At 43.5% G+C, this 1153433-nt stretch overlaps 1 protein-coding gene, 1 non-coding gene and 1 pseudogene across 4 annotated transcripts; all 3 read left to right on the top strand.

Moving 5' to 3' along the window:
* Positions 1 to 336361: 336361 nt before the first annotated feature.
* Positions 336362 to 925582, top strand: LOC124622633 (flocculation protein FLO11-like). Of its 3 annotated transcripts, XM_047148409.1 has the most exons (4): positions 336362 to 338701; positions 836210 to 836443; positions 895574 to 895639; positions 920441 to 925582. In XM_047148409.1, the coding sequence occupies exons 1-4, from the start codon at positions 336734 to 336736 to the stop codon at positions 920615 to 920617; spliced, it is 2445 nt and encodes an 814-aa protein (XP_047004365.1). In that variant the 5' UTR covers positions 336362 to 336733; the 3' UTR covers positions 920618 to 925582. The 3 variants fall into 3 exon arrangements, with proteins under 3 accessions (XP_047004365.1, XP_047004366.1, XP_047004367.1); XM_047148410.1 differs by lacking the exon at positions 836210 to 836443; XM_047148411.1 differs by lacking the exons at positions 836210 to 836443; positions 895574 to 895639; positions 920441 to 925582 and adding an exon at positions 483377 to 483546.
* LOC124623205 lies at positions 749215 to 749333 on the top strand. Its single transcript, XR_006980683.1, has one exon. It is a non-coding gene; the product is annotated as a 5S ribosomal RNA (ribosomal RNA).
* On the top strand, positions 829711 to 829827 carry LOC124623358 (annotated as a pseudogene).
* Positions 925583 to 1153433: the final 227851 nt, after the last annotated feature.

The following is a 1153433-nucleotide window of genomic DNA, read 5'->3' as shown; positions in this document are numbered from 1 at the left end:
TTATGCGGACTGTGTTCAAAAAATTCAATCTGACGTACACGCTAAGATCATCTTCCAGCACTGAAGTGGCACATTTTTGGACAGTAGAATAAACATAACTGAGAGAAGATTAAAACATTCATTTAGACTGGAAATGATTAATATAAAATGGTTCAAATGGCTCTGAGCACTATGGGACTCAACATCTTAGGTCATAAGTCCCCTAGAACTTAGAACTACTTAAATCTAACTAACCTAAGGACATCACACACACCCATGCCCGAGGCAGGATTCGAACCTGCGACCGTAGCAGTCCCGCGGTTCCGGACTGCAGCGCCAGAACCGCACGGCCACCGCGGCCGGCTGATTAATATAAAGAGATACATAACAAGAGGAGTGGGAATGTCAGCATTAAATTCTCGGTCATTAGACTTGAAAAAAGGATGCAACGGGTACAGAGACAGAGAGAGACAGAGAGAATAAGAGAGACTGGAGGAAAAGGGAGAAGGAAGAGAGAGAGATGGGGAGAGGGGGGGAGGAGGAAAAAGATAGAGGTGGGTGTGAGGGAGGGCTGGTTGGTTGGTTGGTTGATTTGACAGGAACGGACCAAACAGTGATCTCAAAGGCCCAACCGGAGTAGAGAAGGATGGGGAAAGAAGTCGGTCGTGCCCTTTCAAAGGAACCATCCCGGCTTTTGCCTAAAGCGCTATAGGGAAATCACGGAAATCCTAAATGAGGATGGTGAATCACGCGTTTGAACCGTCGTCCTCCCGAATCCGAGTTCAGTGTGCCATCTCGATCTGTGAGGATGAGCCGAGTGAGGGTGGGGGTGGAAGGGGGAGGGCGAGAAGAGAAGGAGCAAAAAATTCTCAGAAGCGCTTGCACGCCTTGCCACCATGCAGGGGACCTGCGTATTCAACAGAAAACGGAAATCATGGTGTGCACACAAAGAAAGTAACTGATTTCATTTCAGTATGCACCGTGTCACAATGCATTAATATTGTTCTGAAGATGAAAAATGTTATCCCAAAGATGAGCAATTTTGCGTGATGGGCTAAAGACTTACAAATAATTCTATCGTATTATAGGTGTTACGTACATAGTTCCGTGTAGTCAGCGCGTACACAACTTTCCCACTAGAGCGCGCCCCGCTAAGCACAACAGCGCAGGCGCAGCGCTCGTCCGTCCCCGCACTATGAGATGGCGCTGTCATAGAGACGGACCAAATTCTGCTTCCGCCGACCCGCGTATTAATATGTAACGCAGCCAATGAGATTGCTGCTAACGTAGACCCTTTTCTCCTCGCGGATCACACTCGCGCAGTGATACCTGAACGCTCGAGGTATTATAACCATTGTACAGACCTCCGATTAGTCAGTCTGCATTTGTCTGTACCAGTATATAGTCAAATTTCAGTCTGCGCCTAATAATATTACCATATTCCTGTACATAGCCATGAAGATAAATGACTAGACACTTTGTCAAGTATCAGAGATACGTGAGAATAAGATTAACGTACCACGACCAAAGGAACTTCAGATTGTCAATTGTAAACAGCATCCAGAATCAAGTTACGTAATGTCTATGATTTTTATTATTTTAATAAATGTGTGTGAAAATTAATCAAGTTCTTTTTAAAGTTGGTCACCGTCAATCTGCTACTCTAAGCGTGCAAATGGCATTTCTATCGTCTGACCTAACGGCAGAAGATAAACACGCCACGATAAGACCACGAGACATATTGCTGACACTCGCCTACTTCGTTAGAGCGACGAGTCAAATAATCTGATGGTGTGTGTACCGAAGGTCTTACAGTACGCACACCACAATAGGTTATGTAGCGTAGTGGTTCAGGCGAATTCATAAAATTCTTAAGGTTGTCGGTTCGAATCGCATCAGGTGCTCTCGCATTTTTATTTTTGAACCTTGACTGAAGTTACTGTGATCACTACTTTTATTCAGTCGATTTGTGTAAATATGTGTTTCTTTTTAAAATTTATAATCCTTTGCCGAGTTGTTTTAATTATATTAACATTTTTATTTGCTTAATTTTTCTTCCTATCATTCTTTTTTCTTTTGGAATCTGTATGCGTGTCATTTTCATTATTTTTATTTATCCATTACTCTATTTAAATGTTTGGAACTGCTGATTAACCGGTTACAAAACAAAGATGAAATAATTTATTTATATCCGCTGTGCACTGGTTACAAAAACGTCATTTTCATTGCAAGATGAAGGTTTTTGGATGGTAATCCTCATACAAACATTTAAAACAAATTCTTGTTGCACTATGGACAAAATGACGCAGATGAAAATTTAAGTGACAGAATGGATCACAAATAAAGCGAAATTCAAGCAAAATGAGGAATAGAATTAATGCCGGCCGTTGTGGCGAAGCGGTTCTAGGCGTTTCAGTCTGAAACCGCGCGACCGCTACGGTCGCAGGTTCGAATCCTGCCTCGGGTATGGATGGGTGTGATGTCCTTAGGTTAGTTGGTTTAACTAATTCTAAGTTCTAGGGGACTGATGACCTCAGATGTTAAGTCCCATAGTGCTCAGAGCTATTTGAACCATTTTTTAGAATTAATGAATGCAATAATATGGACGAAAATGTAAACGATAAAACGCAAGAAATCAAATGAAATTTAATACATAAAAATAATTGAAATCACTTGGCTAGATTTCAGAGAAAAACGAAGCAAATAAGAAAGTTAGCACGATGATTAAAATGATGTCGCAAAGGTTTAGAAGTAAAAAAAATACATTTAAACCAATTAACTGAATAAAAATAATGATTAAAGTTACTTCGATGAAGATAAAAAGTAGAAAAGGAGATGCGACTGAAATTTCAAACACACGATGTTCAGCACATGAGAAGTGTGCCCAAACTACTAAGCTACCACAGTCCGCCAGGAGACGATGTTGATGTATTACAAATACGAGAAATGCCAGAAGCCTTGAATGTCGAAGAAACCTTATTAACACATGTGAGAGTAATTTGCGATGACTCCGTAATCTCGGATGCTTTTCCACCCCCCTGAAGTACACTGCAGGCAATACTGCGTTTAAATACCAAAATAGTTGTAAATTGGGTTTTACAGCACCAAGAAGTGATGTAGGTGAACCTACTACAGGCTGAATATCAGTTGTATCTCGTGGGGGGTCTTCAATATCCAACACCAGAATGGAAAACAAAGTGTTGTACTTTGAAGCGGAATTTGTTATTTTTCGTGGAAAGGGAGTGAGCAAACAAACAAAATGTCGTAAAATTTCTGTGCTCTATTTTGCAGCAATTGTTTCTTGAGGTTCATGACATAGTTATTGCTCTTTATCTGAGAAAATGAACTCTTACAGGGATTAGAATCTGAATCAAGAAGCTATACTGGAAGCCATGAAGAACTGCCCCACAAGGAGCAAACAGCTATGGATTATGCCTTCATCTGGTAAAGGGTGACAGGAATCTGAGAAGGGCTACATTGACGTCCGCTTCGTCATCATATGACTCATTTATTTTTCATCTTGAGTATCGGTTATTTAGTCCTAAGGTGTAATACATATGTGATGCATACTGATTTAATTCGACCAAATTTTTATTGAACCTAACTAGTAGGAAAATGAACGAGCAATTCACCACAGCACCTATGGCGCGGCGCATTTGCTATGTAAACCCACTGCTGCGCTGCGCTACACAATCTCCTTGTGACAACATAGTAAGCGTTTTCGTCGAAACTGAGTGGAACAGGGCTGACAGAGGGAGGAAAAGTGTTAACAGGCACATGATGATACTGTATTCATATTCAGAGCACGTATACTACACTCTAAGACAAAAGAAAAAGAAAAGACGCACCACGAAGGAATTGTCCTACTGGAACGGAAATCGTAGATGAGACGCACGTTTACAAACAAATGATTACAATTTCAGAAAATTCAATGACTTGTTCATGAGAAAGACATTACAAACTGAGCAGGTCAATAAAGCATTGGTCCACCTCTGGCCTCTTATGCAAGCAGTTATTCGGCTTGTCATTGGTTGATAGAGTTGGTGATGTCCGCACCATTTGTACAGATTATTTTTTGTCATTGGAGTGTATTTAAGTCTCTCTCTCTCTCTCTCTCTCTCTCTCTGTCTCTGTCTCTGTATGTGGATGTCACCGCGCGCTTATGTGTGTGTGTGTGTATGGCTTTGTTAGAGTGTAGGCACGCTTGGTCAACAAGAGGAATGTACTGCGTTCAAAGTAAATAGTTAATAGAAAAACTGTTGTTTGGTTTAAAGTGCTTGTCAGTGGCAGGCGAATAGCTTTTTGTAGGAAAATAAAGGAGCCGTTGGGAGTTTGGCAGACAATGAGGGCGAGCTGGTGACAGCCACGGAGGCAGTGTCAGCGGCAACCTTTGCTGCAGCTGGTGCACTACACATTATATGTCAGGTGTGAAGGCTGCCGACAGCGGCGTTCACTGGAATGCCCTGTTGAGCCAGTATGTAGTGCGCAGCTGCTGCTACTGCTGCTGCACAGCATCATCTGGCTAAACCCCACAACAATCACAAATGCTGTCGACCACGTCGACATACTCCTCCACTGCACACTGTCTTGGGTATACAGACGATGGCGTCCTAGGCCTTCACCTCCTGTCCCCACCACTTGTTTGTTTGCACTTTCGACTTTTTCTGTTGCCCTGAAAACTCGAGATTCCATAGCAGAAAAAAATGTAACAGTAATGGACTTACTTAAAACTGTCATAACCAGATGGATAACTTTTAAGAAATAGTAGCTAACACACACTATGAATACAAATGACAACCAAAGCAGTGTCAGCTTGCCAAGCTCACAGAAAATACTATGAGAGCCAAATAAAAATCTTAAAAGTGTAATTAAAAATCGACACTTCACGCCACTGTTCTGTAAGTTCGGAGTACTGTTGCCAATGATTTAAGGAATGTCCTATAGGTGGCAGCATACTACAGACAAGCGAAATGTTCCCACAACACCAGTTCAATATGTCTGTCCATCTTGTGACATGTTAGAAGGAAGAACAGCGTTGTCATATGTTTTCGAGCAGAGAAGGAAAGAAAACTATTGAAATCAATCTGCAAATGAGGGCCATCTATCACTCTAGCAAGTGTAAGGGTGGAGTAGAAACTTCGGAAAAGACGTGATTTCCGTAACATACGCTGAGCGCCTTTGCCAGGAACGCTACGTTGTGACACCAGAGACAGCTACACCAACTGAAATCATTGCGATGGAAAAGTATCTATGACAGTTGATGGAACAGCCGCAGTTCTGAACATTAATCCTGGTTCAACACTTCATATCATTCATGTAGCGTAAAATCGAAAACACGTTCTGCCGTCTGCATTTCATATACAGATGGCTGAAGGTGTTTCTGATTTTACGTTTTATATTGAACGGCCCAATCCCCTGAACCATCCTGTACCAAGATGGACTCACAAAATGCTTAAGTTTCGCGAAGTGTCTGCCACGGCAGCTCATCCCAGAAATGAATGAGCGACGCGTTAACGTCTGAATAACTTCTGCGGCGCTCACAAGCAAAAGGCGGAGGCTTCTTCGCGAGAATCGTTACAGGAGACGATACCTGGGTATATCACCACAAACCGGAAACAAGGATAGTGAGCCAAAGAGAGTGGCGCCATTCCTTATCACCAAAACTGAAGAAGTTCCGGACGCAGCCATCTGCAGCGAAGCTTTTGGTGACTATTTTGAGATGAACGATGCGTTGTCTTGGAACGGTGCACGACTAGAGGCTACGTCACTTGTGCATCCTTTTTCAATACGTTAAGAATCATCTTCGTCCTGCAACAAGATCAAAGCGACGTGGACTTCTGGCTTCAGGTATAATTTTGCAACACGACAATGCTCGACCTCATACTGTCCATGCAACATTTGCAGCCAACGATGAGTCGTACTTTGGTACTCTGCCACATCCGCCATACTCACCAGACCTCGCAGTGAGTGACTATCACATGTCTGGACCACTCAAAGAGGCGATGGCAGGAAAGGAATTTGTTTCCGATGAAGAGGTGGAGCAGACGCTTCACGGGTAGCTGCTCACGCGACGAAAAGGCTTTTTTCTAGAGGAATTCGTGAACTTCCTACGCGATGGCGGAAGCGTGTTGAACGATAGTGAGCGAGACTGTATAGAAAAATGATACATTTGTATTTTACTCCCCCTCGTAACTTGCCCCAAATGTAGAAACGCATTCCCGCCCTGAGCGCTGGGCCGTCCAATCTTTTCGTTCTGAAGGTGCGGCCACCTCAGCTGGTTGTGCTCATTAAACGTCCGCATTACTGTCTCTTTATTACATAGAATGGCACCACAAGCTTCCACGTACCACGGGAGACGGAAAAGTTTTTCACAATCAGGCTCGTGTTATACAAGATGACTTAGAGAGTATTTCTAATTGGTGTGATGAAGGGCAGCTGTCCGTCCCTGGCAGCTGAGTGGTCAGCGCGACGGAATGTCATACCTAACGGCCCGGGTTAGATTCTAGGCTGGGTCGGAGATTTTCTCCGCTCAAGGACTAGGTGTTGTGTCGTCCTTATCATCATCACCATTTCATCCCCATCGGCACGCAAGTCTCCGAAGTGGCGTCAACTCGAAAGACTTGCACCAGGCGAATGCTCTACCCGACGGGAGGCCCTAGTCACACGGCATTTACAAGGGCAGCTTACTCTAAACGTAGCAAAATGTAAGTTAATGTAGGTGAGCAGGGAAAACAATCCTGTAATGTTCGAATACAACATTAGCAGTGTGCTGCTCGACACCGTCACATCTAAGCGTAACGTTGCAAAGCGGTATGAAATGAAATGGAGCATGTCAGGTTGGTAGTAGGGAAGGTGAATGCTCGACTTCGTTTTATTGGGAGACTTTTGGGGAAGTGTGGCTTACGTATAAAGGAGATACGAAACACTGGGGCTCATACTGAGGCCATTAGGCAGTCATTCTTCCCTGGCTCTATTTGCGAGTGGAACAGGAAAGCACATAATTAGTAGTGGTACGTGGTACCCTCCAACATGCATCGCACGGTGGCTTGCGGATTATGTATGAAGATGTAGATTACACGGATTGTCACTGAATTTATGTCACAGGAGGTAAACAGGGAAGCAAAAATCTCATTATAAGCTGTGCTTGAGAGCGTTGCAGAAATCTCCAGCTTTTCCCATAGCACAATAAAGAGAATAATGAAGGAGGAGCAAAACATAGCTATATGTACCTCCCAAGCCTTCACCTCGCAATATCCTTTCTTCCAGGAGTGCTAGTTCTGCAAGGTTCGCAGGAGAGCTTCTGTGAAGTTTGGAAGGTAGGAGACGAGATACTGGCAGAAGTGAAGCTATGAGGACGGGGCGTGAGTCGTGCTTGGGTAGCTCAGGTGGAAGAGCACTTGCCCGCGAAAGGCAAAGGTCCCGAGTTCGAGTCTTGGATCGGCACACAGATTTAATCTGCCAGGAAGATTCATATCAGCACACACTCCGCTGCAAAGTGAAAATCTCATTCTGGAAACATCCCCCAGGCTGTGGCTAAGCCATGTCTCCGCAATATCCTTTCTATTAGGAGTGCTAGTCCTGCTTGGTTCGCGGAAGAGCTTCTGTAAAGTTTGGAAAGTAGGAGACAAGGTACTGGTGGAAGTAAAGCCGTGAGGCAGAGTGAAATCTCATTCTATAAGTGCTCATGTTTGCCTATTCCAATTTGTATTAAAGCAACTATAACATATGAGGATAAAAGAGGCCCAATGCTTCTTGAGAATCCGAAACGCAGAAATATTGGTTGTTAATTCTTTGATGGAGCGGTCTGTCAACCTTTGACTGGACCATGTACAAATGCTCTTGTTTGCGTGTTTAAATCAGTATTAAAGCAACTACAATATATCAAGATAAAAGATGCCCAGTGCTTCTTGACTATCCAAAATGCATAAATATTAGTTGTTAATTCTTTGATGGGACGATCTTTCGACTTGTGACAGATCTTAGAAGCGAGCTTCGTGCTTAATATTCTTACCTTGACCTGAGTGCCAGGTCGTCAAAATTCCCAGAGATTTTAATTTACTTAAGCGCTAATTCCCGTTCTAAGAAAAAAAATGCTCATCGTAAATTTCGCTACCGGACTTCAGATCGACTGGTCAGGATTTGAATTTCACTCAACGTCTCCTACTAATTCTGTCTTACAGGGATCAGAGAAATACGTATAGCGTGTGGGTATACACATAGCGGCAAAGTTTAAAGAAGTAAATTGAAACTCAGTGGTCATTTATTTACAAAGCGAGGTGTACTCCTGAATTGCATTAAACTTGGAACACACACAAAATCCTAACACTGTGATACCGAAAAAGGAAAGCGTACTAATCGTTATCATTCAGCGAGGATTGGCTGGCCAGGGGGCCCCACATGAACGCGCAGTCTCTCACGTGGAAGGTATCAGACATTTACAGAATTACCGGAGATAATATTCACCTTCTTGTCAATGCTGAGCCATCAAAACTAGGTTGTGCGTCGCGGTGGAATGCATGAAGGGAGTCGCGACCGGGTAAACAGCAATTTCAGCCCCATCTGAAATCAGCTGCATGATAACAAAATTATCACTTTGGAGAACCTATAGCGCTTTTAATAACTGACTTTAAACTTAAACAAAGTTAATTGCTTTGTAAATAAAAAACGCGTCTCTGGCTGCACTGTGTTTTATTTTATCAGACACGTTTGACCTTTTTTCACTTTAATTCATCATCAGTGGGATCTATAATGATACAGTTACGATACAGTTTTGGTTTGATGTGTTTTATTCGTAGATTATGAAACAGTTAACTTCACGCTTTTATGGAAATAAGTCATTACTTAGGGTTCTTCCTGTTTTTAGTTGACATCGGAGTTTCGTCTCATGTGGTCACATGGAGACTGCAATACCTCTCTATTTACGAAATATAGTGCGACGTCTATGTGACCAGATGAGACAAAACACCGATGCCAACTAAAAATAGGAAGAACCGTAAATAATCACTCATTTCCACAAAAAGCGAGAAGCGAACTGTTTTATAATCTACGAATAACGCATATCAAAGCCAAAGTATATCTTAACTGTATCATTATAGATCCCATTGATGATGTCTTAAAGTGAAAAAAGGCGAAACGCGTCTCGGAAGATAAAACACAGTGCAGCAAGAGATGGCGTTTTTTATTTATAAAACAAATATTGATTTGCTTGTTGTGGAGGATGACCAGCAAACAAACTCATTACACAAAATTCCCTGATGGAAAACTCCCATCCTAAATCACCGTCTAAGTGCGCACAGAAGCGACACCTCATATTCACCTGCACAGTGACTGGTTTCGGACATGGCCAGTAACTTCTGCGTGAAATCCTGTCTGCCTCGTCTCCGAGAACAGAGACCAAGAAACCTGGAGGGGGCGAACTGACCAAAGGACAAGACAAAATTTTTCGTGGTCCAATTAGAAGACAAGAGAGACGACGCCAGTTTATTCGTTCCAAAAATTTTTCACCGGTTCTGTGTTTTAAATTTGAGCGAAAGCGACTCTCACGTGTTGCTCTAAAAGACGCATTCGCACGGGCACCCGCACAGGTAATGTCGCGACACACCGCCTGACGGTGCCTCAAGCCAAATGCTGTTTCCAAGTCTCTGCCGCAAAGTTAAACCAAGAAAGTCCACATGAATTCACCCAGCTGCATACGTTTGTAATTACACCCACATTCATTCAATCCAGCAGTCATCCATTTTCAAGACAGATGGCTTCAGGAATATGGTGTGAATATGAAATGTAATAAAAATGACAAACATATCACTCTGTTTGGGTTCCCAGCGTGATCTACCTCTGTGGCATGGAAAAATATGAGAAAACACAGGCATAGAAAAGACTCACTGTCAAACTTGATAAAAACACAGAACTATAAAACCACAAAAATATATGGTAGGTAGATTGATTGCCACCTTTCAAGAAAGCAAAAAGCTAAAACTATTTTCTGGCAAGTAAGTATCTATAAGCTCTATGCAGTATATTACAAGAATGTTAGTAAATATTCATCAACTTTTTTGCAATTATATACTGACGCCATGGGCTATTTTGTTTACAATTATCAGGCGTCTGACGATAGCCCACACTGAATGAAAATAGTAGCAGATTTTAATAAAATTCGTACAGTACATATCGGTGTATATTAATATGTCTATCATGAAATATATTATAAGTGTGGAACACGACCTTGAAAAACAATAACTAATTAATCATACATCGCTTTAGCAAAGCATGGCTATGTACTTGACTGTGAGTCTTCAACTATTGACCATGTATGTTAAAAGAAATGATGTTGTCGACGCCCATTATCCTTGCTCTTCGGCAATTTACGTGAATTAAACAAAGCCATTGGTGATGGATTCATGCAACCTTTGGTGCAATATTCCACATTTCTCCTCCGCCGTTCCGGAGCTATTCACCTTCTGCACTATACTGTAATGAACTGAGGCACACATATCTTACATTTCAACTTCCAAGGTACATTTCTATGAATGTTTACGAGCAGCAGAGCTACAGGCCGGCCGACGTGGCCGAGCGGTTCTAGGCGCTTCAGTTTGGAGCCGCGCGACCGCTACGGTCGCAGGTTCGAATCCTGCCTCGGGCATGGATGTGTGTGATGTCCTTAGGTTAGTTAGGTTTAAGTAGTTCTAAGTTCTAGGGGACTGATGACCTTAGATGTTAAGTCCCATAGTGCTCAGAGCCATTTGAACCATTTTGAACCAGCAGAGCTACAGAGAAGATATGTTGTGTTGATCACTATTATTGACAGACGAATAATAGTGATTCACTTTTTCTTTACGATCCTACAGTCGTCGAAATATCTTTCAAAATACGTTCCCTGTAGGACCGTCACGTAAAATATGCATTAAAAGCCTTAGTGTGTACGACGATAACAATAACAATAGTCTCGATTCCTCATAGTTTCATTATTACCGGTACGGAAATAGAAATAAAGTTGCGAGCAACTAAGAGATGAACAGAACAGACTACGACATAAGGATGAAGACAGCGTGACATATGGAATTTCGAGTCGCTCCGGGGAGCGTTCTCGGGTAGACTAAGTGGCCAAGCGACCGATCGCGATAAGCGGGAAATCCAGGATAAAATCCCAATTCAGTGAATATATTTCGAGAAACATACTGCTCCAGTTCATGGCTTGATGCGTTAGGAGTGACTTCCATGGTAGTAGTAGGACAGTAAGAGCTTCTAGGCGACAGATATGTATTCATATTCAGTTTATTACCTTTGATACTGACTTAGTGTCATCACGGGCTTCACTCTTTGGTAGGCAATATTTTGTAAGAGGAGAAGGCTAGCGAGTAGGCAGGATCACGAAGTAGACTCATCGAACGAGGCGCCAGATGGTCACATAGCGTGAGAAAGGTCATGCCAGCAACAGCAGTATCTTGCTGTTGGAGAGAAACTGCTGATTCACGTAGCACGTTGGGGGCAAAGAAGTGAATCTTTTATCCTTTAAGCCCGTTTCACGCTGGGACACTGGTGACGGTCACCAGAGACTGTCACCGACAGAGATACATTCGTTTGAACTGGAGCATTCACACCGGGACACTACACTGTCTCACTGTGACGCAGCAGTGACGCACCCTCGCCACATGTGACGGACAAGATCACTGTGTTCACGGCAGTCACCGCCGGACATGCATTAGTTTTGATTGGAGTGTTCGCACTGGGACACAGGTCGCAGGCACAGCGCTGCAGATTTGCCAACAGACGGCAATCATATTTGAGACAGTGACGCTAAACATTCATTCTACATTATACTGTGCACATTTTAGCCACGCGTTTAGATTTGATTAACACGGAAGACTTTATAAGTGAAGTAGAAAGTCGTCCTGCTATTTGGGATGTCAAAAGCGATGACTATAGCAACAAAGTGATGAAAACTAATGCTTGGCAAGAAATTATAACGAAGTTTGCGCCTGATTTAAATGAGAAGAGCTTGTGTGAAAAAACAAAATTGGTAAGTTGTATGTTCTTTTTTCAAATTTAATACTTTGTTTTTCGGACCAGAAAAGAGTAGCGAAATTCAGTTGCTACGTCTGTAAAGGCTAGGAGGGTAGTAACCTTCAAGCACATTTGCATCCCTCACCCCTTTCCTTTCGCATTTACCAATATTAAGTGTACATTTACACAGTCTTAATGCGGTGAGAAGGGACAAAATGGATGAGCGTGGAAACCATGAACGCACCCCTGCAGGGCGAATTAACAAGAAATCTAAAAAGATATTTATATTTCAAAATTTTCATAACAAAATTAAGTGTGCGTCTTATTCTCGTCTTAAGGCGCTCCGCCTTACCGTCCGAAAAATACAGTTAAAATATTATTGTCCATTCCTGTGATTTCTTCTTTCACTTCTCTTAGCAGTTCATCAAATGAAGTTTTTGACATTCGAAAATACCGAAAGAACTTCTTCTCGTCTTGTCTCAAATCGACACAATGAGTATAAAACAATATTTTCTCCAGCCGATCTCGTAGCAGTGCCTTACTTAGAAGTACTAACAAAAGTTCCCCCTCGGTCGAGTCCATTTCACTGACCAATCAGTTGGCAACACCTGCGGTGTCGGACACCGGTGATCCAGGAGTGTTCATCACACCGGTGACCGTTGCTGGTGACCGTCAGCAGTTTCCCTGTGTGAAACGGGCCTTATACTTACTGTTTAAATATTAATATACAACTCCAACTGTGTTTATGAGGTACCTTGCACTGAGAATTTGTTGATGATAATTCCAGTGGCACCAAATTCATGTTACTGTCAGTGCTTATTAATACAAAGGATGAACCCATTACAAGTGCGCCTTGACAGGGCAGGCGCTAAACTGCTAAAGACAGCTGACTACTAGTTACGATGGGTTTCCGAGGATGTAGTACATGAATACTCTGATCTCATGAGAAGATGGGACAGTTTGTTGTAAAATTGCCTCGGATGACGTGCTTGTGCGATGTTGTGTTAATCCAAGGCAGTCTCCGATCGGTTTCGAGGTGGCAACACGCGAACTAGTATGCGAAGTGCAACGGCGCTAGAGACGGAATTGATCGTTAAAGTTGCCACCGAAAATATATTTGTGGGATCTCATGATTCTATGTTCGTGTGAAGCTAGGAAAATAATGATTAATGACTGGGAATCTTATTATGATTATCAGCCATAGACTGGCTCTAGAAATAGTGTTACTAATTTTGGGATTAATGAAATAAAACAAAATTAGTTGGCATCCTAACATTTTACGATTCTTACAGAGTGTTCATAAATGAATATCTGGGTTTTAACGCTTTATAATATTTATTACACCGGCCGGAGTGGCCGCGCGGTTCTAGGCGCTACAGTCTGGAACCGAGCAACCGCTACGATCGCAAGTTCGAATCCTGCCTCGGGCATGGATGTGTGTGATGTCCTTAGGTTAGTTAGGTTTAAGTAGTTCTAAGTTCTAGGCGACTGATGACCTCAGAAGTTAAATCGCATAGTGCTCAGAGCCGTTTGAGCCATATTTATTACATTAAACTTACAGTTATAAATGATATGTCAAATGAAAGAGCAACTCAAACAGTTTTACCAAGAGCCTTATAAATGTTCAATGTGAGCACCATTTGTCACACGGCACACATCAGACCTACAGCCGAGTTCTTCCCAAACGACAATGACAGGGCTTGCTTTGCATGGCCTCCACGTTCACCCGACCTAACGCCATGCAATTTTTTCCTTTGGGGCTTCATCAACGATCGTGTGTGTCTGCCTCCGCTAGCAGCAGACCTCCCTGAATCATGAAACCGGATTGGAGCAGCTGTTGTTACAATCACTCAAGACACTCTTATCAACGTTTGAGAAGAACCCGCCTATAGACTAGATGTGCGCCGTGTGACAAATGGTGCTCACACTGAACATTTATAAGGTTCTTGGTAAAACTGTTTGAGTTGCTCTTTCATTCGACATATCATTTATAACTGTAAGTTTAATACAGTAAATATTATAAAGCGTTACAACCCCGATATTCGTTTATAAACACCCTGTATTATGCTTAGCATTCAACCCTACCAACTTGTCACACTATTCTGCACTGTTTGTGCACAAGCGTTAGAGCTCGCGACTGACGGAGAAGAAACCAAACGGGACGACGGCTACGGGGCGTCTTTAGAAGACGTGAGGTAAGCAAGTTGCCTCCAGTTGAGCTAGGGGAAGTGATCACAGGCATTTCTCACTAAAATCCACCGTGTTTGTTATCCAGGCATACCTTTAAGATGGGAAGTTTCTTTTATTGTACCCCGTTGTGCAGCTTGTTGGGATAAAATCCGCATTTTCTATGAGACGTTTTACCACCGACCGTAATATTCGTTACAATATTTCACACAAACTTGTCAAGTGGTTCAGCGTATTAGTACATCAAGAACCTTCAGACATTTACTTATAAGATATTATAAGATATTATCTCATTTCCCATACCAACGTTGGACATAGACTAGTCTTGGTTTTGGCCAGAATCGAGGTAGGCTCGTCTGCACAGTGTCCTTGGCGGCGTCCTAAATCTACGGCCGAGCCGACGCCCTTCGCCCACCAGCTTTGTCTTCTAAACGGCCTGAGGTGGGACCCCTCCGTGTGGCGTCGTCACACCAGTAGGCGTTAACGGCCGAGCCTGCGTCCCACACAGTACTTTGCAGGTGACAGTCTCTCGTTTTGCTGTAGGGAGACAGCGATTAGCAGTCTGGAATGTTTATCCCCCAATTCCAGCGTAAGCATTGAAGTAACAAATGAAATTCTGATTCCAGCCACAAATAACACTAGTGATATATGAATGGTCTAAATCAGAGACACCAAAATACGGCTCGCGGGCCGCATCCGGCCCGCAAGAGATTTTAATCCGAGCCGCGCTTGATCGAAAAGTAGCGCGCGATTCTTCCCGCTCGTTTAACGCTAAAGGCCCCCTACACACGCACCAATTTATCGGCCGATCGACCGACCGACCCATTTCGCGGCAGCCTACACACGTCCCGACCGACTGCACTCTGATTACAGCTCCGTCCTATTGTTGTGATTTGTTTATTTTAAGTTCACTGAGTGTATGTTTTACGACCCCCCCTTTGTTTTTACAAAGAAACAAAAATTGGGTTTTGCCTTGGCTGTTTAGGCCAAAAAAAGCCGCGAGAAAGCTCTGGGCAAAGACGTGGTTAATGTAAAGAGAGGAATTCACCCTAGCTCTGTTACTTAACGAATTGGGAGCTGACGACTTTCGTAATTATGTAAGAATGGATGAAACATGCTTTTGGAGCTGCTGGCCATCATGAAACCATTCTTAAGGAAAAGGAATATAGGCATGAGAAAGGCTGTTAGTTGAGCAGAGAGGCTGTTAGCTACAATATTGATTCTAGCCACTGACAGAAGTTAAGAGGACCTTAAATTCAGTGCTGTTGTGTCCTCACAAGTATTACCTAAATAGTTCCTGAAACTTGCGGCGTGATTTATGGTTGCCTGAGGAAATACATCACGGTAAAGCAAAATAAATAAAATAAAAGAGGTTCATATCAATTGCATTAATTTATTTATTTATGTAGTAACATAAAAGATGCCCCTGTAGGTTTAAGCAACTCATTTCAAATCACAAGAAGAAAGACTACAAATGATCGTGGTGCACATCATCTAATAATACTACAGAAACATAGGAAATGAAGCATTTAACAACTGTACAATAAACCACACACCTTGCTCTTCATTGCAGAAGGCTTGGATGTAGGCTGGACATTTTAAACTCTTATGACAACGAGACAAGTATATATTATAAATAAACGTCCATTTCCCCTCTATATTTCGGTTTTATTTTCGATACGTTTCAGAAATGTAATTTAAGATCTAATTTGTTTGCATTTTTGTTTTTAGATTTCGTTTATGATAAGTGTGGGAAGTGAAACCTAAAAACCGAAATACAGAAGATCGGCGAACTTTAATTAACAAAATATAAATGATGAATCACCGAAAAGGTCCAACGCAAATCTTGTGGAAACGGAAAGTGTGTAACCTCCCCATTATATTTGTTTCTGTATGAAATTTAGCGCAAATTTACCTCCCACTCTGTAAAGTCTACGTGTTTCCAAAACTATGTACTCACGAACCGTTATCCAACTTAAACTCGTATGCTAACCTTTGACTAAACGGAACCTAATATGAACTGAACTGTAACTGGTCTGAATGCAGCTTGTCTTTGTATATGCAAAGCAATTATCAGATCCTAATCAAAATTTCCCCTTACCTCGTTTCCTGACAACATAGTTGCAGATTTCTCGAAAGCACAACAGCAACAACAAGCAGGCAGCGGCTAAGATAGATTTCCGTTTCTAAGTACATATTCATATTGTTGCATGGGGTAATGCGTAATGGTAAACCTCTCTTTAACAGTGGAATGGGGAGAGTAATTACTCCTATGAAATAATATTCCAAGACAACGATTTTAGAATGAAACATATATTAAAAAGGACCGACCAAAACTTCGCCTGATCTTCACACATAACATTGGCACATAACATTGGTCTCACCAATATTGTGCTTAACAAAGCGAACAATGATTTTAAAAGGGTATGGTGTCAACAGGGAATTTCTATAAAAATCAAACAGCTTAATCGATTAATATGTTAATCCATGATTGAAGGAAGTGGGGCGGTCTTTCAGTCCGCTCTAGCTGACAATAATGATTCCGACAAATTAGGTGCGCAGTTCTGCAGTCTTACCTCCGACTTCTTCTATTCAAAAACAATCACGTTATTCAGAACTTATATTCCTTTCACCTTTTATTGTCTACATAATATTAATCCTTGCTATCTTTTCTTCATCTAACAGGTACAATCACAAGTCCACACAGAACTACTAAATACGTCCATCACCTACCACACTTCAACCAAGAGTATCAGATTGCGCAGAGGCAACGATTGTGCCACGATAAGACCAAAGATTGTTTAACAGTAATGTAACTTACGCTCTCTCTGACGTGCACATTGATGACATGCAAAAACCAAATGACATGACCACTGTACAAGTGCTTCAGGCAAGTGACCTATACGTTCTCCATCAACATAGTACTCCGTCTTCAGGCCACAAGTGGCCCATCGAGACCATCCGACCACCGTGTCATCCTCAGTTAAGGATGCGGATAGGAGAGGTGTGTAGTCAGCACAACGCTTTCCCGGTCGTCATGATGGTTTTCTTTGACCGGAGCCGCTACTATTCGGTCGAGTAGCTCCTCAATTGGCATCACGAGGCTGAGTGCACCCCGAAAAATGGCAACAGCGCATGGCGGCCTGGATGGCCACCCATCCAAATGCCGGCCACGCCCGGCAGCGCTTAACTTCTGTGATCTCACGGGAACCGGTGTAGACACTGCGGCAAGGCCGTTGCCCGTCGACATAGGCTCCATTCCTATCACATCTCTATCAATCAAGAGCTCCATGGAAAGATTATGAGAATCGTATTAACATCTATACATGGACATTAAGACAGATGTATCACGTATCTCGTTTAGTGATGAATCCACATTTACCAATCACGGCCAGGTAAACCACCGAAACATGCACTACTGGTCTGCTGATAATCCCCGTTGGCTTCGCCAGGTGGAACGTCAGCGTCTGCGAGTGTAAATGTGTAGTGTGGGATATTAAACCATCAGCTCATAATCTCGCTTTTCGTAGACAGAACACTGAAAGCGCGTAAGTATCGCAGCCTCCTAACGGACCATCTTTCACGGATGCCTAGAAGACGTTCCTCTGCAGACAAGGAAGAGCCTATGGTACCAACAAGATAGTGCACGAAGTACTTCAGCATGTCTTCACGAATTGTTTCCAGTCCGTTGGATTGGTTGCAGATGACCTGTAGCTTGTCCGGCCAATTCCCCCATGTGAAGCCTGTAACCTTTTTCTGTGGGGAAAGCTGAAAGACGCTGTCTGCAAGGACATACCACCCGATGATATACAATACCGTGTTACTGCTACCTGCTGGGACATCTCCTCTTCAATGGTGGCAGGAGTGGAGCAGTCATTCCATACTAGACTGGATGCCGGTATTGCAGCTGCCAGTGGTCACAACACAACCGGTAATGGTCAATCGTCTCGTTACTGGTCAGAATCGACATTACTAGTGTATACACTTGTGATGTTCCTTAGAGTGTGCAACCACAGGTACTGTACCAGTGTCATTGTGGCAACTTTTAAAAATATGGTGTCTCGTAAACCACTCGCACTAGAATCCTGCAACAAACACCACTGACATTCTGATTTACCCTACGTTTAATATGTTAATGTCCGCCCCCGGTAACTGAGTGGTCATCGTGACAGAATGTCAATCCAAAGGGCCCGGGTTCGATTCCCGGTTGGGTCGGAGATTTTCTCCGCTCAGGGACTGGATGCCGTGTTGTCCTAATCATCATCATTTCATCCCCATCGACGGGAGGCCCTAGTCACACGACGTTTACTTGTTAATGTCAATAGACACTATTCCATTTAATATAGTGTATGTCTGCACAAAAAATAAACTTAATGGATATTATTAAAATCTGTTTACTGGCTAAAAATACGAGCCCATGACTGCTAAACCATTCTGTGAAAACCACACCTCAGGAGCACTTTCCATTTCCGCAGTATCTGGTCGTTCACCCTGTATATGTTTTACTCTATGTGCTGCATAAACCATTATGAATTCGGTAAAAAATTAAACAAGTGCTCCATTTCTTGCACGCCTATTGCTATATTCGCATGACGTGACCCTTAAACATTTCTAGTCTTTAAATTTCTTCAGAAACTCTGTGAAAGTTTCATCCACCTTGCACTCTGTAGAGCAGCATTGCACCCCGCGCGCAGTGACAAAAGACGACGGTTTGTCGCGCATTTAGCACGACAGCGCTACACACGGCACAATTTGTTGGGCGAAGTGGGGGAGGGGGGACGGGGGCTGTCGTGTGTGTCCTACCCGTCCGACATCCGCCAAGGGCATTCTGTCGGTCGGTCGGTCAGACACCTGCACATATGGAATCCGTCGGTCGATCGGACGGTTAGTGCATGTATAAGGTCCTTAACCCTGCGTTGCTACAGCGTATAGTCTGATTTGTTAAGGATAGGGAGCACAAAAGGGCTTCACATTCACGTAAGTTGTCTAAAGGAAGTAAACAAACAGGTTTTGCTTTGGGTTTAAGTAAATTGTTGTCCTTTATTACCACGTAAGCAAATTAGACAGTGATTCGAAAATTTTCATATCGTACAGATCAAAAATGGTTACACAATGTGACTGTCGTGTGTCATAGCACACAAAGTAGAACAATGAAAGCTACGAAAACCAAAGTCAGGTATGAACAGATGAGTAGAAAACATGTACGAAAACGATGAAAGTAAACGGAGAGTCTCCACAATGTCTTTTGTACGTACTGTTTCCACATGTCATTTTACCACACCAGGCCACTGGGTGCAGTCTTTACAAATTACACTTGAGTGTTTTTTGAGACACACAGACTTAGAGCATTTGTAACAAACATATTGCGTTTTGCTATCTTCACCCTCATAGCACCGTCCTCTCTTAGGCACCACCGTGCTCTGGTTCGCACTCCCATTATCTTTCTGTTCGACCCCCGCCTGTCTGTTGACAGATCATTTGAGGGGTCGGTTGACATGCTTACTGCCAGCCCTGTGTAGTAACTGGCCTCTGACAAGAGCCTTCCCAAGCGATTTCAGAAAGACTCTCCTCTTGGTCTCCCCCTGGTTGTTAGCTCTGAAGATGACGAAACTATTTATGCCTGCTACATTCAGTAAGCAAAAGAATAAGGCCAACGGCCACCTTCTAGTTGTTCTTGCTACATCATAGGTGGCACAAATCTGATCTACTACACTCCTGGAAATGGAAAAAAGAACACATTGACACCGGTGTGTCAGACCCACCATACTTGCTCCGGACACTGCGAGAGGGCTGTACAAGCAATGATCACACGCACGGCACAGCGGACACACCAGGAACCGCGGTGTTGGCCGTCGAATGGCGCTAGCTGCGCAGCATTTGTGCGCCGCCGCCGTCAGTGTCAGCCAGTTTGCCGTGGCATACGGAGCTCCATCGCAGTCTTTAACACTGGTAGCATGCCGCGACAGCGTGGACGTGAACCGTATGGGCAGTTGACGGACTTTGAGCGAGGGCGTATAGTGGGCATGCGGGTGGCCGGGTGGACGTACCGCCGAATTGCTCAACACGTGGGGAGTGAGGTCTCCACAGTACATCGATGTTGTCGCCAGTGGTCGGCGGAAGGTGCACGTGCCCGTCGACCTGGGACCGGACCGCAGCGACGCACGGATGCACGCCAAGACCGTAGGATCCTACGCAGTGCCGTAGGGGACCGCACCGCCACTTCCCAGCAAATTAGGGACACTGTTGCTCCTGGGGTATCGGCGAGGACCATTCGCAACCGTCTCCATGAAGCTGGGCTACGGTCTCGCACACCGTTAGGCCGTCTTCCGCTCACGCTCCAACATCGTGCAGCCCGCCTCCAGTGGTGTCGCGACAGGCGTGAATGGAGGGACGAATGGAGACGTGTCGTCTTCAGCGATGAGAGTCGCTTCTGCCTTGGTGCCAATGATGGTCGTATGCGTGTTTGGCGCCGTGCAGGTGAGCGCCACAATCGGGACTGCATACGACCGAGGCACACAGGGCCAACACCCGGCATCATGGTGTGGGGAGCGATCTCCTACACTGGCCGTACACCACTGGTGATCGTCGAGGGGACACTGAATAGTGCACGGTACATCCCAACCGTCATCGAACCCATCGTTCTACCATTCCTAGACCGGCAAGGGAACTTGCTGTTCCAACAGGACAATGCACGTCCGCATGTATCCCGTGCCACCCAACGTGCTCTAGAAGGTGTAAGTCAACTACCCTGGCCAGCAAGATCTCCGGATCTGTCCCCCATTGAGCATGTTTGGGACTGGATGAAGCGTCGTCTCACGCGGTCTGCACGTCCAGCACGAACGCTAGTCCAACTGAGGCGCCAGGTGGAAATGGCATGGCAAGCCGTTCCACAGGACTACATCCAGCATCTCTACGATCGTCTCCATAGGAGAATAGCAGCCTGCATTGCTGCGAAAGGTGGATATACACTGTACTAGTGCCGACATTGTGCATGCTCTGTTGCCTGTGTCTATGTGCCTGTGGTTCTGTCAGTGTGATCATGTGATGTATCTGACCCCAGGAATGTGTCAATAAAGTTTCCCCTTCCTGGGACAATGAATTCACGGTGTTCTTATTTCAATTTCCAGGAGTGTACATCTACCCCACCCTTAGTAGCATTATACCGAGTTATCATCTCCGGCTTCATTTCTTTCTCAGTTGTTGTATCTATTTCGTTGTCACTATGCATAGTACTCATTAGGAGTAGGCGCCTGTTTTTTTTTTGATACATAACTCACTAATGTCTTCTGAAAGCCGAAAATATTGTAAAAGCATTTCTACCTCTTGTGTTCACGAATTCTGGGGGAATTTCCGTCTTGTTCTTCCTTACTGTTCCCAAAGGTTTTAATTTATGGTCTTTCAGAAGTGACAGGGCCAGTTCAAAGCTCGTAAACCAGTTATCCATCGTTATGATCCTCGAAGTCTTGGAAATACGATTACACAACCTTTTGACAACATCAGCTGCACGATTACTCAACTTATACGGTCCATCTGGCTGCTCACCTAAATAAATTCCAAATTTGATGTGTACGTCGTTCTTGCATCTGCTAGATTGAACACTTTAATTCCATATTTGCCAGGCTTGGGAGGAATGTACATTCGAAAACTACATCGTCCTCGAAATTTGACAAACATTTCGTCAACAGTGACATATTCTCCTAGAGAATAGTGTGCTGTGCAGTTTTTGGTGAACAAATCAAACACATTTCGTATAGGAGCCAATTTATCCTCTTTTCGCCTGTCGGACCTCGTTGACTTATCGTCAAGTCTCGGACACTGCCAGAAACCTGAATCTCTGTACCGTCATTGTAGAGCAGAATAATTCCAATCCTGTTCCATCTCTGTCCCAGAGTTCTTCTAAATTGACTCTACCAACCTTGTAGAGTCCACCCAAATACAACAGACCAAGATATGCTTCAGTTTCACCTTTATCTGTCTCATGAATGAAGGTCTGAGACGAAGAGTATCTCGACCTAGCGGATTGGATACATCGGTTAGTATGTATCACTACTTCATCCATTACTTCATCCGTGAAGAACAGCCGCCATATTTCTACATCTCTCCTTTTATTCTTTGCCCTTCCCCTCACACCAGGAATATGTGACACAATATTATGTGACCTCGTTATGATACGAGGAGTATGCATATCTTTCATGCATTTAGTACGCTTGTCCTTACCAACAAAATATTTCTTATTGTTGTAATATCTATCGCTGTCATCCCCACTTTCGTCGCTTTGCGTGTCGTGTTCACTATATAGTTCGACGTCTACGTCTCCACCTTCGTCACTTGATTCGTCACTAACGATTTCATTTCGCAATGCATCATTACACGGATCTTCTGTTACATCCATTCCAGCCCTCGTATGAAATAAATAGACTGATTCAGCAGTTTGAATGTGTTCCACAAAGGTATTTGTGTTGGGACAAACGATACCATCATTGCTACTCTGGGTCCTGTAGCCCCAACAAGTACTTACCTACTTGATATGGTCGGTCTGGCAGACCCAAACACGCTACAAGCACTCCTAGACAGTGGACTTCCGCCGTCACTTGACGAGCAAGTGGCACAGCTGTGTAAGGTAGGAAGCTACAAGGATCGCTGCTCATGTGCAGTGTTGTGAATCTAACGAAAACGAACCACTCACACAAGTCAGGGTCCAGGAGACCCACAAACCAGTAGCAATGCAGGGTTAAGAGAGGCCCCTAGAAGCAATGCCTTCACTAGTCCATAAATAACAGAGATGCCAAGAGTGCTTTGCTTGCTGCTGACTGTAACTTCCTGCCAAATGAGGCAAGCAATTAATTGACTGTGATTACATAAGGAGGGGCATTTTAGTTACAGCTTAAGAACTCTTTCCTGAAAAATTATACAATATAAACCAATTAATCTTGCAGCAGTTTTGGTGGGACGTCGAATTGAAGACATCGCTTGTAATTTAAGAATAATATACAAGAAAAAGCATCTAAGTTCGCCTCGTACTCAATCACCCTCGACTGCGGACACCGCTGATACTGCTCAAGTACTGTTGTCTTTTACAGGTACCAATACGAACTTCGAAGTTACTACAGAACTAGTAGATCTGAAAGGCGCCCTGGCCTTTCTTATGTGAACTATATTTTAAAAGAACACACTTAGCCGGATTCATCAAACATTTATTGGAAAAACACCTCCAGTGATATTGACTACAAGGAAACAGAATAATTTACAATCATAAAGCTGTACCAGATTGATTAATAACAAACAGATTAAATTCAATAATAGAAACTGTAGCAGCACAATAAAAGAGCTAAAAATTCTTTCTCGAAACAAACTTTAAGTTTTAAAATCCAAAGTAGGAATATAATTTGCAAATAAGCACCATATAAGAAGTAACAAGGCAAAAATGTTCTCACTGAGAGGGACTTAATAATTGAGATTAAGAGACCCCAATCTTACAAACAATAAAAGATATAGTCAAACTTGGTAGTATAAACACCCAATAACACAACAGATGAAATTGTGCGGTTCAGTAATAGTAGATGCAGGACGTGGCACATGAAATGAACCTAACTAATATATAATAGGATGTTAAGACCGAACTTGACAAAGAACACTCAAATTGGAACATTATATAAGAAAAACATTCAGCAGTTTTATAAGAGTGCACGCCGAGACACAGAAGCAAGATCAACAACCGGAAGTCTGATATGGAACCGGACGTGAACTACGAACAAACAATCACAAAACTACCGAACTAAACGGTGACAGTACGGGAACAGGAAATGGCAGTTATAGCTATGGTTACTGCCGATGCTCGGCTCACTCTATCCGATAAACCAAATCGGAGGCTTACCAGACACACCCGTACAAGGATCCTGGAAGAGCAGTGTGGAGCCGACACACAACTTCAACACAGTAGCGGTTCGTCTTCCGCCTCCAGTTCCAGTCGGTAGTTTAGAAGCACGGAACACGCTCATTCCCTCGGTACGAGCCCCACACGTCTGAAGGTTTGCAGCCGAACACAACCGAGGTAATAATGGTTCGCAATCCAGAAACCCGCCGGAGTGTGGGTGCCTCGCTCAGAGCCGGTGACTGTCAACTGCCGAACTTGTACTAGCTATCAACTGCCGCCAGGTTCCAACTCGGCCGCCTTACTCCGAGTGACCTGTGTCGCCTTCCACGTCTCACTGTCACTGCCTCACGCCTCCGACCTCCGCACGAACCACGCCCTCCTAAGGCAAAGATGTTCTACTAGAGACCGGGGAACTATCTATCTATCGCGCAACAGTTCAGTTGTACCTATTAGCTCCTCTGCTGTTCCAATCTATTCGGGAAAGAAGCGAGAGAAAAATGACTATATTCGCACTCCCCTACACATTGTCTAATGTAAAGTTTCCAAACTGTGTTCTGCGGAACACTGGTAATGCGCAGGAAGTGAATAAGTGCTCCATTAAAAATGTTAATAATATGGTGTTTGTTTGAGAGATTGACAATACTAATTATTTATTAAAATTGTTATGAATTCTGTGCTATTAGTAATGGTTCAACAATGGTTCAAATGGCTCTGAGCACTATGGGACTCAACTGCTGTGGTCATAAGTCCCCTAGAACTTAGAACTACTAAAACCTAACTAACCTAAGGACATCACACACATCCATGCCCGAGGCAGGATTCGAAACTGCGACCGTAGCGGTCGTGCGGTTCCAGATATTAGTAGTGGTTTAAAATTGAAGTAATGACTGGATAAAACAAGTTCCTCTCATTTTTAAAAATTTTATTAACCTTCAAAATAAACAAGGTGTCCCATCAAAGTACCAGGATTATCAAACTGTTCGCTCACGATAACTACGTAAGATGTACCATGGATGCAGTATGTCGCACACGTTGCCTTTCCCCTAGAGATAGTCATTTAAGTTTCCGGATGCGTCTGTTACAGTTTCATTTTGATTACATAAATGGACGTGTTTTGTTCGTAGCAGCGTGGCTCTGTATGCATTCGGTGTATGCTTTCATACATGCCTGCAACAGGCTCCAGACACTGGAACAGTACTCTACAACAGATAGCACTAACGGCTTCTTCACGGTTTTCGTTGCTGTGAACCGCACTGTTCCCGATTCCTCCGAATAAATCTTACAGTCGCCTTCCAAACAACTGATATGGCATGTTCGTTTCTTCTCACATTCCTACATGCTGTTAACTGTGTACATGTAGATGCCGTGGTAGACTCTAAAAATTCTTTACTTATCGTCCACTCGAATCCACTGTCAACCTTTCGAAGAGTAGTTTCCGATTCGCATTGTTCTGTGCTCTCGCGACCTTCATTCATTCATTGACAGCTAGACTCCAGAGCCTTCGCTTATCTGTCTGTCTCATAAGGTGAGAGTGAAACCTCCTCCACTTATCTGAGGCGAGAGAGAAACCTTGAGAAATACTTCGTGATGGAATATTGCATCAACAGGTAACAACAAAATATTGTCGTTACTTAATTGATATACAAATTCTGCATAAGTTTCGCCACGTACTGCAAGGTAGCTTGCAGAGGATAAATGTATTGGTTTACACTTTAATTTTTTCCATTCATTTATCGTGTGCCATTTGACTTATCGTTACAGTTGCAAGTATGTAATATTTTGGTGTAACTGTAGATTGCAGGACAACCACTAGAAGTGTAATCCCCGCACAGTACGCCCCGTTTTCCCCAGTCGCTATCATTACGTGATGATGTTAAGTGTGATCATCAAATGTAACGCACGACGATGTGGTTTCTGTGGGAGGAGGGTGTAAATACTGCGGATATTCACAGGCGACTGATGGTAGTATGTGCTCGTACTAACTCGTCCCCATACGAGTCGGAAAACTACGGTTTCCATCACTGAAGTGCGGCCGCCTTCACCCCCCATCCACCTTCTCCAGTACGCTAATGACACCGCCTTCTTTGTCCTTGCCCACACCCTGCAGCGCTCCCAACATCTTCTCCAATCCCATATTGACCAGTTCACCATTTGGTGCAACCAGTGGTTGGTTAAGGTCAATCCTTCCCAAACCCAGGCGATCATCGTAGCCAAAACCACCCCTTCCTTCCGCCTTCTCGATTTCTATATCACCATCTATGGCCGTCCTATCGCCCTCGCCCCTACCCTTAAGTACCTTGGCGTCACCCTCGACCGTCGCCTCTCCTGGATCCCCCACGCTGCCGACTCCGTCTCCTCAAGCTCCTTTCCGGCTGTACATGGGGTCCGGACCCCTCCACCATCCTCCATACCTATAAATCCCTCATTCGCCCTATCCTTTGCTAAGCCCACCCTGCCTGGATCTCCACTTTCCCTACCTTTTACAAATCCCTTCAGATCCTAGAACGCCATGCTCTTCACCTTGCCTAACCCATCCGTCTCCCCTCCCCCACACGGATCCTGTACGACCTTATTCCGTTCCCCCACCTCCTCCTTTTCCTCGAATAGATATGGATCCTCTATGCCACCTGTAAACTCGATCCTCCTCACCCGCTGGTCTCTCCCATCCTCTCTCGCCCCCGTCCACTGCCGTGCCTGTATTTCCACATCCCATCTGCTCTCCATCTCTCCACTCTCCATACCCTCTCCCAAGGCGGCTTCCGCCAGCTCCCCCTCCCTGATGATGCCCTCCTCCCCACCATCTACCCCTCCTACCAACTTTGATCCTCCCTCCCTCTTCCTGTGTTTGTTCCTATGGGCACCCTCTCTCCCTTCTCTGCTCCTTCCCTCCCTCCTCCCTTTCTCCCCACTCCTCCCGCAGGCTTCCCCTACCCCCATACCTCCATTCCTCCTACCATCTCCTCTGCCATTGGCATCTTTGCTCTCTCCTCTCCCTCCCCCACCCCCTTCTTCCCCTCTTGGCAGGTCCGTGGACTCGCAGACATTACGTATCCATTCGCGTGCTGGAGATCATCGCCATCTGTTTCTCGTGTGTGTGTCATCGTGTTTGTTTGTGTTTAGTGTTCTTCACCGCCAAGCTCCTACGTTCACCTGTGCTGTCGAAGTCGTCAGTGTTTGTGCGCCGTGCCAGAGTTTTTGGTGTTTTTTTTTCGTCGAGTGCGAATGGCTTCGAGTTCTTTGTTTCTGTGTCTACGGTATTTTTGCCCACCGGTTTGTATTGTATCTTCTGTGTCTCCTTTGCATTTTCATTGTACAACTCGAGGCTGAAGAGCAGCGTAATATGCTGCTGCCAGCCCACCTTATGTAAGGTGTTAAAATAACAATAAAGGAAAAAAAACGCTGAAATGGGGTTCCGGGAACTGCCGCAAACACCGTTTTCTCCTGAGTTGGCTGATTTAACTTCTATAGCGTCCCCTCGAACCACTTTTCTGGTGTCTATTGCTCCCACAGGACAGCTGCTCGCCGTTCCTGGAAGTCTGTGAAATGATGTCCGTACAGAGATTTCTTCATAACCCCGAATAGACGGTAATAAGAAGGGGCCAGGTCAGGAGAATGCGATGGGGTGCCACAGTACCTGGAATCCTATTTCAGCGATGGCAGCTGTGGTCTTCCGACTCTTATGGGAAGGAGCTCTGTGTTGCACGAGCACTTTTCGTGACGGAGCACACTCTCCATACACTGCCACCAACCACCTGTGAATATCCCCAGTGTTTACTCCCTCGTTCCACAGAAATCACACCGAGCGACGAGACGTAGTGGTTAACACACTGGACTCGCATTCGGTAGGACGATAGTTCAAACCCGCGGCCGGCCTTCCAGATTTAGGTTTTCCGTGATTTCCCGGCAAATGCCGGGATGGTTCCTTTAAAATGGCACAGCCGATTTCCTTCCCCATCCTTGACACCATCCGAGCTTGAGCACCGTGTCTGATGACATCGATGTAGACTGGACATTAAACCCTTCTTCCTTCACAGAAAGTACATCGTCCAGCGCTGCCCTTGATGATTACTTTCCATGCTGCCCGCGGTTGGGAAACTGAGCTCTACTGTGCATGGGTTACACTTCTAGTAATTGTCCTGCCACCTACAGTTGCATCAAAGTTCTACATACCTGCAACTGTAATGATGAGTCAAATGAAGCACCACGAATGATCAGAAAAAATGAAGCAGATGGAAGGGCAACCACTAGAAGTGTAATACCTGCGCAGTACATAACATTTTTCCCAATCGCTGTCATTACATGATGACGTGGAGTGTGATCATCAAATGCGGCGCTCGACGTCATGGTTTCTGTGGTAGGAGGGAGCAAATGGAAACGCCTCACGTAGATGCAAATGTAAAGTCAGAGACTGGATTACATCATTTCACAAGCCCTGAGTTATACCAACTGTAGAAACACTGATACTACTGTACTAAGATATCGGATCCTTCTACATACGGCCGTACGGTTCTAGGCGCTTCAGTCTGGAACCGCGTGACCGCTACGGTCGCAGGTTCGAATCCGGCCTCGGGCATGGATGTATGTGATGTCCTTAGGTTAGTTAGGTTTAATTAGTTCTAAGTTCTAGGGGCTGATGACCTCAGATGTTAAGTCCCATAGTGCTCAGGGCCATTTGAACCATTTGAATCTACATACGAGAAAAGCAATCCAGGTGGCGCAGTGGAAAGGAACAGGACTCATATTAGGGACGACAGAGGTTGAAATTCTGCCCGGCTATCCAGACTGATTTTACTTAATTTTCCCAGCTCGTTCAAGGCAAACGCCAGGATGGTAGGTTTGAAAAGGCACGGCCGATTATCTTCCTTATGCTTTCCCAATGCAGGCTTATACTCTGTCTCTAATGATATCGTCGTCGAGGCGCTAAACCGTATTATTACATTTTTCTCGGAAAGATTCAAATACTCGTATAACTTGCTATCGGTTACGAGTCTCTTCCGGTCAGGAAAGATTACAAAGAAACGCTGTGCACAACGACATATACATTCGTGCAGTGTGGAACTGAATAAGAAACGGCCTGGACATACTGACGAAGAAAAGAGAAAGAAAGTCTCATTTAACGGCAGAGCTGAGGACGCACTGCGTCAGACTACGTGTCTGGTCGTAAGGTAGTGGGGCATTAGTGGAGTTCAGCACCGAGATTTTACTCGAAACAAGCGAGGCGAATACCCCGAGCGTGGCTAATCGTAGTCTTAAGCGTACCAGGAACACGCTTACAAACAATACCGTCACGGGCGTGTTAATTTTTTTCCTTGGACCGAACCGAAGAATTCCAACAAGCAACGTACCTGCCAGCGCGTGCCTGTGTTTCCACTGGCTTTCTAGGCCAGACGTGTCTCTAGGCACACCCGCATCGGTATTCTTCAAACGCACTGTAAAAGTAACGGTTCAGTTTAGTACCGTACGTATTCGATACTGTCGGCACAAGTCCCCATCAAAAAGTATTCGTTAGTCGCTACTCTCGTTACTGATTCTCGTTACACAAATATGTTCTTTTTTTATTTGTTGTGGACTTTGTACACTGAACACCAATTTTGAAGATGATGCAACGGCTGTTCAGTGTAACGATGGGGATTTTGATGAGTCTGGTGAAAGAATCGTGTTATGATGCAGACACCAGGCTTTGCGAACCAAACACCAATCTTGAGATTACGTAGTCTTTCTTCAGAGTACTGTGGGGATTTTCTGATGCATAGTGCCACATGTTCTGTGAGTTCACGTACCATTACAAGTTGAATCAGGTCTCATCTGAAGAAATGAAAGCGGTGGTTCGAAAAGTACTGATTCCACTTCGCAGAGAAACTTACTGATCTAGTACTGATGGGGATCTTAGGATGCATAATGACACAAGCTCTGTGAATTCACGTTACCTTACAAGCTCAACTATCTTTCATCTGAAGAAACGAGAAACTGTGGATTCAAAATTATTGATTCCTTATCAGTCAGCAACCTACTGATGCACCAATATCAACATTGCTTGCATTTTCTGTGATAGGCAGTTCTCATTTTCAATAACAGCGGTCAACTTCACATCAGTTTTACTGTCAATATTTTCCGGCCAGTTTTATTTGGTCCACTCTATATTAAAAAGGCGAATACTACCACACTTCTGTACTGAGCTACGACGCAACATGCGTAATTGTACACAGAAAATGACGGGCTTGTAGATGACGTAGTGCTTGTGCGTTTTGTTTTAGAGATTGTGTGATAGCAGATGGTTCGCTGGAACAGAAACTAGTCATGATATGAGATATGTATGCATTCCAGAAGAGCTTTAAAGTTTGTTGTACATCCATTTGTTGGTAATTTTCTCTCAGTTTGTGTAAATTCAAGCCGGCCGAAGTGGCCGTGCGGTTAAAGGCGCTGCAGTCTGGAACCGCAAGACCGCTACGGTCGCAGGTTTGAATCCTGCCTCGGGCATGGATGTTTGTGATGTCCTTAGGTTAGTTAGGTTTAACTAGTTCTAAGTTCTAGGGGACTAATGACCTCAGCATTTGAGTCCCATAGTGCTCAGAGCCATTTGAACCATTTTTTCGTAAATTCAACAGAGCCAGAAACAAACGATGCTATTCACAAGTTGATTCCTGATTATGCAGAAAAATATAGCCAAGGAACGAGACATATCTTGGGAGCATGATAATTTCCTTATTAAATCCATCTTACATACAACGCAGCTTGCAGTAAACTGGGTGCAGAAACGTTTAAGCAGTATACATAATGCGGCAATAGTTGAGGCATCCAGAGCTGTTTTGGTCCATTCTGTCGCGAGGACTTCTTGGATAATTCAGTGACTGAGGTGGAAACCTGGCTCCACATTTGTATTCCTGAAACCAAGGGACAATCAAGGACATGACAGCACAAGGGTGCCCGAGGCTGAACAAGTTCTGCGCCCATAAAATCGGCCAAGAACCCAACACGCCCGTTATCTGGGACAACGATTGATTTGTGTTGGTGGAGCAGTTTTCTCAGGGCTAATTCATAGCCATAATGTAACACGTCTGTCTTCTCCACTAGATGATAGAGGCAAATTAAGAGTAAACGCAGTTTAAAGTCGACCAAAGAGGAAACATTTTTTTTGCATTACGGTGTATCTCCACACACATCGCAATTTGTGGCTGCCAAATTGAAGGCCCTGCGTTTCTATTTGGTCGACAATTCCCCCTGTTCACCTGACTTGACCTCTTCATACAAACGGGAGGTTGTAATAAAAGTTCAGCTATTCACAGAGGTCCAATGTGGGCTATAATTAACGTATGGCAGTAAAACGTGCCAGATGTACTAATGCGTTAATGTGGAACCAATTTAAGCTGGAAAAAGTTGATCCCAGTTTTGGCCACCAGGTGCGAATCTGGCGCTGTAAGTACTAGAAATACGTTTGGAAATGATTCTGTACGTAATAGACAGGAACGGGACGTGGGCACAAAAGGTCAAACGCGTGACAAAGGCGTGATATTGATCTTATTATTAACCGCCACCTATACAATTTGTTCAATATGAGCGCAAGACAGGACGGAGCGATGCCACATCTGTAAACCGACGTGGTCAACAGTTGCTCGCAGCATTTCCGGTAGAAGCTGTGGAACGTGTTCCTCTACACAGCCCCTCAGATCCGGTAGAGACCGAACGTGTCCCTGGTAAACGCGTTCTTTTATATATCCCCAGAACCAAGAGTCACATGGATTCAGATCAGACGTTCTTGCAGGCCGTGCCTTGGGAAAAACCGCTGGATATAACATGTTCGTGGGAGGTTGCATTAACGAGACCTTTCACTGGGCGAGTGACGCTAGGTGTTGCCCCATCTTGCATGAAAATAGTGATTTCCACACTGCTGCGTTGTTCCAAGGCATGAATCCCATGCTGTACAAGGAGGCTTCCTTAATGTGCAGATGCCACGGTACACTCGATTGGCCCTCTGGGTGTATTCTCTTCAAAGAACAACGGACCGAGATAGGTTCTTGTGAATCCACGCCGCACAGTCACACACGGCGAGTGCTACGGCTCTTTCTGCACAACTCGCGGCATAAGAGTACCCCAGATTGGGCAGTTATGTGCATTCAAGGCACCTCGTAGTATAAAATGTGCCTCGTTACTACATAGAATATTGCCCAACCCATGTCATCAACTTCGAATCGTACCAGAAACCGAGGAGCGAATTCAGAACATTACAGTAGATCATGAGGTTTCAGTTACTGCACCGTCTGGGTCTCGCATGGGTACCGGTGTAACACTTTCTGTTCTGTTGACCATGGGATGGACAGTTCTCGTGACAATGCAATAGCGTTAGCACTATACGGGGCAGTTGCTAGGTGGTCAGTTAAAGCAACAGCAACCTCGTCAATAACTTCCACAGGGATAGAGCGCCTTCCTCATCCAGAAGCCACACCAAGCTCACCCGTGTTTTCGGAATTCATTATCATCTTCTTTAAACCATTTAATGACAGTGTGCCTCTCCTGAGAGACTTCAGTTGGGGACACTCTGCCAATGCAACTCCGTAATTGCTGCTGCTCACACGGAATAGTTTCACTAACAGCGCAGGGTCTCTATTCTCGATAACCACACTCTTCACTCACGTCATTCCCTGGCGTGGATATCATACTGTCATACAAACAACGTGCAGTGCCAGATTTCCATCTGGTAGCCACAAATGGAACCACTTTGTTTTCCAGCGTATATAGGTTCCACAAAGCGCATAAACATATCTACCAAGTTTCGCTCCCATACGATGATCGCAGAGAGGAAATCTATAAGACCGGAAAAACAAAGCTATGCGCTGTTGTCAACAACAACGTGAAAAGCGGCTAAGCGCTACGATCATTTCCAATGGCGCATGTAAGGCCTGAAAGATAGCGTGAGCGATACGTGCTGGCCCACTGGTCAGGGTAAAGCGGTCTAAGTGCCACTAAGCTTTGTAGTTGTTCAGAGCGTGTGACAGAGATTTTGCTCAGATTGAAAAACGTAAGAGGCTGGAAGAATGTCAGAATATCAAGTATCTAAGACCTTGTAAAACTTATGGAGGATGCAACGCATAGCAACCCATTTGTGGTTACTATGCTCCAGCCCGAGGACATTTCTGATTAAAAAAAAAAAGCAGCCGCTACACAGTTAACACAACGAAAGTAAATATTTCCAATTTAATTGGATTCGAGTGAAATAATTGCACCTTGTGTGGTCAAGGTAAAATAAATGTCGTGTGACTAGGGCCTCCCTTTCGGGTAGACCGTTCGTCGGGTGCAAGTCTTTCAATTTGACGCCACTTCGGCGACTTGCGGAACGACGGGGATGAAATGATGATGATTATGACAACACAACACGCAGTGCCTGAGCGGAGAAAACCTCCGACCCAGCCGGGAATCGAACCCGCGCCCTTAGGATTGACGTTCTGTCGCGCTGACCACTCAGCTACCGGGGGCGGACGTCATCAAGGTGAGAACAATGTTGAAAGAACTTGATGGCTGGAGCACCTACAAGATCTTCAAGAAAAGGGTTACCACTTACATAATAAAGAACTTTGTTTTACCGTCACAACAATGTAAAAGCAACTTGTCAGCTGAGAAGAAAAATGGTCTGCAACAGATGCAATCGTATTTGAAAGTAGCTAATCAATTAGCTAATTAATTAAAATTACTTTGTACTCTATAAAATTAAAAGTGAGATTAAAAATAAATTAATCGCAGAATAGTCTACTTGTAAAATGTGTCTGTAAAATGTTTATTATTAAGTAAACTGATAAATGCTTGAAATTTCTTGTAGTGGTGCACGTTCTGCGTTTTTCGGAATACAATATTTATTTTCATTGGTAAAAGGAAGGGAATTTTAAGCAAATTTTGCAATAGTTGTGGGAATCTTACTGTAGACAATAAACAAAAATGTTGTTGAGATTTTTTCATTTAAATACTTTCGTCAAAACAAATAAAATGAATTATTCGGAACTTGGTCTGTTGCTGACTTCCATTCTACAATTACAACCCACACTGCACTTCTGTGAGTAGTTGCATTTTAATAATAACCATCGAGTATCATCTGTTTCCTTACGCGAATAAAAATTTATACGATTGTCGTTTGGATAAAGTTGAAGACCCAAAATACGCGCACGTTTGCTAAGAGCTGATATGGAAATATGATGATTTTTAATGTGCTAGAAAAGCTGTGCCAAAGATGTAACAAGTTAACGGGTGTGAGGACTGGAGGGGATGGGGATTTTGAATACATGCCTACTGTCAAATTCTACCTCAACTCTCTGTGTGCAGTGCTAATTACTTTTCAGCCCTCTACTCCTCTTACGGATGGCGAGAGAGAGAGAGAGAGAGAGACAGAGAGACAGCAATCTGGCGGCTTCAGTTGCCTTTAGTGGGCGACGGCTTCACAGCCGGCCGCGTAACAGAGACGCTGCCCGGCGGCTGGCAAGCGCCCAGTGGACAAGATTCCCCAGTGAAGCCAGCGACGCGAGTCACGTCTTGCTCTGCACTGGCAGCGAACAACGGACGGCCCTGGCAGAGGTCCAGCCTCGCAGAGGTCGCGCGCCCACGGCCTGGGACACCTGCACGCTGATTGCAGAGTACCGTTACTCTCGCTCCAGCATTCATTCGACACGAGCAGAGAAAGGGCTGCGACAAGAGTAGCGGTGACCACAGTCTATGTGGTCTAGCGGCTAAAATCACTGCCTACTGTGGCCAATTAGCTGGAAATGGTTCGAATGATGTGGACTTGGGTATGGCCAGCTGAGAAACTACTTAAAAAAGAAAATGTACGTAGCGTTATCGAGATGGAAATTTCTCAAGGATAGTCACATAGATATTATTATTATATATGATTAAGTTTTTCCATTCTAGTGTAGTTGTAAGGAAGACTTATTGTAGTATTAGATTCATTGAACTCTACGTTAGGTGCCATTTTTGTAGTGATTAAATTATGTAAGGACATTCACTTGCAGTCAGCTGACATAGATTATACTTGTTAAGAGTATAATGGCACTTGAGTAGGGAATTTGTAATTAATAAAAAAAAAGGTTTTTCGACCACATCACTAATAATTCTATGCATAGTAACGGAAGAAGAGCCAGTTTGGACCTACATTTTCCACGGAAAAACGAACAAAAAGCTCAGAACAGCATTTTCTAGCAGGAAATAAAGCTGGTAATAAACTGCCATAGGAGAAGAAAAAGATTTGTAAAATACATCACTTTAAAAACGGAGCTAAAACATTCTTCATAACTAATGCGTTAATATTCAGTTAAAGGTTACTAAAGGACTGAGAATAATGGTTAATAATGAAACTGGAAAATATGGCGTTACCTCCTGTCTCGCAATGAGAGCATTACATCTACATCTACATCCATACTCCGCAAGCCACCTGACGGTGTGTGGCGGAGGGTACCTTGAGTACCTCTGTCGGTTCTCCCTTCTATTCCAGTCTCGTATTGTTCGTGGAAAGAAGGGTTGTCGGTATGCCTCTGTGTGGGCTCTAATCTCTCTGATTTTATCCTCATGGTCTCTTCGCGAAATATACGTAGGAGGGAGCAATATACTGCTTGACTCCTCGGTGAAGGTATGTTCTCGAAACTTCAACAAAAGCCCGTACCGAGGTACTGAGAGTCTCTTCTGCAGAGTCTTCCACTGGAGTTTATATATCATCTCTGTAACGCTTTCACGATTACTAAATGAACCTTTAACGAAGCGCGCTGCTCTCCATTGGATCTTCTCTATCTCTTCTATCAACCCTATCTGGTACGGATCCCACACTGCTGAGCAGTATTCAAGCAGTGGGCGAACAAGCGTACTGTTACCTACTTCCTTTGTTTTCGGATTGCATTTCCTTAGGATTCTTCCAGTGAATCTCAGTCTGGCATCTGCTTTACCGACGATCAACTTTATATGATCACTCCATTTTAAATCACTCCTAATGGGTACACCCAGATAATTTATGGAATTAGCTGCTTCCAGTTGCTGACCTGGTATATTGTAGCTAAATGATAAGGGATCTTTCTTTCTATGTATTCGCAGCACATTACACCTGTCTACATTGAGATTAAATTGCCATTCCCCGTACCATGCGTCTGTATAGTTCCTCAAAGGTGCGACGTTAATGTAGCAGTTCCCAAGTTACACAACTCAGGGTAGTATGACAGTTGCAGTATGGATGCAACCCATATTGAGAATGGATAATTTGTACATAAATTGCAGATGCAGTGCAGCTCATAAAAGTTTTTATGATTTTATTAACAAGTTACTTTACTGTAGACCATCCTCCAATTTATTCACAATAGTTTGCATTATATCAGGCCAATGACCAGGCTGGCAAGCATCGTTGTTCAGAAACAGGAACCGATCAGACCTGCATAATTCTCCCTATGCAATACTGCGTACAGTAGGAAAATGATCGACTGAAGTATCTCATGGGGGTTTTGGCAGTAGTTCGTCTCCGAACAACCCGCCGCCAACCTCGTCTGTTTTTTCCCTGTAACATATATAAATCACAAGGTAAATTGAATAAATGCTAAAGAGACAAGGTTGTGGTTCGGATTAATGGTGAACTCGACAAAATAGATAGACACAGGCACACTGAAGCGCCAGAGAAACTGGTATAGGCATCCATATTCAAATACAGAGATACATAAACAACAGAATATGGCGCTGCAGTTGGCAACGCCTATATAACACAACAAGTGACTGGAACAGTTGTTAGATCGGTTACTGCTGATAGAATGGCAGATTATTAGGCTTTAAGTGAGTTCAGAGGTGGTATTATAGTCGGCACACGAGCACAGAATCTCCGACGTAGTGATTAAGTGGCGATTTTCCCGTACGACCATTTCAGGAGCGTACCATGAATATCAGGAAACCGGTAAAACATCAAATCCCCGACATCGCTGCGGACGGAAAAAGATCCTGCAAGAATGGGACCAACAACGACTGATGAGAAACGTTCAACGTGACAGAAGTGCAACAGTTCCGCAAATTGATTCAGATTTCAATGCTGCACCATCAGCAAGTGTCAGTGTGCGGACCATTCAACGAAACATTGTCGATATGGGCTTTTGGAGCCGAAGGCCCGCTCGTGTACTCTTGATGACTGCACACCACAGAGCTTTAAGCCTCGCCTGGGCTCATCAACACCGATATTGGACTGTTGATGATTGGAAACATGTTGCCTGGTCGGACGAGTCTCGTTTCAAATTGTATCGACGTGTACGGATATGGAGACAACCTCATGAATCCATGAACCCTGCATGTCAGCAGTGGACTGTTCAAGCTGATGGAGGCTCTGTAATGGTGTGGGGCGTGTGCAGTTGGAGTGATATGAGATCGCTGATGTGTCTATATACGACTCTGATAGGTGACACGTACGTAAGAATCCTGCCTGATCACCTGCACCCATTCACGTCCATTCTGCTTTCCGACGGACTTGGGAAATTCCAGCAGGACAATGTGACACCCAACACGTCCAGAATTGCTACGGAGTAGCTCCAGTAACACTCTTCTGAGCTTAAACACTTCCGCTGGCCACCAGACACCCAAGACATGAACATTATTGAGCATATCTGGGATGCCTTGCAACGTGCTGTTCAGAAGAGACATACAACCCCTGTACTCTTATGGATTTATGGACAGCCCTGCAGGATTCAAGGTGTCTATTCCCTCCAGCACTACTTCAGACATTACTAGAGTCCATGCCACGCCTTGTTGCGGCACTTCTGCGTGCTCACGGGGGCCCTACACGATATTAGTGTAATATTTATCCTGCAAACAGTTAAGAAGTTGCCTAATTTACATTTGCTCATATTGAGCTCCCAGGAAGAAGAGACAAATTAACAAGGACAAGACAAAGGAATAAGACACATTCCCTTTTTCAGTAGCTTTATATTCAACACCTATAAAGGTTGTGAAACTATCGATGTATGGTATATGTTTTTTGGATCTTCGGCGAATACTGTTTTTCGCTAGATGTATCCCTTTTTATAAATGAAACTTTTTTCTCTTATTATGCATCACAACACCAACTAAATGTGGGGAATGTAGATAAAAAAGAAATAATAAGGAACATCTCAACAACTACAACTTCCTGTCCCACTGCCGTACATGATCACAATGTAACACTTTTAAAAGAGAATCATGTGCCAAAATCTGTAGTGCATGACAGTAATGTCTTGTCATTCTCCTTAGCTCAATATCTCACTTGTTATTGAGAGGGGGGGGGGGGATAGTGTTGCTGACTCAGTTTCTCAGATATACTATGAGAGGAGAGCATGAAGATGTGTTTGGCGCATAATTGCATATTTACAGGCCTGAAGTTCGTTTTCCAAAAAATCTGGAGGGAGAACAAATGCCGTAGCAGCATGTTTGTCCGATTCACCAGTGGCTGTTCTTAGTTTGTGCAAAGATGCAGTTCAAACTTCGCTTTATGTTATAACTTCTCTGCTGCAAATAGTGTGTAAATCCCACTACACCGCACAATGAGGACCAACGCTACGAGACAGTACAATTTAAATGGTTTAAATGGCTCTGAGCACTATGGGACTTAACTGCTGAGGTCATCAGTCCCCTAGAACTTAGAACTACTTAAACCTAACTAACCTAAGGACATCACACACATCCATGCCCGAGGCAGGATTCGAACCTGCGACCGCAGCGGTCGCGCGGTTCCAGACTGTAGCGCCTAGAACCGCTCGGCCACTCCGACCGGCGACAGTACAATTGTTAATGTCTTGTACGAACTACGGAGAGAAATAAGTGTACACAAATAACAAGTAAAGCTTAACCACTGTATTAAGAAGCAACGTAACTTTCGTAAATCGCCCCGATATGGTTATTTGATGCTTGGTGGCCGAATCGTTTTGAGTATTTAGCAACCACATTAAAAAATGTGCTGCGACGTAACGGTTGTCTGACAAGTCCACCTTGATGCTGAAGATGAATAGGCACACTATTCATAATCAGTAATTATGAACATTTCGAAGACTTCACTGTGACGTATAGTAGCACACTGAACACTTCTAAGAACTGTATGTTTTGTGCACGACAATAAACTATAACGCATGTCAGCCTGACGACAGTACTCTAAAGCTGACTCGACGAGGTAACTCACCAGTAACACACGTGCCACGCTGTAGCATCAGATACACAATACCACATCGAGGTGACTTCTTTATACACTAGAACTTCTTGTCTGCTGCGGCCGTTCTTATGAGAAGGCCTCGCAATGGCGGCACCTGGGATTTCCGAGCCCCGCTCGAATTGGTCGCGCCTTGGATGTTTCTCTCTTTCAGCATTTTTGTTGTTGTCGACGTCTTGCTTGGAGTTTAGATATTCGATGACACTGCAGTTAAGACATGAACCTTATATTCTGGAGAATGTAGTTTGCTCTGTCCGGGCACCCTTATTTAGGTCTTTTGTGGTTTTCCTAAATAATTTCAGGCAGTTGTCAGGATGGTTCCTCCAGCAAGGCTACGTCCGACCTCTTCTCGTCTCCTCATAAAAATATTTATGTATTAGTATTCCATGAGCATATATATTTTGAGCTTTTTTTCCATTGTGTTATGATGACAAGTCCTGTATCATTCTGAGACGATCCCTGGATGAATAAATCAAAGAAAAGCTAGTTTACCTTAAAAAAATTATTCTGAAACGATTAATACCTTAGATTCCATGTATTTTTGTGGACCATTTGTCACGAAATTGATTATTAGAATTTTCTTAGCATACAAATTCTATCGCCGCGACTAAACTAGAAGCCGCTTGTTTGGCTGTCAGTTTATTGTTTATTTTTCGAAACACGTAATACAAATTTCTTTTCTTACTCTTTTTATACAGGGTGGTCGGAAATTCCCGTTACAGGCTTCTAGGACTTGTAGAGGGGAGTGAGCACATCGTATTTTGAATAGGAACCCGTGCCCGGAAACGTCATCCAAAGAGACTACAGAGCGTGAAAGCTATAGGCGCGGGCGTCTGTAAATGTACGTATACGCGGGGTGACTCCGTGATGATGTTACAGACTTTCTAGGATAATGGACAACGATAAATGTATTACTTTGAACTAAGGATCCCTGTACCGGAAACGAACGAGTCGAAACTTATAAACGAAAACCGTTCTGATACCTCTGACAGTTGAATACGTGTACCGGTTGTTGTATTGAGAAGAGTGTAGGGCTGGTAACTTTCAGTGGTGGTAGTGTGGACAAAAACGAGAAAAAAATGTCCAATAAACGTGGGCTCTAAATTGCATACCTGAGGAGCTATGAACATTCGTTCACTAATGTGAAACACACCTCCTCTACTGAGCAAGTGTTCATAGCTGTTAAGGTACGCACTTTAGAGCCCACGTTTATTGGACATTTTTCTCTTTTTTTCCACACTACCACCACTGAAAGTTACCAGTCCTACACTCTTCTCAACACAAGAAACGGGACACCTATTCAACTGTCAGAGGTATCAGAACGGTTTTCGTTTTAACTTTCGACTCTATCGTTTCCGGTACAGGGATCCTGACTTCAAATTAATACATTTATCGTTCTCCTTCATCCTAGAAAGTCTGTAACGTCATCACGGAATCACCCCGTGTATACGTACATTTACAGACGCCCACGCTTATCACTTTGAAGTTTTGTAGTCTCGTTGGATGACGTTTCCGGACATGAGTTCCTATTCAAAATACGATGTACTCACTCCCCTCTAAGTCCTAGAAGTCTGTAACGCGAATTTCTGACCACCCTATATTTCAGATATGTGGCAAAAAAGTGTTGAATATGCATGGCCGAATCTACGTGTAACCGTTGAGCAACTGACCGCCAAATGAAGCAAAGGAGTACGAATAGTGTCACCCCAACGACCGTTCAGCGAACGTTGCTGCATATGTCCGCAGCAGGTGCCTGGTTCATGCACCCATGCTGACTGCTGTTCATCGGCGACGAAGGCTGCACCCCAATTCCACAACTGGACGTCCAGGGACTGGCGACAGGTTATCTTTTCAAACGTTCTTCGGAACGGTCCAGGCCGGAGGTGGACGTTTTATGGTCTAGGGAATGTTTTCGTGGCATTCCCTGGGTGAACTCGTCATTCTGGAAGGTCAAACGAATCAGCACAAGTGTGCACCTATCCTTGCGGAGCATGTTCACCCCTACTTCGAGGTTATTTTTTCTCGGCTTGATGGCATCAACCAGCAGGACACTGCAAAGTGCCAAATAGCCCGCAGTGTACGTGTGTGGTTCTAAGAGCTCCAGGATGAGTTTACCATACTCCCTTGGATAGCAAACTCCCCGGATTAAATCTAACTGAAAAGCTGTGGCGCCACATCTATCGGGCTGTTCGCGACGTGGATCCTCAACTAGAAACCCAGCACAGCTGTCTACGGCACTAGAGTCGCCATGGGTCCACATCCCTGTCGGTGTCCGCAGCAGGTGGTCTAACGGCTAGCGTTGCTGCCCCAGGATCACGGGGTCCCGGGTTCGATTCCCGATGTAACTAACCTCTCAATTAAATTGTCGCTCACTTATAATTTTTCAGTAATTGACTGTGAATTTAACCTGGTAAATTTTGGACATCAGCACTGCTGCGTCATGGCCCTGAAAGATCATTCTGAATAGAAAAAGAAAAATTCTTACCTTAATGAAGTCGCCGGATAACGCATATATATCTGCTCTTACAATAAATTTTTCTAGCACAGCCCTGTGCAATGCTGGCCGATAGATTTGTCATTTATGAAAGGAAACAACTGATTTTTCTTTTGCAATAATCGGGATGATCATGGATTGGAGAAATTAGTAAATTCTTTAAGTTGAAATGAATGGTTGTTAAAAGTTGCTTTTTATGAGAAAGATTATTATTAGGAGATTTTTTAAAACATTTACATGGGACTTGAGATAACAATACTACATATGCGCGAGGCTGCTTTTACCTTATACAATAATGCTCAGGCTTCGTCATCGCTGCACCACGACCGGCCCAGCCAACACGATACACCAGACCAGACTGCTCGCTAGCAACAACTTACTGCTACAGCTACACAGTTCCTACTGCAGTCTGAGATTCTCTTATACCTTACATATCGCAGGCAGCGCGTGAGCAATAGATCGAAATTACATCTGCTCGGACCTCTTACAACATCATCATCATGATTCCTGTCGGTTCCTTCCACAACCTCATTGACACTCTTCCTGCATGTTTCGCAGCGCTTCGCTCAGTGAAAGGTGGTTATTCAGACCTTTAACAGGTGCTCACATGAATGTGACAAGGCAGTGTATGTGCTGTAACTGAAATATGTTCTATGCAGTGCAGTACGTCCTGTTCGTGACATTTTCCTGCAAATGTTACACACTTACATCGCAATTTTACCAGTTTGTTTTTAGAAACATATATCTGCGTCCTGTGTTTACTGCATTGTTGCCAACTTCCGCAGTGCGTTTTCCTGTCGCCTTTGTTAGTGTTCTGTTAGTGGCGGTTCCAAATACTACAAACCATGGATCAGACACACGTGTTTGAAATTAAACTGCTCAAAACTGCTTCATGAGATATCTGACATGTAAAAATAATAAAAAACAAGACCTATGAGAGCTTAGTGAAAACTAACACCTCGTATTTTTTATCTGAAAAGTCTTAAAGGTGTTTAAGTAAGACAAACTTCACTATTATTCTACCTGTATATTCTTCATGCCGCGTATTTATTTCTCTACATAGTCACCAAGGCGACGAACACATTTCTTCCAAAGCGGGAGCAGTTTGTTGTTACCGTCATTGTAGAATGTTTGAAAAAAATTGGAAATTTGTGCTAAGATCTTATGGGACCCAATTGCTGAAGTCATCGGTCCCTGAGCTGACACACTACTTAATCTAACTTAAACTAACTTAGGCTAAGGATGTAGTGTTGGCAGTTTGCCAACACTACGCATATTTTTTAAGTGAGGCGGCCATTAAGCAAGCAGGCGATTGAGGTCTGAAACAGGAGAAGTAATGAATGCTATAAAGAAAAGTACGTAGCTGCTGGAATACTTAACTTTAATCCATCATTTGCATACAGCGTTCTTGATGAGACAATTCATACGGTAACTATCAATTGCTATGGCGCCTTGCTAGGTCGTAGACATTGACTTAGCTGAAGGCTATTCTAACTATCTGCTCTGCAAATGAGCGAGGCTTCGACAGTGTGCATCGCTAGCTACGTCGACCGTACAACTGGGGCGAGTGCTAGTCCGTATCTCTAGACCTGCCTTGTGGTGGCGCTCGGTCTGCGATCACACAGTGGCGACACGCGGGTCCGACATGTACTAATGGACCGCGGCCGATTTAAAACTACCACCTAGCAAGTGTGGTGTCTGGCGGTGACACCACAAAGGACAACACGCACACACCCAGGCCCGAGGGAGGACTCGAACCTCCGACTGGGGTAGTCGTGCGGACAGTGACAACGTGCTCCAGACCGCGCGGCTACCCCGCGCGTTGTAGAAGGTTTGACTTTGTTGACGGAGCCACACCTCACTTCTGCTTGTAGCGCCTCATTATTATCAAAATGATCGATGACGGTGGAGGCAAGGCGACGGATTGTAGCAGATGTCACAGCACTCGTTGATTGTCTGGCATTGTTCTGCTGAAGGAGACGGCGCTTCACGCGCGGACGACACTTTGAGTTCCAAACTCGATTATAGCAGGCTGTTTCTCATGCAACGACACAGTTATGTTACATACCGTCACGTTACGCACTGCAGTTCGGGGTCCTATAGCGGCGGACTGCAGTAAATTTGTAGGCATGAAGAACAAAGATGTAGAATGTTAATAACGGTCGGCCGGAGTGGCTGAGCGGTTCTAGGCGCTACAGGCTGGAACCGCGCGACCGCTACGGTCGCAGGTTCGAATACTGCCTCGGGTATGGACGTGTGTGATGTCCTTAGGTTAGTTAGGTTTAGGTAGTTCTAAGTTCTAGGGGACTGATGACCACAGCAGTTAAGTCCCATAGTGCTCAGAGCCATTTGAACCATTTGTTAATAACGTTCGTTTTACTTTTAAAAAATTTAAGAGTTTTCACATAAAAAATTCGAAGGCAGTAGTTTTCAGCACGCTCTCATATAAGTACTATTCACTAATAAAGGTGCTTCCAAAATAAAAGAAATGAGCCAGTTTGGTAACCATAGGATCAGTCTCTCATTTAGTCATAGAGACCGGACGTATACGCTAATAAGATTGCAATAATAAAGTAATTAATATTTTACCATCAGGCACGATAAGGATGGTGCAGGAATTCGTAGCGTTTTTGTTTTACATGTTGGCACTCCAGGTGCTATGGGTTATTTATCGATTGCCGTTTTTTATTTGTAGTTTACTGTAGTTATTTGAGTTTACAAATGGTTCAAATGGCTCTGAGCGCAATGGGAGTTCTGAGGACATTAGTCCCATAGAACTTAGAACTACTTAAACCTAACTAACCTAAGGACATCACACACATCCATGCCCGAGGCAGGATTCGAACCTGCGACCGTAGTGGTCGCGCGGTTCCAGACTTTAGCACCTAGAACCGCACGGCCACACCGGCCGGCCTTGAGTTTACATGTTGAGATTTTGTCATCGGGAGATATCGACGCTAGGAAATGAAGTGCCAAGCGGAGAAATCGGGACATATCCGACTTACTGTTCTGGCAGCCAGAAACACATGCGCCCTGTATGGGGATCACGCCGTAGGTCAGAGCACGTTAAGAAAATGGTATTTTTGTATTCTTGTTTTAAGGAAGATGGTTTTGACATCAGTGATCCTCCATGTTCAGGAAGACCTTCGAAATTCGAGGAAGATCGCTTAAATGCATGAATCCACGATGATCCACGTCAGTGTACTCGAGAGTTAGCATGCCAACGCGTGACATTTGCATGCAATGGAGAAGGGTCAAAATTCTGGTGTATGAGTACCGCATGCTTTAAGCCAAAATCACAAAAATCACCGTGTGGCCAAATGTGCATATAAAGTCTTTATGCTAACGTAGGGAAAATAATGGAATGGCTGAGTCCAAACAAAGCTGCAGCTCCCCGTACAAAGACATGATCACATCCACAAAAAAAAAGTATCTGCTGGAAGAGGAACGGTATGGTGCACTCGCTTCCCCAAGGTGTAACCTTCTCTGCTGACATTTATTGTCAACAACAGTCAAGAACAACGACCAGGAAGTCTGCTTGAAGTGATGCTATTAGGTGATAACGCCATCCCGCATTCTGTTAAACTTGGATTGAGAAGCTATTCCACTCCGACCTTATTCGTCTGATCTAGCGCCGTCAGTTTTGCACCTTTCTGCTCCCTATCGAACAACCTTCAAGAAACTTCTTTTCCGGATGAAAATGCGCTCCGAACATGGCTGACGAGTTCTTCACCTCAAAACCACGTGATTTCAACAATCGCGGAATCGTAAAGTTACCCCAATGTTGGCCGACAGTTGCAAATAATGAAGGAGAATATATACTCCTGGAAATGGAAAAAAGAACACATTGACACCGGTGTGTCAGACCCACCATACTTGCTCCGGACACTGCGAGAGGGCTGTACAAGCAATGATCACACGCACGGCACAGCGGACACACCAGGAACCGCGGTGTTGGCCGTCGAATGGCGCTAGCTACGCAGCATTTGTGCACCGCCGCCGTCAGTGTCAGCCAGTTTGCCGTGGCATACGGAGCTCCATCGCAGTCTTTAACACTGGTAGCATGCCGCGACAGCGTGGACGTGAACCGTATGTGCAGTTGACGGACTTTGAGCGAGGGCGTATAGTGAGCATGCGGGAGGCCGGGTGGACGTACCGCCGAATTGCTCAACACGTGGGGCGTGAGGTCTCCACAGTACATCGATGTTGTCGCCAGTGGTCGGCGGAAGGTGCACGTGCCCGTCGACCTGGGACCGGACCGCAGCGACGCACGGATGCACGCCAAGACCGTAGGATCCTACGCAGTGCCGTAGGGGACCGCACCGCCACTTCCCAGCAAATTAGGGACACTGTTGCTCCTGGGGTATCGGCGAGGACCATTCGCAACCGTCTCCATGAAGCTGGGCTACGGTCCCGCACACCGTTAGGCCGTCTTCCGCTCACGCCCCAACATCGTGCAGCCCGCCTCCAGTGGTGTCGCGACAGGCGTGAATGGAGGGACGAATGGAGACGTGTCGTCTTCAGCGATGAGAGTCGCTTCTGCCTTGGTGCCAATGATGGTCGTATGCGTGTTTGGCGCCGTGCAGGTGAGCGCCACAATCAGGACTGCATACGACCGAGGCACACAGGGCCAACACCCGGCATCATGGTGTGGGGAGCGATCTCCTACACTGGCCGTACACCACTGGTGATCGTCGAGGGGACACTGAATAGTGCGCGGTACATCCAAACCGTCATCGAACCCATCGTTCTACCATTCCTAGACCGGCAAGGGAACTTGCTGTTCCAACAGGACAATGCACGTCCGCATGTATCCCGTGCCACCCAACGTGCTCTAGAAGGTGTAAGTCAACTACCCTGGCCAGCAAGATCTCCGGATCTGTCCCCCATTGAGCATGTTTGGGACTGGATGAAGCGTCGTCTCACGCGGTCTGCACGTCCAGCACGAACGCTGGTCCAACTGAGGCGCCAGGTGGAAATGGCATGGCAAGCCGTTCCACAGGACTACATCCAGCATCTCTACGATCGTCTCCATGGGAGAATAGCAGCCTGCATTGCTGCGAAAGGTGGATACACACTGTACTAGTGCCGACATTGTGCATGCTCTGTTGCCTGTGTCTATGTGCCTGTGGTTCTGTCAGTGTGATCATGTGATGTATCTGACCCCAGGAATGTGTCAATAAAGTTTCCCCTTCCTGGGACAATGAATTCACGGTGTTCTTATTTCAATTTCCAGGAGTGTACTATTGATGGCTAAAGTCTTTGTTATGTGTATCTGTTCTGTTTATTATACTTACGGAAAAATGTTACTAACTTATTCCCCAAGCTTCTATAATGAAAACTTAGAAAACAACAATAGTCTCAACATATTAACGAAAATATGAAAGTTACTTTTGCTGAAATTTTGTTGTTGCTTTGAGACAACCCGGACGCTTGCAGGTGGCCTTTTATCGGTGAGCTGTCGGACGGCGTGCCGCAGTTTGCTGACATTTTGAGATTCGTGGTGCAGAACACTCAGCAGCATTCCCAGGCAGCGGATAGAGATAACGATCAGTATGTGTCCTTGGATACGCTGGCTGGGCAACGTTCTCAAATCCCCTCTCCGCCCCCCCCCCCTCTCCCCTCCCTTCACCATCACCTATGATTGACTGTCATTACAGTCAGAAGCAACTTATTATTTATAACTGTGTTTCATTTTATACGTCTAGTTCCGTAGGACCTAATTGACTAGCAAATCTCCATGTTCATGGAACGGGTCCGTACATGAAACTAACATCAGAAAAGTAATAGGAGATAAAGTGTATACGACTCCTTCTCAGGTTGCAAGTTGCGAGTATATACGAGGTGTGGCTAGAAAAAAACCGGACTAGTACTGGTGAAACAATAAAACGAATGCAATAAGGCTGAAAGTCGCGTGGCCTGTCACGTGACTCTCGCTCCGTCTACTGCTCGAGTTTCATCTGCCTCCTGCACTCAGTCTGCCCGTGGCGTCTGTTTTAAGTAGTTGACGTTTTGTCTGTGCGTCGGAAAATGTTGAGTGTACAGAAAGAACAGCGTGTTAACATCAAATTTTGTTTCAAACTAGGAAAATCTGCAAGTGAAACGTTTGTAATGTTACAACAAGTGTACGGCGATGATTGTTTATCGCGAACACAAGTGTTTGAGTGGTTTAAACGATTTAAAGATGGCCGCGAAGACACCAGTGATGACACTCGCACTGGCAGACCATTGTCAGCAAAAACTGATCAAACACTGAAAAAATCGGTAAACTTGTTCGACAAGATCGCCGTTTAACAATCAGAGCAGTGTCTGAGTTAACAGGAGTTGACAAGGAAAGTGTTAGGCAGATTCTTCATGAAAGTTTCAACATGAACAAAGTGTGTTCAAAAATGGTTCCAAAGTGTCTCACAACTGAACAGAAGGAACGCCGAAGAATGATTTGTTCTGACATCCTGGAAAACATTGAAGGTGATTCCACCTTCTTACAAAATGATATTACTTGCGATGAATCGTGGTTTTTTACTTACGATCCCGAAACTAAACGCCAATCGATGCATTGGAAAACTCCTGGTTATCCACGACAAAAAAAAGCACGAATGTCAAAATCGAAATTCAAGGCAATGATGATTGCTTTTTTTGACATCAAAGGGATTGTGCACATTGATTGGGTACCAGAGGGACAAACAGTGAATCAGCATTACTACATTAGCGTCCTGGCTACCCTACGTGAGCGAGTACGGAGAAAACGGAACGATTTGTGGAGAAAAAAGTCATGGATCCTTCACCAAGACAATGCCCCAGCTCACAGTGCGTTGTCAGTGAAGATGTTTTTGGCAAAACACAACATTCCCATCTTAAATCATCCACCCTACTCACCTGATTTGGCCCCCTGTGACTTTTTTCTTTTCCCTAAAGTCAAGTCAGCTTTGAAAGAAACTAGATTTGAGACTGTTGAAGCAGTAAAAGAAAAAAGCGACGGAAGTAATGTATGGACTTACCGAAAATGATCTGCAGCATTGCTATGAACAGTGGAAAATTCGTATGGAGCGGTGTAGAGACCGAGGAGGAGAGTACATTGAAGGAGATAACATGAAATTGTAAATAATTGTAAATAAATGTTTTTTCCAGCATCAGTCCGGTTTTTTTCTAGCTGCACCTCGTATTAGCATTGTAAACAGGGTAACACAGAAACTAGAGTACGTTGATCGCCGATGCCGCGCCCGTTTCTGACTGGAAGGAGTGGGAGCACAGACGGATGTAAACTTATGGCCATTAATAGTGCAACGCTATGGAGGATAGCAAATAACGAAATTTTAGTTTTTATGCTTACACAGTACAGTAGGAAGAACGCACAAGTAAGTTTATAGCTGATTTGGTGGTAGAGTGAGTGTGGATTTTCGTACACTGAGTTGCCACTTGTGGTACCATCAGTGGCTGGACATGTAGCTGGATTATGCTGGGGTACCAACTACGTATACGCAATTCTATGTTGCTTGGACTATGTCCCAGAGTTCGTCATAGTGGCTGGTAACTGGTCCTTGTTAATCTTTCGATAACCGACGACCAGATGTTTACTGTGGATGAGATACGATATCCGGAGCACGTGATGGCCAAGGCAACTGTCGAATGGATTCTAGATCGAGGAAGATCGGGACGGCACGGAAAACATACAGATTTGCGTCATCTTGTTGAAACGTACTGTCACGGAGACCTCAAAGATAAGGCAAGTCATTGACCTCTTCAGAAATGTAGCAACTGCTGCACAAATACTCTGCTCTACGAACCAGAGATAATCGTGACGCGTACCCAAGATTAGCCCATGTTCTCACGTTGGATGGAGAGCCCATATGAAAAAGACGAATGTAATCTGGCAGCATTCATTCTTCTCAGAGACACCACGCACGGACGTATTTATTGTGATGCTACATGCAAAACCAGAACTTTTCTGCAAACATGACATGATGCCAAATATATGTCCAGTGTTGTCTTTGAGCAAACTGAAGTCACTGCGTTTCTCTCCGCTGTCGTGTCAAGGGAAACCGTAACAATGGTCACCATATTGACAAACATATGTCCTTTCAGGCATTTGAGATACAGCATGGCGCTTAGTTTGACGCTCTTGGAACCATCGATTTGCCGGCCAGCATGAATGCGTTTTTTGGGCGGTTTTCCACACTCCAATTCATCTATCCCGGACTGGTTCCCATGTTCCGCCTCAGATACACGCTGCTCAAACATTTAGAACTCTTTCTCACATTTGCACGCAGAATTTACTAGATACGCAGATAGATCGGGTGCACTGCTTCTGTCCTAGGGGCTGATTATCGGTCTGACGACCTTTTAGGTCTTCTTAAACACTTGCTCACCATCAGCAGCAGTTAATGTCATAAACGCATCTTCCATTAGAACATCACTTCGGTCATTTCATATCCATTGGAATACAGCAAGAAACCTCTTTGTTTCATATACCGTCTATATGCCAAGCTATATCCACGCAGTGCAAAAAATTTTAAGTCTGTATTAATAATAAACAGAGAAAATTAAGAAGCTGGCTAGGTGTCTTATATAATCTCCCTCCCCCTCCTTCCCCCCCGGCACCACTTGAATACGTTGATAAAACCATGGAACCATGGCAACTGTCACAAACGTCCTTCTTTATGATACAACCGACAATCAAGTCTATGTCACGTGCGAGTTGCACGTGACGTAGACTTGATTGTCGGTTGTGTCGTCAAAGCGTTGACCCTTCATGTGAATTTCTTCACTTTGTCGTTCTGTGGTAGGTTCATATTGATGACTCAAAAACCTTGTTACCCCTGATGCCTTTTTTCAAATTGTCCGTGTTTTTCATTTACGTCAAGTCGTGGCAGACGTCCACACGTCGTTGTTTAGGAAGTAGGCTGAAGAGCAGGTTGAAGTTTAGGATAGTAGTGAGGAAGTGTGAATGCACAAAGAAGTGGGATACTGATACGCTTTAACTTCTCAGAGGCTGTAGATACTGCGATAATGAACAGCTCGCTAGGCAGTTCGGTTGAAGACGACTGGATATCTCTAAAAAGAAGTTGAGAAGAAAAGTATAGGTACAAGGAAGGTAACTGCGAATAAGTCATGGGTAACAGAAGAGATACTTCGGATGACCGACGAAATTTTGGAATACGTAAATACAAGTCACTTAGGGAGGAAAAAAATAGGAAGTGCAGGGAAGAAGGGAAGCTAAGGCGGAATAGCAGCATGAAAAATGTGAAGAAATCGAAAAAGAAGTGACTGTCGGAAGGAATGACTTAGAATATAAAAAAGTCAGGGTAACTTCCGATTAAGTTAAAAGCAAGGGAGGTAGCATTAAGAATGCAGTGGGAATTCCACTGTTAAATGCAGAGCACAGAGCGGATGGGTGAAAAGAGTACACTGAAGCCCTCTATGAGGAAAAGGGCTTGTCTGATGACGTGACAGGAGAAGAAACAGTAGTCGACAGGGAAGAGATAAGGGGTCAGAATTTAAAAGAGCTTTGAACGACTTAAAACCAAATAAGTCAGAAGGCATAGACGACATTTCACAATTAATAAAATGTCCCGGACTATTATGTTGAGGTCGAATGCATTTCACCTTAAAACACGATGTTTCGTCTCCATCTGCGGAGGACATTTTTAACGGGGAACGTAGCTACTCTTAATGTCCGATTCACACTCTGGCTGGCTACTGACTACGGCAAAATTTCGCTTGTGGCTGTCGACTGCCGTTGTAAGCTGTTGCTATCACCCCATGATAGAAGACTGTTAAACATCTTTTTCAGCATCCGAATCCAGACGTCATCCAATTTCACGCCCTCTCCCTTCCTGTTGAAATACCTGGAGTCTTTTACAATCTCTATGGCCTCCCTGTATACCTCTCTATACAGCCTTTCATGGTATCTGCTTGTGGCTGCAGTTACGATTCGACGCTGAGTCTCCACGGATTTAGCAATAAATACTCCTTTCGGGGCGTACCAGTTTAACCATTTCCCTTTTCGAATGATTCCAGCTCTAGGAACATTCCAGCGTTTTTTGAGCAACATATGAAAGATATACCGTGCTGCGTCAGCTATTTGGATGACATTAGGGTTACTGGCTCCACAAGAGAACAGCAACTGCAAAAGTTGTAGGCAGGTTATCATTGACTGTTAGTATTTAAGCTTGAGAAATGTATCTTTTTTTTTTTTTTTTTTGCTCCTACAGTCTAGTATTTAAAGCATGTGCTCATTAAAAACTTTTTTATGATAATAAAGAAATTGCTGGTCCTGAGAATATTTAGGAGTTACAGTGTCTATTTTAGGGAAGGTAAATTACTACTTGAAATTCATTCCCCTGGTTGCTCACCTTTGTCACTAATGAAATGAACTTCACAAGTAGGGGAGAAATTTTTGTGGTCAGAGACATGTCAGTTGGCGTTCTGGAAATTGAAGCAATGCCTTAACTGTGCTCTGTGTTTCATCACCTTCACACTCGGTAAGCCTTTGACTCTAGCCACTGATGAGTCTCAATACAGCATTCGTACCATGCTCTTTCACAGAAATCCTGATGGTTCAGGTCATCCTTCTGTGTTCACCTCTAAGCCCTTGTCGGCACCACAGAGAAATTATTCTCAGATGAAGAATGAGGCACTCGTGATCATATATGAAGTAAAAAAGTTCAATGTTTTTTGTAAGTTCCACATGCTTACAGACCATAAGCCACTCGTCTCACTGTTTTGACCTGTCAAAGCTCTCAGACAGAATGGCACACCATTTACAGTGTTGGGCCTTATTTACGAGTGATTACTTCTATGATATTCATTACAGGCCCACGTCACAGCATTTGAATACAGGTGCCTTGTCATGGTAGCCATTGGGTTCCAATGCAGACTTCGATAAGTAGGAGGCAATCTGTTTCGTACTAAACAAGAACCTTTAGGATACCACCAACGAATTTCCTTTCACAGAGCAGTAAGTCGAGGCAGCTACGAGAGAGGATCTGCTCTTGTGTAGAGTAATTACAGCAGTTCAGCAATGATAGCTGCAAGATTTTCCCACATGATCAGGCCAAATGCTCCGGGCATATTTCAGATTTCATTATAGGCTCAATATTGTTGAAGCCATCCAACTGCTATTTACAGAAGATCACAAATGCCGCGTTGTTATTCCACCATCATTATGAGAGGCTAGTGATGAGCCATCTACATACCCCTGTGGATGTCAGAAAGAGTTGTACCGGTTGATCCTACTGATAATCAACTCACTCCCCATTGAATCATTTGAATTTAACTATTGGTGTCCCACAACTGATAACTTGACTTATTGAAGAGGGTGATTAACATACATGATACATGGATGCTGTAACTCACAAGAAGATAAAAATAGGGAATTTCGGCAAAGTAGTGAATGAAACAACAACCACTACAAAACCCTATTTATTACACTTTGTTGTGTACTTCAGGTTATGCACAAGGACATGAACTCATTACTTTCAGAAAATGTTAGTATAAATTACAAAGAAATTAAATAACAGCACCTTGGCAAAGATCAGGTAATGAGACTGAGGTGATTACATTCAACTAACATGTCACTGAAGTTAAGTTTCTTGAAGCTGCAGAATAACTGTCAAATGTTAATCAGAGATGGAAAGAAAGAACTACAGAAAGACTCATGCATGCACCCACTATCTTGATTGAGCACATACTCAGCTCGAGATTGCTAACAAAAGTACTCGAGATAGAAATGTAAAAGCTCTAAAGCCAATCTCAAACCTTCGGGTGCATCCTATCAGTTTGTGAATGTCGCAGTGGCTCACCGTACTTTGAGTATTACCCATGCCTGTGAATGGTGGCTGAGGTGGATGAATGTTCTAAGTCATCTGGCCTGCGCCAAGGCTGCACTGTCTCAGAGCACATAATCAATGTCCCTCTCTTGGCTGAAGCATCTCCTGCCAAATGTTAGATGAATGTAAGTTTCACGCAGCACTCCAAGCAAGAAGCAGAATTTTTGCTTGAGAATGATTTTGCACACCACTAACAGTGTTTCTTCTGAGTTCTGATCAATCAGATCCATTCGAGCAATGCAACAGTCTCCCTTCCATGTTCAGTTTAAACATAACTAACCAGTCGCCTGGGTTGTTAGTGTGTTCAGAAACGAGCAGCTTCTGACTCCCACCGTATGCCCTGTTCCATGCTTTAGCTAACCAGGCCTCCACCACGTACATACAGTGACTTCTTTTTCCCCACTAAAGACTTTATTGATATTATCCAATGGTACTGGCTTCCTGCAGAGGGCAGAGCGCCACGAATCTCTTGTCGCTTATAGTATGCTTGTGGCGTGTTTCTTCGGCGGCGGCAGGCGACATCAGTTAAAACGTGGTATAAAGGCCTTGCGTCCTTTAGGACACAATGCAGATGTTGCCAGTTTGGCGGAGTTAGGCTCACATGTTATATACTGTTCCGAACTTTCTACCTGTACTGATCCTTCCCCTGGTAGCGTTTGTGCTTTTAATGGTCTCTCGTAATGGCTAGACGCTAGCTGTCTCCCCTGGTCATTCACCCTTTGCTCAACCTATATTCAATAAGACTCCCGACTACATTTACACGGATCTCCAGAAGAAGAATTTAATGTGGACATATAATAATTGGATGTAGGAATCATTGGCATTAACTTGAATCATGCTTTTACTCTCGTTTATAGCTCGAGGTTAATTTAGATCGGCTGTACTTATTAAATCAATGGAATTTAATTTTGTTATACGACAGTTTCGACAAAAACTGTTGTGTAACAGTTCTGTCAACGCATTCTGCAGTTGTTACGTGCATACTAATGAGCGATTTTTTGCACGATGACTCTGCCCTAGCGATTCATCTATTGGCCAGAAATGAATTCTGCCATTGAGGAGATGGTGCATACATGTTCAGCATGTGGCTGTCTTGCCGAAAAAACTTTCCTCGTAACCCATGCCAGAGCGTCCATGGGACCTGATGCACGCGGTCTTGGCCGTCCCTTCTTAGGGTTCACGCGGCTGTTAGTAATAAATGTCATGTATAATTTCCCATAACCCATCGTTCATCTACGATGTCGCACACTACAATTGGGTCCATATCTACCATTTTCACTATCATGGGTGTGCCGCACATCCTGGCCTCAGACAATATTTAGTAGTTTGTGACGGTGGAATTTGAAGCGTTCTGCCACTGAAATGACAATTGCGCCAGTTCATCTGGTATCAAAGGCCGAGGTCAGAATGTTCAAATCGCGGTTAAAGACAGAAGTCTCGGTGGCAACTAGAAATAGTGCCCTATCCAGTTTTTTGGTGTCTTACTGAGCAACTTCAGTCAACAGCGACTGCCTAGCCAAGGTGCTGCGCTGCCATGAGTGTTCTCTTTATCATGAAATGAGTCATATGCAGTAAGTGCTGAAGTAGCTGCGCGTCACGTCTTTTCAGTAGTGAATCCTGTAACTACACATACTTACATAGTCATTAAACACAAAGATTATTCACGTTAGAGACATTTCCATAATACTCTAAGGGATAGTATCTGATGTGCCGTTTTGAATAATCAGTTTTATCGTAGTATAAAACTGTACGCAGTTAGGAACAGAGATATATACTACTTATCACAAGTGTACTACAGCCTACGCTAAGGAAATATTTTGGGAAAAAATATGTACCCAGTTTCACTGATCATAGGTATTGCTAGATGCTGCCAGCTTACGATACTGAAAATGACGTTTCGCCTCACTGTTGGCTTATTGTAATGTTCAGTCTCGAGATTGTTTTGAAGCAGCTTTCCACACTATCCTTTTCATCTCTGCGCAGCTACTGCAAAGTACATCCATTTAAAGCTGATGCTTCCCACGCTTGCTTCCGTTACCAAACTGACGATTCTTTGATGCCTCAGGATGTGTTCAACCAACAGATCCCTTCCTTTAGTCACACTGTGCAATGAGTTTCTTTTCTGCCCACTTCGTCTCAGTACCTCTCCATCAATTACATGATCTTCCCATCAAATCTTCAGCATTCTTTTGTATTAGTACACTTCAAACATTTCGTTTCTCTTCTCGTAAGATCTGTTTATTATCCACATTTCACTTCCGGACAAGGCAACGCTTCAAATAAGTACCTTCAGAAACAAACTTTCTAAAATTTAAATTTTTTTTAGACGTTGACCTACTTACATTTCTTTTTTTAAATTTCATTATGTTGCCATCCTGAATTTTACATTTTCCATACACCTGACGTTGTCAGTTATTTTCCTACTACTTTTGTCTCTTATTTTCTAGACTAGTGCCCTCAGCATCGCCAGACTTTATTAGACTGCATCCTCTTAGCCTTGTTTCATATCTATCATGTTCATCTTACGATCTCATTTCAAGACACCGTCCAAGACACCTCAACTGATCTTCCAAATCCTTTACCATCTCTGGCAGAATTACAATACCATCAGCAAACTTCGAAGCAATTATTTCTTCTCTCCGAAGTGAAATTTCCTTGTCCCATATTTTGCCTTTCTTTCCTTTACTGCTTGCCCTATACACTGATATTCTAACAAGGTCAGTATTTACAGTATCAGATTGTGTCTATGGATGCAAAAAAGATAGAAAGATAGAAATCTCAATTTTCACACTCTTATTGGTCCTGTATTACCGCTGCATGTTTCTGCACCTACTTGCTCTACAACCTCGTAAATACTCCTCAAGCCACCTTATGGTGTCTGACAGACGGTATTTTGTGTACCACGCTGACTTCCTTCTTTCATGTTGAAGTCGCATTTGGAGTGGGGAAGTACAGTAAGCCTCCGTGTGTATTCGAATCTCTCTAACGTACCATCTTGTTACGAGATATACATAGAAGAAGCAGTATTTTTGTTGACTGTTTTAGGAACGTACGTTCTCAGAATTTCAACAGCAAAACGCACTGTGATGCAAGACACCTCTTGCAACCTCTGAAAGGCGTCAGTCTGAATTTATAGAGGTCATGATTGACAGTGAACTTCATCTGTAGTTGTTTCTTTAGGTTATTTTTCCTACTTATTTCATATCATACGTTTCGTGCGTTTTGTGCGTCAGACCCGATAGCTGAGTGGTGCCGGCACGGTAGCTCAGCGTGTTCGGTCAGAGGATTAGCTGCCCTCTCTAATAAATAAAAACTGAGTGAATGGATCAATAACGAACTTCAACGGGCGTCATGGGACGTCCGCCACGAACAACTGCACCGAACTCTAACGAAAAAAATGAGATTACAAAAAAAAAATAAAAAGTGGTCAGCGTGACGGATTGCCGAGGCCCGGGTTCGATTCCCGGCTGGGTCGGAGATTTTTTCCGCTCAGGGACTGGGTGTTGTGTTGTCCTTATCATCATCATTTCATCCCCATCCGGCGCACAGGTCGCCCAGTGTGGCGTCGAATGCACCAAGGCGGTCGGACCTGCCCCGTAAGGGGTCTCCCGGCTAATAACGCCACACGCTCATTTCATTTCATACGTTTTGTGCATGACTTTGGCCGTACAGGATGCATGTTTACTGGTAAGCTCTGCGTGGGACTCGATTTTAGTGGTATAGGGAGGTATTTACAGCCGTAGCCCAGCCGCTGTAAGGGCTGACCACGCAGAACGCCGGAGGGAAGACATAGCCGAACAGTTGGCCAGTGTCGAACTCGTATGTGACGGATGCCAGGACGTCAGAGTCAGCAGGGAGACTGCTAGGAACAGAAGATTTACAGATTAAAGAACGGATGTTTCCTCAGGAAATACGATTGCATAAAATACGAGGGTAACAGCCGTCAAATACAATGTCTTTTCAGAGGACAATCTACAGTGAGAGGGAGCACGATCAGCATTCTGTTGCTCAAAAAGGCGAGCCTCTGGAATGTGACTAAAGGACTCTTTTGAACAGATAAATCTTTCCTATGTTTTGTGAAAGCGAAAAGCACTCGTAACTACATGTTTTTTTCTCTGCTTGTGGCTGACGTGCTCTTTTGAACAGATAACATCTTTCGTGTGTTTTGGAAAAGCAAAGAGCACTCGTAGTCACATATTTTTTCTCTGCTTGTGGGGATGGAAAGCATCACCTGAGTGCAGACCCTGGGAACAGATCTGGGAGCACTTTTACTATATCCAGTAACGTTTGCTTTTCCTTACAGGTTTCGTAGGTGGGAGTTGAAATTTTATATAAAATATTTTCATTGGTAGCAACACTTGAGCCTGCGCTCCGACTGGCTGTGAAGGTATCGGGAAGTGAAGCACAGAATTCATGAGGGAGGAATCGAGCAATTCTGGAGAGAGATATTAACTTTTTAGATGAAGTGCTATGGAGAGATTGACCCGCAGATAACATATGATTATGCCAAAAGAGATGCGTGTAGGAAATTGTGAAGTCGACTCGTATTCTATATTGGAACAAAAAGATTGAACAAACAGGAGAGCATGTGGGTAAGCTTGCGGCAAGATAAATTTTTGACGAATTTCAAGTTTTTTTGAATAATGTTTCACTTGAAAGTGTGTGGTAATTGACATGTAAAATTAAGGGTTTATGTAATGCATGAAAGAAATGGCATGTGGTGCACTGTTAATTTCTGTTTCAGGTCAGCAGAAGAACCATGGACAGTAACGAGCATGGAAGAGCATGACGAGATGAGGAAACGATGTTAAGGAGAAAGAGAAAACACAGGGAGCATAAAAGAAGCTAAGGTTCAGAGATGAGACAGAGAGTAGAATGTATCAATGTTTTTATACAGTATTTTTAGCATGTTAACTATCGAGGGATTACTGAGTAAATAGAAATATAATGACGGGAAAAGATCACAACACCAAAAAATAATTAATTTTGAGTAACGAAATTTCGGGAATACATTTGCCTAGGTGACATACTTAAGGGATTAACGTTTCAACATCACAGGTTAAGGTAAGCACGAGATAAACCATTGAAAATGTGATGTGCTGGTGCATTAACAACGGGTGTAACCGCCAGAATGTTGAATGCAAGGATGCAAACGTTCACGCATTATGTTGTACAGGTGCCAGATGTCAGTTTGTGGGATGGAGTTCCATGACTGTTGCACTTGGGCTGTCAATACAGGGACCGTTAATGCTGTTTGTGGACGACGCTGGAGTTGTCGTCGGATGATGCCCCACATGTGCTCGATTGCAGACAGACCTGGTGATCGAGCAGGCCAAGGCAGCATGCCGACACTCCGTAGAGTATGATGGGTTACAACAGTGGTGTGTTGGCGACAACTATCCTGTTCGAAAGCACCCCCAGGAATGCTTTTCATGAGTGGCAGCACAATACGTCTAATCAGCAGACTGACGTACAAATTTGTAGTCAGGGTGCGTGGGATAACCACAAGAATGCTCCTGTTGTCATACGTAATCGCACTCCCGATCATAACTCCAAATGTAGGTCCAATGTGTCTAGCACGAAGACAGGTTGGTAGTAGATCCTCAACTGGGCTCCTAACCAACTCACGGCCATCACTGACACCGAGTCAGAATCAGCTTTCATCAGAAAACACAACAAACCTCCATCCTGCCCTCCAATGAGCTCTTGCTTGGCAACACCGAAGACGCAATTGGCGGTGTTTTGGGGTCAGTGGAACCAACACCGACTCGAAGGAAGGAGTCGGCGCTTGTTCGTGACGTCGCGTCTGTTACGCACGGCGAACTCCAGGTCTGTTGCAGGCATACTCATTATGGTGGTGTCTCCCTCTCTGACACAGGAAAATGTGAAACTATTGGCGGTAGTTAACCAACACACATTGTTCTGAGAGATTTCTGCAATCAATTAACTGTGCAATTCATTAAACTTCTTAACAAATAGTGTACTCCTGAACTTAAATTTCCACCTGTTTTAAGGATTGACATACAAAAACAACTTCATGGTCCAGCAGCAACAGAATTCGTGCTTCTTTACCTTATTTGTAAATCTGAGTAAGTTACGTTTGTACTGGGTTGCTTCTACGAGAAACTGTGAACATATTGATGCTCTTCTTTAAGTATCTTGGTTGACTATGGGGTGAGGAGCACTGAATGTTAATGAAATATCTTGCACTTGTACACGTTGGGGGAGGGGGTGGGGAACAGAAGAAGAGGCAAAAGAGAGATACTTGTTTTATCAAATAAAATTTTTTTATCTTATAAAGTCTCTCCTTTCAGTTGAAAGTGGGGAATATTTATCTTTTCTAATGTGCATGTTAAAAAAAAAGTTTAAGCTCAGTAGTATTTTCGATGTATGAAGCTATTTTGTTTTCTGTTTAGAATTCCTTTCGTTGAAAACGACTGTAATCTAATGACTGGCAACAGTTGGACATTTGCACATGTAAATTAGTTCACATTTCCAGTGACGATGTCAAACGAAAATAAATAAATAAACAAAAGAAACGAGTTCATTGTTAGGGGGTTGGGGGAAGTTTCGATAGCAAAATGGATCAAGTAAATATAGTTATTTGAATGTAAAATTTCCGAAGCTTCCATTGGGGCAAAGCGTCTTCTCATATTGATCTACGTTTGTTTCGACAGGATTCAGTAATACAGAACTATGATCTTCATTGGTAACTTTACGATAGTAAGAAAATCTTTCATCTAAATAAAACTGCAGAGTCCAAAAAAATACCAAACATTTTGTCCAAAAATAAAAGATTTATAGTGATAAGCACGCCCAGGCATTTCTGCCTGCAACAGACCTGGCGTTCGCCGTGCCTAGCTGACGTGACGTCACCAACAAGCGCCGAGGCCTTCCTTTGAGTCGGTGTCAGGCTTGGAGCAGTTCTCGAAGTAACCGATTTGTAAAAGTAACTTGTGTCATTGTGGCACTATCCACTGCTCAGATTGCTGTTGCAGATGCAATTCATTGCGCCAGAGGCATACGCTAAACGTGATGGTCTTCCCTCTCGGTGGTGCCACATGGCCGTCCGGAGCCCAGTCTTCTGGCGCCCGCACCTTCTCGAGACCAGCGCTGCTAGTAGCCAAGTCCAGTAGCTACATTCCTGCCTAGTCTTACTGCAGTATCGCATAAGGAAATCCAGGATCTCGTAGCCATATTACACGACCTCGTTCAAACTCAGTGAGGTGTTGCCAACGGTGTCTTCGTCTCCTTAAAGGCATTCTTGGTTAACATCAACTCACCACGCCCAATCAAAAAGATAACTTACGCTCACGACAGTTAGAGCCCGTATTTAAAGTAAACATGATTTGCATCCTCATAATGGCGTTGCAAGCACCACTCTTACGCGACTGGTGCGAAATCCGTTTACATTCCTAACTGTAACTCAACTGTAATATTTGGTATATATTAATGCTCAATTTTTCTAATAAGAAAATGCAACCCCCAAACAAAACATCGCAGTTATACAACCAACAATTAGTGTCCAGTGCAACTGTTCATAACAAATACTAAAAAATTGTAATTTTGTAATAATGTGTGGTCTAAATAATTCTAATTATTGTCATACACGCTACTGACAAATCATAAGATGTGAGTTTATTATGTTAAAGACCAGTTGTACAGAGCGAAAAGTCAAAAGACCCGTTCGACAATTCCAAAGACAATACCACAACTAAGTGCGTTGTATCTTAGTCCAGAATGTTTGGTTCATAAGAACACAAGCTCCTTGTAAACAACTGCCAGTAGTTATCTGAAGATGGCCTAATAAGCCGAAAACTAGTTCATACAAATAAAAATCAGTAAAACAAAAAACCACATAAATGTTATTCAACTCTTAATATTTTACATTTCACGTAAAAAGATAAAAAAACACTCTTTTTGGATTAGTACATGTTCTCCGCTATCCATCTCATTTGATTTTGCGGAAATTGTTAGGTAAAAGAATTTCTTTTCTTTTCGTTACTACCCATACCTATTGTGATGCTTCAAAGTAAAGTACGAAAACACGCGTATTTGGAAAAGTTTATACCGATTAATGTCGCTGGCCAGTTTGCGTTTGATGCGTTTTATGACAAACACTACTGTGTACTAACTACGGCTAACATATCGAAATTGTTTTTAATGATAAGAAGAGAATCATACTCCTTTCCATTGCCGAGAAAATATGTGAGGGATATTGTCAACAACGAGGTTGGCACCTGAGCACCATACGCGTGAATACTGCAGGCTGATATGCGGAGTGCGGGCCTGCCTCGTGTTTGTCTTTTTCATGTCTTGCCGATACAAACCGAAGCTGGAAACGAAAGGATAGTGCGAGTCATATATAATATATGCTCTCAGGGATAAGTTCTTTTAGATTACTAGAAAATAACGTACAATGAAACTAAAACTAAAATAAACTTTGTTCCAGTACGAGAAAACTGTATATGATTATATACAATATACGGTCTCAGGCATAAGTTTTTTAAATTACTAGAAAATAATCTACAATGAAACTAAAACTAAAATAAACTTTTTCCCAGTATGAGAGAACTGTTTGTGATAGAAGAATGTTAAGAACTGTTTTGTAATCGGCATAAAAAACCTATTTAAGAGTTCATGTTTATTTTGAGTTTCCTTATATCATGCGGACGTGTTATCGGCATCATGCAGTGAATTTTTTTTCAGCCGGCAAGCGTTATGTCTGCAAGGGACGCGAAATGGCACACTGAGAGGTGTGTATGTCGCCGACACTATAACCAACGCTTTCTCAGGGCTTAGTGTACATTAACTTCTTTATCGACACTGCAAACAGCAGCTCCTAATGTGTCGTATCCAAGCGATCAATTCTGTGGTGGCGTCAGTAAAGCCAACAGTAAAGTAAAAGGCAGATTTATGACCTAGCACCGGAGGCGGCTCTCTGTTATTTATATGATTAGAGATGCTGACACACACTGGAATTCAAGCAATATAGCTCATTACTCGAATTGCGACATCCTGCCTCCACAAGGTGAAAGGAAGCCGCAAAAACGACATTCCTCAACGGCCTACAAACACGAGAGAATGTAAAGCCAGCACGCAGAGAATGAAGACTTTCACACAGCCAACGTATGACAAGAGAAGTTCCGTTGCTAGGTATACATGGCTACTATGAAATCCGTGAAGCTACTATGAAGCTCAGCCAAAATAGTGGACAGCTCTTGCACAGTGTGATTCAGCTCTTTTTAATTCCTCTCTGCCATTGTTCTTGGCTATTTCGTCTGCCGCACTAACAGCTCGCTGGAATTTGAAATAGGAGGCCTAACTACAGTGATTATATTGCTCATATGACGCGTTTTGGAGTTTATCCACCACCAGATTTCCAGGAGCGATCACCGCTCGTACGTACGCGGATGAAGTTTCCAGTTGAACGTGAAACGCCGTATCTAAGTGCAGTAATCGCTCCTGGGAATCTGATGATGGATAAATTCCGAGCCGGCCGAAGTGGCCGTGCGTTTAAAGGCGCTGCAGTCTGGAACCGCAAGACCGCTACGGTCGCAGGTTCGAATCCTGCCTCGGGCATGGATGTTTGTGATGTCCTTAGGTTAGTTAGGTTTAACTAGTTCTAAGTTATAGGGGACTAATGACCTCAGCAATTGAGTCCCATAGTACTCAGAGCCAATTGAACCATTTTGATAAATTCCGAAACGTGTAATGTGAGCAATAAAGTCATACCTTGCCTGATGTTTGAATTTTACTATTGCGATCCAGTCAGCCTGAATGTAGAACTATTGACTGTTTTAATTTAATGTTTGTATTCGGACAAAAACGAGAAAAGAAATATCTTTTTCGTGTGACATAATTACAAATTAACATTTTTCAGATGTTTCCTTTATTGTACTGTGAAACCTTGCTTCTTGCCAAATTTCATCACCATAGATCAACGGGAAGTACTTATTTCACTGACGTCGATTTGTTGTTGAATCATGGAACATATTTTGTGTTGAGACATAATGACCTTTCTAGACTCTGAGAAGCCCATCTGCAGAAACCAGCACGGTTTTAGGAAACAGTGGTCATACGAGACACAGCTGGCCCTCTTTGTGCATGGTGTACAACATGCTCTAGATACCGGCTCTCAGGTTGATGCCAATTTCTCGATTTTCGGAAGGCGTTCGACTCAGTTCCGCGTTGTCGCTTGCTCCAAAAAGTGCGCACTTACGGTCTATCCGTTGACATATGCGGTTGGATAGAAAGTTTTATAACAGACAGCGAGCAGTATGTCGTCCTGGACGGGGTGACTTCAACGGAAACAAGCGTAATAGGTACGCGGTTTTTTACGATTTACATAAACGATCTGGTTGATGGTATTGACAGCGGATTAGACTGTTTGCCGATATGCTATAGTTTACAGGAAAGTAGTATCACACGAAAGTTGTGAACAAATCAATGGCGATTTGCAGAAAATAAATGCGTGGTGTAATGACTGGCAGTTATCTCTCAATATTAGTAAGTATAACCTACTGCGTATAACAAGGCGAAAATCCCCATTGATGTACGAGTACAAAATAAATGCCCAGTCTTTGGAAGCGATAACATCCTTCAAGTATCTGGGTGTGACTATTCGAAATGATCTCAAATGGAATGATCAGATTACACAAGTAACGGGCAAGGCGAACTCTAGATTGCGGTTTATCTGTAGAATCCTGAAGCGATGCAGTCCTTCAGGAAAGGAAATTGCTTACAATACGTAAGTTTGTCCAGTCTTAGAGTATTGTTCGTCTGTATGGGACCCTTGCCAGTTGGCAGAGAGGAATGAAAAAGAGCTGAATCACACTGTGCAAGAACTGTTCACTATTTTGGCTGGGCAGTGACGGACTTCATAGTAGCCACGTATACCTAGCAACGGATCTTCACTTGTCATACGTTAGCTGTGTGAAAGTCTTCATTAGAGCGGCAAGATGCGTGACTGGTACATTTAACCATCGCGAGAGCGTTACAAATCTCATTGAAAGTTTGAAGTGGGACACACTTGCATATAGACGACGCGCTAAACGGAAGGGGCTGCTCACTAAATTCCGAAATCCGATCTTCGCTGAGGATGTAGAGCATATATTATTACGATCAACTTTCAAGTCGCGCAATGATCACCATTCAAAGATAAGGCAAATAAGAGCACCTACTGAGGCGTTGAGACAGTCGTTTTTCCCTCGCGCTTTCCGCGTTTGGAACGCAGGGGGGGGGGGGGGGGAAATATGACTCTTTGGCGCGAATTGTGCCCTCCGCCATACACCGCTTTGTGACTAGCGGAGTATATATGTAGAAGTAGATGTAGGTTTTGATGAATGACTTGGCTAGTACCAAAATATGTGACATATATGACCGTAACTTTTCGTTCTGTTCATTAGAAGTTACCGTTTATCATACCTCCAAGGTGGGACCATAGGCCTTAGAATGTGACATAATTTTGAACTTCATACGTCTACCCGTTCCTGAGAGAGAGTTTTTTTTTTAAACAGTCGGGCAGGCAGACAGACAAATCGACAACAAAGGGATTCTGTCGATTCTATAAGGATTCTTTTTTTACCGATTGAGGCACAGAACCACAGCAAAAAAGAAAAACAAGCAGGCTCTGCAACGAATTGGATCTGAAACAGTCCACCCTGGCTTCGGCCGAAAGAAAACGAAGAGCAGGGGAGGGGGTGGACGTATTGGAAATCCGGCGGTAGTCTTCCGCCCTTCAAACGTAGATATCCTGACATGTGTGGGTCTTAATTCCCGGGAGCCGAACATAGGGAAATTACAGTGAAGGAGATACCTGTTGGTAAGGCAATGTCAGCGTCTAGCGCGAAATATTCAACGGTACTACTGCGCCTGTTCACTAGAGAAAAAAATCACGACCCATCTAGAGCAGACTGAATGCCACTCTGCCCGAATATCACCTCTGTGGCTGAGGTCGCTAACACACGCTGATACAGCAGCGTTCAGTTTTCAGTATGACGGTTCCAATCCTGGAGGACGAAGAAATTTTCGCCACCGTTACTGGCACGCCAAGGGAAGAGTTGTGATGGGGTAAAGTTCCTGATCGTCATACTTTTCTCCATTGTTGTATGTCATATACCAGGACTTCCCACTATGTGTCATGGAGTGGGTGCTATGTGGTATAATGGTGATCCGTGCATTGTATGGGGCCGTTAAGCTCGGTAGCTTCCATGATGTTGTTCGAGAGGAGTGGGTTGTGTACTGGCATCGGATTTCATTCTCATCTTTCTCTCAGTCATCGTCGTCAATAACAACAACAATAATAATAGCAATAACAGCATTTCGTGGCACGAATTCAGCACATTAACCTGCACCATACAGATACGTTGCTGACACACTTCGCAAAGAACAGGTACTGCTGCCTGTTAGCCAGCTGTATCATGGCCTTGGTGCCTCCCATGCAGCCTGTTATGTTATACGACTATATTTTATCCTATCAAAGCTAAAATGAGACTAATTTTAAATCTACAATCCTGAGCAGTATCCTAGTATAGCCGAAGACGTGCAGATGGATTGCTGTTTCCCCAGCGCCTAGCAACAAACTGAAACTTTCCGTCTGGTTTACCAACAAGTGAATCTATTAGACAGTTCAGGTCCTCATAAGTAGTTATTCTTAGGTATTTCATGAAATGGCTGCATCTAGTTCTGATTGAGAAACCTTGATATTTACTTTTTGATAAGTGCACAACGGTATACTTATCTACATTCACCAGTCTTCACAAACAGTGGTACTCGATGGACTCCTATGCGGAAGTGCTTTGCGGCTATACCAGTATCATACCAATTTGTAGTGAAAGTTCACTTAAGACTGCTTGTAAGTGTAAACAGACAGCTGAGCGGAGACACCACTGTGTGATGCAGGTATAGCTGTTGGGAACCTTGAAGCACCAATGACACCAGTAAACTATATTAGAATTCAGTCATTTATTCACAAAGTTTACAAGTTGTCTTTCATTCCCACCAGCTTTGCCTGTTGCTCATTCAGCTGTGTGTCACATTCTAGCTGACACCTACTGAACAACTCAAGAGTTAGATGCCCATGACGAGATGTCAGTGACCCTGGCCCCATGATGGGTTACTGGCGATCAGGCGCAGCCATTGGCCACCACAAATTGATTCTTGCACTGGCTACTGGAGTGTCCTTGCTTCCATTCCGAATTCTACGATGACCCTTGATAATCCATCGGTGGAGTATCTGGTGTCAGTAGTCGTGTGGTCGATTGATCTCCTCCATACCCATGGTAGATTTCTGCATTTGGAGGCACCTGAGAGTTGATCAGGAACATGGACCCCAAGAGGCCCTTTAGTTGTCTTCCATGCTGAAGTTCCATGTTGGCAGCACTATATGATGTGGCATTGTCCGAAGATAGTTTCTCCATCAGTAATGGTACAGATGATAGGTGGCAAGCACCATAAAGTTTATCAGGAGAAGGCCATCATCATGAGTGCATCTTTTGCTAGTTCGTAAACTGTGCTGGAGCATCTAGGACACAGATTCACTCACAGAATTGAGTGCTGTTGCTGTGAATGTCATCATCCCAATGATCAACTCACCAAAAAAAGAGCTGTAGAGCTGGGGTATTTAAAGGGGGCCAGCATCAGACTATGACACGAGGGCGATTCGTACTGACTGCTTGTCCCCTTCTTATTCTGCTATATTTACTTAACAAGTTGTCAACTGCTGTGCGAGTTCCTGACTATGAGCTCTTATGAAAGAGATAGAGTTTCTTGCACCATGTCTTACAAGCTAACGAATATTCTTGTTTCTCTTCCTTTGTTTTTCTGTCCCAGTCTTCTTTCTGCTGAATGCATATCCTCACTTGGCAGACAGCGTTGTAATGTGTTGGCGACCTGACCCACTTGTGACATACTCGCTCGCTTCTTGCTTCTGCCTCTGTATCTGGCATGACTTGAGTTTGCCTGTGGCAGTGTGAACGAGATTTAACAATTTTTTTCTAATATTCACCCCTTAATATTCTGTGCCGTAACAGTACTTACCAGTCTTTCCAGACAGTGATTTTCGGTGGATTCTTACATGGTGACGCTTTGCTGCTATGCCTGACGTAAGACCAGTTTATGGTGAACATTCACTGAAGACTCCTTGTAAGTGTAAACAGTGACGATTAGTGAGGTCATCGTTGATAAAAAATTTAACCCAGTCGAGTGGGAGCACAGTGGCACACATAGCCACTGGTCTAAATGCTGCTTTCTTCCGGTATGCACTATGGAGTCACTCAGTTGTTGATGCCATAGCAATTAATCAGAGCTTGTTAAACCAAATGTACTAACATATGTGAGTACACATTTGACTCTAGTAATTCATTTGTCAGTTTCATTAACAACTAACTCTTATGTTTTGAATATGCATAACTTCCACCTGCATAGAGTCCACATGTCAACACAGCTTGTGGATGTGTTTCTGATGACTGAACAGACCAGTCCTGGCACAAAACATGCGCCCACTCAAATCGTGCTAAATGTTTGGAGGAGGGCGGGGGCTGTAACTGCCCGAGTTTTCTTGCCTGTCGCTTTGCTCCTTCAAGACAGCAGTGGATGTAGTTTCCTTCACAGTAAATGGACCACAGAACATCCTTCCGATGTTTGTATGTTTATACCAGTCGTCTTTATTATGTGTTTCAAATGGTCTTTAAAACGCTTAGAAGGGCTCCATGAAGTGTACTGCCAGAGCAGAGCAGGCCATAAAGGACTCAGCACAGAAACTTCGTATCACTCATATGGTGAACGTGTCTCGGCGGATGAACGATGATGGTTGCCTCAGTGTTATTTAGCTGCGCGTCCTTGAGAACCGCAGTTTTGATCACATAGCCCTTCAATTTAATAATCAAGGTGCATCTAGTTTTTAGGGTTCCTTGCTCAGTGTGTAGAAACGGAACCGTTATGGGTTGGCTTTGTTGCCCGTCTGGCTATCCCAATGTTGGCACGCCTTTTTCTCAGGAACGGGTAGGCGAATCAAGTCCAAATTTATATCACAAATTAAGGTCTATGGTGACTTGGCAGTGTGAAAACTTTAAGCTTATAAGTCGATTCAGTCAAAAGAAAGGCCATTGATGTCACTTATTTTGACATTCGAAAACTCGATTATCAAAAGCTATAGGGCACTCCCAGTTGACCTAGCGTCATTGAATATTTCAAGAATCGAAGTTTCGAAGTAAAAGTAAAGTAAAAAATTGATAATTGTTAAACTGTGATTATGTCACATAAACAATGTATTTTTGCCTTATGATCACATTGTATTCACCACGTCGAAGGCGTAATAGACGAATATTTCACTAGTGCTGACTAGGTGGCTACCCAGGTTATTTAAGATTGAATTTCTGTGATCTGTAGCAATGGATTTAGTTTGAAATTTAGAAGTGACGAGTTTCTCTCTGAGCAGGTTATGGATGATCTCTTAGGTTTGCGACAGATTGAGAATCTCAAGCGACAGACAAGCAGCTTACGATATTTCTTGCGGTCCTGATGATAAGGACATCTGTATTACTACATTGCCCTGTGATGATATCGTCAAGGATGTGCCAGTGCTTCCAGCGAGGATGCTTCCAAGTGGTCTTGTACGATTAGGCAGGCGAACTGAGTGTTGGTGATAAAGGGTTCATGTTCAGCACATAGACTAAGGAGCAGTAAAACATTGCCCTTGTTACCACGTAAAATTGCGTTTTCAACGTCAAAGTCGGTAAAGATTATCATGATATAATTATTAATAATAATTGGAACACGTAAACATAAAATGCAAGTTCTAGTCATGTTTTAGCAACTGCATAAAAATATCTTATTAAATGTTCTGTATTTACATATATATATACACTACTGGCCATTAAAATTGCTACACCAAGAAGAAATGCAGATGGTAAACGGGATTCATTGTACAAATATATTATACTAGAACTGACATATGATTACATTTTCACGCAATTTGGGAGCATAGGTCCTGAGAAATCAGTACCCAGAACAACTACCTCTGGACATAATAATGACCTTGATACGCCTGGGCATTGAGTCAAACAGCTTGGATGGCATGTACAGGTACAGCTGCCCATGCAACTTCAACACGATACCACAGTTCATCAAGAGTTGTTTGTGACTGGCGTATTGTGACGAGCCAGTCGCTCGGCCAACATTGAACAGACGTTTTCAATTGGTGACAGATCTGGAGAATGTGCTGGCCAGGGCAGCAGTCGAACATTTTCTGTATCCAGAAAGGCCCGTACCGGACCTGCAACATGCTATCGTGCATTATCCTGCTGAAATGTAGGGTTCCGCAGGGATCGATTGAAGGGTAGAGCCACGGGTCGTAACACGTCTGAAATGTAACGTCCATTGTTCAAAGTGACGTCAATGCAAACAAGAGGTGACCGAGACGTGTAACCAATGACACCCCGTACCATTACGGCGGGTGACACGCCAGTATAGCGATGACGAATACACGCGTCCAATGTGCGTTCACCGCGATGTCGACAAACACGGATGCGATGATCATGATGCTGTAAACAGAACCTGGATTCATCCCAATAAATGACGTTTCGCCATGCGTGCACCCAGGTTCGTCGTTTATACCATCGCAGGCGCTGCTGTCTGTGATGTAGCGTCAAGAGAAACCGCAGCCATGGTCTCCGAGCTGATAGTCCATACTGCTGCAAACATCGTCGAACTGTTCGTGCAGATGGTTGTTGTCTTGCAAACGTCCCCATCAGTTGATTCCGGGGTCGAGACGCGGCTGCACAACCCGTTACAGCCATGCGGATAAGATGCCTGTCATCTAGACTGGTAGTGATACGAGGCCGTTGGGATCCAGTACGGCCTTCCGTATTACCCTCCTGAACCCACCGATTCCATATTCTGCTAACAGTCATTGGATCTCGACCAACGCGAGCAGCAATGTCGTGATACGATAAACCGCAATCGCGATAGGCTACAATCCGACCTTTATCAAAGTCGGAAACGTGATGGTAGGCATTTATCCTCCTAACACGAGGCATCACGACAACGTTTCACCGGGTAACACCGGTCAACTGCTGTTTGTGTATGAGAAATCTGTTGGAAACTTTCCTCATGTCAGCACGTTGTTGGTGTCGCCACCGGCGCCAACCTTGTGTGAATGCTCTGAAAAGCTAATCATTTGCATATCACAGCATCTTCTTCCTGTCGTTTGAATTTCGCATCTGTAGCACGTCGTCTTCGTGGTGTAGCAATTTTAATGGCCAGTAGTGTAAATTGAAGTCACCCCTCACTTCGTTTTCTATTTCCAGGGTAGTCAGAGAAACTGCTATGGAGATTTTGATACGGTCTTGAAATTTTTGGGTCCGATATCCTGCACGGAACCCTCAGTGTGCGATTCCTGCTCACACTTGACCAATTTTTCGGAAGCGCTCAAGTTTTTTGATATCACGGCGATAGATTGTCCACGTTGCACAGCCATACAAGAGCGTGAAAATGACAACAGCTCGGTACACCAAAAGTTCGGTATATATCTTTAGTTCTTTGTTAGTGAAGATTCAGTATTAACTGTCCGAAGGCTGAGTGGTCAGCACCGATTACTTTACCAGCATCCTGTTCGCAGGTTAGACAAGATGATTCCAAGATATGCAAAGTGATCAGTCTACTCCAGTGTTGTGTCCAAGATGGAGGTACTGAATTCAGCAATAGTTAATCCTGTGACAGGTTGTACGACTACCTTCGTTTTCATCGCTTTTATGGTAAGTCCAAAGCGTTCACAGGCTGTTTCCAAGCAGCTGACTGACTGTTGTAGCTCTGCAGGTGTTAGAATACTGTAGTTCTACCGAGCGAGATGGCACGTTGGTTAGCACACTGCCGCACGGAGTGGCCGCGCGGTTTCAGTGGCCATGTCTCGGATTGCGTGGCCCATCCCGCCGGAGGTTCGAGTACTCCCTCGGGCATGGGTGTGTATGTTGTTCTTATCTTAAGTTAGTTTGAGTAGTGTGTAAGTGTAGGGAGCTATGATCTCAGCAGTTTGGTTCCTTAGGAATTTACACACATTTGAACTTGTTAGCACACTCGACTCGGTTTCGAGGTGACAACGGTTCAAATTCGCGTCCGCCCACCACATTTAGGTAAATCACTACAGGCAAATACCGGTATAGCTCCTCTGAGAGAGCATGCCTGATTTCCTTCTCCATCTTTGATACATTCCGACCTTGTGCTCCGTCTACAGTGACTTCGATGTCGACGGAACGTGAAACCCTAATCTCCCTTCTTTCCCTTGCTGTAATTCTGCCACCTAGTAGTCTGGGTAGGACTTTGTGAATGAAGTCTTGGAAGACTGAAGAGACGTCAACCAAAAGGAAACTTAATGCCTTGGTTGTTTGCAGATGATTCATACAGCATCACAGCCATTTACAGTGCAAATAGTGCTGGACCACGGTAGTTTCCGCATGCACTACGATCACCTTTCTTGAACACGTGATGGTAGCATTTTTCAGATCGTTAGGAACTTCTCGAGTTTCCCGAATTAAGAGGATGCGTATAAAAAGTCTAGTCTTCAAGGTTATACTTTTCTTTTTGTATCAATTCCAGAGAGATGTCATCAGGATCAGCAAACATTCTTGGACTTCGTTGATTGACTGCTTTTGAAAAACTCTCTATGTGGATGGAATTGCCATCCATGGTTTCTGGGGCTGCTGCGGGACGTTACAGAGGAAGTCCTCAGCAACACTGAGGGCACGATTCAGAAACACAGAGAAATTTGCCTTCCAACGCTCTAAGATATTTTTCATTATCAGTGAAAGTGATGGAACTGTCAGCAGTCTTTAGTGTCTCTGACGAGGACGAATTGGGCTGTATATATCCTTCATGCATACATAGAGTTTTTGCAGCTCATGGGCATCAGATAGTGTTTGCAGTTCTTCAGCCTTTTGTTGGCACTAGTTTTTTGGATTTCCCTAATTTGTGTTTGTCACTTCCCTTTAAGTCCCATAAAATGTAATTTTTCACGTTGGAAGAGGGATCTTGAAGAAAGATTGGGTGGGCAGTGATCAGACACATAATTTCTTTATTATTTTCATCAAACAAGTCTTTCCTTTTTGTCATCTCCACAACATCAAGTTCTCCCTCATGTGACTCAGATATGACTGTCTGAAGCGTGGCTTCTATCCTTTTGGGACCATGTCCACCGCTACATGCAGTTTGTTTTTCTTCCTCATAATGACATATAGAAACAGGAAAATGAAACGTGTTACACAGCTCGCGGTGTACATGCGTGATTTGTAGAGGACCGGGATGGGTTTACCGTACTCTCCTGGCCAACAAATTCCCCGAGAGTATGTGGAACCACGTCGATCGGGCTGTTCGCGCCATGGATCCTCAGCGGAGAAACATACCGCACCTGGCCACGACACTGGAGTCGGCAAGGCTGCCCAGCCCTTGACGTACTTTCCAGAACTTGACTGACTCTGTTCCTGCACGTCCTGCAGCGACCCGTGCTTCAAAAGGTGGTTATTCCGGCTTTTGACAGGAGATCACATTAATGTTCAAATGGCTCTGAGCACTATGGGACTTAGCCAGCCGTTGTAGCCGAGCAGTTCTAGGCCCTTCAGTCTGGAACCTCGCGACCGCTACGGTCGCAGGTTCGAGTCGTGCCTCGGGCATGGATGTGTGTGATGTCCTTAGTTTAGTTAGGTTCAAGTAGCTCTAGGGGACTGATGACCTCAGATGTGTCCCGTAGTGCTCAGAGCCACTTGAACCATTTAGCCACTATGGGACTTAACTTCTGAGGTCATCAGTCCACTAGACTTACATTGTTAGAACTACTTAAACCTAACTAACCTAAGGACAGCACACACATCCATGACCGAGGCAGGATTCGAACCTGCGACCATAGCAGCAGCGTGGTTCCGGACTGACGTGTTTTTTGGTGGTGGAGATAAAGGTGTCTACAGAAATTTATCCACAGGGACGCGGGGAACAGCCTGTGTATGGAGACGCCTATGTTTTGGGAGAACCATTTTCAAAAATGTGTCAAATGTTGGACCTTCAACACACACAAGTTATATCCTTTTTCTTTTTCGTTTAACCTCAATTGTCTCAACACGTTTACCTTGAGAGCTCTTTGACCCCTCTTGAACGAATTTTTCATCCAGCATTTTTTTCTGGTTGTAAGGAAGTAGAGCAATTATCACAGCAGCAGCGTCTTCATCACCCAACACACCGAATCACAGTGTCAGTGCTCCATATTATTGACAGTACAACTGACAACATTATTGAGCACTCGAGAGAGAATGTCAATAGAATGGCACAATATCATTGTCCAATATAATTGACTGTCAAGGGGCGCTTTAACGATAACCAACGAGTGGAGTTGATGATAACACGGAGCCCTAAATGACCATTGCAGTGTACCTACTCTGGATTCGTCTACTCCAAGAAGAGACAAACTTGCATTGCAAAGAGCTCATCGTGACACCGCAAGAGGACTCGGTAGTCCAGTCAAGTATCTGTACATTCCCTGTGTTGTCAACTGTTTGTACATGCCATTTAGTAACCTGCTGAAGCAGAGTATGACAGCAGGGTTTACAATTCTTGGTATATGACGGCGAGCATAAGCCTCCCCTCAACAGTTACCAAATCAGCCCTGTTCTCATATCCAGTATCTCTCCACTCTATCACTACAGGCCTGGAACTTCCGAATCGCTGTTTCGTGAACGTTTCATCTGGTCATCTAAAGGTACGTTGGCATCGACATGATTCCACAAATAAAAGAGAGAGTCATCGTGGAACAATACAGAATTCCACACTCTGTTCCAGATGACTCCTGCTCTACACCACGTAAGTCTCTGTAAGCTGTGGTGTGGTGTCAGCGGCAAACAACGCTTGGAACCTCGCGGTCTCAAACCAACTTCCAGTAATCTGTTTCCGACGGTTTGTGGTGACACTGTGCCCTTCTGATGTATCACAGGTGATGCCATTCGTCTATTCCTCAAAGCTATCCGACAGTCCTGCGATATTTACGTGGTGTGGTTCTGCTGGAAGGAATTATGGCTTCTGTTCTTGTCACAGTGTTGTAAGAATCCCATTTCGCTGCCATTCGTTCGTTATAACCATCTTTACGATCTGTTGGTGTGATACGCCTATGGACCTTACTCCAGTGACTTGATGAGTAAGTTCCATAGTATATTTTTAAACTATGTTCAGTGCACGTCTGACTAGTGTATTGATGTCCATTCTGTGGTTCAATTGTTTTATGGGTGGAAAAAATATTTGCTACCTCTCTGCTATATATTGGGGTAATTTTGTACTTATCTACACGCACGGAACTTGATGCCAAAGAGACGAAAAATCCTAAGTCTATTGTACAGTAATGATGAATTCCATTTACCTGCATAAGTTTCACAAGCTGCTACATTCTACACATTTACAACAGTTGTTGAAAATGGCGTGCCCGAGCGTCAACGCAGGCATGGCATCGCCACATAATGCTCTGTTGCACTCGTTCTGTGTCCTCGATGTCGTCCGAACAGTGCTGCAGACAGCGAGAACTCTTTCCAGTAGATCCTCTTCAGCCAAGACGCGTGTCTCGTGCACGTAGCTATTCATATGGCCCCACAAGAGGAAATCAAGTGGGGTGAGACCAGGTGATCCCACGTCCTTGCCGAAGTGGTAACACCGGTTCCCGTCAGATCACCGAAGTTAAGCGCTGTCGGGTTGGGCTAGAACTAGGATGGGTGACCATCCGGTCTGCTGGGCGCTGTTGGCAGACGGGGTGCTCTCAGTCCTTGTGAGGCAAACTGAGGAGCCGGCCGGAGTGGCCGAGTGGTTCTAAGCGCTTCAGTTTGGAACCGTGCGACCGCTACGATCGCAGGTTAGAATCCCGCCTCGGGTATGCATGTGTATGATGTCCTTAGGCTAGTTAGGTTTAAGTAGTTCTAAGTTCTAGGGGACTGATGACCTCAGCTGTTAAGTCCCATAGTGCTCCCATAGTGCTCAGAACCATTTGAACCAAACTAAGGAGCTACTTGATTGAGAAGTAGCGGCTCCGGCCTCGCAAACTGACATACGGATGGGAGAGCGGTGTGCTGACCACATGCCCCTCCATATACGCATCCAGTGACGCCTATGAGCGGATGACACGGCGGCCGGTCGGTACCGTTGAGCCTTCATGGCCCGTTCGGGAGGAGAGAGACCAGGTGAACGTGCTGGTCAGGAAACAGAACCTTCTCCGCTTATCCTCTTTTCAGGGACTGTCTGTACCAGTTTCCATTATGCTGGAACGACAACAGCTAACAAATAACAGGTGGGATGTATTACAGGAACCCGGACAGTACATCTCTGATAAAAACTGTGTTCACTGGTGCGTTTAAGCGCGAGGAAAGATGAAACGGGCCTAACTAGGCCTGCCCACACGTTTACTGATAATCTGTGCTGATGGCTATTCGCCGGCAGGTGTGGCCGAGCGGTTCTAGGCGCTTCAATCTGGAACGGTCGCTGGTTCGAATCCTGCCTCGGGCATGGATGTGTGTGCTGTCCTTAGGTTAGTTAGGTTTAATTAGCTTTAAGTTCTAGGGGACTGATGACCTCAGATTTTAAGTCCCATAGTGCTCAGAGCTATTTGAACCACTTTTTTTTATGGCTATTCACACCTGTAGCGTTGGGATTCTCGTCGGTTAGTGCATTTTCATCCGTGAATATTACACACACATACACAGGGAAGTAATGGTTGACTGTAAGGCAGTGCAAGAACCACCGGCTCAGCACGACACGAGGTCCAAAACTAGCAGGAGCCAAAACATGATTTTTCTGTGGTTGGTCGGTGAGTAGCTGCATTTCCTGTAATACTAGCTACGCAGCCCACTATGAAATATTCGTTTCATGTACAGGTGATCGAGTGCTGTTTGCAGATGCCTGTTCCACTCGAGCAAGCACCACATCTTCCAGCAGTAAGTCGGGGGTGGCCGTCTAGTTCGTCATCGGCCTCGGTAGTTGGACTACGCTACCAATCGTTCAACTCCACTTAATCGTCGGGACTGACTTGGCAACATGTTGTGAGCCGGGTGTCTTCTACGAGGATATTTTGTCCTGTACAGCCATTACACTTTCCTGTTGCTTCCATTTTCTTGCCCATACTCGAAAATCATGGCTGCAAGTCCTGTCACCGGGTACCATTCCATGTAGTTAGAGCTGGTCGGCGTTGGCACTTCAGTTCGCGAACACAAACTTCAGAATTAAAACGTATTTCTTCCAATGTTCTATTCGTTATTTCTCTTCCGCATGCCTTTACACGTATTTCCACAAGGTTTCATTGTCCTACGATAACTCGATTGTAATGGTGATCCTCTCAAGTGACGAAAGATTGATTATAACCAGCACTGTGTATTGCCGCAGACACTACCGGGCGATGGTGGCAGGTGATGTGCCCAACTTGTGGCTACAATTCGTGTGCCCAGCAACATTACTGGGCTCAATATTGCTCACAAAGCAGGAAGGTGGAAGGAGTATGTAGTGGGTCAATACAAGGGGGATGCACTAGAGGGCAATAACATGGAAATGGTAGAGGTCGTAGAGGAAGATGAGAAGGGAGATTCGATACTGCGGGAAGAATATGACAAAGCACTGAAAGACCTAAGTCGAAACAAGGCCCTCGGAGTAGATAAAATTACGTTAGAGTACTGAGAACCTTCGGAGAGCCAGCCATGACAACACTCTTCCATCTGGTGAACAAGATATATGAGACAAGCGACATATCCTCAGACATCAAGAAGAATAGAATAATTCGAATTCTAAAGAAAGCAGGTGCTGATAGGTGTGAAAATTACTGAACTATCAGTTTAATAAGTCATGGCTGCAAATTATAAGACGAATCCTTTACGGAGCAATGGAAAAACTGGTAGAAGATCAATTTGGATTCCGTAGAAATGTTGGAACATGTGAGGCAATACTGACCGTACGACTTACCTTAGAAGATAGATTATGGAAAGGCAAACCTACGTTTCTAGCATTTGTAGCGTAGAGAAATCTTTTGACAATGTCGACTGGAATACTCTCTTTCACATTCTGGAGGTGGCAGGGCTGAAATAAAGGGAGCGAAAGGCTATTTACAATTTGTACAGAAACCAGATGGCGGTTATAAGAGTCGAGGGGCATGAAAGGGAAGCAGTGGTTGGGAATGGAGTGATACAGGATTGTAGTTTTCCGAATGTTATTCAATCTGTATATTGAGCAAGCAGTAAAGGAAACAAAAGAAAAATCTGGAGTAGGAATTAAAGTCCAGGGAGAAGAAATAAAAACTTCTAGGTTTGCTGATGAGATTGCAATTTTGTCAGGAACAGCAAAGCCTTGGAAGAGCAATTGAGCGAAATGGACAGTGTCTTGAAAAGAGATTATAAAATGATCATCAACGAAAGCAAAACTAGAATAATGGAATGTAGTCGAATTAACTCAGGTGATACTGAGGGAGTTAGATTAGGAAATGAGACACTTAAAGTAGTAGATGAGTTTTGCTATTTGGGGAGCAAAAAACTGATGATGGTCGAAGTAGGGAGGACATAAAATGTAGACTGGCAATGGCAAGAAAAGCGCTTCTGAGAAGAGAAATTTGTTAGCATCAGTTATAGGTTTAAGTGTTACGAAGTCCTTCCTGAAAGTATTTGTATGGAGTGCAGCCATGCATGTAAGTGAAACATGGACAGTTAACAGTTTAGTCAAGAAGAGAATAGACTCTTTTGAAATGTGGTGCTACAGAAAAATGTTGAAGATTAGATGGATAGATCACGTCACTAATCTATATAAACGATCTGAGAGACAATATGAGCAGCCGTCTTTGGTTGTTTGCAGATGACGCTGTCGTTTATAGGCAGAAGATCAGAAGATCAAAAGAAACTACAAAAAAATTTAGAAGAAATATGGGAATGGCGCGAAAAGTGGCAGTTGACCCTAAATAACGAAAAGTGTGAAGTCATCCACACGAGTGCTAAAAGGAACTCGTTAAACTTCAGTTACACGATAAATCACTCTAATCTAAAAGCCGTAAATTGAACTAAATACCTAGGAACTACAATTACGAACAACTGAAATTGGAAGAAACACATAGAAAATGTTGTGGGGAAGCCTAACCAAAGACTGCGTTTTCTTGGCAGGACACTTAGAAAATGTAACAGACCTACTAGGGAGACTGCCTACACTACGCTTGTCCGTCCTCTTTTAGAATACTGCTGCGCGGTGTGGGATCCTTACCAGATAGGACTGACGGTGTACATCGAAAAAGTTCAAAGAAATATGGGAGAGAGTGTCAGAGAAATGATACAGGATTTGGGTTGGACATCATTAAAAGAAAGGCGTTTTCGTTGCGACGGGATCTTCTCACTAAATTCTAATCACCAATTTTCTCCTCCGAATGCGAAAATACACTCCTGGAAATTGAAATAAGAACACCGTGAATTCATTGTCCCAGGAAGGGGAAACTTTATTGACACATTCCTGGGGTCAGATACATCACATGATCACACTGACAGAACCACAGGCACATAGACACAGGCAACAGAGCATGCACAATGTCGGCACTAGTACAGTGTATATCCACCTTTCGCAGCAATGCAGGCTGCTATTCTCCCATGGAGACGATCGTAGAGATGCTGGATGTAGTCTTGTGGAACGGCTTGCCATGCCATTTCCACCTGGCGCCTCAGTTGGACCAGCGTTCGTGCTGGACGTGCAGACCGCGTGAGACGACGCTTCATCCAGTCCCAAACATGCTCAATGGGGGACAGATCCGGAGATCTTGCTGGCCAGGGTAGTTGACTTACACCTTCTAGAGCACGTTGGGTGGCACGGGATACATGCGGACGTGCATTGTCCTGTTGGAACAGCAAGTTCCCTTGCCGGTCTAGGAATGGTAGAACGATGGGTTCGATGACGGTTTGGATGTACCGTGCACTATTCAGTGTCCCCTCGACGATCACCAGTGGTGTACGGCCAGTGTAGGAGATCGCTCCCCACACCATGATGCCGGGTGTTGGCCCTGTGTGCCTCGGTCGTATGCAGTCTTGATTGTGGCGCTCACCTTCACAGCGCCAAACACGCATACGACCATCATTGGCACCAAGGCAGAAGCGACTCTCATCGCTGAAGACGACACGTCTCCATTCGTCCCTCCATTCACGCCTGTAGCGACACCACTGGAGGCGGGCTGCACGATGTTGGGGCGTGAGCGGAAGACGGCCTAACGGTGTGCGGGACCGTAGCCCAGCTTCATGGAGACGGTTGCGAATGGTCCTCGCCGATACCCCAGGAGCAACAGTGTCCCTAATTTGCTGGGAAGTGGCGGTGCGGTCCCCTACTGCACTGCGTAGGATCCTACGGTCTTGGCGTGCATCCGTGCGTCGCTGCGGTCCGGTCCCAGGTCGACGGGCACGTGCACCTTCCGCCGACCACTGGCGACAACATCGATGTACTGTGGAGACCTCACGCCCCACGTGTTGAGCAATTCGGCGGTACGTCCACCCGGCCTCCCGCATGCCCACTATACGCCCTCGCTCAAAGTCCGTCAACTGCACATACGGTTCACGTCCACGCTGTCGCGGCATGCTACCAGTGTTAAAGACTGCGATGGAGCTCCGTATGCCACGGCAAACTGGCTGACACTGACGGCGGCGGTGCACAAATGCTGCGCAGCTAGCGCCATTCGACGGCCAACACCGCGGTTCCTGGTGTGTCCGCTGTGCCGTGCGTGTGATCATTGCTTGTACAGCCTTCTCGCAGTGTCCGGAGCAAGTATGGTGGGTCTGACACACCGGTGTCAATGTGTTCTTTTTTCCATTTCCAGGAGTGTATTTTGTTGACACCGACCTACATAGGGAGGAACGATCACCAAGATAAAATAAGGGAAATCAGAGCTCATACGGAAAGATATAGGTGTTCGTTCTTTCCGCGCGCCGTGATTGGAATAATATAGAATTGTGAAGGTGGTTCGATGAACCCTCTGCCAGGCACCTGAATATGATTTGCAGAGTATCCATGTAGATGTAGATGTAAGGAGGAGAGATTGAATAGATTTGGGGAAAAGAGGAATTTGCGGTACAACCTAAAAGAAGGGATCGGTTGGTACGACACATTCTGTCTGAGGCATGAAGGGATCACCAATTTAGTACTGGAAGAAAGCGTGTGGGGCAAAAATCGTAGAGGGGACCAAGAGATGAACACCGTAAACAGATTCAGAAGGATATAGGTTGCAGTAGTTATTCAGAGATGAAAACGCTTTCACGGGACAGACTAGCATGGAGAGCTGCATCAAACGAGTCTTTGGACTGAAGACCGCAAAAACAACAATTGTTGACAACATGTACTTTCTACGACCCGTGTAGACGCACCTCCAGAGAAACTGGGCAGCCTACCCCTGGGTGTGGAGGCGTCAGCGGTGGCTGTTGCGGTGACGTCACGTTGGATGGGCGCGCCCGGAATGCGGCTGGCTGCGCCCAAGGTGAGCGGGTGCCCGCCGCGGCCTCGGACAGCTGATGCCGGGACACGTCTGCACTCTGCACCTCGCCTCACCGTCTCTCATCCCGGGACAGGCAGGTGCAGCTGTCCGTCTAGCTGGACCAGCTCACTCATCATCCTCCACTGGCAAAAGCCCGCGCCTGTAGTACTCGTGTACCAAGTGTTGGTGATGTGCTCTGCACCTACATATGTACTGCGTCAGCCAGTGTCCAGGGCGTGGTAAGGATGGGAACAATCGACCGGTTAGAACTGTTACCGGTAGTATATTTGTGAATAACCGACATTTTTCGGTATTTGGTCTCGGTTACAACAGGTACTTTTCTTCATTTACTGATAAACAGGTAGACATTAAGGTGACAAAAGTCATGGGCTACCTCGTAATATGGTGTAAGACCTCCTTTTGCGCGGCGTAGTGCAGCAGCCCGTCGGTGACATGGACTCAACAAGTCCCCTGTAGAAACACTGAGCCATGCTGCGTCTATAGCCGCCCATGATTGGGATAGTGTTGCCGGTGCCGGATGTTGTGCACAAACTGGCCTATCGATTGTGTCCCATAAAAATTCGATGGGATTCATGTCGGGCGATCTGGATGGTGTAAAACCCCAAATATGGAACCCCTAACGAAAGCCCTTTGGTAGCGAAAGAAATTAGTTAACCAGACATTGACGGGAGCTACTGACAATAAAATTAACACTATTGCAAGTTTGACTAACAGGAATACTATGCAACTAATAACGTTTATTATAAAGAAAGGACTAAATGAAAGACTATCAGGTGATACATACCCTGAAACTTTAAACAAATAATTCAAAATATATTCTTTACGAAGGTTAAAGCCCAGACCCAGGTTGGGCGCCAAATAATGTGGCGTTTCGCCGGCCGGGGTGGCCGAGCGGTTCGAGGCGCTTCAGTCAGGAACCGCGCGACCGCTACATGTGTGTGATGTTCTTAGGTTAGTTAGGTTTAAGAAGTTCTAAGTTCTAGGGGACTGATGACCTCAGAAGTTAAGTCCCATGGTGCTCAGAGCCATTTTTAATGTGGCGTTTTATTTGTCTCGGCTCGATGGTGATGGTTGTCCCAGTCTGGTTGACATGGAACAGCGTCCGTCGATCGCGACGAATCCGATCTGTAACTCGTTAAAACAAAAAAACTCCTCGCTTGGTTGATTAGTTTCAGACACTATCTCCCTTAGACTGATATCAGCGTATCGATGGAGCAGCACGCCGGAATGTGTAAGCAGCCCCTGTTTAAAGTTGAAGCACTGGTGTTCGAAGGCTGTCGGCCTTCCTTACTTCGAACCCACAGCGACTGCACCACTCAGTACCGCAACAACTCCCTTGACCTGAAACAATTAACCAAATATGCTTCTCGTGACAGCGACAGGCTGATAAGCTTACGCGAACTTGGTAACTGCAGTTATCATGCCCGGTTTGCGAATGAGTGTTCAAACACAGATAATAGGATATCTTGAATTGTAAAGTCCATCACTCAAGCCGATGCCACACCACAGTTTTGCGAGGATGTTGATTTATTAATCAATATAGCGTCGTCAAGGTGTCCCCACGGTGTTAATTCAACAACTTATACGACGTAATTCCAGGGATAAAATACTCTTCGGACAACGTACAGAAAGCGTCGTATTTCGGTGTAAACTTGCTGTTCGCTATTAATAAAATCACTAAATCACCTTTAACTTCTGCGTTCTCTCAAGAAATAGTTAATTTCACAATTGCACAGTAAATTTCCATCAAATAACGTAGCCGACACGAAGCATTATTTAAACCTGTACTGAAAACACACCGATCTGTCATTCAGGGCTGGCCGCTGTGGCCGAGCGGTTCTAGGCGCTTCAGTCCGGAACCGCGCTGCTGCTATGGTTGCAGGTTCGAAACCTGCCTCGGGCATGGATGTGTGTAATGTCCTTTGGATAGTTAATTTTAAGTAGTTCTAAGTCTAGTGGGTCGCGTGTAGCTGTTTCCTGCTCAAGGTTAATAATAGTTTATGTTTGCGGTTGGTATATTGTTGTGTCCTTTGATGTTCGTGACAATCACAGATCACGAAGGCTAAGTGCCAGCGTTAATCAGGTATCACACGATTCACTTTTCTTTCACAGTTGTCAAATAATTCGCTATAATCGTCCAGAATGTTCTTTAAAACAATCGTGAACAATTGTGACTTGGTGACCTGACATAGTTGTTTGGGAACATGAAGTCCATGAATGGCTGGAAGTGGTCTCCCAGTAGCCGAACATAACAATTCCAGTCAATGTTCGGTTCAGTTGGACTAGAGGAGCCAGTCCATTCCATGTAAACACAGCGCACTCTTTTATGGTACCACCACCTGCTTAGATAGTGCTTTGTTGACAACTTGTGTCTGCGCCACATTCGAACCCTGTCATCAGCTCTTACCAAGTGAAATCGAGACCCATCTGACAAGTTCACGGTCATCCAGTCGTCTAGGGTCAAACTGATAGGTTACAAACCCAGGAAAACCGCTGCAGGCGATATCGTGCTATTGGCAAAGGGCATCGTGTTGGTCGTCTGCTGCCATAGCACACTAACGCCAAATTTCGCCACAGTGCTAACGGATACGTTCGTTGTACGGCCTACATTGCTTTCTGGAGTTATTTCACTCAGTATTGCTTGTCTGTTAGCACTGGCAAACTCTACAGAAACGCCGCTGCTCTCGGTCGTTAAGTGAAGGCCGTCGGCCACCACGTTGTCCTCGGTGAGAGGCAATGCCTGAAATTCGGTATTCTCGGCACACTCTTGACGCAGTGGATGTCTGAATACTGAAATCTCTAACGAATTCCGAAATTAAATGTTCCATGGGTCCAGCTCCAACTACCATTCCTTGTGGCATCACTCAATAAAAGCAAGTATTCTGGCTCTGAGCACTATGGGACTTAACTTCTGAGGTCATCAGTCCCCTACAACTTAGAACTACTTAAACCTAACTAACCTAAGGACATCACACACATCCATGCCCGTGGCAGGATTCGAACCTGCGACCGTAGCGGTCGCGCGGTACCAGACTGTAGCGCCTAGAACCGCTCGGCCACCCCGGCCGGCCAAGTATTCTGTTTCAGACTGCATACCAATTAGGTTCCTTTCAGACCATGCTGTTGCATTAGCTCCATACTTAACAATCATATGCAACCGTTCGCTCGACGATAGATCCGTACCCAAAGACTGGAAAGTTGCACAGGTCACACCAATATTCTAGAAGGGTAGTAGGAGTAATTACAGGACCATATCATTAACGTCGATAAGCAGCAGGATTCTGGAACATATATTGTGTTCGAACATTTTGAATTACCTTGAAGGAAACAGTCTATTGGCAGACAGCCAACATGGCTTTAGAAAACATCGTTCTTGTGAAACACAACTAGCTCTTTATTCGCCTGAAGTGTTGAGTGCTATTGACCTACATAGGGAGGAACGATCACCATGATAAAATAAGGGAAATAAGAGCTCCTACGGAAAGATATAGGTGTTCATTCTTTTCAGGCGCTGTACGAGATCGGAATAATAGAGAATTGTGAAGTTGGTTCGATGAACCCTTTGTCAGGCACTTAAATGTGATTTGCAGAGTATCCATGTAGATGTAGATTAATTGGATGGAATTTGGCCTGATATCCTTCAGGAGAGCATCCAATAGCTCTGTCAATCAGAGCCAGGCCGAATAACTGCTTGCATAAGGACCAGAGGTGGACCAACGCGTTAATGACTTGCTCAATTTGTGAAGTTTTTTCTCTTCAATAAAACATCATTTTTTTAAAAAAAATAGTTATCAGTTATTCGCCTGTACATGTGCATCACTCCTTCCGATCACCGACCCATTCGGATAATTCCTTCAGGATGTGTCGTTTTTTGTGTCTTAGGGTATACATGGTGATCACTGGCAGTCATCGTGCAGGTACTTCTTCAATAGTGCGCTTGTTCACTGCCGAGCAAGAAAAGTGATGCATCGAGGAGACATGGTCAGATATCAGTGTAACCAAAACTTGTACACACCGTCGGCGGGAATGTAAATGATTAGAACTGCAATTCGCTTTGACAGATAGAATGGCCACGAGACAGTGTTGGCGTTGTTCGTGTTTAGTGTTACCAGGTCACTGTGAAGGATCCGGAGATGCCACGTACCCGTGTGAGACAGCGTTATCAGCACCGCAGAAAGTTTGAAAGGGGCCTCATTGTCGGTCTCTATTTGGCTGGATGATCATATCGTACGGTATCCAGATTTGGGGCATCCATAAGTGACAGTGATCAGATGTTGGACTGCATGGAAACGTGAGGGCAGGAATACGCGTTGTCAAAGTTTCACTCCACCAGTCTGATCATCACAAGGTTGGGTAGCCAACCGTATTATGCACATCATAATCTGTTCACATCTGCGCCTGTCGTCCGAGAACAAGTAAATAACCCTCTGAAACACTCTGTGTCATCCCGCACCGTTTGAGACTATCAGCGGCTGGGCTAGGGAATTACCGCCTTCTGCATAGGCTGCCGTTAACACCACAGAACAAACGGCCGCGTCTGGAGTGGAGCTGCGACGGGGAAGCATGGATTGCTGATGAATGGCGTCTCACTGTGCCCAGCGATGAATCGCAGTTCATGCATTACCCCAGATGACCAACATCAGCGAGTATCGCAGCGACGTGAAAAGAGGCCCCATTCTTCCAATGGTTTGGATAGGCACAGCGGTGTTACTCGTAGCATAATGATGTGGGAAGCCATGTGGCAGGTCTTCAAGTCACGACGGTTACTGACTGAGAGAATTCTCACAGCACAGCGATACGTCAGGAACATTGTATGTGCTCATGTGTTAGCGCTCATGACACAGTATCGTGGTGTCATTTTTCAAAAGGGCAATGGCTGTCCACACATGAACTGTCTGCACGATGTTGACGTACTCCCATAGCCAGTAAGATTCTCAGATCTGTGCTCTGTAGAACACTTATGAAACCAGCTCGAACGTCATGTCTGTCCCAGTGGCAGTATCTAGAATCTCAAGGACCAGTTACAACATTTGTCGTCCAGCCTTCCTCAGGACACGATACAACGGCCTTATGAAAGTCTTTCGAAGCAAGTCATCGCATGCCTGTAGGCCAGAGGGGGTGCAACGTTAAGTTGATAACCGGGCTCATACTGCCAATTCCTTTCTAAATCTGACGAGATATTGTAATCACTGAAATAACATCACATACGCTCTCAATCCGTGAAGCCTCATGTCTTTTCCCCCTCCTCTCCTGGGTGCTTCACTTTTTTTTGTGAGACAGTGTCTATTCGCTAATGAAATTCATCATAAATGGTCCGTACAATTTGAGAAGCATGCTATTGTCAATATCTGCAATACTAGAAGAAAAAAATTGCCTTCATTACTCACTATTGAGGCTGTCACTGATTCGGAAAGGAGTTCAGTATGCATAAATATCTTTTCTCGCTCATTTGCCTATTTACATAAAATGTCTAACAGGCAGGAAACCTAATATCATATCTTTAGGACAACTCCTTCTATTTTACATCCAATAAACTAGATTTAAATGTAGTTGCAAGAGTGGAGTGAAAAGTAATATCTACATTAATAAATTAGGCCAGCGCGCCATGTAGGAACTTGTAAATGGCCAGCATTAAGCCATCCAATGTAGCTAATCATGTGTACATATTCTGTAAAATGAATCGGTCCACACCTTTTCGATAAACGCATCGTTCAAATATTAATGGAATTTGTTATATAGTAATCCGTCCCTCACATGTCGTCATTAAACTTGGCTGCCCCACTGATACTGTTCGAGAGGATTAGGCTGTGCGCCGATATCAGATTTCACTCTGTGCCTTCTCTCATCATCATGCGGCACAAACATGACACCATATTACGGACACACAGTGCCATCTACACTCAATAGATACACTTGAGGAAGCATAACTCTCACATGCCGCCAGGAAAAGGGAAATTGGTGGAAGAGAACCGTTTCCGGCAAGGCGTATAAACCAAATACTCCTTTTGGTCTCGTCCGCAGCTTGTGGTCTTGAGTTCGCGTTCTCGCTTCCTGAGCACTGGATCCGGGCTTCGATTCCCGGCTGGGTCAGGTATTTTCACCTGCCTCGAGATGACTGTGTGTTTGTGTTGTCATTTCATCATCATTCGACCGAGCAAATGTTGAGAATTTGTACGGGCGCTGATAACCGCGCAGTTGAGCGCCCCACAAACCAAACATCATCATCCCTTTGGTCTCCCGGTCACCACTGCCGTATAGTCCATTTATCGTCTCCGCCAATGACCGAGGAAGAGCTGCTGGCATCTGCTCCTCCCTCTGCCATATCAGAAAGCTCTCGCTCTTGGCGACCTACCAGCTGTCTGGTAGTGACATGCCATCGATGAGCAGTCGGGATGTGGGGTGCTTCCGAACCGCGCTGCCCAACACCGATTCCGAGCACGCGGCAGCTGCGGACAGACCGTTTAGCGATGCATCTGCCGGCTCACACAGATCAACGTGAGGCAGAGAGAGCGAAATAGTGTGGATGGAGTCAGTAAATAGGTGGTAACGAGCTCGGACAAAGACGTGGTCTCTTCGAATCCTGGGGGTTGGTATTCTACAGCGATAGAATGAGGGCGGTCAGACGGAGAGGAAATGTTTATCGCCGCCAGGGTGTCAGAATTGCTCTTCTTCTTCTTATCCTGTGTTTCTACAGTTAAACGTGAACTTCCGCCTCTTCAACAATTCTCTGCTAGTTATCACGACCCAACGATCGAACTTTCCATCCCTTGCAGACCATTTTCTTCAGGTCCCCCATGACTCTATTTAACAGCTTGCTTCTCAGTCGATCCCGTCCTTTTTGACCCCCTACATTTGCATTTAGTATCCTTCTAGCTATTACCATATTCCTCATTCATGACACGTGTCTCGCCCATGTCAAGCTGACTGATTCCGCTATTCTTATAATTTATGGATCTTTATACAAAGTGTATAGCTTATGATTATACCTCCTCATCATTCTTACTCTTTCAGATGCTGGGCCCACGGTTCTTAGAAATACCTCTCTTTCAAAGGCATCGATCGCACCACTAGCTTTTGACGTTGCTAGGTATAAGGAAGCACCGATATCGCCTATTATCCTAGGCTTAAGATCATGACAAAAGAAGTTAAGTGAAACAAGTGGAATAATGTTTTTTGAACAGCAGTGTTTGACTGAAAACCTTACAAACACACTAGCAGGAACCAATGTTGTAAATTATTTTCCTTCCATAACTTTTCCCTAACTTAGTATGAAAAATAAAATAGGAAAAAAATGTTAGTTCTTTTTCGTCAAAGGCCAGCTAGCTGGAAGTGACGCAAAAGAAACCCAGTTGTGAATTTTCAGGAGGGTGCTACATATTCCCATATTTGCCTGATAAGCAAGGAAAACATTCGAAAACCTATGTCGTAATTATCTGTTTTTAATTTTTTCCCGAGAGAATATTGTTCCAGACAAAAATATAAACAAAGGTACTTCAATCTACGAGACACTTTTTTCCTTGCGCTTATGTGGCAAGCCAGGTTGCCAATTGTGAGCACTGTTCCCTTACGGCCGAATCCTGGCGAACTGAATTCAAAGACAAGGCAAGCAAGAAGATCCATAAAACCAAATCTACTGTCAGCAGTCCTCGAGGAAGTATTCAGATATCTAAAGCGGGAAAGAGAAGCGGATATGCATGTTAAATGGACATACGTGTATCACCAGTATGAAACTGTACTAATTTTACAACCTGATTTTTCTGCATAGTCGTAACTGCATTACTAAGCAGACTAAAATGTTCAAATATGTGTGAATTCCTAAGGGATCAAACTGCTGAGGTCATCGGTCCCTAGACTTACACACTACTTAAACTAAACTTATGCCAAGAACAACACACACACCCACGCCCGAGGGAGGACTCGAACCTCCGGCGGGAGGGGAACCACAATCCGTGACAAGGCGCACCAAACCGCACGGCCACTCCGCGCGACAAAGCGGACTATACCTGTCACTACAGACTAGCCGTTTTGCATCCACGTGTCCACTGTTCAACTCCTGACCTCCTGCCCATGGGAAAACAGCGTTAATGGCTTGCTCTTGCCACATATAGCTGGAGGTACCAACCAATCTAAAAACATACGACTTGTAACTGTTACTATCATTAGTCTGCAAAACACGTAAAGACAGATTTAATGTTGTTCAGTACACCGTTCTCAGTCTCAAATAGATGAATAGATGTTGTTGTTGTTGTTGTTATGGTCTTCAGTCCCGAGACTGGTTTGATGCAGCTCTCCATGCTACTCTATCCTGTGCAGGCTTCTTCATCTCCCAGTACCTAATGCAACCTATATCCTTCTGAATCTGCTTAGTGTGTTTATCTCTTGGTCTCCCTCTACGATTTTTACCCTCCACGCTGCCCTCCAATACTAAATTGGTGATCCCTTGATGCCTCAGAACGTGTCCTACCAACCGTAGATGTATGTGCACTTACACCCATTACATCTTGTGTGTGTAAGGGTGTGCCCCACGAGTTGTCAGGCCATTTGTCTGGTTTCGGCACTATTTATTTTTTTCAGTGTGTAGTTGGAGTCGTCCCAGAGAGGTACTACCCGTCTCGATCTTCACGTTACACCCAGTGTCGACGGTAAGCGTCGGTTTGTTATCGGTTACAAACGAAATTATTTTTAAAGTAAAATTTTACATGCTCATTCGACGAGGCGGTCCCGAATTAGCCTACTGAAGTATAATTTTTATCGATATGTATTAACAGGAACCGTAAAACACGAAGAATAACTGGTATTCAAGCAGCAACTCAGCAGCGTTACTGTGTGGCATAAGCAGTCAGTGCGGAACAGGGCTGCGCTGTCGTTGCTTGAATACTGGTTATTCTTCGTGTTTTACGGTCCCTGTTAATACTGATAGGCACCCACATGCCTTGCTCATACTGTGGCATCAAGCAGTCAGGCCTGCAAGATGAGTGGTCTGCCAAGCGAGTCGATTTATTCTTGTTTATCGAGTAACATCAATGACTGATTATGAACTCCCCTACCCACAGTGAAGCTACAAATTATTCTCCTGTTTGATTAATACGCAACGGAAACGGATAACGCACATCTGACTATTAGGAATTTACACAACTCTGATTGTTCACTACGCATTGGCACTACCACATTTCCTTTCTTACCCAACGGCTTTGATCAACACGTGGCCGTCACACTGAATATGAATGACGCACACATTATAAATTCTGGATATCATGACTACACACTATTCGAAGAACAAGGCCACCAATCTTTTTCTTTTCGCTATCTTCTTTATTCTGATAAATTCTATTATGATTCAAAGACAACCTAAACACACCATTACATTTTATACAATTACAAATGAGAAACTCCGCCCAGTGGGCACGTCTTTACATTGATGATTCTCTATCTTATGGTCTCGTAATTATCTAACGCTACAGTGCACATTCTGGATAGGATGGTGGATCTTTTGCTATATCTCACACTTCGACTCTCACACGCATCATCACGAAAATTTCCTCCAGACCGAGCGGTACAAAAAAGAACATGCATAACCCACTGCCTCTGAATCTATCTTGCTACACTCCCATGCAAAGCACACATACTTAAATTACATGAAATACATCACACTGGCAACATAGAATACAACACAAACAATAGTCACAACATTAGAATCACATCACTTTCAGCTTTCCCACTTCAATTAGTATTCATCCCAGTTTCACACGACACTGCCCCACTTCGTAACTTTTCTTTCCTACTACGAACTCTGGAGGATATATGCACGTCTTCCTGTGCAATGCAAACGAAGTGGCGTTGCTGGATAGACGGCTGACTCACCTTGCTTCACTCTCAGAGTATTAGAGTTTGAATCTAGCGTCACATGGAATAGTGTGTAGTCATGATATCCAGAATTTATAATGTGTGCGCCATTCATATTGAGTGCGATGGCCACGTGTTGATCAAAGCCGTTGGGTAAGAAAGAAAATGTGGTATTGCCAGTGGATTACTGGCGTGTGTATTATAAGTTGGAAATATTTAAGAAATGGCGTGTGCAGGACTTGAAATTAGAGACGAGTACTTCCATGTGGTGAGTACTGTGTGAGTCTCAATCTGTGTATGAGACAAAGGATAAAGAGAAGTACTCGTCCATTGTATCAGTTGAGGACTCGCGTGTGTGACGAATATGATCTTAATATTACTTTGCGTGTTATGTTTCCGTGTGACACTAGATTCAAACTCTAATACTCTGAGAGAGAAGAAAGGTGAGTCAGCCGTCTATCCAGCAACGTCACTTGGCTTGCATTGCACAGAAGACGTGCATATATCCTCCAGAGTTCGTGGTAGGAAAGGTGAATATGATATTAATATTACCTTTGTGTGTTATGTTTCATTGTGACTGTTGGTCACTTCTGTAGATTACTACCATCCCCTTAATATTACCTGCCTGTCATTTAATTCTCCCCAAAAAAGTTCCTGAAATAGAGAAATAGTTATTCCAAACTACTCTTAAGTATTTCACATGCATGCAATCTCTCCACTCTTTTGTCTTTACGGAGCACACCTAAGACAGGTCTTACCAACACAAGATCCAGCGCCAGAGTGCTGAAACATGGCCGTTCTGCAGGTCATCTCGCCGAGGTGGGGGATCACCTTGCTACCGTATTGGTCAGCCACATTTCAGGTGCTCAAAGTTCAGGTAAATTTCATCTCTTTGGTTCCACCAAAGGTGACCAAAGGACCGTCTCAAAGATGTTCATATACTGCACATTCACTATCTGCAGTTAGTAGACGACCATACATACATTCATTTCGCAGATCTCTCCAAATTGGATGTAGGGATTTATTTTGTGGGAGTGCACATGTGATGAATTAAATAAATAAATTGTCATTCTTTCCTACATTGGTATCCGGCTTCGGTGTGTTAAGTGAAATTGAGTTATTATTACAAAAAATATGTTGTTGTGACAAGAATAAGGAAGAATGTTGTACCTATTTTCAATGTTGGGCGGTACTGTACTCTTTCAATACATATCGATAAAAATTATATTTCAGTAGACTAATTTGAAACCACTCTGTCGAATGGACATGTAAAATTCTACTTTAGAAATCTTTTTGTTTGTAACCGGAGACAAGAGTAGACATTTCGTCGGCATTGGGCGTAAAATGGAAGACGTGATGGGTAGTATTTGTTGGGGTCACGACAGCAACACACTGCAAAAAAGGAAATTGCAGATCTCTGTCGAAACAGAAGAGAACATCCGCTTACGACGGATGCCCTGCATATGGCGCTTTATTTAGTTGATCCATTTGAAGGAAATACCATAAATACACTCATGCTCATAAATTTAGGATAAATGCAAAATGTGGTGCCACACAACGTGGCACTACACAAAACTGGCGCTAATAGCATAGGCACATAGGGAACACACATGACACAGATCTGTAAGTCCACGGTATTGGTGATAAGTTGAGAAAACCGTCCCGAGACACATGTGCTACAAAACGCCACTGTTTCCAGCGCATGCACCCCGACATCAATATGGGATATGATCACAATGCACACGTACACTGGCCGCACAGCAGGTTGTCATACTCTGGATCAGGTGGTCGAGCAGCTGCTGGGGTATAGCCTTTAATTCTTGCACCAGTGCCTGTCGGAGCTCCTGAAGTGTCATGGGGGTTTGAAGACGTGCAGTGATACGTCGACCGAGAGCATCCCAGACGTGCTCGATGGGATTTAGGTCTGGAGAACAGACAGACCACTCCATTCGCCTGATATCTTCTGTTTCAAGGTACGCCTCCACGATGGCAACTCGGTGAGGCCGTGCGCTATCATCCATCAGGAGGCAGGTGGGACCCACTGCACCCCTGAAAAGGTGGATATACTGGTGCAAAATGACGTCCCGATACACCTGACCTGTTATAGTGCTTCTGTCAAAGGCATGCAGGGGTGTACGTGCACCAATCACAATCCCACCACACACCATCAGACCACGACCTCCACGCAGGACCCTTTCAAGGACATTGAGGGGTTGGTATCTAGTTACTGGTTCACTCAAGATGAAAACCCGGCGAGAATCGCGGTTCAGACCTGGACTCATCCGTGAACATAATCTGGGACCACTGTTCCAATGACCAAGTACTGTGTTCTTGACACCAGGCTTTACGGGCTCTCCTGCGACCAGGGGTCAGTGGAATGCGGCTTGCAGAACTCCTGGCGAATAAACCATGTCTGTTCAGTCGTCTGTAGACTGTGTGTCTGGAGACAGCTGTTCCAGTGGCTGCGGTAATGTCCCGAGCTACCTGCAGTACTTGGTGAAAGTCTGCAGGACTGATAGTGAGATATCGGTTTTCTTGTGGTGTTGTACACTGTGGATGTCCCGTACTGTAGCGCCTGGACACGTTTCCTTTCTCCTAGAATCGTTGCCATAATCGTGAGATCACACTTTGTGGCACATGGAGGACCCATGCTACGACTTGCTGTGTTTGACCAGCCTCCAGTCTCCCTTGTATTCAACCCCTGATAACGTCATCAATATGTGTTCTTTGAGCCATTTTCAACCCACAGTCACCATAAGCACGTCTGAAAACGTCTGCACACTTACTCTCTGCACCGTACTCTGACGTGCACCAACACAGCTCTGCGTATGTGGACTGCTGCCAGCGCTACCGTGCGACAATCGTAGTTGAAATTCACCTCATGGTCATACCCCGAGGTGATTTAAACCCGCAAACCGCCCACCAGAGCGTTGTTTCACCAAGTATCAGCATTATCCTTAATTTTTGAGCATGAGTGTATTTAGCAAATTTGAACAGAACATTGAATGCAGACTAGTACTGAAAATAGATAAATATGTAAGCACGTAATATATAAATTAAGTGATAAAGGATTTTTCTGAAAGTATTAACCGGGACTCTAGCCATGTAAGGAAGTGAAACTTAGATAATAAACAGTACAGATAACAATAGAATGGAAGTCTTTAAAATGTAGTCTTACTGAAGAATGCTGAAAATTCTGTGGGTATGGAGGATAAAAAATGAAGAGGTACTAGATCGAGATGGGGAGAAGAAAAGAAATAGTCAATAGCAGGCATTTGTTGATAGGACATATTCACAGATGTTTGAAATACACTCCTGGAAATGGAAAAAAGAACACATTGACACCGGTGTGTCAGACCCACCATACTTGCTCCGGACACTGCGAGAGGGCTGTACAAGCAATGATCACACGCACGGCACAGCGGACACACCAGGAACCGCGGTGTTGGCGTCGAATGGAGCTAGCTGCGCAGCATTTGTGCACCGCCGCCGTCAGTGTCAGCCAGTTTGCCGTGGCATACGGAGCTCCATCGCAGTCTTTAACACTGGTAGCATGCCGCGACAGCGTGGACGTGAACCGTATGTCCAGTTGACGGACTTTGAGCGAGGGCGTATAGTGGGCATGCGGGAGGCCGGGTGGACGTACCGCCGAATTGCTCAACACGTGGGGCGTGAGGTCTCCACAGTACATCGATTGGGTCGCCAGTGGTCGGCGGAAGGTGCACGTGCCCGTCGACCTGGGACCGGACCGCAGCGACGCACGGATGCACGCCAAGACCGTAGGATCCTACGCAGTGCCGTAGGGGACCGCACCGCCACTTCCCAGCAAACTAGGGACACTGTTGCTCCTGGGGTATCGGCGAGGACCATTCGCAACCGTCTCCATGAAGCTGGGCTACGGTCCCGCACACCGTTAGGCCGTCTTCCGTTCACGCCCCAACATCGTGCAGCCCGCCTCCAGTGGTGTCGCGACAGGCGTGAATGGAGGGACGAATGAGACGTGTCGTCTTCAGCGATGAGAGTCGCTTCTGCCTTGGTGCCAATGATGGTCGTATGCATGTTTGGCGCCGTGCAGGTGAGCGCCACAATCAGGACTGCATACCACCGAGGCACACAGGGCCAACACCCGGCATCATGGTGTGGGGAGCGATCTCCTACACTGGCCGTACACCACTGGTGATCGTCGAGGGGACACTGAATAGTGCACGGTACATCCAAACCGTCATCGAACCCATCGTTCTACCATTCCTAGACCGGCAAGGGAACCTGCTGTTCCAACAGGACAATGCACGTTCGCATGAATCCCGTGCCACCCAACGTGCTCTAGAAGGTGTAAGTCAACTACCCTGGCCAGCAAGCTCTCCGGATCTGTCCCCCATTGAGCATGTTTGGGACTGGATGAAGCGTCGTCTCACGCGGTCTGCACGTCCAGCACGAACGCTGGTCCAACTGAGGCGCCAGGTGGAAATGGCATGGCAAGCCGTTCCACAGGACTACATCCAGCATCTCTACGATCGTCTCCATGGGAGAATAGCAGCCTGCATTGCTGCGAAAGGTGGATATACACTGTACTAGTGCCGACATTGTGCATGCTCTGTTGCCTGTGTCTATGTGCCTGTGGTTCTGTCAGTGTGATCATGTGATGTATCTGACCCCAGCAATGTGTCAATAAAGTTTCCCCTTCCTGGGACAATGAATTCACGGTGTTCTTATTTCAATTTCCAGGAGTGTAATTAACCTGATAATGCTTGCTAATGCTGGAAATAGTGTGTGTGTACCGGGTGGGGGGGGGGGGGGAGCGGGGTGCATCGTTGTGGGACGCATGGGGGGGAGGGGGGGAATGCTCTCCTACAGTAAGTAGATTAAAGGGGGGTAGCACATCAAATGTTCTGACTTGAAGCAGGAGAGGCACCACAGGACATTTTAGTTTTCACTGTCTATATTTTTGAAATAAATTCATAAAACTTTGCCAGCATAACCAGGAGGGATTCTGGATTCACACTGATAGCAGTGGAAGTTCAAAAACATAACAAAATAATTTTTTTATTTCTGAAATTTCATCATTTTTTCACTTTCTAGTTGCTGCATTTGTTATTATAGGTACACTTTTCTTCGTAAGTAAGAGACATCGTTCTATGAATTTTGCACTGCGTACAAACCATACTTACAGGTGTATGAAACTCTAGAATTTTCCAAACCTATTAAAAACTGTGGTAAAAATTGATATAATTAACTATAAAATTTGACATTTTCTAAACAGGAAGTTTAAAGTGTAACAGCTCATTCATTTTTTCATAAATTAAATAAATTCTAGTGTTTTATACACCTGTACGTATGGCCTGTATGCTGCGCAAAATCCATAGAAGAATCTCTTACTTATGAAGAAAGGTGTACTTATAGCAACACATGCAGCCAATAGCAAGTGAAAAAATGATGAAATTTCACTTTGTAAAAAAAAATTTGCTATGTTTTTGAACTTTCACTGCTATCAGTGTGTATCCTGAATCCATTCTGGTTAAGCTGGCAAAGTTTTATGAATTTATTTTGACTTCCTACGCCCCTTAAGGTGGTTCTAGGTAGCTGTAGTTGCGCATAGATGAAGAGACGTGCAGAAAACAGACTAGCATGAAGAACTGAATCAAATGAGTCTGGTGGTTTAAAACGGCAACAACAATATAAATATTTGAAAAGCCGTAAAAAGGCTACAGTGTATTGTATACCAACACAAAAAGTCGTTCTTATCAACGCCATCTTAGTGACTGGCCTAGAGATTTTCACCTTGTCCACAGTGCGACCGCTGCGTTGCAGTGGCGGTTGTTTCTGTTCTGTCAGAGGTCACGAATGAAATGCGGCCTGAAAGGAACCTCGACAGAGAAGGATGCGGCCAGGGGAAACACGATCCTCCAGCTGTCTGGAGCTGGAGACTTCTAACGAGCCACGCCGTGACCCCCTCGCAGACGCTGGTGCAGACCCCGGCCGGCTCTGGAGCGTCATTATTGTCGTGACTGTACCCGGCGCCGTCGTTAGTGGGTCTTCTGGAGCCTTCTGCGGTTGCCGCTCTTATTTAAACAGCAGCCAAAGGTCACAAAGGAAACCAGCTCGTGCCCTGGTGAGGAGCTGAAAATGTAGCACAGGTCTTTAAAATATTTCACCACGTTGATTTCTTAAAGCTGAACGAGTTGGGAAGATTTCAGTACGCAAGATGTTTGACCTGCTTTTAATAAAACAAATATTATAATGCTACATTTAAAGAAACGGAATTCTACTTAAGACGCCATTTGTGATCTATTTATTTATCTTCTGAATTTACTCCACAAGCAATAAAATGTTTTTTAAAGTGACTCAGAAGGGTGCTTTGCAGCAGTATTACCGATATGGTGTCCCTATCTCTTTAGGTACTAAACAAGGGAAAAAATGACTTTCTGCTCGCCTCTGTATTTGCTCTACTTCCTTCTATCTCATTCTCATTGTCCCTATGTGAAATATACGGGGTGGTCAGAAACAGTCTGAAAAGCTTGTAAGGGTGTAGCAGTGTAGGTTTGCTGAGAAACAACTGTTAAAGTTCGATATGTTGCGCCGTTTCCGATTTCTTTAGCTTTGAAGTTAACCAATCAAGTAGTTACACGCGCAGATTCAAGCAGCCTGCCGTATACAATTGCTGTCAGTTCTTTTCATAGCGTGCGCACCACACTGCTCAGCCGTTGCGTTGGGCTCGATCCTTACTACCGTCCCATTTTTGTATCGCTCTCTTGTTCGATTTTAAGAAACTAATTGAAGAACACGTTTGATAACACTGTCTCTGGCAAGCCGCTTGAATTTGCGTGCACAACGACGTGAATGACTAACGTCAGTGCTAGTTCAATCGGAAACAGCGCAATGTACCGAACTTCTTTCTTAACAATTATTCCTTAGCATAGCCTACGCTGCAATACCCATACACACTTTTCAGACTGTTTCTGACCATCCTGTATGTACGGCTGCTGCAGCCGAATTGTCCGATATTCTTTCTCGAATACCTGTTCCCCGACTTCATCCAACAATGTTAACCGTGAACTAAATCGCCTTTCTTCCAAACGTTCCCACTGTTGTTCTCCGAGCATTTCGATCACACTTTCCTATGCGCTATACTGACCTACCACAATCTTAGGAGTGCGTCTTTGAACTTGTTCTGTGTCTCCCACCACGCGTCATTGATAAATATCCCAACGCTGGAATCGGTCGCACTAGAGATTCCCTTAACAAATGTGCTATAATTTTGCAGAATCCTATCAACAAATTAGACTCTCCCATTCGCCTTCCCCACTATTGATTTTGTGACTTAATGTTATATAATGTTACTTATTTATGAGCAGTGTTCTGTATGCTCACAACAAACCTTGCAATCGGATAGTGTAGGGTGTTTTGTGTTTGATATAGGTACGATAAGGCATTTATCCACACTCAACCCTTTGGATACCAGTGGTTTCTGCCTGAAACCACCATTTTATTAATTTTTTTGTGGGACCAGTGCCTTTAGCATGAAACAACCTATACTGTTGTTAGACAGAGACATCCAGTGGTACACTGAAGTACTTTTAGGAATGTAGTACATTGTAGCAGTCACCTATAGCGTTTAAACCAATAGTCACCCGGAGACTGCTACGTGATTGTAGGAGATAGTGACATGCGTTTTTCTTTCTTTTGTAGTGGCCTTATTGAGGAGATCATTGACAGTGAAAATAAATGTATCTAAAGTTATTGTAACGTATATTTGGGTTGCACTACTGTTTTTATGAGCAGTTTAGGAATGAAACCAGTATGTAGCTTTGATTAAAAAATTTATTGAATTTTTGGCGTATTTTGATCGTTATTTAGGTCTATAATTTGTTTTCAAAATTTCGAGTTCATGGAAGTTCCGAAATGCGGGATTCTGTCGAGAAAAATGTGATTTTGTTTCCAAATACACTCTAAGACAAAAAAAGACGCACCGCGAAGGAATTATCCGAATGGGTCAGATATGGCACGTGAGATCATTCCGGATTGTCGTGCCGTTTGCATTTAGGTATTTGACCACCGTTCGGGGCGTCTCCAGACACGTCTCCGCTCGACGTCAGGGCTCAGTTCGAACCGGGAATCATACTGAAGACAATTCTACTCCATTCAATGAGATTCCCGGCACAATCTGCCCGCCGGCCGAAGTGGCCATGCGGTTAAAGGCGCTGCAGTCTGGAACCGCAAGACCGCTACGGTCGCAGGTTCGAATCCTGCCTCGGGCATGGATGTGGGTGATGTCCTTAGGTTAGTTAGGTTTAACTAGTTCTAAGTTCTAGGGGACTAATGACCTCAGCAGTTGAGTCCCATAGTGCTCAGAGCCATTTTTTGAACAATCTGCCCGACACCACTGCAAACGGTCTTCTTGGTGTACGGAGGCTAACGATTGATGGCGCAAGAGGTGGCGTGAACTCAGTTCCCTTCCTGTGAGCCACATATTAATGGTCCATGTGGTCAGTGAAGCACGAGTTGCTCGTCGGATAGATGATAATGATGAATGAGAGGCTCTGAGTGTCTCTCTGACAATTGCTTACTCCTCACTTTCGGTCGTCTCTCTAGGTCTGCCGCTTCCCTCTTGACTGCCATGGTTCACCAATTTTTGCCATGCCAGTATTGTAAAATTGTGGCGTCGCTTCTATTCTAATGTCGGCCGATTCACCACATACTCAGTGTCTCAAATGCTAACATCTGCGTATATTGTTCACGCGTCTGCCTGCGAGGCAAAATTACTGTCCAGCTGAGTACACGGAATGAAATTCGCAAACATTTTATGACCTGGAACCGGCATATTCCCAGTTTACTATCTTCGCCAGCTGCGCGGTGAAAATTCACTGCAGCGTCACACATTCATCACTGGCCGCCAAAGTTTGCAGTTATGCATTTTCCTTCGATACCTGTATGAAGATCACTTGATGACCAATTTGCATAGCTCCTTCGTGATGCGTCTTGTTTTTACTCCTTATTGTGTGTCACCACGACCTCTATGAGTATTTCGTCCGTAAAGGACGTCATTATGAGGGCTTTGCCGGCCACTGTGGCCGAGCGATTCTAGACGCTTTAGTCCATAACCGCGCTGCTGCTACGGTCGCAGGTTCCAATCCTGCCTCGGGTATGGATGTGTGTGATGTCCTTAGGTTAGTTAGGTTTAAGTGGTTCTAAGTCTAGGGGACTGATGACATCAGATGTTAAGTCCCATAGTGCTTAGAGCCATCAGAACCATTTTTTTGGGCGTGGGGGGGGGGGGGGGGGAGTTCGACTGTTTATAAATACAAATAAAACAGTTTCTGCGTCAGTCACTTGTTTATTTTGCCACTACGCGTTTCAGTGGTTCTCACACCATCAACTTCAGGTGGAGAACTGTTTATTTACATGTCTGGTGTTGGCGAAGAGTACAGACGTCTTTTCACAATTGCAGATCAAGGGCAGTGTAGGTTTTTTAGCGTCTTTTGCTAATGATAAAAACTGGTTAGTTAGAAAAAGCACTTCAGAGGCTGAAACACTTCTGACAGTGAATTGTATCTACAGGGACGGTAGAGTTGTAAAAAGTCTGCCACGCGGGATTAGCCGAGCGGTCTGAGGCACTGCAGTCATGGACTGTGCGGCTGGTCCCGGCGGAGGTTCGAGTCCTCCCTCGGGCATGGCGGTGTGTGTTTGTCCTTAGGATAATTTAGGTTAAGTAGTGTGTAAGCTTAGGAACTGATGACCTTAGCAGTTAAGTCCCATAAGATTTCAAACTCATTTGAAAATTTGTAAAAGGTCTGCATACTGTTGCCTGATGTGTGTCCTCTTCACTGCACAGTCAAGTGGGCATACATCAGGCAATTGTATGCAGGTTTCTAAGTAAACAATTTTTATCGTTAGCAAAAGACGATGCTCTTGCAACTGTGCAACTAGTCTGTATTCTTCGTCAACACCCGTCATCTAAATAAACAATTCTCCACCTCAAGATGTGTGAACTATTGAAACGCTTAGTTGCAAAATGAACAAGTAGCTTACGCAGAAACTGTTTTACTTCTACCACCACCTCTACTACGCAGGAAACGTAGTTTCTTGCTGCGCGCGCACTAGCGCACGAGTCTGTGACGGATGGAGCGCAGAGAGTGGGGCAGCTACACTATGGTGTACGGGAGCTCGCAGTCGCAGCCACAGCCGCCACGGCAGAAGCCGCAGACTCGGTCCTGAACGTGCTTGGCTCCCGCGGCAGGTGTGTGTGGTACGCGGTGGCAGGGCGCCCGCTCCAGCCGGGAAAGTTGAACGCCCTGCGCCGCCGAGCCGCTGGGGGGCTGCCAAGCCGCGCCGCTCTGGGCCGGTCACCGCTCACACTTTCCCGCCGTGGAGCGCCCGCTGCAGCCAACAGGTGCCGGACACGCGGGCGTCAACTGGCCTGCGATTCCAAGGTCGCGCCGCAGCGGTCACAGTGTTACCGCCATCGACGGATTCCGACGACGGTTCAAATAACTCTGAGCACTATGGGATTTAACATCTGAGGTCATCAGTCACCTAGAATTTAGAACTACTTAAACCTAACTAACCTAAGGACATCACACAAATCCATGCCCGAGGCAGGATTAAAACCTGCGACCGTAGCGATCGCGCGGTTCCAGACTGTAGCGCCTAGAACCGCTCGGCCACCCCGACCGGCGATTCCGACGACGACCAACGTCGGCCGAAGGCGGCCGATCTCTTCAAATCTGTGCTCCAGGAGGTGCGCGGTCCCATAAGAGAACTATCAGACCTGTTAATATCTTATATGCGCTGAAGCGCCAAAGAAACTGGTACACGTGTCTAATATCGTGTAGGTCCCCGCCAGCACGCAAAAGTGCCGCAGTAAGACGTGGCATGGACTCGACGAATGTCTGAAACAGTGCTGGAGGGAACTGACACCACGAAACCTGCAGGGCTGTCCATAAATCCGTAAGAGTGCGAGGGGGTGGAGATCTTTTTCTGAACAGCAAGTTGCATCACATATATGCTCGATAATATTCACGTCTGGTGAATTCGGTGGACAGCGTCAGTGTATAATCTTAGAAGAGTGTCCCTGGAGCCACTCTGTAGCAATTCTGGACGTGTGAGGTGTCACATTGTACCGCTGGAATTGTCCAAGTACGTCGGAGTGCTCAATGGACATGAATGGATGCAGGTGATCAGACATGATGCTTACGTACGTGTCACGTGTTAGAGTACTGTCTAGACGTATCAGGGGTCTCATATCACTCCAGCTGCACACGCCCCACACCATTACAGAGACTTCGCCAGCTTTAACAGTCCCCAGCTGACACGCAGGGTCTATGGATTCATGAGGCTGTCTCCATACCCCTACACGCCCATCTGCAAGGTAAATGGATTCACGAGGTTGTCTCCATACCTGTACACGTACATCGGTGCGATGTAATTTGAAACGAGACTCGTCCGACCAGGCAACATGTTTCCGGTCATCAACAGTCGAATGTCGGTATTGATGGGCCCAGGCGAGGCGCAAAGCTTTGTGTCGTGCAGCCATCAAGGTACACGAGTTGGCCTTCAGCACCGAAGGCCTATATCGATGATGTTTCATTGAATAGTTCGCACGCTGACACTTGTTGATGGCCCAGCACTGAAATCTGCAACAATTTGCGGAAGGGTTGCCCTTCTGTCACGTCGAACGATTCTCTTAAGTTGTCGTTAGTCCCGTTCTTGCAGGATCTTTTTCCAGCCGCAGTGATGTCGGATATTTGATATTTTATCGGATTCCTGATATTTACACTCGTGAAATGGTCATACGGGAAAATACCCACTTCGTCGGTACCTCAGAGATGCTGTGTCTCGTCGATTGTGTGCCGACTGAAACACCACGTTCAAACTCTACATCTTGATGAAGTGCCATTGTAGCAGTAATAACCGATCTAACAGCTGCGTTAGACACTTGTTGTCGCCGGCCGTTGTGGCCGAGCGATTCTAGGCGCTTCAGTCCGGAACCGCGCGACCTTTATGGTCGCAGGTTCGAATCCTGCCTCGGGCATGGATGTGTGTGCTGTCCTTAGGTTAGTTAGGTTTAAGTAGTTCTAAGTCCAGGGGACTGATGACCTCAAATGTTAAGTCCCATAGTGCTTAGAGCCATTTGAACCTGTTTTCTTACAAAGGCGGTACCGAAAGCAGTACCGCATTCTGCCTGGTTACGTATCTCTGTATATGAATACGCATGCCTATATCTTTGGCGCTTCATGTGTAAATACAGTGTCCTGACGAAATGACTGACTCACTAACTCACTCATCATCTCCCAGGCCTAACCACTGAGGAGATAAACTTGAAATTTGGGGAAGATGATCATACTTTAGAAGTCTTTTGAGAAGTTTTTCTTCGAAATTCCAACCCTAAGGGAGTGAAACAGGGGATGAACGGCTTTATGAAAAAATGCCGCTATGAAGGCAATTTTGAAGCTAAAGCTACGAACTATGGTATTTGATTTCTCGGTCAGAAATAAAGAAATACAAGTTTCAGCATTTTTGGAAATTTAACCATATGGGGGTGAAATAATCGGTGAAAGCCTTATTGAAAATATATCATTATTAAATACATACTAAAGAAAATACATTGGTATTTGACTTCTCGGTTACAAATAAAAAAAAAGTGTTTCGTTGTTTTTGGTAATGAAACCCTAAGGGGATGAAATAGTGGATGAGATTTTTTATGGAAATATTTTATTATGAAATCTATTTGGAAGCTAAAGCCATGAAAATTTGTATTTGGTTTCTCTGTTAGTAATAAAACATACGCTTGTCATTGTTCCATTGTTCTTGGAATTCAACGCCTAGGGCAGTGAAATCAGGGAAGAAACGTTTTATGAAAATATTTAATTGCAAAAGCAGTTTTAGAGCTATATCTCTGAAAACTGGTTTTTGACTTTTCGGGAGATGAAAAAATACTGTTTTCGGAAATTCAGCCACTAAGGCGGTGAAATAGATTCAGACTGATTCATCGCCCAGCCCAAATCGCAGAAACTTGAAGTTTGGAGAGGGTGTGGATTCATTTAAGATGGTATTGTCATAAATTCCACTCCTAATGGGATGGAGAGCAGGGGGTGGGGGGGGGGGGGGAGGGGAAGATAGATAGAGGAAGCGGGAGAAGGTGATAGAGAGGGAGAAGAGTGTGCAGGCGGAGATGGAGGGAGAAAGGGGGGAGGACAAGGTGGACAGAGAGAGGGGAGGAGGTGATGAACAGAGAGAGGAAAGAGGAGGAGGAGATGGATAAAGAAAGGGGGAAGGGCAGTTTGACAGAGGCAGGAGAGAGAAGGAGATAACGATATATATCCAATTACATGCTTACTGGATCGCGTGCTTTCTCTTTTCTTTCATTTCCATTTAATCAGACTGCCAGAGCAAAGCATGACTGGGTACAGCTAGTAATTAATAAGATTCGAAGACGCGTAATTTCATATCATTTCCACTACTCCTTCTCAATTTTTCCCTTCTTTTGTACATTCCTGACAGAGGTGGAGTTAGCCCACTGTCCTCCTCCGACGAACTAATAGAGCCGAATGTTGCTAAGATTGTGGTGTCCTTGCAGGTAAATGCATCATACACGCAGAATAAAATTTGCCACACAATCTCTAAAAACATTTTAGATGGTGTAGTGACCACTTTACGTGATTACTTTGCGCTCCTAATTGCCACCTACAGTCAAGTTCCAGTTTCTGCAGTTACATAAGTGAATGGACGAGTTTTATTCGGTGAAGGACAGCAGCAGCAACGGGATCTGACATTTACGCACGAGGCGTGCGTAAAACATAGAGAAATGTCGTATCGTTTTGAAAAAGCGGTACAATAAAACGAAATAATTGAGGCTTTTACCAGCCAGAGTAGCAGAAGCTCAGGAACTGCAGTGACGGTGATTGAGTAATGACTCAAGGAAAAACGAAGTCTCACATATTTGTGTAAATATAAGGAGTGCGCAGCGAATGTTAAGTGGGAACCTTACATAAATAGTTAAACGGATATGGTCGGTTTTCTTTGAGGTTTAGTGCGTCGACTCAGGCAGTTGTTACCCGGGTGTCATTAACTTAAAACTATAACCAGCCATTTTTATTTATCTTTTGAGTATGCGTTTCGGAGGATTATACCTCCTACATTACATAGATTTCTTTAATTTAACATAACACAGACAGTTTTTCTGAGCAACCAATGGTACTGCCTAACAGTAGAAAGCGAAAACGAAACTTTTTCTGTTCATGGTTACGAAACCATATAGGTGTACTGATTCTTTCGTAAAAAGCTACGTAGATATCTTTCAGTTTACACAGTCTGCTTTTTGGAATGGTAGTTCCAGCCCACATTTCCATTTCCATAAACTGACGTACGTACAGACTGAGTGCTAGGTGTTTAAACGTGTGGAAAACTTACCATATAGCGATGCTGCTAATAGAGGCTAAGGGATCATTTAGTATGAGCCTAGGCATTATGGAGATGCTCAATAAATTCAAGTATCAGACGCTACAAGAGCGGCTTTCAGCGTCACGAAGAGGTTTACTGTTGACATTCCGAGAGCGTATGTTCCTGCAAGAGTCGGGAAACATATTACTTTCACATCCACCTTAGAAAGTGATCAAAATGAGAAAATTAGGAAATCAGAGCTCCTACGGAATTATATTGACAGTCGTTTGTTACGCCACCATTTTTCTTGAAACAGTGACGAAACGTATGCAGATTCATACTGAAAGGACTATTTGATCAGAATATTTAATTGACAACCAAGGATATGATAAAGAGTAGTTGTAACGATCATCGGTAACTAAGAAACTTAACGTAACTCTTTATTTACTCTTCATTATAATTTACATGCCTTGTAGAATGAGAGAATGTTGAAAGAATTCTGGACGGTGGAGGGACAGTAGGAGTTCTACGCCACCCTTAGAGCTATTTTGTAGAAGGCCTAACGAGGGAGAGGCGAGAGTCAATAGCGCACTACCAGGCAGTTCTTTGTGACGCCGCCGTGTGGCACTTAAAGCTTCGTGGACACACAGATACAACCTCCTGTGGTGCGAGCTCCAGCCACGAACATTTTACTACCCTGAAGGACAGAGAGCCACAAACGTTTCAACAGAAAGCACTATTGTACACAAGCGCAGAAAGCAGAGAGTTTTTTCCAGACGGTACCAGATGCCACAGATAAAGATCTCGAAAATGGAATGGGGACCCACAGTTTCGGGTCTCTGAAAACTTGAAATACCGTTGGATTTGTTGACTTCAGAAAAACAAATGTTTACATGTCACAAGTATCGCAGGGATTGAGTCATCTAAATAAACTACACGCTAGACAGAGAAGCGCGAATGTGTCGACGAGGGTAGTTCAACTGGTCACGGAGAGAGACACACAGATAGAGAGGGTGAAGCGATTGTTTTCTGTGTAAGGTGTTGTCTGGTTGAAGGCATAAGCGACACTCATGCCAATCCTGAGCGGTCCATGTTGTTGGGCCCGTCTGTAACGAGCTGCATGGTGTCGTGGTTGCAAAGATGGACCTCGCCATGGACGTCGGGAGTGAAGTTGCGCATCATGAAGCCTATTGCGCACAGTTTGAGTCGTAAAACTACGTCCTGTGGCTGCACGAAAAGCATTATTCAACATGTTGGCGTTGCTGTCAGGGTTCCTCCGAGCCATAATCCGTAGGTAGTGGTCATCCACCGCAGTATTAGCCCTTGGGCGGCCTGAGCGAGGCATATCATCGACAGTTCCTGTCTCTCTGTATCTCATCCATGTCCGAACAACATCGCTTTGGTTCACTCCGAGACGCCTGGACACTTCCCTTGTTGAGAGCCCTTCTTGGCACAAAGTAACAATGCGGACCCGATCGAACCGCGGTATTGACCGTCTAGGCATGGTTGAACTACAGACAACACTAGCTGTGTACCTCCTTCCTGGTGGAATGACTGGAACTGATCGGCCCTCCGTTTAATAGGCGCTGCTCGTGCATGGTTGTTTACATCTTTGCGCTGGTTTAGTGACATCTCTGAACAGTCAAAGGGACTGTGTCTGTTATACAATATCCACAGTCAACTTCTATCTTCAGGGGTTCTGGGGACTGGGGTGATGCAAACGTTTTTTGATGTGTGTATGAACTTTCTACTACTTTGTACATTTATTTTTGTATACTTCATTTACTGCTGATTTTGTTGTTGCAGCTGTACTGGACTTGATTACAATGCTTGTGTTATCAGGAAATACAACTATTTCTGCTTTATGAGTGAAAAAGGAAGGTTATTTATCTATAGCAAGAACGGGAGTGGTCCCAGAATTGAAGCCTGTGGAGCGCCAGCAGGAATTTGTTCCCCATTGGAAGATGATTCATTATGACTAGATCGAATTGTTCTAGGGTAAAAGATTACTACCAGCAATCGGCTAAGGATTTACTGCACACATAGTTTCTTATAGTATCAATCGCTGTTGTCTCGATTCATTTCGCAGCGTGCTTGTTTGTTGTAGTAAGCACGGTGCACAAAACTTAAAAGCATGAAATACTAAATTGCAATTAAAAGTCTATACCCAGTACATACTACCATAGCATCTTACGGAATCGAAGAATGGGCATTAAACGCGCATACAGTCCAAATACTGAGATTAGCCCTGCGAGCAGTGGAAAGAGGAATGTTGTGTAGAACGAGAAGAGTTAAAAAGACAAGTAAAAGGATAAGATAAAAGACAGAAGTCGAGGATGTGATAGTGACCTGTAGGAAACCGGAATGAAGATGGATTGAAATTAGAATTATATTAATACCTACAGCTGCTGACAAGCGTTGATATATATTAACGGGGACAGGTGAAAATGTGTGCCCAGACCGGGAATCGAACCGGGGATCTCCTGTTTACATGGCAGACGCTCTATCCATCTTTTTGTTTGTGATCTCATTTTGTTCTACACTGTTCGTTGAATTTATTTGTGGTGGACGTCTGATGATACCCGTGTAGGTTGTTCGTTGACCCGTTCAATCATTTTTTTTCTTTTTTATTATGGAGGGTGGCTAAACCCTCTGGCCGAATACGCTGAGCTACCGTGCCGGCTATCCATCTGAGGCACAGAGGATAGTGCGACTTAAGGGACTATTTCACGCACGCCTTCCGAGAGACCCACATTCTCACCTTGTATGTCCAAACACTACATTCGTGTCCCACCCCAACACGCTCATTACTAGTGGAAGACATTCTTACCAAGTCCCGTGAGAGTTCGGGGAATATGTGTGCATCCGCAAAGAAGAAGAAGGTCCTGGCCGGTATCGCCAGAACTACACTCCTGGAAATGGAAAAAAGAACACATTGACACCGGTGTGTCAGACCCACCATACTTGCTCCGGACACTGCGAGAGGGCTGTACAAGCAATGATCACACGCACGCCACAGCGGACACACCAGGAACCGCGGTGTTGGCCGTCGAATGGCGCTAGCTGCGCAGCATTTGTGCACCGCCGCCGTCAGTGTCAGCCAGTTTGCCGTGGCATACGGAGCTCCATCGCACTCTTTAACACTGGTAGCATGCCGCCACAGCGTGGACGTGAACCGTATGTGCAGTTGACGGACTTTGAGCGAGGGCGTATAGTGGGCATGCGGGAGGCCGGGTGGACGTACCGCCGAATTGCTCAATACGTGGGGCGTGAGGTCTCCACAGTACATCGATGTTGTCGCCAGTGGTCGGCGGAAGGTGCACGTGCCCGTCGACCTGGGACCGGACCGCAGCGACGCACGGATGCACGCCAAGACCGTAGGATCCTACGCAGTGCCGTAGGGGACCGCACCGCCACTTCCCAGCAAATTAGGGACACTGTTGCTCCTGGGGTATCGGCGAGGACCATTCGCAACCGTCTCCATGAAGCTGGGTTACGGTCCCGCACACCGTTAGGCCGTCTTCCGCTCACGCCCCAACATCGTGCAGCCCGCCTCCAGTGGTGTCGCGACAGGCGTGAATGGAGGGACGAATGGAGACGTGTCGTCTTCAGCGATGAGAGTCGCTTCTGCCTTGGTGCCAATGATGGTCGTATGCGTGTTTGGCGCCGTGCAGGTGAGCGCCACAATCAGGACTGCATACGACCGAGCCACACAGGGCCAACACCCGGCATCATGGTGTGGGGAGCGATCTCCTACACTGGCCGTACACCACTGGTGATCGTCGAGGGGACACTGAATAGTGCACGGTACATCCAAACCGTCATCGAACCCATCGTTCTACCATTCCTAGACCGGCAAGGGAACTTGCTCTTCCAACAGGACAATGCACGTCCGCATGTATCCCGTGCCACCCAACGTGCTCTAGAAGGTGTAAGTCAAGTACCCTGGCCAGCAAGATCTCCGGATCTGTCCCCCATTGAGCATGTTTGGGACTGGATGAAGCGTCGTCTCACGCGGTCTGCACGTCCAGCACGAACGCTGGTCCAACTGAGGCGCCAGGTGGAAATGGCATGGCAAGCCGTTCCACAGGACTACATCCAGCATCTCTACGATCGTCTCCATGGGAGAATAGCAGCCTGCATTGCTGCGAAAGGTGGATATACACTGTACTAGTGCCGACATTGTGCATGCTCTGTTGCCTGTGTCTATGTGCCTGTGGTTCTGTCAGTGTGATCATGTGATGTATCTGACCCCAGGAATGTGTCAATAAAGTTTCCCCTTCCTGGGACAATGAATTCACGGTGTTCTTATTTCAATTTCCAGGAGTGTATATACGTATATTGATATGGTGTCTGTTCTTTCGGTCATGTCCGAAAGAACAGACACCATATCCATATAAGTATGAAGATGGAATGGTGATATAGCGAGATGTGACGATAGGAGATGAACAAAGGAAATACAGAAGACGAATTATCAGAGGACAGAGTGACGACATGAGAAAGTAAAATTAAAACGAAAATATTTGGTAGATAACACAGACTTGTGTTAACTCACACAACAATAGGACACAACGTTAACAGATTATGAAATGAAGTGTTCGTGATTGAGCAAAGACTTCGCGTAAGATGGATAGCTTGCATTTCTTTACGCTCTGCGGTTCCACTCTCTTTCAACAGCAGTTATTTCAGAACTGAACATCATCACCGCAAAGTAACCGTGAAGACGCTGACAAATCGTAAGCTGCGAATGATTCAAAGATACAGTTATCGATCAACTCTAAATTTGACTGCTGTAAGAGATATTCTCGTAGTAAAGTTAATATCTTCATACATTTTATTGAGAGCTCATTTATCAAATTGTGGTCCCTTATCAGACCCTACTGCTGTAAGACATTGTAAAGTGATAAGCTGTATCCTCCACATCATTCATGTTGCATAATGTGTTGGACGTTTTCTCTGCTGCTGACAGTTTCTCAGGACCGTCCTCGTGTAGTTCTTCATACACAGCTTGCAGATGCCCACACCATCCAGAGATTACGTCTCCGGTAGTGAACATTATCTCTCTGTTGATTTGCAACATTGTCCTCTTACTTCTTAGCGGTTACAGGATAGTCTGTAACATGTCTGACAGTTTCCCCACTGATATTTATTGCAAAGTGTGCAATCTTAAAGCATAGACTGCACACCGACCGCCGGCCGTTGTGGCCGAGCGGTTCTAGGCGCTTCAGTCTGGAACCGCGCGACCGCTACGGTCACAGGTTCGAATCCTGCCTCGGGCATGGATGTGTGTGATGTCCTTAGGTTAGTTAGGTTTAAGTAGTTGTAAGCTCTAGGGGACTGATGACCTCAGATGTTAAGTCCCATAGTGCTCAGAGCCATTTGAACCATTTTGGCACGCCGACGAGCACAGCGCCGCGAAACGGCATCAAGAAGGCGATGACCGCGCGCCAGTGGAAAGAAGGCGCAGCGCCACACCTCCGAGAAGACAGAGTTCAGCGCTCCAGTCAACGCTGCTTTAGCCAGCCGCAGTCTTTGAGGACATCAGTACTGAGTAATAGGAAGATGTTACCTAACCTGCGCTCTGCGAGTAGTAACAATGAACAGTAATTGCTTGTAGGAGGCACAAGCAGTACCTCAAATTTTCTTTTAGGAATAATAAGTTACAGTAATCTTCAAGAGCTTTGTGCAGATGATTTGGATTCCTGCTACCGGCCGTCGCAATTTATCTCCTTCCTTGTTAGAGTCGGTGCCGACTCTCAGAGTAGCCGACACAACACGAAGTATCTACGTCTGCATCTGTACCTAGCAAGTCACTTTATAGTGCTTGGAGGAGGCTACTTCTATTAGCACTTTTGTTTTTCTATTTCCATGCTCCCTTCACAACTGGTACAATGGAATGTGCAAGGCGAGTTGGGTTTAAATGAAACGTAAGCCTGAAAGGCGACGCACTATTTAGGGTTCCCTCTCAAATAATGAATAAGGAAACGAATCGCAATTTCTTTGATTCATTCCGATATAATTATTCACAAAATAAATGACATTAATATTATAAGACATAGACGTATCTGACATAGGGGCCGGTGGTTCAAATGGCTCTGAGCACTATGGGACTTAACATCTGCGGTCATCAGTCCCCTAGAACTTAGAACTACTTAAACCTAACTAACCTAAGGACATCACACACATCCACGCCCGAGGCAGGATTCGAACCTGCGACCGTAGCGGCCGCGTGGTTCCAGAATGAAGCGCCTAGAACCGCTCGGCCACACCGGCCGGCTAGGGGCCGGTGGGTAAGATACTAATAATAGTGCAACTGAATTAGCTGTATTTGTCAGGTGTCCAGTGATTATCGTGATGATAACTGAAAACACATAATACTACAGAATGTCACACCTGTGATTGGAGCTGAAAGCAGACTCTTCATTGATTCTAAACACAAGTCTCCAGAGTGAAGCTTGAAGTGGTCGAAATGTTATAAAAAGACTTTAGTTTCTCTACACGTCGTCTCGTGGTTGCTGCTCGATCTCAGTACTAAAGATGGAGGCTGAAATGGCTGCAAAATCAGTCACTGGGGACACCAACGTCTCTCACCAACGACAAGGTCGGGAAGACCTTCGATACAACAGCAGTGGTGGCGGCGACCATACCGAAGACAGACCTCTCCTTTATTTGATTAATCAATAACAATCGTCGGAGACTTGTTAGGAAGCAACCCAGTCAGGCTGAACGCCTTAGACACACTGTCCAGCGAGTGTAGCAGGTGAAGGTTCCCTGCTGTTTTGGGGTGGCATTATGTAGGGACGACGTGCGCCGCTGGTGTTCATGGACGGTGCCGTAACGGCTGTGTGCTACGTGAATGCCGTCCTTCGACCGATAGTGCAACCATATCAGCAGCATATTGGCGAGGCATTCGTCTTCGTGAACAACAATGCGCCCGCCAATTATGTCATCTTGTGAATGACTTCCTTCAGGATAACGACATCGCTCGACTAGAGTGGCCAGCTTGTTCTCCAGACATGATCCCTATTGAACATGCCTTGGGAAGATTATAAAGGGCTGTTTATGGACGAGGTGACCCACCAAACTTTCTGAGGGAACTAGGCAGAATCGCCGTTGAGGAGTGGCGCAATTTAGACCAACAGTGCCTTGATGAACTTGTGGATAGTATGCCACGATGAATACAGGCATGCATCAGTACAAGAGGACGTCTTACTGGGTATTAGAGGTGCCAGTGTGTACAGCAGTTTGGACCACCACCTCTGAAGGTCTTGCTGTATGGTGGTACAACGTGAAATATGTGGTTTTCATGAGCATTAAAAGGGGCGGAAATGATATTTATGTTGATCTCTATTCCAATTTCCTGTACAGGTTCCGGAACACTCGGAACCGAGGTGATGCAAAACTTTTTTTGATGTATGTATAATTTAACTTAAAAAAGATACAGTTCGCTTCATTCTGTACGAAACAAGATATACCATTACTGTAACAATACAGTATGGGTGAAAGGAAATATATAAAACTAATTTTCAAAATTATGGATGTGCTTACCGGTAAGTACATGAATTCGGTATTATGTATTACAGATAGTCTTCACTGGACTTATCAACACTTGCCCTAAATGCAACTGATGATTTTGATGACGAAAGCATTAGAAAATAGGTTACTTTGTATGATCCACTCTCTTATGTCATATAGTTTCCATTCCACAGAAACTGATTATACCTGGTGCAACTCCTTTAAACTTCATATAAGCAATCATCTAAAAAACTAGTCATGCTAATAACAACCTCACAGTCCGCTGCAGCTCTTATGACGTGTGTTGCGATGAATCAGACTCAATATGGAAACAATAACAGCATTTATACATACGATACAAGGAGCCAAAGTAGCCTCCACTATCCACAATTTAGTCTTACTCTTGTACAGAAAAATAAATCTAAATCATTTTTACTTGACAACTCCTACTTCTTAAATGAATTTCTGAGAAGGTTAGTATGTATACGGTTGGGTTACATTTATGAAGTTGTTGTAAATTAAGTTAATAATAAATTCCATTTATGTAGATAGGCGGATATTAGCCGTTTTCTCAGAGAAAATGTATCCTATTTGTTGCTGTCATGTCCGACATCATTGCTAATTGTCGTGAATATGAGCCACAGAATGTGCAACTAAGACAGACTAAACTAAACTAACTTACGTCTACGTATATGCACGAATTGGTTGAAATTAATTTTGAAATAATTTAATAATTTGTAGATTGTGAGCAGTGCAGTCTCAGTAATTTGTGAATAACTCGCTGATGTTATTTTATGTGTTGTATGAATATGTTCTACAACATACGTATTTCTGTTGTGACGTCTTTTGTGCAGCACACATAGAGTTGCTACTGGCTGCTGGCTGCTGTGAGCGACTTAGTGCAGCGCCTTGTATGTGAGTGTGTTGTCCACAGATCGCCTTCGTATTCTGCGTGTCCCTTCGTCATACGACAGGACGTCAGACTTGGCGGTCTAGCAATGGCATGCGAGTCGCCGAACAACAAGCAGCTGTTATCGCCGTATGTCCGCCTACAACTTGACTTGCTTTTATGCAGTACATAACTCTAGTGGCCACCCTTGGAAGGCAGAAGGTAACAAACATTACAGCTGGTGAAACGTGGCCGAGCGGTTCTAGGAGCTACAGTCTGGAACCGCGCAACCGCTACGGCCGCAGGTTCGAATCCTGCTTCGGGCATGGATGTGTGTGATGTCCTTAGGGTAGTTAGGTTTACGTAGTTCTAAGTCCTAGGGGACTGATGACCACAGCAGTTAAGTCCCATAGTGCTCAGAACCATTTGAACCATTTTTGTGCTGGTGAAATGAAAATAGTTTTAAGTTGTAACATGTATAGCTGATCAGCCATGTGCGCCACTTAGATATGTCAAATCCATGTTCATCGGCAAATAACTTATCTTCCATCGATCCGTGCGGATGTGTGGAGCCACTTTTCCCCTACCCTGTTCGTGAATGCAGTAGTATAGTGGCAAATTACCGTCTGCTACGCACACTGGAATGGTTTGTTGTGTATTTATGTAGATGTAAATAATATATGCAAAGCTGCTAAACGCAGAGGAGAAGTATGTAGGTGGAAAGAGTATGTTAAAGGTGTGTACCAGGGGACGATGTGACGTGACAGAGGAAGAAATGGGAGTCGATGCAGAAGACATAGGGCACTCTGTGTTAGAGTTTAACAGAGATCTGTAACATTTGCGATCAGATAAGGCGGATGAGGCATATAAATTTCCTTTGGAATTTGTAAAACCATTTGGGGAAGTGGCAACCAAACAACAAGCCAGTTGCTTTAAAGAATCTATGGGAGTGGCAACTTATCATTAGACTTTCGAAAAAATACCATCCACACAGTACCTAGAGAACAAGGGCAGATAGTGTGAGCGATGTCGCACAGTCAGCTTAACAACGCATGCATCCAAGTTACTGACAAAACTAATATACAGAAAACGTAAAAGAAAATTGGCTTTAGGAATGTTAAAAGAGCTAGAGAAGCAGTTCTGACGTTGCTCTTGGTAATTGTTGTGTACATATTTACGCGTAGTCAGTGCATACACAACTTTCCCACTAGAGCTCGCCCCCCTAAGCACAACAGCGCAGGCGCAGCGCTCGTCCGTCTCCGCACTACGAGATGGCGCTGCCATAGAGACGGACCAAATTCTGCTTCAGCCAATCCGTGTATTAATATGTAACGCAGCCAATGAGATTGTTGCTAACGTAGAACCTTTTCTCCTCGTGGATCACACTCGCGCAGTGATACGTGAATGCACCAGGTATTATAACGAGTGTACAGACCTCTGATTAGTCAGTCTGCATTTGTCTGCACCAGTCTGTACCAGTCTGCATTAGTCTCTACCAGTCTGTACGAGTTCTACATTTGTCTGTACCAGTCTATAGTCAAGTTCCATTCTGCGTCTAATAAGATTACCATATTCCTGTACATAGCCATGAAGATAAATGTATAGACACTTTTGTCAAGTATCAGAGATATATGTGAGAATAAGATTAACGTACTAAGACCAAAGGAACTTCAGATTGTCAATTGTAAATAGCATACAGAGCCAAGTTATGTAATTTTTATGCTTGTTATTATTTTAATAAATGTGTGTGAAAATTAATCAAGTTCTGTTTAAAGTTGTTCACCGACAATCTGCTACTCGAAGCGCGCAAGTGGCATTTCTATCGTCTGACCTAACAGCAGAAGACAAACACGCTAGGATAAGACCACGAGACATATTGCTGACACTCGCCTACTTCGTTAGAGCGAGCAGTCAAATAATCTGATGGTGTGTGTACTGAAGGTCTTACAGTACGCACACCACAGTAATCGAAGCAAGACTTACGAAATACACATTCTTTCGGAACACCAGTCGTAGGTGTTGCAGTTCTTCGTCGTGGTCCTCCTCGTTTGAAGGTGCTGGGGCTCTATGGACCAGAGTCTTTAGCTCCGAATTTCTTTGTGACGGATGGTGATGGCTCGAGGCGTGGAGATAGAAGTCAGTGTGTGTAGGTTTTCTATATACACCGTGACCCAACTGTCCGTCATTTCCTCCCTTAAGGGGCTCCTGAACGCCCTATACTTGCAGTGTTAAAATACCGCTTATAAATTACATCTTTCCTCACGAAGTATTTGAGGTAGGAAGTTGAACTTTTTACAGATTATTTATTGGAATATGGGCTACAACTTAACACAGGGATTTTACAAAATTTTAGTTCAGTTATTAAAGATGATTTTTTTTTTCAATTGTAATGAAAATTCACAACATTTTTTTGCAATTTTTTATTTATATATTCAAAAATATACAGTTTTTTGGAAAAAGGCTGTGTTAAATTATGCAGAAGGTACTATGTAACATTTACTGAAAGTTTGAAACATATATGTTTGGAAGATCCTTAGAAAACATGTAATTAGTATGAGAAAATAAAAGTTTTGGGAATCGAGCGACAAAGATTGGATTAACTTTTTAGTGCATTCCAGGTCCGTAGGATGGATTATCTTCATCCTCTGCAAACTCCTCCTCCAGCATCCTCTTGTTCCTCCTCCTGTTTACTCTTGCTTGTATTTCTAGTAGAGATGGGCAAAACTGTTCTTTTCGGAGATCGGATCAGAACTGTTCACTCCCTGAAATGAATTAGATCTTTTTCATGACTCACCACTCATTTACAATAGAAAATAAATGGAAGGCACATTGCCCTTTAAACTTGGTTTATTTCACTACTATACCTGTATTTTGATCTTATTTGATCCTATTTTGAAGTAACACAGATAATGAGTAAGAATTTTGTATTGTTTATTGAAATTTCCATGATATGACAAAGTTTTTGATTATTGATTTATTTTGCACTATCGTGGTTTTTTGGGTGATCGGAAAATGTTGTAACTTCAGATTTACATTAACAATATATTTGGCTACAATGTATTAAAATTTCATTAACCTCATACAAATACATCGCAAGCCATATATTTTTAAAGTGAACGTTTCCTTCCGAAGACGCCTAAAATCGCAAAATCCGTACCAGAATAAGAAAAAAACTATAAATTTGACTGTAAAACGAAAGTGCTGCATATAGCCTTACGCAGAATAAAACAAGGAAAATATTGGTGTATCACATTTTGCGATACGTTTATCGGTTCGCTCGTAATTAAAGCATAAATTCGAGTGTCCATAATAAAAATCCTATAGTAAGAGGAGTCGTCAGGAACCTAATCTAATCAGTTTAAACAAATAAAAATAAAATAAAAACAAATGATGTATACATAACATAATAATGTAATATACGTAGCGGTATTACTACGAAGAACAATATCCAGTAGAGACGAACTCCGATGCAGAGCCGCTGAGTCGAGCAGGTCGAGCCCCGAGCTGTATTACTGCGTGAGCCGAGACCGCAGAGACCAGAGTGACACCTGAGTCGCTTTGCTCAACGCTCTGGCTAGAGTCGAGACGGTGGAGTGAGCGTTGAGCGGGCGAGTTCCGAGGGTGGGGGGAGCGGTGAACTCACCCGCTCCGAGACAAATCGTCTGTTCTCTTGCGAGCAGGTTGTTGCAAGTAGTTCCTATGTTATCCGCTAGGTGGCTCTCTGTCCTGTTGCTCGCATCAACTGCCCAGAGGGCAGGACGTGCGACTGAAACGATCGCCGACAGAGTGCGATGCGAAGTCAAGCTGCGCCAGACACTGCGCGCGGCAGACGACGCACATGGACGGCACGGCATATGTGAAACACAAAATCCAATGGGGCACTGCACAATGCAGGCAGCCAAGGTAGAAGCAGGGCAGAGGCCGGCGCTGGCTGTGTTGTGTGGCGTGCACTGTGCTGTGACCAGCAGAGGCGCCGCTGATATGCTCCGTCTCTCTCTCTCTCTCTCTCTCTCTCTCTCTCTCTGCCGTCGGAAACGTTTGGAGCTACCGTTCTTTTTTTCTGAATCACTGATTGTTCACTCCTTTGAAAGATTCAACTCTATGAATTAGTTCAAGAGTGCACCCCCCATCTCTAATTTCTAGACTCTTTACAGCCCTGTCTGCAGCTCGAAGGCGTTCCTTGTCTAAAGCAAGCATCGCTCGTACCATGTTAGAACCTATCTATGAAGATAGGTTCTAAATACCTTGCACCTTACAATGTTGCCATCATTGAAAGTCGCAACAGCATCATACACACCAAAGTGAAGTGTTTCTATTCCAACAAATACAGTCTTGGGGATTCTCGACCATATAACACTATTTACACTTTCATTGGGGTTTTGAGTTTTTCCGTGAATACACTTTTTCAACAGTTCAGGTGCTGCTAAGTCTCTGCTAAGTCTCTGAAAATAGGTTAGCCACACACATCACTAAAATGTACCTGATGAACACGGACGTTAATAATAACACCATTTGACAGCAGTTTAACAGCGCCACGGTGGGTCACGCCCATGTAGAACACATTTCAAAAAAAATTTACAAATAGTTGTAGTCTTCAGAATTGAATAAATTATATATCTATTAAAAGGTAATAGTCTGCAGATTCAGAAAACGCAAAAAAGTAAAAATTGAACTTTTCATGATTTTGAGCCTTTCCGGAGCCCCTTAACTAACACGTCCGGGCAGGTAGTTGGCCCGAAAATTAAATAGGCGACGCAGTCAAAGTCAAGAACGCCTGACAAACACGTTCAGAGTGAGACCAAGGAAGAAAAGAGACCAAGTCATATGCTGGCCCAATCTTCAAAACTATCGGTAGATTCCTACGGAAACATGGCATCCGTTGTATGTCGTTCCCTTCAACTATTCTGTGTAATGTTAAGGACTATCTAGGTCTCCGAGTGCTGGGTATGTCTTCAGACATGTCTTCGGCCTGGAATCTCACTGACTGCAGTAGAATTGTCTTCAGTGATGAGTCTCACTGTTAAATGAGCTCTGATAACCAGCGAAGACGTGACTCGCCCGCTGAAGGGCCTGACACCCTTGGGTGTGTTTGGTTATCATCCGCGGCACCCTTATTGAGCTACAGTAAAATGGAAATGCCGTGTGGCTAGGGCCTCCCGTCGGGTAGACCGTTCGCCTGGTGCAAATCTTACGAGTTGCCGCCACGTCGGCGACTTGCGTGTCGATGGGGGTGAAATGATGATGATAAGGACAACACAACAGCCAGTCTCTGAGCTGAGAAAATCTCCGACCCAGCTGGGAGTCGATCCCGGGCCGTTAGGTTCAAAATGGCTCTGAGCACTATGGGACTCAACTGCTGAGGTCATTAGTCCCCTAGAACTTAGAACTAGTTAAACCTAACTAACCTAAGGACATCACAAACATCCATGCCCGAGGCAGGATTCGAACCTGCGACCGTAGCGGTCATGCGGTTCCAGACTGCAGCGCCTTTAACAGCACGGCCACTTCGGCCGGCCGGGCCGTTAGGGATGACATTCCATCGCGCTGACCACTCAGCTACCAGGGACGGACATGGAGCAGCGGTAAGTAGATGATACTCTACGTCCTGTTTTGTTGCCCTTCATGGCAAGCCAGCCTGGTCTTACATTTCACCAGTGCCACCCCACACATGACGAGAGTTTCTACTGATTTCCTCCTTACTTGCGAAACACTACCTGGGCCAGAAAGGTCGCCGGATCTCTCCCCATTTGCGAACATTTGGAGCATTAAGGACAGGACCGTTCAACCATCTCGAGATTTTGACGGTCTGACGCCTCACTTGGACAGAATTTGGCACGGTACCCGTCAGGAGGCCATTCAGCAACTCTATCAGTCAGTGTCAATCCGAGTAACTACTAGCATAAGAACCAGAGGTGGATCAACGGGCTACTGACTTGCTCAGTTTTTGAAGTTGTGTATATCCAAGAAACAATTGAGGACGCATGGTGCAAGGGCTCTCTGAGTTGAGGAGGTTGGCACAGGAATTCGTGGCTCTTCGCAGCAAACCAATCGGAAATATTATTCCGAACTTCACCAAGTTAAATGTAATTTGGGTTGACAATGTGCGGCTTTCACAAGTAGCAAGGTTTTAAGTTCAAATGGTTCAAATGGCTCTGAGCACTATGGGACTTAACATCCATGGTCATCAGTCCCTTAGAACTTAGAACTACTTAAACCTAACTAACCTAAGGACATCACACAACATCCAGTCATCACGAGGCAGAGAAAACAGGTTTTAAGTGTCCTGCTTCTTTTACTGCAGTCTGAAGATAGTCAACGAGAGGTAGAAATGGATAATGTTTTGAAAACAGTGTAATGATTAAGAAATAAAAGAATCTGCATATCATTTAGTAATGTTGGATTTCTTCACGACGAACAGATATTGTAAGTTGTGAAACAACTGATATGGTTGCCCATAATTTTCGCTACCTGATCAGGAACTAGCGGAATTCCTTCTTAAGCAGATATATATTTTTCGCATCATATCTACCGATTTATGTCCCATTCAGATAATTCCTTCGTGGTGCGTCGCTTTGTCTTAGAGTGCATTTCTGAAACTGTGAGTTGACAGTTGATGGTTGGAGTGCTGACACACTATCTGCGAATCCAGCAATGCTGGCAACTGATGGGTTATGCATGGGGATCGTATCAATCTGTACCGCATCAAAACAGCCTGAAGATGACGCAATGAAGCGTTGAAACTGGTAGCGACAAAATAAAATCAAATCATAAGGACGGCTGTAGGTGTTGTTATTTTTTGTCACGAGCCTATGTTTTGTGTGTGTCAAGGCCAATGTCAGGATGGTTCCCTTGAAAAAGGCGCAACTGATTCCTTTCCCCAGCCTTCACAATCCGCGGTTGTACGTCATCTCTCATGACCTCGTCGTCGACGGACTGATAAGCCCTAACCCTCCTCCCTTTTTACCACCTCATCATCGCGGTAAAGCCCTGCGTGCACTCTAGTGAAATTTCACAGTACGGTGGTCTACATTTTGCATCCAAGTGCTGCTAGAGAGACATGGATTAGCATGCTGCACATTTGTGTCAGCGCACGTGTCTTTTGTTAAGAGGAGAAGAGAGACGCGGTTCGCCTTGGGTATCAGCAGAACTCGATCGCGCGGGTTCCGGTACACGTGTGTTATTGTCACCCGAGCTGGAGGCGTCACGTTCTACAAGCCAAGCGCTCGCCCGCTACAGCGTTACCTGGCACTCCACTACGCCGAGGCAACCGCAAATTAGTTTGCCGAGCGCTGCTGTGGACAGTTCGCTAAGTACGCCACGAGTGTGGGCGCGTACAGTCGACGAACTCTTACCGCAAGAGGAAAGGAGAACCGTGTGTGGGCGAAGCAGTGAGTGTGGTACCAAGCTGCTTTGCGTCTATGCTAAGCAAGGTCGGGTAGCTTAGGAGTGAAATACCTCTGGTCTTCAAGATTGTAGTACCAAGCACTAATCCGATGTGTTGATGGGTTAATTACCGTGGTTACAATTTCAGAAAAACTGGATGATTTACTCAAGAGAAAGAGCTTCACAAATCGAGCAAGTCAATAACTCCTTGGTCCACCTCTAGCTCTTATGCAAGCAGTTATTCCGCTTTGCATTGATTGGTAGAGTTGATGAATGTCCTCCTGAAGGATATCGTGCCAAATTCTGTCCAATTGGTGCATTGGATCGTCAAAATCGCGAATGGTTGAAGGGCCCTGCCCATAATGCCCCAAACATTCTCAATTGGGAAGAGAACCGGCAACCTTGTTCTCCAAGGTACGGTGTGGCAAGCACGAAGACGAGCAGTAGAAACTCTCGCCAGGTGCGGGCGAGCTTTATCCTGCTGAAACGTAAGCCCAGGATGGGTTGCCATGAAGGGTAACAAATCGAGGCGTAGATTATCATCGACGTACAGTTGTGCTGAAGGGATCCGCGGATATCAACAAAGGGGTAAAGAAATGACATTCCAGGCCATCAATCATGGTTTTCGGGTCATACGGCAGGGAACAGTTAAGTTGATAGCCCACCACAGGCCGGGACATCTCCAGACACATCTTCACTGGTCATCGGGGCTCAGTTCGAATCGGGAATCATCACTGAAGGCAATTTTACTATAGTCATTTAAATCTAGGCTGAAGACGTTTCTGAGTACTCTCCAGACGGCGTCCGGTTCGGATAATTTCTTCGTGGTGCGTCATCCTCTTTATTTTTCTTACAGCATATTTGAGATGGGTTAATTTATCACTTTGAGTGAAGGAACTGTGATCCGGGAACTACCGAGTCTAAAGCTACTAAGCCCACTGTCTTAGAAGATAATACTGGTCACTGGAATACAGGAACCCACGAATCGCTTTTACGATACAATAAACTAATTTATATTGCACGTAGCTGCTAGCTTTGAAAAGTAGGGAAAGTCGAACATGTAGACAGATGACGTTATGTGTACAGTGACACTGTCAATTGTGATGTAAGTGTTACATCCCATTGAAATTTCACTGTACCCTTATAAAAACTTAACAGGCATGATTTTGTGCGCGCACAAGGAAATGGCAATTGTAATAACAGTTGCTGTATTTACTCGTCGATCACTTTGACTAAGTGAAAATGTGATGTTATTGAGGATAAAAAAATATAATACTCATTTACAAGCATTTACGTAGGGGAGTTGTTGCACCTGGAGGATAGATAGTGTGCATACGAACACGTGATGTTTCTTGCTCGGTGTCTCAATCGAGTGACAGCTTTTCGAATCGCACGAAGCATTCGCGCATTAAAAACAGCCATAAGCAATTTCCTCGATTTTCTGCTATTTTTGTTTTTGTGAGACATGAGGTAGTGTTGAATTATTTTGTTGAAATATGAAGAAGCCAGATGACACAAATTGCAATTATTTGTGACAGAAATGATCTCTTATTTAAAGTTTGGAATTTTATTCTTTGGTTTTGCGTTACATCTACATCTACATTATTTCTTTGCGGTTCACAATTAAGTGCCTGGCAGTGTGTCCGTCGAATTACTTTTAAGCTACTTTTCTACCTTTCCACTTTCGAACAGCGTGCGACAAGAAAGAACGCAGGGCTGTTGCTAGATGTTTTGCAGCCCTTGCCAAGAACTGAAGAATGACGGCCCTCCATTTTACTATCATCAGTCTCCCCGATAACCCCCTCCCCCTTTTGGTCTGCTTTCCCCACAACATTATCTGTGTGATCGTTTCAGTTTAAGTTATTCGTAATTGTTATCTCTAGGAATTTAGTTGGGTTTACATCCTTAAGATTTATGTGATTTGTCGTGTTGCTCACATTTAGAAGACCTTTTAAAATTTTTAAAAAATTTTTTAAGTGCTCATGTGGGTGAGTTTATACTTTTCGTGTTTTGGAGTCAATTGCCATTTTGGATACCATACACTTATCTTGTCTAAATCATTTGGCAATTCGTTTCGATCATCGGATGAGTTTACGCAACGATAAATGACTGCATCATTTGCAAACAGTCAAAGAGGACTGCTCAGATTGGCTTCTAAATTGTTTATATAGATCAGGAACAACAGAGGGTTTATAACGCTTCCTTGGGAAATGCCAGATATTACTTCCGTTTTACCCGCAGACTTTCCGTCAGTTATTACGAACTGTTACCTTTCTGACAGAAAATAACGAATCCAGTCACACAACTGAGACGATACTCCATAGTTAAGTTGGCTTTTAACACTAAACAAGTAAACAGTATCAATGATGATGTCATGTACGGTAGCTGTCATTCGTCGAGTAATGTGAGATGAAACCTGAACATGAATAAAGGCTGCAATGATGATCTGGACGTTCCCGTCGTTCAGCATCAGAGCAGGTACAAAGAATTTGCGGTCGCCTGAAATTTTAAAACGTGGAATAACTTCACTGCTCGAACTCTCAGGGACTGGTTGAAGGCAATGCAGTTCGTGAAAACTGAAGCGTGGATGTCCTACTGGTATCAAGGAAATACTCAATTAAAATCACGGGCTATTATTCTGTCCAACAAAATGGCTGTGGTTAAGGGAAAGCCAGGAAACAGTGGCACAGCGAATATCACTGTCGGCCCGGGGCACGACACTGTATTGACGACTGACGTACGACACTAGACATATTGGCGCCGTCGACCCCCCCCCCCCCCCCCCCCCCGCCCCCGCCCACCGGAAACACACACAGTAATAAAATATCTACATCTACATGACTACTCTGCAATTCACATTTAAGTGCTTGGCAGAGGGTTCGTCGAAACACAATCATACTATCTCCCCACCATTCCACTCCCGAACAGCGCGCGGGAAAAACGATCACCTAAACCTTTCTGTTCGAGCTCTGATTTCTCTTATTTTATTTTGATGATCATTCCTACCTATGTAGGTTGGGCTCAACAAAATATTTTCGCATTCGGAAGAGAAAGTTGGTGACTGAAATTTCGTAAGTAGATCTCGCCGCGACGAAAAACGTTCTTGCTGTAATGACTTCCATCCCAATTCGCGTATCATATCTACCACACTCTCTCCCCTACTACGTGATAATACAAAACGAGCTGCCCTTTTTTATACCCTTTCGATGTCCTCCGTCAATCCCACCTGGCAAGGATCCCATACCGCGCAGCAATATTCTAACAGAGGACGAACGAGTGTAGTGTAAGCTGTCTCTTTAGTGGACTTGTTGCATCTTCTAAGTGTCCTGCCAATGAAACGCAACCTTTGGCTCGCCTTCCTCACAATATTACCTATGTGGTCTTTCCAACTGAAGTTGTTCGTAATTTTAACACCCAGGTACTTAGTTGAATTGACAGCCTTGAGAATTGTACTATTTATCGAGTAATCGAATTCCAATGGATTTCTTTTGGAACTCATGTGGATCACCTCACACTTTTCGTTATTTAGCGTCAACTGCCACCTGCCACACCATACAGCAATCTTTTCTAAATCGCTTTGCAACTGATACTGGTCTTCGGATGACCTTACTAGACGGTAAATTACAGCATCATCTGCAAACAACCTAAGAGAACTGCTCAGATTGTCACCCAGGTCATTTATATAGATCAGGAACAGCAGAGGTCCCAGGACGCTTCCCTGGGGAACACCTGATATCACTTCAGTTTTACTCGATGATTTGCCGTCTATTACTACGAACTGCGACCTTCCTGACAGGAAATCACGAATCCAGTCGCACAACTGAGACGATACCCCATAGGCCCGCAGCTTGATTAGAAGTCGCTTGTGAGGAACGGTGTCAAAAGCTTTCCGGAAATCTAGAAATACGGAATCAACTTGAGATCCCCTGCCGATAGCGGCCATTACTCCGTGCGAATAAAGAGCTAGCTGCGTTGCACAGGAACGATGTTTTCTGAAACCATGCTGATTACGTATCAATAGATCGTTCCCTTCGAGGTGATTCATAATGTTTGAATACAGTATATGCTCCAAAACCCTACTGCAAACCGACATCAATGATATAGGTCTGTAGTTAGATGGATTACTCCTACTACCCTTCTTAAACACTGGTGCGACCTGCGCAATTTTCCAATTTGTAGGTACAGATCTATCGGTGAGCGAGCGGTTGTATATGAGTGCTAAGTAGGGAGCTATTGTATCAGCGTAATCTGAAAGTAACCTAATCGGTATACAATCTGGACCTGAAGACTTGCCCGTATCAAGCGAGTTGAGTTGCTGCGCAACCCCTAAGGTATCTACTTCTAAGAAACTCATGCTAGCAGCTGTTCGTGTTTCAAATTCTGGAATATTCCATTCATCTTCCCTGGTGAAGGAATTTCGGAAAACTGCGTTCAATAACTCCGCTTTAGCGGCACAGTCGTCGGTAACAGTACCATCGGCACTGCGCAGCGAAGGTATTGACTGCGTCTTGCCGCTTGTGTACTTTACATACGACCAAAATTTCTTCGGATTTTCTACCAAATTTTGAGACAATGTTTCGTTGTGGAACCTATTAAAGGGATCTCGCATTGAAGTCCGTGCCAAATTTCGCGCGTCTGTAAATTTTAGCCAATCTTCGGGATTTCGCGTTCTTCTGAACTTCGCATGCTTTTTCCGTTGCCTCTGCAACAGAGTTCGGACCTGTTTTGTGTACCACGGGGGATCAGTTCCATCTCTTGCCAATTTATGAGATATGAATCTCTCAATTGCTGTTGCTACTATATCTCTGAATTTGAGCCACATCTCGTCTACATTTGCATAGTCGGTTCGGAAGGAATGGAGATTGTCTCTTAGGAAGGCTTCTAGTGACACTTTATCCGCTTTTTTAAATAAAATTATTTTGCGTTTGTTTCTGGTGTATTTGGAAGAAACGCTATTGAGCCTAGCTGCAACGACCTTGTGATCACTAATACCTGTATCAGTCATGATGCTCTCTATCAGTTCTGGATTGTTTGTGGCTAAGAGGTCAAGTGTGTTTTCGCAACCAGTTACAATTCGCGTGGGTTCGTGGACTAACCGCTCGAAATAATTTTCGGAGAAAGCATTTAGGACAATCTCGGAAGATGTTCTCTGCCTACCACCGGTTTTGAACAAGTATTTTTGCCAACATATCGAGGGAAGGTTGAAGTCCCCAACAACTATAACCGTATAAGTGGGGTATTTATTTGTTACGAGACTCAAATTTTCTCTGAACTGTTCCGCAACTATATCATCGGAGTCTGGGGGTCGGTAGAAGGAGCCAATTATTAACTTAGTTCGGCTGTTAAGTATAACCTCCACCCATACCAATTCGCACGGAGTATCTACTTCGACTTCACTACAAGATAAACCACTACTGACAGACACAAACACTCCACCACCAATTCTGCCTAATCTATCTTTCCTGAACACCGTCTGAGACTTCATAAAAGTTTCTGCAGAACTTATTTCAGGCTTTAGCCAGCTTTCTGTACCTATAACGATTTCAGCTTCTGTGCTTTCTATTAGCGCTTGAAGCTCAGGGACTTTCCCAGCACAACTACAGCAATTTACAACTACAATTCCGACTGTTCCTTGATCCAAGCACGTCCTGTATTTGCCATGTACCCTTTGAGATTGCAGCCCACCCCGTACTTTCCCGAGGCCTTCTAACCTAAAAAATCGCCCAGTCCACGCCACACAGCCTCCGCTACCCGTGTAGCCGCCAGCTGAGTGTAGTGAACTCCTGACCTATTCAGCGGAACCCGAAACCCCACCACCCTATGGCGCAAGTCAAGGAATCTGCAGCCAACACGGTCGCAAAACCGTCTGAGCCTCTGATTCAGACCCTCCACCCGGCTCTGCACCAAAGGTCCGCAGTCGGTTCTGTCAACGATGCTGCAGATGGTGAGCTCTGCCTTCATCTCGTAAGCAAGACCGGCAGCCTTCACCAAATCAGATAGCCGCTGGAATCCAGAGAGAATTTCCTCAGATCCAAAGTGACACACGTCACTAGTGCCGACATGTGCCACCACCAGCAGCTGGCTGCACCCTGTGCTCTTCATGGCATCCCGAAGGACCCTTTCCACATCAGGAATGACTCCACCCGGAATGCACACGGAGTGCACGCTGGATTTCTTCCCCTCCTTAGCCGCCATATCCCTAAGGGGCCCCATTACGCGCCTAACATTGGAGCTCCCGACTACCATTAAGCCCACCCTCTGTGATTGCCCGGACCTTGAAGACTGAGAATCATCCTCTGAAACAGGGCAGGCAGCTGCATCTGGCTCAGCCAGAGACAGTGCCTGAAACCTGTTTGTCAGACGCACCGGGGAGGCTTTCTGATCAGCCTCCGGGGACGTCTTTCGCTGCCTGCCACGCCTTGGAACGACCTCCCAATCAACCACAGGCGAGGGCTCAGCCCCACTGCGGGCAGCAACCGGGGCAACCACAGCGGCAGACCGATCTGGGGACAGACGGGACGAGGTTGACATCCCCGTGATACCCAAGTCCGGCCCCCCACAGTGGTGCCCATTGGCAACAGCCTCAAGCTGCACGAGCGAAGTCAGCGCCGCTTATAGCTGTGAGCGAAGGGATGCCAACTCAGCCCTCATCCGAACACAGCAATCACAGTCCCTGTCCATTCTAATCGATGTTGAACAACAGTTACTGAAACACGAGTCAGTGCCTAGATAACGCAAGGGAAACACGCAAAGAATGTATTAACTAACCTGTACAAATGCCTAACGACTGCGCTACAATCTGCCTGAATTTACGATTACAGTAACTAAAACTCAAAATTACACCTCCTATACGAAACTCACACGCAATGTAAGTAAGAATCTACGAAGTAAACACTAAAGCGCGATGCTACAACTCTCAAATACTATAATACGCCCGAAAATTATGAATTAAACAATGCAAGTACCCAAAAACACGCAAAGAAATTAAGAATTAAACTATGTAACAAATAAGAAGAACAAATATATTGTATCTACTGTAATAATAATATATTATCCGGAAAATCTGGGCTGCCTTGTAGTCCATTCGGCGCCTCTCTGCAAGTACTGTCAGGTGCATGATGGACCCCCTCGAACCTCCTCCCCTCCCTTCGCAATACTACCGTCAAGAAACAGCCAATATTCATTTTCTGAAAGTCCTAAGCGTTCGTAATCCACAGTCGCATGAAACTCAATTCCTTGTATAATAGCTGCCATTTTTCGCATCTAGAGGCATAAAAATGTTTTAATTAACTTTATCTACTTCAATGGCTTCCTTAACAACAGGTAGGATCCTTCTAAAAAGAACATTCATCCCTTCTCTCTCACGTCGAGATACCGAAAGATAATAATATCATAATTCACACAGTAAACTCGTTGCATTGCTTTAGTCACTTCTTTACTAATAACAGAGATACAGATGAATCGCATACATCTCTCGCAGTTAAATCATCGGAGGCACTTTACAAAATGTAAAAACGGTGGCTTTCTTGACAAGTGCTAATCTTTAATCGAAGTGGTTGTAGACCGAATGCTATTAGAAGAACAAGCACTAGTAAGTTCAAATTACGCTGTATAGTTAACGGTAGTATCAATAAGTATCCCCAAGTATGAACAAATTTGTTAATAAGTATTACAAATTTTACTGAGGTAAGTGATGTGTATTATATTAAATAACCACAAGCATGTACAAATTTGTTAGTAAGTATTACAAATTATACAGGTTTAAGTGATGTGTAATATATTTGACTTATTTGTAAGATGTTGTAAGTCTTCAGTTACAGGGCTTTGTGGTGTGTTAAATCCTGTAGATTTTTAAAACTGTTTACTAAACGTGTGGGTGGTTAAGCAACACTTCGTTAATCGTGCACCATCTTGAACACTGAAACTGGTCTTTTTGCCACGGAACACGTGATATTTGCAAATCTGCTGTGTTTCTTTAACGTCTCGACTATCTTCCCGTCCTCATAAAGGGAAGCACGTGTTAGCTGCCGATGGCTTCTCTTTCAAAATATTTTTAACTTATAACAGCTTTTTGACACTATTTATTCTTAATCTGATTTCACTTACTGATTAGTTATTTGTGTGTAGTAGAGTAACAATGTAACACAAAGAGTACTAAACACAGTGTTGATAAGGTGTTTTCAATTTCAGTAGAATAATTGTTCCTGGGTACATAACCATGTTGTACCCTGGAATATTTCTTTACATTTGGGAAATACTTGGTTTTTCGGAGTAATTTTTGTAATTTCAGAAAAAGATTGCAGGTGAAAGCTATCTTTTAAAAATGAAATATGAAAATGTGTTTTTGGACACTATTTTTTCTTAATCTGATTTCACTTACTGATTAGTTATTTGTGTGTAGTAGAGTAATAATGTAACACAAAGAGTACTAGACACACTATTGATAAGGTGTTTTCGATTTCAGTAGAATAATTGTTCCTAGGTACATAACCATGTTGTACCCAGGAACATTTCTTTACATTTGGGAAATACTTGGTTTTTCGGAGTAATTTTTGTAATTTCAGAAAAAGATTGCAGGTGAAAGCTATCCTTTAAAATTTGTTAACTTTTATTGCAGCGCTAACCAGAAGCGGAAATCTGAAAAGGCCAAGTGCAACACTCTCCCCTACTTATCTGGTCTGACGAAGCCTTACAGTAGGAAACATTTGCCTGCAGCAATTTACGGAAACTATGGGAAACCTAAATCGGTATAGCCGGCTTGCGCTTAGAACCCCATTGGCCCTTATGAAGTACAACGATAGTCCGTTAACAACAGCGCAACCCATGTTCTGTTTACTACTAGTGTTTAATGCTGTTTTGTTTACACAATGTTGAAAAGAAGTTGTTTCATAATATAAAAATCTAGCGTTAAACAGTTCATTCAGTTCCCGACATCACTCACTGCTCATGCCACATGTACTCTCAACTGGCATCAGGACCATGGCGACGACGTTTGGTTTCCGTGTAGTGTACCACTACTTCCCGTTTGCTTACCTGAAAAAGTGAGTCAGCAGTCTCCTGAAATGAATGAGATGCTGATCTCAGATGATACTCTGATTAAACTAGGCTGACTTAGGAACAGAAGGCTAAAAACATACAAAAGCAAAAATCATCATAAATTTGCCAAATAAAAATTGAACCGAATGTTATTGATATGTACGAGTATACCAAAAGAATGTGTTTTATTAGTACAGTACAAATGTGAAATGCTATTTTATCAAGAACAAATGTTTTGAACTTTACCGATTCACGTTTGTTCAAGTTTTATTATTTAATGTTGATTAAAACATCATAGTATATACTTAACTAGAAAAGAAATGAATAAGGTCAAGCACATTATGCTATACCCAAAAGTATTCTTATGTTTCTGCAGAACCAACACTCTTTACTTGAAAATTAAGGGTGCAACCAAATGTGGTCACGAACCCAGCAGAGTCACTGCAGGCGATGTCGTGCTGTTAGCAAAAGCACTCTAGTCGCCCGTCTGCTGCCATACCCAATAACGATGGATTTCGCCGCACTGTGGTAACGGATACGTTCGCCGAACGCCCCACATTGATTTCTGCAGTTATTTCAAGCACTGTTGCTTGTCTGTTAGCACTGATAACTCAACGCAAACGCCGTTGCTCTCGGTCATTGAGTGAAGGCCTTCCGTCGCTCCATTTTCATTGGTGAGATGTAATGCCTGAAATTTGGTATTCTCGGCACACACTTGATCCTGTGGAACAACGAATTCCCTGAAGATTTCCTAAATGGAATGCCCCTTGTGTCTGGCTCCATCTACCATTCCTTAGCCAAAGTCTGATAATTCAGGTCGTGCAGTCATCGTCACGGAGGAAACCTTCTCACGTGAGTCATCTGACTACAAATGACAGCTACGCCAGTGCACTGCCGTTTTATACCTTGTGTATGCTATACTATGACTGTCTGTATATGTGCATATAGTTCTCCCATGACTATTGTGACCTGAAGGTACATTGAGGTTGAAACGTCCCCTTAGAAACATTTTACATGACTGTGCTTAAACTGACACACAATATTTTTAGCGCAACGCAGTCTGACTTTTAATAATCCCTACAAAAGAATGGCCCCGACTAACATTAACTTATACCTTTCACAAATCACTTACCTCACAAAAATCTTCGTTACTCAAACTACTGCAATACGGCGAGCGCCACTACTGCCAGCTAAATAAAAGACTCAAACTACTGAAGGCACTAACTACTGATAGGCATAGTTAGCAAATGAAAGATTTTGATAAAGAACAAACAATGTATTTACCTTAATAGTGTTCAAAAGTCATAATATATATAGTAGTTCATGACATCCATTCTTACAAATGTACTGTTTCTGATGGGCACACGTCCAGATCATCCGCTCTCAAAAATCCGCCATCTCACTTCCCCACATCCACCACTGCTGACAGCTCACCTCCAACTGTGCAATGCTACGCGCTTTTAACAGCCAGCTGCCCAACACTACAATGGCGAATATTGAAACAATGCCGACCAGCCTCAGACTGCACACAGCACAGTCAGTGATTTTATATAGAGCGCTACGTGGCGTTACCAATAAAAAAACGTAAACAGCCTACTTACAAGGTGATCTGTTCTCCTGTAAATGGCAAAGTTTACTCCTCTTTAAAGAATTGCATTTAAGTAATCTGTGAATAACAAGAGAGTTTCTTCTCTATGTTGTGGTGTATATTTAATAAACCAGCGAAATAATGCACCTGTCGGAGCACAAAAAAGGAGAATGTTCCTCTTAACAAGACTCTGACGAGAAAGTGAGGAACCAGCACCCTCAATCCTCATTCTGCTTTCTTCACCAAAAATTTCGACATGGGAACGTGTTCACGCTCTTTTAACACGGAACAATTTAAATCCTTTTACCTTGTCTCTCTTAGTAGTTAGATTTTCATTATCAGTATCTCCGTCTCACTGCCACTGTCTATATATGTCTCTCTCCTGACGTCTCCTTCTTCTCCCATCGATTTAAGGCACATTCCACTGCTACTGCCTCTTCTCTCACTTACACTGTCTCCTTTTGACTTCCTTCCTGCCGCCACTGTTTTCTCCATACCTCGCAGTTCGAATATTTTTTGAGGGGAGGGTGTAGGGAGGGGGGTCCAACTTATTTTTTCCCCTACACCCATGTGTTAAAAAAATTCGGTACAAAGTGCGCCCTCCCCTGTGCCTACGTGTTGAAGTTCACCGGTCTGGGAAGGGGTATTTTCTCTTTTGCTCCAAGTGTTACTATATCCATCCAGCTCTCTTTCTTTTGTATTGCCGCTGTCTCCCACTGACCATCATTATCTCCTCTATGTTTGGCCTCTACAGCTATTGTCTTCATCCATCTCTCTTTCTCTTTCACTATCACTTTCTCTCTCCAGTCAGCATAGTCCCCTCTCTCATTCACCGTCACAGTCCCACTGTCTCTCTGCTCCTCTCTTTCCGCATAAAAAGCGCGGATATGTCCGCATGCCAAAATTTTGGTGACGTAGGTGGAGTAAGGGCAGCTGATTCTCCACTTTTCTGTCAGTGTATTTCAAAGGCAACATATTTGCCTTTTTTGTGCTCCGAAATGCGCATATTTTTGCTCTTTTCCTTCTTTCCACTGCTGCAACTGGGTGTCTGCTTATATAAAACGAATTCTATGGGTCAGTAAAGTTTTGACAGTTTATTTATTTATCCCGATACATTTATATACTTTGACACATACAGACATCAAATAAGTACGCATAATATAACGTTAGCGTATACTCGTTTACTTTGCATTTTTCCTGGATGATTTTATCATCATTCGCAATACTTAGGAAACGCCACGCTTATGATGTGTATCTTAAAAAATGAAAAATGTTGTTAAAAATATGTTACTGAATTTGCAGTCTATCCAGCTGCACATAATTTTTTGAAGTCATTTTGAATTTTTTTCAGGCATGTTAAGATTCTTATTAGCCCTTTTTTGTCACCGCAGTGCCACTTTGGGCATATTTGTGTAGGTGTGAGTCCCAGTTACACAGAAACAGCATATTATAAAATTTTATTGGAGAAATAATGCAGACTGAAAACATTGTTTAGTGACCACAGCACCTTTGCAATTACCATAGAAGTCTTCCCATGTATTCACTACGTCAGTTTACAACTGCACTTCCGCCTCTTACGACATATTACGTGTATAATTACGATACCTTTGAGGCTCTGGATCTTCGTCACGGATAATAAGTTCGCAAAAGATTTTGTGTTTCCGAGATCATCATCTTAAGAACATATGATAAAAATTTCGACGATTTTCCCTGAATAGAAATTATAGAAGTGCCATCTCCACAATTAGTAGTGTTGGTATCCGAAAATCATGGCTCTTCGAGAGTGTGTTGATAACAGATGCAGATTCTCGAAAATGGTAAAATGGCGTTTATAGATGAATGTCTAAAGTGTGTCAGTTACAATTCGAACAATTTACTACGGTTAGTTTTTTAGATAATTGAAGCTCATGGCACAAAAATGGCTAAGAAAAGACTTTTGCGGTTTTCTGCATAAGCAAGATAACTTTGAACCTCTGAATCTCGGTAACAGGTAATAATATCGAAAAGAGTTTCGAAGTTATCCGAGAATTTCATCTTAAGAACATATTCGAAGATCTCCCGTGAAAAGATAAAATAGAAGTGGCCATCCTCACAAATGGTACTTTTCGTACCTAAAAATCATGGTCTGTCGAGGTTTCCTCGGGAACCGACTATGAACAAATGCCAGCGAACCAACTGATCTGTTCAATTGCCTTGGCTGGACGAAGTGTGTAATGTTTAAATTTGGTCATGTACTGCAGGATAGTTACAGTGTGCCTGCTCTTTCGATAGGAGTGGAAATCGTCGCTAGGCCAAAGCCTGTCCAAAAGACTTGAACCTTTACCTCTGTGATCTATAGAACACGAAATATGATCTCACGATAAATCACATTTACACCCACAGCTTTTCTCAACGTATTGGTACTGGCCACTGTCATCACGGACTAATTTGTTTCAGTGCTGTTGTATTCTCCGTGCAACTCTTTCCTTTCCTGAAAAAAGACTTTATTTTCCTATGATGACCAATTAACTGTTACGAAACTTCTTGTCACATGCTTTGAGTATATATTGTAGTCAGTATTTAATTCCTAATGGCTCTGTACTCATCAGAAACAGACAAGCTTTCAACCTTGAGTTCCGTACTGCAATCGGTTAAAACGGAAACGTTATAGTATCACTTTGTTGACTATATGTTGCGTGATTCTTGCTTTCTGCAAAGCCTTGGCGGGCATCCTAAATTTGAAAATGGCACCTGTGGAAATTTAATGAAAGACGCCTACGACCGTTTGCATGGGCAAACATCACTACACAAGCTTTCTGCTTATTGGTTAACTTTAAGTTGAAAGTTTGAATAACTTAATAGGAATGGTAACAGAAATATGGTGTTGATGTGAGTTAAGAATTTTATATGACAACAACATTTATTTAATAAAAATCATCAAAAATACTCCTTGATCACCCTCTTTACTTAATAGTACGATTATATGTAATGTTGGCCCATCATCAGTAATACAAAATAAAAATAGCAATTTTATCCAATCTGACTATCTCTCCTAAGAAAGATGACTATAGCAGCCATCACGCGAGCGTCTATACTCGCCAGAGTCTCAGCAGGGAATGCCTAACCGTCTTTCCTCGTCCAGGGTCCACACACGGTGACCGGAAGGGCTCAGAGAGTCTGCACAGCGGCTGTTTGCCAACTTAACAGGGCCTGCTAACGCGCGGGGAATTTACGTCTCTCTGGTCCAGTGCAGTCACACTCTACTAAATACGATGGTTGGCTAAACTGCATCTCCACATTCACAGAACCCACAGCAGACAGCCTACGCATACGTAAGCAGACGACCCGCATTCACACTTGCAGAGTGATAATGTAACATAATTCCGAATAATAAATCTTTATTTCTCTTCCCTGAGCGTCAGAAGTGCACCCAGACGTGTACGACTATCGTGTCACGCCATGTAGCTGCTCACATGGAGTCGTTACAATGTCTGGCTAACCGTTTGTTAAGATCCCTAATTCGCTGGAATCAAGTTGAAATTTATATTGAATACTAATATCTACCGTGCCTTGGCGTGTAAAAAATTAAGTTTTGAAGTCAGTGCGATCGCATATTTTCATAATCGCAAACTCTTTCATGAAAATCTATAGATGAGCTATCTGCATACATAATTACGACCTACTCGCACCTGTCAATTTTTTTATATTGTTTCCAGTCTGGTGGAGTATATTTACTTCTCGAGCATATATTTATGAATCTGTCGAATATCTCTAAAAGCCACATACGTTTCAAGTGTTCTCAAAAAAAAAAAAAAAAAAAAATGGTTCAAATGGCTCTGAACACTATGGGACTCAACCGCTGTAGTCATCAGTCCCCTAGAACTTAGAACTACTTAAACCTAACTAACCTAAGGACAACACACACACCCATGCCCGAGGCAGGATTCGAACCTGCGACCGCAGCAGCAGCGCGGCTCCGGACTGGAGCGCCTAGAACCGCACGGCCACCGCGGCCGACAACCCAACAGTTCTCCATTTACCTTCCCATTTCATATAGATGGTTTGTAAACGAAAAGACAGAATAAATGTAGACAAAAAAATGCGTAGTGTAGTTTCGCTAGTAGATACTTTCCTCAGTGCGCTGTCGATAATGTGGTGGAACTGTGGATGTTCCTCTGGGACCCACACTTGTCCCCAATGTGAATAAGCTGTCGGGTAGGTTAGCGTGGTGCCCTACTGCAAATTTCAAAATGTTTAGAACATAAGCAACTGTGACCACATTTGGGGCGATGCATAGCACTGTTTTCTGTTAGTGACGGGTTCTTCTTTCAAGACAATAATACTGTACCCATATCGTGAACACTTTCCTCCAGGAGGCAGCAATCAACTGAATAGAGTGACCTGATATACAGGGTGTATCAAGAAGAGTCATCCGATTTCCACGTTTATATTTCTTATTTCTGAAACTAATAAACATATACAATGAATTTTGTTTCTTGATGAACGGGAAACTCAAAAAGCTTTTTTTCATACCTGTTCATAAGGGTTCAATATGCCGCTCCGCCCCCTCCCCCGTCTTGAGATGCACGGCATATGTCGATGTGGTATTCAAACTTTGAAACTGCTCCACACTGCAGGGAGCATGTCTTGAATTACAGCTTCTACAACTGCTAGAATGAGATTTTCACTCTGCAGCGGAGTGTGAGATGATATGAAACTTCCTGGCAGATTAAAACTGTGTGCCGAAACGAGACTCGAACTCGGGACATTTGCCTTTGGCAGGTAAGTGCTCAAGTGGCAGAGCATTTGCTCGCTAAAGGCAAAGGTCCCGAGTTCGAGTCTCGGTCCGGCACACAGTTTTAATCTGCCAGGAAGTTTCATATCAGCGCAAACTCCGCTGCAAAGTGAAAATCTCATTCTGGAAACATCCCCCAGGCTGTGGCTAAGCCATGTCTCCGCAATATCCTTTTTTCCAGGAGTGCTAGTTGGTTGGTTGGCTTTGGGGAAGGAGACCAGACAGCGTGGTCATCGGTCTCATCGGATTAGGGAAGGATGGGGAAGGAAGTCGCCCGTGCCCTTTCAGAGGAACCATCCCGGCATTTGCCTGGAGTGATTTAGGGAAATCACGGAAAACCTAAATCAGGATGGCCGGACGCGGGATTGAACCGTCGTCCTTCCGAATGGGAGTACTAGTTTTGCAAAGTTCGCAGGAGAGCTTCTGTGAAGTTTGAAAAGTAGGAGACGAGGTACTGGCGGAAGTAAAGCTGTGAGGACGGGACGTGAGTCGTGCTTGGGTAGCTCAGATGGTAGAGCACTTGCACGCGAAAGGCAATAGGTCCCGAGTTCTTGTCTCGGTCCGGCACGCAGTTTTAATCTGCCAGGAAGTTTCTATAGCTGCTGTTATGTGATGTCTCAGTTCGTTTATTGTTGTTGGTAACGGATGCACATAAACAATCTTTTATGAACCCCCACAAGGAATAATCACATACAATCAGGTCCGGTGACCTTGGAGGCCAGTAACGTAAGGCTGAATCATTTGGTCCAGTGCGGCCGATGCATCGTTCAGTAATCGTTTGATTTACAAATTCCCGCACTTCCAGATGACAGTGTGGCGGTGCCCATCCTGCTGGTAAATTAAGTCGAAAAAAATGGCTCTAAGCACTATGGGACTTAACATCTGAGGTCATCAGTCCCCTAGACTTAGAACTACTTAAATATAACTAACCTAAGGACATCACATACATCCATGCCCGAGGCAGAATTCGAACCTGCGACCGTAGCAGCAGCGTGGTTCCGGACTGGAGCGCCTAGAACCGCTCGGTTACAGCTGCCAGCAAATTAAGTCGTTCGAATCAGTCTCCAACTGTGGGAGAAGAAAGTTCACAAACATATCGAGATATGTGCTTCCTGTAACAGTGTTCTCGGCAAAGAAAAATGGACTACACACATTTTTCTGTGAAACTGCACAAAACATAAAATTTTTTAGAGTCCCTCTCATGTTGTACAACTTCATGTGGTTGTTCCGCATCACGCATTATCACTTTATGACGGTTCTTCTCTCCATTTTAATTGAATGTTGACACGTCACTAAACTCCAAGCGCGGAAGAAAACTGTCTTCCTCTATCTTTCCAAGAACGAAATTACAGAACTCCGCACGTTGTTTGTCACCTTCACGAAGAGCTTGCAGTAGCTGAATTTTGTATGGTTTCATGTACACGCAGCACACGCCAGACGGACATCGGGGGCATGTTGAGGTGTCGAGCTGCACGGCGAACGGATTTCTGCAGACTCCTTGTGAAACTATGGCGGATGCGTTCGACGTCTATGTCAGACACTCGAGGACGCCCCGACGATGTGCCTTTACACAAACAACCTGTTTCTCGGAATTGTTCATTCCATCGTCTAATGCTCTGTGTTGTAGGAGGATCTACACCATACCTAACACGAAAGTCTCTCGGAGCAGTTATTACCGACCCGCACTGCGCAAAACATAGAGCATAAAACGCTTTCAGTGGTGGCGACATCGTTTTTACTAGAACTGAAGTGGGCGCACACTGCTGCTAACTAGCGGGAACCATATAAAACTCGGGAGTCTGCTCTGTCCACCAGTATGCTGTTCATGCACGTATCTCAAATAACATAATAGCTGTGATTTTTATAAAAATTCAGATGATTCTTTTTGATACACCCCGTACAGTATTTCCTGACGTAAATCCAATCGAGCGTGCTTGGGACCTGTCGATACTTGTAGTAAGATGTTCGAGACATAGGAACTTTTCCCGCTGAACACAGACTTTTTTTATTGTTTACAGAAACAGAGTGCTTGGCAATTAAACCACACATTTTACGTTGCTCTGAAGAGTCCTCTGCCTTGCCCATAGATAGCAGTATTAGGTGTCTGTGTGTTTTACACCCAGAGGACAACATTCAACAAGATCCCTGCGAAGTAGCAAGTCACTTCGTCCAACAGTTGGCTGTAGGTAGCTGTCTGAGTAAGGCACACTGCGTGAGTTCTCGGAAATGGAGAGAATCGAGTTAGTGCAGCGATGAAGTTTATTGTAAAGGGTTTGGCGTCAGCCGAAACTCATTCTATGTTCCTAAATGTATATGGTAAATGTTCCACGATTTTAACCGCGAAAAAATAGTCTGTTGAACAAAAGTCTTCAAGATGATCCATGTGGGGGACATCCGAAAGCACAACCATACAATTTGTAAGATATCATCTTGGAAAATCGGCATACGAATATGTGTGCAATTACCGTAACTGCAGAAATTACAGTTACATTTCGTATGAAGAATTGCATCCGAGAAAGATTTTTGCAAAATGGGTGTCACGTGTGGCCCATGGCGGATCAGAAAAGAATTCGGACGACAATTTTGGCTCGTTTTAGCGAAAACAAACGTGGGCAGAAGCCAGTTAATAAGGCGAAGATTATGTTATCTGCGGCAGAAGTAATGGCTTTGGTGTTTTGGGAAGAGAAAAGATTTCTGTTAACCGTCTTCAAGAGCGTAAAACAAGAGTAAATTTCTAACTGGTCTGGATAAAAAATTCGGGAAAAGTGTCTTTATCTGCTGGAAAAAACAAATAAGTCTTTTAGATAATGGACCTACCCACAGAACCGTCTTGTCAGTGAAAAAACTGAGGGATCTACGCTACGAAGTGTTGTTATACAGGGCGTTTCAAAAAGAAAGAGCAGATTTCAAACATTTATTTCTCAAAAACTACAAATGATAGAAACACAATTCAAACGTTTCTTGTCAGAGAAAGGTTCAAAGTTTTTCAATGGTCCGCGCAGAAGTTCCATGCAAATCCGCAGTGGCGCTGGCGTTTGTTTGTAGGAAAATGGCGACGACACCACAGGAACGATCATTTTGTGTGCTGCAATTTGCAAAGTTAGAGTCCATTGTTGGTGTGCAACGTGCATTCCGCCGTCAATTCAACAAACAGCCGCCTCGTCATAAGCAAATTTATGAGTGGCATCACAGATTCGTAGAAGATGGTTGCATCTGCAAGCGAAAAAGCACGGGTCGTCCACGCACATCGGATGAAAATGTCGAGCGTGTCCGTGCAGCTTACGAAAGGAGCCCTAGAAAATCCACGACACGGGCAAGTCACGAACTAAACATGTCTAAAACAACGGTATGGCGCGTTCTGAGTAAGCGTCTGCACATGAAGCCGTACAAACTGCAGTTATTGCAAGCATTGCGTCCTGACGACCACAACAAAAGGTTCGAATTTTCAACTGCAATTCTACAGGACATGGAAGAGGACAATTTTGCCGAACGATTAATTTTTTCAGATGAATCAACGTTTCACATTTCTGGTAAAGTTAATCGGCATAACGTACGAATTTGGGCGAGTGAAACTCCGAGGGACGTTATTCAACATGAAAGAGACTCACCAAAGGTTAACGTCTTTTGTGCAATTTCGGTAAACAAAGTTTATGGACCTTTCTTTTTCATGGAGAAAACTATCACAGGAACCATTTACCTGGACATGTTAGAAAACTGGCTATTTCCTCAACTTCAGGAAGATTCAAATCACTTCATCTTCATGCAAGATGGCGCCCCACCACACTTCTCTGAACCTGTACGACGGTACCTAAATAACACCATTCCAGGACGGTGGATTGGAAGAGCAGGAGCACAAGATCAATGTCATCGTCTGTGGCCTCCCAGGTCACCAGACCTTACTCCCTGCGATTTTTATTTGTGGGGGTACATAAAGGACTGTGTTTATGTCCCACCTATGCCCGCTACTCTTCAAGAGGTACGACATCGAATTGTTGCGGCCGTGAATTCGGTAACTAAAGACCAGTTGCGTCGTGTGTGGCAAGAAATGAGATACCGGTTTGATATTTGTCGTGTAACAAATGGTGCTCATATTGAGGTACAGTTTTGATATTTGTTGTGTAACATTTGGTACTCATATTGAGTGAAGGACCGTTGGAATTGTGTTTCTATCATTTGTAGTTTTTGAGAAATAAATGTTTGAAATCTGCTCTTTCTTTTTGAAACGCCCTGTATGTGCCTTATTCCATAAATATCGCACCCTCAAGCAGCCATCCCGTCCCACAGCGCAAAATATTCCTGGCTGGTCAGCGGGTTTCGTCCAACCAACAAGAGATTACAGCTTCCACAGGAACATTACAGCCGGCCGGTGTGGCTGAGGGGTTCTAGCCCCTTCAGTCCGGAACCGCGCGACTGCTCTGGTCGCAGGTTCAAATCCTGCCTCGGGCATGGATGTGTGTGATGTCCTTAGGTTGGTTAGGTTTAAGTAGTTCTACGTTCTAGGGGACTGATGACCTCAGATGTTAAATCCCATGGTGCTCAGGGCCATTTGAACCATTTGGAACATTACAGAGATGGAATAATGTCACTGGGCCACCGCTGGGTCAGTACGTATAGAAATAAAATGTTTTTGATAAGAGGAGTTATCATTTTCTGTATCAGTCCGAGAACTTCTAGGACCATCTTCGCACAGGTAAGTTCGTAATATGCCCCGCAGAGGGTGTTAATGTTTATCCAGGCAGACGAGACCAGTAACCCCCAGACCCTAATTCTTAAAAGACTTGAACTCCACGCATAAAAGAGCTGCAAACGTCTGGTAATTTACAAATGAGTTATTGTGTTCAATAGTTAACGTTGATCATGTAAAACATTTACGACTGAAAACGCAAAACTCTAACTCTTTTGGTTTTATTAGTTTCGATTAATTTACCCATTGACTAATGAAAAAATCAAACTTTAGTGTCATGCATTTCCGTTTCTTCGTAATTTCTTCTCTTCTTATTCTAAATTGACTAACACTTACTAGACGAAAGCGTATAAATGCTCAAAAAGAAAACCTGGTTTGTCAAGTATTTCAATATTTATGATGACGTATCTTCTGATGTATGTGTCGTACAGTGACATATCTTGCAGATAAATTCACGGGTATATGTGGATATAGTCTGCAAAATGTGTTTCGAATAGAGTTAGTAATTAAGAAGTACGAGGGTCGTTCAATATGCAACGTAAAACTTTTTTTTTTCTGAATGCAGGTCGGTTTTGTTGAGGACTCCAATATGCCATGTTAATACCCACTCTTTGGTCTATAAAACCCTACTTTTAAATATAATTCCCGTTCAATGCGACGGCCTAACGCCGTCTCCCTGTCATCGACGTACTGCTTGCCACTCAATGCATCCGTCGCTGAGCCAAACGGACGGAAATCGGAACGTGCTAGATCCAGGCTATGGGTCGATAAGGAAGAACGATCCAGTGAAGTTGACTGAGCTACTCTCCGGTGCGCAGACGTGTGTGAGGCCTTGCTTTTTCATCGAGAAGGAGAAGTTCGTTTGCACTCTTGTGGCGATGAACACGCTGAAGTCGTTTCTTCAATTTCCTGAGGGTAGCAGAATACACTTCATAGTCGATCGTTGCACCATGAGTGTGGAAATCAAACAAAATAACCCCTTCAGAATCTCAGAAGACAGTCGCCGTGATGTTAACAGCTGCCGATGCGGCTTTGAACTTTTTCTTCGGAGGAGAGGTGCTGGTGGTGCCATTCCGTGGATTGCCATCTTATTTCCGGTTCGAAGTGATGAAGTCATATTTGATCGTCTGTGACGATGTTAGACGAAAAAACGTGACGAACATCGTCGTGACGCACAAGCAATTCCGCACTGAGGGTCCGTCGTTGCTCTTTGCGTTTTCCTTCAGGCGGCGAGGAAGGCAGCGGACACCCTCCTTTGAGTACCTCAAATGGTGCATCTCAGTGTCAGCACAAGGAGCAGAGATGTGCAGCTGTGTACTGAGCCGTTGGATTGTCATCCGTCGATCACCTCGAATGTGAGTGTCCGCACGTTCCAAATTTGTAGGAGTCTCAGCTGTGTGCGTCAGGCGGGAGATTGGACAGGTTTTGGCGACTTTGTTACGATGCCTGACCCAATTAACTCACCGTGCTTTTGTTCACTGCCAAGTCTCCGTTGGCACTTTCCAAGTGCATATGAATATCTGTGATGCTTATTCCACGATGTCCCACAGCAAATTCTGCATCTTTTCAGTCGAAAAGAATGTGTTGCGTTACTTACTGAACACCCCTCGTAATAAATTTAAACTTCATATAAAGTACTGACGTTTTATTGAATGAATTATAGTAAGCGATAAACGGTTTTGGTTTTATTAATTTTTTGGGTGTGTCAACGAGAAACAATTACGAAGAGGATCGTAATCATGCGTAAAGTTCGTTGGAAGCTGCTAGGCGCTCTCATCCTGAAATACAGGATAAATATAATACGGGTAATATGGGAAAGTTCATAGCTTGTGGTCTCGCGGGGGCGTTCTCGCTTCCCGAGCACAGGGTCCCGGGTTCGATTCCCGGCGGGATCAGGGATTTTCACCTACCTCGAAATGACTGGGTGTTGTTGTATCGTCTTCGCCATCATCCCCATTACGGTCGAAGGAAGGCAACGGTAAACCATCTCCATTAGGACCTTGCCTAGTACGGGGGTGCGGGTCTCCCGCATCGTTCCCCCACGCTCTGTCAAGAAGCACGGGACATCATTTCCAATATGGTTAAGGTAAGTTACACTGCCTCAATACGTTTACGCAATTTATGAAGTTAATACACTCGTGTTCATGAATTAAGGATTATTGCAGAACGTCGTGCCACACAACGTGGCACTGCACAAAACTGGCGCTAATAGCATAGGCACCAAGGGAACACCCACGACACAGATCTGTAAGTTCGTGGTTTTGGTGATAAGTTGAGAAAACCGTCCCGAAACACATGTGCTACAAAACGCCACTGTTTCCTGCGCATGTATCCCGACATCAATGTAGCATATGATCACCATGCACACTTACACACGCCGCACAACGGATTGGCATACTGCGTATCAGGTGGTCGAGCAACTGCTGGGGTATAGCCTCCCATTCTTGCACCAGTGCCTATCGGAACTCCTGAGTGTCGTATGGGTTTGAAGACGTGCAGCGATACGTCGACCGAGAGCATCTCAGACCTGCTCGATGGGGTTTAGGTCTGGAGAACAGACAGGCCACTCCATTCGCCTGATATCTTCTGTTTCAAAGTACTCCTCCACGATGGCAGCTCGGTGGGGCCGTGCGTTATCATCCATCAGGAGGAAGGTGGGACGCACTGAACCCCTGAAAAGGCGGACATACTGGTGCAAATTGACGTCCCGATACACCTGACCTGTCATAGTTCTTCTGTCAAAGACATGTAGGGGTGTACGTGCACCAATCATAATCCCACGTCCGCAACTCGTGGTCGTGCGGTAGCGTTCTCCCGCGCCCGGGTTCCCGGGTTCGATTCCCGGCGGGGTCAGGGATTTTCTCTGCCTCGTGATGACTGGGTGTTGTGTGCTCTCCTTAGGTTAGTTAGGTTTAAGTAGTTCTAAGTTCTAGGGGACTGGTGACCATAGATGTTAAGTCCCATAGTGCTCAGAGCCATTTGAACCATAATCCAACCTCTCACCATCAAACCACGACCTCCATACAGGTCCCTTTCAACGACATTAAGGGGTTGGTATCTGGTTCCTGGTTCACACCATATGAAAACCCGGCGAGAATCACTGATCACACTATACCTGTACTCGACCGTGAACATAACTTTGGACCACTGTTCCAATGACCATGTACTATGTTCTTGACACCAGGCTTTACGGGCTCTCCTGTGACTAGGGGTCAGTGGAATGGCACTTTGTAGGTCTCCGGGTGAATAAATCACGTCTGTTCAGTCGTCTGTAGACGGTGTGTCTGGAGACAACAGTTCCAATGCCTGCGGTAAGGTCCCGAGCAAGGCTACCTGCAGTACTTGATGGAAGTCTGCGGGCACTGATGGTGAGATATCAGTCTTCTTGTGGTGTTGTACACTGTGAACGTCATGGGATACCTCGTCGTGTCAGACCATCTTTTGCCCAGGTAGCGCAGCTACTCGGCATGGCATGGACTCCACAAGTCCTGGCAGTTCCTTGAAGAAATATTCATCCATGCTGTGAGGTGTGTCAAGCACGTTTGAGAGATCCGCCGCCGCTCGCGTGCGGAAAACCTCTGCGGTATGATTGTAATCATCCGTGTAAGCTGTTAATTGTACGTATGTGAGCATGTTCTGCATCCACCCTCTTGTATGTTGTCCATTGAAAGCACGCAGGACTCAGCAGGAATAAGCCACTGGATAGCCCAGACTCCAGAGATGATATGAAACTGCGGAGCAGCTGGCCGCTACACGAGATCACCGACGCCTGATTCTGATACTTAATGGGTTATCAAAAGTCGAAGATGATCAACATTTTTGTCAGTTTTGCTGGTTTCCTGTTGTATTCTGCGTGGAGGCTAGAGAGTTGTTCGATAGAGATGCAGAAGAGAGGTGCTTAGCGTAATTTCACAGGAGAATTGCGCGTAGCGCTAATCATAGGCGGGAGTTTAGCAGAGGTTTGGAACTGACGTCAGGTGGGACCGCACAAGTTATAGTTCAGGTTTACTGTGTGGCGAGTCGAGATGGAGATGACTACCGCGGATTTTAGTGACTTAGAATTATATCGCAGAAAGGCCTATGATTTTTTTGGCTGGGTTCCAAAACTAGAGTTCCGCTTCTACGAAATATCTTAGTTGTGGCAAGGGCGATTTGTAAGATTTTGAGTTGATGAGAAGGTACATTAATTTTTGTAGAGACGTGTATCACGTGCATAGAATTGCTGGTCCAAGTCTTACTGTTTGCTCTTGGAGTGGTATTTTAGGATGTCGTAATCGTAAGATCGTTTGCGATGAACTGTTACTTCGCCGTTTCGCGCTCCCAGAAGAAATTGGGTATTTGCCAGTTTATGTTATTGGATAGTGTAGTGTATTAATGCATCGAGAAAAGTGGTGTCTCGGTAGTGGCTGTGGTCTGGATGTGGCGTTGATAGAAACACTCAAATACTTTTCTTGGCTTGCGTTCATGTTGTTGCCCAACATTAACTGAAATCGCACGTTCACCAGATTTGGTTGTTTGAATGTTTACAGAACTCAGGGACTCATCAATGCAAAGCCCTTAGCAATATTGAGACTTGGAAGTTAATAAAAGTCGAGTTGCTGTTTAATTGTTTCACTGAGGATTATAAAGGTACGCTTAACGCCAACGTCTGAAGAGATTTAGCTCTGTAATTTTTGAATGAATGTTAACATAAGATTATGGTCCAAAGCGGAGGTGGCATTTAAGATTTTTGTTTTGTTTTTGTTGTATTGCTTGTTGTAGTTCTCCTCCGTAGAGTAGGAAAGAGTATTTAGCTTTGATCGCAGCACTCGCACTTTATAATCTACGAAAATCTATAGTAGTTTGAGTTTATTGAAAAAAGGGCTACTATGCTGGCCAAAAGAGAATTAAATCTGCCTTATAACTATGTGGCATTATGTGATAGTGATTGTTATTATTTAATTTGGTGCGAAATAATGGAATGGTTTCTTTTGACGGATAAGTAGGAAAATTTAAAGAGAGAGTTTATCTTTGGAAGATAAAGATAACGATTCGTCTGATAACGAACTGACAGTATTCAACCTGGTTAAACGATATTACTGTGCTTTAATTTGAAGAGAGAATTAGTTAGAATGTTTTGAGATAACTCTTTGAATTGTTACAATGTCTATCAACTCTGATATTTTAGTGTTGTGACAGATAGGAAATTTAAATTCGAAAGCAACGATCTAAAGATAGCGACTGACTGTTTTAAGCAGACTGATTAACTGATACTTTTACGAAATTATTTTCTGATTGACATTGACAGAACACTTTACTACGAAAGCTAGTTTATTAAGAGTTATCTCGACTATGTCAGGTTTATTTGACGAGATGGTTTGTAATATATTTATATTTAGGGACTTAAGTTTCACTTAAGTGAATATTACGAAAGAAATAATTATACTTTCAATACAGCACACGCTTGTGATCGCTGACCTACCTACAGAAATCTTGTTGACAATCGACATGCTCAGGAAATTAAACAATTGAAAGACTTGTCTACATCAGTTACGGAATTCTTTTGCAAGCTGGGACTTGGTGTTTAACGTTCGTTTTGTCCCGCGAATCTGAATGCTTATCCCGATTTTGCCTTCAATTAAAAATGGATTACAATGCAGGCCGATGTAAATGGTTGTCTAGAGTGAAGATAGCGTACATATACTTCCGCTGACGTTGTTTGGAATACTTAAACACACTATAGATAGCTGCTTTTCTTGAAGTGCAATCACTGACACAGAAGTGACTATGCACAAGCTATTTAATTAATGAAATAGCGAAGGCAGCAGAGGATCAAGTAGGTAAAAAGACGAGGGCTAATAGAAATCCTTGGCTAACAGAAGAGACATTGAATTTAATTGATGAAAGGAGAAAATACAAAAATTCAGTAAATGAAGCAGGCAAAAGGGATTACAAACGTCTCAAAAATGAGATCGACAGGAAGTGCAAAATGGCTAAGCAGGGATAGCTAGAGGACAAATGTAAGGATGTAGAGGCGTATATCACTAGGGGTAAGATAGATACTACCTGCAGGAAAATTAAAGCGACCTTTGGAGAAAAGAGAACCACTTGCATGAGTATCAAGAGCAAAGAATTGGGGAGAAGAGAAATTTGTGGCACAACGTGACTAGAAGAAGGGATCGGTTGGTAGGACATATTCTGAGGCATCAAGGGATCACCAACTTAATACTGGAGGGCAGGATGGAGGGTAAAAATCGTAGGGGGAGACCAAGAGATGAATACACTACACAGATTCAGAAAGATGTAGGTTGCAGTAGGTAGTGGAAGATGAAGAAGCTTGCACAGGATAGAGTAGCATGATGAGCTGCATCAAATCAGTCTCTGGACTGAAGTCCACGAGAACAACATTTAATTAACATTTCGGCCTTACGTCCAACAAGTTATCCTCATTTCATAATGACTCCTGGTTGTCCCTGCCACCCTGGAATTTTTTTTGTGAAGTCAGATGTTGTTTCCTACAACGAGATGAAGTAACTAGAAATCACTGAACTATATAAATTCTGGTGAGCTGTGCGGTACCTGTCCTGGAGCAACAGCGCAACAGTTAGTCTTACAGGAACAGAGTGAGTTTGAGAACAGTGGCGCACGCCGCTAACGGTAGAAAGCTCTTGTTTACAGATCGCCACAATAAAGCTGCTTCTATAGCCGTCCAGAGTAAGTGCTGCCTGTGCAGGACTTCGTGCATGAACCGACGTCTCTATTATGTCCCTTTAATGTTCAATGGGATTCATCGTGCTATCGGGTGGCCAAATAGTTCGCACGAATTGTCCAGAATGTTCACCAAACCTATCGCGAACAGTTGTCATCCACAAGAATTCCATCGTTGTTTGAGCACCTGAAGTCCATGAATAGCTGTAAATGGTCTCCAGGTAGCTTGAACATCACTATTTGTAGACACTGATCGGTTCAGTTGGACCAGAGGACCCAGTCCATTCCATGTAATCACAGTCCACACAATTGTGGAGCTACCACCAACTTGAGAACTTGGCTCCATAGTTTCGTGGGATGTGCGTCACACTCGAACCCTACCATCAGTTCTTAGCAACTGAAATCGGAACTCATCTAACCAGGCTAGACTTTTCCAATCGTCTAGGGCCAACCGATATGGTCACAAGTCCAGAAGAGGCACTGCAGGTAGTGTCGTGAGGTTCGCAACGGCAGTCACATCGGTAGTCTGCTGCCACAGCCTATTAACGCCAAATTTCAGGCCCTGTCCTAACGGATACGTTCGTCGTACGTCCAACATTGATTTCTGCGGCTATTTCACATAGTGTTGCTTGTCTGTTAGCACTGACAACTCTACGACGTGCTCTTGATTAAGTGTCGGCTTTCATCCACTGCGTTGTCCGTGATGAGAGACTATGCTTGGAATTCGGTACTCTCGACACACTCTTGATACTGTGGATCTCGTAATAGTGAACGCCCTAACGATTTCCGAAATGGAATGACCTATGTGTGTAGCTGCAACTACCATTCCGCGTTGAAAGTCTGTTCACTGCCGTCGTGCAGCCATAGTAACGCCGGAAATCTCTTCACATGAAACACATGAGTACATCTACATCTACATCTACATGGTTACTCTGCAAATCACACTTAAGTGCCTGGCAGTGGGTTCATCGAACCATTTTCATACTACTTCTCTACCATTCCACTCTCGAATGGCGCGTGGGAAAAAGGAACACCTAAATCTTTCCGTTAGAGCTCTGATTTCTCTTATTTTACTATGATGATCATTTCTCCCTACATAGGTCGTTGTCAACAAAATATTTACGCATTCGGAAGAGAAAGTTGGTGATTGAAATTTCGTAAATAGATCTCCCCGCAAAGAAAACCGTCTTTGTTTCGGTGACTGCCACTCCAACTCGTGTATCATATCAGTGACACTCTCACCCTTATTGCGCGATAACACGAAACGAGCTGCCCTTCATTGCACTTTTCCGATGTTCTCCGTCAATTCTTCCTGGTAAGGATCCCATACCGCGCAGCAATATTCCACCAGAAGACGGACAAGTGTAATGTAGGCTGTCTCTTTAGTGGATTTGTCGCAGCTTCTAAGTGTTCTGCCAACAAAGCGCAGCCTTTGTTTCGCCTTCCCCACAGTATCATCTGTGTGGTCTTTCCAATCTAAGTTGCTCGTAATTATAATTCCTAGATAGAGTCGAACTGACAGCCCTTAGATTTGTGCGATTTATCGTATACCCAAAATTTATTGGATTTCTTTTAGTACCCATGTGGATCACCTCGCACTTTTCTTTGTTTAGTGCCTATTGCCACTTTTCAAACCATACAGAAATTCTCTCTAGATCATTTTGTAATCGGAATTGACCGTCTGATTTTACTAGACGGTAAATCACAGCGTCATCTGCAAACAACCTAAGGGATATGCTCAGATTATCACTTAGATCATTTATATAAATCAGGAACAGCAGAGGGCCTATGACACTACCTTGCGGAACGCCAGATATCACTTCTTTTCTACTCGATGATTTACCGCCTATCACTACGAACTGTGACCTCTCTGAGAGTAAATCACGAATCCAGTCACACAACTGAGACGATTAATAGTCGCTTGTGAGGAACGGTATCAAAAGCCTTCTGGAAATCTAGGAATATGGAATCGATCTGAGATCCCTTGTCGACAGCACTCATTACTTCATGGGAATAAAGAACTAGCTGTGTTGCACAAGAACGATATTTTCTGAATCCGTGTTGGTTACAAATGACAGCTCCGCCAATGCACTGCCGTTTTATACCATGTATACGCGATACTACCGCCATCTGTATATTGGCATATCCCTATCCCACGACTTTTGTCACCTCAATGAATATCTCTTAAAGAGTAGATTAGGACAACAGTTTGAATTTTGAAATTCGGTCAATAATTATACGAAATACCGAAAATCAGATTTTTGTTGCTCCTGGAGGCTGTTAAAAGGCAACCTGCAAGTAGGGTGGGGTGACCCCAGCCGACACCGCTGGGAGAAGTGTGCACGGACTGGGGATTTAGCCAGCCGCAGCCACCTGAGGGCGAGACCTGCCGAGGTCTCGTGTGGCGCAAGCAACAAGTGTCCGGCGCGTCCGCCCCTGCTAATGAGTTTCCTGGCCGCTGCTGGCCCTGCTGATGGATTCCGTGTCGTGGGTTCGCGGCCTACAGGCCGGCTCGCAACGCTACGTGTCCGGGCAGACACACTGCGGATTTCACGTGTCCACACTACTCAGCCTCTTAAGCCGCGTCCACACCCCGAATGAAAGTGACGTCATTGGTCGTGCCATACCGTAACGGCACCGTAGTAGCGTGTGCGTACGTCTAATTTTCAGTGGTCTCACAGCTTTGGTGCTGCTTTTTGCCACGCAACAAAAAGTTCCACTCGGTTGTATTTATCTGCACCATTAACGTTTCATCATCATTGGACATAGCCATTCGACTCCTCCCTTGTGGGTGTATTTCGGAACACTAGCATCCTGTGCCAGTATGAGATTTTCACTCTGCAGCGGAGTGTGCGCTGATATGAAACTTCATGGCAGATTAAAACTGTGTACCGGACCGAGACTCGAACTCGGGACCTTTGTCTTTTTGAAAGGCTTGAGTCGTTCTTGGGTAGCTCAGATGGTAGAGCACTTGCCCGCGAAAGGCAAAGGTCCCGAGTTCGAGTCTCGGTCCGGCACACAGTTTTAATCTGTCAGGAAGTTTCATATCAGCGCACACTCCGCTGCAGAGTGAAAATCTCATTCTGGAAACATCCCTCAGGCTGTGGCTAAGCCATGTCTTTCAGGAGTGCCAGTTCTGCAAGGTTCGCAGGAGAGGTTCTGTTAAGTTTGGAAGGTAGGAGACGAGATACTGGCAGAAGTAAAGCTGTGAGCACGGGACGTGAGTCGTGCTTGGTTAGCTCAGTTGATAGAGCACTTGCCCGCGTAAGACAAAGGTCCCAAGTTGGAGTCTCGGTCCGGCACACAGTGTTAATCTTCCAGGAATTTTCGTCCTGTGCCAGTTTTCGGGGCATAATTGATGCTGTGTTCTGTTCGATTTCAGAGTGGTTTCACGTTCTAGTGATCGTTTTTGAATTACAGTTTGAAGGTACCGTTTGACAGGGTCTGGAACTATACGAAGACTGACCAGATACTTTTTTTTTTAATATTCTGTGAAGTAAGTGTGTGCTTCCGTGTTCAAGTGTATACTCAATATTTATAAACGAGCGATATACCCCTCAATCTGGAATGGTTTTTTGACGTGTAAGTAGATGTATTTGAAGGAGCTGAGCCGTTCAGATTTAAAATTGTAACCAGTAACACAATAATTGAACAAGTTAAGTTTTAATTATATCAGAAACCAAATAAGTTATCAGCATAACAGAGATATAGACAACAAGCTTCAGCAGTTTTAGCATATACGAGGTGTAGCTATAAAATAACGGGATTGATACTGTAAGAACACATGAGCCAAAGATGAACGACTGCAGTTCTGAATCTTGAAGCCTCATCATTCGAATGCTGTGTCTTTAATGTCTATAGACAAATCGGTGTGGCGGTGGCCTCGTTTGCGTAAGAGCTGTTTTTTTTCATCGGAAAAATGATAAGTAAGATAATAGAGCAACGAATTGTTGTCAAGTTTTACATTAAACTTACAAAAACTGTTACTGAAACTTATCTTTCTCTACAGGAACTGTGTGGACTGTTTATCAGATAAGCAAGTTTTTGAGAGATTCAGACATTTCCAAGATGGTCCAGAAGAGGTTGAAGATGACAAACGCTTGCGACGCTCTTCAGCATCAAAAAATGAATGAAAATATCGAAAAAGTAGGATATGTGATCCGATCTGACTGTCAGTTGACTGTCAATCTATTGCTGAAACTGTAGGAACTGGCAAAGAATGCACAACGCAAAATTTACATAACCAATTTAACATAAAGGAAACGTAAGCGAAACTAGTGCCGGAAACTTTCAGGATCGAACAAAAAGCAGTTCGTGAAAATATTTGCACCGACACTTCGAATACAATTGAAAATGCTCCTAATTCCTTGGAACGGTAAATAACATGTCTAACAATACCACTACTTGCAAAGTAGGTTAGAAATCAGATTAATAATGTTGCTCACGCAGCATATGTTCGCTTTATCGGGCAACAACAAAGTTATTGACTGTGGATGGTATCGTCAGAATCGAAATAATGAAGTCACTGTAAAAAAGTCATTAATTTTGGCACTTCTCTTGTATGGATTCCCACGTAGATTTCGTCGAAGTTCTTATGGCTCATCTTGTTGATTCTAGGGTGATTCCACTTTGACTGCTAGAAGGTCCAGATCTGTATTTTAGCAATATTTGAAGACCTAACAAATGCGTTTTTCACGAAATTCTTAATGATCAAACAATCCCAGATCAGAACAATGGTATGGTAGAAATAATTTTTGACTTGGTGTTCACGATTCACAATTTTATTGAACTTCTTGTAAATTAACATATACTTCTTCTTAATTGTCACATCATCAAGAAAACAGTTTTGTATCAATCTTCATATATTTAATTTCCACTTTAACCAAACACAAGACTTGACTGTTCTTTTACAAAGCGAAATAACAACTTAACTTCTGTAAAGTGAAACAAAGACTGCCCTGTGCGCATTCGCGCCAAAACGGTTACAAGCAAGTCAAAGATTATGACAGTCTCACAGAAATGAATACACACAATAACCATATTACTGTAATATATCGGTACATCGGAGTACCTATACATTAATAAAATCAAATGTGAGTATTGTCACAAAAATGTCTGTTACTTCGCAGAAAAGTAGTACGATATTACTGGTATCGAGAACTGGGGTTGGAGTGCCGTAATGGTCACGCAAGTAAAGAACCATTACACATGTAACGAATCTTGATTTTGCAGTACTGATCCAGAAACTAAGCGCCAGTCCACGCACTGGAAGGGGCTAACTTCACTGAGAGCGAAACATACTCGAATGAAGAAATCAAGATTCAAAGAGATGATGATTTTGGTTTAGATATTCGTGAATTTGTGTATCTTCACTAGGTTCCTGAAAATCAAACTATTAATAAAACTTGATACCTCGATGTTCTTTCTCAGTTCTGTGAAAATAGAAGAAAGAAAAAGGACCACGTATCGGCTTGCGAGATTCCTAGATAGTACAGCAAACCACCTTATTCCCCTGACCTAGCACCATGTGACTTTTATCTATTTCCTAAGGTCAAATCTGCATTAAAAGAAACTAGATTTTACTCCGTTGAAGCAGTCAAAGAAAAAGCAGCACGCATCATCAGAGAGCTCACAGAGGAAGACTTCCAGCAGTATCCATCAATAGAAAATTCGCATGGGGCGTTGTGCGAATAAAGGATGGAATATATTGAGGATGAAGATAACGTAATATGTATGTTTTTGGAATAAACTGTGTAAGTCAGCTGTTTTCTGACGATGCTATTGGATGAGTTAATATATGTAAAGGAAAATGTTATATACGAAGAACTGTGGTCAGAGAAACAGTTATTAGAGAACGATATCTGTGTCTGCGATGGCAGCAGTATGGAGTCGTAGAATCTTTGACTGTCGGTAGTGGAAAGCTGCGGAGTGCAGCAGGCGGGTTTTCGTTGAGTGTACAGTGTAATGCATGGACGTACTATGGGAAGTATGTGAGCTGCAGATTTATTACGAGGAGGACTGATGACTCATGGCTGTGGTTGGATAGCATACTGACATAAAAAAGATTTTGGAATGAAGAACGCGGTATTAATTAATGGGGTAAAAAGTTTATTTTTATTTTAGTATCCTTGTACTGTCCACTTCACCCTCGTCATAGTTGAGTTTTTGATAATTATTCTATTGATTTATCTTCTAATTTAGTGTACCATGGAAGTTATTAGGTTAAATGAATTTTCATATTAGAGTCTATAATTTTTTTAATAAGTTCCTTCCTGACTGAAATTTCAGTACGTAAAGGTTGAGTCACGTGTTTCATTGGCATTCTGTGTCAAGGTTATGGACCCAATTTTCCTTGACCGAAGTAGTTAGCTTTTAACAGGTTTTTTCCGAGTCTTGCTGTTTCGTTTCCTTTGCGCAATGCAAGTTCTGTCAGTTTCTTTATTTTACTAGGGCCATATGCCAGTGCAGAAATTTTCATGTGCTTTAGGTTACGTTCTTATACAGGTCAACATTACAATTTGGTTTGTTTTTTATGGAGTTACGTTTTTTTTTCAAACAGTTTGCACTGACCATGTCTACTGAGAGTGAAATTATTGGTTTGCTTATTTATTTGTTTACGAATAAGATCGGTTTTCACACACATGATTATTTTCAGTTTGATGTAAGTGATGTGGCTTTGAGCTCAGTAGCACATTTAGGTTGTCAGTTCACATTCCCAGGTTTGTATTTACGACAACACGCACACACAAGTAAAGGCTACTCACTTACAACTGTTTTACAGCAACAATCACATTATTTTATAGCCATACCTGATGCGAGGGCAATTAAAAGTCTTTACCCATTTTTTGTCAAATAACAAGTGTAATGCGAAGTCAACATCCATACTTCACGCGTCCGTGGCGAATGACGAAGAGGTATTCGTTTTCTATGGAGCAAGGGACGAACGCCCATCGAAACCCACAGGAAATGCAGCCTACGTATGGAGAAAAGTGTCTAGCTTTGAGAAGTGTGAGGTGGGTGCTGTCTGTTCCTAAAATGCCATGAAGACTCGCATGACAATGAGCGTTCGGGGACTCCGGGTTCGTCGCTCACTGGCGACATTTCCCGCCTGGATGCAGTAGTGAAAGTGGATCGGCGTGTGCATCTCAAGGCCATTTCCTGATAGCCTAGCCTGTCATGTGGGAGTGTTTACGAGATCGTCCACGGTCCTTCGAGTACCGGAAAGATTCTTGTCTATGGTTAGCTAAGCTGTTGGACAACATAATGAAGTGCAAGCGAATGATTGCTTCACGTTACCTGTGACGGTATGCCGAAAAGGCTGACAGTTTCCTGGAACGCATTGTTACTGGAAATGAAATGTGGACATTGCATATCACGCTGGGATCGAAGCAAAACATCATGGTGTGGAAACATCTGGGTTCGCCTGTAACAGTGATGTTAAGGGTGAGGTTAAGGGTCTTCTGGGATCACCGTGGACCACTCCTGCTGGATTTCATGCCACTTGGTGCAATCATCAACGCCGACAATTATTGTTTCGCTCTGTTACGTCTGTTGGCTGCCATCATGAAGAAGTGCTCAGGGGTTCTCAGTGCAAACAACGTGGTTAACCTCTACGACAATGCGAGACGTCATGTGGCAATCGGAACCGCCGACAAGTCAAGATATCACTATTCACCATACCGGATCTCGCCCCCTAGTGATTTTCATGTTTTCGTTTCGCTGATGAAGTTCCTGGCTGGGCAGGTATTCACGTGAAGTCAAGACAGAGGTTCGACAACGTCAGCTGGACAAATTCTATCACAGGAGCGTCTCAAATTTAGGCTTGGATGGGAAAAATCCCTGAACCCGTGTGTGGACTATGAAAAATAGTGTATGGTACGTACAATAATATGTATATTTTGTAATAGTCTGTATGTACCTTGTTTTGTCTAACAAAATGTAAGGGCAAAGACTGTATGATTTCGTATGGTGCACTACTAACTGAACCTTAGAGAACGGAGTTGGAAAGGAAATTAAAAAGAAGTTGTGTAAAACTATGGCTGTGAAGTCTCTGCTGAGCAGAGGTGGAACAAAGGTTCTCACAAAGAGGGATGAGAGTAAAATTCAGGCATCTAAAATGAGATTTCTAACAACAGTGAAAAGCCACACAGCCAAGATCGGATTAGGAACGAACAAATTAAAGAAGAACTGAAGGTTGCAGAGATAAACACCATCGTAGGGATGTTTATAAACGGTTGGAAATAACTTGTGAACAGAAAGCCTGAAGAAAGACCGACGAAACAAGCAATGAGGTACAGTCCGAGAGGAAGGAGAAACACTGGTAGGTCCAAAATGAGATGGCCTCAACAATAATCTTTGGACATGGAACAGGCAGTTAGCTTGATCCCTGGAAGTGAAGATGATGAAGATGACAAAATTAAAATGAAAACAAAGAAAGGCGAATAACCCTGCCTAGGGTTACTAGGTGAAACCCAGCCAACGGTCTCAATGGCGGAAGAGGAACAATTTCCCAACGGCAGAGAGAGCGGAAGAGCTAACTCCAGGGCTTACTACCTTGGTTTTAATTTCGGATTCGGGGCAGCCCGATCCCCCAATTTATTATCCAACAATTACTGCAAAGCATGATGGGAACGTCGTCAAAGATAGACACTACTCCAAGAGGTAGACCGAATGGCAAATCCTCCGTTGTTCGTAGAAACAATGCAAAGGGGTCAAAGGATTTTGGAGGACCCCAACCAACATGTATACAGCCCTCAACACTGAAATTTAAGAAAGCAACTATGTTTGCAACCCTAAATGTAAACTCTCTAATTAAAGTAGGAAAATTGAAATTATTGATTGAAAAGCTGAACCAGAAAGAAATTTTAATATGTGCATTACAACAAACAAGGTTTTTAGATGAAACTGCTTTAGATTTTGAAAACTATCGTTTATTTAAAGGAAAACCAGGTAAAATCTTAATGAAACAAATGCCATACCTGGGAACAGCATTTCTGGTACATCACTCAATTTTAGATTCAGTTACTAACTTCTACTCGAGTTCTGAGAGACTATCCATTCTTGAGATTAAATGTAAAAACAAAGGATACTCTATAATCAACTGTCATGCACCCATAAACCAGGACAACAAAAATAACCCGGAGAAAGTTGAAGAATTTTGGGAGATACTTGAAATGGAACTGGATAGATGCTCAAAGAAGAACATAAAAATGTTAGTAGGCGATTTTAACGCACAAATAGGAAAGGAGAAAAAATACCATGGAACAGTAGGCCTCTTCCCAGGTCACAAAAGAACTTCAAAAAATGGAGAAAGGCTTATAGAGGTATGTAGGCATTTCAACTTGAAAATAATGACAACACATTTCAAAAAGCTGAGCCGAAAAACTAAAACATGGAGATCACCAAATCCACTTCTCGGAGAATTCCAAATTGACCATGTGGCTATCTCACTTCATTGTCAAGAAGAAATTCAAAACACTAAAGTGCTGAAAAGCCTTGATGTTGATTCAGACCACTATTTGACTACGATTAAATTCAGACCACTCCCATTTCGAAAAGAGAAGAAAACCTTTTACAAAATTCCAAAATATAACACAGAAACTTTAAAAAATGAAGAAATTAAACAACGGTTTCAAAGAGCATTGCACAAAGATAGCGATAGCGACGCACGGATGCACGCCAAGACCGTAGGATCCTACGCAGTGCCGTAGGGGACCGCACCGCCACTTCCCAGCAAATTAGGGACACTGTTGCTCCTGGGGTATCGGCGAGGACCATTCGCAACCGTCTCCATGAAGCTGGGCTACGGTCCCGCACACCGTTAGGCCGTCTTCCGCTCACGCCCCAACATCGTGCAGCCTGCCTCCAGTGGTGTCGCGACAGGCGTGAATGGAGGGACGAATGGAGACGTGTCGTCTTCAGCGATGAGAGTGGCTTCTGCCTTGGTGCCAATGATGGTCGTATGCGTGTTTGGCGCCGTGCAGGTGAGCGCCACAATCAGGACTGCATACGACCGAGGCACACAGGGCCAACACCCGGCATCATGGTGTGGGGAGCGATCTCCTACACTGGCCGTACACCACTGGTGATCGTCGAGGAGACACTGAATAGTGCACGGTACATCCAAACCGTCATCGAACCCATCGTTCTACCATTCCTAGACCGGCAAGGGAACTTGCTGTTCCAACAGGACAATGCACGTCCGCATGTATCCCGTGTCACCCAACGTGCTCTAGAAGGTGTAAGTCAACTACCCTGGCCAGCAAGATCTCCGGATCTGTCCCCCATTGAGCATGTTTGGGACTGGATGAAGCGTCGTCTCACGCGGTCTGCACGTCCAGCACGAACGCTGGTCCAACTGAGGCGCCAGGTGGAAATGGCATGGCAAGCCGTTCCACAGGACTACATCCAGCATCTCAACGATCGTCTCCATGGGAGAATAGCAGCCTGCATTGCTGCGAAAGGTGGATATACACTGTACTAGTGCCGACATTGTGCATGCTCTGTTGCCTGTGTCTATGTGCCTGTGGTTCTGTCAGTGTGATCATGTGATGTATCTGACCCCAGGAATGTGTCAATAAAGTTTCCCCTTCCTGGGACAATGAATTCACGGTGTTCTTATTTCAATTTCCAGGAGTGTATATACAAATTAACAGTTTTCGGATTTTTTCCTGTAAGTGTACTATGAAACCCCGTTTCTTGCCCTGTTTCATGATTCTAGGCCAAGGAAAGTACCATAAACGTTCTTATGGGTGAGTTTGCGAGTATGAATGTATGTTACATTAATAGCTGTATGTCTTAACTACATTGATTTAGATGGTACAATTTTTTACACCACATAGGGACGGTAGATTTTATTATGTGACATGAATTTCAACTTGATAGAACTACACGTTCCTGAGAAAAAGTGTTTTTAACAGTCGGAAAGGCAGACAGACGGACATCAATGTCATCCTCTAAGGATTCCGTTTTTACCGATTGATATACAGAACGCTAAAAAGCTAGTCGTATGAATATAGTGGTCTGAGAGACAAAAACCTGTAAAAAGTGTTCAGTCAATGAAGAAAATATCCACTGAGTGTGATGTGATGGTTATTAAAGAAAGAATTAGAGGTCTTCAAAGCGCTTACGTTAACGAATACATTAAAATTCTAAAATCTCGGAAGAGTAGTGCGTCTACATTTGAAATTTATTGTTGGCTGGTAGCAGACAGCAGATAGTCTTCGAGTGTTTTTTATTTTAAGTATTTGTTTGCCCCCATTTTATTTCTGCATGAAATTCATTTTGGGATCATACATCTGAGTTTTATTTTTCCGTATGTTTAAATGTTGCCTAAACTCGAACATTGTAACATGCAACATAACATAAATACCGTCACTAATGACTAAATTGTGCTTTGTATAAAATATTACCTTGCTGGTTCCCTTTCAGTTCCTTTCCCTAACCAATGTTCTCCTACTATTTGTAAATTTTCCTCTCACTTAACTATCCGAATAATTTCCTTATCTGAGAAAACATCCGTTCAATCTCTTCAATGTCGGAATTATTTTGCATATAAACTTGTATTACCTTGGTGGGTGTTGGATTTGTATCTGGTCTTGCGTATGATAGTAAGTATGTCATTCTGTTCACAGTTATTAGTCCCCTTCCTCCATTAATGGACATTAAAATTGCTACAGCACGAAGATGAATGCTACAGACGCGAAATTTAACCAACCGGAAGAAGATGCTGTGATATGAAAATGACTAGCTTTTCAGAACATTCACACAAGTTTGGCGCCGGTGGTGATACCTACAACGTGCTGACATGAGGAAAGTTTCCAACCGATTTCTCATACACAAACAGCAGTTGACCGGCGTTGCCTGGTGAAACGTTGTTGTGATGCCTCGTGTAAGGAGGAGAAATGCGTACCATCACGTTTACGACTTTGATAAAGGTCGGATTGTAGCCTATCGCGATTGCGGTTTAACGTATCGCGACATCGCTACTCTCGTTGGTCGAGATCCAATGACTGTTAGCAGAATATGGATTCGCATTGTTCGGGAGGGTAATATGGAACGCTGTGCTGGATCCCAACGGCCTCGTATCACTAGCAGTCGCGGTGACAGGCATCTTATCCGCATGGCTGTAACGGATCTTGCAGCCACGTCTAGATCCCTGAGCCAACAGATGGGGACGTTTGCAAGACAACAACCATCTGCACGAACAGTTGGACGACGTTTGCAGCAGCACGGACAATCAGCTCGGAGACCATGGATGCGGTTACCATTGACGCTGCATCACAGACAGGAGCGTCTGCGATGGTGTACTCAACGACGAACTTCGGTGCACGAATGGCAAAACGTCATTTTTTCGGATGAATCCAGGTTCTGTTTACAGCATCATGATGGTCGCATCCGTGCTTGGCGACATCGCGGTGAACGCACATTGGAAGCGTGCATTCGTCATCGCCATACTGGCGTATCTCCCAGCGTGATGGTATAGGGTGCCATTGGTTACACGTCTCGGTCATCTCTTGTTCGCACTGACGGCACTTTGAACAGTGGACGTTACATTTCAGACGTGTTACGACCCGTGGCTCTACCCTTCATTCGATCCCTGCGAAACCCTACATTTCAGCAGGATAATGCACGACCGCATGTTGCAGGTCCTCTACGGGCCTTTCTGGATACAGAAAATGTTCGACTGCTGCCCTGGCCAGCACATACTCCAGATCTCTCACCAGTCGAAAACGTCTGGTCAATGGTGACCGAGCAACTGGCTCGTCACAATACGTCAGTCACTACTCTCGACGAATTGTGGTATCGTGTTGAAGCCGCATGGGCAGCTGTACCTGTACACAACCATCCAATCTCTGTTTGACTAAATGCCCGGGCGTATGAAGGCCATTATTACGGCCAGAGGTGGTTGATCTGGGTACTGATTTCTCAGGATCTATGCACCCAAATTGCGTGAAAATTTAATCACGTGTCAGTTCTAGTATAATATATTTGCCCAATGAATACCCGTTTATCATCTGCATTTCTTCTTGGTGTAGCAATTTTAATGGCCAGTAGTGTATTTTGTGACTAACTCCTGCATTTCTACCGCTACTTGATTTTGTGTCCATAAACTTTTACTCACCTGGCCAGAAGTCCCGTTCTTTCTGCCAGCGAACTTATCTGTATAAGTGGCGCAGGTATATTTTCAGACTTAAATGCGGTGCCTTTTGCTGCCAACGTTTGTCCGATCCGCCTCCGCTGCGAGGCGGCCTCTGTGACGTCAAGCAGTTCTCCGCGCCACCGCCCGCTCCCATCTCCTCCGCTCGCTTTCCTTTGCCGCACTTTTTTCCTATCCTGTCAGCCCTTTCACCTGTCCAGAAACACCACGCTTCGGTTTTCCCCTGTGGGGTAAGAAAGTGTGAAGGACGTCCTTTGTTTTCGATTGCCTGTTTCTCCCAGAGTGTTCTCCATATACTACGACGATTAAAAAGAAGAACTTAATTATTTATTATTATGCTAATGAGCTAACGCAAAAATGACGTGCAATGCACGAATTCCACCGCATCGGAAGTGCGTGGATACCTCGTGATAAGAATTCTTATAGCTGCGATTTGCAGCCACTCGCTCACCACCATTTTCACACCTTTATTGCTTCTGAAATGTTTGCCTGCGAGCGCTTCTCTGAGCCGTCCAATCACACTAAAGTCACTCGGGTTGAGTCTTGGTGAGAAGTTGGCTATTATAGACATTCATATTTCGTACTGTTGCTGCGACTGAATGGTAGTATGGGGAGAAGCGTTGTCGTGTTGCAACAATACACCTCTAGTCAGAAGTCGTTGATGTTCAGTGATGACTGCCGGGCGAAGGTGATTTCGTAATAGATTTGAGTATGAATTAATGGTGACCATTAATTCAGTTTCCATGTAATACACCAAAAGAGTAAGCATGACTTTTCCTGTCGACGGTTGGGAGCGGAATGCTTTAGTTTGGGCGAAGAGCTACATTGGTCAGTCATTTCCTTGTTGGTTGGTGGTAGTGCACCATAGTTTCTTTCCGTGTATCAATGTGTCTAGAAATCCACTACCTTCCTCACAGGCACCTATATGATGATCTCTTGATTCAGTAATCAACTGATCTGGCACCCATCTTGCGAAAACTGAATCGCAATATGTGCTGAACCGATACTATACCCAAAACAGTTATTAGTAGTTTACAACACCACGCTTGTTTCTCTTCACTAGCTCTTCCACTGTGACCAGATTATTGTTCGTCACTAAGAGTTGTGCCTGCCCGGGACGGTGTGCTTCTTCCACAGAAACCGCGTCTCTTTTAAACCATTCGTACACTTGCTGCAGGGACAAAAACGGATTACGATGTTGTGTTCTCATCCTTTGATGCATTTCCACAGGTTCAGCAGCTGAGGAAACCGTATCACAGACTGCAGCTCCAACGCGGTTTAAGTCAACAATGATGTCGATATCATTGCGCTGATAAAGATCCGTTTCCTGTGATGCCTCAACAGGTTATGAACTTTAGGTCATTTGTCAAGGATGAGTCGTGCCAACTGTCATATCCATAGAACAAATTTGAGGGATTTTATTGGACTTTTTAAGTTTTCATTTGAATCACCCTAATAATTTTTTTGTTGATCTAGTAGAATATGCTATCTATATATCATTAGTTATTTCGATAATTCTGTATGACTCAACCAACATATTTATATAGCATCCAAATTGCACATATTTTTTCCATCATCTAAGACAAAAACAGTTTTACTGCCTGTGATTGGCATTTCTTTTCTGTAGGAAAGTTTGGACAGGAAGGAACGAAGGAATATTTGGGTTTAATTTCTCGACGACGACGAGGTCATTAGAGACGAAGAAGAAGCTGTGACCGAGGAACTGTAGAGAAAGAAATTTTCCAAATCTTTTTTCAAAGAAATGAACACGTAGACAAGCAGGCGACGAGGCACAGCGGCGACGGAGACACGAAATTGGAGATACTACTCGATAGCGAAGCACTAGGGAGTATCTCCAGGCAACCGAGATAAGAATCTACGACGACAGTGGACAATGGCGCCGGCCAGTCTAGCGACAGATGATACTACGTGGGATTCCAACGCGTGGACGGAAACATTACTTTTTTCCTTTATCTTAATTGTTATTTCATTCGTTTCGCTTCACATGAGCAGGAGGTGGATTGTCAGTGGCACACCCAACCTGCTCTGTAGCCAAAGTACACTACGTGATCAAAAGTATCCGGACATCCTCAAAAACATACGTTTTTCGTGTTAGGTGCATTGTGCTGCAACCTACTGCCAGGTACTCCATATCAGCGACCTCAGTAGTCATTAGACATCGTGAGAGAGCAGAATAGGGCACTCCACGGAACTCACGGATTTCGAACGTGGCCACGTGGTTGGATGTCATTTGTGTCATACCTCTGTACGCGAGATTTACACTCTCCTAAACATCTCTATGTCCACTGTTTCCGATGTGACAGAGAAGTGGAAACTTGAGGGACACAGCACAAAACCGTACAGACAGATCTCGTCTGTTGGCTGACAGAGAACGCCGACAGTTGAAGAGGGTCGTAATTTGTAATAGGCAGACATCTATCCAGACCATCATACAGGAATTCCAAACTGCATCAGGATCCATTCCAAGTACTATGACAGTTTGGCGGGAGGTGAGAAAACTTGGATTTCGTGGTCGAGTGGCTGCTCGTAAGCCACACATTACGCCGATAAATGCCAAATGATGCCTCGCTTGGTGTAAGGAGCGTAAAGGTTGGGCGATTGAACAGGGGAAAACGTTGTGTGGAGTGAAGAATCACGGTACAATGTGGCGATCCAATGGTAGGGTGTAGGTATGGCGAGTGCCCGGTGAACGTTGTAACTAGGTTGTTAAAGTTTTTATGTTGGTAACTTCACGTAGCGCTCCTTACGAAAATCACTGGCTGTGCAGTGTGCAGTCTGTGGCTGGTTGGCATTGTTGGAATATTCGCTATTATAATTTTGGGCAGTTGGCTGTGAACAGCGCGTAGCGTTGCGCAGTTGGAGGTGAGCCGCCAGCACTGGTGGATGTGGGGAGAGAGATGGCGGAGTTTTGAGAGCGGATGATCTGGACGTGTGTCCATCAGAGACAGTTATATATATATATATATATATATATATATATATATATATATATATATATATATATATATAGTTATTTTTGAACACTATTAAGGTAAATAAATTGTTTGTTCTCTATCAAAATCTTTCATTTGCTAACTATGCCTATCAGTAGTTGGTGTCTTTAGTAGTTAGAATCTTTTACTTAGCTGGCAGTATTGGCGCTCGCTGTATTGCAGTAGTTCGAGTAACGAAGATTTTTGTGAGGTAAGTGATTCATTAAAGGTATAGGTTATTGTTAGTCAAAGCCATTCTTTTGTAGAGATTATTGAAAGTCAGATTGCGTTGCGCTAAAAATATTATGTGTCAGTTTAGTGTTGATCAGAATAAGTAAAGAGAGAAATGTCTGAGTACGTTCAGTTCTGCTCAGCTGTTTGAAAAACAAATAACGTAAGAGGTTTTCCAGCACTGTCATTTTTAAATTTTTCTAAGGGGACGTTTCACATGGCGACCCTTAGCCGAGGATACCTCACTGGAATCTTCTAATTTTTTCTTGTAGTTTGTGTAATTAGTGTAGCTATTGTTTATTGCTAGGCGTAATTGTATAAAGAATTTCCTTTGTAGTTGTAGTTTTTCATTGTTGTACAGTAAAACAGTTGTGGCATGCATATAGATTTGCACCAAGTATTTCGCAGCTGCGCTTGCAATTAAGTAGATACTATTTTCAGTGCTATGTTAATGTGTTTTCTTATTTTTGCTCTTCAAATTGTGCTTTTCTTGTTATCGTGTAAAATACGTGATAATTATGGCGTGAGAAAAACGTAGCACTAGGCTCCAAAGTAAATTGAGAAATGATAGTGACAACGAGCGTAGTTTATCAGCACCACCGTGTAATGAACTAACAGACATTCAAAGTAGTAATTTGGTAATTGTGCATAGGGAAATGGAGTGGGCAGCAAATAATGGTGTGGACAGTGAAACAATTAGTGAACAGGGAAGCATTATCGATCGATCGGTCGGCAATAGCTCGCCTCAGGAATCCGAAATGACAGGATACAATCTTGCAAATACTGTAGATTCAGGTTTTGCGACCTCACCGTTTTCTTAAATAAGTCAAGATACATTTTCTGCTTTTCAAAATGCGAATATTGCCGGTTCAAATACACTGTCGAATAGCACTGAGGAACATGTTTCAGACACCAGTGAATTGTTATTACAGTTAATGCAACAAATGGGACAGAGGCTACAAAAGTTAGACACAACGCTTGAACAAAATCAGAAATAAATGGGACAAAAGCTTCAAAAGTTAGACACAATGGAACAACACCAGAGACAAACACAGCAACAGTTAGACGCAATGGAACAAAATCAAAAGCAGTCACAGCAACAAATGGAACAAAATCAGAAACAAATTAAAGAAACACTTCAACAAACACGTGAAGATTTAACTACTGAGTTACATAACATCGAATCGAAATGTCAAAAAGTCTGTAATGACGTAAAAACACAAATTTGTGAGCATTTTCAACCTATTTTTTCGAGGCATGAAAATGCGTTACAGAATCACGAAGCAGCCTTAAAAGAACTGCAAACTATTGTTCATGAAAATCACGAGACCTTGCGGGCTAAAATTGACTCAGTTGCATCTACCGATTCGGTTACGCAACTTGCAAAAATTCAGGAAAAGTTAAAGGACACAGTAATACTCTGAAAATTGATTCAGAAAGACGCATGGAGAAAGTAGTCGAACTTTCGGATCAGCTAAATAATTTATCTACAAAGGTAGATGATAATCTGAATCACACAAGACCGGTAGTCTTTAATGGCACAGAAGAGTACGAACAAATTAGGAAATTCAAACAAAATCAGAATCAAATTAATACGCAACACAAAAGAGAAATCCGGGATGTACCAGATAAGTTGGCACAAGTAATACAAAAATTACATATTTCAGAGGAGACTCGCGCTGCAACACGGGAAGAGGGTCTTAGAAATACGGAAAAGCCACAAAATAATAACAGGACATTCCGGAAATTATCAAAGAAATTGGCAAGGTGCACCGAATTTTGAGATGGAACCGCAACACGACGTAACAATGACGGATATGTGACTCGCCGACACGATGACTGACTATAAGGTGTTCATTACTACACGTATATTGAAAACATGTAAGAATTCTGGCAACGACATTCATCCACAAGCGTGGCTTCATCAATTCTCTCATTGTTTTCCTCCCAACTGGTCATTAAAGCACAAATTAGAATTTATGTGTGGCTACTTAGAGAATGAACCAGCTGTAAGAATGCGATCGGTCATTCACGAATGTCACAGTGAAGGAGAAATTTATCATGCCTTCCTCTCAGCATATTGGTCTCAAGCTACACAAGACCGAGTAAAACATAGCATCATAATGATGAAACATTTCGAACAATCTGAATTTTCCAGTCTTGTAAAATATTTTGAAGACATGTTGCATAAGAATCAGTATGTGTCAAACCCATACAGCCCCTCAGAACTCATCCGCATTTGCTTAATCAAATTTCCTGAACATTTACGACATTATTTTGGCAGGACGTTGCAAAGACGACATTGAAGCTTTTCAGGGACTCTTACAAGAATTAGAAATTGACGCTGACAATCGCGGGATGCGAAAACTGGAACACGACAATTACAGGTCACATGCGTCACAATTCCGTGACGACAGAAATAATAACTGGACACGACAAGGCTATTCTTACAATGCAAATCGTGACCAAAACAGACACCACACGTATGACAACCGTTGGCAGAGTAAAAATAATTACAGAGAAAGATCGCATTTACATAGTAATGAATATGACAGAGACAATCAGAGAAACAGACAATATGGGAACCAAAATAATTATTATCAAGGGAGACAGAAAAACTTCAGACGCAACGGTCCACCGTGCAGTTACGACTCATGGAGAAATTCTCCACCACGTAACCTACAGGAAACTACCGACATGACGACAGACGATATAATCGTAGCGACAAACCTGAATTTCATCAGAACTGGCGGGATTCAAACAGGGCAGGGCCCTCTCGACAAGGTGTACTTGTAGAAGTTAGGTCTGCTAATCCTAATAACGACGCGTGCCAACAAAGAGACAGACAATAACTCGCACAGCAGGCAGCCACGTACGCCAGCTGGCTCAGAGAAAAATAACATAGGCGCTAACCTTGAGAAAAATTTTAGCAGCTCTTACCGACGTATACAACATTATAATTGCTTTGAAGTTGAAACTCTGCACACTAGAAAGCGTAAAAGATTGCACCACATTTCACATGTAAAACCGTTTATTGAGAGATAAACTGCTTTTTAACTTAGTCTTTGCCATAAAGTTTTTCACTTCACGTTACTTGTACGCTTTGTCACACTTAGAAACTGTTAACATGCAACAATGTTTTGAAATTAACTATCCAGTCTAGAACCTAGGGAACATATTTAGACAGTAATTGCGAATGCATTGTTATAGTGAACAGACGACACAGTGTTATTGTATGTGTACATTCTTGCTTGTTAGTTGCACGATTAAGTAACGACTATACGGCTCACATACTTAGAACATATACCGGTACTGCTAATGAGATTTTAATGGAACATTGTGGTTTACATGAAAATACATTCTGGATATAAAGTACTTTCTGAGAGATACCAGATGACACAGTGGTTAGTTTATTTGACAGCTACATGATTATATCATGTCGCTACTAATGTGTGACACAATTTACATTGTTGCTTTTGCGGTGTATCTGTTTTATATCTGCACAGTTTTTCTGAATTCTTCTGGAAAGGAAAACATGTTTTAGTAGTAACTTTTGTGGTATAGCTACAATGAGACAGCCGTTTTCGTAGCACAACAATACATTACAGTATAGTACTTTCTTGATCACGGTAATGTACATAATAACTACGATATCTATACGCATAGCATTTCACTTTGTTTATTACGAGGTAAGTACATTGACTTCTATGGAACTTTGCTTACGGACGACGATAATTACGACACTTGGCACATATGTTACCCTTAAGTAATGACAGAGATTATCTTACAACAAGACGCACAGTTTATCGCTGCAGTACACGTATTTGAGTGATTAATTTTGTACTTAAAACATTTATTTTTAAAGATTTTTGAATTACAAAGCTACAAAGGTTTTCCGTGATACATTTCATTCCATTGCTGTAATCTGTAACATCTGAGGGTATAATTACATTAATCCTCAGGGGGTTACACACTTTGTGTACTAAGCATAGCGAACGCTAGGAGCCCTAGCTAATATGGTATTTGCTTATACAACTGTACACATCGGTTCCATACTTCTGTAACACAGAATTACACAGCTATCTGACTATTTAACAGAGAAAGAACCTTTTTCTACTACATCAGTGACAGATGTTTACGTAATTACACAGTTGGATAACTTCACACTTACGAAATTGTATTTTGTCTGTACTTTGTGAACTGTTCATATTTTTTCAGAACCATTGTGATACTATGAGAGCTTTGAATGATGTATTTGGTATGGGATCATGATTTTTAAAGTGCGTTTGAGGTAGATGTCTTTATTGAAGGTTTTGAAATTACTGAAAGAAGCTGCGACGATTTTGAGATGTGATTAATCTGTTATGATGTTATTACTACGATGATGATGTGTATTATGCTGTTGAGGTATGTTTATAATCAATAAGCTGATGCTGTATGAGGAATTTGATTATGCTACATATTTATTATGATGAAATATTGAAGAAGTGTCGACGAATATGTATATGTGTAATAAGGTAAGGAATAATGAGTAGTGGTTAGGGACTCTGATTTGTGAAAAAGGATGTTGGAAACCAAGAATCGTACTTTAAGAGTTATGAAATGTGTGTACATGTGTGAATGTATTAGAATGCCGGCAAAAATTTTTTGGACACTCTTAAATTTATTTGATTTTGTTTCTACACATTTGTAATGCAAATTCTCGACCTGTGAAATTTTTTTATATGAGATTGTCACTGTAGCGGAAACTGTTGTTGTAAATATTTCGTTAAGAAAGCTAAGTTACCTTGATGTAATGCATTGTGGGCGCCCAGCTGGGCAAGTCGGCTGGAGAAAAAGCCATTAGGTGGGAAAAAAGAGGCCATTAACCTCGCTATTGACATTTCTTTGTAGAAAGCATTTCAAATAAGACACGCTCATACTTGAAACATATGATTACAGTTTTGAGCTCATACTTTCTGATATTTACTGTAATGCCTAATGAAATGATGAGAAATATTTTATGTCTGTACACTTGATTATGACTACTGTCTTTCTAGTTGAGAGATTTTTTTACTGTCTTAGGAGATGCCATATGGCAAGTGAATGATGTTTCATGCCTTGCTTTATGTATATATTTGCCTATTTTGTTTAATATCTAGTTTCTAGTTGCACTGCGGCATTGGTTAAAATAAAATGTAATAGATCTACTAATATCAATATTTTATACCTAAATATCCATTAAATAATAATTATATGATCTACATTCTTTAAAAAAAGGGAGGAGCACAAATAGACATTTCCCTTCACAGGAATTGCATACATAATTTTTCAACGATTTGGTAACATTTTTGTCAGAGTACGTTTTGTGATGCATCACTCTAGTGTTAAGATGTGACATAGGTATTAGACATTTCCTATCTTTACTGTAATAACTTTTGTGCTTGAGCTTTGTCATGTTTAGGTATAAATTATTGCATTTGCTGCTGCTGTTTGTCAGGCATTGTCGTACTGAATTTTACCTTGTGTTAAGCCAGTTTTACTACTGGTTTATTTTTCTTGTTGTGGGTTGGCAGGAGAGCCAGCACCGGGTACTAGAGGAAGCCGAAAGGCATGCGTTTTAGCTCACACAGGCTGGCGTGAGGTCTGGAACAAGGCAAGGAAATTAGACTTTAGAAAAACGGACGTAGCTGGTGGAATACTTAACTTTAATCCATTAATGATGATCGTCGCTCTTGATGGTACATGATTACAGTATCAATAATGACTGGTAATGGCGCCTTGCTAGGTCATAGCAAATGACGTAGCTGAAGGCTATGCTAACAATCGTCTCGGCAAATGAGAGCGTATTTTGTCAGTGAACCATCGCTAGCAAAGTCGGTTGTACAACTGGGGCGAGTGCTAGGAAGTCTCTCTAGACCTGCTGTGTGTCGGCGCTCGGTCTGCAATCACTGATAGTGGCGACACGTGGGTCCGACGTATACTAACGGACTGCGGCCGATTTAAAGGCTACCACCTAGCAAGTGTGGTGTCTGGTGGTGACACCACATTTCTTGTTGCTGCACATTGGCTCACATTAATTGTAACGTTGCATTTGCTTTGCTGATTTATATTTATTGCTGCTAGCTTTTCCAGTTAGCATTTTTTTGTCATTGATGTTTGTGTTAATTGTTTTGTGCTGCTGCATTCCCTCGTCCCTTAGTTAATGAATCTGAGCTCAGTAGATTTAAGTTAGCTTAAAATGGGGTAGACTTTATAAGAGAATGAGTTGTGATGAATTGGAAGAAATCCATTGAGAAGCTATAAGAAAATCGTTTAGCCAAAAAAGTAGTGTACAGTGGAGAACAATTATTTTGAAAGAGGATATGAACAAAAAAGTAGGATTTAGGGACAACAGGCTTAGGTAGAATTTTCTTGGAAATAAATGATGGGGTAAGATAATGGAAAGTAAATAATGAGGTAAGAAATATGTAAAAATATAAATACAGAAAACATGCTTGGATAGGACTTTTTGTGGGAACAAATGTTGAAATAAGAGGTAAGATCTGTGGAATGGACTTTTGGGTTGGACTGCAGTACCAAATATTACACTGAAAACAAACCCAGTCCTTTTCTTTTGTGTTATTCCACTGTGTTTGTGTATCCTTGTGTATTTCTGTTCTTCCTGTCTTTAGTGTTTATCTGATAAGAGTTATGTTGTTGAATTTTTCTAATAATGTTATTTTCTTTGTAAAGATGTTTAGACATTATTTATTCTGTTCTATTTTAATGCTCATGTGTGAAATTAATGTTTCAAAAATTATTCTCATTATTTTATTTATTTACTTATCTCATAATTCCTGTAACACTGATGTATATGTTTATTTCCATTCTTTTGTAATGCCTGCGTTACTACAAATGTTATCTGTATTATTATCTTCTTTAATGATGTATTTTGTAATTTTGTAATTTTGTAATTGTATACTTATGTCATAAATTTATAATTGTATAGACACCAGTTCTTCAGATTAAGTTTCATTTCACTGCACACGTTTCTGTTGGTCATAGTATATGCACAATATGCGAAGAAAATGGACTGTTAGTGCTCTCACGTGTGTTGATAATTCAGCAAGGGACTGGTTAATTGCTGGTTCTGAGGAGATACCAAAAAATTTGTGAGTGCACAAGTGGTGGTTTATAGCCTTGCTATATTGTCTGCAACTCTTTAATGGTGATTGTGCACCTGCACGGTCGCAACAGATGGCTGCTGGCCGTCTCTACAAGTACTAGAGTGGGTCTACACCTTTAATGGCCCACCAATACCATTATTTCTACAAGGACTACAGTGGGTCTACACCTTTGATGGCCCACCAATACCATTATTTCTACAAGGACTGCAGTGGGTCTGCAGCTCTGGTGGCACACCAATACCATAATCTCTACCATGGCTACAGTGGGTCTGCTCTGTGATGACCTACCTACCAATATTCTTCAAAACTTCGACTGACTGCTGTGGGTTTGCTCTGTTGTAGCCCATTGCCTGTCTGCATGTCAAGAGTCGACATTGTCTTTCCATTGGAAGGACAACACTACTTCTTCAAGACAGCATGGAAATCCACTACTTCCATGTGCATTTTCTTTTTCTGATCAGGCTTTGTACAATGCAATTACTACTACGATGAATGTTCAGGACTGTCTTTATGAGAACAATTTTTGCTTTTGACCAACAGTGTATCAATAAGTGTGTGCATTTGATATCTTTCTTATTTTAATTATGAAAAATTTTATCAAATCCTTATTGGCCACTGCCCAAACCAATTTGTAAATTGTTTTTGGGGAGCATGGGGGCTATGTAAGTAGGCTGTTTAGGTTTTTATGTTTGTAACGTCACGTAGCGCTCTGTATGAAAATCACTGGCTGTGCTGTGTGCAGTCGGTGGCTGGTTCTCATTGTTGGAATATTCGCTATTGTAGTGTTGGGCAGTTGGATGTGAACAGCGTGTAGTGTTGCGCAGTTGGAGGTAGTTGGACGCGAAAAGCGCGTAGCATTGCGCAGTGGGAGGTGAGCCGCCAGCAGTGGTGGATGTAGGGAGAGGGATGGTGGAGTCTTGAGAGTGGGTGATCTGGATGTGTGTGCATCAGAGACAGTAAATTTGTAAGACTGGATGTCATGAAATATATATATATATATATATATATATATATATATATATATATATATAAAAATGACTTTTGAACACTATTAAGGTAAATACATTGTTTGTTCTCTATCAAAATCTTAAATTTTTCCGTTCAGTAGTTAAAATCTTTTATTTAGCTGGCAGTATTGGCGCTCGCTGTATTGCAGTAGTTCGAGTAACGAAGATTTTTGTGAGGTAAGTGAGTCATGAAAGGTATAGGTTATTGTTATTCAGGGCCATTCTTTTGTAGAGATTATTGAAAGTCAGACTGCGCTGCGCTAAAAATATTGTGCGTCAGTTTAGTGTTGGTGAGAATAAGTAAAGAGAGAAATGTCTGAGTACGTTCAGTTCTGCTCAGCTGTTTGAAAAACAAATAACGTAAGAGGTTTCCCAGCACTGCCATTTTTTAATTTTTCTAAGGGGACGTTTCAGCGTCACCTGCCACCTTGTGTAGCGCCAAAAGTAAAATTCGGAGGCGGTGGTGTTATGGTATGGCGGTGTTTTTCATGTAGAGCTCTTGCATCTCTTGTTGGGTTTGCCTGGCACTATCACAGCACAGGCCTATATCGCTGTTTAAAGCACCTTCTTGCTTCCGACTCTTGAAGAGCAATTTGGGGATGGCGACTGCATTTTTCAACACGATCGAGCACCTGTTCTTAATGCACGGCGTGTGGCGGAGTGGTTACATGACAATAACGTCTCTGTAATGGACTGGCCTGCACAGAATCCTATAGAACGCCTTTGGGGTGTTTTGGAACGCCGACTTCATGCCAGGCCTCACAGACCGACATCGATACCCTGTTCTCAGTGTAGTACTCCGTGAAGAATAGGCTGCCATTCCCCAAGAAACCTTCCAGCACCTGACTGAACCTATGCCTGCGAGAGTGGAAGCTGTCATCAAGGCTAAGGGTGGGCCAACACCATATTTAATTCCAACATTACGGATGGAGGGCGCCATGAAGTTGTAAGTAATTTTCAGCCAACTGTCCTGATACTTTTGATCACATAGTGTATACGTAGTACACACAAAGACGAAAACGCAAGAAATAAAAAGGTGGTGTATGTGTAAGTGATTTTAGAAATTGTACAGATGAATATAATGAAAGTTTTTATACATCGTCCAGTCACATTAATGTGAACACCTGCAAAAAAGGATAAATAACAACCATTTGCTGCGCGGACCGACTTCAGACGTGCAGGAAGAGAGAGTGAGGTTGTGTAAGGTACCGACAAGGACGTGGAGCCATCTAGATACCAGTTCCGCGGTCAGCTGCGTTAGGTTTATCGTCTGAGGAGCCATGGCGCGAACAGTCCGATCGTTGTGGTCCCGAAGATTCTCGACTGGATTTAAATCCGTCGAGTCTGGTGGGCCGGGGAGTACGATAAACTCATCCCGGTGCACACTAAGAACCAAGCACGTGGTCTACAAACTGTGTGACACGTTGCACTGTCCGGTAGATGCCATCGCACACAGGGAAAACAAATTGCACGTAAGGACGAACACGATTTCCAGGGATAGATGCATTCTTGCGGTGATTCATTGTGCCTTCCAGAATGACGAGATACCCTGGTAATATCACAAAAACATTTCCTGTACCATATCGCTTCCTCCTTGTTTGATTTCAGAACTGCAGCTGTTTCACGCCACACGCGCCAACGGGCATAAAATGTGATGCGCCTGAAAAGGCCACCAGTCGCCGGTCAATGGACATCCTGTTGCGGCACTGGCGTACAACTTCCAGCCTTCGTCGCCGATTAACAGCAGTCAGCGTTGGTGCACGACCCAAGCTCATGCTGCCCTTGCCCATACGCAGCAACATTCGCTGTAAGATCGTTAAGGAGACGCCATTGGTACCCCTTCTTTCATCTGGGCGGTAAATTACTCTACAGTTGCACATCTGTTCCCTGGGGACATCTCCCCACCCGTCGTTTGTCCCTGTCATCTACGTCCCATGGTGAATCACAGTTGCCTCAGCACCAGTTTTTGATAGCGCCATTTTCACATACACGGATACTTTAACCTCAGCGACAAGCGTGTTTACAGACTTAACCGTTTCCGCAATGCTTCCACTCTTGGGCAGAAAACCAATGATCGTGCCCTTTTGGACGTCAGGTAAATCGCTCCGTTCATGCATTGCCACAACGGCTGCACTGTTCTCCTCGCCCTTCCCCCTCCACCCGACGTGCTTTGCCGTGTGTGAGTGGTTATTGCACGTTGACGTCGAACATACACGATAATCATGTTAATCTGACTGGACCGTGTATAAAAGATACCCCACTTTCATCCTCGCTAAGTATGAAACAGGGAATGAAAGGCGAAACAAACGCAATGCAAATACATTTAAAATGTTTAAAATACAATCTACAAATGTTGACCCTAAAAAGGAAGCGCTACGCTGTCACAGAACTTGAAGGACCTACCACAGCAAAAATTATTTGTTGCTGGAGAGAAAAAAGCTGAGGTTTCAGTACGACAGAAGGGTGTGGGTATAAGTACGGAGGACTAGCGGTTCACGGAGAGCAGTAGGGCATTCGCAAACATCGCTTCCGTAACTACACTCCTGGAAATTGAAATAAGAACACCGTGAATTCATTGTCCCAGGAAGGGGAAACTTTATTGACACATTCCTGGGGTCAGATACATCACATGATCACACTGACAGAACCACAGGCACATAGACACAGGCAACAGAGCATGCACAATGTCGGCACTAGTACAGTGTATATCCACCTTTCGCAGCAATGCAGGCTGCTATTCTCCCATGGAGACGATCGTAGAGATGCTGGATGTAGTCCTGTGGAACGGCTTGCCATGCCATTTCCACCTGGCGCCTCAGTTGGACCAGCGTTCGTGCTGGACGTGCAGACCGCGTGAGACGACGCTTCATCCAGTCCCAAACATGCTCAATGGGGGACAGATCCGGAGATCTTGCTGGCCAGGGTAGTTGACTTACACCTTCTAGAGCACGTTGGGTGGCACGGGATACATGCGGACGTGCATTGTCCTGTTGGAACAGCAAGTTCCCTTGCCGGTCTAGGAATGGTAGAACGATGGGTTCGATGACGGTTTGGATGTACCGTGCACTATTCAGTGTCCCCTCGACGATCACCAGTGGTGTACGGCCAGTGTAGGAGATCGCTCCCCACACCATGATGCCGGGTGTTGGCCCTGTGTGCCTCGGTCGTATGCAGTCCTGATTGTGGCGCTCACCTGCACGGCGCCAAACACGCATACGACCATCATTGGCACCAAGGCAGAAGCGACTCTCATCGCTGAAGACGACACGTCTCCATTCGTCCCTCCATTCACGCCTGTCGCGACACCACTGGAGGCGGGCTGCACGATGTTGGGGCGTGAGCGGAAGACGGCCTAACGGTGTGCGGGACCGTAGCCCAGCTTCATGGAGACGGTTGCGAATGGTCCTCGCCGATACCCCAGGAGCAACAGTGTCCCTAATTTGCTGGGAAGTGGCGGTGCGGTCCCCTACGGCACTGCGTAGGATCCTACGGTCTTGGCGTGCATCCGTGCGTCGCTGCGGTCCGGTCCCAGGTCGACGGGCACGTGCACCTTCCGCCGACCACTGGCGACAACATCGATGTACTGTGGAGACCTCACGCCCCACGTGTTGAGCAATTCGGCGGTACGTCCACCCGGCCTCCCGCATGCCCACTATACGCCCTCGCTCAAAGTCCGTCAACTGCACATACGGTTCACGTCCACGCTGTCGCGGCATGCTACCAGTGTTAAAGACTGCGATGGAGCTCCGTATGCCACGGCAAACTGGCTGACACTGACGGCGGCGGTGCACAAGCGCTGCGCAGCTAGCGCCATTCGACGGCCAACACCGCGGTTCCTGGTGTGTCCGCTGTGCCGTGCGTGTGATCATTGCTTGTACAGCCCTCTCGCAGTGTCCGGAGCAGGTATGGTGGGTCTGACACACCGGTGTCAATGTGTTCTTTTTTCCATTTCCAGGAGTGTATTACAAGTGATCTAAGCGCAGTTGATAGAGAGACAACTCGCTATGTCATTAATTTCTTTACCTACGTGACAGATATCACAGATTTCAAGTTCTTCGAAAATGTTTCATTACCTCACCATTTTTAGCCACGTGCAATTATTGTGAAAAGCTACATGTAGATTCAAACGAATGCGTCGCCACCGTATAGTCATTATTCTCTTTAATTCTCATATGCTCTTAAATCAAAACGAGATGAAGAAAAAAACTAATCGCATTGCGGATTCAGCAGTGAAAATGACTTTCTGCCTTCTATGGTTATAGGAATGTGCAACAGGAAAATGAATACCAATCAGAGTCTTATTAATAGAGAAATTACATTCATTAAAGAAGAGAGGGGGAAAACAAATAGAGATTTGTGTCCTTACCGTAACTAGGTAGTATATGCAGTAGAACTGCACTAGTATTTTAAGTGTATTGAGATAGGAACTTGCTTTCGAACCGAAAATAATTGGCAAGGTATTACGAGGTATAAAAGTGCGAAAAGTGAACCACACAGTAAATCAAGAGTGTATAGAATTAACTGCAAGACGTTTAATGAGGTAAATAGGCCTGGAGCATGAAAGAAGACATCAAGAAGTGCGAGGAAGGTAACAGTCTTGAAAATAAATATAGTTTAAAGATGGTTACGCGGAAGTTTATGGCTGGATAGAATCAGCTAACTGTGTTAGACACAGACTGAGGCCGAAATGGGTATAAGAGAGGAATACTCGAATATATTGAGAATTTTTATAGTAACCTGCATAGTAAAGCCATATCTGATATCTTAAACGAATTGGATACCCCTGTTTTCCGAATCCAAGAAATACTCATCTCAGTAGTCAAATATACTGTAGTCAAGTTAAAAAAAGGAATTCCTCCTGGTGGTGAAGACCCGTCAGTCGATATTTTACGGCCGATCGACGTGGAATCTATAAACCATTTAGCTAAAATATGTTCAAGTTATTTGCACTGTGGAAAACTACCAAGAGATTAAAATAAAGTCCAAATTACCCTGATAGATAAGAAAGCTAGCACTAAATATATAAAAAGAACTATCGCCCTACCAGCCTCCTGTCCATAGCATACAAAGTTTTTACTCTAATTTTGACTGCTAGATTGAGCACTATACTTGACCTGGCTCGACCCGTTGAGCAAGTTGGGTCCCGCACACGGTTTAATACAATTCATCATATCCTCAGTATACCCGGAGCAGTTAGTAGATCAAATGAGTTCCATCTATCGCTTTGCCTTTCCTTTATAGATTTTGAAAAGGCATTGGATTCGATCTGTCACCAGCTGTGTCTGACATCCTAACAGAACTAGGAATAGAATAGGCCTATACTAAAGTCTCATGCAATAAACACAAAATATTCACATCGTTTTTGAATGTTGTTTAAGAGAACAGTGAATTTCCCATTGAAAAGGGTGTAAAGTGATTCTACATCCACAAAATTATTTCCAGCCGTCCTATAAAAAGCAATGCATGTATTGGATTGGAAGACAAATAGAAAAGTCTGGGAAAGAGATTAAATAACCTGAGGTTTGCTCATGATATTGTTCTATTTGGAAATAGTACAGAAGAACTTCAAATACTGGTTAGTGAACTTGCATTAGTCTTCTCTGAAATTGGTCTAAAAATGAACTATGATGAAACCAAGATCATGATGAATGATTGAAGACTGGAGGGAAATACTCGTCCATCTGTTGGAAGTAAGCAACTGCAAAGCCTCACAGAATATGTCTGTCTGGATCAACTTGTAAATATGAGACCTAAAGCCAGAAATGATTCGACGTATTAAATTAGGCTTGCAGGCTTATGGAAGATAGTCTTCAGTTTTTATGTCTAAGATGTGGACAGAGATGAAAAAAGTTTTTGACCAATGTATACTAACCATAATAACTTACGACTGTGAGGCATGGACATTATTTCTAGAAAATTAATATTAGCCCAAAAAGGAATGAAAAGATCAATGTCGGGCTACAGAGAGAAAGCAGTTGATACGAGGCAGACAACAAGAGTCAGTGACATAATGGAAAGAGTGAATGCCTTGAAATGGTAGTGGGCTGGTTTTGTGCCGCGCGGGATTAGCCGAGCTGTCTCCGGCGCTGCAGTCATGGACTGTGCGGCTGGTCCCGGCGGAGGTTCGAGTCCTCCCTCGGGTATGGGTGTGTGTGTTTGTCCTTAGGATAATTTAGGTTAAGTAATGTGTAAGCTTAGGGACTGATGACCTTAGCAGTTAAGTCCCATAGGATTTCACACACATTTGAACATTTTTTGCTGGTTTTGTTGCCAGAAAAAAAGACGGCAGGTGGTCAAAACAAGTATAAGATTGGAGACCAATTTTCCAGGAAAGACCAAGGGGAAGGCCATTGGACAGATGGGACAGAGACTTAAAGAAGACAGCAGGACTGAACTGTCAATGGGAGTTCAAGATCGGCAGAAAAGGAAGAATCTGGAGGGATCCTGTGTTGCACGCCGACTCAAAGAGGCCGAATCACGAAGTGATTGAACTGTTAATGTTGTTGTTGTTGTTGTTGTTGTTGTTGATGATGATGATGATGTTGATGACATAGGACAGACAGAACACACGTTCACTATTAGGTGTAAAGAGCCTGCTGGAAATACGGAAATAGTGACTCTATGGTGATGTCACATTTGCATCAGTCTGGACAAGTTTCAGTAAATCCAGCTTCTTCATAACAAATACAGGACGAAGTGAAGAAAGGTAATGTAATGAATATTTTGGAGGAGCTCGCGAAGATATTGTAAGTGATGAAACTGATCTATGCCACAGGAGGTTCGTGGAAATCTTCACACACATCTTACGTGAAGCAATACTTTGCATGCTAAGCCATCACGCCGACACGAAAATAATGTCAAGAATATTTTTAAATAAGACTTTATTCACTTAATTTTAGCTTTAGTCTTAATTTTTTTCAATTTATTGGCTTTTGGGCTGTGACTATTCAGCTATCTCAATAGTAATGTCGGTTATGACGATATGATATAAGACTACATCCAACCCCCGAGAGGAGAAAATTGCGATCCGACCAGGAATCGAACCTGGGCCTTCTCGCTTAGCTACCGAGGCGGACCTTAGCGGTTGATACGTTATTCAGAGTGTACTATGTAAATTAGTACTGAATATCACAGCGTAACAATCTCTTTGTAGCCTCTCTGCATAGATCACACGTGATCTCGATGGATGTGATCTCTGCCAACGCCCTTCTGCTCTTCTCTGTGATCCGTTAGTCGTCGGTCAGCTGTGAAAAAGACGTGTATATATCGGTGTTTGCGAGCGTTTACCGTGTGCAGTAAGTGCCTGACGTTAATCATTCCTTTAAGCTCTTCCTATGATCTACCAAATTGCTTCAAAGTTTCTCTCTGCATAAGTAGTTCTGTATGCGGTGTACGAGTCACTAGTATTACAAAATGACGCAGACATGGGCAGCAACGGAGAAGACACGTTTTTCACATATTCTATTAAGTCTTATGTGTTGGATTGTGTTTCCTATGACTACAGAGAGCTTCTTCTCTTGTCTTTCCCGCTTTTATACGTGTTTACTCTTTGATGTACACTACATATACGTATTTTTCTTTGTACTGAATTGCAGTTGCCACTTCATACCAGAAGGACTGCAACTGCCTTACAAACGGCTTGTTTGCGAACGTGTTTTTCTTTCTATTAGGGCTACATTATACATTCACCCGTGTCAGTTTTCACCATATATATACACTCCTGGAAATTGAAATAAGAACACCGTGACTTCATTGTCCCAGGAAGGGGAAACTTTATTGACACATTCCTGGGGTCAGATACATCACATGATCACACTGACAGAACCACAGGCACATAGACACAGGCAACAGAGCATGCACAATGTCGGCACTAGTACAGTGTATATCCACCTTTCGCAGCAATGCAGGCTGCTATTCTCCCATGGAGACGATCGTAGAGATGCTGGATGTAGTCCTGTGGAACGGCTTGCCATGCCATTTCCACCTGGCGCCTCAGTTGGACCAGCGTTCGTGCTGGACGTGCAGACCGCGTGAGACGACGCTTCATCCAGTCCCAAACATGCTCAATGGGGGACAGATCCGGAGATCTTGCTGGCCAGGGTAGTTGACTTACACCTTCTAGAGCACGTTGGGTGGCACGGGATACATGCGGACGTGCATTGTCCTGTTGGAACAGCAAGTTCCCTTGCCGGTCTAGGAATGGTAGAACGATGGGTTCGATGACGGTTTGGATGTACCGTGCACTATTCAGTGTCCCCTCGACGATCACCAGTGGTGTATGGCCAGTGTAGGAGATCGCTCCCCACACCATGATGCCGGGTGTTGGCCCTGTGTGCCTCGGTCGTATGCAGTCCTGATTGTGGCGCTCACCTGCACGGCGCCAAACACGCATACGACCATCATTGGCACCAAGGCAGAAGCGACTCTCATCGCTGAAGACGACACGTCTCCATTCGTCCCTCCATTCACGCCTGTCGCGACACCACTGGAGGCGGACTGCACGATGTTGGGGCGTGAGCGGAAGACGGCCTAACGGTGTGCAGAACCGTAGCCCAGCTTCATGGAGACAGTTGCGAATGGTCCTCGCCGATACCCCAGGAGCAACAGTGTCCCTAATTTGCTGGGAAGTGGGGGTGCGGTCCCCTACGGCACTGCGTAGGATCCTACGGTCTTGACGTGCATCCGTGCGTCGCTGCGGTCCGGTCCCAGGTCGACGGGCACGTGCACCTTCCGCCGACCACTGGCGACAACATCGATGTACTGTGGAGACCTCACGCCCCACGTGTTGAGCAATTCGGCGGTACGTCCACCCGGCCTCCCGCATGCCCACTATACGCCCTCGCTCAAAGTCCGTCAACTGCACATACGGTTCACGTCCACGCTGTCGCGGCATGCTACCAGTGTTAAAGACTGCGATGGAGATCCGTATGCCACGGCAAACTGGCTGACACTGACGGCGGCGGTGCACAAATGCTGCGCAGCTAACGCCATTCGACGGCCAACACCGCGGCTCCTGGTGTGTCCGCTGTGCCGTGCGTGTGATCATTGCTTGTACAGCCCTCTCGCAGTGTCCGGAGCAAGTATGGTGGGTCTGACACACCGGTGTCAATGTGTTCTTTTTTCCAATTCCAGGAGTGTACATTACCTGAAAAGAAAATGAAGCACCCACAAGGACAGTAGGAAACGAAGTGGAAGTTCATGGTTGAGAGGGAACGTGATATTATTTCACCGATTACAAAATTGAGTCAAATTTGCAGAGAACGTAGCAATATGAGCCAACATATCAGTAAGACGTTGCACCCCATGTGGCCGGGATGCTTGCACTGATTGGATAGGGAAGGTGTCGCAAAGCCGCTTTATCCTCTCCTGAGGCACGCTGGCCCACAACCGTTGTAACAGAACCTTGACATCCTGGATACTGACAATGGGACGGAGTTGACGTCCGACCTGGTCCCACAGAGATTCTCTTGTGGCAGATTTGGGAACCTAGCTGAACACGAGAGTACTAGAGGCACAGTATCTAGAGGCACTAGCCACTTGCCACTTGCCATGTGTGGAGGAGCTTTGTCCTGTTGAAAAATGGCACAAAATGTCGCCTGAGGAGGGACACATGAGGATACATGATGTCGATAATGGATCGTTGTACCGTCAGAGTTCCCTCCATCAATGCCAGCCGTGATCTGAAGTCATAACCGATGGTTCCTCACACTGTGCCAGTAGTAGCTCTACTGCACCACTCAAAACATTGGAAGAATGGAATCCTCTCCTCAAGCATCCACCGTACTTGCTGAAAATGGTCATCCGTGTTAGTGAAGAGCATGATTCGTGGCTGAACGCAGTGTGACGCCAGTCGTCAGTAGTCCATGCTTCCTGGTCTCGACACCACACCAAACGCAGCCGTTTGTGTACGCATGGGATGGTAGTTCCCTCGTCCGGCTGCTGCAAGTCTTCGACTACAGCCGTGGGATGACACAATTTGTTGCAGGGAGTCCATCGCTTGTTTTTGGATTGCAGCGCAGGTGTGAAGGAATTATTATGTGCTTGGATCACAATAGGTTATCTTCCATTGCGGTGATCGGACGCGAACGACCCAACATTGATGAAGAATGTACCTTCTCTCGCTTTCCCTTGTAGTCCAATTTCAGGCCACTATCACGTATGAAAGTCCCCCAGATCTGGGTATTGCACGATACGATCAGGCGGTCAAACGGAAACGTACAAGGAAGTCCCGTCCAAATTCAGTCAGGTGCTGATAATGCTGTCTTACATGAGTTCGCGACATCTCTGTGTCCTTAACAGTGATCACTCAGCAACCGGCGCTATTCACGCTCTTCATAAATCATACCAACTCTGGTAACAACACTTAACACCAACAACACTAATGCACCACGGTGGCCGTTCTACCTGTCACAGAGAATTGTGACGTACCCTCTTATGTTGAACACGTATATGAAGTTTCATTGACATATCTTCTGGGTATTTCATCATTCTTGTCAGGCAATATACGTTTCTTATATGTACTAGTAATATGTTAGAATTCTTGCAGGTAGGACAGTAAGCTGGATCGTTATTTGATCAGCCATGATGTTACAGGACCTCACCGACTAATATTTTTAAGGAACATAAACCTTTTTGTCAGCCGTTTACGACTTACGCAAGTGGTGATGATGCGTACCACTACCGAGTGGCCTGCTGTGCAGATTCCAGTGAGGTTATTGCTCTGTGGAGTCGTACCAGTCCTGTCATTCAGCTTATGTGGCTGTAAGACTGTGAAGGTTCTCCGTAAAAATGTGGGCGGGATTTGTGGATAATCATCTTCTAGAACTTGGCAACTATGTTAAATGAAACACATTACTTAACAATTCCTGCAGACCACACTTCAGGAACAGCTGGACGGTGTACCGGTTACTGTTCGAAGAGGCCTCTGCTCCCAGCACACATCAGTGCTGAAGCGCCGAACACGGCTAACTGATGATTTGCGAGGACAATGGATAGGATGAGGAGGACCTTTAGCGTGGCGTACGCTTTCTTCTAACTAGATGCCCCTTTAGGGACATGTCAACGGTATGGTATACGTTACTCCAATCGCCACTAGAGCTGAGCTGATAGTCCGAATCACTGATGCTTTGCACCAATTCCGCCACAATCCCGGCGTGCACTGCAAAGTTATACGGGCAATGATACGAAGGGGTGCAGCACGTATTAACGTACAGGTCAAATTGTTTGAACCATACATGTACGAGTAAACTGTCAGAATACGCCTAATGATAATAAACGACAAATTTTGTGCAATTGTCGTTATACATCATTAGAACCGTAAGGGTGCGTTAATGTTCCTTAATTTTAAAAATTAAATAAATAAAAATAAAAAATAAAATATTAGCCAAGTGTGAGTAGGACCCGTTCACTGAGGGTTCCGTTCAAACTTGATTATGTGCACAGACATTTCATCCATTTCGGGAATCGAAGACCTCCAAGATTTTTTCCTGTTATTGGCATTGGTACCGGTGAGATATCGGTTCCAGGAATTCCAAGACTTCCGAGAATGTTTTAATTTCAAGTTTGAAGTCGTATAACAAATCAAAAAACAAGTATTTTTCTTATGATATAATTAAAAATTAACAGTTTTCTGGAGGAGGAGGAGGAGGAGATTAGTGTTTAACGTCCCGTCGACAACGAGGTCATTAGAGACGGAGCGCAAGCTCGGGTGAGGGAAGGATGGGGAAGGAAATCGGCCGTGCCCTTTCAAAGGAACCATCCCGGCATTTGCCTGAAGCGATTTAGGGAAGTCACGGAAAACCTAAATCAGGATGGCCGGACGCGGGATGGAACCGTCGTCCTCCCGAATGCGAGTCCAGTGTGCTAACCACTGCGCCACCTCGCTCGGTAACAGTTTTCTGATTTTTTCCTTTACATGTAACGTGAAGCCCTTATTCTTACCGAATTTCATAATTCTACGTCAATGGGAAGTACCCTATAAGTTTTAATGACTGAGTTTGAGAGTGTTAAAGTATGTGACATAAACGGCCCACTCTTCTGGTTGCACTGACTTAGAAGCTTAACATTTTTACTGCACCAAAGGACTGTAGACCTCACTGTGTAACATAAATTACAATTCGTACATCTGCCCGTTCCTGAGAGAAAGGGACTTAGCAAACGGACAGATAGACAGACCGTCTGATAACAAACGACAGAAATTTTTTTCGTTTGATAAAATGACAAAGTAACAATTTTCGGATTTTTATCCTTTGGATCTACTGTGAAACCTTGCTTCTTGCCAAATTTCATGACACTAGACTAAAGCGAAGTTCCCTTTAGGTTTTGATGAATGAATTTGCGGTACTCAAAATATGTTACATAGATGGCCGTATCTTTTGATTGCACTGACTTAGAAGCTTCAGTTGTTCACGGTGTCCTACTGAGGTACATAACCGTAAAAATTATAATCTTCATGTGCCCATTCGTCAAATATTGTCGGTGAGTTCATGAAACACCGTCTTTTTTATCTTTACAGTTTCATCTGGCACAGAGAGAGAGAGTGGTTCAATAAATTTTATGAATAGAACTCTGTCAACGGTTTATATTCCAGTTATATATGTACCTACCCATATTTCGGAGCCAAAGATCATTTTTAGAATTTATTAGTTTGAATCGCACCTTGTTATTAGGGCTTGGTGAAGCAGCTACACTTGAATTTTTTGAAATTCTCCTTCGCTAATAGACCACTTTGAAATTGCTCTACGTTGTGTGAACTTTATTACACCCGTATCTCCACAATAAATTGTTGTGGAAAGCATTATGTGGTCATTATTTTCGCACATCATTGTTGTGTGGTCTTGTGAGTGTAACAACGTTCACACAATGTACCGGTAGAACTGATTGCCCTGTAATCAGGAAATGGGCGCTGGGGTTAGATGGAGAAATCTGGCACTGCCGTTCAAGGCAAAGTCATTGTGGAGATCGTCTGCCGTTGGCTTTCTCTAACATGTTATGGTGGCGTATTGTGATGGGCGAAGAGACGGGAGAGAGCAAAACGTGATGTTGACACGCAGTCTACTTCCCTTGAAAAACACCAAGAAGCAATTGAGCTTAACGTTCGACGGCCGAATAACAAATTACCCTCAATTCACGAGACACTCCGGAGAGATTTGGAATTTAATGCTGTACATCGGTGCAAAGTCTGATGATCAAGAATTGGCGCCATCACCTATAATCCATTGGTGGCGAAAATTTCTCGCATGACCAACATTCGAAGCGGCTAATTGTGAGTCGAGTGCAACTATAGCCTAACAGCACTCACATGCGACCTCGGCAACGGATGCCACAAACAAGTTTAGGTCTCTCTGGAAATTGAAATGTATCGCCAGAATAGCACTGTAGTCTCCAGGCGTGCACCCAATGGAGAGAAAGGGGAGAGCGGTTATGTGTGTTCTTGACATCCTCCCCTCCCCCTCCCCCCGCCCCCAAAGTAATTATACAAGTTTTTATACTTTTACGTAATTTAATTGCTAAATTTCGCAACTTACTTTTGGAGAATAAAGTAGCATTGAAAAAAAAAAAACCGTCTCGAAAATTGCAAGCTGCGTTTAACACAACGTACTTCTCAGTCTGTTGCTTGCGGGCGCGCCCACATGTATGGGTTTGCGGCTCGACCACTAGCTTTCCATGGAGGGACAGCTGCGTATGATCAGCCTGACCTAGCTGCTGTCAACAACAAACCTGACAACGTTTGTAAATGTGTAGCGCAGGTTTTTGCTGGAGTCAGGTTCGGGATGAGGGTTTTGACGACGTGGGAATCAATTTAACAGTTATTTTATTTGACATCAGCAGAACAGAAATACATTTTAACCAAAAAACTGTTTCTGTAACACATGACTGTCCTTAAGTAGCGATTCACACAATCACTACAGAAATTAAATGAAAAAAGAAAACCCACCCTTTGCCCTAATATTCTGGGCAACAACATTAACAATTTACGATGCATGGTCCTCGGTCATAACAAGTCGTCATATCTGACAAGGGGACTATACAAGCAAGGGGATTTTTGTAATTTTTATATTTATGGTATCGGGATACCTTCCATTAGGAACGTGGTTGCACTCAGAAACTGTGATATGACTTTCAAATAATAGAGCACAGCAAACAGTCGCCCTTTTCTTGGCTGTTTTATTCGCAAATCTAGATTTCGGCTAGTGCCTAGCCATTCTCAATGCACCATTTTATTGTATCAATATATGTTCTAATACCTCAGTCCCCTGATTTTCGGGCTTCTGTCGCATTTCCTTCAAGACTACTTGAAAGAAATGTGACAGAAGCACGAACGACAGGAGACTGACGTATTAGAACATGTATTGATACTATAAAATGGTGAATTGATAATGGCTACGCACTAACCGAAATCTAGATTTGCCGAATAAAACCGGCAAGAAAAGGACGACTGACTGCTGTGCTCTACATTAGAAAGAAAATGTTTATGGTACGTTAGGTGCAGAAACCAAATATCAGTCCGCCAAAGGAGATCAATGCAACTCTGAAAAATTTTGGAGGTAATCGACTTCGAACTTTTCCGACTCTGTTTAATATGCTAAAATAAGGTAGATCTCGAAAAACGTGAAGCTGAGGTAGAGAGCATGCTGGTGGCCTTGGTTTGACTCCTAGCGCAATCAAATTTTTAAGCACAGGTGCGTATTCTACGAGCTCTGCTTGAAGCATAGAGTACATAAAAATTGAAAAAAATGGGTAACGCTCGAGACTGGTAGTCGCTGGACCGAGTCTCGTTTGATCATTAGTTTGTTTGTTTTTTGCTGTTCAGATCGAATATCAACGTTATTTAAATATAAAGTTCATGAAATATATGATAATTAAGACACCAAGTTGACATTTTTATGAGAAATGCTCTCTTATTATTTCTAATTACATAAGCACACAAAAATCCAATTTCCACTGCGAACTGTTCTTAAATACTGTCTTTTATAAAAGGTTATTTATTGTTAGTGTTTGAATTCAAAAATAATATTAGAAATCGAAGTTTTTCCATCGTATGTATTTTAAAATTCACGGAAATGCTCAAATAACATGCACCTTTGTTTAAAAATTTTATTCCACAGTAAATCAAAACCCAGGTCTCACATGGATCAGGCAGACACTCTCCCTCAAAACCACGCTGCTTGTTGTAAAGAAATAGACCTTACTTTATCATTATAAGCATCGTCGGGAGACATCAAAGTAGATTTTCTCGAGAATTTTTGAGAATTGCGTCGAACTGCTTTGGTGGATTGGTATTTTGAGTTCTGAAATTCGCCTACCGTAAATGTAAAAGATTACAACGATCCGTGTGGTCTCCCCGTCAGACTAATCCAGCAGTAAAACATCTGATGGCAAAACAACTTTTAAACTAGGATCATAACATGCAACTACGCGTTGGTGTACTCCTATTACTAGCGACTACCGCCACCAGATAACTACCATAACAGGCCACATACAACTCTTTACCTTACTCCCTGTGCGTGTATCACAGTGTTCCCCTTCAGCAACGCAGTCATGTGATTATTCACGTAGGACAAGGAACACGATGAATTCTCAGCAGCCACGCTCACAGCAAAGTTTAAACAAAACACTTCGTTATTAAGACAAGTAAACAAACTCAAATCGTGTACTTAACAAGAAGGACTGTTCTCGCTCACAGTACACACACACCCGCACTTCCGTGTACCGTCAATAAACATTGAAAATTTGTCACTCGATAACCACATACTTCAGTGTAGAAGCCTCCACGCGGCACTCAGATAAAATGAATGTCTGGAGAAAGAACACGCCGTTCGGCCAGTCACAAATCCACCGACAGAATCAGCAAATGACAAGGAGATGAGTAAGTGAAGACAGAAAGGGAAAGATCCTGCTCTAAGAAGAAACAAATACAGAAAAGCTGACCTCCATAGCGCAGCTTAAAACGACTGAAAAAGAGAGCATTCTACATCTACATATATACTCCCTCAGCGCTATTTACCACTACTAATCGTTTGCCGGCTGGAGTGGGAGTGCGGTTCTAGGCGCTACAGTCTGGAACCGAGCGACCGTTACGGTCGCAGGTTCGAATCCTGCCTCGGGCATGGATGTGTGTGATGTCCTTAGGTTAGTTAGGTTTAATTAGTTCTAAGTTCTAGGCGACTGATGACCTCAGAAGTTAGGTCGCATAGTACTCAGAGCCATTTGAACCATTTGAACTAATCGTTTCCTTTCCACTCACAAAGTGAGCGAGGGAAAAAACGATTGCCTTCAGGTCTCATAACGAGTCCTAATTTCTCTCATCTTACCTTTGTGTTCCTTACGGGAAACACATATTGGCGGCGGCAGAATCGTTCTGCACTCCGCCTCAAACTTCGGTTCTCAAAAAACAGTGTCTCGCGAAAAGAGCTTCGTCTTCCCTCCAGGGATTCCATTTGAATTCACGAAGAATCTCCGTGATACTTACATGCTGGTAGAACCTATCGGTAACAAATCTAGCAGCTCGCCTCTGGATTGCTTCGATTTCTTCCTTTCGTCTGATGTGGTGGCTATCCCAAATACTCGAGCAATATTCAAGACAGGGTGGCACTAGCGTTTATACGCTTTCTCCTTTACAGATGCGCTTCACTTTCTTCCCTCACTTACACGCCGTAGTTTGCAGTCCTTTATTCACAATAGTTGTGGATGGTGAAATATGGATAATAGTGAGAGCCCATTTCGATTTTATATTACGCAAATTATGATGCTGTCAAAGCTGTGAGAGCTTTTCATTATTACCGTTATTAAATTAACTGAGTTGTAAGCTTCCCACTACGTGTTTCTGTGTGAAATTTAGCCCAAATTTACCTCTCACAAGTCTACGTATTTCCAAAGCTGTGTACCAACAAACTGTTATCCAACTTACACTGGTATGCTAACCTTTTACTAACAGAACCTAATTTGCATTGAGCTGTAACTGGTCTGAATACAAGTTTTTTTTATTTTTTTATTAAATGCCCATCTGAAATAAAACAATTATCTCACGTCTTGACAACATTGTTACAGATTTCTTGAAAGCACATGAGCTAGCAGACAGCGGCTAAGCTATATTTTTATTTTTAAATGAAATTTCTAAACAGTTCAAATGGTTCTAAGCACTACGCGACTTAACATCTGAGGTCATCTGTCCCATAGACTTAGAACTACTTAAATCTAAGGACATCACACACATCCATGCCCGGGGCAGGATTCGAACCTGCGCCCGTTTCAGGCGCGCGGCTCCGGACTGAAGCGCCTAGAACCGCTCGGCCACATCGGCCGGCTTCAAATGGTTCAAATGGCTCTGAGCACTATGGGACTTAACAGCTGTGGTCAACAGTCCCCTAGAACTTAGAACTACTTAAACCTAACTAACCTAAGGACATCACACATCCATGCCCGAGGCAGGATTCGAACCTGCGACCGTAGCAGTCGCGCGGTTCCGGACTGCGCGCCTAGAACCGCGAGCGGCCGGCTTCCAAACAGTATCCATACTGTTGCATACCACATGGTGCAATGTGGCAATGCATAATGATAAACCTTCTTTTAACAGTGGGATGGGGACAGTAAATATTTCTGTGAAATGATACACCAAGACAACGATTTTAGAATGAAGTGCGTGTTCAAAAAGACAAACTTCGGATGACCTTAACACAGTTAACATTGGTCTGAACAATATTAAGCTTAACAAAGTCACAATGATTTAAAAAGGATACAATGTTAACTGAGAATTTCTACAAAAAAACAAAGAGTTTAATCAGTTGATATGTTAATGCGTGATTCAGGGAAATGAGGTTGTCTTTTTCTGAGCACTCAACAAATACACAAAGTTGACGATCTGTCAACTGGTTGCGCAGTGCTGCAGTCCTATTACAGACTTCTTCTCTTCAAGAAAATAACATTAATCAAAATTTATACTCTTTTCACCTTTCAATGTCCGCCCCCGGTAGCTCAGTGGTCATCGCGACAGACTGTCAATCGTAAGGGCCCGGGTTCGATTCCCGACTGGGTCGGAGATTTTCTCCGCTCAGGGACTGGGTGTTGTCTTAATCATCATGATTTGCTCCCCATTGACGCGCAAGTCGCCGAAGTGGCGTCAAATCGAAAGACTTGCACCAGGCGAGCGGTCTACCCAACGGGAGGCCCTCGTCACACACCTTTATTATTACTATTACCTTTCAATATATACATCATATTCATTCTTCCTGTACTCTACGATAAATTTTTCTTCATCTAATAGATGGAATCACAAGTCAACACAGCACTGCTGAATACGACCATCACCTACCACACTTCAACTGAGAACGTATCAGACTGCGCGGAGGGGTATGCCACAAGAAACGATTTTTTAACAGTAACGTAACTTGTTCTCTCTCTCGTGTGTACATCGGTAACTTACAAAAATCGAAGTGACACGCACACGTGACAGACTGACACATTTTCAGATGTATAGTTTTCTATAGGTATCTGTATCTTTCTGAATTGTCATTTTTGGACATTATGAAAAAACATTGCATTATTCACTAATATTAACAAATTATAATTATTACTACATTACAATATTTTATGTTAATTAAACATTTTATTATTACTATATAAAACATTTTCATATATTTTATTGTTATAATTCTTGAAATCGTACACAATTGCCACGCTGGGGGCCTTGGTTTGATTCCTAGCGCAGCCACATTTTTAAACAAAGGTGGGTGTTCTACGAGCTTTACTTTAAGTCTAGATTACACAAAACTGGAAAAAAAATCTGTAGCACTCGATACTGGTAATCACTCGATGGAATCTCGTTTTGTGCTTTATTTTGTCTGTTTTCTCTGTTAAGTTCGAATATCTACGCCATTTAAAAATAATTTTATAGTTCGTTAAACGTGTCCTTAACAGCAAGTTATATCTGGGTACCTGGCGACCTCCTTGTATCCTGATTAAATCAGGTTTGTATTCCATGCCTCTGAGCGTGTTTCTTGCGTGCTTGATACATACTACTGGGCGGTTAGGTTTCTTGCCTAACACTGAACAGATGTGCTATGGTGAGTGTGCTCCTTGCATGACTGATACACTCTGTGGGCCGGTTAGGTTTAATGCCTAACACTGAACAGGTGTGCTATGGGGAGCGTGCTTCTTGCATGGCTGATACACACTGTGGGCCGGTTAGGTTCAATGCCTAACACTGAACAGGTGTGCTATGGGGAGTGTGCTTCTTGCATGACTGCTACACACTGTTGGCCGGTTAGGTTTAATGCCTAACACTGAACAGATGTGCTAAGGCGAGCATTTGTGCTTCTGCTTTATTTAGCACCCCTGAGGCAACTTATTTGTGAGATTGAAGAATCTTGGCGAGTTTCTAGGTTTACAACTTCTACTACAGTCCCGGTTGTTTGCTTGGACCGACTTTGTGTGATACTGGTAGAGAACCCTCACTTGCCAGTTGTACTGCTTTGTGTGATACTGGTAGAGAACTCTCACTTGCCAGTTGTACTGGGCACGGTGGGGTCGCCTTTTCGCCCACTCCGAGCTCGGGACTTGGGGCATCCGTATCTTCTCTCTCTACTTTGGTTCAGCTGCTTTACCATCTTGTCCTTCCCGTCCTGACGTACTCGCCTATGAGGGCCCTTGTAGGTCCCACCGCGTTGTTGCCTACTCTTCAATGTGTTGCGGTTGTGAAGCGTCGGTGGCAGTGAGATGAAAGCATTAAAGTTCCTGCAGCACTCGCCTGTGCAGAATGTGTGTCCAAAGCATTTTACTAGCGATTTTTAAGTGCGAGAATTAATATCAAGTAACATTTTTCGTAAGTCTACTCATGATACAGTGGTTGCCATGATTTATTGCGACTATTCTTATTAGCTACTTACAGCTCGTGGTCTTGCGGTAGCGTTCTCGCTTCCCGCGCACGGGGTCCCGGGTTCGATTCCCGGCGGGGTCAGGGATTTTTCCTGCCTCGTGATGACTGGGTCTTGTTGTGTCGTCTTCATCATCATCATTCATCCCCATTACGCCTGGAGGAAGGCAATGGCAAACCACCTCTACTAGGACCTTGCCTAGTACAACGGTGCGGGTCTCCCGCATCGTACCCTACGCTCCTCCGGGTATGGGACCCCATCATCATCGTTATACAGAGTCGTCAGAAACAGTCTGATAAACTTTTTAAGGGTGTTGCATTACAGACTGTGCTGAGAAATTGAAACTTTATCTCGTTTCCGAATTAATTTGCATTGAAGTTAGCCAATGAGGCCACTGCACGCACAAATTCAAGCGGCCCGCCAGAGACGGTGTCGCCAAACCTGTTCTCCATTCGGTTTGCCAAAACCAATTAAGAGAGCAATAAAAAAAAATTGCACACAGATCCGTAGCAAGCGTCTAAACCAAGCCCATGGCTGAGCAGTCTCGTGGGCTATTATCTACGCTACGAGAACAACTGACACCAAATATGTCTGGGGGGCACTTGAATTTGCGCGCCCAACGGTCTGATTAGCTAACTTCAATGCTAATTAACGTAGAAACGACTCAATGTATAGAATTTTTTTTCTTAGCAATTATATCTCAGCACAGATTACCCTACTACAATCTTAAAAACTTTTCAGACTGTTTCTGACCACCGGGTACATGCGCTGACGTCTGCGTATTTTTCCTTTGGTGTAGAATTCCCATCCTCCACTTGCCCGCCGTGGACACTGTGTTCAGAAATACTTCGTGCATCTTGCAAGAACAACTTCTCCATTAAACTATGGCTTAGTACGTAGGTAGACGTGATCACTTTTCACTTTAATGAGACAGCGTCAGTAAGAATATCATACTCTAAAGCGCCTACATTGTTATCACGCGAATCTATCTTCTCGAATAACCACTCATCAGCATCATTAATTCTCTGAATTTCGTGACCATGAGGAAGACGAAAGCTCATCATATTACTTCTTGTGGCTGTTTCCATTTACTGAGCAACAGTTGAACATAATAGCACACTGCTGGGCATTAAAAATGCAACACTATGAATTCAGCATGCAGAAGACGTTAAGTCGGTATGAAGTGTGCTACATGCTTGAACAGACATTTTAGTACAGTCACAGTTTTGGAGTAATGCTATCTACAATCTGTACATAAGGAAATATTATGCAAAGAATTTATCGGTCAGAAACTGCATTTCAGTGTTGGTTGATCGTGAGAAGATCGTGTTACGGCTCATGTAAAAACGGTAACCGGGTAGTAACATGACTGTCGGAATTCGACAATGGCGAGATCGTGGCCCATTGTGATTTAGGTTGGTCTGGTTCCCATGCTTGTCTTGCGAATATTGCATCAATGGTTTTAGAACTATCATATTCGACGTTCTAACACCTCCATTCCCTCTGTCCAATAATCAAAAAGGTGATTAACTCAACACAAAATTAGTTCCTGGACGTTTCTGTCGGCATTAAGAGACATACAAATGTGCAGCACTACAATTCAGGAATCAGACTTTTAGATAGGCGACACCAGTGTTGTTTGTTGCAATAAAGGAAAAAGCAAAAAAATATACTCTTGATTCTTCTAAACCCCTGGTCTTGACTTCAGAGTAGAACAGTAGCCTGGTAACGATGATTCGTGGTAATGAATTCCTGAAATCAACACGTCGGTAATGAGAGGTTGTTCAGTTACATAAAATGTGACCGGATAAAATTGTAGGCTTTTGAAATAAACACTTTTCAAGATCGACTTTTGTATATTTGACCACAACCAGTTGTGGAACAATTCTTGAATAAAAACATATTTCCTCATAGACGAATATCATTTAACACAAATGACTGATAGAATTCACGGAAGTTAGTTGGGCGCCAGATTAAATATTATTGTTGGTTGTCTAAGCAATGAAAAGACTAAACAAAGGTCAAACAACACACACCGTTCACGAGAGATCTGTGGAGCATCGAAGATACACACGCTTATCGCAGCCAGACAAGTCAGTTGCCGCCGAGCATTGTATTGATACAGGGAATGCCATGAATTATAGTGATGTGAAGATTTTAACATCCATCTCTTCCTTTTCGGAATCTGTCGTCAAGGAAGCTGTAGAGATTAGATTAGCTAATAATTTAATAAATAGAGATAATGGTTTTAATTTGGACAAAGTATGGAATTCGGCTCTTGGTGTAATTAAATTGCAGAAAAATCGTCGTGGTATCACCGCCGACGAACATACATCGATAAGCGACTCGAATGTCTGTACGCCTTCGCCACAGGCGGCGTATGTGTAAGCGTATTTCTTTGCCGCCGACCAGCATCTGTGACCCGCATGCGCAGTACCGCCGCAGTGGAGCATATAAGGCCGCGCTTGGCATCTTGTCGTCAGTCTTGTGACCCTCTCTGAGGATGGCCGGACGATACAAGGTCGAAATATCAGTAGAGGAAATTTTACTTCCGCGGCTGCATGCCCGAAATTTAATGGACTATTCTTAACGCCGCGAGTAGCTGAAAATGCACAAGAAATACTTTTTCCTTTCGGCAACATTTGTCACGAAAACATGGCGGGATTGCATTGCTACTGCATCGAAGTTCCCTACCACTGTAGTTTGGTGGCTCCGCTGTGCGAAGCCGCGGCTGCGACGTGTTATCCAGCAACATAGTCGCGAAGTCGCACACTGGAAGCGAAGCACATTAGACTTCTATCAACAATGTCTAAACGATACACTAACCCTTCCTGCTGACAGGTATGACCAGCTACGCATGCGCCTCAACAAAATTAAAGCGACAATCCTTCGCTTCTCTCGGGAGAAGGCCGAGGGGATGGTGGTGAGGTGCCGCTCCGCATCCCTGATTGAGGGCGAGAGGCCATCCATCTATCACCTTGCCTCTGAAAGGAATCATGCAAAGAAGAACACCATTCTACGCCTTAAAACAGACGATGGTACGCGCCTCACAGACCATCGTGAAGTCCTTAAACACCTAACAGACCATTATACGCACCTCTTCCAGGATGCCCAACGAGCACTTATCGATGGGGTCCCAACTTCATTGGATCGTCAAGACCGCGACTGTTTAACCGAGCCACTCACACTCGCTGACCTCACATCTGTCCTCCGTGCCTGTCCGGGACAAAAATCACCTGGCCCCGACGGTCTCCCTTATGAATTCTACCAACAATTTTGGGACCTGTTAGGAGAGCGCTTCTGCAAAATGTGCGAGGAGATTTTTGCTGGTTGCAAACTAGGTTGGTTGTTTGAGGTTAAAGGGACCAAACAGCAAGGTCATCAGTCCCTTGTTTCAAATAGACTCCATTCTGCTAACGGGACATCTCAGTATAGTCAGAAAAATAAAACGGATAAAGGGGAAACGTAAAAGGGCAGTCACGTTGTCATTAGTAAAAACAAACGAGGGAAGTTGGCAAGAGAACGAACCCAACACTATGCTGAAACAGCATAGGCAAGACCACCTGTGACTTAAAAGGTACAACTGCTATAATGCAGAAAGTACGTATGGGAATAGAAAAACTAACCAAGCCTTAAAAAGAAGGGGTAAAAACAGAGTAAAAGGGAAAGAAAAGAGGATTCCGGTCAGGGAGGTGAATCGGGAATCTCTGAACACTGCCTACAGTGGGAGACACCCAAACACTCACCGCCCTGCCCCAACACCAGAGGGAGATTAAAAACTTTAAAACTGAGAATAAAAACCACTCTCCCGGAGGAAACCTAGAACCAGAGAGACCATCCGGGAATCGTCAGCCAACATTAAAGGTAAAGTGTGGGGGAGTCTGTACTTAGCACGCAGAGCCAAAAGAAGGGGGCATTCAACCAAAATGTGGGCCACTGACTGGAAGGCTCCACAACCACATAGCGGGGGTGGCTCATCACGCAAAAGGAAACCATGGGTCAGCCTGGTATGGCCAATGCGGAGACGACACAGTGTGGTCGAGTCCTTGCGGGAGAGGCTAAAGGAAGAACGCCATGGGCCTGTATTCACCTTAATGGCACGAAGTTTATTAGACAGTGGAGTAGCCTCCCAAGAATTGGCCCATGACTGTGCAAAGTGGGATTTGATGTGAAGCCGTAAATCCGCTGCAGGAGGGGTTACAGAAAACGGGGGGTAAGTAACTGCTCCCCCAGCCAAACGATCAGCGAGCTCATTACCCGGGATACCCACATGGCCCGGGACCCATAAGAAGTCAATGGAACAAGCAGCACGGTGAAGATCAGAGAGATGGTCATGGATGGCAGAGACCAAGGGATGGCGCGAAAAACACCGGTCAATAGCAAGAAGGCCACTCATCGAGTCCGTACATAACAAAACGCGGTTGTGTTGGGATTGTTTAATATAGGTAAGGGCCCAGGAAATTGCCATCAATTCCGCAGTAAACACCCCACATGAGGGTGGCAGTAGATGATTTTCCGTTCCAACGAAGGACGTGAAGGCATACCCAACATGATCAGCAGATTTAGAGCCATCAGTGTAAAAAACAACAGCATCCCGAAACTCCCATAAAATTTGGCGGAAAAAGGAACGGAACACCACCGGGGGGATGGAATCTTTCGGACCGCGGCGGAGATCCATCCGAATTCGAGGCCGAGGAACTAACCAAGGAGGGGTGGAGGGGAGGGAGCGAGGAAGACAGGACAAAGAAGGAAGCCGAAAATCACGGGTAAGAGACGCAAGGCGCAGCCCAACCGGTAAACCCGCCCGAGGGCGGGAGTCAGGCGGGCGACGTCCATGGTCTGGGAATAGGATAGAATAGGAAGGATGAGCGGGAGAAGAACGGATAGTAAGGGCATAAGACACCAGAAGCTGGGACCGCCGAACAGAAAGGGGGGGGATCCCAGCTTCAACCAGGAGACTATCAACAGGGCTAGTAGGGAAGGCACCGGTGGCCAAACGGATACCACGATGGTGGACTGGATCCAGCACGTGCAGCGTGGAAGGAGCAGCTGAACCATAAACTTGACAACCATAGTCCAAACGTGACAGAACTAGAGCACGATAAAGACGGAGGAGGAGGGAACGGTCCGCACCCCAGGAGGAGTGGGCAAGGAAGCGAAGGACATGGAGTTTACGGAAACATCCTACCTTCAGGAGTCTGATATGGGGCAGCCAAGTGAGCTTGTTGTCGAAAAGAAGACCTAGGAAACGAAACTGTGGAACCACAGGCAATCTTTGTGCAGCGAGATAGAGCTCTGGATCAGGGTGGACCGTAGTACGGCGACAGAAGTGGACCACCCGCGATTTTAAAGGAGGGAATTGAAACCCGTGGGAGAGGGTCCATGCAGAGGCACGCCGTATAGCCACCTGGAGCTGCCGTTCTGCAGATGGCATCGAGGAGGAACTAACCCAAATGCAGAAATCATCCACATACAGGGCAGGGGCGACCAAGGGACCGACAGAGGCCACAAGTCCATCGATAGCAATGAGGAAAAGAAGGACACTCAAGACAGAACCCTGTGGGATGCCCGTCTCCTGGGTCCGTGGAGAACTAAAAGCAGTACCAACTCGAACTCTGAATGACCGATGGATCAGGAACTGGCGGATAAAAATCGGGAGTGGGCCCCGAAGACCCCACTGATGAAGGGTTAGTAAGATGTGATGGCGCCAGGCCTTGTCATAGGCCTTGCGAAGGTCAAAAAACACTGCAACCAAATGGCGGCGCTGGGAAAAAGCCTGCCGAACTGCGGATTCCAAGCGAAGCAAATGATCGATTGGAGATCGTCCCTCTCGAAAGCCACACTGGTAAGGGGACAATAGATCCCGAGATTCGAGGACCCAAGTGAGCCGACGGGCTACCAGCCGTTCAAGTAACTTACAACCAACATTGGTCAAACTAATTGGCCGATAGCTGTCAACAGATAGGGGGTTCTGACCAGGTTTAAGGACAGGAACCACAATGCTATCCCTCCACTGAGAAGGGAAGTCACCCTGGAGCTAGATACGGTTAAACACCCGAAGAAGATGGTGCCGTTGTGGAGCACTGAGGTGTTGAAGCAGCTGGTTATGAATGGAATCTGGGCCAGGGGCCGTATCGTGAGAAGAAGATAGAGCAGAAAGAAATTCCCATTCAGTGAAAGGTTCGTTGTAAGATTCTGACTCACAAGTGGTGAAACATAAGGTGACAGCTTCAGCCTGCTGTTTTTGATGAAGGAAAGCAGCTGGATAGGAGGCCGACGCTGATGCCACTGCAAAATGGGTCGCAAGATGTTCTGCAAGAACTAATGGGTCCGTACAAATGCCATCTGGGAGGTGAAGGCCTGGGAGGGTGGACTGCCGATGGCAACCTTGGAGAGAGCGAAGTGTAGCCCATACCCGTGACAGAGGGACAGTGGAACCAAGGGAAGAAACGAATCGTTCCCAACATATCCGCTTGCTCTGTTTGATTAAATAACGGGCTTTAGCGCGAAGGCGCTTAAAGGTAGAAAGGCTGGCTACAGATGGGTGCCTCTTAAAGTGTTGCAAAGCTCGACGGCGATCACGGATGGCAATGGCAATGGCCGTACTCCACCACGGGACTTGCCGACGACGAAATTGTCCAGATGAGCGCGGGACAGCAAGGTTAGCAGCGCGAACAATCGCGTCAGACACGTCACGTAGGACGTCATCAATACAACCCGACAAAGAGGGAGAAAACTCGACCTGTGCAGTATATAGAGGCCAATCGGCGCGGTGGAAAGACCAACGAGGTAACCTCTCCATCGGGGAGCGGGAAGGGAGCGTGATAATCAACGGGAAATGGTCACTATCACAAAGGTCGTCGTGTGGCGACCAGTGTAATGAAGGGAGGAGAGAGGGAGAAGAAAGAGAAAGATCAATGGCAGAAAAGGTACCATGACCAGCACTGAAATGAGTAGGGGAGCCATCATTAAGAAGGCACAGGTCGTGGTCTGCAATAAATTGGTCGATAAGAAGACCTCGTCTAGATGGAAAGGCACTGCCCCACAAAGGATGATGAGCATTAAAATCCCCAAGGAGGAGGAAGGGAGGAGGAAGTTGCTGAAGAAGGGTGGTTAAGGCAGCAGGTGTAAGAGTCCTGTCAGGAGGGAGATAAAGATTGCATACTGTGACTGCAGAGTCTAAGTGGACCCTAACAGCAACTGCTTCCAATGTAGTTTGGAGAGGAATCCACGTGCTAGCAATGTCTGTACGGACCAACGTACAAACGCCACCAGAAGCCCGCAAGGGTCCGACCCGATTTCGACAGAAAACACGGAACCCACGGAGGGTCGGTGAGTGAGCATCAGTAAAATGAGATTCCTGGAGAACCACACAAGCTGCTGAGTAGGACGAAAGAAGGGATTTCAATTCCGGAAGGTGACGATAGTAGCCATTACAATTCCATTGGAGAACCACAGAACGATGGTTTAAATGAGGGCTGAACACGCTAAATCCAGTCATACCGCCGGGTCCCCACCCGTCACCGACAAGGAGGGGGCGACATCCATAAACGACAGGTCAGAATCCGGTTGTGAAGCCGGGGAAGGGACCTCCGGTGACACCAGAGGCTCTTTGTCCCGGGACTTATGTTTCTTCTTCTTTTCAGGCTGAGATCGAGGAGGGCTGTGTGGCATAATGGAGCCAGCTGCAGCAAGATCAGGAACAGAAAGAGACCGGGCGACCTGGGGGCCGATAGACCGCGGCTCTCGCGGTCGCCGCGCTGCAGCAGACCTTTGACCTGGAAGGTGCCGGGAAGGGGCATCCCGGGAGAGGCGCCCTTGACCGGCAGACGCCGAAGGAGTGGGACACTTCTCCGGCTGGGGAGGGGGAGCGGCGCCCAGAGGAGAAGGTGTGGGAGCCGCAGGGGAGGGGGGAAGGAGAGGGGTCCGGGACGGGGGTAAGGAAGGGGGAGGAAGGGATGAAGATGTAACCAAGGCGTAACTAGATGTCATGGACACAGGGTGCAATCGTGCATATTTCTTACGGGCCTCTGTGTAGCTTAAACGATCAAGAGACTTATACTCCTGTATCTTTTTTTCTTTCTTATAGACTGGGCAATCTGCTGAACGTGGAGAATGACTACCATGACAATTTACACATACAGGAGGGGGAACACAGGGACTCCCCTCATGGAGTGGACGTCCACAGTCACCACAGAGAGGGTCCTGGGTACAGCGAGAAGACATGTGGCCAAAACGCAAGCACTTAAAACACCGCATAGGAGGTGGGATGTACGGCTTCACATCACAGCAATAGACCATAATCTTAACTTTCTCAGGAAGGGTATCCCCTTCAAAGGCCAGGATAAAGGCACCAGTATCAATACGATTATCTTTAGGACCCTTCTGAACACGCCGAACAAAGTGAACACCCCGCCGTCCGAGATTGTCCCGAAGTTCCTCATCAGTTTGAAGGATGAGGTCTCTGTGAAAAATCACACCTTGTACCATATTTAGAGACTGGTGAGGGGTAATGGACACGGGAATTGTGCCAAGATGGGTACAGGCACGAAGGGCCGCAGATTGGGCAGCTGAAGCAGTTTTTATCAGTAACGAACCCGACCGCATCTTGCTCAGGGAGTCCACTTCGCCGAACTTGTCTTCAATGTGTTCCACAAAGAATAAAGGTTTGACACTGGTGAAAGTATCTCCATCAGTCCTGGTGCAAACTAGATAACGGGGGAAAGGTTTTGCCCCTAGACGACGGGCCTGACCCTCCTCCCAGGGGGTAGCCACGGAAGGGAAGGCCGAAGGGGCAAGAGAAGCAGCACTTGAGGAATCAGTACCACGCAGAGAGACGGCCGCAGAAGAGCGGCCAGAGTTTTGGACCCGTATGCGTTTCATCTGCATAGCGTCCGCCCTGATACCACCCACTCCGATCAGGGGCTCTCCTCACGGGCGCCACCCAGCCACAGCAAGGGCCGTCTGGCACGGCGGCCATTGCCGGGAGTTCCGATGCTCCAGGATGACGAGCAACCACTCCAAGGCATGCATGAGGAGGTCACAGCTCAGGTATCAGAAGTGTGATCCCTGTGTGTTCAGGGGGCTCAACCAAAAGGGTACATAGCGACCCCACCACACGGGCTGGCTACCGTGCTGGCTATGCACCCTAGCATCAGACAACGACGTAGAAGAAAAGGTGGAATATACTAGGAGGGCACACGTCGGAGACACTAGGTAAGGTGCTCTTCCCCAAATGGCTCACACTACGGAAGAGAAATTTTGGAATGGAGGTCAAACCCCAGAGGGGGGACCAAGGAATGCCAAAAGGAGGAGATGATTACGCAACAAAGCCAGAGTGTAAACCAACAGAACCAGGAGGATAGCGGGGGCCAACATAAGCAAGGACACCAATAGAGGGAGAGGAGAGGGCGAGGGGAAAGGGGTATGGAGGGGAAAGGAGGGGAAGGGAAAGGAAATGCAGCCCGGGAGAGAAAGAAGGCTGCAATGGCTCGGGGCCCCGTGCTCGCCACGCACGTATCCACGAAAGAGTTGTGGACCCCCTGGGGGGGGTTGCGAACTACCCGCCGAATTTCTAGCTTGACGTATTGCCCTTATTCCAAAGGTCACAGGTCACTGTCGAGCTAAAGACCTACGTCCTATCACCGTTCTTAACACTGATTATAAGTTGGTGGCATGAAGCGTGGCTTCTCGTCTTAAACAGGTAATGAATAAGGTACTTTGCCCCACTCAATCATGTGACGTTTCGAATCGAACCATCTTCACCGGCGCTTCTATATACAGAGATGCTTACTCACCGCCGACACTCGAACCCCGGCTGCAATTCTCTCCCTAGATTTCGCCGGTGCCTTTGACAGGGTCTCCCACCCTTACCTGCTGGCCGTTATGTCGCGGATTGGTTTTGGGGAGCGTTTCATAAGAATCATCCGGCACTTCTTGGATGGAGCAAATTCCACAATCGTTGTGAACGGCTGCTGATCACGACCTATTCCCATCAGACGATCAGTTCGACAAGGGTGTCCCTTGTCAATGTATTTGTTCGCTTTAGCGCTGGACCGCATGCTGCGTGACATCGGAAGGATGGTCGATGGTGTAGCTCTCCCAGGCGTCACCTTCCGCAGTGCGGCATATGCGGATGATGTCGGTGTGTTCGTCGCAAACGCCAGGGACATCGATCCAGTTCGCCGAGTTCTCAACGTTTATGAACGAGCATCCGGTGCCATGTTAAATTCCAACAAAACGGTGCTGATCCCGCTAGGACCACGATCGTTGACCATCGAACGCCCATGGTACCGAATTGTGGGGGGAACAACGTATCTTGGGCCTTGAGGTGACTGCCTGTCCGCAGCGCATGTTAACACTCACGTGGAGGCGGCTTCTCACGCGCATCAGAGGACTTTGTGTGAGTCACGCTGATCGACGACTCGACCTCCATCAACTAATCCAACTGATTAATACTCACATCCTATCACGGGCATGGTATGTAGCACAACTCCTTACGCTACCGAAACAAACCGGCAGAGCCATCTCACAAACAGTATATTGGCTCTTGTGGCGGCATGCACTGTTCAAAGTTGATGCGCAGACTTGTACACTGCCAAAGGTCGATGGTGGCCTTGGACTCATTGACTTTCCCCGCAAATGTGCGGCCCTCCTGATTCACCGTATCGCCACCTTGCGTGAAACTGACCCAGGTGGGACAACAGCGGTTCTTTTCGCCCACGATCGGCGCGTGCACCAGTATGTTTGACACATATTCCGTTCCGGATGACGACAGTCAAGGACTATTACCTTCGAGGCCAGCCCGCACCACATAAATTAGAGGACAGACGACCGTCGGTCATCTGGCACCAAGCTTGGGCTAATATCAACAACCCAGCCCTTCCCACGGAAGTTTCAGCGCTATGGTATCGTGTCGTAAGCAATTTAATACCCACTAATCATCGCCTGGCGGCCATCCGCCTACGGCCCTCGGCTGCTTGCGGCCGGTGTGGTGATGTAGACACCAGAGAGCATCGTCTCTTATGCCCTCACGTCACAGAAGTGTGGGACCTTGCACGTGTGCTATTAGCGCTGATCGGTGGGACGACACCAGACAATGTGTCAATCGACTGGTTCATTACCCCTGACATTCGGACCAACCCCCGAACACGACGTAACGCAATGGTGTGGCTATTCGGCCACACCATTTTCACGATCTATGACCTTTCCCTCACCGATTATGTCTCTTACATGGAATACCTGTGGAGCCAGCATCGCCTGGCGGAATCTGACCGGAAATATACCATTACTTTTGCAAGATTTCTGAAAGTTGCAATGGTTCATGGTTATCAAAAGGTGTTCCGGGTTGACTAAGGCACCCCGTCCAGGAATTGCCTGAGTTTACGCCTGGATCCTTGTCACTCGGACTTTCAAACCACCCTTGACTTGCCTATACCCAAGATTTGACATTGGCCTTCTGGGCATCACTAGAGTAGACTGTTCTATGATACTGATAATATGACAATTGGTAACATGGGAATTGTGTGAACCTTGTATGAAAAAATTATTGGAAAATTAGAAAACACGTAATCTATCTTAGAGGATTATTACTTCGTTAATTCTATGGGCGATGGGATTATCTCGCAAAAAAAAAAAAAAAAAAAAAAAAAAAAAAACCAACCTAATTCAGAGCCACTGCCATTACCAAACACCACAGCGCCAAACCATCAAAAATTTTAGCCAAGGACATATTCATACCCACAACTATCCATTAAGGCATTCAGTAGCCAAGGACACACTCATGCCCACAACTATCCATTAAGGCACTCAGCATCCTTCGTTGTGATGCCCGGGTCAGTTGAACCAACTGCTAAGCTCTATTAGAGTCACTGCCGCCACCAGACACGACAGCTCCGTCAGCCACAAGCCACACCCCTCATACCGCCAATTTACCCCAAAATTCTACCATGGATCGGCCCCACCCCATGGAATACCCACAATAATCAATCGAGTCACTTGCTATCCTTCCTGGTGAGGCCACATTAATAGTCAGCAGCGCAACAGCACTTCATGCTCACCAGCACTATTGGATTGCTGACCGCGCTGCCCCCCTCCCCCTCCCGGCCACAACAACAGCGCACGCCCCCACTCCATGGTCGCCATAGCCAGACTACTTGCTACGGTGATAAGTGATGGGTAATTGACTGAATACATTATGTAATAAATAACTAATATGACTGGTTTTGAGTACCTTAAATTCATTACCTCAGTAAATAACACAATCTATAGGTGAGTTACAGGAATTGTTACGCCTATAAGTTCTCCATTAAAAGGTATGTGGTCTTTCCCTAGATCGAAATATTCTGTGAATGTTCGACGCTGTATTAGGGCTCCTGTACTCCCAGTCTTCGCTGTACTGGACAACATGCATTAATACAGTTTCTTGCTGTTTAAAATGCATACTCTGCCATTCCCGGTACTTCATGACTACAAATACAGGAGACCTTTCAACACGATACCGGAAATATTATGCACACCTATATGTTATCGCCCCCGCGCGGAACCTCCTGTTTCTCGCAGTGAAGATGCAGAGCACACTTAAGGGTGAGGTGTGTAGTCAGCATGCAGCCTTACCGGTGGTAAGCGGGAATCTCCACCATGACTTTTAATTACTGTTGCCATTTAATCAGAAGCGCGGGCGCAGAATTAAAAGTTAACTGGTCGTTCCAAAGCGGCGGCTGGCAAGCAAACTGCTGACCAGCTCCGCTTTGATTGGCGCGACACGCAACAGAAGCGTCGTAAACCGGCGACAGAACTAATTGGAAACCGGAGCGGCTACAGTTGGAACGGTGTTGACTAATTGGTGAAGTGTCAGTATTACGTTGCCCCGCTGTAGGGTACAGTGACATTTCATGCGACAGGGAAGGGGAAAAGTTCAGTTCTTTTTCACTCCCATCAAGCTGTGTCATAACTTCAAGCCATCTCTGGTTGATGCATTGGGTCTCTGGTTGATGCGTCGACATTTATCCTAGTCAAAGAAGAATGTCTGTTTGTAACTGATGTAAAAACTTTTCCCACACTAGTGCGAGGATAAAGTATGGTGTGCTGTACATTTATATTCACATGACTGCAGTTTATAATTAAATGCCTGGCAGAATCACTCTCACAGTACTTGTCTACAGTTCCACTCACAAATGGCTCACCAGAAATGCTAACACTTAAATATTTCCGTGCGAGCTTTGATTTTTCTTAATTTATTATAATAATCTTTTCTCCCCTTTTAGGCGGGCGTCTACAAAATATTTTCGATTCGGAGGAGAAACTCGGAGGGCGAAATTACGTGAAAAGATCTCGCCACAACGAAAAATGGCTTTGTTTTAATGCAGAAATCCTCTTTGAAATGTTGAACAAAATCTATTTTTTTTGCTTAAAATGGTCTCTGGAACGTCTAATTTACTCTAGTGTTTATCTACAGTTCGCCGGAAATACAGTTACCAGGTGATTTGTGAAGCACTGTCTCCGAAAACCATTCATAGAGAGAAAAAATAGTTTACATCGCGGCCAATATGGCAACATGTAATTTCAACGACAGCCTAACTGGCTTTGTGAAAATTATGAAATTTCTTTAACTCGAGACCAGACCAGACTGCTACAACTTCTGCACAAGAGCGAACGAAGAGCGTATCGAGCGAGCGGGGCAGCGGATGACATAAGCGCCAAACAGACCCACAGGACCAGCACGATCACAAAGAATATGAAGAAAGACCTCCTTTCGGATCTGAAGGATTTCTGTACGGTACACGGCTCGCTGACTGAACGTATGTTTAGCTCCACAACAAAAAATGTGACCCAAAACTTTAAATGCGTTTTTCTCGAAACAGTATTTTTCAAATTGGCGGGAAACATAACATTAAAACGGTATATATTATTTTGATCAGAATTTGATGCTGGATTTATAAAAGCAATTCTCTATCAGCATACGTAGCCATTTCGCTATATATTCAAATGTCTTTTTCGGTGCACGCTTTTGTCCCAGTTTTTTTGGGGAAAATGTCACCATTTTGTCAGAACTTAATCTTTTTCAGTTATCCTATATATGGTCACAGAAAAATATTGAAAATAACTTACATAAAATCATTTTGTTTAGGATCGAATAGGATGACCAACATCCTGGCTGCAAGGAATCCTTCCACCTGGTGTAGCGGTTACAGGGAACGTACGATATGGTCACAAAAATGATGTTTTTTTGCAGACAAAGATGTAACGAACAAAAGTACGTCATCAAATTGTAAGTAGGCTGTTTATGTTTTCTTACTGGCAACGTTACGTAGCGCTCTGTATAAAAATCACTGGCTGTGCTGTGTGCAGTTATTTCATTTGATTTCTGGTTTCCAGCTGTCTTGCAGCATTGGTTTCATAAAATAAAATTAAATGCATTTGCTAATGTGAACACTTTCTGTCAACAGATCTATTAAATAATTATTTTATGATCCACATTCTTCGAAAAAGGAGCTCTTGGAATGGAAAGAACAATAAGAAGGGACTAATAACAGTAACTGCATACATAATTTTCTTTTCAAGCACTTGGTAATTTTTTGTAGAATTAGTTTTTGTGGTGCACCAATTTAATTACATAGACATTACGATGTGAATATACATTTCCCTTGTCTGCATTGTTGTCTTTAATGTAATATTTTTTCTGCTTGAGCTATGTCATGTTTGGATATAAGTTATTTCATTTGCTGCTGCTGTTTGCCAGGCATAGTGCTACTGAATTTCACTTTGTATTACTCTGTTAAGCCAGTTTTACTACTGATTTATTTTTCTTACTAGCTGCACATTGCCTTATATTAGTTGTAATGTTGCATTTGCTCTGCTAATTTAGATTTGCTGTTGCTAGCTTTGCCAATTTGCATTTTTTGTCATTGCTGTTTGTGTTAATCGTTTTGTGCTGCTGCATTGCCTCATCCCTTAGTTTAGCATCTGAGCTCAGTAGATTTAAGTTAGCTTAAGAGGGGGTAGACTATATAAGACAATGAGTTGCGATGAATTGGAAGAAATGCATTGAGAAGTTATACGAAAAAAGTACAGAGAGCAGGTATAGATAGGACTTTTTGGAAATAATGAAGAACGAAGGGAGATCTCCGAGAAGTAAAGAAAGTTTTGTTTGCAAAATACTGCAGTAAAACAAACCCTGTCCTTTCCTTGTGTTAACCCACTATGTGTTTGTGTACCCTTGGGTATTTGTGTTCTTCCTGTCTTTATGTGTTTATCTGATGAGAGTTACATTGTAGAATTTTTCTGATAATATGTTATTTACTTTGTAAAGATGTTTAGACATTATTTATTCTGTTTTGTTGCTCATATGTGAAGTCGATGTTTCAAAAGTTATTCTGATCTTTATGCATGTACTTATGTCATAATTCTTGTAACACTGATGTATATGTTTATTTCTATTCTTTTGTAAAGCCTGTTTTACTACAAATGTTATCTGTGTTGTGTTCTTTAGTGATGTATTTTGTACCTTTGTTATTTTATTCTTATGTTATAAAATTGTAATTGACGCCAGTTCATCAAATTAAGTAACTTGTAAGTTACATTTCACTGCACACGTTTCTGTTGGTCATAGTATATGGAAAATATGTGAGAAGTAGGGACTGATAGTGTTTGCACGTGTATTAATAATTCAGCAAGGGACTGGTTAACAGCATTGCAGGTTCTAAGGACAATTAAAGAAAAACTTCGTGAGTGCACAAGTGGTGGTTTATGGACTTGCTATATTGTCCGCAAGACTCTTCGATGGTGATTGTGCACCTGCACAGTTGCAACAGATGGCTGCTGGCCGTCTCTACAAGGACTGCAGTGGGTCTGCATCTTTGATGGCCCACCATTACCATTATTTCTACAAGGACTGCAGTGGGTCTGCACCTCTGGTGGCCCACCAATACCGTAATCTCTACCAGGACTACAGTGGGTCTACTCTGTGATGACCTACGTACCAATATTCTTCAAAACTTCGACTGACTCTGCGGTGGGTTTGCTCTGTTGTGGCCCATTACCTATCTGCATGTCAAGAGTCAGCACTGTCTTTTCGTTGGAAGGACAACACTACTTCTTCAAGACTGCATGGAAATCCACTACTCCCGTGTGCATTTTCTTCTACTGCTCGGACTTTGAGAAAAAACACTGCTATTTTACTGTGATGAACGATCAGGACTGTCTGTATGGACTGTGAGAAAATTTTAGGTTTTGACCAACATTGTATCAATAAGTGTGTGCATTTGATTTCTTTGTTATTGTAATTATGAAAAATTTTATCAAATCATTATTGGCCACTGCCCAAAACAATTTGTAAAATTTTTTGTGGGGAGCATGGGGGCTTTGTAAGTAGGCTGTTTATGTTTTCTTATTGGCAACGTTACGTAGCGCTCTGTATGAAAATCACTGACTGTGCTGTGTGCGGTCTGTGACTGGTTTGCATTGTTGTCCGCTATTGTAGTGTTGGGCAGTTGGATGTGAACAGTGCGTAGCGTTGCGCAGTTGGAGGTGAGCCGCCAGCAGTGGTGGATGTGGGGAGAGAAATTGCGGAGTTTTGATATTTGTAAGAATGGATGTTATGAACTCCTACATATATTATTACTTTTGATGACTATTAAGGTAAATACATTGTTTGTTCTCTATCAAAATCTTTCATTTGCTAACTATGCCTATTAGTAGTTAGTGCCTTCCGTAGTTTGAATCTTTTATTTAGCTGGCAGTATTGGCGCTCCCTGTATTGCAGTAGTTCGAGTAACCAAGATTTTTGTGAGGTAAGCGATTTGTGAAACGCGTAGGTTAATGTTAGTCAGGGCCATTTTTTTTGTAAGGATTTTTGAAAGTCAGATTGCGTTGCGCTAAAAATATTGTGTCAGTTTAAGCACAGTCGTATATAAATTTGTAAAAATGGGACGTTTCAAGATTTAGCATTACCTTTCATTTAAACTAAAAAATCACGAAAAACACGTATTCACCTATTTCTCATGCCTTCAAAGAGGACTGCCCTTTTAATGACTGGCACCCTAACTCGCTTATCATATTCATGAAACTCTCTCCCCTAATCCACGGTAATACAAACAACCTGCCCTTCTTTGAACTTTTACGACTATCTGGTAAGGATCCCATACAGCACAGCAATACTCGGTAGGCAGTCCCTTTGGTAGATATGCTGCACGTTCTAGGGATTCTGCCAATGGAACACAACCGTCGGTTCACTTTCCCTACAAAATTATTATCTATCATCGTTCCAGTTTAAGTTGTTCGTAATTGTAATCTCTAGGTGTTTAGTAGCATTGACAGCCTTTAGATTTGTGAAATTTATCGTGTAACCGGAATTTAACGGATTCCTTCTACTGCTCGCGTGAATGTGCGTCTGGAACCCGCGACCTGAGAAAACCGAAGGCCCGATAACAGCTTTATGCTACAGAAACAGAAGCAATACCCTCGTGCACCTTCACATCTGTGCCTTGTCGCATATCGGATACATGTACAAACACTGTGTACGGCGTGTAAAACAACATCAGGAGGGACTAGAAGAGCACCAAGGTTGCAACCGTATTCCCAACCCAAAGTAAACAATGCCAAGTCAACGAATCACTGTTTTTATTAATGCCTCTATGTTAACCAAAAATTACATTTCCGTATCTAACTTTACTTGAGCTACGGCGCGATAGAATTTAAGAGTTAATTTTTCGAAACACACATCGTCTCGCATTGTGACGTAGAAGTTCGAAATTTGGTTCATAGGTGCCTACAAGATTCCTCTGTAGAAGTGCAAAAGCGTGGCGCCCTGCCATGCCACCGTAAGTCGTGGCGACGCTTCAAACAGCAAGTTGTCGACTCATGCGAAAAAAGAGAAGAGATCAGATGTTCATGTGAGGTGTAAGGCGGATTAATAATGTCACATTGCCACCAAACGCCACCACGATTCTGCCCAACGCATTCCTGGGCGAGTCACACTATGGGAAGGTCGTCAATCCCCTCCTATCCGTATTTCACGCCTCTGCGATGGAAGTAAGAACCTCGACGTACAGCACTGAAATCACGCTGTTTTGTTATGAGTGCCAGAGGAAAACACACAGGTGCTCAGAATCGGCACAAAAGGGCCTCAGGGGGTTGCATATGAATGAACCACTTTTCCTTGGAACATTGTTTCCCACACAATTCGCGGTCAAAAACGACAGTTCGCTGTGTGGTGAGCAACAAGACGACTTTCTTCACAACCTTCGACATAGCTGACACCTCTTGGACGATTCAACCTTTCTCTAAGACACCATGGGCCAGCAACCCCATCAAACGTGATCGCTTCACTTTCAAGCGCAGTACGACCGCAATTTTTGTTCTGATGTACGGGGTGGAAGCACTAGGGACTGATCAAAACCACTAGATAAGATTTGAACTGCCTCGAAGCAGAAAAGTGTGTCTATGCTTTTACAGTCATCCTGTTCCACGGCCTCCTGTGGCGTGACCATGGACAGTTGGCCGGGGAGGTGCGTCATTGACACGTGTAAGAATAGAATGGTAAAGTGTCCCAAGACGATCCAGTTTGACAACATTCTCGGTGCCGCCTGTCCACCTTTGTCGAGCACACTAAACATGTACCTGTACAGAGGCAAACAGTGACAGAGACCTAGGCGCCTGCTGGCAGGCTACACTGTTGATCTAGCCCCTGCGAGGAGGCGTGTGGGATCAGGGGGATATCACGGGGCTAGCTGCTGGCAAGCACCTGAGACTCCATCGGAGATTGTCTGTGTAGATGTATGGTTTTGATGTGGTGACCTAAGATGCGTGGGTGACACTGAGGGTGTTGCTGAACTGGGGGATGTTAGAGGACGCCATTGCCATTTTATTCATGCATGTGTCGCTATTCTGTCCTTCTGTGATCACGCCACAGGAGAATGCGCAATAGGAAGGCTGGAAAAGGATAAGCACCCTTTGCTGCTTCGGATCGGTTTCAGATTTCGTCGAGTAGTTTTGAAGGGTCACTAGAGATTCCACCCCTGTACACCAGAACAAAAATCGCAGTCACACCACACTCCAATGTGGTGCAATCAAATGCAGTGTGATCGCTGGCCCAAAATACCCTTACATAAGGGTGGAATCGTACAGAGGATGTCAGCAGTGTCATATGTTGTCAAGAACGTCGTACTGTTGCTCGCCGGCCGCTGGTGGCCAGGCGGTTCTAGGCGCTTCAGTCTGGGACAGCGCGACCGCTACGGTCGCAGGTTCGAATCCTGCCATGGGCATGGATGTGTGTGATGTCCTTAGGTTAGTCAAGTTTAAGTAGTTCTAGGGGACTGATGACCTGAGATGTTAAGTCCCATAGTGCTCAGAGCCATTTTTTGTACTGTTGCTCATGCCAATTGTCATCTTCGACCGCAAATAGTGTGGGAATCAATACCCCAAGGGAAGGACTGGTTTCATTGACGTCCTATATGCCAATCCCTAAGACCTTTCCATGTCGATTTGGTGCGGCGGTGTGTCTGAAGTGTTTCCCTTGGCCACTCATATGAAAGCCATGTGATTTCAACGCTGGGCGTCCAGTTTCTGACATCCATGGCAGAGGTGTCAAAACAAGGGGTGAAATGTGGACAAGAGAAAGTGTGACGACCTTCTGATCATGTAACACGTCCACGATGGCTTTGAGTTGAATTTTGGTGAAATTTGGTGGTAATGTGGCATCATTAACACATGAGTTTCTGTGCTCTTTTTTTGGCATGTGTCGACACCTTGCTGTTTGAAGCGATTCGGTGCCCGCAGGTGATGTCGCGGGTGCCACGCTTTTGCATAATTAAAGAGGAAGGAAGTAGGAATCCTTGAGTTAAATTTCAAACTTAAGCGTTCCAATGAGACTCAGTTACAGAGTTTCAAAAAAGTGACCCTTCAATTGTGAGGCTTAAAGATGGCCCAAATGACTCTGAGCACTATGGCACTTAACATCTGAGGTCATCAGTCCTCTAGAACTTAGAACTACTTAAACCTAACTAACCTAAGGACATCACACACATCCATGCCCGAGGCAGGATTCGAACCTGCGGCCGTAGCTGACGCGCGGTTCCAGACTGAAGCGCCTAGAAGCGATCGGACACTCCGGCCGGCTGTGAGGCTTAATGTATGTTCCTGTCTTAATGTAATATGTTATAAACTCAAACTGCCAGACTACAAATGTGTATCAGGCGGGAAGACTAAAGCAGCAAGACCTCGAAAAACGAAATATCTCACCAATTGTTATAAACTATCAGGGTCCGCCGCCGCAAGTCTTAGTGAACACAGGGCCGCGTTGAGGTGTAGACCACTTAGGCTGCAGCCTAAGCTAAAATTTAAGATCAGAAAATATCGTTTCAGTCATATTGTGGTGTGGACCCTCTTATAATTGCAAAATACGCAGACTCGCGGTCTGTAATCGCCGAGCCAGAGAATGTGATGGGAGCTTAATTCTCGTTGTTGGCGAAGAAGGAAGAACGAAGGAAGATTGGGGTTTAACATCAGGTCGACATCGAGGTCTTTACATCCGGAGCACAAGCTCGGACTGTCTCAAGAATTGGGAAGGAAATAGGTCGTTGGGACCATCCCGGCACTTTCCTGGAGCAATTGAAGGAAATCACGAAAAACATAATCCTGTAGGGCCGGATGCGGATTTGAACCTTCGTCCTTCCGAATGCGAGAGCCGCGTGCTGACCAATGTACCACCTCGCTCGGTGTGTTGAAGAGAGACAGAGGCTTACTAGTGTATCATAGCGGACAGTGACACGAGACCTATTTAACAGTAGAAACATTAGGCTTCGGGATCTCTGTGTGACTTTCGAGTAGACTGAAAAGAACCTACTTGTTTAGTGTCTTGAACATCTCGGGCACCAACAAAACAGTATTTGTGGGAAGTGTTATTCTTCTGCTTTCCTCCCAAGAAATCTGCTGCAGCAAGTCGTCGTTAGCCAGCAGAAGCCTACGGAGCACATGCTCTGTTGGAAACAACGTGCGAAGATTGGTTTAGACAAGTCAAAGACAACGATTTTCAGGTGAGTGACTCAATACGGTGTGGTGTACCATGAGCTGCTGCAACCTCGTCAGACGGTGAATGCTGAACGCGACAAAGCACAGCTCCTCAATCTGCTGAATCTGCATTTCAAGACACATGTCCGCAATATGCTCAGAGACATGAGAAAGCCAATCTGCTGCATGACAATGCCGAGCCATACGTTGCAAACCAACTGCAGGAGATCTTGAAAGGACTTCGATGCGATGTCTTATCCCACCTGCCATATTCACCAAACCGTTCCTTCCTACAATTATTTTTCCGGTCCATACAGCATGGTCTTTCTGAGCAACACTTCACATCCTTAAACGCTCACGAAAACAGTCTCTTGAGTGGATCACCTCAAAAGAACCTGAATTTTTTTTTCATCGTGTAATCCTTTTGCTATCCGAAGAGTGGGAAAATGTTGCATCGATCGAACAACACTATCTTCAGTAAATTATCTTATACTATTCTGTTGAAATAAACATGTGTTTTCTGTCCAACGAACAGCAAGATTTAAGTACCCAATACAAGCCGTTTTACCAGTCGTTTAACATGTTAAAATATATATTTTTTATGTGACTACGTAGAGAATTTTTCTGTTTTTGTGTGACGGCTGATCACGGGGAAAATGTATGGCGCCTTTGAAGACGTGCCGTGCTGGCGAATATATGGTTGCAAGCTGTAACGCGTCGAAGGCCATCGTCACTCAGAGCAACGATCTCATTCTCCCTGTGTGTTACGTGGGAGCGTGAGAGTTTTATTGGCATTTGCAGCTTCATGTTCATGGATCTGGTATAAATGGAGTTCATTTTACCACACGGGCGTGTTCATTCTAATGTACAAAGCGTATAACACCAACAAATGTTTATTCAACATTTAAAAGAAATATTGTTGTTTCTCTGGATTTTGATATATTTAATTTTGTGAAAGTGACAGAAATTCATTTGATCAGAAAAACATATATTTTTTATTATACGCTGGAGCCTGGAGAGATGTTTTTCGGTCGTAAAATAGAAGTTTAATGAAGTATTACACCTACTGACGTAATTTTATGAGAGAATAAAATGATTTATTATTTTTGATCCATCCGTAGGGGTTCTGTGCCAATCAGGACGATTTCGTGAATTCTATTGACGACAAATAGTTTCCAAATTTTTCTAGTCGTTATACCTGCTCTACGTATTCTGTTATCTATTCCATCTCACACTGTACAGAGCCGAATCTACCAAGCTAAAAATAGAAATTAATATTATCAGTCAACGAGAAATTTTCGTACTGTGCAGAGAACACAGACCTTTGATGGATATCTTTGCTAAGTGAACTGATGTGTTCAACAGACTCGGAGAAAAAAAATTTAGTAAGCAAAGACTAAGACATGACGATGTCACCACAAGAAGTAATTACTTTGTACAGGCTTATTCGGCTACATTTTTCGGTGGTGAATAAAATTAGCACGTCGCCCAACGACAAATGGCTGGTGGCGCTCAACCAACGAGTGACACTTTAGTTCACAAAATCGCTATGACTTTTAAAGGACCAGTTAATGGAATGTTGGCAGTACGAAGTGGATTTGCTGTAGCTAAACCCCAATTTATTGCTCAGATAATTTTATCCAAACAGGGACCAGATTTGTTCCCACTAAACGCCTGGGGAAAGCATTTTCACATAACTTTACTCTTTAAGGAGATATTTGCGGTAAGATCCATGGGGTCTGGCAGTTCGTTTGCTGACTTGTGACGTCATAGCATAGTAAAGCGATCTCCGTTGGCGTTTTAGCGGACAAAAATTCTGATTTCGCTCAGTACTGAATGAGTTATTTTAAGATCTGAAGATATTATAAGTACCCTCATTAGTAGAAATAGTAGCCACAAACCAATTAGGCAGTAAGATAGTTTGAAACTTTCATTGTAAGACTAATTGTTTCGGGAATTACTGCATTTGGATGAAATAAGTAAAATTAGTTTGTTTGTTACATTACGCTTGTGTCGTGTATTTGCCAAACTAACATGTTTGCTTATGGTTACACTACGTTATTTAAAAAAATGAAATGTTGATTTTGAATGGACATGAATCTCGACCTTAGGTCTTTATTTTTTTTAATACAACTGTTCACAGCATTGTTAATAACTCGAGCTGAATACCTTAATGAGTTCAGTTCTTTCCCTTTTTATGATTATGTACCTCCGTCAGTAGAAACGGAACCATTATACGAGCGTCGTCCTTCCGCATGTTTGGCTTTCTGTCCGACTGTTAAGACCACTTTTTCTTAGGTATGCTTCAAGGTATCACGCTGAAACTCATGTCACATTTCAAGGTCTACTGTCTCTTAGTAGTGTGAAAAATGTAAGCTTCTATATCAATGCAGTCAAAAGACACCACTATTTACGTCACATATTTCGATACTCGCAAGCTGACTCATCAAAACCTATAGGGTACTTCCTATTGACGTAGAAATATGAAAATTGTGGTGCCACCGCCAGACACCACACTTGCTAGGTGGTAGCTTTAAATCGGCCGCGGTCCATTAGTACATGTCGGACCCGCGTGTGGCAACTGTCAGTGATCGCAGACCGAGCGCCACCACACGGCAGGTCTCGAGAGACTTACTAGCACTCGCCCCAGTTGTACGGACGACGTAGCTAGCGATGCACACTGACGAAGCCTCGCTCATTTGCAGAGCAGATAGTTAGAATAGCCTTCAGCTAAGTCAATGGCTACGACCTAGCAAGGCGCCATTAGCAGTATATTGTCTGAAACTATAGAGTCTCACTTGTATCGTCAATAGCGATGTACAACAAGGATGGATTAAAGTTAAGTATTCCAGCAGTTACGTACTTTTCTTTATAGCATTCATTACGTATCCTGTTTCAGACCCATCTCTAGCCTGCGTGAGTTAGCGCGTGCCTTTCGGCTACTTCCGAGTGGCGTGGCTGTCTTGTTACGCCACAACAAAAATTGACAAGGAACAAGGTTTCACATTAGAAGTAAAGGAAAAATATTAATTTGTAATTACGTCTGTACTGGTAGATAGGACAGCTTGGCTGTGGAAGTGGAAGGGTAGCCCACAGCATAGACAACAGTATTCACAATTACAAGCACCCAAGCTTTAATGATCTTCCAGCAATAAACGCTCTTAACAAATCTTAATTAAGCAAGGACATAAACTTGGTTACAAACATATGTTAACCTTCAACCAGTGAATAACCCCAATAAAGAATTACCAATCAATAAAACGTAGATAAAGGACTGCTTACGAAACACGGCACACCCTGAAGCGGGAGCAGGCACAGCTGACTAGCGGTCATACAACCGCGAGCAAACAAATCTCACGCCGCCAGTGCTAACGCGGGAAATGATAGCGAGCGACAAGACGCCATGCGCAAAGCAGCAACCGTGCCTACCCCTCGACCACAGAATGTGCCCTGTCTCCTTGTCTATGGTAATACAGTTTATAGCACACAAGAAACGATTTAATAATGACATTAGTTCAACGCAAGATCAGTTAACAGTTAGGTCCAGTAAAGATTTACCAACGGATTTACCTTCAAACCAACTTCCGGACCACAGGCGGAAATTAGTAAACTTGGCATAAGTTTTCACCAGACCGATAAACAAGAAATCAAATTAAACAGTTGCCAAAAATGCAGTCACGATACGCAAGCCCTTCAAGACCTTGCTATCTTACTCACAGTTATCATTAACGGCGAAACATACACAAATGAATGACAAGAAATTCACCATTGAAAGCAAAAAACAACACACCACAAAGGTTAAATTAATTAATTCCACAAGATTAGGACTAACCTCACTCGGCAGCAATACATTTGTGTGCGTGATGATTAGGTTGCCCAAACAAGACTCCAAAACCCAAAACAACAGGTCACACGTTAGCTGTCTTGTTCTCCGATACTAGGCACCACAGAGCTAAGAGAATCGCGACAAAAAAACTCTGAAATTACAGCTGCCTGCAGCAAAACAAATGAGTCAGGGTGCATGAACGTAAAGCCCAAGCCACTGTTCCAGTCGGAGCGTAACCTTTTCAATGCACATACGGACAGAACAACACACGTCCACAAACCGGAGCACTGCTCCCGGAGCTGGTGTCTGCTCGCTGGACTGCCGCAACTCTCTGTCTCCCGGAAAGCGATGCTGACTGCCGCCTTGCTCAACGCTCCCCGCTCCCTTCTCGGCCGTGCACAATAACTCTTCTCTTGTCGCCTCAGAGTGCGGCCGCAATGTCCGTTCTCCCCTGCTGTCCGCCCCAGACTCCCGTACTCGCACTAACTCCCTCGTTAGGACCCACTCCGACAGGAGGCGCTCGCGATCGCACATAGTGCCAGCCTCAACCAGAGGAGTAATCGATAGCGTCTTGCGCCCGAGAGCCGCGCCACGGCTCAACGTCACATAAAAAACACAGTTTCTGCAATATGTTGTTCGTCTGTCCGCCTATACATCTATTAAAGTTCCCTTTCTCTCCGGAACGGTTAAAGGTAACAAGTTCAATTTGGCGGTTTAAATTGTTATCGCACTGAGTCAATGCGGTCAACACAAAAAAGGCTCTGAGCACTATGGGAATTAACTTCTGAGGTCATCAGTCCCCTAGAACTTAGAACTACTTAAACCTAACTAACCTAAGGACATCACACAGCCGGCCGCGGTGGCCGTGCGGTTCTAGGCGCTCCAGTCCGGAGCCGCGCTGCCGCTACGGTCGCAGGTTCGAATCCTGCCTCGGGCATGGGTGTGTGTGATGTCCTTAGGTTAGTTAGGTTTAATTAGTTCTAAGTTCTAGGGGACTGATGACCACAGCAGTTGAGTCCCATAGTGCTCAGAGCCATTTGAACCATTTGACATCACACACACCCATGCCCGAGGCAGGATTCGAATCTGCGACCGTAGCGGTCGCGCAGTCAACACATGTCCCATATTTTGCTACTCGGAAACTTAGTAGTCAGAACCTATTGATGAGCAATCTGTACACAAGTCGGGCTTGGGGGATTAACAGTGGAGTGCTGGCCTGGAAATCAAGAAGTCGCGCAATGAATCTCGGTCAGACCACTGATTTTTCAGTCTTCGTGTTAACCTAGCCTTCACCTCTTAACAATGTGAGGAGCCTTCAGAAACAACACGTGATTCGGATTCCGCGTTAAAGCGTAGGTCCGCTTTCACTGGTTGGATCACTGGGGTAGGTTAGCGACACGCAACTAGCAGAAGTGGCGTCCAATAGAAACACTTGCACCAGGCCATTTGCCGTGCTCACCCTAACACTCCGATTCTTTCTCACTCGCGATAAATTTGCTTAATGGGTACGGACTCGTAATGATACCTTAACTGCATAATTTATGACCGTGTTGCTAACAACTGCAAGTGGACCTAAAACACCGGAATACGTGCTTTCGCTGCAAATAGGCAATCCTCCTCCGCTTCGTACTCATATCTTCCTCAAATTAGTGGGCTACAGCTCCTTTTTGAGAACCAAAAGCAATAAGAAAAAGTCCTGGACGTAAAATGCGTGTTAAAACCCGTGGATTGCAGTTGCAAATATTTTGAAAAACATCAGGATTTATTGTTATCGGCTGTAGCCTCTCTGTTAATATCCCTGGTTCCTTCAACACGTAAATTAACTTCCATTTAAGGTCATCGTCCCAGTTCAATCAGTTAATTACTCACCAGCGCACCCCTTTAGACCTAAAGTGAAGCAAACGCCTGCCTTAACAATCCTCAAAGTCACTTCAAAATGTATTTATAGAGCACAGCTAGCCAACGATTATGTTGTGAGTCACAAATACACTGACGACTTTCTCCACAAATAGTTACCAATACTCTTCAAAGTTCTTCGTATTATTTACCTGCGAATAGTTACTAGGATTTAGGAAATCGGGAGGCTATTAGCAGTATCTTTTACTGAATTCTCATCAAAGTAGTAACATTATAACTACGATTACCGATTTCGTAACTTTGTATGTTATTACTTGACAACACATATGAAATCCTCTAATACAGTCACTGGCGGTGAATCATTATTCCCCTGACACATCACCGAAACCTATCATGATCATACAAATCTCCAGTACCAAGTAACTAGTTACATAGGTTACACAACAGCATAATTCGCTCAAGTTAGAGATATACGCTCGTAATAGTTCGCGTCTAAAAATGTTCGTATTTCATGTAAATGGTCAATATGAGAAACTAAACTTAAAACTTCAGACTGTCCGTGCACCTTGTGAAAATTAGCTCGTGAAATCTTTTGAAAGTATAATAATTTTTCTAGGCGCTTCAGTCTGGAACCGCGAGACCGCAACGGTCGCAGGTTCGAATCGTGCCTCGGGTATGTAAGTGTGTGATGTCCTTAGGTTAGTTAGGTTTAAGTAGTTCTAAGTTATAGGGGACTGATGACCTTTGATGTTAAGTCCCATAGTGGTCAGAGCCAATTGAACCATTTGAATAATTTTTCTCACTATATCTGCTCAGTGGTTCGAATCTCCACAGTACGTCTCTTCATAACCATCTCCAATCACTCCTAGTCATGCGACGAAGATATTTTTTCTAGAGAGAACAGCTTTTTAATGATCTTTTCACTAGCTCAGATATAACACTATTGACAAAATTTTTATGTTTCATTTTATTTTAGTTTTAATCAAAGGAATAGCACGACAATGTCGTCAAACTTGGTAGGAGCCCGATGGCCGTAGGACGGATAGCAATATCGCCCCACAACCTCCGACAAGCGACGCCCATAGCCGGCTGGAACGCCTTGCTGACTCTCATGATGGACGTGAAACAGATAAATCGTATATACAGAATCAATACAACAATTGCAGTAACATTAACAACGTAATCACACAAACATACAGGTTATTCGGAAATTCCGTTTGCAAACTTCTAGAACTTGTAGAGGGGAGTGAGTATACAATATTTTGAACAGGAATCCATGTCTGGAAACGTTATCTAACGACGCTACAGAGTGTCGAAGCTATAGGCACTGCCGATTGTAAATGTCAGTAAATACAGAGTGAGTCCGTGATGATGCTACAAAGTTTCTAGTATAGAAGTACCAATTATGTAGTATATAAGTATCAATTTGAGGTATCGAAATGAACGAGTCGAACGGTTTCTTTTGTCCTTTTTGCCAACACCTGCCTGACAACTCGTCGCAGCATATCGCCTGTAGGAAAGCCGAGCAGAAAAAAAATTATTCTGTGCCCTTTGACAGTGGAATACGTATACTGCTACTATTGTTGCTAATACTGTACGGTATGGAAGTTTCAGAGATAGTGGTGTGGACCAAAACAAGAAAAAATATCTAGTAAATTTGGGCTGTAAAATGCACATCTGAGGAGCTATGAGTGCTTGTTCATCTTCGGTAATGTGAAACACACATCTCCTCTATCGGACAGCTGCATTTTAGAGCCCAAGTTTAGCAGACATTTCTTCTTGCTTTGGTCCACACTATCACCTCAGAAAATTGCCCATCCTACAATCTCAGCAACAACACTGCCGGTAAGTATAGTCCACTGTCAGAGCTATCAAAATGGTTTTCGCTTACAACTTTCGACTCGTTCGTTTCCGGTACAGAGATCCTTACCTCAAATTGATACATTTATCCTCCTGCATCATCCTTGAAAGTTTGTAACATCATTACGGAATCACAGTTTATATAGGGTGTTTCCGTAAGAGCGTGCAAAAATCTAACGGGACATTGAGGATGCTCCACTGTCCACTGAACAATTTGAGGTAGTAAACCTGGGGTCGAAGAAGCCAGCTTAAGGAGATTACAGGAATAAAAACACATTACTGTGTACTTTTTTATTTACATTAGTTACAGTTAACTGAAATACCCTCACTGACACAATGGTCATACCATTTGTACTGTATCTTACAAAATGTGCTGAAACTGACCTCAGCACAAGCATTACTTCAGCGAAGAAGATTCAGACGCACCCTGACAAATATTCCTGATGTGTTTCGAATCACATGACAGGCAGCTACAATTCTGGCAACTGATTCCATCTCCGTATCAACTGTGGTCTCATACACAGGCGACTTCAGATAACACCCTTAGGAAATAATAAAGGGGGTTCAGGTGAGATGACCTTGCAGGCCATGGAGTAGCATCTCCCCTCCGAATTCAGCGACTAGGAAATACAGCATTGAGATGGTTGCGGAAATCCACTGTGAAGATAGGCGGTGCACCGTTATGTTATATCCACATCCTCTCTCGACGAGCCAGGGGCACGTTCTCCGTCAACTCAGGCAGAACTCTCTGCACGAAGCTCAAGTACAGATGGCCAGGTAGACTTCCTAGTAATTGCGCTCGTCCTCCTTGCTTCCTTGCAGGAAATAAACAAGGTACATGTAAATAAACAGCACAGTACATGTAAACACGTGCGCATGTTAGTTGTGAAATAGCTGGTAAACAGTAATGCTAGACAAAGTGGTAGACAAGTTTACTTCCATATCTCATCAAGCTAGCTTCTCTGAGCTCAGGTTCCCTACCTCAATTTGTTCAGTAGAGCATTCTCTATGTCCTGTTACATTTTTTCACGCTCTTACGGAAACACTTTGCATATATACATTTACAGGCGCCGGCACCTATAACTTCGACTCACTGTAGCGTTGCTCGATGACTTTTCTGGACATGGGTTCCTACTCAAAATATTATGTACTTACTCCCGTCTACAAATTCCTTGAAATTTGTAACGGGGATTTCCGAACACCCTATATATCAGAAATTAACTGGCATCGCTCAGCGGAAATTTTATGCTTAATGTCCCATGAATGTTTCATCTGTAAATATTACAATCTGAGCCACATGAAATTGTTATTTTTACCTACATACATAATTACGTTCCTACGGAACACTCAGAGCACCAGTCCTACTCGCACTTGCCCGTTTATTCATAAGAAAGCCATAACATAATATGTTTTGATTAGTTACTGAGCCATGCACAGCTTGTGTTCACGTCATTTATTCATTGTCATCTTCTATTACGGTAATGTCACCTCGTTTTCTTATTCCATTTACTGGGGTCACTAACATCCTGCCTCACTTGCCCGTGAGCGGCAGCAGCAGCGCGTATCGATAAGTGCACTGTCGTACCATCGCTAGAGCGACTGATAATATTTCCGGGTCGTCGTGTGTCTGGCAAACAGTTCGGGATGGACCAGCAGTGCAGTTGGGACGCAGCAGCGGAGAAGTCGGGGAACGGAGCGGAGCTTCGAGTCCTCCCTCTGGCATAGGTTCGGTGTGTTTGTCCTTAGGATCATTTAGGTTAAGTAGTGTTTAAGCTTAGGGACTGATAACCTTAGTAGTTAAGTCCTATAAGATTTCACACACATTTGAACATTTGGACGGAGCGCCGGTGAAGCGCTGACAGCCAGTGCTCGCCGACCACTGGCGACACACAACTGTCTGACGGAGGGAGATTGGAGCAGGACAACCGTTGGTTGGTCGTTCGGTTGGTCCTCTCATTGGCCGACGTATACTTGGTCCTTTCACCGTTTCCGGGCCTGGGGAGTTGGTCGGCTGGTGTGGAGCAGCGAGGAAATCTCCACGGCCCATGGTTTGGCAGGGCCTTCTGGCGGCCTCTATGCAGTGTCGGAGTGTGTGATGCTGTTCCCATTGCTACGAGGTTCGTGGCTCACCGATTCTGTGCATGAAAGTTGAGTTTTGACTGAATCTACCAGCGAGTCACGACTGTTCACATTGTGTCGTTTGGAGTTCGTTGTCGGCTGTTGGAATATTCCCGCGAGCAACAATGTGTGTTTTCAAGTTGGCAAATTTTAGCCGCCCTCCAGTGGAGTGTAACTGTACCTGGTTATTTGAACTGAAGTGCACCAGCGGAATCTTCTGCGTTGTGGCCATTAACGTTGTGGTTACCTGCCTTGGCCGTTGACGTAAATTCAGGCAGTGTATTTTCCTCATCGTGTTGTCGCTGTCCAGCACGGTGTGTAGTTTGACAGTGCAATGGATCATTGGTTGTGGGCGCCAATACCTTCCACATTGTTCCATTGACCCTCCCTGTTATGTGCTGGTCGGGTGAGGCGGAGGTTATCTTCTTGATGGGTCCGTTGACTGTCTGTCGGTTGTGTTGTCGTCGGATCGACAATAGTTGGGCCGACTGCCTGTCTCACCTAAGCGAGCGTTAGTGTTTGAATTCCAGGCCGACCCTCGGAACTTCTGAGCGCCCTTGGGTGTTCTGCCTTTTCTTGTTTGTTCTTGTTGTTAGTACTTGTGTGGTTTCTAGCCGATTTTTAGATTAAGGTTGTTTTGCCCTTAAGGCGTCAGATGGTTTGGGCCTTCAGCCTAATTTAAGAACTGCTTTACCCAAAGCCTTTGGCATTTTTTTAAATTAATGCTATTGAGTCTTAAGTGTTGGGCCTTCAGATGATTTTGAATTTAAGTTTTTTGCTCTTAAAGTGTTAGGTTCTTTGGGCCTTCAGCCTAATTAAGGAACTGTTTTAATATAAGGCTTTGCTTTTTAATTTTCTGATTTTGTTTGAGCTTTAAGTTATTGGCTTTCAGCTGTTTTTAAATTAAAGTGGTCTTGCCCTTAAGGCACGAGATTGTACTGCGCACTCATCCGCTAATTAAGTTCCAAAACTAAAGCTGTGTGTTTTTTTAAATTTTTTCTTGGTTCTTGTAATGGTTGATCAAATAAAAGGTTGTATGTTCGAGTGTAACAGACAGCCGCTTGTTTTGGCCCCTTTCCACAACTTAAACTACCTGTCCTGTCCCGCTGGTTCCGCAGGACGTCTCGGATACAATATTTCAATTATTGCCGTATTAAATTGCGATTAAAATAATACAAGAAAGGGAAATGTCAAGTATAAATTACTATGAAAATGCAAAACAAAGGAAAAAAATTAAAATATTCACTCACTTAAAAGTTTTGTATTTTCTTTTACTTTTTGTCTTTGTCGCTGATAATTTATCTTAACACCTCTCAATCCGTAATTAAAATTTATTACGGATCTGATACCGGCACCTGCCGAAACGTCGTAATAAATGAAAACATATTAAGCGATCTAGACGCATTTATTCTCAGAAATCGACTATGATGACAGATTTATTTACGGGATCTACTGTTTTTCAAAAATTACTTGCAGCAAATAAGCAAATCACTATTTTCTTTAGCCATCCCTATTAAGAGAATTCAAGTATCAAATCCAGCACCCTGTAGACCTAAAAACTGATGTGATATTTGTGCCAACACATTTTATAATTCGTTCAGCTTTTAGACAAGCTGTACAGTTTAACCAGTTGTTCACATGCCTTTTGCGTGAGCAATGACTGTCAGTTGAGTGTGTTGCCTATTCAAACCGGTGTTCTAGGATTTTTAGTGAGTGGGTCACTGTTTACGCGTATGGAAAGCTTTTATCGGCAGAGAAAAATACGGCGAGTAATTGCTGGTCTGAAATGCGTAAATGAATCAGAAGCGTATGACAGCTATCCGACAGATGGAGGTTAAACCCGGATTACGTGGGTGAGGAGCTCTGGCGTCAGTGTACACTGATTACCGGTATCTGTACTTGTCAAGTGGCGAACCTGCCGCCCGTGATGTATCAGACAGGATTGCCATGCCACAGCAGCCAATATTTCCAAGAGATTTCTTTCGCTGGCTCACCTAAATTGCTTAATAAACAAGCAATTGATGTTAAACAAGAAGTTTTGTTGTTGTAGCTGTTCAACGCAAACGTTGTCGCAGTTACTATAGTTATCCCGTGTCTGATAGCTTTACAAATGAGTTAATGTGTTCGGTATTTGACATCAAGCAAGTAAAACCTTTATAGCTTAAGACGGGAAATCCTAATTATGCTGACCTTATTAGTTTCGGATTTTTCACCGATAGGCTAATGAAAAAGTTAAAACCAACAGCGAAACAGTAGTAAGCGATAAACTTCTTTCGCTTTATCATTTTGTTGGATGTTACAGTGAGAAAAATATTTGGAAAGGTTTAAATTATATCTAGTTTGTTGAAAGTCACTAGACGTTCTTCTCCTCAAATACTGGGTGAATATAGTCTGGTTAATTTGCACGCCGTGAGTTTTCTGTGTCAAGACATATACAGGATAATTATAAAGTCCATGAAATCTTTAGGAAAAATCTGTACCGATAAATGGGGAAGAACAATGTAACAAATGATGCACTATTTGAAAGACAGATTCTAAAATATTTTTCACAATGTTAATGAAAGCTCTACATGTCCAATGTTCGTCACATGTCACACATCTAATTGGTAGTCGAATTCTATTCATACCACACCTTGCAGATTAGGAGACATGGTGAGAACACGTGATGCGATGCGTTGTCACATGTCTTGAAGGTTTTGTGATATGTATGGAACGCTTTTCACCGCGTCCGCGCCATCTTTCTCGTTCTCTTTGTCGTATTGATCGCACCCTCTTACTCGAAATTCTCCGTCCGTTCAGTTTGAAACAAGGATGGTCTCCGAAATGTCTGTTCCATGGGAAACGTTATCACCTCTTCCAGTATGCCTGATAATTCTCTATCTTGATGTCGCTCCATATTCGAAATTTCTATTAACTTAAGTAACTCATAAGGTGCTCTCGTCTGACTCCTAGTCCTCATTCAAACACTTGTTCAAAACACCTCACGTGCAGGTAGATAAAGATGTGATTCTTCAATTTCTCCAGGCGTATCTTATGATGAAATAAATCTCGGGTGAACAGCCTGGTATGCGTGTGCATAGGACACAATATTTCGGCAATCGACCACGTTGCCATCATCAGGTGCGCTGATGTACTGACCGGCGGTGGGTGTTTTTTTTTTTTTTTTTTAACAAGAGGTGGAGCCCCTCCACGCCCACACCGGCATGATGGCCAACACAATAGGTCTACTGCCATCTCTGCATAAGGGTTAGTTTTCATTAAAGTGAGGTGTCGCAGGATGTGGGTACTGCGATGTTTGCGTACGTCTGGTCAGGGTTAACCATTAATACGCGCTCATCTGGAGATAGATTGGGTCGAAAGTCGTACGAAGGGTAGCGGTTTGAAGGGCAGAGCAAAAAAAGTGCCAAGGCAACAAGGCAAGAGCCGATGGAAAAAAAACCTTTGCGATAGTTAGGTCGGGTGGTAAGAGCAGTAGCGGTTGTCTTGCTGGCTGCGATAGTTCGAGCAAGGATAGGCTTTGTTAGTAGTGGGTATCATGCATGCCGATACCTTGAAGTTGTGCGGTTGTGCTGCTCGGCGGCTCGCGCGGGTGCTATAGACCGGCGGTGAAATAGAGATGGGGCCCCTCCACGCCCGCACCAACGTGGTGACCAAGCCAAAAGTTCTACTGTCACCTCCTTAAACATGTTAGTTATCTAGTAAGTGGATCACAGGATGCTGGGCTGTGATGTTGTCCGTGCGTCTGGGTAAGACTACGCATTAACACGGTCCATCAGGTGATAGATAGTGGACGAAACGCGAGTGAGGGTAGCGATTTGAAGAGCAGAGGGAAAAAAGTGCCATGGCTCGTGCCGTGGCAAAAAAAACCTCTGCGACAGTGGGGTGGGTAGTAAGAGCAGTAGTGGCTTACTAGCTGCGATAGTTCATGCAAGGTTGGATTTGTTAGTATAGGTATCATGCATCATTACCGTGGCAAGCGATGGCGATGTGTCCCAGTTGCTGCGGCTGCTACATTCCTGGAACAATCAAGATCGTTATACAGTAGTGGGAGATCGGCCATAGATCATCTCACTGTGTGGGGGATGTGTGGAGCTTGTCTGCATGCAGTGTACGGTACGGCTTCCCTGTGTGGTGACAGTTATTCGGCAAGTGTGTTCCAGCTGGATATCCAGTAATGGTGGCTGTTTAACAGGGGCTCACCTGTACTGTTGTCTTTGCGTCAACTTCGCCATAGATGATAGGTCCTTACAAGTATGTCTTTTGCTCTTTTATGTTTCCATCTATGGTTGTGGTCGTAGTTCCCCAGATTCAGAATAAACGGGTTCTGCGAGTGTCTGGAGTTTCTGTATAGTCTTGTGGTGAGTTTGTGGATTACCTCCGTGAGAGTCTCAAGTCGGTATTCCCGGTGAAGTTCCGCGATGCGTGTGTATCGTGGAGCATTGCTTATGATTTTGAGTACTTTGTTTTGTATGAGCTGCAGACGGCGCAGGCGTGTAGGCGCAGCGTATCCCCAGACAGGAGCTGCGTACGTCATCAGGGGTCGGATAAGTGTCATGTACATGGACCTCGACACCCTTCTGTTCAGTGTGCTACGCCTGTTGAGCATAGGATAGAGCTGTTTGAGCCTCGCGCTAGCTCGGTTGGTCATGTGTTGTATGTGGTCCCCCAGAGTAATTTCCAGTCCAGCCAGACACCGAGGTATTTGACTTTCTCGCGGAAACGTATTGGACGTGCATGTAGAGTTATTGGTCTGCAGTGGCGGTGTTTGCGCAGTTGCTTCGGTCTTCTAGTGAACAGAACGGCTTCTCACTTGTCGACGTTTACTCTAACACGCCATTTCTCCAACCAAGGCTCGGCCACTCTGAGTGCAGTCTGTAGGCGTGACGTAATGTTTGATGGTTTCCAATCTTGCGCAAGGATGGCTGTGTCATCCGCGTAGATTGCCATCGTTGTGTTGTGTGTGGTTGGGAGATCGTTTATGTAGAGGTTAAACAGTAGGGGCCCTAGGATGCTTCCCTGGGGTACTCCCGCGTGTATACCGTGTCGTGTTGATTGTTTTCCCTGCACGTCAGTGTTGAAACTCCTGTCTGTGAGGTATGAGTGTATTAGACGCAGCAGCCCGTCGGGGAATCCCGCGTCGCTGAGTTTGCGGATGAGGCCGTTGTGCTATAGACGGTCGAAAGCCTTTTCAATATCCAGGAACACCGCCCCTGTAGCTTTGTTTATGTTGAAGCCATATGTTATATGTTCAACGACCCGTAGGAGTTGTTGTGTTGTGGAGTGGTGATTCATGAAGCCGAATTGCTCCGGTCTCAGGATGTCATTTGGTATGCAGTGCCTAGTGATGCGCCGGCGCCATGTATATGTAGGACACCACCCCTCCCGCTCCTCCCTCAGGCGCTTCCTATGAGTCGGTGCGGTCCGCGCCCCGCGCGCGGTCCAGGTACAGCGTCCGTTCTCCCGCCGTCTGGGCGCTGCGTCCTAGGTCTTCTGGTTCAGGAGGGTATGCCGGCACCGCTCTCATTATTCTTCCCTCCTCCCACGAAGTCGGTACACTCTGGGAAATATCTTTTTGGCCTGATGGCAACGTGGTCGATTGCCGAAATATTGTGTCCTATGCACACTAATACCAGGCTGTTCAGCCGAGATTTATTTCGTCAGGTAGATAAAGTATTATTAAACCCATCCAAAATATTTTCGACGCTGTACCAATGCTGATAGATCGGTAGGACGTGGAGCAAATTCCACAAAACCACAGAATGCTGAAATATCACAGACATGAATTATTTAATTCGCACTGGTTTAAAAACTGTGGCTAACGCGTATCTATGTCTCTAGATATGTGATTTTAAACCAGTCTAATTTTAATAGTCAGAAATGTACTTCTATGTTTGCTCTATGAGCATTACGTTAGGCAAAATGTTTTAAAAATATTCCTGAAAATTTATATGTGCAAGTTTTTGTTCCTGGCTACATCACAAGGTCTCCAATCACTGTCATGATCCTGGCACGGGTCCACTGAAAAGGAACTACGCGGCTCCCTTAACCTGTGTCAGTGTGTAGATCCACAAACAAGATGTAAACTATCATTTGTTATGCAAGGATGTTTTTATTAACGCTTAATTATTGTCTTACAGACTTCAAAATGATGGTGGAATAGTGACACTGTAATTTAATTTTGTGACCTGGTAAGATATGTAGGTAATGAAAGTCAAAGTTACCATAAGTTCCGATCTTCACTATAAATGCTCATACGAAACGAGTGCAGTAGTTGCACTGAAGTATAGCAGGAACGTGTTTAATAACGTCCTATTCACTGACAAACTGTCACAAGAACATGTAGCTGTTACGAGTAACTAACGTTGGCGGAGATTCAAGACAAGGAACTCATAGGTACGTTACTGCACACTGATCCGTTTCCACGATCTGATGACAGTCATTGCCAGAATTTGATTTCGTAAAAATATGCATGCCAAAGGGGAGCCTTCCTCCTATTCATTAACAGTCCCTTACAGAGTACATTGCGACCTATACACGTTCAAGCCGGTTGCAGACCTTACCCTTTTTTTAGCAGCGTCGTTGTGTTGTCCGCCAGTGCTGCTGTTATTGACCGCTGTGTCGGATGATGCCCGTGAATCCCAAAAAGCTACCACACGTAAACTTTACATCCACAGTTGTGGCATGCATGTAGATTTGCAGCAAGTATTTCGCAGCTGCGCTTGCAATTAACTAGATATTATTTTCAGTGCTATGTTAATGTGTTCTCTTATTTTTGCTCTTCAAATTGTGTTTTGCTGTGTTGTCGTGTGAAATATTGTGACAATAATGGCGTGTGAAAAACGTAATACTAGGCTCCAAAGTAAACTGAGAAATGACAGTGAAGACGAAAGCAGTGTGTTAGCGCCACCGTGTAATGAATTAACTAATGTTCAACATAGTAATTTTGTAATTGAGCATAGGGAAATGGAGAGGGCGGCAAACAATGACGTAGGCAGTGAAACAATTAGTGAACAGGGAAGCATTATAGATCGATCGCTCGGCAACAGCTCGCCTCAGGAATCCGAAATGACAGGACACAATTTTGCAAATACTGTAGATGCAGGTTTTGCGTCCTCACCGTTTTCTCAAATAAGTCAAGACACATTTTCTGCTTGTCAAAATGTGAATGTTGCCGGTACAAATGCACTGCCGAAAAGCGTAGAGGAACAGATTCCAGACACTAATGCATTGTTATTACAGCTAATGCAACAAATGGAACAAAATCAGAAACAAACACAGCAAAAGCTTCAAAAGTTAGACACAATGGAACTAAATCTTCAAAAGTTAGACACAATGGAACAACACCATAGACAAACACAGCAACAGTTAGACGCAATGGAACAAAATCTTCACACCACGCTTGAACAAACACGTGAAGATTTAACTACTGAGTTACATAAAATCGAATCGAAATGTCAAAAAGTCTGTAACGACGTAAAAACACAAATTTGTGAGCATTTTCAACCTATTTTTTCGCGGCATGAAAATGCATTACAGAATCACGAAGCAGCCATAAAAGAACTGCAAATTATTGTTCATGAAAATCATGAGACCTTGCAAGCTAAAATTGACTCAGTTGCATCTACCGATTCGGTTACGCAACTTGCAAAAACTCAGGAAAACTTAAAGAACACAGTAGAAAGACACATAGAGGAAATTAGTTCATTATCAGAGAAAGTAGTTGAACTTTCGGATCAGCTAAAAATTTATCTACGAAGGTAGATGATAATCTGAATGACACAAAACCGGTAGTCTTTAATGACACAGAAGAGTGCAAACAAATTAGGAAATTCAAACAAAATCAGAATCAAATTAATACGCAACACCAAAGAGAAATCCGGAAAGTACAAGATCAGCTGACACAAGTAATACAAAAATTACATATTTCAGAGGACACTCGCGCTCCAACACGGGAAGAGGGACTTGGAAATAAGGAACAACCACAAAATAATAACACAGTACACTTCGGAAATTATAAAAGAAATTGGCAAGGCACACCGAATTTTGAGATGGAACCGCCGAAACGACGTAACAATGACCGACATGTGACTCGCCGACATGATGATTTTGACTATAAGCTGTTCATTACTACACGTAAATTCCAAACATTTAAGAATTCTGGCAACGACATTCATCCACAAGCATGGCTCCATCAATTCTCTCATTGTTTTCCTCCCAACTGGTCATTAGAGCACAGATTAGAATTTATGTGTGGCTACTTAGAGAATGAACCAGCTGTAAGAGTGCGATCGGTCATTCACGATTGTCACAGTGAAGGAGAATTTTACCATGCCTTCCTCTCAGCATATTGGTCTCAAGCCACACAAGACCGAGTATAACATGGCATCATAATGATGAAACATTTCGCACAATATGAATTTTCCAGTCTTGTGAAATATTTTGAAGACATGTTGCACAAGAATCAGTACCTGTCAAACCCATACAGCCCCTCAGAACTCATCTGCATTTGCTTAATCAAATTACCTGAACATTTACGACATATTATTTTAGCAGGATGCTGCAAAGACGACATTGAAGCTTTTCAGGGACTGTTACAAGAACTGGAAATTGACACTGACAATCGCGGAACGCGAAAACAGGAGCACAACAATTACACGCCACATCTGTCACAATTCCACGATGACAGAAATAATACACAACAAGGTTATTCTTACAACGCAAATCGTGAACAAAACAGACACCACCCATATGACAACCACTGGCAGAGTAATAGTTACAGAAAAAGATCGCATTTCCGTAGTAATGAATATGACAGAGACAATCATAGAAACAGACAATATGGCAACCAGAACTATTATTATCACGGGAGACAGAATAACTTAAGATGCAACAGTCCACCGTGCAGTGATAATTCAGGGAGAAATTCTCCACCACTTAACTGACAAGAAAGGAACTACAGGAACTACCGACATGACGACAGACGCTATAATCGTAACGACAGGCTTGAATTGCATCAGAACTGGCGAGATTCAAACAGAGCAGGGCACTCTCGACAAGGTGAATTTGTAGAAGTTAGGTCTCCTAATCCCAGTAACGACGCGCAACAACAAAGAAACAGACAATGACTCGCACCGCAGGCAGCCACGTGCGCCTCCTAGCTCAGGGAAAAATGACATAGACGCTAACCTTGAGAAAAATTCCAGTATTCTTTACCGACGTATACCGTATGATAATTGCGTTCAAGTTGAAACTCTGCGTACTAGGAAGAGTAAAGGATAGCATCACATTTCACATGTAAAACCGTTTATTGAAAGATAATCTGCTTTTTAACTTTGTCTTTGCCATATAACTTTGCACTTTACATCGCTAGTATGCTTTGTCAGACTTAGAATCTGTTAACATGCTACAATGTTTGAAGTTAAATATCCAGTCAAGAACCAAGAGAACTTATTTAAACAGAAATTACGAATGCATTGTTATAGTGAACAGACGACACAGTGTTATTGTGTGTGTGCATTCTTGCTTGTTAGGTGCACGATTACGTAACGACTATAAGGCTCACATACTTAGAACATTTACCAGTACTGCTAATAAGATTTTAATGCAACATTTTGGTTTACTTGAAAATACATTCCGGATTTAAAGTACTTTCTGTGAGATACCAGATGACACAGTGGTTAGTTTATGTGACAGCTACACGGTTTTATCACGACGCTACTAATGAGTGACAATTTACAATGTTGTTTTTGCAGTGTATCTGTTTTATATCTGCACAGTTTTCTGAATTCTTCTGGAAAGTAAAACATGTTTTAGTAGTAACTTTTGTAGTATAGCAACAATGAGACACCCTTTTTCGTGGCACAACAATACGTTACTGTACAGTACTTTCTTCATCACGCCAATAACCATAATAACTACGATAGCTATACGCAAAGCATTTCACTTTTGTTTATCATGAGGTAAGTACATTGACTTCTGCAGAACTTAGCTTTTGGAGTACGATAACTACGACACTTCCACAGAGATTATGTTGCAACAAGACGCACAGTTTAGTGCTACAGCACACGTATTTGAGTGATTAATTTTATACTTAAAACATTTATTTTTAAAGATTTTTGAATTACAAAGAAAGTTTTCCGTGATACATTTCATTCCATTGCTGTAATCTGTAACACCTGAGGGTATAATTACATTAATCCTCAGGGGGGTACATGCCTACTTTATGTACCATGTGTCTGGCAAGCACAAGGACCCCTAGCTAATATGGTATTTGCTTATACAACTTTACACATCGGTACCATATTTCTCTAACACATAAATTACACAGCTATCTGATCATTTAACTGGAAGAGACAAACATTTATTTTACTACATCAGTGACAGATGTTTATGTAATTACACAGTTGAATAACTTCACACTTATGAAACTGTATTTTGTCTGTACTTTGTGAACTGTTCATATTTTTTCGGAACCATTGTGATACTATGAGAGCTTTGAATGATGTATTTGGTATGGGATCATGATTTTTAAAGTACGTTGGAGGTAGATGACACTATTGAAATAAGCAGAAATTTTTTTTTAGGTTTAGACATTATTGCAGAAAGCTATGACGTTTTTGAGATTTGACTGAGGTGTTATGATGTTATTATTACGATGACTATGTGTATTATGCTGTTGCGGTATGTTTATGATCAATAAGCTGATGCTATATGAGTTATTTGAGTATGCTACGTACCTGTTATGATGAAATATTGAAGAAGTGTCGACGAATAAGGTAAGGAATAACGAGTAGTGGTTAGGGACTCTGGTTTGTGAAAAAGGTTGTTGGAAACCAAGAATCGTACTTTAAGAGTTATGAAATGTATGTAAATGCGTGAATGTATTACAATGCCGACGAAAATTTTTTGGGCTCTGTTATATCAATAAGATTTTGTTTCTACAGATTTGTAACGCAAATTCTTGACCTGTGAAATATTTTTATGTGAGACTGTCACTGTAGCGGAAACTGCTGTCGTAAATATTTCTGTAAGAAAGTTGAGTGACCACTTGCACATAATGCATCATGGGCAGCTGCGCGACAGTTGCCTGGAAAAAAGCCATTAGTGTGTGCCTTTCAGAGGCACAGGTAAAAAAAAGAAAAGAGGCCATTACCCTCGCTATTGACATTTCTTCGTAGAAAGCATCGCAAATATGACACGCTCAAACTTGAAAACATATGATTATACTGTGGAGCTTTTAATTTATGATATTTACTAAAATGCCTAATGAAATGATGAGAAACATTTTACATCTATTGTCTTTCTAGTTGAGAGTTTGCTCATTTTGTTTAATATCAAGTTTCTAGCTGCAGCAGCATTGGTTAAAATAAAATGTAATAGATGTACTAATATAAATATTTTATGCCTACAGATCCAGTAAATAAGTTTATGATCTATTAAAAAAAACGAAGGAGCATAAAAAGACATTTCCCTTCACAGGAATTGCATACGGAATTTTCTTTTCAACTACGTGGTAATTTTTTTGGTAGAATAACTTCTTGTGGTGCAGCACTTTAATTACATAGACATTAAGATGTGAATATACATTTCCCTTGTCTGCATTGTTGTCCTTAGCGTAATATTTTTTCTGCTTGAGCTATGTCATGTTCAGATATAAGTTATTGCATTTGCTGCTGCTGTTTGCCAGGCATAGTGCTACTAAATTTCACTTTGTATTACTCTGTTAAGCTAGTTTTATTACTGATTTATTTTTCTTGTTGCTCCACATTGGCTCATATTAGTTGTAATGTTGCATTGCTTGGTAATTTAGATTTACTGTAGCTTGCTTTGCAATTTTACATTTTTTTGTCATTGCTGTTTGTGTTAATTTTTTTGTGCTGCTGCATTGCCTTGTCCCTTAGTTTAGCATCTGAGATCAGTAGATTTAAGTTAGCTTAAGAGGGGATAGCCTATAAGAGAATGAGTTGCGATGAATTTGAAGAAATGCACTGAGAGGCTATACGAGAAAAGTACAGAAAGCAGGTATAGATAGGACTTTTGGAAATAATGAAGAACAAAGGGAGATCTCTGAGAAGTAAAGAAAGTTTTGTTTGCAAAATACTGCAGTAAAACAAACCCTGTCCTTTCCTTGTGTTATCCCACTATGTGTTTGTGTATCCTTGTGTATTTATGTTCTTCCTATCTTTATATGTTTATCTGATAAGACTTATGTTGTAGAATTTTTCTAATACTCAGCTACATGAACTATGATGAGGAATACTGTTATCCTCAAATATAATTTGCATTAATAATATGTTGTTTACTTTGTAAAGATGTTAGACATTATTAATTCTGTTCTGTTTTAATGCTCATGTGTGAAGTTGATGTTTCAATAATTATTCTGATCTTTTATGTATTTACTTATGTCATAATTCCTGTAACACTGATGTATATGTTTATTTCTATTCTTTTGTAAAGCCCCTATTACTACAAATGTTATCCATATTATTATGTTGTTAATGATGTATTTTGTACCGTTGTTATTGTATTCTTATGTTATAAAATTGTAATTGATACCAGTTCATCATATTATTAACTTGTAAGTTACATTTCACTGCACACGTTTCTGTTGGTCATAGTATATGGACAATATGTGAGAAGTAGGGACTGTTAGTGTTTGCACGTGTGTTAATAATTCAGCAAGGGACTGCATAACAGCATTGCTGGTTCTAAGGACAATTCCAAAAACTTTGTGAGTGCACAAGTGGTGGTTATGGACTTGCTATATTATCTGCAAGACTCTTCAATGGTGATTGTGCACCTGCACAGTCACAACAGATGGCTGCTGGCCATCTCTACAAGGACTACAGAGGGTCTGCATCTTTGATGACCCACTAATACCATTATTTCTACAGGGACTACAGTGGGTCTATACCTTTGCTGACTCACCAGTACCATTATTTCTACAAGGACTGCAGTGGGTCTGCACCTCTGGTGGCCCACCAATACCACAATCTCTACCAGGACTACAGTGGGTCTGTGCCTCTGGTGGCCCACCAATACCATAATCTCTACCAGGACTACAGTGGGTCTGCTCTGTGATGACCTACCTACCAATAATCTTCAAAACTTCGAATGACTCTGTTGTGGGTTTGCTCTGTTGTGGCCCATTACCTGTCTGCATGCCAAAAGTCAGCACTGTCTTTTCGTTGGAAGGACAACACTACTTCTTCAAGACTCCATGGAAATCCACTACTTCCGTGTGCATTTTCTTCTACTGCTCAGACTTTGAGAAAAACACTGCTATTTTACTGTGATGAACGATCAGGACTGTCTTTATGGACTGTGAGAAAATTTTAGCTTTTGACCAACATTGCATCAATAAGTGTGTGCATTTGATTTCTTTGTTATTGTAATTATGAAAAATTTTTTCAAATCTGTATTGGCCACTACCCAAAACAATTTGTAAAATTTTTTGTGGGGAGCATGGGGGCTATGTAAGTAGGCTGTTTAAGTTTTTATATTGATAATGCCACGTAGCGCTCTGTATGTGCTGTGTGCAGTCTGTGGCTAGTTTGCATTGTTGTCTGCCATTGTAGTGTTGGGCAGCTGGATGTGAACAGTGCGTAGTGTTGCGCAGTTGGAGGTGAGCCGCCAGTGGTGGATGTGGGGAGAGAGATGGCAGAGTTTTGAAATTTGTAGGACTGGATGTGATGAACTGCTATATATATTATGACTATTAAGGTAAATACATCATTTGTTCTCCATTAAAATGTTTCATTTGCTAACTATGCCTATCAGTAGTTAGTGCCTTCCGTAGTTTGAATCTTTTATTTAGCTGGCAGTAGTGGCGCTCGATGTATTGCAGTAGTTCGAGTAACCAATATTTTTGTGAGGTAAGCGATTTGTGAAACGCGTAGGTTAATTTTAGTCAGGGCCATTTTTTTGTAGGGATTTTTGAAAGTCAGATTGCGTTGCGCTAAAAATATTGTGTGTCAGTTTAAGCACAGTCATGTATAATTTTTCAAAAGGGGACGTTTCACTTACCCTTTTTTTAGCAGCGTCGTTGTGTTGTCCGCCAGTGGTGCTGTTAGTGACCGCTGTGTCGGATGATGCCCGTGAATCCCAAAAAGCTACCACACGTAAACCTTACATCCCACGCCAATTGGCGCTGCAAAGCGAAATGACTATGAAGTGATTGTGTCACTAGCAGCCGATAAATTGTCACTTTAGCTGCTCCTGCCTTCTCTCGTAGCATTCACCCCTTATTCAACAGCCGATCCTAGCCTCTCCTGAGCAGTCATCCAACGATAAGAATCAATTCTCCTGTTCTCCGAAAACTCAATAATTTTTCAGTAGTTCTACGTAAGACCAGGCTGACCAATGAAATTACCGCTTTTTCGCGCCCAGTGTCCTACAGCTAAAGAAAGGAATTTGTTTTGCCTTGTAACCTCCCCACAAAATATAAAATTGAAATTAAAAGTAATTATTATGGATAGCGACTCTTATTTTTGCCTGACCTCAGAACAAAATTTGTTCCCATTTATAATCTCCGTGCACAAATGCATTCACATTTAATGTACCCACAAAATTCTTTTCTCATTTAATATAAGCTCGAAACAGAAAAATTCTTAAACCTCATAATAAAAAAATAAATTCAGTAACCTGGTAAAATTTGGACGACAGCAGTGCTGCGTCGTGGCCCTGTAAGATCATTCTGAATAAAAAAGCAAAAATTCTTACCTCAATATAAACGGCGAATATATCTGCTCTTACTTAACATTTTTCCGGCACAGCTCCGTGCAATGCTGGCCTATACATTTGTGATTTGTGAAAGGAAGCTTTTTTTAAATGAATGCTTTTTTTAAAAAAAATTACTTTATATTACCAAAATTATTATTAGGACATTTTTAAAACATTTGGATGACAGTTCAGATACATTACTAGATATGCGCGACGCTGCTTCTTTACCTTATACAAAAATACTCCATCTCCAGATTCTCGATCAGAGCAGACTGCAGACAAGCGCAAACAGCCTCAGACAAGCGACTAGCAACAACTAACTGCTACAGTTACACAGTTCGTACTGCAGTCAACACCGCTCTCTGGTCAGCGATTCTCATATCGCAGACAGCGCATACCTCTTACAGCCTCTGTCCTATCTGTGTCTTAAAGGAGCACGTTATTGTGTTACAGCATGTTGTTTCCTATGATCCTCATGTGTGCTATTTGTATGTGAGGGGCTAGTTACAGGTCTATTTGAGAAGAAAAAGATGCAGTCTAGTTATTGTTGTTGTTGTGGTCTTCAGTTCAAAGACTGGTTCGATGCAGCTCTCCATGCTACTGTATTCATAGCTTTGTCCCCTCTACGATATTTGGCCCCCACGCTTCCATCCAGTACTAAACTGGTGATCCCTAGATGCCTCAGAACATGTCCTAGCAACTGATCCCTTCTTTTAGTCAGGTTGAACCACAAATTTCTCTTCTCCCTAATTCTATTCAGTGCCTTCATGTAATCTAATCATTTAATCTTCAGCATTCTTCTGTAGCACCACATTTCAAAAGTTTCTATTCTTTTCTGTTCTAAACTGTTTATCGGCCATGTTTCACTTCCATACAAATACTTTCAGGAAGGACTTCCTGACACAAATTTATACTCCATGTTAACACATTTCTCTTCTTCAGAAAAGATTTTCTTGCCATTGCCGGTCTACATTTTATATCTTCCCTACTTCGACCATCATCAACTATTTTGTTGTACAAATAGCAAAACTCATTTACTACTTTAAGTGTCTTAATTCCTATTCTGATCCCCTCAGCATCACCTTATTTAATTCGACTAAATTCCATTATCCCCGTTTTGCTTTTGTTGATGTTCATCTTATATCCTCCTTTCAATATACTGTCCATTCCGTTGAACTGTTCTTCCAAGTCCTTTGCTGTCTCTGACAGAATTACAACGTCATCGGTGTTACGGCGTAAAGTCAAGCGGCGGCACGCCAGTCGGGAAAGAGACAGAAGAGGTGGCTGTGAGAAGACGTCAGCCAATCGCACGGTGACCGACCCCTCTCCAGGACGACAACGCGACACCAGCGGCCCCTATGGGAAGAGGAAATAAGCGCCCCGTCCGACTGGTCGCGGCCCAGTTGTATAATAGCTTCAAAATTAGGCACTTGTATAGCAACGACTTGGGACCGTCTGTAATGAAGAAAATTGCTTATTGTTCCCGTCACCCTTTTCCTGCAACACTTCTATGTAACTATAAAAGTTAAGGATGTCTCTTTTCATTTTGTAATAAAACTCATTAATACGGTTTGTTTGAATTGTTTTGTGTAGCGAACCGATAAGACAGGCTTCTTAGACCCCACATTTGAGCCGGCCCGCGTGGCCGAGCGGTTCTAGGCGCTACAGTCTGGAACCACGCGACCACTACGGTCGCAGGTTCGAATCCTGATTCGGGTATGGGTGTGCGTAATGTCCTTAGGTTAGTTAGGTTTAAGTAGTTCTAAGTTCTAGGGGACTGATGACCTCAGAAGTTAAGTCCCATAGTGCTCAGAGCCATTTGAACCATTTTGAACCCATATTTGACGACGAGCATCGAGACATAATTATCGACAAACCTCAGAGTTTTTATTTCTTCTCCCTAGACTTCAATTCCTACTCCAAATTTTTCTTTTGTTTCCTTTACTGCTTGCTCAATACACATATTGAATAACATCGGGGATAGGCTACAACGTTCTCTCACTCCCTTCCCAACCACTGCTTCCCTTTCGTGCCCCTCGACTCTTATAACTGCCATCTGGTTTCTGTACAAACTGTAAATATCCTTCCGCTCCCTGTATTTCAGTTCTGCCACCTTTAGAATTTGAAAGAGAGTATTGGCAAAAGCTTTCTCTAAGTCTGCAGATTCTGTAAACGTAAGTTTGCTTCTCCTTAACCTGTCTTCTATGAGAATTCGTAGGTTTAGTATTGCCTCGCGCGTTCCTACCTTTCTCCGGAATCCATACTGATCTTCCCCAATGTTGTCTTCTACTAGTTTCTCCATTCTTCTGTAAAAGATTCATGTTAGTAGTTTCCATTCGTGACTTATTAACCTGATAGTTTGGTAATTTTCACACCTGTCAGCACCTGATTCCTTTGGAAGTGAGATGATCGTGTTCTTCTTGAAGTCTGAGGTATTTCGCCTGTCTTCTACATCTAACTCACCAGATGGAAGAATTTTGTCATTACTGGCTCTCCCAAGGCTATCAGTAGCTCCAACGGAATGTTGTCTACTTCCAGGGCCTTGTTTCGACCTAAGTATTTCAGTGTTTTATCAAATTCTTCACGCAGTATCATATCTCCCTTCTCATCTTCATCTACGTCCTCTTCCATTTCCATAACATTGCCTGGAAGTACATTACCTTTGCATATCCCAACTATATACTCATTTAACCTGTAATATTATTGGATTTCAGATACTTTCCATATGAGGTATTGGTCATAAAAGAAAAGGACAGCCATAGAAATGTAGTTAGTAAAAATGCTAAGCATCACAGCGCGAGAGTAAAGAGAAGAAATATTTTTTTTAATGTGCGCCTATACCAAGACGCGCGTCCAGCGTTTAAATACTTTAAATAAACACTATGACCCGATGGGCGTAGATATTTAAAATCATTGCCACAGCTTTTGGTAGCAAGAAGCTGCGAAACAGAAGAAAGAACAATCTATCTTTTGTTAAGAAATATTCTAGAGTCTTAATTATCCTTTGTACTTTTTGTCGCCGACATGTTAAGGCGTACTACATAACACTGCTACAAGTTGCATTTTTATTTTGTGTAAAAATTATGTGAAACGACGAACAAACGTTTCAGTAACTCGGGTGAAGATATAATGTACTTACGCTCACGCAAGGACATTTCATTTTATGAAGGAACGGACTGACAAAGCAGCGATTATTGGACTGCGCCATGTACAAAAGAAAATGTTAGTCATGTATTCATTGTATATTTATCAATGTCTAGAAGTTTAAAGCCATTTTGTTCAAAATATATTAATATTTTACGATGCAGTAATTTTCTTCTTATTCTTTTATTTTACTAACCCAAAATGATGTTCAAATGTATATGAGCTTTGTTATAGGTTCGCTTTTTATCGCGGTTTCTCGATTGTATTTGGGAGACCACTAATGTGTTCAACTTCCGATCTGTTAATCTTTTTCTTACGAAATTCCAGTAATTTGCTTTCATTTCCATTTTCATATTCAAATAGGTCCCTTAGGTATTTTCATCGAAGATTCTGATTGCGTGAAGGCAACCCGGGTCAAAAGGTCAATTAAGAAAAACCCTTCTCGTAATCAGTCCGTACGTCTCCTGAACACAATCGAGAACCGACGCATCGGTGATCAGTTAATAATCTCTCTCTCTTTTCAAGTTGTACAGAAAAACGGCCACACAGGATAGCCGTAAGTACACAATCTGGTGTTAGGTTGCATTTTGCCAGTAAATATTACCAACCAACAGTGACAGCATCACTATTATTATTTGCTACTATTTCTTATACAGAATAAGTAAGTTCCTACGCCAGAAACCTTTCTGCTTTCCCTTCATTACTTAAGACTTGTTTTCCATCTGAATCATCACACCTCGCCTGTCCTGAGCATAAACCCACAAATAGCTATAGCTTTCACATAGCCTGCATAGTGTCCACCGGTACATTGCTCTCGTATTGACAGACTGGCATCGTCTTCTACGCATTCTCCACCCAAGGCCCATTATTGCCCACCTTCTGAGAACTCTATTGTACTTTACAACACCCTCAGAACAGAAAAAACGCTTTGGGAACGTGGGACCAGCGGTCATCTCATGCAGGATTACGACTCCTCTGTGGCTGTCCAGACTTCGACGGCATTAAATGCCGTTTGCATTGTGTCGGCTTGCAACGGGCATCCCCTCATCCTGTCCTCTACACTCAACAGCCATTAGCGAACTCTGACCTATTTGGCATCAGCTTCACCTTTTACAACGTGCGTTAAGTTAATAGATCCCTTTGGCCCATTTTTATCTGCTGTCTGTTTGTGAAACTGCCAGCCCAGGCAAACATAATTCTCAAGAAGTAAAACACCTACAAGTACATTACGTATTTGCAGTCACTGTTGAATAATAGTTAACAAAAATAAAGGAATACGTTATTTTCAAATCAAATTAATTCAATCTACATATCACTCTATATAATTTGTTTCTGAAACGGTTAAGTGACGCTTACGTCGGTTCTTGATAGAACAACTTCATAACTATGAATATTGTGTAAGTTCTACAGCATTAATTTAGTTTGTCAACCATTTTTCGTCTCACAAGGCTGTTATTATACTGTGTGCCGAGCACCTTGATTTCATTCACACACTGCTCCACATTTTGACAGAGTGCAATCAATTGACGCCCCAAAGCAATCAACTGGTGATTGTGAAATATAATATTAATAAAACTATTGAATGAGAGGGTCAGCACTTGTCTTCATAACCTAGAAACAAACGAAAGGAACTTCATAAATTTTCAAGTCAAAGTCGGAACAGTTAATCTGCACAACTACTAGCATGTTATGTAGGTGGTCGTCCCGTGTGAGATAAAAAAACATTTGTTACCAGCGAAAAAATTGCTTTTTTAATACTTTAAGAGCTCAAAATATCAAAGAAAGTTTTCTGATACAATTATCCTAACACATTTACACTTGCCCATATGCCCTCCGATAACCAAACATTTACACTGGCAAAAATATCCTATAAATAATTTACATGCTAACAGACCTAAAATATTATGGAATACTTCCACAAAAATGGTCACTGCAAGAGCAGCAGAATCAAATATTGAATAAAACATCAAACAACTAAGCCTCGTTACTTACTATTGCACAGACGTATGTAACTTTTCTGTTCTTAAAGTTTTCTTAGAATTTATACCAATGCTAGTAAGTGTAGCCTTTAAACTCTAATTTTTCTGTTGAAACCGTATAACTTTTATGCTTGAAACTTTTCTACCTGTGTGACCGTCTATGCAGTGTAACAATATGCTCATTAGTAACTGTCTGTAACCATTAATTGTACTGCATATGAAGCATCTGTGTTCAGAATATGTGCATGCATGATTATGTACATCTCATGCAATCCTTATGAGCACAGTTCATTAGACGTACTACATTTCAATATTATGTTACTGTAAAATTTTTATGAATAATCTCCTACGCACAACACCTACACAACCCCAGCTACAAAGTAGTGTGTACTTATACAACCACTGAACTAAATAGTATTAGAATGTATGTGAGACCAATTATGATTTCACTGAACGTAATTTCATAGATACTCACTGTTCCCTAACTGAACAAAATAATGTTTAATGCTGGTCCTAATAACTACTTGGCTTACCTGTCTGACAATGGATAATTAGGCTACTGCAATGTGAAGGCATTTCTCTGAAACAACTTGAAAGAAATCAAGCTGCTTTTGCTATTACTAAAATACACTGAACACAAATTTCGTTATATTAAAATTTTAAATAAAATTTCGGTTACAATAGTTACTTTAAAAGAAAAGGGAATAAGAGTGATATGGTTCTTTCCTGAGATCATGCGTATTGCACATTACTTGAAACAACAATACAAAATAGTGAGACAATGGGAGTTACGAAAATTTACAAACCAAGACTGAAGAGTTCCGTTAACGTAACATCCCACTTTCTGCAATGCTGGCACCCATTGATAATCGGATCTCGCATGTGAGTCTGAATTTCTACGTTTTAAAATTTTTTAAGTAACAAGTGGGATGTGGAGACTTTATATCGAATAATTTAAAGAGTAATTGAACTTCAATTTTCTATTCATTAGCAGATTAGAGAATATGAACAACAATATATTATTCATCTTTGTTGTGAATATTTGCAATAACTTCGAACACTGAACATAAATTTCGTTGTATAAAAATTAAAGAAAATTTTTTCACAGTGATTACTTTGAAACAAAAAGAGTTCAGAGTGATGTGGTTGTCTCCTGAGCTCATGCATCTTCAGCACTATGCGAAATAACAGTACCAAAATTTCAAACAATGTGAGTAACGAGAAGTTACAAACCAAACGGAAAATGTTTCCTAAATATGAGATTTCACTTTCTGCAATGCCACATATTATCTTAGGTAATATACACCAGCTGCAACAACAGCATTTTGAAATCAGCACTCCACGTTAATACAAACACCTACTTCAACAAAAGCGAGTTACCAAAGGTTTGCCCAGACGAACTGATTACCTGCCAACAATGTAAATTTCACAATCCAGAGAGTCTCCTTTGTAGATGTACCAAATACCACAAACAAAACTGCCATTTCTCATTATATAACAACCTTTCATCACTCCCACCATACCAAACAAAAAAAAAATCAAGAGATTGTTTCTTGCTAAAAAATATTGAAAGGAATATTCAAGAAATTTTTTCACAGTAACATAAAGAAGAAAAAGGAGTACTGATGTGTGAATATGTAAGAAAAGAGCCAAAAGTACATGAAGCAATGCAAAGAACGATTACAACACAGAATATAAAAATCATTGTGTATTAAAGCAGTAAGTGTGTGAAATGTAATTAATAAGCGTGAGTAGCGCTAATGTAATGTAGACAATCAAATATCAATAATGTCTCTAGAAATTGAAAAGAGAACTAAGAATGCTATGAGCTGCCTGGCAGATTAAAACTGGTGATGGAATGAGACTAGAACTCGGGACCTTTGCCTTAAAACTGTGTGGTGGACGGAGATTCGAAATCTGGACCTTTGCCTTTCGAGTCTCTGTCCATTACACAGCTCTAATCTGCCAAGAAGTTTCATATCAGCACTCTGCTGCAGAATGAAAGTTTCATTCAAGGATGTTATGTTTATGAGCAGTTTAAGAAGCCATCCTCCAAAAGAGAATAACCTATATAAACTTTTGAAGTTCATACATTTTCGTAAGTGCAAAATAATGACATAATAAATGAAAAAAATAATAAAAAATTGTACATCTTGAGCAGAGAAATAAGCTGAATAACCTACAGATATTGACAATATGTTCACAGAAAAAAATTAAATGTCTTAAAAATTTGTAAACTCTCTTGCTAAAATGAAGGAGAAAATACAATAACACAAACCACACTTCATTTTATGAAGGACACATTATCAGTTCATTTACGTAATCACATCTGAACGGAAAGATACATATTTGTGGACTGAGGACAGACTCAGTAAATTTTGATCAGTTTCTCCACTTACAACAGAATGATTATATTTATTTATTTTTTTAAACGTCGAGTTCCGCAGGACTAAATTGAGGAGCAAATCTCCAAGGTCATGGAACGTGTCAGCACATGAAATTAGAACCTAAAAGTAACAACAGATAAAAATAAAATGTTTATGAACTTGGAAAAAGTGAAGCCAAAAGTTTAAGTAAATGCAATCAACAATAAAACAAGAATCAGCTCAATTTTTCAAGGAACTCCTCGACTGAAGAGAAGGCGTGACTCATAAGGAAACTCTTCAGTTTCAATCGGAAAGCACATGGATTACTGCTAAGATCTTAGAACTCTTGTGGTAGCTTATTGAAAATGGATGTAGCAGTATACTGCACTCCCTTCTGCACAAGAGTTAAGAAAGTCCGATCCAAATGCAGGTTTTATTTCTGTCGAGTATTAACTGAGTGAAAGCTGCTTATTCTTCGGAATAATTTAATATTGTTAACAGGAAAGGACAGTAAGGAGCATATTAATTGAGAGGCCATTGTCAAAATACCCAGAATTGTGAACAGGGGTCGACAAGAGGTTCGTGAACTTACATCACTTATTGCCCGAACCGTCCTTTTCTGAGCAAAAAATATCGTTTTAGCATGGGAAGAGTTACCCCAAAATATAATACCATATGACATAAGCGAATGAAAATAAGCAAAACAAACTAATTTTCGTTTCGAACGATCACATACTTCAGATACCGTTCGTATAGTAAAAATGGCAGCATTAAGTCTTTGAACAAGATCCTGTACTTGGGCTTTCCATGACAGTTTACTACCTATCTGAACAGCCAGAAGTTTGGACTGTTCAGTTTCACTAATCATATGCCAATTCTGTGAAACTGAAACTTCAGGTTTTGTTGAATTGTGTGTTAGAAACTGTAAAAACTGAGTCTTACTGTGATTTAGCGTCAGTTTATTTTCTACAAGCCATGTACTTATGTCATGAACTGCACTATTTGAAACCAAGTCAATGTTCCACACAACAATCTTTACTACCAAGCTAGTGTCATCAACAAAAAGAAATATTTTAGGGTTACCCATAATACTTGAGTGCATATCATTTATACAGTGTGGTCCATTGATAGTGACCCGGCCAAATATCTCACGAAATAAGCATCAAACGAAAAAAACTACAAAACGAAACTCGTCTACCTTGAAGGGGGAAATGAGATGGCGCTATCGTTGGCCCGCTAGATGGCGCTGCCATAGATCAAACGGATATCAACTGCGTTTTTTTTTTAAATAGGAACCCCATGTATTATTATATATTCGTGTAGTACGCAAAGAAATATGCATGTTTTAGTTGGACCACTTTTTCAATTTGTAATAGATGGCGCTGTAATACTCACAAACGTATAAGTACGTGGTATCACGTAACGTTCCGCCAGTACGGACGGTATTTGCTTCGTGATACATTACCCGTGTTAAAATGGACCGTTTACCAATTGCGGGAAAGGTCGATATCGTGTTGATGTATGGATATTGTGATCCAAATGCCCAACGGGCGTGTGCCATGTATGCTGCTCGGTATCCTGGACGACATCATCCAAGTGTCCCGACCGTTCGCCGGATAGTTACGTTATTTAAGGAAACAAGAAGTATTCAGCCACTTGTGAAACCTCACCGCGACCTGCAACAAATGATGCCCAAGTAGGTGTTTTAGCTGCTGTCGCCGCTAATCCGCACATCAGTAGCAGACAAATTGCCAAGAATCGGGAATCTCAAAAACGTCGGTGTTGAGAATGCTACACCAACATCGATTGCGTTCGTACCATATTTCTGTGCACCAGGAATTGCATGGCGACGACTTTGAACATCGTGTACAGCTCTGCCACCGGGCACAAGAGAAATTACTGGACGATGACAGATTTTTTGCACGCGTTCTATTTAGTGACGAAGCGTCATTCACCAACAGCGGTAACGTAAACAGGCATAATATGCACTATTGGGCAACGGAAAATCCACAATGGTTGCGACAAGTGGAACATCAGCGACCTTGGCTGGTTAATGTATGTTGTGGCATTATGGGAGGAAGGATAATTGGCCCCCATTTTATCGATGGGAATCTAAATTATGCAATGTATGCTGATTTCCTACGTAATGTCCTACCGATGTTACTACAAGATTTTTCACTGCATGACAGGACGGCGATGAACTTCCAACATGATGGATATCCGGCACATAGCTCGCGCGCGGTTCAAGCGGTATTGAATAGCATATTTCATGACAGGTGGATTGGTCGTCGAAGCACCATACCATGGTCCGCACGTTCACCGGATCTGACGTCCTCGGATTTCTTTCTGTGGGGAAAGTTGAAGGATATTTGCTGTCGTGATGCACCGACAACGCCTGACAACATGCGTCAGTGCATTGTCAATGCATGTGCGAACATTCCGGAAGGCGAACTACTCGCTCTTGAGAGCTATGTCGTTACACGTATTGCCAAATGCATTGAGGTTGACGGACATCATTTTGAGCATTTATTGCATCAATGTGGTATTTACAGGTAATCACGCCTTAACAGCATGAGTTCTCAGAAATGGTATGTTGACAAAGGTACATATATCACATTGGATCAACCGAAATAAAATGTTCAAACGTATCTACGTTCTGTATTTTAATTTAAAAAACCTACCTGTTACCAACTTTCCGTCTAAAATTGTGAGCCATATGTTTGTGACTATCACAGTGCCATCTATCACAAAGCGAAAAAAGTGGTCCAACTAAAACATTCATATTTCTTCACGTACTGTGGGGCGGCGAGTAAGTTACTTTACTGATTTAAAGTTTTGATGCCGTCTTTAATCACGTGAGCCTGGCAACTAATTTGGTGGTCAGCCAGAAAGCGACAGGAAACGCACTGACCTTTGTTTCCAGTCTGCACGGCCACATTCCGGTCCAGTCCACTAAAAGAAAAGTGTCTACTTCCCATTTCTTTGCGGGATCAGGACTATGACTTCAGTAAAAGTTCCAATCAAGATTTAATTTAATTATAGTTTCTCACAAACAACACTTAAAATTGCGTTATGTTCAATTGAAAGCAAGTCTTTCTAATCTAACAGTACCTTTAGCAGTTCAGAGGCGACCTCTACGGTAACTTCCTACCTGATTGTTTTTGCCCTGACTAACATCACTCAATTCAAAGTTCGCAATAAATGTTCAAAAATTAATGCTCGCTATAAAACTAAAAATAAATTCACCACTTGCCGCGCGGAATTGAATTTCACACGGATGGCACACTAACAGTTATTTTACCGAATTCTAAAAGATCCAGGACGGTGTACAGTCCTCGCGAGTTCACTATCCGTTTTCACTGCCAAATACGCGCTTATCACAGCTCGGCTCTGGCGTCATCCGAGGCAGGGCGCAACCAGACGTTTAACTGGCGTGGACCTCACAGTGTCTGAGAGCGAAGTGAACCTTCCTACTGCTTCAGGGGCTGTATTTATAAGATGCCGGTGCGGACTGCCGAGGAAACATCCGTTGTCTCTATTTTCATACGGCGGCAGTCTACAACCGACGGCTATCTCGGGCACATAATCTTTAATAATATAGTTACCAATTATTTGAGAAACTTCTTAATTTTTGCTGGTATGCACATCAGAAGTTTGAAAGCACGTAGAAAATTTCAGCTCGCTAAAATGAAAACTTTGCTTAATAGAATTTATTTAGTGGAACCATACCTTTGCTAAGACTTATATCAGTTACTACTTATGTTACAAGTCTTAAACTTGGTGTAGCTCTATTATTTGATATATTTGATCATCTGGTTCAACCAGAATCCTTCCAACATTCTGCGTGGTGTCTGTTTCTTCTAAGTCGTGTGTCCCTACAACTTTCACGCAACGACGCTCTGAGCGTGTTTTTTAGGGAATTGACTAGTTTGAACCTGGGACCTGTTGCTGGTAAGGAGACGCCAGACCACACATGACATGTAGAGTTCAGTGAGACTAGCGATGATATCACCAAATACTTAATGATTTTATCGTCAGCTCCACTGCACTCCCTGTAAAAGAATCTTAATACTAACTAAATTTAGTGGAAGGGGTTCAAGGCTTTCCTATTTTTAGTTAGCTGGTAAAATAACGTCGAAAAGCAGATAAGTTTACCATTGGAAATTTTATTCTACTCTCAAAACATTCTTTATAAATTGCACTATTGATAAAAGGAAATATTTTAATACAGGATGATAAAAACCAACTGCGTTCAACAAAAATGTGAACGAATATTCCCTGAATGGGTTTCCAAGTTCTACAATGGATCGAAGGATGACCTATGCCATATCACATCTATAATCTAGGTTTAAATTAAGTTTCACAAAAGAGAAAACTATCAAAATGGTCTACAGTGACCCTCAATTATCCTTAATTACTTATCTAACTTGTCGTAAATTACAGTGGCTGATGTGGCTTCTTAATAACTATATAATAGAAAAATCATCGCGTTTCGGATTTTTACTTCAAGTAGCAAATGTGAACACCATGAGATTTAATTCACAACCGACACTAGTATTACGTAAAAAGGGGGTGTAACAGATGAGACTTCTGCAGTTCTGAGTGAAGCTTTATGCGCTGTTATGCGGCATCGCGTGTGTTCATTGCCTGGTCGTTGGTTAGGCAGCGTCAAGGGGTGGCGGGAGGCGCAGCTCCATACAGCTCGCCGTCTCGAAAGCAACTCTCTCCTAACTTCTCCTTACTACAATTTACTGAAGTTGGTTTAAAAAAAAGGTATCTGGCTGTGTTTTCAACTGACCAATCACAGTCTCAATGTTAACCTTAACCTCTGCCTACAAAATTCTGTCTATCCAATGAGAAACGTTATACTTTTCGTGGTGGGGCAATGTTTTTAACGTTTGCAACGTATCAGAGACGCGAAAAAGTCTCACGCTAAAACTTACAGCTGGTGTGGCCCTTTTAGTGTTATCGTAAGATCTATACTGTTCCTCTGGAGGGCTCTATCTTTTAACATGGGCTGGGGGGTGATCCTGGCGGTTGGCTGGCGACGTGCGTGTCCGTCCCTTATTGTAGGGCCTTCTAGCTTAACACGGTTCTGCTCTCGGCTTCTGTTCTCGTTTCTCCCCTCGGAACTGCGTCTGTTTCACGGTGGGAAGGTAAGACATGCATTTAGGCATTCTTGTGTTAGTCTATGGTATTCCACTTGCTCACTTGTTCATCGTATTGCTTTGGTTAATTTAATGTCACGATTTATTCGGAGCTATGTGACATACTGCTGGATTTGCTTATCATGTCAGGGTTTTCATGGAAGGTGTTGGATTTGCCTGACACCTTACATATCACCACCCTTCGAACTTAATTTTTGCACTGAAGTTAGGCAATGATTGAATAGTTGTTTTTTTGCACTGAAGTTAGGCAATGATTGATTCATTGTCTAAGTCAGTCAAAAATTATTCCTTTATCTAAATTTTGTTGCCTACTGTTCAGCCACATTATTCTAGTTCTATGCTAGTTTATATTACTAATTTATATTTTTATATTCTTCTACATTATTCCCAAAAATATGTTTATATTGACAAGAGAAGAATATTTTTATGTTATTATCATTATTAGTTTTTAATTTTTTCTTTACTTATTTAAGTGTGAAGTTTGTTTTTTAAGAAGTTTGTTATCGAAAGTGAGGAGTCTTTCACATCGATTTTCTTAGAAATATTTTTTTTGTAAATGTAGTAATTAAGTAAAACGTATTCCTAACACATTTTCTAAATAACATGTACAAGTAAAATGTTTTTGTTTCTAGACACTCATTTCAACATTGTTACACTAACAAATAAGAATTATTTCCAAGAATTGCTTTGACAAAGAAATATACATACACATGTATTGAGATATTATCCTAACAAATGGTACAAATGTTAAAAAAAGGGAAAACATCCAACAAGATAATTTTTTATTCTTGGTTTCTATAAGGAGAAAATAAGTAAAATCTAGTTATTCTTTTATTTTTATGAGGAGAGAATAAGTGTCTTATAGTTTTAGTGTTTATTATGCCTTACTTTTATTCTTTATATACTGTCCATTTCAGAACTAATGACTTATTTTTATCGATAGTCTATTTTTGACTTAAGTCCATAGTCAATGACTGTTATTTTGTAGTTTATTAGCTGTCTGGTGTGCTTAACTTATTTAGTTTTTCACACATTTCTTTTGCACAATTCCTACATCACGTAATTTGATTTCACACATTCACACAATCCTATGAATGTTTAAGCATGAGGTTGGCGAATGTTTTTGGATGAAGGTGATGGACTTGAGCGAGATGGATGTGGGCAAGTATTTGATGTACAGCTTCGTTCGTCGTTCCTTGTTGGCTTTGCAACTGTGTGTTGCTGTTGTGGAGGTCCCATAATGGAACGGAGCTGTGAGTGCAGAATTTCGTGGTTTACTGGCTTTGTATGTGTGCAAGTCATCGTTATGTGTCGCTGAAATCGGTCGTTTTTCATTGTAATACTTTGCAGACGACTAGTTTACAATAGGATAGGGATTTGGGAAGGTATGCCGTCTGTTCTTCACCCATCTTCTTTCTTGGTCTCAATCTTGCGAATCTTCAACTTCTGTTCTCCCTGCTTTTTCTCTGCCTCTTACTTGATCCTTGGTTCTTCTCTGGGCAGGATATCGGAATATTTATTGATAACTAGTCGCTTTGAAGTTCTCCTCTTAGTAACAAATTGATAAATTGTTTGAACATGTCATTTTTACTTTGTGGAAGTTTTCTTCAGTTTCGTGCATCACCATGCTGTTTAATAGCAGTAGTGTGACTTTTACACATTTTTTTTGCCAGTGGTGGCTTGCCCAAGCGGTCTTCACATCGGTCGTTTTTTGCTCACTCCGCTGAGTCGCGCATCCCGGGGTTTACGAACGGTGAAAGTCTGGTGTTTGCTTGTCCATCCCTGCACCGGTTACTTCAGCAGTAGATTTACAACTGCCCTTTGTTGGTCTCACTGTCCTTTCCCTTCTCTCGGCGCTTCTGCCTTGTAGGAATCATGTCTTGCTAATTATGTCCTTTCCTTTCTTGATACTTCTCGGGTTGCATCTTGTGGGTCGTTGCATCTGGTTTTTTGCTGGAGTTTTTTACAATGGTTCTTACAAAAAGTTTTACTTATATTCATCTAACATATGTCTAGTATCTACATTGTTTTACGCCTTATTAAAAAGCTTTACAAATTTCGGCACCCTTTCCATGTTACAATTCTAAGATATTTTGAGACTTAAGTTCTACAAGAATCCTCAAATTCGTTTTTTATTTTTATGTAGTGTCATGGTGTATAGAATTTTAGTATTTAATGCTGTTAGACTATCTACGCTTTATCCCTTCACCTTAATCTATGGTACTGTTGGTATTATTTTTGTTTTTGTTTTTATTGAAACTACTTTATTTTTCCCACCCTCCTCTCTCTTCATTCATCTTTCTGCTGACCATCTTATCTGCAACATAAACTTCAAATATTGTGCTGATTATTTACTTGAACTTCTTGCAATTTTTCATCACTTTCTTTATCGACTTCTAACATGAGTTGAGGCGATTCCCCCTTTTGTGCATATCTCGCATCATTCTTAATTGTTTGTTTATAACTGGTATTTCATCTAATTTTAGCTTTTGCTCAAAGAGAAGTGTGACATTCCCGAATGTTACGCTACCTTTCCCCATATCTATTATTGCTCGTCTCTCATTTTAAAAATGTGCACCTATAATCAAATCTACAGTTAGTTTAGGTATAATCACGAAGTTGGCTTCGATATTTTGACCTTGGCACGATGAGATAACCTTGTTTGTCTCGTAACTTCCGCAGAATTGTTTCTAATAGGACCTCTTACTTTAATCTTACATGTTTTCAGAACTGGCAATTCCTCATTGGCATTACACTGCATGAATGAATTTTCTGAGATCGCTGTCAATTCACTTCCGCTATCAACTACAACATTGACTGGGATACGCATTACCATGGCCTTTACAATTGGTTGAATTTGAAAGGGTTGGTTCTGTTCTTCTTCTTTTTGCATCAACGAATCCTCCACTGAATCATATGTGAGTCTTTCCAGGAATTTCCCTTGTGAATTCGAACTTTCTATAGGATAAGCTTCGACTGCTACTTCTCTCTCTTTTATTTCCTCTTTTCTATTTCTTCCTTCATTTACGCTTTCTTCAACATCCTCTACTTATTCCTCATCCTCATCTATCTTCTCCTTCTTCGTCGCTACTTCTACATAATCGCATCTAAATGCTCTAATTATCGCTTCATAACATCCTTCATTATATACGTTGGGTTGTGTGCCCACCAGTAACTTATTTTCAACTTCTATCGACTGCGCATTATCGTCATTGAATTCGCTTTCCCTGGTTTCCATCTCAAATACCTCTGCAATACTCATTACTTCGTCCTTTCCTCCTATATTCGTTGTGCATGCCTCTGGTAATTCATCTTCCTCGTCAGTATTCTCCCAATTAATTTCGTCCCAACACGATATTGTTATTTTCCTGTCTTCGTTTTCATCTGGACCCTACGGATTTGTTTCTTCCTTCTTCTCTTCTCGTGATAAGGTATTTACTTCTCTGTTCAAGGTGCTGCAATTGTCCTGGGTCGGTGCGTCATTCTCTTTGGCTTGGGCGCTTAGCTGTCAATTCGACCGTTTATCGGGGTTTGGTGTTCTTACCTCCACCTCTTCTATCTGTATTCTCTTTTCTTGCTCCGCTTGTTGATATTGGTTTCTTTGTTGATAATTTCTCGGTCTATTGGTTCTCTAATACCCATTCCAGTTGTCATTGTTCTCTCTGTAATAGTTGTTGCCGTTCCTGGGTGAATTATAGTTATTGCCGTATTCTCTTCCAAATCTATAACCGTTTCTTTGTTGAAATCTGTTGTCGTTTCTTGGTGCGAAGTTATCACGTGGTTCGTAATTATTGTTTCTTCGTACTGTGTCTTGTGGATTCCACTGCTTTTTGCTTTCGTTTCCACGTGCGCTTCGTCTTTTTCTTGCGTCATCTTCCGAAAATATAAACTCTAGTTCCCTTAGATAACCCTTAAATGCTTCGACGTCATTGCCTCCGCGACCTACTAATGATTGCTGGTATTTCAGTGGTAACTTCATCGCGCATAATTTAATCAACTCTCCGTCACTATATGGTACATCTAAGCTTTGACTTTTCTTTGCCATTACTTCGAAAAACTTCACGGGACTCTTCTCTCCCGAATTTTCAAAATATGGGTTCTGTAATAATTCGTAGATCACTCTGTTCTGTGCTTTGCTGGACCAATATCATGAGAGAAACTTCTCTCTGAAATCTTCGTACGATCGGCATATCGCTGCAACATTCTGCGTGTTTTCTGCGACTGTTCCTGATATGTGTGCACATATAACGTCTAATTTGTGTGCTAGCGTCCAGTGTTCTGGTAACCCTACTCGGAATTGATCATTAAAAGTTCGTGGATGTAATGAGTTTCCTTCTCGAAAGTGTTGAAATTTTCTGACTGTGAGGAAATGATCGTTGTCGTACTTCGTCATAGTTTCATATGAAATTCGCAGTTCTTCGCCACTTTTGTTTCTGATCGTTTCTCCTGTCGTTCTTTCCGGTTGTGGTAGATCCATTGGATATTATCCACTGCAACTTTCGCGTACCCTTGCGTAGTATCGTTGGAGTGGTACGCAATAATATCCTTCTATCGGTTGTGAACGTGTAGCTAAATGCATTGCACTGTACTCTTCGCGACCTGGCTTTCCATTGCCAGGTATTGGTTCGGTATCTTGTCTGGGTAACCTTGCCGCTTCACTGCACGATCCAGACTGTCTTGAAACATACATTTGTGGTTCCGCATGCGTTTGTGATGACGTTTGTTCATCAAGAATTTCGAAACGTGTTTGTTGCGGTGCAGGCTGTCTGATTTCGTGTATGTTACTTTCCGCCTGGGATTGGAATCGCAAATGCGTAATATCTTCGTTAATTGCTTGTTTTTCCGGTTCTGTTACAGATACGGATGTGGTTACAGACTCAGTGCTTGTTCGATCCTGTTCACTACGCTCTTCAATAGTTTGCAACAACTCTGTTCGCAATTTCTGAAATTGTCGCTTCGTTTGCGCTTCTATTTTGACCATGCGATATCTTTTCAGCGCTGCTTTTGTGATACGTTTGTGTAACACACTGTTTTCAACAATTTCACGCGCTGTACCTGCTGCTTGTCTAGTAATTACGTTTATCTGTTTCTCTAGTTTCTTGACTTCTCCCTGGGTGTTGTTACGTAATGTTTTGATCTCGTTCTGAGTGTCATTACGCAATGTTTGTACGTCCGCTTGTACTTTGTCAGTGTCTGCTCTCAATTGATTGTGACCTGTTATTAAGTTTCCTATCACTTCTCGAGATTCTTTTGCCTCGTCTTCAATATGACTTAGGTGTAACTGAATTTTTTTGTTTTGTTCTTTAATCTCACGCATTTGTCTCGTGGTTTCTGCATTCTGAATTTGAGTTTGGTTCGCTATTTCTTTATTTTGCCTTGTCATGGTTTCCGTAATTTGTTGTAATAGTTCTGCCAGATTGGTGGGTCCTATTGCGTTTTCTTCCGACATCCTACGCTCTGTGTTTTCGTCCAAGTGTTGGTTCGCAACCGATTGCATTGAACTGTGCGGTGACACGTTTCTGCTCAAATTCCTTGTACTCTGTGGTGAGGGAGCTCTGATTACTTGTACTATGCGTTCTACGTATTCAAGATGCAAGTTAGACTCCTCATCGACTGTCTCTCTACTTTCCTGCTCCTCTGTCGTATGCTGACTTACGTTTTCTATGCCTTGACGTACATTATTCTCGTTATGGTGCGTTATCTGTCCTATTTCTCGCGATGCTGTATCGTCTGTTGTACTGTCCTCTATTCTCTGTCCATCTTCATGCTGGGTCTCTACCTCAATTCGGTCAAGGTCTCGATCTGCCATTGCTAATGTTTCCGAATCCCTTATTTTTTGTTTTAAAAGCAATTCACGCGCCCTACTTCGAGTCAACATGCGCTCATACGATCTCATGCGTTTCATAAACTTTTTGTTCACACGACTTGACACATATTATACCCAAGACTGACAATCCATTCGCTTGCTTGTTGGGTCAGAACCAACTTGTCAACGATGTGTCCGCCACCTGTGCGCTTGCATCGGAGAGAAAACTTAATTCTAACAGTATTAAAATTCATAACTTAATTATGCTATTGTCTCTGCTAGAATGTCTCACTTTCTATTGAATACTTTATTACTATGTGTCGCTGCAGCTACTGTTATCAACTATCTATGCCTTTCAAAAAAATTATTTTATTACGAAATATTTTAACAGGACATTTTTCTGACCTAGTTGAGCATGTGGTCGACCTTCAATCATGGTATTTTACCAACCTGGCAGGATCGCCATCCTCTAACATTCTGCGTGGTGTCTGTTTGTTGTAAGTCGTGTCTCCCTACCACTTTCACGCAACGACGCTCTGAGCGTGTATTTTAGGGAATTGACTAATCTGAACCTGGGACCTGTTGCTGGTAAGGAGACGCCAGACCACACATGACATGTAGAGCTCAGAAGAGTTCAGTGAGACTAGCGATGATATCACCAAATACTTAATGATTTTATCGTCAGCTCCACTGCACTCCCTGTAAAAGAATCTTAATACTAACTAAATTTAGTGGAAGGGGTTCAAGGCTTTCCTATTTTTAGTTAGCTGGTAAAATAACGTCGAAAAGCAGTTAAGTTTACCATTGGAAATTTTATTCTACTCACAAAACATCCTTTATAAATTGCACTATTGATAAAAGGAAATATTTTAATACAGGAAGATAAAAACCAACTGCGTTCAACAAAAATGTGAACGAATATTCCCTGAATGGGTTTCCAAGTTCTACACTGGATCGAAGGATGACCTATGCCATATCACATCTATAATTTAGGTTTAAATTAAGTTTCACAAAAGAGAAAACTATCAAAATGGTCTACAGTGACCCTCAATTATCTTTAATTACTTATCTAACTTGTCGTAAATTACAGTGGCTGATGTGGCTTCTCAATAATTATATAACAGAAAAATCATCGCGTTTCGGATTTTTACTTCAAGTAGCAAATGTGAACACCATGAGATTTAATTGACGATCGACACTAGTATTACGTAAAAAGGGGGTGTAACAGATGAGACTTCTGCAGTTCTGAGTGAAGCTTTATGCGCTGTTATGTGGCATTGCGTGCATTCATTACCTTGTCGTTGGTTAGGCAGCGTCAGGGGGTGGCGGGCGGCGCAGCTCCATACAGCTCGCCGTCTCGAATGCAACTCTCTCCTAACTTCTCCTTACTACAATTTACTGAAGTTGGTTTAAAAAAAGGTATCTGGCTGTGTTTTCAACTGACCAATCACAGGCTCAATGTTAACCTTAACCTCTGCCTACAAAATTCTGTCTATCCAATGACAAACGTTGTACTCTTTGTGGTGGGGCAATGTTTTTAACGTTTGCAACGTAACAGAGACACGAAAAAGTCTCGCGCTAAAGCTTGCAGCTGGTGTGGTCCTTTCAGTGTTATCGTAAGATCTGTACTGTTCCTCTGGAGGGCTCTATCTTTTAACATGGGCTGGGGGGTGATCCTGGCGGTTGGCTGGCGACGTGCGTGTCCGTCCCTTATCGTAGGGCCTTCTAGCTTAACACGTTTCTGCTCTCGGCTTCTTTTCTCGTTTCTCCCCTCGGAACTGCGTCTGTTTTACGGTGGGAAGGTAAGACATCCATTTAGGCATTCTTGTGTTTGTCTGTGGTATTCCATTTGCTCACTCGTTGACCGTATTACTTTGGTTAATTTAATGTCACGATTTATTCGGAGCTATGTGACATACTGCTGGATTTGCTTATCATGTCAGGGTTTTCATGGAAGGTGTTGGATTTGCCTGACACCTTACATCGTCTATCATTAAAATATCAAGTACTTAATCTACAACACTTAGGTACATTTTAGTTACAAAATCAGTTTTTATTTAATTACTCAAAAACTATAAGAGGTAGATTAACGTGGACTCTCTGTTATTATTTTTGGGGTGTACTGAAGCATAAAACAAATTTTCAAGTTTCTAAGTACATTATTTAGCGCCTCTGATTTTTCTGGATAACGTGGTTTCTGGCATTAATTTTTGTATTATGGTTTCCGAAACCAGCGTCACTTATTTATAACTTCTAACTGCACCTTCTGACTAAATTCTGGCTTCCTAGTGTCATTATTTAGCGCCTCTGATTTTTCTCTTAAAGCGGCATTTTTCGGTAAACTATTGAGTTTAGAACATCAAGACTTGGTATTTAAAACATTATTACACTAAACTACAATTTAACAAAGTTTTAAACACAGATTTTGATTTTTAATTTCATACTAAATTGTGGTGCAATACTTGTGCACTACATGCAGATGCGTTAAGGTGACGTGGCGCTACTAGCAATGAACTGGGGTAAGTCCCGGCGCACTCGCTCGCCTCTGTATCCCACACATGATACAGCGCTTGGTTTGCTTCAGTAGTACACGAATATGAAATAACACTGGGGGTTCCTATTTGAATAAAACGCAGTTGATATCCGTTTGACCTATGGCAGCGCCATCTATCGGACCAACCATAGCGCCATCTGGTTTTCCCTTTCAAGCTAGACAAGTTTCATTCTTTGTAGTTTTATCGTTTGACGCTTATTTCGTGACATATTTGGCCCAGTCACGATCGATGGACCACCCTGTACAAATAAGGAAGACGAGTGGACCCAACACTGATCCCTGGGGCACCCTCCATTTGACTGTACCCCACTCAGACCCCACATCACAGCCATTCTAAACAATGTGAATAATGACCTTTTGCTGTCTGTTTGGAGGTGAACCAATTGTGAGCTACTCTCTGTATTCTGTAATTGTCCAACGTCCGGAGCAATATTTTGTGATCAACACAATCAAACACCTTAGTTAAATCAAAAAATATGCCTAGCGTTCGAAACCTTTCGTTTAACCTATCCAGTACCTTACAGAGAAAAAAGAATATAGCATTTGCAGTTGTTAACGACTTCTAAAGCGGAACTGTACATTTGATAGCAAATCGTGTGATATAAGATAATCAATTATTCTTACATACACAGCATTTAGCAAATAGTGATGGCATAGAAATAGGTCTCAAACTGCCTACATTATCGCTTTCTCACTTTTTATAAAGTAGCTTTACTACTCAGTACTTTAATCGTTCAGGAAACTGACCATCCCTAAAGGAAAAATTACAAATATGGCTAAATACAGGGCTAACATGTGCACCACAGTACTTTAATATTCTTCTATACACTCCATCATATCCATGAGAGTCCTTAGTCTTCAGTGATTTAATTATCGTCTCAGTTTCCCATTTATCTGTATCACAGAGGAGTATTTCAGACATCAATATTGGAATGGCATTTTCCATGAGAGTCATATTATTCCCTGTGGAAACTAAATTTTTATTTAATTCACCAGCAATGTTCAGAAAATGATTGTTAATTACTGTATATATATATATATATATATATATATATATATATATATATATATCTGATTTATCAGTAACAAAAATATTTTTACTATTACTCTTCGACCTTGTGCTGCTGCCCAGGCACTTCCTTCACAACTGACTATATCGTTTTAATTTTGTCCTGTGAATTAGCTATACTACTGGCATACCACATATTCTTTGGCTTCCTAATAACATTTTTAAGCACCTTAAAGGACTGGGTGAATAGGCTACAGTAACATGATTGTGACTTCTTCTATCATTTTTATACAATTCCCACTTTCCAGAATTAAGTATTCACTCTGCAGCGGAGTGGACGCTGATATGAAACTTCCTGGCAGATTAAAACTGTGTGCCAGACCGAGACTCGAAATTGGAACCTTTGCATTTCACGGGCAAGTGTCAATTCCCACTTTGTTCTACATGATATCCTTACCCCACTAGTCAGCTATCCAGGCTGACTTTTACTGCTAGTACCCCGTTTAGAACGTTCTAATGGAAAGCAACTCTCAAAGAGAATGAGAAATGTGTCAAGGAAAGCATTATATTGATCATCTATGTTCAAATGGTTCAAATGGCTCTGAGCACTATGGGACTTAACATCTGTGGTCATCAGTCCCCTAGAACTTAGAACTACTTAAACCTAACTAACCTAAGGACATCACAAACATCCATGCTCGAGGGAGGATTCGAACCTGCGACCGTAGCAGTCGCGCGGTTCCGGACTGCGCGCCTAGAACCGCTAGACCACTGCGGCCGTCTATCATCTATGTAATCGGCACTGTAAACATCCTGCCACTCTTGATCCTTGGACAGGTACAGATAACTCTCTATTGCTGTTGGATTAACTTTCCTACATAGTTTGTAATTAATTATATGTGACATATGTTTGAGTACAAAAGCCTTTTAGTATTAAAATTTGTGCATCATGGTCTGAAAGGCCATTCACCCTTTTACTAACAGAATGCCCATCTAGTAATGAAGAATGAATAAAAATATTGCCTGTGGCTGTGCTAGTCTTCCCCTGCCCCCTAAATGGAAAAAACACACTCTACACCAGATCATATGAATTTAGGAGATCTATCAACATACTTTTTCTTGCACCATCATACACAAAATTAATATTGAAGCCACCATGTATAATTAATTTCAAGTACTTCCTATAAAATCAATGAAGAACCCTCTCTAGCTTGAGCAGAAATGCTCCTAAGTCAGAGTTAGGGGACCTATAAACAACAACAATTAGAAGTTTAGTTCCATTAAATTCAACTGCCCCTGCACGACATTCAAATATCTGTTCAGCTCAGTGCCATGATACATCTATGGACTCAAACGGAATACTGTTTTTTACGTACATGGCCACAGCCCCCCCACCATGCAAGGAACTTCTTGAAAAACAGCCAGCTAATCTGGTCCTGGGAAAGAAAGCCTCTGAACTGTCAGATTATTGAGGTGATGCTCCAACATACCATTAATGTCAATCAACATCCATAAGCAGTTCACTAACTTTATCTTTTATACCTCTTATACACTCCTGGAAATTGAAATAAGAACACCGTGAATTCATTGTCCCAGGAAGGGGAAACTTTATTGACACATCCCTGGGGTCAGATACATCACATGATCACACTGACAGAACCACAGGCACATAGACACAGGCAACAGAGCATGCACAATGTCGGCACTAGTACAGTGTATATCCACCTTTCGCAGCAATGCAGGCTGCTATTCTCCCATGGAGACGATCGTAGACATGCTGGATGTAGTCCTGTGGAACGGCTTGCCATGCCATTTCCACCTGGCGCCTCAGTTGGACCAGCGTTCGTGCTGGACGTGCAGACCGCGTGAGACGACGCTTCATCCAGTCCCAAACATGCTCAATGGGGGACAGATCCGGAGATCTTGCTGGCCAGGGTAGTTGACTTACACCTTCTAGAGCACGTTGGGTGGCACGGGATACATGCGGACGTGCATTGTCCTGTTGGAACAGCAAGTTCCCTTGCCAGTCTAGGAATGGTAGAAAGATGGGTTCGATGACGGTTTGGATGTACCGTGCACTATTCAGTGTCCCCTCGACGATCTCCAGTGGTGTACGGCCAGTGTAGGAGATCGCTCCCCACACCACGATGCCGGGTGTTGGCCCTGTGTGCCTCGGTCGTATGCAGTCCTGATTGTGGCGCTCACCTGCACGGCGCCAAACACGCGTATGACCATCATTGGCACCAAGGCAGAAGCGACTCTCATCGCTGAAGACGACACGTCTCCATTCGTCCCTCCATTCACGCCTGTCGCGACACCACTGGAGGCGGGCTGCACATGTTGGGGCGTGAGCGGAAGACGGCCTAACGGTGTGCGGGACCGTAGCCCAGCTTCATGGAGACGGTTGCGAATGGTCCTCGGCGATACCCCAGGAGCAACAGTGTCCCTAATTTGCTGAGAAGTGGCGGTGCGGTCCCCTACGGCACTGCGTAGGATCCTACGGTCTTGGCGTGCATCCGTGCGTCGCTGCGGTCCGGTCCCAGGTCGACGGGCACGTGCACCTTCCGCCGACCACTGGCGACAACATCGATGTACTGTGGAGACCTCACGCCCCACGTGTTGAGCAATTCGGCGGTACGTCCACCCGGCCTCCCGCATGCCCACTATACGCCCTCGCTCAAACTCCGTCAACTGCACATACGGTTCACGTCCACGCTGTCGCGGCATGCTACCAGTGTTAAAGACTGCGATGGAGCTCCGTATGCCACGGCAAACTGGCTGACACTGACGGCAGCGGTGCACAAATGCTGCGCAGCTAGCGCCATTCGACGGCCAACACCGCGGTTCCTGGTGTGTCCGCTGTGCCGTGCGTGTGATCATTGCTTGTACAGCCCTCTCGCAGTGTCCGGAGCAAGTATGGTGGGTCTGACACACCGGTGTCAATGTGTTCTTTTTTCCATTTCCAGGAGTGTATTTTGATGATATATGACGATATTACAGTAGTGGTGATAAGAATAGACTTAAGGAGGACCAACGAGTTAAGTCAGTTCCTCCACTGACAATGGTGTCACAGCAGTGTTGGATCTTTCGTCATTTATTGTCACTTGTAGTTGATGTCGTTCATTTTCTCTGAAAAGACAGGCCCTGAGGCAGAGTGATGGGCCAGAAATCTGAGAATGGCCACCTAGAGGTCTCTGATTTTCGATTAAATGATGCAGAAATGAAATTTAGACTTCAATGATTATAATGTCCATACAAGAACTCCTGTCAAGGTAATGTATGCATGTGCATCCCTACAGTGGTGAGTACCCACCATGCTTGTCCAAAATAAATGAAACATAACCCACTGGAAAGTAGACACAATGTTAAATACATATATAGTCCACACTGGAACAGAATATTTGTTGAAGAAATATGTTTTGATTTATATACAGAGAGTCGTTTTTGAAACAAAAATACGTAAATTATAATATTCTAGGTATCTTGTACAGTGAAATCATGAGTGCTGTACATATATTGCTTAATGAAGGTGTGTAATGACATGAACATTAAATGTGTATAATAAAATGCATGTTATTGTACTGTCTGTATCCATATCAACATAATTTGTTGGATTTCCAATTATTTTCATGAACAGCCACAACGAAAATTATTGTATTATAATTATGTTATAAATACTTTGAGGGTAACCTTCTACCCACTATATCTAACTACACAGTTGTAACAGACTACAACAGATATGCAGCTCAAGCTTGGGGGAAATTGAATAGGGATCACTATGGTGTTGGTAGCTATAAAATGTGCACACCATTAGTACAAATATCATCATTGCAGAGAAAAGTCAGACATATGTTAGTCACATGCATGTTACTTATCCTAATGTATTACTATCTCAATGCTTTGGCAATGTCCAGTTGCCATAGGGAAGAAAGTAGTCTGCATATTACCAAATATTTCAAAATAGACTTCATTATAAATGCCAGGACATCCATTTTGCTTGCTACAGTCATCATATATGAAATAACCACTCAACATTAATTTCTCATCAAAATTCACAAACTGGTTTATATAATTAGAAATAAAGAATACTGTACTCCAAGCTGCATTCTTATCAATGGTTCAAATGGCTCTGAGCACTATGGGACTTAACTGCTGTGGTCATCAGTCCCCTACAACTTAGAACTACTTAAACCTAACTAACCTAAGGACATCACACACATCCATGCCCGAGGCAGGATTCGAACCTGCGACCGTAGCGGTCACGCGGTTCCAGGCTGAAGCGCCTATAACTGCGTGGCCACACCGGCCGGCTCTTATCAATGTTTTCCATACAAAATAACAACAATAATATGTAACTCTACAAGTCTTTAACAAAGTTGGAGGTATGCGCAGGAACCTAAAGACATATTACCAGATCCTTTTGAGAATCGTGAATGCGTTAAATGAGTTAGTTAATGAAATCAATAACAAAGTAGCCGACTTAACTGAAAAGGTCGCGGCTATTGAGTGGAAATAGATGTAGAGTTCCTTGTTGTTGAGAAGGGGGAGCAGGTACATAGTGAAAGGAAGAAGAAAATGACCAGATATATAAAGCCTCGCGCTGCAGAGATGACTGATTAATATACACCGAGATGTCGACGAAGCAGAAAGTGATTCAAGCGCGGAAAGCAGTTCGTGAGAAATTGCGGTTGCTGAGGTTAGGGCATATGGATCGACAGCAAACACTAAGAGAGACCTTTAAGCCGGTTACTGAATCTCTCCGACAGCGCTCAACAAAAACAAAAACACAGGAAAACGAGGGTGTTGCCATTGAGGAATTCATTATTAGTCACGCTCCAGGTCAGACAGAACATTCGGCGTTAGCAGGGGAAGACCGTACATGATGGGTACGCATCCAATAACTGTAACTGATGACACAATACAGATTGGTGAAAGACGGTTTGAGAGAACACCCGGCTTAATGAATCTTATTATCCTAAGACCTACCAAAAAATCTATAAATTATTCAGTTACTGATAGGGAAACATACCGAGAAATACTGCACGTGACTGGTGTACACAAGATAACGAAAAGCCTGAGCAACAAGAAATATAAAACCATTATAAAACCAGTACTTTAAGGCGAAAACAACACCAACAGCAGCAGCAGCAGCGGTGATGGTATTGACATTGTGCATAAAGCAGTGAACGTTCGAATCCCGCAGTATATGTATTATGACCACCCCAGCGAGCTAATGGATCGACTATGGCTGTTAATGGCATCAGCTGCTGCAGGTAATACAGCTCATTCGAATGAGGTTGTTTCAATAATCTTGGAGCTTAGAGAAAGAGGTATCATCGAATAAGTATGAGACAGAAGTTCGAGAACTGCACAAACCAGCACGCAAAACATACCCTCGTAGGCCTGTTACGATTAAAGGGTTGGATGACTTGTGGCAAGCTGATCTTGTAGATATGAGGGAATATTCACATGAGAATAATGGATTCAAATGTATTTTAATAGTTACTGATACATACTCCAAAATTGCCTGGCCATGACCTGTCAAAATAAAAACGGGTAGAAATGTCGCCGATATTTTTGAGCGTTTGCTACAGGCAGGGACGAATCGATGCCCAGACAACCTCCAAACCGATCACGGTGGGGAGTTCTACAATAATAATTTCAAGACCGTGATTCAGCGGTACGGAATACATCACTACTCAACATTCACTCATCTGAAGGCAAGTATCGTGGAGCGTCTGAACAGAACAGTAAAAGGTCGAATGTGGATGCGTTTTAACCTTCGCGGCTCGTATAAATGGACAGATATCCTCCCAGAAATAATTGCTCAGTATAAACGAACCAAGCATAGCACAATAAAAATTAGACCAATCGATGTTCGTGATAATGGACTCATGGATACAGTGTACTATCGCATTAAGATTCTGGATCCACGCAAACAGAAATTTAATGTAGGTGATTTGGTGCGTATCTCAAAACACAAGGCGGCGTTTGGGACATCATACCTACCAAACTGGTCAACTGAGATATTTATAGTTTCAATTGTGCAACGAACGAATCCTAGAACTTATATATTGAAGGATAGTCAAGGTAAAGAAATTGCAGGCTGCTTCTACACCGAGGAGTTGCAGAAAAGCTCAGAACCGGATATTTTTCTCTTGGAGAGAGTCGTAAGACGTCGGGGAAATCAATCACTAGTCAAATGGCTTGGTTTTCCTGCTACACAAAACAGCTGGATTGGTGCCGACTATTTGCTACATAATGGGTGTGCATAGTCCACAACCACCACAGTAGCATAATATGCATGCTAGGAGACCCATTACAGGAGGCGGTGGTACTCTAGACACATCCCTTTCACCAATCTGTATTGTGTCATCAGTTACAGTTATTGGATGCGTACCCAACATGTACGGTCTTCCCCTGCTAACGCCGAATGTTCTGTCTATCTGACCGGCGGTGTGACGGATAATGAATTCCTCAATGGCAACACCCTCGTTATCCTGTGTTTTTGTTTTTGTTGAGCGCTGTCGGAGAGATTCAGTAACCGGCTTAAAGGTCTCTCTTAGTGTTTGCTGTCGATCCATATGCCCTAACCTCAGCAATCGCAATTTCTCACGAACTGCTTTCCGCGCTTGAATCACTTTCTGCTTCATCGACATCTCGGTGTATATTAATCAGTCATTTCCGCAGCGCGAGGCTTTATATATCTGGTCATTTTCTTCTTCCTTTCACTATGTACCTGCTCCCCCTTCTCAACAACAAGGAACTCTACATCTATTTCCACTCAATAGCCTCGACCTTTTCAGTTAAGTCGGCTACTTTGCTATTGATTTCATTAACTAACTCATTTAACGCATTCACGATTCTCAAAAGAGTCTGGTAGTATGTGTTTAGCTCCCTGCGCATACCTCCAACTTTGTGCACAATAGCTTGAATTTTCGCATCCATGTACAGACGAACGTTCTTCCTGTGTACACCCATTCTCTCGGGTTGAGAGCTAGAAATTCGGGCGAATTTGTGCATGGTGCAGCGTATACTGATGTACTTTACCTCTCTTACCGTGCTATATGTGCAAAAACTCTTGAAAGTTTTGCTTGTACCTAGCATCATTCAGTTTTCTTGTTTTGTCAATAACGAGAAACCCATACTGTGAATAATTCCAGTAATCTGCACATATCTTCACAAAATCATTGAAAGACATGTCAGTTCCGACATGCGCCTGGTAAATGTGTTTTAAATTCAGGTTGTCTTGTTTGAAGGCTATAATGAGGTTTGAGTTATCCCTAACCAACTGTTTGGGAATTCTGGAATATGTTTGGCTTAGATAAAATACATCAGCATCCATATGACGACCGAGAAAGAAATATTTTGGTATTTGGTCTTGGTTTTCCACAGAAACATCGTCAAATATGAAGACGGTGTTTGGCTTTGCTTTCTCAGGTGGAGGGATATCACCGCTTTCACTGAATGTCGTGTATGTAACACCATCTACACCTCGCAATATCTCCTGCGGTAGCTGATATTTGGGTTGAAACAATGTTTTTGAGAATACACAAACATGTTCCAATCGGACTCCATCTACATGTGGTATCAGAGTCATGAGGACGTTAGTTTTCCCACAATTGGATGGACGTAAAATAATTGATCGAATATTGTCAGGAAGGAGAATTCCGTTTTTCTTCTTCACAGAACCAGTCACCGACGACAAAGTCATTGTGATGAGGTTGTTTCACCCACCCTATGATAATAACTATGCCAGGTACAGACAAGTAGTTGACATATATAGAAAATACTCTGGAACGGATAATAACAGTATGTGTAGCCACTATAGTTCCATCACTTAACCGACTGAGCTATATTGACTACACAAAGAAAACAGCTGTACATTTTACCCATGAAGAATAACTTGATCAATCATCATCTCAGTAACTCGTATAGCGTTGAAATAAAATTAATAATCGTAATACTTTGATTATGATGGGAGAGGTATGAAACAAAACACAAACACAACTTGAGATTATATATACATAAATTATTTATTTAAATATCATACATGTTGTGTAATATTTCAGGAATATCATTACAATCTGTATGTATCTTCTTCTTCGCACCTGAACAGTATTTACCAAATAAAGCTTTCTGACATGCAATAAATTCAGTGCGTATCTCCCTCAAGCCAATAGATGCCTCACAGTACTCAGGTTTTTCACACGAGCATTTAATCTGTTTCTCTTTAGTTTCAGCGTTCATGTGCGAACAAAGGTGCTGCTTAAGATCGTCAACATGTACAATATGTACACGTAGGGAGTTTACATCATTGTATGCAGAGTCTATGCTAGGCAACCATCGGATCAGTCTGTCCAATGCAAGACGTATGGCAGTGTCTAGTTCGTATAACTTCATAACTGAGGCATGTCTTATATAAAAACAGTTGTCAGCCGATTTCACACATAATGCACAGTCATCATACACCGTTGTAATAGAAAGTGTAACACCAGTAAGGCGAATGTCTGGGGGGGGGGGGGGGGGGGGGAGGACTTGGATAATACTCTGTAGTCATCTGCTGATTGATGCAGCACTCTGCACGACATACTTCATCCCATTCGAACTCGGAAATTGGCACTTTATCACACTTTGATACATTTTCTATCTCCATTCTCGCATGAAACCCATAGACATGATGCGCTTCTATAGCAATGTTCACACGCTTCGATCCACTCGGAGTTAAATTGTATGTGGACGTGAAAAGCATAGGTGCACTCGACATCTTCTTATCCATAGTATCTTCATTCTGTGGTTGCAGTATCACAGGGGTGTTCTGCTGGGATGGGTCATATACAGGTGACCAGTACTGACCTCCATCTTGTTGTTTAACACCACCAGCGACAGCATTCGATGTGTTGGGGGCAGATCGTATGTCCTCATCACATAAATCGATGAGTGGGACAGACAACAGCAACTCCTTGTCCTGCTCCAGTAAGTGGGCTATGTGTGCTACCGTATCCCACGTGGCCGCTACTGGTTCAGACGTACTGGAGGCTGTTGCTGCAGGTCTCGACAAGATGATAGCCAAGGTTGCTACAGATCCGGACGTGGCAGCAGAGCTTGGCATGTTGGCCCTCGACCCTGTTGAACAAACACGAGGAAGCATTAGACATAGACCAAGACGCGAAAACTTTGAGTAATAATAGTAATAATAATACCAAGGCTAACAAGAGACGAAGATGTGATATGGGATACTTACTTTTCTGTTTAATCCTGTTCTGGATGACTGTGCTGGAGTGCGACTGCTGTTGGTGCTTCATAGTGTTTCTTAATCTGCTGCTGCCGACTGACTGGACAAGACTGAGGTCCCTAAGCTGCTGAGCCTCACCTGTATCTCCTACAAAGACGTCACCAGGTACTACCTTCCTACTAGCTGAAGTCAAGCATCTGACTGGATTAAGGGCTCCTATTGGTTCCTGCCATTTCCCCCACTCCAGAACGCCATCTTGGATTACGTCATGGATACGATAGCGCCCTCTGTTGGTGGTACTGTGTATTAGACCACTTGGGCCTCGTGGTGAACACACTGTTTCCCACCATCTTGGATAAAGGTACTCGCATCATTAGCTGACATCATGTCCGTCATCTTGGATGACAACATCCTCTGCTGGTGGTAGTGTGTACCAGGTAAGTTGGAGTCCGGACCTCGTGGTGAACACATTGGATGGCTTTACTACATGAAATTGTCTAAACAAAGGCTGGTGCACGCAAAATAAAGACTTAAGTCCAGCACTGGTCAAGTCCTTTTCCCACGAATTCTTAGGAGGAGGTGGCGGTCAGGTGACTTAGGTTAGTGGAGGTAGTCCAAGTGTCCTTTCTTTCGCTCCATATACACTCCTGGAAATGGAAAAAAGAACACATTGACACCGGTGTGTCAGACCCACCATACTTGCTCCGGACACTGCGAGAGGGCTGTACAAGCAATGATCACACGCACGGCACAGCGGACGCACCAGGAACCGCGGTGTTGGCCGTCGAATGGCGCTAGCTGCGCAGCATTTGTGCACCGCCGCCGTCAGTATCAGCCAGTTTGCCGTGGCATACGGAGCTCCATCGCAGTCTTTAACACTGGTAGCATGCCGCGACAGTGTGGACGTGAACCGTATGTGCAGTTGACGGACTTTGAGCGAGGGCATATAGTGGGCATGCGGGAGGCCGGGTGGACGTACCGCCGAATTGCTCAACACGTGGGGCGTGAGGTCTCCACAGTACATCGATGTTGTCGCCAGTGGTCGGCGGAAGGTGCACGTGCCCGTCGACCTGGGACCGGACCGCAGCGACGCACGGATGCACGCCAAGACCGTAGGATCCTACGCAGTGCCGTAGGGGACCGCACCGCCACTTCCCAGCAAATTAGGGACACTGTTGCTCCTGGGGTATCGGCAAGGACCATTCGCAACCGTCTCCATGAAGCTGGGCTACGGTCCCGCACACCGTTAGGCCGTCTTCCGCTCACGCCCCAACATCGTGCAGCCCGTCTCCAGTGGTGTCGCGACAGGCGTGAATGGAGGGACGAATGGAGACGTGTCGTCTTCAGCGATGAGAGTCGCTTCTGCGTTGGTGCCAATGATGGTCGTATGCGTGTTTGGCGCCGTGCAGGTGAGCGCCACAATCAGGACTGCATACGACCGAGGCACACAGGGCCAACACCCGGCATCATGGTGTGGGGAGCGATCTCCTACACTGGCCGTACACCACTGGTGATCGTCGAGGGGTCACTGAATAGTGCACGGTACATCCAAACCGTCATCGAACCCATCGTTCTACCATTCCTAGACCGGCAAGGGAACTTGCTGTTCCAACAGGACAATGCACGTCCGCATGTATCCCGTGCCACCCAACGTGCTCTAGAAGGTGTAAGTCAACTACCCTGGCCAGCAAGATCTCCGGATCTGTCCCCCATTGAGCATGTTTGGGCCTGGATGAAGCGTCGTCTCACGCGGTCTGCACGTCCAGCACGAACGTTGGTCCAACTGAGGCGCCAGGTGGAAATGGCATGGCAAGCCGTTCCACAGGACTACATCCAGCATCTCTACGATCGTCTCCATGGGAGAATAGCAGCCTGCATTGCTGCGAAAGGTGGATATACACTGTACTAGTGCCGACATTGTGCATGCTCTGTTGCCTGTGTCTATGTGCCTGTGGTTCTGTCAGTGTGATCACGTGATGTATCTGACCCCAGGAATGTGTCAATAAAGTTTCCCCTTCCTGGGACAATGAATTCACGGTGTTCTTATTTCAATTTCCAGGAGTGTAGTTACTTCTTTGTGTTTTAAAATTCTTTTATCGTCTTTAAGTGGTTGTGACACAAGGACTGCCGAACTCCCTCCTCCTGGTTCTAGAACAATGCCCTCTCAAGGAAGACACAGACGTAATTACAATAAAGTTCTTTGTAGTTTCAGACTTTAATCATGGCTGAAACAGCAACTGTTGAAATTCCTCACGGTAAATGAAGACAGCCAAAACATTTGCAGGATAAAGATTTATTAAAATTCTTGACCACGGTTTTCGTATATATAAATATACCTTCATCAGAAGTAAAATACCTAAAATTACGTCCTGCAATGGAAATTAATAAAACAATTGTGCCAAAGGTGTCGTCATTAGTTAAAACATCATCTCCATTTATACAACATGATATGGCAGTTGTCTTCGGCGTGTCTCCTGAGGTTCCAGTGCTTGCTGAAGCCGCACGATTTCCCGATATTCCTCTCCTACATTCCAAACTTGAAGCCGTATTCAAAGACGTTCGGGGTCAGCGACTTATTGGTGCCAGTCTCGTTGACGTTTCACCCCTTAATGGCTAGTTTGGGGTGGATATGGAATGACGTGAAAGTAAGCAACAAGGCAACACCGGGTAATCACCTGGTAAATAAGAAAACATTCCGCTAAAAGTTTTGTCTATTACGAATGCGGATCACTAAGACTTTGATGCATAAATGTTTCCCCAAATCACTGCAACCAGTCGCCTTTTGTTTTATTCTTATGTTTTTACTTTCCATTACTTGTGACTCATCGTCAGATGGTGGATATTTATTGCATGTTTGCAGCATTGTAGGGGTCGTGTAGCTGTGGCAAATTGTATAGATGAAACATGTCAGCACTGAATGTGGCGAGAATTTTTAACATTATGAGATTGATTGATTGTATTACTTATAGTTGTTAGTACCTGCTGATTTGTTCTTGATGCACACATTGTTTTGAAAAACATAACGTATGTATTTTCAGCGACATTAATTTTACACCACTTCACAATTCTATCCACAGGTAATAACTTCTACGTGCTTTACAAAATGTAAACAAACGAAAGAGTAGGATTGAAGTTATGTTCTAAGAGTTTGTGTTGGAGAAGAGAGTTTCTTTTTTCGGCACTTCCATTGCATATCGACGACAGTAAATGTGAATCTGTAGTATATTCATTAGTGCAAAAATAACATTTATTTATATTACCAACTTGACTCGTGCTATTTACGAAATATATTAAGCAATGAATCTGGATTTTATTTCGTCTACAATTTTAATGCTGAATTTAAGTTTGATATTTATCTTTATGTGTAATGAACATTGATCATTACTAATGAAATAAACATTAGTTCTTTGTGTTTTGTGTGTTTGTGTGTGTGTGTGTGTGTGTGTGTGTGTGTGTGTGCGTGCGTGCGTGTGTGTGTGTGTGAGAGAGAGAGAGAGTGAGTGAGTGGGTGAGAGAGAGAGAGAGAGAGAGAGAGAGAGAGAGAGAGAGAGAGAGAGAGAGGGAGGGAGAGCGAGAGGGCGAGGGAGGGAGAGAGAGAGAGAGAGAGAGAGAGAGAGAGAGAGAGAGAGAGAGAAAGGTTTCTTTTTCTTCCTGGGTTGGTTAGTTTTTCAAGTTTAAAGATTTTTTGACAGTTTGAAAACGTGTTTTTTGCTAAGTCAGTTTGTGCGTTTAAGATAGTGTGGGGTGGTTTATTGTTATGGGTGAAAATCTTGAACTGTTCTAGGAGATCCATATTTATTCCATTGTTTAAAATATGCAGAATATGTAGGTTCGTTTTGATGTCTGTAATTGATGGACATTTTTGTGCTAGGTGGGCCGCAAAACTTAACTCATTTACATTTTTTGAACAGTGCGTCTGTGTGCTCTTTGGTTTGAATTGCGTAGTTTCTTCCTGTTTGCCCCAGGTAGTAGCAGGAGCAGCTGTCACACGTTAATTTACATAGACCAGATTTACGAAAAGGTTCGTTGGCTGTTCCAGTGTTATGAACTATTTTGTTTTGTATTTTGTTGTTTGTGTGGAAACTTATTTTGACTCTGTGGTGTTTAAAGAGCTTTGCAAGTTGATACGAGATGTTACAGAGGAAATGCATGGAGATATATTTAGCTTCGTCTGGTAATGAGGACTGTGTTGTGGATGCTGTTCGGTTGGCTTTTATAATGAAATCCCATGTGGTCGATTTCCTACAGATTTGGAATATTTGTTTGTTACGGTTAGGTATAATGTTCAACTGTAAAAAGCTTCGCGACCCCCACAATACTGCAAGCATGCAATAAACATGTACCATCTGATGATGAATTCTTAGGTGATTTTAAACAGGTAATCGAAAATAAACATTGAAGGATAAAACAAAAGGCGAATGGTTGCTGTAATTTTCGGAAACATGCCACTGTTCTGAGAGTGCATCGTAACCCGCTCCACGAGGCACCCGTTTGGTTTCAGCATCGCTGGGCAGCTCCTCTCTCTTTAAGAGACGCAGCGACTAGGAAGCGTGTGAGAGAGAGAGAGAGAGAGAGAGAGAGATTTGTTTCGCCAGACAGCTTCAGCCACGGCAGTAAGCAGTTACGGCTGCTTTAACGAGGCCAGGCCAGCGCGCTGCCTTCTTCCAGGTAACGCGGGTGTAATTGTATAGCGCAATTTTCCGCTTTGTCGTGGGCAAGATCTCATAATGCGGCGTGGGAAGGTAGCATGTGGAGCAGGAGGCAGCTCTGTCTCTGTTGCGTCACGCTCACGGCGGCGAGTGAACCGCTCTTATGACTACTAAGCGAGCCAGATTAATTTCTCCCCCGTAGTGGTGAAAAATTTGTGACTTCGTGGCTGTCATCACAGCCGCGAACAAAGGAAATGAGTGCCATGAAAGATGTGGGTTAACAGCTGACAAATTTCACTTCGTGACTTAAGTTATAATAAAGCTTCAATTTAGCTACGAAAGAAATTGCTTACAGAAACTTAGGGCATTTTTAGGTACATACCGTTTTTCTATTACGTACATAAGAAGGTCGGTTCTGGTTTCAAGGAAATGCAGGACCTATGAAGGAACTGTAGAAATATCCTGTCGTATCATTGCTGGTCTCTCCAGCAGCAACGATGTATATTTTTGAGTCGATTTCATTTTTAATGTAACTGAGACACTGAAAACCATGAAGGTCCAAAACACACAAAGAAAGTTATAAGAAAAGTAGCAGTTTCTGAAAACCAAATTTATAGACAGGCCACCACTCTCATAAATTTCAACTATAATTTAGGTTAAGTACTGTGTAAGCTTTGGGACTGATGACCTTAGCAGTTAAGTCCCATAAGATTTCACACACACATTTGAACACACACACACACACACACACACATAAACACACACGCACAGATCCACAGTGTCAAGAGCGTGCCGAGAATACCAAATTTCAGGCATCACCTCTCACCACAGGCAACTCAATGGCATACAACCTTCAGTGACCGAGAGCAGTGACGTTTGCGTGGGGGTGTCAGTGCTAAAGAAAAGTAACACTACGTGAAATAACCGCAAAAACTAATGCGGCACTTAAGACGAACGTATCCGTTATGACGGCGGGCGAAATTTGGCGTTAACGGGCTATGACAGCAGACGATCGACGCGAGTGCCTTTGATGACAGCACGACATCGCCTGCAGCGCCTCTCCTGGGTTCGTGACCATATCGGGTGGACCCTAGACGATTGGGAAGCCGTGTATGGTCAGATGAGTCCCTATTTCAGTTGATAGCTGATAATAGAGTTCGAGTGTGGCGCAGACCCCACGAAACCATTGACGCAAGTTGTCAACAAGGCACTGTGCAAGCTGGTAGTGGCTCCATAATGGTGCAGGCTGTGTCTACAAGGAATAGACTTGGTCCTTTCGTCCAGCTGAACCGATCACTGACTGGAAATGGTTATGTTCGACTACTTGGAGACCATCTGCAGCTATTCATGGACTCCATGTTCCCAAACAACGATGGATTTTTTTATGGATGAAAATGCGCCATGTCACTGGGCCACATTTGTTCGTCACTGATTTGAAGAATATTCTGGACAATTAGAGGAAATGATTTGGCAACCCCGATCGTACGTCAGGAATCCCATCGAACATTTTCGCAATTATGGATGGGATTAAGAGGCAGCGTGGCTCAATATTTCTGAAAGGGACTTCCAACGAATTGTTGATCACATGCCATATCGAGTTCCTGCACTACGCAGGACAAACGGGGGGCCCATACGATATTATGAGGTATCCCATGACTTTTGTCACCTCAGTGTATCTAGTATTAACGTTAATTCATTAAATTCCCATATATGGGCTAGTGACAATAGTGTCTTAACAGTCGTAACGTTTGTAATTAATGTGAAACTAGAATCAGAACATAAAGAACAGTTACTAAATGCACCAAACACACAATTATGACCTACCGCTTCATGATCGACATTAGCATCATTTTCATTAAGCACATTTCGTGGAACGAGGTTCAGATAAAACTGCCAATTCACCTCCAATTATGAAGAATTACTACTCCCTACATGATGTAAGACATTAAATTATGTTGTCAACCATCGACAAGAATTGATCAGCGCAGAGCAACAAAATTATGCTTTGTACCTTGGGTCCATATGGAGATAAATATCAGAGAAATTGGTGAGACAGCTTTTCGTAAATGTTAATATATACAGTATGGGGCTACAGATACATCTATATCTATCTACATCTGCATGGATACTCTGCAAATCACATTTAAGTGCTTAGCAGAGGGTTCATCGAACCACCTTCACAATTCTTTATTATTATAATCTCGTATAGCGCGCGGAAAGAACGATCACCCACATCTTTCCGTACGAGTTCTGATTTCGCTTATTTTATCGTGGTGATCGTTTCTCCCTATGTAGGTCGGTTTCAACGAAATATTTTCTCACTCGAAGGAGAAAATTGGTGATTCGATTTCGTGAGAAGATTCCGTCGCAAAGATAACCGCCTTTCTTTTAATGATGTCCAGCCCAAATCCTGTATCACTTCTGTGACACTCTTTCCCACATTTCGCAATAATACAAAACGTGCTGCACTTCTTTGAACTTTTTCGATGCACTCCGTCTGTCTTATCTGGTAAGAATCTCACACCGCGCATCAGTATTCTAAAAGAGGACGGACAAGCATAGAGTAGGCAGTCTCCTTAGTAGGTCTGTTACATTTTCTAAGTGTCTCGCCAATAAAACGCAGTCTTTGGTTAGCCTTCCCCATAACATTTTCTATGTGTTCCTTCCAATTTAAGTTGTTCGTAATTGTAATACCTAGGTATTTAGTCAAATTTACGGCTTTTTGATTAGACTGATTTATCGTGTAGCCGAAGTTCAACGAATTCCTTTTAGCACTCATATGGATGACCTCACACTTTTCGTTATACAGGGTGAGTCACCTAACGTTACCGCTGGATATATTTCGTAAACCACATCAAATACTGACGAACCGATTCCACAGACCGAACGTGAGGAGAGGGGCTAGTGTAATTGTTTAATACAAACCATACAAAAATGCACGGAAGTATGGTTTTTTAACACAAACCTACGTTTTTTTAAATGAAACCACGTTAGTTTTGTTAGCACATCTGAACATATAAACAAATACGTAATCAGTGCCGTTTGTTGCATTGTAAAATGTTAATTACATCCGGACATATTGTAACCTAAAGTTGACGCTTGAGTACCACTCCTCCGCTGTTCGATCGTGTGTACAGAGTCAAAACCACTACTTAACGTACACCATTAAGTAGTGGTTTTGTATAGCTATGGTGTTCTTTTAATCATTGACGTAGGTCTTCGTAGGCACTTGTGGGTTTTATTGTTGTTCTGAAGAAGGTGTAGTTATCTACACCGAAACCTGGGCTAACATTTAACACTAGGTGCTTTTTTCGCAATCGAGGAGGGTTTTTAATTTTTAATATGACACTGAAATATTCTTTAGTTAGAAATCTCTAAATAGCGCAGTGAAATGAGTGCAGAAATTTAAAAGCCAATTTGCATTTAATACGTTTGTTTCCTTGGCCTCTTTCCGCAGCAGCCGTTAAAATCAGTCATTATTAGTTTTTCCGTATTGAGCTTAAAGCAATTTCATTAAAGATAATTTTACGCCAGACGCATTTCGCCATTATTTGTAAGGCATCTTCCGTGGTTATTCTGCAAACTAGTTATGTATGGTTGTGCATTTTTGGTTGTTTTAGATTAAACAGCGTTCTGTTGATAACGTTACTTACAGTGTTTCTTTACATATTTTCCAAATCACTTTTTCTTCCCTCCTATCTAGCGGCGACTGGCGTAGAAAGACTTCGTTTCACATACACACTTAGCACTTTTTGTCATTCTGCATTATTACTTGTGCTGTATTTAGATTACTTAAATTTCGCTTCCGTAAATCGAACAGAAGTTATGTGTTTCTCACTCTGCCCTGTGTTACAGTGTTTCCATCTGCTCGTTTGTTTTCGCGCAGGCTGAGAGCATTTGAGCATTGCCAACCTGTGAAACTACATTGTTGTCCGCGCGCGCGTCTGTTTGTGTGTGTGTGTGTGTGTGTGTGTGTGTGTGAGTGAGAGAGAGAGAGAGAGAGAGAGAGAGAGAGAGAGAGAGAGGGAGGGAGGGGGGGGGGGGAGATGGGTTGAGTGACTTTCCATTTTGTTTCTTGTTTTTGAGGGGGGAAGGCCTGGATGGTGTTAATAGGACAGAGCCTGGGAGGAGATGGTAGTGGCAAATGGAGCCTGTGGTTATATATGTATATTTAAGCTCATATTCAGTGGCCAATCAGTTTAAAGACAGTGTGGGTTGCCAGGTTGGTCTGATCATTTATGAGTTGTTTCTTTCCTGGCATGGTTTTTCGAATGTGATAGTTTTCTTGTTAGGTGAGGAGGTGATTTTTGTTGTTTTTTATCCTTATGATTTCCATGTCTGTGTATCTGATGGTAATTTTATGTTGGTGTTGTTGTAAGTGTTCAGTAAAAGTTAAATGATTTGTTGTATACTTACATGCTCTTACCTGTTTTTTTAATTTGATGTCAAATGGCCTCCCGATTTGACTTACGTACCTTCCACCATATGTATTGCATTTCAGATGGTATATTCCTTATTTCTGATATAGATCAATTTTTCCTATTGTTTTTGGGAAATATTTTTGGATTGAATTGTTGGTTTTATGGGCAATATTTATGCCTTCTTCTCTGAAAATATTGGACATTCTATTTGTGTATTTATGGTTGAGTGTCACTGAGTACCATCGTTCGTTTTGTGTTTCTTTCCCACTTCGTGTTGTCCCTGTCGTTGAATTTTGTGTGTTTGTTTGTGTAGGATTCTGTCCTTGTGTTGGTGACAGCTGAGAGTTTGTTCTTTTCTTTTTCTTGATTTTATTGTTCAGCTTTGTTACTAGGTTTTCTTTGTATCCTTTGTTTGTGACTATTCGTATTATGGTATTCATTTCTTTTGGGTAATTTCTGTATCTAATGGTACTGTGTTTAGTCTGTGGAGCATGTATTTAAGCGCTGTCTGCCTTTGAGAACGGAGGTATTGGAGTGTGTCTTGTATAATTGTGTCAGTTACTGTCAGTTTTCGGTGTGTGTCAAATGTGTGTGGTTTTTTGAATCTTTATGGTAATTTCCAAGAAATTTAACTGCCTATTTTGCTTTTTCTCTATTGTAAAATGTACCTTGTTATGAGCATCATTTATGTTTGTGTGTAGCTGGTCAATTTTATTGCTTGGTTCATCTATCAGGCATAAGATGTCATCCGTATATCTAATCCAGTATAGGACATTGTACCTATTTGGCAATCACACGCACGTAAAACACACACGTGGGACTGGAACAAAAATGCTAACTTTGGTGTACAATAGGAGCAATGCAACGACATAGTCGTTGAAATGAAATAGCATAAAGTGTATTATATACAGGGGAGCGTCACTATTAAAGTACTAATTACAGTAATACATAAACGTAAGTGTTCGGGGAAAATACCTCAAAGTCAACACGACGGAACGCAGGACGGTAAAAAGATAAAAGATAAAAACAGAACAAAAACAGGGGTAAAAAGGATGTTAATACAAAAAACTTACTAGTGATGAAACTGATACACACAACAGGAAAGTCAATGTGGACATATAAAACAGAACGTTGCATGACATGGTACCGAACGTTATAGAAATAGGCGAAAAGTACGTAAAAGGAACTCTAACCTAGAACTAAGGCAAGCGAATAACGAAACTAAGTCTACATGTAGTGGATGAGAATAATAAAATTCGGGTACCGCAGCGTCAATGTAACAACTCAGTCATTAAAATAAAAAAGCAGAATCTATGTTACGTTCAAGGGAGTGTCAGTGTTAAGACAATTTGGAAACGGAATTAAAGTTCAGCGAGAAGAAATAAAACTCTGAGGTTTTCTGATGGCATTGTAATGCTCCCAAACAGGCAAGGAGCTTGGAAGAGCAGTTGAATGGAACGTCTTGAAAAGAAGTTATAAGATGGACATCAACCAAAGTTAAACAAGGATAATGGAATGTAGTCAGATTAAAACATTTGAAGTTGAGGAAATGAGATTAGGAAGTGAGGTATTAAAAGCAGTGAATGAGCTCTGCTCTTTGGGCCGCAATATAACTGATGATAGCCGAAATTATGAGGATAAAAAATGAGGTCTGGATTTAGTAAGGAAACCATTTCTGAAACCGATATTTTGTTAACTCCTGTAAATTTACCAGCTAAAAAATCTTCTCCCGAGGTGTTTGTGTAGAATAAAGTGAAACGCATACAGTAAGCAGTTCGGAAAGAACACAAGAATGCTGAAGATTAGGCAGGTGGGTTTGAATAGTTGATGAGGAGGTAATGAATCGATTTGGAGAGAAAAGAAATTTATAGCACAACTTGACTAAAAGAAAGCAAATGACGGTGGTTTGGTGTCTGTGGAATGAACGCAACAGGGCGTTTGGCTCGTAGCTCTCCTTGAAGTAACCGATTTGTAACAGTTCGTTGTGTCACTGTAGTGCCAGTTGGTGCTCGTATTGCCGCTGCAGGTGCATTACGATGCACCAGAGCCACATGGCGAACGAGACGACGTAGTGCCACGTGGCCGTCTGAGCCCTGTCTTCTTTTGACTGTGCATTTTCGTGACCACCGTTTCCAGCAGTCATGTACAGTGGCTATACTCCTACCAAGTCTTTCTGCAATATCGCAGAAGGAACACCCAAATTCTGATAGCCCTATTACACTACCACGTTCGAACTCAGAGAGATGTTGATAATGGCCTCTTTGACGCCTTAAAGGCATTCTTGACTAACATCAACTCACCACGTCCAAACTCAAAGATAATTAATGCTCACGACTGTTCAGCCTGTATTTAAAGCAAACCTGGTCTGCATCCTCATAGTGGCGCTACTAGTGCCACTCATAGGTGGCTGGTGCGAAATTTGAATAGATATCTTCTTTCATATGTAGAAACACGCGCACCAACTTTCGTTAATGTTGCACAACTCCTTCTTAATGTTGCGATTTTTGTTTTGTTTTGCCTTCAGTGAAGATACTGGTTGCAATAGTTACTCAGAGACGAAAAGGCCTGCATAGGATAGGGTACCACGGAGAGCTTCATGGAACCAGTCTTTAGACTGTAAACCACAGCAACAGAAAAGGAATTTGGTTTCCATTTCTCATCACTGCTGTCTGCTGATGAATAAAGGATACTTTCCTTACGCAGTAACTATCGCTGTTACTCTTCCTTGTTGTCCACTAAGAAAGATAAACTCAGAGTGAGAGAAGTATGCAATACGTTAGTTTCTCAACACCGAATGATACAGTTGATTTAATGTGTTATTTAGTTTTGAACAATCTAAATCTGTAAGCTACAGTTCCGAACATCGGTTGACTGCTGCTTGAGATAAGGGACAGTGTGTGATCTACGTTTGCTTAATGTTATTGTCTTTTGGAGATTCTCGCAGCAGTTTCAAATTCCCTGGCCATTAATTAAACATATGAACATCAACCAACTCATGGGTTTCACACCAATGTAGTAAGTCGTAGCAATACGTTTGGAAGAAGCGTTATTATGCTATTGTGCACTTGTATGTAGTATCAGATTGTCAGAATGACATTAATGTTAGGAATACTTTGCAAAGCTGGGATTGAGGTGGACTCGCTATAAATACAACTCTTTGCATTCAAAGTCTATTTTCAGCACGGTTCAGGTTATCTTAATGAAAGGAAAATGAGGCCGGAGTTGGAGACTGTCGGCAGTACTGTGAGTGGTACTGACTAGTAATAAACAGACACCATTCCTTTTATTATTTATCGGTGACGTATAGCACTTCTGTGAGTAATAAGGCTATATTCATGTGACTCAGTCATAGTGACTGCTTTTGACGTAGGTCGTTAATTAGGAACCTTTTATGATTTTTTAAAATATGCAAATCTTCGATTTATTTAGTATTTTCTCTTGGCATTTTCACATATTGAAGTCTATGGTCCCTTGACGGTGTAATAACTGGTAAGCTTCTATGTCCCTTCAACCAAAAGATACGTCCATTTATATTACATGTTTTGATAATCGAAAACTCATTAACCAAAACGCGTAGGGTACTTCCCGCTGGCCCAGAATCATGAAATTCGGGAAGAAGCAAGGTTTCACATTAAAGTGAAGTCAAAATCTGAAACTTGTTAAATTGTTATTATATCACACAAAAATATATTTTGGCATTTGAACATACATTGCTTTCAACATCCTTCAAAAGCACATAGACGAATATTACTAGACGTAAACATAAAATGTAAGTTTCAGTTATGTCTTAGTAAGCAAATAAAAATTGGTTAACTCTTCCCTCTCTACCTAAATTATGTGATCAAAAGTATCCGGACACCCCCAAAAATGTAGGTTTTTTCATATTAGGTGTGCTGTCACATACTGCCAGGTACTCCATATCTGCGACCTCAGTAGTCATTAGACACCGTGAGAGAGCAGAATGAGGCGCTCCGCGTACTTCGAACGTGGTCAGGTGATTGGGTGACACTTGTGTCATACGTCTGTACGCGAAATTTCCACACTTCTAAACATCCCTATGTCCACTGATTCGGATGTGATAGTGAAGTGGAAACGTGAAGGGACACGTAGGGCACAAAAGCGTACAGGCTGACCTCGTCTATTGACTGACAGAGACCGCCGACAGTTGAAGAGGGTCGTAATGTGTAATACGCAGACATCTATCCAGACCATCACACAGGAGGCCCTCTTCACACGCCATTATTATTTTCACACAGGAATTCCAAACTGCATCAGGATCAACTGCAAGTACTGTGGCAGTTAAGTGGGAGGTGAGAAAACTTGGATTTCATGGTAGAGCCACCCATCACGCCGGTAAACGCGAAACGACGCCTAGTTTGGTGTAAGTGGCGTAAACATTGGATGATTCGACAATGGAAAAACGTTGTGTGGAGTGACGAATCACGGTACACAATGAGGCGATCCGATGGTAGGGTGTGATATGGTGAATGCCCGGTAAACGTCATCTGCCAACTTGTTTGGTGCCAACAGTAAAATTCGGAGGCGTTGGTGTTATGGTGTGGTCGTGTTTTTCATGGAAGGGGCTAGCATCCCCTGTTGTTTTGCATGGCACTATCACAGCACAGGCCTACATTGCTGTTTTAAGCACTTTCTTGCTTCCCACTGTTGAAGAGCAGTTCGGGGACAACGGATGCATCTTTCAGCACAATCGAGCACCTGTTAATTAATGCACGGCCTGTGGTGGAGTGGTTACACGACAGTAACATCCCTGTAATGGACTTCCCCGCACAGAGTCCTGACTGGATCCTATAGAACGCCTTTGTGATGTTTTGGAACGCCGACTTCGTGCCAGGCCTCACCGACTGACATCGATACCTCCCATCAGCACAACACTCCGTGAAGAATGGGCTATCATTCCCTAAGAAACCTCCCAGCACCTGATTGAACGTATGCCTGCGAGAGTGCAAGCTGCTATCAAGGCTAAGGGTGGAGCAACGCCATATTGAGTTCCAGCAATACCGATGGAGGGCGCCACGAACTTGTAAACCATTTTCCAGCCAGGTGTCCGGTTACTCTTGATCACATTGTGTATGTAAAATGAAGACCCGTCCTCGCTTCTTCTTATATGTCTCGACTAGTCTGAGGAACTACTGTAGAGATTCTGATACGATCTTAGAATTCCCGGGACCAATATCCTGCCAGTACTGATACCGTTCCCATATTCCCAGGATGGACGAACTATATATGTACATATTTTATATACATTGTTCTAAATCTTCAGTGAGCGATACACAACGATATACAACAACTACTATGTGAAATGGTACAAGCAGAGCGACTTGGCAGCCCAAATGCACACACATCCTTTGTGTGGAGGATAAGGTGAAAAAAAGAAGGTAAGTTAGTTCTTGGTCACCACTGATTTGCTGACGTCGTTAGATGTCCAATGACTTCTGCTGATAGCTCGAGAGAGAAACTAAGTACTAGTAGATTGGCCAGGAGCTGTGTGTGCTGAAAGTTCTGCTTTACTGCAAAGAATTTGGGAGAGTCAACCAGAACGTTATAAGATGCTGGTAAGCGAGCCAGCCTGAGAGAGAAATCAATCGTGGTAGTTACGACGTGTCAGTTTTTGCAGTTGTGCGGCTATGCTATCAAATTTATCCCAACCATTATCTTATTACAAGCTCCTTGGTCTGCAGTGTTGTTTTGTTCTCCAGTATAAACTTATTGCGAGTATTTCTTTTTATGCCGACGAGTTGTGAAGGGCTGAAAAGTCTATATTTCATATATGAAGACAGGAATTTGAGTGAATTTTATCTAAGGTGTGGGTCTATGAAGTTTTTATTTTCAAAAGACCCCTCCAATTTTATAGAGGTATAACATTTACATGTTCAAGCGTACAACCTTGGGCAACTAAGATCAACGGACAAAAAAATCGTCACGCCTAGAGAAATCATTACAAGTATCATATCACACAGTACCGTGTAATTCCGACCCTGGACTTGATAACTTCCTGGATTCGGTTAGGAAGTGAGTCCACTCGGTTGTTCAGGCACGTCGCATCCAGGTTAAGCCACTTGCTAAGGATCTGATTGTGCAATTCCACCAAATTGCAGGGAAGCTAATGTCGGCGTTTCAGCCGCTGTTCCAACATTTCCCACAGATTTTCTGTGGGTTTCAAATGACTGTTCAAATGGCTCTGAGCACTATGGGACTTAACTTCTGAGGTCATCAGTCCCCTAGAACTTAGAACTACTTAAACCTAACCAAGGACATCGCACACATCCATGCCCGAGGCAGGATTTGAACCTGCGACCATAGGGGTCGCGCGGTTCCAGACTGAAGCGCCTAGATCCACTCAGCCACCCAGGCCGGCTGCGGGCTTCAAGTCAGGCGATTTTGCAAACCTGTCGAGGACGGCGGAGTGCTTAGAAAACCAGTCAGATATTGCAGTAGCCCGATGAACTTTCCTGTTGTCTTTACGTGCCAGTGTGATCAATGGCGCCGGCCGCTGTGGCCGAGCGGTTCTAGGCGCTTCAGTCTGGAACCACGCTGCTGCTACGGTCACAGGATCGAATGCTGCCTCTGGCATGGATGTGTGTGATGTCCTTAGGTTAGTTAGGTTTAAGTAGTTCTAGGTCTAGGGGACTGATGACCCCAGACGTTAAGTCCCACAGTGGCAAGAGCCATTTGAATCATTTTTGAGCAATGGCCTCTTGGGAGGCGACCGACTGCAAATGTTCATTGCACGCTGTCCCCGTCGCAATGTTCTGTCGCTGACACCTCGAGATGGATCTTCATTCACTGCCTGCAGCAGTTCCTGTCAGGTTTGGAAGCAATTTTGAAACACAAGCTGTGAAATGCTTCTCTGGTTCCTCTCAGTCAGGATCTTTTTCCGACCACAATTTTGACTTCGTGTTTTGTGACCATGTGTGTTATACTGTTTGTCAACACGTTCAACAACTTGCCGCGGAACTCCAACAAATCCAGCAACTTCACACTACGTACGGCCATCGGTACGGCCAAACACGATTGCCCTTGTTTTCCACCGTGGCACGTCCTTACATTCATTCGTGTTTACGTACAATGTCAGCTTGAAATATAAAGCCGGCCGATGTGGTCGAGCGGTTCTAGACGCTTCAGTCTGGACCCGCGCGACCGCTGCGGTCGCACGTTCGAATCCTGCCATGGGCATGGATGTGTGTGATGTCCTTAGGTTAGTTGGGTTTAAGTAGTTCTAAGTTCTAGGGGACTGATGACCTCAGAAGTTAAGTCCCATATTGCTCAGAGCCATTTGAATCATTTGAAATATAAATGTCTCTCTGATCGCTACTGCCTTATTGTCACTTAGGGTCAGTGCGCATACTGTTGGGCTCGATCTCTGCGCCATCTGTAAAGACTTAATGATTCGTCTGTGTTTGCGCACGGAAGTGACTAATTTTTTGTCCTGTGAACTTATTTAGAACTGTATACAGGATAAATGCTTTCAGTTATTTTCCTCTAAGGTTCAGTGTGCCCTCCACTGGACACTACAAACATCCGGACGATAGGCAACTCCTCTCATACATTTTTGAGCGTATTTGGTGTTACTGCAACATTGTATTTGCCATGCTGCGTTCCAGTTTATTCAAAGTTGTTTCTACGGCAGTCACATAATGGGAGTCTTCCACAAACCCCTTAAAAAGTATGTCTTGAGATCAGGTTAACTCTGAGGCCAACGGTACAATGCGATATTGGCGGCGCCCTCACTGTCGAAACATCATTGAGATAACAGTTAAAGAAATGATCTTACCTGTGGCACGTGGCAGTGCGGTGGTGCTCCGTCCTGTCGGAAAATGAAATTTTTGGCTTAACCATGTACGGTATGTCTGGAACCGTCTTTCTCGCAGAACAGGGAGAGGCCGCAAATCCTCTCTAGGGAAACGGCACAAAACACATGAACTTTGGAAAGGCTCTCTCTCGACTGTGATATGCGCCCGCTACGTTCCTCACATTCTTACACTGTGGCGGTTCTCTTGGCCACGTAGATGGCTGTAGCTTCATCACTGAACACTAAACCTGAAAGGAAATTGTTATGTTTCATCATCATGCCCATTATGAATTTATAAAATTTTACACGTGTGGCTTGAAACGCAAGCGTTGCCGCGACACGCGCCATACATACGAGGAATGGCTAAAGCCGTTGGCACACGGGCAGTGTTTTCGAACGCCGATGTTGAGCGTGCCGAATTCAACATGTTGCCAACGCTCAGAAACGATGTGACTTGTGTATACAGTGCGTGTGCCTCAACGTCGTATACGCGATCGCAGTCCGCAGCAGCGGCACCTGACGGCTGTATCTGGCTCGCAAATCACACTGTTTATGAAATAGACGGGCCTTAAATTCCTACGATACCTCTACTAAAACGCAAATGTCATCTCTTGTCCATGTCCTATCCATGTTGTTCTGTCAGTAACATACACAAGCCTGCCCGGTTAGCCGTGCTCGGCTTTCCGGACTGGGAAGGAGCGCCTGGTCTCCGGCACGAATCCGCCCGGCGGACTTGTGTCGAGGTCCGGTGATCCGGCCAGTCTGTGGATGGTTTTTAGGCGGCTTTCCATCTGCCTCGGTGAATGCGGGCTGGTTCCCCTTATTCCGCGTCAGCTACATTATGTCGGTGATTGCTGAGCAAACGAGTTCTCCACGTGCGTGTACACCACCATTACTCTACCACGCATGCGTAGGGGTTACACTCGTCTGCTGTGAGACGTTGCTAGAAGTAAGGGGGGGAGGGGGGGGGGCGAACCGCACAATAACCCTGGGTTCGGTGTGGGGCGGCGGAGGGGTGAAGTGGACTGCGGTAGTCGTCGTGGGATTGTGGATCACTGCGGCTGCGGCGGGGACGGAGCCATTCCGTCGTTTCTAGGCCCCCGGTTAACATACAATACAATACAATACAACATACACAAAAAACTTCAATATTCATAAGCGTGGTAAAAGCCAAAATTGAAAGTATCATATCCAGTCATTAAGGACATCGGATTACAAAAGTTCCATTAGAAATAGTGCGATACAAATTTAACAAATTTATAATAGTTTTCCACGCAAGATAAAAATTATTTCATTGTTCTCATTTTATAGTAAAACCCTAAGGTCTTTGTTACTTTCTGACTGTTCCTATCGAGCAGCACAATCTTTGCAATATGTGAAATACAAAATTTGAAACAACTCGTAGATATGCTACACCTCAGAAAGGGCGAACTCATATTTGCATAACAGCAAATATTATGCAATATACTGCTACTGAACTAATAAAAAAGTATCAGACCTTATAAGAAAATGCCAAGGTTAGTAAAAAACATAGTCGTCTAGTGAGGAGCGAAGCAGCAACATCTCAATTTGTTATCTTACAATTGTAAATCTCCACTCATTAACGCTACGCTGCATAAATGATACACCACCATACTCTACATCTTACCATCTCCTAAAAGCTTTAATCATATATATCATCTTAACTGGCATTTAATTACAATAAAATGTACCAAGAACAATGCACTTTCGATGAATGTTCAATGAGCTGTTGCCCTAAAACGGCACATTTTCATAATACGCAAATTACTACAATTCTTTAACCATCAATGTAATGTGTCTCGTCGTTTCATTTCAACAAATCGTACAACTAATGATGGATTTTCAAGAGATTCTCACTTCACTGTAGCTTGTAAAATATATATATATATACTTCAACTGAAAGCCAAAATGGCGTCTTGCGACTCTGTACTGCAGAGAGACGGCGTCATCTGACGTAGGTGGCGGTCCTCCATCTCATTGGTCTTTTTTCAGACGCACAAAAGATGGCTGTGGTCATAAGTCTCTTAGAACTTAGAACTACTTAAACCTAACTAACCTAAAGACAGCACACAACACACAGCCATCACGAGGCAGAGAAAATCCCTGACCCCGCCGGGAATCGAACCCGGGAACCCGGGCGTGGGAAGCGAGAACGCTACCGCACGACCACGAGATGCGTCAGACGCACATTCAGAATATCTGACATGCTAGGTATTGCTCTGCACGTTCGGAAAAACTCCCAAACGTGCTTTTTCCAACGTATTACGCAGATACTCGGCACTCTGAACGTTGATTTTCGACGAGGTGGAGGAGGAGGAGGCGGAGGAGTAGGAGCAAGAGGACCCGTCGGCAACAAGGTCATAAGAGACGAGGCACGAGTACGGATTAGGGAAGGACAGGGAAGGAAATCGGCCGTGTCCTCTCGAAGGAACCATCCGGCGTTTGCGTGAAGCGATGTAGGGAACTCACGGGAAACCGAAACCAGATCGCTGGACGCGGGAAATTGGAAGTTGTAAATTTGTGGTAAGGTCCTATGGGATCAAACTGCTCAGGTCATCGGTCCCTATACTTACACACTACTTAATCTGACTTAAGCTAACTTACGCTAAGGACAACACCCACACCCATGCCCGAGGGAGACTCGAACTTCCGTCAGCGGCACTGGACACGGGTTTGAATCGTTGTCCTCCCGGTTGCGAGTCCAGTGTGATAAGCACTTCGCTACCTCTCTCGGTTTGACTTTCAAATGCACGGTCTGTGTGCCGACGACTTAGCTCTCGGCTGTCACGACGAAAAGTCTTGTGGACTACGTACACCGTATTTTGCAGACTAGAAGACGCACTTATTTCTTCGAAATATATACCTCCAAAATTCAGGTGCGTTTTATAGTTGAAATTAATACAAAAATGTCTGGCGTTTTATATAAGATTTCCGCCAGTTCAAGCCTGGCCATATGTTTCATGCAGCGGGAAACCTATCTCCACCTGGCAACATCAGATTCGACCGACAGCAGCAGTGCACCGATACGTCGAACATGAGTTGCTGGGACTCACAAGCTTGCTAACACTCTCTCCCTCCCGCACCGCCATCACAAACCCAGAAGATTGTTTAGCCTATAATGCATCATTGCAGTCTACAGTGCCAGTAAACTTTAACTGAAAGCGATTTGTGTTATCGGTAACAGTACAATATTTTTGTTAGTAACTAGTTCCGTAATGGAAAAAATAAAAGGTATTCATAGGATGCGGCTTATAAACTGAAAGTAATAGAATATACATGAGAACATGGAAGCAGAGCAGCTGAGCGACATTTCAGCCCTCCGCCAACAGAAAAAACCATTCTCGATTGGCGGGCTAGTAAAGAACGACTGCTAATATTAGGAATACTAAATGTGCTAATAGAGGACTGAATGCAAAACGGCGAAAACTAGAAGATATATTGAAATGTATTCAAGATCACCATAAAAATGGCACTGAAATTAATACATAAATGATTCAAATACACACTCGTAAGCTAGCGCTACAGCGGAACCTAACAAACCTCAAGAGTGGAGCTGGTTGGTGCTACGGGTTTATGAAGCATCATGGACTTACCTTGCAAACCAAAATCAAAATATCTAAGAAAATACCACAAGAATATGCACAGAAAATATTATTTTTCCGTCGCTTTATTATTCAACACCGAAAGAAAACTAGAATGAAACTATGCCAAATAGCGAATATGGAAGAAACTTCTCTGACATTTGATATGACGAGTAACAGAACTGTTTCCATAAAAGGTGCTAATACTGTAACTATAAAAACAAATGGATATGAAAGAATGCACTCACTGTTGTCTTTTCATGTTGTGTTGACGGTACTAAACTTAATGCAATGATCGTTTTGAAGGACAAAACAATGGCAAAACCTTCTGAAATACCGCCAGATTTTGTTCACGTACATGACAAGGGTCGGATGGTCGAAACTGGTTTGAAATTATGGATCAAGAGTGTGGGAGAGAAGGAAAGGTGCTTTATTGAAGAAAAGTTCTCTTCTTGTACTAGATCAGTTAGCAGTCATTTGAAAAATTGTATGAAAGAAAAACAGACAGGAAAATACAAAGCTTGCTGTTATTCCGGGAAAACTTATTTCACAATTGCAACCTCTTGATGTCTCGATAAATGAACCATTTAAAGTGTATGTGAGAGAATAATGGAAGAAAAGGATGATGGATGAAACTCAATAATTTACCCCGAAAGGAACTTTAAAACGACCAACAGTCAAACAAGTGTGTCAGTGGATAGAACAGCCGTGGTCTAATGTGAGGGAAGACATTTTGTCGAGTCTTTCAAGAAGGGCGGCGTAAGTAACGCTGTCGATGGCAGTGGAGATCATGTTATATATGAAGAGGACAACAATGACGTCTAAGAGGAAGAAGAAGAAGAAGAAAGAGAAGAAAGTTCAGATAACGATTTTCAGGGATTTTAAAGGTCAAATCAGTTTTATAAAATAAGATTTTTTTTAGTCTGGTTTTGGAGTCTAATAATAAAAATGGTAAAAATGTTATTTCTTTACAAAATACACTCCTGGAAATTGAAATAAGAACACCGTGAATTCATTGTCCCAGGAAGGGGAAACTTTATTGACACATTCCTGGGGTCAGATACATCACATGATCACACTGACAGAACCACAGGCACATAGACACAGGCAACAGAGCATGCACAATGTCGGCACTAGTACAGTGTATATCCACCTTTCGCAGCAATGCAGGCTGCTATTCTCCCATGGAGACGATCGTAGAGATGCTGGATGTAGTCCTGTGGAACGGCTTGCCATGCCATTTCCACCTGGCGCCTCAGTTGGACCAGCGTCCGTGCTGGACGTGCAGACCGCGTGAGACGACGCTTCATCCAGTCCCAAACATGCTCAATGGGGGACAGATCCGGAGATCTTGCTGGCCAGGGTAGTTGACTTACACCTTCTAGAGCACGTTGGGTGGCACGGGATACATGCGGACGTGCATTGTCCTGTTGGAACAGCAAGTTCCCTTGCCGGTCTAGGAATGGTAGAACGATGGGTTCGATGACGGTTTGGATGTACCGTGCACTATTCAGTGTCCCCTCGACGATCACCAGTGGTGTACGGCCAGTGTAGGAGATCGCTCCCCACACCATGATGCCGGGTGTTGGCCCTGTGTGCCTCGGTCGTATGCAGTCTTGATTGTGGCGCTCACCTGCACGGCGCCAAACACGCATACGACCATCATTGGCACCAAGGCAGAAGCGACTCTCATCGCTGAAGACGACACGTCTCCATTCGTCCCTCCATTTACGCCTGTCGCGACACCACTGGAGGCGGGCTGCACGATGTTGGGGCGTGAGCGGAAGACGGCCTAACGGTGTGCGGGACCGTAGCCCAGCTTCATGGAGACGGTTGCGAATGGTCCTCGCCGATACCCCAGGAGCAACAGTGTCCCTAATTTGCTGGGAAGTGGCGGTGCGGTCCCCTACGGCACTGCGTAGGATCCTACGGTCTTGGCGTGCATCCGTGCGTCGCTGCGGTCCGGTCCCAGGTCGACGGGCACGTGCACCTTCCGCCGACCACTGGCGACAACATCGATGTACTGTGGAGACCTCACGCCCCACGTGTTGAGCAATTCGGCGGTACGTCCACCCGGCCTCCCGCATGCCCACTATACGCCCTCGCTCAAAGTCCGTCAACTGCACATACGGTTCACGTCCACGCTGTCGCGGCATGCTACCAGTGTTAAAGACTGCGACGGAGCTCCGTATGCCACGGCAAACTGGCTGACACTGACGGCGGCGGTGCACAAATGCTGCGCAGCTAGCGCCATTCGACGGCCAACACCGCGGTTCCTGGTGTGTCCGCTGTGCCGTGCGTGTGATCATTGCTTGTACAGCCCTCTCGCAGTGTCCGGAGCAAGTATGGTGGGTCTGACACACCGGTGTCAATGTGTTCTTTTTTCCATTTCCAGGAGTGTACTTAAAAATTAAGGTGTTTCTTATAGTCCGTAGCGTCTTACAGTCCGTAAAACGCTGTAAAACTGTTACATGCGCTGTACGCCCTGAACAAGCACACGATAACGACCTGTGGATTTCCTCTTAAATAAACAACCAGTGCGTTGAAAACGCTGATGCCATCGTCGAAAGCTTTGTGTGACAGGAGGTGTAGCGCTGTATCCGCTACGAAAATCATGCCGCACAGCTGTAGCTGAGCTGCACCTTTTGAAACGGAGAACGATAAATGCGTTGTTGTTGTTGTGTTATCGCCATCTCCACTTGACGCACATTGCGTGACGCACGAGCAAGAGAGAGAGACAGCTGAGGGAAATTACTATTGCCAACGACATAAACCGTCAAGATATAATATGACGTCAAGGTAAACGTTAAGTTTCAGTGTGTAACTTCAAATTCACTCCAAGTCCCTATCTTTACTCACGTAGAAGATATACCCATTTGAAATCAGATGAATCTTTCTGAAACGGCCTGTACTTCGACCTATTAACTGGCCATCTTAAATTCGAGTTCCCATTTGAAGAACAAAATTAGTATGAAGAATTTTTAAGGCGGAACGGAGCGACTTTTCACCGCAGCTGGCCGAACGACTAGAGAAAGCTAAGTACTCTGTTCATGATTACAGTTTTTTCTAGTAACTAGAAAGCATGTTTTGTTGGTGTACTCCGTTGTTTGTTTTTAGCTGTTTTACCCAGTTTTATCAAAGGAAAATTGGTAATTTGAAAGATTTTTCTGCTTTAGTTTCTGAGAATCAAAAAGCTCCCTGTTATGTCTGATCATCTCAAGTAATACTAAAATAATAATATTAAAAATCCAAAAGTAGCTCTGTCTGATACGTTTTCACGACTAAACCATTGAACTAATTTTAAAGAAATTTGGTATGGAGATAGCTTGAGTTCTGAGGAAGAACATAGGCAACTTTAGAAATTATATACTATAAAATGTTTATTGATTAGAAGAATATAACAGGAAATATGGAACAATGATTACTCTTTATAACGCTATTTACTCTTTGACTTTTGAACTTTATCATATTTGTGAAAATGCTTTTATTGGTTCATATGACCTACGTAATATCATTCAATGTAATCAATACAATGCTTACACAATTTTCAGCTTGTTTAATCCACATACTCCTACTAATACCAAAATTTTTAAATTCGAAAGTAGCTCTGTGTGTTCCGTTTTCATGACTCTACTGATTACGATCAAATTTAGTATGGAGAACTTGAACCCTAAGGAAGATCACAGGCTACTTTAGGAAGTTGTATTACGTTTCTGAGTATTATTAACATTCTTAAATATGGTGTACGCGAGCGGGATGCAAACGACGCTGGTGCGACTGCCGGCGACTCTTAGTATTTATAGATTATTCCGTGACATTTAGTATCCAATGTTATTGTGAGCGCAGTTTTTGGTACTGATGTGCTACACCCCCTTCATACCAGGAGAGTTTTTGTGGAGATACAACAATTTCGTTGTGATCCATTAACTAGGTTAATCATCGATTAATGATCTTAGGGGGAATGTTTCAAAAATATAATCATTGTTGTACGTTGAAATGAAAGAAAGAAACGGTTGCTATCTGATGCTCTGGTGGCAAAATCTCACTTTCAGTACTAGATGGGCCAGTAGAACCCGTATAAACTCTACGTCTGTACAAACGTAATGAGTTGAGGTGTTTTTTAACATAATTAGAAAATATAATGCATCTTGAAAGTCTCTTCGGGTTTGCTGCCGGACCCTAAAATCAACTTGACTCGATATTTCAGCGATCCAACTGGTCGCCATCTTCAGGAAAATGCTGCTTCTGCTGATGAGTCCCGCTGAGAACTGACGTCAGGCCGCAAATCGACGTCCTATATAGGCCACCGTTTAGTACACGGCGCATGCGCCGCTCATCACGGTTGGTGCCCTCCAAGACAGGGAGGTGGCGCCGCCCTTAGTGGAACACTGCTGGCAACGATATATCGCACTCAAGGCCGCACCGAATAACGTTCAGTTTGATGCGAGATAATACAGGATTCCACGTCTTGCTAAGAGGAAACCCATTGTCTTTTGATCAAATTATCCGCCAACCTAATTTCAATCACCTCTTTATAGACACTGTTCCAAAAACCGGAAATGTTGGCAACTACCACAGTTTCATCAAATTTCATACTGTTTCCCTCATTTAAGCAGTGTTCTGCTACTGCCGATTTTTCCAGCTGTTGTAGCCTCGTATGACGGTGATGTTCCACACACCTGTCTTGCACTGTGCGAACCTAACGGTCAATATAAGCTTTCCCACATTGACACTGCATTTTGTACACACCGGGTTTCCTAAGCCCCTAATCATCTTTCACAGAGCCGAGCAGAGCCCTAACCTTAGAAGGTGGACGGAACACACTCTTAGTGTTAAAATTCCTTAAAATTCGTCCAATCTTAAACGATATGCCTTCAGCATAAGGAAGAAAGGCCACCGAACCATGTTCCTCTTCACGCACCTCCAGAGATGGTCCAAACTCCTATGTATTCATATAATGCATGTTTTCAGATTACTTCAGTTGGTGTGGATGCAGAGCTCAGTTTGCTAGATTTTTCGATGACTTTTACAAGTTCAGATTTACTATAGACTTGGTTCTTTGCTTCCACCATATATACTCATCACCAGCGAAGTAGACTGTAGGTGTGATATCCAAGGCGTGTAAAAAGAGACGGTATCTGATATTCAGCTAATCATTCATTATGTACCTATAAACAAGCACTAGAAATATATATTCTTACACACGTACTTATCTGTACTATTAGATAAACGGATATTTATAAATTGCTAGCATATTTTCTCACCGGCACTCATCATTACAATGCTACTGATATGTGAGCGCAGCCGCGGCTAACAGCTAGTACTAATATTGAAAAATGCGAAAACAGCTCTTACGTTTTCACGAATCAACCGATTTGGATAAAATTTGGTACGGAGACGGCTTGAACCTCAAAGAAGAACATAGACTACTTTAGAAAGTGTGTAGTGTAACGTATCTTTTGGTTTGAGGAATATAACGTGAAATACGGAATAATAATTACTCTTTGAAAAAGCTTTTTACTCTTTGCTTTTTTAACTTTTATTGTTTCATATGCTCCACATATGGCGATTCAATGAACAATGCTTTTACAATCCTTTAATACATATTTCCATACTAATATCAGCAACAAGCCTGTCGCAGTTTAGCCGCTGAGCGTCATTTGTCTCTTATAACTTCTGCGTTGCGCTCCATTCTGTGCGAACAGCTCGTGGTCATGTGGATAGCTTTGCTGAGTCGCGATCATGATTTCTGTAGTTATTTCCCGCAGTGTTGGTCGTCTGTTAGCATTGACAACTCTACGCAAGCACCGCTGCTTTCGGTCGTTAAGTGAAGGCCGTCGGCCATTCTGATGTCCATGGTGAGAGGTAATTCCTGAAATTTGATATTCATCTATATTAGCATCATATTCCGCAAGCCACCTAATGGTGTGTGGCGAAGGGTACTTTCGCTACCACTATCTGATCCCTCCAGCCCTGTTCCACTAGCGAATAGTGCTTAGGAAGTATGATTGTCGGTAAGCCTCTTTACTGGTTCCAATTATCGAATTTTCTCCACGTGGTCAATACGCGAGATGTATGTGGGGGGAAGTAATATGTTGTCCGATACCTCCTGAAAAACGCCGGCCTGAAATTTGAATTGTAAATCTCTCCGTGATGTACAACGCCTCTCTTGCATCGTCTGCCAGTGGAGTTTGTTTAGCATCTCCGTAACGCTCTCTCTCCAGCTAAACGAATACGTGACGAAACGTGCCGCTCTTCGTTGAATATTCTCTCTCTTATCTATCAGTCCTCCCTGATAGGGATCCCAGATAGATGAACAGTATTCAAGAATCTGGGGAACAAGCGTCTTATAAGACACTTCTTTCGCGGATGAGTTACATTTCCTTAAGATTCTTCCCATGAATCTGAGTCTGGTAGTCTTCTTCCCACTGTCTGTTTTGTGTGGTCATTCCACTTAAGGTCACTCTCGATACACCACTGGCCAATAAAATAGCTACACCACAAAGATGACGTGCTACAGACACGAAATTTAACCGACAGGAAGAAGATGCTGTGATATGCAAATGATCAGCTTTTCACAGCATTCACACAAGGTTGGCGCCGGTGGCGACACCTACAACGTGCTGACATGAGGAAAGTATCCAATCGATTTCTCATACACAAACAGCAGTTGACCGGCGTTGCCCGGTGAAACGTTGTTTTGATGCCTCGTGTAAGGAAGAGAAATGCGTACCATCACGTTTCCGACTTTGATAAAGGTCAGATTACAGCCTATCGCGATTTCATACTAGCGTATCACCCGGCGTGATGGTACGGGGTGCCATTGGTTACACGTCTCGGTCACCTCTTGTTCGCATTGACGGCACTTTGAACAGTGGACGTTACATTTCAGATGTGTTACGACCCGTGGCTCTACCCTTCATTCGATCCCTGCGAAACCCTACATTTCAGCAGGATAATGGACGACGGCATGTTGCAGGTCCTGTACGGGCCTTTCTGGATACAGAAAATGTTCGACTGCTGCCCTGGCCAGCACATTCTCCAGATCTCTCACCAACTGAAAACGTCTGGTCAATGGTAGCCGAGCAACTGGCTCGTCACAATAAGCCAGTCACTACCCTTGATGAACTGTGGTCTCGTGTTGAAGCTGCATGGGCAGCTGTACCTGCACACGCCATCAAAGCTCTGTTTGACTCAATGCCCAGGCGTATCAAGGCCGTTATTACGACCAGAGGTGGTTGTTCTGGGTACTGATTTCTCAGGATCTATGCGCCCAAATTGCATGAAAATGTAATCACATGTCAGTTCTAGTATAATATATTTGTCCAATGAATACCCGTTTATCATCTGCATTTCTTCTTGGTGTAGCAATTTTAGTAGTGTAGTTAGACCTAGATATTTTACGGCAGACGCTGCCTCCAGCTGTTTGTCATCAATAGTGTAGCTGTACAGTGGTGGATTTCTTTTCCTATGTATGCGCAATGTGTTACATTTATTCTCGTTACACTCTTGACGCTGTGAATCTCGGAATACTCAATCCCCTAATGATTTCCGAAACAGAATACCCCATGCGTCTAGTCCAACTATCACTCCCCGTTCAAAGTTTATTAATTCCTGTCGTGCGGCCGTAATCACGTCGGTAACCATTTCATATGATTCACCTGAGTACAAATGACAGCTCCGTCAACGCATTGCTCTTTTATACCTTGAGTACGCGGTACTACTGCCGTCTGTGTATGAGCATATCGCTATCCCACGAGTTCTGTCACCTCAGTTTAATGGCTGCGTATCGGCCCTCTGGGCGCCTGGGCAGAGCACGCCTGGTGCGCGGCGGTGGGGAAGTTCGCGGCAGTGGCTGCGCGGACACCTGAGCGCCCACTATCGGCAGCCGTAATCTGGCGGCGGCGAGATAAGCGGCGCCTGGGACCCGCCGCCCCGCGTCGCCTCGCCACGGCTCGCTCCTGCCCGGACCAGTCGCTAACCTTTGCAGAGGTGCGACCGGCGCCGTTTCTGCCGCTGTTTATCTGGCGCGCCTCTAATGTCAAGGGCGCGAGAGCTTAGTGAAACCTGTTTCCTGCGCCAGGTAGCCGCTGCAGCTTCCACTTCTAAGTTCTGCTGCAGTTTAGCGGAATTAAGGCTGCCACTTTAACAGCGATCTGCTGCTGGGTTTGCTGAACCTCAAGATTGCTTAATGCCTCTCTTTCTCAGGCGTGTTAAAGGTTCTTAGAGTAACTTATTCAGATGAGCCTGCAATGAAAATACCGAAAGCAGTATGAGTCAAGGGCTATGTCCTTCAGCTAAATCACAATGCAGCTGATAGATAAAGAATGAACTCGCAAATTCCGATTATGGTTCCGCATCAGCTGTAGGATAGGCGTGTTTCAGAAAAAATGAAATTTTGTTCCAGACCGAGACTCGAACCCGGATTTTCCTCTTGTCGCGGGATTCGGTTCCAGGAGCGGCCCAAATCCTCGTTTGTCCTAGTGTCTAGTCACTCTTGTAGACAGCAGGACAAATCTATTCTTGGTCTGCTCATGGCAGCGTGCTCAGATAGTGAAAATGTCTAGGCGATCGTCCGCGACAAGCGGGAGATCCTGGTTCGAATGCCAGTCTGCCACAAATTTGCATTCATTCTCAAGTGTACTACAGTTGACATGGAATAGTATTCGCAGTTTGCTAGTTCATTATTAATCGAATGCGGCTCTTGATCGTCAACGCAGTGTCTCAGACACTACACTGCAGTATCAGGTAAGAACTGTGGTGCAGCCCCTTGACCGGTCTGTTACACTGAAGAGCGAAAGAAACTGGTACACCTGCCTAATATCATGTAGGGACCCGGCGAGCACGCAGAAGTGCCACAACACGAAGTGGCATGGACTCCATTAATGTCTGAAGTAGTGCTGGAGGGAACTGATACCAGGAATCATGCATGGCTGTCCGTAAATCCGTAAGAGTACCACGGTGGGTATATCTCTTCTCAGCAGCACGTTGCAAGGCTCCCCAGATATGCTCAATAACGTTCATCTCCGGGGAGTTTGATGCCAGCGAAATGTTTAGAAGAGTGTTCCTGGAGCCACTCTGTAGCATTTCTGGACGTGTGGCAAGTCGCAATGTCCTGCCGGAATTACCCAAGCCCGTCGGAATGCACAATGGACATGAATACATGCAACAGATCAGGCATGATGCTTGCGTATGTGTCACCTGTCAGAGTCGTACCTAGACGTATGAGGGGTCTCATATCATTCCAGCTGCACATCCTCCACACCATTACGGAACCTCCACCAGCTTGAACATTCCTCTGCTGAAATGCAGGGTGCATGGATTCATGAGGATGTCTCCATACCCGTACACGTCCATCCGCTCGAAGCAATGTGACACGAAACTCGACAGACCAGGCATCACGTTTCCAGTCATTAACAGTCCATTGTCGGTGCTGATGGGCCCAGGCGAGTAGTAACGCTTTGTGTTGTGCAGTCATTAAGGGTACGCGAGTGGACCTTCGGCTTCGAAAGCCCATATCGATGATGTTTCGTCGAATAGTTAGCACGCCGACACTTGTTGATAGCCCAGCATTGAAATCTGCAGCAATTTGCGGAAGGGTTGCACTACTGTCACGTAGAGCGTGTCTCTTCACCCGTTGTTTGTCCCGTTCTTGCAGGATCTTTTTCCGGCCGGAGCGATGTCGGAGGTTTGATGTTTTACTCCATTTCTAATATTCACGGTACACTTGTGAAATGGTCGTACGGGAAAGTCCCAATTTCATCGCTACCTCGGGGATGCTGTATCCCATCGCTGGTGCGCCGACTGTAACACGACGTTCAAACTCACCTAAATCTTGACAAGCATCCGCTGTAGCAGCGGTAACCGAGCTAACAACTGCGCCGGACACTTGTTGTCTTATATAGTCGTTGCCGACCCCAGCGCCGTATTCCGCCTGTTAACACATCTCTGTATTTGAATACGAATGCCTATATCAGTTTCGCCACGCAGGATTAGCCGAGAGGTCAGGGCGCAGCAGTCGTGGACTGTGCGGCTGATCCCGGCGGAGGTTCGAGTCCTCCCTCGGGCATGGATGGGTGTGTGTGTGTTTGTCCTTAGGATAATTTAGGTTAAGTAGTGTGTAAGCTTAGGGACTGATGACCTTAGCTGTTAAGTCCCATAAGATTTCACACACATTTGAACATTTTTATATCAGTTTTTTTGGCGCTTCGGTATAGCTTGCCGTGCCACTAGGAGGGAAAGTTGGTGAGCCCATCGCCCCAGCCACCTTTTATTCGCGAGAAAAGACCTCGGCTTTCATTTGTTAGGAGACTGAGAGTGGCTGTGGCCATCCCGGAAGCACCGGAAGGTGCAAAAGTCCCCGTTCCCGCTCGGGATTGACCACCAGTTCTCCAAAGCCAGAGTCTAGCACTCAACCCTCTAAACCAGTGTTTCCCAAACTTTTTTCCTCTGGGGCCCCTTCACGAGGTAAAAATAGGATCAGCACCCAAGTCTGTTTTAGTAATAAAAATTGTAATTATTACAAAGAAACTATGGGACAAACTGTTTCTCTTTATCACATTTTCATTTACTCAAGAACTATAAAATGAAGAATATTTAAAAATTCATCGAACAAGGATTACAAGCGAATTAAAAATTTGAATTACGAAGTTCAACGTGATGGATGGGCTTACTTTGGAGAAGACATTTTCTCAAGACTTTATGTAACAGCAGAAACAGCCACTCAAAGTTATTTGCTTACATCTAGCTTTGAACGGTAGTTCGATGTCATGACTTTGTGAATTCCTTGCTAGTGGGGGAAGGCGGGGCAAGATGGGGAAGCTAACTTTAAACCCTTACAAAAGGGACAAAAATAAACAAATTCAAATAGGTTTGATTATCATTTGTTTACTTAACCATTGAATTACAATAGCATGCAAAGAAACCTGCAAACGTGTTACATTTAGTTACAAATATCTCGATTTGAAACATAAACTACCAATTCCCCGTCTTGCCCCATATGCGGGGTAAGATGGGGAACTAGCATGAATTCGTCCCTAAAGCTTAAATAAGGACTGGAATAACGAAATCATGTGACGATAAGGTTTAGAAACATGGTTCTGCGACTTGTAGAATCAGGTATTACGTTTTATTCAGGCCTCTTACTTTCACATAGTACACAAGTGTGGACAACCTCGTCATCATCACTTTCTATCCATGCACAAGTGTCGTGGGCCCAGCGTCCACAGCTAATACACCGTATCCAGCCTCCTTCAGAGAAGTCATAGCAATATAAACATTCTTCACTCTCTTCCTCGTTGTCATTTGACCACCCCTTGAGCATGAAGGAGTGGTCAAGACGTCAGTAACGTTCGTCACTTTTCCGTTGTCATTATGTCCTTTTGGTGGTCTCCCAGGTTTATTAAACGTCTTTGAGAAGAGTTTTCATGTACATGCAGCACGTTTGGGGACTCCTTTTCGTTTAATTTCTTCAGATAGTTCACTCCTATAAGGAGATTCGGTTTTACACGCCTGTTAGATGATAAACACACAAGTGATTGGTTCTAACCATTTCACAACTGTATAGCCAGGATTAGCACGTTTCTTTGCCACATGTCGTGGCACGTTGAACTGTCGAGCAGCCCTGAAAGAACCCATATGACCTTCTATAACAGAATTTACAGCCCCTTCCATTGACTCCAATGACCAATCTTGCCTAGACGTTTGTCGCCGGTACTTGCGAACCATCTGAAATAAAACACGTGGAACGTACCATTGAATCAGACCATTCCTGGTAATCTATATTATATAGTAAATACCACATTTCCAATAGTCAGTCGTTAAAGCATAGCAAGAATACTGACTTTGCACGTTTTGTGTATTTTTATTCACCATATAGCCTAAGGCATAATTTGTAATTAATTAGGAAGCGCTGGAATAATTAATAGCATTCTATTTACAATTGTATTCAACGTATAATGTACGTGTTCAAAACCCGCAGCCAGGTAAACAATGAGACGATAAGAACGTAATGGTTGGACAAATAGCAGGGGCAAGACGGGGAAGCTCACCATCTTGCCCCACCCCGTCTTGCCCCCTACCATGGTGTCAGGTTATGTTACGCCTACATGAACACTATTTAGTGAACATCGACTACTGACATAGCAGATTACTGTTAATAAGACGTTCTGTTCAGTGCTATACATACAGTCTGGACAAATGTTCAAGAAACACATGTTTTAGGGCCTTGAAAGGTGTAAAAATTGCAAATCAGAATAACAATTGACGTACCTTACAAAGCTCACAGAAACCGCCCCGAAACTAAGGTTCAGCAACGTCAACACACTGGAACCTGTGTATTGATGATATTGACGTAGCTATCCAGAGATGGCAGCACTCTAACTGCAGCTTATAGCCATTCCCCGCCTTACCCCACTTCCCCGTCTTGCACCGCCTTCCCCTATGTATGCAAAACCCCAGCAAACACACTTCATTAAATTTACTCTTCACTGAAGTATGACAAGTGAGCTCAGTAAGTTGCTCTTGCTCTTTTATATTTAGACGTGATGGTTCAGGAGCATTTTGAAGGGATTTTAATCCGACTAAATTTATCGTTGCTGAAATGCTTTTCGAAGTGAACTTCTAGTATTGTAAGATGATGAAGAAGGCAGGCTTTTATCTCCATTAGAAGTACTGGATTGCCTACAGCGACAATAGAGCAGGGAACATATCTCCCATGCCACTTTCCATTCGGTTTTGTTACACATCTAATTTCTTTATGAATGCCATCACATTTCTTAAAGTATTAAGACTATTTAGTTCCTCAAAAATGTCAGTGGGGTGAGCCATTTTCGATAGAAAATCTCCGTTGTGGAAACTGGCTCCCAGAGAGTAGCTTTACTCCTTTATTAAGCAGAATACCTCATTCCTCAGTTAGATCTTTTTACAACCTTACCCCTAGAAAGCCATCGAGTGCGAGCTCCATCTGTGCATACTCGAGTGCACCTATTGCATGATATCCAGTTTTGATTAAAAAAGTACTGATTGCACGGCCTGTGACGGAGTGGTTAAACGACAATAACATCCCTGTAGTGGACTGGCCTTCACAGAGACCTGACTGAATCCTATAGAACACCTTTGGGATGTTTTGGAACGCCGATTTCGTGCCAGGTCTCACCGACTGACATCGATACCTCTCCTCAGTACAGTACTCCGTGAAGAATGGGCTGCCATTCCCTAAGAAACCTTCTAGCACCTGTTTGAACGTATGCCTGCGAGTGTGGAAGCTGTCATCAGGGCTAAGGGTGGGCCAACACCATATTGAATTCCAGCATTACCGATGGAGGGCGCCACGAGCTTGTAAGTCATTTTCAGCCAGGTGTCCGGATACTTTTGATCATATAGTGTAGTTGCAGTGTAGATGTTTGTCTGTTCTATCTGACAACTGATAAAAACGAAATATAAATTTTCTTAGTAAGTTACAATAATCTTTGGAAAACTGTAGCGATGATGCAGATTCGTTAATACAATTAAAAGAATAATTAAGGGATGAGCTTTGAAAATCTCGGTTAGTTTAATCGTTACACTTACTAATACCCGCAATGTCTACCATGAAACAGAGAAAATGATGTCCTCTTATTAGGATGAATCAGGTTAATGAAATAATAAAATCATAATTTGTTTACCTAGCTGAGCAACAAGATTGAATATATTTTGGGGTCCTGTACGTTACAGTATGGTGTATATGAGAGTCAGTCGTGTATAAGCTCCATTACTTTACTCGGTAACGCAAATATTCCTGTTCCTCGTTGCGACTTCGTCTACTTTGAAGGCATAGAATTGACCACGCGAGAAACACTCTTATCACAAATTGAACATTCGTTCTTCTGAGGTTTACTATTCAAACCGACTGCGAGGAAGAAAGCAAAACAGTACAGAGATGTGTATACAGTTTTTGTTTATTATAGTAAATGGAGAAACAATAGGCCATATGGGAAAAACAATTCGTCTATTGGTTTAAATGCCCTGCTATCGTAGTTGAAAGAGAAAGAAAACAAAAACGCACAGTACGACACAGCATTCCTTTCTAGCAGTCAATTTTCACAGGAAACATGTACATTATTGTTCAAAAAATAAATAGCCCATATCAGTCCAAGTGTTTATTAGAGTATCGTGTAAATGTCTGAAGTAAATCGGTCAAAAACTTGTCAAGAGTTCATATTTTAGGTGTGGATAATGGATCGAGGGAAAAGAAGAAAGCCGGCAAAGATTCAAAATTCGTGCATGAAACTTCTTTAGCAAAGATTATCACTATCGCAGGCTTCCAAAACATGGAGGTGAAAAAATAATGGAGGTGAAAAAATAATGGAGGTGTCATTACGTCACAAGCTTGAAGCCGATGTCTGCCATCTTACCTAACCTAAAATATTTGACTCACTGCATTCGTACCTTCATGGTTCACCGCGGTGATACTACCCCATGACGTCTTCTGAAGTGCCCGTGCCCAGTTTCGATAGTGCTGAGTGCTTGTGTGGAAACGTGATTGTTTCATCAAAAAAGTTAGCTTTCGTTGTTTACGTGTGTACTAATGGATCCGATCGTAATCTAAAGTTTAAAGGAATCGAATTTCATTCATAAGTGGAGCCGTTCAAGCAATATTTTCTTTAGCGTACACGAATTATTGTGGCATTGTTTACTTATATCGTAGTGTTTTTATTTATATCGTTTGACTTTTAAATTTACCGTACTTCACTCAGTGTCCGTTCTTTCTCTTCTTGCATGTGTTTTTCATTGCTTTCCGAGTCGCAGACGCTCCGACATCCGCGTCACACCGTATCCGTGGCGGATACAGAAGAGGGCGGTAAAGATGTCTTGAGCCGACCTATACTGTTACCCTAATAAAAAAATAGTCGTCACACGAAAAGTTTAAGGAAGTTTTATTTAAACTGATTATACACATATGTAAGGCAATACTATATAATGATATAACAAAGTTACAATTGTGGTTCTCCTCCTTAAAGGAAGAATTCTATGCGCCCATTCTTCCTGGAAAATTGGTTTACGACATCGTCAATGGGACAATCACTGTCAGGGTGAGTGTTCAACAGAGCTAAGTCATTAAGTCTATCCTGCTTCATTGTCGACCTCAGCCATGTCTTTGTACATCGCAATGTTGAAAACTTATTTCTATTGTAGCAAGAGATGCAGGTAGACAAGCAAATATCTTGTACAGCGTGTGCAAAGTAGGATAGTCAGATCTTGGACAAACAGACAACGCTTGCATAGCTGAATCACAATCATTAAGAGCGTTTATGATCGTTTGCTTGTATTGAAAAATATTTCCCATTAGTCTCTTTTTAATCACAAAGAGTGATTCTTATTCAAAGAACGGTAGTTCAGTTAAGCACTCATTCAACTTATGTGTCAGATCATTTCCGTCATGTTTCAGTAGTTGTGAGGGCAAAAGTATGTTGAATTTTAAATGATAAATATTTTCTTCAGCAAAAGGTTCTCTTGTGTCAGTCGTAACATGGTCCAGTGTTGGAATAAAAACAGTTCTTTTCCAGTATGTCATAGCATCATTATGATCGCAGTTTTCCCTGTGTCTTTGTCTGCCTGTAAGACGAGGAACACTCATCGCCACGTCTAACTCTTCCATAAGTTACGAGTCTCGTAACAATATTTTCACTGAGAAATTACTATGAATTACTATTATTAATACTTCACAATCAAGTGATCACTCTCACTCTTGACTAATTCTTCAAGCTTGCACTTGCTACAACTAGGACTTTTTACTTATTCATTCTTCAGTCTTAATATTTCTGCTTCTGAATGTAAATTAGCTTCCTATTCGGCGAATGGTCCGTATTTATAACGCTACGTATGGAAGGTTCTCTGTACAAGAAAACAAATAAAATATTCGTGACTTTTCTCGAACAAATGCCAGACAGTATAATGTATCGAGATGACTAGGATGGCCGCGACTTTTCTCGTAGGTATGTGTTAGCTGTCTATGTGCCAGACAGAAACGTATAAAATACGATGACGCGGATGCGAGTGCTACATAGGAAAGTACAGCTACTCGATAACTCAATTCAGTCGAGCCGACTGACGAAAGAAACGAACGAATAGCGTGCTGGCTGACAAGCGGGGGCGGCGCGGGCTGCAATGTAGGCGGCCATATGTATCCGTCACTGCATCGTATCAACGGTCTCCCCCGCACCACACACGGCTACGTAACCGCACTGGTTGTTGGGACAGCATCTGAAGCTCTAAATTTTTGTGGGCGATAATTGTTATATATTGTTCACATTTCCTCCTCTAAAGATTTCTGCCTGGAACAGCCGTAGACAGCGGCCATGTGTCATGCAGTTCAGTGTGTGTTACCGTATGAACGCGTATGTGTGCTTTGCTTCCTTTCCTTTGTCTGAAAATTTATGTGAACACCTTTTTCGCCGTGCCTGTCTTGTGCTCGATGTGTGAGTGTCAATCTATCAGTTTCACGGTATAGTTATTCCCTCTTAATTTTGCTGTAAATAATGCACTGCACTTTATGGAGCAACGATGTACATAATTACAACACAAAAACAAAGAGGCATTCATTACGTGACATTAATGTTGTCTGTAGCACAAGCAGGGGTTCTCAATGCTGCAATCAAAAGTTTTGATCACTTACCCATTGATATAAAATGCCTGACACACAGCAAAGTAAAATTTCGAGCTAAACTGAAAACGTTTTTCTTTGACAACCTCTCCTTTTCCGAGAAAGATTATGTGTTGCTGTCATGTGTAAATTGTGAAGGTTGACTAACATATGTCTGACTTTAATTAAAAAACGTACAAACTAATATATGATCAGCATGGAGGCATATTTACAAAGACAACTGATGTTAATATATAACGACTCGTTCCATATCATTACAATTTATCGTGCAAATCATACATGGAACATGGAACTAACAAAGTAACTATTGGTATATCACAAAGCGTAGTATTGGCTTACATACTTTGAAAATCTTAAAATGAAATTCAAAAATAAAATGAAGCAGATGATCAAAGTAGACATATGTTCCAATTGTAATCATTTTGGTTATGTCCAAAAAACTGACAGAGTTACTCGCGAAGAATATTCCGGGAAAAGAAGTTAGGTAGGCCTACATCTTATACAGGTTACGCTGTCATTGCTAAAAAGTTACTTGCAGGCATATTAAACCAAAATATCCATTTTACGGGGCTTAAGCGTTTGAGGCTGTTCCCTTAATCACATTTGTAGCATTCCACAGTGCTGGAAGATACGTATTTAAAAAAAATTATCGTTATTTACGTTGTAAATTGCTGTTAGTAGCCACACATTGGACGACGCATCCGAGGTAAGATTTCAGAGTGAGAAGAGGGGTAAACTAGAGTGAGACTAATGGACTGACTATCTAATGAAACAAGAACTCTATTCTGCATAGAGGCATACCTCTCTGCAGTTGTGTTTCTTTGACATTTCGATAATCATTAATTGTTTTGACATGCGCAAGATACGACAGCATGCCTTGCTGCTTTAATCATTGCACACATTTATGGGCTAGCAAAGAATACATAGGTAATTTTTTTGCAAACGTGAACTCTAAAAATGTTGTGCATATGAGTTGAAAGCTGAATATGTAACGAAAAGAAGCAAGACCGATACCAGTGAACAAACAAGCATTGATTTCGGAGTTTCAGTTTCATTTGCAGTCGATACAAATACAGTAAAAGTGGAATTAAATGGATTATGAAAGCATGCTTTTCACGTTACATCCTTCTCTTTCTGGTTATCCGTAATTGCAGCAGCAAAAATAAAATTACTTTAACGAGGCCATATTACTACAGCAAATACGCATTCAAGAACAGAAAAACATTCGGAACTACCTTCCAGACACTAAGTTATTCATGTAATCAGTATAATTTATGATATTTAAAAAAGCTGTTGTGTGCACACGATAGAAATAATGAACAAGATGCAATCATGAATAGTAATCTGCTAATGTTTTGGGCTAGTTAAGATGGCGGCAGACCCAGCCCATTGTGGCTTCAAACAGTGTACAGCGTACATCTATACTGCCATGTGCATTTAGATTATCTTGTGTCCTTTATTAATATACATCCTCATGCAATGGACTGCAATAAAGGTGTAAATATATTGCCTCTTACCATAGTACAATGGCAGCCCATTTGTAGAGAAGCAGTTATTAATTTTCCAAGTATATATTGTTTAAATTATCAAATGTTAAAGTATTTCCATCAGGCTTTATTACCATAAATGTATCGTCAGCAAAAAAAAAAAAAAAAAAAAATAAATAAATAAATAAATAAATAAATAAATAAATAAATCTACCTTGGCTTCTTGAACATATGTCACATCGATATCACTTGCATACAGGATGTTTCAGTTAGAGGTGGTGATATGGACTGATCTGAAGAAAAAAATTTATATAATGCATGTCCATTTGTGATTGATCATAGAAATACAGCTGGTCAAAAACATGAGTTGCGATTTCGCGTTTCGTTACTCCACCTCCTACGGGTTTATATAGCGACATAGCGACTAGCATTTCTTTTAAAGCTGTGAAGTAGTTCTTGAGTTTACATAACTGAAGTTCTCAACTGCGTTTTCGACTTATTAGTTGGCCAACACTACTCCATCGTTTAAGCATGCCGCACGTGTAGTGATCAGCTACAACATTATGACTACCTACCTAATAGCTGGTATGTCCACCTTTGGCACGAATAACAGCGGCGTCGTGGTATGGAAGCAATGAGGCCTTGGTAATTCCCGTAAATTCCTCCGGAGAGGGGGTGGGGAGGGGGGGGGCGATGAAGTCTGCCACCACGTTCAATCACATCCCAGAAGTGTTTGATCTGGTTCAGATCTGGCGATTTGTGGGCAGCGGGAGGGGCAGGACATCAATTGGAACTCGCCACTGTCTCCCTCGGACCACTCCATCACACTCCTGGTCTTGTGACATGGCACATTATCTGGTTGAAAAATTCCACTGCCGTCGGGAAATATGACCGTCATGAAGGGGTGTATGTGGTCGCAAACAGTGTACGATTCTCTTTGGCCGCCATGGTGCCTTGCACGATCTCCACTGGACCCATGGACGCCCACGTGAATGTTCCCCAGAACACAATGGAGCCGCCGCCAGCTTGTCTCCGTCGCGCAGTACAGATGTCAAGGAGCTTTTTCCAGGAAGACGACGTATTCGCACCATCTCATCGGCATGATGAAGAACGTATCGGGATTCATCAGATCATGCAACGCTCTGCCACTGCGCCGACATCCATACCGATGGTCACGTACCCATTTCAGTCGTAATTACCGATGTCGTGGTGTTAACATTGGCACATACATGGGTGATCGGGTACTGAGGTCCATCGTTAGGAGTGTTCGACACACTTGTATTCTGCCCAGCATTAAAGTATGATGTCAGTTCCGTCACAGTTCGCTGCCTGTCCTGTTTTCCCCGTCTGCCCGGCTTACGACGTCCGACACCTGTAATGAGGGAGGGCCGCCCAACCTCACGACATCTGGACGTAACGTTGGTTTCGCCGCGTGTTGAAGACACTTACCACAGCACTCTTCGAACACTCGACAAGTCGTGCAGTTTCTGAAATGCTCGTGCCCAGCCTCCGGGCCATCACAAACTGCCCTCGGCCAAACTCAGATAGATCGCGCGCCTTCCCCATTTTACAAACGGACAACCCGCTCACTGATATTACACGCAACGTACATATGTCCGAGTAGCATTTATTCCTTGCCAGGTGACGCTGTTATTCCCTGGACGAGCTTATGTCGATAGCAGGTCGGCGATCATAGTCTTCTGGCTTCTCAGTGTACTTACAAACGCCGACTATTCCGATACGGTGTTTGTGTACGGGTTTTGTTATGGACACTCTAGTGCTCCTCGTAAACAATACGGCAGACAGTTTCCTGACCACGCAATTTTCTGACTACAGAAAACTGAATGAGCCTGATGCAGTGCCCAGCACACATATCGCATTTGAACGTACAAATCAACAGAATGTGGAAGAAGTACGAGACGTTATTCAGTTGGTAGAATGTAGTTCTTCAACAAGCACATGCAGAATTTCTATGCTTATTTATGTTTCACATACAAGAATATGAGACATTATGTATGAAAACCTCTGTCCTTACTATTTGCTGCGGATACAACATCTCCAAGAAAGAGATGAAGATAGACTAGACGCCTTCCTGAGAGACAATCTCCACTCATTCCAAATGAATAATTTAAGTGTAGACCAGATGTGATTTAAATTCAAAGAAATAGTATCGGCAGCAATTGAGAGATATATACCAAATAAACTAACAAACGACGGAGCTGATCCTCCTTGGTACACAAAACGGGTTAGAACATTGTTGCAGAAATAACGAAACAAACATGCCAAATTTAAACAGACGCAAAATCCACAAGATTAGCGATCCATTACAGAAGCACGAAACTTAGCGCGGAGTTCAATGCGAGACGCCTATAACAGTTTCCACAACGTAACTTTGTCTCGAAACCTAGCAGAAAATCCAAAGAGATTCTCGTCGTATGTGAAGTATGGTAGCGGCAAGAAACAATCAATGCCTTCTCTGCGCGATAACAATGGAGATACTATCGAAGACAGTGCTGCCAAAGCAGAGTTACTAAACACAACCTTCCGAAATGCCTTCACAATAGAAGACGAAGTAAATATTTCAGAATTCGAATCGAGAACAGCTGCCAACATGAGTAACGTAGAAGTAAATATCCTCGGAGTAGTGAAGCAACTCAAATCACTCAATAAAAGCAAGTCTTCTGGTCCAGACTGTATACCAATTAGGTTCCTTTCGGAGTATGCTGAAGCATTAGCTCTATACTTAACAATCATATACAACCGTTCGCTCGACGAAAGATCCGTACCCAAAGACTAGAAAGATGCACAGGTCACACCAATATTCAAGAAAGGTAGTAGGAGTAATCCACTAATTTACAGGCCCATATCGTTAACGTCAATATGCAGCAGGGTTTTAGAACATATATTGTCATCGAACATTATGAATTACCTCGGAGGAAACGCTCTATTGACACACAGTCAACATGGGTTTAGAAAACATCGATCCTGTGAAACACAACTAGCTCTTTATTCACATGAAGTGCTGAGTGCTATTGACAACGGATTTCAGATCGATTCCGCATTCCTGGATTTCCTGAAGGCTTTTGACACTGTACCACACAAGCGGCTCGTAGTAAAATTGCGTGCTTATGGAATATCGTCTCAGTTATGTGACTGGATTTGCGATTTCCTGTTAGAGAGGTCACACTAAGTAGTAATTGACGGAAAGTCATCGAGTAAAACAGAAGTGATTTCAGGCGTTCCCCAAGGTAGTGTTATAGGCCCTTTGCTGTTCCTTATCTGCAGTATATAAACGATTTGGGGGACAATCTGAGCAGCCGTCTTAGGTTGTTTGCAGATAACGCTGTAGTTTATCGACTAATAAAGTCATCAGAAGATCAAAACAAATTACAAAACGATTTACAAAAGATATGTGAATGGTTCAAACATTGGCAGTCGACCCTAAATAACGAAAAGTTTGAGGTCATCCACATGAGTGCTAAAAGGAATTCGTTAAACTTTGGTCACACGATAAATTGATCTAAGCTAAAAGCCGTAAATTCAACTAAATACCTAGGTACTACAATTACGAACGACTTAAATTGGAAAGAATGCATAGAAAATGTTGTGGGGGAGGCTAACCGAAGGCTGCGTTTTATTGGCAGGACACTAAGAAAATGTAACAGACCTACTAAGGAGACTGCCTACACTACGCTTGTCCGTCCTCTTTTAGAATACTGTTGCGCGGTGTGGGATCCTTACCAGATAGGACTGACGGAGTACATCGAAAATGTTCAAAGAAAGGCAGCACGTTTTGTATTACCGCGAAATATGGGAGAGAGTGTCACAGAAATGATACAGCATTTGAGCTGGAAATCATTAAAAGAAACGCGTTTTTCGTTGCGACGGAATCTTCTCACCAAATTCCAATCACCAACTTTCTCCTCCGAATGCGAAAATATTTTGTTGACACCGATCTACATAGAGTGGAACGATCACCACGATAAAATAAGGGAAATCAGAGTTCGTACGGAAAGATATAGGTGTTCATTCTTTCCGCGCGCTATACGAGATTGGAATAATAGAGAATTGGTAAGGTGGTTCGATGGACCCTCTGCCAGGCACTTAAATGTGATTTGGAGAGTATCCGTGTAGATGTAGATGTAGATGTAGACGATTCGAATTTGGTCGTTAATCAATTGCAAATGGCCGAGTAATCAGAATAATGCTGTTTGCTGATGAAATCAATTTCAGTCGCGACGGTGTTAATAATAGTCGTGACTCACAATGGTAGTCCGACGAATGCTCACACGCTTTTATGAAACAAGGGCATAGAAACGAGGGGGAGTGGCAACCCCCACCCCCAAGCCATGAAGGTTTTTCTTTTTTTTTCGTGGGCTTGAAGTCGCTTCAGTTCAAATACGGCAGTTATTAGTTGTAACTATATGAGATTTACTTATAAACTGACTGCAGCTTAGGAGCAGTGAGAAGTGGCACAGATTTATAAGTTCTCGATGCTAAACTGATCTTCTTCTCCGCGCTTGTAATCGGTGCAACTCAGTACACTTCGTGTCGACTGTCTTATGTTTACGACTGCAGCCAGCTTCAGTGATCTAAAAGCTGCAGCACAAGAGCAGCGCAGCGAACTCGTGTTGTGTGTGTCAACTCAAAAACAAATAGCGCAACGAGTTCGTTTGAATGGCTCTGAGCACTATGGGACTTAACTTCTGAGGTCATCAGTCCCCTAGAACTTAGAACTACTTAAACCTAACTAACCTAAGGACAACACACACATCCATGCCCGAGGCAGGATTCGAACCTGCGACCGTAGCGGTCGCTCGGTTTCAGACTGCAGCGCCTAGAACCGCTCGGCCACTCCGGCCGGCCAGTTTGTTTGAACACGGATAACTCTATGACTGGCTGTCACATAGCCTCGTTACTTCCCTGTTTAATTTACACCATAGCTGCTGATATCTCCCCTTACGCGCGGCTACAGCAACATCATTGTGTGGCAGGCAGATAAGTTTGCTGATATCTCCCCTTACGCACGCCTACAGCATCATCATTGTGTAGCAGGCAGATAAGTTAACATTCCTTCTCTCACGCCTCCTCGACACAGGGACAAAGTTCCCCTTCCTGCTCTCTCCGCACCTCACGATCCAGTGATGTGGGAGTTTAACGTAGCACTGACAACTTCCAGATTACATTATCAATTGGGGTGGATCACTTTGTGCAAAAGTTCTGAAAAAACTCTGTACAACTCGGTGGATTGCAAGATTTGATGCTGTCACCGCTTTTTTGTAGCTGCTGGAGCCTTTGATTGAAGGGTTGACTGCTATGTCGGGTTGGCCTAATGATTCCTTAGTCACAGCAACGGAGGCAAGCTCTCTAATTTGTTCTATTCTGCGGCGTGAACTTGTCACCCTTCTCTAAATGATAGGTAAGATGCTTGCATTTGGTTGTACACCAAACAAAATTCTTCAGAAAAGAACACTCAGTTTGAGAGAAGCCATGAAAGTAACTGAATGCACAAGATAAGAATCAGAAACTCTGAAGTCTGATGTTACAAAAGCTTTCAGGCCTGTTCTTGAGAGAGCAACTGATATTTGTCAACAGCTGGACATCTCAATTTTGATTTCCCATGTGGTTAAGATAAAGAAAAGCCAGACCCAATTACTTGATGCATGATACTGAATCATTGGCGCACGAAGATATTGTTATCTGGCCATAAAAACTGTTATTACATACCTAGATTTTACGTTTTGTCGTTATTTATCTTATTTCTGTTGTCCGTGATGAGCACTATTCCCTCAATAAATTGTTTTCCTACGATTAAAAATTTTTTGAACACATGAAATTTTAGTTGTATCTATGTATTTTTTTTCCCAAAATGTGGTTATGGAGTTATCCGCTCAAGCAGTGAATGTGTTTATATTAACAGGTCGCGAAAGAAACAAGACACAAGACTCAAGTCATAAACGGTTAAATGTGCTTTCATTGCAGTGAAAGTTTTGTCGAACTTACCTAACCACAACGTTCTTCAGTTACAAGGGGCGTTCAATAAGTAATGCAACATATTTTTCTCCTCGGACAATTTCGGTTGAAAATAGGTGAAATTTGTTGTAGGACACTGTGGTGGAATATGTAGTTCCGATAGGTGGCAGCGCTACACGTTTCCTTCAAAATGGTGACTGTAAAGGAGGTGCTTTCTAACCAAATAGCTGTCATTTAGTTTTTTTAGAGGTAAACCAGAGCATCGCTTATATTCATAGGCGATTGCAGAATATCTACGGAGATAAGTAGACCTGGTAGTGAACAAAAGCACGGCGAGTCACTGGGTGCGGAGTCTGTCATCATCACAACGAGGTCGCACAAACCTGTGCAATCTCCCACGTGCTTGCCGGCCGCACGCGGCTGAAATTCCTGCAATGTTGGAACGTGCGGACACTCACACTGCAGGTGATCGAAGGATCACAATCAAACACATCGTTGCTCGACTGAGCGTCTCTGTTGGTAGTGCTGACACACTCGTCCACCAGATGGTGTGCCAGCTGGGCTCGTTGCCCCCTAGCACAAGACCATAAAGAGCAACGATAGACCATCTGTGCGGAATTTCTTAGGTGTTACAAAGCTTATCGTGAGAGCTTTTTGCCGAACATCGTCACACGCGATGAAAAATGATTCATCACTTCGAACTGGAAACAAAGCGGTAGTTTATGGAGTGGCACCAAATTACGTCTCCTTCGAAGAAAAAGTTCAAACCTTATCCTCAGCTGGAAAGTCGTGGCGATGGTCTTTTGCAATTCTGTAGGGGTTAATGCGTTTGATGTGTATTGTGATACCCTCATGAATTTTGAAGAACGACTTCACTGAATTCGTCGCCACAAAAATGCAAACGAGCATCTCCTTGGTGATTAAAATTCTTCTGGGTATTATGCCACGTCATTGCTAAAAACTAACAACAATAATAAACTAAAACCGACGTTACGGCCGAATTGTAACGGCCTTCTTCAGGGTACGACTGGTTTTACATGGGGATAGGTGCTTCTATTTATTACACACTATCGATGTTTGACGTCACTGTTGTAAAACTTTTAATTGGCCCTCTGATATGATTCGCTAGTCATGACGTAAGGGAAGATGAATGGAAAGAGGCTGTTCGTGGATGTTCATGTCATCAACGATTGGTAGCTCTCCGCCAGTCAGCGTTCGGCTTCTGGTAGGCAAGTTTTCCTCCTGGTGTGCGCGGAAGTGGACTGACAGTCGCTCTACAGCTGTTTGTGCAGATACGTCCGTGTCCCGTGAAGCTTTTGCCCCACGACCGCTCGCCGCCCGTTGGACTGGGATGGCCGGCAGCCAGGACGCCGGGAGTTTGTAGCCATCTTCTCTGTTGACGTTGTCGGGCTGCTTAATAATTTCGATCGCCTCCCGTATTTTGCGTTCTCGCATCCACGATTCTTTCGCCAGTACTCGGGCTTCCTGGAACCTGATAGGTTGTCCACAGTCACGGTGGTGTTCCGCTATCGCCGATTTATTATGTTGTTGTAATCGTACATAGCGCTCGTGTTCTGCTACTCGTAAGCCGACAGGTCTCCCTGTTTCTCCTATGCAGGTAGCTCCGCACTCACACCGTAGTTCGTAAACACCTGCAGCGTTAAGATTGTTGACCACATCCTTGGTGGAACCTATCATTTCGTGGGTCTTGTAACTGCTTCGAAAAATCGGTTTGAAACCTCGTCGGCGGAGGATGTTGCCTAGCCATTCACTGACGCCTTTTACATACGGTAAGTGTACCAGTGGAAGCTTCTCTTCTTTCCCATCTTCTCGTGTTCTGCTCCCTTTGGTTTTAGCTACCTTTCTTATGATGTTGTCATCATAGCCGTTGGCACGAAACGTGTGTTGTAGCTCCTTTAATTCTTCTTTGATGTTATTGTCATCGCTTATCCGGTAGGATCGGGCAGTTAACGTATGTAGAATACTTCTGAGCTGGTGATGGTGGCTCTCCGCATGCAGGTACCGATTACTGTGCGTCGGTTTCCGGTATACTTTGTGTCCCAGTTTACCTTCGGCAGCTCTGCATACTTCCACATCAAGAAATGGCAAGCTACCATTGTTTTGAGTCTCATGTGTGAATTTGATATTTTTGTGCAGGCTATTTAAGTGCTGGAGGAAGTTTCCCAAATCCGCTTCACCGTCAGGCCAGATAAGGAATGTGTCGTCCAGCCGGCCGCGGTGGTCTAGCGGTTCTAGGCGCGCAGTCCGGAACCGTGCGACTGCTACGGTCGCAGGTTCGAATCCTGCCTCGGGCATGGATGTGTGTGATGTCCTTAGGTTAGTTAGGTTTAAGTAGTTCTAAGTTCTAGGGGACTGATGACCACAGATGTTAAGTCCCATAGTGCTCAGAGCCATTTTGTGTCGTCCATATATCGTAGCCAACAACTGGGACGTAACGGAACAGAAGCTAGAGCCGTTTGCTCAAAGGCTTCCGTGAAGATGTCTACAGCTACAGGGGAGGGCGGGGAACCCATTGCCACTCCATCTAACTGTTCGTAATATTTTCGCCGCCAGGTGAAGTACGTAGATGATAGGCATAAGCGCACCAGACCGCAGCTGTCTGGTGGGATCTGATCCTGTAGAATGCGGTTTTAGTTTATTATTGTTGTTAGTTTTTAGCAATGGCGCGGCATAATACCCAGAAGTATTTCAATCACTATGACACCGGCCGCGGAAGCCTACGTTCTTATACCATCTCCCTCTCCATGAGAATGCAAGGCCTCAGACAAACATGCGCACCGATAGGAGCTCATAAAACCGTATTGGACTGGTAATTTTTATCCGCCTTACACTCCGTATATCGCACGTTCATACTTCTATCTGTCTGGCCCAATGAAGGACGCACTCGGCGAGAAGCAGTACGTGGATGATGTGAAGATTATTGATGCAGCAAGATGACTCCGGCGTGGATCAGTAGAGTGTTACCATGCGGGCATACAGACCCTCTCAATAAGGCAGCGAACGGCCATCGCATTGAAAGGATACTATGTTTAAAAGTGATGTCACCCCTTTTGGAGCGTGCTTGTTAAAAGTGGTTCTAGGCTGCTTAGGACAAGACAGAGAAGCTGCAAGTGCTAGAACGACTCTGAGCACTATGGGACTTAACATCTGAGGTCATCAGTCCCCTAGAATGTAGAACTACTTAAACCTAACTAACCTAAGGACATCGCACACATCCATGCCCGAGGCAGGATTCGACCTGCGACCGTAGCAGTCGCGCTGTTCCGAACTGAAGCGCCTAGAACCGTTCGGCCACCGCGGCCGGCCCAAGTGCTAGAGAACATTGCCTTGCAGCGAGCGTTACACGGCTGTTACAACATTAGAGTAGTTGAGTCACCCACGATGCAGGTGTGCCGTCCTTGTTCCACAGACAGAAGATGCTGGCAACCAATTTTCATCTTCTTTGTGGTACGTCTCGAAGCCGGCATAAGCGGAACCTCGGAAAGTGCGACAGCAACGAACCTGGAAACTCAAGCGGGCCTTCGTTTGCTACGGGGTTGAGATCACTCGCTTGCAAGTCATTCTCATTTTAAAATTGCAACTCACCTGTGTTGAATATTATAGACTTTCTATTGGGAGGCTATGAAGAGGTTGCTTATTTTTGCTAGCAGGAATTTCTTTTATTCTTTTTGTTCCGGCCTGCTGTGACAGAACATCTTGGGCACAGTCTTATTTTTGGTGACGTGACCTTCTCTGATTATTTTGCCCGTTATTTGATTAAGGTTTAGGCCCACATAAGTTTTCAGAACAATCTTTATACCGTTCTCATTAAAAAATGAGAGTATTTTAGATATGTAATCGTCTTCTTTAATAATAACAAGGGTTTTTCCTTTATCGGCCTTCACTACAATTGCTTTCTCTGCTAGTAATTTACTATTGATATTTTTAAGTGTTTTATCTTCAGTTTTTCTATGCGGTTTATTTTTCTCTTTTAGAATTAAATCTTTGGTTTTTAGGGCTATCTTACATTTTACAGGTTTATTTATTTTCGATATTTTGCTTGTTGCTTTAACATCAGCAATTATGTGTTTAACATTCGTATTATTTAGTGGGGAGTTAGGTTATATTTTAAGCCTTTGTCAAGTAGCGACATTTCGGACTTCATACCGATTGAATTTATTATTCCCGGGTGTTCCTGTTCACCTACGGATATTATAAGGTAGCAACGGATAACGCAAAAATATTTTTGGGGACAGTCAGTGAAAACTATGTGCTGTGAACTAATCTTGTGCCAAGAACTTAACTTTAGATATGGGGAGCGTATTCATCAAATGCTACTAATAAGACACTCTTTTCCGGCATGTTGAGAAATAAATTAGCGATAACGGAAATTGGCTTCAAATGACAAAATCTTTATTTTCGACTAATCTCTTCCATTTTTAACAGTAATCTTTTTGCATTTAACAAATGGACAAACATTCATGATATTTCTATAAGGGATCCTATGTCTTTCTCACTTGAGAATTACGAGCCGCGTTTGCTTTAATCTGCATAGCCCTGTGGGGATCGGAAGATCTGGGCAGCACGTGGTCACTGCTCTATTTTAAAACACCGACATTCACATGCAACAAATCCACACGGGCTAGCGAGTGTTGACAGCATTTTTAGTCAGAAGAATTGTATACATCTCGTGGCTGGCATCGAGCAGGTATATTTTCAGCGTGAAGCTCCTGGACACCAATCGACTCTGAACACTCGATACAGTTTCTCTTGATAATTTAATAATGTTCATCACAAATAAAAATAAGAAGACAAGCTGTAACTTTTAAGGTTTGGGTCGAGATCTGAATTTATAGACAACGTGGTCGCGCCTAACGGAAATCACATTACTCTGCACCCGATTAATTGAACTAAAAATTATAACCGGTACCTAAATGATCATTGCAAAAATAGCTACGAGAAGAATTGTTGAGTTTAACAAGTAACAGATTCAAATACCTTTTCTCCCGTGTTCGACGCAGCCGTTCTGAGGGAACGTCTGGTCGCTTACCTATCTTCAAACACATTCTTGACTAACAGTCGCGCGGAGCTCTCTCCGAGCAGCCAGAGGTGGTGGGGGAGACCCATGACCAACCTCTGCTAGGAAAACGTTTAGCTTTACACATCTCTGCCTTCCACCGACACCGTTTAGGTTGGTAGAAGATTAGGAAACCCACCACTTCTCTTGTTCGTCGGCTACTACATTCAAATTACTCACACATGACCATACACTTTAAGGAAGGGCGAAAAATAACGGAAATAAGGACACAAGACGTGCATATGAAAAAGAAAAAGGAAACACGTCGACCCATATTGTTTCTACAGGCATGCGGTTGTTGGGGCTGAGATTTTTTCACTGTTAATTAGTTGCATAAAAGATAGATTTAATTCTGATTTTGTACAGCAGATAGTATGAAGATTTGTTTTAGCACTAATTTTGATCATGTAACGACGGTTATTGTGACGTTACATCAGATTTGTTTTAGCACTAATTTTAATCATATTATGACGTTACAAACTATCACATCCACGCCATTATTATCTCGATAATCATCATCCAATAACTATCATCATGCCATATAGATCAGTGTCCGATTAGTTAACGCCATAGCTTGGAGTGCAATCTTGAAGTAAACGCCAACTGGCAGTAGCCATTTGAGATTTATGAAGATGTGCGAACCTAGTGACGTGGGAACTAGAAGGGTGACTTGTGTTTCCTAGGAAGGAAACATATTCGAAACGCAACTGTCACATGAATACGCCTCTTCTTAGGTGGGGAGGGTTGGGACTATGTACGCATGTAGTAGTATTGTCATTCAGTCGACTGGCATCTGCATCAATCTTTCTTCCTTTATGAGCTATGCTTAGATTAAAAGTGATAAAATCACAAATATTCTTGTTATAGGAATGCAAATTTAATTTTGATGTTTTCGTAACATAGGCGCCGTATTGTATTTAATATTTCAAAGATGATGTCTTTTTAAGATTTCACTTCAATTTTTTCTTGTTGTTGTTTAACGTCCACTTATGACGTAATCCATTCATTTATTGTTGGCAAGAACAAAAAATGCAGGTGCCTCTGGGAAAAACGCAACAATGTTGGTCAAGGCTATGTTTGTTGATATGTCGAAGATACGCTAGTGTGCCAAACTTAAGGATGAAAGTAGCTTTCGCATGATGTGTCACTGCTAATTAACATAGCTCGATGAAACTTGGACCATAAATAGAAATAGTACAGTACAGAAGGTAACTGCAAGAAATACGCAATGAATCCGCACCTCGTGGTATCGCGGTCGCGTATTTGCTTCCCGAGCACGGGGTTCCGGGTTCGATTTCCTGCGGAATCAGGGATTTTCACATGCCTCGAGATGACTGGGCGTTTGTGTTGTCCTCATTAATTCATCATCATTCATGAAAGTGGCGACATTGGACTGAGCAAAGGTTGAGAATTTGTACAGGAGCTGATAACCGCGCAGTTGAGTGCCCCACAAACCAAACATCATCATCATCATCATCAATACTCTATGAGATGAACAGAAATGACACTATTATTCAAAGACAATAATTACACTGAAGTCACCGCGGTTCATGATGGTCCCCTGGACATTGGAAAAGGCGGGACATGGTTCTTAGTGGGATTTGTGATCAACACGGATGGTACTGGATGGTCTGAGATGTGGTCCATTCTAGCCACAAAGTATGTAATGAGTCCTTGTGGTAGGGAGTTCCGTTCCTGCACCAGAGAGGTTTACTACTGCTGCATAGTCGTTGGTGTCTGTGGTAAGTCTTCCCGACCCATCCCACGCGTGCTCGACGCTAATTGAATGGGGTAGCCAGCAGGCCAGTCCATTCGCTGAATACACTGTCACGTTGTTCGGTGTGGTCGCACATTGCCATCCACAAAAATGGAGTCAGGGCCAAATGCAACCTTGGAAAGACGAATGTGGGGAAGAAGTATAGTTGTTTCAGAAATTTTACAAGATTTTGTAACTACTAGCATGTGTTGGCAGACAACAGACATTTCCTCACTTTCGAGAATGTCTGGATGTTGACTGTCATACACTGCAATGGCTCTACAATGGCTATACAATAATTTTCGTACGAAAATTATTGCGATGTTAAATTAATTATCCTTTTTGTAGTTTAAGTTATAACCTCTTATATAATTTTTCATTACTCTAGTTCATTATATAACTCACTTTAAATATATTTTACATCGTTGTTACGTCACTTAATCGCTATTTTACGGGCATTTTAGTGATAATTTTCAAGGTATTTTAGGTTATTGAAATCTGGGCCCAGCAGTTACAGGTTTTTTCATAGTCGTAATCTGAGCGGATTCTCCCCAGCCCTTTCTCTCTGGGCGCCCCTGTGCTGAAGAGTAATACCGAGTGGCAGGCTTTATCCTGTTTTTAGACAGTCTTGTAACAGAATTAAAGTTTACGGAGCGTAAAGAAGTGCTGTCTGGATTTTCTTCAGTGTTCCCAGTTTCAGTCAGTAAAGTACTCTTAAATAGTGAAGAATGACAAGATCTCAAGACCTTAGTTGAATTCTGCATTCAATATATGAAATGTGGAGTTGAAGGTGTTGTTGCTGAATTACAGTTACAGAGAAGATAATCTGTTAAAGAGCATTCCTGACCTTCATTTGCCATGGAAGCATTGCAAGTATGGAACAAAGGCTGAAGATAATGGCCACACTTCTTACAACTACAGCTACGGCACATTCTCCACTTGAAAGAGAATCAAGACCAGCAAAATCCAACAGTGCAGGAAAGGTTGGAGGTTTATTGTATCACGTTAAGTCGTTTAACGGTGGTTTGAAAAGTTCTCGGAATCACTACGAGAGGTCAGCGCTAGGGCAACGAGTTGTTCACGTGATATTCATTGGACTGTTGCCTGTAAACACGTGCCACGTCAGTGCTCTTGGAAGAGAGCTGTGGCTGTGACGTGGCTCTTTTGTTGTTCCCACGTAGTGATTTGCGAAGATGGAAAAAATCGATATTCGAGAAGTGATTAAGTACTTCGTAAAGAAAGCTATGAAAGCAAAGGACATTCATGCCGATTTCCAGAATGCACTGGGAAACTCTGCTCCTTCATATTCAACTCCTGCCAAGTGGACAAATGGATTTAAAGTTGGTCGGGAGAGCTTAGATGATGATCCGCGCAGTGGTCGGACAACATGTGTCACTACTCCAGAAATCACTGCAAAAGTGCACAAAACAGTCATGGAGGATCACCGATTGAAAATGCGTGAAATTGCTCACACTTGAGAGACGTCATCTGAAAGGGTATATCACACTTTAACTGAAGAGTTATGAATGAAAAACTTGTCTGCAAGATGGGTGCCGCGACTTGTCGCTGGATCAAAAACGAGCGAGAATGGACATATCGGAACAATGTTTGGCCCGTTTTAGGAGAAACGAACAAGATTTTTTGTACCTCTTTGTGACCACAGATAAAACTTGTGTGCACTACTATACCCCAGAAAAAAAAACAACAGTAAAAGCAGTGGAAACTTGCTGATTCTCCGCCATCAAAGGAGTCAAAGACAATTCCTTTGGCGTTAGAAGTCATGGTATCAGTGTTCTGGGATGCAAAGGGGATTCTGTTTGTAGATTATCTTCCTTTTGGGCAAACAGTTACTGGAGAATATTGTGCTAACCTCCTGGACAAATTATAATAAAAGATACGCGAAAAAAGGCCAGGTTTAGCAAGGAAGAAAGTCATCTTCCATGAACACAATGCGCGCCCGCACATATGTGCCGTCGCTAGGGCAAAATTAGACGAATTAATGTATCAATTGTTGCCACACCCGTCTTATTCAACTGAAAAGGCTCCATCAGACTCCCATCTCTTCCCAAAACAGAAAATTTTTCTTGGTGGACGAAGATTCACTTTAAATGAAGAACTGATAGCCAGGGTTGACAACTATTTTGAAGGCCTGGAGAAAACTCATTTTCAAGATGGGATCAAGGCACTGGAACAACGCTGGACCGAGTGCATTGATCTACAAGGAGACTACATTGAAAAATAAAAGGAGTTTCAGTGTTGTAAGTACTTTTTTTCTATTCCGTTCTTAGAACTTTTCAAACCACCCTAGTAGAGTATCAATTATTAATATTTACAAGTTCTAAAATTAACTGAAGTATGCTGTTGTACCAGTTCAGTAAGCTTGATAATTGTGTTTTATCCTCTCAGAGGATATTAAATACACTCCAGGAAATGGAAAAAAGAACACATTGACACCGGTGTGTCAGACCCATCATACTTGCTCCGGACACTGCGAGAGGGCTGTACAAGCAATGATCACACGCACGGCACAGCGGACACACCAGGAACCGCGGTGTTGGCCGTCGAATGGCGCTAGCTGCGCAGCATTTGTGCACCGCCGCCGTCAGTGTCAGCCAGTTTGCCGTCGCATACGGAGCTCCATCGCAGTCTTTAACACTGGTAGCATGCCGCGACAGCGTGGACGTGAACCGTATGTGCAGTTGACGGACTTTGAGCGAGGGCGTATAGTGGGCATGCGGGAGGCCGGGTGGACGTACCGCCGAATTGCTCAACACGTGGGGCGTGAGGTCTCCACAGTACATCGATGTTGTCGCCAGTGGTCGGCGGAAGGTGCACGTGCCCGTCGACCTGGGACCGAACCGCAGCGACGCACGGATGCACGCCAAGACCGTAGGATCCTACGCAGTGCCGTAGGGGACCGCACCGCCACTTCCCAGCAAATTAGGGACACTGTTGCTCCTGGGGTATCGGCGAGGACCATTCGCAACCGTCTCCATGACGCTGGGCTACGGTCCCGCACACCGTTAGGCCGTCTTCCGCTCACGCCCCAACATCGTGCAGCCCGCCTCCAGTGGCGTCGCGACAGGCGTGAATGGAGGGACGAATGGAGACGTGTCGTCTTCAGCGATGAGAGTCGCTTCTGCCTTGGTGCCAATGATGGTCGTATGCGTGTTTGGCGCCGTGCAGGTGAGCGCCACAATCAGGACTGCATACGACCGAGGCACACAGGGCCAACACCCGGCATCATGGTGTGGGGAGCGATCTCCTACACTGGCCGTACACCACTGGTGATCGTCGAGGGGACACTGAATAGTGCACGGTACATCCAAACCGTCATCGAACACATCGTTATACCATTCCTAGACCGGCAAGGGAACTTGCTGTTCCAACAGGACAATGCACGTCCGCATGTATCCCGTGCCACCCAACGTGCTCTAGAAGGTGTAAGTCAACTACCCTGGCCAGCAAGATCTCCGGATCTGTCCCCCATTGAGCATGTTTGGGACTGGATGAAGCGTCGTCTCACGCGGTCTGCACGTCCAGCACGAACGCTGGTCCAACTGAGGCGCCAGGTGGAAATGGCATGGCAAGCCGTTCCACAGGACTACATCCAGCATCTCTACGATCGTCTCCATGGGAGAATAGCAGCCTGCATTGCTGCAAAAGGTGGATATACACTGTACTAGTGCCGACATTGTGCATGCTCTGTTGCCTGTGTCTATGTGCCTGTGGTTCTGTCAGTGTGATCATGTGATGTATCTGACCCCAGGAATGTGTCAATAAAGTTTCCTCTTCCTGGGTCAATGAATTCACGGTGTTCTTATTTCAATTTCCAGGAGTGTATGTTAGCTGTAATGTCCATTCACCGTTCAGTATCTATTACACCACTGGAGATGATACACTACCTATGCTTTAATTTCTATTGCTTTAAGACATCCTTATTGTTTTATACATCTATAGAGCAATATAGTTGGCGTGGATGTCATTAATACTTCTTATAATGCCTCTTTATACTACTATGATAAACACTTTTCGGAAACGCTGATCTTCAGGCGACTTGCCCCTTTAATCAAGTGCGTGCCTTGTTTTATAAAGTGCTGTCTTTCCAGATCAACTTCGCTGAGAAGGAAATCATTTGAAGTGGACTGTCGCAAGGTACGCAGTTTTTTAGACGCCAAATACTCCCAGATCACGGAGCGATTTACGTCAATATCAATACGCTTCGCAATTTTTCTACTAAACCGCTTTCATGTCAATTTTTTTGTATCAGAACTTTCTTTCTTCGTGTTGCTGCTTTTACTATGTGGCAGTTCTCCACTATTCCAAATTTATAGTACACATGATTGCTTCCTCTGAGGATCTTCAGAAGAGTTTCGATATTACATGCAATCTGAGCTCCAATTCTAAACACTGAAGCAGTTTATGAGAGTTCAGCTGCGGATATTTTGAAATACTGATCTGAATTAACATCTTGAACGGAATTGAAACCCTGACAGAAGGAAAATAAAAGAAAAAAAAGAAAACATATCTACACCTCTGTTAGGCAGACGCATTTTGGAGAACGCTTCTCTGTAAATGTATAGTGTGATATGATAGACAGTCAGTTGATTTGGACTGATGTGTTAACGCATCGTCTTACGGGGCACCGTTATAAATAATTTCTTGAAAACGATCTTTCAGTATAACCCGTGCATAATTTAGTCGTCAAGTGGCACATCAACTACAAGGGGCGTTCAATAAATAATCAAGACTATTTTTTCTTGGTCTGTTTGGATTTAGAAAAATGAGGAATTTGTTGTGGGACATCGTGGAACATTCCCGCTTCAGCCCCTATAGTTTCATGAAGTGCCGATAGCTGGTGGCGCTATACGTAGTCTTCAAAATGGCGTCTGTAATGGAGGTGCGTACCATGCAGACAATTGTCATTGACTTTCTTTTGGAAGAAAACCAGAGCATCGCAGATATCCATAGGGACTTACAAAATGTCTACGGAGGCCTGGCAGCGAACAAAAGCACGGTGAGTCGTTGAGCTAGGCGTCTGTCATCGTCGCAACAACGTCGCACAGACCTGTCCGGTCTCCCTCATGCTGACCGGCAGTACACAGCTGTTCCCTGCAGTGTGTTTGTCGCCTCAAAAATGCAAACGAACTTCTCCTTCTCCATGACAACGCAATGCCTCACACAATTCTGCGTACTTGAGAGCTCGCAAAATTTAAATGGTCTGTTCTGCCTCATCCGCCCTACAGCCCGGCTTCCATGTGTTTGGTCCAATGAAGATGCACTCCGCGGGAAGCAGTACATGGATGATGCGGAGGTTACTGATACAGCGAGGCACTGGCTTCGAGTCGCTGAGTAGCGTGGTACCATGGGGACACACAAGCCTTCCCAGAAATGTGGCGTAAGGCTTTCACGTTGAACGGAGATTATGTTGGCCAGCAGGGTTTTGTAAGCAAAAGAGTGAGGAATAACATGGTGGTTTGCAATCCTGAATAAATGTTGCATTGCTTATTGAACGCTCCTCGTAAATCTAACGTTCCACAGAAGATGAATAGGCAGAAATGATCTGGTTTATTGGATACCAAGGTTTTTGAACATTACGCCTTTACATTCTTACATATGGATGGATCTAAAAAGGAAGTGTACAAATGAAAAGTGAACACGAGAGACGAGTAGAATGTTCGGATTATGAATAGGACTGCCCTCACGAAAGAATGCTAAGACGACCTCAGAAGAGCTACACGTGGTGTTGTCAAGAGAATTCCGAATGTGTACTGAAGTCTGAGATGGAATTTATGAAAATCAACTTTGAACTTAGTCGTTTGCCTTTGCTTATCGTATACTATAAGGTGTACAACGTTGCTTCCGCCGTTTTTCCCCAACATTTGAGCCTTTAATGAAACAAACTGGTTGCACATGTATCATTCAAAGTATTTTCATCGCTGGCCACTACTTTCTGCCATCTTTCTGGCAGTGTACCAATCCCACGTCGAAAAAACTGTTCATCTTTTGAAGCGATCCACGAATCAGTCCAATTTGTGACTTCTTCATGAGATCGGAAGTGTTGGTCAGCCAGGTCATGCGCCATTGATCCAAACAGGTGATGGTCAGAGGGAGCAATGTCTGCAGAATACGGCGGGTGGGGTAGGACTTCCCATTTTAACGGTTACAAGTACGTTTTGACATCTTTTGCAACGTGAGGTCGAGAGCTGTCATGCTGCAAAATCAATTTATCGTGCCTCTCGCTATATTGCGGTCGTTTGTCTTTTAATGCTCTGCTCAGACATATTAATTGCGTTCTATAACGAGCACCTGTGATTGTTTCACTTGGTTTTAACACCTCATAATACACAACGCCGAGCTGGTCCCACCAAATGATCTTAGAGCCGTGAATATTCGGTTTGGCCGTCGACGTGAAAGCATGGCCGGGATATCCCCATGATTTTTTGCTTTTATGGTTATCGTAATGAACCCATTTTTCGTCTCCGGTCACAATGCGATGCAGAAATCCCTTCCGTTTTTGCCTCTGAAGCTACTGTTCACACACACACAATCGCTGTTCAACGTCTCTTGGTTTCAGCTCACACGGGACCCAATTTCCTTCTTTCTGAATCATGCCCATAGCGTTGAGACGTTTTGAAATGGCTTGCTGTGTCACTCCTACTAATCGTGCCAATTATTCTTGAGTCTTCACTCAGCAATGTCTCCAATTCTGCATCTTCGACAACATTCTCTCTTCCACCACTATGCCGAGCTACGACGTTAACATCACCGTTCTTGAAGCGTTGAAACCACTCACGATATGTTCATTCACTAATAGCGTCCTTACCATACGTACCTGAGAGCATTCGATGAGACTCAGCCGCTGTTTTCTTCATATTGAAACGAAACAGTAACACATCCCGCAAATGACGAGAACTAGGCTCGTAAACTGACAGTTTCAATCAAGAACAACTTTATGATGTAGACACAAATCGACTAATGTTTGAATGAGGTTATGTCGGCCAAGGTCCAAGCTAACAGCCTGACGTCTGTGATCTGTGTCTTTCGAGGGCTACTTACCGTTGTCTCCACCTATCGGCAAACGGCGGAAGCAAAGTTGTACACCATGTATAAATACTTGTCTGAGTTACATTCCGAAAGATGTACCTCTGTGGCCAATACAAACTGGACACATGTTATATGAATGTTTTATTCGAATCAGTACGTACTACCGTCTCCTAAAATATTAATCCTCAGCCTCCGAAACCCTGTGTAACAACAACAAGCGCAGACTGCGAGACTGTGCGTAATAGAATATTATGAACTGCACTGCTTTTCACAAGCCATATTAAAATACCGGTTTGGAACATTTCGTGATTTAGTTTTATGATTTCATCTCGATTGGATACGCACATGAGCAAATAAATTACAGCTAACAAGAGAACTGAACAGACATACCCCCTCTAGAATTAGAAAAGAGGATGGTTCTGCTTGTAATTGTATGTGTCCGAAGCGTTTTATGATTCTGGACTGTTGTCCTGCTTTCTACAGAACAGAGAAATCTATGGTCTTGCAGAGTGTTATCGATAGCTGTTTTACCACGCATCATCCGCTAGTGAAAAAGTGGAGAGGATAAGGGATAGTGGTGCTCATAGTACCCTCCGCCAATACCATCCAGTAACTTACGGATTATATTTATGGAGGGGCGGGGTCCAAAGATACCCTATTCGAGTTACACGCTGAAATATCACACCATCTGGACGTCGCTATCCGCCGGAATACCCGACAACAATGGAATTGTAAGTAGTATGTTCTTAGCGCCATGGTCGTTTTGCGAGATGCACTTCCTGTGTAAGGCAATACACTTCACTCGCAGTTTCTGTCGCTGGAGTTGGGTGAGCATGTCATTACCGCTAACGAGCGACGTGGTGTTGCAGTTAGCGCACTGGACTCGTGTTCGGCAGGACAACGGTTCAAACCCGCGTCCGGCCGTCCTGACTTAGGCTTTCCGTGATTTTCGTAAAATCGCTTCAGGCTAATGCCAGGATTGTTCCCTTGAAAGGGCACGGCCGACTTCCTTCCCAGTCCTTACCTAATCCGATGGGACTTCGCTGTTTGGTCCCATTTCCGCAGATCAACCAACCAATCATTTCCGCTATCGCCCTCACTATACCAGCCCCTGATGTAATGTGCTGTCTTTCTTTGGCTTTTCTCGGGCTTTTCTGTAGTCATAGCAGGTAAGGATCGAACACTTACGAGAAATTATCGGTAATAGGGCGAACGAATATCATGTGCGGTATTTCATTCATGAGAGAACTGAATTCCCTTAGAGTCCCAATGAATTTGAGTTAAATCGGTAAGGAAACGCACACTGTCTGGTGATAAATATCCGTACAGCTATTAATAGACAGAAATAGGGGTGAGTTCCTGCTTCACCGGCCGGCCGCGGTGGTCTCGCGGTTAAGGCGCTCAGTCCGGAACCGCATGACTGCTACGGTCGCAGGTTCGAATCCTGCCTCGGGCATGGATGTGTGTGATGTCCTTAGGTTAGTTAGGTTTAAGTAGTTCTAAGTTCTAGGGGACTGATGACCACAGCGGTTTAGTCCCATAGTGCTCAGAGCCATTTGATTTGAACCTGCTTCACCTTTATGAATTCTGATGGAGACACTTCCAGCGAGTGACTAAACGTTTGTGGGGCAATGGCAGCCCACCCTTCCTCAGGAACCAAAAACAGAGAAGGTAGTGATGTTGGATGCAGGCGTCTGGAGTGAAGTAAACTTTCTAACTCATTCGAAAGGTGTTCAACTATGTCCCGGATGAGACTCTGGGTATGCCAACAGGTATCAGGAATGTTAATGTCTGCAAACTGTTGCCTCACAGACGCTGCTTTATGACAGAGTGCAATGTATGCTGATACCAACAGGCGTCGTCTCCGCAGTGATCTGCAGTGATCGTTTAGTGTACGCAGTACAACAAATTCTAAAATTTGTTCATATCTTTCTGCATTTAGCGTTTTCTTGATCCCAGTAAGGAGATCACACCCTAACCGTAAAAACACCACCATACCATAACACCAGGTCCTCGGTGCTTCGCTGTTGGCACTACACATTATAGCAAGTAACGTACTCTAGGGATTCGGCAAACTTAAACCCTTCCACAGCGATGTCACAGGATGTTGCTTGATTCGTCGCTCCAGCTCACTCGTTTCCAGTGATACATTTGCTAGTGGTGTCGCTCTTTACACCATCTCAAGCAACGCTTTCTGTTGACTTCAGAAATGTGTGGTTTATGAGGAAATGTTCTACCATCGCACCCCATTACATTGAACTCTCTCCTTGTGGTGTAAAATAACTTGGGGCAAATACTCGGGATAACTGCCTGGGAAGCTACGCAAAATTCGTAAATGCCAAGATATTTATGCATGTTGAAGATTAATTTATAAGCGGCGTTTATAAAAATGTTTAAGCTAAGATTTGTATTGGAAAACGTGTTTTACAACATTGCTTTTTTAGTGGTCGGGTACTCAAGTTGATAAAGTTGCTTGAGAGTTACGGAAGAGCTATTACGGAAAATAAATTGGACCGTAAACATAACTTTTTACATCTTTAACGAGGTCAATTCTTGGGATAGTGCATTAAAAATAAAGAAAACAACCCTTAAGTTTAAAAGTAATTTTTGAAATAAAAGTTTAGTTTATATTAAGTAGCTAGCCTATAGTTGGTAATTTTACATATATTATATTACTGCAAAAACTTTGAAAAAATGTCAGTCAGTTTCTCGATTTTCATAACTTGAAGAAGAAGCATGGAGTTCCGACACTGAATCGGATTCACCTGAATCTGATTCCTCGCTGACCACTGTGTTCCTTTCCATACTGTTTTTGACTGGACTGTTCAATATGGGGTTTTCCTTGGGATCAACAGACTTATCTCGTGTTCCTGCTCCATTCATCAACTTCCAGTTGTACGAGAGGTAGGTTAGTTTCGCAGCTCTCCGATGTGAGTCTAACTTTTTTTTTTTTCGATCCATCCAAACGTGCTCCCTTCTTTTATTTATTTTATTTATTTATTTATTTTTACAGTGGTTCCATCCAAACGCGCTCGAGGAGCGCTCTTTAGCAGCAGATGTAACTGATGTGCCCAGAATGTTTATGGCACTTCCGCCATTTCACAAGTTTCTCTTCAACCTCGCCAACACAATAAAGGATTTACGCGATGATTTTTATCATCCTGAGGGTGAGGACTCACTCCTGCCGACGTAAATTGTCTGGATCAAATTCCTCGTTTGTCCCTATAATCAGTCAAGTTCTCTCTAACTTGAATGACGTTTAGTTCAATTTTCTTTGATGTGCCACAAACAAAGCTTATTGCATCAAGCATCTTGATAGGCTTCGGGTTACTACCTTGCACTGCTGGATCAAGAAAACTAGCTGCAAGTTTGGCATCGATTCTTTGTTATTAAATATGTGTTGGCGTCCTCATTTTTTCTTCATAGGAGTGCAGTCATACGACAGTAAAGAAAGGAAGGAGTAGAATAGAAAACTACAATGTTTCTCAAATGTCGATGCAATTGATTATAAAGCACTATTTTGTTTTTGCAATGAAAGCTGTTTAACATTTAAGAATAAATTTCCCATCGAGAAACACATGTCAGTTGTTTAATACATTCAGTAATAATTTTGTTATCAGTAATCATTCTTCAATATTATTCAGAGATTTAGCGTGGATTATAAAGTGCGTTACATTACAAAGCGATGACTTAAGGACGATGTATTTTTCCACCAGTTTGTCACTACGCTGCTGTTCAATGCGGGGTGTGTGTCTGAGTGTGTGTGTGTGTGTGTGCGACATAGACAAGCCGAGAGACCAAGATCAAAGAGAAGAACTGGTAACATTATAAATGAATAGCAGTCATTAGCAACACGCGCACTTCCTTGGTACAGCAAGTTGGAATGCCAGGAAAAAAACAGAAAAGGAAAAAAAGCTTGCCTCTCCTTTCCTTTTGTTCTTAGTAATAAAGCCAATGAATGTGTAGTCAGGTTTAAGTGAAAACATTTAATAAGTTTCAATATCAGGGATATCATCCCATCCCTTACTTTCATTGGTAAATTATGCATTCTGGCAGTAAAAACTTTAAAAAGTACTTTTTCTTATAAATGCCCAGATTTTGTGTATTTAAAACTGCTTTGGGCGAATTCCCCATACATAGATGTCCTGCCCACTGGGCATTTTCGCGGCCCACATCACTACTTCCTACGCACAGTCACTGTGGTCGCTCAACTGCTCGTAGCTCTTTGGAACTCACGAATGATTCCTTTCGGTGATTTCATAGGATTTCCACGGTCTCTGTGTACCAGTACATCAGGTCCGTCTGGTCTTGGTTTAGCTATGATTGTTCCTTCCCGCTTCCATTTTACAGTAACATCACCCTCAGTGGATTTGTGCGGCTTCATAAGGATTGAATTGTCCCTAAAGGATTTGCTACTCAACTAACATCCAATGACTGGTCCAAGTTCGTAACCACTGAGTTCTCGTCACCGACCCACTCCGCTGATAATGTTTCTCTACTGACGATAACGTCCACGCCCCTCTCCTCCCATTTTATTCTAGCGGGACCGCCCCGCGTGACATCTAGTGTTCAATTCCCCATTACGTGGCAGTGTCGAGATGCTTTTGATCAGATAGTGTACTTACAGATGTTTTACTGCCGTTAGCGCTTGCGGTGGTTAATTGCGAATCGTTGAATTGAACTAAATGGCTCTGAGCACTATGGGACTTAACTGCTGTGGTCATCAGTCCCCTAGACCTTAGAACTACTTAAACCTAACTAACCTAAGGACATCACACACATCCATGCCCGAGGCAGGATTCGAACCTGCGACCGTATCAGTCCCGCGGTTCCGGACTGCGCGCCTAGAACCACTAGACCACCGCGGCCGGCTGAATTGAACTGCACGGCCACTTCGGCCGGCAGCCCCCCGCAACAAATATTCAAAATTAACACCACATTGAACAAAACCAAAACGAGGAACAAGTGAGTGGCGACAAAACCATAGCGTCTGTCGAAGAGTTTGACGACGTAAATTTATTCTCAAATCTGGTTTGATACCAGGTGAGGTGGAACGTAATATTCTAGAACTGCTAATGTTGGGTATCAACGGCCAGTCCCTAAATCATGCGTTGATTCTCTAGTCTTCCTACATTTCGCAACAATTTTCTGGACTTACGACTGTCCTGTAGGCTCATGGTGGTCACAACATTTTTCAACTCGACTTTCACATCTGGTGTGTCCTCTCCAAACATCAGCGAGTAGGCAAAACCATGCTCACCGATATAAATGCAATATACTTTCCTACATTTCGTTAGGTTAAGGCAATTCCAGCATTATTTTAGACTTAGAATGTTTCATTTAACGTACGTAATGTGCATGTTGAGCCACTTGGATTTTATATGTTTATATTTTGAATAGTACTACCATGCTAGTGACATCTTAAATTAACTATAGCCATGAAAATTTTTACGGTATTTTTACTTCTTTCTACAGGTCGTAATGTGAAGAAATTGGAACATATCGGATAAAAGTTTAAGAAATTTTCTCTCAGAGTGGAAAGGGTAATAGAAAGACACTTTGTCAAAGAAAACACAGTACACCCCACATCCTCGATGAACCAAAGACACATACTTCACAACCCTTTGGCCTCCTCCCGCCTCTCCCTCCCCCCCTCCCACACCACTCTCTCTCTCTCTCTCCTCTCTCTCTCTCTCTCTCTCTCTCTCTCTCTCTCTCACACACACACACACACACACACACACACACACACACACACACAGCCTCTCGGTGGCTACAAAACAAATAGGTTTCTGTACCAACAAACAACCCTTCCGAAACCCGCAACAAATGGTTCAAATGGCTCTGAGCACTATGGGACTCAACTGCTGAGGTCATTAGTCCCCTAGAACTTAGAACTAGTTAAACCTAACTAACCTAAGGACATCACAAACATCCATGCCCGAGGCAGGATTCGAACCTGCGACCGTAGCGGTCCTGCAGTTCCAGACTGCAGCGCCTTTAACCGCACGGCCACTTCGGCCGGCAGCCCCCCGCAACAAATATTCAAAATTAACACCACATTGAACAAAACCGAAACGAGGAACAAGTGAGTGGCGACAAAACCATAGCGTCTGTCGAAGAGTTTGACGACGTAAATTTATTCTCAAATCTGGTTTGATACCAGGTGAGGTGGAACGTAAAAAGCGTGAAGAACGGTGTATACAATTATAAACAAAAAGAAAACACACCAAAAATGCCCAACACAATGAAAAATTAAGTACAGGACATACACCACTACTGCTCTCGGGAAAAATATTTCAACATTAATAACTCTGTACCCAAATTCTGCCATCTTCGCAGATAATAAATACTGTCAAATCACAAAGAGGCATAACTGCAAACCTACCTGTGCAGTTCCTCTTTCAAATTAATAGAATTTCAGATGAGCAATCGAAACAAAGTAAATATACCACACATGTTATAATTTTTATGCTTAAAACAGAAAAACATCTCCCAGCTTTGTATAATATTTTTACAGGATTAAGTCGAGAGCCACAGAAGATGAAGCATATGTGTCGAATAGAGACGAATCCTGATGAGGAGGCACTAAGAATGGTCATGGGGTCCAAGAATTATTCACTTGCTAAAATAAGAAAAAATGAAGAAGAAGACTCTTTGTAACATAGCTTTTAGACTTCACAGTCTCTCGCCATCGTAACTGACACTATAATATTAGATTGGTGCATAAGTTCGTAGCGTTTCTCCATAAGTTGTAATGAACACAACACACACATATAACAAATTTTAGTCATTAATAGTAAAATGTTCAAATATGTGTGAATTCTCAAGGGACCAAACTGCTGAGGTCATTGGTCCCGAAGCCTACACACTACTTAACCTAACTTAAAGTACCGTACGCTAAGGACAACACACACACCCATGCCTGAGGGAGGACTCGAACCTCCGACGGGGGGAACCACCCCGACCGTGACAAGACTCCCAAGACCGCGCGGCTACCCCGCACGGCGATTAATAGCACAATCTGCTTCACTGTTTACAACTGTCTGCCAACGTAGGGATAATTTTTCGATCCCGCGACTGTAGAAATCACTGTGAAGAATTCGTCCAGCCATGTTAGGAGTGCATTTTCATTCGAAAAGTAAGTTCCTTGAACGTTGTTCGATAGAGAGCGGAAAAGGTGAAAATCGGAGGGCACAAGGTCAGGTGAATGACGTGTGTGTGGAATGACTTCCCAATAGAACTCCTGCATAGTGTTTTTTTGCAGTGTATCGTGGAGAAGGGCCTCTTCACGCATTCTTCGTCGTTGTTCTTGAACTGCTTTTGCAAGACGTCTCAGTTGTTGACTGTAAATGTCAGCGGTGACTGTTGCACCTCGGGGAAACAATTCGTAGTACATCACACTGTCGCTGTTCCACCAGTTGCATAATGTTACCTTTTGTGGAAGCACGCAGGTCATTGTACGTGCAGCTGCTGCTTTGTTAGAGCTCAACCATTCCTTTCTTGTACTTAAGTTAGCATAAAGACATCACTTCTCGTCACCAGTAACGATACAGGATACGTATGGTCGGTGTTGTTCACTAGCCAATTGATAACGAGGAAACCAGCTTCTGATTTTTGTAATTTTGGCTTATAGTATGCGATACCCAACCTTCCACACAGCATGCGTATCTCGCACGATGGCGGAATCATCACAGTTCATCGCATTTGTCAATTCTCGAGTGCTCTGACTTGTATCATTGTGGATTATTGCCTTTTAACGATCTTCATCAAACGCTGAAGGTCTTCCCAAACGTGGAGAGTCACTAATGTCAAAACGATCTTCCTTAAAACGAGAAAACCATTTTCTCGGCTTGCTCTGTACAGTGGCATTATCCGTCACTATCCTGACACAGGGCGCAAATGTTTCTAGCTGCCTTCGTTGCTGGTACCCCTCTACCGAACTCAAACAGAAGAATATGTGGCAAATGTTCCGATTTCTTCACGTGGCACTCCATTTTATAGCGTCCACAGCTCCACTCACTATCTCCAAATAACGAAATCACCATATGTAAACTGAAACAGCAACAGTGGACCACAATTTAAAAAATAGCTATCGATAAATAAACCCACAGTAACGGAAATGTAAACACGGAAAACAAAAACGGTGCGAACTTAGGTGCCAGCCTAATAAATTAAGAAAACGCTTTTGTTTACTCTAGAGAATTTGGAGACGGCAGGTTGATACGAACTAAATTTGCTTGAGTGAAGCCACACCGTCGGCCCGACACACATACCATAATCCCGGATTCAGTTGCGGTCTTGAAACATATCTGGATACATATAAGAAAGAAAGAAACTGTGTTCTGCAGAAGGCGAAGTGTAAAAAATTGAAATTGGAAGGACTTGGACGAATCTCTGCAAGCAGGCGTAACAGGAAAATCCTGGTAGTACAGTAGATGACGTAGATGGTGGTTAAGTAAATGGGCGAAGCATCTTGGTTCAAATGGCTCTAAGCACTATGGGGCTTATCATCTGAGATCATCAGTCCCCTAGACTTAGAAATACTTAAACCTAACTAACCTAAGGACATCACACACATCAATGCCCAAGGCAGGATTCGAACTTGCGACCGTAGCAGCAGCGCGGTTCCGGATTAAAGCGCCTAGAACCGCTTGGCCACAGCGGCCGGCTGAGAAGCATCTTGATGCATTTCAAGTTTCTTTAGGTGGGATCTGGAAATGACAACAGGTCAGTTGGAAAGATGGTGTCAAGAACGGCGACAAGGATCAGAGAGGGTGCGGAAGTGTTGGCACCCCGGAGGATACGGACGTTGCGTGCCTGCGGCAGATAGCTGCTCCGCCAGCAGCTGTCCTTGCAGGCGCCCACCGGCTGTCCACAAGGATAGCTGGCGCTGCGCTGCACGGGGCGACCCAGTGGCGGCGGCGGCTACAGCCGTCTGGCTGGTCACATGACCGCGCCGAGCGCTCTCTCCAGCAGGCGGTAGCGGCGGCGGCAACCGCAGCCACAGCAGTCGCCAGTTACTGGGTGGCCGCCTCGCTGCGACCAAGCCTCCGAGCCGCCTGCGCCGGCACCACTCGCCACCAGGTTCGCTGACCCCGTCTCCGCGGGTGCTCTCCTCTGGAAACTGCTCTGGCGTCTCTCTCGAGAGAAGTGAACAGTCTCCACCAGCAGCAGCAGCTCATTTGTGATCGTGTGCTCACACCTGTTCTCGCTGAAAACGCGCAGCGGCCGGTGTGAAAGTGCTCGAGTTCCAAAGTCAGTGAAACTGTGGTAATCGGAAAAGGCCAGTGTCGTTTGGGCCAGACTGTCTCTCGTTTGTGGAATGTCTGTAGGCAAAGTGTGCTCCTGACATTGAGCAGTTTCCTCCTCTCAACAGTGCGCATAAACGCAAAAGATCTTTACAATGGAAGAAGTAGTGGCTAGATCCAGCAGCATCCCTCCACCACTGCCTCCCAAGACACGCAACAGGACGCAGCAGCTGTCCAACTCGTCCAACAGCAGCAGCAGCAGCGGCGAGATCCTCACCACGTTCACCTTCCCCGAAATGCGCAGCGTGAACCTGGTCTCCACCGCCCAACAGCAGCAACAGCAACAGATACAAGAGCAACAGCAACCGCAGGGGCACGTCGTGAAAATACGCATCAATCCGGAGCAGGAGTCTGTGGACTACACGCCTACGGACGGCTGCATAAGGATCAGTGTCAACGGGACCAGCTCGCACCACCACCACGAGACAGTCATAGACACATCTGTCGGCGGCGGCGACGACGCGATACTGCGCCGCAGCACCGGCGAGAAATCGTCCGCGACAGTGGTGACTACGTCGACGCCCGACCGCGGGCCCGGGGCGCCGTACTACTTTTACAACTCGTTCCCGTCGGCCAGCATGGTGATATCGAGCGGCCAGTCTTCTCCCAGCGACACGCTGGACAGCGGCACCTGCAGCGACCTGGACGGCAGCACGCCGCCACCGCTCCCCAAGAAGACGTCCGGATCGCCGCCGCCACCCCCGAGACCGGTCGCCGCCGTCGTCAATACTTCCTCAGCTCCGGGGGGCTCCACCGTGGTCGGGAACACAGTTACCGTCACGGTGAACGGAGGTGTCAGCGCCAGCACTTCTGCGCTCACAGCCTTCCACCAGCGCAACGGCAGCCTCACCAGCAGCGGCGCCGAGGTGGACTCCGAGGACGAAGAAGTGGACGACGACCGCATCAGCTGCGACTCACTCAACAGCCGCGAGCTGTCGTCACTCTCCGTCATCTCCACGACCGCCACCAGCGATAGCGGCATTGTGCTCTCGCTGGGGGCTTCCGTCGATAAGATAACAGTGAACGCGCAGGATTGCAGCCCGTCTCTGACAGATAGCGGCATCGAACGCGACGCGCCTCCGCCGCCAGTCGCCAGCATGCCCGTGACCACGTCGCCGCCGCCTCCACCGCCGCCCCCAGTGGCAGAGGTCTCTCCGGCCACTCCGACGCCCCCTGCCAAGAGGCAGCGCCCGGAAGGCGGCTGCATCTTGCCACAGAGCTTGCTCAACGATATCCGCGAGCGCTCTGCCAAGCTCAACAGCGTGACCAACGGCAGCGGCATCGCCAACCATGGCAGTGGCTCTCTCAAGAAAAAGGTCACCAGGACCTGGAAGGACGCGACGCCAGCCTCTTCGCCCTCCACTGGGGAGGAAAAGGCGACGGTACAGCCGAAGCTCAAGCCGCTGAGCATCGTCCCGATCTACGACGACTCGACGCCAGTGAAGAAGCCGGCACTGGGAGCCACGCCAGAGACTGAGGAATCCGAGACCGACGGGACACCCCAACAAGTGGTACAACCTCAGCAGCAACCGCCTCCGCCAGTGCCGAAGAAGCCGACGCCGAGTCACGCCCAACAGAACGGCGTCGACCAGAAGGCAGCACCCCTTACGAAGAATGTGGTGATAGTGGAACGTAATTCGCCAACATCGGATAAGAAGATAAACTGCGTGGTCCAGGAACGCACGTACGAAGACCGCAAGAAAGAGTGGGAAGAGAAGCAGCAGCAACTGGCGCGTCAACAACAGCTCGCGGCAATTCGAGGGTCCTTCAAATACGAGGCTGACCGGTTCTACAATTTCCACCTGAACGAGCACGCGCCCGACGACAGTGTCATCGTCCCCACGTCGCCCACCACACCAACGGGCAGACGCGACTCCATCAGCTCCAACTGCTCCTCCGTCCTGTTGCAAGACGACGGCCTGCCCGACGCCGAAGAGACGTTCGCCGGCCTGAAGAACATCAGCGCCTCGTCGACCATCCGCAGCGCAAAGGGCACGGTGCGTGGAGTGAAGAACCGGGTGCGCGCCGGGATCGCCACCTTCCTCCAGATACAAGACACCAAGGTGAGTGGATGCGCCCTGCTGTGCTGCCTAACGCCCTCAGGGCAACACCTACCACACCGCTGCCTGCCGTGTCTGCAGTCCCTTTCTCAAAAGTGTGCCATTGCTTACAAGTGCGCGACTTGTTTTACTCGTGACAATCTGCGTAAGTGTTGTGTCGTTGTCGACTCGTGTTGCACAAGTCAAAAAGTACGGTGTTCGATCTTTGTCGTGAGGGTATTTTTTTTTCCAGACCTTACAGTGTGGCTGGAAATGGTTTGTGTGAATGTGAGAAGTGCGACGTTGAGTCATGGTTTAGATAGCGCACACGTATACCGATTCAAAAATGACGTCATATTCTCCTTATTTGACTTCAATTACTTGACAAAAGTCCATACGACCAACACAATAACGTGATTTAGATCTCTATGGCCAATGAAGTGATAAATACCTACACATTTCTCAGAACAACGCAAGTCGTAAAGTCCAAATTACATCTGTCTCCACAAACAAATGTATCAGCGACCTGCACATATTTTACACTTGATTCATAAGTCACCGTCGTTATCATGTTAGCAGGCCGTTTGCGTCTCCATTTCAGGCGGTCCTTCGCTTCTTTCTCAATGCTCCCGTAGGTGCTGCCGTCCAACCCACCATCCAGGATTTGAAATATCTTCCTATGTCGCCTCCTCTCCGCTTCCCCGTACCCTTCTAACTTATTTTCTCCACTCTTCATCACGTCCACATCTCGAAAACCTATCTTTGTCTTCTTTCCTCACTGTTTGCGTTTCAGCTCCTTAGAGGAGGGCACTTCATGCAAAACATTTTGCGGCCTTTCCGTCAAATCTTTGTCCATGCTGCTGCATGAAACTATCTTCTTCTACAAAGTATTTCTTTTATCACTGCTATCCCGATTTTAATTCCTGTGCTACAAGTCCAGTCGCTTTCTCTTCTACTCCTGGGTATTTGAAGCTCTGCACAGGTTCTAATATTTTTCCTACACGAATATCTTTACCTTTTAATTTCGTCGTACTACCGTTACTTTTATTTTCTTTGCATACATTAATTCCATTCTTTAGGTGTAATCAGCTCCAACATTCCCTGGCACAGTTGTTCATCCGTTGCTGGAAAATAAACGTGTCTAAAACCGTAAACACCACGTTATTCTTCCTATTCATGTCTGTCTCCCCCCCCTCCCCCCCCCCCCCCCCCGAAAATGTTAGGGGACAGGCAAGTCTTGTCTTACTCTTTTTCCTAATTCAGTCCAGTTGGATTAAGCAGTAAACAGTATATTTCTATAGACAATCTCTTTCACGCACAGATTTTTTTATTTATTTATAAATAAATAAATGTACACACATGCAAAAAAATTTCTATTTTACGTGAATTTTTCTGTGTTACGTGTGCCTAGTGATCAGATGATAATGACCACGGTGGCCGAAATTAGATAACTGCGTTGGATGTATAGACTTTTACTTAATTAATACGGCCAAATAAAAAGAAAACTGGCTTTACTTGATAATTTTGTACAGGTCGTTTAGCCCAGTTTAAAGAAATTATTAAAAATAATTCCTCCTTAACTAAAGGGGTTGGGCTGTTTATGGTTCTTAGCAAGGCGAAGGTGTACGCCTCCCCGCACAAGCAAATATATGAATGGTGATCGCTTTACTTCCGTGTGCAGTGTCTATTAAAAGCTTATTACTTCTGTTTATAAATGGTTCAGAATTAGTACAGTTCATTTCACCGTGGATATTGCAGTTTTAAACAGTATTGCAGTAAACAAAGTTCTATCTGTGTTGCAAGTTCCTCTTACGACGTAGTTTCAGAAGTTTAAGCTTCCATCATCAGGCGTTCCACGTTGACAATGAAAGCCAAAACGGCATGCTAGTGGTATATTCTTTGCCGTGTGGCAGTAGTTGTCCACGTTAAAATAGCTGAAAATCGAGAGTTAATCCCCGAAACTGGTTTCATTATTAATAAAAGACTTCGTGGCAAAGATGGAATTTAATTTAATGTAGTTAACAACTGCCAAAGACAAGTGACACCTTCGATAAGCTTGAACAGTGTAATTACAATCTCTTGTTACTCGGGAGGACGGCGATTCAAACCAGCGTACGGGCATCCGGATTTAGATTTTCCCTGATTTCTCTAAACAGTTCCAGGCAAATGCCGGAACCCTTTGAAAGGGCAAGACCGATTTCCTTCACCATCCTTGACACCATCCGAGCTTACGCTCCGTCTCTAATGACCTCGATGTCGACGGAACGTTAAACCCAATCTTCCTTCCGTTCTTCCTGTGTTACGTGAACGGTGCCTTCTGTTACAATAACCAATAAAGAGGATTATAAAATCCTATGGGACTGTTGGCTGGGAGATGAAGAAGTTAGCTACGTAAGTTTTCTTCCTTCCACACACTGACAACAACCCACCGTGTTTGTGTGTGTTATGTGAGTTCCGTGAAGATGTGTGGATCGTGGCTCTGTGTTGGTAAAGACAGCGATAGACCTTGAAACCCAGTGTTGGCATGTACCCTGCTTCTCTCGAATTGCAACGGGAGCGCCTAGCTAATCCTCCCAAATCCGACTGACGGAAGGAAGGAATATTAGGATTTAACGTACGTCGTCGACGATTTAATTAGAGACGAAGCACAATCTCGAACTGGAAGAACAGCGGAAACAGAAATCAGCAATTTTCATTTGAAAGAAATTATCCTGACATTTCCATTAATCGAGGTCGGGAATCCGGAGAATCTAAATACGCGCAGCTGGACAAGGAATTCGAACCGTTCTCCTTCTGAATGCGAGTCCAGTCACCTCGCGCGAGAGTCGAGGGAGAAAATTGTCGTTAAACAGAAATAATGGTTTGCAACGTCGAAAAAAATCGTAGGTTGCTCTTCCTTGTGGTCATTCTGCACATACTTGGAGTTTATTGTGCTGTTACTGTAGATAAATTATACCACGTTGCATCTCACGCTATGCGGCACTCACTGCAAGCAATGTTGTTTGCCAGAACATGGAAGGAATAAGTTTAGTTCAAATGAAATGTGTATCCGCGAATGTTATCTCTCATTGTAAACAGCGCAGGTGGGGTGATAATGAAGCCCCATCGCAGCATTATTCCAGCAGAGTATAAACGATATTCCGTAAACCGTAGTCAGTTTGGTCAGTACTTCTGTGTAACTATGCTCGGACGTAGTGAAAACGATTTCTAATCTTGAAGGGTTGTCATTCGTTACTATTCACACGCGTTAAACATGAGTAAATGAGTCAGTAAGCGATTTAAGAGCCCGTATTGTTTTACCGTGTATTGTCACAGCAATGATGAGAAGAACGTACACGGTTAGTGCAGGATCTCAACCACTGTGCGGTTAACAATTTGCACGTTCAGTATAAGTGCTAGAAGTGAAGTACAAGTTCATCACGGGAAGAAATTTTAAAACTCCCGAGAATCGATTTTGATTCCTTCGAATTAAGAGCGTGTCCCTGAAATCCACTGAAACACGATGGATAATAGTGAGGAAAATGAATTAAATTCATGGTATTTCACTGACATTGACCCAGTATTTCGAGTTCAGAGAAGTCTTACGAAGTAAGAGTGATTTCAGGTGTGCCGCAGGGGAGTGTCGTAGGACCAATGCTATTCACAATACACATAAACGACCTTGTGGATGACATCGGAAGTTCACTGAGGTTTTTTGTGGATGATGCTGTGGTATATCGAGAGGTTGTGGCAGTGGAAATTGTACTGAAATGCAGGAGGATCTGCAGCGAATTGACGCACGGTGCAGGGAATGGCAATTGAATCTCAATGTAGACAAGTGTTGCGAGTACATAGAAAGAAAGATCCCTTATCATTTAGCTACAATATACCAGGTCAGCAACTGGAAGCAGTTAATTCCATAAATTATCTGGGAGTACGCATTAGGAGTGATTTAAAATGGAATGATCATATAAAGTTGATCGTCGGTAAAGCAGATGCCAGACTGAGATTCATTGGAAGAATCCTAAGGAAACGCAGTCCGGAAACAAAGGAAGTAGGTTACAGGACGCTTGTTCGCCCACTGGTTGAATACTGCTCAGCAGTGTGGGGTCCATACCAGATAGGATTGATAGAAGAGATAGAGAAGATCCAACGGAGAGCAGCCCGCTTCGTTACAGGATCATTTAGTAATCGCGAAAGCGTTACGGAGATGATAGATAAACTCCAGTGGAAGACTCTGCAGGAGAGACGCTCATTAGCTCGGTACGGGCTTTTGTTGAAGTTTCGAGAGCATACCTTCACCGAGGAGTCAAGCAGTATATTGCTCCCTCCTTTGTATATCTCGTGAAGAGACCATGAGGATAAAATCAGAGAGATTAGATCCCACACAGAGGCATAGCAACAATCCTTGTTTCCACGAACAATACGAGACTGGAATAGAAGGGAGAACCGATAGAGGTACTCAAGGTACCCTCCGCCACACAACGTCAGGTGGTTTGAGGAGTATAGATGTAGATGTAGAACTGTATGCACCGTGTAGCATGTACACATACGAATTCGAACATCTTTGACGTGATCTGAAATTTGTTCGAATACTTTGGCTGCAACATACATTGCTTCAGGATCTAATTTACAGGCGATTTAAGGGGAGGAAAGACTACTTTTAATCTTTTACTCTAGCAACAATGGGCGAGTTTGTGGCCGGATGCTTAAATGTTATCCTGACTTGTTGGCAGCGGTGCCGTGCGCAGTGACAGTGTCGAATTCGCTCGCTGTGTTGCCACCACCTGCTGCTGCCACGTAGGAACTTCCGAAACCGGAGACTTTCCACTGGCCTCGATTAGCGAGCCGAGCGTGACTGCGCGACACTCTCCGATGTAAGCTGGACCGCTGTACTTCTGTGGTTGCTTTTGAATGACCGTGGCGCTTGTTATCGTAAGGGATTTCTGCTTATTCGATGTCTTCTTCAGTTTCGATAGGCAGACATACTAAACCCGTATTGCAGCACTGCGAATCTGGAGCTAGCAGAATTGGAGGGAAATATTAAAATATTCCCATGAAACAACGTAGGTGATCGATAAGAACTTATCTAACACGTTTTTTCATTTGCCGCTTGACAGTTATTCAAGTTCTGCAAAGGTTTTGGAAATCTTGCCAGTCTCACATGTAACGAAACAGAGAGTGATTTAATTTATACCCCGACATCTTCTTTCTCTTTGTGATTACAAATGATACTGAATCGGAATCAGAGATATAAATGCTCAGGTCAGCGCAAAATCAGCAGCAAAATACGCCAGAACGTAAAAAAATAAAAATCTTACTGTAAATCAGGACACTAAACTGGCCAGTTTACGTTACAGCTAGGAGAGATGTCATATGGGACCGCGTCACCGATTTTTCATGTATTCTCACCAGTAAATATCAGTACCGTATGACATTCTTGGCTGGGATATCCCACTTGGTGGGTGCAGCCACCTAGCGGAAAGTGTGTTTTTCCTCCGTGCACACAGAGTCCTTTCCTTACGGATATGTGTGAGTTGTGTCGTATGTGTACTTGTTAGAGTGCAGGTGAGTGTAGTGGATGCGTCTACAGTGCAGTGTTACGTTCGTGCTGTAGTATGATGCTGAGAGAAACGAGAGGGTGAAACAGCTGCCGGCACATAGCCTGCTCCTCTCGAATAGCACCAAGGGATGCCGAGCTTAAAGTTTCCATCCGACGGGCGGATCACCATCAACAGTGTCGCATGCCCTCATTTCTTGAGGCACTGTGAAGGCGTCCGGAATTTTATCCAGTACATTGGCGCAAAGACTGGTGGTAAGGAACTTTACGCCACCTACCAGCCAAGTACTGACACTGAATATTTCATCCATCACTGGGAATCGGACCGGCTTACCTGCGAGTCCAGAGCCACACTACATGCGTGCGCTAGCGACTTTAGCTCCGAAACGAGTCCACCAAAATTGTTCGTGTCACAGAACTTTCAATGACTTAATATAATATAACTCAATCGCCACAGTTCCGAGAAAAGCCGGATTTCCAATTTCCATTCTTTACGCACCTAATTGCTCACTGTTTGACTCACATACCGCTAACAGATATCTGCATGGCTGACAGACACGAGACGTTGTGAAAGCTTTTCAGCTGTATTCGTGAGTTAAGTTTTGAAGCCTCGACTCTTAAAGACAGTTTTTATCAGACGTGGTAACGATGTCACATGCATTCGGACTGTTTGTCCACGTGTTTCTAACGAAATTTCCTATATATTAATTAAAGTACAAGATGCTGAAAGAACATATCTAACAAAAATTAAAATGTTCAGCAAACGCGATAAACGTCATAGTTTGAAACCCAAAGTTTGCACATGAAAAATTTCCGCAGCTTTGCAATCACGTTTAATCAAAATATTGAAAGTAAAACTACTCTGACGTGTGTCATATCAGACTATTATCGTGCATTTTTTATTGTGCATGTGCCCTTTTAAATCCGAAGGAATTTTAAAAATTGTAATGAAGTAACCAAAAAACTACGACAAAAAGATTTTCTAATATTATTTCACATGATGGAATTAGGAATTGAGTGAAACTAAAAAGAGCCTTAAGAAAAACTTATGAATATAGTAATTACGTGAAGTTTTTCATCTCATTCATTGTCCTCTCCTTTTGTGTATGTTGTGGGACATTTGAAAAGTGTCTCATAAAATTCTTAGCACCCAGCAGGAATATGGTGTGCACGTTTTTACAGATCCTTCATTTTTATCAGCTACCAGTGATGTATGCTATCTAGTGAGGAGGCTCGGAGGTTGTTGTAGTATATAAGAGAAAATGTGTGCTTTTCTAATAAAAAAAAAGCTTCGCTTTAATACCTCTTCAGCCCGCATCTCGTGGTCGTACGGTAGCGTTCTCGCTTCCCACGCCCGGGTTCCCGGGTTCGATTCCCGGCGGGGTCAGGGATTTTCTCTGCCTCGTGATGGCTGGGTGTTGTGCGCTGTCCTTAGGTTAGTTAGGTTTAAGTAGTTCTAAGTTCTAGGGGACTTATGACCACAGCAGTTGAGTCCCATAGTGCTCAGAGCCATTTGAACCAATACCTCTTCCTGCTGTCTCATCTGATCGCCTCTGTTTTATAGTGCGTGGACCAACGTGCCTTGAAATCTAATATACTCTCTGAATTCACCTCTTTTATGAAGAAACTGTAGCTCTGTGGCACCTCCACAACAAACTCTTCTCAGCATTGTGACATAAGCGGCAAGTGTGCTACGTAGTTGAACTGCCAGATGCAGAAAGAATATTTTTACTTTGCAGGAAGGAAACAATCGTGCTAGATATGTCGGTTCTGCATCTTCTGTTATAATCAACAGCCAGCGGAATGATGTTCCAGTAGGTATATGTGTGATCTTTCTGCACAACGCATGGTGTTAAACAACAGCTACCGGTTGATTAAAAAGAATGAAAATTTAATATTTTGTTGGATAACCCGTTTCTGCATCTTGTAGTTTAATTGGTTTGGCAACTCCTCTCATATTATCGTGTTTACTCGTGTTCAGTACCAAAAGAAGCACTTCTTCTGTTAAGATTAGGCCGTTTATTCTCTAGTCACATGTCACCCTCCATCAGTTCATGGGCTATGAAGACATGATTTCGACCTTCGATTACAATCAAAATTTCACTGCTGGATTACTTGTCGAATCAGTTCATGTTTGTTCATGTGTTCTAAGACACAAATACTTTTGGTCGTTCACAAAGTTTTCCTAGTTTGTATGCACTCCGCCTGCGATCCACATTGTAATTTGTGTAAAGCGGTTATAAGAAAACCCGAGAAATCATTTATCCACAATAACATCCATTCCGTCTCTCTGTCCGAACAGGACTCAAAGGGCCCAACGGTACCGACAACCACCCTCTCACTCTCAGCCGATAGACGTCACTAGCATAACATCCATTAGCGTCCACTTAATCATAAACGCTGCACAAATCTCGATCGGCGAAGGGAAAGAGCAAGCATTGATGTGAAACATTGTTCCATTGTCACTGAACCTTGCACTGCGCTTTTATAAGGTAAGCTGTAGTCAGACCATTACACTACTTCTTGACAATATCAGCATGCATTCGTCACAAATATATGACTCTGTCCTCTAAAGACGGGATGTTATTAGTGACAAGGAAATTTCCTCATAGAAAGTAGGACAGCTGCAGCCTTACTTTTTCAAATGCTTCACATTCGGAGGTAAGGGAGATACGTAAATTAATTCAACTATTACATCTAAATCCCATAAACTAGAAAATGGTGATTTGGTGCAAGAATTGCGTCAGACTGGCTTTCTTGGAATGAATACAAAGTAGCTATGTTGTATTCCGAAATATCTTTCGGTTTATCACTACAGAACATTTGTAACTAATGAACTAACGAATTTTCAACAGAACTCTGAGGAATAAATTTTTCGCCTGATGTGTTTAAATAAGTATAAATCCTTGTCGGCATTTAGGAAATTTGTCAGTTGGTTTGAAATTCTAACAATCGGTTTCCCATAGCCGACTGCCCAATTTCTTTCTTTAAGTGTGCATGTGTCAAGCGCATCATGTTTGTGATCCATGATAAGCGCATCTCTGTCCTAAGCTGACAGCTGCCACGTTTCTGGTCTTAGGGCCATGAAACCTCCGAGGAGATTAAGCCAAATAATGCAATTAATCAATACCTTGTCTTACTTTACTTGCAACTAACATCTGAAACATGTTCCTTGTATTTTAGTGGTGGTAACTGAGATCACTTCGATTACTTTCTCTGCGATGTTTGGCGTCCCAATTCCCTCCGCTCGATTTCACAGACGTCTGCTGCACAAATCTGCAGTTCTTTCGGCATACTACACAGCACCTTTTCTTGCTCGGTATTCCTTGATCTTAGGATAGAAAATTGGCAAGTCTTACGTGATATAGTGCTGTGATTTTTTTTTCTCACTAGTTTGTTTACTGACGTCAAGGAATGTCGGTTCTAACGCAAGGAAAGACATTGTAATCTATTGTGCAGCGGCAAGCCTTTTGTGACGAGGATATCCATACATTTAAACCACTCAACACTCCAACTCAGGGCACAATACAAATGGCTATTTTCAGAGCCAACCATAGCATATGCGAAGAAGTACACCGCGCATCCAGAGTAATACGTGCAACAGCTAACGTAAAAGGTACTCACATGGAACTCAAAACTCTCTCACGCTCGATCGTTGTACACTACAGCAGCTTAGACCACACACTCGTCTTTTTGTCAAATTATGCGTTATTCCGCTCTTCTCTCCCGATAATGTTTTCGGTCATTGACCGTTTTCTGCGGGACAAGTTCTTGTCTTGAAACCAAAATCGTCTCTGGAAGCCTGGTCTTCTTCAAACGGGTTATGGGAGAGATTGCTGGCGCAGATAGACTAGCATGGAGAGTTGCAGCAAACCAGTCTTAGGGCTGATGACCGCAACAACAGCAGTTTTATGATGCATAAAAGAAAGTGTGAATCGTAATGAAGAATATATAGAGGATACCTTACTAAATAAAATACTTGTTCTTGCCAGTGACTGCCCTCCCGGCGCAAACTTGATGGGTTTAAACGAAAAACTTTCTGGGAGGACTGTGGGTTTAATAGTTGATGGTAAAAGAAGGATAACTGAAACTCTGGAAGACAAAAAAAAAAAAAAAAATACGAAATTACCTGAAAACCATCACACTTTTACGTGACATGAAATGATACGCAAGTAGTACCCCAAGGAGTCCCGATACTTGCATTGGAGTCAGTTCATGATTCGGCGGAACATATAGACGAATCTCAGATATCTTGTTGGCAATGGTTAGCGAATGATCTACGTATCAGGCCGACCACAGGCAGCTGTTATGCCTGATCTTAAGGAAACGTCGCAAATTCGGCTTTAAAACGTCTGGTTTTTTTTTCAGTTTTATGTGGTACTGTTCGATTTATTACCCTCAGTTTTTCCCTCGTTTCATACCATACCTATGTGCTATCGACTCACTAACTTAAAAGTGGCCGCAAAGTTGACTCGAATGTTCTGTCTTTCCTTCTTCTTGAAAACTTTCTGTACTTACATCACATCAGATAGAGTGCACGAATGTTCGAGACTTCTCGTTGTGCACTGTCGCAATCCATGGATCAGTAGTGGAACGGGAAGTTTTTGACTAGCGGGTGGGACGGATAATACAGAGGGCATTATGAACATGCATCGTCGATTATTCATGAATGTCCTCGCCAAATGAGGTAATGCGAAGCCCTCCGATAGCGCATCATCCTTTCATATTCTTCGTGGGCACTTCTTGTTTTAATAAACGTATTACTTACATGTGTCGCCGTTATACGTGTTCGTTCTGGCCCTAGTATTGACTTCTGAGTAACACAAGCGATTTCTGCAACGTAGCACATAAGACCATATCGCTTTATTATCTCGATCTGTAAAGAGGTATTCAGGCGTGTTATATTTCTGTAAATAGTGGGTTGCGAGAAGCACCCTGACAAGGACGTATGGTCTACACCGTTCATGTTTGATGTACCGAAGTGTTATTCATGTTGATTGAGACAAATTACTGTTTGGGATGATCTTGCGTCAACGAGGATCATATCATCCGTCATTTCCTTAAACTGCCCATACTACTTGCTATCTCGGGCGGTTCGTGCTGGTGCGAGATTCGCTGTGGTTAAGACGCTGGATTCACATCTTGGAGAAAGTGGATTGAAACACCAGGCTACTATCGTGATTTCGCTACACCGCTTCAGGTGGAGTTGTAGCTCACGCTTTCAACAAAGCGATAACTTCCTTCGCCTCTCTATGCCAGGCTAGAGCTGCTGCTCTGCTCCGTCTCCAGTATCAGCGTTGACAGGGCGCTGATATTTAAACTTCATTCGTTCAGCTAACCTTCCTCTCGGCAATCGTCACACACGTTGGAGACGAGGATATTAGAAACGGAGCATTGGTGAAGTAGGGAGACGGAAATTGGACGTGCCCTTTCAAAGTGTTTGACTTAAAAAAATTTCGGGACTCAGGGAACGTGGCCTAGGGCGGTTTGAACCGTCGTCCTCCCAAATGCGCATCTTGTGCCTACCACTGCGCCGCCTCACAAATCCACTCAAGAATCAAGTGCTGCTTTCGCCACGCGCTAAGCCCCGATGTTACTGACATAAGTAAGTATCGACGCTTTAGTTTCGGTAGCTGTGGTATCGTCATGTATACCAAGAATTAGATTTCATACTTCACTAAAAATATCAGTGTATGGGTACCGGTTGCATCGAAGAAAACATAGTGTAATTTCCATGTTTCACCTTTTATCCCATATAAGTCATGTTGTGTTAAAGAAAAGCTTCGAAATGCTTCAGTAATCAATACCTTGCGATACTTCGATATTGATACTCTTTTCCCATTATCATCGAAGAATCGAAACAATGTTAGGTATATTTCGGTCATGCATTACTAAGGTAGCCGTGCAATTTTACGTTATGGTATCAATACTTTCTGTACTGTATTACCGATGTATCGATACAATTATTGACAGTTATATCGATACCAAATTTCGTATAGAATTTTGTATTGGAACTTTGTTGTTGTTCGTACCTGCAACCTGCCAGTGAAAGTCATTTCACTTGGGTCGAGCGGCGGCAGCGTCACAGCCGCGGTGTAGGCACGGATCGAAAGTGAGCGAGTCGATTCGCCGCCGCGAAAAAGCGCGACCAGCCAGCGGCGCGGCTCCGCTCAGTTCTGTCCTGTTCTGTCTCACGGGCCAGGCGGCTCTCTCCGAATCCGCTTAGTGGACCGAATCGGCTTCCACGCGGCATTCAGTGTGGGCTGCAGGCTGCCTTTCCAGCGGCAATTATGCAGTTAATCCAGGAGAAAGCTTCCGCGCTGCCCCTTACCTGGGCACCCGTGAAATGCAATTACGGAACCGTTAATCCGACGTGCGCGCCTTTTACGATGCCATATTGCGAGAGACGCGCCCCTTGTCGCTCGTTACGGCTAAAGGCGACGAAAGGTTTAATTTTTCGGAGGAGCGTGCCTGCGGTTTTTCGTCAACTCTGTTAAGCCCGATAGTTTTTAATTAAATCGCTCGTATTCATCGTCACCCTTTGATGCTTGCGCTAGTGTCTCTGCCTCGGCACGCCGTTTCTTGAAGTGAATTTCTTCTGGACCTCACCATGTTTGCTTCAACAACAGCTGTTATTTTGAGGGTTAGAGTTTCTTGTTCTTCCGTATTTTTCATTCACGTCTCAGCAATGTTATGCCACCATCAGCCAATTTCCCTTTACTTTATTGTAAAACATATTTAAAATTGGATTAAAATACTTATAGCTTGAGGTTGCGGTCAAAATTCACAAAACTGTTTGTGTACAAAACATGCATTATCAGGACATTTGGTTCCTCGTGTTGCTGTTTGACACCTGCAACTGATAACGATTTTTTTTATTTAGCTTGTAATCTGTTATTGTGATTTGGTAAAAATATTAGCAAGGAAATAACTGCGTCTAGTAAATAACCACAATAAAGCTAGAAAATAGTTCAGACAATAGGTCCCACTTTGAATTTAAACTTTCTTTTCGTAGGAAGTGTACCAAGTTAAAAGTATCCTTGATAGTTGCACACGACGAACTGTGTAACATTACCACCTGTGTTAGGCAACACATACAGCGTCATAAACATCCAAATATATTGATGATGCGTCTATGTTAATGCAAAGATAGTTTAATCAGTTTTATAAGCATAAGTTCACCCTTTATGTATTTCTGTATAATATTTCTTACGTTTTACTGCAAAATAAAGAAAAAACCCATCACCAAAACATCTGCGGGAAATAGTGAATAACAAGAAACTGTACTTTTCTTGAGAGGGAATTCTCAAAATATATTTACTCGATTTTTCTTAGCTACAATCCCATTTCAAGTAAAAAAACCGATACAGCATCTCTTTGTGAGATGTTTAGTGCCAATTGACGTGGAGCATGAGGTTAGGCTTGCAGAAGAATGTGGTGCTGTTCCATTTATTTTTCCATCACTCCGTCAGCCGAGAGTCCTGTAACGGAATTATAATCACAATGTGGACGTCCATTATGAATATACTTTATTTTGAGAGCTTGACAGAGTTTGATTTTCAGGTATAATAATAGTTTTGGTGTAAATATAAAATCTCACCGTATGAGGTTACAAACTGTATTTACTTTAACTCCTCGTATTGAGGGGAATATCTGTATTTTTGTGCTGACATTAGCTTCTTAATAATACTGGTGGCATGCTGGTGTAGACTGAGCTACTAGTTACCTCCTAACGACTCCTGTTAGTCACTATTTTTTGTTACTGTTTCACTGTTCCTTCCCGAGTGTGAAGTCGCGCGTGGTAACTTTCGTGACCTTGCCGCAACCTTGAGTTGCTACAGATGCGTAAGCTATACGCATGAACAGCCTGGCAAAGTGACGCTACTGAATGTTACTTTTGATGAAACTATTACTTATTTAACAATTAATTTAATTACTTCACTGTTAAAAAGGTTAACCGTATTCTGAGTTCTGACCAAGCTATCGCAATGGCTATCGCGATTTACCGAAGCGTCCGGTGAGGCCCTTGTCAAAACAAGTTTCACAAACACTTCACCACTTACCCGAGTTATCTCTCAGATAACTGTGGGCTATCCGCTAAACAACAAAACCAGTGTTCACAACTGGGGCGAGAACCAGTGAAACCTTACCTTACAAAGCTCCTTCTGTGAAAATATGAATTAATGAAGAAATAGTCGCTCGTCCTGAAGGAACAAATGGAAAATATTTTTGGATCTCGACTGAAAACTCATTGGCTGTACCTGGAAAGAGAGTTGACACGTTTGCTTTGGTGCACGTTTGTTTCGGCGCATGTTTATGTTGATGAGAACCAAGATGATTCAAGCAAATACAATTTCAACACTTTTTTCTGTCTCATAACGAGCAAATGTAAACCTTAATCGTTTCAAGCTACTTTTCCAAGACAATAAGAGCCAATGACCATGAAAATGTAACACAGTGGCCATTCTTTGTAAGGAGAGCAGTTGTAGCTTTTTCAGTTATCTTGCTGTGTTAATAGAATAGTAATATGCATTAGAAGATCAACAAGACTTATTCACTTAGTACATAGCTCAATCAATTAATATTTATGATGTACAACAATTACTTTACTCTTCAGATATTACGCAACAAATAAAGTACTTTTAAAGAAACACTTGAATATTGAAAATGAAGATTAAAGAAAATGATCAGTACACAAAAATTTACACTGAGAATAGCATACATTTTACAAAACAAAAATGTTGCACAAAACTGATTATAAGCTATAACTGATGTTCCTGTCGCATTTCTACAGAAATGAAAAAGTTATTAATTGTTAATGATTCTCAGACTTATGAACAGTAATTAGTAAACACATTACAGTATCTACACGTCTCTTACCACAAAGATAGCTCCATCTCGCCATACTGATTTTCCATTAACTATCATGTTTATTGAAAGTGTAGCGAGCAACACTAGCTTTTTAGAGCCTCAGAATCATGGATCCGATGCAACAATACAAAAGAGACGATCTCTATAGCAATTAACCACATGTGAATCCTTCTTTGAACTCTGTTCGCTCCACAACACCTCCGCTCGCTACGGGTATCTACGTACAAATTTCTTCACAAACGTCTGGCCACGATTGACGCACATTTGTCCGGTGACACTGTTGGCCAAGGCCAGAAAAGGCGCTAAAGTAAAATGCGTTGTACTTTCCGTAATTGGGTGATGTAAGATCACATTCAGAAATAGTAGGCGTAGTCGTATTATGATCTCTCATTACAGTTTGGAATTCTGAAAAAGATAACACATATTTTCTTTATAATAACGGAAACATAGCTTGACAAAACCAATATCATACACACTTGACACGTACTCGTACAACACCAGTTAAACAGGTGTGGTACAGAAAGGGTTTACATAAGACGTAATCGATGAGCCAATACAATGGCACAAATATGAAGCAACATATAAAACACTCTTTTGCTACTTTGCTGTCTTCACACCCGTGAATAATTTCCAAATGTACGTCGTCTGTAAGGTAATCCCACTTTACAAACACAGCTGTAGTCCACTGATATCGTGCAGTTCAGTAACGATTAAGAGCCTCTATGAAACTGACGTTTGAACACAAATACAACCTCTATCAAAGTGTCCAAGCCTTATTTGTTTCGTGTCAGTAAATTAAAGAAATGGGACCCTAGTGCAAGAAACGCCTCGTAAATACCTACAAATTTACTAGCGTTTACGGAGTGTCTTGCCTCTCATAAATTTACTTTGATAAGTTGCTCCTGTAGATGTGTCGCCACCAATAGATGTCAGGTTTGCCGTATAATGTTGTATTGATATAAGCTTGCTTAGAATTCCTTTTCTCTGAACTTGTTACAGAACGCATGGGTAATATGTATACATTTCTGAACTGCATTCAAAGTTCAGTGTTGTATTATCTGAGTCTTCCTCAATCTCAAAGTGGTCAGAAATTCAGAAGTTTCTTGAGCCGAGCGCCGGACGTTGTAAGTATGCGACATTGTAGTCGAGAACCCTATAATAACAGATTTGTGTTCAAGCTATGTACGAACACTCTATCAAAACAAATTCCGTTTGCCCCTTAGTGGTACTTAGTTAACTGGATGTAGTTTAATCTATCTACAATGATGAGTATAGACTGATAGCAAGAGAGAAGCAGCTGCGGCGTTGGGGGTGAGGGATGGGGGAAAGCGGGGCGTGGGGCACTAAACTGAAGGTGAGGAGAATTCATTTTTGTTTTAGTTTGTGCACGTGGGTTTTCGTGCTCGCGTCGCATGTATATTTGTATGCGCAGCTGACGTGATTTTCTTTGTCTGTGATACCGCCTTGCGTCACTTCCCTATACTGTAAAACGGTGTTGACACTGCCGCCGTCCTCATTCGATAATAGGCTATAGGTAAGTAATGTCTGCGAAAACGACAGCGACTCTTCTCCCTGCAACGTGCTTTCAACGACCAGCGCTCTTATGTGAATTTTTTTCTGCTCTTACTTCGCCAGTTAATCCCATTCTGAGTTATTTCCTTCACCACAGAACTGGCGGCACTTGGATGTAGGCTGGTCATACGAACTTGAACTCTTCATACACAATATCCCCAGAGCCACGGATAGAGAAAATCAGGTCGATTCGTCGTGTTTAGACTTTCTTAAAGCTATTGATTCAGTAACACATGGGCGCCAGTGAAAGGAAGTACGTTCGTACTGGGTATATGATCAGTTTTAACCACTGATTACTAAGTCTACTTAAAATATACGTTTGCAGTTGGTAGTAATTCGCGGTTCCCGCCCATCTGGTATTGTCAGTATAGCGTGTAAAACAGGACATTTTGTACTTACTTTGCATGTGACATATCGTTGGAGACCTTATTAACTAGTCCATCAAATATAATTTATGATCTCCTTTGAATAAAATATGGAGTAGTAAGATTTACTGTGGTTTAGTAACCATGTAACGTCCCTCTTCCTTTAGCGTTCTAGGGTTAATTAAACAGTTTCCGACAAGGAAGACTCAGCACGATGTTGTGGAAGATTCTGGAGTATTTCGTTAGAAATGTTTGTTCTTTTCGATTTTGCCATTTTGTTTTAGTTACGAGCGTTTTATCTGAAAGAACATGTAATCTTGAGTACTAAACGACTAAAGCAGTCGCCCAATACCAATTTCAGGTTGCCTAACTAGTGGCTTGCAGGAGCAACAAAAATGTCACTTCCAGTACTTCACCTAATTATTGATCGAATTTAATAATTTAAAATGCTGTCATAATCTACTCATTAAGCAGTATAACCTTAGGTCAGAGGTTTAACACAATAAGTCAAGCATTAAATTTAGAAACTGTTTATATCTGTTGCGGCAGAGGAACTCACCGCACGGAAATTACACGGACTATATTCATTCAGTATTTGAGAATGGGAGGACGTGGTGACTTCTAACAAGCCTCACACACAATTTCAAACCGTTTTGAAACTTTTCCTCGCTGACACTTCTCCAAAATAATATGAAGGGAAAGAAGGTGATCACTTACTATTTTTTTGTAGTAAAACTTCGCTGTCAGCCATGACGTTTAATCTATTACTTACCAGCTGTGTTCCTGGCGTTGCCCGGTACGTATTCCAGTCCTGTTAGTCCATTTCCTCCTTCCTGCTCTGTCCATCTTCTCACTCCCCCCCCCCCCCCCCCGCTCCCCTTTCACTGTCCATATCCTTCTCCCCACTATCTCTGTCTCCATCTCCCCCTTCCTCCTCTCTCCGTACATCTCATCCTCCTTCCTTTCTCTGTCAATTTCCTCCTCCCACTATCTGTGTATCTCCTCCTCTCTCTATTTGAGACAACGTCTTTTGGATACTGTCTGCGAAATTTGTAAGTACTAAAGACGTAATAACTTAAAATTCACATACTATGCGGAATTTTTCCATGCATCTCAGTGTTTATGACTTCATATCTCCGGAAGTACGCGTGATAGCATGATATAATTTTATAGGTGCATTTAGCGGCATGTGTGAATATTGCCGGCGGAATCTATTGCGAATACTCTAAGTCACACAAAAACAATAAATTTAAACGTGAGGCATGATGCAGCCGTTTCCCTCGCATCTCATTGGTTATGACGTCATACCTCGTGAACTATGACAGTTAGGTGTTTCTTACCCTCCACAGCAATTGTTGACTGACAGGGATATGTGCTCTGTGTTTGGCTGAAATCAGTATAGTATTTTAGGGGGAGATGAGGAACATACATACATACATATGGACATTTTTATAATATGTAGGGATGGATTTACTACCAACATTTTGCGGACAATATTCATATATATCATTCAGAATACCTGCAAAATGTATCATTGTACGAGACATCACTCAGGAAATATGATGTCATAAACACCGAGTTCCGTGAAATCCATTTTTTCTTAAAACGGTTAGCGAGTTACCCAGAGTATACTCATCCAGTGTTTGATAATGTTTCATACATGGGAGTTAGATTATTTAAATAATTGTAGGTGGTGGGGTGTTAATGGTACATTCTCAACAACTAGGTGGGTTGCACGACCGTTGGTAACGATGACAAGAAGTTTTGATCCTTGACTTATGTACCTTCCTAATTAGGAAAAAAAACGGTTAGCGTGTTTGTATTTACCAGCATATGCGTCAGTCTTCCCAAACGTTAGCGGATTCAGTTGCAACCAGCGGTGTCATATCCTTCTCTTCAGTTACTATTAATATTTAAAATTAAGAAAGGACACGAGTTCGACGGACAACGTTAGTAAATTACATACCGGACCCTCTCTTAGAACTACCAATGATAATGCAACAAAAAAAATTAAGGTAAGTCAGCGGTACGAATAACTTATGCCTCTGCTCAACTATTGTTCGAATGCCGGCCGCGGTGGTCTAGCGGTTCTAGGCGCGCAGTCCGGAACCGCGCGACTGCTACGGTCGCAGGTTCGAATCCTGCCTCGGGCATGGATGTGTGTGATGTCCTTAGGTAGGTTAGGTTTAAGTAGTTCTAAGTTCTAGGGGACTGATGACCACAGATATTAAGTCCCATAGTGCTCAGAGCCATTTGAACTATTGTTCGAATAACCGTTTCTTCTTTCGTTGGTGAGGAACCGAATCTCACGTCCATCAGATAATATAGCCGTGTCCAAAACACAGTTAATTCACTCCTGGGGTACTTAAAATAATCAGCAGTGATTCGGTACGACTGCAGAAACGTTTTCGGTGTTTCACAACTTTATCAGTGTCATGTAAAACGCGCTTACCACTTTTAGTTGCTTCTCGTTTATTTTTCTCAAATATCTTTTACGTAATCAGTAATCATTTTATATTCGTGCTCGTACGCACTCTGCCTTAAAATCTTTTGATGTTTAACACACTCGTTCTGGAATGTACCTGTTTACAGAGATTCTTATTTTTAGCGTTCCGTGCGTCAGTCGGATCTCTTCTAGGGTCCCTTTGTTGTCCGTCTGGCTGTCTGTCTGTCTGTACGACTGTTAAAAGCCCAGTTTCTCACGAACGGCTACACATATCGAGTTGAAATTTGTCACATACTAACGTCTACGGTCCCCTTTCGGTGTATAAAACTGAAGCATCTGAGTCAGTGCAATCAAAAGATAACGGCCGTTTATATTATTTTAGATATTTTGATACTAACAACTCATCCATCAAAACCTATAGGGTACTTCCCACTGACCTAGAATTATGAAATTTGGCATGACGCAAATAAAAGCAAGTCAAAGCACAGGGAAAAACAGCAAAATTGTTGATTTATAGTTACATCACACGAAAATAATATTTACTTTTGACTCTCGCAAGTTTTGGAATACGCCGGACCGATACAAACGGGGTACCACTATCTCGAGTCGATGCCGTTTGTGAAGCCGGAGCAGTATCTTAGATTACACAAAAATCAAAAATGAGATACAAAGACCAACTGAAACCTCAGTTATGAGTTATTCGATTAGTGACCGAGCGGTTCTAGGCGCTTCAGTCTGTAACCGCGCGACCGCTACGGTAGCAGGTTCGAATCCTGCCTCTGGATAAATGTGTGTGATGTCCTTAGGTTAGTTAGGTTTAAGTAGTTCTAAGTTCTAGGGGACTTATGACCTCAGATCTTAAGTCCCATAGTGCTCAGAGCCATTTGAACCATTTTATTCGGTTAGTGACTAGAGATAACTTGAGCGATTTCCAGGATTGATGAACTACCTATGCATAATTAACACTCGGTTCGCTAATCCTCTTCGCACTTATAAGGATTGTTCTGGTGTTCCTAATAGTTGTCATTGCCAGACTTTCGAGACTGTTGGTGGGCTTAATTTTTCCTAATAATTCTAGGGTTATAATTCATAATTCTATGCTTAGCACTTGGGAAAACACAGATATTCCATTTTATAATGTATTACATTTTTACTACCCTACTATTTGTTGTGATTCCCTGTCCGAAAGTTGTTTTGACGGTACAGTTCCCCACGCTAGTCTATTCTGCGCAAGCCTCTTCCTGTCTGAGTAATCGCTGCATCCCACATCTATTTGAACCTGCTTATTGTAGTCTATATCTGGTCTACCACTCCCAGATTTTAGTACCCCTAAGGTAGACAGAGCTAATTATTTTACCTTATCTGCGATACTTTCCTTTCCTGCTCTCTTGTTAACTCCAGTCTTCTGTTTATATTCTGCAAGTCATAACTGAGGATTGCGTTGTTTTTTAAGCTGCTAATTTTTAACTTTTGTGTAATCTGAGATACCGCACCTTCATCACAAACGGCGACGACCAGAGATGGTGGTTCCCCGTTTGCGCCTCTCTAGCACCGACTATATTAGATTAGTGTCTGGAGATAACTGCACAGGAGAAATCTCAGTTGTTGTTATCTGCTGTGCTTTCTTTTCCTGTTTTCTGTTAACTCTCGTCCTAAACTTATTTTCTGGAAGTCGTAGAGCGCGGATGCCGTTGTTCTTTGTGCTGCTCGTTTTTAATTTTTGTCTAATCTGAGATACCGCACCTTCTTCACAATTCGAGATAACGGTTCCCCGTTTACGCCTCTCTAGCATGGACTATATTCGATTAGTGACTGGAGATAACTTCATTGGAGGTATCTCGATTGTTGAGAGATTTAGATCGCATTAAAAATGGATTGCGTCATTCCCACAACAGATTCCTTACAATACTCAACACTGTAGAGGTAGAAACTGTTGAATCAGTGTCGTGCCTCGACCTTGAACGAAATTAGTGTTCTGGTTACATAGTGCGCAGTTTGTTACCGTATTTCTCTTCCAGTTAAAGAGCTACTAAATACCTTAAATTTGATGAAGACATGCCTTTGTCCGCTGTATCAGTATTTCTATCTATTTATAAATTGGGTATTAAGTGCATTCACATGTACCACTTCGGTTAATCATCCAACAGTACCGACGTAATGTGTTTTCGTCGAATAAAGTTATCATGGAGGTGATACTCTTGAGATGTCAGCATCCCAAACTACATTCACGTTTATACATTGTCTGATAACACTGTTAACTACTATCCAGTTCTTTCGCAAAAAAGTAAAATGAAATAAAAAAATTATTTTAAGAGGGACATTAAAGGGCCGGGGAGACGTCAGTACTGATAACATCAAGTTACAACACAGCTCGCACATTATAGGGAGAGGAAGATGTCAGTACTGACAATGCCGAGTTACAACACAACTCGCTGTCTGCACATACAGGCGCACTGCTCGGATCCGTCTCTTTACGCGTCTGTAAGGTATTTTTGTGCCATGTTACACATAAAACGCATAACGAAGATACGACAACAGAAAGTATTTTCTTAAGTATGTGACTGGCTTTGTAATGGTTTGTGTGCCATGTTACACATTCAACCCATAACGAAGACACGGCAACAGAAAATATTTTCTTAAGTATATGACTGGCTCAAAGTTATCTTAACTAGCAATTGTGCTTTCGGTCATCAGCTCTACCGTTGGTTTCAGGCAGTTCTCCATAATTGTCGGGTACCTGCGTCTACATCTATACCCTGCAAGCCATCTTGCGGTGTGTGGCGGAGGGTACTTTGTGTCATTTCCCCCCTTCCCCATCCCAGTCGCGTATGGTTCGCAGGAAGAACAATATCCGGTACGACTCCGTGCTACTCGAATCTCTCTAATTACATCTTGATAGCCTTTACGCAAGATATACGTAGGTGGAAGCAAAATATTTGTTGAATCTTGACACTCTCGGATCCTTTAACAGTAAAGCACACAGTGATGCAGAATGCCTCTCTTGCGCCGTGTGCTACTGGAGCTGGTTGATCACCCCTACGAGGCTTTAGTATTTCCTAAATGAACCTGTAATGAAACGCACTGCTCTTCTTTGGATCTTCTCTGTTTCCTCTATCAGTTCTATATGGTACGGATTCCTTACTGACGACCAATATTCAGCTATTGGTCAAACGAGCGTTTTGTAAGATACCTGCTTTGTTGGCGGATTAAATTTCCTCAGGATTTTCCCATTGAACCTCAATCTAACGTATACCTTTCCCATGATTAATTATATGTAGTGATTTTACTTCAAATCGCTCCGTACACATATTCCTAGATATTTTATAGAAATAACTGCTTCCAGTGGTTGTTCTATAGTCGCGTAATCACACAGTAGTGCATCTTTATGCCTGTGTGGTTGCAATATGTTACATTTGTTTGTGTTCTAGTCAACTGACACTCCTTGCTCCAAATGTCAGTCCCCTGCAGGCCTTGCTGCAGGTGTACTCCTTATTTCAGCGTAATTAGTGCGTTCCACAACATCAACGATCTGCGATAGGTGCTTACTCCTACGCCTGTCCTCGAAGTTGTTTCCTTCCACTATCGACCCGTCTACAGGTTTCAGCAACGAATCGTGTCGTAAAACGTACCCAAACGTTGTATCTCTTCGATACACAATTAAACGAGGGTTGCCCAGAAAATAATGCACTGCATTTTTTTCAACAATTCTTTATTTAATACAATGAAAGAATGGTGTTTTTTCTACACATCCTATTTTTTCACATAATCTCCATCCCGTTCTATGGCCTTCCTCCAGCGCGAAACAAGGGCGTGTTTGCTCGGTTGGTACCAATTTTTGTCCTGGTGGCGGAGCCCGTGCTTCACTGTGCGAATTTCCTTTGCTGACTGACAGATGCAGCGCCAACTGCCGAGTCGTAATGCGTCTGTTCTCCCGAATGACAAAATCAGCTCGCTGCAACATGTCACGTGTGACAGCCGTGGATGGTCACCCTCCGTGTCCAGCGACTAACTATACTTCTGTCGACAGCAGATGCTCCATAGGTTTTTTTCTCTTCAGTGAGAAATTCAATGACGGCACCTTGCTTGTAAAGTACATCACTTACAGGTGCCATTTTGAAACTGGCCTGCAGCTACGCTATCTGTCGGAAGCGACAAAACTTGGAGCGTTCTCTCTGGAGACTTCAGATAGTACAAACATACCGTTTCGCATTCGTAGCATCGTTTTCGGCCGAGGAAAAAAAAATTATATGCGGTGCATTACTTTCTGGGCAACCGTTGTAGTTCTGGGTCGCTGGGCGTGTAGTATGATTATAGAACATTTTTGTCCTCGCAGATTATAACAGATCACAAATCAAGATGGATGCCGCAAGCAGATATCTTGCGAACTCAGCTCGCACTGTTCATTCAAGAAGTCCAGGGCACCTTAGGCGTGTTCCTCGACTGCCAGAAGGTATTCCGTAGAAAGTGGTTCAAATGGCTCTGAGCACTATGCGACTTAACTTCTGAGGTCATCAGTCGCCTAGAACTTAGAACTAATTAAACCTAACTGACCTAAAGACATCACACACATCCATGTCCGAGGCAGGATTCGAACCTGCGACCGTAGCGGTCGCTTGTAGCGCCTAGAACCGCACGGCCACTCCGTCCGGCTATTCCGTAGACTTCCGCACTGTCACTTAAGCGTCTGCCTAGAATCGGACCAGCTTTATGACCGGACACAAGACTTCCCTGCAGATGGACTAAACACGCCGTTAAGGAACAAAACTGACAAGAAGAGGGGGTGTGGTTTTGTAAAGTTCCCAATTTCCAGACTGTGTGCCAGTGCGATGAACTAAATTCCAAACCAGCCCAAGGCGTCTCTTGTACTGAGGTTATGTGGCACTGTCGATGGTTACCCTTTCGTCGTTTTCGGATCCGCAGACCAACGGTCTCCTTCATGCTACTGTGGATGAGTAGACAACGTGAAGGCACCGGCTCTCGCCCTCTTCCTCCTGTCATCACTGTACAACACAAATATGACACCACACTAAACACATACCCATTACAATCGCCTACGCTCATCAGATGGACTTAAGACCCAACTATCGTTTACTGCGTGGAAAAGGGACATTGTGTACAGAGAAAGAAAATCGATCCGAGTTAGGAAACTGAGCTACTCCTGGGGGTCTCCCAACGAACAATGGTATTCGACTCTTTTTTTATCATGCCACAGCATGGGCACAGATAATTTTTTCAGAAACAAGCAAAATCGTCCATTTGCTTCTTGTCAAAAGCGCTAGATAACTAGGTGTAGGGGAGAGTTGCATATATTTTACCACTATTGAAATTTTATTCATTGTAGCCTAAATTGAGTTATAAACTATTTAAACAATGCTATCGTCAAAAGCAGGATGTTGTTATCATGGAATTCTGAAGAAAATAAACACACTATACTGATTTTCTAAACATCTGCAAGTGGTACATGTTACGTACGACTTCTCACACGACAGTTAGGAGAGGTGGACTGCAGAGTGGTGCGGCTTCTGTCGTCGTAGGAAAGCTGAACAGGACCAGAAATGATTAGTGAACAAGTTAGCTCATTAGACAGAAGATTTACGTGACTTGTATTTCTCCAAGCGAATTAAGACTCATTACAATCAATGAAGGAAGAAGCAGAGTCCATCTTTCGATATAACGTGGAAGAAGCACGAATGGAGGTGTCATAGCGTACCACCTTTGTAAACTAAGTCCCTCAGCTTAAAGATATGTACAAGTCCAAGTTTGAGGGGGTGTTTGATATATTAGTTTCTACGTCGCCTTTTGCAGGCATCCCAGTGTTAAATGTTTTACTCCTTTCCCAAACCTATACATTTTTCCTGAATCCGCATTTTGCATTTCATGCGCCTGATCATTTTTTTTTTCTCATTCTATCTTCCTCGTACAGGTCGCAATACCATTCTTTTGTTTTAAGTATGAGTTTCTGTGTTGGCCTCCCCCACATAGTCTCCAAAACAATCCTTTCTAAGAGGTGAAGCTGTGGTTTCAGAGCCGGCCGAAGTGGCCGTGCGGTTAAAGGCGCTGCAGTCTGGAACCGCGAGACCGCTACGGTCGCAGGTTCGAATCCTGCCTCGGGCGTGGATGTTTGTGATGTCCTTAGGTTAGTTAGGTTTAACTAGTTCTAAGTTCTAGGGGACTAATGACCTCAGCAGTTGAGTCCCATAGTGCTCAGAGCCATTTTTTTGTGGTTTCAGATTTGTTCTCATTTGCTTCGGCTAACTTTTTTTCCGCATAGAATGCTCATCAGTTCACATTTTCTTGGGCTAGGCCTTGAAGTTTTACTTCTAACTTCCATCATTTCCCTCAGTTTCCGTTATATTTCTTGTATGGACAAATTTAGCCCACTATTTGCCTGCCATGGTTTCTTCTGCATTGAAATTATAGGGCAATCGGTTTCTGTCACCTTTGTCGAAAGCAAGGTTTCTTAGGTCCTACATGCATAAACCGAACATCATCTCTTCAGATTTAAGAATATGCTCTTCCAATCCATTTTTAACTTCTTTGGAAAATACTTTTTCTGCAACCAAAAATTTTCATATCTCCGTTTGCATTTTTATTTTCAGTGTGCCTCAGTGTGTTAGAGTTCATCGGTGCTCCACTTTTCAAAACGTCCTTGTTGTGCCATGTTGTAATACAAAAAGCCATTTAATTAATAACATAGGATAAATAACGCATTAAAAATTCATCACATCCTTTCTAAACATTGTCGCACTGATAACGCCAACTGTATTTGTTATAAAGCCCACTACACGAGCAAGTTTTTTCAATTGCATACAATATTGGAAACTGACAGCGGTACTTTACATGCAAAACCGCCGTTTTCTGTGTGCCAATTTGCTACAAACGATTTCCAACGAAAACAGTGTCCTCGCTATCTGAAAAGTAACGTTATTTCGTTTATATTCACTCACAAGTGTAACATTACGTTGCCACTTACTTTAGAACATTAATTCTCTTCGCTATGAACACAAAATGTTAGATGAAAACTACGACTAAATCAACGCTGTCTTCAGACGATCTGTTAATCACCATGCAGAAATCATAGCTGATAATATGTCTCCAAGAAGTACGAAGTTCACGCTGAGTCCTCCAAATGTCGGAGACTACAAGAGGTACGAATTTTATAGCAGTAGTACAAACTGAGCCGGTACAATACAGTCACCTCTTCACTGAGTATCATTTCCTATCACAATCTTTTCTAAAATATCATTACATCTCTAGTTTTATAGTTTAGTCGAACTTTACGCGTCATTAGAGAGTTCGCTACATCCCCTGTTCTTTATCGTATTTTGTGTAAATGAATGTGCCGAATAGAAGAGAAATTTGAGTTTTTTTATGTAACTCGCCGTAGTTACTAATTATCAAGCAGTATTTATATATTTTTTTGTAAATTTGAGCGTTTCGTATATTGAAGCCCTGCCTTGAAGGTAATCATACAGTGTTGTAAAAGTGAGATGTGATCTATCAACAATAATTAAAGATATTTTTCCTTTATTGTTCTCACTAGCGAAAACAGCTTTCATCGGTAATCCTTATTCAAGGAATTCGTTGATGTATGTCCAGATGCTTAACACCACATCCACTGCTAAAGGCTTTCGATCGTTGCTGCCGAAAAGGTTATAACCCGCGTTGAGATTGTAATCACCATAAGTTACTACGCCTGTCTTGAGAATCCACTAACGACGCCGGTAGAAGCTGGGTATCACTTCATTACGATGCCATCGTCATCATCATCGATTACACGGCGCGGCCCCCGCAGCAGCTGTATTGCTGCTCATTAAAAAATCTTGTTTGCGCGGTGCCACCTGCGTCCTTTCACTTTCAGCCGCCTTTGTGAATCATGCTCTGCTGTCGGTTCCGCGGAATTTTTTGCTAATACTCACTTTGTACCTTTGTACGTTGCTGTCCTACTGTTGTATTACTTGTTGACGCTAAGAACATTACATTCCTCACGCATTCTATGATTACCACGGTGTAAGGACAATTCTGTGACTTCCTTAAAGGACAATCATAGCCTAGCTTGTGCTTAAGCTTGGCACTATCTATCAATTACATCGCGGACATGATGCAGGTAGTTTGCTATATCTGTAACTACGCAAGAGTTTTCAAGGTTACGTAACGCCTTCTGTCTAGCTGGTCCTCAGTAACATTTGAACTGTATTTTCCATTATACTGGCCATTTGTCACGACAACTAAATTTCATGCAAATGACAGAGGGCTGCTTCCTTCGGCTACATACTGAATTCGTAGTGGTTGTCTTAACTCATCAGTTCGACATGTTTTTAACTGCCAACATGGAAATAACACAAGCGCTGAAAATCCAAAAGGTGAAAATATTTTGCATTATTCTTGATTACAAACGGAACTATATTTCATCCGTACTCTTCACACTTCTTGCAGACTGTTGTGTAAATCCATAAATATTCTAAAGTGTTACGTTTGGTTCTTAAACGTCTTACCTCATCAGTATTCTCCTGCGTATCCTACACTTAAACCATCTTCCGCTTCACGTTTCCTGCTATTACGAAACCTACCGAAAAGTATGATCAGCTCACTGGTCATTTGTGATGACAGCTAAATTTAATGCAAATGGCTGAGGGTTGCTTCCTTCAGCGGCATACTGAATTCGTAGTGAAACTTATATGAACGGGGTACGTTGTATGCATTGTGAGAAAACAGCTTGACTTGACTCATCTGTTCGACAGGAGTGAATAATGGGATTCATTGTTGTAGTATCACAACTGCCTGTAGAACGTGTACATTGGCTTCTGTGAGGCTTCACGTATTGTGGGAAAGAGTTTACAACATTTTAAAAAATGATTCCCTGATACTGGATATTCTTTACAGATAAGTCGTCCTCTCACAGCTACCAAAATGTGAATTGGCCGAGTGAAATTATCAAGACAAATAGGCGTTTTGTTGTTGGTAAAATTTGCCAAAGATCCGCTGCGCAATAAGGTATAATGGTACATGAAGAAATTCGACTGTTTCTCAGTGTGTTTATGCTCGTCTCCATGTACCTCATTCTGACTACTACGTTTACCTTCAACAAATATGGCAGCGTAACAGCAAGGTATTAATCAAAAGGTGGAATATGAATTTTGCAGAAGAGATATTTTCAAATACTCGTTCATGAATGAAAATTTTGTTCAGTAATTAGGACACGTACTTTTAGTGATGTGTATGTTTCTTATTCTCCTCCCATTTAACGGAAAAAATATGGAACAGGACATTTCGTACAACTTGAGGCTTTACTTTTCCATACTGTGATCTCGTTATTAAGTTTTCAGTGCTTCTCGCAGTGGCATACTAATTAGACATAGTTTGCCATATCTTAGAGCGTTTCTGCGATCACTAATAAGTTACTTCAGCCGTTTACTTTCCTGTCCGTGATCCAGTTGGCTGACAGAAGTGTCAACTTTCATTAAAATTCAGCATCTCTTGCGCAGTTTCATATCATAAGCGCCTTGTTTGTTACGGACCAGTTGAACAAAGAGGCTTCCGCAGAGATATGTGTAATGCTTACTTTTCTCTAGTGGAAAAAAATTCCTTTTCTTGTCCTTCAATAATAACAGTTTCACCAGCATGTTAGAAGTGACCGACAACTAAAATCAAATAGTTCCTTAGTTGAACGAAAGCTCTGCCAGTCACAATTAACAATTATCGTGACTACTTGTTTTTGTTAAATTAAGTCATAATCTACTTTGAATTTTAGTAATTAATTTCAAGACGGAATTATAACTTTTACTTATATGTAATGGGGTGGAAGATTAGTTCAAGTTACTTACTCTCTATGCCACTTCCACCAGGAGATGTACTCAAAACTTTGTAGAGTGGCTGTTACCTGTAGCAAATAATAATGTTAAGAAATTGGGCCTACTGCAAGTAGCCTTGAAGTACTGTATAGGCAAGTAAATGCCAATATGATGAGTACACAATTATCAGCCAGTAGATCATGTGTTGGCGTAACTGAGGAAAATTTATAGCATTCGACATTAATGTGTTTGTAGACAACTTATGTAGGGTTTGTCGTGTTAAAGTGTGTTAAACGCAGTTAGTATTAACTTGAATATATTCTTATTTTTGAATACATATTCTTCTTTCTGTGATTGTGACTTTGCACTCGGAAAATATTTGTTATTAGTCTATTTTATACTTGACATTGGACTGCTGAATTTTTATTGTAATCGATATTACTTGACTGGCTAGCTGCGTTTGTTTAATTTCCTCGTTATTTTTTGTTTTTATTGCTGATATGGAATACCTTTCACTGGTTGTAAGTTCGAAGGAGAGCACGTTGGCTTGGGTTGATCTCGAATCTCATGCCTGCTTGGTCTGTGTAACAAAAGTTTTCGCTTGTGCTTTAAGCAACTAACTTCTTGTAGAAGGACCTATAAATTTTCTGATTATAATTGGGTGCTTTCTGTAGTTGATCCTAATAGCTTCTCATTGATATTTTTCTATTATCGCTGTTCTATATTCGCAGGACGATATTTTTCTTAGTATTTTTTGTAGTATTTCCTCATTTTTCTTCGATTTTTTTTTGTAATTTGTTAGTTTTCTCCACAGCAGTTTACCTGTACTTTGCTGTGTAATATATTTACATCTGTTCCTGAAGCTGTAAGTTATTGTTATTTTATTTTATTCTGTTTTTAGTGATGTTTCATTTAACGTAACGTTATTTGCTGTTTCCAAAAGTCCCATTGTCTTACAGAAGACAACATTGTATTATGTACCAATATGAGGAAACCTTATTACAACGAATAGATAACATCTATCATACTTCGATAAGATAAATAAATATCTTGGAATGAAAAGAAGGAATTGTGGGAGATCTACAATAACTTATTTTGATTTGTTCATTGTTTCACGATGGTGTAGCTGTAGTGAAACATACTCTAAACTAAAACAGATTATAGTAGATCTGTCGAAGGTGCTTGTCATAGCTAAATATTTTGTAATTACGATTTTTTATTCTGTGAAGCGTTGACTGTAAATACCAGTTCGTCATTGTGTTTAGTATCCAGTTTCGTTCTAATCGCTGAGTTTCTAACTTACTATTTTCAGTTGCCCAACGTGTTGACTACTGGTTATGTCAAAATTTTCTTCTTTCATTATTAAAAAAAAATATGTTGTGGGTAGATATGTTTAAAATCAGACATTATTATCATGAGTAGTAGTTCCTCATTTACATTCTTAATGTGTTTGCTGTTTTATGACATGCTACGGCGTACAGGATTTCTGATGGCGTTGCAAAATGGCCAACTGTATCTCAGTCGTCATATGGACAGGAGGATGATAATCATTTCTAGAATTCCAAGAATCTAAATACCACTCCTTGTCTATAAAAATTGTTCCCAATTACTACCAATCATACAGTACTAGCTCCTTTGTCACACTAACTGCAGCTACATAGGTAGTAACAAACGCTGAATATAAGATTTGTATTACAATGTGTTTTCCCAGGAATAGATTTACCGGAAAACAGGTAAGCAATTGGTGTTTCACTGTCTGCTTTGAAATCTGGTTTATTGAATAATTAGTCCTATCATATTTCATGTTAAATGAGGCTTATTAATTATGATCGACATACAGTGTTGTGAATTCACCATACATAAAGTGGAAAGCCAAGTAATTTTAGGAGTAGCAAGAAAGAGGCAACAACTGAAGCATGTCAGAAGATAGGAGATGAAGAAAACAAGCTGTTATAACGGTAAAGGAATGGCAAGAAAGGAAATAATGGGCTGTTTCGGAGGTTGTTCTTTGAGACGCCATTTTACTGTTGCATCAGCTGTCGCGAGTTGGACTTTCATTCTCAGATAACTCAAACACCGTGATCACACGGCAATTCAGTTTCTTACGAGCAGGCGGAAGAAAGTTTCTTTGGAGTGCTCTAGCTGAACGCGACAAAGACTTGAGTCACGGTTCTGTGCAATCCAGACTCAGAAAATTGGTTTGGCTTTTTGTGTATGGTACAGTAAACGCATGACTTGCAGTGTAATATAAATGTAAACCAACTAAACGACGAAGGGCTTCATCGTCATTGTCATTCAGTATTTTAGCCTTCTGGCTTGTCTGCTTCTGTAGCAAATACCCTCCAAAAATAACTGCTATCAGAACTCATGTCTCCAAGTTCTCTTCAGCGGGCTATAAATGTCTGCCGAGAGCCCCATTTATATTTTCCCTTTCATCCTGTCTTCCATAGCTCCACGCAAAAAACCCGCTCCCCTTCCAGCACTCTCGTTCTCCTGCTGCATGCCACAGTGTATGCCAAATTCAGGAAAGATTTCTTCCATGCAGTTCTCTCCGAAGTATTATTTCTTTCCAACTCTATGGAGACCTTCCGTATTTCTTGTTCATTTCTTGTTCTGTTCGTCGTTAATGCCTTCAGTGATCGCCTTAACGTCATACACTGAAGCACCAAAGAAACTGGTACAGGCTTGCGTACTCAAATGCAGAGATATGTAAACAGGCAGAATACGGTACGGCTGTCGGCAGCGCCTCTATAAGACAACAAGTGTCTGGCTCAGTTAGATCGGTTACTGCTACCGTAATGGTAGGGCATCAAGATGCAAATGAGTTTGAACGTGGTGTTACAGCCGGCGCGCGAGCGATGCGACACAGCATCTCCACGGTAGCGATTAAATGGGTATTTTCCAGTTGACCATTTCACGAGTGTATCGTGAATATCAGGAATCCGGTGAATCATCATATCTCCGACGTCGCTGCGGCCGGAAAAAGATCCTGCAAGAAAGGGACCAACGACGACTAAAGAGAATCGTTCAACGTGACAGAAATGTAACCCTTCCGTAGATTGTTGCAGTTTTCAATGCTGGGTCGTCCACAAGTGTCAGTGCGCGAACCATTCAACGAATGCCCCATTCGTGTACCCTTGATGACTGCACTACACAAAGCTCTACGTCTCACCTTAGCCCGTCAACACCGACAATGGACTGTTGATGACTGGAAACATGGTGCCTGGTCGGAAGAGTCTCGCTTCAAATTCTATCGAGCGGATGGACGTGTACGGATATGGAGACAACCTCATGAATCCATGGACCCTGCATGTCAGCAGGGGACTGTTCAAACTGGTGGAGGCTTTTTAATGGTCTGGGGCGTGTGCAGTTGGAGTGATACGAGACAACTGATACGTCTACACACTAGTCTGACAGGTGACACCCATGTAAGCATCCTGTCTGATCACCTTCATCCATTCATATCCATTGTGCATTCTGAGTTCAAACAGTTCCGCTGACCACAAAACTCCCCAGACCTGAACACTGTTGAGCATGTCTGGGATCCCTTGCAACGTGCTGTTCAAAAGAGATCTCCACGCCGTCGTACTTTTACGGATTTATGACAAGCGTGCCGAATTCATGGTGTCATTTCCCTCCAGCATTACTTCAGACATTAGTCGAGTCCATGCCACGTCGTGTTGAGCGACTTCTGTGTGCTGGCGGGGCTCCTACACGATATTAGGCAGGTGTACCAGTTTCTTTGGCTCGTCAGTGTATTTTAGACTGTCACATGTGGTGTTTGAAGCTCAAAATCGATGTCCATATTTCATTATATCGCAAATTGTTTAACGAAAAACTTTCGTAAAAAAGGTCGCAACAGTCCCAGTTACATATACCTAGGAGGGGCTTGACACATTCGGCATTTTCCTTAGAAGAGAGGGAAATTTACTGAAAATCTTGCTCAGAAGCAGGGACCGGGAACTATTTTTAATATAATTCTGGGACAATTCACTGCAGAAAAACAGCAGCAAAGCCTTGGATATGTATAAGCGTGTATCTGTTCGAAGGTACCGGTACAACTATATGTACTGTGGAATCGAGCACTAGATGCCACGAGAGACGCACATTCCAGCATAAAAGGAGGCGGGGAGAACTGTGTTGTCAGTAGAGAAACAGCACAAGCAGAATGGGCCGGGCAGGAGAGCTCATTGATTTCGAACGTGGACTAGTCATTGGAAGTCACTTGAGTACCAGATTCAACAGCGATATTTCAGCCCTTCTACAGCCATACAAGTCGACTGCTGGTGATGTGACTGTGAAGTGGGAACACGAAGGAATAACCGCAGCTAAATCTAGACAAGGTACTGATGGTCAGAGATTGTCGTCGAGCGTTGCGGAGGACTGTAAAAAAATCGCATAAAATCGGAAGAAGGAATCGTCCGTGAGTTCTAAAGAGCTACCAGCAGTCCAACTAGCATAGCAATTGTCCGTACAGAATTAAAAATAATGGGGTACAATGGTCGAGCAGGTCCTCATAAACCACTCGTTTCTCTAATCAGTACTAAGCGACAGGTGATGTGGTGCTGAACGTGACGTCAGTGGACAGTGCATAATTGGAAACGAGTAATTCTGAATGATAAATCACACTATATCCTTCGTCAATACGACTGAAGGGCTTGGGTTTGGCAAATGCCTGGAGAAAGTTACCTGCAGGTATGTGTAGTGCCAGCAGTTATGTACGGAGAAGGTGGTCAGGAAGTTTTATCATTATTGTACTTAAAAGCCGCTATATGTGGAAGTATATGGACACATTTTAGGCCATTGTGCACTTCGTACAGTTGAGGAACATTCAGAAGATGCTGACTGCTTCTATCAGCATGACTGTGGACCCCGTCTAAAGCCAGGATCTTTGGTTCAAAATGGTTCAAGTGGCTCTGAGCACTATGGGACTTGACATCTGAGGTCATCAGTCGCCTAGAACTCAGAACTACTCAAACCTATCTAACCTAAGGACATCACACACATCCTTGCCCGAGGCAGGATTCGAACCTGCGATCGTAGCGGTCGCGCGGTTCCAGACTGAAGCGCCTAGAACCGCTCGGGCACCACGGTCGTCAGGATCTGTGAATCATTGGTTTGTGGACAGTAACTTTCCTGTGATTGCAAGCTTCGTCGGCGTATTCCAGTGATGAGCTCTTCTCGGGTGACCAGCCGAATGGTGACGTCTTCTCGTCGCAACGTTTCGATGGGTTTCATACCCATCATCCGCAAGCGAGCATCAACTACCATTCCACGATCAAAGTCTGTAAATCTCCGTCGTGGGGCCATAAATACGTCGGGAACCATTTCACACGAATCGCTTGAATACGAATGAGAGCGTCACCAAAGCACCGTCCTTTTATATCCTGTGTACGCTATACTCCCGGCATTTATATATGTGCCTGTCGCTATCCTATAACTTCTGTCACCACAGCGCATTTCCACACTTGTTCCATTACAAGAAAATTTAAAGCGAAAGCAAGCTGAAATTCAATTTATACATAATACAGACTGTTTTTATGGGGTGAAATTTCCTTTGTGCAATGAGCGTGTCCACCTTTTATGCAATATTTTCTCAGTTTTTTTAAGGTGAATGACTTTAGGTCCTCAACATTAATGACATTTACAGGAAGGAACACAGTACTTCGTGTCGCCACAATTCTGCAGGTATACGTGCTATTGTTACTGATAACAGCAGCAGCTGTAGGACAAGTGCTGAAGGTTCCATGTTGTGCATTGTTGAACAGATATTCATGACAGTTTTAAAAACAGTTCCAAAAGACAAATTTAGCTGACATCGAAAATCGGTATTCCAGCACGTTCCTAAAGTGACGCAGAGTATCACTTAACGAATCTCATCATGTAATTCCTGTATCACTGGTATATGGAAATTATCAGTACAAGTCACTCAGTCGCGACCAAAACCCTCCAACAGTTACATGATTTTCTTCTCCAAACTACAGGGTGACTCTAAAAGGACTTTACTACTTTACTTATATACAGAATTTTATTGAGAAGCCTTATAAATGTAGTAGAGCTGTCATCTCTTAGGAAAACACCGCAAGTTTCATGCCATACGTTGACTTTCACTTTAAATTACACTTTTACCTTGCCTGGATGGTCATACAGCAAACGTCCATCACCCTCAAGCAAGGATGTTGGGTACGATGCTATACTGGTCTGCCAAGTGTCCCGACCGGAATCCATTGGAACACTTTTGGGATACGTTATCACATCTACTTCGCTCCATGAACCAGCGTCCATCACTACGTTCTCTGGTTTCGTATTTGGTGGAAGAGCGGGCTGTCATTCGTCCAGAAACGTTCCGGTACCTCAATGAAAGTGTCCCAGCACTGTCCAATGCGTCGTAAAGGCGAATGGTGGTCACATTCCATATTAATGCCCTCTAGCAGGTGTCCAGATACGTTTGCCATATAAAAGGGTAGGAGAAAAATATCGAAATACTCCGAGAAATTTACAGAATGAGATTTTCATTCTGCAGCGAAATGTTCGCTGATACGAAACTTCCTGGCAGATTAAAACTGTGTGCTGGACCGAGACTCGAACTCGGGACCTTTGCCTTTCACGGGCAAGTGCTCTAACAACTGAGCTACCCAAGCACGACTCACGCCCCGTCCTCACAGCTTTACTTGGCCGCGAAAGGCAGAGGTCCCGATTTCGAGTCTCGGTCCAGCACACAGTTTTAATCTGCCAGGAAATACTCAGAGAAATGCCTGCTCGAGCATAAATGCAGATGCTAGGGAAAACTTCATGCTGCGCTGTTATATTTGACCACGAACTGCACTTGCGCACTGTCCTCAATCGTTGCAGTGTCAGTCGCTGCCAGAACGGTGTTATGTGAAGTTGTCAGTGCATTATGTTGGAACTAAGTGAATTCGAACGTGGGCAGATTGTCGGTGCTCCTATCATAGATACTTTAGTAACCAAAGTAGCCGAAGTGTTCGGTCTTTCAAGAGGCACCATATCTAAGACAAATGTAGGAAAGCGCAAAAACATCATCCGTTAAGTCACAATGTGGACGAAAGTGTATGTTGAGTGATCGGGACAGATGATCATTGAAGAGGACTGTGACGAAAAACAGCTGCAAAAATCACCGTAGAACTGAATTTCGCACTCTCGATATCTGTCAGCACCAACATATCACAAATGGAGCTCAATAAACTGGGAACTGCGTGGTGAGCTGGCGTTCCAAAACCACACATCACTGATGCAGGTGTCCGTAACAGGAAATCTTGAGGCCGAAGCCGTAAAACCAGGACTATGGAGAAATGTAAGAAAGCAATTTACTCTGATGAGTCTTCTTTCACACTATTTCCAACTTCTGTTCGAGTTTACGTTCTGAGAGTGATACATGGCGGGGCTCGGTGATGGTTTATCAGTCATATCGTGCTATTCTATGGGCCGCATGGTTACTCTGCAAGGTACCATTACTATAAAGGATTATGTGACCTTAATGGCTGCCGGCCTGCGTGGCCAAGCGGTTGTAGGCGCTTCAGTCTGGAACCGCGCAACCGCTACGGTCGCAGGTTCGAATCCTGCCTCGGGAATGGATGTGTGTGATGTCCTTAGTTAGGTTTAAGTAGTTCTAAGTTCTAGGGGACTGATGACATCAGGTGTTAAGTCCAATAGCGCTCAGAGCCATTTTTGAACCTTAATGGCTGATCGCGTCCATCCCATGGTACAATGTATGTTTTTTCCCCGGTGCTGACGCTGTGTCCCTCGTCCAGGACGGGATTTGTTGCCACGAGAATGAATTGTCGCGTCTCTTCTGGCCATCGCAGTCACCAGATCTCAATGTTATCGAGCCTTTGTGGTCTACTTTGGAGAGAAGGCTGCGTAACTGCTATACTCCTCCTCCCCCGTTGTCTGATGTTGCCACTATTTTGCAGGTATCCCCTTAAAAACCATACGGAGCCTGTGTTTATCCATTCCGAAACGACTTGAAGCTGCTTCGAATACTAATGGGTTTTCCAAATCATATTAAGCTTGGTAATGCGTTGTGTTTTTGGTGGCTGCACTTCTGTCCAATCCCTGTAGTATATGTGTATACACAGTAAATTTGATCATTTAGCCTATAAGTGTGGTATACCTATTCCGATGCCCGCGTCCGGCCTTCCTGATTTAGGTTTTCCGTGATTTCCCTAAATTGCTCCAGGCAAATGCCGGGATGGTTCCTTTGAAAGGGCGCGGCCGACTTCCTTCCTCATCCTTCTCTAAACCGATGAGACCGATGACCCAACCAACCTATTCCGCTGCCAATATAAGACACATTATCACTGTCTGATTGGGTGGTGTCCTAATTCCGTGCTTTTTGACTGTGAGAGGGAGTTTAAAACAATGCTATTTTCGCAGACATATTGAAACTTGAAAGGATTTACTTTCGTACTTTTCAGAAGGCGCTAAGAGCTGAGAAAGAAGTGTCTTGTTGAACATTATGCGTTAGAATTTTAGTGGACACGTAGTTGCCGTCATCTACCGACAGGTGCAAACCGCAAAGCCCTTAGGATAAAAAATTGTAGGATAACGTTACTGTTTTTTCTCTTTCTGCCTTTCCGATCCTTTCTGTTAGCGGCCTTGCTGCCGGTCGTCACCTCCCGGTGACAGAGCGTCTTTCCGCAGCGGTCGCGCTTCGCCAGATGACGCTTCTGAACCGAAACGCTGCACCAGTGAAGGTCGATCTCTCACGGAGTTAGCTGCTAAGTGAGAAGCACGCGTACCCCGACACGTCAGCTTTCACAGCGCCTCACTCCAACTTGTTCACGTGGAGGGCAATTTGCATCTAAAGTTTCCACCATCGCGCTTGTATATTGAGTCGCTGTTGCTCTCTACTGAAATGTAGGGTTTCGCAGGGATATATATATATATATATATATATATATATATATATATATATATATATACTACTGGCCATTAAAATTGCTACACCAAGAAGAAATGCAGATGATAAACGGGTATTCATAGGACAAATATATTATACTAGAACTGACATGTGATTACATTTTCACGCAATTTGGGTGCATAGATCCTGAGAAATCAGTACCCAGAACAACCACCTCTGGCCGTAATAACGGCCTTGATACGCCTGGGCATTGATTCAAACAAAGTTTGGATGGCGTGTACAGGTACAGCTGCCCACGCAGCTTAAACACGATACCACAGTTCATCAAAAGTAGTGACTGGCGTATTGTGACGAGCCAGTTGCTCGGCCACCATTGACCAGACGTTTTCAATTGGTGAGAGATCTGTAGAATGTGCTGGTCAGGGCAGCAGTCGAATATTTTCTGTATCCAGAAAGGCCCGTACAGGACCTGTAACATGCGGTCGTGCATTATCCTACTGAAATGTAGGGTTTCGCAGGGATCGAATGAAGGGTAGAGCCACGGTTCGTAACACATCTGAAATGTAGCGTCCACTGTTCAAAGTGCCGTCAATGCGAGCAAGAGGTGACCGAGACGTGTAACCAGTGGTACTACATACCATAACGTCGGGTGATACTCCAGTATGGCGACGACGAATACATGCTTCCAATGTGCGTTTACCGCGATGTCGCCAAACACTGATACTGTACACAGAACGTGGATTCATCCGAAAATATGACTTTTTGCTATTCGTGCACCCAGGTTCGTCGTTGAGTACACCATCGCAGGCGCTCCTGTCTGTGATGCAGTGTCAAGGGTAACCGCAGCCATGGTCTCGGAGCTGATAGTCCATGCTGCAACAAACGTCGTCGAACTGTTCGCGTAGATAGTTGTTGTCTTGCGAACGTCCCGATCTGTTGACTCAGGGATCGAGACGTGGCTGCACGATCCGTTACAGCCATGCGGATAAGATGCCTGTCATCTCGACTGGTAGTGATACGAGGCCGTTGGGATCCAGCACGGCATTACGTATTACCCTACTGAATCCATCGATTCCATATTCTGCTAACAGTCATTGGATCTCGACCAACGCGAGCAGCAATGTTGCGATACTATAAACCGCAATCGCGATAGGCTACAATCCGACCTTTATCAAAGTCGGAAACGTCATGGTACCCATTTATCCTCCTAACACAAGGCGTCACAACAACGTTTCACCAGGCAACGCCGGTCAACTGCTGTTTGTGTATGAGAAATCGGTTGGTAACTTTCCTCATGCCAGAACGTTATAGGTGTCGCCACCAGCGTCAACCTTGTGTGAATGCTCTGAAAAGCTAATCATTTGCGTATCTCAGCATCTTGTTCCTGTCGGTTAAATTTCGCGTCTGTAGCACGTCATCTTCGTGGTGTAGCAATGTTATAGAGAGAAACAGAGAGAGCAGCGACTCAAAATACAAGCGTGATGCAAATCAAAAAATTAGATGCAAATTGCCTCCACGCGAACAAGTGGAGGGCAATAAGACTTTTGAATCTCTCTCTCTTTGTCTCTCTCTCTCTCTCTCTCTCTCTCTCTCTCTCTTTCTCTCTTTCTTTCTCGTGATTCAAAAGTCATATCCCATAGAACTAGCCGTGGCTCAGAGGCCTAAGGCGTATTCAGGGATATGAAAGCAACGATCATTCGAAGCAAAAAATCAATTAAACATGGGGTCGAAAATGCATATATTAGGAGCTAAGACCACTTACTTATCTTCGATACTGTAAAACGAATTTCTTTTACTGCAAACTCTGCTTTCCATGTTTTGCGAGGAGGTAGTGTGGACCAAAACAAGAAAAAACTGTCTTGTAACATGGGCTTCAAAACGCACGCCTTAAGCGCTCTGAGCATTTCTTCAATATAACGGATATGTGTGTCTTTAGCGAAGGTGGCCCAGTGCTCCTAGCTCTTAAGGTAAGCACTTTAGAGCCGATGTGTGCTACACATTGCTACGAATCGTATTAGTCTAGCATTAGCTCCCATAACATTTGTCTGGAAATGTTTTACTTTTTCTTTGCGGAGTTTTATAGTTAGAACACTTGGTGTGTACCCATGTCTATGAAATCTTAAGAAATTGTTCTACCGTATTCTTCGGCTTCGGATCAAACATGGTGTGTGAGAAGGTGTATCTCATAATTTATTTTCCATTTGAATGTTTTTAATCTTATACTTGCGATTTAAAAAGTTCCCAATTTTATACTCTTACGTAGTTACCTGTAGCGTTCAGTTACACAAATAAAAGCACAGATATGCTTAAACTCTGAGTGCTTCTCCTGGCCTTTTCAGCTGTATTTTTACGAGTTGCTCTGAACGTATTCAGCATGTAGTCGTGTGTAGACGATAGTTTGATTTTGTAGCTAAGTTCCCCAGAACTTTAGTTTTTCAGTTTTAAACGGTTTGTTTCACTATTACATTTTCAAGCAGACTATCTCGTGCTGGCTTTCTAAGAAGTCGAAACAGGTAATGAAACATATGTGTGACTTCAGGCTGAAATTTGTAACAGACTGTCGCTGCGAGACGATCACTGTGTTACCCTGAGACAGTCTAGTCTCTGTCCACAGGAAGAATCTGAGTTGGTAATTTTGTTGCCAGAGATTGTTAAGATAGAGTTCTTTCCAGTGATCGTAGGGATGATAAATTAATTGTTTTGTCCGCGACTGATCTGTGACGTTTTAACATTAAGCAACTGTCACGACTGGCGTCGATTAATGTATGACTAGACTTAGGTGTTTAACTTCGGATAGTGCACCTACGTTGCAAATTCCGCATATACTTTGCACATGCATTTTGTAGCGAAACAAAAGGCAAAACTGCGTCTCCCTAAACGCTAGATACAAAAATAAAAAATAAAAAATTGCTGGAAACAAAAAACTGATTATAATAGGGTAGTTGGTAAGTTAGACCATAAAGGAACCTATGTAGACTAGTTTCTCTGCAGAATGAACGGAAATTAACTAATAGCTCTTAACGGATCTAACGGTTTCCTAAGTAGGCGCCCGTGATCTTGAGTACTTTCCGTGGGCATTAGCAGCCAATTAACACTGCGCTGTCAGGAAGGAAAGCGGAACCCGTGATGCCCCAGCCGTCATCACATCAAGTCTTAACCTAATGCTGTGTGTATTAATGTCCAGTGGAGATCGTGAGCTTGCCTTGTATTTTTCTTGATCTTTAACGATTTCATTCGGTTGAAGCACGGAAGAGGACACCGTAGGCACACGCAGCCTGGAGTACATCTAATTTAATGTCAGAGTAGGGCGATATTGAAACACCTAATGCAATCAAAATCAGATCTCAGCAGTGCAAATAAAATCAATGTACCGTGCTTCTTAATTGCAAAGTCTCATTCATGTGCCAACAAAGAGTGTTTCCGAAAGAGAAGAAGCTTAGACGAAGTCATCTGCTGTTTCTTGTCTAAGTTAATGATTTATTTGATGCACATGAAGCAGCTTTAGCTCCTTTCGCAGATAATAGCACAAATATTGTAATCAATACCAACAGACACGCTGTAACAATAGAAATTATAAATAAAGTGTTTAGAAGAATTGTTGAGTTGTTGTCTGCAAATTTTCTCTCTCTTAATATTAAGAGAACGCAGCATATTAAATTCTGCACATTAAACGATACGTTGATACAATATCAGTCATAAATTTAAAACGTAGGCAGGAGTTGAAAAACAGACCACACTGTTCAGAATTTTGGGCGTACATATTGATGAGAATTTAAATTGAAAAAAGAAGAAAAAAAGAAAACACATTTGACAGTTTTTTAAATAACTCAGTTAAGCACTTCGAGACCTTATGTTATTGCAAAACTTGGAGATAGACAAATCAGCAAGTTAAAGTACTCTGATTATTTTCATTCAATAATATATATTCTGGGGTAACTTATCCTGAAGCAATAAAATTTTAATTTCACAGAAGCTTAGTATAATAATAATACAAGGGTTGCCCAAAAATTAAAGCACTACATTTTTTTCGTCAACAATTCTTTATTGAAAATAATGAAACTTACACAAACAAAAGAATGGTGTTTTATCTGCACACATAATCTCCATCCTGTCCTATGGCCTTCCTCCAGTGCGAAACAAGGGGATGTATGCCATTCGGTACCAATCGTTGTCCTGGTGGCGCAGCCAGTGCTTCAGTGTGTGGATCACCTCCTCATCATCCTCAAAATATCCTCCACGAATGGCATCCTTTACCAGCCAAAACAAGTAGAAGTCCGAGGGGGCTAGGTCAGGGCTGTAGGGTGGATTGGGTAACACAGTCCTGTCCTGTTTTGCGATGTGTTCAGCAGTCCTCAGACTTGTGTGGGGCCGAGCGTTATCGTGTTGCAGCAAAACATCTCCTGGGTTGCTGTGGCACCGAAGTCGCCGGAATCGCGTAGTGAGTTTTTTTGATGTGTTACCACATGCTTCTGAGTTAATGGTACCGCCTCTTGACATCACGTCAATGAGAATCACACCTTCTCAGTCCCAGAAAGTGGTGATTACGACCTTACCGGCGGAAGCAGTTGCTTTGAATTTTTCCTTCTGTGAGGACTGGGAATGGCGCCATCCCATCGAATGTCATTTTGTTTCGGGCTCAAAACAGTAAATCAAGGTTTCGCCACCTGTCACATCCCGACACAAAAAGGACTCCACTTTAGCTTGAAAACTTTGCAACAAATCATTGCAAACGTTTTCTCTGTGCGATTTGTGATGTACCGTTAGAACGCCGCAGAACCCATCTTGCACATACTTTTGAAGATCCAAGAGTGCGGATAATTGCATCCACACTTCCTTTGCTGATTGACAGATGCAGCGCCAACTGCCGACCCGTAATGCGTCTGTCCTCGCGAATGACGTCATCAGTCCACTGCAGCATGTAGGGTGTGACAGCTGTGGTTGGTCTCCCCGACCGCTGCAAATCGCGGAACTCCGCCTAACTGCCTTCTGATGATCTCATCCGTCGTGTCCAGCGACTAACTGTACTCTGTCGACAGCATACGCTCCATAGACTTTGTACAATCGTTTGTGAATATTCCCCAGTTTCTTTCTCTGCAGTGAGAAATTCAATGACGACATGTTTCTTGTAACGTACGTCACCTACAGACGCCATTTTGAAACAGTCCTGCAGCTACGCTATTGTCGTAAGTGACGGAAGCTTGCCGCGCTCACTCAGGAGACTTCAAATAATACATCCGTAACATGCAATTTGAAGGTGGAGGGGGGAGAGAAGGAAAGGAATTGAGGGGATTACTGACGTCAGCTGCATCGGGACATTACGCGGAATAAGGGCGACGAGTGAAAATGAATGTGTACCTGACCGTAATTCGAACCCTGAATCTTTTGATTACTAGGCAGGTGTGTTAACCACTCCGGTATCCGGGGCACAATGTCATCTCAACCGCGCGGACTATCTCGGCACGACCCACATTCCCACCGAGCATCACTTATCCGCCATTCCTGCCCATTTCCTCTGTGTAATCCTCATTCAGACGTAGTTTAGTTCATAAAGGGATCAAGCTGTTTTTTCGTTAATATTTCCTGCACGATCTTTACATGCACGTAGATGTCAGAAGAACATTAATGGATTCTGCCGTGGAAGAGGGTCTTAGAAATTTCGAAAGCAATTTACTGTGTGATGTCTGACTTTTTCCATCTAGCTTCTGCCAGATAAGATTTTTTAAAGCTTCCGTCACTCTTTCTTACCTAGGCCAGTCACCGTTCCCATTGCCGTTCCTTATACAACGTCTTTCAAAGTCTTTTCATCAAACGTCTAGGGGTGGTTTATCACGTCATGGGGAACAACTAAAACTTTTGTTGGGGACAATATGTTCGCTAGCGTTTCCCACTGACGCTAGTGGTTCAAAATGGCTCTGAGCACTATGGGACTCAACTGCTGAGGTCATTAGTCCCCTAGAACTTAGATCTAGTTAAACCTAACTAACCTAAGGACATCACAAACATCCATGCCCGAGGCAGGATTCGAACCTGCGACCGTAGCGGTCTTGCGGTTCCAGACTGCAGCGCCTTTAACCGCACGGCCACTTCGGCCGGCTGACGCTAGTGGTCCTGCAGTATTCGCCCGTCCTGGGACGCCAAGATTTCACCGAACTGGCAATTAGGTGTGCATCATACTACATCATTTTCAACAAGGAAACATCAGGTATGATTGTCTCTAACGAAAGAAAGATGTTTTGCTGCTAGAAGCGAATCATAACTTTAATTTTGTGACCTTTCAGGCTTTCTCGGCGTGACTGATTAATAATGTGCAAATTCTTCCGGGTTGTTTCCTTTTCCAATTTCATCCATAAGATAGAAAGAACAACTCGGCAGACACCCAAAAGCACACTGTTAATTTTAATTTTGCTAGGCCTACTCCTTTCCACACGGAACTGATGACTGGATAATAGACAACACATAAGGCATATTCATGCCGCAGTGTACCTATGCCCTGCCGCCTCTAAGGAGCACGACCAATACAAAAGGACGCATAATGTCCCGGGGGCGTTTAAACGAACATTTCGTCTCTAACAAAAGTTGTTCCCAGCGGCTTGATCTATCGTCCCTAGACATTTGATGCAAAGACTTTGAAACACATTGTACGCAGTCGATGCCCCCTGTTAGACCGATGTCATATTGGTCTCACACACTGTAGGTGTGTTCATGTTTGGGCTCTGTCACTTTCGCTAGACAAACTGCAGTTTCCTAGTATTCGAGCAACATCTTAGCCTGCCATTGGCTTTCCTTACACCTGAGTGTACGTAGCCATTTCACTTCATATCTCGACGCATTGTTAATCAAAAATATTTCTGTTTGCGTCGGTAGTCGTGGAATCAACATGGTTGAATGCCAACTGAAGGAGCTCGGGTCCGATTCCCGGCTGGATCGGAGGTTTCCTCCGCTCGAGGACTGGGTGTCGTGTTGTCATCATCATCATCATTACACCATCACCGACGCGCAAATCGAATAAACGGCGTCGTATAAAGAAGACATGCACTCGACGGCGAGCCGCCACGGGACAGAAAGAAAGAGAATGAATTAGAGTGCGTTCTGAAAAATAGTATCTCCGAATTTTTGCGTGACAGGTCTTAAAGCTTTTGAAACAAAACAAACGTTATAAACATTCGACTCCTTATTCGTCATTCGATCAGTTCGTCCACACATGTAGCTCCCTCTACTATAGCACGCCAATGCGAGGCAACACACAAGCGCTACAACTGCCACAACCCGACGCCTTGTTCACTGTCATCGATCATCCTCCACACAGTCCCGACTTGGTCACATCCGATATTTGTATGTTTCCAAAACTTAAAGAATACCTTGGATGACTTAACTCTGATAGCGATGAAACAGTGCAAGCAGAGCGGTGGTAGTGGATCCGTCAACAAAGTCAAGCATTCCACAGTGACGGTATCAAAAAACTGGTCTTTGGTTGGGAGAAACGAGTTCGTCGCCAGAGTGACTATGTTTAGAAATAAATTTGTAAACACGAAGAATAAAGATTTAGAATAGTAATAACGTTTGTTTTATTTAAAAATCTTAAAGAGTATTCATACAAAAAATTCGGAGTCATTACTTTTCATGTTTGTGACTAATAATTAAGTAGCAGAAGATACTCCACTCTCCTCTTTTACGGATTGCTAACGGCAGTTCTTTAAATTTTCGCCGGCCGGAGTGGCCGAGCGGTTCTAGGCGCTACAGTCTGGAACCGCGCGACCGCTACGGGCGCAGGTTCGAATCCTGCCTCGGGAATGGATGTGTGTGATGTCCTTATGTTAGTTAGGTTTAAGTAGTTCTAAGTTCTAGGGGACTGATGACCTCAGCAGTTAAGTCCCATAGTGCTCAGAGCCATTTGAACCATTTTTTAAATTTCTCTTCGAGAGGACGTTGGTGTCAGTCTGATGTCTTGTCAAGACGTAGCTAGATATAACTGCAAATGCGCCGGCCGCGGTGGCCGTGCGGTTCTAGGCACTTCAGTCCGGAACCGCGTGACTGCTACGGTCTCAGGTTCGAATCCTGCCTCGGGCATGGATGTGTGTGATGTCCTTAGGTTAGTTAGGTTTAAGTAGTTCTAAGTTCTAGGGGACTGATGAGCTTAGATGCTGAGTCCCATAGTGCTCACAGCCATTTGAACCATTTTTTATAACTGCAAATATTGGCAGGGAATATTTCTTCATGGGTGACTGCAGCACTTAGGAAGAGCCTGAGACTGCAGGTAGTATCATCTACCAAGCTGTTAATATATAAGATGAGCAGCAACACTCCACTGCGGTGCACCAGATATTACTCGCACTTCAGTGTCTTCAGACGCCTCCATCCAGGATGAAGTGCTGCGTCCTGCGTGTCAGCAAGATTGGCGACTTACATCAAATATTCATAAAAAAATCAATTGTTTGCACTCCACAAAACGAAGAATCAATGTATGCTTTGACTACAGATGGAATCTGATAATTTCGTGAACACCTGCGTGTAGCAATTTGTGGGGATATGAAATGAAACTGTCACATAGACACAATCGTGTGTAAAACCATTTGCAGGTTACACTTGAATTGTAGGCTACTGGTAGAATCCAGTCTTTCTGTAAATGAGATTGCTTACGAAACACCGATGCTACCCACCTTGGAATATGCGAGGGGATTTTATAAACTAAGTTACACCTTATCATGGCAGGCCAAATATCTTTTGTTGAATGCTACACTACTGCTCAACATTGCCTGCAAGACCCTGTAAACAACGGTCGGAGCGCCGTACTAATCGTTCAGTTCCCCGAGGATAGAAATCCGCTCTTTCGTCACGAAGGTCTACGAGAACCGCTATGTGTACGTCCGCATCGTCGGAAAATCTGCGATTACTGCGAATGAATTCCTCGACTGCCTGGACATTATCGTCTCTGGTCGATGTCGTTAACCTACCTTCCTAATCAGTGTACTCCTTTCTGTACGGCCTCGGTCAGATAGTTGACACCATTTCATTATGGCTAGGTGTAACATTGCATTTGGTTCATACACTGTGAATCTGTGTCCAGTTTAGATGTTTTGCCCACGTGAGTCGCATCGTTCCGCGCACTTCAACTAAATCTTCATGTACATCAATGCTCCGCAAGAGGTGGAGGGAACATCTGGAGCTATTAACTGATCTCCGTTTCCCTGTTCTACTCGATAATGGCACATGGGAAGAATGATTGTCGTTAAGCATCTGTAATCTCTCGAATTTATCATCGTTAGCATTTCGTGAAATGTATGTTGAAGTAATATGTTGCCCAGAATCACATTTTCACTCTGAAGCGGAGTGTGCGCTGACATGAAACTTCCTGGCAGATTAAAACTGTGTGCCTGACCGAGACTCGAACTCGGGACCTTTCCCAGTTCGCGGGCAAGTGCTCCGCCGTCTGGATTACCCAAGCACGACTCGCGCCCCTTCCTCACAGCTTAACTTCTGCCAGCACCTCGTCTCCTACCTTCCGAACTTCACAGAAGTTCTACTGCGGACCTTGGAGAACTAGCACTCATGGAAGGAAGGATATAGCGGAGACGTGGCTTAGCAACAGTCTGTGGGATGTTTCCAGAATGAGATTTTCACTCTACAGCGGAGTGTGCACTGATATGAAAAGTTGCAAGGAAGTTTCAATATGTTGTCCAGCTCTTCCCGTACAGTTCTCTCCTGAAATTTCAATGATAAACCTCTCCGTGATGCACAACGCCTCTCTTCTAGCGTCTGTCAGTGGTGTTTGTTGAGCCCTCTCTAACAATCTCACGCCGCATGAAAGATCCCGTCACGAAATGCGCTGCTCTCGGTGCTTACGGGCGCTCTACAGTTCTCTATCTCTTCTACGTGGTAAGGATCCCAGACTGATAAACAGTACTCAAAAATCGGTCTAACAAGCGCGTTGTAAGCCACTTCTTTCGCCGATGAGGTACATTTCCTTAAGATTCTTCTTACGATTGTCAGTCTCTCATCTGCTTTTCGTATTAGTTGTTATATGTGGTCATTCCACATAAGGTCTCTCTTGATAGTTACTCCTAGATATTTTGCGGTATATACTGTTTCCAGCAATTCCTCATCGGGCCGGCCGTTCTGGCTGAGCCGTTCTAGGCGCTTCAATCTGGAACCGCGCGACCGCTACGGTCACATGTTCGAATCCTGTCTCGGCCATGGATGTGTGTGATGTCCTTAGGTTGGTTAGGTTCAAGTAGTTCTAAGTTCTAGGCGACTGATGACCTCAGATGTTAAGTCCCATAGTGCTCAGAGTTATTTGAACCATTTTGAAATTCCTCATCGCCAGCATAGTTTTACAGTAGTGGATTTCTTTTCCTATGTCTGCGAAATAAACTTCATTTACTTACGTTCATGGTCAACTGCCAGAGCAATATTGCACCATTCGTCTCGTTTCTGTAGGTCATTTTGTAAATCGACAAATTTTCTGGCGTTGCTACTTTCTTGTAGACAGCCACATCATCTGCGAACAGTCATAAATGGGTAATGACTCTTTCTGCTAGTCCATTTATATACATTATAAACAATAACTGTCCTATCACACTTCCTCTGGGTACTCCGGCAATTACCTTTACATTTGTAGATTTTGTTCTGTTAAGACCGACATATTGAGTTCTCTCTGTAAGAAGTAATGAATCTAGTCGCAGTCTGGCGGTAGTACGTTTGTAGTTATCCTGTACTGTATTTCAATCCCTCACTATCATGCGCCTGTAATCCGTACCGTAGAGGAACATTATACTCGCTTCTGGCAATGCGCCACTCTTGATTCGCAATCGTCTTAGCGTGGGACGACATGCATTACTTACTTCTTGAAGTCCCCTCCTAGTTCAAGAGTGTTGGCCTCATAATAAATGGGACTAACAGGGGTTACTGAACGTATTCAAAGAAGGACAGTACATGTGGCCATAGGTGTGTTTCAGTCATGAGGGTGCGTCATGTAAATGCTGTTGTGATGTCACCGCCAGACACCACACTTGCTAGGTGGTAGCCTTTAAATCGGCCGTGGTCCGCTAATATACGTCGGACCCGCGTGTCGCCACTGTCAGTGATTGCAGACCGAGCGCCACCACACGGCAGGTCTAGAGAGACTTACTAGCACTCGCCCCAGTTGTACAGCCGACTTTGCTAGCGAAGCTACACTGACCAATACGCTCTCATTTGCCGAGTCGATAGTTAGCTTAGCCTTCAGCTACGACCTAGGAAGGCGCCATTACCAGTTTATATTCAGTGTAATAATGTCTAAACAAGAGCGATGTTCTCCAATTGTGGATTAAAGTTAAGTATTCCAAGAACTACGTTCTTTTCTTTATAGGATAATTACTTTACCTTGATCCAGACCTCACGCCAATCTGCGTGAGCTTAACGCGTGCCTTTCGGCTACCTGCGAGTGGCTTGGCTGTCTTGCCAAGTCACTACAGCTGTAATACTTGAAATACTAGACACTTCAATGTAGACATATAGTTATCCCGTGAAAGAGCACTTATAAACGTTCAAGTACCAGAATTAAATGAGAACAGTAATAGTTTAGTGCAGACTCCTACGTATCGCTCCCATAAACAAGATTCGACTAATTAGAGTGCACGCAGAGGTCTTTAAACACGTATTCTTTTTGAGCTCACTACGTTAACCGGTGGTACAATAGGAAGTATCTCCGCTACGCACTTTATGGTGGATTCCAGCATATGGATGTACATAATTGTTTGGTGTCCGTATTGATGAGAATTTAAACTGGAAAAAGTACATTTTGGAACTCCTAAAACAGCTTAGAGCAGCCACATTTGCACTTAGAATCACTGCAAATCTTGGGGAGAGACGAATCGGTAAGTTGATATACTGTATATTTTGCTTATTTTCATTAAGTAATATGATATGGAATGACTGTCTGGAGTAGCTCATCTTTAAAAAAAAAAGTCTTCATTTTGAAAAAACGTACTATAAGAATAATATGTGGTGCTCGCTCACAATCATCTTGTAGACATCGCCGGCCATGGTGGCCGAGCGGTTCTAAGCGCTTCAGTCCGGAACCACGCGGCTGATACGGTCGCAGGTTCGAAACATGCCTCGGGCATGGATGTGTGTGATGTCCTTAGGTTAGTTAGGTTTAAGTAGTTCTAAGTCTAGGGGACTGATGACCTCAGATGTTAAGTCTCGTAGTGCTTAGAGCCATTTGAACCATTTTGTAGACATCTTTTTAAGTAGTTGGGCATTCTCACTACTGCTTGAAAGTGTATTTATTTCCTGAAGAAGTTTGTTGTAAGTAATCCACTACAGTTCAAAAGGTACAATGATAAACGTAATTACAATACTAGAAGACAAAATGGCATTTATTATTCGACTTTCAGGCTGTCTTTAACACAAAAAGGGATGCCCAATGGTGCAAAAAAATTTTTGATAACTTATCCAGTGATATAAAATGTCTGAAAGACAGCAAAGTAAAATCTGAAAGCAAATTGAGAAAGTTTCTCCTTGACAGCTCCTTCTACTCCGTAGAAAAATTTCTATTATTCTAACGTATAATAGTTGCTGGGTAGGATTTACTAACTCACATCTATTGTATCTTTTGGTGTACAATAAAATCGACAAACTGCAGGGTCGGTTTCCTGGCTGGAAATGCACGAAAAATGTTCTATGAACATATGTACAGAAGAGCGTCGTTGCCACGATATATGGTGCTGACGAATGATAGCTCCTCTGGCCGCGTCCCTTGCGTGCTGCAGTCTGCGTGGTTGACGCAGCGTACTATAAGCACCAGAATGGTCAGATATTCATGTCGGGAACAAATCGAGTGGTGTTTGTGTACGGCCAAGCAGATAGAAAAGGTCGAGAGGCAGCACGGGTACACCAAAACAAGTACCCTCGCAGAGACCAATCACATCTCACAAGATTTCAAGCCCGTTTTGGGCGTTTGTGTGATCATGGGACCTTTCAGTCAGACGGAGGCGGTGGACTGTGTGTTCGCCAGATATGGAGGACCGGGCTCTAGATGATATTGGGACGGACCCTAGTACAAGCACCCGTCAGGTGGTCCGCCAACATATGTAAGCCAGACTACGCTTGCGTGTATCCTGCTTGACAGCCGCTACTATCACCTGCAGTCCCATGGAGGTCACTTTCAATACATGTTATGACGTGGATGCGATCAGCTCTCTCCTGTGTTCCCGAATGATTTACTGTCGTTGCACGCACACCGTCCATTTCCGGAGTTTTTCCTCCATTACCAGTCAGGAATCAGTCCCTGCAGTTTGCCGGTTTCAGTAAAGTTCGCCTTCATATATGTATATAAACTGAGAAACGTTCTACATCTACATTTATGCTCCGCAAGCCACCCAACGGTGTGTGGTGGAGTGCACTTTACGTGCCGCTGTCATTACCTCCCTTTCCTGTTCCAGTCGCGTATGGTTCGCGGGAAGAACGACTGCCGGAAAGCCTCCGTGCGCGCTCTAATCTCTCTAATTTTACATTCGTGATCTTCTCGGGAGGTATAAATAGGGAGAAGGAATATATTCGATACCTCATCCAGAAACGCACCCTCTCGAAACCTGGACAGCACGCTACACCGCGATGCAGAGCGCCTCTCTTGCAGAGTCTGCCACTTGAGTATGCTAAATATCTCCGTAACGCTATCACGCTTACCAAATAACCGTGTGACGAAACGCGCCGCTCTTCTTTGGATCTTCTCTATTTCCTCCGTCAACCCGATCTGGTACGGATCCCACACTGATGAGCAACAGTCAAGTATACGTGGAACGAGTGTTTTGTAAGCTACCTCCGTTGTTGATGGACTTACATTTTCTAAGGACTCTCCCAATGAATCTCAACCTGGTACCCGACTTACCAACAATTAATTTTATGTGATCATTCCACTTCAAATCGTTCCGCACGCATACTCCCAGATATTTTACAGAAGTAACTGCTACCATTGCTTGTTGTGCTATCATATAATCATAGAATAAAGAATCCTTCTTTCTATGCATTCGCAATACATTACATTTGTCTATGTTAAGGGTCAGTTGCCACTCCCTCCACCAAGTGCCTGTCCGCTGCAGATCTTCCTGCATTTCGCTGCAATTTTCTAATGCTGCAACTTCTCTGTATAGTACAGCATCATCCGCGAAAAGCCGCATGGAACTTCCGACACTATCTACTAGGTCATTTACATATATTGTGAAAAGCAATGGTCCCATAACACTTCCCTGTGCCACGCCAGAGGTTACTTTAACGTCTGTAGACGTCTCTGCATTGAGAAAAATATGCTGTGTTCTGTTTGCTAGAAACTCTTCAATCCAGCCACACAGCTGGTCTGATATTCCGTAGGCTCTTACTTTGTTTATCAGGCGACAGTGCAGAACGTTCAGAATGTAATGTACAAATGACTTTGCAACGTCAGTGTAAAATGACTCGCACCACATCATTATCTATATCGTGGAAAATGATCCGTGGAACAAGCAGCTAACCAACTAATTGACACACAGACCACTCACATATATTTGCTAGCCAATACATGCTGACGTCATCAGGCACTCACACCGCATTCGTTGATGGCTAACCGAGTCTCTCTGTCTTCCCGTGCCGCGTGCCTTAGTCTGACTCAGGGGAAGACGCTACTGCTGCAGGATGATGGCGAAGCTTCTGCGAAGCGCGTGACGCGCCAGAGAGCGGAGTCTGGGCACCGTTAGCGCCGTGGGCGCCTGCAAGGTTCCGAGGAGGTCGGGCCGGCAACGGCTTTCACTGCCTGGCGGGCTGCTGCGCGCGGGCCCCACAAATGCCACACCGACAGCGCCGCAGCACCTGCTGGCCGGGCCGGCTGTGCGTACCCAGACTGTGTGGAGCAGCGGAGGTGACAAGGGACGGCAACGGGCAGTCAGCGCGGGAACTTTGTTCTCTTCCTCTCACTGGCTTCTAGATTTGGACCACACAGCCAACTAACAATAACGGCTTTAGTTTATCCAGTGCTTGATTTATAGCAGCATACATCGGTGCACTGTAATGGAAAAAAAAAAAAAAGAAATCAGAACCGTAGATTCTGAGATGAGGTACGATACCAACACATTTAAAATGCCCAGAAAAGTGTTAAACTGCACAGTTGGCCGCAGCACAAGATGGGAATTAGTATGCGCATGCATAGCTTGGTTTAGCGATGAAGGCCACTTTCGTTTGAATGGGTTCGTCAATAAGCAAAATTGGCCCACTTAAGGGACTGAGAATCCGCATTTCGCGATCGAGAAGTCTCTTCACCCTCACCGGGTGACTGTGAGGTGTGCAATGTCCAGTCACGGAATAATCGGTGCGATATTCCTTGATAGCACTGTTATTACCGAACGATACGTGAAGGTTTTGGAGGAAGATTTCATACCCATAATCCAAAGTGACCCTGATTTTGACAAGATGTGGTTCATGCAAGACGAAGCTCGATCCCACCGAAGCAGGAGAGTGTTTGATGTCTTGGAGGAGCACTTTGAGGGCCACATTCTGGCTCTGGGATACCCAGAGACCACTGGCATGAGCCCCGATTGGCTGCCGAAAGTCTGTAGTGACATTTACATGTTGAATACAGTGTGTGTACGCCGTAGTTTGTAACTAATTTACGCTCTTTTTCATATAGTTCAGTAATTGTCACCCTGTATGTTTCCTTAATTCGTCAACTTATCTCAAATTGTGGAACTAGGTATCAAGACTTAAGATATATGATGTCTGTAAGGATTTTAGTGTCCATCAGTTAGTGTAGAATAAGAGCGAATTAATGTGGCGAAGTTGCTCAGTCGACGTCAGTAAAAATAGAAACGATATGAAGTCTACGCATAATTGAGCAGTAGTAAACTACACTACTTGCCATTAAAATTGCTACACCAAGAAGAAATGCAGATCATAATTGGGCATTCATTGGACAAATATATTATACTAGAACTGACATGTGATTACATTTTCACGCAATTTAGGTGCATAGATTCTGAGAAATCTGTACCCAGAACAACCACCTCTGGCCGTAATAACGGCCTTAATACGCCTGGGCATTGAGTGAAACAGAGCTTGGATGGCGTGTACAGGTACAGCTGTCCATGCAGCTTCAACACGATACCACAGTTCATTGAGATTATGACTGGCGTATTGTGACGAGCCAGTTGCTCGGCCACCATTGACCGGACATTTTAAATTGGTGAGAGATCTGGAGAATGTGCTGGCCAGGGCAGCAGTCGAATATTTTCTGTATCCAGAAAGGCACGTACAGGGTTCTCAACATGCGGTCGTGCATTATCCTGCTGAAATGTGGTGTTTCGCAGGGATCGAATGAAGGGTAGAGCTACGGGTCGTAACACATCTGAAATGTAACGTCCACTGTTCAACGTGCCGTCAATGCGAACAAGAGGTAACCGAGACGTGTAACCAATGGCACCCCATACCATCACACCGGGGCATACCCCAGTACGGCGATGACGAATACACGCTTCCAATGTGCGTTCACCGCGATGTCGCCAAACACGGATGCGACCATCATGATAATGTAAACAGAACCTGGATTCATCCGAAAAAATGAGGATTTGCCATTCGTGCACCCAGGTTCGTCGTTGAGTACACCATCGCAGGCGCTCCTGTCTGTGATGCAGCGTCAAGGGTAACCGCAGCCATGGTCTCCGAGCTGATAATCCATGCTGCTGCAAACGTCGTCGAACTGTTGGTGCACATGGCTGTTGTCTTGTAAACGTCCCCATCTGTTGACTCAGGGATCGAGACGTGGCTGCAGGAGCCGTTACAGCCATACGGATAAGATGCCTGTCATCTCAGCTGCTAGTGATACGAGGCCGTTGGGATCCAACACGGCGTTCCGTATTACCCTCCTGAACCCACCGATTCCATATTCTGCTAACAGTTATTGGATCTCGACCAATGCGAGCAGCAATGTCGCGGTACGATAAACCGCAATCGCGATAGGTTACAATCCGACCTTTATCAAAGTTGGAATCGTGATGTTACGCATTTCCCCTCCTTACACGAGGCATCACAACAACGTTTCACCAGGCAACGCCGGTCAACTGCTGTTTGTGTATGAGAAATCGGTTGGAAACTTTCCTCATGTCAGTACGTTGTAGGTGTCGCCACCGGCGCCAACCTTGTGTGAATGCTCTGAAAAGCTAATCATCTGCATATCACAGCATCTTCATCCTGTCGGTTAAATTTCGTGTCGGTAGCACGTCATCTTCGTGTTGTAGCAATTTTAATGGCCAGTAGTGTCGTAGATGAAATAGCAGGGCAACTTGTTGCACGTAGCAGCAGACTGAGAACAAGCACCGAGATGGTAGTCATGTGGATACGGATAGTGAGCGACGTCATTAGTGTTACGATGCACTGGGCATGACGTCAGGGCGAGCTCCTAGGCGTAGCGCGGTGCGTCCAGTTACGGAACCCGTGTAACTGTAAGCGCTCACCCACGGCGCTGCAGCAAGGGGGCTGACGCCTGACACACAAAGCTCGGCTCTCGCTTTCTACTTCGGAATTTGAATATAATGACTCGGCGACTGGGCGGTGCATACTTGTAAGGAAAACTGGCCGCTATTGTGGACGGTACGAAAAACACGCCGGCCGCCACTCCCTTTCCTTGTCTACTTGTGAGAGCAAGCGCGAGCGAACCTTTATGACTCCTTTGTGTCCGCGGCAAGGCAATGCTGTGTGCGCCACAGTGAAAACGTGAACGTCTGCATAGGAAAAAAAAATGTTTTAATAAATAGACACGAGAATTAATTAGGATTTCAGTAGCAAGTGTCCATGAGAGGAGGAGATATGATACTTGATAAGTTCAAAACCGACGAGACTTACGCTGAGAAGCAAAAATCTGAGAAGCTAGCAGACTTAAACAAACAGGAGGTAATTCAGAAAAGTGATACAGATCTCAGATTTAGAATACACGAATGGGACAAAGGAATTACATACAAAATGGCTTGTATGCCCTCAGACACATGATAAAAACGTAGAGTCCAAAGTCTGGAGAGAACGAGTCAGCTCTGGAGAAGAAAGAGATAGGATGAACGTGGAAGTCCGCGACATTCAGTTTGTGACTGATTCTCAGTCAAATTGTCCCAATAGAGTACACGCAAATTCTTTAAGTGGATTTAAGCTTTTATCTGCAGCCAGGTGATCAAGCGCCTAAAATTTGAGAAAAAATATGAAATGCTAGAGGAAAGGGGATGGCTAATGTGCTATCTAATCAAGCAGTAATAAACTGTTAATCGGTGGTGCTGAAATTCCTCTGGCGGAATTCTGTACAGCAAAGTATATAAAACCAACATCAAAATGAATACACGAACAGGAGTCAGTAAACAGGGTCAACTCTTTGAATGTTGAAGTATACATATTGTTGAAAATATGAATTGGGAGAAACGTGTGACTGCGCTTCACATAACTGCTAACTAGGAAAATAAACAAATCAACATAATTACATGTTTTGCGCATTTCCACTCACTACTGTCTGGGGTAACTTATCACTAACGGAGAAAATAATGATTGCACAGAGCGAGCAGTAAGAACGATGCTTGCTGTTTGCAATTAGTCTTCTTGTAGGCGTCTCTTCAAGCAACTAGATAGTGTAACTGCGCTTTCACATTATACATGTTCAACAATGAAACTTTTCGTAAATAATCTATTGCACATTGAAAAGAATGGTAATCTCTAAAATTGATACAAAAGAGGGATAATTTACAGGAATTTCTTAATGGTTAATCAGTTGCATTGCAGGATTCATTTCAAATTCATTACGTTGGACGGGCGTTGGACTTCATGCCCGTCTTCAGCGGCACAGTGGTTAAAAATTAGGATTTTAATACATTCAGTGCGTAATGGAACACATTTTTCAGCACTACGTTCAGCATGTATATAGTATCGACCACGTCACTTTTGCAGAGGACGAGAGTGAAATGAACTACATGGCTGGAAAGTTGCACAGACAATAACAGAAATGGGGTTTACCCATTAATTTAGAGAAAATGGAGTATTTGGCTACCGATGGAGTGGATGAAGACTTGGCATTAGATTTTGGGGATAGTGAAGTTTGTGGATTCTTATAAACATTTGGGAATTATTATTAACAAAGATGGATGCAATAAAAGTAAAAATAAGAATCCCATAGGCTAAGGTAGACAAGCAACCAAAACATGGAAAGGAGTTTTATGGAACACACACATAAGATCAGATTAGGATGTTTAAATCTATTGTAGAAAGTATAGCAACGTGTGAAGCAGAAATGTGGGATATAATTTAAAGAATGAAGAGGAACTTATTGGTAGCAGAGATGTTGGAGATATTGCTGTATGATTTACATTATGTGTTAAAATTGAAAATGAAGACATACGTAAGAGAACGAAAAAATGACTCTGAGCACTATGGGACTTAACATCTGAGGTAATCAGTCCCCTACAACTTAGAACTACTTAAACCTAACTAACTCAAGGACATCACACACATCCATGCCCCACGCAGGATTCGAACCTGCGACCGTAGCGGTCGCGCGGTTCCAGACTGTAGCGCCTAGAACCGCTGGGCTACTCCGGCCGGCTAAGAGAATGAACCTGGACACCGCTGCAATGGATAAACAGAAGCAAAACGACTGACATGATATGGGTATGAGTTCCGTTTGGGTGAGAACGGGTGGCTTAAGAAAATACTGGAACGGATTCTAATTAACAGAAGATGAAGGCGACGCGCAAAAAACAACATTGTCAAAGACGAATTGTCAAGTGGAAGATTGGGAAGATAGGAGACTGGATGCTGGAATATGAGAAACAACTATAATTCTGTGTTATTTATGCTACTGTAGTCGCCTCTGCCAGTTTCCGCCCGCAGGTGGACGCGGTTATTTGTTCACCTAAAGTTGATGGGGCGAGCTCTACTATCGTCTTACGTGGTGGTAGTGAGAACAGGAAATGGCCATTGAGAATGCCTACTTTCTGCTGCTGCTCCTGTTCGGCTGGAAGTTCAATACGTTAATCAATTCGTTGACAGGTTTGGAGCTCGCGAAGCCGAGGAATCGAATGGAAATTCTCGTGGAGCTGAAGTGTCAAATCATGAGCTCTCTGGGGATTAATTTATACTTTAATGCGGTTATCATTTCGCAGCTCGGTAATCAGTGATCCTCCGTGATCAACGTGATTACTTTTCCGATACGGAAAGCTTACAGAGCATTTGAAAGTGCGTCCCGGAGCTTTGGCACTTTTCTGTTTTTCTCAGCGAGTGTTCATAAATTAGTGAGCGTGGACTTGTTTGGTCAAACGAGGCGTCAGAGCAGAACATGGAGCAGTCATCTAGCTGGAGGAGTGGTGGTTGCAATAAAAGTAAAAAATAATAATCGCATTTTCTAAGGTATACAAGCAACCAAAAAATTGAATGGAGTTTTAAGGAGCATACACGTAAAATCTGATTGTTGTCACTATTGTGGTCTTCAGTCCTGAGACTGGTTTGATGCAGCTCTCCATGCTACTCTATCCTGTGCAAGCTTCTTCATCTCCCAGTACTGACTGCAACATGCATGCTTCTGAATCTGCTTAGTGTAGTCATCTCTTGGTCTCCCTCTACGATTTTTACCCTCCACGCTGCCCTCCAATGCTAAATGTGTGATCCCTTGATGCCTCAGAACATGTCCTACCAACCGGTCCCTTCTTCTTGTCAAGTTGTGCCACAAACTCCTCTTCTCCCCAATTCTATTCAATACCACCTCATTAGTTATGTGATCTACCCATCTAATCTTCAGCATTCTTCTGTAGCACCACATTTCGAAAGCTTCTATTCTCTTCTTGTCCAAACTATATATCGTCCATGTTTCACTTCCATACATGGCTACACTCCAGAAACGACTTCCTGACACTTAAATCTTTACTCGATGTTAACAAATTTCTCTTCCTCAAAAACGCTTTCCTTGCCATTGCCAGTCTACATTTTATATCCTCTCTACGTCGACCATCATCAGTTATTTTGCTCCCCAAATAGCAAAACTCCTTTATTACTTTAAGTGTCTCATTTCCTAATCTGATTCCCTCAGCATCATCCGACTTAATTTGACTACATTCCATTATCCTCGTCTTGCTTTTGTTGATGTTCATCTTATATCCTTCTTTTTAAGACACTGTCCATTCCGTTCAACTGCTCTTCCAAGTCCTTTGATATCTCTGACAGAATTACAATGTCATCGGCGAACCTCAAAGTATTTATTTCTTCTCCATGGATTTTAATACCTACTCCAAATTTTTCTTTTGTTTCATTTACTGCTTGCTCAATATACAGATTGAATAACATCGGGGAGAGGCTACAACCCTGTCTCACTCCCTTCCCAACCACTGCTTCCCTTTCACGCCCCTCGACTCTTTTAACTGCCATCTGGTTTCTGTACAAATTGTAAATAGCCTTTCGCTCCCTGCCACCTTTAGAATTTGAAAGAGAGTATTCCAGTCAACATTGTCAAAAGCTTTCTCTAAGTCTACAAATGCTAGGAACGTAGGTTTGCCTTTCCTTAATCTTTCTTCTAAGATAAGTCGTAAGGTCAGTATTGCCTCACGTGTTCCAGTGTTTCTACGGAATCCAAACTGATCTTCCCCGAGGTCGGCTTCTACCAGTCTTTCCATTTGTCTACAAAATGAGATTAGGATGTTGAAAACTACTGTAGAAAGTATAGGAATGTATGAAGCAGAATGTCAGGCTTTGCTATGGTTCAGCGTTAGCAATAAATTCAATTTGTTTCGGTGCAAATTTAATCGTGGTGTTTTTGCTTGACCTGCTCCATGTTGTTCATGTTTTGTTGTTGTGATTATCAGCGGGAGTTGGCAGAAACAAGTTGGAGGTGCTGTAAAGAACTGTTAGCTGTTAACATATTCCAGTCTGGCTGTCGGATCTCGGAATCTTAACTGAAGCTACATTCCACAACAAAATTAAAGGACCAGTTAATCGAAACCATTTAATTGTCGTCCACAGCTCGTGGTCGTGCGGTAGCGTTCTCGCTTCCCGCGCGCGCCCGGGTTCCCGGGTTCGATTCCCGGCGGGGTCGGGGATTTTCCCTGCCCCGTGATGACTGGGTGTTGTGTGATGTCCTTAGGTTAGTTAGGTTTAAGTGGTTCTAAGTTCTAGGGGACTGATCACCATAGATGTTAAGTCCCATAGTGCTCAGAGGCATTTTGAACCTTAATTGTCACCCAATGGAACGCAGAAGTTTACAATTTGGCCCTAAGGTCCCTACAACCTTAGACTGTAGTGGTGCAAAAACATGTCGTCATGCGACGTCCCCTTCCTGCTCAGCGACGCTTCAAATAGCAAGGTGTCGACATGTGCGAAAATACGGCCAGAGCTCAGAAGTGACGTGGGTTAATGTAGTCACATTGACACCAAATTTCACAACAAATTTGCTCAACGCCACTGTGGACAACCGCGACGGTCGCAGGTTCGAATCCTGCCTCGGGCATGGATGTGTGTGATGACCTTAGGTTTGTTAGGTTTAAGTAGTTCTAAGTTCTAGGGGACTGACGACCTCAGAAGTTAAGTGTCATAGTACTCAGAGCCATTTGTACCATTTTTTGCTCAGAGCAGTTTGAACAATTTGTACTGTGGACGTGCCACACGATGAGAAAATCGTCACTCCCATTTATACCGACATTCACACTTTCTTGAGACACTTCTGCGGTGGAGGTGAGAACCGCGAGGTCCAGCTTTTAAATCACGATGTTTTCTTATGCGTGGCCGAGGAAAACATTTCAGGCACACCTCCGTTTAGAGTCGACACTAGAAGTCCTAAGAAGGTGGCGTCAAAGGGTGTGAAAGAAACTACCCTTTTCCTTTGGGTGGTGTTCCCCACAAATCTCGCAGCCGAAAACGGAAGTTCGTAGAAGGACGTTTTTGACTCTGTACCATTTACCAGGATCAAACCGCTTTGGAGTGCAGTACGACCGAAATTTGGCTCTGGTGTTGTGGTGTTTTTTTTTTAAATTATATTTTGATCAAATTATTATTCTCTTGTGAAGATTCAGAAATTTGTTGTGAGTTTTTCACCAATTCTTGGCGGAAAGAGCAAAGACTTTTCAAAAAACTTAAATACTGTAAGTTATGGTTTATCTATATTTCAACTGAAATCGTTTGCAGAAGGCGTAGCGTTCTCAAGAGTAAGAACAGAGTTCGCATTGCCACTTAATTTACTTGCGTCGTGATCATGTTCGATCACGACCGAATATGAGACATAGCAACTACGAACAGAGAAACCTAAGGGACCGGACAGAGCTGGAAATTTTCTTTGCTATACTACACCACACATTAAAAGAAGTTGGATTTAAATCACAAACCAGGTAAATACCAATGCTCCTTCTGCCTTAACTATGACGTTTGCCTACATGCAGTCGGTCCCTGGTAGCTGTATGAAAACTATAGAAACACCGTGATTTCTGTTGTCAGTAATAGGAGATGGATAGTATAGAAATACTTTAAGTAATAAGCATTTGAGAGCACAGTTACCAATTTAATTACCTTAATCAGTATATCTAACAATAGGCTCCGTACATTTCAATTTTATTCCTTGCTGGCTGTTTCTTTAAATAAAATCCTTTAACAGTTTCGACATTTCATCTTAGTTGCACACATAAATTCTTACACAGCACTGCACAATAGTAATATTTTATAGTAACTAATTAGTGATTGCGGACCACGCCATATAGGCGTCCGCCGTCTTTAAAAAATATCACGACTGTGTTAACGGAAGAGGATTACAATTCTTCAGCTGTCAAAAAATAATAAACACAAAATATCTCTATCGGTACAAATTATGAACAATTCGTGTTCCGCGCCGTGGCGAGTAAGGTATTCTTTGAAATATCGGGTGGTCGCTGCTCAGCGACGATCTAAGAAATTTTTTTCACAGTTGCGTTTTTTGAACCTACATGGCTAGATTGTTGTATGTAAGTTTATTTAGGCTATCGAAACAGATACTAATATTGCAGTGTACAGGGTGAACCCACTACGGACAGCTCAAAACCATTAGATGAAATTTAAACGTGATCCGTGGGAGGAAAATGTCATGTTTTGTCACCCTCCTGCTTCGCTCCCTCCAGTGTCGTGATCACATTGGTACAAGGTCGTTCTAAGACCACTCAGTTTGACAACGCCCTCTATGCCACCTGCCCACCTTTGTTGAGCGCTTTTGAAATGTACCTGTGCAAAGAACGCCAGCGGCGTAGAGCTAGGCGCAGGCGGGCTATGCTGCTGCTGTAGCGCCTGCTAGCAGGCATGTGGAATTGATGACGTGTCTGGGATTTGCCTGCCTGCAGGCGCCTAGGAACCCCCCTGCCCCCCCCCCCCCTCCGTCATGGGTTGTTTCTATGCAGGTACATTTTTAAAGCTCTCAATAAATGTGCTGGGTGACACTGAGAGTGTTGCCATCACATACGCGACAAAAGAAGGGGTGAAATGCGGGTAAGAGCGGGTGTGATGACCACATTGTGTGAAACGTCCATAATGGCTTTGTCCACTATTGTGGTGGTTTCGTATGTGACGACACCTTGCTGTTTGAAGTGTTGCCAAGCTCGAGTGTGACCTAACAGCGCGCCACGCTTTTGCACCATTACAGAGATACGTTGTAAACACTTTTGAGCCAAATTTAAAACAGCTGCGTCACAATGGGAGACAATTACGGGGTTTCGAAAAAAAGACTCTTTAATTGTGTTGCGCATTGTAGTTAGGTAGCAACGGGACTTTTATTGGCTCTGAGCACAATGGGACTTAACTTCTGAGCTCATCAGTCCCCCAGAACGTAGAACTACTTAAACCTAACTAACCTAATGACATCACACGCATCCATGCCCGAGGCAGGATTCGAACCCGAGACCGTAGCGGTCGCGCGGTTCCAGACTGTAGCGCCTAGAACCGCTCGGCCACTCCAGCCGGCGGACTGTTATTATTGACTTTCTAATTGTTTGAAGTTTAACGCCATCTCGCGGGCCAAATCAAAGTTGGCGACCCTAATTTAGACTGACTTACACGTGTAGCAGTGCGGGTAACTAATCCGAGTTTGCCAACAAACCTTTCCAATAAAATCTACTGGGCAATATGTCGCCTAATTCGTCTCGCTCGCCCCAGACTGCCACAGTCACGAATGTGATATCGCGCGACGCCACACAGCGGACGAAAGTATCGTTTCAGTTCCACTGAAATCGGCATTTTCACCAAGGCACCTGGCGACTTACGTTGCGCTGTATCCGCACTGTCACGCCGTATCATACAGAAGCAGCTCGGCGACAGCAGCTGGTGCAGCCAGCAGCAGGAGCGCCGGTGGAGGAGCTACGCCGAGCGACACAAGTCCGTAATTAGGGTGCACGCTGCTGGCAGAGGGGCCGCCCCGTCCTTGGCGAGGTGCTGAGGTGTGGGCGGCGCCGGCCCAGCGTGGGGCGACGAGCCGAGGACGCTGCCGCAGCGTGGGCGGCGGGCGTGGCGCGGCTACCCGGCTGCCTTAGCGGGAACGCCTCGCTCGTTGTGTGCAGACGCCGTAAATCGCAACCTCAGGCGTCGGGACACACCTCTCACGGTGTTAGCACCACTTGGTTAGCACACTGGGACCCCATTCGGAAGGATACCGGTAAAGATTTAGCTTTTACTTGGTTTCTACATCTACATCTACATCCATACTCCGCTAGCCGCCTGACGGTGTGTGGCGGAGGGTACTTTGAGTACCTCTATCGGTTCTCCCTTCTATTCCAGTGACGTATTGTACGTGGAAAGACAGATTGTCGGTATGCTTCTGTGTCGGCCCTAATCTCTCTGATTTTATCCTCATGGTCTCTTCGCGAGATATACGAGGTTTGTCCGGAAAATACGTATAAAAGTTCAATAATAACTTTATTTTACAATTATTCGGGTATTACAATATGGTCTCCTTCAAAGTACTCGCCCTGAGACGCGATACACTTCTGCCACCGCCGTTTCCACTGTTGTTAACATTGCTGAAAGTCTTAAGTTGTGATGTTGTTCAGTTGCCGTGTCGTTTCCGCCGTGGCTTCCACATCTCCCAAGAGCCGCCCCCGAAGCACCATTTTGCATTTCGGGAACATGAAGAAGTCACACGGGGCTAAATCGTGTGAATAAGGCGGGTGGTCTGTCACGGTGATTGAGCTTCGGGCCAAAAACTCGCGCACAACGAGCGACGTGTGAGCGGGCGCATTGTCGTGATGAAGGATCCACCTGCCCCCTTTTGCCATCTCCGGTCGAACTCGGGCCACACGAGCTCTGAGACGCGTCAGAACTTCAACGTAAAAATTTCCGTTCACTCTCTGGCCGGGAGGGACAAATTTCTTGTGAACAATGCCCCTAGAATCAAAGAAAACAATCAACATTGTCTTCACATTGGACCTTGATTTTCGCGACTTTTTTGTTCTCGGTTCTCTTGCTAGTTTCCATTTCTTGCTTTGAGATTTGAGCTCCACATTAAATTCGTAAAACCAGGACTCGTCCCCAGTGATGACTCGGTTGAGAAAGTCCCCTGGTTCCTCTGCTTCCAACCAATCCTCACAGTACTCAACCCTCTTTGCTTTCTGTTCTGGCGTCAAGAGCTTCGGTACGATTTTCGCACACAATTTCTTCATTTCAAGTTTTTGCGTCAGGATTTCGTGAACGATTGTTTTGGGGATTAACAGCTCGTCAGCAATCATTCTGACTGTCAATCTACAATCTTTAAGAACACAAGCCCGAATTCGTTCAACATTTGCATCGGAACTCGATGTCGACGGGCGTCCTGGGCGAGGGTCATCGTTCACTTCTTCTCGGCCATCCCGGAACCTTTTTAGCCACTTGTTCACGGTTGGTTCCTTCAGAGAATTGTCTCCGTAAACCTGTTTCAAACACTCAAAAATCTCACGGCCATTCTTGCCTAGCTTTGCAAGAAATTTGATGTTGACGCGCTGTTCCTCAATCAGAGAGAGCTCCATGCCGACGGCTGGTGAAAAAGACTAACTGTCAACAAGCTGCCTCACACTCCCACCTTCACGCAGAGTCTCTGACTCGAACTGACCGTTGATGGGATTGATTGCAGCAGTAATCCCACCTGGCGGTGACTGTAACTTGTAACATAAAGACATTATTCAACTTTTATACATATTTTCCGGAAAACCTCGACTGTAGGAGGGAGCAATATACTGCTTGACTCCTCGGTGAAGGTATGTCCTCTAAACTTCAACAAAAGCCCGTACCGAGCTACTGAGCATCTCTCCTGCAGAGTCTTCCACTGGAGTTTATCTATCATCTCCGTAACGCTTTCGCGATTACTAAATGATCCTGTAACGAAGCGCGCTGCTCTCCGTTGGATCTTCTCTATCTCTTCTATCAACCCTATCTGGTACGGATCCCACACCGGTGAGCAATATTGAAAAAGTGGGCGAACAAGTGTACTGTAACCTACTTCCTTTGTTTTCGGATTGCATTTCCTTAGGATCCTTCCAATGAATCTCAGTCTGGCATCCGCTTTACCGACAATCAACTTTATATGATCATTCCATTTTAAATCACTCCTAATGCCTACTTCCAGATATTTCATGGAATTACCTGCTTCCAGTTACTGACCTGCTATATTGTAGCTAAATGATAAAGGATCTTTCTTTCTATGTATTCGCAACACATTACACTTGTCTACATTGAGATTCAGTTGCCATTCCCTGCAACACGCTTCAATTCGTTGCAGATCCTCCTGCATTTTAGTACAATTTTCCATTGTTACAGCCTCTCGATATACCACAGCATCATCTGCAAAAAGCCTTGGTGAACTTCCGATGTCATCCACAAGGTCATTTATGTATATTGTGAATAGCAACGATCCTACGACACTCCCCTGCAGCACACCTGAAATCACTCTTACTTCGGTAGATTGCTCTCCATTGAGAATGGCATGCTGCGTTCTGTTATCTAGGAACTCTTCAATCCAATCACACAATTGGTCTGATAGTCCATATGTTCTTACTTTGTTCATTAAACGACTGTGGGGAACTGTATCGAACGCCTTGCGGAAATCAAGAAATAAAGCATCTACCTGGGAAGTTTCCCTCCATTGCTTACCACTGAGAGATGCCAGGCTGAACAAAAGTTGGAAATACGCGAGAAATACATGCTTCAACATAAATGCGGATACTAGCCACATCTCCAGGTTGTGCTGTTGTATTTGACGATGAACGGCTCCTGTACAACGCCTTCTATACGATGGAAGAGTCAGTCGTGGTGAGAACAGTGTTCTGCGCAGCTGTGAGTGTATTACATCGGAGCAAAGTGAATTCGAACGTGGGAAAATTGTTGGTTTTCATAACACAGAGGCTTCTGTAACCAAGGTAGCCGAAGTGTTCGGTCTTTCAAGAGCCACCATTTCGAGACACATACAGAAAAAGTGGGAAAACGTCTTCTGCTAAGTGGCAACGCGGACCAAAGTATTTGTCGAGCGATTATGACAGATGATCCTTAAAGAGGATTGTGACGAAAGATGACGACAACTGCTAGAGTCACTGCAGAACTGAAGGTCGCACTCGCGAACCCTGCGTGCAACTAAATAACACGAAGGAAGTTCCAGAAGCAGCGGACTCATCGTGACCTGCAATCCAAAACCGATCACAGTGATACAAATGTCCGTAACATCAGAACGTGGTGTCGAATCAGTTAGGCTATGGAGCAAGATAAGAAAATCATTTGGCCGGATGGGTACTATTTGACACCGTTTCCGACTTCTGGCCGAGTTTACGCAGTATGAATCAAACGTGGCGGAGGTTTGGTGATCGTTTGGACAGACATATCATCTACATCTGCATCTACATGGATACCTTGCAAATCACACCTAAGTGCCTGGCAGACGGTTCATCGAATCACCTTCACAATAGTTCTCTATTATTCCAATCTTGAACAGCACTCGGGAGAAACGAACACCTATATCTTTCCGTAAGAGATCTGATTTACCTTATTTTATTATGATGATTGTTTCTACCTATGTAGGGGGAAAGTTGGTGACTGAAATTTCGTGAGAAGATTCCGCCGCAACGAAAAACGCCTGTGTTTTAATGACATCCACCCCAAATCCTGTATCATTTCAGTGACACTCTCTTCCCTATTTCGCGATAATACAAAACGTGCTGCCCTTCTTTGAACTTTCTCGGTGTACTCCGTGAGTCCTATCTGATAAGGATCCCGCACCGTGGAGCAGTAGTCTGAAAGAAGAGATACAAGCATAGTGTAGGCAGTCTCCTTAGTAGATCTGCTGAATTTATCAAGTGTCCTGTCAATAAAATGCAGTCTTTGGCTTGCCTTCCCCACAATATTTTCTACGTGTTCTTTCCATTTTCAGTTGTTCGTAATTGTAATTCCTAGGTATTTAACTGAATTTACGGCCTTTAGATTTAACTACTTTATCGTGTAACCGAGGTATAAGGGATTCCGTTTTTGGCAGTTTTTGCATTGTACAGATATCTTTTGTAAATCGTTTTACAGTTTATTTTGATCTTCTGATGACTTTACTAGACGATAAACGACAGCATCATCTGCAAACAACCTAACACGGCTGTCAGATTGTCTCCTAAATGTTTTGTACTGATAAGGGACAGCAAAGAGCCTATAAAACTACCTTGGGGAACGCCAGAAATCACTTCTGTATTATTTGATATCTTTACGTCAGTTACTACGAACTGTGATCTCTCTGACAGGGGCTGGCCGCGGTGGCCGAGCGGTTCTAGGCGCTACAGTCTGGAACCGCGCGACCGCTACGGTTGCAGGTTCGAATCCTGCCTCGGGCATGGATGTGTGTGATGTCCTTATGTTAGTTAGGTTTAAGTAGTTCTAAGTTCTAGCGGACTGATGACCTCGCCAGTTATGTCTCATAGTGCTCAGAGCCTCTCTGACAGGAAACCACGAATCCAGTCGCTCCACTGAGATAACATTCTATAAACACGCAGTTTCACTACAAGCCGCTTGTGTGGTACAGCATCAAAAGCCTTCTGGAAATCTAGAAATACAGAATCAACTCGATATACCTTGTCGATAGCGCTCAACACTTCGTGTGAATAAAGAGCTGGTTGTGTTTCACAAGAACGATGTTTTTCTAAGTCCCTGTTGACTATGCGTCAAGACAGTTCTCTTCGAGGTAATTCATAATGTTCGAACACAATACATGTTCCCGAATCCTGTTGTATAACGACATTAATTATATGGGCCTGTAATTTAGCGGATTACTCCTACTACCGTTCTTGAATATTGGTGTGACCTGCGCAACTTTCCAGTCTCCGTGTACGGATCTTCCGTCGAGAGAACGGTTGTATATTCTTAACATCGGTTTGTTGCAGGATTCTCGAACATATTCTAAGTTCGAATATAATGAATTTCCTTGAGACAGAGAAGTTGCTGTCCATGCATCAGCACGGCTTTAGAAAGCATCGCTCCTGCGAAACGCAACTCGCCCTTTTTTCATATGATGTCTTGCGAACCATGGATGAAGGGTATCAGACGGATGCCATATTCCTTGACTTGCGGAAAGCGTTTGACTCGGTGCCCCATTGCAGACTCCTAACTAAGGTACGAGCATATGGGATTGGTTCTCAAATATGTGAGTGGCTCGAAGACTTCTTAAGTAATATAACGCAGTACGTTGTCATCGATGGTGAGTGTTCATCGGAGGTGAGGCTATCATCTGGAGTGCCCCAGAGAAGTGTGGTAGGTCCCGTGTTGTCTTCTATCTACATAAATGATCTTTTGGAAGGGGTGGATAGCAATGTGGTGAGTGTTCATCGGGGTAAGGGTATCATCTGGAGTGCCCTAGGGAAGTGTGGTAGGTCCGCTGTTGTTTTCTATCTACATAAATGATCTTTTGGATAGTGTGGATAGCAATGTGCGGCTGTTTGCTGATGATGCTCTGGTGTACGGGAAGGTGTCGTCGTTGAGTGACTGTAGGAGTATACAAGATGACTTGGACACGATTTGTGATTGGTGTAAAGAATGGCAGCTAACTCTAAATATAGATAAATGTAAATTAACGCAGATGAATAGGAAAAAGAATCCCGTAATGTTTGAATATTCCATTAGTAGTGTACCGTTTGACACAGTCACGTCGATTAAATATTTGGGCGTAACACTGCAGAGCGATATGAAGTGGGACAAGCATGTAATGCCAGTTGTGGGGAAGGCGTATTGTCGTCTTCGGTTCATTGGTAGAATTTTGGGAAGATGTGGTTCATCTGTAAAGGAGACCGCTTGTAAAACACTAATACGACCTATTCTTGAGTACTGCTCGAGCGTTTGGGATCCCTATCAGGTCGGATTGAGGGAGGACATACACTCCTGGAAATTGAAATAAGAACACCGTGAATTCATTGTCCCAGGAAGGGGAAACTTTATTGACACATTCCTGGGGTCAGATACATCACATGATCACACTGACAGAACCACAGGCACATAGACACAGGCAACAGAGCATGCACAATGTCGGCACTAGTACAGTGTATATCCACCTTTCGCAGCAATGCAGGCTGCTATTCTCCCATGGAGACGATCGTAGAGATGCTGGAGGTAGTCCTGTGGAACGGCTTGCCATGCCATTTCCACCTGGCGCCTCAGTTGGACCAGCGTTCGTGCTGGACGTGCAGACCGCGTGAGACGACGCTTCATCCAGTCCCAAACATGCTCAATGGGGGACAGATCCGGAGATCTTGCTGGCCAGGGTAGTTGACTTACACCTTCTAGAGCACGTTGGGTGGCACGGGATACATGCGGACGTGCATTGTCCTGTTGGAACAGCAAGTTCGCTTGCCGGTCTAGGAATGGTAGAACGATGGGTTCGATGACGGTTTGGATGTACGGTGCACTATTCAGTGTCCCCTCGACGATCACCAGTGGTGTACGGCCAGTGTAGGAGATCGCTCCCCACACCATGATGCCGGGTGTTGGCCCTGTGTGCCTCGGTCGTATGCAGTCCTGATTGTGGCGCTCACCTGCACGGCGCCAAACACGCATACGACCATCATTGGCACCAAGGCAGAAGCGACTCTCATCGCTGAAGACGACACGTCTCCATTCGTCCCTCCATTCACGCCTGTCGCGACACCACTGGAGGCGGGCTGCACGATGTTGGGGCGTGAGCGGAAGACGGCCTAACGGTGTGCGGGACCGTAGCCCAGCTTCATGGAGACGGTTGCGAATGGTCCTCGCCGATACCCCAGGAGCAACAGTGTCCCTAATTTGCTGGGAAGTGGCGGTGCGGTCCCCTACGGCACTGCGTAGGATCCTACGGTCTTGGCGTGCATCCGTGCGTCGCTGCGGTCCGGTCCCAGGTCGACGGGCACGTGCACCTTCCGCCGACCACTGGCGGCAACATCGATGTACTGTGGAGACCTCACGCCCCACGTGTTGAGCAATTCGGCGGTACGTCCACCCGGCCTCCCGCATGCCCACTATACGCCCTCGCTCAAAGTCCGTCAACTGCACATACGGTTCACGTCCACGCTGTCGCGGCATGCTACCAGTGTTAAAGACTGCGATGGAGCTCCGTATGCCACGGCAAACTGGCTGACACTGACGGCGGCGGTGCACAAATGCTGCGCAGCTAGCGCCATTCGACGGCCAACACCGCGGTTCCTGGTGTGTCCGCTGTGCCGTGCGTGTGATCATTGCTTGTACAGCCCTCTCGCAGTGTCCGGAGCAAGTATGGTGGGTCTGACACACCGGTGTCAATGTGTTCTTTTTTCCATTTCCAGGAGTGTAGAAGCAATTCAGAGGCGGGCTGCTAGATTTGTTACTGGTAGGTTCGATCGTCACGCGAGTGTTACGGAAATGCTTGAGGAACTCGGGTGGGAGTCTCTAGAGGAAAGGAGGCGTTCTTTTCGTGAATCGCTACTGAGGAAATTTGGAGAACCAGCATTTGAGGCTGACTGCAGTACAGTTTTACTGCCGCCAACTTACATTTCGCGGAAAGACCACAAAGATAAGATAAGAGGGATTAGGGGTCGTACAGAGGCATATAGGCACTCATTTTTCCCTCGTTCTGTTTTGGAGTGGAACAGGGAGAGAAGATGCTAGTTGTGGTACGAGGTACCATCCGCCACGCCCCGTATGGTGGATTGCGGAGTATGTATGTAGATGTAGATGTATATGATTGTTAAGTATGGAGCTATCGTATCAGCATACTCTGAAAAGAACCTAACTGGTATACAGTCTCGACCGGAAGACTTACTTTTGTTAAGTGATTTAAGTTGCTTCAGTACCCCGAGGATATCTACTTCTACGTTACTCATGTGGCACTGCCGTAGTATTGCATGGGTCCAGTGGTTACTCTGCAAGCTCCCATTACTGCGAGGAATTATGTGACCATTTTCGCTGATCAGGGCCATCCCATGGTACAATGTTTGTTCCTCAGTGGTTCAAAATGGTTCAAATGGCTCTGAGCACTATAGGACTTCGGAGGTCATCAGTCCCCTAGAACTTAGAACTACTTAAACCTAACAAAGCTAAGGAAATCACACACATCCATGCCCGAGGCAGAATTCGAACCTGCAACCGTAGCGGTGGCGCGGTTCCAGACTGTTAGGCCTAGAACCGCTCGGCCACCCCGGCCGGCGTCCTCAGTGGTAATAGTGTGTTCTGTGACGTAAGGGACCCTAGTCACAGAGCTCGCATGGTCCAGGACTGGTTTTGTGCGCACGCAGATGAACTGTTGCATCTCCTCTGGTCACCACAGTCAAAAGAACTCACTATCCACCTCCCTCACCGTGACCTGAACTTGCTACTGTCTTGCAGGAATGATGGTACGAGTATAACATTCTCTAGAAAACCACACATGACCTGTATTTTATCCATTCCGACAAGACTAGAAGCTGTTTTGAATGCCAACGGTTTTCTAACACCGTGTCAGACATGGCAGAGCGTTGTGTTTTTCTTGTTTACATATTTTATCCTCCCTCTGTATGTATGCCACGAAAGCTTATCAGAAAACCGGTCGGAATTCGCTGCATGTTATTGCCACACATTCATGGTCTGCTGGTAAAGAGAAGCCCGCTACTGGTTTTCACAATTATTATAATTACAGTTTGCACATGTAGACAAGCAACCAAGTCAACACAGTTGCAAAGCAGGCGGTTGTCGCGACTTCCACGGAAAATTCGTGTGAATGAACTGCACACATGTCTTGACGTCCGCCGCGTCCAAAAGGTGCCCATATTGAGCACCTGCAGAGTGAGATATAAACGTGGAGATGTGCTTTGTCCGCTGATGTGTGTATGTTTTCTGTGTGTCTTGTAGTGGTTTGGCAGTCATTTTCCGAAACCGCAGTGGTATTTCTGAATAACTCTTTCTTAGCTTTCTCCTACGCCTCATAGGAGGATATTCTTCTCATATAGTAACATTTGACAATGATATTTAGTTAAATAACCGCACAGTATTGTCTTTCGCTTCGAAAAAAATTGGTAGTGAAAATGTTATGGGAAATGTTTTCATATGGAAATGACGCGTACCAAATCCTTAGCCATCCTTCCTCATTCCGATATTCGGTTTTCACTTGTGATCCCGTCGTCGACGAGACCTCAAAACATTATCATTCATTTTTTTAATGAACACACCGCCATTTGACTACGTAGTTGTTTGTTTAATTATGATCCATGTTTCGGTCTTTAATGCCATTTTCACGTGATTGAGTTTATGTCAGGTTTCGGCCTTTTATGCCATGCCTCGACGAATCCTGGGCAGTAATTCAATAAACAACTATACAGTCAAATGACGGTGTGTTCAGTTAAAAATTATTGTATGACTGTTGTTCAATAACATCAAAACATAATCTTTCTTTTCTCAAAAAAATCACATACAGAGGCGCAACTAGGGTATGGTTTCTGGAGCGCGAACGCTGGGCCCCGTTTCCGTCGACCTGCAAAAAATGGTTCAAATGGCTCTGAGCACTATGGGACTTAACATCTGAGGTCATCAGTCCCCTAGAACTTAGAATTACTTAAACCTAACTAACCTAAGGACATCACACACACCCATGCCCGAGGCAGTATTCGAACCTGCGACCGTAGCAGTCGCGCGGTTCCAGAATGAAGTGCCTAGAACCTCTCGGCCACAACGGCCGACGTGGACCTGGAGGACGCTCAGCAAAGTTCCGTAACACCTCTCATCTCCCTGGTATGGAGACGCTTGTTTTATACTTTCGGCTACTGGATGAACCCAGTTTCAGTATGCTAAATGAAATGACGGGACTGAACAGGTTAATTCTTACAATGAAATAGCAACAGCAACCAGTTATTGCTATTAGCGCCACTTATTCGAACAAATGTCGACATTACCGATTTCCCAGAGATGGGATCATGATTTTTAACATTTAAAAATGCATGCAGCTTATGCTGTATGTGCGATTTTGTCCGATTTTCGTTGCGGTGAATGTTCCTTAAAGTGGTGGTACCACATAGGAAATCAGCCAACGTCACACGTACAGTATAAACCACATGCTATTTCCAACGTGAAATGCTTTCTAATAATGAACCTAATACTGAGGGCACTATCTTTCTGGATTTATATTTTTAAAAAAATCACTGTACATTCGTAGTTTATGTGTGTCTTTACTTACCCACGTTCCACACCTCCTCACAAACCATTGGATCGATTTCTGTCAAACTTGGTACACATAACGCGTATTGTTGGGGTAAGAACCACCTACCTCCCATAGGAGTGGGTGTGAGAAGCGTGTGACATATAAGCACAACTCAGGAAAGTCTAGACCAACTTCAACCAAATTTTCAGCAGCCGGCCGAAGTGGCCGAGCGGCTCTAGGCGCTACAGTCTGGAACCGCGCGACCGCTTCGGTCGCAGGTTCGAATCCTGCCGTGGGCATGGATGTGTGTGATGTCCTTAGGTTAGTTAGGTTTAAGTAGTTCTACGTTCTAGGGAACTAGGGAACTGATGACCTCAGATGTTAAGTCCCATAGTGCTCAGAGCCATTTGAGTCTTTTTTTAATTTTTTTTTATTTATTTATTTATTTTTTTTTTTGCCTTTCTCGTCCCTTTACTTTTCCTAAAGCCAAACTGATCGTCACCTAGCGTATTCCATACTTCTGTATATTATTCTTGTAAGCAGCTTCGATGCATGAGCTGTTAAGCTGATTGTGCAACTCATTTTTGTTTTATATGTATAAAAATACTACTGTGGGGGCAAAATATCCCTACCACTTATTGAGTGCTGATTAGCAGTCGTGACATGTAGAAATATTTCATAACAACCAAACATGAATTACGTGTTATCTGGAAAAAGTTAATGTGACAGAATGGAATCAATATGGCTGAGGATGGGAATGAAAAGGAGTGACACAGAAACATAACTCAAGAACCTCTGGAACTATTTCAACTCAATTTGATATATACGTGAACCAATACTTATATTAAAATACTGTGGGAGTAAGATAACCCTGGGTGGCGGGGGTGGGGGGGGGGGGGGAAGGGGGGGGGGTGAGGGAAACCCTGTTGGTAGTTTTTTCCTGTACGTATGCTGGGTTCCAAGTGCAGATATTTTGATCATTGGTACCTTAATATGTACCCACTTCAGTGTGTTAGTTGTTTTTTGTGTGCGTCTAACAGTCTTCCCGCAAACACGTCACACAGTTTATTGCTTGATGTTTTCTGTACGGTCGTAACTGCACCACTAAGTGGGCCATGCCAGTCAGTACAGACTACCCGTTTTGCGTCAAAATGTACATACTTCAACACCTGACTGTGTGTCAATTTCAACCAAATTTTGTTAATGTACGGACTCGCTTTTGCATTCTTTGTATAAAAATATTATGTGGACAGTATAGCGCTACCACTCATAGGGAAGGGAAGAGCAGTCATGACATAAAAACATTTGATAACAACCAAACATGCATCATATGCTACCTGGAAAAAATATTTGTGTGTGTGTGTTTCTGTGCGAGGGGTAGGGAGTGGGGGAAGGGCACAACCACAAAGACGAAATATGCCCGGGCACTTGATTATATAATTTATATTTTTAATCTTTTGCACAAAATCACCTTAAAGTATAATAGCTTCTACCGAAACCGCGCCGACCGGAGTGGCCAAGCGGTTAAAGGCGCTACAGTCTGGAATCGCGCGACCGCTACGGTCGCAGGTTCGAATCCTGCCTCGGGCATGGATGTGTGTGATGTCCTTAGGTTAGTTAGGTTTAAGTAGTTCTAAGTTCTAGGGGACTGATGACCTTAGAAGTTAAGTCCCATAGTGCTCAGAGCCATTTGAATCATTTGAACCGAAACCGCTTTTAAGGGAGAAGTGCAGTATGGAGAACGATATTGATACTGAAGAATGAAAACAATTGTAATCTTTATTATGATTTGGTCCACAACTCCATTAAAACATCTTGAGACAGATTACTTTTTCTGCGCGAAGCTTATTTTTTTCTGAAATAGACTCTTCATTTCATTTCATTGGCGATTCGTTTAGTTTCGTCCCCACTCGCTATCACTCACTTCAAGTGATATGCTGACCTCATTAGATGCTTAGTGTATGCTGGTACTGTGACTAAACCCGCATGTCGATTGCACTTTCTTTTTTTTCTACGTTCGGGACCTCATATCTGTGACTGTTGGCCCGTATTTACTATCGTTGTCTTGCATACTTATTGAGGACTCCATTATGTGTTTTTCTCTCCACGCTGTTGTGTCTGTTACGGTTTGCTGTAAGGATGTAACACGTTTTTTGCTTGATGATGTTCGAGGGGGCAAAATTAGTTAACAGCAAACGATATGGAATAAAGTGTTTATAAGAAACAAGTGAGAAAATGACTTCGATGAACAAAACCATGCCTTGCAACATTTTAAGTCATTAGTTTATTCAATCGCTGCAGTCAGTTTTTCAGGCCACAAATAACGTTCATGCTAATCGATGTTATGTAAGTCCTTTAAGGGTCGTTCACACGGTAAAACGAATGATTTCACTGTGTCGTTTGGTCCTTTAATTTTCCCTTTGCTTCGCGAGTTGAGAGCGAAGCAGTGGACACATGAAAGAGAGAAACAGAGAGGAAAGAGAGAGAGACAGTGTGTGTGTGTGTGCGTGTGTGTGTGTGTGTGTGTGTGTGAGAGAGAGAGAGAGAGAGAGAGAGAGAGAGGAGAGAGAGTGTGTGAGAGAGAGAGGGGGTGGGGGGTGAAATGGGTGAGATGGCGTGTAGGAACACAGAAACCGGCTTTCGGTACTTAAAGGACAACTTCTCCTGACGGTCTAGACTTTACGTTCTAGACCGACAGCAACGTAAGCGTGTGGTACTTTCCTCACGAATGCACGGTGATAAAATTTGATATTTAACATAGGACCTTGACGCACAAATACCTTCTGGGCAAACACGAGGCAATGTGACGCTATCGACTGAAGGGGAATCGTAACGAAGCAGAATAATCGGGAGTTTCTCTCGAGCATTTACGCTGAAACATTTCAGAAGTACTTTTGATATGGAAACATATCGGCTCCCAGCAGTTTCAATGGCGGCAGTACCAATTCTATATGAAATATTTTTATACCTACCAATAAATTTATATGAAGCTTACATAACAGCATGTTTACTGAAATCATTTATTGTGGGGGGTATTTGTTTATATACAGTGTCGGGTGATTTCATTATTTGCTGTGGACATATTTGTTCTGGACGTCAAACAAGGTGTTGTCCTACAGGGGTTCTAAGAACATTTTATAATTTTTACGTAAAGCACTAGAAATTAAGCACAGGAAACTTAAGGAAACTCGATGAATTCTCTGACAGGCTCTTAAATGTGAATTACAGAGTAATCATGTAGATCATGTAGAAACTTGTAACTCGTCTATCGATTATGGTTCAAATGGCCCTGAGCACTATGGGACTCAACTGCTGAGGTCATTAGTCCCCTAGAACTTAGAACTAGTTAAACCTAACTAACCTAAGGAGATCAAAAACATCCATGCCCGAGGCAGGATTCGAACCTGCGACCGTAGCGGTCTTGCGGTTCCAGACTGCAGCGCCTTTAACCGCACGGCCACTTCGGCCGGCTATCGATTATGTTCTTACAGTATATTCGAGACTATAACACTCAGAAACAGTAAACGAAGCATTCAGTCGGACAGCGGTAGCTATGGATAGAACACGTTTGAACGAAGGAATAATAAGGGCGTGTTCTATCACTGTAAGAGCACATTAATTAACACAATGAGGATTATGGTAAGCTGACAATAATAAAATGTATTTTAATATTTAATTGTTTTCTTTCTCTCTGGATGGAGCTTAGCGCCTAGTTGAGTCCAGGTTATTAAAGACTAAATGTACCCTCTGACAGCATCTGTAACTGAGCTGTCAGTGTGTATGACTGCCATGCAGATGACCCAGGTCAATAACCTGTTTGGTGGGCCCATGCCTCTCCTCCCCCCCCCCCCCCAACTGCATTCAAGGAAGCATTAGGCACAGGACGACATGGTGGCCGGTCAACATCGCGCTTTCCTCAGGGTCTGATGGCCCAGTAAATAACCTCTGATAGGATAAAGTTGGGGACGTTCGTTGGTCATGGCTTGTTTAAAGAATCATCCCAATTTTCATATAAAGTCATTTAGGGAAACCACACATAACCTAAACGAGGATGGCCCTACGGGAATTTCGACCTTCTCCTTCCAGACAAGAGCCCACTCCCTTAATTTGCACGCCATCTCACTGGGTGTAAATGCTTCAAGATATTAAAACTACATATTCTTCAGCAACTGATAGAATGCTCATGGAGACGGTTTTTTACACTACAGATGACTATCGTTACTTTCCTATACAATAAAATGTAACTAATAATAACGGAAGTAAGACAACAGTATGACACAACACAACGATGACAACGTTTGCCTAATATTTTTTCCTCAAAAGAGACGAGATTGTGCTAATTAACAAGATCTAGGATACCTGCTCAGCGGAACTTTCGCCCTGTTGTGATGTTTAACAATCTTAAACCAGCGTCCTGTCGACAAATATTAACAATATAAAATAGTTGAAAGGTTCGTTGAGATCCAAAGCACAGGAAAAAGATGGAGGTTCACTGAATCGAGAACCATGATTTACATTTAAAATACCGTCAGTCGGAATCAGACGGCCAAGTTATGAAGCTGTTTTGTCAGGAATTGACATTTTGAGGCTCCCGTGGTTGTGTTATAAACTACAGTATAAAAACAGCTACCAACCACTAATTAAAGAAAAAAAATTTTTTAAACACATTTTATTTTTCAATGTCATTACCGGATTCGAACTTTGGTTCTTCGTCAGGTGGCTGAATTATAAGATCAGCTGCTAATCGGACTTTGTTTTGTTTGCGATGGTGCCTTGTCGTGAAATTATGGTAAAGAGGAAATGAAAATAAATGAAATTTAGGAATTACATAATGCCTGTTTAGCACCAGTACTTATCGTGAACGTCTCTTGGTAGCCTTGAAGGCTTGTGTTGCTGTTTAACGATGCGGGACAGTAGTGAGTGTGTGCGACTTCATCTTGCGTTATAAATGGGGAGAGACGATTCTTCAATACGTGGGAAGAGGTGAGACTTTTCTGGTGGCAATTACAAATAAAGCAAGAACAGAGGAAAAGCGGTTAAAGTCTTCATTGTTGTCGTTTCCGAAGCTACCATATAGACTACACAAGCTTGCGGTCCACAGCTCTTCAAACTTGTGACGCGTCTGGAAAGAACGCTGCCTCACGTCGTCAGCCGCGCATGAGGAAGTGACCTCGCGGCAAGATAGCAAACACTTTTCCAGGGTCTTGCACACTTAACTCTCCGACGGATTTCTCAAGGTACTGTCGGCACGTACTCGCCCGACTTATTTCTTTGAGCGTTACTATCCCATCCTGTATTGCTTCAGTCATTGATATCCTGTTGTGGCTTACTTCTCTTAATTATTGCTATCCGTCACTGTACTAGTTACTTTCTACTCAAAGAGTTTTCTCGACTAATGGTTTACCTCTCCCCCCCCCCTCTCTCTCTCTTTTCCGCCCCCCCTCTCTCTCATTGTGTGTGTGTGTGTGTGTGTGTGTGTGTGTGTGTGTGTGTGTGTGTGCGTATGTGTGTGTGTGTGTGTGTGTGTGGGGCCGGCCGGAGTGGTCGAGCGGTTCTAGGCGCTACAGTCTGGAACCGCGCGACCGCTACGGTCGCAGGTTCGAATCCTGCCTCGGGCATGGATGTGTGTGATGTCCTTAGGTTAGTTAGGTTTAAGTAGTTCTAAGTTCTAGGTGACTGATAACCTCAGCAGTTAAGTCCCATAGTGCTCAAAGCCATTTGAACCATTTGTGTGTGTGTGTGTGTGTGTGTGTGTGTGTGTGTGTGTGTGTTTTGCTTGGCCTGGATCTCCTTCACACTTACATTTATTTAGTATATTTAGAAATCTACAGTCCGCTTACTATCGAGAGCTGTTCTGATATATGATTCGGAAAATGCAAATGTTTGGTCACTAAATAAATTACTTTTGACAGGTTAGTAACGAACCAGAAATAAGTGCAAGGAAAAGCTATAGCAACATGACACACACACACACACACACACACACACACACACACGTACATACATACATACACACACTCGCTCACACTAACGACCTATTTGTCGTTAAGTATTGGAGTGTGACGGTATCTCGACAGTGAATTGTGTCCCAGTGCTGTGATAAGTCTCGTCAAAATCAATCACCTTAGTGAAGTGGTTCCAGACTTGGGGTAATTATTTCGTGAGGGATAAAATGTATTCCCGGGTTCGATTCCCGGCGGGGTCAGGGATTTTCTCTGCCTCGTGATGGCTGGGTGTTGTGTGCTGTCCTTAGGTTAGTTAGGTTTAAGTAGTTCTAAGTTCTAGGGGACTTATGACCACAGCAGTTGAGTCCCATAGTGCTCAGAGCCATTTGAACCATTTGAATTTGATAAAATGTAATTTTATGAGGGGTTAAAACAAAGGCTTCGGCTGTGTCTCACCCATTAAACTGAATTGTTTTTAAAAGATGTTTACTACTTTACTATTTTGTAAGACTGTAAAACTGATTACATAAGTTACCAAAAAGAAGATTTTTTTGTTTCAAATAATAGCAGTAAAGTGTGACACAACGTGGTGGAGGTTACAGCTTGGAGACGAATGTATGAACGTCTTCGTAATCCAACAGCCCACCCACTACACACACAATTTGTATCACGTTTTTATGAATGTAAACTTGGTAAACTTGTGACATGTACTTCTCGTATATCACATACTAAAATGCCTTCTCCGATTTGTAGGTAGCTCCCGCGGTAAACCAGGAACTGATTCGTTATTTAATGATCTCCCCTTTACTCTGGACCACAGTCATATACAAAATTTTGAAAGAAATTTCCGCCATCAGACTGTTAATTGTTCATTTATTGTACACAATCCTGATTTCGGCTTCGTAGCCATTATCAACTGCGTGTTGAAATATTAAAATATGTCTGACGTGTCGACAATGACATATCACACATACTTTAAAATTTCAACATGCAGTTGAGAATGGCTACGAAGCCGAAATAAATTAAATGCTTCATTATTCACTTCGCAATGCATAAACGCACTAATTGAGAGCAAATTACATCAGAAACTATGCAATGGCAGTTAAATTGCAGTAGGGTCTCCAAACTGAAACAGACTGGAGAAGAAGAAGAAGAAGCAGAGATCTGTGTATGAAGCCGAATTGCGGAGCTGACAAAAATTTACGTGTACTGAGGTACTGTACTGCGATGTGTTATCACTGTGCTTATCATTCATATAAACATTAGAAAAGTAATTGTAATTGAAACAGACCTTACATTTTGTGAAAATGTTTCGTAAACATATCAGGGCGACACAGAACCTATTTGAAATTGTTGTTATTGTTGTGGCCTTCAGTCCGAAGACTGGTTTGATGCAGCTCTCCGTGCTACTCTATTCTGTGCAAACCTCTTCGTCTCCTAATAACCACTGCAACCTACATCCTTCTGAATGTGCTTAGTGTATTCATCTCTTGGTTTCCCTCTACGATTTTTGCGCCCCACAGTTCACTCCAGTAATAAGTTGGTGATCCCTTGACGTCTCAGAACGTGTCCTATCAACCGAGCGTTCTTGTAGTCACGTTGTGCCACAAACTTCTTTTCTCCCCAGTTCTGCTGAGTGCCTCCTCGTTAGTTCCGTAACCTACCTATCTAATATTCAGCATTCTTCTGTATTACCGCATTCAGGAGCTTCTATTCTCTTCTTGTCCAAACTATTTATCGTCCATGTTTCACTTCCATACATGGCTACACTCCATACAAATACTTTCAGAAACGACTTCCTGAGACTCAGCTCTACAGGCTGTTAAAAAAAAGTGTCGAATATATTGCGAGATAGTAATACTCTAACGAAACAAGAAAAATAAATTAAATAAACGTCGGTCCGTAAATGCATACTTTCTAAGTCCTATAAACGTGGGTCCAGAAACGAAAACTTTCTGCGATAAACACGTCTTTGCAGGAGGTGTTCAACATGGCGTCCATTCAAGACAGTGCACCCCCCTGACCTCCGGCGTAAGGAATAACGCACTTTTTGAAGTGCACCCGGCTGTTGTTCTAACAGTTAGCACGCGTCGAAGATCCCACACTGTAGTGTAGTTGATTAGCATGGCGTAGATCAATTCCTCCAAGTGTCCCCATAACCAAAAGTCTAGGGGTATGAAGATGGTATCTGTTCCCGAAAGAACAAATATCATTGATGACCGTGCAGTTTTTCTAGAATAAAATGATAATTAAATCGAAACCCGTAGCTGCCGACAGGTGCTGTTGATATACACCAATGAGGACAGTTGCAAATGTGTGCCCCGACCAGGACTCGAACCCGGGATCTCCTGCTTACATGGCAGACACTCTATCCATCTGAGCGACCGACGGGACAGAGGACAGTGCGACTGCAGGGACTTACCCTTGCACGCCTCCCGCGAGGCCCACATTCCCAACTGTCCACAACCTACATATCTATTAGTAGTACTACGAATGTAGGTTGTGGGCAGGTGGGAATGTGGGCCTTGCGGGAGGCGTGCAAGGGATAAGTCCCTGCAGTCGCACTATCCTCGGTGCCCTCGGTGGCTCACATGGATAGAGCGTCCGCCATGTAAGCCGCAGATCCTGGGTTCGAGTCCCGGTCGGGGCACACATTTTCAGCTGTCCCCGTTGATGTATATCAACAACTCCTGTCGGCAGCTAAGGGTTTCGATTTAATTATCAAAGAGTCTAGGGGATTGAGGTCGGGGGAACACAGGCCAAGATGTGCCCCTCCCCCCCCCCCTCCTCCTCCTCCGACCAATCCAGCAGTTCTGAAACGTCGGCGTTAGATGTTCATGCACATTGTGACGAAAGTGTGCTGGTGCGCCATAATGCAAGAACCACAGTTGTATCCGTAGTTGCAATGGCACAGCCTCCATCAAGGTAAGCAATAAATTAATGAGAAAGTCCAGGTAAGGCGCTCCTGTTAATGCTGGTTGCGGAAACAGCTAATACCATCTCTTGTGAAACCTGCCTCATCGGTAAATAAAATCTTCAATGGGAACAGTGGATCTGCGGCACACTTCTGCAATAGCCATTGATAGAATCGCAGAACGGCCGTCTGCCATGATGATCCTGTGGCTTTAGGGCCTGAACGCGCTTTAGATGATATGGGTACAGCAATTGTTCATGAAGACCCTCCCCCTCCTAGATAAGATAGTGAGACAGGCCTTCTGTTGCTGTTAATCGTCGCACACTGATCCCAGGGATTTCTTCCACTGAGCATGGAATACGCTCCTCCATGTCAGGCTTGCGGACTGTGGGGGGCCTTCCACCATCAGTCTTCCGAGATGAAAGGATATCTGTGTCGCTCAGATGGAAAAATCTGCCGAACAGCTTACCAGAGGGCACTCTGTGCTGTGTATATTTTACAGCTTTGAGGGCTCGCAGGCTACATCCACTGCTAAACTATAGCAGAGTATTATATCCGCCATTTCACTTGTCAAATGTATACTTTCATTGTGAACAAGTGGTGCAGCAGAGAAAATATAAATGTCCTACACCATTTGTACTTACAAATAGCGCAATAACAGTGAACAAAATAAGTGATTCCGCGTTTGGAGGCCGGCCGCGGTGGTCTCGCGGTTCTAGGCGCGCAGTCCGGAACCGCGCGACTGCTACGGTCGCAGGTTCGAATCCTGCCTCGGGCATGGATGTGTGTGATGTCCTTAGGTTAGTTAGGTTTACGTAGTTCTAAGTTCTAGGGGACTGATGACCACAGCTGTTAAGTCCCATAGTGCTCAGAACCATTTGAACCATTTGAACCGCGTTTGGAGGAAGGTAAAACATCACAATGTTTACCCAGGACTGACGGCACTATACAATCAGGCACACAAACACGACGAAAACTAACGTAGCCTATAGCACGACTCGAACCACACAACTGACTGCAGACCACCTAATGGTTCGTAGAGTACTGTGAGTAAGACATCGTAACACCCTGCCGACACATTTGACGGAGCGCCAATGCAATGCCTGTGCTAATATCTGCAACCAAGCGTCGCGCAACCCTCCCTATAGACTCGTGTTTATCTCGGAAAGTATGCGTTCCCGGAACCATCTTTATTGGACTTATTTTTCTTGTTTTCATGAGTACTACCACCTCTCAAAGTATTCGACACTTTTTGGACACCCTGTATATTCGATGTCAACAAATATCTCTTCTTCAGAAGCGCGTTTGTTGTCATTGCCAGTGCACATTTTATATCATCTCTACTTCGGCCATCAGTTATTTTGCTGCCCAAATAGGAAAATGCATCTACTATTTTAAGTGTCTCGTTTCCCAGATTAATTCCTCAGCATCACTTGATTTAAATCGACTACATTCCGTTATCATTGTTTTGATTTTGTTGATATTCATCTTATATATTCCTTTCAAGGTACTATCCAATCGGTTCAGCTACTCACCCAAGCCCTTTTCCGTCTCTGACAGAATAACAACGTCATCGACAAACCTCAAAACTTTGATTTCATCTCCCTGAACTTTAATTCCTACTCAGAATTTTTCTTTGGTTTCTCTTACCGCTTGCTCAATGTACAGATTGAACAACATCAGGGATAGGCTACAACCATGTCTCACTCCCATCCCACCCACTGTTCCCCTTCCATGCTTCTCGGTTCTTCTAACTGCTGCCTGGTTCCTATGCAAGTTGTAAAAAGCCTTTCCCTCCTTTTATTTCTACCTCTGCTACCTTCAGAATTTCAAAGAGAGCATTCCAGTCAACAATTTCAAAAGCTTTCTCTAAGTGTACAAACTCTATAAACTTGGGTTTTCCTGTAATGAGGTACAGGGTGAGAATTATTGAACTGTATGAAATTAAATCGTCATAACATCTGAACGGTTGGCTGCGGCACACGATGGGAATTAGTATGCGCATGCATGGTTTGGTTGAGCGACGAAGTCCACTTCCATTTGGATGGGTTCGTCAATAAGCAAAACTGGAACATTTGGAGGACTGAGAATCCGCATTTCGCGATCGAGAAGTCTCTTCACCCTCACCGGGTGACTGTGAGGTGTGCAATGTCCAGTCACGGAATAATCGGTGTGATATTCCATGATGGCACGGTAACTACCGAACGGCACGTGAAGGTTTTGGAAGATGATTTCATCCTCATTATCCAAAGTGACCTTGATTTCAAAAAGATTTGCTTCATGCAAGACGAAGCTCGACCCCATCGAAGCAGGAGAGTGTTCGATGTCCTGGAGGAGCACTTTGGGGACCACATTCTGGCACTGCAGTACTCAGAGGCCACTAGCATGGGCCTCGATTGGCCGCCCTATTCTCTGGATCTGAACACTTGCGACTCCTTTTTGTGGGACTATACTAAAGACAAGGTGTTTAGTAATAACACCAAAACCACAGCTGAGCTGAAAACATTCAGGGGGTCATCGAAAACATGCGTGTTCCGACACTTCAGCAGGTCATGCAGAATTTCTCTATTCGCCTCCGCCACCTCATCGCTAATGATGGCAGGCATATCGAATATGTCATAACCTGAATCTGCAAATCTGTAGTGACGTTTACATGTTGAATAAAGTGTGTGCACGCCGTAGTTTTTAACTAATTTACTCTTTTTTCATATAGTTCAGTAACTGTCACGCTATGAAAATTCAGCCGTAGCGTCGTCAAGCGGTGGAATCAGGTAATCTGCAGGTGGGGGTGATCACGCTAGGACTCGAGCACAAGTCGGCAGCCATTAATTTGCGTTAGGTGACCAGCAGTCGGTGTGACGCAGCGGCGGTCGTTGCTCCGCTAGCGGCCGCGGTCATGCCGTCTAACTGTACGCGAAGGGCGCCCACTGCTCGAATGGAATCCGTCGCCAGTGGCAGGTCCCCGGTGTTACTTCCGTTCGGTGACGATACTCGTCTCTGTTAGGGACTTCCGACCACATCTCAACGGTTTGAGAAACGCAGCGAGTGCAGAAATAAAACTGCGTGGTATACAGAGTGTCTTATTTATTTACATTATGGCCTTCATTGGACCACTCTAGCCAACTTTATACAAAGAATTTTCCAGTTTTCTGTCAGCCCAGTACGTCTTCATTCTCTCGGATCTTACCCTACCTTTCTTCATCGGAAATCACTCTTCCTATTGTCTGTTTGTTGATTCTCGTTTGCAGTCTGGTTTGTTTGTCTGTGAGTTTCCTGGTGTTGTCAGTTTCGTTTCTTAGGTCCTCCAATGTAATCTGTAGCTCATTCATATCTTCTTTGATTTCTGTAATCCACTTAATGTTGTACTTACTATTCCATAATTTTTCAATTATTCTCCTGATGATCCTCTTCTCTGGTGTTCTGATTAGATGTCCGAAAAATGAAATGCGTTTCTTCCTGATTGTACTCACTATCGGTTCTATTTCCTTGTAGACTGTTTCAGTTTTAGCTCCTCTCCAGTGTCCATCTTTCTGGTACGATTTGTTGATGCACGTTCTGATGTTTCTTCTCTCTATTCGGAGCATTTTGTCTACTGGTGCAGTGTTCGTTCTTTTGAAGGTATTTTCACTTGCGTATGTTATTTCTGGTCGAGTGATTGTTTTGTAGTGTTTTAATTTTGATGCTATTGCCAGGCTGTTTTTGTTGTAGGTGTTCTTGGTGATATATTATGCTCTAGTCAATTTGTTTGTTCTGTTATGCCATGTTGGTTTTTCATTGAGGTTATATGTTGTAAGTAAGCTGTTTAGGTTTTTTTATTGGTAACGCCACCTCTGTATGAAAATCACTGGCTGTGCTGTGTGCAGTCTGTGGCTGCTTTGCATTGTTGTAATACTCGCCATTGTAGTTGTTAGGCAGCTGGCTGTGAACAGCGCGTAGCGTTGCGCAGTTGGAGGTGAGCCGCCAGCAGTGGTGGATGTGGGGAGAGAGATGGCGGAGTTTTGAAATTTGTCATGAACTGCTATATTTATATATGATGATATCAAGGTAAATACATTGTTTGTTCTCTATTAATATCTTTGATTTGCTAACTATCCCTATCAGTAGTTAGTGCCTTCCATAGTTTGAACTTTTATTTAGCTGGCAGTAGTGGCGCTCGCTGTATTGCAGTAGCTTGTGCAGCGAAGATTTTTGTGAGGTAAGTGATTTGTGAAAGGTATAGTTTAATGTTAGTCAGGGCCATTCTTTTGTAGGGAATTTTAAAAGTCAGATTGCGTTGCGCTAACAAAATATTGTGTGTCAGTTTAAGCACAGTCATGTATAATTGTTCAAAGGGGACGTTTCAATGTTATGATTTCTCCCAGACATTTAAATTTATCTACAATTTTGATTTCTTGGTTTCCTATGGCTATTTTGTTTATGAGTGGTGGGTCAGTTAACGTGATGACTGTTTTTTGAAAGGATATTAAAAGGCCGGCCGGTGTGGCCGGCGGTTCTTAGGCGCTTCAGTCTGGAAACGCGCGACTGCTACGGTCGCAGGATCGAATCCTGCCTCGGGCATAGATGTCTGTGATGTCCTCAGGTTAGTTAGGATTAAGTAGTTCTAAGTTCTAGGGGACTGATGACTTCAGATGTTAAGTCCCATACTGCTCAGAGCCATTTGATACATTTGGATATTCCAAGACGAATTTTCTGTGCTATTTCCTGCAGTGAGATAACTTGTTGTTTGGTTTCCTGAATACTGTTGGACAAGAGAGCAAGGTCATCAGCAAGTCCTAGACAATTTAAACTTATTTTGTCAATGGGTATTCCGATTTGGATGTTCTTTTGGTTAATCTTGTACCATTCCCTCATGACGTATTCTAAAGCACAGTTGAACAGCAGGGGTGCCACACAATCTCCTTGTCTTAAACCTGTTTTTGTGATGAATGGCTCAGAGATTTCCCCCCTGAACTTGACTTTTGACACAGTGTTGGTTAAGGCGAGTTCTATCAATTTCATTAATTTTGCATGGAACCCGAAATTTCTTAAGATTATTAACATTGAAGGTGTATGGATATAGTTAAATGCTTTTTTTAAGTCCACGAAGGTTATTACAAGAGGTTTATTTAGTTTCTTGTAATAATCTATGGCTAATTTTAAAGTGATGGTCTGTTCCTCACAGCTTCTCCAAGGTCTGAAGCCCCCTTGGTATTCACCTCATTCTATAGAGTGGCTGTATTAACGTCCCAGTTTCAAAATGGTATAAAAAGAGAACTACAGCTCAGAATGATGTAGGAAACCTCATGGGAAAAAAAGGAATCCGTAATCGTCGAAACAGATGTACATCGCCCGTACTGTTCAATGAGCATGGCAGCCCAAGTTCGGCAGTCAACAGTTGTGGCACTGTTAGTTACGTAAACCGATACACCACGACAAGGTCGTGCTACATCGGATGGGAAAAATCGGTTTCTAATTGTTCTGAAGCCAAACACCACATAAAAAGCAAAATGACATCTGTATTAAATGCCCTGGGTTCAAAAACCGCATAATAGCAGAACGACGTCTGTTACAATTGTCCTGCGGACAAAAACCGCATAAAAGGCTTAATGACACGGGTTTCTAACTGTCGTGAGACTGGCGCAAGTAACCGATTTGCAACAGTTTGTGCACAGTGGTGTCGACTGCTGCTCAAATTGCTGCTGCAGATGCAGTGCGATACGCCAGTAAGCCATACGCAGAACACGATGATCCTCTCTCGCGATAGGGACGGTTGGCCGTCCAGAGTCCGGTCATCTTGCAAGCAAACATTCTCGTGGCCACCGCCGCCAGCAGTCAGCACAGAGGCTACATTCCTGCCACGTATTTCCTGCACTACAGCAGAGAGAACATCCAACTTCTCGTATCCCTATTACACGACCTCATTAAAACTCAGTGAGGTGTTGATAACAGCACCCTTGTCGCCTTAAAGCCATCCTTGACTAACGACAGCTCACTACGTCAAATCTCAAAGGTAACTAACGGTCACGACCGTTACGGCGTGTATTTAAAGCAAACGTGATCTGCATCCTCATAGAGGCGCTGTTAGCGCCACTCTTATGCGACTGGTGGTAATCTGAATAGACGTCGTCTACCAAGTTCCGTTTATGTCGCACAACTCCTTCTCGGTGTTGCGGTTTCTTTCTCTCAGTTTGCATAAAATGAGAATTTAAATAAATGTCTCAGAACCGTACAAAACATGATTGTGCGGCAACGTAATATCTTGGCTACTTGAGATGATTGTGCGTCACTGAATGGATTTCGAGGGGCGCCTTTCTGCAGTTCCCGCAGCATTTTACAGACATACGAATTCAAATGGCCGTTATGCCAGCAATGGGCGTTATGCCCGTCCTTCCCGTGTACTTCCTCCAACGTATATCTTGCGAAATGACTATGTTGTTAAAATTAAATGAATTCGGTATCATACAGAAGAAGACCCATATATTTTCTTGCAGTGTACCATCCGCGAATCAGTGGTGTAGGGAGACAGGCACTGGAACACAATATGACCTGTGCCATACAGCATCCGGTGCATTGCGAAATACGCATGTATGTCTAGAAAAGTAAATTAGAAAGCGTAATCCAAAAAGCTGTTTTTTCCCCTCACGGTCAACGTGCCACACAGGAATTACGTGATCCGCACTGTACTCAGCCACTGAGGTCTGATCACGTGTCTATAAAAGTTAGGAATGGGTGAGAAGAAACTGCAGTCTGAAAAGTAGTTTGATTTTAAGTGCACGGTTAATTACTTTAGCTCTAAAAGTTTTCAGTTTCTTATACGGAACGGTCTGTATTAAGCAAGCAAAACACTTACAGTTTCAAGTGGAAGATAAGAAAGACTGACTGTGCTTTAGATACGGGTACTTTATTAGCGTTGACGGAAGCACTCGTTGCGTTATTGGCTGATCGATACGTACTTTATATGATTGATTTGTTCATCTTTGTTCAAAGTACATCACGACTGTGGCGAATTTTTCCTCTCTAGTTAACAACTTTAGAGCTGTCGTTTGCGACAGGTAGTTCTTTTTAGGAATTATCACATCGAATGTATGCGATGAAGACAAAGCGAAGCAGCTTGTTCATATAACATTTTTTGTCCCGACGACAATTTTTTGCAAACTGAGGTAAACAGTAGTTTTGTATTTAAACACTACAGTATCAGAAATGAGGCCATTGTTGCTTCAATAGCTGTATGGAGAACGCATTAGAATTCCGTAGAGACGTAGTATGTTACCTGCCCAGAAATGTCATCTAACGACGCTAGAGGGCGTCTAAGAGGCTCCGCGCCAGTTACTGGGCTATCCTTTCGGCAGCAAGCATCGTACGCTGACGGACGAAGGCAGAACCTTTCGCAGTGCTGTTTGTTATTCACCGACAGCGACAGACTGCCACGATCTCCATTGGACAAGACAGAGAAAGCTGCTGCTTAGAAAGGCCTTGTCTCCTACGACTGCGATGCTCTTTTGCCTAGGTGGATGATGGTTTCTGACACGGAGTTCCATCTGCAGTTTTTTCTCGTGTAAATTGAAAAAAAAATGGAAATTTTAGACGGGTCCAGAAGAAAAATGAACTATGATTGGAAATCCTTGTCCGAAATCGTCATCCACTGAAGCAACAGAGCATCGCTTTTATACGAGACAAGACCTTTTAACGCCGCAGTTAGCTCCTCGACACACCCTTCAAGCCCCTCGAAGTTTATCGGTATCTTTTTGTCACTTGTCTGGGACAATGGATGACACTGTTCCAGAAATAAATTAAACATAAGTCCTGTCCCCCAGTTGAGATCAAGGTTTTCGGAAGTTCCCCCTTCATCATCAGGCGAATGTTGGAACTGTAAATCCGGTCCCACATATTCCAATTTGGGAATGACTGCCAAGGAGGAGAAGGAAGCCATTGTGCATTCCGTGTGCATACCGGGGGGAAGTCATTCCGGATGTGGAAAGGGTGCTTCCGGATGCCATGAAAAGTACAGGATGCAGCCAACTGCAGATGGTGACTCATGTCTGTACCAATGACGTGTGTCGCTTTGGATCGGAGGAGATTCTCTCTGCTTTCGGGCGGTTAGCGGAAGTGGTAAAGACTGTCAGTCTTACTTGCGAGATTAAGGTGGAGCTCACCATCTGCAGCATCATCGGTAGAACAGACTGAGGTCCTTTGGTGCAGAGCCGAGTGGAGGGTCTGAGCCGGTCACGGTGGCCGTGCGGTTCTAGGCGCTGCAGTCCGGAACCGCGGGACTGCTACGGTAGCAGGTTCGAATCCTGCCTCGGGCATGGATGTATGTGATGTTCTTAGGTTAATTAGGTTTAAGTAGTTCTAGGGGACTGATGACCTATGATGTTAAGTCCCTGAATCAGAGGCTCAGGCGGTTCTGTGACCCTGTAGGCTGCAGATTCCTTGAATTGCGCCGTTCGTTGGATTTCCGGGTTCCGCTTAATAGGTCAGGAGTCCACTACTCACAGGAGGCGGCTACACGGGTAGCGGGGGCTGGGCGGAAGGGACTGGGCGGTTTTTTAGGTTAGAAGGTCTCAGGTATCCATAGAAAGGACGTCCGTCTAAAAGTGGGCAGGTAAAACACAGTAAGGTAGTTGTAGAAACGATCGGTATTGTAGTTGCAAACTGTCGTGACTGTGTTAGGAAAGAACCAGAGCTCCAAGCCCTAATAGAAAGCACTGAAGCTCAATTGGTTATAGGTACAGAAAGCTGGCTAAAGCCGGAAATAAGTTCAGCCGAATTTTTTTCAAACGATCTAACAGTATTTAGAAAGGAATGATTAAATGTAGTTGGGGCTGGTTTATTTATTGCTGTCATAAGTAGTTTGCCTTGTAGTGAAATTGAAGTAGATAGTTCCTGCGAAATAGTATGGGTAGTTATACCTGACAATTGGACTAAACTATTAATTGGATCGTTTTACCGGCTCCCCGACTCATAAGATATAGTTGTTGAAAAGTTCAAAGAAAACTTGTGTCTCATTTCAAATAGGTACCCCACCCATACAATTACAGTTGGTGGTGACTTTTACCCTCGATATGCTGGAACAATTATACGTTTAAAGCCGGTGGCAGACATAAACCGTCATCCGAAATTGTACTGAATGCTTTCTGAGAAAATTATTTTCAACAATTAGTTCATAAGCCCACTCGAGGCGTAAATGGTTGCGAGAGCATACTTGACCTCTTAGCAACAAATAATCTTGGTCAAATAGGGAGTATCATGGCGAGTACAGGGATTAGCGACCACAAGGCAGTTGCTGCTACGTTGAATACAGTAACACGTACAAGCATCAAAAAGAAACGCAAAGTACATCTATTTAAAAAAGCTGAAAGAAATGCTCTTGACGCCCTTTTAAGAGACAGTCTTCACTCCTTCCGATCTGATCACGTAAGCGTAGAAAAGACGTGGAATGATTTCAGAGATAGTATCAACGGCAATTCAGAGATAAATACCACATAAATTAATAAATGATGGCATTGGTCCTCCATGGTACACAAAAACGGGCCAGATTTTCACCTTCTCCGTTCCCTATCGAACAACCTTCAGCGAAATTCCTTTCCGGATGAAAATGCGTTCCGAACATGGCACGGCGAGTTCTTCTCCTCAAAACCAGGTGATTTCTGCTGCCGCGCAGTCGATAGGTTACCATAGCGTTAGCAGACTATTGTAAATAGTGAAGGAGAGCATATTACTGGTGACTAAAGTCTCTGTGGTGTGTATCTGTTGTGTATATTAAACTTACGGAAAAATGGTGCGAACTTATGCGCCAACCCAGTGCACCATCTACAGCGCTACAGTGGGACCAGTCTGCTCTTCTGAAGGAGTGACCAATGTGTCCAGTGAGATTACTAGCATAGATTGTCTCGAGCGCCGCTCATCATCACCAGGAGCGGATGGATTCCGTTTCTTTCTTTTTTCCCCAGCCCCAGATGGAGGAAGGCAGGCACGTAAATAACTTAGGGTTCTTTGGTGGCTTATATTGTTAACTTAATTTATGCTGTTGGGATACCTTTCGCCGGCCGGTGTGGCTGAGTGGTTCTAGGAGCTTCAGCCTGGAACCGCGCGACCGCTACGGCCGCAGGTTCGAATCCTGCCTCGGGCATGGATGTGTGTGATGTCCTTATCGTTAGTTACGTTTAAGTAGTTCTAAGTTCTAGGGGACTGATGACCTCAGCTGTTAAGTCCCATAGTGCTCAGAGCCATTTGAACCATTTTTGATATCTTTCATTTATTCTGTGGGTATAGTTCTTTCTCTTATTTTCTATTATATTGCTAATTTTTCTAGATTGCACTATATCTGAGTTCCTGACTCGCTCACGCGGATTGTATGTTGTTCGTGGAAGAATGATATGAACCTGAGAATCACCTGAGTGCTAGAGGGAAACCGCTTTAAACCTCAACAAGGGTCTCCAGATTTACGTTTCTTTGTGTGTTGGTTTGATTTTTCTGAAAAAAAAAAAAAATCAAATGGCTCTGAGCACTATGGGACTTAACTTCTTAGGTCATCAGTCCCCTAGAACTTAGAACTACCTAAACCTAACTAACCTTAGGACACAACACACACATCCATGCCCAAGGCAGGATTCGAACCTGCGACCGTAGCGGTCGTGCGGTTCCAGACTGTAGCGGCTAGAACCGCTCGGCCACTCCGCCCGGTTTGATTTTTCTAGTCGTCGTCTTCTTGTGCTGTTGCTCTTCTGTTTTCGTCAACTGTGAATGTTCTTGTTTTACGTATTGTTAAGTTTTCATCTACGTCCGCTTCATTTGTATTTGCTGTACTTGGTCTTGCTGCGGATACGCGCCAAACTCTACGTGACTCAACGAACGGCGAAGAAACGAACGTTTATAGTTCCGCGCGTCTTTATGAGAGGTTGCATGGACTTCGCGCAGCTGCCTTGCATTCTTGTGTCGAAACATTAGTGCTCTGGTGTAACAAAAGGCCTGGCGAAGCGCGGCGTCTGCAGTGGTAAGTACCTGTGCTTACACAGGCTATAGCGTACCATTTTTACTACGTGTGCAATAAAGTTTTCTCGTGGGACGTCTTGGTAACTTACAATTCTCAGCCGCCCGCGTGCAGGAGAAATGGGCCACTCTATGTGGTGTAGCAAGGACATCGTTCTGTAAGCAAGTCAGCTGGCTGTCTCCGTCGGAGAGGAAAGGTCAGTGGTTTGGCAGGCGCGCGGCAGACAAAGCAGTCGCCACCGCCACCCACGCGCGCGCTGAGATGGCGGCCGATAGCAGCTGCACTCGGGCCGCTTACGGCAACTCCGGCCGTTACGACAGCACCGGGCTATTCTCTCTGGAGCACACTGCGCCACAGCGGGCGAGCAGCAGACGTGCCGCTCTGGCCGCTATCCACGGGACGTGGCGTTCAACGCGCACGGCGCTGAACGCTCGGGTACGACACGGCTTGCCCCTACGGCACGCGTACCGCTACGTGATCATATGCGACCGCAGCGCGCTCCAACAATTTGCGTCGTAATCAAGCTCCAAACGAACCACAAAGCCCCTGGCGCTGATCAAATCCGCACCCCACTCTTAAACCGTCTTCCGCTTCCTACAATAACAACCTAGCAAGTGTTTATAATACTACCCTCAAATTAACATACTTTCCCTCAATGTGAAAATCTGCGTTATCACACGTCATAAGAGTAATAAAGACCTGCTTCTTCCTGATAGGTACAGACCCATTTCCTTGCTAACGGGCCTCAGCAAAATCGTCGAACTAATAATCCTAGAACCCCTTCGGCAGTTTCTAACCGATGACAATTGCCCCCCCCCCCCCCCCCGCCCCATGTCTGAGCAGTGAGCAGTTTGGCTTCTGCGCTGATCACTCCACCATCCATTGTTCCTTACGCTTGGTTGAGCACATACGTCTGGCCACGGCGAAGAGGTAGTCAACAGGAACAGTTTCCATGGGTGTTGAAAAAGCTTTTGACCGCGTCTGGCACGATGGCCTTATCTACAAATTTTATCAGTTCGATTTTGACCATAACACTAAATCTGGATCATTGATTCGTTTCTTGAGAGACGTCAGTTTTTCATAAGAAACGGAACGCGATCCAGTTGCCGCCGGAGTTCCGCAAGGTTCAGTCTTAGGTCCCGTCCTATACACCATTTACACCAACGATACACCCAAGGAAGTCGGCGGTGAAGTAGCCTTATACTCTGATGACATTGCCATCTGCATGAGCAGCCGCGTCTCACACACCGCAGACAACGGGAACATCTCCACAAAATCACGTAATGGTGTAATGTTTTGAAGGAAAAAATTAGTCCTACCAAATGGCGGGCTTTTTATTTTACGACAAAAATTAAGCTTCCCGACCGTCAACTCTCGACTGACGGACGAGGCCTCGCCCTGGCGTGACTCGATCTCGTACCTGGACCTCGACATCTGCAGGCGCCATAGATGGCGCAAGCACATAATCCAAACAACGAATAAAGATTTGGCTCTCCTGTACCGTTTGCATCCTCTCTTGAAGGGTGCTGGTCGTGCAGTGCGGACTACTCCTCTCGCATCAGCTCATACTTCTGTTCATACCGCACGGCTCGGAAGTGTCGTTTCTTCACCACGATAGCTGTTGGGAGCACATTTTTTTAATGTTACGTGAATGGCAATTCTTCTGACGAAGTTGATTTTTATGACATTCATAGAAACGTCGTGATACCTCTGCACTGCAACCCAGCTGGAAACTCGAGAGCTTTTCATCAAATTCTGTGAGAGTTCCTTTGAAAACGGAGGTGGCTGATCTCCTGAATCACTCTTGTCTAAAGAGAGCTTGAGGTTCGGCTCTTATCTCGTATGCAGAACGTTAAATCCTAATTTTCTTTTCTTTCCCACGGACACGGTAATATCCGGAACGGGCGGCATGTATCGTCGCGTCAACAGACTTCTACGTTTTTGCGTATGAAAGCTTAAATGTGTAAATCTATAAATCTGCATCTTCGATATTTATTTGCATCAATATGCTGCGACAGTGGGATGATTTTGTCCAAGACTCAAGACCACGTAGTTGTTTTATCTTAAAGAAAATGATGATTCTATCTGCAACAGCAAAAAAAAATTAGCGTGTTAGCTCTCAGTTCGACCGCCTTATGTGAATTCGTAGGAGCACGTTTGAGGTGCATTCTGCTTACTAGTTGGCATTCCTACCTAGTTAGAACCTTGTTCCAGTGTAGTGAGCTTTACAAAGGAAGCGCTATGGACCCTCTACGGAACCCGTACAGACCTCTAGTAACAGACTTTCATATCGAAATTGTAATATAATCATTTTGTACAGTACATATAGTTTGTAATTTCGAACATAAGTAGTTTGTTGGGAATTCTCGTATCACGTTTTAAATAATGTTTCACTAATGTTCACTAAAAACATGTTTCACTAATGACTAAATTTTATAACATATTGCCTGCATCTTTTGCTGACGTTACTATAATGATTTTTCTGACGTTTCGCCAGCATGAGTGGCTGAGATTGTCAATGATTCATTCTCCATTGTCGGTGAATGGTTTGCATAAATTAATAGGCTCTCATTATATATATGACTTTTCCCTTTTTTGTGGAAACCAGTTTAGTATGCTTGCGAATTAAGGACCACGAGAGGTCGTCTTTCTGAACAGACGGTGATTTCTCGCTTCCTGTTATAGCAGTGTGTGTCATCGTAAAAGTCCAACAAAATTCATATATGTATTGTCCGTCAAATGTTGCAGTTAAGGAACTAACGTTTTTGCGTCGGTAAAACATAGTTTCCTAAACTGGTCTGTACCAAATCATGTGCCATTAGTTTGATTTAATTTGATTGCTCTGCTTTGGTATTCTTCTTTTATTTTGGTTTAAAACCAAAATACTGAATTCCAGTTGAAGACAGACAAAATGGCAAGTTTGAAGTTCCACCTGTAGTACGAAGACAGTTTCGTTACTAACAAGAATCCAGAAATCTCTGAAAGTTCTTTGAGATACTCGACAAAAAAAAAAAAAAAGCTGGAAATACTGAGTTCTTTCGACTCAGAAACGCTGATGGCGGTGGTCAGTCAGTAAAACTGTTTTGCATGTATGTATGTATATCGTATTGTCTGATATTAAACGACTGAACGAAACGTAGCAGCGTTGGAGAAGTAGAGCGTGAGGGACGTCATCCAAAACAAGGAAAAAACTAATGGTAACGGCCAAGAGGTTCATAGTCCGAAACAGATTTGGATCTCTGTTAAAGATAAAGACGGACAATTGCAATGATGGGAAATTAGCGCCTAATCTTTCGGCGAGATCTGGAGACCTTTCCTTGACTAGTGTTTATCAGTTTACATACGGAGGAGAAAAATCGCATTGCTCTTGTTAGCTATTTTTTCCGGCCAAAAAACTGTTGACTGATGAGATAGCATTATAATTTATTGGACACTCCAATACATATCGAGATGTTGTTTGATCTGAGCCGTGGCTAGGTAGCTAATCAGATTGCGATTAGTTTTCAACTGTTCTACGGAAGATCTTCGCTCAGTTTGCTCTGTAACGCCTGGCATAGAAATACCCCAGGAACACGAGTCTTCTCCTGTTGCACAGCTGCTGACGTTCTGCAAAGGAACTGAAACTGTAGGGCGTTCCACAGCGTGACTTAACTATTATTGACCTATTAGTGTCTCAGGGCAGCGAAGTGTCGCAACAGATGCCGGAGTACACTTCCAGTAAGCGAACTATCCGACTAGTAATATCATCTCTGCATGTAAACACATCACATGTTAGATATGATAACTTCTGTCGGCACCAATAGGCCGAAACGTGAACGTTATGTGAAACTTCTGCTGCATACAATGTATCAAACTTTTAGGCTACGGGATTTTAGATACCAATGACGAGACAGCTGCGATTTTATTTTAATTGGTCAAGTTATTGGTAATTTGAGCTTAGAAGGCGCGATACTAGGGCAGTTGTCATCTGTGGGCAAAGAAACATACCTAAATTACTTAAAACATATGCTGTTTGAGTCTTTTCCGACTAATGACTCTTTTTAAGGTTCACGGACGTTGCTTCGAATGGTATTGTGGAAACAGAACAGAATTTGTGCGACGCAGCTGCTTCCGTCGACCAGCGTGAAGGAAACGATTCTGTGTTCCGTATGAGACGAGCTAGCTCTAAGGAGATCATGAATATGCAAGATACCGTACCTGTGTGGGAAACCATAAATTGTCCACAAATGTCGCACTGTTAAAGATAGATGAGTGTTGTCGTCACACCAGACTAGGTCAGTCAGAATGATCTGCTATTTCTGACCATTGTATTGATACGGCACATTATATAAACTGCGGAGAGACCAGATAAAAAGTGGAAATGTCAAACGTTCTATGTGCCTTCCGTTTTTTACAAAAAGCGCTTTCAGTGCTATTGTGTTGTCGGTACTCTGTTGCATATCCATACCATTGCTCCAACAGTCAAATCACGGAGAAAATGTTTTCAGAGTTCATTACTAGGTGACGCAAGCTGTAGCCCCGCCCCCTGGCACCTGTACTTTTGTAGCGAACCAACTTTTGAATTGGAGGGACACAACAGCCAGGGACAAAAACGCCTGAAGATGAGGAGCAGCTGCCTCGATGAAATATTGTGCAGTTCCCATGGCAGTATTCGACCCATCGTGCGAGAACCTTTCAAGCACTTAAAAACAACCTTGAAATGTTAACTATGAGAGCAACCCATTAAGTATTTGCGGAGATACTTCAGCGACTCGTAATATTGTCGTCCCGTATTGTGTAGACTGAACGAATACTGGAGAAATGTTTAAGGAAAACAATACGCCAGCCTAACAATATATGAAAACTTCTGTGATCTAAAACAATACCAGATTCACAGTGCACGAAAAACCTTTGATTTCCCATTCGGTTGCTGCTCATCTGATATATATGTAGAGTGAGTCACGTAATACGTAACATCCCTCTCCTTTTGCGAACGGTTACGCATATCGAAATGCGGTTTTCGGCAAATGTTAGAACGTGAAGGGGAACGTATTTTCTTGTTTGGGTAATCAACGGAGACAGTGAACCAAGTACGTTTTTTTTTAAATGGAACAATATCTTTGAGAAAATAATTACAGTGATATAGCGTTTCTTAACGTTGACTTTCAAACCTGCCGTAAAAAATTGCAGAAATGTCGTAGAATTTGAGAGCACCACATTCATTGCGTGTAGACATGTACACAATGAGGAGAAGTTGGATACACTACTTTTATATGGTGAATGTAAAAGAAATACCATGAACACAGTACACCGGTATAAGGCTATATATCCGGATCAGCAGCGTCGAACGCGCCAGGCAACTGCACGAATAATTAAGGCGCTAGAGCGGACAGGCTGTTTGAAGTCAAAACGAGGACAAGAAAGAAGACTGCAACTGACAAAGAGCTGAAGAAACTCTTCTGGCTACGACTCTAATGAATCCGCACAGTGGGACAAGACATACTGCCAATGTATGTGGAATCACTCAGACGAGTGCCATTCGTATCGCGCATCGAGAGAATTTCCACCCGCACTACATCAGGCACTCGACGACCTGGATTCTAACCGTCGTACAGAATTTTGTCGGTTTGCTTTTCAGCAAATGAGGAACGACCTACTTTCTGCCCGCGTCTCGTGGTCGTGCGGTAGCGTTCTCGCTTCCCACGCCCGGGTTCCCGGGTTCGATTCCCGGCGGGGTCAGGGATTTTCTCTGCCTCGTGATGGCTGGGTGTTGTGTGCTGTCCTTAGGTTAGTTAGGTTTAAGTAGTTCTAAGTTCTAGGGGACTGATGATCCCATAGTGCTCAGAGCCATTTGAACCATTTGAACCTACTTTCTTCCAACGTGTGCTCTCTACCGATGAAGCAACATTTACTAACCACGCTAATGTAAATTCATATAATATGCGCTACTGGGCAGCCGAAAATCTACACTGGTTTCTTCAGGTGCAACATCAACGGCCGTGGAGCGTAAATCTATAGTGCGGTATCATTGGAAATTGCATTGTGGGCCCTTACTTCATCTGAGACGTTCTAAGTGAATATTCTTATTCACACTTTCTGACGAACATTTTGCCAGTTCTTCTAGAAAAGATGCCACTAGATATTCGACAGTGTGTGTGGCTGCAACACGACGTTTGTCCAGATCACTCGTCCCGTGTTGAAACGCAAATATTGAATGAGAAATTTTCTGGACAGATGGGAAGAAATTATTTTTTCAAATGGCCTGTGAGGTCCCCCGATTTGACACTCTGTTTTCTTTCTTTGGGGAGCACTCAAAGATGCAGTCTATGAAGAATCCACAACTACGCCAGACGATATGTGTCATCGAATCGCCAGAGCATGCTCTACCATATCACACACTGTAGTTACACATACTCATCGTTCTTTCGAACGACAATTGCAAATGTACCTTTCATTCGATTGTCAACAGTCTGAACACATACTTAAATAAAGGATAAAGTTATTTTTTTGGAAGACAAAAAAAAAATGGTTCGAATGGCTCTGAGCACTATGGGACTTAACATCTGTGGTCATCAGTCCCCTAGAACTTAGAACTACTTAAACCTAACTAACCTAAGGACATCACATACATCCATGCCCGAGGCAGGATTGGAAACTGCGACCGTAGCAGTCGCGCGGTAGGAAGACAAAATTTATGGTATGTGATTTGGGTGGCTACCAAATCATTGTTAGTAAGTTGTTTATATCTTTTATATGTGTACGAAATTACACTGCAGTGTCAAATAACTCGACATCGTGTATTGCATTTAGCTTGTAACACAGTCATAACGCGCTTACGCTCAGTATGATACGAAGTTTCGTTCAAAAGAATATTTATTTTGCGGTTTACAGGTGGTCACCAAAATTCTTTTAAAATAAAATGTTTACTTCAAAGAATGTACCCCATATGATATAATTTAGAGCAGGGTCGGTAGAGACAGTTGTCAGACAGCACGTATTTTACTTCTAAGAAGCAAACAGCCGCGCACAGAAAAAGTAAGTGAAGTCTTCCTTCTAACATTTAGATATTGAATACAGTAGTTGTTTTTTGCGAGCGTGTAAGACCTCTTTAACTCTTTAATGGTTAAGAATGAACAGTTCATTTCTGTGTTTCAGCTAATGAAAATATGGGAGGATACACAAAATATGTGAAATAAATTTCATAAACCCTTTATGATGCGCTAGATTCTAGCCTATGTCGTTATTTCCATATACAACATTTACAGGTCAACTTGCATCTAGGTCGTAAATTGGTTCAAGGGGAAATAAAGCTTTATTCTCGTAGCGCAGGCCTATCTTACGGTATAGAAATACACAGCGTTGTCCGAGACGCCTGCCTGGCAATGTTTGCACCGCAAATTACGTTCCCGGCCACCATGCTTTCACTTTCTAGGGCGTTTCACGAATATTTTTACGACAGGTTTCAACGTCATTACCAAACGGTGTGTCACAGTAATTGTCTTCTCAAGAGCTATGGAATGCAGTTATAAAAAGTATACGGTTCCGCTTAAGAAAACTTACTTGCAAACGTACTTGCTTCTGTATCTCCGTTGATACCAACGCCGAAAGCATTAACGAAACAAAAACATACGTGCCCCTCAACGCCCTAACATTTGCCGAAAACCGCGTTTTGATTTGTGTGACCGTTCCGGAAATAAAAGGGTTGTTCCGTATTACGTGACTCACCTTGTATATGCCTGAACGTCAAAAGGAATAAAACTAAGAGCCAGAATAATTATGGAATGGAGTTAATGGTTTCCAATTTACAGTTTAATCATGCCAGCCACGTTGAAGAACAGCGCAACTCCTACAAGCTATTTCACTTTAACAGTTGCTGCTTTCCAACATTAAGAAAATAACGCACAATAACCATAGTAACCATATTAATAATTACACCGAAGAGCCAAAAAAACTGGTGCATCACCCTAATATCGTGTGGGGCCCCCGTGAGCTCGCAGAAGTGTCGCAACACGACGTGGCATGGACTCGACTAAGTTCAATAATGTTCATGTCTGGGGAGTTTGGTGGCCAGCGGAAGCGTTAAAACTCCGAAGAACGTTCTTGGAGAAAGTCTGGACGTGTCGCATTGTCCTGCTCGAATTGTCCTAGTCCGTCGAAATGCACAATAGGCAAGGAATGGATGCAGGTGATCAGACAGGATGTTTACGTTCGTGTCACCTGTCAGAATCGTATCTAGACATATCAGGGGTCTCATATCACTCCAACTGTACACCCCCCACACCATTAAAGAGCCTCCAACAGCTTGAACAGCCCCCTGCAGATATGAAGGGTTCATGGATTCACGATGTTGTCTCCACACCCGTACACGCCTATCCGTTCGTTACAATTTGAAACGAGGCTCATCCGACCAGGCAACATGTTTACAGTCATCAACAGTGCAATTTCGGTGTTGACGGGCCGAGGCGAGGCGTAAAGCTATATGTAGTGCAGTCGTCAATGGTACACGGGTGGTCCTTCGGCTCCGAAAGCCCATATCGATCATGTTTCGATGAATGGTTCGCACGCTGGCACTTGTTGGTGGCCCAGCATTGAAATCTGCAGTAATTTGCGGAAGGGTTCCAATTCTGTCCCGTTGAACGATTCTCTTCAGTCGTCGTAGGTCCCGTTCTTGCAGCATCTCTTTCCGGCCGCAGCGATGTAGGAGATCTGATGTTTTACCGGATGCCCGATATTCACGGTACACTCGTGGAATAGTCATACAGGAAAATCCTCACTTCATCGCTCCCTCGGAGATGATGTGTCCTATCGCTAGTGCGTCGACTATAGCACCGCGTTCAAACTCACTTAAATCTTGACAACATGCCATTGTAGCGGCAGTAACCAATCTAACAACTGTGCCACACACTTGTTGTCTTATTTAGGCATTGATGACAGCTGTTTGTTAACATATCGCTATGTTTGAATACGCAGGCCTATACCGGTTTCTTTGGCTCTTCAATGTGAATAGCGCTACACTAATTTACACTGTATTTGTGAATCGCAACATAAAGTGTGCAAAGCGAACAGATCTGTAACACTTACTACAGTTCAGAAACCGCGCACTTTTACACCCACGAACAAAGCACTATGGCTTGTTTGTTCACCGACTTCGTACTCACTCCGCCGTACAGTTCTTCGCGCGCGGACATTAGTGGGGTGGAGCCTTTAATGAAGAAGAGCCAGTGCAAGCGAAGTTTGAAACCAGCACATTCAGAATTATGGCCCAAGTTTCACGCGGGATCGCTCGCTAGAGCTGATATCCTGCAAGTGCGCTTTTTTCTCCCTAAAATATGAAATCGAACTGATGATGTTTCTCCGCGAGAAAAAAATGTATTGGTAACAAGAGAAATTTATGCATGTTTACTGGAAGTGGAACGGTCCGTTGCTGTGAATTTCACTTAACAGCGAAGGTGCTTCTAGTTTTCTCACGCGGTCTGGAACAGCAGTTCGCTTTCATAAATCGGTATTAACCGAGTATGGAAACCCCCTACCACTTAGTTTTAGTTCTATTAGCTGCTAAACCACAGGATCAGTGTTGCAGTCTGTCGTGGCCGAGCCTGTTTTTACGTCAGCGTTTTTTTGCGGTCGTCGTCGTATTTTGTCGTGTTTACAACCCAGCCGTGCCACTTGCTCCAGGCTGGCGTCATTTCTAGACAGGACCATACTCAGTTCATTCAGATGAGTTATATCATTCTTTCCTGTTCCTTCTTTGCAAGATTTTTTTTTCCTTTATTGATTTTCAATTCCCCCCGAAGGGGGCGGGCTGGCAGCAGCTTAGTACGCTGCTCTACAACCTACAGACTTTTTTTTAAAAAAAGGAAGAAGAAAGAAACAAGGAAAAACTGGCGATAAAATCGTGACTTAAAGTGTAAAGTGGCGTAAAAATTCGGAAAGTTAAAACAGAAAGCAAAAGGGGGTTGGCAATGTTGATAAAATACAGAGGAATCAGACAGTAACATAGTAGACACACAATTTAAAAACAGGGCGACAGTCTGGTTTCTGTTTGCAAGAGATAAAAAATCACACCCAGCGACAGTATGATGGCTGTTCGCTACACTTCCCAAAAGACACAACACGGAACACTCATTGGAAAAGCACACACTGTAAAACATTGCAGAGAAAGTGGCGGCACAAATATGGCACTCGAGCCAAAGGCAGATGGGGGGGGGGGACCTGGAGGAGGGGGAAAAAACAAGGAGGGAGGAGAGGAAAAAACGAAAAGGGGGGGGAACCAAGGAGGGAGAGGACTAATAAAGGGGGAGAAGGGCAGACGCGAGAGGAGGCATAGGAGGGAAATGTGAAAGGACTCAGGGGAGAGAAGGGGGCAAAGAGAGGGGAGGTGGGGAAGAAAGAGGATGGAAAGGGGGAGAGGGAGCCCGGGAAAGGGACAGAGGAAAGGAGGGGGAGTGAGGATCAGAGTTGATAGGAGGGATAAATGGAGGGAGAGAGGTCATCATCCAGGAGGGGGAGTTGATGGAAGCCACCTTGGGAAAGGAGATGTAGGGTGTAGAGATGGAGGGTAGGGGGGACACAACGGTGAAGATGTGGCAGGTGGCGGGGATGGGAGAGGAGAGGAGCAACCAGGGGGTGAGGGGGTTCAAGACGGCGGGAGGTGTAGAGGATGCGGATATGTTCGAGGAATAGGAGCAGATGGGGGAAAGGAATGAGATCATAGAGGATCCGCATGGGGGACGGGAGGTGTATACAGAAGGCGAGGCAGAGTGCATGACGCTCAAGGATCTGGAGGGACTTATAGAATTTGGGGGGGGGGGGGGGGGCAGATATCCAGGCAGGACTGGCATAACAGAGGATGGGACGGATTAATGATTTGTAGGTGTGGAGGATGGTAGAGGGGTGCAACCCCCATGGCCGGCCGCGGTGGCCGTGCGGTTCTGGCGCTGCAGTCCGGAACCGCGGGACTGCTACGGTCGCAGGTTCGAATCCTGCCTCGGGCATGGGTGTGTGTGATGTCCTTAGGTTAGTTAGGTTTAAGTAGTTCTAATTTCTAGGGGACTTATGACCTAAGATGTTGAGTCCCATAGTGCTCAGAGCCATTTGAACCATTTTTTTTGCAACCCCCATGTCCGGCCAGAGAGGAGTTTGAGGAGTCGGAGGCGGTTGTGGGCTTTGGATTGGATGGAGCAGAGATGAGGGATCCAGGTGAGGTGACGGTCAATGGTGAGGCCAAGGTAGGTGAGGGTGCGGGTAAGGCGGACAGGACAGGCGCAGACAGTAAGGGAGAAATCCAGGAGCCGGAAGGAGCGAGTGGTACAACCTACGATAATTGCCTAGGTCTTGGAAGGGTTGAGTTTCAGGAGCCACTGGTTACACCATGCAGCAAAAAGGTCAAGGTGATTCTGGAGAAGGCGTTGGGACCGTTGGAGGGTAGGAGCGAGGGTGGGGAATGCGGTGTCATCAGCATATTGCAAGAGGTGTACTGGTGGGGGGGGGGGGGGGTTGGGGCATATCTGCAGTGTACAGGAGGTAGAGGAGAGGGGAAAGGACAGAGCCCTGGGGCACGCCTGCAGAGGGGTAGAAGGTGTGGGAATTGGCATTATGGATGGTAACATAGGAGGGGCGGTGGGAGAGGAAGGAGGCCTCCAAACGGATGTAGTTGATAGGAAGGGCGTAGGTTTGGAGTTTAAACAGGAGACCGGGATGCCAGACAGGGTCGTAGGCCTTTTCGAGGTCAAGGGAGACAAAAATGGCGGAGCGATGGGGGTTAAGCTGGAGGGAGAGGAGATGAGTAAGGCGGAGGAGTTGGTCATCGGCAGAGAAGGAAGGTCGAAAGCCACATTGGGTGTTGGGGAGGAGGTGGTTTTGGCGCAGGTGGTGATGGATGCGCCAGGAAAGGATGGATTCCAAGAGCTTGCTGAACACCGATGTGAGACAGATAGGACGATAGGAAGGGGCATCAGATGGAGGCTTGTTGGGTTTGGAGAACATCAGGATACGGGAGGTTTTCCACAGGTCGGTATAGAAGCCAGTGGCAAGGATGACGTTGTAGAGGGTGGCAAGGACTGAAAGGAAGGAGGGAGGGCAGTGTTTGAGGTGGCGGTAGGTAATGCAGTAGTGGCCGGGAGCAGTGTTGCGTTTAGTGTGGAGTGTGAGGCTGATGACCTGTGTAGTGACGGGAGTGTTAAGTTCAGATGGTGGTATGTGGCCCAAGTACTGGAAGCTAGAAGCAAGGGGAGGAACAGAGGTATTCGTATGGTTCATGACATCAGGGAAGAGGGAATAATCAAAGTGGGGATCATCTGGGATGGAAAAAACATCGGAGAGGTGAGAGGCAAAGTGGTTGGCCTTACTGAGGTTGTCAGGAAAGGGACGGTCATTAAGGAGGAGAGGATACTGGGGGGTGGGGCTGTTCCCAGTAAGGCGGTGGAAAGCAGACCAATACTTGGAAGAGTTTATGGGGAGCGTGGTGTTGAGTTGTGTACATGTCTAGCGCCAGGTACGGCGTTTATTCGCAGTAAGCAGGTTGCGGATGTGTCGTTGTAGGCCGGCCGCGGTGGTCTAGCGGTTCTAGGCGCTCAGTCCGGAACCGCGCGACTGCTACGGTCGCAGGTTCGAATCCTGCCTCGGGCACGGATGTGTGTGATGTCCTTAGGTTAGTTAGGTTTAAGTAGTTCTAAGTTCTAGGGCACTGATGACCACAGATGTTAAGTCCCATAGTGCTCAGAGCCATTTGAACCATTTTTTGTCGTTGTAATTGCCGGTGGCGGGTAAGTGTATCCCGGTCACGAGTGCGGAGAAAAGAGCGGTAGAGGCGGCGGGACTCTCGAAGGAGGAGGACGGCCTGTGGAAGCAGGGCTTTGGTGGGGATGTGGGTGGCGACGGCGTCAGACAAGGTCTGGTGCAGGAAGGCAGCAGTGCGAGAGATGTCATCAGGAGATTGGAGGGTAAGGTCGTGGTCGTCAACCTGGGTGTGAATGGAGTCCCGGTAGGCATCCCAGTTGGCACGGGAGTAATCATGGACAAGTTTAGGAGGGACGTCAGGGCGAGGAGCGTTGCGGGGATGGCGACCATTAGAAATAGTGAGGAGAACAGGATAATGCGGTGATGCGCCCAAGGAGGTTGGGAGAGGCAAGGACCACATCAGGAGTGGTGTTGGATTCGGGTCGGGTGCTTTGCAAGACTGACTTTCTAGGTTAAATAATGGAAAGTGCCAAGTCATCCACATGAGTACCGAAAAGAAACCGCTAAATTTCTGACACACGATAAATCACACAAATTCAAAGGCTGTAAATTCAACAAGATACACAACTGGCCATTAAAATTGCTACACCACGAAGATGACGTGCTACAAACGCCAAATTTAACCGACAGGAAGAAGATGCTGTGATATGCAAATGATTTCCTTTTCAGAGCATTCACACAAGGTTGGCGCCGGTGGCGACACCTACAATGTGCTGACATGAGGACAGTTTCCAACCGCTTTCTCATACACCAACAGCAGTTGACCGCCGTTGCCTGGTGAAACGTTGTTGTGATGCCTCGTGTAAGGAGGAGAAATGCGTACCATCACGTTTCCGACTTTCATAAAGGTCGGATTTGCGGTTTATCGTATCGCGACATTGCTGCTCGCGTTGGTCGAGATCCAATGACTGCTAACAGAATATCGAATCGGTGGGTTCGGGAGGGTAATACGGACCGCCGTGCTGGATTCCAACGGCCTCGTTTCACTAGCAGTCGAGATGACAGGCATCGTGTCCTCATGGCTGTAAGGGATCGTGCAGCCACGTCTCGATCCCTGAGTCAACAGGCGGGGACGTTTGCAAGACAACAACCATCTGCACGAACAGTTCGACGACGTTTGCAGCAGCATGGAGTATCAGCTCGGAGACCATGGCTGCGGTTACCCTTGACGCTGCATCACAGACAGGAGCGCCTACGATGATGTACCCAACGACGAACCTGGGTGCACGAATGGCAAAACGTCATTTTTTCCGATGAATCCAAGTTCTGTTTACAGCATCATGATGGTCGCATCCGTGTTTGGCGACATCATGGTGAACACACATTGGAAGCGTGTACTCGTCATCGCCATACTGGCGTATCACCCGGCGTGATGGTATGGGGTGCCATTGGTTACACGTCTCGGTCACCTCTTGTTCGCATTGCCGGCACTTTGAACAGTGGACATTACATTTCAGATGTGTTACGACCCGTCGCTCTACCCTTCATTCGATGCCTGCGAAACCCTACGTTTCAGAAGGATAATGCACGACCGCATGTTGCAGGTCCTGTACGGGTCTTTCTGGGTACAGAAAATGTTCGACTGCTGCCCTGGCCAGCACATTCTTCAGATCTCTCACGAATTGAAAACGTCTGGTCAATGTTGGCCGAGCAACTGGCTCGTCACAATACGCCAGTCACTACTCCTGATGAACTGTGGTATCGTCTTGAAGCTCCATGGGCAGCTGTACCTGTACACGACATCCGAGCTCTGTTTGACTCAATGCCCAGGCGTATCAAGGCCGTTATTACGGCCAGAGGTGGTTGTTGTGGGTACTGATTTCTCAGGATCTATGCACCCAAATTGCGTGAAAATGTAATCACATGTCAGTAGTATAATAGATTTGTAGTAGTATAATATATTTGTCCAACGAATACCCGTTTATCATCTGCATTTCTTCTTGGTGTAGCAATTTTAATGGCCAGTAGTGTACTTAGGGATTTCAACTACGAATGACGTCAGTTGGAACGATCACATAGATAATGTTGTGGGTAAAGAAAACCAAAGAAAGCGATTTATTGGCGCCACACTTAGAAAATTGTGTTATCTCATTTTTGGTCTATTCCGGGCGTCCACTGTCGGCTAGCATGAGGGCAGCCTATGGAGACGTCCCATTTTTCCACTGTTTTGGAGGGGCACAGCGGTGTTACTCCTAGCGTTGTGGTGTGGGGAGCCGTCGGATATGATTTAGTCACAGCTGCTAGTAACTGAGGAATTCTGATGTCTTAACACTATGTCACGCACATCCTGCGTTGTTGTGTGTTACTTCTGTAACACATTATCGCGGTGCCATTTTACAGCAGGGGAACCGTCGCCCGCACATGACACATGTCTCAATAAACTACCAACGTGATGCTGAGATACTCCCCTGGCAAGCAAGATATTCAGGTCTATCCCCGATGCAACATGTGTGGAGTCAGCTCAGACGCCAACTCCATCCCAGTGCCAGTATACTGAATATCAGAATGCTACAGGAAAGAGCACAGTAACTTTATGATACTCTCGAGATGTGGTGCTACAGACGAATGTTGAAAATTAGGTCGACTGGTAGGGTAAGGAACTAGGAGGTTCTGTGCAGTATCGGAGAGGAAAATGATATGTGAAAATGCTGACAAGCAGAAGGGACAGGATGATGGGACATCTGTTAAGACGCCAGGGAATGAGTTCTATGGTACTAGAGGGAGCTGTAGAGGGCAAAAACCTAGAAGAACACAGATATTGGAATACATCCAGCGAATAATGGATGACGTAGGTTGCAAGTGCTACTCCGGGATGAAGAGGTTAGCAGAGGAGAGGAATTCGTGGCGAGCCGCATCAAATCAGTCAGACGACGGATGACTTAAAAAAAGAAAAAAGACTTATCAATAGAAGTAGTGCGCGTATGTGTGCATCTAGGCCGCAGAGAGTGTAACGTCATACTGATAAGTCGAGTGATACTAGCAAGTTCTTTATAAATTTGACGCGATGTTGGTAACATCGAAATAACGTCACATGCCCTCTCATTCCATAAAGTTTCATTTCGTTTCCTCTTACTCTTTTGGGTGCTTCGTCACCTTTGTCATATTTTGTAGTTACACTATCTCATTTTTAAAACTGAAATACAAAAAAAAATGGCTCTGAGCACTATGGGACTCAACTGCTGTGGTCATCAGTCCCCTAGAACTTAGAACTACTTAAACCTAACTAACCTAAGGACATCACACACATCCATGCCCGAGGCAGGATTCGAACCCGCGACCGTAGCAGTCGCATGGTTCCGGACTGCGCGCCTAGAACCGCGAGACCACTGCGGCCGGCGAAACTGAAATACAGTTTTTTTGTAAGATCATTGATCTCAACTTGTTTTAGTCCTTTCTTTTTAATAAAATATTGTCGTTCACAGTAATGTTAATAATTCGTGTTAAACACCTTAATGAATGAATTTACTTTTTTTGTCTCATGACTACATAAATCATATAACTGTATACAAAAATTTTATAGAGCTAAATAATAAACCTTAATGCTACGCTATTGGCACTGAACTCGAAACCTGGTCTGAACTGCTATATTTGCGGGTTGCGTACCACAACATTTCCCCAGGCAGGGCTCGTTCCACAAACACAGCCCAGGGTGAGTACATTATTAATACAGCCCCGACAGAACATTGAAGTTCTCGCATATCGGCTTCTCGACGTAATACATATTCCTCTTCATCGAGGTTGTAGAAAAGTAGGGCAGGCCTTTACCTGTGAACCAGTCACCAGTTAGTGGAAGGAAAGCTGTCGTACCTTGCCAGGTCATTTCTCCGCCGCGTCGCTTCGATGCTTCTTGGCAAGAGGTGAGCAGGATCTCCTGCCGATGAAGGACACAGATACGTCCATTCTTCTTTTTGCGTCTGCGGAATGCTAATATTAAGAGTGCCTTTCAAGGTGTACAAAGACTAAATATGGAAAACTGTCTTATTTCAACCACTCAGTAGTAAATCAAATAAAGATTTTTTTTTTTATATAATGGTCTCAAGAACGATAGTTATTTGTTTTCGAACTTACCAATGTAGTATTTCAGTTTTGTAGCGTTGTAATTTTTCACGAGTCAGCAGAAGACGCCAGTACTTGACAATGTCTTATTCATTACAAAGTACGAACTTGAGGGACCTACCCACCAGTTTGATGCAGGTACTAAGCGAAGCAGTTATGCCGTTTAATTATTCGTTGAGTTCTCACTGTTTCCTTTTGCAGATATTTTCTGTAATGTAGCATGTCATAACACTTCTTTTTTTCTATGTAAATTTTATTAATTCTGCACGATATTTGTGAAAATTTTAACGTACTAGCTTTCCGTGCCGAGCAGTATACGAACTAAGTGGAATTGCGGATGTGGGTGATTTGTGTGCCTAGACGATACAGATTGCCTTACCGCAAGTGCAGCCCCGTGGGAGGGATATCTGTGGAGAGGGGCACTCCTGGAGAGGGGTAGCAGACTTTTCAGTTGTTGCAACAATGTGGATAATTGCCTGAACTTGCCCTGCAACATCAATTAACGTGGTCTTGCTGGGCTGGTACTGCGAACAGCAAGGGGAATCTGCAGCGGCTATTTTTCCCGAGGGCATGCAACTTTGCTGTAGAGGTTATTGATGATGGCATCCTCTTGGGATAAATATTGCGGAGGTAAAATTGTCCCTTATGCGGATCTCTGGGCAGGGACTGTTCAGGAGGATGTTGTCATCAGGAAAAACAAAACTAGCGTTCTGTGGGTCGTGGAATATTAGATCACTTAATCGGGTCAGGAGGTGAGAGACTATGAACGTGGTAATGGATAGTTTGAAGTCAGATGTAGTGGCAACTGGTGAATTTCGGTACCAGGAAGAATAGGAAATCCGGCTAGGTAAATATAATGCAACCGTTACAAAATTTAATTGGTGGAAATAGTTACTTTTAATGACGGATATCTTACTGTCAGTCTAAGCAGTTCTGAGGTGAATATCAAAAACGTTTAATACATTTCTCAGTATTGCCGTTAGTGTGCGCCGGTTCCGTTCAGTTCACTGGAAGAAAGGAGACTGTAGGCGCGGTCCACCGCATTGAGAGAAAGCGTGCGGTGCTTACTTCGGGTTTTCCCGTTGTGTCACACATTACGGACAAATCTATTACAAAGGATTTCTTTCAAACAGCGTTTTAAAGGTTAGGGTCGTGTTGCATCAGAAATACAGTGTGACAGATCGGTATGGTCCTACTCCAAAGCTAGTAAACCACAAAGATATGACATGCCGCCTCTCGTTGTCGGCATAGTACCCTGCCCTCAACTTGACAGGCTACGTATGTAGACACAGTCCCCGACAATACACAGCCTTCATCGTGTAAAGGCTGCGTCATAGCTCTACGGCCTGTATAAAGACGGAGTTTTGTCGCTGTGTAACCCTGACCTTCCGCTTGACGGGAAGCGCAGAATCCGTTGTCAGTGCATCATATCCCGATTGCCGGATTATTCACAGTTCCCATACTCCAAACGGCGCGAAGAGCACGGCGCATATGATACCGAAAGGAAAAAGAAAAGTTGCAGTATTGAATGAGTGTCGCAGATGAACAAATACTGTTTCAGTTATTGCAGAGTACTGGCAAAAATATATTTGGCAACGTCGTTTCCTAAAATACTTAACCGAAACGATTCGAAATTTTTTTGTAATATGTGTTTCAGCACTGGTTGTGATACAAATACTATCATTATCCGTTTCGACTTCTTAACAAGTCCTCATTAAACGATCTTTTTAAAATGATAGAAAATGGGGGATAGTAAAGTACACTGAATGGCCAAGGAACTGGTATAGGCATGTGTATTCAAACACAGAGGTATGTAAACAGGCAAAATACGGTCGGGAACGTCTATATAAGACAACATGTGTGTGGCGCAGATCTTAGATCGGTTACTGCTGCTACGATGGCAGGTTTTCAAGATTTAAGTGAGTCTGAACGTGGTGTTATAGTCGGTGCACGAGCGACGGGTCACGATGAAGTGGGGATCTTTCCGTACGACCATTTCACTAGTGTACCGTGAATATCAGGAATTCGGCAAAACATCAAATCTCCGACATCGCTGCGGCCGGTGAAATACCCGGTAAAACATAAATCTCTGACATCACTGCGCTGGAAAAAGATCCTCCAAGAATGGGACCAAAGTCGACTGAAGAGAATCGTTCAACGTGACAGAAGTGCAACCTTTCCGCAAATTGCTGCAGATTTCAGTGCTGGGCCATCAAAAAGTGTCAGCGTGACTCTGCAGGCGTAGAATTTGATTATAATCTGGATGTTTGTAGAAGTCCGGCGGAGGACATGTTATGGGACTTTCATGTAGCTTTGTGGTATTTCTGAGACTGATGTTTTTCAAGAAACGTATGTTACCTGCAAGGCATGGTGCCCGGGAATATTTCATTACGGAAAAAGCACAAGGTGGTGAGAAAATCGTTATAATCCGGGGAAACATATTTTCTCGGATCGTAAAAAAACTTGAATTTTTGACTTCTCATTATTTTTGTGACACTACAAGTCTGCATTTTAAAAAATTTTGTCAGATATTTTCTCAGAAATAAGTGTCCTAGAATCATTGCTTTCATTTTGTTCCGTCACATCAAGATTTTTCACAAGATATCGTATTTAAAGCGTATAAGTAATCGACGCACAAATATTAAAATAAAATTTCAGACAATGTCTATATTTCTATAATTATTGTTTTCTTGTTACTCGTATACTAAAATTGCTGAAAACCGTTGTCTTAGCGACTTTATGCCTACTATGCTGTTTTAATGTTAACGTTTTCCCATTTTTATTTCTTCGGAGAATCTGTAACTTTAGTGTCGTTCTTCAACCTCCAATAACACTCGCCGTCAAACTTTCACTCCTTCATGCCTGAGACCTCCATTTTCTTAGCGTGTAGATGCAAGCATTGTCCTTGCTCTTCTCTATAACGCCCCAGATTTTATGTTAAGTTGTCAATATGTAGCTGTAGGAAGTGAACTTTTACACTCATGTTACAACTGAATTTCTTGTAATTTTCGAACGTGTTTTTGATGATGTTCTTGTAATTTTGGGTTTTTATTCTCTGAGCAGTTCTTTTTTGTGGTCTGTAAACTGTTATTGTAAGATTTTTTTAGTCCCAGGCACAAAATGACTACAAATTGGACAAATATTTACACTCCAGTGCTTGTGCTTTGCCTGGATACCCCAATTACACAAAAAGCAGGGCATTTCCTTGTACTAAGTTTGTTTTCCTAATAAAATTCCTAATATTAAAAATAAAATTTACATGTTTTGAAAAGAGACAATAGATGACCAATTAAAGTCACCTAAAATTTTAAAAAACGACGTATCTCAACATCAAGGAAACAGAAAACTTGTAATATGTGAAGTATAAAAAGTACAAAAGTATAAAAAGTGAAAAAGAAGCAGTTGAAATCAGAACTGAAAAAAATGGAAAAAGCATACATGAAACTGAGAAATTAGTACATTAAAAACGTTTTTCTAAAGGTATTACAATAAGGAGTTACAATTCAAAGGTAAAACCAGAAGTCATCTATGCGTTGGAAACACTACTTTTACCTAGTTGCAAAATGGCATTAGAAGATTTAGGAAATAAACAGAGAAGAATATCACAAAAATAGTAGGTCCAATCAAGAACAAAGATAGCAATTCGGTTTTGAGACCAAATATGGAAATACGAGTTTCTCACTCTGCCATAAAAAAACAGGTGGGATCGGAAGAGACCTGTTGTGCTCTGTGGACGTCTACACAGAACTAAGGAAGACAGACTAACGAAGAAGATTCACACATTCCTCCAAAACAGAAAGACAGGCAAAGAAAATGGGTGTGTAGGGAAGATAAAAAAGGGCTAAGAAGAAATGCAGATTGAACAAGAGATCCTACTCAACAGAAAAAAATCCCGACTGGAAGCCAAGAAATTCGAAGATTGTCAGGAAGATAAAAGAAACAGAAAAACAACTGGAGTCAAATGATCAGATGAGACGAAAATAGTTACCTTAATGTAGTCCGTAGCTGGCCTGGAACAAAATTTCATCATCGCTATTTATTGCACGTAAACAGGCTGTTCATGTCAATGGAAGAAGAGAAAATATCATACATAAACATAAAACATAAAGAAATAATCAACACATCCAATCCACGAATCATGACTAAACAGAACTGTAATATCTCAAAAATTGACTACATATGTGCTGGCTGCTAGATCTGCTTCTTACAGGGTCACTAAGCTTCGTCTTTCCACCTCGTTTGCGGACGACCTCTTGGACGTCCAGCAGTTGGTTGATATGCTAATATACCTCTGTTCGGAAAACATGTCCTTCCCACTGCAGTCGTCTTCTTGCAATCACTGTCCCAATATCAGCTTACTTCAGTCGTCGATACAGATCTTCATTGTGCCTTGTTTCCCATTTTCTAGTTTCTGTAATGAATACCGCACCATAAATGCATGGATGCGCTCTTCCATTGTCTCTGTACTTGGACATGTCTCACAACCATACAATATAACCAGTCGCACTACTGACATGCACAGTCGTATCTTGCTTTCATGGAATACTGTGCATGATGTGTACAGGTGGTTTAAGCTGTAGTACACCTGGCTCGCATTTATTATTCTTCGTTGAGTTCCCTTCTCTATCTCACTTTCATTCTGCAATATTGACCACCAGCTACCTGAATGTTTAGAGTCTTTCAAATTGTGACAGTCAGTAGTGATGGTGTCTATATCATTTTCAAAACAAAACGAAATTTCAAAATAAATGAATGAAACTGCAGCTCGTATAAGAATAAACAAAATGGACAGAGCATATGGCTTGACAAAGAATATTTACACCAAAAAATGCATGTGCAGAAAAACAAAATTAAAACACTACAGCATGGTGGATGACCATAACTTTTACATGTATGTGAATGTCTTATAATGAACTATAATCTAGACACAACAGAGGTACTTGAACGACGGATGGTTACAAAAATAATGGGTGCACTACAAATTATAAATTCTTATAATATGAGGAGTAATAAGACCTAAAAAAATAAAAAGTAAATATCAGAAGTAATGGTTAAAAGGTGATTCTTCTCTTTTGGACATCTCTGCCGAATGAATGAATAAAACAAATATTCATGTGTTCCTGGAAGAAGAAATCGTCAATAGCATGGATTACAGAAATAAGTGAAGAACTAGACACAAACAACATCAAAGAATCGAAAATAACGAAAAGAAGCCTTTCTTAAGAATAAAATATTAAATTTAGAAGGCTTTCAAAGCAGAAGATATAAGAAATTTGGCACAACATGGACACAAGGAAGGAGAAGAAAACGTGAGGAGAAGATGAAGGTGTACTGGAAAAATAGGAAAGAACAAGGAAAGACAAGTTGGAGTTCTTATGTGATCTTAGCTGGTCAATACGGAGATAGAATAAATAAATAAGCAAAATAAAAAGTAATTATTAAAATCAGGTGGCCGTAACACTATAAAAGAGTTCACTCAACTAATAGGACATATCTGGCAAACGGAGAAAATACCTGAGTATTGGAAACCTGCCCTAGTTCATCCATTTCATAAAAAAGGGATAGAACAGATGTTAATAATTACCGAGAAATCTCTCTTCTCCCGGTCACAAACAAAATTCTATCGCAACGTTTTCTCGATCGAGCCTAAGAATAGTTAGAACCTAAAATTGGTGAATACCAAGCAGGCTTTCGACCAAGCAGGTCCTGTCAGGAACAAATTCTTATTTTAAAACTAATCCTTAGGCACCAAAGGATGTCTAGTAACAAAATTGTATGTACATTTGTGGATTTTAAAAAGGCCCACGACTCAGTTGACCGAGCATCTATTTCCCAAATTTTAAAGGAACAAGGGTTAGATAATAAAACTCTAAACACTGATTACGGAAACGCTAACCGACACTGGCTCTAAAGTTAAATTCAAAGGAGAAATTTCTGAACCATTTGATATAAAGACTGATGTTAGACAGGGATATGGACTCTTTCCGTCAATTTTTAAGTGTGTTTTCGAAAAGGTAATTACAGAATGGCAAGAGCAAAAGTCGAGTCAAAATATAGATCAACCAGTCAAGTTAGTTAGAAGTAATATTAGAGCAGACTGCCTCGCCTTTTCAGATGGTGTGACAATTTTAACTAGGGATATTGCCACAGCTCAAAGACAAATAGAAATTGTTAATAATCACTTTCTAAATTCAGTAATCTTAGGCATTACAGCACTGTAATCAAACCTGAATCTCTTTATGCAGCAGAATCTTTAATTTTAAATAGAAAGAGGGAAATTAAAGAAATTCAAAAGAAAGAAAGAAAGATTATTAGGAAAATTTTAGGCCCCAAAATTACTGAAGGAGAAAGTTACGGGCTGAGAAATAATAAGGAAACAGAAGAATACACAGACATACTTAGTGATATGAGAAAACGAAGACTTAAATTTTATGGGCACATTAAAAGAATGGCACTCACTAGGTTGACAATAGTAGAATTCAACGATAACAGAAGTAAGGTCAAAACCGCCGGCCGAGGTGGCCGAGCGGTTCTAAGCGCAACAGTCTGGAACCGCGCGACCGCTGCGGTCGCAGGTTTGAATCCTGCCTCGGGCATGGATGTGTGTGATGTCCTTTAGTTAGGTTTAAGTAGTTCTAAGTTCTAGGGGACTGATGACCTCAGTAGCTAAATCCCATGGTGCTCAGAGCTATTTGAACCATTTGAAGGTCAAAACCGAGCCAATAAATGAATTGCTGGGATTAAGGATGATCTTAAAGTGACCCGTAAACCACAGACAGACGTTACAGATAGAGAAACATCCAGATAAAAGATATTTGATTGGAAAGTTGTCATAGGGAAATTAGAAAACGGACTGGAACACCGTAGCCTGAGGAAAAAAAAAAAAGGAAAAAAAGAGACTTCATTCTGAAAGAATGAAACAAATTTGGATATAAAGGAAGGCCAGCCATCAAAAGCGACACTGCTTGATGGTACCTCGCATGGTCCTATTGGGTCCATACGTGAATAATAATAAAATAAAAAATAAAATGCCTTTATCCCCTTAAGAGTAAACTATACGCGATAGAAGGAAACAGTTTTGGAATAAGCATAAAAAACTTATTTAAATACAAATTTATTTTCGAACAACTGCTGTAATCTTTAATTTAACCAGGTGAATGTAGTTCCGCGTGCCTGAGTCGGGTGACGTTTCGTGAACTAACCCCGCCTCAAAGAGGAGTAAGCCAGCATGCGGTTCAGACCGGGCGCCTCCGCAGTGGCGGAGACACACTGGCGCCAAAACGCTGGCGTTTGCAGCGGCCCGGCGCGCAAGCCAGCCGCGTATTGACTGGCCGCAACAAAGCGTGGCGGCGCTCTGTAGAGGCAGCGAGTAATCAGCGCGGCGCACCCACAATGTGAGAAGAGCGGGCGAGCGAGCGCTCCTTCTGCACTGCCGCTGTTGTGCCCCTCCCAAACGCTCCGCCACCCATCTCGCGGGCAATGGCTCAGCTCGGCAGCACGGGAACGCAGGACGAGTCGGCAGCCGTGTTCGACTCTGTCCGAGTCCGACTCTGTGACTGAGTTTGTACTAGAAATGTGCCCTTGTCACTACCGCTCCTTGTGTGGCTTATCTGGGAAACGAATTCCGAGCAGTTTTTAGATAATCGTTCTGAACTCTATAAAGCAGGCCTGGCCAATAACCGCTCCGGCCGCCCTCTAGGAATGCCGGTTTTCGTTTATATCGGTTCTTTCCCACGCCGTTCTACGCTCGATTTAAAAAAAAGTTCAAATGTGTGTCAAATCTTATGGGATTTAACTGCTAAGGGCATCAGTCCCTAAGCTTACACACTACGTAACCTAAATTATCCTAAAGACAAACACACACACACCCATGCCCGAGGGAGGACTCGAACCTCAGCCGGGATCAGCCGCACAGTCCATCACTGCAGCGCCCTAGACCGCTAGGCTAATCCCGCGCGACTCTCGATTTAGAACTGCTCAAAATACCCGGTTTATGGTTCAAATGGCTCTGATAACTATGGGACTCAACTTCTGAGGTCATCAGTCCCCTAGAACTTAGAACTACTTAAACCTAACTAACCTAAGGACATCACACACATCCATGCCCAAGGCAGGATTCGAACCTGCGACCGTAGCGGTCGCGCGGTTCCAGGCTGTAGCGCCTAGAACCGCTCGGCCACCCCAGCCGGCAACCTGTTTATGAAATAAACGATTTTCGGTTTTTTATTCCTATTATTTTCTGTAATAATAGTAGAAATTAAACAGAGACTGATAAACTTTTACTGATTTCAAGGTACATAGAATAAGGATATTAAATCAAATGGCCTAATAAAAGACAACTTAGTACGCCCGCAGTTCGCTGCTGTTCTCGAAAAGTGATAAGTGGCTGAATACTACGGAAAGTTTCCAATATTCTCGTGCTGATTTTAATTTTTTGAAACCCTGTCAAAAATCACGTTGTAATCGTGAATGATATCACTGTTGTGGGTATTACGAGTAGTCAGTGCTAAAGGGCGAAAACCGAGGTTGAACGACTCTGATTATCGTGTTAATTTGTCTGCTACCGAGGGCTATAAGCACATAAAAGCATATTATGTGGACACAGGTAGCAGATCAGCTACTTTTTATTTTTATTCCATACTGCGAAAGAATCGTTGTTAAGTTTTTAATTTACTACTGTTAACGTAACTTTCTTGCTCTTTTATTATTTCAAAGAGATCTTTTAAAGCATATGAAGCATTGTACTTCACTGCTACGATACTTCGTGAAAATATTTGCAGACTAGGGCTGGTGCCCTGCAGTATAACGGGCGTCCTACGATGACAGCGAAACACTGCTGTATAGAGTAGATGGTTGGATGTTGGTTGGTTGATTTTCGGGAGGGGACCAAACAACGAGGTCATCGGTGCCATTGGATTAAGGAAGGATGGGGAAGGAAGTCGGCCGTGCCTTTCCAAAGGAAGCATTCCAGCATTTGCCTGAAGCGATTTAGGGAAATCACGGAAAACCTATCGGGATAGCCGGACGTCGGATTGAACCGTCGTCTTCCCGAATGGGAGTCCAGTGTGCTAACCATTGCGCCACCTCGCTAGGTAGACCAGCTGGGGGCAAGTACACGCATACCTCAAGCCACAACACATGGCATCAAATACTCTCAGCAGTGCTGTACAGTTCTTATGTCATCTGTTTGTTGCTCGTTTCTGTCGGCATTGTTATTAAAGTAGCACTGATTTCTTTTCCCAGTTTCTATAATAACGCTGAAACACCTATTACAACCGAGAACAAACAAATACCGAAAAATACCGGTTATTCAGAACTAAAATATCAGTATCGGTTTTAAGCGGTCGGTCTTTCCCTTCCCTACCTCGCTTGTGTCTGGCGCTCCGGGCCCATTGGAGGAGGAGTGAGGAGCGGGAGGAAAATGATGGGTGCAGACGGACGCAAAGCTGTCGCCTTGTCACACGCCAAGCAGTTTGATGACATTACTACTTATTTTAAATTAGGTTCACGGAGTCTATGCAGTTGTCCAAAAAGGAAAAAGTGAAAAAAACCACGCCGTTAAATTTCGGATGGGAAATGACTTAGTTTACGTATCGTTTAAAAGCCATGCAAAGTGCTTGATATGCCATTGCACTATCATTAGCTGAGAAATGTTTTGGAACGTCATTACAGCACCACAAAGAGAGTATGATGCACTCATTTTCTGAAGAACCACAGTGAATGCTGGCTGATCTGAAAGGCGATCTTTAAGGAGAAAACTGAGTTATGAGTATGTAGAGTGGTGTCAAAATCTTTTATGCTTGATGTCACCAATGATTTGAATTCATTGATTACCTTTATGAAAGGGGTAATCATTTGGTAACAGATATGGCGGACGAGATTGATGCTATGAAACAAAATGTAATCCTACGGAAAAATCAGCTACAAGCTCATGGCTTGGAATATTTCTCGTAACTCCAGGCTGTCATTTGAGGACTAGACATGACTGACTACGTCTCACTGACTGAAATATTTCATAATGAGCTTTCAAAGAGGTTCTAAGACATTGCACGACTGGAGACGGATTTAGATTTCTCAGATCTTTCTTGCTTTTGGCTGCTAATGTATATACCCCATTACTTCCAACTTGAGCTGATAGACATACCATCATCCAGTTCAACGACCTGTTAGTCCATTCCAGAAATTTACAAAACTTTTATAAAATGTTATCTCAAGATCAATAGCCGCGGCTGCTCTGACAAGCCGCTGAAGTTTCTTCAACGTTTGGTTAAACACATGTGTGCGAACGCTGTTTTTTTCTTGTTGTGGAACTGACAACGTCCCGTCAACGTTCATGTTTAACAGATTTTAATCTGCGTAAATCCATGTGTTTGCCTGTATCACGAAGCCATAGGACCATATAATCATATATTCTAAAATCGAAATGTGAATAAATTTAAAAACATCCCAATTTAATGTTAAATGACTGTATGTAAATCTTCCTTCGTTCCTGTCACCGTGCTGGCACTAATCAGGCAAGAAAAGTTATTGCTTTGGCACAAAAATAAAAAGTTGTAGACCAACACACGTGATAAACGTCTCCTCTTAGAAGTTTATTCGCCTCTTAGGAGCAGCTGCACTCTGTCGAAACCAGATCTTCCGTAAGTTTCCGGAGTGTGCAGCCTGCGGCATATAGCCGTCTCACTCACAAACCTGCTCGGAATAGTGCAGTGGTGGGGACGCAGATTCTACTGCGCTCTCGTATCTTGGGCAGCGCTGCTGTAAAGTTTCGTGCCTTGTGTGAGAAAAAAACCTTCTTGCATCTGAATATATTTAGGTTGGCTCCTACACGGCCGACACGCCACGAGAAGAAGTTGGTCGAAAATACAATTACATCAAAATTTGTATTACGACCGAGACGCCTGGAATACGAGCACATTAGTACAGAAGCGTATGACTTACAGTGCGAAGTCTGATATACTTTCGTAATACGATCAGACATACAAACAAAACACGTGTATTCAACGCGTCAGATCGGGGAGGTACGATTATATGAATAAAAAATGGAACCTCTCGTAACTACAGTGGAACACACAGGACTTACAACTACAGTAATGGTTTGTCATTAATCTGTAATGACCAGCAGTAAATCAACATATATACAACTGTGTAATATGTAACTGAATACTTTGAATGAAACACTTTCAAAATACAGGCAAATGTTTTTGTAATTTACGGAACGTTATTTAGCATGCTCTCAACCTTTGCAGTAGCAGCAAATTGTAAACCACCTGTCTTCATGAATCTTTTCTTTCACGGCTTTGACCAAATCTTCTGAGATGTTTGGTGGACGAGCTGACTGCGGTTCATCGTGGACATTGTTCCGCCCATCCTTGAAAGCTAGCACCCACCTGCGCTCTTTGCTGTCACTCATTCCATTGGTGCCGTACGCCATACAACTCGCCTAACTGTCGATTCACCGACCGTATTTCACAGTCACCGCGATGATCAGTTGTTTTAAACATTTTGAACTGACGCTGTAAACAGCACACTGCGACAAAACCGATGCAAATGGCGTCGTTTGACGAGCAGGTTAGCCGAGCGGTCTAGGGTGCTGCAGTCATGGACTGTGGTCCCGGCGGAGGTTCGAGTCCTCCCTCTGTTATGTATGTGTGTGTGTGTGTGTGTGTCCTTAGGATAATTTAGGTTAAGTAGTGTGTAAGCTTAGGGACTGATGACAGCAGTTAAGCCCCATAAGATTTCACACACGTTTGATATTTTTTTTTTACGAGCAGGACTTTCCGGGAGTCGGTGCGTATGCGCGTTTCAATGCTCGCGCGACATTCGATTAGCTATGGCGATTCAGACCTCACTTTCCGAATAACTCTTGTACTCGATCATTTTAGAAGTGACTAGGCGACGATTCAGACATTTGGCGTCCCGCGCAAGGCTTATGCGGGACGAATCATAATAATAATGATCTTGTTCTTCTTCTTCTTCATCTTCTTCTTCCTTCCCTTTTCCCGTGTCTCTACGTGGTCTCCATTGTTATAAGGGTTTTGGCAGTTCTAGTGACACTTAGTGGCTGGGAACCACCACTCCCCAGAAGACGGAACGTGTGTACCCCATCTATCTGCGTCTAGAGTAAATTTCATACGCTGGAGTGACGACTTTTTCTAAATGTATGCCCAATGTGTGTCTGAAATGGGAAGAGAGTACAAAACTGGTATTCACCTAGTTGGATATGGGAAACTCCACATCCACTGTGGCTGGCTCACCTGCCCCTGTCGAATTCCATCCGACGTCGGCTCGCCTCCCCGAATCCCGGAAACTGCGCGTTAAGGCGCTCGGCCATCCGGGCGGGTATGCGAGATGTTCATGAAACCTCTAAAAACCGGGACATCCCGCGAGAATTGGGACATCGGGTGATACTACTCCTCAACGATGAAGACAACGACGACAGTTTTGTAGGATCGACTGCCTACAGACGTCCGTTCACGGGTGTCGGATCGCGTCTGCGCGGGCATTCCATCGGCGAGAGATGAGTCGCGCCTGCGACCTTGGGCGGCGATGCGTGGCCCGGATAGCAGGCGTTCACCCTGGCTGCCGGCTGGGAGGCTGCGGCGCGATGTGCCGCAGGTGCGCCGGAGAGAGAAAGCGGGTCACTCACTCCTCGCGGGAAGCTCCGCCGTCTTCCCGCGTCCGCTTTCGCTTCTTCTCGCCGGGCAGGGCCGACCGCCCTCTCGCCGTGCCTCATTTCGCCCACACTCTGGAGTGAGTGTACTTGTAGGAGCAGGGAGGATCGCACCTCGCAGACACCCTTGGCGCCCGTAAGCGCACCGACAGCTTTGCTTTTCCCACCTTAAATCATGGCTTCAGACTACATTCAGGTATCTCCTAATATCGTGCCGGACCTCTTTTTCCTCGGCCTAGGGGAACAACTCGATGTGGGACGGACTCGACAAGTGATTGGAAACGCCTGTAGAAAAATTAAGCCTTGCTGCTTCTACAGCTTCATAAATGCGAAAGTGTTACCGATACAGGATTTTATGCACGAACTGCCGTATCGAGTATGTCCCAAAAATGTTCTATGTGACTGTTGCCGGGCTACCTGGGTGTCCAAATCATTGGCTCGAATTCTCCAGAATGTTCTGGACAATTATGTCCCCGTGAAATGGCACACTGTCATCCATAAAAGGGAGGTATGCAAATGGTCTCAAGTAGCCGGACGTAACTATTTTGAGTCAAGATTGGTTCAGTTGGATCTGAGGACCCAGTTCATTCCATGTCAACATAGCAGTTATGAAGCCACCACCAGCTTACACAATGCCTTGTTGACAACTTGATTCCATGGCTTTGTGGGGTCTGCTCCACGCTCCAAACCTACCATCAGCTCTTAACAACTGAAACTGGGACTCATATGACAAAACCACGGTTTTCCAGTCGTCTAGGGTCCAACCGATATGGTCAAGAGCCTAGGAGAGACGCTTCTTCTGCTGCCATAGACCATTAACGCCAAATTTCGCCGCACTGCCCTAATAGATACTTTCGTCGTACGTCCCACATTGATTTCTGCGGTTATTTCCAGCAGTGTTGCTTGTCTCTTAGCACTGACAATTCTACACAGTCGGCCACTGCGTTGTCAGTGGTGAGAACTAAAGCCTGAAACTTGGTGTTCTTGGCACCCTCTTGATCTCGGAATATTGAATTACCTAACGCTTTTAGAAATGGGACGTCCCATGCGCCTAACTCCAACTACCATTCGGCATTCAAAGACTGTCAGCTCCCATCGTGGGGTCATATTCACGTCGGAAACCTTTTTAAATGATTCACCCGAGTCAAAATGACACCTCCACCAATGCATTACTCGTTTATACCTTATGTACGTAATGCTATCGCTATTTGTATACGTACACATCACTGTCCCATGACTTTGTTACCTCAACGTAACACGGATTATGCTTAATAGTTACGAATCCATCACCTTAATTACGGCGTTCCGGGAATGATACTATAAATTAACGAAAATAGACATTTTTCAACCAGGTGTTTGTAAAAAATTCGGGAAAGGTACTGTTTATATTTCGCTAATCATGTGCTACTAAAATGTTTTGCAGAGTGTAATAATTTCCTTTCACCAAGGATTCCTAAAGGCACGTTTACACTGAGTTCGAAACATGTTCTGCAACATGGTCCGTGGCTAGTACTGGACTACCGATGTAGGCGACATATTGTCGTCATCTTGGCTACACAAAACCAGTGTTCCACCGCTATGTCGTTAAAAATGGTTCAAATGGTTCTGAGCACTATGCGACTTAACTTCTGAGGTCATCAGTCGCCTAGAACTTAGACCTAATTAAACCTAACTAACCTAAGGACATCACACACACCCATGCCCGAGGCAGAATTCTAACCTGCGACCATAGCGGTCGCCGCTACGCAGCGCTAGTGTTGGTTTCAGCTCTGTAGTAAGAGAATAGAAGCTTTCGAAATGTGATGCTACAGAAGAATGCTGAAGATTAGATGGGTGGACCACATAACTAATGAGGAGGTATTGAATAGAATTGGGGAGAAGAGGAATCTGTGGCACAACTTGACAAGAAGAAGGGACCGGTTGGTAGGACATGTTCTGAGGCATCAAGGGATCATAAATTTAGCATTGGAGGGCAGCATGGAGGGTGAAAATCGTAGAGGGAGACCAAGAGAAGAACACACTAAGCAGATTCAGGAGGATGTAGGTTGCAGTAAGTACTGGGAGATGAAGAAGCTTGCACAGGATAGAGTAGCATGGAGAGCTGCATCAAACCAGTCTCAGGACTGAAGACAACAACAACAACAGTGTTGGGTGTTGCGTTTACATATGTTGCTTTACGAATTGGAGTGGATAAGCAAAATTTACGAATTTGTCAACCATAACTACAAGAGGATTCATTAGCTGACTTTACAAAAATCGGTCATCAGCGAGTTTGTCACCATACGAAATAGCGGTGGAACAAAAAATAAAATAAAACAAAATAAAAAAAAAAGCAGAAATGAATATATGTACCGTAGGAGGTACACCGTCACATTCATTAGAGATGTGAGTGACACTGAGGCTGAAGAAGTTTTCTTTGTTGAAAAACATATTTTGGATTAATTTTAATATGAAAATAAATATATGATCAGTTAAACATATCTTATTCATTTAGGGCAAGAAACTGTCTGAAACATAGCGTTTGATGTACCCTAAATCAGGCTTCTGCTTTTTGAAAGTTTCTGTTGTGCGTCGGGGTGGGAGGGGAGGGGGGGGGGGGGGAATGGGATGGGCCCCCCTCCAAATTTGGCATGCGATTACTTACAGCCTTTTCTCAAGGTTCCCAGCAATGTTAAAGCTTGCCGGACTAAATATTAGCCACCTTTGTGAAAGTCATCAGAAATTTGGGCACGAACTCCGCACCTGGACTGGACTATATGACCAATGCACGCTCCTGACGAGCGAAAACAATGTGACCATCGCACACCTCGTGACCGAACGCCACCTGATGGCGTTAGCGTATGTGACACTGTAAGCAATGTGAACAAGCAACCACTGGAGCAAAGACGAAAAGAGATCCATACTCACTGTAAATAGGGGAATCCACTGACATAATCGACTTTCACAAAGGGAATTATTGTTATGGCTCGTCGCCCGGGAACGACTATTTCAAACACAGCGAAGTCGGTCGACTGTTGGCGTGCTACTGTCGTGAGAATTCGTGGAAAGTATTTCAAGGACGCTGAAACCACGAGTAGGCGATAACATTTGGGTTATCCATGCGTTATCACAAGACGTGTAGGCATGCCCGCGCTTTAAAGCAGGATAGTCGAATATGACGACAGAATAGGGGGCTGGTGCAGACACAAGTATTTCACAATGAACAGTTCAACGCACCTAGTAGAATATGGAGCTCTGGAGTCAGCGACCACTACGTGTTCCCATATTGACCAAATGATGTGGTACGATATAACTGCCGTGGCCACAGGATCATCGGGGGACTGAACTGTGTATCAATGGAAAGTACGGTCGAATGAATCACGTTTACTGTTACACCAATCCGATGATCGTGTCCGGATACTCCGCCGTCCAGGCGAATGGCTGCTTGAAACGTGCACCATGCCATGGACACAGAGAAACGGATACAGTGTTACGTCATTTTCTTTATTTTACACGTCTGATTCCATAGGACCAAATTTAGGAACATGAAATTACAGCAGAAAAGTAATAATAAATAAAACAGAATGTTTACGAATCCTAAAAAGACGACAAGCTATAAATTTACATAAACTCTATCAAAAATGTAACAAATGAATTAGCTTCATTTTTCGAGGAACTTTCTAACAGCATTGTAGGAGTGACATGTGAGCAAACTCTTAAGATTAGATTTGAAAGCGCGTGGATTACGGCTACGATTTTTGAATTCTTGTGTTAGCTTATCGAAAATGGATGCAGCAGAATACCGCACGCCTCTCTGCACAAGAGTCAAGGAGGTGCGATCCAAATGCAGACTGGATTTCTGTTTGGTATTTACTGAGTGAAAGATGCTAATTCTTGGGAATCAGCTGATGGTGTTAACAAGAAACGACATTAATATACTGAGAGGCCACTCTCAGGATACCAAGACTAATGAACAGGGGTCGACAAGAGGTTCCCGAACTTTTACCGCCCGTTTATGAGCCAAAAATACCCTTTGAGAATGGGAAGAGCGACCGTAAAATATAATATCATACATCACAAGCGAATGAAAATAAGCAAATTAGAGTATTTTTCGTGTCGAATTATCACTTACTTCAGATAGTGTTCTTATAGTAAAAATGGCAGCATTAAGTCTTTCAACAAGATTCTGAATATGGAGTTTTCACGACAGTTTACTATCGATCTGAACACCTAGAAATTTCAACTCCTCGGTCTTAATAATCATATGCCCAATCTGTGTAATAGAAATGTCCGTTTTTGTTGAATTGTGAGCTCGAAACTGTGAAAACTGAGTAGAGGTGATTTAACGTTAGTTTATTTTCTACGAGCCATGAAATTATGTCTTGGACTGCACTATTTGAAACAGTGCCAGCGCTGCACATCCTTTACTACCAATCTAGTGTCGTCAGCAAACAGAAAAATTTTAGAATTACCTGTAGTACTAGAAGGCACATATCATTTATATAAATAACGAACAGGAGTACTCCGAGCACTGAACCCTACGACACCTCCATTTAACCGTGCTCCAACTCGGACCCCACGTCATAGCCATTCACAATACTGTATAAAATGACCTTTTGCTGTCTGTTCTTAAAGTAAGAGGTACAGTAATTATAAGCTACTCTCCGTATTTCATAATGGTCCAACTTCTGGAGCAATATTTTGTGATCAACACAATCAAATGCTTTTGTTAAATCAAAAAATATGCCTAGGGTTCGAAACCATTTGTTTAAAATTAGCTAACAGAGAAAAGAAACTATAGCATTTTCAGTTGTTGAACCACTTCTGAAACCAAACTATGCATCTGACAGCGAATTATGTGAAATAAAAAGATCAATTATCATTACAAATGCAGCTTTTTCAATAACTTTAGCAAACACTGATGGCATAGAAATAGCTCTAAAATTGTATACATTATCCCTTTCTACCTTTTTACAAAGCTGCTTTAGTACAGAGTTCTTTAATCGTTCAGGAAACTGACGATTACTAAAGGAAAAGTTGCAAATATGTCTAAATACAGGGCTAACACGTGCAGCACAGTTCTTTAGTGTTCTGACAGCTACGCCATACTAGCCACGAGAGTCCTCTGTCTCGAGTGATTTAATTATTAGCTCAATCTCCCTCTTGTCAGTATCACGGAGGGGCATTTCAGATATTTGCTCGGAAAGCCATTTTCCAAAATAGTTGTATGATTCCCTGTAGAGACTAAGTTTTTATTTAATTCACCAGCTATGATCAGAAAGTGATTAAAAATACTCTATATGTATCTGACGTATCAGTAACAGAAACATTTTTACTACCTACTGACTTCATAACCTCGACCTTGTGCTGCTGACATGAAATCCTTATCCCACTAGTCAGCCACCAAGACTACCTTTTACTGCTAGTACCCTGTTTTGAACTTTCTAATGGAAAGCAACTTCAAAAGATCATCAGAAATGTTTTAGAGAAGTATTATATTTGTCATCTATGTTCTCAGCATTACGAACATCCTGCTACTCTTGTACCTATATGAGGTTTAAGAAACTATCTATTGCCGTTGGATTAGCTTTCTGCATAGTTTGTAATTATATATAACACGCGTTTCAGAACAAAAACCTTTTAGTATCAAAATTTATGCGTCATGGTCTGAAAGGTCATTCACCCTTTTACTAATAGAATGCCCAACAAACAATAAAGAATGAATAAAAATATTGTCTATTGTAGTCGTACAGTTGTAGCGCGAGTAGTTGGAAAAAATACAGACTGCATCAGATCATATTACTTTAGGAGATCTTTCAACATCCTTTTTCTCGCACAATCACACACAAAATTAATAATGAATTCACCATATAGAACTAATTTTAGGTACTTCCTATAAAGTGAACCAAGAAACCTTTCTAGCTTGACCAGAAATGCTCTAAAGTCACAATTAGGGGATCTATAAGAAACTATAATTAACAGTTTAGTTTCACTAAATTCAACTGCCCCTGCACAACTTTCAAATACCTGTTCAGTGCAGTGCTTTGACACAACTACGAACTCAAATGGAATACTGTTTCTCGTACATGGCCACTCCTCCAGTCCGCAAAGAACTCCTTGAAAAACAGCCAACTAATCTGTATACTGGTAAAGGAAGCCTCTGAATTGTCATATTATTTAAGTGGTGCTCTGATATACGAATAATGTCAGAGTCCACATCTATAAGCAGTTCACTAACTTTATCTCTAATACCTCTTACATTTGGATTAAATATGCTAATTCCTTCACTAATTTGATTCCTGATTTTCTTTGAAGGTGGTTCCTTTGTTAGAGAGACTTCGTTTAACACCAACTATTATAGGAATTTTCTCATGAGTGATCCCACCACCGCCCACTACAGTCACCTACAAGATTTGCCAATGTCCGTTTCTGAAATCTATTGAGGTGCAGCCCATACTAATGAAACCCGAGCTATTGACAGATTCAACTGGCACCACTGCAATGTGAATCATGCCCTCTGCCATCAGAGCCTTCTCAAGCTCCATGTTAACATGCTTAACAGCAGCATTAATATGAGGTGTATCATGATGCTGGAACTGTTGCACGAAGTGCACGTATGTGCCACCAGTTTGAGTAGCTACCTTTTCCATGTCACCACCTTCATCATACTCTCCACTCCTGTCGAGGCTGTTCCCAGTTCCACCCACAATCACTACCTGATCCTCTTCCGCAAAATTCCTACATAACTCCCCTAAGTCAACAGTTACCTTAGCCAACCCTGCTCTAGATTTCACAATGCTGGTGACCTGGTACTCAATCCCCAACACTTCCTACAGCTGCTGGCCTACACTTCTGCCATGTGAACAACCTAACAACAGAACCTTCTTCTTTCTATTTGAAACTGTAACTGTCGTAGGGTCTTTAACTACTGAGGTCTGGCTCATGTTCCCCACACGTACACCTACAACAGGCTCCTCTCCACTAAACTCTGACAGCTGGTTAAATCTATTGGTTATAGGCAATGTATAATTGTCTGAATATCTCCTCCTCCTAGAAGCCTTACCAACTGCCAGTTCCAATTTCCCAGCGCCTTTATCCCTCCTCATTCTATCTAGCTCCTCCTACGCGCTTTATAACTGCACCTGAAGGGCAAAGATCTTACGCTCTTGCTACTCTGTTAACTTATTTCTGTTACAAATTCTGCATTTCCACGAGGGAATCTCGCTAGAATGCCCACTGACTTCTCCACTGCATTCCCCCTCCCCATTTAAAATAATTTCAACAAATCTCACACAGTAACCCACGACTCAAAACCTACGAGAAAGCCCACACTTCTCGCTCATGGTAAAATGTTAACAATTACTGAAAGAAACTAAATATGTACGTTACCTAAATTCAGTTACTACAGTAGAACGATTTAAAACACTAAGAACAGTGATCTCGAATTTTGCTCTTTACTAAAAGCACCTAGTTCTATGAATACTACTAAATCACAACTAATACCAGTACTATAGAAACTTCACACAATATTTTGTCTAAAATCAAAAAGTCAAGCGACCACTGGAACAATCAACGAAACTAAACACAGTGGGCGAAAGGGATTACTGAAATGTTCCACTGGAGACAGCAAGAATCACCGGTTGACAATTAACGTACTAAATTTAATTGATGACTACGACGCACAAACAACTTCATAAAACACAGTGAAATAAAGTTTTCGAGCCGGCCGGGGTGGCCGAGCGGTTCTAGGCGCTGCAGTCTGGAACCGCGCGACCGCTACGGTCGCAGGTTCGAATCCTGCCTCGGGCATGGATGTGTGTGATGTCCTTAGGTTAGTTAGGTTTAAGTACTTCTAAGTTATAGGGGACTGATGACCTTAGAAGTTAAGTCCCATAGTGCTCAGAGCCATTTGAACCAAAGTTTTCGAAAGTTTATTCAACAGTTATTTCGCTGGAAACAGCACGAGTCATCGTTGAAAACTACTAAATTTCATAACCAAATACAGTGCACAGACAACTTTACCAGTACTTTAGAACCGCGACAGCTGCAACTGCTCGCCGCAAAATGTAAACACACTGCTGAGACTTTGAACGACGTAAGGACACTCACGAATAACAGGCCACTCGAAACAATAACACAACAAGAAAGATTGACATGAATGAAAATCCACTAATACATTACTTTTACATTAAATATTGTCACAAATAATCGTTAAAATAGGTATCTGAAACCTAAAACTTTAGAAAATATTGGTGAGCGATTTTAACAGCAGTCCAACACTTGTGACGTCACGCCAAAGAATGAGAGGCATTCAGTAGGGTTTCTGTGGGACTGGCAGGAGTAATCGAAGACACCAGGACAGCTGTTGCCTATGTGAACATCATTGTGTACCACCTGCATCCATCCGTGTTTGTTGCCTGCTGGGCCTGCTGCAGTCTTCCAGCAGAATAACATACGTGTCACAAGGCCAGAATAGTGCTACAGTAGACTGATAAGTACGATAGTGAAATCATGGAGATGTGTTGGGCAACAAATCCGTCTGTATTGAACTCTATACAACACATCTGGGGCACTATTGGGTGCCAAATCCTCGCCCACAAACCATCTTACGGTAAGCTGATTCTCTACATTGTCGCCAGTCAGACTTAGACGCTTGTCGTATATTGCTACCAACTTTTGAATACCCTCGTCATAGAACCCAACTGCTCTCCGCCAGTTCCCTATGCTGGTCTGCAGCTCGCTGTCTGTGCGAAAATACTGTCGTTGCAGACGGCGGTTCATGTGAACAAAGAGATAAATGTCAGAGGAAATCAAATCCGGGCTGTATAGTGGGTGAATAAACACTTTCCACCAAAAACGCTACTGGAGTGTCATTGTTGTACCTGCAGTGTGGGGCCGAGTACTGTCATAAAGCAGGAAATGGATGACTGTTACGTTACGAGGGTTGCATGAAATCAGGCGCAATCCCTCACCAGGCAATTTATGTTTGGCACAAGACACTATTGTTCTAGCACATTTACGTCATGACGGTGCACTTAGATCTGAAATGTGCGATGGACAGGCGTACTAAAAACCCTGGGTAACACGACTCCGCAGAACTACATCGAATTTTCACCATGTTTTTAGTATCGTCACCGACCGGAGGCTGAAAAAACAATATCCTAGTATTTGCTTCATCAAGTTTCCTCGTCGCTCTGACACATTGAACATTATGGGACTGTGTCTCAGTTCCTGCATCTGAGTCAAAACAACCATGTGATCGACACCGAAGAGTAGTTGAACATGAAAGAGGGTTACGTTGTCGGTTTGCCGTTAGGCGCTGTGCAGTTGCGTGCTTGGGCAACAGATATTTCCTTCTGCAGTGACTACAACTAACACAGTCCCTATTAATGTGCAGCACAGTTCGCTTTACAGGGTCCTTAGAGCTTTATTACTCTTTTGCGCAATTTCGCTGACAGCCTCCCACGATCTTCAACATAAAATAAACGGCCGGCACAGGGAAACAAAGCACACGTAAAATAATAAATGGACAGTTATATTATCGCCACCTGAGTCAGCAGAGTGGCATGGCAAAGGTGAACAGAACAGATACTGCGACCGAACACATTCGGTGATCGTCTGTTGCCTAACCAACTAACTAACATTACTTCGTTATTCTGGTGCAGGTACAATAACTTGCCTGTGTGCACGTCACAAATAATACAGTTATGGCTTGAGTGAGTCGCCCATCAAAAAGGGGCGTAACATATAAAATCCCCAATAATACCCAAAGGATAATTATTTTAAGTCTTCTTGAGGCCCTAAATATTGCGTGATCGTTACAATGGTTATAGGTCAATTTACGAGAGTAATAGCACTTGAAAGCACTTAAAAGTTCTGGCCCATAGTTAATGAAGCCAACTTGTAGTAATACAAGACGAATGATTGCAATTCTCGTTGTCGTCATAACATGCAAAACCAAATAGTATTGATGCAAGAGGAGCAAGTGAACGCCCGTTGCTTTCACAAAATAATACACAAATTATCCTTGATATTGCCCACTACGCACAATGACAACCCTGACCCAGTGAAGTGAACCAGTTGAGTATACATCGGTTTTTTTATTTTTTTTAATAGATCTGACCAGGGCTAGTTGTAGGACAAGTAAAAGGAGCTTGCAGTCTAAGTCAAGATTAAGGTTGAAATTTAGTTACTTGCTCTAATGATTAACGTAAGTCACAATGACGTGAACAGAGATCAAAGTTCTATACAATTCGAATCAAATTACAAAATGACGCTAACAGAGTAGAGTGATTCCAAAAAGTGTGGAAGACTGTATGCAGTACGCGCAACAAGATCTACTTATCGGGCAGCTCGTGAAATCTAAGTTATCCTTACAACAGGATCCACAAATTATAATCAAACTAAGCAATTCAAGTTGCGTGGAAAAGTAAGCAAGTAACGAGCTGCACAGAATATGTATCACACTACCACAGTTGCGACACATACATTCCCCAAGACAGTTAACGTGCAGGTTAACACTAGACGGCGGCCAGATAGACTCCCCTCTCTTCGGCAGCATGGTGTAGGATGCCCAAAATCGCAATTCACAGCCCCGGAATTTCTAGTTTCAAAATACTCTACATGGAAGGGCGACTATATGCTGTTGCCAGTCTCACAGGTGAAATTTGTCGCTAAATTCATGAAAAATCAGGGGAAGGCACCTTCCCTCCCTCTGCATAAAAGTTGCACATCTTTGAGCGCGAAGTTGGTACTAGTACTATGCCGAAGCAGTGTCGTCACCATTGAGCAACCTTGTACGGAAAGAAGACTGTGTAGAGTGATTCAATACTATAGGCTAAACCAAATTTTTAGAGAAAATACGACTGACTGTCCCATGCTGGATGGATGGAGAAGTGGCGTCTGGGCCTTTGAAGTACGCACAGAAAGATAAAAATGTCTTGCTCAATTATTTTATGGGGGTAGCGGCGTGGCCGCGGTATTCACTGAGACAGGAGGTGCAGGGTATCTGTCCTTTATTCAACAGCTGGGGAGGCGTCACTTATGGATTTTCGCGAAACTGACTTATCCATAGAGGAGACCCTCCTGAACTAATGAAATTCACAGACTGCTTTCTGCCGACAAAAGAAGCCGTGGAGACGTTTCTAGTATCACACCAGTCTGGTGTGGCGACTGCATGGGTGCCTTTCCAAACACATCGCTTTAGTATACTCACTAAAATAACCACGAAAAAGCAGCAGAAAATGAATTAATATCACTTAGTGACATGTGACAGTAACGTCACATTGTGGCAGTAATGTCACAAACTGCTTCTCACTAATTCACATAATACTCATCAGATCAAAAGCTAACTTGTGCTATACCCTAGTGGAATCAAAAATCGATACACTCGCACCTTCTCAAAATATCAAGAATTTATGAATGTCCATTTTAGAACTACTGCACCTAGGAAAGACTGAGTAATTTTCATCTAAAAAAAAAACAGGATTAAGTTCGTTTTTCCTCTGTTCAATCGTCCGATGTTTACGCTCCTTACACCATGCGAGGCGTCGTTTGGCATTGACCGGCGTGATGTGTGGCTTACGAGCAGCCGCTCAATCGTGAAATCCAAGTTTTATCATCTCCCGCCTAACTGTCATAGTACTTGCAGCGGATCCTGATGCAATTTGGAATTACTGTGTGATGGTCTGAATAGATGTCTGCCTATTACACATTACGATCCTCTTCAACTGTCGACGGTCTCTGTTAGTCAACAGACGAGGTTGGCCTGTACGATTTTGTGCTGTACGTGTCCCTTCACTTTTCCTCTTCGCTATCACATCGGAAACTGTGGACCTAGGGATGTTTAGGAATGTGGAAATCTCGCGTACAGGCGTATGACACAAATGACACCCAATCATCTGACCACGTTCGAAGTCTGTGAGTTCCGCGGAGCGCCCCATTCTGATCTCTCACAATGTATAATGACTGCTGAGGTCGCTGATATGGAGTACATGGCAGTAGGTGCCAGAAAAATGCACCTAATATGAAAAATGTATGTTTTTGCGGGTGTCCAGATACTTTTGATTACATAGTGTATTCCCATATTGACCTAACAGCATCGTCAGTTACAACTGAATTGGATACGAGATCATCGAGGATGGACTGTGTATCAGTAAAAACGTGTCTTGTCGTCGGATGAATCACATTGCTTATTCGATCATGATGATGGTCGTATCCGGAAATGTCATCATCCAAGCTAATGTCTGCTCAAAATATGCTCCGGGCCATAACAGAGGCTGGTGTAGACAAAATTATGTTATGGTGCACACGGAGTTGGGCATCCATGGGACCTGTCGCAGATAGTTATCTAAGGCACCATGTGAGCTGTGGACGTGAACATCATTGCGCCTATCTTGCTTGATTTCTTCCCCGACTAGGATTTCTTCTAGCAAAATTTCTAAAGCTACCACAAGGCCAGTATCTCGTAACAGTTGTTTTAGGCGCATGAGAGTGAACTTTATGACTTGGCCAAAAATTTTCGTCTGCTCTGAAGCTGATGAAATACATTAGGGACGCTATCGCGTGCCAGATTTTCCCACAAACGACAGAGGCATAAAATTACAGGTCACAAAACGCATGTTCTTCATTTTGTAGGTAAACTAGAGAGAAGTAATAATGAGGTCACTTTCTTTTTCTGACACTCATTTCTCTTTCTCTTCTTTTATTTTTTTTATTGAAGACAGATGGTGATAGTGGTTTCCCACGCACCTAGACAAAACGGGTTCACTTTATTGAAAAAAAAATGCCAATACAGTTCTTGTTGTATGAATGCATTGTGTCACGGCGTTATGAAGTAACAGTATCACCTCGGGCTTCCAGCCGTATTAGGTTGTTAAAAGTATACACATGCATTGGCATCTGCACGCTCTCAGTCACTACCATCCGGCACAAAAACTCGGAGTTCTGAACACCCTCGTCCATCGTGCTAAAGTCGTTTCAGACGCTGAAAATCAGTCACTAGAACTAAGCCACCGTCGAAAAGTATTCTAGGAAAATGACTACAATCATCGCTAGGTATCACGGGCTATTTCTGATGAGTCGCGCAGGAGAAAATCCACTGAAGAAGAGAGGAAAAAACTTGCGTTTTTGCCCTTCTGTGGCACAGTGTTGGGAAAGATTAGCAGGCTCCTGAAGAGCCAATACTCCCTCAGTGTTCAGGCTCCCAGAAAAAAATACTACTGCTCATGAGGCCTGTGAAGGACAATCTAGGGCTTGTAACGCCTGGAGTGTAGAAAATACCATAAGTTCGGCTGCTACTACAGTACTCACTGTGGAGCAACGCTAGACGTAACATGAAAGGTGCTTACGCTTACGCTATCCTGAAAAATCAGCCATGGCAAGACGTGCTTTAGAAAATCGATACCTAATTCTATTCCATCAAAAATCTGTTATTATGTGCGCCTGCTTAGCTGGGTAGTAACGTGCTCGCCTCCCATGCAAGCGGGCCCGGGTTCGTTCCCGGCAGGGTTGAAGATTCTCTCCGCTCGGGAACCGAGTGTTGTAATGTCCTCATCATCAATTCATCCTCATCAACGGCTCGCAAGTCGCCAAATGTAGCGCCGAATGAAATAAGACTTGCATTTGGTGGCCGAACTTCCCCGAACAGGGGCCTACCGGCCAACGATGCCATACTTTCGTTTCCATTTCTGTCATTATGAGAACGAAGGGATTTTAGGACAGCGTTATAAAAGAAGAAATAGAAATAAAAATATGTGAAAACACTATCAATAAGGCTGGCGGGTAGCAGCTGAGCACAGTCCGGGGACGGTTTGAAGTGGGCGAGACGGACGCGGTAAGAGATTTTGGCACTTTTTGCTACAAGCTAGTTTTACACTGTTTTCAGTATTACTATAGTACCTGTGTAGCAGGATATTTTTCGTAGATTACTTTCTCGGCTCTGATTCACAGCTACTTTGATCGTCTCTACTGTGAGTTAGAAGCTACCTGAGGCAAAGGTGACGTTGCTCAACGCACCTGTTTGACGGAAAACTTACTCCCTTACCTGAAGGGGTAACAGTGGACCGTTCCTCGATCTTTTCTGAATTCTGGAATGGGTGTCTACCCGGACAAGGACACCTTCCGCTGGCCGCTGTGGCCGAACGGTTCTAGGCGCTTTAAAAATGGTTCAAATGGCTCTAAGCACTATGGGACTTAACATCTGAGGTCATCAGTCCCCTATACTTAGAACTACTTAAACCTAACTAACCTAAGGACATAACACACATCCATGCCCGAGGCAGGATTCGAACCTGCGACCGTAGCAGCAGCGGGGTTCCGGACTGAAGCGGGGTCGCAGGTTCGAATCCTGCCTCGGCCATGGATGTGTGATGTCCTTAGGTTGGTTAGGTTTAAGTAGTTCTAAGCCTAGGGGACTGATGACCTCAGATGTTAAGTCTCATAGTGCTTAGAGCCATTTGAACCATTTTTGACACCTTCCACTCTGAATCTGGGGCCTACAAGAGCCGACGAAATGAGCCTAGGAGCGCAACCAGGAATGAGATCTATGTATTTGAGTGGTGTTTTTTCTGTTGGGTAGCAGACAGAACAGACACCACTCAAATGTCTCATTTCTATAAAAGCGCGACAGCTCCTTGACGTTTGTTTCAGTGTGGATGCACTGGTATCCACCCAACTTCTACGGGAATCAATAATTTGCAAGTATGGGTATTACTGGGTGAGAGACGCTGCTTGCAGCGTGGGGTAAGCTGCAAATTTGAGTCGTGCAGTGACCGTATCTGGATGGCAGGAGCGGTTAAGGCAACCGTTCATCAGTGGCGGTAAATCGTGTTTCGAGTCCCAGTCCAGCAGAAATTTTCAGCTTTCGCCTTTGCATTATAAGAGGTCCATGATTAAGGAATTTGTTGCTAGCGCACTCGAGCAGATGTAATTTCGATGGATTGTTCACGCGCTGCCTGCGATATGTAAGCTATAAGAGAATCTCAGACCAAAGAGCAGTATTTTATGCAGAAAGAACAGTGTCTGTAGCAGCAGCAGCAGCAGCAGTAGTAGCAGTAGTAGCTTGCAGTCGTGTGTATGAAGCTGTCTGAGCCGGTCGTGGGGAGCGATGGCTGAGCCTGAGCGATATAATATAAGGTAAAAGGAGCCTCGCGCATATGTAGAATTGTTATATCAAGTCCCATGTAAATGTTTAAAAAACTCTTAATAATAATCTTTTTTATAAAAATTAACTTTTGAAAATCATTCATCTCAATTTAAAGAATTTACTAATTTCTCCAATCCATGGTCATCCCGATTCTTGTAAAGAAAAATCAGTTGTTTCCTTTTATACATGACAAATCTATCGGCCAGCATTGCACTGGGCTATGCCAGAAAAAATTATTATAAGAGCAGATGTATATGCGTTATCCGGTGACTTCATTGAGGTAAGAATTTTCAATTTATTCAGTGTGATCTTTCACGGCCATGACGCAGCACTGCTCACGTCCAAAATTTACCAGTTTGAATTCACAGTCAATTATTGAAAGGTTATCTATGAGTCACATTTTTTTTATTAGGAGATTAGTCACATTTTATTGTTCCAAGGTTACGGAATTTATCTGTGCGAGGTTACGCTGAATGCGAATTATATATACTTATATTTTTACTGTTGGGAGGTTTCGGAATTTTTTTATTGGGAGGTTACAGCATTACCACAAAGCTCTGTGTGACGTAGTCACAAACTACCACCCATCCTTTCCCTTTCTTTCCCCATTCTCTATTTCACATACACTTGTTACATATTACACCTCGAAGCTCATACTGTCGACATTACGGCAAATAATCCAGCTGTTATTACAGACGTTTCTGGGGCTAGCATGAAGGATGGGCCATGCTTCATTCTGCGAATCCTACAATGGCCGCAGCGCTCGGTCCAGCTCGTGGAGCAGCGCGGGCGCGCTCTTGGGACAGAGCGGGATGATGGCGTGCTAAATGGCCGCCAGCGATCGCCATTTCCCTTCCCTCCCCGCTCCCTGGTACGCAGCGAAACGTGCACACCGAGCGGGCCGCCTCGCCAGCCGGACGGGTTGTTGCGTAGTCGCCAGATTAAGCCCGCTACTCCTGCTCTCGCCCGCCCGACTTTCTCGCTGCCGGGCCGACGGATCGCGGGGCGGAAGCGACGCCACTGCACTTCCGAACAAGTTGTCATTACCATCTCGGCAACAATAAGGATACGCAGTACAATTTTGTTTGTTTGTTTGTTTGCAGATACGCGTTTTCAGTTTTGGTTCACATTGAAATCCCTGCACCATAACACCCTAGCACGACGCTAGAGAAAGCAAAACTAAAGCGCGTACCCCGACTCCCCTTTAATTTTGGCTTCTCTACCGGCTACGGTACTATTGCTTAGAGCAAAAATTAAGTATGGGAGAGTATTATTTCGGGATCATCTACATCTACAAGCATCTGCGCATGATTACCCTGCAATTCGCAGATAAGTTCCTGGCAGAGGGTTCATCGAACCACCTTCAAGCTATTTCTCTACCGTTCCACTCTCGAACGGCGCACAGGAGAAACGTGCTCATAATTAAACCTGAAAAGTACATCTACATCTAGATCTACATATATACTCCGCTAGCCACCAAGCGGTGTGTGACACAGGGCACAATTCGTGCCCAAGTCATATTCGCCCCCGCCCCACCCTCACCCACCCACCCACTGTTCCACTCGAGGATCGCGCGAGGCAAAAACGACTGTTTGAACGCCTCAGTACGAGCTCTTATTTCCCCTATCTTTGAATGGTGATCATTGCGCGATTTGAATGTTGGTGGTAATAATATATGCTCTACATCCTCGGTGAAGATCGGATTTCGAAATTTAGTGAGCAACCTTTTCTGTTTAGCGCGCCGTCTATCTGCAAGTGTGTCCCACTCCGAACTTTCTATGAGATCTGTAACGCTCTCGCGATGGCTAAATGTACCAGTCACGAATCTTGCCGCTCTTCTTTGGACCGCCGGGCGCTTCTAGGTGCTTCAGTCCGAAACCACGCGACCGCTACGGTCGCAGGTTCGAATCCTGCCTTGGGCATGGATGTGTATGATGTCCTTAGTTTAGTTAGGTTCAGGTAGTTCTAAGTTCTAGGGGACTGATGACCTCAGATCTTAAGTCCCATAGTGCTCAGAGCCATTTGAAGCATTCTTTTTCTTTGGACCTTCTCAAGCTCTTGAATCAGACCCAACTGGTAAGGGTCCCATACAGACGAACGATACTCCAAGATTGGACGAACTAACGTATTGTAAGCCATTTCCTTTGTTGAAGGACTGCATCGCTTCAGGATTCTACCAATAAACCGAAATCTAGAGTTCGCCTTACCCGTTACTTATGTAATCTGATCGTTCCATTTGAGCTCATTTCGAATAGTCACATCCAGGTACTTGACGGATGTTACCGCTTCCAAAGACTGGGCACTTATTTTGTACTCGTAGATTAATGGGAATTTTCGCATTTTTATACGCAATAGGTTACTCTTACTAATATTGAGAGATAACTGCCAGTAATTACACCATGCATTTATTTTCTGCATATCCTCATTGATTTGTTCACAACTTTCGTGTGATACTACTTTCCTGCAGACTACAGCATCATCGGCAAACAGTCTAATGCCGCTGTCAATACCATCAACCAGATCGTTTATGTTAATCTTAAAAAGCAGCGGACCTATTACGCTAACCTGGGGCACACCTGAAGTTAACGCTTGTATCTGTTGAAGCCACCCCATTCAAGGCGACATACTGCTCCCTGTCTGTCAGAAAACTTTCTATCAACCCGCATATGTCATCGGATAGACCGTAAGCTCGCATTTTTGGAGCAAGCCACAGTGCGGAACTGAGTCGAACGCCTTTCGAAAGTCGAGATATATGGCATCAACCTGGGAGCCAGTATCTAGAGCCTGTTGTGTATCATGCACAAAGAGGGCCAGCTGTGTCTCGCATGACCGCTGTTCCCTAAAACCGTGCTGGTTTCTTCAGATGAGCTTCTCAGAGTCTAGAAGGGTCATTATGTCTGAACACAAAATATGTTCCATGATTCTACAACAAATCAATGTCGGTGAAATTGGCCGGTAATTATGTGCAACCGATTGCTATGACCTGGGTCTTCTTCCAGTCCCGTGGAACTTTCCGCTCTTCCAATGATCTCTGACAGATGATGGATAAGAATGGTGCTATATTTGTAACATAGTCAACATAAAATCTTACGAGGATACCGACTGGGCCAGATGCCTTCCTGGCGTCTAAGGATCTTAACTGTTTTACAATCGCAGATACACCAAACACTATGTCAGCCATCCTTTCGTTTGTTCGATAATTGAAAGGGGGAATGGTGCTGCAGTCCTCTACCGTAAACGAGTTTTTGGAGTATGTACCAGGACTGCAGACATGTGCCTGCAGCCAAACAAAACACTCAATAAAATCTTCTCAGTTTACAAGCCGTGTCATTTAGAATAAAACACTCGAGCTTTTTGAAATCACTGTGCTGGGGCTGGCACGGTTTCTCTTCATATAGATGCAATGGCGGCAGCGTCTGGAACCTCCCAGAGAGGGCCGGAGTGGTGCATGCGCGGAAGGGAAGCCGGGCAGCTCCTAGCGGCTGCGTCCCGCCACAGGAGCGAGTGACGTAACACGGCGCGAGCCGTTACCGCCATATTTCAAATTGGCGTTCCAGCGTCCCAACAAGCGTCAAACCTTTCGTTCAATGTTGTGCCAGCTCCGGCAACAGTGATTTCCACTCCTGAAGACGATGGCGAAGGCAGCTATCGAAAGCTCCGGTGTTTTATTCGAATTGACGCGGCTTGTAAACTGGGACGTTTTATTGTAGCATGCCACTGCAAAAAGACTCCAAGGACAAACAAAGCATTAATTATGCGACTTCAGTTTTTCGATGCGACAGTTAAAACCTTATTACAGCCCGGCGTAGTGTGCATCCTGGCACGCCATGGCTATGTAATATTCTTGTAAGTGTCCTACCACCTTTCCTAGAATAAAACTTGACAGTCCGGCACTTAAAAATTTTAGTAGACGGTTGTTGACAGCTGTAAAATAGCATTTGAATATTATGACTGTGTCACTCAGCAGTTCAGAAGAAATAATCTAAATTATGTAACTGGTTTCAGTTTTTAATATCGTGTGTCATTAAGTTTCTTGTATCAAAATATTCGTACAAATTAAAAGAAGCAACAGCGCAAATGGATAATATGAAATACCAATAGCTATTCAACAATGGTTGCAAGCTAAGTGCGACTGCACTGCAACTAAATAAAAAATATTACCTTCATTCCTCTTGATATGCTTTTCTAGTCTCATTACATCTCTTTTCATTCTAAATCACTAATTGAATCTTTCTCCTCTGTTTCACAATATTCAAACAGAAATTATTTTATGAGATGGACTCATCATAAATTTACATAAATATCTGACATACTTAACTGATCTCTATGGATTTAATGGTGTTTTTAGTAAGAGTTGGAATGTCAGAAGAATTTATCTATAAAAATATCTAACATGAACTGAACATTCCAAGCATTAACGTAAACAAAAATATTCAAGAGATAGGTCTAGATGAGCAGTCTATAATTATTTCAAACTTCATCGTGAAAGTTTCCTTTAAAAATTATTTTCGTTTGATTTTAAACTCGTTCTGGCTTGCTCGGTTGTAACCTTGCTGTTGTTCAACTCTGGGTGACTTTGTGCATTTTCAGCTGTGAGGGAAACCAAATATATCTGCCTGCGAGAATACAACGTGAAAACGTGAATTTGGCCCTGCTTTATAATCTTTTTAAAAAGGTGGAAACTGATTAAATCCTGAACTTTGTTATTAATCTCTCTAATTAAACAAAGTGGTTCCTGTCTGTTAAAGATCTGCTGTTCATGAAATGGTCCCTGTGCGTTGATAATTTTCGTAGCAAAGTGATCCTGAAATAGAAATATCTTACCTCGTAATGTAGTTGCTTGGAAACGTCGTGCTTGCTGTTCCCAGTGCACCAGCTACAAATTTCTAACTACAACTGCTGAGAGCTTAGTGCAGTCTCCAGACAACAAGTAAACTTTTTTGTACACATCATTGAGACACTATTTAAATAAAAATAACTTGAATCAAGGATGTGAACAATGCTCTTACCTGAAATATTTCCTTAACAAACTGTTTTTAAATGACCTCCTATATTATTTCTTGTATGAAATTCATGTTACAATACTCATTAACATTGAGAAATATCAACTTGTTGTCAAACTATTACTCTCACAAAGTCAGGCAAATACTTAATAAAAATGAAAAATACCTTACAGTGAAAACTACTCAGTCTTTAATGAAAAATCTGAAGTTCTCTGACATCTACGTCTCATTCAGCAATGGTTCCAAGCTACGCGCGACTGCAATGCAACTAAATAAAAAATATTTCCTTCATTCCTCTTAATATGCTTTTCTGGTCATATTAAATCTCATTTCATTCTTAATCACTAACTGAATCTTTCTCCTCTGTTTCACAATACTGAAACACCAATCATTTTACTTAAACACAGATGCACTCAACTTAATGTCTACGTTGTCACGATTCCCCTAAGGATAGAACTCCCGCGCTCCTCGCTGCCAAGCAGCGGTGACAAACAAGCACATTTTCCTGCGACACAGCTACGATGACCAAAGGCTGCGAGCGAATAATTAGCAATTCAAAGTTTTCTTAGAGTGTCTGAGACTTCTAAAGTATGTAGAAATCGCAGAAATACAAATAACAGACTCCCAACAGAGCTGTTTCAATAGCTCTTACCAAGTGTATGAGTGGCAATAACAACTTAATTAACAGTGATTGATGTAGAAGACGCTGTAAACTGCACAGAGGGCTAACATGCAATGAACAAAAAACTTCAAATCAGTTTCGTAACAACTCAGAGATACACATGTATTAAAGACTACAAATATAACAAAGGATTTAAGTGAAAATAATAGACATTACATAGATATAAAACAATCATACTACAAGACTTCCACCGAAAATCTAAAAATAGCACAACCTTTCTTAAGAAGAACAGTAGAAAAATGAGATCATAAAAATAAACCCAGTCCATGTGGATTGACAGGAAATATAGTGAACATCTACCATACTGTATAGTGTACGTATGGTATCCATACTTTGTGCAACATGACAACATATATTCCATATAATTTCACTTATGCAGTGTTTTTACTTCTTATTATCCATGTACTCTTTTGCTTATTTTAAGTTTGATAATAGTAATTTTATGATGGTCGATTTAATTGTGGTGCAGATGCATATTAAAAATAGGTTCACCTGATAAAACCATTTTATTAAAAAGAAAGTAAAATAGTTCTTGTAACTGATCCACCATAGAAATAAACTACTCTGTCACTTTTATCTGTCTTCTGGACATATCATATATTATGTAGTATTTTTACGTATACTACTTCCGTGGAAGTATGGTTTTGCTATTGTTATGCAATGGAGAACCGCCAACACTGGAAAACGTAAACAGATTTTTTCTGAAAATGAAAAACTGGTTCCCTACAACTATAACGTCACTGAACTTAGTCAAACCACAATCCAAGCAATACCGTACCGCAAAAGTACTGACTGCACAATTACAAATAATGCATGAGGGAAAACTAATGAATGGAACAGAGTATCCTAAATTCTTAGGAATTTGCAACGACAAGAACGTGAACCGAAAGTCATGTGTTACAGATATTATTTAACGACTAAGCTATAAAACTTCTGCGTTACGGATTATTGTGCATTTTCGAGATGAAAATGCCAGATAGTTTACTTACTTTTCCTGTTATGTCTTATGGCATCATATTCTGGGACAAGTCTTCGGTAAGTGCTAGTGATACAGAAGCACGTAATTAGCATAATATGTCCACTCAAGAACATTTTGTTAACAGCTCCTTAAACAGTTACACGTACTGACAATAGCCTCACAGTGTATTTTTCTTATGTGAAGGTTCACTAGAATCTTTATATAAGATAGAGGAACTTAAGTTTTTTCAGTAAAAAGTAGTTAATTCGAGTCTTTCATTTTCTTGATTGTAACGACCATGACGCAAGTGTCTAGCAAATCCATACTAACTCCTTGAGTGCTGTTAAATGTGGCCGTAGTCTAACACAGTGTGTGGTCGTTGTATTTCTCCATCGCACTCGCTATAACCGGTTCTTGAAAGCAGTCTTACCATGACAATAGCCCGTCATCCATCATTTTACTCTGGAACTCGCGTAACAGGGCCTGACAGCTGTGTATTGCAGTGTCGAAATAAAGAAAGATTTGTTTTCTGCTACGTTCCTCATTTACGAAGAGAGAGACATACTTTTGCTTATTGTTGCTTCTGTGCATTTGTTACGTGAAATAACACTGCTTTCTTTTTTGTTACAGGTAAGCAGCTGTTATAAGGCTTCGGACTGCGGTCAGAGGTAACGTACTAACAATCTAGGGGAGAAATAACCTTTCCCCCGCAATGATGATTTGTTCGCTTTTACAAATCTTCTTTTCTGTTAGAGCCCCACTATATGTTTTCAGCAGACCAGAAGCTGGTACACGAGAAGTACCATTTGATATTACGTATTTCCTCGTTCCGAAACACGACAATACTTATTTAATGCAAAGCAATACTAAGAAATTTTACTGGTTCACAAAGTGATGCCAATGTTTTCATCCCACGATAAATTTGTGGTATAAAACATATCCAAGCCTAATTTTCGATATTGCACATTCTTGGCATGTCTCAATTCGTCTTTTAATTTCTGTTCATTTTATACTATTGTTGCTTCTTTTGTGTTATTGTGCAACTTCTGAATCAGTATTGTTCAGTATACTCTTTGATTTCTGCATCTCAAAATTATAATGGTCTCCGAGTCAAAAATATCTTTCTCTCCTGCAAGTAATTTACCACTGTTCGATTTCAAATTTGTATTGCGATATAACACGAACTACAAATAGCTTGTTCTTAACCGTGTTTGCTTCAGGCGCTTTGGAGTCAGTCGTTAAACGTTAGCGAGGATTGCACTACAGTTATTCAGAGTTCACAAGTTAATCCTCCGACCAAATTTTCAGTTTTTACACAAAATGTGTACAATAACATACAACTACCCTACACTTCTGCTTTTCGTAACTACCTAATGACGCCACCCAACATCGTTAAACTGCATTCTGTAGTTAGTTTTGCCTCCTGTCATCTACAGACTAATGTTGAATACTAGTATTGAGTTTCAAAAAACTTCAACCTGTATTGCCCTTATCATTCGCAAATTAACTCCACCTATCCTTTTGTCTGCATGAACTTGCCCAGTATTACCTTGCAATGTTCACATTTCGACAGATTGTTGCCCATAATTAAGTGAATCATGAAGGAAGCAAAGTAAGACATGTGACATCAAACAATTATATTTGACAACCAATAAAAATCTGAGAAATATGACGTCGAGGATTTTATGACATAATTAGAAATGCAATACCCTGAAGCTCACCATCGTAAGAAAGGGCGCATTAATACAGACGAAACGACGGCTATTTTAGTGTTTTACCATTTACGTATTTTATAAGGTGACTTGGCAGTACACAAAGATGGATTTTGATGAATTTGAAAATAATATCGCAGGGACAGTTGATGCATACCTATACTTGTACAGTAGAAAAAAGTTTATAGTGCAGTAAAAGTAGACCAACGTGATCTTCGTAAATTAAATAGGAGTTTCCGTATTCAAGCTTCTGATATATCTGAAAGCGTAACTTTAGAGTCGGCCCCTGTCACTACTTCGGCTTTATAGCAGTGACACATGAATTTTTAATGCGAAAACCATTCAAAAAAGATGAGCTGCTTGTTGTTCATTCGAGCTATGCATGGGAGTTATGAGGAGAAAGAGGAAAGTAAATAAATATTTTAGATAAGAAACAGGAGTGAAATGAATCATTATGACGGTAATGTATGGGAAGCGGGCGAAATATATAGTGAATATGTCACTCAATGTAGAACTACCTGCGGAGGATCGACACTTGATGCAAGTATTAGATGTTGACCCCCAATATAAAAAAAAAGAAAAAATGTAACGCATTGCTCTTAAAGAGGTACAAAGATTAGGATACGATTACACAACTGCAGAACAGTCAAGGGAAGCAGTCAACAGTCAAGGGAAGCAGTCACATATATAAGGGAAAACTACATAAAACTAATATAAGGTAAGGCAGAAGCCAGACAGATCTTCAGAAAGTGTGTTTCACCCTGAATGGAGATACGGTAAAAAACCGTCCATCGACTAATATTTGAATGTTGCTCTTTAGTCTTGGATGAGTACCAGGTAAGATTTAAAGAAGAAATAGAGAAGATCCGAATAAGAGCAGCGCGTTTTGTTAGAGATTCGTTTAGTAAGCGAGAAAGTGTTACGGAGATGCCCATCCAACTCAGTTGGCAGGTGCTACAAGAGAGGCGTTCTGAATCACGGTTTGAGGGCCTCCGGAAAGGCTCAAAATCATGAAAAGTTCAATTTTTACTTTTTTGAGTTTTCTGAAAATGCAGACTATTACCTTTTAATAGATATATAATTTATTCAATTCCGAAGACTGCAACTATTTTTAAATTTTTTTTGAAACGTGTTCTACATGGGCGTGACCCACTGTGGCGCTGTTAAACTGCTGTCAAATGGTGTTATTATTAACGTCCGTGTTCATCAGGTACATTTTAGTGATGTGAGATAAAGTATGTGTTGTGGCTAACCTGTGATGGTTCAATATATATCGCTGGTGTGATTGTCGATTGTTTCATGTTTATTTACTCTGTCGTTATCTCGAAAATATTCTTAATTAATTCTATTTCTGGAGTCTCTGTTTTGTTGAAGTATAATAATGAGTAAAAGTAAAGTTATTAGAAATCCTCTGAAGGCTTTTAAGAAAAGGAGAAATGTTGGAAAGCCAAAGGTATGTGTTATTACTGTAAACAATAAAGACGATAACCAAGTGAGTGAACCTAACCTCTCAAGTACACCTGCCCATAGCAGTCAAAGTGGGAAAGAAAATACTTCACAGAAGAAGCTTGGTTCAATGAGTGAAAACTATGAATGTTTTATGGGCGAATCGGATGTGAATGAAATATTTGATACGTCGGTTCTCAAAGGAACTTTTTCAAACTGTGTAAGATGTATTCATTGTAGTGAAGTTGGTCTGGAACTCTCCATAATAAAGCACGTAGGACTTGCTAGTGAAATACAACTGAAATGTGATAAGTGTTCATACATGACCACCTTTTGGAACAGTGTTGCAGTAACTGCAACTGAAGAAAATGGTAGCAAAATCTACGAACACAACATTAGATTTGTTTATTTCTTGCGTTCAGTTGGTAAGGGTGCTACTGCAGGTGCAATTTTCTGTGGCATCATGAATCTTCCAAATCCCCCAACCAAGTTTACGACCTATAATAAATTAATAGGGTCTAAAGTAGAAGATGTCTGTATAGAATCTATGAAGAACGCTGTGGAAGAGGCAGTAATGGAAAATAATGGTAACAGAGATTTGACTGCAGCGTTCGATGGTACCTGGCATAAACGGGGACACACATCTCTTCATGGTGTAGTATCTGCCACCAGTATGTATACAGGGAAAGTTTTAGATGTAGCAGTAATATCAAAGTATTGTAGATGTCCACAAAAATATAAAGGTACACATGAAAATAATTGCAAAGCTAACTATAGTGGCAATAGTGGAGGAATGGAAGTGGCTGGTGTTGCCAGTATATTCCAGCGTTCTGAGGCGTGTGATAAAGTGCGATATGTTAATTACCTTGGTGACGGTGATTCTAAAAGTTTCAAACATGTTCAAGGACTGAAGCCCTATGGCGATGATGTTGTAGTGCAGAAATTTGAGTGTATTGGACACGTACAGAAGCGAATGGGAACAAGACTTCGGCGACTGAAAGCTTCGTACAAAAAACAAAAACTCAGTGATGGTAAAGGGTTGGATGGGAAGGGTTAACTGACAGTGTAATTGACAAAATACAGAACTATTATGGAATGGCTATTAGGCAAAATACACAAAGTGTCGACGAAATGAAGAAGGCTGTTTGGGCTCTTTTTTTTCATACTTCTTCAAGCGATGAAAATCCCCAACATAGCTTGTGTCCCAAAGAAGAAGACAGTTGGTGTAAATATAAGAAAGGATTGCTAACTGGTGAAGTGTACACTCATAAGCATAGTCTGCCTCAAGCAATAATGGAGGTGATAAAACCTATTTTCAGAGACTTAGCAGCACCTGAACTGTTGAAAAAGTGTATTCACGGAAAAACTCAAAACCCCAATGAAAGTGTAAATAGTGTTATATGGTCGAGAATCCCCAAGACTGTATTTGTTGGAATAGAAACACTTCACTTTGGTGTGTATGATGCTGTTGCGACTTTCAATGATGGCAACATTGTAAGGTGCAAGGTATTTAGAAATATGGGAATGAAGATAGGTTCTAACATGGTATGAGCGATGCTTGCTTTAGACAAGGAACGCCTTCGGGCTGCAGACAGGGCTGTAAAGAGTCTAGAAATACAAGCAAGAGTAAACAGGAGGAGGAACAAGAGGAAGCTGGAGGAGGAGTTTGCAGAGGATGAAGATAATCCATCCTATGGATCTGTAATGCACTAAAAAGTTAATCCAATCTTTGTCGCTCGATTCCCAAAACTTTTATTTTCTCATACTAATTACATGTTTTCTAAGGATCTTCCAAACATATTTGTTTCAAACTTTCAGTAAATGTTACACAGTACCTTCTGCATAATTTAACACAGCCTTTTTCCAAAAAACTGTATATTTTTGAATATATAAATAAAAAATTGCAAAAAAATGTTGTGAATTTTCATTACAATTGAAAAAAAATCATCTTTAATAACTGAACTAAAATTTTGTAAAATCCCTGTGTTAAGTTGTAGCCCATATTCCAATAAATAATCTGTAAAATGTTCAACTTCCTACCTCAAATACTTTGTGAGGAAAGATGTAATTTATAAGCGTTATTTTAACATTACAAGTATAGGGCGTTCAGGAGCCCCTTAATTTACTGTTCAGATTTCAAGAGCGTACGTTCATAGAAGAGTTAATCAGTATTTTGCTTCCTCCTACGCATATTCGCAAAATGACCATTAAGGTAGAATTAGAAATATTCGACCTCACACAGAGGCTTGCCAGCAATCCTCCTTACCGCGGACCATTCGCTGGAACAGGAAAGGGGCGGGGGTGATAGTGATGCACAAAGTACTCTCTGTCACACACTATAAGGCTTACGGAGCTACGTGTGAGGGCTATTCGGAAAGTCAGGCCCGGGTGAAAAACTGACGAAATTTTGCATAGATGTGTTTAGCTGTATCTCTAGTATGCCCTTTGATCGCATCACTCGCTCTTCTAAGTTCTGAGCCCACAGTGAGCACATAAAGATGTCAAGAACAATAGCGTCTCCCGCCAAGTATGAGGACCTGTAAGAGATTTCCCCTGACTTCATGCAGCCCACACAACGCTATCTGTCATAGATTTCCTTCTTCATGACAATTCTCGGCTGCACACTGCAGAGCCAATGAGGAGGCTCTTGCAACTTTTTCGATGTCACGCGTTTGATCACCCGCCGTACAGCCAGGACTTGGCTCCCTCTGATGTAGAAAGCACAGGTTGCTGCCTTCTGTCACGAGAAATTTGGTACAAAGCTACGACAAATGTCTCTGTCGGATCGGTAACTATGTAGAGAAGTAGCTAACTGTTGCAACTAAAACATTTCTGGTTTTCACTGTTGTTTGCATTTCGCGACCGATCAGACCTTACTTTCCGAACAGCCCTCGTGTATGTAGACGCAGTATGAATTCAACACAATGGTCTCGAGCAAGTAAGTCGCTCGTGATTTGAACAGTGGAGCGAGAGTAAGATCCTGTTCCTCGACCACCACTTTTGCTTACATTTGATATCTTTTTCTGCTAGAACTCCGTAAAAAGTATTATTCTTTCAGAGAGAGAAGAAAATCTCTTACTTTAGCCAGTGGTTCTGCTCAGACGGTGGTGTGGTCAGTGGAACGGTAGCAGCGAAAATTTTAAGACTAGTTGTTGGCTATTGTAAAGAATTTTATCACTTGACTTTCGACTGGGGGTCCTAATGTCATTTTGGTAATGGCACGTATCCGTCGTTCGTCGGTCCTTAAATCCGGAAAAGTTATTAAATCGAAAAGGAAACATCACGTATTTATGTGGATACTTGCTGAATTATGTGACCATACCTTATTTTATGGCGTCGATCCGCATCATTCATTTAACGATGACGGGTCAGTATCTTTCCCCGGGAAAATAACATCGAATTCTTTGAGAAATGTTCGCATCTGCGACTACAATTATAATGAGGTGTTGTGCTTTAACACACGAACATTTACAGGAAAATGTAATACTTCCTTCAGCACTTCTCTGCTACATCACCTTCAGTCATAAAAACAGATAAACAGCTCAGCGTGCTTTATTTTTTAATAAAAATATCCTACAATTTATGCCCAAGGGCATGTATCTTTAGTTGTAACTGGTGTGGGCTAGACAGAAGGGCGTCTGCTCTAGGACCGAGGGTGTTGACTGTTTGTAGCAGATAAGGACGAACAGTTTACCTTGTTCTTACTACTCGTATTACCAGAGCTTAGCGTCTGGCAGAAGTTGTGGCCAAGAGATTAGTGTCTGCTAGCAGGATTGCAAGCTCAGGTGCCAAAGCTGCCTTTTTGTGACGTGGACGTTCGTTCTGTAATCCTAAGACTATCTGGTATCATAGGAACATAAGATCCTGTTACTTGGCGATTAACTGTTAAGTTCGTAAGCTGTGCCCACAATAGTAATAACATAGTTGCTTACAATAAATCAGAATATTAAAACAGTTCATTCGTCTCATATTGGCAGAAAATGAAGTTCATCTGTAAGAGAAAAGGTACACGAATAAGCATTATGTTCACACTCCGACCGTGACCATACCTGAGAGAAATTGTACTACTCTTACAATGTGAAAAGTGTAACATGATACAACAGAGATTCGGAGAATCAAGATGGACATACAGGTGTATAGCGAAGAGGATTATTTGTATCTCAAGAAGTAGTAGCATAATTGAGGAAACGGTATTTAAATTTGCTTAACCTCTGTATCTTCGTTACTTACTTATTTTCAATGTGGCCCAATCCTTAACACAATCCTCTTCATCGAATCATTTCAGTGGCCAGCGTGTCCGCCATATTACATGGGTAACTGTATAATGTAGGCGATTGGCATGAGGGCTAAGTGATGTGCGATGTTGCCTTGTGCTGAAGATAGGAGCAAAGAAGTCGATAAAACCCAGTGAAAATCCACTTGAATGTCATCGAGGGAGCCGCTGACTTTAAAGTCCACATACAACAACAAGACCGCCAACAAATGCCATATATCCTCCCTCCGTGAGGCAATGCGGAAAGGAGTGGGATTTAATATACGATGTATATGATATCGGTAACCAGGAACTACGAATATATACCACAATATTATCTTCTCTTGCCGGGCATAACACAGGCAATAAGGATTACTTTTTCGTCACTCATTCACCTTTTAATACAATGTTACATATGTAAATTTCGCCTTGTATTTTAGCCAACTCTTCCTGGCATTAGCTTAATAGTGTTTCTCCAGGACACAAATGAACATCCTTCGAAAATGATTTTTTCCACTTGAAACTACAATTGCACGGTTACATTAATAAAAAATTTCTGTTGTGAAAGTAAAACTTTTTTGCTCTTGCCGGAAAATACCTTTTCACAGACACAACGAATCTGTTCTCACCAGTACTTGTATTCCTTACTATCGAAAGTGAAAATCTCCTGTCCTGGAAATTAAATTAAAAATTCTTAGCCGCACGGGGTAGCAGTGCAGTCCAGGGCGTCTTGTCACGGTCCGTGCGGCTCCTCCCGTCGTAGGTTCGAGTCCTCCCTCGGGCATGAGTGTGTGTGATTTGTCCTTAGGATAATTTAAGTTAAGTAGTGTGTAAGCTTAGGGACTGATGACCTTAGCAATTAAGTCCCATAAGATTTCAGAGACATTTGAACATTTTTGTATGTATGTTATCATACAATTTTTACTTGTTATTTGGTAGAAAATGAAGCCAAATTCAAATGGCTCTGAGCACTATGGGACTTAACATCTATGGTCATCAGTCCCCTAGAACTTAGAACTACTGAAACCTAACTAACCTAAGGACATCACACAACACCCAGTCATCAAGAGGCAGAGAAAATCCCTGACTCCGCCGGGAATCGAACCTGGGAACCCGGGCGTGGGAAGCGAGAACGCTACCGCACGACCACGAGCTGCGGCCAAAATGAAGCCACAGCGGTGAAATGTCGCCAGAATATGTACGGCTGAAAGTGAAGAATACTGTATTTGTTCAAGGCAGGATCCTTTTCGAGACGTACGTACTTGAAAGGAAGCGCAGAAAAATAGGAGCCTGAACCTCAAGATGAATAGACACATGGTTCCGCAGTCTCTACCTACCGTATCACCAAAGACGTAAACACTGGGCGTGAAGGCCCCCATTTCACGAAGTTCCGCAGAGACTGGTTCAAATGGTTCAATTGGCTCTGAGCACTATGGGAATTAACTTCTGAGGTCATCAGTCCCTTGAACTTAGAACTACTTAAACGTAACTAACCTAAGGATATAACACACATCCATGCCCGAGGCTGGATTCGAACCTGCGACCGTAGCGGTCGCGCGGTTCCAGACTGTAGCGCCTTGAACCGTTCGGCCACACCGGCCGACTCCGCAGAGACTGTGTTAGATATTTGGTGCAGCTGCACGGAATACATCTGCGCTGCCCCGCGGCCGCCGGTAATTCAGGTACGTCACGGCAGAGCGGTTGGCGGCCAGTGCGGAGGGGGTTCGTGTGTGCGAGGCGGCGAGTCCGCCTGCCGCCTGAATTATTCATGCCGGCTGGCGGCTGGCATTCCGCGCGTTGCGCCGCCTCCTCGCGCCGATCACAAGTGTCGCGAAGCTGGCCCGTGTGTCGCACGCATAGCCGTACCACACGAGCCCTCTCCAGCTCCCAGCCGCCGTGTTAGGTTCCTCTCGCCAGCTCTCACTCGGCGGGCCCAGGGCGCTCCGCACCTCTCTACAAACCGACGGCGCCCTCCAAGACATCACTCGCTTTTATTTACCTTTTTACAAGGAGGTGACAAAAAAGTCATGGAATAGCGATACGCACATATACAGATGACGGCAGTATTCTTCTTCTTTCGCTTACGCCATAGTCCCGCAGCGATCGCAGGGTCGGCCTGGTTAGAACGGATTTGGCAGGTTAGTGTTAGGGGTGGCCGGATGCCCTTCCTGCCGCCACCCCGTACCCCCAGGGATGGAATCAGTGTACCCCAGCTGTCTGCATCTAGTGTAAATCGTGAAATAGTGTGAACGTGTTTCAAATGTCTGCGACTCGTGTAACTGAGGCGGAACGTGGGGACGAGCCTGGTATTCACCTAGCGGGATGTGAAAAACCGCCTAAAAACCACATCCAGGCTGGCCGGCACACAGGCCCTCGTCGTTAATCCGCCGGGAGGATTCGATCCGGGGCCGGCACGGCTACCAGAGTCCAGGAAGCAGCGCGTTAGCGCTCTAGGCTACCCTGGCGGTTCACAGATGACGGCAGTATATCATACACAAAGCGTAAATGGGCAGTGCACTGGCGAAGCTATCTTTTGTACTCAGAAGCTTCATGTGAAAAGGTTTCCAAGATGTTTTATGACCACACGACGGAAATTAACAGACTTTGAACGCGGAATGATAGTTGGAGCTAGACGCATGGGACATTCCATTTAGGAAACTGTTAAGGAATTCAGTATTCCGAAATCCACAATGTCAACATTGTGCCGAGAGCACCGAATTTTGGGCGTTACCTCTCACTACGGGCAACGCAGTGGTCGACGGCCTTCAATTAACGACCGAGGGCGACGGCGTTAGGAGAGATATGTCAGTGTTAACAGACAAGCAGCTCTGCGTGAAGTGACCTCAGGATCAATGTAGGACGTACGACGAACGTATCCGTTACACCAGCACGGCGAAATCTGGCGTTAGTGGGCTGTGGCAGCAGGCGACCGACGCGCGCACCTTTGCTGACAGTGCGACGTAGCGTGCAACTCCTCTCGTGGGCTCGTGACCACATCAGTTGGATCCTGACTGAAAACCCGTGGCCTGATCAGATGAGTCCTGATTTCAGTTGGTATGAGCTGGTGGTAGGGCTCGAATGCGGTGCAGACCCCACGAAGGTCTTTGCAAGCTGCTTGTGGCTCCATAATGGTGTGGGCCGTGTTTACATGGAATGGACTGGGTCCTGGTAATATTCTGATACTTGGAGACCATTAGCAACTATTCAAGGACTTCATGTTTCCAAATAACAATGGAATTTTTGTGGATGAAAATGCGCCACTTCACCGTGTCACAGTTCGGCGCGTCACAGTTTCTGTAAAGTGTTTCCATAGCGCAGTGCACTGATTGTGGTTCAACGTTCGACGAACCCGACGAGCAAAGGGCCCCTATAATCGGAGGAGAAGGTCATCATGACCTTACTGGAACTTGTGTAAACAGCTCTGGATTTCTTTGGCGGAGAGAGATTCATCCTGTTGCATGATAACACTCGCCCCCACAGTTCCAATCAGACAAATGCTACGATTCAGCGATTTGGTTAGGAAATACTGCAACATACTCTGCACAGCCCGGATAATTCACTGGGTGATTTTCATATCTTTGGCGACCTGAAGAAAAACATGAGTTGACGTCGGTTTCTGTCGGACGAGGACATGCAAGTGTGGGTGTGGTTGTGGATTGGTCAGCGACCGACTCCGTCCTACGAAACAGGATTTGATTGCCTCGTTTCTCAGTGGGATAAATGTCTTAACGCACGTCGTGATTACTTTTGATGGAACTAGTCCATTGTCCCGTTGTGGTGGGTGTTTGGTTTTCATTTGACTGCGCCTCATACCTAAAGATCTTCAAGTTCAGCTTGAAAGGTGTCTGGTTTAATTAGCCACGCTTCGTATGTTACATTTATTTATATGTGGGTTACTGGCACGCACTTACGCTTTCGTGTCGATAACACATTGATTGATTTTCGCATTTTCTCTGCTACATTACTTAGGTCTTCGCCTGTGGCGTTTGGAGTGAGTTTTGGCTCTGTCTCCGTTGGGCAGACTAGGCATCCAAATAAGGAAGTGGCAGTTGGAGAGGACCAGGTAAGAGGAGTGTGTTTGTTGCTGTCGTTGCGAGCAGGCAGATATAGTACTGGTCAGGAAGTGGCGTCTAGAAGCTGTATATGATGCTCAGAGAGTTGTCTCATGTATTCTGTTTTGGCACTGCTGTGGATAGAAGGCCTGGCTTTGGTATCTAGTGGTAATGAGCGTCGTTACAATAAGATCAACTTAAAGCGAATGCAATAATGACTTCATATTAAAGATCTGAGGACAACAACCAATTCTCGAGTGCCGTAAGATTTTTTTGCGTGTTTAGCAGGTGAAAACAGCGTAGTTTACCCGACGGGTAGCGATAAACTACGCTGTCAGTCGGACAGATATCGCTTCCAAATAAAATGGTGATGAATGATCTGCGTTATTAAATTATAGCTTATTGCTTAAATGAAAGTATGACAAAACCGGGGGGGGGGGGGAATAGAACACGAAGATGGTTCTGTTCAGTTGGTTGCCGTGCTGCCATATTCCCGACGCTAAAGACATTTTCTAGATGCAGCCTGACAATATGAATGGTTTTTCTCTATGTTGTTGCTTTGCGTACTTTTCCACCTTGGATGGTTCTTGTTGAATTCTGCAGCTGTTAAGGATTGTTGGTGAAGAGCGCAACCAGCCACGAATAATTTCACTTTGTATTTTATCTAATACAAGCACTTTAAAACGTTCTTGTTACCCACACGACACACACTAATCGGTCAAAAGCATCAGGGCTGCTATTACGCGACATTAATACGGGTTGTGTCAACCCTTCGCCTTTCTGACGGCTTGAACTGCTGCAGACACTTTCAGTGAGGTATGTGAGTGTCTGTGAAGGAACGGCGGCCCATTATTCCTCAAGAGTCGAAATCAGAGAACGTTGTGCTGCTGGACCGTAAGGTCTGAAGCGAATTAGACTTCTTAAATAATCCTAAAGGTGTTCCAGTGGGTTGAGGTCGAGACTCTGGAGAAGCCAGTCGATTTTAGGAATGTCGTTGTCCACAAACCATTGCCCTAAAGGTACTGCTTTGTGATAGGGTACATTGTTATGCTGATACAGTCACCGCCTCCGCAGTATTATTCTATTGTACTCGTTACAAAATGCGGTAAAATTTGTTAATATCCTTCCACATTTAGCGTTTACTTAAACGCGATAGATGGACCACACCCCGTCTCCTCTTCCCCGTAATACCATTTACTCTTTACTAAACACGTAGACAGGTGATCTTCTCCAGCCATTCGCCAAACCCGAACCGTTCCATTGGTTTGCGACTCCACAGTTCTCATTTCCAATCATCCACTGCCCAGTGGCGTCGCTATTCACACAACCTCAAGCGTCGCTTATTATTGACTACAGGAATTTGTGGCTTATGAGAAGCTGGTAGCCCACTGTACACCGTTTTGTAAACTTCCGACACATTAATTGTGCTAGCCGGACCGCTGGGTAGGATTCTGAAACTCACGAGCAATTTCTTCCTCTGCTTTCATACAATCATTTACAACCGCCCTCGGTTATATTCGACGGTCCCTAGTCCGTCAGTACTCGAGGTCTTGCTGGTACTGGTTTAGCTATGCTTGTTCCTTCGCGTTTCCACATCTCAATCAGATTTCCAACAGTCGATATGGGCAGCTTTGGAAAGGTATGCCCCCGATGGATATGTTCCTCAAGTGACATACAATGACTAATCCACGTTCGAAGCCACTGACATCTCCTGACTGATCCACATTCCTCTAATTGCTTCTCTACCGACAATATAATACATCCCGCCTCCTTTTGCATTGCTGGGTCTGCCTCTCTTGACATCTAGTGGTCAATTCTGCATCACATAGGGATGTCAGTATAGTTTTGACCAAAGAGTATATAAATGAATGCTAAAAACTCAAACATTCTTATGCAGTGCATGCTGCTGATGCGTAGACTGCTTTAATTATACTGAATAGCCCCGCGAGCACGCAGAAGTTCCGCAGCACGGCGTGTCATGGACTCGAGTAATTTCTGAAGTAGTGCTGGAGAAAATTGACACCATGAATCCTGCACGGCTGTCATAAATCCGCAATAGTACGAGGGGGTGGAGATCTCTTCTGAACAGCACGTTGCAAGGCATCCCAGATATGTTCATCATGTTCATGTCTGGGGAGTTGTGTGGCCAGCAGAAGTGTTTAAACTCCGAAGAGTGTTCCTGGAGCAATTCTGGAGATGTGGGGTATCGCATTGTCCTGCTGGAATTACCCAAGTCCGTCGGAATCTATAATGAACATGAATTAATGCAGGTGATCAGACAGGATGCTTACATAGGTGTCACCTGTCAGAATCGTATCTAGGCGTATCAGGGGTCCCATATCTCTCCGCCCCACACCATTACAGTGCCTCCACCAGCTTTAAGGTTTCCTGCTGTCATGCAGAGTCCATGGATTCATGAAGTTGTCTCCATACCTGTACACGCCCATCCGTTAGATACAATTTGAAACGAGACTCATCCGACCAGGCAACATGTTTCCAGCCATCAACAGTCCAATATCGTTGTTGACAGGCCCAGGCGAGACGTAAAGCTTTGTGTCGTGCAGTCATCAAGGGCACAGGAGTGGGCCTTAGACTTCGAAAGCCCATATCGATGATGTTGCGTTGAATAGTTCGTACGCTGACACTTGTCGATGGTCCAGCACTGAAATCTACAGCAATTTGGGGAAGGGTTACATTTCTGTCACGTTGAACGATGATGTTCAGCCATCGTTGGTCCCGTTCTTGCAGGATCTTTTTCCGGCTTCAGCGATGTCGGAGATTTGATGTTTTACCGGATTTCTGATATCCTCGGTGCACTCGTGAAATGGTCGTACGGGAAAATCCGCACTTCATCGCTACCTCGGAGATAGTGTGTCCCATCGCTCGTGCGCCGACTGTAACACTACGTTCAACCTCACTTAAACCTCGATAGCCTTCCATTGTAGCAGAAATAATCGATCTAACAACTGCGTCAGACCCTTGTTGTCTTATAGAGGCGTTGCTGACCGCAGCGCCGTATTCTGCCTATTTACGTATCTCTGTATTTGAATACGCATGCCTATACCAGTTTCTTTGTCGCTTCAGTACATGATCGTACTTAACCATCTGAATGTAGACGAGATAGCTCGGCCCGAAGCCTAATGCCATTAAAATTAAGCTTTCTAGAAGTATTTATGTCTGACTGCGTTTTCCACCAACAGTGAATGCTTTTGGCTACACGGTGCGAGGTGAGGCAGTCGTTAGCAGTACCCCGCTGGACTTACATTCTGGAGGACGACGGTTCATAGCCGCGTCCGGCCTTCCAGATTTAAGTTTTCCGTGATTTCCTCATATCGCTCTAGGCAAATGCCTGGATGGTTCTTTCGAAAGGACACGGTCGATCTCCTTCCACATCCTAGACTCGAGCCGAACCTGTACTCCGTCTCTAAATGACCTTGATGTCGACGGGACGTTAAACCTAATCTTCCTTCCCTTTCCTTCCTTTTGGTTACCCTGAATAATAGATAGTTTAATGAATATGTTTATTTTGCTGTTGTTAATGCTACGATTTCGTATAGATTAGCATTTGCATGCTATCGTGCTAAAAATGGCATAAGCTGTTGCATCGATAAGTGAATAAATAGGTCACCGTTATACCGCTGCTCTTTCATTCGGCGAACGTACCAATAACCGTCAGTTTTGCCTTCATCCTATGCAGCTGAGTTGCCCTGTTGTTCACAAGGCAAGTCTGATGGGAGAAGGATGCATCACCAACGTCAGTGCTAAAGTTAATTCATCTATATACACTCCTGGAAATGGAAAAAAGAACACATTGACACCGGTGTGTCAGACCCACCATACTTGCTCCGGACACTGCGAGAGGGCTGTACAAGCAATGATCACACGCACGGCACAGCGGACACACCAGGAACCGCGGTGTTGGCCGTCGAATGGCGCTAGCTGCGCAGCATTTGTGCACCGCCGCCGTCAGTGTCAGCCAGTTTGCCGTGGCATACGGAGCTCCATCGCAGTCTTTAACACTGGTAGCATGCCGCGACAGCGTGGACGTGAACCGTATGTGCAGTTGACGGACTTTGAGCGAGGGCGTATAGTGGGCATGCGGGAGGCCGGGTGGACGTACCGCCGAATTGCTCAACACGTGGGGCGTGAGGTCTCCACAGTACATCGGTGTTGTCGCCAGTGGTCGGCGGAAGGTGCACGTGTCCGTCGACCTGGGACCGGACCGCAGCGACGCACGGATGCACGCCAAGACCGTAGGATCCTACGCAGTGCCGTAGGGGACCGCACCGCCACTTCCCAGCAAATTAGGGACACTGTTGCTCCTGGGGTATCGGCGAGGACCATTCGCAACCGTCTCCATGAAGCTGGGATACGGTCCCGCACACCGTTAGGCCGTCTTTCGCTGACGCCCCAACATCGTGCAGCCCGCCTCCAGTGGTGTCGCGACAGGCGTGAATGGAGGGACGAATGGAGACGTGTCGTCTTCAGCGATGAGAGTCGCTTCTGCCTTGGTGCCAATGATGGTCGTATGCGTGTTTGGCGCCGTGCAGGTGAGCGCCACAATCAGGACTGCATACGACCGAGGCACACAGGGCCAACACCCGGCACCATGGTGTGGGGAGCGATCTCCTACACTGGCCGTACACCACTGGTGATCGTCGAGGGGACACTGAATAGTGCACGGTACATCCAAACCGTCATCGAACCCATCGTTCTACCATTCCTAGACCGGCAAGGGAACTTGCTGTTCCAACAGGACAATGCACGTCCGCATGTATCCCGTGCCACCCAACGTGCTCTAGAAGGTGTAAGTCAACTACCCTGGCCAGCAAGATCTCCGGATCTGTCCCCCATTGAGCATGTTGATGAAGCGTCGTCTCACGCGGTTTGCACGTCCAGCACGAACGCTGGTCCAACTGAGGCGCCAGGTGGAAATGGCATGGCAAGCCGTTCCACGGGACTACATCCAGCATCTCTACGATCGTCTCCATGGGAGAATAGCAGCCTGCATTGCTGCGAAAGGTGGATATACACTGTACTAGTGCCGACATTGTGCATGCTCTGTTGCCTGTGTCTATGTGCCTGTGGTTCTGTCAGTGTGATCATGTGATGTATCTGACCCCAGGAATCTGTCAATAAAGTTTCACCTTCCTGGGACAATGAATTCACGGTGTTCTTATTTCAATTTCCAGGCGTGTATTTCCCAATTTGCTGTCTCAAAAATGAAAAAAAAAAGATACAGTCCTCCGTCATTAAGGGAGCAGGAGGTAGACTATTGCTCGGAACAAAATTCGATCCGCGTGTCGCTATGAGCGACATTGGTGGCGGCACGCCACAGGTTGAGCTGCTACGTACGTCTATCGCGTGCCTCTTGCTTCAGACTTCTCGTGTCACGCGAGCTGTCGTAACAGACTTCCACGGAAATATGCTTAACGATCGCGTGACATCCTCACTGGGGCGACGCGCAAACTTCTATGGTATCTCCAATAGAGGTGCGAGGCGATAACAGTGAATGCCACACCTCGGCTGGAGATTATCGACACCTAATAGCTCCTGCCCGATGTAAATTCAAGTACAGAGAAAAACGATTATAGTGGAACAGAGAGGCCCGAAACACCTTTCATGTTAAAAAGAACATAGTGTTAAACAATACATGCAAAAAACTGTATATTTTTAATCGTGTCGAATTTTATTACAGTACAGTAATCCAATCCCCTCCTAAAATTTACTCTTGTAGGTACGTACTTTATGTTGAAAGTCTATGTACTGTTTATTATGGTCTTTAGGAGAAAAGAATCTCTTACTATATTGTATAGGGCATTTTTCAGCCTCAGATGTACGGCAAATTTATCGTTCTACACCGATCACCATTTTGTTCATTTTGCCATTCGAATGCGCATCGAAATACTTGTGCAGATTTTCATAATGTTCCGAATTTCTATAGTAGTGGTCATAAGAATTACAGTGTTGATTTCATTGTCAAATTATGTTGTAACCCGCTATTCGTCAAACATCAACATGTCGTATTTATGATTTGTTGAATCTGGAATTTGACGGTACTTCAGCAGCAGCTTTCACTGTATTTGGCAAAACATGGATATTTACTAAGAGCCTGACGTTATGTATGAAACTGCACAAACGCTCTAAAATTATGGAATTATTTGAGTCAGAGGATTATGGTTGCAAATAATGTACTAGAATTTGCAGCATTGGTTAAATAAATATTCGCCCCAACTTTGCACGGGTAGCACTACTTATCTAAGGTGGACCACTTGTAAGTAGGCTGTTTAGGTTTTTATATTGGTAACGCCACATAGCGCTCTGTATGAAAATCACTGGCTGTGCTGTGTGCAGTCTGTGGCTAGTTTGCATTGTTGTCTGCCATTGTAGCGTTAGCCAGTTGGCTGTTAACAGCGCGTAGCGTTGCGCAGTTGGAGGCGAGCCACCAGCAGTGGTGGATGTGGGGAGAGAAATGGCGGAGTTTTGAAATTTGTAAGACTGGATGTCATGATATGGCTGCACATTGGCTCATATTAGTTGTAATTTTGCATTTTATCTGTTAATTTAGATTTACTGCTGCTTGCTTTGCGCTCTGCATTTTTTTGTCGTTGCTGTTTGTGTTAATTGTTTTGTGCTGCTGCATTGCCTCGTCCCTTAGTATATATATCTGAGCTCAGTAGATTTAAGTTAGCTTAAAATGGGGTAGGCTATATAAGAGAACGAGTTGTGATGAATTGGAAGAAATGCATTGAGAAGCTATAAGAATATGGTTTACCCAACAAAGTATTTTGAAAGAGGATATGAACAAAAAAGTAGGTTTTAGAGACAACAAGTTTAGGTAGGATTTTCTTGGAAATAAATGATGTAAGATAATGGAAAATAAATAATGAGGTAAGAAATATGTGAACATATAAATACAGAAAGCATGCTTGGACAGGATTTTTTTGGTGGAAACAAATGTTGAAATAAGACGAAATATCTATGGAATGAAGTTTTGGGTTGGACTGCAGTACCAAATGTCACACTGAAAACGAACCCTGTCTTTCCTTTTGTATTATTTTGCTATGTGTTTATGTACCATTGTGTATTTGTCTTTTTCCTGTCTTTAAGTGTTTAGCTAATAAGATTTATGTTGTAAAATTTTTCAAATACTATGTTATTTACCTCGTAAAGATGTCATCAATCCCCTAAACTTAGAACTACTTACACCTAACTAACCAAAGGACGTCACACACATCTATGCCCAAGGCAGGATTCAAATGTGCGACAGCAGCGGACGCTCGGTTCCAGACTGTAGCGCCTAGAACCGCTCTGCCACACCGGCCGGCAATATGTGTACAGGATGTCACGAAAAACAACGATAAATTTTAGTGATAAGTTCCTTATACAGAAATAAGTGAAAAATGGGCAGTAAACATGGGCTGCAAAATGCTTACGTGAAGATCTGTGAGCACTTATTCATCTTCGCTAGTGTAAACTACAACTGCTCATGGCTCAAGGTACGCATTTGGGAGCCCATGTTTACTAGGTATTTTTTTCTTGGTTTAATCCGTACCACGTCTTCCCAAAATGTGAAAAGCGAAGAGCTTGCAGTACAAGAGATGTGTTCCGTAGTATCGAAGAAGAACAAGTGCTCATATTTGTTTACTAGGCATTTTTTTCGTTTTGGTGTAAGGGACCTCTCCTGTTTGTCGGCATTGTTTTGGGACACCCAGTACATTCCGGTCAAGCTACGCTCTCTCTGCTGCTGCAACTGTTTCCTGCTTTCCCGATAGACAGCGCCTCCGCGGAAGCAGACCAGCCCGAGATGTCACTCCAAACGCCAACTGAATATGCAACAGATAACAATACATATATTACAGCCGCACGGGGTAGCCGCGCGGTCTGTGGCGTGTTGGCACGGTCCGCGCAGCTCCCTCCGTCGGAGGTACGAGTCCTTCCTCGGACATGGGTGTGTGTGTCGTCATTAGCGTTAAGTTAGTTTAAGTTAGATTAAATAGTGTGTAAGCTTAGGGACCGATGACCTCAGCAGTTTGGTCCCATGAGACTCTACCACAATTTTCCAATTTCCATGTATTACAAATTCATCGTTATTATAAATAATGGTTTATATTTACCTTCCTTCAACGTAAGTGACGTGAGCGCAAGAATGTGGCTGCAGGAGAACGTCCGAGTCAACAGTTGACTGTAATTAGCAAAACATTGCCCCACCTATAGCGAGTAGGCGATGCCTGAGAGGTATGCGAGGCGATTATGTGACGCCTACCTAAGCGTCTTTTCTTATGCTGATTGCATTCAAATTTTATGTGGCTCGCCTTTGCATTCTCGTGCGCCAGCGCCTTAGCAAATTCTGAGAGTTCCTACAGTACGGGCCGCGTGCAACCCTCTGCTTCGTTTGACTACGAAGGCGCCCTGAAAGGTAATGCCTCTGATTTTTTTATGTGAAAACTCTTAATGCTTTTTAAGTAAAACAAACTTTATTATACTGAAGCGCCAAAGAAACTGATGTAGGCGTGCGTATTCAAATACAGAGATATGTAAACAGGCAGAATACGGCGATGGAACGCCTATATAAGACAACAAGTGTCTGGCGCAGTTGATAGATCGGTTACTATTGCTACAATGGCAGGTTATCAAGATTTAAGTGAGTCTGAATGTGGTGTTATAGTCGGCGGACGAGCAATGGACCACAACATCTCCGAGGTATCGATGAAGTGGGGATTTTCCCGTACGACCACTTTAAGAGTGTACCGAGAATATCAGGAACGCGGTAAAACATCAGATCTCCGACATCGCAGCGGCTGGAAATAGATCCTGCATGAACGGGACCAACGACGACTGAAGAGCATCGTTCAACGTGACAGAGGTGTAACCCTTCCGCAGATTGCTGCAGATTTCAATACTGGGCCATCAACAAATGTTAGCGTGCGAACCATTTAACGAAACATCATCGATATGGGCTTTCGGAGCCGAAGACTCACTCGTATACCCTTGATGACTGCACTACACAAATTTTTACCCCTCCCCTGGGTCCGTGAACACCGATATTGGGCTGTTGATAAGTAGAAACATGTTGCCTGGTTGGACGAGTATCGTTTCAAATTGTATCGATCGGATGGGCGTGTACGGGTATGGAGACAACCTCGTGAATCCGTGGACCCTGTATGTCAGCAGGGGATTCATCAAGCTGTTGGAGGCTCTGAAATGGCGTGGGGCCTGTTGCAATTGGAGTGATATGGGACGCCTGATACGATTCTGACAGGTGACACGTACGTAAACATCCTTTCTGATCACCTGCATCCATTCATGTTCATTATGCATTACGACGGACTTGAGCAATTCCAGCAGGACATAGCGACACCACACACGTCTAGAATTGCTACAGAGTGGCTCCAGCAACTCTCTTCTGAGTTTCAACACTTCCGCTGGCCACCAAACTCCTCAGACATAAATATTATTGAGCTTATGTGGGATGCTTTGCAACGTGCTGTTGAGAAGAGGTCTCCATACCCTAGTACTCTTAGGGATTTATGGTCAGCCCAGCAGGATTCATGGTGTCAATTCCCTTGAGCACTGCTTCAGACATTAGTCGGGTCCATGCCACGTCGTGTTACGGCACTTCTACGTGCTCGCGGGCCCCTACACGATATTAGGCAGGTGTACCAGTTTCTTTGGCACTTGAGTGTAAGATTCTACATCTTTATTTTTATTTCTGCATAGTTTCAGCTCTCTGCCGCTAGAGGACTCCGAATTGCACTGCATACCATGGCGGTGTGTAGCATCAGTACATCGGTGCGTGAGAAACAGCGTGCTGTAACCGAGTTTCGAATTCGAATAGTTCGTCCACACACTGAGCTCCGTTTCCTTCAGCATGAATATGCCAGAAAACACATGAGTTCTGCGACATCTATCCTACAACAGTCCAACGCCTTGGGTTTATTGTCATCGACCATCTTTTACATTCCAGGCTTGGTACCATCCGATTTTCGTCTGTTTCAGAAGTTTAAAGAACACCTTCATGAATTTCGCTTTGATAGTGATGAAGCGTTGCAAGCAGAGGTGAGGCTGTGACTCCGCGAACAACGTCAAACATTGTAAGTGACGGTATGAAGAAACTGGTCTCTCGTAGGGAGAAATGTGTTCGTTTGCTGGGAGGCTATGTTGAGAAATAAAAATGTAGATAGGGAGAATAAAGTTGTAGAATGTTAATAATGTTCGTTTTATTTAAAAAGCATTAAGAGTTATGAACCGTCACTGAAACGTATGTGGATTTCATCCAGCATTAGTTTTTCTTGCTTGTGTAAAATCAGGCGGATTCCTTCTAGAGCCACGGTCGTCAAACGTCAAATTGTTTTGCTCAAACTCGAAACCGACGTTATGGGGTGGCGTCTCTGGTCGTATATGTGCCAATCTTTTTATTAATAGATATCCTACATAAATCAGTATGGTATGCGCCCCCCACCTCAGTATACTTCGTACAATAAGGGCGCGATAAGCTGGTCGCTGCCCCCTAAGTACTGGTGGTTAAAAGTTGTCATCACTCGCAACACTTCGTGTCGACTGTTCTATAGCGATCATCCCAAAGTTGCGACATTATTGTTGCCGGATGCAGTGTTGTCGTGTTGTTTGTGTGAATGGATGACTGATTAATAACAGTAACTATACTTAACTGCATTATGGACTATGAAACTCGATCATAAATGTGTACGAAATGTTTTAAAAGTCTTTTTTCTACTCATCCCTTAATTTCACTTCATATTCGTTGCTGCAAATATGTACCGCAGGTGGCCTACTCTGTAATTGATATTCACGAATCCCTTACTTCCGTGGAAAATTTTTAACATTAGCAACTGATCGGTACGAGCCAACCAAGACTGTGAGCTGTCGGCACTGAAAGACAAGCAATAAAACATTTCGCCTCTCACATCCTCTAACACAGCAATGGCCACGATACTGACTCCTCTGCACCTGACGTGAGGTCACGGCCGAATTAACCAACGTCAATTAAAATTAAGCACGTCTTAGGATATTAGTGTCTCTGTACGAGGTGTGGCTAGAAAAAAACCGGACTAGTACTGGTGAAATAATAAAACGAATGCAATAAGGCTGAAAGTCGCGTGGCCTGTCACGTGACTCTCGCTCCGCCTACTGCTCGAGTTTCATCTGCCTCCTACACTCAGTCTGCCCGTGGCGTCTGTTTTAAGGAGTTGACGTTTTGTCTGTGCGTCCGAAAATGTTGAGTGTACAGAAAGAACAGCGTGTTAACATCAAATTTTACTTCAAACTAGGAAAACTAGGAAAATCTGCAAGTGAAACGTTTGTAATGTTACAACAAGTGTACGGCGATGATTGTTTATCGCGAATACAAGTGTTTGAGTGGTTTAAACGATTTAAAGATGGCCGCGAAGACACCAGTGATGACACTCGCACTGGCAGACCATTGTCAGCAAAAACTGATGCAAACAGTGTCTGAGTTAACAGGAGTTGACAAGGAAACTGTTAGGCAGATTCTTCATGAAAGTTTCAACATGAACAAAGTGTGTTCAAAAATGGTTCCAAAGTGTCTCACAATTGGACAGAAGGAACGCCGAAGAATGATTTGTTGTGACATCCTGGAAAACATTGAAAGTGATCCCACCTTCTTACAAAATGTTATTACTTGCGATGAATCGTGGTTTTTTACTTACGATCCCGAAACTAAACGCCAATCAATGCATTGGAAAACTCCTGGTTCTCCACGACAAAAAAAGCACGAATGTCAAAATCGAAATTCAAGGCAATAATGATTGTTTTTTTGACATCAAAGGGATTGTGCACATTGATTGGGTACCAGAGGGACAAACAGTGAATCAGCATTACTACATTAGCGTCCTGGCTACCCTACGTGAGCGAGTACGGAGAAAACGGAACGATTTGTGGAGAAAAACGTCATGGATCCTTCACCAAGACAATGCCCCAGCTCACAGTGCGTTGTCAGTGAAGACGTTTTTGGCAGAACACAACATTCCCATCTTAGATCATCCACCCTACTCACCTGATTTGGCCCCCTGTGACTTTTTTCTTTTCCCTAAAGTCAAGTCAGCTTTGAAAGGAACTAGATTTGAGACTGTTGAAGCAGTAAAAGAAAAAGCGACGGAAGTAATGTATGGACTTACCGAAAATGATCTGCAGCATTGCTATGAACAGTGGAAAATTCGTATGGAGCGGTGTAGAGACCGAGGAGGAGAGTACATTGAAGGAGATAACATGAAATTGTAAATAATTGTAAATAAATGTTTTTTCCAGCATCAGTCCGGTTTTTTTCTAGCCGCACCTCGTAAGTATTTTTGGTTATTATTGAGCAGGAAAATTACACTCTTAAGAAGCTCTTAATATCACACTAAGCCAACAGAAGTCGTGAAGTAACTCAAGCCGACTGAAGTCGTGAAGTAACTCCCAATATCATTACGTATGTTTTTGGATAGGATCCGCCTTTAGCAAAACACTATTTTGTTTTTTAGGCCAAACATGTTTCACTGCAGTTGTAGCATCTTTAGTGGGCTTTTATGTTTCATCTTTTTACTACATGGTGTGGTTTTTCTGATGTGTCGGGCCTTGTTTTGCCTGGCGTGGTGCAGCAACTCGACGTGGCACGGACTCAAGAAGTCGTTGGAAGTCCTCTGGAGAAATATGAGCCATGCTCCCTCTTTATCCGCCCATAAACGCGGAAGTGCCGCCGGTGCAGGATTTTATGCATGGACTGAGCTCTCGATTATGTCCCATAAATGTTCAATGGGATTCATATTGGGCGATACGGTTGGCCAAATCGTTCACTCGAATTGTCCAGATTTTTCTGCAAACCAACCGCGAACAATTGAGGCCTGGTGACATGTTTGGAATCATGAAGTCTATGAATGGCTGCAAATGGTGTCCAAGTAGCCGTAAATAATCATTTCCTGTCAATGATTGGTTCATTTGGAGCAGAGGATCCAGTTGATTCCATGTAAACACAGCCCACACCATTGTGGAGCCACCGCCAGCTTGCACAGTGGCTTTTTGATAACTTGGGCCCATGGCTTCCGGAGGTCTGCGCCACACTCGAACACTATCATCAGCTCTTACAACTGAAATCTGGACTTATACGAGCAGGCCACGGTTTCCAGTCTTCTATGGTCCAACCGATATGGTGACGAGTCTCGCAGAGGCGCTGTAAGCGATGTCGTGCTATCAGCAAGGTACTCACTATGGTCGTTTGCTGCCATAGCCCATTAACGCCAAACTTCACCGCACTGCCCTAACGGATACGTTCGTCGAACGTCCCACACTGATTTATGTGGTTATTTCATGCAATATCACTTGTCTGTTAGCGCTGACAGCTCTACGCAAAGAGCCGGCCGCTGTGGCCGAGCGATTCTAGGCGCTTCAGTTCGGAACCGCGCTGCTGCTGCTGCTGCTGTAGCAGGTTCGAATCCTGCCTCGGGCACGGATGTGTGTGATGTCCGTAGGTTAGTTAGGTTTAAATAGTTCTAAGTCTAGGGGACTGACGACCTCAGATGTTAAATTCCCATAGTCTTTAGAGCCATTTCAACCATTTCTACGCAAACGCTGCTGCTCCCGGTCGTTAATCAGAATGCCATCGTGCACCGTGTTGTCCGTGGTGAGATATAATGACTGAAACTTCGTATTCGCGGCAAGCTGTTGACACTACGGATCTCGCAATACTGTATTCCGGAACGATTTCCGAAATGGAGTGTCCCATGCGTCTAGCTCCAAGTACAATTCCTCACTGGAAGTCTGTTGATTCCCGTCGTGCCGTCATAATAACGTCGCATACTTTTTCACTCGAAGCATTAACTCAGGTGACAGCTCTGGCAATTTACTGCCTATGTATATATTGCTTACGCAGTACTATCGCCATCTGTATATGCATATACATAGCATATCGCTACCCCATATACAGAACTGGCCATTAAAATTGCTACACCACGAAGATGAAGTGCTACAGACGCGAAATGTAACCGACAGGAAGAAGACGCTGTAATATGCAAATGATTAGCTTTACAGAGGATTCACACAAGGTTGGCGCCGGCGGCGACGCCTAGAACGTGCTGACATGAGGAAAGTTTCCAACCGATTTCTCATACACAAACAGCAGTTGACCGGCGTTTCCTGGTGAAACGTTGTTGTGATGCCTCGTGTAAGGAGGAGAAATGAGTAACATCACGTTTCCGAATTTGATAACGGTCGGATTGTAGCCTATCGCGATTGCGGTTTATCGTATCGCGACGTTGCTCTTCGCGTTGGTCGAGATCCAATGACTTTTAGCAGAATATGGAATCGGTGAGTTCAGGAGGGTGATACGGAACGCCGTGATCGATCCCAACGGCCTCGTATCACTGGCAGTCGAGATGACAGGCGTCTTATCCGCATGGCTGTAACGGATCGGGCAGCCACATCTCGATCCCTGAGTCAACAGATGGGGACGTTTGCAAGACAACAACCATCTGCACCAACAGTTCGACCACGTTTGTAGCAGCATGGACTATCAGCTCGGAGACCACGGCTGCGGTTACCATTGACGATGCATCATTGACAGGAGCGCCTGCGATGGTGTACTCGACGACGAACCTGGGTGCACGAATGACAAAACGTCATTTTTTCGGATGAATCCAGGTTCTGTTTACAGCATCATGATGGTCGCATCCGTGTTTGGCGAGATCGCGGTGAATGCACATTGGAAGCGTGTATTCGTCATCGTCATACTGGCGTATCACCAGGCGTGATGGTATCGGGTGCTATTGGTTACACGTCTCGCTCACCTCTTGTTCGCATTGGCGGCACTTTGAACAGTGGACGTTACATTTCAGATGTATTACGACCCGTGGCTCTACCCTTCATTCGATCCCTGCGAAACCCTACAGTTCAGCAGGATAATGCACGACCGCATGATGCATGTCCTATACGGCCCTTTCTGGATACAGAAAACGCTCGACTGCTGCCTTGACCAACACATTCTCCAGATCTCTCACCAACTGCAAACGTCTGGTAATTGGTGGTCGAGCAACTGGCTCGTCACAATACGCCAGTCACTTGATGAACTGTGGTATCGTGTTGAAGCTGCATGGGCAACTGTACCTGTACACGTCATCCAAGCTCTGTTTGACTCAATGCCCAGGCGTATCAAGGCCGTTATTACGGCCAGAGGTTGTTGTTCTGGGTACTGATTTGTCAGGATCTATGCACCCAAATCACGTGAAAATGTAATTACATGGCCGGCAGCTGGTGGCCGAGCGGTTTTAGGCCCTTGAGTCTGGATCCACGCGACTGCTACGGTTGCAGGTTCGAATACTGCCTCGGGCATGGATGTGTCTGATGTCCTTAGTTGAGTTAAGTTTAAGTAGCTCTAAGTTCTTGGGGACTGATGATCCCAGATGTTAAGTCCCATAGTGCACAGAGCCATTTGAACTATTTTGTAATTACATGTCAGTTCTAGTATAATATATTTGTCCAATGAATACCCGTTTATCACCTGCATTTCTTCTTGGTGTAGCAGTTTTAATGGCCAGTAGTGTATTTCGTTACCTGAGTGGGTGCGTCCATCAGTTGCTTGATTGCTTATTATAACATGCGGCTGAGAACCGCGGGCTGCATCGCGGCCTGAGGCTACGGATGGACGACCGGTATCCTAGAGGGAGAGTCAGATACAGCATTTATTGACAATCGTTGCGGCAGCACAGTGGAAGGCGAGCGCTACCCACCAGCCGTAAGGCAGAGAAGACCGGATGCACTGCACGCCTCCGGTGTGCGGAGAATACTCAACTGCAGCAGCCGCCGAGGCCTTACCGGAAGCTGCGGCCGGCTGCTGTCTGGAAGGGAGCGGCGCATAATCCCACAGCGCCCACTTCCCGCAACACCCACTGACCGGTCTCTACGTTTATACTGGGCTCCCAAATACTGTTCTTGTGAAGGGATGTTCCAATACAATTTCTGGCTGGTGATGGGAGCTACCAAAGAGCGAGTTTGGAAACGCTGATTTGACTTTCAAGTTTCAGCTTCCAGAAACCGGTTCCGTTCCATGTAAACGCGCCACGACTACCGCGTTAACGCGGGGATGAGGTTCGACAAAGTGATTTCTTGTGCAATCAATGAAAAGAAGTTTTCAATGGAAAAGTTACTCGTTTCATTCCTTTGTTCAAATGATGAAAAGAAGCTCATTTTTAGGTTTTTGTACCTGAGTCGGTAAAACGGAACCCTTGTAGGATCACTTTATTGCCCGTGTGTCTGTCCCACTGTTAAAAACCCTTTTTCTCATAAACGCATTGATGTATCGTACTCAGATCCACAGTAGTTTGGCGGTTAAAAAACTCAAGCGTCCGGTTCAGTGCAATCAAAAGATACGGCCGTTTATGTCACGTATTTTGATACTCGACAACTCACTCATCAGAACCGTTGACCCAGATTAATGAAATTTGGCAAGAAGCAAGGTTTCACAGTACAACCAAAGGAAAAAACCCGAAAATTGTAATCACATAAAAACATTTTTTGGTCTCATGGTAATTAATTGAAACCCTCAGCTGACGACAGGTGTTGTTGACATACCTCGATGGGGACAGCCGAAAATGTGTGCCCCGACTGGAACTCAAACTCGGGATCTCCTGCTTACATGACAGACGCTCTATCCATCTTTTTTTTTTTTTTTTTTTTTTCACTCTCATTTTGATTGCTTTCTTTCGTTGCATCTGCTCGGGGCGAACGTCGTACGACACCCGTTTAAGTTCGTTGTTCATCGATTAACTCAGTTTGTTTATTACAGAGGGCAGCTAAGCCTCTGATCTAACACGCTGAGCTACCGTGCCGGCAAATCCATCTGAGCCACTGAGAACACAGATGAATAGCTCGACTGCAGGGACTTATCCCTTGCACGTTTCCCGTGAGACCCACATTCCCAACTGTCCACAATTCTACATATGTAATGTACCTAATAGATATTTGCCCATCCACTCATTACTCGCGCACACTTTGGCGATTTCCGTAAGAGTTCGGGCAACCTGTGCACATAGGCACAGACGAAGGTCAATGGCTGGGTAGCCTTTAACTATATATATGAAGACAGTAACTGTTCTCGAATGAACAGATACTATTGATGACCGTGCAGCTTTCTCTAGAATAAATGATAATTAATTGAAACCCTCGGCTGCCGACAGGTGTTGTTGACATACCTCGATGGGGATCATTTATTCCATAGAAAGCTGCACGGGTCCGCAGCTCGCGGTCGTGCGGTTGCGTTCTCGTTTCCCCGCGCCCGGGTTCCCGGGTTCGATTCCCGGCGCGGTCAGGGATTTTCTCTGCCTCGTGATGACTGGGTGTTGTGTGCTCTCCTTAAGTTAGTTAGGTTTAAGTAGTTCTAAGTTCTAGGGGACTGATGACCATAGATGTTAAGTCCCATAGTGCTCAGAGCCATTTGAACCATTTTGAAAGCTGCACGGTCATCAATAGTATCTGTTCTTTCGAGAACAGTTAATGTCTTCAAATATTTTTTTGTGTCACTTGTTATCAGACTGACTGTCCGTACGTTCGTCTGTTAGGACCCCTTTTTCTCAGGAACTGCTGGATGTATCAAATTGAAATTCACGTCTTGTACTAAGGTCTACACTCATTTGGGGGTGTAATAAATGTAAGCTTGTAAGTCAGTGCAACCAAAAGCCACATGCTTGGTGACCCGCCAACTCACAGATCAAACCCTGTAGGGTACTTCCCGTTGGACTAGAATCAGGAAATTTGTCAAGAAACAAGGTTTCACTGTACAAGTGAGGAAAAAAAAATCCGAAAATTGTGAACTTGTAATTATATCTCACGAAAAAAATTGTCAGTCTGTTAGCACCCCCCTCCCCCCCACCATTTTTACTCAGTAACCGTAGACATATCAAGTTGAAATTTATGTCGCATACTGAGGGTGTGTAAAAAGGTAACCTTCTAAATTAATGCAATCACAAGATACGGTTGTGTATGTCACATATTTTGATACTCGTAAATTCACTCATCAAATCCTGTCGGGTACTTATGGTTGATGTAGAATCATGAAATTTGGGAAGAAGCAAGATTTCAAAATATAAGTAAAAGGAAAGATCAGAAAGTAGTTAATTTGTAATTATATCACACGATAAAATAATCTTTTGTCATTTGTTATCAGTCGTCAAACTTGAAGTCAAAACATTCTCAAAAGCGTTGAAACTCCTGGGACCGATATCTTGCCAGTATCAATATGGATTACAGGAAAATATAGTTGACACTTTCGATTCTCGGAATGTATAAACTATCTATATACGTAATTAACGTTATTACGGAATTCATTCTCCGAATCGCAATCGCATCTGGCCATGTTTTTATTTACGATACAGAAAAAGATACAAAAGTGCTGATATATTTACTGATGTACCCGATGTTATGCAATCTGTTCATTGAACAGACAAAAAGGAAAGAAATGATGGATCGGCAAAGGGAATTAAAATTTATGGAGAAGAAATGAAAGCTTTGAGGTTTCACGATGACGTTGCAATATTCGTAGGTAACAAAGGACTTTCAAGAGCAGTTAAACGGAATGGAGAGTGTGTTAATAAGAGGTTATAAAGTGAACTTCAGCAAAAGTAAAACAAGTGTAATGGACTGTAGTCAAATTGAAATAAACGACGCTGAAGGAATTACCTTAGGAAATGAGACACTAAAAGATGAGTTTTGCTATTTAGGCAGCAAAATAACAGGTGTGGACTGAAGTAGGGAGACTGTAAAATGCAAACTGACAGTTGCAAGAAGAGCGTTTCTCAAGAAGAGAAATGTGTTAACATGTACCGTCATTTTAAGAGTTGGGAGGTCTTTCCTAAAGGTGTTTATCTGCAGTTTAGTCTTGTGCGGAAGCGGAACGTGGACAAGAAAACTATTCAGACAAGAAGAGCTTAAAAGCTTTTGAATGTGGAGCTTCTAAATTGCCAGACTCCTTCAACTAATGAACAGTCAGATAATGAAATTCATGAAGTTCGAGTTCTCACATATTTTCCTATAGGTCCAGTCCAACGCAGAAATGTGTGATAGCATTTGATGGGAAACGGCACTGTAGACTTAATTTAAAATGTCGTTATGTAAAGTTTCAACCATTGTAAATACTTGTCGTGACTTTCTAGAGAATCGCTGGCTCACTCGCCGTCCAGTAATCTCCTAGGGGACGAATCACGAGAGGCTCAGGTCTGATGCGTTTCCGTGAAGACACTTAGTTGTCAGTAAATAAAAGTCGTAGTTACTCGTATTATTATGATATAACAATCTGAATGAAATTGATTAATTTCGAAATAAGCTCTGGCTTCCAACTTGAAAAAATTGTGTTCTGTCTCAAAATTATAGATTTACAAAAATTAACGTTTTGATTTCACACAAACTTGACAGAATTCAGTATACAAGATAATAATTATGCTCCACCTTAAATAGAACGCAGTTCCAGCTATGCCACACCACATCTGTCCTCTCTCAGCACACATAAAATACTCTTCATAACTCGTAGAAAACAAATACAGCACGAAACGATGGTACAATGAAACAGTGTTGAATATTTACAGAAAATTCCATTTTACTTTTACCGAAAATTAATAGCCACGATATAAACAAATTTTATAGTAATACGTAATTCAATTAAATAGTTTCGGGAATAATTATCTAATGTCCTTTTCGTATTTAAATAATGTTAAATACCGAAATATCTGCCAGTTACAGACGACAGAAGGAGATGCAGTTTCCTAGCCGGCCGTAGTGGCCGTGCGGTTCTAGGCGCTGCAGTCTGGAGCCGAGCGACAGCTACGGTCGCAGGTTCGAATCCTGCCTCGGACATGGATGTGTGTGATGTTCTTAGGTTAGTTAGGTTTAATTAGTTTTAAGTTCTAGGCGACTGATGACCTCAGAAGTTAAGTCGCATAGTGCTCAGAACCATTTTGCAGTTTCCTATCGGACGAGGATACACATCAGACACGGCCCCCTCCGCGCAGCGCGACACCGCATTTTACCAAACGGGTATCTTCAGGCTTACTGCGTCCGTAGGATGCTTGCTACAATATTCAGGGCGATTTTGCCTGTTTGGCATACCGATTCTGGACTGCACTGTCTTCGGACGGAGACTTCATGATTGCCCCTTAACAACTGCTATTCCCAGTCCTCGCTCTGAGTGGTAAAGGCAGGTTGCTTCTCGCTCGTCTACATTTAATACAGTACTGTTCCTGAACTCTCCAATGTATGTGTGAACATACAACACACAATTTGTTAATGTCAGAGGTAGCTCGAGAGCTCCTAATAAAGCGAAGCAGATCATGTCTGTCGTTAAATAAAAACATAAATATGTGTAATTTGAGCGCTATGGTGCCTTGTTTAAGTGACAATATTGTCATCGATTTCACTTGTCGCAAACTAAAGTTATTGGTAAACCTCGATTCCTTGTTTGTTTTCCACTTCGAACCCCAGCTCTAAGAATTCTGAGGAGCAAAATGAAACACAAGAACAAATCTCGAACAGAAACCAATTTTTTCTGAATGCGAAAACAAATTTATTCTGAATACGAGGCTAAGTGGCCAATAACAAGTCTTTTTTCTTAGTCCTGTGAATAGTCGTTCCCACATTTCTGTCTTCAGCATTGCTCCTGAAAAGCTCTCTTCATTCTCAGTATCAAATTTCTTTACTTTAAAGCTATTAGCAATCGTTGTTTCTCATATAAAGCATAGTTATCTTCTCTGGCTACTGCAGTATGGCATACATATGATCTGCTGTAACCCCGACGTTAAAAGGTAAAGCGATCATATAAATTCACAAGCGAAAGTGAATAGTGAGGTGCCAATCCCATCCCTGTCCCCTTCCTCAAAGCACATTCTCTACGAAAGACATATTATTAACAATATATTTCGAAAATTATTGCTGGTTCAATGGCGAAACTGAAACGTTGTATTGTCTGTCCCGGAATTAAATATGTGCTTCACCGCAATAAGCGACATTGCGACTACTGTTTTATTAATATGGATTTCCAGAGACAAGCTTTTGAAATGTACCTCTGTCAAACAGAATGAATTATCGCAGTGTGACATAGTCGGATTCGGATGTGGTAATCATTCATGTAAAGAAGCTTTTGTCTGTAGGGTTAATATTGGTAATTTATATGAGCCAGATGTTCCGCATCGATGCCGTTAATAAGCGATGCACGTCTGCCATTTGTTGTTTATCCATGAAAATGTGGTAATTTTTTTCTTTGTCTTTCTTCGCGTTTGTCACAGTGGTTCACTTCCTTATCCATCCTTTTAAGTTCGCTGACAAAAGGTAAAGGAGATCATCAACCTATCTAAAAAAATCTAAATTTTTCTTCTGCATCCTTGAATATAAGAAAAGAGATTAATTAACAACAAAATAACAGTCGATTATCAATAGATTATTCTTCCAGTTTTAGAAAAAAACTTGGGAAATAACGTTTATTGTTCTCCATGCTTGCATTAAAATCATAATATTTGCATTATCAATGAAGTAAAAGAAATGGAGAAAATTTGCTAAATAAAAAGAGCAAAATATTACATGTTTCTTAAGTAGCTGTAGCAAGACATTTCTAGACATAACAACTGAAATGGATGTTTTATTATTGTTCTTAGTGTGAACGTTCGAATGTACATATTTGGGAAAAACCTTAAAATAGTTTCAAAGGAAATGTGGGATACGAACTAGTAAAACAGATGCAAGCAACAAACTTGCTATCGAAAGTCTTACAGACAGCATAAGTGATTTTTACTGATATCAGTAGTTATATTTCTCTAATTACAATAAATAGATTAATTTTAATGTTTAAAGTACACACTTGTACAACATTTCATAACCACAATGTTGTTAACCACAGATGCATTTTCGTACATTATTCAATTTAGTGTCTCCTGTGATTAAACCATAACCTAAAAATAAATAGTATCTTTCTTCATCCATCCATACACTGGTGGCCATTAAAACTATAACTTCTTGGAGACAGTAAGCAACATACGTTAAATTGGCATTAAATGTACTACGTGCTCTGATATACAAATGATTAGCATTTCAGGTGAGAGTAAAAACATCAAGATTCTGTATATATTGCAACATTACGCAGCGGTTCCGGCATTCAAATGTCGCACTTGAATCTTATTTTTCTGTGTGGAGATCATGTTACGTCTCGTGGAAGAAGAAGAAACGTGCAGCAGCACCGAAGTAAATCGATAGTGGCCGGAAGTGGCCGTGCGGTTAAAGGCGCTGCAGTCTGGAACCGCAAGACCGCTACGGTCGCAGGTTCGAATCCTGCCTCGGGCATGGATGTTTGTGATGTCCTTAGGTTAGTTAGGTTTAACTAGTTCTAAGTTCTAGGGGACTAATGACCTCAGCAGTTGAGTCCCATAGTGCTCAGAGCCATTTTGATAGTGGCCGGATAGTGATCTATCGAAACTGCAGCTTATCATTCCGCAAGACACACACTTTGGTGACAAAAGTCATGGGATACCTTCCAGTATCGCGTAGGACCTCCTTTTCGGATCGTCGTGTAGCAACTCGACGTGGCGTGGGCTCAACAAGTTGTTGGAAGTACCCTGCAAAAATACTGAGTCATGTTGTTTCTATAGCCGTACATAAATACGAAAGTATTGCTGGTGCAGGATTTTATGCACGAGCAGATCTGCCGCTTATGTCCCGTAAATTTCGATAGCGTTCCTCTCGGGCGATCTGGGTGGCCAAATCATTCTCTCAAATTGCCCAGAATGTTCTTCAGACCAATCACGAACAATTGCGGGCCAGTTACATGGAGTATTGTCTTCATAAAAATTCCATTGTTGTTTGGGAACATGAAGTCTTCCAATGGTTGCAGGTGGTTTCCAAGTAGCCGAACATAACTATTTCCAGTCAATGACCGGTTTAGTTGGAGCAGAGGACCCATTCTACTCCATGTAAACAAAGCCCACAACATTATGGAGCCACTACGAGCTTGCACAGAATCTTATTGACAATTAGGGTCCAATCTCCGTGGAGTCTGTCCCACACTCAAACCGTGCGGTTCTAGGCGCTACAGTCTGGAGCCGAGCGACCGCTACGGTCGCAGGTTCGAATCCTACCTCGGGCATGGATGTGTGTGATGTTCTTAGGCTAGTTAGGTTTAAGTAGTTCTAGCTTCTAAGGGACTGATGACCTCAGAAGTTAAGTCCCATAGTGCTCAGAGCCATTTTTGAAATCGGAACTCATCTGACCAGGTCACGGTTTTACAGTCGTCTAGGGTCCAACCACTATTGTCACTACTCCAGGATAGGCGCTGCAGGCGTTGTCGTGCTGTTAGCACGGTCGTTTGCTGCCATACTTCATTAACTCCAAATTTCGTCGCACTGTCCTAATGGATACGTTCGTCTCACTTCCCACATTGATTTCTGCAGTTATTTCATGCAGCGTTGCTGGCCTGTTAGCACTGACAACTCTACGCAAACATCGCTGCTCTCGGAGGTTAAGTGAAGGCCGTTGGCGATTGCGTTGTCCTTGGTGTGACGTAATGCCCGAACTTCGATATTCTCGGCTCACTCCTGACACCGTGGATCTCGGAATAGTGAAACTCTTAACGATTTACGAAATGGATTGTCCCATGCTCTTAGCTCAAACTATTATTCCGCTTTTTTAGCCTGTTGGTTCCCGTTGTCTGGCCATAATGATGTCGGAAACCATTTCTCATGAATCATCTGAGTACAAATGACAGCTCCACCAATTCACTGCCCTTGTGTGCTTCGTGTACTCGATACTACCACCATCTGCACACGGACATAACGGTAACCCATGACTCTTATCATCTCAACATAATGATCTAGTAGAAAGTAAGCTACTAAGAATGTTCGCAGATGATACGGTTGTCTATAAGAAAGTAGCAATGCGAGAAGACAGTATCGATTTGTATAATGACCTACAGAGGACTGTTGAAAGGTACAGCCTGTGGCTGTTAACCCTGAACGTAAGCAAGTGTAACGTATTACGCATACATAGGCAAAAATTCACTACTGTACGACTACACTATTGATAAACTATTGGAAGAAGTATCTACAGTAAAATATTTTTGGATGGGTCTGACTATCCAGTACGTCCTTAAGTGGAATGACCACATAAAACAAATAGTAGTAATATCAGATGCAAGATTGAGATTAATAAGAAGAATCTTAAGGAAATATATATCATCAGCGAAAGAAGTGGTTCTCAAGATGTTTGTTCGACTGATTATTTAGTACAGGGCTATTACAAATGATTGAAGCGATTTCATAAATTCACTGTAGCTCCATTCATTGACATATGGTCACGACACACTACAGATACGTAGAAAAACTCATAAAGTTTTGTTCGGCTGAAGCCGCACTTCAGGTTTCTGGTGCCAGAGCGCTCGAGAGCGCAGTGAGACAAAATGGCGTCAGGAGCCGAGAAAGCGTATGTCGTGCTTGAAATGCACTCACATCAGTCAGTCATAACAGTGCAACGACACTTCAGGACGAAGTTCAACAAAGATCTACCAACTGCTAACTCCATTCGGCGATGGTGTGCGCTGTTTAAAGCTTCTGGATACCTCTGTAAGGGGAAATCAACGGGTCGGCCTGCAGTGAGCGAAGAAACGGTTGAACGTGTGCGGGCAAGTTTCACGCGTAGCCCGCGGAAGTCGACGAATAAAGCAAGCAGGGAGCTAAACGTACCACAGCCGACGGTTTGGAAAATGTTACGGAAAAGGCTAAAGCAGAAGCCTTACCATTTACAATTGCTACAAGCCCTGACACCCGATGACAAAGTCAAACGCTTTGAATTTTCGGCGCGGTTGCAACAGCTCATAGAAGAGGATGCGTTCAGTGCGAAACTTGTTTTCAGTGATGAAGCGACATTTTTTCTCAATGGTGAAGTGAACAGACACAATGTGTGAATCTGGGCGGTAGAGAATCCTCACGCATTCGTGCAGCAAATTCGCAATTCACCAAAAGTTAACGTGTTTTGTGCAATCTCACGGTTTAAAGTTTACGGCCCCTTTTTCTTCTGCGAAAAAAACCTTACAGGACACGTGTATCTGGACATGCTGGAAAATTGGCGCATGCCACAACTGGAGACCGACAGCGCCGACTTCATCTTTCTACAGGATGGTGCTCCACCGCACTTCCATCATGATGTTCGGCATTTCTTAAACAGGAGATTGGAAAACCGATGGATCGGTCGTGGTGGAGATCACGATCAGCAATTCATGTCATCGCCTCCACGCTCTCCCGACTTAACCCCATGCGATTTCTTTCTGTGGGGTTATATGAAAGATTCAGTGTTTAAACCTCCTCTACCAAGAAACGTGCCAGAACTGCGAGCTCGCATCAACGATGCTTTCGAACTCATTGATGGGGACATGCTGCGCCGAGTGTGGGAGGAACTTGATTATCGGCTTGATTTCTGCCGAATCACTAAAGGGGCACATATCGAACATTTGTGAATGCCCAAAAAAACTTTTTGAGTTTTTGTATGTGTGTGCAAAGCATTGTGAAAATATCTCAAACAATAAAGTTATTGTAGAGCTGTGAAATCGCTTCAATCATTTGTAATAACCCTGTATTTTTCATCAATCTGAGATCATTACCAAGTAGGACCAATAAAAGAGACAGAGACAACGAAGAGCAGCGCGTTTCGTCACTGGCTCGTTTAGGCGGTGCGAGGGCGTTACAGAGATGCTCCACAATCTCCAGTGACAGATTTTAAATTAGAGGCGTTCTGCATTACAGAGAGGTTTACTGGCAATTCGAGAAATTAGAGCTAATACAGAGCACTACCGACAGTCATTCTTCCCTCCCGTCATTTGCGAGTGCCCCCAACAAGAAACCCACTTTCGTCCTTTGGTTTTAGTTAACGGGGATAACATTCTTGTCTGTCTGTAATCAAAACGTATCTTATCGGGCCCTTGGAGGGATTTCTCCGTCCTGAAAAGTCCACATGTTCACTGCACACGTAGCGGCCATTTCCTGCGTGCATGGTTGCTCCATTTAGTGGTTCCTACAATTCTCCATGTGATATCGGAGGTCGAGAAATCCGCGTCCAAGATACAGAATAGCCTGTGCGTCTGGTTAAGCTTTCCACTTGGCTCTAAAACAGTCTTGCGATCGGTTCTGGGTACGATGCTGCAGAACGCCAGTTCCAATTTCACTCCGCGAGCGAGGTCAGCTGTCTTCACCAAAGCAGTCGGACGTCCGTAGGAACCGAGTACGGCTTCTGAACCCATGCAGCAGGCGTGGCATCATTCTTGGAAACATGAGCCACAATTTGCAGCCAGTGCGCACAGCCGCTGCCGGCAATTCTTTCTCCACATGTTGGACATGACTGGTGGCCCCTGTCAAGCAAACAGGTTGGATTTCCTTCCCAGCCTGCCCTCTATTTCGCTAAGGGAACTTCATCACGTGCTTAACGCTGGGGCTCGCAGTGACAAGCAATCCCACCATCTGCGCTTGTCCGAACATTTAAAGAAAATCGGCCACGATCCCAACAGACGAGACTGCTGACTCAGATGTAATTTAGATAATGGTCAGTACCTCAAACCTGGTTTCAAAGCTTAAAGGAGCAACCGTGGGGCAGTATCCACTTTCGTCTTCCGCCCAGATATTCGCGAATCCGCTATTGTTCGCTATTTGGCGTCAAGTATGTGAGACCAGCCAGAACGTGCGAATCGGAAGGAGCTGCGACATTAAACATCGCTGGCAGAGCGTCAACGCATTTGTCTCATGTGCCCCAGCGCCACCACAGCTAAGGGCAGAGGCCTACAGACGGCGACAGAGGTCAGAACAGCTCCCTACTGTTTACGGACCTATGTACTTGTACACAATTGACGCAGTCCCTATACAGCTTTAATCAGTGTATATACCACAAATAATATAACACTAAACCAAATAATGGTTATACGCGAAGACCGCTGATTCGCTACTTATGGTTTTTACTGTCCCCTAAAGTCAGTTCACACAATGCAGACTCACTAACATCTACACAAACGCTTAGGATAAGTTAGTAAACATTAGTAAACGTAGTAAAATACACAGATTCAATTCAGTTCTTCGCAGAAGCCCTTGAGAAGAAAAAATAATCCAAATACTGAGTACAAACAGAAACTGCTACTGCAGTAGACCGGCCGCGGTGGCCGAGCGGTTCTAGGCGCTTCAGTCCGGAACCGCGTGACTGCTACGGTCGCAGGTTCGAATCCTGCCTCGGGCATGGATGTGCGTGATGTCCTTAGGTTAGTTAGGTTTAAGTAGTTCAAAGTTCTAGGGGACTTATGACCTAAGATGTTAAGTCCCATAGTGCTCAGAGCCATTTGAACCATTTTTGCTGGTGCAGCGTATCCGCTGGACTTCGCGGCTGTAGCTAGAAATTTATCCAGATTGCTGGATGTTACCCGACAGCCAGACGTGTTCAACATTGAAAAAATTGATCCCCAGAAAATCATAGTACGGTATACAAGACAAAAGTGGCAGGCGAGCACTACTTTCATACACCAGTAAAAACTCAATAAATTGAGTGCTGGGGTTTCCAGATGCTGACGCAATAAGGTTAAGTAGGGTTACTCTGAGGACGACATCTGTGAATCCAGACTTAGAAAAATTTTCTGCTCTGCCCACTCTAGACGAAGCTGCAAATGAACAAGATCACATTTTGTCAAAAGACAATCCCAAAAAAATCTGCAGAGTATCGTTGACTGCAGAGTTGGAAAGCGTAGTAGCTACCGTAATGTTTTATTTGACAAATTCTCGAGCCATGTTCCAGGCAGTTTAGTAGACCGTCTATGTTGTTGCAGGCTTTCACGTGCTTTTACATCCAACGGCGAAGTCTTTGCTTATACATTTTTGTACTCTTTGGGTAATAATGCGGTGACCTGGATGGCGGAAGTGGGTATCAGTTGTTCTGAGTGGATGGCCAGAGACTGACGCAGTGTAATCTTATCTTACGTACTGTGCCGTATGTCACTTCATATCACACGCACTTCATAACACAGTGTATCAAGTAACGTATTCAACGCCGATGTCGCAGTTTTACACCACCAAAATCATCCCATCGCCACATCGCCAGAGATGCTTCGTACGTCATCTTCAGAACCTGCTTCTGTTGCTTGTAATACCAGATAGCAAACCAGCTCTGGATATTTCAATTCAGTGCAGTCACTTTCTGTGCTACATCTACACGCTGGTTTGATAAACAATAAATTTACCATCGTCATATAGCCTAACAGTGTCACATCTGCTTCCGAGAGTCATGGAGAATATAATATTGAAACACGTTTTGCCTTTGCAGAATATATGTTTACTTTTTGCAAAATAAACCGCAGTAAACTATATAAATACGAGAGCATGGTCAAATGCCACAACAAATCACATCGAATATTTACAATATGTACATGAAACCGTAATCGCAGTTCGAAACGAGAACAAATTATGAGATTCGAACATATTTTTTACAGGAATCAGACTACGACGTAGACTATCTTCCCTTATCTTCAACATGCATATGAGTACTACATATAATAAGAGGTTTCTTCGCTATAAAACCGGGTTGTATCCCTATCAACAGAAAGATACACCTAGGCGCACTGATTTTTGTAGACGATTTAATCTTAGTAGCAATTATAGAAAACCATGTGCAAAAAGTTATGCAGAACCTAAAAAATCTTTCAGCTTTCCAAAATGAGATTTTCACTCTGCAGCGGAGTGTGCGCTGATATGAAACTTCCTGGCAGATTAAAACTGTGTGCTCGTCCGAGACTCGAACTCGGGACCTTTGCCTTTCGCGGGGAAGTGCTCTACCAACTGAGCTACCGAAGCACGACTCACGCCCGGTACTCACAGCTTTACTTCTGTCAGTATCTTGTCTCCTACCTTCCAAACTTTACAGAAGCTCTCCTGCGAACCTATCCTTTCTTTCAGGAGTGCTAGTTCTGCATGGTGTTATGTGGCTTCCTTGGTGCACGCTGAATGAAGGACTATTAAGATAAAGCAGTAAGATACGTTGCGTGTAGTTGTTAGACGACAGCAGTAACAGAAAATCAGAATAGAGCAGGTGCTACTTAACCAATGAGGCAATATATCCTTTCACTTACCAAGCACGAAAAGATGAAAACAAGTACAGGAAGTGCCATGTTCGTGGCTTTGAGCAAAAACTGACATAGCGTGCTAATTGAACAGGTTGAAGTTTATATACGATGTCATGTTTCGGTGCTTAATTTTTTTCCCTAACAGGAGCAGCAGAACTTTGTCAGGGTGACATGGCATCTCACAACATCGACCGACCGCGGAGCTATGTTCCTGGACGTATTATAACGGGTCTCGGAGCACAGAAATTTAATATTACGTAGCGTGGAAAATTCGCAAGTAATAACTTGCCACGAACGGGACGTCGCTACCTTGCCGATAGTTCAGGTAAACCTAACAAGGGTGACGCTCCCTCGGTTATTGATTTGCGTCGGAAGCTGCTTACCAAAGTTTTCTTTCTGACAAGAAATACACTGGTCCATCTGGATGATACCACTTGCTGCTGCGATGAAAAGTTGTTAACTTACAAGTTTTAACAAGAACCGATCATAATGACGAACTCTCTGACGAGACATTTTCATTTCCAGTCATGCACGAAGGAGGCCATTGATACAAATGATTTCGCCGGCATCGACATTTTTCTAATTCCATTAGCAAATTCTTCGCGGTTTAGTTTTCGGCGTGCTGTATCTACTACTCCATGTAACTTATTCGAGTTTACGAAGTTCACACGCAGTCAACAGAAAAAAAAAAAATGTTGACGTGTTATTTAGCTGGCATCATTCCACCTTACAGTGCCCTTTTGTTAACCGCACTTTGAGCAAGTTGCTGTCCAGCTTAGGGAGCAATTTTAAGTTAATTACATTTACTAATTAGAAACAGACCACCTGACTGTGACAAATAACAATTTTTTCTGGTGGTGTTTCATTTAATGTTGCCGCACCGTCAGCAAATGATTCAGAGAATACTGTTGTCTTCCAGGTTATCAGTACCCAGTATCTACAGTAAGTGTCTTAACACAGTTCACCGGGCCACGTTTGAAGTTATTTCTACTTCTGTCAATGAACACCTCTGAGAAAACATGCTGCGTCTGTCTACCAAGGAATCCTAAACCCCATCACAAATACGTTTGATAGCCAGTATGATGTTATAATGGAGCAATCAAAACGTTTTCGCTTGAGGACTTTGTTGTTGCGTATATGCCACCCAGCCCGACTCCGATGAGAGTATATAAGCATCGACATGTGGGCATAGTATGGCTTTCGAAGGGAAACTTTTTCATCGCCCCAATGCTTTTGTTATTAAGCGTTAGTCTGGTACCGGGTCAAATGCTACTGTGGGTAGACGTTAAAAGTTCCCTTTCACTGATAAACGTATTTCATCTAGTACCCATATGTCTATCGCCCTGTATTTTCTTTTGGATGTATCGAACAGTTGTCGCTGTCCCTTGAGACGTTTCTTTATTGCGTTGCTATACTCAGAGAGTCCTATCACGAACTGTCTAGTGTTCTTCTTTCAAGAAAGTCGTTTAAAAGTTGGAATGGCGCAGGTTTTTAACAGGGTAGGAACCGCAACATCCCCAACCCAAAAACTACCGTAGGGACGGCCTTGTATATCCATCCACTGATTGGTCAACTATTGTTCTAAACTTGAGCCATAGTTTCTCTACAATCTCTTGTCAAGAGCTGAATGTTTGAAGTTCCCCCTCGAGGCACGACGCTTCTGATTCTTAACCTGGTTTACTAAACAGGTTCAGCTTTCTAGGTGTTTTAGCTGGTGATTATCACTCCTACAACAGCCACGTGGACACTGGTCCTGCCGGCCGAGGTGGTCTCGCGGTTCTAGGCGCGCAGTCCGGAACCGTGCGACTGCTACGGTCGCAGGTTCGAATCCTGCTTTGGGCATGGATGTGTGTGATGTCCTTAGGTTAGTTAGGTTTAAGTAGTTCTAAGTTCTAGGGGACTGGTGACCACAGCAGTTGAGTCCCATAGTGCTCAGAGCCATTTGAACCATTTTTGACACTGGTCCATTGTGAGTAAAATACGACGCATGCAAGTCCAAAGTAACAGCCACTGCAGCCATCAAGAAATATTGCAAATATGAACTACCATCGTCTGTGTGGTGGCGTGGTGGCACGACGACGCACCGGGACTCGAACCGGAATTACCCGCATCCTGCAAGCGGTCACCTCAACCGCTTTTTTTATTGGTCTCATTATGTTTGTTAATGGGCGTTGTATTTGATCGGGGCGGTCGTCCCATGACGCTTGTTCAAGTTCATCGTTGATCCACTAACTCAGGTTTTTTTTTTTTTTTTTTTTTTTTTTTTTTATCGCTAAGCTACCTTGCCGGCATTGCTTCGGCTATCCATTCATGATTCACGACCAGATCCAAACTTCATACGTCGTCGTCTCTGTCACAATCCGTAATATTTCTGTCCAGGAAGGATATAAGGGGTGACAATTATTGAATTATATGACATAATATCGGCATAACTTCTGAACGGTTTCCGTTAAGAAGTTCGAACTGAACGGTTGGCGCGGAGGATATTGGCAATTGTTGATGTGAATGTGGTTTGGTTCAGCGACGACGCACACTTTCATTTGGATGGGTTCGTCAATAAGAAAGATTGGCGCATTTGGGGGACTGCGTGGGTGACTGCGTGATGTGCAATGTCCAATCACGGAATAATTGGTGCGATATTCCTTGACGGCACGGTAACTACAGAGCGGTACGTAAAGGTTTTGGAAGATGATTTCATCCCCATTTCCCAAAGTGATCCTGATTTGGCAAGATGTGGTTCATGCAAGACGAAGCTCGATCCCACCGAAGCAGGAGTGTTTGATGTCTTGCAGGAGCACTTTGGGGAACGCATCCTGAATCCGGGATACCCAGAGGTCACTGGCATGAGCCTCGATTGGGCGCCATATTCTCCGGATGTGAACACATGCGACTCCTTTTTGTGGGGCTATTACTAAAGACAAGGTGCACAGCAAAAACAGCAAAACCACAGCTGAGCTGAAAACAGCCATACAGCATCAATGCTTCGGCACTTCAGCGGGTTATGCAGAATTCTGCTATTCGTCTGCGCCACATCATCGCCAATGATGGCAGGCATATCGAACATGTCATAACCTAAAACCGAATATATGAGGTGACGTTTACATGTTGAGTGAAGTGTGTGCACGTCGTAGTTTGTAACTAATTTAAGTTTTTTTATACAGTTCAGTAATTGTCACCCTGCATTTTATTGAGTGTCGGGGTCTGGTCATTGGCGAATGAAGCCGGAACAGCAGTGCCTGTGTTACTGCGAAGAACGCTGTAAAGTTCTTTCGGACATGCATGCCTGCGCGAGTGCAGCCTGTAACACATGGACGACGACATGTGTGTGTGTGTGTGTGTGTGTGTGTGTGTGTGTGTGTGTGTGTGTGTGCGCGCGCGCGCGCGCGCGTGCGTGCGTGGCCGTGGATGAGTGAGAGAGGGAGAGAGAGAGAGAGAAAGAGAGAGAGAGAGAGAGAGAGGGAGAGAGAGGGAGAGAGAGAGGGAGAGAGAGAGAGAGAGAGAGAGAGAGAGAGACAGAGACAGAGACAGAGACAGAGAGAGAAAGTTTTAATTAATTATTTAGCGTGGTTATGTTTTACATTTATCTTTTTCTTTGTTTTAGTGGCTCTCTCTCAGCTCTCAAACTGCTTTTGACAGCTGAATGACGAACCAGAAATAAGTGTAAGGGAAAGCTGTAGCTACATGAAGCTACACACACACACACACACACACACACACACGCACACACACAAAAGACGAAAGATAAACACACAATGACAGTTGGCAATACTACTCATTGTAAACACAGACACGTTCAACACACAGTGAAAAGTTGAAGTGTTGTAACAAATATGCTCGAAAAAAACGCCGAAAATTGGTCATCTGGAATACGGAGACCGAGTAAACACACCTACTTGATTACACTCATGAACTAACAATATTTGAAATCGTAACACCAAGCGATAATTTAACCTTACGGGACATGTGCTACAATAATTGTTCCTAGCCTGAGATAAAAAGAGAATGACAAGGGAAAACATACCAAATTAACTAACTTGCAACTACAACATGATGCATTTATCATATGTATAGAAACAAACATGTATTACACAACTGAAGATGATTCGTAAATAAAAGAAGCGAAATGCGTGTGGCAAAAACCAAACTGCCTTTCATTTAATTGCAATGACGGAACATGCTTTCATGGAAGATGATTAGTCTGTCTACCTGAAATGACTGGCTTGGAACAGAAACGCGCTCCCAATATATTAACTTTCGAGGACGGGGGGTAGGGGTATAAATCTAGGTATCATTTCCGAAGCAGCCAGCAGGAAATGCAATGAAAGTGCAATCATTCCGGAGGGAACGAGATTGCTAGCGGAGAGGCTGAGGCGGTGCCCGTGCATTCGAGAGTGCCCTGGGGCGACACGTGCGGACGCGAAGAGCGCCGAGGTGAAGGCCAGACACGTGGCCTCCTCCCCCCCTCCCTCCGTCACGCCCCCGCACAGGATCGCTCTGAGGGGCTTACGAGGACGGCGTCGGTCCCGGGGGTGGTCCGATGGGGCGCCGGAACAGCGCGTGCAAACACCGGACCGGGCGGCTTTGTACTCCCGATAACGGACAGTGAATAAGCGCGGCCGCCTGCACGCTGCCCGCCGCCTTTGCTGGTGCATTCGGGGAATGCTGATCCGCTCTGTGCGCACTTGACGGGCTCTGGTCTCGTCCGCGGCCCAAACAGCAGCGCGCATTTGTTCTCCAGTACTTAGGGTGCTCGTGAGCTGGTGGCTGAAGTGCAGTTCCTCACTTCCTCCCGCAATCCCGGAAAGTTTCTGACACAGTTCCGCACTGGCGCATAATGAACAAAATACGAGCATGCGGAATATCAGACAAATTCTGTGACTACACTGAAGAGTTGAAAAAAAAAATAGTTCTCACAAGAGAGAAATCTTCAGACGTAAAAGCAACTTGGGGCGTACTGCAAGAGAGTGTTATACCGTCATTCTTTCCATAATATACAGGGTGTCTCTCATCAGAGTCGTTCGTTAGGCACATTTTCTTTGGTGTTTCGGAAGAAATTTCCAATTTGGTTTTTGCAACGTGTAGCTGGACTGAGCCCAAAGAAATGCTCCTCATCGCGTCATACATGATACCCCTGCATCGATGGAAAGCGCCGGTTTGTTCCCCGTTACAAACAAAATGATTTTTAAAGTGGAATTTTACGTGCCCATTCGACAGTGCCGGCCCAAATTAGTCTGCGCGAGGTCCCGGGTTCGATTCCCGGCGGGGTCGGAGATTTTCACCTGCCTCGAGATGACTGGGTGTTTCTGTTGTCCTCATTATTTCATTATCATTCATGAAAGTGGTGAGTTTGGGCTGAGCAAAGGCTGGGAATTTGTACGGGCGCTGATAACCGCGCAGTTGTGCGCCTCACAAACCAAACATTATTATCATCTTCATCAACAAATTAGTCTATCGCGATATTAGTTTTATTCATATGTATTAACAGGGACAGTAAAACACGTGGAAACGAGTACTGCAGCGGCGACGGTATCACCTTGGCCCTCTCTGACTGCTACCACCATGCAGAAGCTCGCTGCTCAATCGCTGCTGGAGTACTCATTATTCTGCGTGTTTTACTGTTCCTGTTAATAAAACATATCGGCAAAACGAATATGGCACTAGACTAATCTGGCAGCGCTCTCTCGAATAAGTTTTGTTTGAAATGGGAAATAAACCGAAACATTCAGCCGGCGCTGGGCGTCATATGAAAGAGTGATGAGAACTTGTTTGGCTTGCTACAAGCTGCGAAAACGAAACCGCAGATATCTGCTGTAACACCAGAGCAAATGGGCCTGTCGACTAGGACTATTGATATTTTAAAAAATATATCGATATTTAAATGCCGTTGACGACCACCGATATGTCGAGAAAGCTTATCGATATATCGACGACAGCATATCAATGTACAGGACAAAAAAAAAAAAAAAAAAAGAATAGCGGCTGAACATCGTAATAAACTGCTAGTTTTAGAGCTGTATATTTAAGTACTGATATATTATTAGATATTCTGTACATCAACTAGCTAGCACCCTACTTATCCCTCTTATAGCAACGAAGACGATGCACGATCACGTTTGGCGATATCCACTTTGCTGACAATGGTAATAGCAGGTGAGCGACACAATAAAATGTGCCCGATGGTTCCGTTGTTCGGTTACATCACATATCCGATTCATCCGGAACACTTCATATTGACTTCTGCGTGATGGACTTACACGTAGCATTTCCCAGCCTGGAACCACGTGACCGCTACGGTCGCAGGTTCGAATTCTGCCTCGGACATGGATGTGTGTGATGTTCTTAGGTTGGTTAGGTTTAATTAGTTCTAAGTTCTAGGCGACTGATGACCTCCGAAGTTAAATCGCATAGTGCTCAGAGCCATTTGAACCATATTTGAAGTTCGCCGATGGCATAGTAATTCTGTCAGAGACAGCAAAGGACTTGGAAGAGCAGTTGAACGAAATGGACAGTGTCTTGAAAGGAGGATATAAGATGAACATCAACAAAAGCAAAACGAGGGTAATGGAATGTAGTCGAATTAAGTCTGGTGATGCTGAGGGAATTAGATTAGGATGGTTCAAATGGCTCTGAGCACTATGGGACTTAACATCTGTGGTCATCAGTCCCCTAGAACTTAGAACTACGTAAACCTAACTAACCTAAGGACATCACACACATCCATGCCCGAGGCAGGATTCGAACCTGCGACCGTGGCAGTCACGCGGTTCCGGACTGCGCGCCTAGAACCGCTAGACCACCGCGGCCGGCTTTAGATTAGGAAATGAGACACTTAAAGTACTAAAGGAGTTATGCTATTTGGGGAGCAAAATAACTGATGATGGTCGAAGTAGAGGGGATATAAAATGTAGACTGGCAATGGCAAGGAAATCGTTTATGAAGAAGAGGAATTTGTTAACATCGAGTATAGATTTAAGTGTCAGGAAGTCGTTTCTGAAAGTATTTATGTGGAGTGTAGCCTTGTATGGAAGTGAAACGTGGACGATAGTTTGGACAAGAAGAGAATAGAAGCATTCGAACTGTGGTGCTACAGAAGAATGCTGAAGATGAGATGGGTAGATCACATAACTAATAAGGAGGTATTGAATAGGATTGGGGAGAAGAGGAGTTTGTGGCACAACTTGACTAGAAGAAGGGATCGGGTGGTAGGACATGTTCTAAGGCATCAAGGGATCACCAATTTAGTATTGGAGGGCAGCGTGGAGAGTTAAAATCGTAGAGGGAGACCAAGAGATGAATGCATTAAGCAGATTCAGAAGGATGTAGGTTGCAGTAGGTAATGGGAGGTGAAGAAGCTAGAACAGGATAGAGTAGCATGGAGAGCTGTATCAAACCAGTCTCAGGACAGAAGACCACAACAACAACATCGATATATAGATATTTTATAAACAGCCCTACTGACTACACATAGGGGAGACACCTGGTATAAGGGATATTCAAATGAAAATGAGACACATGAGAAAAAGTAAGCAAACTGTTTATTATTTCAAAAGTAATCGCCATAACCTTTAATAAACTTGTCTCGTGGTGAGACAAGACTGTGAATGCCTTTGCGTAAAAATGTTTGCGGTTGCTTACCAAACCATTATAGTATCTACATACGTGTACCTCTTCGTAAATCGGCGGCCACGAATGTCGTCCTTCAGGGCTCCGAAAATATGGAAGTCGCATGGTGAAAGGTCGGGACAGTACAGAGATTGCGTAAGGGGTTCCCAGCGAAACTTCTGCAGCATAATCGAAACTACCTTCGCAACATGTGGGCGGGCGTCATCTTGCAGCCGTCCAGCTTCGTCTGTGGATTTCACTCGTTTGTCACTTTTGTTTCTTTCAGATTTTATAGGTTTCGAGTCATGTCTATACGAGTGAATTCTGGTACTGCGTAATTGTTGAAAAGGTAATGAAGACCAGCTTTCCTTTGTGTGATTAGTTCGGAACCGTGTGCCCGAGTACATTGAGATATGTAGTTGTGATAAGTAGCTAGACTACTGATAACTTCGTGTTGGACTTCAGACAAATTGTAGTTGCTCGCATGAAGTTGTCCATCCTGTAATTAATCCTTCTGAGTCCGCCCGCTAAGTTGAATGCCGGCGTGGTAGTTCAGCGTGTACGGTCAGAGGGCTAGCTGGTCTCTGTAACAAAAAACTGAGTGGCTGAATCAAAAATGAACTTGAAAAGTAAAAAGAAGTGGTAACGTGTTTGCCTACCATGCAGCGGGCCCGGCGTCGATTCCCGACCGGGTTGGAGATTTTCTCCGCTCGCGGAGTGAGTGTTGTGTTGTCATCATCACTATTTCATCATCACCAGCATGCAATTGACCCACTGTGTCGGCATCTGCAGTTAGACTTGCACCCGGCTGCCGAACTTCTCCGGATGGATCATTTCATTTCAATCCTTCTGAATATTAGAATATCTTCTCACCAAAATTTGCGTTCGTCTTTTCATTGTACCACACTCCCACGTGACTTACTTCTTATTAACGTTTAAAAACCTCGGAGGTGACGAAGATGATACTAACAAGGAAACCTCCCCATCGCGACCCCCTCAGATTTGGTTATAAGTTGGCACAGGGATAGGCCATGAAAAACTGAACACAGATCAATCGAGAAAACAGGAAGAAGTTTTGTGGAACTATGAAAAAATAAGCAAAATATATAAACTGAGTAGTCCATGTGCAAGATAGTCAACATCAAGGGCGGTATACGCTGAGGAGCGCCGTGGTCCCGTGGTTAGAGTGAGCAATTGCGGAACGAGAGGTCCTTGGTTCGAGTCCTCCCTCGGTTGAAATTTTACTTTCTTTATTTTCGCAAAGTTACGATCTGACCGTTCATTCATTGACGTCTCTGTTCACTGTAATAAGTTTAGTGCCTGTGCTTTGCGACCGCACCGCAAAACCGTGCGATTAGTAGACGAAAGGACGTGCCTCTCCAATAGGAAACGAAAACATTTGATCGCAAGTTCATAGGTCAACCGATTCCTCCACAGGAAAACACGTCTGATATATTCTATACGACATTGGTGACCGCATGTGCGTCACATGACAGGAATATGTTGTCGACCCACCTAACTTGCACACTTGGCGAATGGGTAAAAAGATTCTTCTACCTTGCCCGATTTAGGTTTTCTTGTGGATGTGATAATCACTCCCAAAAAAGTGATGAAAACATAATAGTTTGTCACATAAACTGCAACAAATGAATGCAACAGTTTCACAGTCGCACAGTTTTCCCTGTGCTCTGTCAAATGTTTCCGTGTGTAGACCGTCAAATCCTGCATATGTCCAAGCAAATCTGAACATGTCCTAGAATTTTGGAGAGCGAAGTTTATTATGTGTGAGTGCCTGAACTTTGATAATTGTCTGAAAATAAAAAACTAAACTTTTCAATCGAGAGAAGATTTGAACCAAGGACCTCTCGCTCCGCAGCTGCCAACGCTAACCACGGGACCACGGCGCTCGTAAGCTGAAACTTTCCGTGATGTTGCCTACATTGCGCATGGACTACTCAGTTTGTATATTTTGCTTATTTTTTTCATAGTTCCACACAACTTCTTCCTGTTTTCTCGATTGATCTGTGTTCAGTTTTTCATGGCCTATCCCTGTGCCAACTTATAACTAAATCTGAGTGGGGTGCGATGGGGAGGTTCCCTTGTAAGACAAGTAATTTAACGTAAGACACATGGGTTCGCAAATGTCGGGAAACAACACAAAAGTGATTTGACAAATACTGGACATGTGACATCACCACATGGCGTACCTCGCCGCACTTGTAGCAGTTGAACCTATCGATCTGTGGCAACTGATCATCCCACCCAAGTGTTCACCTCAGTGCGGGTCCGGGCCTACGTGCGCTACTTCAGCGCATGGAGCTGAGGGTTCGAGTCTTGCGTTTGGCAGGCAGTAATTTTTACATTGCGTGATACAATTATGTGTTTACATTGAAGTAAGATATACGAGGGTTATTCCAAAAGTAAGGTCCGATCGGTCGCGAAATGGAAACGACTATGAAAATCCGATAAAGCTTTGCACAGATGTGTTGGGTAGTGTCTCTAGTATAACCCCAGTTAGCATCACGTCGCTCTTCTCATTTCTGAGCTCGCAGTGAGTGCGTAAAGATGTCTAGAAAATAGTGTCTGCCGCCAAGTACGAGGGCCTGGTGAGTAATTTCGCCTGAAGCTATGCAGCTAACATTACATAACTGTCGTGCTGTTTCTTCTTCAAGACAATTCTCAGCCGCATTCTGCAGGGGCAATGAAGATGCTCCTGCATCGTTTTCAAATGGAAATGTGAGATTACCCACAATACAGTCCGCAATTGTCTCCCCCTGGGTTTCATCTATGGTCACATGAACCGCTGTCTTTGAAGACAACATTTTGACACAGACAACGAGGTGTAGGCCAGCGTGGAGAATTGGCGGAAAGCACTGGCGACTGCCTTCTATGATGAGGCTATTGAAAAGTTGGTACAACGCTATGACAAAAGTCTAAGTCAGAACGGCGACTACGTAGAGAAGTAGCTGAAAGGTGTAGCTAATTGTTACAAGTAAAACATTTCTGATGTTCACTGTGGTTTCAATTTGGCAATCAATCGGACCTTACTTTTGGAATAACCCTCGTATTATTCTATTTGCCGGTCTGGCGGTATCGGGTGGTTTATTGTAAAGTACATTACAACAAAAATCATACAGTATTGCGTCACAAGTAAATGAGTATAAGCCTAAAACAGTAAACGACCTACATTTTCTTAACCAAATACTGTCTGTAAATAGAAAAAAGGGACAAATAGGAAGAAACACACAAGAAGAATAGTTTTATCTTGGTTACAGCAAGGACAATAATTTTGTAATTTCTACATTTCCAACAGATTACATTTATAAAAGGTGTTTGAAATTTGCCCTGTTGGTCGAATACAAGCATTGCATCGCTCAATCATTCCTTCACACCCAAGCCCAACCACTGCGCGTGCGGCGAGGTGCATCTTCTGGTGACGCCACATGTCCAGCATTTCTTGGTTCAAGTGGCTCTGAGCACTATGGGACTCAACTGCTGAGGTCATTAGTCCCCTAGAACTTAGAGCTAGTTAAACCTAACTAACCTAAGGACATCACAAATATCCATGCCCGAGGCAGGATTCGAACCTGCGACCGTAGCGGTCTTGCGATTCCAGACTGCAGCGCCTTTAACCGCACGGCCACTTCGGCCGGCTCCAGCATTTCTCATTTATTTTTGGGACATTTCCCGACATTTACGACCCCGTATGTCTTACATTAAATTACTTGTGTCAGAGTCATCTACGTCGCTTCGAGGTTTTTTGAACGTTAATAAGAATTTAAAGAAAAACACCGTCCGAACAGGCCTTTAAAGGCCCAACGGCACCGACCGGCCGCCGTGTCCTCCCCAGCCCGTAAGCGTCACCGAAGGCGGATGGGGAGGGGTATGTGGTCAGCACGCTGCTCTCCCGGCCGTTGTCAGTTTTCGTGACCTGTGCTGCTACTCCTCAATCAAGTAACTCCTCACAAGGGCTGAGTGCAGCCCGCTTGCCAACAGCACTCGGCAACCCCGGATGATGGCCCATCCAAGTGCAAGCCAAGCCCGGCAATGGTTAACTTCGCTGATCTGACAGGAACCGGTGTTTCTACTGCGGCAAGGCCGCCGACTGTTAAGAATAATCACCCAGTACGAATATTCACAATCACTGAGTTTCCTCCTCGTATGTGTTCCCATTTACAGGTTCTACTTCAATAAGAAATGCACTTTCCTTGCTTCGTCTTCTCCATTCTGTAATACAGCAATCAGTCAAGTCACAGCGTTACTGATGCACGCAGTTCGGAGCAATGACATCTTCAGATCAGTCTCGTAACAGAACATTTGTCACTGTTTATTAGTATTTAAAAATTCTTGCCACGGGTTCTTAGTTTCAGATTGAACAGGTGGCAAATAAATTTGTCTTGCACAAGTAATATCTACAAAAATGGTTCAAATGGCTCTAAGCACTATGGGACTTAACATATGAGGTCATCAGTCCCCTAGACTTAGAACTACTTAAACCTAACTAACCTAAGGACATCACACACGAGACAGGATTCGAAACTACGACCGTAGCAGCCGCGTGGTTCCGGACTGAAGCGCCTAGAACGGCTCGGCCACAGCGGCCGGTTAACATCTACAAGATGCCTCGTTACTCATCTTTTCATTACTGGAACAGTACTGTTGGCTAAGATTTATCAATATGTTTTCTTCGAAACCTTTTCAATGAAACTCCCATTGCGCTTGCGAAATCGCTACCACTGCCATTAAAATTTCGGAGTCAGGTGGTGTTACGAGGAAATCATTCCTGAAAATTGACTTAAGATCAGAGTAAAGTCTGTTTCAGACTTCTAATGGAATACTTAACCTACACTCCTGGAAATTGAAATAAGAACACCGTGAATTCATTGTCCCAGGAAGGGTAAACTTTATTGACACGTTCCTGGGGTCAGATACATCACATGATCACACTGACAGAACCACAGGCACATAGACACAGGCAACAGAGCATGCACAATGTCGGCACTAGTACAGTGTATATCCACCTTTCGCAGCAATGCAGGCTGCTATTCTCCCATGGAGACGATCGTAGAGATGCTGGATGTCGTCCTGTGGAACGGCTTGACATGCCATTTCCACCTGGCGCCTCAGTTGGACCAGCGTTCGTGCTGGACGTGCAGACCGCGTGAGACGACGCTTCATCCAGTCCCAAACATGCTCAATGGGGGACAGATCCGGAGATCTTGCTGGCCAGGGTAGTTGACTTACACCTTCTAGAGCACGTTGGGTGGCACGGGATACATGCGGACGTGCATTGTCCTGTTGGAACAGCAAGTTCCCTTGCCGGTCTAGGAATGGTAGAACGATGGGTTCGATGACGGTTTGGATGTACTGTGCACTATTCAGTGTCCCCTCGACGATCACCAGTGGTGTACGGCCAGTGTAGGAGATCGCTCCCCACACCATGATGCCGGGTGTTGGCCCTGTGTGGCTCGGTCGTATGCAGTCCTGATTGTGGCGCTCACCTGCACGGCGCCAAACACGCATACGACCATCATTGGCACCAAGGCAGAAGCGACTCTCATCGCTGAAGACGACACGTCTCCATTCGTCCCTCCATTCACGCCTGTCGCGACACCACTGGAGGCGGGCTGCACGATGTTGGGGCGTGAGCGGAAGACGGCCTAACGGTGTGCGGGACCGTAGCCCAGCTTCATGGAGACGGTTGCGAATGGTCCTCGCCGATACTCCAGGAGCAACAGTGTCCCTAATTTGCTGGGAAGTGGCGGTGCGGTCCCCTACGGCACTGCGTAGGATCCTACGGTCTTGGCGTGCATCCGTGCGTCGCTGCGGTCCGGTCCCAGGTCGACGGGCACGTGCACCTTCCGCCGACCACTGGCGACAACATCGATGTACTGTGGAGACCTCACGCCCCACGTGTTGAGCAATTCGGCGGTACGTCCACCCGGCCTCCCGCATGCCCACTATACGCCCTCGCTCAAGGTCCGTCAACTGCACATACGGTTCACGTCCACGCTGTCGCGGCATGCTACCAGTGTTAAAGACTGCGATGGAGCTCCGTATGCCACGGCAAACTGGCTGACACTGACGGCGGCGGTGCACAAATGCTGCGCAGCTAGCGCCATTCGACGGCCAACACCGCGGTTCCTGGTGTGTCCGCTGTGCCGTGCGTGTGATCATTGCTTGTACAGCCCTCTCGCAGTGTCCGGAGCAAGTATGGTGGGTCTGACACACCGGTGTCAATGTGTTCTTTTTTCCATTTCCAGGAGTGTAATTTTTCTAGAAGACTAGCATTTCACCGCAAATAATTATTACTGTCTTAGCAGCTTGCATCCGTATTTTGGTTCTGCATCAAAATATTTGTAATAGTACAACGTCATGATGCGAATTTCAACTTTGGCTTTAGTAAATCCCGTGAAAAACATGAGCTCCCAATGTGGACGCAATTCTTTTACAGCGCAAGCCACACCTTCCTCCTAAATGCCGATCTCTGCGGTGTGCCACGGGTCTCCGTTTCCCCAGAAAACGACTTCGCTTTTCGTGCGCGTCGAAACGGTGGCAATGGCCTAAGTGTATGAACGGGCACTCGCAGCGCGTTTCCGGTCAACTCTTTGGCACTGGTAGACAAAGCGGGTACTGCGAGCAGGCAGAATGCAGGGCCCTTCGCAGGCGCCGTGACTGCGGCCGGTGCAAGAAACCGCCCGCGCGCCCGGTGGGTTTCTTGCACCGTGCGCAGTGGTCGCTCCTTTGTCAGCCGCCGGCTCCGCCCGGAACGTTCTCCAGCTCCGCGATCCAGCGCGCTGACGTGGTTCTAGTTCTGTGCTTCCAGAAAAAGCACAGATCCTTAGAGGTCCGCCTAATCCCTGCAGTTCCTAAGAAATCGCCAGTAACTACCTGCTTCTCCTATTCCTAACCGACCGGTGCCACGAAACCGCTTGCGTAACACGGTCCACGACCAAGCATGGATCCATGGAGTAGACTGCCGATAACACTTTAGAACTCACGAAGGATTCCTTCGGCTGACTTCATACGATTTTTTACAACCACTCTCCGAAGTGCTGGTCTTCGTTCAGCTATGTCTGTTTGTAACCTCCCCCTTACTAATCGGCCTATCCTGCTTGCGGTATAAAATATGACCGTGGATCGCGTGTGTACCTAATGGAATTTTTCTAATTGGATGAGGCTATCTTTCCCGAAGTAGTAATACCGATAAGTAGGGGGAAAGTGTACAAGCGATCTTGCTGATACAAAGTCTACTAAAAATAAAAAAGGTAATTAACCCGAACAGGGCTACAATTTGGAAAAATGAAAGTTATTTTGTGCATTTACTCACGAACAACACTGGACGGAAAAGTGGTACCACTGATCATGAATCCAAGAGTTACACTAATGAACGAAAAGGAAATAATTACGGTCGACGGCTCACTAGAGCGATTTACATCCAAAATCCTGTACAAGATGATGGGAAAGAAAAACATTTATTATTAAACACAGGCGTGGAAACTGAAGGTTGTCACGTTTTTTGACACTAATTTTAAGTGAGTATGTAACGATAAAGAAAACTGAGAAGTCGCTTTTACGTTAAGTTTGTCATTAAATTTTGAAAAAATAGACAATAGAGTAATGATTTGAAAATATCCGCTTAAACTGTATGTTAGTATTGAACTTCGTTACGTGAACAATGACTTACAGAGACCTCAACATAATGTCATCAAAGAAATTTAGGGAAAGGCAAGCACTTTTTACTATGCAGTTACTTAATTTTCAAATTGGATTTCATATTATTGTCTGAACAACTGAGCCATTTTTACTAGCTTGAACAGAATTAAATACTAGAATATGCACCAAACCAAACAGCCATGTGCTCCAAGCTATAAATAAAATAAATAAAACTTCCGCACTCTTAATTTGTGCATTTTCTTTAGATTTGGATTTTTTCCAGTGATAGATTCTCAAACTTTGGTTGCATATAAGGAAAAAAGGGAACAAGGACCCTGCTTGTTAACAATGTCTGGGGGCAATGAGGACATAATCAGCCGGCCGGTGTGGCCGTGCGGTTAAAGGCGCTTCAGTCTGGAACCGCGTGACCGCTACGGTCGCAGGTTCGAATCCTGCCTCGGGCATGGATGTGTGTGATGTCCTTAGGTTAGTTAGGTTTAAGTAGTTCTAAGTTCTAGGGGACTTATGACCACAGATGTTGAGTCCCATAGTGCTCAGAGCCATTTGAACCATTTTTTTGAGGACATAATCGCTCTGAATTTAAGTGATTCTTATTTATATAAAGTTCATTAATCAAATCACATTCAGTTGTGCTGCTGGGTTAGCCGTTAATATTTTCTACCAATGAACAGTCTTACTTCAGTGCTGTGCGTACAACGAAACTCGGGGCCGGTGACGAATCTGTGTTGCTGGAACTGCTGCTGTTGTTGAAGACGGTAGCACCTTGTGGGGCCACAGCTAATTACAGGAATGGGCCTTCGTAATTAATACAGCTTCTTCCGCCCGTCCACTGTCCTTCCTCCTGCTTCTAGTCATCTGGCCGGCGCGCGTACACGATGCCGCCGAAATGGTACACTCTACTGCGAGAGCGTGAACACCACACTTCCGCGCACTACAAGCGCTGTAACCCGTCTCCCGCTCTCTCCGCGCGCTCTGCGCAACAACCCTACCCAAAGATTTTACAACGCACAAACATTGCTATTATCTTTGATAGTCGATGCAGATAACAATTCCTTTGGCTTTTTCTCAGAACTTATAAGTTTCACAGTAAAACACATTTAAATACAATGAAACATCAACAGACTTCTACCTAAATGTATACATACAGTGAAGCAATGTCCTTACTTATTAAAAGAAAGCATTTAAATTACAAATATTTACATACAATTAAAAAAAATTATATATCCGTAGCAGGTGCCATGCATCCTGTATTTTCGGTGTTACATGTTCCTTCGCATTTCCGCTTCACAATCACGTCAACAGCAATCGATTTCGGCAGCTTTACAAGGTTTCAAATATCCCTTGCGTATCTGTTACGCAGTTTAATCCAGTGCTTAATTCACGTTCTAAGTCGCTGAGGACTCCCAACTGATCCATTCTGTTCTCTACTGACAGCGCAATAATCCATGCCTCTTTTAGGCTGGGGGATCCTCCTCTTGTGGCACTTAGTGGGCATCTCCGCATTACAGAGGTGTGCCCGGATACCTTTAATCAAGTTTTCGATCATACGGACACAACAGAGCCATCTTATGGACAAGCAAAGTAAACAAAACCTGTTTCATGACTTCCTCATAATCAGGCTCGTCACAGTAATTGTACTCATGTTAGTTGGAAATAAGCTGGAAAACAGTAACGTTAGACAAAGCGATAGGCAAGTTTATTTTCATATTTCCTTAAGTTGGCATCTCCGACACGAGGTTTCCTACCTCAAATTGTTCTGTGGAGCATCCTCTATGGCCTGTTAAATTTTTCACGATCTTGCGGAAACACCCTGTGTACATAAGGAGCGACCACAACTTTCCGTTCGAAGGCCGCACTAATGCTTTGCCTACATATCGGTGTTTATATACCCGCATCGGAATCGCGCTGGGTTGCATATACCCTACACCAAGTCGCTTGTCCAGTATCGGCAGATAAATACGATATTGCAGAGGCTGTGTTATACTGATTACGATGCAAATTTCCTTTGGGCATGCATCGATGCTCGTGAGTTGTGCACGGATAGCCAAATGGTAAGGCGATCGATCGCGATGAGCGGGAAATCCGGGTTCGAGTCCCGGTCAGGCACAAATTTTCGTTGTCGTCATTCCATTCGACAGCTGATGGTAGTCCTTATTGGCAACTGCGAATTCATTTGAAGTGTTCTGTAACGGCTGTAGTCGCCACAGTGTGTCGTAATCAGATTAACACAAGCGCTGCAATATCATATTTATTTAGAGTCGAGGGCTTGGTGTTGGCGAATAAATGCGAAATAGCATTGTCTGCGTTATTGAGAAGTACTATACAATGTCAATAACGCATTTCCTAATAACACAGATACTGCTATTTCGTATTTATTCGCAAAACCAGACCCTCGACTCGCAATAAACATGTCGTTTCTGGACAAGAATACACGTAATATACGAGTGACACATAGAAGACGACATATGGAAGTTTGGGTCGGGCGGTGATCCTTGCATGGGTAACTGAAGCAGTTAAGGCGACCGTTTGCGCAAAGCGAGAAGTCCGGATTCGAGTCTCGGTCCGACATAAATTTTCATCGTCGTCATTCCAATGTACAACCGATAATGGTTCATATTCGCAACTGCCAATACATATGGTGTTTGTCGTCCTGCTCCCGATAGACCTGCATTCACACTTCTACGAACCGAGCGAGGTGGCGCAGTGGTTAGACACTGGACTCGCATTCGGAAGGACGACGGTTCAATCCCGCGTCCGGCCATCCTGATTTAGGTTTTCCGTGATTTCCCTAAATCACTCCAGGCAAATGCCGGGATGGTTCCTCTGAAAGGGTACGGCCGACTTCCTTCCCCATCCTTCCCTAATCCGATGAGACCGATGTCCACGCTGTCTGGTCTCCTTCCCCAAACAACCAACCAACCAACACTTCTACGAGGCTCCACAACGCGAACCTCAGACCAACTCTCGAAATTTGTTGAAGGTGAGAGTCCATTCAGCTAGTCGGGACGGGATCTGTAGAATGATTGGCTGGTTTCTCAAAAATGGCTCTGAGCACTATGGGACTTAACATCTGTGGTCATCAGTCACTTAGAACTACTTAAACCTAACTAACCTAAGGACATCACACACATCCATGCCCGAGGCAGGATTCGAACCTGCGACCGTAGCAGTCGCGCGGTTCCGGACTGAGCGCCTAGAACCGCTAGACCACCGCAGCCGGCGGCTGGTTTCTCGCTTGTGGGCATTGTCACTAGATGAGCTTTCTCTGTAGATAATAATCTTCTAATCAATGTCTCCGTTTCCGGCGTGAGGAGTAACTTCTGTATCACTGTCTTGCACAAGTATGCAGAAGGAAGGAACGAAAGAAGACAATGGTTTAACTTGCGCCAGCGACGATGTCATTAGAGAGGGGCACTAGCTCGAATTAAGAAAGGTTGGGAAATGAATCTACAGCTTGCTTGTCGGCCGGAGTGGCCGAGCGGTTCTAGGCGCTACAGTCTGGAACCGCACGACCGCTACGGTCGCAGGTTCGAATCCTACCTCGGGCATGGATGTGTGTGATGTCTTTAGATTAAGTTCAAGGGGACTGATGACCTCAGAAGTTAGGTCCCATAGTGCTCAGAGCCATTTGAACGATACAGCGTGCTTTTGCCAGGAACAATCCCTGTATTTGCCTTTGGCGATTTTGAAAACCACGTGAAATCTAACTCCCGACCGTAGGAGGATATGAATCGTCGTTCTCCCTGTTGAGAGTCCATTGTCCTAAACAGCACCTAGATTGTTAATAATATTGCGCAGTATTATGAAGCGTCTATAGGTAAGTTTGGAAGTTGTTCAATATATTGACGGATATACTGTAATTAGATGATACTGAGCAATCTGCTTACAAATTGTCCCTGTCTAACATCATATATCTTTGTCAGCTCACATTCGTCTGCTAAACTGACCATTTTGCGCGATTTGTTATGTTGCGAAGTGTAAATGAGTTTGAAATCAGCTGAACAGACGTTCATTTGAGAATTATTGGAAGTATTTAGGAGTTTTCCAGGATTATGGTGAGTTAAATGAAATGAATATAGTAACCGCAAAAGAAAGAACAATACGATAAGCTGTCGAAATATAGGAAATGTATCCCACAGCACATAAACTTTAATCAGCAAAGACATGAAATCCATTGTGGACAAATTACAGGAAAGAACTCAAAAGAAACTGTTGTGGATCGAAAGGTGCGGCAGATGCTCACGAGATACTGCAGTCAACACTTCGATACTTTAATGCTTTGAATTTACTGCAAGGGCAAGAAACTTTTTATACCATAATTTAAATAAAAATATGTCTACTTCTTGTTTCTAAAATTGTATCTAAATAAATATTATTACGCAGATATAAATACAATTTTAGCTGTAACCATTTGCAAAAGTACATCTAAAGAGTGAGTGTCCATCCTCATAAAGGTCCGATAATCAATAAGCTCGCTTATACTCAAGTCACTTAGTAAATTTTCATGTGTCAGTCTTCCTCTCTTCTTATACCCCTTGTTCATCCACTTTAGCTTCCTCTTTTCCTCTTACGTGAGCGCAAAGCCAGCCCAAGAGCCAAATAACGCGTGGCGTCCCATCCACTTAACATCATCAGTCCCCTAGAACTTAGAACTACTTAAACCTAACTAACCTAAGGACATCACACACATCCATGCCCGAGGCAGGATTCGAACCTGCGACCGTAGCGGTCGCGCGGTTACAGACTGTAGCACCTAGAACCGCTCGGCCACCACGGCCGGCAATATATTCTCGCACTTTGATTTATTTCCAATGAGTGGTTAATATGTGATGTTACGTCATCTGTCTCGTCCTTCAGTTTTGCAGACCAATGCATAATGGGCACGACGGACAGTAAAATGGTTCAAATGGCTCTAAGCACTATGGGACTTAACATCTGAGGTCATCAGTCCCCTAGACTGAAGCACCTAGAACTACTCGCCCACAGCGGCCTGCACGGACAGCAAATACCATATTTTAATGAAATCTTTGTCGCCTTAAATTTTAAAATTATTTTATTTGGAGAATAAACGGTTGCTGTTTCTTTTATAAACCCTAGTCGCCAGTTTTGTTCAGGCCTCGTCGCTACTGCTGTGGAGGCCGAGTTGCTACTGTTGTTACTACAGGCCGAGTCTGTGAGTTCGTGAAACGGTGCAGTACACCGCTAAGACAATTTCTCACTGCCACTATTACACAGCTATGTCCAGGGTCGCATAACAGGTTCTACAACACTCCAATAAATTAGTAACAAAGTCACACAAATGAGTTAAAAAGGTTTGCTTATCTTTGTGAGTTGTTGAATAATGAAGTCTGCAACATTGCTCGTAATATAACACAAAAAGACCCTCAATGGCTAAGTGCAAATAATAGTAGGTGAACTTCACAGTACAAAGCAAATGCAACTGTTTGTTCACTTGTAAGAGATCACTAAACGACGTTCCCTGTCCAAGCCAGCCCTGGTCGATGATCTGTAACCAAGTGGGCGAGAGCTGCTCTTCTGTCTTCCGAGTAGGCTTCAGTCGGTGGTCGTCCAGTCATTGGCGGATTGTACTCGGCCGGCGATTGGCCGAGGCTAAGTAGCTATCTCCATCCTTAGTGCCGCCCGTGGCGGTGGTGGAACTCATGCAAGTGGTGGTGGTTGTTGGGATGTTTAAGGGGGACTAAACAGCTCATGCAAGTGGCGAGTCTCTATGGCACTGGCACCAGCTCGCATCTTTGCGCCTGTGGTGCTTTTGCCCTGGCTGCGTCTTGTTCGGACGACACAGCAGTATGAACCTTTATGCCATTTATAAACACATCGTTTTCGTAATTTATGAGCTGTTAAAATTTTAAAAAAGCTATCATCCAAATTATTATAAGAGGATGACGATTTTCGCAGCGTTATCAGTCTCGGGTTTCCTGCAGCGTCAGTTCGTCACTTCTGAGAAGACGGAAGGATAGATTATTCCTTGCGATAGGTTGCGTACGCACTGCGAAACGCCGCTCCAAGAAACCTAAGAAGGTTTTACTTGCAATGTGTTGCATGTCATTGTCACATAGATCATCTCCAATAACTATCTGTACTATAATATTTCGAACTCCTTCGTATAAACAACAGTAAACCACTGCACGTATTCTTCGCTTGACTGGCATCAGTTGCTTTCAGAGTAAATGGAAGTGGACTATGTGACGATGAAATTTACTACATTGTCTTATTGTTTCTGAATTTTGACGCGCGCTAAAGCTCGAAACTGTTTTGGTCGAAAATGGACCGATGCGAGATGGTGCAGAGGTCAGCATACTGGATTTACATTCAGGAGGGCGGTTCAGTCCCCGTGCGGTCATCCACATTTAGATCTCCCGTGACTGTTCTAAATCGCTCCAGTCAAATGCCAGGATGATTCATTTGGAAAGGGCACGGCCGATTTCTCACCCTTCCGACATCCGCTTGTGCTCCGTCTCTAATGACAGCACTGTCGACGGGACGTTAAACTCTGGTCTCCCTTCTCCTACTTCTTGAGCATGGCCCAAAGACTGAAACTGCAAGCCGGCCGCGGTGGTCTCGCGGTTCCAGGCGCTCAGTCCGGAGCTGTGCGACCGCTACGGTCGCAGGTTCGAATCCTGCCTCGGGCATGGATGTGTGTGATGTCCTTAGGTTAGTTAGGTTTAAGTAGTTCTAAGTTCTAGGGGGCTGATGTCCACTGATGTTAAGTCCCATAGTGCTCAGAACCATTTGAAACTGCAATCGTCAAATTTGTCGATAAAGTACTTTTAAGATTCAAAGGCAACAATGGCGTCGTTCAAGAAATTTTGTGTGGCTGTGAACCGCACTCAGCGAAAGTGAATGTTTTATTATTGTGGTAGTGGTAGTTCTAGTCGTCATGTAGCATTATGTAAATAGAGAATGTTAGGATTAATAATCATTGTATTTCTACCCGACAACTCACACAAAAAATTATAGGTATTTCACTGAACGTATTTTGACGGATTACAGCTTTTGCCAGAGAGTTCTTCAACCTCCATCAAATCTGCTCCCCCTGTGAAGGAACTGCAGGAGGTAGTTAAAGAGTGAATAGCTGTGTTGCGTATCCATGGCAAATGGCACTAGACCATCCGGAGAGAAATAGGTAGTGTGCCCAGGATTAGCTGTGAAGTTACAAACAATGAGCGTTAAAGAAAGTCACGTTGATAACGCTGTTCAAATGGTTCAAATGGCTCTGAGCACTATGGGACTTAACATCTGAGGTCATCAGTCCCCTAGAACTTAGAACGACTTAAACCTAACTAACCTAAGGACATCACACAACACCCAGTCATCACGAGGCAGATAAAATCCCTGACCCCGCCGGGAATCGAGCCCGGGAACCCGGGCGTCGGATAACGCTGTTATCTGCAGAGATGAACCACTTCATTTTGCTGACAGTTATTATATTCAGGCGTCTGAGTGGTATAGTCGAAACAGACTTAACTAACGCTAGCTTCTTACAGTAGGAAATAACGTTATTGAAGAATGAATCAAACGGGATTTACTAGAAATAAACATAACAAGATTTCGTCCTTGTACTCTGCATGCGTGTTTTCCAAGACTTATCTAAATGACTTCAGGCAAATGCTGGGATAATGCCACAGCCAACTAGCTGTCTCACCTTTGACAAACTACATCTGTATCAAATGCCTGTACATATTAATCATGAGCGACCACTACGGTCGCTGGCTCGAATCCTGCCTCGGGCATGGATGTGTGTGATGTCCTTAGGTTAGTTAGGTTAGTCGCACAGTGCTCAGAGCCATTTGAACCAATATTAATCATTTCTTGGTCTGTAATACCGTCATGTGTACAATAATCTCGTAAAATTGACCCCATAGATGGATGAAACTACTACTGTTGTAACATATCATACGTGACATCGCCATGGGCTGTTTTCTTGGTAGGTGGTACAACCAGAGCCGTCAGTCTTACCATAGTCCATCTGAAGTAGTGGTCGTGAAACTGCGCAAGTGTGCGTGTGGTCTGCGGTTCTCAGCCATATTTTATAATAATATGCTTCTAGCAACAGCAGAATCCAGACGCGTCGACTAACGTCAGGAGATTCGTAAGAGCGTACTTTTCTTGCTCCGAAACAAACAAAAATACTAAAAGGGACAGCAGTATAATGAGATGCGCTTAATATTAATTGGCAATGGTGAATTCGGTCGTGTGCTAAGTAAAGTTGGCCGCTTATGTCAGGAGCGGAGTTAATAAGAGTGAGTAGAGGAATATTTTATTGTTTGTCTTTCAACACTCACAGCTCACGAGCGTTTGTAATGGGAACCGTCAGCTGCTATGATATAAATGTCAAAGGGAAGTAACATGGATCTGTGAGTGCGCATTATAGAGACGATCATCTTCTGATGTGGTACACGTTTGTAGCAAGTCATATGAAATCAGATTAAGGCTGTTTGTGGTACACCGCATTGAGTAAAGGAAAATTGACATTAAAAAGTTTAGTGAACATTTGTGATCGTGTCTCATATTTATGATAGTACGTTGTGTTAATTAATAATACTAAGTACGTAACGTACTATAACGTAAGTAACACAACGTAAGGTGGCTGGGGTAAAATACAGGGAGCGAAAGGCTATTTGCAATTGGTACAGAAACCAAATGGCAGTTATATGAGTCGACGGACACGAAAGGGAAGCAGTGGTTGGAAGGGAGTGACACAGGGTTGTAGCCGCTCCCCGATGTTATTCAATCTGTATATTGAGCAAGCAGTGAAGGAAACAAAAGAAAAATTCGGAGTAGGAATTGAAATCCATGGAGAAGAAATAAAACCTTTGAGGTTCGCCGATGACATTGTAATTCTCTCAGAGACAGCAACGGACTTGGAAGAGCAGTTGAACGGAATGGATAGTGTCTTGAAAGGAGGATATAAGATGAACATCAACAAAAGAAAAACGAGGATAATGGAATGTACTCTAATTAAGTCGGGTGATGCTGAGGGAATTAGATTAGGAAATGAGACACTTCAAGTAGTAAAGGAGTTTTGCTATTTGGGGAGCAAAATAACTGATGATGGTCGAAGTATAGAGGATATAAAATGTAGACTGGCAATGGCAAGGAAGGCATTTCTGAAGAAGAGAAATTTGTTAACATCATGTATAGATTTAAGTGTCAGGAAGCCGTTTCTGAAAGTATTTGTATGGAGTGTAGCCATGTATGGAAGTGAAACATGGACGATAAATAGTTTGGACAAGAAGAGAATAGAAGCTTTTGAGATGTGGTGCTGCAGAAGAATGCTGAAGATTAGATGGGTAGATCACGTAACTAATGAGGAGGTACTGATTAGGACTGGGGAGAAGAGGAGTTTGTGGCACAACTTAACTAGAAGAAGGGAGATCGGTTGTTAGGACATGTTCTGAGGCATCAAGGGATCACCAATTTGGTACTGGAGGGCAGAGTGGAGGGTAAAAATCGTAGAGGGAGACCAAGAGATGAATACACTAAGCAGATTCAGAAGGATGTAGGTTGCAGTAGTTACTGGGAGATGAAGAAGCTTGCACAGGATAGAGTAGCATGGAGAGCTGCATCAAACCAGTCTCAGGACTGAAGACCACAACAACAACAACGTACTAATTTATCTAAGGTACCAGTTAATAGTAAGATCGGTAGGGGAAGGTGTGACAAAGTGGCCAGGACGGTAAAAGTGGCCACTACATAACTTTTGCAGCCTTATGCGAATCGTGCGGAACGGGCTTGGTTTTGACTCTGACGTTTTGGGACAGCCTGCTGGAAGGTGGTGGTACCGCACGTGACTGCAGCAGGCTGCACTCGGATCACGCCGAGACTTGAGTCAGAGCGGACACGCCAGCGGACGGAGGTCAGCGTTCTGCAGACTGCGGCGTGGCGGTGCACTGCGCGTTTCGCAAGGGCCGCGCCGCGCCAAAGGTTGGCCCCCAGCGACCGGCGACCGCGCCCACGGCGGCCGGCCGCTGCCAGGCGGTCGCACGTGACGTCACGCACCCGACTCGCGCGATTCGCCCGCCGATACGAGCTACTAACAAGGGAACCTCCCCATCGCACCCCCCCCCCCCCGCCCCCCCGTCAGATTTAGTTATAAGTTGGCACAGGGATAGGCCTTGAAAAACTGAACGCGGATCAATCGAGAAAACAGGAAGAAGTTGTGTGGAACTATGAAAAAATAAGCAAAATATACAAACTGAGTAGTCCATGTGCAAGATAGGCAACATCAAGGAAAAGATAAGCTGAGGAGCGCCGTGGTCCCGTGGTTAGAGTGAGCAACTGCGGAACGAGAGGTCCTTGGTTCGCGTCCTCCCTCGAGTGAAAATTTTACTTTCTTTATTTTCGCAAAGTTACGATCTGTCCGTTCATTCATTGACGTCTCTGTTCACTGTAATAAGTTTAGTGTCAGTGTTTTGCGACCGCACCGCAAAACCGTGCGATTAGTAGACGAAAGGACGTGCCCCTCCAATAGGAACCGAAAACATTTGATCGCAAGGTCATAGGTCAACCGATTCCTCCACAGGAAAACACGTCTGATATATTTTTTTACGACACTGGTGACGGCATGTGCGTCACAAGACAGGAATATGTTGTCGACCCACCTAACTTGCACACTTGGCGAATGGGTAAAAAGATTCTTCTACCTTGCCCGATTTAGGTTTTCTTGTGGATGTGATAATCACTCCCAAAAAAGTGATGAAAACATAAGAGTTTGTCACATAAACTGCAACAAATGAATGCAACAGTTTCACAGTCGCACAGTTTTCTTTGTGCTCTGTCAAAACATATGTTTTTTACGTTTTCAAATGTTTCCGTGCGTAGACTGTCGAATCCTGCATATGTCCAAGCAAATCTGAACATGTCCTGGAATTTTGGAGAGCGAAGTTGATTATGTGTGAGTGCTTGAACTTTGATAATTATCTGAAAATAAAAAATTATACTTTTCACCCGAGGGAAGATTTGAACCAAAGACCTCTCGTTCCGCAGCTGCTCACGCTAACCACGGGACCACGGCGCTCGTAAGCTGACACTCTCCTTGATGTTGCCTTGCTTGCGCATGGACTACTCAGTTTGTATACTTTGCTTATTTTTTCATAGTTCCACACAACTTCTTCCGGTTTTCTCGATTGATCTGTGTTCAGTTTTTCAAGGCCTATCCCTGTGCCAACTTATAACTAAATCTGAGGGGTGTGCGATGGGGAGGTTCCCTTGTAAGATGAGGAAGCTACAACCGCGTCCCTGTGGCATTCAGACACGTGACGCTCCTCGCTCGCTGTCTGGTGCGACCCTTGTCTAGACGGCCAAATTTACGAAAGCTTTGTTAACGATTTGATAGCAGCTAAATATTTGTGACAAGTAAGACTATAAATGTGATTGCTCCTCGTTTTCACTCACAACAAATGGAGGCCTAAGAGAAAGACAGGCTATGGCGCGTACGTCTCAGCACCTGACACTGCAGGTCTAGAGTGCCAGCAACCCTCTCCTGCGGCGAGCGAGTAATTATTTAAGACGAATTTAAAAATGTTTGACTGTGCGTGTAACTGAATGGGAGCTGTCGACAGCACACGTCAAAGATAAGACCTTTAGTGGGTACCAAGTGGTTGATTTCCCGTGGGCCCTGCACGGAGCCGAGCATGCGCCGAAGTGTGGCCTAAAAGCCGTCTTGTGTTACGTCACAAGTTCGTTGCGTGGCCCGCGTTTTTCGCCGGCTCCACAACAGTTTTGAGCTGTGCTCTAGGTTCCTGCCAATCCACACTCGGAACGCGCCATATTCGTAATAAACAGCCTAATATTTGTGACAGACAGGAATATAAATGTCATTGCTGGTTGTTTCACTCGCCGAAATTTCGTCTTTGGTCACGAAATGGAAGGAACTATTCCTGAGCCGGCCAGAGTGGCCGAGCGGTTCTAGGCGCTACAAAAAAATGGTTCAAATGGCTCTGAGCACTATGGGACTTAACATCTATGGTCATCAGTCCCCTAGAACTACTTAAACCTAACTAACCTAAGGACATCACACAACACCCAGTCATCACGAGGCAGAGAAAATCCCTGACCCCGCCGGGAATCGAACCCGGGAACCCGAGCGTGGGAAGCGAGAACGCTACCGCACGACCACGAGCTGCGGACTATAGGCACTACAGTCTGGAACCGCGTGACCGCTACGCTCGCAGGTTCGAATCCTGCCTCGGGCAGGGATGTGTGTGATGTCCTTAGGTTAGTTAGGTTTAAGTAGTTCTAAGTTCTAGGGGACTGATGACCTCAGATGTTAAGTCCCATAGTGCTCAGAGCCATTTGAACCATTTGAACTATTCCTGAGAGATTACGCTCTGACATGTAAATAACATCGAATAATGCAGATCATATTTCTGTTACATCAATTTAAAAAGTCCCAGGATGTGTTACAAATACGACGATGATAAAAAAACAGTGTGTACCAGCAAACGCAAATAATTTATAATATTATTATCGTACATCTCAAAATTTTCTAAGCACTTTTCGAGCTGACGGGCTAGCAACTGACTATTATAACCTAGAGCAGGGTTTCCCCAACTGAGTTCGTGGAACACTGATGTTCTGCGGGAAGTGAGTAAGTGTTGCGTGAAAACTATTAACAGCATGGTGTTTTTTTCTGACATTTTTGATATTTTTCTTCAATTTTATTATGATTTCTATGTCGTTAGTTATGATTTAAAATTGAAATAACCACTGAATAAAACCAGTGTTTTTCTGTTTAAAAATTTACCCTTTCCATATAAGCAAGGTATTCCATCAAAGTTTATTTATTTATTTATCCAGTAAAGACCTGCTGCCTGTTATTATATAGCAGGTAGTACATTGTGTGATTTTACGTGTTATACAAGTTCAGTTTTACTACTAGCACATTTTTTATGTTGAACATTTTACAAAAGGACAAATTAAAAAAAAACAGAAAAAAACATGTATATAATAAGTACAAATGCATGTACACAATTCTGCTTAAACTTGTTGCTAATTTAAATACTGATAATAAGATACATAATAGATTGTGGATGTATTTTAAATTTATTGAAAGTGTATTTAATGCAAGAAACAAGAGATGGCTGTTTGAGTTAGCTATGATGCGACAGTTTTCCCTTTATACCTCCTGCGTATATGGTTACGTATGTTGTCGTGACGGTGGTAACACTTAATGTAATGAATAGTACCAACATTCTGAGAGTGTTCCATCAGAGGAGAAGTTTGGGAACCACTGACCTAGAGTGACGTGTATGTGTGATAAATCTTCAATGCGCCGTTGCCCTGAAACGGCATACAGTCATGACACGCAAGTTCTAATATGGGAAGAACAAAATATCACGAACACAATATGGCGTCTCAAAAGTAGCGAGCAATGGACTTCACGTGGTTGGTTTCTGATTTGAGCTGAACGCGATTGTGGATTCCTCATTATGTTAATTGAAGGTGGAGGGAGGGAACAGAACAATAAGGAAAGGAACTAATGATATCAGCAGCATCAGGACTTTATGTGGAATCAGCTGCGATGAATGAAAACGTGTGCTGGATCGGGACTCGAACCCAGTATCTCCCGTTTACTAGGCCGGTGTCTTAACCACTGCACCACCTGGACACAGTGTTAGCTGAAAATGCGCGGACTATCTCGGCACGCTGTGAGCCGACCCTCACTTCGACACAGTGCCACTGCTTATTCGCAGTCTCCGTCCATCCCTTCCGTGCTCGCTGATTTTGATTCCTCCTGGAGGTCGAACGTAAACGTGCATCATACTTAAAAAAGTAGACACCGCCGGTTTAATGGCCTCTATTAGTACAGTATTTCTGGTGTCTGGAAGGGCGTGTCAGAGTCTGAATACTGCAAAGCCAGTAACGCCTTCAGTTCTGTAAAAGTTTCCACTGATACGTGTGCCACTACCAGGTCCATACATCCTCCGGCACTGAAGATGCCTCCACGAGTCGGTGAGTACGAATGCTACAACAACGGCAAGTGTCCGCAGTATAACTGTGTAGATTGGTTGTTGTGCAGCAAAACGCCGTGGGAAGTGCCTGCAGACAGCCTGTCCTTACCAGTAGTTCAAAATTGTTCAAATGGCTCTGAGCAATATGGGACTTAACATCTGAGGTCATCAGTCGCCTAGAACTTAGAGCTACTTAAACCTAACTAACCTCCCGAGGCAGGATTCGAGCCTGCGACCGTAGCAGCAGCCCGGTTCCAGACTGAAGCGCCTAGAACCGCCCGGTCACACCGGGCGGCGTTACCAGTAGTATACAAGGAGTAAACGATTACTGTTTAAGATGCAGAGTAACACTAATCGAACATTTTCAGATAGGACGCTTGCGGTCTGTCAAGTCGGCAAACTTCCCCAAGTTGGGCTAGAAAATCCATCTAAGCTACATAGCTAACGTGTCGCGCGAGATTTTCAATATTCTTTCGCTCTCTTCGCGCTAATTATTAGTCCTAGATAAAAATGAACATGAGAATTTTTGTAGGATATTTAATGCACCGTTAATTCAATTTTGTACTGTGATACGTTTGCGGTGGAGACAGTGATTTTAGAGTAATTCAAGAAAAACGTACAGAAGTGACTATTAAACGAATTCCCTCCCCCTCCCTCCCCCGTCCATACACACTTCCACTCCTCCTCCCCCTTCCCTTGCCACCGACAGGTTAGGATTTTTAGTACTCATATGTTGTCCTTGGCACTCCCGCATCCCACTGTACAAGAAATCGGGACCGCACGAATTATTTCCCATATTGGATCTTTTGTGGTCTTCACTGACTGCACTGTTATGTTACTGGCGTACACGGATATTTCGTTAATATTATTTATTTAAACTTTCCCATGAGGATAATGAAATAAAAAAGACTTTCGTAAATGTTATGCAATAATTAAGTATGTTTACAATTCGATTTAAAATTAACCCTTTACAAGTACAGCAGTTTCGTAGTAAGAAAGCTAACCAAACAGATTTGTTGTTAATTTTATGCTGCTAGAATTCCACAAAATTTTGAGGTAAAGTATACTCAAACATCAGTTTTACATCTTGAAGCAGAAGCTCTGTCAGCGTTTGCTTATAAATAGATTTCTTTTTGGAGAGGGTCTACTTTGAGCAAAATGCTAGTAAAAATTGCGTTTTTCTGAATGTGTACCCTCTGCAAAACCAAATCCATCAGTTTTACAACTGTAAGAGCGCGACTAAGCCGGTGGCGTAATAGCCCAATCAATGAATGCTACAAAAGGTTGAATATGGGAAATAATTCGATTAGTAGCAGATTTGTGTACAGTGACAGGAGAGAATGCCATGAACAATATCCTACAAATCGTGACCGATCGGGGATGAGTGTGGTGATGAGTTCGTTTGAAGGTCAAATGGTTCAAATGGCTCTGAGCACTATGGGACTTAACACCTGAGATCATCAGTCCCCTATAACTTAGACCTACTTAACCCTAACTAACCTAAGAACATCACACACATCCATGCCCGAGGTTGGATTCAAACCTGCGACCGTAGCGGTCGTGAGGCTCCAGCCTAGAGCCACTCGTCCACTCCGGACGGCCGTTTGAAGGTCAGTTTTGTACTTTTTTTTAATAGCTCGAAATCGCGGCCTGTATGGAAAACGAATTCCAGTATAAAATTAAACTACGTTAAATAATCTGCAAAAAATGCCCTTTTCATTTTTTCTCTGGGACTAATAATTTGCTCGAAGAGAGAGGGACAGAACTGAAAATCTAGCTCGCCGGGTATGCTCTGGAGCTTAGGTGGTTTTACTGGTCGGTTTCACGTGGTTTCCGAACTTGATAAGACACTGCCCTACATCAAAATAACAGTCTGTACTTGTTGTACACCACTGAGGTACTTTGCGAACAATTATCGTTCACTGCTCGTACAGCGGGGCTGTCATCTGCAGACGCAGACACAGACGGAGACTGCGCCACAAGGCCACCGTGCCCCCTGCTGCCGACCGCCCACATAACGGTGTCCGGAACAGCCTTCAGCCTTCAGTCCGCCCGACACCTCTGGCACCAGGCCGGTAGACCGGTCCGCCAGCCGTCGCTTTCCAACATAACAGTATGCCAGGTCCGTGACGTGCGCCAGAGTGGACCAAGGCCGCGTGCGTGACCAGTGAAAACCAAACTCACTCCACTACATTACAGTCATTACCGTTCCTCGGGGACCGCCGAAGCACCACCCTCGCGTTGGCCATAGTTACCTCTCGCGTTATAAAATCAAATATTCCGCATACGATTCTTTCAAGAAGTTCTTCGTTTGTCGTACGAACAATTTAGCAGTTGGCTCCAAAATCCAGGCAAAGAATTAATGGTGCACAGTTTTTTTTTTTTTTTTTTTTTTTTTGTAATTAGCCGAGTTGCTGTTTTTGAGATCTTCGGCCGACGGTTGGTTTGCGATTTTCCGACGTTTCGCCAAAACGATTGACTACCATCGTCAAAGATTCATCATCCAGTGCTGGAGACAGTCTGGAGTCGAGATCGTAGTAATATGTTGTAAGCTCACCCGCCAAAACGTTATTCATCCCCTTAAAAGGGCTCGGAGCTCGTTTTGGAGCGCGTAATATGGTGTAGAAGTGCTAGTAGCCCTCCAGCGCTGACGTAATTTACGGCACTGAGGTCGAGTGTACGTGCCAGTCGAGTGTATGGAATTATCGCAGCGGTATAGGTTAGCATGGACACTTAGCACAATTGCGACAAGGAGCACCCTATGTGGACGTGTGCGTGCCCATACACTGGAGTGAGTTTTCTCATTTCCTGATCAGCGCGGACAGTGTAACCTGTCTGCAAGGAATAATGCACCACCCCGGCCGGCCGGGTTGGCCGAGCGGTTCTAGGTGCTACAGTCTGGAACCGCGCGACCGCTACGGTCGCAGGTTCGAATCCTGCCTCGGGCATGGATGTGTGTGACGTCCTTAGGTTAGTTAGGTTTAAGTAGTTCTAAGTTCTAGGGGACTGATGACCTCAGGAGCTAAGTCCCATAGTGCTCAGAGCCATTTTTTTAACCACCCGGGACATGTTACTCGATTTAAGAACAATGGACGTAAAAATATCCTGACCGACAAGGTGTAAGGTAGCCCTCCTGTTCAAGCTACATTTTATTTCCTCATTTTCAGTTTTTTATTATTAGCTTTCCTACTTTCTCTAGAAAATAGAAAGTAAGACCCGACGAAATAATAAACAGAATGGAAGTAAGAGAAAGAATACATCACCTGAAGGATAGAAGGATGTTACAGTGGTACGGGCATTTAAGAAGAATAGAGGAAGGCAGTATTCCGGAAATGATTCTGGAATGGGAACCAGAGGGAGAGAAGAGACGAGAAGAGAGAGAAGAGAAGAGAAGAGAAGAGGACGCCCTATGACCACCTGGCTTCAAAATGTACGGTTAACAATGAGAAGACTTGGCTCAGAGGAAGAAGATGTACAAGATCGAAACACGTGGAGGGACATCCTGAGGAGATAAATTATGATCTTACGTAAAAGATGTAATAATTTCCGGGTATTTGTTATGTTGGAGAAAAACTTTTGTATAGATGAAAATCTCAGTAAATAAAATAAAAAAAATAATTTTCAGTTTTACAATTTTGTGTCGTGTCTGCATATATTACGTAGAATTCAGTGAGTAAAGCGGTACCGCACAACGCACACACTCGGAAGTACGATTTCAATTCCCACGCTGACTGCAGGAGCCGGTGGACAGTATGGCGTTGCCAGAAGACGGTGGTGCGAGGCACTGTGGCTAGACATGAGAGGACGCTCGTTACGTTAGCACCGAGGTACGTAGGGAAAGCACAGTTACTCTGGCGCGGAGTAGGTAATCATGCCTAAGAAATATTTGCTAATAAGAGTAGCCTTTTCCAGCGCAGATTTTTGGAGAAGCCCACAGGTCATAAGCACTTTCTCACAACAATATTATTACGCCAGAAATCGATCATCTTAATAAATAAATGAATAATCTTTAAGCTAACGAAAATGTACGAACGGTTACGAAATATCACGATTGTAAATACGAGGTACAGGCTGTCGTCAATCGCCGACACAATGCCTACCGAACTAGTTCTGTCGTCAGACCAGTCGTCAGAAAATAGTTACTTTTCAGTTAATCAATATTAACTGTGTCGATTTTATCAGTTTATGCAGGTTAGTGCACATATACGTCATAACAGCATCCGTTTTGAACATTATTCCTGATAGTATAGCTTTCCATTTTATCACTTAGAATCACAGGAAGTAGAACTGCATTTTGCAGAAAAACCGACGGAGCTGATACAGTTTCTGCGAGGGACAAAAACTTCGAGAGCTTCTTGCAAAGAGATTGAAAGGATCCTACACGATGACTCACTAAGGTAGTCCAAGAACGTATTATTATAATCCGAGAAAAACTCGGATGGAAAAGCACGGCCAGTGATACTGTACGCCTCTTACACCATCTGCTACGGACTTACTGGCTGATCTGAGACATTTCTGGAGGTTTAGTACAAGTGGTGGGGGGAGTGGTTCTTGCAACGGACATCGGACAACTGTCGCGCCTTGCCACTGACAGTTTCAAATCTGACAGAAACTGCTTTTATCGCTGGAATCTGGTCGATCTTAATAAGTTCCCGAGTGAATATTGCCATGTGAACTGAATTCAATGGACATTTGGAGTCGTGTACCCCGAAAACGTCGTGTTATACGGCTGCACGTGGTACAGTATTCCTTCTAGACGCCCGCATCTCGTGGTCGTGCGGTAGCGTTCTCGCTTCCCACGCCCGGGTTCCCGGGTTCGATTCCCGGCGGGGTCAGGGATTTTCTCTGCCTCGTGATGGCTGGGTGTTGTGTGCTGTCCTTAGGTTAGTTAGGTTTAAGTAGTTCTAAGTTCTAGGGGACTGATGACCATAGATGTTAAGTCCCATAGTGCTGAGAGCCATTTGAACCTTCTAGACACACTGTGTAGCCCCTTTGACACACCAACAAATCACCCAAATTCTTTTGCGCTGTTGTCATGGGTTGTCATTTGTGGCATTCTGTCACGTCTCCACGTCGACATATTTTTACAGCACTGTTTCCGTAAGTCGTCGATGAGGTTGCATTCAAAGATGTAAAGACTTTTAAAGCCAATGGATGATGATTATGTGACCACTCGAAAGCGTAAACAATTATAAATAAAATTTACTCATGTAGTACATCAATTCTACATTTCAAATATGATCTTACAAACTCGCAGCACTTCACAAAATGTCCTATGTGGGCAGACTATTTGATTAACGACATATTGTTGTAAACCATGAGCTCCACTTCAAAAGTATTTATTTGCCAGGGCGGTATTTGGGAATGTAGCTTATCGTCAGTGGCATCTGATACAGAGGAGAAACGAACAGGTGTATGCATATCGATGTCGATAACACAGCAACATTTCGTAGACACTAAAATTGAAAGATAAACATTCTTGCAAAAGTGGTTCAAATGGCTCTGAGCAGTATGGGACTTAACTTCTGAGGTCATCAGTCCCCTACAACTTAGAACTGCTTAAACCTAACTAACCTAAGGACATCACACACATCCATGCCCGAGGCAGGATTCGATCCTGCGACCGTAGCGGTCGCGCGGTTCCAGACTGTAGCGCCTAGTACCTCTCGGCCACTCCGGCCGGCAAACATTCTTGCATGCCGTGCACATCTACATCAAACGGCATATTTGTTAAGTATAATATCTTTAGGACGGTAAAAAAATACTGAGTGTCTAGATGGGTTCCATTATGTCTCTTGCCTCTGCGGTAAACAGCTGGACGTCTGTACATATTATAAATGCAAAACGGTAAATGGCCACACTTCCAGGACTTATCGGGCACTACTGCCACAGAAAGTAAACATGGAACTTGCGGCCAGGACAGACGATCGTATAGCACAGGTCTCTTGTTACCTCTGAGACCATACCTCAGTTGACACGTGGCATAGACTGCCTGTTTCCACCGAATACAGCTTTTGGACAAATTGCACACCGTATGTCCCTCCTAAGAATGTTCATGTACATATTCTCTGGTGATTCAGCAGGTATTTACCATTTCATTTTTGCAATATCTAACTGGAGTCAACCCAAACAAAAAAATACTGCTCCTCACGTCTCTCATGTGACGCACCAGTGTCGATGGAAAGCGTCCGCTTGTTTCCCGTCGCAAACAAAATGATCTTTAAAGCAGAATTTTACGTGCAGTTCGATGGAGTGGTCTCACATTAGTCTACCACGCTAACCATTTTGTCGACATGTGTTAACAGGGACAGTGAGAAACGAAGAATCCCAGTTGTGACCGAGCAGCGTTGCAAATACCTGCTGAAACACCAGAGAAAATGCTCCTGACAGCTCTTAGGAGGGACACCCGGCGTACTATCGTATTTGTCCAAAAGCGGTATTCAGTACAAACAGCTCTCTTGGCACAGCTCTTATCTACGTATGTTCTCAGAGGTAACAAGCGATCTGTATTATAAAACTCTTTGTCTTTAACACCAGTTCCGAGTTTTATTACTGTGACGATAATGTGAGATATGATATGGAAGCTTGGCCGTTTACCTTTTTACAGATATAACATGAACACAACACGATCTGTATACTGCAGAGGTAAGATACATACTGAGTCCCATCTAGATACTCATCATTTTTTTTTACCTCATGAAGATTTTATACAGATACGCCGATTGCAGTAGCCATGCCCAGTATGTAAATCGTCTTATGCTTCTTGTTTAGCGTCTACTGAATGTTCTTGTGTTATCGGTATCGACATGATTCTCCTCTGTATCAGGTGCCACTGATGATGGGCTATATGCCCGAATACCAGTCTGGCAAATACTTATGAAGTGCAACGCATGGTGTGCAACAAGACGTCCTTTGTCAATTACCTTTAAACTGTGGAACACCAAATATACAAGGAGTGTTTCTTTGCAAGTAATACCTACACTTTCTTCTTGGACTATGCGCCCTTTTAATCTAACAAGAAAACCATTAGACAATCAGAGTTATGTAATTTTTGTGCCTATGGTACACAAAATTCAGAACTCAACTATCTATCAACCAAAGCAGTTCGGTGCAACACTCAAAAATTCTCGACAAAATTGGCATTTAAATTTTCCGAGAGTGTGTAGTACCTTTAAGTAAGGTCGAATTCTTGCCAATAACTGTGGCTCTGTGTTAGAGTACTTGCTTACGACGTAGGTGGCGTGGGTTTGATTCCTGGCCTATGCAAATTTTGAAACAGAGATACATGCCTGCGAGAATTTCCGTAAAGCGTAAAATGCATGAAGATGGAAAAATATTCTGTAGCTCTTGAGGCTGGTAATCGATGAATAGCTGGTTTGAGTTTCGTTTTGGTCATAACTTTTTCGTTTTGTTCCATTCAGTTCGAATATCTGCAGCATTTAAATATGAAATTCATCAAATATGGGGTGTATTAAAAAGGCCTTTACAACTTGAAAACTCATACTGATTTATTCATTTAAGCTACAGACATGGTTTTGGCGTCATTTTATAGCAAAATACATAACTTTTCTTACCCCATATACCTAAATAGTTTTCCACTTTGCAGCGGAGCGTGCGCTGATATGAAATTTTCCGGCAGTTTAAAACTGTGCCGAACCGAGGGCAAGTGCTCTTGCACTAAAGTGCGCGTCATTTATGTTGGCGGCCGAGTTTAGGTTCGTTCTGCGCATCTGACGCCACAAAACACAGTCAGCCAATGAACAGAGAACAACGTTGCCAGATCTCGACTGCAGTGCAGAGCATGGACGAGTGTCTTCAGTTTTAGAAACGTTGTCATAAATAAAGTAATAGAACAAAAGCAATGTCTTGATAGCAGACTTTCTTTTATACTGCATTTTCGCAATAAAGAACAGCGGTAATTGTTTATTTGTTTATTTCCTATTGTACTTCGACGAAGCGTGAGTAATTCATAGTTATACCAACAGTGTTTGTCAGTATTTTGCATGACGTGTTATGCTCCTCATGGCATCATGTAAGCGAACGAGCCACGATAGCGTAACGGTGAAGGTGTTTGGCTTCTGCATGAAAGGTTATGAGTTCAAACCTTGTGTGGTGCTTAATATTTTCATTGTTTAAAAACAATATCGAAGTGCCTTACTTCACGTATGTAATACTGAGAAATATTCCGTCTTTCGCGACTGTAATAAAAGTTTTATTTACACTGGACGCGTTTACTATATTTAATGCTGCATAATAACTGCGTTGAACATCGAAACAAAATTAAGTCATTTATGGGGGGAAGGTATCAGTCAAGAAGATGTGTAAAAATCTAATTTTTGGGCCAAATAGTTTTTCTGGAATCGAATGATAAGAGTGTCAAAGCAGTTGGAACACGATGTGTCTGCACAGGCGAGCAGTGCAGTGACAAAATCGCGCACAGCGCGGAATGCAGGGAGCACGTCTTTGTAGCAGCGAAAGGGTTAATGCGGCCGTGGTGGCTTTACTTCATGAACTGCGCGCTCCCCCCTAAACGTAAGCTTGCGAACTATGCTATACTATGGCGCTGCTTCTATTGGCGCGTGCGTCGTGTGCAACTGGCAACGCAGCAATCTCCCGTGTCTGGGCGGGCATGCGCGAGCCGCCAAGATAAAAGAATTGAACTACAGTCCGCGAAAGGCAAAGGCCCCGAGTTCGAGTCTCGGTACGGCGAGCTCTGGTAGAGATGCTGGTTACGGAGGAAGAAACAAGGTACTCTTGATAACTCCGCAAAAGAAAAATTCAAGAGGTGTCAGGTTCAGTGAAGGTGGGGGCCACGCAGTTGGTGCACCTCGGCCGATTCACGTACGTAGAAAGCGAAAAATTTAGGAAATCCTGGACGTCTTACCAAACAGTCAAAACCTGATTTATTTTCCTTCAAGATGACATCTAGAATAAGTTAGTGGTATTAACAAGTTTTTACCAATTCTCAAAGTTGTAGTCCTGTACATTAACAAATACCTGTCATATTTATGAAAAATGCAACTTTTTTTATTTCTGATTACATATCGTACACAAAAACCACGTTTTCATTTAAAATATAAAGTGTTAATCGCCAGTCTCTTAGGAAAGATTGTTAATGCATACCATGTAAATTATAAAAAAGATTCGAAAATACTTTTTTTACATCTTTATTTATTTTACTCTTCATAGAAATGCTCGTAGAACATGCACCGTTATTAAAAACATTGCCACAGTCGGGTCAGGAACCGGGCCGTCCACATGGAAAACAAGTAATCTAAGAATGAGCCTCATGGCAGATGAAAACAAAAATTACGATATTCCAATACCTATGTTGTTAAGAAGAACGGTGCAGTATTCCTTTTGGGAGAAATGCGTTTCCAAAGATACACTTCATAAGCCTTTTAAACAACTTAGGCACTGCAATGTCATATTTATCTGCCGATACCGCGTAGCGATTTTCAGTTAAAATGTCCTCCCCTGTACGGCAATTACACAGTGTGTCTACGAATACAGATTCTTACTGCAGGAGCGCCGACATACGGAAGTATGGCTGTGAGCCTGAGTCGTTATGGACAGCCAAACAGGTTAAGGAGACCTCTTGCGTAAAGAATGAAATCCCGGTTCGAGCCCTGGTCCGGTACAATTTCCACTGTCCTCATTCCATTACACAGATGACGATTGCTCTTATTCACAACTGCGAATATATTTTTAAAAGATAACGTTGCTACAGGGCATTAAAGATGTTTGGAAATCTTCAAAGTCGATTTCTTCGAGAACTTTTGAGAGTTGTGTCCAAGTGTAAATAGCAGTGTAAATAGTGGCTGGTTGCTGTTTTCTTCTTTGTAAGAATTAACGTACATTCACTAAATTCGACTGCAGTGTAGTGTCCTCCTGAATCGCTTACTTCTCGCTGCAGTGTCGCTACAGCACGCCCGGCTGCAGCTACCCACAGCTCTGCTAGGCACGCCGTGGATGCAGATTCCACCGCGGCAGCCACGAGTGGCCACCGAGCAGAGCCCACGCCGCTGCCGCCGCCGCCTCTGCTTAGAATTCCCCCACCGCGCCCCTCGCTCGCGCCGCTGTGTCGCGACTCGTTAGCGCCTGCTGTCCCGCGTCCCGGCCTGAATATAAAGGCAATCGAAACACCCTTACGTTCGCACGTGCCTTTCGCGTAAGGCGCGCCCGGCGGCATCTGTGCAGCGGTATATGCACCGCGGCTGCAGAATGGAGCCCGGCGAAGCTTTTGCAGAACTGTGGAGCTCTAGTTACAGGTGTCTGGACACCTGCAGGAGAACCCAACTTGTTAAGGCAGAATGAATAAAATTTCTTTTGATGATGATCAAGCGTGACCGATCTGGAAACGATGTGTAGAAAGCGATGGTAATCAAAAGAAACCATTCGTGGGGTGTCTGCTGTCAGATGGCTGTCATTGTACACAATGACCCAAATTCCATTAAGTCAGCAGATACATACAGTGGATAGGCAAAATAATGTGAACACCTGTACTTATTTCCGAATGGTTTACACTATTGACCACTAAAATTGCTACACCACGATGATGACGTGCTACAGACGCGAAATTTAACCGACAGGAAGATGCTGTGATATGCAAATGATTAGCTTTTCAGAGCATTCACACAAGGCTGGCGCTGGTGGCAACACCTACAACGTGCTGACGTTAGGAAAGTTTCCAACCGATTTCTCATACACAAACAGCAGTTGATCGGCGTTGCCTGATGAAACGTTGTTGTGGTGCCTCGAGTAAGGAGGAGAAATGCGTACCATCATGTTTCCGACTTTGATAAAGGTCGGATTGTAGCCTATCGCGATTGCGGTTTATCGTATCGCGACATAGCTCCTCTCGTTGGTCGAGAACCAATGACTGTTAGCAGAATATGGAATCGGTGGATTCAGGGTGGTAATACGGAACGCCGTGCTGGATCCCAACGGATTCGTATCACTAGCAGTCGAGATGACAGGCATCTCATCCGTATGGATGTAACGGATCGTGGAGCCACGTCTCGATCCCTAATTTAGGTTAAGTAGTGTTTAAGCCTAGGGACTAATGACCTTTGTAGTTAAGTCCCATAAGATAGCACAAACATTTTTTTGAAGATCTCGATCCCAGAGTCAACAGATGGGGACGTTTGCAAGACAACAACCATCTGCACGAACAGTTCGACGACGTTTGCAGCAGCATGGACTATCAGCTCGGAGACCATGGCTACGGTTACCTTTGACGCTGCATCACAGACAGGAGCGCCTGGGATGGTGTACTCAACGACGAACCTGGGTGCACGAATGACAAAACGTCGTTTTTTCGGATGAATCCAGGTTCTGTTTACAGCATCATGATGGTCGCATCCGTGTTTGGCGACATCGCGGTGAACGCAAATTGGAAGCGTGTATTCGTCATCGCCATACTGGTGTATCACCCGGCGTGATGGTATGGGGTGCCATTGGTTACAAGTCTGGGTCACCTCTTGTTGGCATTGACGGCACTTGGACGTTACATTTCAGATGTGTTATGTCCCGTGGCTCTACCCTTCATTCTATCCCTACGGAGCCATACATTTCAACAGGATAATGCACGACCGCATGTCGCAGGTCCTGTACGGGCCTTTCTGGATACAGAAAATGTTCGATTGCTGCCCTGGCCAGCACATTCTCCAGATCTCTCACCAATTGAAAACGTCTGGTCAATGGTGGCCGAGCAACTGGCTCGTCACAATACGCCAGTTACTACTCTTGATGAGCTGTGGTATCGTGTTGAAGCTGTATGGGCAGCTGTACCTGTACACGCCATCTAAGCTCTGTTTGACTTAACGCCCAGGCGTATCAAGGCCGTTATTACGACCAGAGGTGGTTGTTCTGGGTACTGATATCTCAGGATCTATGCACCCAAGTTGCGTGAAAATGTAATCACATGTCAGTTCTAGTATGATATAATTGTCCAATGAATACCCGTTTATCATCTGCATTTCTTCTTGGTGTAGCAATTTTAATGGCCAGTAGTGTATTAATAAGAGTTTGGACCCCCATTTGCCCGTAATACAGCTGTGATTCTTCTTGGAATACTAGCATATAACGATTGTGTAGTCTCCACTTTAATGTTATGCCGCTCTTCGATCAGAACCTCTTCTAACTCCTGTAATGTCGAGGGAGGCGGAAATCTGCTCCGGAGTCTGCGTTCCAATACAACCCACAAGGGTTTTATAGTGTTCAAGTCCGGGGGCTGTGCTGGCCAGGGAAGGTGCTGCAGTTCAGTTGCATGCTCCTCATACCACGATTGTACTGTCCTAGATGTGTAAATGGGTACATTATCATCCTGAAATATGGCATAATTATTGGGGAACAATATTTGAATCCTGGAGTGCACCTGATCACCTAAAAATGTTCATATAATCATCGGCTATAACACGGCCTTTGAGAATAATGATGAGACCAGCAAAATACCATAATATGTCTGCCCACAGCATCGCACTTCCACCTCTATGCTTAACCGCTGGAATCAAGCAATCAGGATTGTAGGCTTCTTTTGGCGTACTCCAGAAGTAAACCTGGCCCGATGTTGGAAATAACGAAAACGTTGACTCGTCAAACCATATGACGTGTTTCCACTGATCAACCGTCCAGGATGTATGCTCCTGACACCATGTCTTACGCTTCTTTGCGTTGGCTGTCGTCACTAATGGTTTCGGTATTGCAGCTCGTCCATGAATATTCGTTTTATGGAGTTGTTGGCGGACAGTGTCGATAGATACGGGGCTGGAAGATGGCTATTGAACTGTGCAGTCACTTTATCCGCCGTAGCTTTGTGTTGTTGTAACACGGTTCGTGTTAGCTTACGACGATCTCTGTCATTTAGTTTTGATAAGCGGCCACTATTATGTTTACACGAAATTGTTTTTCCATATTTTGTGTAGGCTGTTATGACTGTTGAAACAGTTGCTTTTGAAACGTTCAATAAGCTGGCTGTCTTGGCTACTGGTATTCCAACTAATCGGGCCCCCACAATCTGTTCTCTCTGGAACCCTGTTAGTCTTTCATTGCACGTCGACCTCTGCCTCTGAATGCAATACAAAGCATGCACTACTCGTAAACAACCTTTACTGATGCCTAGTCCGTACTGAACACACACAGCCCAGCACGACACGTACCTTACCTGTGTTGTTGACCGTCAAACACAGCCATCCCATTTCTACCACTGTTCACATTGTTTTTTCTGTCCCCTGTAGTTGTTGTTGTTGTGGTCTACAGACTGATTTGATGCAGTTCTCCGCGCTAATCTATCCTGTACGAGCCTCGTCATCACTGCATGACTGCTCAAACTTACATCTATTTAGATCTGCTATCTGTAATCAAGCCCAAATCTCCTTCTTCTCTCACCCCTCCTCCCCAACCCCTCTCACATCCATTCCTTCCATTGCAAAACTCACGATTCTTTGATATCTTCGGATGCGCCCTATCAACCTATCCCTACTTTTAGTCAAGTTGTGCCGTCAATTTATTTTTTCGCCAGTTCGACTTCCGTTAACACTGATAAGAGTAAGAAGACCAGAGAAACACTACAATTTAATCTGTAATTTTACACCGTTACAGTTTACAAAATTGTGGGATAAAATTTATACAAATTTATTTTTACACTTCGTAAGTGCAAGAAATTTTTCACAGAGGATTTCAACTGAAATATCGCGCTCCGCACACATGCTGTAGCTTAACTTGCTTACACAGGGCAATTTGAGGTTGTTTCTCTGATTGATAGACCACAAATAGGTTGCGTCAAATCGCTCATCTCGGTTTCACTTATACCACTGTGGAATGTTATAAACTGCTACCGTTTACACCCTGTATATGAGGTGTGACAATAAAGTAATGAGACTGATTTTCTTTGCAAGATGTGGCAACCCTGCAGCCTTGCGTAGGCACAATATCTTTGACCTTGGTCTATTAGCTGCTTCTATTCCAAGCGGCACTTCGATGCAACTGCTCAGTCGTGAGTTGTGCTGTAATAAGTTAACACGTGTTTGTGTCTCTCGTCACGGAAATGGGACCACATAATATTACGCAAAGGTATGTCATTTCTTTTTGCGTTAAATTGGGTGAAAACGCAACGACAACTTACGGTAAGCTTCAGAAGGCTTTTGGGGAGGAGGTTATGTCAAGAGCTCAACTTTTTCGTTGGCATAAAATGTTTAGTGAAGGCAGAACGAAGGTTGAAGATGAGGACCGCGGTGGACGACCATCAGCCTCACGGACGGATGTCAACTTGGCCAGGGTGCGTGGACTCGTTCGATCTGATAGAAGATTATCCGTGAAAATGAGTCCAGAAGAACTGAACGTCAATCGAGAAAGAGTTTGTCTAACAATAACTGGAGATCTTGGTACGAGAAAGATTTGTGCAGGTAATGCGCCAACCCGTACTGCTCTGCCATTACAGCAATTTTTAACCTCAAAACAAATTTCAGTACTACCACAGCCACCTTATTCACCAGATATCGCTCCGTGCGACTTTCTTCTAATTCCAAGAGTCAAAACCGCGGTCAAGGGACACCATTTTCAAAAAACACAAGATGTTCAAAAAGCTGTGACGAGGATCTTGGAGGATATTACAGATGATGAGTTCCAGAAATGTTACCATCAATGGCAGAAGCGCTGGAAAAAGTGTGTGGAATCAGAAGGGAACTACTTTGAAGGAGACACTAAACTTGACAAAAACGGTAAGCAACAATTTTTTCACATGTCTCATTATTTTATTGTCGCACCTCGTATATATGAAATGAAAACAAATATCGTGTCAGTCATTTACAGATCTTTTCTGTAAAAATTACTAACTATATCAATTAAAGAATTCCTCTATGATACGGAAGGAGTTGTTAAGGAGCTGCACCTATAATCTACACTCGAAAACACTTCTCTGTCTTTCAGGCCTTTTACTTCTATGGATAATTGTCAATGAATTTTATACAGGGGTTAGACAAAAAATGATAGCCAAGCGTGCTGGTTATGCTGTTGTATCTGACACGAGCGCCACCCGTGCAATATCCTCAGTAGGCTGCAAATGTCAGTCGTCAAAACACAATTCTGTGTAGTCGCGAGTGCATTATGTCGGAGCCGAGTCAATTCAAAAGTTGGCAAATTGTTGGTGCTCGTATTGTGGATGCTTCAGTAACCAAGGTAGTGGCAGTGTTTGGTGCCTGAAGAGGCACCGTATCAAAGATTTATACCGCATAAAGGGAAAACGGAGGAAACATCATCCTATGACTCGAAACGGGGACGAAAGTGTGGGTTGAGTAATTCTCACGCGCTATAATTAAAGAGGATTTTGACGAAAAATAAGGACGACAGCTGCAAAAGTCACTTCAGAACTGCCTGTCGCACTCGCGAATCATGCCAACACCAAATCCACGAGAAGGGAGCTCCATAAACTGGGAATGGCAGCTCGAGCTGCAGTTTCAAAACCATTGATCAGTAAGGCAAATACCTGTAGGAGGAAGACGTTTTGCCGAAGCCATAAATCCTAGACTATGGGACAATGGAAAAAAAGGCTTTTCGTCGGATGAGTCTTGTTTCACAATGTTTCCAACTTCTGGGTGATTTTACGCCCCAAGAGCGATACATAGCAGAAGATTCGATGACGTTTTGGGCAGCCATATTGTGTTATTTCACAGGCCCCTCTGCAAGGGTGCATTAGTCCCAAGTATTATGGGACCATTTTCATTATTCAAGTCCATCCTATCTTACATTGTTTGTTCTCCCAAGGTTATGCTGTGTTCTAAGACAACAGGGCCCCTTTCACACAGCTCGCATCGACCACGGCTGGTTTTGTAAGCACGGGGGTGAATTATAGCGTCCCACAGGCTACCATAGCCATCAGATTTCGATGTTATTGAGCTTTGTGTTCTACTTTGGAGAGAAGGGTGCGCTATCCACCTCCATCATCGTTACTTGAACTTGCATTATTTTGCAGGAAGAATGACATACGATTATCTTGAAAACCATACAGGAACTGTATTTATCCATTTAGAGGCGACTGGAGGCTGTTTTGGAAGCCAACGGTTTTCCTGCACCCTATTAGACTTTGTAATGTGTTGCGTTTGTGATGTTTCCGTATTTTTATCCATCCTCCGTACCTGCAATGCACCCTTCTTCTCTGCCAAAGTTATACTCATTAATGGGTAATGCAGATAATTTTTTCTTCTACAGTTGTACTTACGAATGTCTCTGTCACTCTCAAACATGAATTATTTATAATAAATTTCGTAAGCTAATAAGTGTGTTTTGAGGCTGTGGTTAGTATTTGGAGTTGCTTAAAGAGATGCCTGCAAGATGTACGCGTGTGGACTCCACTCCTGATTGCAATTACTCTGTTTTGTGCAATGAATACATTTTGTCCAAAGTAGGAATTCCTCGGGATGCTATACTGTACAACATCAGTGAAAGAAATTACGCAAAATATTTAACTTACTAACTTATGTATGATCAAAACAGGCAGTTATTTTTATGTGAAAAGTAACCGAATCTAAAAGTTGTAGCCAGTGTACCATATGATTCTTAAGTTTTCACCGATATGCTCACCTAAGAACCAAAAATTGCTATCCTATTTAAAATTTCATGTTCCTGTACTAGTTTTTTTTTTAAATTCTGGGGGCAAAAGGGGTAAAATATAGGGAATGAATGTTTATATACAAAGAGTGCAACCTTTCTTCTCCACGGGACTAGGATGTGGAGGGAAGCGCGTCCCTCGTCTCATTCGCTTTTACCCCTAGCAGACATCCCCTGCACTCATTTGATAGCAGAATCAAGGAAACTGTGGCCGTCCCGGGGGAACTGAAACGAGGAAATACCCCCACCTCTATCCAGAAGTGAACTCGGGTCCTCCGAAGCCGGAGTCTAGTACTCTACCTGCTAGGCCACTACAGCCACTTTAGCACAGTATGTTGTTGTTGTCGTTGTCGTGGTCTTCAGTGTGAAGACTCGTTTGATGCCCCGTGCAACTCTAGCTTATGCAAGCATTTTCATCTTTGAATAGTCACTGCCACACACACTCATTCGAACCTGCTTACGGCATTCGTCTCTTTGCCTCCATCTGCAATTTTTAACCCCAGCACCTACCTCCAGTGCTAAATTGGCGATCGCTTGATGTCCTAGAATGTGTCCTATCAACCGGTCCTTTCTTTTAGCCGAGATGTTCCACAAATTTCTTGCCCTCCCCCCCCCCCCCTCCACCCCCTCCTCAACATACGAGGGGCATTCGGAAACCTAAGTTCCGATAGGTCGCGAAATGGAAACCACTGTGAAAATCAAAACTGATTTATTTGCAGCAGTTAGCTACACCTTCCAGCTACTTCTCTGCGTAATCACCACTCCGGTTTAGACATTTGTCTTAATGTCATATCAAATTTACAACATCCTGGTCATAGAAGATAGCTGTCTGTGCTTTCCGCCAGTTCTTTACGCTGGTCTACAGCTCGTTGTCTGCGCCAAAATGTTGTCTTCATAGTCAGCGGTTCATGTGAGCAGAGATGAAACTCTGGGGAAGCCAACTATGGGCTGTATTGTGGGTGATCAAACGCTTCCCATCGAAAACGCTGCAGCAGTATCTTCATCGCCCCTGCAGAGTGTGGCCGAGAACTGTCATGAAGAAGGGAACGCATGACAATTACGGCATGTGGGTTGCATGAAATCAGGCAAAACACATCCCCGGGACTTTGCACTTGGTGGGAGACATTTTCAGTACAGCTTTACGTGCTCACTGTGCGCTTAGTGCTGAAACGAGCGACGTGACGCAATCGACAGGCATACTAGAGACACTTCCCAACACATCTGTGGAAAGCGTCAGCGGATTTTCACTGTCGTTTCCATTCCGCGCCCGATCGCACCTTACTTTCCGAATAGACTTGTACAGAAACCAGACGGTAGTTGTAAGAGTCGAATGGCATGAAAGGGAAACGGTGATTGAGGAGTGAGTGAGACAGGATTGTAGTGTATTCCCGATGTTATTCAATATATACATTGAGCAAGTAATAAAGGAAGCCAGAGAAAAAATTGGGGAAGGAATTGAAGTCCAAGAAGAAGAAATATAAACTTTGGGTTTGGCAATGACATTGTAATTCCGTCAGAGACAGCAAAGGATTTTGAAGAGCAGCTGAAAAGAACTGACAGTGTCTTAAAAGGGGAAGTAAGATGAACATCAGTAAAACCAAGACAACGGTAACGGAACACAGTCAAATTAAATCAGATGATGTTGAGGCAATTAGGAAATGAGGCACTAAAAGTAGTAGATGAGTTTTGCTTTTGGGCAGTAAAATAAGTCATGATCGCCGAAATATAGAAGATATAAAATGTAGACTGGGAATAGCCAGGAAAGCGTTTCTGAAGAAGAGATATTTATTAACATCGAATGTAAATGTGTTAGGAAGACTTATCCAAAGTATCTGTCTCGAGTGTAGCCTTATACGGAAGTGGAATATGGACGATAAGCAGTTCGGATAAGAAAAGAATATAAGCTGTTGAAGTATGGTACTACAGAAGAATGCTGGAGATTAGATGGGTAGATTGTGTAGCAAATGAGGAGGTACTGAATACAAATGAGGAGGCCAGGAATTTGTAGCACAACTTGTTTGAAAGAAAGGGCCGGCTGATACGACACACTAAGACAACAAGGGATCACTAATTTAGCAGTGTAAGGAAGTGCTGGGGATGAAAATTGCAGAGGGAGGCCAGAGGCGCGTACAGTAAGCAGGTTCAAATGGGTGCGTGTGGCAGTAGCTATCCGGAGATGAAAAGGCTTGCACAGGATAGAGTTGCGCGGCGAGTTGCATCAAACGAGTCTTCGCACTGAAGACCGCGACGACGACGACAAAAACAATAACAACAACAACAACACACTGTGCTAATGTGGCTGTGGTGGCCTAGCGGGTGGATTATTAGATTCCAGCTCTGGAGGACCCGAGTTCACTTCTGGATAGGGGTAGGGGTATTTCCTAGTTCCAATCCCTTCTGGACGTCTGCAGCTCCCTTTATTCTGCTATCAAATGAATATAGGTGATATTTTATGGGGGTAAGAGATGATGAGGTGAAGAGCGCGCTTCCCTCCTAATCCACAGCGAAGAAACGTTGCACTCTTCGTATATACAGTCATGTCAGTAGCGTGGCCACAGGGTGTGCGCCGCAGACGTTAACGTTATCTTTTCTGTATTATGAGCGGCTATCAAATGAAAACCGAACACCCGCGATAACTGGACCATGGAATGATTCCATTCCAAAAGTAACGACTACGGGCGTTAAGACATTTATCGCACTGGAAGACGAGACTAGACGATCAATTCACCAAAGATGTGACGATCGCTCAGCGGAAGATCTGGGCTGTACGGAGGAGGTTGCACCGTTTCTCGCCCAAATCGCGGAAGCGATAACTTCGTCCGAATATCAATAAGGGGGCGGGTGTTATCGTGCTGCTGGATGAGTCCATCCGACAGCGTTGCTGGTCGTTTTGACTTTATGGCGCGTCGCAGTTTCTGCGACGTGTCTTCTTAGCACTGACAGCTTTGGACTTCTTTTCTTGGCGAGATGTTGATGTGGGGTGTTTCCACTATTGGCAATGCCTTTTGCCTTTGGGCTGTCCGTAATCTGTCGGACAGAATCATCCTGTTGCGCGACAAACCCTGCTCGCACACCGCCAATCGTATGAAGCCTACGCCTCAGAGATTTGGTTGGAAACTGCACTGAACCGCCGATCCTGTCACAGCAACTCAGCAACAATGACTGCAGCAGGAGAAAGAAAGGCAATCTGCAAACCAACACGCTTCACAACAGCCTAACCGTGTACCCAATATCGACGGTCCGCCGCAGATCAAATTATAAGTTATTTTCCCAGTTACTTGAAAAATCTATGAAGAAAAACATTAAGCTGTAGCAGATTCAACCTATAAGATAAGGATAGACGCAGCAAAATTCACCAGTCCCTGTAGTAGAAAAGTTTTATCGTAAAGAAATTTTTGACAGCCCAACAAAGTGACAGAGTTTCTATATATTCGTTGTGCGGTCTGACACTCCTTGATATCTTTGCCAGAATAAATTGAAATTCTCCTGATTTTCCGCACATAATTAATTAATGTCACTAAAGAATGAATCCTGTTCTCATTCAACGAAATAGTCCACTTTAAAACTGATCCTCCCGATCACAACCGCCGATAAAGTTTCAAAACAGAATCTTGACATACTTCACAGTATCGATTATTTTCAAAATATCAATACGTGTCGACCTCTCACCAATAAAACTTCAAACCTGTCAACCATTGAAGATCGTCCACACTCTCGACAAAACCCTGCCAGTACCTCTTCAAGAAGTCTGAATTTTAATAAAACTTGCAAATCTCACACATAAGTAATATTTACGATGCATGTCGTAACAACAGAGTCAACTGACTGTTCCAACTTCCAACTCGAAGTTTATTTAACAGTTGATAACCAAATGACATCCAATTACAAACTTTATCCTTTCCCTTTCAACATTGAACCCCCTTTCCTTTTATAAAAAGACATAAAACGTATTTTAATAATTGTGATGTGCGTACTGTAAGATCTTCGGTACACACACCATGAGATTATTTGACTTGTCGCTCTAACGAAGTAGGCGAGTGTCAGCAATATGTCTCGTGGTCTTATCGTGGCGTGTTTATCTTCTGCCCTTAGGTCAGACGATAGAAATGACACTTGCACGCTTAGAGTAGCAGATTGACGGTGACCAACTTTAAACAGAACTTGATTAATTTTCACACACATTTATTAAAATAATAAAAAGCATAAAATTACTTAACTTGATTCTGGATGCTATTTACAATTGACAATCCGAAGTTCCTTTGGTCTTGTTACGTTAATCTTATTCTCACATATCTCTCATACTTGACAAAGTGTCTATACATTTATCTTCATGGCTATGTGCAGATATATGGTAATATTATTAGGCGCAGACTGAAACTTGACTATAGACTGGTACAGGCAAATTCAGACTAATGCAGACTGAGTAATCGGAGGTCTGTACACACGTTATAATTCCTGGAGCGTTCAGGTATCACTGCGCGAGTGTGATCCGCGAGGAGAAAAGGTTCTACGTTAGCAGCAATCTCATTGGCTGCGTCACATATTAATACGCGGATCGGCGGAAGCAGAATTTGGTCCGTCTCTAAGATAGCGCCATCTCGTAGTGCGGAGACGGACGAGCGCTGTGCCTGCGCTGTTGTGCTTAGCGGGGCGCGCTCTAGTGGGAAAGTTGTGTACGCGCTGACTACGCGGAACTATGTACGCAACAATAACAGTCGGCATGATGTTCCAACGGTTCTTCCAGCCGCCGGCCGTCGACTACGATGCGATAGTGGTTAGCTCTCGTCGTCCGCCGTGTCTGGAGTCCCCACTGGATCATCTTGCTGCCACGCTCGACATGAAAGAAAAGAAACAAAATATTTTTAAATAACAAGTCTCCACTTAACATACTATAAATAAATAAATATATATATATTAACATTTGTTACCTGGCGTCGCTCGAGCGGCGAAGAGACGCGATGTTTCCTGATTAGACTTTTCAAACACCACAAAACACTACAACATCCTCGTAGAGTTGGGACCTTTCACTGTGTGATATTGACATCTTTGGTGACCTGAAGGAAGACATTCGTGGGCGTCGGTTGCAGTCGGACGAGGAACTCCACGAGTGGATGGAGTTGTGGAGCGGTCAGCAACCGACTGTGTTCTACGAAACACTAACTGAGCGTCTCCCCGTGAAATAAACATCTTAACGCGTGTGGTGATTATTTTTGAATGTAAGCATTCCATGGACCTGATGCGGCTGCAGTTTATATGACTGCGTCTTGAAGGTTAATAGGAGGCGGAATATTTTTGACGGAACGAAACTGGACGAGTTGAAATTAGTCTGATAGTGTTATATACTGCAGCGATTAGCAAAATAAACAACGAGTAAAATTAATCTTGATGAGATTTGGCGTGACAGCTTTTATTTGTACGTGACGAATGTGGCACAGCGGCTGGAGCGGAGACAGTGGCGCAGCAGCTGGTGAGGCGTCCAGGGCGGAGCAGCAGGGCAGGTGATGGCGGCTGTCGGTCGCTGGCCGCGGATCCCGCGACCTTGGCAGGCGCCGCGCCGCGCCGAACCAAACCGGATCCCGGAGACTTTTCCCGAGAAAGCGAGCGCCGGCTCGGCCGACGCCGGCCCCTGCGCAGGCTCTGCTGCTGCTCGCGGCCGCGCCGGGACGGGTCCCACTTGGAACGACGGCAAAAGTGCGGAGAAATCCCGCGGAACCACAACCGCGCCGCTCGCACGCCGCCGGAATGCGGACGCCCGATTCTGCCCCTCTGTGGCGGCCGAGGAGCCGCCTCTGCTTACCACGTGTGGCGAGCTGCTGCTAGGGCCTGTTTCACTAGGAGAGCCTTAGACCCAAACAGGCAGAACACCACAGAGAGGCAACACCGCAATGACGGTTATGCAAGTTGAAACAATCCTCTGTCGTGTTTTATGCCGTAGTGTAAGGTATTGGTACGTGTTACGTCAAGCAGCTCTGAGTTAACTCCAAACTATTGATGCTCATAATGTACAGCCAAATGTCCCCTGATTGTGGCGGCCGAACACTCGACACACATCTATCAGCAGTTACCGTAACATGTTGTAAGTAGGCTGTTTAGGTTTTTATGTTGGTAACGTCACGTAGCGCTCTGTATGAAAATCACTGTCTGTGCTGTGTGAAGTCTGTGGCTGGTTGGCATTGTTGAAATATTCGCTATGGTAGTGTTGGGCAGTTGGATGTGAACAGCGCATAGCGTTGCGCAGTTGGAGGTGAGCCGCCAGCAGTGGTGGATGTGGGCAGTGAGATGGCGAAGTTTTGAGAGCGGATGATCTGGACGTATGTCCATCAGAGAGAGTAAATTTGTAAGACTGGATGTCATGAACATATATATATATATATATATATATATATATATATATATATATATATATATATATAATGACTTTTGAACACTATTAAGGTAAATACATTGTTTGTTCTCTAACAAAATCTTTCATTTGCTAACTATGCCTGTCAGTAGTTAGTGCCTTCAGTAGTCACAATCTTATATTTAGCTGGCAGTGTTGGCGCTCGCTGTATTGCAGTAGTTCGAGCAACGAAGATTTTTGTGAGGTAAGTGATTCATGAAAGGTCTATGTTATTGTTAGTCAGGGCCATTCTTTTGTAGAGATTATTGAAAGTCAGATTGCGTTGCGCTAAAAATATTGTGTTTCAGTTTAGTGTTGATCAGAATGAGTAACGAGCGAAATGTCTGAGTACGTTCGGTTCTGCTCAGCTGTTTGAAAATCAAATAACTTAAGGGGTTTATCAGCACAGTAATTCACTGATTTTCTAAGGGCGCAGCTAGCGCCATTCGACGGCCAACACCGCGGTTCCTGGTGTGTCCGCTGTGCCGTGCGTGTGATCATTGCTTGTACAGCCCTCTCGCAGTGTCCGGAGCAAGTATGGTGGGTCTGACACACCGGTGTCAATGTGTTCTTTTTTCCATTTTTTCCATTAAGGTACAGGCTTTCATGTAAAAATAAAATTATTGAGATATCTTAGCACGTCTTTTTTTAATTTCAAAACGGTAGTTACTTAAAAAACACGCCTCATATATGTTTTTGAAATGGGTCACTGTCCGGGTCCGCCGAGTGCTGTTGGCAAGTGTGGTGCACTCAGCCCTTGTGAGGACATTTGAGCAGCTACTTGAGTGAGAAGTAGCGGCTCCGGCCAAGAAAACTGACAACGGCCGGGAGCACGGTGTGCTGACCATGTGCCCCTTCGTATCCGCATCCCGTAACGCTAAGGATGACACGGCGGCCAGTCAGTACGGTTGGACCTTCAAGGCCTGTTCCGGAGGGTGCTTTTTTATATGTTTTTGAAATAAAATGTTTTACGGCAATACTTCCGTCATTTTATAGGCACACCTCCTACAGTCACAACGCCACTCTAATGTGAGCTATGTTACTCAGTTTCTTCCTGACAGCCTTCAATAAATCTTTGTGTCCTAGGTGACAGTAATGATGAGTTTCATCTACATCTACATCTACATGATTACTCTGCAATTCACATTTACGTGCTTGGCAGAGGATTCATCGAACCATAATCATACTATCTCCCTACCATTCCACTCCAGAACAGCACGCGGGAAAAACGAACACCTAAACCTTTCTGTTCCAGCTCTGATTTCTCTTATTTTATTTTGATGATCATTCCTACCTATGTAGGTTGGGCTCAACAAAATATTTTCGCATTAGGAAGAGAAAGTTGGTGACTGAAATTTCGGAAATAGGTCTCGCCGCGACGAAAAACGTCTTTGCTTTCATGACTTCCATCCCAACTCGCTTATCATATCTGCCACCCTCTCTCCCCTATTACGTGATAATACAAAACGAGCTGCCCTTTTATGCACCCTTTCGATGTCCTCCGTCAATCCCACCTGGTAAGGATCCCACACCGCGCAGCAATATTCTAACAGAGGACGAACGAGTCTCTTTAGTGGACTTGTTGCATCTTCTAAGTGTCCTGCCAATGAAACGCAACCTTTGGTTCGCCTTCCCCATAATATCATCTATGTGGTCTTTCCAACTGAAGTTGTAAGTAATTTTAGCACCCAGGTACTTAGTTGAATTGACAGCCTTGAGAATTGTACTATTTATCGAGTAATCGAATTCCAACGGATTTCTTTTGGAACTCATGTGGATCACCTCACACTTTTCGTTATTTAGCGTCAACTGCCATCTGCCACACCATACAGCAATCTTTTCTAAATCGCTTTGCGACTGATACTGGTCTTCGGATGACCTTACTAGACGGTAAAATACAGCATCATCTGCCAACAACTTAAGAGAACTGCTCAGATTGTCACTCAGGTCATTTATATAGGTCAGGAACAGCAGAGGTCCCAGGACGCTTTCCTGGGGAACACCTGATATCACTTCAGTAAGTAACCGTTACTATATCACTGTGTGAAGGCTGTTAAGCCGTAACCTAGACTGTGATTCGCGCGGTGCCACCAAAAATGAAAGTCTCGCAGTGCATCTGCGAAGCTCGAGAAGCGCTGTCATGACGTACGGTGCAGTGGAAGAGCGCCGTCGTGATGTGACGCGATGAATCGCTGGCTGCACGGGGCACACGATCCAGTGGACGTGTAGGTCAGAGGTAAAAAACAGAGCCGTGGCACCCTGCGGCCAGCTGGCGGGAACAAAAAGCCGCTGCCATGTACAGCCGAAAGCCGGACACAGTGTCACGCGAGTTAATTACACAGAGCCACCTCAACATATCGCTGCAATTTGCATATATTCGCTGACACGTGATATTCAAAAGGGGTATTTGATACCGAGACGAAAAATAAATGCGCGCTGCGTTTTTCACAGTTCTACATGTTTCGTCATATTCAGCGCTTAAGGCTTACTCCTCGCTGATCACCGAGCGAGGTGGCGCAGTGGTTAGCACACTGGACTCGCATTCGGGAGGACGACGGTTCAATCCCGTCTCCGGCCATCCTGATTTAGGTTTTCCGTGATTTCCCTAAATCGTTTCAGGCAAATGCCGGGATGGTTCCTTTGAAAGGGCACGGCCGATTTCCTTCCCAATCCTTCCCTAACCCGAGCTTGCGCTCCGTCTCTAATGACCTCGTTGTCGACGGGACGTTAAACACTAACCACCACCACCACCACCACCTCGCTGATCGTACACGAGGATTAACTGCCAGAGCGTTAGGTGGCGTCTCTCGTTGCCACTGTCAGATGTCACTCTAAGATTTCGGGCATTTACATTCTGTGTGTGTGTGTGTGAGAGAGAGAGAGAGAGAGAGAGAGAGAGAGAGAGAGAGGTGGTCCCCTTTGGTGGTCTACGTAAGTGTACAGCTCAAGAGACGAATCAAAATCACAGAGAATTAACAGAGAGAATACTAATACCATGGAAGTAATACCAAATGAGGAACGTAAGCCCATTCAAATTATGTAATAAGGAGAGGCACCAGATGACAGTTTTTAATGTGAAGTGGATAAAACTTGGGGCAAAGTTGCACATTAAACACTAGCAAGACTTGTAGAAGTATTAATAGAATAGGATGACATTACCTCATAATCTGGACAAAGCTGTAGTTATTCTGCTTCACTGAACAAGAGGTAGACACGTTATAAAAATTAATCTTCGTAGTAATATACAAGATTTGTGCTAGTTTTATCGCCAAACACATAGCAACAAAAAATTGAGTTGGTTGGTTGGGGGAAGGAGACCAGACAGCGTGGTCATCGGTCTCATCGGATTAGGGAAGGATGGGGAAGGAAGTCGGCCGTGCCCTTTCAGAGGAACCATCCCGGCATTTGCCTGGATTGATTTAGGGAAATCACGGAAAACCTAAATCAGGATGGCCGGACGCGGGATTGAACCGTCGTCCTTCCGAATGCGAGTCCAGTGTCTAACCACTGCGCCACCTCGCTCGGTCAAAAAATTGAAATAAAAAAGGGAAGGATATAGTGAAAGGTGGCTACACTGAGTCACAGCGCCAGAGATTGCGCCAAAGATTATTATTCCGCCACCTCCATTGGTGCTGTAGTAGTTCAGAGGATGTCGAGGGCAGTTGTTGTTCTGTTGGGCGAGAGAGCAGATGCTGTTCGGTTGGTGTAATGTATAGATGGAAGAAGTTGCAACTATCAGAATATATTTGAGAAAGGAGATGGGCCCTTGATTTATGATGCTGGTGTAATGGAAAATTTTCGTCAATATATAATAAGGTAAAAAGGTATTACTTTTTTCTTTAACGACAATGCCTCTTGCTCACAGGTATAGTCAACAAGGCATCTGGCTCGTGTTCATTTATTAGACTTGTAATTCTGGTTTCTATGTGCAATTACAGTATTTCTGGTTTTTCAATTAGTTCATTGTAAATGGTGTTTAAAATATTTTGTCGTATTGAGAAAGAACCGATCCAGATACATGTACATTGAGTCACACTACCACACACAGAACAGTTACATTTGTGCTTTGTTGTTTCGAGCTTTTGTAGTTGCAGGGGACTTAATTAATCAGTTTTGTTAATGGAAATTCCTTGTCATCCTTTATTTTTATTTTATGCAGTCAGATTGCGTGCTAATAATAGTCAGGGCCAACCAGTTACGAGACTTCGTAACCGGTCACACAGCTACTAAAATTATTGCATTTATTCATTAATATTAGTCTTTTCTTTTTAATTAAGCCCTCATGCAATACCTTTAGTGCCGAATACAACACTATCAACCACTAGTAAATAGCAAATAAAAGTATGGAATGGATAACTGAATATGAACTATCGTAGCCTACAGGTTACTGAGGATCCTGTGCAGGTAAAACGAAGCGGAACGCATATGATATACTGAAGAGCCAGAGAAACAGCTTTACTTGCCTAATACCATGTAGGACCCCCTCGAGCATGTAGAAGTGCCGCAACACGACGGGGCATGGACTCGATTAACGTCTGAAGTAGTGCTGGAGGGAATTGACGCCATGAGCCCTACAGGGCTGTCATAAATCCGTAAGAGTGCAAGAGGATGGAGATCTCTTCTGAACAGCACGTTGCAAGGCATCCCAGATATGCTCAATAATGTTCTCGTTTGGGCAGTTGGTGGCCAGCGGAAGTGTTGAAACTCAGAAGAGTGTTCCTGGAGCCACTCTGTAGCAAGTATGTACGTGTGAGGTGTCGCTTTGTCCTGCTGGAATTGCCCAAGTCCGTCGGAATGCACAATGGACATGAAACGATGCAGGTGGTCAGACAGGATGCTTACGTACGTCTCACCTCTCGGATTCTCATCTAGAAGTATCAGGGGTCCCGTATCACTGCACACGCCCCACACCATTTTAGAACCTCCTCCCGCTTGAACAGTCCTCTGCTGTCATGCAGGGTCCATGGATTCATTAGGTTGTCTCCATACCCGTACACGTCAGTCCTCTCGATATAGTTTAAAACGAGACTAGAGAAACCAGATAACATGGTTCTAGTGATCAACAGTCCAATGTCGGTGTTGACGGGCCCAGACGAGGCGTAAAGCTTTGTGTCGTGCAGTCATCAAGGGTACACGAGTGCGCCTTCGGCTCCGAAAGACCATATCGTTGATGTTTCGTTGAATGGTTCGCACGCTGACACTTTCTGATAGCTCAACATTGAACGATTCTCTTCAGTCGTCCTTGGTACCGTTCTTGCAGGATCTTTTTCCAGTCGCGCCGACGTCGGAGATTTTCACGGTACACTCGTGAAATGGTCGTACGGGAAATTCTCCACTTCATCGCTACCTCGGAGGTGCCGCATCCAATCGCTCGTGCTCCGACTATAGCAGCCCGTATAAACTCATTTAAATCCTGATAACCTGCCATTGTAGCAGCAGTAACAGATCTAACAGCTGCACCGACACTTGTTGTCATATTTAGGTGTTGAAGACCGCAGCGCCGTATTCAGCCCGTTTACGTATCTCTGTATTTGAATACATATGGCTATACCAGTTTCTTTGGCTCTTCAGTGTATAAAAATAAACAGCCGTTTGTTTAGTTCCATAGACATACCACATCATAATAGTAATAATAATAACAGTACAGAAGCAACCAAGGAACAACGAAAAAAGTTATATAAGGAAAACACTGCTGATTGACAATGAAGTAAAAGAAACCATTCGCTCAGTTATTTTATTTAACACGCTTGAAAACAACAACTGGATCGGAAGAAAAGAAATAATCAGATAACTAACGACGTGACGGTGTGCTTTGGAAACAACATAGAGCTTTAAAAACTAAACTTTCGACGTGTTTCAAAAGGAAAGTTTATATTATCAGTTTTCATGTATGCCAGTTAGACTCGGGGTTTTACTGCGAAAGCAACTGAAAACTTGAGAGATGCTCGTCCAGCAATGGAGAGATGCATACTGAAAATTAACGGAAAGGCCGGAAAATAATAAAGTTCATCAGGGGCCTGGCTGGAATCGATTACATAGCTGTAACTATAACTGAAATGGAGATGGGCGGAACTTGTAGCCCACTATATGGATGGGAGGCGGGCCGAGGAAGTTGTTTGTCGAAATCCATCTGATAAGAAGACCCAGAAGACGACTTAATGGACGGAGGAAAGACGACATTAGAAAACATTCAGGGGCAAGATGAATGTGTCCAGCAGCACACAAGTCTACCGGAGGGCTTTATACGGCAGGGAATCTAATGGCAGATGACTTAGTCGTGTGTATTATCTGCTCGAAATTACTGGACACCTATTAGTGGACATTAATATGTGGTGTGTCCACCATGAGGCTTTATGTCGGCTTGAGCTCTGCTGGAGTTACTTTCAACGGTGTGTCTGGCTGTTTGTGGAGGAACGGCAGCCCACTCTTCGTCAAGAGCCGAAACCATTACAGTTGTAAGGCGCCACTGGGCTATGGCTAAAAATAAACAGCGTCTTTGACCTGAATCGAATGAAACCTCTCGATATGCAGATCACTCCCTTCCGGGTCAGATGTATTTGATAAATAGCGTACAATGGAATCGGATTGAAAGGTAGCGGCTCTCAGAAGTGAGTCGTGTGTATGGTCCTTGTAAAATTAATATCACGGTCTAACATATACAATCGCGACACTCATTAGTGTGGAAACTGTTACCGTCTGACAGTTGGTGCGACACCCGCCCCAAGCGGCGAGAAAGAAGCCATTAAATTAAAGTTTTTTAAAATTATTTTTCTAGTTAGTTAGCGAAATACATTTTTGCTTTCAAAGCATTGTAAATTACCAACAGACCTCCCTGATTCAGTAACATAAAATATAACTTAGTGATATAGAAATACTTTCGAATATATGTATAACTGCACCTTGCTACTCTAAAAACAAGAGAATATAAACACATACTTCATGTGTGAGAAGAATATATTACTCTTGTTGTCTGTTCTTATTATGACAGGCACTTCCCTTAACACGCTAAACTTTCTAGGAAGCTAATGTTTCGCAGTCGTACACTTCAAAATGGTTCAAATGGCTCTGAGCACTATGGGACTCAACATCTTAGGTCATAAGTCCCCTAGAACTTAGAACTACTTAAACCTAACTAACCTAAGGACATCACACACACCCATGCCCGAGGCAGGATTCGAACCTGCGACCGCAGCAGTCCCGCGGTTCCGGACTGCAGCGCCAGAACCGCTAGACCACCGCGGCCGGCTCGTACACTTCACTCGACTTTGTAATACATAAATGTTTTTGTGAATGTAATTACTTTTGCTTCAAAAGCGAATGTGTTGACGATTCGTGCCATTCGTGTTTCAAATTCAGCAAGAATTGTGAAATTGGTTGCTTTTGTAATGAGAAACACTTTTACTGCTTCGTTCTTTTATTATCACGTCTGTGTGGTATTTTATTCATCTATAGTTGTGGTAACTTATCTGCTGCGTTAAATAATGTACGTATTGCTTTCTATACACGTTTCCCATGTTCTACATTCACTGGTTTGACTGGAAGTGTAGCGAATAAACTTCACGTGTTTTGGTACACATACGACGCATCTCTGCAGAAGGTCAGTGGGGAGAACACGACATTCTCCAGTAAATATCTGTAGGTTACGTCAAAATCATAAATAAACTGTTCTGCAATAGGAACCTAAAAGAAGACAAATGTGGTGTCTTCTTCTTATTGTTGCTGGAATTTATAGCACTACAGACGTTCCCATTTGTAAAAACCACTCTAAGGACCAATATAAACAACTGCGATTCGCTTTCGCTTCCACAAGATCTCGCCGCACTCAACAGTGTAAGTTCCTGGCCGCTCGGCGTGCTGCTGTCGCAGTGGGTAGCAAAAGTGAGACGGATTGTCGCGATTGTTACGTTAGACTAGTGATAACGGGGACACAGGGGTTCATCTCTAAATACTGAATGGAGAGATCGATTACGTTGTAAGGCTTCCAGCTTATTTTTGGCACTCAAGGAAAGTGATGTAGGCTCTATTTTCATTCGATGTGTCACATTCCATTTCTGTATATCTGATATTTTTCAAACATAAGTTTTCAATAATTGATACGTTATGCCACAGATGTTATGAGTACAAGCAATGTGATCTGTGGTTGCTAGTAGCGCTGTCGTTGCTGTGGTATTCTAAGAGAAGGTAATGACTGAGTCGGTTGTTGGTCTTGTTACTGAGCGGTCTGGTAATAGCTTGCTGAGCATAGAGATAAAATACAGAAGATGATGAATTTTGGAAAATATTATTTGGTAAAGATTAATCTGAGAAGTGAAGGTTTCCAGGTGATGTTGTTGCAGCATTGCTTGCTTGGGCATAATTTATGTGTTTGGAAAATGGCAAGTTAGTGGATTTTTTCTTTATGGGTTCAGATTAGTTGGTTTTGTTCTTCAAACATTATTAAGTAGTTATCTATTCACATGGCTTGCACTCAGATGTTATTGATTTACTACTCATTTACCATTTCAACAATTAATTTCACGGCAGACAAGTTTTAAATAATAGGTAATTTTTGTAAATCTGATTGTAATAGTCAGATAATGAGTTTTATTTTTCACAATTTAGTTTCCTTAAAGATTAGTCTCTTTTCAGTTATTTAGAAAGTTTAAATTCCTCCACCGTCTCCTCAAGAAAATTTGGATTTTTATTTACGTTTCGCCGCACTGCACTGAGCGGAACACAGTTTCTTAAAAGTGAAGCATGATCTACTTAGAGTAGTTGCATGTCCTTGCGTTGCACTTAGCTTATTTTCTGCTGCGCTGCATTTTTATGTCCATCACTTCGCACGGTACCGTGTTTTCGTTACCACAGTTAAGTCATGAAAATTTTTTAGGGCCAGTCTTAAATTGCTATGACAGTAAGATCATTCACAATTAGATTTGATTTTTAAAACTGATATCAGGTTCAGTTTAGGTAAAATAGTTTATGCAGGCAGTTTTATTTCCGCGATACAGTGTTACATTTGTGTGTATACAAGGAGTGGCTGGGATTTTATTTAGTCAGTTTTGCGAACGTAGACTCACAGAGCACTTTTATAGAAACGTTTTGGTTATTTATTTGTTCAAATTTCGGTTTCTAATTTTATGTAGAATTTCTGTTGTTAATTTTGTGTGTTAGAATTACAAATCACCTACTGTGATGTCTTCTATTGTAGCACTGTTAACTGTACTGCATAGTAAACAGTTTCACAGGACAATTTCTTTAGCATACAGCGTTAGGTTTTATGATTATTTTGGTAAAAGTTAAATAAAATACAGTTATACAGTTTCAGACAGTATTGGCGACTCATATTTTACCATACAGCGTTTTCGTAATACACCACTTGCATTGTTCAGGATTATAATACAGACACACGAAGCTTAAGATAGGAAACCAGTCCACGTTTAGTTTACAACAAATAAACATTTATATTCACAAAAGTTACAACGTAGATCGCTTTCCAAAAACCTTGTACCTGTTTTTTTGAACATTCATGAGATATTAGTTGTGCTAACGTTAAGTGGAACACCTTGTGAGCGGTAGTGCCTGATTAGGATAAAGCATTCTTTATTTAGTTTCTCTGAGGCCTTCCTAAATAACACATTGAGTATGCTGCGATTTTCACGAGCATTTCTGTCAGATTGAGCTAGATCACTGCCTCTAACAACCTAGAAATTACAAGTATGAAATAAATATATCACCATCTGCGCAAACCGGCGAAACGATTCCATATTGCCTTACAATGCAGTCGGCCTTCAGATCTGGAAGAAGGCACAGTCTAAAATTGACAAGGATTTCTCTCCGGAGAGATTTCAAGTGGAACGAACACATACAGGCTGAATCAGAACTCCACAGGTAAATTTGCTGAGGTGGTAGTAAGGAACAAAACAAGAAAAAGAGGTATAGTAAACATGTCTCGAAAAATGCATATTTTAAGAGCTATGAGCACTTGTTCAGTAGAAGATACGTGTTTCACAGTGGAGAAGGCGAATAAGTGCTCGTAACTGTTAAGACACGCTTTTTAGAGCCTCATTTTTCTTCATGTTTTGGTCAATACTACCGCCTCTGTAAGTCTGTCAGAGGAGTTCTGGTTCACTCTGTAGAACTGTCCGCGGGGAAATCAGATCCAGACTCTAATTTACCCTACAGAAATGTAATTCACCACGGAAGAGCCGACTAACAAAACCCTGGATCGATCAATTTTCGTACACTGATCCTCACCAAATTGGACTAGTTGAAGGAACAGAAAATATTCAAGGAAGAGTTGCACGCTGCGTCACCGCCCTGTTTAGTCGGCGTGTGAGAGTCACAAAAATTCTGACAAACTTGACTGACTATCGATACCAAAAATGGGAGTATTGCGCAGTGCCTTACTCAAAATTTCCCAGAGCCCACTTTCCTAAATGATACAGTAAACACACAACTTCCTCCTGCGTATATCTTTGGTAATACCACAGCGCTCAAACGAGAAAAAAATCGTCCTCATATTGTCGGAGGAGAAAAAGAGCCAGATGATATTGTGGAGTCGAGCCAAAGTTTACAAATAACCAAATGTAGGAAACGCACTATTGCGTTGCTGTGACCTTGAAACGGTAGCCAATCACCGAGAACGCGCAGAGGTTGGTCAGGTATGCGAACTTGTTTGGCTGTATTTGGCTGTTTCAATCGTACGTTTTCGATAGAGTACGCGAAACGGTTCATGAACGATATTAACTTACTTAGAAATGTTGGAAGCAGGAATTTCGAGTATTCGCTGTAAAAATGTGATCTGAGAAAGGGAAGGATGTTTAAAATTTAATTTCTTTTTACGTTTTCATCATTGCCTTAGTTCACACTTGTTGATCTGTTGTACTTGCTAGGATGAAAACTCATTCATGCTCCCTGGACTTTATCAAAAATTGAAACGTGTGCCCTTTATATTCCATTATTAATAACATTACCCTTATGTACCACATGCTGGTTATGATACTGCAGTGCTGTTTCTCCAAAACAGATAATTATTAATGGTGTAAGGGTAGTTTGAGCGTAGATAATTTAATAGTCGAACTTTATTGAGTAAATATCGTAGAAATTTCCCGTCTAACGTTGCCATCCATGGAGAGGAATATAAGGTTTGATTAACTTTGGCTGCTCAACTGAGACAATTATCTTCAGCTACTTTAATTAGGAACAGCGGTCTTTGGCGTAACAGGTATTAGCTGTCGCTGAGGCACGTTAATTTGTCGCGGCACGCTTTTTTAAACGAACTAAATGAGGATAGTAACCCGAGCTGTAGAGTTGAAGGCTTTATAATTTGCCTCGGATGAGCCGCCTTTGTTAGGGGCCCATAACAAAAATCCTCTCGAAATACTGATTTGCCTGCATAGAAAGCATTACAAGGGCCCTATGGGTCTGACTTACGTTTACAATTTACCGCCATTCCTGAGGAGCTAAATTGCAAAGAGTATTAAACGCCAAGGCTAAGAATAACCAAGTTTTTAAATTCCATATAGTTATTAATAAAAGCCGTACACTCTGCAAGTTGCTTGAAAATAAAATAATCTTCCTTTAACTCGGGTTAATTTGAATGACTGACTAGTGAATTAACAACAAATAATATGTTTTTTTAAATAAAATTACAGAGATTTGCAACTCGTCGGAGTAACTTCTTGCAGTCTATAAAACAGTTACAGTAACAACTATAGTAGCTCTATCCCGGCGCAGATAAAAATACGTCAGTATGGAATGGATACAAATCAAAGACTGAGTCGTACATCTAAAAAAGTTTCTTGTTTCCACACAGCAACATCGGGCTGTGTACTCCGTCCTCCTCGTTCCATTGCCCTGCGTCTACATCGCATGCCTACGTTCTCCCGTCTTCTGTGTACTGCATTCCCTGGAACTGGAAGCTAGGTGGCGGTTTCGAAGTTCTTAGCATGAAACAGATTTCATTCCAGAAATATTAACAAAAGGGCTTTTCCTCACTTGTTGCCCTTCTCCTTACGATATGAAATTAATATCTCCTAACTTATGTTTGAAATTAATATTTTACTGGGGAATGAAAAAACGTATATAACTGTGCATTTACAAGCTTAACTGCAAGCACTTCCGCGCGCTAATTTTTGATTTTCTGTCGTTTTATTATCCTAGCTGCACAGCGATAGATTTTCTGCCTGTGGTTATTTGGAAACTGTTCTTACATTCGAATTTCACATACTCTGCTCTGACGTTATCATTATCAGTTTCCTTTTCTCAATAATGCGTAGGACTACCGAAAGGCTATGCCATCCGCAAATGCAGTAAGAAGCGGCGAAAATACTTTTGTGCCCATTGTACCCTCAGCCACAAACCGTACACAATCCAGATATAAACCTTCATGTCAACGGGACATTAAACTAAAATCAACCCTTCCCCTAAATTCGACCACCGCCCCCTTCCTTCATTCTCTGTTCTACATTAGCTACTAAGTCAAACTGTTAAAAGAAATGTCAGAAAACACATTAATGTCAGCGAAGTAGATCGTGAATTCTGATGAGTTTGTGCCCAAGGTGACCGACCCGTCCGGTAAAAACAGGACGCAGCATAACAAGTAAAATAACGGACCTAGGGAAGTGTTACACAAAAGGAAGTCGTGTTTACTCGTCAAAGTGCTTCATAGATGGCATTTCGTAACAGAAAGAGACGGGTGTTTATTGCCAGCCGAGGTGACCTCAAATCCCGGGATGAGTGGCAGATGCTTCCTTGTTTACGACCGGGAAAGAGAAGGGGGTAAGACATGGCTCACGGTCTGGTGCTCTCCGAAGCAGAACGATATTTCGAGCTGAGCACCTCGTAACACAGGATACAGGCTGAACTCAAACTCAGGAGTTAAATTTCGAGCGTTGTTCAGGGATATTTTATGAGTAATTTGGTATTCAGGTACCTGTGGTCTCTGCTGCCTCGTTAAAGAATAAATGCACCTAATTTGATTTCTTTTCATGAGAAGGTGTCCCACAGTTCCTAAATATATGAAGAACGACATGATGACCACCAAGAGCTGTTTACAAAACTTGTTTATTTCACAACCAGACTCGGTTCGCGGACCATCATCAGTTTCGTGAAAGCATTTACATCATATTAGGCGATATAACATCATTGACGTCAGATTATAAAATCCATGATTCGTCACTGTTTTAACATTGTAACGTAAATTATATCGTCAACCATAAACTGTGTACAATGACGCCTTGCTGATCTGTTCTCGCAGCGGTGGCAACCACATCGCAGGGCTTTCCTATTGCCGGAGTACTATTGCATTGCTCTATGTTTTGTGTTGTACGGTTTGGCCGCGTCACTGTTGTGAAGGCAGTACGCAGATAGTTCCGTTTTTTTACAGAGTTTGACGTGTTCAGTAGGAAAGTCATCCAGGTATTGTATACGTCCTTAGTGAATACCTATTACTCGCCTCAGGAATCTGTCAGAAGTGACTGTACTTTAACATTAAATTACGCAAGCATAATATCAGCATGAGATCAGTAAAGGAGGGTAGCAACTGGAAAACATCACCAGTGGGAACAAAGGATGGTGTGAAGTATTCCACGGTTAACTGACGCGGAACGAAGAGTTAGTATCTGGCTACTACTGGCCATTAAAATTGCTACACCAAGAAGTAATGCAGATTATAAACGGGTATTCATTGGACAAATATATCATACTAGAACTGCAATGTGATTACTTTTTCACGCAATTTGAGTGCAATAGATCGTGAGACATCAGTACCCAGAACAACCACCTCTGGCCGTAATAACGGCCTTGACACGCCTGGGCATTGAGTCAAACAGAGCTTGGATGGCGTGTACAGGTACAGCTGCCCATGCAGCTTCAACGCGATACCACAGTTCATCAAGAGTAGTGACTGGCGTATTGTGAAGAGCCAGTTGCTCGGCCACCGTTGACTAGACGTTTTCAGTTGGTGAGAGATCTACGGAACGTGCTGGCCGGGGCAGCAGTCGAACATTTTCTGTATCCAGAAAGGCCCGTACAGGACCTGCAAAATGCGGTCGTGCATTATCCTGCTGAAATGTAGGATTTCGCAGAGATCGAATGAGGGGTAGAGCCACGGGTCGTAACACATCTGAAATGTAGCGTCCACTGTTCAAAGTGCCGTCAATCCGAACAAGAGGTGACCGAGACGTGTAACCAATGGCACCTCATGACATCACGCCGGGTGATACGCCAGTATGGCGATGATGAATACACGCTTCCAACGTGCGTTCACCGCGATGTCGCCAAACACGGATGCGACCATCATGATGCTGTAAACAGAACCTGGATTCAGCCGAAAAAATGACGTTTTGCCATTCGTGTACCCAGGTTCGTCGTTGAGTACACCATCGCAGGCGCTCCTGTCTGTGATGCAGCGCCAAGGGTAACCGCAGCCATGGTCTCCGAGCTGATAGTCCATGCTGCTGCAAACGTCGTCGAACTGTTCGTGCAGATGGTTATTGTCTTGCAAACGTCCCCATCTGTTGACTCGGGGATCGAGACGTGGCTGCACTATCCGTTACAGCCATCCGGATAAGATTCCTGTCATCTCGACTGCTAGTGACACGAGGCCGTTGGGATCCAGCACGGCGTTCCGTATTACCCTCCTGAACCCACCGATTCCGTATTCTCGTAACAGTCATTGAATCTCGACCAACGCGAGCAGCAATGTCGCGATACGACAATCCGCAATCGCGATTGGCTACAATCCGACCTTTATCAAAGTCGGAAACTTGATGGTACGCATTTCTCCTCCTTACACGAGGCCTCACAACAACGTTTCACCAGGCAATGCCGGTCAACTGCTGTTTGTGTATGAGAAATCGGTTGGAAACTTTTCTCGTGTCAGCACGTTGTAGGTGTCGCCACCGGCGCCAACCTTGTGTGAATGCTCTGAAAAGCTAATCATTTGCATATCACAGCATCTTCATTCTGTCGGTTAAATTTCGCGTCTGTAGCACGTCATCTTCGTGGTGTAGCAATTTTAATGGGCAGTAGTATACATATATATATATATATATATATATATATATATATATATATATATATATATATATATATATATATATATATATGTGTGTGTATATATATGTGTGTGTGTGTGTGTGTATGAATTAAAACTGGCCTTAACCCGAAGGTTTGAACACCACAGCTGCTTACTTGGAATGGAGCTGCTGGGATTGTTATGTCATTGTGCCTTCTTCCTATCGTTGAGGTGATTTACCCAGCGGGGAACCCACAGTTTAATGTGGACACCAATCAACGGCAACCTGAAATTTTTCACATTAACAAAGATTACTCGACTTAAAATGAGCAAGGAGTAAATCCTTGTGTTTATTACAGGTAGAAACTTGCGTATTTGGATTTGTAGTCAGATTCATACGCACTGAGCCAACGGGTCAGTTCCCCAACAAAATCTTCTTCTTCCTCCTCCTGAAACGTTTCTGCTTATGCAGGTCGTTCACAGAACCTCTTTCAGACTTCTATTTCCTCCCGTCCTCTATTACTCAGCATGTCCTCACACTGCAGTCCTCTTTGGTTCACGTCATCCTTTACCTTGTATCTCCATCTTGTTCTTGGTATTTACATTGGTCTCGTCCAGATACTGTCCATTCTAGGACTCTTCTGGGAAGTCATTCTGGTCCCATTAGGGTCTTGATCCGCAGGATGTTCCGTATGTTCCTTTCCTTATCCTGTCCCTTATTGTCTTACCCAGAATCTATAGCAGAAAGCTCATCTCTGTCGCTTGTATTCTGCTCAGATCTTTCTTTGTCTAGGTCTAACATCCTATCCGTAGGTCAAAAGTGGTAGATAATAAGGGAAGTCTTTCTTTGTCCAAGCCCAGCATTCTGATTCCTAGGTCGAAATTGGCAGATGACATGACTTGTATATCATGATCTTTGGTTTGGCAGATGTTTTACAATTTATATTGTATCTGATACATAATAATAAAATTTCGAACAATTTATTACTCTCTTTAAAATTTCGTCCTTGATGTATCAATTTTTCGGTTGCAACTTACATCCTTGATTTTTTTCATTTTTCGCGCTGATTTTCATTATTTCACTTTTTGTTAAGCTTTTTTCCATGTCTGCGTCTTCAATTAATCTGCTCGAAATCCTAATTCCAAGTTCTGGAGCAAGTAAGGGGACGAAAATTTACTGGGGCCGGTTAAAAGGCAATGGAGCTGGCATTTAGGTGGGGTTGTCATAGAATATTAATTGTCATCTCGAAAAAATTTAGCTGTGGCTCTAAAATTTGGTGGTGGTGTTAGTCCTTCTCTATGTTTTCACCATTCAGTGCGATACGGTTTTCCCAGCGATGGATGACCTGGCGAAGTATACGGTCGTAGAAGTCTGCATTTAGGCTGTTCAGTCTGTCGAGTGTAGTTCTAGGAAGATCTGCTAATGATATTTTCATGGATATTAATAAATGGATTAAAGCCAACTCACTGACATTAAACTTCGAAAAGACTCACTATATGCAATTCAGAACCTGTAAGAGGTTTCCACGCAGCATATGGATAAAGTATGAAGAAGAGCAGATAGAAGAGGTTGACAGTCTTAAATTCCTGGGATTACAACTTGATAATAAATTCAGTTGGGAGGAGAACACCACAGAACTGCAGAAACGCCTTAACAAATCTGTATTTGCAATTCGAGTGTTAGCAGACATAGGCGACATAAAAATGAAAAAGCTTGCATACTTTGCCTACCTTCATTCCATAATGTCATATGGTATAATATTTTGGGGTAACTCTTCAAGTCAAACAAAAGTTTTCAGAGTCCGAAAGCGTGTAATACGTATTATTTGTGGAGTAAATTCACGGACGTCCTGTAGAAACCTCTTCAAAGAACTGGATATACTAACAACTGCCTCTCAGTATATTTACTCCTTAATGAAATTAGTCCTAAATAATATATCTCTTTTTCCAACAAACAGCTCAGTTCACACATATAATACCAGGAACAAAAATGATCTGCACAAGGACTTAAAAGCACTTACTGTAGTTCAAAAAGGCGTCCACTACTCAGGAACACTCATCTTCAATAATTTGCCAGCAAACATAAAAAATTTAGTTACAAATAAAGATCAGTTAATAAGAAGCCTGAAAGACTTACTAGTGGCCAACTCCTTCCACTCCATTGACGAATTTTTTAATAGAAACAAACGATGTATTGTATATGCTCATACTATTAGTATTGTTATTTCAGCTTAAAAAAAAGGTGACATTTTCCACATCCACGAGGATCTCATCAGTACGGATCTATAGAACGAAAAACTAATCTAATCTAATCAGTAAACGCCCCACGTCGAAAATCAGCTCCTCGTGTTTCTAGAAACGCCTGCCACGGAATATTTCTTCATCCGCGAGAGGAGGAAGTCACTGGGTGCTGTGACTCGGGAATACACCTGTTGGGTCTGCCAAAATTCGATGGCCCAAAGAAGCATTGGGTGCAGAATGAGTTGCATCGAGGAATGCACCCGACGACCAGATGCCGGATGCGGCCTCCTACGTGAGGTTAGGATAGACGAGCGGAGGTAACGTGGTGCGGTGCTGCGGAGCGCCGGCTCGCTAATGACACATCATTCAATTAACAGACATATATTTCCCAGAGTTCTACAATGTAACTTCAAATTTTCGAGGTGATAATTTAAGCTTTGAGTATCTCTGGAGAAAGATGCGGTGGGAAGTACCCTCTGTCGTGAAGTTTGCCGAGTGTGTATGGAGACGTGGGTGCAGACACGCGCGCTGGCACGAAGCAGCGATTACGGCCCCACCCGTCCCTGTGAAGCACGTGGACAGGCTGGAGGCCGCGCCATGCGGAACTTACGGGTTGACCCGCCTGTGCGCTGTGCGCATGCGTGGGTCAGACGAGCCGAGCCGCTTCGGGGTCGCCGAGCCGACAGAGGGGAAAGTGTTGCCGGCCTCAATGGGGCCTCCTGCCGCTGCCGGGCCATTCATGCCGCAAAATCACGCCGCCTGCCTCTTCACCCACGCCTTGCAGACCGGCGCCTTCTCTCAATCTGGACGAAAGGGATTTGCGACGCACAGTCGATGTCGTGAGCTGAAAGAGGGCGACCTAAATTTGAAAGGCTGGAAGGAAATAAGGAAAGGATTCTGCACGGAGGTGCTACCCGTCAGTAGCGCTGGCCGGGGTGGCCGAGCGGTTCTAGGCGCTTGTAAAACCTCCGTTGTGTCCCGACTCGATCTGATCGAATAGCAGCCCAATATTTATTATAAATATGACCGTGTACCTAATGAGGCTGGTAATCGGAATTGACTGCTTTGGAAGTTGTTACTTTCCAGTTCGTCCTGTTCAATACTGTGATAATGAAATGTCTGGTAACAAGAAAAACACCAACACAGTTTCACTAATTACGAACCTATATTCGTCTCAAAAACACAAAAAAGGAGACAGCCACTGCCTTCGTCATACATATCTAATTACGGCTAATCTCAGCAAGGGCTTCTTCATTTTCCATTATCGTCACACGCTAATCCATCACTGCATCCAACACTGCAATCCAACACTGCAATCCAAGGAGACGCCGGCGCTGTAGACGCGAAACCAAATATCGGCCCTAGAAATGTCACTGATCACTTTCGTAATAATACTTCTTCACCTTCCCGGTCTTATTCTAGTACAAGGGGTCTAACCACGGCGATGGCGACTCCCTTCTCCGTTAAAGCCTTGTATTTCAACAAACACCTCCACACACCTCTACCCGCAACATGGCACTCGCTCAACTCCACACTCGCTCTCGCAACACGACACTATCGATTGTTCGCCCTATCGACCTGTGCCGAGTGCAAATTTATAGTAAGGGCCTACGGACACCTTACACGCTACAGTCTGGAACCGCGCGACCGCTACGGTCGCAGGTTCGAATCCTGCCTCGGTCATGGATGTGTGTGATGTCCTTAGGTTAGTTAGGTTTAAGTAGTTCTTCGTTCTAGGGGACTGATGACCTCAGAAGTTAAGTCCCATAGAGCTCAGAGCCATTTTTCAACCCTCAGTAGAGTTCGCACGTGAATCGAACTTTGCAGGCTGAAATTGAAGCTAGCCGGTGGGAGACTTCGATGTTTGCCAGAGTAGCTTTCTATAATTACAGGGTTTGGGCAAAAATATGGAATCACCAAAGCTACAACACATTACCGTGTCTAATATGGTGTAGGGAATCGGTTGGTGCCGGCCGCAGTGGCCGTGCGGTTCTACGCGCTACAGTCTGGAGCCGAGCGACCGCTACGGTCGAAGGTTCGAATCCTGCTTCGGGCATGGACGTGTGTGATGTCCTTAGGTTAGTTAGGTTTAATTAGTTCTAAGTTCCTGGCGACTGATGACCTCAGAAGTTTAGTCGCATAGTGCTCAGAGCCATTTGAACCATTTTTGAATCGGTTGGTATTGAAAATAGCTTCCAAACGTCTCTAAATGAATAAATACTGGCCCTGCACGATTTTGATCGGAATGTTATACCATTCTTCCTGCAAAATAGTGGGAAGTTCAGGTAACAATGATGGAGATCCCTCCAAAGAGATGGGATAATATTGAGATCTGGCAACTGTGGTGTCCAGGAGAGATACGACATTTCATATTCGTGCTCACAAAACAGGTCCTGGTGGATGCGATCTGCATCAGCAGTGTACCTGTGGTTTTAGAACACAACAACAGCATCTGGGAACGAACACCGTACCGTGGAATGGACCTGATCAGACAAAACAGTCGCGTTACCCTTGGCAGGAATTCCAACCTCGAAGAGCAGCCACCGGTCCGTGGAATTCCACGACGATATGACTGTCCAGATCATCATCAAACACCGCTATGTTTCACTTTTGGTACCTAAACACTGTCAGAAGTTGGAAATAGTGTGAAACAAGACTCGTCCAACGAAATGATATTCTTCCATTACTCCACTGTCCAGGTTTCGTGACTTCGGCACCACGTTTCCCGGTTGCATCTATCTGAATCACAGATGAATGGTTTTGGGATTCCACCTAACCTTGAAATTCGCTGCTTATAGAGCTCCCTTCGTGTCACTTCGGTGCCACATTCACCTCTTGTCCTATTATATTTTGTCAGAATCCCCTTCAGTGACAATCTTTCACGAGCAGTCAACAAACGATTTCGTCCACGTTGTCACTTATGAGATGATGTTTCTCTGTCTGTCCTATACGCGATGTAAATCCCGGATATTGTGCCTCCTGAAAGATCAAATACATCGACTCCCTTGGTTACAGAATTACCCACGATATGAGCAGCATGGTAGGAGGGGTAAAATACAGGGAGCGAAAGGCTATTTACAGTTTGTATTCGATTCCCGGCGGGGTCAGGGATTTTCTCTGCCTCGTGATGACTGGGTGTTGTGTGATGTCCTTAGGTTAGTTAGATTTAAGTAGTTCTACGTTCTAGGGGACTGATGACAATAGATGTTTAGTCCCATAGTGCTCAGAGCCATTTGAACCATACAATTTGTACAGAAAGCAGATGGCAGTTATACGAGTCGAGGGACTTGAAAGGGAAGCAGTGGTTGCGAAGGGAGCGAGACAGGGTTGTAGCCTATCCCAGATCTTATTCAATCTGTATATTGAGCAAGCAGTAAAGGAAAAAAAAGAAAAATTCGGGGTAGGAATTAAAATCCATGGAGAAGAAATAAAAACTTTGAGGTTCACCGATGACATTGTAATTGTCTCAGAGACAGCAAAGGACTTGGAAGAGCAGTTGAAAGGAATGGACAGTGCCTTGAAAGGAGGATATTAGATGAACATCAACAAAGGCAAAACAAGGATAATGAAATGTAGACGAATTAAGTCGGGTGATGCTGCGGGAATTAGATTAGGAAATGAGACGCTTAAAGTTGTAAAGGAGTTTTGCTATTTGGGGAGCAAAATAACTGATGATGGTCGAAGTAGAGAGGATATAAAATGTAGACTGGCAATGGCAAGGAAAGCGTTTCTGAAGAAGAGAAATTTGTTAACTTCGATTATAGATTTCAGTACAGGAACTCGTTTCTGAAGGTATTTGTATGCAGTGTAGCCATGTATGGAAGTGAAACTTGGACGATAAATAGTTTGGACAGGAAGAGAATAGAAGCTTTCGAAATGTGGTGCTACAGAAGAATGCTGAAGATTAGATGGTTAGATCACATAACTAATGAGGAGGTACTCAATAGAATTGGGGAGAAGAGGAGTTTGTGGTACAACTTGACTAGAAGAAGGGATGAGTAGGTAAGACATGTTCTGAGGCATCAAGGGATGACCAATTTAATACTGGAGGGCAGCGTGGAGGGTAAAGAACAATAGATGAATACACTAAGCAGATTCAAAAGGATGTAGATTGCAGTAGGCAGATGAAGAAGCTTGCACAGGATAGAGTAGCATGGATAGCTGAATCAAACCAGTCTCAGGACTGAAGACCACAACAACATGAGCAGCAACAGTTTCACCACGTTCGCATTCCGTTAGATCCGACATATTACACTCACAACTACTCAGAACACTATTCTGACTTTGTGTTGAGGACATTGCACAGTTACTGTTCTAGATCAAATACACAGTCCAGCCACACTAGTGTGACCACTCCCTATGTTCGACGTCAACGTGAAATAATCAATCACAGACGACAGGTGGCAGAACTAGCACTGGCAGCACATAAAGCATTAAAGCACATAGGGGGGGGGGGGGGGGGGGGGAGGACGAAGTAAACGGTGCCATCGTTGTCGTAATGTGGAAACGGAACGATTTATCAGTCGTCGAAAAGGGCGTGATCACTGGTTTCCGAACCAAGGGTGTAAGCATTTCCGAAATGGCTAAGTTCTTAAATTACTTGCTTCCCCCTATGGTTGAAGTACACCGGCCGTGGCACAGCGGCGCTATCCAAAACCGATTCCGAGGCACCTCTGAAGTTTCACCGACCACAGATGACAGGCGTGAACGACGGCAGCGGAGATGTTTACGGGAGAATACACTACTGGCCGGTGGCGATACCTAAAACATGCTGACATGAGGAAAGTTTCAACCGATTTCTCATACACAAACAGCAGTTGACCGGCATTGCCTGGTGAAACGTTTTTGTGACGCCTCGTGTAAGGAGCAGAAATGTGTACCATCACGTTTCCGACTTTGATAAAGGTCGGATTGTAGCAAATCGCGATTGCGGTTTATCGTATCGCGACATTGCTGCTCGCGTTGGTCGAGATCCAATGACTGTTAGCAGGATATGGAATCGGTGGGTTCAGCAGGGTATTACGGAACGCCGTGCTGGATCCCAACGGCCTCGTATCACTAGCAGTCGAGATGACAGGCATCTTAACCGCACGGCTGTAACGGATCGTGCAACCACGTCTCGATCCCTGAGACAACAGATGGGGACGTTTGCAAGACAACAACCATCTGCACGAACAGTTCGACGACGTTTTGCAGCAGCGTGGACTATCAGGTCGGAGGACTGTTAGCAGGATATGGAATCGGTGGGTTCAGCAGGGTATTACGGAACGCCGTGCTGGATCCCAACGGCCTCGTATCACTAGCAGTCGAGATGACAGGCATCTTAACCGCACGGCTGTAACGGATCGTGCAACCACGTCTCGATCCCTGGGACAACAGATGGGGACGTTTGCAAGACAACAACCATCTGCACGAACAGTTCGACGACGTTTTGCAGCAGCGTGGACTATCAGGTCGGAGGCCATGGCTGCGGTTACCCTTGACGCTGCATCGCAGACAGGAGCGCCTGCGATGGTGTACTCAACGACGAACCTGGGTGCACGAATGAAAAAATGTCATTTTTTCGGATGAATCCAGGTTCTGTTTACAGCATCGCATTCGTGTTTGGCAACATCGCAGTGAAAGCACATTGGAAGCGTGTATTCGTCATCGCCATACTGGCGTATCACCCGGCGTGATGGTATGGAGTGCCCTAGGTTACACGTCTCGGTCACCTCTAGTTCGTATTGACGGCACTTTGAACAGTGGACGTTACATTTCAGATGTGTTACGACCCGTGGCTCTACCCTTCATTTGATCCTTGCGAAACCCTACATTTCAGCAGGATAATGCACGCCCGCATTTTGCAGGTTGTGTACGGGCCTTTCTGGATACAGAAAATGTTCGACTGCTGCCCTGGCCAGCACATTCTCCAGATCTCTCACCAATTGAAAAAGTCTGATCAATGGTGGCCGAGCAACTGGCTCGTCACAATACGCCAGCCACTACTCTTGATGGATTGTGGTATCGTGTTGAATCTGCATGGGCAGCTGTACCTGTACACGCCATCCAAGCTCTGTTTGACTCAATGCCCAGGCGTGTCAAGGCCGTTATATATTTGTCCAATGGATACCCGTTTATCATCTGCATTTCTTCTGGGTGTAGCAATTTTAATGGCCAGTAGTGTGGATGCACAGCTGTTGAGCAACTGCTGGCTGGTGTGGCCGAGCGGTTCTTGGTGCTTGAATCTGGAACCGCACGACGGCTACGGTCGCAGGTTTAAATCCTACCTCGGGCATGGATGTGTGTGATGTCCTTAGGTTAGTTAGTTATAAGTTCTTGGACACTGATGACCTCAGATGTTAAGTCCCATAAGGCTCAGAGCCATTTGAACCCATTTGTTGAGCAACTGACCGCCCAGATGAACAAAGGGGTCACCAACAGTGTCTCCTCAACGACCATTCAGCGAACGTTGCTGCGTATAGCCCCAGCAGCAGGCACCTGTTTCATGAACCCACGCTGACTGCTGTTCAAAGGCGAAGAACAGAGCTGGTCGTCCCCTGAGTGGCGACAGGTGGCCTTCTCAGGTTAATCAAGTTTTGTGCTTCATCGGACAGATGGCTGTTGGCGTGTACTGCACTGCAAACAACCGTTGGAAGCACCCAGGCCAGAGGAGGGAGCGTTATGGTTTGGGGAATGTTTTCGTGGCATTCTGGAAGGCACGATGGATCAACACAAGTATGCATCTATTCTTAGAGACCCTATCCACCCCTACATGCAGTTTGTTTTCTCAGCATAATGGCGTGTAGCAGCAGGACAACGCAACGTGTCACAAAGCTAGCAGTGTAGGTGTGTGGTTCGAAGAGAACCTCCCAGGGTATAAACTCAACCAAGAATCTGTGGGACCACCTCAACCTCAAGTGGCCACGGCACTGGAGTCGACATGGCTCCACATCCATGTAAGTCCTTCCAGAACCCCGCTGTCTCTATTCCAATATGTCCGACCTGTAAAACGTGGTTATTCGGGCTTTAGACAGGTGATCACATTAATGTGACTGGATTGTGTATGCTAGACCCTATTCTTGAATGCACCTAATAGAATATTATTCGTAAGTACCTCTGCGGTTTTAGAAAACGACTACAAATGTCTCTTGTGAAGGCATTACACAGAAATATAAGTAACTGGGGTAACAAGTCTAATAAATCATGATTAAGCTGTACCGAGCTACATGAGACCACGGGCCTCTAATACAGAAATACTCAGAAAATATCCCTAAATGGTCTGCGATTTTTTGTCGGTTGAGTCGGGGTTCGACCTGGAAATTTGCGGGCTCTCCTTGTCTGCTGCAGCAAAACTAATTTCGGTGATAATTTCGCCAACATGAGGGCCCTATTATGCAACAAAAAAATGGCTCTGAGCACTATGGGACTTAACATCTGAGGTCATCAGTCCCCTAGAACTTAGAACTACTTAAACCTAACTAACCTAAGGACATCACACACATCAATGCCCGAGGCAGGATTCGAGCCTGCGACCGTAGCCGTCGCGCGATTCCAGACTGAGGCGCGTAGAACCGCTCGGCCACACCTCCCGGCAAAACGACTACATGAAAACAGTAAGATACACAAAAAATGACACACATCAGTGGATAAAGCATCTCTCGAAAGTTCTTAACTCACGTTACAGGTGTTCAGTATCGACACCATTTGTGACGCAGTTAACGCCAGTACTGGGCGGAGGAAAACACGTGTGCAGTTAATTGAAGTCAATGCTGCTGCTACGACAGCAGACCGCTTTGTAAATTTGTTAATTGGGTTTCCTCTATGCTGGTTTGAAGTAATTCGATGCGACAATACAGGGCGTATCACGTGTCTACACGTTGTAATGCCCCTGCCTCCTTGTGGTGCGCCCTGCAACTATGCCACCTTGCGTATTGCGAATCGAAACGTAGAGAGCTGTTCATCGACTAATGTGTGTCATTATTCTGTGTGTCTTGTAGTTTTCACACAGTTGTGTTCTGAAACAGCGGAAGTGCTTTCGAATAACCCTGTATTATCAACTACCTGTCACTATTGGTAATGTTTGTTGTTGTCGTTTTAATGACACCGAGTGAGACACTGGACGTGGATTCGGGAGCGACAGTGGTATTGCGTTTTGCCTTTCATGACGTTCTTGTCTTAGGCAGGTAAAATAGTAACCGTTCTTCCTTTTTGTCTCACTGATGTTGGGTTCATCAAATAAGTTTGGCGCGCAACACAGGAGGTAGCAGGAAGCGAGTCCCCTACAACTGAAAAATAGCTGCTGCACGCTTGCAGCTAATCTCGTCACGGCTCTATTGTAACTAAGTCACACATGACGTTGGCAACATCATAAGTAACAATTACCAATCAAAATTTTGAAAAACGTAGCCCTCAGTCGCGAACACAATTAATTTGTGACTTAGGTTTCGGTGTCACAAGGGACACCTTCGGACAAAATTAAAAATAAATGTTACAGTATAACGTACCAAAAAATACGAAAGCTGCGGTCATGCCTGACTGCGTCAGATAGTCAGAATTAAAATAAAATGCAACAGAGGTGCAAGCCACTAAGGACTGCCATGTGTCCTCTGCTACAGTCAACAGAAAACTGAAGCATCATGTGACTTGTGCGCCACGGCAACTTCAAGACAATACCGTCATCTGATGGCTAAATGGTAAAACAGTCTATTTTGTAGACATCTCTCGTAACTGCAGAGAGGGAAATAAACGAACACCTGAATGGTGTACATGAAGTAATTTCAATAGCGGGATACTGCATGATATAAAATACAATTAATTAATGACTGGCTGTAGTACAAAAATTCCAAATAAATGCATAAAGAAGACACATACGAAATAATCCACTAAATTAAATTACTGCTTGCTATAATAGATACGTCATAAAAACCAAAAATTACCGATCATTTATTAAAATTATGTACGAGATACTCATATCTAGTTTGATGTGAACGCTCGTGGCACAGTAGTAAAAGATATGAGTACTGATCTAAAGCTAACTCATTGATAATTGATAACTAACTGAAGTAACAGTTATTCAGTCTGGGTCCCAGTAATCAGTTTGTAGGGCAGGCTTGAATAACTGATAAATACTTCGACAGTCGGCGTTAACAGTCCTATGATCATTCGTTGATGGCCGCTGGGCTGTTACTGCAGGGGCTGGTCGGTAACTGGTTGATAACTGGCTGGCAGCTACTTGGTAACTGTGTAGAAATTGATTGATAACTGGCCAGTAACTACTCGGTAACTGGTAGGTAACTGGTATGTAACTGGCAGAGTTAAGGTGTGCGGTCGCCTTCATCAGACGTAGGAGAGTGAATCGTAATGTGCGCTCTATTTGGCAGATTTAGGATGTAGTCCCTGGTTTCAGCGCGTTCTATGGCGTCAGCCGTAATTATCAGCGGATAGATAGAATAATTTTAGTGTCCTGTACGAAAGCATAATAAGGTTCCTGCTATGTGCGCCTTGCGTGTGGGGAATGATCCTTGCTTGTGGCACAGCGTTTGGGAATGCCTGGTGTGTAGCGCACTGTGTGATTATAGCTTTGTGCCGTGTGTGGTGGTGGACACGGCAAATAATAATAACTGCTGACAACTCAGTAGCAGCGATGAAGGAAAGAGTGCAGTACGTGGGGAACTGCAAGGCGTAACAACACAGTTGTCGTAACGCGAGTTCGGAACTTTATAAATCATAGGCAAAAGTATAATATTCAAAGATATTTGCTGGTCTTGGTTTGTTGCTTGATTTGGGGGAAGAAGATCAAACACCGAGGTCATCGGTCCCATCGGATTAGGTGAGGATGGGGAAAGAAGTCGGCCATGCCCTTTCAAAGGAACCATCCCGGCATTTGCGTGAAGCGATTTAGCGAAATCAAGGAAAAACTAAATCAGGATGGCTGGACGCGGGATTGGACCGTCGTCCTCCAGAATGCCAGTCCGGTGTGTTAAGCACTGCGCACCCTCACTCGGTTTGTTGCCCTTGTACTCCATGTTCTGTGTTCAGCATAAAGTAATCGCGATGTTGAACAGAGCGAAGTCGTATAGTATACACTTATGATAACATCTATTTGTAAAAATTAATAGACAGCTCCAAATCCACTTTGGTAACAGATTACTTCACCACAATAAGCAGCCAAAATATCTAGAGGCTACATTGGACCCCACAGTAAGATGAAGAAGCTTGAACAGGATAGAATAGAATGGAGAGCTGCATCAAACCAGTCTATGGACTGAAGACCACAACAACAACAACACATTGGACCGGACACTGTCCTACAAGAAGCACTTGGAAAACACCGCAGTAAAGAAACGACCTACGGACATCTTACTTAAGCTGTGCGGAAAAACCTTTGTCTCCGCTGCTGAAACTCTGTGGAGTTCAGCACTCGAACTACTACGTTACTCTAATAAGGCATACGGTACTCCTGTATGGTTCCATAGCGCACATACACAACTGCTCGACACACAGCTGAACAAGACAATGAGAAATGTCAGTGGTACAATAAGATTAACCGCCGTCGAATGGCTGCACGTACTGAATCACATTCTGCTCTCTGGCTTCCGAAGGTAAGAAGCTGTTCTTCGTGAGTTAAACGCATACAAGCAACCCCCAACTGCCTACCCTTCAAGATGCGGTTGTCCTAGACAGAAATCATCGATGGGATGAAGCTCCATATTTAAAATTCGGCTGTGTAGTAGCCAAGCAAACCGTTCGGCACATTGCTGCCGAATGCCTCAATAGGGTGTATACTGGAAATTTCGATGATTTCCTGACGGAAAAGCCGCGCTGGGTAGCCGTGCGGTCCATCCGCCTTGCCACGGTTCGCGCGGTTCCCCCGTCGGAGGTTCGAGTCCTCTCTTGGGTATGAGCGTCTGTGTTGTCCTTAGTGTAAGTTAGTTTAAGTTAGATTAAGAATGTGTAAGCCTAGGGACCGATGACCTCAGCAGTTTGGTCCCATAGAACTTACCACAAATTCCCAAATTTCCTGATGGAAATAAACGACGCAATTGACTACATTACAATTTTAAATATATCTCTGTAAATTACTTATGTTGTTGTTAGTGTTTTATTTATTATTGTTGTTAACAAACCATAAAATACGAGTAGATAAATAAATAAATAAAATCCAGTAGATGTGTGCAGTACTTAATTATAAAAAGCCTAGAGGAATTTGAATGATAAACTTCTCGAAAGGATATTAGATGCCAATGAATTTCCTTATGCACTTACCATATTTCTGGTTCCATGTAAATTACACATAATAAACTTATCTGCCTAGAAATGGTGAAATGACGACGACTGTGGGAGCCTGAGAATAAGTAATGATAAAAGGAAAATTCAGCCTCCGCCACTGTGAGTTTATTTATTCACCACACTGCATATTTAAAAAGGCTAGCTGCCATCACATAAATAATTAAACCATTCCCGTAAATCTATAAGCAAGTCAGATCAACTCTGACAACATTTTGTTCTAAACTGGTGAATAATTTAACTATCCATGAATCCATAACCAATATGGTTCGCTGATGATCTTCCTCAGTTACCGATTTATGGGAATAGTTTAATTATTCACTTTACACAATGTGTTGGTCGAAGCTAGCCTTCTGAAATTTAGCTTATGAATAAGTTCATTCACAGTGGCAGACGCTAACGATATCTTTTGTCACTGCTTAAAATACCTCTACCGCTCTTACAGAAAATGCGTGAAATAAATTGCAATTGTCTCACGTTTTTAGCGTTGCAGGAGCAGTAGTGACGTGGTAGATGACATCTTGTTAATGTTTTGTGAGAAAGCAGTCGAGAGTCTGTGAAGGTGTTTATCTTGACGTTTCGGGCGAAGCTATCTCGGAACATGAGCTGTGCATTACCTACGAGTGGAGCAGTGACCAGCTACGAGCCGTATCTTTACAATAATATTTCTGTGGACCGTCCTTTCATTGTTGTGAGGGTCTCACAGGCTGTGACGCAAAGCCCGTATTTTCCGAGGAATTCCGCAGAGGCATTAAGGCATTCGACCGGGCTTCTGCAGACAAAGGGCGAGCTGCTGCCGATATGATTTCTCAGGGGAACACTTGTTCTCTCTCTCGCGTTGTTGCGACGCAAGTACAGTCGCAGCAAGAAGGCAGCGCTCAGCACGAACGCGGCGCTGGACCGCAACATTGCAGAACTGTGAAACAATGTTTACGCAGCGGCGTGCTTTCCTCTGCAGTACCATTGACACTGCCCTTTTCCTATTTAACAGTGGACTTTTCGGTATCTAGCATTTATTAGCTGGAATGTTTATTAAGTAAAGGAGGTACCTTGTCTTAACGTAAAGTTTATGCCCTTCAAGATACAACTTGCTTCATATTTAACTGAGAGCATTAAGGATCGTGTCAGATAACTCACCCACAATTCTTGATGAATCTTCTTTCGAATGGATAAAATGACGTTCCATAGGGTTCAATTCTGTTGCCACTCTAATTGGCGATAAATATTAAAGACATTTTGTCTTACACTGATAAAGCAAAAATATTGCTTTTGAATTACAATACAAGTATCATTACCAAGACCAAAGGAGCTACAATAACAGGAGGACAAACTGGTAACTTCTGGTGCTTAGGATCCACAGTCAAAGAGATTTTTTTGAAGAACATTACCAATCTGCCATTGACTGCATTTCAGAATTACGAAGTAATTCCTCAAAGCATAAAACGCACAATTATAATTTCGGCACTTAGGCCATTGGCTAGTGCTTAAAACAGTGCCTTAGTAAGATCAAAAATATCTGCCGTTATAGAAACATAGTGACATTTTTGACAATGGTCTTTAGTATGTTGATGTTTGTCTGGACACTTTTGACTTCCGCCGAAGCACTGTTTTAAGCACCTGGTGATACTATAAGTACCAAAATTTCCACAAATATCAAAACTACGTGTTGAAAAATAAAGCATTACAGTCAATGCAGGTAAGATGACGTAGTTCAAAAAGTGAATGAAATAATGAAAAGTCACCGTACACGGTCGATCACATCAACTGCGATGGCAGCGACTTTTGTACAATGCAAATATCGAATAAATAATCAGTTTTACTCTGTAAACGCATAAGCAAATTTCATACACATATAAAATGAAGAGCCAAAGAAACTGATGAACCTGCCTAATATCGTGTAGGGCCCCCGCGAGCACGCAGAAGTGCCGCAACACGACGTGGCAGGGACTCGACTTGTGTCTGAAGTTGTGCTGGAGGGAACTGATACCATGAATCATCCAGGGCTGTCCACAAATCTGTAAAAGTACGAGGGGGTAGAGATTTCTTCTGAACAGCACGTTGCAAGGCATCCCATATATGCTCAATAATGTTCATGTCTGGGGATTTTGGTAGCCAGCGGAAGTGTTTAAACTCAGAAGCGTGTTTCTGTGGCCACTCTGTAACAATTTTCGACGTGTGGGGTGTCGCATCGTCCTGCTGGAATTGCCCAAGGCCGTCGGAATGCACAATGGACATGATTGGATATAGGTGATCAGACAGGATACTTACGAACGTGTTACCTGTCACTTCTGGACGTATCAGGGGTCCCTTATCACTCCAACTGCACACGCCCCACACAATTACAGAGCCTCCACCCGTTGACATGCAGTGTCCATGCATTCACGAGGTTTTCTCCATACCCGTGGACGTCCATCCACTCAATACGATTTGAAACGAGACTCGTCCGACCAGGCAACATGTTTTCAGTCATCAACAGTCCAATGTCGGTGTAGACGAGCCCAAGCGACGCATAAAGCTTTGTTTCGTACAGTCATCAAGGGGACACGAGTAGGCCTTCGACCCCGAAAGCCCATATTGATGATGTTTCGTTGAATGGTTCGCACGCTGACCCTTGTTGATGGCTCAGCACTGAAATCTGCATAAATTTTCGGAAGGGTTCCACTTCTGTCACGTTGAACATTCTCTACAGTCGTCGTTGGTCCCGTTCTCGCAGGATCTTTCTCTGGCCGCATCAAAGGCGGTTCAAATGGTTCAAATGGCTCTGAGCACTATGCGACTTAACTTCTGAGGTCATCAGTCGCCTAGAAATTAGATCTAATTAAACCTAACTGACCTAAGGACATCACACACATCCATGCCCGAGGCAGGATTCGAACCTGCGACCGTAGCGGTCACGCGGTTCCAGACTGAAGCGCCTTTAACCGCACGGCCACACCGGCCGGCTATCAAAGGCGGAAATTTGATGTTTTACCGAATTCCTTATATTCAAGGTACACTCGTGAAATGGTCGTACGGGAAAAAACCCACTTCATCGCTACCTCGGAGATGCTGTGTCCCATCGCTCGTGGTCGACTGTAACAACACGTTCAAACTCACTTAAATCTCGATAACCTACCATTGTAGCAGCAGTTACCGACCTAACAACTGCACCAGATACTTGTTGCCTTATGTAGGCGTTGCCGACCGCAGGACTGTATTCTGTCTGTTTATGTATTTACATATTTGAATACGCATGTCTATACCAGTTTCTTTGGCGCTTCAATGTGCAATAGCATTCCATATGTTTGATCTGGGCGTATTGTTCTAGAATTGAACTGAAAGAGCTTCCGTCCTCAATTCTGCTCAAGGTATCCAGGAAACATTGCTTGAACTATTCCTGCATCCATCAGTGAAAGAAGGTCATAGAGTGGGAAGTGACGACAGAATGAATTCTAGGCAGGACTGAGCACGAAGCCGTATTCAGAATGCAAGATTACTCCTTCAGGTTGTTGATAAAGTGGAAGATGCCACAGAGTACCTCTGAAAGTCAAATTTGTGATATCTCACAGCTCTGGAAGGGCTTCTGGAGGAGACCGCTATACAGGAAAACTGGGGGAGAGGAAGTCATTGCGTCCCAACTGCTACACCCTATGACTCCAGCCTATTGAGTTCTGGGTGGAAGTGTTCATGTTGGAAGAAAACTAATCTGCTAGTTCACATACATACTTCACAAAGCCGCCCCGCGCCTCCCCTCCCCTCCCCCCCCCCCCCCATATGTATCCGCCACTGAAAGTATATTAGTATTTGTTTAAAGAATGATTTGGCTTCAGTTAACCATTGACCCCACTTACTTCAATGGTACTCTAGTCTACTTTTATATTACAATTGCAAACGCTAAAACACACACTGTGGTGTCAAATGCCATGGGGTGTCTCCTAATATCGTGCAGGAAGTCGTTGGAATTTCCCCGCAAAAACATAGAACCATGCTGCCTCTATAGCTGTCCAGAACTGCAGAAAGTGTTGCCAGTGCAGGATTTGTCGCAGGAGCTGACCTCTAGGCTATGTCTTACGTATGTTTGACGGGATTGATGTCGGGCCATCTAGGTGGCGAAATCATGCCATCGGATTGTCCAGAATGTTCTTCAGACCAGTTGCGAAAAATTGTGACCTGGTGACATGGCGCAGTGTCATTCATAAAAATTCGCATTGTCATTCATAAAAATTCCATCTTTGTTTGGGAACAGAAATCGATGAATGACAGTAAATGGCCTCTAAGAAGCGGAACATAACCATTTCCCGTCAATGATCGGTTCAGTTGGACCAGAGGGCGCAGTCCATTCCACGTAAACACAGACCACAGAATTACAGAGTCACCACCCGCTTGCACGGTGCCTTTCTGACAACTTAGATCCATGGCTTCGTGGGGTCTGCGCCACACTCGAGCCCCATCATCAGTTCTTACCAACTGAAATCGGGACTCATCTGACAACGCCAAAGCTTTCCAGTCGTGTAGCGTCCAACCGGTATGGTCACGAGCCCAGGAGAGGCGCTGCATGCGATGTCGTACTGTTAGCAAATGCACTCGCGTCATTCGTCTTCCACCACAGCCCATTAAAGCCAAATTTCACCGCTTGTCCTAGCAAATACGTTCGTCGTTCGTCGTACGTCCCACATTGGTTTCTACTGGTGTTTCACGCAGTGTTCCTTCTCTGTTAGGGCTGGAAACTCTAGGCAAACGCCGCTCTGTTAGCTCTCGCAACTCTACGCAAACGCCGCTGCTCTCGGTCGTTAAGTGAAGGCCTTTGCACTGCGTTGTCCATGGTAAGAGGTAATGCCTATAATTTGGTATTCTCAGCTCCCTATTGACACTGTGGAGCTCGGAATATTGAATTTCCTAACGATTTCCGAAATGGAGTGTCCCATGCGTCTAGCTCCAGCACCCAGTCCGCGTTCAAAGTCTGTTAATTCTCGTCGAGCGGGCATAATCATGTCGGAAACGTTTTCTCATGAATCACCTGAGTACAAATGACAGTTCCACCAACGCATTGCCTTTTTATACCTGGTGTGTGCGTTACTACCGCCATCTGTACATGTGCGTATCGCTGTCCCATGACTTTCGTCACCTCTGTGTACTGGCTAATACATGTACAGTTAAAGGAAGATGGAAATTGAGCTTTAAAAAAATGGTTCAAATGGCTCTGAGCACTATGGGACTTAACGTCTGAGGTCATCAGTCCCCTAGAAGTTAGAACTACTTAAACCCAACTAACCTAGGGACATCACACACTTCCAAGCCCGAGGCAGGATTCGAACCTGCGACCGTAGCGGTCGCGCGGTTCCAGACTGAAGCGCCTAGAACCGCTCAGCCACACCGGACGGCAATTGAACTTTAATTTCAGTGATTATACTCATAAATTAACTAAGTATACCTTATAATTTACTTGGATAAGCGAAGCATGAATGAAATTACTCGGAATTTCTCGGACTAACTTGTAATGGTAGGGCATTCCGTGGAAAATATTCGCGTAACTAAGTGGTAAAGCATCAGTCCTAAATGAAAGGCTTGGTAAAAAGATTCTTCCACTGTTTATATCTTGACGCCAACGTTACACTCTACCATCAAGTCACGAAAGAAAGTTTGGTGGTAAATAATCACCACCTCTTATTTTCATTAAGCAGTTCCGCGAAAGTGGTCCATGGAAACTTCCGACCAGTCGACTGCTGCTGTTCAAAAAAACTTAATAGCTACGTGTGGTTACCAAGAATATGAAAAACAGAAGAGACGAGAAACGAAGGACGCTCGGGAACTGAGTCGACTGGTCGACTTTCTTCGCGAACTGGCGGTTTGCGATACTTAAAAAAACCGTGAGGCCAATACTCAGTTCCCTTATCACCCTGCAGCTATTTTGGAGATGTCATCATCATCATCTTGGACAGTTTCCAGCCACTGGCTGGGTGTGTCGGGAGCACACGCCTCTCCATCGTGTTCTGTCTTTACACCATTCCCCCTCTTTACACCTTCGTCCAGTTCTCTCCTCTTCTCGTCACACATTCCTTCACTCCCTTCACCCATCTATCTCTTGGTCTTCCTCTAGGCCTCTTCCCCTCCAGTTGCAGATCAAACATCCTCTTTGGAATTCTTCCCTCATCCATTCTCTTCATGTGTCCATACCACTGCAGTCTTGATTTTTCTATCCTGTCCTGTACTGGTTCCTCCTTTAGTCTTTCCCTCACATACCCATTTCGCAATCTGTGTCGTCTTGTTACACTCAACGTGCTCCTCTGGAACTTCATTTCACTAGCCTGTATTCTACTTTTGTCGCTTTTGTGCATTACCCATGTCTCACTTCCGTATGCCAATATGGGGACAAAGTAGGTTCGGTATATAATTCCCTTGGATTTCTGTGGCACCTCCTTGCTCCAAATAAGCCCCCTAATGCATTTGTAGAACTGCCCTGCTTTTCTGCACCTTTCATTTATTTCCATTGCTTTTTGCCCCCTTACTTTCAATCATGCTTCCCAGGTACTTGAAGTTCTCTACCACTTGTAGTTTTTCCCCTCCACAAGTTATATCCACATTTGGCCTATTCTTCTTCCTTGTTGTGACAATTATTTCACTTTTCTTTGCAGAGAAATGCATTCCATATTGTGCTGCCGTTGCCTCCCATACATCTAACTGCTCTTGCACCTCCTTCTCGCAATTTCCCCATAACATCAGGTCATCGGCAAAAAGCACTGCTTTCATTTTATGATCTCCAATTGCATCTGATACTTGCTGTAGGATTTCATCCATAACAATAATAAACAATAAAGGCGAAAGTGCACTTCCCTGTCGCAGCCCATTTTCCAGCTTGAACCATGCAGTACGTTCCCTCCCCACTTTCACACAACTCTCACTTCCCTCATACATTTTTCTTACTTTTCGTGTTATCTCTTCATCTATCCCTTTTGCGTTCAGCACATCCCAGAGCTTGTCCCTACAGATACTGTCATACGCCTTCTCAATATCTAAAAAGGCCATGATTAAGTCCTTCCCGTACTCATAGTGCCTTTCCTGCAGTTGCCTTACCGCAAATATGAGGTCCGTTGTTGATCTTCCCGGTCTGAAACCATACTGCTCCTCTTGCAGTCTACTTTCAATACTGCTTCTTATTCTCTTCTCCAGGATCTTTTCATAGATTTTTCCACAGTGGCATAGCAGGGTGATTCCTCTGTAGTTCTCACATCTCATTTTATCCCCTTTCTTGAAGGTCAGGACTATAATTCCTTTCTTCCAATCCTCAGGAATTCTGTTCTCCTTCCACACCACCCTCAGCACTCTGTATAGCCACTGGGTTCCTACTTCTCTTGCTGCTCGTATCATATCCACTGTTACTTCGTCCCAACCTGGTGCCTTGCCCCCTTTCATCCTCCTTATGGCTTCTTCCACTTCATTCCACGTTAGATCAACAATTTCCCCACTATTATGATCGTCTGCTGCCTTAGGCTCTCCAACGCTATTAGTTACCCGCTTGGCGGCATTCAGCAGATCTTCAAAGTACTCCTTCCAAATCTTTTTGAGCTCATGCATTTCCTTATTTTGGAGATGTACTGATGCATAATCGCGTTCATCCAACCTTCTCAACAGTCTGAAGGATTGTTTGGAAATTGCAACAACATGCTTGTGATTTACATACGAATTATGACAGGTAAAGAAGAGCAGGTGCGAACTGAACGTCTGGCACGAACTGCCCTTAGTGCAGTCGGCACGCACAACATCTACATTCATACTGCCTAGTGAACCACCCTTTAAAACTCAGAAGATAATTCGATCTTTCATTACTTCTCCCACTTCATGTTCCATTTTCAAATTGCGAACTCGTTTATACAGGGCTATTACAAATGATTGAAGCGATTTCATAAATTCACTGTAACTCCATTCATTGACATATGGTCACGACACACTACAGATACGTAGAAAAACTCATAAAGTTTTGTTCGGCTGAAGCCGCACTTCAGGTTTCTGCCGCCAGAGCGCTCGAGAGCGCAGTGAGACAAAATGGCGACAGGAGCCGAGAAAGCGTATGTCGTGCTTGAAATGCACTCACATCAGTCAGTCATAACAGTGCAACGACACTTCAGGACGTAGTTCAACAAAGATCCACCAACTGCTAACTCCATTCGGCGATGGTATGCGCAGTTTAAAGCTTCTGGATGCCTCTGTAAGGGGAAATCAACGGGTCGGCCTGCAGTGAGCGAAGAAACGGTTGAACGCGTGCGGGCAAGTTTCACGCGTAGCCCGCGGAAGTCGACGAATAAAGCAAGCAGGGAGCTAAACGTACCACAGCCGACGGTTTGGAAAATCTTACGGAAAATGCTAAAGCAGAAGCCTTACCGTTTACAATTGCTACAAGCCCTGACACCCGATGACAAAGTCAAACGCTTTGAATTTTCGGCGCGGTTGCAACAGCTCATGGAAGAGGATGCGTTCAGTGCGAAACTTGTTTTCAGTAATGAAGCAACATTTTTTCTTAATGGTGAAGTGAACAGACACAATGTGCGAATCTGGGCGGTAGAGAATCCTCACGCATTCGTGTAGCAAATTCGCAATTCACCAAAAGTTAACGTGTTTTGTGCAATCTCACGGTTTAAAGTTTATGGCCCCTTTTTCTTCTGCGAAAAAAACGTTACAGGACACGTGTATCTGGACATGCTGGAAAATTGGCTCATACCACAACTGGAGACCGACAGCGCCGACTTCATCTTTCAACAGGATGGTGCTCCACCGCACTTCCATCATGATGTTCGTCATTTCTTAAACAGGAGATTGGAAAACCGATGGATCGGTCGTGGTGGAGATCATGATCAGCAATTCATGTCATGGCCTCCACGCTCTCCCGACTTAACCCCATGCGATTTCTTTCTGTGGGGTTATGTGAAAAATTCAGTGTTTAAACCTCCTCTACCAAGAAACGTGCCATAACTGCGAGCTCGCATCAACGATGCTTTCGAACTCATTGATGGGGACATGCTACGCCGAGTGTGGGAGGAACTTGATTATCGGCTTGATGTCTGCCGAATCACTAAAGGGGCACATATCGAACATTTGTGAATGCCTAAAAAAGCTTTTTGAGTTTTTGTATGTGTGTGCAAAGCATTGTGAAAATATCTCAAATAATAAAGTTATTGTAGAGCTGTGAAATCGCTTCAATCATTTGTAATAACCCTGCAGATTCCCTCCTAACTCGGTTCTGTGAGCCGTATGCGGAAAGCGCCGTGGTGACAGTAGAAGAATTATGGCGCACGTGAGATACTGATAGTCTGTAGGACCCAAGCCTCTTTTCACCAGATGTCGAATTATTGCGTTTTCCGGTTTTAAGTTTTTTTCACCCATGGAAGTTGTTTGTTAATAGGCAAAATACCAAGTCTCGCCATGCTTCGGAAGCCACGTTAAGATGTATCGTCCCTCGTAAGTGGCTGAGTAAGTCCTTTCAAAGATCCGAGGTGTACCACCTCCAATAAGACAAAAGCTAGGTTTTTACCAAACTTCACATTGAGGACAGCATCAGTTTATGGCTGTTGGTTCATGATAGAATATTTTATGTACAATGAATGAAAAAAGCACGTCACTTGTGTAACGTTTATTACTTGATGTACCCAGTAAGGCGTGCTGTCACTGAGTCTGCATAAATGGAAAACGAAAGAAAAGAGAAAGCACAAGTTTCTAATACGTATGGGAATGGAATATACGTCCTAATCTCCTTCTCTCCCCTATCTCCGTCCATCTATCCCTCCACTTTGCTTTGTCCATCTCCTCCTCCTTCCCTGTCTGTCTGCCCATCAGTTTCTTCCCCTCTCTCTGTCCACCTTTTCCTCTCCCCCTCTCTCTCTCCATCTCCGCCTGCCCCATCTCTCTCCCACTCTCTGTCCTTCACCTCCCCCCCCCCTTTATCTGTCCATCATCTCCTCCTGTCCTCTCACGCTACCCACTTCCTCCTTCCCGTTTTCTATATCCATTTCCTCCCACCTCTCTGCCCATCTCCTCTTCGACCCCCTCCCCACATGAAGTGGGAGAAGTAATGAAAGATCGAATTATCTTCTGAGTTTTAAAGTGTGGTTCACTAGGCAGTATGAATGTAGATGTTGTGTGTGCCGACTGCACTAAGGGCAGTTCGTGCCAGACGTCAGCTCCCTGCTTGCTTTATTCGTCGACTTCCGCGGGCTACGCGTGAAACTTGCCCGCACGCGTTCAACCGTTTCTTCGCTCACTGCAGGCCGACCCGTTGATTTCCCCTTACAGAGGCATCCAGAAGCTTTAAACTGCGCACACCATCGCCGAATGGAGTTAGCAGTTGGTGGATCTTTGTTGAACTTCGTCCTGAAGTGTCGTTGCACTATTATTATTAATTGAAATTTAGTAGTAGTGTTCTAATCGTAAACCAATAAGCCATAAATTCAACTTCCTTGTTTGCTAAAAACATTTCACTGTTGTATATTTCATATACAGTGTGATCCATTTTAACCCTTAATGTCGAATAACTCGGTTTAGAGATGAGATACAGCAAAATGTTTTAGATATAATTTGTAAGTTCCAAAGAGAGTCACGCATTGCTACTAGTGGTAGTGATCTTAAACATGATGTTTCAAGATGATTTGGAGGTGAAAGTGATTTTTTTTCAAGGGAACTCTACTATTTGATTTAAAATTTGAAAAGAATCGTAAATTTTACATTGTTCAAGATCATGACAAGGTTCAGTGAAGGACAAGTAAGCAAATATGTTATTAGTTATAGAGATTAACTTGGAATAGAGGAGAGATGCAGCAAAATACAATGTTAGATACAAATTGGAAGGAGCATAAGAGATCACGTATCTTTACCAATAACCAAGATCTTAAAGATAATTACCGAAGATCATTCGAAGGTTAAGTTTAGTTTCATGGCAACCCATTTATGTGACGTCGAATTTGTAAAGACCGAAAAGAGATTTGAACTTTAAGTATAAATTAACTTGTTTATTGCCAAAAATAAATACATCACAACGTATAAACGTTACTTTGACATTTGCAGGACACAAAAACATTACAAAATGTAGATCATTAATTTATAAGTCGTTGAATGAGTCCCCTCTCCTCTTATTCCCCGGGATGCCGCTTCTAATTTGTATCTAACTTTGTATTTTCCTGTATCCCTCCTGCATTTCCAATTAATCTCTTTTACAACTAAACAGATATTTTCTTATTTGACCTTAATTGAATCTGGCCTTGACCTTGAATAGTTTATCATTTTGCTGCTCTTTTCTAACCTTAAATCAAATATTACGGTCCCATTCTTTTTTAAATGACTTTAACCTCCAAATCACCTTGAAAATCACGTTTAAGGAGACGGCTGTTGGCAGCAATTCTAGATCCTTATTTTCACCTACAACTTTTATCTAAAACACTTTGCTGTGTCTCATTTCTATCCTGTATTATTCGCCATTATGGGTTAAAATGTTCCACACTACATATATTTATATATTAAAAAGTATCTAATCTATACATGTCTAAAAGTTTATTGCAATAACATGTAAAAAACTGAAGTAAATCGGAAGGAACATTTTGGGATTTTTGGTAACAAAGCTTTCCCATTATATATGACATACTAATTTATATATTATATGTATTAAAAACATTAATGTATTTAAGAATTGGGTACCTGGAAACAAGCCAATTTTAGAATGCAGGGTTGTGTCAAAATTTCAAAGCAAACAAACATTCACATTTTTATTTATGTAGATTTAACTAACAGCTTTTTGGCTTTTAGGCCATCACCATGTACAAAGGTATGTACTGCTGTGAATTTTATGATAACAGAGACTTTAAACTATATGCATCCAAAGAGCCTCTCTCTTGTCTGTAAAAGACGACAATTCTTGACGTTCGATAAAAAACTAAAGTGAGAAGAATAATTTAGATAAGCATGTGAAGTAAAGATTTTTAGCTTTGATGAAATATATGACACACTGAGTTAATGAACTGTATGGCAAATTTGAAAAGTATTTCAGAAAAGAAGAATATACTGAGTAAAGTGTCGTAAACTTTGATGACATTTTTAAAGAGTATAACTGAACAAGGTAATATCGTCTTAAACAAGTGTAATATTACAAGCAGGACACATGATAAGATTAAACCGGTAATAGAAAATCCTGTAATAACATAAAATAAAATATAGGACAAGTGAAATAAAGTATAATATGGCAATTTATACTTTACTATGTATAGCTGATGAGGAATAACAGGCGAAAACTGGTTAGTTATGCAATAAATATTGCAGAAATGCGGTGTGCTTTACGTTTTCATATTGACTCGATTGGTCAACTGCAACCTTAGCAAGAAGTACTCGATTTTCTTAAATTCCATTCTTCAGGATGAGATCTAGAGCATTTCGGACGTTCAAGTAGTACTGAACAGCAGGTCCATGAGAGCATTATATGCCTTTTCTTTCCGAGATACGCTATAGTGACACGTAAAGGAATGATAATAGTATAAAATTGTTGAGGCTTTCGTGGCCACTTGTTAACAAACTGCCTATTGGCTTCTGTCTCGGGTTCTTCGGCCGACGTTCATCTAATGATTTCTCTGGTGTTTCGCCAGCACGAGTGGCTGGCATTGTCAAAGCTTCAACTGGAGCCGAGCTCGCGGCCTGTGTTGGTGCCAGAGATGGTTACACCCCACCCTGAATGCATTAACCACTTGTCGGAATGCCTGGGTAGATCAATTAAGTTGCAAAAAACTAAGAACATTTTTGCATGCCGTTATGCGTGTTGCAGTTATTTACGTTCTGTATATCGTCCGCAGCTCGTGGTCTTGCGGTAGCGTTCTCGCTTCCCGTGCACGGGGACCCGGGTTCGATTCCCGGCGGGGTCAGGGATTTTTCCTGCCTCGAGATGACTGGGTGTTGTTGTGTCGACTTCATCGTCGTCATTCATCCCCATTACGGAGGAAGGCAATGGGTCTGCAGCTCGTGGTCGTGCGGTAGCGTTCTCGCTTCCCGCGCCCGGGTTCGATTCCCGGCGGGGTCAGGAATTTTCTCTGCCTCGTGATGACTGGGTGTTGTGTGCTGTCTTTAGGTTAGTTAGGTTTAAGTAGTTCTAAGTTCTAGGGGACCATAGATGTTAAGTCCCATAGTGCTCAGAGCCATTTGAACTATTTGAAGGCAATGGCAAACCACCTCCGCTAGGACCTTGCCTAGTAAGGCGGTGCGGTTCCCCCGCATCGTCCCCTACGTTCCTCGGAGTATGGGACCTCATCATCATCATCATTCTTTATATCGTTTCTACTTTACTATCACGTGGCCGAGCGGTTCTAGTAAACATTTATGATTGTGTCTCATACTCCATAATGCATTTAAGTCTAAGTATAGTTACTGTTATTAATCAGTCATCCATTCACACAACACTTCATCCGGCAACAGTACTGTCACAACTCTGGGATGGTCGCTGTGGAACAGTCGACACGGCCGGCCGCTGTGGCCGAGCGGTTCTAGGCGCTTCAGTCCGGAACCGCGCTGCTGCTACGGTCGCAGGTTCGAATCCTGCCTCGGGCATGGATGTGCGTGATGTCCTTAAGTTAGTTACGTTTAAGTAGTTCTCAGTCTAGGGGACCTTAGATATTAAGTCCCATAGGGCCTAGAGCCATTTGAACCACATTTACTGTCACCCGATTATACTATTTTGAGGCAAAATAAACGCAACTTGGCAAAATTTCGGTTTGTTACTTTAATTTTAGACACCAGTGTGGTTGTCTCGACTCGTAGTTAACTTGTAGGACAGGCGGAGAGCAAAATGTACGGCCTGAGCGTCAAGAGCAGCTCACGCAGTAGGCTCTAGAAACGAGATGTTGGTACCAGGATGGCAGTATTATCTTGCCCCGGCCGTATAAGTGATGAAGCGCCCGGCGGGCCGCTTTCACAGTGAACAGGCAGTGGAACGGGGCACTCGCGGAAGTGTCATTGTCGCTGGAGCGGCGGCGGAGACGAGACGAGCTCCCGATCCGCGCTCTCCAGAGTCGCCAGCGGCCGCGAAAGCCGGCGCGGCCAGCGGCTCCTCAAAGGCGACCCACATCCCACATCCCACATGCGGACACCGCGGAGAAACTCGCCGCTCCTGCGGCCGACGCGCTGGGAGCGGCCCGCACCGCCAGCCGGGCCGCGAGCTCTTTGGGGAGCCACTCGAAAGGGCTTTGCAGTACCCTGGTGCTCTCCTGGACGCTGTTGATCATCCCGACCGGGGAAACGACCAGTAGCCGACCCATCTTGACGGCTCTTTGCAACAGGCACCGGAGCGCACTCTTACACATACGCACACAAACAAACACACTACACACACACGCACACACACACACACACACACACACACGTAACTGAAGAGCCAGAACATTATGACCACCTGCTTACTAGGGTGTTGATCCACATCAGGAGTGGAATACATCAGCAGTCGCACGTGGCATGGATTGATCAAGTCCTAGACAGCTTTCCGGAGGAATATGACTGCAGATGTTTAACCATAGGTCACGCTTTTCCTTTAAATTACGGTTAGGGGGTTTGTGGCTGTTGAGCTGGCGCCCGATATGGTCCCAGCTGTGTTCCATCGGGTTCATTGTTGAAACTTCCTGGCATATTAAATCTGTGTGCCGGACCGAGACTCGAACTCGGGACCTTTGCTTTTCGCGGGCAAGTACTCTACCAACTGAGCTACCCAAACACGACTCACGTCCAGTCCTCACAGCTTTACTTCTGCCAGTACCTCGTCTCAGCACTTGCCCGCGAAAGGCGAAGGTCCCTAGTTCGAGTCTCGGTCCGGCACACAGTTTTAATCTGCCAGGAAGTTTCATATCAGCGTACACTCCGCTGCAGAGTGAAAATCTCATTCTGGGTTCATTGTTATTTGTTGTTGTTGTCTTCAGTCCTGAGACTGGTTTGATGCAGCTCCCCATGCTACTCTATCCCGTGCAAGCTTCTTCATCTCCCAGTACCTAGTGCAACCTACATCCTTCTGAATCTGCTTACTGTATTCATCTCTTGCTCTCCCTCTACGATTTTTACCCTCCATGCTGCCCTCCAATACTAAATTGGTGATCCCTTGATCCCTCAGAACATGTCCTACCAACCGATCCCTTCATCTGGTCAAGTGGTGCCACAAACGCCTCTTCTCCCCAATTCTGTTCAATACCTCCTCATTAGTTATGTGACCCACCTATCTAATCTACAGCATTCTTCTGTAGCACCACATTTCGAAAGCTTCTATTCTCTTCTTGCCCAAACTATTCATCGTCCATGTTTCACTTCCATACATGGCTACACTCTATACAAATACTTTCAGAACCGACTTGCTGACACTTAAATCTACACCCGATGTTAACAAATTTCTCTTCTTCAGAAACGCTTTCCTTGCCATTGCCAGTCTACGTTTTATATCCTCTTTACTTCGACCATTGTAAGTTATTTTTCTCCCAAAATAGCAAAACTCCTTACAAGTCTCCTCCTCAGGAACAGGAGCGCCCTGGAACTGGGGGAAGTACAGAGCTGAGTATGCAAGAGCTCTGCCCAGTCTGAGAATTCTGCTACTGCAGTCACCATCCATTGTATATGACCAACATGATAGTTTAAAGTTTCTGATCGACTTGTTCGTTTAAATGTGAAACATTGTACTGCAAGATAACAATTTGTTAATCTGTGCGTCAAGTGCTGGTTTAATAATCAATATCACTTCTAACTCATCAAGCAATCCTGTGGCAAAGATCTGTATCGAAATTAAGTACATAGTTTTTATTCATTTATGCTATAAAGTGAACTAATATTTCATGTGTTCTAGTTTATTGTGCCACTTAAGCAGACAATCAAAGCACCCACAGCTGTAGCCGGACGATTGTATTTCGACTGATCACCATACTCCTCAAACCACTGTAGCGTGATTATGACCAATTGCTGCAAGATACTATCGCTTTCGGGGAAGACATCTGGCATAAAGGAATTGAAGTGGTCTGCAGTAATGTTCAAATAGTGCACAGCTGTTGTTGTAGCTTTGGTTGTTAGCATCGGTTCCATGTAAACCGAGGGCAACTGCCCCCGCAACATAATGCTGTTCCAAGTGGCGTACGTCTGTGAGCAATGCATCTTTCGGTCAGCCGTTCGCCTGGAGGGTGGTGTGTCTGGACACGATCGTCGACCACCTGTAACAAGAAACGTGATTCACTCGACCACACCACACGTTTCCAATTATCCATGGTCTAATGTAGCTCATCACGTGCTCCATGCAACCGTAGTTGAATATATTGTTCCGTACACTTGAAAATACGTAGGCGTCGACTGCAACAGAGCTTCATATTAAACAATTTGCTCTGAACATTGCTACGAAACACGTATATCTGCATCAGCATTGTACGCGGACGTCAAATCTGCCACAAATCGCTCCGCAGCGTGCTTTACAGAGCAGGGTAGCCTCCGACCTCCATGTCCTATTATGAGGCTTATATATCCAGCACCTAATCTCCTACCCGTGGTATCACCGCCATTCAGCCATTTCGTAGATGCTGATGACAGTATCATGTGAACAGTCGAACAGCTTCCCGGTTTCCGACATGCTTCCGCCATCCATAACAATGCATCCTTTCACAAGCTGCGACATTGTCGCGAATAAAACAGTGACCCGTATATGCAGTAAGTTTTCTTTACTTTACGTCTATGGTCACAAACTTTTTGTTAACAGATTACCGGTTTCGGTCTATAATGACGGTAGCAAAAATGGGAAAGACATAAATACACTCGCAGATAGTCTACAGCTTAAAAACAATACATAGACCATAATGAAAAATACTACTGACAACATATGCACAAAGGGGATATACAATAGTTGAAGTGTGTAATGAGCTTATAAGGTAAAAAAGCCATTACAGTAATAAAAAGCAATAAAAAGAACAAGATAAAAGTAAGATTGTTAAAAAGAGGAAGAATTAAGAACTAGCAGTTGACATATGCTCTAGTACCAATATTCTAGGTAATGACATAAATATTAAACATCTTTGATAGTGCACCGGATAATATTAAACAACCATAAAACAAATCGCTAAAGAAGCCACAAATGAAACAAACCATAGGGCTGCACATAATCAGCGCCCTCTGTTAGCGCTAACGCCAGAATTCCGCATAGACGGGAAGTGGTTGGAGGAACGTGACCGGCAGAGGGCCCCTCGTATCGTACGGCACTCCGTTGCAATAAAAAATGATAAAATTCCGTAACAGTGGATGACCCACATTATCTGGTTAATGCAGTTTATGAAATGATCGGAGAAGGAACAAGAACGTACTACAGTATTGTTTTTAAGCTGTAGACAATCTGCGAATGTATTTATGTTTTTCCCATTTTTGATGCAAATCTGGTGATGGTCATTATAGACCGAAACCGGTAATCTGTTAACAAAAAGTTTGTGACCATAGACGTAAAGTAAAGGAAACTTAATGTATCCTTTGTCAAAGTCGCTTATGTCAGTGGATTTTTGCATCTCCTCTTGAATGTCTCCCCATACGTCTCCGATCCGCGTGTATTCTTTCCTTGCGGCGTCTAGTGCCCGCAACGCCACCACGCAGCAAGCACTTTCCCTGTGGGTAGTGTCCATATTGTTTTGGCCCGTCATTATTTATAGGGTGAACATTAATGAAACCAAAAGAGTGCACGGACGGATTCCTGACTGGAAATGGAGGAAAAAAGGTCCTATGAACATGTGTCTAGCAATGGACGAAGTGCGTTCAACGAGAACAAATCGTCCCGGAACACAGTACAGAGCTGCATCGCATCCACATCATAGCAGATGCTTAAAGTGGCCTGCATGAGATGCAATCCATGCGTTCACATGTCGCATCGTGGATTGCCGTCATCTTTCACACGTTCCGGCCTCTCTCTGAATAGCGTCTGCACATGAGGCACTGGTTTAGCATATACAACGCTTTTCAGATGCTTCCAGAGGTAAAAATCTAGGAACGTCCTGCGAAGATATTGTTGAGGTTCGCCAGAACTGTGATTCCGAAGTAGTGTGGTGCTCCGTCGTTCAGAAGCCACATAATCTGTCATATTGCCAAATACGCATTCTCAGGCAGCCCAGGCAGAGTATTCCGCAGGAAGTCTAGGTACGTTCTTCCATCGAGGCGTTGTGAAATAATAACCGGTCCAAGTAACTGGTCGCCAAGAATCCCTGTCCACACATGGATGCTGAACCAATGCTGATGAGATGCCTCAACCATCCGCCGAGTATTGTCTTCAGCCCACAGATGATGATTGTGCAGACTGATGATACCAGGTCTGGTAAAGATTAATTCGTCGGTAAAGAGGACTGATGACAGACATCCCGCAATTGTGATGGTCTGGTGCAAAAACTATCTACTGAATACTTCCCGTAAAAGGAAATCCGCTGCTGATAATCCTTGTACTCGTTGAAACTGACAGGAATAATAGCGGTTGTCATTCAGGATACACAAGATAGTACTTTGGCTTACAATATGTTGGCGTGCCTCTTGCCTGGTGCTTGTACTAGGATTCATTTCAGTATCCTGTATAACCGGGTCCTCCAGATTTGGTGTACGCACAGTCCGCCACCTCCCTGCACGTTCGTCTGTCTGAAAGGACCCATGAATACACAAAAGTCCAAAAGGGGCTTGAAATGTCGCGTGATGTGGTCGCTGTCTGTGAGGGTACTTTGTTTTGGTATATCCGTGCGTCGCCACTGGACGCTATATGGCTGAAAACGAGTGATTTGGGCTGATGAAACATGCCTTACTCTGTTGGAATCTGATGGAAGGGCTTGGGTTTGGAAAATGTGTTTTTAGTTATTAGCTCCTAAAATAACGCTAAATGCTGAAGGATATGAACATCTGTTACAATACTGTGTACTGCATACAGCAGAGGAACAGTTCAGAAACGATGAATGTGGCACCATGACAACGCACCATGTCATAAAGAAGCATCTGTGAGGCAATTGTTTGGGGACAATACTGTTCCTGCAATGGACTGGCGTACCCGAAGTCCTGACCTGAACCCAATGGAAAATCTCTGGGATGACTTAGAAAGTTGACTTCACTTGAGATCCTAGCGTCCAATACCACCGTCTTCTCTGGTTTCGATTCTTGAGAACGAATGGGCTCCCATTCCTCCATACACACACACACACACACACACACACACACACACACATGAAGACACGTCACCCAAAGTGTCCCCAGCAGAATTCAAGCTGTCATTAAGGCACTGAATAAACACTCGCCATATTAATGTTCCCTAATAGATGTCCGGATAATTTTGATCAGATAATGTATACACAGTGCATGCAGCAAATTTCCGCGATGAAAGTATGAATTATCATAGAAGATGGAAAACGGCAAATGTACTAATCTGATATCAGGAACCGATGTCATAAAGCATCTAAACCGAAAATTAATGAGCGAAACGCATTGTGCGAAAACTTTCTCCTAGAAATGTAGGAAGCTACACATTATTGTTTGTACAGTATATTGATTTTTTATGTAACAGTCGCTATCACTATCACTGTATGATAGGGGCAATACAGCGAGGAAAACATACGGAAATAATAGCTACTAAGTCTTCCTTTATTTCGCGTTTGCTTTCGACCAGCATCTATTATATGTGGCACCTCACTGGCACAAGGCTTTATCGCAGCTCATTCTTTACGAAAAACGCACCCTTTTCTACCTTTTGGTATGCCTATGGCGTCAGCTCTTAAATAAATCGTTTATCACCAACCATCCAAAGCAGTTTCTAGATTGTTTTGTCTGTTGTTTCAGTTTTGAGATATCTTTCACATTAATCTTCTTCAAATGATGTACGGCCACATTTGAAAAAAGCTGGATTTTTCTGTGCTCTTGAAACGACCTTCACCAGCTATTAGTAAATTAACTTTAGAGACAATCCATAGAAAAAATGGTTCAAATGGCTCTGAGCACTATGGGACTTAACATCTGAGGTCATCAGTCCCCTAGAACTTAGAACTACTTAAACCTAACTAACCTAAGGACATCACACACATCCATGCCCCACGCAGGATTCGAACCTGCGACCTTAGCGGTCGCGCGGTTCCAGACTGAAGCGCCTAGAACCGCTCACAATCCATAGAAAAGTAGATTTGTGACAGAGTAGTATTTAAGTTTATCTATTTCAACTGTATTCACACGAGTGCTTTAAATAGTTCCATAAACAAAACTGTTGTGACTTTTCACACTGCAGCTGAGTAACAGCTTATGACATGTTCTTAGAAAACTATTTTGTACATTAATGATACTGCCTATGTGCATACTGAATTAAAATCGTAATTATAAGTATACAGTATGAGGTGTCGCTTGAGCTGCTAGCACACCCTTAAGACGGTAAGACTCCAATCGTCAATCACCTAAATGGAGGGACCTACCCGGGATTCGATCCCACAGCCTTAGCCACACGTCCTGCCATTGGTCTACAACACCAAATGCGAATTAATTCCCGTTTCCGACGTTCTCAAGCCACTGCTGCTGTCTCGAGTATCGGTAGTTGTTTGCTAGGTGAGAATTACATCGTTTTCACAAATTTACTTCAAATCATCATAATTCAGACAAAATGTACGAATTATTTACAAATTATATGCAAAAAACTTTTGCGTGAACTAGTGTACTTATTACTCGACACCGGGTCAAACTCGCCACAGCAGCTCCTGAGATTAGGTTGCATACACAGACGGACCATAAATTATATACAGAGAAGAGAAGAGTAGAGGTGAGGAGACAATGTGAGCAGCCCTTTTAGAATGTTTGCAGATGACGCCACCGTTTACCGTCTAATTAAGTTATCAGAACATCAAGACTAATCGCAAAATAAATTAGACAAGGTACCCGTACGGCACGAAAAGCGGCAGTTGACTGTGGAGTCTTCCTTACGAGTACCAAAAAAAAAAAAAAAAAAAAAAAAAAAAAAAAAAAAAAAAAAAAAAAAAACCGATACATTTCGACTACGCGTTAAATCTAACAAATTGAAAGGCTATCTATTCAACTCAGTACAAGCCCGTGTGGTTAAAATTACGAACAATTTAACCCTGTTGTGTGCCGCCTCTACTGCAGTCGGCAGTTGTTAATAGTCGTTGCTTTGGCATTTTCAATCAGCCCTGAGGCTGCTAATGGGCACAGAGCATTGCCGTCGGCACTCACTGCTTTTGCTGTGCAGTGCGTGCATTTGAGGCTTCAGCACTGATTTAAAATGCCAAAGAAGCGACAGTTAACAACCGTCCACTGCTGCGGACGCAGTGCACCACAGAGTAAATTGAATTATCACACAGAAAATATTGTGGGGAAGGCGAATAAAAGATTCTGTTTTATAGGTAGAACACTTAGAAGATGTAACAAATCTATTAAAAAGGCTGCCTACACTACGCTTGCCCGTCCTCTTCTGTAGTTTTGCTGCGCGATGTGCGATCCTTGCCAGTTAGGTTTGACAGAACACATCGAAAAAGTTCAAAGAAGGGCATCTCGTTTTGAGTTACCAAAATGTGGCACAGAGTGTCACGGCTGTGATAAGCGATTCGGGGTGACAATCATTAAACAATGCGGTTTTCATTGCGGCGAAATCTTTTCACGTTACTTCAACTAGCAACTTTCTCCTCTGAATGGCACTGAATTGACTCCAACCTACATAGAGTGTCGTAATAAAACAACAAACAAGAACCAACAACCTATCGTAAGACCCAAATGGCTCAGTTCCACCTGAGGCCCTCCGCCGGAAATTTTTCTCTATTCTCAGCGAGTTCCAGAGCTTAGAAATATTTTACGCCGATGGATCGATGGTCGGCGATCTTGATGGTTTCTCTTACGTTCACGTTGGACATACTGAACAGCGCTCCTTGCCGACTGGCTGCAGTCTTTTCACTGCAGAGTTGGTAGTCACCTATCGCGCTCTTGATCATATCCACTCCTGCGCCGGGGAGTCCTCCGTCACGTATAGTGAACCCTTAAGCAAGCTACAAGCTCTCGACCGGTGCTTCCCTCGCCATCCTTTGGTACTGACTATCCAGGAGTCTCTTTATGCCCTCGGCAACACTGGATGCTGAGTAGCCTTCGCTTGGATTCCAGGACATGTGGGGATCCCGGGCAATAAACTTGCTGACTACCTGGCCAAACCAACTCTGGAGAATGAGCTGCCAGAGACTGGATCCCACCTGACTGTCGTCCACATCTTGTCTGAATGCCCAATTTTAGCCATTGTGCGGACTTTTAACCTTCCCAGCACCCCGTCCCAGGTGTTGGGCTACAGTGCCTTAATGGCTGGTGCTGTTTCACGTTTTATTTGTAAGGTTTTTTTTTCACACAATTTAAGGATGGGCGTCTGGCCTTCTCTCCCAGGCCTTCACCATCCCTCCGTTTTAACTCTTCCTCACTCTTTCTTTGCCGTTTGTCTGCCTTGGTGTTCTTGTCCCTATCTGTGTTCAGCTCACCTTCCCTTTTAGGCTGGAGATTATAGTGTGCTGCAGAGTGGCTGGATCATCCTTTTTTATTCTTGTGATCAGCCAGCTTCAGCCATCTGCTATATTATTTTAATACCTTCTACTACTTTTCCATTTAGTGTACGTTTCCCCCTTTTGGTTACCTTCTTTCGTTTTTTCTTTCTGTGTCGTTCCCTGTTAGTTTTCCGCCATTTTCCTTTCCCCAACTCCTGTTTTAACTTGAGCCTTGTTTGCACGAGGAAAAAGGATCAGATGACCCTGTAGTTTGGTTCCTTTATACCCCAAACCGACCAACCAATCGAAAGTCAGAGGTCGCACGGAAAAGATTTAGCTGTTCATTTTTCTCACGTGCTAGTGGAGAGTGGAGCAGTCACGCAATAGCCTTAAAGTGGGTGTATGAACCCTGTGCCAGACACTTAAGTGTGAACTGGAGATGAGATGCAGATGTTGTGAGTCGACCAGTGTGTGGAAGCCGCATTGACCCTTTCTCGACTGGAGATACAGCGCAGTATAGTGTGTTGCACTGAAAATAACTGTTTACTTCAACCTCCACTACGTGGGTGGTTTTACTTAACGTTTTACTGTGATCCACAGAGTATGGAGAAAGAGGGTGGTGCAAAACACTTTTTGGGGAGATAATATCCCAGTAACAGCACCCACCAGGGTAGCCGAGGCCACTAACGCGCTTCTTCAGACTGAGGTAGGAGCGGCAGCCCTGAATTGAATCCGCCCGGCGGACTACCGACGAGGATCGGTGTGCTGGCCAGCCTGGATGTGGTTTTTAGGCGGTTTTCCACATGCCACCAGGTGAATACCTGGCTGGTCCCCACGTTCCGCCTCAATTACACGAATCGCAGACATTTGCACTATTCCATGGATTGCACTAGTGTGTGTACGGGGTGGCGACGGGAAGGGCATCTGGCCACCCCTTAAAATTAACACGCCAAATCCGGTTAATCATAATAGCAGACCCCGCACGTCGGGATTAATGCTAGGAAAGAGAGAGAGAATATCCCAATAACAGCGCATATTAAGGCGGCCATTGCTGTCTGCTGCTGCGGTGGATGCCGCGGTCAGGTGTAAGGCGAAGTCGCAGAGCGGCAGTTGCGTAGTCGCGACGTGTCCGCCGAGGTCAGTGACCGCGCAGCAGGCAGTCCAGTCGGTGGCAAGGCGTCCGCTTCCGGTCGCGAGCAGACTGTTCCGGAGGCGTGCCGGCACACTGGCACACTTACCGCCTCTAGCTGCCAGCATAGCACACGCCGCAGCTCAACACCTCGCGTGACGTCAGAGCCGCCTCTGCCCCTCCAGCTGCGCTGTGTGCAGTCAGGAAACCCTGATTTCGAAATTAAATACCTCGAAAACTAAGCTCGACAGACAAGTGCAACAAACGGTACGCTTATTGTGAAGGATGTAAGTGTTTTATACAGATGTCATAGAGAAATTTCGATGTAGTTCTAAAAGCTGATTCCAGATGGCACGGTAATCGCAGCATGTAGTGCCTATAAATAATGTGCCGCAGCTCAGAGCGATCAGTCCCACCGTTGAACTGTGAAAAGAGTTCAGCGTACTGAAGCAAGAGGTTGCAGTAATGTTTTCCAGTGAAATGGCAACGCTTGGCCATCTGGAGCTCCCAACTGTGTCACTTCCGTTTCTGCCCAAGCCCTGCCTATTCCATAAATGTGGACGAAATCGGTGGTGACGAGTAGGCACTGGCCCCTTGTAAGACAGAAATGATTCTACTCTTTTAAAAACCTATTTTGTCTTTAAACGTTTACTCTGTTCTCTTCGACACACTGCTTCCTTATTGCTTTTTAGTCCATTGATATGCAGGCACTGATAACATAATTAAATTATTACAACTAGCATTTCGAATGGAATATAGTACGAGGTTGGTTTGATAAGTCTGGTGCGGCTGGTCCCGGCGGAGGTTCGAGGTTTGTCCTTAGGATAATTTAGGTTAAGTAGTGTGTCAGCTTAGGGGCTGATAACCTTAGCAGTTGAACTTTTTTTTTATAAGTCTGGTAAATTTCCATGAAAGAATGGAACTTTTTTGCTGTGCCTTCATGGTTATAAGCTTGATTACTCCAAGGATTGTACAAAGAATTCGAACAATGTACAGCGAACACAATAGTGTTGACAGCTGGTTGGACTATCGAATTCGATGACGTTCATGGCGACTCTGCACCATAACTTAAGACCATTTACTTTTGGATTAATTAATTTAAACGTGGTCGGGCAAGCGCCGAAGACGAAGCACGCTCCAGCTATCCAACTGAGGTCACCACAAAGGAAACTACAGACAAAAATCCGTAAAGCAAGACAGCCAAACAAAAATTCTTGAGATTGCTGAGACTGTAGGCGCCTCAGCTGATCGAGTCCATAATATCCTGCACGGAGGGTTAGGTAGGAAGAAGCTGTGAGCGACGTGGGTGCCGGGGTTACCACAGTCGACCAAAAGCGTGTCCGGCACAACATTTCAGCACAATGACTGACGATGTTTAATAGCACTCCGTAAGACATTTTTCACCGATTTGTGACTGTTGATGAAACCTGGATCCATTATCACAAACCAGAGTCTGAACGGCGGTCAAAATAATGGGGAAAGGCCTATTGAAAGTGCACCGAAGAAGACTAAAGACCATTTTGTCAGCTGATAAGGTGATGGCGACTGTGTTTTCGGATTCTGAAAAAATAATCCTCATAGTTTACTTGGAAAAATGCAGGACAATAACTAAACCCTATTATGTGCTTCATTGTTGGAAAACTTGCGTTGGCTGCAGAAAACGAAGTTTGGTGCGAAATGCACCATCCCACACATCAGCGATAACAATGGCGAAAGTGCATGAACTGTCCTTTGAACCGGTCCCTCATCCACCCTATTCACCAGAAATAGCCCCAAGTGACTTCTTGCTGTTCCCTAACTTGAAACTTTGGCTTGCTGGGAAGAAAATTTCGTCAAATGAGAAAACGATAGTTGCAGTCAACGAGTACCTTGCGGAGTCTGACAGAACATATTTTTCAGGTGGGATGAAAAAGGTGAAGGATCGCTTCAAAGAATACTGTCGAGAAGAGTTGTTTACAAAACTCAGATTTTTTCTTGCTTTTTTGTAAGACTTATCAAAATACCCTCGCATGTATATTTAATATATCGAGATTGGCAGGGTTTGTATCTATCTCTGTCCTATGGCTGATATTTTATTTTTAACTGGTTATTACTATTCATGAATATTTGCGACGTGTCTCATCAATAACTGTGTTACATTGAACGTCAAAGGAAAACCATTGTTGAGGATACGTATCGTTTAAGGAACAGTGTATACTACAGCGGTACTCGACATTTCAGAACGTAAGGAAGCTATTATACCAGAACATTTAACTGAAATCTTAAACCAGAGTATTCAAAGGAAAAACACAAGCCACAGCATCAATTGGGCAGAAGAGCTACACAGTATTCAATGAATTATCGTACATGTGGCTACATGTAGCCAAATTACCTTTCTTTGACATTCAGTTTCTTGAGAAATGTACGGTATGAAATTTTATCACAGACATTTTTGTACAGATAGTACGATAGGTACTGCATTGTGACGCCCGTGTGGGCAAAGTTTGATTCATCTTGTTTAATTACCGCCTTATTCTCAGAGCTGCCGGAAACACCAGGTCTGGAAACCACCTTTCACCAGCAGCGGTGCCATCGTTTCATTTTCACGTCTCGCGGGATTTATCAACCAAAGCAGCAGCCATCTTCCGCGCCGTTCGCATTTTGTAGCAGTCAACGTCGCAAATAGCAAGCAGAGCGTCGCGTTTTGTTCCCTAATGAGTCTCATTCCAACTGCAGACGGCAGTGCAGTAATGAGGCTCTATTTCATAGACACTGCGGCTTTCTGACACCGCGAAACACTGTGAACGCTCTCTTCTCTAGGATGCCCTCCGAAACCAAACATTTTCTCCGTTACTACAAGTGGAAAGGGGACTTGCTTGGGCAACCGTCACGGAATCCTGCCGGGTTCCCATGGAATACCTAAATCAGAAAAGCCGACACAGCGAGATGGTCTAGTGTTTAGCCAGTGGACTCGAATTCAGGTGGACGGCGGTTCGAATCCTCGTACAGACAAGCAGCCTTAGATTTTCCGTGATTTCCCTAAATCACTTAACCAAAAGCCGGTACAGTCCCTATGAAAAGAACATGGCCGCTTTCCTCTCCAGTCCTGTCACCAATCAGAGCTCCGGCTCCGTCTTTAATGATTTCGTACATTAAACCGTGCTCTTCTTTCCTGCTTTCTTTCCGAAGTGTTGAAGGGGAAATTGAAATCCACTACTTCCGAATACAAGTCCATTGAATAACCACAGCACAAATTCCGTCAATAACGTCATGACTCCATTCTTTCTACCACCGCTCTTGAGCTGTGTTGGAAGCATCTGACTAACGACAGTTCTCCTAGAAATGCAGCAAGACTGAGGCGTTGTCATAGTGACGTAAACAACATCGCGTTACGTGACTGGTAGTTGGATTGTTTAGGGGAAGAGACCAAACAGCGAGGCCATCAAATGGTTCAAATGGCTCTGAGCACTATGGGACTTAACATCTGTGGTCATCAGTCCCCTAGAACTTAGAACTACTTAAACCTAACTAACCTAAGGACATCACACACATCCATGCCCGAGGCAGGATTCGAACCTGCGACCGTAGCGAGGCCATCGGTCTCATCGGATTAGGGAAGGATGGGGAAGGCAGTCGGCCGTGCCCTTTCAAAGGAACCATCCCAGCATTTGCCTGAAGCGATTTAGGGAAATCACGGAAAACCTAAATCAGGATGGCAGGACGTGGGATTGAACCATCGTCCTCCCGAATGCGAGTCCAGTGTGCTACCACTGCGCCACCTCACTCGGTGACTGGTCGTGGTAGACATGGAAAGCAGCCGTACAAAGCCCACTTTATGTGTCATGGATCTTCTCTGGTCATACGTATCGTATGCAGGTGGTTCAAAAATTCAGTACCCGAACTGACAGATATGACGGAGTCCGTCAAGCACGCGTTAAAACGCTGCATGCTGTTTACCTTCTCAATGCTAACGTCAGGACGTCACTATGCTACGTACTTCAGCTTTGGCTTAAAGTAGTTCGAAGAAGGTACTTTTTTGCCGCCTTCGCGTACTCACGCATGCTTAGTTGCCACTCAGTTGCTTAACGAAATACACTTCCGGAAACAAATTAGCACGCGCCTCTACAGGCTACCATTTTACTCAGCATTTATTGATGCAGCAGTGCATATGGAGAACATGAAATGATTACAGTTACAAATCAATCAAAATGGTTCAAATGGCTCTGATCACTATGGGACTCAACTGCTGAGGTCATTAGTCCCCTAGAACTTAGAACTAGTTAAACCTAACTAACCTAAGGACATCACAAACATCCATGCCCGAGGCAGGATTCGAACCTGCGACCGTAGCGGTCTTGCGGTTCCAGACTGCAGCGCCGTTAACCGCACGGCCACTTCGGCCGGCTACAAATCAATCACAAGTGGTTCTGAGATACCAGGTATTGCCCATCCTGCAACTTCCATATTAGTACGTGGTGTAGCCAATACGAGCGACAATGTAGGCACTGACTCTGGCATTCGTTCGATCGTTCAGATGATGAATATTGACCTCGGATACGTGATTTCACGTCTGCCCGACCTGTTCACGAGTTGTTGGTTGACGAGTCGCATGATTCGCTTCTCGTCCCATCATATCATATACGTGCTCGTTTTGGAGACAAGTCTGGAGATCGTCCTTGTCAGGGAAGTTGCTGCACGTTTTGCAGGCCACGTTGACTTTCACGGGCAGCGTGTGAGCGAGCATTATCCTGCTGGAACAACACATCAGTTTCCTGTTGCAAGGACGGCAAAAGAATGGGCCCAACAACATTCTGCAGGTACCGAGCGTCCCCTCCAGAAACACTAAAGACGGAGGAGAGTTGTAGCTTATGGCACTGCAGAACATAAAGCCTTGGGTGGGACCAGCGTATCTTCGACAAATGCACCCTATGGGTCAACTCACACCAGGTCTACATAATAAGCTCAAACTACAATAACTTGTGTGCAGGCAGAGTCTGCTTTCATCGCTGAAGATCATATCTCGTCATTCCATCTTCCAAGAGTTCCTCTGAGGGCACCAGTTGAGCGTGCCCGGCGATGCTATGGCGTGAGTGGAAGACGGGCTAGAGTTGTGTGTGCCAGTCGTCCCACTGCTAGTAGCCGGCCGCGGTAGTGTCGCGGTTCTAGGCGCTCAGTCCGGAACTACGCGACGGCTACGGTCACAGGTTCGAATCCTGCCTCCGGCATGGATGTGTGTGATGTTGTTAGGTTAGTTAGGTTTAAGTAGTTATAAGTTCTAGGGGACTGATGACCGCAGGTGTTAAGTCCCATAGTGCTCAGAGTCATTTGAACCATTTTGAACCACTGCTAGTAACCAGCTCCTGCTGACACGTTTGCGATCCCAAGCCCTCTTTTCCGCAATGTGGAAGCTTTATAATTTGCCACTGCTGCCTTTGCAATACAAAATTCCTGGCAGGAGTCTGTGCTGCGTGAATGTCCAGCACCTCGTCTACAGGTGTGAGAATGTTCACGTAACCACTCACAACAGCATCGTTGCACAACTGATACAGCATATCCAACTTGTGTGGCAGTTCTGCGGAAGGCCACAATTTGACCACTTTCAAACTCAGTCATTCGGCTGTAGGAGGCACGAGTGGTTCTCTGTGGCATGATTACATGCTTTCTTCACACCTTCACTCTCACTGAGCCTTCTGGCTGTGAGTATTCCCTATTAAAAGGTAGACACATTTGGCGGATACCTAAAAAAATAAAAAATATAAAAAAATAAAAAATTATAAAAAATAAGAAAAACCATCCAGCCAATGTCATTTTAAATCATTTAAAAGCAGATAAAAACAAGACATCCAAAAATCTATTGTTTTATTGTCAATTTTTATTATGGAAGGCGTAGCCGCATGGCTTGAACTTCTATTTTCAGACTGGGCAATCCTAGATGCCCCAATATATTCTGTAGCGGCGGATATCTACTAACCCCCAGGTGGCAAATATCGTTATCGGATCAAAATCGACCTCGTCTTTCCAGATGTACTAGTTTTTTCCGGCAGCGTATGTTTGTTTTGGGTTTCGTCGTAATATCTGTTAGTTTGGACACTGCATTTTTGAACATCCTGTTTAGAATATGTGACGATTTTCTAGACAACATTTCTGATGTATGGTATGTTCTTGGAACTTTTCATAGAAACGTTTCTTCATTGGTTGCAAGTACACTGTAGTTTGAGACTAATACAATTTTGTCAATTTCTGTTCATTTTGCACTTAAAAAGCACTATTTAATGCTCTTTTCCGTTTTTTTACAGGTAAGCCAGTACCCGTCATGATGTCTGTGTGCGGTGAGTCTTTGTTTTGGCATCTTATGTTAGCGTATGGCTGGTAATGCACTTTCGTTTATCGCCTCTGCGTAACACGGACAACAGCAAGTACTAACAATGTCAGTAGAGCGATGGTGTTCCGGCTAAAAATTAATGTGGCTGACGGCACGTGTAGAAAACAGTTTGATTTGTTTTCCTTTGGAAGTGAATTTCCCATTTATGCATCAGTTACATAACCATTAAAATGGGAAAAGGACAATATTCCATCTAGCAAGAATTCACTGCGTTTTCCAAATGATTCACTTGTTGTGCTGTTTGTCTAAATAAATCCGTAATTTGTATACTCTAAAGAGGGACCATTTCAAGCCTTGCCTTCCTAAATCTCCATTTACATATAAAATTCGTTTGGAATTAACTTCACTAGAGAATTATCTTTTCCATTTTCTTTTATACCTTTCTTGCTTTGGCTAGCTCTTGGGATTTGTTCCACTCATAAACGTAATTCTCACAAAGTTTACCCAGTATTGCTACGTAGCATGTAATTATTTTTGTTTCTCATTATATCTGTTGATAAATTTGCATAATGTCCGCCTGTATTCGTAAGTGCGTCATTTTTTATTTTCCTTTCTGTGTTTCTTCATAAAGACTTTCTATATAAAACAAAACAAAACTCGATTTGCTTAGTTTTCCTGGTTTACTTTTAATATTGTTAGGAAATGCTCTTTGTCTGAGTTGATTACCCGTTTAACGCATAAAGTGTGCGTGGGACGTGAGCATTTCTGTTGTATCTGCTTCCCAGCATTTTTGTTTTTTTCTTACACTTATCTTCTTAATTTCTAATGTTTGGTGTGTCTTAACTTAATTATGTGATACATATGTCAGTCAGTTACTGAATCTTTGCAATATTTGATTCCTCTTCACAGTGTCTCAAGGAAATAATTTCTAGAGATCCAGATTCTTGCTAGGATACAGTACTGGTTGTAAAGAACTCAAACACATTTCGGCATTTGCTATCCTAAGCTCAAGCAGGTACGAATTTGTGGCAACGGCATTAAAAATTCGTATTCGTATATTAACATAAAAGTAAATTTTATCTCTTGTCAGAAATGACAGAGTATGGTAAAATGAGGTGTCACATATGTGACGCAGCTGTTTAATGTTACCAGTTTCAGACCTGTGTGAGTAAAGCGAGTGTCATTTCCAAATTAAGAATGAGGGGCCGATGTCTGGATAACTATTCATGTGTTAAGTTCACAGACTATATTGGTTCCTATACATGTCTCCCGCCCCCTCTCCCAAAAAAATAGGCACACCACGTGGGAATCATCCGAATGTGACGGAAATCGGTAGATGTGATGTACATGCACAGCAACTCAGTAACGAGGTGGTCCATATCTGGCCCTTATTCAAGCAGTTATTGGTTTGGTATTGACTGATAGAGTTGTTCGATGTCCTCCTGCGGGATATCGTGCCAAATTCTGTCCAATTCGCTCGTCAGACCGTCAAAATCCCGATATGACTGGAGGGCCCTGTCCATAATGCTCTAAACGTTCTAAATTGGGGAGGGGTCTGGCGATCTTCCTGGCTAAGGTAATGTTTGGCAGGCACGAAGACGAGCAGCAGGGACTCTCGCTGTGTGCGGGTGGGCGTTATCTTGCTGAAATGTAAGCGCAGGATGGCTTGCTATGAAGGGCAACAAAACGGGGCGTAGAATATCACCTACGTCCCGCTATGCTGTAAGGGTGCTGCGAATGACAAGCAAAGGGGTCCTATTATAGAAAGAATGCTCCCCAGACCATCACTCCTGGCTATCGGGCGGCAGTCAGGTTGGTATCCCACCGCAGTCTGGGGTGTCTCCAGACATGTCACCGGCCGCTGTGGCCGAGCGATTCTAGGCGCTTCAGTCCGGAACCGCGCGACTGCTACCGTCGCAGGTTCGAATCCTGCCTCGGGCATGGATGTGTGTTATGTCCTTAGGTTAGTTAGGTTTACGTAGTTCTAAGTCTAGGGGAGTGATGACCTCAGATGTTAAGTCCCACAGTGCTTAGAGCCATTTGAACCAGACACGTCTTTGGCCTTGCATCTTATTGAATGAAGTGGATTCTCGTCGGTGACGACAAGCGAAGACGTGCCTCTAGACGCCCCGGACTGTCGCCCGCCATACGGCCCAACAACCTGGAGTGATGATCTTGGGTCTCATTTTTTTCATAGTAGAACCCCTTCGGTTGTGATCCGGACACCCGTACAGCACAGTTGGATGTCGACGATGTTCTACGCCTCGCTGTGTTGCCCTTCCTGGCTAGCCAGTCTGGGATTACATTTCAACAAGATAACGACCTCCCGCACACGGCTAGAGTTTCTGCTGCTTGTCTTCGTGCTTGCCAAACCCTACCTTGGCCAGCCACGGTCGACGGATCTCTGCCCAATTGAGAACGTTTGGAGCGTTGTGGGAGGGCTGTTTAAGCAGCTCCGGATTTTGACAATCTAACGCGACAGTTCGACAGAATTTGACACGAGGAGTACATCCAACAACACTGTCAATCAATGCCAAGCCGAATAACTGCTTGCATAAGGGCCAGAGGTGGACCAACGCGTTATTGATTTGTTCAACTTGTGAAGTTCTTTCTCTTGAATATATCTTCCAATTTGTTTGAAACTGAAATCATTTGTCTGTACGTGCACAAGACATCTAGTGATTTCCATCCTATTCGGATAATTCCTTCGTGGTGCCTCGTTTTTCTCATCTTAGAGATTTCGTTAATTGTTGTTTAATTAATGCGAAAAGATAAACCCAGTTTAGCGTCACGTCTACGACGAGGTCATTAGCGTACAATCACATGTTCGGATTGAAAATAATTGGGAAGGAAACGGACGGTGTGCTTTTATGTAAGGAACCGTCTTGGCTTCTGACTTAAGCGATCTGGAGAAATCACGAGAAACCTAAGTCTGAAAGTCCAGATGGTAATCTGAACTCTGTTTCCCCTGATTACTGATCGAATGCGTCAGCCATTCCTAGCTGATAAGTTAATTTTGTTTCTTCTTTTCCTTTGGCCTTAGTTCCGTAAGCACACAGGGTCGGCCTGTTAATACGGATTTGGTAATGTTAGTGGTATACTGCGACCGACCAGACCGGTATTCATCTAATGGGATGTGGGAAACCACCTAGAACCCCATCCAGGCTGGCCGGGCACCGGCTTTCGTCGTCAGTCCGGCGTCCTAACGTACCTAGCTGGTCCGGAGGGTGCAGGTGATAGGTAATACGTGTAAGACACATTATTTTGAAAATTCGTTGCTATAGGTGCAGTGTGGGACTACTTCTGGCCACTTGTACCTTCTTCAATTGGGCTCTCTGTTATTGTGTGGTAGTATGCTGATGGCGTTGGGGATGATGTGAATTTGACGCCTACGGTACTGAGAAACGTTTGCAAGTTGTCGCTGCGCGTCTGCATCAGTTTGAATTTCTTTCAGAAGTGTTGCTGTTTATTTGCTAAACGTTCTTTATATTACAACAGCTCGCTTGTCTCCCGTGAATCAAAAGCGTACCGTTTAATCGTCTGCCGATACTGCTCACCAAATATGAAGACATTTTTTATTTTCATTTCACTTCACATACAGGCATCGCAGGATATCACCCAAGTAAAATTAGTACATAATGAAGTGCTTCCAATGGCCGTTGTAGAATTCCAAATCACGCTCTTGCTAGTTCTACTCAGCAAGACTGGATGATCAGCAAATTAGGCTGGATTCCACTCACACCTCCACAAAATTTTGTTTCTTAGAATGTCCTGCAGCGTCAGGTCTTTCTCAGTCTTTACATAAAAGAAAAAAAAGTTACGGTTTCAGTGTACTCGGGATTGCTTGTACTGTTGAAGCTAACGGCTATTTCATCTCATACTTCACCGTAAGGAATTCTGAAGACCTCAGAAATTATGATGACTGATCTTGTCCCTATGATATAAGCATACAGTGTACACTGCGGTAAAAGTTGCGGGTGTGGTCGTTGTCTTTCTTTAGTTGTGATATGTTGATGGTGGACTAGACAGCTGCACCGCTCGTAAATCCTGACAGAAGTTGTCAAGTAAGTGGTGGAGGCCAGAGTGCAAAGACAGAGCGAGATAGTGTTCGTTGTCTACTGCTTGGTACGATCCTGCGTCTGTGTGGTTCAAAAGATTACGTCACGACATTAAGCAGCCTGGCATTTTCTGCATATCCGTACTTACTGAAAACTACATTCTTACTGGAAACTACATGTAATGAGGTGACAAAAGTCGTGGGATAGCGGTATGCAGATACACAGATGACGGTAGTACTGCGTACGCAAGGTATGAAAGGGCAGTACATTGTCAGAGCCGTCATTTGTACTCAGGTGATTTGTATGGAAAGGTTCCGACATGATTATGGCTTCACGACGGGAATTAACAGACTCTGAACGCTGAATAGTACCTGGAGTTAGACGCATGGGACGTTCCGTTTCGGAAATCGTTAAGTAGCTCAGTATTCCGAGAGCCATAGTGTTAAGAGTGTGCCGAGAACACAAAATTACAGGCATTACCTCGCACCACGGACAACGTAGTGTCTGAAGACCTTCACTTAATGACAGAGAGAAGCAGCGTTTTCGTAGAGTTGTACCAAGCGATGTGGCATGTTCGCACACTGGACTCGCATTCGCGAGGATGACGCTTCAAACCCGTGTCCGGCCACCCTGATTTAGATTTTCCGTGATTTCCCTAAAATCGCTTCAGGCAAATGCCCGGATGGTTCCTTCGAAAGGGCACGCCTCACTTCCTTCCTCATCCCTCCCTCATCCGATGGGGCCTGCTTATAGTAATCGAGCACTGGTCTAGAATTTTTACCCGCCACGATTCCCGCCGTTGTCAAATCGATGATATTTTGGTAATCAGGATGTGCACTATCAAACGAACCATTGTTTTGGTCAGATTGTACGATAAATTAACTTGTTCTCCACTTGGGTTCACTATCTCCTTATTAGTTGTTCGATCTAACTATCTAACCATTCTTCCGTAGCACCACCTTTCAATAACCTTTCTTCACTTCTTCTATGAACTGTTTATTGTCGACGTTCAGCTTCCATACAAATTTACACTCCACACAAATACCTTCAAAAAAGACTTCCTTGCATTTTAATTTATATTCTATGTTAACAAATTTCTCTTTTTCAGAAATGACTTTCTTGCTAGTAATAGTCTATATTTTTTATCCGACGCAATTGTGTGTTTATAGTGATGGAAGAGAAGTTAAATAACATCATGTTGTGTACAGCAGGATTGTTAGAAGTGTGGCGAAGAAACGAAGAGCAAATAAAATCAGAATCACGTCACATATTTTATTAGGGAGGGAAAGAGCATGGAGGAGTATGCTTCATTGTAAAAAAGAAAGCAAAAAATGTAACAAATAATAGAAACATCTCAGATAGAGTAATTAAAAATGAGCAAATAATATTGCATGAAAATTATGTAACTCTGTCCGCCAAAATGCTCTCGTTGCTTACGTCTAAGTGGTTTGATTTTCAGTCTAATATAATGATCCTACTTCTTCCTAGACTTATACTTGAGTGGCTGTTTCCAAGAAAAGCTGTTGTGATCTTGGTATCTCTGCAGGCGGAACATCTTAGGATATTTCAAGAGCTTCAAGTGTAGAACACTGCCTATATTCCTAGTCAAGTTAATCACGGGAGTTGTTAGGCTTCTTGGTAGCATTGGAACCGGCCTGCGAAGAAGAACTGTTAGAGCGTCAGCTACGACGTGGTCGTCATTTTCACTCGTAATAACTTCATGGAAAAGAATCTCTCGTCGCCGTGCTTACTGCTAAATCATTTTCATTAACTACCGCACACATGCACTTTATTCTAATGAGCGGTTAAGCAGTGTGACTATGACACCGTAATACTCGTTCCACTTTGGTAGCAGGTCACATTAATTTCTTAGCACTTCCTGCTCTGAGAGAGTTGTCCTATAGCAAAGAATGAAGGAAATTGAGGGTGCCAACCACGAATCGTAATTGAAGTGACTCATTAAACAGCTGCGGTGGACGTCGTTCCATAAATATTTTGGCAAGTTCTGCATTGTTCACGAAGTTCTGCTTTACTAGCTGTATACACAGCTGCTTATAGCGGTAATATTCTGAGGAGAGAAATTCTACAGTTGGCTTACTCTGTTTTATTTACACGACACGTTTGTAGTTTTTCTTTTCCCAGCATTTAACCTCTAATAATTTGTTGCCTGGGACGATTTTGTATTGTGTATTAACTTTCTATTCAAAATATTGGATGCGGAATCACGGTATTTACGTGAACTGTGCATGATCACCAGACTGACGTATGAATTTGTAATCAGGATGGGATGGGGTAGCCACCAGAGTGCTCCTGCTGTCATACGAAGTCGCACCCCAGGCCGTAACCCCAGGTGTAGGTCCAGTGTGTCCAGCACAAAGACAGGTTGGTTGCAGGCCCTCAACTGACTTCCTTCTACCCAACACACGACCATCACTGGCACCGAGACAGAACCAGCTTTCATCAGAAAACCTCGCCGTTTAGTTCTATAAATCGCATGAGTGAGTCAGTCAGTCAGGAAACACAACAGATCTTCAGCCCGCCCTCCAATGAGATCTCGCTTGACACCACTGAAGTCGCAAGTGACGGCAGTTTGGGGTCAGTGGAATACACGCTACAGGGCGTCTAGCTCGGAGCTTTAAGTAACCGATTTGTAACAGTTTGTCGTGTCAGTGCGGTGCCAACTGCTGCACAGATTGGGTGCTGCAGATGCAGTACGATGCTGCAAGGCCATACACCAAAGACGATGACCTTCCCTCTCGTTAGTGCCATGTGGCCTTCCGGAGTCCGGTCATCTTGCGACTGTACGTTCTCGTGACCAAGGCTGCCAGCAAACATGTACATTCCTGTAAATAAGTTATACACAACTGCAACCAGTCACTTTTTCAATAATAATGCTTTATTACATGAACCGGTTTTCGAACCCTTTCGGGTTCATCTTCAGATGATTACAGGACGATGCGGGAAGTTACATCATTACTGGTAGTAGCATAACGCTGGGTGCTGGTTTGCGACAGTATAGGCGGCTTTTTTCGTATCTGTATACCTCCATTTTGATGTCCAGAACACTTTCACACGAACTATATTAGTTTACACTTTGATAGTGACAACAGTTGTAAAGCGCATGCTGGGTGCCGGTAAGGTGTCACTGTCAAAGACTAAACTAATATAGTTCGTGTGAAAGTGTTCTGGACATCAAAATGGAGGCAGACAGATACGAAAAAAGCCGCCTATACTGTCGCAAACCAGCACCCAGCATTATGCTACTACCAGTAATGATGTAAGTTCCCGGATCCTCCCAAAATCATCTGAAGATGAACCCGAAAGGGTTCGAAAACCGTTTAATGTAATAAAGCATTATTATTGAAAAAAATGACTGGTTGCAGTTGTGTATAACTTATTTACATTCAATATACAGTCACGGTTCTAAAATATCCGTAATGGATAAGCATAATGTACATTCCTGCCAAGACTTTCTATAGTATCACGTAAGGAACATCCAACTTCTCGTAGCCCATTACACGACCTCGCTCAAAATCAGTTTGGTGTTGACAACTACGGCTTTGTATTCTTAAAGCCATTCTTGACCAACATCAACTTACCACGAGCAATCTCAAAGGTAACTCACACTCACGACCCTTAGAGAGTGTGTTTAAAATAAACCTTATCTGCATTTTCAGAGTGGTGCTACTAGCGCCATTCTTATGCGACTGGTGCGAAATCTGAATAAACATCTTCTTTCAGACGTAGAAACACGCCTACCAACTTCCTTTATGTCACATAACACTCCTTCTTCGCGTTGCGACTTTTTTCGGTCGGTGTATTTTTCCTGCATGTTGTTATGTTGGCACTGTTTAGTCACCTTCATGACGCATAATAGTGTCTTCGTTCGACCTTCCATGTAGTGCATGAAGGTTGTTGTTGTGGTTGTTGTTGTTGTCTTCAGTTCGAAGATTGGTTTGATGTAGCTGTCCACGATGATCTAACGCTAGTCTGTCCTGTGCAAGCCTCTTCATCTATGAGTAATTGCTGCAGCCCACATCCATTTGAACCTGCTTACAGCATTCATGACTAGGTATCCGTCTACAATTTTTACCATTCACAATCCCTCCATTACCAAACTGACTGTTCTTGACGCCTCAGGATCTGTTCTTTGTGTGTGAAATCTTATGGGACTTAACTGCTAAGGTCATCAGTCCCTAAGCTTACACACTACTTAACCTAAATTATCCTAAGGACAATCACACACACCCATGCCCGAGGAAGGACTCGAACCTCCGCCGGGATCAGCTGCACAGTCTATGACTGCAGCGCCAAAGACCGCTCGGCTAATCCCGCGCGGCGATGTGTTCTTTCAACCGACTTCTTCTTTTAGACAAGTTGTGCGATACATTTCTTTTCTCAGCGTTAAGCATTGTTATACAGCACAACGTTTCTAAAGGTTCTATTCTCTTCTTGTCTGAACTGTTAATCGTCCACTTTTAACTTCCGTACAAGGCTACACTCCAGACAAATATATTTAGAAAGGACTTGTTGGTATTTAAATTTACATCAGATGTTAACGATTAATACATAATATTACTAGCTATACCCGGCGAACTTCGTCCCACCTCTGAAAATCTTTATGTGTTATAGCTGATCCGGCAAACTTTGTTTCGTCATATAAATTATCTATAGTTGTAAGTAGGCTGTTTAGGTTTTTTTATTGGTAACGCCACCTCTGTATGAAAATCACTGGCTGTGCTGTGGGCAGTCTGTGTCTGCTTTGCATTGTTGTAATACTCGCCATTGTAGTGTTAGGCAGCTGGCTGTGAACAGCGCGTAGCGTTGAGCAGTTGGAGGTGAGCCGCCAGCAGTGGTGGATGTGGGGAGAGAGATGGCGGAGTTTTGAAATTTGTCATGAACTGCTATATTTATAGATGATGATATCAAGGTAAATACATTGTTTGTTCTCTATTAATATCTTTCATTTGCTAACTATCCCTATCAGTAGTTAGTGCCTTCAGTAGTTTGAATCTTTTATTTAGCTGGCAGTAGTGGCGCTCGCTGTATTGCAGTAGCTTGAGCAGCGAAGATTTTTGTGAGGTAAGTGATTTGTGAAAGGTATAGTTTAATGTTAGTCAGGGCCATTCTTTTGTAGGGATTTTTGAAAGTCAGATTGCGTTGCGCTAAAAAAAAAAAAAATATTGTGTCTCAGTTTAAGCACAGTCGTGTATAATTGTTGAAAGGGGACGTTTCATATGTCGACCCTTAGCCTAGGATACCTCACTGGAATCTTCTAATTTTTTCTTGTAGTTTGTGTAATTAGTGTAGATTTTGTTTATTGCTAGCGCGTAATTGTAGAGAAAATCTCCTTTGTAGTTGCAGACTTTCATTGTTGTACAGTAAAACAGTTGTGGCATGCATGTAGATTTGCATCAAGTATTTCGCAGCTGCAATTAACTAGATATTATTTTCAGTGCTATGTTAATGTGTTCTCTTATTTTTGATCTTCAAATTGTGTTTTTCTGTGTTGTCGTGTGAAATACTGTGACAATAATGGCGTGTGAAAAACGTAATACTAGGCTCCAAAGTAAACTGAGAAATGACAGTGAAAATGAAAGCAGTGTGTTAGCGCCACCGAGTAATGAATTAACTGATGTTCAAAGTAGTAATTTGGTAATTGTGCATAGGGAAATGGAGCGGGCTGCAAACAATGGTGTAGACAGTGAAACAGGTAGTGAACAGGGAAGCATTATCGATCGATCGGTCGGCAACAGCTCGCCTCAGAAATCCGAAATGACAGGACACAATTTCGCAAATACTGTAGATTCAGGTTTTGGGTCATCACCTTTTTCTCAAATAAGTCAAGACACATTTTCTGCTTGTCAAAATGTGAATGTTGCCGGTGCAAATGCACTGCCGAAAAGCGTAGAGAAACAGATTCCAGACACTAATACATTATTATTGCAATTAATGCAACAAATGGAACAAAATCAGAGACAAATGGGACAGAATCTTAAAAAGTTAGACACAGTGGAACAAAATCTTAAAAAGTTAGACACAATGGAACAACATCAGAGACAAACACAGCAACAGTTAGACACAATGGAACAAAATCTTAAAAAGTTAGACTCATTGGAACAAACACTTGAACAAACACGTGAAGATTTAACTACTGAGTTACATAACATTGAATCGAAATGTCAAAAAGTCTGTAATGACGTAAAAACGCAAATTTGTGAGCATTTTCAACCTATTTTTTCGCGGCATGAAAATGCATTACAGAATCACGAAGCAGCCATAAAAGAACTGCAAACCATTGTTCATGAAAATCATGAGACCTTGTGGGCTAAAATTGACTCAGTTGCATCTACCGATTCGGTTACGCAACTTGCAAAAACTCAGGAAAACTTAAAGGACACAGTAGATTCGATTTCAACACAAATGGACACTCTGAAACTTGGTTCAGAAAAACACACTGAGGAAATGTGTTCACTATCGGAGAAAGTAGCCGAACTTTCGGATCAGGTCACTAACTTATCTACAAAGAGATGATGATCTGAATGACACAAGACCTGTAGCCTTCACTGACACAGAAGAGTATGAACAAATTAGAAAATTCAAACAGAATCAAAATCAAATCAATACTCAGTACAAAAGAGAAATCCGGGAGGTACAAGATCAGCTGACACAGGTAATACAAGAATTACGTATTTCAGAGGATACTCGCGCCCCAATACGGGAAGAGGGACACAGAAATACGGAACAGCCACAAAATAATAACACAGGGCATTTCGGAAGTTATGAAAGAAATTGGCAATGTGCACCGAATTTTGAGATGGAACGGCCGACACGACCTAACAATGACCGATATGCGACTCGGCGACATGATGATTTTGACTATAAGCTGTTCATTACTACACGAAAATTCAAAACATTTAAGAATTCTGGCAACGACATTCATCCACAAGCATGGCTCCATCAATTCTCGCATTGTTTTCCTCCCAACTGGTCGTTAGAACACAGATTAGAATTTATGTGTGGATACTTGGAGAATGAACCAGCTGTAAGAATGCGATCGGTAATTCACGATTGCCACAGTGAAGGAAAGTTTTACCATGCCTTCCTCTCAGCATATTGGTCTCAAGCCACACAAGATCGAGTAAAACATAGCATCGTAATGATGAAACGTTTCGAACAATCTGAATTTTCCAGTCTTATGAAATATTTTGAAGACATGTTGCATAAGAATCAGTATCTTTCAAACCCATACAGCCCCTCAGAACTCATCCGCATTTGCTTACTCAAATTGCCTGAACGTTTACGACATATTATTTTAGCAGGACGTTGCAAAGAAGACATTGAGGCTTTTCAGGGACTGTTACAAGAACTGGAAATTGACACAGACAGTCGCGGGATGCGAAAACAGGAAAACAATCACTACAGGTCACATCCGTCACAATTCCGTGACGACAGAAACAATAACTGGACACGACAGGTCTATTCTTACAACGCAAATCGTGACCAAAATAGACACCACACGTACGACAACCGTTGGCAGAGTAGTAATAATTACAGGGAAAGATCACCTCTCCGCGGTAGTGACTATCACAGAGACAATCAGAGAAACAGACAATATGGGAACCAAAATAATTATTATTATGGGAGACAGAATAACTTTAGACGCAACGGTCCAGCGCGCAGTTACGATTCAGGGAGAAGTTCTCCTCCACTGAACCGACAAGAAAGAAATTACAGGAACTACCGACATGACGACAGACGATGTGATCGTAACGACAGACCTGAATTGCATCAGAACTGGCGGGATTCAAACAGGGCAGGGCCTTCTCGTCAGAGTGAATTTGCAGAAGTTAGGTCTCCTAATCCCAATAACGGCGCGCGCCAACAAAGAGACAGACAATGACTCGCACAGCAGGCAGCCGCATGCGCCCGCTGGCTCCGAGAAAAATAACATAAGACGCTAGCCTGGAGAAAAATTTTAGCATTCTTTACCGATGTATACAACATGATAATTGCTTTGAAGTTGAAACTCTGTGCACTAGGAAGAGTAAAGGTTTACACCACATTTCACATGTAAAACCGTTTATTGAAAGAGAATCTGCTTTTTAAGTTTGTCTTTGCCATAAAACGTTTCACTTCACGTTACTAGTATGCTTTAGAATCTGTTACCATGCAACAATGTTTGAAGTTAAATATCCAGTCAAGAACCAAGATAACTTATTTAAACAGAAATTACGAATCCATTGTTATAGTGAACAGACGACGCAATGTTGTTATTTGTGCATTCTTGCTTGTTAGTTGCACGATTACGTAACGACTATAAGGCTCACATACTTAGAACATTTACCAGTACTGCTAATGAGATTTTAATGCAACATTTTGGTTTACTTGAAATTTGGTGTATCATGAGGTAAGTACATTGGCTTCTGCAGAACTTAGCTTTCGGAGGACGATAACTACGACACTTCCACAGAGATTATCTTACAGCAAGACGCACATTTAGCGCTACTGGACACGTATTTGAGTGATTAATTTCCCACTTAAAACATGCATTTTTTTAGACATTTGAAGTACAATGATACAAGGGTTTTCCGTGATATATTTCATTCCACTGCTGTAATCTGTAACACCTGAGGGTATAATTACATTAATCCTCAGGGGGGTACACACTTACTTTGTGTACCATGTGTTTGGCAAGCACAAGGAACCCTAGCTAATATGGTATTTGCTTATACAACTTTACACATTGGTACCATATTTCTCTAACACACAAATTACACAGCTATCTGATCATTTAACTGAGAGAGACAAACATTTATTTTTACTATATCAGTGACAGATGTTTACGTAATTACACAGTTGGATAACTTCACACTTATGAAACTGTATTTTGTCTGTACTTTGTAAACTGTTCATATTTTTTCGGAACCATTGTGATACTATGAGAGCTTTGAATGATGTATTTGGTATGGATTCATGATTTTTAAAGTACGTTTGAGCAGATGACACTTTTGACATGAGCAAAGAATTTTTTTAATTATTGGAGGAAGCTACGACAATTTTGAGATTTGACTGAGGTGTTATGATGTTATTTTTACGACGATGATGTGTATTATGCTGCTGAGGTATGTTTATGATTAATAGGCTCAGGCTATATGAGTTATTTGATTATGCTTCATATTTATAATGAAGAAATATTGACGAGTGTCGATGGATACGTATATGTGTAATAAGGTAAGGAGTAATGAATAGTGGGTAGGGACTCTTGACTTGTGAAACAGGATGTTGGAAACCAAGAATCGTACTTTAAGAGTTATGAAATGTGTGTAAATGCGTGACTGTATCACAATGCTGACGAATATTTTATTTGGACACTTATATTTATAGGATTTTCTTTCTACAGATTTGCAACGCTAATTCTTGACCTGTGAAATATTTTTATGTGAGACTGTCACTGTAGCGGAAACTGGTGTCGTAAATATTTCCGTAAGAAAGTTAAGTGACCACCTGCACGTAATGCGTTGTGGGCACGCAGCTGTGTCAAACACCTGGGAAACAAGCCATTAGGGTGTGCCTTTCCGGAAGCACAGGTAGAAAAAAAAAAAGAAAAAAGGCAGGCCTTTATCCTCGCCATTGACATTCCTTTAGAGAAAATATTGCAAATGCGACACCCTCATTACTTCCATTAACCTTGCTATTGACATTCCTTTGTAGAAAGCATCGCAAATATTACACGCTCATTACCTGAAAACATATGATTACTCGTACTTTGTGCTAATTACTGCAATGCTTATGAATTGATGGGAAATATTCGTACATCTGCACACCTGATTATGACAAGTGTCTTTCTGTGAGAGTTGAGAGCTACTGACTTACGAAATGCCACATGACTATTGAATGATGTTTTTATGCTTTGGTTTGCGTAGTTGCTTATTTCATTTGATATCTGGTTTCCAGCTGTGTTGCAGCATTGCTTTTATAAAATGAAATGCATTTGCTAATGTGAACACTTTCTGTCAACAGATCTATTAAATAATTATTTTATGATCCACATTCTTTAAAAAAGGAGCACTTGGAAAGGAAAGAACAATAAGAAGGAACTAGTAACAGTAACACATAATTTTCTTTTCAATTACATGGTAATATTTCTTTTACAATAAGTTGTTGTGGTGCACCACTTTAATTACGTAGACATTAAGATGTGAATATACATTTCCCTTATCTGCATTGTTGTCTTTAGTGTAATGTTTTTTTCTGCTTGAGCTATGTCATGTTTAGATATAAGTTATTTCTGCTGCTATTTTCCAGGCATAGTGCTACTAAATTTCACTTTGTATTACTCTGTTAAGCTAGTTTTGCTATTGATTTATTTTTATTGTTGCTGCACATTGGCTCATATTAGTTGTAATTTTGCATTTTATCTGTTAATTTAGATTTGCTGCTGTGTGCTTTGCAAATTGGCATTTTTTGTGTGAACATATATATACAGAAAGCATGCTTAGATAGAATTTTTTTGGTGGAAACAAAGGATGAAATAAGAGGAAAGATATATGAAGTTTTGGGTTGGACTGCAGTACCAAATGTTACACTGAAAACGAACCCTGTCCTTTCCTATTGGTGTTATCCCACTATGTGTTTGTGTACCCTTGTGTAGTTGTTTTCTTCCTGTCTCTGTGTAGTTTCATAGAATTTTTTCCTCTTTTAATATTAAGCTACATTCACTATGATGAGGAATACTGTTATCCTCAAATATAATTGGCATTAATAATATGTTATTTACTTTGTAAAGATGTTAGACATTATTCATTCTGTTTAAATGCTCATGTGTGAAGTTGATGTTTCGCAAGTTATTCTGATCTTCTATGTATGTACTCATGCCATAATTCCTGTAACACTGATGTATATGTCTATTCTTTTGTAAAGCCTGTTTTACTACAAATGTTATCTGTATTGTTATGTTCTTTAATGATGTATTCTGTACCTTTGTTATTGTATTCTCATGTTATAAAATTGTAATTGACACCAGTTTATCAAACTAATTAACTTGTTAGTTACATTTCACTGCACACGTTTCTGTTGGTCATAGTACATGGACAATATGTGAGAAGTAGGGACTGATAGTGTTTGCACGTGTGTTAATGATTCAGCAAGGGACTGGATAACAGCATTGCTGGATCTAAGGACAATTCCAGAAACTTTGTGAGTGCACAAGTGGTGGTTATGGACTTGCTATATTATTCGCAAGACTCTTCGATGGTGATTGTGCACCTGCACAGTTGCAACAGATCGCAACAGATGGCTGCTGGCCATCTCTACAAGGACTACAGTGGGTCTGCATCTTTGATGACCCACCAATACCATCATCTCTACAAGGACTACAGTGGGTCTGTATCTTTGATGACCCACCATGCCATTATTTCTACAAGGACTGCAGTGGGTCTGCACCTCTGGTGGCCCACCAATACCACAATCTCTACCAGGACTCCAGTGGGTCTGCTCTGTGATGACCTAACTACCAATATTCTTCAAAACGTCAACTGACTCTGCTGTGGGTTTACTCTGTTGTGGCCCATTACCCGTCAGCATGTCAAGAGTCAGCACTGTCTTTCCGTTGGAAGGACAACGCTACTTCTTCAAGACTGCATGGAAATCCACTACTTCCGTGTGCATTTTCTTCTACTGCTCAGACTTTGAGAAAAACACTACTATTTTACCGTGATGAACGATCAGGACTGTCTTTCTGGACTGTGAGAAAATTAGAGCTTTTGACCAACATTGTATCAATAAGTGTGTGCATTTGATTTCTTTGTTATTGTAATTATGAAAAATTTTATCAAATCATTATTGGCCACTGCCCAAAAAAAATTTGTAAAATTTTTTGTGGGGAGCATGGGGGCTATGTAAGTAGGCTGTTTAGGTTTTTTTATTGGTAACGCCACCTCTGTATGAAAATCACTGGCTGTGCTGTGGGCAGTCTGTGTCTGCTTTGCATTGTTGTAATACTCGCCATTGTAGTGTTAGGCAGCTGGCTGTGAACAGCGCGTAGCGTTGAGCAGTTGGAGGTGAGCCGCCATCAGTGGTGGATGTGGGGAGAGAGATGGCGGAGTTTTGAAATTTGTCATGAACTGCTATATTTATATATGATGATATCAAGGTAAATACATTGTTTGTTCTCTATTAATATCTTTCATTTGCTAGCTATCCCTATCAGTAGTTAGTGCCTTCAGCAGTTTGAATCTTTTATTTAGCTGGCAGTAGTGGCGCTCGCTGTATTGCAGTACCTTGAGCAGCGAAGATTTTTGTGAGGTAAGTGATTTGTGAAAGGTATAGTTTAATGTTAGTCAGGGCCATTCTTTTGTAGGGATTTTTGAAAGTCAGATTGCGTTGCGCTAAAAAATAAAAAAAAAAAATATTGTGTATCAGTTTAAGCACAGTCGTGTATAATTGTTGAAAGGGGACGTTTCATAGTCTATAAGAATAATGCATGTATACGTGTAACACAATATCCGCTGTTGGCGGGAGCTCGTGACACAAACAATAAAAATGCCCGAAAACTCTGTAGGGAATGAGAAAAGGCTTAGGGGGAAGTCCGGCAGTATCGCCCACTATTAGTTCTAGCGTTTCTACGGTAGATCGCGTGGATTTCACAATTGCAGCCGATACACGGCTCGTCCATGAACATACACACATAGTGACAATTTCGTGTCGAAACGTGTTCTCGAGCATTATGAATAAGGCCAAGCGCACACGCATCGATTTTTATCGTACGTAAAAATATTGTACGATTAAATTATTTTACAGGAACAGAGGAGAGTTTAGGAACTTCTTTGTTCCGCTAAATGAATTTGATCGTATGATATATTTCCGTACGATAAAAATCTATGCATGTGCGCTAGGCCTAAATGTCGGTTTGGCGAATGACGCGTGCTACCTAGTTAAACTTCTCGGTCTAGTTACGTCGATTCAAAGAGGAGTTTTGGAGTCGTTGCTTTTGGTACGATTTCTTCAATTACCTATCTCTAAAATAGTGAAAGACTACCACCGGTAGACACCTGGCGGGGATAACTGATCAAGTGATAATTGATCAGTTATCGACCGGGGTTGAAAATTATTAAATTGGTAAAATCGCTATTAAAATAGGGGTTGGTGGTAGTAGGGTCAAAATTTAGGGTTGCATGTTTTGTAATGCCACATCATAAAAAAAATAAAAAAATATGTTCTGTCCGAAAAATAAGAAAAACATTTTGGGGGTGGACCACCCTTATGACTTAGGGGTATGAAAAATAGATTACGACCGATTCTCAGACCTACCGAATATACATGCAAAATTTCATCGGAATCGATCGAGCCGTTTCGGAGGAGTATGGCAAGTAACACTGTGACACGAGAATTTTATGTATAAGGATTATACAACATTACCCCAAAGTTGAAATTGCTATTTCCGTTGGACAGACAAGACTAATGCAGGTGTCTCCAAGTCATCTCGTTTCCTCACATTAGTAGTTTAAGCTTCAGAAAGACGTGAGACAAGTAATCTTGGGCTGCTGGCTGACCTAAATTTCCACCAAATATCTGCCAACTACTGCGAATGTGTGTCATGACCTTAACTTAAACGTATTTGATTGGTTTTACGTATATCATTTGATTGCGTAATATGGTTTACTACAAATTCTTAATGACAATCTGAACCGTTTCCAAGTCTCCTCATAATTTTTACTGGCGGAAGGAGACAATACGGGGAAAATGTAGGTATGTATCATCCATAAGTTTTTCGAATTTGTTGGTAGCAGTTTGCTTTCGTGGGAGCACTTAATGCTACTGTGGCAAGAAGTGGAGAAGTAAGTAAAGTGAGAATGCCAGTTGAAAGAAAGAAACTGTACATCGTTCGTAAATACGAGAGGAATGCTGACTTAAGCAATACGCTCATCTACGTGTCAAAAGACCAGGCCTTGAAACGTGCCTTAGGGGGAGGGGGGAGGGGGGGGGGAGCTGTTACGCAACTTACGTCCGCTGTAGCACATACTGTGGCGTATTAGGGCTGCATACCACAGGTATAGTCAGACTGATTCGGTACTATAGTGATGGCACCCCGAGGTGCAGAAAGGATGTAGTGGATGGGGACTGGTGCGTGGCTCATAGCAGCAACGCCTGTCTTTCGATCCGAGTATTCTTAACGCAGAGATCATCTGTCGTACGATCTTGGCCTTTGTGTTCATTTGACGACATTTTAGTGTAGCCCGCTACCCTTGGAAGATAAGGCATTTTCTATTTTGTGGCGCAAGTTTCAGCAATTTCAGCGAGGAGTTATGGACGATGCGATGATACATGTTCCAGTTTACAGTAGCCGATATCAGGGAAGGAGCAGTATCTTCCGGATGCAGAGAAAGATCAAAACCTAAATTTTGACCGCGGGAGGGGGAGCATGTGAACCGGCCTCCTCCGGAATACGGCTCCAGTGTGTTTCCTATGTGCCCCCTTGTTTGTCGAGAACAAGACCGAGCACTACTGGTCGCTACCGTTTTGGGAAACAAGACGCCGGCGAACTCGGCTGACAGAGTGTTCGAATAAAGAGCAAAGACTAGTTCCGGCTTTTGTTTAGAGTTCCTGCAGCACTCTGAGAACGGAACTGTTCTGTAAAGTCGTTTGTCAAGGCAGACCGTCAGAGATACAGGGTGAGATTTTCGCAGCCAACCGTTATAAGGATTGAGGCGATAAATTTTCCACAGTCTACTGTGTTCCTCCTATCGCCTCTGTGGTCCCTATTTGCAATCTAAGACGTTAATCACGACGATGCTCAAAAATACCCAGGAAGAAACATTGTTTTTCGCTGTTTCTCGTGGTTGCTTGGGTTTTCACCCGGCAATCAGGAAAACTGAACAGTGTGAGTCTCGTAACAACTGCGTCTCCCTTTTGATTCATACTCTCCAACACATCTTACGTTATGTGGCGGAACATACTTTGTGCACCACTATTAGACGTCATTTACTTCGCGAGCTGCTCAGGATAATCGAAACGTGGTTTTCGGAAAACAATAGTGCAAAGATGTTACTTAAGTTTCTTAAATGTTATATGACACTCTTGCGTGAAGCGAGATATAGAAGCAATAAAGCTTTTTTTAACTGCAAAAAACATACTTTTTGATTGGTGTTCGAAATCTCTTCAATAGACCAGTAATTTGTTATATACATTCTTCGAATTGTTCAGATGGCTCTAAGCACTATGGGACTTAACAACTGAGGTCATCGTCCGCAGCTCGTGGTCGTGCGTTAGCGTTCTCGCTTCCCGCGCCCGGGTTCCCGGGTTCGATTCCCGGCGGGGTCAGGGATTTTCTCTGCCTCGTGATGACTGGGTGTTGTGTGATGTCCTTAGGTTAGTTAGGTTTAAGTAGTTCTAAGTTCTAGGGGACTGATGACCAAAGATGTTAAGTCCCATAGTGCTCAGAGCCATTTGAACCATTTGAACTGAGGTCATCAGTCCCCTAGACTTAGAACTACTTAAACCTAACCAACCTAAGGACATCACACACATCCATGCCCGAGGCAGGATTCGAACCTGCGACCGTAGCAGCAGCGCGGTTCGGGACTGAAGCGCCTAGAACCGCTCGGCCACACACATTCTTAACGCTGGTGTTGAAACGGGTTGTGTCACTCACGTCGCGCCTGCATCATAATGCAGTCAGCTTAGTTTCATAGTTTTAAAAGTTGTGTTTTATACACTGCCTGACAGAAGCACCCAGATGATATGCTCGTATGTCATTGTAACTTCGTGCACTTACATACCATTTGCAGCTCTGTAAATGGTTAAAGTTACAGACGTACCTGAATTCAGTACTTGGATAAGCCACTTCATATAGAGTATGTGTGTGTGTGTGTGGGGGGGGGGGGGGGGGGGGGGTTGGTGGGTGTGTGCGCATGAGCTGAGAAACCCGGCATTGCTCGAGTATCCGTTTTTTCAATTTGCTATTACAGACAAAACCTTATATGCACACCTGCAGTAGAGTCAGTGACAGATGATCCCCAGTGGTTTCTGTACGCTGGTCGCAGTTGCTTTGCGAGCCTATAACACGATTTTGTGAACTCAATGTCAACGCCTCTTGATAGCTCTATAACGGCTACTTTTTCCGTCTCTAGCTGTTTTCGTTTCTCAGTTCAAAGCTGTCAAAAGCGCTGCCAGATGTCAGGTATTTTCTCAAGTCGACACGAGTGTAGGACTGTCATAGTAGTAAAGAACAAATGTATTAAAATTTCATACATGATAAGACATTTTTTCACGTCTCTCAGTATCAGTGACGTCACTTCTTGAACTATGTTTCGTATTATGATAGATCTGTGTGGGTACATTTAGCGGCTTTAGGAGATACTGTCTGCGAAATTTATTGCGAATAGGGCGTGTATCTTAGAAGTAATAAATTTAAATGTCATGCATGATGCAGCAGACTTTACGCACCTCAGTGTTTATGATGTCCTATTTTCTGAACTATGATATGTAGGTGATTCTTACTCGCATAGCGATTGTTGCCTGACTGTAAGGGATAAATGCACCAAGTTCTGTTGAAATCGGTCCAGTGGTTTAGGAGGAGATGTGGAACGTACACTCACACACACACATTTTTATAATACGTACAGGTTTACAAGTATAATTACATAGTTCATTTGAAAAAAGCTTCCTGAACATAACAAAACATATGATACAGTACGTGCCGGCCGCTGTAGCCGAGTGGTTCTAGGTGCTTCAGTCCGAAACCGCGCTGCTGCTACGGTCACAGGTTAGAATCCTGCCTCGGGCATAGATGTGTGTGATGCCCTTAGGTTAGTTAGGTTTAAGTAGTTCTAAGTCTAGGGGACTGATGACCTCAGATGTTAAGTCCCATAGTGCTTAGAGCCATTTGAACCAATTCTTTTTTGATACAGTACGTGAAAAGGGAACTCTCTCTCTCTCTCTCTCCCTCTCTCTTATTCTTCCCGCTCCCCCTATATTAGTTTGCAAAACTGTCAATCAGGGCATCACCGACCGTAGTTGCTAAAAATGCCGACGAACCAGGCAGTGTATGTGTTTTATGTGCTAGAATTTGCCCGTTGCCAATCGGCAGTGTGTGTGGAAAGTGCTTTCCGTGAGAGGTTTCACAAAACACTACCGGTTTGCAACGGCGTTGTGAAGTGGTACAAGAAATTAGGGCAGGATTGCTGTTAGTGTGAGGCTATACTTCAGGCCGACTGGGCGTTTCAGAACAGGCAGCGGACAGTGCGAGGGACGTGATTTTGCGAAGCCCCACAAAGTCTACCTATCGACCTGGTCCAGAATTCCACAACTGTGTACGAGATTACCTGAAAAGGGACGTTGGCACGTCTCTTGCTACACCTCTGACACAGAATCTCAGAGAGTTGCGACAACGCATCGCAGCAGAAGTTCTCACTGATACCTCTCATACGTTGGGTCGGTTATGGGCACAGGAGGACCTCCGATTATAAGTGAGCCACGTGACATAGGTTGGCCACAAATCACATTTACGAACATTGTGAAAAGCATTGAGAGTTCGCCTTTCACGTACAGCACCATTTGTTACTTTGTTCCTGGCCCGTTATCTGCAACGGTTTTCTGAACTGTTTTACAGAGTTTATAATTAACCCGCGTATTTACACATTTATCAGAGAGAGGGAGAGAGAGAGAGAGAGAGAGAGAGAGAGAGAGAGAGAGAGAGAGAGATACGCAGCAGCAGTGTATGCGAATGTAGATATTATTCTACGGGAAATGATGGAGAAAGGACGGAATATTATTTGAAAAAATATTTAGTTTTCTCTTCCAGCGACGTAAAACTCACGGAATACTACTACGCCAGTAAGGGTACAGTAGTAACATCACACAAAATCACTGAAGTTAAACAAAGTGTAATTCAATTTTCGTGTGACTGAGAGTGTATTTTCACGTGTGTTGTCACTATGTACGCTGTTCGTTCAAATGACAATACGATGTTCATGAACATGTAAATACAGGAAGACTGGGTTTTAAGTCCCGTCTACCGCAAGCTCATCAAAGAAGGAGCACTAGGTCACTTGATGCAGATCGGTTTGTAAAAACGATCGTGTTCTATAAAAAGCAGCCATCCTGGAATTCGTCACAAGCGATTTAAGAAAACCACAGAACGTCTAAACCTGGATGCCCAGCCGGGAGGAACTTGAACTGTGTTTCTCCCGAGTGCGAGTCCAGTAATCACATACAGACGTAGATGGATCACTTCGCGGAAAACAAATACGAGTGAGCTACTTGCCAATCAGCTCAATGCACAGTCTAATGACTAACACTAAATGTAGTTTGGAGACAATTAAATGACGACATTGTCTGGAGACAAGAGGTCATTGCCGTCAAATGATCAGTACGCCATCAAGCCGTGATGATCCGAGATTTTGAGATCTAGAAACTGTTGTGGACATAACTCTGCATGGGATTACCACTGTCCACGTACGTCGCCAATCGCTTTGGGCCCTGCCAAGCTAATGTACTGTTAGTAGGAACGTCCGACGTCCCGTTGGCACATACGAATTCCTGGGAAGTCGTCATCCCGGTCTGGATAGAAAGAATATTGGGAGTACCGGACTGACGGAGTTTGAGGAATAACGTCAGGACATGGGGAACGATCTGCTACTTTTGCACCAGCACCTTACGACACGACTTTGAGGAAAGCAGACAATAATACAGACCTTAAGCACGCCATCGCCCATACCATTTTTAATTTAGGCTCAATAAGTTACATAACTTCAGGCTACGATGACAGGAAACTGAAGTTGTGAGAAGACGTAAATAACGCTGTATGATGTATAGTTAGGTTATGCAAAGCGCGGAAAAAAGAACCAAATAGAATTAAAATCGGAATGTCTGTTTAAGTACAGAGGAACATAGCAAGGCGAAAATTCAAGGGTATGGTTCAAATGGCTCTGAGCACTATGGGACTTAACTTCTAAGGTCATCAGCCCCCTAGAACTTAGAACTGCTTAAACCTAACTAACCTAAGGACATCACACACATCCATGCCCGAGGCAGGATTCGAACCTGCGACCGCAGCGGTCGCCCGGTTCCACACTGTTGCGCCTAGAACCGCTCTGCCACTGCGGCTGGCAAGGGTATGGCAAACAAGAAAATTAAATATAATATTACACGTATTCGAGGAATCTCAGTAAAAAGTACCAAAGAAGTCACAAAAGTACTTGGCAATATTTTGTAGTTGGAGCAGTTGGAGACGAAGACTTACCTTCAGTATTTCTGGTAAACTAAGTAGGTTTTCAGAGCTCTCGATGTTTTGGAAGTTGTAAGTTTGTTTTCAGTGTGTGTGATGCCTGGACTGCAATTATACATGGGCTCATAACGTGAAAGTTATTAGAAAACAAGGAATAGCTTATCGGAGAAATAGACTATTGGAGAAATGCATGTTTTACTTGGCAGCATCGGAAAAAGTTTCCGAGAAGTGAGGGAACTGGAAAATGTAAGTATGGCTGCACTGTAGATGTAAAACCAAGCGTTCTTAGTGACAGGAAAAAGCGCAGTTCATTCCTGTTTCCAAGAACGATTGTCGAACTGACACGAAACTATATGCCTATATCGCTGACTTACAGTGTGTTGTAAGATTCGGGAACACGTTTCATATTTGGGTATTACGATATTTCTGGACACTGAAAAGTCTCCTCTGTAGGAATCGACATGGATTCTGCAAACAATAATCGTGTGAATGTCAGATCGCTCTATTCGCCCAAAAGACTCAAAATGCAACAGATAACGGAGAACGGTAGATTCCGTGTTCTTTGACGCTCAGAAAGAGTTCGATATAGTTCCACAATGCCGCCCAGTGAACAAAGTACGAGCGTACGGACTATCAGGCCAGCTGTGTGACTAGACTGTACAGTTCCTAGCAAACAGACCAGAGTACGTCATTCTTAACGTAGGGAAATCCTTATACGTAAAAGTAACTTGCGTCATCTAAGCACACGAGTCTTGCGACGAGATCCATTTCAGACTCCACAGGATCGCGATACAAGAGAGATTGCACTGATCTCCACAGAAAGAAAGCAAGGCTCGAGAAATCGGGCGAGTGTGGGGGCCAGAGAACCACTCCACATCACCAAATACATGTTCAAATGCCTACAAGCAGCCAGTCCAAAATGATCAGGCGCCCCATCGTGTTGGAACCACATCGTGCCTTTCGCATTTGCTGAACCATCTTCAAGCAAGCCAAGAAGAACCTTTTCCAGAAAGGTCCGATATTTCGCGGCGTTAAAGCGAGATGGTAAAAGGTACGGCCTGACTAAATAGTCGCCGACCAAACCACTGACACATTAACTGTGAAGCAATGCCTGTGCTGTGTGGTGCCACTCGCGGTGAGGGTTTTCTGGCGTCCACAAATGCCCCTTGTGGAGGTGAATACACCGTCCATAGGTGAACGACTCCCGATCACTGAACAACATGGGAAATGCACGTCTCGTCCACTTTGTCGCAGAAACCACTGTGCGAAATGCATATATGTTCGGGATGGTTATCGGAGTGCAATAACTGCACACTTCTGAGATGAAAGGCGTGTAATGGCTCGGCGTTCAAAAGAAACTGGGCACCGCTCCCAGACATTCTTCAACCAGAGGCAACGGCACATATGCTGCTGCTCGGGTTAGTCTCCACTGCATCCAACATAGTTTCTTCGCTAACGACCGAATGCGCCGATCGTGGCCTGCGCTAACTAACCCTGCCACCTTTCAGTGACCCGCAGTCACACAAATTTCGATGTAGAAGTGCAAAAAAAAAAAAAAAAAAAAAAAAAAAAAAAGTTGGGTTTATGTTTGTCGGGGAAGCGTCCTTGACAAATGCGTCCACCGGGTCATCCACCGCTCTCAACTATTCTCTACATTAAGTACATGCCTGCGCTAACGGCGTTACCGCAGTGGTAACACGGTTCACGTCAGATCATCGAAGTTAGGCGCTGTCGAGCTTGGCTGTAGTAGTAGTAGCTTTATTCATCCGTAGATCTCTTTTTACAATATTTTGACTAAAGTTCAGTCTTGATCACATCATGTATGTTTTAATAATATACACTCCTGGAAATTGAAATAAGAACACCGTGAATTCATTGTCCCAGGAAGGGGAAACTTTATTGACACATTCCTGGGGTCAGATACATCACATGATCACGCTGACAGAACCACAGGCACATGGACACAGGCAACAGAGCATGCACAATGTCGGCACTAGTACAGTGTATATCCACCTTTCGCAGCAATGCGGGCTGCTATTCTCCCATGGAGACGATCGTAGAGATGCTGGATGTAGTCCTGTGGAACGGCTTGCCATGCCATTTCCACCTGGCGCCTCAGTTGGACCAGCGTTCGTGCTGGACGTGCAGACCGCGTGAGACGACGCTTCATCCAGTCCCAAACATGCTCAATGGGGGACAGATCCGGAGATCTTGCTGGCCAGGGTAGTTGACTTACACCTTCTAGAGCACGTTGGGTGGCACGGGATACATGCGGACGTGCATTGTCCTGTTGGAACAGCAAGTTCCCTTGCCGGTCTAGGAATGGTAGAACGATGGGTTCGATGACGGTTTGGATGTACCGTGCACTATTCAGTGTCCCCTCGACGATCACCAGTGGTGTACGGCCAGTGTAGGAGATCGCTCCCCACACCATGATGCCGGGTGTTGGCACTGTGTGCCTCGGTCGTATGCAGCCCTGATTGTGGCGCTCACCTGCACGGCGCCAAACACGCATACGACCATCATTGGCACCAAGGCAGAAGCGACTCTCATCGCTGAAGACGACACGTCTCCATTCGTCCCTCCATTCACGCCTGTCGCGACACCACTGGAGGCGGGCTGCACGATGTTGGGGCGTGAGCGGAAGACGGCCTAACGGTGTGCGGGACCGTAGCCCAGCTTCATGGAGACGGTTGCGAATGGTCCTCGCCGATACCCCAGGAGCAACAGTGTCCCTAATTTGCTGGGAAGTGGCGGTGCGGTCCCCTACGGCACTGCGTAGGATCCTACGGTCTTGGCGTGCATCCGTGCGTCGTTGCGGTCCGGTCCTTGGTCGACGGGCACGTGCACCTTCCGCCGACCACTGGCGACAACATCGATGTACTGTGGAGACCTCACGCCCCACGTGTTGAGCAATTCGGCGGTACGTCCACCCGGCCTCCCGCATGCCCACTATACGTCCTCGCTCAAAGTCCGTCAACTGCACATACGGTTCACGTCCACGCTGTCGCGGCATGCTACCAGTGTTAAAGACTGCGATGGTGCTCCGTATGCCACGGCAAACTGGCTGACACTGACGGCGGCGGTGCACAAATGCTGCGCAGCTAGCGCCATTCGACGGCCAACACCGCGGTTCCTGGTGTGTCCGCTGTGCCGTGCGTGTGATCATTGCTTGTACAGCCCTCTCGCAGTGTCCGGAGCAAGTATGGTGGGTCTGACACACCGGTGTCAATGTGTTCTTATTTCCATTTCCAGGAGTGTAGGTAACCGGTTTCGGTTCTTTCTACAAAACCATCATCAGACCCATGGCTCCCTTAGGATGGTAGGCGGAGCTCTCCTCGCTGCTACGCAGTCAACTGATATAGGACATGTCAAAGTATTTACAAGTTTGGACCAATTTAAAATGAGCTAATTCGTATACACATACATTTACCGACTTCTAGTTACAGACAATCATTAGATTTACTCCTGATATACAATACTTTATTTTACAAATAATTATTACATAATGTATTGCCACATTGGTCACTCATATGTCACTATCAGTCACTGTACATACCATATACGCATTGTTTCATAACACTTCACTCACTACACACACACACACACACACACACACACACACACACACACACACACACGCTGGGGTGATCTCTGGGCCATTTTCTGTACCACAACTTCCCATTTGTTATACTGGCAAATTGAGTCAGCATCCCTATATAATGAGCGAGACGTTGAGCTGGCATTTGGATGGATGACCGCGGGTGTCTGCCAAGCGCTGTTGGCAAGCGGGGTGCACTCAGCCCTTGTAAGGACAACTGAGGAGTTACTTGATTGAGAAGCAGCGGCTGCGGTCATGAAAACTGACAATGGCCGGTGGAGTGATGTGCTGACCACAAGCCGCTCCATATCCGCATCCAATGACGTCTATTGACTGAGGGTGACACGGCGGTCGGTCGGTACTACTGGGCTTCCCGAGGCCTGTTTGGACGGAGTTTAAGGGCGTTTCCGCAGCCTCACCCGTCGTATGCTGCTGCCTGCTCCTCGTCTGCTGGCTAGCGATCGAATGAGGGAATCCTCAGAAAAATGGTTCAAATGGCTCTGAGCACTATGCGACTCAACTTCTGAGGTCATCAGTCGCCTAGAACTTAGAACTAATTAAACCTAACTAACCTAAGGACATCACACACATCCATGCCCGAGGCAGGATTCGAACCTGCGACCGTAGCGGTCGCTTGGTTCCAAACTGTAGCGCCTAGAACCGCATGGCCACTCCGACCGGCTGAGGGAATCCTCCCCTCCCGTACTCTTGTGTATAGCACCATCTGGTACTCTTGTGTACAGCACCACCTAGCGGCGTACGACGACGTTTGCGCGCATGGGTTGCTATGCAATTCTTGATTCTTACGATGTACCCCACTTCCACTAGAAGTCTGTCATGACATTTCTGTGACGCCCTGTAAATACGTATATTCAGTGTCCCTCGCAAGATTTGTCAGGCGCATCTGGTCTAGAGTTTCGGCAGATATTTGCAATTTGGTTTTTATACAGGTTGCTACTTGCAGAGAAGATGAAAACAACCATCCATATTTTAAAAAGCTGTTTATTTACATAAATAGCGCCGTTACCGATTTCGAACCGATAGGTTCATCATCAGACGGCTAATGTTGAACCTGTCTGCTCGAAACCGGTAACGGCGCTATTTATGTAAATAAACGGCATTATAAAAAGTGGCTGGTTGCTGTTATCTTCTCTGCGAGAATCAACCTGTATTTTGTTCACATCCACTAGCTCAATTACACCTGTTAGCAGTCACAACAAAGCAGAGAGACCACACAAAAAAAGGGAATGGGACTACAATGAATGTTTATGTTTTGATTATACTCTTCACTGTATATTACTAAGTGTAATTGACAGTCGCAGAAATGATCCGCTAAAACGACATGCTGTTATTTGTATTCCGGGTTACTCATGAAGTGCATTGCTAACGTAAAACACAGTAGCATTTACACAAAACTTCGCGCTTGAGCATCAGTCGTGCTACGTGTAGGCCGAGGCTGCCTCGTTGCTTTCGGGCCTGCGCAGAAGAGATCACGTTTGTGGCGCTCCATCAGTGTGAGCGACTAATAGTGCAGAGACCTGTACGGCTTCATTTCTCGCAGCGGACCATTGGCTGCTGTTACAGTGACGCTCACTCGCGAGGAAGAACAGCAGAAAGACAACGTTACCGCTGCCGGTCACTCCTACAAGCAGCATCATACTTAATAGCCACAAAAATTCCGACCATTTAAACATTTCGCATCGGGTAATATAGTGTTTCTCTTAAACAAACTGCCACTACTACTTTTAAAATTATTTCCGTGTTCGCTATTGTCAGTTGCCGAGAAAGACAGTATTAACAGTTGTCTATCGATTGGCTAAATATCGTTCCTAGAACAGAACGTATCTGATCACTAAAAAATTGAAAATGTTACGTAAAACGGCTGTATGTGATTTCAAATCTGTGGAATTTTTCTATGAAATGATGTGGGTGACAAAGGGGAAGGCAGACGTACAGTCTTTAATCATAATATTGAGTGCTAATATCCAGTGAGAGAAGGCGTATGTTGATAGTGATTTTCGTTGGAGAGGGACGCTAAACTCCGAATACCAAGAGGAGGGGTTGATCTTAAGCTCTCGGTCACTCCCACAGGCAGCCATTACAGCTCAAGTATAACTCAATATTTCGATCAAAATAACGAAATGATTGGACCGTGGAAGGATGAGATGGTGGTTGTTCCCACTGAACAGCGCGCACAGTATTGCTGTAGCAGCAACAGCTGTCTATTTCCGCCCCTGTCATACACAATACACGGTCTTCCCCGTTAACGAATAGCACTGCGTTCGCTCAGAGGGAGGCCAATAGCCTTGTCACTTTTCTGCGCACTTCCGCTACTTTTGCAGATATCTTGTCATGTAAAACAACCAGACCGCACAGAGAAACAATGCAGATAACGGAACCGATTGGTGCCGCTCCAGTTTACACGAAACCTTCTATGCTTTGCATGCTAGTGTGCTGCATGTTATGCTTGATGAGCAGGTTATTTTTTTAGAATTTTACAAAGCAAAAACATAGTTTTATAATATTTCTTAAATCTTTCAGCTTTTTATCGAAGGTATAGCGATTGGAGAAAATAAACCAAGTTCTTAAGAACGATATTGTTAGGAGTTTAGGTGTATACATCCTTAGCCATTTACGAAAGCACTTACTTTAGTTGTGATTATCTCAAGAGTCACAAACAGCTGTGAAATATTGACATATTTCCACGCTAGTTAATGCCTGCTATATTTGCAAAGCACAGTGTATATGTGTATGTCTGGGCTCTCCTACCAAACTCCTGGATTAATTTGAACCAAATTTCCCAAAGAAACAGCAGGTCTAATGAGTATCACTATTGTGGGGATTATATTCCCCTACCTCCAGTAGGAGTGGGGATGTGAGAAAAAAACGTGTTTTCCCAGCCTCTGGCATATAGAATGCCCTGCACAATAGCTATGTTGTGTAGGAATAATATTGGCCTGCCAAATCAATCTGCTTTGCAGGGCAGCCTACATGTCAGGGATAACAAACGGTTTGGAGGTCCCAACATAACATGTAGGCTGCCCTGCAGGACAAGCACGTTGTGTCAGTATTACTGGCCTGCTTTATTGAAGTGTATTGTGGGGGTACATGTGCCAATGAGCATGGGTGAATCAGAATGTTGGAGGGAGTGACAGAGTGAGAGGAGGAGGAAGTAGACAGAGGGGTGAGAGGTGGGGGGAGTTACATGAGGCAGGTAGAAGTTGTAGAGAGGCAAGTGGGCAGGTGGAAAAGGTAGAGGAGGGGATGGAGATGGAGAGAGAGAGGGGTAGGAAGATATGGTCCAAGAGAGAGGAAAGGAGGATATGGACAGAGGGAGGGTATAGGAAGATTTCGTCAGGGAAAGGAGGTGAAAGAAGTGGACAAAGCGAGGGGAGGTGGACATGAAAAGACAGAGAGAGTTGGGAGAAGGAGATCGACAGTGAGGTGCGAGGAACGGGTGGACACAGAGAGGTGGAAGAGAAGGTGTGTTTAATATATGTGTCGAACGCATACATAGGCGAAGCCGTGGGAAAAAGGCTAGTTAAATGAAATAAAACAGTGTGTATTGGACATGTATGTCATCACCAAGCGTTTGTAAGTGGTGCCTGGTAATGGGTTTGGTACCTTACTATTCCACTGCTTTATACACATATTGACTTGTTGGGCTCTGAACGAAAAATGGCCACTATAGCAAATTGTGCGCATTTTCGCGTTTGAAATTTGCTTCGCAGCCAAAGCTGTTCAGTAATGGAATTAGAAATAAAATATATAGGAAAATTCATTTCGATTAGTAACGTCTAGCGCGGAAAATATAATTTATACGGCTCAATACACTTTAATACTCAGAGAATATTTCGCGATACACTGTAATACAAGACACTGAAGAAATAGCACTAGTGATGTATGACTTAATTGGAAGCCATGATCATGTTGTTGATGTTGTAGTTCTTACTTCCGTGCCTGCTAATGAAAAAAATAAAAAAAAAGGTAGAGGAATTCTGCCTTATGCGAGACAAGGTCCTTTTAGAATTTCTGGCACAAGTTTCAGTACTTACGAGCTATCTTCAGCTGTTAAAAGTAGTAAGTGGGTTAACACGACACAAGCAAGGGGGAAAACACAACTCTAAAATCTGTAAGTAACCCAATATACACCGATTCCCAGTCGGAGAGGAGTAATAAACGGAAAAAAAGTTTTGTTGTTTGAAAATGACGTGTTGTAGAGTGTATAGCAGATGTAGAACTACCACTGTACAAAACTAATAGCTTCATGTGAGGTATGTTAAGAAATGTATATATCCACATTATTCACAAAATTACTACGAAACCATAACTTTATACACATCGTAAATGAACAATATATAACGCTTCAGTTCAGCGATATGTCTCATTTGCGTAATGTATGCAGACTAATACAAAATATTTGACACATAAAAATCGCTTCTTCGGCAAATGTACATTTTGACAGATAAGACGGTAGTTGAAGCATAAAAAGGGACGAAAATAGGGGCATCTTATACGACAGATACAAAACATAGATTGAAAATTATATAAATTAAAACCATTATAGAGTAAATCACTCATCATGCATTTAAATTCTGCAAAATCCTCACAACCGTCATCTAAGGAAAGCATCTCCTCAAGTACATCCTCATTTTCGTTCTTGAGAAGCAGGTTCCCGGGTTCGATTACCGGTGGGGTCAGGGATTTTTTCTGCCTCGTGATGACTGGGTGTTGTGTGATGTCCTTAGGTTAGTTAGGTTTAAGTTGTTCTAAGTTCTAGGGGACTGATGGCCATAGATGTTAAGTCCCATAGTGCTCAGAGCCATTTGAACCATTTTTTTTTGTTGAGAAGCTCCCTGTGTGGGTCCCATTCTGCATCTTGTGAATCAGTTTCCGCTTTGTCATCAGTATCCCATAACAAATCGTCCTCAGTGTCATCTATGGCACTGGAAATGCAGCACTTCTTGAAGGATCTGTTCACTATTTTTACTTTCACTTTTTTCCAAGATTTGATCACGAAATCACATAAAACTTCAAGTGAATCAGCCAGCAAAGCTTCACCTTTCGTTTACGACTTTCCGCCACCTATTATCCAGTTGTTGTTCACGCATGTGGTCTTTGATTGGTTTATTTAGAGAGATGTCTAAAAGTTGTAGCGTCGAAGCCAAACCACCCAGTAAAACAGGAATTTTTGTTTTGCTTCCTGCTGTATGATACTCGATTATGTGGCTGCAAAATATAACCCACACCAGAAAACTTGATTGATTTCGGAGAGTACCTGGTTGCCTCTGCCACACATTTTCCATCCACAATGATACATCATTCTCGTCCATCTATCCCTTTTCGTGAAAATGTAAAAAATACCTGGTGGAAATTTTATTTTAGGAATGGTTTTCCGCTTGAAAATGAAAATATGTCATGCACCTTAATACTACTGTAAGCCTGGTCTTTTCGTGGCTTGTATTGTGAAAGAGGGTGGACAAGCGTAGTGTAGACAGTCTTTTAAATATATCTGTTACATTTTCTAAGTGTCCTGCCACTAAAACGCAGTCTTTGTTTAGCCTTCCCCACAACACTTTCTATGTGTTCCATCCAATTTAATTTCTTTGTTTTACACACTTTACAATTTTTTACGCGGATTACACTAACAGTACAAACTGTTTGAACACACGAAGCAATCTACAGGCAGAAAGGTGTGCAACCGTACCAATTGTTTAGTAATAGAGAACGGGTACGTTCGCAAAAATGAATAGCCAATACGACGCTTGTATAAACGCTGAAGGGCATTACGCAAATCACATTATTATCCAGATGATCACTGTTCTAAAGTAAATTTACGGTTCATTGATAGTTTGGGGATGGTTTTATTGCACGGGAGTATGGTAAAACTACATATCTTTGACGAAAATTTATACCTCGACTTACCTGAAAGTCGTCTTATCAGCCGAAATGTACGGTACTTTTGTACTAAAAGTTCGTGTAACACACATAAGAAGTTTACGTGTAAGTACTTTTTAGAAAGAACATAAACTAACAAACTCACTGAAGATACCACAACGAGTGCTGAAACATACCTATATGTTAACAAAACCAAAAAACAGTGTCTTTCATAAGGCGTAATTCCTGGACAGTTCTAATTGGAAATCACCATTTAAATCGTTGCCAGGAACACTACACCTCGCAGGAGGCGGTTCCAGAGACTCGCAAGCTGCATGCAAAGCAATGAAAGTTAGTAGCGAGGTATACGAGCTTGATGTGAACCCTGTAAGCCGGCTCTTAAGCTACCTAGGCATAAAATGGTGCATACACGGGCTGTATGGGCATTAGCCAGGCGTCAACAGGCTTAACGCGATTTGGTCGCTCGCCGAGCAGCCGGTGTCCGCTGCAGCCTGGAGCCGTAAACACGTTGTTAGCTGCTTGCTGCACGGGTCGTTCGAAGGATAGATGAGAATTTCATCCAATCGTTTTATTTTCCTGCCTCATATGTCCAATTATCGGTAAATAGATAAAAAAAACATGAAATCGCTGACAGAAAACGCTAGTGGATGTCTGACGTGTAATGCCATAACTCGAACGCCGACGGAACATAGTTTGCTTCAGACAGTCTGCAGAAAACACAAAGCGTGCACAGCCATAACTAAAACCACAGGGTGAACCAGAATTCGGAGGTTGGTCACGGATATTGTCATAGTATTTTTTTTATAAGGGTCTGGTTGTCTGGTTTATCAAGGAGTAATAATGTTCAAAAATGGGTCAAATGGCTCTGAGCACTATGGGACTTAACTGCTGAGGTCATCAGTCCCCTACAACTTAGAACTACTTAAACCTAACTAACCTAAGGACATCACACACATCCATGCCCGAGGCAGGATTCGAACCTGCGACCGTAGCGGTCTTGCGGTTCCAGACTGCAGCGCCTTTAACCGCACGGCCACTTCGGCCGGCCTTGGTGGTTGTACTTCGAAACACCTTCGTTTCATCCTTGGAAGAGTTAGTGTAGTAGACTATTCAATTTCAACGTTTCTTTCATTATACTTTACCGCAACTGAGCGTTCACTGAGTGACGACAGGTGACCTTTTCAGCTGAATCACGTATTGTACTACATCGCGTTCAGCACTGCAACGATCGTTGAGAGTCCAGGCAGGAGTAGGGAGTGTTATGGTCTCGGGAATGTTTTCGTGGCATTCCCTGCGTGATCTCGTCATTCTGGAAGGCACAGTGAATTAACAGAAGTATGCACCTATCCTTGGGGACCAATTTATTCCTTGGCACGATGGCGTCTACCAGTAGGACAATGCAACGTGTCTCACAGCTTTCAGTGCACCTGTGTGGTTCGAAGAGCACCAGCATAAGTCTACCTCCTCGACAGTCACCCTCCCTTCCTCCCCCCCCCCCGCTTCACTCCCCTCCTCTGCTAACAAACTCCCCAGTTTAAAATAAACTGAGTTGTTATGGGACCACCTCGATAGCGCTGTTTGCATCATGGATCCTCCACCGAGAAACCTAGCGCAGCTGGCCGTATCACTGGAGTTAAGATGGCTTCACATCCCTGTCGACACCTTTCAGAACCTCACTGACTCACTTCCTTCACGTCTATGCTGCAAAAGGCGGTTATTTAGACTACTGACTGACGGCCACATTAATATGATTGGACCTTGCATTTTCTGATCCAACATTTTGTTGTGTTAGCTGAAGAGCTAACACCGTGTTACTAGTGGAGGCCGAAATGCACGCGTTTTAGCTCACGCAGGCTGGCGTGAGGAGGGAAGAACGTAAGGTCTGGAACATGACAAGGAATTAGAATTCAGAAAGCGGACGTAATTAGTTTGATACTTAACTTTAATCCATTAATGATGTACGTCGCTCTTGACGGTACATGAGCCACAATATTATCTGTTCAGAAGACATAGTAACTGAATATGGCGCCTTGCTAGGTCGTAGCAAATGACGCAGCTGAAGGCTATGCTAAACTGTCGTCTCTGCAAATGAGAGCGTATGTAGGCACTGAACCATCGCTAGCAAAGTCGGCAGTACAACTGGGGCGAGTGCTAGGGAGTCTCTATAGACTAGACCTGCCGTGTGGCGGCGCTCGGTCTGCAATCACTGATAGTGGCGACACGCGGGTCCGACGTATACTAACGGACCGCGGCCGATTTAAAGGCTACCACCTAGCAAGTGTGGTGTCTGGCGGTGACACCACACATTTACATATTCCTTACCTCGTGTTCAGCTCTTGCCCTAATGCAGTTAACCGCGCTTTAACATTAATATCCGCCCGAATTATCTCAGCTGACGTCATATTCAAAACAACATTTGTGGCGTCCTGTGCGACCTATATCTGCTGATTGCCGTGCAGTATGCCACGAGCAGTGGCGCCATTTTAGTTGCGTGCGTGAACGCGGCTGAACGCCAGCTGGACCGTCAAGCGCGAGCCGCGCAGCACAGCAAGGCACGGCCGCGTGCCGACGTAGGATCCTGTTTGCCGCATTCCTGGCGAGTGAAGGGGCGGCCGAAGGACTCCGACAGCGAAAGTGAGCCGCCGCTGCTGCTGCAGCCGCCTGGCTCCGGCCCTCTACACAGAGCCGCAGCAGCGCGCAGGGCGGTAGATGGCGCCTAGCGTGGCGACATTGTAGAGGTGTTACAATGACACCAGCCAGCCGCGTCTGGCCGACGGACTTGATCTGTTTGAGGAGTGACTGCCTTCCAGCGTTTCCCGCTCATCTACACATGGTACATACCCATTATAGTGCGTTACTTGTGCAATCCAACTCCCGATCTGACATTTTTAATTTGATACTCTCAGTGTAGCCGAGAGACTGAAGTCATATTTATTTTATTATAATTCCAGTCACGGATCATACGTGTTTATTCACTGAAGAGCAAAAGGAACTGGTACAACTGCCTAACATTTTGTGTGGCCCCCGCGAGCAAGCGGAAGTGCCGCAACACGACGTGGCATGGACTCGACTAATGTCTGAAGTAGTGCGGAGGAAATTGACACCAAAAATCCTACCGGGCTGTCCCTAAATCCATAACATTACGAGGGGGTGGAGATCTCTTCTGAACAGCACGTTGCAACGCAACCCAGATATGCTCATTAATGTTCATGTCTAGGGAGTTTGGTAGCCAGCGGAAGTGTTTAAACTCATAAGTGTGTTCCTGGAGCCACTCTGTAGCAGTTCTGGACGTGTGGGGTGACGCATTGTCATGTTGGAATTGTCCAAGTTCGTCAGAATACACAATGGACATGAATGGATGCAGGTCATCAGACAGAATGCTTACGAACATGTCACCTGTCAGAGTCGTATCTAGACGTATCAGGGGTCCCTTATCATTCCAACTGCATACACCCCACACGATTACCGTTCCTCCACTACCCTGAACAGTCCCCTGCTGACATACAGGGTCCATGGGATTCTTGGGGTTGTCTCCATACCCGTACACGTCCATCGGTTCGATGCAATTTGAGACGATACTCGTGCGACCAGGCAACATGTTTCCAGTCATAAACAGTCCAATGTCTGTGTTGACGGGGCCAGGCGAGGAGTAAAGCTTTGTGTTGGTGCAGCCATAAAGGGTACATGAGTGAGCCTTCGGCTCCAAAATGCCGTATCGATGATGTTTCGTTGAATAGTTTCTGACACTTGTTGATGGTTCAGCATTGAAATCTGCTGCAAATTACGGAAAAGTTGCACCTGCGTCACGTTGAAAGAGTCTCTTCAGTCGTCGTTGGTCCCGTTCTTCAAATGGTTCAAATGGCACTGAGCACTATGGGACATAACATCTGAGGTCATCAGCCCCCTAGAACTTAGAAGTACTTAAACCTAACTAAACCTAAACACATCACACACATCCATGCCCGAGGCGGGATTCGAACTTGCGACCGTAGCGGTTGTGCGGTTCTAGACTGAAGCACCTAGAACCGCTCGGCCACAGCGGCCGGCGGTCCCGTTCTTGCAGAATCTTTTTCCGGCCGCAGCGAAGTCGGAGATTTGATGTTTTACCTGATTCCTGATATCCACGGTACACTCGTGAAATAGTCGTACGGGAATATCCCCACTTCATTGCTACTTTGAATATGCTGTGTCCCATCGCTCGTGCGGCGACTGTAATACTACATTAAAACTCATCTAAGTCTTGATAACGCCAGACGCTTGTTATCGTCAGCCACAGTGGCCGAGCGGTTCTAGGCACTGCAGTCCGGAACCGTGCGACCGCTACGGTCGCAGGTTCGAATCCTGCCTCGGGCAGGGATGTGTGTGATGTCCTTAGGTTAGTTAGGTTTAAGTAGTTCTAGGGGACTGATGACCTCAGATATTAAGTCCCAGAGTGCTCAGAGCCATTTGAACCATTTGAACCACTTGTTATCTTATATAGGCGTTGCCGATGCAGTGCTCTTTTCTGCCTGTTTACATATCTCCGTATTTGAATACGGATGGCTGTACCAGTTTCTTTCGCGCTTCAGTGTATATTGTAAACAGTAATGGCCCTATGACACTCCCTTGGGGCACTCCCAAAATTGTCGCGCGGGATTAACCGAGTGGTCTGGGGCGCTGCAGTCATGTACTGTGCGGCTGGTGCCGGCGGAGGTTCGAGTCCTCCCTCGGGCATGGGTGTGTGTGTTTGTCCTTAGGATAATTTAGGTTAAGTAGTGTGTAAGCTTAGGGACTGATGACCTTAGCAGTTAAGTCCCATAGGATTTCACACACATTAAAAAAAAAAAAAGAAACACTTCCAAAATTACCTTCACATGTGTCGATTTCGTCCTGTTATAAACAATGTCGTGAAGAAAGTCATGAATGCAGTCACAATTATGTCCCGATTCTCGATTAGTTCATATTTTGTTCCTGACCAGATACAGCCCATTAGTACCGAAAATGACCTCAATCTGAGGAATCCAACTAAATATGTAGAAATTATAAATACGAACAACTGAAATGGGAACCATTACATTAGTAAATGTTTTGGGGAAGACAAAAGAAAGGCCGTGTTTAATTTGCAGAACACTTAGAAGATGCAACAGATCTACATAAGCGACTCATATCTTGGCGAAATGTAATCTGCAATTTTCTGTAAACTACGCTTTAGGCAGGACTCCTTGCCAGATGTGAGTGTTGACACTTAAGGTAAGGCTTACTGTTCAGATTGACTGATCGTAAACAGAGCGCGCTGTGTCTGGTATCATGTTTTACGCTATAGCTGATGTACGGGTGTGAGAAAAGAGCGGAAAGGGGGGATGCGGGTGGTAGGGCGAGCTAGGAACACCATGACAACGCATACCTTGCTCATTCCGGTTAAGACCAGAGTGACAGCCAGCCTTAACGACGGACTGCCCCCCAGCAGCAGGAAGTTAAGCCACGTCGTTATTTTGTGGCCTTGAAGATGAGTATTCCACATACCGATACATACTTTCGCTCTCATCTTGCTTTCGTTTCCGTCTCCGTTCTTATCAAAAACAGAGCACTGTGTATCAAGAGCATATATGAAAGCCAAATACGCTGGACAGTTGCATACGTGGATGTGCATAAATATACGCGGAAAAAGTGATGACAGGCCGTGAGGGAAAATAAGAAACTGTTTTCGGAATGTTAATCTACAAGAAGCGTTTCGTGGGATGAAATCTTTCTTCAGCTGATGGTAGGAAGTCTGACAAAAAAGAAATCCGACTTCGCGCATGACTAGGGAACTGTTTGTCGTGCCGTCTTAGTGCGCAACAGTTATTAGACCTTGAACTGTTCCTGGCGGTTCAGCAGATTCTCTTCCTACAGATAAACTCAATTTCGGTGAACGAACAGATTTCTGTGGACGTGTTCTTGCGCCCCACACTAGCAGCATACTGTCTCCTTAAAACGGTGAAGAGACGAAGAGCGTACCATGATAGCAAGAGAAACTAACAGATCTACAACTATAGCAACACTGTGGTGCTCAGAGTATTTATTCTTTCCCGCCCGCCGTTTCCCCTTTACCCGTCCCGAACTCAGAGCTCTGCTAGTCTCTGACTGTCTGTCTACCTCTGTCAGCGCTATTTTACCTTGAATTTGAGACCATCTGTGTTAGTACCATAGCAATCCTTATGCATTCTAATTCATTATTAAAATCAGCTGTGAATAAAAGTTTTCAGAATTTTTTTACGTGAAATGCGATGATTTTCTTATCATATTTACAAGTGGAGTTCATAGGGAATCTCTCTCCTCTCACGTCTATCGTATCTGAAACACGCACAACTTGCAAGGATTATAGTTAGCCGTGCGGCTTTATTTGATCCACTACTACTGAACTCTGCAACACGAATATAGTGCATGCGCAGCAGAGAGCAGTTTTAAAAAGGTATAATATTAACAGTGGACGAATGCATCGATCTGTATCATACACAAGTAATTCTGCACCAAATTATGCGAGTATATTGATTAACTTCAGGACAATATCCCATACCAAAAATCAAGTAACAAATCTTTCCCATATGTTTACTGAGTTTTTGTCTTGTAGCCTGTGCGGCTGATCCCGGCGGAGGTTCGATTCCTCCCTCGGGCATGGGTGTGTGTGTTTGTCCTTAGGATAATTTAGGTTAAGTACTGTGTAAGCTTAGGGACTGGTGACCTTGGCAGTTAAGTCTCATAAGATTTCACGCACATTTGAACACTTTTTGTCTTGTAGCATCAAACAATTAAGTAGCACAAATCGAGGCTCCAGTCTGAAACCTTTTAAGAGTCACCTGTGATAGAATTTTAAAAAATCGAAACCGTTAAGAGCTACATGTAAATAACATTTTATAGAACACTAGAACTGGTTGATTTGTTCAAGTTATAATCTTTGTACTTCAAATATAGCCACTTTTCTTATCATTTCCGTTTCAAGAAGAGAGCGCCGCATACGTCATGTTTAACATTTGCCACATATCTGGCCATTTCGACTGCATAAAGCAGTAATTGATAAGGCTGGAAGGAACTGATGTCCACCTTCTATACAAATGCTGCGATTATGAAATGTCTCAAACAACAACAGACCAATGCTTTTTACACCCTAGTTTAACGATTACGACAGCTTATGAATGACTTACGTAAGAGATCTGAAGCGGTTTCTGAAATAGCCATATTAATGGTGCTGTAATAGTAGGAAGTTGCTCATTTAAACTGTTTGGGTATAACAGACTCGATACAAGATGATGTGATACAGTAAAATTATTGAGCGCTTAGTTCTGCCTGTTACCGTGAATCTGAATCGGGCATTACAAATCGAATTACACTTTCTACATGCCCATGACATAACTGCGGGAGATAGTAAGAGAAACGAACAGACATAAAGAGATTGTAAGCGGTACGACAACAACTGGACAAGAACAGTATTAGTGTTGTGTCGAAACAACATACAGTTTTAAATCTGAAAGTGCAAGAAAGTACCAGGGACGTATGAAACACAAAAATACAAAATGACAGCTTGCGTTTTTACTCATGCATTGTCTAAAGAAAGACGGGTGCGAAAGAGAGACTCGAAGAGATGGAAAGCGTGAAGGGTCCAGGAACCAAAGTAGCAATAAAATCGAGAAAATTATGGCTTTCCGCCACGCATTAAGTAACCACCTCTAGTGACTTGTGTGTAACTATGTCGTAACAGATTCAGGTGCAACAGTGTTCTTCGTTTGTATTGTGCCGTGACGAAAGTCCCCGTAACCTTCAGCGGTTCCGGTTGACGTCATTCATTCGACTCATCCTCGGATATCTCCACAGGAAATTTTCATCCTATATATTAAGACGTCATGACTGCATAATACTAACACGAATTCCTTACAGAAGAAAGATATAACTGGTAAAATCTGACCTCAGAGAAGATCAGTTTGCATTCCGGAGAAATGTACGGATAAGCGAAGCATTACTGAACCAACGACTTCTCTTAGAAAATAGGTAAGGAACGGCAAACCAATGTTTATAGCATTTTTAAACTTAGAGAAAGTAGTGTTGTCTGGAATACTCTCTTTGAAATTCTGAAGCATGGGTAAAATACAGGTGGCGAAAGGCTGTTGGCTATTTACAACTTGTGTAGAAACTAGACGACAGTCAGAGGAGTCGAGAGGCTTGAAAGGGAAGCAGTGGTTGAGATGCGAGTGAGACAGGATTATAGCCTGTTCGCGATGTTATTCAGTCTGTATCTTGAGCAAGCAGTATAGGGAACGAAAGAAAAATTTGGAATATCAATTAAAGTTCAGGGAGAAGAAATAATAACTCTGGGGATTGTTGCCGACGACAGCGTAATTCTGTCGGAGGCAGGAAGGGACTTGGAGGAGCAGTTGAACGGAATGAACACTGTCTTGAAAGGAGACTATAAGATGAACAATGGCAATAGCAAAACAATGATAATGGAATTGATAACGGAAGTGGAGAGGATATAAAACGTAGACTGTCAATGGCAATAAAAGCGTTTCTGAATAAGAGATATTTGTGAAATTCCATATTGATTTAAGTGTCAGGAAATCTTTCCTGAAGGTATTTGTACGGAGTGTAGTCATCTATGAAAGTGACAGATGGACTATAAACAGTTTAGACAAATAGAGAATAGAAACTTTTGAAATGTGGTGCTACTGAGGAATGCTGAAGATGAGATAGGTAAATCGCATAATTAATGAGAACTGAGGAGAAAAGAAATTTGTAACACAACTTCAGTAAAATAAGGCCTGAACTCTCAGCTTTATTTCCACCAGCACTTCTTCTCCAGTTACGAAACTTCATAGTAGTTCTCCTTCTCAGATTGAGGGACTGGCGTTAACTGAATAGAGAACACTGCACAGAAATACCTAGGTAAAAGTTCGACGTTCGAGACTCAGTCTAGCAAACAGTTTTAATTTGCCAGGAAGTTTCAAATGGGCGCACTCCTCTCTGCAGATTGAAAATATATTGAGAAAATTTTTGGAAGTTATAATAAGTTAAATATTCAGTTTCTTCTGGATTAATTCTGCGTTTCTTCTGCTTCTCGGATACCTACCTTTGTTTCCAGAAGTACACTCTGCAAGCCGGCCGCGGTGGTCTAGCGGTTCTAGGCGCTCAGTCCGGAACCGCGCGACTGCTACGGTCGCAGGTTCGAATCCTGCCTCGGGCATGGATGTGTGTGATGTCCTTAGGTTAGTTAGGTTTAAGTAGTTCTAAGTTCTAGGGGACTGATGACCACAGATGTTGAGTCCCCTAGTGCTCAGAGCCATTTGAACCATTTTTTTTTTTACACTCTGCAAGAGAAAAAGTCTTATGGACGAATAGTGTTCCCTTCACCAACTCTGTCGAAGTGAATGCGTGAAACATAATTAGGGGAAGGTGGTCCTGCATTCTTAGCGCACCATCTCAGCTTGGAGCGCGGGTTTTGATCGGTCGTCACCATCTCTGCACAATAACAAAGGGCGGGTGTTGTAGCGTCGTGGAGTTGGGGGCAACGGACGAGGCTCAGTTATTAGTTAATTGCTTCGTAATGGCAGGCGGTGGACGGTGGCCTAGTGTCGGGGATTAATTATGTGGCCTGCCGGCGGGCGGCGAGTTTTAGCTAATGAAGTCTCTGCCGCGGCGGTGTCGATAATTCAGCTCGTGTTGTCTGCAGCTACTGCTGGAACGTACAAGTAGGCTACAATGCATCGCCAGACCACAAACCACAGCTGTTCGTTCTCAGGACGCCAGAACTTGTGAGTAATAGCGAGAAGGGCCTCCGTTTGCTGCTGTTACAGCGTGAAATCTTCGGCGATTGCTTGTCGCTATTTCTGTTAAGACTGCGGCGGCACTACTTTTCCACACTTCCTGGAGCTTGTGCACTTTAGAACTCCTTTAGCCACCACGCAGGCTTTCGAACAGTTTCGATCAATATTCAAATTCCAATATCCCAAGAAGAATCCTGAAGGGAGGATGGAGTTTTCAAACGTCTATAAGCAAATGAGCGTAAGAAACCAGACTCAGGACTCTTGCTTCACCGCTCTTAGCAATGTCTTAGTGGAGGTGGATTGCCGTTGCTTTCTTCCGACCTGTTATGAAGTGTCAAGTGTGTATCTGTGTCTCGTTCATGACTGATGGGTACCAGCAGACTGTACTGTTGAGTTGGAGTTGTTATGGATGAAGGGAATAGGACGAAGTGGGCTGCCGAGTTAACGTCCTCATCCGACGGACGGATTGCAATCAACAGTGTCACATGCCGTCGCTTCATGAGACGCTTGAGACCCTTGTACTGTATTGTATTGTATTGTATGGAACCGGGGACCTAGAAACGACGGAGAGGCTTCGTCCCCGCCGTAGCCCTCAGTAGTTCACAACCCTACAACAGGCTACAACAATCCACTCACACCACCGCCGCCCCCACACCGAACCCAGGGTTATTGTGCAGTTCGGCCCCCAGTGGACCCACCCGGCTACGTCTCACACGAGAGGAGTGTAACCTCAATGATTGTGTGGTTGAGTAATTATGGTGTACGCGTACGCGGGCGGATTCGTGCCGGGTACCGGCACGCCTTCCCGCCCGGAAAGCAGTGCGTTAGACCGCACGGCTAACCGGGCGGTCTAAGACCCTTACATGAACTCCTTTCCTCCCCTGATCGGTCAAGTACCAGGCAGTGAAATTTTTCACCATCAATATTCGAACCGGCTTACCACAGAGTCGAGCGCCACGGCACAAGCGACAGGCGTGAGTTGGCTGTCATTTTTTAAGGACAGCCGTCCACTCCTCTAGCCCCACTTTACTCCCGCCATAAAAAATCGCCTCACTCAGCTTATGTTTGTTGTTCGGTAAGATATTTTCCTCGCGGAACTTGATCTCAGTTACTAAAAAATAAAAAAATAAAAAGAGGTTAAAATGCCTCTAAGAACTATGGCACTTAACATCTGAGGTCATCAGTCCCCTAGACTTAGAATTGCTTAAACCTAACTAACCTAAGGACATCACACACATCCCTGCCTGAGGCAGGATTCGAACCTGCGACTGTAGATGCAGCGCGGTTCCAGATTGAAGAGCCTAGAACCACTCGGCCACATCGGCCGGCAAGGTACTTTTCGAACGCTTTAAATAAATCGTCTCCGTGGAAGGTGAGCTTCTTTATGAAACATAACGAAAAAACTTCTTCATATAAACGAATAAAACAGTCTCTTTGTGGAAACAAAAATAAGTATTTATCCTCTTGGAGAACAAATTTCATCATCTGAGGGAAAGAAGTTATAACAAATTACTCTGGAAGGCAACAACAGTGAGAACTCTTTTAAAGAGACCAATAGCAACTCTTCTTGAAAAAAGAAACAATTAAAACATCTCGGAAAGAAACAGTAAGTGCAAATATTCATGACGATAAGTAATGAAACTTTTCTTGAGATAAAACAAGACTCTTTTCGAATAGTAAAAGAAAAAAAATCCAGGCTGTAAGATAAATGTATGGCCAAACTTTCATAAACATTCCTCACATGTAGAGGAAGGCTCTGAGCACTATCGGTCTTAACTTGTGATGTCATCAGTCCCCTATACTTAGAACTGCTTAAACCTAACTAACCTAAGGACATCACACACATCCATGCCCGAGGCAGGATTCGAATCTGCGATCGTAGTGGTCGCGCGGTTCCAGACTGCAGCGCCTAGAACCGCTCGGCCACCGCGGCCGGCCGTACAGGAAGAAAATATATTATATGCACATGGGTCTCAAAACGCTTTATTTCCATGTTAGAGCTCATTTTCTACTCTCTGCATTACATGAAACTGTTTCCACATGAAATGTTCCTCAGTGAGCCCTCGACGCCCTGAGAACTAAAGGAAGGAAGAAAAGAAGGATGAAAGGAAGATTAGAATTGAACGTCCCATCCACAGGGAGGTCATTAGAGATGGAGCACGAATTAGAGATGGAGCATGAATTCGGCTGTGCCCATTTCAGAGGAACCAGCGGGACATTCGCCTGAAGCGATTTAAAGAAACCGCGGAAAGCCTAACTCTGGATGGCCAGACGTGGATTTGAACCATCGTCCTCCAGATCCCGTGGCCTCTACAGTCTCCGGACCTAACCTCAACAGACTTTTCTTCTAGGGGCGGTTGAAATCTCTTGTTTACGGAATTTCTGTACAAGATGTGCAGAGTCTTCCCGTCCGAAATGTCGAAGTCTGTGAAGCAATACGCATTTTTCCAGGGATACGTCAGCGCCAAGGGATTCAGTGCGACAGCGGGTTGAGGCACGTTTCCATGGTAACTGAAAGCATTTCGAACGTTATATGTAGGAAAGTGCTTCATTCTGTAGTGATACGTTCTTTGCCTGTGTGATGAAGCGGTGTAGAAGCTGAGCTCTAACATGGAAGTAAAGCATTTCCGAACCTCATGTCCATATAATATACTTTCTTCCTCTACGTGTGAGCAACGTTTACTGAGGTTTGGCTATGCCTTTCTGTTACACTTGTACGGAGACCTCGCCCTATTTCACTAAGAGATACTTACAGAAAATTGCAGGAAAGTTGTTTATATTTCTGTTGCAACTTTTTCTTGTCTAGCCAATCTTGCCGAATTAGTCCCTGTTACCCATTGACCCCAATGATCAAGTCGTGAGCAGGGACTTGGGTGATAATGTGTAAGCTCACTTACATTGTTTTAGGAAACAGCATTACGTGAGGAATATTTTACAGATCCATACGTATCACTCCCTTGAGACACCGCGAAGACAAGATTAGATTAAGTACAGCGTGCAGATGCAATTAAGCAATCGTTATCCACGTGTCCCATATAGGAATGGATCGGGAAGAAACTGGCACATTGTGAAGGTCCCCTGGAATTCGCTTTACAGTGGTTTGCAAAGTGTGTGTGTAGATGTAGATGTAGACGAGTAGCATGTGGCAGCGCTCCGCCTGTTAAGAGTACTGGTGTATACAATATTTAACTGCATGATATACAGAATGCTCTTTACGTATAACTAACGATAATAACGATCACAGTATTAGTTTTATGTTCATGTTCACGCACGTTGTATCACACATGTTGTATCCTGCTGGCAAAAGATGACAGGCAAGAGGGCGGGGCTTCCGCTATTTAACGCCATGACACCGCCACATAATCGCAGTCGACAACAGTGGGTGGTATTCACATCGCCTACCCGGTGCCAACTTCATCACTGGATACGGGTACAACATGGAATAATTTATTTTAACTCGGTGTTGATATAATACATCTTTCCTTCTATTTTGTTGTATTCTGAATTACAGAGCAAGGACCGAAGTGATCCACAAGGAGTCGAAAACGGTCACCACTTATGCATAAAAGTGTTTTATGCGGTCAGGACTGTTCTATATAATATTTTATCTTCGAGTTATGTCTCTTTGTGATAAAGCGGTGGCAGCGCTTATACCTCTGGCAAACTTCGCACGCCTGCAGCCAATGAGAGAGCATGGCGGTTAGAATGGCCATGCTTCCGAGCGACTTACACGCACAGTTTCTTTCGGAATGTCGAGACGAGGTGTTGTCGCAGTTCTGAGATATCGGTCGCAGTTTGGAAATGTCGTGATATGGTTTCATTTATCTGCAGTACTTATTAAGGGGAGACTTTTCCATTCAGTTCCAATGTGCCGTATTCGTATTCGCACCGTTGTTTAGCAGCCATTTCGCATACTGAACTTGTAATGAATAGCGAACGTGATCTGGTATTTAGGCACACAAAATATTGCAAAAGGTCAGGTGCTGTCTGTTTTTCGTAAGTTGGAAGCTGATTACACAACCGTGTCATAGCCGTTCAGTACGGAGTATAAGACACTGAAATTCGTCATTCCCTCCTGCCCTGCAGATTGTTCAATGCGTTACTGAAAATCGTGTATGGAAGTCTCATGCTTACGAGATTGCTAGACTTTCGATTACGTTTCATGCGTACTGAGAATCCCACGTGGCTTTTGTTCACTATTTGATTACTATAAAATTAATATAGAGTATCAGTTCAAATTTCCTGTTACTCTTTTCTGTCTTCTTAAACTTTTTATTGAACTTTACCTATGTAATTGTGAAGCATTTTGTGTGTAGCGTCACCGTGTTCACACCTGTTATGAGCAGTCCCTTTCTCTAGCTGTTGATTGCCATTTACGTAGGCAATCAAATAAGTGAGTTCGTATACAATATTTGGAAATTTTTTGGAAATTTGTGGTAAGTCCCTATGGGACTAAACTGGTGAGCTCATCGGTCCCTATGCTTACATACTACTTAATCCAACTTAAACTATCTTACGCTAAGGACATACGCACACTCATGCCCGAGGGAGCACTCGAAACTCCGACGGGGGCAGCCGCGCGAACCGTGGCAAGGCGCCATAGACAACGCGGCTACAATTTTTGCACAGCAATAGAAACCAACTTCTCGTTCTCTTGTAAGCGCAATTTTCGAGTTGTGGAAGGTACGTTTTGTCACTCGTTCCAGAAGTGCAGGATTGCTATTGCAGACTTTCTGTAGTGTGTATCTGCTCATGTATCCTTGAAATAATTTGTACCAACCATGAAATTAATGCCATCACCAGTTTTTATTAGTACAAGTAGAGTTTATCTTTCGAACCGCATCGCTTTGGTGAGGTATTAATAATAATTAACCGTTTTCTGATTGAGATATTGTGAGTAAAGTCTAGGGAAATCACACAAGTTCACAAAGTTCCATAGTGCTTAGAGCCATTTTGAACAGATTGCGTTATCATATTGATTACTGGGTCCCATAGGAAGGAAGAGGGCATAGTTTCAGTTAATCAAGGGCTAGTCTAGGTTGGTATAACTACTTATCATAGCAGACCAGTTCTCAACACATGAGGTCACTTGCAGTTGATAATTGAAAAATTAAGCCGAATAAGCCCATTCAGAATAAATGCTAATGCGCCTTTTACGGTTATGATGAGGCCCACACCACATCCCATATGACATTCCATAATGTCATACGGGATTTTTTTTTTTTTTTGGGTAGTTCATTAAGTCAATCTGAAGTTTTCCGGGCACAAAAATGTGCAGTAAGAGTTATATGTGGTGTGAACTCAAGAACATCCTGTAGAAGCCTGTTTAGGGAACTAGGGATACTAACTACTGCTTCCCAATATATTTATACCTTAATGAAATTAGTCATTAAAAATATATCACTTTTTCAAATCAACAGCTCAATTCATGGAATCAATACTAGAAATAAGAATAATCTTCACGAGGATTTAAAGTCACTTAGTCTTGTACAAAAAGGTGTTCATTATTCAGGAACACGCATTTTCAATAACTTGCCAGCAGCCATAAAAAGCTTAACAACCAATGAAATTCAGTTTAAGAGAAGCCTAAAGGATTTATTGGTGGCCAACTCTTTCTACTCCATTGATGAATTTCACAGTAAAACCAACTGATTTGTATATATATATATATATAAGTACAATATAACTTCTGCACAATTTCAGTGCAGTAATGTATTCATTGTAAATGTGTGTGTGTGTAAGTGCAATCTAACTTCTGCACCATTTCAGTGCAGTAATGTGTTCATTGTAAATAAGTATTATAGTAGTTGTATTACATGTTTATTACCTTATAAACAAATAAAAAACTTTTTTATTTTAAATTCAGTGCATTAGTATTTGTAAAATGACTCTTTCATATAGTGTTCATGAAAAAATGATGAACATTCCACTTGGGACCTGTGGAATGGTACATTAGCTTATTTGTTTTAGTTGTAAATATTTGTCATGTATTGTTGTTTTTCTGACATGTTCCACATCCTGGAGGACCTCCTCACTACGGATCAATTGGAATGAAAATAAATCTAATCTAACAGTATTAAAACAAAGACCTCTTAGTTTAACTATTTGTGTTGCGCGCCTTTGAACGGTAGTCTAGACAGCCTGCCGTAAGTGCGGACCTGGAAACCAATGTAAAGGTGCGGACAACACGAGGCGCATAGTGTGTTATTATGTGTTTGTGACCGGCCCTTGTTGCCCTGCCGGACATTAGAGGGCGAAGCGCCAGCTGCCGCACTACAGGGTAGTGGCGCGTCATGTCGGCCACCGCAGGATTAATTACCTGGGCAGGCGGCAGTGGGGCAGGGGGGGAGGGGGACGGCGGCGGCAGGGGGATGCCGGAGCACAGCAGAATGCGGTCGCCATGATTGATGGGCGCCGATCCAGCATTCTTCTGGCGCGCGCGCGGCCCCAAATTCCTGCCTATTAATTTTCTCCGTCCGCTTCGCTTTCGCAGTCGGGTCTTCGCAATGCAGTGCTGGATGGTGGAATGTTGTCTGGATCACGCCGCAGTATCAGCTATCTGGGGAACTGGTATCAGAGCATATTTGCTGACTTAAAAAATTACTTCTCCAGTATTCCGAAGAGCAAATTTTCATAGTAATAAAACTATTTCTCATATTTCGCATTTACCCACACACGCGTGTGTAAAAATTCCAGCAGTTAATAGTTTTTGTTTTTACTTTATGTTGCGCTCACAACCGATTACTCTTACCGAAAATTCCGCATGCAGATGTATAAACACTGATAAGTCAGAACATTATGACCACTGCCCACCATGAGATAGGGTGCCGCATAAGGACGTCGCGAGCACGTGAGGCGCTATGGCAAGTACGTATGCGTTGCAGAGACTGATGGGGTCCACCTTAGCGAAGACATGGGCTGCAAAAGGGAAAATGCAATGAGATAAGCGACTTTGTCAAAGGTCTGATTATTATTACGCGAAGCCTGTGAAGGAGTATCTCAGAAACGGCGAAGCTGGTCGAATGATCGCGTGCTACTGTCGTGAGCATGTACGGAAAGAGGTAGAATGACAGTGAAACTACCACTAGACGCTAAATGTTTGGACGTCCACGACTCTTCACAGAGCGTGGTGTTCGGAGACTTGTCTGCTCTGTAAAGTAGGAGCCGGCCGATGTGACCGAGTGGTTCTAGGCACTTCAGTCTGAAACCGCGCTGCTGCTACAGTCGCAGGTTCGAATCCTGCCTCGGGCATGGATGTGTGATGTCCTTAGGTTAGTTAGGTTTAAGTTGTTCTAAGTTCTAGGGGACTGATGACCTCAGATGTTAAGGACCATAGTGCTCAGAGCCATTTGAACTATTTCTATAAAGTAGGACGGATGGTGATCTGTGGCATCTCTGCCGAAAGAGCCAATGTTGGTGCGCGGACAAATGTTTCGGAGCACACTGTCCATCGTACATTGTTGAACACGGAGATCCGCAGCAGACCACCCTTATGTGTTCACATGTGACCAATAGACATCGTCAGATACGATTACAATGGGTACAGGACCATCGGGAGTCAACCGTTGATCAAAGGAAAAGCGTCGGCACGTCGGGTGAATCACATTTTTGCTACACTAGGTCGATGGCCGTCTCCACAAATGTCGTCATCGAGGTGAACGACAGTTCGAGAACATGCATGGCGCCACGGACGCCGGTTGGTGGGAGCAGTTGTGCTGGAGGGGTGGGGTGGGGGGGGGGGGGAAGTAGGGATATTCTCCACCGCTTATATTGGATCTGTGGTAGTAATCGAAGACACGTTGACAACTGCGAACCATCTGCATCCCTACGTCCTACCTTTGGCGATGTCATCTTTCAGGAGTATTATTATCCGTGCCGGACAATGTGGCCGTAGATCTTTGTGTGTGACAAATGCGAACTTGATAAGCCAATTCCGTTACTGAAGGAAAGGGGTTTTAACAGACAGACAGACGGTCAACAACACGAATCTCTAAGGGTTCGTTTTTTATTGACTTTCCATGACTTTTTGTTAATATGTACCATGATGTAAATAATCATTACCAACTCCTGCTCAGACACAGTCTCAGACATCACAAGAAAATGGTTCAAATGGCTCTAAGCACCATGGGACTTAACTTCTGGCCGGCCTGTGTGGCCGAGCGGTTCTAGGCGCTTCTGTCTGGAACCGCGCGACCGCTACTGTCGCAGGTTCGAATCCTGCCTCGGGCATGGATGTGTGTGATGTCCTTAGGTTAGTTAGGTTTAAGTAGTTCTAAGTTCTAGGGGACTGATGACCTCAGATGTTAAGTCCCATAGTGCTCAGAGCCATTTGAACAATTTTTACCTCCAAATGCCAAAATATATTGTTGGCGCTCACGTGCATCATCACAATAAACTAGAAGAAATCAGAACTCGCACGTGAAGATTTAAGTGTTTCTTCCTACCGCGCGCTGCTCGAGAGGAGAACGATAGAGAAATAGCTTGAAGGTGGTCCGGAAAGCCCTGTGTCAGGCACAGATGTAGACGCAGATATTTCGGACAAATTCTTACACCTCGTTTCGCATTAGATCCATAATGTCTGTTAACTTACGAGGGCTATTCGGAAAGTGAGATCCGATTGGGTGCGAAATGGAAACTACAGGGAAAATGCGATGAAGCTTTGCACAGACGTGTTGGGTAGTGCCTCTAGTACTGCCGTAGATCACGTCACGTCACTCTTTTCAGTTATGAGCGTACAGTGAGCACGTAAAGATGCCTAGAATAATAGTGTCCAGACAATTATGAGAGCCTGGTGAGATACGAGGGCTGTTCGGAAAGTAAGGAACGATAGATCGCGAAATGGAAACCACAGTCAAAATCAAAAGTTTTATTTCCAACGGTTAGCTAGACCTTCCAGCTACTTCTCCACACATTCGACGCTCAGACCTAGACATCTGTCGTAGCGTTGTACCAACTTTTCAATTCCCTCGTTATAGAAGACAGCCGCCAGTGCTTTTCGACAATTTTCTACTCTGGACTGCAGCTCGTTGTCTTTGTCAAAATATTGTCTTAATAGCCAGCGGTTCATTTGAGCAGAGATGAACCTCAGGGGTAGCCAATTACGGGCTGTATTGTGGGTGACCAAGCACTTCCCATCGAAAACGCTTCATTTCCCCTGCAGAGTGCGGCTGAGAATTGTCATGTAGAACGAACCGCATGACAGTTACATTATGTGGATTGCATAGCTTCAGGCGAAATCTTTCGCCAGGCCCTCATACTTGGCGGGAGACGCTAATTTCTAGCCATCTTTACCTTCCCACTGCGAGCTCAGAACTGAAAAGAGCGACATGATGCGGTCGTTAGGCGTCCTAGACACAGTGCCCAACGCATCTGCGTGAAGCTTCATCAGATTGTCACTGTATTTTCCATTTCGTGACCGATCGTTCCTTACTTTCCGAATAGCCCTCGTATTTCGCCTCATGTTATGTAGCCCACATAACATAAGTGGCATGCGTGTCCTTCATGACGATTCGCTGCCGCACACTGCAGAGGCAATCTAAATACTGCTGCAGCGTTTTCGATGGAAACTGTTCGATCACTCACTATACAGTTGTCTCCCCCTGAGTTTCATCTTTATACACACGAACCGCTGGCTATGAAGATAACATTCTGGTAGACACAACGAGCTGTAGACAAGAGTAGAGAAGTGGCGGAAAGCACAGCCGGCCGCTTTCTATGACGAGGGTATTGAAAGTTGGTGCAACGCTACGACAAATGTCTAAAGTCGAAGCGACGACTATGTAGAGAAGTTGCTGGAAGGTGTAACTGACAATCGCAAATAAAGCATTTTACATTTTCATAATGGTTTCCATTTCGAGAAAGATCGGACCTTCGTTTGCGAATAGCTTTCGTAATTAACTGGATTATCTGCTTTGCTAGTTTTCAGGCTCCCAATCGTGGTTGGCGAGTAGATAAATTTGGTGATAGCGGACCGCGTTCGTATTAAATTCAGTGCGACTAATAATTTAGTATTACGTTGAATAACATAACTCGGACATCGTATAATAAATTTAGATCGCAAAGGTCGACTTCTCTGTGATGTACAAATCACCACGTAATGTACGTGTTTGGCTCTCAGATTGACACGTCACCAAACTGCTCTCCTTCCAACTTGGATTACACTGAACTTCTTATATCCTTAGTGATAAAAGGTAACAACAGTGGTCTGCAAATGAAAGATGGACAAAAACAGTGATTACTGTTATTATTATGAAACTTATTAGCTGTAATGTCAAGGATGCTTACATGCTAAGCTGCTGCAGAGAGAGAACCAGAAGAGAAATCACAAAAAAATACAAGGCGAATCGTGCCTTTCTTATTTGCAAAAGAACATTATAATTCACACCAGCGATTGCTATAGGCATATAATAGCAGTAGTTTAGGTCAAACTATATCGAAATATTTGCTTGTAGTTTGAAGGCCACGCTAACTCCTTTCCTATATACACTCCTGGAAATTGAAATAAGAACACCGTGAATTCATTGTCCCAGGAGGGGGAAACTTTATTGACACATTCCTGGGGTCAGATACATCACATGATCACACTGACAGAACCACAGGCACATAGACACAGGCAACAGAGCATGCACAATCTCGGCACTAGTACAGTGTATATCCACCTTTCGCAGCAATGCAGGCTGCTATTCTCCCATGGAGACGGTCGTAGAGATGCTGGATGTAGTCCTGTGGAACGGCTTGCCATGCCATTTCCACCTGGCGCCTCAGTTGGACCAGCGTTCGTGCTGGACGTGCAGACCGCTTGAGACGATGCTTCATCCAGTCCCAAACATGCTCAATGGGGGACAGATCCGGAGATCTTGCTGGCCAGGGTAGTTGACTTACACCTTCTAGAGCACGTTGGGTGGCACGGGATACATGCGGACGTGCATTGTCCTGTTGGAACAGCAAGTTCCCTTGCCGGTCTAGGAATGGTAGAACGATGGGTTCGATGACGGTTTGGATGTACCGTGCACTATTCAGTGTCCCCTCGACGATCACCAGTGGTGTACGGCCAGTGTAGGAGATCGCTCCCCACACCATGATGCCGGGTGTTGGCCCTGTGTGCCTCGGTCGTATGCAGTCCTGATTGTGGCGCTCACCTGCACGGCGCCAAACACGCATACGACCATCATTGGCACCAAGGCAGAAGCGACTCTCATTGCTGAAGACGACACGTCTCCATTCGTCCCTCCATTCACGCCTGTCGCGACACCACTGGAGGCGGGCTGCACGATGTTGGGGCGTGAGCGGAAGACGGCCTAACGGTGTGCGGGACCGTAGCCCAACTTCATGGAGACGGTTGCGAATGGTCCTCGCCGATACCCCAGGAGCAACAGTGTCCCTAATTTGCTGGGAAGTGGCGGTGCGGTCCCCTACGGCACTGCGTAGGATCCTACGGTCTTGGCGTGCATCCGTGCGTCGCTGCGGTCCGGTCCCAGGTCGACGGGCACGTGCACCTTCCGCCGACCACTGGCGACAACATCGATGTACTGTGGAGACCTCACGCCCCACGTGTTGAGCAATTCGGCGGTACGTCCACCCGGCCTCCCGCATGCCCACTATACGCCCTCGCTCAAAGTCCGTCAACTGCACATACGGTTTACGTCCACGCTGTCGCGGCATGCTACCAGTGTTAAAGACTGCGATGGAGCTCCGTATGCCACGGCAAACTGGCTGACACTGACGGCGGCGGTGCACAAATGCTGCGCAGCTAGCGCCATTCGACGGCCAACACCGCGGTTCCTGGTGTGTCCGCTGTGCCGTGCGTGTGATCATTGCTTGTACAGCCCTCTCGCAGTGTCCGGAGCAAGTATGGTGGTTCTGACACACCGGTGTCAATGTGTTCTTTTTCCATTTCCAGGAGTGTATGTTGATTTATATACATTACCCATACCCAATATCGTGTAGGGCCCCTGAGAGCACGCAAAAGTGTTGGAACACGATGTGGCATGGACTCGATTAACGTCTGTAGTGTTGGAGGAAACTGACACCATGAATCCTGCAGACCTGTCGACAAATTCGTAAGAGTACGAGGAGTGGAGATCTCTTCTGAACAGCACATTGCAAGGCATCTCAGATATGCTCAACAATGTTCATGTCTGGGGAGTTTGGTGGCTAGCGGAAGTGTTTAAACTCTGAAGAGTGTTCCTGGAGTCACTTTGTAGCAATTCTGGACGTGTGGGGTGTCGCATTGTCCTTCTGGAATTTCCCAAGTTCGTCAGAATGGACAATGGACGTGAATTGATGCAGGTGATCAGACGGGATGCTTACGTACGTGCCACCTGTCAGAATCGTATCTAGACGTATCAGGGAACCCATATGGAACTGCACACGCCTCACACCATTACAGAGCGTCCACCAGCTTGAGCAGTCCCCTGATGATATGCAGGATCCAGGGATTAGAGATTGTCTCTATACCCGTACATGTCCATCCACTCTACACAATTTGAAACGAGACTCGTCCGACCAGGCAATATGTTTCCAGTCATCAACAGTCCAACGTCGGTGCTGAAGGGCCCAGGCGAGGCGTAAAGCTTTATGTCGTTCATTCATCATTGGTAAACAAGTGGCCATTCGGCACAGAAAACCCTTATCGATGATGTTTCGTTGAACGCTTCGCTCGCTGGTATTTGCTGATGGCCCAACATTGAAATCTGGAGCCATTTTCAAATGGGTTGCCCTTCTGTCATGTTGAACGACTCTCTTGTGTAGTCATTGGTTCAGTTCTTGTAGGATCTTTTTCCGGCCACATAGATATCGAAGATTTGTTCTTTAGCCCGATTACTGATATTCACGGTACACTCGTGAAATGGTGGCACGGGGAAGTCCCCACATCATTGCCACCTCGGAGAATCCTGTGTGGCGTCGCTCATGCGCCGACTATAATACCACGTTCAACCTCACTTAAATTTTGATAACCTACCGTTGTAGCAGCAGTAAACAATCTAACAATTGCGCCAGACACTTGTTGTCTTATATAGGCTGCCTACCGCAGCGCAACATTCTGCCAGTTTACATATCTCTGTATTTGAATACGCATGCATATACCAGTTCTTTGGCGCTTCAGAGTATATCCGCATAGGAGTTGAGCTGGGTTGCATATACGCTGCAGCAGTATTCTCACATGGAAATTTTTTGTATCGCCTTTTATATTTTTGCCCGAACTACTACTACTGTTTTGCCTACTAAACTAATAGGACAAACCGACATTGTTCCAATCTCGAAAGACCGGCGAGGGACCACGAGCGAATTTTTCCGCGCAACGAGTTGCGCGGCGTACGCTGGCGGTACAGGGGACTAAACGCAGGTTCAGCCGCAACAGTGCGCTGTTCCATTTATTCTGCTGTCCTGCCGGCCCTGCGCGCCGGATCTCATAACGCCCAGCCGCGGAGAGACCCACCGTGTGCGCTGTGTACAAACGAGTCTCGTTTCTAATGAAATTATAAGTAATGCCGCGCGCCCCTGTGAGTTTCCCCCAGCGGGGGATGATGTTTTTTTCTCCCTCGGCGCCCGGCTGCGGACAATATTTGCACGTCGAGGCCTCCAGTGCTTCAGCAGCTTAGTGAGCAAATTCCCAAGACTCGTTGCCGGCTGAAGTGCTCAGCATAATTTATATCTTTTAGCCACCCCAACTCGGCTGCTCATGAAGAAATAACAGGAGATTGCCGCAAGCTCTGGCATTGTGAGGACTAACGGTTCGTTTGAAACAGGGAAGGAAGATTAGGATGTAACGCCTGTTAACGATGCGGGCGGCAGAGAGATAGAATGCAAGCTCGGATTGCGGAATGCTCGGAAAGGATATCTGTCAGACCCTTTCAAAGGGAACAGTTCGGCATTCGCCTTAATCCTCTTACTAACACGCGTTTTTTTATGTGAAAGGCATTAATGTATAGTTATTTCGATTAATGTCGTAGTCAGAAGCAGCAATACGAGACAAAAATATTTCACGCCAGCGAAGAGGTGTAAAACATATAGTGTTATTCATAAATATCTGCGCAGAAAGTATTAGGCTGGTGTATAGATTCGTAGCATCTTTACTTCGCATGTTGCTATTCCGGTCGTTATGGGTTTATTTATCTATCGTCATTTCTCATTTGTAGTTCACTGTTGATCTGAGCTTACATATTGTCATCTCGTCCTCTGGAGGTAGTGAATGGAGTTGTGGACGCTAGAAAATGCAGTGCCATATGGAGAAATCGGAACATTTCCGACATGGTCTTCTCTTTGAGTTCTGTACAGTAGAGGGCTGACAGCAGCGGAGGTAGCCAGAAACATTTGCGCCGTGTGTAGGGATAGTGTTATTGGACAGAGCACAGAAAGGAACAAGATTTGTCGTTTTAAGAACGATAGTTTTGACATTAGCGACTATCCACGTTCAGGGAGATCTTCGACGGATTGATAAAGTTTGTTTAAACGCATTAATCCACAATTATCCTCGTCAGTGTAGTCGAGAACTGGCATATATGGGGAAACGCGTTCATTCCACCATCGTTCGACATTTGCATGCAATGAGGAAGGTTTAAAAATCGAGTGCATAAGTACCGCGTCCTCTAAGCCAAAATCACAAAAATCAGAAGCTGGCAGCACGTGCATCTCTGGTAGCTCGTCACCAATTGGCTCGTGAACAACACCGACCATTCCTGACCGCTTACATTGCTGGTGTCAAGAAATAGGTCTTTAAGTTAACGTAAGGAAAAAAAGGAATGGTTGAGCCCGAAGAAAGCAGCAACTCCACGTACAAAGACCTCGGCGCATTCACAAACGATAGTGCTAAAACACACAATTTCTGCCGTTGCGGAATAGAAAAGTTACCTCAGTGTTGGCAGACTGTTGTAAATAGTGAAGGAGAATATGTTATTGATTACTAAACCCTCTGTTATGTTTACCTGTTATCTTTGTTAGACTTGTAGTAAAACGCTACGAACTTATGCACCATCCCAATGCAATAAAGTTCAAAAGGCAAAGAGTAAACAGCGTTTTCAAAAAGTAAATATTTTTCCAAAATTCGCGTAATATTCTTCAGTTCAATAAGTATTTGTACTACGCGCTTCCTAAAGTAGCCTACGTTGTTCCTCAGGATTCCAGCTACCTCCTTACCAAATTTCGTCGAAATCGCTTCTACGGGTTAACAATAATAAATTAAAAAGTGATACCTGATGCTGCAGTTTTTCAGGCATCTTATTGTTTATGACGTCATACGTCCTGATCTGTATGTCGTACAATGATATTGTTCTGCAGGTACTTTGCCTAGTACGAGTATAGGTGAACACTGTCATCAGAATGTGTCGCGAATATGGTAAGTGATAAAGAAATAATAAATTTTGACGTCATGCCTAATGTGAAAATCAGCAGCTAAAATGTAATAAGCAATTCATCATTTTATGAGGAATCTAAGCTAGAAAGTTTTTTAAAGATTTGAAATCACGAGTGAAGATCGTTGCAATTCACTGGGTGCTCTCGTTCTCAAATAACGGATGAGTAATATCTGGCTATCGGCTCGTCGTGGCCTAAATTCCGTTTTCAGAGTCAGGAAGATGTTTCTTGATAGGTAGATGCTTCATACGTCCAAAGCGACTCTTTCCAGACAGTAAGTGATATGTGTACCAAGTATAGTTGAACACGGTTCGGTGATTTCGAAGGAGATGTGGGACATACATGAATACATACAGTTTGCTAATATGTAAGAATATGTTTTTTTCAGGTTCTGATTTTGATGAACTAAAGACTATACGGTGCCCCAAGCCACGCTCAAATTACCAGCGAAAACTCCATGAAAATTCGTGTAATAGTTTTCGAGAAGCGTACTGAAACAGACAACCAGACACGGCAGTTTCACAAATTTGTCATAGATATAGATTACAAATATTGGACATGTCGGTTGATTATTCCAAATGATAAAGCTCTTTATCATGACATGCAAATCTGTTTACCTCATATGACAGTCACATTGATCGTCTTACATGTGATACGGTGTGTAACAGTTTTTGCGTAAAGCAATGTAACTCGTGGTACATATGTTTTCGTTCTAGCCGGCCAGAGTGACCGAGCGGATCTAGGCGCTACAGTCTGGAACCGCGCGACCGCTACGGTCGCAGGTTCGAATCCTGCCTCGGGCTTGGATGTGTGTGATGTCCTTAGGTTAGTTAGGTTTAAGTAGTTCTAAGTTCTAGGGGACTGATGACCACAGCAGTTAAGTCCCGTAGTGCTCAGAGCCATTTGAACCATTTTCGTTCTAATTTCCTTATTTGTTGTTTCACATCCTATGCCCGTCTTTATTGTTTCACCTGCAGTTGGCAGATGGTCCCCAACATTCACCATAGATCTACACGCAGCACTTGGGTTTCCACCAGCTCCCTTTCTTATGACGGTCACATCTTTCTTTCCCAGAGCAATCATATCCTCTGTAAGTGGCACAGGAAAACCAGTCATCATCATTTTTTTTATAATGGTACGTCTAGCGAGCAGAACTAAAAATAATTGATGACAGCGAACCTACAGATCGGTTCCGTATTAACGTATTAGCGTTACTACCAAGTTCCATTGGCGTACGGTAATTGCAGTTTACACAGGATCTTCTTTGGTAACTGCACCTTAATTATAACCAGCCCGTACACCAGCAACGGTATGCGATAAAATCCTATTACTTCTCGGATAACATGGGACACAAGCTTCCCAATGATAGTGAAAGAGTTAATCGATCTAGGAAATCACGGAAAACGTAAAGGTGGGTGGCCAGACTGGCATTTGAGTCGTCATCTCTCCAAAACGAATCGACTGTCCTACAACTGCGCCACCTCGCTCGGTGAATGATTCATTTGCACACTGTAGACATCATATGGGGAGACTTGTGACCCTAAACTGTGTAACCACTGTGACGCTATATATTGTCACTTAATACAAAATCCCAGCTAGTTACGTCCTACGGACATTTGGCCACGGTCTAATGCAATGTTTCTTAATCGGAGTTCCTCGGAACCCAGCGTTTTCACGATACTTACGTGGCTTTTCCCACAGCTTTGCAGAAAAAATCCTAAAAAGTAACGTATCCACAGAATTAGAAAACAAAACGAGGTGCGTCCTGTACGTTTTACAAAAACACGTTACACACAATTTATCATGCTGAAACAATTTTATTGACATTGTACGATACTTCTGTTATTTTTCTACATAACCGCCATGTTTTCCAACCATTTCGGTAACGTGACAAATATTTCCAGACCAGTGGTGTACGAGATCGTGTCCGTGTAGTTAAGACCGTGCAGAAAACATGAAGTAGTAGATTATGTGATGTGGTTGCGTGTAGACTATTAGATGCAGAGAGAAAACAACCAACACCCTGAAGCTGCTATATGTTAACGTGCCAACTGTCACAATATCCGTAACACCCTGTATAATGGTAGGTGTCTTTATGTTTCTATTAGAAATCTATAGTTTTATCCTTGCCTTTATAAAACTTATATACATGATTCCTCCACCACCCCCCGCCCCCCTCACCCCCAGAAAAGAGGAGGGTAATTGTTTACATAAAATTTGACGTTTCTTGCTTGCCAACTTCAGGGTGTCGTAATTTTAATGCCAAACACAGTACTTGGAGGTTTTAAAATAAAAAATACACTGAAGTGCCAAAGAAACTGGTGTAGGCATGCGTATTCAAATACAGAGATACGTAACAGGAAGAATACTGCGCTGCGGTTGGCAACGCCTATAAAAGTCAACAAGTGTGTAGTGCAGCTGTTAGATCGGTTATTGCTAGTACAATGGCAGGTTATCAAGATTTAAGTGAGTGCGAACGTGGTGTTATAGTCAGCGCACAAACGATGGGACATAGCATCTCCGAGGTAGCGATGAAGTGAGGATTTTCCCATACGACCATTTCACGAGTGTACCGTGAATATCAGGAATACAGTAAAACATAAAATCTCCGACATCTCTGCGGCCGGGAAAAGGTCCGTCACAAACGGGACCAACGACGACTGAAGAGAATCGTTCAACGTGACATAAGTGCAATCATTCGGCAAATTGCTGCAGATTTCTATGCTGGGCGATCAACAAGTGTCAGCGTGCTAACCATTCAACGTGACATCATCGATATAGGCTTTCGGAGACGCAAGCCCACTCGTGTATCCTTGATGACAACGCGACACAAGCCTTTACGCCTCGCCTGGGCCCGTCAGCACCGACGTCAGACTGTTGAGGACTGGAAACATGTTGCCTGGTCGGACGAGTCTCGTTTCAAATTCTGTCAAGCTGATGGACATGTACGGGTATGGAGACAACTTCATGATTTCATGAACCCTGCATGTGAGCAGGGGACTGTTCAAGCTGGTGGAGGCACTGTAATGGTATGGGGCATCTGCATTTATAGTGATATGGGACTCCTGATACAACTCTGGTTCAAAAATGGTTCTGAGCACTATGGAACTTAACTTCTGAGATATCAGTCCCCTAGAACTTAGAACTGCTTACACCTAACTAACCTAAGGACATCACACACATCCATGTCCGAGGCAGGATTGATACGACTCTGACAGGTGACACGTACGTAAGCATCCTGTCTGCTGACCTGCATCAATTCATGTCCATTGTGCATTCTGACGAACTTGGAAATTACAACATGACAATGCGACACCCCACACGTCCAGAATTGCTACAGAATGACTCTAGGAACACTCTTCTGTGTTTAAACACTTCCGATGGCTACCAAACTCCCTAGACATGAACATTATTGAACATATCTGGGTTACCTTGCAACGTGCTGTTCAGAAGAGATCTCCACCCTTTCGTACTCTTACGGATTTATGGACAGCCCTGGACGATTCATGGCGTCAATTCCTTCCTGCACTACTTCAGACATTAGTCGAGTCCATGCACTTCTGCGTGCTAGCGCGGGCCCTACACGATATTAGGCGGATGTAGCAGTTTCTTTGGCTCTTCAGTTTAAATAGTAATGTTGATGGATAGGTCCCCGACCAAATTGTACGAGGTTCCGTGCCATATCGCGCATGGAGATCACTTCTAGAGCAGACGGTACCTGCTGACATGAACCGCACACCGTTCCACGTGACTCTTTCGTCTCGCTGTGTGGCTGCATGACGGTTGGTTGTTCACGGAACGACAGGCCGCGGTGCTCCTAGCGGTATACACACTGCTGGAGGCGGCCTCCGCCCCCGCAACGCAGCGCGGTGACCCGCATTCCGGAGACCTGCCATTAGGCCAGGGAGTCGGCGCCGTCACGGAGAAGAACCGCACAGTACTGCGCGGTCACTGGAGCGGCCGTCCCGTTCCTCCGGATTGCTCGCACGAGTACAGTGCTGTCTCCACTGTCGTCTGAAACCCGGTCTTCACAGGGACGCTGCTCCACTAATCTCGGTACCATTTATAGTAAGAACAAATCCCTAAACGTCCTAGAGGAAGTACGTACATCACTATTTTTCAAAATTTTATTTACCAGTTATTTACGTTACCCTTACGCGAGTCGGGTTTGCTGTGGCCAAATGGCTAGTCTTCACCGATTACGATATAAAATTTTACAGTTTTAATAAAAAAAAACTTTAAAAGGTAAAATGGATCATCTACACAGTCCAGTCACATTAATGTGACCACCGCATATGTTGGACGTCAGCATGCAATAGCCACTCATAGACGGCAGGTGGCAGCATTAGCAGTGGAGATTACATGAAACGTTTGGGGGAACACGATATCTTTCTTTTTTTCTCGGGCCTTTTCCCGCACCAACGCGGGATCGGCCTTGTTACTACGGATTTGGCAGTGGTAGTTGAAGAGGGCGACTGGACGCCCTTCCTGCCGCCACCCCAACTCCCTCCCCCCCCTCCCCAGGATGTAAGTAGCGTACCCCAGCTGTCTGCATCTAGTGTAATCCATGAAATAGTGCTTATGTGTTCAAATGTCTGTGAGTCGTGTAACTGAGGAGGAACGTGGGGACCAGCCCGGTATTCACCTTGTGGGATGTGGAAAACCGCCTAAAAACAACATCCAGGCTGGCTGGCATACCGGCCTTTGTCGTTAATCCGCCGGGCGGATTCGATTCGGGGCCGGCGCGCCCACCTGAGTCCAGGAAGCAGCTCATTAGCGCTTTCGGCTACCCTGGCGGGTCGGGGGGAACACGATATATCTCATGTCCAAAACAGCATGCTTATTGGCTTTAGGGCCAAGGGTGAAAGCATTTCCGAAACGAATAAGTCTGTACATTGTTCGCGTGCCGCCGTGGTTAAAGTACATCCTGCGTAGCAAAATGGTGCTCTCCAAAACCGTCGCCCACGCAACTATGCTGTACCACTGACGGCTGCGAAGATATGGACGGGCGAATAGACGTGAAACTGTTGAGCAGCTGACCACTCTGATGAACCTATAAGCTACCAACAGTGTCCCGTCAACGACCTTTCAAATGGTTCAAATGACTCTGAGTACTACGGGACTTAACATCTGAGGTCATCAGTCCCCTAGACTTAGAACTTCTTAAACCTAACTAACCTAAGGACATCACACACATCCATTCCCGAGGCAGGATTCGAACCTGCGACCATAGCAGAAGCGTGCTTCTGGACTGAAGCCCCTAGAACCGCTCGGTCACAGCTTCCGGCAACGACCTTTCAGCTAACGTCCATGCACCCAGTTGGCATTTAAGGCCCTGCAACACTCGTCAGAAGGGTCCAGACCGGAGGGGGGATCTTTATAGTCTGAGGAATATTTTCGTAGCATTTCCACGAAGATATCGGCGTTCTGGAAGGCACAATGTATCAACAAAAATATGCATTTATCCTTTCAGACTGTGTCCACCCTACATCCAGTTTGTTTTTTTCTTCGAGAAAACTCCCTGGATTTAAACCCAGTCGAGTATCTGTGGGACCACTCCGATCGGGCTTTTCGCGCCATGGATCCACAGCACCACACCACGGCACTAGAGCCTGTATGATTCCACATCCTTGTTGGTACTTTTCAGAATTTCGTTGACTCTCCTCCCACAGCTCTCGCAGCACCCGGCGCTGCAAAAGTTGATTATCTGGCTTTTGTAAGGTTGTCACACTAGTGTGGCTAGATAGTGTATAAGACAACACGATAAAGATTTGATGGAGACCTACAGTCACTTTATAATGTGCAGGATATCATGGAGACTCCTGTTGGTAGGCATTGGAACGTGGCAAGTATTGAAGAAAATGGTGGAAAATCATGTGAGAAGAGTATATGGATAGGAAGTGATAGATAGATTGCACACGTTACGAAATGAGCGAGATGCCTACTGGGAGGGAAGGGTGCGAGTAGGCCTTCATTCGGGGTGGGATCGAATGGAATGGGTAAGGTAGGTTGTGATTGAAAGAATGGGTAGATTTCAGGAATGACGTCATGGTCTGGGAAGGGAAGGCTACTGAAAGTGGGGAGGTATGGTGTGTTTGAGGGAAGGTGGGATGTGTTGATAATGGCACAGGCAGCGCAAGCAGGGTTTTCAAGGATGAGGAAGACTGTATAGTGTTGGAACTCGAGTTTATGGAGAAGCAAGGAGAGGCGAAGGAATTCTAGGTGCTTGAGGAGCTACGGAAACTTCCATTTGGTACAGGATACGAGTGGGAGAAGGTAGACAGAAACGGAAAGCGGTGAGGAATGGATGCTTTTTCGGAACTTCGAGGGAGCGATAAAACAATGGAGGAGCGGAAGTCCATACTATATTAAGATAGGTTATGTCGAGACAGATGAGGGTTTCATGTGTGTGCATGATGGTTGTGAGATTTCATTCGTGTGTTTGGCCAGTCATCAGTTCTAGCAGTATGTATGTTGTGAGGTGTATTTCGGATCATTGGCAGGTTGGTGTTCGATGCTAATTTTCGATCTAGTCTTAGTCAGAGGTATTTTGGTGTTTTAATTAGGTTGGACGGTAGTGAATTTGGTGACTGTCAGGTAAAAGCCTCTGGGACGAAGCGCTCAAGTAGTTTTTCTATAATGATTGCCTGGATATCTGTAGACTGGTGAAAAGGTTTCATTGATTGCAACAGCAGGTGAAGTTGTCGAGACACAGTTGCAGAGTTCGTTGTGATGATGTGAGGGTAAGGGGGACTACAAGGAAGGCGATGTCGTCAGCATACTGGAGTAAGTAGACTACACTGGAGTAAAAAATGTAGCATCCGCTTCACAAAATAAATGTTCGCATATCTGTGTAAACACCAAATTTTGAAAACTTTAAAGCAAAAGTCCTCAAATCAAAGTAACTGTTAACAAAACGATTTTTACCGAAGCATTAATGTAAGCTTTTCTCTTCTGATTTTTCGTTGCTCAGTGCGATACTCGCAGGTTAATGGAGTGCGCCAGAATTTAACAAAATCTGTGACAATACCATGCTCTTTAGTATTGTCAACGAATGGCGTGGAAATGATTGTAATTCCAATTGGAAGAAAAATTCGCATGATCTATTTTGAAAATAGCAGATTCTTTGATTCATGGGTACCCTCAGTCACAAGGGGTGACTAATAATAACTGCCTACATGCATTATATGTTGAGTACGGTGTACTCATTTCTGAACATTCATAAAAATCAAGTATTTATAAACAACGATAGCATTCTATAAAGACTGTTTTCTCTATGCTTATCGCGCATTTTATATTCCAGCTGTTAGATTTTCAGTCAGCCGTTAGTCGCTGTAAATTCAGCGCAATTTTTCCTGAATATCACGAAAGTTTCCTTGGGGTATCAGTTCTTTACATAGAGCATGGGACATAGTTTAACAAACCGTGTACGTGTAGTGTGAAGGTCAGCTTCCAATAATACATCGATAAACCGCTCCTGTCACAATGTTTTTTCAGACTGTGATATTCTTACTCGTTTTTTCAGTATAAAGCTAGTAAATGTTACAGTAACAAAATGTCAATCTGCAAAATAGTTGTAAATACTTCTCACTGTCATCGTTTGCATAGTCTACAGCTGCAGGCTGAAAAGTTCTCTGTTTGTGATTTTCGGTCTGATGGGGGATAACTCGTTAATTAATGTAAACACAGGGAAAAAGAAATACACACGTCGCTACTGTCTACATTTCGGTTAAACCAACATATCGTCAAACTAAAATTGCACAAATAAATTCTGACAGACAGGAATAAACGACACACGTTTTCTTCAAAGAAATTTCAATACATGCCAACATTTCGTACGAAGAGGTCACACTTAATCATCCAGTAACTCCATCGTAATTTACAAGTTATAGGACAGTTAACTGATTTTGTAGTTCGATGGAGACCAGATTCAAAGACAAATAAACTTAATACAGCCGTAAGTGGTAATGCCAGCGATTCCAGTTACCTTGGTATGAAATCAATATTTGTGAACTAGATTTGACGTACGGCATGTAAAATTAATGCTAACTGGTATAATCTTAGAAAATAAAATTTTCAAAATAATTTGTAGAAGCATACACTGAGGTGACAAGTCATAGCATACCCCCTAATATCGCGTCGGACCTCCCTCTGCAGCAGCTAGACGTGGCATGGGCCAAGAAGTTGTTGGAATGCACCTGCAGAAATATTGAGCCGTCCTGCCTCTGCAGCTGTATATAATTGCGGAAATGTTGTCCCTGTAGAATTTTGAGCACGAACAAACCTCTCGATTATGTCCCATAAATGTTCGATGGGTTTCATGTCGTGCGATATGGGTGGGCAATTCATTCGCTCGAATTGTCCAGAATGGTCTTCGTACAATTGTGGTCCGGTGAATAGCGCATTGTCATCCATACAAATTCCATTGTTGTTTGTCAAAATGAAGTCCATGAAAAGTTGCTAATTGTCTCCAAGTAGCCGAAAATAACCCAGTCAATGGTCGGTTCAGTTGGAGCAGAGGACTCAGTTCATTCTATGTGAACACAGCCCACACCTTTATGGAGCCACCAACCCTTGCACAGTACCTTGCTGACAACTTGGGTCCATGGCTTCAAGGGGTCTGCGCCACACTCTAACCCTACCATCAGCCCTTACGAACTGAAATCGGGACTTATCTGACCAGGCCACGGTCTCCCACTCGTCTAGGTTCAAATGGTTCAAATGGCTCTGAGCACTATGGGACTTAACATCTATGGTCATCAGTCCCCTAGAACTTAGAACTACTTAAACCTAACTAACCTAAGGACAGCACACAACACCCAGCCATCACGACGCAGAGAAAATCCCTGACCCCGCCGGGAATCGAACCCGGGAACCCGGGCGTGGCCACTCGTCTAGGGTCCCACCGATATAGTCAAGAGGCCAAGAGAGGCACTGCAGGCAATGTCGTGCTGTTACCAAAGGCATCTGAGTTGGTCGTTTGCTTCCGTAGCTCATTAACGCCACATTTCGACTCAATTTCCCAAAGGTTCCGTTCGTCATACGTCCCACAATTATTTTTGCTGTTATTTCACGTAGTTTTGCTCGTGTATTAGCAATAGCAACTCTACGGAAACGCCGGCCGCTGTGGCCGAACGTCTCTAGGCGCTTCCGTCTGGAATCACTCGACCGTTACGGTTGCAGGTTCGAATCCTGCCTCGAGCATGGGTGTGTGTGCTGTCCTTGGGTTAGTTAGGTTTAAGTAGTTCTAAGCTCTAGGGGACTCATGACCTCAGATGTTAAGTCCCATAGTGCTCAGAGCTTTCGGTCGTTACGTGAAGGCCGTTTGCCAATGCGTTGTTCGTAATTAGAGGTAATGGAAGAAATTTGGTACTCTCGACACACTCCTGACAGTGTGGTTCTCAGAATATTTGATTTCCCTAACGATTTCCGAATTGGAATGTCCCATACGTCTAGCTACAACTAACATTTCGCGTTCAAAATCTCTTAGTTTCCGTGATGCGACCATAATCACGTCGGAAACCTTTTCAGATAAACTATGCTTTTACTGATAGTTCGGTATTATTCCCACTTGTTAGCACTTGCTTTCTTTGAAACTGGAATTGTTACATTTTTTTGAAGTATGAGGGCATTTCGCCTATCTCATTCAACCTGCAGCCCAAATGGAAAAGTTCTGTCGTGGCCGGCTCTCCCAAGGCCCTCGCTAGTTCTGACGGAATGACGTCTACTCCTGGGGCCTTGTTTCGACTGGGTTCTTTCACGCTCTGTCAAATTCGAGTCGCAGGATCATATCTCTCATCTCGTGTTCATCTGCGTGCTTTTCCCTTTCTATAACATTGCCTTCAAGTTTTGAACGTCGAAATGCTATAATTGTGTCTTTCATCGGTGTTCTAAAGTAAGCTGTAGAGTCAGTGCTGCCCCGCGTGTTTCCACACGTTTCAGGAACTCAGACTGATTTTCCCCCAAATTGACTTCTACCAGTCGTTCCGTTGTTTTGTAGATAATTTATGTTATTCTCTCGTGACTAACTCATTTTTAAACTGATAGTTCGATAATAAACTACTCATACGTGCCAGTACTTGCCTTGTTTGGAGTTGGAATTATTAAATTATGACTGAAGTCTGAGCGTATTTCGCCTGTGTCATATATCCCGCGTGAGATGGTAGTGAGACAAAACAGCATTACTTTCACTGGGCATACACGACTTTAACGTCGCTGTGAGTGTATCGCACAATGTCAGCTCCTTGTGAAGCCACGTAGAGGCGCTGTACTGTAGGATAAGACTCTCTCGCCGGCAGTGGATTGTAGCACGAGCGGCCAGATCGCCTGAGGAAAGTGAGGCGGAGTGCTGAGGCGCTTACAGCCTGAAGGGCGCGGGTTCATTGCCTGGGCGCAGCGTTGCCAGACGGTCGCCCTCTCATCACGGCTTACTTGGCAGCTGCCATCAGCTGATCTCACTTTTCTTGGCGTCGTGTTGCTGCCATCAACTGATCTCACTTTTCTTGGCGTCGTGTTCTTCCTAAGTATGATTCCATGAGCTTAATTCGCAACTGACCTGTAAACCATGGAGTGCCGACTAAGGCGAGGGCGTCGGAGATAGAATGATTAAAAGTTTCCAGCCCGGTACAGTGTTAGGGTTGATATCTATCACATTTTGTTTCCGTTAGGCTGGTGGAGGTAGCAGTACACCGTATGTGAATTCTCAATTTGCTGCTCAGTTGTCACAAGCAATTTTAGTGTAGTATTATTACGTACGTTTCGTTTAAGAGGCGAATCTAGATCGCTGCACTTCTAAAAAATTCATAGTTTTGAATTCGTACAAAAGTCATGGAGGTAAGAAATTGGTGAGTCTATGCAAACGTGGACGTAATTTCTGTTTGAATTATCGACGTGAACGATGTCCCGAACTTGCAATCGCAAGTGATAACATCGTGAAATTTCGCAACATGGTGTAAGCCGATCCATGATAAAGCTTATACGAGACGGATGACGCCATAGACGCATCATAAGAAACAGAGCTGGGAATTTGTAGACATGAAATGATTACGACAAAACTTCCTGCGGTATTAGTGTTGCAATTTGTTGATAGTTGACCAGAAGCAAACTGGGAAACGAATTTTTCAGAAACGCTTACACTACTGTAAAAAGAACTTATAACAGATTTTTGAGCCCAGTTTGCTAATGTGGGTGAGACCAGGTTCACCACGGCCAGAACGAAATAGCAATCGCAGCAGTGACTGGCCCTGCACAACTCAGCCCAAGTAATCTCATATTTCGATAAAGTGAAGGCTAGAGTTTTATAGAACGCAAAAGCGACTTTTCCTATAGATCTCTTGCAGAGGGTAAAACTACCGAATACTAGGCTAGTCTTCTGGACTAACTTAGTGAAGAAGTGACAAGGGACCTACAATAAAGTAAATAAATAAATACGTAAATAAATTGTCTATTGATAGGGCAATGCAGCTGGCTACCCAAATGCTTTGGCAGTGGGATGCATTATAAGATTATAAGGCCTGAATCGTCTCATTTGTGACAATCCACCCTCTTCCCAAATTTGTGGCACGCTCTGCTTTTTACATATTCAAACGTGAAAGGAAATTCGTAATTGTTAAATACTTGGATTCCGAGGAAAATTGTTTGGCAGCCATAGATGACTTTTTCCTCGTGTCATAGTACAACATACGCTCAGTGAGGTGATTTGAAAATGTTCAAATGTGTGTGAATGCCTAAGCGGCCAAACTGCTTAGGTCATCGGTCCCTAGACTTACACACTACTTACACTAACTTACGTTAAGAACAACACACACACCCATGCCCGAGGGAGGACTCGAAACTCCGGATGCAGTGGTGGCGCAGTCCGTGACATGACGCCTGAAACCGCGGCAAGGGATTTGAGAATATATTTTAAATTAAGAGGATTAAGTTAAAAATGTGCGTTTTTGAAAGACATTCTCTTTCAGAATGAGGTGGTGAGATTTTCACTTCGGTTCGTGTTGTACGTGAAATCGATGAAATCTGTGCCTTGAACCAATTATTCTGCCCGACAACCTTGTGACAAATGTTCATCAGCTGCCACTCTACAACCTTACATCAGCATACCTGCTCACATCAGAGAAACGTTGTGTTGTTGTTGTTGTTGTTGTCTACAGTCCAACGACTGGTTTAACGCAGCTTCCCATGCAACTCTATGCTGTGCAAGCTTCTTCATCTCTGAGTAGCTACTGAAACTTGCATCCTTCTGAATCTGCTTACTGTATTCATCTCATTCTCTCCCTCTACGATTTTTACCTCCCACGCTTCCCTCCAGTACTAAACTGGTGATCCCTCGCTGCCTGAGAATGTCTCCTACCAACCGATCCCTTCTTCTAGCTACGTTGTGCCACAAATTTCTCTTTTCCCCAATTCTATTCAGTACCTCTTCATTAATTACGTGATCTACCCCTCTAATCTTCAGCATTATTCTGTAGCACCACATTTCAAAAGCTTCTATTCTCTTCTTGTCTAAACTGTTCATCGTCCATGTTTCATTTCCATACATGACTACACTCCATACAAATACTTTCAGAAAGGACTTCCTGAGACTTAAATCTGTACTCGACGTTAACAAATTTCTCTTCTTCAGAAACGCTTTCCTTGCCGTTTCCAGTCTACATTTTATATTATCCTTACTTTGAACATCATCAGTTACTTTGCTTCCCAAATCGCAAAACTCATCTACTACTGTAAATGTCTTGTTTCCTAACCTAAGTCTGCCAGCATCCCCTGATTTAATTCGACTACATTCCAGTATCCTCGTTTTGCTTTTGTTGATTTTCATCTTGTATCGTCCTTTCAATATTCTGTCCACTCCGTTCAACTGCAGTTCCAAGTCCTTTGCTGTTTCTGGTAGAATTACGATGTCATCGGCAAACCTAAGATTTCATATTTCTTCTCCCTGGACTTACACCACATTTTTCTTTTGTTTTCTTTACTGCTTACTCAGTATACAGATTGAATAATATAGGGGATAGGCTACAACCCTTTCTCACTCCCTTCTCAACCACTGCTTCTCTTTCGTGCCCCTCGACTCTTATAATTGCCATCTGGTTTCTGCACAAATTGTAAATAGCCTTTCGCTCCCTGTATTTTACACCTGACACCTTTAGATTTTGAAAGAGATTATTCCAGTGAACATTGTCAAAAGCTTCCTCTAAGTCTACGAATACGATAAACGCAGGTTTGCTTTCCCTTAACCTATATCCTAGGAGGAGTCGTAAGGAGTCGTAAGGTCAGTGTTACCTCACGTGTTCCTTGATTTCTCCGGAATCCTATCTGGTCTTCAAATCAAATGGTTCAAATGGCTCTGAACACTATTGGACTTGACATCTGAGGTCATCAGTCCCCTAGAACTTAGAACTACTTAAACCTAACTAACCTAAGGACATCACACACATCCACGCCCGAGACAGGATTCGAACCTGCGACCGTACCGATGGCGTGGTTCGAGACTGAAGCGCCTAGAACCGCTCGGTCACACTGGCCGGCAACTGGTCTTCCCTGAGGTCGGCTGCTACCAGTTTTTACATTCTTTTGAAAGGGAGTCGTGTTAGTAATTCGCAACCGTGACTTATTAAACTGATAGTTCGGTAATTTTCACGTAACCTCCTACAAAGTGGGTCAGCCTGGAGTGTTGGCTTATGATTTTTGTAGTGTTATGTCCTTCAGAATGCAGGCCGATAGCTGCTTAATTGTTAATATTTGTTTTCTGGCCATAAAACAAGTATCAGCAATTACATCTTTTGTCTGCTGGAGCAGCAGCTCGGGCAGGCTTGGCATGAATTTATTGACTTTGCAATTATTTTAGAATATTTGCTGACATAAAGTTATAGAGTGTGGCACTAATCTGGAAACTTATGCCAATGGTGAGAACATTGCAGGACACAGGTGCTGTGGATGCACATTATGTACTTCTAATTCAATGGTTTCCATCTTTATTGTAAGTGTCTGGGAAAGTCGAGTAACCATTTTTTGTTGACGTTGATTAGACGATGCACATCTACCAGATGCTTGATGACGGGATCATATGGACGCAAAATCGACACACCTTGAAATTAACAGGATAAAGAATACAGCAGTGATGAAATTTGTTTCTCAGGGAAATGACGATCATGGAAAACGTCCTACGATGCATTCATTCCGCTTCTCAGCAAAAGCTCTTGTCTTTAGGCACTCTTACACAACACACCTATCGTTTACCAGTCTGCATCACCTCTCCAAGCTTACGACTCTGGAATTGCGAACTCGTTAGTTAGGTCTGTTACAAGGAACACAACGTGTAAGTCTGCACCAGCGCCCCTAGGATACTTATTCGGAACTGCAGGCTTGTTTACATTGCTGAGTGTGAAATTTTATAATTTTGTAAAGCTGCGATTTAGTCGCATTGATACTTCTGAGAGTCCTAGGATCGTTTTTATTGAGCAGTATTTGTTATATTCTGCAGCCAGAATGAAATTACGATGTGATTATACAGTATTGGGGGCTAAAGTGCCCGTTTTATATCACGCTGTTGCAAGTATATGATAAGTTTACTTTTACACCCTTTTGGACGTGGAGAACGTAATTATCTATGCAGCAGTTCCCGTGACAGTGACCGCCTTAATCGCTGGGAGAAGAGCAGAGCGACAACGTAATGCCGGCCGCGGTGGTCTCGCGGTTCTAGGCGCTCAGTCCGGAAACGCGCGACTGCTACGGTCGCAGGTTCGAATCCTGCCTCGGGTATGGATGTGTGTCATGTCCTTAGGTTGGTTAGGTTTAAGTAGTTCTAAGTTCTAGGGGACTGATGACCACACATGTTAAGTCCCATAGAGCTCAGAGCCATTTGAACCATTTTTGACAACGTAATGCCAGGAGTAGGACCTGCGTTCGACCCTGGCTGGCAGGGCGGGATGAAGGTAGGGACATGTACCCCTATTAATGAAAGAGCTGAGACTCTAAAATTCACAGCAATCTGGGAGCTTCGCCATAATAGATGTGTCTTGTTTTGACGAGCTGCTGTTGATTTACATGGCGGGATCCTTGCAAATAACGCAGTAACGAGGAAAGCGTCACAAACCAGGTTTATGCACTTTTATCGTGCCTGTGCTATGGCATTTGTGGCTCTTCTCTCAATACTATCTTTCCTGGAATACTGAAATAATACAAAATGTGAAGTCAAATCAAAGTACTTTCAGTAATGAAAGCAATATGTAGACGCAATGAATGTAAAATTATATACAAATTTACGTATAAACATATAAACTCAGAATTAAACTTTTGTAGACGTAACTGTCCATGGTACAGTGTATCTTGTGGATCACAACGCTTATACTTTCGGCGTTCCTTTCGTAATTTTCTGTAAGAAGTTATCATTAGATACATAATCTTTCCCAACAGCTACAAAAACAGTTTTCATTTGTTTTATTACATTATTTATAATAAAATTACACACTGAAAAATGTGTAATATACAACATGTGATCAAAAGTATCCGGACACCTGGCTGTAAATGACTTGCAAATTCATGGCGCCCTCCATAGGTAATGCTGGAATTCAGTATGGTGTTGGCCCTCCTTTAGCCTTGATGACAGCTTCCACTCTCGCAGGCATACGTACAATCAGGTGCTGGAAGATTTCTTGGGGAATGGCACCCCATTTTTCACGGTGTGCTCCTCTGAGGAGAGGTATCGATGTCGGTCGATGAGGCCTGGCGCGAAGTCAGCGTTCCAAAACGTCCCAAAGGCGTTCTATAGGATTCAGGTCAGGACTCTGTGCAGGCTCGTCCATTAAGGGATGTTACTGTCGTGTAACAACTCCGCTACAGGCCGTGCATTATGAACACGTGCTCCATCGTGTTCAAAGATTCAATCATCATCCCCCAATTGCCCTTCAACAGTGGGAAGCAAGAAGGTGCTTAAAACATCAATGTAGGCATGTGGTGTGATAGTGTCACGCAAAACAGCAAGGGGTTCAAGCCCCTCCGTGACAAAACACGACCACGTACCGTGATTCGTCATTCCACACTGTTCAATTGTCCAATGTTGACGCTCCTCACACCAAGGGAGGCGTCGTTTGGCATTTACCGGCGTGATGTGTGGCTTAGAGCAGCCGCTCGACCATGAAATCCAAGTTTTCTCACCTCCCGCCTAAGTGTCATAGTACTTGGAGTGGATCCTGATGCAGTTTGGAACTCCTGTGCGATGGTCTGGGTAGGTGTCTGCCTATTACACATTACGACCCGGTTCAACTGTAGGTGGACTCTGTCAATCAACAGACGAGGTCCGCCTGTACGTTTTTGTGCTGTACGTGTCCCTTCACGTTTCCACTTCACATCACATCGGAAAACGGATGTTTAGGAGTATGGAAATGTCGCGTACAGACGCATGAGACAAGTGACACGCAATCACCTGACCACGTTTGAAATCCGTGAGTTCCGCGGAGCGCCCCATTCTTCTCTCTCACAATGTTAATGACTACTGAGGTCGCTGATATGGAGTACCTGGCAGTAGGTGGCAGCACAATGCACCTAATAAGAAAATGGTGTGTTTTTGGGGGTGTCCAGATACTTTTGATCATGTCGTGTATGTCGTGCAATAGCCAAAAGAGTCTTCAAGAGAGCACGTACATCTAGTCTGCTGACCACGTGTGAAAACAATGAGAAGCAGAAAAGTCCGCTCGAAACACTGCGTTCTGCGCATGCGCGGATCCACTGCAGAATAGAACGGCTCCTGTTTCTCTACGGTGGATAGACGTGCTGCTAAAATCGTAGCTTCACCCTTCTCCCGCTAGATGGCAGGCCGTCTACACCTGACTTGTACACGTTAGGTTTGTCGTGTAACACCGGCCTTATTTCGGACTACAAACGTGAGAGGTGATCAGTTTGAGTGCGCTTTGCCTGAGCAGGCGTGCGCGACATTTATGTCTTGTAGTTGCAGTTCAGCATCGCTACCTCCCTGCGTGTAAGCAGATATCCTACGCTGCGGGCGGGCCGTTTACGCGTTACCACAACTGGGTTAAGCGGCCGTCAACCGAGACAGCTGTGTCCCGTTGTAGATCCCTTCTAGGCTCTCACGGAATAGCCAGGGCGACAGCCCAGCGGTGTGCCTGGGTGCAGAACCGGCGGTAACAGATGCAAGCAAGCTGTAATCTCAGCAAAAGCACCATGGCCGTCGGTATTCCTCTCTTCTTCCTCCCATTCCTGCTTCCTCTTGAATTAATTTCACTGTGGTGTATGGAAACTCAATACAATGTCGTGCGTCATTTAAGCCGTAGCTTGAAATTACCGAGTTTTATCTTGGACTTATGGACAAACGTAGTCATTTCTGTAATATTGAAGACATTTGCGCTTTCTCTTGAATGTACACTCAGATGAGAAAACTCATTGGTTACCTCCTAATATCGTGTCGGACCTCCTTTTGCCGGTGTAGTGCAGCTTCTCGACGTGGCATGGACTCGACAAGTTGTTGGAAGTACCCTGTATAAATACTGAGCCATACTGACTTCATAACAGTCCATAATTGCGAAAATATTGCTGTTCCATAAATGTTCGAGGGGATTCATATCGGGCGATATGAGTGCGCAAATCAATCGCTCGAATTGTCCAGCATGTTCTTCAAACCAGCTGTGGCCCGGTGACATATTTGGGAAGATGACGTCCATGAATGTCTGCAAACGGTCTCCAAGTAGCAGAACATAACCATTTCCAGTCAATGATTTTCTCGATAATGTCCCCTAAATGTTCGAGGGGATTCATATCGAGCGATATGGGTGCGCAAATCATTCGCTCGAATTGTCCGGAATGTTCTTCAAACCAGTCGCGAACAACTTCGCCCGGGTGACATATTTGGGAAGATGAGGTCCATGAATGTCTGCAAACGGTCTCCAAGTAGCCGAACATAACCATGTCCAGTCAATGATCGGTACAGTTGGACCAGAGGACCCAGTCCATTCCATGTAAACACAACCTACGCCTTTATGGAGCCACCAACAGTTTCCGAAGTGCCTTGTTCGCATCTCTGGGTGCATGGCTTCGTGGGGTCTGCACCACGCTCGAACCCTACCATCAGCTCTTACCAACTCAAATCGGGTCTCATCCGACCAGGCCACGGTTTTCTAGTCAGAAATTGAACGTGATGTGACCACGAACTCAGGAGATGCGCTGCAGGCGTTGTCGTGCTGTTAGCAAAGGCACTCGCGTCGGTCGTCTGCTGGCACAGCCCATTAAAGGCCAGTTTTGCTGCACTGTCCAAACGTATACGATAGTCGTACGTCTCACATTAATTTCTGTGGTTAATGTCTTTCAGTATTGACAACTCTACGCAAAGGCCGCTACTCTTGGTAGTTACGTGTAGGTCGTGGGCCACTGCGTTTTTCGTGGTGAGAGGTAATGCCTCAGATATGGTATTCTCGGTACACTATTGACACTATGGATCTCGGAATACTGAATTATGATTTCCGAAATGGAATGTCCGACGCGTCTAGCTCCAACTAATATTTGGCGTTCAAAGTCTGTTATTTCCTGTGGTGTGGCAATAATCACGTCGGAAACCTGTTCACGTGAGTCACCAGTGTACAAGTGGTAGTTCTAATGTACTGGCCTTTTACACCTTGTGTACACCATACTGCCGCCATCTGTATATGTGCATATCTGTATCCTACGACTTTTGCAACCTCAGTGCATTTGAGTGGGATATATCGGGAGTGACTACAATGTGGAACGTTGTTTAAGCCGTAACTTGAAAGCACATTGCGCAGTTAGGGGCTTTCTGGCATCTGCACATAAGTTAAAAGTGTATACCCATCATCCTGATTTCTGCGATCTAGGAAATACTTACTAAAATTGTCATTAATTACACAGGAAGAATCCGCCTTTACAAGTGAATAGGCTTTTTGACCAAAAGTACTAAAACATCTCTATGTAAAGCAGAATGAAATACTATATGTCACGGGAAGCGGACTCGACAGCATAAAAGGAGCCACGAATATTGTGTTATCTGTAAAGAAACAGTAACAGCACAATGAGTTGGTCTGCAGAGTTTCGAACGTGGATTATTCATTTACTGCAACCTGAGTAAGAAACCCACCAGGAACATTTCACACTTCTATACCTGCCGAAGTTGACTGTTAGAGACTCGATAATGAAGTGGAAGCGCCAGGGAACAGCCACAGTTAAGGCAAATCAGGAAGACTTCGTCTACTGACGGATAGCGACCGCCGAGCGCTGCGGAGGGTGGTTGTAAAAAATCTTACGAAATCAGCAGAAGAAATCACTTGTCAGTTCCAAATTGCTACCAGCAGTTCAGGTAGCACGATGACAGTGCGTAGGCAGTTAAGAAGAATGCGGTAAAAAGGTAAAGCAGTTCCTCATAAGCCTTTTCTGTAGACAGGCCGACAGAGATAGCTCGAGTAGCTCCAGTACTCACGATGATGCTAGTGACAGTGGCATGAATGTATGATTTGAAATGAAGACCTCGGCTGTAAACAGTGATTGGATGTTTTGAGAAATTGCACAGTAAAGTTTCAATAAAATCTAAAAAATATTTCAAGCACATGCAATGGGGTTTTTTTGTTCAGGTAAGTCGATGATTTCAAAATGTAACGACGTATTTTTAAAATGGTAATTCCTACCCAATAGTTTATTCTTAAAAATTTGTCTATGGTTACTTTACATCGTTTACCTGCAAACTGAATGCAATTAACATCCGTTAGAATTGACTTCCCACTGTTTACTTGCTGGGACAATTGACGGAAAATCACCTCAAAACCTATCAGAAATACAAATTTTAAATGTACTAATTGTTTCAATTTTCGATACTAAGAGATGCATTACCAATTTTGGCAATAATAAAGTACAACAAGCTCAAAAATTAATCTACGGTTCAGCAGAATATAAAATCGATTTTAGTGTGCACTACAGCAGATGAACAATGTTGAGGATGACCTTCAACATTTCTACCATCACCGTGACACGCAAATTAACGTTTTTTACTTCCCTGAATAAGTATTCATATTTACTTGATTAGCAACAACTGTTGACGCAAATCTGCGTTCAGAAACATATTCAGGATCTTTATCTGAGTTACAGTTGTCCACATCATTCTCAGATTTGTTCAAATCATCCCTGACAAACTATTTTCCTGACACGTTACTACTACTGACACGCACGTTTTTCCTCTTTTTTTTACGTGCGCGCAGCTTGACCATGTCTACTTTAGAGAGAATCTGAAATTAGATGATGATTTTTGGTTTCTGGGGCGCTCAACTGCGTGGTTATCAGTGCCCGTACAAATTCCCAACCTTTGCTCAGTCCAAACTCGCCACATTCATGAATGATGATGAAATGATGAGGACAACACAAACACCCAGTCATCTCGAGGCAGGTGAAAATCCCTGACACCACCGGGAATAGAAACCGGGACCCCGTGCTCGGGAAGCGAGAACGCGGCCGCAAGACCAATAGCTACGAACAATCTGAAATTAGAGCTAGATCTGCCATTTTTAGAATGATCGTGGAACTAAGAACTAATATAAATAAAGCATCGTGGAACTACCAACTAATATAAATAAAGCATACCACTTGCCAAGTTTTATACGTAATCGTTGTTTCTCATCGACTATCCCACATTACTGCTTTCGGCCGAGATCTTAAAATGTGTCCGCCGGCCGCTGTGGCTGAGCGTTTCTAGGCGCTTCAGTCCGGAACCGCGCGACTGCTACGGTCGCAGGTTCGAATCCTGCCTCGGGCATGGATGTGTGTGATGTCCTTAGGTTACTTAGGTTTAAGTAGTTCTAAGTTCTAGGCGACTGATGACCTCAGAAGTTAAGTCCCATAGTGCTCAGAGCCATTTTTTTTTGTTAAGTCCCGTAGTGCTCCGAGCCATTTGAATTTAAAATGTGTCCGCCAGTAAACATGTTTCGATGTATGGCAGGTGGAAGACACGAAGTGAGACATATGAACAGGCGTTCTGGAGTGGTTTGTGGTCCCAGTCCCGTTGACTGACAGGAGACATTAGCATGTATATTCAGTGCATTGATGACGCCCAAAAGCAGTTCATCTCTAGTCCAAACTCTTCATCTCAGAGCAGCACTTATAACCAACATCCTCAATTATTTGTTAGATATATTCCAGTCTCTGTCTTTCCATATACTTCTTACCCTCTGCATCTCGCTCAAGTAACATGCAAGTTATTGCTTGATATCTTAAGATATGTCCTATCATCCTGCCCCTTCTTCTTCTCAGTGTTTTCCACATGTTCCTCTGTTCTTCGACTCTGCTAAGAATCTTCTCATTTCTTAGCTTATCAACCCACCATCGTTCTAGAACAACACATCTGAAACACTTCGATTCTCTTCTTGTCCAGTTTTCTCACAGCACATGCTTAACTTTCGTACAATGCTGTGCTTCAAAAGGACATTTTCAGGAATTTTTTCCTCACATTAAGGCCGATGTTTGGTGCTTGTAGACTTCTTTTTGCAGGATATCCTCTTTACCTTTCCTAGGCAACTTTTTATGTCCTCCTTGCTTCGCCCGTTATGTGTTACTCTACTTCCAGAGTAGAGGAATCCCTCTTCTCTTCTTCTATTTCGTGAGTCCCAATTTCGATATAAGGTGTGTTGCTAATCTAATTTTTGCTAGTCATTATATTCGTGTTTCTGTTGCTTTAGTCTCAGTCTATAGTGTTTGGATGCTACCGATTGAGAAGAAAAGCAATGCCAAGAAATGTAAGGATTTTATAACCGTAAGTTTGATATCTCACGCAGCAAAATTGCTACTAAGAGTGACAAACAGAAGACTTCCTGGAAGACTGGAAAAAATAATATTGCAGAGGAACAGTCTGGATTTAGAAGAGCGAAAGTTCCAAGAGATGCAATTCAACTGTTGATAATTGTAGGTGGGAGATACGTTGAAAGAGGAAGAGAAGTTTATATTGTTTTCAGTGACTTGGAGAAATCCCTTGGCAGAGCAATGGAATAAATTAATGGATCATTCTAAGAAAAATTGTGGTCGGCTAGAGGGATAGATGGCTAACGATGTATAACTACAACAAAAGATACGAGTTGAGATTGGGAATGAGATGATAGAGGAAAGCAGAACTGGAAGGGGAGTGAGGTAAGGTTGCTGTCTCTTCCCAATACTGTTTAACATATATTTGGAGCATATTATTCAGAAATGTTTGAAACCAAAAAGAGGAGTGCGGGTTGGTGGCCAGAGGATAGAATGTATTCAAATTGCGGATGATATCGTGTTATTGGCAGAGAGCGAAAGAACTATGATTGAAATGTTAAAAAAATTAAAGGAGGCCTATGAGGAGATCGGGATGAGAATTAATAAGAAAAAGACAAAATATATGGGGGTAAGTGCATAGGACAGGAAGATGTGGAACAAGTTAGTGATTTCAAATATCACGGAAGCATAATCACAGAAGACATTACATGCAAGATAAGCAGGCGAAAACGCTTATAGCAGTTGCCAAGAAGGTATTTAATATGAGGAGGCTACTGGGTGGTTACATGGACAGGTGTCTGAGGAAGAGACTGGCGAAGTGCTCTATACTAAGCGTGGCGTTACAAGGATGTGAGAGGGACACTGAGGAAAGAGGAAGAAAGAAGATTAGAAGCATTTGAGATCTGGATTTGGAGGAGGATGGAAGGAATAAAATGGGTTGACGAAGTGAGAAATGAGGTGTTGAGACAACAGGGGGAAGAGAAAGAAATTTTAAAAGTAATCAGCAAGAGGAAACACACCTGGCTTGAAGAGATTGTTTACTGATGAGCGTTGTGGAAGTAATGGTAAATGGAAGAAGAAGAACAAGGTGCAGAAGATAACAGATGGTGGATAGTATAGGAACAGAAAAGAATTATGAGATAACAAAGATGGTAGCAAATAACAGGCGTGCGCGGAGAGTTAGATGAGAAGACCTGCGCTAGGGCAGGAGTCTGATGATGATGTGGGTGTTGAATTCACGATTTAGGAATTCGTTTACTAAAACGGGGACCGTTCGCCTCTGTGGCCGTGAGATGTGCTCTTACATGCTGGCTGCACGGCCGTGAAGATGGGCGTCGTGACCTTGCCTTGGAATGAAAGTTTTTATCTTTGGCCAATTACGGGACCTCTGGCAGGTCGAGAGTAGGTGTGTGTGTGTGTGTGTGTGTGTGTGTGTGTGTGTGTGTGTGTGTACGCTGTTAACTAGCGCGGCAGGGATGACAGATAGCAGGCTGTTACCACGCTGGCCCCCGTCTTACGGCAACAGAGTCGTGGCTGGGTGGCCACACTTGGCGTGTCTTGCCGTGTCGTCATGCGACGGAGCCCCGGCTGCTGCACGCAAGAGCCAGAGACCGCTAAACTGTACACGGTTACGCAACGGTGCCTCTGACAGACAACTGCACCTTGTGGGCCTGCGCACATTAACCCTTTCACTACCTCTGGGACGTATGTGGTACACGATAAGTTATCAGAAAGCAGTGGTACTGCAGGTTATTACCAACAGAAATTGGGGGGGTGGGGGGGTGGGGGGAGCTCGGAATCGGTGAGGGTACGTGGAATTACTTTGTAAGCCGGCCGGTGTCGCCATGCTGTTCTAGGCGCTACAGTCTGGAACCGCGCGGCCGCTACGGTCGCAGGTTCGAATCCTGCCTCGGGCATGGATGTGTGTGATGTCCTTAGGTTAGTTAGGTTTAAGTAGTTCTAAGTTCCAGGGGACTGATGACCTAAGATGTTGAGTCCCATAGTGCTCAGAGCCATTTGAGCCAATTACTTTGTAACTAACAACCCTGTTGAAACCTTTTATTTATTTATTTACACGTCAAGTTCCGTAGGACCAAATTGAAGGGCAAATCTCCAAGGTCGTGGAACATGTCAATACATGAAATTACAAGATAAAAGTGATAACAGACAAAAATAAAATGTTTGTGAGTCCGAAAAAAAGGCAATCCAAAACTTTAAGTAGACAAAATCAACAATACAACACTAATAAGATTAATTTTTCAAGGAACTCCTCGACAGAATAAAAGGACTGACCTATGTGGAAACACTTCAGTTTCGATTTGAAAGCGCGTGGATTACTGCTGAGATTTTTAAGGATTACTGTTAAGATTTTTGAATTCGAGTGGTAGCTAATTGATAATGGATGCAGCAGTATACTGCACACCTTTATGCACAAGAGTTAAGGAAGTCCGATCCAAATGCAGGTTTGATTTTTGCCGAGTATTAATTGAGTGAAAGCTGCTTATTCTTGGGAATAGGCTAATATTGTTAACAAGAAATGACAGTAAGGAATATATATATATTGAGAGGCCAATGTCAAAATACCTAGACTCGTGAACAGGAGTCGACGAGAGGTTCGTGAACTTACATCACTTATCGCCCGAGCCGAAAATATCCCTCTAGAATGGGAAGAGTTGCCCCAAAATATAATACCATACGATATAACCGAATGAAAATAAGCAAAGTAGACTTATTTTAGTGTCGAACGATCAATCACTTCAGATACCGTTCGAATAGGAAAAATGACAGCATTAAGTCTTTGAACAAGATCCTGAACGTGGGCTTTCCACGACAGTTTACTATCTATCTGAACACCTATAAATTCGAACTGTTCAGTTTAACTAATCATATGCCCGTTCTGTGAGGTTAAAACGTCAGGTTTTGTTGAACTGTGTGTTAGAAACTGTAAAAACGGAGTGTTACTGTGATTTAACGTTAGTTTATTTTCTACAAGCCATGAACGTAGGTCATGAACTGCACTATTTGAAACTGGGCCAATGTTGCACGCAACATCCTTTACTAACTAGCTAGTGTCATTAGCAAACTGAAATATTTTAGAGTTACCCGTGATACTAGAGGGAATATCATTTATATAAATAAGGAACAAGAGTGGCCCCAACACTGATCCCTGGGGCACCCCCCCCCCCCCCCCACCTTGATTGTACCCCACTCAGACACCACATCACAGCCATTCTCAACACTGTGAATAATTACCTTTTACTGTCTGTTGTTAAAGTAAGAGGCGAACCAATTGTGAGCTACTCCCCGTATTCCATGATGGTCCAACTTCTTGAGCAATATTTTGTGATCAACACAATGAAACGCCTTAGTTAAATTAAAAAATATGCCTAGCACTCGAAACCTTTCGTTTACCCCATCCAGTACCTCACAGAGAAAAGAGAATATAACATTTTCATTTCTTAAACCACTTCTAAAGCCGAACTGTACATTTGATAGCAAATTGTGTGATATAAAATGATCATTTATCATGGGAGCGGGATAGCTTGGATAAAGTGGTTCTTGAGGGGAAAGCCACTGGACGATACATTTTCAAAACATTTACTAACATATTTGAAGGAACACACATTGGAGCCTTCAACACAACTCTATTCACCACTGTATGTCTATTTTCTGTCTGTCTTGTAGTTTTTACGCAGTCCTTTTATGAAACCCAGGAGATGCTTGTGGATAACCCTCTACGGCCCATCCCTTCACGTGTTGCAGAACGAAATGGCGGGAAATTTTTTTATTGTTACTTCTAACTATGACATTAATTAAGATAACCTTACATTAAAGTCTTTCACTTTGCAAAACGTCAAACCTCACTGTCAAGTACCAAGCCACAGCAGGTATCAGTAGCATTAAAACAACAAGCTCATCAGGAAATGTCACTGGTTTCACCTCTAATTCTCAATCATCAGACATTTACTTTGGTTAACATTCCAGGACTTGTAAGGAAGGAAGGTTAGGGTTTAAGATCCCGTCGACGATGAAACCATTAGATTCTGAGCTCGATGTTTGGAATGGATAAGGATACGGAAAAGAACTATCCTCATTTTCACTGCAACCGATTTTGGGAGGTCACACGAAACCTAAATGTTACAAGGTGGATTCAAATTAGAACATCGCCCTCCATCACACACAAACCTGACTCTACCAGCAGGAGATTAAAAAACATTGTCGCTTAAGTTCCCAGCACCAGCGCAGATGACGGTGGAGCAACCGCTTATTTCCAACCTTCTGCGACATCATTTCATTGGCATATTGACGACAGCAAATTCATTTCCATTGTCATTACTTTTTTCTTTAAATAATGCAGCCCGCAGAATAACGAGGCTTACCTGCATTGTCACTGGCATGAGTTGGCTAGATTGACCGTTAATTCTGTTTTAGCACTGTTGGATGTAAAAAATAATCCTATTTGGTATGGAAAGATAATTGTATATAGCTTGAATATATTTTGCCATTTCGATCTATCGTATTACAGCAAAAAAAAATGTACTTCGTATTTCCTATGCTCTGCTTCTGCCTTTAGTGAGGGTTTACTGAAATTCACGTTGTTTTGTCCCCGCTGAAGCTAGAGCAGTGGTACTTGTATCCACTTCTAAATATGAAATTTGTGATACCAATACTCACAGCGTGTTCCACGGTGAAATGGTGCATTTCAGCTTTACAAGTATCAGAATGCTTATTGAAAGATTATTGGAAAGGATTTTTGTCGTAAACATACCTTCAGAATAGAGAGGTGTCATTGAGAACAGTCCCCAGATCAACTGTCAATTTTACGGAGTAAGAAAGAATGATCCCAGAGCACCGGTACAAGTGTGGTAAGTTTGACGTGGCAAAGTTCCTTCCCGCCTTGCTATAAGTATCAGAACTTTATATCAACATTAATTATTACACGTAGTGGCGAAATCAGATATATTTTAATCATAATTAATGATTTTATGTCGCTGTCGTTACTGCTGACGATGGATATTTTAGATTTCTTCTCACAGAATATGTATCCAACCGGACCGACAGTACAAATAATTACAAACTCTTACTAAAGATTTTGTATCGGAAACAAGTGATTAGCAGTAATCATATGCATTGTTTCAGTATTGGTACCTATAAATATTTTTAACTGTTCCTCTTAATGTAATTGATACTAATAGTCGTTCTGTATCTTTTGTTTCAGGTAAGCGCACCATTCGAGTCTTATCACTCAATCAAGGTAAACAAAAACAATCCCATGTTTTCATGTACTAGCTCAATTATTGACTGAATGTAGCTGTATTTGTAGTGCAGTGTTGTTACAGGAAAGTTGGAAACAAAATCTACTTCGTTTTATCAAATAATACAGTAAACTATTTTTTGGCGTTCTCTGTATGTTCAAAGTTGAAGTGCATTAATTCTTTTCGCGCAATAACTCAGTTAAATTACTATAAAAGATCAAGTAAATATCCTCATTTTTCATTAACTGCTTACTCTTACCTGAAGCTCCTGTAAGCGTATTAACCATTTCACGAGATCTCTATTCCGATAACAAAAGACACCACCCCCTTTAAGAAACCATAGTTGTTTAAGAGTCTAAGAAGGTGAACAAGTTATCGCTACACATACATAAAAATGTCTTGGGTATTATCACCTGTATAAAACCTTGTTTCCGTGTGAACAGTTTATGACTAAATTAAGAGGGTGTATATGTTGCAGAGAAGTACTAAATTAAAACCTATTGTAGTCAAGAAATAACTAAACGCCGGCCGCGGTGGTCTAGCGGTTCTAGGCGCGCAGTCCGGAACCGCGCGACTGCTACGGTCGCAGGTTCGAATCCTGCCTCGGGCATGGATGTGTGTGATGTCCTTAGGTTAGTTAGGTTTAAGTAGTTCTAAGTTCTAGGGGACTGATGACCACAGATGTTAAGTCCCATAGTGCTCAGAGCCATTTGAACCATTTTTGAACCAAATAAATAAACCAAGAACGAATGTGATTCAATGAGTGCTGCTCAGGTAGTATGGTCAGAAATATTCGTTGACTATGAAGGCAACCCCTGCCATCAAGTAAGCGTAGAACGCATGTGTTTAAACGTCAATGCTCAAATAATTAAAAAAATTTGGTGCATAAATATTAAAATTTAATGTAGCAGTAACAAACTTCTTCTTTTAAATGCAAACATTTTATGTTAGACAGTACTGTGACTGTTATGATTCTCAGTTGAAACTAAAAGTTACTGTAACTAGTCAAAGTTTATATTTATTGCCACTTCACGCTTCGGAGTGTTAAACTTCTACCATCACGTGGATTTATGTCAATTAAAAAGGCACATTAGTACTATGTGTGTGGTTTTTGGGTAGCCTATGACACAGTCACCCGTGGTCAAAGGCTCATTATTCTGCGGTGTTTACATCAAATAATTTTTGTACACGGTAACTTGTAGTTCAGTGACACCTTCACTCCGAAATGTATAAGACATCTGGTGTTGAATTATGGCAGTAAAATGTAGACTTTTAACACGGACACCATATAACAAAGTGAGGATTGTTCAGCGACTTGCAGAATCAGGAAAACAAACAAATATTTCAGTGAGCTAATTAGAGAGGAAGAAGAAATACTTTCTTATGCTAAAATGCTATGGTGGGGCAAAAAGAGGCCAGGTGAAGTAGGGTAGAGGGACAAAGTAATTTGTTTGTGGTTGTCCCTGCTGCTACATCTTAGATTCCTTCTTTTGTCTGATTTATAATTTTCTTGTCAGCAGTAAAACTTCCTACTTAACGTCTTGTTTGCTCTTTACTGAAAGATAGGGGCGTGAGCACAACTTTCTATGGCTTTCTATGGTCATCTATCTTTGGCCATTCCTCTGATACTACTATGGTAAAAATAGTTCAAATGGCTCTGAGCACTATGGGATTTAACATCTGAAGTCATCAGTCCCCTAGAACTTAGAACTACTTAAACCTAAATAACCCTAAGGACATCACAATCATCCATGCCGGAGGCAGAATTCGAACCTGCGACCGTAGCAGTCGCGCAGTTCCGGACTGAAGCGCCTAGAACCACTCGGTCACAGCGGCCGGCTAGCTGCGTAGAGGTTTGGAAATTAATCCAGGTCACATTTCAGACGCTCTGTCCATCTGAGCCACCGAGAGCACAGAGTATAGAGCAGTTGCAGGGATTTATCCCTTGCCCGCTCCCCGTGAGACCCACATTCCCAAGTTGATGTCCACACACTACATTCGTAGTGCCCCTGCCAATTACATTCATGACTCGCGGCAGACAATCATACTGAGTCCCGTAAGAGTTCGGGCAATGCGTGTGCATCCAGCACAGAAGAAGAAGGCCAATTGCCGGTTAGCCACATGTCCGAAACAACAGATACGATCTTTATATAGTTAAGGCTAACCAGTCATTGACCTTCTTCTTCTGTGCTGGATGCACACGCATTGCCTAAACTCTTACGGGAGTCGGTAAGATTGTCTGCAGCGAGTAATGAATGTAATGGGCAGGGGCACTACGAATGTAGTCTGTGGACATTAAGTTTGGAATGTGGGTCTCGCGGGGAGCGTGCAAGGGATAAATCCCTGCAGTACCACTATCCTCTGTGCCCTTTATGGCTTAGCTGGATAGAGAGTCTGCTACGTAAGCAGGAAATCCCGGGTTCGAGTCCCGGTCGGGGTACACATTTTCAACTGTCCCCGTTGATGTATATCAACGCCTGTCGACAGCTTAGGGTGTTGATTTAATCACCATTCCATTCTACGAGGGCTCCATGGTCACCGATGGAAAACGTTCTTTCGGACAAGTCCGAAAGAAAAGATACCGTCTTCATATCGTCCTATTTAGATCCATTGGGGTGAACTCAGGTAGCTCTTGGCCATTGTCGGAGAAGGCATTCTCGAGGACAGTGGTGGACACGCCATTGGGCCGCGAGCTGTGACGCAGCCGTCGTCCGTGAGACACGGAAGCAGAGGCGAGGTTCGCCGTTCGCGATCGTCTTTTTGCGCCGAATACAGTGAAAGTGCGCCGCCGGGCTCGGCCGGTCAGCGAACGCGCGGGTAGCGTTCTCGTAGCCCTGGGACGGATCCGTTTCTCTCTGAGCCGAGCCGCCGCCTGTGTCGCAGGCCTTCTCGACGGACAGGCATCTTCACGAGGTCTGTAAACACTTCTGTGTTTCACTGTTTACTCTCAGTTATCAGTGTCTGTTCGGTCTATTTTCTTATTAAGCCTACATAACTAGCTCAATACCCGGCGTCGTCGGGGTATGTATTTATACACTGAATAGCCAAAGCAACTGGTACACCTGCCTAATATCGTGTAGGGCCTTCGCGAGTACGCAGAAGTGCTGCAACGTGATGTGGCATGTACCAGACTAATTTCTGAAGTAGTGCTGGAGGAAACTGACGCCATGAATCCTCCAGGGCTGCCCACAAATCCGTGAGAGTACAAAGGGGTGGAGATCTCCTCTGAATAGCATGTTGCAAGGCATCCCAGATATGCTCAATAACGTTCATGTCTGGTGAGTTTGGCGGCCAGCGGAAGTGTTCAAAATCAGAAGAGTGTTCCTGGAGTAATTCTGTAGCAATTGGCTCTGAGCGCTATGGGACTTAACATCTGAGGTTATCAGTCCCCTAGAACTTAGAACTACTTAAACCTAACTAACGTAAGGACATCACACACATCCATCCCCGAGGCAGGATTCGAACCTGTGACCATAGCAGTCGCGCGGTTCCGAACTGAAGAGCCTAGAACCGCTCGGCCACCGCGGCCGACTTCTGTAGCATTTCTGGACGCGTGGAGTGTCGCATTGTCCTGGTGGAATTGCCCAAGTCCGTCGGAATGCATAATGGACATGAATGGATGCAGGTGATCAGACAGGATGCTTATGTATGTGTCACCTGTCACACTCGTATATAGACGGATCAGGGGTCCCATATAACTCCAACTGCACACGCCCCACACCATTGTAGAGCGTCCATCAACTTGAACAATCGCCTGCTGACATGTAGGGTCCGTGGATTCATGAGGTTGTCTCCACATCCGTACACATCCATCCGGTCGATACACTCTGAAACGAGACTGGTCCCTCCAGGCAACATGTTTTCAGTCATCAACAGTCCAATGTCGGTGTTGACGGTCCAAGGCGAGGTGGAAACCTTTATGTCAGTCATCAAGGGTACACGAGTGGGCCTTCTGCTTCGAACGCCCATACTGACGATGTTTCGTTGAATGGTTCGCACGCTCACACTTTTTAATAACCCAGCACTGAAATCTGTAGCAGTTTGCGGAAGGGTTGCATTTCTGTCACGCTGGATCTTTTTCCGATCGCAGTGATATCGGAGATTTGATGTTTAACCGTATTCCTTATATTCAAGACACGTTCGTGAAATGGTAGGACAGGAAAATCCCCACTTTGTAGCTACCTCAGAGGGGCTGTGACCCATCGCTCGTGCGCCGACTATAACACCACGCTCAAACTCATCTCGATAACCTGCCATTGTAGCAGCAGTAACCGATCTAAGGCCGTGTCCTACGTGAGCGACTGAAGCGAGCGACAGCGCGCGACAGCTTCAAGCGACAAGACGCAACCGCAAGTGTATTTATGGAAGTGTCCTATGTGAGTGACATCTGTGTCGCTGCCTGTCTCCTGCTGCAACTGGCAACGTTTGAACTCAGACGTGCTTGAATCTTGTCGCTGCAGCACGCGCGACACAGAGCGACAGCCATGTGTCTTCTTGGCAAAGCAGTGGAGCGGACGCGATGCCTGGTATGAATTACTTAACATCCGATTTTAAGAAAACTATTCGGTGAAAAAAATTTTATTCTTCTGCAACCTATAGCTTGATATCCTTAAATGATAAAGCTCAGAATTTATTTTCGTTATTCGTCATCGTTACTGTGCTGTATGAAATTGAGTACATGGCTGCACGAAATTTTTAAGAATTTGCAGAGGTAAAGTCACATTGTGTAGACTTTACGTACAGTTCATTTAATGCCATACATTATTGCGTATGAAATGTAACCAATATATCTAAATTATATTTAAAGTTGAGACACTTTTCATTCTTGAGATATTGGTTGTTATATCCGCGGACGGGTCGCTCGAGGCGCGTCCGAATCTTTCCTGTGCTTCGGGAATCAAGTGGTCGTAAAAATCGTCGTATCTCATGAAAGGTTCAATATATCGAAAGCCCTGCGCGATTAGCTGAGCGGTCTAAGGCGCTGCAGTCATGGACTGTGCGGCTGGTCCCGGCGGAGGTTCGAGTCCTCCCTCGGGCATGTGTGTGTGTGTGTTTGCCCTTAGGATAATTTAGGTTAAGTAGTGTGTAAGCTTAGGGACTGATGACCTTAGAAGTTAAGTCCCATAAGATTTCACACACATTAATTAAAAAAAAAAGATATCGAAACGACGAATTTTGGAAATGACAGCATGCAGAAGGGACTATTTTATCATATGATTAACACTTGATACGTTTTTGTAAACGTGTGAGCAGAGCGGAAACAAGACTCCCTATGCCTTACACAATGAGGTTTTGTCCAGATTTTCATAACCAAAGAAAGGAAAAGAGACAGGTAAATGGGGTATAAAAGTGACCAGCATGAGGTCTAGTTTGGCATGAAAATATTTAACTGCTTGAAAGTAATCAGGGTAATGAACAAAAACTTAATTAATAAGCTGAGGAAAAGTTTAAATATTTTACGAAAAGCTACTGTAAATGAAGTGTCAAAAATGCCATCTGTTAAAGACCTAGCTATTTTGCACATAAAAAAATACATTGGTGCGGTATTTAAATGTGAAAAAGGCTTCCTTCGAATCAAGTACGTTAGGAAGGCAAACGACGAGTCAGTAAAATCATGCTTTCTGAATAAAATTTGAAATTCAAAAATGGAAGAAATCAATCAAATATTTTATGAAATAATTTGTGTAAAAGAAATAAGTAGATGAGAGAAACGTTCTACGTGCCTTTGAGGGATGCTCGAAATCATGAACAGAAAATGTGGTGCACTAAACGTTTACCCTATATTTTTTATTTCATACTTTTAGACAAATCATTACACAAAACGTTTGACTTTCTATTCAAAAATTTTGTAAGCTTTACTTTTACAGACTATTTAGAGTAATTGAAACACCTGACCTTAAAACTGACTGCTGATGAATTACGTTCGCAACATCAAATATCTGTGAAATTTCATTTTTCATTGTAATTTATTAGAAATTAAGTGTGTGTGATATACTGGAATAGATGTTAAGATCAAGTTCTTTGGCAAGACCTTAAAAAATATACTTAGCGATGCAGTGTAAACAGTATACATAAAACTTAGTATACAGAATCGTAACTGTGTCAGTATTTATAAGAATGGCCGGGAATCGAACTCAGGACCTCTTCATCACACGTAATTATGAACTGTATACGCTATTCCTACACCACAGCTAGCTATTGTTTACTAGAATCAATCTGTGTGTTTATTTTTGTATTTAGTGTATTTAGTCATGTAATAATCATTCCTCCACATTTATTAGCTGTTAAAAGTTATTGATCATGTAAAAACACATTTGTATTTAAGTTATTGATGAGATAGTCGAATGCTCCTCTGCTCATTCACGTGTATTTGAAGAACTTGTCTGGTGATCTTCATAGTTGACGATACTTATGAAATTCTTCATGGAGATTCCTCCCTTTGCAAATTTCATGCACAGCATTCCTCTACGCTTTATTTTCTTAAGTAAACCTAATTCTGTAGCCATACTCTCCAGCTACAGTATTCTACAGGTTAAGGACGCCGTTTTATAGAAACATCTGGTTGGCTCTAAGCAGCCATCTTGTAGCGCGACATGGTCGCTCGCAAGGAGAACACCCAAGGTTTTCGGTTCTAGGCGCTATAGTCTGGAACCGCGCAACCGCTATGGTCGCAGGTTCGAATCCTGCCTCGGGCATGGATGCGTGTGATGTCCTTAGGTTAGTTAGGTTTAAGTAGTTCTAAGTTCTTGGGGACTGATGACCTCAGAAGTTAAGTCCCATAGTGCTCAGAGCCATTTGAACCGTTTTGAACCCAAGGTTTTCTCCCGATGTTGCTGCTTGTCGCTTGAGTGTCGCTTACACAGAAGTCGCTCGCTGTCGCTCGCTTCTGTCACTCACGTAGGGCACGGCCTAACAACTGCGCCAGACACTTGTTGTTTTATACAGGGGTTAGGGACCGCAGCGCCGTATTCTGCCTGTTCACATATCTCTGTATTTGAACATGCATGCCAATACCAATTTCTCTGACGCTTCAGTGTATGTTCGGGGTTTTCGAACCTTTGTCCGGGGTCGGTAGTTTCAGTGATGGCAGGCCGCACGAAGAGTCCATGAACGCAAAATTAGAGACATTCGAGCTTATGCAGAAGTTCACCACTAGACGCTTTTCTCGCGCGCCATTCGTGACTGGGACAGGGAAGACTGGGTGGGGTGGAGGGATAGGAGTCTGATAGTAGTACCCGTAATACTCTTCGTCATGCACCGTTACACGGCTTCCGGAATACGAGAGGTAATCAGTACAGTTTCAGTATTACTTAGAAAATATAAAGTCAGAATAATAGTTCTTTTAATGTTCGCAGGTGTACGCCTTCAGTCCCAGTACTCTCTAAAATCCGTGCATCACAATTCCGTAGCACTCCAGTAGAGGGGCAGTAGATAATGGCGCAGCCCACCTACATTAGACCGTGCATGAGTATAGTCGCGCATGATGTCATAACATAGAAACCAACAACTCCATTAGCTGAGTAGTGGCACCATCCATTTGCTGCCTGGTCAGCTTATTATTATGTTACCTACGTTATTTTCAGAAAGATTTCTTCATTACAAAAGGGAAATGTTATGCAGCGTTGGTTGCACCGCAAGATGTATGAAGGCAGATAATATTTCGTTCCACAGATGATCCGCAGATGAGACATTTCTAAGAATACAAAAAAAAAAAAAAAAAAAAAAAAAAAAAAATTGCAGAGAATTTTTTTGAAAGCTCTATGAATGACGAGCATTTCGAGACAATAGAATGTTAGCATCTAACTCACTACGAGAGACGTCTCTATAATCAGTTTTTTAAATATATTTTGCTTTTTATATCGATATTATTTCTGTGTCTGTACTGTATTGAACAAAAGTCATATAATATAAATACTTATTTCGCGTAAGGAGCGGGCATTACGGACAGAAGTGGAAGTCATTTCTTGTAAAAACATAGTAAAATATATCGCATGTATTTTTGAGGAATCGTCAGTAAACTAAATGCTTGCTGCCAAATTGATATTTCGTGTTTCGTGCCCTTGTGGAGAAAAAACGATAAGCATCACATTAACATTGAGAGTTTAGAAGTAATTAGGTCAGCTGTGCTGCTTCGTGTTATTTCCCGTAAAGACGCCACGTTGAGTTGCAGACAGGCACAATGAAAAGACACTTACATATTAGCTTTCGGCCAGAGCCTTCGTCAGAAAAGGAAACACACACACACTCATTCACGCAAGCAACAACACGTCACGTACACAAGACTGCCATCTCCGGCACCTCGGATCGGAAATTGCAGTCAAGTGTGCGTGAGCTGTGCTTGCTTGTATCAACGAATGTGTGTGTGTTTCCTTCCCTGTAAAGGCTTTGGCCGGAAGCTAACGAATGGTTCAAATGGCTGTGAGCACTATGGGACTTAACTTCTGCGGTCATCAGTCCCCGAGAACTCAGAACTACTTAAACCTAACTAACCTAAGGACATCACACACATCCATGTCCGAGGCAGGATTCGAACCTGCGACTGTAGCGTTCGCGCGGTTCCAAATTGTAGCGCCTAGAACCGCTCGACCACTCCGGCCGGCCTAGAATCTAACGTATAAGTGTCTTTTCGTTGTGCCTGTTTGCAACTCGACGTGCCATCTCTACGGTAAGCATCAGTCTATCCTTTTCTTATATTCTTGATATTCCCAACCTGGAGTTTCCATTGTTTGATTGTGCTACTACATGTTCAATACTAATACAAGAAGCCTCTCAGTAAAATCCGCGATAGATTTCAGCTATAGTGAGCAATGACAGGAATTAGATTCGTCGCACTCCATGACGTGGCTCAAATGTTGGTTGTAAAACTAAACACAGCAAAGTTAGGGGCATGCGCAGTCTCTCTGGATCTATGGCCTAAGGTATCTAGTCTTGATCAATGGTCTGCACCATTTTTTGTTTCGCTCCCCTGGTAGCGTGCTACGGTACTTCGACTTCGATGTGTATCAGGACAGTAGCCTTGAACGTCGAAAGAAACAAAAAAAAAATAAATTATTATACAACTTTATTGTTTCGAAGTGGTGATCAAAACTTTATGAGTAATCCTCGTGTAGATGTAGACGTAGATTGTAGTGACACTGAATGAGCCCATAAAATGTGAAATACGAGCCTGCACGGAGACAGAAAGAGTAGGTAAATGTGGAATACGATCCTGCTAACGACTATAAAAAATGTACATATAGGGTGTAACTAAAGTCCCTTTATAGACTTCAAGGATAGATTCCTTTCACCAAAACAAGAAAAAATGTTCAGTAAATATGGGCTCTGAAAGGCATACCTTACGAGCTACAAGCACTTGCTCATCTTCGACACTGTAAACGGCATCTTGTCTGTTCTAAACTCTTTGCTTTCAAACTTTTGGAAATAAGTAGTATGAACCAAAACAAGAAAAATATCCACTAAGAATGGGTTGTGAAACACACACCTTAAGAGAGATGAGTACTTGTTCAGTAGGGGAGAATTTGAACAGCTGCTTATAGCTCTTAAAGTATGCGTTTCAGAATGTCTACTGGCCATTTTTTATTATTTTGGTCCATAGTACCCCGTCCTTGAATGTGGAAAGCAAAGAGCTTGCGGCAGAAACGATGCCTACACTGAGGTGACAAAAGTTATGGGATAGCGATATGCACACATGCAGATGGCGGTAGTATCGCGTACACGAAGTATATAAAGGCAATACATTAGCAGAGCTGCCATATGTAATCAGGTGGTTTATGTAAACAGGTGTCCGAGGTGATTATAGATGAACGACGGGAATGCGGAATGGTAGCTGGAGCTAGAAGCATGGGACATTCCAAGTCGGAAATCGTTAGCGAATTCCATATTCCGAGATCCACAGTGTCAAAGAGTGTGCCGAGAATACCAAATTTCAGGCATTACTTTTGACCACGGACAACACAGTTGCCGACGGCCTTCACTTAACGATTGAGAGCAGCACTAACCATCAAGCCACACTGCGTGAAGTGACCTCAGAAATCAATGTGAGATGTACGAGGAACGTATGCGTTAGGAATAGTGCGGCGAAATTTGGTGACAATGGGCTATGATAGCAGACGACCGACGCGAGTGCCTTTGCTAAAAGCACGACATCGCCTGTAGCGTCCCTGATGGGGTCGTGACCTTATCGGTTGGACCCTAGACGACTGGAAAATTGTTGTCTGGTCAGATGAGTCCCGATTTCAGTTGGTAAGAACTGATGGTAGGGTCCGAGTATGGCGCAGACCCCAGGAAGCCATGGATCCAAGTTGTCAGCAAGGCACTGTGCTAGCTGGTGGTGGCTCCATAATGGCGTGGACTGTGTTTACATGGAATGGAGTCGATCATTGACTGGAAATGGTTATGTTCGGCTACTTGGAGACTATATGCAGTCATTCACGGACGTCGTACCCCCAAACAGCTATGGAACATTTATGAACTACAATTTGCCATAACAGCGAGCCATAACTGTTTGGGAATGCTTTGAGGAACATTCTCGACAATTCGAGGGAATAATTTGGTCACCCATATCGCCCCACGTGAATCTCATTGAACGTTTTGGGACATAATCGAGGAGCTTTCTCGTGGACAACATCCTGCACTGGCGACACTTTAAGAATTATGGACGGTTATAGAGGCAGCATGGCTCAATGTTCCTGCAGGGAACTTCTTCCACCGATCTGTTGAGTTCATGGCATGTCGAGTTGCTGCTCTACGTTGGGCTGAAAGGTTTTGTTTTCCTTATTGTCATTTTCAAACCTTTACATGTAGGCCGGCAGCGGCAAAACTACGCCGCTCTTCGGCCACAGATAATACAAGTAGTACATAGAGAGACATAGAAAAATAAACAAACATGGTGAATAAAAAATACTAGGCAGACAAAGTAAAACACACAGAGCCGTTCACAGGCGCAGTGTCAGAATAAAAAACATTCAGCAGCTGTACACGAACACAGACGACAGAAATGACACATGTGAACGATGGAGTGCAATCGGTGAAACACTAAAGCACTAACACGAGGGCACACAAAAACTGTTGGCGAGGATCACTGTTCATGTACAAATCTGGGGACCTGCCAAAGGGAAAAGGTGGGGGTAGGAGGGAAAGGGGGAGGGTGTACATACCAGTGGCAGAGGAGAGGGGATGGGGAGGAAGGAAGGTAGGGGGGTAGGGGAAGCCCAGGGGAGAGAAGGGAGGGAGGAAGAGAGGAGGGAGAGAAGGGAGAGAGGGTGCCCTGGGAAAAACACAGGGTGTGGAAGGGGAGTATCAAAGTTGGTAGGAGGGGTAGATGGAGGGGGTGAGGGCATCATCAGGGAGGGGGATTTGGCGGAAGCCACCTTGGGCAAGGGTATGGAGGGTGGAGAGATGGAGAGAGGGTGGGATGTGGGAATACAGGCACAGCAGCGGATGAGGGTGGGAAAGGATTGGAGAGACAAGCAGGTGAGGGGGATCAAGTTTGGGGGAGGTGTAGAGGATCCATTCCCGTCCAAGGAAAAGGAGGAGGTGTGGGAACGGAATTAGGTCATAAAGGATCCACACGGGGGCAGGGAGGCGAATGCAGTAGGTGAGGCGGAGTGCATGGCATTCCAGGATTTGAAGGGATTTGTAAGAGGTAGGAGCGGCAGAGATCCAGTTAGGGTGGGCATAGCAGACAATAGGGCGGATGAGGGATTTATAGGTGTGGAGGATGGTGGAGGTGTCCAGACCCCATGTGCAGCCAGAAAGGAGCTCGAGGAGACGGCGTCGGGAGCGTGTCTTGGCTTGGATTGTCTGGAGATGGGGGGTCCAGGAGAGGCGACGGTCAAGGGTGACGCCAAGGTACTTGAGGGTGGGGGTGAGGTTGATAGGACGGCCGTAAATGGTGATACAGAACTCGAGGAGACGGAAGGAACGGGTGGTTTTGCCTACAATGATTGCCTGGGTCTTTGAAGGATTGACCTTGAGCAACCACTAGTTACACCAAGTGGTGAACCGGTCAAAATGGGATTGGAGAAGGTGTTGGGAGCGTTGCAGGGTGGGCACGAGGGCAAGAAAGGCGGTGTCATCGGCGTACTGGAGAAGGTGGACGGGGGTGAGGGCGGCGGCATGTCCGCCGTATATAGAAAGTAGAGAAGAGGGGCGAGGACGGAAGGTTGGGGCACATTGGCGGAGGGGTAGAAGGTGTAGGAATTAGTGTTATGGATGGTGACATAGGAAGGACGGTAGGAAAGAAAGGACCCGGTCACACGGACGTAGTTAATAGGAAGAGCGAAGGTTTGGAGCTTGAAGAGGAGACCGGAATGCCATACAGGGTCGTAAGCACGTACAAGGTCGGGGGAGAGGAAGATGGCGGAGCGACAGGAGTTGAGTTGTTCGGAGAGGAGGTGAGTGAGAAGAAGGAGATGGTCATCGGCAGAGAAGGACGGTCGAAAGACACACTGGGTAGCGGGAAGGAGGCGGCGCTGGCGGTGATGCTGGCGGATGCGTTGGGTGAGGACGGATTACAGCACCTTGCTGAAGACCGAGGTAAGGCTGATGGAACGGTAGGAGGAGACAGCGGATGGTGGTTTATCGGGTTTGAGGAACATCAGGTCGGGGTAGAAGCCGGTGGACATGATCATATTATATAGCCTGGCCAGGGTGGAGAGGAAGGAGGCAGGAGCTTCACGGAGGTGATGATAGGTAACACGGTCGTGACCCGGAGCAGTGTTGCGTTTGGGCTGAAAGGGGTCCAATGCCATATTAGGAGGTATCCCACGGATTTCCTCACCTCAGTGTATAGCCCTTAAGGTATGCCTTTTAGAGCCCACGTTTACTAGAGATTTCCTTCATGTTTTGGTGTAAAAAAAACTGTCCTCAAAGTCTGTAGCAGGAGTTTAGTTAACAATTTGTGTAATGCAGTGCCGATGCCAGTACTCTATACAAGACTCCAGCTTGCGGCGTCCTCGCCTGCGGCGGAAGGGCAACATTTCTCGCGATGGGCGCCGTCCTTGTGAGCGAGCGAAGCCCAGCTCCCAGCGGGCAGCCAGCCGGTGGCGGCGTGCAGAGAAAGCCACGCCAGGTCGGGCAGAGCTTACTTCGCGGTGCTCGTTTTGTGCGATTATCCACTCGCGCCGCTGACGCGAAGAAAGCGCCGCCCCTGAGCCGCGCGAAGAAGGCTGAAGTCGCCGCACTCGCCCGCTTTGTGATTTAGCGCTCCTCTAAAAGGCAAGATCAGCCCGAATAAAGATGACTACGGATGACACGTGAGGGCACTGTAGCATCTCTTACACAGCGCACTTAATAACGCAATGGCTGGGTAAACTAAACGGCCAATGTAACTTCTTCATGATGCGTCACTGCCAAGTAATGTAACTCGATGAAACTTACACTATACGTAGAAGGAATTGATACAATATACTCTACTGGCCATTAAAACTGCTACACCACGAAGATGAAGTGCTACAGACGTGAACTTTAACCGACAGGAAGAAGATGGTGTGATATGCAAATGATTAGCTTTTCAGAGCATTCACACAAGGTTGGCGCCGTTGGCGACACCTACAACGTGCTGACATGGGGAAAGTTTCCAACCGATTTCTCATACCCAAACAGCAGTTGACCGGCGTTGCCTGATGAAACGTTGTTGTGATGCCTCGTATAAAGAGGAGAAATGCGTACCATCACGTTTCCGACTTTCATAAAGGCCGGATTGTAGCCTATCGCGATTGCGGTTTATCGTATCACGACATTGCTGCTCGCGTTGGTCGAGATCCAATGACTGTTAGCAGAATATGGAATCGGTGGGTTCAGGAGGGTAATACGGAACGCAGTGCTGGATCCCAACGGCCTCGTATCACTAGCAGTCGAGATGACAGGCATCTTATCCGTATGGCTGTAACGGATCGTGCAGTCACATCTCGATCCCTGAGTCAACAGATGGGAACGTTTGCAAGACAACAACCATCTGCACGAACAGTTAGACGACGTTTGCAGCAGCATGGACTTTCAGCTCGGAGACCATGGCTACAGTTACCTTTGATGCTGCATCAGAGACAGGAGCGCCTGCGATGGTGTACTCAACGAGTGACGAACGGCAAAACTTTATTTTTTCTGATAAATCCAGTTTCTGTTTACAGCATCATGATGGTCGCATCCGTGTTAAGCGACATTGGAAGCGTGTATTCATCGCCACACTGGCGTATGACCCGGCGTGATGGTATGGGTTGCCATTGGTTACACGTCTCGGTCACCTCTTGTTCGCATTAACGGCACTTTGAACAGAGGACGTTACATTTCAGATGTGTTACGACCCGTGGCTCTAACCTTCATTCGATCCCTGCGAAACCTTACATTTCAGCAGGATAATTAACGACCGCATGTTGCAGGTCCTGTACGGGCCTGTTCGACTGCTGCCCTGGCCAGCACATTCTCCAGATCTCTCACCAATTGAAAACGTGTGGTCAACGGTGGCCGAGCAACTGGCTCGTAACAATACGCCACTCATTATTCTTGATGAACTGTGGTATCGTGTTGAAGCTCCATGGGCAGCTGTACCTGTACATACCATCCAAGCTCTGTTTGACTCAATGCCCAAGCGTTTCAAGGCCGTTATTACGGCCAGAGGTGGTTGTTCTGGGTACGGATTTCTCAGGATCTATGCACCCAAATTACGTGAAAATGTAATCATATGTCAGCTCTAGTATAATATATTTGTCCAATTAATAACCGTTTATCATCTGCATTTCTTCTTGGTGTAGCAATTTTAATGGCCAGTAGTGCAGTATAGTTTAGCATTGTAACGGCTCCATTTCTATGAAGGTGCAGTGGCAGTTTAGCTAACCTTTGTATTAAGTACAGTGCGACTGCACTGGACCAGAGAGACATAAGTTCCCCGCAGGCCCCGTTAGGTTGGCAAATAGCCGCTGTGCGGACTCTCTGAGTCCTTCCGGCCACCGTGTGTGGACCCCGGATGAGGAAAGACGATGACTGATCAGTTGACTTCGTAGCAGCTGAGGAGAGCTCCGCACGCCATCCTAAGGGAGCCATGGGTCTGATGATGGTTGCGTAAAGATAACCGAAACCGGTTACCTATGTCATTGAAACATAAACTGTGTGATCAAGACTGAACTTTAGTCAAAATCTAATAATATACTGATCACTGTATTCCAAAAATGTTTACCAAAACTATATGTCATGATTAGCAGCAGATAGGTGTTATACTTGGTCTGTTTAGCTCTTAGAAGGACTGCCTTGTCCCATGTTAGATTTCATACCTGGTGGAAGAAGTTGGGTGCTTTTCCTACTCTGTTTAAAATTTTTAGTATGCAGTTGCTTAATTTGACATAACACTACCCTGATAACTGGAAATTTTGAGACATTCAGCCTACTCTCCTTCCAATATGATGTTATAAGGGATGAGGGTCCTACTCATCTTCATTGTCACTGTATCGCTCTTACCCACACTCAATCTGAATTCTTTAAATTTCCGTGATTTCCCTAAGTATCTCCAGGCAAATGCAAGCATGGTTCCTCTGAAGGACGCGGCCGATTTGCTTCCCCACTCTTGAAAAAATCTGAGCTCGCGCTCTGTCTCCAACGATCTCGATGTCAAAGAAACATTGTCTTCCGACGGAGCACAACTGGGACGCTATCGGGGACTATCACCGCGCCGGCCAACAACCGGCCTGTATTTTGCGGAAATAACGTGACCTGTGCGCTGATATCTTACGCCACATACTTCCGGCAACCTACCAAGGACTACTGGAATGCCAGGCTGAATCGCACCTGTACTGAGGTCCGGAGATGGAGCAACACCTTACGAAGCAGGTGGTCATAACGTTTTGACCGATCAGTGTAGGTTCGAATCCTGCCTCGGGCATGGATGTATGTGATGTCCTTAGGTTAGTTAGGTTTAAGTAGTTCTAAGTTCTAGGGGACTGATGACCTCATCAGTTAAGTCCCATAGTGCTCAGAGCCATTTGAACCATTTTGAACCGATCAGTGTAGATGCTGTTCAACTTTTCTTTCAAGGCAACTTCTAGAGCAACGAGAGATTTTGAACGTGGAGTCACCTTTCAGTTTTCCCAAGAACAGTTATTTCAGCCTTCTCCACAGGCAGTTTTATCCTTAGAGTCCAACAATATGAAAACAAACCTAATTTTAAATTTTTTGGCAAAAGCTACCGTTGTTATCAGAGTAAGCAACGAATACAAGGAGAAATTGGCAAAAAGTAGACAGTCAGTTGTTTTGAGGAGGTGGTTTTGAAGGGTTACAAGCCAGTTAGTGAAAAGGCATCTCACACTGCTTGTGTAGACAAGGAAAGGTGATCGTGACAGAATAATATTAAGCATGGAGTAGGTCGCGGAACATACACTGTGCGCCGGTGTTTGCTTTCGTATGTGCAGACACTAAGTGGGAGATGTGGAATACGAGAAAACGTCAAGGGTGGACGACAAATAAACGGCTTCACATGCTGTGGGCGGCGCTTTTTACGTTTTGGTGTCGCTGCTCGGCGGTGGCTTGACCGTCAAAGAGCAACCATACTCTCCGGGAGTGAAAACAAAAGAGAAGATGGTTTTGTGAGAAATAAAATGTATTGTAATCATGTTGAGCCATCGAGACGTATGTGGTATGAAAAGTTGTGTACTACTCTTAATTCGGGAGTCACTCTAATGATCTGTAGACCCATTCAAGGAAATATCCGTTTGTGAAAGGAAAGTAGTGGACGTGCTTTCTCGTGATATAAGTAGAAATTATCTTCTTTTGCTCCAGTAATAGCTGCAGAACGCGAAGATGTCAAGCCTTTGCTGGACTACAAACGGGATTTCAGAGCCACTTATTAGCAGGACCTCTACTTCAAGGGAATCAATGTGGTAGATTTCATGAAGTGTTCTCAGTTAGCTGCAGCTAGAAAGAGCTAGCCAGCAGCTACATAAAACTTTAAACCTACAATAAAAACTCTTCATTTTCACTACAGATTCGGCATGACACACTGTTTTCAACCACCCATCATTTCATGTAACGCATTTGAAAGCAAATTTCCAAATCTCTAAACTTTCATAATACCTGTAACAGGTTATGGTCCTAAATAAGGAGCAAAAAGGTTGCTAACATTTAAGAAGTTTTGTATCAAAACTACATATTGCACCAGTAGTTTAATTTTGAAATCACTCATAAAAGCAGTAGTTCAAATTTACGTTAGGTTAAATTTAAATATATTTTCTTTGACTTTCAATGATCTTTTCAACACAGCCATTACAGAAAATATCCCATGTCAGTATCTTTTATAATCACGTAGAACCATCTCCACGCCGACTGATGCAAAAAAAATGTGTGTGAAATCTTATGAGGCATAACTGCTAAGGTCATCAGTCCCTAAGCTTACACACTACTGAACCTAAATTATCCTAGGGACAAACACACACATCCATGCCCGAGGGAGGACTCGAACCTCCGCCGGGACCAGCCGCACAATCCATGACTGCAGCGCCTCAGACCGCTCGAGTAATCCCGCGCGGCCCGACTGTTGCTTTGGACGCTCATGTGGTTGCTACAATGCACTACATTCATGGAAGTATCTCAGCGTACAATCAGATGTCTTTGTCTTTCAAAACATTGATGGTCTCATGTTGAAGACACTGGTACTACAAAAAAATTTTGGTAAAATGGTATTCTCAGGCAAACCATAGTGTTAATGGAGCAGCGGAAATCGTACATTTGGTTAGCCGGAGCGAGATTCGTACGCATGCTCTACCTAAGTGTGTGTCCATTGCCTAGAATGGAACTCGGACCATCTGGTTAGGAGGCGAGTGCTGCGCAGGCAGTAGCAGCGGGTTCGGCGCGGGCCGCTGATCGGCAGCCGGCGGGTGCTTACCCGGCCGGCTGGCTTTCACTTTGGTTACATAAAGCGCGGTGCCAGTCTCGTGCCGGCCTTGCCAACCCACTTGTGGTGCGGCGCGCCGGGGAGTCTGTGGAAAACAGCGGCCGAAACGCGGAAAAACAACCGGAACGCCCTACCAGACGCCGCGCTGCGCGTTTCACGGATCACTGTGCAGGGAAACTTCACCTGCACGGAGTGCCATCTACAACCGTACAGCGGCTTTCTTAACTTCTATTATGGAGCTGCAAAAGTTACGACTAAATTTTGTACCATACACTAATTGACCAAAAGCATGCGCCCACGCCTGTGTAATGCGGAATTGACCACTAGATGTCAAAAGACGCGAACCAGCCGGCGTAAGACGAGACGGGGAGCATTGCCTTGTCAGTGAAGAAGCAGTAACAGCAGAATGTATCCGTTGCCTAAATAACCCTTCTAAATCTGCCCTATTCGACTGTTGGCTATGTCACTGTAAATCGGAAATACGAAGAAACAAGAACAGCTAAACAAAGACCAGGAAGACCTCACGAATGATGGACAGGGACTGACGAGCATTGCGAAGGGTGAAAACTCGCATGAACTCAGTGGAAGGAATCACTCGTGAGTTTCAAAGTGCTGACAGAAGTCCAACTAGTACAAAGACCGTGCGTAGTGAGTTAAAAAGATAGGATTCAGCTTCTCATAAGCCCAACATTTCAGTAGTAAATGCTAAGCGCCGTTTGAAGTGGTGTGAAAGTGACGCTCCTGGACAGCGCATCGCTGGAAACGACTCATTTGGAGTGACGAATCAGGGTATATCCTGTGGCAATCTGACGGAAGCGTTTGGGTTTGACGAATGCCTGTAGGACGCAAACAGTCATCATGTGTAGTGCAGGAGGTGACGTTGTGGTACAAGGATGTTCTTCGTGGTTAGGCTGTGGTTTCCTTGTTGCGCTTAAGAAAAACACTAAATGCTGACGAATATGTACATATTTCGAAATTTAGCGCGGACTTCAATGCGAGATGCTTATAATAGTTTCCACAACGAAACTTTGTCTCGAAACCTGGCAGAAAATCCAAAGAGATTCTCGTCGTATGTGAAGTATGTTAGCGATAAGAAACAATCAATGCCTTCTCTGCGCGATAGCAATGGAGATACTATCGAAGACAGTGCTGCCTAAGAAGAGTTACTAAACACAGCCCTCCGAAATCGCTTCACAAAAGAAGACGAAGTAAATATTCCAGAATTCGAATAGAGAACATCTGCCAACATGAGGAACGTAGAAGCAAATATCGTCGGAGTAGTGAAGTAACTTAAATCACTTAATAAAATAAAGTCTTCTGGTCTAGACTGTATACCAATTAGGTTCCTTTCGGAGTATGCTGATGCATTAGCTCCATACTTAATAATCATATACAACCGTTCGCTCGACGAATGATCCGTACCCAAAGACTGGAATGCTGCACAGGTCACACCGATATTCAAGAAAGGTAGTAGGAGTAATCCACTAAATTGCAGGCCCATGTCATTAACGTCGATATGCAGCAGGATTTTGGAACATATACTGTGTTCAAACATTATTACCTCGAAGAAAACGGTCTATTGACACACAGTCAGCATGGGTTCCTGTGAAACACAACTAGCTCTTTATTCACGTGAAGTGTTGAGTGCCATTGACAAGGGATTTCAGATCGATTCCGTATGTCTAGATTTTCGGAAGGCTTTTGACAATGTACCACACAAGCGGGTTGTAGTGAAATTGCGTGCTTATGGATTATCGTCTCAGTTATGTGACTGGATTTGCCATTTCCTGTCAGAGAGGTCATAGTTCGTAGTAATCGACGGAAAGTCATCGAATAAACAGAAGTGATTTTTGGCGTTCCCCAAGGTAGTGCTATAGGCACTTTGCTGTTCCTTATGTATATAAACGATCTGGGAAAAAAATCTGTGCAACCGTCTTCGGATGTTTGCAGATGACTCTGTCGTTTATCGACTAATAAAGTCATCAGAATACGAAAACAAACTGCCAAACGATATAGAAAAGATATCTGAATGGTTCGAAAATTGGCAGTTGACCCTAAATAACGAAAAGTGTGAGATCATCCACGTGAGTGCTAAAAGGAATTCGTTAAACTTCAGTTACACCATAAATCAGTCTAATCTAAAAGCCGTAAATCCAGCTAAATACCTAGGTATTACAATTGCGAACAACTTAAATTGGAAGGAACACATAGAAAATGTTGCAGGGAAGGCTAACCAAGGACTGCGTTTTATTGGCAGGTCACTTAGAAAATGAAACAGAGCTACTGAGGAGACTACCTACACTCCGCTTGTCCGTTCTCTTTTAGAATACTGCTGCGCGGTGTGAGATCCTTGCCAGATAGGACTGACGGAGTACATCGAAAAAGTTCAAAGAAAGGCAGCACGTTTTGTATTATCGCGAAATATCGGAGAGAGTGCCACAGAAATGATACAGGATTTGGGCCGGACATCATTAAAAGAAAGGCGTTTTTCGTTGCGACGGAATCTTCTCACGAAATTCCAATCACCAACTCTCTCCTGCGAATGCGAAAATATTTTGTTGACACCGAGCTACATAGGGAGGAACGATCACCACGACAAAATAAGGGAAATCAGAGCTCGTACGGAAAGATATAGGTGCTCATTCTTTCCGCGCGCTGTACGAGATTGAAATAATAGAGAATTTTGAAGGTGGTTCGATGATCCCTCTGCCAGGCACTTAAATGTGATTTGCAGAGTATCCACGTAGATGAAGATGTAGATATATTTTACAGCATTCTGTACTGGGCACAGTAGAGGAAGAGTTTAAAGACGACAAACGTTTATATCAGCATGATAACGTACTCGGTCATAAAACAACATCTATGAGACAATGGGTTGTAGACAATAGCAATCCTGAAATGAACTGACCCGCCCAGAGGTTCGACATAAACTGCAACGATTCAACATTGGAATGAGTTACCACTTCAGCTTCGCCACAGACTCCAACGTCCAACGTCACTAACTTCTCGGGTTTTGTACCTTGAAGAAGAATGGGCTATCATTCATTCATAGTCATTTAGACAACTCATCGAAAGTGTCTCCTGCAGAGATGAACCCATCATAAAGGCGAAAGATAAACACATCCCATATTAATGTCCACAAATAAGTGTCCGGACACTTTTGATTAGGTACAGTATTGCCACGAAAAATAACCGTTACAACGTATTCATACCTGGTTTGAGGCGCCATGTCACGGAATCCGCGGCCCCTACCGTCGCAGGTTCGAGTCCTCCCTCGGGCATGGGCGTGTGTGTTGTTCTTAGCATAAGTTAGTTTAAGTAGTGTGTAGGTCTAGCGACCGACGACCTCAGCAGTTTGGTCCCTTAGGAATTCACACACATTTCAACATTTGAACTGCCGTTACTGAACGTTGTTACTGATGTAGCCATTACTTACAAATATTTTTTCGTTATCATATCTAGTTACGGGTATAAGCGTGATTGTCAATTCACCACTTGAGTGCGATCTCTTTCCTGAATAGATTCTTCTTTTCTGAAAGTATATGCTTATGAAGAGTCACCATGACTATACTGGCTTTAACGAAAACAACTGATTTTGCAAGAGTTGAGATTCTTGTCATATCAGAATAATTACTAATTATATCTCCACTTCATTGCCTCACGTACGCCGCTTAGTGCAGATATGGAAATTCTCCCGTACGGCGGGCGCCCCTGCGATGGCAACGCACTGCTACGAACTGCGCTATAAGGTCGTCGGACAGCAGAAGGTTTGCTCCGGCCACTTGCCGTACAAAGAGAATATTTCCATTTAACGCAGTGAGCTATCGTAAAGCTGACGGCTTGCCATATGGCAAAAGACGTAGCTTCTATAAAGAAGCAACAGGAGTCGGACACGAATCGCGTATGCGAAAAGAAAACTTGGCGAGTAACGAAGTGTGTTCGGTACTCCATGTGAGCAACAACATGCTTCGCCGAAAATAATAAATTGGAGGTATACGAAAATTGCGTCATCGGCACGAACAACCGCGAAGGTGAACAGGTTAGCAACGAAAGCTTTCCGTTACTGCAACTCCGCTGTTGTTGTGGTCTTCAGTCCAAAGATTGATTTGATGCAGCTCCCCATGCTTCTCATTCCGGTGCAAGCCCCTTCATTACCGAATACGTACCTTTTAACAAGCTTACCGTATTCATGTCTTGGTGTCCCTCTACGGTTTTTACCGCAAACCTCATTAAATTGATCATCCCTTCATGTCTCAGAAATTGTACTATCAAACGATTCCTTCTTTTAGTGAAGTTGTAGCAAAAATTTCTTTTCTCTCCTGGTCTCTTCAGTGCCCCCCCATTTGTTACATGATAGACCCATCTTTCACTTCCATACAAGACTACATTACAAAGAAATACCTTCGGAAAAGACTTCCTAATACTCATATCTATGTTCGATGTTAACAAATTTCTATTCTTCAGAAACGAGTCTCTTGCCATTGCCAGTATCAATTTTATATCCTATCTACTCCAGCCTTTATCAGTTAATTTAGTGCACAAATAAGTAAACTCGTCTACTACATTGAGTTTCTCGTTTTCTCATCTAATACCTGCGGCATCGTATGATTTAATTGGACTACATTCCATTGCCCTTGTTTTGCTTTCAAGACACTGTCCATCCCACTCAGCTCCTTGTCCAAGTCCTTTGGTAGCTCTGGCGGAATTAGAATGTCATTGGCAAATCTCAAAGTCTTTTTTTCCCTGAACTTTAATTCTCACTCCAAATTTTCCTCTCGTTTCCTTTACAGCTTGCTCAATGTAGCGACTGAATAACATTGGGGACAGGCTGCAACCCTGTCTCTATTCTCTCCCTGTATTTTACCTCTACCACATGCAGAATTTCAATGAGAGTATTCCAGTCAACACTGTCTAAAACTTTCCCTAAGTGTGCAAGTGCTATTAACGTAGCTTTGTGTTCCCTCGAAGAGGATTCGTAGGGTTGATATTGCCTCGCGTGTTTCTAGGAATCCAAACTGAACTTTCCTAGGTTGGCTTTTACCAGTTTTCTCATTCTTCTACAAATACTTTATGTCAGTATTTTGCAGCCATAACTTATGAAACTGATAGTTCGGGTACGTTCACACCTGTCAGCATATGCTTCCTTTGAAGATGGAATTATTAGATTTCTCTTGATGTATAAGGGTATTTCGCCTGTCTCATACATCTTGCACACCAGGTGGAATAGTTCTTTCCATACTGGCTCTCCCAAAGGTGTCAGTAGTTTTGATGGACAGCCGCCTGCTCTTAGAAGCTTATTTCAACTCAGGTCTTTCAGTGCACTGTCAAATTCTTCTCTTAATATCAGATCCTCCATCTCATCTTCATCTACATCTCCTTCCTTTTCTATGATATTGCCATTAAGTTCATTTCCATCGCATAAATCATCTATACAATCCTTCCACTTACCAGATTTTCCTTCCTTACTTGTTAGTAGCTTTCCGTCTGAGCGCTGATATTCGCACAGCTGTTTCTCTTTTCTCCGACAGCCTCTTAAATATTACTGTCCTGTAGGCGTTGTCCATCTTTCCCGTAGTGACACATGCTTCTGTATCCTTGCGTTTCTTCTCTAAACATTCCTGCTCAGAGCGACGAATTGCAAAAGTATGTGAACTACCGACATGGTCCGAATGTGGCACGAATATAGATAGGGGAAGAAAACATGCTAGTAATGAAACTTTTCAGGCAGTAACGAAACTGTACTTTGATATTCATGAGATATACTTTACTCAGTAACGAATATGTACGATATGCAACAATTCTATTGCTTTATTTTATCAAGCGAGGTGCCTTGGGGGTCATGATACGACTTCGTATTTGTGTGACTCACATGTATGTATCCATGTATCCTAACACAACACTACCCCCACGAACGTTCACATACGTGCGTCCCCCCCCCCCCCCCACACACACACACGAATACGAAAATGTACGTGAAACCACTGCACTGATGATGTAGACAGTCCTAGTAACATACAAAACAAACAAATGAACATGCAAAAATACGGTGCTGAATCCAAAACAAGCAACGCCGCAGTTAAATTTGTATGAAAGCAACTTGTGCGAAGTCTTAGAAAAGTACAGAGAAGGACACGAGAAACAAATACAGCAAAAGAAAAGCAGGTTCCAAAAAGTGGCAAACACGCAAATACTGAGGGCGAACCCAAGCTGATTTCGACTACAACCTATATTAAAAACTAAGATACACCTGTTGCCTTGAAGCCCGCCGGAGTGGCAGAGCGGTTCTAGGCGCTACAGTCTGGGACCGCGCAACCGCTGCGGTCGCAGGATCGAATCTTGCCTCGGGCATGAATGTGTATGATGTCCTTAGGTTAGTTAGGTTTAAGTAGTTCTAAGTTCTATGGGACTGATGACCTCAGAAGTTAAGTCCCATAGCGCTCAGAGCCATTTGAACCATTTTTTTTGTTGCCTTGAAAATATGTAAATGAAGCTAATAAGCACCGTAAGTAACGTGTACATCATATTCATAAGCGTAACTGTTTAAGTGCTTACCAAAATCCCTTCTCCTTTCCCCCACATTTCCAATGTTTTAAAGAATCGAACTCGCGTGCATAAAACGTCATATCTCCGGAACTAAGTGCCGTAAAATTTTGCAGGTGCATTCAATGGTATATGTGGGTACTGTCTACAAAACTTGCTGTGAACAGAGTTACTTGTAAAGAAGTAATATACAGTATTGGGTTACACATGTCCGCCGCAGTGGACAGCTGTTAATGTCGCTTTTTTTGGCGTTTTCAGTCAGTCCTGAGGCAGCAGATGCGCGCAATCCAATTCAGTGGACACTCTCTACTGATGCTATGCCCTGAGTGTATTTGCAACCTCACGACTGACTAAAAACGCCAAAAAATCGACCATCAATAGCTGTCCATTGCAGTGGACGTGTGTACCACAGGGCTAAAATGTCATGCCTTACGGGGTTTTATTGTATGAACAGCGCAAATGCAGTTAGCGGCAAACATTCTTCTTTTAATCATTTTGTGTGTGTGTGTGGGGGGGGGGGGGGGGGGGTCAGCTAGTAAAAGGCCTGAAATTAATTACATGTAAGTTTGTTGAAAAAGTCACTAAGTATTATCATTCTCAAATAGCGGATGAATATAGTGTGGGTAGTTCGCACGCCATTTGTTACACTGCCGCAAGAGATACACATGGTCTCTCACTTTAATACTTGACTTTCTGAATTGAACTTATACCATAAGATTACACATTTTAATGAGTAAATTCACAGAATATTAAAGTTTTAAAATTCGGTGAATAGTTATATGAAATACTGAACGTCAAATTTTCCTTGCGCCTAGAAGCCGTCAGGCAAGCATCGTGTAACTGGGATTGGGACACCAGTTAGGCAATTAGTAATACAGGTAAGTCACCAAAACTGTAAAAGCTTGTAATTTTTACCAGTTTACAGAACCAGTACTAATGATACCTTGTCAGTAGAAGCGAAACACGTGTGATCTAACAATGTTACATCAGAGTTCACTTAAGACAGAAAAAAAAACATAATTGTTACCCGATAGGTTTTCTTGTTAACAGCGTTGTCTTTCATCCCAAGCATATGATCTCTTTGGCATTACTTTTACTACTGGAATGCTACAGGCTGTGGGTTTATATGCATACACTAATTATGAAATGTGAAGTTCAGGCTGAGTGACGTGTAGCTGATGAACGAGATGGCTACAACACTGCAACCGATTCCAGGAAATCCTGCACCGTCAAATACACCGCGTGGCTACCCGATAGCAGAGGGAATGCTAATATGACGAGAGTCTGAATGTGTCTACAGTTGAATTGTGCATGCACTATAAAGATACTAGTTATGTTATTGAAGTTTAGACATGATGTCTGTAATAAAATTACCTGCGAGTACATAGCCTTAACCAAATAAAAAATATCGTAATATAAAGGTTGTGCTACGGCAAAGAGTACGCCACAGTTACACTTAAGGATTAGCCTCTGCATAAATAGTTATTGTTATCTTTATTGTTTATATGTATTAGTAAGACATTTTAGTAAAAGAACTTTGTGCAATTATCATTTGACTATGGCAGCAACCTACGAGCATAAAGAATTAAGCTTCGAATTTGACTAGTGTCGCGCAATTCCGATTCATAGTGTGAAAACTAGTATGCAGGGTGATTCAAAATTAGCTGTACATAATTTTTGGATGTACATAACAAGACTGAAACGTTAAATAATGTTTTTGTCTGAAATTTCTTTATTTCTCAGTTACTCAGTAGAGTAAATATCACAAATGCAGCACAAACAACACAAAATTAATCCTTCTCAGAAAGCAATGATACGAAGAGACCCGAAATTCAACACGGCTACGTGCTGCATGTTTACTCCAGGACATGTTCAAAATCATGTGCATGTAGACGAAGACAGTGACGTACTCGACGTCTTAGCGCTCTCGGAATGTTGCAGGCTCCGCTCAGCTCATTCTGGACAACGGACCACACTGAAGTCAATTAACTAAAGGCGTTTAGTGCCAGAATCAATTGAGCAGTGTGGAGGTGTATACAAAGCAACATAAGTCAATAAGCAGGCGAACACTACACGCCAAAAGCCTGTACTGGCCCATGATATAACGCCTATCGCAAACGATATTATGCCTCGTAGCTCGGAAATAAAGCAGTTTCAGACAAATTTATCATTTTACTATTATTTTGATCCATACGTTAAACACACGAAGTGTATACAGTTACTTCTGAGTCACCCTGCATAAAAGACAGTTTCAGCTGGCTATAGAATTACTCTGTTAATCTGTATAATAATGAAATGCAGAAGTAGCGTAAGACTCTATCTTATGTGTTTAATGTAAATTATTTTTTAAGAACCGTAAATAATTTCAGTTGGTGATCTCGGAGTTAAACACTGATATGACTCAAATTGTGTAGGGAGAAAGCATGCATTTTCGCGAGCTTTTGTCGGCGTTCGTAGTAAGGATAAGAACTGTGGGTGGTATGAGACGCTGGTGGTAGTGTGTGATAATGTAGTCGGCAGTTTGGACTTATTCAATATTGATGCAATAGTTTGCAATTGTGAAGATGCGTTTATTCCTTTAGTTAGCTCGAACAAATGTTGCTGATCTCTCCACTAGACTGTGTGAATCCGAAAGCACTGTCTGTGTACGAAATGTTTGCTTGCATTGCTTACAAAAAAATCATTTATTAATTGTGAACATTAGCCTCTGTATGGCCATCAACTGAGAGAACGTGTTTTGATTAAATAAAACTGAACTTCAATCTGAACCTTCGTCAGGATACATTATTGTACAGATGGACCATTCCCAGATTACTTCATAAATTCGTTGTCAAACGTGCTTTAAATTATTCCTTGACTGTTCATAGGCTGGCGTATTACGGTACTGGCCATTAAAATTGCTACACCACGAAGATGAAGTGCTACAGAAGCGAAATTTAACCGACAGGAAGAAGATGCTGTGATATGCAAATGATTAGCTTTTCAGAGCATTCACACAAGGCTGGCGCCGGTGGCGACACCTACAACGTGCTCACATGAGGAAAGTTTCCAACCGATTTCTCATACACAAACAGTAGTTGACTGGCGTTGCCTAGCGAAACGTTGTTCTGATGCCTCGTGTAAGGAGGAGAAATGCGTACCTTCACGTTACCGACTTTGATGAAGGTCGGATTGTAGCCTATCGCGATTGCGGTTTATCGTATCGCGACATTGCTGCTCGCGTTGGTCGAGATCCAATGACTGTTAGCAGAATATGGAATCGGTGGGTCCAGGAGGGTATACGGAATGCCGTGCTGGATCCCAACGGCCTCGTATCACTAGCAGTCGAGATGACAGGCATCTTATCCGCATGGCTGGAACGGATCGTGCAGCCACGTCTCGATTCCTGAGTCAACATATGGGGACGTTTGCAAGACAACAACCATCTGCACGACAGTTCGACGACGTTTGTTGCAGCACGGATTATCAGCTCGGAGACCGTGGCTGCGGTTACCCTTGACGCTGCATCACAGACAGGAGCGCCTGCGATGGTGTACTCAACGACGAACCTGGGTGCACGAATGGCAAAACGTCATTTTTTCGGATGAATCCAGGTTCTGTTTACAGCATCATGATGGTCGTATCCGTGTTTGGCGACATCGCGGTGAACGCACATTGGAAGCGTGTGTTCGTCGTTCCCATACTGGCGTATTACCTGGCGTGATGGTATGTGGTGCCATTGGTTACACGTCTCGATCACCTCTTGTTCGCATTGACGGCACTTTGAGCAATGGACGCTCCATTTCAGATGTGTTACGACCCGTGGCTGTACTCTTCATTCGATCCCTGCGAAACCGTACATTTCAGCAGGATAATGCACGACCGCATGTTGCAGGTCCTGTACGGGCCTTTCTAGATACAGAAAATGTTCGACTGTTGCCCTGGCCAGCACATTCTCCAGATCTCTCACCAATTGAAAACGTCTGGTCAATGGTGGCCGAGCGACTGGCTCGTCACAATACGCCAGACACTACTCGTGATGAACTGTGGTATAGTCTTGAAGCTCCATGGGCAGCTGTACCTGTACACGCCATCCAAGCTTTGTTTGACTCAATGCCCAGGCGTATGAAGGCCGTTATTACGGCCCGAGGTGGTTGTTCTGGGTACTGATTTGTCAGGATCTATGCACCCAAATTGCGTGAAAATGTAATCACATACCAGTTCTAGTATAATATATTTGTCGAATGAATACCCGTTTATCATCTGCACTCCTTCTTGATGTAGAAATTTCATTTGCCAGAAGTGTATTTATTGAATGAGAATAGGGTTCAAAGCAACGGTGTACGACCACACTTGTGAGAAGGCGGGACATCTAAGACGTTGTGCACTCGCCCTCAGGTAACGCTGCACTGCAGCTCACATTTCGGTTTAGTAATTTCTGTAAGTCACTGGGAGATTGTAATCCTAGTAGCGTAAACGGCCTTTATTTTTTAGAGCAAATTAGTTGTGATGAATGTACGCCGTTGCAAGTTGGCTACCATCTTTCGTTCAGAAGAGTCATTATTGAAGAATGGATCTGTAAAGTCGAGTCGTGTACTCAAAATTGAGGAGCTGGTTACAAAACCGCTGTACTGCGTAAGCACGAAATTGAGTTTGCGCCAGTGGTTCTTCTGTTTCGGAGCCATGAAGTAGCAACCGGCGGGCGCTGTTTCTGTAATTAGTTGCGCGGTTTCTCATTTCGGAAGTCGCGGCCGACAATTGGCGGGAGATCTGCAATACGAGAGGCGCGTCTGCTGCAAGAGCAGGCCGCCCCGGAATCCTTCTTCGCGAGGGAGGCGCGCTTTGCGCAGCTCCGTCTCAGGACGATGGCGGCGAGTGTTCCGCTACAAAAGAGCGCCCTTGCCCCGTGGGCGAGAAATAACGGTTAGCGAGCGAAAGCTTACCGTCGTCCTTCCAGTTCATCGTAGAGATGTGGAAAGCCGTGAGGAAGTACTTGGCGAAGCACCGTTCTTTACAGGTCAGTGCTCTGTAAAGGGTTGCCATAAAATCCCGCTAATCGCTTTAGAATATCATAACACAGAAACTGTTAAAGACCGAAAATCGTGGTTTGTCGTAAAATGTTTAGCAGCTCTCAAAATTTGTTTTTACCCTTTGTCCTTTTCTGAAGTTTTGTTCAAAATGGTTCAAATGGCTCTAAGCACTTTGGGACTTAACATCTGAGGTCATCAGTCCCTTAGACTTAGAACTACTTAAACCTAACTAACCTAAGGACATCACACACGTCCATGCCCGAGGCAGGATTCGAACCTGCGAACGTAGCAGCAGCGTGGTTCCGGACTGAAGCGCCTCGAACCACTCGGCCACAGCGGCCGGCAGGAGTTTCGTTGACTGATGTTGTGTTATGATTGACGCAATCACGCAGTAAGTAGTTTAATGGCGTGGCATCAGGATTCGATGTGACAGTGAGTTGAAGCACATGTCAGTGATAGCATAGAGCATTTTGACTATTTCCTGTAACAAACTGTTTCGTGTGGTATACTAGTCCTTTCGGTTCCTATATGTTTCTCACGAATAATGTACTAATAAGAGTTGTAGAAAACAATTATAACATAGAAACGAAGCGTTTATGGATCCGTCTGCTTATAACATAGGGACTGCACTACTTGATGAAATATTTCTGGACATAGGTATGTAATACAAAATTGACCATTCGACGTGACGAGTGACGGACCCACCAGTGTACCAGGAGGGGCGTAGTCTTTTGTTGTGAGAAGCAGTAGCAGCAGAATGGATCGGACAGGTGAGCTCAGTGACTTCGAACGTGGACTAATCTTTGGATGTCACCTGGGTGACAGACTCGTCTGTGACATTTCAGCTGTTCTGCAAATGGAAGCGTAGGGTTCCGGGGCCGTTGTCGCTGACATTAAAATTCTTGTGGACTTGTGGGCTATATATGAATTTGCCAACGGCCATACCATGGTGAATACACCGGTTCTCGTCCGATCACCGAAGTTAAGCAACATCGGGCCCGGTTAGTACTTGGATGGGTGACCACCTGGGAACACCGGATGCTGTTGGCTCCCCCTCTGCCCCCCCCCCCCCCCCCCCGCAATGAACCATGGACCATGTTGTTGGTGGGGAGGCTTGCGTGCCTCAGCGATAGAGACAGCCGTACCGTATGTGCAACCACAACGGATGGGTATCTGTTGAGAGGCCAGACAAACGCGTGGTTCCTGAAGAGGGGCAGCAGCCTTTTCAGTAGTTGCAGGGGCAACAGTCTGGATGATTGACTGATCTGGCCTTGTAACACTAACCAAAACGGCCATGCTACGCTGGTACTGCGAACGGTTGAAAGCAAGGGGAAACTACAGCCGTAATTTTTCCCGAGGGCATGCAGCTTTACTGTATAGTTAATGACGATGGCGTCCTCTTGGGTAAAATATTCCGGAGGTAAAATAGTCCCTCATTCGGATCTCCGGGCGGGGACTACTCAAGAGGTCGTTATCAGGAGAAAGAAAACTGGCGTTCCACGGATCGGAGCGTGGAATGTCAGATCCCTTAATCGGGAAGGTAGGTTAGAAAATTTAAAAAGGGAGATGGATAGGTTAAAGTTAGATATAGTGGGAATTAGTGAAGTTCGGTGGCAGGACGAACAAGACTTTTGGTCAGGCGAATACAGGGCTATAAATACAGAATCAGATAGGGGTAATGCAAGAGTAGGTTTAATAATGAATAAAAAAATAGGAATGCGGGTAAGCTACTACAAACAGCATAGTGAACGCATTATTGTAGCCAAGATAGACACGAACCCCACGCCTACTACAGTAGTCCAAGTTTATATGCCAACTAGCTCTGCAGATGAAGAAATTGAAGAAATGTATGCTGAAATAAAAGAAATTATTCAGGTAGTGAAGGGAGACGAAAATTTAATAATCATGGGTGACTGGAATTCGGTAGTAGGAAAAGGGAGAGAAGGAAACGTAGTAGGTGAATATGGATTGGGGGTAAGAAATGAAAGAGGAAGCCGCCTGGTAGAATTTTGCGCAGAGCACAACTTCATCATTGCTAACACTTGGTTCAAGAATCATAAAAGAAGGTTGTATACATGGAAGAAGCCTGGAGATACTGGCAGATTTCAGATAGATTATATAATGGTAAGACAGAGATTTAGGAACCAGGTTTTAAATTGTAAGACATTTCCAGGGGCAGATGTGGACTCTGACCACAATCTATTGATTATGTACTGTAGATTGAAACTGAAGAAACTGCAAAAAGGTGGGAATTTAAGGAGATGGGACCTTGATAAACTGAAAGAACCAGAGGCTGTAAAGAGTTTCAGGGAGAGCGTAAGGGAACAAGTGGCAGGAATGGAGGAAAGAAATACAGTAGAAGAAGAATGGGTAGCGTTGAGGGATGAAGTAGTGAAGGCAGCCGAGGATCAAGTAGGTAAGAGACGAGGGCTAGTAGAAATCCTTGGGTAACAGAAGAAATATTGAATTTAATTGATGAAAGGAGAATATATATACACTCCTGGAAATGGAAAAAAGAACACATTGACATCGGTGTGTCAGACCCATCATACTTGCTCCGGACACTGCGAGAGGGCTGTACAAGCAATGATCACACGCACGGCACAGAGGACACACCAGGAACCGCGGTGTTGGGCGTCGAATGGCGCTAGCTGCGCAGCATTTGTGCACCGCCGCCGTCAGTGTCAGCCAGTTTGCCGTGGCATACGGAGCTCCATCGCAGTCTTTAACACTGGTAGCATGCCGCGACAGCGTGGACGTGAACCGTATGTGCAGTTGACGGACTTTGAGCGAGGGCGTATAGTGGGCATGCGGGAGGCCGGGTGGACGTACCGCCGAATTGCTCAACACGTGGGGCGTGAGGTCTCCACAGTACATCGATGTTGTCGCCAGTGGTCGGTGGAAGGTGCACGTGCCCGTCGACCTGGGACCGGACCGCAGCGACGCACGGATGCACGCCAAGACCGTAGGATCCTACGCAGTGCCGTAGGGGACCGCACCGCCACTTCCCAGCAAATTAGGGACACTGTTGCTCCTGGGGTATCGGCGAGGACCATTCGCAACCGTCTCCATGAAGCTGAGCTACGGTCCCGCACACCGTTAGGCCGTCTTCCGCTCACGCCCCAACATCGTGCAGCCCGCCTCCAGTGGTGTCGCGACAGGCGTGAATGGAGGGACGAATGGAGACGTGTCGTCTTCAGCGATGAGAGTCGCTTCTGCCTTGGTGCCAATGATGGTCGTATGCGTGTTTGCCGCCGTGCAGGTGAGCGCCACAATCAGGACTGCATATGACCGAGGCACACAGGGCCAACACCCGGCATCATGGTGTGGGGAGCGATCTCCTACACTGGCCGTACACCACTGGTGATCGTCGAGGGGACACTGAATAGTGCACGGTACATCCAAACCGTCATCGAACCCATCGTTCTACCATTCCTAGACCGGCAAGGGAACTTGCTGTTCCAACAGGACAATGCACGTCCGCATGTATCCCGTGCCACCCAACGTGCTCTAGAAGGTGTAAGTCAACTACCCTGGCCAGCAAGATCTCCGGATGTGTCCCCCATTGAGCATGTTTGGGACTGGATGAGGCGTCGTCTCACGCGGTCTGCACGTCCAGCACGAACGCTGGTCCAACTGAGGCGCCAGGTGGAAATGGCATGGCAAGCCGTTCCACAGGACTACATCCAGCATCCCTACGATCGTCTCCATGGGAGAATAGCAGCCTGCATTGCTGCGAAAAGTGGATATACACTGTACTAGTGCCGACATTGTGCATGCTCTGCTGCCTGTGTCTATGTGCCTGTGGTTCTGTCAGTGTGATCATGTGATGTATCTGACCCCAGGAATGTGTCAATAAAGTTTCCCCTTCCTGGGACAATGAATTCACGGTGTTCTTATTTCAATTTCCAGGAGTGTAAATGCAGTAAATGAAGCAGGCAAAAAGGAATACAAATGTCTCAAAAATGAGATCAACAGGAAGTGCAAAATGGCTAAGCAGGGATGGCTAGAGGATAAATGTAAGGATGTAGAGGCTTATCTCTAGGGGTAAGATAGATACTGCCTACAGGAAAATTAAAGAGACCTTTGGCGAAAAGAGAACCACTTGTATAAATATCAAGGGCTCAGATGGAACCCCAGTTCTAAGCAAAGAAGGAAAAGCAGAAAGGTGGAAGGAGTATATAGAGGGTCTATACAAGGGCGATGTACTTGAGGACAATATTATGGAAATGGAAGAGGATGTAGATGAAGATGAAACGGGAGATATGATACTGCGTGAAGAGTTTCACAGGGCACTGAAAGAGCTAAGTCGAAACAAGGCCCCGGGAGCAGACAACATTCCATTAGAACTACTGATGGCCTTGGGAGAGCCAGTCATGACAAAACTCTACCATCTGGTGAGCAAGATGTATGAGACAGGCGAAATACCCTCAGACTTCAAGAAGAATATAATAATGCCAATCCCAAAGAAAGCAGGTGTTGACAGATGTGAAAATTACCGAACTATCAGTTTAATAAGTCACGGCTGCAAAATACTAACTCGAATTCTTTACAGACGAATGGAAAAACTAGTAGAAGCCGACCTTGGGGAAGATCAGTTTGGATTCCGTAGAAATGTTGGAACACGTGAGGCAATACTGACCCTACGGCTTATCTTAGAAGCTCGATTAAGGAAAGGCCAACCTACGTTTCTAGCATTTGTAGACTTAGAGAAAGCTTTTGACAATGTTGACTGGAATACTCTCTTTCAAATTCTGAAGGTGGCAGGGGTAAAATATAGGGAGTGAAAGCCTATTTACAATTTGTATAGAAACCAAATGGCAGTAATAAGAGTTGAGGGGCATGAAAGGGAAGCAGTGGTTGGGAAGGGAGTGAGACAGGGTTGTAGCCTCTCCCCGATGTTATTCAATCTGTATATTGAGCAAGCAATGAAGGAAACAAAAGAAAATTTCGGAGTACGTATTAAAATCCATGGAGAAGAAATAAAAACTTTGAGGTTCGCCGATGACATTGTAATTCTGTCAGAGACAGCAAAGGACTTGGAAGAGCAGTTGAACGGAATGGATAGTGTCTTGAAAGGAGGATACAAGATGAACATCATCAAAAGCAAAACGAGGATAATGGAATGTAGTCGAATTAAGTCGTGTGATGTTGAGGGTATTAGATTAGGAAATGAGACACTTAAAGTAGTAAAGGAGTTTTGCACTTTGGGGAGCAAAATAAGTGATGATGGTCGAAGTAGAGAGGATATAAAATGTAGACTGGCAATGGCAAGGAAAGCATTTCTGAAGAAGAGAAATTTGTTAACATCGAGTATAGGTTTAAGTGTCAGGAAGTCGTTTCTGAAAGTATTTGTATGGACAGTAGCCATGTATGGAAGTGAAACATGGATGATAAATAGTTTAGACAAGAAGAGGATAGAAGCTTTCGAAATGTGGTGCTACAGAAGAATGCTGAAGATTAGATGGGTAGATCACATAACTAATGAGGAGGTACTGAATAGAATTGGGGAGAAGAGGTGCTTGTGGCACAACTTGACTAGAAGAAGGGATCGGTTGGTAGGACATGTTCTGAGGCATCAAGGGATCACCAATTTAGTATTGGAGGGCAGCGTGGAGGGTAAAAATCGTAGAGGGAGTCCAAGAGATGAATACACTAAGCAGATTCAGAAGGATGTAGGTTGCAGTAGGTACTGGGTGATGAAGAGGCTTGCACAGGATAGAGTAGCATGGAGAGCTGCATCAAACCAGTCTCAGGACTGAAGACCACAACAACAACATATATGAATGTACACTACTGGACATTAAAATTGCTACACCACGAAGATGACGTGCTACAGAAGCGAAATTTAACCGACAGGAAGAAGATGCTGTGATATACAAATGATTAGCTTTACAGAGTATTCACACGAGTTTGGCGCCGGTGGCGACACCTACAACGTGCTGACATGAAGAAAGTTTCCAGCCGATTTCTCATACACAAACCCCGGGTTCGATTCCCGGCGGGGTCAGGGATTTTCTCTGCCTCGTGATGGCTGGGTGTTGTGTGATGTCCTTAGGTTAGTTAGGTTTAAGAAGTTCTAAGTTCTAGGGGACTGATGACCATAGATGTTAAGTCCCATAGTGCTCAGAGCCATTTGAACCATTTGAACCATCTCATACACAAACAGCAGTTGGCCGGCGTTGCCTGGAGAAACATTGTTGTGATGCCTCGTGTAAGGAGGTGAAATGCGTACCTTCACGTTACCGACTTTGATAAAGGTCGGATTGTAGCCTATCGCGATTGCGGTTTATCGTATCGCGACATTACAGCTCGCGTTGGTCGAGATCCAATGACTGTTAGCAGAATATGGAATCCGTGGATTCAGGAGGGTAATACGGAACGCCGTGATGGATCCCAACGGCCTCGTATCACTAGCAGTCGAGATGACAGGCATCTTATCTGCATGACTGTAACGTGTCGTGCTGTCACGTCTCGGTCCCTGAGTCAACAGTTGGGGACGTTTGCAAAACAAAAACCATCTGTACGAACAGTTCGACGACGTTTGCAGCAGCATGGACTATCAGCTCGGAGACCATGGCTGCGGTTACCCTCGACGCTGCATCACAGACAGGAGCGCCTGCGATGTTGTATTCAACGATGAACCTGGGTGCACGAATGAAAAAACGTCATTTTTTTCGGATGAATCCAGGTTCTGCTTGCAGCATCATGATGGTTGCATCCGTGTTTGGCGACATCGCGGTGAACGCATATTGGAAGCGTGTATTCGTCGTTCCCATACTGGCGTATCACCTGACGTGATGGTATGGGGTGCCATTGGTTACACGTCTCGGTCACCTCTTGTTCGCATTGGCGGCACTTTGAGCAATGGACGCTACATTTCAGATGTGTTACGACCCGTGGCTCTACCCTTCATTCGATCCCTGCGAAACCGTACATTTCAGCAGGATAATGCACGACCGCATGTTGTAGGTCCTGTACGGGCCTTTCTGGATACAGAAAAAGTTCGACTGCTGCCCTGGCCAGCACATTCTCCAGATCTCTCACCAATTGAAAACGTCTTGTCAATGGTGGCCGAGCGACTGGCTCGTCACAATATGCCAGACACTACTCGTGATGAACTGTGGTATCGTGTTGAAGCTCCATGGGCAGCTGTACCTGTACACGCCATCCAAGCTCTGTTTGACTCAATACCCAGGCGTCTCAAGGCAGTTATTACGGCCCGATGTGGTTGTTCTGGGTACAGATTTCTCAGGATCTATGCACCCAAATTGCGTGAAAATGTAATCACATGTCAGTTCTAGTATAATATATTTTTCTAATGAATAACCGTTTATCATCCGCGTTTCTTCTTGGTGTAGCAATTTTAATGGCCAGTAGTGTAGTATCTGTTCCCGAAAGAACAGATAGCATTGATGAGTGTGCAGCTTCTCTAGAATGAAATGATAATTAAATCGACACCCTAGCAGCAAACAGGCGTTGATATACATCATTGGGGACATGTTGAAAAAGTGTGCCCCTACAGGGAATCGAACGTGGGATCTCCTGCTTACATGGCAGACGCTCGTACGGGACTTGGTAGCTTAATATACCACGAGTAATGAGTGTGATGAGCAAGCATCTATTAGGCGCACTACGAATGTATTGATGTAGACATGTTGGGAATGTGGGTCTCACGGGGAGCGTGCGGGGGATAAGTCCTTGCAGGCGCGCTATCCTCTGTGCCCTCGGTGGCTCAGATGGATACAGCGTCTGCCGCTTAAGCAGGAGGTCCCGGGTGCGAGTCCCGGTCGGGGCACACATTTCCACATGCCCCCAGTGATGTATATCAACGCCTCTTTGCAGCTAGGATGTCGATTTAATTATCATTTTCTTCTGGGCTGTTGAACGCATTAACAGTATATAAAATTGGCCGACGTATCGGCCACTATTGCAAGTGGCCATCCTCAGGGCTTTGGGCCGAAATCAGCACAGAAGAATTTGTTGGCTTTCTATAGTTGTCCAAGTCAACTGCTGGTGATATGATTGCGAAGTGGAACGCGAAGGGACAACCTCAGCTAAACCAAGACCAAAACCAAGATCTCACTTACTGACAGGCATGTACCGTCGAGTGTTACGCGGCACAACATAAGCCACACATTTCTGTACTCAGTGGTAAGCGCCGGCCGCTGTGGCAGAGCGGTTCTAGGCGCTTCAGTCCGGAACCGTGCTGCTGCTACGGTCGCAGGTTCGAATCCTGCATCGGGCATGGATGTGTGTGATGTCCCTAGATTAGTTAGGTTTAAGTAGTTCTAAGTTCTAGGGAACTGATGACCTCTGATGTTAAGTCGCATAGTGCTCAGAGCCAGTGCGAAGTTGCGCTTGATGTGGCGCAAAGAGTGACGCTCCTGGAAACGAGTGACTTGGACTGACCAATCATGCTATCACTAGGGCAATCCGATGGACGTGTTTAGGCCTAGCGGGTACCTGCAGAATTTACCTGGCATGATTTGTGTGCAACAGTGAGGTATGGAGGAGGCAGTGTTTCAGTAGAGGCGTGTTTTTCGGGGATGGGTTGTGGTCCCATTACTGCGCTTAAGAAAACGCTAAATACGGAAGGATGTGAACACATTTTGCATTATCGTGTACTGCGTACAGTAGAGGAACAGTCCGGAGACGATGACTGTAGTAGCGTAATAATGCACTTTGTGATAGGTCAGTATCCGTGAGGCAACGATTTGTGGCTAACAACATGCCTGAAACGGACTTGTCTGTCCGGATTCCCGACCTGAACCTATTGGAACAGCTTTGGGATGAGTTAGAAAGTTGACCTCGCTCCAGACCCCTGCGTCCAACATGACTACCTTCCCTGCTTTCGGTTCTTGAAGAATAATCGACTGCGCTTCCTCCACAGACACTCAAATATCTCCTTGAAAGTGTTTCCAGCAGAGTTCGAACCTCCATGAAGGCGAACGGCGGACGCGCCCAATATTAATGTCCACTATTAGCTCTTTTGATCAGATTGTCTACATCAGCACAATCTGGATTCCGTGCGATGGTGGGTTCTTGCGTGTATCACTGCTAACGGACGGCATTTTGAATATGTCATGTAGGAAAGAGTTTCATATCGCTTGCTGTTACTTTCTTTTCTTACGTTCCTTTACAAGAGCTGTACAAATTTGGTTCTAAGATGGAAATAAAGTGATTTCGGATCACTGTGCTGATAGTAGTATTTTCTGCTCTGATATGTGAGTAATTTTCCCTGTAAGTTCTGCAGTATCCATGTATTATATTCGGGTACAGATTTTTGGTGCATTTATTGACCCAAACAATTAAGATTTCAACATCTCAGCGTCAGTATGGAATCGATGAGTTGAACACTGAACTCGTATTCTGCATCATTGGTAGGTTAGTATTCAAATCCCTATTCCATCGACGAAAGAGATATTTCAGCACTTTACCTAGTCCCTTCAGGTGAATGCATGACAGATTCCCTTCAATTATAATCCTTCTTTTTTATGTAGTCTGATTCTAACTACTTAGTGCTCCATCTACCATGATGTAGACATCGACAAGATGTTCAACGCTAGGCTCTCTTACCTTATTCAGTTTACTTCTAAACGGCATACACAACATTTTTGAGATCGCTTAGTATTCTTAAAGTGGGGCATTTATGTCAACAGTGTGTACGAAAATTTTACCCGTTTTTTTTTTTTTTTTTTTTTTTTTTGTAGGGGAGACAATTGAGGTTATAACCAGCGGCAATGGTAATGAACAATCATTTGGGAAATGACAGTTTCAGTACGCATGTGACCTCACAGCTAGTCTGTGTGGGACAGCTTGTGTTGTTGAAACAATATTCCTACGCGTGGGAGGATGTGCAAGTGGCACATTAACGCCATGAAAACACCTGATTAGCTGTCGATTTTTCTGTAATGCGCTATAATGATTTTCATTAAAGGAAGTTTATGGTTGTCTTCTATTGAGGCTTACGCAATTAAGCTTTGTATGTTATTGCTGAAGAAGTGGGACATTAAGTAATATTAGTGTAATCATCACTATAATAGTACAGTCTGCTCACAAGACGTCATTTAGCAAACAACCGTAATAATCGTGCAGAGTGAGCTTTTAATTTGGGTGATTAAAACTTGAATGTTCCCTCGCTCGAAGAGTAGCAAGCGTCGTTACCGATGTTTTAATGTTGTTAAATCGAAACTAGCTCCAACACTTAACGGTATTACCAGAATTACTCAGGCATTAGCAAATTACCCACCGATAAAGTCCCAATACACATGTCTAAGTGCGGATCGTCCATCTAGTAGTCTCTCATGTCATAAATATACGTTCCAGATTTAGACTACGGGAACTCCGCACATACACAAAACAAAACGTGTTCTTATGAGTAGCTTCAGTGACAATTTTCATATCATTTTCTCTTCAAAATTTCACCGATCCTGCAAAAAGTCACAGAAGTTATCACCGGAAACGTGTAGCGAAATGAGTGAAGCAATAGTGAGAAACACAGGCTGTAAGAATGTCGCACACGGATTTTGCAGTCGTGGTATTTTATGTATAATTCTGAGGACGCGGTCTATTGTAAGCGTTTCTAGCTATTCCCTCTTCGGCGTCTGTGAGAGGAGTAAGTGCGACTGTGGTGAGTGCTTCTGAAATATGACGAAGAGGAGGAGGAAGATGGAGAGTATAAAATCCGGCGTTGAGACGTAGCCTTGTGAAATTGAGACGCTGTCGTTACTGTAGTTCGATCGGTATGATATTTATCACCTCTTTTGTGAGATGCTACAAAGCGCAATTAAACAGCTCTGGGCTCAAAAATAAGTTTTTACGATTACTTATTTCTGAGCGAGCGCCAAAACGGCTATCTATAAAGAGGAGTCTACAGATGTGGTCAGTAATGAATACTTGGTCCAAAGAAGTAGTTGAAAGTTACCCAGTTAGTGCACTGAATTTTATGGTCGCATGTCGGAAGAATGTTGAACAGTAATTCGTAAGCAGTGAATGTCGTCCAAGATTGAAGCATTCATGACGGTTGAATTTTTATTCGAATCTCGTGTCACGATTTTGTTACTATAATGCAGTAATAGCTATCGATAAAGCATACAATAAACTAAAATAAAATAAAACTCTGAGTTTTTTCCCTCGGGACTGGAACAATGCAGAAACATGCAGTTTGTTTTAAAATACGTGTGCACTGGTTTTAAGTGCGTGACAGAGATGGAAGCACTATAGAGCACACAGAACTCTAGCAGCAGTGACAGAAGAGAGGACTGGTTATGATATTAAAAAAAAGTGACATTTCATTATTAGAGCAGCGTGTAATCATTCGTTTTATCCATTTGCGTTTTGTGAGACCGATTGAAATTCATCACCAGCTGAGTGTGACCTGTGTTAATGGTGGGATAGATAGTCTGATGTGTTTTCGTGGGTGCGACAGTTCAAAGAAGGTACAACATTGTGTGACAACAAATCAAGACTATTTGCTCCGCACCAGCTGGTTTGACGACACAATATAGCGAATGTAGAAAGTTGTTTTGCAGGATCGCTGAATGAGTGTGGAGCATCTCGTCCACAGAATTGGAATTTGCTTGGGATCTGTTCGCACAATCCTGCTTAAAGGCCTGAATATGTGAAAAGTGTCCTCCAGGTGTGTGCCACGAATGCAGGCGGACAGCCATAAGGCTGTTCCCATGGCATGTTGCTAGGCAATGTTGATGCGTGATGACGGCATGAATGGAACTTTTTCATCGACTTTGACAATTTAAAAGACATGGATGCCGTGTTTCAATCCTAAAACGAAGCGCCAGTCAGTTCAGTGGAAGCACATACACTCAATCGGTAATAAAAAAAATTCGTTTAACTGCAGGTGGCCGTGATCTGGGACAACGATAGCGTAATTCGTACTCATTCCGTTCCAAAGCGTACTACGGTGACAGGTTCATCCTACCGAGATGTTTTGGAAAACAATATCCTTCCAGAATCGCACGAAAAACGGCCCGAAAAGGCTGTACGTGTGCCATTTCACCAAGACAGTGCACCAGAGCATAGGGCTAAAGCGACGCCGCAGTTTCATCGTGACAACTTTGACGCGATTTCTCATGATTCCTACTCACGTGACTTGGCTCCTAGCGAGTCCTAGCTGTTTACAAAGGTGAGAGACATTATCTGTGGTCGCACATTCACTAGCTGTGTCATTTTTGCATCAGCGGTCTTCCAGTGGTCAAACCATACTCCTAAAAAAGCCTTCGCAGAGGCCACGATCATGGTATCGACACAGTGAAAAATGTCTTCAGAATGAGATTTTGACTCTGCAGCGGAGTGTGCGCTGATATGAAACTGTGTGCCGGACCGAGACTCGCACTCGGGACCTTTGCCTTTCGCGGGCAAGTGCTCTACCAACTGAGCTACCCAAGCACGACTCACGCCCCGTCCACACTGCCTTACTTCTTCTAGTCCCGAGTTCGAGTCTCGGTACGGTACACAGTTTTAATCTGCCAGGAAGTTTCGAAAAATGTCTTATACTGCAGGGAGATTACGCCTAGAAGTGACACAAAATGGTTCAAATGGCTCTGAGCACTATGGGACTTAACAGCTATGGTCATCAGTCCCCTAGAACTTAGAACTACTTAAACCTAACTAACCTAAGGACAGCACACAACACCCAGCCATCACGAGGCAGAGAAAATCCCTGACCCCGCCGGGAATCGAACCCGGGAACCCGGGCGTGGGAAGCGAGAACGCTACCGCACGACCACGAGATGCGGGCAGAAGTGACACAAGTTTCGCAGTTTTCGTGTGATTAGTTTGTGAGGAAAAAAATCAGTGGTAGTATAATTTTAATGCACCTCGTAGTGATATCTCGATCTGCTGTGTTTAATGATCTTCGTCTAACCGATTATCGTAGAATACTAGTATGAAACAGTCCATAACCGACAAGGAAAGCAGTAATTATCAATGGAGTGTCCAAGCAATTCAATCGTCATCGATTCGAATGCCCCGAGGTGATCGTCGACTTTAAGAACCCCATTCGAAAGGCGGGAAGATCATCAACAGCGGCAAATGCCCTTTCCTCTAAAAGAATGAGTCGAGTTTTATGATGTGATGATTCCCCCCCCCCCTCACCCATTCCCCATCCTCCACCTCTCTCCCTCCAGCCCCTTACCATCACCTACTGGAGGTGAAATTTTTCTTCTACACCGCTACACAAAGAGGCTACCTCAGAAAAGGAGATACCCGTCAAATGAAAATATTCTGATGATCTCACCTACTTAGGCGACAAGTTGACCCTACTCTCGTCCAGTGTATGCACAAATCTTTACTTCTTGCATTTTTTTCCTTCTGTGATTTGAAAGGGAGGAAGATGGAGGTTAAACGTCCAGTCGACGATTCAGTTATTAGAAACTCTGCACAGGGACAGTTGGATGAAAGAAAGCAACCTTTTTCTTCGTGAACATGCAATAACGACATTTGCGTCAAGCAATTTAGGGAACCCATTGATCGTCGGAGGTGGACTGAAACTAGAGTCGTCTCAGTGCGGATCCAGTGTCATTCCATTGCGCCACCTTGCTCAACTATTTCGGTGAAGTCGAAGAAGTGACGTAACGGTTATCCAATTACGGCCTCATGTACATAATCAAGAGACCGTTGGAACACATGCAGAAAAGCACTCACGCTCATGACACGAAATACACAGTCCAGTCACATTGTTGTGACAATCTGTCAAAAGCCTAAACAACCAACTTTTGCAGCATGGGAGAGAGTCAGTGACGTTCTGGAAAGTAGCGACAGGGATGTAGAGCCATGCCGACTCCAGAGCAGTGGTTAGGTTTATCGGTTGAGTATTCATGGCGCTAACAGCCCGATAGAGGTGGGCCCACAGATTGTCGACTGGGTTTAAGTCCAAGGAGTTCGGTGGCCAGGGGAGACTAGTAAACGCATCATGGTGCTCTTCGAACCATGCACGTACATAGCGAGCCGTAGCGGCATATTGCATTGTCCTGCAGGTAAATGCCATCGTGCCGAGGAGATAACAAGCTGCGTGCAGAGGTGGGAAAGGTCCAAGGATAGGTGCATGCTTATGTTGATTCACTGTGCCTTCGAGAATGACTAGATCACCCAAATCATCCTGACCGTAACGCTCCCTCCTCCAGCATGGACACTTCCGACGCTTGTTGCAGGACCATACATGCGCTCTGCCATCTGTCCGATGGAGCATAAACTGTGAGTCATTTGAAAAGACAACCAGTAGCCACTCAGTAAATGTCCAGTTGTGGTATTCGCGTGCATGTTCCAACCTTTGTAGCCAATGAACAGCAACCAGTACGGATGCATGAACCAGGCGCCTGATGCTGAGGCCCATACGCCAAGACGTTCGCTGCACGGTCATGGAGGAGACGTTGTTGGTTGTCCTTGGTTCATCTAGGCAGTCAGAAAGTCAGCAGTGGTACGTCTATTCACCAGTACACATCTCCGCAGTCGTTGTTCATCCCTGCCATATATGGCCTGTGGTGCATTACAATTGCCTCGGCGACTGTTTTGGATAGCATCATTTTACCTTGTACGACATACTTTAACCACGGCGGCACCCGGACAATTTACAAACTTAGTCGTTTCGGACAAGCGTCCTTCCTTTCCCAGAAAGTCAGTGATCGTAGCTTTCTAGACGTCAGATAAGTCGCTCGGTTTCCGCAATACAACAAAGACTCCACTGTTTCTCCGTGTCTACTATACACGTTTCTACAACCTCAATTGCCAGTGCTACCACCTGCTGCCTGTGAGTTGTTATTGCACTTTGACGTCGAACGTAGGCGATGACTGGACCGTGTATTATGACCACAGATCTCCACAAGATTGAATTGTGTCTGATAGTGTTGCGGCCACGTCAGGCGATGAGGGAAGTATGCAAGTATGCGAAGCAGAGAACGGGAAATCATTCTACCGACGACAGGGGCCGCAAATAGGGTAATTGACTGACATAAGCGACTTTGACAAAGAACACGTTGTCCCTGTCCAGCGCCTGGAAAGAAGCATCTGAGAAAAAACGTAGTAGGTCTTCTGTTGGCGCAGTACTGTCGTGAGCATCTGTGGAAGGTGGTTGAAGAACATTGAATTCAGGAGTTGAAGACAAGGTGTTGGACGTCAAAGCGTATCACAGAAAGTGGAGGCTGCAGGTTTAACCACTCTATGAAGCAGGGTAGGTGGCACTCCTCGGCACCTTTGGCGGCAGAATACAGTTCTGGCGTAGGAATAAAGATTTCGGAGTACGTTGTTCAACGTCCATTGTTCAATTCCTTCTTCCTTTTTCAACTAATCGTTTGTTTGCACGTAACGAAAGGCATTCTGATGCATACAATCATTATGGTCTAACGACTATGTTGTGGTGCGGGAGTTTTATATTTATGGATAAAGATTTCTCGTTGCACTAGTTTCTTGTTAACTGAAACACCACTTCGTATTTCTTGCCCTCGCTGGGTTAGCTTCTTTGTCCAAAGTAGCTATTTAAATTTTGTAGTCTTTTTATATTCTTGCGTAACATATTTTGGTACGTCTTTCGCGCCCATCACATTCTCCGGTGTTTTTTTTTTCAGAAGAGACACATAGGCCTGCTTTTGAGGCTGTCTCTTGGAGGAGATTTATCAGCATTGTTGTAGTTTCTATAGGTTAAACGAAAATGGTAAGTTCCTCCGAAAAAGCCAAAGAATCGATTTATTATTACGATATTAAAATATTTTACATATTTTATTCTAGTTATTATGGGGTGAGGGGGAGGGAGGGGAGAGGGGGAATAAAGTGACAAACTGGAACGCACCCCCCCCCACCCCGCCCTCCCTCCCCCCCTGCCACCCACAGAACACAAGCGTGGATCCATGTCTCACCAGCATATCTGTGAAAGTGTATAATTCAACTTATAGGGGAACAGAGAACGAAACGATAAGGCTTAGCAATGAAAAGTCTGCTTTGACATAGACATGATAGTGGCGCGATAAATAATTCATACGTAAACGACAGTGATTCGGATCTGCCGCCTAGCACGGACGTAATCACGGTTGGCTAGTTGATTTGGGAGAGGAGACCAAACTACGAGCTCATCAGCCCCGTCGGATTAGGAAAAAATGGGGAAGGAGGTCAGCCGTGCCCTTTCAAAGGAACCATCTCCGCATTTGACTGAAGCGATTTAGGGGAATCACGGAAAACCTAAATCAGGATGGCCGGACGCGGGTATGAACCGTCGTCCTCCCGAATGCGAGTCCAGTGTGCTAACCACTGCGCTACTTCGTTAGGTGGACGAGGTGATGTCAGAAGTACTAAGGCTGCCAAGGCCCACGAGAAAGACAGGCTGTAGTGCGTACGTCACATCACGTCACATTGCTGGTCTTACGAGTAGACTGTAGAACTCCCTGTGCCATTGAGGAAAAATGGCAATGTCTTCAAAACGTCTTTCTGTTTTGCATCGATAAGGGGGTCGTTGGTCTTTCACGTGAATTACGACAGCTCTTGCCTCTTTTGAAAACATAGAAATTTTTCCAATCTTTATTTCAGAGCAGATTTTAATAGCTGTTTGAGATGGATGGATATTAAACACTTCGCTCACAGTGCATTTGAATATCTTACATTCCTACATTAACAACAATGCTTCAACAAAACATTAAAATCAGTTGTGTGGATTGCATTTACACGTAATGGGATCGAAGTTTTATTCGACTCGACTGTCGTGTGTAAATCTTGCAGAAAAGAGGCCTTGGTCACAATTCTCCCACCATGTGTCATCTAGTAATGAATATTTAAAGAATTTTTTCCATGATTTGGCACTTGGGAGGGTAACATTCATCTCACAAGACTTTCCGCGAACGTGACGTCATTTTGACGTCACACGCAATATCGACAATCGATGCGATAGGGCCATACTCATTTTTTACTATATTTATATATCCTGAGATATACATAAGCGTTGGTGAGAGATTCTGAAACTTTCTTATGAATGTAATACAAGTATGTTCTCCTGCAATATTCGCACCTAACAGTGCTTCACATGGTTAAATGACGGTATGAACTCAAGAAATCTACTATATATATATATTCTGGAAGGTAACGAAAAATGAAGTAAAAGAGAAATTTTGATCATTTAGTGCTAGATGAATTAAAATTGTTGAACTTAAGTATACTTCATTGTGACAACTTCAGTGCAATTTCTACCGCTTTTCTTTGTGCAACTATTAACCATGATTATTATCGATATTTAGAAATATCATTTAAGTCTTAGAAGCTCGAACGGCTTTTCATCTGTTTGTAAATATTGTTCTGACACGGCGAATGCATATAATCGGCACCTTCTGTGGTGATATAATTTATCGAGTTTGCGTCAATTAGACGCATAAAGCACAGAATAAATATTGCTGCTGAAGATAATTACTTTCATGGGTAACGTCTTTGCCGTTTTCGCGTATTATCTTTGACGACATAGGAATGAAACTTTGCCGCGGGACAAAGCAGCGTGCCACAAAAAAATGCCTTTGAAGTATTAGTTTTGCCGTATAGAAATTTATGTAAGTACCACATGGCTGAAGCTGTACAAGAGCAAAACCATTCATACAGACAATGAGAATAGTAAGTACGAACCGCTGTCAGTACCTGCTTCAGGAGGATTGTTGAAAACGACAATCGCTAGAACAGGAGGGCGTTGATTTACAGCTGGAGCTGTACAAAGCAGCGATGAGTACGCGCCAGGGCAACAAAGCGCTATGCGGTGACCGTTTCCGAGCCTTGAGAAGAGCTGAAAGAGCCGATGACGTCAGGCGTTCGTCATTTCGCCGAGCCGGACAGACTCATAGGGACCGAAAGGTTAGCACGACTGTCATTATTCCTGTTATTATAACGAAATATTTAATTCAACCTAGTTAAAATAATATGATGTCATAGACGTACTTTGCTTTGTTAACGTCAGTAATACGGTAGCTACAAAATACTGTAATGAGGCAGTGATTGCTGTTGCCACCAAGTAAAAATCGTCTGAATATCCATTACATACAAAGATAATTTCTCGCGAGAACACATCAAAAGAAGGATAATGAATCTGAGTATGGAAATACAGGATTTATTTGAGTAAACACTGCTTGCAGAGACGATAACCGAAAGACTATCAGTTGAATCATTCCTCGTGTTTCGAGATTCTATCTAGAACGATAACCATTAGAAAGGTGAAACAACTCAAGGAATACATTAAGAAAACGGCTGTCGAGGGCTATTCGTTTATAAATAACACGTCTTTTTGATGCGTGGCAGGAAGTGCGATTAAAGTTTTATATAACCTCTAAGATATATATTTATATTCGTACCGTGTACCAGGGTCTCTCTTACTGCTGTTGAGCTGTTTTTACAGTAGTCGATTCTTTTTTAAAAAAGAATACCAGGTGTAGTATGAAACCGGAGTTTGGTTGCAATAATTCCACGTATATTGTCTGAAACTGATAAACAATATTTTATTCTAAATTATCTCCATTGCTATTAATACATTTCTCCCTCCTCTTCGGCAGGCTATGAATGCCACGCCAAAAAGCAGTTCTGCTTTTGAAGCGAACCAGTCAGCGAGCCATTTTCGTACATTTTCATACGAATTGAAGCGTTGTTCAGCGAGAGCGTGTCCCAGTGATGCAGATAGATGATAACCGGACGAAGCCAAGCCTGGAGAATGAGCTGCGTGCCCTAGTATTTTGCAACTGAACGATTCGATCGTTTCCTGGACGCGTTTTGCTGTGTGTTATGGGGCGTTGTCGTGGGGAAATATGACTCTGTGTTGCCTTTTTCCATACTCCGGTCGTTTTTCACGTGATTCTCGATGTAAATCGATCATTTGCTGTTGGTATAGATCAGTGTTAACGGTTTCACCGGGTTTTAGCAGCTCATAATAGATAACACCCCTCTGATCCCAGTAAACACAGAGCATTGTCTTCTTTGCAAAGCGATTTGGTCTTGCAGTGGATCTCGATGGTTTGCCTGAATTCGCCCATGATTTACGACGCTTAGAATTCTCAAAATGTATCGATTTTTCATCACCTATCACTATTCGATGGAGAAAGGCTTTCTTTTGTATCTGGCGAGCATCATTCCACAAGTGGTCGTTCGATTTGCTTACTGTCTTTCATTCAGTTCTTGCGGAACCCATTTTCCCACTTTCTGCATCTTTCCTCTAGCTTTCAACCGAAGAGAAACGGCTTTCTGCGTTACATTCAATTGTTCCGCGAGGTCCTGTTGAGTTTGAGTATCATCTTCATGCAATAAGGTCTGAAATTCGTTGTCTTCGAACTTTTTCGGTGGTTTCCCGCGCTCGCCGTTTCTCACGTCAAAATCACCACTTCTGAATTTTTTCAACCACTGGACTCACTGCGTTTTCCCAAGAGCACGTTTGTCGAAAGCTTCGACAAGCATTCGACGCGGTTCTGGAGCAGTTTTCTTCTAATGATAACACAAAACCAATGTTGTCGTAGTTCGTGGGCACAAAACTCTACATGTTTACGGGGTTGAAACAGATACCGATGTATGGAAGGTGGGTTACTGTGTGTTGACAAACGTCGTCAGGCGTTAAAAGAAGCAGATGGCGCTGCAGACTCGATCTCACGGGCCCTACACTGACGGCTAGTACCATCTTTAGGGAAATTAAGTTTCATACTTCTACACCTGGTATTTCTCTTATTAATCCGTAGTTGTGCATCGAAATCTTTATTTACCCATCCAGTAAATTCTCGTAATGAAAACTGGCTGTTCTATTTTGGTTTCGAAATATGATAAAGGATATGGGTGTTTGACTTCGGTTGACGGTTGTTCGCACGTCACTGGTCAGAGTCGACAACTATGATTGGAATTTGGAAATTATCCTAAAAGGAAAGTAACTCTTAGAAACATAATCTATAAAATATGAGCCTAGCAGTTCTAGGCGCTTCAGTCTGGAACCACTCTCCCGCTACGGTCGCAGGTTCGAATCCTGCCTAGGGCATGGATGTGTGTGATGTCCTTAGGTTGGTTAGGTTTAAGTAGTTCTAAGTTCTAGGGGACTGATGACCTCAGAAGTTCAGTCCCATAGTGCTCACAGCTATTTTTTGTAAAATATGTTAGCAATATATTGTCAACAAATAGCATACCATTATCTGTAGTTTTGCAAGCTAAATACAACCTAATAATTTAGCACGAAAGCCACTACTATATTTTACTGTTTCTCCAGTTACGGTCAGTAGCAGCTATTCAGCTTCTGCTGGTTGTTTAACATTTGCATGAGGGCGTAGATATTTTTGAAGAATATAATTACCTACATCTTTTAAAAACGAGCAAGAATGAAACATGTTATCTTAGTCTGTCACAAATATTTGACTGTTTTTCGGTAATATATCTGATTTCTAAGGAGGTGGTTAGGGTGGGATCTAGCAGCTCACTTTAGAGAGGTGAGATTCAACCAAACTACAGGCGATTACCGGTTCATTTCTGGAAGAGTTTCGCTGCGGTGACTGATAGGAGTAGCCGTTTGAAATGGTCTCGATCGGTGCTGACAACTTTTTCAGTGAAGACACTCTTCAACGCATTATTGAAAGCAAAGGTTGCTAACGACCTGAAACAAGTACATATCAGTCTGAAACTCATTCATTTCAATGTTCGGTCAGCATTTCCAAGAAGACATATATATTCTACAAAATAACTTACTATCATTATTTTCACTTCAAGAAAGTTCTGCAATTTAAAGTATACACATTTCTTCGTGACTTCGCATTATGGATACTCCGTAGAAATTAAGCCTAACTTCACCGATCGTGATGATTATAACAGTACACTGCAGAAGCTATTCTGTGGACTGAAAGAGGCAATGCATTACAACTTGCATTAAACGTTTACTCAGAGAGACATGTTCGCTTTAAATTATACAGAACGACCCAATTATTAGATTTCGGCTTATACCTAAGAATACCTTGAATGTGTGTCTTGAAGCTCTACTTTAGGTAATTTCTGTATGGAAAATATGGAATATAGCTTCAAGTGAAAACTTCGTTGCTGTGTATGATTAATGGAACCTCTCCTCAGTTTTAAAGCTTTGTTCTACCAACATCGGAAAAATACGGTATAATTAGTTCATCTTATTGAAGTATACAAATCAAACAAACCATGACTTGATAATTTTCCCGTGTATTGGTAACGTATTTATGCTTCGGATGCTTGATAATAATTCTATGGAACTTTTGTATCAGAACTTGCGTAACGGAATATTGACAGCTGTGTTTATGACAGATGCATTTCGCTCTTTTATTTCGCGTAGCGCGTAGGCTCGTAATTGTATCATTCTTTTAAACAACTGTATTGGTAATTTAGTTAGCTTTCTGGGTTGGAAACTGCTCTCAGGCCATTTTAATCTGTTAGAGTATGTGGATGAATATGAGCGGGACCGAAAGGTAATTTATTTTTACATTAAATTCAAACAAATACATGGTTAACAAGTTTCTATTTTTAATCAGTGATTTAATCAGCCTCATTATCAACAACCTTTTTGCCATCTAGTATGGAAATTATCAGTGCCGAATCAATAAAAGTCAATTGAGTTTTGAGCAAAGTATCTAGAGATGGGATTTTGGACGTCATGCATATTTTCACATTTTTTCACACTAAAAAATGTTGTAGCGATCGGAACAAATGGAAATCTGATGGCGCACTATCGGGTGAGTGTGATGATTGAGGCAGTAGGTCCCATCCCAGTTAATTTTTTCCAGTGCTCGTCTTGCACAGTGCGGTCTTTTGCACTATCGTGAAGCAGAATAACACCTTTTCTGTTGATAACCGTTCGGCACTTTTCAATTACAGACTTATTTACTCGAGCCAGTTATTCACAATAAAGGTATGCATTCTCAGTTTGTGCAGGTTTCAGCACTTCAAAATGAACGACCGCGCGAATGTTCCATTAAACATTCATTCGGAGAGAGCCACTGCGTCTTGCATTTTTTGATTGCTGTGGGGACTCATTTCTTATGTCCAGTAATAAAGCGATCAAAAAACGCTTCTGCATTGTGCCGCTGAAGCATTAAGTTGCAAGTGGTGGGTCGGTTAGCTTTGTTTCTCATCACCGATGTTCTGCAAATGTTCGTGGATGGTCGACAAAGAAGGTTTATAGCTGTTTGACAATTCCTTGAATGTCTGACACGGATTTTCTCCACACTTCCGCCCTTAACATGTCATTGTCTAAAGTTGTTGGTCATCCTGATCGATATGAGTCGGAAAGATCAAAATTAACGGATTTGAACTCAGAAAATTATCTTTGGTGGTTACGAATGTCTAATGCACTTGGATAAATATCGCAAATGTTTTTGGTAGCAAATGAAGCTCAAACGCAAACAATGACGGCGGGATATACACATCCTCTGGTATCTGGCTGGTCATTTCACGATAAACTGAAAAAAGACTTAATTATTTACAAGTAAACAACACACTCTAACTTTAAAATGTCCTGAGCTGAACTTCAAGTATGCAGTGACAAACGAATTTCGGCATACGCAGTAACGACATTACTTTCCGGTCCTTCTAATACTTTCCATCCTAATCCGTGTTGATTCTATCATTTAACTGTTCATCACCTGTTACTGACTCGATGAATTGGTTCACATTTGAAGAAAATGAAATACACACTCCTTTTAAGAGGATCATTTCGAATAAAGTCTGATGATGTTCCAAGTAAAGCCATGGTTGGTTAACTTACTATCTTCGCCGAAAACGAGGTCAAGAAGAGCATTTAGCTGCCTAAAAATAGGGGTCGAGATTTACGCACGGTTATCTTCTCTGCACGTACCAGCTGAGTGTGGTGGCAGTGGAGGTTTCAGTAGTTCGGCTGGTAACGAAGATTTGCTGTAGTGTTTACGAGGTGAATCAGCTCTAATTTAGGTACTACTCTGAAGGTAGTAATAGGCACCGAAATCCGTCCGGACGGATAACGACGCGAAAGGCGGCAAGTTGCGGGATGGCTTCATTAGGGAGCGAGGTGTTTGTTTACTTGCTGGCGGCGCAAAACTGCGTGCCAACTCCGCCGTCATGCGGGGCGCAGCGACGAGTTTCACTTACACAACAGGATAATTAATTGCGCGGATATAACGCGAAAGTTCGGGCTGAACCGTCCCGAGCCTCGGAAGTTATAAGTGAAACAGCGTACGCGGCGGAGAAATATTGTGAAGTTATTAGTTGTGATTATCTGAGGCGTTTGGTGATCAAGTAAGCCTAGTGTGCCTCCTTTTTCATTTACTTTTAATAGATTACTCGTTTTCGTAACTTTGCTTTGAGTACCGTAATTTCCCATAACTACTTACACTGTTTCATGATCCAGTATTAAGTGAGGACTCGCGGAATATAATAAAGCCTTGCATACATCGCTCGGGCACGGATCGGAAAGGCAAGATTAGATTAACAAAATACGAATGTATGGAATACCTGACGAACTGTGTGACTGGGCTGAAAAATTTCTAGCAAATAGTACTCAGCATGCCATTCTGAATGGAGGGAAGTCTTGAGATGTAAAAGTAATTTCGAACGCGTCAGAGGGGAGTGTTATAGGACCATTACTTTACACAATATATAGAGTGTTAAAAAATTGTTGAATACTTTGAGAACTGATAATACTCATCGATACAAGAAAAGTAAGTCCAATAAACATGGGTTCGGAAATGCCTTCTTTCCGAGATAAACACGTGCTTATAGAAAGGTCTGCGCGACGCTTGGTTGCAGATATTAGCACAATAGTTGCATTGACGTTCCATCAAATGTGTCGGCAGGGTAATATGATGTCTTACTCACAGTACTCTGCCTATTAGGTGGTCTGCAGTCAGTTGTGTTGTTCGAGTCGTGTTGTAGGCTTCATTACTCTTCGTCGTCTTTATCTGCCTTATTGCACAGTGCTGTCGACCCTGGGTACGTATCATGTTGTTTTACCTTCTTCCAAACGCGGATTCACTTGTGTATTTACTGTTATTGCGCTGTCTGTACGTACAAACGGAAATTGGAAATTTGTGGTAAGGACTATGGGACCACACTGCTGACCTCATCGCTCCCTAGACATACGCACTACTTAATCCAACTTAAACTAACTTAAAGACATACACACATCCATGCCCGAGGGAGGACTCGAACCGTCGGCGGGGTGAGCCCCGCGCACCCTGACAAGACGCCTCAGACCGCACGGCTATACCGCGCGGCCGTACAAATGGTGTACTACATTTACACTTTCTCTCTTCCACCACTTGTTAGCAAATGAAGCCCGCTACTCGACAAGTGAAATGGCGGATATGATATTCTACTATGGTTTAGCAAATGGACGTATCCTGCGAGTCATGCCCTCTACGTTGAAAAATGTCCACAGCGCAGGGTGCCCTCTGAAGATCTGTTTGGCAGACTTTTCCAGCGTCTGAGGAAGACAGGTACCCTTGCACCTAGGATGACTGACGGTAGTAGGACCCGCAAAGTCTGCACTCCAAAGGTTAACTAGGTTGCATTACTTTCCCATTAACGTATTTCCTACATTGCTGGAGGCTGTGCCATTGCAGCAACGAATACAAATATGGTTCATGTGTGATGGCGCACCAGCACTCATACATTACAGTGTGCGCGAACATCTGACACAAGCATTTGAGGACTCCTGGATTGGTCGGCGTGGGGCTGGGGGGGATGGAAATGGGGGGAGGGGTGGCCCTCGTTGCCAATCCCCTAGACTTTTGGTTATGGGCACACTTAAAGGAATTGGTGTTCGCCACACCAATCAACGATGTGCGGACACTACAGGGTCGTGTCTTCAGTGCGTGCCAGCAGGTACAACAACAACCGGGTATACTTCAAAGGATCCGTCTTTTTTACGCCGGAGGGCATAGAGGTGCATTGTCACTAATGGACGCCAAGTTGAACACCTCTCGTGCCAGCCGCTGTGACCGAGCGGTTCTAGGAGCTTCAGTCCGGAACCGCACTGCTAGTACAGTCGCAGGTTCGAATCCTGCTTCGGGCATGGATGTGTGTGATGTCCTTACGTTAGTTAGGTTTAAGTAGTTCTAAGTCCAGGGGACTGATGACCTCAGAAGTTAAGTCCCATAGTGGTTAGAACCATTTGTACCATTTTTAACGTCTCTCGTAAACACGAGTTTATCGCAGAGAGTATGTATTTCCGGATCCACATTTATTGGACATATTTTTCTTTTTTCGATGAGCACTAACACCCCTCAAAGTATTCGACACTTTTTTTGAACACCCTGTGTATAAATAACCTACCAGATAATGTCGGAAGATCCATGAGACTTTTCGCAGAAGATGCTGTCGTATATACAGAAGTCGCGACGCTAGAAAATGCAGGAACACTTGCAGAGCATCGACACTTGGTGCAGGTAGTGGCCACTGACGCTCAATATAAACAGATGTAAGGTATCGCGACTACATATACAGAAGAGCCCACCACGGTATGTTAAAAAAATTGCAGAACAGTCAAATGGTTCAAACGGCTCTGAGCACTATGGGACTTAACATCTGTGGTCATCAGTCCCCTAGAACTTAGAACTACTTAAACCTAACTAACCTAAGGACATCACACACATCCATGCCCGGGGCAGGATTCGAACCCGCGACCGTAGCGATCACGCGGTGCCAGACTGAAGCGCCTAGAACCGCACGGCCACACCGGCCGGCGCAGAACAGTCACTTTAAGCAGTTACTTCCACAAAATTTAGGAGCATGTGTTACGGAGCAGTGTGAAGAGGAACAACTACATAAAATTAACCGCGAGTAAGGCGGTTGCCATACTAAGATTCATTAGAAGAATCCTTAGGAAATGTACGAGTAATCGTTCGACAACGGATGTACCTAGCGTTCGACAAATATCTGAATACTGATCGTCAGCACGGGATCCGTACCAGAGAGGACTGATAGAGGGAACAGAGAAGATCCCGAGAAGAGCGGTGTGTGTCACATTTAGTAAGCTCGAAAGCGTCACTATTCCAATGGCTGGCGCTGCAAGAGAGGCGTTCTGCGTCGAGGTGTGGATCGTTGTTGAAGTAACGAGGGCGTATGTTCCTACATGATCGGCAAACATATTGCTTCCTCTTACGTGTATCACGCGCAAAGACTATGAAGATAAAATTAGAGGCATTCGAGTCACGTGGAGGCTTACCAGCAATCATTCTTCCCACGACTTATACGCTACTGGAACAGGAAAAGTGTATAGTGACGCTGATGCACAAAATACCCTCGGCCACACAGCATAAGGTGGCTTGTGGAGTATAGTTATAGATACAGATGTAGAATAACAGCCGACACAGAGGTATTCAAGCACAGTTTTTTCAGGCTGTCCATTGGCGGGTGGAACGGGAAGAAAGCCCAATAAGTGGTGTAATTGGAATTACTCTCCGCCATGGGCTTCACAGTGTTTGGCAAAGTGTAGATGTAAACGTGTGTGAGAGCTCTCAATCAGTATCTACTGAAGCGTTTCCTTTCCTTTGCTGCTTTAATATTTTTTATTGCTTTTCACTCCCTATCCCAAAGGTAGAGTGGGCTGTTAAACTAATTGTCCATTAAACTATTAAAACGTCGGGGACTTTTCAGCTAAATACCAGGCGAGTTGGTAGCGACATACAGGGAACCTTTTTTTTGGGGTGGGGTTGGGAATGGGTGGCTGTTGTAAACTTCGTTCTGTTCTGTTAATTGACCGAGCAGTTAGGAGTGCGGCGGGTGGGGGATCCCAATTGGGAATAGTTCGGAGGAGACTTCAGCGCTCGACATTCACCTAATAACTCGCGGAAACGTTGGTCGGAGCAGGGGCACTGGGACTATTTTCATTAATTTCTAGAACTATAGCCCCAATCAATATTGTGTGTGTGCTGAGCATGAATTCTAATTTGTTCGAGGAGCGTCTTTCATATCTCTTCTGTTTACGCTATTTGCCTGTGAATGACTTCGTGCTAACAGCGTTCATCGGCCATAGATATCTGAGGAGTGACTGCAAACGATTTAAATCCACATTTCGAGTTCCTTACGAAGATTGTATATATAAAAACAGATAATTGTGTGCATGTCAATTTCAAATGGCTCTGGGCACTACGGGACTTAACATCTGTGGTCATCAGTCCCCTAGAACTTAGAGCTACTTAAACCTAACTAACCTAAGGACGTCACACACATCCATTCCCAAGGCAGGATTCGAACCTGCGACCGTAGCAGTCGCGCGGTTTCGGACTGAGCGCCTAGAACCGCTAGACCACCGCGGCCGGCCTGTTAATTTCATCTAAACTTGGGAATCGTATGACTTATAGGAAGAAGATAGTTACGTGGGTGTAAGACGCTCCTAGCATACGTAGTTCTGGGGATTGGGGTTGGCTCCAGACCTGCTGATGAGAGGCAGAACGGAATGAGATACGTGATCAAACTAGCTGAAAGACTGAAATACTTACTAAAACCGTGGCATCTGAGACAACCAGAACGTTATAGAAAACTAGTAGTTTGATAGGAGAAATTAATAATTTTCCTAATTTTGTATTTCTGAAAATATAGTTGGCGAATAAGGCCACTGTAACAGTGTACAGTACTACATTTGTAGGTCGCCATGAAAAACGAGGCAATGTGCTGGGTTATTTTGTAGAATCCTGTTGTGGCTTGCTTGTTGTCAGAGTAAATAAATCCTTCGCTTTGGGGTTTATCACTAGCGTGTGACCCTTAGTCGACCCCTTGGTGGGCAACATACTTTTGTTGGGTGGTTCGTTTCCAAAGTTGCTGTCACTGCTCTACTTCTGCATCTGGCAAATGCCGACCCCTTTGAGTTCGGTGCTGCTGTGTCTACACTCGGTAGTAAAACACACACACACACACACACACACACACACACAAACACACACACAGAGAGCGAGAGAGAGAGAGAGAGAAGCGACGCCTGGCCTGCCTTTGCCGCAACGGCGTCCTGTTCGCTGACGGCAGCTGAGCACGCGCGCTGTGTACCACGCGACGCGTCCGTGTCTGCAAATCGAGCTCCCCAATTAGCGACGGCAGGCTAGCTGTTCATCTGTTTGCTGATGCGTTACCGTCCGACAGGCGCCTAACAGCACGTCGAAGGAACAACGCTCAAGCCACAACTTTTATAACTTTCGGGTCAGGTGCCTTTTATGTAGGAATTCCACGTAGCTTAGCTTAATTTGAAGCCTTATTCTTCTCATAGGTCTGTAACCCAGTAGTTCAAATGGCTCTAAGCACTGTGGGACTTAACATCTGAGGTCATCAGTCCCCTAGACGTAGAACTACTTAAACCTAACTAACCTAAGGACATCACACACAGCCGGCCAAAGTGGCCGAGCGGTGCTAGGGGCTACAGTCTGGAACCGCGCGACCGCTACGGTCGCAGATTCGAATCCTGTCTCGGGCATGGATGTGTGTGACGTCCTTAGGTTAGTTACGTTTAAGTAGTTCTACGTTCTAGGGGACTGATGACCTCAGATGTTAAGTCCCATAGTGCTCAGAGCCATTTGAACCATTTTGAACATCACACACATCCATTCCCGAGGCAGGGTTCGAACCTGCGACCATAGCAGTAGCGCGGTTCCGGACTGTAGCGCCTAGAACCGCTCGGCCACCCCGGCCGGCGACCCAGTGGTTCATGCTTTTAATTCAAGTTACTGTCGCAGTGCTTTGAACGAGTGACTCCGGTGGATGTGTTGTATTCTGTAATCTGATAACTTCTGTATCGAACTAAGAACAGATGTAACATTTTAACTAAGTGCACTGACATGGGCCGGCCGTTGTGGCCGAGCGGTTCTAGACGCTTCAGTCCGGAACCGCGCTGCTGCTACGCTCGTAGGTTTGAATCCTGCCTCGGGCATGGATGTGTGTGACGTTAGTTAGGTTTAAGTAGTTCTAAGTCTAAGGGACTGATGACCTCAGATGTTAAGTCCCATAGAGTTTAGAGCCATTTGAACTTCTTTTTTTTTTTTTTTTTTTCACTGACATGGAATGAATAGAATCGATGAGAATGAAATCAACGAAATATAATGTCATTTGTAAATCATGTAGTGGCGAACATACAGGTTAACTTTGCCTCGTCCGCAGCTCGTGGTCGTGCGGTAGCGTTCTCCTTCCCACGCCCGGGTTCCCGGGTCCGATTCCCGGCGGGGTCAGGGATTTTCTCTGCCTCGTGATGACTGGGTGTTGTGTGATGTCCTCAGGTTAGTTAGGTTTAAGTAGTTCTAAGTTCTACGGGACTGATGACCATAGATGTTAAGTCCCATAGTGCTCAGAGCCATTTGAACCATTTTTTAAAACTTTGCCTCCCTGTCTAAAGTTCAAAGTGGAGTTAAATATTCTGATAGTAAGATATTCAACAATCTCTGATCAAATACAAAGCAAGAAATTGAGTACTCCTACATGTTCAACAGCGAACTAAAAATTATCTGAACACATAACTTGAAGGATTAAAAAGTTATGACAAGTGGCAGCGTTTGTTCTAAAGGTGCATGACTCAGTATTTACAGGTGCTGGTAACTATTTCCTTTTTAAAATGCTGTTATAATCAAACAACTATTAAGCTACCAATAGCAGGTCAACATCGACTGTCTACTATAACTGTGGAGGCAGCAGCCTTTCTTCTAACGTATTTGTTTACATTTAACTACAATAAACATGAACACTACTAACAAGTGTCGAAACAGTTTATTTCAAATGCAGTAATATTATAGTAATAGTACTGCTAATGCGATAAATGGATTAAATTTCTGCGATTTCCTTATTTTTTGTTAGCACGTATGTTGACTGGTTACTTGTCCTCTAAGTGGGATCGACAGGACGTGATAAACGAATGAATGAATAGAAGAATTAATGAATAAAATGGATTGAAGAGAAATTTGTTCATTTGCGCTGAACGTGCAATATAATAAATAATAGCTCTTACCTGTAGCTACTCTTGCATATTAATAGCTCTGTTACGATGAGTGATTGCGAGCAAGTAGGCTGTTGTTCGTGCAGTGACGTCAGCTGACCTCACACGTCTACGTGTTAGGGGGGACAGGCTCGTGATGTGTGCCTACCCACCCGTCACTCGCTCAACAGAACGACAAGGGCAGCACCGAGCAGTACGTGGGGCGTGGCACGAGAGTTCTTGTATGCGTCGTGGTATTGACGTAGCTGTACATCATGCAACAAATTAAATAATTTTTGACATGGTTTATGTTCACTGATGTAAAAAGAGATGACCCTTACTTCACCTAATCCTCTTAGGCGTCAATTTGTATATATATATATATATATATATATATATATATATATACTTTCCAAAGGAGCGCTACGCCAGGGTTCAAGATATCTCCATACCGAGTTTCATAGAAATCGGTTCAGCTGTTAGTTGTGTAAACATAGCAGACAGTTACTTTCGCACATTGGTATGGTTTTTATGGCATGTGAAAATTTGTGAAAACTTGAGATGGGAGAACAAACTGACGCTTTTCATAGCCGGCCGATGTGGCCGAGTGGTTCTAGGCACTTCAGTCCAGAACAGCGCTGCTACTACGGTCGCAGGTTCGAATCCTGCCTGGGGCATGGCTTTGTGTGATGTCCTTAGGTTAGTTAGGTTTAAGTGGTTCTAAGTCTAGGGACTGATGACCTCAGATGTTAAGTCCCATAGTGCTTAGAGCCATTTGAACCATTTGAGATGCGAGACCAGATCGCACGGAGATAAGTTGAACCAACGGGGACGTACGAACACATCCCCAGAATTACGCTAATATTCAATGCCACTAAGAAATTTCAGAGGATCTAATTCAGTCCATGTACTTCACTACGTCAGAGTAAGCTGCCTTCTTCCATCATATCCTCTCCTCTGTTCATGCTGTTTTCAAAGACATAATGGGGGACTGATGACCTTCGCTGTTTAGTCCCCCTTAAACATACCAACAACCACCACCAAAGACATAATCTCCAGTTGGTTGTTAAGAAATGTGGTAAAACAGTAGTAACATTGAACATCTGGGCCGGTCCTCGAAGCGCACTTGATTGGTCTGATTGCTTAAAGCGACTGCTCGCGATTAGCACCATGTCTGGGTTCGAATTCTGGTTATGGACAAAATTAGCTTGTTACAACACATTCTTTTAACATTGACACGGTTCTATTCCATTGATATCGACTTATAGAGGAGGTAGTAATACATGCAGTTCCCGTCTCTGGCAATCGTATTCTGGAGGTCGACGGTTCAAATACCCTTTTAGACATCCAGATGTAGGTTTTCAGTAATATTCCTAAATCGCTCAAGGCAAATATCGGGATGGTTCTTTTGAACAGAGCATCTACATCTACATCTACATCCATACTCCGCAAGCCACCTGACGGTGTGTGGCGGAGGGTACCTTGAGTACCTCTATCGGTTCTCCCTTCTATTCCAGTCTCGTATTGTTCGTGGAAAGAAGGATTGCCGGTATGCTTCTGTGTGGGCTCTAGTCTCTCTGATTTTATCCTCATGGTCTCACCGCGAGATATACGTAGGAGGGAGCAATATACTGCTTGACTCTTCGCTGAAGGTATGTTCTCGAAACTTTAACAAAAGCCCGTACCGAGCTACTGAGCGTCTCTCCTGCAGAGTCTTCTACTGAAGTTTATCTATCATCTCGGTAACGCTTTCGCGATTACTAAATGATCCTGTAACGAAGCGCGCTGCTCTCCGTTGGATCTTCTCTATCTCTTCCATCAACCCATCTGATCCCACACTGTTGAGCAGTATTCAAGCAGTGGGCGAACAAGCGTACTGTAACCTACTTCCTTTGTTTTCGGATTGCATTTCCTTAGGATTCCTCCAATGAATCTCAGTCTGGCATCTGCTTTACCGACGATCGACTTTATATGATCATTCCATTTTAAATCACTCATAATGCGTACTCCCAGATAATTTATGGAATTAACTGCTTCCAGTTGCTGACCTGCTATTTTGTAGCTAAATGATAAGGGAACTATCTTTCTATGTATTCTCAGCACATTACACTTGTCTACATTGAGATTCAATTGCCATTCCCTGCACCATGCGTCAATTCGCTGCAGATCCTCCTGCATTTCAGTACAATTTTCCATTGTTACAACCTCTCGATACACCACAGCATCATCTGCCAAAAGCCTCAGTGAACTTCCGATGTCATCCACAAGGTCATTTATGTATATTGTGAATAGCAACGGTCCTACGACACTCCCCTGCGGCACACCTGAAATCACTCTTACTTCGGAAGACTTCTCTCCATTGAGAATGACATGCTGCGTTCTGTTATCTAGGAACTCTTCAATCCAATCACTCAATTGGTCTGATAGTCCATATACTCTTACTTTGTTCATTAAACGATTGTGGGGAACTGTATCGAACGTCTTGCGGAAGTCAAGAAACACGGCATCTACCTGTGAACCCGTGTCTATGGCTCTCTGAGTCTCGTGGACGAATGGCGCGAGCTGGGTTTCACACGACCGTCTTTTTCGAAACCCATGGTGATTCCTACAGAGTAGATTTCTAGTCTCCAGAAAAGTCATACTCGAACATAATACGTGTTCCAAAATTCTGCAACTGATCGACGTTAGAGATATAGGTCTGTAGTTCTGCACATCTGTTCGACGTCCCTTCTTGAAAACGGGGATGACCTGTGCCCTTTTCCAATCCTTTGGAACGTTACGCTCTTCTAGAGACCTACGGTACACCGCTGCAAGAAGTGGACAAGTTCCTTCGCGTACTCTGTATAAAATCGAACTGGTATCCCATCAGGTCCAGCGACCTTTCCTCTTTTGAGCGATTTTAATTGTTTCTCTATCCCTCTGTCGTCTATTTCGATATCTACCATTTTGTCGTCTGTACGACAATCTAGAGAAGGAACTACAGTGCAGTCTTCCTCTGTAAAACAACTTTGGAAAAAGACATTTAGTATTTCGGCCTTTAGCCTGTCGTCCTATGTTTCAGTACCATTTTGGTCACAGAGTGTCTGGACATTTTGTTTTGATCCACCTACCGCTTTGACATATGACCAAAATTTCTTAGGATTTTCTGCCAAGTCAGTTCATAGATCTTTACTTTCAAATTCATTGAACGCCTCTCGCATAGCCCTCATCACACTCCATTTCCCTTCGCGTAATTTTTGTTTGTCTGCAAGGCTTTGGCTATGTTTATGTTTGCTGTGAAGTTCCCTTTGCTTCCGCAGCAGTTTAATAACTTCGTTTGTTGTACCACGGTGGCTCTTTTCCATCTCTTACGACCTTACTTGGCACATACTCATCTAACGCATATTGTACGATGGTCTTGAACTTTGTCCACTGATCCTCAACACTATCTGTTCTTGAGACAAAACTTTTGTGTTGAGCCGTCAGGTACTCTGTAATCTGCTTTTTGTCACTTTTGCTAAACAGAAAAATCTTCCTACCTTTTCTAATATTTCTATTTACGGCTGAAATCATCGATGCAGTAACCGCTTTATGATCGTTGATTCCCTGTTCTGTGTTAACTGTTTCAGATAGTTCGGGTCTGTTTGTCACCAGAAGGTCTAGTATGTTATCGCCACGAGTCGGTTCTCTGTTTAACTGCTCAAGGTAGTTTTCAGATGAAGCACTTAAAAAATTTCACTGGATTCTTTGTCCCTGCCACCCGTTATGAACGTTTGAGTCTCCCAGTCTATATCCGGCAAATTAAAATCCCCACCCAGAACTATAACATGGTGGGGAAATCTACTCGAAATATTTTCCAAATTATCCTTCAGGTGCTCAGCCACAGCAGCTGCTGAGCCAGGGGGCCTATAGAGACATCCAATTACCATGTCTGAGCCTGCTTTAACCGTGACCTTCACCCAAATTATTTCACATTTCGGATTTCCGTCAATTTCCTTCGATACTATTGCACTTCTTATCGCTATAAACACGCCTCCCCCTTCACTGTCCAGTCTGTCTCTGCGGTATACATTCCAATCTGAGTTTAGGATTTCATTACTGTTTACGTCTGGTTTCAGCCAACCGCCGGCCGGAGTGGCCGAGCGGTTAAAGGCGCTACAGTCTGGAACCGCACGACCACTACGGTCGCAGGTTCGAATCCTGCCTCGGGCATGGATGTGTGTGATGTCCTTAGGTTAGTTAGGTTTAAGTAGTTCTAAGTTCTAGGGGACTTATGACCACAGCAGTTGAGTCCCATAGTGCTCAGAGCCATTTGAACCATTTTTTCAGCCAACTTTCTGTCCCTAGTACTATATGGGCATTGTGACCGTTTATTAATGAGAGTAGTTCTGGGACCTTTCTATAGACGCTCCTGCAGTTTACTATTAGCACATTAATATTGTTATTCCCTGTTGCATTTTGCCTACTCCTACCTTGCCGCGTCTCAGGAGGCGTCTTGTCGGACCTAGGGAGGGAATTCTATAACCTAAAAAACCCACATGTGCACTCCACACGTACTCCGCTACCCTTGTAGCCGCTTCCGGCGTGTAGTGCATCATCGACTTCCTTCCCATCGTTTCGTAATCCGAGCTTGTGCACTGTCTCTAATGACCGTATCGGAGACAGAATGTTAAAACTCTTATCTTTCTTCCTTCAGATTCGATAGTGCCCGCCTTAGATGCAGTCTGTTTCAATACTTATGGTCATTAGCCGAAATTTCAGAAGAAGAGATATTGCTGTCATGGATGCACGCCCGAAAGATGATGGAGTGTTCTACCAGCGACGTAATTTTCAAAAAACACACTACATCTTGCATTCTCAACGAAAGATCGGGTTCAGTACCCCCACGTGAGTTTTGATTCAATACCACGTCAATGCAATGCAATGCAGCTGAGCGTGCAGTGTACTATGCATCCCTAATGGCTCAGAACTGTAGTTTGTTTGTCCGTCGTATTCCCCAGGAAAGTAGATTCGCGGCCCTGGGGGCGGGCACGAGCACTGAGGGCAATGTGTGGGCACATCTGGGGGCAGCGCGGCCCAGCTCCTTGGGCTGGACTCCATCAGGGGGCTGAGCGCTGCCGGCCATCAGCCCCACTCTTCCTTTTTTTGCGGTGGCCGGCTCCCGTATCGATCCCCGTGGGCGGCGGTCAGCGGCGACCCGGCGCTGCGGCCTTGACACGGGTCATGCACGTGCTGACGTCACCTGTCCTGCCGACACCATACCTTGGAAGCCGCACGCACATCAACAGCTCGCCACCGTAAACTGTTTACTACCGGTGCGATCACAGTGGCGGCCAGCTGTCAATACGGCCGCTGGTCTTCTCTGCATCCGCATAAATACACCTCAAACTAGGGTAGAGTGCGTGAGCGGAGGTACCAAGTACCCCCTCCACTTCCTGTCCCACTCTCGAACGGAGATTCTGTACTGCACTAATCTACGTCATATTGTTCGTGGGATATACGGCGGAGACAGTTGCATCATATTACAGTTTGTTGCATATACTGGTACTTTAAAAGGAAACAATAGCATTTAGTGAGGAGGATGTCTTTCTCCTAACTTTTGGCTTTACAAACAACAACCCCTGTTATTTCTGGAGCACTGAACTGGTCTGTTAGAAATCTTAGATTTCGAATTCTTATGGCGAAAAGGAGGACAGCGGGAAAGGAGAGATGAAGGTGCACGAGAAACGAGGGATGGAAGTAGAGAGAGAAAGAGAGAGAGAGGAACGAAAAAACTAGAAAGTGAGGGAGGGAGGAGGGATGGAGGTAAGAACAGAGAGAGGAGAGGTGGAGGGAAAGAGAGAAGGAAGCTGGGAGGGAGGAATGGTGAGGGGGAAAGAGGAAAGGAAGAAGGAAAAAAGGTAGGGGTGTAGGGAGGGTGGAAGGAAGGGGTGGGGGAGAGGGAGGGAGGAAGAGAGAGAAGAAAGGAACGGAAGAGTGAGGCAGGATGGGAGAGGGTTAAGGAAGGATAAATTCAGAGAGGAAGGAAATGAGACAGAGATGTAGGGAGGAAGGGAGAGAGAGAAAGAAGGATAGGTGGAGGGAGGAAGGGAGAGAGAAAATGAACGAAAGAGGGTGGCAGGATGGGAGAGAGGTAAGTAAGGACAGATGAAGGGAGGGACGAAAGGAAGGACAGAGAAATGCACAGTGGGAGGTAGGGGTGAAAGGAGAGAGAAAGAACGAGAGAAAGAGAGAGAGAGAGAGAGAGAGAGAGAGGAGGAGGAGGGGTTGTGGGTGGAGGGAGGTGCTGGGGGGGAGAAGAGAAGAAGGATACAAGAATGTAGGAGACACAACATGGAATAATCCGTGCTATTACCAAAATACTGCTGTAACCATTGTTGTTACTGGTAAAAGCATAGAGCTCCTGCATATTTTTTTTTAAATCCACGTGGGTGAGTATATATAGTGTTAAGTGATAAAAGGTAGATGAAAAAATACGTGAATAGTTTAATATTTCGAAAGTAATCACTGTAACTGTTAACACATTTATCTCATTGTGAGACAAAACGGTCAGTGCCCTCATCGGAAAATGTTTGCGGTTGCCAACGGAATCATGATTGTAACTGGGCGTGCATCTCTTCGTCAGAAGCAAATCGACGGCAATGAACGTCTTTCTTCAGGGCTCCAAAAATATGGAAATCGCAAGGGCAGTGTTCGGGACTGAATGGAGGATGTGTAAGGGCTTCCCAGCGAAACGCCTGCAGCGTAGTCGGAACAGACTCGACAGCCTCAGGGCCCTTCCGGAACCTCCACACAGCCCCGAACTCTTCCCATGCGACTTTCATACTCTGTGGCCCTGAAGAATCGTGGCCATCGATTTGCTTCGGACGAAGAGGTGCACACCTGGGTAAAATCGTGCTCCCAAAGTCAACAGCAAACATTTTTTCTTGAGGGCATTCACCGTCTTGTTTCACAGCGGGAAACATTTTCAAACAGTTACGGCTGTCACTTTTGAAATAATAAACAGTTTACTTACTTTGTTTCCGTTTGTCTCGTTTTCATTTGACTTCTCCTTATTTGTATACGTGTGTGTATGTAGAAGAGACGGGAAAGACCGGTCTCTCACTCGAGAGAAGCCTCCCATGCTAATTAGATTTACCATCTTTTTTCTTAAACAACGGTCGTTGGCGTATGGGTGCCTCTAATATCGTGCGGGCCAGCAACAGGTAGCTTAGCCTTACGCGTCTCTCTTGTTAGGTTTGGTGGGTGCAATATGTACCTGGTTTGTCTCCGTGTGTAAATGTCAGAACTACAGGTGTGATTGGTTAAAGTTCGATTTCCGGTCGGTGCTGTAGTCTTTTAGAAACACTTTACTTCAGTTTTTTCTAGATTAATGCTATATGTATACGTGACAAGTAACAGCTTGTATTTTACATCGAATTCCTAATTACATTGTAGATTTCCTTATTAAATGGCAGCGTGAGGTGGTTTTCTGGTAGTAGGAACAGAAAGAAGTAATGCCATGCGCACAATGTAATTTCATGTACAAACAAAACTTCGGCTTTATGATTGCTCCAAATTCTTAGTATTACACGACCGATGTGGGTCTACAGACTCTTCGGAATGCTTTAACTGAGTACGACAGTCGTCCTTCAAATCTTTAGATTTGAGGAAAGTGTGATAGCTTGCTTGTCTGTTCCGTAACTAGTTTACTCAAGTGTCTCGGTATTCAACCTTCCGAAGCTGGGTGGAACCTAATTCTGACATTCTCAAATTATGAGATTGTCACTGGTTATCAAAACCGGGAACTTTGCTTAGTTAGTCAGAGACGCTAAGCACCTGACTACAATTTTCTCTCATGTGTTTTCAATTGCTTATATTACCAATAGCAATGCAATGATTATCAGTTGCAATGACTCGATAATTACTGACGAAAATAATTCTACACTCTTTCTCGGGACCTTCTTGAGCTAACATTTCAGGAAGACAACACATGCGCTCTCCTTGTCGAGCTTGTCGAAATTTCATTTTGCATGACTGGAATCGTTTCTTCGCTGGATTTTCAGGAGCATTGACATATTACCCTTTAGAAAAAGACCGGATAACTGTAACGTAAATTGGAAATTGTAACCAATGTTCTACAAACTCTGCTCCGTACAGCGATGCAGGAAATAAATTTGTTACATCGGACTCTCCACTGAATTGCCATATTATATTTAGAAGGTTGCATTGAAGCGTTTTAGTTGTAGTGTTGTAGTGTAGTTATATCCATCAAAAAGCTTTTTCTTATGTGTAGTACTAATTTTATGCTCATGCTTCTTTTAGTATTAGTTCTGAATGGGCAGTTTTACAGGTTTTTACGTGAATTGCTAAATATAGTTATTACGCTACAATAACTGTTTAAAATATCACACTATTAAAGAAATTTATGAAATATAAGATCTGTGTATTTCTTAAGAATGTGTCTGTCACATTTATTATAGCCCGTGCGTTCTGATTATTTCATGTGACTTAGATTACCTTTAGCCTTTAATGTTATGTGACCAAAACGATATCTTGTAACTGCCAGTTACTTCATGAAACAATATCCTGCTGAAATTTAGAGTTTCGCTGGGATGGAATGAAGGGTAGAGCCACGGGTCGTAACACATCTGAAATGTAACGTCCACTGTTCAAAGTGCCGTCAATGTGAACAAGAGGTGACCGACACGTGTAACCAATGGCACCCCATACCATTACGCCGGCTGATACGCCAGTATGGCGATGACGAATACACGCTTCCAATGTGCGTTCACCGCGATCTCGCCAAACACGGATGCGACCATCATGATGCTGTAAACAGAACCTGGATTCATCCAAAAAAATGACGTTTTCCCATTCGTGCACCCAGGTTCGTCGTTGATTACACCATCGCACGCGTTCCTGTCTGTGATGCAGCGTCAAGGGTAGCCGCAACCATGGTCTCCTAGCTGGTAGTCCATGCTGCTGCGAACGTCGTCGAACTGTTCGTGCAGATGTTTGTTGTCTTGCAAATGTCCCCATCTGTTGACTCAGGGATCGAGACGTGCCTGCACGATCCGTTACATCCATGCGGATAAGATGGCTGTCATCTCGACTGCTAGTGATACGAGGCCGTTGGGATCCAGCACGGCGTTCCGTATTACCCTCCTGAACCCACCGATTCCATATTATGCTAACAGTCATTGGATCTCGACCAACGCAAGCATCATTGCCGCGATACGATAAACCGCAATCGCTATAGGCTACAATCTGACTTTTATCATTGTCGGAAACGTGATGGTACGCATTTCTCCTCCTTACACGAGGCATCAGAACAACGTTTCGCTAGGCAACGCCAGTCAACTGCTGTTTGTGTATGAGAAATCGGTTGGAAACTTTCCTCATGTGAGCACGTTGTAGGTGTCGCCACCGGCGCCAGCCTTGTGTGAATGCTCTGAAAAGCTAATCATTTGCATATCACAGCATCTTCTTCCTGTCGGTTAAATTTCGCGTCTGTAGCACGTCATCTTCGTGGTGTAGCAAATTTAATGGCCAGTAGTTTATGTATGATTTTTGGGCATTAAAAGTGGAGAAATAGTTTTCATTAAATGGAAACCAAAATCGTCTGGAATAGTGCATAAAATCTCACGTGGATAAATTTGAGTGACAGTATTCTCCGGAGATGGGACGATAATTAGGGAACTGTAAGATTTTATAGCAGTTGTCTCAAATGGCTAATGTTACGGCAAACATCCGAAACGTTTTAAAATGACACAAAATGAGTGCTACAGCGGCGTTGCAGATATAACAGAAAATTCTCACTCACCGTGGCGCTGACTTCGTGTTAACGTCTCGATGGAAAAACCGAGTCTTACGCTTCCAGATCGTATTTTCGCTTTCGTCCATGGCCTTCTCTCTGATATAATCTTTCATAGTTAGCTAATGGTCCCCTAAGCGCGTTTTCAAAGTACCTCGGGACAGTGGTGCGCGCAGTTACATTCCTGCTGAAAGCATTTTGGTGTTTCCACCGACTGATGCCACCAGTTACGTTGTTAGCAAAAAGACTCTGTGTACTAGGGTAGGTTCTTTTCACTTTCATTCGCATCTTATTGTACAGAAAGTAAACTGAAGAATGATATGTGAGGGGTGTCCGATATACAGTACGTGTGCAAAGCTGGTGGATTAAACCGTTTTGAATGCTTCAAGAGACCCAGTGCATAAAAAAACTATTTTTAAGTTGATAACTCTGTAAAATTGAAAATACAACTAACACAACTGTTGGGGCAGAGCTAATGTATTTACTTAGCATTTTCGTTACTTGACCGAAATACTCATTTGCTTATGATAATAGTTTAACTTGTTTCATGCTTATGGGAAAATTATTCCAGTGGTCTTCATCAGTCGCTGATACATTGAATGAAATTACATCGTCTGCGAGTTGATAATTTTGTTAGTTTTCTGTATTACAGTGGACGTATTACCGAAAGGTATTTTCTAAAATCTGGATAATAAAATGTTATGTAAAAGGGTTTGAGCTTCATGTCGTGTTGATACAACAACCTTTGTGTAGAATGTGATGCAAAGAACAGCCTTTGCTGCAGAATTGATTTAATTGCTTAATTTTCTCATAACGCGATTTTCGCCTAATACAAGTCATCTTCAGACTGATCGGTGTAGTATTGAGCCTCAGTATAGTATATCAGACCATAGAAGGAAGCCCGGTACATAGTCCGTGTGACAGGCTACGTACAGGCCCGATCCTGCCTTGTATTCTCTGGTCTACGCTACACAGGCCTGCAAGGCTATCGGGTGATACGCTTTTAACGTATGACGTGAGAATATGTTCTTAAATTTAAATTTCGTACTCATTCTTTTGTCCACAGCTCGTGGTCTTGCGGTAGCTTTCTCGCTTCCCGCGCACGGGGTCCAAGGTTCGATCCCCGGTGTGTCAGAGGTTTTTCTTGCCTCGAAAAACTGGGTGGTGTTGTGTCGTCTTCATCATCATCATTCATCCCCATTACTGTTGGAGGAAGGCAATAGCAAACCACCTCCACTTGGACCTTGCCTAGTACAACGGTGCGGGTCTCCCGCATCGACCCCTACGCTCCTCACAAGGGAACCTCCCCATCGCACCCCCCTCAGATTTAGTTATAAGTTGGCACAGTAGATAGGCCTTGAAAAACTGAACACAGATCAATCGAGAAAACAGGAAGAAGTTGTGTGGAACTACGAAAAAAATAAGCAAAATATACAAACTGAGTAGTTCATGCGCAATATGGGCAACATCCAGGTTAGTGTCAGCTCAGGAGCGCCGTGGTCCCGTGGTTGGCGTGAGCAGCTGCGGAACGAGAGATCCATGGTTCAAGTCTTCCTGCGAGTGGAAAAGTTTAATTCTTTATTTTCAGTTTATGTGACAAACTCTTATGTTTTCATCACTTTTTTGGGAGCGATTATCACAAGAAAACCTAAATCGGGCAAGGTAGAAGAATCTTTTTACCCATTCGCCAAGTGTACTAGTTAGGTGGGTCGACAACATATTCCTGTCATGTGACGCACATGCCGTCACCAGTGTCGTGTAGAATGTATCAGACATGTTTTCCTGTGGAGGAATCGGTTGCGATCAAATGTTTTCGGTCATTTACTCTACTAATCGCACGGTTTTGCGGTGCGGTCGCAAAACACAAACACTAAACTTATGACAGTGAACAGAGACGTCAGTGAACGAACGGACAGATCATAACTTTGCGAAAATAAAGAAACTAAAATTTTCACTTGAGGGAAGATTTGAACCAATGACCTTTCGTTCCGTAGCTGCTCACACTAACCACGGGACCACGGAGCTCCTGAGCTCACATTATCCGTGATGTTGCCTATCTTGCACATCGACTACTCAGTTTGTATATTTTGTTCATTTTTTCATAGTTCCACACAACTTCTTCCTGTTTTCTCGATTGATCTATGTTCAGTTTTTCAAGGCCTATCCACTGTGCCAACTTATAACTAAATCTGAGGGGGGTGCGATGGGGAGATTCCCTTGTCAGAGTATGGGACCTCATCATCATCACCATCACTCATTCTTCTATGTAAATTGTAAATACAATCACAGAGTTATTTTAGCATATTAACTGATAATTACCACTGTCACGTAACAGTTTCTCGAAGCATCATTCTGCCCGATTCCATCTCATAAGCTGAAATTGTGCTCTGTGACGTCGACGAAGCACATGTGGGTGCTGTTATTTTCTCTTTTCCATCCTGTCTGACAGCTTACACTGACGAGCCAAAACGTTATCGCCGTACGCTTGATAGCGTATTGTTCTGCCTTTGTAACGCAGGACACCGGCGATTCTGCGTGGTATGTATTCGATATACGGGGAGGTCCACCCCCAGTTTACGTAATTCTTGCAATTTACGTGCCTGTGGTCTGTGAACGAAAAGCTGACTTCTGGTGCCGACCAAGATGATTTTCATCGGTTTGAGGTCAGGCAAATGTGGTGCCCAAGATAACAGTGTCAGTTCACTATTACGCTCCACAAATCACTGTAGCGCCATTCTGTTCTTGTGACAGCCTGCTGGATTATGCCAGAGCCATCGAGGAAGACATAAGGCACGAAGAGGTGCAGGTGGACCCACCTCCCCCCCCCCCCCCCCCCCCCCACACACACACACGACTGCGTCCGAGGCGCGATGCACGTTTCGAGCAGTCTTTCAGCTGGACGACGGCGTATGCGGTCACGATCATCGACAGGCGTAACGAGAAACGTCATTCATCCGACCAGGCTACTCATTTCCGTTGATGCAAGGTCCAGTCTGGAGTCTGGATGGTAACATGCCACTGCAACAATAACTGATGATGTAACTTGGTCTACATGCAGAGTTCGACGTTCGACAATGAGCACTGTATCACGTGCTATGAAACACTTGTACCTGCTCCTGCACTGCACTCTGTCGTCACACGGGCCAAATATCACCGCCTGACCAGCTTCAGAGACCGGCGAAGCCTCCGGGCATGTTCTGTGTTGAAACGTGGACGCCCAACACATTGTCGCCCGGTCTTGGTGTCACCGTCTGCCAAACACGCTCCACAGTCGATCACGACAGTAGTACGCGAGCAGATGACTAGCTTCGCCGTTTCTGAGAAGCTCCATTCCACGCGCTAGGCTGTAACAGTCTGCCCTCAATCAAAGTTGCTTATGTCATTGCATTGCTCCATTTTTGGCATGCTGGGAGTGTAATACAGACATGCACATGCTCTTCATTGACTTCAAAAAAGCCCATGAGAGCGTACTCACAAGTACTATAAACAGAATACTAAAAGAATTTCAGTTTCCATCCAAAATAATTCGCTTGGTGGCAATGTTTCTAGAACAAACACTCTGTAAAGTGCATACAAGTACCGTTCTATCAGAACAGTTCGAAGTTCGAACCGGCCTCACACAGGGAGACGCCATCTCCCCCAAATTATTCAACCCTGTGCTAGAAAAAATATACCGGGAATTTATGAAAACTGACCCCATTGGAATACGCCTAGACAACATACCACTGACTCAATACACGGTTGATATAATCCTAATAAGCGGTAGTAGAGAAGAGCTCAGAAGAATGGCAGGCTCGTACTGCAAGATTGCCAGTAGGGCAAGCCTGCAAGTCAGTGAAGATAAGACAGAATATACGGTGCTGAGCAAGTCAGCGAGAGATGGGGACCCGCGCACGGTGGACAGTCTCCAATTCAGAATGTCAAATATTTTCGAATACCTTGGTAGTTTTTGCAGTGATCAGAACCACTGTGAAATTGAAATAAATGCAGGAATTGTTGGAGGCAACAGAGCATACTTTAGCCTTCTGGATGTGCTGAAGAAAAGATCCCTGTCAAGAAGTTTTAAGATCAGGCTGTACCAAAGTATGATTATGCCAGTGGTTATGTACAGTTGTGAAAGCCTCACCTTTAGGAGAACAGACGAAGAGAAGCTACTTATTTTCGAATGAAAAATCCTCAGAAAAATATATGGTCCTGCGATAGAGTCACAAACAGGGGAATGGAGAATTCGAAAAAAAAACAAGAATTAAAAGAGCTTTGCGCACAGCCTGATATTATAAGAAGAATAAGAAGAAGAAGGTTGGCCTGGGCTGGACATGTAGCAAGGATAATCAAGGGAGGATACCCCATGATATGTTTTTGGGAGCTGTAGCTGGAAGGAGATACCGAGGCCCACCGCGGACAAGATGGAAGGCCAATATTGACAAGGACACCGAGGACATGTGACTAGGAGCGGGCGAGTGGTGACAGGAGGCTCGCAATCTGGAACGATGTAGGAGGAGTGTTGAGCAGGTATATGGTCACTAAGGCCCAAGCCATGAATAAGTTAGTAAGTAAATGGTCGTTATAGTGATTCTCCATTCGATATACTCTACTTATACAAAGATAAGCCAAAGCTATATCACCACTTCCCACCGCGACGATTGATGCCCCCTGCTGCCACTGCGGTCACGTGATGTGGTAACAAAAGTAAGCCGAGCAGACACAGACGGGGGACCACCCCATCGAAGGTATGGGCTGAAAATGGGGTAACCCATTGAGATAAGCGACTTCGACGAAGGGCAGACTGTTATTACGCAGGGCCTGTGAACGAATGTCTTGAAAACGGCGAAGCTGGTCAAATGTTCTCGAGATACCGTCGTGAGCGTCTACGGAAAGAGTTAGAACGACAGTGAAACTACCAGTTGGCGCTAAATGGTTGAACGTCCACGACTCTTCACACGACGTGGGGTTCGGAGGCTCGTCTGCTCTGTAAGGTTGGACAGATGGTAATCTGTGGCATCTCTGCCTAAAGAGCACAATGCTGGTGCACGGACAAGTGTTTCGGAGCACACCGTTCATCGTACATTGTTGAACATGGAGCTCCGCAGCACACCGTACCTACGTGTTGGAAATGAAATGAGCATTTGGCGTCATTGGCCGGGAGGCCCCTTGCGGGGCAGGTCCGGCCGCCTTGGAGCAGGTCTTATTACATTCCTCGCCAATTTGGGCGACCTGCGGGCCGGATGGGGATGAAATGATGATGAAGACAACACAACACCCAGTCCCTGAGCGGAGAAAATTCCCGACCCAGTCGGGAATCGAACCCCGGCCCATAGGACGGCAATCCGTCACGCTGACCACTCAGCTATCGGGACAGACCGTTCAAGTGTTGATACAACGACATTGTCAATTACGACTGCAGTGGGCACGAGGCCATCGGGATTCGAGGGTCGACCAATGAAAACGAGTCGACTCTTCGGGTGGACCACATTCTTGCTACACAAGGTCGCTGATCGTCTCCACAAACGCCATCATCGAGGTGAACGGTGGTTCAAAATGTGCAGCGCGCCATGGACGCAAGCTTGTGGAGGCAGTATGATGCTATGGGAGATATTATCCTGCGCTTGCATGGGACCTGTGGTAGTAATAGAAGACACACTGAAAGCCTCCTGCGTCCCTTCATGCTTGATGTCTTCTCCGACTGCGATGTCATCTTTCAGCATTACTACTGCCCGTGTCTCGGAGCCAGAACCGTGCTACAGTGATTTGAGGAGCGTTACAGCGAACTCTCGGCGAGCAAATTCGCCTGATGTAGATGCTATGGAAGCCATCCGGGTCACTATCGGGTGCCATCACCGTGTAAGGAAATCAACGGCCCGTTATTTACGGGAATTACATGATCTATGCGTAGACATCTAATACCTCCAGAAACATACCAATAAACTTACGGATCCCTGGTACGCAGAATCAGTGATGTATTTCGATCCAAAGACTGACAAACAATATGTTAACCATGCCTGTAGCGCCACCTGGGGGCATTCAGTTTCGCACTGGACATTGGTCATAATGTTGTGGCATATCACTTATTTACATTTCTATCTACGAGGGCCGTTCTTCTTCTTCTTGTTTCGAATGGGCCAGCTAAGAACCACGATATTCAACTTTTCAGTCTGGAGAGGGACTTGATATTTGCCCAGTCATCCCGCATTCTCTGGCTATGATTGTCCTTTCTATCCTTTTTCCAAAGGGCACCGGTCTTTTTACGGGGTGATCTGTCCTGAAACCTCTTTTCTTTTAGTATTCTTCTGAGAAGTGCTCGGTTTCTAATGTCACTTTCAGTTGTGTTCAGTTCCTAGATGTCTTTCTTGACTTCTATCAGCCATGGTGTCACGGTCTTCCTGCTCTTCCAGTAGTTGAGAAGTCGGTTGTTCAGTCTTGTTTGGTCCATTCACGTGATATGCCCGTAGAAAGCGAGACGTCTCTTCCTGGCTACATCTGTGATTTTCTCAGTGTGATTGTATAGCTCCTGGTTTGATTGTCTTCTGTACTTACCATCTGTTTTTTTTACCGGTCCCAGTATTTTTCTCAGGATCTACCTGAATCTCTAGTTTATCTGTCAAGCCTTCCCTGTTCAGATTCAAGCATTCTGAGGCATACAGCGCTTCAATGTTTGGTAGTGTTTTAGTTTTGAATTGCAAGATAGGCATTTCTTATTACAGATGTTCTTGGCTAATCGATATGCAAATTTTAACTTATTAAGCCCAGTTGTTAGTCCTGTTCCTTCTGAGAGATTAGGTTCGAACCGTTCTCCTAGATACCTGAATCTGTCAACTTTCTGAATTTGACCTTGTTCCAGCTGTAGTTCACTGGGAGTATCACTGATGTTGGTGAGGTATTTTGTCTTTCCCAGTAACAATTGAAGTCCTTCCTTGTCAGCCTGGAGTTTGAGCATAAGGAGCTGCTTTACTGCTACTTCCACTGAGCTTGCTATAAGTGCAGACCGTCTGCGAAAGCTAAACAGTCTACTACTAGTCCCTTCCGTTTGTGTTTTGTACTTCGATTTCTTGTCGCCACTCTCTGATCACCTTGTCCTGTGCACAGCTGAAGGGGCGTTCTACACTCCTGGAAATGGAAAAAAGAACACATTGACACCGGTGTGTCAGACCCACCATACTTGCTCCGGACACTGCGAGAGGGCTGTACAAGCAATGATCACACGCACGGCACAGCGGACACACCAGGAACCGCGGTGTTGGCCGTCGAATGGCGCTAGCTGCGCAGCATTTGTGCACCGCCGCCGTCAGTGTCAGCCAGTTTGCCGTGGCATACGGAGCTCCATCGCAGTCTTTAACACTGGTAGCATGCCGCGACAGCGTGGACGTGAACCGTATGTGCAGTTGACGGACTTTGAGCGAGGGCGTATAGTGGGCATGCGGGAGGCCGGGTGGACGTACCGCCGAATTGCTCAACACGTGGGGCGTGAGGTCTCCACAGTACATCGATGTTGTCGCCAGTGGTCGGCGGAAGGTGCACGTGCCCGTCGACCTGGGACCGGACCGCAGCGACGCACGGATGCACGCCAAGACCGTAGGATCCTACGCAGTGCCGTAGGGGACCGCACCGCCACTTCCCAGCAAATTAGGGACACTGTTGCTCCTGGGGTATCGGCGAGGACCATTCGCAACCGTCTCCATGAAGCTGGGCTACGGTCCCGCACACCGTTAGGCCGTCTTCCGCTCACGCCCCAACATCGTGCAGCCCGCCTCCAGTGGTGTCGCGACAGGCGTGAATGGAGGGACGAATGGAGACGTGTCGTCTTCAGCGATGAGAGTCGCTTCTGCCTTGGTGCCAATGATGGTCGTATGCGTGTTTGGCGCCGTGCAGGTGAGCGCCACAATCAGGACTGCATACGACCGAGGCACACAGGGCCAACACCCGGCATCATGGTGTGGGGAGCGATCTCCTACACTGGCCGTACACCACTGGTGATCGTCGAGGGGACACTGAATAGTACACGGTACATCCAAACCGTCATCGAACCCATCGTTCTACCATTCCTAGACCGGCAAGGGAACTTGCTGTTCCAACAGGACAATGCACGTCCGCATGTATCCCGTGCCACCCAACGTGCTCTAGAAGGTGTAAGTCAACTACCCTGGCCAGCAAGATCTCCGGATCTGTCCCCCATTGAGCATGTTTGGGACTGGATGAAGCGTCGTCTCACGCGGTCTGCACGTCCAGCACGAACGCTGGTCCAACTGAGGCGCCAGGTGGAAATGGCATGGCAAGCCGTTCCACAGGACTACATCCAGCATCTCTACGATCGTCTCCATGGGAGAATAGCAGCCTGCATTGCTGCGAATGGTGGATATACACTGTACTAGTGCCGACATTGTGCATGCTCTGTTGCCTGTGTCTATGTGCCTGTGGTTCTGTCAGTGTGATCATGTCATGTATCTGACCCCAGGAATGTGTCAATAAAGTTTCCCCTTCCTGGGACAATGAATTCACGGTGTTCTTATTTCAATTTCCAGGAGTGTATTTTACAGTGACGGTATGAACAAACTGGTCTCACGTTGGCAGAAATGTGTTGAGAAATAAATATGTAGACACTGTTTTGGTGAAGTGAAAAGTGCTTTTACGACCTTATTTGTGCAATATACGTGTTATGTTTACGTGTGCATCACGACACCTCAACATGATGCGGAGAATAAAAGGGCTTGCTACACGAAAACACGACGGTAGTAAATAATACACAAGTGATCCGGAAAAATCATGCACACCAAGTGTAAAGAATAAATAAAACGGAAACCCACTGATGATGGCATAATGGTGCTGAAACATGTTTGGGTACTGAGAGGAAACTGTGTTTTCCATAACTGACGGACCTGACATTATACAATTTTAACTGAAAACACGGTCAACACAAGGAGCTGCAACTCCAAATGATGAATACCTGTGTTTTAACTCGCGTAATAAATGGAAATTTCGAGCTACATCAGTGAGAAGAACTGTTATCTGTATTAAGGATTATATGAAATAAATTACGAAGAAAGACAATTTAATTAATATTCCATACATTTTCACTTGTGCTTTTATGAAACTGGTATACAATTTGGTATCTTTGAAGCAGCCTGACCTATGGAACGAAATTACGCTTTCTTCCACATGTAGTCCGTGTAACCAGTCGCTGTATGAGGTTTCACCACTATAATAAAAGAAACTTTACTTTTAACATTACAACAAAGAAGAATTAAATTTTTGCTCCAAGAGCCGCCTGCCAGCAATATCAACTCATCGGCTCATGGAGAAGTAGGTGTCCATCTCTTCATGTACTGTCCACTTGTAATGGTACTTGAATTACGGAACTATTACGGCACCTCAACTCAACCTCTCGATACTAGCAATATTCTACTGTGTTTCTGTAAAGTAGTTGACATATTTCTGAGACAACATTCAGATTTGATTTCATTAATGTAGAGGTACTTTGATACATCGATATGTTTGTATTGCAATGATATTATTCTTATGCATATTCTTTCTTTTGTCACTATGATCTTTGACGTACTTGTAACTCTGATTTTTGGGTGCTTAAGCGATTATTAGTTAGTTGTTAGAGAGTCGGACCTTAAAAAAGTCAAGTCTTGGACGTCATGTTGGAAAGACGCATATTGTAGTTAGCTTATAAAATGTGAGGAAGATGTTTTCAAGTATGTTTTGTATTGTGAAGCGATGTTTTGTGTGTTACGTGATATTGCGACAAAAGCAATAAAAAGGAAGTGTAACTTAAATTCGGAGTGCTGATTACTTTTTTACATCACCATTGTCCTGCGAAAGTGTAATCTTCAAGAATGGTTTGTGAAACATATTTACAAAACTTTTGAATATAGCAGAATAAAACCTAGGCCTCTTTGCATCCGAGCTTGGAATCATCACCACCTAGATTTTCGACGATTGAGCCATGATTTTACAACGAGACCAGCGTTGGAAACACGAAAAGATGAGTGCCTAGTTTATTCATTATTACATGAAATGACTTTATTAACTGTGCTCTAATGACACCTGCCACATAATAACTTAGTTGTTGCCCGAAAATGCAGTATTTAGCAGCGTGAGCAACACCACAATCATTAAATTTTGACCTTTGTTGTGGTAAGGTTGTTAGACACTTCATCTATGGTTTAAATATGAAACCGTACTCGCATTTATGAGTACTTGTGCAGTTTGAAAGGTGAATGAATGTTCAGAAAATCTGACCGCTGCTCGCCTCAAAACGCCGGGCATGAGTAAATTTCGCATCCATTTAGATGGGTACTGTGTTACTTGCAGGTTTCATCTGAGCTGCTGTGTTCACGACGATATATAACACTATTTACGCGTTAACAAAGCTTAAAGTTTTGAACAGCGCCCAACAGCGGCCACTATCTTTCTTCATTAGGCAAGGCCAGGTTAATCCGTCTGCGGCACGCTAGCGGTCGATCAGGCTCGCGTTATCACCCTTCCCTTCTATGCTGGCTCCTCCCGCTACCACGCGGCAAGTACATGAAGAATGGTGCTCTTTTTAAACTTCCAGCTGGCCCATCAGCGTTTGGTAATAAACCTCACGTTGCGTGTGCCGATGTGCGGTCTTTACGATGGTGTTACTAAACACATTAATATTCCATAACAGAAGTTTAGCTGAACGTCTTTTGCGAATTACAGATAAATATGAATGGCTGTGTCTGCCATGGGACTGCTGTGACGTCACAAACTGGAAGCCGATGTCCGCCATGCTAGTTGCCCCAAACATTAGGTTCCGGTGGAAGCATCGATAATGTCAGACTGCGTCATTTACGCGTGTTCTAATTATTCTGATTAAAGTCTAAGAGATTTGCTATTCATTCGTAAGAGAACTCAAGCAAGTGGTATTTTGTGTTCTATACAAGAATTTTAGTTGAACTGTTTACTTTCGCTTCTGAGGTTTTGTTTGTCATTTGACAGGTTTTCTATCAGACGAACTCGAAAATTGGCTGGGTGAACGTCGTGAGAAACAAAAATTGGGAACAGACGAAACATAGCAAATTTGCTCTGACCATTTTCGGGAAGAGAATATCAATCGAACATCAGCCTCATCAGTCTGTATTAAGGAAAATTCAGAATTACGATAATAGCGTTTCCACAGATCCGCAGATCGTTCAGAGTGGTTGGTAGAAGCACTCCGTCTTCAGGCGACGAGTGGCCCATCGGGACCATCCGACCGCCGTGTCATTCTCAACTGTGGATGCGGAGAGGAGGGGCGTGTGGTCAGCACACCGCTCTCCCGGTCGTTATGATGGTTTTCTTTGTTCGGTCGAGTAGCTCCTCAATTGGCATCACGAGGCTGAGTGCACCCCGAAAAATGGCAACAGCGCATCGCGGCTGGATGGTCACCCATCCAAGTGCCGGCCACACCCGACAGCGCTTAACTTCAGTGATCTCACAGGAACCGGTGTGTCCACTGTGGCAAAGCCGTTGCCAGTGGGTGAAAGACGGGACGTAAACAGCTTCCTTCACATAACCCCATAATAAATAGTCGCAGGGTGTGTGATCAGGACATCTCGGTGACTAGAAGTGCAGAGCCAGGTCCGCAAACCACTGCGACTGATCCAGCACTGAGGAAGGGAGTCATCCGAAAAGCCTCTTACAACACGGTGGCAGTGGGTCGGAGTTATAGCCCTTTGTAAAATGAAGTCCTGCGAATCTTCCATAACTTGAGGGAACAGTCGTTGTTGCAATATGTCCAGGTATGTGATTTCCGTTACAGTTCTTTCCGCAAAGAAAAATATTCCATAAACCTTTGTACGGGATATGGCACAGAACATGTTGAATTTCGGTGAGTCTCTTTCGAGTTGCAATGGTGAATGTAGATTTTCCAAACCCCATATGCAAGCATTGTGTCTGTCTGACTTTTCCAAAAAGGCTCTGAGCACTATGCGACTTAACTTCTGAGGTCATCAGTCGACTAGAACTTAGAACTAATTAAACCTAACTAACCTAAGGACATCACACACATCCATGCCCGAGGCAGGATTCGAACCTGCGACTGTAGCGGTCGCTCGGTTCCACACTGTAGCGCCTAGAACCGCACGGCCACTCCGGCCGGCTGACTTTTCCACTAAGGTGCAACGTCGCTTCATCGTTAAAAATTACACGCCGCAGAAATGCGTCATCCTTCACCTTTTATAGCACATAATCACAAAATGCGAGACGCTTCTCTTTGTCGTTGGGGTTGAAAGCTTGCACAAGTTGTAATCGGTAGAGCTTGTACAGTAAACGCCGTCTCAGAACTTTCCATGCAGTTGGTTGGTGTATTCCAAGTTTTTGACTGGCTCTATTGGTAGACTTGCTGGAACTGTGCACAAAACTTCCCTGAATCTGTCGGACATCACCGTCTGACACACGCGGTCGGCCTGTGCTTTTTCCTTTGCACACTTTCCCACTCTGTTTAAACCGCTCAAAATAACGGCCAATGCTTTTGCGAGTTAGTGGTTGAATACCGAATTAGGTACTAAATGCCCGCTGCACTGCAATGTGCGACTCACTTTTCACGAACTCAAGAACGCAGAAAACCTTGTGCTCCACAGTCGCCATCTCACTCACAACTGACAGTGAAATGGAATGACGGCCCTATTACCGGGCGAACTCTACCGGGCGTTTCTGAAACCATCACCGCCCACCCGCCACTGCCCGCCAAAAACTTTGAAACTTCCTCTTTTCATTGGTATGAACCTTGTTCATTTTGGATTTGTACTTGAATACATACGAGCTTTTGAAAATGGGTCCATCTTTTAGAATAGCCCTGTATAATTGAATCTGAAATCACGGAATTTATGGGCGTTTTAGACATTTTAAACAGTTTGTTGTCTATCATCTGAAGCTGGCAGCGACCGAAAAGCAGCGGCCAGCACCCTCCAATGAGAAACGATTGATACCTATTGACCAACTCCTATCAGCTTCAGTGCTGCTTGTCTCCCAACAGTGCGCGTGTAGTACAGTAGCCGCGACAGTCGTGTGTTGTTTCCATACAACCCTGATCAAAAAACGCCGAAGACTGCCACAGTTTTCTTTTAGGACGGAGCAGTGCATTGTAAAAGTCTTCATTTGCCTGTGAAGGAGTGCATGAAACGGGTAATCGCACGAGAGAGTAAAACCGCTCAGCTGGTACTCGCTTGATTCTAGGTGTCGGGCACGCATCATCTCCTTCCGTTCAGAAACAGCTCCACTCCATCTGCCGGGTAATATATCACTGTGGAATTGCAAGATGGGAATGCGGACGGCTGAAAGCTCCGACGAGAGCCCAGATGAAGGAGAAGGAAGAGCATTGGAAGAGCTGTCGGGGTGCAAGTAATGGCTGGAGTTCCCGGGATGTTGCTAAGTGGAGATTCGATTCATTTCGGGGGGCGAACGAATAAACATCCGGACCAGCACCACTGAGGGCTGCACCTCGTGAGATAGTTATGGGGAATACTTCAGTAAAATACCGCTGGCTGGTAAAAATTTTGAAGTTCATTTTCATTGCGTTCTCTGAATCGTTTATGACAACATCAGTTTTGATTCATTACACAAGAAAACAAACCATTTGACTTATATTCCACAATTTTTTGATGACCTACATTTTGGGTTCATATCCCAATTTTAGTGTTACTGTTGCCAAGATATTGCTCGTGTCTTACAGTACAGTAAGGTCTTCAGTCGGGAAACTGCTTTCATGCAGCACAGCATGTTAGTTATTCGTGTGCAAGCTCCTTCATCTATACTAATAATATAAATTATAAAACCATAGTGTCTGTCTGTTTGGACATGCTAATTTTCCAAACTTGCAGACGAATTTTATGTGGTGTTCACAGGTAACTTGAGCGTGGCTTGGGGAAACATGAAGGCTTAATTTAATCATAACCGGAGCACAGAAAGAAACCGTCTGCTCAGTTTAGTAGTTCGGATGTTTGCCTTGACGACAAGATTATCACGGCGTAGTACACCAGAGAAACAATATATGGCTATGTTAGTTTCATAGTGCACCAAGAACCAATAGACGCCGATCTTAGTTTTATTTTTTAACTCAGTAACAAATGTGTATTCGGAAGATTAAGTCAGTGACAGAATTATGCGCCGCAGTCTTTTGTTTTACGAGCACATACTAACAACTAATTTACTTGGTTAGGATATACGGGTTTACTGATTTTGCTTTTTATGTTAAAAGCTTAATGACATTGCTTTGCTTATTTCGATAGGTTTTATTTGTATTTGACTTGTTTTTTATTTTACCTACTGACTACAATATTTTCGGAAGTTTACGTCAGTCTCATAAGAATTGAGCCCCGCATTCTTATCTTTACGAATACAAACAAACACTGAAATTACTTGGTTGGGACAAGCGGGTTTACTGATTTCGCTTTGTATATTAAAAACTTAACGACATTGCTTTGCTTCTCTCCATAGGTTATATTTATGTTCGGGGGAAAAACGAATATATTTAGTATTTTTTGTGGTGTGTGACTATTAATTACATTTTTATTCCGTTCTGTTTACGCATAAAAATGCCTAGCAAAGTGTACCGTCTTTCTAAATACACCGGAATTGCTAAAAAACTGAGGACTTTGTGATCTCAAGAATTCAATGAAGATCTTGAGGCGAGACTTGCTGTGGCTCGGGAATATTAGGCTTTTACTCGCTCTATGGAAACTCCTAAAAGCGAGGCACGACGTACCTCTGATCAGGAGCCTTATGCATTATATTGCTCCTCATTGCGTGTTATGAACAAGTCATCTGGCCACAGACACTTAGTGCTACATGCGTGAAGCCGTTCAACTTACTTCTATTTGAATCTGTTAACAGTGTTCACGCCTTTGTCCCCCTACACAATTCTAACGTACCACACTACACTCAGTTACCAATCTAGTGATTCCTTGACGTATCAGGATATGTCCTGTCAGACGATTCGTTCTTTTAGTCAAGTTGTGTAACGAATTTCTTCGTTATTTCCTTCAGCTCAGCATCTCCTAATTAGCCATTCGATTTAGCCGTGTCATTTCTAACGTTTTTCTCCAGTACCACATTTTAAATGCCTCTACTTGTCTCAACAGATTTGCGTCCACGCAGACACCATGCAAATATGTTCGAAAAATACCTCTTAACACCTAAATTTATATTCAAAATTAACAAATTCCTTTCCATTAAAAATACTTTTCTTGCTATTGGCAGCCTGGGTTTTATTTCCTCTCTACTTCGGCCATCGTCAGCTAGTTTTCTGCCAAAATAACAAATCCCGCCCACTACTATTCGCGTCTCATTTCCTAATTTAATTCCTTCAACATCGCCTCATTTCACTGACTACGTTTTAGTACCCTTGTTCACTTTTGTAGATGTTCATTTTATTACCTCGTGTCAAGACAGTATCTTTTTCAATCACCTCGCGTCGCAGCTCCCTCAATTACAATGTCGTCAGCAAACCACAAAGCCACAAAGCTCTTATATCTTTCCCGAATTCCATTTCTAAATTTATCCTTGGTTTTCTTTACTGGTTGTTCAACGTCCAGAATAACCCCGGCAGTCCTTCTACTCTTACCGTACAACTTCTGTCTGCTTTCTGTACAAGTTACGAAGAATCTTTGACTCATTGCATTTTACACCTGCTAACTTCAGAGATTCAAAGAGCAAAGCTCAGTCACACCTTTTCCTTAAACCTATAAATGCTACAGATGTAGGTGCGCCTCATTTTATCCAGTCTTCTAAGTTACGTTGTAGGGCCAGTATCGCCTCGCATGTTTATGCATTTCGCCGGAACCCAAACTGAGCTTCTCAGAGATCGTCTTTTATCGTATTGTCCAGTCCGCTTTAAATAGTTCGTGTCAATATTTTGCGGTGATGACGTCTTAAACTTATCAGATTAACACTCACACCTGCAATCCTGTAATACCTGCTTCGTTTGGATTAGGGATTGTTTTTCTTGAAGTGCGATGGTATTTCGGTTATCTCATATATTTTACGAAGTGGAATAGTTCTATCATCCCTGGCTCTACCAATGAGAAAAATATCGACATATCATAGTACACAAAGAGGACACTGATTAGTTGTTGACTGGTGTAATATCTAAGTCCTAGATTACCAGTTAGCTATGTTATTAGCTTCTCGCTATATCGTATCGTCGATGAGGTAATAACAGCTACACAGCAGTTCGTTTTCTAATTTTCACAGCATTAACTAAAAGTGTATAGCGTTTGTGAATGTGAACAACCATCAGTTATATAAGGGAACGACGACAGTGAAACTTTGTGCGGGGTCGGTATTCGAAACCGGATTTCCCACTTTACTAGAGCGGTCGCCTTAACAGCTTTTGCCCTCTGTGCACAACTCACAGCCAAACCTAAACTTCATATGTCGTCGTTCCTGCGTACTCGTACACACATTATGTAATTCCCATACAGGGAAGGAATTTTAATGGAAAGTCGCTGCCTGGTATTGATGGATAAATACGGTATGCATACATGTCCGAAGAAACATTGCATCGTTCAAAAATGGCTCTGAACACTATGGGACTTAACATCGGGGCCATCAGTCCCGTAGAACTTATAACAACTTAAACCTAACCAACCTAAGGACATCACACACATCCATGCCCGAGGCAGGATTCGAATCTGCGACCGTAGCAGTCTCGCGGTTCCGGACTGACATTTCATAGTTCCTCTCAACAACACACGCTTTGCAATATCGTGTTTATGGTACAAATTATACAAATAAGACGCATAGGAGTGAAGGGGAAGGGGAGGTGAGGTTGGTTTTCTTGAATCTGTTCTGGAAGTATCCAAAAGGGTTAATTAACCGGAGTCCGTTTGGTCGTTCAACACGAATTCTTGATGGCCCTTTTGCTGCATGTTTCGCTTTTTTGTTAATTTTTAATATTTACAGCCCTGGAAGAATTTGCCGCCTCATTGTTGAATATGCTTTATCTATAGTTGTGGAATGTCAGTAGTTGATTGTGAAAGAACATTTCGTAAAAGTGGAGTGTCGTGTCTGCAACTAAGGCGTCTTTGACGTTGCTTTAGTATGGCACAGACTGATCCCTCACCGTTTCGTAAGTGTCGTAGATTTTGATAAAGTTTTGACCCAGTTTCAATAAAACTGGTATGAACCACTCCTTGGATATTAGGCATTGTTCCATCTACGTTCTAGTAGTCGTCATTACGCAGTTAATACCTACGGCTTCCATCCGAAATCGTCAGGATTGTGAGAGAGTCAAATAAGCTATTTTTATCAGCCTTAGAGGCACTTTTCAGATTCCTTAACTAAGGGAAACGAAGAAGGAATACTTTTTAATGGACACCATCTGAACCATATTCGTTTTACTGATAACTTTACTGCAGACAAAGTTTAAAAAAGAGTGGTGGAACTTAAGGAGCGTACGGTCTAAGCCTGAAATATCCCTTCGAGACTGGTTGAGAGACAGAACACTGTACACAAGCCACACTCAACCCGTTCTCGATTGGATAACCACCGCGCGCTATTGAAGTGCCCTGAATATGCAGGTTTATTTTTACCTCTAGTACACACATGACTGTACACAGCGATTTACTGTGGCAAAAGGAGTATTGAGAAAGAAGCGTCCGATCAAAAAACAAAAACTGCGCAAATCGTGAAAGCGACCCCAAAACGTTTTCGTGTAGTCTATTTTCAAACACATCTTGAAATACATCACCGTGACTGTTTTATCGCTTATACGAACTATGATGTTTCGTACAGTTCACAAATGCTTCCGAACTCAGATTTATTTAAAGGTCTTAGAGCTCTTCTCTGGTAACTGAAGGAAACTTCGCAAGCCAAGATCGCTAAAAAAGCATTACGTTGGATGACCAGTTTCTAAACAGCTACGCTGTCATCATTGGATGTAATGCCTTCGCTTTTTTACAACATAAGATACGATGATGACAGCTGAGCTCTGTCGAAACCGGCCATCCAATAAACTGTTTTTTCAGTGATCTCGGATTATGAAGTTTTCTTCAGTTATGGTACACTGCAGATCGCCACAAGACTGAAGTTGTCAAGAATAAATATCTTAGAACTGCGTTGAAATATCAGCCGTACGACTCAAGTCATAATATTCGTATCTACCAAAAGATACTCACAAGAGAATGGTCCAATCCTACATGTGGAAACCTACGCTGAAGTTTTCCTCACAGGAAGAGTACACTGAAAGAAATGCACTGTCAGAATTTTAGCTGCTAAAGCACATTGCAATTTTTTTTTTAAATGTCGAAGTTACATTTGCCGTACGAAGAGCCGCTTGTAACAGCGATGTGTGCAGACCGTTCTGCCGAGCGCGCATATCGGCGACTAAGCAGACGCTGCCGTGACAAGAGAACTTAGTGCTGTGTAGCGCGAAGTCCACAGTGCTCACATGCGAATTTTAACCACTTAAAGCATGACAAAAAAGCCTCAAAATCACTGATCTTTTAAATAACTTGCAGTCTATATCGACAGCAGAACTTTTGCAGATGTATTTGTTACACAAGTAACTAGCAGAGAAAAGATAACCACGGCAGTGCACTTTGTTACACAACAGACGTCTTCCATCAATCGGGACTTTCATTTGTACACATGAAATATTTATTACAATTCCTGTGGCACCATTATTATAGTTTTTAAATAATGTATATTTTTGTAGCAATGAAATAATCTCTTGTTTATTCACTTGTAGTCATCACAGAAATGCGAACTGTCTCTCGAACGACAAAAACAAACATTTTCCTTATACAAGCCACACCTAAATAAAAGAATAATTGATGTATTCAGGCACTTCACGGTTGTTAATAGTTTTATTTAGACAAAATTGGGATGGAGGAAGAACTGGTCGCGGCCGTTGCTCTGCATATAATGCTGCGTACGAGGCATACGTGATCAAATTTGTAAGACGTGTTGATGCAAACTGACAATGCACAGATGTCTGAAATTTAACAATATCGGTCCGCCGATAAACCTGAAGGGACAAAGAGTTCTCAGAAATCATATTGTGTAACTATTTTCTGAAAAAATGCTTTTCCATGTAGAAAAATTTCTATATCGGGAGGCTGGATCATCCTACTAGTTCAGTGTGGAAACCGAATTATGCTAGTAATAACAGTGTTTTCGTTGCCCTATTAGAGATAGAGGTATTGTTATTTCCTGGCAAAGAATCCAACAAAGGCAATGAATTAATTTCTGCAACCGGTAGGAAGACGAATCGGATGTAATACTGACACTCATTCTCTTCCATTTTTGCATATTTTCCTACATTGATTATAAAGTTTTCGCAACCAAACAGTCGTTCTTTAAATTTTTAGTTCTTATTTACGCTGAGGTTCCTGAAGAAAGTTATGAAGCCGCGGAAAAAGAAACCCACTGGTATATATCAGTGACATTGTTGCACACGACTGTGTCATAGCATTAATCGACTGCGACGTGACTCTGTCTTTCTCGCTCGAAATGGTAAAGTGTGCTTTGCTCACAATTCTTGCACGAAACCTGACTGATATGCCATATACACAGTATTTTAGGGGATAACAAGATTTTTCTTGGGTCAGTTACGAATTTCCCTACAGTATTATCCATTAATGATATATCCTCTGTACAATACTTGAAATAAACTCTGTAATTTTGCGGCTTCCTTATCTGTATAATTTCGTGAATCTGTTTAACTTGGCCGAAGAAACCTGGAAATCAGTAATGTTCATATCACTTGCAATTCAGAGGGACCGTCTTATACGTCTCCCCAGTTACGATTCATTGACTCTCACGAGAAGTTTTAGATCATTCTTTAACCAAACAATTTTAGGCCTTTATTTTGGTTACTTAAAACTATTACTTTAATGTTTTCTATGGGTTAGGATGGTTTCGTGTTTTTGTTCTGGACTTTGACTAGCACAGTAATCAGAAGTATTCCCTATTTGTTCTAATGTCTCCACATTTTCTAACGAAAAATCGACGCCATTAGAAAAAATGTCCGAGAAATTAATTACTAACTAACACATACGTATGTCCATAACTGTTAACGATGCAGATGCTAATTATTATGGATATTAAATGAGTTCGAAATTCCAGTGAACAGTAATTGTGAACAATGGTTCCAGAGAAACTATCAACAGAAACTGAAATTCACTTTACAAATTACAGTCACTTTATTTCGTGTTACCTGTTTACCGATGCTTTGTCAGCCAAGGCTACATACCTGCCGTGTTGCGCGTGCACTGTTGCTACGGCTACGGTAGGTGTCACATTCCTTCAGCCACTGGGCGAGCTAGGAATTTGACAGGTTTCACATTTTTTTAGAAAATACTTGCAGTATTTCTTAGAAGCTAAAATGCTGATTGACATCGCGTTTCTTTTGGTGTATTCTTGGTGTATAAAAAAACAGGGCGGTTTCGACATTTCGGATTGGACTGTTCCCTTGTCAATGTTCCAAATATTAGTCTTAACTGAGTAATCCAGGATACATATTTTCTTTGTTTCTGCGAGATACCAAAAGTTGGTATAAACTGATACTTTGCAACGAACACAAGACGATGTGACTCTTGCTGCATTTTTCGAAATGCTACGACGGACTTGGCTTTATTCAGTGACGTGCAATATTTCCCAGTATTCATTATTCGCGTAAGGGCAGTTGGGCAGAAGACTGTGTTTTGCGCCAAACTCTCAACTTTTACCGAATTTATAACTAGCGTTTCTTTCTCATTTTTCCCAAATACGTGGTTCAAATGGTTCAAATGGCTCTGAGCACTATGGGACTTAACTTCTAAGGTCATCAGTCCCCTAGAACTTAGAACTACTTAAACCTAACTAACCTAAGGACATCACACACATCCATGCCCGAGGCAGGATTCGAACCTGCGACCGTAGCGGTCGCGCGGTTCCAGACTGTAGCGCCTTTAACCGCTTGGCCACCACGGCCGGCCCAAATACGTGGCACGGAGGCATTATTCCAAGAGTACAAAAAATAATATCCCTAAAATACTTTATAGCAGCCTTCCAGGACTACCAAAAACGCGGGAAACACATAAAACTCGTCCTATGGATTCCTGAGAACTGCTCATTCTTTGGGCCTTTCTAGAAATAGTTATGAGAAGATAGAGGTTCTCGAGAGAATAGCTGTGCTATTATCCACGGGTTTGTTCAATAAGCGTGAGACTAATTAACATTTTTACCCTTACCCGTGCATCTTTTTTTGAGTAATCATACCTCAAAATAACCGTTTTTACGTTCAAATGCATTTATCCTTTTTCACATTTTTTTTTGAGCCCTCCATATAACACTCCGAGGAATACAAGACCTTAAATATTGTTATCCTTCACAATAGCTGATGACGGAAGATCAACTGAACAGCTTTTAATGAATCCTCTGAGAGAATGGGTTCTACTTCCATCTTCAACACTTCAACACTTTGACCACGTCGGATCAAGGCTGGGGCCGATGTGGGATGGGCGCCTCGTGAGTCATGCTGAATCCTTGGGGACTGTCGACATCCATCTACCTGCCTCATTACTTCTGTCGCCTTATTTCATAACTATTGGCAACGACGGAGTCCGCTTCTAGAGAAGCAACAACGGACATACGAGTTCGCCTAGGTAGCACAAAAATAACGAATGTCTTAAGTACCTACATTCTTTGTGAAATACGCTGATTAGAGTGAAACTATTTTAAATGCATCCAAGCTAGGTTCGCATCCTCACAAATCGTATGCTGTTCGTAAAGCACAGTAATGAGCTCTCTTACAGAGCGGACGTGCAAAGGAAAGTCTGCCACCACTCAGACGGCCCTCTACTCCTCAAAGCGGCCAAACGCAGCCGCAGACGCTTTCGCTGGTCTCACAAATAAACGGCTCGCCACTTTTTCCTAACCGCCCGATGGTGAAGGGCTAACTTTCGCTGACATATTGCTGTGCAGCGCAGCGCTGGCTTGAAATACCACACGTTACAGACTAATCGATACTCACCGTCTCCAAGGTGTTTCTAAAATGTCATTTCGCAAAAAGCTGTTACGATACGCGGAAACCAAAAGAAACCTCCTGAAGGGATGCATCTGTCACTAACTTAAGCAGTCTGTTCCCGGAAATCACGGATATCTGTTGCATCTACTTCTCCACCTACACTCCGCAAAACACAGTGGTTGGTGGGGTGTAATTCTCGTAACAGTGTAATTTCCGTCTCTCTCGTTCCACTGGCGAATAGTGCATGAGAAAAACGAATGTCGGTAAGCCTCCAGATGAGCTGTAATGTCTCTGATTTTGCAGCCGTGGTCAATTTGCGATATGCTTGTAGGAGAAATTAATGTGTTGCTTAACTCTTCCTGGAACGCACACTTTCGCAATTTGAACGGTAAACCTCTCCGTGTTGTACAACACCTCTCCGTGATACACAACACTCCCTCTAGCGTCTGCAACTGCAGATGAGCTTCATCGTTAGCCTCTCGCGCTTACTGAACGAACCAGTGAATAAGGGCGCATCTCTTCTCTACTCTGTCTCCTCTTAACAATTCCTAGTAAGGACCCAAGACAGACGAACAGCTCTCAGAAATCCATCTAAAGGGTTATACGTGTTTCTAGCACTGGTAGCCCTGGAAGGCTGCTACGAGATATTTTATTGTTATTACTTTTTGCACTGTTGGAACAGTTCCTCTGTTCCCCGTACCTGAAAAGAAAACGTTGAGAGCTTAGTGCATAAAGCAGTCTTCTGCCCGACTCCACTTACACAAATAATGAACACTGGGAAATACTGCAAGTTACTGAATAAAGTCCAACTCCGTTGTACTACTTCTAAAAATGTAGCAAGATTCACACGTATAAGGTTTGATCGAAAAGTAACGGAAATTTTTCAGTTTCGCTGGCTTTATACATACAGTTTTCAAATTTTACTTTCATCCTGCTGGTACACATTTCCCTGATGTAGTTTTGCATTTTCAGGTGTTTTGAATAGTTACTTTATTGTTGATAATCGCAAAGATTATACGTGTTTTCGAGTGCTCGGCGATTTTTTACTTCCGAAAAGGATGTATCAAAGATTTTGCAGTAAATTGTGCTTGGAAACGGGAATAAAAGGCTGCATCGCATTGTAAATGTTGACTGCGGCTTTTGGCAAATCTACTATGAGTAAGAGAAAACCCTACGAGTGGTATACATGCTTCAAAGAGGTTCGTGAAAACGTTGAAGACGACCGCCCTGGACGGCCTAGCACATCGATTACTGGCGACAGAAAATGGTTGTCGACAATCGCCGAATCGCCATCAGAGAGATTGCTGATGAGGTCAGTATATCCTTTGGCTCATGCCGAGCAATTGTTTTGGTCATTTGGGGCATGAAACGTGTAGCAGCAAATTTTGTTCCGTATCTGTTGAATTTAAACCAAAGACGACATCGAGTAGACATCGCTCAGAAATTGCTGAATGAAGTCGACAACGATCCAAAACTTCTAAAAATGGCAACGAAAGATGGTTATGCTGGTATGGCGTTGAAACTAATGCGCATTCGTCGCAATGGAAACTGCGTGAAGAGCCAAGACAGAAAAGAAATCGACAATGTCGATCACATGTGAAAGTTCTTGTCACTGTTTTCTTCGATTACAGTGTAACAGCGCATTATGAGTTTCTGCCTTATGGTCGTAGGGTCGATAAGGAATACCACTTGGAAGTGAGGCGCTGTTTCCGTGAAACAGTCCGAAGAAAAATACCAGAATTTTGGGAAAGCCACTCGTGGAAATTTCATCACGATAATGCTCCCGCTCAAACTTCAGTGCTTGTTCGTAATTTTTTGGTACAAACAAAACCGTTATGTTGCCTCAGCCACAGTATTCGCCGGACATGGCCCCCTGCGACTTCTTTCCACTCTCGAGGCTGAAGAGAACCGTGGAAGGACGTCGTTTGGCCACCGGTGACGAGATGAAAACAGAATAGCTGAAGGATCTGAACACCATAACGAAAAGTGAGTTCCAGATGTGCTTCTAAGATTGAAAAAAGCTGTAGGACAAGTGTATTAAATCCGATGGGCGTTATTGTGAAGTGGAGAAAGTTAATGTTGCTGAATAAATAAAGACTCTTTAAGAAATACAAAAATTCCCGTTGCTTTCTTATCACACCTTGTACACTGTCTGGTCAGAAGTATCCGGCACACCTGTATAACGTGGAACTCACACCTTGATACCGAGCGAAATGGCGCATTGGTTAGCACATCGGACTCGCTCCACTCGCCTCGGGTCATCCTGATTTAAATCTTCCGTTATTTCCCTAAATCAATTCAGGCATATGCTAGGATGATTCCTTTGAAAGGGCACGGCCCACTTCACTCCCTATCCTTCCCTAATTGAAAGGGAGCAAAGACATCGCTGTTTGGTCCCCTCCCCCAAATGAACCAACCAACCAACACCTTGATGTCACGAGAGGCGGACCAGCCAGTATAAAAGGAGGCGGTGACAGTTGTTTTAGTAGAGTGACAGTAACAGTGCACGGGTCGGTCAGGAGAGCTCAGTAACTTCGGACGTGGACTTATCATTGGATTTGGTTGAGTAATCCTTCGGGTATAGCTCAACCCTTCTATAAGTGCCCAAGTTAATTGTTGGTGATGTGATTGTGAAGTGGAAACACCAATGAACAGCCATGACTAAACCAGACCAGACATGTACTGACGGATGGTGATCGTAAGCATTCAGGACGGCGCTTATGAAAAGTTGTGAGAGATCAGCGCCGGGAATCACTACTGAATTCAGAGTTCTACCAGCATTACAGTTGGCAAAATGAGTTTGTTTAGGGAGTTAAAAATATTGGAATACAAAGGTTGAGCAGACCTCACAAGCCACACATTCCTGTAGTAATTTCCAACCGTCGCTTGAGGTGGTGTAAAGAGCAACGGCGGTGGCCTATGGGTGACTGGAATGTTTTGCAGTGATGAATGATGCTGTACCCTACGGTAAGTAGATGGAAGGTTTTGAGTTTGGCGATTACTGGTCACTTTACCTGTCATCGTGTTTATTCCAACGGTGTTGTCTTGTTACTGCGCTTGAGAAAATGCTAAATGCTGAAGGATATGAACTCATTTTACAACATTCTCTACTGCGCGCTGTAGAGGACGCTTTCCACGACAATGACTACTTCTATCAGCATGAAAATGGACACATTCATAAAGCAGTATTTGTGAGGCATAGTTTGTGGACAATAACATGTCTGAAATGGATTGGTCTGCCCAGAATCCCGACCTGAAGCCAATGGAACACCTTTTTTTTCGGATGGCTTAGAACATTGACTTCTCGCCAGACCCTAGCGTCCAACATCATTACCTTCTCTACTTTCAGCTCTTGACGAAGTATGGGCAGCCTTGACTCCACAGACACTCGATTGAAAACGTCCCCAGCAGAGTTGAAGCCGTTATAATGGGAAAGGGGACACATCCCATACAAATGTCCCGTAGCTGCCGGATACTTTTGATCAGAAAGTCTAGTCCCAGCACGCAGAGCAGTTCGTCAGTAGGGGGGTAGCCACCACGTATGGTGTAAGTATGTAGACCGAATACGACACTAGTTTGTGGTAGCTGCGTAGGCAACCATATCCCGCTCCAGAGACCACGGGTCGCGTCATGTCATGTGACGTGGAGCATGAGGGCGTGTTCAAATTTGTGTGAAATCCTATGGGACTTAACTGCTAACGTTATCAGTCTCTAAGCTTACACACTACTTAACCTAAATTATCCTAAGGACAAACACACACACCCATGCCCGAGGGAGGACTCGAACCTCCGCCGGGACTAGCCGCACAGTCCATGACTGCAGCGCGGCTGAGGGCGTGTATCCAACTGTTTGTTGTGTGCTTGCAGCCTGTAGGATCGCCGGTTGTCGGGGCAAGTAAATAATCTTTCAGAGTTATACAAGTAGTGTAGTCTAACAGTCGTGAATCATCATAAGTTTATGATAACATTCAGCTGCCAGTCTCAAAACAACCCGTCAGTCACCTGCAGACCTTTACGCGTTCCGTACATTTTTCAGTTTTCTGTGATTCCACTGTAGCGTTTTACATGCTGCACGTGTGCTGTCTCACTGAGAGTTTCAGTGAGGTGTCTGAACGTCCGTGGCGGAATGGCAGCCTATTCTTCCTCAAGAGCCGAAACCAAAGAAAGCAGTGATATTGAATGCTGGCGTGTGGAGCGAAGCTGACGTTTTAACTCATCCCACAGGTGTTCCATTGCTTTTATGTCGGTACACTGGGCAGGCCAGTCCATTTTAGGGGTGTTATCGCCCACAAACCACTGCCTCACAGTTGCTGCTCTTCCACAGGGTGCATTGTTATGCTGATGCAGACAGTAATCGCCTCCAAACTGTGCCTCTAGTGTGACGGTACACAATACTATTAAATGTCTTCATATCTTTACACATTTGGTGCTTTGTTAAGCACGATAAGGGATATACACCCCAACCACAAAAAAAACATCCTTAAACGTTCTCCCTACTGGTACTACACATGGTGGTAGGTAACGTTCTGCAGAAATTCGCCAAACCCTAAACCCTTCCATCGGATTTCCGGATGATATAGCATGATTCACCTCTCCAAATCATTTCCAGTCATCCAATGTCCATTGGCGTTGTTATTTACATCAGCTCAAGTGTCGCTAGCACTTATTACAAAAAAAGGTGGCTTACCAGGTGCTGTTCAACCACTGTACGCCATTACTTTTAACTCACTACGCACAGCTGGACTACCAGTAGCAGTTTGACTCTCGCGAGCGATTCCTTTCGCTAATTTCATCTAGATTTTTACAGCCACTTTCTGTAATAATTGATAGTCCCTGTTCCGCCCAGAAGTGAGGTCTGCCAGGTCTTGCTTTAGCTGTGTTATTCCTTCGCGTTTACTCTTCATAATTACATAACCAGTAGTCGATTCGAAAGCTGTACAAGAGTTTATATAGAGTAGTTATTCATGCGACAAGCAATAATCCGTGCACTTTTGAAGTCATTGAACTCTCCTGAGCGACCCATTTTGTTGTTACTATTTTTCTACCGACCGCACAGCACTCCCCGCCTCATTTTACCCTGCCGGGTCCGCTAATCGACACATCTACTGATCAATTCGACGTTACATACGGATTGGGGGATACTTTTGATTAGATACCGGTAGTGTATGTACAAAATCTCTTATACACTGACATGGCATTTGTGTAAGTCTTTATAGTGGAGATACTACTGCTAATGTAGATAATATAACAGACAGCTTTTTAACCACAGAGTGGCGGATTAAAGAGGGATTACTGGTGTTTTCACTAAACTGTTATGGAGCTGGTGCAGTGCCCCACAGCATTATTTCGTTTGAACTTCATAATAAAAGTTAGAAGCATACCAAAGGTCGAAATTAAAAAAAATTATCTCTGTAACCAGCTGTACCTTTACAATAAACAAATCGGGGTCTTTCGTTCGAATTGATCCATGCACCCATCTCCTAAGATATTTACAAATTCCTTGAGATACTGTTTGTGAGAGCCACTTCAGAGATGGTATTTAGCCGATCCTCGTTCCGTAGAACAGCATCTTGAATCAGGATCACTACAGTTTTCTTCAAGTACTACGCCGTCAGTTTGAGTGAAGACAAAAATTAACCACCAATTGTGGAAACAGTGAGCTAAATGTTTGAAGTGTCATAGTTCACTGCGACACAAGGATGAATTTTCAAACGATTGTTAAATATTAATATATGACGAGGTAATTGTTTGTATTGGTGACTATCCTCAGTATTTGTGGCGCCATAGCCAGACGTTTTGAAGATAACTGCTAATACACGGTCCACCCACATTAATGTGACGGCCGCCCATTTCCGACGTCGATGTAAAATAACCATTCACAGACGGCAGGTGGCACCACTAGTAGTGGAAAATGTACGAGGGTCCCTCCAAAAGAAATGTACACTATTTTTATTTTAAGTTCATCTTTTATTCTACATGTTTGAAAGTTTTACAGTGTGTAGACACATCCTTTAGAAACAATATTTTCATTTCTCCACATAATTTCCATCCCTCTCAATTGTCTTACGCCATCTTGGAACCAGCGCCTGTATACCTGCACGGTTAAAATTCTGGACCAACCTGTTGGAGCCACTGTTTGGCAGCGTGCACAAGGGAGTCATCATCTTCAAACTTTGTTCCACGAAGACATTCTTTCAGTTTCCCAAAGAGATTATAGTCACATGGAGCCAGGTCAGGACTGTAAGGCAGGTGTTTCAGTGTTGTCCATCCGAGTTTTGTGATCGCGTCCATGGTTTTTTGCCTGACATGTGGCTGTGCATTGTCGTGCAACAGCAAAACATCCTGCTTTTGCCGATGTGGTCGAACACGACTCAGTCAAGCTTGAAGTTTCTGCAGTGTCGTCACATATGCATCAGAATTTATGGTGGTTTCACTTGGCATGATGTCCACAAGCAAGAGTCCTTCGGAATCGAAAAACACTGTAGCCATAACTTTTCCAGCAGAAGGTGTGGTTTTGAGATTTTTTTCTTGGGTGAATTTTCATGATGCCACTCCATTGATTGCCTCTTCGTGTCTGGTGAAAAATGATGGAGCCATCTTTCATCACCTGTCACAATTCTTCCAAGAAATTCATCTCCACCATTCTCGTACTGTTCCAAAAGTTCGCTGCATACCGTTTTTCTTGTTTCTTTGTGAGCCACTGTCAACATCCTGGGAACCCACCTGGCACAAACCTTTTTTAACACCAACACTTTCAGTATTCTGCAAAGACTTCCTTTCCCTATCCCAACGTAGCGTGACAATTCGTTCACTGTGATGCGTCTGTCAGCAGTACGAGGCCTGCCGCTGCGAGGACAATCCTCAATATTGCCGTGACCGCTTTCATTACGTAACCTGCTTGCCCACCGACTAACTGAACTGCGATCGACAGCAGCATCACCACACATCATTTTCAACCTCTTGTGGATGTTTCCCACTGTCTCGTTTTCACAGCACAGGAATTCTATGACGGCACGTTGCTTCTAACGAACGTCAAGTGTAGCAGCCACCATGAAGACATGCTGTGACGGCGCCACTCACGGAAACAGGTTGAACTAAGTTTGAAAACGAGCGGGAAGGATGTATATACACACTGTAAAAGTTTCACACATGCAGAATCAAAACTGTGTTTTTACAAAAATAGTGTGCATTTCTTTTGGAGTGAAACCTCGTATAAAGCGTTCTGGAGGCCGCGGGAAAAGTGCAGTCGCTGTTGTAATGCGAAAACGGATCGATTTATCTAACGTCAAAAGTGCTTGATCATTGGCTTTCGGACCATTTCCGAAACGGCTAAGTTTGTAAACCGTAGGCATGCTGCTGTGTTTACAATATGCCGTGCAAGGCAAAACGACGCTATTCAAAACCGACGCCGGGACATCTGCTGTGCATCACGGGCAGTAGGTGGCAGAGCTGAACGAAGACTGTAGAGATGTGGACGGGCGAATAGACATGCAACTCCAGAGCAACTGACCGCCCTGACGAACCAAGTGGCTGCCAATAGTGTCCCCTCAACGACTGTTCAGAGGACGTTGCTGCGTATGGCGCTCTGCCATCAGGCACCTGGTTCATGCGGTCATGCTGATTGCCGTTCATCGGAGACGAAGACTGGAATTTGCACTCCAGTACCGCAGCTAGACGTGCACAGAGTGGCGACAGGTGGCCTTTTCATACGAATAACATTTTGTGCTCCATCGGACGCGAAAGGGCTAAAAGCAAGCACCCTGCAACAGGCGTGGGAAGGATCCAGGCCGGAGGAGGGAGCGCTGTGGTCTGGGGAATGTTTTTGGGGCGTTCCCTGGGCGATCTAGTCATTCTGGAAGGCACAGCGGATCAACACAAGCATGCCTGTATCCTTTGGGGTAATGTCCACCCTTACATGAAGGTTGTTTTCCCCCCGGAACTATGACATCTAGCAGCTGGACAATGCAAAGTATCACTTTGCTCGTAGTGTACGTGCGTGGTTCGAAGAGCACCAGGATGAGTTTAGCATACTCCCCTGGCCACTAAACTCACCGGATTAAAGCTCAATAGAGATTCAGTGGGCCACCTCAATCGGGAGTTTCGCGCCATAGGTCTTGAAACTAAGATACCTGGCATAGCTGGCCGTGACAGTGGAGCTGGCACGGCTCCACGTTCCTGTCAGTACCTTCCAGAGCCTCACTGACTCTCTTCCTGCACGTCTCTCAGCGGTTTACGATGCAAAATTTGGTTATTCAGGCTTCTGAAAGATGGTCGCATTAATGTTACTAGACATTACGTATTTCTGGGGAACTGCCGCCGCAATTTCGTGTATGACAACGGACTATGGTCAAATCGTAATATGTTTATGTTTATGTCCAGTAAGGTACCTGATGATCATGCTTTTGAGCGTCGCAAAATTCAGCATCAACGACATTCTCATGGAAACTTGTCGACGAGCAGATGAGTCGTAATGTATATTTCCAAAGGGGAGATATTGTTTTAATGAGACGGTGCAGCTGTCCTATACTGCGGCATCTGGTGCTGCCGTTCCGACTCTACCAGGATGCTGCGTGCTGACCAAGTACTCGCGGCTCAGCAAAAGTAGGCGGCGCGGGAAGCGTACCGCCAGCGAAACTGGACACGCCTTACACCAGCGTACCTGCGCCGTCACGTCACCCAGGACCAGAGAGGACTTCGCTAGCTGCTCGCTGGGCTGCGCAATCACTACTCAGCTCAAAACTGCTTCCTCCTTTTCTCATTGTTTCGCATACCGAAGCACTCCTGTGCAACCTGCCGTCCAGCGTACAGTCTTAGAGCGCCTTCGTACTGTAGTGCTGCAACATGTTGGGAATTTTCTATGATTCAAGGTTGACTAAATAAGTGTGTCAGACATAAGACTGGTAGCTGAGTAGCTGTCTGTATTATAAAACAGTAAATAAACTTTCGTCTAAGAATGGAAGCGATAATCTAATTTTCCTCTCTTCAGCCATGGAAATGTCGCCCAAGACGGTGAAACAGGCGCCTTTGCTATCCTTTGGAAGATATCCTTTTTCAGTCACTTGAGTGGCTAGACAGTTTGTGGAAGAATTTATAGCCTCAATTCAGGTTTGATGGTCTAGCGGTAAAGCGCTTGTCAGGGAACCGAAAGATCATGTGGCCTAAGCTTGTTCGATCAACGGAGTATTTCAGTCTGGCTTTAACCTCGTCTTTTCCAGTGGTGATTCGCCGGGAAAGAAGCGTGGCTCACATTCTATTTTAAGCTGTAGCTCCCCTTTCCTTGGTACGATTACTGTTGCTGGATAGGGACTTGCAGGTTTCTTGACTGGCGTCTGCTTTAAAGACGGGCACCATACATTCGCACAACACGAAATTATTATTATTATTATTATTACACATTTTTGCCCTTAAGACAGTGATTAACTTCAATTTTACATATTTATTCATATTTTCCTTGTTTTCTTCTTCTTTTACCCTTCCCTAAACCTCTTCAACGTTTGGTTTCGTTCTCGTTACCTTTGCTCTGTTCCTATTTGGTCTGTTTTCTTCCTTTCTTTTACTTCAAATTTCGTGTTCACAATTTTGTTTCAGGATCTCTCTCTATCATTTATGATTTTCTACAGATCTCTGCTTGTTTTAGGTTTTCTTCTAGCTATTGAAAGGAATTTTTTATTGAACTGTTTACAACATCAAAAATCCCATTTGTCAGTCCGTTGTTCTTCATTCTATGTAAGTCTCCATAGAACTTTAGTTGGCGTTTCCTGATGGTGTCAGTGAGTTTGACTGTGCGTTCGTATAATTCTTTGTTTGGTCTCTTCATCCATGTACTGTCTCTGTGTACAGCTCCAAAAAATGTTCTGAGGACTTTAGGTTCTACTTTTTCTCTCTCTGTAATGCCTGATGCTCAGTACGTTCTATTTTTTCTGTCTCTGTAATGCCTGATGCTCCGATTGTGGTCGTTTCTGATCCGTACAGTGCCTTTGGTATTACAACTGTATTGCAGTGCCTGAGTTTCACAACTCTTGAAACGTCCTTTTATTATAGTGCGTCGATGTCAATTTGTACGCTTTCTGAAGTTTTTCTGTTCGTTCCATGTAGGATGCCTTGTTTGATCCTCCTGTTAGTATATCTTCCACAAGGTACTTTTCCACTCTATGATCCTTTCCGTATTTGGTATTTGGTATGCATGGCTTGTATACCATTGTTCTGTCTTTCCATGCATTTCGTTTTCATGATATCTGTAGATCTGTTCTGATTATTATTATTATTATTGCAGTCTCATTCCAGTAAATTTTCTTTAAATGAAGTATTCATTGTCAACATCATCATTATGATCATCAGCCTTTTGACAATCACGGTAGTATGTGCTACAGTGGTTTAGAGCAATAGCAGATGACAAGAATGTAGTGCTTAGTATGCAGTGTATTCATATTACAATTTATTGACAATTAGTTCCGGCCGACGAACATTTATTATCAAGTTTGAAATAGTGATGAAGCTACCACTCTGTGATAAAAATTCCGTCCGAACTCCGCCATCAATAAATTGTAACGTGCATTGAGACAGTATGCTGAACCTATTTTCTAGTTCAATCTGAAACTGACGTTGTAAGTGCAACTAAGCGTGCACAAAATGTAAATGAATATTTATGTTATTTACTTAACAGGAATGTAGGAGTTCGGATGTGAAAAAAGCATTACGTTAATATATGTACAGTATACGAGCACAAAAAAGAGAAAAAGGTTACATTGTGCTGTGGGGTAGAACTGAGAAATAAAATAAAAGTCGGATGGATTTAAAAGTGATGTATGCACTAACATGGTAGGAAATATTGGCGTGTCATGATTATAAAAGCAGTACATTTTAATAAATTAAAAGTGTTGGAGTTAATGCGTTAGCATTAAAAGGAATAATATTTTGACTTATTAGAAATTTTAAATTGTATGATTTACCAATGAAACGCTAAAAGTAGTTTTTTTTTTACATTTTAATTCAATTCTAAAATAGTTTCACCCGACGGTTCGCGCTGGTCTAGCGTAAAATTACGTCCTGGTATATGAACGAAAAACACTTAGAACACAGAGGCCGCAGCCGTGTAATGGTCGGTAAGAGAATTGCTAACAACACGTGAACTCAGCTACGAAATTGCAGAGTGCCCTCAAAGGAAGGTATCTATAACAGTGCGATGTACATGTAAGTGTGTAAAATTAAAGTAAAGAATTTTCCTGCAGCTTTAGCGGTAAGGAAAAATGTAAATGAGGTGTCCCATTGTTGGTTGGGATACCCCGCGGGGTGGATTCAGCCGTGTGCTGTAAAGGGTGTTCTTCCGCCGCGCATGTTGACCCCTATCCGTGCGGATATGTGAAAGGCATGTCATATGTGTATTTGTAGAGTGTAGGTGAGTGCTATGGATGTATGTATAGTGTCGTGTTACGTTTGTGTTGTAAGATGATGAGGAAAGGGAGAGGTTCAAACTCGGTGCCGGGACGTAGCCTAAACATCTCGAGGCCGCCCAATTTAACGTCCCCATTAAACGGACGGACGGATTTCCATGTAACAGAGTCTCATGCCCTCACTTCTTCAGCCAATGGGGAGAGAACTGGAATTTAATCCAGGACATTTTCGCGAAGAACCGCGATCAGTAAGTCTAAGCCACCACCTTTCCTCCTCTTGCCGGTGAGATATTGTCGGTGAAAATTTCATCCACCACCTGGATTCGAAGCGGCTTACCTCGGAGCCAGGGGTCACCGCTCAAGTTTGTGTTAGCGGCCTCGTTTACGGAGGTAGGTACTTGACGGGATATTCACCAATGTCTTCATTGCACGCTCGACGAACCTCAGTTTTTGATATTTGGGCATTATATTTACATGTCTCACAGCCATAAGTTTATCACAGTGTACACCAATAGGAAACATTCCTTTACATGCACTTCATAAATCATTCTTAGTTTACGAAAAGCGCTCCACTTCGTCTATATGTTTATTTTCGCCTGTACTCTTTTCAAAATTGAAATAGAAAAGTCGGAGAAGCATCACTGAAAAATTTCGCCCTTGTCCAAGATGAAGTTCCTGAACTTTAAACTGGGAAGACGAAGAAGCGATACGTATTAATTGAATATATCTGAACAATCTTCGTGCTGATGGTGCTATACTGTATGTCTCTAGTGCTGATACACTACAATAACGAATGGACGACCGATCCAAATAGAGAGTGTCTGGAAGTAGACCTCTAAACCAAATACGAGGGTTGGAACTTTAGTAATGGCAACTATTTGTTTACAGCTCGTACAAAATAGATACGTGTTTCGAAGTGTCACTGACCTTCAAAGTAGTCACCACCATTGTGTGTAACCCGAAGCCAGTGATGTGGAAGTCGTAGGATACTCTCAGCAGTGCCAGTTGTGTTGACAGCTCGAGTGGCGTGGTCTGTTGCCCGACGAATTTGTAGCAGTTTTGAATCGAATGCCGTGAAGTATTTCCTTCAGTTTAGAAATCGAGTTGAACTTACGACGGCTTAAGTCAGGGGAGCGCAGTAGGTGGTATAGCACTTAGCAGCCCCATCAGTCAAACAAATCAATAACAGCTTGCATTGTGCGTGCTTGAGCATTGTCCTGCAAAATGATGGTCAGCTCTTGCAGAAAGTGTCATCACTTCCGTCTCTAAGCTGGTCGTAGGTTGTGTTCCAAAAATGAACTTTTGTCTCTATGCTGTTCATTTTTGGAAACTTATATTAGCATTTATATAGGATAATAATTCGTACTTTAAATACGTCTTTTACACCGCGCTTAAAAGGAATATGTTAGGGTTGTTTCTGCAACCCAGAAGCTAGTCCTTATATGAAAGTTACCTGTGTACCCCAAAATAACATAAAAAGAGCAATTATCTTATTCCGACTTACATAATTTAAGGATTTGGTACCACTGTCAAAATTGTTGTAGCGTTCGTAGCAGTTTTTTCTTTTGATTCTAAAATTTATTTTGTGCTTTGTGACCCTCATCATACGTAGACTCACATGTTCGGATGTATTTGTGACGTTGCAATAGCGCCATTCAACTTGATGTCATCCACGTGTAACATTTAGTTCTGCAGTCGATAGCAAATCGTTTGCAATCATTGCAGCCTCTGGAGAGCCACGCGTTCAGGTGGAGCAATCACGTTAATGCCTGTTTTATCCGACCGAGATAATACGCTGGTTCCAACTGAAAAGTACGCTTCCGTTTAACGTGTCAGTTAATTACAGAATTACATTTGTCATCCTCTTTTTTTTGCGTTATCAATGCATAGTAGCAATGTGCCGTTCGGCGCTGAACATACACCACGGCCTGTAATCCAGCGGATGATGTGATTTGTAGCAGGATTTAAACAGCTCGTATTAAGTATGGCCGTACGTTTTGACGTTCATAACAAATATTCCATCAACAATACGCTAAAAATCAACAGACACTGTTTTCCTCCGGAAGGTGCTGAAACAGTTTTGTAATGTTCGTCACAGAGGAGAAGATGGCCACAAGACTGAAAGAGTATGCCCGTTTATTACATGGTTGTTACGGAGTACTGGTGGTGATTAGGAAACTCTTACTTTGGTTGAAGGTTGGAATTAGTGTGCGGAATAGGACTTGTGTCGTAAGTAAACACCAGTTTCAAAACTTCTTTACATTTGTAAAAAGCGTAATAACGGCTGTGACAAGGAATTGCGGACTCGCCTCAAAACACTAAACACTTCTGTCTGTACTGATACACTGTCCTCTCCCGCAATTTCAATTAACTGTCCGAAATGTTCACCTATACTTCCGCACACGGACCCGTAGCTTCCAGCGTTTTTCAAAGAAACCGTCGCACGATGGTGTTGCCACTTTCTCGATACCTCTATGCAGCGACCTCACATTATTAGTTAACAAGTGAGCATGTTCTATACTTCATTCAGAGACTCAGGTCATGGATTAATTTAGAATCCTATTTAGCAAACGACGTAGTGGCACTGAAAGTGACACTCGTTGGAAGCATAATCTTCACCGAGTAATCCTACTTTACTGTTCGCCGAGTTGGAGATCGACTGAAGTCCGTAGTTTCCAACGAGGAACAAAATTTAGTGATGGAGCACGATTCTTTTGCGATGCAACCATTCACTAACTTTGTTTATTGTTTACTTAGATGATGCCTCACAATCGTGGGAAAACTGTTTAAAGCCAAACGAGTAAACAATGGCGACAGCGTGACACTACCAATTGTTCTTCCTGTGATGATCGTTTAGATGTACAAGTCATTTTGTTATTTATAAACCAACCTCGATTTGTTCTGACTGCAGTTTACTTATCTCAGAAAACAAAAAGACAACGGTACTGACAGTCTTAATAATATAGGCATATTGTTACAAATAAATATTCATAAAACGCAGTCGAACAAGCTTATCATTTTAGATATTTAGGTTGCTGTATTAGCTACATCAGTAACAACAGTAAAGAGATAAAAGTAAACACAAGAATCTAAATAGATTCCAAGATACATTTCATGCAACTGAAGGTAATTTCGTTGAGAAAAGCAGAATAGAAACTCGCCCAAAATTTTGTAAAGTAACTTCTTTGGCTGTACTCCTCTACCATGTTGAGGAGCTAGGGATTAAGCTCATTAATTTGAATACAGCGTATGAAATGTGTGTTAAAAAGTTTCTGAAATTTTTGGTTTCTAGTCGTCTAGATCAACGGTATAACCTCCAAAATTGTTCCCATTACGTGTCGTACACTTACACCATCGCTTTTTCCGAATCCTAGAAATACTCTAGAATTCGAACTATAGGATACCTTTTAGCTCTTTTAGCGATGTCTTTTAATTTTGCATACTCCTGTAAAACGACATCCTTTTAAAGTCTTATTTATTTTTGGGAACAGAAAAAAAAAATCACATGGGGTCATGTTGGCGAGTGTGGAAGCTCGGGCGTCTTTACTGAATTGTCTTTGACTAAAAATTCGTGAACAAGCCACTAAGTGCAGGTGCATTATCATGATACAAAAGCCATGAGTTGATTCGCAACAAGTCAGGTAATGTTTTCGTTTTTCTTGAAGCAAACGCCCTTGAATTTATAAGTAGTGCTCCTAATTGGTCAAACAATCGAGTGCCAGTAACTAATGGTACACTTATTGTTGTTGTGGTCATCAGTCCTGAGACTGGTTTGATGCAGCTCTCCATGCTACTCTATCCTGTGCGAGCTTCTTCATCTCCCAGTACGTACTGCAGCCTACATCCTTCTGAATCTGCTTAGTGTATTCATCTCTTGGTCTCCCTCTACGATTTTTACCCTCCACGCTGCCCTCCAATACCAAATTGGTGATCCCTTGATGCCTCAGAACATTTCCTACCAACCGATCCCTTCTTCTAGTCAAGTTGTGCCACAAACTCCTCTTTTCACCAGTTCTATTCAATACGTCCTCATTAGTTATGTTATCTACCCCTCTAATCTTCAGCATTCTTATGTAGCACCACATTTCGAAAGCTTCTATTCTCTTCTTGTCCAAACGATTTATCGTCCATTTTTCGCTTCCATTCATGGCTGCACTCCATACAAAAACTTTCAGAAACGACTTCCTGACGCTTCAATCTATACTCGATGTTAACAAATTTCTCTTCTTCAGAAACGCTTTCCTTGCCGTTGTCGGTCTAAATTCTATATCCTCTCTACTTCGATCGTCATCAGTTATTTTGCTCCCCAAACAGCAAAACCCCTTCACTACTTCATGTGTCTCATTTCCTAATCTAATACCCTCAGCATCATCCGATTTAATTCGACTACATTCCATCATTCTTGTTTTGCTTTTGTTTATGTTCATCTTATATCCTCCTTTCAAGACACTGTCCATTCCGTTCAACTGCTCATCGAAGTCCTTTGCTGTCTCTGACAGAATTTCAATGTCATCGGCGAACCACAAAGTTTTTATTTCTTCTCCATGGATTTTAATACCTACTCCGAATTTTTCTTTTGTTTCCTTTACTGCTTGCTCAATATACAGATTGAATGACATCGGGGAGAGGCTACAACCCTGTCTCACTCCCTTCCCAACCACTGGTACACTATGCCGTTAAAATCGAAGAACACAATGAGCCTAGCCTTCACAGTGACCGCACTCGTCGACCTTTTTCCTGTCTTGGTGTTCTAGAATGCTCCCTCTGGGACTATTCAGCCTCAGTTTCGTCGTTATATCCCTAAAACAATGTTTTATCAGCTGCTATGAAATATGTGAGTGATTCTGCATCGTTGTTGAGTTCATTAGTAACTCTTGCGAAACATTCATTTGCCGCTGTTTCTGTTCGAAATTCAACAATTTTGGGACAAGTTTTTCTCTCTAACGTGTCATAGCAAGACCATTCGAAAAAATTAATAGCGTGGGCCAGTTCATATGCCAACCATGCCAACATCATCAAGAACTTATGTGACTTTGATTTGGCGATCGTTCATAGTTATTTCCTTCACTTGTTCAACTATTTCTTCGGTTCGTCAAGGGCACCCTTCAGCTTCAACATCTTCACGGACTCGTTATAAACTCTTATACCATTCGTAAACCATTCATTTAGTGATAACATACCCACCGAAAGCACAATTTTATATTTCTAAAACTTTTCTACTTTTATTCCGTTCTTATGAAATATTTCATATATGTTCCCTGACCCTTTGTTATACAAAATAAATAATCGTAAACGCTACCATAACACAAGTTAACTATTTGCCAGCTGACAACATATTAAATAAGCAGTATGGCTGACACTGTGCAGATACTGTTTAGATATGTTTACAAACACAACAACGAGTAAATCGCGCGATTCGAACTAATACGTCGCGCAAAATTATAAAATTTCTGTTACTTTTCGAACACGGGTTGTACATTACACTATACTATAAGAAATAGAAGAGCTTAAAAGTTTCAACACCAGTGACAAAATAAAACTTGGGAAAGTTAGTAGAAGTAACATAAACAGGTTGGCAGATAGCAAAGTACTGAAAATATTTCACGACTAAATGCTAATCGCTCGTCTTGAGTATGGATGATGTACAAAGTGGTGGGGAACTGACGTAAGTTATATGACCTAATATTCCGCGAAGGGAAAGAAAGATGACAGGAAGAAGAAGTAGAGCGTGAAGACGACGAAGAAGAAGAAGTTCGTGATGATAACGAAAGATGAGCAAAAGGAAGAAATGGGGATAGAGAAGAAATGGAGGTGGAGAAGAAGATGCAGCAAGAATTTTTGTGCTGGCTGGCTAGTGTACTTTTCAATACCAGAAATTTGTCTGCGATACTCGTTTGTGCTAGAAGACTACAAGTAAACATGTCTGTGATATTAATAATCGAGGCAAATAAATATTTATGTCACATCGGTATTCCAACGTGGATGTTCTTCTTAGCATTTGCAGTCGACCTAATCACTTAGACCACTCCTGCGCACCTCCTCGACCGATTGAAATGTTTCATTCCACTGAAGCGTCCATCCCGTTACTTCCGGGTACTACATCATAAATTGACCACGAAATGAGAACAGCACCAATGCAGGAACGGATTTGAATTAACATGATTTGCCTGTAGTAACGCATCTTTTAAAGTCGTCACTATTTCGACTGTTTTCATGCTGTTTATTTAATTTAAGGATGCGTAATGTTGTCAAATAACTGACGTTGTTTTCAATTTCACCATCGACGTCTAAACAATGACGGCTGATAATACAGACCACAAACCAGAAATGTTATAAAATCGGTGTTAAATGATAAATTTATAGAATAGCATCAAAAGCAATTAAGAAATACATTCAGTATCATATTTATTAATTAATAAATTCAGCAGTAATCAACAAATTTTTATCTATAGACTGTAAATTATCATTTTTGAGAAATAGATCCTCTGCGGTGTACTGCGTTGTTAAGAACGAGATTTTTAGAACAGACTTTCAGAACCTGATGATGTGGCAATATATTTTAAATAATTAAATACAATTATTTTAGCTTTGGAGTGGCAGTAGCGATGATGTGATTCCTTTATTCTAACTAATCTTGTTTAACATCCAGGAGGCGATCTTGAAGATAATAACCAGTGTGATGTGGCAATATAAGAGAGCGAAAGGAAAGTTGAAGGTTTACATTTCGCATTTAAGGAATCGTTCACGCAGGAGGATCGTACATACATATCATTGTTTGACTGTCACATAGACTCCGGTATGGAACAAATAGTAACGGGTAACTACGGCATAGAGAGACACCTGAAAGAAATGAAAAAAAAACTAAGTCGCCAGGTTCGGATGGAATCCCAGTTCGGTTTTACAGAGAATACTCTACGGCATTGGCCCTTTCTTAGCTCGCATTTGTCTCGAATGTCTCGCCCATCGTAGAGTCCCAAGCGATGGAATAAACGCCGGCGGCTCTTGTACAGAAGAAGACTAAAAGGACTGATTCCCAAAATTATAGAGCAAGATCGTTAATAACTGTCTGCTGCAGAATCCTTGAACGTATTCTCAGTTCGAATATAATAAATAAAGCTCCCTAGGATGGAAAGCTCCTGTCCATATGAGCACGGTTTTAGAAAACATCGTACGATCAAAACGCAGCTTGCCCATGATATCCTGCGAACTATGGATGAAGGGCAACAGGCAGATTCCATGTTTCTAGAGTTCCGAATAGTGTTTGACACGCTGTCTCACTGTAAACTGTCAATGAAGGTAAGAGCAAACGGAATATGTCGGCAGATATGATAGTGGCTCGAAGACTTCTTAAGTAGTTGGATATTGTCCGTTTTCATCGGCAGTGAGTGTTCATCAGAGACAAGGGTAGAGTCAGGAGGGCCCCATGGAAGTGTGATAGAACTTTTCTAGTTTGTTTGACGAATGCCAGCTAGTTCCAAGTGCAGAAAAATGTAATTTTATACAGATGACCAGGAAAAACACAATTGTAATGTTCGAATACATCATTAATAGTGTGCTACAAGACGTAGGCACAACGTTTAAGTATCCGGGTGTAACGTTAAAAAGCGATAGGAATGGAATGAGCGTGTGAGGACTGCGGCAGGGAAGGCGAGTGGTTGACTTTGGTTTACTGGGAAAATTTTGAGAGAGTGGGGTTCACCTGTGAAGGAGACCGCTTAGAAAACACAAGTGCGACTTCTTTCTTGAGTACTACCCGAGTGTTTGGTATCCTCATCATGTCGGATTAAAGGAGGATATCGAAGCAATTCAAGACGGGCTTCTTGATTTGTTCCCGATAGGTTCGATTAAGATGCAAGTATTATGGAGGTGATTCGGGACCTCAAATGGTAATCCCTGGAGGGAAGGCAACGTTATTTTCGAGAAACGCCATTGCGAAAATGTAGAGAACCAGCATTAGAAGCTGACTATAGAACTTCCGCCACTTCCGTACATTTCGCATAAGGACCACGAAGATAAGATATGAGAAATTGGGGCTCGTGCCAAGGGATGTTGACAGTTGCTTTACCTCACTCTACTTGCGAGTGGAGTAGGAAGGAAAGAGATAGCAACGGTACAGCGTTCCCTTCGCCACACATCGTACTGTAGTTTGCAAATTGTGCATGTAGATGTAAATTTAGCTGAGTTGTAACTATAGGTTCGTTTCTATGTTCGTTTGCAAATTATTTTGCTGTTCACTCCATAAATCAAATTTGGTTTCTCTGTTTCTCCCGTAATGTGTAAACGTATTCTCCACAATGTACAATAAAAGGCACTAGTCAACGCTTTCCTGTGACAGTATCCAATCTTCCTTCAAAATTTCTATGCCCATCTCTCACCCCCAACCACATGGCAACGTTTGATAAGTCGCAAATGTGCTGAACTATTGTCATCATGTCAGGGGCAACGGCCTTGCCGCAGTGGATACACCGGTTCCCGTGAGATCACCGAAGTTAAGCGCTGTTGGGCGTGGCCGGCACTTAGATGGGTGGCCATCCAGACGCCATGCGCTGTTGCCATTTTTCGGGGTGCACTCAGCCTCGTGATGCCAATTGAGGAGCTACTCGACCGAATAGTAGCGGCTTTGGACAGGAATACCATCATAACGACCGAGAGAGCGGTGTGTTGACCTCACGCCCCTCCTCTCTGCATCCTCCTTGGAGGATGACACGGCGGTTGGATTGTCCCGGTAGGCCATTTGTGACATGAAGACGGAGTGCAATCGTCGTTATATCAGGTATGATCAGAAAAATATTCGTTTAAATGACAGGAAAAAAATACTGACAATGGTAACAAGTAGCTTGCTTTTTTGCCATCGTCGAATGTCGATATTTTCTCTTTACTATTGAAACATCCCCTTAGAAAAATTAAGAATGACAGTGCTGGTAAACCTCTTACGTTATTTGATTTTCAAGCAGATGAGCATAACTGAACGTACTCAGACGTTTCTCTCTTTACTTCTTCTGATCAACACTAAACTGACACACAATATTTTTTTTTTTTAGCGCAACGCAATCTGACTTTCAATAATTGCTACAAAAGAATGGCCCTGACTAACAATAATCTATACCTTCCATGAATCACTTACCTCACAAAAATCTTCGTTACTCGAACTACTGCAATACAGCGAGCACCAATACTGCCAGCTAAATAAAACATTCTAATTACTGAAGGCACTAACTACTGACAGGCATAGTTAGCAAATGAAAGATTTTGATGGAGAACAAACAATGTATTTATCTTAATAGTGTTCAAAAATCATCTCATATATATATATCAATTCATGACATCCGTCTTTACAATTTTCCTTTTTCCGGCGGACACGCGTGCAGATCGTCCGCTCTCAAAACTCTCTCATCTCTCTCCCCACATCCACCACTGCTGGCGGCTCACCTCCAACTGCGCAACTCTACGCGCTGTTCCCATCCAACTGCCCAACACTACAATAGCAAATATTCCAACAATGCAAACCAGCTACAGATTGCACAGAGCACAGTCAGTGATTTTCATACGTGGCGCTACCAACATAAAAACCTAAACAGCCTATTTACACTATTAATAATGGTATTACGATTTATCAAAGACTTCAGTATGAATATTGAAATATCTTTGTTTTTAATTTACGTTCTGTAAATATCGTTAATCAGCGAACACTCCTAATTTAATTTGATGGCTGAGAAAGGTCGTAAGTGACTCAAAGATGCAGGTTGGCAAAGATAAAATTAATGATTGCGTGTTCGCGTACTAAACAGTATCCAAGGTGCTGAGAATGAAAGAAGCTACCTTGCTTAACCTAATGCAGTCTTCTACGGCAAGTAAACACCTCACTTAGCTCTACGTAAACGGAGAAGCCGCAAGAAGTCCTTATGGCTACCAGGGAGGCAATAAATCACGAGTAACGGGAGAGGGAGCCTTCTGGCAAAGAGCAGCGCGCTCAGTGTTGGGGCAGTACTGGAGAACCAATGTGCAAGTACATCAGTTTCGCGTCCTAATCGTGCTAATTATAGTGATGCAATTCCAGTGATGCAATTAGACTTACGATTATTTTAGAAAAAAACACTTTGTACTTATAAGATAATGACCGAATCACGTCAATGTAATCAGTACCGGAAATTCAGCCAGTGATTTTCCATTGTCTTAAGTTTTGAAGTAGAGTAACAGCCGTTTAAGTCGCTGATTTGGAGCAATTTCGACGGTTCACTTCCGTTTTGATATTTACTGTAAACGTGATGGTTTAACTCCTTCATTTAACTCGTGGCATGATCTGCCCCCTCGGCAGAATGAGTCGATGATTGTAGAGTTTGCGTGGAAACGAAATGTAGAATTGCGCGCGATAAATCAGCATTCAATAAAAATAACAGACTACTAAAATCGGAATGTTAGGTGATCATGGATGAGAAGCAAGGTGGAAGAGCTCTAAATAAATCCTATACAAGGGATTCGACGTGCTGTAAATGCAATGTACTCTTAAACTATTTCGACATAGAAACACACGCCACAGAAACCTCAAAGAAAGGTATCCACATAAAATTCATTATAGTGACAAATGACAGTTTTTGTTTGGATGCTTGCGATGAAGACACTGAGACACAGAAATGTGATACAATATACTGAAGCAAAGAAACTGCTACGCCTGCCTAAAATCGTGTAGGAACCCCGCGAGCACGCAGAAGTGTCGCAATACGATTTGGCAAGAGCTAAACTAATGTGTGAAGTAGTGCTGGAGGGAACTGACACCATGAGTCTTGCAGGGCTGTCCATAAATCCGTAAGAGTACGCTGGGCAAGGGGGTGAGGGGGTGGGGGGGTGGGAGATCTTTTCTGAACAGCGTGTTGTAAGGCATCCCAGATATGCTCAATAATGTGGCCAGCGGAAGTGTTAAAAAGCAGAAGAGTGTGCCTGGAACCACTCTATAGCAATCCTGGACGTGTGGAGTATCGCATTGTCCTGCTGGAATTGACCAAGTCCGTCGGAATGCACAATGGACATGAATGGATGCAGGTGATCAGACAGGATGCTTACGTACGTGTCACCTGTCAGAGTCGTATCTACACGTATCACGGGGCCCATATCACTCCAACTGCACACGACCTATATCATTACAGAGCATCTGCCAACTTGAACAGTCCCTTGTGGACATGGAGGGTCCATTGATTCATGACGTTGTTTCTGTCCTCTCGATACAGTTTGAAGCGAGACTCGTCCAACCAGGCAACATGTTTGCAGACATCAACAGTCCAGTGTCGGTGTTGATGGGCCCAGGCGAGGCGTAAGGCTTTGTGTCGTGTAGTCATCAGGCGCACACGAGTGGGCTTCGGCTCCGAGAACCCATATCAATGATGTTTCATTGAATGGTTCGCACACTGACTCGTGTTGATGCTCCAGCATTGAAATCTGCAGCAATTTCCGGAACGGTTGCTCTTCTGTCGCCTAAGCGATTCTCTTCGGTCGTCGTTGTTCCCGTTCTTGCAGGACCTTTTTCCGGCCACAGCGATGTCAGAGATCTGATGTTTTATCGGATTCCTAATGTTCCAGGAACCCACGCGAAATGGTTGTACGGGAAAATCCCCAATTCATCGCCATCTCGGAGATGCTATGTCCCATCGCTCGCGCTCCGACCATAAAACCACCTTAAAACGCACTTAAATCTTGATAACCTGCGATTGTAGCAGCAGTAACCGAGCTAACAACTGCGCCAGACTCTTTGTGGTTGCCGATCGCAGCGCCATATTCTGCCTGTTTACATATCTCTATATCTCTGTATTTGAATACGCATGCCTTACCAGTTTTTTTGACACTTCGGTACATTTCACAGTCTCCTATTTTTATATTTATATGATGAATAAAATTAAAGTACTAAGGGTTGTCATTGGCTAATCTATACAGCGGGAATCGTAGGAAAGTCAATCATACATACAGCACAGTCACAACATAGTTCGTCTGAGAATATACGGTACGTTAAAATTTTATTTATTTCGTTAATTATAGAAATTATTAGATTGATCAAACATAAAAAGGGATGGAAGAGACAGATTAACATCTCACAGGAAAATGACACTAGTAGATTCGCTGGTGTTCGTGCCAACTGCTGCTGCTCGTGACATTTTACAAAACCCTAGCGAACGGCTACAAAGGTCAAGCATGTGTACGCAGGCGAACCTCGCAGGACGAGTTTAACGTTGGCACGTGTTCGGACAAGGGAAATGGTGTGAATCGACTAAAGCCGGTCTCGGCCCTCAGAGACATCAGGAGCGTAGAATTTTGTAGCCTTTTTATATTGCAATTTCTCAGAAATTTAAATTGAATGTAAATATTTCCACCACGACTAGTTTTATAATATTCCCCTGTATTTTTTAATACAGTTCCCTCATTGCCTTCACTGCAGCTATGGCTGGCAATAATATGATCTTTCTTTTCAACCCTACATCAGTTCAACGCCAGTTTTGCTTCTTATTCGCATCTCTCTAGACCCAAAGGAAATAATTCTGTTTCCGTAACTAAGGGTGTAAATGACAGAGTATGAGTGGTAATGTTCGGGACTGGATTCACAATTGGTGGTAAGGTAGATCACGGCCTTTGAGGTTTCTCTCATCCACTTGAACCCTATGTGTAGAATCTAAGATAACACATCACGAAGACATTATCTGAATGGGATGGAAATAGACAGATGTTATGTACACGTACAGACAAAGAAATGATAACACTTTCAGAAAAAATTGGAAGAGACATAGCTTCACGAACTGAGGAAGCCAATAACAAACTGGGTACACCTGTGACACTTATGCATGCAGTTATTCGGCTTTGCATTGCTCTATAGAGTTGTTGGATATCCTCCTGCGGGATATTGTGCCAATCTGGGTCCAGTTGCCGCTTTAGATCTCAAAATCCCGAGCTGGTTGAAGGGCGCTGCTCATAGTGCTGCAAACTTTCTCAAGCTATATTCAAGTTACATGTGAGAACGCTATGACAATTCGTCTTGTTGTCTTGGAGATTAGCTTGTTCAGAGACACAGACCAGACGAATTTAATAAAACTTTCAACTACGTTATTTTTTTCCGTAATCCGATTTTGATGCCGGCCGGAGTGGCCGTGCGGTTCTGGGCGCTGCAGTCTGGAACCGAGCGACCGCTACGGTCGCAGGTTCGAATCCTGCCTCGGGCATGGATGTGTATGATGTCCTTAGGTTAGTTAGGTTTAAGTAGTTCTAAGTTCTAGGCGACTGATGACCTCAGAAATTAAGTCGCATAGTGCTCAGAGCCATTTGAACCATTTGAACCGATTTTGATAAACTATATTTACACTACTGGCCATTAAAATTGCTACACCAAGAAGAAATGTAGATGATAAACAGGTATTCATTGGAAAAATATATTATACAAGAACTGACATGTGATTACATTTTCACGCAATTTGAGCGCATAGATCCTGAGAAATCAGTACCCAGAACAACCACCTCTGGGCTTGATACGCCTGGGCATTGAGTCAAACAGAGCTTAGATGGTGTGTACAGGTACAGCTGCCCATGCAGCTTAAACACGATACCACAGCTCATCAAGAGTAGTGACTGGCGTATTGTGACGAGCCAGTTGCTCGGCCACCATTGACCAGACGTTTTTAGTTGGTGAGAGATCTGTAGAATGTGCTGGTCAGGGCAGCAGTCGAACATTTTCTGTATCCAGAAAGGCCCGTACAGGACCTGCAACATGCGGTCGTGCATTATCCTGCTGAAATGTAGGGTTTCTCAGGGATAGAATGAAGGGTAGAGACACGGGTAGTAGCACATCTGAAATGTAACGTCCACTGTTCAAAGTGCCGTCAATGCGAACAAGAGGTGACCGAGACGTGTAACCAATGGCACCCCATACCATCACCCCGGGTGACACGCCAGTATGGCGACGACGAATGTGCGTTCACCGCGATGTCGCCAAACACGGATGCGACCATCATGATGCTGTAAACAGAACCTGGATTCATCCGAAACAAAGACGTTTTGCCATTCGTGCACCCAGGTTCGTTGTTGAGTACACCATCGCAGGCGCTCCTGTCTGTGATGCAGCGTCTAGGGCAACCGCAGCCATGGTCTCCGAGCTGATAGTCCATGCTGCTGCAAACGTCGTCGAACTGTTCGTGCAGATAGTTGTTGTCTTGCAAACGTCCCCGTCTGTTGACTCAGGGATCGAGACGTGGCTGCACGATCCCTTACAGCCATGCGGATAAGATGTCTGTCATCTCGACTGCTGTGATAAGAGGCCGTTGGGGTCCAGCACGGCGTTCCGTATTACCCTCCTGAACCCACCGATTCCATATTCTGCTAACAGTCATTGGATCTCGACGAACGCGATCAGCAATGTCACGATACGATAAACCGCAATAGCGACAGGCTACAATCCGACATTTATCAAAGTCGGAAACGTGATGGTACGCATTTCTCCTCCTTACACGAGGCATCACAACAACGTTTCACAAGTCAACGTCGGTCAACTGCGGTTTGTGTATGAGAAATCGGTTGGAAACTTTCCTCATGTAGCACGTTGTAGGTGTCGCTACCGCCGCCAACCTTGTGTGAATGCTCTGAAAAGCTAATCATTTACACATCACAGCATCTTCTTCCTGCCGGTTAAATTTCGGGTCTGTGGCACGTCATCTTCGTGGTATAGCAATTTTAATGGCCAGTAGTGTATAAAGTGCCCCAAACTGTGTCCAAGTTAACTCCGAAAATCCCATGAAAATTCGTCTTGTAGTTTTGGAGAAACGCGTCCAAAAAGACAGACAGACACGACAGTTTTTAAAATTTGCTGTTGTTATAGATGTTTTTTGAGCTTGCTTTTGAGGGCGAAGAATTAAAATTTTTTGCTGTCACCCGCGCCGATAGTAATGAGATTTTTTTCGCCTTGTGTTACAGAACTACAAGGAGAAAGAGGCCGGCAAGGTGGTGGTGTACACGACGACGATGGGCGTGGTGCGCGAGACGTACCAGGCGTGCCTCAAGGTGCGCAACATCCTGCGCACGCTGCTGGTGCGTTGCGAGGAGCGCGACGTCTTCATGAGCCGCGAGGTGCAGACCGAGCTGCGGGAGCGCATGCGCTGCGCCAGCGTCGTCGTGCCGCAGGTCTTCGTCGACGGCCAGCACCTGGGGGTGAGTGCAGGCGCCGTACTGTGGCGCACCTGGCCGTCTCCCGACCTACACTGCATTTCCACGAACTAACTGTTTTTTTTTATTTATTTCTCGATTTTGTTCGCGCTCAGAGTATAGTGCTTCAGGGTATCTGCAGCCTCAATAATTAATTGGAAGCAAATTACACCTCCAGTTCCAGAAAATTGCAACTGTTGCTGTAATTTGTTTTCAGATGTTCGTGTTACCATTAGAAATTATGATTTTAATAACTTTACAACTATACTAGATGAAACTACCCATTTTCAACGTTCAAACGACTGGAAGTTCATTTTTCGGAGACTAATTTCCTGAAGCAGTACGGCACAAGTCTCAAAAATCTCGAAAAAAATCGTTGTCATTGAAACTTAGGTTTCCGAGGACTGGTAAGCACAAAACATATTGTATTACGTTAACGTTAGCATCAATAACTGAGCACGTTATGTGAAAGTCAGGTAATTGTGTTGTCACTGGTTCAAACCTCACTAGCAGTAGCATTATTTTAAATTTTTATTTATATTCGATATTTACTGATAAACATAAGTGTTAATTAACAAATACTGAATCATAATTTTTAAAAAAATTCAATATTTGCATTTTTCTTTACTGGTCGCGTGGAAATAGATTAAAATTTGGTGCAGACATCCGAAATGGCTTATAGTTAAACGAAAAAACTACGTCAATAATAGCGTACAATCTCTACAAATAAGAAAGTCTTTATTTTCTATTGGGGTTTTGTATATTTACACCAAAATTTAATCTACTGTTAATACTGGCATTCCTGTGGAATTAGTAATTAAAAATCAAAACGTGCTATTTTTATTGAAAATTATGATTCGATATTTGTTAATAAATATGGAACATAAATATTAGTCAAAAAGTGTTGCTAAAAACGATATTTGAACCAGTGACTTTAAGATAACAAAAGTATGATGCTGAACACTCATCTACTGAAAACTACGTTTATGGTTTACAAGTTCTTATTACTTGATATCTAAATTACAGATGCCTTTTTTAGAGTTTATTTTTTCTGAAAATTGCGTTGTACTGGTTTAGGAAACTGTTGTCCAAACACTGAGCTTCAAGTTTTCTAGTTATGAAGAAAATTGAAAATGAACGGTCTTTATTGTCCCCCCATAAGACAAAACTGTAGCAAATGCCGGGTTAGAAAACCCACAGTGCTTATAGTTGACGTGGTGAAGTAGTAAAATGAACGTCAGGCGTTGGAATGCCGGACAGCAAAGACTCAGAATCGTAATTACTGTGAGAGCGTAGACGTGAAGTGGATTGTCGAAATGGAAGACAAAGTCCCGCTTAACGAAGTTGTCTGCCATTTTTTTTTTTTTTTTTTCACAGCTTCCTTGACTGTTGAATTCAATTAGAGCGAGACTGTCCCCACTGTCTTGGCCATTCTATGGGTTTTGAGAAAGACGAGATTATGACCACAGCCAAGCAGAAAACTAGCAGGTAGACGGTTGTAGATGCTTTGTGCCTTATTTCAGTTACCATGTACGGTGAGCCGGGAGGAAAGGTACATACTTTGAGGGGTGATAGTATTAGTGATTCTGCACAAAAAACGGTGCATGAACATAGGTTCATAACAGTTTCCGAGGAAACTAATAACAATAGGAAACAGGACAAATACAGGTGGCAGTACACGAAACGCCGTGATCTGTTTCGTGTAAATTTCTTCATGAAAGATGCTCAGAAACTGCAATCCTTTCTGCAGCTCTTGTAGACAGCTGCTGCGTTGCTGGTCTGAGCTCATTAATATGGTCCTCTATTTGAGCACACACTTGTAAAATACTAGCTAGGAGTTTCCTCCCAAGCCAATACCGCAAACAATAATGTAATGGAGTAAGATCGGGTTACCTCGGTGGCCAAGAAAAGACTCCACGGCGAGAGATTAAAGGACCAAGATACGTTTCAGTGAGGTATTGCGTTACTGACAGTACGGAATATGCAAGAACTCTATCGTGCTGAAAGTACCTTACATCGTGTTGCCAAGATATATTGCATGGGGGCTTAATTAAATATGATTCGAAATACTTTTGGTTTTTAGTAGCTGTATGTCCGATTACGCTGTGTCTCGTAATCGGTTGGCCCTGACTAGTATTATTACGCTATCTGACTGCAAAGAACAACAACAAAGAATGAAATGAAAATTTTCGTTAACACAATTAATTAATTAAGTCCCCAGCAACTATGAAACCTACGAAACCAAAGCATAAGTATAACTGTTCTGTATGTGGAAGTATGACTCAACGCACATCTGGCACGGTTCTTCTTCAAGAAGACAAGAATTTTTAAATACCAATTTTACTGACGTGATAAAAGAAAATTAAAATACTATAATTGCGTAAGGAAAGCAGAATTGAACTCTAATACAAGAACACACGCCAGATGCTTTGTTGACTGAACCTGTAATGACGCATTATTTAGGATACTGAAATTAAAAACAAACTGAGTTAGTTACCTCATTTATATTGATGAAAATCATTCTAATCCTTACATTATATCTCAACCAGAACTCTCCAATATCACGTCTCAGCGAGCACTGCCTAATAGCACATCTCAACAAACACTCTCTGCTACAACATCTCAGTACAGACTACCACGAGACCTCGACAGGCACTGACTACTACGAGCTCTCTCCAAGCACTGACTTCTACGAGTTCTTAACAGGCACTGACTACTACGAGCTCTCGACAAGCACTGTGGAGGCGGCTTAATAATACTCTTTGGCGCAATCTCTGGCGCAGTGGCTCAGTGTAGCCGCCTTTCAATATCTTCCAGGTATTCTGCTAACACATTTTGTAGGAAATCAATACATCATACTCCATTAACACGGTACCCGAAACAGCTCGATCTATGAGTTGTTATCAATAGCATCTCATCACATGTGCATTGAGAAACATCGTTGAAAATTTCTCTCCAGCAGATTTCCATCGGCTCACTCGTTTGAGTTGCACGTGTTTTTGATGCCGTTGCTGATAAATATTGACTCATCAGTGAACAGAATATGTGGGATACAGCGTCCTTTATCCGTTCTCCATTGACAGAATTGCTTTCCTCATAGTACGAATGCAGACCCCGCTCATGTACTGTGCGCATCACTCGTTTATCACCAAGCTGTGCAGCAATTCTTCTACAGCTGGTAGTTCTGCTGCGTTCTATCATTTAAGAAATGTTTTCAGTTCCGCTTAGATCTTGTCGGATGGGACGTCCAGGTGAACATATACGCTGGGAGCGTACCAAGCTCACGCAGTCGGTCAAACACTATGATAAATACATTGAATCCGGGACTCTGCGATTAGGAAACCGTCGTTCGTATTCGTGAACAGCGACTCTCGAATTCCCATTGCAAAAAGCTTGTAAGCAAAGATCATGTTAACATACCGCTCATGTGAGAAGACCTGTGACATTTTCATTATACCGATCCTCACAGATTTGCCTGTACCTGTAACGACACTGTAATATAGTGGCGGCTGGTGCAACAACTGTAGTTCTGAGAGGTGAGATAAACAACGTGTACGCTTGCTGGACTCGTCGCTCAACCATGCGGAAGAGAAGTGCGAATTGAAATGGTCTGTGAATGTCTTTACACACAACGTAGACTAACGTCGCCCTGATTGTTTTGCATGTGAATGCTGCTGAAGAACGACATGCGACTGACACCAGTGATATTCAAATAGATGTATGTCGGATGCTGTCAAGAAAAGGACATGTTTATTTGAAGCTTTTAGTTCAGAATCACCAATGCTGTCACTCCTCAAAGCACGCACCTTTCCTTCGCACTCACCCTGTATGTTTAGCGGCGAGCTGCTGCTTTGTGAGTCTCGTGTGGAGTGTGTGTGTGTGTCGGTAGCATTAGCATTCCCAGGCAGACAGTTGCTCCTGGTTACAGCCAAGTTTGAGCTCGACCTCTAGTGCTGGAAGCAGTGGCTGCGACAGCTATTGCGCTCAGAAGCACAGTCATGGACAGTTCCCCAGCATACACGGAACTGCTTTACTTAAAAAGCCTACCTGACCGAACTAAAACACAAAAGAATAGATGGGCAAAGAAGACTTTAAAGTTGAAGATCAGGATTTGTTTCAACAAAGGAAAGAAGGGAAGAGAGGCAATTCTGAGGTTTTGATAAGTAATAGAAGGCACACTGAAGAAAAATATTTTGCCAGCATTTGTTAGCATACAGCAAGTCTTCGATAATTTAATATAGAATAAGACACCTTACAACCCTTAGAAGATTGCCCTGAAGTACAGATACAGAAGAATAATCTACAATACATACAAAACTCTAGTAACAGTACTAAAAGTGAAAAAGTAAGGGAGATGAGATTGTAGTAAGGAGGGTGTAAGGCAGGGTTCAAGCTTATCGCTACTGTTTAACAATTATTATGTTGCAGAAGCAATGAAAAGAGCGAAAGAAAATTTCGGAACAGGAGTAAAAGAGCAAGGAGAAGAGGTTCCAATACTATTATTTACAAACGACGTACCCTTAGCACTTCCGTTCGCAGTTGAAGAAGACTTAGAAGATATTCTGAAATTAACAGATATCATAGAAACTACGGGTCATGGCTTAAGAATAAACAAAGAAAAGTTTGAAGTATACCTATCTGCTGAAACACCAGTAAAATATTTAATAAAGAAAATTACAGTAATACAAATTCTGTAAAGCTGGTTACTTATCAGAACTACATTGAAAGACTTACCGTATGAAAATGAATGAAAGTCTCAAAGTAGGCAGGAAACCCATTTCAGGAATGTTACTGTCCACAAACGTCTGCTTCACAGATGCTGTTTTATGACAGGGTGCATTGTGCTGCTGACACAATCAATTGTTCGGCTACTGTATCTTCCGAATTGAGCGGTTTTTTTAAGTTCAACAAGAGGACCACACCCTAACAACGAAAGACGCCCTCTTCCCTAACACTATCTCCTCCCTACTTCACTGTTGTCACTACGCATGACGGCAGGTAAAGTTTTCCAGGCATTCGCCAAATGCAAAACATTCCATCGCATTTACACACGGTATAGCGTGATTTATCACTCCAAATCAGTTGTTTCCATTCATCCACTATGCAGATACATCACTCTTTACCCTGAACATCGCTTAGCATTAACTACAGAAATATGTGGCCCATGAGAAGTTGCTCGACCATTGTACCGCATTCTTCTTACCTCCCTACGCACAGTCATTTTGCTATCTTGACTGCTCGTAGCACTTAGCAATCTTAGGGCTGGTCCGTTCCGCTCATTTGCTCGACAGTCCCTGTCCGTCAGTACGTGAGGTCTGTATGTAGCGTCATTGGATGACGTTTCCGGACGCGGGTTTCTGTCCTCGATTTGTTCCTCAAAACACACTCTAAAACCCCTTGAAGTTTGCCGCAACAGTTTTGGGACATCCTGTGTGTACCTCTGAAGTGAGCTGAAGAAAGATTACGAGGCTGCTGTATTTGCCTCAGGGTAAAGAGGTTATGGTTCGAGTAGTTTTGGTACTTCACTCACGTTCCGGCAGGTCGTCGCGTTGAGCAGTCCGGTGATGCGTCGCCAGGCGATCTGCTCGTGACTAATTGAGCGGACTGCAGTAAACTCGGCGGTGAGCAGGGCTGCAATTCCTGGGAGACCGCTCGCCGAGTTCTCGACCGCCGCCGTGGGCCAGCAGTGAATAATGCAGACGCGTGGAGACGGCCAAGTCCTAACCGGCGCTCCCGACGTCTGCGTCGCAACCAGGCAGACGGGAGGCAAAGTCTTGGAGGAACAGACGACCGGAGCTCCACTGGAGGCTCAGAACGTACGCTGTCCAACCAGAATATTGTGGCCACCGACCTGGTATCGACATAAACCCGTCCAGGCGATAGCAGCTTCACGTAGCGAGGAATGACTGCTAGTCAGACACACGCACGGTGCGTTTAGTATCAGTGAGCCTGCTGTCTGTGTGTAGAACGGGGAAGGCGCGCGATCTGTCTATGACTGAGAGCAGATTGCGATGGCCCGGAGGTCCGGCACGAGCATTTCGAAAACTGCTCGAATTGTCGGATGTTCGAGGAGTGCTGTGGTGAGTGTCTTCAACACATGGGAAAACCAAGATATAACCACGTCCAGACATCGTGAGTTTGGGCGGCCAAACCTAATTGCAGATGTTGGACGTCGTAGGCGGGCAGACTAGTAAAACAGGACAGGCGGCAGACAGTGACTGAACCAACAGCAGACATTAATGCTCGGCAGAGTACAAGTGTGTCTGAACTCACTGTGCATCGAATACTCCTAACGATGAGCCTGCGCAGCCGACGAGCCATACACGTCCCAATGTAAACACCAAAGCGTCGGTGTTAACTCCACGACATCGACAACTGTGACTGAAATGGGCACGTGACTATCGGCACTGGACGTTGTCACAGTGGAAGAGCATTGCAAGGTCTGTTGAATCCCGATACCTTCTTGATCATGTCGATGGGAGGGCGCGAATCCGTCGTCTCTCAGGGAACAGCTCCTTGACACCTGTACTGCTGGACGGAGACAAGCTGATGGCGGCTCCATTATGCTTTGGGGAACATTCAAGTGAACAATCATGGGTCCAGTGGAGCTCGTGCAAGACACCGTGACGGCCAAGAAGAATCGTACACTGGTTGCAGACCCTTCGTAACGATCGTATTTCCCGACGGCAGTGCCATTTTTCAACAAGACAATACTCCATGTCACAAGCCAGAAGTATGATAGGTGGTTCGAGGAACCGAGTGGCGAGTTCAAATTGATGTGCTGCCCCCCCCCCCCCCCCGCCCCTCCAACTTGCCAGACCTGAACCCGATCGAACACACCTGGTATGTGACTGAACGTGGCCTCAGGTCTCATCACCCCCCTCCACGACATTTACGTGAATTAGGTGACTTGTGTGTTCAGCTCCCTCCAGCGACCTACCAAGGCCTCATTGCTTCCATGGCACATCGGGTCGCCGCTGTTATCCGTGCCAAAGGTGGACATACCGTCTATTAGGTAGGCGGTCATAATGTCCTGGCTGATCAGTGTAAAACGAGCGTATACGTTACGGAGAAGTGCACAAACTAAAATCAAGTGATTGTAATTATTCTCAACACTTCGCTCATCCACGACGTTTAGAGTGCAGCTCGATACAGTTCCGCACTTTTGCCTAGTGAACAAATATTGAGCGAATTTTCCGACTGGTTAGAGGACATCATACCAAATAGGACTCAATATTTATTTCTGAACAAGGAGAAATTGTCAAATGTGAAAGTAATATTCAGGTGTGCCCAAAGTAGTTGCTCACTCCCATACTTCACAAATTCTCTGTGCATGTTCTTCGTATAAAAGACGCTAAACGATTGAACTTCATTGTCTGTTGAGAAATAATTGCTGACAGAGAGGCATACAAGTAGTTATTCTTTCGATTTTGCATCCGTGAACGAAACGAGAAGAAAGCTGAATATAGCAACTGACCAAAAAGTGAAGCATCCACATAGCAAGCAGGTAACGATATGAAGCTTCACGGGTGAGAGAGTACGTGGAGTATGTGATGTTACTTGAGTGATATCAAAATTGAGTCAAATTCACGAAGAACTTGCAAGTATGAGTCCACTTATCAATACGATGTTGCGTCCCCTCTGTTCTGGATTTTGGCCCTCGAGTTCAATCGTTTTTTAACCATTAAAAAAACATTCTGAAGACTTCTAAAAAGTCGCTCTTTATGTTTCCGATGCATCCATTTTTCTGCAGCATATAGGGCCACACTCCTCACGAAACGGTTTTCAGTCTCTTTCCTTGGTGGCTTGTCTAAGGATCAACAGAAAAGTTTCGTTTATCTGCAAGTTTGCTATCGCTCTTCTTCCATTTACTTCTTCGCATCGCTGATCGCTGCTTATTCAGAACCCCAAGTTTTTGATGAAAAGTGACACAGTTCCACGGAAGAGAGCAGCGATTCAGTGTTCGAATATTTATAAATCTTTCGTGATTCTAGGCCTAGAATTTTACTTTTTTATACTGTCTTGTTAATATAGATTGACCTGAAAAATAATCATCATTGATAAAAACTAATAAACTAATAATCTAATTTTTAAAATCCCTGGACTCAAAGACGGTTCAAATTCCACAAATCTAACTGTTGTAAGCTGTCTTCCTGCTTTGTTGTTTTCTACCAGTGACCGTATTTGTCTTCCTTTCTCCCATGACAATCACCATTGTCTTTGTCCTTCTGCCGTGTGTCTTTATGCCACTTGGTTCACAAATGTACTTCTATTTCTTCAAAATGCTGCTGTTTAGTCTTTTAGGTTTTCTAGGCTAAACTGGCTGTTTACATATTTTTGGTTTTGGAGCCGAACTGTCATTTCCTTTAAGCGATGTTTCCACAACTTCTCTACTAGTCTCTTTAAGACGTCGAGCACAGACCTGGATTTCAATCAAACAGTTAGTAGGAAAAAACGTTGGAGGGGCAGTCGATGAGAACTAGAGTACGTAATCCAATCCTGTTTTTCCTCCCTCCCTCTCTCCCTCCCCTATTTCTCTCAATGTTTCGTAGCGGCTCCGGTTTTTTGTTTATTATTATTATTATTATTATTCATTAGTTTTCCGACTTGTTTGATGCGGCCTGCCACAAATTCCTTCTCCTGCACCTACCTCATCATCTTACAGTATCGCTTGCACCCTATATCCTCAGTTATTTGTTGGATGTTTCAGATCTCTCAAATATTTGTCTTCTCATACAGTTTTACCCTCCACAGTTCGCTCTAATACCTTTGAGGTTATTCCCTGACGCCTCATGTCCTATAATCTTGTCGCTTCTTCTTGCCAGTGTTTTCCGTATGTATTCTTCCCTCGTCGATACTGCGGAGCATTCCTCATTTCTTATCTTATTAGTCCACCTGATTGCCAACATTATTTTGTAGCATCACATCTCAAACGCTTCGATGCTCTTCCGTTTCACTCTTCCCACTATTTGTGCTTCGCTACCATGCAATGTTTTGCTTCAAACACACATTATAAAACATGTCTTCCTCAAATTAAGGCCAATGTTTGATACAAGTATAATTGTCTTGGCCAGGAATACCCTCTTTGTCTGTTCTAGTCTCCTTTTTATGTCCTTCTTGCATCGCCCGTCAGTATAATTTTGCTTCCAAGGTAGCAGAATTCTTTAACTTCGTCTACATCGTGATCACCAGTTATAATGTTAAGCTTCTGGCTATTCTCATTTCTGCTGCATATCATTTTCCGGTTTAGTCTTAACCCGTGTTCTATACTCACTATATACTGTTCATTCCATTGAATAGACCCCGTAATTCTTCCCATGCATTCACTGAGAATAGCAATTTCAGCAGCGAAACTTATCATGAATATCCTTTCACCCAAAATTTTAATTCCACTCTTGAGCCTTTCTTTTATTTCCGCCATTGCTTCTTCGATGTATAGATTGAACAGTATAGGAGAAATACTGCAGACCTATCTTACCCACATTTTAGTCTGAACGCTTCATATTTGTCTCCAGTCTTAGTGTCCCATCTCGGTTCTTGTACATATTGTATATAAACAGTCTTTCCCTACAACTGACCCCAGTTTTTCTCAGAATGTCGAACATCTTGCACTATTTTTCACTGTCGAACGCTTTCTCAAGGTCGACGAAAGTTATGAGCGTATCTTGATTTTTCTTCACCCTTGCTCCCATTATCAAGCGGAACCTAAGAACTGCCTCTCTGGTACCTTTACGTTTCCTAAAGCCAAACTGTTTGTCATATAGCAGAGACTGTTCTTTTTCATACGTAGATACACATACATTTACCTGCTGTAAATCACCCTCGTTTTTCTCACACCTTTCTCGTGGTTGTCACTGGAAAGAAGTTAGTAATTGGAAGCAAATGTTTCGGGCTGTGGCGGGAGAGATTAGCCCGAGAGCTTGAGCGTTCATCTCTGCGGTGGACTGAAGAAACCGCTGGCTCTGCAATCGTACAGTGAAAGCGGTGGGCGAGGCAAAGAGGAGAGCGTGGAGAGGTCCCGCAAAAAGCAAAAGGAGGAGTGAGAAGGCGAGGCGAGTCCTCTTCCTTCGTGGAGCACCCTGGGCGCCCAGTTTCCCTTGCAGCCCGGCCTCTCGCTGTACGCGACCACCTGCTACTGCTGCAGGAAGGAAGAACGATCTGTAACTTTTGTAGTTTACTGTCCAACGTACTTGGCTAAGAACCTACTATCTTACAGTGAACGTCAGAGCTATACAGGGTGTTCAGCTGCACCTACCGACATCGTTTTATGCAACTAGCCTGGCCTTCAAAAACCACGCAAGAGATTTCCATATTCTCTCTTTCGCAAAGAATTAGTCCCACAGTAAAAATGAATACGACCTTTGTGTAGGTAATTTAACGTAATTAAATTTTGCACTGGGATTCATTTCGAGTGCCGGCCGGTGTGGCCGAGCGGTTCTAGGCGCTTCAGTCCGGAACCGCGCGACCGCTACGGTCGCAGGTTCGAATCCTGCCTCGGGCATGGATGTGTGTTATGTCCTTACGTTAGTTAGGTTTAAGTAGTTCTAAGATCTAGGGGACTGATGACCTCAGATGCTAAGTCCCATAGTGCTCAGAGCCATTTGAACCATTTTTGAACCATTTCGAGTCATTCTAGAAAAACGTACAAAAGTGACTTCCAAACGCACCGCTACTCCCACATTCAGCCCCACCGGTCAGGGTTTCTACTATGTTGTTTACGGCACTCCTTGCTAGCGCTTTACGCGTATTTTCGACTCCACGAATTATTCCTCACATTCGACTTTCTTTAGTCATCATTGACTAGCCATAGTACGTCACAGGCTTAGTGGAGCACTTACAAATTGTAAGTGCTCGTAACAATTCCGTGAATTTTAACAGCTTGAAATAAACAACTGCTCATTATACTGGTCAGGCCCTCTGACTACGAAACTACTGTGCTTTTGATGGTTAGGTTTGTATGGGATTGTCGACATAATACACGGAGTGTCATGAGCAACATACTACACTGCTGGCCATTAAAATTGCTACACCAGGAAGAAGTGCAGATGATAAACGGGTATTCATTGGACAAATGTATTATACTAGAACTGACATATGATTACATTTTCACGCAGTTTGGGTGCATAGATCCTGAGAAATCAGGACCCTGAACTACCATCTCTGGCCGTAATAACGGCCTTGCTACGCTTGGGCATTGAGTCGAACAGAGCTTGGATGGCGTGTACAGGTACAGCTGCCCATGCAGCTTCAACACGATACCACAGTTCATCAAGAGTAGTGCCTGGCGTATTGTGACGAGCCAGTTACTCGGTCACCAGTGACCAGACGTTTTCAATTGGTGAGAGATCTGTAGAATGTGCTGGCCAGAGCAGCAGTCGAACATTTTATGTATCCAGAAAGGCCCGTACAGGACCTGCAACATGCGGTCGTGCATTATTCTGCTGAAATGTAGCGTTTCGAAGGGATCGAATGAAGGGTAGAGCCACGGGTCGTAACACATCTGAAATGTAACGTCCACTGTTCAAAGTGCCGTCAATGCGAACAAGAGGTGACCGAGACGTGTAATCTGTGGCACCCCATACCATCACGGCGGGTGATGCGCCAGTATGGCGAAGACGAGTACACGCTTCCAATGTGCGTTCACCGCGATGTCGCCAAACACGGATGCGACCATCATGATGCTGTAAACAGAACCTGAATTCATCCGAAAAAATGACGTTTTGTCATTCGTGCACCCAGGTTTGTCGTTGAATACAACATCGCAGGCGCTCCTGTCTGTGATGCAGCGTGAAGGGTAACCGCAGCCATGGTCTCCGAGCTAATAATTCATGCTGCTGCAAACGTCGTCGAACTGTTCATGCAGATGGTTGTTGTCTTGCAAACGTCCCCGTCTGTTGATTCAGGGATCGAGACGTGGCTGCACGATCCGATACAGCCATGCGGATAAGATGCCTGTAATCTCGACTGCTAGTGATACAAGGCCGTTGGGATCCAGCACAGCGTTCCGTATTACCCTCCTGAACCCACTGATTCCTTATTCTGCTAACAGTCATTGGATCTCGACCAACGCCATCAGCAATGTCGTGATACGATAAACCGCAATGGCGACAGGCTACAATCTGACCTTTATCGAAGTCGGAAACGTGATATTACTCATTTCTCCTCCTTACACGAGGTATCACAACAACGTTTCACCAGGCAACGCCGGTCAAGTGCTGTTTGTGTATGATAAATCGGTTGGAAACTTTCCTCATGTCAGGACGTTGTAGGTGTCGCCACCGGCGCCAACCTTGTGTGAATGCTCTGAAAAGCTAATCATTTGCATATCACAGCATCTTCTTCCTGTCGGTTAAATTTCGCTTCTGTGGCACGTCATCTTCGTGGTGTAGCAATTTTAATGGCCAGTAGTTTCTCTCTTCAGGCTAGTTGTAACAGCAATACTCTCTAAATTAGGGTTTGGTTTACCTCTGTACTAGATTTTGCTTATTTTCTTGTACGTTCAGCGGTTTTCAACATTTTGTAATTTGTTATAATTGTTCTTTAAGCAGAAATACACTCCTGGAAATGGAAAAAAGAACACATTGACACCGGTGTGTCAGACCCACCATACTTGCTCCGGACACTGCGAGAGGGCTATACAAGCAATGATCACACGCACGGCACAGCGGACACACCAGGAACCGCGGTGTTGGCCGTCGAATGGCGCTAGCTGCGCAGCATTTGTGCACCGCCGCCGTCAGTGTCAGCCAGTTTGCCGTGGCATACGGAGCTCCATCGCAGTCTTTAACACTGGTAGCATGCCGCGACAGCGTGGACGTGAACCGTATGTGCAGTTGACGGACTTTGAGCGAGGGCGTATAGTGGGCATGCGGGAGGCCGGGTGGACTTACCGCCGAATTGCTCAACACGTGGGGCGTGAGGTCTCCACAGTACATCGATGTTGTCGCCAGTGGTCGGCGGAAGGTGCACGTGCCCGTCGACCTGGGACCGGACCGCAGCGACGCACGGATGCACGCCAAGACCGTAGGATCCTACGCAGTGCCGTAGGGGACCGCACCGCCACTTTCCAGCAAATTAGGGACACTGTTGCTCCTGGGGTATCGGCGAGGACCATTCGCAACCGTCTCCATGAAGTTGGGCTACGGTCCCGCACACCGTTAGGCCGTCTTCCGCTCACGCCCCAACATCGTGCAGCCCGCCTCCAGTGGTGTCGCGACAGGCGTGAATGGAGGGACGAATGGAGACGTGTCGTCTTCAGCGACGAGAGTCGCTTCTGCCTTGGTGCCAATGATGGTCGTATGCGTGTTTGGCGCCGTGCAGGTGAGCGCCACAATCAGGACTGCATACGACCGAGGCACACAGGGCCAACACCCGGCATCATGGTGTGGGGAGCGATCTCCTACACTGGCCGTACACCACTGGTGATCGTCGAGGGGACACTGAATAGTGCACGGTACATCCAAACCGTCATCGAACCCATCGTTCTACCATTCCTAGACCGGCAAGGGAACTTGCTGTTCCAACAGGACAATGCACGTCCGCATGTATCCCGTGCCACCCAACGTGCTCTAGAAGGTGTAAGTCAACTACCCTGGCCAGCAAGATCTCCGGATCTGTCCCCCATTGAGCATGTTTGGGACTGGATGAAGCGTCGTCTCACGCGGTCTGCACGTCCAGCACGAACGCTGGTCCAACTGAGGCGCCAGGTGGAAATGGCATGGCAAGCCGTTCCATAGGACTACATCCAGCATCTCTACGATCGTCTCCATGGGAGAATAGCAGCCTGCATTGCTGCGAAAGGTGGATATACACTGTTCTAGTGCCGACATTGTGCATGCTCTGTTGCCTGTGTCTATGTGCCTGTGGTTCTGTCAGTGTGATCATGTGATGTATCTGACCCCAGGAATGTGTCAATAAAGTTTCCCCTTCCTGGGACAATGAATTCACGGTGTTCTTATTTCAATTTCCAGGAGTGTATATCTTTTTCTATGAGTTAATGTACATTGACTGTTGTGCCGTAAATACCGCGTTCTCGGTAGTCTCGCCAAGCAATAGAAGAATTAAACTGAATAGCTATAATCACAGACAGCCAAATCCGGACCAGACAAGCACCGGGTCATCCTATGTAATTATGGCAGCATTCGGGCGCGGTATGGCGGGACGCTTTATCATCACATCGCTCTCCCCGCCATTGTCGGCTTTGCAGATGTTGGAGTCGGTACTTCTCACTCAAGTACCCCTCAATTGGCATCACGAGGCTGAGTGGAACCTGTTCCAGTTTTTCCAGCAGGGAAATATACCGGTGACAACTCACTGGATAGCGATGTGCACATATACAGATGGCGGTGCCTTGGATGAGTAGTCATTTGTACTAGGTGGCTCACCTGAAAAGATTTTCGATGTGATTATGGCCACACAACGGGAATTAACCGACTTTGAACGCCAAATGGCAGTTGGAGCTAGACGTGTGGGACATTCCATTTCGGAAATCGTTAGCTAATTCAATATTGAGAGATCTACAGTGTTAACAAAGTGCCGAGAAAAATGGCTCTGAGCACTATGGGACTCAACTGCTGAGGTCATTAGTCCCCTAGAACTTAGAACTAGTTAAACCTAACTAACCTAAGGACATCACAAACATCCATGCCCGAGGCAGGATTCGAACCTGCGACCGTAGCGGTCTTGCGGTTCCAGACTGCAGCGCCTTTAACCGCACGGCCACTTCGGCCGGCAGAGTGGGTTCTCTGATCCATCTAAACAGATAGCTGACTGAAAACTGTTAGGTTCGGCTATTCGGAGACCATTTGCAACTATTCATGTAATTCATGTACCAAACAACGATCCAAATTTTATGGCTGACTATGCATCATGTCACCGGGCCAAAATTGTTTGCGATTGGTTTGAAGAACACTCTGGTCAGTTCGAGCTAATGATTTGGCCACCCAGATCGCCCGATGTGAGTCCCATCGAACATTTATGGGACATAATCCAAATGTCAGTTCGTGCACAAAATCCTGCACAGGCATCAGTTTTTGAGTTGTGGACGGCTGTAGAGGTAGCATGGCTTATTGCTTTGCAGCGGAGTTACAACTATTTGTTGAGTCCATGCCACATGGAGTTGCTGCTCTCGCTGAGCAAAAGGGGGTGCGACACGATACTGGGAGGTATTCCGTGACTTTTGTCAGCTCAGTGTACATGACGTTAAACACCGCTCTCCAAATGTCAAACGCGAACCAAACGTCAGCGCCTAATAAACACAATTTAACCATTATTAAGATGATCTAATACGACATTAACTATGACTAAATTTTGTCAAGCTCTGATGTGCAGTTTGCGTTCCCTACATTATGCAGACTGGGAGTGAACCTTACGTCGCTGCAGACTACACTAACCAACGGCATTATAGCAATGTGTAACGAAGGGAAGAATTTACTATAACCCACAAAAATCTGTATCTCAGTCCTCTTTTTATTTTTATTTAATTTTCAGTTTTTATCCCGACTCACAACAACAAATATCTGTTTCATATTAGTGTTCTAAGAAGGTGGCAAGGGTAAAATACAGGGAGCGAAAGGCTATTTACAATTTGTACAGAAAGCAGATGGCAGTTATAAGAGTCGAGGGACATGAAAGGGAAGCAGTGGTTGGGAAGGGAGTGAGACTGGGTTGTCTTCCAATACACCCCATGACCTAGGGTTCCGTCAGCCCTTCTCTTGACCAAGACTGAAACGGAGGGTAAATTACCTTTCCCTGACTGATCTGTATTTGCACGCAGACAGCTGCCACCACCCTTCACAGAGGAATGGGGTACTTAGAACTCTAGTACATAGGGCGCGCACTATCTCTGACGCAGAGAGTCTACCCCAGGAACTGGAACATCTTAGAGCTGTATTTCGAAAAAATGGGTACTCAGAGTGGCAGATTCAACGTGCTCTCCGCCGAATCACTACAGCACAACCTGTGGAGTTGGATGAAAACACGAGGGAGGAGGTAGGCACTGCGTTTATTCCATACACAAGCGCACTCTCGGGGAAAATTGCCCGCATTCTGAAGAAACACCGGGTCGTAACCGTGTTTTGTCCTCCGAATAAAACTCGTGTACTGGTGGGGAGCGCCAAAGATGACCTCGGTTTGAGGAAGGCCGGCGTGTACTAGATTCCGTGTCAATGTGGCAAGTCGTATATTGGTCAGACGATGCGTACCGTCGAGGATCGATGCCGTGAACACCAGAGGCACACTCGACTGATGTATCCGAGCAAGTCGGCGGTCGCTGAACATTGTTTGTCGGAAAATCACGCTATGGAGTATGAACGCACGAGGGTTCTGGTACAGACGTCGAGATACTGGGACAGCGTTGTTAGAGAGGCCATCAAAATTCGCACCAATGACGACCTCTTAAACCGTGACTGCGGATACAATCTTAGCAAGGCTTGGGAACCAGCGATTGGGGTAATCAAGAGTAAATCGAGCAAACGTATAGTTGTGACGACCACGGCGGACCGAGCCATCACTCCGACGTCATCTCAGACGCCGTCGCAATCTGTTCCACCACGCGACCGTGGCGCGGGGCGCGGACGGCGGAGAGAGCACACCGCGGGCGGGGGGTATTTAAATCGGCCGCCGCCGCGACCGAACCCAGTTCCCCCTGAGCAGCCATAGCGTACTGATCTCCGTACCGGCACGTTCACAGGAGCTCAGTCCGTCAGTTCACCTGATGATGGCGACATGTATGATCCCCGAAATATTGTGCCCGTTGGACACTATAGACCGGCAGTACACCCGTGGATATTTTGATTAAGAGAAATCTGTTAGCATCGAGTATTGTTTTAAGTGTCAGGAAGTCGTTTCTGAAAGTATTTGTATTGAGTGTAGCCATGTATGGAAGTGAAACGTAGACGATAAATAGTTTAGACAAGAAGAGAATAGAAGCTCTCGAAATGTGGTGCTACAGAAGAATGCTGAAGATTAGATGGGCAGATCACATAACTAATGAGGAGGTATTGAATAGAATTGGGGAGAAGAGGAGCTTGTGGCACAAATTGACTAGAAGAAGGGATCGGTTGGTAGGGTATATTCTGAGGCATCAAGAGATCATCAATTAAGTATTGGAGGGCAGCGTGGAGGGTAAAAATCGTAGAGGGAGTCCAAGAGATGAGTACACTAAGCAGATTCAGAAGAATGTAGGCTGCAGTAGGTACTGGGAGATGAAGAAGCTTGCACAGGATAGAGTAGCATGGAGAGCTGCATCAAACCAGTCTCAGGACTGAAGACCACAACAACATCAACATGATATTACTTACTGCTGGAGAGCTGAAACTATGCAGTAGCGGAGGAACTAAAATAAAGGGATGTTTTCGTTCAGTAATGGAGACTGTTGTCAATGTGTATGTTAGTCGGTAGTGGTTTTTTAAACCCCTTATTCCAAATGCAATATCCCACCTCCCAGCCCACCAGTCCCAACCTTCTGTATTGCCGACACTGTCACAAGACAGCTGCCTCGGCGTCAAGGCCGGAGGTGGTGTCCGCAGCTGTTGCGATCGATGTGAGAGTAGCTGCCCCCCGCAGCCGGTGCTCTCGGGTTCGGCGGACTCTGCCGTTGGCTACTCTTTCTCTTACTCTGACCCCTGGCAGTGCTAATGGGCCAGCCGCTTGGGGTGGCTCTGCTAAATGGCTTCCAGCCTTCCCACCTACCTCGCCAGCTCCTCCGTCCGTCCGCTGTTAAGACTGCATTCGGACTTAACGACTTAACTGTAGCTTACGGGGGAGTATCGAGAGAGGAAGCCCCACTTTTTCAGTTAGGGCAACGCGACTCGGAAACCGAACGAACGCGTCAGGTCAAACCTGAGAGAAGGTAAGAAGATTAGGGTTTAAGTAGTGTCGACGACGAGGGCATTACAGGCGGATCACGAATTTGGACTAGGGGAGGTTGTTGTTATTGTAATTGTTGTGCTGTTTACTTCGAAGAGCAGTTCGATGCAACTTTCGACGCTAGTCCACCTTGTGCAACCAACTTCATCTCTACATAACTAATGCTGCCTTCATCCCTTTGAGCCCGTTTACTGTAGGTAAGCCTTGGTCTCCATCTACAATTTCCTCCCCCACCCCCCTGCCCCGATTTACGTTCATTCCCAAAATCACCTTGCTTGATGTCTAAGGACGTACCCTATCAACGGATCTCTCGAGCTTTTTCCTCATTTCGATTCAGGACCTCCTCATTAGTTACCCGTTATAGCCATCTAATATCTAACATTCTTGTGTAGCTGTCAACAATTTTTCTCGTTATTTTTTACCTCCATACGAGGCTCCACAACCTTTAGCAAATTTCTCTTCTCTTTTCTTCCTTCATGTAGTGGTTAATTAAAAAAAATAATAAGAGAAGAAAAGAAAAGAAAAGGTTGAAAATGTGGGAAGAAATGGTGAATAAAAAGGGGGTTTTTAAAATCGTAAATGACCGTGAAAAAGGGAAAGAATGAAAAGCAAATCGGACTTCGTATTACAGAAAAGCTATCGGACATCGTGATTCGGAAAAGCTATTGTTGGGGTGGTCCTTGTGACGTTTTTGAGCAAAAGTTAAACCAATTTCCACTACAAAAATTATTGAAAGAGAACAGAGAATAACAAAATGTAACTGACAGGGGGAAATGGCGTAGATAAGAGTTCATCCTTTACCATGTTAACATGCCTTCTTTCGTGCGGCGTCCAGGTCTTCAAAAATCTCCTACTTCATTTCTGCGTGAAAAGTCTGCTCCGAAATCTTGCAATAAGTTTCATCGTCCAGGAATTTCTAATGTATACAAAACCGTCTTGATATTAAATGCAACTTATTTTACGTTGCTTCCCTCCTCCAAATGTCATAACAACTTCCACAATATGTCTACACATTAAAATCAGATCAAGACAAGCTAAAAGTTTTTTACGTCTGCATTAAGCTTCCGCCCTCGAGAGACAATAGACGGATAGGAAAAAAAGAGTTACAATTTTAGTATTTTCTCTGCCGTCGAGCGCTCATACCGCTGCGACGGTATAATTTATGTCTGAGGGAAAGAGTGTAGCGCGGCGAAATTCAAAGTCCCGCTACATTCTGATAGTATGTATTACGTGTCCTTCCTGCTTCGGCCATTGTCCGTTATTTGGCTACCGTAATACCAAAAATTATCTATCACTAATAACGGCTAATCTCGTAATCTAATTATCACAGGATCGCCTGATTTAATTTGACTAAATTCCACTATTCTTGTTTTAGCTTTGTAGACGTTATCTTACAACCCGTTTTTCAAGACAGTATCCAGTTTGTTCAACTGCTTTTCGAAGTCCTTTGTAGTTCCTGACGGTGTTGCCATGACATTGGCAAATCTCAGTGTCCTTACTTGTTGTTCCGGCTCTTTAATGCCTGTTCCAAATTTTTCGTAAGTTTCATTCACAGCTTGTTCAGTGTAAAAACTGATTGACATGAGGGATGCATTACAACCTCGTCTCAGTCCCTTCTCAGCTATTGATTTCCTTTGATTCCTTTTAACTCTTGCAACAGTGTTCTTGTTTCTGCACGATTTGTAGACAACCCTGTGTTATATCTTCTCACTTTAGAATTTCTTAGAGTGTATTTCAGTCAATATTGTCAGTAGCATGGGGGAGAATTGAGATAGAAATAAGCTTGTTCCCTTTCAATGGAACCAGCCCGGATTTACGTTAAGCGATTAATGAAAATTACGGAAAATCTGATCTGGATGAGCGGATATGAACCATTGCCGTTCCGAGTGCGAGTCCTTTGTCTACGTCATCTCGCACGACGTCAAGCTGGAGTCAGCTGCTCTACTAATGGATTATTTTTTCCTTTCATACCTATCGGTAGGTCCCCTTCATTCTTAACTCACTATATAAATGGGACAGAGCTGCTGAGCATGATCGAAAATGCGACGGCAACGTAGAAATATCTCACCGTGTCCCAGAACTGCCACTCAACATAAATGTTCCTGCAAAGAAGTATGTCAAATGGTTCAAATGGCTCTGAGCACTATGGGACTTAACTGCTGAGGTCATCAATCCCCTAGAATTTAGAACTACTTAAACCTAACTTACCTAAGGACATCACACACATCCATGCCACAGGCATGATTCCTACCTGCGACCGTAGCGGTCGCGCGGCTCCAGACCGTAGCGCCTACAACCACTCGGCCACTCCGGCCGGCGAAGTAGGTCACTTTTAGAGACGAGTTCTGTGTTAACGTATGCCTTGTGTTGCCGTGCAATACCTAGTTGTTCCTAACAGCCAACTGCCTCCCAGCAGGCGTATCCTTGCGTGCATAGTTTCCTCCATTACACGTGGGAAGCTGTCTAGCAGACGCTGTCCTCTGCTGAAGTTCAATAATACGAATTGAGAGGAGCTACAACAACATTAAAAGTATTCAAAAATACTTCTGCACATAACCAATAGCACGATTTAATTTTTGTCTCTCCCATCCCTTGTCTCGGAAACACATAGAAGTTTTCACTGTTGTACACATTCATTAATTACTCATTCTTCTAACAAAGCTTTCACACTTGAATTCAAGTAACAAGAAGACCACGCGTCAAACGAATTTTTGTAATTTTTTATAATTATTCTGCGTAAAGTTCAGAACTCAAATATGAATCTACCATAGTAGTCCAGGGTGACTCTGAAAAATTCTCGATAAAATCGACTTTGGAGCTCTCAGAGGATCCTTAATATCCTAAAAAAAGGTCTTCTCCTCGGTAGGCAGCATGGCTCTTCGGTAGAGTGCTTATCTGCCACGTGGGTGGCCTGGTTTTGATTCCTAAGTGATGCAAATTTTCAAACAAAATTGCACGTCCTAGTAGTGTGAACGTAAAATACATGAAGATGGGACATGTCGGAAGCATTCGAGAAGGTGCTTACTGGTTCTAAGCCAGTTTCGGTCATTATTTATTCCTCTTTTCCCGATCAGTTCGAATACCTACGTCATCTAAATACAAAATTCATTAAATATATGCTAATTAATAAACGGTGTAGACTCAGACACGGACCACAGAGGACACGACTGTAGCAGTACTAGTTTGTCTAAAACACAGTAATTTAGCTGTTCTCACGTACTTCCACGAGGAAGTGAATTGTACCTGTGTGTTTTACTGTGTAGACTAATGGCTGCTAACCTACTGAAAGTTTCTTTTTTGAGTAAATTTTAGTGCATATCTTTGTGTGAGGAAACTTTCTTGGGTAACTTCCTCCCGTCAAAAGCACCACGTCACGTTACTCCGTTTAAATCTCGTGCCAGTGCACAGCGGATAGTTCAGATCAGTGCTTTAGAGTTAGCGTATTTATTTCCTGCAGTACCTTTTGTGTAAGCAGAGTTACTAGTAAAATGTAACTGTTGACACTTCCATTCTCCGTACAAAAATTTATTTTTGTTTTTAGAACTAGTGGATCTCGCGATCTTAAGGTAGAATGAAAACTCTCTCTTCGTTTATATTTTGTGTACATTCCAACCTCAGTAACGCCACAGTCGGGTAATTTTCTCTTTTGCAGTGATCTGTTTGCTCTTTCTCTGTTGCTTCTCACTGCTGTGTTCGTATTTTTCGAGATCTTTCAGTGTTGTACACAGCACGGTATGGATAGGAATCGTTCTCGTTGTAAGCGGACACATGGAGAATTGCGTGCTGCCCGTAAACAGCTGGAAATTGCGTTTTCCATGGTCGACGGGCTTCTGGCTGTTGGTTAAAGCTGTGGCGACATCATGGCTCCTTTGGACTCCCCTCGTGATCTGGTTCTCGCAGCGTCCTCCTATACTCAACATCGGATCGATTCGTTTTCACTCGAGAGTGAGCGGCGGGTAGTGGTGGGTTCGTGTGTCACTGGGCGGAAGGCGAAAGAGGAAACGGGCAGCACCGCTCTGCTCCTTAAGGAGAAGATCATACCTTAGAAACAGGTACGAGCTGCTTCCAATGTTGACAATACTTCACAGATAGCACGAGACGCCTCTCATGTTGGACCAGCGACAAGTTTTCCTGCCCAGTCCGGAAAACTGCAGAGGGCTGGTATGTTAGTCATTTGGAGCTCCAATGGGACGGATAATCAGGGAAATAGAAGGCAGAGCGGGAAAGAACGTCATTGTGCACTCGGTATGTTCGCCGGGTGGGTCATTTCCGAAACGTGGTGGCTTTTCCGGCGGCTATCGACCGCACTGCGTGCAACCAACTGAAAATAGTGGCATATGTCAGCACGAATGATGCCTGCCGCTTGGGTTCTGAGACCATCTTCGGTTCCTTTCGGTGAATGACTGATCTGATGGAGGTAACCAGCGTCGCAGACGGGATGCAGGCAAAGTTTACTGCTTGCAGTGTCGGACTCATGGTAGATGACGGTCCTCTGGTTTGCAGCAAAGTGGAAGGTATAAACTAGAGGCTCAGACTATTCTGCGACGGTACCGTATGTGAATTTCTCGACCTCAGCTATCGGGTGGATAATTGAGTGGTTCCCCTTAATAGGTCAGGAGTGCACTACATGCAGGAACCGGCAGCTAGGATAGTGAAGTACGTGTGGCGTGCACATGGTCTTTTTTTTTAGTTTAGAGAAACCATCCTCCCACTTAGGATCAGAGACGAATTCCTGCCCGAATCGGAGATACATCAGCCGCAGTGTTCTCAGAAAATGCTCGTCCTCAGAGGTCGGATGTAGAAAATGTTAATGTGATACCAGCAAACCGCAGGAACATCCAAGATAAGGTCCAAAAATTAGTATCACTTATTGACGGTTATGATTACCAGATAGTATTAGGAGCAGAATGTTGGTGGAAACCGAAAGTGAATACCAACGAAATCTTATGTTCAGATTGGAATATTTATCGGAAGGATAGGTTAGTCACCAATGGCGGAGCATTTATAGCAGTAAATAATTCGATAATATCTAGGAAGATTATCACGAATACCGAATGTGAATTAATCTGGGTGAAGTTAAACAAAAAAGGCCGGTCAAAAATGGTAATTGGACGTTTTTATATACCACCTGGGTCAGGAGCTGAAGTGGTAGAGTGCTTGGGGGAAATTGCAGAGCAACATTAATAATTTTCCTGATCACGCCGTCGTGTAAGTGTGACTTCAAATTGCGAGTTACAGACTGGGGGTAGTGCCATCAAAACTGGTGCTAGAGATAGGGATTGGCGTGAAATTGTCCTGAATGTCTTGTCCTAAAATTACTTCGAGTAGATAATTATAGAGCAAACTCGAGAAGGTAACTTCTTAGAGTTCCTAACAACAAACAGACCTGAACTTATCTAATCAGTTAACGTAGAGGAGGGTGTCAGTGAACATAGGAGTGTGGTAACAAGTGTAACTACTGTAGTTTTATAAGGAATGCTAAGAAAGCTAGGAAAAAATTTTTGATTAGCAAGAGTGACAGAATACAAATCACAGGGCATCTGAATAATCTGCATCAAATATTAAGTGCTGATGGGGAAGATGTGCAGCTCAAATGGAAATAATTGAAAAGCTTCGTTCAGTATGCCTTAGACAAGTATATTCCTAGAAAGTTCTTAAGGGATGGAAAAGACGCACCGTGGCTTAATAGCCATATCAGAAAACTGCTAGGTAAATCAAGAGAGCTTTATCATAGACTCAAAAGAAGTCGAAATGACCAAAGTGCAGCGAAAGTGAGTATAAGGGGAACAATGAGATAAGCGTTCAATGACTTTGAGAGTAAAATTTTGTCAACCGATCTGAGTAAATCCTTAAGATATTTTGTTCTTATGTAAAATCAGTAAACCGTTTAAAATCTCTAATAATTCACTCATTGACCATTCTGCTACCGAAACGGGTGATAACGGAGAGGAAGCCGAAATACTAAATTCGGTCTTCCGAAGTTGATTCACCTCGGAAGATCGTAACACTGTCCCTCCTTTCAGTCATCGAACGAATGTCGAACCGTTCGCGGAGTAGGAAAGCAACTACAATCTCTTAATTAGTGGAAAGGCATCAGGATCAGATGAGATATCTATAAGATTCTACAAAGATTGTGCGAAAGAGGTTGTTCCCCTACTAGCAGCAGTTTGTGGTAGATAACTGGAGCAACGAAGGGTACTTAGGGACTTGAAAAAAGCGCAGGTAATGCCCAATTTCGTAGGACAGATGGACGTAATATAGGCCTATGTCTTTGACGTCAGTCTGCTGTAGAATTGTCGAACATGTTTCATACTCAAGGATTACGAGGTTTTTGAAGAACGAAAATCTCCTCTATAAAAATCAACATGGATTCCGTGAACGGAAGTCTTGCGAAACTCGGATCTCTCTGTTCCTCCATGAGATCTACAGCGCTGTAGATACAGCAGTTGGGGAAGATGCTGCATTCATTGACTTCAGGAAGGCATTTAACACTGTCTCTTACTGCTGTTCACTGAAAAAAGTCCGAGCTTATGGCGTATCGGACCAGATTTGCGACTGGATTCGAGACTTACATGCAGGTAGAACTCGACACGTCCGTCTTAACGGGACAAAATCGATAGTTGTAAAGGTAATTTCTGGAGTACCTCAAAGAAGTGTGATAGGATCATTACTTCTTACAATGGATATAAATGGTCTAGTTGAAAGCGTCGGAAGCTCTTTAAGCCTGTTCGCATCTGATGCGATTGTCTATAAGAAAGTAGCAACGCCAGAAGACAGTACCGATTTTTAGAACGACCTTCAGAGGAATGATGAGTGGTGCAGGCTCTGGCAGTTGACCGAGAACGTAAAGTAACATATAGCCCATACTTCGGAAAAGAAATCAGTTATTGTGCAACTACACTATTGATGACAAATTACTGCAAACAGCATCTACTGCAAACTTAAGAGTAAGTATCCAGAGTGACCGTAAGTGGAAAGACAACATAACACAAAGAGTAGGAGAAGCAGATGCAAGACTGAGGTACACAGCTAGAGTCTTCGGGAAATGTAACTCATCCAACAAAGAAGAGGCGTACAGGGTGCTTGTTCTACCGATTCTTGAGTATTGTTCGTCAGTCTGGCACCCTTACCATCAGGACTGATAGAAGAGGTAGAGGAGATTCAACGGAGAGTGGTGCGTTCCGTCAGGGGTTGTTTATCCCGGGTTCGATTCCCGGCGGGGTCAGGGATTTTCTCTGCCTCGTGATGGCTGGGTGTTGTGTGCTGTCCTTAGGTTAGTTAGGTTTAAGTAGTTCTAAGTTCTAGGGGACTGATGACCATAGATGTTAAGTCCCATAGTGCTCAGAGCCATTTTCAGGGGTTGTTTAGTCGGCGTGAGAGCGACAGAGGTGGTCAACAAACTCCAGTGGCAGAAATTTTTGGGAACATTTCTCTTGGATAACTGCGGTTTTTTATTGCTTAAAAATGAACACGAAGAGTCACAATAGCTTTTTTAGGCCATTTTCAGATCTGCCACTATGATGGTAGACGGTGGCGCTGAACGGAGCAGGAACTACGATTTCACGAACGCTAGCTGCTTGTCGTAACTTAGTGTAGCGTGGAATCGTAGCGCCCGCTCCATTTAGCGCCACCGTCTACCATCATGATGGCAGGTCTGAAGATGGCCTAGAAAAGACCGAAACCGGTAACCTCATTAAAAAGGAGTGTCTTGCGGTTGTTACTGTTCATGTCCATTTTTCCTGTGGCAAACGCTATAAGAGAGACGTTGTGCATCACGGAGAGGTTTACTGTTAAAATTTCGAGTGAACACTTTCCGTGAGAGTCGGACACGTGGCAACGCCGTTGGCGCCGGTGCAGATTAACTACACGGATTACGAAAAATGCTAGGGAATTCACTGCGTAACTTTATAACGCGGTTTGCTGTATTCTTCGCTTTATTTTGGCTTCGCTTATATGAGCTCATACTACAAGTTTGTGGTAATCGATAATGGTTTCCACTACGCGATTCAGAGGTTGCAAACCTCTAACATCAGACACATTCGTGTCGAGACAAGTACTTTGCTACCTCGTTCCACATATAAGTCATGAACTAACCACGACGAGAAAACTCGAGAAATTAGAGGCAGTACTGAGGCCTTCCAGCAATCATTATTTCCACGCGCCGTTTGTGTATGGAACGGGGAAGGGGCGATCAGTTACTAGTATCAAAAGTACCTTCTGCTACGCACCGTTAGGTGGCTTGTGGAGAATGATGTATATATAAATGTAGATGAAACATTGTTCCATCTACGTTTTTGTTGTAGACATCGATGAAGATGTGTTCGTCAACCAGGTTACTCTCGAAGTATCTGCGTGCCTGTGGAATATCGCCTCAGTTGTGCGACTGGATTTATGATTTCCTGTCAGAAAGGTCACAGTTCGTAGTAATAGACGGTAAGTCATCGAGTAAAACAGAAGTAATATCCGGCGTTCCCCAAAGAACTGTTATAGGCCCTCTATTGGTTCCTGATCTATATTACCGACATAGGAGACAGTCTGAACAGCCATCGTAGATTATTTGCAGATGATGCTGTCATTGACCGTTTTGTAATGTCATCAGATGACCAAAACGAATTGCAAAATTATTTGGATAAGATATCTGTATGGTGCGAAAAGTGACCGTTGACCCTGAATAAAGAAAAGTGTGAAGTTATTCACATGAGTACTAAAAGAAATACCCTAAGTTTCGATTACGCGATAAGTAACACAAATATGAAGGCTGCTAATTCAACTAAATACTTCGGGTTTACAATTACAAATAACCTAAATTGGGACGATCACATAGATAATGTTATGGGTAGAGCAAACCAAAGACAGCGATTCATTGGCATAAAACTTAAAAGGTTCAACAGGTCTACTAAAGAGACTGCTTTCACCAAACTTGTCCCACCCTATTCTGGAGTATTGCTGTGCGGTGTGAGATCCGCATCAGGTGCGACTGACGGATGACATCGAAAAGTTCAAAAAAAGGCAGCTCGTTCTGTATTATCGAGAAATAGAGGAGATACTGCCACAGACATGATACGTGAATAGGAGTGGCGATAATTAAGACAAAGGCGTTTTTCATTGCGACGGGATCTTCTCATGAAATTTCAATCGCCAGTTTTCTCCTCCGATTGCGAAAACATCCTGTTGGCACCCACCTATATAGGGAGAAATGATCATCACGATAACATAAGAGGAATGAGGGCTCGCACAGAAAAATGTAAGTGCATGTTTTTCCCGCGTGCCGTTCAAGAGTGGAACGGGAGGGAGACAGCTTGGAGACGGTTCACTGAACCCTCTGTCAGGCTCTTTATTGTGAATAGCACAGTAATCACGTAGATGTAGATGCAAATGTAGTTCTAGATGTGTAGTTGTAATACCAGTTATCACCATGTCATGAGTCTCGCCTTAGGAGGCACATGGCAGCATCTCGCTGTTCAGAGAATGGCATCCTTGACCACTGTGCGGTGATGTTAGCCCCTAATTGTAGTGTGCCGTCTTCCTGTGAGGTCGGATCGGGACGGGCGAAAACACGCACAGTCACAGCCAGAGCGCTGCAATTCCATTAGCGGCTTTTCAGACCTTCCCGAAACAAAAGGGAACAGCCAACCGCTACAAAACCGGGCTCCACACACAGCACGCCTGAGAGTTAATTCTTTAATGGGATACGAGAATCCGTCCTGTGCACTGCGCGATACATCTCCATCTACACCATCTGACCGACAGGATCCGGACATTGCTAGGTAACGTGGAACTGGCCGCTAGATGTCACAAGAGGCGGACCGACAAGTATGAAAGGAGGTGGAGGGTATTAGGTTGTCAGTAATAAAGCACTGAGAGCAGTATGGGTCCGTCAAGACAGCTTGCCTTCGGACGTAGAATGGGATGTCACATGAGTAACAAATCCATTTGGAACACATGAACCCTTCTGGAGGCTCCAAAGTCGACTATTGGTGGCGTGACTGAGAAGTGGAAACGTGGAAGGTCAACCGCAGCTAAATCAAAACGACGAAGACTTCATTTACTGACTGGACAAGGACAAGCGAGCACTGCAGAGAGTGGCTGCAAAAATCGCATATATTCAGGGGAAGGAATCACTCGTGAGTTCCAATGTGCTACCAGCAGTCATCCTAGCGCTATGACTGTGTGTAAGGATTTAAAAAGATTGGGTCGAATAGCTCCTCAAAAGCCACACATTTCTGTAGCCAATGCTAAGCGACGCTTGATACGGTGTTAAGAGGACGCAACTGGACCGTGAATGACTGGAAACAAGTGACTTGGAGTAATGAATCACGCTGTACCGTGTGGCAATCCGATAAAAGGGTCTGGGTTTGGAGAATGACATCGTGTGCAATGCCAACAGTGTAGTACAGAGCAGGTGATGTTACGCTATGAGTGTGTTTCTGGTGTGTAGTGTATGGTAATATTATTACACTTACGAAGTCGGCCTGCTTAGCTGGGTGGTAACGTGCTCGCCTCCCATGCAAGCGGGTCCGGGTTCGATTCCCGGCCGTGTTGGAGATTTTTGCCGCTCGGGGACTGGGTGTTGTGATGTCCTCATCATCATTTCATCTCCGGCGCGCAAGTCGCCCAATGTGGCGTCGACTGAAATAAGACTTGCACTTGGCGGCCGAGCTTCCCCGAATAGCGGCCTCCTGGCCAGTGACGCCATGCGCTCATTTCTATTTTTACATTTGTGAAAACACAGACTGTGGAAGGACATGAACATATTTTACAACAGTGTGTAGAGCAACAGTTCACAGACGATGACTCTTAAAACAGCATAACAATGCACCCTGTCATAAAGCGGCGTCTGTGAGCAGTGGTTTGTCGATAATAAAAATCCTGAAATTGACTGGATTAGGAGGATTTCTGACCGAACCCAATCGTACACCTTAGGGATGAATTACACGGTCGACTTCGCTGCAGACCCCAACGTCGAACAACATACACAACAGAAAATCGCTACGGAACTGTCAGAAACAGAACTAAACTCAATGTCATTCGTATGAATATCAAAATAGATTGTATTTGATCCATAGATTACAAAACTGGACGTGGATTTTCCTGGTCACAGTATTTCGTAAATTATCTATGCATCTGTATCGATATTTTGATTAACACATCGTCGATTGCTTGAAACAAGTTACCTGTACTGCGGCATATCGATCTTCTACATCGACTGTGATACTTAAAATACTTCAGAAAATTCTTCAGAGAAAATATCAGAAAGTAGGTTGAGCAGTGCTGTCATACAAAGCTTTGTTCATGGAAGCTGTCACTGTGAATAAGAGGTGCTTTCGACACATAATGTAAGTAATGTTAAGGATTATTTCCTAACAGGAAACAAAACGCGAAAATTTGAGTAACATGGCTAGAGTTGACACAGCAAATGTAAATAAAATGATGCACAATGACGGATAATTGCAAACAATTCTGTGCAATAGCTGAAAGCGTCTGTTGTGATACATCATAACTAACTTTTTTGCGCAAAAATTTAGGTTATGATGAACAAAGGATCTTACTTCAGAAGCAATTGATTGGTATAGGTACAGTGTTCTCACGGCACACTTGATTTATGCAAACCGCAGAGAATTCCAGAAAATTACGTCACACTGTGAGAAAATGTGCTGCTCTTATTTGGATTTTCTCTATTTGCTCTCTGTCATTCCTATCTGGTTAGAGTTCCAGATTGAGGACTCTAATATCGGTCGAACGAGGGTTTTGCAAGATCTCCTTCGCGACTAACTTACACTTTCTGAGGCTGCTACCAATGAATCGGAGTCCGGCGTCTGCCGTACCTGAGATTAGTTTCACGCTGCCGTTCCACTTTAAATCGCGCCATACGCATGCTCCTAGATGTTTTATGGCTATTTTTTGTGAGGTTTTTGAAGCACGATACTTCTACGCTTTAAACATGTACGAATCTGTTCAAACTGCCTCCACTGATTGTTCTTCTATCCTGTAATGAGGCAATAATGGGTGTTTCTCACTATTTATGCGCAATACGCTACATTAGTTTATGTTGAAACTCAACTGCCACTCCCTACGCTAACTGTGGAATCTTTGCTGGTCTTCCTCCATTTCACTACAATTTTTTAGCTTTGTGACTTCTTTATATACAACAGCAGTATCCGGGAACAGTCTTATACAGGTTTAGTCGTTATCTGTAAGGTCATGTCATTACAGAGCGGGAGCGCTGTAACACATATGTTTGAGAAAGCCGCGCAGCGGAATCGAGGGTTGATTGGGGGTGGGGTGGCGGTGGGGAAGGAGGGGAGAGGGGGAGATCTTGGTACTCGGTTTCTGCATGAGCTAGGAACTTGGAGTAAAATTTGTGCGAATCTATTAATTCCTTTTGTAAAAGATGTTAATTGGGCTGAAATTAATGCTCAGCTAATGGTACCATTTGTATGTGCACTCTTCAGATTTTACTTGCAAATCCGTGCAAAAACACGTTTTTGTGAGGTTTTTGAAACACGATACTTCTACGCTTTAAACATGTACGAATCTGTTCAAACTTTGCACTAAGGTAGATACGTGCTAAAGTCAAAAAGAATTTTTTTATCCAATAATCTACATCAGTTGTCGAGATACAATAGTTTAAATTTGAGCTAAATGTAGTACGCAGAATTCATTCTTACGTGAATCAAACTGGCGGAAAGAGTTTAAACTGATTCAGATGAATAGGAAATGCTTTCTTAAGATAAAATTGAAAACTCGATTTCAAAAATATAGCTTCGTTCGGATTTTAGGTACAAAAAACGTGTTTTTGTGAACTTTTTCCCGCGCGCTACTTATATTTTTCAGACTTGTGCGAATCGGTTCGTATTTTGGAAGAAGGTAGAAAAATACGTGTTTAATGATCGTCCTGTTGTTTTGTGTAAGATTTATCCGTTACCACGATATACGCAACATGCTTAGAAAAACAATAAAAAACCTATAGCGTATCATTTGTCCCCAGAGTCAACAAAACTGTACACCGGTTGCCAAGCCGTGGTGGTCTAATGTCAAAATTATGGCAAAGTAAAAGTTTGGAACCAGAATGAAAAATGTTCTAAAGTAGCACGAAAAATGAGATATATCCAGGGCAGAGTTACGGATGTAAAAGATAGGAACGCAGTGAGCTCTCTTAGCTGCAGGGTATAGAAACTCACACCTGCAGCTTTCAATTTATAGGCTAAAGTCCCTGATCCTGTGCCCAAAAAAGGTTTGAGAGCCATTGTACTCGTAAAGAATGTATAAAATCATATGACTGAAGAGCATACATGTAATAGCTAAAAGAGTTTTTCAGGGGGGATAAAATTTCTGGGGTGGATCAGAAGCGTGAATATGTCAAGATGTTGTATGTAAATCAAGATGTCTTGATTTATATGTCCTTGAAGCCACCAGATAATTCGAAGAGCTAGTTCCCTTCTTTTACATTCCTACTTCTTTCCAGGACAAATTGGCCATCTTTGTGCTACAGCATGACCATTTTACATTCTGGTATAACATTGTCCCTCGACACCCTTTTGGTTTACGTCCTAAGATAATTTTTTTGCTGATGATATCTTTATGTTAGTCAGAATGCACGTATCATATATGACCTTCATGTTAGTTCTCCTTTTTCTGCTCTCCAGCACAGCTGCGAATGAACTTCCTTATGATTCGTTTACATCCTCACGTTACGCTAACTTCTGTGGCTATTGTTTGCAGATGCAAGGGCTGCAGCTTTGTCGTCGTGTTTTCTCGGACTTCTGTCACAAGTTGCCATTGTGTTCATATACAGTGATGTAATAGGCTTTTTGTGTGCTCTTATCGAGTTTCAGCGTCTACATGGGTGTTAAGGCTGTCGTGAATCTATGAACTCGGTTCTCATACAAGGATCGTGGTTTATAAAACACTGACTTTTAAGTACTTCTTACTGATAATACAGAACAGGAACGATACATTGCTCATTCAATGCGCTTTTACATTGTACTTCATTTCAGGACGCCTACGTTGCTAACTAGTTACTACCTTTCGAGTCTATCATTGACTTTAGCAGGAGATCTTTTCCTGCTTATTAATGAAAGGAAATTTTTGACACGCCACTGTATATCTCAAATTTTCTAGTTATTTAATCGAGTCTGACACTGAGCCGGTAAGACAAAGTATTTTACTTAACTTGGAGATGTCTTCACAACAGATACACAATTCCATTTGTAGTCCTATGGTACTGAAATGTCGAACTTCGTACTATCTTGCAGCGATGGCTAAGTGCGCCATCTCCTTAATTAATTTTTATGCGTTAGAAATCAGACGTAATCCAGAAGAACCTGTAACTACATCTGCGGGTGCGTTGCTTCAGAATTAATTACGTCTAGTCGCTGTAGAGAGTAGCTGCCGTGCAGCTTTGACGTCCATATCAGAAGGCTCTATAATTCTTCTAATAAAGTGAGCATGATTTTAGACTCTTTGAATATTTTGTGTGTGTCAAAGGAACCCGACAAGCACAGTACAGTAGTTCCGCTCTTATATTCTAGTTATCACTTTGTGTGAGATGGCGTTTGGCTTAGTACTCTAGTAATAACAGCCACCATTTCATCCAGTACTCCATTAAACAACGTAGATTTGCTACGTGCTCAACAACTGTCAACGACAGTTCTGATACTATCTTTCTTTCTTGGTCTGTGCTCAGCAAACGAACACTAGACAGACATGCTGCTAAGTGGTGCTAATATTTGCGGATACTGTCAAGATTCCTAAGGAATTACATGCCATGCCTGCCGTGTTTCCAGTCCCAGGGAAATTACACACATCAAAAAAAGTTTTGCATCGCCTCGATTCCGAGGGTTCCGGAACTTGTACAGAAAATTGGAATAGAGAACAACATAAACATCATTTCCGGCATTTTTACTACCCATGAAAATCACATATTCCATGTTGTACCCCCATGCAGCGAGACTTTCAGAGACGGTGGTCTAGATTGCTGTACACACCGGTACCTTTAATACCCAGTAACACGTCCTCTTGCATTGATGCATGCCTGTATTCGTCGTGGCATAGCCCACTATCCACAAGTTCTTCAAGGCACTTTTCGTCCATATTGTCCCACTCATCAACGCCGGTTCGGCGTAGATCCCTCAGAGTGGTTGGTGGATCACGTCTTCCATAAACCGCCCTTTTCAAGCTATCTCAGGCATTTTCGATAGGTTTCATGTCTGGAGAACATGCTGGCCACTCTAGTCAAGCGATGTAGTTATCCTGAAGGAAGTCATTCACGAGATGTGCACGATGGGGTCGCGAATTGTCCTCCATGAAGACGAATGCCTCGCCAATATGCTACTGATATGGTTGCACTATCGGTCGGGGGACGGCATTCACGTATCGTACATACTTTGCGGCGGCTTCCATGACGACCAATGGCGTACGTCGGCCCCACATAATGCCACCCCAAAACGGCAGAGAACCTCCACCTTGCTGCACTCGCTGGACAGTGTGTCTCCAAACACGTCTCCGACGATTGTCTGGTTGAAGGCATATGCGATACTCATCGGTGAAGAGAACGTAATGCCAATCCTGAGCGGTCCATTCGGCATGTTGTTGGGCCCATCTGTACCGCGCTGCATTGTGTCGTGGTTGCAAAGGTGGACCTCGCCATGGACGTCGGGAGTGAAGTTGCGCATCATGCAGCCTATTGCGCACAGTTTGAGTCGTAACACGACGTCCTGTGGCTGCACGAAAAGCATTATTCAACATGGTGGCGTTGCTGTCAGGGTTCCTCCGAGCCATAATCCGTAGGTGGCGGTCATCCACTGCAGTAGTAGCCCTTGGGCGGCCTGAGCGAGGCATGTCATGGACAGTTCCTGTCTCTCTATATCTCCTCCATGTCCGAACAACATCGCTTTGGTTCACTCCGAGGCGCCTGGACACTTTCCTTGTTGAGAGCCCCTCCTGCCACAAAGCAACAATGCGGATGCAATAGAACTGCGGTATTGACCGTCTAGGCATGGTTGAACTACAGACAACGCGAGCCGTGTACCTCCTTCCTGGTGGAATGGCTGGAACTGATCGGCTGTCGGACCCTCTCCGTTTAATAGGGGCTGCCCGTGAATGGTTGTTTATATCTTCGGGCGGGTTTAGTGACAGCTCTGAACAGTCAAAGAGACAGTGTCTGTGATACAATATCCACAGGCAATGTCTATCTTCAGCAGCTTTGGGAACCGGGGTGATGCAAAACAGTTTTTGATGTATGTAATTCTAAAACTGTCTTGGACCTCCAAACAAGTAGTGCACCTTTTAAAGCAACAGCTGAAATCTACGTTGTGTTTCCTAACGCAACACCCAAGACATCTATTGATTGTCATGAGCGCACTTCCTGTTTTCTGTTCCCTTGACAGTAGATTTAGAGTGTCCACCTCCAGAAGCAGTAATATTGATGAAATGTTCAGAATAAGTTGCGACACTGAGAGGGAATTATAAATTCTACATAGACAACTGTTGAAGATAAAATTTTCCAGTAGTTTTCATTTCATCACACACTACAAAAGTGACTATTCAAATCTGAACGTCTGAAAAATGAGTCAGACTTATAAGTTGATTTAAAAAGGGGTATAAAAATTAAGTTGGGAGCAATATTTATTTGAACATAAGAAACCCTTCTGCTACCCACTACTGCCAGTAGACAATCTTATTACTGTAAACAGTAACAGTTTTGGTGCCTGTTTCTGTCTAGTTGCGTTGGAGTGCCAGAAATAAGACATTGCAGGTGTCTTGCAAAAAAGAATCAATATATTTGCCCTGTTTCGAGCCAGTGAGGGTTTCTTCTCATTCTATCGGCCTATGGAGCATGGGAAGAATGGCTGCTTGTTTCAGATTCAGGCAAGAATTGGGCTCGCGGGCTGAGTGCCATAGTTCTTAACCTAGATCTCTCTTCCCCAACCACCACGGCACGCGGTTTGAGCGTGACGAGCGGGAAAACGCGAACGTGATGCATTTAAATGGCAATGCAGTCTCACTGAATACGCTGAGGTTTTATATTTCACGTTTCTCAACAACATAGATTGCAAAGAAAAAAACAAATTTTCAGTATTATATAATTATTTTCCCCACATTGAAGGGATAATTTTTGTGTGGTACAAACTGCACGTACAAACACGGTCTATTTCACAGATTTTCGCACTCACGTCACCGCGTTATTGTGACCTATTTAGTTTCATAATCGAAAAATGGTCTTTCATACGCACCCACGTTCGTCGGAATATTGTGGCACTTTTCCAATCCTTTATGATGACATGGGGTATCTACATGAGGGAAACGATGTAGACGTCCTGTACAATTTCATCCTAAAGATATTTGTCTCTAAATGGGGAATTACAATGCAGATCATTCAGCTACATCTGCACATGCACGGGGGCGATTTCAACTGAAACAGCAAACGGTCTCTAAAACAGCTCAAGACAAGGTTTAATATTGGCAGTGTCCAGAAAACGTTTAGAAAAGTATCCTAGCAATTTTTCGAAAGCCACAATGATATCTTCAATCCTTACTTTTTCTTTATCGCCAGTGGGTTTAGGGAATTGGACTGTCTTATTCAGGATTTGTCCCTTCTACAACTCTATTTCCTTTTTAAATGCTTCCCTTTCAGATCAGAAACGAGTTGTTTCGCACTTTGCAGTGCTTTACTGTGGGCTGTCTACAGTCAAGATCACTTAAAATGAGAGCTATACAATCCATTCTGGAGGCTGCAATTTCCTTTCCTTCACTAGATTTTCCTCCATAAATTCAGAACTAGTGGGATTTAAATCGAAAAATTACTCCAGGCATGCCCTTTGGCTTAACCAAACTTGCCAATATAAAGTGTCCATACTCTTCGTTCATTTACATCGAAAACTATTGCAACTGACAGTGAAATAATGCGTTTAACTTTAGAAATATTACTTTTGGGACCACTAAATCCTACATATTCTCCACGTCCCCAAACTTAGCACAAAGTGCTTCTTGATGTACAGAGCTATAAATCCTGTCCAGCAATCATTGTAATTATTTGCTCTTTCATTGTGAACTAAATATTTAGAGACTTTCTGCATGGTTCTGCAATGTCGTTTCATAGCAAATTTACAGTAGCCGTCAGTTATGCGACTTTATAACAAATATTGAGAATTCGTCCTTCAGAGCACGAACAAATAGTGAAGGTTAAGCAGCGCTGACACCACGATTCTGCCGAACTGAAGACATCTGTGCCGTCCGAAAAATGCCGCACCACAAGACTAAATGAAATGTGGCGCAGCACCGGGTACTTCCGAGACGGACCGAGCAAAGCCGAGATACGCCGCGCGTTGGTCCGCACGCGGCCCGCACGTTCGGCCCGCATGCGTTTTGGCGCGCCATGGCCTTTTACCATGCGGTAAGTTCAACTGAACTGTCGGGCCGGGCCGTGGATAACACACCAGCTTGACAATTTTTCACCCCATGTTCGAAACCCGAGTATTGTTACTTTCTTTTTTTTCCCTTTTCATTTATCTGCCGATATCCGTAGAAGGAAACCACAAGAATGATTCTTATCAACTAATGGGATATAAGGGTGTTATATGAATTGTAAAATTACAAATGGGTTTCTCAGAGCGTGTCATACGTTTATTATAAAATATATGTCTGCATAGTCCATTGCTGTCTGTTCACTTTGAGGACTGATTACTGATTCCGTCAAGAGGAGAAAACCAGCTGGGTAGGTCAGGATCGATTGAATATAAGACCCTCCTTGCAGGCTTCGGGAGTAAATGGGTGGCTGGCCGACAGAAACCCACTTCTCGGGAACAAGTATGCTACACCATCAATGACATGACACACAAGAGGAATTCCACTGAAAACAATTTCAGTTTATTTACTGATTTATTGTTTTACACATTTTTGTAGTAATCTTCTACGGATATGGGTAGGGGAAAAAAATCTGGTATCGAACAAGGAGCACAAAATTGTGAAACCGTGACGCTAGTCACTGTGCCACAACTTCGGCTCAATCAGTTACGTGCTAAAAGTTGCGTGAAATATGCTAAACCTTTGACCGTCATTTTCTCAGAAATGGTCGATTACCTACAGATAATCTGAGACACTCACATAGCTACCGAGTGATGTGGCGCAGTGGTTAGCTCACTGGACTCGCATTCGGGAGGACGACGACTCAAATCCGCGTTCAGACATTCCGATTTAGGTTTCGAGTGATTTCATTAAATCGCTTCAGGCAAATGCCGGTATGGTTCCTGCCCTCATCTTTCCCTAATCCTATGGGACCGATTACTTCGCTGTTTGGTCCCCGACCCCAAAACAAACCAACCAACCAAATTATTTAATAATTTTGACCCACTTCCACTGAGCAAATTATCTGGGAAATCGGGTTATAGCACTTGCCCGTGTTCTACTCGTTAGATGCTTCTCTGTGCGTCGTAATCAATCCAATCTTGTCTTCGCAGTCTCTAAGGGAGCGATACGTAGGTGGTTGTAGTGTATTTATAGAGAACTCACTTAGTTCTGGTTCTTGATACCTTTCAAGTAGGCTATTGGCGTCTATCTTCAAGAGTTTATTCAGCATCATCGTGACACGTTCCTGTGGATCAAATAGTCCTATAACCATTCCTGCTGCCCTTCTCTATATACGTTCAGTATTCCCTGTTGTTCCTATCTGATATGGGTCCCACAAACGTGAGCAATATTTTGGGATGGTTAGCAGGAGTGTTTTGTAATCAATCTCCTTTGCAAACTGACTTCACTCTCCGAGTATACTTCCAGTGAACTGAAGTCTGCAACCTGCTTTGCCTACTATTGAGCCCATGCGATTATTTCATTTCATCTTCCCACAAATTGCTACACCTGGGCATTGGTATGATTTCACTGATTCCAGTTGTATCTCACTGATATTGTAGCCATAGGATAAAACTTTTTTTCGTTTGTTAGACAATTTCACATTTCTGAACATTTAAGACGAGTTGCCAGTCTTTGCAGCAATTTGAAATTTCATCAAGATCAGACAGATGTACATAATGTTCTTAAAAGCAGTTCTCTAGCCTAATGCTGCGTAATAGAGAGAATGAGTGTGGAAGAACCCATTTAATTCGTGACCTTTTTAAAGCAGTAATAATAGTAATAAAGCCTTTCTTCCACAAAAAAGTGGATTACGTATGTGACCGTGAAAAATATTGTCTTGATAAAAGTAAGAATCGCACAAGAGAGCGTAGGATAAAATATTGGTCAACAATAAAGGGTGCAGAATTTAATTGGCAAATCTCGTGGAATTCAGGGAAATAAGCAAACGTGGATCATCAGTTTCAATTTGAAAAAGTTATTAGCCCATTATCAGTCTCGTCAAATCCCTTTGCTTTAAGTAACATTCGTGTCTACGGCAAATTACAAGTTTCTGAATTCTGCGCAGTGATTAATGTTCTCGCTCACATAATGTTCTATAACTGACCGCAATACCAGCGTTTGGAGTACGTGTTTTGTTTCTAAATTCCTTCCTTTTACCCTGCCTATTTCGCTGGAATTAGTGGAATGAATGCAAATGCACGAGGAACTGCTGCTGGAATTTTAAACCCGTGGGTAACGTAAATCACCAGATTTTGGCGAGATGGGCTGAAGGTGGGGAGGGGGAAGGACGGATTCGCCGTAATACACGAAATAAAAACTTGCATTCTCCTGGTGTGTAGTGTTCAGTGATAAATGACCCTTCAGTAAGCGAATCGTAGGCGATAAACTGGAGGCAGTTTTCACTCGTAACTGGAGATAATTTCATGTCCACTTTGTACATATTTTCCATAACAGTTTCCACGAAGCATATCCTACTTCCACAGCAAAGTGTTTTACTAATTGTGATAGTACGTAAAACATTCAAACTGCATTATTTCTTCGTTATTCTCTAGTACTTGACTAATTCGTGCCAACTGATGAACAACTGGTTGAGCTTATGAACATCAGAAATGCGATTGCTATGTAATGAAGAGGAATGATAAGTATTCTTGTGAAGACATTGATATACCATCCATGACGAATTTTTCGTTGAATTCCGCTCGAAAGCGCGTGTGTGTATTCGGAGCTTACGGACGCTTAATGCCGAGGTTACCAGTGCTCCCTTCGAAAGCGTCATATTCACGATATTACAGATATTAGTCAGCTGTCGCTGTGTTTCGGAAGCTAGTATTACTTGTACTCTTCAGAGGTTTTTTAATCTTGAAATTCGTATGTCTTCTGTTTATTCAGCTACAATGAGACAAACATTTGGAACAGCACTGACCTCGTCTTTTCGTACGCGACTAATACTAGTTTTCACCTTGCCGTTTACTTGTATTGGGTGAAAGTGACTTATCACGCCGTGTTGACACAAGAGTCGCAGAGAATACTAGTATTTATCAGTGGAAGCGCACAAAGGCCCTTGTCTTATTAAAGAACGTTTCGGCACGAGCTGGTGCACGATCGGAAGTCGGAAAATGGAATTTTCTTTTCTTTTTTTATATGGTAAACTCATTGCCTTATTATCTAAAACTGATTCCAAGTTCTCATTATATAAACTGTTTCATGTTTTAGATGATTTTAGAGCTCCAAGTACTTAAACACGTACTGTTAACGTAGCATATTACAAAAAAACTAATAAACTACATTTGAAGAAAATGAACAAACTTATGAATAGAACAAAAAAGAATCTACAGACCGCAAGCTATGTGAGTAACATACAGAATAAATGTCCAGGTCTGCTGACACGGCACATTTATTGTTAGTACATAAACGTTTTACATCACCAGTGTATTACGCAAAATTGTGTAATCCCTGAATTATTTCTAAGGCATTGTACGACTACGAATGACACATAATCTACGCTACTAATATTTTTTAACGAAACGAAGACGTTATAACAGAAAACTAGTGAGTTAAAAAGTTCACTGCTTAACCTCTGATTAACATTAGGCTACGCGTCCAGCTGCCACTACACTACACTGACTGTGGTTGTTAAAATCAAGAGTGGCCCTATGAATATGCAAAGTGGAACTCCAGAACTTTCTACGGAAAGGTATCTAGAGTGAGACTGTATTGGTTTGTACACTACTGGCCATTAAAATTGCTACACCATGAAGATGACTTACTACAGACGCGAAATTTAGCCGGCAGGAAGAAGATGCTGTGATATGCAAATGATTAGCTTTTCAGAGCATTCACACAAGGTTGGCGCCTGTGGCGACACCTACAACGTGCTGACATGAGGAAAGTTTCCTACCGATTTCTCATACACAAACCGCACTTGACGGGCGTTGGCTGGTGGAACGTTGTTGTGATGCCTCGTGTAAGGAGGAGCAATGCGTACCATCACGTTTCCGACTTTGATAAAGGTCGGATTGTAGCCTATCGCGATTGCTGTTTATCGTATCGCGACATTGCTGCTCACGTTGATCGAGATCCAATGACTGTTAGCAGAATATGGAATCGGTGTGGCCCGCATCTCGTGGTCGTGCGGTAGCGTTCTCGCTTCCCACGTCCGGATTCCCGGGTTCGATTCCCGGCGGGGTCAGGGACTTTCTCTGCCTCGTGATGGCTGGGTGTTGTGTGATGTCCTTAGGTTAGTTAGGTTTAAGTAGTTCTAAGTTCTAGGGGACTGATGACCATAGATGTTAAGTCCCATAGTGCTCAGAGGCATTTGAACCATTTTGAATCGGTGGGTTCAGGAGGGTAAAACGGAACGCCGTGCTGGATCCCAACGGCCTCGTATAACTAACAGTCGAGATGACAGGCATCTTATCCGCATGGCTGTAACGGATCGTGCAGCCACATCTCGATCCCTGAGTCAACAGATGGGGACGTTTGCAAGACAAGAACCATCTGCACGAACAGTTCGTCGACGTTTGCAGTAGTATGGACTATCAGCTGGGAGACCGTGGCTGCGGTTACCCTTGACGCTGCATCACAGACAGGAGTGCCTGCGATGGTGTACTCAACAACGAACCTGGGTGCACGAATGGCAAAACGACATTTTTTTGGGTGAATCCAGGTTCTGTTTACAGCATCATGATGGTCGCATCCGTGTTTGGCGACATCGCGGTGAACGCACATTGGAAGCGTGTATTCGTCATCGCCATACTGGCGTATCACCCGGCGTGATGGTATGGGGAGCCATTGGTTACACGTCTTGGTCACCTCTTGTTCGCATTGACGGCACTTCGAAGAGTGGACGTTACATTTCAGATGTGTTACGACCCGTGGCTCTACCCTTCATTCGATCCCTTCGAAATCCTACATTTCAGTAGGATAATGCACGACCGCATGTTGTAGGTCCTCTACGGGCCTCTCTGGATGCAGAAAATGTTCGACTGCTGTCCTGGCCAGCACATTCTCCAGATCTGTCACCAATTGAAAACGTCTGGTCAATGGTGGCCGAGCAACTGGCTCGTCACAATACGCCAGTCACTACTCTTGATGAACTGTGGTATCGTGTTGAAGCTGCTTGGGCAGCTGTACCTGTACACGCCATCCAAGCTCTATTTGACTCATGCCCGTTATTACGGCCAGAGGTGGTTGTTCAAGGTACTGATTTCTCAGGATCTATACACTCAAATTGCGTGAAAATGTAATCACAAGTCAGTTCTAGTATAATATATTTGTCCAATGAATACCGGTTTATCATCTGCATTTCTTCTTGGTGTAGCAATTTTAATGGCCAGTAGTGTATTTAGATGAGGATTGGGGATGATTTACCTCCAGGCACCCCTCTCCCCTGTCCGCCTCCACTCCATCCCGCTGGATCCGCGCCTGAGGCCTCAGAGTGAAGCGGATGTACTGTATCTTCGTCAGGCTGCCCTGGCAGCGACAGCCTGACGCTTGGAGGGTTCGCTGTCGGTAACGTGACGGAGGCGTGGAGCATGGCGCCTCCCAGAGATCGTGCAGTCGGCAGCTTATTTGTATCGACTGCCGAGAGGCCGCGGCTACATCACAGGCGGCCGAGATGGATGAGGCTTTTAAAGCTAGTGGCGCAGTGTCTTCTCGCCCGGCGGCTTAAAGCAGATGGCCAACTTTTCCTCGCTCAACTTCTGCCAGTTACTTCCCGTTCCCCGCCATTTGTTTCGATTAAACACAGCAGTTTTCGTTTCTTCCCTCTCCTCGTGTCACAACTCGTTCATCACACCTTTCCTTGAGCCCCTCCCGAAGCAGTTTCTTTCTTGCTGTTGTACACTGATGATCCAAACTTTATGACCACCTGCTTAATAGATTGTTTTTCCTTCTTTGTAACGAAATACGTCACAGATTGAACGTATCAGGAATCCGACTGTTTGTTGGTATGTTTGCTGAGGTACGTGGCATTAGATGTCGACCCACAAGACATGTAAATCTACATCTACATGATTACTCTGCAATTCACACTTAAGCGCCTGGCAGAGGGTTCATCGAACCATTTTCATGCTACTTCTCTACCATTCCACTCTCGAATGGCGCGTGGGAAAAACGAAGACCTAAATCTTTCCGTTCGAGCTCCGATTTCTCTTATTTTATTATGATGATCGTTTCTCCTTACCTAGGTGGGTGTCAACAAAATATTTACGCATTCGGAAGAGAAAGTTGGTGATTGAAATTTCGTAAATAGATCTCACTGCAAAGAAAACCGCCTTTGTTTCAGTGAATGCCAACCCAACTCCCGTATCATATCAGTGACACTCTCACCCCTACTGCGCGATAACACGAAACGAGCTGCTCTTCTTTGCACTTTTTCGATGTCCTCCGTCAATCCTACCTGGTAGGAATCCCACACCGCGCAGCAATATTCCAGCAGAAGACGAACAAGTATAATGGAGGCTGTCTATTTAGTGGGTTTGTCGTATCTTCTATGTGTTCTGCCAACAAAGCTCAGTCTTTGTTTCGCCTTCCCCACAATATTATCTACGTGGTCTTTCCAATTTAAGTTGCTCGTAATTGTAATTCCTAGGCATTTAGTCGAATTGACAGCCCTTAGATTTGTGCGTTTTATCGTATAACCAAAATTTATCGGATCTTTTAGTACCCATGTGGATGACCTCGCACTTTTCTTTGTTCTTGTAACTCTCGTAAATAACAGGCCGCTGGTTTGCGTACGCGGTGGAAGCGCCGGATAGCGACCCTGGTGGGTGCCATACGATTTACATCGGGCGAATTTGGTCGCTGAGACATAAAATTTAATTCACTATAATGCCTCTCAGACCACTGTAGCACTGTTCTGGCTCTGAGACACGGACAATGATAGTGCTGAAAGATGACATCTCCGTCGGGGAAGACATCAGTCACGAAGAAGGCAGGGTGTTGCTAGCTATCACCGTGCCTTCGATTACTACCACAGGACCAATGCAAGCACAGGAGAATATCTCCAATAGCATAATATTGCTCCCACAAGCCTGCGTCCGTGGCTTGCTGCACGTTTCGAGCCGCAGTTTACGTCGATGACGGCGTTTGTGAAGACGACCTTCGACCTAATGTAGCAAAAATGTGATTCACCCGAAGAGCCGAGTCGTTTCCATTGATCGACGGTCGAATGCCAATAGTTCCGTGTCCACTGCACTAGTAACTGACGATGTCGAAGAGTCAACAAGTAAACACGTAGGAGTTGTCTGCTGCGGAACTCCGTATTCAACAATGTACGATGATCGGTGTGCCCCAAACACTTGTGCTGCACCAGCATTGTGCGTATAATTTCTTCATTTGAAGACGTGATAGCAACTCGAAGAAGAAACTGAATAACGATATCTAGCGATTTACGGCACTATACGACAAGTTCGTTTATTTGGATAGATGCTTATGGGGCCTGAAGATGGCATAATGAAATGCCGAAACTGGCAGCCTTCACAGTAAAACAAAATAATACCTTAAAATACACGGCTGTTGGTGAATTTTATTGACACTGACAACTTCACACAAGCAGCTTTAAACTTTTCAGTTTCAGTATTTGTCAATGTCATAATTACGTGTATTATGTTAGACGACTAATTGTTTTCAGATTGCTTCAAAATGACATGTTGAAATTGCAGTCGCAATAAATAATTTTTAACAGTCAAAAGCGGAAGTCATTGCATTTAAAAATTATGACAGTGATCCGTGCATCACGGGAGAAAGTCCGTCCTGACTACGAATAGTCCGCTGTCGAATCAATACGACAGCAAGCAACAGATTAAAAGTCATACTGCGCAAAGGCACAGTTTATACAATAGTCAAACGATTGGCCAACTTACAAGATTAAGAACCAAAATCACTTGTAGATACATCGAAAGTGAATTTTTGAAGCATCAGAATGTGAAATAGACGGTAAATAATTCGGTTTTCAGTACTGTAGACTTTCGCAAAAGACTTCGTTCTTTTTGTCCTTCCCTGTTTCCTCGAGTATCACTTGCAGATCTGGCGTGCAAGTAATGCACCTCACCTCTGAGAGCGTTTGCAGACGGGGGAGTTCTCCGTCAGCCGGGTGACTTTGAAGTGCTAATGACGATATTTCAACGGCACTCTCTGCTCACTTTGTAGTGGATGTTGCGAACGCTGAGGAACGCCGTGAAGCTGTCGTGTGTTGACTGACTAATGTGAGCTGGGATATCCTGAAACCGTAATAACCGCTGCCTCTTTCTGCTTACGTACATTACCATTCGCTCGCTTTCATTTCGCATCGTTGAACATAAGAATATGCTTCCTACTGAAGTCGTTGAGGTTTTAGTGGACGATTCGTATATTACCTGTTGGGCTCTTCGGAAACAGCCAAAACGTACCCTGCAAATCCATGAATATATGAAACTGAGCACCTCGGATGTGGCTAGTGGCATTTTGACTGTGTTCCGGGAAACGCTAGCTATTTCATCAAAGGTATCACAAGTCTCTCCGACTCCAACGTCTGTCTGAAGTAACAGGCACACGAAGTGTTAGGACAGGATATTCTGCTAAATGCACCTTCATATACATTGATATCCTGGGAATCGCTGAGAAACGCATGATAGAGTGTCCTTTCTGAGTTCGGATATAATAAATTTCGTTGAGACCGAAAAGCTTCAGTCCACAGATAATCTCGTTTTTAAAAAAAGAAATCACTAGTGCGAAATCAGCTTGCCCTTTTCTACGTCTACATCTACATCTACATGGTTACTCTGCAATTCACACTTAAGTGCCTGGCAGTGGGTTCATCGAACCATTTTCATACTATTTCTCTATCATTCCACTCTCGAATGGCGCGTGGGAAAAAGAAACACCAAAATCTTTCCGTTCGAGCTCTGATTTGTCTTATTTTATTATGATGATGATTTCTCCCTACATAGGTGGGTGTCAACAAAATATTTTCGCATTCGGAAGAGAAAGTTGGTGATTGAAATTTCGCAAATAGATCTCGCCGCAGATTTCAGTGACACTCTCACCCCTATTGCACGATAACACGAAACGGGCTGCTCTTCTTTGCACATTTTCGATGTCCTCCGTCAATCCTATCTGGTAAGGATCCCACACCGCGCAGCAATATTCAAGCAGAGGACGGACAAATGTAATGTAGGCTGTATCTTTAGCGGGTTTGTCGCATCTTCTAAGTGTTCTGCCAACAATGCGCAGTCTTTCTTTCTCCTTCCCCACAATGTTATCTATGTGGTCTTTCCAATTTAAGTTGCTCGTAATTGTAATTCCTAGGTATTTAGTCGAATTGACAGCCATTAGATTTGTGCGTTTTATCGTATAGCCAAAATTTATCGGATATATTTTACTACCCATGTGGATGACATCGCCATTTTCTTTGTTTAGTGCCAATTGCCACTTTTCGCGCCACATAGAAGTTCTGTCTAGATCATTTTGTAATTGGAATTGATCGTCTGATGATTTTACTAGACAGTAAATTACAGCGTAATCTGCGTACAATCTAAGGGGGCTGCTCAGATTGTCACCTAGATCATTTATGTAAATCAGGAACAGCAGAGGGCCTATGACACTACCTTGCGAAACGCCAGATATCACTTCTGTTCTACTCGATGATTTACCGTCTATCCTGCGACCTAAAGATGAAAGGCGTTGGTAGATTCCATTTTCCTTGATTTGCGAAAAGGCTTAGGCACGGTGCCACACTGCAGAGTGTTAACGAAGCTAAGAGCATATGGCGTAGGTTTCCAGGTATGAAAATTGCTCGAAGACTTCTCAAGTACAGACCAGTACTTTGCCATCGACGGCGAGTGTTCATCAGAGGCGAGTGTACCGTCAGGAGTGCCTCAGGGAAGTGTGATAGGACCTCTGTTATTATCTATATACATAAATGATGTGGTGGACAGGGGGGCGTGGGTGCAGCTTTCTGCGGTTGTTTGCTGATGAAGCTGTGGTGTACGGTAAGGTGTCGTTGAGGACTGTAGGAGGATGCAAGACAACTTAAGCAAAATTTCTAGTTGCTGTGATGAATAGCAGCTAGCTCTAAATGTAGAAAAATGTAGGTTAGTGCAAATGAGTAGGAAATATAAATCTGTAATGTTCGAATACATCATTAGTGGTGTGCTACTTGACGCAGTCAGGTAGTTTAAATATCTGGACGTAACAATGCAAAGCGCTATGAAATGGAACGAGCATTTAAGGACTGTAGTAGGGAAGGTGAATGGTCGACATCGGTTTATTGGGAGACTTTTAGGGAAGTGTGGTGTCACTAGTGCGACCTATTCCTGAATACTGCTCGAGCGTCTGGAATCCGCACACCAGGTCAGATTAAAGGAAGACATCGAAGCAGTTTCGAGGCTGGCTGAACCGGTAGGTTCGAACAACATGCAAGTATTGCAGAGATGCTTCATAAACTCAAATGGGGATCTCTGGAGGGAAGTCGACGCTCTATTCGACGAACAGTAGTGAAAAAAAAATAGTGAATCGGCTGACTACTGAACGATTCTACTGCTGCCAACATATTTCGCGTAAGGACTGCAAAGTTAAGACAAAAGAAGTTGTGACGTCTCGTTTTGTCTCGGTTCGATGGTGATGGTTGTCCCAGTCGAGATGACGTGGAACGGCGACCGTCGATCACGACAACGCTAATCTGTAACTGTTATAAAAACAAACTCCTCACACGGTTTGGTTATTTTTCAGATACTGTCTCTCAAAACTGATATCAACGTCTCGATGGAGCAGCACGCGCCGCCCTTGCTTGTAATTAAAGCAATGGTGTTCGATGTCTATCGATCTTCTCCACTTATAAACGTAACGACTGCACCACTCGATAACGCGATGACTCCCTTGATCTGAAATGATAACCAAAAGTCCTTTGGGGGGCTTGACAGACTTTTTAAGTTTACGCCAACTTACTGCCTGTATTTCTTATGCCCGGTTTGAAATCGAGTATTCAAACGTTGAAAATATAATGTCCTGAATGATCAGTCCATCACGCAAGCCGATGTCGCATCATGATTTTTGCGAGGATATTGAGTTGTTAATTATTATTCCGTCGTCAAGGCGTCGCTACGTCGCGTATTTAACAACTACACGACGTAATTCCAGAGATAACATACCCTTGAGCAATGTTCAGAATGCGTCGTATTTCGGTGTGAATTTATTGCTGTTTACAGTTACATTGTGACTAAATCACTTTTCACTTTTATGTTATCCGAAGAATCAGTTAATTTCACAAATTCACTTTTAATGTCCATTAAATGATGTATGCAACACGAAGGATTAAAGTTCAATTAAAGTTTATTATTCTTCGTAATTATTTTTCGCTACACTGAACACACACACCGATTTTTCATTCAGGGATTTGCGTCTGTTAGCATCAGCAATTCTGACTTTGACGATAGCTTCTGACAACACGGCGCAATTGTGGGTTCTTCGTGATTGCGTTTATCTGTTGCCTACTGAAGTCTAATAATTGAGTTTATGTCGGCGGTCAGTCTCTTTCTGTGTCCTTTGATGTTCGTGACTATTAAGTATCACGGAGGCTAAGTCCCATCACAAATCACCAATCACACGAGTTATTTTTCTGTCACATATATCATATCCCGTTATCTGTCTAAACCGTAAAGATGATTTTAATTCAGTCCGACTTCTGACTAATACTTCCAGCCGTAAAACTTTTAAACTTCAGATCGGTTTTAAAACAATCTAGTAGCGCTTAACATGTGTACTACTATTGCAAGAGTACAAGAGTGAAGTGAAGTTAATATCTCCATTGACGAGTTATATTGCAGTCACAGCGAACTTACAGCTCGATACGGCTGCAACTCTCTTCTAGGATAAACGTTATCTTTGCTCAGTTTATGATCTGGGCTTTTAACTTCCGTAAATAGTAACTTTTTGAATTCTTTCTTTAAAGATTCTCTTTCGTATCATATGGCATTCTTTCATTCAGTCTTTTCTTTATGATAAGAATTAGTATTTACATAACATTCTTGTTAATCAAACTGTCAAGAGCGTAAATTTTGTTTTCAGTGGCTGTCATCACTTTCAGGATGACTGATTTTTCTATTTCTTTTGCAACAAAAGGGTGTTCATTATGTGTTCTACAATTGGGGTGTCACTAAATTAGGGCTGATATGGAGGTCTATAGACAGTCCTTTTTCCTTCGCAATGTTCGAGAGTGGAACAGGAGTGGAAAGGACAAGTACGGATACAGCGACCACAGTACGGTGGCTTACGGAGCATGTATGTAGATGGAGATGTAGAAGGATTTTCCCATTCTAATCAAGGATGGAGCGTGGAAAGAATGGCTCCTTTGATTATTCCGTATCAACTGCTACATTCCAAACCTTTCTTTCTTTCTGCTCCATCTCCACGGCATAAATACATAAGAGAGGGTATTCGTACTTTCTTTCGTGAAGAATGATCTCAAAGGTTCGTAAGGAGATTCTCGAGAAATGTACGCCGTCTTACTTAGAGTACCCTATTTTTTTAACATTTTTGTTATATTATCTCGTCAGTCAAAGAAACCTTCGACGATTCGCACCGCCCTTCTTTTTGTACGCTGGATGCCTCTTACTGGTCCTGTCTGCTATGAGGCCCACACAATAGAGTGTTATTCCAGTACGAAACTCTAGAGTGTTTTGTATCAAATATTTTTTACACACGGCGAGTTTGGTAAATGAGATACAAATTGCAGGAAACTTGTGCCTGAGAGGATAAGGCGCAAGAAAGGTAATAAGAACTTATAGCCGAATATGTGTTCCAAGGGAGGTACAACCACATGAAGATAGAGATAACATATCTCTTACAGTGACCCAAGTATCAGCACCAGTGCCCGCCAGGATGATGGTGTAAACAACTCGGTAGAACATTGTGACTCCTGCCATTATCCGTATCACTTACAATGCTTGGAGGCCTTGTTGCAAACGGACTTGCCTCTACGACGACAGTTTTGTCTCTGATTCGTCGCACAGGCCTCTACGGTGCTGCTAACTCTGTCATCCGCCGCACTCACAGTTGAGGCTGCCCTTACGAGGGCTGGTATTGTCAAGCTTCGTAACACCCATCTGTGGCCTACAGAGAATCCCCACAGTATCATGGCAGCGAAGCATCAACTCCTGTTCAGTCTTAGTGTGTGAGTGGGGCATTATTGGCGACAGCCTCGAGGGACCAGTCACCCTTCCACAACCTCTCGCAGGGGAGGCATATCTGCACTTCATGCGCGTGACTCTACCTTTCTTGCTGAAAGTCGTGCCTTTGGTGGTTGCAAGGTACTGTGGCTACTACATGAATGTGCCGTTGTTCACTGCGCTTTTGAGAGTGGAGCTAAAACACTAGTACAGATAAAACATTCCTTCTTGCCTGATGCTTTCGATCACTGAAACATACTCTGTCAAAGAGTTTTCACCCCTACCTTCAAGTGGGTGTGACTCTTTTGCAACGCATTTCCGGCCAGAGGTCCATAGAACCTTTTCTCCTGCGTATCATCTCAGGGATCATTTCCTGCAGGGTGTCATCATTTATCAGAGTCACCCTGAAGACAAACTGCACTTCCCTAGTATACCACCAGTAAACTGTAACGCTACATCATCTACAGCTTATTTTGTGTAGTTAAAGCACTTCATACAACGTATACAAGCCGTTTTTCTCCCAACGCCCTATCTGCGAGTGAAACAGGAAGAAGTCTTAACAAATGATACAATAAAAAGTATCCTTCATAGGGGCGCAATTAGAATATAAAACCTGGGGCGCGTGCCCTGCGCGTCGATTCCGTGGAGGCGCATTTTCTGACAGGAAAAAAAGACAGTAAGGAGGCGCAAAAGAAAAAGGAAATATGGAATGGAAGTAGGCTTGTCATACGATGAGAGGAGCCAGGAGAAGAAAGAAGACCAAGAAGAGGTAGAAGAAGAAAAAGATGACAATGAAAGACGGAAGGAATGGAGGACATGAACAATGGGAAGGTGGTGGCCATGTGTCAAAGGAAATGACGAAAAAATTCTACCGAATGATACTCAACCACAGTTTTATAAGTATTGGCTGTTGCAGATACTGAGACACTTATGTAAGTCTGCAGGCTTTCGTGGCCGTTGTCAATGAAGTTAAAATCTTCTGGTTTATTAGGCCGCGTCATGTTTCTTCTAACATGTTCGACGTTTCGACCTCTCTGCTGGGATCTTCCTCATGATCTTTTGCTGTCCACTACTAGCAGTAGTGGACAGGAAAACATCATGAGGAAGATCCCGGAAGAGGGGTCGAAACGTCGAACATTTTAGAAGAAAAATGACACGGCCTAATAACCTAGAAGATTTTAACTTGACGGAGACACTTGTTTCTTGTTTTTGGTAACTAGATGAAGCCTTTCTCGTCACGCCAAGTGAGACAAGATAACGAGAATGTAAAGAGTATATGTTGTATTTGTTGTTTTGTTCGGTACAGCTTTGTATTGATCGAAATTAAACAATGAATAAGGAATAGCTTTATTGTTACAAGAAATAAAGACTCTGGGCTATGTGTTCTCCATGTTTTGTTTCTCCTGGGCGCCGCTCATCCCAATTACTTCAATGACACTCTGACGAGCCACAGGCTGTAGAATTAGACGTAGACCACGAGCCTGCTGGAGTCCTTGGAGCAGAGGGCGGTGTCTCCGTGTGTCCTAACGGTGCCTGTCTGCTCTGGGGCCGTTCCGGACGGCCGCACGCAGCGTCGGCCTCGCCAAACCGCAGCAACACACAGCAGACAGGCAGACACGGTGGCGGGGCCATTCCCTGATTCTACCTGTAGAGCGACGGGCCTTGGCCCTTGCGTTTTATCTTTTGTTCGCTTCCACTCCCTCTCCTAGCGTAGAGGGCGTGAGATTAGAGATCTCAGTCAATTGTAAAGCTCGGATCGGATCTGGAGATGGTAACTTCTTCCTTTGCTTTTGCCTTTGCCCCGCATCGGTGCATTGTAGGCATGGTTATTAACGGACTTGATGAGGTTATATTGTTTCCGCATGCACAACATGTCACGACCCCGTTACCCCCCAGGACGGAGTATGTGTATCCGAACTGCGTGCGAATAGTGTTATTCAGGCGGAAATGAGCGAAAGTTTCCGAAATGTTTGCGAATAGTGTACTGAGGTGTTACTTGGGTAACAACCCGGTATTCACTAGTGGGATGTGGGAAACCGCCTAAAAACCATATCCACGTTTTCTGGCACACCTCCCCTCGTCGTTAATTCACCAGGCGGATTCAGTCAGGGTCCGACGCAACTTCCCGCCCCGGAAACGGCGCATGAACACTCACAGCTGCTGGGCGAGTGGATATAGAGATAATAATGCATAAAACATCACCGAGCGAGGTGGTGCAGTGGTTAGCACACTAGACTCGCATTCAGGTGAATGACGGTTCAAACCCGCATCCGGCAATCCTTATTTAGATTTTCTGTGATTTCCCTAAATCGCTCCAGGCAAATGCCGTGATGGTTCTTTGAAAGGCCACAGCTGACTTCCTTCCCCAACGTTCCTTAATCCAATGGGACTCATGACCTCATTTTTTGGTCCCTTCCCCAAAAATCAACGAACCAACCATAAAATTTCGAAAATGTCGATATTATGAACAAGAAATATAGACGTTTATACATCGATAATCAAGCACCGATATTGTAATGACGATATAGAGGATGCGACGAAATGTTTGGCTTACAGTTCAGGGAAAATTCCTCACACGTAGATGAAGAAAATGTATTACGTCGACATTGGGTTTGGAATCGCTGTATTTTTATGGTAGAGCTCGGTTTCTATTTCCATTCATAATCACATTAATGATGGTAAACAAACAGGTAAAGTACGTATCACCAGATCATAAATCAGTTTTGTACATGAAATGTTCAAAATGCCCTCCCATAGCGAGGATACAACCATCAATCCCTGTTGGGCTGATGTGACCTGCGTATTGTTTCACAGCGTTTACAATAGGAACACGAAGAATGTACATCTTGTACCGGGGTTCCGTACACAAGAGCTTTCAAATACCCCCAAAAATAAAAGTCTAGTGGTCTTAGGACCGGAGAATGTGGAGCGCAAGGGACTGGTCCACCCCTTCCTACCTACCTGTCACAGGAGTTTTGACAACTTACTGTACATTCTAATCATACGTAACTAGGAGTGTATTTTGAACATTACATGTAAGATAACGTTTCATGTCATGCTTGTAGGTTTGGTTGCTAAGTGTTTCTAATGATTAATGTGATTATAAAAAGAAGTAAAAAATGATATCCAACATGGGGATACATTTTCCAGAGCCATGTCTATAACACACATTTACTTACTCTGTGTGAAGAATGTTTGCGCAAAGTTTGACCATACATTACTATCACAAAACTGCATTGAATGCCTGTTGTGTATAGCTTCTTTGTAATTTTTAAGCTAGGGGGCAGGAAGTACAGGCAGCGAAAGATTATCCATAATCTGTACGGATATCTGATTGTAGCCGGCCACGGTGGTCTAGCGGTTCTAGGCGCTCAGTCCGGAACCGCGCGACTGCTACGGTCGCAGGTTCGAATCCTGCCTCGGGCATGGATGTGTGTGATGTCCTTAGGTTAGTTAGGTTTAAGTAGGTCTAAGTTCTAGGGGACTGATGACCACAGATGTTAAGTCCCATAGTGCTCAGAGCCATTTGATATCTGATTGCAGTTATAAGACATGAGAGGAAAATCGTAATTGAGATGGGAATGAGACAGAGTTGTAGTCTGTCCCCGGTGTTATTCAATCTGAACAGTGTGCAAGCAGTAAAATAAACCGTGTGGAACTTTGGAAAATGCATTAGAGTTTTGGGAGAAGCACTTAAAATTTTGAGCTTTGTCGACGGGTGTAAATGTTTTTATTGAGCCATTGGAATTTGTACCATTTTTACGCCATAATGTAACTTCAAGTTTGATGCTTGACAAAAGCTCAAAAGCCGAAATTGCAATAGCGCATTAAAACAGTTACAACTAAAAGTGGAAATTACGTCTTTGAAAAGATTCTTCGATATTTTTTTCTGATGGTGCCATACTAGTCTAACCAGATTGCTCTCGACATATCGATCTTATTCATGTGTGACATTGTACCCTAGATGATCGAAGTGAGATATTTGTTGGACACAAGTGCCGTCTAACTATAATTCTTTCAACTTGTAATATCGTTTCCCTTAGAGGCCGTAACTTTTTCTTATATTTTTAAATTTCGCCATAGCATGTTTTGACTATGTTATACACATCTACACCTATGATCCGCAAGACGCATCAGGGTATGAAACGGCGGGTACTTCTGACATCACAGACGTTTCGCCCCCTTCTCTCTTCCATTCGCAAATGGGCCGTCCTGAGAACGACTGTCAGCGAACTCCTCCATATGAGCTATAACTTCTCTAATTCCCTATTCATGTTTCTTTGCGACCGGGGTGGTCGAGCAGTTCTAGGCGCTACAGACGGGAACCGCGCGACCGCTACGGTCTCAGGTTCGAATCCTGCCTCGGGCATGGATGTGTGTGATGTCCTTAGGTTAGTTACGTTTAAGTAATTCTAAGTTCTAGGGGACTGATGACCTTAGAAGTTAAGTCGCATAGTGCTCAGAGCCATTTGAACCATGTTTCTTTCACGAGACTTAATTTGGAGTAAGTAATACGTTGTACTACTCTTTGTGGAACGTGAGATAGCGGAACTGCGACAGTAAACCTCTCCGTGATGCAAAAGGCCTCTCTTGTAGCATCTGACACTGAAGTTCATTGTACAACTCTGAAACGCTCTCCCACTTCCTAAACAATCCAGTGACGAAACGTGTCACACTTCCTGTCACCTTCTCTATCTTTGCGTTAGCCTACCCTGGAGATTCTCCGACTTATGAACAATATTTAACAATCTGTCAAATGAGTGTTTTGTAAACCACTTGTTTCGTAAGCGATCTATATTTTCTTAAAATTCTCACACTGAATCTCACTCTGGCTGCTGCTTTCTCTAAAATTTATTTTATGTGATCATTCCACTTTAGATTGTTCCGGGAAATTACTTTTGTGTATTTTATTGTTTGCAATGATTTATTGCGAACAGTGTAACCTGATGTATCTCTTCGCTCATTTATACAGCGTACATGACGTTTATTTACGTTCAGGATCGACTGACACCCCTGCACTCATCACCAATCTTCTGCAGGTCTTGCTACTCTCATGACGTTGTAATACTTCTGTAGACAGCAGTTTCGTCACCGAACAGCCTCAATACTCTTCGAACGTCATCTGCCATGTCACTAACATGAACGAGTATTATAAAATATGACCATCTGTAAAAGGAGACATTCGCTCAAGCCTCTTTGCATGTAATACCATTGGCTGAATGTGTTTACCGAGACATGGTTGAACGCCTTGCGGAAGTCAAGAAACACGGCATCTACCTGGGAACCCGTTTCTATGGCCCTCTGAGTCTCGTGGACGAATAGCGCGAGCTGAGTTTCACACGATCACCATTTTTGAAACCCATACTGCTCCCTACAGAGTAGATTTCTAGTCTCCAAAGCTCTAATAATTTTTGTGGAAATTAGTAATCCTCGTGTAGGGTAAGTAGTCGCTTTGGGTGTTTATTATTGAGATGAAATGTCACTTGTTACGCGGAGCTTGCTCACACGGGTACCGAACGAGTGGAGAAAAAGCGCAGGCCACTCCCGTTCCTAAATAAGATCGTGGCATGGATGCACATAATTATCGACTTTGAGGGGACAGCCGGGCAAAGTGGCCAATAGGGTTCCGCGAGCTACAATGTGTCGGCAACGCGCAGCAAATGCCTCAACTTATTCTCTCTGGACGGTCCAGTCACCCTGCGAAGCCTCGTCTGTTTGCTGTGCCACTCCTCAAAGCTCTAATAATTTTTGTGGATTTTAGTAATCCTCGTGTAGGGTAAATAGTGGCTTTGGGTGTTTATTATTGAGATGAAATATCACTTATGTCTATTTAATGAAATTATGTTGAAAGTGTCATATATTGACTCTATAATCCTACTTCAGCTATCGAAAGTTCTGTCATGCTATTAGATGGTAAACAGCTTTGAGTAACGGCCTCAATGCAAGAAAAGTGGCCATCTCGGCGATGGCATCTGGCCACTTTGTGTAGGGGAAAAAAGTAAAATCAGGGGCCGAAATAGTATCTGTTACATGAGCGGAGTTAACGGTTTTGCAGCAATTTGCTCATTTCTGGAGAGTTGTTTATGCTGTTGGTTGCGTGATTCCTCCCAATCAGATTGTAGAGCTATGATCCAATTTCTTTGCGCAGAAGGGGAGAATGACTCGAAAGTACGTCGTAAGATGAAAGAGGTGTACAGAGAGCAGTGTCTCGTACGTTGATTAATATTCCGGTGGTAGCAGCCTTATGTCGAGGGTCGTCTGCCCAAGACGACCCTCCAGCTCTTCAAACATTTCGATGGGAGGTCCTAGAACACTGTCCTTGCAGACCCGATATCTCCTCATGTGACTTGCGCGTCTTGGGCCCCTTAAAACAAACTCTGAAAGGCCAGAGATTCAACTGTGACAAGGAAATGGAGGGCACAGTTGAAACCTGGGTACGTCAGCATCCACTCCATTCCTACGCATTCATCTCGCTCTTCCAGAGATAATGGCTGTTGTGTACAGTTGCACTGTTCGACTTGAAGTGTAATTATAATACTCTTATTAATTTTTTTTACACATAACTGTTGTCTCCTTCTCATGGCACACCTAATGTAAAAGTAATGGACTTGCAGCATTCCGTTGGGATACCTCAGAAGTTAGCTTAACATCCGTCGACTTCATCCTGTTAAGAACGACGTGTTGAGTATTCTCTGCAAGGAATACCTGAATCATTCCCGAAGTGTCCCGATAACCGGTAAGCTCAAATTTTTACACGGCTATCCGGAACTGTATGGAATATCTTTCGGAAATCAGGAACGTGGCGTCAAGCTGAATGCAGTTCTCCATGGGCCTGTGGATCTCACGGACGAACAGAGCGGGCCATGTTTCCCACGTTTATGGAATCCATATTGTTTTTGATAGAGGAGATTCAAAAAAAATGGTTCAAAAATGGTTCAAATGGCTCTGAGCACTATGGGACTTAACATCTGAGGTCATCAGTCCCCTAGAACTTAGAACTGCTTAAACCTAACTAACCTAAGGACATCACACACATCCTTGCCCGAGGCAGGATTCGAACCTGCGACCGTAGCGGTCGCGCGGTTACAGACAGAAGCGCCAAGAGCCGCTCGGCCACTCTTGACGGCAGATAGAGGAGAATTTCATTCTCCAACAAAAATGTCATAATGGGTGAGCGTGAAAAATGTTCCATATTTCAACACAAATTAGCTTCAGCATTAGGTGAAAGCCAGACTAAGTGGCCAGGCTAAAGTATTCCATTTTTGTAAGCTGAGTATAAATGGACAGAAATGTATAGAAATCAGTAATTAAGTACTTTAGACAATTCAATGTTCACGAAGTGGAAAAAATTAAAAAATGAGGGATAAAAACTATTTAACAAAGAACTAAACATATTTTATTGTGAAACATGATACAAATCACACGTTTCACGTAGAAATCGAATTGTGTAGCTCAACACCTGTACAGAGTTCATGAACCCAGAGGGAGCACAATTGGTATTTAATCCATTGCTCGTCTGGCCTTGAATCTGAACATTTTTTTTTGCCGTACATGTACTCTATGATCTTATCCAAGTTGTCAGAAGTTCTCTATTACATTTTTGCTGCTTGCTTATCTTCGACTGATTTCAGTTTTTCCTCCTTTTCAATTTCTTTTTCTTCTCTTTCTTTATTTGCTGCTACTAGGCCACTATTATTTTGACCCCTGGTTTTACGTTTTCCCCCCACTCAAAGTGGCCAGATGCCATCGTCAAGATGGCCACCATTCCTGCATTGTGGCCTTTACTGAAAAGCTGCTTCCCATCTAATAGCATGGACGAACTTTCGATAACTAAAGTAGGATTATGGAGTCAATGTATGACATTTTAAACATAATTTCATTAAAAAGATGTGATATTTCATCTCAATAATAAACACCCAAAGCCACTATTTACCCTACACGAGGATTACTAAAATCTACAAAAATTATTAGAGATTTGAGGAGCGGCACAGCAAACAGGCGAGGCTTCACGAGGTGACTGTACCTTCCAGGCAGAATAAGTCGAGGCATGTGCTGCGCGTTGCCGACACATTGTAACTCACGGGACCCCATTCGCCACTTTGCTCGGCTCTCCCCTCCAAGTCGGTAATTATCTGTATCCATGCCACGACCCTACGACGGGAGTAGCCTGCGCTTTTTCTCTAATGGTTAGGTACCCGCGTGAGCAAGCTCATTCACGTAACAAGTGACATTTCATCTCAATAATAAACACCCAAAGCCACTACTTACCCTACACGAGGATTACTAATTTCCACAAAAATTATTAGAGCTTTGGAAACTAGAAATCTACTCTGTAGGAAGCAGCATGGGTTTCAAAAACGACGATCGTGTGAAACCCAGCACGCGCTATTCGTCCACGAGACTCAGAGGGCCATAGAAACGGGTTCCCAGGTAGATGCCGTGTTTCTTGACTTCCACAAGGCGTTCGATACAGTTCCCCACAGTCGTTTAATGAACAAAGTGAGAGCATATGGACTATCAGACCAATTGTGTGGTTGGATTGAAGAGCTCCTAGATAACAGAAAGCAACAAGTCATTCTCAATGGAGAGAAGCCTTCGAAGTAAGAGTGATTTCAGGTGTGGCGCAGGGGAGTGTCATAGGACCGTTGCTATTCACAATATACATAAATGACCTTGTGGATGACATCGGAAGTTCACTGAGGCTTTTTGTGGATGATGCTGTGGTATATCGAGAGGAATGGAAACTTGTACTGAAATGCAGGAGGATCTGCAGCGAACTGACGCATGGTACAGGGAATGGCGATTGAATCTCAGTGTAGAGGAGTGATTTAAAATGGAATGATCATATAAAGTTGATCGTCGGTAAAGCAGATGCCAGACTGAGATTCATTGGAAGAATCCTAAGGAAATGCAATCCGAAACCAAAGGAAGTATGGTACAGTACGCTTGTTCGCCCACTGCTTGAATACTGCTCAGCAGTGTGGGATCCTAGCAGATAGGGTTGATAGAAGAGATAGAGAAGATTCAACGGAGAGCAGCGCGCTTCGTTACAGGATCATTTAGTAATCGCGAAAGCGTTACGGAGATGATAGATAAACTCCAGTGGAAGACTCTGCAGGAGAGACGCTCAGTAGCTCGGTACGGGCTTTTGTTGAAGTTTCGAGAACATACCTTCACCGAGGAGTCAAGCAGTATATTGCTCCCTCCTACGTATATCTCGCCAAGAGACCATGAGGATAAAATCAGAGAGATTAGAGCCTACACAGAGGCATACCGACAATCCTTCTTTCCACGAACAGTACGAGACTGGAATAGAAGGGAGAACCGATAGAGGTACTCAAGGTACCCTCCGCCACACACCGTCAGGTGGCTTGCGGAGTATGGATGTAGATGTAGATGTAGAATACCTGTAGAGCAACAACATATGTTCCGCATTCGGTAAGTCATTTTCACAAGAGGCCATAACAGCCGAGTCATCGTCAAAGAATAATGTCCTAAAAGATTTATTGCTCTATTATTTTAGTACTTCTGTGCTTGTTGATTTTCGTTGCTTCAAGCCGATCGTCTAAGTATAGGATGTGTAAGAACGGTGACAGACCTTGTCTATCGCTGTAATTCTTTATTTTGCAAGTTTGCTGTTCTGGTGATGATGATCGTTATTGTTCTGCTTTAGAACTCGGGAATTGGTTCACCAGTGCCCACGCGCGTTGTTTTGCAAGGTAATAGCCTCCCGCCCTGCGCCTACTTCTACTCACTCCGCGCTGTCTTGTTGCAGGACGCCGAGACGATCGAGAGGCTGAACGAGAGCGGGGAGCTGCGCAGAATAATGAAGCCGTTCAAGGTGAGCACAGCTGCTACTGCCGGCGGCGCGCAGCGTCACACTGCGCATGCGCATAGGATGCCAGTACCAGGCTTGTGTTATTCCCGCTGCTGTCTCTGGGATGCTGCGCGCGGTACACCAGCTGCTTCGTCGGCCACCACGGAAACACACACAAACACACACACACACACACACACACACACACACACACACACAAGATATGTACCACACTCTCACAAACTGCGTAGTCTGTACGTCTGTACGTCACTTTTGTATTCGTTTTTTAGCATTTCTTGCCTCAATCGGTGAATAAGGAACGCTTAGATGATCACTTTGCTCTCTGTTTACCTGTCCGACCAGTTAAGGCCAGTTTTTCTCAGGAACAGGTAGAGGTATCAAGTTGAAATTCATGTCACACATTTCGGTGTGAAAAAATTTAACATTTTAAGTCAATTAAATCAAAAGATACGGCCGTTTATTACATATTTCGATATTCCCAAACTCACTCGTGAAAACCTGTAGGGTATTGACCCTGAGTCATGAAGTTCGAAAAGGAACAAGGTTTCAAAGTGCAAACAAAGGAAAGAATCTGAAAATTGTTGACTTGTAATTACACTCTCGGGACAAAAATAAGACGCACCTCGAAGGAATTATCTGAATGGGACGACAGTTGGTAGATGTGATATACATGTAAAGTAAAAACAAATTATAACAATTTAAGAAATATTGGATGACTTATTCAGGAGAAAGAGCTTCACAAATTGTGCAAGCCAGCGACGCGTTGGCCCACTTGCGATCCTTATGCAAGCATTTATTGAGCCTGGCACTGATTGATAGATTTGTTGGATGTCCTCTTGAGGAATATTGTGATAAATTACGTCCAACTGGGGCGATGGATCGTCAAATCCCGAGCTATTGGAGGGCCCTGCCAACAGTTCTCCAAACTTTTCAATTGGGGGAGATTCGGCGACCTTACTGGGCGATGTAGGCTATGGCAAGCACGGAGACAGCCAGGTTGGTATCCCACCACTATCCGGGGCGTCTCTTGACACGTCTTCGGCCCGGAATCTCATTTACTGGAGTAGAATTATCTTCAGTCTGGCTTCAAATTAAGTCCCGATGAGTAGCGAAGACATGTCTGGAGACACACCAGACAGCGGTGGGATGCCAAGCTGACTGTCGCCGCTATACGGCCCGACAATCAGGAGTGATGGTCTGTGATGCCATTTCTTTTCAAAGCAGGACCCCTTTGGTTGTCATCTGCACCACCCTTACAGCACAGCAGTACGAAGACGATATTCTATGTCCCGTTTTGTTGCTCTTCGTGGCAAGCCATCCACTTCTTACATTTCAACAAGATAATACCCACCCGCACACGACGAGAGTTTCTACTGCCTGTCTTCATGCTTGCCGTGACCTACCTTGGCCAGAAAGGTCCCCGGATCTGTCCACAGTTGAAAACGTTTGGCACCTTGTTGGCAGGGCCCTCCAACTACAGCTATCTCGGGATTTTAGCGATGTAACACGCCAATTGGACATAATTTTGCGTGATGTACCTTGGAGGACATCCAATAACTCTGTCAGTCACTTCTATGTCGGCTAACTGCTTGCTTAAGAGCTAGAGTCGGTCTAACGCGCTATTGATTCGCACAATTTGTGAAGCTCTTTCTCTTGAATAAATCATCCAATTTTTATGCAACTGTAATCACTTGTTTCTCTGTACATGTTCGTCACATCTACCAATTTCCGTCCCATTGGTATAATTCTTTCTTGGTCCCACGTTTCTTTATATTAAAGTGTATATTACATTAAAATATTTTTTTTCCCAGTTGTTGCCAATCTATCTGCGTCTGCGGCTATTAAGACATCTTTTTCTCAGGAACGGGTGGAGGTATGAAGTTAAGATTTATGTCAAAGTCTAAGCTGTACGGTTCCTTGGCGGCTTGAAACATTTAAGCTTCTAACTGAGTACAATCAAAAGATACGCCCTTATGTGCCGCATATTTTGATATCACATACTCGTATTTTGATACTCGCGAACTCAATCAGCTATCTCTATAAATGTCGGTCCTGGTGTTCTAACGGTAAACCGCGTGTTTGGAAGGTGATAAGTCGTGGAATCAAATCTCGGTCGGGACACCGATTTTTCAGTTTTCGTTTGCACTTAGCCTTCATCTCTAAACGATTTGAAGAGTCGCCAGAAACGACACGTGGTTCGGATTTCATCGCAAACGGTAAGTCCCCTTTCCACAGTTGGATAATTGGCGTGGCTTAAGGACATAGAAGTGACAAGGACACTTGCACTAGCCCATTGAACCACACCAAATTATTATGATTATTATGGGGATGTATATAGATAATCACGTTCATAAGGAATCCTGACAGAGCCAGTCCTACTCGCATTTATTCGTTTTTTTCCCAACTTGACAACGTTTTCTTCTTGACGCAGTATAAGGATTATTTACGAATGTGTTGATTCGTTTCGCATTTCATACTAAAACCATCTTTACTGGGTGTTTTAGTTTCTCGTTTGTCTTGCTAACATCTGCTCTTCCTCCCATCTGGTCACACCGTAGAGGACGGACTTCTACTACGTCCATCGAAAGGCGACATGTATTCATGCCGGGAGTTTTTTCGCAACACAAGTTGCTCGCTAGACCTAGTGGTGAAACATCGTTCACTGCTCTCTTGGGACGAATGTGAAAGTCCCTTCAGATGTGCAGTGAAGCGTTTTACGTCATTTAGCTTGTGCTAAAAAGCTACAAGTGCGTTTCAGTGGCGAGGAAGATGAGCTATTAGTCGACACACTATCAAAAACTTACTGTCGACTATTTTTCTGCGCTTGGCGTATGTCGGGAGCAAATAGCCCTCTTTTTCACCGTCCGTTGTATGATTAGCTAACAGCAAACCCAGGAGATTCCTTTTCTTTTCTCTCACGCAATCCATAAATACTGTACAGTAAGTAACACTTTCTTTAAAGCAACAACACTTCCCCAGACAGCAGGTGTGGACTGAGTAGTTACCGCGCTTGCGGTTTCTTTTTCTGGGAAAACACAAATTCGCAACATAGTTAAGTTTTGCATACCTGCCGATACAAAACACCCTCTTCTTTTCGCACGGATCAAAAGTCCTGCACCTAGAAAAATCAGGTGTAAGGAACGAAATCCGAAATGTTAAGGTATGAAGGGTAGCCGGGGTGTGATTAATGCTGTATGGCAATAAATAGGACTTAACTTCTTTTAAATTATCATCATCTTAATGGTTTGATGAGAACCGCCTCGATTGCATGTCCTGTAGTAATATCTCCATGCCAGAGATGCACTACGTCCTCAATTATATTTTTTCCTTCTATGTTTCCCTGTAGTTCCACGGAAGCTATTCCAATGTCGCTCAGCTCATTTCGTATCACTGTGATGCTTTCTTATAGTTGACTTGTAGAACAAGTTCATTTCTCTGTCGATTCTGCTGAGGGCTACATCACTTCTAATCTTATCGTTCTTTTTTCAACATTCCTCTATACAGCCACATCTCAAAGACTTCGATACGCTTCTTTCCTGGTGTTCCCAGAGTCGTTGCTACACACTGCCACTCTGTTCTGAGAAATTTTCTTCTCAAGTTAACACTTACGTTTGATACTAGCAATTTTGTGTTGACAAGGAATGTTCTTTTTTCCTGTACTTCGTGCGTCATACCTTATTTTTACCAAGGTAGTAGAATTCCTTCACATTGTCCACTACACTGTCAACAATTTTGGTTATAAGTTTGTTGCTGAAGTAATTTCTACTAGTCTAAAATTCACTGCACTGAAATGAACAGAGACGACCAAAAATGTTCAGTGCTTGACATCGAAAGGTGTGAAGACAAGGTAGAAGAGCTGGGAGCTCAAAGCATCACTGACGTAATGAAATACTGCAACTGGTCACAAAGCATGCCTGGATCTAGGCATGGGCGATACAGATCAGTCGGCGAAGGCAGATATGTCCCTGGAAAAGATGCCAGGACAAACAAGGAGCCGTAACAGCCTAAAAGATCGAGCCGTGATGCTGCTGCTGGTGTCTCGTAGCTGATCGTATACGTTGGTATCAGACTGCAAAGAAGTACAGATATGAAACAGTGAGATGGTTCCTGAAGCCGCTACAGATTGACTTACTTCATCATGAAACTGAAGATATGCTAGCTGGAGTGTTGCGCTGGTTTTTAACTTACTTTTTCTTTAAATTTTAATCAGTACTCTTAGTGTTCCTTGCTTGACTAGCGAACCGGGTATTCCTCTGTCCTTCTTTCCGCTTGTATAGACACTCCTGTTGCGTGGTGAGAGAGAAAACGGGAACTGAAAATTCTTTTTGTCCAGTCGGAGAATTAATGTGCTGACAGCGAGCGAAAGGCCCGCTTCGGCGCCTGCCTCTGGAATGTTCGGTGCCTGCCATGCGACGGAAGCCACGCCGCTCTGATTAATGGGGGCGCCTGCCGTATTCGGTATTGGCAACCCGCCTTTCAGTACTGCATAGAGGGAATGCATAGCTCGGTCCGTGCAGGCGGGGTCGCAGAGGTAGACTAAAGGAACGCCCCTGCAATAGACGGATTTGAAACTAAATGTTAAAACCTAAATTAAAGCGATTAAATTTGAAACTTTTCATGAATATCATTACGCTATTGGCTAATTTTATTGTGTAATACAAGTACCACTCGGAACTTTGTCTTCCTACTGTGTATTTTTTACACCATTCACTCGAGATTTTGACGTTCATTAGTTGCAAAATTTCGGGAATTAGTGATGTAAAAATAGCAAATAAGAAAATAACCAATGATGTAGAAAGTAATATTGGAACTCACCTATTACTTACTGCATGAAACTAGACCAACTTCTATTTAGAACGAAACGTGAATTGCCTCATCTTCTGTATACCACTTGGTTTCTAGACGAAACTGATAATCCCTCTGGATTATAATTAACAATTTATTCAGTATTAGAATAAGAAGTCGTAAAGCAGACGTCTGAATAGATTATTGCACTAACTGACTTAAAGCACTGATCTGAATTACAATGTTATAACACTTATGTGCATCGTATATAACAAAAGTAACTAGATAACAAATGATGTTTTGTCCAGACAATCCTTTCGAATTTACGTTTTTACAGCCATATTTTGACTGGCGTGTTCACGATAGATGCTTATTTTTACACTCTACGAATGACTTACGATATTAAGCGAGTATGAGAAATGACAGTTCTATGCTAGAAACCAAAGCAAATTGTCACACTTTCTGCATAAATGAGTCAACAAATAGCATTTTGCGAAAATATCAAGTACGTAGTTTAAGAAAATCCCAATTTCATATTTATGCAAATAACTTGATATTGCTGTAGTTCCCCCCCCCCCCCCCCCCCCCCCTCCCCTCCACTTAACCCATTAGTATATTACGATGATTTTTACATTTAGTTTTAAAAAAAGTTAGCAAATTTCACAGAAATTTCTGAGCTGAGAAATGAAGCACGAGTATTGAATATAATTTCACTGAGAATATGAATTGACAAAAAATATCTCACTTATTAAAATCTTAACTATTGCATTAATTTGACAGTTGAACAGATTACATCATACCAGAATTGTATTTGAGGGTCATTATGTAATTAACTGATTGATTAGAGGAATCATATGACAAGTGCCTGGAGCAACATTATACCTTAAACGTCAGGTGCCAGCTACTTTATGTCATCTTGTACTTGGATACATAATGTTCGTTACTTCAATCGTACTGCTACAGTTTCACCGTTCCATTTGGATAATAAAAGAGAAAAGACCACCCTCGTGTCCGAAACATTCATTCGCTATCTTCTCAAATTGTAATTGTTCTGTTCATAATCATCGCATTTCAGTCAATTACGTGTCCCTTCGAACATATTTGAGGAAATGCATAAACGGATAGTTCCAGTTGTCGTCGGCTTCTCAGTTTGGGCCATGTGATAGTGCTGAGGCCTCTGCAGCTCCAGATCGGCTCCTTTTGCGGTCTCGCGTCGTCACAACGCCTCTACGACTCGCTTTAATAATTTCATTTCCAAAGCAAATACACTGCAATGAACCACGTTTCTCCCTCTAAACTCGTACGTCAAGTGTCGACGACGTGGTTGTGATGCCAGTAGAGGGACTTACCTAATGAATTAGTTAATTAGTCGCTCCTCCTAGGAAACCAGAGAGCGGGTTCCCTCCTCGCATCTGGCAATACGTCTTCCGTTTTGCCGATGGAGCTTCAGAGTCACACTGGGTCTCACAAAACCTTTACGGTCAAAATAACACCCACAGCACACGAGCCTAAAATTGTTTTTTTACCACAGCTCACAGCTTTCAGTGTTTAAAATTAGATCTTTTAAATTTGATCATTAACTTGTGTACTATTATCAGATTTCACTAAGTAGCAATTACCAAGTGTTTCTTCAAATATCCAATGCAGTGAGGAAGAGCAATGGTATTGCACCGGTAGTGACAAAGAAAACAAGCACAAATTCTGAAAGACTGCGCCGTCAAAAGACGTCAGATTTTTATGACTGCTTACAAAAATTGTTGCTCAATTTACAATTCACGGTCACTGCAATAACATGAGAGTGTAAATAACAGTTTTATTTACAAGAGCTTTGTTTACATTTCACGTGATATCAATGGCTGCGCCACCATCGGTTGGAATATAACTGAAATGGTCCAATCTTCTATTTCCAAGTAACAATATCAATTACCTGACTTAATATAACTTTAATTAACTGCTGTATATTTGCTTGCTGTGTGGGTGAATATAAGGTTACACTTCTTAGGTCCTCTAGGACTATTAACTGTATCTGAAGTTTGTTTTGAGTTTCATCTCTTACGTTTGTAAAAAATGATAAGATGGACCACGCACAAGTTTTTACACGATAACAAATCGTTTGGTGGTAGGTTCTCAGGTCGAAGGCTGGTAAATAAATCAGCTGCGAAACTCTGTTTAGTGAGTGCCGTATTAATTACACCTCATGTTAATGACGTCTTTAGTTATCTTTTGAGTAATATCCATTTTTCTGGGATAGCGTCCTGTCATCAGTTCGTTACCTGTTTGCATCTGTTTTATTTCACGGCGACAGATTATATGTATTTTATATGTTAGTCAACAGATGGGAAATCATTAGTTCAGTGACTATATTGGAACACACACACACACACACACACACACACACACACACACACACACACACACAGTAGCGCCCAAGATAATGTCCAAGAAGTTATAATTTAACTTCAAATCAGAGAATTCTCTTAAAAATTCCAACGAATGTTTAAATTGTATCTCACCACCGCTATATGATTTTGTGCTCGAGAAATCACGTTTCCTTTTCAGTATCCCCATACAAATTAATTGCAAACAGGAATACTTGAGTTCCTCATTTGTTCATGTAACATTTCACCCGCGCGGATTGAGGCGTCATGACACGGACTGCACGACCCCTACCGCCGGAGGTTCGAGTCCTCCCTCGGGCACAGGCGTGTGTGTTGTTCTTAGAATAAGTTAGTTTATGTAGTGTGTAAGTCTAGGGACCGATGACCTAACCAGTTTGGTCCAATAGGAATTCACACACATTTGAACATTTTGAAACATTCCACGAGTCTCTTTAAATGAACCAGTACATATATAGGCTTCGACTCACAGAAGATATCATACTTTATATGAATAGATCAGAGAACGACGAAGAGACGCTCACAGCACTTTACAGCAACAAGCAGCGACTGAAGTAGCGAGCCACGCCCATAACGTGACCAAACGACTGGGGAGCTGGGAACAGTAAAATCACATCGTGCTCTAGAAAGGGCGAGACAGTTTTCATCTTGAACGTTTGTTCAGCTCTGGTCGTTAAGACCGCAAAACCAGGAGAGATGTCAAATAACGAAATTTTACGTAGAGTACCTGCACAGCTTAGTACGAATAAAAGAGAAACAAATTTGTAGACAACGTGATTCCACCTCATCAGTACTTTTGTCGACAAGCGGAGAGAAAGTCTTCATATCTCTAACCTGAAAAACCAGTTAATGGAACACATCTGAATCGTCTTCGTTTTTCATAAACGATAAAATTGCTACCAGTGCGACTGTAATGAAAGAAAACTCCGCCTGGATCACTGTATTTAGTTCTGAGTTCCAGTTTTGATAGTGTGAAGAGATAATATAAAGACTGCGCCATGCAAAACGCAATTTGCCAGAATGGGTGCCAAGCGTGAAATTGTAGCTTTAAACTTTACTTTCGTTTTGCTGATAATACTACAGTGTTTATCAGTGGTGTAGATAAACTTAAATCATTCACTAAATAGGCGATGTTTGAAAGTATGCTTGAAAACCAGCTATAATAATATTAAAATAATCTAAGATTAATGCAAAAAAAAATGTTCAAGTTACCAATGAAATTATTGAACTACACTGTCCGTTCACATTAATGCGACCAACTGTCAAAAGCCTGAATAACCTCCTTTTCCAGCACGGACTGCTGCGACACGTGCAGAAAGAGAGTCAGTGAGGTTCTGGAAGTTACCGACAGGGATATGGGATCTTGACGACTCCAGTACTGAAGCCAGCTGCGCTGGGTTTGCTGGGTGAGGATCCGCTATCCAGCTTGATAGAGGTGGTCCCACAGATTATCTATTGGGATTAAATCCGGCGAGTTTAGTGGCTAGAGGAGTACGGTAGACTCATCCTAGTGGTCTTCGAACCACGTACGTGTACTGCGAGCTTTTTGACAGGTTGCATTGTCCTGCTGGTAGATGCCGGATCCTCTATCCAGCTTGATAGAAATGGTCCCACAGATTATCTATTGGGATTAAATCCGGCGAGTTTAGTGGCTGGAGGGGTATATTAGACTCATCTTGGTGGTCTTAGAACCACGTACGTATACTGAGAGCCTTTTGACACATTGCGTTGTCCTGGTGGTAGATGCCATCGTACCGAGGGGAAACAAACTGCGTGTTGGGGTGCGTATGGTCCACAAGGATAGATGCATACTCGTGTTGATTCATTGTGCATTCCAAAATGGCGAGATAATCCGTGAAATGTGACCAAAACATTCCCCGGACCATAAAACTGCCTCCTCCTTTGCTTTCAGAAGTTTCACGTTGAGCTTGCAATTTTCTGAAACCAACGCTACGAATCATGCACCACTTCATAACTGCAGGGAATACACTTCCTTTTAAATGAAACATAAATATAACCCGTTTTGTCATATTTAATAATAAATTAAAGTAATTCTACTACAGAGAGGCCGACATAAAATACGTCTGCTCAGTTCGATGTAGACGAGAGAAAAGAGTACAGTTTACTCGCTTGCATTTCGTTATAAAACATTTGAAAACACAATCCGTTCGCTTCGTTTCAGCCACAGGCTGATTCCTCTTATATCTTCTATCTGAACTCATAGTTTATACAATTTTTATTACATTTTTCGTAGGCAGCATGAAATATTTCTTTAAGGGAGGAGCGCACATTCACGCAACAAAATCACTTTGAAATATATTTTAAATTTAAGAAAGAGATGAGTTTTTTCAAGTAATTCTTCAGTGTGCATGGCCTCGTACTGCCATATGCGTGTGAAACCTTACCAAGCACTTGTCGAATACGTGCCACACAGAATCGCTACTGTATTGCTTTGGGAAGGTGGATCTAAACGTTATTGACCAGGTGGTCATAATGTTTTGGCTCAACAGTGTACGGAATTGTTAACAGCAAGAGAAATCCAGATGAGTGGATCAGGGAATAGACTGGAGCGAAAGACATACTGTGATAACAATGAAACTGGCGCAAGGTGTAGCCAGGCAAATGGGTGATACATAGAGCAAGCATGTTCTCTGGCGGATGCCAACAGACGTGAAGACACAGTTTTGACGACCTAAATGAAGGTGGATAGAAAATAGTGAATCTGCAGTAGGAACATATATACGTATAGCTGGTTTGAGATACATTCACAAGGCGGAGTCGAGTGGCTGATGATGTTGAAGTTAATGACACTGGTGTGTGAAAGCGGAATTATACTGCAAAGAAAAGACAGTACCGAGAAGCAGTGTTGATGCAAAAAGCAGAGTTGGCTTTTCAGCAGACTTCTGCTAGTCATATGAGGGAGTGATGACGGTACAGTCTCTCTCTCTCTCTCTCTCGCTCTCTCTCTCGCTCCACTTCCTCTGAATCAGCCAGGGCAGGCTACATACTAGCAGCAGCGGCGGATCCCGAGAGAGTAAATCCGTGGCGTGCCGGTCTCGTGAGGTCCATTTCACGCTGACGCCGCACCCGGCTAAGCCTGCGGCGTCCGTGAACGATGTGCGAGCCGTGGCGGCCATAGCCACCAGCTTACATCCCGGACAGATCGACTGCGAAAGGCGCCACCCGACTGCTTACGCATGCAAGCGTGTGACACCCTGTAGTTTCCGCGCCATGGGTCCGCCTGCGCGAACCGAGGCCAGCGCTTCTGCAGCTATGCCCACAGTTCGATAGAACTTAACGTAGTGCGCCATATATGTGGCAAGCATGATGGCTTACGGAGGGAGTCGTTATGGGCTGGGTGCGTCATAGTAGGATGCGGACGTCACCATCTACACTATTGCCCATTAAAATTGTAACACCACAAAGGTAGCATGCGACAAACGTTATACTGGCAAGAAGTGTAATACACTGGATATGGAAACAGCCTCTCAGCACAACCGCACGAAGTAGATAGTTGTAAGAACATTTGCATTCTGCACGTAAGAGTAGAGTACTTAGCAGATTCCTCATTCAGAATCGCATTTGAATGTTGTTTGTTTGTGAGAAGATTATGTTATGCCTCACCTAGGGAGGAGGGTCGTCTGCCAGCGTATGCTGCAATTCCACAGCGTTAGGATCGTGGACGGTCGAAACTCGACTTCATCGTTGCGTGGTATTGCCGGTAGTATTGTCAGGATTTCACGACTGTAATGACAATATGGAGTCGATGGTTTCCAGAGAGCCATTCTCACTGCAATACTGCCAGACCCGCACGCAGGTTGGTTGGGGGATGGGGGGCAATGGGTGGAGTGAAGGCAGGGGCGCGTGACACCCCCTCCCCCCCGCCCGAAATACTAGACGCAATGGAAATTTTGTAGTACCAAAATGCTTCCTTAATATTGTTCATTTTTGATTATGATTGAAAGTCGAGTGAAAGGAGTTTCCGGTGAAAAGAAGTTGATGATAAACAGCAGAGGAAGATTCACGAAATCATATGAGGCTCCAACTCTCCTGAAGCAGAGTACATGGTGAACAGTTTCGTAACATTACTGAATCTGTATTTGCGCGAAGATTTCCATGTAGTTGAAAATGGATCATCCAAGAACAGGTTTGAGCTAATTCTCTTAGTTTCTCTCCAGTCTCAGTGTCATACGTAACCACACATGGAAAAATTTAGATGCAACATTGCTGTGTTTGCGCTGTTTCGGAACAGAACAGAACAGACTCAAGGTTAGTATCTTCGTTCGAAAACTTGTGTAAAGTAAATAGATACTTTCCACGTAGGGAAAAAAGCGAATAATTTTGACTTTCCTTTGTAATCTTCTGCTAGTTTCTTTGTTATTTATCGAGGTATTTGCTTCTCTACTGAGTAGTATGAGAGATTGATACTTCCGTAACACTGCTGTAAATTAAATAGATATTTGTATAGTAATTTTGCGGAAATTTGAGCTGTTAAGCAAGTTTATGGATATTTAAGACGAATGAAAACAGCAAACCACTTCTCGTTCTCCTGTCTGACCTATTAAAAGGTGTAATCGAATTAAATTTATAATATAAAAAGTCTTACTAGGTAAAATTAGCTTTCCGAATCCCCCTCATACCTCGGAAAGTAATTCCGTGTTTGGGCCTGCGTACAGCATTCGCATGACTGAGAGGCTAGACATTGTTTACTTTACCATGCAGGACCCTACAGCCACCTCACTTACTTCGCATCAGAAATGAGGACGTCTGAAGGAAAACGAATATCCACGCAGACCGTGCTGTGACGCCTGGATCAGCACGGATTGTCAACGCGGCGACCAGTGTAACGGCCTCAGTTCACGTGGAAGAAAGAAGACGCTCGCCGACAACGATGACCCGAACGACAACACTGGACACATGATGACACCACGCCGTCTCTTCACACGACACACGATTCTGCGTACATCACAGTACGGGGTGTCGTACGAGGATTGGTCAGAAATCAGGGATATCGCAGGAGCGATAGTTCGAAACAAAAAAGCCTAGTAAACACGGATCTAAAATGCGTACTTTAAGGGCTTTGAGCACTTCTTCATCTTCGATAGAGTGAAAAAAAAATCTGTTCTACTCCAAGCTCTTTGCTTTCCACATTTTGAGAAGTGATAGTTTGGACCGAAACATAAAGAAATGTCCATTACGCTTGGGCTCTACATCGCGTAGCTTAAGAGCTGTGAGTACTCGTTCGTCTACTGTGAAACATGTCTCTTGTACTAAACAATTACTCGCAGCTCTTAATGTATGCAGTTTAGAGTCCATGGTTACTAGACTTTTTTTATTCGAATGGTCGTTCTTTTCATATCACTTATTATTGACCATACCTTCTGGGACACCCTGTATATCCATCACGTGTAGAGGCTGCAAGGACCAGATTGCATTGGTCATCGTCATTTATGGGCTCAATAACAGGAGGACTATCATTCTGTATGCAACAGTATCACCTCTGGTAATCTTAACCGGTAACTTTCACAGCAGCCGTTAAGTGTTTGATGCATGAAATATAGCTGTGTCCTTTCTTCGATGTCCCTGTAACGTAAACTTTCAACAAGAAAACGTAAACCCGTATATCAGCCACGCTGACCAAACCTAACTCGACACAGAGGAATGAAACTATACGGTTCCAGAGAACTTTTCGAGTCTCAAACATCTCTTATTTATACGAGTATATGCAAACTAATTAAAGCACATATGTCTGCGTTACAGGCGGGGTCCCTCGTTTCATTTGATGCTGAAGCGCTACTCGAATACAGTTGGAGAGCCTGTGCAATGCTGTTCGAGCTAAGGGGAATACTAATTGGGATGGGGCGTGAATGGGAGTTTGGACCGAGTAGGCAGGCGTGCTAAAGTAGTCCGTGCAGTTGTGGAAAGCCACTGTGCCAGGGCGCCACAACGGTTAGCGCATCTGCCTTGTGAGTAGAAGGGTTCGAATCGCGACCTTGGTACAAGTTTCCGTACCTTCATCCTGCATATATACATCTATACACAGGGTTGTCGAGAGGTCGGCAGATCACCAATATCTAGCCACTACGACTGAGGAACTCTTGCGTGGGAGTGGAGCAGGATGGACTGGTGTTCCTGTATCCATCATTCAGACTCAGTTTGAGTCGACGCCGGCCGAGATGCTGCTGCCAGAGGCGCTTGCTCTGCGTAATAAACTCAGCAACCTATGTACCCTCAAATAACCTTTATCTTTAATCGTGTATTCCAATTGTGCTCACACAATAAGCAAAATTTCACTATTTGCTATTCTTCCTGGTATATCAGTTTTTACTAACAGCAGTAAATGTCAGTTGTTCCACACTCGACCTAAACCACTTGACCAGTTTTCAACCAAACGTTGTAAAAATGTCTTGAAAGAATCACTGTAGGGTAAGAGCCACCCACATATTAAAGATGCGGAGTGGGGGGTGGAAAAGAGAGTGTAGACCACGACGGGCGACTGTCCAGACTTTATTCATCCAGTTTTTGACAATAAGAGCATTTAGTGACTTGCGACAAGGTTTACACTTAATATGAAACCTTTACGAAAGCATTTATTCCTGACTGCTCCCACAAAATGATGAAATGAAAAAAAATTATCGAGTAAAGCTACCGCATCAAGCATGACGTTTTAATTTATTACTTCTTCACTGATAACTGTATTCGCGAAGCACCTTGCGGACAGTATTGATATGTACCACAGAATGTTCCTGCAAAATTATATCATTGTGCGACGCATAGTTCAGGAGATGTGACATCATAAATACTGAGACACATAAAAAATTACAGCAACATGCGTGATCTTAAAATTTATTACTTCTTTTCTACTACTTCTATTCGCAACACATTTCGCAGACAGTATCGACATATGCCGCTCAATGAATATACAAAGTTATGTCATTGTACAACATTTAGTTCAGAAGATATGATGTCATAAATATTGAGCTGCGTGAAAACGAAACTGCAGGGCGAAATCCGCTAGAAATACAGGTGAAATATGTGTAGAAATATGTGTGAAATGTGTTACATATATGTTAAATATACGTGACAAATGCGTATACGGGCAAAGGCGCGATTAAAAAGTTCCTCCTGTACCTCCGCATAGATTTGAACCAACCTAGGCACTATCTGGAAAGAGAAATAACGTGGGAGAACCATCGACGTCCTATACGAGTGGGGGTGATAACGTAGCGAGAGAAGGAAGGGGGAGGAGGAGGAAGAGGAGGAGGGGGAAGAGGAGGAGGAGATGAATAGAGAGGGAGGCGGAGGAGACCGACAGACAGAGGAGGAAGGAGAAGGACTAATAGAATTGGAATAAGTAGGAAGAGGAGGAGGAGGAGGAGGAAGAGGAGGAGGGGGAAGAGGAGGAGGAGATGGATAGAGAGGGAGGCCGAGGAGACCGACAGACAGAGGAGGAAGGAGAAGGACTAATAGAATTGGAATAAATACATACCCGAGCAGCACCGAGTACTCGGCTAGTAACCTACAATCTGGAATAAGCTGAAATAAGATTATAGGTCTATAGCAAATCTGACTTGTGGATTCGACAGGGTTGTTTACGTTGTAAGTCTATGTTTCACTGCCGTAGCTCAGAACTGCTAATACACACTGACTCTCACACTTCCTTTCCAGATAATATTTAGTTTACCGAAAACACTCTAGGCCATATGCACTCCGTTTTCTATTTCTAACATTCAGTCATTATCATAAACGACCATAAATGCAAAAGGTTCTGATATAGTTGTATGAGTTAACTGATAACTTGTACAGTTTTATTTGCGTTAATATCAAACTGTTTTAGTTTGATTGTAGTTGATTTTCAAGCCAACGTTCTAATGTCCTATTTTTAGTTCTAGTTCAATTTATCCACACCAATTATAAACACTGCAGTATAATCAACAAAAAGGAAGTTGAGTTTAAAGTTACTCACGCTTGACACCCATTTGGACAATTTGCGTATTTCAGAACACGGCCTTTAGATTATCTCTTCACAGGATCAAAACCAGAAATCAAATCTAAATATAGTGACATCAAACGGTGTTTTCTTTCGTTACAGTCGCAGTGCTCACGCTTTTCCCAACACTGCGTGGCACCATTTATGAAAAACGAAGATTATTCAGATGTGTTCCATTAACTCGTTTCTCATGATAAGAGATATGAAGACTTCCTCTCGCCTTGTCGAGAACGGTATTGTTAAGATGGATTCGCTTTGTCCGGCTCTGATCGATTTGATACCCATACGGCTTAGAGCCACTATTCTTGCCAGAGTTTGTAGCTTTCCGACCTAAATTTTCGCACCCAAATCACATATAAATTTATTTATGCATTATTCGTTCTAAGCCGTATAAGCGCAAGAAGTAAAATTTCGTTATTTGCTTTCTCTCCTAGTTTTGTAGTGTTAATGACCAGCACTGTACAAATGCGGTAAATGTTCAAGATAAAAGCAGCCCCGCCGTGCAAACAACACGCTGTTATTTTACTGTTGCCCGCTCGCCAGTATTCTGGTCACGTCAAGGGCGTGGTTCGCTATCACAGCATCTGTCATTGCTTTTTGCTTTAACGCACTGTGAGTGTATCTTCGTCGTTCCCTGAGTTATTCAATGATATATCACGTGTTGTGTCAGTTGAGGCCTGCATCCGCACTGGTCTATTGAAGGACACTCGTGGAACGTTTCGTGAATAATTCACGAACTCCACTATTCGTTGTCTGCTTGTGATTTTTATCTGTGGGCATATTTAAAAGGAGAAGTGTACGAAAATAATTTTAAATCGTCAGTTCAACAGAGGGAAAACAGATGCTGGGATATCTAAACAATCGATGTTTTACTTATGCGTCAAGTGAGTTTGAATGTAATTCCACGAGCACAAAAAAGTCATAGCTGTGCAGGATTCCCGTTGAAACGTTTGTTGTAATTTTGAAATGTAAATTCTAATTTCATGTAAAATGATGTTTCCTATGACTGATTGTCCTTGTTATTGACGAGAGCTGTCTGTTGTCTTGGACATACGGATATAATGTGGACACTGGAAAATGGATGTATGTGTGTGCACCACTCTTGATTTGCAACGTGATGTCTTAGCGTAGGGCGACGTCTCTACCTTATGCCTCGTAAACCCTTCTAAAATCATAATTTTTTTAATATTTATGTGCAATTTTTAGCATTAGTTTTACCAGATAGCAAATGGTTTTGTATCTAAACAATGGTTTTGGAATTTGCGGTTTTACAATCATATTTGACTTACCTCGTGCTACATCTACATTTATACTCCGCAAGCCACCCAACGGTGCGTGGCGGAGGGCACTTTACGTGCCACTGTCATTACCTCCCTTTCCTGTTCCAGTCGCGTATGGTTCGCGGGAAGAACGACTGTCTGAAAGCCTCCGTGCGCGCTCGAATATCTCTAATTTTACATTCGTGATCTCCTCGGGAGGTATAAGTAGGGGGAAGCAATATATTCGATACCTCATGCAGAAACGCACCCTCTCGAAACCTGGCGAGCAAGCTACAGCGCGATGCAGAGCGCCTCTCTTGCAGAGTCTGCCACTTGAGTTTATTAAACATCTCCGTAACGCTATCACGGTTACCAAATAACCCTGTGACGAAACGCGCCGCTCTTCTTTGGATCTTCTCTATCTCCTCCGTCAAACCGATCTGGTACGGATCCCACACTGATGAACAATACTCAAGTATAGGTCGAACGAGTGTTTTGTAAGCCACCTCCTTTCTTGATGGACTACATTTTCTAAGCACTCTCCCAATGAATCTCAGCCTGGTACCCGCCTTACCAACAATTAATTTTATATGATCATTCCACTTCAAATCGTTCCGCACGCATACTCCCAGATATTTTACAGAAGTAACTGCTACCAGTGTTTGTTCCGCTATCATATAATCATACAATAAAGGATCCTTCTTTCTATGTATTCGCAATACATTACATTTGTCTATGTTAAGGGTCAGTTGCAACTCCCTGCACCAAGTGCCTATCCGCTGCAGATCTTCCTGCACTTCGCTACAATTTTCTAATGCTGCAACTTCTCTGTATACTACAGCATCATCCGCGAAAAGCCGCATGGACCTTCCGACACTATCTACTAGGTCATTTATATATATTGTGAAAAGCAATGGTCCCATAACACTCCCCTGTGGCACGCCAGAGGTTACTTTAACGTCTGTAGACGTCTCTCCATTGATAACAACATGCTGTGTTCTGTTTGCTAAAGACTCTTCAATCCAGCCTCACAGCTGATCTGATATTCCGTAGGCTCTGACTTTGTTTATCAGGCGACAGTGCGGAACTGTATCGAACGCCTTCCGGAAGTCAAGAAAAATAGCATCTACCTGGGAGCCTGTATCTAATATTTTCTGGGTCTCATGAACAAATAAAGCGAGTTGGGTCTCACACGATCGCTGTTTCCGGAATCCATGTTGATTCCTACATAGTAGATTCTGGGTTTCCAAAAACGACATGATACTCGAGCAAAAAAACATGTTCTAAAATTCTACAACAGATCGACGTCAGAGATATAGGTCTATAGTTTTGCGCATCTGCTCGACGACCCTTCTTGAAGACTGGGACTATCTGTGCTCTTTTCCAATCATTTGGAACCCTCCGTTCCTCTAGAGATTTGCGGTACACGGCTGTTAGAGGGGGGGCAAGTTCTTTCGCGTACTCTGTGTAGAATCGAATTGGTATCCCATCAGGTCCAGTGGACTTTCCTCTATTGAGTGATTCCAGTTGCTTTTCTATTCCTTGGACACTTATTTCGATGTCAGCCATTTTTTCGTTTGTGCGAGGATTTAGAGAAGGAACTGCAGTGCGGTCTTCCTCTGTGAAACAGCTTTGGAAAAAGGTGTTTAGTATTTCAGCTCATGACACATACAACAACTTACAGTTTACGAATTTCTGAAAATATTAACCTAGTACGGAAAATCACAAATCGATTCTACAAATCACGACGAAACTGTCGCAGTTTAAACGTACGTGACGGAACAAGTACTATTTTTCCAAAGCCGTCAAATCTATAGTTTAATAAACCCGAATTTCGTATTAAAGATACCTGTTCCTAAAAACATTCACATGTAATTATGCAAATAAATTGATAATTCTGCTGTCTCCGTACAAAACCCGTAACTGTATTACAGGGATTATTAGTTCCATAATGTTAGCGACTTTAACTGAAATATCCGTGATAAAAATAAAGTATGCGTTTTGAATATCATTTCGTCGAGACTTGAATTGACAATTAAATACCTTTCTGAACCAATTTTTAATTATCTGATTAGTTTTCCTGCTGAACTCTTTGTTCAACAGATCATATTATAAAAAACATTGTTGTATAGTAATAGAACAACAGTGTATTTGATTACTTTTTTATAATTAACTGATTGTTTGGGACAATAACATCAGAAACTACTATTACAAATGTTCAGATGTATGTGAATTCATAATGGACCAAACTGATGATGTCATCGGTCCCTAGACTTCACACTACTTAAAGTAACTTATGCTAAGAACAACACACATGCCCGAGGGAGCACTCGAACCTCCGGCGGGAGGGGCCGCGCAATCCGTGACGTGGCGTCAAAGACCACGCGGCCACTCCACGCGGCAAATGTAACAACTTTGAACCTAGAAATACAGATTCCAGCTAATTTGTATCAGTCAACACTTTGATGGAACAATGTTTATCGCGTCTATTGCAGTGCTAAAATGTCATGCGGTCCAAGTCACCTATCCAACCGTGGTACGTGCGAGTAACATATGGATTACAAAGAACGTAGCCAGCGAAGTTTGTAGCAAGTTGCTCAAATACATAAAAAAGTATTTTCCTCTTTCAGAAAAAAATCTTCACCTATAAAGAATATTTCTCATAAAACACCAGTGTGACCCACCCTATAATATTTCTCAAGTGTGTGGAACGTGTACCAAACAGTATCGCAGTCGATATTGAACTATTCAAAGAACAGTACTACTAATGATCTCAAGTTTGACTTATGGGAGAGCATCGCGGCGGTGCTGAAAATTCTTTAAATAGCAGGCACTTGACACAACCTATCATATGAAAATCAGAAAGTTTCAAGAACCAGCCTCAAATAAGGACTCGAGGAGTGTACTAACTACTCGTATATATCGCGACGTAGGGATCTCGTACGCAATATTAGACTAATTACAGCACGCATAGATGCGTTTAAGTAATCATTGTTCCTGCACTCCATACGTGATTGGTAGGGGCAGAATCCCTGATAACACTGTGCAACAAACTTTCATTGGATATTTGTAAATTACTTTTATTTAGCGTTTTTACATTTATTTAAATATAATACGATGAAAAATAACCAATAATAGAAATATGTATTTCCAGCTAGTACGTGACCTGTTTTATATCATCATTAGAGATATTTATTTAAGTAGCAATATACCCTAGAGGTTTTAAATAAGTGAGAATATTGTTCATAATTGTGAATCCATGGAATGAAAAATCAACTGAACAATGTGACACTCTTGCAGTGACAAAGTTCAGTAAACAACAATTCTTAAAGTTAGAAAGAGTAAGCCAAATAAAAACTGAAGAATTTCCAACGAACCACTTTGTAGTTCCGTATGAAAACTAGCAAACATACACAAATAATTCTTTAATTTATAATGCATAACGAAAATAACTGTAGGTACCGTTAGAGTTCATAGCATTCAGTACTATAGATGCCTTTACCATAGTTAATGTTCTCACATAACATTTTGAAGAGTTTCTAATCAAACTGAAAGTCGGCTACACTACGCGGTTTTGCTTGAATTATTTCTTGTAAGCTACATCTCGAGCATCGGCAGCAGTACCCCAGCAGTAGCTTGCCAAAACATCAGGAGACCACTTCCCTGAATACCTCTTCTTCATGGTTGCAATATCCTGATGAAATTCCTCGATATATTCGTCAGAAACTGCACCAGATGGGCATGAAGGATGCTTATTTCAGAGACATGGTGCACTCAGACTTTTCATAACATGACAACAATTCACCTGCATACTCCTTATAATTTTTTTCTCTCTTATTTCCTAAGAAACTTAAACAAACAGTAACAAACATTTTCAAAATTTATTCAAGTCTCCTCCTTATCACCATTTAACATTTCACCGAATTTCTTGTGTTTCAAAATCTCTGACTTCTGTTGGTGAACGATGACATCTACTTTTATTTTTGGTTCACCCAATCGTGGGAATTTTTCTCTTACTTGCTTTTAGGCCTTGCCATATTTATTTATTTTCTTAACAAAATGTTTCGTGAATTACATGAACATTTTCTAGAACGAACTGAAGCAACTACTACCTACAATAGCAACTGAGGTAAGGTACTGGAATGGTATGACTTCAGTGTTGAACAATATTTTTATCGTAGTGTTTTGTTTTTGTCGTTTTATACACACTGTGACAATACATTTCCTCTATTTTGCTTTATGAACTAAAACCACAGCTATATTTAATTTTTCTTTGTGATATTCGTTTTCAGTACGGTAGAAGACAAGAATTAGCTTGCTTTATACATTTTATATTTTCACTATTACTTGCTGTAATTGTTACAATCGGAAGTACCCTCAGTCTTGCACTTCACAGTTATTTTTAGAGTATACAGCGTGTAAACGGTAACTGTTTACAACATTCTACTGTTGTATAGGTGAAATAGAGACGAAAAATTCATGTAAGACACTCGGGGTCTATCAAGTTGGGAAACATTGTGAAACTGGCCTACAAATGGTATTTAAGCTTTGGTGCTTGCGTCCGGCCCGAGATTTGGATTAAAACTATCCTTGAATATTGAAAACGTAAAATTGACATCTCTGTACATTTTACCTCAAAGTGTTTTGAATTGGAATAAAATCGTTTCTTTGGTCTGGCCTTCGTATTACGAAACTACTACTCTTGTGAGGGTTAAGTTTAGCTCGAACTGCAAACTTAATTAGTTTTTACACAGAGCTTACAAAAGTCACTTTCGTTTCAATATCCTCACGGAAAAGTTTAAGTTAATAATGTTAAAGAAATAGCCGACTGGTTTAAAGAATGGGAGAGGCTATTGGAAATCTCACGCTGCGCGCGTGCCCTGTAACTTAGGTAGTTTTAGTAGGCGAATTTGAGGCTGTTATCAGGCGTGATTGACCGCAAGTCTCCTACATCAAACCGGTCGTCTCTACTTCCTAAACACCAACGTGGTACTTTGCAAACATCATTGATGGTTACAGTTTCTTTGTTTATACGAACTCTGTATCTTCACAATAAAATGTTCTTCAGATATGCATGCATCTCTGAAGGCGCAGACACTATCATTGACGATTACAGTTGTGTTAAAAATTACCGAATAGATTCGCAATCTCGACTGTGCGTTGATGTAAGCTGTTTGTGACACATGAAAGTTTTTGCCGGGTCGAGACTCGATGCTGGATTTCCCACTTATGGCGAGCGGTCAACTTAACCATGCCTTCAGGACCGACCCAAAATTCCATACGTCACGTTGTCCCAATTCTTATGGTCGCACAGTTCATGATTCCCGCCCAGGGAGACAAACATATCGTCATTTTAGCCCATCGAGGCATGGTTACATAATTGCTAGTAATAATGTCTGTGCTTATAAAGTGTGTGAATCTTCGCAGTGCAATGTTCTTCAGACTGCGTGACACATGTAAGTCTCTGTATATCCATCTTTTTAGAGATGGCTGCGGGACTCGGCTGCTCGATAGAGGATGTCAAATTAAACTCCTTTCAGGCGTCTAGTTTCCAATCTTATTTGATTTGGCAACCAGTTTCAGTGTTTTACTACGCCATCTTCAGGCCCCTGAACGGCGTGTCGGAAGAATCTACCTCGCTAGTGATCAAAACAGGAGCCAGCAACACCGGTATTAGTAGATTGTTGCTCTAGTGATCACTTCAACACGGCTGAAGATTTTTGCTGTAGTGATCACTGTAGCAAAAATCTACAAATAGCAGTATTTCTGGGTCCTGTTTTGGTCACTACCGAGGCAGATTCTTCCGACACGCCGATGAGGGGCTTGAAGACAGCGTAGTAAAACGCTGAAACTGGCTGCCAAATCAAATAAGATTGGAAACTAGACGGCTGAAAGGTGTAAGTTTGGATCGTTCCTGGAGGCGTGCTTGGATAGCCCAAGTGGTCGGCGACCGCTCACGATAAGTGGGAAATCCGGGTTCGATTCCCGGTCCGGGACAAATTTTCATATGCTGCAAACGGGGCCCACGGGAAATACGGGGCCAGGGGAAGTACGGGTCCCACAACTAAGTTCTGACTTGACACTAGTTGCCGGGCCCGACATACATCACGAGCCCTCGACTACCTCTGGAACCAGGTGGGAAGTCAGTATGTCATTGAAAAGGTACCCACTGTAATCCTTAACTTTGCAATACCTTATCGAGACGGTGAGTCTATCTAAACGCGCAGCTACGAAGTATTAAAGTGGTCTCAAGGAGTAACTCGCTCCACCATGTAGACGGCCGCTGCAACTTGTAAGATCTAAAGGGTGGTCCATTGATGGTTACCGAGTCAAATATCTCACGAAATAAGCATCAAACGAAAGAAAAACTGCAAAGAACGAAACTCGTCTAGCTTGAAGGGGGAAACCAGATGGCGATATGGTTGGCCCGCTAGATGGCGCTGCATTAGGTCAAACGTATATCGACTGCGGTTTTTTTTAATAGGAACCCCCATTTTTTATTACATATTCGTGTAGTACGTAAAGAAATATGAATGTTTTAGTTGGACCACTTTTTTCGCTTTGTGATAGATGGTGCTGTAATAGTCACGAACATATACGTACGTGGTATCACGTAACATTCAGCCAGTGCGGACAGCATTTGCGTCGTGATACATTAACCGTGTTAAAATCGACCGTTTACCAATTGCAGGCATGTGCTATGTATGCTGCTCGGTATCCTGGACCACATCATCCGAGTGTCCGGACCGTTCGCCGGATAGTTACGTTATTTAAGGAAACAGGAAGTGTTCAGTCACATGTGAAACGTCAGCCACGACCTGCAACAAATGATGATGCCCAAGTAGTTGTTTAAGCTGCTGTTGCGGCTAATCCGCACATCAGTAGCGGACAAATTGGGCGAGAATCGGGAATCTCAAAAACGTCGGTGTTGAGAATGCTACATCAACATCGATTGCACCCGTACGATATTTCTATGCGCCAGGAATTGCATGGCGACGACTTTGAATGTCGTGTACAGTTCTGCCACTGTGCACAAGGGAAATTACAGGACGATTACAGATTTTTTGCACACGTTCTATTTAGCGACGAAGCGTCATTCACCAGCAGCGGTAACGTAAACCGGTATAATATGCACTATTGAGCAACGGAAAATCCACGATGGCTGGGACAAGTAGAATATCAGTGACCTTGGCGGGTTTATGTATGGTGCGGCATTATGGGAGGAAGGATATTCGGCCCCCATTTTATCGATGGCAATCTAAATGGTGCAATGTATGCTGATTTCCTACGTAATGTTCTACCTATGTTACTACAAGATGTTTAACTGCATGACAGAATGGCGATGTACTTCCAACATGATGGATGTCCGGCACATAGCTCCGTGCGGTTGAAGCGGTATTGAATAGCATATTTCATGACAGGTGGATTGGTCGTCGAAGCACCATACCATGGCCCGCACGTTCACCGGATCTGAAGTCCCCGGATTTCTTTCAGTGGGGAAAGCTGAAGGATATTTGCTATCGTGATGCACCGACAACGGCTGACAGCATGCGTCAGCGCATTGTCAATGCATGTACTAACATTACGGAAGGCGAACTACTCGCTGATGAGAGGAATGTCGTTACACGTATTGCCAAATGCAATGAGGCTGACGGACATCATTTCGAGCATTTATTGCATTAATGTGGTATTTACAGACACTCACGGTGTTCTCAGAAATGACAAGTTCACAAAGGTACATGTATCACATTGGAACAACCGAAATAAAATGTTCAAACGTTCCTACGTTCTGTATTTTAATTTAAATAACCTACCTCTTGCCAACTGTTCGCCTAAAATTGTGACCCATATGTTTGTGACTATTACAGAGCCATCTATCGCAAAGCGAAAAAAGAGGTCCAACTAAAGCATTCATATTTCTTTACGTACTACACGAATATGTTATAAAAATGGGGGTTCCTATTTTAAAAACCGCAGTTGATATCCGTTTGATTTATGGCAGCGCCATCTAGCGGGCCAACCATAGCGCCGTCTGGTATTCCCCTTCAAGCTAGATGAGTTTCGTTCTTTGTAGGTTTTTCGTTTGACGCTTGTTTCGTGAGATATTTGGCCCGGTCACGATCAATGGACCACCCTGTATAATGTCATTTGCTGTGACATACGCCACAGAGCCCATATATGTCCTTGGACCCGGTCGCAAACAGCTGACGTCAATGCATAGAAGCAGAATGCGGACGTATTTAGTGCGTAAACAGTTACCGTTTGCATGCTGTAGATGTAAAAGTTGATTTTTCTAGATCTTACCAAACGAATATGCAATTATTTTATTTTGGTAGGATGGGAGAATGCTACAAGACTTGTGTGTGTTCTGCAGGACCCCACAGTATGCCATACGTGCCAGGTGTGCGGCGGCTTCCGGCTGCTGCCCTGCTCCGTCTGCAACGGCTCCAAGAAGTCGATGCACCGCAACCACTTCACCTCCGAGTTCGTCGCGCTGAAGTGCATGCACTGTGACGAGGTGGGCCTGGTGCGCTGCTACGCCTGCTCGTAAGCAGCGGCCCAACAAGATCACAGGCGTTCACGAGCGAGGGACTGGAACGCATCGACCACCTGACACGTGGGTGCATTCTACACGTGCTGCCCGATATCGACCAGCTGCGCGACGGGACACACTTTACGGAGTCATCCCTAAAGGCCATCGCTCCCAACACCTACTGCTTGTTGCTGTGCGGAATTATCTCTGTTCTGGATCTGGAACCGTTGTTTCGGTCCCTCAAAGGCGGAGGTGTGCGACGTACACGACTGGTTGTAATACCTACCGCTCACTTCCAGATGACTGGGTAAATGCTCCACTGTGAATCCGTCTCACTTGCGAAGAGTTTCTGCCTCACGACTGAATTTTTCTACTGCTGAGTCCCATCAGAGAATAACCGAGAACTCATTTTGCTGCCCACAGCAAGCTGTGACTCACTGAATTCACTTGCTTCGGAAAAGTCCGCGATTTTCTAAGTAGTTGGGATACATATTGTCAGAATTCTCAACTACTGATCGATGTTCGCGACTTGTGTGGTATGGTCGCGTTAGTTTATGGAGAAAATTAAGCTCAATATAACGGATACTTCCTGTTTCTTACATTAATCCTGTTTTCATCATTGGGCAGTGCTACATCCTGCAGTATTTACATGCGAGAGAAGCTGCTTGGTGTACAAGGAAAATGTGAAACTGAAACATTTTCATTCCAGATTAATATATTGAATGTGTCGTAAATGCTGTCATTTCTATTTTTAAGCAAATTTTGTTGGATGTGGTTCTGCTGTCGGCCACTACGTATCAGTTGTACTTATAGACACTAAGATCGATATTTCGTTAAACAACAAGGGAGGTGAATATTCATCACGAAGAAGAATCAGATATGATCCTATAATTCAGTAGTTAAGACTTTAATAAGGGTTTTATGGGGATCTGAGAGTCATTTAGAGGTTGTTTTAGTATTTTAAGTTCCCGTAAAGACATTCCTACGTGGTTTTTGTTGCTGGAGATTGAATGAAGGACACCAGTCAAATACTTTTGTATTCTTTGATAACATAGGAGAAAACTATCAGGGGCCACTTGTAAGGACTGCGCCAAAAATTGCAAAAATTGTAGTTGTTATGTCACCTCTTTCATTTTTAGGCCTAATTAAGCTTCTCAACCGAGCATCGAATATGTATCACATGGAGAAAACTGATACAGAAGTACCTCGTGAGTACTTCGAAAGTTGCGAATTGTGTCAGATATCCTCTGAAGTACTGTATGAGATAAGAAGCTTACTGCAATGTCACCTTGAAGAATAACCCGGATAATAACTTGGCTGAATGATGATTTTCGCCGTCATCCAGTTCTCTAAATTCCGAAGTGCTTACTCAATACACTCCACCACTCTAGTATCACTTAATCTTTCCAATCTACTTGCCAAGTTTTTAATGGACGCTGTTTTAATAGCATTAATTTTATCAGGACTGAAGTCATGCGCCTGATGGTGAGATCTCATTTTCTATTTACGGGAAATGATTTCGGGATTTTCGAAGGTGATCAACACTTCTGCGTAACAGCTTTTCACTAAAATTTGTCATCACTGGAGTCGATGTGTTTTCCTATAGCAATTGTGCCTTCTGTTTTTGCAAAAGGTTGCACTCCACCAGAACCTCGTCGGATCACACACAATTCTTGTTCCCACTGCTTTTGGGTCTCTCCAGAACAGAAATCCTTTTAAGGCACTTTTGACGAAATAGAGATGTAAAGAAAAAATTAAATGAGTGAAGAATGATGACTGATGCATTACTATGATTGTTTGGATTACTTAATCTGTTACGGCTGTAGTGCTCAAAATTGTTTCACTTAGGTAACAAGGCCATATTCCATTTATGAAAATTTGAAATACACTCTAAGGGAATACAGTTCATTATGTATCATACTGTAACGAGGACATCAAAACTACCGAAATTTCGTAGTGAGAAGCTGTAAAGTTTTATTTAAACGAGCTACCGAAGGTAATGAAAATCATGAATGTATTTTACTAATACATTATACATGTAATTGGTGTGAACAGAGGCGACTATTTTGATTAGAAACGAGAATATTTGCTCAAGAACTGAACATTGTACAATTTGTGCAGAGACGAATGTAGACCTTAGTAGAAAAGGATATTCACATATGTACTTACATTGTAATTATGTAATAACGCTATGAATAATGGTGCTCTAAATTATAATTTAGTTTAGAATTTAGGCATAACGCACTGGCGCTAGCGAGTGAAGGTGCTTATTTCTACGCAGCAGCGAAGCATGTAACTCGTGGTGTTATTTTGTTGTGTTATTTTTCTTTTCCTTCTGATATAGATAAGCAGTTTATTTTCTTTGTTGAACTGCAAAACTTCATCCTAATATATAAGCAAGATTTACGACAGTGTTTCCAGACTCTATGAGTCTGATTAAGAAAGCATCCTGTTAGCTCGAAACGAGGTTAAGCCCAACAGAACTGATATGAATAGCAATTGATATGCACAGATGTGTTTCACCAGAAACTTTATTTTACTAAACCAAGAGCCTCGGACTATTTTGTACCTCCATCATCAAGTAGAATCAATCAATGTAGATTTGCACGAGTACGATTTGTGGATGAACTATCTGGATTAGGAAACGAGGACTATCTGGTTACAATATGTGTCAATCGCAAATTAAGCAGTGTTGCGAGAATCCCAAGAGCACAGTTGGACAGCTTTTGGTTGTCAGTGGCTGCTTCCCAAAATCGAACACTCTGTTCAATATTACCTATAAACATTTGTGTCTTTCCATCAATATCACCTCTTCTCTTTCTACCTCTCACTCTATCTCTGTATTCGTTATGACACATGTAAACTCATAGCGAAAGAGTTGCCTACTGAAAGTGATAACCCACATATTTTGTAAATATGATGTCAGAGATACATTATGATTTGGGAATATTTCCCTTCCAGCTGGAGAAACTTAATGTCTGTGTAGTTCTTGCCACACGTGCCACAGGTGGCAGGAAAGTTCAGAAGTATGGAGTTCGGGTACTTGGTGATAATAGATAGATTCCATCATAATTAACAGCAACAACGGACTCGGCTGAAAATATATCATAATAGAAGCAAAAACCTTCCAGTAAACACATGTCTGCAAACTAGATGTCTGTTTAGATCGTTGTTGAAATTTGGTATACAGCCACCGCAGACTTCAGTATGAAATATAGTCTAGTTAGTAGAAATACAAGGTGACACAGCTGTCCCTATCTATGGCTTTTATGCAACTCGCATCACCTTGGAAAACTACGCACGAGATTTTCATATTCTCTCGCTCACTGCGTGTGAACTATTAGTCCTAAAAAAGATGAAAAGCACATTTTTCTAAGAAATTTAATGTAGTTAAGAAATTTCATGTGGTTAAATTTTGTACTGTGATGACTTTTGGGTGGAAGCCACGATTTTCGAATTATTCAACAAAAACGGGTGAAAGTCATCTTCAAACGCGTTTTTCCTGATTAAGTGAAAAACTGTGGCCTCCAGCTATAACGTATTCCAGTACAAAATTCAGCTACATTAAATTTCCTACAAAAAAGTTCCGTTCATTTTTCCTATAGGACTAGTAGTTTGCGACTAGCAGGTGAGAGAATGTAAGAATCTTGCGTGTGATTTTTGAAGAGGTTTTGGGCTGCATAAAACCTCTGAGTGCGGGCATCTACGTCACCTGTATGTTTGAAATGTAGAGTTTCCAATTAAGTCTTGATATAAGTGAGCTTGTATTTCACCCGTGGGATATTCTAACAAGACATACAATACTACTTCATCATGCTCGATGGTACAATGTACTGAGGACTACTTCTACCAATTGAAGCAGGTGTTCCAGGTATCGCGCTTGCGTTTGGAAGCAATACGATACAAGTTTCCGCAATGAGCTACAGTCGCCAGCAGATTATCTCGTACAGTGCACGATTGGCTGCTCCAGTTCTCCACTGTGCACTTAAATTGTCTGCTGACTGTAAAAAAAGAAAAAAAAAATCAGGTGATCACGGAGGCCAAAGTATAGTACAGGTACTGCTTGACCTCTACATCTTGGACAAGTTTGGAGTGTTAGAGTCATTGGCAGCAAAACTTTCTAGTGCATGCATGTACCATATTTCCTAACCATAGGCCACGGTTGTAATTTGAGCCAAATTTGGTGGTTACTTAATCGAAAATTTTACAATAAAAGCACATTTATACTACAAAGCACAGTATTTCATATTGAACTCATAGGCAGCTGGTGACCACTATTCGTAGTTACCTCATAAAGGCTCGCCTGCGGATCTAAGATTGCTGGAACGTTTTGCTTCTACTATCGTGTGGTTGCACATGTGACAGTTTTCACAATTAATTTGAATACCTTTTGTATACATGTTTTGTTTTTCTGCACTCTTACCCTCTCCCTCATTTTTTTTGTTCCCCTTTAAGAGCTTCCTGTATACTTAGCTTCGAGCGCCGTCAATGATACCAAACTATATCTATAGTTGCTCTGCAAGATATGGAAATGGTATGTCCCTTAAAACTACAAAAGACGCTCCTGGATGGAATGCCTTGTCTAATAAAGATTTCAGCTTCGGGATATGGCCCTCAGCAGAGCAGCAGACGATTGATGGCCCTACTCTTGCAGCTGATTGCTTAAGCTGGCTACGGTAACTCCAGCAGAGCCGCTTCTGCGCCTGCGCGTCAGAATACCAGCCGGCAGCTCACCGGTCCGGAGATTACGGAAATCTTGTTACTCAGGTGGAACGCATTACGCGGCTAAAAGGAAATTACGTGCGAATAAAGTGGCTGTTGTGAAACAAGAGACCCACGTCCCGAAACCGTATCAGCGGCGCTCCGACCAGCGAGTAACTGCCAACTGCTGTGTTTTCTGCTCTGTTTCTGCTCTTCTGTAATTTGTTTAATGACTAAAGCTGATGTATAATGAATTATGTAAATAAACAGATGTTTACTTTAGCATAGCATTTGCATTCTTTATACTTTTTCCTCGTCTTCGATACAGGCTTTGGCCGTCGTACCAGGTGAGTCTCCTCTATCAAGTTCAGCGAAGTCAATGAAATTACGGCGTCAAGCTTGATCTCCTGTATGTACTGAGCAGTTCTAAAAAAGGAAAGCACAGAATCAAGTGAGATTTGTAAATGAATCAGTTTTCAAAATCGAGTCACTAGACCACTAACGCATGCATAATATTATAAATCTTTAGGTTAAAAACTATTATAAATGGAGAAATGTAAGGTTCCCTTTATAGTTTGGCGTTCTCTACACGTAGGAAGTGGCTACTAGACTAGTACAGTCTGAATGGCGTGCACATGTGGACTTTTTAGTTAAAGAAATTCATCCACAGACCCGATAAGATGTGTTCTGCTTCCAGACAGAGTAGTATCCGTCACAGAATTTTGGAGGAATAAAATTTTAACATGGTATGAATTAACTACAGGAGCCTCTGTGGAAAGATCCAGGAACAAGTCACACTTATAAACGGAAACAATCCCCACATAGTACTAGGGACAGAAAGCTGGCTGAATCCAGACGTCAGTAGCAACGAAATTCTACATTCTGACTGGAATGTATATTGGGGAGATACGGTGAACGCTGGTGATGGATGCGTTTTTATAGCATAAAGGAATACGATAATATCTATTATTATTACGCATTCCGAGTGCGAAATAATTTGGGTGAAGCCAAGTATTAAAGGTGGATCAAACATTGTCGTCGTATGGTTTTACAGACCCCCTGCATAAGGAACAGTAGGGATATAACATTTGAAGGAAAACTTGGAGAATTTTTTCCCGTATTTTTCCCCGGTCGTTCTGTAGTGTTAAGTGGAGACCTCAACTTACCAGCTACAGACTGAGAGAATCAAGCGAACATGCGGGTAGCAGAGACAAGGAATCCTGTAAAATTCTTTTAAATGCCTTATCAAAAAGTTGAGTTGAACTGTTAATCAGAGAACCGTCTCTTGATGACAACGTGTTAGATCTGTTGGTGACAGACAGATGCGAACTTATAAAGTAGAACAAGGAATCAGTCATCTTAATGGTGTTACACTATAACTGAATAAGGCTGTGTATAGGAATACAAAGAAACATGCGAAGCTCCTTCTGTTTAGCAGGAGCGACAAGACACAGACTTCAGATTACCTGATAGGCCAGCACGAAAATTTCACCTCCAGCATTGACAATATTGAGTATCAATGGACAAAGTTCAGGGGCATTGTACAATACGCTTTAGACGTGTATGTGCCGAGAAACGTTGTGAGGGACGAAAGAGATCCGCTGTGGTTTGTTGGCCTTGATAGGAAGCTGCCACGAAAGCAAAGAGTGCTTCATGGTAAATTTAAATGTAGCCAATACGGCACAAACAACAAATATCGAACGAAGCCAAATTGCAGTAAGAAGAGCCATGCGTGAAGTGTTCAGCAATTCTAAAGTATTATTCTGTCTACGGACTTGACATAAAATGCTGAAAAGTTTTGTCTGATCTTAAATCAGTAAACGGGTCGAAGCAATTTTTCCAAATTTGTTTCATAGAGGACGATGGCACTGTAATGCGTCCTTAATATCGTCACAACGAAAAAATGTCTGATACCAAAATAAGTGACCGTGGGATAGAGAAGCTACTGAAATCGCTCAGCAGAGGGAAGGTCACTGGAAAGAACGGGATACGAGTACGATTCTACACAGAGTAAGAGTAAGAATTTTCCCCTTCCCTAGCAACAATGTACCGTAGGTCTTTGAAGGAGCAAAATGTTCCTGATGACTGGAAAAGAGCACGGGTCATGCTCGTTTTCAAGAAGGGTCGGCCAACAGACGTACAAAACTATAGACCCATTTCTATGACGTCGGGAAGTTGTAGAATTTTGGAACGTTTCATGCCTGTGCATTATGATATTTCTGGGGACTGAAATCTCCTCTGTAGGAATCGACTTGAGTTTCGAAAGCAACCATTGTTTGCAACAAAGCTGCTCTGTTCGTCTACGAGACCCAGAAGGCGGTAGATACGGGTGCCCAGGTACATCCAGTGTTTCTTGACCTCTATATTGCGTCCGATTCAGCTCTGCAGTGCCACCTAATGAGGAAATAAGAGCTTATGGAATATCAGACAAACTGTGTGACTGGACTGAAGAATTTCTGGCAAACAGAACACAGTATCTCATTCTCAATCGAGAGACGTCTTCAGACATAAAAGTGGCTTCGGGCGTAACCCAAGGGAATGTTATAGGTCCATTACTTTTCACAAATGACATAGTGAACAACATCGTAAGCTCCTTGAGGCTTTTCGTGGATGACGCTATCTTATACATTGAAGTCGCAACGCTACAAAACTGTAGTGGAATGGAGGAAGCCCTGCAGAGGACCGACACTTCGTCCAGGGTGTGGAAAGTGACCGTCGTCATAGACAAATGTGAGGTATTACGTATAGACAGACAGAAAGATCCGTTATTGCATGATTAAACGATTGCAGAGCAATGAGACGAAGCAGTTACTTCGATAAACTGTCTAGGAGTATGCTTAAGACAATTGAAACTGGAACGACCACGTAAATATAGCCCAAAGGAAGGCAGATGCCAGACATATTCACTGGAAGAATCGTCGGGAAATGTAGTGCATTAGCAAAGGGGTAGCTTACAAAACACTCGTTCGACTAATCACTGAATACTGCCCGTCAGTATGGGATCCTTACTTGATAGAATTGACAGAGGAAAAAGAGAAGAGCAGCAAGTTTCGTTGCAGGTTTATTTAATAAGCATAAAAGGATCACGCAGATGACCAGCAAACTCCAATGGTAGACGCCGTAAGAGAGGTGTTCTGCATTACGGTTTGAAATTCCGAGAGCGTACTTTCCTGGAAGAGTCAACAAATATTAAGCTTCCTCCTATGTATATGTTGCGAAAAGACCATGAATATAAAATTAGAGGGATTCGAGACTACCGGCAATCGTTCTTTCCATGAACTATTCGCGACTGTTCAAGGAAGAGGGTGGAGGTGGACAGCGAGGGCACTCGACAACAGTACACGAAGTACCCTCTGCCACACACCACAAAGTGGCCCGCAGAGTATAGATATATATGTGCGACGGACGAAGCAAGGAGGATATAAAAAGCAAACTACCTCTGGGAAAAAGGCCATTCCTGGTCAAGAGAAACGTTAGTCTTAATACGAGGGAGAAATTTCTGACGCTGTAAGCCTGGAGGACAGTATTGCATGGAAGTAAATCATGAACTGTGTAGCGGAACAGACGAAGAAAATAATCGAAGCACTTGAGGTATGGTGCTATAGAAGGATTGTGAAAATTAGGTGGGCTGACAAGATAAGAAGAGGTGCTCCGCAAAATCGGTGGGGACAGAAGTACGTTGCAAATCATTGACAAGAATACGTTTCACAGGTTGGCAACACTCACAACTTGAACGAAAACAAACGAACAGGCATAAGCACTGTGGCAGTGCACAATGAGAAACATTTTAGGAAAGTCAGCTGTAAACAGTGCAGCGCAGGAAATACTGCAGAATGCCAACTACCAAATACAGACGTGAAATGAAGCCTTTCGACACCAACCGCTGCTAGCAAGGAGGGAAAGTGCAGATTATGTACAGAAACACCATAAGTAGCTTGCAGACCATATTTATAAAGAAACGCTATTTTTAACTTCAAACAATCAAAAATGTACAAACGTATGTATCCGATTTACAGAATAACCACGGAAGATGCTTTATAAATAGAAGAAAAACGCGTCTGGGGTAATTCTTTTCAATTAGATTACGTCCAGCTCAAGACGGATATCCTATAGTAACAGAAATTGACAAGAAGAAGGGACAGGTTGAGAGGGCATGAGTTAAGATACCAGGAAATAAGCTCCATGGTAATAGAGGGACGGTAGAGGATGACACTATAGAAGGCGACAGAGACTGGAATATACCCAACAAATAATTGAGGACGTTTGGTGTGAGTGCTGCTTTTAGATCAAAAGGTTAGCACAGGAGAGTCATTTGTGGCGGGTCGCACGAAACCAGAGCAGTGATGGCCGGCCGGAGTGGCCGTGCGGTTCTGGGCGCTGCAGTCTGGAACCGAGCGACCGCTACGGTCGCAGGTTCGAATCCTGCCTCGGGCATGGATGTGTGTGATGTCCTTAGGTTAGTTAGGTTTAACTAGTTCTAAGTTCTAGGGGACTAATGACCTCAGAAGTCTATTTATAAACTGCGGAGATCGAGAAATTTACATCCGATACAATCGCAGAACCGTCCGAGCCTCTGCTTTAGACCTGCGACTCTGCTCCGAACCAGAGGTCACAATCGGTCCTGGGAACGACGCTTAGAAACGATAGCTCTGCCTCCAGCCTGCAAACAAGCTAGCAATATACACCAGATCAGCCAGCCAAGTGTACGAACAGACTATGCCCTCTGAAGTCAGGTGGCAGCCGTCATTCATGTCGACATGCACCACGATCTGCACCCGGAAGCACGCAGTGTGTCAATTGCTGCCGGCAGAACCTCCTCCACGTGTCGGACGAGACCGTGTGGTGGACATGGGCCCTCCCTTCCAGTCTGCTCGCTATTTTCCTGAACGGCTCCATCACCGGCTTAACATTGGAGCTTCCAGTGTCAAGTAATCGTGGCCGAGCGGTTCGAATCCTGCCTCGGACATGGATGTGTGCGATGTCTTTAGGTCAGTTAGGTTTAAATAGTTCTAAGTTCTAGGGGACTGATGACCTTAGAAGTTAAGTCCCATAGTGCTCAGAGCCATTTGAACCATTTTTTGTCAAGTAATCCCCAAAATGCAAGCCGTGAAATGCTTATCAGATGTACCTTCAGCAAAAGGCGACACCTCATTCCTGTTTTTAAAACACAATGTGACAGCCGCGTAGCCTGTATCTACTTTCCTCTTCCGCACATAGATTCGGGACACGGCCACTGTTCACCAATCATCGTCAGGTAAGTATCGATCCGCCAGGAGGAGCAAATTGGAGGACGCAGCGTCATCAAGAATCCCAGGTGACGCTACAGGCTCCACAGGTGTCATGGAATCCGTCTCAGATGGCCCAACGCTACCACAGTGCAGGGCAGCCGCCTGAAGCCAGTCGATCGTGGCCAGTACTGCTTCCAGGTGATTATGGCAGCGGCCTATTCCCCTGCATCCGTGGACAACAGGCGCAGTTCCTAATCACCTTCAGTCAGTAATTGTCTGAACCACAGATAATGCAACACTAATCCAAGAACCGAACTCACTCAACACAAGCAATAGAAAAACATGCAAACTCTTACAACAAAAATAAATATCACTGCTGAAAACAGCTGAATAGTCAGCTACTGGTCACTTCTACTCTGAAATAAGTGAGAATCTCAGGAAAAAAGACGATATATACTGAGACGTGGTATTTACTGGTACTGAGGAAAACGTGGAGGGGATGACCCACCAATGTAACTTTCTTTTCAAACAGACTGTTTATTTAACAATATATATAATCATAAATTTGTTTCCCTTACAAATTAACAAATTCGTGAAATGAATAAACTTTTACAAGAGAAGTCAAAACAAGAACAACATGACAAAAATTACAAGGATCCGGACCTGCAGCCCGCCGGTTATCGGGTGAAACAGCGGTGTTTACTACCACGGTGGACACAGTTTCTCCTATTAAATGCCCTTCTGCAACACATGAAAACATACACGTAACATTTATGACAAGAGTGTTTCAATTACTCAACAAATGACGTGATGATTTATTTTTATTTGGAAACTGCATCTCGAAAGGTTCGGGGTTGAGATGCGTACCTATGCTTAAAGGTTATACAAATTAGGAAACAATTATGACAATGATAAGGCTTACTTCAGAGCGAGTAGCCGATTCATTTCAATCAGAAAGAAGGAGCGACTGGATGCCAAGCCATCCATTTTGACAATCTTATTTTGACTAAAGCCCTAGTGACAGTTGGCTGTTAATATGTCAAAAGTTAAATTGCTTCTCAGTTATGAATGCCGGTCTGAAGGAACATTTTAAAACATTGCGTATGAGCACTTATTACAAGAGAACTCACTCGGCGGAACCACAAGATCCAGATAAAAATACACCAGTAATGACTTGATTTTTCAAAGACAGGTACGCACAGCTTAATACAACAGGTAGTTCAGATTAACTCAAATACAATTACAATCAATGTATTGAACCACCTAACATCTAATCTGACCACAAGACCCCTGTTTGTTTAACGGCAACCTGTCCCTTGGTACAATTGTTCCGACTGTATTCATTAAAACATTAATAATCGGGTATGAACCAGAAAGGAAGGTCAATATAATATCGGAACAAATTTTCAAACGACAACTTGTGTCTAGTACAATACTACGGTCTGTATTTACGACCAAAGAGCCAACCGAGTAAAACTCTGCAGGTCCTGTACAAACCAGGAAATAATAAAGAAAGGCAATATAGTAACGGGGCAATTTTTTAAACAATAACCAGTGTCTTAGTACAATACTATGGCTTATATTTACGACCAAAGAGCCGACCGAGTAAAACTTTGAGGGTCGGGTTCAAACCAGAAAATAATTGGGAGGTCGGGTAGACAATGATACCAATCACCACGAGTATTACAGAATGTTACTGCCTTTTATCATCAAGCAGCTCCATGGATCCATGGACCCACGGTGAGTCGCGGCGGTTACTGAGACAGCCAGGTAGAAGTGGACAGCCAGGCCACGAGCGGTCGTCGGACACAGATGTTGCCAACCAACCGACGGGATGTCGGCCTGCTGCTTGTAGTCGACGCTGACCCCGGTGAAGTACTCTGGTATCCTTCTTCCGCACAGGCCCCCCTTGCGTAGCTCGTGGTTTCGCCTGCTCGGACCTCGTGACTGCCTCTTGTTGCGACGCTACCCCCAATCCCCAAACTTGGTGTCTCCTTTCTAGTTTTCTTTTCTTTATTGTATTTTTCCTTTATACAAAGGTGGGCCGGCAGAGGCATACAGATGCCGCTCTGCGGCCAACAGAAAAAAACATATAGCAAACATGGAGACATAGAAGCAGAAACACATGAATGTTAAAAATGGAAGACACACACAAGAAGAGTGATAAAAGTGTTAGTCGGAAGGCACTGGTTTCAGAAACAAGGTATGCAGTGTGCACAAACGGAGGTAATCAGTTTTACATTCGAACAAAGAAGCACACCAACACTGACACACAGAAATGAAGAAGCACCATTGCACTAAACACTGGTGACGATCTTTGGCACAGAAAAAACCAAACACATTTGATGAGATGAGGGGATTGCCACTGGGTGTAGGGGACAGGCAGGGGGGGGGGGAGGGAGGGGGCAAGAAGCCAATGGAAGAAAAGAAGGGAAAGGGGAGGGGAGAGGCTTGGGTGTGGTGTGGAAGCAGGGGGGTTGGGGGAGGAAGTGGGAAAAATGGGAGACGGGAGGAAGAAAGGATGGTGAGAAAGAAGAGAGAGGGAGCCCTGGAGGAAAGGGTGGAAGGGAGAGGGGAAGGGGATGATTAGATCTGGTAGGAGGGGTATATGGAAGGAACGAGGACATCAGCAGGGAGGGGGAGTTGGCGAAAGCCACCTTAGGCAGGGGTATGGAGAGTGTGAAGATGGAGAGCAGATGGGATGCAGTGGTACAGGCGTGGCAGTGGGGTGGGATGGGAGAGGATGGAAGAGACAAGCAGATGGGAGGAATCAACCTTGCGGGAGGTATAAAGAATCTGAATCCATCCGAGGAAAAGGAGGAGGTGCGGGAAGGAAATCAAGTCGTATAGGATCCGTGTGGGATAGGCGAGGCGGAACGCATGGCATTCCTGGATTTGGAGGGACTTGTAGTAGGTGGGAGCGGCGGAAATCCAGGCGGGATGGGCATAGCAAAGGATGGAGTGGATGAAGGATTTATAAGTGTAGACGATGGTGGAGGGCTCCAGACCCCATGTACGGCCAGACTGGAGTTTAAGGAGGCGGAGTCGGATGTGTGCCTTGGCTTGGACTGGTCAGAGATGGGGGGTCCAGGAAAGGCTGCCGTCGAGGGTGATCTTTCTCAGTCCAGCGAAACCGTATATAAATCGACAAGCAAAGAGTTTCTGAAGACACAATCCACAGAGACTAACTCTTCCTCATAGATACTGGCAACGGGTCCGCAAGAGGGATAGTCGATACTACCCTTGAGCTAGTGGCGCCAGACAGAACAGGCTGCTAACTTAATGGCTTACGGCTCCTATACAATCTGTGTACAAATCATAACCTGCTGCTGCTCTGAGCTGCAGCTCCAAGCAAGTAAGTAAACACAAGTCAGCACACTAAATTACACAGGCGCGATTCACTTACTCGCAAAAGAACGTTTGACAACAAAAACAAAATTATTGTCTTACTTCTACAAACGTCCTCTCAGCTCCGCGTCAGCTGGTTCGCAGACTGCACAGGCGCTATACCCAATGTTCATGATATTAAATCTGAGTCACGTGATGTGGCGCTTCTACCGGCGGAAAAGTACATGAGAAAATCGCCTGATGTGCTAGAATTTACACAAAAATCTTTACAATAAGTTATCAAACACTAGTCAGCAAACTAAAATACACACCCGCCAATACACCTTTTCCCAGAATTACGTTTGGAAACAAAAAATAAATTATTGTCCATCAAACTGTTACAGCTGCAGATGTATGCTATAGGTCCTGCGACACCCGCTACGATATTTTGCTTCGGAGAAAGCAGAATTCCTTCACATCGTCCGATTTGTGGTTTCCAATTTTGACGTTAAGATTATCATTAATCTTTACCGTTACTCCTCATTACTTTCGCCTTTATTCGATTTACTATCACTCAGATCCTGTGCCCAGTAGACTATTCTTTCCGTTGAGTATGTCCTGCAATTCTTCCTCTCATTCACTGAAAATCGCAATGTCACCAGAGAATCTTATCGTTGATATTCTTTCACCCTGAATTTGATTTACAACACGCGAACCGTTAGTGTCCGTCATTGTTTCTTCTGTGTACAGACTGAACAGTATGGGAGAAAGAATGCATCCTTGGTTACACCATTTTAAATGAGAACACTTCATTTTTGGTCTTCCAGTGTTATTGTTTCTTCGTGGTTCTTAAATATCTTGTATTTTACTTGTCATTCTCTGTAGTTTACATTTATTTTTCCGGGAATTTCGCACATGTTGCACCACTGTACATTGTCGAACGCTTTTTTTAGGTCGACAAATCGTATGAACGTTTCTTAATTTTTCTGGTGCCTTTACGATTCCGAAAAACAAAATGATCGTCATCTAACAGATCCTCAATTTTCTTTTCCGGTCTTATGTGTATTACTCTTGTCAACAGCTTGAATGCATGAGACGTTAAGCTGATTAACCGATAATTATTACATTTATCTTTTCTTATTTCTTAGAGATTTTATTGATGATATTTTTGGCGAGTTTCTGATGGTATAGATCGTGTGTCATAGATTCTACACAACGTGACTAGTCGTTTGACTGCCATTTGCCCATACGATTTTTCGAAATTAGGAAGGAATGTTATCTGTCGCTTCTGCCTTGTTTGATGGCAAGTCTTCCAAAGGTCTGTCACAGTTTGACTGCAATACTGGATCCCGTATGTCTTCCAAATCGACTTCTATTTCTTATTCAGTCACATCAGCAGACAGTTCCTACCCCTGGTAGAGTCCTTCAGTGTACTCCTTTCACTACCTGCTCTCTCCTTTCCATTTGAGAGTTGAATTTCTTCTGCATCTTAATTCTGAAGCTTATTCTTTTAATGTCACAGATCCTTTATACGATCGCTTCCTTTTTGATTTCTTCACATTTTTCGTGCAGCCATTTCGCCTTACCTTCCCTGGACAACTTTAGTATATGTAGACTGAGCCTTTGATTTCCATTTTCAAATTTTCTAACTTCCCTACCATGTTCAAACTTCTGACATTCTACGCCCCGACTCGTAGAACGTTATCCTTTCGTTGGTTATTAAGTCTTTTTCTCATAATCGTCTCGCCCCTGGCTGTCCCCTCCCGGAGATCTGAATGGAGGACTAGTCCGGAATCCCTTGCCATAGAGAAATCGTCATGACCCTGTTTCAATTACAGACCACGTGTCCTGTGGATACATATTATGTATCTTGAATGCAGCTTCTATTGCCTTCTGTATACTCATGCCTTTGATAGTTGCTGATTCTTCCGCCCCATGTCCAAGGCCAAGAGGGTGCCGTGTTCCTCCTCCTTCCCCTACGCCTTCTTTCATAATGCCTTTGGAAAGAGGATGACTCCTTATGACGTAAATCGTTGGCCGACAATTCTGATGATTCTTATTCTTCATTTAAGCAGTGTCTGAGATTTTACCTGGGGCTAAGGATGTATTGTTTACTAGTTATGACGGTGACCACAGACCGTAAATGCTATCATAAATAAACACAAAAGTTGACTGAATGTCCAAATGCAATATCGACCTTGTGTAGAACATATGACAGACGAATATAAAGACACGTACGCAACGTACAAAAGCTAATCTGTGACAACAGACCTCCACTTTTCATCATAGATCACAGTGTGTAACGTAACGACATGTTATTTTCATACATATATTGCAGCACATTTTGGTTTACCCGTGTAGGCCCAAGTGGGGGAGCCGTTAGTCCATGATTAGCACTGGGATAAACCAAAATATTACCGTTGTGAGGGAGGTTTACCGAAAGTGTCGCTACAAATCGTAAACTTATCGATAAATCGAGATATAAAGACATGCAATACGTATCCTGTGAATATCGACGAGAGTAGCTAAATTACAAAAGACACAAAGTTAGTAGGTGGGTTTAAGTTAGTACAATTCACATACATCCAGTTTCACATAAGTATACAATGCAGAAAGAGATTTCATGTAATCTTCAGGTAATGGTTATGGAAATTAACACCACCATGATCATGACTGCAATTAGGCCATGCAGTACTGTCTGGTGTGCTCATAAGCCTCATGCGTACACCATACGTTATAATACAAGCAGTAACAGTAGCGTGCTACACATCCAACATGAGTATGGGTGTACGCCCTAAGACCTCCTCAGAACAAAAAGAAATATTTTAGCTATCCACATTAGGTGGAAAATATTGCAGACAAAGAAACTTTCATGGGAAACAAAGCAATGTTGGTCACAAAATAAGAAGAGGAATACACATTTTTCGCAAGTGGTGTCCTACAGCTCGTAAGTATTTAAAAAAGGTCATAATACAGAATTTTCAAGATCTGATTATAAATAAATCCTTGGAATACAGAAGTAAAAACTCCAACAGCCAATGTTGCTAATTATAACTTTATTAATGATGACTGGTGTAGGACCTATAAAGCATATAGATCGAACTTTACAAGCATAATCAAATCAGATAAAATTAGGTGTGTATACAATTAAACAAATGGATGTGAACAACATACGTTATTCAAATACACCTGAATAAATCTCCATATTATGTGCAAAATATAGTGTCAAGTGGTAACACATCATTCCAGGAACGTGAAGAAAGTGATACATGAGCATGTCAATAATAAAACTAGATTTACATAAAATGTCATGCATGTTGCATCGACTGCACTAGTTCATATTCACTTAACAGACGAAAGTAGACTGAGAATTGAGATATCACAAACTACCAGCAGGTGGCAATTTATACATATAGATATATAATCGTAATGTACCTGTATAAATCCTAAGGAAGGAGTTACATCCAACTAGCACATTAAACAATGCAGCATATACATTTCTATATGTAATTATGGAAAAGAAGTAATCTGAATCAGAATATGTTGAAATAACAAGATTCCTTTTCTTTAAAATAATTATTTAAATTAAAAGATGTTGGAATTAAAAAAACGTAAAAACAAAAGAAAGTGCTATATAGTAATTGTGTCAACTTACTGTATGTGAAGGGCTTATTTCAATAGTGGTACAAGTCCACTTTTGTTCATTTTGAGATACAGAGTCCTAAGGTTAAATGAGCGCTGAAAAATCTGCTGTTGAGATGCCATAAATATTCAAGCATATGGCTTCTTGCTAGAGATGAAACTTTCTTTCTGTTTGTTTGGACCATTAATGTCAGAAGCATTACAGATAGAAAAGTGGAGGTAATGGACTTGTACCACTATTGAAATAAGCCTTTCATGTATAGTCAAACAGGTATAAGGCAAGTACAATGTTGAAAACCACATTTTCACTGTATATGGTTAAAAGTAATTTGGTGATTCAGAATGGATTAAAAGTTTAAGGAACTCATATTGTTCCTTTATACTATCTAATATGTCCCAAAAGAAGAAATACATTTTATTTTACACCATCATATAGCTGCACATGAAAGAGAAACGTTTTATTAGAGTGAAAAAGATAAATACCAACAAGTTTAATGGTATTACGAACTTGAGGTTCTGGACAGGGTTTAGGTACGTTGAGATATACTTTTACAACTAGTTATTAACTGCTACAGCTTATTAAGAGATCTCCTTTATCGAATTTCCAGAAGTAATTGAAAATGAAAAGGAACCATAATTTGAAGAATCTAAACCACAAATGACTTCCTTGGTCTTTAAAATCTGTATTATTTAGCCAAAAAATAAGAAGAATCCTTGAGGGGTAAACAAATACAGTAACAATCAGCAGCAGAAGTCAGTAAAAAGTTAAGCACATTTCAACACCCAATCAAAATTCAGTGCTGTAAAGGTCGAATCGAAATTGAGCTATCAACAAGTGTCGAGCCTTTTGATGAAAAACAATGTTTATCCACTGAAACTTACATACCAGAAGAAATGTAAGCACAGCAGTCTTTTATACTTAAAAATGGTGAAAATTCACATTAGTGTTGAATTATAAATCAATCAAATGTTCTATCTTGCCGTTTCACAAATCAAAGTGATTGAATTCTTATTTGTGATACTTATTTATGGTAGCCATAGATATCATAAAATGTATTTATGTATGCACGTATGTTTGTATATGCGTACATTCCACATTTCCTACTAAACCACTGTACCGATTTCTACAAAACTTGTATCACATATCCGTACTGTCAGGCAACAATTGCTGTGTTGGTAATAGCCACGTAACTATCGTAGTTAAGGAGACAAGACGTCATAAGCAACCAGATGCGCAAAAAAAAACTGCTGCATCAAGCATACAAATTTATTACCTCTGTGATGCTAACTCCATCCACAATAAATTTCGGAGACAGGATCCAGGTATGCCGTTAAATACACCTGCCAAATTATATTATGGTACCACACATAATTAAAAGGTGTGATTTCATAAACACTGAATGTGTGAAAAACTGCTACATCGTGCATCATGTTTAAATTTAGTACTTGTTTGTTACTAACTCTATTCACAACACATTTTGCAAACAGTGCCCAAATATGCACCTGAGTATACCACAAAATTATATCACTATATGACACATAGATCGTGTGAACGACCTCATAAATACTAAGATCCTTGAAAAAATGCCGAATTATACATGAAGCTTTAATACATTTATTCTCTACTACTAAGACACTCCTACAGTCGAGTCAGTTTAAGGATATCTCTAACACAAATCTCTAACACCTTGCAGCACTTTTGACAGCTTTCAGCTGCAAATCACAAATGGCTGTAGGAGAAAAAAAATATCCATCTATAGAGCTACAAAGAGGTTTTACCATAAAGACCTTTACAAAATCTTGTTATAGACAGGCAAAGAGGGTGCACCCAGTTGCCTGGCTATGTAACTACAAATATTGTTTACAATCAAGTTCTGAGTTAAGTAAATGTTATGGAGAATTAGTATTTTGAAAACCATCTTTTTTAATCTTGGTATTGTATTAATACATTTGTACAATACACATATTTATTTGTACAACTGTTTCGTAATTTGAAAGGTTTTCATGAATACATGGAAATGAAATATACTCATATTACACTAAAGTACAGATAACTTTTTATTTCTAATAGAAAATTGGCAAAATGAATATGTGGGCAACATCAGGTTTGTCAGTTAGTCATACTAATAAAAAAAAGGATGTCCAAATAACATGTTTGTAAGAGTGCAATCACAACAAAATGCAAAATAAAGTAATTGTAGAATTATCAGTAAGAAATGGAAGCTGGCTTTGTAAGTATATTAAAACCAATAGGTTCATATCAACTACATCCAGGAAAATCTTGTATAAGTAAATATACAAAATATGAAGAGTTTAGATTCTACTATTATGTGAATTATGTTCACGGGCATTATAAATATGACACAGTGCTCACAGTAAAAAATGTAGCTAAGAAACTTACAGAAATGGTTAGAAGCAAAAAGATAAAAGTTGGAAAATATTCTCAGAATAAAAGTCAATGGAAACATTCAAATGAAGATAATAATATCAAAAACTAAAGTTTGTCTTATTTGTGAAGGAAATTTCAATTACTGAAGTGATTCCTTATCAGACTTGAGTATAATGTGGAACACAATATAAAATACTTAAAAATGTATGACAAAGTTTGTGGGGATTGAGAAAATTTTGAAGCAAAATGGAGAAGATTCACAAATAAAATCAAACAATAACTTGCAACAAAGTACCCAAAACCTTGAAGTATTCCGCAAATAGTCAGCAGATTTAAAAACAGTGTGAAAGAAAATAATAAAGAGTAGATGAAAGTTAGACAGTATAGAAAATATGAATGAAAAGTTTGGCATCATCATCACCTAACTTGTGAATTTAGAGATGCAACATGTAGTTATTGTAATTTGGTGTATCAGTTGCCAAACTATGTATTCACATACCAATGTATTCTTTGAGGATTATATGCGTGTCTCTTTTATAAATATTTGGATATGACATGGAAAAAATTGATAATTTCAAATGATTATACAAGCTTTGGAAAGAAAGAAAAGAAATTAAAAATAAGGTTTATAGTCATTTAGATGTTTATGACTTCATCACTTGAGAAATTATGTCTAGTTTGAATAAATATAAGTTGAAGAATGTCCAAAAATTATTCCAGGAGATGAAAGAGATCTAGTTGTAAGAAGAAGCTTTCTATTGTTAAATAAACATATTAATTAGAAATGAAAGATTATTTATAAAGTAAACTAATGTGTGATACAGATCATGATAATGAATAATTAGCATGGAAAGAAACCTTGGAGAATACGCTAACTCCTGAGGTACAGTGAAAAAGTACTCATAATTTTCTAATTTTGCTTGTCATATTAGTTTGATCCAAGCAATTTTTTTATTTAGTAAATATTTGTCAAAAATAGCCATACAGTATTAAGCGTATTAGATGTTTACTGTCTGCCAAAGATGATACGTGTTTTAGTCGTATCAGTGATTCTAATGTTTAATGAGTAATGGATTTGTCAAGCACATCCAGCCAGCATGGCTTTCTCATTCACCTGATCCTTGCTACCTTCAACTATCATCTGCTGCACCACGACATCCCAAGGATCCATGCAGTGTGAGGAATTCCTCTTTCTTCTTGAAGCTATTGTCATGTTTGTGGACAGTATAATATACCTTAACAAACGAACGAGGTAGCTCATTTACACAACAAGAAATTTCTTGTCTCCTTTTATTGCGTGATCAATCGACTCCTCACATTCACCTTGTGTCCAACCACTCGATTGCACTCGACACAGAACAGCGCGCCAGAGTTATCAATCGACTTTGTTCCTTTCTCAACAGATGATCGTCTGAGTCATGATCCTCACACATACTCAGCTGACAGCCTCTACTGCCAGACTTTTAGCTTTGCTGCACTCTTTAAACTGTTGTTTTATCTGCGCACTTTTTAAGTTTATAATTGTGTTTCTGTTAATTTTAAAGTCTCACTGTAGTTTTATATAATTTATTAAATTATGATTAAGATGTTTAAAGGATTCTGAAAGATTTAAATTTGCTAAAAATTAGGAAAGGAAAAATATATACATAATCAAAAAGAAACTAAGTATTCTGCAAAAACTTTAAAAAGGTGAGTCAGTTTTTAAATTGTGGGGTGACTGTCATTAAAGACTGGAAAAATAATCAAAAAGAATTTGAAGCTTTTCCAGTAAATGGTGAAACTACTTTAAAAACTAGAAACGCATTGAAATAAAAAAAAAAAACTGTTCTTTTGGATGACGCTGTGTGGTTTTGGTTTTGTCAGGAAAGACTTTAATGTAACCCACTCTGAGGCTGTATCGTAAAAGATGATTGCACCAATAACTGGGTATGAGGTTTGGGGTAGATGAAGAAGATGATTTCCATGCAAGTGAACGTTGGCTTCACCGTTGGAAAATTTGTCACGGTCTTAGGCAATTTGCTACTTCACTTGAAAGACTTTATGCCTATAATAATGCAGGAAGGGAGTCTGTTGAAAAATTTCTAAAAGATAGTCTCAAGAAAGAAACTGTGAGCTGATCTGTTATGCAACATTGACGAGACTGGGCTAAACTATAAAATGATCCCTCAAAAGACCTTTGCCTTAATGAATGAAAGAGTCACAAGAATGAAATTAGTAATGGACAGTCTCACTTTTGCAGCATGCAGTAAAACAATTAGTGACCATAAACGGCTGCTGTCTGTAATCGGCAAAGCTAAGAAACCAAGAACCATCAAAAACATTGGCATATCAGCACTTCCAGTTTATTACAAAGCTCAGAAACTGCTTGGATGACTAGTAATTTGCTTAAAGAATGGTTCTTGATGGGTTTATTCAGGGTGTTAAAAAATACTTAAAATCAATACATGTACCACAGTGTGCAGTTGTGTTGGTAGACAACTCCCCAAGCTATGAACAGCAATCCAAGGGTTGTTTTTGAATAGGATAACGCTCGCCCACATACCGCTGTAATAACCCAACATACTTTACAGAGCGTAGGCAGATTGCCTTGGTCTTTTCGATCACCAAACCTGTCTCCATCGAACACATCGACGACGACAACTCAAGCTTCATCCACATAAGCATTAACCATCCTAGTATGGACGAAATAAGTTAAAACAGACACGGAGCTCAAGCCCACAAACTCTCATCCAGCTCATGTACAACACAATGCACGCACGTTTGTATGCTTGCATTCAACATTCTGGTGATTACACTGGTTATTAATGTACCAGTATTTCACATACTCAATGGATTATCTCTCCCTTGTGTTAACCTATGATCTTGCAATGTTAATCATCTTCTTTCGTTTTCGTCCTTGACAGTGTTAAACCAGCTGACCTGAAGAGTCACCTTGCCTAATACCCCTATTGTCTGCTATGCAGACAGTTAACCTGGAATCAAATTTCGCCTGGATTTAGTTGTTGGAATAAATGTCTTCAATTTTTTCTATTATGTTGGAAGGAATCCTCTCCTGTAGAGCAGATTTAAAACAACTCTTAACCGAATCCTATCTAAAAACTTCTGTAGAGCAATGAAACAAACGTAAGCTGGTCTGTGGTACTCAATGGACTTCTCTAAAACCCGCATCTGTGTACGACCTACTGGATCTAAAACCATACTGCTCCTCTGTAAACATAGTAGTGCTTCCCACTTCATTTCCTATTATTTTTGTTGTCAGCTTAAGAACTGGACTTAGTAGATTTATCTGCCTGCAGCTTTTCTCTTCTTTTTTTGAACATGAGACTTGTAATACTAGTTCACCAGCCATTTGGAATTTTGTTACCAGTTATAACATTGTTATTCAAACTGGTTAATTCTTCAGGTAGTGGATACCCTCTATACATCAGTAATTCGTTGGGAATCTATCTTTCCCTGGAGACTTCCTATGTTTTAACAGACTCACAGTTCTTCCATCTATGTATGTGAAACATTTACATCATTATTTACTTGATTATTATTCTCTGATCTCTCATCGTTTTATAGTGTTCTTTTACCTTTATACAACTCAGTTAAATATTTAACCTATGTTTCCTCATTTATGTCGTTCACTTTCAAAATTCCATGTAATGCTTTCTCTACTATACAAGCTGTTGTGGTGTGAGAGTTTTGGGAACCATTTTTGCACAAATCTTTCTCATACCAAGATCTTCAGTTTTATTAGATGAACCGTTTCTCGATTGATACTGAGTTATTCTGTAATCATTTTCACGGATTATCTTCGATCAAATTGTACAAGTCCACGCACCCTGGCCAAGTTGACATCCGTCCATGAGGTTAATGGTCGTCCACTGCAGTCTTCACCTTCAACATTCGTTCTGCCTTCACTAAACATTTTATGCCAATGAAAAACTTGAGCTCTTGACATAACCTCCTCTCCAAAATCCTTCTGAAGCTTACTGTAAGTTGTCGTCTCGTTTTCAACCAATTTAACGCAAAAATAAATGGCATACCGTTGCGCAATATTATGCGGTTCCATAAACATGACGAGAGACACAAACACATGTTAACTTATTACAGCACAACTAATGACTGAGCAGTTGCATCGATGTGCCGCTTGGACTAGAAGCAGCTTATGGACGAAGGTCAAAGATATTGTACCTAAGCAGGCCTGCAGGGTTGCCACATCTTGGAAAGAAAATCAGTCTCATTACTTTTATTGTCGCACTTCATAGTGTCAGTCTCGAAACTTGTTTCTGCTATCCATAGAAGTCATGTTCTAAATTTGGAAAAATGATTTCCCAATGTTCCAGTTTAAAACGGTTCACTCTTCTGTTTTGAGTGATATACACTCCTGGAAATGGAAAAAAGAACACATTGACACCGGTGTGTCAGACCCACCATACTTGCTCCGGACACTGCGAGAGGGCTGTACAAGCAATGATCACACGCACGGCACAGCGGACACACCAGGAACCGCGGTGTTGGCCGTCGAATGGCGCTAGCTGCGCAGCATTTGTGCACCGCCACCGTCAGTGTCAGCCAGTTTGCCGTGGCATACGGAGCTCCATCGCAGTCTTTAACACTGGTAGCATGCCGCGACAGCGTGGACGTGAACCGTATGTGCAGTTGACGGACTTTGAGCGAGGGCGTATAGTGGGCATGCGGGAGGCCGGGTGGACGTACCGCCGAATTGCTCAACACGTGGGGCGTGAGGTCTCCACAGTACATCGATGTTGTCGCCAGTGGTCGGCGGAAGGTGCACGTGCCCGTCGACCTGGGACCGGACCGCAGCGACGCACGGATGCACGCCAAGACCGTAGGATCCTACGCAGTGCCGTAGGGGACCGCACCGCCACTTCCCAGCAAATTAGGGACACTGTTGCTCCTGGGGTATCGGCGAGGACCATTCGCAACCGTCTCCATGAAGCTGGGCTACGGTCCCGCACACCGTTAGGCCGTCTTCCGCTCACGCCCCAACATCGTGCAGCCCGCCTCCAGTGGTGTCGCGACAGGCGTGAATGGAGGGACGAATGGAGGCGTGTCGTCTTCAGCGATGAGAGTCGCTTCTGCCTTGGTGCCAATGATGGTCGTATGCGTGTTTGGCGGCGTGCAGGTGAGCGCCACAATCAGGACTGCATACGACCGAGGCACACAGGGCCAACACCCGGCATCATGGTGTGGGGAGCGATCTCCTACACTGGCCGTACACCACTGGTGATTGTCGAGGGGACACTGAATAGTGCACGGTACATCCAAACCGTCATCGAACCCATCGTTCTACCATTCCTAGACCGGCAAGGGAATTTGCTGTTCCAACAGGACAATGCACGTCCGCATGTATCCCGTGCCACCCAACGTGCTCTAGAAGGTGTAAGTCAACTACCCTGGCCAGCAAGATCCCCGGATCTGTCCCCCATTGAGCATGTTTGGGACTGGATGAAGCGTCGTCTCACGCGGTCTGCACGTCCAGCACGAACGCTGGTCCAACTGAGGCGCCAGGTGGAAATGGCATGGCAAGCCGTTCCACAGGACTACATCCAGCATCTCTACGATCGTCTCCATGGGAGAATAGCAGCCTGCATTTCTGCGAAAGGTGGATATACACTGTACTAGTGCCGACATTGTGCATGCTCTGTTGCCTGTGTCTATGTGCCTGTGGTTCTGTCAGTGTGATCATGTGATGTATCTGACCCCAGGAATGTGTCAATAAAGTTTCCCCTTCCTGGGACAATGAATTCACGGTGTTCTTATTTCAATTTCCAGGAGTGTATATTTCAAGTAGCCACATCACTTTCTTTTACGCACTTCCTTAACCTCTTTGCGGAACCATGTTACGTTTTTTTCCCCTCTCTTGCTTTATAACTCGTGTACCTAATGCTTCTTGATCTGCCACTTCAATACGTTTTTTGATTTTATCCCAGACCTGAACTGCATTATCCTCTGCATAAATTGGTTCCTCTTTTATTTTCTCTGCTAATTGTTTCTGATGTAGAATTTTTGTAGATTCATTCCTTAATGACTCTACGTTAAATTTACTTCTTTTAAGATTGGTTCTTTAGCAGTCTTGTTCCTTCTTACATGCTATCGATTTTTGCCACGAGCAGACTGTAATCACTCCCTATGATGACAAGGACTAAAAATCTAAGCCTAGCACTGAGTGAGGATGGATATTCCTGTTTATGACAGTATAATCTATTTGTAGATCTATGACCTCTCGTGTTCTGCAAAGTGTGTTTGTGGTCATAGAAGGTATTATTTTTTCCTTCTTCGTTGCTTGAGCATAATTTGATCATAATATCACTATTATCACCTACAAAGTGTTTGTTAAATCGTTGTTTAACTTCAGAGTTGAGATTACTTCAATCTGAGCATTAAAATCCCCCATTATGATTGTAAGTTCGTTTGAAGTTATCAGACTGATAATTTCTTGTAATTGCTCATAGCAGGCCTCTCTTTCTGTTCTCGGTTTACAGAACTCTGGGGTGTACAGAGAGATAATGTTCAATTAGTGATGATTCATTTGATTTCTAGTATAATTATTTTGTCAGAGATATACTTTCGTTCCTCAGTAAGATATTTGTATGTCTTGCAGATAAGTATCCTAAGTCCTGCTTTAGTTCTTGTCTCCTTCTCGACCCCACTATAAATGCGTAGGTACTGGTCATATTCCTTCTGCCCTTTGCCTTCCTTTTTTGTCTCTTGGATACTACATATTGAGATTTCATGATGTTTCAATTCTTCCGTAAGGTCTTTATGTCTGTTATTAACGGATTTTATATTCCCTGTTCCAATTCTCAGAAAATTTTTATTTCTCCATATCTGAGACCTGTACCTATTCTACATATTTGTAGTCCGTCCTTTCTGAGGCACAGTACTGGTACTCTGAGCAGCGTAATTACACCTCCATTAGGTCGCTGGCCTCACTCTCCGTGGGTTTGTTTTCAAGATTTTCCTATCCCTAGGTTGGCTGCTTTCACCATGGCATAGGAGCCCAACCTGCCCCACCAGCCTTTATCTTGGTTTTCTGACATCTCCTAGCGCTTGGTGCTCCCATACCATTAATCCTGCAAGGCAACAAGATGCGCTTATGTATCCTTCAGGGGTTTCTTCCTTTATCGTTTAGTGAGCCAATACCCTATTCCTCAATGCAGCAGCTTCGAAGTTCAGATTAAGGACAGAAATAGAAAGACTCCCTCAGGGCTCGAAATCTAATACCGTTGGCCGAGAGAGGTTGACAGGAAAGGAAATAGAAAGAGTTTGACATCAGTAAGTGGAAGTAATGTCAAAATCAGCTGACAGCTTGTCAGTTTTCGAAACACGGTGTGACCCAGATTCTCCACATCCCCCGTAAACAGCGCAATTAGAAAGAATGGCAGTTGATCCTTTTCTGCACATAGAAAATTTTATGTTGGCATGGGCACTGTGAAAACGTCTTAGAAAGTCGCAAGACTGTTCCTTATCACGACTCCACATAACGAAGATGTTGTTGACGTAGCTACACATGGAGATGCCTTCCGGCTGTTTGCTGAAATCGCCATTCCACTCAAAATAGCTCGGGCTAAGCCAGACATGAAAGAGTATTGTTTTGTCATCGACCGAGTGAAATAGTGGCACTTCGGTAGACACAGAAACAGCGTCATAGCTGACCAGACGTGTTTGGTCCAAGATTTTCTTGAGCTTCTCAATGAAATGGTCCGAGAGCTTTATGCGTGTGTCAGTCTCCCACGTCTAACTAACGCAGAAGGCCAAGTGTTTCACAAGCTTATACCTTGATGAGCCAGGAGCGCTCACGATTGGTCTCAGTGGAACATCTTCTTTAATGGTTTTTGGTAACACATGCAGACGTAATGGTAGAGCTTCGTTGTTGTACGGTTCCGCCAAAAGAGAAGAAGCCTTAATTAACCGATCAGTATTGGACGTGATGTAATGGGTCGGATTTTCACTAATAGGCCCAGAATCTTCTCATGATAAAATTCTGTCTTCAGTACTAGAGTCAGCAAACGGTACCAACATACATTGAAGAGCCAAAAAACTATTATATGCATGTGAATTCAAATACAGAAATACGTAGACAGGCAGAATACGGCGCTGCGGTCGGCATCGCCTATATAAGACAAGAAATGTTGTTAGATCGGTTTCTGTTGCTGCAATGGTACGTTATCAAGATTTAAGTGAAATTGAACGTTGTGTTATAGTCGGCGCACGAGCAATGAAACACAGCATCTCCGAGGTAGCGATGAAGTGGAGATTTTCCCGTACGGCCATTTCACGAGCGTACCGTGAATATCAGGAATTCTGCAAAACATCAAATCTCCGACATAGCTCCGGCCGGAAAAGATGCTGCAGGAGCAAGACCAACGATGACTGAAGAGAATCGTTCAACGGGAGTGAAGTGCAAACCTTCCGCAAACTACTGCAGATTTCAATGCTAGGCCATCAACAAGCGTCAGCGTGCGAACCATTCAACGAAACATCATTGATATGCGCTTTCAGGGGCGAGAGCCACTCGTGTACCGTTGATGACCGCGCGACATAAAGCTGTACACCTCGCCTGGGGTCGTTAACACCGACATTGAACTGTTGATGACTGGAAAAATGTTGCCTGGTCGGACGAATCTCGTTTCAGATTAAGTCGAGAGGATGGACGTGTACGACTATGGAGACAACCTCATGAATCCTTGGACCCTAAATATCAGCAGGGGACTATTCAAGCTGGTGGAGGCTCTGTAATGATGTGGGGCGTGTGTAGTTAGAGTGACATGGGACCCCTAATACGTCTGCCGGCCGAAGTGGCCGCGCGGTTCTGGGACTGCAGTCTGGAACCGCGAGACAGCTACGGTCGCAGGTTCGAATCCTGCCTCGGACATGGATGTGTGTGATGTCCTTAGGTTAGTTAGGTTTAACTAGTTCTAAGTTTTAGGGGACTAATGACCTCAGCAGTTGAGTCCCATAGTGCTCAGAGCCATTTGAACCATTTGAACCCTAATACGTCTAGATACAACCCTGTAATGTGACACATAAGCATCTTGTCTGATCATCTACATCCATTTACGTACATTGTGCAGTCAGACGGACTTGGGCAATTCCAACACGACAATGCAACAGCCCACACGCCCAGAATCGCTACAGAGTGGCTCCAGGAACACTCTTGTTAAATTAAGCACTTCCGCCGGCCACCAAACTCCCCAGTCATGAACATTATTGAGAATATCTGTGATGCCTTGCAACGTGCTGTTCAGAAGCGATCTCAACTCCCTCGTGCTGTTACGGATTGATGAGCAGTCCTGCAGTATTCATAGTACCGCTGCCTCCAACACTACTTCAGTCATTAGTCAAGACCATGCCACGTCGTGTTGCGACACCTCTGCATGCTCGCGGGGGCCCCACACGTTATTAGGCAGGTGTACCTGGCTTTTAGTAGCTTTTTACTCGTCTTTCGTCAGGCTGCAAGCTGGTAGTTTTGCTCCACGCAGTGTCCTTGCGGTCTCAGTAGGCATTTTTTCTGCTCATTCACAAGGAAAGATTCGAATTCCCGCTTCAGTGTTAGCTATGCTCCTGAAGTGCAATTCTAGGGCGATAGCGAAATTCCCTCTGACATCTCTCTCGGCTTTGCCTTCGACACCGGCAACCCGCAACGCATCTGAGCTTATAGAATTATCGTCAGCACAGCTCCTGCATTCAGGCTTGTTTCCGCGGTACCCGCCTCTGGCCTCTCGGCTGCCAGCTAGAGGTCGCAGAAGATAGGGACAGGACTAGCCTCAGACTGGGACCTTTTGCTGCACGCATCGCAACTTCGATAGCCAATAGGAAAACGGTAACCCTCAGCTGCTCTAGTATTTCTGCCTGCGCGGGGTCGGCTAGAGCCGCTTCCGTCTTCGCCAGCCATTGAGTGATGTACCATTACCGTTCGATACCGCATCGGATCTGACGTCGCATTCGCCATCCGGACGGCTGCTTTCCCGCGACCTGTGCTCCAAACCTCGTTGTTCTGCGCCGTGGGCAAGTTGTGCTGCTCGTGAGATACAACTTTGAATACGTAATTTGTTATGAAGATAGACTTTTCATTGTTTATGAGAATGTAATGTACACCCAAGAATCTGTTAATGTATTGTCGAAAACAGTTGTTTCTGACGAATTTTTTCGTTGCATTACTAAGAAGAATTTCTGGTGGACGTTCAGTTTAGTTGCATTACTAAGAAGAATTTCTGATGAACGTTCATCTTATTTTTTGTACTGCATCAGAAACAGCGGTCTGTTTGTGTTCTAAGTTTACTTATTCAAATAAACAAAGTTTAATTACATCTAGTTGCGATCTCATGGAAGTATTCCGACTGACGAATACTTCATCTTTCTTTCACGGGAACAGTCTGCGCGATGTAGGGGATTGCACTGAGTACGAATCGGTTAATCAAGGGATATTCTCAATCGACGGATGTACAGAGGAAAAAATGGTTCAAATGGCTCTGAGCTCTATGGGACTTAACTTCTGAGGTCATCAGTCCCCTAGAACTTAGAACTATTGAATCCTAACTAACCTAAGGACATCACACACAGCCATGCACGAGGCAGGATTCGAACCTGCGACCGTAGCGGTCGCGTGGTTCCACACTGTAGCGCCTAGAACCGCTCGGCCACATCGGGCGACCGATGTACAGAGGAAGCTACGTTACACTGAAGCCCTACCACAGCCACTACATGAATTATCTTAAATCCGTAAGGATGACGTTCCACTAATACTATCGTAAGCAATTCTTGCTTATTCACGAATAAACTGGCGGAACATTTGTCCTCTCTGCTGCACGTGGGATAGACAGACACGTACATAAAAACCTCAGGACATTTCATTGAGAAGATGAAGAAACTAAAACTTTGACCAGACAACATCCTGATCAGCTTTGAAGTCGTTTCTTTGTTTCCGAAAGTGCCAATCAGTGATTCTCTGGTGTACATCGGTTCCATTTTCCCACATGACATCATGAAACTCTTTCATGCATATCTCACCAAGAGCTATTTCTTGTGGAATGGCATCACCATGGGAGATTCACTTAGTTCAGTAGTGGCCAACTTCTTTCTGGATCATTTTGAAACACAGGTGCTGGAGTTGGCCCCTTGTAAATCTATGGTGCAGCGAAGTCGACGACACCTCCGTTGTGTGAAGCTATGGTGAAGCACAGCTCGGAGAATTTCTAAGACATCTGTACAATGTCCATGCCAACATAAAATTTATCACGCAGGTAAAGAAGGGCCAACAGCTACCCTTTCTAGATGTCTTGTTTACGAAAGATGGTGAGAACCTGGGACACAGCATGTACCGAAAACTGATACACAGTGTCCAATAACAGCACAAAATATCACATAAGCAGCGTAGAGAGGAAAGAGGAACAACTATTACGCTCGTAACGCGCTCAAGACGAATATGTGAGCCAGAGCACCCTTGAGGCAAGATGGAACATGTAGAAAGCGTTCTGGGGAGCAACTGGAACACCACCAATTACGTAAGAAGTTTCACAACATGTAACGTCTGGTGGAGCGATACATTGGAAGAACAAATGTGAGGTACGGCATTTCTTCGTGAGGCTGACTGATAAAATTGGCGCCATGATGTGGTAGCAGGGCGTGAAGGATATTTATAAACTGACAAAGAAGATAAAAGATCGTCTCAGATCGGTAAAGGACAAAACGGCAGCACTTGTTATGTAGAGACTATTTCGTCTACCATTTAAATATAGAAAAGTCTACGTTGGAATGAGTGAACAATCAATCATCACCAGGATCACCGAATATGAACGGCATTGCAGGTTGTGAATAGTGAAGAAATCGACTATGGTGGAGTACGGTCTGCGTCAAACCAACCACGTAATAAAAGTCGACTACAAGGAAATTCTTGCTGTGTAGAAGAGCTATCACACTCGCTTGTTCATAGAAGCTATCAGAATACACAGACGTGAGAATACCTTCAATAAGAAAGAATAAATCCCCAAGGTGAACGGGTCTTGGGTTTTCGTGCTGCAGCAAACGACCATTGCAAGTAGCAAATGGAGAACTACACAGTTCTAACAACCACGAGAAAGTGCTCTGACGTTTATGCGACAGGTATATACAATCTACAGCAGCGAGCTCGATTCCAGTCCGCCACCAGCAGTGGAGGCCGAAGGTTAGGAAATATCAGCCACTCGTGCTGGGGAAAGGTCAGAAACATCAACCAATGTCAACCGAAGAACCCGAGACAGAAGCTAATACGCAGTTTGTCAATAAGTGATCACGAAAGCCTTAACGAAGAGGTTCATGTTCACGGTAACTTGAATGAATAGGCACAAGTAATGGTACGAAAAGCATATCCAAAACATCAAACAACCTTCTTTGGCGTGAAATACACTACTGGCCATCAAAATTGCTGCACCACGAAGATGACGTGCTACAGACGCGAAATTTAACCGACGGGAAGACGATGCTGTTATATGCAAATGATTAGCTTTTCAGAGGATCCACACAAGGTTGGCGCCGGTGGCGATACCTACAACGTGCTGACATGAGGAGTTTCCAACCGATTTCTCATACACAAACAGCAGTACACCGGCGTTGCCTGGTGAAACGTTGTGGTGATGCCTCTTGTAAGGAGGAAAAATGCTTACCATTACGTTTCCAACTTTGACAAACGTCGGATTGTAGCCTATCGCGATTCCGGTCTATCGTATCGCAACATTCCTGCTCGCGTTGGTCGAGATCCAATGACTGTTAGCAGAATATGGAATCGGTGGGTTCTGGAGGGTAATACGGAACGCCGTGCTGGATCCCAACGACCTCGTGTCACTAGCAGTCGAGATGACAGGCATCTTATCCGCATGGCTGTAACGGATTGTGCAGCCACGTCTCGATCGCTGAGTCAACAGACGGGAACATTTGCAAGACAACAACCATATGCACGAACAGTTTGACAACGTTTGCAGCAGCATGAACTATCAGCTCGGAGACCATGTCTGGGGCTACCCTTGACACTGCATCACAGACAGGTGCGCCTGCGATGGTGTACTCAACGACGAACCTGGGTGCACGAACGGCAAAATGTCATTTTTTCGGATGAATCCAGGTTCTGTTTACAGCATCATGATGGTCGCATCCGTGTTTAGTGACATCGCGATGAACGCACATTGGAAGCGGGTATTCGTCATCGCCATACTGGCGTATCACCCGGGGAGATGGTATGGTGTGCCATTGGTTACACGTCTCGGTCACCTCTTGTTCGCATTGACGGCACTTTGAACAGTGGACGTTACATTTCTGATGTGTTACTACCCGTGTCTCTACCCTTCATTCGATCCCTGCGAAACACTACATTTCAGCAGGATAATGCACGACCGCATGTTGCAGGTCCTGTACAGGCCTTTCTGGATACAGAAAATGTTCGACTGTTACCCTGGCCAGCACATTCTCCAGATCTCTCACCAATTGAAAACGTCTGGTCAATGGTGGCCGAGCAACTGGCTCTTTACAATACGCCAGTAACTACTCTTGATGAACTGTGGTACCGTGTTGAAGCTGCGTGGGCAGCTGTACCTGCACACGCCATCCAAGTTCTGTTTGACTCAATGCCCAGGCGTGTCAAGGCAGTTATTACGGCCAGAGGTGGTTGTTCTGGGTACTGATTTCTCAAGATCTATGCACCAAAATTGCGTGAAAATGTAATCACATGCCAGTTCTAGTATAATATATTTGTCCAATGAATACCCGTTTATCATACACATTTCTTCTTGGTGTAGAAATTTTAATGGCCAGTAGTGTATATTGTCTTCAGGCTGCGGGTTGAACAATCTCATTGAGTCGTCGATCGCGTAGATGCCTTACATCATTTGGTAAGCGACAAACACTGGATTAATCGGACCGTACTACAGTTTACTACCCACCATCAAAGAAATACTGTTTTGGTTGTTTGGTCTGTTGAAGATGTGCAGCTGATGTACTGCTTAAGCAAACTCCAAACTGCATGCATTTGTCTTCGCGATGTTGTCTTTAAAGTGAATGAGGTGGGTCCGCAACCACTGACAGCAGACTTCCTGTTGGATTTGAAACTATGTCATTGAAAAGGTGTGACATTTGTCTCTGATGCCCGCCAACTGAGATTTTTTTGGAACCATTACTATTATGCCGTTTTACTTGGTTATGAGTAGAACAACTGGAAAGTTCTAGTTGGTACAGTAACAAATTGACCAACATTATTTACGGCACAGTGCTGGGCAATTCCAAACTCTATAGCACCTCTCTGTCACTGTGCTACGTTTCCACACTGACTCATCTACGTGGGGCATTCAGTAAGTAATGAAACACTTTCGTAGGCGCCTACAGAATGTTTACGGAGACCTGGCAGTGAAAAAAGGACGGTGAGTTTTTGGGCGAGGCGTCTGTCATCGTAACAAGGTCGCGCAAACACATCCGATCTCCAGTGTGCTGGCCGTCTGCACACAACTGTGGCTTTTGCAGTATTGGAACTCGCGGACACTGCCAGTCAAGGTGATTTACGGATCACACCTCTCTGTCCAGAACTGAATGGGCGTTACGAGGCTGATCGTACTAATTCTTTATCGAACATAGTCACAGATAATAAAACATAGGCTCATTGCTTCGAACCGGAAACAAAACAGCAATCCATGGAGTGGCTCCACACCACCTCTCTTCCGAGGAAAAAGTTCAAAGCCGCACTCTCAGCTAGAAATGTCATATCGATGCTTTTCTGGGACTCTCACGGGTTATTTTTTAGTTGTTCTCCCTCGCGGTGAAACGATTAACTATGAAGCGTATTAGGATTCCATCAGGAAGTTGAAAAAACGACTTCAACGTGTTCAACGACACAAAAACGCAAGCGAGCTTCTCCTTCTCCATGAAAACGCAAGGTGTCACACAAGTCTGCGCACGGGACAGAAGAGCACAAAACTTGACAGGCCTGTTCTTCTTCATCTACGTTACAGCCTGGATCTCACACCTTCCGACTTCCATCCGTTTGACTCATTGAAGGATGCCCTTCGCGGGGAGCAGTACGTGGATAATGTGGAAATTGCTGATGTAGCAAGACGTTGGCTCCGACGTCGACCGATAGAGTGGTAGCATGCGGGCATGTTGAGGTGGCGTAAAGCTGTCGCACTGAGCGGAGATTATGTTGAAATACAGGATATTGTAGCTCAAAGAGTGGGAATAAGATGGTGTATGGAAATCCTTAGTGAAACTAACCTGCTTTCAGAAAAAAAAATGTTACCCCTTGTAACTGACGTGATTGCACACAACTGATTGTCTCACGTACATCACTTCATTTGCGTCAGCAGTGGAGGGTCACATGACAGCCTGGTACAAGTGATGTACTATCTACTACTCTGGAAAGCTACCATCGTTCTCTTTCCCCGTCCAGTTTACGAGTTTTTGACTAGTTTAAAACATTAATATTTCCTGTAAGAACACACTGTCTGATCAAATGTATCCGGACACACCTATGTAACGCGGAATTGGCCACCAGATGTCACGAGAAGCGGACTCACCAGTACAGGAAAGAAAAGGATGTGGACTACTGTGCTGTCAGTAGAGCAGCAGTAACAGCAGAACGAGTCGGCCAGGAGTGCTAAGTGACTTCCAACGTGGTCTAGACATTATATGTCACATGAATAACAAATCCATCGGGGACTCTTCAACCCTTGGAAAGTTGACCAAATCGACTGGTAGTTATGTGACTGTGAAGTGGAAACGTGAAAAAAATAACCACAGCTAAACGAAAACCAGCGACACCTCATGTACTCACGGACAGGGACCGTCGAGTATTAAGGAGAGTGGGTGTAAAAAATCGCGTGATATTAGCGGAAGAAATGACTCGTGAGTTCGAAAGCGCGGCTAGCAATCCAGACTGTACAATGGCAGTACCACAAGGAGAGTGCGTAGGGATTTAAAAATAATGGGGTACAACGGTCGATCAACTGCTCATAATTATATATGTTTGTAGTCATTGCTAAGCTTCACCTGAGGTGGTCTAAAGAGGGACGCCACTGGACAGTGGAAGATTGGAAACGGATGATTTGGATTGATGAATCACGATATATCTTGTGTGACACCGATGGAAGGCTTTGGTTAGGCGAATAGCTGAAAAATATTACCTGCCATCATGTGTAGTGTAACAGTGAAGTTAACTATTCCTACAGATAGAGTGTAGCAGCTAGAGCATCACAGCGCGCCGTATAACTGTTGAGGAGCTCTTCTCTGCACTCATACAAGACTTATTATCAGTCCTGGAACCACTTATGTTTAGTTAATTTTGATGATTTCTACTGGTAAAATATTCCAGGTTGAGTGGCTCGGTCTACGAAAACGTTATCGAGATACGTGGTTATTTCAGAAACTATGGAATTGGTCAGATCAGTAAAATATAAGGAAACGTAACATCAAAGCGGTTTTTAAAGTAACGAGGTAAATACATCAAGCCGTCATTTCAATGAAATACAAACACCCTCGTCAGTCGACAAGAGATTGTGTAAAATTCTGTATATCGATGCTAATTAATGCCTACATTGGAACTACAAAGAGTAGCGTGAATACACATCTGAAGGGAAACGTGATCTTAAGTCAGAAAGCCATGAAGTGAACTTTTCTGAACTCAAAATTTACTGATGAAAAGCACTGCATTGTTTTCACCGATGAACAGCACTTCCACATTACACCAGATGGCCATCATTCGTGAGTGTGGCGGCAATCATGGAAGAGAATCTATTCTTCGAATATTTTGGAGAGACACAGCAGTTTACTCCTGTCGTCGTCATGTGGGGAGCCATCAGATACGACGTCAGGTCATGGCTAATAGTGGTTGATGGCAACATGAGAGCACAATAATACATCATGGACTTTTGCGTTCTCATGAGTTGCCTCTCATTCGATATTATTATGGTGTAATTTTCAACAGGACAATGTTCAATCACACATTCACGTATCTTTATGAACTGTATGTATGATTTAGATGCACTGCCACGAACAGTAAGACGCCCAGATCTGTTCCCACAGGATCATGTGTGGGACAACGTCAGGCCAAGGATTATGAGGAGCAGCTGTAGTAGTTGTGGACCAGCTTGCCTCGGGAAGGTATAAAACGGCTTTATGACACATTAGTAGTGATGGTGTCACGGAATGGGGATATTTTTCGTGGTTAGGGTGTGGTCCACTCGTTGCTTATAGGAAGCACCAAGTATGTAAAGATGTAAGCACATTTTACAGCATTGAGTACTAGGTGCCTTTAGTAGTTTGACAATGCACCCTGTTATAAAATATTATCTGTGTGCTATTAGTCTGAGGAGAATAAGATTCATAAAATGGTCTGGTCTGCCGAGAGTCCCGACAAGGTGTGTCAATTGAAGGTGGTATGGAACTTTTACAGAGAGTCTCATACAGATTTGTTGTCCCAATGTACAGGAAGGCGATCTGGTAAGGTGCTCAGCTGTGTACTCCTTACTGATATGTACTCGCATGTTCTTGATCCAGTTAACGAGGATGCAGCTTTATTCCACTTTCAAAAGACGCTGCTGCTAAAAGACACGTATCAATGTCCAAAGTACCAAGGCGGGGAATTAATATTGCTTCGAAAGCTCACATCTGGCTTGTGATAGAAATTACTAAAGAATGCATGTATATATATGAAACAACTAGCGTCAGCAAGCATTATAACTTTAAAAAAGACATCTCATTCCTCATTACAACTTCAGGCACACCAAAATTCGAGAAGCAGAACATTGGTTCACATTTTTCGGTCTACAAGATTCTAAAATAAATGAAAATAAAAAGAAGAGAGATAGAGAGAGAGAGAGAGAGAGAGAGAGAGAGAGAGAGGCAAGGAAATGTAAGGAAATGTGAAGCACAAAGTAGCTGGATCCCCTCTACTTTTCTAAAGTAGGTGGTCGACGTCTGAAACATGTAGATTTACTGCTATTCTCCAAAGGTGAGTACCATCACTATGTTTGGATCAAGAATGTGTCCTACTGACTTTCCTCACAATTGAACAAACATGAACACAAGCGGCATTTTCGTCACAGATACCTCAAATTTTCCACTAAGTGTGAGTATTTAGAAAGGCATCTAATTGACTGACTAATCCAGGAACTGGTGTATCTGGAAATGCCCACTGAGGATAAAAAGCACTTAAAGTTTAAGAATGCCCACCAGCAGGAATTTTGTCCCATCATTGTATATTCTGACTTTGAATGCCTGCTAGTTTCTGTAGCACATTGTGAAGGTGACCCCACAGCACCTCATACCACTTTCACAGAAGGACATGTGCCATATGCTGCATTGTATCTGGTTGTATGCTATTATGACTGGAGTCTCAACAAATTCGAATCATATTTGTTGGCTGCCATTGGATACAAAAGCAGAAATTCCACATACAGACAATTGTCATCTGATGGGGAAATTATGTGGTAGGCCTCACAATGCACAACTTGAAGTACCAATGCCATGACTTGTATCTATCTTCTTCCATAATTTGAGAGGGTATGTTACTCACTTTCTTCTTGATCACTTGAGTGACTTTGGGTTGAAGGATAATAAGGCCGGTGTCATGCCTGACAATATAGAAAAATACATTTCATTCTCCAAGTGTACCACGAGAAGAGCAGCAATCTCCTTCCTGGATTGGATCAGACTCATGCACACAGCCCTGCAGAAACTTGCTGAAACTATGCATCAGGATGATATACGTATCACCAGAGCCACATATCTTGATGATTCAAAGTTTCAGCTTGTTACAAAGAAGTGGATGTTCCCATATAAATACCTGGATTTAGTAGAGAGACTGTATGAAACCTCACTGCCTGACACAATGAATTCACCAGCAAACTCTCAGGCATTGTCATAATGGATGTGGCGTATAGGAATGTGTAAATGTTCGGCAGGCGTTCAACTTCTCTAATTTAGAAGGCTATGCTAAATTGTGCTTGAAGACAGATGCACGCTTGATCACAGATGTTTTTCAGAGATTCCAGGGTATATGCCTGGGAATATACACTGTAGATTCTACATTCTATTACCCCATACCAGGGCTTTCGTGGATCTCAATGTCAAAAAACACACATATCATCATCTAACAGTTGATCGATGTTGAATGTTGCTTTGTTTTCGAGCACAGGATGCATACGGGGCTTTGTCAGCGCATCCATAGGGACATCAAGGCAAATAAGAGGCAAATGACTGAGGAGGAGTACAGGCTATCTGGCGACTTAAGTTACATCCTTTACTTGAATATAAACAATCTGTACAGGCACACCATACAACAAACTGTGTCTGTAGTGTTACAGTGGGTGTCCAAATAGAACATCATCAGGCTCAAAAAAAAAAGTGTCACCCCACTTCTCATGACCCGCACAGAAACTTGCTGCCGTTTCCAGAGCACCTAGTCCTGTGAAATGGTTATGTCACCAAGCTGATGACAATGCTGGGGAACAAGAAGGGATAAATTCTATACTATGGAAACCGCCAGCAGTATCTCAGGTTGGGGAAGAGAATTATTTGAATTACCGTTGGCATCTCCCTCAATGAACATCAATGGTTGAAGGAGTACATTGATGTTAATACCGCAATGAGGACTCTGTGAAGATGTGATTTTGAAAACAATTTTTATGAACTAACGAATATTTCTGTTTTTGGAAAAACCATGCAGAATTTTAGAAACCATCGCGAAAATTATTTAGTTTACCATTGGAATGGGCTTTTTGGCGCCAGAGATTACACTGCCAGGCCAAAATTAGGTATGCCACAATCTTTAATGAATGACTAGTCACTGTGGTAATGGCTATGGTGCGGAGCCTGTTTATAGTGGTACGTGTATTCTGAGCCTATCCAAACTCCACATATAGTACCGATTTCGCTATGAGTTTGCAAAACCAAATTTCGTTGATGTAAAGTTGCTTTGTATGGGTACAGATAGACTCATCTACACTTTGGAAGGCTACAATCCATGTGAAGTATTTAGGTACAACCCCAAGAAATTCGACAGGTCCAGATATGCAGCTGACAATCCTTACAGCTTAACACCTCAGAACATGAAGGTTATAGCCTGATGAAAGACTAAACGAATGGCTCACAGATTGTGGAGTTTGTGGGGCTCAGAGCCAAAATATATGCATCACATACAGATGCAGTTGCCAAGCAAAGGGGACTGATGACCTCAGATGTTAAGTCCCAAAGTGCTTAGAGCCAAATAAGCCAAGCAAAGATGGTGCGCACCATGTGATCGCACAGGTTCTTATGATCGAAAAGACTACAACGTGATGCATCTCCACAAATGGGGCACCAAGTAGTCTACTGGTCGCAAGCGCAAGAAGTGCAGACTTACCTGGAAGTCAAAGTCAGTCTGTCGTGCCATGGCAACAAGTGCTTCATTTAAACAGATGTGTTCATGACACTTCCATTCTCATTCTGTTCACTCGAGACTGACTGAGTGTGTGTGTGTGTTTGCATACATGTGTGTATGTGGGAGATATGTATGAAACTTTTGTAACAGTTTTGTGTATGTGCGAATACATATGAATGACTGCACACTATGTGTGCCTGCGAAATGTGCATATTATTACTATGTGTACAATGTTCACTTCTTTGTACACTATGTGTACTTGTATAAACTATATGTATATGTCTTTGTATGAAGACTGGTTCTTTCTTCCTCATCGGCAAATGTTAGTCCCCATACAATGTAATTACTGCATATAAAAATACGTAGGAATAGTATTAGTACAATGTATCTCAACATACAAGCATTAGTTGTTCTTGTGTAAGTATTATGCATAAAATCATTCTCCTCCTCTCTTAGAATTGTTATATCTTCGCATATAAGCAATTACATGCTGCTAGTCATGTTTAAAAACGACTAAATGTATTTGTATGACATATTTCTGTGTGTAAGCAATCAGATGCTACTAGTCAAGTATAAAATAATGAGTTGTATTAGCGTCACGTATCTTTTTTGGAGAGAAAAGAAAACTTATTTTTTAAAATTGTAAATAACATGGAGAAATGTTTTGTTAATGATAATAAACCATAATTTGATACCTTACATCAGTGATATCATTTACTTGGAGCATAATTTCGAGGTGTTTTTGTTTTACATGTTTGTATTGTGACTACTATGGGTTTAGTTGCGGATCTTCATTACTTGTTCGTACTTCATTGTTGCTATTTGAGTTTACATATTGTTATGTTGTCATTTCGAGATAATGAGTGGAGTTGTGGACGCTAGAAAATAGAGTTACAAGTGGAGAAATCGGAACATTTCCGACCTATTCTTTTGCTTGAGTTCAATAGGGAAATAACAACAGTGGAGGCAGTCATAAACGTTTATGTCGTGTATGGGGAAAATGTTACTCAACAGAGCACGGAAAGGAAATGGTTTACTCGTATTAAGGAGGATATTTTTGACTTAAGTGTCTCTCCACATTCAGGAAGACCTTCAGAGTTTGATGAAGATCGTTTGCACGTAACACCATCCTGCAATGAGGAAGGTTCAAAAATACGGTGTGTATGTACCGTGTACTCTACGCAAAAAACACAAAAATCAGTTCGTGCCCATATGTGCATCACTGCTTGCTCGTCATCAATTGGCTTGTGAGCAGCACCAAACATTCGTGTTCTATATCTTTGTTGGTGACGAGAAATGATGTATTTAGGCTAACATAAGGAAAATAAAGATGTGTTAGAGCCTAAACAAAGCAGAAATTCTCATACAAAGACCACTACACAGCCATAAAAGGTAATGTTATGCATCACCCCACCGTTGGCAGACTGTTGTAAGTAGTGAGACAGTATATATTGTTGATGAATAAAGGCTCTTTGTTATCTGTTGTGTTTATTAAACTTATGGATAAACGCTACGAACTTATGCAGCAACATAATTGGTAAATGGTAGTATTCTGCAAGCACTTAGTTGAGTTTTAAGTTCTGGCTGTGGCTGTGCTACGACATAGTGGAATGACACCAGGTCTAAAAGCCCAGGAAGACATCCTGTGAGCAGTGGCTGCTGTTGCTATGGTGCTTGAGGTAAAACTATCTGCGGATCCTTGTCTGTAACTATAACAAAGTTTTAATTTTAACCAAACAAACACACACAACCTAATATTTATAAAAGGCCCCAATCCCTTCAATATGAATGTTACTGTAATACTGAAACAATAATAATAATAATAATAATAGAACACGAAGTGACACACACGATAGATATGGAAGAAAAATTTCAGCTTACATATATAGAATATGGCTTGGTTCAAATGGCTCTGAGCACTATGGGACTCAACTGCTGTGGTCATAAGTCCCCTAGAACTTTGAACTACTTAAACCTAACTAACCTAAGGATATCACAAACATCCATGCCCGAGGCAGGATTCGAACCTGCGACCGTAGCGGTCGTGCGGTTCCAGACTGTAGCGCCTTTAACCGCTCGGCCACTCCGGCCGGCTTATATAGAATACAAACACACAAATACAGACATTAGACCATTCTTGCATAGACCACCAAATAACCCACAAGTCGAAACAACAACAACAACTATCAACACAATCATACACAAGAAATTAAATGAAAATACAACTATGGAAGAATTACAACTACTGGTTTATATAGGAGCACTCACTACACTAAATATACACACTAGGCAGAGATCAGAACCAACCAACACACAGAAGAAACCCGCACCGCAAAACTGGCATGGCAACACAGGCTACAGATCAGAATAGAAAAACTGAGAAAAGATATCGGACAGCTAACACAATTTATAAGAAATGAAATATCAGAAAAAAAACGAAAAAGGTTAGGTGAAATCTCACAACAAGAAGAGATAGAGCAATTAGATGAAAAGAAGCAGAAATTACAAGCATTGGCCAAACGACTTAGAAGATACAAAAAAAGTGAAAATAGAAGGAAACAAAACCAAACATTCAACACAAACCAAAAGAAATTTTACCAGACAGTAGATAACACACACATTAAAATAGACAATCCACCAAACATAACAGACATGGAACACTTCTGGAGCAACATATGGTCAGACCCGGTACAACATAACAGACATGCACAGTGGCTACATGAAGAAACAGACACATACAAGATGATACCACAAATGCCTGAAGTGATAATTTTGCAACATGAAGTCACCCGAGCGATTAATTCTACACACAACTGGAAAGCCGCTGGAAAAGATAAAATACCAAATTTCTGGCTAAAGGAGTTCAACTCAACACATTCACATCTAACTAAATTATTTAACAGTTACATTGCAGACCCATACTCATTCCCTGATACACTTACGTATGGAATAACTTATCTGAAACCTAAAGATCAAGCAGACACAGCAAACCCAGCAAAATATCGCCCCATAACATGCCTACCAACAATATACAAAATATTAACTTCAGTCATTACACATAAATTAATGACACATACAACACAGAACAAAATTATAAATGAAGAACAAAAAGGCTGCTGCAAAGGAGCACGAGGATGTAAAGAGCAACTGTTAATAGCTGCAGAGGTGACATATCAAGCTAAAACTAAACAAAGGTTGCTACATTACACATACATTGATTACCAAAAAGCTTTTGATAGTGTACCCCACTCATGGTTACTACAAATATTGGAAGTATACAAAGTAGATCTTAAATTGATACAGTTCCTAAACATAGTAGTGAAAAATTGGAAAACTACACTTAATATCCAAGCAAATTCAAATAATATCACATCACAGCCAATACAGATTAAGCATGGAATATACGAAGGAGACTCATGATGTCCTTTCTGGTTCTTCCTTGCTCTGAACCCACTATCCAACATGCTAAATAACACAAATTATGGATATAATATTACTGGGAGATACCAACACAAAATCACACATTTGCTATACATGGATGATCTAAAACTACTGGCAGCAACAAACCAACAACTCAGCCTATTACTAAAGAGAACAGAAGTATTCAGCAATGATATAAATATGGCTTTCGAAACAGACAAGTGTAAGAAAAATAGCATAGTGAAGGGAAAACACACTAAACGAGAAGATTACAAATTGGATAACCACAGAGACTGCATAGAAGCGATGGAAAAAACAGATGCTTATAAATATCTAGGATAGAGACAAAAAATAGGAATAGATAATACAAATATTAAAGAAGAACTAAAAGAAAAATATAGACAAAGACTAACATAAATACTGAAAACAGAATTGACAGCAAGAAACAAGACAAAAGCTATAAATACTTATGCTATACCAACACACACACACGATCACAATGTCACAAATATAGAATACATCACATACATTCAGCAACAGAAAGATTCACATTAAGCAGAAAGGAAGGAGGAAGGGGATTTATCGACATAAAAAACCTACATTATGGACAGGTAGAAAATTTAAAAAAATTCTTTATAGAATGAGCAGAAACTAGCAAAATATACAAAGCAATCACTCATATAAATACATCGGCTACACCATTGCAATTTCATAACCACTTCTACAATCCTTTAGATCACATAACATCAACAGATACAAAGAAAGTAAATTGGAAAAAGAAAACACTACATGGCAAGCACCCGTATCATCTAACACAGCCACACATTGATCAAGACGCATCCAACACATGGCTAAGAAAAGGCAATATATATAGTGAGACAGAAGGATTCATGATTGCAATACAGGTCAAACAATAAACACCAGATATTACAGCAAGCATATTATTAAAGATCCCAATACCACAACAGATAAATGCAGACTTTGCAAACAACAAATAGAAACAGTAGATCACATCACAAGCGGATGTACAATACTAGCATATACAGAATACACCAGAAGACATGACAATGTAGCAAAAATAATACATCATCAACTTGCCATACAACATAAACTAATAAAACAACACGTTCCCACATACAAGTATGCACCACAAAATGTACTGGAGAATGATGAATACAAATTATACTGGAACAGAACCATTATGACAGATTAAACAACACCACATAACAAACCTGGCATCATACTCACCAATAAAAAGAAGAAATTAACACAACTAATCGAAATATCCATACCCAATACAACAAATATACAGAAGAAAACAGGAGAAAAAATTGAAAAATACTTCCAACTGGCTGAGGAAGTCAAGGACATGTGGCATCAGGATAAAGTTGACATTATACCAATTGTACTATCAACTACAGGAGTCATACCACACAATATCCACCAGTACATCAACGCAATACAGCTACATCCAAACGTATGTAAACACCTACAGAAATCTGTAATTATTGGCACATGTTCAATAACCCAAAAGTTCCTAAATGCAACGCAACATATACCGTACAGTTAAAAGGAAGTCACGCTTGATCAAGGTCCACGTCACTTTCCATTTTTAACCAGACATAGCGTCTGAGAAAGGAAAGATAACAATAATAATAATAATTAGAAATGGATGGACAAAATACTGTCAGACATCTTCTCTTTGGCTGATCATTGCTGCTGTTTGCGGCACTTCATAGTCGACAAAGTGCAGACAACAAATGTTTATTATAAAAGCTAAAGTTTCTCGAAGGATGGCGACCAAGCTTGCATTCCACAAGCATACAGCCGGATCACGTCAGATGCGAATCCTGTGGCGTGGGGCTGCAGACGCTTGCAAGTGCATGGATGCTGGACATGGGGAATGAAGTAGGAAGAGTGGGTGGAGAATTGTGTGGGGTGATGGGCGTTTGGGGGCAGCGGGGGCGGGATGGGAATGGCAAACACAGGGAAGTATCTTGATGATGTCATGACCTTAGTGCAGTTGTACAGTTGCGATGACGCCATCAACACCTGGAAGGCTGACAAAAAAACGTGATGATGTCAGCATTTCCGGCCAGAACCACCAGAGACAACGATTGGTGTTTTTATAAATCCTTCCTCCTTTCTTAAGACATACCGACTGAAAGAAAAGATCAGTACATTTGGAAAGACGAAGTCCATTTTGATCTGATGATGGCATATGCCATTTCGGGTATAGTAGATGTACTGATAGCGATTTCAACGTCGTCCGCCAAAAGACAGAGTAGTGGCGTAGCTACCAGGGCAGAGCCAAAAGGGTCAGTGTGGAGCAAACGTGTGAAGCGAGCAGGCAACCATGCCACAGAGATGCACCCGTGCTTGCTACATCCAAATGAGCGAGTTTGAAAGGGCTGGCCTTCCGAGTAATGATCTGGTCATTTCGGAGACTTTCCACACAAATTGGACGTGCTGCATCAGTTGTGCAACGATAATGATGGTTTTCAGCAATGAAAGCAGATTTTGCATGCATCCAAGTGATGGTAGTTTGTTCATACGACATAGACCTGTTGAGTGCTGTCTCGTAGAGTGCATTCATCAGAGACAGACTGAGCGCTACCCTGGTCTAATTGTCTGGTGTGCGATAAGCTGCAACTTTGTCATCTTTGGCGTTTCTGGAGGGGACGCTAATCAGCCTTTGGTACGTACAGAATGTTATTATCTTGTTCTTTTGCTAGTCTTTAAACTGGATAATACTCACCACACACTGTTTCTGGAACTCACGATACTCTGCAAAACGTGCAGCAACTTTCCTGGCCAGCGCTATCTCCGGACTTGTCTCCAATGCGTATGTGTAGGATATGATGGGACGAGAAGCAACTTGTGTGACTCGTCAACCAACAACTCTGGAACAAGTCGAGCAGGCATGGAATAAAATATCACACGTCAGTATTCGCCATTTGTAGGACCGAGCGGATGACGGAGTAAGCGCCTGCATTGCCGCCCATGGGGGTTAAACCTTATAGCAATATGGGCGTTTCAGCATGGCTCGATATCTGTTACCTCAGAACCGTTTGCAATATTGATCTGTAAATGTAATCATTTCAGGTACTCCATATCCATTGTTGCAACCATGCTACAAATTAGTCGGGCAATAGCCCGCGCCGCTCGAGCTGTCAACACAACTGGCACTGCTAAGAGCATCCTACGACTTCCACATCGCTGGCAATGGGTTGTGCACAATGCTGCTGACTACTTCGAAGGTTAGTAAAACTTTGAAACATATCTATTATGTACAAGCTGTAAATAAATACTTACCACTATTAAAGTTCCAACCCTCGTATACAGAAAGTGCAGGGGAGTTAATGCTGCACGAGAAATGTGGAGAAGTCTAAAAATAAATATCTGAAGCTTGAAACGCGTATATATTTAGTACAGCGATGGCGAGGCATGACAGAATCTCTGACCAGAGAGTTATTTATCGTTGCTAGTCTGCGCCTGACCGCGCGAGAGTTCAGTTGCATGTAGGGAGTCAGTAGTGGTAGTTGCTTGTTGCACTCTGTCAGTGCTAGTAGCATGCGCGAGACAGTCGGAGTTGTGTGTGACGAGTCGGCGGGCGTTGACATGGGGCTCTGGTCAAGATTCAGGACAAGGTATATTTTTTAAATAAAGTAATGAAGCAGCATTGCGCTCATCTGATAATGTAATGTATATTAACTGTAATTAATTTGTTCAAGAATCGCCCCAATAATTATTTTGTTTTCAAAGCAAATTTTTAAGAAAACAATCATTTGAATTGAAAGAAAGTTTCCCATGCATTTCCTTAAAGAAAAGTTTCACTTAAATTCAAAGTTGCACAGGGCCTAAGATCGACATTTCGGTCTATTTGCGTTTTCATTGTCACTGAGATTTCATTTTTATTGAATTGACTTTCATTTTTGTGGGGAGCTTACACATAGCTCAGGTTGCTAGTTCTCACATTTATTGTCATTGACTAACATTTTTGCTGGGAGGTTACACTTAGCACGATTTTCATTGTCATTTAAATATTGTCATTCGAAATTTTGCATGGAGGTTACACTTGGCGACCCTGCCAGGATCGTATTTCGTTGAGAATCTTCTGAAACGTAGCCAGATATCTGCTGTTATTTACTAAAATACAATTAGCTTTTGGCGCAATGCTTTTATTAATTTTGTGACTTTCTTTCCTCAGATCATTGGCAATTCGTTGCTCTGTTGTATTTGTGTTTGTTGCTTTTTGCATTGTGCTTATTTTATTTGTGAATAATTGTGACAATAGTAAAAATGCTGCGAAAGACTGTGAATAGTGTATTGCGAGGTATTATGAACGAAATTACCGACTTAAACAACTTTACTGATAGAACTTGTGATACGCAGTGTAATTATGACAATTCTGCGTTCACTGACAATCAGTGCATTCCAACCACTGATGATGATTATTATCTTACTGATGAACAAACGAACTCGATTGTCTCCTCTGTTAATTTGAGGACAATTGATGATGCGGGACGCCCTATTGTAATTAGCGCTGCCCAGCCTAACACAACCGGTTTACTAAATTCACGTGATGAACACACAAATTTGTCTAATGAAAATGGACAGTGTACTGAAAGTACGACAGATTTATTTAATTCCGAAATAGTGTCTGACCAAATGGTTACAGAAACCGAGACAATTCCAGATCCACCATTAAACAGCACAGAGAATAGAAACGTTAATTTTGTGTCAGATCCAATTAGGGCATTATTGCTACAAATTCTTGAATCAAACAAACAACAGAGTGAAGATCTCAAACAACACTTTAATAAAAAACTAGACAATAATAATGAAGATCTTAAACAGCTTAATGAAAAATTACACAATAATAATGAAGATATAATACAACTTAGTGAACAGGTGAAACAACAGAACAAAAAACAAGACAAGCTTAATGAAAAATTAGACAACAATTCCAGGCAGCTTAGTGAATAAATTAGAGCCGTTGCTGCGCAGTGCCATGACACTAAGGAACAGTTACGCGAGGAAATTGAGGCTTGTTCAAAGAAAAGTAGAGAAGAAATTAGATCTGTTGCGCAAGAATTAAGGGATATGCAAATAGCTGCAACAGAAACACTTAGAGAGGAAATTAGCGGAGTCGCTAAACAATGCTCTGAAAAGGCTACACAATTGCGCGACGAATTTAAATTAATGACGGCAGAACTTTCGCGCACAATGTATGCAAAGATAGACCCGAAATTCGACCAACAGAATACTCAGATTGACGAACGTTTTAATCATCACATACAAAACAGTGATACGCGTTTCCGCAAATTTATTCAGGATCAAAATAAAGTAAAACGTCAAGTCATGGAAACAATCACTGCACAGAGACAAGAAGACAAACGTAAATTATTTGCAAAAGCAAAGACATACGTAGACAACAATATTGCTACAGTGTCGGACAAAATTAATACCATCGAACAGTTGAATACCGAATTACGTGACGAAATTTCTGATCTTAAATCAAAAACAGATACACACACAGTAGATATTCAAACAGTGACCGACAGACTCGAACAATTAGAACTAACACAGGATTCCGATGTCGTCAAAGCTGACGTTAAAAAACTGAACGAAACTACACGTAAATTGCAGAAACAGATTAATGCCACTGACACTAAAACCGATGATCAGGAAAAAAATTCTGACTGAAAAATATGATGAATTGGCCAGTCGTATTGACGTTATTGAAAGTAATAATGACAGCAAATCAGACGATACTTCACCGGTTTCATTTAATCAAACACCTGAATTTCAAAATCTACAACAGACAATTAATGAGATCGATTCATCTAATAACACATTGCATAGAAAATTGTCAAGTTTACAGCAAGAGGTAACAGAGATAAAAAATATTTCAGTTAATAACATATCACAGCAGTCGCCACTTTGTGAACAATTGTCAGACTCTCGCAGCGCGTATAATATGGGTAATCTACAGAGAGTACGGGATTTAGATTCAGAACAGACACAAGCAAATAGATTCTCTTACAATGCAGAACCTGTTCCGTCATACAGAGACGATAATTTTGATTACAAACATTTTCTGTCAGTGAGAAAATTTAAAGTGTTTAAAAATGACAGACCACAGATTCACCCACTGGATTGGATGCAACAGTTTAGCTTTGCTTTTCCACCGACTTGGCCTGTAACACACAAACTTGAATTTATTTGCAGTTTTTTGGAAGGCGAACCGGCAACTAGTATGAGACCGATCGCGAGGCAATGTTATTCAGTAGAAGAATTTCAGAATGCTTTTCTGTCAGCGTATTGGTTGAAGACGACACAGCGCGGAATTAAAGATCAGTTAATTAGCTTACCAAATTATGAAACCACCAATTTTCCCAGTGTGACGCAATTTTTTGAGCATATGGTCCAACAAAACCAGTATTTAAGTGAACCTCATAGTGAATCTGCACTTATACAATTATGCATCTCTAAATTACCACTGCCATTAAGAGTTTCACTTCTAACGGGTCAACAAAAAGAAAATATTTCAGCATTCAGAGATCTGTTACAGCTCTTGGAAGTTCAACAATCTGATTATTCTTTTGTAAACAAAAATTTTTCATATAATAATCATGGCCAACAAACTTACAGTAATTACGATCAGTCACGTAATTTCAATAGTAAAAGTAACAGAAGCTTAAGGAATGACAACCACCAAAACTTCAATAACAGACAAAATTCCAATTATCAATATCGTCAAAATTGTCAGCAACAGGAACCACATTTTAGTAACAATAGACGTTTTCCACCACAACAGCATGAAAGTCAACCTGTTGGAATACCTAACCAACAATGTAATGCACAAGGTCAAGCAGGCTTTAATGTTCCGCCGCGTGCTCGTATAGTCCCAGATCCAACAAATAGTAACGCACGACAGCAAGGAAACAACTACGTACAAAGAAGACAGTATTTCAATTCCTATCGCAATGCACCGTATAGGAATGACTATCACGACAGACGTAAAAACGATGAGCACAATTATCAGCGTACATATAATAACAGTCGGTCTTACCAACAGCAAAATCATCCGCAAGAACATATTCTCATGAATGAACCCGACAGTAGGTATCATCCAGAGCGTAACACGTTTGGAAGAAATAATAGAACAGTTCAAATAGTCGAAATGCCTCAGAATCGTCCCGACAATAATAACACGTCAGATAGAATTTGACTAGATACAGTACAGATCGCATCTTCCAGTAACACAAGCACTACTTTTGACACGCAAAATGTTGTTCGCGAAAATGTTATTACTTTTGACGATATCAGAGACACTCTTTTACAAGAAAGACCAGTCATTCAGAAAACCATTTCACAGCTGTTATCGAAATTAAAATTGGTTCATCGAAATTTTCAGCAGTAATCGATTCCGGATCACCTATGTCAGTTATAAATGAAGAAACTTTTAACGAGTGTAACAAAGAGAATACCCATCATACATGACCTTTAGGCAAAACGAAAGTAAAAGGAGCAGTATCGAGTAAAGGTGTAGACGTTAAATTACAGACGCATTTATCATTTTGTATTGCAGGTCACACATTTCACTCAAATTTTTGGATTGTTCCTTTGTTGACAACAGACGTTATTTTAGGTACTAATTTTCTCGTACAACACGACGCAGTGGTTGATTTTCAAAATTCCTATTTAATGTTGAAGGACGAAAATGTGCAATTGGCTTTGGAGTTTCAGCATTCTTTATCTGCGGAAGAACAAACAATTAATCGTACAGAGGTCATTTCTGCGTCACGTAACATAGACTGTAATTCCACATTGTTCACAGATACGTACGTACATAACTATAACACTCCAGACGAAGCTGACTACGACGTAATACAGATGATTTCTGATAAAGTTAAACAAAGCAGTGCAAATACAGACGACGAACGCACGCAACTACGCAAAATTCTTTTACAGCAAGCTCCAGTTTTTGACAACATTCCTGGTACTATGTCCGGATTTATGTATGAATTTCAAGTCAAACAGCACGACACATTTAAATCCAAACATTATCCCATTCCGTATATCCATAGAGAACAAGTTAAGAAAGAATTGCAGGATATGCTTGACCAAGGAATTATAGAACCAGCAGTTAGTCCGTACATAAACCCGCTACATATTGTTAAGAAAAAAGATGGCTCACTTCGCCTTGTACTTGATTCACGTCACATTAATGACATTATTATTAATAAAACAGATCGACCACAGACATTAGAGGAACTTCTACAGAAATTTCACGGTACAGCTATTTATTCCAAACTAGATTTGAAATCGGGATTTTGGCAAATTCAGCTTCATCCGAATTGCAGAAAGTATACAGCTTTTCTCTGTTTTGGCGACTGTTATCAATTTTGTAAATTACCATTCGGTTTAACTATTTCTTCTGCAGCTTTTATTCACGGTTTGAATACTATACTTCCGACAGAACTTAAAGACAGAATCACGATGTACGTAGACGACATTCTTATCGCAGAAGCTAACTGGTCTGAACACAATATGATTCTAGAACAACTGTTGCAAACTTTTCATGCTCAAGGACTCACAGTTAATCTCAGTAAATCGCACTTTGGCAAAACTTCTATAAAATTTCTTGGACACGTAATTTCAGCAGAAGGCATTGCGCCTGATCCGGAAAAACTTCAAGCTCTACGTGGCATTACTGTTCCTACAACGAAGAAGCAATTACGCTGTTTTTTGGGCTTAATTAACTTTTTTCTTAAATTTATTCATCACTCTGCTTTAGACACACCTAGATTATGCCAATTAACATGTAAAAACGCTATTTGGTCATGGGATAAGCAAGCACATTCTGAATTTATGAACCTGAAACATGCTTTGTTGAATGTACCATTTTTATCGCACCCAGATCTTACCAGAAATTTTTCCATTGCCACCGACAGTTCTAACACCGCTTTAGGTGTACATATTTTCCAGGAAATTGAAGAAGATGGCTCTACAGTAATTAAAAACATCGCCTTTGCAAGTCGCATTCTGTCACCTGCTGAACGAAATTATTCCGTTGCAGAACTGGAAACATTATGTGTTGTATGGGCTTTTACGAGATTTCGGCACTTTCTTTATGGCAGACATACCACCGTTTACACAGACCATAGAGCTATACAATTCTTACTTTCGGCTAAATTCACTGACGACAGATTAAGCAGATGGAAACTTTATTTACAGGAATTTAATTTTACGATTGTTCACATTCCCGGCACACAAAATGTTATAGCAGACGCACTATCTCGTTCTCTCAGCAACAATCAGCAAGACGTCGCAACCAACTTCTGCAAAGCAAATTTCAGCGTTATGTACATTCAGCAAGTTGCATTTGAAAATTTTATATCGTCGTCATTACAGGACATAGCAAAAGAGCAAAGTAAAGACAATGTGTTGAAAGAAATTAAACACCTCTGGCACAACAAGAATAATGTTACGATTAGAAACCATTACACTGTACGCAATGACATTCTATTTCGCCGCTCTCATCCTGACAGCAACAATTGGTTGTTATGCATTCCTGACGAACTGGTTAACAAATTAATATGGTATACTCATTTAAGTTATACACATTACGGAGCCAGAAAATGTTTTCTTATACTGAGACAGAACTGTTATTTTACCAATATGGAAAAACGTATACGACGAGTTTTAGCGTCATGTAAAATTTGCCAGAAAGCTAAGTCAGACACCACTTCACATATTCCTCCATTATATCCCATGGTACCTGTTAAATTAAGATATATGGCCGCAGTAGACATTTTTGGTCCAATTCCGAGAACTAACAGAGGTTTTTGCTACATCTTTGTCGCTGTTGAACTCACTTCAAAATTTGTTACTTTCACTCCGTCACGCAAAGCTACTGCTAAAACTGTTTCGAAAGCATTTGTAAAACATTTTCTATTTCATGTAGGGCATGTGATGAGAGTAATTTCCGATAATGGATCACAATTTCGTTCTGCTATATGGACACGCATGTTACGAGCTAGAAACATTTCTCCGATCTATATATCCAGATACCATGCTTCTTCGAACCCTTGTGAACGATTAATGAAAGAAATTGGTAAACTGTGTAGAATATACTGCCACAAAAGACATATTGATTGGGATACACACATATTCTCCTTCCAAGATGTAATTAATTCCATACCAAATGAATCCACTATGCTATCTCCGTCTGTTATACTGAAAAATGCTGAACCACGTAACAAAATTAAAGAATTAGTAAACTTTCCTACATCTCGTCGATTACGACACCACGAAATAATTAACATTGCGCTAAACAACATCAAACGTGCCGCAGAGCGCCGAAGAAGACAGCAAAAACAGGTTTGTACACGCCGTGACTTTCACATTGGACAGAAGATATTAGTACATACACACTATTTATCCAGCAGAATAAAAGGTAAGTGCAGTAAATTTGAACTTCTATACGCAGGTCCATATCGGATTCGCAGCATTCCTCACCCCAATGTTGTACACGTCGCTACTTTGAGAACCAGGAAAAGTAAGGGCAACCACCATGTGTCGAACATTAAACCCTTTATTGAATGAAACCACTTTATGATTTAACGTGCTATGATGCCACTGATGACCACTTATACAATTATATTCACGTGATTAATTATTGATGACTATCGTATTTTTTCTTGGCAAGTGCCCGGCAAGGTAAGGTTAGCAGGTCGCTCTTCTTGTCGTTACACATCAGACCGTGCATATTTTTCCAGACAAACTTACGTATTTTACGAATAATTATGCAATTCTATGTAGTGACGTATTAATTTTATCAAATTTTCTCTCCATTAAAGTCTTTAATTCTCGCCTCTATTAACTACAATACATACAAGCTGAACATAACGAACGTCACATTTTGTCTTTCTTACGTATGTACGATTGTTTTCATGTTTTGTTTGTATGCACTGTGAAATAGTTAAGGTATAACACACACCAGTTGACTTTGACATTTTTTTGCCCTATGATATCTCAACATGGTGACTGTTTTACATTTTTCTTTTTTTGCTGCTGCATTGTGATATTCTCTGTACATTTTTGCCTTTGAACACTGTCTATGCTTTTGACATATTACGTTTTATGTCATGTTATGCTGTATGCTTAATTATGTCACCATAAATCAGTCATTATTTAGTGGGTATATGATTTAAATGCAAGACATTAATCTTTGTTCATCAATTTCAGAACGAAATGATGCCTAAAGGAAATAAATTAAACAGAAATGGGAATTTCAACTACGGAATAGACGAAAGAAGATACAAAAACCTTATGAGGAAGAGTAAATGGATCAGAATTAACAAGCATTAACAAGAATATACTATACACATCGTAGAATAGCACTCTTAACTAATTTTTTCTTTCAGAATACAAGGCGATTGATGCAGGCTGTCAGACAGAACTACACATCTTAGTTTCAGTGATGAAATATGCTAGGGATAAGGAATAGTTGTGTAATGAGTGATGAAGTGATTTTTTTTGCAGATGATAATGAATGCTGATGAAGAGTAATGATGAAGAATATGCTACTACGAATAATGAAGTTTTTCTTTACAGGTGACGATAATAATGAAGTTATGATAATATGGATAATGAAGTTTTTTCTTTACAGATGAGGATGATGTTGAAGTTTATGTATTTATGCTATGTAGTTATTTAAGTATTTGTTGCAGTTTGTTTTGACAGTATGTTTTATATCGTATGGTATGATGACTGAAGGTTTTGGAAAGGACAGCTATGGAACACATTTTTTATACACATTTCATTACCTGTTAATTCGAAGTTCACTACTTTTCAGCATAGTATGCGTTTCTTCTTTCAGCTCAATAAGCCATTTTGTATTTTTTCCAGGAGAAGCCTTTCATGATACTTACTAAAGTTGTTACTTATTAAACCTATACTAGTACTTGCATTTTTTTTACCCAGTTGTGTCACAACCTTGCTACAGCTGACTCATGACGAATGACGTTCCATATTTTTCATTTACAGGAACAACCTAGAAGCAAATTTTTTTCTTTTTCTGGTCTTGCTTTCCCTTATAATTACACAAAGCAATGCATTGCTAACCAAAAAAAAAGTGTGTATCACCAGTTCCAAATAATGCTACCCATTTAAGAGAGTTCTGAATAATACTGAATGATGAACAATGTTTTGTAGTATTCAATACTTGCTGGCCACTGAGTAACAATAATTAGTGTAACTAAATGAATTATGTTAATACTATACCATTCATTAGATCCTGTTTTCAATGATGACTTTTGATGTTTTGTAACTGGCCACTGAGTGCCAATAATTGGTGTAACTAAATGAATTATGTTAATACTATACTACTCATTAGCTCCTGTTTTCAATGATGACTTTTGATGTTTTGTAACTGGCCAATGAGTGCCAATAATCAATATAACTAAATGAATTATGTTAATACTATGCCATTCATTAGCTCCTGTTTTCAATGATGACTTTTGATGTTTTGTAACTGGCCAATGAGTGCCAATAATCAATATAACTAAATGAATTATGTTAATACTATGCCATTCATTAGCTCCTGTTTTCAATGATGACTTTTGATGTTTTGTAACTGACCACTGAGTAACAATAATTAGTGTAACTAAATGGATTGTGTTAACACTATACCATTCATTAGCTCCTGTTTTTAATGATGACTTTTGATGTTTTGTAGCTGGCCAATGAGTGCCAATAATTAGTTTAACTAAATGAATTATGTTAATACTATGCCATTCATTAGCTCCTGTTTTCAATGATGACTTTTGATGTTTTGTAACTGGCCAATGAGTGCCAATAATCAATATAACTAAATGAATTATGTTAATACTATGCCATTCATTAGCTCCTGTTTTCAATGATGACTTTTGATGTTTTGTAACTGACCACTGAGTAACAATAATTAGTGTAACTAAATGAATTGTTTTAATACTATACCATTCATTAGCTCCTGTTTTTAATGATGACTTTTGATGTTTTGTAGCTGGCCAATGAGTGCCAATAATTAGTTTAACTAAATGAATTATGTTAATACTATGCCATTCATTAGCTCCTGTTTTCAATGATGACTTTTGATGTTTTGTAACTGGCCAATGAGTGCCAATAATCAATATAACTAAATGAATTATGTTAATACTATGCCATTCATTAGCTCCTGTTTTCAATGATGACTTTTGATGTTTTGTAACTGACCACTGAGTAACAATAATTAGTGTAACTAAATGAATTATGTTAATACTATACCATTCATTAGCTCCTGTTTTTAATGATGACTTTTGATGTTTTGTAGCTGGCCAATGAGTGCCAATAATTAGTTTAACTAAATGAATTATGTTAATACTATGCCATTCATTAGCTCCTGTTTTCAATGATGACTTTTGATGTTTTGTAACAGCCCAATGACTGCCAATAATTAAAAATGTTGTACTCTTCAATACTTGCTGGCCAATGAATGCCAATAATTAGTATAACTAAATGAATTATGTTAATGCTATGCCAATAATTGACTCTCCTTTTCAATGATGAGTTCTGATGGTTTATAATTGGCCAATAAGTGCCAATGTTCACTATAATCAGTTAATTTTATGAACATTATTCTGTCAGACTAAATATGCTTTGTAACTGGCCAAGGACTGCCACTGTTTATAGTAATACGATTACCCATGATGCCAATAATTGCTATAATCAGTTAGTTTTATGAACATTATTCTGTAATACTAAATACATGGTACAGAAATGTTCAATAACTGGGCTATGAATGCCGCAAACTACTACTGTAATTCTCAATGAAGACTACTATGTGACTTAATGTCCTTCACCTTCTGAGCTAACTACCCTGAATTACTGCAATATCCATTTGTCCTGTCCATCCTCATGATCATGGAGCACTATATTTGGTTTTTGCACTAATTCTACGTTGGGGTGCCTTGTAAAAGCGTGGTGTTGACACGACATGCTGTCCACCACCGTCAGCGATGAAGACGTTATTATGGTCCCACTGTTTGGTGTACCTGATGTACTACCAAAATGATAACAGGGAATATTACTACGACATTTCAGTGTCTTGGATACGCTGATAAATACTTCTGGGAAAAGAACTGCAAAATGTCTCACTTGGTGTTGTATTTCTGTGGAAAGATATGGACTTTCAGTGCAGCTGCGTGCAACCTAAGTGCTACAACCATGACGCAATCCTTCCTATTCCTTCCCTAATTCTTGTAAAATGAAAAAGTCATATACAGTGTGTGTGCACTTCCTTTCATTTGTTAATAAGATCAGTTATCCTGAAATTACTAGTGTCTTCTATAGTGCATGTGCACTTTATTACACTCCTTGATTTGTTTGTTTGTTGTAGAAAAATACTAGGGAGTACTACAGTGCGTGTGCATTTTTGTCGTTTGTCAATATGATTTGTACTCATTAGGTTTATTTGTCGTAAAGATATTAGAGAGTTTTTCAGTGCATGTGCACTTCATGCCATTTGTACTCATTAAGTATATATTTTGTGGTTTTCTGATATGTTCTGTACTACAGTGCGTGTGCACTTTTGCCATTTATTAATACATTTTGTGATTTGCTGATATATTCTCAACTGCAGTGCAAGTGCACTTATGTCACTTGTCAACATGATTTTTTACCATAGCGTTTATTTGTTATGAAAATGCTAAAGAGTTTTTCAGTGCATGTACACTTATGTCATGTGTTAATATGTTTTGTGCTGAACGTCAGTAACTATGCACTTATGTCATATGTTCTGTACTCATTGGCATTGTCTGAAATGTTTTGTACTCGGTGCATGTGCACCACATTTAATTCATGTACTACATCTGAGTATTCTGTAAATTGTAAAAGTTAATTAATTAAGAAAAAATTTATTGCTCATGGCAAGTCCAAATGACTCACCATCGCTGCCAAATTTTTGCCCCCCCCCAGTGGAGGGGTAAGAAACGCGTATGTATTTAGTACAGCAATGGCGAGGCATGACAGAATCTCTGAGCAGAGAGTTATTTATCGTTGCTAGTCTGCGCTTGACCGCCCGAGAGTTCAGTTGCATGTAGGGAGTCAATAGTGGTAGTTGCTTGTTGCACTCTGTCAGTGCTAGTAGCATGCGCGAGACAGTCGGAGTTGTGTGTGAGGAGTCGGCGGGCGTCGACATGGGGCTCTGGTCAAGATTCAGGACGAGGTATATTTTTTTAAATAAGGTAATGAAGCAGCATTGCGCTCATCTGATAATGTAATGTATTTTAACTGTAATTAATTTGTTCAAGAATCGCCCCAATAATAATTTTGTTTTCAAAGCAAATTTTTAAGAAAACAATCATTTGAATTGAAAGAAAGTTTCCCATGCATTTCCTTAAAGAAAAGTTTCACTTAAATTCAAAGTTGCACACGGCCTAAGATCGACATTTCGGTCTATTTGCGTTTTCATTGTCACTGAGATTTCATTTTTATTGAATTGACTTTCATTTTTGTGGGGAGCTTACACATAGCTCAGGTTGCTAGTTCTCACATTTATTGTCATTGACTAACATTTTTTGCTGGGAGGTTACACTTAGCACGATTTTCATTGTCATTTAAATATTGTCATTCGAAATTTTGCGGGGAGGTTACAAGCTTGCATTTAGTGCTCCTCAGGTTAGTTTTTCCAACAGTGGTAGCAGCGCGTTATCAGTGAGACACAGGAGTATGGACAGGTTTACTGATGTAGAAATGGTCGATAGGCACCACGTGTAGGAATGCAATCGAATAGAAGCACACCGACCCTCTGCAGAGCTGTTACCTTAGTGACAACAACAACGACAGGGTACGTTTACATCTCTATCTAGGCACCCACGAGACACACGATCCTCGATGTTACGGGGCTGGCGTATTACAGGCGTCTTTTGTGTTGTTATTTCACAACAAAAACCAAGAAATTGGGATTACAAACCAGGAAAATCATAATTACGTTTTTACATTGTAATGAGCCACTGGTGATCACGGGTCCCTTATACCAAAATAATCAGAAAATGTCCATGAACAGCCTTCTAAATGTTCGTAGAGTTCGAGTTCCCCACGAATATACCTGAGCACAAATCACTTTCCTTCATTTACTATAGACCGTATTTGATACTACTAATTCCTAGAGATAGCCTGTAGCAACAAGCACGTCACTGCACACCGTAAATATCTTGAAGAATTTTGCACTTCTCTGGTACAAGACTTGTCAGTCACAGCATGATTTATACATATTGAGTTTCTATCACGGCTGCTGGCAGAATCTTCTAAGTTGAATGGTCGTGGTCCACGAAGCTTTTTTGTTTATGATGCTTTTAAGAAAAATGGCTATTTCGTAAGGTACGTAATAGGTCAAATCCGTAAGATTTAAGGAAACGTAGAATCAAAACGATTTTAAACCAACAAACTCTAGAGTGATAAATAGTCCTCTCTGTCGACAATAGGTTGCATAAAAAGTTCAGTGTACCTGTGGTAAAGTCTACACTGGGACTAGAAACATAAGTATGAATACACTTCCGAAGGAACACATGTCTTTACAGACTGTTGTTGTTGTTGTGGTCTTCAGTCTTGAAGCAGGTTTGATGCAGCTCTCCATGCTACTCTATCCCGTGCAAGCTACTTCATCTCCCAGTACCTACTGCAGCCTACATCCTTCTGAATCTGCTTAGTGAATTCATCTCTTGGTCTCCCTCTACGATTTTTACCCTCCACGCTGCCCTCCAGTACCAAATTGGTGATCCCTTCATGCCTCAGAACATGTCCTACCAACCGATCCCTTCTTCTAGTCAAGTTGTGCACAAACTCCTCTTCTCCCCAATTCTATTCAATACCTCCTCAATAGTTATGTGATCTACCCATCTAATCTTCAGCATTCTTCTGTAGCACCGCATTTCGAAAGCTTCTATTCTCTTCTTGTCTAAACTATTTATCGTCCATGTTTCACTTCCATACATGGCTACACTCCATACAAATACTTTCAGAAACGACTTCCTGACACTTAAATCAATACTCGATGTTAACAAATTTCTCTTCTTCAGAAACGCTTTCCTTGCCATTGCCAGTCTACATTTTATATCCTCTCTACTTCGACCATCATCAGTTGTTTTGCTCCCCAAATAGCAAAACTCCTTTACTACTTTAAGTGTCTCATTTCCTAATTTAATTCCCTCAGCATCACCCAATTTAATTCGACTACATTCCATTATCCTCGTTTTGCTTTTGTTGACGTTAATCTTATACCCTCCTTTCAAGACACTGTCCATTCCGTTCAACTGCTCTTCCAAGTCCTTTTCTGTCTCTGACAGAATTACAATGACATCGGCAAACCTCAAAGTTTTTATTTCTTCTCCATGGATTTTAATACCTACTCCTAACTTTTCTTTTGTTTCCTTTACTGCTTACTCAATATACAGATTGAATAGCATCGGGGAGAGGCTATAACTCTGTCTCACTCCCTTCCCATCCACTACTTCCCTTTCATGTCCCTCGACTCTTATATCTGCCATCTGCTTTCCGTACGAATTGTAAATAGCCTTTCGCTCCCTGTATTTTACCCCTGCCACCTTCAGAATTTGAAAGAGAGTATTCCAGTCAACATTGTCGAAAGCTTTTTTTAAGTCTACCATGCTAGAAACGTAGGTTTGCCTTTCCTTAATCTTTCTTCTAAGATAAGTCGTAGGGTCAGTACTGCCTCACGTGTTCCAACATTTCTACGGAATCCAAACTGATCTTCCCCGAGGTCAGCTTCTACCAGTTTTTCCATTCGTCTGTAAATATTTCGCGTTAGTATTTTGCAGCTGTGACTTATTAAACTGATAGTTCGGTAATTTTCACATCTGTCAACACCTGCTTTCTTTGGGATTGGAATTATTATATTCTTCTTGAAGTCCGAGGGTATTTCGCCTGTCTCATACATCTTCCTCACCAGATGGTAGAGTTTTGTCATGAATGGCTCTCCCAAAGCCATCTAATGGAATGTTGTCTACTCCCGGGGCCTTGTTTCGACTCAGGTCTTTCAGTGCTCTGTCAAACTCAGTTCACTACTTCATCCCTCAGAGCTACCCATTCTTTTTCTACTGTACTTCTTTCCCCCACTGCTGTCAATTGTTCCCTTATGCTCTCCCTGAAACTCTGAACAACCTCTGGTTTAGTCAGTTTATCCAGGTCCCATCTCCTTAAATTCCCATCTTTTTTGCAGTTTCTTCAATTTTAATCTGCAGTGTTAGCTATGATTAAGTTATGCTCTGTGCAAAATTCTAACAGACGGCTTCCTCTTTCATTTCTTACCCCCAATCCATATTCACCTACTATGTTTCCTTATCTCCCTTTTCGTACACTCGAACTCCAGTCACCCATGACTATTAAATTTTCGTCTCCCTTCACTATCTGAATAATTTCTTTTATCTCATCATACATTTCATCAATTTCTTCATCTGCAGAGCTAATTGGGATATAAACTTGTACTACTGTAGTAGGCGTGGGCTTTGTGTCTAACTTGGCCACAATAATGCGTTCACTATGCTGTTTGTAATAGCTTACCCGCACTCCTATTTTTTTATTCATTATTAAACCTACCCCCGCATTAGCTCTATTTGATTTTGTATTTATAACTCTGTATTCACCTGACCAAAAGTCTTGTTCCTCCTGCCACCGAACTTCACTAATTCTCACTATATCCAACTTTAACCTATCCATTTCCCTTTTTAAATTTTCTAACCTACATGCCCGATTAAGGGATCTGACATTCCACGCTCCGATCCGCAGAACGCCAGTTTTCTTTCTCTTGATAACGACGTCCTCTTGAGTAGTCCCCGCCCGGAGATCCGAATGGGGGACTGTTTTACCTCCGGAATATTTTACCCAAGAGGACGCTATCATCATTTAATCATACAGTAAAGCTGCATGCCCTCGGGAAAAATTACAGCAGTAGTTTCCTCTTGCTTTCAGCCGTTCGCAGTACCACAACAGCAAGGCCGTTTTGGTTAGTGTTACAGGGCCAGATCAATCAATCATCCAGACTGTTGCCCCTGCAACTACTGAAAAGGCTGCTGCCCTTCTTCAGGAACCACACGTTTGTCTGGCCTCTCAACAGATACCCCTCCATTGTGGTTGCACCTACGGTACGGCTATCTGTATCGTTGAGGCACGCATGCCTCCCCACCAACGTCAAGGTCCATGGTTCATGGGGGGGGGGGGGCTTTACAGACTAGGGTAGTGGAATAATCGGCTGGAGCAGAGATAACTCTTCCATCGTCATATAATTTAATGAACTTCTGCGAACTCAAAATTTTATCTACAGTGACGAACGATTATCCAAGTCCATATAGGAAAGTCGTCAAAATTGGCTTCCTGATAAAAATTTGAAGCAAACGTAATATATGGTTGAATGTCAATTTAACTCCATACATGTACACAGCATTGACTGACATGTAAATTATTATAGTTGCAATTCTCTGCGACTCTTAGAACGGCCACCAGAGTGCATTAGTCTTCTTTGTGATTATTGTTGTCAGTAAAGGTGTAAGACAGTATTATCAGCACACTGAGTATGGCGAAAGAAGCGCTGTATTATTTTAGAGATACAGTAGCGAGTGAGTGTCCTTGAGCTTACCCCAGTTCACTGCTACTAGCTTACAGAGTATTGCGCCATAACCTAAGAATGAAGTTAAAAATTAAAGTAGCTTATCCAAACTTTGTCATCATATGATTCAGGATATCAATGTTAAAATTGTTAAATCTCAGAATGATCGAATGAATATGTTTCTCTAAATACATTATTTAAAGAAATCAAGTTGCGCTAAATAGTAATGCTAGAAAGCCAAAAATTGTTCAGGATGAGCAAGTGTAAGTCAAAATAAACTGTTACAAGTCTCAAATTGATCGGAACAATAATTTGGTCAAAAAGGGTGTTTTTACTAAAAATTGAAGCCGCTGAATATTAGACATATAAATGTGAAAATTGGTATGAAGCATCGGTTTGATGTAAAAACCTTAACCATGTGACCCCATGAAACTTCCTCTAACAGTTTTTAAGTAATTGACAAAAACTAAATTTGGAACAAAAACGTCTCTATTTGTAGTAGATTAAGTATCAGTTATATTAATGATAGACACTTCTCATTACAACACTTGAATATACCCATAAAATAATAAAGCTATAACAAGTTTGAAGACTTTGATGTTTATACCAATCAATACAAGTTGTCTTAAAGAAGTAGTTCAGAGGTCATGTTCTACTGTCGGTTCTGTTATAAAAATTATAGCTGGCAAAGATTAAATGGAGTTGAGCTAAAAAAAATTCTCTAATTAAAGCAATATTAACTCTATGCATATAATAATTATGGAGATCGTAAATTGATTAATGACGGAATTATTAAAATATATCTGTTCGAGAAAGCGGCCATTTAGAGGCTGCTATCTGGGCATACGGCAGATGATGGCGGATGTTCCCTTCGTTCGGCCGCTGCGCGCGTATATAAATACGGGCTGAGAGGCAGCGGCACACACTTCGGACCCAGCTATCATACGGTCCGCGTCAGTCAAACGCCGGCTTACGCGCTGCCGCAGATGACGTCACAGCCAAGATGCTGCTATATGCATGTTTTCGGTATAGATCAGAAGTGAACTTGCGAGGAATGTACACCATCCTGGATCGCTTAGATTTCACTGAAGTAACTGTTTGTGTGACCCCCTTAATGGTAACAATACCGCATGGCAAGTGGTGATATTATTTTTCACTTTTGTGGCGTGCAATTAACTTTGATGCTCAGAAGTCAAAGCGAAAAACCTTTTTCATGGGAACTTGCCGTAGAGATCGACTCTGAACTGTTCGTAGTGATCTTTAGGATAGAGACTTCATTATTATTATTATCAGGAATATTACTGTGTATGTGCGAACTTTTACTAAATACATTAATGCGTTAGAACTCAAAAATTTCTTTTGTAGTCATAGTGCTTGATTCCGCTGAGTAAATAGAGAGTAGAAACATTTATTTCAGTGAGTAAAACAAGAATGTGGACTTGTAGACTGGAAACTGTGGTCCGTATGTTTTCCATCGCTTTCTGGCTGACCGAAAAAATAGCTTTCAGGCTCTAGTAAAAGACGGCGAGCAGCAATTTATACTATCCACCCACCGCCCCACATATAGAGCCTGAAAGGGAACTCATTGGGAATCTCTGTTTGACCAGCTGAGTTAATCATCCGATATCTGTATATATAGGGTATTCGTATGTGACAGAGGCCGGAAGATAGAATGCGTAGGAAAGTGAGGGCAAGCATACTCATCGTCAAGTTTCTGTCAATCATGTCATGGGGAGATCGCCATGTTGGTATCTTGACTGAGAAGCGTGAGCTGCTGATGAATAGGGTCGCATTGTGTTGAGCACTGAATAGCGGTTCTCCACTACACCATCGTTCATGATGAGTATGGCGGCATCCAAGGGACAGGTCCCATTCCGCGGATGTTTCCGAGAGGCACGGTTGTTTACCCTTTCTGTTACGGAGAGGGCAGCCATCAGATATGATTTCAGGTCAATGCTGATAGTAATTGATGGAACTCTGACGGCACAGCGGTACCCTGCGTTCTCATGTGTTACCTTTTAACAGCATCGTGGTGCAATTTTTCTATAGGACAATGACACATGCCAATTGCCTTTGTCTCTATGAACTATCTGTGTGATTTTTGGGCACTCTTGTTGCCTGGAAGATCCCTTGATCTGTTCCCACTAGAACATATGTGGGATGAGCTTAGATAACGACTCAGTTTCAGTGCAAGCATCCAGGATTTCGAGGACCGATGTTGCCGCAGTTGCAGAACAGACAGGACGCCTGTATAGACAGTAGTTCAGTTTAGTTTATTTTTCTCACGTATTTCGGCGACGAAGTGACTTGTGTGTATTTTACTGTGGGGACTAGGATTTACTAACTTACACTAAGATTTTCTGCTTTAATCTTTGGGCGTATCAATGTCAGGCGACCACCGGCTGAAGAGCCACGTCACGTGACTCCGTCTAAATCTCATGTTAGTACACAGCATATAGATTAGATCAGTGCTTTAGAGTTTGCGTTTTATTTCTTGTGACTTGTGTAAGCTGAGTTTCTAGTGAAAAATAGCTCGAAGAGCTTAAAAAAAAATCAGCCAGTCAGTTGCCAACCAGAGGTTTATTTAGCCCTTGACTAAGGTCTCGATACTTCAAAAAATATCTTCTTCAGAAGGAGCATGCCTTGTTACAACACGTAGTGGTAAACTAATAAGCTGAAGCCGAGCGGCTCTTGTCATGTAAAAAAAAAAAAAAAGATATAAAAACCCGAAACATTACATGCCATGGCTTAAGAAAGCGGCCAGCTTACATTCAGCCTAAGTCAGAATAAATGCACAAATGTATTCGACCACTAGTAAAGGCTACCATGCTAAATACCTTAGTCTTTCACGTGGTGATTACTTACGTTGTGCAAATATTTTATTCTTTGGACTCCTGTTATAATTTTATGTTGACAAAGGCCTTTACCAGTGGGCGAGTACAGTTGTGCATTTATTCTGACGTACTGGTACGCTGAATGCTTAAGGTAATGCCATGTGATGTTTCTGGTTTCTATATCACTTTTAGATATGGCAAGAGCAGCTCGGCCTCAGCTAACGTAATTTACCACCATGTGATGGAACAAGCCCACTCCTTCTGATGAAGCTATTTTTAGAAATATCGAAAGCTTAGTCAAGGGCTAAATAAACCTTTGGTTGGCAACTGGTTGGCTGATTTTTTCAACCCACTCAGATTTATGCAGTTGCCAATTCGGACCAATTTTCAAGAATTTAAAAAGTAACTGTTGCTACAACGATTTTCAGAAGAGAAATTTGTTTATGTTTTAAGAGCTAGCGGATTTTGTGAACTTAGGCTGTAGTGTGAATATTATTTGTTTATTTGTTTATTCTTCTCGTTTATATTTTACATACATTCCAACATAAGCAGCGCCACTGTCGTGTAATTTTCTCTTGTGCAGGGATGTGTTTGTTCTTACTCAGTCCTCACTCCTTTCTTTACATTTTTCAGACTTTATTCAGTTTTTTTTCTTTTTTTTCATTCACAGTACGATAGGTATAGCGACTGCGATTCTTGGGAGCGGACATGAGGAGAACTGGTTGCTGTCCATAAACAGCTGGGGGCTGCGCTGACCCAGGTCAGCAGGCTTCTAGTTACTGGTCAACGCTGCGGCGGCATGAGAGTGCCGGTCACGAGACCTGTGACACCCTTGACGCCATTGGAATACTCATGTGACCAGGTTTTCGTTGCGTCTTCTGAAACACAATATCTGGCCGGTTCGCCTTCACTCGAGAGTGAGTGGTGGCCAGTGGTGGGTTCGTGTGTCACTGGGCGGATGCACTGCCGGCTCCTTATGCCTTCGCGCCCGGTACACTATGTGATCAAAAGTATCCGGACACCTTGTTGAAAATGACAAGTTCGTAGCGCCATCCATCGGTAATGCTCGAATTCAATATGGTGTTTGCCCACCATTGCCTTGATGACAGTTTCTATTCTTGCAGGCAGACGATCAGTCAGGAGCTGGAAGGTTTCTTGGGGAATGGCAGTTCACTCTTCAATGAGTGTTGCACTGAGGAGAGGTGTCGATGACAGTCGGTGAGGTCTCGCACGAAGTCGGCGGTCCAAAACATCACAAAAGTGTTCTATACGATTCTGGTCAGGACTCTGCGCAGGCCAGTCCAGTACAGGGATGTTATTGTTGTGTAACCACTCCGCCACATGTCGCGCATTGTGAAGAGGTGTTCGATCGTGTTCAAAGATGCAATCGCTATCCCCGAATTGCTCTTTAATAGTGGGAAGCAAGAAGGTGCTTAAAACATGAATGTAGGCCTGTGCTGTGATAGTGCCACGCAAAATAACGATGGGTGCAAGCCCCCTCAACGATAAACACAACCACACCATAAAACCACCACCTCCGAATTTTACTGTCGGCGCTAAACACGCCGGCAGATGACGTTCAGCCGGCCGATGTGGCCGAGCGGTTCTAGGCGCTTCAGTGTGGAACCGTGCGACTGCTGCAGTCGCAGGTTCGAATCCTGCCTCGGGCATGGATGTGTGTGATGTCCTTAGGTTAGGTTTAAGAAGTTCTAAGTTCTAAGGGACTGATGACCTGAGATGTTCAGTCCCATAGTGCTCAGAGCCATTTTAACCATATGATAATTTTCACCGGGCGTTCGCCATACTCACACCCTGCCATAGGATCGCCACATTGTGTACCGTGATTCGCCACTCCACATAACGTTTGTCCGCTGTTCAATCTTCCAATGTTTACGCTCCTTACACCAAGCGAGGCGCCGTTTGGCATTTACCGGCGTGATGTGTGGCTTATGAGCAGCAGCTCGACCATGAAATCCAAGTTTTCTCATCTCCCGCCTAACTATCACAATACTTGCAGTGGATCATGATGCAGTTTGGAATTCCTGTGTGATGGTCTGAATAGATGTCTGCCTATTACACATTATGACCCTCTTCAACTGTCGGCGGTCTCTGTCAGTGAACAGACGAGGGCGGCCTGTACGCTTTTGTGCTGTACCTGTCCCTTCACGTTTCCACTGCACTATCACATCGGAAACAGTGGACCTAGGGATGTTTAGGAGTGTGGAAATCACGCGTATGACGCAAGTGACACCCAATCACGTGACCACGGTCGAAATGCGTGAGTTCCGCGGAGCGCCCCATTCTGCTCTCTCACGACGTCTAACGATTACTGAGGTCGCTGTTATGGAGTACCTGGCAGTAGGCGGCAGCACAATGCACCTTATATGAAAAATGTATTTTCTTGGTGGGTTGTCTCGATAGATTTGATCACATAGTGTATGATGTGCTACCCAGTGTTGATAACACATCTGAGCCAGCATGAGATGCCTCTTCCGTTGGACCAGTTGTCGACTTTTCTCCCAGTCTGGACAGGTACAGAGGGCTGGTACACCAGTCATTGGGAGATCCAACGAGGGGTGAGTAGCGGAGCCTCTTAGGAAAATAGCAATCAGGGCGGGAAAGAATGCCATTTTGCTCTAGGTATGTTTACCGGGCTGCTCACGCCCGAGACGTGGAGAAGGCTCTGCCGGCGGTTATTGAGGGCAGTGGATGCAACCGGCTACAAACAGTGGCACGAATGGCGCCTGCTGCTTCCGTTCTGAGGCCGTCCTCGGTACCTTCCTGCGGATTGCCGGATTGACACCAATTTCGCTGGGATGACTCCCAAATCCGTACCTGGCAACTTGAAGTCACCTGCTATTACTACGGCATGACCGAGAAAATTATTAACGGCTGTGTAAGTTCTCTGTGAAGCGCTCTACTACTACAGATTCTGACCCAGGTTGTGTGTAAAAGCGTGCGATTACCATGTTTGGCCGACGTTTAATGGTTAAGTTAACCCAGATTAGCGTAATGCACATTCGGAATCCGTGATGAGCTCTCTAGACCGTACCGAATTCTTTACTGCAATAAATACGCCGCCACCATTGCCGCTTATCCCAGCCTAACGATAAATATTGCAACCCGTAAGCAGGATTTCGTTGCTATTCATTTCTGGTTTCATTCACCTTTCTATTTCTAATACTTTCGGTATTATAACCTTCAGTAAGCGATACTAACTGTGGAATATTTCCTTGGATGCTCCTCATCATCATCATCATCTTGGACAGTTTCCAGCCACTGGCTGGGTCTGTCGGGAACACAAGCCTCTCCATCGTGTTCTGTCTTTCCACCATTCCCCCTCTTCCACCTTCGTCCAGTTCTCTCCTCTTCTCATCACACATTCCTTCACTCCCTTCACCCATCTATCTCTTGGTCTTCCTCTGGGCCTCTTCCCCTCCAGTTGCATATCAAACATCCTCTTTGGAATTCTTCCCTCATCCATTCTCTTCATGTGTCCATACCACTGCAGTCTTGATTTTTCTATCCTGTCCTGTACTGGTTCCTCCTTTAGTCTTTCCCTCACATACACATTTCGCAATCTGTCTCGTCTTGTTACACCCAACCTGCTCCTCTGGAACTTCATTTCACTAGCCTGTATTCTACTTTTGTCGCTTTTGTGCATTACCCATGTCTCACTTCCGTATCCCAATATGGGGACAAAGTAGGTTCGGTATATAATTCCCTTGGATTTCTGTGGCACCTCCTTGCTCCAAATAAGCCCCCTAAATCATTTGTAGAACTGCCCTGCTTTTCTGCACCTTTCATTTATTTCCATTGCGTTTCCCCCCTTACTTTCAATCACGCTTCCCAGGTACTTGAAGTTCTCTACCACTTGTAGTTTTTCCCCTCCACAAGTTATATCCACATTTGGCCTATTCTTCTTCCTTGTTGTGACAATTATTTCACTTTTCTTTGCAGAGAAATGCATTCCATATTGTGCTGCCGTTGCCTCCCATGCATCTAACTGCTCTTGTACCTCCTTCTCGCAATTTCCCCATAACATCAGGTCATCGGCAAAAAGCACTGCTTTCATTTTATGATCTCCAATTGCATCTGATACTTGCTGTAGGATTTCATCCATAACAATAATAAACAATAAAGGCGAAAGTGCACTTCCCTGTCGCAGCCCATTTTCCAGCTTGAACCATGCAGTACATTCCCTCCCCACTTTCACACAACTCTCACTTCCCTCATACATTTTTCTGACTTTTCGTGTTATCTCTTCATCTGTCCCTTTTGCGTTCAGCACATCCCAGAGCTTGTCCAAGACGTTACCTTCACGAGTTGGTTCTCTAATTATCTGCTCGAAGTAATATTCCGACAAGATGTTCAGAATAATGTATGAATCGCTTAGTGGTGGAAAAGTATTAGAACAAGGTGAGATAACTGTAAGATTCTACAAAGACTACGTGAAAGAACTTGCTCCGCTTCCTGCAGCTTACTAATATGATAGTAAAATTCTCTATATCCGATCTGCGAGGACGAGCATTCTCTGAGTATATTGTGACTGATATAATTTAGATTTTCGCAGGCAATTCATCTCTGATCCTAAGGGCCGGGGGGGGGGGGGGGGGGGGGGAATGTTTCTCTGACTTTGCATATGTCGAATTTGTCCCGTTAAGACCAAGGAGTTGACTTCCGTCTGCAAGGAAGGCTTGAACGCACTCGCTAATCAGGTCAGATACTCGGAAAGTTCGTATTTTTTTCACTAAACGGCAGTGCTCGGCCTTCTGAAGTCAAGGAATACGGCGTCAACCTATCTGCGGAATCCATGTTGACTTTTATGGAATAGATTTTCATTCTCCAAACACATAATAGTTCTTTAGCATAAAACATGTTCCTTAATTCTATTAATTCTATTACAGATTGACGTCAAGGATATAGGCCTATAAACATGTGGAACTGTCCAACGACCCTTCTTGGAAACGGGGATGACCTGCGTTGTTTTCCAGTGGCTGTAGCAATATATAATAAACTGCTGCTAGAAGGGGAGCAAGTTCTCTCACATAATCTTTGCAAAATCTTCTAGGTGTCTCATTTGAGGCACTCACTGATTTTACGTAAGATCGAAACCTCTTTTCTCAGATCTGTTGATAAAATTTTACTTACGCTTCTTTTCGTTTCGTTCAGCTTTTGCCTGTCGTCTAAGTTTCACCTCCTCTTGAGTCTGTGATCAAGCTCTCATTGTTTACGGAACAGTTTTCTGATACGACTATTAAGCCATGCGTGTCTTCCCCATCCCTTAAAACCTTTCTTGGAGCATACTTGTCTAAGTCATATTGAACGATGCTTATGAATTTTTTCCATTTGTGCTTCACATCTTCGTCCACATCATTAAATATTTAATGATGACTACTCAGATACTATGCGATTTGTGTCCTGTCACTCCTGTTATGAAAAAATATTTTCCTACCTTTCTTAAAATTCCTTCTAACACCATCTTCCTCTACGTTAACTGTTTGTTGCTAGGAGAGTTAAGACGTTACCTTCACGAGTTGGTTCTCTAATTATCTGCTCGAAGTAATATTCCGTCAAGATGTTCAGAATAATGTATGAATCCTTAGTGGTGAAAAAGTATTAGAACAAGGTGAGATAACTGTAAGATTCTACAAAGACGACGCGAAAGAACTTGCTCTGCTTCTAGCAGCAGGTTACCGTAAATTGATAGAGCAATTTCCCGATTTCAAGAGGGATCGTTGGATCGTAGCACATAATTATAGGCCTGTATCTTTGACCTCACTCTGTTGTAGAATTATTGATCATGTTTCATACTCAATAATTGTGAAATGTGTGGAGAATGAAAATCTCCTCTCTAAAAATCAACATGGATTTCGCAAACAGTGATAATGCTAAACTCAATTCGCTCTGTTCCTCCACAACGCGCCTGGTGCTGTAGATAGTGACGCTCAAGTTTATGCCGTATTGCTTGACTTCAGAGGCCCATCACTGCCGTTTAGCGAGAGAGAGAGAGAGAGAGAGAGAGAGAGAGAGAGAACTTACCCAGTATCAGACCAGATTTACGGCTGGATTCAAGACATCCTTGCAGACAGAATTTAACACTTCACTCTTACCGGGACAAAATCGATAAATCGAAAGGTAATTTCGGTAGTACCAAAAGAAGTGTTAGATGACCGTTATTGTTTACAGTGTACATAAATTATCTAGTAGGAAGCGTGCGAAACTGTTTAAGACTCTTCGCAGACGATGCGATTGCCTATAAGAAAGTAGCAACGGTAGAAGACTGTATCGATTTGCAAAATGCCCTACAGACGATTGATGAATGGTGCAGTATGTGTCAGTCGATCCTGAACATAAATAAATGTAACATAATGTGCATTCATAGAAAAAGAAATCCGCTACTGTACAACTACACTGTTGATGACAAATTCCTGGAAACAGTATGTACCTTAAAAGATCTAGGAATAACTGTAGGCGATACCTTAAGTGAAATGATAAGATAAAACAAATAGTAGGAAAAGCTTATTCATAGATAGAATCTTACGGAAATGTAGCAAATCAACGAAAGAAGTGGCTTACAAGGTGCATGTTAGACAGATTCTTGAGCTTTGTTCATGTATCTGGGATCATTACCGGGTAGGCCTGATAGAAGAGACACAGAAGAGCCAAACAAAAGCGGCGAGTTTCGTTAGGGGGTCGTTTAGTCGGCGCGAGAGCGTAACAGAGATGCTCAACAAAGTCTAGTGGCAGGCGTTGCAAGAGATGGATGGTTCAGATGGCTCTGAGCACTATGGGACTTAACTGCTGAGGTCATCAGTCACTTAGAACTGCTTAAACCTAACTAACCTAAGGACATCACACACATCCATGCCAGAGGCAGGATTCGAACCTGCGAGCGTAGCGGTCGCGCGGTTCCAGACTGTAGCGCCTAAAACCGCTCGGCCACTCCGGCGGGCTAGTTGCAAGAGAGGTGTTGTGCATCACGGAGTGGTTTACTATCGAAATTTCGAGAAAGTACTTTCCGGGAAGGTTCGTACAACATTTCAAATCCTCCCACATACATCGCGTGAAGTGAATACGATGAAAAAAATCGAGAAATTGGAGCTAATGCTGAGGCTGACCGACATTCATTCTTCTCAAGTGTTATTCACGAGTGGAATATGGATGGTAGGGGGAGAGGGGGCACCAGACGCACCCTCCGCCACACTCTCTTACGTGGCTAGTAGGGTATGAACTATATCTAGATGGCACAACAATTGTGGCCCAACTTGCCTCGGGAGGGTACACAAAGACTTAATGATACATTTCCCAACCAAATCAGCACATAATTCCATGCCTGAGCGTGTGCAACGTCTTCCTGATAATTGGGCTCATACTACCAACGTCAATGTAAAATTTCACTTGATTTTGTAATCACTTAAATAGTGTCACCTACCCTCTGAGCTCGTTGTAGAGCACCACCGTTTAGGATAGGAAAAGTTAGTTTTGTGCGATATTCGGAGCACGAGTTACAGCCAAGTGCAAGCAGGATTGCATTAAGTTGTCGGCCAGTGTGGCCGAGCGGTTCTAGGCGCTTCAGTCTGGAACCGCGCGACCGCTACAGACGCAGATTCGAATCCTGCCTCGGGCATGGATGTGTGTGATGTCCATAGGTTAGTTAGGTTTAAGTAGTTCTAAGTTCTAGGGGACTGATGACCTCAGGTGTTAAGTCCCATAGTGCTCAGAGCCATTTGAATCATTTTTTTGCAGTAAGTTATGCTGACCAGCGGTTGCGAAGTGGAATGGAGGCCACAGGGCCGTCGAACCGCTGAGAAGAGTAAACGCAGCAGTTTGCATGGCGCAAGCTGTAGGCAGAAAGGGCCCACTGGCGCAACTGGGGTGTGATGCATACGTGACGCGAAGCGACGCACTAGCGAAACAGAGGCGCACAGCCGAGTATAAATAGGTGTTGTTTTCTAAAGAGATTTATTCAAGTGTGGCAGCTCTCCTGGACGGCAGGGCACGTCACTCCACCAGGCTGCACGTAGCAATAGATGGAGCGACAGCATCCCAGTTCACGGCGGATCGTTGGTTCGACCTTCTGAGGCCAACGCAGGGTCTGCAGCAGGTAAGGCGGGCCACTGTTCGGCTCACTACAGCGGGAAGTCTTCTCGGCTCCCGACACACGCCTGAGATTTTCGAGGCGAGAGGCTGCAGATTCGGACGCTGGATTGTGGGCGGTCGTTGCTGCCACATTCCCAGCTACGCCAGCCGAGGAAGAAGCAGCAGTGGGGCCAGCCTACGGCTCCCGGCGGAGCAGCACGGAGTCAACGGGAATGGTGGCCGCTGAGTACGAGGCTGGTGCAGCAATCCTCACGTACACTGCTGGAAATGGAAAAAAGAACACATTGACACCGGTGTGTCAGACCCACCATACTTGCTCCGGACACTGCGACAGGGCTGTACACGCAATGATCACACGCACGGCACAGCGGACACACCAGGAACCACGGTGTTGGCCGTCGAATGGCGCTAGCTGCGCAGCATTTGTGCACCGCCGCCGTCAGTGTCAGCCAGTTTGCCGTGGCATACGGAGCTCCATCGCAGTCTTTAACACTGGTAGCATGCCGCGACAGCGTGGACGTGAACCGTATGTGCAGTTGACGGACTTTGAGCGAGGGCGTATAGTGGGCATGCGGGAGGCCGGGTGGACGTACCGCCGAATTGCTCAACACGTGGGGCGTGAGGTCTCCACAGTACATCGATGTTGTCGCCAGTGGTGCACGTGCCCGTCGACCTGGGACCGGACCGCAGCGACGCACGGATGCACGCCAAGACCGTAGGATCCTACGCAGTGCCGTAGGGGACCGCACCGCCACTTCCCAGCAAATTAGGGACACTGTTGCTCCTGGGGTATTGGCGAGGACCATTCGCAACCGCCTCCATGAAGCTGGGCCACGGTCCCGCACACCGTTAGGCCGTCTTCCGCTCACGCCCCAACATCGTGCAGCCCGCCTCCAGTGGTGTCGCGACAGGCGTGAATGGAGGGACGAATGGAGACGTGTCGTCCTCATCGATGAGAGTCGCTTCTGCCTTGGTGCCAATGATGGTCGTATGCGTGTTTGGCGCCGTGCAGGTGAGCGCCACAATCAGGACTGCATACGACCGAGGCACACAGGGCCAACACCCGGCATCATGGTGTGGGGAGCGATCTCCTACACTGGCCGTACACCACTGGTGATCGTCGAGGGGACACTGAATAGTGCACGGTACATCCAAACCGTCATCGAACCCATCGTTCTACCATTCCTAGACCGGCAAGGGAACTTGCTGTTCCAACAGCACAATGCACGTCCGCATGTATCCCGTGCCACCCAACGTGCTCTAGAAGGTGTAAGTCAACTACCCTGGCCAGCAAGATCTCCGGATCTGTCCCCCATTGAGCATGTTTGGGACTGGATGAAGCGTCGTCTCACGCGGTCTGCACGTCCAGCACGAACGCTGGTCCAACTGAGGCGCCAGGTGGAAATGGCATGGCAAGCCGTTCCACAGGACTACATCCAGCATCTCTACGATCGTCTCCATGGGAGAATAGCAGCCTGCATTGCTGCGAAAGGTGGATATACACTGTACTAGTGCCGACATTGTGCATGCTCTGTTGCCTGTGTCTATGTGCCTGTGGTTCAGTCAGTGTGATCATGTGATGTATCTGACCCCAGGAATGTGTCAATAAAGTTTCCCCTTCCTGGGACAATGAATTCACGGTGTTCTTATTTCAATTTCCAGGAGTGTATTTGGAACTCTACAGCTGGCGAACAAGGCCAGCACGACACAGCATTGCATTGCACAGGTCGCTAGGGCTGTGGCCTCAGCATTGCAGGGCCTGTGACACAGACCGAGGTGAAAGGAGCTCTGTAGAGGAAACGAATAAATCATTCGGAAAGTTCTCGCCGAGCTTTAATACAGCACCTCCTGGCGCCCACCAACTACATTTGGTGTCAATGCGCAGCATTTGGCGCCAGATACCACAACATAGTGAAATTTCGTTCCGTTTCCTCCTCCCCTTCTGAGTGCACCACATTTTTTGTCAAGCAGCTTGCGAAAATATGGGAATAATGTTAACAGAGAAGAATAATGTCCATTATAATTATCCGGGCTGTTATGTCGTGGTCGGTTGATGAACTCTGTGCTGATTCATCAACCGACCACGGCATAACAGCCCGGATAATTATAATGGACATGATATTTCCGGCCGTGAACGTTTACATTTTAGTATCAGAGAAGAAGAAGCCACGAAATTTAGTGGCTCTGGCTCTGAGCACTATGGGACTTAACATCTATGGTCATCAGTCCCCTAGAACTTAGAACTACTTAAACCTAACTAACCTAAGGACATCACACAACACCCAGTCATCACGAGTCATCACGAGGCAGAGAAAATCCCTGACCCCGCCGGGAATCGAACCCGGGAACCCGGGCGTGGGAAGCGAGAACGCTACCGCACGACCACGAGCTGCGGACGAAATTTAGTGACAGGTCAACAGTAGCTCTACAGAATAAATTGACAAGTTTTATGGAAAGGTAATTTGGGTAGTGCCCAAGGAAGTGACAAAATGTAACCCTGCTGATCACATGTAAATTTCCATCATGCCCCTTTCCTGAGTATTTACGGTGTTCTCCAACGTCCGATCCGCCTATTGACAGGATTCATCGGAATCAGGAGTGCCTACGGGGATGACCAATCCAGCTCTGGACGAAAAGTCAGCAACAAAAAAAAAAAAAAAAAAAATTCACACACCCCGGCCGTACAAGGTGGAAGACAAGAAAACAGCTATGACAACAGGTTGTGAAAGCTGTTATCCATAGTGCTGCAAGGACTAGTGAATACAGTCTGAACGCGCTCCGCAGACCTCGGGGAGCGGGAGACTGTGTTGGAGGCATCCCCAGGGCGACGCTACGTAAGCTGTCGCGGGCGGGGCCGCGCCTGATGGAATTAGGGCGCTGGCTGCGAGCTGCAGGCGGCTGCACCGCCGCAATCGAGTTAGCGGCCGGCGACGGCCCGCCGCCGGCGCCGCGGCCCACAATAGCCTTAGCCGACCCCAGCCGGACACCAGCCGCAGCTCCACGCGGCAGCAAAGCTCACGCCCCGTGCAACAAGTAGTGGTCCCCACCGGCACACTGAAAAACACACTGACCGGGCTGTCCCGCCACGTACATGAGGATAACGCACACGTTAGTTCACTCTACCATCTGGTGAGCAAGATATATGAGACAGGCGAAATACACTCAGACTTCAAAAAGAACCTAATAATAATTCCAATCACAAAGAAAGCAGGTGTTGACATGTGTGAAAATTACCGAACTATCAGTTTAATAAGTCACGGCTGCAAAATACTAACGCGAATTCTTTACAGATGAATGGAAAAACTAGTAGAAGCCGACCTCGGGGAAGATCAGCTTGGATTCCGTAGAAATATTGGAACACGTGAGGCAATACTGACTCCACGACTTATCTTAGAAGCTAGATTAAGGAAAGGCAAACCTACGTTTCTAGCATTTGTAGACGCAGAGAAAGCTTTTGACAATGTTGACTGGAATACTCTCATTCAGATTCTGAAGGTGGCAGGAGTTAAATACAGGGAACGAAAGGCTATTTACAATTTGTATAGAAGCCAAATGGCAGTTGTAACTGTTGAGGGGCATGAAAGGGAAGCAGTGGTTGGGAAGGGAGTGAGACAGGGTTGTAGCCTATCCCCGATGTTATTCAATCTGTATATTGAGCAAGCAGTGAAGGAAACAAAAGAAAAATTCGGAGTAGGTATTAAAATCCATGGAGAAGAAATAAAAACTTTGAGGTTTGCCGATGACATTGTAATTCTGTCAGAGACAGCAAAGGACTTGGAAGAGCAGTTGAACGGACTGGATAGGGTCTTGAAAGGAGGATATAAGATTAACATCAACAAAAGCAAAACGAGGATAATTGAATGTCGGGTGATGCTGAGGGAATTAGATTAGGAAATGAGACACTGAAAGTAGTAAGGCAGTTTTGCTATTTGGGGAGCAAAATAACTGTTGATGGTCGAAGTAGAGAGGATATAAAATGTAGACTGGCAATGGCAAAGAATGCGTTTCTGAAGAAGATAAATTTGTTAACATCGAGTATAGATTTAAGTGTCAGGAAGTCGTTTCTGAAAGTATTTGTATGGAGTGTAGCCATGTATGGAAGTGAAACATGGACGTTAAATAGTTTGGACAAGAAGAGAATAGAAGCTTTCGAAATGTGGTGCTACAGAAAAATGCTGAAGATTAGATGGGTAGATCACATAACTAATGAGGAGGTATTGAATAGGATCGGGGAGAAGAGAAATTTGTGGCACAACTTGACTAGAAGAAGGATTCGGTTGGTAGGACATGTTCTGAGGCATTAAGGGATCACCAATTTAGTATTGGAGGGCAGCGTGGAGGGTAAAAATCGTAGAGGGAGACCAAGAGATGAATTCACTAAGCAGATTCAGAAGGATGTAGGTTGCAGTAGTTACTGGGAGACGAGGAAGCTTGCACACGGTAGAGTAGCACGGAGAGCTGCATCAAACCAGTCTCAGGACTGAAGACCACAACAACAACAACAACAGTTCACACGGGAGTGACAAAAACTCAAGGAATAGCGATATGAACACGTATACAGGGTGACAGTATCGCAGGTACAGCTATAAAAGGACAGTGTATTGGCAGAGCTGTCATTTACACTCGCGTGATTCATATGAAAAGGCGTCCATTGTGATTACGGTCGCACGACAGGAATTAACAGACTTTGAATGAGGAATGGAAGTTGGAGCTAGACGCATGTGAGATACTATTTTGGAAAATGTTAGATAATTCAATATTCCGATATCCACTGTGCAGAGAATACCAAATTACGGGCAATACCTCTCACCTCGGACACGCAGTGGCCGATAGCCATCATTTAACGACCGAGAGCAGCAGCGATTGCGTAGAGTTGTCAGCGCTATCAGACAGGCAACACTGCGCGAAATATTCGCAGAAATCAATATGGGACGTACGACAAACGCCTCTGTGAAGATAATGCTGGGAGATCTGCCGTGGATGCGGTATGGCTGCAGATGACCGAAGCGAGTGGCTTTCCTAACAGCACGATATCGCCTGCAGCGCCTCTTCTGGGCTCGTGATCATATCGGTTGGACACTAGAAGAATTGAAAACCGTGTCAGATGAGTCCCGATTACAGTTGGTAAGAGCTGATGATAGGGTTCGAGAGTGCGTGCAGACCCCACAAGATCATCGACCCAGTTTGTCAACAAGGCATTGTACGAGCTGGTGGTGGCTCTGTAGTGGTGTGGGCTGTGTTTACGTGGAATCGACTAGGTCGTCTGATCCAAGTGAAGCGATCATTGCCTGGAAATTGATGTGTTCAGCTACTTGGAGGTCATTTGCAGTATTCGTGGACTTCATGTTCCCCAACATGTCACTGGGCCACAGTTGTTCACCACAGGTTTGAAGAATATTCTGTACAGTTAGAGCGAATAGTTTGGTCACCCAAATGGTTCAAATGGCTCAAAGCACTATGGGACTTAACATCTGAGGGCATCATTCCCCTAGACCTAGAACTACTTATACCTAACTAAAGACATCACACACCCATGCCTGAGGCATGATTCGAACCTGCGACCGTAGCAGCAGCGCGGTTCAGGACTGTAGCGCCTAGAACTGCCTGGCCACAGCGGCCGGCGTTTGGTCGTCCAGATCGCCCCACATGAATCTCATCCAACATTGATGGGACATAAGCGAGAGACTAGTTCGTGCACAAAATCCTGCATTGACAACACTTTCGCAATTATGGACTGCTCTAGAGGCGTCATGGCTCAGTACTTCTGCAGCGAACTTCCAACGACTTGTTGAGTACACGCCACGTGGAGTGGCTGCACTACGCCGGGAAAAATGGGGCCCGACATGATAATAGAAATTATCTCATGAATTCTTTCACATCAGTGTGGTAATGGTCTAAAGTAGAGAAGATAAGTGATGTCACTCGAAGAATTATTACTCATTAATTTTAAAAATGCACACTGTTGGGTTTGGAACGCTGTAGACGGTGTTGATCTAATATCAGGTGGTCATGTGACTCTCCACCACTCAGTACGAGGTGCATTCAAGTTCTAAGGCCTCCGATTTTTTTTCTAAGGACTGGAAAGCGATAGAAACATGCGCATTGTTTTAAAATGAGGCCGCGTTCATTGTCAATACGTCCCACAGATGGCAGCACCGTACGGCAGATGGAATTTTGCCGGCAGCGGCGAGAATGAGAACTGTTTTAAATACTTAAAATGGCGACGTTTTCCTTACTTGAACAGCGTGCAATCATTCGTTTTCTGAATTTGCGTGGTGTGAAACCAATTGAAATTCATCGACAGTTGAAGGAGACATGTGGTGATGGGGTTATGGATGTGTCGAAAGTGCGTTCGTGGGTGCGACAGTTTAATGAAGGCAGAACATCGTGTTACAACAAACCGAAACAACCTTGGGCTTGCACAAGCCGGTCTGACGACATGATCGAGAAAGTGGAGAGAATTGTTTTGGGGGATCGCCGAATGACTGTTGAACAGATCGCCTCCTTGGCATTTCTGTGGGTTCTGTGCACACAATCCTGCATGACTACCTGAAAATGCGAAAAGTGTCATCCAGGTGGGTGCCACGAATGCTGACGGACGACCACATGGCTGCCCGTGTGGCATGTTGCCAAGCAATGTTGACGCGCAACGACAGCATGAATGGGACTTTCTTTTCGTCGGTTGTGACAATGGATGAGACGTGGATGCCATTTTTCAATCCAGAAACAAAGCGCCAGTCACCTCAATGGAAGCACACAGATTCACCGCCACCAAAAAAATTTCGGGTAACCGCCAGTGCTGAAAAAATGATGGTGTCCATGTTCTGGGACAGCGAGGGCGCAATCCGTACCCATTGCGTTCCAAAGGGCACTACGGTAACAGGTGCATCCTACGAAAATGTTTTGAAGAACAAATTTCTTCCTGCACTGCAACAAAAACGTCCGGGAAGGGCTGCGCGTGTGCTGTTTCACCAAGACAACGCACCCGCACGTCGGGGTAACGTTACGCAACAGTTTCTTCGTGATAACAACTTTGAAGTGATTCCTCATGCTCCCTACTCACCTGACCTGGCTCCTAGTGACTTTTGGCTTTTTCCAACAATGAAAGACACTCTCCGTGGCCGCACATTCACCAGCCGTGCTGCTGTTGCCTCAGCGAGTTTCCAGTGGTCAAAACAGCCTCCTAAACAAGCCTTCGCCGCTGCCATGGAATCATGGCGTCAGCGTTGTGAAAAATGTGTACGTCTGGAGGGCGATTACGTCGAGAAGTAACGCCAGTGTCATCGATTTCGGGTGAGTAGTTAATTAGAAAAAAAATCGGAGGCCTTATAACTTGAATGCACCTCGTGCAGTGAAGTGGTGTGTATGAGCCAATCTGTTGTACACTGCCTTATAGAAAGTGCCGGGACAACTATCAGTGGACGTGCCCACGTTTAATTTTTATGTCGACTTCAACTCAGCTGAGGACACTTTCAATTAGATGTCTCAATGATTGCGGAATCGCAGTTCATTCTTCCTCAAAAGCCGAGACCAGAGAAGGTACTGCACGTCTCCTACCAGGTGCTACAGCAGCAGTGTATCCATCCAGTGGTTACCTGCATGCAAGCACCTAAAGCTAGGATAGCTGCTACTATCTGTACCCGTTCTTTTTTAATGCGCTCAGCAAAAGCGCATGGATGTCACCGAGGGTGTTGCCGAACTGGTAGTCTTTGAGGGACCGCGAAATATGTGTAAAAGAACGCGCCACGAGAAGAGGTGGTTTCACTGATGCCTTTTAGGCCACTTGCTGGGGCCTTATCGTGTCGATTCTGTCCGTCAGTGTGTCTGAAATGTTTCCCTCTGCCACTCGTAAGGAAACCTGGGAGTTCAACGTTGGGCATCGCGGTCCTCACCACCGCAGAGGCAACAAAAGGAGGGGTGAAATATGGGTAAGAAGGGCTGTGACGACCTTCTCATTGCGTGACGCGCTCACCGTGGCGTTGTGCAGAGTTGTCCAGTCGGTGCCAGTGTGACATCATTAACCGAATTTATTCCTCACATGAATTTTTGAGCTCTGGTCTTCATTTCACATGTGACGACCCATTGTCGTCTGAAGCGTCGCATAGCCCGATGCTGACGTCGCGGGGACCATTTTTCTGTACCGCTACGGATATAGATTGTAGGCATATTTGAGTCAAATTTACAACTTCTGTGTTGCAATGTTAGACAATTTTGATTTCAAAAAAGTGATCCTTTAATTTTTTCCGCAGTGTAAGATCGGGTGCTCATGTGACTTTCAACCGTTTAGGGCGATGAAGTGGTGCAGGTGAGCCAGTCACTTGTACACGATCTAACCACTAGTATTTGGACACCTATTAGTGGGTATTAATGTGCGGTATTCCCATTCTTCGCCCTTGTAACGGCTTCAGATCTGCTGGAGACATTTTCAATTAGATGCATGAATGTCTGTGCAATGGCAGTCCATTATTCCTCACAAGCGAAAACCAGAGAAGTTAGTGATGTTAGACGCTGAGGTCTGGAACAGAGTCGACGTTCTAAAAGCGTTCCATCAGGTGATGCCGTGATATAACTTCTTCCTCCAAATTTCGACAATTATTTTCTTTGCAGCTTTACTGCCTTCCTTGTGGGGTACCTCACCTCTTAGCACAGAGCTGCCTTTGAGCTGATGATCGGATATTGCAGGTCATTAATGATTTCAGAGAACTTCCTTTCCACTGCTGTTTGGCAAGTACGAAGGAAAGTAACTGGATATTGTGTCGGCGTTATCAGTGTGTGATTTGCAAGATCCTATCCCTGAAAGCACGAGCAAGCACAGAGTAGTAAATTGTAGCTGTGCGATTTACTTGGTGTTCCTTAACAAGACGGGCTGTGGGGCTGCTATTGCAAGGCGTGGGACTACAGCCAGATGGGCCCAGATGAGATGATAATGACCAACTGTGATGCGATGCAGACGGTCCCAGTCGTCGAGAACAGGACAGCGAAAGCATACACATGTGTGTCGTCCGTGGCCGCATCACGATGGTTCTGGCAGCTGTGTTGTTGGCACTGATGCTGCTCATGACGGTCAGACCCATCGTAGTTGAGGTGCAGCAAGCCAGCCTCTAGACACTACTTGTGAAGGTGATAGTTTGAGATCGTCAAACAATTCTGAAACACACACATCACAAAAATATACAATTATCGTGTGGCATTATGCACACACATACAAAGACAAGCAAGTATAACAAAAGCTCTACCAGAATCGTATCACTCAGTTCATCAGAGGGCCCGTTAAGGGTGGTGGAGGTGATGTAGATGGTACCTCGTATTTGTTAAACAGTCCTGAAACAATGTGGCAGCTTGTAAGTATCAAAAATTTATGCAGACTGTCAAGTAAGGAAAAATAGATACTTACATAAAAATTGTGCATCATCACCAGTCACAGATGTATGGCTAGCATGCATCTATGTACCAAAATAAGAGCGCATATGCCACTGTCTCATCTGGATCACTAGAACAAACAAGGGCGCTGGTTAAGTACACATGGAACAACAACAGCACTCAGCATGCACATGTGAATGCACACACACAACACACATACACACCACACACACACACACACACACACACATACACACACACACACACACACACACACACACACACACAAACACACACACACACTATATATATTGTTATCACTGGTGGATATCTGGGGTGGCGTGGCTTATATCTCAATAAACGAACGTATACCTACATCTTATCCCCCTGATTCTTTCAGAGGCGGTGGAGGATCATAAGCAACGGATTCTGAAATAGTGGTTCTATGCGTTACAGTCTGGAACCGCGCGACCGCTACGGTCGCAAGTTCGAATTCTGCCTCGGGCATGGATGTTTTTGATGTCCTTAGGTTAGTTAGGTTGAAGTAGTTCTACGTTCTAGGGGACTGATGACCTCTGAAGTTAAGTACCATAGTGCTCAGAGCCATTTGAACCATTTTGATTCTGAAATGGTGCGGAAAAGAGTACTGGCTTAGTACGGCAAAAATACAAACACTCACACATGTTTATAGAATATGTTACATACGAGGATCAGTTACATCAGGCCTCCGACTCATATTTTGTGGGACTGGTCAAACAACTATCAGCCAAACCTAAAAACAACAGAAAGGTCAATAAGTATCGAAAAAAATCTAGACAGACACACAAAATAACTATTACTAACTCTATCTTAATCCTGCATTAACTCTGCACATAATGTTTCGTCGAGAAGGAGTCTCACCATCACCAACCCCTCCTTGGAGTGGGAGACCTTACTTACTCCGTCATCACCAGCATGTACTGAATAACATTTCATGACTGACGTTTAGACGCTGATCAGACTGAAATGGATAGCAGCCGTTCACTGCTAATTATGCAGGGTGTCTCTACTAAGCGCATTTTCTCTGGTGTCTGGCAGACTTTTGCAATTTGGTTTTTTTCGCTGTGTAGCTGGAATCAACGCAGACAAATACTGCCCACCGCGTCTTTCATGCGACAATCAGTGTAGTAGGAAAGCGCCAGTTTGTTTTCCTTTCCAAACATAATGATTTTTAAAGCGGACATTTACGTGGTTATTGGATAGCGTGGACCACGTTAGTCCAGCGCGATTTTTTATGAACATACATTAAAGACACAGTAAAACACGAAGAGTAACGAGTACTCCAGCAGCTACAGCACTGCCCTGGCCCATGCTGATTGATACCCCTATGCAGCAGTGCTGCTCAGTCGCTTCCTGAGTACTCGTTATTTCTCGTGTTTTACTTTCGCTGTTAATACATTCATTCATTCATTCATTTCATTGTTGCCCTTATGGACAGTGTTTGAACTCGAAAATCACATGATGACACAATTTTCACTTCTTTCCTTTCTTCCTCTTCTCTTCCCAAAATCTCTTCATCCTTTGGCTGTGCTCCTGTTTCCTTTGCTCTGTCCATAATGTTCCTTTCTTCTTTCTCTCCTTTACAATAAATTTTGCACTCCTAACTTTGTTTCTGAAGTATTTCCTGTCTCCTATCATTTGCCTGTTGATCCCTATCTGCCTTAAGTCTTCGTGTATTTCATGATACCAATTTGTTTTCTTGCTTGAGCTGTTTACTACATCAAAAATTTTCTTTGTAAGTCGGTTGTTGTCCATTCTCTGTATGTGCCCATAGAAAGTTAATCTGCGTTTTCTGATCGCGTCAGTTAGTCTGTCAGTGTGCTGGTACAGCTCTTTGGTAGGTCGCTTCATCCATACGCCATCTCTGTGAATTGGTCCAAATATTTTTCTGAGAATTTTGCGTTCTATTTTTTCTGTGTCTATGATGCCTGATGCTCCAATTGTGGTTGTTTCTGACGCGTACAATGCTTCTGGTAATACAACTGTTTTGTAATGCCTAAGTTTGGCCTGCCTCGATATGCTTTTCTTATTATAATGTGACCATGTGAGTTTGTATGCCTTCTGGAGTTTCTTCGTTAGTTCCATGTTAGCCGCCTTGTTTGATCCTCCCATTTGTATGTACTCCCCTAAATACTTAAATTTTTCGACTCTTTCTACGGATCCATATACCGTATGCATGGTGTGTACATTGTTGGTCTGTCGTTCCATATATTGTGTCTTCTCGTAAGATACCTGCAGACCTGTTTTGGCAGCTATTTCATGCAAGCATTCCAGTGCTTCCTTTGCCTCCTGTGTATTATTGCTGAGTATGGCTATATCATCTGCAAATGCCAGACATTTTATGATTGTTTTGGTTTCACGTGTTCTTCCCAGCTGTATTCCTTTAACTTGTTCCTCCCACTGCTTGATAATTTTGTCTAACACCATGTTGAACAGGATTGGTGAGAGCCCGTCTACTTGTCGGACACCTGTGTGTATGTGGAAGGGTTCCGAAATTTCTCCCATGAACTTAATCTTAGAGGTAGTGTCAGTAAGCGTCTGTTGTATAAGTGCCCTGGTTTTTCTGTCGATACCATATTCTTCCAGTACGTCAAAGAGTGTCTGTCTGTCTATGGAATCATATGCTTTTTTAAAGTCCACAAAGGTAACTACAGTGTTTCTTGCCTGTCTGACTTTCAAAAGTGTTCTCAAGTTCCAGATCTGTTCGATGCATGATCTCCCTTTTCTGAAGCCTGCCTGGTATTCCCCAATTTGCAGATCTGCTTGTGGTTCTAGTCTGTTTAATAGCACCTTAGAGAAAATTTTGTATGTAACTGGTAGTAGCGAAATGCCTCTGTAATTGTTTGGATCTGTTAATACATTATCATAAAAAAATATCACACTGGGCTAATGTGGGTCCACTGTATCCGATGACCACGTAAAATTGATTCCCTTCGTAAAGGTAAATAAACTGACGCTTTTCGACGGTACTGGGAGTCGTATAAAAGAGGTCCACATTGAATAAACGAATTTGCGGAAATACCAGAGAAAATACGGCTTATGACTCTTAGAAGACATATCCGGAGTATGTTCGGCGGTTAGGGTGCGCGTGCATCCGGCGTGGGTACACGTGTACAAAGAGAAACCATTTCTGCAGAAGTCATCAGGCGGGCTGCCATTTCCCTCAAATAGTCTATTCGCCGAAAATGATTTTACCGCCCACATGCAGAGTATTTCAGTGAAAATTACTACGCGATGCCTCTGGTAAAGGTTTCATCAGATTTTTTTTTCGCACACATGTCGCCGATTCCGGCACGCATTTCCGCAACTGTCGACGTGTACCCATGTTGCTGATTCTGGTGTGATCAAAATGAAAAACGTGCATTTCATTTATCATTCAATCATTCAGTGCTCGTTGTAATATTAGTAATTTTCGCCTCACAAACATTAATATACGCTCAATAGTAAACGCCTGATGGCCTAGAGTTATCGAACAATTGTAAAGCAAAAGAAATGAATCATCGCATAGCAGCGACAGAATCTATTATTCTTTATCTTTACCGTTCTTGCGCGGTGCCAGTAAATCTCTATGTACATGTATCGATTAATGGTATAAAAAAAGAATTCTGTTGTTTTCAAGACAAATGAGGCTTTTGGCGCCTCACCTTTTACTGTTGGTGTTCCATGAGAGGCGGACGCAGACTTGCTGCGTTCCACAACTGTATTTTATATTTGATGTGAAAATATTGAGTGAATATGCTAATTGTTATTTTTTCCAATCACAAAAGATGTAGTTTCTTGTAACTGATATCGAACAGACAGAATCAAGAGGACATTTTGACTGTTATGTATAAAGTATTTAACCACAATGGTCATCTATTGTAATTTAATATGAAAAGGTACGTAGCATTAAAAAAAAAACGTGTGTTAAAGATAAGTGTGCTTATTTTCGTAAATTAACCTTGATGAGTCCATCTCCTTATTTACTTAACTGTTAATTATTTTGTGTTACTTCATCATCAGAAATTACGATCACGCTGATGGGCCGAACGCAGCATGAGGCAGAAGGAACATTATCGTTTTCCTATTATTTCTGAACCAACTTTTTTTAATTGTGTAGTGTTGCATTTCTTTTAAAGTCTATAAATCTTCTGGTCCCTTAGTGTTGATCCGGGTATGACTACATCGCGACTATAAAAATGCACAGAAATGATAATGTTTCTTCCGAGCGATCTCAAATATATATATCAATATGCTGCTCTTATTCAGGTATTTAATGGTCAACGTATGTTATTATAATAGCGTAATAAATCCCTGATTCTGTTGCCAAGTGGCCCACCAAAATATTCACTTTTTCGACATCAAAAAAAAGTAACAATTCTTTTTATTTTTTGTCCCCCAAGAGCAACGCTACACTTGGCGCCCGAACAGGGACTTGATGAAAAAATCATTTCATGTATGTGTTTAAAAAATTTTCTTTGCTTGTTCTAATAACTGTTTCATTTTTTCATGTGGATGCAATTCAACCGAGAAAGAGAAGTGGGAAAACCTTTTAATTAATTCAGAAGAACGATTGATGAAATTACCAAAAAACGCGAGTATCCAGCTGTATCATTATCAAGACAGCCATAGTAAGTCAAATTTTTATACGCAGTAGCCAAGCTTTCGTAGTGACGTAGCATCTTTCGAGTTGATCAGAACGTAAACCTGTCTTTCCTTGCCTTGAAACAGCTTTATTTCAATTTGTCCATAGTCCATTCTTACGTAGTTAAATTCAGTGAAAGTGTAACATTGTTGTCAGTGCATAAAAAAAATTACGATATGGCGGATAACTACGCTCAAAACTGGTAAAACGTGTGATATTTCATTTGTTTGTAATTAGTAGGAACCATCTTGTCTTCTTGGCGTAAATGAACGTCAGTTGTTACCCAGAGTTAAAATTTCATCTTAGGTCCCAGTAAGCCATAGCACTACGTCACAGACAAACGACTGACGGCAGTGACAATATCTGTAGCATTTTGACGTTTGACAAATAATTCATGAACATGGCTGACGGTAAACAGCGGACACAAACAAAACCAGACGACAGCGGTGATGCGAATGGACCTCACTATCCATTACGATCACGCGCGATAGGTACACGAGCGGAGGCAGAAGCAGCCTCGACCGAAGTTTTAGAAGCTGGTCCTAGTGTGCAAACTATTCCCGCTTTTGAAAAAAATGACTTGGCTGCAATGATCGAAGCAATAATGGAACGCAAGTTCGAAAGTCAAAGACAGAGAGAGGCGCAAAGACAGGAACGTGAAAAGCAGGAAAAATTAGATGAAAAGGCCCGCGAAGAAAAAGAGAAGGCCGAAAGACGGCATAATAAAAATCAGGTCCTTACAAATCTGTGCAACTCAGTAAAAGAAGACATAAATTCAGTAAAAACAGAAATAAATTCGGTAAAAACAGACATAAATTCAGTAAAAACAGATCTGCAAACGGAGATAAATGACCTAAATACACGGTTAAATTCGGTAAAGGCCGAACTAAAGGCAGACATGACAGCTGATTTAAATACCCTGTTGGGTAATGTCCAAAGCCAAATCAGCAGTCAGATCACGATCATGAGGCTAGAAATTGACACACAAGTAGAGTCAAAAATAGAAGATATTTCAAAACGGTTAGATGAAAAAATCGAAGCAGCCAAGGGGGAGATAAATTCAAAAGTGATAGAATATCAAAAACAAGCTGCGACCTTAAAAGAAGATTATACTGCAATCTCTGATGAGGTCAAAGGAGTTAAAACCGCAGTAGACACGATCGAGAATGTTGTTGATGATCTTTCGAAACAGATTGAGACTCTTAATGTAGAGGACCAAATAAAGAATACTGTTAAGGCACATGCTGAAGCATTGTCCGACCACTACCAACAGTGGATTAGAAACAAAGACGGATTCATAGAAGACAAGGTCAAGAACGAACTCAGGGAAACTGTCAAAAACATGACCTTTGAAATATTGGCAGCCCCTGGAGAAACAGGAGACACGGTGATGTCAGAATTAGGCCAGATAAGACGAACGTTAGCTCAAGATTTACCTGAATGGCGTCAACAGATAGTTGATGAAGTTCGTACACTAAAATGTCAAGTTGAAAATTCCCCACCTCCCGTGTCAGGAAACTGGAATAATTCACCACGAAGTAATGAACAACAGCAGGTACATTACCGTTCACCATTTGTTAACGCTCAAACTCATAGTTCTATAGAAGCACAAGTTAACCAGACTACCAGCCCATCCACTTTTGTCAGTTTGATGCAGGAGGAAAGCGTGATCAAACATCGTATTTTTTCCGACCTTTCACCCACAGAAAAGAGAAATTCATCCTATAGTGTTCCTCCGAAATTTTTCAGGAATTTTCCCGAGTAGCTGGAGTGACCGCCAGCGAATTCAATTTGTTAGTGGATTTATCGTAGGCGATGCTGCCTTATGGGGAACCGAAATGGTCGACTCTTGTAAAAGTTACAAAGAGTTTGAACAGATGTTTTTAGCTAAATTCTGGAGTTCTGGTGTGCAGCAGCGCCTGAGAAAAGAGGTTTACAACGCCGAAGTGTTTAACAGTAAGCGCGGTAGTTTGAGAAGATATTTTGAAAAGTATTTAGCGAAAATCAAGTTCTGGGATTCGCCGATCACCGCCAAAGACGTTATTATGATTCTAAAAACTAAGCTACCGATTGCGATCAGAGAAAAGTTAGTAAACGTGTCTGAGGACGATACGGACACTTTCCTATCTGTGTTAGACTCGTTAGATCTGATTTACGAGGACGCTAGAGTTGATGTTGGCAACGCCCACTTCAGTGCAGGCGGCCAGCACAATACAGAATACGCAGGCAACAATGGTGGCCGAGCGAAAGCGCGTCACAGCGACAGCCAGTACCAACCCCACAACGGTTTCAAAAATAAACACACTACGTACTCCAACAGCAAATACAAAAATAAGTACAATAACGGCCAGAGATACGATCCAATATATAATTCGTCACCACCTCAGTACGAAAATACACATTATAGCACACAGCCCCAGCAATATGGAAACACGCAACCGATCAACGGTAATTATCAAAACGATCAGTCTTACGATTCAAATCGTCAGTGGAAAAGAAATAAATGGCATAATCAAGGTGGAGACCAATGTACACCTTTCAGTAACGGTTACAATCAACACAAGCCACAGCAAAATACCTTTCAGCCACAAAATATACACTTCACGCAACAAGCGAACGGACCTTCGGGAACTCTGAAGCCTAAACGCCCGCATAATACGCAAATTTATTATGCGCAAGCGAATACGCCAGGACAACAAGATCCGTTTCCAACAGAGTTCGTACCACAAAACCAACACCAGTTCCAGACGGAAGAAACATTAAGAAATATAAATCAGCAGGAAAGTAAGCGTCGAGCGGAAAATTAAAAGCAGCACCTTTGAGCCTCCTAGAGGATGCTGCAGGTTTGAATGGGGGCACCCTGTCCCTTAGTCCACACGAAATTAAAGCAATTAGGTATGACAAAGAGACAAACTTACGGGATGATCTAGTAGCAGACACTGAGACGAAAGACAATGATGACGTATGGGACGAACAAGTTCAAGCTACCATAAGGGTATCAATTGCCAACATACCAGTAACAGCTATTGTAGATACAGGAGCTAATATAAATGTCTTATCTTTATGTTTATTTAAGCAAATATCCTCTGTATACAAAGTTTTATCACTTCCAATTCAAGGTTGCACCATATCGGGAGCAATTGGTCCACTAACACAACGTGTAAATCTTCAGACTCAGCTTCAAATCCAGATAGAGTCTATTTCAGTAACGTGCATTTTTCTTATTGTTAAAAACCTATCAGTGACATGTATCCTGAGTATGGAATTCTTGAGGCAGACGAAAGCTAAAATTGACATCGAGTGTGGAATCTGTACTCTAGTAGCGAGCCAGCAACAAGTAACTGCAAATTTGTTAAGAAGTAAGGTGAAGACAAACTTTGGGGTGCTTCAAACAGCAGTACGGCCATGGACTAAAAGACAACAGTACAGTCAGACAGAAGACATGACAGATCTTGAAAGTGTTAATGACGATGAGTATAAAGACCTAATTCCCGGTCAGAATGAATTATACGGTAAAGCTAGTGAGTCCATTGAATTATCCAAACAACAGAAGAATGAGCTTTACAATTTGTTAACAGATTACGTTCAAGTATTTTCTAAGAAACCTGGACTAATAAAAGGCTTTGAATATCGAATGGATGTCCTGCCCCATTCAACCTACTGTAGAACAAGCTATTCCATTCCATATGCGAGACGCGAAGCTGTCAAGTGCGAGATCAAGAAAATGTTACGCTGGAATGTGATAGAAGTATCTCATTCACCTTATTCGAGTCCTTTATTGTCTGTGCTAAAATCAGATGGTAGCGTAAGGCTAGTCCTAGATGCAAGATTAATCAATAAAATTATAGTACCCATAAGAACGAGACCAGAGGCTCTTGAAGAGCATCTGCAGAAGTTTCATGGAGTTAAGTATTTGAGTACCCTTGATTTGAAAAGCAGTTACTGGCAAGTAAAACTTGCGCAGGAGTCTAGGAAGTACACTGCGTTTATATTTGCAGGTAGATCTTACCATTTCAAAGTTGTACCGTTTGGACTAAATGTGAGTTCCGGAATTTTTATTTCTGCCCTTGACTATGTACTAGGTCCTGAACTTTTAGATGAGGTAACAGTCTATGTGGATGACGTTCATGTAGCATCGAAAAATTGGGAAGATCATGTGGCCCTTCTGCAAAAGATATTTCAACGATTCAGAGAGTATGGTGTTACAGCAAATCTTAAGAAATCCAAGTTTGGAAAAAGTGAAATTAAATTTTTAGGGCACATCATCACCCCTGAAGGAATTAAACCCGACCCGGAAAAATTATCTGCTATAAAAAACTTTCCAACCCCTGTTACAAAAAGGCAACTGAGAGGATTTATCGGTCTTACGTCATTTTTCAGACGTTTTGTTCCCAATCAGGTATTGAACAATCCCGCTCTTCACAACCTTTTAAAAAAGAATTCACATTGGAATTGGACGCCGGAATGCCAAGACGGATTTAAGAAAATTAAAGACAGTCTGGTTAACAGTAACATTCTCCATCATCCTCAGATGGATAAGGAATTTTGTATTACTGCAGACGCTTCCTTTGTGGGTATCGGCGCTTGTCTTTTCCAGATTCAATTAGTAAATGGACACGAGCAAATCCAAGTGATTAGCTTTGCGAGTCGAGTGTTATCAGAGTGTGAGAAGTCTTATTCGGTTACGGAGTTGGAGGCACTTGCCGTAATATGGGCTTTTAGGCGATTTAACTATTATATCTATGGAAGAAAAATTAAAGTCTATTCAGACCATCAAGCCTTATCATTCCTCCTTACATGCAAGTTGCAACACCCTCGACTTACTCGATGGTGCTTATTCCTGCAGGAATATGACTTTGACATTGTATACATAAATGGTAAAGATAATGTTATAGCAGACGCACTTTCTCGCTCACCTGAGGGCTTACTAGAAACCAGCGAACTGGTGGAACAAATGTCTAATTATAAAGTCTTGTTAATGAAAGATCCAATTCACAGAAAGTATTTTCTTCAGTTATGTAGGCAGATTCAGATTCTTCAAAATACAGATCCAAAATGGAAAAAGGTTATACAAATTCTTCACGAAAATCCAGCCCACAAGTTGTCCAAGTTTTATAAAGTTCATAACCAAGTGCTATTTCATAAGACGTCTGAGTCATCTGAGAGGTGGTGTGTTTGCATCCCTCGAAATTTCATTGAACATCTTCTGTGGTACACTCACATTTCATGGGGTCACTACGGACCAGAAAAATGTAAAAGGAAAATCTCGACTTACTGTTATGTTCCGAATCTACACCAGAGAATTCATAAATTATTGAGAAACTGTGTCATCTGTCAAAAGGCAAAATCCTTAAACATTTCCACTTCAATTCCACTAAATCCAATAGTTGCTGAAAGGCCAAACCAGCTTCTTAGTATTGATTTAGCAGGTCCACTACCCACCGGTAGGGGAGGCGCTAAATACTTAGTAGCAATCCTGGACAATTTTTCTAAGCACATAAGACTGTACGCAGTAAAATCTTCTTGTGCAAATCCAATAATTCGTCGCATTGAAAATGATTATTTCCCACGATTCGGGGTTCCAGAATCAATTTTGTCTGATAATGCTTCAAATTTCACATCACGCCCGTGGCGTGCATTTCTTGCTCGCCATAGAAACAAACAAATTTTGATATCCCTGTTTCGACCGCAATCGAATCCGACAGAAAGAATCTTCAAAGAATTTAACAGATTTATAAGGACGTACATTCCGAATAAGCAATCTAAGTGGGTAGACTTCGTAACACCATTCGAACAGATTGTAAACCACCTTCCTCATCTGTCGACCGGATTCACGCCACATGAGTTAATGTCAAGATCAAAAGAGAGGAATGAATGGATAGACCCCCTTCCAAAGTTACAAGACAACGAATTGGACCTAGACGCAAAAATCAGGCAAGCTCTCATATCATTGACAACGTATGCTAACCTCCGAAAAAAGGCATTTGATAAGAAGATAAACAGAGTTATAGATTTCAAAGAAGGAGAAAAGGTATTAGTCAGGACTCACTTTAAACCATCCCTGTTGTTAAAGAAGAATCGTAAGTGGCAACACATTTATGAAGGTCCCTTTGTGATAATGAGGAAACCACACATTGGTAGCTATTTGTTATCTGACCCTGCCACGAATAAAATCAAAGGATTGTTCCACCATCAAGATTTAAGAAAATTTTATAACGCCAGGAATTAAGTTAATTTAAGCTGTAAGAAAATTCTAAGGTATTGGAGATCAGGATTAACCAATGAGTAACAAGAACGGAACTGAACTGACTACGGACGTTAACCGGTGCTGAAAGGAAACCTTGTGTATTAAAACAACGCGTCTGGAAAATAAAATACAGAATAAGTTGCAGACAAGTATTTACATGAATAATCTTTATGTAAACAGGAGGACATGTCCTAGAGGCGATTTTCAATTTTAGTTATAAGTTAGTATGTAAGGAAAATGATGTACTCGAGAGGTATTAATTAGCCCCGAGGTACTAAAATGAGGAAAGAGGAAGGAGCGAATAATGCACTTCTCTCGCTAAATAGTAATTTGAGAATGAGCAGGAAGGAGCGAATAATGCACTTCTCTCACTAAATAGTAATATGAAAATGATGATTATATGTGCTTAGTATTAGTAAGTGAAATTTAATCGAGGACAAATTAATTACCTGTTTTAAAAGGAAATACTTAAACGTCCAGACAAAATAGGAAAGTTGTAAGAAAAGATTCGATTCCATGAGGTTATTCCCTATTTTCAAATGTGACGTAAATAAGGCACCACCTGTTAGCGTAAAACAGTCGGTAGATTTAACTTGTAAATTCCAGCACAGTGCTGTGCCAGCGATAAAATAACATCTCTTTGAAGTGAACAGATACCTAGGATTAAGCATGAACAGATTGATGACGCAGTGCAATTGTTCTAAAAAGGCCTGACGTTAACCTTAAGTAAAAGCGTGATGGAATAAAAAGGAAGTTTATTGTATAACGCAAAGTAAGATGAGTCCAGACTATAAACAAGCTGAGTCAAAGAAGATATGAGTAACATGGTTTATTATGCCAACTTCACGGTACTATTGAGCATTAGCGATACTGCAAATTCACAAGCTAGCAGCACATATAATAAGGATCTCGCCCAAGCTTCACAGGTAGCGACAGCAGCAAAAAACAACACTCTAGTGAGAGGCTTATATATATACAAATGATAATTAATACCCAAATGCGTAATGCATAAACTTGACTTAGTCTAAGAAATGAGCAAAGAGTAGTAAGCAAGCTGCAGCAAGATACATATTAGATATACATGCTTGAAGTGATAGATTTTATTTTAAGTGTGCACTGCAATATTTATTGTTTTCTCTGTGATTATGTGATTATTGAATCCCTTTCCTAAGTGCAAATCCTTTAAGATCCTTGATCCTATCCACTCCTCAGGATCAACTTGTAAAGATGCACGTGTGCTTAGGAAGTGAGGCACTACTTATAAAAATGAGTAGGTTCGCGACGCGCATATTGCTTTTGTAATGCGCAAGGTAAATTAAATTTTCGACCTGGTTGAGGAGTAATTTAAATTCTGTCGACGATCAGCGAGTAGACCCGCTTTTCCCACCTTTCTTTTTTCGACTGTTTGTATTTCTACACGAAACTCAGAGGCGGAATTGCTATTTTCAAATCTGTCCTCGAACTTTCTTTAAAGACAAGCACATACGAGAAAAACTTTTGACACTAAACAAGACGAGCACTAAAAAAAAAAAAGTATTGGTCCTACAAAATGAATAAGCAAGCGTGATAAAGATTACTATGAATGAAATTAATTTGTAAAGGAGATTGGAATGGATTTGGTCAAAGAAAAAGTACTTATAATAGCCTACCTGTGACCGCAGGCATAAATAAAAAAAAAAGACTAATTAAGAAACAATTGTTTTGATTCAAAGTGGTCAATTAGATTATTTATCGATTTAAATGAACTCTTGTAAATATTAGTATGTAAATCAACTTGTAAACACCGTGTGATGTTATGACGCGAGAATTTCTGTTAATACACCGTTCACGCAGACGCTCACCACAGTGCAAGTGAAGTTTTAAAGTTCGACGATTTTCAGTGGCAGTATTCTACTGCACCATATGTGTGAACAATTTCGTTGATGTGTGCAGTGTGTAATAATCAGTGTCATTCCACACATGCAGTTGCAGCGGTAGCTACCACTTACCTGTGAATCCGTAACTGGATAGTGGACAGGAAGTGATGTGAGGCAGTTTCGGTGGCAGAAGCTCCCTCCAGCAATCTAAAAAGCACAAAGCCACGATCCGCCGAACAAAAGCGACGCACGGCACCTCAAGCGCGAAATCAACGCTCTGCAAGAAAGCTCCGGTCACGTGCGCGCGCACAGACTGAATTTCAAGATTGCTCGCAACAGTGGAGGCGGACAGCCACACGTGACGAAATAATGTAAGCGTTCAACCGACAACACAGTTGCTGTGCGCTACATTCTGTAGCAAAAACATTCACACCCAGTACTGAAAACATTTTGTATGTATCATAAACCTTCCGAGAGACTCTAAGATAGAGAAGTTAACGTAATTATTATAATGACTGATTGTACACAGAGACAAGTCACAAGGTCACCTCTGAACACTGTTGAAATGTAAACTTTAACGAAAGGTCACGATACGAATGAAAATAAGCACACGAAAATACGTCAAAGGATCCGATCCTTCCTATATCCCATCCCACATGTATATAAAATTAGTTTTGTAAGCTATTCTAATATAAGACATTTTATCTGTTTCATATGTGAAATAATTCGGAGAGCCACACTCGAGCCCTGAAAGTGAAAGATATGGACTTTCTTTTCGAAGCCATCACCAGTGGCCGCTCTACAATCAAAGTCTATCATAAATAGTGTATGTGCGACGAAAATAAATGTATAATTAAGTGCGACGACGGACAAGGCAATCAATCGACAAGACGATGACAATGTAATGAATACTGTCAAAACAGAAAGTTGTGTACCAGTTGTGATAGTCAAATTACTTTTGCAACGATGAAAAATGAAGTGTGACTCTATTTCCTTATAAATCTTGTAAATATGTGTACTTATAGCCTTAATTTTAAGAATCATCAAGATAGACTGAATCCATACAAACACTGATAGACATACAGAACAAATTCACAATGATCCACCGTCAGTAATTACAAATTGAAACGTTAATTCTTTTATTATGGAATGAATATAAAATGAAACTTTTAATAACCTGTATGTTACACTCGAAAATTACAAATATTCCAATGGGCATGAGGATGAAAGTAATACCTTCGGTATTCCTTCCCTCCTCATGGGAGGCAGTGTAATATTAGTAATTTTCGCCTCACAAACATTAATATACGCTCAATAGTAAACGCCTGATGGCCTAGAGTTATCGAACAATTGTAAAGCAAAAGAAATGAATCATCGCATAGCAGCGACAGAATCTATTATTCTTTATCTTTACCGTTCTTGCGCGGTGCCAGTAAATCTCTATGTACATGTATCGATTAATGGTATAAAAAAAGAATTCTGTTGTTTTCAAGACAAATGAGGCTTTTGGCGCCTCACCTTTTACTGTTGGTGTTCCATGAGAGGCGGACGCAGACTTGCTGCGTTCCACAACTGTATTTTATATTTGATGTGAAAATATTGAGTGAATATGCTAATTGTTATTTTTTCCAATCACAAAAGATGTAGTTTCTTGTAACTGATATCGAACAGACAGAATCAAGAGGACATTTTGACTGTTATGTATAAAGTATTTAACCACAATGGTCATCTATTGTAATTTAATATGAAAAGGTACGTAGCATTAAAAAAAAACGTGTGTTAAAGATAAGTGTGCTTATTTTCGTAAATTAACCTTGATGAGTCCATCTCCTTATTTACTTAACTGTTAATTATTTTGTGTTACTTCATCATCAGAAATTACGATCACGCTGATGGGCCGAACGCAGCATGAGGCAGAAGGAACATTATCGTTTTCCTATTATTTCTGAACCAACTTTTTTTAATTGTGTAGTGTTGCATTTCTTTTAAAGTCTATAAATCTTCTGGTCCCTTAGTGTTGATCCGGGTATGACTACATCGCGACTATAAAAATGCACAGAAATGATAATGTTTCTTCCGAGCGATCTCAAATATATATATCAATATGCTGCTCTTATTCAGGTATTTAATGGTCAACGTATGTTATTATAATAGCGTAATAAATCCCTGATTCTGTTGCCAAGTGGCCCACCAAAATATTCACTTTTTCGACATTAAAAAAAAAGTAACAATTCTTTTTATTTTTTGTCCCCCAAGAGCAACGCTACACCGTGTTTCATATTTCTAATTTATTTGACAATGTTTACAGTTTGTCTCACACTGATGTGTGAGAGGGGCTTGGAGCCAGGAATTTTCTTTATTTATGGGCGAGGGCAGCAGTCTTCCTAGCAGCCATGATGTCTTCCCGTTTCCCATTCTTTTTCCGATCGTCAGGGTAGCACGTGGTGTAGTTTGAACGCTCAGTAGTGGCCATCGTTTCTCCTGTTCTCAGTTCCCTAACCTGCCTTACCAACCTTGTAACCGCTATTTCTGCTCGATTTTAACGTAGAGAGGGCGCCTCCTTGTGAGATTCCGGCCCTTTGATTGGCCAGTTCAGGTGCACGCCCGTTTTTTGAAGTTGGGCGCCAACCACTCTCCGTGGTTGGATAGTGGACAAAGGGGCAGTAATTCAGTTCTAGTGCGACCGTGCCTGCGACTGGAGGTGCTGCTTCCAGGAGATGAAGTTTCAGTAAGCATGAGCGCCGACGTGCACTGTAGCTGCGCCCCTGCCCAGAGGGAACCTTATAGGTAATTTTTACTGATGTGCGTTCCTTAAATTACGGTTTACGCAATTTTTTTGAGGGTTATAGGACTGTAGGTTTTTCTTGTATAGTTGGGCATAATGGGCGCGATATATAGGTTAGTCACAGCAGCTTGGAGTTCGGCACTAAAGTGTATATTTTCATTCTCACTTTGCCGCTTCATCTGGCAGTAGCTCTTTCAGTTCTCCCGTGCAAGATTTGACTCAGAACTTAGGTCTTCCTAGCTTGAAGACTTGTGCCCTTTGTCCTACGCCATGTGGTGAGTGTCTGGCGCCCCTTCATGTTTCGTTAACGTAGTCGGACCGCGAGCCAAAGTTATCTAGTATCGCCTGTATGAATAGTTTCGCGTCTTGCTGGTTTTATTCCTTTAGTACAGGAAGCTACCTAGCGATTCACCCCGAGTAGCATCTTTCTTAGACTTTGGCTGATTCATGGTGGTAGTTGTTGCATGCCTGCAATCCCTTCCTTTAGTAAATTGAACTCCATTTGATAATACGGAGATCGTTCCTAAAATTCCTTTTCTCCTGCTATCGTGGCTTATTACGAACGTACGTTGGGGCAGGATGCTGAACTCAATTCTTTCCTCCGCCACCCCCATTTGATTGTATAATTGTTCAATATTCAAATATTAAATAAATGAGTCGTTTAATCTTCACATTATCCCTTTCATTACGTGCAATCACCCTTAGTATCCCAGTATAATAATGCAGAACTGTAACGGGTGCTCTAAGGTCGTGCAGGTCTCGCGCCTTTAATGATAGGATAAAGATTCAATATCGCGCGCCCACACGATCATTGCAGGCATGGTACCGATAATAGTAATAATAATTTTCAATTACACCCATTGATAAACAGGGATGTGTTCACGGCTCAGTGTGAGTACGTGAGCACTAAATCCACTTGATGTGTTGGAAGTAGCGGCCTCTGTTTTACCTTGTTTGTCTAGAAAAAATATAAAAATTACAGCCCCTACAGCAAAGGACAATAATCTGTAAAATAAAACGAGCCACCGCTTTTAAAAAGCCGACATGTATATCAAGTTCGCGTGCCCACGTGTGGAAAGCGTTTCCGCTAAAACATTTCCGCGATCGCTTCCACTTCTGTGGAAAGCAGTTCTGATGAAACAATGCTGCCATGCATTTCCAAAAGCGTGTACAGCAAATTATACGGTCCTGTGGTATGGGTCTTCGATTCTGGTAAAACAATCATATTTCCGCGTACCGAAAACATCACAAGAGCTCTTGCTGCAATACGACTCGAATGCAGTCATCTGCGGGTTTTATTGATACTCCCTGGAGCATCTGATACTGGATGGCATTACGTCATTGGACTACTGCACTCACTGCCACTCCATGCGTGCTTGAGCGTACTTGTAACAGAGACATGGAGGCTAGAAAGAGAGTTCACCTTCCAGATGACGTGTATACATTAATTCACGTATTGTATGACTGCAGTTTTCCCGTATACAGAAAGGCCTGCACTAGAACATTGCAGCAGGCTGCCGCGTACCGCTTCTGCTTCCAGTGTCGTACACAGGGTGTTTGGAAATTTCCGTTATAAACTTCTAGGACTCGCAGAGGGGAGTACTACAGCTATTTGAAAACGTGTGTGCGTAGTTATAGTTGAGGGTGTTTGCATCGGATTGGCTGATCTCATTTTACATCTGTCTTGCCTCTCTAACCTGGTTCGAACCTCATTCCCGTGTCTACCAGTGTTTGAGCAACATGACTGAGTACACGTTCGTAGAATGCACCGATGTGATCCTTCTGAAAGATGAAGGTCATGTTAACGGAAGAGCTGCTCGTTGACTTTATCACATCGTTCTCCAATATGGACGACTCCATCGCATACCCTTCTTGCCACAATTGCGCAACGGCTCCGAGAAAGGGTGCATTTACCGTCAGCTGGCGTCATTGTGGCGCTCCAAGGAGATGCTGCACACTCCAATTGGAAGAGGCTGTACTGCAGCACGTTGAAGAGAATCTTTCAACGAGTACACGAGCAATTCCTTTGGCTATTAATGAGTGGAAATGTAACACAAGTGATGTACCGGGTCACGCCTAATCAATTACTTGTAAAGTGGCCGCATTACCAACATATTTTCAAATGGTTGTGGAATGGAAATGGTACGTTTCCGCACACGGGTTTCAGTTCAAAATATTGTCTACTCACTCTCGTCTACATGTCCTATAAGTCTCTAACGGGAATCTATGAACGCTCTAGTTTCTAAATTTATTTGTGGTATTGCTTCCTCTGTCTTTGTAAAGCATTATCCAGTAATTTTTTTTTCTCAGTGTATTGCTTTCTAATATGGAACGCTAATTTTTTTTCTCTCAGTAGCGTTCATTAATTTCGTTCTTGATGTGGCAGTTATCTGTTTCTCTTCTTTCCTCCACTCTCTACGTACTCGGTGATGGTCAGCCTAGCATGTGAAGCGCACGCTTACGAGTTTCGCCAGCTTTCCTTCTATGATTTAAAGCGGGGAGTAGCTCTTTTTAGTTCGATCGAAAGCTGCATCACAGCCAGTTTATGAACTTCAAAGCAAAGGTCAGACACTTCTGTATCAATTTATAACAAGTCAGTGCAGGATGCCTAGCCGCAGGCAGAACCTATAGACCCACAGTGTGACAGGCAGTTGACTGATAAGTTGTATTATAAGTCTTGCAGACTGAAGTTTTACAACTTCACAAGTTGAAGGTACGATGATGTCAAAGCTTAGACTTACATATTTGTGCGGGTAACATTTTTCCCCAATGAAGAAGACGAAACCCACCCGAATAATCTGACTGACAGATTTCAATTTAAAAGATTATCTTGGTGTTTCTAGTGCTCCTAAAATGGAACCAGCCATTGATGCTTGTGAAAAGCAAAATAGCAAGCATTCACTTACATGCGGTGTTTCTATGTTTAAAAAGAGAATAAAATGGTAACGCAATATATGTTGCTATCAATTTAAACTTCGCCTGCAAACGATATCCATCATAAAACTGCATCAAAGGAAACAAATATCACGGTTCGTACTTTGCTGCCTTCGTTGTTTGCCTCATCAATTGAAAGAAATATAAGTTTCATTTCATTGTCATTTCACATCAACGCAACAGCTTTAAGAAATAAATTAGTCACGGAAGGCATTAATTAGTAATCGTGAAGAACTAAATCTCTGTAGAACTACGATAGGTGTTCAATAAGTAATACAGCACACTTTTTCCTCTCTCGTCAATTTCTATTGAAATAACGCGGAATTTGTTGTAGGACATTGTGGTATATCACCGCTCCAGCCCCTAAAGTTTCAGGAAGTTCGGATTGGTGACAGCGCTATACGTATTCTTCAAAATGGCGTCTAGAACGGAGGTGCGTTCTATGCAGACAGTTATCATTAAATTACTTCTGGCAGAAAACCAGAGCATCGTAGATATACATAGGCTCTTGTAGAATGTCTACAGTGACTTGGCATGAACGGTTAGTCGTTGGGCGAGGCGTCATGTCACCATACCAAAAAAGTCGCGCAAACCTCTCCAATCTCCCGTGTTCCGGCTGGCCGGACACAGCTGTGACTTATGTATGCTGGAACGTGTGTACTCTCATTCGAGGTGATAGATGGACCACAATGAAACACCTCGCTGTACAAATGGACGTCTCTGTTGGCAGTGCTGACACACTCTTTCACCAGTTGGGGTGCTGAAAGATGTGTGCACACTAGGTTGCTCGCCACCTAACAGAAGACCACAAAGAGCAACGAAGGACCATCCGTGCGGAATTGATTGCGCGGTACGAGGCTGATGGTGAAAATGTTTCGTCAAACATAATCGCAAGCGATGAAACATGGGCTCACCACTTCGAACAGGAAACAAGACCGCAATCCACGGAATGGCGCCATACTCTCTCCACTCTGAAAAAAAAAGTTCAGAGCCGCACCCTTACCCAAAAAGTCATGGCGATAATCCTCTGGGATTCTGAAGGGGTTATTATGTTTGATTCATTTATTTATTCTTCATAATTACAGCCTATTATCTAAAAAGCTAAAATATGCCATTCAAATCACATTTCCATGGACAGTTATAAATTGTGTATTAAGTATTTATTAATTAATCAAAAACAGATTAAAAAACAAACTACAAGAACAACAACTACTATTACAAAGCTATATTAAAAGCCTTAAGCAGTTACCCAGTACTGCAAGCACTACGGATCCAGCAGCGGGAAGAATCATGTACAGGTTAAATGCACGGAAATAAATGAACAAACAGAAAACAAATCCTCTAGTGTTATGGTTGATGTACTTCCTCACGGTGCAACGATCAACTCTGAAGTTTACTGTGCTACCCTCAGTATTCTGAAAAGTAACTTCAGTGTATGGGAACGGACTTCTCTTTCTTCGTTGTAAAGCAAGGCCTAACACCAGTCGGCGCATCCGAGAGCAGCTGATAAAACTTCATTGGGCTACCCTTTCCCATCCCTACCACAACACGGATCTCGTACCTCCAGACTTCCATCTCTTCAACCCAATGAACGTTGCCCACCGCAGGAAGCATTACGTGGATGACGGGGAGGTTATTGACACATCACGACGTCGACTCCGACGTCGACCAGTTCAGCGGTACCAAGTAGCATACAGATCCTGCCAGTAATCTGGCATAAGGCTGTCGCACTGAACGGAGCTTATGTAGCCTAAAGAGTGGGTAACAATATCGTGTACTGTACGAGGTGTATTCAAGTTCTAAGGCCTCCGATTTTTTTTCTCCGGACTGGAAAGAGATAGAAACATGCGCATTGTTTTAAAATGAGGCCGCGTTCATTGTCAATACGTCCCAGAGATGGCAGCACCGTACGGCAGATGGAATTTTACCGCCAGCGGCGAGAATGAGAACTGTTTTAAATACTTAAAATGGCGACGTTTTCCTTACTTGAACAGCGTGCAATCGTTCGTGTTCTGAATTTGCGTGGTGTGAAACCAATTGAAATTCATCGACAGTTGAAGGAGACATGTGGTGATGGAGTTATGGATGTGTTGAAAGTGCGTTCGTGGGTGCGACAGTTAAATGAAAGAAGAACATCGTGTGACAACAAACTGAAACAACCTCGGGCTCGCACAAGCCGGTATGACGACATGATCGAGAAAGTGGAGAGAATTGTTTTGGGGGACCACCGAATGACTGTTGAACAGATCGCCTCCAGAGTTGGCATTTCTGTGGGTTCTGTGCACACAATCCTGCATGACGACCTGAAAATGCGGAAAGTGTCATCCAGGTGGGTGCCACGAATGCTGACGGACGACCACATGGCTGCCCGTGTGGCATGTTGCCAAGCAATGTTGACGCACAACGACAGCACGAATGGGACTTTCTTTTCGTCGGTTGTGACAATGGATGAGACGTGGATGCCATTTTTCAATCCAGAAACAAAGCGCCAGTCACCTCAATGGAAGCACACAGATTCACCGCCACCAAAAAAATTTCGGGTAACCGCCAGTGCTGAAAAAATGATGGTGTCCATGTTCTGGGACAGCGAGGGCGTAATCCTTACCCATTGCGTTCCAAAGGGCACTACGGTAACAGGTGCATCCTACAAAAATGTTTTGAAGAACAAATTCCTTCCTGCACTGCAACAAAAAAGTCCGGGAAGGGCTGCGCGTGTGCTGTTTCACCAAGACAACGCACCCGCACATCGAGCTAACGTTACGCAACAGTTTCTTCGTGATAACAACTTTGAAGTGATTTCTCATGCTCCCTACTCACCTGACCTGGCTCCTAGTGACTTTTGGCTTTTTCCAACAATGAAAGACACTCTCCATGGCCGCACATTCACCAGCCGTGCTGCTATTGCCTCACCGATTTTCCAGTGGTCAAAACAGACTCCTAAAGAAGCCTTCGCCGGTGCCATGGAATCATGGCGTCAGCGTTGTGAAAAATGTGTACGTCTGCAGGGCGATTACGTCGAGAAGTAACGCCAGTTTCATCGATTTCGGGTAAGTAGTTAATTAGAAAAAAAATCGGAGGCCTTAGAACTTGAATGCACCTCGTAGTACTGTATAAATCCAACGTACTTTTTTTTTTTAAAAAAAAAGCAAGATTCATTGCTTGCTGAATGCCCCTTGTATTAGACGTCGTAAAATAGATTCGTTGACAACAGTTTCTCGTGGCGAGTTGCCTTGGTCCGGTTCGTCCTTCCCTTCCCTCCTCTTCCTCTGCATAACTCGTCTTGAGCCGGCCGGATGTTGATTGCTGAGTTGTGAGCGCGGATCAGCTCACACTAGCGGGGCTATTAACACGCCTAGGCTAGAGAATGGCACAGTAGCAGAACTGGCTTCAGTAAGGTCCGTTACAGTCACTACAGTGTACTTTACGATATTCGTTTGTGGCGGAATCAGTAATTCGGCCTGGACATCATGTAAATTATTGTACTCTTTAAAATTGTTCTACAGATGGTACACTTTTTACGTTAATGCCGTCACTTCTTATACAGATCCACCTCCTGATCTCATTTTTCAGTATATATGGGAAAACTAGAATGAGTTTCTTGAATACAGTTTTAAAGAATTAGCCAAATTCGACATTATTAATGGGAAGAACGAACAAACCCGAAAGAATAGAATAATAACGAGCAGCAAAACAAAATTTCCTGTTTCTATAACGGTAATCGGAGCTTCTTGATTGTTACGTAATGTGCAAAACAGATCTTGGTACAGTGAGCGCGCGTATTCCCTCAACGTCATATACGTAATTAAGAAAAATCGTTTAGTTACGAAAAGGACGTCACGTGACAAAAATTCTTTTGCTCCAATCACACAAGAGAAGCCGCCCATTGTTCTGACTAATGCCGCTTGCAAATTTGTGCCCTCGGAGTCTTTCGCGACGTCATGCTAGAATAAAACATTCTCGGTTTTCAAGCCGCCTTGCTTCGAATTAAAATCCTCGAGCTTTCGATAATCATCTCCGCCATCGTCGTCAGGAGTTCACTGACTGCCGGGGCTGCTACGGTTTCTCGCTTATATAGGCATGATGACGTCATCAGCAGACAATCAGATAGACCCAATGTGACGCGAGCGTAAGTCGCGAAGGCAGGAGGCCAGCTTGGCCACTCAGTGTACCGGAAACCAACACACACTGATTGGTACTTGAATGCCAGTAGTTTACACCACTCTGTACACAAGAAAGCGGTCCTGAACATGTTGGTTCATAGAGCCAACATTATTTCTGACGACGACCACCTACAGTCTGAATTGCAGAACTTAAAACGTGTTTCCGGGGAAAATGGATACAGCAAAAGAGACACCGCATGCGCTTTCACGAGCCGATGACGAAAGGCAACTGGTGAATCAGTAGAATAGGCCAAACGGACTGCATTCCTGCCATTTGTGGAGCAACTAGCAGCAGGTTAGGACGTCTGCTGTAGAAACATGGGCTTAGACCCGTGTTCTGGCCCGCCCCCACTATACGAGGTGGGCCCCTGTTGTGCGATGGAGTCCAAGCGGGAGAGCTATGCCTCCAAGGTGGCCGAGTGGTCGTACGTTGTCCTGACTTCATGATGATGTCGTTGGACGGTGTCTTCTGGACGCATGTGCGACTTATTGGTCGCGAAGCAGGTGGGGCCATCTGGTTGCATTAAGTCGTTGCACCCGGTAACCCAGTGCTCGGAGGAGCGGATTTGTGGACGGAGCGGACTATTCATAGAAGAGCCGTTCGGCCTGGTGGAACCTATCACGGACAGTAGGTATGTTTGAGACCCAGTTGAGGTCGGTTGACGGGAAGTCCCGAGGCAGGTGAAGCGCTAGCCGCAGGGTCCGGTTCTGGAGCCGTTGTAGTCGTCCGACATGGGTCGCTGCAGTATTGCCCCAAACCACAGTGGCGTAGTCGATGAGCGGGCGTATAAGAGTGATGTAAAGTGCAACACCCAATTCAGGTGGTAGTGCAGTCGACGGATTGAGGAAGGTGTACAGTTGTTTCAATCTACCCCTGACCTTTCTGACAAAATTATCAACATTCTGTCGCCATGTGAGTCCTCTGTCCAGGGTCACACCCAGGTACTTATCTGTAGGTTCCCAAGGTACGGCGGTTCCCCTGATGGTGATCTGCGAGAGGTCGGCTGGGACGTGCTTCTTTGTAATGAGTAGGATTTGCGTCTTAGCCCCATTGAAGCTAAGGCGCCACCTTCTCGCCCAAGGACTAAATGTGTCAGCTGCTGCCTGCATACATCGCTAGAGCAGAGCTGTAGTCATACTCCATGGGTTCAGCGCCGTATTATCTGCGTAGAGTGCGAGGTGGAGCCTGTCCATTTGGGGCATGTCTGCAGTGTAGTGGATGTAGAGTAGGGGGCCAAGGACAGAGTCTTGGGGAACTGCAGCCCTGACCAGACGGCACGTACATGGAAGCTTTTGTCGGCGAGGTAGGATTTCAAGAGACGGACATGCGGCAGGGGCACGCCGAGATTCATTTATACAACAACAATTTCAAAAGGGACCTGTGGTATATACTCAGCAGGGCATGGGGGCGGGCGTTGGACATCGAAAGAAAGGAAATACATATGCGCGACGCGGGAGTTGCAGTTTCAAACGTGGTGCCTGCCCTTGACGCCACCTGACGTCACCGGTGCTGCCACGGGCAATAGCTCCGCTACCTGCCCGGATCGGCTTAACGCGCGCGCGCCACATTGGGTCTATCTGATTGGCTGCTGATGATGTCATCATGCCTATATAAGCGAGAAACAGTAGGAGCCGCGGCAGTCAGTGAACTCCTGACGACAATGGCGGAGATGGTCATCGGAAGCTCGAGGATTTTATTCGAATTGACGCGGCTTGCAAACTGAGAACGGTTTATTCCGCTCGCAAATTTTCAAGTGTTAGTATACGACCACAGCGCAAAGTGCTCACGAAATCGCCTTCGCCTAATCGGTTGTACGTTACAGTAAACACTTTGATCATCGTTAATCATTGTCCTCCTCTCATTTGTAATTATCCAGTTCAGTCGTTACTTTCCACGTGATTACAGTCACCCCACGAATTACAAACCGCTTACAGCCACGAATCCGTGCCAGACGGCCTTTATCCATTGTTCATTCTCGAGTCTTGAACAAGTTCTCATAACAAAGATTACCTATCCATGCATCGATATTCTCTGATGTAACAGATTAAACTACAAATAATAATTAACGACATTACTGACGACTATGGCAAAGTCAGATACAGAAAAATAAAGTAGAAATACTCCCATACGTTCATCATAGCTTTGTCGACCAGTACGACCGTTACAACCCTGACATCTGAAAAGCAGACCACTCCGTGACGCATATCGGTTATTTTTTAACGTCTGCCACTGGAGTTGGATGTTCATCTGCGTGACGTTTTTAGTCTTACCAAAAAAACCCGTGACGAAACGTGCTGCTTTTCATTGGATCTTCTTTATTTCGTCTGTTAACCCTACCAGTTAAGGATGTCAGACGATGAACCAGTACTCAAGTAGCGGTCGAATGAGTGATCTGTGAGCTACGTCTTTCGTGACTGGACTACCCTTCCTCTGGCTCCCAGTCTGTGATCTGTCCTTCCTGCGAATAGTTCTATGTTGTCACTCCATTCCCATGCAGTGGAGAAACGGTTAGACCTTTTTTATCCACATGGAACTTAGCGTTAGTTAAGCATTTTCAGAGCTAACGAGTTACTCATTGCAATAACTTATTGTCATCCACTGACTAAAATTCAACCTAGTTTCCGATGCGATTTACACCCTTGACTACCTTATCTAAAGGTGTTGCACAGTCAAGTTGTTTTTTGTGTTGATTCGACATTTATTTCCAGAGAAGGGAGTGCAATACTTCTTCATTTTTAATATGATGTAAGCGTGTTTGGAAACTTCAGCAGCGTCGCGGTTTCTTTCATACTCGTACTGCACGTTGCTTCTTCGTCGAATCAAGGTAATCGATTCTGTGTTACGTGTACGAGGTGCTTCGATTACCTGTCTGCCTAAGGAAACGTCCTGCTTCAATTTGTTTCGAAAGTGGTTTCTAGGTTACTGACTAAGACAGCAAAACAAAGACCCCTTTCCTGAAACGTCCATAGCTACATTTAGAAATTGTATACAAATTGTGAATCAACTGCAGTAAAATATCAAGGCCTTTCTTAATCAGTCAACTCACGCTAGAAGAAGAACCATAAGCAGCTACTGTGGTATGCTCAGAAACTTGTGAACAACTGTTGGTAGCCCTTGGTGAGACATCCAATGTCTTTTATTTTACTTTTATGGTATTTTCATGTGATACATGGAGAAGGAAGCAATATGTCGGTTGACTCTTCTACGAACGTGCTGTAACAAAATGCATTTGGTCGATTTAATTCTAAAAGCAGAATTGGTTGTACGTATAACCTAAGTTCACTTTGTGAAAATGTTTCTGTTTCAATATGTCTCTAAAATGAAAAAAAAGAAGAGGAAATCGAGACTGTGTGACGGTTCTAGCTCTATGTGCCTGCACTTATTCACACAGCCAAAACTGTTCGTTACTCATCAAAAACACAGAAAAAATATTTCTAGATTATTCTTAAGTAGTATTAAATTTAGTTACTTCAAAGAGATTTAACATAAATGTTAATCGGTAAAATGATATCATGAACTCCCTAGTGAGCTGGTCTACAAGGCTGGCTTGTGGTTTGAGGGGAGAGGACCAAACAACGAGGTCATCGGTCCCATGGCATAAGAGAAGGATGGAGAAGGATGTCGGCCGTGCTCTTTCAAAGGAACCATCCCTGCATTTCACTGAAGTGATTTAGGGAAATAACAGAAAATCTAAATGAGAATGATCGGACGCGGGTTTGAACCGTCGTCTTCCCGAACGCGAGTCCAGTGTGCCAACCACTGCGCCACCCCGCTCGGTGGCCTACGAAGAAACAATGCCTATGTAAAACAACGCAAGTAAGATTTAGACGTAAACAGCGAAACACGTGTTCATCAGCTGTCAAACTTGGTCACAGAGCCTGCTACAGCTCTCATATAATTACAAACGAGTCACAGATCTTGGTAGCGTCTGAGACGTTTAATGGTGGTCAGCATATCTGCTCATTACCTTAAAATCACTGATTTTACTCCAATTAAATTCAATAGTAACGGAACAGAGGATCAAACAATATCTGATGATTTGTAAACAAAAACTAATAGAATTATCAACGAAACCTTTACACATAATTGAGTGAGATAACAATGAGGCAGTAAGATAAAAAAAGGACAATTTGTCCTTGCGTTGTTAAAATTTCTTCCACTATAGAAATTAATTCTTACTAACGTTTAAAAGCCTTCAAAGCGACATAGATGAGCCTGAGACAAGTAATTTTATATAAGACATATGTGACCCCAAAAGTGTTTGACCCCAAAAGTGGTTAACAAATATTGAACATGTGACATCAACAGGTCTAGTATTTCGCCGCTCTTGCTAATGTTGGGCTTGTCAATCCTGCTTCGCTGGTAGGGGCGGTGCTGCACATCGCTCCACTAGGCTACTGTTTTCTTGCAAATACAAAGCGATTCATCGTAGTCTTATATTACCACTACCACGATTCCTATCATATAACATCTAATAATGCTAGAATGGGAACAGAGTAGCCTAGAAAAGCGAGAGTGGGATCGACAGGCCCATCTACTGCACATGATGTGAGATACGTCATCTGGTGACACGTTCTTAATTTGTCATCCTCTTTTGGGGTATTTATCTACATTTGCGGCTCCAATCGTCTTATATTAAATTACTTGTCTCAGCAATATCTACATCTATTCGGGATTTTTTTTAAGCGTTAATGAGAATCACCATGTATAATGGGTATCTTTCATAAGAGTCGTCAGATGTATTTTCTCTCCAGCTTCGGCAGATATTTACAGTTTAACTTCTGCAATGTGTCGATGGAATTTTCCGAACAACAAACAACATTTGTTCGGGCTGAGTCCACTTACACATACCGAAAACGAAATTGCAACCATTTGCCGAAAATCAAAGGAAATGTGTCTGATGGCCTCACATGGGACAACCGACATATACGAATTAATTGATGGGTGCGTTTGTTTCAGCTCTGCAAAATCTGAAGCGTTTTCAATTTGTCTTGGTATTCGTATGGGTTATTATAACAAAGAAAAGGAATTCTGTGTGGTGGGATACCACTGTTCCACTTCGTATACTTGTCACTACATATACAAAAATTTGGGGCTGAGAAACAATTTAGTTACGTGAAGCGGTTACACCTGGTGTAGCTGCGTTTTTCAGAGCTTCCAGAAGTAAAGTTCAAGAATGGAAATCACTCAATGGAAAAACGCAAGTCATAACGCACTGAGCAACAAGCGAACTATTTTGAAATACATCAACACTTTCTCGACCTAAAAATCACTGTCTTTAACTGCTGATATAGGTTAACAGTGTGAAGAGTGAACAGCAGTGCTGCAATAGCTACGAAGATATGAGTGAGAATCGGTTGTAATAATGTACTGCTCTTTCTCTTCACACGTGACACGTGAGGTGACAGGTTAAAGACAGAGGGAAATTCTTCCGTGTGTTTGTCTCCTTCAAACCTAATTTGGCACCCCATCACTCACCTCCTGCGACACCGTGTTCCACACAAACGGCAGTTTTCTGCCTCCGCCACTGGTATGAGAAGAGAACTCCGCAAGTTCGACCCTTTTTATCTGAAGTGTGCTTCAGATGAAAGCGGAGCAGGACAAGGTGGGACCGGCAGAAAATGAGAAAATTCCTTCCTTGGAAAGGCAACGTATACTCATGGACTCCAAACACACCTGCTGTTCACAAACCATCGAAAATGGAGCCTCAAGGAGAGACACACACAACGAAAACAAGTAACTCAGCGCAAAAATCTTTCTGTCCCCACACCATTGCATGGCAGCCTTTTCTGAGATATTTACGGCATCACACACAAGTCTAAGGAATATTCTGCTTCAGAACATCAAAGAAATGAATAGCATCTGTAACTTCAAACAACAATGCGAGAGATGGCCAAGAAGTTTTAACACCTCTAAACAGTAAAGTTACGTAATTATTCTTGCAACTTTCGCAAAAAGTAGCTACTTGTTAGCTTAAATAGGTTTCTGGGCTAAGAAGAAATGGAATATCCTTGTGAAGAGTCAAAACTAGTTCTGTGGCCCTGAGTGGGCCAAAAGGAAATGGAGAAGGAGTTTAAAATGCATGAGTATTCACAAATCACAGCATATAAAGTACTCAAAAATCAATGACAAATATAATATCACCTCCCCGACTATGACCTTTTCCTGCTGGTATTTCCCAGGTGATGTCAACACTTGTGTACTGCTGGTATGGAGTGTCCATTGGAATTTTCGTCTTGGCAGCTTCGCTGTTCTGTTGTATTTGTGTCAACAGTTTGTTGCCGAGCAACCTCTTTTGGTTTTTCTCGGTTCAGCCTGCAGTGCTTAAAAACATATTCACTTGCCCTGTTCTCAAATTAAGTTGATGGCTGCTCAGAACTATCAGTGCCATTGGGTAGCCTAGGAAATTGATCAGGCACAACTTTAACGTCCACTTCAGCTGTTACATTTGTTTTCCCACGCAGCATGTCTTTGGAGATATTGTGTCCATTAGGAAAGGCATAGACGGAAATACTACGGAGGGAACCACCAGCAGCAGACAACCAGACAGATACTCCGATGACAGGACTTTTATACTATTATTTATTTTTTTCCTCTGTTGTTCTTCCTTTTTTCCCACCTCGTATTTTGATTGGTCCAATGTTAACAAGGGTAAGGCTTCAGACACTGGCACCCAATTCCGCTCATATTTGTCAGGTCGCTTGTGTAAATCTAAAATGAGGGACTCTAAGATATTTTGGCCAAAAACCCTCCGTTTTTGAGAAAACCACCCCTAAATATCATGCCGCACAATAGATTCAGAATTGAAGGGATCGATAGCTAATTGAAAACTGAGCATTTTTGAGCGTCATATACGTTGTCCGCAAACGCAATGAAGGCAAGAAACATTACATCTGCCCTTTACTTGTGCATAAGGTACCCGCTGGTAAACGAAAGTGTCGTTGGTTTTTCGAACATGGTGTTTGGATGGAGAGCGTAGAACCCGTGTTCGATTTCTAAATGAATTCGAAATTGGCAGGAACAGGAGAGTTAATAAGGTAACTAAATCGGTAAGAAGTAATATAAAATGGCTCTGAGCACTATGGGACTTAACATCTGAGGTCATCAGTCCCCTAGAACTTCGAACTACTTAAACCTAACTAACCTAAGGACATCATACACATCCATGCCCGAGGCAGGATTCGAACCTGTGGTCGCGCGGTTCCAGACAGAAGAGCCTAGACCCGCTCGGCCTCTCCGGCCAGCAGTAATATAAAGTTAGGCAAATAAAGTTGTCTAATGACTTCGATTAGTGAAGAATTACAATTTTAAGCCTCATCGTATGAAAAAAATTCCGAGTTTGACTGCTGTGAATTTGTCAAGAGAGACCACAGGCGGTTCAACCTCGCGATGCCTGTTTACAGTCAGGTAACGGTCGGAATTTCACTTTGAAGCTTCGGAATTCTGATGCTTCTCTGGAAAACTTGCGGGAATTTCCCAACCACACGAATATCATAACGACTCACAGCATAATTTATATTCAACTGTCAGCACTAATTTTGCAGGCGATGCTGTGGTATGTCTGGCACGCATCAAAATTAATTTCCGGAAAACAAATATTTTAAATGCAAGCCAATTCTGTTTTTCGCGAATTTTCGGAAGGAACAATACAGTTGCGTTAATATAGTTTTCATTAGACGCTGTTGAAGCCAGGAGCGTATTTGCTTCTACTGTTTACATGCCACATACCATCCATGTAGTTGTTCGAAAGAAAGTTAATACATGTAACACAGAGAGTGAGAGAAGCGTTGTAAGGCGAGCAGGATTATAATTCAGTAAATGAAACAGGTTTGAGAAATTTATTTGCCTAGCTCGTTATTATTTGTTATTGTTTTTCGTACCCAGTTCCTGCCAAACTGGATACGGAAAAGATACAGTTAAAAGAAAAAAACAGCGGAATTCGACGAAGAATTGGAAACGGGTTCTTCGCTATTCAGTCAAATACTTTGGTCGCTACGCCACAGGCGCTTTTGCTTACAGCATGTGCCTTATGAACATGTAAGTGGCAGTCGTAACAGATTCTTTTCTTAATTTCTACGAAAATATCGTTTGAAAAAGCGCCGTATCGTGATGACAAATGCTCAATTTCCAACTACGTATCGATCCTGTCAATTCTGAGTCGACCGCCAATCGTGAAATTTAGGTGTGGTTTTCCCGAATACGGAAGATGTTGAGAAAAAGTATCTTAGAGTCTGTCATTATAGCTTACATACAAGCGACCTGCCAAAATGAGGCAAATCTTTGGCAGTGTCTGAAGCCCTCTACTTGTAAGAAATAGTATGCATAATTTTACGTCTTTCGTTAGTAGTAAGTTCTACGCTAGACATGATCGCACTTTCTGGTCGTCAGTTAAATGTCATAGCAACCCTGTGCGTGTATTTTTCTCGGTTGTAGAACAATAGCATTAGTCTGGTTGTTGCACCGATGCTTGTGAGATGTGCTGTATTGCTACTATGGGAATGAAAGCCAGATTGTTTCCACATCATTTACATACCACATGTCTCTAGCCCTGCTGTATATTGTTGTCGGATTTCTTTAGCTCGAAACCGCTACTAACCGATCAAGTCTTTATCTTGGAGCCGCCACTGAACCGTCAAGTGCCTCCCCAATTGGCCGCTCGAGGCTGAGAGCATTCCCATTAAGTGGAGTACACTGCGATTATTTGTTTTCTGCATTTCATTCGAATCAATGCCGCAACAATCCATGCTGAGTTACTGGATGCGTGCAGCAGCAACGCACCGTCGTCTGAAACAGTGGTTAGTTGGCGCAAACGCTCCGCGTTTGGTCAAACAAGTCTAAATTACGAAGAATGAGAAGTGGAGGCTCTGGTGCTCTGAGCCCGACGTATCCCAATCGAAGCAACAGTGGAAACAGTGACAGTAAGTTACGAATGGGACTTCAGCACATTACACGACATTCTGAACACGACTGAGGTCGCTCACCATAGTCGAGTTCTAAGTAAATAGGTGAAGCGAAACAAGTAGTGGGAACATGTCGAGAAAGGCCAAGACCCAACAATCATTGGGATAGGTGAAACTGAGTGAGGTTTGGAAAAGCGTAACAGAAATATACTACCGAAATCTTCTGATAAGGTTACGGGACGCTATCAAGGATGAGTGTCACGGGAACCTGTCAACGGGGATGTTTTTGCTCCAAGTGTTACGAGACCCTGTCAAAGGGGACGTGGAAATCTGTCAAAGGCTTTGCTCCAAGTGCCCCAGGAGCCTATATAAGGGGATATTTTTGCTACAAGCATGGCGAGATATCTGTCAAAGGTGATGTTCCTGCCCAAAGCGTCGCAGGAACTTGTCAAAGGGAATATTTTTTCCCCAAGAGTTGCGGGAACCTGTCAAGGGGAATGTTTTTGCTACAATCATAACGGGAACATATTAAAGTGGATGCTTCTGCCCCACGTGTTGTGGGAACCTGTCAAATGGAGTGTTTCTGCCATGCAACGATGCCACAGTTCATTCTGCACAGGAAAATGTCGCACTTACTCCTTTTTTTGTGGTATCAGATTTTATCTCACTTTGCATGTTCTCCTGACTTGGAACCCAGGGTCCCCAGATGAAGAAACTATTGCGTTTTAGGGATTTGCAGAACGACACGAGAAGATTTTCGAGGTGGATCGTTTCCTGTACAACCAAAATGATGATTTACACACCATTATCTTCACCAAGAGTTCCATTGTTGGCAAAAATGTGTCACAGAGGTGGGTGAATATGTACAGAATGCTCTTGCTTTTGAACACTTTATTTATCCTTCACAGCACCCCTTTCACCTTTCGCAAAATGTGTAGATGGGGCAGTCCACCTGAATCTCTTTCACATCGAAATCGTATTGCCTAGGTATCTCACTTTTGTACACGTGCATGCGAAGTGTCCGTGCTAGAGGAACACATAAAAAGATAACGAAAGAACTTGACATTCGATAAAGACACTCTCCAAGGTGTGATACTCACCATTTAATGAACTTGGCGGAGTCATATGGCCCATGAGCACATTTGTTTACTGAGCAACAGGCGTACGTATTCCTGACACTTAACATTTATACGCCACAACGAAACGTGCACTGTGTGCCATGGCTAGTAAATTTATAATCTACAATACGTATTCAGAGGCGAGCAAGAAGAGAATGGAACATGGATCCTCCCACATATGGTAAGTTTTATTTCAGATGCTGGAAAATATCCTAAATCATATGCGAATGAAGAGCCCGAGGCACGTGTGAGCGAAGCATTCCCTAGAAAGCCACGTGAATCCATTAGACAAGTTATGTGGGGGGTTACCATTGCCTGGACACCTCGGTCTCTCTATCTGACTCCCCTAGATCTCAGTGCCTGGAAGTTTATCAAAGACATTGTTTACGCGACAATGGTTCGAGATATGGTAGATATGAGACAAGGGGTCTACGCTGCGGTAGAGGCCATAACACCTGTCATGTTTATGAAGATGTGGTAGGAAGTGGAGTACCGTTTCGATATCTGTCGAGCTACAATCTGTGTCCACACTAAACTGTACCAACATGCATAAAAATGTTTCAGGTCCTGTTTATATTTTTGGACAAAGAAAGTTATAGATCTTATTAGGTAGTGAAATAGAAACAAGTGTTTCTGTATGCCTCTAGTTGGGACACCTCGTACATTTGTATTTTCTGCTATTATTATTGTTATTATTATTGTTATACACTTATAGCCAGCAAGACGACCATGCGAGGCGTCTACTTGATGTGAGATTTTCTCAGACGCCACACTCCTTTTATTTTTTTACTACGCATTTCTGTCATGAATTTATTGATCTCCTGGGTTACTTTCCATATGACTATTTTGTGGTTGGTTGTTCGTCTACCTCGTATATCCGAGTCTGTTATGCCATCATTCTCAGGTCTTTTCTGACTTCGGTGATCCACTTCCAGTTGTTAATGCTTTCTGTGTATTGAAAATGCTATTGAGTTTGTCAGATGTCCGGCATTCTCTTAACATGCCCCTGAAATTTCAGTTAAAATTTCTTCATGCCGTGAGCTATGTTAGACATCTGTTCGGTCTCTTGTCCTCAGTCTCCGGTCTTCTTCTGTCTCACTGGAACATAAGATTTTTCTGAAGATTCTTCTTTTTAGTTACTTGATATTTTCTAGTGCATCCATCCGATGAATGACAAATGTTTCTGATGCGTCTGAGGTTTCTGGTTTGATGCAAGTGTTGTAATGTCACACTTTTATGTTACGTGATAGGCATGAGTCATTGTACAGTGTTTCCAGTCTTCCAGAACGCTTTAGTAACCTTTTTATTTCTCTGTCCGAGCGCTTCTTTCTGTGTAACATCTGCCTGTATCATACTTAATCTGTAAACTCCCTTCATCTCACCATATTTTACCGTTATCTTTTTTGGTGCATCTTTTTGGTTTGACAAGCATTCTGTTTTCTCGAAGGACATCTATAGTTCGACCTTTTCACCCTTCTCTTCCAGGACCTCGATTTCCTTCACAGCAGTTCCTGTGCTATCTGTTGGTACCGCCAAATCTTTAGCGAATGCCAAACAGCTAATATCAAGTCCCTCGGTTTTCGTTCATAGCGTGATTGGCTTATAAATCTTCTGTTTTATCCCCGGTAGCTGACAACGTTGCCTAATAGTAAATTGAACAATAGTGACAAAATTTTATCACTCTGTCTCTCTCCTAATCTCAAAGGGCTCGGATAATTCTCCTATGAATTTAATGTAGGATTTGGTGTTTGTTTGTGTCTGTTTAATAATGTTCACTGTCTTATCGTTGAGCCCCTCGCTTCCTGTTATTGGATGAGTGGTGGTGTATGGGTAGAGTCGCATGCGCTTTTGAAATCTATAAAGTGCACACGGTCTCTCTGCTTCTCATCAGTTGGTATCTAAAGACTGTCTTTAAACTGAGTATCAGTTCAGTACAGGATCTTCCCGGACTGAAGGCTGCTTGGAATTATCCTGTTTCGTTTTCCAGCTGGAACTGCGTCCTATTTCTTATACAGATCTGTGATATAATTTTGTATGTGATAGAAATTTATGCTATCCCGCTGAAGTTGTTAAGATCGGCCCTATAACCTTTGTTATGTAGAGGGTATTTAACTGCGCACTTCCAGTCATCTGTTATTACTTCGATCTCCCATACGTTGTGTATGACTTTTGTTATTTCCCTGATGGTACTGGGCCTAGCCCTCTTTAGCAGTTCAGCTACACTGTCATCTTCTCCTGCTATTCTACCGTTTTTGTATTTAATTACTTATTTCTTGGCCTTAAACTTAAGACCTCGGCTGTAGACAATGGTAAGCGATACTTGTTGGCAAACTGAAGTATTGCATGGAAAACTTAGTAAAAAACACGCTTCAGAGATATTAGTTGATAGTTCCACGATAGCCCGACGGGTAGCAACACTCTCTCTAAATTCAGATTCTAGATAGTAGCGACTTCGGCAGGAGGTGCGCTTTCAGACGATAGTAAATGTCACAAACATGGCTGCTGTAGTCGTAACGGGTGCGGTATTCGTCCCAAATAAATGTTTTCCAGGAAAGAGTGCGAATCGGAGGATCATGTGCACTCCGATAAAGATCCTGTATAAGTTCCTGAAGGGAAGTGCCCATCACAAAGGGTTACCAAACAGGTTAATATGCGCTTTTTTTAACCAAATAAAGTATGCTGAATCTTCTCACTCACCATTATCCATTTACATTTACGTGACAGTGCGATGGTAGGCATGTTAAATGCCGCCCTTAAGGTTGTTGGCACGCTTTAGTATGATTCTTGGATTGTTTTCTTACAGTAAATTATTTTCAGCTAGATCTATATCTTAAACACCATGCGAACATACTCAATTATGTTTTTAACTGCTTACGCAAATTATTATTGCATTTATGTGCTCTGAAGAGCCAAAGAAACTGGTACACCTGCTTAATATCGAGTAGCACCCCAGCGCCCCCGCGAGCATGCAGAAGTGCCGCATCATGACGTCGCATAGACTCGACTAATGTCTGAAGTAATGCTGGAGGGAACTGACACCGTGAATTCTGCAGGGCTGTTCATAAATCTCTAAGAGTACGACTTTCATGTCTGGGGAGTTTGGTGGCCAGCGGAAGTGTTTAAACTAAAAAGATTGGCCCTAGAGCAACTCTGTAGCATTGTCGCATTGTTTTGCTTCAGCTGCCCATGTCCGTAGGAATGCACAACGGACATGAATGGAATCAGGTGATCAGACAGGTTGCTTAGATATCACTCCAACACACCACACCATTACAGAGCCTCCACCAGCTTGAAAAGCTCCTACTGACATACAGGGTCCATGGATTCACGAGGTTGTCTCCATACCTGTACACGTCCGTCTGTTCAATACAATTTTAAAAGAGACTGATCCGACCAGGCAACATTTTTCCAGTCATCAACAGTCCAATGTCGGTGTTGATGGGCTGAGGCAGGTGTAAAGCTTCGTGTCGTTGGTTGGTTGGTTTTAGGGAAGGAGACCAGACAGCGAGGTCATCGGTCTCATCGGATTAGGGAAGGACGGGGAAGGAAGTCGGCCGTGCCCTTTGAAACGAACCATCCCGGCATTGGCCTGGAGCGATTTAGGGAAATCACGGAAAACCTAAATCAGGATGGCCGGACGCGGGATTGAACCGTCGTCCTCCCGAATGCGAGTCCAGTGTCTAACCACTGCGCCACCTCGCTCGGTGTGTAAAGCTTCGTGTCGTTCAGTCATCAGTTGTACACGAGCAGGCCTTCGGCTCAGAAAGCCCATATCGGTGATTGTTTCGTTGAATGGTTCGCACGCTGACACTTGTTGATGGCCCAGCACTGAAATCAGCAATTTTTGGAAGCGTCGCGCTTCTGTTACGTTGAACTATTCTGTTTAGTCGTCGTGGGTCCCGTTCTTTCAGGATTTTTTACGGGCCACAGCGATGTCGGAGATTTGATATTTTACCGGATTCCTAACATTCTCGGTACACTGTGAAATCGTAGTACGGAAAAATCTCCACTTCATCGTTACCTCGGCAATGCTGTGTCCTATCGCTCGTGCGCCGACAGAAACACCACGTTCAAATTCATTTATACGTTGATAACCTGCCATTGTAGCAGCAGGAAGCAATCTAACAACTGCGCCAGACACTTGTTGTCTTACACAGGCGTTGCCGACTGCAGTGTCGTATTCTGTCTGCCTGTTTATATATCTCTGTATTTGAATACGCTTGCCTATAGCAGTTTCTTTGGTGATTCAGTGTATCTTTTAAGTTCTGTGTTGCGTCTAGACTTATATTTGGCGTATGTATGAGGGTATTAATGTGTGCCTGCTACAAACTGTCGATGGATGTATTTTACTTCTGTGCGTCAAATTATTCTAAGATATGTGGAGGATGTTAATCTTAAAGCTCTGATTTTTTTTTTTTTTTTAGGTTCAGGGAACATCACAGACATACACCCTGCCGAATATGCACCAGGTTCTGACACTGTACAGGCAGATACGGTTGATGCAAACGATCAGGACAGCCGACAGAGAGGTTCAAAGCGGGTAAAACATGGAGACACCCAAGAAAAAATGAAGAAAAAGGGTTGGTTGGTTGGCTGATTCGGGGGAGCGGACCAAACAGCGATATCATCGGTCCCACCGGACGAGGGAAGGATGGGGAAGGAAGTCGACAGTGTTATATCAATGGAACCATCCCGGCACTTGCCGGAAGCGATTTAGGGAAATCACTGAGAACTTAAATCAGGTTGTCCGGACGCGGGCTTGACAAAAAGGGTAATCAAGAAAAGAGATATAGAGCATACAGGGCAAGGCTGGTGGCCTTGTGTGAAAATACACAGGTCCTAAAAAGTGTTTCGAGTGTATAAACGGAGATGACAAGCTATACATATTCAGGAAGTTCTGTCAGTTGAATTGTTACTAAACGCTAAACGCGTTCCTACATGGTTGCTTACGGTCAAAAAGTGTTATCTGTAAAAAGAATTTTTAAATTTGTATTTTGGAGAGGTTTCGCAGTAATGTGTCGTTAACACGCAAAGAGACTAAACAGTCATTGTCAGTCAACGTCAAAGGTAACTGATGTGAATTACATTCGGTTAGCAAGTGAAGAATATTAAATACCCAGTGACAAAATTTTAGGAATATGATTGTGAATACAATTTATCATTTGAAAAATATGTCTTTGCAGTAGATGAACGTGAAAAAAATGAGGTGTCTGGATAAAAAAGACACATTTGGAAATACTTGCAATATCTTACTCACGAGAAGCTATTGAAACTTTACTGCGCTGTTTCCCAAAACAACTGAGGCACCGCTTATCACTGTTTACAGCCGAGATCTTCAGTTCTTCTTGAGTTTTGATTTACCATTTCTCTTGGCTTCTTGGGAATCACTCAACGGGTCCAGGACAATTCAATAGTTCACTAAAGTTCTTCGACAGCGTCAGACAGTTCAGTAGTTTGCTGAAGTACTTCGCCAGCGTCTCGTAGTTCTCTTTCTTGTTCGATGCCAATTCTCCATCCTTTTTTATCAGACATAAATTTTGTGATTCGTACACTATGATTCTGGTCTTTAATGTCATATGGAAGTCACTTTGTATGGTATAAACCAAAATTTGATTCCGGTGAGATAATATTAGGAGTCTATGCTTGCCCACCTTCTGACTTGTAATTTCGTGATTTCGCTACGGCTCTTGTGCGTCATTACTATGTGGGCGATTTCGTATTTTGCTAAGAATTTGGCGAGGGATTTACAACACTTGGATAAGTTATTTATTATTATTATTATTATTATTATTATTATTATTATTACTTATTCATTAACTCATTTTACATGCTACTGATTTAATGACAATGATTGAAATAAAACATATTAGTAATTTAGTTATGTTCTTCAAGAATGTGACGAACTGTTCTTCAGGTTTTCATCATATTTGTCTTTTACAGTTGCTGACGTCTTGTAGATGCTTCGCACTGCTATGCATAGATTTCTAATTCTAAATCGTTTTTACCTAAACTGTCGGAGTTATAACGAAAGAACTTGACATTCGATAAAGACACTCTCCAAGGTGTGATACTCACCATTTAATGAACTTGGCGGAGTCATATGGCCCATGAGCACATTTGTTTAATCAACTTCTGATACCAGGTGATTTGCAAAAAAACTAATCATTGCTATGTTGTAAGGTGGCTGTATGTTCACAGCTTTTTATCAGTCTAACACATGCCTTATAATCAAAGATTGGGAGCTTCTGTACGAAAACATCGTTACTCCTACGATTAAGACGCATTATTGTGCACGTTTAGGCAGATTTCTGCTTTTTCCTCTGTCGAAGCAGGAATGTCTTTGAGTCGAGGCGAAGGAAGTATTTCCATTGTCTTATGAATGTTCTCGGAGTCACTTTGTAAGTCATCAGCTGGTTGTGACGTCAGAGTAACTAGGCAGATAAACGCTTCTGTGTATAAGACACACACACTTGGTGCTGCAATATCGAGGATGGGGGACTGCATACCTCGTCTGATCATCTGTGGTCACCAGCTGCAGCCTCCACCCTGTCACTGGAATCTTGTAAAACTCTGTAGTGTTACGAGAGTCACTGAACGGCCCTTAGCGCTGTCTTGTTTTAGCGGACGAATACGACTCATTTTAATATTGTAATGCAGCCAGCGGCTCTCAGTCCCAGCTGCTTCTCGTCGAGAGCGTTTGTTATTTCGAAAAGCGAGTCATGGTTTTGGGGTGCCCCTACTTCTCGCATATAAGCAGCTCTGTTTTGCCAATCATTAAGCGGAATTACAGTTGTAGTTTTAGCAGTTAAGTACCAGCCACGTGCTATTCACTCGCAATGAAATTCAAGTAACAGATAACATGTAGTTTCATTTGAATGAAAACGTCCTGAATACAAGCTTCATATACCTTTTCCATACGTTTGAAATTGTTTAGTGTCAGTTTTCACATATTCGCGGTAGCTCTTGAGCGAATACTTAGTTCAAGTTGTTAACCACATATCGCTAAAGCAACACGTTGTTACTTATGTGATTGAGAGCCTTTAGCTGTTGATCATCTGTGTTAAAAGAAATGCTGTATGTTGGACCACAGTTATCATTTCTTTCTGTAATATACGATGGAATTACCAAGTGTAATGTTCCTCGCTTCCCGTCTGCTGCCCCTAAATTCACTGTTACACCAATTCTCAAACATTATTTCTAATAGATGCATGCATGTTCGCATTTAGACTTCCAAGATACATTTCGCGGCAGGAAGAATCTAAGTATCGCGAAGCTGGTCTACAGTGGACTGTGTTAGGATGATCATTGCTACGGACAGATTAATCGTGTTAATTTAGTTCAATGGTTGATGCGCTGCGGATGATTTTTATAGAAATAGTATTGTATAATGAAATTTTCATATTTTTGAGACATTTGAATTACACTTAGCTCTTTGGTAGAGATAGAATGTATTTTAAGTGAGATGGCTGTATTAACGTCACAATAGTTTCTCCTGCAATATCAAGCTTTGTAACAGAGTGAACACATGCCCATTGCACAGGAGAAGTAAAGTCCATACTCAAATCCACACACAAATAAAAGCTCATGTTTTGTTCATTTCCCGCAACAGTGAGAATAGTAGCTACAGTACCAAGGAATACCATTCATTAACTTGCACTTCTAAAAAAACTAAACTAAACTTCACCCAAACGGGCGATGAAAGCCATACGGTAGCGACGGGCCACCGTGTCATCCTCATCCGACAGGCATCACTGGATGCGGATACGGAGGGGCATGTGGTCAGCACACCGCTCCTCCAGCCGTACGTCAGTTTACGAGACCGGAGCCGCTACTTCTCAGTCAAGGAGCTCCTCAGTTGGCCTAGCAAGGGCGAAGTGCATCCCACTTGCCAATAGCACTCGGCAGACAGGATGGTCACCCATCCAGGTGCTAGCCTTGCCCAACAGAAGACAGTCGCTAACCTCGGTAATCTGATGGAAACCAGTGTTACCACTGCGGCAAGGCCGTTAGTAACTTATACTTCCGGTCATGAAATATTTTGGCACTCTCATCATGCTGTTTCAGATAGTCTTTGGGTGGCAGAGTTTTACATCCAGATGTATTGTGCGATATAGTTTCCTTCTGATCTCAATGCTTCTTGCAGCTATCTTACATTTTTTGCTCTTGCAGGATATAATTCCTGTAGTCGCTGGCGTCCATGACCCGATCTTGTATTACTGTCACATAGCCCTCAGTTTCTGCATACAAATCTAGGCGCGGTTACTATCTGTTCAGTGTAAATCGACATAATTCTATCTGAGTTCATTCACATATCTCTCGTGCAGCTCTTTTCTAATTTACGTTACCATATTGATGTCATTTGTTTCTACCTTAGACCTTCTGACTATTACAGATAATTTTACCAAATTAAATGCCTTTAATTTCTATTATTGCCTCATGGACTGATAATCTGCCGTTGGGGAAATACTTCAGATTTCAAAGTCGCTTTTCTCGCACTTCCTTTAGTCTCCTATTCTCTTTCTGACATGTGATGGTCAGTCAATCAACAGCCGATTTAAAATGATGGACATCATACTTCGTGATTATTTACCATGTATAAATGATACTGAAGATTTTTACTTTTTTCACCAAGTTTCGTTAGGAAATTATACTGATATTTATGGCGTGGACATAAATATGGAAACACAAAAAACACTTCACTAAAATGCCTTATACGGGATAGGAAACACGTTGGCATTCCAAATAGCTTCCAGTCATCTCGGTATAGATAAATGCAGGACATGTATGGCTTTCAAGGGAATCTTGCACCATTGTTCCTGCAAAATAGAAGCGAGTTTAGCTAGCGATAATAGAGGCGGTCACGCACCCGGTGACTATGGAGGTCAATGTAGATGCGGCAAGTCATCCCGGTGCTCACAAACGCAGTCCTGGACGATGTCATCTCAGAACATAGCGATTGGGGAACAAACAGTGAGATGCATCTGATAAGCTAAAATAGTCATATAAGCCTTGGAAGTAACGAGACCTTGGAAAGTAACATGGGACCCTTGGAATATTATTATCCAAACTTCGCCGTTTATCACTCTTGGGACGTAAACCCGGCCAGAGGTAGGAAGGAGTGTGAAAAGAGAGTCATCCGACCAAATTCCGCTTCCATTGTTCCATACTTCAGGTTTTATGACTTCGGCCACACGTTTTCCTGTTACGACCGTCTGCATCATTGCCGAGTGATTATGGAATTCCTGAAATTCAGTGCTTGTGAAGCTCCCTTGGTGCTGTTTTGGTTCTGACAGTGTTCGCGGGCACGACATTCGGTTCTGCAGTGATTTTATTATCTGTTGTCCCCTTATTTTTCGTCAAAATCCTCTTCAGTGACCGTCTGTCACGATCACTCGACACACACTTTCGCCTGCGTTGTGACTTAGCGGATGCCTTTTTTCCGCTATCCCTGTGTGTGGTATAAATCTTGTTGTCCAACTCATTGTTTTATGGGTTTCTACACCGACCGTGCTCTCTTAAAGATTTTTGTAGTTGTATACATTCAAAACTTTAAAATATTTTTCCATTACTCACTTTAAACCCAGAACCTTGTATCTTAACCTCCTTTGCGTTCACTGTCTTGCATTTATCCAGTCCAAATGACATGCTTACATTTTTAGAAACCATTTACACTGGTTGTAGACAGGGTTCACATGCTTTTATGTTGAGACATATAATTTAATTTTATCCGTAAACACTACCTGAACAAAGGTATTTGGACGCTAGTTAGTGGACATTAATATCGGATGTGTCCACCTTTCACCATTACGGCAGCTTGAACTCATTTTCAGACACTCTCAATGAGATGTGTGAGTGTTTGTCAAAGAATGGTGGTCCATTCTTCCTCAAGATACGAAACCAAAGAAAGTAATGATGTTCGCCACTGGGGTCTGGAGCGAAGTCAACGTTCTACCTCAACCAGAAGATATTCCATTGGTTTCAGGTCAGGATTCTATCCAGGCCAGTCCGTTTCAGGATTGCTGTTGTCCACAAACCATTGCCTCACAGACACTGCTTCATGAGACGGTGCAATGTAATGCTGATAGAAACAATTATCGTCTCCGAACTGTTGCTCTACTTGGTGGATTACACAACGTTGTAAAATGTGTTCATAAGCGCAATAATGGTACCACAGCCTACGCACGAAAAACACTCACATAGTGTAACATCACCTCCTATGTACTACAGAGTTGGTGGTGGTAAGTTCCTATGGGACCAAACTGCTAAGGTCATCGGTCCCTGGCTTACCCACTACTTAATCAAAAATGTTAAATGTGTGTGATATCTTATGGGACTTAGCTGCCAAGGTCATCAGTCCCTAAGCTTACACACTACTTAACCTAAATTATCCTAAGGACAAATACACACACCCATGCCCGGGGGAGGACTCGAACCTCCGCCGGGACCAGCCGCACAGTCTGTGACTGCAGCGCCGTAGACCGCTCGGCTAATCCCGCATGGCTCTACTTAATCCAACTTAAACTAACTTACTAAGGACAACACACACACCCATGCCCGAGGGAGGACAAGAACCTCCGACGGGGACAGCCTACAGAGTTGGCAGTGCACATGACGGCAGGTAAGATTCTCGAGGCATTCGGCAACTCAAACCCTTAGCGCGATTCATCACTCCAGTCACTCGCGTCCAGTCACCCACTGTCCAGCAGTGTGGCTCTTTAAACCACTTCCATCGTCGAGCAATGATTGCAGAAACGTATGACATAAGGAGCTGCTCGACCATAGTACTTCAGTGTTTATAACTCGCCACGCACAGCCATTGAGATAACTGGATTTCTGGTAACACTTTCCAACTCACGATTGATTCTTCCCTCAGATTTCATGCAAGGTTTTACAGTCACCCTCTCCAGTGCTCGACACTTCTTGCCAATCAGTGCATGTGGTCTTGCTGGTCTTGTTTTAGGTGTGGTTATTCCTTTCCTTTCCACTTCACAATCACGCCACCAACAGTTGTCTTCGGCAGCTTTAGAGCGGTTGAAACATTTCTGATACATTTGTTAACTATGTGTTACTTACCGAGTGAAGTGGCGCAGTTCTTAGCAATCTGGACTACGCATTCGGGAGGACGGCGGTTCAAACTCGCGTCCGGCCATCCTGATTTAGGTTTTTCGTGATTTTCCTTAATCACTTAAGGCAAATTCCGCGATGGTTCCTTTGAAAGAGCAAGGCCGACTTTCTTTCCCGTCCCTCCCTAACCCGATGGGATCGATGACGTCGCTGTTTGGTCCCTTCCCCAAAATCAACCAACCAACCAACTATTTGTTACGGCACACAGCAGTAAAGGGTTAATTAGAAAATTTTACTAAAAGTCATTTTTCTTGCTACAATGAAAGTGCAGTCGTACCAAAGGCAGAGACAGATCAGGGAACTAAGCGGTACGTCTCAAGTAGGTCAGGCCTCGGCACGTTACAACACCGCGCCAAGAGAGAGAGGACGAGATCAGCAGAAAATAGCACGGGACAGAAAACCAACGGAACTGTGACATGCAGATTCGTTAGCTCGTAAGGGATGTCGAAAGAAACTGTACCTATTTCATAAGAACAAACATCAGAGAACCTACATAGCCCTTAAGACCCTGTTAAGCGAGTATAGTAGAATAAGAAGTACACATGCGGTCTCTGCTAACCGAGCATCGTGTCATAGCCTCACTTTAGTTCCCTTTAAATAGCCGAGTTTTCCAGCTCTCAAGGAGTTGATCACTGGGATCGACGGCGTTCACAGAAACAGCGCTTGATTCCGTGATTACGATACTGCAGAGAATCTATGTCCTAGAAACTCCAGAACAGTCTACTAACCAGCCGGAGATGTACGTGACGTGATGGTCTTTGCCTGATCATACCACTCACCGCCTACCACATTTACATCTACATGGATACTCTGCAAATTACATTGAAGTTCCTGGCAGAGGGTTCATCGAACCATCTTCACACTTCTCTATTATTCCAATCTCGTATAGCGCGCGGAAAGAACGAACACCTATATCTTTCCGTACGAGCTCTGATTTACCTTATTTTATCATGATGATCGTTCCTCCCTGTATAAGTCGGTGTGAACAAAATATTTTCGCATTCGGAGGAGAAATTTAGTGATTGGAATTTCTTGAGAAGATTCCGTCGCAACGAAAAACGCCTTTCTCTTAATGATGTCAAGCCCAAATCCTGTATCATTTCAGTGACACTCTCTCCCATGTTTCGCGATAATACAAAAGGAGCTGCCTTTCTTTGAACTTTTTCGATTTACTCCCTCAGTCCTATCAGGTAAGGATCCCACATCGCGCAGCAGTATTCTAAACGAGGACGGACAAGCGTAGTGTAGGCAGTCTCCTTAGTAGAACTGCTACATTTTCCAAGTGTCCTGCTAATAAAACGCAGTCTTTGGTTAGCCTTCCCCGCAACATTTTCTATGTGTTCCGATTTAAGTTGTTCGTAATTGTAATACTTGGGTATTTAGTTGAATTTATGGATTTTAGAATAGACTGATTTATCGTGTAACCGAAGTTTAACGAGTTCCTTTTAGCACTCATGTGGATGACCTCACACTTTTCGTTATTTGGGGTCAACTGTCACTTTTCGCACCATTCAGATATTTTTTCTAAATCGTTTTGCAGTTTGTTTTGATCTTCTGATGACTTTATTAGTCGATAAACGACAGCGTCATCTGCAAACAACCGAAGACAGCTGCTCAGATTGTCTCCCAAATCGTTTATATAGATAAGAAATAGCAAAGAGCCTATAACACTACCTTGGGGAACGCCAGAAATCACTTCTGTTTTACTCGATGACCTTCCTTTAATTACTACGAACTGTGACCTCTCTGACAGGAAATCACAAATCCAGTCACATAACTGAGACGATATTCCATAAGCACGCAATTTCACTACGAGCCGCTTGGGTGGTACAGTGTCAAAAGTCATTGCTGATGGTGAAGCTGACTGTCTTCCGACAACACGACACTGCGGAGCGCTGACAGCACCGAACTTCAGAGCAGAAACCGGCAGCAGGGCCTCGTGGGTTCCACGTTCCTGTTCAACACCTAGGCGCCTCCTGGTGTTGAAACCTATCCGGCAGGCGTTAAGGAGATCGACCAACCATACGAATTCCGACAACAGCACATATCGGATGGGTCATCAAGTGTCAACATAGAATTCGGAGTGGGATCGAGCACACTCCAGCAGTTAGTACGAGACCATCCGTGCTGGACTGTAGCCTCCCTGGCAACATTCAGCGGCGCGAGGTCACTATTTTTCGCCTGGGCCTGCAGACGAGGGGCTGAATCCAACACGCAGCTGAATGAGGTATCAGCTGCAAGGCTGTACAGATGGTTAATAAATAACTGAACTCAAAAATGTTTTACTAGCGTCAGAGATGCTTCACAGGTACCGAACTGCTATCACGGCTTTATGCAGAGGTGCTTCCGCTCGGCTGCTCTATACATTTGACATCTAATGACTAATCCATGGTCGAAGACACTCAACTCTCCTGCCCGAACCACTGCTTGTCTTCCGACAACACAATTCGCCCCCTTTTGTTCTCGTAGTTTCGCCTCTCGTTACATCTAGTGGTCAATTCTGCAATAGGCAGCGGTGTCCGAATACTTTCAATATGACAGTGTAGAGAAGACACTTTAACTCGCGCATTGTAAGCAATTCTTTCAATAAGTTCTTTTCCATTAGGTGGTTGGTTGAATTAACTGCCCCCTGGAGCACTATACACTATGTACACCTAACAAAAAGGCACGGTCAGATTTTCAGGACTTATTCCTCACACACACCTATTCACACTGCATTAATAATGACAAACATAGCAGAACTGGAAGTAGTAACAGACCACATGCCCCCGTATAACCTTTTCTTCTTGTAAATGTGAGAAATATTAGCTGAAAGTTTAACCATTCCTTTCTGACATACCCTACATAAGGACTGGCTGTAGAAAATACTAATTATTTTTTCTTTTCGGTCTCACATCCGGTGTAACTTTCACACAGTTAGCGAAGGCCTACGTATTCGCCTTTACCGCATGCAGCCTACGTCAGTGATGTGTGAGTGAAGTCGCATTTAGTTATTTACTTAATCTGATATTGTTGATAATATTGCGTGGACGTTACACGATTTTATACTGGAATTCCTTATGAAATTTCTGATGGAAATATTCACATAACAATTTATGACGTGACATCATCCGCAATGAACTGTGCTCTACACTTCTGTGGGATTGTCATTTCCAAAAGATCTTTTTTTATGAACAGAGGCCGATGCGAAGCTTTTTTTGCCGGCCACTGTGGCCGAGCGGTTCTAGGCTCTTCAGTCCGGAACCGTGCGACTGCTACGGTCGCAGGTTCGAATCCTGCCTCGGGCGTGGATGTGTGTGATGTCCTTAGGTTACTTAGGTTTAAGTAGTTCTAAGTTCTAGGGGACATGACCTCAGATGTTACGTCCCATAATGTTCAGAGCCATTTGAACCATTTTTGAAGCTGCATTTCCTGTCAGGGAGCTGTTGAATAAACAGCTGCGAACGTCCTGAATTCTCTCTGTCGATGAGATACTAATGCCTGTCGTGCGGGAGTTTGTGAAGTAAGGTGTGGTTGAGGCATTGTACATACCGGTGGAAAAATGCCCGTATCGGAGCACAAAATAGACTAATAGGCTCCTATTTTAAAAGACTCTTACAGAAAAGTAGGGCACCAGCTGCCTCATTCTACCTTCCTCAGCAGTTTTAAAAAATTTCCCAAAGTTTTTGACTCGCGAACATAATCGCGCTAATTTTAACCTGCAATTCGCGTCTCATTCCCACAAACTCCCCTAACCGTAACTTGCTTACATCCACTAGTCCGGCGTCGTTATCGCTCATACCCATCCACTCCTACATTCCTTTTTCCACTCTCTCATGCAGCTCAACTCATTGTCATTATCGCTTTGTGTTTCGCTGTCACTCTCCCTTCTTACAGCCACAGTCTCGTTCGTTCTGTCCTACAGCTACTGTCCCCTCTCACTGTCGATATCTCCCTTGTGCTCTCTCTTACTGCTACTATCTCATTCGTTCCTTCCCGCCGCTTCTGTCTCTTCTCACTTGTACCTATCTCTTTCTTCCTCTTTGTCACCGTCATAGACTCTGCCTCTCATTATCACTGGCTCTTAACCAGTCCCCTTTCTCCTTCCCTTTATTCCCCTCCCACTGGCACTGTCTCCTTCAATGTTTTTCTAGCGCTACCCTGTCGCTGTGAACTATTTTCCACTGCCACTGTGTCTCTCTCTCATACTACCACTGTCTCCCACGCTACCTATTCCACAACCACTGTCTACAGTCACCCACTGTCTACTGTCTTCAAGTATTTACTAGATTTTCATCTCTTCCCCAAAGCCACTGTACCACACTCTCACCATAAAAAGGCCCGAATATGTTCGCATCGAAAAATTTTAGGAACATTTTTAAAGGAGCTGAGGAAGGTAGACTGAGGCAACTGGTACTGCTCTGTCAGTCTTTTTAAACAGGGGTACATTCGCATTTTCTGTGCTCTGATTGGAGTAGTTTTTCGCTGGTTTCCTTTTTTCCATATTAGAGCAGGGCATATCACTCAAATGAAAAGAAAGCTATGGATCAGTAAAATTTTAGTAGTTTACTTAAGTCGAATTGAAATAACATAAAACTAATTTTACACCTCAGACTGACTCTTAAATGCACAAAAATTTTTCATGTCCTTCAGTATTATAACATGAGATTCTCAGAATCTTTTTATGACAATGCAGGCACTTCACAGCATATTTCTCGGTGCTACGTCTCTTAGAAAACTACGTTTTGGCCTTACACAGGATATCACATGCATATTTTTTGTGTGTGCAAGCGGAGTAACTTTGAACCTCTGTGTCTCGGAAACGGATAAATATATCAAGAAAATTTTCAGAGTCATTCGAGATCAGAATTTTAGGACTATACCGTAAAAATTTTAGCTATTTCATATGCATCTTGGATGTCGTGCCCAAAAACTTTATTTTTCCGAATTTTTTCAGGAACCACATATGAAATATTTGGTCGGATTTGGTACCCAAAACTTTGTTTTTCTGCTTTTTTTCAGGAACTACATATCAACTATATGGTGCTCCCAAAAAGCTCTTAAATCACATCATAAACTACATATAATGCAAGATGAATCAACCTATTTGCTCCATTTGCGTAAGATGGGGAAAATGTGTATTATTCGAACTTCAACCCTATGCTGTACGATATTTACAGTAATAAGATCCCACTATTGGGTATACAAACGGCCCCTAGCCCAACGGCTATCGAGATCATTTGGTCCAATCTTTCAGTCACCAATGGAACCAGAAGTGAGAGCCCCGGAAAAGACTCCTGTTTTATGCTTCACATTTTCGAACGTATTAAGTAGAGTATGCTATCGCATGCGTGCCGATAGTTGGAACTGGAAGGACAATAAACAATGGGTTAAAGAGCATGTACGCCATACATATATAAGACAAAATATATACTGTTTATGAGGCAACAGCGAAATAAATGCGTTACTCTCACAGTGTCCTACGAGTCAATTTGCTGAATGCGTACACACTTCGAACAATTTTTCACCAGCAGCTATGATTTACATATGGCAGTCTGAGTCAAGCGGCAGTGTGCCTTCTGGAACACACCCCATGCGACTAGTGCCTGAGAGGAGTCACGTTGATTGTCTACATGCAGGGAAAAATCTTGTTAGCGACGTAATCTATCATGTGACAAGCCACGTCCCCCCCCCCCCCCACCCCGCCTGCCCCATGGTCTCTCTTCTCCAGCCTGTGCCAGTTATAATTTAAAAGAAACACCCAATCTTAATCCAAGGTGGACGAACTAAAACAAGTACAATGGGTCACGGAATAAGGGGAAACGGAATTTGTCATCATTTAAAGAAACGTTGTGGCTTACTGTTTAAGGAAATGGAACGGCTCACTGTTTAAGAAAATATTTAGGTTTGCTGTTTACAAAACGGAACAGATCAACAACATTGCCTCCGAGTTACAGCAAATATGTAACAAGCTGCCCCAAACCAGCAAAATATTTATCCAAAATTGTATCAAGTTGTCCGAAAACTGTAACAAATTGTCCTGAAACTGTATTAACTCGCTCCCAAATGTAGCCACTTACTCCCAAACTGTATCACCTTACCTCTTCCCCCAACCCCATCCCACAACTGAAACAAATTTCCTAAAAATCATGATAAATTACTCCTAAACAATAACAGTTTATCTGGCGATTTTGTAACAAATTCCCTTTGTACTGCCTTCTCATATAAATGTCATTGCACAAAATATATTTTTTTCTTACCTCATATTCGTCTGTGTTTGCACAGTATATTTGTATGATTCATAGACCACACAATAAATTTCCCAAATTTCCATCCCTGCCTCATCATTAAATCACATGGATATGGCCACACAACGTTGAAAAATACCTCAACTTTCTATGCCATGGCCGGAAAAAGTATAAATGCTCGAGTTTTATCGTTAATAACACACACACACACACACACGCACACACACACCAATGGACATTCGTGCTGTCATTTTCTAAGGGAGGCACACCTTTTGGAGGCCTGTGTGGCCCTCTTTTATCTCTTCCCTCCGTTCTTGCCTCATGCGTGTGACGTCAGGCGCTGTGTAAGCCTGAAAAGTAGTTGAAACTGGGTGGCTGAAGGCACAACTACTCTCATTTCATACCTATATAATGCAATGTTATCATTCATTTAGCCCTAAAAGCAACTGTCAAATGTTACTGCCTTGACTACTGAGCACATTATTTTCGTGTAATTTGTTTTAACTGTTATCAAACAATAAAACAGGCTGTTCAGATATGGAAGAATTTAATTTGTGGGTTCATGTCTTGCACCAGGTGTGGCACAAGATCAAACTTTGCTCACTGCCAATTGCAGCTTAGCCCATAACTTAAATCAGGAGTATGTATATTCCGATAAATAATATAAACAATTTAGATACAGGAAAATTTAATTGTGCTTTGTACTGGAAAATGCGTTATTATAAACTGCACACGAATGGTGGTGGGCTGTTGCAGCGTAGCAACCATCCCCCATGAAATTGTAACAGACTCTCCCATACATCACTTCATGCCTCTTTGAATCTCCATGACCGACAGAATATCCGCCTACATCATGAACTACACAGATTATGTTATGTGATAGCTTTCAGAGAGTAAATGTTTAAGGATTCTTCTGCGGAGTCAGCAGGATCTCGTCCAGATTCGACAGACCTATGGTCCTGCTGAAGCCACGTATGTTTCTGCGAAACCAGACAATTGAAGACTTGATAAAGCTGTGGTTTTGCTAACATACCACTGCTCTCCTCGCCTCAAGTTGTAGCAGATTTTGACAGTCATGTGCAGACGTCACATAATCTGACAGAAGACCGCAAACGGTAACCAACTGATTCTTCCCGTAAGTTTCTTCGCCACTAAGCAGACGATAAGGACAACTTCTGGGAGTTAGTTGTCACGGTTGTCGAAAGCTGGGAATTCCAATTTGCACCTAAGAAGAAACCACAATCACGTAAGTGGCGGCATACCTCTTCTCCCAAGCAGCGAAAATTCAAACAAACACATTCTGTAATAAAGCAATGGGAACTGTTTTTTGGGACAGTGTCGAATGTGCTCCGAGAATGTCAAGTTTTAGGCACTACCTCTCACCACGGACAAGCGGTGACCGACGGCCTTCACTTAACGAGCGAGAGCAGCGACATTTGCGTAGAGTTGTCAGTGCTAACACAGAAGCAATACTACGTGATATAACCGCAGAAATCAATGCAGGACGTACGACGAACATATCCGCTAGGATAGTGTGGCGAAATTTGGCGTTAATGGGCTATGACAGCAGACGACCGAATCGGGTGCCTTTGTTGACAGCACGACACAGCCTCTAGCGCGTCTCCTGTGCTCAAGACCATATCGTTTGGGCCCTAGACAACGAGAAAATTGTGGCCTGATCAGATGAGTCCCGATTTTAGTTGGTAAGAGATGTTAGTAGGGTTCGAGTGTGGTACAGACCCCACGAAGCCATGGACCCAAGTTGTCGACAAGGGATTGTGCAAGCTGGTGGTGGCTCCATAATGGCGTTGACTGGATCCTCTGGCCCAACTGAACTGATCATTGACTGGAAACGGTTATGTTCGACTACTTGGAGACCAGCTGCAGCAATTCATGGACTTCATGTTCCCATACAAAGATGGAATTTTTATGGATTTCATTGCACTACGTCATCGGCTCGCAATTGTTCGCGATTCGTTTGAAGAACGTTCTGGACAGCTTGAGTGAATGGTTTGGCCACCCAGGTGGTCCGACATGACTCCCATCGAATACTTATGGAACATAATGGAGAAATCAATTCTTGCACAAAATCGTGCACCGGCAACACCTTCGCAATTATGGGCGGCTATAAAGGCAGCATGGCTCAATATTTTTGCAGTGGACTTTCAACGACTTGTTGAGACCATGTCACGTCGAGTTGCTGTACTACACTGGACAGAGGAGTTCCGACACGATATTAAATGTTATCCCATGACCTTTATCACCTCAGTATACAGTCTGGACAGAGAGATTACTACCTATTCCGTAAGTCGAAGGAACATTTGTCTGGAAAGCGGTTCTGCAACGACTATAAGATGAAATTTAAGGTTAAACGCTTCCTGAAGGACATAGCAGCGAGCTGGTATGCCACAGACGTTGTAAAACTGCCATTGCATCTACAAAATTGCATCGAAGTAAATAGCGATTACGTAAAAAATCATACATTCTTCTACTTTTAACATAATATAACTGATATGAAAAATAAACGGTTGTTTGTATATCTAAAAATATACGAGACTTTACTTTTGGTATTGCCCTCATAATTGCCTGTTTTGTTTACTCAGTTCAGGTCCTTCAGATTCCTTTGATCATTGCACTAATAGAAGAAGATTTTGCTCTGGGGCTAAAGTTTGATTGCCTGTTGCGTTTATGGGATTGAGGTTGTTCAGATGCTTTTGTGCACGGAGCTAATGGAGCAGAATGGCAGCTCTGGGGCTGCATATTGATAACCTATCAAAATACTGGGCTGTGATTGGGCGTTTAATTTTAATAACTGGCAAAATACTGGGTTGTGATTCTAAGAGTGGAGGGAAAAGGGGATGGGGAAGTAGGTTGAGACACGAAGACATCACGCCTTCAACGTCGATAACCACACTTTAAGCTCATTTTTGGTCACGAAGCGCAATTACATTACTACTAGTACGAGTGATTATCCACAGTTACACAGATCTTCGCAACGCTGTGCTTATTTTTGATCTAGTCATAGCAGGAAACTGCAGCATTACTACCTATAACGAAGAGAGTGAGTATGCACGAGTAACATTTTAGTTGCTCTAAGACTGAATGAACATTACTCATAAGCCTTGAGACGTGTGAAAAACTGCCGCACTGTACAACACGTTTAAGTTTACTACTTCTTTCGGGGTTAATTATATTCGCAACACATTTCGTTATCTGTACCCACGTATGTGGCTGAATGTACGAACGAAAATACATCGATGTAAAACACGGAAGTCAATTAACATGACGTCAGAAAAAATGAGAAACGTGAAAAGTGCCGTATGATGCAAGAGGTTTTAATACGTTTATTCTTTACTATCAAGCTGCTCCTACAGTCGAGTCAACTTAAGGAAATCCCTGACACCTGGTAGCGCTTTTGACAGCTTTCAACTGCGAAGAGAAAACGGCTGTATGCGAACGCAATAGCCCTCTACAGAGCCACGAAGACGCGTTGCCGTACAGATGTTTACAAAATCGCGTTGTAGACACGCAAAACAACTGGGCCCAGCTCACAGAAAATATCCTGGACACGTACCTTAATTTGGATACTGTATTTATACATTCATACATTATGCATATTTCTTTGCATGGCTATTTCATAATTTCAAAGATGTTGTCACGAATACATGGCAATGGCATTTTTTCGATACTTCAGTACGAACACAATACTTTTTTTTGTTTTCGTTTCTAATAGAAAATTGACAATATGAATATCCGGACAGCACTGTGTTTGTCAGTTAGTAATTTATTAGAACAGCAATTCAGTAATGCGAATAGGAGCAATGCAAAAAACTAAAAAATGGCGGTGGTTATCCTATATTTCTCTGTAATAAAGAAACACACGCCACAAATAAGCGAAATGCTACTGCATATCCAAATTTTTAAACCAAGCTAATTACACACGTCGACTGCAAACTATTGAGATGGCTATGAAGCGCCTGTAGAAAATCCGCGATACTAGTGAACGGTATCTGTCTCTACTAGCTACGAAGCGACATTGTAAATGTGCAGAGCGCTTATGGGGAATATTTACGCTGTAGCGTAGCCACGTGACTGGAAGGGGGGAGAAATTATGCTAGTGATGCCGGACGCTTACTAACGTACGCTTACCGTACAATTCCTTTTGCAGTTAGGCTAATGCACTGTGTCCTTTTCGTCGAGACAAGAGTTTCACATAGGAAAATTGATGGGTTTAATTTGAAATATCCTCTTATTAGTTTCGTTACAGAGATTCTATGGCTGTCGACCACTCTGAGGAGGTAGCGTGGCGAAATATAGTGCCAATTAACAATACATAGCTGGTAACCCGAGAAGTTTTATTAGCGAGAGGATTTTAATTTACTTTCGTTTCCCGTTTTGAAACGATCTTCCCCGTGACTGGATGAATAATACTTTCTGGCACGTTAGTTAGACACTGCATGTGGCGTAAGAGAGAAAGTCCGCAGACAAACTGTAGTTTAATTTTAAGCCTTTAAAACAGAAGGCAATAGAATTAACTGGAATCACAAAGCTCACGTAGTGAAAGAATAATATCAAAGGACGAGTCCCTGCTTTCGTCACATTTCACCGAGCATCAGCAATTATCTTAACGAATCTAATTAAAAATATCTCTTCTCGCATCTAAATAATCGGTAATGGACTACAGAACACGTGAGTGAAGCAGCCCTTGGACGCCTGCGCGCGTTAACAGAGGAACCGCAGTCACGAGTTGCTACGAACCCCTTGTTAAACGGTCAAACGCCGCCGTTACTATGTAAGAGACGTGCAGGCCAGCTACTGTTCGATCTGCACTAATAGCTCCACCCGCTTGCCGAACCCTTTTCACCAGCTGGGCTGCTCCTCCCGAAAAAAAGAAGAAGAGAAGGATTACCCTTCTCTGCCGGGCAATTAATTAAAACACCCGAATTCAGGGAGCAATAAATATCCCAGCCTAATAGCAGCCCGTGTCAGGTCACTGCACATCAGGCAAAATGGTCTGCTTAATCGGGATTTATTCGGGCCGACCCCCGCCGTCAGACGAGCTAATTTAGTCATCCAATTAACTGAGAGCGGCGTTCGTAGTGCTCGTTTGGCCTCCCCAGTCAACGATGCGAGACTTCTGTTTGACACGTATTCGACAAAAAACACCTAAATAAACAAAAGAAAGTGCTCTCTGAATTACCGACAAACGGAATGACGGAGTATTACTCCAGATTTACGCACTACACTACTACCTACAGCATCCAGCGGCATAGGATCGTTGCCTTAAATATCAGAGTGCGTACGGTTCGGGAAGCAGTTGCTGCTTTGGTACCATTCGAAACAAAATCACTGAAATCGTCCAGAAGCTTTGTATATGAAACTTGCGAACGTATCAACACTGTAAAATCTTAGTGAAACTCAATAACAGAGGAGAGATCTTGCTTTGTATGTCCACATGTATAGTTAATACCAAATAAAATAGTTGTAGCAACTATATTTTGATGCAATTGTAAATCTTATTTTATAACAAATGGGAAAAACGATATTTCTCCTTATTTGTATTTCTTGCGTAGCACTTCCAGTTTCATTGCCCTGTATCTACACTTAACTTCACAGGATTTAACTATCTGATAAATCTTATGTGAATCAAAATTTGTTCAAGTTAATTTTTGGATTAACTTCATTCTTTCTAGGTTATTTGTAGTCATTTAAAAAACAACTTAGTCAGGAGAGAATTTCTTACAATTACTGCCTCACTGATCCCGTCCTAGTACTACAGTCTGGAACCGCACGACCGCTACGGTCGCATGTTCGAATCCTGCCTCGGGCATGGATGTGTGTGATGCCCTTAGGTTAGTTAGGTTTAAGTAGTTCTAAGTTCTAGGGGACTGATGACCTCAGAAGTTAGGTCCCATTGTGCTCAGGGCCTTCCTAGTAGTTCTGCCGTGAACAGCTGGAACAGTTTATCACCCTGTGATTAAATCACTGTTAATTTATTACCCTTATTCACACACAGTTCATACATGGACATTAGTGATTACAGTGACCAGTACTTTCGGTACACTTTCTGTTAGTTCTTACTACACACATCAAAGAAAGTTTTGCATCACCTCTCGTTCCGAGAGTTCCGGAATCTGTACAGAAAATTGGAATATATGATAACATAAATATCATTTCCGACCTTTTTATTGCTCATGAGAAGCACACATTGCATGTTCTACCAGCACACAGCGAGACCTTCAGAGGTGGTGGTCCAGATTGCTGTACACACCGGTACTTCTAATACCCAGTAGCACGTCATCTTGCGTAGATGCATGCGTGTATTCGTCTTGGCAAACTATCCACAAGTTCATCATGGCACTATTGGTCCAGATCGTCCTACCCCTCAACGGGAATTCGGCATAGATCCCTCAGAGTGGTTGGTGGGTCACGTCGTCCAAAAACAGCTCTTTTTAACCTATCCCAGGCATGTTAGATAGGGTTCATGTCTGGAGAAACTGCTGGCACTCCAGTCGACCGATGTCGTTATCCTGAAGAAACTAGTTCACAACGGTGGGGGTACGAATTGTCGTCCATGGAGACGAATGCCTCGTCAATATGCTGCCGATATGTTTGCACCAGCCGTTTCAGCGCCTTCCGTGACCACCAGCGGCGTACGTCGGCCCCACATAATCCAACCCCAAAACAGCACTGAACCTCCACCTTGCTGCACTCGCTGAGCGGTGTGTCTAAGGGTTGCCTTCAAAAACATCTCCGACGATTGTCTGGTTGATGGCATATAAGACACTCATCGGCGAAGAGAACGTGATGCCAATCCTGAGCGGTCCATTCGGCATGTTTTTGGGCCCATCTGTACCGCGCTGCATGGTGATGTGGTTGCAAAGAAGGACCTCGCCATGGACGTCGAGAGTGAAGTTGCGCATCATGCAGCCTATTGCGCAGAGTTTGAGTCGTATCACGACGTCCTTTGGCTGCACGAAAAGCATTATTTACCAAAGTGGCGTTGCTGTCAGGGTCCCTTCGAGCGATAATCCTTAGCAACACGGTCATCCACTGAAGCAGTAGCCCTTGGGTGGCCCGAGCGAGGCATGTCTTCTACAGTTCCTATCTCTCTGTATCTCCTCCATGTCCAAACAACATCACTTTGGTTTACTCCGAGACGCCTGGACACTTCCCTTGTTGGGAGCTCTTCCTGGCACACAGTAACAATGCGGACGCGATCGAACAGCGGCATTGACCGTCTAGGCATGGTTGAACTACAGACAACACTAGCCGTGTATCCTTCCTGATGGAATGACTGCAACTGATCGGCTGTCGGACCCCCTCCGTCTAGTAGGCGCTGCTCATGAATGGTTGTTTACATTTTTGGGAGGGTATAGTGACCTCTCTGAACAGTCAAAAGGACTGTGTATGTGACACAATATCGACAGTCAACGTTTATCTTCAGGAGTTCCGGGCTGATGAAAAACTTTTTTTTGATGTGTGTATTACCAGTTTTCACAATGGTCTTAGCTATTGTACATCCACATTGCTATTCTCACAATGGCCTTACCGCTACCTACTAGTTATTCTTAGCCACCACTGCATTCGACTCGACCTATGTGCACCTTTTATGCAAACAATTCTCGTGGAACTCATTAATATACTTAATTTTAAAAACAATCAACTATGTTGTAGTTTAACACAGGTAATTATTTAATACGAAATACATTTCATATTTAGTTAGTTAAAAGTATCTGCATCTGCAGAGCCATTTATACTCAGTAATAAAAAAATATATTTTGCACCAAGTATCTCGCACCGAGTTAAAAAAGGAAAATAAAAGAAAAAAAGAAAATGGACTCGTGCTACGTAAAAGTAGAAAGTGAGAATATTCTGTTTGAGCCAATTAGTCAATAGTAAACAGTTATCAAGCGTGCTGCCATGTATGGACCCAAAACACAGAATATGTTGTGCAGAGCACACCAGAGACGAATCTATCCCAATACCACAGTGCAAAACTATTCGTATGGTCCTTAGTAAAGATATTAATTGTGTATTGAATGGGACCGATCAAAAATCAGATTAATAATATTCTGTGGAGCTGAACACCTTGGTACACGATCTACATTTGACAGATATTTGGACTTCGAACATTTATGGCGCCCCAGGGACTCAGTAAGCGGATTGGAAGCGACTAAACGCTTCGAGAAGGAAATGTTAAGTTCTAAGACTTTGCATGTAAGTTTTCCTGACCATGTAGCATACGAGACGGAAGTAAGCCTTCGGAAATGGAAAATATTCAGTAGAAAAAGACCCTAGAGATAATATACAGCGTATCTCATTAATGTGAAGTTTGAACAAATAGTAGTAGCAAAGTTTTCTCCATCTGTGGATCACTTTTAAAGGAGAATTGACGTGTCATGACATTAATTTTTCAGAACTAAAGAAACATAACTCATTTTTACGGGAGTCAAAATACGTACATATACGGTTTCGCAAGAGTATTTAATGGTTATCATACGTGGGTAGAAGTAATTTTTCGTAATATTTACTAATGTTGTGGAATGCGTCGTCAAGGATCCGAAAATAGACGACTTAATAGGTTTTTCATCGCGACCAAGACTCAGGAAGGCGAGCGTCCTCAACAACAAGCAACAAACCTGTCACTGGTGGAGGCGTCGTGAGGAACGTTCAAGTACTTATTTGCAGAGAACAATGTTGAATTTAAGACAGGGGAATGGTAGATATCAGTCACAGGTCGTAAATACACTGAGAAGCCAAAGAAACTGGTACACCTGCTTAATACAGCGTGGGGCCCCCGCGAGCACGCAGAAGTGCAGCGGCACGACGTGGCGTGGACTCGACTAATGTCTGAAGTAGTGTTGGAGGGAATTGACACCTTGAATCCTGCAGACCTGTCCATAAATCCGTAAGAGTATGACGGAGTGAAGATCTCTTCTGAACAGCACGTTGCAAGGCATCCCAGATACGCTCAATAATGTTCATGTCTGGAAGTTTGGTGGCCAGCGGAAGTGTTTCATCTCAGAAGAGTGTTCCTGGAACCACACTGTAGCATTTCTGGAGGTGAGGGATGTCGAATTGTTGTGCTGGAATTACCCACGTCTGTCGGAATGATCACTGCAGATAATGGATGTAGGTGATCAGACAGGATGCATACGTACGCCTCACCTGTCAGAGTCGTATGTAGATGTATTATGGGTCCCATATCACTCCAATTGCACACAACCCCCACCATCACAGAGCCGCCACTTGCTGACATGCAGGGTCCATGGATTCATGAGGATATCTCCATACCCGTCCGTACACGTTCATCCGCTCAATATAATTTGAAACGAGACTCGTCCGACCAGGCAACATGTTTCCATCAAGAGTCATGACCTCATCAAGAGTCCAGTGTCGGTACTGACGGGCTCAGGCGAGGCGTTAAGCTTTGTGTCGTGCAGTCATCAACGGTACACGAGTAGAGGTTCGTCGCCGAAAGCCCATACCGATGATTTTTCATTGAATGGTTCGCATGCAGACACTTGTTCATGGCCCAGCACTGAAATCTGCAGCAATATTCTCATGTTGAACGATTCTCTTCAGTCATCGTTGGTGCCATTCTTGCAGGATCTTTTTCCGGCCGCAACGATGTCGGAGGTTTGATGTTTTACCGGATCCCTGATTTTCACGGCACGCTCAGGAAAATCCCCACTTCATCGCTACCTCGGAGATGCTTGTCCAATCTCTCGTGAGCCGACTATAACACAACGTTCAAACTCATAAATTCAACAATAGCGAGTTTTAAATCGAAAAATGGGGACACTTGAAGAAATGCACGCCTATACCAGTTTCTTTGGCGCTTCATTGTATTAGCTATACGTAATTTTCGGAACCAACCAAGGCTTACAATGGTTAATGTAACAAGAAGGCTGAAAACCAAGCAATGAGAGGGTCCTTTGTTGGGGGAATGCGTGCAGGAAGCGACGCTGCGGTCGTTGCTAATGAGGGAGACGCAGGTCGAAGATTACCTGAGACCAGGGTCATTGTTACCAGGGTCGGACGCGGCCTGCGAGTCTTCACACGTGCATGGTGTGCGAGCCCTGCGCTGGAAAACACCCGGCGGGTCTTGGGTTTGCTCTTTATCTTTCCGAAAGTAGCCGGTACAGCGCGACATTTCATTTAGCATTGCGGTGTGGCATTTTTAGGTCGGCACAACTCTTCAGTTCGGCTTAACGATTGTTAAGCATTCAACTCGCTGTAACCTCAATCTTTATATATTATGTTCTTTATATTATTTTAAAAAACCATTAACAACTGTATGCCAGTAAGATAGTAACAATGAGAAGTCTTTGCAATTTGATTCAGAAGCATCCCACCCACCTTACATTTCAAGGCTGTAGGCTACTCTCTACTGTTAGTGAAATGAAATAAATAAATAAATCTCTTCAGTTCCGCGCAATGAGTGTCTCACTTTTTGTTCCTGGTGTGAAGGAAGTACACAGGTCAAGTTGGTGTTTGCACCAAATGAGGCACTCTAGCGATTTATCGTCACAAGGCTTTAAAATGAACGGGAGAGACAGAAGAGAGGGATAAGAATTCTCGGTATATAGTATGCAGTCACATAAGCGACGGGTACTCCAGATTTGCTAAGAAACGACGTTACAGCACCGTGCAGAATGAATTTAATGATTTGATTGGCAATGAGAGAGCAAAAAATTACAACGATCGACAATCGGCATTCATTTTCCTATACTCCAGGAAGCACTTTGTGCTAAATTTGCAGGAATGGAGCACGTGAATAAATTGTTGAGACGAGCAGGAAAATTTTTCAAGTCGCACGCATTATTCCACAGTCAGTTGTAACAGTTTTCGATGAAAGTGTGAAAGTGAAAGAAGAATATGGAAACTTTAAACTGGGTGTAAAAAAAAGTGTCAAATACTTTGAAAGGTGGCAGTACTCATCGAAACAAGAAAAATACTGTTCAAATGGCTCTAAGCACTATGGGACTTAACTTCTGAGGTCATCAGTCCCCTAGAACCTAGAACTACTTAAACCTAACTGACCTAAGGATATCACACACATCCATGCCCGGGGCAGGATTCGAACCTGCGACCGTAGCAGCAGCTCGGTTCCGGACTGAAGCGCCTAGAACCGGCCATAGCGGCCGGCCAAGAAAAATAAGTCCAATAAACATGGGTTCGGAAACGCATACTTACTGCGATAAACACGTATTTACAGGAGGTGTTCAACTTGGCGTCCATTCATGTGAACACACACCTGTGCACTCTGGCGTGAGCAGTGATGCACCCTTTGAAATACACCCGGTTGTAGTTGTACCTGCTGGCACGCATTGACGACTGAGTCTGTAGTGTTCTCATATTGTTGATTGGCGTGACGTATACCAATTTCTTCAAGTGTCCCCATAACCAAAAGTCTAGGTATTTGATGTGTGGGTAACAAGCAGGCCAGCGTATGTCCCCCCCTCCCATTCCTCCCTTCTCCCCTCCCATCACCCCCCCCCCCCCTCCCCGACCAACGCAGAGGTCCTGAAATGTCTGTGTAACATGTTCGTGCACATTGAGACGAAAGTGTACTGGTGCGCCATCGTGCTTGAACCACTTTTTTATTCTTTGCTGCAATGGCACAGCCCCCAGCGAGGTAGGCAATACATTAATGACAAAGTCCACATGACGCACCCCAATTAACCTTTGTGGTAGCACATATGGCCCAATTAGTCTATCGCCAATTACACCTGCCCATACGTTGATTGAGAATCGGTGTTGGCGCCCTCTGTCCTGAAATGGTTGGGGATTTACACCTGCCTATATATGGTGCTTAAGGAAATTCACAACACCATCTCTTGTGAACGAAGCATCGAGCAGCCCTTCCTATAAATGCATGTTTATCTCTGACAGTACGCGTTTCTGGAGCCATATTTATTCGACTTATTTTTCTTGTTTCGATGCGTACTACCACCTCTCAAAGTATATACAGCAAAGTACGTTGGTCAAGTCAAGGGCCATGCATGGGACGGAAATTTGTGGTAATGTCTTACGGGACCAAACTGCTGAGGTCATCAGTCCCTAAGCCTACAAGCTTCTTAATCTAACTTACACTATAGGCAACACACACACCCATGCCTGAGGGTGGATCTGAACCTCCGCGGGGGGGGGGGGGGGGGGGGGGGGCGCACGGACCGTGACAACGCACCCCAGCCTGCACGTCTACCCCACGCGGGCCATGCATGGGACGATTTTTCGATTTAAAACTCGCTATTGTTGAATTTATGAAGGAAACAAGAGAGCAGGAACAAATATTAGAACAGTCGGAACGGATTGCAGATCTCACAATTTATGTGGACTTTGCAGCGCGCTGCCAACAGTAAGACATTGCAAGGTTAGAACAACTTTCTTCTGGTTTGATGTGGATGCACTGAAAATGGAAATCGCGTTATAAAAGGGACACATTTCACAGGTACATTCTAGTTCGCCAATGTCACTGACGTGAGAGAAAATGGGAAGTCTGAAGAATTAATTGAGGCCTTGAAAGAATTACAAGGATACTGTCCTCATTGTTTTGAGGACAATGCGATTCCTACGTCTGTTCTCGAGCTGCTTTCGAGACCGTTTAGTGTTTCAGCTGAAAGCGCCCCTAAGCAGGTGCAGATCTAACTGATTGATCTGCAAGGTAATTCCCGTTTTAAAGACAAATCCTTTTAACGTTAAAACTGTCCAAGACATGTGCATTGCTCTCCTCAAGTAGTTTCCACGTCTCTGCAACGAGGTCGCAAAAGCGTTACAGTATTTCGGTCAACATATGCGTGTGAAAGGCGTTTTTCCGATTATGAAACTAAATAAGCCACGATTACATGGCAACCGGTGTGCGCAGCTCTCTGAAATTGATTGCGTCTTTCCATATACAGACGGTTTTCATTGGAAAAAGACTTTATTAGGCCTTCAGTGCGTCAAAACTAATTCAATAATACTTAAAATTTGTTTTGTTTTGCCAGCCGGTGTGGTCGAGCGGTTCTAGGCGCTACAGTCTGGAACCGCGCGACCGCTACCGTCGCAGGTTCGAATCCTGCCTCGGGCATGGATGTTTGCGATGTCCTTAGGTTAGTTCTAAGTAGTTCTAAGTTCTAGGGGACTGATGACCTCATAAGTTAAGTCCCATAGTGCGCAGAGCCATTTGAACCATTTTTGTTTTGTTTTTGGTCTGTGTTGTTGAGAAACGTGAAATACAAAACCAAGTCGTACGCATTATGACTACTTTGCCATTTATATGTGACGCTTTAGCAGTTTCTCAATCCTCGCACTCAAATAGTGTGGCGCAGTAGTGGGGGAAGTGTGCCAACCAGGCTGAGCGCTGTAGCACTCTATGAGCCGAATTCTTGGCCACCCCTGCACGAAAAGGTGTCATGGTACGAAAGAAGCGACCTGCTGCAGTGGCAGACACTTAAGTAGGCTGCTACATCATGTTTCGTCATCTAACAACAGGGTCCACCACATCATCTCCAGCAGCTATTATCTGTTTGACTTCAGACGCTGGTTTTGGAGACTCCAGCCAGAAACATCAGATTAATCGGCTCGTGATCTCTAGGCTGTATATGTTAGGGTTACAATCATAAATTTCTTGGGAAATGAATGTGACTTTGCTACCATGTTGGGAAAAAGACAGTAACTGCATAGGGTTAAAGGGTCACCATCTAATAGCGGCCATTAACGATGTAATGCAGCATTAGAACCGCTTTTGATGGGTTAAGGAAATATAGTACGTGTAAAATATGGAATGATATTGTTGCCCAAAGAGCTACATCCTGAAGACGTAAGTATGTGGACGTTCCTGGTATGGCTTGTTGCTAGATCCACCATTACTCTCACCAGCAGTAACTGGAGTGGGAAATTCATTAAAGGCTATTATTAATTTTCGTCATTGTTGTATATGATTGGGCTTGATTTCAAGGTCTCATTTTCTCCACTGCTGTTCTGTCATCTGCGCTCATAGTAAGAGTTGGAAGGGAGAGTGCCTGTATTGTACATAAAATTTTATACAGTAAATTTTGTAGCCATGTCTCTCCGCATCGTGTATTGTCCTGGTGAAAAGAAAAAATCGCCCGCCTGATTGACTTCCAGCCCACTGTGGGGTGGCTAGCCTTTTCTGTATGCTTTACAACCCCGGGTGGGGTGACAAGGGAAGGCCAGGTGGTGTTTTAAAGTGCATCTGCTGGGACACACAGTACTGATGAGGAACACACAGGTGTAGGAATCATGACACTTGCCAGGGGCAGAGACTAATGCAATATTTGATACTCTTACTATGATTGCAGCTGTAGCGGCCTTACCGTTTGGGATAGGAAAAGCCAGATTTGGTGCAATATTATTGAGCACACAAGTTACAGCCAGGTGTGGGCCTGTTTACAGTGAGTTACGCTCACAACAGTTGCAAAGTAAAATAAAGGCCACAGGGTCGCAGAACCACCTGAAAAAGTACACACAACGGTTTGCATGGCGCAAGTCACAGACAGAAGGAACCCACTGGCCAACGTAAGTGTTATGAGTATGTGATGCCGAGCAGCTTGTTTAGCAAAACAGAGGCGCACAGCCGCATATAAATAGGTCCGGTTCACTAACAAAACATTCAAGTGTGGCAGCTGTCCTAGACGGCGGGGCTTGTCACACCGCCGGCTAAACACAGCAGCAGATGGAGAGCCAGCATACCAGTCCACAGTGGGTCGCTGGTTCGAGCCTCTGAGGCCGACACAGGGTCCATAGCCAGCCAGCGGTGGGCCACTCCATGGCTCGCTACCACGGGCAGTCGTCTTGGCTCCCAACACGGACTGGAGACATCCAGGGCGAGGGCCGCAGATTCAACTGCTGGATTGCAGGCGCTTGTTGTCGCCGTGACTAAAGCCATGCCGGCAGGGACGCACAGCGTGAGTCACCTTGCAATTGTCAATGGGTGGAGCTGAGGCAGCGCAGGATGAAGGCTTCTAAGTCGGCTGCCAGCACAGCCCTGACGCTGTCATATCACTACAGCCGTGCAAAGCTGACACATTAGCAGAGTGCTTGATGGGTCGCTGGGGTGGCGTCCTCAGCATTGTGGGACCGTGTGATGCAGACCAAGGGGAACGCAGCACTGTAATTGGAGACAATAAATCACTTGCAACGCTTGGACAAGTCTTAATATGGTGCCTTTTACCTCTTCCCGCTAGACAGCCAGTGGAAAACGTGAGAAGGTCGTTTGGGCCACTTATTATTTGGTGCAGTAGAGTGGGGCACTGAAGCAACGTCAAACAATGGGAAGCATCGCCAGTAGTGAATACAAGTGCATGCTGAGTATATGAAAACATTCAGAGTTAGAACAAAGTCATGTAGAGAAACTAATAAGATTGTTATTGATGCGCCATCGAGACTTTAAGGCAAATTGAGAAAAAAAGCAAAATTTCAGTGGACAGAGTCATGGAACCTTACCTCAACTAACGTTAAATAAACAAAGTAATGAAGTTCAGTGCTAAAATAGAAAGCTACGGGCCCATCACAAGTGATGTCCTACACAACAGGATAAATTATTACCTGTAAGGAGAACAGTCAGCAATGGGATTTTTGTATTTTTTTTGTTTTGTATTTATGGTACATGAAGTTTAGAACTCAAATCTCAATTTACCAAAGCAATTCAACATTTTCCAGAAAATCAACTTTGAAGTTTTCTAAGGCATTTAAGGAAATTTAATGCTAAAAACTGGAGCCAATTATCATCAAAGACCAAATATTTACATATAAATTTCAACTTAAGACACACCTAAAAATCACTTTTGCCGTAAATGCGCCGCTTCCAGTTTCTAATTATGTAACATACGCAAAATCTCAGATATCATTGGAAATAACTTAACTATAGTTATTTTATAAAAGATTGTTAGTTAATTTATGATCTTTATTAATTTGAACAATATTTATTGGCAATATTTTATATAACACCAACAACCAAGAATGTAAACTTGCCATGAACTTTGGAATTATGAGTAAGATATGTAATTAGAAACAATAAGAAGGTCATTTTTCATAAAAAATAATGACTAGATATGTGTCATTTGTTGAATTTTATTTCAAATGATGCAGGTATTCGGGATGAACGAAGAAATATAATGAAAGAAGAAGATGATAGGAGGATTGGAAAAAGCATTTCTTTGATGACCCAATCACCATGCTACAATTTGTGAAAGGATCCATGGTTGTATATATATATATATATATATATATATATATATATATATATATATATATAAAACCATGGACCCTTTCACAAATATATATGTATATAGGGTGGTCCATTGATCGTGACCAGGCCAAATATCTCACGAAATAAGCGTCAAACGAAAAAACTACAAAGAACAAAACTTGTCTAACTTGAAAGGGGAAACTAGATGGCGTTATGGTTCGCCCACTAGATGGCGCTGCCATAGGTCAAACGGATATCAACTGCGTTTTTTTTTTTTAATAGGAACCCCCATTTTTATTACATATGCTTGTAGTATGTAAAGAAATATGAATGTTTTAGTTGTACTACTTTTTTCGCTTTGTGATAGATGGCGCTGTAATAGTCACAAACATATGGCTCACAATTTTAGACGAACAGTTGGTAACAGGTAGGTTTTTTAAATTAAAATACAGAACGTAGGTACGTTTGAATATTTGATTTCCGTTGTTCCAATATGATACATGTACCTTTGTGAACTTATCATTTCTGAGAACGCATCCTGTTACATCGTGATTACCTGTAAATACCACATTAATGCAATAAATACTCAAAATGATGCCCGTCAATCTCAATGCGTTTGGTAATACGTGTAACGACATTCCTCTCAACAGCGAGTAGTTCGCCTTCCGTAATGTCCGCACATGCATTGACAATGCGTTGACGCATGTTGTCAGGCGTTGTCGGTGGATCACGATAGCAAATATCCTTCAACTTTCCCCACAGAAAGAAATGCGGGGACTTCAGATTCGGTGAACGTGTGGGCCATTGTATGGTGCTTCGACGACCAATCCACCTGTCATGAAATATGCTATTCAGTACCGCTTCAACCGCACGCGAGCTATATGCCGGACATCCATCATGTTGGAAGTACATTGCCATTCTGTCATGCAGTGAAACATCTTGTAGTAACATCGGTAGAACATTACGTAGGAAATCAGCATACATTGCACCATTTAGATTGCCATCGATAAAATGTGGGCCACTTATCCTTCCTCCAGCCAGCCGCGGTGGCCGAGCGTTTCTAGGCGCTTCAGTCTGGAACACCGAGACTGCTACGGTCGCAGGTTCGAATCCTGCCTTGGGCATGAATGTGTGTGATGTCCTTATGTTAGTTAGGTTTAAGTAGTTCTAAGTTCTGGGGGACCGATGACCTTAGATGTTAAGTCCCATAGTGCTCAGAGCCATTTGAACCATGTCCTTCCTCCCATAATGCCGCACCATACATTAACCCGCCAAGGTCGCTGATGTTCCACTTGTCTCAGCCATTGTGGATTTTCCGTTGCCCAGTAGTGCATATTATGCTGGTTTACGTTACCGCTGTTGGTGAATGACGCTTGGTCGCTAAACAGAACGCGAACAAAAAATCTGTCATCGCCCCGTAATTTCTCTTGTGCTCAGTGGCAGAACTGTACATGACGTTCAAAGTCGTCGCCATGCAATTCCTGATGCACAGATATATATTATGGGTGCAGTCGATGTTCATGTAGCATTCTCAACACCTACGTCTTTGAGATTCCCGATTCTCGCGCAATTTGTCTGCTACTGAAGTACGGATTAGCCGCGACAGCAGCTAAAACACCTACTTGGGTATCATCATTTGTTGCAGGTCGTGGTTGATGTTTCACATGTGGCTCAACACTTAAATAACGTAACTATCCGGCGATCGGTCCGGACACTTGGATGATGTCGTCCAGGATACCGAGGAGCATACATAGCACACGCTCCTTGGACATTTTGATCACAAAAGCCATACATCAACACGATGTCGACCTTTTCCGCAATTGGTTAACGGTCCATTTTAACGCGGGTAATGTATCACGAAGCAAATACCGTCCGCACTGGCGGCATGTTACGTGACACCATGTACTTATACGTTTGGGACTATTACAGCGCCATCTATCACAAAGCGAAAAAAGTGGTCCAACTAAAACATTCGTATTTCTTTACGTACTATACGAATATGTAATAAAAAATGGGGGTTCCTTTTCAAAAAACGCAGTTGATATCCGTTTGACCTATGGCAGCGCCATGTAGCGGGCTAACCATAGCGCCATCTGGTTTCCCCATTCAAGCAAGAGCGAGTTTCGTTCTTTGTAGTTTTTTCGTTTGATGCTTATTTCGTGAGATATCTGGCCCGGTCACGATCAATGGACCACCCTGTTTATATATATATATATATATATATATATATATATATATATATATATATATATGTGTGTGTGTGTGTGTGTGTGTGTGTGTGTGTTTTATTTTTATATTTAATCCTTTTGTAAAATTCTCAAATAAATGTGCTACTAATAAAACAGAATTTGTATGACATAACTTGTAAAATCACACAGTTTACAGCCTACTACATAACAACAGACAGCAGTTCTTTACTTGAGAAATAAATAAATAAATATAGGTGCTCGAAGGTGCATAAATGAATCGGGTGTCGTGTGCCGTGACCGCTAATCCACGAGCGGAGGGGAGATACGTGATGTCGGTGGCTTGGATATGGTCTCGCACTAAAATCCCCATGCTGGTGTCTGCGGGACCATCAAGTGTCACCTACGTTGCGTAACCATAGATGTCAGGGAGTGTGTTCCTTCCCACTTCTTGGAGGAATGTGAAGTCGACTCCTTTGACTCGTATTATATCTTTGGATCTTGCTGAAATTCGTTGTGACCACGAAGTAAGCCCGGCGGCGCGGTAGTTGTGCATCGTGATCCATAGTCATGGAGAGAAGCGGACGTCACACCCCGGCGAAAACTGCCCTCCCGGTGTTATGCAGACCTCGGCGTCCCCCTGATCGGGGACCTTTCCGATCACGAAGTCTTCGTGCCACAACGCGGGAGTGGAAGTCTGTTCAAGTTTCGTAAGATCGTAGTGGCTGATAGGAACGGACAGAGCGTCTTCACAGCCTGCAATAGAACATTCCTCCTTACCAATGTTCGCCACAGAGGATGCAGGGAGGAGCCAGTATCAATGGGGTGAGCCACATGATTGGCGTCCTTTGGGATCAGTTCCTCTTCCACCTGCGAGTGAGAGCTGCCGTATTCCGACATGATCCTGTGGCGTCGCTTTTGTCGTTTCTGTGAACACTGTTTTCGTTGTGGACGATAGCATTGACTCACGTCTCAGCGGCACAAGGCTTCGGTTGGTACGATAAGTGAGTCGATTGTCACCTTGCTGTATGTGGTAGTGATGGAGCTGGACGGAGTTCTCCGACGCTGGAAGCGCATGTACCGTAGGGGCAACATTCCTTGCCGCATCTAGGAAACGTTAGAGGCTGGAAATCATAAATAATTATGGCTCTGCAGCCTCCTATCTGGAAATAGGAGGGTACGAGTTGTCGGCACTTGGCGTACTCCGCTGAGGACTGGGTGCGTTTTAAACTGCGCACACTTTTATGCGACGTGTTCTTGTACCGTGCCGTTGGGGCTAACCGTAGACAAGACATCTGACGCAGAGAGTTCGAATATGCGTATAGTCCACAGTCCCAGTCCAGGCTGCTCAACCTCGATGTTGCCAACTTTTCTGTCTGCATGACAGAAGCGGAGTCCTTGTTTCATCTCTCGAAGAACTTTGTCACATGTAGCGTCGTTGATAAGTTTCTCACAGACCATAATACTCAGATCAAAAGTTGGGATGTTGGCCTCTTCCTCTAAAAAGCGCTCGACTTCGAGTGCTGTTGGTCTGGCAAAGTCTTTTAGAAGTCTGAATTACAATGTTGGTTTCCTCTATTGACTCGCCATGACCTTGTAGTTCCACGGCGTAGCTTTAGTGTCGACCGGAGAAAGTAAATAAAGCTAGCGTGCTCGCGCTGCAAGCGGAAACACACAGCATGTCCGCTCTGTCCGGCTGCTAAGGCTGGGCTTCCGACTGGATTGCCGGGCGTCTCATAAAAATCGCCTTTATTTTACAGAATTACAGTTCCTCAAGTTCCTTTAATAATTTACAAGCCATTTTTCCCTAGAATTTTTTAGACTTGCATGGAACACCATTGCATGAATCATAATTGAGTTCTGAACTTCATCTAACGAAAATATAAAAAAAATTACAAAACTCCAAATGCTATGTGGTCTCCTTGTTAGACTGCTAGTCCGCCTCATCAAAATTTTCGGATGACAGCACATAGGTCAAAGTGAAAACGAAAGAGCAGGCACTTGTTAACCAGGCGAAGAACAGAGAGTGAAGATGAACCGGATTATTTAGATGAAAGGTGGGCTGACGTAGCTAGGCGCTCAGATTCGTTATTTTATTGCAACAAACGGTGTACTACCCCATCACCTACGCCTTCCGGTAATTAACCTGTATGAGGGTGTAGATGTCCAATGATGACTACAAACTGTCATTTGTTACGTAAGGATTGTCTGATAACGGTAAATTATGGCTCTACAGACATCAAAAAGGTGATGGAATAATTACAGTGTAATTTAATTTTGAGACCAGGTGAGATGCGAATGTAATGAAAGCCGTAGTTGCCATAAGTTCTGTTGTTTACTATAAATCCTCACACAAAGGTATGACTCGAAAATGTTTAATAACATCCTATTCACGGACAGATTATCATAGGAACATCAAACAGTTACATGTAACTAAGATAGGCGGATATTCAAGACATGGAACCGATAGCAACCCTACTAAGTGATTAACACACTGGTCCGTTTCCGCGCTCTGAGAACAGTGATTGCCAAAATCTGAGTTCGTAAAATTATGGTCTGAAGGGCGTCTTCCTCCTACTCATTACCACTCTAACGCTTACTGAGTACATTGCGACCTATACACGCCTAAGTCGATTGGAGATCGTACGATTTTTTTTAAAGCGCCGTTGTGTTGTCCGCCAGTGCTGCTTTCAACGATCACTGTGTCGGACTATGGCTGCCAATCCCTAAAAGCTACCTAACGCAAACTTTACATAATGCTCCAGTTGGAGCTGCAAAGTGAAACGAATACTTCTCACAATGAATTCTGTGAGCAGAATTCCAAATGATTCTCTCACTAGCAGCGCACGAAGTGCCACCTCAATTCCTCCTGTCTTCCCTCGTAACATTCGCCCCGTTTTCAAGAACCAGTCGTAGCCTCTCACGAACAGTCATCCTATTACAAGACTCAGTTCTCGTGGAGCGTCCTCCTACTTCACAATAATTTGCCAAAACTACTACATCAGACACGGATGACCTTTGAAACTCCCGCATTTTCGCACCCAGGGGCCTACAGCTAAAGAAAGGAATGTGTTTTGGCTCTGTCCTGTCGTAGCGTCAAAGGAGCGCGTTAACATGTTGTTTCTCACGACCCTCCAGGATTTCCTATCAGCTTTACATGTATATAAGGGCCCAGCTACAGGTATTTTTGGGACGAGAAAGTTTCAGTGTCACACTTATGGAATCCTCATATCTCGCCTGTCGTGTTCTGCCAGAAGCATAAACCCATAAATACTTGTAGCTTTCACAGATCCGGATGCCCTCACCTCAGAAAATCGCGTCAGGAGCGGCGTCCATCTCGTGCAGAATTCCAACGACGGCATTATCTGCTGCCAGCATTGTTTCAATTCGCGACAGCGTCCCCTCCCCTTCCCCAATGCACACAGCAGCCTTTGTCGAAGGCTGTCCTACCTGGCGTCGGCGTCACCTTTGCAACCTCTGTCCTACCTGGCGTCGGCGTCACCTTTACAACCTGCGTTAATTTAATGGTGCCCATCGGTGCACTTTGATCTGCTGTCTGTCTGTGAAATTGGCAGCCCAGCCAAACGTAACTGTCAAGAAGTAAAACACTTACAAGTACTTCATGTATTGGCAGTCACTATCGGATAATCTTTAATAAAAATAAAGGAATATGCTATTTTCAAATCAAATTAATTGGATCTACATATTACTCTGTATAATTTGCATCTCAAATATCGACAACCTTTCGCCGTCTTTCAATATTAGCAGTGCTGCAAAGCAATACAATGTTTTCAAAATCATCAAGCAGTCTATATGTTCATTAGAAGCAAGACTGAAGAGAGAAATGCAAGCAAACTTCGAATCTTTGGGGTCACAAATAGGTGTGTTTGAATCGACAATGGTAACAGAAATTCAAGGGAACTCAGAAACTCTGAGAAAAGAAATGAGAGCAGATAATGAAACCTTGATAGTAGGGACGGTGAAGGCTATGAATACAGACTTAGACGCCATTAAGAAGGAATTGACTACTATGAAAATTGATTTCGGAGTGAAACTCGAGTTAATAGAGAAAGAAGCCGAATCAGTTAAAAAGGAGTTTAATGAGCGAATGGGAACGACTCATATCAGTTTAATGGGACAGGTTAGCGATGTAAATGGAACTATAACCATCTAAATCGACAATTTTGGGGACGAAACAAAATGTAGTCTTGAAAAAGGGATTTCCAAACCTCATTCGAGGATAACAGGGAAAGTACGAGGGCTATTTAGAAAGTAAAATCCGATCGGTCGCGAAATGGAAACCGCTGTGAAAATAAAAAATGTTTTATATGCAACATGAGCTACAGCTTCTAGCTGTTTCTCTACACAGTCGCTGCTCCGACTTGGACACTTATCGTAGCATTGTACCAACCTTCCAATAACCTCGTCATAGAAGGCTGCCGCCTGTGCTTTCTGCCAAGTATCTACGCTGGTCTATATCTCGTTGCCTGTGATAAAATGTTGTCTTCACAGCCAGCGGTTCAAGTGAGCAGAGATGAAACTCAGGGGGGTCAACTGCGGTCTGTATTGTGGGTGATCAAACACTTCTCATTGAAAACTCTGTAGGAGGATCTTCATTGCCCCTGCAGAGTGCAGCTGAGAATTGTCATGAAGAAGGAACAGCATGACAGTTGTGTTACGTGGGCTGCATTCCATCAAGCGAAATTTATCACTTGACCCTCATACTTGGCGGGAGACACACTTTCCGAAGCATCTTTACGTGCTCACTGTACACTCGTAACTGAAACGAGCGACGTGATGCGATCGATGAGCGTAGTGGAGACGCTGGCCAACACATCTGGCCAAAACGTCATTGAATTTTGACAGTGGTTTCCATTTCACGACGGATTGGAACTTACTTTCGGAATAGCCCTCGTATATAAAATGAAAGAATAGGCTAATATTCTAGAGGGAACGGTCTGGCAGAAAGTTTGGGAAACAGGTAACGCAACTAGAATCAAGATAAAACTAGAGTTACTAGAGAAAAGTACTAAGGTGCAGTGCCTCTCTGAGTATTATTATGAGTATCACTAATTGGTGTCGTTGCGGTCGGTAGTCATGACAGGAATTTTCATTCTAAAGGTCATGTACACCCTATAGCATTCATAAATAACTGAATTTCTGTTACCGAGTAATCATACAGAAGCGGAAAAAAATTGCTTGGTGTATCAGTGTCTCGCTAGAAGCGCTAGAGCAGGGCCAGCAGCGGCGTGTCGAAATTCATACGTACCAGCTGTGTGGGCAGGTTGCCGGCCATCGCTCAGCCTATCTCGGCTTCGTTCGTTCTCTCCCGGAGGTACTCGGTACAGTGCCACATTTCAGTTAATATTGCGGCGTGGAATTTTTCAGACTGCACAATTCCTTTGATTTCAGAGGCGTGATGGTGTTCAAATGATTCAAATGGCTCTGAGCACTATGGGACTTAACATCTGAGGTCATAAGTCTCCTAGACTTAGAGCTAATTAAACCTAGCTAACCTAAGGACATCACACACATCAATGCCCGAGGCAGGATTCGAACCTGCGACCGTAGCAGCAGCGCGGTTCCGGACTGAAGCCCCTGGAACCGCTTGGTCACAGCGGCCGGACGGAGTGATGGTGTCAGTGCTGTTTACCATTCGCTATTTTTCGTAGTGCTAAAGGCCTTGCCGCAGTATTAACACCAGTTACCGTCATATCACCGAAGTTAAGTGCTATCGGCTTGGCTAGCATTTGGATAGGTGTGACTGAATATGATATGGTATACATGGAAGGAGAAAGGATGGAGAATATCTAAAAATTGGAGAAAGAGAGTAATGTAGGAGAAAAAAAGTGAATATGGTTCAATGAGCAAGTTTTCGAGGAGAAAGTGGACGATGGTTTGAGGGAAGATAGCCAGGAAAAATGGTTGGGCGTAGACAACGAAATAGTTACAATATCACTGCAAGGAGTGAAAGGGAAGATAAGGAAACTGATGCATTTAGATACAGTTCAAAAGGATGAAGAAATTAAAAAATTTATTATAATGAAGGAAGGAGTTGTGGATATCAAGGAGAACAAAGACGAGGAGCTAAAACGAGGAATGGAATGGCTGCTGAGGTACTAAATAAAAATTACTTGTGATAAATGGTATTAACAAGTTAAAGAGGAGTAAGGGTAACTGTGGTATATTTGAGGAAATGATAATAAATCATGGGAAGGAGAAAGGAGTGGTGTCTCTGAAATTTTTGTTCATAGTTGGAGAAACGAAAGTGAGCTGTAATTAGAATGTATTAGAAGTCAAACAGTGTTCATAGATTGTGAAGTGACAGATACTGGTAATCGGAATGTGGTGGAATTCAAATGGTACAATAGTAGGGTGAAATATATGCTACGCAGAAAGAATAGACACCAACCCAAATCAATGCTGACACCAGAGCAACGTAAATGATGGATAACGATGTTGGTTCTAAGGAAGCATTGACTGGTTCTAAACCTGGAAAGGAGTGTCAAGGTCCTCTGTAACTATGCGTAACAGATGTGGGGTAATTAGAATATCCAGTAGAGACTGTTGTTATGGTAGTCAAACCGCTGACTGATGGCTGCAAAACGACCATGATTATCCACTGTGGGGTTCTTAACCACGAATGAAGGAGAGATCCTTAATTTTTAATTCAGACTGTATTCTTTAGCTGGGCCAAAAACTGATTGCTCTGTCTATAGAATTTAAGATCTAGGATTCGTTTCAGTTGTAACTGAAAATACAAATGAATGTAGATGATCCAGCAACGAAGCAGCATGGGAGGCTGTTGTTAACTGAAGACATATGTCCAGCTACATGACTGTGGAAGTATTTTTCACACTGTGAAGATGTGTCGGGCGTAGGAAATGAATTTGATTATGGAAGTATTAACACATTGTGATAGAGGGAAACAATATTAATGCGTAAGTGGTTGACATTTAGGAACTAACAACATTAAGGAACTCAAAATGTTGTACATTAATTGTTATGAGTCACTCCAAATTAAGAGGAGTATGTTTTTCCTTTACTTTTTTGTGTTCAATAGTTCGTGAGTTTAATTAATGCTAGGTGTCCTTTCCTATTTTTTTGAGTCTAATTAATAACCAATCTTTTCTGGGGTTTATTACTGCCCACTTTTAACATCACTTTTCAGGTACTTTTTCTTTAATCAGTTGATAAACATTTAAAAATTGTAATCATTCCAATTTAGACATTATATTTACTTGTAAAATGTCTCATTCATGTTTACTCATGTTTTTCATTATCTGGATTGCTTTGTTCTATCTCCCATAAATATAAAACTCTATTTCATTCACATATCGATCCCAACTTTCCCATTTTATTTTTCGTATTATTAGGTGTTGACAAGGTTTTTAGAAATACCACCTTTATTCGTTTGCTAATATGTTAGTTCAAAATCGTCAACCCTTTAAAATATTTCTTTCTCTTCATACCAGTGCTCTAGCACCTGCACACGTTACAATTTACATAAAAATACTCTATTCTCCATTTAAAGTGTGGTTTCATTTAGCATTTTCATTTAGTTTCTTTTGATATGATAGTTTGATGCTACATATATTGCAGGAGAGCTGAGCGGACAGAGCTCTGTGTCAGGGCAGGACGACTGCTGGGAATCTGTGAAGCATCTTCAACACTAGTAAAACATTATTAAAATCCAATCATCTACTGTCTGTGTATACAATCCGTTGCTCTCCCACACCATCCTCAACTGATGCTTCATTCAGGTGCATGTTGGATTTCAGCTGATCTCTGTTTAGTCAGTTCGGCTTCTGCATGCCCAGTCGATGGTGTGACTGACTTCGGAACCATGGTGTGTTGCTGGATGGCAGGTGGTGGACATGCCCAGTCAACGTTTGGTCTCATGCTGGCTGTTGTAGTGTCCTCAATCTCACTACAAACTCTATGATGGCGTTAGTCAACCCATTGGTGATGTACCTGGTATCGGTGGTGGTTTTGTCAGTTGATCTTCACCCTGCTGGCCTGGTAAGTTTTCGCACGCGGAGTTACCTGGGTGCTGACCAGGATCATGGACTCCAAGAGGCCCTATTGCTGGCTTCTCTGTTGAAGTTCACTGCTGGTAGCACTCGGTGATGTGTTATTGTTGGAAGACAGCTTCTCCATCAGTAGATGGTAGACGGCAAGCAGTACGAAGATCATAATCCGAAGTATAATTCTGACTAGTTCATAGACTGTGTTGTGACATTTAAAATATAGATTCACTAAAATTTCGTAATCATAGAAGCGAGTGTTATTACTATTTATACTGCCGATCCTAGTGACCTGCTGATGAGAACTGGGAAATTGGAGTATTCAAAGGGAGTTAGCGGGAGGCTATCACATGAGATTAAATTTGTAATGACTGCATGCGTCATCATTATTTTGCCACATTCGCTTAACAAGCTATTCACTGTTTTATCAGGTCCTCACCACATGCGCACGTGTAAGAGACAGAGTTTCTTGTGCCATGTCATATTAGCTAACGAATATGCTTGTCTCTCTTCCTTTGGTTTTCTGTTGCAGTCTTCTTTTTGCTGAATGTGTATTTTTCAGTTGGCAGATGGTGTCATAAAAAATTGAAGGTCTGCCCTAGTTGCTGTATACTGGTACCCTTCCTGCGCAACCTGTGTATCTGGCTCTACCTGATACTGCCTGTGGCAATGTGAATGAGTTTTAATTACAATTTGTGACTTCCTACCCCTTAATATTCTGTGCCATTGTAACATTGTTGGCGTAGGGCACGATATAAGATTGTAACAACTATGTCGATCATTAATTACGTAACATCTATATTTCGTAACCTCTTTGACTTCAGACGAATGTAAATAATTTTTCTCACTTTATAATTTGATGCAATCTGGAAATGTTTCGTAAATTTCCTTACTGAAGCTATGTCATTTTATGTATTGAATTGTAAATACAAGTATGTAACCGGTCCATTCTCAGGGAATGTAGAATTGTATATGACAGAAAGCTGGAGGCAAGTGCCTTCCAACGAAAAGGTTTAGTCAGAATTTAAAAGCTGAAGTGGCATGAAAAGTCATTGTGGCCTAAAAGACAGTGGCTAACTCTCAATGAATCAACATCCCGAATGGTCAATGAGGCAAAGATTTCTGGCAAGGTGGAATAATGATGCCTTGGATGGACTGTTATTGGCCAATGTACCGTGGAATTTTTTTGAATGCTCTAAAATATGTATTTATGACACCAAGAAGACATTTTACACAGTGAATTGCATCAAGACCTGTGATAGCACCGTATGGCTTTGTTCTGCCGCCACAGAGGATTGCCACTGCACCCACCTTCAGGCAAAGTCACATTTCAAATTGGAAATATGTGCAATGACCAGTGTTTGCTGGAGTATTCAAATAATAAGTGATTAAGTCCAACTTTGTTTCAAGAACTGTGTTTCATCCTAAGTCACTCACTTTGTTAGATACTATTACTTTTACGAGAATTTTCCGAGTTTTACTTTTATGAAGAAGTGAATTTGAATAAATATTCAATTACAGGAATTCAAAGAATTGGTAAATTTTGTGAAGCATGATTTTTTGTTCTTCAAATAGTATTTGTATGAAATGCTCCACATGGTACTCTAAGTCCTTAAATTCAGTCTATAATAAAAGTAAAATTTCATCTTGAAGTAAAACTTCGAAAGATTATTAAAATCATTTCTCAGAATATAAAATTTACTACGAAACAGAGATTACAAAAGCAAAATCTGTTTCATAACAGTCTGAAGGACTACAACAGTCATATTAGTTACAACAGGTTTGTTAATAGCGATTGTGTGTGTATATTTCCTTATACGTATGTTTTTACCATCATTTGTTATCTAAAATGTGTTGTGAGACAGAATAATTTTATGTCCCTCTTGAGAGACCCCATGTAGAGCTCGTGCTATTTACTAAACAAAAGTTACGGTATATCAAAACTATATCTATTAATGTTAGTTAAAATAACAGCTTGATAACTATATCAAAATTACTGTCATTCAGTAGTGGAGCTTTACGGCCTCCTCACGTCCTAATTATTAGTACATTCCCCCTGTTGAGTGGTGCATTGTTATTAGCATCATTCTTTACCCACTAAGGACAGCAGTGTACATTAGTGTGAAGTAGTTGTTGCCTCTAAGTAGAAACATATAGTAGCTCTGCTTAGGACTGGTCACTTTGCTACTCATGCTAGGATCCGTCTCCTCAGGCAGGTCGTTGTACACACGGGAGAGAACACAAAGTAACAAGATAAGCTTCTAAAACACACAAAACAGATGGTGTTACTTCAACAAGCCCCATGTTCATACGTGCTTCAGGGAATACAGGCCAGACAATAATGACAATTTAAACTATGATCTGGAAAACTTCAAGCAAACATTTGATCCAGTAAATAAAATAAAAAAATATTTAACCACACTTGATAAACCACCAAAACACGGGAATTCCACTACTAAGGAAATCGTTCAGGACTGGCAGTTGGCAAAACCCATAGCACAGATTGAAGTAACTGACGAGAATTTAAAATGAGGCAACAAGAGGCAGCAATACATTAAACCACGTTGTTACCACAGTTCATGGTCTGAAATTTTGCTAACAAAAAACTATCTATCGTTCCATTGCCGTCGTGAGCAGAAACAAGGCTGTCCATTCGTAATCCCGTCAACCAATGAACGTCAGAATCACCAACGCCAGTACCAACAGTCTCAGTTCTACGCGTTGCCAGCTTATACTGCCGCCCAGCTTGCTTCCAAACACAGTGCATGTGCGACTCACGACTCCTAGCGGCTCCGTATCCACTCTCTCTTCACGTGCCTTGCCTCAGGCGGGCGCTATGTAGGCAAACTTTACGCCAGACGGGATCGATAACCGCTAGGTTGATGTGCACACATCACTGTTGTTTTCATGTGTAATTGCCAAACAGACCTTCTGATGGAAGTGAAATTCAATGTAGCAGTTGGTTTACTTTGTTTACTACATGTTTTCTTGAAACTACTTCTGTCTGATTAGGCTGATAAGCCGGCCGGTTTGGCCGTGCGGTTGTAGGCGCTTCAGTCTGGAACCGCGTGACCGCTACGGTCGCAGGTTCGAATCCTGCCTCGGGCATGGATGTGTGTGGTGTCCTTAGGTTAGTTAGGTTTAAGTAGTTCTAAGTTCTAGGGGACTGATGACCACAGATGTTAAGTCCCATAGTGCTCAGAGCCATTTGAACCATTCTTTTTTTATTAGGCTGATGATCGTTTTTACTTCTGTGATCCCACGTTTTACTTTTCAAACAACATACCACAGGTTCGATTCCCGCTCAAACAACGTTACATCTTTTCAGTACATAACCATTCGGAGACGAATGATATTGTGTTTACCTTTCATTCTTATACTCGATCACCGTCAAACGTTTAATCACGGTAAAAGTGTAGCAGTGGACTTGCTTTTGCAGTAACGCATTAGTGTGTTCTAAGTTGTCACATCCGGCTGTGTGTTTATTTGTGGTTTCTTCCATCTTTTTAAAAAAATTGTGTGGAGACCACGAGTGGATGACCTTTATCCTCGGTGGGGTTGCAGAGGATGAGACGTATATGTCTGTCTGTTGTCTGAAGTATCATGATGAAAACGTCTTTGTTAAACATTCATATTGTTGTTTAGTAATTTACAACTGATGTGATGGTACTCAGAGAAGCCATCGCCCCAAAGCGAAGGCTGTACTCGACTGGCCACAAGGTGCTGAGGCATGCAAGTGGCCTGTTGCCAACCACAGTATGCAGCATCGTCCGCTGGCAAAATGATGAAGACAGCGAGTTGGCAAGGGCACAGAAGCTGGGAGCGTATGCCACCCTCTTCAGCATCTGCAACGACTAGACGCGGCCAAGCAATTTGGGGCAGGGCGAGACAGAGCATGCGGAATCGCTACAGGGACCCAGTGTGCTTGTGACAGTTCACAGCAACAGTGCTTACCCACGTAGGTGGACACGGGCAGCGACACAGTTTGCCTGCACCGGCAAAGGTGACTGAACATCTGCGTGAGCTTGAACTCTAGCCTGCTATGGTAAGAGACTGCCATCAACTGGAAGTAGGCCCGCTGGTAGCCCACTACTTGAAGGGCGCTAATTCAGCAGGATAAGGAAAATGTCGTGCGACTGGGGCCTCCCGTCGGGTAGACAGTTCGCCGGGTGCAAGTCTTTCAATTTGACGCCACTTCGGCGACTTGCGCGTCGATGGGGATGAAATGATGATGATCAGGACAACACAACACCGAGTCCCTGGGCGGAGATAATCTCCGACCCAGCCGGGTATCGAAACCGGACCCTTAGGATTGATATTCTGTCGCGCTGACCACTCAGCTACCGGGGGCGGACAGCAGGATAAGACTTAGCGTGAATCGTAGGCCAGCAATTAGCAAAGGCAAAGTCAGTTTGAAGCAACTTGTTGACTCACGTGGACCAGCATAGACTTCTTCTAAGGTTGTCAGCTCCCAGACTTCCCCCACCTGTCTATAAATATGTAGGATTCATACGGGCTTGGTTCGTCCCGGTTTTGCCAAGACATCAGTTTGCATCACGTGAGCCACTGCGCAGTCATGAAGGAGTAAAGTCACCAATGCCATAGTGTGTCTGCTACTTTGGCTGTGTCAACGGTATTATGACTCTGGTCCCGACGCTGGGCTGTGATATGCGATAAGTGCCCCTACTCCACAGGTGTAGTACTTACTGGATCGGCAGGAAACCCGTGATGTAACAGCGCCTGACCATTCTCAGCCTGACCTGGTGTTTCAATGGCCCTCTTGCTTTAACCATGGACGCCGTATTTTTTAGGGCTCTATATCTTAAACAGTAAATCGGAACACTTATAGAATCACTTTGTGGTCCCTGTGTGTGTGTGTGTGCGTGTGTGTGTGTGTGTGTGTGTGTGTGCCTGTCTATGTCCGACGATTAAGGATCCTTGTTCTCATGAAAAGTAGACTATCAAGATGAAATTTATACTATATACTTAGACCTACGGTTGTTAATTTGTAATTATATGTCAGGAGAAAATACTTTTTTCTCTAAATTGTTATCCTACTCTCTGTCTGTCCTCTTTTTCTCAGGAACGGGTAGACGTATCGCTTGAAATGTATGTCACATACTAACATAAACGTCCCTTTGGCGGCGTAAGACATTTAGCCGTGTAAGTCAAAATAATCAAAGGATGCCGCCATTTATGTCTCATATTTTGATAGTCGCTAGCTCACTCATCATAACCTATAGAGCACTTACCGTTCATATAAAATCATGAAATTTGCAATGTTTCCCGGTGCAACTATGGAAAATATTGGAAAACAGTCAATTTGTAATTTTATACAGGAAAGAAATATTTACTGTCTTTTGTTATCTAATTGTCTGTCCATCTGTTAAGACTCTCTTCTCTAACGAGCTGCAATAGAAAATACGAAATTACACAACAATTTATAATTTAAAATTAAAACATTCTCGAAAATCTTGGAATTCCCTGAATCGATATCTTGCCAGTATCGACATCGTCGCGAGATTCTCGAGCCACAGGTTGGATGAATCACACCCTGAGGGTTCTATACAAACGTAATTTCGATAACGCGCAAAAGTCGTCGCGAGATTCTCGATTGACGGGTTGGATGAATATATAATTACGTTTGTATAGAAGGCTCAGGGTGTGATTCCTACTCCCATTTGGCCAAATTTTTATTCAGCCAAGCCAAGTAAGATAGATGTGTTGCAACACGCCTCTCGTCTTCAGAAGGTCCGGGTCACCCTGTCGTAGGCACTGATGGTACACACGTTCAAGTTGACAATTACGGCCAGTTGATTCAGCTTTTCCATTAAACTTTTTCACCTTGAATCGCATGGTGAATTGACTGTATTCTTAACCGAAGTGGTATTTACTGTGGTTAACCAACCGAACGTCTCTCGTTTCCTCACATTGACACGACTCCTCCGGATAACCACTTGTGAACTAGTAAAATAACGTTACCAAATACTCTCTTATTGACAAATTACTTAACAATTATGTAACAGCATATGGTGCTAGTAAATTAATTCCTCATTGTCGGTAGCTCTTTGTTTATACGCGAGCGTCTCGACTAATTATTACTTGGATAATCATTGTTTACTATGTGTAAAACAGTCTGCTGGTTTGTCATCGAAAATAGATGTAGGCTGCACGAAGTTATTCAGACTGTGTGAAGATGGTTGTCATGGTACTGGTGCACATTCTGGAGCACCTCTGGGCTGAGAGTAATTCGAGCGGTTTATCTGGCCAGTACAACGAAGGCTGTGTCACATTCACAATGGTGGTCCTGGTAAGGGATGTTGGAAGGGAAGAAATTATTCCCATGATGTCGCAAGTTGTACCATTGATCAACAAACCATTATCATATATTTCTAGTCGTATCAGGCACCTAGGTCTTCTTTAGTCATAGAAAGTTGCAACAATTACTTCGAAAGTATACATGGAATGATTCGCTGTACGACTGCCTCTCGGAAATAGGGCTGCCGTGAAAAGATGTCCAACAGGCTTTACCTAAAAGCAATCGAGCTTCTTACGCGTCTGAGATGGTCTGAATCACCAAGATGGGCATATAGTGACCCGCTCCCTTTGGCAGCGATGGATTTCATACACTGACATGAATGCATACTCTCCCCCATCCTCGGAAATCAGGATAACCTTTTCCATATGTATCTGCATCTATTTTCCCAGAGCTTCCTATTTCATTGGGTAAGGATGAACAGTGAAAGCTCTTTCCGTGCAGGGGAACTTGTCACTGGGAAATGGACGAGCACGTAAGGTCGTGCTTGGTCGGTTCTGATTCCTACTGTTGCGATGTGGTTATATAGTGACAGAGTTGCGAGTACCAACTCAGCTGGTAATTCTTTCCTAACCTTACGCAGGCTAGCTAGGAAATGCTCTGGAGGCAGCAGTGTATGGCTTAGCTGCCCATGCTGGCCTCTTGCAATGCCTATTCATGTCCTATGATGTCAGCTACTGACCCTCGCTACGGCCGCCTTTGTATCTTGTAAATCCAACCGTGTCTGTATAATAGTCAGGTCCCGGTTCACCAGGCCAACAACCATTTTCACATACCTTGTTAATTCCACTTTTCGCTCCCGCTATGTACGTGTGATTCAGTATATCCTGCTCCAGATTTATCAGCTGCGCAGTATGCCGTTCCGTTACAGCTTCGTTATTCTTTGACCTTAATCGCCTCAGACCTAGGATATCGTCGGCATCTGTGTTCCCGTATACCGTGTTAAGCATTTTCTCCCTGCATTCAACCTGCAGCAAAGTAAGTGGCACCGGATTTACTGGCTCGTACGTTAGCCGGTGATGCCATTTCAATAACTTGGTATGGTCACTAGTATCATGTGATGAACTTCTTTGTCTTACCATCTGGGTATATTGATTTGTTAACGTCACCTACTGTCCTACTCGACATTCCATTCTGATAATTTACCTGTACACTTCACATTCTCTCCTGACATCTCAGGACCCTGGAATTCTTATTTCTCAGATATTTCCACATGTCCTTCAATGTCCTCGCGAAGTCCCTTACCTGTCCCTTATTCTCTTCGATTTTCCGTTTGAGCGCATCAAATGGCGAAGAAATCCATCTATCACATACCACATCTTACAGTGGAGGATCACTGCTACGATGCATTTTCGAAGTGGTGAGTAGTTACGGGGGCTATTGACATAACAACTAAACATCTTAACTATAGTTTGATGAGTGCGTTCTGTATTCCCATTGGCTCTTGAATGCAATGGGCTAATCCTTAGTTCACAAACTGTTAACAAGTGACACAGATGTTTCATCTGATCTGGCATGAAGTTGTTACCCTAGTCTGAAATGATCGTCTTAGTGGCAGAAAACTTCAGTAACCAGTGTAAATTAATTAACTGAGCGATTAATTAATTACCACTGCATATGCTACCATATGCACCTGTTGATTTGGGATGGTGATCATCGTAATGTATCGTGAGAAATGATAAGTTCTAGTCGGAACAAAGTGCTTCCCTGATGACTTCTGTCTGAAATGTGCATTCCAATCATCAAAAAAACTGGTTCAAATGGCTCTGAGCACTATGGTATTCAACTTCTGAGGTCATTAGACCCTTAGAACTTAGAACTAGTTAAACCTAACTAACCTAAGGACATCACACACATCCATATATGAGGCAGGATTCGAACCTGCGACCGTAGCTGTCGCGCTGTTCCGGACTGAGCGCCTAGAACCGCTAGACCACCGCGGCCGGCATTCCAGTCATCTCAGATGGTTTGGGTGCATCTGGCATCGTGTATAACAGTACTTGCTCAGGAGTTAGATATTCATGTGTCACACACATATTGATCGACGGCGTATTTCCTCGTCCTCCACAATAACTTTAGCCACTCTCCGATCTGTTGTCCTATGCCCTCTGTGCCCAAAGAACACATGGTCGAGTGCTTTGTTCACCACCACATCCTGCAGCTTTGTAGGTACTAACGTGCACGGCCGCAGCCTAGTTACCCACCATAACAGCCCGTCCTGAGCAATGAACTGCAGCTGTGTTGCGAATAGCTTGTAGTCTGTGGTACCACCCTGCAACAGCTGCCACTTCGCAAGGCTGTGCCTCAGTGCTTATGTTACCCTCACCTGCCTGCTAAGCCCGCCCATGTCACCATGTTTCTTGCCCTTGCACATCAGAGTCAAATTCACAAAGTACAACGCCCATCGTCTGTGTCTGATGAAAATGAAATGAAATGTCGTGTGGCTAGGGCCTCCCGTCGGGTAGACCGTTCGCCTGGTGCAGGTCTTTCGAGTTGACGCTACTTCGGCGACCCGCGCGTCGATGGGGATGAAATGATGATGATTAGGACAACACAACACCCAGTCCCTGAGCGGAGAAAATCTCCGACCCAGCAGGAATCGAACCCAGGCCCTTAGGATTGACAGTCTGTCACGCTGACCACTCAGCTACCGGGGGCAGACTGTGTCTGATTGATGGATACTTTTCCCCTAACAGCTATTTTAATACTGCATCACCCGTTAACACTTCGAAACTCTTGCCATAATAACATAGGAAATAAGTGACGCCATATATCAATCTCAACATTTCTATTTCCACCGTAGGGTAATTTATTTCTACTTTGTTTTGTTCTCATGAAACGTATGCCACCAACCCAAGATACGCCCTACCACCGGGTTGGAAGCATCACACGGCACGATAAACTCTGTTTCATAATCAGGAACAATCAACACAGGCCTTGTTGTTAACGCTGCTTTCAGTTTTTCAAATTTGGCGTTACGTTCTGCTACCCCATTGGAATTTCGATGCTTTCTATAGCAAACGCGTAAGTGGTCGTGTATTATCCGCAAATCCCTTCAAAAATTCTCTGTTGTAATTAGGCAATTCTACAAGCGACTGCAACTACTTACTTGTCTCTGGTGTTGGAAAACGCCGAACTGAATGTACGAACGTGGTATCTGTATTCACAAACTACAGGATAATTATATTTCAAAGTAATTCGTTTGCACCAGGGCAAAATCGCACTTCTCGACACTTCAGATAAAGTTTGCGGATCTTCAAAAAGTTCTCTCAGCCATTGCACGTGCTCCCCCCCCCCCCCCCCCATCTCTTGAAATTACAATAAAATTGTCGAGGCATAACATGCTCTATCACGGCTTCAAACCCCTTAACAATCCGTCCAGCATCCTATGAAATGTGACTGGTGCATTTTTTAAGCCAGACAGCTCTCGCCAATAGTGGTAATGGCCCAAAAGAACTGTAAATGTAGTTTTTAATCGGTCCTCTGGAACGGAGGGAACAACTTTTTAGTTCTGTTGTGAGAAAGTTCATATACTCTCCTAAGTTGTCCTGAGTTTCTGTAAAGTTAGGTATAGAATTTGCATCTGTTACGTTCTACTGGTTAAAAAGTAATAATTGCAACAGAATCTATACTTCTTTGTTCCACATGATGATTTCTTCAGTACGATGATGACCAGTGCTCCGTAGGAACTCGTACTTTTCTCTAGTATGCAATCGTTCAATTGCTGGTTTACTCCTCCATCATCGATTCTAACTGATGGGATACTCTACATGGGTTTCAGTATGCAACTGTTTTGGAATCGTATGTTGCATTACGGGTGTTGCCAGCAACACACTGTTGTTGTTGTTGTTGTTGTGGTCTTGAGTCCTGAGACTGGTTTGATGCAGCTCTCCATGCTACCCTATCCTGTACAAGTTTCCTCATCTCCCAGTGCCTACTGCAACCTACATCCTTCTGAATCTGCTTAGTGTATTCATCTCTTGGTCTCCCTCTACGATTTTTACCCTCCACACTCCCCTCCAATGCTAAACTTGCGATCCCTTGATGCCTCAGAACATGTCCTACCAATCCATCCCTTCTTTTCGTCAAGTTGTGCCACAAACTCCTCTTCTCCCCAATTCTGTTCAATACCTCCTCATTAGTTATGTGATCTACCCTTCAAATCTTCAGCATTCTTCTGTAGCACCACATTTAGAAAGCTTCTATTCTCTTCCTGTTCAAACTATTTATCGTCCATGTTTCACATCCATACATGGCTACACTCCATTCAAATACTTTCAGAAACGACTTCCTGACACTTAAATCTATACTCGATGTTAACAAATTTCTCTTCTTCAGAAACGCTTTCCTTGCCATTGCCAGTCTACATTTTATATCTTCTCTACTTCGACCATCATGAGTTATTTTGCTCCCCAAATAGCAAAACTCCTTTACTACTTTAAGTGTCTCATTTCCTAATCTAATTCCCTCAGCATCACCCGACTTAATTCGACTACATTCCATTATCCTCGTTTTGCTTTTGTTGATGTTCATCTTATATCCTCCTTTCAAGACACTGTCCATTCCGTTCAACTGCTCTTCCAAGTCCTTTGCTGTCTCTGACAGAATTACAATGTCATCGGCGAACCTCAAAGTTTTTATTTCTTCTCCATGGATTTTAATACCTACTCCGAATTTTTCTTTTGTTTCCTTTACTGCTTGCTCAATATACAGATTGAATAACATTGGGGAGAGGCTACAACCCTGTCTCACTCCCTTCCCAACCACTGCTTCCCTTTCATGCCCCTCGACTCTTATAACCGCCATCTGGTTTCTGTACAAATTGTAAATAGCCTTTCGCCCCCTGTATTTTACCCCTGCCACCTTCAGAATTTGAAAGAGAGTATTCCAGTCAACATTGTCAAAAGCTTTCTCTAAGTCTACAAATGCTAGAAACGTAGGTTTGTCTTTCCTTAATCTTTCTTCTAAGATAAGTCGTAAGGTCAGTATTGCCTCACGTGCTCCAATATTTCTACGGAATCCAAACTGATCTTCCCCGAGGTCGGCTTCTACCATTTTTTCCATTCGTCTGTAAAGAATTCGCGTTAGTATTTTGCAGCTGTGACCTATTAAACTGATAGTTCGGTAATTTTCACATCTGTCAACACCTCCTTTCTTTGGGATTGGAATTATTATATTCTTCTTGAAGTCTGAGGGTATTTCGCCTTTCTCATACATCTTGCTCACCAGATGGTAGAGTTTTGTCACAACTGGCTCTCCCAAGGCCGTCAGTAGTTCTAATGGAATGTTGTCTATTCCCGGGGCGTTGTTTCGGCTCAGGTCTTTCAGTGCTCTGTCAAACTCTTCACGCAGTATCATATCTCCCATTTCATATTCATCTACATTCTCTTCCATTTCTATAATATTGTCCTCAAGTACATCGCCCTTGTATAGACCCTCTATATATTCCTTCCACCTTTCTGCTTTCCTTTCTTTGGTTAGGACTGGGTTTCCATCTGAGCTCTTGATATTCATACAAGAGGTTCTCTTTTCTCCAAAGGTCTCTTTAATTTTCCTGTAGGCAGTATCTATTTTACCCCTAGTGAGATTAAGCCTCTACATCCTTACATTTGTCCTCTAGCCATCCCTGCTTAGCCATTTTGCACTTCCTGTCAATCTCGTTTTTGAGACGTTTGTATTCCTTTTTGCCTGCTTCATTTACTGCGTTTTTATGTTTCCTCTTTTCATCAATTAAATTCAATATTTCTTCTGTTACCCAAGGATTTCTACTAGCCCTCATCTCTTTCCCTAGTTGATCCTCTGCTGCCTTCACTACTTCATCCCTCAGAGCTACCCATTCTTCTTCTACTGTACTTCTTTCCCCCACTGCTGTCAATTGTTCCCTTATGCTCTCCCTGAAACTCTGAACAACCTCTGGTTTAGTCAGTTTATCCAGGTCCCATCTCCTTAAATTCCCACCTTTTTTGCAGTTTCTTCAATTTTAATCTGCAGTGTTAGCTATGATTAAGTTATGCTCTGTGCAAAATTCTAACAGACGGCTTCCTCTTTCATTTCTTACCCCCAATCCATATTCACCTACTATGTTTCCTTATCTCCCTTTTCCTACACTCGAACTCCAGTCACCCATGACTATTAAATTTTCGTCTCCCTTCACTATCTGAATAATTTCTTTTATCTCATCATACATTTCATCAATTTCTTAATCATCTGCAGAGCTAGTTGGTATATAAACTTGCACTACTGTAGTAGGCGTGGGCTTCGTGTCTATCTTGGCCACAATAATGCGTTCACTATGCTGTTTGTAGTAGCTTACCCGCATTCTTATTTTTTTATTCATTATTAATCCTACTCCTGCATTACCCCTATTTGATTTTGTATGCCCGCATCTCGTGGTCGTGCGGTAGCGTTCTCGCTTCCCACGCCCGGGTTCCCAGGTTCGATTCCCGGCGGGGTCAGGGATTTTCTCTGCCTCGTGATGGCTGGGTGTTGTGTGCTGTCCTTAGGTTAGTTAGGTTTAAGTAGTTCTAAGTTCTAGGGGACTGATGACCATAGATTTTAAGTCCCATAGTGCTGAGAGCCATTTGAACCATTTTTTTGATTTTGTATTTATAACCCTGTATTCACCTGACCAAAAGTCTTGTTCCTCCTGCCACCGAACTTCACTAATTCCCACTATATCTAACTTTATCCTATCCATTTCCCTTTTTAAATTTTCTAACCTACCTTCCCGGTTAAGGGATCTGAGATTCCACGCTCCAATCCGTAGAACGCCAGTTTTCTTTTTCCTGATAACGACGTCCTCTTGAGTAGTCCCCACCCTTAGATCCGAGTGGGGGACTATTTTACCTCCGGAATATTTTACCCAAGAGGACGCCATAATCATTTAACCATACAGTAAAGCTGCATGCCCTCGGGAAAAATTACGGCTGTAGTTTCCCCTTGCTTTCAGCCGTTCGCAGTACCAGCACAGCAAGGCCGTTTTGGTTATTGTTACAAGGCCAGACCAGTCAATCATCCAGACTGTTGCCCCTGCAACAACTGAAAAGGCTGCTGCCCCTCTTCAGGAACCACACGTTTGTCTGGCCTCTCAACAGATACCCCTCCGTTGTGGTTGCACCTACGGTACGGCCATCTGTATTGTTGAGGCACGCAGGCCTCCCCACCAGCGGCAAGGTCCATGGTTCATGGGGAAGGAGCAACACACTATGTGGAATAAACAGGTCCTTGACATCTAACAGCTTCTCCACAGTTACCCTCACTGCTCCCTATAAATGCTCTACTTTTGCACTTAATGCAGCTTGCTCATGGATGCAGCCCACACTTGACCTGTCTAGATCATTTTTTTTAGAACGCCTAAATTAGCAACTAAGAACACCTTCGCCCGGCAAGCCGTGCGGTCGAACGCATTACTTCCCGAGCGGGAAGGCATGCCGGTCCCCGGCACGAATCTTCCCGGCGGATTAGTGTCGAGGTCCGGAGTGCCGGCCAGCCTGTAGATGGTTTTTAAGGCGGTTTTCCATCTGCCTCGGCGAATATGGGCTGGTGCACCATATTCCGTCTCAGTTACACTATGTCGGCGATTGCTGCTCAAACACTGTCTCCACATACGCGTACACAATAATTACTGTACCACGCAAACATTGGGGTTACGCTCGGCTGGAACGAGACATTCCTGGGAGGTCCACTAGGGGCCTAACCGCACAATAACCCTCGGTGTGGGGCGGGGATTGGGTGAATGGACTGCTGTAGCCTGTTGTGGGGTTGTGTACCACTGAGGGCTACGGCAGGGACGAAGCCTCTCTGTCGTTTCTAGGTCCCCAGTTCAATACATACATACATACATACATACAAGAACACCTTGGTTCAAAAATGGTTCAAATGGCTCTGAGCACTATGGGATCTGTGGTCAGCAGTCCCCTAGAACTTAGAACTACTTAAACCTAACTAACCTAAGGACATCACACACATCCATGCCCGAGGCAGGATTCGAATCTGCGACCGTAGCAGTCGCACGGTTCCGGACTGAGCGCCTAGAACCGCGAGACCACCGCGGCCGACCAACACCTTGGGCATACTTCCTGATGTGTTCTAAGTGGTAGCGCACACTCAGTAACTGATTGTGGCAGGTCATAGTCAATTATTATTTATTTTCATCCCATTTAAAATGCAGAAATTCAAACTAACTTGTTCACCATTGATTTAGTGTACGTGCTATACTTAACCACAAATTAATGATTGATAAACATTGAAGATTATCTAGAAAGATTAAAAGTTCCACAGAAGGAATCACGATGACAGGATTCACTGAAATAGTTTATGATACGGATAATAAGTATTAAATTCAAATAGCACTAGCCTCTAATCAGGCACTGTGACAAAGCTAAAGTCCATTCGGTAGTAAAATGATGACAGCTACCGAGCACAGTTAACTGTCAAACTCCCACACAAGAATACCATTCCTGGAACACAGCATCCACGAGAGAGCAAAACGGAGGAAGCGAAGCTCCCTGGGTGACTGGTCATAGCGGGTACGGTGCGATATCCTCCATGTAGGACTGCAACCAGAACAATGTGATGTAGATCTTTATTGTTGCTCTGCTTTAGAATTGCTTGCAATGGCTTAAGAGACTGAAGTGCCACAGAGAGACCGAATAGCTGCTCAGTGCTTGGTTGGCATGTGATACACGGAGGCAAAGTCGTACTTCCGAATGTGGTGCTGTTGTCCATGATACACGCACCGCTGGTCCCGACACAGGTGTCTCTTGTTGCGAAGCTAGCGCAGCATATTTCTGTGGTGCTGCCTGGAGCTCGACTTCAAAACAGAACTGCGTGTTTTGGGCACACTCCAGGTTATTAAGCTTGATATACCGAGCCTGCCATACTGTTGCAGTCTGGGTCAACAAAGGCAATGTCTTCGGTGGAGCCTTAACATGGGCAACTTGCAGATCATTCCTGTAACGCAGAAAGCTGTGGTCGTGAGCGCTCCCCACATACACCCACCGTGGAATTATAGTGGAACCAAACTGACGTCAGATGGAGATGTTGGGCCCCTCACAAATTGAGGTCCTAGTGTCGATGGGGCGTCCGAGGGGTCTTGAAGTCATTGTTGCAGTCTGTGGGTGTTTGCGCCCTTGGAGGCTGAGTCCCTGTCTTTGGAACTGTTGCCTGATGACCTGAAGAACCTCACGGACACCGGTATGGACGGATCGGATGTGGCTGTGGGGTGTGGATGGTGGCTCATATGAGAACTGTCTGGAGTGTATCTGTGAAGAAACAGAACATAGTGTCTTCGTCTTGAAGAGGCTGATCACCGTCGATTATGGGTTAGTGATCCTGAGCAGACTATCGTGTTTCGTCTAGATTCCCAAGAGAGATAACCATGGAGCCAGGGAATTCTGACTGCAGGCTGATGACCTGCACGTTGCAGAGTCTTCTTACTGAAAGTATTGGGCCGGCCGAAGTGGCCGTGCGGTTAAAGGCGCTGCAGTCTGGAACCGCAAGACCGCTACGGCCACAGGTTCGAATCCTGCCTCGGGCATGGATGTTTGTGATGTCCTTAGGTTAGTTAGGTTTAACTAGTTCTAAGTTCTAGGGGACTAATGACCTCAGCCGTTGAGTCCCATAGTGCTCAGAGCCATTTGAACATTTTTTGAAAGTATTGGAATCACGTGAGACATAATTAATTGAAAACGGGGTGACTGTATCCAGTAGAGGAATATCAGTGTTTCTGAAGTGGTCGTGACTGGAAGGAAATATTAATTACACAAGACATTACGACGCCCAATATCAAAGTCCACACATGTTCCTGGTGCAGAGGCCTAATAACAGTGAAGCCTGGTGACGGCGCTGGTGGTTCCAAACAGCGACGCTCGCTGGCTGACGTATAGCTTAGAAGATCCTGAAGGATCCCGAGCGAGTTTATATTTTATGAACAGTATCTGCGGTCGACAATTGGCCCAGAGAGATAGCTCGTTTTGCGAAGGAATTCGTCGGCGGAAGCCAGACCTGAAGCATGAGGAGGTATATCGGTAGATGGGCGCTCCAACCCCAATGGTAATTCGGAGGCGCAATGTCCTTTACTCCTCTGGTGCGCGGCAAATGACTGAGCAAGAGAAAATAGTGGTCTTGCCTGATGCCGTGGTGGTAGGGCTGGGTACCACACTCAAAGAATTTTCCAGCCAACTGCAGACCTACGGGATGCAAAAATTAGTACCAAAACTGGAGCATCACTGCGTGAATGTGTAACAGTAATACTACTTGACACAGAAATTGACTGGCTGCTAGGGGTGTCAGTATATAGTGGGGCAATGGGATATAGAACGGGGTGGATGCAGACACGGTGCTTGCATCTCGTCAGGTACAGGAAGCAAAACAGGAATGGAATCAATCTGCAGATTAAATAGCCTGTCTAGCAAAGGACTAAGTGCCGGAAGTATCGACACGTAGGACAAAATTTGAAGGGAGCACCACGAGAACTTCTTGGAACGGTTGATCGAAAACTTATTGTATCCAGAGGGTTTCTGGTAGTGTGAAAGCGCCTTGAAATGAATGACAGAAAAAGTATTGCTCTCGGAGGGTGTATGTTGGCGATGTCCTGGCTGAAGCGTTGCGGGCTCCCAGTGCGTTTATAATAGATAAGGACGGGCCGGGAGGCTTAGGAGTATTACGAGTATCACGACTAACGTCAAGGAAATGGAGTATGCGGACGAGTGCTAACAATCTGAGAAGAAGACAGGACTGGCACAACCCTGTTGCGTTGTGGAGGACGAATTGTAATTTTTAATAATATGTGAGCATTGAGGACTGGCAGGGAATTAGTATTGTGCGTGTGAGCACTGATGTCTGGCAAAGAGTGCTGTTGCGTCGTGGGAAAGGATGTACAACTGCGATTGTAAGCAAGAGCACTGACGTCAGACAGGGAGTCAAGTTGCGTCATGGAAGGAGACCAGAAAGTGTAGTGTGTGTATGTGCACAAAAATTGTCGCAAAAAATGTAACAAGCATTAAGTTTGAATTTTAACCAAACGTAAAGTAATGTGTGTGGACCTACAACAGCATTAAACGGTCAAGAACCTGATAGGCGAGGCCACGAGAATGAGTAACACAAAAGTAAATTGTCTTGTTCACCTTCACTGCGGAGGCTACGACGTGTTGATCCAACAGTGTGATGAAGGTAGGCCACGGCCCAATCTTCTCACCTACTTCTTCAAACGACCCAGGCCAGCATCTCCAACAGAAGCCCCTGCTGGTGTATGTCGCTGCAAAGCCTGTTGTAGGTCAGTGTGCAGGTGGGCCACAGTTTGAAGAAGGGTCTTCTGTTTTTGATGAAGTCACTGTAAGTCATGCAATAGCTGGGTCAGCTTGTCTTGTTTTTGCATTGCCACGCTCGAACGAAAAAAAATTGCTTACTACATTGGAACTTGTGTAACAAAACGACACTTCAGTTCGAAAAAAGTCCATGGATGCTCTGAAAAAAGGTCCATGGATGCACTGACGACACTTCGAGTGTAAACAATTGGTCGATAGACGTTGTCGCCATTGAGGAAACGGACAAAACGTGAAAAAAAATTACACTCGTCGCCGACTGGTCGAACTAAACTTGGAAACATGTATCCTAGTTGTCCAAATAGATGGGACGAAACAACGGAAACCGTCAACAGCTTATATGTACTGTGTGACTGGAGGCACAATGAAGATACAGTCAAAGTAATCAATGTAGAACTCGCTTATGAGAAATCACCTGTAGTAAAATCTCCTCCTTTGCGTAAGTTTGTGTCCGTTGGACCAGCCTCAGAGAAGTTGTAATGGAAATAAAAGACAGTTCGCTGAAAACTAGGAAGTTAGATTAAAGAAAATAACCGACCTCCTGGGACTAAGCACACGCATGGAAAATGGAATTAAGAAGAAGAGGAAAAAAAATCCTCATCGCCAATATCTGGGTGTCCTACGTGACTCAATAACTGACTGCTCCATTACAATATGTGTGAGACTGATCTACACTCCTGGAAATGGAAAAAAGAACACATTGACACCGGTGTGTCAGACCCACCATACTTGCTCCGGACACTGCGAGAGGGCTGTACAAGCAATGATCACACGCACTTCACAGCGGACACACCAGGAACCGCGGTGTTGGCCGTCGAATGGCGCTAGCTGCGCAGCATTTGTGCACCGCCGCCGTCAGTGTCAGCCAGTTTGCCGTGGCATACGGAGCTCCATTGCAGTCTTTAACACTGGTAGCATGCCGCGACAGCGTGGACGTGAACCGTATGTGCAGTTGACGGACTTTGAGCGAGGGCGTATAGTGGGCGTGCGGGAGGCCGGGTGGACGTACCGCCGAATTGCTCAACACGTGGGGCGTGAGGTCTCCACAGTACATCGATGTTGTCGCCAGTGATCGGCGGAAGGTGCACGTGCCCGTCGACCTGGGACCGGACCGCAGCGACGCACGGATGCACGCCAAGACCGTAGGATCCTACGCAGTGCCGTAGGGGACCGCACCGCCACTTCTTAGCAAATTAGGGACACTGTTGCTCCTGGGGTATCGGCGAGGACCATTCGCAACCGTCTCCATGAAGCTGGGCTACGGTCCCGCACACCGTTAGGCCGTCTTCCGCTCACGCCCCAACATCGTGCAGCCCGCCTCCAGTGGTGTCGCGACAGGCGTGAATGGAGGGACGAATGGAGACGTGTCGTCTTCAGCGATAAGAGTCGCTTCTGCCTTGGTGCCAATGATGGTCGTATGCGTGTTTGGCGCCGTGCAGGTGAGCGAAACAATCAGGACTGCATACGACCGAGGCACACAGGGCCAACACCCGGCATCATGGTGTGGGGAGCGATCTCCTACACTGGCCGTACACCACTGGTGATCGTCGAGGGGACACTGAAAAGTGCACGGTACATCCAAACCGTCATCGAACCCATCGTTCTACCATTCCTAGACCGGCAAGGGAACTTGCTGTTCCAACAGGACAATGCACGTCCGCATGTATCCCGTGCCACCCAACGTGCTCTAGAAGGTGTAAGTCAACTACCCTGGCCAGCAAGATCTCCGGATCTGTCCCCCATTGAGCACGTTTGGGACTGGATGAAGCGTCGTCTCACGCGGTCTGCACGTCCAGCACGAACGCTGGTCCAACTGAGGCGCCAGGTGGAAATGGTATGGCAAGCCGTTCCACAGGACTACATCCAGCATCTCTACGATCGTCTCCATGGGAGAACAGCAGCCTGCATTGCTGCGAAAGGTGGATATACACTGTACTAGTGCCGATATTGTGCATGCTCTGTTGCCTGTGTCTATGTGCCTGTGGTTCTGTCAGTGTGATCATGTGATGTATCTGACCCCAGGAATGTGTCAATAAAGTTTCCCCTTCCTGGGACAATGAATTCACGGTGTTCTTATTTCAATTTCCAGGAGTGTATCTTCTTACCACAGTTGTGCAAGGACACTCTGTGAGTGTTTTAGGAATTTGTGTATAACCTATGACCTGCAAGGTAGGAACATACCATCTCACTCATGCTCAGTTCAGGAGAGTGCATCAGTATGGACAATAACGCAGACAATGATCTCAATGTCCCGTTTCACTGCATTCGCTGTAAAGGAAACGTTATCCCTAACAGAAATTAGTGTACGGGTTCATGCGTAACTGTATGTTAGAAAGAATGAAAATCTTAGATTTTCGTTAGATTTATTTTTAGCCTAAGTATGGCTTCATAATCATAATTATGTACAGGATGGTACAATGTTGATATTGGGTGTTCACAACTGTGAAGCGAAATTCCTAACTATTCTAAGGTTCTTCAATAGTAATGTGGTTGTTGACCATGTCTGGGGGTCGATAAAATACAAACAAATTAAATACAATTGGAACCAGAAATATGAATTAAGCTAAATATTCGTAATGAAAATAGCCAAATAATGGATGGGGATCGGTAAAGAGCAATCAAAAAGAAACACACAGTTAAAACAATTCAATAACCTCAGAGAATAAAGCATTCTACACTGGTTGATCAATTATTTCCGTTAGTTCGGATTCTCACGTTTCTGCTTAAATTAAGCCCAACAATCGTGAATATGTTTAACTAACAGTCATGGCTGAAGGCACGAAACAAACAGGAGAGACGAAGACGACCGCAGTTCTAAGTGTCAATTGAATATCACTTTGCTGGCGTAGCGCGAGTGCACTTGTTTACCTTTCGTCGGCGGCGGCAGTGGCTGCTGTCGGCCGGAGCTATGAACCTGAGAATCTATTCTAAATCTCTCTCGTCTGTTGAACACCAGTCTCATACATTTACTAGGTCTTCGGTGAAACAGAGACTCCTAGTTATTCCTTAGCTATGTTAATTGGCATGGTACGCGATATTTGGTTGGAATAGCGCGTATGTCGTCGCCCTCAAATCACCCACAAGCGTTAACTGTCGGTGATCGGTGCAATTCTCCATACCAGTTTACCTCCTTACGAGTTAAGACGAACCTGTGAACAAGTGTTCACTTAATTACTCTCACAATCGTCTCAGTACGAAGCGAGTCCCCTTGCTCACAACTCGACGATTTTCTGCAAGAGAAATAGCGAATTTTTCTGTTTGCCTATATCAAAGCTGGTGGCCACGCGTTTTCCTTCCGGCCAATCAAAGCATTCGTACTTGTTATAACTCCACCCATTAGAGTTTCTGCAGTCTGTTCGAGGCGTCGTTTCTTCCGTAGGGCAGAGTTTAACTTCTGCTACGTCATACTGAAATAAACAGCTTCATTCCATGCGGGTTTTTACGCAGGTGACCGCAGTGAGTCACCGGTCTTCTGAGTTGGATTTCTCTGGACGTTTATTTGCCATCTCAAGCAATGTTCCTGGAGAAAGGCTTTCCAAAGGATCGTTGTTAAAAGTAGGGACAAGGGTGGCTTTTGCCGACAGTCTGTGCAGTGGCTTCGGCGTCTCATTGTGACAGCTAGAACTCCCACTGTGAAGGTTTCGGCCTACATGGGTCCGGCGTTGCCATTGTAAAATTATCCTTCCCTCAGAACTGTGTCTTGTACCTCGGGTCTGGGAAATCACTTGCGTGCAATTACTAGTGTGAGTGTTAGTGGTTTATATTCATGAGATATCGGTTTGCTTATTCGATTTACCTATCAATAAAATTCGTACATTTTCACGTAATTATGTTGCGTGACAAATCGATTTATCCAGAATTGTTTCAGGAATTCAATGTAAGGTGTGTTATTTGTCTGATACCTTACACCATGTCGTTGTCAGTAAGCATTTATTTTCAGTCCACACAAAAATGTACGAATACTTATTTAGTATTGACTTAGTGTGCCGACTAGACATAATCAGAAATTAATGATTGATGAAGTATAAACATTATGAGCTTGACAGAATTTAAGTTCCATGTAAGGAGTCATGATGACAGAAGTCACTGAACTACTTTTTCTGATAGGGATAATAGGTCTTACGGCGAATTAACACTGGCCCCTATTAATGAAGTGTGACGAAGTCACTGTCCTAATGCTTTGATGGCACGTGATTCACGGAGGTAATGCAGTGCTTCCGATCGTACACGGTTGTCTAGGATGTGCATGCCGCTGGTCTCGACGCTGGTACCTCTCATGGCGAAACTCGCACCCCTTGGTTCTATGTTGCTAGCTAAAATTCCTCTTCAAAACACAGCGGCGTGTTTTGGACACAACTCAGCTTGTTATGACTGATACACCGTGCCTGTCATACTGCTGCCATCAATATCTGCCAAGGGGTTGACTCCTGCGGAGCCACAGCACTGACAACTTGCAAACCATTCCTGTAATGCGGGTAGCTGTTGCTGCAGGCTACATCACTTACGTCATCAGCGCCGAAGTTGTCCACACTGATAGTAACAACTCTGTCACTGTCTGTTTCCCGTATGCGTATGACACTTCTATGTATAAAACATCGAGATGTATCCAACATATAATTATTCTCTAATTGTTCTACCAAAATAACATGTTAACAGGAAGTTCTTTCCCATACTTACCCAAAGTAATTTTCCTGTTTCTTGCAGCACTTTATGATGCGAGTTGAGCCTTAGTTGATTTTCGTGCAGTTTAATTTGTTTGTCAATCGTGACAGGCTAACCCTGTAACCATTATAGCACTGGCGACAGTTTCCCCTAACTGGAACAACGTTTCACCGAGTTTCACTGTGTGTTACTAAAGACCAATCTTAGCATGATGATTAAACAGAAAATCCAACACTAGGATTTCACAGTAGGCCTCACCTCTACAGGCCACAATTTCCATATTGTCCATTCGTTTAGAAAGCCAGCCAATGAGGCTCCAGCTCTCGGTTGATACACATCCACAGAACAGAAAGTTAAGTGTTCGCCTATTCCTGTGCTTTACTCATAGTATATGTCTAAAATTACCTGCGTGTTTGTGTTTAAGAAGTGTAAGCGCGCATCCTGTAAGTATAAATTCGGTCAGTCTATACCGCAGTTTTCGTTTTTGTTCTGAACAGCCAGCCGAAATTGAGGCTTATTGAGGCACCAGTGTCCATTGGTGGCACATCAGGAGTGTAGCAAATTGCCTGTCTATGATTGTCTTCTTTCATTGTTTACTTCTTCAGTCAGTCTTGCTAGGATGGGTATGATGTGCTCATGCTGTGGACGGACACAGGAGGAGCTGGCCGCAGTTCGCGAACAGTTGACTGTGCTTTTGGCTAGGTTCAGTTACCTTCACGCTACTGCCTCGGGATGTAGTAGTTGCGGAGAATCCGGCGTGTCACATGGAACACTTCATGTGTTACTTAATTCGTACAAGGGCTTTGCTACCGAGGCATCTCCTAGTGTACTCGACGCTGTGAATCCATCCTCACAGCAGAGAGTGGTTGTTGGTAACATGTTCGCGTTGCTCGAGGTTGAGGGCAAATGTGGAGAGCTGTCGTCTGACCTCGTTATTCACTCTATAAGGGGACAGGAGCCGCTCCTTCAGCAGGGTCCGTGGGGGCACATGGGGGGGGGGGGGGGGGGAGGAATTTACTAGGTACTGGTAGCTCCAACATTAAGCACGTTATGGAGCCCCTTATTCAGACAGCGTTCAGGGCTGGATAGAAAGACAATGTGCACTCGGTATGTCTGCTAGTCGGCCTCATCCTAGATGAGGAGGTGCCCTTGCCTGCGGCTTTCGAGCGTGCAGGGTGCAGTCGTCTGCAACTTGTGGTTCACGTCGACAATAACGGCGCCTGGCACATCGGTTCTGAGGCCATTCTCAGTTCATACAGGCGGCTAGCGGAAGTGGTGAAGGTTGCTGACCTCATGTGCGGGGTGAAAGCAGTACTCGTGATTTGCAGCATTGTTCCCAGAGCTGATCGGGGTCCTTTGGAGTCAAGTGAAGGGTCTCAATAAAGGATTCGTTGACTCTGTGAGTCTCTATTGAGACGGAACTTGAGTGTGATAATGAAATTATCTGGTCGTGTATAACAGGTCTAGGTGAAACCAAGTTATTTGTTAGATGATTCTACCGGCCACTCGGTGCAGTGACAATTCTAGAGTCATTTAAAGAATGTCTATTGTCAGTAGCGCGTAAATCCCCAGATCATATACATTACTAGTTGGAGGCGACTTTAATCTACCTAGTGTAAAATGGGAAGTCTATGGAGTCATTGCAAGAGGTAAAGACAGACCGTCATGCGAAGTGCTTTTGAACACCTTTTCTGAAAGCTATCTTGAGCAGCTTGTTCGGTACACACAATGGAAATATCTTAGACCTTGTGGCTACAAGTAGGCTGGGCCTTATCGAGAACGTTAGTATAAAAACGGGGATTAGCGATCATGACCATTATAGCAACTACAGTTACGAAAGTTAATAAATCGGTGAAGAAGGCTATGAGAGTGTTTCTGCTAGAAAGAGCAGATAAGCAGTTGTTAGCATCTCACTTGCAGTGAACTGACATCGCTTATTTACTAGCAGGGTGGACGCAAAGGAACTACGGACAAAGTTTAAGAAAACTGTAAATGGTGGTCTTGAGAATTATGTATCTAGTAAGTGGATTAAGGGTGGAAAAGATCCACCATGGTCTAATAATTAGATTCGGAAAATGATGAGGAAGCAGAGGCTGTTGCACTTTCGATTCAAAAGAGAATACAGAAATGACGATAAGCACAGGTTAGTAGATATTCGTGAACCTGTGAAAAGATCTATGCGGGAAACCTACAATACTACCGCCATCATACCTTAGCAGAGGATGTGGCAGGGAACGCGAGAAAATTCTCATCCTACGTAAAATCATCAAGTGCTTCTAAGGCTTCCATCCAGTCGCTTGTTGACCAGTCTGGTGTGGCAGCTGAAGATATCAAAACGAAAGCCGAAGTTTTAAGTATTCATGTTCAAGAAATCGTTCGCGCAGGAGACTCGTAGAAACGTAATGTCGTTTGATCATCGAACGGACCCCCATATGGACGATACAGTAACTCCCTGGCGTAAAGATACAACTGAAAAAGTTGGAAATAAATAAGTCACCACGTCGGACGGAACCCCTACTCGATTTTTCAAACAGTACTCTACGGCACCCGCCCCTTACCTAGCTTGCATTTTTCGCGAATCTCTCACCCAGCGCAAACTCCCAAGCGACTAGAAAAAAGTGCAGGAGACACCTGTGTATAAAAAGGACGAAATAAAGAATCCAAAAAATTATAGACCAATGTCCCTCACATCGGGTGGCTGCAGAATCCTTGAAAATGGTCTCGTTGGAATATCATAAATTTTCTTGAGAACGACAGGCTTACGTCCACGAACCTGCATTGTTTTAGAAAGCATCGCTCGTGCGAAACTCAACCTGCGCTTCCCTCACATGATATACTGCGAAAGGTGGATGGAGCGCAGCAGGCAGAGTCCGTATTTCTAGATGGAGCTGTCCAGCTAGCCTTATGAGAGAAACCAGGTTCCTAGGGGCTCCTGCCCGTATTCTTCTTGACGTACTGTCACAGTCCCCTTAGAGAGGCCTTTAATGCCCCATGTTCCGCCTCCTAGAAAATAGCTGTATTTTCCTCGTCTCCAAGATGCTACTCGAGGCGGGTTTAAAATGAATGTGTGCAACGGATAAATAATAAACGCTAAATGAAGATTTGGCCCTGTCTGACTACCCCCTGAAGCAGATCTTAGGATCTCTTAATTCTATAAATTACAATCTAAACATAAATGAATGATGAAGCTAACTAATCCTACTAAATGATAAACGTTGTTCCTGCTTATATATTTATTGTAGATTTAAAAAAAAAACCTTTATATTCAAAGTTTAGATTTCCTAAGTAAAATTAATAATCAATTACCAAACTCTGCCCCTTATTATGACTGCGCGATCCAATATCAATAACGCGAAATGACTGAAATTATCTACGTACCAAACACTAGACGACACTACTTTCAGAGATGATTTACGGTGGTGTCGAACTTCAGTGGAAATAAGCTAACGTGATCACAGCTGTTTGGCTTTTATAGCCCTAATAAGCTGAAGCAATTTGCGATATAACCATATTCAACTAAATACCTAGGTATTATAATTACGAACAGTTTAAATTGGGAGGAACACACAGAAAATGTTGTGGGGAAAGCTAACCAAAGACTGTATTTTATTGGCAGGACACTTAGAAAATGTACTAAGGAGACTGCCTACACTACGCTTGTCAGTCCTCTTTTAGAATATTGCTGCGCTGTATGCGATCCTTACCAGGTAGGACTGACGGAGTACATCGGAAAATTTCAAGGAAAGGCAGCACGTTTTATTTTATCGCGAAATATGGGAGAGAGTGCCACAGAAATGACACAGGATTTGGGCTGGACATTATTAAAAGAAAGGCGTTTTTCGTTGCGACGGAATCTTCTCACATAATTCGAATCACCAACTTTCTCCTCCGAATGCGAAAATATTTTGTTGACATCGACCTACATTGGGAGGAACGATCACCACGATAAAATAAGGAAAATCAGACCTCGTTGGGAAAGTTACAGGTGTTCATTCTTTCCGCGCGATATACGAGATTTGAATAATAGAGAATTGTGAAGGTGGTTCGATGAACCCTCTGCCAGGCACTTAAATGTGATTTTCAGAGTATCTTCGTAGAGGTAGATGTAGATGTAGATGTATGTATCGTGTCCGGTGCGTCGAAGTGATGGTTCTCGCACTCGTCTGCGACGATGTAAGAACTCCAGCCAGAAATTATCTCTTTCAAACACTAGGACGGCAGAAGGCGGTCTTCTGACTAATATACTCCAATACTGTCTTCTCCTCTCTGTGTTCTACAGATGAGGCGAACTCCCAGCCACGACGATAACGTCTCAACGTAACTATAGGCAGAGGAAGTGCTCTCAATTACTGAACGCTGCGTACTCAAAGACGACTTTCAACCCGGATGTGAAGTCCACAATCGTATAGGTTCGCAACAGTACAGTGCCTAACTGTTCTAACAATAAACTCTCCTGAGAGCAAAGACAGCAAGTCCGTCTGTACCAACAAAGCTGATATCGAGCGACCGTCACACACGGGCGCTCACAACGGAAGACCTCGTCTCTCCACCGCTGGCTTCACACCAAGGCTCGTCTCCCCACCCTCGTACTTCCGAAAACGAATCAAATTCCTTAAACCATGGAATATTTTCCCCCTCTACAGATTCTTCCGAACGCCGACCATCCATATTTTAGTCTTTTGTCGTCCAGCGTGGAAAGTTTGCGAGGAAAAATCTGTACTCGTACAATGGTACGCTTCCGAGTAAAAATCCTTGGAAATAACCTATCGTGCGTGGTTTCCGAGGTGCCGCTTCCTCGTTCCTCTCACCTGCGTCCAAGATTTTCAACGTTCGGAAGTGTTATCCGGTTTTCCTTCCGGCCCCTACTACAATAGTGGCCGGCCGTCACCCCATTGTGCTCTAGAGCTCAGGTGCCACAACGTCCGTCTAGCTACTTCCTGTGTTTAAGCAGGACCAACACGTGTTCGGGCCTTCTACCCAGAGCTTGAGTTCTACCTGCCGTTTCATTTACACTGGCGCTCCAACCTATACTAGTATAGGCAATCATTCATTACGCCGTTTTTATAATAAAGACACTCTGCCACCTTCCATGTATTAAGCGTTAACAATTATTTAAAAGACATACGTGACTATGTCAGTCTCCTTTATATATTCATATATACTATGTACAACCTATCACATGATACCTAATTGTGTTGGTAGGTCACGGCAAAGTAAGTGGAAATTATAGCCACCTTACACGTCACTCTCCGTCAACTCATAAGGATTTGCATTAACTTTGTTTAGTCTATCGGCACAACTTTCTACTAACTCATTCTACCGCTGTGGCATCTCACACAGCTGTTCTTGAAAGAATCCTGAAACATTTTTCTTCTTGCAGTGCTGTACGAGCAGTAAGAGCATTCCTGAAACCACCTTCATACTTAACAAATGCCTTTGCCACAGCTACAAGCGAAATTTGGTCATGTGTAATAACTATTCATCTGTCCAGAAACCGAGCCTATTGGCTGACATTAGGACACCTACAGATGACAATATAGTCTCCTCTAATTTGCCCTAAAAAGAGCGTAGCCCAACTGACGGCAGTTTAATCTGATGAAGGACCAGTCATACTGAACGAAACTGTTCTTTCTCGTAGCAATAGCTGCCTATGTAGCTCTGTGTTATTTGTCTTTTACTGCTTACTTGATTCACCGAAAAATTTAATCACGTCTCACTCGCATGAACCCTGTCTCTGAGACTTTGATACAAATATTGTCCGAACCCATAACAAGAACAAAATAAAAGAAAGCAAACAAATAGACTACAATAAAAACATCGGCAACTGTAATACTACAACGTTAATTCTAAATTTTGTACCTAATCATAAGCCGGCCGCTGTAGCCGAGGCGTTCGAGGTGCTTCAGCCCGGAACTGCACTGCTGCTACGGTCGCAGGTTCGAATCCTGCCTCGGGCATGGATGTGTGTGATGTCCTTAAGTTAGTTAGGTTTAAGTAGTTCTAAGTGTAGGGGACTGATGACCTCAGATGTTAAGCCCAATAGTGCTTAGAGCCATTTGAACCATTTGAACCTAAACATAAGAAAATTTCGATTCAGTACATTGTTTAGCAAAATGTCGATAGCGCCGGTACGTGTGTTAGCTACTGCTGACTTGGCACATAGGGTACTGGGGGGCCTAACGGGTTGTACTGATTGTGCGTCACCCACCGGGTGTATGCCTGTTTAATCCACCCTAGTATTTCCACGGAATTGTGACAATATGGATGGTTCTCTCCACTTCACAAACTAGCTCTTTAAGGCTCTGTAGCAGTTCTACGTCCTCAAGGAAAAAGAAAATACGAAACACCACGAAGGAGTTATCCGAATGTGACGGAAATCGGTAGGAACATGTACAAACAAGCAGACATGGACCAACGCATTATTTACTTATTCCATATTCAAAGATCTTTTAAATCATCCAATTTTTCTGAAATTGTTCCCGTTTGTTTGTCTGTAAATGTAAGCCACATCTACAGATTTTCGTGATAATTCCTTCGTGGTGCGCCATTTTTCTTTTTTGTCTTAGAGTGTATTTTCCAACTACTCCCCTTGCACAATACACAGGAGACAGAAAAACACAACTTCATACTTGCTGCCGTTAGCTGCAGCAGGAGAAGTGGTTGTGGCTTCAAATGTAGAGGCCAGGAGTGGATGACCTCTATGGGGCCGGTGGAACTGGGTTGTCACTTTTTGGGAAGCCAGTAATTCACCACCATAGGTGGTGTTGCAGTGAAGCAGTGGCTAGATATCTGGTTGCTGTCCGGCATATCATCTTGAAAACACGATTGTTAAACATACATTTTATAGCTTATTAAAGTACAAGATTCGCGGTGGTGCTCGGAGGAGTCAAGACCCAAATGTGAAGGTTGTGTTCGGTTGGCGAGCAGGTGCTGAGGTAGTGAAGCAGACTGTTCCCACCAGCAGTGTGCAGTGTCTCACAGTCCACGAAGTGAGGAAGCCAGCGTGACGTCGAGGACCCTGACACGGGGAGGAGCGGTGGTGGGGGTGGGGGCGAGTGGGGGCAGGGGGCTTACAGCGGCCGGTGCACACAGACTAGGTATGGCTACACAGCTCGGGGTAGGGCGCGCCAGAGCGTGACGGATCGCTCTGAGGACACAGTGCGATGAGGAGGCAGACAACAATGACGTTTGCATTTGGCTGCACAGGGGAAGGTGGCTGAGCAGCTGCACGGCTGCAATCTAGATCCATAGCTGACCAGGGAAAGAAGCTGTCGGCGACTGAAAGTAGGCCCGCTGGTGGCCCCTCAGCTGGAAGGCGATAGGTCAGCAGCATCAGACTTAGCGTGGATGGCAGGTTCACAGCTAGCAGAGGCAAAGACCAGTGGCGGCAACTTGTTCACTCACATAGACTCGAAGACCGGCATCAACTTCTCCTCGAAGCTGACAGTTGACAGGCTGCCTCCACCTTTCTAGAAATGAGTAGCAATTATACGTGCTGAGTTTGTCCTAGTTTTTCCAAGGAAGCGATCTCATAACGTAAATCACAACAGAGCCAAGGCTCGGTCGTATAGCAATCTGGACACGATTGCCTGGTCCGACCAACTTCCACAGCCCTGTTCTCTAACCGAGGACGTAGTCTGCTTTCTATTCAGCCACGCTACGTAAAATCGCTGCTGAGCAATAGTTATGTCACTTCTTACTAAAAAGTGATCAGATGATGCATCTAAGCAGAAGACTCTTGTGTCTCTAATTCTTACCCTTGTCCTTTTTTTTTTTTTTACAAGAATATAACCTATTACTGAAGGTGTACTTCAAGCTGTCCATTGAAGTTTATGGCCAACGCGGTTTTTAATAAAGGTGTTTCTTAATACAACGTGTGTGGCAAACTCTGTTAACTTCTTTCCACTGTTATACAGTGTGCTTTCACCCTCCGCAATCCTATACCTTTAACAGGTCTCTTACCCACTTCAGCGTTAAGTCTCTTATGACATGTGTATAATCATTTTTATATATTTCTCTTATACAATTCTGCAAAAGGTCATAAACTTCATTAGCATTTTTAGTTCTTACTTCCTCCACCATTGCCAGTGATTCTGTAGATCTGATAACAATGAAAGAGCTGCAAATAATTACCCAAAAAGCGAAAAACAAAAATGTGCCGGGCACTACTAATATAAATCGCGGACTTAGTTAGATGTGCATCCGGCCAAGTAAATTTAAATTTCATTAATATGTTTTGGCTGAGTGGACACATGCAGAATAATGGAATGAAGCTTTGCTATTCACAAAAAAGTAGATAAATCACTGTGCGCTGATTATGTAAGTCTAAGACGCCAAGGACAGAAAATTGAGATTTGGAGGGGGTATTGATCTTATAATGTAGGCACGTCTGAGAGGGTGAAATAGGGGCTGAAAAGTTTTTCCAGAATATGTCACTATTAAGGTAATTTTGTATCTAGAACTACGAAAATTGGTATTTGATTCCTCGATGATAAATAAAAAAAAATACGTGTTTCACCACTGTTAAAAATTCAACCTATAGAGGGGTGAAATATTGGTTAATTTTTTAAAAAAATAAACCAGTACAAAAAAATAAGGATATATAAAATCTACATCCACAGGAATTGGAATTTTGCTTCTCGGTTAGAGATTAAAATAACAAATGTTTCATCGTATTTGTAAATTCAAACCCAAAGAGTGGTAAAATGAAAGATGAAAAGTTTCATGAAAGTATTTCATTATGAAAGTATTTCTAAAGCTAAGTTTGTATTTGGTTTCTTGGTTTGAAATTAAAAAAAAAATAACTTTCAGGCTTTTTGGAAAACTAGGTGGTGAAAATTCTTATGAAAATATGAAGCATTTTTTAAGCTGAACCTATAAAAATTTGTATTTGATTTCTCGCTTAGAAATAAAGAAGTATAGGTTTGGGGTGAAAGACTCAAAGAAAACGTTAGTGTAAGAATTCAAAAGGCATCATTAACGAAAACCTCCGACTGTAGCTAGCTACTAGCAGAGCTCATTGGTTCGCAGTACATTCGGAAAATATCATGCTTCTATGGCCTTAATTAGTATAGTAAGATTATAAGGTGTTTCAATTTGTAACATAAATCAAAGAAAGCTATTTAATAGTCAGCATGAAAAATCAGCTTTGTCAGAACTCCGTAGAAACAGGTCTTTAATATATTAATTTTTCAGTAGGCATAATACAATGAGATGACAAACGTCACTGGATAGCGTGAGGCACGTATACAGATGGAGATAGTCTCACGGGTACAAAGTACAAGTGCATTGGCAGAGCTGTCAGTTGTACTCTGGTGCTCCCGTGACCACGTAATGGCCGACGGGCTTCACTCAGCGACCGAATGCCGCGGCGTTTGCGTAGAATTTCCAGTGTTAATGGACAAGCGACCCTATGTGAAATAACCGCGGAAGTCAGTGTGGGACGGACGACGAATGTACGCTTTAGGACAGTGCGTTGGAATTTGGTGTTAATGGCCTATAGCTGCTGACGACATCGACTGCAGCCTCTCTTCTGGGTTCGTGACCACAGACGTCCGGAAAATTGTTGTCTGGTCAGGTGAGTCCAGATTTCAGGTACTAAGGGCTGATGGTAGGGTTCGAGTGTGGCGCAGACCCCACGAAGCCATGAACCCAGACGTCAACAAGGCACTGTGCAAGCTGGTGGTGGCTACATAACTGAGTGAGATGTGTTTATACGGAATGAATTGGTACTCTAGTCCAACTGCAACGATCATTGACACTACCTGGAGACCATATGCAGCTGTTCATGGACTTCATGTTTGTGAATGACAATATGCCATGTCACAAGCCCACAATTGTTCGCTATTGGTTTGAAGGACATTCTGGACAATTCGAGAGAATGATTTAGCCATTCAGATCCCCCGACATGAATCCCATCGAATATTTATGGGACGTAATCGAGAGGTCAGTTCGTGCACGAAATCCTGCACTGGAAACACCTTCACACTTATGGACGACTAAGGAGGCTGCATGGCTCAATATTTCTGCAGGGGACTTCCAACGACTTGTTTAGTGTACGCCACGTCGAATTGTTTCACTACGCCGGGCAAAAGGAGGTCCGACACGTTATTAGGAGGTATCCCATAATTTTAATCACCTCAAAGTATACGTTTATAAAATTATTTTTGTTGTAATTACTGTTCAAACTAGTGATCACAGATGACGACATAAATGTCACGCTTAATTGCGATTCCATGTACAGGAATGCCCGTTTGAGATGACCAGGTGCACTGTTTCTAGACTATTATTTGTGCATGAACAATGTGCGTAAAATATATATAAATTCAACTAAATTTTTAAAAGACGTGCCTGAACTCTCAAGCGACATATGTAGAACACTAGGTGTTAATTGTCGAAGTCGAAGCTCGAACATGCTAGGGGAACTAAGAGAAACCTCTCGCAGAGAAGACCTCATCCAATACTATGATTGCTAAACCGCCCATGCTAACGTTTTCCCAAAAGCTGTGTGTAAAAGTGTGTTTGTTTCTTAAGTGAAATAGCTGGAATGGTTTACAATGACTTCTAATTTCCGGTGCCACCAATCATTTCCAACGAACCCAGCTATAGCGGATCCGAAGCGAAACATATTATTTGCGGTTTCAAAAGACCGTCTCAAAGAAATTTTTACAAGAAGCCACGTCGGTATAGTGGAAGCCTTAGGATGTTATCGTGAGTAACAGTCGTTCAGAAACAATCAATAACTTGGCTATTCTTTAAAAAATCGAACTACCACGTATAAGATAGTCTTAGACATCAGATTACGAATGAGTTGAAGTGTTGAATATTTGCATTAAGTATGTAAGCGACATACAATTTGGAATAAGTTGAAATTATGCTTAAAGTTTGTTGAAAGTCGCCTTGTGTTCTTATTAGGAAACACTGGATGAATATAGTGGGAATAATTTGAGCTCCATTTTAAGCAAAATGTAGTTTTCAAGAATCTCAATGATTATGACAGTGACGAAACTTTTCACGTGCGTTCAGTGATATATGCACATGCTGTCTACAAAGAGTGTTGCAAATATTGTCTCTAATAAAGAAGTAATACATTAAAACGCTATATCTGATGGTGGAGTTTCACTGTATGAACAGGGAAAATGTAGTAACCTTTTTTCCTTTTATAATTTGTAAGTGTGTGTCTGTTAGGGGAGGGGGGACAAGGGGTCAGGAAGAAAAATTTTCTTAAAGATTTGAAATTATGTGTAAAGTTTATTGGAAGTTGCTAAATGCTCCCATTCTCAGATACCGGATAAATAACTTTGGATACTTGCCCGCAGTCTGCTACGCTGTCTAAAAACTAATACAGTTTCTATCTGTAACGGTTGTCTTCCTGAGATAAATTTTTAACTTAAGAGTATGTCTCTTAATGAGCGGATTATGTCAGCATTTTCAATTTTTAAATTCGGTTAACAGTTACGTGGAATATAGACCATAACATTTTTATTGCCCCTGGAAGCCGATAGGTAGGCAACTTGCAACTAGATAACTGTTCTGGTATAGTATCTTACAAGGAGAATTAGCCATATGTCGCCCTCTAATACAGTCTAAAATAAAGGAACACCTACTTCGGCTTGGATGTCAACAGTTAATGGTTTTAGAAACAAGAGTAAAAGTTTGTACCTGATTTCTTCAGTCTCTTGAGCATTGAAAATCCCAGTGAATTGGTTGTATAGTCGAAGCATTTCAAATCCAGTTAACAATAAATTGCTTTCCAGTATTTCAATTTTTGCTTTATATTTTATTTTAGCCTTCGTGATAATCAACGCAGCCATAAAAAAATTCCAGGTATAGAAATCTGGATCACCATCACCAACGTGCGAAGGAATACGTACCACACCTACAGTTTTTGTTTCAACATCTTTAGGAGAAAAACCTCGCGATCTGGCGATGGTTTTGCGGTAAACCATGCGTACCGAAGCAGTTTCTCGAAAGCTGGATCCTGCAGTTGATTATGGATCGAGATGTGTGTTTTGATTGCTACGCTTCTGCTTCTGATCTTCCTTTGCTCTGCAATGTGAGCAGGGCACTTCTGAAATCGGCGAATGCAATTCTCCACCGTCGGTGAGTACACACACACTTCACTGAAATTACTTTTAACGACCATGTCGGTGTAGTGATTTAATCGACAATCAGCCCGTCACAAAAGTAGGGATTGTTTTGTTCACCCCACAATTCAGTAATGTAAGGAAACCGCTTCATTTTTACGTGAACTTTGCCCAGAAACTGGTGATAGGTTTCTTTTGTGAGGTCTCTAGCGTTTGCAGCTGTTGATTGAACATTATTGTATCGTTCCTTTAATTGGTTTACGTCTCGATGGATTCGAAGATTGAAGTCACTAACTTCATGGAGACAAACAAAAACTATTGATAGCAGTTTTCCGGAAGGTGTTAATCCGTGTCAATTGGGCTGGTAAAATCTATTTTTAATAAGAGCTGAAATCTTTATTTCTTTTGGCATTGATTATATTGTGTTTCACTATATCATCAAAAAACTGATGTCGCATACTTCCACGCCAAAAAAAGAAAAAAACAAAACAAAAAACGTTGGCCTTAATTTGAACACACGATGCAAAATTAGGAAACCGCGCTACGAACGCACTTAATCTTACACCGAGTGAGCAGCCCGATGAAGTCACTCGTCGTTTTCTCAGAAAGTTACGTGTTGGCACCTAAGCAAAATTGGCGTCCCTTTACTTTCATCCTCCTATCACGGTGCCAAGTTTCGACTGTATCAGGGAGAGACCTACGGGGTGGGTTCCTCTTGTCTGTAAGACAGACATTTCTACGGCGCTGTGCCTTGCTATTCAGCTATTCGGGATGGGTAGTCATCTTCTTGACGCCTCTTACGACACGTCTGCACATGGAAGTCAAGTACGGCGAATATTACAGGCCTGCTGGTGGAGACTACAGAGGTGGATGCTACGGATATGCTGTGGACCACCGTTGTGCTCTCTTAGCTCGACTGCCCATTGTGAGCAAGGCAGGCGTAACGTGACTTTACCTTGTAGGTTGCTCGACTCACGATAACACGGTCTTTAAACGGCGGGCGCTGGTGCGCGGTACAAGTCGGCCGCATGCATATTCAGGAGAAATACCAGAGGGGCTGCGCTGCGGGTGCCCTCTAACAAGCATGCCAGCGCAGCTCTGCTCACGTGTTGATACCGGAGCCACTCAAGGCTACTCGAAGCTCGAACCAACAGCAGCTTGTATAATCTCCGGGGGAGCACTGTTACTAGCTGTTGCTTTGGATGAGAAAATTCCCACTTCGCCCGTCATCCAGTCACATCTTCAGAGCCGGCCGGTGTGGCTGTGCGGTTAAAGGCGCTTCAGTCTGGAACCGCGTGACCGCTACGGTCGCAGGTTCGAATCCTGCCTCGGGCATGGATGTGTGTGATGTCGTTAGGATTAAGTAGTTCTAAATTCTAGGGGACTGATGACCACAGCAGTTAAGTCCCATAGTGCTCAGAGCCATTTGAACCTTTTTTTTTTAACATCTTCAGACAATCATACAAGGAGGTGTCTGTTCACATAATAAAGCCTGGATACTATGTTTTTATGTTCTGCGCTGTTGAAAACAACTTGGGGTAAATCGAAGCTAAGGCATAATAAGATTTTATTTCTGAGACAGAAGTTGCTGCAGACAGCCACAGCAAATATTTATAATTTCTTGTTCTGAAATCGTGTTACATCTTCATACAGTTTGTAGAACACGCCAGACAAAAAATATTCTGAACAAAAAACTGGCGTCTGGAAATGAAATACTTTCACTCTACAGGAGCAAACATATAACGTAATGTTTTCTACTCTCCCGTGTCTGTTGGATGAGCAAGAATAATTCACTGTACCAAATAATTATGATATTCATTGTTTTGTTATTGAAGTTGTGATTTTCAGCCCAAAGACTAGTTTGATTCTGTTCTCTACGCTGTTCCATAGTACGCAAGAATATTCAACTTTGCAAATCATCTTCAAATTCCATCCATTTGAACCTGCTTATATTCAAGCCGTGGTTTCCCTCTAAAAATTTTCCTCCAGACTTCCTCTTGCTACCAAACTGAAATTTGGAAATTTGTCGTAAGTTCCTATGGGACCAAACTGCTGCCATAATCGGTCCCTAGGTTTACAGACTACTTAATGTAACTTAAACTAACTTATGCTAAGAACAACACACATGCCGGAAGGAGGACTCGAACCTCCGACGAAGGCAGCCTCACGAACCGTGCAAGGCGCCCCAGACCGTGCGGATCCCGGCGTGGCGCTACCAAACTGTCTATTCGTTGATGTCTAAGGGTGCCTTTTAGTCCAACTGTTCCAAAATTTTTTGTTTTCTAATTCTTCTTAGCACTCCGTCATTAGTTATTTCATCTAAACATCTGGCCGGACGCTGTGGCCGAGCGGTTCTACGCGCTTCAGTCCGGAACCGTGCTGCTGCAGGTTCGAATCCTGCCTCGGGCATGGATGTGTGTGACGTCCTTAGGTTAGTAAGGTTTAAGTAGTTTTAAGTCCAGGGGACTGATGACCTCAGATGTTAAGTCCCACAGTGCTTAGAGCCATCTGAACCATGTAAACATCTAATCTTCACCATTCTTCGTTAGCACCACATTACGAAGACTTCTGTTCTCTTCTTGTGTGAACCGTTTGTTGTCCGCGATTCACTTCCGCACAAGGTACGCTCCATACAAATACCTTCAGAAAAGAATCGCTAACACTTAAATTTATACACATCGTTAATTAATACCTCTGTTTACAAATCGTTTTGATTATACTGCCATCCTGGATATTTTATCATCTCTACTTTCGCCATCGGCATTCTTTAGTAGCGCAAAAAAGAAAATTTATCGACTACTTTTAGTATCTTATTTCCTGCACTAAAGCCCTCAGCATCATCTGCTTGAATTTAACTACATTTCGTTACCCTTTTCTTACTTGTGAAGATTTTCATCTTATAACAACTTTTCAAGACAGTATACATTCCATTCAACTGCTCTTCCAAGACATTTACTGTTTCTGACACAACTGTAATGACCTCTGCAAAATTAAAAGTTTTTTATTTATTCTCCCTGAACTTTTATTCCCCTTCCAAATTTCCCCTTGGCTCCTTTTATTGCTTGCTCAATTTACAGACTGAATACCATTGGTGGGAAGCAAAAACTCGTCTCACTCACATCTGAATCCTCCTTCACTTCTTTTATAGCCCTGAACGCTAACCACTGCTGTCTGGTTTCTTTAAAAGAACTACACTACTGGCCATTAAAATTGCTACATCAAGAAGAAATGCAGATGATAAACGGGTATTCATTGGACCGATATATTACACTATAACTGATAAGTAATTACATTTCACGCAATTTGGGTGCATAGATCCTGAGAAATCAGTACCCAGAACAACCACCTCTGGCCGTAATAACAGCCTTGATACGCCTGGGCATTGAGTTAAACAGAGCTTGGATGGCGTATACAGGTACAGCTGCCCATATAGCTTCAACACGATACCACAGTTCATCAAGAGTAGTGAGTGGCGTATTGTGACGAGCCATTGACCAGACGTTTTCAATTGGTGAGAGATCTGGAGAATGTGCTGGCCAGGGTAGCAGTCGAACAGTTTCTGTATCCAGAATGGCCCGTATAGGACCCTCAACATGCGGTCGTGCATTAGGCTGCTGAAATGTAGGGTTTCGCAGAGATCGAATGAAGGTTAATGCCACGGGTCGTTACCATGTGACATGTAACGTCCACTGTTCAAAGTGCCGTCAATGCGAACAAGAGGTGACCGAGACGTGTAACCAATGGCACCCCATACCTTCACGCCGGGTGATACGCCAGTATGGCGATGAAGAATACACGCTTCCAATGTGCGTTCACCGCGATGTCGCCAAACACGGATGCGACCATCATGATGCTGTAAACAGAACCTGGATTCAACCGAAAAAATGATGTTTTGTCATTCGTACACCCAGGTTCGTCGTTGAGTACACCATCGCAGGCTCCTGTCTGTGATGCAGCATCAAGGGTAACCGCACCCATGGTCTCCGAACTGATAGTCCATGCTGCTGCAGACGTCGTCTAACTGTTCGTGCAGATGGTTGTTGTCTTACAAACGTCCCCATCTGTTGACTCAGGAATCGAGACGTGGCTGCACGATCCGTTACAGCCATGCAGATAAGATGCCTGTCATCTCGACTGCTAGTGATACGAGGCCGTTGGGATCCAGCAGGGTGTTCAGTATGACCCACCTGAACCCACCGATTCCATATTCTGCTAACAGTCATTGGATCTCGACCAACGCGAGCAGCAATGTCGCGATACGATAAACCGTAATCGCGATAGGCTACAATCTGACCTTTATCAAAGTCGGAAACGTGATGGTAGGCATTTCTCCTCCTCACACGAGGCATCACAACTACGTTTTACCAGGTAACGCCGGTCAACTGCTGTTTGTGTGTGAGAAATCGGTTGGAAACGTTCCTCGTATCAGCTCGTTGCAGGTGTCGCCACCGGTGCCAACTTTATGTGAATGCTCTGAAAAGCTAATGATTTGCATATCACAGCATCTTCTTCCTTTCGGTTAAATTTCGCGTCTATAGCACGTCATCTTCGTGGTGTAGCAATTTTATCGGCCAGTGGTGTAGATAATATGTCGCTTCGTGCATTTTATTCCTGCTACTTCCAGAATTTCAAAGAGTGTATTCCAGTCATCATTGCCAAATGCTTTCTCTAAGTCTACAAATGCTGTATACGATGCCGTAAACGATCTTCAAAGGTAAGATGTAGGGTCAGAATTGCATCAAGTGTTTCTGACTTTTTCCGGAAATGAGGCCGATCTTCCGTGAGGTCGGCTTCTTCACGTTTTTCCATTCTTCTATAAAAACTTCCTGTCAGTATTTTGCAACTATGACACCAAACAGTTGGTTCAGCAGTATTCACACCTTTCAGGCACTTCCTTTTTTTAATAATAATTACTGCATTATTCTTGAAAGCTAAGGGTATTTCGTCCGTCTCATAGATCTTGCATACCAGGTGGAATAGTTTTATTATAGATGGCTCTTGCCAGGAACTTAATACTTCTGAGGGAATGCCTAGTTTCAACTTACGTCTTCTGTTCTCTGTCAAATTCATCTTGTGTCTTCAATCTCTTCGTCATTCAACTTCCCTTATATTTCTATAACATCGTATTAAAATTCGTTTCTTTTATACCGACCCTCTTTATATTTCTTCGATTTTCCAGTATTCCCTTGTTTTCTAAGTATGGATGTGCCATCTGAGCTTTTAACAGTGATACAGGTACTTCTCCATTCTCCAATGATCTCTTTAATTTATCTATCCTTGCCCTAGTCATGCTTGCTTCTACAGCCTTGGATTTCGCTTCCAGTCATTCCTACTTTTCTATTTTGAGCTTCCTTGTATTTAGATGTCTGTATTCTCTTTTATAACATTTCCCTTTTCCTACTTCATAACGATCCTGCTAAAGTGATAAAGTACCACTGATTATGCAGAAACGAGCGTGCAATATTCACACGCAAAATTACATACTCGCTGAGTACTGACATCGTAAATGAAAGGTGATTGCAGAACACACAGGCTACTGGACTGGTAGTAGTAATCCCCACTGAGGATACCAAATGTATGTAAAACTTTATTTTTAAAGTCACAGAACTGAACAAATATACTGGCGACAAAATGTATAAATTTCATTAAGATACATTTTTATAACCAGTACTTACTCAAGGATCGTGCCCTCAAAAATTTTAACATTAAGATCAACACATCAAAATTTACAATATGACAAAATGTTGGGTAGATGGTTCAAGGAATGTAAACCGAATCCTTTACAAATGAAACATAGACTCAAGTTAATTACAGCAAGTTAATCAATAAGAAAATCTTTGTTGTAATTACAAGAGCCGGGCAGAACAGGCATCACTCACTTATATGCTTCAAATATATTAACAAGACAGAGGAATTGATCACAAGAATTTACATCAGCTTAATAACTCACAAGGTTAAATTTAATTTGCTCAGAGAACACTTCCTTTGGAATTTTATCTGTTGCACCCAATTCGACTTAAAGGTCGAGAAAAAAATTATTGATTTCTAAAAGAAACCAACACTGTCTTTACAATTATTAAAAAAAACACTAAAAAAGGCAGGAAAAAATTGTATGGTGGTGCACGCCTTACAGCGAGCCTTCCAATAGCAAGGAGACCCTGACCATTATTCTGGTGGGAACAACACCAGCCACAGTATCATACACACAGGCCAAACTGGATGTAATCTGCAACATAAAGAATAGATTTTAATTATAAGACAAACGAGATAACACTGTTTAGGCGCTACAGTTAAGAATGGAAACGAAATAATGTTACGCCTCATTATCTAGGTGGAATGCTACTTTAGCTACTTAACAGTGAATTTTAACGTAACTGACTGCATGACCATACAAGCAAAGGTACCTTGAACTTTCAAGCCAGTAACTATTCGTGATATTGAAAACAAGTGTAAGTTCATAAATGAAAACTAGTAGTTCTGCAAGTCTCAATCTATAAATGCAATTATCTGCAACTTTCTGCAACGCAGAACAGACTGCGCGATATTAGAATTCGTAATCTGCCAATCAGAATTTTAATTTCATCAGAAGTAACATTTAGTGTTCAGCAGGTAAGTTATTAAGTTTCTTGAAACACTTTCAATAAAAACGTGCCTGTTTCTCGGCTAAGAGAATTATCCTAAAAGAACGCAACACGTACTCACGGAGAGACAATAGTATGAGGCTTTGGGTTTGAACATACTTGAGGCAAATGACACTCATCTCGCAAATAGTGACACCGTGAATAAGCAGTGACCGAGACGTAACACAGGTTTGCAGCCTTAGGGTTGCAAACAAGTTAGGGATGCTCGTCGTTCGCATGATCCCCACGGCCGCGGCCGTTACGATTTTTTTTAATTTTTTTTTTCATCAGAATTTTAATTTCATCAGAAGTAACATTTAGTGTTCAGCAGGTAAGTTATTAAGTTTCTTGAAACACTTTCAATAAAAACGTGCCTGTTTCTCGGCTAAGAGAATTATCCTAAAAGAACGCAACACGTACTCACGGAGAGACAATAGTATGAGGCTTTGGGTTTGAACATACTTGAGGCAAATGACACTCATCTCGCAAATAGTGACACCGTGAATAAGCAGTGACCGAGACGTAACACAGGTTTGCAGCCTTAGGGTTGCAAACAAGTTCGGGATGCTCGTCGTTCGCATGATCCCCACGGCCGCGGCCGTTACGATGCCGTCAGTCACGGTGTACAGTTGCAAGCGACGTACCGGCGTGTACCAGCACCGACGACCGGGCTCCAACCGCAGCCACAGCTAAACCCAGTTCCGCAATAACAGGCAGGCCCTTTACGACCGCCGTCCAAAGAGCTGAGCTGCAGGCTGCAATATGGCGAGCGCGTCGCAACTGTCTGCTCCACTTGACAGCGCTAATCATCATCGACTTCGCAACCCGGTCGCAACGATCCACCCGTCACGCGGATATGAGTCTGTCTGTAAACTGAAGAGCGAGCAGCGTTTTTGGTGGGGGAAGTGGCCTTTCCCGGAAGAACGCTGCCACCGGCCTACAGGGCCACCCAAAATCTGTTGCCCGTTATCCATCTAGCAATGTAGATCGGTGTGCAGTGATATACGTCGTTTCTGTTCATGGGATCTTAGTTGCCAGTGTCAGTGAGTTAACGTTGTACACTTACTGATGTACTTCGATATCCGGAAGTGGTGGATAATCGTCTTGCATTGCAAGAAAATGTGCAGAATACGAAGAGGAGGTATTTGCGGAGTAACGAGCGTTCGATCGCCTCTAAGGTTATTACAGCGTGTATTAAAGAGGCGACCCAAAAAGAACTGTTGGCTAATATTACCAGTCCGAATCAAAGTGCTGCAATTTATGCAAACGTCAGCCTCAGCTAATAGGACGCATAAGTAAGGAATGGAAAAATAAGCCGCTTGGTTTACTGGAATCGCCACGAAGGAAAACTAATAATTTTGGAAGGAAACCTATCGTTATAGACAGTTTCAAAATCTCGCAAAACCTTTTACGCTTATGGAACACTAAATCTCTATCTCGGTCACTATTTTAATGGTTCAAATGGCTCTGAGCACTATGGGACTCAACTTCTGAGGTCATCAGTCCCCTAAAACTGAGAACTACTTAAATCTAACTAACCTAAGGATATCTCAAACATCCAAGCCCGAGGCAGGATTCGAACCTGCGGGCGGCTCCAGACTGTAGCGCCTAGAACCGCTCGGCCACTCCGGCCGGCTCGGTCATTATTCACCTGATTCTAAGACATATTGCTTAAAACAAGTGCGCAATAGCTATTCTATACACTGCTGAAATTTCCTGCGAAACATGTACACCGATTCTTGACTTCTAAGCAAAAAGCTTGAAGTACGAGGTCCGTTCACATATTAATTTTTATTTTTTGGTAAGAACTTGATTAATCTACAGCTATGTTATCCTCTTCAAAATATTCCCCATTACATACTATACACTTATGCCAGTGCTTTTTCCAATTCCCGGAACACTTTAGGAACTGTTTATTCGGGATAGTTTACTGCTTTGAAATGTTTATACTACTTGTGTGCCTTTGGTTTACTCATAACAGGCTCCCCAAAAGCAATATTTACCGTTTCTAAAAATTTCATACACTTTATTCCATTCTTATAACAAAATTTAATACAGGTTCTCTAATTTATTTTTATGTAAAACAAATAATCGTTGATGCCACCAAAACACATGTAACCTTTCTGGCAGCTGACAACAAAGTAAATACCCGATATGCATAACATTGAACACACACTTTTGAGGCATGTTTACGAAGACAGTGACAAAAAAGTAGTGCAAATCAGGCTAATACAACACACAAAACTATAAATTTCTGGTTACTTTTTAAACACTCTTTTTCTTGCAAAAACTGTTAAGTTTCAATGCAGTCCTTCAAAGAAAACTTCTACCTTTTAGTAGAAACACAAAATAAGAACAAACCTTAAATTCTACAGACTGATTACATTATATGGGATTCGTTTTACGAATAGAAATAGAGGAACATACATTCACATGAACAGGCATTTGGTTCTATGTTTGTAGTAGAATCCTGACTTCCATTCTTATGTTTTATTTACTCTATAATGTTGTGTTTCGGAAGAAGCTTCAAATGGCTCTGAGCACTATGGGACTTAACATCTTAGGTCATCAGTCCCTAGAACTTAGAACTACTTAAACCTAACTAACCTAAGGACATCACACACATCCATGCCCGAGGCAGGGTTCGAACCTGCGACCGTAGCAGCCCCGCGGTTCCGGACTGCAGCGCTAGAACCGCACGGCCACCGCGGCCGGCTCGGAAGAAGCTATAGTTTTTTGTATTCCTTGTGGTCATAATGCATTTGTCTAAAAATAAACGCAACCGAGACGTACCTGTACACGGCGTCATCACAGATTTAAAGCGCACCGCGGCAGGGCCGGTACTACGTTGTGAAACAGCCTGTAGAAGCGCCTTGTGACGTATTTGGGTTGGCAGAGTGGGGACTCGCTCGCTCTTCAGTTTACCGACAGACTATAGCACCGGCACACTCTCCCCCACGCAATTTTCCCCGAAAGTCCACTTTCCGTAAACTGGAACTTCCTCCTTAAATAGCAAGTATCCACCAATCGCGAGTCGTGAAACATGGCTTAGCCGGAAAGAGCGGTCACACAGCCGGCGCAAACGATTTTCTGTCGCGCTACGGCTCAGTATTGTTCTAGTCCATAAAAACTGCCGTTCTCCCCCTACCCACGCCTTGAAGATACCATTTCGTTTCTTCCCGCTTCCAACTGCAGAACCCTCAGATTATAGGGAAAACGTTCATTATGGCAGAGAAAGCGGACTTGGGCTTTTTAAAATCCCAAGAGTGTGTAAGAAACCCACTAGCGGAAAAAGGGCCAAATTCAAAATTAGGTGGGAAATGTAATATTGTATTAACAGTTAAAACGATGGGAACTCTTAAACTAGATATGGCAATTTGAAAGGATGGGAAATTCCTTATCCGACTATTTCTCCAAATTTTCACACACGCCAGGTGTATTTCGTAACTGGCAACATCCTCTTTACATGACATTGTAATAATCCAGTTTCCCGTAACATGTCGCAGTTGAATTCTGCGAATACGAAGGTCTTCTAAACCCAGGTATGTCTAAATGCTGATGTAGAAGGGGTAGTCAAACGAAAACGAGTCAGGTACAAAAGAAAGAAAGCTAACTTCATTATTTTAAAATTAATCGCCATGACGTTTAATACATTTGTCCTACTGTGAAACAAGACGGACAGTACCTTCACAGAAAAACGTTTCCGGATGCCTGCGGAACCATGATTGTACCCATTCATGCACCTCTTCATCCGCAGCAAATCGAAGGCCACGAATGCATTTCTTCAGGGCTCCAGAATACGTAAACCGCACGGGGAAAGGTGGGCACTCTATGGTGAATGTGTAAGGCTTCCTAGATAAACTTCTGCAGCGTACTTGAAACTAGCCTGCCAACATGTGGGCACACCTTCACCAAACTAGGATGTGAGGAATCGCCAGAAACAAGACGACATTCGGATTCCAGGTTGAACTGTAGGTCAGCAGACTTCTCTTTGACTTGAACCATATCGAGGTCCAGTCACTAATGCGTGAAGTTTTGGGATCTATTTGTTTTATTAAATTAGACTTTCGTCATAATATTACCATGGCAGCTTGTTATTCATGTCTGCTGTGTGTCTAGATTTGTGATCCTGCAGTTGTTAGCCAATCACCGCCTTGTAACTTTCAACCAGCAGGGACGTGCGCATTGGGAGGCGCAGTGCCATAATGGTTCCCAGACGGCGTTATGGGCTCCAGAGGTGTCAAGATATTCGTTTTAGGTGCCGCAGCGCCGCCACAGCCCATGGCGGAAGCCTGAAGTCTGTCGACCATTTCCAGCACAGCTGTTCGCTGACAGAAGCTATTTCCCACAGCATCCATACACAACAGGTGCAGTCCCTACTCATCTTTAATCAACAAACAAGAAAACAGATACTAGATGACGCTAAAGGTGATATTAATAATCCGTGTCACGAAATGAAAAAAAAAGTACAAGCTGCTAAATGAACACTAGTCCACTTGACATAAGTGCACACAGGCAGACAACGAACTGAGGACTAATACCGTATTTCTTAATATTTGTGTTTCCGTGGTATTAATTTGCATCTCGACTGATATGTTGAGAGCGCAGTGTTCTATACTGGGCACTTGTAGTAACCATTTTGTGTAATCAGACGACTGTACTGAAAAGAAATTAGAAGGTTGTGGGTTATTTGGGGGAATTTGGGGGAAGAGACCAAACTGCGCGGTCATCAGACTCATTGTATTAGGGGAAGACGGGGAAGGAAGTCGGCTGTGCCCTTTCAAAGAAACCATCCCGGCATTTGCCTGGAGCAATTTAGGAAAATCACTGAAAACCTAAATCAGCATGGCCGGACTCGGGATTGAACCGTCGTCCTCCCAATGCGCGTCCAGTGTGCCAACCACTGCGCCACCTCGCTCGGTAAAGAATTCAGAGGGCCTGCAGTAAAGTTACATCATTTAGGTTGCTTAAATATCAGGCAGGACACAATTCATAATGTTCGTGTACTTTTAAGCATGACAGTACATGCATTCCAGTAGAATTTTATGTTTTGCTATTCACATTACAAACACGATAAAATGATGTAGGGTGAATGTACCAAATATTGTCTAAGCTATTTTTATTTTTGTTTTTTCTCCCACCTGTGGTAACGAGGAAGCTCGAAAATCAATAAATGTTGGAAATAACTATCCTGACTGGTCTGACCAGAAATCACACACCAATAGGCTCTTCGCATCATCAAGTACGTGTCCACCACGAACAGTAGTTAGAAAACATGTCATATACTCTCTCTACATTTTTCTACTTTTGCTTGCCTCTACATGAAAGTTTCGTTGACATGTTCCTTCAAAATATTTAGGCAAATAGTGCTTTGCGTCTCTTAAAATCAGAGCTTGTTAGCTCGTCATTTATAAAGCCGCATCGTATGCACAGCCGTGTGTAGAACTTGCATAGACTGCGACACACAAATTATAGTTGTGTCTCCTCTATGAGATGGTAATGATTATGAGGAGATATTATGATTAAACTGACTTTTGCCAATGTTTTAAATATTTTCTTTGCTCACACTCCAGTCCTTTGTTTATTTGTTCACTCCCTCCGCGAACCATTATACCCGCTAACAAATATTATGATCTTCTTCTAGTCCTTACGTGCGACGAACGTAGTAATATGGCAAGAAGAAATTCCATATTCAGCTTTAAGTTAGTTGATCAAAGAAATCGAAACTGTGTCAGTGTCCTGAATAACTTCTTTAGACTATTCTAGGACACACATTTGCAAATTCCAAAAGTGAACAGCAGATCCACAGCCTCTTGACTTATCAAACTGTGACATTCCGTATTCCTTAAAGTTTTCTATTGTGATAGTCTGTTTCGCGGGAAGTGCGCTAGTTATCGCCTTTTACGTATCTTGCAATTTGATACACACTGATGAGTCTAATGTCATGTAAGGCCCCCGCGAACACTCAGGAGTGCCACAACACGACGTGGCATGGACTAGATTAATGTCTGAAGTAGTGCTGGAGGGAATTAACACCATGAATCCTGCAGGTCTGTCCATAAATCCGTAAGAGTACGAAGGGGTAGAGATGTCTTCCGAACAGCACGTTACAAGGCCAGGAACGCTCGGTAATGTTCGTGACTGGGGAGTTTGGTGGCCAGCGGAAGTGTGTAACTCAAAAGAGTGTTTCTGGGGCCACTCTGTGGTAGTTAGGAACGTGGGGGTGTAGCATTGTCCCGCTGGAATTGTCCAAGTCCATCGGAAATGCACAATGGACATGAATGGATGCAGGTGAGCAGACAGGATGCTTACGTACGTGTCACCTGTTAGAGTCGTTTCTAGACGTACCAGGGGGTCCCACACCACTCCAGCTGCACACGCCCCACGCCATTACAAAGCCTCTACCAGGGTGAACAGTCCCCTGCTGTCATGAAGGATCTATCGATGCATGAGGTTGTCTCCATGCCCGTAAACGTCGATCCGCTTGGTTCAATTTGAAACGAGACTCGTCCGACAAGGCAATATGTTTCCAGTCATCAACAGTGCAATGTCGGTGTTGACGGACTGATGAACACAGGCGAGGCGTAGAGCTATGTGTCGTGCAGTCATCAAGGGTCACGAGTAGACCTTCGGATCTGAAAGCCCATATCGATGATTTTTCGTTAAATTGTTTACACGCTGACACTTGTTGATGTCCCAGCATTGAAATCTGCAGCAATTTGAAAAAGGGTTGCACTTCTGTCACGTTGAACGATTCTCTTCAGTCGTCGTTGGTCCCGTTCTTGTAGGATCTTTTCCCGGCCGCAGCGATCTCGGAGATTTGATATTTTACCTGATTCCTGATATTCACGGTACACTCGTGAAATGGTCGCATGGGAAATTCCCCATTTCATCGCTACTTTGGAGATGCTGTGTCCCGTCGCTCGTACGCCGACTATAACGCTATGTTGAAACCCACTTACATCTTGTTAACCTCCCATTTTAGCAGCAGTAAGCGATCTAACAACTACGTCAGACACTTGTTGTCTTATATAATCGTTGTCGACCGCAGCGTCGTATTCTGTCTGTTTACATATCTCTGTATTTGAATACGCACGCCTATTCCAGTTTCTTTGGCGCTACTGTGAACTTCGAATACACAATACTTATAGCGCCTGTTAGATTTTCTTAAGTAGCTGAGGCCGCAACAATGACAGTCTTCTCAAATGTTCTCCGGTTTGTCGTCATCAGTATCTTACAATATACTAGTGTCTGCTAGAGATAATTTGCTCTGGAGGTGTAATTCTTATACTGCTAAATGAGGAAACTTCAGGTACGGGCTCCTCCTGCAATTTCTATGTCATCTCAATTCTAAATGTGAATTATTTTGTAATATAATATATTGGGGAACACCACATCCTGAATTTCGGTTACATTTCCTTATTCAGCTCGTCGCAACTTTGCACCAACCATTTTGACAACATTCATGTGATTGATTCGCCTCATGATACCGATGTACACAAGCAGAATAAGTACGAGGGCGTGTTGAAAAGTAATGCCTCTGAATTTCTTGTGGGAAAACTCTTAAGGCTTTTTAAATAAAACAATCTTTATGAACGTTCTACAGCATTATTTTATACGTCTATATATTTATTTCTCAACAGTTACCCTGTTCCAAAACGAGGGACCAGTTACTTGATATCCTCTCTGTAGATTGTTCTGACTTTTTTGACGGAGTCACAACCTCACCTCTGTTTGTACCGCTTCGTCAGTATCAAAGTGAAGTCCTCTAGCAGATGAAAATCTCATGCGTCCAATGGGGAATGTATGGAAGATGGTCCACGACAGTGAAGCCAAGAAGTCACGTTGTTGCAGATATCGAAGCGCTCGTGGAGATCTGATAATGCCATACTGAAGGAACTCTTCGAATTAGTGTTTTCATTGTTCTGAGGGTTTCTCACGTATCGACATAGTTACGTTGCACACCGCCATGTTATACGCTACAGTTCGGAGCTCTCTAGCAGTAGAGGATTGCAACTTGCTTCGGCGAAACGGGGAAGTCGACCCAGTAATATGCACGAAATCAAATACCTTAACGGATATTGACAACGCCGATTTGTCTCAGCGGGCGTCACAGCAATACTGACGCACATGCCAATACAAAAGAGACGAATTCCATTTGTCATGTAATTTTTTTTTTTTTTTTTTTTTTTTTTTGTAACCGAGCAATATTGTTTTCTCATCATAGATTTAAAATCATAAAACACATTAACAGCAGCACTCTGATTTCACTTCCACTCCAATTCAACGTTTTGATTTGTATGCACACGTAAGTTATAAGCTTGAAATACAATGTTAGACGTCTTTGGTTCCATCCGGTTGAGGTGAAAATATATAAGGAACTATCAAATAGTTTTCATTCGAAGGCCTTACAGTCCAGAATTATATCAGGTAAAATCGATCGAAGGCCGTACAGTCCAATATTATATGTCAATCAGGTAAAATCGCCGTGGACATTGAAACGATGATCCCAATGACGCACCTTTGGTTGATGATATTCGTTTAGTAAAACATCATGTCCTGCTTCGTGAAGACTCCCATAACTGCTTGCTGCACATCCTCGTCTTAACAGAATCCTTCGACCCTTCAAATAACCGAAGGCGTGATAATCGCGTGTGGAGAGATCATGACTATGGGCGGGTTCTCGAGTGTGTCCCACTTGAGTTGTCTTAACTTCTGCTTTATGTTTGCCGAATGTTGGGGAGGTGGGCTATCACGAAGCAGGGGTCCGGAACTTGGCCGCACCATTTCACGACAGCAGTATTCGACAGATATACTGCCCTATACAAATTCTCCATTCTCCGGTGGATGTCTGCTGATGTTTCTCCTTCGGTAGCCAACAAAAGAATAACAGCACGTTGGTTCTATCTGGACACATTTGCTAATAACGTTGCCATAGTTCACGTTTCTGCATTTACCGCACGCAGTTCGAAAAGACATCACTGCCACACTAATTACTTGCCTATATGTCGAAGCCTATATACCTGCATTGGAACGTGCTACGTTGCATTTTCGCTGCAGCATCGCAAACGGAAACTTTCTGATCGCCCCTCACATCACTGCAAGATACTCTGACACTGCGTTATTTCCTCATCATATAATTAATCAACAGAAACACGCCAACCAGATGCTGAAAATCACTTTGTTTTGATACCAATCATGTAGAACAAGCCGTCCTTTTCACACTGATTACAAAAGTTTCGAAACTATGCTAAATACGGCTATGCGATTTGTTGCAAATATATACAAGTAAAGTTTCTGATGGATACAATTATACACGTAGTCTTCTTATTACCCTTACAAGGTCAAGGCTACACTCAGTTCCTCTCTTTTCCTTTGCCAACTTCTCTTCCGTCATCACCTCTACAGCATTTCGTATTTGTGCCGTAAAGTTCAGGAAGTAATGAAGTGAATACGTTATCTCCATCACAAAAATGTCAGAAGGTGTTCAGCCTGGCGAACGTTATGGCCGAGATGTTGGACCATCTCTACCGATCTATCTTCCTAGAAAGGTTACATCCAAGGAATGGCGAGCAGATAATCACCAGTGTGACGTACAGTATCTTGTTGAAACGCTCCCCATGGCTGAAATTCATGTTCTGAGCGGCAGCGTAAAGTTGCAACAAGCCTAGGAAAGCTGTTTCTGTAATGTTACGCTCAGTGAAAAAGCATGGCCCATTATGTGCATTATGCCACACTACACCGCTTTCCGAGCTGTTCTTTATCTACTGTTGCACGATATGTGAATTCTCCTACTTACTTTCCTAGAGTTATGAAAAGTCGCTTCATCGAAAAAAAACTAATTTTATTTGTCACTGCCTGCATCGATTCGTTTCCGCATGCTCCTAGTAACCTCAGCACATCTGTGTACGTCCTCTGGTTACAAAGCTTGCGGGAATTGCAATTGTAAGCACTGGAATAATGCACATTTGTCAAATCTTCATCACAGTGCTCTGACGTTGCGTGGAAACACTACGTGTCGAATTCCTCTGACTACGCTGAAACCCTGTACATACATTATCAACCGTGTCATCGCTCACATCAGGTCTACGGCCTGTTGCCTTATCACTAGCACTGCGACTCTCTTTAATAATTTGAATCCTAAACATAAATTTAAAACATTTTCATACAGTTAAACTTTATTACTATAGTAAGCATAGAATACAAGAAAATATAGCCAAAAAGTAAACCCTCAATTGTTTTAAGTACTGGACTATAACATTAAATTTTTTTCAAATTTAATCTTCATTATCGTAGTGGACTACGTGTATAAGAAGAAATTAGCAAAATGTCAACAATCAGTTGTTTTAAGAAGGTGATTTCTCTTTGGAACCACTAGGACACACAAAGGTTCAGCCAACCATCATTTCCTGTGATAGGTTCGCAAGTAAATTTGCATTTTTCGTACACTCAGTCCCATGTCTCGAAAGTTCCACGAACTCATCATGCCTAAAACAAATTGTAGTCCTAAGTAACAAGCAAAACGTGACCTAAAATTTTATGTATTTTGTATCAAAACTACATACTACTCAAGAGACTTCATTTCGAAACCACTCATAGGCGAGAAATACGAACTCATCTTTACATTACAATAACTTAAGACATACTAACTATTACTGTCAATAATGTTCTCATATGGCAATTTTAAAAAAAAGAACACAAAACTTAAAAAATATATAAAATGTTGGTTTCAGGCAGAAACAATTAGTACTCAAAGGGTTAAACCTTTCATATCACCCTCTGAAGCTCTTCACATCAAGTTGATGTCGACCATAGACATTTCAAAACTGTCGCTGAATTGCAATAGGCGACTGTGTTTCACGAAATTACAGAACACCTTGAACTTACTCTTGCATTGAACCCCTTGTGACAGTAGCTCACCTACGTCACGCTACCTGTAACAAGAGTAAGATAAAATAAATCAAATGCTATCAAAGAAAATCTGAAGTCCATCCATAAAAGCATCTCCAGTTAAGCCAGAATTTAATATATGTATAAAGGTGTAAACATCTGAAAGTGTATCCTTAAAAAATTGTGTTAGTTAAACTATCATCTACCACTTCAAACAATCCGTAGAAGTGTTTCTAGGTCAGTGCCTTAAAAATGTATTTCTGCTAGTTCCCCTAGAGCAGTGAAGATATTTGCACACGTCCGTATTCAGAAATGACTGCCAACTGCCACAATACTTTACAGGATTCATGCGGCAGACAACAAACTTTGAGTGCTCTTCAGACTTCATTCGTAAATCGTCACGAGACGGAGGAAACGTCAAATTAACGCAGCTTTCCTAGTCTTATTCAGTCCAAAATGAGGTGTTAGTAAGGTTGTTGACCGTTCTAGCAACTACACTTTGATAATACCCACATGAGTACTCCTATACCAAAAGAACCGGTTAGTGCGAAACCATTGGGAATTACATTAATATCAAACTGCAACAATTTGAGACAATATGTGGACTCTTCCCTTCTCTGGGTAACTTCTTACTGCTATTTAGGATTCTCTTTATCCTACGCGTAATGTGTATGTAGTGACACATTACTTCGCAACGGCAAATTAGGGAAGTTTTGGGAGGCGATTTTCGCTTTATTCTTAATGCATCCTTAATGCATCACTGGTGGTTTTTACGAGTAATAAAATCTTGTTTTCACTGCCGCTATTCGCTCTTTTCGTCTTTTATGAGCCCGCGATGCGGTGAGATGTCTGTCACAAACAGTGGGATGGTTCAAATGGCGCTAAGCACCATGGGACGTAACATCTGAGGTCATCAGTCCCCTAGAACGTAGAACTACTTAAACCTAAATAACCTAAGGACATCACACACATCCATGCTAGAGGCAGGATTCGAACCTGCGACAGTAGCAGCAGCGCAGTTCCGGACTGAAGCGCCTAGAACCGCTCGGCCACAGTGGGCGGCTACAAACAGTGATAGTTTTAATTTCAGGACTAGCCGTATTTGGTACCTTCCTGCACGTTGTACTAACCACGCTGCAGACTATCAAAAACAGATCTTTCGAGACAGCTGTTGAGGTTTCAGAGATCTTTTAAGTCTTGAAAGACCGGTTCTTGATAGTCTGCAGCGTGTTTAGTACAACACGCATTAACGTACCAAAGACGGATAATCCCGAAATAAATTTCTCACTGTTTGTGGTAGACATCTGACCTCACTACAACACTGTCCAGTTTGTTTCTGTCGTTGTATACGCATCCCGAGTAAAGCTTGCAGTACTGCAAGAGTCTCTGAACAACTCATAATGACACAAATAATAAATCAGAAGAGCGGAATGTAATACGAGAAGCAGGAAGAAAACCTGCGGACAGAATTTTAGGGTCAAGATCATATAATGTTCTGAGAAACACGAGAGGGACAAAAGCAAAAGTGAATGGTTGTAACCTCATCTCACTAAAGGGAGGTTTCATATCTGCGGCGTATATCAGACATAGTTCATAAAGTTTGGAGGGTGGTCTCCTCACAGCAGAATTATTAATAAAAGTTCACTTCCAGCTCGTTTAGAGGTAAAATCCAATAACTGAAGTTTATAACCGATATTTAAAATTAATTTTGTTGGATGAACGAGTGATAACATCGGCATGAGGCGATGGTGCACACATTGTAATTTTGACACTAATATGTTACTTTAGGCACATTTACATTTATTTGACATTTGTGTACATTTGAGGCTAGACTGTCCCGAACAGTTCAGATTTGCAGTAGAAGCTAGTTACGTAATAAATGTCATCTGTGCTCGGAAGTATTTTAATTTCGTGAGCAGAAGAATTGCTCTTTTACGTACGATCTCGCGAATGTTATTCGACACGAGGCTGCGCGACTTAATCGAAAGGCGCTTTCAGACAGAAGGCAGACGGGTCATTAAAACGTGGCTACAGCTCATCGTCGCCTTGCTGAGACACAGTCCTGTCGAACTGCGTTCTAGTTTGCAATCAGGTCCCACCGCACTGCAGTAGCAATAAACATGTAAATGGGATCGGGTGCAAACTCTCGCCGTGTGCTTACTCCGTCGGTTCGGAGTAGTCTTGATTTACAGACAATTTTTCTGTAAACTTTACTCATAGCTGTATATGGAAAAAATGGAAATGAGCGGTTGGCTTCATTGGCTGGGAGATCCCTTGTGGGGCAGGTCCGGCCGCTGTGGTGGAGGTCTTATTACATTCGACGCCACATTGGGCGACCTGCCTGCCGGATTGGGATGAAATTGTGACAACACAACACAACACCCAGTATCTGAGCGGAGAAAATTTCCCGACGCAGCCGGGAATTGAACTGGGGCCTGTAGGACGGCAATCCCTCACGCTGACCGCTCAGCTATCGGGATGGATGTAGCTGTATATGAAACCCCTTCTCATCATCCATCGAAACAGATTTCGCTTGAACTTTCGTAGAATTAAGCTAATGGGAGGAATAAACTTCTTGTCTTTAAAACTATTATTTTCGTCATGCTGGATTTCTGTAGCTATGGAAACGCATGACGATTCTCTAACTTGGCTGCTCGGAAGACATTCCATACATCATGTACTGCAGCAGCCATAGAACAGCCATGGAGGGGAATTCCACTGTGATGTCCGGCATGTTAGTTCCCACAAACATCAGTTACTGGTAGAAATGTTTTGATCAGAAATACCAGCTATGTCATTTACGGATGTACTAATCATCCCTATTCTAGTCTAAAATGTAAAGGACTTACATTTCATTCATATGTCGGCTCGTTCAAGCTATATTTCTTTTTAGAATCATGAATATGGTAGTGCTCTTTACTTTTACTGTAGTGGTTGTCTTTTGAGTTTAGATTCACTATCAGCTCAATTCGAAAAACCATCTAGGTTAACACTGTCCGAAGGACAGATTGTAAATCGGCCAAACATTGCAAAATGTGCTCTCAGTATTTTCACAAAGGGAACATACGCCGACCATCAGTTTTGCCATTCGGCATTAAGTAAAATGCTAGATTAAGAAATTAGCCTTTTCTCGTCATATACTTCTCTTCTTGGTTATTCGAAAAATATGACAAAAACAAAGTCTCAATATTGAGCCGAAACAGGTCCTGTAACTGGATAAAATTTACGTTAAGAGCAGAAAAACGTCAGAAAATGCCTTCATGGCAGCGTGGTATTCACGAAAGGGCTGTAACATGTTCTGTTTAAACCATCAAATGGCTCTGAGCACTATGGGACTTAACATCTGAGGTCATCAGTCCCCTAGAACTTAGAACTACTTAAACCCAACGAACCTAAGGACATCACACACATCCATGCCCGAGGCAGGATTCGAACCTGCGACTGTAGCGGTCGTGCGGTTTCAGACTGAAGTGCCTAGAACCTCTCGGCCACACCTTTAAACCATCAGTCGCGTCTGCACGAAAGATATTAATTACAAGAATCAATTTGTAAAAAGCAGTCTGCTAGTGCACTGAAGAGGCAAAGAAACTGGTACACCTGCCTAAAATCGTGTAGGGTCAGCGCGAGCACGAAGAAGTGCCGCAACACGACGGGGCATGGACTCGACTAATGTCTGAAGTGATGCTAGAGGGAATCGACCCATGAAACCTACAGGGCTGTCCATAAATCCGTAAGAGTACGAGGGGCTAGAGATCTCTTCTGAACAGTACGATGCATGGCACCCCATTTACGCACAGTAATTTTCATGTCTGGGAGTTTGGTGGCCAGCAGAAGAGTTTAAACTCAGAAGAGTGTTCCTGGGACCACTCTGTGGTAGTTCTGGATGTGTAGGTTTCGCGCTGGAATTGTCCAAGTCCGTTGGAATGCGCAATGGACATGAGTGGACGCAGGTGAGCAGACAGGATGCTTACGTACGTGTCACCTGTTAGAGTCGTTTCTAGACGTATCAGGGGGTGCCACACCACTCCAGCTGCACACGCCTAACACCATTACAGAGCCTCTACCAGGTTGAACGGTGCCCTGCTGTCATAAAGGATCTATCGATTCATGAGGTGGTTGCCATGCCCATACACGTCGATCCGCTCGGTACAATTTGAAACGAGACTTGTTCGACAAGGCAACATGTTTCCAGTTGACGGACTGACGGTCACAGGCGAGCCGTAAAGCTTTGTGTCATGCAGTCATCAAGGGTACACGAGTGCGCCGTCTGCTCATAAAGCCAATATCTGTGACGTTCCTTTGAATTGTTCACACATTGACACCTGTTGATGCCCCAGCATTGAAATCTGCAGCAATTTGCGAAAGGATTGCACTTCTGTCATGTTGAACGATTCTCCTCAGTCGTCGTTGGTCCCGTTCTTCTAGTATCTTCTTCCGGGCGCAGTGATTTCGGAGATTTGATGTTTTATCAGATTCCTGATATTCACGGTACGCTCGTAAAGTGGTCGTACTGGAAAATGCCCATCTCGTCTCTACCTGGGAGATGCTGTGTCCCATGGCTCGTGCGCCGCAGTTCTGCTCGGTTATGACTGTTTTTCTTGTTTCTCCTACCAGTGTTAGTTATAGGTTAAAAGCATTACACAGCGGTAATGGTAGGTTTAGTGATGAAGAGTTTTTAATGTACTGTGATGTAGTTGGGCCGTCATCGTGGGAACAGCTCGGTAAAGCGTTGTTGCGTCGCTCTTTTAGTACACTAAGTCAACACATACACGAGGTGCACATTGGCCAACTCCGCATCAGCAGAACTCTTTGATGCTGGTGTGTATCACTGTTAACATACATCTAACATCGCTGGTCAAACAAACTCGAGATACAAACCCTCACCGAGAGAGGTGGCGCAGTAGTTCGACACTGGACTCGCATTCGGGAGGACGACGGTTCAATCCCGCGTCCGGCCATCCTGATTTAGGTTTTCCGTGATTTCCCTAAATCGCTCGAGACAAATGCCGGGATGGTTCCTTTGAAAGGGCACGGCCGACTTCCTTCCCCGTCCTTCCCTAATCCGATGAGACCGATGACCTCGCTGTCTGGTCTCCTTCGCCAAATAACCCAACCCAACAAACGCTCAAAACAACATGAAAGCTTGACGGCAAAGAGTGATCGGTCATTACTGTTATCAATAGCAGATATCGTGGGTGAATGGAACCATTTTGTTCCCGAACAAGACACACGTTGCATACCGTCGACATTTGCACAGTTATGCAGATATGTTCAGTACAATATAGATGCAAGTACAAATGGAGTGTAATTCAAACGAAAGGCGACGTCTCTGTAATGAACCACCAGAGACCACGGTCCGCTGATACCAAAATGCTCACAAAATATCCCTGAGAAATCTCTGAAATTTACTTTCACCCTCTAGAGGAGCACTACGTGGTGTCTATTGTGACTGTCATGACATATGGGAGATGAAGGAGACTAGACCTGTAAGCTGAGCGTTGCCCCTACTTCAGACCTTAGCAGTATTGTCTTTATAATTAATTGAAACCATCAGCTGCAGACAGGTGTTGTTGATATACCTCGATGAGGACAGTTGAAAATGTGTGCTCTGACTGGGGCTCGAACCCGGGATCTCTTGCTTACATGGCAGACGCTCTATACATCTGAGCCTCCGAGGACACAGATGAATAGCGCGACTGCAGGGACTTACCCCTTGCACGATTCCCGTGAGACCAGTTACTATCTTGAAATTAGTTAAAGGCTACGCGGCCATTTACCTTCGTCTGTGCGAATGCGCACAGGTTGCCCGATCTCTTACGGGAATCGTCACCTTAGTGGGCAAGAGTAATAAGTGGACGGGCAGATATATATTAGGTACATTACACATGTAGATTGTGGACACTTGGGAATTTGGGTCTCACGGGAAGCGTGCAAGGGATAAGTCCTTGCTGTCGCACTATTCATCTGTGTCCTCGGAGCTCAGATGGATAGAGCGTCTGCCATGTAAGCAGAAGTTCACCAGTTCGAGTCTCGGTCGGGGCAGACAATTTCAACTGTCCACATCGAGGTATGTCAACAACACCTGTCAGCAGCTGAGGGTTTCAATTAATTATCATTTATTCTAGAAAAGCTCCACGGTCATCAATGGTTTTTGTTCCTTCGAGAACAGTTACTATCTTCATATATAATATTGTCTTTGATACGATACTGCAGCACCTGTGTTATTCCAAATTACGGTGTAAGGTTCCTTCGGACACGTATGCATTTCCGAAAGAAAAGGCACTGCGATGGCTGCAGCCATCATGAAATACATGAAATGTATTCGCAGTTTCGAAAATGGACTGCCATCAACTGTAGAATCGAATGGTGACAGTTAAAATTTGTGATTCACCGGGACTCGAACCCAGATTTCTCACTTATCGCGAGCGATCGCTGAACCATTTTTTTAATAAGTATACTATTCAATATCTTTTTTTTTCCAGATCATTATCATACCAAACATTATTTTTTATTTTTTGTTTTGTTTTTTGTTTTGTTTAGATCACATAGGACGACCTCCAGACGAAAAATAAGAATGAGTAATTAGCATCAATAACAAACAACACATAAAGGATATTAAAAAATAAATAAGTCAAAAATTAAAATTAAAAATTAAAAAATTAGAAAAGAACGCCCTCCTGGCAGAACAAACAAAATGACATCCGCGACCCTTCAACTTGTGGGTCGACGCACTCTGAATCTCAAGGCAGTCAGGCATGTTCCAGGAACGTCTTCGCGAAGAATATTCAAATTTTCCGGTCCATTGGACCGAATCTGGTATTACACTATCACACTGAAATCTCCTTCTCATACCCGGGACACCCCAGCTGCAGGGGGGATCGAAGAAGACACTACCCAAAAAGTTGGCACAGTATTGACGGTATCGCACGGGGTGCATGAGAAAACATCCAAAAATCAAGATCTTTCTTATCGCCTTCATCGGACAAATAAGGGATGGCTCTGAGCACTATGGGACTCAACTGCTGAGGTCATTAGTCCCCTAGAACGTAGAACTAGTTAAACCTAACTAACCTAAGGACATCACAAACATCCATGCCCGAGGCAGGATTCGAACCTGCGACCGTAGCGGTCTTGCGGTTCCAGACTGCAGCGCCTTTAACCGCACTGCCACTTCGGCCGGCAAATAAGGGATGGAGGGGCATTTGATCCATTTCACCGCGTTGGTCTTAGTACTGGATAAAAAGTCTCATCTGGGAACCGAAGTGATTTCGGTGTAAAGGCATGGGGTGCCGTACGTAGAAGACAGACAAGCATCTTCTTAATCAGCTGCCACACCTCTGCAGAGGATGCACACATCAGTCGATGTTCGTCCGCATCAAGCTTGTGACAACGAGGGCATAGCGGCGAATGTCATTTTCATGGCATGTAGACGAAGCTGTGTCATGTATTTTCCATTAACGATCAGTTACCAGGTCGCACGAGCGCTCGCGTTGAGGAGGACACGGTACACAGAACGCCAAACCACGGTTCATGCGATCGTAAGGTATCAAAAATGGTTCAAATGGCTCTGAGCACTATGGGACTCAACTGCTGTGGTCATCAGTCCCCTAGAACTTAGAACTACTTAAACGTAACTAACCTAAGGACATCACACACATCCATGCCCGAGGCAGGATTCGAACCTGCGACCGTAGCAGTCGCACGGTTCTGGACTGCGCGCCTAGAACCGCGAGACCACCGCGGCCGGCCGTAAGGATATCGGCTTTGCACATTCCGAGTACGATGTCTTACCATTAGGTGGTAAAAATCACGTGCCATAAGGGTTCGTGCTACTAGACAAGTCGGCATGGACATAACTGTATCCGCTGAAAAAAGTCCTGTCACGTGTGGGAGTTGAAGAAATGTGAGCAAGGGCTGCCACTCGAGAGGGAGTTGCCCGTTTGTCAACCAGGCTTCTCGATTATGAGCGTGTCGTAGCGGACTTTGAAGATAAGACCCGCACTTACAATGTAGCCGAACGCCCCCTGCAGTCTGTGTGACATTGCTGTTGGCACCGGTAAAACCTGTGCCAAATGGGGTAGTCGCGAGACCAGATGAGTATTAACAAAATCCACCCTTTGTAACATGTCCATTGCTCTCAGGAGGTTGCCACGAACGTTCGTGCGGATGGTTCGAAGCAGGCGTTTATAGTTATATGAGATCGTGTGCTGTAATCACGCATGAAGGTGATCCCAAAATGTTTGAGCTTGTCCACTAATGGTAATGTAGCCACACTCCCTGCTGGAAGACCTCTACCAACGAACATGGCACTAGATTTCGTCAGGTTCATACGGCTACCCGCAGCAGTCCCGTACTGGTTGATCCATGCCAGTGCCTCTCACACTTCATTCTCCGATAGAACCAAGAACACCACGTTATCTGCTCACGTGCGGCAGATGAAAGCATGCCCCCTCGTTGTTACCCCTGTGAATCGGCTCCTTAAACCGCGGAACAGTGGCTCAAGGGCGATGGCGAAAAGGACCATCGACAAGGACATCCTTGACGGACCGACCTCATGACGGTAATAGTGCGCGCCACATTGCCATTGACCAGCACTCGGGACTTGACACCTCGAAGGAGTCTCAAGACGATGTTTACAAATCTGCGGGGGAAGGTCATCCTTCGGAGTACGTTTTCTAGAAACTCGTGACTATCGAAGGTGTGGTCGAAGACCACTGTCACTAAGGCACCGCGACTGCGGCAGGTCGTGGGCAGGGCTATCACGTCACGATAATCGCTGAGTGCCGTCTGATTGTTACTGTCACCACCAAAGTACGTTTGATCCACAGAGATGACTTAAGGGATGACGCGCTGAAGGCGAGCGGCAAGAATCCGGGTAAAAATCTTGAAGTTCTAATATATCATGGTCAACGGCCGATAATGTTCAACTCCCCGACTTCCCGACGGCTTGGGGACCGGGATAAGCAAGCCTTCTACGAATTCCGGTGGTAGGGCAAGGTCAGGATACATGAGTTCTTCATGCATCGCAGTTCATCGTGAAGTCATGATGTCGTAGAATGTGCGGTAAATATCCAGCGGAAACCTATCGGGACCGGGGGCTTTGTTCGCCGCACCCAATGAAGAGCATCAGCGGTGTCATCAACCGTAATTGTCGCTGTGAGGATCTCCCAAAGCAGCCCCGTCAAGGATACCTGTCAACGAACGGAGGACATCAGTCGATACCGCTACGTCCTGCTCCTCTACCGCATAGAACTGTTTGTAGTGATCAACAATGGCGTTTGCTATATCATTCTGGGACGTCAATTGGCGACCATCTGGCATACCGAGGGAGTTCACCAGCTTTCTTCGCCACCGCTGTTTCTCTTTGATAATATGGTGCATGGACGGGGGTTGTCCCAGTACATAATCGTGACATCATACGCATACTATTGTGCCTCCAAGGTGGTGACGCATAAGAGAAATTATCTTCGTCTTAATCCGTTGAATTTCAACCTGTCGTTCAACAGAGGGGCCAAGGCTTGAGAGTTCGCGAAGAATTGTGAAATTAGTATTCCATGGTATGTCGTTGACATAGCATTTTGTCGCTGTCATCGAACGACGTAAAGCAGGTTTGGAGCAGTCCAGCAACCGTGGGAGAGTTGAAAGATACGCTGGAAGGCGTCTCACACAGTTTTTTCCAAGTCGTCTCTACTTCTTGCCTGTATATCGGATCCTTGAAACGGGCGACATTCAGCATCCACAGGCCTCGACCGCGTCACATCTTCTGCCTCATGAGCGAAACACTGCAAATGTAGGCGATATGGTCGGAGAAGGCCGCAGGCAATAACTCAGCGTCATGAGTGGCAGTTACAATTTCTTAGGAAACGTGGACGCGAACAAGGTGATTTGCTGAATGGCTACTATATCCAGGTCTATCACCACGCACGCGGTCTGAAGTATCGGTGAGGTTCATTTCATGCACAAGCAGCTTCCGTTCCTGGCATTTGGTGAAATGGGGATATTGGCCCATCCGCGATAACACACAATTAAAGTCGCCGCCAAGAATAGTACAGTCGTAGCGGGCCTCAGACAAAGAATTGACCTGTTCTGAATAGAATCGCGACCGTTTCCGTCGCTTGGCCGTGCCTGAGGGAGCGTAAAAATTGATGATTCGGATACCGTGGAAAGTCACAGCGAGACCCCTAGCTGATGACATGTAAACCACGTCGTCTACCTCAATGCCTTCCTCTAAAAGACATGGCGTCAGGTAAGAAACATAGCCACAGATATTAGGAAACGTCGCTAGGCGAACTTCCAGCAGAAGGGGAACATCGAGGTCCTACGCTTTGGTCATTTCGGGGAGCAATTGTAGTTCGACAGGGGTAGCAATGGTGTAGACATTGATGAAGCCAATCCTTTAAGCCTGTCTCGGAATGGGGACTACTGCGACGGTCATGGAGACACGAAGAGCAGCTGCGAACACTAATGTTGTCCCAGCAGGCTGCACATCCCCATCCAGTAACCCTGTCTATTAGCAGTCGTGGGTTGGAGCAGCAGCATTTAGTACAGTCATAACGTTGGGTATTTCGTCGTCTACATCATTAGACCACGCAAAGGTACGCGGATGGTGTGAGCCCAATGGAGTACCTATCACGCAGCAAGTCGTATACTCCTAGCTCACTCATTTGTTACATAGTTTAATTCTTAATTTCTTGGCATGTTTTTGGTACTTGCATTGTTTAATTCATAAATTTCGGGCGTATTATAGTATTTGAGAGTTGTAGCATCGCGTTTTAGTACCTGAATAGTGTAAATTCGCGTAGTCTCCTTCCGCCGCCGAGCAGTGTCAGCAGTGCGCAAGTAGCAGCATTACTGCATTTACTAGGCAATCTTGTATTTTAATAACCGTTTAAATTTTGTCGATTTGTTTGCGCTCTCTGTAGATTAGTTCAGACGTTCTTTGCAAAACAGTTTTTAGCATGGATAGGGACTGCAACTGCTGTGTTCGGATGCAGGCTGAGTTGGCATCCCTTCGCTCCCAGCTTCAGGCAGTGTTGGCTTTGGTCACACAGCTTGAGGCTGTTGCCAACGGGCATCACTGTGGGGGTCCGGATGGGGGTTTGTCGGGGACGGCCAGCTCGTCCCACGCATCCCCCGATCGGACTAAGACTGTGGTTGCCCGGGATACTGCCCGCATTGAGGCTGATCCCTCACCTGTGGTAGAATGGGAGGTCGTCTCAAGGTGTGGCAGGGGGCGAAAGACATTCCGGAGGGCTGAACGGAAGGCCTCTCCAGTTTGTCTGACGAACCGGTTTCAGGCTCTGTCTCAGGCTAATACTGATCTTCGGCATGACATGGCTGCTTGTCCTGTGCCAGAGGTTGCCCCTCAGTCTGCAAGATCCGGGCGGTCGCAGAGGGTGGGCGTACTGGTAGTTGGGAGCTCCAACGTCAGGCGCGTAATGGGGCCCCTTAGGGAAATGGCAGCAAGAGAGGGGAAGAAAACCAATGTGCACTCCGTGTGCATACCGGGGGGAGTCATTCCAGACGTGGAAAGGGTCCTTCCGGATGCCATGAAGGGCACAGGGTGCACTCATCTGCAGGTGGTCGCTCATGTCGGCACCAATGATGTGTGTCGCTATGGATCGGAGGAAATCCTCTCTGGCTTCCGGCGGCTATCTGATTTGATGAAGACTGCCAGTCTCGCTAGCGGGATGAAAGCAGAGCTCACCATCTGCAGCATCGTCGACAGGACTGACTGCGGACCTTTGGTACAGAGCCGAGTGGAGGGTCTGAATCAGAGGCTGAGACGGTTCTGCGACCGTGTGGGCTGCAGATTCCTCGACTTGGGCCATAGGGTGGTGGGGTTCCGGGTTCCGCTGGATAGGTCAGGAGTCCACTACACGCAACAAGCGGCTACACGGGTAGCAGGGGTTGTGTGGTTTGGGCTGGGCGGTTTTTTAGGTTAGATGGCCTTGGGCAAGTACAGAAAGGGCAACAGCCTCAACGGGTGCGGGGCGAAGTCAGGACATGCGGGGACCAAGCAGCAATCGGTATTGTTATTGTCAACTGTCGAAGCTGAAATCGTTGTAGGTACAGAAAGCTGGCTTAAGCCAGAGATAAATTCTGCCGAAATTTTTACAAAGGTACAGACGGTGTTTAGAAAGGATAGATTGCATGCAACCGGTGGTGGAGTGTTCGTCGCTGTTAGTAGTAGTTTATCCTGTAGTGAAGTAGAAGTGGATAGTTCCTGTGAATTGTTATGGGTGGAGGTTACACTCAACAACCGAGCTAGGTTAATAATTGGCTCCTTTTACCGACCTCCCGACTCAGCAGCATTAGTGGCAGAACAACTGAGAGAAAATTTGGAATACATTTCACATAAATTTTCTCAGCATGTTATAGTCTTAGGTGGAGATTTCAATTTACCAGATATAGACTGGGACACTCAGATGTTTAGGACGGGTGGTGGGGACAGAGCATCGAGGGACATTATACTGAGTGCACTATCCGAAAATTACCTCGAGCAATTAAACAGAGAACCGACTCGTGGAGATAACATCTTGGACCTACTGATAACAAACAGACCCGAACTTTTCGACTCTGTATGTACAGAACAGGGAATCAGTGATCATAAGGCCGTTGCAGCATCCCTGAATATGGAAAATAATAGGAATATAAAAAAAGGGAGGAAGGTTTATCTGTTTAGCAAGAGTAATAGAGGGCAGATTTCAGACTACCTAACAGATCAAAACGAAAATTTCTGTTCCGACACTGACAATGTTGAGTGTTTATGGAAAAAGTTCAAGGCAATCGTAAAATGCGTTTTAGACAGGTGCGTGCCGAGTAAAACTGTGAGGGACAGGAAAAACCCACCGTGGTACAACAACAAAGTTAGGAAACTACTGCGAAAGCAAAGAGAGCTTCACTCCAAGTTTAAACGCAGCCAAAACCTCTCAGACAAACAGAAGCTAAACGATGTCAAAGTTAGCGTAAGGAGAGCTATGCGTGAAGCGTTCAGTGAATTCGAAAGTAAAATTCTATGCACCGACTTGACAGAAAATCCTAGGAAGTTCTGGTCTTACGTTAAATCAGTAAGTGGCTCGAAACAGCATATCCAGACACTCCGGGATGATGATGGCATTGAAACAGAGGATGACACGCGTAAAGTTGAAATACTAAACACCTTTTTCCAAAGCTGTTTCACAGAGGAAAACCGCACTGCAGTTCCTTCTCTAAATCCTCGCACAAACGAAAAAATGGCTGACATCGAAATAAGTGTCCAAGGAATGAAAAGCAACTAGAATCACTCAATAGAGGAAAGTCCAGTGGACCTGACGGGATACCAATTCGATTCTACACAGAGTACGCGAAAGAACTTGCCCCCCTTCTAACAGCCGTGTACCGCAAGTCTCTAGAGGAACGGAGGGTTCCAAATGATTGGAAAAGAGCACAGGTAGCCCCAGTCTTCAAGAAGGGTCGTCGAGCAGATGCGCAAAACTATAGACCTATATCTCTGACGTCGATCTGTTGTAGAATTTTAGAACATGTTTTTTGCTCGAGTATCATGTCGTTTTTGGAAACCAAGAATCTACTATGTGGGAATCAACATGGATTCCGGAAAAAGCGATCGTGTGAGACCCAACTCGCTTTATTTGTTCATGAGACCCAGAAAATATTAGATACAGGCTCCCAGGTAGATCCTATTTTTCTTGACTTCCGGAAGGCGTTCGATACAGTTCCGCACTGTCACCTGATAAACAAAGTAAGAGCCTACGGAATATCAGACCAGCTGTGTGGCTGGATTGAAGAGTTTTAGCAAACAGAACACAGCATGTTGTTATCAATGGAGAGACGTCTACAGACGTTAAAGTAACCTCTGGCGTGCCAGAGGGGAGTGTTATAGGACCATTGCTTTTCACAATATATGTAAATGACCTAGTAGATAGTGTAGGAAGTTCCATGCGGCTTTTCGCGGATGATGCTGTAGTATACAGAGAAGTTGCAGCATTAGAAAATTGTAGCGAAATGCAGGAAGATCTGCAGTGGATAGGCACTTGGTGCAGAAGTGGCAACTGTCCCTTAACATAGATAAATGTAATGTATTGCGAATACATAGAAAGAAGGATCCTTTATTGTATGATTATATGATAGCGGAACAAACACTGGTAGCAGTTACTTCTGTAAAATATCTGCGAGTATGCGTGCGGAACGATTTGAAGTGGAATGATCATATAAAATTAATTGTTGGTAAGGCGGGTACCAGATTGAGATTCATTGGGAGAGTGTTTAGAAAATGTAGTCCATCAAGAAAGGAGGTGGCTTACAAAACACTCGTTCGACCTATACTTGAGTATTGCTCATCAGTGTGGGATCCGTACCAGATCGGTTTGACGGAGGAGATAGAGAAGATCCAAAGAAGAGCGGCGCGTTTCGTCGCAGAGTTATTTGGTAACCGTGATAGCGTTACGGAGATGTTTAATAAACTCAAGTGGCAGACTCTGCAAGAGAGGTTCTCTGCATCGCAGTGTAGCTTGCTCGCCAGGTTTCGAGAGGGTGCGTTTCTGGATGAGGTATCGAATATATTGTTTCCCCCTACTTATACCTCCCGAGGAGATCACGAGTGTAAAATTAGAGAGATTAGAGCGCGCACGGAGGCTTTCAGACAGTCGTTCTTCCCGCGAACCATACGCGACTGGAACAGGAAAGGGAGGTAATGACAGTTGCACGTAAAGTGCCCTCCGCCACACACCGTTGGGTGGCTTGCGGAGTATAAATGTAGATGTAGATGTAGATGTAGTCCGAAGGCTGCGTCACGTCGGGGGTGCAAGAGTGGTGCTGGGTCAACTGCTGTTCAACGTCCATAGGTACAGCATCTGGTGCATGCAAAGATGATTGAACCTCCGACGGGTGCAGGTTGGTACTTCCAGCACGGAATCGTCCATCGGGGGAACATGTTGAGAGTTGTGATCCTCATCGTCGTGAGATTGCACCCTGCAGGTTTCAGATGCAGCGATCCCCCGTTTCCGACGTCTCTTCGGCGACTGTTGCTTGTGCACGCGATCTTCAGTGTCCGAAGAGACCTTGGGATCCGGATGGTCAGGGACAAAAGAATCGGTAGGCACAACCATGGGGTCAAGAACTATCCCCTGCGCTAGAGATTGCTCACTGCTGCACATGACGGGAGGAGGAGGTAAGGGAGCCTGAGTCATCACCGGAGACGACGATGTGTCAGTAGTAGGAGCTAATAGTGATCGCGGTCGGGAGTCGTCACGTAGAACTACTACGACAAACGTCAGCGGGAGCGTCGTCGGACCGGTCGTGGCCTGCAAGTCCCCAGACAGTAACTGTATGATTCTGCGTTGTAGACGGCTGGAACGTACGTGTCGTTTTCCACATCCCGAGAACGTCTTCCGCAGGCCATCATTAATTATAATTTCATGGCTGCTAGCAATATACAGGGTGGTCCATTGATAGTGACCGGGCCAAATATCTCACGAAATAAGCATCAAACGAAAAAAACTACAAAGAACGAAACTCGTCTAGCTTGAAGGCAGAAACCAGATGGCGCTATGGTTGGCCCGCTAGATGGCGCTGCCAAAGGTCAAACGGATATAAACTGCGTTTTTCTAAATAAGAATCCCATCTTTTATTACATATTCGTGTAGTACGTAAAGAAATATGAATGTTTTAGTTGGACCACTTTTTTCGCTTTGTGATAGATGGCACAGTAATAGTCACAAACGTGTAAGTACGTGGTATCACGTAACATTCCGCCAGTGCCGACGGTATTTACTTCGTGATACATTACCCGTGTTAAAATGGACCGTTTACAAATTGCGGACAATGACTATTGTGATCAAAATGCCCAACGGGAGTGTGCTATGTATGCTGCTCGGTATCCTGGACGACATCATCCAAGCGTCCGGACCGTTCGCCGGATAGTCACGTTATTTAAGGAAACAGGGGGTGTTCAGCCGCATGTGAAACGTCAACCACGACCTGCAACAAATGATGATGCCCAGGTAGGTATTTTAGCTGCTGTCGCGGCTAATCCGCACATCAGTAGCAGACAAATTTCGCGAGAATCGGGAACCTCAAAAACGTCGGTGTTGAGAATGCTACATCAACATTGATTGAACACATACCATATTTCTATGCACCAGGAATTGCATGGCGGCGACTCTGAACGTCGTGTACAGTTCTGCCACTAGGCACAAGAGAAATTACGGGACGATGACCGATGTTTTGCACGCGTTCTATTTAGCGACTAAGCGTCATTCACCAACAGCGGTAACGTAAACCGGCATAATATGCACTACTGGGCAACGGAAAATCCACGATGGATGCTACAAGTGGAACATCAGTGACCTTGACGGGTTAATGTATGGTGCGGCATATGGAAGGAAGGATAATTGGCTCCCATTTTATCGATGACAATCTAAATGGTGCAATGTATGCTGATTTCCTACGTAATGTTCTACCGATGTTACTACAAAATGTTTCACTGAATGACAGAATGGCGATATACCTCCAACATGATGGATGTTCGGCACATAGCTCGCGTGCGGTTGAAGCTGTGTTGAATATCATATTTCATGATAAGTGGATTGGTCGTCAAAGCATGGCCCGCATTTCCACGGATCTGACGTCTCCTGATTTCTTTCTGTGGGGAAAGTTGAAGGATATTTGCTGTCGTGATCCACCGACAACGCCTGAAATGCGTCAGCGCGTTGTCAATGCATGTGCGAACATTACGGAAGGCGAACTGCTCGCTGTTGAGAGGAATGTCATTACACATATTGCCAAATGCATTGAGGTTGACGAACATAATTTTGAGCATTTATTGCTTTAATGTGGTATCTACAGGTAATCATGCTGTAACAGCATTCGTTCTCAGAAATGATATGTTCACAAAAGTATATGCATCACATTGGACCCACCGAAATGAAATGTTCGAACGTACTTACGTGCTGTATTTTTATTTAAAAAACCTGCCTGTTACCAACTGTTCGTCTAAAACTGTGAGCCATATGTTTGTGACTATTACAGCCCCATCTATCACAAAGCGAAAAAAGTGCTCGAACTAAAACATTCATATTTCTTTACGTCACACGATAATGAAATAAAAAAGGGGGTTCCTATTAAAAAAAAAACGCAGTTGATATCCGTTTGACCTATGGCAGTGCCATCTAGCGGGCCAACCATAGCGCCATCTGGTTTTCCCCTTCAAGCTAGACAAGTTTCGTTCTTTGTAGTTTTTTCGTTTGACGCTTATTTCGTGATATACTTGGCTCGGTCACGATCAATGGACCACCCTGTATAAGTAGGACGGCACATGTATGGTTAACTCAGTGCGGCTCTGTCGTACACCATTGAGAACCGGGAATGTGGTGAACTGAACCTACTTTTCAGCTCTATGACTAATCACCTTTCCATATGGGCTGAATGCAGAGATATCACTACCTCTCAGAGCACCTCGAAAGGGAATTCCAATACACGGATCGCCGCAGTCCAAGTCTCGCATGTTAGACAGTTACGTCACCGATGTGTCCATCAGAGTGAGGGAACTTCAGACCACTTCGAGTTGCACTTAGAACTTTGTCACACATTTATTCGTTAATCAAAACAATGGTTCAAATGGCTCGGAGCACTATGGGACTTAACTTCTGAAGTCATCAGTCCCCTAGAACTACTTAAACCTAACTAATCTAAGGACATTACACACATCCATACCCGAGGCAGGATTCGAACCTGCGACCGTAACAGTCGCGCGGTCCCAGACTGTAGCGCCTAGAACCGCTCGGCCACACCGGCCGGCTATTCGTTAATCAGTTTCACATATACCACACTGCTCGCTATAGACATGTGGATGCCGACAAGATCGTTGCAATCAATCTTGACTTCTTCTCTGATAAACTGTTCGATTTCAAGCGATTTTGGTCGGGCATATTCACGTGAAAAGCTGATCTTCAGTGTCGATTTTCTGTGGGCACGAGCCATTCTCTTTCGAAGGAAGTCTGGCGCGCTAAGACGGCAGTATCACGTAAACAACTCCGCCAGCCGAGCTGCTCGGCGAGGACGTAAACAAGACGTGCCGCTAGCGTGCCTAAAGCTGACTGCCATTCGGCTATTCGAGCACAACAGAACCACATCCAAATTTCCGTATGTCGTGCACGATATGTCTTCCACCCATACTCGTACATCCAGTCTGTATATTCACCATAGAGAGGAGACATTTTAGTTGAAAGTAGCTTGCTACTGGATTGGTGCCCATATTCGCAACTGCTAATATATTTGTTGTATTTCATAACGGCTCTAGTCACCAAGGTGCCTGTTCCTTCGGACATATATGCATACCCGAAGGGACCTGACATCGTATTTTAAATAACACACGCACTGCAATATCTTATTTATCCACCAACAGCGGGCAAGCGATTTTGAAGTAAAATGCCTCCCTTGTACGGGAATATACAAAATGGATGTAAGAGTACAGAATGTAAACACATCGTGCACGACATATGGAAGTTTGGTTCTAGCTGTAGATCCTGCTCGGATAGCCAAACGATAAGGCGACCGGCCATCGTAAGCTGGAAATACGGGTTCGAGTCTCGGTCAGGCACAAATTTTCATTGTCTTCATTCCATTACGAGACTGGTGGTAGTCCATAGCCGCAACTGCGAATACAATTAATTTATTGTCTGTGAGGTCTTAAAAATAGAATATATAATGTAGCACACTTTCCCGTGCAGAAAGGCTTGACCTAGTATCGTGGGAGACAGAGAAAACGCGCGGTCCATAGTGGCGATATTTTGTAGGGTGTAACAACCCATTAGCCGACAAGTCAACGTGTCTGTAAAAGTGAGAGGCGAGTAAATCGTTTCCCGAGTACACACAGTTATTAAAACTGTGCTGACAGGAAAAAATTGAACGTTAAGTAAACCCACAAAAAACGGCAGAGGCGGGGATACTGCATCAGATATACTTGTAAATAATCAGTGAGATTAAAACAAAGACAGACGCCTGCAAAAAAAGCTATGACGAATCACGTAGAAAACAGCACGGTGGCCATTAGCACTAAAACATAACAACTGACTTTGTTAGCACATAACTCTCCCCCTCCCTGTTCGTGTGGCCGGCCGCGGTGGCCGTGCGGTTCTAGGCGCTGCAGTCCGGAACCGCGGGACTGCTACGGTCGCAAGTTCGAATCCTGCCTCGGGCATGGATGTGTGTGATGTCCTTAGGTTAGTTAGGTTTAAGTAGTTCTAAGTTCTAGGGGACTGATGACCTAAGATGTTAAGTTCCATAGTGCTCAGAGCCATTTGAACCATTTCTGTTCGTGTGTGTGTGTGTGTGTGTGTTGTGTGTGTGCCTCTCAAAATAGAATTACATTATTGTTTCTGCCAATATCCATTTACGCACCTCTGTCAAACTTATAGTGGTCTGTCTTGTTGTACTCTGTAATTATTCAATAACACTAGCCAACAGCTGAAATGTAAATGTGATGAAATAAATGTTTGTTAACTATATCAACCACCTGAGAATGAAAATGAAAATGAAAAACTTAAAATACCTCTCGTTTCCAAGTCAAATGACGGCGCATTTAATTATGTTTATTTTTTATCAGCATTCATTGTCATTACCTTCTCGTTTAGGCTTCGAAATCCCGCTGATGGTAGGCGGGGTGATGAAATTTCAGATACCAATAGTTTTATGTATTTTGTCGCTATTTTCAGCCCGGGCTCGTAGCAATAAGGGAAAGCACTAGAACATGTTTCATTTAAGAGCAGTTTCAGCCTGTTACAAACGGTATTCTGCTCTTGTGCTGGAAAAATGTGTTACTGAAGTCTGGTTAGTGCGTGTGGTCATTGTAATTCTTGTGATTCAGTTTGCCTCGCAAATGTGTAAACAGTGCTGACAAGTTTTGCTACATATTCGGACAGGCTACGTGGAAATCGCAAAGGAGACCAGTAACGCCATATATTACGAAGGCGTACAGCCTCTACTTTGGCTGTGAAATAGGGGACCATGACAAGCCCTGGACTCCTCATGTATGTTGCATATCTTGTGATTTTGTGTCTCGACTCATCACGCGTGATTTACTCACAAAATACCTTCCAAGGGCTTTGCTACAACTATGATCTGGCGAAAACCATCAAACCTTTTGAATGTTTGTTACTTCTGTATGATAACTCCATTAGCACACGGCATTTTTAAGAAGAAAAAGTTCGAAATTACAACGAAATGAATACCCTTGATGCATACAGGTGTTGATATACACTCCTGGAAATTGAAATAAGAACACCGTGAATTCATTGTCCCAGGAAGGGGAAACTTTATTGACACATTCCTGGGGTCAGATACATCACATGATCACACTGACAGAACCACAGGCACATAGACACAGGCAACAGAGCATGCACAATGTCGGCACTAGTACAGTGTATATCCACCTTTCGCAGCAATGCAGGCTGCTATTCTCCCATGGAGACGATCGTAGAGATGCTGGATGTAGTCCTGTGGAACGGCTTGCCATGCCATTTCCACCTGGCGCCTCAGTTGGACCAGCGGTCGTGCTGGACGTGCAGACCGCGTGAGACGACGCTTCATCCAGTCCGAAACATGCTCAATGGGGGACAGATCCGGAGATCTTGCTGGCCAGGGTAGTTGACTTACAGCTTCTAGAGCACGTTGGGTGGCACGGGATACATGCGGACGTGCATTGTCCTGTTGGAACAGCAAGTTCCCTTGCCGGTCTAGGAATGGTAGAACGATGGGTTCGATGACGGTTTGGATGTACCATGCACTATTCAGTGTCCCCTCGACGATCACCGGTGGTGTACGGCCAGTGTAGGAGATCGCTCCCCACACCATGATGCCGGGTGTTGGCCCTGTGTGCCTCGGTCGTATGCAGTCCTGATTGTGGCGCTCACCTGCACGGCGCCAAACACGTATACGACCATCATTGGCACCAAGGCAGAAGCGACTCTCATCGCTGAAGACGACACGTCTCCATTCGTCCCTCCATTCACGCCTGTCGCGACACCACTGGAGGCGGGCTGCACGATGTTGGGGCGTGAGCGGAAGACGGCCTAACGGTGTGCGGGACCGTAACCCAGCTTCATGGAGACGGTTGCGAATGGTCCTCGCCGATACCCCAGGAGCTACAGTGTCCCTAAATTGCTGGGAAGTGGCGGTGCGGTCCCCTACGGCACTGCGTAGGATCCTACGGTCTTGGCGTGCATCCGTGCGTCGCTGCGGTCCGGTCCCAGGTCGACGGGCACGTGCACCTTCCGCCGACCACTGGCGACAACATCGATGTACTGTGGAGACCTCACGCCCCACGTGTTGAGCAATTCGGCGGTACGTCCACCCGGCCTCCCGCATGCCCACTATACGCCCTCGCTCAAAGTCCGTCAACTGCACATACGGTTCACGTCCACGCTGTCGCGGCATGCTACCAGTGTTAAAGACTGCGATGGAGCTCCGTATG

The sequence above is a fragment of the Schistocerca americana genome, chromosome 7 (assembly GCF_021461395.2).
Source record: "Schistocerca americana isolate TAMUIC-IGC-003095 chromosome 7, iqSchAmer2.1, whole genome shotgun sequence".
Classification (NCBI taxonomy): domain Eukaryota; kingdom Metazoa; phylum Arthropoda; class Insecta; order Orthoptera; family Acrididae; genus Schistocerca; species Schistocerca americana.
Note: the sequence above shows the minus strand (reverse complement) of the source record. Positions and strands in the feature narration are given on the sequence as shown.

Coding starts and splice junctions, on each gene's coding strand:
- LOC124622633 (XM_047148409.1), top strand. CDS start 336,734: ATGGAAGAAGTAGTGGCTAGATCCAGCAGCATCCCTCCACCACTGCCT. Junction 338,702..836,209: donor TCCAGATACAAGACACCAAG/GTGAGTGGATGC, acceptor CTTGTGTTACAG/AACTACAAGGAGAAAGAGGC. Junction 836,444..895,573: donor TCGACGGCCAGCACCTGGGG/GTGAGTGCAGGC, acceptor GTCTTGTTGCAG/GACGCCGAGACGATCGAGAG.